The sequence below is a fragment of the Choloepus didactylus genome, chromosome 10 (assembly GCF_015220235.1).
Source record: "Choloepus didactylus isolate mChoDid1 chromosome 10, mChoDid1.pri, whole genome shotgun sequence".
Taxonomy (NCBI): domain Eukaryota; kingdom Metazoa; phylum Chordata; class Mammalia; order Pilosa; family Megalonychidae; genus Choloepus; species Choloepus didactylus.
The window spans coordinates 38,094,095-39,230,630 of record NC_051316.1 but is presented as its reverse complement, the minus strand read 5'-3'; the positions used below and the strand labels follow the sequence as shown (position 1 = coordinate 39,230,630).

The following is a 1,136,536-nucleotide window of genomic DNA, read 5'->3' as shown; positions in this document are numbered from 1 at the left end:
ATAACACCTTCCCGCTCGCGCCCCATTCCTCTAACCTTTCCTGATAAATTCGATTTAGAGGGGGAAGAAACTAGCACATGGGACTGAGAAATGACACTAATAGCATCTACGGGTTCTTTACAGTTCATAAAGCGCTCTCTCACGCCAGACACAGTAGGCGCTCAACAAAAGTTTGCTGGATGAAAACATTCCATCTCACTCCTCACAAAACCACACTATAAGGTAGCAGCCAGGATTATCGCCATTTTACAGAGAAGGAAACTGAGGCTCAAAGAGGAGGCAGTCACACTGCCAGTAGATGGCGGAGATGGGACGCGAGTCTCGTCTAAATGCAAAAACGGCTTTTTAACTCTAAAAAATAAATTGCCCCAGGCTCCGCTTTCTCGCTTCCCGCCCTCCACCCGTGGGGAGTAAAAGAAATCCCGAAAAGACAAACGAAACCTCTGCGCACAAACCCAAAGAGGGACAGAGAGAACACCTGTGCCCTGAGTGCCTGCTGGGCCAGGCCGGGGCTGGAGGATCCTAAGAGTTGAAGGATAGGTGCACTTCGCGAGACTGCAGGACCCGGCCAAGACGCAGGAGGCGACGGATTCCTGGAACGTTGTGGGTGGAGGAAGGGTGACTCCACCACGTCCTGGCTACATGAGCCCTGAGCTCCCCGCGCTGAGCGTCCAGGCCCCCCGATACTTTCCACGGTCTGGATCACAACTTAAAGCCTCAGCTCCTTAGAGTGCGGGACCTTCAAAGGCGCAGTCCTAATTTCTGCATATTTCCTAGGAGAAAACTGAGGTGCAAGGAAGGAAATGAAGCCTCCAGGTTCATCCAACCGGTGGTGTCAGGGGTGAGGCTGAAAGCCACGTGTTCCCGCTCCAGGGCCGACCACTTCCCACCCTCTCACTCCCACGTTAGGGATAGCGGCTGGAAAAGATTCGCGCCAGCGAGGCAGCTGGAGGTCAGGCGAGAGGCGGGGCAGGGTGACCGTGACTGGCGCCTGGGAAGAACCCAGCCGTAACTAACCCTCGTAACCTGAACACCAGAGGTCATCGGGTAAAGAAAGAATCCACGAAAATCGAAACGTGCGTGTGCATCTTTGCCTTCCTCTTGTCCTGCGCGTCGCCCTACCCCCGTCTCCTGCGCTCCTCCCCACTCTAGCCACAGCAGTCGGCCTGGTCTAGATCCAGATTAAGGAGTGCGTGGGACCCGCCGGAGGCTGAGGGATAGAGGAGAGAGAATGAATAAATAGCCGCTACTAAAGTTCCACATCTTTCTCTGGCAAATTTTACTCCCCTCCATAGAGCCAATTAAATGCAATATAACCCTGCATGGAACCCCCTTACCCAAGAGGCGCCACCAACAATTGCCTAAGGGGTAAAACATATACGCCAAAAATAATTGCACTAAACCCAGGGCAATAATTTCCCTGCCAGAGTCCTCAGCGCCAGCCAATATTTGGATAGTGTAGTAGTTGTTCAAAAAAAAAAAAAAAAAAAAAAATACAGGCGGAAACTTGAAACCGACTAGTTGGTGCCAGGGAGGTTACATGATATGTTTTCTTGAGCGAGGGTCAGCAGGCAGCTGGAGTGCACGTGCACTAGCCCCGCCAGTGCTGCTGCGAGCTTGCAAAACTTTCCCGAATTAAATCAGCCTCGGGGGAAGGAGGGGGAGAGAGGCAGAGCGCCCCCCACAGAGGTCCAAGCAGGACCGCCTAGCCCCTCACGGCGCCCGGAGTCCCCCAGAAATCTCCGCGGCGGCGACTGCCAGCTCCTGTCCAGAATGGACGTGCGTCCCCGCGCTCCGGATCTCCGCTCTCCGCCGCAGCTGCGGCCTGCGCAGTTGGGGACTGCCTGGGACCTCAATGTCAGCAAGCGCTTTCTACTCTGCTGAGCTCACACTGAACGCTGAAGCGTGAGGCTCGGGGCACTTCGCTCGGCCTTTGCGGCCCTCCAGGTTGTGGGGAGCCGCCCTGCCAGCCGAACACAGTTGACTCGCTGATGCTGAAGGTGCGGGTCGCAAGGCGCCGAACCGAGGTGGTGGTGGCGGCGGGTCTGTCAGCTGTAACAAGCTCACCGGATGAACGCCGGATCCCAGCTTTAACTCTCAGGCTTGCGGGATCGCCCTTGAAGAGCCCCTCCCCTCGCTAACTGCGTCCCTAGAGGCCACTTGCCCGACGGGCACTTTATTGACTTCCTCCAAAGAGGTCTTGTTGCTGCTCTGGGAGCTTGCTGCCACTCCCCAGGGAGATGCTCTCGCGAGGCGTCAACAAAAAAGCCCCTCACCGAAGCCGCGCGCGGGGCGCGAGCCAGCAGAGCCTCTGCGCGCTGGGCGCTCGGAGCGCGCATCTGCCTTTTAGCGGCCATGGCGACCTCAGCCCCCTGGGCGGGGACAGGGCTGTCCTGGCATCGCTGCGGTCAAGGGAGAAGAGGTGGCCCGGCTCCCAGCGGACTGTAGCTGTCATCGTAACGGTGGGCTTCCTCCATGGCTTCTTGAAGCTGTGACTCGCCCGGTCCTCGACTTCTTAAACTGTCTCAGCGGACCAAAAATCCTCCCCCAGAAACTCCATTTACAGGGGGAACGTTCTCGGCATAGAGTGACAGCAAGAGCATCCTCGTCTGAGAGGATCTCCTTTCCTCAAGACAGACCCAGACGCTGCTCTTTTCCCCGGGGCCCTCTTGCACACATCTCAACAACTATTGTAAACGGTCAACTGGCCTAGGACAGACTGGCCAAAGAGCACTCTCCTGTTAAAGATGGAAATTCTTAGTTTGCCCCGCCCACCGCACGCTTGCAACCCCGCAAGGCTGCTTCCGACGGACAGTCTCTCTGGTTATCCTCCCTTTGTACAGCTGGCGAAAAGCGGAAGCTGAAACACCTGATTTCTCCGAGGTTGGGGAGATCCGGAAGCCTTCCAAGCAGTCTGGGCCCTCTGCCTTCGGGTTTAGACACGGGAAAGAAGTTAAAAGCCAAGTGAGCCACGATTTCTGTTATTGTTTCCTCAAATCACCGAACTAGAAGGGACCCGTGAATTTTCCAACTTCAGATACCTCATTTCACAAATAATGAAACTTAGGCCAAGAAAAGGGAGGCGGGTGTTTTTCTTTCTAAATTCTGCTTTTCCTCCAAAAGAAGCACAAAGACAGCTAAAAGCCAGAATATAACTTCAGGTTCTCCCTGCAGTCAGTTGGGTGCCAGGATGAGTGCAGAGCAGAATCTGCTTCCCCGACCCCGGCCAAGAGGGAAACCTCAGCGTTGCGGGTATCCACTTTTTCCCTTGCAGGTTCCACCAGGGAAATGTGGGCTGATAGTTTCGACTTCCTACTTCATTTTAATTCTCTCTCTTGACTTCGACGAGCTAAGCTAAAAGAATAGCAGAAACTAGCTCCGTCATACCCTAAGCTCCCAAATCCTCCTTCTCTCTCCTGTTCAGATGTCACCACACACACACACACACACACACACACACACACACACACACACGAAACACCTCGCTCTGTCCTATCTACCCGCTCCTGAGAACTGCAACGGAGGCTCCATCCACCAAACCCTTAGTATCTATTCTAATTTTCTGGTTTACTGTCAGTCTCTTCCTCTAGACCGCTGTCCTGGAGCGCGATGAGCGCGTCTCGTGCCTCCCTGTACCTGGCACCAAGCACCGACTTTACAGGTAGCTGGCGCTCAATAAAATTGTGCTGAACTTGAATTTTGACGAAGCCGCCCTAGGGTCTCCTCAACCCTCAGGGCATCCGGTATCTTGCAGAGAAGAGGCCTTGATGACCTGGCGCTGCGAAGTTGGCTCGGAGTATCTAGTCTAGGAGAAAGGAAATGTAAAGAGGGAGAAGCTCAGAGCTGGGACCTGGGAAGAGGGAAGAAAGGGAAAGGTGAAAGAGCGGGGATGGGAGGGAAATGCAGAAGAGGAGTGGAGAGGGACTGTCCAGTCCTCTCTGCCGTGCGTCGCGGCCCGGATGGAACGCAGCAGAGGGGCCTGCACTGTGCGTGTTGCCCCCTCCCTGCGGGCTGCCGCAGCGGGGGCTGCGGATCCGCTGGTAAATGCTGGGGCGGGGCGGGGCGCGAAAGGAGACAGAGGAGGGGGCGGAGGCGAAGCACCGAGCCTTCTTGCCACTTCTCAAAGACGCGACAACAGCGGACTTCCTCAGCCTCGGTCATGTGATAGTCTCGAAGCTCGAGCTGCGGGGGTCTCGGCGTCTTGGGGACCATTACAAAACGCAGCCAAGAAAGCGCGTCGCTGCCACAGCCGCCGCCGCCGCCTTTCCTCCTCAAGAGTGGACCCGGAGCGCGGCGCCAGCTACCGCGCGGTTGGCTGAGCGGGTCCTGGCCAGCCCCGCACTCTCCCCTCATTCGCAGACACCCCACCAGGTGGCTGCTGGCGCCCGCGTCCGGCAACCCCCACCCCTCTGCAGAGCCTGCAGGCGCCGCTGCTGCACAAACCACCAAACTTTTCCCCCCGGCGACCACCTAGAGCTCGGGTCTTCTACCCCGGGCTCCGCTGCGACGCGCCGGCGAAAAACGAGGCGCCGCGGAGGAGCGGAGCTTTCCTCCTCTTATTTCGCCTCTCCCCTCCAGGAAAAGGAGAACTCCAGCGCGGACTGGCTGAGTGAGTGGCGGGGTAGCAGTGCGCAAGGCGCGCGCTAATCCCGCCGGCGCGGACCTCCGGGACCGCAGGCGGCAACTCGATTTAAAGGGCCGGAGTACCTACTGCCCGGTCCTTCCTCCCAGCGTGGGCTTTCATCACCGAGGAAAACGCTGCTGGTCTCCACTCATTCCTCTGCCGCCAGCTCCAGCGCTCAGTGTCTGGACGTCCGGGGGAGGACACCGAGAGGACGGCGGTAAAGCTGGAGCTCTTGGCCGGTGACTGTGCGCGCCGGTCAGTGACCGTTGGAGCTAGAAGTTGTGGGAGTCCGAGGGCTGAGTAGACCTGAGAGGCCGAGCGCGGAGACCCAGGCAACTCGAGGGCCAGCGAAGGTGGGGAGACAGGGCTGGGAGGGCGGAGTAAGGGTTAGTGAGGACAGCCAGGCCCCGGGAGCCCGGCGTGAGGCAACGCTGAGGCCCACTGTGGGCCCCAGGGCGGTGAAGACGCCGAGGGCGATGCCGCGCCCGGGAAAAAGTTCGTACAGCGACCAAAAGCCGCCCTACTCGTACATCTCGCTGACCGCCATGGCCATCCAGCACTCGACAGAGAAGATGCTGCCTCTGAGCGACATCTATAAGTTCATCATGGAGCGCTTCCCCTACTACCGGGAGCACACGCAGCGCTGGCAGAACAGCCTACGCCACAATCTTTCTTTCAACGACTGCTTCATCAAGATCCCGCGGCGGCCCGACCAGCCCGGCAAGGGCAGCTTCTGGGCGCTGCACCCCGACTGCGGCGACATGTTCGAGAATGGCAGCTTCCTGCGGCGCCGCAAGCGCTTCAAAGTGCTGCGCGCGGACCACGCGCGCTTGCACGCGGGAAGCACCAAGGGCGTGCCGGGTGCCGGGCCCGGAGGGCACCTGCACCCCCACCACCCACACCATCACCACCACCACCACCACCATGCTGCCGCGCACCATCACCACCACCACCCACCCCAGCCGCCCCCGCCGCCGCCGCCGCCACCACACATGGTGCACTATTTTCACCAGCAGCCTCCTTCAGCTCCGCAGCCACCGCCGCATCTCGCATCGCAGCCCCCGCAGCAGCCGTCCCAGCAGTCGCAGCCGCAGCAGCCGTCCCACCCCGGAAAGATGCAGGAGGCGGCGGCGGTGGCCGCTGCAGCAGCGGCGGCGGCGGCGGCGGCCGTGGGCAGCGTGGGTCGCCTGTCGCAGTTCCCGCCCTACGGGCTGGGCTCGGCAGCTGCCGCAGCGGCAGCGGCCGCCGCGTCCACGTCGGGCTTCAAACACCCATTCGCCATCGAGAACATCATCGGCCGGGACTACAAGGGCGTGCTGCAGGCCGGCGGGCTGCCCTTGGCGTCCGTCATGCACCACCTGGGTTACCCTGTGCCCGGCCAGCTCGGCAACGTCGTCAGCTCGGTGTGGCCCCACGTCGGTGTCATGGATTCTGTAGCCGCTGCCGCCGCTGCAGCCGCCGCTGCCGGGGTACCTGTGGGTCCGGAGTACGGGGCCTTCGGGGTGCCGGTCAAGGCCTTGTGCCACTCGGCAAGCCAGAGCCTGCCTGCTGTGCCGGTGCCCATCAAACCCACTCCAGCGTTACCGCCGGTGGCCGCGCTGCCGCCGACGCTCACGGTCCCCGCGGCCGCGCAGCAGCCGCCCGCGGCGTCTACCATGTGTCCAGGGGCCGCAGCCTCCTCGCCCGCCGCTTCCTTGATGGAACCCACCGTCCCGAGCGCGGAGAGCAAGGGCAGTGCCCTGCACTCGGTGCTGGTGCACTCCTAGGCAGCCTGGAGGGCGGGGCAGACCAACGCGTACAGAGACGCCCGGCCCGGGGACAGCCTAAGAGGGAGAGGGCGCACTGGTGAGACCCGGCCGAGCCGGGGAGCCGGAGCCTTGGAGTGAAAAGAAGATATTTAAACCGCCAAACAGAAAAGTGGATTCTCCAGTGGTCTGAATAAATGTAACACTTCTGGTGTCTGTGTTTATACTATGTTGTACAATCAGATTAATGAAAGCCAATTTTCAGGTAAGAGTTTCTTTTGAAATTAATATAAATCAATAAGTTATGGGGGGAGGGAGTGTAGGTGGTGAGGAAAGCCTCATTCCGTGACAAATCGTAAGTGGATTCCAGCTCATTCCTGGGAGCAGCAGCCGGCAGAGCTAAACCTCCCGGGGAGAAATCCAGCAGACAGTGACGCTGAAACAGATCTCAGCCACCAAGTTTCTCCCCACTAGTCTCTTCCCCCCGGCAGCCGTCTCTTGTGACATTCAAGACAAAATTGCTATTCACTAAGGAAATCTCGTTTTAATTGAGAAGGAAAAGAGGGAGGGTTTTATACAATCATATTCCTGGTCAGTTAACTGGGCGAGGACAGGTGTCATGAATAAAGCCACTTTGGAGGGTGGGTGGGAACCCCATGAAAGATCTTTGGAAAATGCAGTTAAGTTTCTCGGCTCTGACCCGGGGGTCGAGAAGGATAGGAGAACCGCTAAAGCAATTAGTTTGCACAAAAGAGAACCGCAGTGGCTTAAAGAGCAAAGCCCCAGATTCCAAAAGTAAAGTTCGGGAAACACAACCAAAGAGAGACAATAGAGGCGACTTTCCATCTGCAATTCGTTCGTATATCAGTCGGATGAGACAGTTAAGGAGCCCAAGAATAATGTGAATTCCCATGATCCGTTCAATTTGGAATTTTAAAGAAAAAAAAAATCACTCGATCAAAGGATGTGTTCCCCTAATTCGTGACTGCAAGACAAACCTGCCACATCAGTCGGCACTGTTCCTATTTCTGCAGGAGCGTTTTGCGGCGGTTCCCTTCCAGCCTCCTCGGGACCGAAGTGCGAACTGATGACCCGTCACCTTGCACGCTGCGGTCGATTTGTTATTGCGTGTGCTATTTGGGCGCGTATCTCTTTCAGGCGAATTCTTCCGTTTCAATTCATGACTGGAAAAGAAACTTGCCTTGTTACTTAACTGTTGGCGTTGCCTCTTCCCGCTCTTTGAGCCCCAGGAATAGCACTTTACTCACAACAGACGTTTAAGAACTGAGTGGGACGGACGGGGTGGGGAGGAGGCAGCTGCCCTTTGCCTCTTTCACCTCTGGTTTGTGTCCGCGCCGCGTTCGGGTTGTGACTTTGTGACTGGTTCGTATCTGCCGGTGTTGTTTGCAGTGTGTTCCATTAAAAAGCTTCTGTCTGGATGTGCCCGTGTGAATTTGTTTGCTTCCCAGGAGGCGAGGCCACAGTTTGAGTGCCCATGAGTGGTTTAGGGGACTTTGCAAGTCCCCCCACCCCGATTTTAGTTCTTAAATTCCGAACTTCAAATGGGTGAGTTCACAGACGAGCCACCAAGAGGGGCAGGTTTCCTTCACAACTCCTTTTATCCGTTGGCATAGTGGTCTTCTTTTCCACCCGTTTTTATCATGATAGTTACCTGAGTTCAAGGCCACCTCAATGCTACAGACTGAATTAGTAAACCCAGAAGAGTGAACTTTTTCTCTTCCTGACTGAGGTTCGTTTCAATTGCGCCATCACCACCATCGACCAACTCTTTCTTTCCCGTTCCGAAGACCTTGGGGGCGGGCCACGACCTGACTGGGTTCAGCCGGGGACTCTGTGCCAAATGGGTGGGTGCCGGGCTGCGCCCCCGTCCCCTTAAAGCTGCGTGCCCGGGACAAGGAAGTTGGCACCAGGAGGCTGCCTCTGCAGCAACCGCCGTCAATAACTACTAGACGCGCGGGCCTGGCGCCCGCGGTCAAGCGGGACCTGTTGCGCGCCGCACAGGGCCGCGCTGTCGGGCAGCTGGTCTCGCGAGCTGCAGCAGCCTGGGGCCGGGAGCTGCAGAGCGCCCGGCCGGCGAGAACTGACCGGCAGCAGCCACAGCAGAAGCTGCGCAGCGGGCGGGTGAGATAGCCCCCGCCGGTGCCGGGTACCGCACTGGGGCGGGGGGAGCCGCGGCCGGGCCTCCACCCTCCACCCTTGGGCAGGGCTCCATCTTGAACCAGCTTCCTTCCGCCCAGCCAAACCCAAATGCAGCTTCCTCTGACCTTTCCTCGGAAGTAAAGAGCCAACAAGATGACCTGCGCCTCGTAATGAAGCTGGCGGGATTTTCCCTACATCTTAAAAATAGGTATTTCCATGCAACCTTTATTAAAAGTTCCATTGCTGCCTGTAAGTTTTGGCCTCGCCTGACAGACGCGTCTCAGCTTAGGCCACGGCCTCCTTGGTGGTTCAAACAGTTGTGGAGAGTACCCCTTTCTTCTGGTTGGGGACTCTGCGAGGTTTCTTGCGGAGTTTTCCTCTAAACTTGTCGAAAGAAAATAAAGGGGGCGTGGGAAAGACACTGACATGGGGTCACAGATTTGGGGCCACCACCCGGGTGAGTTGGTGCGTGAAAGCCCCAGGCCCGAACCCTAGTTTAGGGGCAAGTGACTGGGCTCAAAGGAGAGCTGGGTGCCACGAGTGTCTTTACAAGAATATCGCTTCTTCTTTCCCCACCTGCCAGAAAGGTCCAGAGTGCTTTTAGTGGTGCCGGCAGTCCCACTTCCGGGAGAGGAATTTTTGTCCAAGTGGAGAAGAGAGGAGCCCGTGGGCCCCAGGCGGTGGCAAGGATGGGGAATTGGTCCTCACCCTTCTCCCGCACTGCCCCAGCACCCAGCCCCCGCGGTGGAGCCCCTCCTATCAGAGTGGGCAACATGGTTGCTTTTGTTTTGTTTTTATGGTGAGGAGAGAGAGGGGGGAAATGGGGAAGCAGAGGAAGCTTAGAAATGATTCTACTCGAGTTTTCATCCAGGAGGGAGGCCCTGACACCCAGGAGAGGCACTGCAGTTAGGACTGGAGAACATAGGAATTCATATACATAAACAAAGGGGGAGGGGCTTTTCTACCAAAGCCCTGATCCCAAGGGAGGCCCCATTTAAAGTCCTCGACAGGGCCGTGAAGGCCCTCTTGACTAAGATGGGCTCTGCTATTGAACCTTAACTGAATTGTGAGGGGTTTCATCCCCTAAGCAACCATGCCCCAGTTTCCAAGCCTGAATCCTGGCAAAATTAGCCTTCGCAGACTTTTGGGAGATGCCACGAATGGGAGAATTCCAGGCCCCAATTACTGCCCCTTACCAGAATCAGACTCATACCCATGTGCCAAAAACACACTCAAAGACATAGGAGCCAGATTCAGTGCTTATGTTAAACGTATTAATAGGAGTCAAGCCATTAACAAATTATTGTCCTGACAGTCACAGAAGTATATAGAGAATCACTAAAGCTGGTACAAGAAGAATAATTAATTAATAATAATAATTTTGTAACTGTCAGCTGAATACTGATCTCATCTCACAAGTATATTCCTCTCTAGGTACATGTTGGAATAAAGGGAAAGTAAGTTCTGGACAAATGTGAGATGGAAGTGGGAGCACTTATAAAATCATGACAACTTCAGTTCATGATTTTAATACAAAAATTATTCTTGTGGACAAAGGACTGGTGGAGGCAAAATGAAATTATGCTCTTTGTTTCATGATAGATAAAAGGCTTACACTGTATCCCTCCTAAATGAACACAAAGAACACTTAGAAAGGAAAGGAGAATCAATGAGAAGGGAGAAACGTTTTATTGTCAATGTACTTAAAGATAGAAGAAAAACAACCTGGAATAATCTAATTGATTATATTTCCTTGGGAAGCTGAGAAGAGAGCTAAGGGCTGAGGAAGGATGAAGGGATTTCAGCTGGAGTCCCAAGGAGACCAGGCCCTCCTGCAAAGACCAGGATTGGCACACTTGGCATCTGGCACTTGGGAAGCCTGTCAGTCAGGGCTGGCTCATGGTCAATTATCTCCTTAAGTAGACTGGCATTAGTCCAGCCAGGGAGGAGGGCTAGTTGCATGCATAGGAATCAGAGCCAGTTAGCTGGAAGTGGCACTGCTGAACTCCAAGCATCTCTGCATTGAGGGGTTTGGAAGGCTGATCAACACATGTCCTGGGATTCAAGGGTGATATTTGCCTGCCTGGCACTAGTACAGAGACTCCAGAAGAGAATGGAAAGAGAATGCCTTTGGAGGAGAAACATTAATCGTCAAAGCCACTGATTCCCCTTAAATTCTATTTACCTGACAAAACTACCATTTCTGATATGCACAAAATTATGTAAAGATCCTTGTAAATCATGGTGGGATTAGGATGCTCCATTGGATAAGAATTTACGTTCTTCACTGTCCCCTACTATGAAACGGGAAGAAAGGATAGTTTGGAGGCATGTTCAGGCATGGATGATGTGACAAGGGTTTGACGTGGTATTTGTGTCAACCAGACGGTGTGTCTGTGATTCTGCGTGGGAGTGTGGGAACAGGGTGGAGTTTGCATTGAAAATGAGAAATTAAAGAAAAGGTTTCAAAAGCCAAAGGTAACCACTCTGTGGGTGAAAAGGCAGAGTGGGGATCCCAGTTTAGGTGGGAAGGCCTTGAATTCCAAAGGGCAAAACAGTTTCTTCAAGTCCAACATTCTCATTTTGTTCTTTCCAAGTATTTTCATTAACTTTAACTTTCTAAGCTGAAACGCCACCTTATACCCTTTGAGAGATATTGAAGAGATCTGCTGGGGGTTTGAATTCAGTCTTAAACCATTGTTTAAATGGTATGAGTTTGGCAAAATTCCAGACGTGCTCTGTCCCAAGCACTTTTCCCCTTAACTATCCCTTGTGTATTTTAAGGAAAATTTAAGCCACATGTTCTTTTCTCCTTGCATCCCCATGTAGTTTTATTGAATTTTAGCATAGTCCATGAAATTCAAATTCTGAGCTTTAAGCCATAATATATTTATATGATCTATACACAGTCACATGATATGCACATATATCATTAAGCAGAAAATAAAGTATATGAGAACTACAGTTGTATTATTATAGTAACATTTCTTGAGAATGAAGAACCATGCCAAGAATTAATATTGTCATATATAATATGGCAATATTATATATGATTGTATGCAATTATAAAAAAATTCAAAACAGCTAACTTAGGGACAATATTTTTATTATATTCAATTTAATCCAAATAGTTCCTTCCTGTCACAAAGAACAAGGGTTTTTGTGCATGAGACACCTCAGCTTTGCTTGTAAGTCACCAGACTTCATCATTTTAAAAATGCCTTAGAATATGCTTTCCCATCTAAGCCACTTCCAATCCTGTCAGCACCTTCACGGACAGCGTGTTTTTACTGTACGCTTAGTGAGAAGGGAGCTGGAGAGCTGCAGTCCAGTCCAGCTGAACTCAAATTCATTCCAGAAAGTATTTGCAATCATTAAAACACAGTGATTAAAAAAAAAGAAGAAGAAGGGAAGGGAAAGGAAAGGAAGGGAAGGGAAAGGAAAGGGAAGGGAAGGGTCATTCCAGGTGAGGATTTTGCTACATTAACCTTGTGGCAATTTATTTTATACGGATTAACCTAAATCCCCTTAGGGGAATGTTTAAATAAATTATGCTATTTGCATACTATGAAACATCATTCAGCCATTACAAATAATGTTTACGAAATTGTACTCATGTAGAAAATGTTTATAAAATCCTATTGAGGAAAAACTATATATAGTATGATCTCAACCATATAATGTGCATTGAAAATGTACTGGAAGGGGCCACACCAAACATTAACAGTGGTAGCTTTAGAGTGGTGAAATTATAAATAATTCATTTATTTGTTTCCTTACATTCTAGATTTTTTTAGGTGCCTACCCTGATAATGTTTTACTTTTATAATCAGGGAAAGAATTATTCAAAAATCTATCCAGCCAGAGTAACTGGCATTTCAACAAAATTTAAATTATTATTTTAAAATGTAATACTTCAAGTGTATGTGAGGGGCGGGCAATGTGAAGAATTGGCTGATTGAAATATGCTTTAAACCAAGGAGCAACAAAGACAAATGGAACTGTGGACACCTTGCTGTCCCCCTGCTGTTCCTGACTAGACTTCCATTTCAGCGGCCCCTTCTGGTAGAAAGAAAAGGAGGCTGTCATTTTAAGCTTTGACTCTTGGGAAATTTTCTGAGAATCACTGTCTCATAAAACAGGAGTGGGGAAATGTTAAGCTGTTAAATTTACAAAGGGGGCTTGCCAAAGAATAAATCTCACATATTTAAAATTTCCTCTCGCACTAGGTCCTCACTTTTCATCTTTGGCACTTTGTGAAATTTTTGTAGACTCTAGCCCTTTTTGAAATTAGGCAGATGATGAACACAAAGTAAATGTATTCTATAAACTTAGGCATTTCTTTCTGAATGGAAAATAATTATGCAGTTTTCCAAAACGGTAATATAACTTTTTTCTTTTTCCTAATGGACAAATTCTTTTTATGTAGTGACGAGGTTTTCAAGGGAAATATTTTAGATGCCATTTATATAAGTTTGAATAAACCTATATGATGTCTTCCCTGTCTATATCAAAGTAGTTTTTCTTTAAAAAAAAAAAAGCCTACAATTACCCAGAATATTGCATATTTTCAGAACACTGAACCTGCCTCAACTTTTTGCTAGACGCTTGACCAATCTGTAAAAAACGGCTACAGATTACTTAGATCTGGATGTTTACATAAGTTTGACCAAAGACCTATAATTGTTGATATTATGAGACTGAATTTCTAACCCAGGGGAACCAGAGTATAATTAAATATATCCTACATCACCAGTTTCAAGTAGAAAATAAAATCAAATCTCTTTGATATACAAAAAGTTTGAACCCTTTTCCCAATTACTGATAGAAAGTTTCTTCTCTTCTTCCCCAAGTCAGAGAACCCTAGGAGTTGACACACCTCAGTTACCCCCATCTTACAAAGAAAAAAGAAGAAAATCAAAGCAGTCTGCTAGAATTGCTTCTCAAACTTTAGAAGCATAGGAATCACCTGGAGAGGTTTCTAAAACTGATTGCTGAGCCCCACCCTCAAAGATTCAGCAGGTGTGAAGTGGTGCCAGCAATTCTGCATTTCTAATAGCTCCCAGGTGATACTGATGTTTCTGGGCCTCTGATCGCAGTTTGAGAAGTTCAGTGCTAAAAGAATGTCCTCTGCTTTGGCTACCATTACCACATGGGGGTTTTACCTGGAGGATCCCAGTGATTCTTTTTCTGTGAGCTCACCTCAGCTGTAGCCATCTCCATCCATCAGAGATATATACGTAATTTTGAATATCATAGGAAAGGTGTTAAGATCTCTATCTCTTTTCTCTCAAAAGCACATTGGGCCAATAAAATTGACCCTTCCTCTCCCCAGTAACCTTTGAATGATACACACACACACACACACACACACACACACACACACACACACACGCACGCGCGCGCGCAGGGAAAGCATAGAAAAACTCCATATGCCTTCCCCGTTATATCCCATAAAGACATAGAAAAGTAGGGTGGGAAAGGAGCATCCTTTTTATTTCATCAATGAGGAAACTGACGCACGGTTGCTAGAGAAGCACATTAGTGAAAACTAAACCCAGAAGTCAGCTCAGTCTTCTTTCCATTCCCATACACTGTGAGTCTCACCTTTCCATCACGAGCCAACTCCACCATGAAAGCCTTATTTTCATCAATGGGCTTAAGAAACTATTACTTCACTTCTTTCCTTCATGTAGTACAATTATGTTTGTATACCATGCTTTTATGTTATACTTTAAGCATGGTATTGAAGGATGTTTTAATAGCTACTATTTGATGTAGGGGAGGTGGCCTTAATTCTGAGTTTATATGAACCCAGGTTCAGAGCTGCAGTTTGGAGAATGTGTCTTACATGTGTTCAAATGATGCAGTCATCTTAGTGGAGTCACACTTTGCTTTAAAATGGAGCCATTCAACCAAATACTCATGAAATATTTCATTCTTCAAGGCTGAGGCACTAAATAGGGTGAATGCTAACAAGACAAGAGCTACCAGGATTTGAAGTAAGGTCCCTTGATCTTTGAGAGCTCATAAAATTATCTAGAGCCTTATCCAATATACTGTGGCAGACTCATACTTTAGTCTCTCTGGCGATTTGCAAAGATGTAGAGGCTTTTGTTTCTCCTAGTTATCTATGGCTTAAAGCTCCTGCTCCCAAAAAGTTGGTTCAATTTATGGATCATCTCATTGTCTAAAGCCTACTACATCTTTATCCATAAATACTCTGGACATAAACAGTATAAGTAGCAAACATCAATACCTTGAAGATTTGAGTTTAGCTTCTCAGACATAAACTTAAATTCAAATGTAACATTCCTATTTCCAAAAGTCCTTCTGTCATCTCTCTGCCAGGAATTTCTCCTTAGTTACCTTTTCTCCACCCACTCTAGTCTTCCTACAGGTTGCTTGCCCCCGACTCTCTTCTTTCACTGTCTTACCTCCCTTGCCCCCCTCCACCACCTCCCAGCTACTTCATTTGCCCCTCACCCTACTACACTCCAATTCCAGCTAATTTCTTATGAAAGAAGTTTAATTCTCTGTTTACCTCTTTCCAGACCTTAGACATGGGACCTCACCTTCTACACTGAAAGTAATCTACCAAGTTATGTTCCTAAAGGAAACTAGCTCTTTCCATAGGAGGAACTAAGATGTTAGTTATTAAAATTGCATTTTAAAAATCTAACTGTATACGTATATTCATTACACAAACATTCATTTCAGGAATTTTGCCAGATGCTAAGAATAAGACATTTTCCTTTTTGTGCCAATTATTGAACCATCATCTCTTGTCTCCAAATCTACCCTTTCCTACTCTGCTCTGAGATGCTGGAGCTGGGACTCTGCAAAACCACATTTTGGCCTTCCTGGCTGGGTGTATCTTAGGTCCTGGCAATTTAGGGCTTGAGAGAGAGACAGCATGGCTAGGGGAGAAAGAGGGATGTGTTTCTTCCTTGTTGCTCCCTTTGGAGCTTCCTCTACATTTGCAATCCCTGTGGCATCACTCCAGCAAGGCTTCTCCACCCTGGCAGCCGCAATTCTTTCCTATAGCAGCAGCTATGTACAGTTTTGAAGTTTTCTCAACACTCGCAGAATCAGCTTCATCACACTCCATGTCAAAAACACCATAACTAGGCTGCAGGCACCCCCTTGAGGTTCTGGGGTTTAGCTTTGTGAGTACTCTTCTAAGTTTCTAAGTGATAGTAATTCTAGCCTCCCCACTTTGTTCTCTCTAACCTAGGGTATTGCTGCTTCCTGCAGTTGCTACCTCAGTGACATCTTAGAGTTCTTTTTTACTCTTTCATTTATTAATATTAACACCATTACACCTTATTAACAATTCATTGTGTTAAATTCTTTCTGTTAAAATAACTGGAGTGGTTTCTGCCTCTTGACTGGATCTTGGCTGATGCATCTACCCTCAAGGACATGAGTCTAAAACAGAAAACTGCCTCCTCTGACAAGGGTGTACACAAAGAAAGGACATGAGAGCATGGGAGAAGGAAGTTAAGGTTCGAATTTATAATGTGAAGAAACATGTGTGCATATAGATATGTCAGTATAGATCAACCAACAAAAACGTTAAAGCAATGTTTTCACCTTTGCAAATAAAATGAACTCTTAAAATAAGTGTTATAGCTGCATGACCTTACATTCTCTCTGCATGACTTCAGTGCCACCTGACCTTGGAAAGTTGCTGTGTTTGCAGATAGATTCTGCCATCAGACTACGCCAGCCCACTTTCATTCATCCTCATCTTCCAAGAATCAAGTTGCCAAACAGACTCCATTCTTCCTGGGAAGGTAGGACACTAGAGATAAAAGTGGTGAAAAACGCACAATTGGGAGCAAACCAACAAATCAAATATGTGGAATGTCAAATTTCCAAATTTGGAAATTTCTGCTTATAGATGTAATATGAGTATATTAAAAACGTTGTAAGTATTTACAATAAAAAAGCTAGTGTTTGTTGAGCTTCTACTGAGGTAAATGCTTTACACCCAAATCTCATTTAATCTGGCAACTCTTCAATTTAGGTGCTTTTATTAGCCTCAGTTTCCAGATGTGAGAACTGAGGCTTAGACGGTTCAAGTACTTGCTCAAGACCATGCAGCCAGTAAGTGGAGGAGGGGTGGGAATAAGAGCTCAGGTTTGTCTAACCCATAGCCAGAGCTCTTCCCTGGGATGGGTACTGGATCACCTGCGGCTCCTTAAGAACATCCTATAAGGGGATGCTGAGTTAGAAGGAACCCACTTCAGGGACTTTTGTACAGTTTCCTATGAGGGCAGAAAAGACATATTTAGAAATGATAACTTTGAGGAAAGTCTCCAAGTGCTTAAAAAAAAACAAGCAGCTAATAATTGAGTTCAAGATGAACTTGAACAATACGGGGTCCATGCAAGATTTAATTTAGTTTTCAGAGACCAGGCTGACACACTGTATATGTTAGTATATGTTCTAGTTTGCTAATGCTGCCAGAATTCAAAACACCAGAAATGGATCGGCTTTTATAAAGGGGGTTTATCTGGTTACAAAGTTACAGTCTTAAGACCATAAAGTGTCCAAGGTAAGTCATCAACAATTGGGTACATTCACTGGAGGATGGCCAATGGGGTCCAGAAAACCTCTGTTAGCTGGGAAGTCACATGGCTGGCATCTGCTCCAGAGTTCTGGTTTCCAAATGGCTTTCTCCCAGGATGTTCCTCTCTAGGAACTCTTAATTGCTCTTGGGGCATTTTTCCTCTCTTAGCGTCTCTGGAGCAAAAGTGTGTTTTCAACAGCTGTCTTCAAACTGTCTCTCATCTGCAGCTCCTCTCTCAGCTTACGTGCATTCTTCAAAAGTGTCCCTCTTGGCTGTAGCAAGCTCGCTCCTTCTGTCTGAGCTTATACAGGGCTCCAGTAAATTAATCAAGGCCCATGGTGAATGGGTGGGGCCCCACCTCCATGGAAATTATCCATTGAAAGATCTCGCCCACAGTTGAGTGATCACATCTCCATGGAAACATCCAACCAGAAAGTCTCCAACCCAATCAACACCAATATGTTTCCTGCCCACACAAGACTGCATCAAAGATAATGGCATTTTGGAGGACATAAAACATCCAAACCAGCACAGTATACATGGAAACTTTTTCAAAATTTCTGAAGCTATCTAACATTTTCGTCTCCAATACCTAGTATAATACCTGGCTCATGGAAAGTTCTCAATAAGGGTTTTTTGAACCAAAGAAGAATTTGGTTAACACTTATCTCCATCCAAGTTAAGAAATATTTAACTGTGTAGACTGTCTGCCTAAATTGTTAATGTAAAAGAAACTTAGGTAATTAAATCCTAGTAAGCTTAAAAGGCTTTCAGAGAGACTTACAGAAATTCAGCTACTTTGCCAGGGTTAATGAAGGAGTTTGTGGTCTAGCCAGCACTGAATTTCAAGGCAGTGTCCAATTCAAGCCCGGTTCTTATCCACAGTGTTATATACTGCTTTGAAAAGTCTCTTAACTTCTCTGTTTCTCAGTTTCCACGTCTTTAAAACAGACAAATAATACCTACCTCATTAGGTTTAATTTAACCAATAAATAAAATCAAATATGTTGACAATCAAAATTGAAATTCATATTTTCTAAAACCTATTGAGAAATGTTTCATAGTAATTGGAGACAGATTGAAAAACTCTCTTAAAAATTAATATGATTCAGAAAAAGAAGCCAGCTGAAAAGAGGAAATTGTTTTAGACAATATTAAAAAAAAATAGATCTGGGCAATATTTCTTGCAACTTTTCAAAGCTGTGTGATGATTTTAAAACCATATTTATAGAAACAATTTCCTGGCTTTAAAATTAATTTTGGGATTATATAGTATGTACTTAAAAGTAAGCTTTCTTGGTTTCAAAAATATTAAAAGCATATTAAAAGAAAACTGGTAAAATGATTTGAACATTATTTAAAATGAAAATGAAATTTTAGACTATATGATGGCAAGAAGGCAAACCTTGGAATTGACTGTAATTGAAAGTTCATGTGAAAATGTGGATTTGCCCACGATGATGAGTAACTACATGCCATATAAATTATAACTGCTGTCAGCACCCCAGGCATATGCTCAATTCTCTCTCACTCGCTTGCTCTCCCTGGAATTTGATTCTATTGAATTTTGCCCTTCCTTCAAAGCCCAACTTAAAGTCCAATTCCTACAATGCCTGATATGTTATAGGAACTCAAACATTTCCTTTCTGTGTTTCTTCTCAGTTTTTCTTCCACTCTCCTCTACTCTCCTTATTAATCTCCCTTTTCTTCATTCTTAGAGCATGTTATCAGAACCACAGCACAGTGTGCCTTGATTCAGACTGGGTGTATCACCTGCTCTCCTGACAAAATTAAACGGAGGCTGGGATGGACTTTGTCTTTGTGAGAATCTTCCTATTCCTTACTGCGTGGTGTTTTTTATGTAGTATGGGCTTTGTGTATGTCTGTGTGTGCGTGTGCGTGTGTGTGTGTGTAACAAAATTACGCTTAGCCTGCTTCCGTCAAAGCTGATTGCTATAGATAGAGTGTATCTATAGTATTTGTACCTCCTCATGCTGACTCTACGTTCTGCAAAATGAAATTAAGTGGGACTAATGGCCATTGCCAGCATTCAACTTAAGACATTACAAGTATCCCAACTGTAGGTGGGCAACTTGTTCCACAACAGATTTAAATTTACCAGAAAGATAATTTTAAAGTTCTAATCCTAAATGTCTTACCATGGGAAAGTCTAGCTCTTGTTGGGATTATCCAAAGGGCAACATAGCAAGGACTTGAAGTTTGAATCTTATCTCTAACATGTACTAACTCGATCACTTTAATGATAATAATTTATTATTTATAGTCTGACCTTAATCCTCAAAATGACCATATGTAGTAGGTTCTAGTCTCCATTCCCATTCCCATTCCCTTCTTACAGGTTAAGAAACTGAGCCTCCGAAATTCACTTCTAACCATGGGTGACCCTGTTCATGACTGTGCCAGGACTGAAACACATGGCAATCAAATTCAATTCCTCTCTTAACTTCAATGTTATATAGTTTGATAAGTTCCTTAGCCTCTCTATTTCTCTGTTTACTCATCTTAAAAACTGTAGAAATAGTTTCTACATTATAGGGTGTTGAGGTAGAAGCCAAATAAACATTAGCTCCATTCACCTGGTCTTGTGGAACTTCATCAAACTAAACCAATATGAAATAAGACCTTCAGTGGAAATAAGGGAACAGCCTATGCAATGCCCTAAATCTCATCTCCTGTTTCTCCAGTTGATTATTGACTTCCCAGTGACCCGGGTGCCTTGTGGAGGCAGAGCTGGGCTCCAACAGAGAGATGCCTTCGTTGCTTCTTAGCAATTTAAACACATTTGCTGTGAGTGATCCAGGACTTTTGAAAGAGTACTTCCCACATTTTATTGACAACAGCTGTTTCTTTTACAAATAGAAACAATTGTGTAAATTTACATATCTATCAACCTGAGATGGGTTAGCGGTGTGTAATTGCTGGTGAGGAAACTCAAGTCTAGAAAGGAAACTGTCTTTAGTTTCACAAAGGAGAGGAAATCTTAACTCCTGCTTCCTACTGTGACAAAGAATGGGTGAAGAAAGTACAAATGACCTATAGCCACACTGCTGAATCCCTTTGCCTTTTTCCACAAGTGATCAACATCCAGTGACAATATTATGATGCTAACTTTTTTAAAAAAATAAAGTGCTGGCATCTTCCGTTTTCATTTCTTTTTTCTCTATTCTTCATGTGTCGTGATTTAAGGCTAATGACTATATACTTTGATAAACCACTGCCTTTTGATTCTCTCCCTAACAATCATTCAGTTAAGCATCATAGAGCTATTTCTGTGGGTTTACATACCTTTTTATTTTTATTTTTTTGGGTCCCCATGTAATGTATTGAGAGACCTTGGAGCTAGTGTCAGCAATTTGCTCTCTGCTTGTCTAATACTGGGAAAAACTACAGAACTTCTCTGAGCTTTAATTTCCTTATTTACAAACATTAGTTCCACAGACATTTAGGAAGCACTCCTTATGTCACACACACCGTGGGATGATACAATGAGGATAATAATGCTGCCTCCGTTACCCCACACAATCTTTATAAGGGAAACTCCCCAAATGCTCGATCTAGCTCTATGGGTTCTACTTCTTCTGCAGAGGTCATGCAAATGAAAGCCTTCTGTTAGCGTGCCTCAAATACTAGTGCTGGAGATGGTGTGAGGAAGAGGAGGATGCTGCAGAATAGTCACTATCCTGCATGAGGCTCTTCTTCTAGTCTCCCTGAGGATTTCAAAGAGTGCAACAAAACCGTCATGGGCGTGGAAGTGAGATAGAAAAGAAAAGAAGTTTTGCCTTGATCTAATAGCGGCTGCTCCATGGAGCTTATGGAACCAAGAAGTTAGGATTTAAGGGATGATTATGATGACTGAATCATTACAAAAATATTCCTCTTTTCCTTTTTACTTTCTGGTATATTAGAGTAGACAGAAGGAAATATCTGAAATTTCTGAACTGTAATCTGGTTGCCTTGATCTCTGATAATGATTGTATAGCCTTTATCTTGTGCCCTTGTGATTGTAAAAACTTTGTGACTGACCCTCACTTGTACCCTTTTTATCTGGTTTTCGACTTTGGAGTCTTGTGATAACTGAAGACAGCCCCTAATGTTTATTAATGAAGGGTCTTGGGTCAGACTAACCCAAGAACTAACCCACCCCAATTCCAAAGTTATCTTGATAACCAAAACTAGATCTAACCAAAATGGGCCCACCTGACATGCACAGTAGCTTAGATTTTAACCTGTAAGTCACCTATACCTCATTATAGTACTAAAAACCATGCCCATTACCATACTAAGGCCACCATTTTCTTACATACATTCTGTGACTAAGCATGTAGTCAATCTGTGTATGCTCAATACTTAGATCACCCCTAATTATATCATGTGGAACCATTGTGCTCATTATCCTAAAATCTGCCCATCTTTTAATACTACAAAACTATCAGAATTACTGCAGTTCAAGGAGACATATTTTTGGGCCGCTAGGCCATCTGACATCCTGCATTGTGCTTAGCAATAAACTTTTTCTCTCTTTGAAACCCTGGTCATTTGAGCACATTGGGCAGAGAATTCACTGCCTTTCTCTGGTGTCACTTACAGCACTTATATAAGCATTGAGTTTGAGTTCTCAGAGATAAGATTCTTCAGAGATTTCTATTACATGGACACATTTTAAATAGCATGCTCCAAGCAAAGTTAGACAGATACCCGGATATAAAAGGGCCTACTGAATTATTCGTACTTTCTTAGGTTGAAATAAAATTTACAGGTTGAAATTTTTTCAGAGCATCTCAGAAAAATCAATCCAAAACTGATTACCTGTTCCCTCCACATACTGAGATTATTTCAAGTACATTGAGCCATAAAAGATAAAAATGAAACTGTACACCTTCTACTAGTTTGTTCCTTGAATTAAAAAGACAAAAATTTAGGACTTAGAAAATAATCTTTTTTTTTTTTTACAAATGATAGCAATATAGCTTCTAAAAACAATGTCAAGGCATTAAATTCTATTACTACCATCCTTGAAATAAACATAATTAAGGTTCCTAAATTCCTGAATTACATCGTTATGTATATAGCATATCATGATTTACACTAAGTTCAAGATTTAGAACTCTACAAACAAATGTCCACATCATTTTATACAGTGATGTGTCCTTGTGAATATAATCAGTCTGGATAAGAATCCAAAATAAGAGTTATTTCAAAATTATTTGGATAGACACAAATCTAAATGGTAATGTCAGGCTTATTTGTTTCCTGTTGCCATTGTAATAAATTTAATACACAGATTTAGTGGCTTAAAACAACATGCATTTATTCTCCTGTAGTTCTGGGTGTCAGAAGTCTGACATCAGTTTCACTGTGTAAAAGTTAAGGTATGGGCAGGGCTGGTTCCTTCTGGAGGCTCTGAGGGGAGAACCAGTTTCCTTGCCTTCTTCAACTTCGAGTAACCACCTGCCTTCCACAGTCCTGGACCCCTTCCTCCATTTTCAAAGCCTACTTTCATCAACACATCTCCTTCTCTTCTTCTGTACTCCAATCTTCCTTTCCCTCCCTCTTATAAGAACACTTGGGATAACATTTAGGGCCTCCTGGACAATCCAGGATAATCTCTTCCTCTCAAGGCCTTCAGTTAATCACATCTGCAAAGTCCCTTTTGCCATGTAAGGTAATATTCACAGGTTCTGGGGATTAGGTTGTGGATATTTGGGATGCCTTTCTTCTGTCTGCCACAGCAGGTGAATCACCCATCAACATGAGGTTATACAGACCTCATGCACATTTCCTACTAAAATGTCCATTTTAAATTTCCATGTCTTGTTTTGTTCATCACAGTGAGTTCTGAGAACTCCAACTAGAGTAGCTGGCATTCAAGACGATGAGATCCAGAAAAGAATAGAAATACAAATTACGTTTTTATAACATTGAATTTTAATATTCCCGGACTTAATACTGTGTAAAGAAATTATTATGTGTATGTTTAAAGCAGAACGTACATATAGTATACATTATTTCTCATAGAAAAACTGAGGCACAAAAAGGATGAGGATTGGATGCAAAAATACCAGCAGACAATTGTAGCACTGAAAAAAGACAGGAGACATTTGACTTCCAGCCAGGATCATAAAAAATATGTCAACCTCCCTCCCCAAAGCAGAGCAATGTTCTATGTTAGATTCAAAACATAAAAAATTCAAAGAGAAAAAAAGGCTTTTTTGTCCTCAAAGACATTGATTCAAACACATATTACCTGGAAAATTAATTGTGCATTTCATTGTGTTCTATGTTGACCCAGCCTTAATTACCAACGGGTTTTGTTTTGTTTTATTATTTGATTAAATCTCCTCCAATCCTTCTCCCTGGCAGTCAGGGGAATCATCTGTCTTGGATGGAGCATTTAGATTTGCTACTTTTTAACTCAAGGATTAACTCTGCACATGAGGGAATCTTTGGGTAGCATGAAACCACCCTACAGAATTCTGTGATTTAATTTCACTTATGAATTTAAAGTCTTACAGCTGTCTTCACAGTTAAATGAGGATTTACTGAGATACTGCCCTCCCCATGGAAGAGATAATTCCCCAACCAGCAGGACTTCTGCGCTCCCAAGAGAAGATGGTTTGACCAAGGAGGATGAAATTAGCCTGCATACACACAAAACATACCATCTGAGACTTTCAGAAAATGCAGATCCAGAGGGAAATGTTAGTGCATAAATTACTTTGAGGGCTTTTTTTTTTTTTTTTTTTTCCCTAAACCTTACTTGGAGAGAGTTCTGTTCTTTCACGTGCACAGCTGTGGAGTCTCTGGGGGAATTTCTTGCTCTTTTTCATTTTTGTGTATCAGCCAAAAACCAAGATCTAAGCACCAAATGTAGTATCATTAGCCCCACATCTGATACGAGTGGATTTTCCAAAGGATGCTAGAAAAGGAACAGATTAAAATCCAAGGAAGGGGTGGAGAATTCTGACAACTAGACTGCACCCTGGGTGGCAAGATGGAGGGAAAAGAATTAAGGGCTTTGTTTTGTGGTTATGGTTATTATTGTTTTTGTTTGTTTAGTTTTTGCTCTGGCTCTAACCATTTGTAGAAACTTGGCCAAATTATTGGACTTCTTGTTAGGTCCGTTACACTGGTGAAATAAATACTTACTGCATGAATAAATTAGTAAACAAACCTGAGATTAGTCTTTGCTCTTCCTGTACTTAGCTATGTGATGGTCTCTAGGCCTTTATTTCTTTATCTGAGAAATGAGTCTAAATAGGTTCTAAGGTCCATCCTGTTTCCACTTATTATGGGATGGGCACTATTTTAAGCATTTCCATGTACAAACTCCTTTGATTTCACAGCACACTTAGAAAGCAGATTAATAGTTATTATCCACATTTAACAGACAAGGAAACTGAGATGCAGCGAGGTTAAGTAACTTGTTTGATGTCATGTAGTTAGTAAGCAGCAGAACCAGGATTTACCTAGAAAGGCTGTTTCCAAAATCCATGTTCTTAATCCCAACTCCATATTGCCTCTCTAAAATTCTACAGAAAAGAAAAATGAGGAAGAGCATTTTTTATGTACTAAAATCTAACCAGGCCTTACCAAAATGTAAACATTTGGTTTTTATTAGCAAGTAAAACCTAACCCATATCCTTGAAACTCACCCCAGCCTTAATGCGCTATCCTTTCCAACTTTCCTGATTACTCTAATTCAAATGCATCATCTCTTTCTGGGTACACCACCCTTTATGGATCTCTTAGTTTACCTGATCCCTGACCCTTATCCTGGGTCTCAGTATGTGACTTGAAGACAATAGAAGAGAAGGAATTGTCCATCATTTGGAAATAAACAAAAGCAAAAGGCTGAGTATTGTGCTTTGGGGTATGCATAGAAATGTGCCAGGTGTCAAATGAAAGTCCAATAGGAAACAGATGATGCATTTGAGTTAGATTAATTAAGAGAGTTTATTTATAAAGGGTCTATTTATGTGGGATTTAAGAGAATCAAAAGGAATAATATGCTAACTTGGGAATTAGTTAGCAACAGAGCTGTTACCACCCCGTAAGCATGAAGGGGAGGAAGTATGTTCCAGTTTGCTAAAGCTGCCGTTATGCAAAATACCAGAAATGGGTTGGATTTTTTAAAGGGGATTTATTAGGTTACAAATTTACAGTTCTAAGGCCATATAAGTGTCCAAACTAAGTCATCAACAAGATGATACCTTCACTGAAGAAAGGCTGATGGCATCTGGAACACCTCTGTCAGCTGGGAAGGCACATGGCTGGTGTCTCCTGGTCCTTTGCTCCTGGTTTCTGGTTTCAAAATGGCGCTTTCTCAAAAATGTCTCTGGGCTTCTGTCTCTCTTGGCTTCTCTCTCTCAGGTCCTGTGCATCTTTGCTTGTTCTCTCTAATAGGGCGTTTCTCTCTAATTGTCTGGGTGTCCTCTCTTAGCTTCTCTGGGGCAAACTCTGGGCTTCATCTCTTAGCTTAGCATCTCCAAACATCTTTCTGTCTGCATCTCCAAGCGTCTCCAAGCATCTTGGTCTGTGTTAGTTCTTAGCTTCTCCCAGGGACAAACTCTGGATTGTATATCTTAGCTTCTCTCCAAAATGTCTCAGCTTCTCTGAGCTCCTTCTGTCTGTGAACTCTCTTAAAGGACTCCAGTGATCTAATTAAGACCCACCCTGAAATAATCTAATCAAAAGGTCATACCCACAGCTAGGTGGGTCACATCTCCATGGAAACAACCTAATCAAATGTCCCACCAATCAAATGACTAATAAGTCTGCTCCCACAAGACTGCATTAAAGAACATGGCTTTTGTGGGGGACATAATAGCCCCTGCTATTAAGTGCACAAGAAAACATTGCGGGAATCCTTTCTGCTTTCCTAGACCTGAAGAAAGAAGAAATAAAACAGATTGAATAGGAAAAATTGGCATCTACAAAAAAGCAAGATGAAGACAAAGATAACAAGGATAAGGAAGGAAAAGAAGGCAGCAGAGAAAAAAGGGAAAGGTCTTGAGGCCCAACTAGAACCAAGAGCCGGAGCCCTTCCCCTGCTCCAGAAAAGAAGGAGAAAACTCCAGAACTCCCAGAACCTTCAGTAAAAGTAAAAGAACCTTCAGTACAAGAAGCCACTTCTGCTTATGACATCCTGAAAGTTCCCAAGCCTGAAGGTGTACCAGAGCCTAAAGAACCTTCTCCAGAAAAAAAATTCCAAAAAAGAAAAGGAAAAGGAAAAGACTCAACCAAGATCTCATTCATGTTCCAAATCAAGGTCCCAGACTTGTTCCTGCTCTCCATCTCATACTCAACCTCGCCAGCACCATAGATCCAGATCAAGATCGTGTTCACCTAGAAGGTGGCCAAGCCCAAGAAGACGGCCTTCTCCTCGGAGAACTCCACCAAGACGAATGCCTTCTCCACCAAGGCATAAAAGGAGTATATCTCCAGTGAGATGAAGAAGGTACACATCAGTATCCTTGTCTGGGAGTAGCTCATCATCATTTTTGGCTCATTCCTGATCACCCCAAAGAAGCCTCCCAAGAGGACATCCAGTCCCCCCCCTTGAAAAACTCATAGGTTATCTCCTTCAGCAAGTCCTCCAAAGTGAAGGCACCAGCCCTCACCTCCAGCAACTCCACCACCCAAAACTTGTCATTCCCCAACACCCCAAGCAGTCAAACCATACCAGAAAAAGTCCTGTTTTTGTCTTTCCAGGGAGAACTTCAGGAAAATTTACAAAATATAAAGATACTGAGAAAAGAGAGTCTCCTTCACCAGCACCAAAGCCTAGAAAAGTAGAGTTATCTGAATCTGAAGAAGATAACGGTGGCAAAATGGCAGCAGCAGACTGTACAGCAGAGACGCCAATACAGACGACACAAACAGCAGTCTTCATCTGACTCCAGCTCCTCTTCCTCCTCAGAAGATGAGCAACCCAAGAGGTCCCATGTGAAGAATGACGAAGTAGGCAGGCAGCGGGGACATTCCCCTTCCCAGAGTGCCTCTCCATCACCACAAAAGTGCCAGAAAGAGACCTCCCCTCATGGTGGGCAGAGGAGAAGTCCCTCCTCGCCACCCACCAGAAGGCGACGTTCTCCTCCAGTTCCTCCTCATTGGCACAGATCTCCTACACCACCACCACTTCAAACAGCTCCTTCTCCTCCACTATGTCGGTGCTCACCTTCCCCAAGAAAATACCCTTCTCCAATATGAGGAGATACTCTCCTTCTGCCCCTCCAAAGAGAAAAACAGCTTCTCCCCTTCCCCCTCCTAAAAGAAAGGCATCACCATCTCCACCACCAAAGCATAGGGTCTCCCATTCTTCACCTCCCAAACAAAGAAGCTCCCCAATCACCGAGAGGTTCACCATTGTTATCATCAAAGCATAAGAAAGGGTCTTCCCCGAGCCAATCTACCTGGAAGGCCTGATCTCCACAACCAAACAAACGGCATTCGCCCTCACCATGGCCTTGAGTTCCTCAGACCACCTCAAGCCCTCCCCCCATTCGAAGAGGAGCATCGTCATCACCCCAAGGAAGGCAGCCCCCATCTCCAAGTACTAGGCTTATTAGGAGAGCCTCCAGAACTCTGGAACCCAAAAAGACAAAAAAGGCTGCCTCACCAAGCCCTCAATCTGTAAGGAGGGTCTCATCCTCTCAATCTGTCTCAAGATCTCCTGAGCCAGCAGCTTAAAAACCCCAAGCACCTCCATCCCCTGTCCAGTCTGTTACCCTCTACAAACTGGTCACCAGTGGTACCAGTCAAAAAAGGCTAAAAGCCCAACATGAAGCCCATCTCCAGCATGGAATTCAGACCAAGAAGGAGCTGGAAAGAAAAAGGACAAGAACCACAAAAAGCAGAAGCAGCACAAGAAGCACAAGAAACACAAGAAGGAAAAGCCTGTGGCTCCAACTGCTGCAGCTGCTGTAATCCCTGCAGTCGTTGCTGCTCCCACAACTACATCAGCACAGGAAAAACCAGAGGCAGAGCCAGAGCCTAAAAAGGAGACTGAAAGTGAAGCTGAAGATAACCTTGACGACTTAGGAAAGCACCTGCGTGAAAAGGCCCCGAGATCAAGACAGAAGGCTCAAGTGTCCCCACTGTCTTAGATGGAAATGTTTGTTATGATGTAAATTTTATTTGGTTTGTATGCAATTCATTTCAAAATTGCTAAAATGTGTTTGAGCTTTAGACTATAATAGTTTTTGTAATAATTGCTAGGCTGAAGTTCACCATGTTAAAAAAGGGGCATGGATTTACATTGTAAAGGGTGTCCACAGTGTATTAGTGACATTCTTTCATTGACAGCTGACATAAATTCATTTAGAGTGAAATATTCTAAGCCAAAAAAAAAAAAAAATCCTCTTTTTAAAAAAGGGGGTTTAAATATGGTTGGTGTTCTTATGGTTCTTATAATGCCTCTGGCTACTCCCTGAGGTTTTTTTTTTTTTTCTTTCTTTCCGACATTTGAGTCTTAGCACCCATACAAGTTATGATGCTTCCAACCTGGTATGGTTTGTAAGCTTGCCCAGGAATAAGACCACTATTGAACTACCAAAAAAGTATAAATGAAATTTTAATGCCACAATCTTTCCTATTGCCTATGGAGTCTTGGCTGAAATGAATCAAGATTCGAACTCTAGGATGAGACAGAAAATGAAAGCATGTTGTTTGCCAGGACACTGTGGGTTTATATTGATGTGTAACAAGTTGATTTGGAACACCGGAATTTCTTTCTATTCTGGTTTTGGTGTTTTGGGGTTTTTTAGCTCCTTTTCTTTTGTAAAGGCAATTATTTAGTCCCAAGAAGGATCCTTCAGTTATACAAAATTTTGTTTTATGAAATGTCATGGCTCCCTCCATTATTTTGTCTTGTTCTTCCAATTGATATACACAACTTTCAGAGCTCTTGTATTTGGAAGGCTGGAAGGGCCCCGACTTTGAAATAGTGTCTTGTTTTCATTGTTTTGGATTTGGGTTTTTTTGTTTGTTTGTTTTTTAAACTAAAACTATTTAAGGCTGGTGGGCTAAACAATAAATTTCTAAATTAAAAAAAAAAGAACATAGCTTTTGTGGGGGAAATAATCGATTCAAAGCAGCACAAAGTGGTTATCGGAACCAAGGAGAGAGTTGTGTTGAGGAGCTGCCTTTGGGGGAGCACTGACCTTCCGTGGAGGAACACAGTCAGCCTGAGGCTACTCTGTAGGGAGAGAACTAGGAGAATAAACACTCTGACCTTATTTTTGTCCCTCCCTCTGATCTTCTCACTGGTCCAACCATAAAGCAAGGGAGTCAGTTTGTATAATCCATACAGGTTAGCCTCCTGGGGAATGAAGGAGGGCAGACAAGAATGGAGAGCATATGAAGAGGGGCAAAAGAAAGATATCTGGTGGATCTATAGCAAGCTGGTATTTGCCCGAGAGAGCTGCTTTGTGTCTAGGGAGGGTTAGACTTACCCGGAATAAATTTTGACGTCAAAGGTGGTCCCAAACTGCCTGCCCAAACCCCAACAGCCCATAATTCTTACCATCTGTTTTGGTTTTCTTTTTATCGTCTTTTATCTACAAAACTTCTATTTTGTAAGTAATTTTGAAAAAAATTCTTTGTTCATCCTGTAGCCTGGAAACTAGAATTTAAAACTTTATAGTTTTTCCTAAGAACATTGTTTAAAATTTTCAACGAAGTGACCAATGTGACCTTCAACTGACACCTATCCCCCTCCAACACATCCGTCACCAAGTGGCAGTATATAGTCAATTACTAGTTTTCTCATACAAGGATTAAGAACTTTCCAAGAGAAACAACATTCTGTATTTATTTAGCATCCATCAGGAAAACGCATAGCAGCTTCTATCCTTTCCATTCAAAGCACTTGCTATCCTTTCATTATGATTCCTTTTACTAAAGTAGAGCAAGGTGTTTGTTTTGTTTTCTCCAGATAAAATTGAAGGGCAAAAAGGTTAGGTGACTGCCTAAGATCACGCAACAGGACAAAGCTGGGAGACAGAAGAAATCTAGGAGTCCGGTTAATATTAAATATGAAGAATACCTCAAAAAGCAACTTCTGACACCAAGGTCAGGATGATAGGGTGACAGAATAGAGTGTCTACTGATTCAGAAAACAAATAGAATATGAAGCATGTATGATTGGAGAGCTCTCCACTTACAGTCAAAACAGGCCAGGCTATGCTGCAATAACAAGCAAACCTGAATTCAAAGTGGCTTAACACAGAGCCATTTCTTGCTTTCACAAAATCTGCTGTGGATCTAGCATCTTTTTAGGGCCACTCCTTTCTAAGGTGGTGAGTCAGGGATCCAGGCAGTTTGCATTTTTTTGTTATGTCATCTGGAACATGTGATGTCCATGTTGCCAGAGCAGGAAAAGAGAGAACTGGAGGGTTGCAATTAAATGCTTTAGCCCAGAAGTGACACACATCACTTCTGCTTCACAGTGATTAATCAGAGCTAGTCACATGGACCTGCCTATCTGTTGGTGCTGGAAAATGTGGTGGAGCACTTGGATGTTTGGTGAGAAGTAAATTCTCTGTTGCACTCCTCATCTCCAAATACTTATGCAGGCAGAATGGGAACTGCTGGTGTGAGTTGGGGAGGAAAGCAGAGTGGGAACCCATAGGTACATAAGAAGAGGATATTTTACTTTTAAGGAAAGGAGTCTTGTTCTCTCAACCTTGCTTGGGACTAAACTTCCTTTCAGAAAGAAGCTAGATAAATAGTTACGCTTATTAATGTAATATTGAATATCGTTCAGGGATGTAGCTGGAGCAAATATGGCATAGTGGCAAGAGCATACATTTAGAATCAGATACTATATCCTCAACTCTATCATGTGACTTTGGGAATGTTACTGATCTTCTCTGAGCATCAGTTTTCTTATCTGTAAGATGAGGATGAAAAAGCCTCCCCTTAAGGACTGTTGTGATTATAGGGTGTTTTGCCTTAGTCACAAGAGCTGAGAAAGCTGTTCCTGAGAAAGAGACAATTGATCAGTGGCATCAGGGAAGAGGAGGAGTTATAGAGGAAGTGGGCTGGGAAAATGATCCTTAGAGAAAAAGCTGCCTCTGTGTTGGGAAGGACAACTGCAAGTAGGAGGATTGAAAGAAAGTGACATGGGTGGAGCTCAGAGATGGAGACTAAACTTGGACCTTGTAGGCTGTGTTCAGAATTTTGGTTTTTATCCTAAAAGAAAAGGGAAGACCTTGATGGAGTGCTCTTGGGTACTCAACAAAGGGAAAGATGTGGTCAGACATATTTTAAAAATGTCTCTCTGGTTGCAGTGAGAAGAATTGATTGGAAGGGAAGAAGAGCAATGTCAACTAGATCAGTCAAGAGGCCGTTGAAATTGGTCAACTGAGAGATGATAGGTGTGTAGACTAAGTGGGTGTGTACAGAGAAAGAGATGAGAAGGAGGAAGCTATTTCAAAGGTAGAATCAACAGGACTTGGTGGAAAATGGGGCTTAGGGTATTAGGGAGAGGAAGCGGCAAGAATGGCCCCTAGGTTTTGGCTCACCTAACTGAATGAGTGGTAGCAACATTGCCTGAAATTAACCCTGGAAGGGGACCAGGTTTGCGATACGGGAGGAATATCATGAGTTCACTTTTGGACATGTTGGATGTTGGTTCTTTTGTGTAGTTCAAGTTGCAGATGATAAGAAGAAATTTCTCCTAGGTGTAAATTGCCTAAAGTAGTTCCTGACATACAGTCAATGCACAAAAATCAGTGATTATTGCTATTACTACTACTACTACTACTACTACTACTAGTACTACTACAGTTATGACTTCCAGGGCCTTCCACAACCTGCACCCCATTTACCTGTCTAGACTGAAACCGTACTGGTTCCTTTCAGGTATGATTTGCTACCTATTTCCGTCTATTCTATTTCCAAGCTACCTATCCTAGACAGCCTAGTTCAGATGTCACTTCCTCCATGCATGGAGCCTTTTCTTATTTCCAGTCCTAACCTCTGGTTGGTCAGTAAAATCTCCCACTTTTGAAATCTTGTAGAAATTTGTGATTCTCAAATCCTGGATCTTGGCATTAATCCAACTTATGCCACTCCTTAAGTAGAACCCCTTATCCTTTCAGCACTGACTCTGAGTTGTTCCCTCATAGATTTTCACTCTCCAGTTCCCATGTTCCCTCTATTTTCCAAGTCAGCACTCCCTCCCATCTTCCCTTCTATCCCTACAATCATTTAAACCACATTTTTGTCAGTTCCCCAGCCCCTTTGCTTTTCAGTCCTTCTGTTACAACTGTCTAGCAAAACCTATTCCTGGATTGATCAAATCATCCACCATCTCCAGGATTTTACCTAGGCTTATGAACACTGCTGGAGAGAAAGCACTCCACAATGAGAACAGTTGGTATATCAGTGCAATTGATTGGTTCCACCCTATTATCAAATAATTCTTCCAAGTTTCCCTAGATTTCTAACCAGCAACCTCACCAACCCCTAGGCTATCAGCAGATGACCTTGTTTTCACAGTCAAAAACTAAGGCTTCATATAAGGCCTACTCTACCTCCTGATGCAAACTGACGGACAGACCTAAATCCATACTTAAACACTCCTTTAATTTTCTCCAGCCATAATGGAAGAAAGGGTCCTGTTGTTAGAAAACTACCTTCTTCATGAACCCCATTTTTTCACCCCAACTACAACTCTCAGGAACTTTGTCAGTTATGAATCCCTCTCCTTTGTCATCAGCCTCTTCCTTTTTACAGGCTCCCTCTCCTCTTCACTTAAACATGCCAATTCTCTCTCAATTTTAAGTCAAAACAAAAACATTTCCTTGTAGTCACAAAAAATAAAGGAGTCATAGACCTCCTTCCAGTCCTCTCTTTTCTCTGCCCTCTCCCCACCTCCACCATTCCAGCCTCGCTCTCCATTTTATTTAATCTCTCAGAAGTATTTGATCCTTCTTAAAGCCTGCTTTCCCCTTCTCTCTCATGACTTTGTAATCATCTAGTTTTCCCTTTAACTTCTCTGATTACTCCTTATTCTCTGTTGTGGGCTGTTCCTTAAATGATAGTTTTGAATACTTTCTGAGGCCCTCTTCTTTCTCTACACATTCTCTTTGGGCAATCTAATCTACTCACATAGCTGCAATTTACCATCTGTGTGCTGGTGGTCCCTACTGCATAATTATCTCAAGCTCCAATCTTCCTCTTGAGATTCAGACCTGTATATTCATTGTATCATCTCCTGGACATTGCTAACTGGTTGTAACCAATAGGAGCTGCAAGCTTAATAAGACTATTATGTACACATCACTTTCCCCCAAACCTATTCTTTCTTCTCTATGCCCTCTCTCAATGTATGCCAGTGAACTTGCTCCAATAGAAAACTGGACATCACACTCTAGTCTTTCAGTTTCTTAAGGCAAGAATAGTGCCTATTTACTCATTATTATATCCAATACCTAGGGCAATCCTTGGTACACAGTAGGGACTTAAAACATATTCAAAGAATGAATCAATAACTCCGTACTCTCTTATTCCTCACATTCAATAAATCACCAAGATCTGTCAATTCTTCTTTCTAAAACTCCCCTCAACCCTTATTATCATGGCCACTAACCTAGCTCAGTCCATGATAATCTCCCTAATAGCCTCTTAATTGATATCTTTGTCTCCAGTCTTGCCCCCTACAGCAGAAAGTGCTCTTTTCTCAATATCCATCCTCCTTTCTTCCTTTTGGTAATAGAACTGAGCAACTGGAGACCAACTTCCCAACCTTCCTGGTACTTGGTGTAGCTGAGCTACAACATCACCCGGCCAACTCTGGTCAATAAGAGAAGAACAGAAGTGAAGTGTGCACCTTCTGTACCACATCCTTGAGAGAAAGATGCTTGTCCCCTTCTTTCCCCTCTCAGCAGACTGGTGTGTAGATGAGATGATGAAGAGTGAGGCTCAACCACTCACAGGTGAAAACAACAAGCACCCTAGGGGATGGACAAGCCACAAGATAAAAGGAATCCTATACTGCTGGACTGCTTGCCACCTCAGACATTTATGTGTGAGAGAAGAAATCTTCATTCTTGTTTAAGCCACTGTTATTTGGCACCTGCTAAAACAACCAAATCAACATGCTAATGATTAATCCCTTCTCTCTCCCAGCCAGAATCCATTTTCTGCAATCTAGCCCAAATGATCTTTTTACATTGCAAATCAGATCACATCATTCTACTTTGTCTTATTAATTTTTGCAGTCTTCAGAGGGCTTAGTACATGACATTGTTTATATCAAGCTTTCAGTAATGTTGATTGATTGTTGATTGATAAATTACAATGAAGTTCATTTTCTAGGGGTACCAAAATTATAAAAAAAATTAACTTTTAATTGTGACATTATATATAATCAGTAGATGAGGTAGTAGCTTGAGTCTTCCTCAGATTCTGAAACCATCCTACATGGACATCGGCCCCCAATTCCATTATTTGATGACCATGTGTGTCAGTGGCCACTCTAAAAAAGGGAAGGAATATAAAAGAGAAAAAAGGAGAAAACAAGAGAAAGGGTGAGGAAGAGAGAAAACAACACAGAACTGTTTAGTGAAACGTAGTAGAAAGTCATTAAGATACTTATTCACCGTTGCATGGTGATGTATGTTGTACTTGTGGCCACTATAGATTAAACCACAAAAATGTCTTTGGCCAATGCATTTCTGCTAGGAAGATGATGATTGAAAATTTAGATTCATATGCAGTTAACACTTGTTGAGGTCCTACTGAATGCCAAGAACTATGCAAGGAAAACCTCCTGAAATAGTGCAGTGTTTGTAGTTCCACTTACCCTCCAGAGAAGGTTTCTAGACTACATGAGGCTTGACAGTATCTTCCAGAATAAGACCTATTACATAAGTCCCCTACATGAATCCCCCTGAGTTCTACTCAGCTCAACTCCTAGAGATGGTTAAAGTGGACACAGTGTAAGAAATTCCATCAAGTTCAGAGCTGCCTCCTCCCTGAAATGTATGTTTTAAAAGGCTTTACTAATTTTTCTCATAGTATAAACCTTCTTAAATTTGATAAGCATAGCTGCCAGTGAGACTGTGTCAGACAGTGCCATCGATAAGGCAGTTTTTTTCACAAAGCACTCCATTATACTTGTCATTTGAAAACAAAAGCCACATTTTTGTGTGACATCAGAACAAATTGCACCAGACGAATAAAGAAAGGCACCTGGGCAATGGATGGATTCAGTTGGTTTCCTGCAATTCCTTATTATTTTGCATTCGTTTTCTCTTCCTGTTATTTTTTTTTAATTCAAACTTTACAACTCAAAATAAATAATCTAGATGTTAAAAGACAACAAGAAGCATTTGAATCCAAGTTGTGAAGCTTTTATGTGACAGGAGCTTCTGTTGTCTTTCCCATCAGTTGTAGTTCATGTGGTAGAGAACAAGGCAGCAAGTTTTAAGACATTGCAAATAATGCAAGTTCATCCAATTGCTGAATAAAATGTGGGATGCTTTTTAAAAATTGACCTCAGTTTTTTTTTTCGTATATACAGCCTAAAATTTCCCCTTTTATCCACATTCGACTACTTCATTGCTATTATCTTCACAATGTTGTGCTACCATCACCATCATCCATCCTCAGTTTTAAACCCACTCAAGTTCTGGAAATACCTGAAGACCTGAACAGAAGAAACACCTGAAGCCTTGAGGCATGGTTGCTTTCTGAAGAAAAAGCACCATGTTATTTCATGTGGAAGGAATTTTTTAAGGTATATATCAGCTTTCCAAACCAGCTTACATAGCTCATATTTACCTTCATAAGTCTTTTGAGCTCCATTTGGGGGAAAGGTCTCAGGTAAGTTCTGAACATTATATACCTGCTTCTCTGGTGAGCAAAAGCAGAAAACTCTGAAACTCCATAAGATCTGTAAATCTATAAGATAAAAATTAATAATAATAATAATAATAATAATAATAATAATGGCTGCTAAGATTTCTTAAGTGCTGTGCAGCAGGCACTGTCTTAAGTGCTCTATCTGGATTATCAGGTTTTTTTTGACCACATCAACACTTTGAGATGGGCACTTTTATAAATGAGGAAATGGAACCTCAGGGACATTGTTACTTGTCAGTGTTGCACAGTTAGCAAGTGGTGAAGTAAGGATTTGAATACATACACTTTTAAAATTCCTAATCTAAGAAAATTTCCCTTAGCATTTGGTATTTCACTGCTGGTCTTATTTTTACTGAGTATTTATCTCATATAGCTATTATATAGTAATAACAACAATAAAATATATATAATATTTTTCCTCTGAGCATTACACAATTAGTATTTTGTTGGCTACTGCTACACAAACTTTATAGCTATTGTAGTACACAGTATACCACACTGCCAACCCCCCACCAAATATCCACCTCCTAATTGCCAGAGCCTGTGAATCCGTTGCTTTATGTGGCAAATCAGGCCTTGCAGGTACGATGAAATTCAGGACCTTAAAATGGGAAGATTATCCTGGATTATCTAGATGGACCCAATCTAGTCTTTAAAAAGTGAAGTACCTTTTCAGGCTGAGATCAGAGCAAGTTGTGACTACAGAAAAATGGCCAGAGAGATGTAACATTGCTGCCTTTGAAAACGGGGGAAAGGGCCACAAGCCGATGAATATGGATGGCCTCTAGAAGCAGGAAAAGGCAAAGAAATGGATTCTCCCTTAGAGTCTCCAAAAAGGAACACAATTCTGCCAATACTTTGATTTTTAGCGAGATCCATGCCAGACTTCCAACCTACAGAATGGAAATAATAAATTTGTTTTAAGTTACTAAAGTTGTGGTAATTGTTTCAGCAGCAATAAAAAACTAATCCAGCTATAATTTCTGCTATAAAATATTCTACTCAGATTCCATCATCTACTCCACTAAATCCCACATTGTTGTCTATTTAGGTTCATTTTCCAATTGTTTTCCCTTATGAGTTAAACTGATTTGAACGTTTAGTCTTAAATGTATCAATACATATTCAAAATGCACAGCACATAGTAAGTACTCCCTAAAATTTAGCTGCTATTATTTCTTTGAGACAGAATCCCAAAAGTGCAACAGTTGAGCCAAAAGATACAAACATTTTGTTTTACATTTCTTGATACATATTACTCGTTTGCTTTTCAAAGAGAGTGAACCAATTGATGCTGCCTTTCACTTTCAAAATGACAAAACTTATAATAATAAGAAATAATAGCTGTAGGTGACAGTGATGTTCTTAGATGTCCTGTTGAACCATGGAAAAAATCGGACTCATGGGAGGCTTAGTGTTTGAATAATAACTTGAATTTGGAGGATAAGAATATTTATTCTTTTCAGTAGGGGGAGATGTTATGTGTATTTCTCTTTGGCAACAAGAGAAGACTTCATTGTTTTTTTTTTGTTTGCTTTTGTTTTTTAATCTGTGAGAACTTAATAATGTTCAAACTTGGGGAAGTATTTATTATTGGTGGTGTATTATTTGGGTCATGCTATGGTGTTGTGTTTGTGTAATATTCCTAGTGAGTTAGATTGAACAGTTTAGCAGGGCATAATTCAGTTGGAAAAATACAGTAAATAGCTAGCCGTACCGTAGTTTAATCTTATAGTTATGCTACTTTGTGTCCTATTTGATGAAAGTTTCTAGAGTCAGTGTCTGAGGTGGCCATCTCATTGTACCCTGGAAGATGGGCAAGGAGTAGTGATAAATTTTGGGAAGGAGACCATTGGAAGTGGAAGCAAGACATCTTTGAAGGCTCAGTAATCTCTTCCTTCAAGGTGGACAGCCACATATTGGTTGATCAGACACCATTAACTCCAATAAGTTTTAGCTATTAGTGAGTAATTGTGACTCAAAGGAATATTATACGACTATTAAAATTAATAAGCATATTCCTTTTTAACAGTTGTTCATAATATATTGGTAGAAAAAGTAGGTATTAGTATAGATTTTCCAACTTATATTTTGGAAAATTTGGAAGTATATATATCAAATGTTTACAACAGCAATATCCAGGTGGTAGGTGTTCAGGAGGGGATTTTTTACTTAATTTTTTAGCAATGGATATGAACTATTTGTGCTATAAAAAAATACAAATTTCTCAAAGTGTAACAAGCACTAATGTGAAGGCTCCAGAGTCAGATTTCCATTAGTAGCTATGCAGATACATAACAATTCCCTTGGAGACATTTATAACTGGTCATCCCCATTGTGGCTACAAAGTAGGAACCTGGCCTAAGTTGAAAAATGCCAGCCACATTTCTCATCAGGACAGCCTGAATACTATTCAAAAATTTGTTAGTGAAGGTTGACTGCTGCATCTGCTTCTCTATGGTCCTCCAGGGACCAGGAAAACATCCACTATACTAGAATTCACCTCCATGGTCTTAGAGGAATTGATATTGTTCAAGGACCAATTCTGAGCTTTGCCTAATCCAGGACAATCTTTAGGAAAGACTTTAAATTAGTGTTCTTATGACTCGAGGTACTCAGACTGCCTGGAGTAGAGTGACTGTGAAATTTATGGAGACTACAATATTTTGCTTCATCTGTAACTATCTTCAAAGGTCACCATACCTGCGATGCAGTCCTGGTGTCTAAGCTTCCAAGTTAGTCATCTGACTCTTCTCATCGTTCCTCGTGTGGGAACTGTCACAGAAGAAGAGGTAATTGACCTAAGTGAAGACGGATTGAAAGCACTTTAACTCTTTCCAGTGGACATATTTGAAGCGCTCTGAATGTCTTGCAGAACACCAATATGCATTGGGGGAAGGGGACAAAAGAGGCTGCCTATATGCCTGAGACAATCCCCAAGTCTAACATCACCAGGGTTCTTGACTGGATATTGAATCAATACCTAACTACAGCCTACTGAAATATTATGAAGTTGAAAACTCTGAAGAGGTTGGCATTACAGGATATCCTGAGAGAAATAAACTTGGTAGTACATGGAGTTAAACTTTTTATCTTTAGTTCAAATACACTTATTAATTAAAATGAGAAATATTGAGTACAATCTTTCTGTTGGCACCAACAAGAAGATTCAGCTGAGTTCCCTCCTTGCTGCTTTTCAAATCACCAAAGACTCAGTTGTTGCAAAGTCTTGGACTTCAAGCTACAATTCACAGGGTCCAGCACTAATTAGAGAACACAGGATCCCATTATGTGATTGTATTGGAAATTGAGTTCAAGGCTAGAGTTGGCAGACTTTTAAAAAATACTACCTTTGTGGCATAGCAGGGATATAGAAAGCAATATTTGATGTACCAATATCTTATTATACTGCCTGTTTGTCTTTTATGGGAAAAAAAAAAAAAAAACCAACAACTTCTGTCAGTCTTAAGGCTTGAAGACTCCTCAGTTGCTTAGATGAGAGGAAATTGGTTCAAACCATCCTGGTTTGGAACATAGAGCTTTCAAATCTCATATGGTCAGAGTATCCCCTGACCCAATACAAGTAAGAACATCTTCAAAACTGAGTTTCAAAATATCGTCTTAGGCATTTTCTGAATTGTGGCCAGAGCTATTATAAAATCAACTCATTTATAGTTTTTTTTTCTCTAGTTGAAGTAGAAGAGTTAACAGCAGCTTTCTAATTGTGAAGTGAAAGGCAGACAAGTTAATTAATTTTATATATAATTTACAACTGGTCTTCAGGTGGATACCATTTGGTACGACTGATTATACAAAATTCACTTGTTTAACCCAGGGCACTTGAGATAAGCCAGACTCTGAACCTAAAACTATTGAAAAGAATGGAATTTTATACAAACTTAGCAGCTTATTTTACTGCAATTATACTGCATTTATGTTGGTGTTCTTTTCACAATTTGAAAAATAGCAGCTTTCTTGTTGGTTCTGAGTGACCTTTCTCTTATTAGGGAGGCAGTTATGAAGACGCTGTTCTATTCAATTTGCATTTTTATATAAGTCTTCCCAGCATGAGGCTCCCACAATTGCCATTCTTGGCAACATTAAACTTTTCTTAGAAGACTGTTTTGATAAAACTGCTAAATTCATATGCTATTGACATGAAGAAGTGTTATTTCATCATCGACATTGGAATCACTCCCCAAGAGATCTTCAGAAGTTTGGAGGCTAATGGACAAGTGGGGTCTCATATTTCTAGATAAACCTTAAAGTAAACATTTTGACTAATTGATTCCCTCCAAAAAAAACTTCACCAGTATCAGAAATATATGAGTGCCGATGTCCACTTATAATAAAAAATATATATGTTAAGGAAAGCTAGAAGCTTTAGAAGCTAAAGTGGTGCCTTTGAGTGCTTGGTGCATACTCAGTGAAATCATGACACAAAATGCCTAGTCAATGGCCAGGAGCTCCAAATTATTTCACATAAGATCTCAGGCAAGAAATGGCACAATTTCTTTAAGGAAAGTTTTTGCTTTCCAATTACTATCAGTTAATTTAGCAATGGTTTTACATTTGAGCACTTGCTGGGAAAGAACACTAAAACAGTAGCTCCCACTAAGAGGAGATAACCACTAACTTTGCAGACATCAAACTGCCTTAGTTTGCCTGAGCTGCTATCGCAAATACTACAAACTGGTTTTCACTTAAACAATACAAATTTATTGGCTCATGGTTTGGAGGCTAGAAAAAGTCAGCATTATTTATCATTCTTCAGTCTCACACAATGCTTGAGGTAAGTATTATTATTATTATTATCTTCATTTACATGTAGGGAAAATGGTTTAAGCAGTCCCATTTCATTCAGTAACTAAGTGGTGGAGCCAAGCAGCTTAACTCCAGAGCCAGCCCTCTTAACCACTATTCTGTATAACCTCTCCACTTTATAACTGAAAAAGTATTCATCATCCTTGAAAATTTTAAAGATCATTATTATGCCAGTGTTCTATTCATCACTACCAACTAAGTAACCATATCATATTCCTTAGGAGCTCCTGTGGCTTTATAAATATCTCATTCTTGCTCCAGGCATCAACACTGGGGGGTGGCTACTGAAAGAAGGGGGTCTTCTCACCATTGGAGAGCTGATTCATTTACAGTGAACAAAGGCTAAAAGGTCCCTTTCTGAAACTTTCGCTTGGGGGTCCAGAATTAAAACTTAGTCACTGAATCCTGTCTCTGTGTGGGTGAAGACCCCTCACTAGACAAGCACTGACTTTCTAGGCCCTGAGTCTCCTGTCCATGGCTTCTGAGTTGATTGTGATGTGGAGTTTCAGCATGAACCCTCTGCCCTGACTTTTGCACTGAGTCTCAAAACTTGATCTTCTCCTTTTTCAACAATGTATTATGAAACATTTTAAATATGTAGGAAAGATGAAAGTATTTTAAAAAAGAGTACAGTGAACAGCCATAAACCCATCACCTAGCTGTCAACACGTTTTGCCATATTTGCTTTTTCTCTGAATGTATCTATTTATCTATTGTGACTTCACAATCCTTCACCCCTAAATACTGCAGCATGCATCTCCTGAGAATAAGGAAATTCTCTTATAGTAATATAATCACAAACACAAGAAAATCAACAATTTTTCCCTAATATCACATAATGCCCAATCCAAGTTCAAATTTCCATATTAGTTCAAAAATTGTTTTTCATGGCCAAATCTTTTAAATGAAGTGAGATTCATGTAACATACAATTAACCATTTTAAAGCATATAACTCAGTGGCATTTAGTACACTCACAATCATGCAGAATCATCATCTCTATCTAGTTTCAAAACATTTCCATCTCCCCAAAAGGAAACTCTTTCCCATTAGCACTCATTTCCCATTCTCCCCTGTCCCCAGCCTCTGGTAGCCACCAACCTGCTTTCTGTCTCTACAGATTTGCCTATTCTGGATATTTCATTTAAATGGACTGATACAAAATGTGGCCTTTTGTGTCTGGCTTCTTATACTTGGCATGTTTTCAAGGCACCTGAATAACAGTAGAAAAATGATTTTAAAAATGTGATATCTTTATGAAAGATAGAGTTCTGCATATTTAGCAATTTAAATACATATATGCACACACACAAGAATATCAGTGTTGAGTTAATAAAATTTGATAGCTTTTTATACGTGAAAGAGATTAGCCCTTTGTGATATAAAATACAAGTATTTTCTCCCAACGTTGGCATTAGTCTTTTGATTTTGGCTGTCATGAGGTTTGTTTGTTTCTCTTCATTTATTGTCATGCAAATTTGTATGTGTGTATAGGTTTGAACAGTTGAATTTATACTTTCCCTTTAGTGCTTCTGGATTTTAAGTCTTAGAAAACTTTCCTTCAATCCAATTTATAAAGGAATTCACCCGTATTTTCTTTTAGTACTTGCATGTTTCATTTGTTACACTGGTTCTCAGATATATCTGGGATTTATCCTAGTGTATAGTGTGGGATCCAATTTTCTCCTTTCCAAATGGCTATCTAGTTATACCAACACCATTTTTTTAAAAGTTCATCTTTTTCCCAGTGATGTGAGATCTCACCTTTATCGTATACTCAATTGCCAATGTATGTACTTGGGCCCATTTCTTATGTTTCTGTAATCACTACCCTGAATTTGATGTTTATAATTGTCACAATAGTTCCTTTTTTAAAACTGTTTTCAACATTTGCCTTAGTTCTTGGAGGCAACTATGACAAATATCACACACCACTTCACCAAACAACAGGAATTTATTGCCTCATGAATTTGGAAGTTAGAAGCCCAAAATCAAGCTGTTGGCAAGACCATGCCTTCTCCCCAAAGTCTATAGCATTCTGGAGCTGGCTTGCTGCAATCCTTGGGGTTCCTTGATTTGCATCTCTGCCTCCCCTCACATGGCATCACATCTCTCTCTCCTAGTGTCTGCTATATCCATAGGAGTGGTAGGAATTTCATCTGAGGCCATAAATTATAAAAATATAAACTTATAAACTTTCATAAACTGAATTGTATTCACCCTGTGTGAAGCTCCAGGAAGAATGCTCATAGCTTCTTCCTTCTTCATATGTCCTGCTGTAAATAGCAAGTCAGTCAACAAATCTATTTATTCCAAGTTCCTACTGCACACTTTAGTATTTCTTCTTTCTTTGTCTCCATTGCAGAGGCAAATGGTGAGATGGTACATTATAATCAACTAAATGGGATTCATAGTTTCATATGTTTTGATCTAAGATACAAAAGTTGTCTTTTCTTATTGATGGAAGCAGTAGATAGTACCTGAACAATTGATTGTGCACTTTGGATGATTGCATGGTATGTGAATATATCTCAGTAAAATTGAATTTAAAAAAAAAGGCTGGACACTTACCTGAGGCCATCAGGTAGTTAATACTCAAGGTGAAATGATTCATATACTATACCAGCCACAGAGGGTTTTTTGAGGAAAAAGATTAGACCTCGCACAGGACTGGTTTTGCCTTGGCAGATTAGTCCAGAACAGAAAGAATTTTGAAGATGAAAATGGGAAATTTGGAAATATTGACACTGAGCAAAAGGACAAGTTTCCTGACAAGACTCTTCTACCAGTTTCTAGTATTGGAAGTATATTCTAAAAATGCAAGGTAGATCATTTTTGTCACCATTTTGCATGAGCTTTCAAGCTTTGGATGCACCTACTTTCTTAAGTGGCTTTGAAAGTGGAATTCGGAAGGCTGGCATGTTTTTTTCAACAGAATAAATACATGATTAACCTTTATCACATTTAACCAAACAACTTTTAAGATAAATATGTACATATAAAAGTGAAGGTTCTCGGTATATACACGGAAGATCTGAAAGCAGTGACACAAACAGATACCTGCACGCCAATGTTCATAGCAGCATTATTGACACTTGCCAAGAGATGGAAATAACCCAAATGTCCTTCAACAGATGAGTGGATAAACAAAATGTGGTATATACAAATGATGGAATACTATGCAGCAGTAAGAAGGAACGAGGTTGTGAAACATATGACAACATGGATGAACCTTGAAGACATAATGCTGAGTGAAATAAGCCAGGCACAAAAAGAGAGATATTGTATGTTACCACTAATGTGAACTCTGTGAAAAATGTAAAATAAATGGTTTATATTGTAGAATGTAGGGTACATAGTGACAGAGAGCAATTAATGAAGGGAGTACGATAACCTAATAAGAACAGATAAGTTATGGATGGTAAATTTAATGTTCTGGGAATGCTCAGGAATGACTACGGTTTGTTAATTTCTGGGGAATATGGTAGGAACAAGTTGGCAGCCATGTAGTTATTTTAGGTTAACTGTTTTTCTTATTCCTTTGTTGGGTTATAGTCTGTTTATTTTCTTGGGGTAGGGTAGGAATATGTTAGAAGCAGTGTAGTTATTTTAGGTTATTTGTTTTTTCTTATTCCTTTGTTTTGGTTTTGTTTGAAATGTTTTTTTTTATTGTTTGTTTTTTTAATTTTTTTTATAAAGTTAAAAAAAAAGTGAGGGGCTTTGTATAGAGGGAAACTGAGGCTAGCATAAGTCACCTGAGGCTGCTCAGACTTCTAAGCCATTGGGCTGCTTAGACTTTCTTCTCAGAGTCTCACTTTTCTGGAAAATGATGAGAACCACATCAACTATCACGTAGCAAAGATCCACCCTTTGAGTAAACTAGGAGGTTTAAATTTTTTCTGTTAAACTTGGGTAAATGGAAGGACATTAAAGACCTCTTCAGCTGTTAGGCAGAGCCATTGTTCAGAATGGAACGTACCATTTGCTTGCTGTGATGGACTGTCCTGCCGCCTTCTCCCCTTGGAGGTGTCCCGTCATACTCTATGAAGAGCAACAATACCTGTCTAGGAGATTCCCAACTAAGAAGGCTGGGGATACAGAGGGGGACACAGAGCTTTTCCTGGTTTTTGAACCTGAACAACTAAGTTTGTCAAACAAAATTGTAATGCATGCTGACTTCTTCCCTCAACAAAATATTTTATTTTGTTCTATTTTTTTTAACTTCAGATCTGTGCAAGTCTACGAACTGAGAGAAAAGGAGAAAGTGAGGAGGGGATCCAATTCAGTGATTTTGTCTGAAGGCTGCATTGATATCTCAAGCTTGCTAGGTTTCGTGTTAAAGAAAGAGTTTTCTAACAGTCAGTCTGTGTGACAAACTAGGCCAGAGCACTTCATTTTGGCCCTTGGGAGATTAACCAGCCACTTGAATGCTGATTTAGTGCTTAAAGAACTCAGACTTTAAAAGTCATGGGCTTGTAGCTTGCAGAGTTTTGAAAATAAATCTCCCAGCAAGGCAAGGCAGTGCAGCTGCTTACATTTTTAAAGGACCAAGGTTTGTATTCATCCCAAACAAATTCTGTGAATTCCAAAGTAAGACAAGGGCTTAAACTTATAGTATAATTTCCTCCTGCAAACTTTTGCCCCCTAAGGAACTATTTTAGTGGAAAAAATGTAAAGTCTATCATATTACTGCGCATACGTATGTTCTATTGCCCATTGGTACAGAGTGAACGCAAATACCATAGTTTGTTATGAGACAAGAAATTTGATTGAGAAATAACACTAAAGGAAATATTTCTATAGGATAGATATTACTGTCCTTTCACATAAAACAAATTCTGTCCTAATATTTGCTAATACTAAAGAAAACCTAGGTAAAATCTTATTAAAAAACTATCCCAACATCATACAGGCTTAAAAGAAAGACTTAACATACTAATTTGCTGAACAAAGCCAGCCCAGGCCTACAGACAATCTATTAGCACATGCAAGGCTTTGCAACCCAGTTATTTCTACAACCTCAGGAAGCCAGGGCCTTCCAACAGCCTTCCTCCCACCCGTCCTCACCCCACCCACCCCCAGCCCCTTTGCACCTGGACCCTGTTTTGTTTGTGTGTGTGAGTGTGTGTGTGTGTTATAAGGAGGGTTATTTTGCCATAGAGAGAAGGACTTTCATGACTTCAAACATGGACATTAGATCAAGTTTTTGTCTTCTCCCATAATCCTGTCTTTGATGTCACCAGACTGAAACCTCTCAGAATAGAAAAGGGGAGTGTGAAAAGAGGCCTAGTTAATTTATATGTTTAAGTGCTGCTGCCCTAATCGCCCGGGTAACATTTTCATTGTCTTCTGCTTTGCATCCTAAAGGCAGGCTTACACCACGCAATTATGAATGGACCCCCTGAACAAATAATTGAAATTCACAAGTTATGGGGTATGGTTAAACAATGTCTGGGTTGGAGGTGTGAGGTCCTACATCTTCCCTTGGCATTATTGAAGTTAGAGGCACTCTCTTCATAGGGTATTTGCCTTACATTAGTTTTAATGGCAACTAATCAGGTAAGCTACATGTGCTAAATATACTAAGTAATCTTGAGGAATTGCTCTTTACAAAGCAATCAGGCATGTAGGGCTCCTTTAAGATATGCAACAAGCAAATTCTCCAGGAAACATGGGTTTCCAACATGGTTACTCAATTTCAAAAACAGGGCTAAATATAAATTGGATTTAATTTCCAGAAGAAAAAATTCTTTTAAGGGTAATAAAAAAAAATGGTGACACATAGAAATCCTAAGAGTTCTACAATTCTAAGAATTCTCTCTCAAACACAGTCATCTTTTCCACACAGCCAGGGAAGTGTCGTCTACACAGGGGGCTTACAGTGAATGTTTGATGTTGAGTATTTTTGCATATGTACATTCATACTCACACATCCTTAGCTGACTAAATACAAATTAATTACTCCAAACCAAATTCTGCCCTCTGCTGTGTATGCCCAAATTGCTTAATATTGGCATGTTCTCCAAAGAAAAGATTTGTGATAGCTTATAGAGCATGATAGAATCTTGCATTAACACAGGTTATTTGTTCTACCGTTGAATTCGGTGTTAAAGCAGAACAAGTCAGCAGTCTTGAACAGACCCTCTTCAGGGACTCATCTCTGAAGGTGTCCCACCACCCAGAGCTCCAGATTAATGGCCCCTGATACTGCATTCAGGTGGAAAATCCAATGTTTGTCACCAGCTCTGTTGTAATAATGAATTTCAACAGGGAGGCTTGCCCTTCCTCCTTATTTCGTAATATCTGTGGGCTACTGTGTAGAGTGAACAGAAAAAACACAATTTGGAAAACATGGAATGACAGTATCTTCTGATAAAAACAAGTCATATTTTCCAGCAGACTCCAGAGTCCTCCAGCTACATTTGTGTGAAAAACTCCCAAACTTTTTCTATAAAATTTAAGGAGATTTTTTTTATGTTCATATGACAAACATTCCTGGGGTTTAATTTTAGAGCAGTATCTACTAAGGTTCTTTAGAGAATCTCCAGAATCTTAATTAATATTGTGATTTTCTCAGACTGAATTCTGTTTAATCTTCTTTATCCCAGAAAGTGTTTGAATTGTCAAAGAAATCTCAGAATTAAAAAGTGAAGATTGGACTTCCAGGAATTTATACTCATATATATAAGATGTAGCTACACAAGTAAGCCAAGATAAACAGATACAGAGACAGATGGTCATTGAAGCACTTTGTAATCATAAATTGGAAATAATGTAAATGCCCATTTATAGAAATTGGTTAAATATAGTACTTTTGTGAAATGCATGTAACCATTTAAAAGAATGAGTTAAACTCAGAGATGGTTTGAGGAACTTAAAGCCTCAAACTCTGAAAACATTACAGTGTGCTCCCAATATGAAATTTCAATTAAAAATAAGTTTAAACCATAAAACTAAAAACTCCTTGCATGGTAAAATCAGACTAGCTTCTGCCTTGATTTTTCAGATTCTGAAAATATCTTGCAAAAGACTCATGAAAGTTGTTCTCTCTTTTCCCTTCTTATGTATGTATGTATGTATTTATCCCTGCTTTGCCAGTGCCCCAGGTATGCGCCTATCGATCAATGCAGTATTGGATAGATCTATAGATATTTGTAGATGGTGTGGATTGAATTGTGTACCTGAGTTTGGACATTCTCATGGTCTTGATCCACATCCTGGTGTGTATGGACCCATTGTAACATGATCTCTTCAAGATATTGCTTCACTAAGGTGTGGCCCAACTAAATCAGGTTGAGTTTTAATTTGGATTAATGGAGACTTTTATAAACAGTGAGAGTCAGATAGAGAGAAGCATGGGGAGCACAGATGCTGAAAGTCAATGGAACCCGGCAGAGAAAGAAGACATCGCCATTTGCACTGTCATGTGACAGAAAAGTTAAGGACCAAGGATCACCCAGCAGCCAAACCCAGAACACCACAGTCTTCTGGGAGAAAGCATCTCTTTGCTGACATCTCGATTTTGAACTAAGAGTAGGAAATGATATGCAAGATATATTAAGTTAAAAAAACAAAAACAGGGAAGACAGCATGTATAGTTAATCACATTTAGCTAAATATACTAGTTGTAAATGTCTAGAAACATTTATAGAGGTTCCAAGAAGCAACTGCTAAGAGTAATTAAGAAGTTGGACATGATTGGGGTAAGCATGAGGGAAAGGAATGTTCTTACATTTCACTTTATGCTCTTCTGTACTGTTTTAAATATTTTAATGATAAACATGTACTTCTTTAATAATTTAAAGAAAAATTACAAGTTGGGGAATTAGGTGAAAGAGAGTTAAGTAGGAGTGTAAAGTGAAGAAAATCCCTCTGATGTAGCTATCCTAGATGAAGCCCCCAAGCTTGGGGCTTTTTGATCATTCAATAGTAAACTCACTTGAATAGGAATAAAAGTCATGAAGTGAATTCTTCCAACTCCAGTGAACAGAACTCATTTACTCTGAAGCAAAAAAGTGGTGTTTCTGTTCTCAATGCTAAATGAACTTTGTTCTAAGAGCAAAAGCTTTAATGATCCTCAATTTTTCTGGTCCAATAAAAAAAACTAGTATAGGGACTGGGCAGCAGAGCAGAACAGAGTAGTGATTAAAACTGGGCTATTTCAGAGAACCTAGGTTTGAATCTTGTCTTCAACTCTCACTTTGTGAACTTGGACAAGTTACCTAATCTCTCTGTGCTTCAGGGACTTCCTCTGTAAAATGGAAATAATAATAGTTATCATTTCAAAGTGTTGTTGGAAGCATTAAACAAGATTATGCAAAATGATTAGCACTATGTAAAGTGCTCTACAATAACAAGCACTTAATCGTTACTGGATATTATTACAGATTTTTGACCTTTAATAGCTGGTAGGAGTGATGCTTTCATATACAGAATCTGACCCAGTCCACAGAATTATTAGTCAAGAAGTTCAGAGACCTGGGTGACAGTCTATGTTCTTGTACTTACTCGTCATGGGGCCTTTAAAACGCAAATGTTATTCTTTGGTTTTCTACAGATTCTGAATGTGCTCATTAAACAATCTGACCCTCCAACACCCTCCATGATCAAGGGCCTACCTACCTGTAGAAATTTCAGATGAACAGTCTCAGCACTGAGAGCCACCCTCAGGGGATCGTGGGCCAGCCATGGGACATGAGACTTCACATTCCTTTGGTGAATTTACCAAGACTCAGTTCAGAAACTTGATTCATGTTTTCTTGGGGAGAATTCACTTTAGTCAAACTCTAAAACCTGATGTATGAAATCAAACCATGGGAAGCAACATAGCACTGGCACCAATGCAGGTTATCCAGGTGGGTGATTTACTCAGGAAGCCACATATGAGTCTGAAGGTTGTTTGGTGGCCTTGAACTGCGAGCTGGGGGAGTTAGACATTATGTGCTTTTTTTGTTTTGTTTTGTTTTGTTTTGTTTTGTTTTGTTTTGTTTTTTTTATCATCATTTTATTGAGATATATTCACATACCACGCAGTCATACAAAACAAATTGTACTTTCGATTGTTTACAGTACCATTACATAGTTGTACATTCATCACCTAAATCAATCCCTGACACCTTCATTAGCACACACACAAAAATAACAAGAATAATAATTAGAGTGAAAAAGAGCAATTGAAGTAAAAAAGAACACTAGGTACCTTTGTCTGTTTGTTTGCTTCCCCTACTTTTCTACACATCCATCCATAAACTAGACAAAGTGGAGTTTGGTCCTTATGGCATTCCCAATCCCACTGTCACCCCTCATAAGCTACATTTTTATACAACTGTCTTCGAGATTCATGGGTTCTGGGTTGTAGTTTAATAGTTTCAGGTATCCACCACCAGCTACCCCAATTCTTTAGAACCTAAAAAAGGTTGTCTAAAGTGTGCGTAAGAGTGCCCACCAGAGTGATCTCTCGGCTCGTTTTGGAATCTCTCTGCCACTGAAGCTTATTTCATTTCCTTTCACATCCCCCTTTTGGTCAAGAAGATGTTCTCCGTCCCACGATGCCGGGTCTACATTCCTCCCCGGGAGTCATATTCCACGTTGCTAGGGAGATTCACTCCCCTGGGTGTCTGATCCCACGTCGGGGGGAGGGCAGTGATTTCACCTTTCAAGTTGGCTTAGCCAGAGAGAGAGGGCAACATCTGAGCAACAAAGAGGCATTCAGGAGGAGACTCTTAGGCACAAATACAGGGAGGCCTAGCCTCTCCTTTGCAGCAACCGTCTTCCCAAGGGTAAAACTTATGGTAGAGGGCTCAGCCCATCAAACCACCAGTCCCCTATGTCTGTGGTCATGTTAGCAACCATGGAGGTGGGGTAGGCGAATACCCCTGCATTCTCCACAGGCTCCTCAAGGGGGCACTACATCTTTTTTTTTTTTTTTTTCCTTGTTTGTCTTTTTTCTTTTTTTTTTTTTTTTTTAACTTCTTTTTTCAAATCAACTGTATGAAAAAAAAAGTTAAAAAGAAAACAAACATACTATAAAAGAACATTTCAAAGAGACCATAGCAAGGGAGTAAGAAAAAGACAACTAACCTAAGATAACTGCTTAACTTCCAACATGTTCCTACTTTACCCCAAGAAAGTTACATAATATAGCAACATTTCAGTGAATTTGTTCCTACTACATCCATCAGAAATTAACAGACCATAGTCATTTCTGGGCATCCCCAGAACGTTAAATAGCTTATCTGTTCTTCTTTTATTATTGTTCCCCCTTCCTTAATTGCTCTCTACTGCTAGTTCCCCTACATTCTACATTATAAACCATTTGTTTTACATTTTTCAAAGTTCACATTAGTGGTAGCATATAATATTTCTCTTTTTGTGCCTGGCTTATTTCGCTCAGCATTATGTCTTCAAGGTTCATCCATGTTGTCATATGTTTCACCAGATCGTTCCTTCTTACTGCCGCGTAGTATTCCATCGTGTGTATATACCACATTTTATTTATCCACTCATCTGTTGAAGGACATTTGGGTTGTTTCCATCTCTTGGCAATTGTGAATAATGCTGCTATGAACATTGGCGTGCAGATATCTGTTCGTGTCACTGCTTTCCGATCTTCCGGGTATATACCGAGAAGTGCAATCGCTGGATCGAATGGTAGCTCTATATCTAGTTTTCTAAGGAACTGCCAGACTGACTTCCAGAATGGCTGAACCATTATACAGTCCCACCAACAATGAATAAGAGTTCCAATTTCTCCACATCCCCTCCAGCATTTGTAGTTTCCTGTTTGTTTAATGGCAGCCATTCTAACCGGTGTTAGATGGTATCTCATTGTGGTCTTAATTTGCATCTCTCAATAGCTAGTGAAGCTGAACATTTTTTCATGTGTTTCTTGGCCATTTGTATTTCCTCTTCAGAGAACTGTCTTTTCATATCTTTTGCCCATTTTATAATTGGGCTGTCTGTACTATTGTCATTGAGTTGTAGGATTTCTTTGTATATGCAAGATATCAGTCTTTTGTCAGATACATGGTTTCCAAAAATTTTTTCCCATTGAGTTGGCTGCCTCTTTACCTTTTTGAGAAATTCCTTTGAGGTGCAGAAACTTCTAAGCTTGAGGAGTTCCCATTTATCTATTTTCTCTTTTGTTGCTTGTGCTTTGGGTGTAAAGTCTAGGAAGTGGCCTCCTAATACAAGGTCTTGAAGATGTTTTCCTACATTATCTTCTAGGAGTTTTATGGTACTTTCTTTTATATTGAGATCTTTGGTCCATTTTGAGTTAATTTTTGTGTAGGGGGTGAGGTAGGGGTCCTCTTTCATTCTTTTGGATATGGATATCCAACTCTCCCAGCCCCATTTGTTGAAAAGACCATTATGGCTCAGTACATTATGTGCTTTTAAGGGTGGAAGCCCAGACTGTCTAATGCATCTGTTTGCTCCAGAATTGGGCCTTGCCAAAACCACTGAGAAAACTCCAAGCAAGGCCTAAGACTCCCTCTAGGATAGAGAGAGTTTTGATGGATTCCTTTTCTTTAGCTGATGTAACTGACAACCCTCTCCTGGTTGACACATTCTTTCCTTAGATATGTTAATGCTGTGCCTACAATAAAGTTGGGAATGCTCTCTTTAGGAATCACTCTCTTCAGGGCAACTGTGCATCACTCCAAAGAAGTCATAACACAAGCCATTTTATAGCTTACTTCTCAGATAGCCTCAATTTTCTAACTTTCAAGTCTGTAGAACTGTCTTCTCAAACCATCTATAGTGAGAGACCAGTCTTCTCTTTTCCCCCCAATCCACTGTAGAGTGATATTTTTGTAAAATGCAATAAAAATGTTACGACAATGGCAGTCTGCTACAAAAGTTTGTAAACGCTTATTCTCACTTTCTGTACTGACCTTTCACAGACTTAAAAAACAATTGTAGGATCTCCTCCAGGAGCATTGCCCCCAAATAAATACTTGGGTGAATTTTACACTTTTTTTTTTTTTAAACACTCAGAGTTCTCCTTATTTCCTAAACATACATTAGGCTGCTCCTTCTTCGTTGAGTATGCTGTTCCTTCGTTTGCTTAATCTTCACCTCCAGAAATCCTGTCTAGCTTTTGAGGGACTACTCAAGTGATAACTCAGCTGATAGTAATTCCTCTTCCTCAGACCAAAGCAGCACTTTGTATCTCCTGTATTATACAAAACAGCATTTTAGTTTGGGTAGACTCTGAGTCAGGCATTCAAGAGCAAATAGTTTATGTGGTTATTTCAGCAAGCACAGTAGAGGAGTGGGAATTGATAAAAGGAAGGAAAGGCAGTGAATAAAATGTTCATTATTTAACAAGTTGCAGCCAAGGGCATTGGGAACTTAATCCAGTCAAGTAACTTGGGGAAGCCAGTGTAAAACCTTAAAGTTATCTCACCAGAGGGGTAGGTATCTGGGGTATTTTTTGTATGTGTGGTAACAAAAATATAACATAAAATTTGTCATTTTAACTGTTTTAAGTATACAATTCAGTGGCATTAATTACATTTACAATGTTGTACTATCATCAACACCATCCATTACCAAAACTTTTCATCACCTAAAACAGAAATTCTACCTATTAAGCAATAAACTCCCATCCATCCCCCCTCCCCAAGCCACTGGTAACCTCTAATCTTCTATTTCTATGAATTTGCTTATTCTAGATATTTTGTATATGTGGAGTCATATAATATTTGTCCTTTTGTGTCAGGCTTATTTCACTTAGCATAATGTTTTCATACATGTCATGTGTATCAGAACCTCATTCTTACTATGGTTGAATAGTGTTCCATTGTATGTATAGTCCACATTTTGTTTATCCATTCATTTGTCAACGGACACTTGGACTGTTTCCACCTTTTTGGCTATTGTTAATAGTGCTGCTATGAACACTGAGTTCCTGCTTTCAATTCTTTGGGGTACATACCTAGAGGTGGAATTGGCAGGTCATATGGTAATTCTGTTTAACTGTTTGAGGAACTGCCAAACCATTTTCCACAGGAGCTGCACCATTTTATATTCCCACCAGCTATGCATGTGGTGTTTCAATTTTTCCACATCCTTGCTGATAACTTATTTTCTATTTTTGTTCTTGTTTTATAATAATAGCCATCCTAGTGGGTGTGAAGTGGTTTTAGTTTGTGTTTCCATGGTGGCTAATTGTGTTGAGTATGTTTTCATGTGTTTATTGGTCATTGGTTTATCTTTTATTCAATGCCTATGCAAGTACTTTGCTCATGTTTTAAAAAATTGGACTGTTTGTCTTTTTGGTTTTGAATTGTAGTTCTTTATATGTTCTGGATATTAAACCTTTATCAGATATATGATTTGCAACTGCTTTCTACCATTCTGTAGATTGTCTGTTCACATTCTTGATAATGACCTTTGATGCACAAGAGTTTTTAATTTTGATGAAGTCCAATTTATCTACTTTTTCTTTTTTTGCTTGTGCTTTTGATGTCATAACCAAGAATCCATTGTCAAATATAAGATCCTGAAGGTTTTCCCCTATGTTTTCTTTTAGTAGTTTTATGGGTTCAGTTCTTATATTTATTTTATATTTAAGTTGTTGATCCATTTTGAGTTAGTTTTTGTATATGATGTGAAGTAGGGTTCACTTTTATTCTTCTGCCTTGGACATCCAGTTTTCCGAGCACCATTTGTTGAAGAGGCTATTCTTCCATATTGAGCAGACTTGGCCTCCTTATCAAAAATTAGTTGGCCATCACCAATATGTACTAACTACAATGTGTAAACTCAGAATTGAATCTTAGAACATAGCCTAACGTGGACATAATAATTGTAATAGTCCCTAGATTGTAAGCTCTTACAGCAGTTAACTCTATCCCTGAATTGTAAGGCCTATCTCTAAACTTTGAGATGCTGATCCCCTAGCATATAACCTGATTGGTCTCTGGAACAATGCATATCTCTGAGACACCTGAAACTCAGAGCTAGAGCTCAGCAGATATGAATGTCAGTATTAGTGCATACAGCCACTGTCAAAAAAACAAAAAGCTGAGAAAGAGCCCAGACTTCAATTGGTGGTATGAATGAAGCAGGTCTAGTTAAGACCAGGGCAAGCCAGGCCAAAGGGTAAAGGTTGAAACTGATTGTGTTTTAAAACTTCAACTTCCATATGAGACCAAGGGAAGAGATATCTATTTGGTACAGGATCTAAATTTTCTAAACGGTACAACTCTACAGTCGATTTGTTCAAACACCACATTGCATGGAACTTTGAATAGGAAGTGAGATACGGTAGGTTAGTATAGGCTGGAGTGAAATAATAACACATCCCAGAGTAATTTGGGCAGATAATAAAAAATATATTTACAGCCTCCCCCTCCCCAGCCCCGAGGATCTGGGGAAAGGTGCGGATGTGTTGGACATCCTCACCTGGACTGGTGTTGATGTTGTCACAAACATTGGGACTGGCGGTTTGATGTGCTGAGCCCTCAATCATGGGACTTGCCCTTATGAAGCTCATTACCGCAAAGGAGAGTCTAAACTTGCATGTAATTGTGCCTAAGAGTCTCCCCCTGAGTACCTCTTTGTTGCTCAGATGTGGCCCTCTCTCTCTCTAACTGAGCCATCTCAACAGGTGAACTCGCTGCCCTCCCCCCTACGTGGGACCCGACTCCCGGGGGTGTAAATCTCCCTGGCAATGCAGAATATGACTCCCAGGATGAATGTGGACCCGGCATCGTGGGAATGAGAGTATCTTCTTGACCAAAAGGGGGATGCAGAATGAGACTAAATAGTTTCAGTGGCTGAGAGATTTCAAATGGAGTTGAGAGGTCACTCTGGTGGACATTCTTATGCACTATATAGCTAAAACCTCTTAGGTTTTAATGTATTGGAATAGCTAGAAGTAAATACCTGAAACTACCAAACTCCAACCCAGCAGTCTGGTCTCCTGAAGACAATTATATAATAATGTAGATTACAAGGGGTGACAGTGTGATTGTGAAGACCTTGTGGATCACACCCCCTTTATCTAGTGTATGGATGAGTGGAGGAATGGGGATAAAAACTAAAGGACAAATGGGGTGGGATGGGGGATGATTTGGGTGTTCTTTTTTCACTTTTATTTTTTATTCCTGTTCTGGTTCTTTCTGATGTAAGGAAAATGTTCGGAGATAGATTGTGGTGATGAACACATAACTATGTTATCATACTGTGGACAGTGGATTGTATACCATGGATGATTGTATGGTGTGTAAATGTATTTCAATAAAACTGAACTTAAAAAACAAACAAAAAAACAAACAAAAAAACAAAAACAACAACAAAAAAACACAAAAAAATAAAAAAATAAAAAAAATTAGTTGGCTGTAGATGTGCGTTTATTTCTGAACTCTCATTTCTCTTCCTTTGGTATATATGTCTGTCCTTGAGCCAGTACAACACTCTTTTGATTACCAGCTGTGTAGTAAGTTTTGAAATCAGGAGATCTGGGGTATTTAAACACCAATTCCATTTGTTAAATAGTACCTTGAAAGTTACCACTGTTATACATATATGTTAAAGTTCACAGTAAAAAATTGCATTAAAAAAACACTCCAATTCCCGCCAATCATTGGAGGTGGGATGAGGTAATTCCCCAGTACTTTGGCTTGCTGCTAGGGAGCCAAATCAGCTCCAGCAGTCAGAGAGTTCTCAGGTAGGAAAAAAAAAAAAAAAAAAAAGCAAGTGCCAGCAGTTGTAGATCAGAAATTCTATAAGGAATATGGGCAGGGCACCTACAGCAAATACTACATGTGTGCCATATTATGATTATTGAAGGTAGGCTTCTTGAAAGTAGGGGTTATGAACTGTCTGATTTTATATAAGGCATTTGATAAATATTTGCTTTCAGAATGAATGTAAATTCAAGCAGGGTTCACATATGTGATTTTTGTACTAGACATAAAGTAAGTAGGACACCAGCCTTCACAGTTCAGAATGTGTTGGTAAATAGATTAATTCTACTGTGTGTTTTTTTTAATTGAAGAGAGGCTTTGGCTTTCTTTCAATTAAGCACAAGTAGATCATTAAACTGGCTGCATATCCTTGGATGGATAAGCTCTCTGAAGCACTGACTGCTTTCAGGTGGAGATGGAGGCCACTGTTCTGGCTAGGGTAGTGCTCCTCAAAAACTTCAGTGCATATGCAAAATACCTAAGCATGTTATAAAAATGCAGATTTTGATGTAGTGGGTCTGGGGTAGGACCCAAGATTCTGCATTTCTCATCAGTTCCCTAATGATGCTGAACCTGCTGGTCCTCGTACCATACATTGAGTAGCAAAGGCATAGGTAATAGAATTAACTAAGTGATCCCTTGGGTTCCTGGCCCATTGAATGTCTTTGTTTTATAACATCCCAAAAGGCTGCCACTCTACTTCCAGTGGTGCATTGGAGCCAGCTCACACCAACTCCCAAGAGCCAGTTAAATTTACAGGAATTTTGCAAGCAAGTTGTGAACACCATCAGTAGCTTGAAATCAGTCATGGTGGGAATATTTATACCATAGAACAAATGCTACAAGTCAAAGCTCATTTTCTTTTCAGAAAGCTGGTTTATCAGCATAGCCATGCTTATTGTTCCCATCCCTGAACACTACTCTGTCCTCTCAGGCATGTACCCAGAAGTTAGACTATGAAGATCCTTTGGTCCTGAGTTAGCAGGAATCAAGGAGGAAATAGAGGGATGAGTATTATTATAAGTTATTTCATTCCTGAGAATTTACACTATGAAAATGTTTTGACAAAGCAAAGTTGTGTATTACTTATTATCTGTAAAAGTAGGAAGAATAAATATTAATAATAGTTAACATTCATTACATGTCACACATGAAAGGCACTATTCTAAGTACTTTATGAGAATTAGCTCATTTAGTCCCCCCAGTGACCTATGAGCTGGGAACTCTTCATATTGCCATTTTGCAGATGAGGAAACTGAGGCACATGGAAGTTGGTAATTTACCCAAGGACATACAGCTGATAAACCACATAATTAGGTTTCAAACCTAAGTCTTCTTGACCTTAGTAAATTCTTGACCTTGGTAAATAATTTTTGCAAAGTTCTTTAAGGAACAATAATCCCATCTGAAACAAGGAAGATTTAGCCATAATAACAAAATAGCTTTTCCTCCTCTTCTTCTTTTTTTTAAAAAATCAATTTGCACTGTGAGTGAAAAGTGTAAAACTGAAGTCAATTTGTAATAGTCTTTACAGCCACTCTCTGGAAGAAATCAGATCAGTGCTGAGATAAGAACAGGCTTCCTGGATCTTCCTGGAAAAGATATACTCTGATTTGGTTCTAGCTTGTCTCCTAGATCTCTCCATGCTTCTTCCTAGTAGCTAGAACATATATTGCACACTTTACATTTAGGATGAAACTGCTACACCTCACCCCTCTTTCCTCATGTGCTGATGGGGATGACTAGTGTGCTATCTGTCCTATTGCCCTCAGTGTCTGGGAGGGCAATGTGAGATGGTTATTCATTCAACAAACATTTCCATGGGATCTCAAACTGTATAAAATTTTTACAAATGTGTGCTGTACATATAAAGTATAATTCTTTTCCTACATAGCTATACAAGGAATTTTATTCAATGAAATATCATTAGTTTTGCTATGACCAGCACAAAATATCAATTGTTTTGTTGAATCTAGTGGACAAGATTCCTAGCCTTATTTTCTTTGAAAATGTAGCATAGTAAAAATATCTCCTGATGAATAAATAAGTTACTTCATGCTAATATATTATAAAATGAATTAGAAAATATTCTGAATCCGTTACTTTCATTTTAAGATTAGATTGGTATTTTTTCCATTAGAAAGAGTCAATATTTGATTTCACAAATAACTGCAAAATTGGAACAAAAAATATTATCACCATAAAATTGTGCCAAGTATTACAAAATAAAGGGATTTTTCAATTATTTATTGCTTAGATTTCATTGTCAGTTGCACTAAAAGCTCAGGCTAAAAAACCTTTTGCTTCAAAGCAAAGTTCAACCTAGTTCAAGTTGGTTTTTGCAAACAAGCTTTTTTCATTAAAAAATACTTAAGCAGAATTGACTGTCTTTGTGACTCTTCAGCTCCAAAATGCAAATAAACGGCTCTCTAGGTGCTGCCTGTGTTATGTTACAAAACCTACATCCCTTTCACCCCTTTTATAGACCCTTTTATGGCTATTAATTTTTAATTCTGGAGACACAGTCACTGTGTTTCTGGTTCTCTGGTGGGAGATAAATGTGATTTAGATCTTGTTTTATATATGCATGGGGTTGATGGTTTTGATTGTATCTATTTCCCAAGAGAAAAACTGCTGCTTTCCCACAACCCTTTCCTTGCTGGTCATAAAACAAATATTAAATAATTGCAATAAGCTAAAAATCTCCTATAGTGTTCTGATTTTTAATTAAATGATTGCTGATGAAACATGACTGATGGTATACTGATTTTATAGAGAATTCACATCATGTAACCAATATGTAGACCATACATAATGCTTGAGCCCTTGAGACCTACTGTACAGAATAGCAACTATTATCTCTTGAGCCATATTTTTGTAACTTACAACTCTCTGGTATGTGGATAGGAGCACAGGGGCTGCGTGAGTTGTCTTCTCTCCAAACTGGATTTCAGATTCCCAAACAGAAACTGTTTTTGCCACTTAAAATAAACAAGCCCTGTAAATCTGTTATACTTAATATGTTGTCTACCATCAAAAGACATTTAATACGAGGTTTGTAGAGGAGTAAAAGCTTTTAACACTTTCAGCTCTTCCATTATTTTTAGGAAAGAGTCTACAGAAGGGTACAGGAAGAGTTTAAAAATTCATGTCTTCATGAGATTCTGGAGCTTTGTCTAAGTATATTCTGTTTTAATCATTGATAATTTTATTTACAGAAGTATAATCCACTCAATACTATTATCAGTTTGCCACAGATTCTGCAAAGATATTCGCTAAAATCTATAGTATCTATCCTAAAATGCACCAACAAAGATGTTTAAGTAGTTAAGAGGATTAAATCATGTGTATGCATGTGTATAGTCATATTCTACCCCTTTCCCTGGCACACATATCTAAATCAATTAGAGAGACTTCTACTGTTTCATGTATATTTTTAAACCTTTCTAAAGAAGCACTGGCTATGTCCATAATTCTTCTCAAATCCTCAAAATTTATTTTTCCTCCCCAAATTAGGCTATTATTTTTCTTTATGGGGCAAAAACATTCATGAATATTAATGCAGATTTAAGAAATAAGTCAAAGTTAAGTCATATCATTGTTTTAGTTTCCCAGGCTGCTTAAAGCAGATACCATGAAATGGGTCAGATTTAAACAACTGGAATTTATTAGCTTATAGTTTGAGACTGTGAAACTGTCCAAATCAAGGCATCATCAAGGTGATGCTTTCTTCCCAAAGACCAGATGCCAGTGATCCTTGGCTCCTCTACCACATGGCAAGGCACATGGCGGCATTTACTGGTCTTTCCCTTCTCTTTCAGGTTTCACTGATTTCAGCTTATTCTCTCTCTCTCTCTCTCTCTCTCTCTTCATTTTGTTTATCAAGGACCTCAGTAAAAGGATTAAGTCCCATCCTGAACAGGAGGGTCACACCTTAACTGAAGTAGCTTCATCAAAAGATCCTACTTAATGATGGGTTCACACCCACAGGAATAGATTAAATTTAAGAGCATGTCTTTCTGGGGTACGTACAGCTTCAAACCCCGACACTGGGGATAGCTTTACTGTTTGCTACAATACTGAGTACTCACTTGCCAGATTCCAAAAATGCACTCAGTTTATATCTATATAATAGTAACCACATTTGGCGTTGGAGATTCTCCAGAGGCAGAGGCCTTTCAGACAGAGTCAAATGAAGTGTTTGCAAAGAATCATCAAAAACTGTTCTTCTGTTCAGAACTATTCCACATTAAATGAATGGGGGATGTAGTCCCGAGAAGAAAACAGAAGATTTGCTTTGACTGGCTTATGTATCATCTTTTAGAAAAATTGGGGAAAAAAAAAAGAAAGAAGGAAGGAAGCAGGGAGGGACGGAGGGAGGGAGAGAAGGAAGGAAGGAAGGAAGGAAAGAAAAAGAAAGAAAGGAAGGAAGGAAGGAAGGAAGAAAGAAAAGGAAAACAGGAAAAAAAATCCTTTAAAAAATTTTGTGATGAGGTGAAAAAGAGCTGGATTGGGGTTCCAAAGAATGGTTCTCGTAATTTTTATTCCATTTACTAGCTGTGTCACTTTGGGAGAGTTAGTTCATTTTTCTGAACATCAGTTTATTCTGCTGCAGGGGTTGGAGAGAGATTTACATGTACGTGCTTTTGAAACCATGTACCCTTGTAAACATGTTAATTCATCTTCTATTTCTATCACCTCCTCTGGATAAGAAGTGAAAAGTTTTTTTTTTTCTCAGTTTAGTTGAATCTTGTTTGTGATATGACAGTCTTAAATCATTCCTAAGGAGTTGGTGGTTTCAGGCGTTAGACCAATCTCCTATAAATCAGTGTTTCTCAAACTTCCGTGTTTTCACGAATCACCCATGGATCAGGATAGAATGCAGGTCTAGTGTGGGGCCTGAGGTTTTGTATGGTAAGCAGCTCCCAGGTAAGGCCAATGCTTGATAACCCTGCTTGGTTCTGGATAATATTAAGAGCTGCTTCAACACTTCCACACATTTAACACACATTATTTATTGGATCAGAGCACAGAGTTGTAAGTGCTGCTGCTGATGTCATCTGAGTTTTTTCCACAGTGATAAATACATCCTCTGGGAATGATTGTACACAACAAAGAAGACTGTAAACTGAATGACAGGGTGAGGCAAGTAGGGGGACAGTGATCCATGGAAAAGTCTGCTGCTTCTCTTCCTTCTCTTGGCTGTCACTCATGATGAATGGCTCTATGCAGAAAGGTTTGACTCAACTGCAGTGGCGATTTGCAATTAAACTCCCAGTGTATCTTTTGCCACCTCCTTCATTAGAATACTGTCCATAATATATATCATAATTAATGTCCATAATACATATCTAGGTGGAGACAAATCTTCATTTTGGTGGGTTGTTACAAACTGAGTCTATGTCTTTTTATTAGGGAATTTGATTTTACATCTTAAAGCTTTAAGTTTTAGCTTCATAAATATAAAGATTAAGCAATATAAGAAATACAGCTGACAAATTAAAATGAAAAGTACAGAGACAAGCCTAGCTTCACTAAGGCTATTTATACATCATAGTCTCCATTCTTTAATCCATTCATTCATCCAACAAATATTTATTGAGCCCCTATAACATGCCAGAAATGTCTAGGCTCTAAGGATAAATCTGTAAACAAAACAAACTCCCTACCCTGGTAGAGCTTATAGTTTGTATAAACAAATAAATACAGACTATGTCAGGTGGAGATATGTGGTATGGAGAGAAAAAAGATAAAGAGTACAGAAGAGAGGGGAAACAGATGTAGGAGTTCTATTTTATAAAGGGAAGGGAGCAGAGAAAACCTAAAGAGAGAGAGAATAAACTATATAGGTATCCAGCTAAAGAGATTATCAGGCAGCAGGCTCAGCAAGTATAAGTGTCCTGAGGCAAGGACATGCTTGGCATGTTCCAGAAGGAGAAAGGAGACCAATGTGGCTGGAATGCAGTGAGCTGGAGAAAAGTGGTAGAAAATGAAATCAGAGATTTGGGAGAGAGGATGTGAAGAGTGATGTGGGAAACATTAAAGGGTTTTGAGAGAGTATATCATGTTCTGTCTTCTATTGTAAAAGGATCACACTGACAGCTGTGTAGAGATTGGGCTATGTAGGGGAAAGGGTGGAATTAGGGAGACAGTGGGTTATTGCTGTAAAACAGGTGAGAGGTGATGGTGGTTGAGACCAGGGTAGGATGTGGTTAGAAGTTGTAGGATTCTAGAAATACAGTATTTTTAAGGCAGAGATGACAGAATTTGCTGATGAATTAGATGTGAGTGTGAGAGAAAAAGAGGAATCAAGAACTCCAAGATGTTTTCCCTGAGCAACTGCAAGAATCAGGTTGCCATTTTAATGAGAACATTATGTGACCAATAACAAACCAAATATTAAGATATTATGGGCACCATTCATCTAAATTCAAGTTTATATTCAATCTTAAACTGATAGGGAAAAAAGGAGTAAAAGAAAATGAGCATCATTGTATATCAAAATCCCATAATAAGCAATCCTCTTTAAAATATGTCAATTGATTTTTTGCACTAGAGATAATCAGTTTCATGTAAATTATTTTGTACATAACTGACAATGACTCCTTTACATACACAAGTCTTCAAGATTTTTTAGCTAATTTGCATATAAATATTCCTATAATCTATTCCATATATCCTTAAAGAAAACAGTACCATGTACTTAGTTTAGAACATCTGTTAATAATCAATAATATATCAAAAGTTTAAATCAATATGTCAGAAAGTTTAAACAAGAAGATCATCTCAATACACACAGGAAAAGCTTCTAATAAAATTCAAAACTAGTGACTCCACTTCCAGGAAGATGGTGTAGATGTACTTTTCCCATCTACATTTTCTCCCTCTAAATACAGTTAAAAATTCTGGACATTATATATAAAGCAAGTATCAGAAGACTCTAAAGGGTAGAGAGAAAAAGGAGATTGTCTAGGCATATCAGGACCCAAGGAATGACATCCTGGTGAGTTCCCTGGGTTTTTCTTTCTGACTTATATAACAGACTTGCAGCTGACAAGTGCTGTCACAGACATTTGTGTAACAGACCAAAAAAAAAAAACAAGGAAAAAAACAAAAAAAAAAAAACAGTTCTAGCAAAATCCTGTTGTCTCTACCTAAAGTGTCAAGAAAGGGGCAGCTCAACAACACAGAAAACATTTAGACAAAAACCACTCTACTCCAACCAAATAACACAGAAAAGAAACTGATCCACCCTAACCCACGTAACCAAAGACAAAGTTGGAAGCTTAGACTGCCAGCTTCATGAGGCAGAAATAACACCCATAACACTCCCACAATCCTGGTATCAAAGAAGACAGATAGGGAGCTGGGACTCATCCCCATTGGCTGGTAAGAAGGCCTTCTCACCCCACCAATCCATGATGTCAGTGGAGACCAAGCAGAGAGCCTGGACTTCCACCCATACCCAGCAGTAAAGAAGAGCCTCTTCCCTCCTCCCTGGGGTGGCGCCTGAGAACATCAGTGAAGAGTCAGGATTTTCACCATTGCGCAGCAGTAATGAGGCCACCCCCATGGTACTTTCAGTGGGGACAACATAGGGAGCTGCAAATTCTACCCCCACCCAACAGTAATCAGAAGACCCCTCACCCAAGTTGTGTGGGAAAACTAGATTTCTGCCTCCACCTGCTAGTAAAAAGAGGGAACCTACCCCCTACCCTGCTGGTGCAGTGTCAAAGAAAGCCAGTTAACACACGAGGTTTAAATAAGATGGACGTAATATGAAAAAGTGTAGGATTCAATCAAAATGACTCTTCATACCAAGAGCCGGGAAGATCTCAAACTGTAAGACAAAAGGCAATCAATAGATGCCAACACTGAGATGACAGATGTAAGAATGGAGAGGACAGAAGGATAAAACATTAGAAATTGATTTGAAGAACAGAGAGAAAATAGACTGAGAAAAACACAGTCTCAGAGATCCCTGGGGCTATAACCAAAGCTCTAACATCATGTCACCAGTGTCCTGAAAGAAGAGAAAGAGCAGGATGGAAAAACTACTCAAAGAAATAATGGCTGAAAACTTCCCAAATTTGGAAAGAGACATAATCCTAAATATTCAAGAATCTGAGTGATTCCCAGGATAAACCCAAAGAAATCCATTTCGAGCACATCATAATTAAATTTCTTAAACCTTAAGAGAAAGAAAAAACCTTAAAAGAAGTCAGAGAAAAACAGCAACTTACCTACAGGGGAAAAACTTCAAATTACAGCACATTTCTCATGAGAAACCATGGAAGTTGTATAATATTTTTCAGGTGCTGAAAGAAAAGAACTGTCAACCAAGTCCTAAACCTAATGAAAATATACTTCAAGATTAATGAGGAAATCAAGATATTTTCAAATGAAGGAACACTAAGAGGATCTATTGCCAGCAGACCTACCCTAAAAGAATGGCTAAAGGAAGTTCGCTAAACAGAAAAAAAAAAAAAAAAAAGAAAAGAAAGAAAACAGATAAAATAAGGAATCTTGTAACATCAGTAAGGAAAAAAGAAAACAGTAAGAAATATTTGGTTGCATACAATGAACTTTCCTTTTCCTCTGGAGTTTATTAAATTATTGTCAAAGCAATATTTATAATATGATATCATGTGGTGCTAAATGTATGTAAAGGAAATATTCAAAGCGATTATGTTATAAATGGGGAAGGGTAAGGGGATGTAAAGGGAGATAAAGTTCCCATACTTTGCTCTACCTATTTGCAGATGAAATGATTGTCTACGTAGAAAATTCCAAGAAATCTACGAAAAGACCTCCTAGAACAAATAAGTGACTTCATCAAGGTCTCTAGGTAGAAGATAAATATACAATAATCAATTATATTTCTATGTAGTAGCAACGAACACCTGGACATTGAAATCTAAAATACAATAATATTTACAATTCCAAATAATAGTGAAATGCTTAGGTGTAAATCTAGCAAGATATTTACAGAATATTTACATAACACTGATGAATGAAATCAAAGAAGATCTAAATAAAAAGACATAGTGAGTTCATGGATTGGAAGAATTGACATAGTGAAAATATCAATTCTCCCTAGATTGATATAAAGTTTTAAGGCAATTCCTATTGAAATCCTAGCATGATTTTTTGTAGATATAGAAAAGATTTTATAAAATTTATACAGAAAGGCAAAGGAATTAGAATAGCTTAAAAAAAAAAAAAACTGTAAAAGAAGAATAAAGTGGGAGGAATCTGTCTACTTGATTTCAGGACTATTAGATAGCTACAATAATCAAGACCACATGGGGCTGCAGGAGGGATAGACACATAGATAATTGGAACAGAATAGAGAACCCAGAAATAGATCCACAGAAATATGCACAAATTATTTTTGACAATGTGATTTCCTAGATATATTAGGTGGAAAAGGCAAGGAAAATATGCTTATTTTGCTATGTTTTGTGTAAAAATGAAGGGGAAATATATTTTGTATTTTTTGAAAAAAGAAACAGAGAGGAAAAAGCAGAAACTAACAAGAATTGTTACCTATAAGTGATAGGTGGGAATACAGTGGTAGGAATAGGGAAGAAAGAGTTCTTGAATATTATCCTTTTATATAATTTTGACTTTTGACCCATGTAAGTGGTTTACATATTTTTAAAAATAAAATTAATTGAAAAAGTTGAAAAAAAGAAGATCCTCACATTGAAAACAAACAGAAGTTAACTGTATATAAAACTGATAACATAATCAAACAGCAGAAAGAATTGATTCAAGTAACAGTTGAACATGGAACTTTGACTGAATATGTTTAGTGGAATACATTTGAAGGACAAAATAATTACAAAGAAATCTTGAACTTAACTCAATTATTGTTAGTTGTATTGGTGAAGCAATTCCGAAACTTATAATGTATGTTTAAGAGAGAAGAAATGAGTAAATTGATGTTTAGGGGAACTAGGTTTCTCACTATGGGAAAAGGAGATATAGATGTGAAATGGGGGAATATGAGGGAGAACCCTGTGATGTTGGGTTTGAATTGGAGAAATCAGTATAAACTGAGTTCTGGTAGCAATAAGCACAACTAGAGCCCAGAATTCGGCTTCTAAATCCCTTCCTTACAAAAAGGAACAGGAATCCTTGGGAAAATGGCCAATTCCAGGTCTGGGGCAGGAAAATTACAAAGTGATCCTGGAGCACCTTTGAGCCTAGAACCCTCAGAAAAGGAGGGAAATTGCACCATGACTTAAGAGGACATGCAAAGAGAATAAAGGAGCTAATTTGAAGGAGCACTCTTTGGCCAAATTTTGGACAATTTGAACATTCAAATGAATAATTTAAAAAAGAATCATGTAATCTATAATGAATAAGCAAAAAGGAAAGGTAGGAGGGAAAGAACTTCTTTAGAGAATAATGTCAACTAATAATTGAAGAAATACAGAGTTAGAAAACCACTATCATGCAACCATCTTTACATAATAGAGTCAAACAATGAATGCTGAAAACAATTTGGCAAAAGGTTGTCATGAAGTAGGATATTCACACAGTCTCAGAGTATCTCCCCACAGAGTCCTTATTAATTATAAAGGAAAATAATATATCTTCACAGTGGGGAAATTTCATAGACACCACCTTAACCAAGTAATCAAACTTGACATTATCAGTATGGCACACACTTGCATTCTGTACTTTCTTGAATGATTATAATAAAAAGAACACATCACCCATGTATTATTCTTACAAAAAATGTTTAATCCTAATATAATCATGAGGAAATGATTTGGCAGGAAATGATCAGATGGTGGGACATTCTACAAGACAACTTTTCTGGACTCTTCAAAAATATCTATGACATGTGTTCTAGTTTGTTAATGCTGTCGGAATGCAAAACACCAGAGCTCAATTGACTTTTATAAAAGGGGGTTTATTTGGTTACACAGTTACAGTCTTAAGGCCATAAAGTGTCTAAGTAACACATCAGCAATCGGGTACCTTCACTGTAGGATGGCCAATGGTGTCCAGAAAACCTCTGTTATCTGGGAAGGCACGTGGCTGGTGTCTGCTCCAAAGTTCTGGCTTCAAAATGGCTTTCTCCCAGGACTCACCTCTCTAGGCTGTAGTTCCTCAAAAATGTCTCTCAGTTGCTCTTGGGGCATTTGTCCTCTCTTAGCTTTTCTGGAGCAAGAGTCTGCTTTCAATGGCTGTCTTCCAACTGTCTCTCATCAGGAGCTCCTCTCTCAGCTCCTGGGAGTTCTTCAAATTGTCCCTCTTGGCTTTAGCTCCTCTTCAAAAGGTCACTCTCAGCTGCACTGAGTTCCTTCTGTTTGTCAGCTCATTTATATGGCTCCACTGATCAAGGCCTACCTTGAATGGGTGGGGCCACACCTCCGTGGAATTGTCTCATCGGAGTTATCACCAACAGTTGGTTGGGGCACATTTCCATGCAAACAACCTAATTCAAACATTTCAACTTAATCCTCACTAATATGTCTGCCCCACAAGATTGCATCAAAGAATTGATGCTGAATTATTTTGAGATGAAGTATCATAATGTCTGCAAGTTATTACCAAATGACTCAGCACAAGAGTGTGTCTTTGAGTGTGTATGTGTATGCGAGACAGAGACAGAGAGAAAGCAATGTGACAAAATGTTAACAGTTGGAGTATATAGGTGAAGAGTATAGAGGAGTTCTGGTTATCTATTGCTGCATATCCAGCTATTTCCAAAACATAGTGGCTTAAAAAATAACCATTCTATTATATTTCATGATGTCATGAATCAGGAATTTGAGAAAGGATAGGCTGGATGATTATTCTGCTCTATGTGGCATAACCTGGAATCTCTCAGTGGCTTTCAACTGAAGGATAGTCTGGTCCAGAGAATCCAAAACAGCTTCACTCACACAACTGCTGCCTTGGTGATGTTGACTGAAAAACTGGAATTAGTTGGAACCCTCTCCCTTTCCATATAGTCTGACCATCTCTCCACATGGTCTCTCCGTAGAGTAGTTGACCTTACATGGTATTCCAGTTTGCTATTGCAGTTGTCATGCAAAATAAGTTCTAAAGCCATAAAGTGTCCAAACTAAGGCATCAATAAGATGATACCTTTATTGAAGAAAGGCTGATGGCATCTGGAACACCTCTGTCCGCTGAGAAGTTACGTGGCTGGCATCTGCTGGCCCTTTCCTCCCGGATTGTGTTTCAAAATGACTTTCTCCAAAATCTCTCTGGGTTTCAATCTTAGCTCCTCTCTCTCAGCTCCTCTGCATACTTGCTTCTTTCTCCCAGGGAGTTTCTCTCTAAGCATCTGAGAGTCTCTTAGCTTCTCTGGGGCAAGCTCTGGTCATCATCTCTTAGCCTAGCATCTCCAAATGTCTTTCTGTCTGCATCTCCAAGCATCTCCAAGTGTCAGCATCTCTGTCAGCTCTTGAGCTCTCTTAAATACTCCAGTGAACTAATCAAGACCCACCATGAATGGGCGAGGTCCACACCTCCATGAAAATAATTTAATCAAAGGTTTCACCCACAGTTGGATGAGTTACATCTCCATGTAAACACTCCATCAAAAGGTTTCACCCTTATCAAGACTAATAAGTCTGCCCCCTACAGGATTGCATTAAAGAGCATGGCTTTGTGGGGGACATAATAGATTCAAACAAACACACACGATGACTCAGTGCTTCAAGAAACTGCAGCCAAAATAGCCTTCCTCTTAAAAGTTAGGTCAGGAGAGTTTGGAAAGAAGATGGTGGCATAGAGAGGAGTGGGAACTAGTCAGTACCCCTGGAACAACTAATAAACAACCAGGAACAAATAGTAAATGATCTGGAATAACTGCGGGGGCGGGGCAGGGAGGGAATGTGGCCATCCACTCATCATACACCAACCTGAATTTGGAGGAATGCCCAAGACTGCAGCATAAAATCTGTAAGTAAACACTGCGGATCCAAGCCAGGAGCCCCCTTCCCCCATGCCCCGAACTGAAAACCCTTGTGGTGCTAGAGAGCAGCACTCTCTCAGCAAGTGAATATAGCTCTGCTGAGCTCCAACTGGGGTTTTAATTAGCAAACATGGACTGCTCAATACAAGCTATGAATCTCCAACAAGCAGACAAAGGCTTTTGGTGATGACTGACCTTTGAGAGCCAGAGGACCTCTCTGGGAGGAAGGGGGAGGCCAGAGGACCAGGTGCTGTCTCTGGCTGATGGGTGAAACTGGGAGGGGAGCTGCAGACTGACCCTGAAGGGGGGTTTTCTGTCCCTTTTTTGGCTCAGTGGAGAAAGCCTCAGCCATTTTCAATTCCCAGCACTCAGACCTAAAGGTAGAGATAGCAAAGTCAGAGACTATTCAAATGCAAATGACCTCTCTCCAGGGGTATATCTTCCCTAAGAGGAAAGAGGCAGTGCCTAGCTCTACTACCTGCCTTCCATTCAGAACCAGACCCCAGAGCCTGGGGAAAACAGCCATGGGCCACACCTCCTTAAACCAGCTGGGAGTGACAAGCTGACAGGTGCCAACTGCTAGGCAGAAAAGCACAGTGACTTGAGAACTCATAGAGTGTACCAGTCTTCTAAGACACACCCTCAGGGAGATTTGAAACTATTGCCTCCTTCCAAGACCTGAGCCAGTTCTGGTCTAGGAAAACCTGATTGGGGTAACCAAGGAGGCCAGATGCCTAGACAACAGAAAACTACAACCTACACTAAGAAAAACAAAGTTATGGCCCAGTCGAAGGAACAAACTTACACTTCAACTGAGATACAGGAATTTAAACAACTAGAGCTGGATCAATTCAGAAAGTTTAGGGAAGATATGGCAAAAGAGGTGAAGCATATAATGAAAACACTGGGCATACATAAGGTAGAAATTGAAAGTTCAAAAAAAAACAACTGACAGAATCTATGGAAATGAAAGGCACAACACAACAGATGAAGGACACAATGGAGACATACAACAGCAGATCTCAAGAGGCAGAAGAAAACACTCAGTAACTGGAGAACAAGGCACCTGAAAGCCTACACACAAAAGAACAGATAGAGAAAAGAATGGAAAAATATGAGCATTATCTACAGGAACTTAAGGGCAAAATGAAATGCAGGAATGTATGTGTCATGGGTGTCCCAGAAGGAGAAGAGAAGGGAAAAGGGGCAAAAGCAATAGTAGAGGAAATAATCAATGAAAAATTCCCATCTCTTATGAAAGACATAAAATTACGGATCCAAGAAGTGCAGTGTACCCCAAACAGAATAGCTCCAAATAGGCCTATGCTAAGACACTTAATAATCAGATTATCAAATGTCAAAGATAAAAAGAGAATCCTGAAAGCATCAAGAGAAAAGCAATCCATCACATACAAAGGAAGCTTGAATAAGACTATGTGCGGATTTCTCAATAGAAACCATGGAGGCAAGAAGGAAGTGGAGTGATATATTTAAGATACTTAAAGAGAAAAACCACCGACCAAGAATCCTATATCCAGCAAAACTTTACATCAAATATGAGGGAGAACTTAAAATATTTTGTGACAGACAATGACAGAGTTTGTGAACAAGATACCTGCTCTACAGGAAACACTAAAGAGAGCAGTACAGACAGAAAGGAAAAGACAGGAGTGAGAGGTTTGGAAAACAATTTTGGGAGATAGTAGCACAACAATGTAAGTACACTGAACAAAGATGACTGTGAGTATGTTTGAAAGAGGGTTAGGAGCATGTGGAACACCAGAAGGAAAGAGGAAGGATAAAGACTGGGACAGTATAACTCAGTGAAACCTAGGATGCTGAACAATTGTGATAAAAAATACAAATATGTTTTTGCATGAGGTAAAACAGATGAATGTGAACATTACAAAATGGGGTGGGATTGGGGGAAAACTACAATCAATGCAAACTAGAGACTATAGTTAACAGAAACATTGTATTATGCTTCTTTTAATATAACATAGGCACTACACCAAAGCTAAATGCATATGGGGAGGGGGGACATAGGGGAAGGGTATGGGACTCTTGGCATTGGTAATGTTGTCTGACTCTTTATTCTACTTTAGTTTAATGCTATCTTTCTTTTTGTTGCTTCCTAGCTGTCATGTTTTGTTTTGTTTTGTTTTCTCTCTTTCTTTTTTTCTTTTTCTCCTGTCTCTCTACCTTCCTTGACTCTTTCTCCTCCTTTGTGGAAGAAATGGAGATGTCCTTATACAGACAGTAGCGATGGTGATGAATACATAAATACGTGACTATTCAGGGAACCAACAATTGTTTACTTAGGATGGAATGTATGGTGTGTGAACAAAACCTTCTTAAAAAAATGGGTTGGTGAAGAAAACTTGAGGGCACTATATTGAGTGAAATAAGACAGAAACACAAGAACAAATATTGCAGGGTCTCACTGATAGGAACTAATTATAATATGTAAACTCATAGACATAAAATGTAAGTTATCAGATACAAAACAAGGCTAAAGAATGGGGAGTGGTTGCTTATTATCAGCAGAATGTTCAACTAGGTTGAACTCAAATGTTTGGAAATGGACAGAGGTGATGGTAGCACATTGTGAGAATAATTAACAGTGCTGAATGGTGTGTGAAGGTGGTGGAAAGGGGAAGCTCAGAGTCATGTATGTCACCAGAAGGAAAGTTGGAGGTTAAAAGATGGGGATGTATAAAACAGTGAACCTTGTGGTGGACAATGTCCATGATTAACTATACAAATATTCGAAATCTCTCTTACGAACTAGAACAAATGTATGACACTATAACTAGGAGTTAATAATAGATCGGCATATAGGAAAAAATATATACCTCTTGTGAACTATATACTACAGTTAGTAGTATTTTAATATTCTTTCATCAACAATAACAAATGTACTATACCAAAACTATGAATCAATAATGGAGGGGGGTGTGGTTAGGGGTATGGGAGGATTTGAGTTTCCTTTTTTTGTCTTTATTTCTTTTCTGGAGTAATGAAAATGCTCTAAAAATTGAAAAAAAATTAATTGTGTTGATGGATGCATAGCTGTATGATGGTACCATGGGCAATTGATTGTACACTTTGGATCTTTGGATAGTTGTATGATACATGAACAATTGCAATAAAAAATATACATATTAAAAAAAATGAATAGAGTTAGAGTGACATTGGACTCTTCTCAATAGCAACAATAAAATCTAGAAAATAATGGAGCAATGCCTCAAAATTCCAAAGATAATTTATTTTCAACCAAGAATTTTACATCCAGCCAAACTACCTTAAGTGTAAAATAGAATAAAGGTATTTTCAGATTAAAAAAAATAATAATAATGGAGGGGGGTGGTTAGGGGTATGGGAGGATTTGAGTTTCCTTTTTTATTTTTTGGTCTTTATTTCTTTTCTGGAGTAATGAAAATATTCTAAAAACTGAAAAAAAAATTAACCTTGCTGATGGTTGCACAGCTGTATGATGGTATTATGAGCAATTGATTGTATACTTTGGATCTCTGGATAATTGTATTGTATGTGAACAATCTCAATAAAAAAATAAAATAAAAAAATAAAATAAATCACACTAGCTCAGATTCAAGGGAAGGGGAACAAAACCTGTGTCTCAGTGGGATGCATGAAAATAATTTGTGACCGCCTCTAGTCCACCACAATAGGTTTCTATAATTTTGAACATTTTTAAAATCAAAAGTTGTGGGGAGTGGGGTGAAGGAAGCTTTAATGAATATATTCAGCATATTTTTGCAAGTATATCTATGCCTGTGATGAGTTGAATAATGATCCCCACCCCAAACCGCAGTCCTATAGATGTGAACTCATTTGTAAATAGGATCTTTGAAGGTGTTATTAGTTAAAATGAGGCCAAACTGAATTAGGGTGGGCCTTAATCCAAAATGCCTGGACTCTTTGTAAGCAGAGGAAATTTGGATACAGTAGAAGGAGAGAGGGGAGAAGGAAGACAGCCATGTAACAAAGGCAGGGATCGAGTTATGGATTACTGGCAAGCTATCACCAGAACTCTATAGACTTCAAAGAAAGCATAGCCCACTGACACAGTGATATTGGACATCTAGCCTTCAGAATGATGAGACAATAACTTCCTGTTCTTTAAGCCAACCGTCTGTGGTATTGGTTATAGCAGACCTGGCAAATTAAGACAATGCCCTAAACTCCTAAAAATAGAAAAGTAGGACTATTTTTAATTTTGATAGATAATTCCAAAGAACTCTCCAAAAAGAGTGTACCAGTTTGCTCTCCTACCAAAAGTTTATGAGAATGACTGTATTCTCCATAATTTGTGGTTGTTTTAAAACATATCTACAATTTGACACCCCACCCCCACTCTAAATGTAGAGTCTAATTTCTTTCCCATTAAATGTCGGCCTGCCTTAGTGACTCTTGTCTTATGAATAGAATATGGCAGAAGTGACAATGCATGACATCCAAGGCTAGATCTTCAAGGGAGTTTCAGTCTTTACATTGGGACACGCTCCTTGGGAGCCCAGATGTGACATGTTAGAACCTTGGCTACTAGGGTGACTAACTTTTTTTTTTTTTTTTGGGATTTCAGAACATTTTTATTTTGTTTATTTATTTATTTTTTAATCTTCATTTTATTGAGATATATTCATATACCACACAGTCATACAAAACAAATCGTACTTTCGATTGTTCACAGTACCATTACATAGTTGTATATTCATCACCTAAATCAATCCCTGACACCTTCATTAGCACACACACAAGAATAACAAGAATAATAATTAGAGTGAAAAAGAGCAATTGAAGTAAAAAAGAACACTGGGTACCTTTGTCTGTTTCTTTCCTTCCCCTATTTTTCTACTCATCCATCCATAAACTAGACAAAGTGGAGTGTGGTCCTTATGGCTTTCCCAATCCCCTTGTCACCCCTCATAAGCTACATTTTTATACAACTGTCTTCGAGATTCATGGGTTCTGGGTTGTAGTTTGATAGTTTCAGGTATCCACCACCAGCTACCCCAATTCTATAGAACCTAAAAAGGGTTGTCTAAAGTGTGCGTAAGAGTGCCCACCAGAGTGACCTCTCGGCTCCTATTGGATTCTCTCTGCCACTGAAGCTTATTTCATTTCCTTTCACATCCCCCTTTTGGTCAAGAAGATGTTCTCCGTCCCACGATGCCAGGTCTACATTCCTCCCCGGGAGTCATATTCCACGTTGCCAGGGAGATTCACTCCCCTGGGTGTCTGATCCCACGTAGGGGGGAGGGCAGTGATTTCACCTTTCAAGTTGGCTTAGCCAGAGAGAGAGGGCCACATCTGAGCAACAAAGAGGCATTCAGGAGGAGGCTCTTAGGCACAACCATAGGGAGGCCTAGCCTCTCCTTTGCAGCAACCGTCTTCCCAAGGGTAAAACCTGTGGTAGAAGGCTCAACCCATCAAACCACCAGTCCCCTATGTCTGTGGTCATGTTAGCAACCATGGAGGTGGGGTAGGCGAATACCCCTGCACTCTCCACAGGCTCCTCAAGGGGGCACTACATCTTTTTTTTTTCCTTGTTTTTTTTTTTTTTTTTTTTAACTTTCCCTTCTTTTTTAAATCAACTGTATGAAAAAAAAGTTAAAAAGAAAACAAACATACAATAAAAGAACATTTTAAAGAGACCATAACAAGGGAGTAAGAAAAAGACAACTAACCTGAGATAACTGCTTAACTTCCAACATGTTCCTACTTTACCCCAAGAAAGTTACCTAATAGAGCAACATTTCTGTGAACTTGCTCCTACTATATCCATCAGAAATTAACAGACCATAGTCATTCCTGGGCATTCCCAGAACGTTAAATAGCTTATCTGTTCTTCTTGGATTATTGTTCCCCCTTCCTTAATTGCTCTCTATTGCTAGTTCCCCTACATTCTACATTATAAGCCATTTGTTTTATATTTTCAAAGTTCACATTAGTGGTAGCATATAATATTTCTCTTTTTGTGCCTGGCTTATTTCGCTTAGCATTATGTCTTCAAGGTTCATCCATGTTGTCATATGTTTCACGAGATCGTTCCTTCTTACTGACGCGTAGTATTCCATCGTGTGTATATACCACATTTTATTTATCCACTCATCTGTTGAAGGACATTTGGGTTGTTTCCATCTTTTGGCAATTGTGAATAATGCTGCTATGAACATTGGCGTGCAGATATCTGTTCGTGTCACTGCTTTCCGATCCTCCGGGTATACACCGAGAAGTGCAATCGCTGGGTTGAATGCTAACTCTATATCTAGTTTTCTAAGGAACTGCCAGACTGACTTCCAGAGTGGCTGAACCATTATACAGTCCCACCAACAGTGAATAAGAGTTCCAATTTCTCCACATCCCCTCTAGCATTTGTATTTTCCTGTTTGTTTAATGGCAGCCATTCTAACAGGTGTTAGATGGTATCTCATTGTGGTCTTAATTTGCATCTCTCTAATAGCTAGTGAAGCTGAACATTTTTTCATGTGTTTCTTGGCCATTTGTATTTCCTCTTCAGAGAACTGTCTTTTCATATCTTTTGCCCATTTTATAATTGGGCTGTCTGTACTATTGTCATTGAGTTGTAGGATTTCTTTATATATGCAAGACATCAGTCTTTTGTCAGATACATGGTTTCCAAAAATTTTTTCCCATTGAGTTGGCTGCCTCTTTACCTTTTTGAGAAATTCCTTTGAGGTGCAGAAACTTCTAAGCTTGAGGAGTTCCCATTTATCTATTTTCTCTTTTGTTGCTTGTGCTTTGGGTGTAAAGTCTAGGAAGTGGCCGCCTAATACAAGGTCTTGAAGATTTTTTCCTACATTATCTTCTAGGAGTTTTATGGTACTTTCTTTTATATTGAGATCTTTGGTCCATTTTGAGTTAATTTTTGTGTAGGGGGTGAGGTAGGGGTCCTCTTTCATTCTTTTGGATATGGATATCCAACTCTCCCAGCCCCATTTGTTGAAAAGACCATTATGACTCAGTTCAGCGACTTTGGGGGCCTTATCAAAGATCAGTCGGCCATAGATCTGGGGGTCTATCTCCGAATTCTCAATTCGATTCCATTGATCTATATGTCTGTCTTTGTGCCAGTACCATGCTGTTTTGGCAACTGTGGCTTTATAATAAGCTTCAAAGTCAGGGAGTGTAAGCCCTCCCACTTTGTTTTTCTTTTTAGAGTGTCTTTAGCAATTCGAGGCATCTTCCCTTTCCAAATAAATTTGATGACTAGCTTTTCCAAGTCTGCAAAGTAGGTTGTTGGAATTTTGATTGGGATTGCATTGAATCTGTAGATGAGTTTGGGTAGAATTGACATCTTAATGACATTTAGTCTTCCTATCCATGAACATGGAATATTTTTCCATCTTTTAAGGTCCCCTTCTATTTCTTTTAGTAGAGTTATGTAGTTTTCTTTGTATAGGTCTTTTACATCTTTGGTTAAGTTTATTCCTAGGTACTTGATTTTTTTAGTTGCTATTGAAAATGGTATCTTTTTCTTGAGTGTCTCTTCAGTTTGTTCATTTCTAGCATATAGAAACATTACTGACTTATGTGCATTAACCTTGTATCCCGCTACTTTGCTAAATTTGTTTATTAGCTCTAGTAGCTGTATCGTCGATTTCTCAGGGTTTTCTAGATATAAGATCATATCATCTGCAAACAATGACAGTTTTACTTCTTCTTTTCCAATTTGGATGCCTTTTATTTCTTTGTCTTGCTGGATTGCCCTGGCTAGCACTTCCAGCACAATGTTGAATAACAGTGGTGATAGCGGGCATCCTTGTCTTGTTCCTGATCTTAGACGGAAGGCTTTCAGTCTCTCTCCATTGAGTACTATGCTGGCTGTGGGTTTTTCATATATGCTCTTTATCATGTTGAGGAAGTTTCCTTCAATACCTACCTTTTGAAGTGTTTTTATCAAAAAGGGATGTTGGATTTTGTCAAATGCTTTTTCAGCATCTATTGAGATGATCAATTGATTTTTCCCTTTTGACTTGTTAATGTGTTGTAATACATTGATTGATTTTCTTATGTTGAACCATCCTTGCATGCCTGGAATAAACCCCACTTGGTCATGGTGTATGATTTTTTTAATGTGTCTTTGGATTCAATTTGCAAGTATTTTGTTGAGGATTTTTGCATCTATATTCATTAGGGAGATTGGCCGGTAGTTTTCCTTTTTTGTAACATCTTTGCCTGGTTTTGGTATTAGATTGATGTTAGCTTCATAAAATGAGTTAGGTAGTGTTCCATTTTCTTCAATGTTTTGAAAGAGTTTGAGTAAGATTGGTGTCAGTTCTTTCTGGAAAATTTGGTAGAATTCCCCTGTGAAGCCATCTGGCCCTGGGCATTTATTTGTGGGAAGATTTTTGATGACTGATTGGATCTCTTTGCTTGTGATGGGTTGGTTGAGGTCTTCTATTTCTTCTCTGGTCAGTCTAGGTTGTTCATATGTTTCCAGGAAATTGTCCATTTCCTCTACATTATCCAGTTTGTTGCCATACAGTTGTTCATAGTATCCTCTTATAATTTTTTTAATTTCTTCAGGATCTGCAGTTATGTCACCTTTTTCATTCATTATTTTGTTTATATGGGTCTTCTCTCTTTTTGATTTTGTCAGTCTAGCTAGGGGCTTGTCAATCTTGTTGATCTTCTCAAAGAACCAACTTTTGGTGATATTTATCCTCTCTATTGTTTTTTTGTTCTCTATGTCATTTATTTCTGCTTTAATCCTTGTTATTTCTTTTCTTCTACTTGGTTTAGGATTGGTTTGCTGTTCATTTTCTAGCTTCTTCAGTTGATCCATTTGTTCTTTGATTTTGGCTCTTTCTTCCTTTTTAATATATGTGTTCAGTGCTATAAATTTCCCCCTCAGCACTGCTTTTGCTGCATCCCATAGGTTTTGGTATGTTGTGTTCTCATTTTCATTCGTCTCTATATATTTAGCAATTTCTCTTGCTATTTCTTCTTTAACCCACTGATTGTTTAGGAGTGTGTTGTTTAACCTCCAGGTATTTGTGAATTTTCTATGTCTCTGATAGTTATTGACCTCTAATTGTATTCCTTTGTGGTCAGAGAATGTGCTTTGAATAATTTCAATCTTTTTAAATTTATTGAGGCTTGTTTTATGTACCAGCATATGATCTATTCTGGAGAAAGTTCCATGAGCACTAGAAAAGTATGTGTATCCTGGTGATTTGGGATGTAATGTCCTGTATATGTCTGTTAAATCTAATTCATTTATCAGATTGTTTAGGTTTTCAATTTCCTTATTGGTCTTCTGTCTGGTTGATCTATCTATAGGAGAGAGTGATGTGTTGAAGTCTCCCACAATTATTGTGGAAACATCAATTGCTTCCTTTAGTTTTGCCAGTGTTTCTCTCATGTATTTTGTGGCACCTTGGTTGGGTGCATAGACATTTAAGATTGTTATTTCTTCTTGCTGAATTCCCCCTTTTATTAGTACGTAGTGGCCTTCTTTGTCTCTCAAAACATCCCTGCATTTGAAGTCTATTTTATCTGAGATTAATATTGCTACACCTGCTTTCTTTTGGCTGTAGCTTGCATGAAATATTTTTTTCCATCCTTTCACTTTCAGTTTCTTTGTGTCCCTGTGTCTAAGATGAGTCTCTTGTATGCAACATATTGGGTTCATTTTTTTTGATCCATTCTGCGAATCTATATCTTTTAATTGGGGAGTTTAATCCATTTACATTCAACGTTATAACCGTGAAGGCATTTCTTGAATCGGCCATCTTATCCTTTGGTTTATGTTTGTCATATTTTTCCCCTCTGTCTATTAATATCCTTTATTGTACCCATACCGAATCTCTTTAGTACTGAACCTTTCTCCAAGTCTCTCTGTCCTTTCTTTGTTTCTCTGTCTGTAGGGCTCCCTTGAGTATCTCCAGTAGGGCAGGTCTCTTGTTAGCAAATTCTCTCAGCATTTGTTTGTCTGTGAAAAATTTAAGCTCTCCCTCAAATTTGAAGGAGAGCTTTGCTGGATAAAGTATTCTTGGCTGGAAATTTTTCTCACTCAGAATTTTAAATATATCGTGCCACTGCCTTCTCGCCTCCATGGTGGCTGCTGAGTAGTCACTACTTAGTCTTATGCTGTTTCCTTTGTATGTGGTGAATTGCTTTTCTCTTGCTGCTTTCAGAACTTGCTCCTTCTCTTCTGTGTTTGATAGTGTGATCAGTATATGTCTTGGAGTGGGTTTATTTGGATTTATTCTATTTGGAGTTCGCTGAGCATTTATGATTTGTGTATTTATGTTGTTTAGAAGATTTGGGAAGTTTTCCCCAACAATTTCTTTGAATGCTCTTCCTAGACCTTTACCCTTTTCTTCCCCTTCTGGGACACCAATGAGTCTTATATTTGGACGTTTCATATTATCTATCATATCCCTGAGGTCCATTTCGATTTTTTCAATTTTTTTCCCCATTCTTTCTTTTATGCTTTCATTTTCCCTTCTGTCATCTTCCAGGTCACTGATTCGTTGTTCAACTTCCTCTAGTCTTGTACTATGAGTGTCCAGAATCTTTTTAATTTGGTCAGCAGTTTCTTTAATTTCCATAAGATCATCCATTTTTTTATTTAGTCTTGCAATGTCTTCTTTATGCTCTTCTAGGGTCTTCTTGATTTCCTTTGTCTCCCGTACTATGGTCTCATTGTTCATCTTTAGTTCTTTGAGTAGCTGCTCTAGGTGCTGTGTCTCTTCTGGTCTTTTGATTTGGGTGCTTGGGCTTGGGTTATCCATATCGTCTGGTTTTTTCATATGCTTTATAATTTTCTGTTGTTTTTGGCCTCGTGGCATTTGCTGAACTTGATAGGGTTCTTTTAGGATTTGTAGACCAATTGAAGTCCTTATCGCTAATTTATCAGATCTACAGCTTCGTGGAGTACACTTTCTCTAACTAACCAGCAGGTGGCGTCCACGAGCCACCAGTTCTCCACAAACCAGTTCTCCCCTGCTTAGCCTTTTTGGTGAGTGGGGGAGTGAGTCTTGTGGGGTCCAATTGGTGTACCAAGCTTGCGTGTGTAGTTGGTGTTGCCTGCCCTGTATATGGGGCGTGTTTCTTGGCAGTCAGGGAGGGAGGGGTGGCTCTAACAATCAAATCTCCCTGGTGATCCTAGAGTTTTAAAGCTGCTGCAATAGTCTAATCCTTCAGTTCAGTCCTGCCACAGTTTATCTCTGCCACTGACCCACAAGTCCTTGGTATTGGCGTATGGCTCCTGAGACTTGCAAGTGGGCCCCTCTTCCAGGCCATGCACCCCGGGTCCTCTGTTGAGGGATGACTGTGCTATGTCACAGGTGAGTGCCGTCCCCCCAGGGCAGTCCTGGGCTGCTGGGCTGTGTAGGGAGGCTCCCAGTCTGCTGAAATGATGGCTGAATGGGGCTTTGTTAATTCACACTGCTCTACCTTCCCAACTCTGGGACAATCAGCTGAGGTTGCAGGGAAGGCTAATGTCCACGCCCAGTTTTGTGGTGTGTGCCTGTTATTTGAAGCACTTCCGTCACACTGGGTTGTCTGGGGCAGTTCTGGGCTATGGGGCTGGCGATGGGCAGGAGTGTTTCCTGTCCACCAGGATGATGGCTGTGAGCGGACACCCCCCTTTTCTTGGGAAGTTGTGGTGTTTAGTGAATTTTCTCAGCCACTGGATTATTGCATTTTGTCTCAGAGCTCTCCTAGTTCTGCTCTTGACTTGACCTGCCCAAATAGCAAGTCTTTGAAGCTTTCTGTATTGGGCTTCTTAGAGTAATTGTTTTAGAAAAAGAAAAAAGGATTAAAAAACAAAACAACAACAAAAAAAAAAAACAACAACAAAAAAAACGGGCTCTCCTCAGAGATCTAATGGGTTATTGAAATGCTAAGAGACAAAGCAACCAGGGCCATTAAGGAAAGGTCCACAGGGCAGAGAGATCAGCTTTTCTTCAGGATTTGCATATGCGCCTCAGGGCCCTTCCCCTTTCTATGTTCACCAGAACTCCAAAAATCCTCTGCTTTTATTTTGGAGTTTTTCTTGTTGTTTTTTTTTCTCTATGCCTGTCTCCTCTCTGCTGGGCTGGCTGCTCTCAGATTCTCTGGTGTCTGGTCTCAGTCTATCTATGGTTGGAGTTTGAATCAGTAGAATGAGTTTCCGATAAGGGCTGCCACTGCAGTTCTCCCTTCTCCTTCCCGGAGCTGACAGCCCCTCCTCCCCCGGGACTGAGCCTGGCAGGGAGGGGCGCGGGTCCCCTGGCCGCAAAAACTTACAGATTTCGCTGATCTCAGCAGTTCCACGTTTTCATGAGTGTTGTATGAAGTATGCCCAAAGTCAGATTGCTCTGTGGCGTCCAGTCCACGCAGTTCCTGGCTTTCTACCTACTTTCCTGGAGGAGTAACTAAAACATACAGCTCACCAGTCTGCCATCGGGTGACTAACTTTTTAGAGAGCCAACCCAGGATATAGCCATTCAAGATTTTTTTAAAAAAACATAATAATATATATATTATGTAATTATGTACATATATGTTGTTACTTTAACATAAAAATGAAGAAATTTTTAAAATTTTTCTGTATTATTTACTTTTGTGTTATATAAATGCTATTATTTAAACAAAACAATAGGACCAGTTAACAGTGGAAATAAGTAGCAATTACTAGTAGGATTAATTAAATAAATAATATGTGTGAGAAAATATAACTATTTTTATATATATCTGATAAACAATTTATTGCACTCTTTAACTCTTTATTGAATATTTAAGTTTTAAGGCTATATTATTATGTACTCTTAAGACACATAAATGTAAGACTTTTTAAAAGGAGAATGCAAATACAATAGGACTAATAAATCAGATCCAACATTTTTAAACAAAAATGATGGAAATGTTTCTTTCTATCCCATGATACAGTAGGATATTTTTGCTCTTTCTGTCTCCTTTTCCAATTCTACTCCTCTGAACTGCCTGCAGCCTTTAAGGTATCCATATATCTTTTCTTTCATATAGAGATAAAACTAAGCACAGTCAAATGCAAAATTCACTTTGACTTGCAACTCTGTTCTTATCAAGCTCACATGACACTGACTGATGGTGTCAGGTCAGTGTGATGCCATTAAACTAAATATCCTCTCGACAAACGTTTGAGCATGGAATACTTAGGATTTTACTTAATAGCAATAGCAGGATTTATACTTGTAGGAATTAGTTTTCAGCTCCCCCAAAATGTCCATCTACTCTGTATCTCCAGGCTTGTTTTGGTAGACAAGATGTTGCCAACTGGGTTTTTGCACCTATGAATTATTGTATAGGTTATCCATGTCTAAAATGCCCATCAGTTTTACATACTCTAAATATCATCATTAATTAAGTGTCTCTTTCTCAGGGAAAATGGTTTTAAAGCACAGAGCTAATTTGAACTTGTGAAACTAAAGGTAGATTCCACATAAATTACAGTTTTAATAAAGAAATTGAAACATTCCTGTTTAACTTAGCTACCTTTTTCTGGTGGTGATCTCAACTCACTGTATCAAACAATCAGGTGCCATCAGTTCATCCCTTTGTGGGCTCCTTGTGGCCTCTTCAAAGATCAAACAATTTTGGACAAACAGAAAGTAAATTTCAGTTTACTGTAATCCTTTTCATCCTCAATGTATTTCCAAATTAGAGTATGACATTCTTCTTGTGTCACATTTTGAAAATACAATTTTACAACAGGCCAGCATTTTACCATTGTTTCTGTGGCTGGTGTCGATGCCAGCCATCTTGTAGGTACATGTCTCAGGAGGCTAGCTCTCTTTGTTTCTACAAAGTTAAAAAAAAAATCTCATTAAGTACGTCTCACATTTTGAAGAAACTGAAAAGTGACCAAAACTTTCATTATGAAAGCCTCAATATCACAGGTAAGCAAATCATATCCCTTTTAGAGGTGTTGTATAAAAGGTATGCGAGACATTTAGCAAGTAAGTTCTTTTGCAGGAAGTTTATAAACTGAATGGGATTTGCCAAAATACACATTTGCACAGTCTGCCAAATATCCAGATAGATCAGCAAGGTCTAGATTGTATTTGAAAAAGAAATCAATAACTTTTAGTTTTTGTTTTCTGCAGTGTTATTAAAATCTTCATAGAAGTCAAGAAGACAAGTTAAAACTCAAAATACCTAAGAGTTAGGTGGGACATATTTTTGTCATCATGATTCAACACATTTAGAATTTATAATGATATTAGAAATTAGTTAAGGATTTATATATATTTTTATATTTGTCTAGCTAGTTGTCTCAATATTATTTATTGACTAATAAGTATTTTATCCACTGTGGAGACTTTGTACTGTGTCAGTCTAGCTTAGCTGGAACTGGGAATTGTGCTTTCCCTTACCTTTTTCCTCAACAAACTAGTTACTCTTTTAACTCTTTCAGTTAATAAGCATTCAAACTTCAAGACTACACAGCATTAAATCTCACTTTTTACAATGCTCACCAGAAGATCATGAAGCACATATGATGAAAAAAGAAAAGCAGTCTTGATTTCATCCTGAAATTAGAATGAAAATTAATGAAATTCTAATTTTGATTCTAATAGGAATAAAAAGAAGAAATCATGTAAAAGAACAAGTTAAAAAAACAAATGCCCATTTTCACTTGTGTATTTGTTGAGATTTAAGTTGCTATTCATTTTACCCCATCAGAAATTTTTAGTTTTTATAGATTTATATGTATTAATATCTTACATAATCTACTCCAAGTTACGCATGTTAATTTATATAGGACTTTGTCATGTTTCCTTGCCTTTGGCACTTTAATTGTTTCAGTACTGACTAGCTCTTAACCACAGAGGATATGTAAAAGAAACCTGAGGATTTGGAAAGAATAGGTCAGTTGCAGTACAGTATCTACCACATAGTAGCAGATCCGTATTTACTAGTTCTGTTCACGTATTTCAAATTTAGAGGAAAGATTTTGAGTTTGAAGAGGTTGAAAATAATGGTTAATGAAAAATTCTGGTTAATCTCTGGCTTTCAATTTTCTATTCCTTCTTTGTTTTCCATGATTATGGATGGGCACACCTAATTTAGTTCTGGCTTGTTCATAAATGATAACTGAAAACCTGAAATTAGCACATTAAATTTATTTCCAAAGCTACTGGTTTGTTGTCAATAAGAAGAGATAGCTGTTGATGTGTTGGTTCAAGTGATGTAATTGTCACTCTCATCAAAGGAATCATCTCTCATTAGATTTACCCTCATTCCCAAGTAAGACATCATCATAAATATGATATAGGATTCATTTCAAAAGATCAGACCTATTAAGTCAGTACTGGAGACTGCTAAAAGATATAATTTTTTAGTACATTAAACACTCGTAAACATATGACCCTCTTTCCCCAGATACCTCTGAGAAAATGTAATTAAAATGTAGTCTGTTTTGTGGTATTTTTTTAACTAGAAAACTCATCAGATCTTTGTAACATTAGAATATTGCATACCACGAGTGTTTGACTTCATTCCACTGGATTCGACAATAAGTGCCTAGTACTTATCTCTGATTATAGTGGAGAACCTGAAATGTGTGAAGACATGCTTCACATGATGAAGAAAATGTAAATGCATCTAGTTTAAGGGGAAATGGACTATCTGCTAATTGCTTCAAGAATTGAATGATTTGAAAGACCTCAGGAGAGGGTTCATTTCTCTGATTTGCATACACTTGGCTCTTGCTCCCTGGCTTACTATAAATGCTTTGATGATGTTGTGTGTGGAGTGTTCCTCATCAAGTCAGAGATTGAGGAGGATCTGGCGGCTCTGGGGACCAGAGAGCTTCTTCCCTCTAAAGAAGCTGCCCCTCATCGGTACCCAGCCCTCAGCAGAGCAGACTTCACATTTGATAAATGATCTGGTTTTCTTACCAGCCATTGTTACTATTATTATTATTGCCAGAAATTAATTGGCTTAATTTTCATGGTGACTCCACTGAGCTTATTAATTAAGGTAACATGTTATGTTCTCATAGAGATTTTATCTTGAAGAGGCTAATAAAAAAAGGCTAGAAAAAGAAGTAATTTTACCCTTTTTATTTCATTCCTGAGCTTTTAACACCTGGTAGCATAAATAATTGAGGAATCTTAAAGCCACAAAATCAAATGCAAAGATGTCTGATAGCCTGTCTTCTATGCAGGTAGAGAATACAGACTTCCTTGAGAGGGATGAATGGGTTTAGGAAGAAAAGTGAGAGAGGAAAAAGGACAAAGGGGAGGATGGAAACGGTGAGAAGAACGTGTCCATAGAAAATGGAGACAAAGGAGAACTGCAGAAAAGAAGGGAATAAAATGAAGATGGAGCAAAAAATTAAAAGAGGGAATAAAATGGGGACAGAAATAATGAAAACAGGAACAAAGGGAAAAAGTAAGCAGAGGAAGGAAATGCATATAAAGGAAGAAAACAAAGAACTTAAAAGGAAGAGACATGACAATAAACAGAATATTGCATAGCAAACATAACATTACAAACAACACAATATAACATAATAAACATAATAAATAAAATATAGCAGGAATTGTGTAATGTACTAAAACAACAACAAAAAATCTCTATATTTTCTGCAATTTATAGAGACTGCAATGAGAATCTGACTTTGCATTCTAATGCATGATTTTTTGAACTTCATAAACCTGTCCTTTCCATATTCAGAACATTAACAATGCTTGAGAGAATTAAACTAGCTCTTTCTGTAGCAGAAAAAAAATTTAAACCATGCCTCGAAGTAGCAGCTTCTAGATATGTATGGGATAATCAAAATGTTAGGATTTTTCATTTATCTTGAGTACACAACCATGATTTGAAACAGTATAAAGGGTTGAAAAGCATGTCAAGGATAAAATGCACTTTAAAAATTAAAAGATTCATAAGGTTAACATTCATTTCAGAGAAATCTGTTAAATATGAATATAAAAATGAATAAAATATAAGGTCATAGGCAAATCATCCTGTTTTCATGAACCTTGATCATATAATAGCAGTTACCTTTGTTACTGAAATGTGAATGAAGATGGAATCCGAGATAAGATATTAATCATAATTAGAATGACTATGACAGGTCTGTGGTGACAAATACTTAACAAGTAGTAAGAATGCTTATTCATAACAAATCTCTTAATTCATTAAATTCTTCATTAAAAGGGCAACCTCTTAATAAGTTCAACATAAAGTTGATATAACATGCTATTTGCATTTTCTCTCTTTTTAGTTCCATTTTAGAGGTGTATTGTTAACAAATTGAGATAAATCATTTAAAACATATAATTACTTGGACATAGTCACATAGTAATTCCCTAAACAATTGCATGGCTATAAGTTGTCAGTGTGCATATTAATTTATCATACCACCAGCCTCATCTTCATTGATTTGCTACTAGCTGTTAGAAAAACAGATTAAGAAGCACATGCTGCCCTTCTCTAAAAGTTTCATTGAAGCACAAGTAGGACAAACACTGCTTTCCAATTAGAATCCTGCTGTTTGCTAGGACTTGACAATGACTAATTACAGTCCTAAATGACTTAATATGTTTGAATGCATGATTATTTATAAATACATTTTAAGAGCTGCATAAAATAATTGTTCCTGGTTTAAATTTGAAATGCTATTTTTTTGGACAAAGGGCAGGGACCTGTTGAACACCACAAGTTCAAAGGAAAAAAAGTTTACTTAGGCAACCATTACCTGTACAAAGGAAAAAAAAATTTTAACAGTGAGTAGTTTAGGATAATGCAATTGTATAAGGATAAAAGTTTAGGTTTAATTCTCAGCTCTACTGACTATAAAACTTATCACCACAGGATTTTTGGAGGGATTCACTGTTCTTACAATGTTTAATTAGCTTCTTAGGGTTGATATGATAATTAAATAGTTGAAACATTTACAGCACTTTGATCAGTGCCTGGGACAGAGTAACCCCTCAATAAATTTTGGGTTTCATTTTCATTCTGTACCTGAGTGACAGTAAAAATCATTGACTATATGGCAGGTCCTGACAGCGTAAATCTAGAGTGGAATGTGGGGATATATAACTGAGTTGCATTTTTGAGACCTTTAAGGAAATTCATTTGATAGTCATTCCCTCATTGATCAGCTTCTATGAATCAGGCACTGTTTTAGGCATGGGAAATACGATGACCCCTGCACACACCAATGAATTGGGTTCCAATGATTTGCAAGTCATATAGATCATGAAAATGAAGCAAACTGGAACTATGAGTCATTTGCCAACAAACTACTTTTTTTGTAAATGCAATTTTATTGAAATATATTCACATACCATACAATCGTCCAAAGAGTACAATTTTTCACAGTATCATCATATAGTTGTGCATTCATGACCACAATTTATGAACATTCTCATTGCTCCGAAAGATAAAAAGAATAGAAAAAAAGAACACCCAAAACATCATTGACTTTTTGTCCCCATTTTTCTACTCATTTGTCCATACACTGGGTAAAGGGAGTGTGAGTCATAAGGTTTTCACAATCACACGGTCACACCATATAAGCTATATAGTTATACGATTATCTTCAGGAATCAAGGATACTGGATCACAATTCAACAATTTCAGATATTTTCTTCTAGCTATTCTAGTAAACTGAAAACTAAAAAAGGATATCTATATAATGCATAAGAGTTACCTCCAGAATATCCTCTTGACTCCATTTAAAATCTCTCAGCCACTGAAACTTTATTTTGTTTCATTTCTCTTACCCATTTTTGATCCAGAAGTTCCTCTCAATTCCTACAATGCTGGGTCCAGGCTCATCCCCAGGAGTCACATCCCACATTGCCAGGGAGATTTACACCTCTGGGAGTCATGTTCCACATGGGGTGGGGGTGGGGGGCCGGTTGCAGTGAGTTTACTTGCCAAGTTGACTTAGAGAAAGAGGCCACATCTGAGCAGCAAAAGAGGTTCTCTTGGGGTGACTCTTAGGCATACTTATAAGAAGGCTTAGCTTTTACTTTGCAGTAACAAGCTTCATAAGTACAAGCCCCAAGATGAGGGCTTGACCTACTAAACTGCTAGTCCCTAATGCTTGTGAGAATATAAGGAATTCCCCAGCTGGGGAAGTTTAATATTTCCACATTTTTCCCCAGGCCCTCAAGGGGGCTTTTCAAATACATTTTATTCTTTGCCCAAATTACTCTGGGATATATTGGGGCTTCATGCTAACCTGTACAAACCAACCAGATCTCACACCCTATCCAAGGTTCCATGTAATTATGGTGTTTGAGTAAACTGACGATAGATGTTGAATTTTATAGTGTGCTAGAGAAAATATAGATTTTGCACTGCATAAACATCTCTTCCTTTGGTCCCACACAAAAGCTGAAGTTTTGAAACACAGTTAATATCATCCTCTGCCCTTTAGTCTGATCTACCCCAATCTCAACCAAGTCCATTTCATTCATATCTCCAGTCAAAGTCTGATTGCCTTTTCTGCCTCTTTAACAGTTGCTGCATGGGGTAATGCTGACACAGCTGCCGAATTCTGGCTCTGAGTCCCAGGCACTACACAGACACCTGAAGCTCCAGGGACTGACTGGGTCACACACAAACAGCTTGGCATCTCAGAATTTAGAAATAACTGTTATAACTCATGAATAGATGTGACTGCTGTAAGATCTTAAAATCTAGAAACCTTTATATAAGCCTTCCCCCGATAACCTATGCTCTCAGATTTAATTCTCAGAGTTTGCACATTATTGTTAGTCCATATTAGTGAGGCATTATAATGTTTGTCTTTTCATTTCTGGCTTACTTCACTCAACCTACTGTCCTCAAGGTCCATTCACCTAGTTGCATACCTCACAACTTCATTTCTTCTTGCCACCGCTCAGTATTCCATTGTGATGGTTAGGATCATATGTCAACTTGGCCAGGTGATGGTGCCCAGGTGTCTGGTCAAGCAAGCACTGGCTTAACCATTACTGCAAGGACATTTGTGGCTGGTTAATAAACCAGAAGGCTGGCGTATTAAATCATCAGTCAGTTGACTGCATCTGCAGCTGATCACATCAGTGAAGGGCGTGTCTTCTGCAATGAGAGAATTCAATCAGCTGGATTTAATCCAATCAGTTGAAGACTTTTAAGGGAGAAGAAAGAGAACTATCGCTTCTTCTTTGGCCAGCCAGCATTGCCTGGGGAGTTCATCTAAGACCTTCATTGGAGTTGCCAGCTTGCTGCCTGTCCTACAGAATTTGGACTTGTGCCTTCTGTCCTATGGAATTTGGACTCATGCACCCCACAGTTGTGTTAGACACCTCTATAAAATCTCATATTTACAGATATCACCTGTTAGTTCTGTTTCCCTAGAGAACCCTAATACATATATATACATGACAGTTCACCATTCACTTTATCAGTTGATGTACTCTTAGGCCACCTCCATCGATTGCAAATCATGAATACTGCCGCCACAAATACCAGTATGCACATGTCCATTCGTGTCCCTGCTCTCAGTTCCTCCAAGTATACAACCAATAATAGGTTGCAAGACCATATGGCAACCCCATACTTAGCTTCCTGTGGAACCACCACACTGCCCCCCAGATGGGCTGCACCATTCTTCTTCCCCACCAACAGTGAATAGGTACTTTCCTCTCTCCACATTTTCTCCAGCACTTGTATTTCTGTTTATTTTTTAAGCAGTTTTATTCACACACCATACAATCCCTATCTAAGTAAACAATCAATGATTCCCAGTATAATCACACAGTTATGCATTTACCGCCACAGTTTATATGAGGACATTTCCATTTCTTCCACAATGAAAGAGGAAGAGGAAGAAAAAAATGAAGAAGAAAAAAAGATAGAAGAAAAAAATAAAATAAAATACAATGAAAAGCTCACAGAACAGCACCAAAAATCCCATACCACTCCCTTATATCCCCCTCTTATAGACATTTAGCTTTGGTATATTGTCTGTTACAATTAATGGAAGCATATTAAATGTTACTGTTAATTATAGACTCTAGTCTGCATTGATTGTATTTTTCCCCTATGCCATCCAGTTTCAACACATTGCAATGTTGACATTCATTTGTTCTCCCTCATGTAAAAACATTCTTATATTAATACACTTAATATATTTAATCACCATCATTGACCATTCTAGGTTTCACTAAGTTATACAGTCCCAGTCTTTATCATCTATCTTTCCTTCTGGTGTCGTACATGCCCCTAACCTTCCTCTTTCAACCATATTCACACTCATCTTTGTTCAGTATACTTACAATATTGTGCTACCATCACACAGTATTGTGCTATCTATTTCTGGATCTGTACAGTCAATCCTGTTGAACATTCTGCACTCTTTCAGTGTCAGATGCCTGATCTATACACCCTTTCTCTCTCCTGATAACCTGTGTTCTCTACTTTAAATTTCAAGGTTTGCTCATTTATGTTAGTTGATATTAGTGAGACCATATAGTATTTGTCCTTTTGTTTCTGGCTAATTTCACTCAACATAATGTCTACTGTCTACCATTTTGTCTTTTGGATTTTTATGTCATACCTTATTTTATTTGTTTTTTTTTTTTTTCTTCCTCTTTCTCTTTTACCCTTAAAGAAAGTCTTCATTTCTACACTTTTCTCTGAACCTCTCTCTTGTCTTTTCTTATCTGCCTGTAGTGCTCCCTTTAGCATTTCTTGTAGAGCAGGTCTCTTGTTTACAAACTCTCTCAGTGTCTGTTTGTCTGAAAATATTTTAAACTCTCCCTTGTTTTTGAAGGACAGTTTTGCCGTATATAGAATTCTTGGTTGGCAGTTTTTCTCTTTCAGTCTCTTAAATATATCATACCACTGTCTTCTCATCTTAATGGTTTCTACTGAGAAGTCTGAATGTAGTCTTTTCGAGTTTCCCTTTTATGTGATGGATTGCTTTTCTCTTGTTGTTTTCAGAGTTCTCTCTTTGTCTTTGACATTTGATAATCTGATTATTACATGTCTTGCAGTAGGTCTATTCAAATCTGTACTGTTTGGGGTACACTGCGCTTTTTGGATCTATAATTTCATGTCTTTCATAAGAGATGGGAAGTTTTCAGTGATTATTTTCTCCATTATTGCTTCTGCCTTTTTTCCCTTCTCTTCTCCTTCTGGGACACCCACAACATGTCTATTCATGCATTTCATGTTGTCATTCAGTTCCCTGAGACACTGCTCATTTTTTTTTTTTCATTTTTCCCCATCTGTTCTTTTGTTGTAGGATTTCAGATGCCTTGTCCTCCAGTTCATGAATCCTTTCTTCTGCCTCTCCAAGTCTGCCTTTGTATGTCTCCATTGTGTTTTTCATCTCTTCTGTTGTGCTTTTCATTCCCATAAGTTCTTCCATTTGTTTTTTCAAGCTTACAAATTCTTCTTTATGGTCACTCAGGGTCTTCTTTACAGCCGTCCTCTCTTTTGCTACATTTTCCTTCAGCTCATTGATGTTATTTACAAGATTTGTTTGAACATCTTTAATTAGTTGTTTTAATTCCTGTATCTCGTTTGATGTGTAAGTTTGTTCCTTTGGGCCATTTCTTTGTTTTTCCTAGTGTGACTTGTAATTTTTTGTTGTCTTGGCATCTGGTTTCCTTGATTACCCCAGTCAGATTTTCCCAGGCCAGATGGGCCCAGGTCTCAGGAGGAGGTTGTAATTAGTATCAAGTTTCCCTGAGGATGAGACCTAGAAAGTTGTCAGACTTTCCTGTGAGGCCTCTAGACTCTGTGCTTTTCCTATCCTGCCCAGCAGGTAGAGCTTCTCAGCCTGCAGCTCCCCACTGGTGTAAGGAGGTGTGGTGCATTTAATTGTCAGTGGACCCTGTTTTGACCAGAGGCCAAGGGTGTCAGAAGCCAAACTTAAGTTTTTCTGTGTGTGTGTGTTTTTTTTTTAACCCAAGCCCTGGGGTCTGAATTCTCTGAGGGAGGGCTGCCACTTGAGCTGGGTCCTGTCCCCCTCTTTTCTTAAGGAATATACACCCATTATGGAATTACCACCTATACTTGACTTTATCTCTCTGATTTTCTTAACTCCACCCTTGCCTGTGTCTGGGCTAACAATTGAAAATGCCTGAGGCTTTCTCTAATGAACCTCTTAGAATGGGAGGAAAAAAAAGAAAAAAGACAGAAATCCCCTTTTCAGAGCCAGTCCCCAGCCCTCGAGTTTTGCTGGTCGACCAGAGTTGGTACCTGGTTCTGTGTGCCCCCTTTCTTGGAACACAGCCATTTTCCAGTATTCTAAGCTCATCCATCTCCAGAAGCCTTTGCTTTTATTTATTCATTATATTTTTTTCCCATCAGGCCCACTTCCTGTCTCCCGGGAATGACCTCAGGGTTTCTTTCCTGCTTGCTCCAGGTTTATCTGTGCTCATAGCTTGTATTCAGTAGTCCAAATTTGTTAATTAAAACTGCAGTTGGAGCTTTGTTGAGCTACCTTCCCTTGATCCCAGCACAGATTGCTTCTTTTTCCCATAGGGAAATCTTCCAACTCAGCCTACCGTGCCAGTGTGGGAGGACTGCCAGCTCCGCAGTTTGGGGAGCATTACTTACAGTTCTATGCTGCAATCTCAGCCATTCCATCCATTCCTGACTAGTGTATGACGTGTGTCTGTTCATGGATGTCCCCCAACAGTTGTTCCAGACTATTTACTAGTTGCTCTAGAGGACTAACTAAATTCCATACTTCCTTATGCCTCCATCTTGCCCTGCCTCCACAAACTACTTTTATTTCACAAACTACTTTTTAAACTTAAAAATTTAAAAACATTCAAAACGTTCATATGAATAGAGAAAATATCTTAAACACCATATTTGCACTGCAAGGTTTAGAAAAATCTTATTTTTTCCTATATTTTGCATAAACTTCTATGACCTACAGTCCCCTTCTAAGTGGCCCCCATTGATTTTCTGCCTCCCAGTGTCCATACCTTTGTGTAATTCCCTCCTCTTCAGTGTGGGAAGGGCCTGTGATTTGCTTCTAACAAGTAGGATATGTGAAGTTGGTGGACTGTCACCCCTGTGATTGCACTGTGTTACCTAAGATTTTTTTTAATTAAGATTTATTTGCACACCATACAATCATCCAAAATATACAATCAGCTGATCACATTACCATCATATAGTTGTTCATTGATAACTCCAATCTATTTTTTTAACATTTTACCTGTTTAAGAAAAAGTAATAATAAGAATTAAAAAAAAGAAATAGTGAAAAAAGAGCACCTAAATCATCCCCCCCACATTCCTGCCCTATTTTTCCTTTAGTTTTTTTGCCCCCATTTTTCTACTCATCCATCCATACACTGGATAAAAGTAGTGCGATCCACAAGGTTTTCAAAATCACCCTGTCACCCCTTGTAAGCCACATTGTTATACAATTGTCTTCAAGAATCAAGGCCAAACTTGGCAGGTGAAATCACTGCCCTCCCCGCTATGTGGGATCTGACACCCAGGGGAGTGAATCTCCCTGACAACGCAGAATATGACTCCCAGAGAGGAATGTAGACTCAGCATCGTGGGATGGAGAACATCTTCTTAACCAAAAGGGGGATGTGAAAGGAAATGAAATAAGCTTCAGTGGCAGAGAGATTCCAAAAGGAGCCAAGAAGGTCACTCTGGTGGGCACTCTTACACACAATTTAGACAACCTTTTTTAGATTCTAATGAATTGGGGTAGCTGGTGGTAGATACCTGAAACTATCAAACTGCAACCCAGAACCCATGAATCTCGAAGACAATTGTATAAAAATGGAGCTTATGAGGGGTGACAATGGGATTGGGAAAGCCATAAGGACCACACTCCCCTTTGTCTAGTTTATGGATGGATGACCAGAAAAAATGGGGGAAGGAAAAAAAACAAACAAACAAACAGACAAAGGCACCAGTGTTCTTTTTTACTTTAATTGCTCTTTTTCACTTTAATTATTATTCTTGTTATTTTTGTGTGTGTGCTAATGAAGGTGTCAGGGATTGATCTGGGTGATGAATGTACAACTATGTAATGGTACTGTGAACAATCGAATGTACGATTTGTTTTGTATGACTGCGTGGTATGTGAATATATCTCAATAAAATGAAAAAAAAAAAAAAGAATCAAGGCCACTGGGTTGGGGTTTGATAGTTTCAGGTGTTACCTAAGACTTTATCACAGCAGACTGGAGTGACAGATTCCCCTTACTACCTTGACAAAGTGAGCCTTGACACTGAGGAAGCCCATATGGCAAGGAACTTTCCGGTGCCTCTAAGATCTGAGGGCAGCCTGCAGGGGACAGCTAGCAAAATTCTGAGTCCTTAGTGACACCACCACAAGCAAATGAACTCTGGCAACAACCTGCATGAGCGTGAAGTAGATTCTTCTCCCATTGAGCCCCCAGGTGAGAACACTGCCCATCTGTCACCTTCACTGTATATCCCACAATTTTGCCTTTATTACAAAATGGTCAGAATTTTCTGGGCATAGATTATGTCTCTAAGGTGCTGCATTATTAAATCTGGTCACTTAGGGCAATTTCTAGTAAACAAGAAAGCCAATATCGAGAATGTTTTCTTTTGGTCTAGTGAAACGTATTTGTGCTTTAGTTTAATTGACTACCAGGTTACTTTTCTGGTTCTTTCCTCTTTACACAGTTAGTTCATTCTCAGTTTCTTATTTTAATAGGAAATTTTGGGTTTTGCACTTTTGCTATGTGGCTCCTTGAAGCTGAGATAGAAATGACAAGCAAGCTTGGCTTTGGTTAAAGAGGAAGAACCCAGAGTTTATAAATGTCCCAGGTATTTGCAATAAATTGGAGGTCACCACAAAAGATGTTAGGATTATAAATCTAGCCTCTAAGTATATGCTCCCTTTACCCAGTGGGGAGCCTCCTGGGATCATTTGTCGGCTGTTCATTATCTTGTCTGCATTATTCAGCAGCTCTGTTCTTGCTCAGTGGGCTTCAGAGAGCTTTTAACAGCAGCAGCATCCTCCAATTTTTACTTAAATTCTCTTTCTCTTCACAATAGAAAAATGAGGAAGAAAAGAAAAACAAGAAAAGAAAAAAAACCTGTCTTTGAGGCCCAAGAGCCACCTGAGTAATTGAACCCACGTCAAAACTGAGTTTTGTTTATTTATTTCACATTTACTCTAGCAGTTTATAATGTAAAATTGAGGGGGAAGGTGTTCAAAAGGAAAGCTTACATTTAACTAGTAAGAGTATGAGCGTTTTAAAATATATATATATATATATCCCAAAACATTTAAAGGCTGTAATGAAAAGGCAAAAAAAAAATTAGTTTCTTGGAGTCACTAAGTTTAAGCCTGGTTTAGAAAACATTTCCTTTGTACATAGCAATCTAGAAGTTAAAAAAAAAGTCATAGAAAATCTACTACATGACAGAGAGCGAATGAGCTTTGAAGAAAGGGAGGAGCCAGTTTATTAGTTTACCTAAGTGAAAACCTCTACATTTAATTTGTTTCTAGTAGGACATAGCCAGTGTCTCAATTAAGTTGGTTTTCAGAAAGGTTGATATCATCTCATGATCATGATCTGACTAAATAGGACTCTCTTGAATCTGTTTAACCTGAAGCTGTTGTGGTAAAATAAAGCATGGTATTGTATTAGAGTTGTATAGAGTTGTACTAGAGTTGTATAGAGTACAACAGTTTTTCCAATGACCAGAATCAGGGAAAATACTTGAAAATAAAAGTACCTGATGAGGCAGTGCTAAAAATAGAAGTAATGGCCAGAACAAGCACTAAACCCACAAAGAAAGGGATGGAAGACTTAGGTACTTTTAAAATGCTGGGTATTTCACCTAAGTTATGTGAGATTCAGGAGACTAGTGAATATTTTCTAATCAAGACTATGAAGACCCACTCCGATCAGTTTGTACTGGTTGCAAACCTCTTAAGGCAAAGAATATTAAAAAAATCTTGTGTGAATGGAAAGCCTACAAAAAAAATACAGCATTTAAAAATAATTCTTACTCATATAAGGCATAAGGAATTATTTAGTTCTCCAACAATAATATGGTTTATAATTAAACTCTGCGTGAACCACCCATTTTTCTATTAAGGCTATGCTCTGGACTAAAATGTATTCAGGATGGGAGTGGGAAGGAAGGAATACTTGTGGACAAAATAAAAACATTTAAACTTGCTACCCTGTCCCCAAGACTCTCTGATCTTTAGCAAGAGAATAAGGTCTACAGAGGTTACAGTCCACATCCAGAATGGAATGTCTTGATCTGTGTATAATAATAAGGGACTGCAATTTCCTAGCATTAGATCATCATATTAAAAACCAAGGGAGCTTTTCAGCCCACTATTTAATCAGATTAAGATCCTTAGTTTTGTGCCAAACACAGCTCGTTAGCCACCCAAAGTCTGAAAGCATCGCTAAAGTGTCATAGAAATGCTAAATAGTCTCAGGCACCTGAACAATGCCTGACATCCGAGTTAAAACCAAAGACCTCCTCCATTATCAAGATATTTGTTACTGGAAAAAATCTAGGTAATTAGATGAATTCAATTATTGGAAAATATCTAAATAAATGCCTGAAACATTTATCCAGATACTTGATGTCATTTTATCTCAACGTCCCAAAGAACATTAAATGTTGTGAAAGTAAATATGACCTTTGTCACTCGCTTTTTTCTAAGATAGAAGAATACTGACACAACAAAGGTGTAAAATCTATATACTGCCTCTGAAGATTATTTTCTGAATAAGTGAACATCCCAAATCTGAAGCTGTTTCCTTAAACTATTAAAATTCAGTATGTAAAAGTAGCATTTGCTCTTGAATATCAGATCCAATTTTCCAATTGCTATATATATTCATTCCTTTTCTTCACACAAACTAGACAGTCAATCTCATAATTCAGTGAATTTGATTCTCATGAGTACCACCCTTTGGTTTGCTGTCAGTACAAAATGAAAGGTTTAAAATGGAACACTTTTTAAAGCAGCTCCAATCTCACAAAGTAGGCATCTAGAGTGAATTTGTGAAAATAATTTCAATGTGTTGTTTTATTTTTAATTTCACCTCTATCAGAGCTAAATTTCAGATTGCTACTCTCAGGGCAAAGATAATTAGTCAATATTTATTTTGGGTTGACATCTATCTTATCTGTTAACCAAGACACTTTGTATAACAAGAAAAAAAATGCAGACAGTCCCAAATATATAATTTATACTGAAAAATCTATTAAAGAGCTTCTAATGTAAAAAAAGAAAAGCTATGTTAATCAATTGTATATAATTAGGGTGAAAAAAGGGCAATAGATAGACACCCCATTTAAGTATTAGCAAAGCATATGATTTTAAACTATATTTTTCTTTTTGCAGATTTAAAAATTGCTCTCCTATCTTCACCATTCACTCTCTTTAAGAAGGTACCTAGCTTGAAAGAAACTAGAAGCATTATTGCAACTACAATATTCCTTATCTCATGGTGATTTCTGCTTCAACCTGACTTCCAGATTAGTCCAAGAGAAACAGAGGGTTGTTTTGGGGTGTCCATGAGACAATTCATACTTCTCTCTATCTATTAACTTTGGTCAGATAGATATCTGTGTGTGGAGCATCTTGTTGACAAAAACAGACATCACTAGTGTGAAATGAAGCTCGGAGTATCTGGCATGAAACCCTGGCTAAGAATATTGCTAAGTATAATTCAATTCCTGCCCATGTAGGTTGTTCACTCATGAGATGTAATTGTTTTTAGAAGGGATTCAGGCAGAGCTATGGAGCGTTTACCATGTAATCCACTCATGATCAACAATCTGTGGCCCATGAGCCAAATCTGAACACCACCTGTTAATTGGATGGCAAGTAAGCTAAGATTGATTTTTACATTTTGAAATCATTGAAACGCATAAGAAGAAAATAATACTCAACACAAAATTATATGAAATTCAAATTTTAATGTCCATAGTAAAGTTTTATTGGAACAGAGCCACTCTCGTTCACTTACATATTGTCTACAGTTGCTTTTGCCCAATGGCAGAATAGTTGTGGCAGAGCCCATTTAGCTCACAAAAGGTAAAATATTTACTAACTAGCTCTTTACAGAAAAAATTTGCCAACCCCTGGGATAGATTTTGTGATGGTGGCAAAATTTTTATTATTATATTTAAGCAGCTATAGTTCCAAAACCTTTAAAAAATTATAGTCATTTCTCACCCTCACTTAATCACTTGTATATTTTCATTTCAATTTAAAGAAGGTTCTTCCTCACAAAGAAACATATTGCCTCTATCAATAATTTAAACTTTCGTGATTTTTGTAAGAGTAACAAAAGGTTTTAGTGTCTTTCCCTTATTTTTTATATTTTTAAAAATGTATTTCTTCTTTCTTTCTACATTTTATAAAATTGCCTTCTGTAAGAGTTGGAAAATTCTACCACCCTTAGAAATGAATCAAAAATTGCTAGCTTCTACTTAGGCAGTGCCAAGGGTCCTTTAATATATATACTTTCTCAAACAAGACTGGCAAAGTTGGCCACTGAAGCAGCTGTAAAAATGGAAATGCAATCACAGAAGGAGTTATCAGCCTTATGAATTGAGGCGTCTTGACACTACTTGACATTCATTCTCAATTACCAAGTTCAGGTTTCTTGCCTTCATTGAGCAGCTCTACAGAGCACCTCACATAAATGAGTGGATTCTGGGCAGCCATGATGGCATAAGGAGCATGCTTCACTTCTTCAGAGGACTTGGGTCAGCCAACAAAGCACTAAGCATTAAATTATTTCTGACAGCAGCCACAGGCTATTAGAATGTAACCCGCCTCTCTCTTTCAGATGTTTATCGTTGAAGAAACCACTCACATCTTTATTACAGTCATAAAGTCTGTTGTAATGGTAAAAATAAAAAAGACATTTAACCTGTTCCTACACATTGTGTAGCAGGGTTCTGGACGTCTTAATTGCCTTCTCTCACACTTTCTTCACTTCTCAGCTATTGTTTAAGGCTTCTGGAGGGTTCACAGTGGAGAAGGGCTGCCATGGCATCAACAGGATAGGAGTCAAGGATGTATCAGACAGCTTGTCTCTCCAAGACTACAGATGGAAATGAGTAGGGAAAGCCGAGTTTTGTCCAGACATGTTTTTGTTGCAAAGTGTTTATAGTAACCTCATGAATTATAAGATGTAGCAATATCTAAGGCTTCTTTGGAACTTGGCATTTCATAAAATTGTACAATGTTAGAGCCCAAAGGAATTTATATTTTATACACACATCTCTTTATTGAGTGCTAATTAAGTGTCAGACTTGTGCTAAGGAAATACATAAATGACTACCAATTGTGGTCAATGCAATTAAGGAAAAGAAAATATTACTTGGAGAGTTTAACATGAGGGATCTGTGTTAGGCTAGGGGTGGGTAAGTGTCAGGCAAGGTTTTTCTGAGAAACAGCGTTTACACCTTGATGTGAAGGAAGAGAGGCTAGCAGGGAGGTAGCATTTTAGGACCCATGGCCAAGGGTGGGAGAGAATTTGGTCCTTCAGAGGGTTGAATTAAGGCCACTAAAGTTTGGAGATACATTCTGCAAATTTTGATCCCACCAAATCACAAGATGATTCTATTTCTAGGCAGATTTACTGAAAGAAATTGAGATTTTTTCTTATTTAAGAAAGAAATGTGTAATGAGCCAAATTATTTCATTTTTAATCATTCACTAAGTTCCCTAAATCATGTGGTTAGTAGGAAAATTAAAGTTCTGGAAAGTGCCTGTCATAGAATCAACTAAATGTGTTTAATATCTGAATTTTCTCAGCTTTTTTTTGGTATTATCTTAATCATAAAAAGAGAATACTAGGTAAAGGAGTGGTAACTTGCTTTAATAATCTGGGCCTGCATTATCATGACTGAGATGTTTTGGTACTAGAAACTGCTTGGCCAGGAAGACACTCAACAAGACCCAAGAGTTTCAGGCCAAAGTTGCAACTTTGTCTTCCATAAAACCACATATGACAAGAGACTAATTCCTTTCTTTCTTAAGTAGGGCACTAACAAATCACTAAGGACAAGACCAACAATCCAATAGGAAAAACTGGAGAAAGTCTTTATAGGTTGGTGATCTATTTTCTTTCAACACTTTATGTATTTTATTCCACCCTCTTCTTTTTGTTGTTGTTGCTGTTTTTATTATTTTTTAAATTTTAACTATATCAAAAAATTAAAAAACGAACAATAAAAAACATTTCAAACAAAACCAAAACAAAGGAATAAGAAAAAGCAAGTAACCTAAAATGACTACATTGCTTCCTACCATACTCCAAGAAAGTTAACAAACAATACCCCCCAAAAATTAACAAACCAGAGTCGTTCCTGAGCATTCCCATAACATTAAGTTTACCCTCCGTAACTTCTCTGTTCTGGTTAGATTATCATTCCCCCTTCACTATTTGCTGCCTATCACTAGGTCCCCTACATTCTACAATACAAACCATTTATTTTACATTTTTCACAGAGTTCACATTAGTGGTAACATACAATATCTCTCTTTTTGTGCCTGGTTTATTTCGCTCAGTATTGTGTCTTCAAGGTTCATCCATGTTGTCATATGTTTCATGACATTGCTCCTTCTTACTGCTGCGTAGTATAGTATTCCATTGTGTGTATATACCACATTTTGTTTATCCACTCGTCTGTTGAAGGACATTTGGGTTATTTCCATCTCTTGGCAATTGTGAATAATGCTGCTATGAACATTGGCGTGCAGATAACTGTTCGTGTCCCTGCTTTCAGATCTTCCAGGTATACACCGAGAAGTGCAATTGCTGGATCAAAGGGTAACTCTATATCTAGTTTTCTAAGGAACTGCCAGACTGTCTTCTATAGAGACTGTACCATTATACAGTCCCACCAGCAATGAATAAGAGTTCCAATTTCTCCACATGCTCTCTAGTATTTGTAGTTTCCTGTTTGTTTAATGGCAGCAATCTAATTGGAATGAGCTGATATCTTGTTGTGGTCTTGATTTGCATCTCCCTAATAGCTAGTGAAGCTGAACATTTTTTCATGTGTTTTTTTGGCCATTTGTATTTCCTCTTCAGAGAACTGTCTTTTCATAACCTTTGCCCATTTTATAATTGGGCTGTCTGTACTATTGTCGTTGAGTTGTAGGATTTCTTTATATATGCAAGATATCAGTCTTTTGTCAGATACATGGTTTCCAAATATTTTTTCCCATTGAGTTGGCTATTCTACCCTCTTCTGACTTGCATAGTTTCTGAAGGGACATCTGATGTAATTTTAACACTTGTTCCTTTATAGGTAAGGTGGTGTTTTTTCCCTCTGAACTCTTTCAAGATTTTCTCTGTCTTTAATTTTCTGAAGTTTAAATATGATATGCCTAGGTGTAGAATTTTTTTGTATTTATCCTGTTTGGTGTTCTCTGAGTTTCTGGATATATGGTTTTGTATCTTGTGAGCAGCCACCTTCCGGATTTGGCCTAGTAGACAAGCTGCAGCCTGCCCTTGAGTTCCCCCCGCCCATCGAGTGGTGCCAAGATGGCGCCCACATCCTGCTTCCGGCTTCTGATGTATGTAACCACCCGCTGTATTCACCAATCATGCTTGTGTGCGTGGCGTTAGCCCATTGGATACACGCAAGGTTTATAAGAAAGTTCCCGGGCAAAGCTCGGAGAGAGACAGCCCACAAGGAGCCGTACCTGACGGCCGCATCGAGGTTGTTCTCCCCCGAGGTGTCTCGCCCCGGGTGGAACCTGTAAAGATGATGATTGCCTAGTCCCATTAAAAGTTTATCTGCTTTACCACCGCGAGTCCTGAGTGATCACAAGTGCTCCGGGTAAGACGTTGTCCGCACCCTCTCTCCCCTTATCTCTCTGGTCCCCATCGCCGGCCGACCGAGGACTCGAGGCGGGGCGGAGAAGCGCCGGACAAGTGGTGGCCCGTACGGGGAACTTCGAACCCGCAACTTCATTTGCGTTCCCCTCGCCCCGACGGAGACGTGCTCCCGGGATCCGTGGTTTGACCTCCGCGACTGATCACCGCGAGAAGGTAAGCACCCCCTTTCCATACGAGGACTAGGGCCCGTGGGCGTTCAGGTAGCCCCGGGGACTCGGAAGAGCTCTCCGAGTGATTACAAGACAGTGCCGGCTGCAAGCATGGGGCAGTCCGGGAGTTCACCCCTACTAACCCCCTTAAAGACCCTTTTGAAACAGTGGGGTATCTCAGTTAAGAGAAGCTCTCTCCAGCGATTTTTTGATGATGTGGCCACTTTTGCCCCCTGGTTTCCTTGTTCTGGCAGCCTTAATCTGCCCTCTTGGATGAAACTTGGTCGTGATATAGACCGAGCGCGCCAAACGGGTGTCTGTTTGGACCCGATTCTAGTCCTTATATGGGAGACTGTTCGTGCAGTACTTGAGTTAGAATCAGCCACAGGCCTAACTACGCCTACCGCCTTGTTGCAGGCGCGACATGCACTCCAAGAGGCTCAGTCTGTTTCATCTGCGGAGGGCTCCCATAAGGGCAAGCCGCCGGAGTCGAGTGCTAGTTCTGATAATTCTGACTCAGAATCTGAAAGTGAGGCAGATGAAGGGCCGGAAGCGCCTCCGCTGATTGACCTAGAGGGGCCTCCTGTCTCACCCACGCGGCCCTCCGCCCCACCAGCAACGGCTGCTGCGCCTCAGAGGATGCACCTGCATCCGGTGGATGGTTTCAGCGGTTCCGTAAAGGGCCCTTATAGAGGGCTCCCTCTGGCGGACATGCCGAGTACATACCCTAACCTTCCCGCGCAATGCCCAGAATCCCCACCCGACTACGCGGACCCTCCGCACCCTTCACCCAATAGGAGGCATTTTTGGAGGTGGAGCCCTTTTACCACATTCAGACCTTTTGGCGTTCTTGGCGGCTACCGACCGCTGCTCAATGAACCCGAACCAGCCTCCGAGATGTTCCCAGTCATTATCAATCAGCAAGCTCGTAATCATGAACCCTATGATTACAAGCTCTTGAAGGAGCTGAGGCAAGCCGTCCATCAGTACGGCCCTAACGCCCCTTACACCCTGAATATGGTTGAAAACCTCTCCGCCCTAAATCATACACCTGCAGATATCCTTCAGCTGGCTCACTCTTGCTTGCCTCCTGGCAGGTTTATCGATTGGAAGGCGTGGTTTGAGGAGTTAGCTGAGGAACAAGCCGCAAGAAATGCTGTGGCAAGGCACGGCGGGTGGAATGCGGATATGCTTTTAGGGAAAGGTGCTCACGCCCAGAATCAGACAGGATACCCCCAGGAGGTTTATGCCCAAATTTTTCGCTGTTTCATAGGGGCTTGGAAAAAATTGACAGGGGAAGGAGAGGCGCAGGCTTCACTTAGCGGCATACACCAGGGTCCCACAGAACCTTTTGTAGATTTTGTAGCGAAAATGCAGACTGCGGCTGAGAGGATTTTCTCAGATCCAATGGTTGCAGAAACTGTGGTTAAGCAGATGATTTTTGAGCAATGCAATAAGGAGTGCAAGGTTATCCTGGCACAGAATAAGGGAAAGAGCTTGACAGAGTGGGTTCGGCTTTGCAGGGACGCTGGCAGCCCGTTAACTAATGCGGGGCTGGCTGCTATGTTAGCCAGCTCCTTACAAGTAAACACAAAGGACCCCAGAGCTTTAGAGGTAAAGCCAAAAAGATGCTATGGCTGTGGCCAGTCTGGGCATTTTAAGAGAGACTGCCCCAATAAAGATCAACCGCCTGCCGTTCAGCACCTCCGCGGGCCACGTGCAGTCACTAGGCTGTGTGGCCGCTGCCACAAGGGGCCTCACCGCGCCGAGGACTGTAAGTCAGTCTTCAATGCGCAAGGAGTACGCCTTTCTGGTCGTCCTGAGCAAGATTCAAAAAACGGGCAGGGGGGGTCCACCCTTGCGGTGGGCCCCCAAACACACCAACGGACGATGCGGCCCCCATCCAGACCCGCGCATCTCCCGGATCAGCAGGATTGGACCTCCGTGCCACCTCCGGGCTCGTGCTAACCCCAGCTATGGGAGTCCAATTGGTGGGGACCTCTTTCAGGGGGCCCCTTCCAGTAGGAACCGTGGGGCTTATATTAGGGAGAGCATCCATAGCGTTAAGAGGATTAACAATTGTGCCAGGTGTTGTAGACTCAGATTTCACGGGTAATGTCCAGGTTATGGTGCAGTCTCTGCAGGGCACTCTGGTCATTGCAGAGGGCGATAGGTTGGCACAGCTTCTGCTCTTGCCCAGCCTGCATTCAGTCTTTCCAAGCAAGCCAGGACAGAGGGGGAATAAAAGATTTGGGTCCTCCGGAGAAGTTTTTGAGGGTCTTCAGATGTCCCTAGAGTCTCGACCCATGCTGACTCTTAAAGTACAAGGCCGAGCCTTCCTAGGTCTGTTAGATACTGGAGCCGATAGGTCGATTATAAGACAGCAAGATTGGCCCCCCGCTTGGCCAACGAACCAAGCGGAAGACACCATCAGAGGGATCGGCCAAATCTCAGCGCCCATGGTGAGCGCCATTACTCTCCATTGGGAGGATGAGGAAGGGCATCAAGGCAGTTTTCAGCCTTATGTGCTGGCCCTGCCTGTTTCGTTATGGGGAAGAGATATTCTAGCTCAAATGGACGTGACTTTAACCACTGGTTACTCTCCAACTTCTAAACAGTTGCTGAATAGAATGGGATATGTCCCGGGCAGGGGGCTGGGAGCCTCCTTGCAAGGGCGCGTGAAGCCCATTCAGGCTGACTCTAACCCCGGTAGACAAGGCCTGGGTTTTTCCTAGGGGCCACTGAGGGTGCATACCCGCCTACACCTATAAAGTTAACATGGAAAGTTAAGGCTCCAGTCTGGGTACCTCAGTGGCCCTTACCTCAGGAAAAACTTTCAGCATTGCATGCTTTGGTGTCAGATCAGTTGGAGAGGGGGCACATCGTCCCTTCCACGTCACCCTGGAACACCCCTATCTTCGTCATCAAAAAGAAATCAGGTGCGTGGAGGCTTTTACATGATTTGAGGGCCATAAATAGTTGCATGGAGCCTCTAGGACCTGTCCAGATGGGGTTGCCCCTTCTCTCAACTCTGCCGGAGCGGTGGCCTGTTGTTGTCATAGACATTAGAGATTGCTTCTTTTCTATCCCACTTCACCCTGAGGATGCCTCAAAATTTGCTTTAAGACAGACAACGGCCCGGCTTACGTTAGCAAAGCTTTTCAAAAGTTTTGTGATGTTATGGAAGTTAACCTAAAACACGGCATCCCATACAACCCTCAGGGGCAGGGTGTCATCGAGAGAGCGCATAGGACCATTAAAGAACTATTGCAAAAGCAAAAGGAGGGAATAGGTCATGGTCTGTCCCCCAGGGCCCAATTGTCTGCCGCCCTATTTACATACAATTATTTAAATGAAAACGCATCAACCATGACGCCTGCCCTACAACATACCACCCCAGGTCCTCCGCATAGAGGCCTGGTCCGTTGGAGGGATGTTCTGTCGGGGCAATGGAAAGGTCCTGACCCAGTGCTCAGCTGGGCCAGAGGCTCTGTTTGTGTCTTTCCCCAGGAACCAGGACGCCAACCAGTGTGGGTACCGGAGAGATTGGTGAGAACCGTGCAGTCGCCTGAGAACACCAAAGAACTGCAGCCTGACGGGTTGTTAAACCCCCAACGTGACCTGTTGGATCCAGTCCTCAACTCGCGTGATGAGCGGCCAAATGATGTCGACGGTGTCGACCACTCCCCAGCAGACCGGGAAGAGGGCCAGGAATATTGACCTTTTTTCCCTCCTGGTTCTCTTGGCCTAATCTGACCAACTGGGTTCTTCTTGCTGTGGGGTTATTAGTAGGTTTGATCATTGTTAAGAGTTTGCTGGAGCGTTTGTTTCAAAGACAACAGCAATTATGTGTTACCGCCATGATGGCCATGTCCTCTGCCTGTAACCCTCCTGATAACTATAGTCCCTCTGCCCAGCACCCATCCCAACCACTCGAAGCTGGGCATTCGGGGGTAAGGTTCGCAGCTAAGTATATGAAAAAATCTCGTATATAAACATTCGGTACCAGTAGCCCTAATTTTTGTCTCAGGTGGACCTCTTACGCAGAGTCCTAGTTGTGGCCAGACGGGACCCTTGGCGTTTGCACAGAGGCTCCTAGTGACGCCCTCGGCACTGGCTACCTTCTCCTAATCCTCCTGTCCCCCAGTTGCGAGACTGAGTACTGCAAGGAGGGCCACGTGGTTTCCGGCTCACGGGTTCTCCGGTCTCTATATGAAGTGAGCATTCTGGTCGGTGCCAGAGGTCCCACCTTGGTATGGCCGGGACCTAGTCCAGACTCCCCAAAGCACCAAAAAATACGTTGTGGGCCATCTTGGTCCACGGGAGCACATTCATCACTGGAGACACTGGGGCATAAAAAACAAAAAAGGGGGAGATGTGAGCAGCCACCTTCCGGATTTGGCCTAGTAGACAAGCTGCAGCCTGCCCTTGAGTTCCCCCCGCCCATCGAGTGGTGCCAAGATGGCGCCCACATCCTGCTTCCGGCTTCTGATGTATGTAACCACCCGCTGTATTCACCAATCATGCTTGTGTGCGTGGCGTTAGCCCATTGGATACACGCAAGGTTTATAAGAAAGTTCCCGGGCAAAGCTCGGAGAGAGACAGCCCACAAGGAGCCGTACCTGACGGCCGCATCGAGGTTGTTCTCCCCCGAGGTGTCTCGCCCCGGGTGGAACCTGTAAAGATGATGATTGCCTAGTCCCATTAAAAGTTTATCTGCTTTACCACCGCGAGTCCTGAGTGATCACAAGTGCTCCGGGTAAGACGTTGTCCGCACCCTCTCTCCCCTTATCTCTCTGGTCCCCATCGCCGGCCGACCGAGGACTCGAGGCGGGGCGGAGAAGCGCCGGACAGTATCTGTCACTAATTTTTGAACTAAGGGTTTAAACAGACAGCTCACAACAAATTCAGACCCAAACTTTAAAAGGTGTTCAACTCCCACTCTCAATTAAAGAAATTTGAGTTAAAACTATATTGAGATATCATTTTTAGCTACTCAATTAACAAAGATTAAAACATTTGATAATGTAGAATCATGGAAAGGGTGTGGGGGACTTTCATATATATTGGTGGTGGGAATGTAAATGGGTACTCTCTGTTTTTGGAACAATTTAGTAGTATCTATCCAAATGAAAATTCACATACCTCTTGGCTGAGCAGTTTCCATTAAAAATTTTTTTCTTACAGATATCCCTTCCCTTGTAAAAAAAAACAAAAAAGGTAAATTATGAATGTATTTATAGCAGCATTGTTTGCAAAAGAAAAAAAAAGTGGAAGCAGCCTGTGCCAGTTTGAATGTATTGTGTCCCCCAAATGCCATTATCTTTGATGTAGTCTTGTGGGGCAGACGTTTTGGTGCTGATTAGATTTGCTTGGAATGTGCCCCACCCAGCTGTGGGTGATGACTCTGATGAGATATTCCCATGGAGGCATGGCCCCACCCATTCAGGGTGGGCCTTGATCAGTGGAGCCATATAAATGAGCTGACTCAAAGAAAGGAACTCAGTGCAGCTGTGAGTGACGTTTTGAAGAGGAGTAAGCTTGCTAGAGAGGAACATCCTGGGAGAAAGCCATTTTGAAACCAGAACTCTGGAGCAGATGCCAGCCACGTGCCTTCCCAGCTAACAGAGGTTTTCTGGACACCATTGGCCATCCTCCAGTGAAGGTACCGATTGCTGATGTGTTACCTTGGATACTTTATGGCCTTAAGACTGTAACTGTGTAACCAAATAAACCCCCTTTATAAAAGCCGATCCATCTCTGGTGTTTTGCATTCAGCAGCATTAGCAAACTAGAACACAGCCCAAATGTTCAATAATTGGGTTCCAGTTAAATAAAATGCAGAATATCCAGTCAATGAAATACTATGTAACCCATCAAAAGAATGAGGTAGATCTATCTTTGTTGATACTGAGAGATCATAAAGAAATAGTAAATGAAAAAAAATGCAAAGGACAGTATAGATAGTAAGATTGACTAGTATTTTTCTAAAGGATATATATCATATAAGTGGGACATTTCTAGTCATTTATACAATATCAAACTATTGACAGTATTTATTTCCAGAGAGTATACTACTGGAGATAGTATACTCCAATATACTAGTATTTATCTCCAGAGTGTATACTATTGGAGATAGTATAGATACTAGAGATCTGAGATGTATCTAAATTTTAAGTTAAAGTTAAAAAAGACTAACTTTTATACTGCTTTAACTTTTATCATATACATAAACATCACCATCAAATATTTAGCAGGAAAAGGGGAGCTCTAACCATGTACAAGTTTCACTCTCTGAAGAGTAATGTACCAGGCATTTACACCTCCACTCTCTTCCACTGGGAGACCTCAGCCCAAGGATTCCCTCCATCCATCCATTAAACATAACACCCCCTCCCTTACTCTGAATCCTCTATGTCATGTCCCTCATCTGAAGCTGTTAAGTTGGTTTGTCCAGAATAGCTGGACTCTTACCCCTCCTAGGAACTCATTTAACATTTTCTCAATATATGTTAATACATGTTCATTGGTAATATCTCAGAGCCAATAAGTCCAAAGAAGGAAATGATATCTGAGATATTTGGGTTATTTCACAACATAATGGCTATCTTCCCACGTAACAGAATTATCCCAATTGAGGCTTGGTGAGGAAAATGGGAGACTGGAAACTTGCTTGGGTGTAATTTGGACTAAATTACCTCTAAGCTTACTCAAAAGAATATTTATTCTATAATCTAGTGCCAGATGTGATGCAGGTGGGTGCTGTCATAGTCCAGAATGGAAAAGATCAATGGCGGCTGATTTAGTAAGAACGGGGAAATTTCACAGGATTGCTAGGACTTGAGCAGAGCCTTGTAGGATAGACAGCTTTTGTATCAGAAGGAGAAGAATCTGTAGGCAAGAGAAACATGGAATCATAATGTCAAGGTTCTGCTCATGGCAGGACAAATGTGGCAGGGACCACAGCCCCACATGCTTCTGCCAGGGGTGCAAGGTCCAAGGCCGGTCTGTTGGCCAGAACAAGCCTCCTATTCAGAGAGGACGCAGCAAGATAATAGGGGGTGAGTGGTCACTTGGAAGAAAATCAGAGTTAGAGCTACAGGAGCAGATCAATGTTTGTTTGGTCTGAGAGAGGAAGTTAGCTGTAAATAAAAGAAACCTGATAAAGGCAAAGGAATTAGAATAAGAGGTTGGGAAAAAGAATGAAAGTCAGTTAAAGACAAAAAAAAGTCAAGTGGAGGCCATGAACAATCTGAGGGTGCAGAAATCCCATTTTTATAATGCTCCAGAACAAGCTCTCCAGGTTAATGGGCTGGATGGGGTGAAGCACAGCATTTCACAATCAGACAAAGCCTTTTGGTAAAACCCAACTGTCTCGCAGAAGAGAAGCTGACACGCAAAGAGGCTGACTTGTCCAACATTATGTGACTTGTAACTACTTAGTATACAAAGCAAAAACAAGAAGATAGAATGACCCATTGTTTTTTTGTTTGTTTTTTGAAACATTAAGGAAATCAGTTTAACTGTATGTATAGGAAAATAGTGGGAAGTAAAGTGGTTCCTGATTTGGGGACATGAAAGATGGCAGAGAGCATAGACAGAAAGTTGTAAGAAAGAACAACTTCTTTAAACCAAAAAGATGAAGATATCTGGAAGAACAGAGAAGATGCAGATATCATGTTGTATTGTGTGTGCATGTCATTTATGTGGGTTTTACAGTTCATAATAGTAATAGTATCATTATGATATGTGTGTGTGTGTATAAAGTAAGTTAATACTTTTTAAAGAATACATGAAAATGTGAACTATTTTTATTAAGGTAAGTGATGTAACAAGAGTCTATCTGTAATGTCATATTGTTTCAATACTAGAAAAATAAAATAAATTCTCATGAGAAGGGCCTTTTGAGGATATAAAACATGTATTTGCCCTAAGTAATAAATGAGGCTTGTAATTGACATCAATAATTTTCAAGTTGTGGGGTTTCTTTAGGACAATATTGTTCTTTAGGGATAAAAATGCTTAGGGCAAGATTTGATGTAACTGTTTGGGACAAATAAATACTATCTTGGTTCTCCATTTCCATAGAGTATTCAAAATTGTCTTTAATACTATGACCACTATATCTGCCCCCACTACTATTTCTAGGAATATGCATTTACAGCATGTGATCACTCCAGCCATAAATGACTTGTCACTTTGTACCTTGTAAAATGTTGATGCAGATAGGTAACATATATAGTGGGGTAAGAATTGTATGAGTTTCTGAGCCTTTATTTAAATATGCTTTCTAAACTTAAGCTCTGAATTTTAATGACATATAAAGCTTAATAGACTGCATGAAGGTCTTTATGAAAACTTTGCCTGAACTTATGGCCATGTACTTAGTTAACATAACTTGATGATGATTTTAAGCATTTTCCAACTAGAACAAAAAATTTTTAAGTTTTATATTTTTTAGAAGTGTAAAATTTCTTTATCTGTGTATAAAACTGCAAGGAATCTATATCGATATGCCAATGAAATCTCTTATGTGAGGTCAAATGGACTAGGAGAGCAACCAAAACTCCACTATGACATACGAGGCAGAAAATGTTGAATAAAAAGAAATTAATTGGAAATGAAAAGAAAAGCAAAACTGCAGAAGTTTAATAAAATATCTTCACTACAGGAAAAGTTGCAAAAACAATACAAACCCCATACACAGCCTACCCTCACCCCCCTCCCCTGATACCCCAATCCATCAACTTTAACATGCTGTCACACCGCCATTTCTTTGTTTACCTCCCTCCCTCCCTCCCTCCCTATCTGTCATCCATCATCTATTGCTCTGTCTTCTGAACATATGAGAGCAAGCTGCACACATCCTTGAACAAACACTATAATTCACATATACAATTCCCATGAACAAGAACATTTATGCAATCCCATTAAGCACAGGTAAGAAGTTCAAGAAATTCAACATTGATACAAAGCTTACATTCTATATTTCCTTTTTTTTTTCCTTATGTCCCAACTGTGTCCCTTTGAGCCTCCTGTCCTCCATCCTCAGATCCCATCCAGGATCATCCTTAGCATTCAATTGTCATCTATTTAGACTGTCTTTTTTTTTTTTTTTTTTTCAATTGTGGAAACATATATACAGCCTAAATCGTCCCATTCCATCCCCTCCCTAGCATTCCATTAGTGGGATTAATCACATTTAGAATGTTGGATTGCTATTACCTTCCCACCATCCATTACTAGAAATTTCCCTTCACCTCAAACAGAAACCCTACACTCATTTCTTAACTCCCCATCGCCCCTTCCCCCACTTCTCATAACCCATACTCTACTTTTCATCTCTATGGTCATATTCTCTGATAATTTATTTGTGTTTACTGTGGGGCTTAAATTTAACCTCTTAAATCCATAACAATCTTGGTTTTCTTCGATACCAACTTAACTTCAATAGGACCCATAAACTATGTTCCTATACTCCTCCATTCCCCTTCCTTTATATAGTTCTTGTCAAAAATTACATATTTTACATTGAGTCCAAAACCACTGATTTGTCATTAGAGTTTATGTATTTTATATCCTGTAGGAAGTAAATAGTGGAGTTACAAATCAAAAATTATTGACTTCTATTTGTATTCCATTGTAGTCAGAGAATGTGCTTTGAATATATTCAATTGTTTTTTTTTTTAATTTATTGAGGCTTGTTTTATATCCCAGCCCATGGAAAGATCTGTGATCACTAGAGAAAAATGTGTGTCCTGGTGATTTGGGATGTAAGGTTCTATATACGTCTGTTAAAATTCTCTGTATCTCTCTCTCCTTTCTTTGCTTCTCTGTTGGTAGGGCTTCCTTTAGTATCTGAAGTAGGGCAGGTCTTTTATTGGCAAAATCTCTCAGCATTTGTTTGTCTGTGAAGAATTTAAGCTCTCCCTCAAATTTGAAGGAGAGTTTTGCTGGATAAAGTATTCTTGGTTGGAAATTTTTCTCTTTGAGAATTTTAAATATGTCATGCCACTGCCTTCTCACCTCCACGGTGGCCACTGAGTAGTCACTACTTAGTCTTATGTTGTTTCTTTTGTATGTGGTGAATTGCTTTTCTCTTGCTCTTTCAGAACTTGCTCCTTCTCTTCAGTATTTGATAGTCTGATCAGAATATGTCTTGAAGTGGGTTTATTTGGATTTATTGTATTTGGAGTTCACTGGGCATTTATGCTTTGTGTATTTATATTGTGTAGAAGGTTTGGGAAGTTTTCCCCAACAATTTCTTTGAATACTCTTTCTAGACCTTTACCCTTCTCTTCCCCTTCTGGGACACCAATGAGTCTTAAATTTGGTCATTTTATTTTATCTATCATATCCCTGAGATCCATTTTGATTTTTTTGATTTTTTTCTCCATTCTTTCTTTTGTTCTTTCATTTTCTGTTCTGTGGTCTTCTAGGATGCTGAGTTGTTGTTCAACTTCCTCTAATCTTGTATTATGAGTATCCAGAGTCTTTTTAATTTGGCCAACAGTTTCTTTTGTTTCCATAAGATCTTCTCTTTTTTTATTTACTCTTGCAATTTCTTCTTTATGCTCTTCTAGGGTCTTCTTTATGTCCTTTATATCCTGTGCCATGTTCTTCTTCATGTCCTTTATACCCTGTTCCATGCTCTCATTCTTTGACTGTAGTCCTTTGATTAATGGCATCAAGTACTGTGTCTCCTCTGATCGTTTGATTTGGGTGTTTGGGATTGGGTTCTCCATATCGTCTGGTTTTAGCAAATGCTTCAAGATTTTCTGTTGTTTTTGGCCTCTTGGCATTTGCTTTGCTTGATAGCTGTGATCTTCCCAGACCTCTGCTGAGGGAAGTCTGTGCTATGTCACAAGTGCTCGCCTTCCCTCAAGGGAAGCCCCAGCCTGCCAGGCCATGCAGGGGCGCTCCCAGCCTGATGCAAAAATGGCTGAATGGGGCATCTCAACCCGCCCCCCCCTTTTCACACAGCTCCGCCTTCCCAGCTCAGGGACAACTAGCTGTGTTTGCACCCAAGGCTACTGTCCATGGCCGATATTGTGGCGTGTGTGGGGTGCCATGGGATACACTCCCTGTCAGACTGTGTTTCCTGGCACGGCTCTGGGCTGTGGGTACGGCCCTGGGCAGGATTGTCACCAGCACGCTGGGAAGCCGGCTGCAAGGGGTGCAGTTTCTTTCTCCTTTTGGCTCTCCCCTCTGTCCCTCTGGCCCCGGGAAAATCAGCAGCAGGTGTGGGGAGGGCTATCCTCCATGCCAGACACCAAGGCATTGGCTACAGCCTGCTCCTGCAGTGCTTCACTGAGCGGTTCTCACTGCCATATCTGCAGCCACTCCCAGGTTTTATTGTTTTTTTTTTAAAAAAGAACTAGTCTGTCTTCAAATGCCAACCCACAGTTTCCCCACACCACAGCACGGCCATGGGACTTTCAGCCAGCTTACTCACTCATTTCAGAATGCAGACTCCCGGTTTCACCAAGTGCATGGCCCCTGTGGATTTAGCAGACCTTGTCCAGCTGGTACATCACTGGAAGTGGTATTCTGGGTCACTTTCTGGTTTTTATCTAGTATTTTTCACGGAGGTGTTTTTTTGCCCTGTCTCAGCTAGCCGCCATCTTAGGTTCTCTTGAGCCACATACTTCTTATTTCACTGAACACAACAGGGCTTTTATAGTCAAAAGAAGACAACTTCCTAGGCATTTGGCATTTTCAATTATTTGTAGTTCACAGAAACAGATTTTGGACTGAATCGGTCTGTATCATCTGATATCTGCATTATTTACTTAGAGTTCAGTCACTGGACTCATTAAGTCATATAACTGAGATGAACAAGAATGTCAGTTGTGCCTACAATACACAAATAAATAAATACAATATGTTAATATTTCATCGATGACAATTGGTATCTCATGGGTTGTGTTGCGTTCTAAAATTTACGGTGTTTCCCAAAATGTGTTATCTCATTCTTTCAGTAATTTTATAATTAAAGAAAATGAGACTCAAAGGGGTAAGTTAGTGAGGCTGAAACCAGAACCTTTGCCTTCTCTTTGTAAACCAGATGTGTTACCCATCAAATGATACAGATGTGCCCCAAATCGGAGCTCCCTCCAGCCTTTCTCTTGGAGTTCACTTTCACATCTACCCCGAGTGGATATTCATCCCATACACTTGAGTACAATTGTGTCTGTTCTGCTTGGCAGTTGTCCTTTCTGACCAGCTGATTTTTTAAATATTTTAAATAACTCATGTTTCTATCTAAACCTATTTAAAACCAAGTTTCCAAGATTGTTAAAATGGTACATGGTATAAATCCCATTCTGAATATTAACAGCATAATATAAGCTCAATCAAGTGACTTTTACTGACATTTGTTTGATCAAAGACATGAGTGTTGAACTACCAAATAAGCATTGGACATTACTATCGTTTGGAGCATTGATTTTTAATTGAAAATTCAATATAATAGCAAAGATGAAGAAAACTTAAATAATCTCAACAATAGGAGGCAACTTTTTTCATTGATTTCTCTATGCAGCCTTGTAATCATATTTTAATATTATGTTTTATTTACTTTACATGATTATAAATATTTTTTCTTGTCTCCACACAGTTTTTCTAATCATATTTAAATGGCTGCATATTATGTTAATGTATGTAGATTTCATTTGAACTATGGCATTATTACTTTAAGGTTAAATGTAATGGTACTAATATATGATTTGCAAACCTCATATATTTTAATCTGTAAGATACAAGCCACTAAAAACATATTTTTCTGTTTGTCATTTGAATAATTTAGGCTGTTCAAAATTTTGTAATATTAAGGTGTGAACTAACTTAATTCAGCTCAAAAAATGTGAAAATGTACCTTGAAGGTGCAAATTACTTTCACAATAAATACCAAATTTTTTTTGTTTAATGTAAAATTTAAATCAACGTGTTATATGTTTATTTAGGGGATATTTCTACATTATTTCTGTAGCAGATAAAGAAAAGATACCAACTAGGGTAAAACTGGAATATAGCAAATTTGGAATCTAAATAATGAAGGCTTATTCATGGCCATTATGTTATTGTAAGTGATATAATAACATAGATAAAAATACCATATGGATATTCATGCTGTACTGGCTATTTAATACTTTGATTGCCACTTTGCTTCTGTTTACACAATGGTGTGATTTTGTCCTGAGATCAAATCCCATGCAAGTACAATTTACAGAAGCAAATTTTCACCCCACCAAAGAATAGTGCATTCTGACAAGTTTCTTCATGCCAATGCAGATCATTTAGTGTACAACTGGCTGCAACTGGCACTTGCACAAGCTGTGACATTTTCCTACCAGCAATAAGATAGCATTCGGAAAGCCAAAGAAACAATTACATCCTGCAGAAAATAACCTGATTTGGGAAGGAAAGAAATGTAAGACAAGACAGCTCTTTTCCATTTGAAACAGGGAGTGAAGACACTACAATACTTGTCATCCTCTCTTCTACAAAATACACCATAGAAGTCAAGGAAAGAGAAAATACTGACTAAGAAAATAAAGGATGAAATCATTTGGGGTATTCTGTTTACAGAAGGCAAAAGAAAAAAAGAGAAAGAAAATATTAATTAAAGGGAATTAGAGCCTACCTAATATTACGTGAAGGTGGAAAATATAATTGATTTATGAAATATTATTCAGGTGATACATCAAGGGAGAGAGAAAATTAGCAGGTGAGTGGAAGAAAAAAGAATGAAAGAAATAAGGTGAGAGAGGAAAAAAAAAATCCTTCAAAGAGAAAATAGGCCAGGAGCATTTGGGAAAATACAAAGCTAAATGAACATCTGTGGCATGAATAGATCATTTTAAATGTTTGTTTTCTCTAATAATTAAATAAATGTAAAGTAATATAACAATGATATATCATTTTGCCTATCCTATTAGTAAAGATTAAAAAGAATATTAATACCCAGTTTTGACAAGTATGTGGGAAACCAGTCTCCTATCCTATTTGTGGAAATATAAATAAATGAACTCTATGTGGAGCTAATGGGTAAAACTTTATTAAGATATACCCATTGACTCTAATAGGTGACACATATATAAGTATGAAAAGATAAATGTACAAGGATGTTCCCTGTAGGATAGTCTGTGATCACTAAAAATTGGAAACAACCTAAATGTGCCTCACTGGAACATTGATTAAATAAATTATGGCCCATCGATATAGTGAATTACTATAAATAAATTTAAAAGAATTAAGAATTATATTAATGGAATGCTCAATATATATTAAGTGAAGATATCTATAGTAGAAGAGTTTCAGTAATAGTATTTATAAAAATAGTGACCATAATGAATACTTAATATTTATTGAGCGCTTATTTTTCATGCTTGCCAAGTCCTTTATAAGCATTGCCTCATTTAATTCTTACCAGAAACTTATGACATACAGAGTATTTTTATCTGCATTTAACAGATGAGGAAACCTAAGACTCAGGTTAATTAACTTGCCCAAGGATGCTACTACAGGCCAAGGCTGGGTCCTGAATCAAGGTATGCCTGGACCCCCAGCCCAGGCTCTTAGCAGAGTGCCTGGCACTTATTTGCGTCCCAAGTCCAGGCTTTTAATCTAGACTCCCAAAGTATAGAATGATCCAATTTTATGAAGAAAAAATAACCTAGTAAATGCACAGGAAAAATCCAGATTATTCACCAAGCTGTTAACAACCTTTATTTATTGAGGGGGAAGTTTTGGGTGATATTACATTCTACTTTAATTCTGCAATGTTTGCAAATTCTTATAAAAGATATTTATTATTTTGTAATAAGAAATAAAACAATGTAATTTTTTAAATGCTTTCATTCTGAAAGTTGATGGCAAAATAGCTCTCTAAAGTGACTGAAAATGCCTTTTATCAATGTTCTGAGTGAGAACTTCCTAATTCAAGGATTCCCAAATGCCAATACATTAGTTGGAAAACATCATAATCACCTAAGTACTATTTTATTGCACATGCTTATTCCTTGGCCCCCATTCCACATTCTAGCCAGTTTGGTGCATATGGAATAGGTTCAGAAATTTAATTTTTTAAAAGCTCACCAAGTGATTCTGATACCCAGCAAGGTTTGGGAATCACTGTCTAAGAGATGTGGTTTATGTAGCTCAAAAGACAGTGAGAAAATGCAACAGATGGTATGTTAACTCTTTCTTTGATTTCATTTTAGAGATGGCTTCACAAAAAAAGGGTTTCTATATAGTTAGTATACGTAATCCAGCATATGCCTATATTCCTGAAAATATGCCTATGATGTAATTTATCCATCTGAAATGTGACAATAGTTCATATTTACCATGAGGTAGAGGGAAGGAAGGTGTTTGTAAAGTTCTATAATCGAGTGATTAAAACAGCATAGCATTGGTCCAGGGACAGATAACTAGACTGAATGAGCATAATAAAGAGCACAGAAACATATGCAAGCTTAGCTGGGGCCTTGGCTTATTGTAGGGATGGCTGTAGATCAATGGGGAAGGATGGCATTGGGCAACAGGCTATCTATATGGTGTAAAAATTAGAATGGCTGGCACTTACTGGGCATTCAGATTTTTTTTTAATGAGTGATAAGCTTTTTTTAAAAATTAATCTTTTTTTATGCCCCAGAGTTCTCCAACTTCTCTTTCTACTCTCAGTCTCCTTCATTGACCTCCATTCCTTCTCTTCTTTGTCCTCCCCACCTCTTGTCAAATGCTGGTTTCCCTGGGTTCTTTCTTTCATTGTCTTATTTTCTTCTGTACAAGCCTTCATTATCATGACTTTGACCACCAAAGGACAAAAAGAAATCCCAAGTCTATTATTTCCAGCAAAGGCTTCTTTCTCAAATTCCACATCCATGTTTCCAATGCTTAAGGGGCCTGAAAGCTACCTTAGACTTTACTTATCAACTCATCTTCTCTCGCTGCTTCTTCTAATATAATTACAATCTAGGTTAATGAAGTCACTACCCAACCTGTCTCCTATGTAGAAAATTGTGAACCATACTTAACTTTGCTCTCTCCCTGTCATTAATCACCAAGTCCTATAATTTATACCTCAAATATTTCTCTTGACAACTCTCCATCTCTGTTATCCATGCCTGCCTCAAGTCCTCACAATTCTCACCTCTACAATTGCGAGTCTTCTGTCTAGTCTCCCTCCTAAACATCTCTCCCTGGTCCAGTGCATTCGTTGTATTCCAATGCAGAGTGATTTGCTCTAAAATAAAACGAGTATAAAAAAACGAAATTAAATTATTCCTGTCACTCTCCTTCTTCAGGGACTGGTGGCTTATGGAAGCCTACATAATTACATCCAGATTCCTTATTTGGCAAATGACAATAGTAACAGCAATGTTAAATGTCAAGTGCCTATTTTATATATGAACAAAATGAAACCCAAGAAAGTTAAGCATCTTTCCCAAGGTGACAGAACTTGAAGAAGTGAACTCAGACTGAATCCAATCCCAAGGCCCATGCTCAATTCAAATATCACTTCTCTGACCTAACTCATCTGTTTAAACACCCATCTCCCCAAATAAACTGTGAACTCTCTAAGGTCAGGAATGGTGTCTTATTCATCTTTGTATCCACAATGTCTAATTTAGTGCCTGGAACAGATTAGTTGCTTAGTATTTTCTTAATGAAAACAATGGATGATGAGACAGATAGAGGAAGAAAAGGAGGAAAAGAAGAAATTGAAGGAAGTTTTAAGAAAAACATGACACTGTATTAAAATGTTCAAAGAGTTGTCATGTAGAAAAGGCTTTATCCTCCCTAGTGGAGGGATGTTTAACTTGAACTCCCTGAATGAATGAACTAAGGAAATATATTTTTCTAGGATGAGAGTCCATAACTTTCCTAAGTCTCACAGAGCTGTTGACCAAAATAAAAACATTTAGAACTACTTCTCCAAAGGAGAACCAATGAGCGGATGTTACAAGGAGGCCAGTTTTAGATTTCTGTATGGAGGAAATTTACAACAAGAAGAGCAGTTCAAATCTAAAATCTTTGTAGCAAAATGTCCAAAAGTTCTGGATAAGTGGAAGCTATCAGGCAGAAGCTAGATAACACTGTCCAATGACACTAGAGAAGGAATTTCTATAGAGTTGTTGGAGGCTGAAATATGAACTAGAAAAATTCCACACTCCTTTTACCTCTATGATTCTGTAATTCTAAGATGTAATTCATAGCAAATTTGTCTTATTTATCTAAACTTCACAAAGATTTTGAGTCTTTCAGAAATATCACACTGTCTTAGCCTTTCCTTGTAAACCCAACCAGCTTATACCTAAATACTGTTGACATCTGCAGGCACTGGTAATTCCTCCTTCTGATGTTGGAGCTCCCTCTTACTTGCTATGTTGCAGCTCCCTAAGGTTGTCATATTTCTTGCTTCATAGTTATAGATATTTTAGTTCACATTGTGCAAAACTTTAAAACATGGAGCAGGGAAATAATTATTTGTAGATCTAATCCCCTCTAATGCCTGAATTACTTTATTGGGTATGACTTCCTTATCTCTTCAAAGACATTGATTTATTTTATAATCACTGTCAACATAGCAAAATTCTCAAAAATATTTACATCACTATTTTCCATAGAATAGTGATATAACAAGGGTTCAATGAATTGAAGGTAATTTTCCTAGTAACTTTCCTCTCATATATTTTCATTATTTCAGATTTCCAGATGATTAAAAGGATTCAGTACATTAAAAAGGAATGCATTTGGACAGATGTGGAAGTTGTTCATAAAATAGAAATAGGAAATACCATTTTGTTCATAAAGCTGTACCTCTACTTAGAAACATTAAAATTTTTTGCAATATTTATTAAGAGCAGTCCTTAGAGTCAAAACTAAATAAATAACTCTTGTTTGGTGATATATATTAAATGTTTATGTTTTTGTGTTATGAAGGACTAAGTTAAGACCTTTGCTCCACTATTTATTTCACACTTTCATGACAACTCTTTCAAAAGATCAAACCAGGTCTTAAGTGGATTAACCTTGTTGCTTTCTAGCATGGGAAGTAATGAGTGAGGCACATGTAAATAACTTTCATTGTTTTTGTTGACTCAAGTTGAAGAAATTGGGCCAAAAACAATGTTGAATAGGAAGGTATAAATTGGTTCCCTTCTACTCAATACTTGCTGCCATCTGCTGGTCAAAAGAGAAACCTACAAGGAATAGACAAATGACCAGAAGATTGACCAGGTTTGTAGCTGGGCATTTGAACAGGGCAGAAGTTAATTATCCAGAAATGTGCTTTTAAAAATACTGCAAATCCCCACCTCAGAGCCAGTCCCTTTTGACTGGTAGAGGGGAGATGAAGATGCCTGCCCCAGGGTAATAAGTATTTGCTGTGGTCCCAGGGTCATCTGCACCATTATTTCAAGTCATTTATTTGTGTTTTCTGTTAAAAGCAGCAAAGCTGAATATTACCTGACATACCATATCTGTAACAAAACAGGGACAGTGAAAGATAGACTGAGAATACTGTGTGTCAAGAACAATGGGGATATGTATAAGGTTTTACTAATTTTTTCATATTTAACTTGAAAAAGTGTACTTTAATCATATTCCTGGCCCGATTCCCTCATTTTATATTGATATCTAATTCTTGGAAGTATTTGAGCCCATGACTCTTTCCCACATACATGCTCTAGGAAAGATTTTATGATCAGATAAGTTTTATTTCTCCTTAAAAAGTCATGATACATGCCAGAAATCCTGTGGTAAGGAAACTTATTACCTTTTTATTTTTAACCTAATCTTTCTCAAACTTATTGAGCACACAATTCATTTTCATTTTGTTAATCCTTTATTAACATTTTTCAGAATTAATGTTATAGAAACACTTGGGGAAATGTTGTTCTAATAATGTTTGCTCCCCTTTGCTGTTAGTAACATCACATATCATCATTGACCAAGACATTATCTCTGTTTTTTTTTTAAAAAAGGAAGGAAAGATGCTGTTTTTAAGGATCATTCTACTATGTCACTTTCTGTACCAGAGCAATCTAAATCTCTCTTAAAATTTTTCCATTTACAGGTCACATACTAGTTTACCTAGAAAACCCTAGGAAATCAATGATAAAACTAACTAAAACAATAAAAGTTCAGCTGGGTACCCAGATGTAAAATTAATATGAAAAAAAAATTGGATTCATATTAACAAATAATAATCAACTATAAGATATAATGGATAAGAAAAGCCCACTTACAATAGCAACAAAAAAGGATAAAATACTTAGGAATGAACTACACAAGTACAAAACCTGCTTGTTTGTTTTTTATTACTGGATCAATTTCCCTATTAGTCTCCCTGTCTCCAGCCTTGTCCCCACACAACCTAGAATCACCCCTCTCTTCTGGGCGAGTTTTCTAAAATTCAAATATGGTTAAGTTACTACTTCCCTCCCCCACCTTAAACTCTTCCATATCCTCCCATTGACTTTGGGATAAAATGTGTCAGGCTCTCTCAGCCAAACTGGCTTTACTCAGATGCCCCTATGTGAAACAAAGTCCTTGTGAATGTAGGCACTTGAATTTAGGCATACAAGACCCTATGCTTGGAATTCTCTTCCTCACCTTTGCCTGGTGTGCCAGTTTGGATATATTATGTCCCTCCAAAAGACATGTTTTAATCCAGTCTTGTGGGATATTTGTATTAGGTTGTTTCCATGGAGATGTGACTCACCCAACTGTAGGTGATAATTTTGATTAGATTATTTCCATGGAGGTATGGCCCCACCCATTCAGTGTGGGTCTTGATTAGTTTACTGGAGTCCTTAAATAGAGCCACACAGGCCCAGACTCTTTCTGAAGCTGATGCTTAGACATGCTTGGAGATGAAGACAGAAGGACATTTAGCTAAGAGATGAAGCCCCAGGATACGCTAATACAGGCCCCCAGACACTTACAGAGAAAAGTCCTGAGAGAAAGAACTGAGAATGCACAGGAGCTGAGAGAGGAGCTGGAATACAACCCAGGATCAGCAGACGCCAGCCATATGCCTTCCCAGCTAACAGACGTTTTCTAGATGCCAACAGCCTTTCTTCAGTGAAGGTATACTTGTATTGATGCCATAGTTTGGACATTTTCATTGCCTTCAGACTGTAAATTTGTAACCAAATAAACCCCCTTTATAAAAGCCAATCCATTTCTGGTATTTTGTGTAATGGCAGCATTAGCAAACCAGAACACCTGGCAAACATTTACTACACTTTGGGGGCTCAGTTTAATGTCACTGCCTCCAGGAAGCCTTCTCTGCTGTTTCAAGTCCAAGTTGGTTGATCTTCCCTTTTGCTCCCATTGCACTCTACCTACATACCATATTCTACGATGTGTGATTTTTGCTTGTTTGACTAGATAACATAACCCACTAAACGTCCGGATTCGTGAGAGCCATTAATTCCCAGTGCCTGGCACATAGTAGGTGCTCTAAAAGTATTTCATGAATGGATGAATTCAAGAATCTAGTTATTTATTTATATATGAAAATAGCCAGGTTTATTTGGAGATAGCCAGATTATAAATTAACCTAGATAGCTGTTTTTAAAGTGATAGCCAAGGGAGTAGAGGGGAAGGAAGATCAAGGACAGGGCATGTCTAACTAGGAAGCCTTTTAAGTTGAAGTTTTTTTTAGGAAAAGCAGTAAGTAGAAAGAGAGGTTGAGAATGGAGGAAATGGGATATTCCTATTACAATTACCACCCTTCACTTCACTGCTTACTCCAACCACTCAAATACTGAAGAAGAACCAATTAAATATCGGAATTAGAAATGAAAATCCAGTAATACAAGCAAACAGATTTGGCAGTCTCGATGGGGTGAGATGGAAAGCACAGAGCATGACACACATATACAAAGTAACTATTTCAATTAGCCTAATGTTCTGATTCCCAAATAAAAGTTGTATCCATTCATTCATACCATTACTGAGTGCTTTGAGGAAGTTGGAGGAGTTTATTTTGGGGTTTCAACTTTAAATACAATGGAGGCAATATTTTACAATTTCCATAGCATCTAATCTAGAGCCCGTGAATTCTAGTTTTGAACCAACCTACTGGAATTTCACATGTTCAAAAGCACAGAGCTGTGGGTATTTACTAGTGCAGAAGACAATATGCTATTAAAAAACACACAATCAAACTTATTCACTTGAAAAGGAAATCCAAAATAGTTGGAGATTTTAAAAAGATAGTTCATAAAGATAATGTGCCTGCTACAGTTACTTATATACTTCTGATGCAATTTCTACCAGGTAATGTTAAGTTCTTAATACACTATCCACCTATATCGCTACATTGCAACAACTTGAAGACCACAAGTCTATGGTTCTAAGTCTTTTAACTACCTGATACCTCAGTTTTCTGATCAGTAGGTTTTACTGCACAATTAAACAGAAGGCTTATGAAAATTAGCTCAATAAAATTTTCCTCAGTGAGTGCCTTTTGCACCTTTGAGACAGATGGTGTTTTAAGTCTGATGTCCTGGGAAACAGACTCTGAGATAGCAATGTGCATGCAGGAAGTTTACAGAGAATACTTTTGGAGACAACCTCTGTAAGGGATGAGGGAAGCAGGACTGGGCAAAAGAAGATGAGCTGCAGAGCAATGGAGGTCTCAGCCAATCCTAAGAAAATGTCTGGAGCTGAGATTGCCTTTTGGAAGTTGTTCTATATCAAGACAAGCATGCTAAGTCTTTGTACTCCTTCATTAACTAGTCACTGGTGTGGGCTGCCTCTACAGGAGGCAGCTTTCTCTTGTCCTGGGTAGTGCCAGGAGAGGATCTCACCTAAGAACCATCAGCAGCCATCAGAAGCTGGGGAATGAGTCTTGGTCCTGAAGGGGAGCTAGATGGTGCTCTACAGCTGCAGTATACATAGCAGGATATAAATAATGTGTTTTAAGTATTACGTATTATTCTTATTATAATTATTTTTACTTCCCAATGAGTCAGAACTAAGAATATTCCTGCCCTTAGTTGTGTACTCTTAGATAAAAGACGGCAGATTTATACCATTACTAGGATTAGTGGCTGTGAACAGCAGAGCAGAGTAAGTAACAAGTTTAATGCGTTCTGTCTTTTTAGGGGGAGAGAAAAATGACTATAGGAGTGAATAAACAAAGATCATTCTAAGTACTGTAGTTGGAAGGGCACATGTTCAGGGCAGACAGATACCAGTAATATGAAGCTATCAGGGACAAAGGAGTAGGTCTTTTCTCAAGGCAGGTGCCCCCTTGCCTCCCTGAAGTACCCGTAAGACTTTCCTAATCCTTGACATGTCCCTTACCAACCATCAGTGATGGCTGGCATCCCTCTGGTTTTCGTTGCAATGCTCTCAACAGCTGCCCACCACATAGGTGTCAATTACAGACCATGTTAGTTCATTGACTTAAAAGGAGGTCAATTAAATACCTCCATGCTTTCTGCTGATCCCATACTGTGCTCTTTAATTGCTTGCATAGACTCATCTAATGGCTTCTGTAATGCTGAAAATAAATCTTTAAAGTAGGTCATTTGGGAAAATAGATATTTAAAAATTGAGAAGGGAATTATGGTTGAGTTCATAGTGATTAGTACCCAATTTCTTAAATAATATTGGAAAGAGAAATTTCAAAATTGTTCACACATTAAAATATGTATATACAGACTATACACATGTATCTAAATTCTTTAAAAGGCTGGGGCATTGAATGCCCTGCCCTGACCAAGATGGTAAGATGATTCAGGATTCTGTCCCACCAGAGAAGTTTTGAACAACTAATAAGAACGGGCAGAAACATCTTTCTCAAAGCACCAGAAAACTGTCAAAGGACCGAAGTAACAGGGCAAGCACCAAAGCAAGAAAAAGCCTACTTAAAAGTAGTAGGATCCCCTGGTGCCCTAGTTGGCCAGATGCTCTCCTACCTCCTGCTCCTCACTGGCATGGCACAGAGCTGGTCCACGCTCTGAGTACAGATCCCTGGTCCTGGTTCCAGAAGGAGCAGAGTAACCCTTGTGCACATATTGGGAGCATGTGTGTCTGGTCTAATCTGTTTGGTGGTGGCCTGAATGTAAAAGGCAGCTCACAGAGCTCTCCTGCAGAATGCTGTGGGTGAGCAGTCTAGATGTGCTACCTGGGACAAGGGATTGCTGGCCGTAGGACATGCATACTTATTTATTTCTATTTTTCTGGAACTTGTCTACTCAGTTCCATGAAGCCTTCCTGATTCCCCCAAGCAGTCTTAGATTTTACTTCTTCTTCTAGATTTCTGTTGCACATTGAATCTTTTTCCATCATGGCAATTACCATATTATAAATTGGCTATGTGTCTTCCTTCCTATAGATTCACTGCTTCTTGAAGGAAAAGTGTGTCTCTAGATCTGTCTCTAGACACCTAATTAATATTTGGTAAATATATACTAAGGTAGAGATTGGTTTGGCTTACTGACCCTGGGGAGAATTTATGGATATCAAGTTGCTTGCCAGTATTATAAGGGAAGATTGGACATGCCTAACTCTCCCCAAGGGGATATATAATACCCAATAACTATAGAAATCAATAAAACTTTTCCTCCATTGTAACCCTTCACCGTTCTCTTTGAGATCATCTTTCCTCACTCTGTCATAATAATGCACATTTCATTACTTTAAGTTGAAGCATACAAAATTGTTGATAAACAACTATTTTTTACCTAGGAAGATCAGCAATATCATATGGCTCAATCTAACAGCATCAGAAAAGATGGGAGGTGTGACCCTGCCAATGTATCTATCACTTCCAGAGGTATCACCTAATCTTCTATTTTTTTTATTAGATTAAGTTTTCATGGAATGTTTAATGTGAACCCTGAGCATCAAACTAAATCTGCCATAACAGCAGACTGATTTTATAACACTTCCAGTAAACTTCAAATAAATTTCAAACAACCAAACATATCAAAGTTTTTATAGTTTTATTAATCCTCTAGTAAAATGTGCACAATCACAGATCAAGTCATTGAAGAATCTTTACTCCTTCTTTTTGCCAGCACCAACACTGGCATTTGCAGTCCCCCTGACTTTCTTCATCCTGTTGTTGCGTTCCTTTCACTGTTTTCTGGAGGTCTTTTTCTTCTCATACAGACCATGTCTTGCAAGTCTGTGTTTGAGTTCATTTTTTCTTTGCATAATCCAAGGAGTCGTAAATCATGCCAAAGTCAGTGTCTTGCCAACACCAAAATGGGTTCTGAATCCAAATACAAAGATGACATCTGGTGTAGTCTTGTACATTTTGGCTAGTTTTTCCCGAATTTCTGTCTTAGGTACTGTTGCCTTTCCAGAGTGAAGAACATCGATGATCATTTGTTTCCGCTGAAGTGGTTGGTTGGTCATGAATTTCCTGGTCCAGATGATTACCGTGTCATTCATGATGGCAGGTGATCCTCAAGCAGCCAGAGAGGAAAAGAGCACCTAATCTTGAAGTGAACTTTTGGCATCTTCTGACATGGAGAAACTTTCCCTTAGAACTGAAACATCTCCATACAGGTTTCTTTGGCATCTTTGCACCAAGAATATCACCTTGCTTTTCTCCTGCACATACAATGTTGATAGATTATCAGATTACAAGGAGAAGGAAAGATGAAGATAAAATATTGTGAAATGAAGTTAATTGCAGGTTATTACTTGGTGGATTTGATTAGTAGATAGGGAACTGGATGATGTTAGAGGGCCTAGTCTGGTGAACAAATGTTAGAGAAATTCTAATTAATATTGTGATATTAAGAACATTGTGGGGAAAAAAAGAATGGAGAAATGTGTGTGTGATTTGTGTGTATGTTTTAATTTTCTATTTTTATAACTTTTGACAATTATAATTTGTTTTACAATGAACTTCACAGGTGCAAAAAAAAAAAAAAAAAAAAAAAAAAGAAAGAAAAAAGTACAAAGAGGAAGCAAGATCTCCCTACTTGAAAATGTAACCTTCCATTTCCATTTTGTGTTTGGTGGGCAGAGCAGCTGCTAGGTTCCCTTGAAAAGGAACTGTCAAAAATTCCACTGACTTCCCTGAAGTGACCAAGTCAATAGTGGCAAGGTCAAACATGGTATCATCATGCCCCTGGCACACTCACAAACCTCAAAGACATTTCTGTAAACAGAAGCTACATACTGCAGACAGGCAAGGGGCAAGAGACAGGGGCTTAATGTAAGACTATATTAAAATCTAAGTATCTATTAAAAAAAGAGATAGCATGATCATCTTCAAAATTGCAGCACCCTATTAAAAAAGATACAAGATTTAGGAAGATGGAAGTATAGCACACTCTCCTGGCTCATATGTGTATCAAAACAATGTGAAGGAGTCCATCACTTGTTTCTTAATGTACAATTTGCAAAATTTCTCTCTTAGTTTTTAAGCTATTTCCTGATTATAAAAGAAATCTATGCCCACTGAATTAAATTCAGTTGTTTCAAAAAACATTAAAGGAACACAAATATTATCCCTAACTACATCCATGGGAGACAACCACTGTTATATTCTAATGTAAATCCCTCCTGACTGTTTTCTATGCAAATACTCACAGAGGTGAACAAATGTCTGTAAAGGGCTTGGAATATAACAAGTGCTCCAAAAGTCAGCAGCCATTATGAACACTGTTTTTCTACCAATCTTTTTATCTCAATAACATGTTCTGAACACATTTCCTTTCAAGATTTATATGATAAATTGAATGGATGCAATTTACATGATAATTTCCCTATTAATGGAAAATACACAGTTTCCTACTTTTCTTTATTAAAAAACTTTTCAGTAAACATCCTTATTCTTAAATATTTGCACATTTATACATTTTTTTTTTCCTAAAAATCTGATAGACTTAGTATAAACTGTTCCAGCTGGTCTCTGGCTTCTTGCTAAAGTTTTCTGTGTATTAATTTCCTCGGCTGTAAAAACTGGTAATAACATCTGTATATAAAGTTCCTGTAAGGATTAAATACTGTTGAGCATGTAAAATGCTTACTGCAGTGCCTGGCTCAGAGGTAGAATTCAATAAATAGCATATTTTGTTTAGAATATTCTACTAAAACTGGATTTCATTGGCCCAAGGTTAAAGGATTTTAATACACGTTGGAAAATAGCTTTCCAGAAAGGTTATAACAATTTCTGCTCCCACCAGCAGCATCTGCATTTGCCCAATTCAATGTTTTCTTCAGAACTAACAATATTTTTAAGTCTTTATTATTTGGTAAATGATAAATATTTTCTTGTTTTCATTTGCATTTATTTTGTTACCCAGAAATTTGAACATCTCTCATATTTATTGGTCATTTATATTCTTTTGTGAATTATCTGTTTAAATCATTTGCACATTTTTCTATGGAAAAGTCTAATCAGATTTCTGAATGTCTTATGCATTAACAGCATCCTAATAATACTTTTCTTTTTTAATAAAGAAAAGTAGGAAATAATGTGTATTTTCCATTAATAGGGAAATTATCATGTAAATTGATAATTGAAAATCTTTTCCTCACTTTACCATTTTGCTTTTAAATTCCTTGGAATGCTCGGCTTCACTGTCATGCTTTAGAAATCTTCCAAGATACCAAGATTATGTCATTATAATTAAACTCCATTTTCTCCTAATACTTTTATGGGTTTTTCTTTTTGAACATTTAAAACTTATTCCATATGGAATTTGTTTAGATGTACGATGGGAGGTAAACTTTTTTATCCATTCGATGATTCAGCTGTCACAGCAACAGGTACTAAATAATTTTCCCATTACTTTTCTTTTGGTTCTGTGGCATTTTCTAGTCACACCACTATATTATCCAAAATGATATTCTTGTCTCTCCCTTTCAGAAACTTATAAGTTTTATTTCTTTTGATATCTCTCTTGTTGCATTGTCTTGAACAGTGATGTCCAATAGAAACATAACGTGAGTCATAAATGTGAGCCATATATGTAATTTAGAATGTTCTAGTAGACACATTAAAAAAGTAAAAAGAACAGGTAAAATTAATTTTAATAATGTATCTTATTTAAACCAACATACCCCAAAAATTATCATCTCAACATGTAATCAACGTAAAGATGTTATTAATGAGGTATTGAACAGTGTATTTTTGTACCAAGTGTTTTAAATCTGGTGTGTATTTTACACTTATAGCCCATCTCAATTTGGTCAAATCACACATATTTAAAGAAAATAGCATAATGAATTCCCATGTTCCCAGCACCCAGCACCAACAAATATCAACTCAAAACTGATCTTGTTTCATATGTATCCCCCATTTCCACAGCATCCTTCCCTCCAATTATTATTATGAAGCAAATTCCAGAAATATCATTACAGATATAAATATTTCAGAATGTATTCTGAGATAAAGATCCTTTTAAAAAAACATAACCACGACACCATTATAATACCTAAAACAATAACAATAATGCCTCCGCCCTCTCTCTCTCCTTTCTTTGCTTTTGATTCTAGCAATTAATTTGTTGAAGAAACCTGGTTGGTTGTCTTTTGCAGTTTCCCACAGTCTGGAATTTTGCTATACAGCAGTGTTAGATTTTATAGCGAATTTATCAATCTTTTCTTTTATGATTTCTGAAATTTAAATTATAATAGAAAGACCTTACTTCAAGTTTATAAAAAATTTTCTCTGGTTATAGTCTAAAATTTTGTTTTTCACATTTAATTTTTCATCCATTTGGAATTTGATATTCTAAGTACAAGGTGTAAGCTGTGGGTAACTTTATTTCCAGATGTCTACCTGCTTGTCCAAACAAACATGATTTATTTCAATTTGTGTTGATAAATAAAAGCATCTAAATCTATGAAACTGCCTTTAAATGAAACTGTACATTGGAATGATCTTGGGAGTTTAATAATTCCTTTGTGGCCAAGAATATAAATGTTCTATGGTCATACAAAAACAATACATATATGTTTGTATACATATACATATATAACCAGTTTCTCAGTTCCATATAACTCCTCTGAATCTTCATTTCTTTTTTGTACATTTAATCTGTCTAATCTTAGAAAAGCATCTTAAACCTTTTCATTCTGCTTGTGGTAATGTCAAGTTCTCCCAATTATGATTCTATGTAGTTTGGTGCATGAAGCTATATAATTGCTCTGTCTTCTTAGATTGTTATTTTTCTCAATACAAAATATTTCATTTTGTCCTATTAATGTTTTTGACCTGAACTCTAGTTTATTTGATATTAATTTTAGCAACATGGCTTTCTTTTGCTGGCATTTTCTTATTTTAACTTTATCTACCTCATTAATTGCAATCTTTCATGTCATTTTCTTTTAGAAGAATATCTCATGGTACTAAAGAGCTATTTGTGCTCTTTGACCCAAGCTGAGTCTAATAACAGAGAAATTAACCAATTCACATTCATTACGATGACTGATATATTTAATTTTTTTTATCTTCATTTTATTGACATATATTCATATACCACACAGTCATACAAAACAAATCGTACATTCGATTGTTCACAATACCATTACATAGTTGTACATTCATCACCTAAATCAATCCCTGACACCTTCATTAGCACACACACAAAAATAATAAGAATAATAATTAGAGTGAAAAAGAGCAATTGAAGTAAAAAAGTACACTGGGTACCTTTGTCTGTTTGTTTCCTTCCCCTATTTTTCTACTCATCCATCCATAAACTAGACAAAGTGCAGTGTGGTCCTTAGGGCTTTCCCAATCCCATTGTCACCCCTCATAAGCTACATTTTTATACAACTGTCTTCGAGATTCATGGGTTCTGGGTTGTAGTTTGATAGTTTCAGGTATCGACCACCAGCTACCCCAATTCTTTAGAACCTAAAAAGGGTTGTCTAAAGTGTGCATAAGAGCGCCCACCAGAGTGACCTCTCGGCTCCTTTTGGAATCTCTCTGCCACTGAAGCTTATTTCATTTCCTTTCACATCCCCCTTTTGGTCAAGAAGATGTTCTCCGTCCCACGATGCCAGGTCTACATTCCTCCCCGGGAGTCATATTCCACGTTGCCAGGGAGATTCACTCCACTGGGTGTCTGATCCCACGTAGGGGGGAGGGCAGTGATTTCACCTTTCAAGTTGGCTTAGCCAGAGAGAGAGGGCCACATCTGAGTAACAAAGAGGCATTCGGGAAGAGGCTCTTAGGCACAACCATAGGGAGGCCTAGCCTCTCCTTTGCAGGAACCGTCTTCCCAAGGGTAAAACTTATGGTAGAGGGCTCAACCCATCAAACCACCAGTCCCCTATGTCTGTGGTCATGTTAGAAACCATGGAGGTGGGGTAGGCGAATACCCCTGCATTCTCCACAGGCTCCTCAAGGGGGCACTACATCTTTTTTTTTCCTTGTTTTTCTTTTTTTTTTTTTAACTTTCCCTTCTTTTTTAAATCAACTGTATAAAAAAAAAGTTAAAAAGAAAACAAACATACAATAAAAGAACATTTCAAAGAGACCATAACAAGGGAGTAAGAAAAAGACAACTATCCTAAGATAACTGCTTAACTTCCAACATGTTCCTACTTTACCCCAAGAAAGTTACATAATATAGCAACATTTCTGTGAACTTGTTCCTACTATATCCATCAGAAATTAACAGACCATAGTCATTCCTGGCATCCCCAGAACGTTAAATAGCTTATCTGTTCTTCTTGGATTATTGTTCCCCCTTCCTTAATTGCTCTCTACTGCTAGTTCCCCTACATTCTACATTATAAACCATTTGTTTTACATTTTTCAAAGTTCACATTAGTGGTAGCATATAATATTTCTCTTTTTGTGCCTGGCTTATTTCGCTCAGCATTATGTCTTCAAGGTTCATCCATGTTGTCATATGTTTCACGAGATCGTTCCTTCTTACTGCCGCGTAGTATTCCATCGTGTGTATATACCACATTTTATTTATCCACTCATCTGTTGAAGGACATTTGGGTTGTTTCCATCTCTTGGCAATTGTGAATAATGCTGCTATGAACACTGGCGTGCAGATATCTGTTCGTGTCACTGCTTTCCGATCTTCCGGGTATATACCAAGAAGTGCAATTGCTGGATCGAATGGTAACTCTATATCTAGTTTTCTAAGGAACTGCCAGACTGACTTCCAGAGTGGCTGAACCATTATACAGTGCCAGCAACAATGAATAAGAGTTCCAATTTCTCCATATCCCCTCCAGCATTTGTAGTTTCCTGTTTGTTTAATGGCAGCCATTCTAACCGGTGTTAGATGGTATCTCATTGTGGTCTTAATTTGCATCTCTCTAATAGCTAGTGAAGCTGAACATTTTTTCATGTGTTTCTTGGCCATTTGTATTTCCTCTTCAGAGAACTGTCTTTTCATATCTTTTGCCCATTTTATAATTGGGCCGACTGTACTATTGTCATTGAGTTGTAGGATTTCTTTATATATGCAAGATATCAGTCTTTTGTCAGATACATGGTTTCCAAAAATGTTTTCCCATTGAGTTGGCTGCCTCTTTACCTTTTTGAGAAATTCCTTTGAGGTGCAGAAACTTCTAAGCTTGAGGAGTTCCCATTTATCTATTTTCTCTTTTGTTGCTTGTGCTTTGGGTGTAAAGTCTAGGAAGTGGCCGCCTAATACAAGGTCTTGAAGACATTTTCCTACATTAGCTTCTAGGAGTTTTATGGTACTTTCTTTTATATTGAGATCTTTGGTCCATTTTGAGTTAATTTTTGTGTAGGGTGTGAGGTAGGGATCCTCTTTCATTCTTTTGGATATGGATATCCAACTATCCCAGCCCCATTTGTTGAAAAGACCATTATGACTCAGTTCAGTGACTTTGGGGGCCTTATCAAAGATCAGTCGGCCATAGATCTGAGGGTCTATCTCCGAATTCTCAATTCAATTCCATTGATCTATATGTCTATCTTTGTGCCAGTACCATGCTGTTTTGGCAACTGTGGCTTTATAATAAGCTTCAAAGTCAGGGAGTGTAAGTCCTCCCACTTCGTTTTTCTTTTTTAGAGTGTCTTTAGCAATTCGAGGCATCTTCCCTTTCCAAATAAATTTGATAACTAGCTTTTCCAAGTCTGCAAAGTAGGTTGTTGGAATTTTGATTGGGATTGCATTGAATCTGTAGATGAGTTTGGGTAGAATTGACATCTTAATGACATTTAGCCTTCCTATCCATGAACATGGAATATTTTTCCATCTTTTAAGGTCCCCTTCTATTTCTTTTAGTAGAGTTATGTAGTTTTCTTTGTATAGATCTTTTACATCTTTGGTTAAGTTTATTCCTAGGTACTTGATTTTTTTAGTTGCTATTGAAAATGGTATCTTTTTCTTGAGTGTCTCTTCAGTTTGTTCATTTCTAGCATATAGAAACATTACTGAATTATGTGCATTAATCTTGTATCCTGCTACTTTGCTAAATTTGTTTATTAGCTCTAGTAGCTGTATCGTCGATTTCTCAGGGCTTTCTAGATATAAGATCATATCATCTGCAAACAATGACAGTTTTACTTCTTCTTTTCCAATTTAGATGCCTTTTATTTCTTTGTCTTGCCGGATTGCCCTGGCTAGCACTTCCAGCACAATGTTGAATAACAGTGGTGATAGCGGGCATCCTTGTCTTGTTCCTGATCTTAGAGGGAAGGCTTTCAGTCTCTCACCATTGAGTACTATGCTGGCTGTGGGTTTTTCATATATGCTCTTTATCATGTTAAGGAAGTTTCCTTCAATTTCTACCTTTTGAAGTGTTTTTATCAAAAACGGATGTTGGATTTTGTCAAATGCTTTTTCAGCATCTATTGAGATGATCAATTGATTTTTCCCTTTTGACTTGTTAATGTGTTGTAATACATTGATTGATTTTCTTATGTTGAACCATCCTTGCATGCCTGGAATGAAACCCACTTGGTCATGGTGTATGATTTTTTTAATGTGTCTTTGGATTCAATTTGCAAGTATTTTGTTGAGGATTTTTGCATCTATATTCATTAGGGAGATTGGCTGGTAGTTTTCCTTTTTTGTAGCATCTTTGCCTGGTTTTGGTATTAGATTGATGTTAGCTTCATAAAATGATTTAGGTAGTGTTCCATTTTCTTCAATGTTTTGAAAGAGTTTGAGTAAGATTGGTGTCAGTTCTTTCTGGAAAGTTTGGTAGAATTCCCCTGTGAAGCCATCTGGCCCTGGGCATTTATTTGTGGGAAGATTTTTGATGACTGATTGGATCTCTTTGCTTGTGATGGGTTGGTTGAGGTCTTCTATTTCTTCTCTGGTCAGTCTAGGTTGTTCATATGTTTCCAGGAAATTGTCCATTTCTTCTACATTATCCAGTTTGTTGCCATACAGTTGTTCATAATATCCTCTTATAATTTTTTTAATTTCTTCAGGATCTGCAGTTATGTCACCTTTTTCATTCATTATTTTGTTTATATGGGTCTTCTCTCTTTTTGATTTTGTCAGTCTAGCTAGGGGCTTGTCAATCTTGTTGATCTTCTCAAAGAACCAACTTTTGGTGATATTTATCCTCTCTATTGTTTTTTTGTTCTCTATGTCATTTATTTCTGCTTTAATCCTTGTTATTTCTTTTCTTGTACTTGGTTTAGGATTGGTTTGCTGTTCATTTTCTAGCTTCTTCAGTTGATCCATTAGTTCTTTGATTTTGGCTCTTTCTTCCTTTTTAATATATGTGTTTAGTGCTATAAATTTCCCCCTAAGCACTGCTTTTGCTACATCCCATAGGTTTTGGTATGTTGTGTTCTCATTTTCATTCGTCTCTATATATTTAGCAATTTCTCTTGCTATTTCTTCTTTAACCCACTGATTGTTTAGGAGTGTGTTGTTTAACCTCCAGGTATTTGTGAATTTTCTAAATCTCTGCTGGTTATTGACTTCTAATTGTATTCCATTGTGGTCAGAGAATGTGCTTTGAATAATTTCAATCTTTTTAAATTTATTGAGGCTTGTTTTATGTCCCAGCATATGATCTATTCTGGAGAAAGTTCCATGAGCACTAGAAAAGTATGTGTATCCTGGTGATTTGGGATGTAATGTTCTATATATGTCTGTTAAATCTAATTCATTTATCAGATTGTTTAGGTTTTCAATTTCCTTATTGGTCTTCTGTCTGCTTGATCTATCTATAGGAGAGAGTGATGTGTTGAAGTCTCCCACAATTATTGTGGAAACATCAATTGCTTCCTTTAGTTTTGCCAGTGTTTCTCTCATGTATTTGTGGCACCTTGATTGGGTGCATAGACATTTACGATTGTTATTTCTTCTTGCTGAATTGCCCCTTTTATTAGTATGTAGTGGCCTTCTTTGTCTCTCAAAACATCCCTGCATTTGAAGTCTATTTTATCTGAGATTAATATTGCTACACCTGCTTTCTTTTGGCTGTAGCTTGCATGAAATATTTTTTTCCATCCTTTCACTTTCAGTTTCTTTGTGTCCCTGTGTCTAAGATGAGTCTCTTGTATGCAACATATTGATGGTTCATTTTTTTTGATCCATTCTGCGAATCTATGTCTTTTAATTGGGGAGTTTAATCCATTTACATTCAACGTTATAACCGTGAAGGCATTTCTTGAATCAGCCATCTTATCCTTTGGTTTATGTTTGTCATATTTTTCCCTCTCTCTATTAATATCCTTTATTGTACCCATACTGAATCTCTTTAGTACTGAACCTTTCTCCAAATCTCTCTGTCCTGTCTTTGTTTCTCTGTCTGTAGGGCTCCCTTTAGTATCTCCAGTAGGGCAGGTCTCTTGTTAGCAAATTCTCTCAGCATTTGTTTGTCTGTGAAAAATTTAAGCTCTCCTTCAAATTTGAAGGACAGCTTTGCTGGATAAAGTATTCTTGGCTGGAAATTTTTCTCACTCAGAATTTTAAATATATAGTGCCACTGCCTTCTCGCCTCCCTGGTGGCTGCTGAGTAGTCACTACTTAGTTTTATGCTGTTTCCTTTGTATGTGGTGAATTGCTTTTCTCATGCTGCTTTCAGAACTTGCTCCTTCTCTTCTGTGTTTGACAGTGTGATCAGAATATGTCTCGGAGTGGGTTTATTTGGATTTATTCTATTTGGAGTTCGCTGAGCATTTATGATTTGTGTATTTATGTTGTTTAGAAGATTTGGGAAGTTTTCCCCAACAATTTCTTTGAATACTCTTCCTAGACCTTTACCCTTTTGTTCCCCTTCTGGAACACCAATGAGTCGTATATTCGGACGTTTCATATCATCTATCATATCCCTGAGGTCCATTTCGATTTTTCCAATTTTTTTCCCCATTCTTTCTTTTATGCTTTCATTTTCCATTCTGTCATCTTCCAGGTCACTGATTCGTTGTTCAACTTCCTCTAGTCTTGTACTATGAGTGTCCAGAATCTTTTTAATTTGGTCAACAGTTTCTTTAGTTTCCATAAGATCATCCATTTTTTTATTTAGTCTTGCAATGTCTTCTTTATGCTCTTCTAGGGTCTTCTTGATTTCCTTTGTATCTCGTACTATGGTCTCATTGTTCATCTTTAGTTCTTTGAGTAGCTGCTCTAGGAGCTGTGTCTCTTCAGATCTTTTGATTTGGGTGCTTGGGCTTGGGTTATCCATATCGTATGGTTTTTTCATATGCTTTATAATTTTCTGTTGTTTTTGTCTCGTGGCATTTGCTGAACCTGATAGGGTTCTTTTAGGATTTGTAGACCTATTGAAGTCCTTACCTCTAATTTATCAGATCTACAGCTTCGTGGAGTACACTTTCTCTAACTAACCAGCAGGTGGCGTCCACGAGCCACCTGTTCTCCACAAACCAGTTCTCCCCTGCTTAGCCTTTTTGGTGAGTGGGGGAGTGAGTCTTGTGGGGTCCAATTGGTGTACCAAGGTTGTGTGTGTAGTTGGTGTTGCCTGCCCTGTATATGGGGCGTGTTTATGGGCAGTCAGGGAGGGGGGGTGGCCCTAACAATCAAATCTCCCTGGTGATCCTAGAGTTTTAAAGCTGCTGCAATAGTCTAATCCTTCAGTTCAGTCCTTCCACAGTTTGTCTCTGCCGCTGACCCACAAGTCCTTGGTATTGGCGTATGGCTCCTGAGACTTGCAAGTGGGCCCCTCTTCCAGGCTGTGCACCCCGGGTCCTCTGTTGAGGGATGACTGTGCTATGTCACAGGTGAGTGCCATCCCCCCAGGGCAGTTCTGGGCTGCTGGGCTTTGTAGGGAGGCTCCCAGTCTGCTGAAATGATGGCTGAATGGGGCTTTGTTAATTCACACTGCTGCACCTTCCCAACTCTGGGACAATCAGCTGAGGTTGCAGGGAAGGCTAATGTCCACGCCCAGTTTTGTGGTGTGTGCCTGTTATTTGAAGCACTTCCGTCACACTGGGTTGTCTGGGGCAGCTCTGGGCTATGGGGCTGGCGATGGGCAGGAGTGTTTCCTGTCCACCAGGATGATGGCTGTGAGCAGACACCCCCCTTTTCTTGGGAAGTTGTGGTGTTTAGTGAATTTTTTCAGCCACTGAATTATTGCCTTTTGTCTCAGAGCTCTCTTAGTTCTGCTCTTGACTTGACGTGCCCAAACTGCAAGTCTTTGAAGCTTTCTGTATTGGGCTTCTTAGAGTAATTGTTTTAGGAAAAGAAAAAAGGATTTAAAAAAAAAAAAAAAAGGGCCCTCCTCAGAGATCTAATGGGTTATTGAAATGCTAAGAGACAAAGCAACCAGGGCCATTAAGGAAAGGTCCACAGGGCAGAGAGATCAGCTTTTCTTCGGGATTTGCATATGCGCCTCAGGGCCTGAGCTCCGCCCTTCCCCTTTCTATGTTCACCAGAACTCCAAAAATCCTCCGCTTTTATTTTGGAGTTTTTTGTGTTGTTTTTTTTTCTATGCCTGTCTCCTCTCTGCTGGGCTGGCTGCTCTCAGATTCTCTGGTGTCTGGTCTCAGTCTATCTATGGTTGGAGTTTGGATCAGTAGAATGAGTTTCCGATAAGGGCTGCCACTGCAGTTCTCCCTTCTCCTTCCCGGAGCTGACAGCCCCTCCTCCCACGGGACTGAGCCCGGCAGGGAGGGGCGCGGGTCCCCTGGCCGCGAAAACTTACAGATTTCGCTGATCTCAGCAGTTCGACGTTTTCATGAGTGTTGTATGAAGTATGCCCAAAGTCAGATTGCTCTGTGGTGTCCAGTCCACGCAGTTCCTGGCTTTCTACCTACTTTCCTGGAGGAGTAACTAAAACATACAGCTCACCAGTCCACCATCATGCCCCGCCTCTGATATATTTAATTTTGCGCTCTTATTTTGTGTTTTTTGGTTTATTGTATTTCATTGTTTTATCCTTTTAAAAAACCAATTTCTTTTGATATATTGATCAAGTTTGATTCGTTTCTTTATTTCCCACAGTAGAATTAGTGGATTTATCTCCTATTTCTCCTACTTAATTCTAATAATGGATACCTTTAATTTTTTTTGAAACATATTTGTACCTGTTTTTCAGTGGCAAATGAGAAATCTTCTAAATAGTAGACACATACTCAGGTTAGCATCAGAAATCCCACCTAACCCATAATGTAGCTGGCTATACATGATATGAATTGCAACTCTTCATGCTTCTGTCTCCTCACCTGCAAACTGTGAACAACATAGTACCTATTTCATAAGGTTGTGTTGAGGATCAAAAGAGTTCCAGAAGAAACATTTGAAAGAGGGTCTGACATCTAGAAAACTTGATGAAAATATTAGACTTTATATTAACATTACAACAAACCACTATTTAAAATTCTGCTTCTAAGAAAAAAAAATGAATTCTTGATCCCAGAAACATTACCTTTAGTATGAAAAATACTTTTAGTTTCTATTGAGGTATTAGCTGTGGACTGTGAAGGACAAGAGCAAAAAATTCTTCAGCTCAGAACAGTTCTGGACACTAATAAGTAGATTATCTTCAATCCTTGATTCTGGGAGCAGGAATCAGTTATGGGCAGACCCTCATGAGCCCCTTTTAGTTATTTATGAAGAGGAAGTCATAATTCGTAGGAATAGTAATTACTTAATGGACTAGATAGCAAAAACCTGTGGAGTAAATCAGTCATATGTTTTAAGTCTTTTTAGTACTTGGTTGTATTTCTTAGTTTTTACCTAGGAGTTACAATATACATCTTTAATGCATTACAGTCTATCTTTGCCAAATTTCTATTTATTTAGAGCTTGCATAGTTTCAGCCAATAAGTCCTGTACATGGTTTGTTAGCTTTACACCTAAGTATGTTTTGAGCAATTGCTATGATATTTTAAACATTCGTGTCTATGTGTTCCTCACTAATATACAGAAATACAATTGATTTTTGCATGTTTATATCGTATCTGGTTACCTTGCTGGACTCACTTATTAGTTCTAGGAGTTTTTAGTAGATTCCTTTGGATTTTCCACATAAAATAACCATGTCTCTGCAAATAGGGACAGTTTTATTTCTTCATTTCTGATCCATGTGTCTTTTATTTCCTTTTCTTGACTCATTGCACTGGTTAGAACTGCCAGCACTATATTGAACAAAGGCAGTCAGAGAGTTCCTGATTTTTCACCATTCACTATATTGTTATCAGTAGTTTTTTGTAGATGCTCTTTATCTTTTGATGAAGACCTTCTTCCCAATTTTTCTGAGAGTATTTTTAAAATCAAGAATGGGTTTTAAATTTTGTTACATATTTTTCTGCATCAATTGATATAACCATTTAATTTCCCTTTTTAGCCTGTTAATATGATGCATTACATTGACTGATTTTCCAACTATCAAACCAGTCTTGCATCTTTGGAATAAACCCCACTTGGTCATAGATACACACACACACACACACACACACACACACACACACATATATGAATATTAAAATTATTTTTATGTATTGCTGGATTCTATCTGAGATTATTTTCTTAAGGATTTTTTCATCTTTGTTCATGAGGGATATTGTTCTATAGATTTCTTTTTATGTACTGTATTTGTATGGTTTTGGTATCAGGGTAATATTAGCTTAATAAAATGAATTGAGAAAATCTAAAAAACAGACATTCTATGTTCTTAGAAGACTCAACATAGTAGAGATGTCATTCTTCTGAAATTGATATACAGGCTTAATGTAATTCAAATCCCAGTCAAAATTATTTTTACATATAGATAAGATTATTCTAAAATTTATATGGATAAGTAAAAGATCTAGAATAACTAAAACAATTTTGAAAATAAAAGAATAAAATGAAAGGCATCCATCTACCAACTTTCAAGATTCATATAGCTACAGTATTCAAGACTGTGTGATGTTGGTGAAGGGACAGACACCTAAGTCAATGGAACAGAACAGAGAACCCATAAATAGACCCACAAAAATATGCACAACTGATTTTGGCAAGAGAAAAAAAGCAATTCAATAAAGAAAGGATAACCTTTTTAACAAATAGTGCTAGAGAGATTGGCTATCCATAGGTAAAAACTGAACCTTGACCCATGTCTCATACTTCATACAATAATTAAGTCAAATGGAGATGGAATTCAATGTAAAACATAAAACTATAAAACCTTAAAGCAAAGGAGAAAATTTTCAGAATATTGGTTAGGCAGAGAATTCTTAGACTCGACACAAAAAGCATGATCCATAAAAGGGAAAATTGATAAAATGAACTTCATGAAAATTAAAAACTTTTGTTGTGTGAAAGCCCTTGATAGGAGGTTGAAAAGACAATCTACAGACTAGGAGAACATGTTTCCAAATCACGTATCCAAGAAAAAGACTAATATCTAGAGAATATTTTTTAAAAACCTCTCAAACTTAACAGTAAAAAGCAAACAATTCTGATTAAAACATGCTCAGAAGACACAGAGACATTTAACCAAAAAAGATAAAAATGGAAAATAAGCACATGAGAAGTTGTTTCACATCATTAGTCATTAGGGAAATGCACACCTATCAGAATGACTAAAATAAAAAAGTACAACACCAAATGCTGATGAGAATGTGGAGAAACTGGATCATTGCAGGTGGGGATGTAAAATAGTACAGCCACTCTGGAAAATGATTTGACGGTTTCTTTAAAAAGCAAACATGCAATTACCATATGACTCAGCATTTGTACTAATAGAAATTTATTTATACCACTGAAATGAAAATGTATGTTCACACAAAAACTACATGCATGTTTATAGCAACTTTATTCATAATAGCCCCAAACTGGAAGAAATCCAATATCTCTCAATAAGTGATTGGTCAAATGGACTGGGGCATGTTGATACCATGGAATACTACTCAGCGATAAAAATGGAAGGAACTGTTCATACGTGGAGCAACCCGGATGAATCACCAGAGAATTACACTGAGTGGGAAGGGCCAATCCCCAAAGGTTATATACCATATGATTCCACTTATATAACTTTCTTGAAATCACAAAAAATATAGAAATTGAGAATAGATTAGGATTTGCCAAAGGTTAACGATGGGATGCAGGATGGGGGAGAAGTGGGTGTGGCTATGAAAGGGCAATTTGAGGGATCCTTTGGTGATGGAAATGTTCGTTATCTTGACTGTATCAATGTCAATATTCTGGTTGCCATACTGTGCTATAGTTTTGTAATATGTTACCATTGGAGAAGTCCAGGTAAAGTGTACATGAGTTCTCTATTATTTCACTGCTTGTGAATCTACAATTATTTCAGAATAAGAAATATAATAGAAAATCTTAAAATTTAACATTGTTTGTGGTAGCCTTTCTACCCAACAATTATCAAGTTAGAGAAGCACTTCTCAACTGAGGATGACTTTTGCCCCCATGGGACAGTTGGCCATGTTTGGAACTATAAGGTTTGAAGCCAGGGATGCTGCTCAACATCCTACAATGCACAGGAAGCCCCCTCCCAAAAAAAAATTATCCAACCCCAAATGTCAATAGACAGAAGTTGAGATACCCTGGTTTAGAGCTAATTATTTTGTACTGCGAGGCAATTCATTCAATTTATCTTCAAGGGACCATGAGGGGTAACAATTCTAAAAATTAGACATTAACATTTAATGGGTGGTTTATTATATCTTTTTTTTTTTTTTAATGGCTAGGCTGAGAGTTTAGTGATACTTCTCTTTTAAACATTTCAGGCTAACAATATTGTAGCTATGCTTTTTGACAGAGAACTTTGGAATCTTGCTTACCCATTCATTTTTGCTTTAAAACTGACTCAAAACAACCCCTGGAGGCAATCAAGGTCTTGACAGAAGGCATGCCCTGAGCCCCCTCTCTGTGGGGTGCAATGGCTTTCTTCCATCTTCTTGTTGGGCTACTCAATCATTAAAGGAAGTCAGTTCTAATTTTACCCCATTTGAGTTTATCATAACAGCATTTTACCGTGCCCTTAAAACAGGTATACTTAAAATTCTTGGCAAAGGTGTCATACTAATGCAAAGTGTCAATAATAGGGAAAACTGTGTGTGTGACAGGGGAGTATATGGGAACTCTATTTCCTGCATGATTCTTCTGTAAACCTTCAACTCCTCTAATAAAAATAAATAATTAAAAATATAAAAACAAAAGAAAATTATTGGCAAGATACTTAACCTTAATCTCACAACTCTTTAATACTTACCGAAAGCTTGGTTGAGAAAAAACACATTTTTTTAAAGAATTGTCTATAAGATGAATACCCTATCCATTTCTGTCCATGTTATTAAATCTATCCTTATATAAAGACAGATCATCAGAAAAGTTAATACTTTAAGCTGTAATATATGGCCTATCTATCCCACCCCATTCATTCATTCATTCAACAAATATCTACTTCCCAAGTAACAGTGCTGGATACTAGGGATGTAGCAGTGAACAAAAGAGAGCTTTTATTCTAGAGGAGGGTGGACTAATTAGTTATTGCTATATAATAAACCACCCCAAATGCAGTGTCTTAAAGAACATTTATAATTATTAGGGTTCACAAATCACAAGGCTAAGGGGCAGCCTAACGAGGCCAGCTGGGGCAACTGGGGCAAATCTGGTGACTTGGAACTGCTCCATGTATTACTCATACTCCAACAACTTAGCTCAGGAGTTGTTTTAGTTTGCTAAAGCTGCCAAAATGCAATATACCAGAAATGGGCTGGCTTTTAAAGATGGGAATTTATTAATTTACAAGCTTACAGTTCTGAGGTCATGAAAATGTCCAAATCCAGGCATCATAAGATGATACCTTCTTCCTGAAGACAGGCTGCTGGTGATCCAGGACTCCTCTGCCACATGGCAAGGCACAAGGTGGTGTCTGCTGGTCTCTCGCTCCTCTTCTGGGTTCTGTTGCTTCCAGTTTCTGGCTTCAGTGGCTTCTTTTCTGTTTCTTTGTCTTTCTTTCTGCAATGCTTTTGCCTATAAAGTTCTCCATTAAGAGGATTATGACCCACCCTGAATGAGGTGGGTCACATCTTAATTTAAGATCTTATTCACCGAATATGGTGATGTAAACAGCTACCGAAAACTTCTCTCCAGAGATTCAATATATATATATATATATATATATATATATATATATATATATATGGACAATTCTGAATTGTTTGAAATTCTGGAGGAGGATATAGACTGCGGAAGTACCCTGCAAATGCTGACTTGAGGGAAGAGAAGAAATATCAGGTAGGAATCTTCCGTCCTGGACCAGCCAGTCCTCTCCTCTTTCTGTGTGGGAAAGGCACAGAATCAGGAGACAAGACCCCTCCCACCAGGGACTCAGATTTTAAAATCTCTCACAGCAGTGAGTCTAACGTTTGAAGACCTGGGGAACAGGGGAGGATATTTCAAGACCCAGGTCAGCAAGGGACAAAGAGACTAAGAGAACATGGACAGAGACTGTCTTTTCAGTCCTGGGTCTGAAAGCTCTTCCCCCACCCTTGAGGGAAGCAGCAGCTGGTGGCCATTTCCTTGCTGGATGGCTGGAGTACTGAGTCAGCTGCCCGAGTACTCTGCCACAGGTGGAGGCCCACATCAAGCCAGATTTGGGCCAGCAAAGTGAGGATATAGGAATCCCGCAGGTTCAGCTCACCTGTGTAGACACAGCCTGAGCTTGGAGGCAAAGCAGCTTCCAAGGACAGGTTAGTTACCAAACAGCATCATCTGCTGGATGGTCCAGAAGGTGCAAGGGAATTGAAAACTTTAAAAAGATGCTCCAAACCCTTTCTTAGAACCACAGGAGCTAGTCTACACACCCTTTACAGAAACACAGCCCTGTTTTAGCTGAAAAATATGGAAGACCCACTGTTAAAGCATGGCTCTAAAACAAACCCAGGTCTTGCTGTCTGGCAGAAAATGAAACACCACTGGAAGCCAGCAGATTTGTATTACCACACACAGTAAACTTGCTGGGGTTCCCAGTACCTACCTCCCAGCCCTGTGGCGGCATGGTAAGTGCCTGATTTTGGGAAGAAGACTGGGGGGCAGAGCCAATCTGACAAATGGCCAGTGAAAGAAACAAAGAAAGATAGAGATCAAAGACATCCAACCAGGAAACCCTAGACAAAAGAGAGAAGACAACCTGCAGAATAAACTAATCAAGAAAATCAGATGCCTAGACAGCAAAAAATAATGAGCCACACTGGGAAACTTGAAGGTATGGCCCAGTCAAAGGGACAAACTAACACCTCAACTGAGATTCAGAAATTGAAACAACTAATTAAAGATGTTCAAACAAATCTTCTAAATCAAATCAACGAGTTGAGAGAAAATGTGATAAAAGAGATGAAGGATATAAAGAAGACACTGAGTGACCATAAGGAAGAATTCATAAGCTTGAAAAAACAAATGGCAGAACTTATGGGAATGAAAGGCATAATAGAAGAGATGAAAAACACAATGGAGACATACAACAGCAGACTTGGAGAGACAGAAGAAAGGAATCACAAACTGGAAGATAGGAAAGCTGAAATCCTACACACAAAAGAACAAATAGGGAAAAGAATAGAAAAATATGAGCAGCATCTCAGGGAATCGAATGACAACATGAAGCACACGAATATATGTGTCATGGGTGTCCCAGAATGAGAAGAGAAGGGAAAAGAGACAGAAACAATATTGGAGGAAATAATCAATGAAAATTTCTCAACTCTTTTGAAAGACATAAAATTACTGATCAAAGAAGCACAACATACCCTAAACAGAATTGATTCAAACAAACCTCCTCCAAGGCACTTACTAATCAGATTGTCAAATGCCAAAGACAAAGAGAGAATTCTGAAAGCAGCAAGAGAAAAGCAATCCATCACATACAAGGGAAGCTTGATAAGACTAAGTGCAGAATTCTCAGTAGAAACCATGGAGGCAAGAAGGCAGTGGTATGATATATTCAAGATACTGAAAGAAAAAACTACCAACTGAGAATCCTATATCTGGCAAAACTGTCCTTCAAACATGAGGGAGAGTTTAAAATATTTACAGATAAACAGACACTGAGAGAATTTGTGAACAGGAGACCTCCTCTGCAAGAAATACTAAAGGGAGTACTACAGACAGATAGGAAATGACTAGAAGAGAGGTTTGGAGAAGAGTATAGAAATGAAGATGTCAGGAGACAGAAAGAGGTAAAGATTGGGCATTTGATGCTGAAGGAGTACAGAATGTTCAACAGGATTATTGTATAGATCCAGAAATGGATAGCACAATACTGGGTGATGGTAGCACAATATTGTAAGTACACTGAACAAAGATGACTGTGAATATGGTTGAAAGTGGAAGGTTAGGGGCATGTAGGAAGCCAGAAGGCAAAATAGAAGATAAAGACTGGTACTGTACAACTTAGTGAAACCTAGAGTGGTCAATGATTGTGATTAAATATACAAATATAAGGATGCTTTTACATGAGGGAGAACAAATGAATGCCAACATTGCGAGATGTTGAAAATTGATGGTATTGGAGAAAAATACAATCAATGCAAACTAGAATCTATAGTTAACAGTAACATTGTAATATGCTTCCATTAATTGTAACAAAGGCAATATACCAAGCTAAATGTCTATAAGAGGGGGATGTAAGAGAGGGGTATGGGATTCTTGGCATTGCTGCTGTTGTCTGACCTTTTTTATTGCATTTTATTTTATTTTATTTTATTTTATTGTCATAATTTTTTTTCTCCTCTTCTTCTTTCTTTGCAGAAGAAATGGAAATGTCCTCAAATAGATTTTGCTGTTGAATGCATACCTTTGTGATTACACTGGGAACCATTGATTGTTTACTTAGAAGGGAAATGTATGGTGTGTGGATAAAGCTGTTTAAAAAATAAACAGAGGGATATAAGTACTGGAGAAAATGTGGAGAGAGGGTTGTACCTAATCATTGTTGGTGGGGAAGTAAAATGGTGCAGCCCACACGGAGGGCAGTGTGGTGATTCCACAGGAAGCTAAATATGGGTTTGGCATATGGTTCTGCAACCCTGTTATTGAGTATATACTTGGAAGAAATGAAAAGAGGGACATGAATGGGCATTTGCACAGTGGGATTTATGATGGCAGTATTCATGATTCACAATGGACAGAGGAGGCCTAAGGGTACATCAACTGATGAACAGAATAGCGAACTGTGGTGTATATATACAATGGAATATTGAGCTGCTACAAGAAGAAGTGAAGTTGTGAGGTATGTAACTAAGTGAATGGTCATTGAGGACAGTATGTTGAATGAAATAAGCCAGAAATGAAAAAACAAACATTATAATGCCTCACTAATATGGGTTTACTATAATGGGCAAATTCTGATAAATGAATCTGAGGGCATAGGTTATCAGAGGAAGACTTATGGTAAAGGTTACTAGGTTGTAAGCTCCTACAGCAGTTACATCTATTCCTGAGTTGTAATGTCTATTTCTAAATTCTGAGATGCTAGCTCTTTGTGTATAACCTGGTCAATCTCTTGAACTTTGGGTCTGTGTAACACCTGAGACTCAGAGCCAGAGTTCAGCAGCTACGAATGTCAGTATTACCCCCTACAGCAAAAGTTTAAAAAGGTTGAAAAAGAGATCAGACTTCAATTAGAGATATGAATGAAATGGACTTGGTTAGGAGCAATGTAAATCATACTAAAGGGTAAAGGAAGATATTAAAGGTGTTTTAATTCTTCAACTTCTGTGTGAGACCAAAGGAAGAGATGTTTATTTGGTGCAAAATCTATATTTTTTGTAGCACACTGTATAATTTAACTTGTATGGTCAGTTTATTCAAATGTCATAATTACATGGAACTTTGAATAGGGAATGAAATCTGGTTGGTTTGTACAGGTTAATGTGAAGCCCCGATACATCCCAGAGTAATTTGGGCAGAGAATAAAAATGTATTTGCAAAGCCCATTTGAAGGACAGGGGAAAAATGTGGAAATATTAAACCTCCCCATTTGGGGAACAATTGATACTCTCACAAGCACTAGGGACTACCAATTTAGAGGGTCAAGTCCCCAATCTTGGGGCTTGCCTTATGAAGCTTGTTACTGCAAAGGAGAGGCTAAGCCTACTTATAAGTGTGCCTAAGAGTCACCCCCAGAGAACTTCTTTTGTTGCTCAGATGTGGCCTCTCTTTCTAAGCCAGCCCCACAGGTAAACTCATTATGCCTCTCCTCCCACCCCCTCCCCAAGTGGGACATGACTCCCAGGGTATAAATCTCCTTGGCAACACGGGACATGACTCCTGGGGATGAACCTGGTCCTGGCATTGTGAGATTGAGGAAGTCTTCTTGACCAAAAGGGGGAAGAGAAAGGAAACAAAGTTTCATAGGCAGAGAGATTTCAAATGGTGTCTAGAGGATATTCTGGCAGTTATTCTTATGCATTATACAGATATCCCTTTTTAGTTTTTGGTGTATTGGAATAGCTAGAAGGAAATACCTGAAACTGTGGAACTGCAACCCAGTTCTTGAAGAAGATTGCATAGCTTATATGGTGTGACTGTGTGATTGTGAAAACCTTGTGACTCACACTCCCTTTATCCAGTGTATGGACAGATGAGTACAAAAATGGGGACAAAAAGTAAATGAATAATAGGGAGGGATGAGGGGGGATAGGATGTTTTCGGTGTTCTTTTTTACTTTAATTTTTATTCTTTTTCTTTTTTTTTTTTTGCAGTAATGAAAAGTTTCAAAAATTGATTGTGTTGATGAATGCACAACTAAAGAATGGTACTGTGAACAACTGATTGCACATTTTGGATGATTGTATGGTATGTGAATAAATCTCAATAAAATTGAATTTAGAAAAGAAAAAAGATCCTACTCACCAAAGATACTACTTATACAGGTTCCACAGCCATGGGAAAGGAGTAACTCTAAGAACATGATCTTCTGGGATCCATTCAGCTTCAAACCACCACAGGAGTGTTATCATTGCAATGATAGAGCCACAAGGGAGAGAGCAAGCCCAATCGTGCAAGTGCATTTCAAATTCTGCTTGCATCACATCAGCTAATAGTCCATTGCCAAAGCAAGACAAAGTCACATGATTGAACCCAGCATCAAAGAGTAGGACAGAACACCCCACCCAGGGTGAGAGAGCACTGAAGAGTGAAGTGGCAAAAATAGGTGAATACAGAGATGGGTAAAGAATAGGAGCCAATGGTGAAATTTTCACAGAGATAGAAAATAAATGAATACATGTATGTATTTATACACACACACACACACACACACACACACACACACGTATATTTATCTATATTTGATGAGAGGCAGTGATAAGTAATTTAAGAAAAAACAAAGAAGCTATGGAAATAACGACAAGGAGTGGAGTTGGGGGTCGGGGGATGTTGCTATTTTAGATAGGATGGTCAAGGAAAGCTTCTTTGAGTAGGATATATTTGAAGAGAGAACTCAATCCAGGGAAGGATCATTTAAGGATTTTGAGAAATAGAAACCAAAAGGAAAAAAAAAAAAGAAAGAAAAATAATGAAATAAGGGAATAAACAATGGAAAGTGAAAACAAAACTCAATTGGAAATTATGAACTTGTATTCTCTTCAGTCCACATGCATAACCACTTTTATGGTGTTTATTAAATGCTTTCCCAGTATTGAAGAAACATATTAACTTCATTTTACTGTTCACACTGTTTACAAGACCTCTAATTATAGTGATAACCAGGATATGCATAGTAAATCTGATGATTAAATCCATGTTTTAGTCTGGGGCAGTCACTGTATGTCTTTTCATACTACATGATGAATTTTATGCAATTAGAGTAAAAGTTAAACTGGGTATGGTCACTAGAAGATAAATTAGAATTCTACACTTAAACCTAAAACGTTTGAACCTTCTCAAAGACCAGCCCCAATACTTGTCATAGCCAGGGAGTAGAATTAAACCTTCTTTGTTTAGGAACTGAGCCCTTAACAATTTAATGTTGAAAAAAAAAAAGCAAAACCAAACTTGCATTAAATAACATAAAATTGCATAAAATAACATAAAATTGTGTAAAATACATAAAAGTTATTGAAAATGTATGAATCCACATGAAAAGTAAAAAAAATCCTTGGTATGTCATAATTAACACTCAAATGGAAGAGGAAACCAATTCAATAGTTAAAATGTGTTAAAATACCATAAATTAAGATTATTAATTTTGATTTTCTAACCCTAAGTTTAATTGAAAAGATTTTAGGATTTATTTTAGAAAAACATAAGAATAGATCTATAATCACTATCATTTGTTTAAAAATCTGGTGATTAATATGAAGGCCGATTTTGAAGGATTTTATGTAAAAAATTCCACTAGATGGTGCTCTTTTCACCTCCTCTAAGGGAAAACTGAAGAAGTTTGATCTGTAGCTGATGGCTACTGAGCTAATTTAATGTTAATGAAACCAAATTAGGGCATCTGACTCAGAATTCCCTTGGATATAAAAAGCAGAGTGTATAATCTAAGAACAGGATAAATGTGATAATAATTGACGACGACTACTTTTATTAGCAGTGGAAAAAAAACCATGATTACTTTCAAGGAAGAGATTCTGGTAGATATGTTCTTTGGGAAATAAGGTTTTATAAAATATAAACGTTGGAAAACTTTAGACATTATCAGGTTGTATTTAATAAGTCATTTTTGAATTGAATTAACATTTGAAATAAAAATACTACTGGTATACATGAGGCTCAAATTGCCAATAGCCTTTTTTTTTTTTTTTGGTTATTGAAATCTATCCTCTATTTGTGACACTGTATGTTAATTTTGTATACATAAAGTACATACGTTAACTCTATATGACACAGACATTATTTATTAAAATATATAGTATATCACAACTTCTATATCACATTTGTGTGTGTGTGCATGAACATAGACTGGAAAGCAAGGAATTTGTTGTTGCCTCATGACCCAACAATAAATACATGCTTATGATATCAGTATGGCATGTATTATCAAGATTTATTGAAGTACAGAAAGTTAGGAAACAATTTTACATATAGTTTGTTAAGTATCTATTTAGAAATTAGCATATTTCCAGGGAAGTAGTTGTTAAATAAAGGTGTAGAGACATAAACTATGATTAAAGCAATCAGATGATAGGATATTTAAAGGTGAGTATTTGACTTTTTATGGAATGGTTAAGATTCTTATTGGGAATGATTTTATACTGTGATAATAAAAGCATTGAAAAGTTTACAGAAAAAAACAATAAATAATGTGCACATATATTGAGTTAATGAATCACAATTGACAATGACTATTTTAATGCTGTGTGCATTTAAATACATGGTAAGTAATTTTTGACTTGAACTGAATTTTTTAAATAAAAGCATACTACTGGTAAATTTGACATTCAGATTTGCTTGTGACCCTTTTTGTTCTTAAAATCTATTCTCTATTTGTGACTTTTTAAGTGACTTCGGTTGGATACCTCTTGTGCTGGTTTGGATATATTATGTCCCCCAAAACGCCATTATCTTTGATGAAGTCTTGTGTGGGCAGGAAACATACTGGTGTTGATTGGGTTAGAGACTTTTGATTGGATGTTTCCATGGAGATGTGATCACTTAACTGTGGGTGAGATCTTTCATTGGATAATTTCCATGGAGATGTGGCCCCTCCCATTCAACATGGGCCTTGATTACTTTACTGGAGCACTATATAAGCTCAGACAGAAGGAGCGAGCTTGCTACAGCCAAGAGGGACACTTTTGAAGAATGCACGTAAGCTGAGAGAGGAGCTGAAGCTTACAGAGACATTTTGGAGATGGCCTTTGAAAGCAGACTTTTCCTCTGGAGAAGCTAAGAGAAGACAAACGCCCCAAGAGCAACTGAGAATGACATTTTGGAGAGGAACTGTAGCCTAGAGAGGAACATCCTGGGAGAAAGCCATTTTGAAACCAGAGCTCCAGAGAAGATACCAGCCACGTGCCTTCCCAGTTAACAGAGGTTTTCCGGACACCATTGGCCATCTTCCAGTGAAGGCACCTGATTGTTGATGATTTACCTTGGATACTTTATGCCCTTAAGACTGTAACTTTGTAACCAAATACACCCCCTTTATAAAAGCTGATCCATTTCTGGTGTTTTGCATTCTGGCAGCATTAGCAAACTGGAACAGATTTTGGTACCAGAGAAGTGGGGTGCTGGTGCTACTGCATTTGCAAATACCAAACATGTTGGAACAGCTTTTTAAATTGATAAGGGGAAGATTCTGGAAGAATTGTGAGGAGCTTGATAGAAAAGGCCTAAACTGCTTTGAAGAGACTGTTTGTGGAAATATGGACTCTAAAGATACTTTTGATAAGGCCTTGAGCAGAAATGATGCATGTGTTGTTGTGAACTGGAAGAAAGGCGATCCTTGTTTTAAAGTGGCAGAGAATTTGGCAAAATTGAATCCTGGTGTTGAATGTGGAAGACAGAATTTGAAAGTGATGAGCTGGGCTGATGAGATTTTGAAACTAGACATTGTAGATCTAGCATGGCTTCTCCTTGCAGCTTATAGTAAAATGGGAGCGGAGAGAGATAAACTTAGAACTGAACTCTTGGGTTCAAAGAAAACAGAAACTGATGGCTTGGAAAATTCCAGGCTTCCAGGGGGTGGAACCCCAGAAGCTACAGCCAAGAGGGACACTTTGAAGGATGCATAGGAGCAGAGAGAGGAACTGCAGTTTACAGAGACGTTTTGGAGATGGCCTTTGAAAGCAGACTTTTGCTCCGGAGAAGCTAAGAGAAGACAAACACCCCAAGAGCAACTGAGAAGGACATTCTGGAGAGAAGCTGAAGCCTAGAGTGGAATGCCCTGGGAGAAAGATATTTTGAAACCAAAACTCCAGAGCAGAGGCCAGCCATGTGCCTTCCCAGATAACAGAGGTTTTCTGGACACAATTGGCCACCCTCCAGTGAAGGTACTTGATTGTTGATGCATTATCTTGGACTCTTTATGGCCTTAAGACTGTAACTGTGTAACCAAATAAACCCCCTTTATAAAAGCCAATCCATTTCTGGTGTTTTGCAATCTGGCAGCATTAGCAAACCAGAACACCTCTTAGAAGATAAATCAAAAAGACCTTGCAAGCACTAATATCTAAATTCAGTTGATCTTTTTTCAGTTTTTTATCTTTCTTGACATTTCTACAACTTTGATATTGTCAGTCTTTTCCTTCTCCTGTACGTATTTCTTGGATTTCTGTGTCACCTCATTCCAGGTACACTGGCTCCTCTCCTAGGCTTCTTCCCTCATGCCCATTTGGCTCCTCCCCTAAAAGTTTTTATCCACAGTCTAGTCCTTGGCTTTCTGCTTTACTTTCTCTATATTTCTTTACTCCAAAGTCATCTCTACACATTGAGTATCAATTATTGCTTTTGTGTGGAGAGCTGTCAAGTGTCCATCTCTTGTCTTGGCCTGTCGCTGCAACCCCAGTCCTTCACTTCCAACTTCTGCTAGACATTTCCTTCTGAATTTCTAATTATACTCTGTGCTAGATATTTCCCTGTAGATTTCAAATCTCACAGAACCAACCAAAAATGCCTTGTGAACTCCTATAAAAACAATGCCTTGTTTTCACATTCCAGTAACTTTGAATGACACAATCTTGGAATTATTTTATTTACCTCATCCTCCACAGTAAATCCATTTCCAAGACTCAAATTCCACCTTTATGACTTCCATGACAACTACGCCTGTCTATTCATTTAGACTGTCGTGACCTAGTTGAAATTCATAATTATTTCCTGTTCAAATCTCAACTTTGGCCTCTTGACTGCTCTTTCTAACTCTTGAACTTTCCCATCCCACACCATCTGGTCAGTGACTACTATATTTCAGCTTACTTCCATCAACAGATTCGTCAGGTAGGGTAGTCAAGGCAGAGTGACAGGGGCTGGCTTTAGAATTGCCCAGTGAGATGGCCCAGGCTCTGGGGAAGAGCTTAACAGAAGTGCAACACAAACAGGGATGCTTAGAACCAGGTTCATTCAACGGTTTGCAACAGGAGGAAAGAGAACAGAAGCAGGATGTCCAGAGTGTTGATATTCAAAAGTCCAAACAGGCAGAGAGTTCACATCTGGAAGGTCTTCCCAGGATTCTTCAGGGTCCTTGTCTAGATCCAGATTAGCTCAAGAATGGGGGTAGGGGGTAGAGGAGTAGACTGAACAAATAAGGGGTGTGATATCAGTGGATTCAGCCACCTAACCCCTCTGCCCCCGTGCCACATGATAATTGAGAACAGACTCCCAGCACTTCATATGTGTGGCTTATCGTCTGCACCCTTCACCTTGATCCACCTCACACTTAGCTGCCAGACCTGTTTTGACTATGCAAGCCTCTGATCCTTGGACTCATTATTTATTTATAGACTGGCAGTTGCTGCTAGTCCTGACACTTAATCCATTCTCCGGCCTTGGCCTCTGGTTTCCTTCCTCACTTACCACTTGCATTTACTCCCTTTGATGACACTCAGCCAAACACCTCTCTGTGCAGACTCAACTGCAGGGCCCCCCTGAGGTTGAGGTACAAAAGAATTAAATAGGTATAAAGTTAACTAGTGGAAAGGTGAAAAGGGAGCTCTAAAGTATTCGGAAGGTAGTTGGTGTAGGAAGCAGATACCACTCCAAGGGTTGAGTGAGCAAAGGGACAAGCTTGGAAACTGAGAAGAGGGGCCCTTGGAGCTGAAACTCACACCTCAGAAGAGAAAGCACTGCTGGTTTGGTGCTGGTGTCTCTGAGTTCAGAGGAGAAGCCCTGTGGGGTCAAGAACGAAATCTCTGAGGAGGGAGCACAGTGAAGCTGGTTCTAATGTCTCTGAGAGGGTGAGATGATGATTCAGCAAGTGTTGGGGAAAAAAAATGCAAGCTAGAGTCAGCTGCTACTGCAAAGGAGCTGCACCTGCCCAGATGAAGTGTTGTTGGTGTGATGCTCCCAAGAACAGGAAGCAGACATAGAGCCCCACAAGGAACAGACAGGAAGAAGCAACTCCCTTCTTCCTCCTTCATCCCTCCTAGCACCCCCTACTGGCAGGGTCTAAATAGGAACCAGCTGACAAAGCTGAATATGTTTTGCAGAATTACAAGCCCAGCAGTACAGAGCAGAAAATAGAAAAGTGGATTTGGAGCTGAGAGATAATGCAATACCTGTCACAGATACGTCTGGCTGGTATCTTTCCTTCCTTCCTCCTTCCCTTCCTTCCTTCCTTCCTTCCTCCTTCCTTCTTCCTCCTTTCCTCCTTCCCTCCCTCCCTTCTTTCCTTTCTTCCTCGAATATGTGAGGGCCTACTCTGGGTCAGACCTTGCTCTAAACACAGAACAATGAACAAACAAAACAACCCTCCCACAACTCCCCTCTTGAGCAGCTTACATTACACACACACACACAAACACACACACACACACAATATATATATATATGTATACATATATATGTGTATATATAATGAGGAGAGACAGAGGAACAAAATTTAAACCTGTAAGCAAGATATTTCAGAGAAGACAAAGTGACAGGACTGTGTGACCGTTAGCTACATAAGACTGAGAGGTCAGGGAAGAGCTCTCTGATCAGGTGGTATCTGGGCAGACAGACAATCTCATAAAATGTGAGATTAGTAAACACTGGTTGACGTTGGTTTTTGGGATCCTTTTTTATTTTGGAAGAGGTCAATTACTTTAGATATTTAGTGCCAGAGGAAGGTGCTTGAAAATCACTTATTACACAGTCTTCTTTCTAGATTCTTCCCAGGAACAACAGAGTGATTAATATTTTTAACACATTTTAATAAGACACTGCATTCAGATTCTTTTCCTTCTTGAGTCTTTTACCAAGCATCCTCCACAGGGATATTAAAGCATTGTGTAGGATCCCTTAACTCTCAGGTTCATCCCATCCTGTGGGGCATCTCCTAAGAGATTCCAAATTAGCAGAAACTTTAAAACTTTATTTTAAAATAATTATAAATTCATAGTAAGTTGCTAAAAAATGTATAGGAGGCCATGTACCTCTCTCCCGGTCTCACCTGTTGTAACTATAGTGCAACATAACTATAGTACAGGATCACAACCAGGAAATTGACATCAGTACAATCCACAGAGCTATTTCAGACTTCACCAGTTTTATATGCACACATTTGTGTGTGTATGTGTAGTTTTATGCAATTTTATGCAATTTCCGCCACAATCAAGATACTGAAGTGTTCCATAACTGTAAATCTCCTTCTGCTATCCCTTTGTAGCCCCACCAATCCCCCTTCTTCTATATCTAACCTTCTGTTCCTCATCTCTAGAATTTTATTTCAAGAATTTTATGTAAATAGAATCATAGTTTTCACTTAGCATAATTCTCTTGAGCTCCATTCAAGTTGTTGCATGCCAATGGTTTATCCCTTTTTACTGCTGTGTAGCATTCTATGGTATGGATGTCCCACAGTTGTTCAACCTTTACCTTTGAAAAACATTTGAGTTGTTTCTAGTTTTAGGCTTTTACAAATAAAGCTGCTATGACTATTTGTATACAGGTTTTTGCATGAACATAGGTTTCCATTTCTTCGGGATAAATGCCTAGGAACACAATTGCTGGGTTACATGGTAAGAGCATGTTTAGTTTTGTAAGAAACTGACAAACTGTTTTACAGAGTAGTTGTGCCATTTTACGTTCCGTTTGGGAATGCATTAGTGATTCAGTTTCTCTGAATCCTGTCCAGTATTTGCTATTCTTATTATTTTTCTTTTTTTCAGACATTCTAATAGGTGGGGAGTGTTATCTCATTGTGGTTTTAATTTGTATTTCCCCAATGACCAGTGATGTTGAATATATTTTCATCTGTTTATTTTCCATCTGTATCTCCTCTTTGGGAAATATCCGGTCATGCCTTTTAGCAGAGACTTTGAGTGTTATATCCACCTCTGTATAAGCTCTCCAACAATGCTGGGATCATGCTCGCAAACATCAGTTGGTTCTAATTCTAAGGAGAGAAATTAGTACATATGCATATTTAGTTTCTCTAAAGAGTTATAAAAGAATATCTCTCTTCACTAGATTAGAGGAACAAATTAAGTTCACATATTTTTATACATTCCAAGGGTACAGCATATTGTTGAATGTAAAAATAACTGTATCATTTAAAAAAAATCTTCAAAGCCGATTTTCTTTTGACTAAGAAAACTTTAGTAATACCTAGAGAAGTTTTATTATACTGGTTACTAGTAATCTTCTTAGTTTAAACAGCTTTCTTGTTTGGGGGAAATGACACATCCTCACTGTAAAAAAATAAACTTAAAAGCACAGAGAAAATACATACTACCCAATGTTTTGCCATCTAGATATAACTACTGTTAACATTTGGTGAGCATACTTGTAGGTTTCTGTTTTAGTCTCCTTGTTGCTAAAACAAATACCATGCAGTGGGTTGGCTTAAACAATGGGAATTTATTGGCTCATGGTTATGAGGCTAGGAGAAGTCCAAAAAAATCAAGGCATCATCAAGGCAATGCTTTCTTCCCAAAGACTGGTGTTCTGGGGCTGGCTGCCAGTGATCCTTGGTCCTTGGCAACTCTGTAAATGGCAATGAACACGATGGGGTCTCCTGGCCTCTCCCTTCTCCCATCTCTTCCAGGTTCCATTGACTTTCAGCCTCTGGTAGCTTCCACAGCCACAGGGGGGCGGGCTCTATGGCTTTTTTTTCTCTCTCTCTGATCTTCCCTATAAGGCCTTTAGTAATAGGATTAAGATCCATCCGGGATCACACCTTATCTGAAGTAACCTCTTCAAAATGTCCTATTTACAAGGGTTTATACCCACAGGAATGGACCAAGTCCAAAACACGTTTTCCTGGGGAATATGGCTCCAAACCACCACAGTTTTTTTCTGCATAAATATTCTCTGCACTTATAAAATCATGTCCAACACCTCTTTTCAATGTAAACAAGTTAGAGTGGTCATTGCCCAGATATCCCTGAAGATTGAGACAGTGATCAAATGAGAGGGAGAAGTAGCAACAGACAAGATAGGATTTAACAAAGGATTATGCCCACTGGAATCATTACATAATATTTTAAAAATCTCCAGTGTATTAGAACAACTAGAAGGAAATAATTGAAATTGTGGGACTGTAAACCATACCATATATTTCAAATTTGCTCTGTAACTATTTTTTAAATGGTACTTTGAAAGTTATCACTTTTCTGTATATTTCAAAATAAAAAAGTTTAAAAAAAGCATGTGCAACATTTATATAATTGGTATGATACCATTCTGTACCTTATTTCTCACAGCATATATTATTGACATCTTTCCATTAGTATAGATCTTCCTTTATTATTTTTAATGTCTACATAGTAACCCATGTGTATTTGTGTGTGTTTGTGTGCATGTGTATAATTTACTTAGTCTCCCTTTTAAAGGATATTTAGGTTACTTCCAATTTTTTTTGCTATTACAAACAATGTTTTGATGAATGTTCTTGGGCAACTATCTTCTAGATTTTTATGCATATTTTAGGATAAATCTTTAGAAATGGGATTGCAAAGTCGAAAGTCGTGTATGTGTGTGCCTTTTAGAAAGATATGTATTTTGAGCTTATAGATTAGTGCAGTGAAGATAAATTTACAGAAAATTTCCATTGGATAAGATAACACCTAGTTTCAGGTATTGAAAAGAAATCAGGATTGTTTTCATAGGGTTATAGTTTTACCAGAAGACCAGTTGAAAGATCTGATTTTCCCAGATGAAAGGACAAGTATTTAAAATGATAAATGTGAAGCCTCTCATATCTGGTTCCATCTGTGCTTTTAACTCTTTGATAATTGACTCAATGAAATCATAATATTCATTCAAATTTTATTCCACAAATATTTATCAAGGAAACTTCTAGGGCACTGTAGGGAAACAGTGAAAAACAAAACAAAACAAAAAACAACCCCACAGCGTCTCTGTCCCTCTGGAGACTGCATTTCAGTGAGAGAAATGGCAATAAATAAAACATAAAACAAGTGTCAAGTTGGGGGCGGGCAGTATTATTAAGAAAAAGAAAACTCGGTAGTCAAAGAAGGCTTTTGTGATTAGGTAACACTTAAGCAGAGAGCTGAACGAAATAAAGGTGTATGCAAGAAAGTCGGGGTGGGAGGAAACCTTATATATCTGATACCATTGTTACTTTAATGTCCACTCTCAACCTACGAGCCATAGCAAGGATGGTGCATCATGTGCCTTTACATTTTATATAGCAACGCCATGTCTTTGTATAGTTTATTGGAGTCCGGGATAAATGAACAAGTGTTGGCTGTCCTTCCCCACCTTCTACCGTACGGAGGCAGAGTTGGGTCTTGCAAAGTTCTCAATCTTTTCTTTGTATCACTGTTACAACACATTTCTTTATTTCTTTCAAGGATTAGAACACACAATCTCAATTTTTATTGTTCATAATTTGAAACCATTAACTGAGAGAGGACTGCAGGGATCTGTGAGGGTAGGCCAGTAAGAGTTGTCTTATAAAACGGCCGTCTTCTAGACGTGTACCTCCAGAATACCTTTAGGGAATGCTGTCTGCTTCAATAGTTTTGTTAACTGGCCATCTAGCCTGCTTGCACAATGCTAGTTTGCATAGGGAATGATAGCGGAAAGCAACACACCAATGAAATTCACTTGTAGATAGAGGGATTAGGATTAGGAGGGAAAAAATATCAAAGATTACTACTAGCTTGCCAAAAATGCAAATCTGAAAATCTTATAGCACATAAACTAAATATAAGACAGCAAATCCTACCTGTAAAATTAGAGATTTGTTGTAAAATTGGATGATACTGCAGTTTAAATTACTCAAATGCTTATTTTTTGTCTTTATTTAATCAACAATGAAATATGGAGAAACAACAGGTTACATTGACATATTCCCAAATTTGAAATCAGAACTTTTTTTTTTCTTTGGTAGACCCTGGGCTTAATTTTCAGTGGGCTTATACTTCAACAGAAATTTAGTTCAATAGGTATACTTATCTTTAACATGAGGACATTAATGTGTATTTGCTTACAAGATTCCTCAGACTGATTAAGCCACAGGAGGACTGAATGCAAAATTGTATCTTTTAGTAATTATAAGACATGTGCCTATGGTATACCACCTAATGCTAGGTAAGAATTCAGTCACCATATTCATCTTGTTATTTCTAATATTTCCTAAACCAGAAGTTTTTTCATTGTTCTCTAACAATTAAATGCTTCTCCTAATTTTTCAGCCTCCCCACCCCCTCCCAACAATTCCACAGGAATTTTCCGGATTGTAGAAAATTAGTATGATGGGTTTGCAAGGTACTCAAGATACATTTTTTGAAGTGAGTTCTGGAAGTTCTCATAACTTTAAAATTATGGTACTAGACCTAACAGTGGGATTTCATAACTATAGCATGTATATCTTATTTATTGACAGTAGAGCAGTAAACTATCTCATAATGTAAGGCTTTTCCCTCCCTTTCCCAGGCATTTTGGCCTCTGTTAATTTCTCTATCCTGAGTCAGATTCCAACATTGTTAGCCAAGTGAAAGAGAAGCAGGTGTGGGTGGTGGAGTGGAGCCAGTTAGGAGACTTGCCAAGTTCCAGTTCTGTTTTTGCAAAGCAATAGTTGTGTGATACTGGTCAAATCCCTAACACCTCAGCTTCCTTATCTTTAAATCTAGGGGGTTGAATTGGTGACTTAATAGAGGCCCTTCAAATACAAAATTTAATAATTTATAAACTCATGTAACATAGATTTTACATTGTTTTGCCAGGCATTCTACTAGTTGGGGCAAACCTTAAACCTTTAATTTTAGAAAACCTGTGTGATTATGCACAAAAAAATATTAAAATGCTGTAGGAATTAAAAGAAAGTCATTAGAGACATCATTCATTTGCCATGTTCAAAGTACACTCCCTACATCTTAAATCCTTAAAACGGTGATTAATTGTAGTTCTCTAAACTTCACACCCAGCGTCTCTGTGTCTTTTATGTAGAAATAGGCCCAAATAGACCTTTGGGCCTATTTCTACATAAAAGCAAATAGGTGGGGATGAAAGAGCTCTGATTTTTATTTATTTCAGGTGAGTCTGTCTGTGACGGTTCAAAGATGAGAATCTAATTCTCCCAATATTCCTTGGAAGAATTTTAACATGTCACCCTGTAGGATAAAAGGCTGTTCTTTGTAAATGACTTGACCAAAAAATGGGAGCCCATCTCTGATGCCAGGAAGGGGACGTGGACTTCTAATCCGAGGTTACTCTTCTTTCTGCCCTCACGATTTGTTACGGGGAAAGTAAAGTTGCTCCAAGGGCTGGTGGCCGGTGCTGGTCCTGCACTCGGAGGTCCACGCGGAGCAGCTACTGCCGAGCACGCACCCAGGCTGGCGAGGTCAGGAGGCTGGCCACGCCCGGGGCGCTGCCTCCGAAACTGTAATAATGGGGACTCGGTGCTCGCTGCGACACCACCAGCTGAAGCCTCCCGCCTAACAGCGAAGGGGCAGGTGCCGCCCCCCCTCCCCAATAAGGCGCGAGACCCGCGACCCCGGGCGGGGGAGGGGCGTACCGGTGCGGGCGTAACTGCCAGGCCGCCGGCCCGCCGCCTGGCTAGACTTCAATCTGCAGGTGGGGGGTAGGATTGGAAAAACCTGGCAGCTCCGGGAACGTGCCGCGTTGCTAGGCGATTGGGGAGGAGGCAGGGCCCCAGGCTCAAAAGGAGCACGCGCCAGAGTCGCGTGCGCAAAGTCGCCTTTTTTCCTTTCAGGTCGGCGCGCCCAGGTTGGCTCCAAGTTGGCTCCACGCTCCGCCCCAACGCTCGAGCCTGACCTGCGCACGCGTTGTGCGAGCAGCCCGTCTCCTCCCTTCGCTGGGCTGGCGGCGACGTTTCGCGTCCAGCCAGCGGTGGTGCTATCGCCGGAGCTGCCCCGGAGCCGGCGACCGTGCAGTCTCGGGGGAGGGGCGCGTGAGCCGGTGCAGGAAGAAAGTGCAGGCGGCGGCCGCCGTGCTCGTCGCGGCTGAAGAAAATGGTGTTCGAGTCGCTGGTGGTGGACGTGTTGAACCGGTTCTTGGGGGACTATGTGGTGGACCTGGACAAGTCCCAGCTCACTCTGGGCATCTGGGGAGGTAACAAGCCCGCCGCCGTCCCTCATTCTCGCCTCCCTTCCGGCCCCCTCGCGGCCTGAGCCCGTCCTGCCTCCGCAGGGCCCCGGACCCTCGCTCGCCACCTGCCACCGCCTTCCTCGTGACGGTTTCGGGCCTCTGCCCGCGAGCCCCCCCCCCTTTCTCGGGTGGGTGCGGGGTGAAAAGGTCCCGCTTTTCCGAATGGAGCAGCCGAGGGGGGCTGCAGTGGGCTTCCTGGGTCTGGAGTTCAAATCCTGACGAAGTGCCTTTTCTTCTTCGGCCCCGCACTGTCCGGCTTCATCTGTGGGCGAGGGGAGGAGACGAGTCGCCCCTGGGTTTGGTTTCATCCCTGACATTTTCCCCTTTGGGTTATGATGAAGGCCCCAGGGATCCCACGGAGTGTCGCACGCTGCCTCGCACGTGAAGGCGAGGCGCTGTGACAGAAGACGCCCTCCCACTTCCTTCCCCAGTGTTTGGCTAAACCGGTGGTGGTTTCTCGGGTTTCTCGGCTCCCCCTTCCGGCCACGCGACTTGGACTACGGGTTGCTCTCCTGGGTGCAGCTGATAACAAAAAACGAAACTCGAGTGCAGGATAACTGAAACGGTTGTGTCAGATTTGTGAGACTTTTTGTGAGTCAGAGTGAATTATTGAGGTGTTTTTTTTTTGTTATTAGGTGCGCTGTGCAACATTTCAGACCTACAAAAGACGGAGGCATAAACATACACTTAGGGAGAACCGAAGCTTTACTTGTGTGTCCGTTTACGGTGGTGCTCTACCTTATTTAGAGCCTCATTTTAACTGCTTTTATTTGTCCTTATATTATACTTTTTAAATACTCCGTAGAAATGAGACTACTTTTTATGCAACAAACTTCCCAGGCCAATCAAGTTTAGAATTAATTTTTCACGTGAATGGTATAGTGTAGGTTTGTGAAATAAAACTCTTTTGAATTTGCACACACTTTCAGCCTTCTAAAATACTTGTCTTGATTTTTCTGATTTATGAAATAGTATATGTAGGTAATTTAGTTTGGTTAAGAAAACCTGTTGCTACTGCTGTTAGTATCTAGTACTATGATACTAGTACTACAAGAACTAGAGACATACTACTAGCTCAGCATCTCAGACTATTACCAGAAATTTTGGATTGTTTAATCTGTACTGCTTCTCAATGGCAGTGTAAAAATAGAATTTACCTCCACCTACCTTGGAAGGAAGCCTTGAGAAGTTGCTTCTATATTAAAATGGAAGTTTCTGTAGAATGTGATTTATCGAAGTAAAATTCACTCTTGTGTTCAGTTTTGTGTGGTTACAAATGCCAAGAGATCTGTATCCACGATTACAGTCATGACAGAGAAAAGTTCCATCAACTCCTCAAAATTCCCTCTGCTGCCCCTTTGTAGTCTCCTCCCCCCAAGTCCTGGTGACCTCTGATTTGTAATCCAACCCTATAGATTTCCCTAGAATGCCATATAAGTGGGATTGTATGGTATATAGCCTTTTTCACTTTCACAAAATGCATTTGAGAATTCTCCACATGTTGTGTGCATTAGTATTTCCTATATTTCTGAGTATTACCATTGTATGGATGTATGGTAGATATTTATCCATCACTGGTTAAAAAAATGCTCCAGTTTTTGGTGGTGATGAATTACAATATAAACATTCATATACAGGTTTTTGTGTGATCATAAATTTACATTTGTCTTGGGTGAATACCTAAGAGTGGGATTGCTAGATCATATGGTAAGTGAATGTTTAGCTTTATAAGAAACTACCAAACTACTTTTCAAAGTGGCTGTACCATTTTGCAACCCTAACAGCATTGTTTGGTCTAGTTGCCGTGCATCCTTGCCATCACTTGGTGTCTGTCATTAAAATTTTTTTGTAGTCATTCTAATAGGTATGTAGTAGTAAAGTGTTGTGGTTTTAATTCACATTTCCTTAATGGTTAATAATATTGACCATCTTTTCATTTTTTCATGTACTTACCATCCTTATTTCTTCTTTGTTGAAGTGTTCACATCTTTTGCCCCTTTTAAATTGGGTTTTCTTTTTATTTTCTTGAGATATAATTCACATTCCATTAAATGCACCCTTTTAACATGAACAGTTCAGTGGTTTTTAGTATTTTTGCAGAGTTGTCATCACCACTGTCTTAATTCCAGAACATTTTCAGTATCCTCAAAGTAAACTTATACCCATTAGCAGTCACTCCCCATTCACCCCTGCCTTCTGCAATGAACAACCACTAACCTGCTTTCTGTCTCTATGGATTTGCCTTTTATGGAGAATTCATTCAAATGTAATCGTGCAATACATGACCTTTTGAGTTTGGCCTCTTCCGCTTAGCAAAGTTCATTCATGTAACATACATGTGTATGTTAGTACTCTATTCCTTTTTATGGCTGAATAATATTCCATTGTATGAATAGTCCACATTTTGCTTATACATTGATCAGTTGATGGCTGTTGGATCATTTCCACTTTTTGGTGATTCTGAATAATGCTGCTATGGACAGTCGTATAATTTGTGTGGACATATGTTTTCAATTTTATTGGATATCTATACCTAAGAATGTAACTGCTCTGTCATAATGGTAACTCTTGTGTTTAACATTTTGAGGAGCTTCCAAACTTTCTAAACTGTTTTCTTGATGAGTGTTGAAAATTCTTGATATACTATTGGTAAAAGTCTTTTGTTAGATATGTGACTTAAAAATAGATTCTCCTAGACTTTTCCTAATCTTTCTGTCACAGAGTAAATGTTTTATTTTGATAAAATCCAGTTTGTCAGATATTTTTATGGATCATGCTTTTGGGGTCTTATCTATTAATTCTTTGCCTAACCCCAAGTCAGAAAGATTTACTCCTGTGTTTTCTTTCAGAAATACTATGGTGGTCCTTTTTTGTATAAGGTGTTTGGTAGAGGTTGAGCGTTGAGGCTCTTTTTTTTTGCATATGCATGTCCAGTTCCAGCACCATTTGCCAAAAAAGGCTGTCTTTTCTCCATTGACTTACTTTTGCACTTTTATTTAAAAAATCAGTAGACTTTGTGTGGGTTTATCTTTGGATTGTATTAGGTTCCAGCAGTCTGTGACCATCCTGTCACCAATATCACTCCTTTTTTTTTTAATATCTTTTTATTGTGAACTTGAACACACACACACACATATATATAGCAGTGATAACTTTCAAGGTATGATTTAACAAGTAGTCAGAGAACAAATTTCAAAGAATATCATGGGTCACAGTTCCGCAACTTCAGCTACTTCCATTATTGTAAAATGTACATATAGAAAGGTGTTAATTTTCAATGTGCAGCTCAACAAGCAGTTATATAGGTAATTTCAAAAATTATGGGTTATAGTTCCACAGTTTCAGTTCTTTCCTTATGCAATATAGGGTATATACAGAAAGGTGAAGACTTTCAAAGCACATTTCAACGAGTAGCTATAGAGCAAATTTCAAAGGATGTTATAGGTTATAGTTCCACCGTGTCATTTACCTCCTTCCAGCTATTCCAACATCCCATCATTTAAAAAATATATATTACATATTTATTTATATAACATTTCAGTATTGCTAAGTTTTATTTTGTTTGTTGCTGCTCCTTCCTCTCACTTAATCTTTCTCCATCTCCAGGGGTGTCTAGGCAGTGAGCACCCTAACTTCTTAATATTAAAAGGGGGTATTGACAGTATGGGAAAGGCTGCATCTGATTGTTCTTAAAGAGGCTGTTGCCTCTGGGTTTTAGGACTTGTCTGGCATAGGAAAACTTGAGTGGCAATATCACACTTAGTTGATAACTGTAGCTTTGTAGTAAATCTTGAAATCAGGTAATGAAAGTCCTCTGTTCTTTGTCAAATGATTTTTAAATCCTTGTGCGTGTTTTATATATATAAATTGGTTAAATTTTGATGAACGAAGCTTTAAAAAATGTTTTTTTAAAACATCCTTTGAGAATTTGAAAAGTAAGAACTTTTGATAAATTTAGAGGATTTAAAAATAATATTCTTTGAAAATTTCAGTACTGGAAACTAGGTGCTGCATAGGAAAAATTTTAAGATGATGGGCCTAATATTTTGTGTTTTAGTATCAGAATGACCTACTAGTAGTTTTAAATGTGTGCTTTTGTTGGGCTTCTGTGTAATAATTCATCTAATTTTGCTATTGGTGTGTTAATAATATTCAGCAGTTACTTTGATCTCAAACCCAATCATGTGATAATGCTCCAAACATTTGTTTCTGAGATGGTTCTTTGGAATTCAGAATCCATTTTCCCTTAGAAACACTGTTGTAAATGAATGAAGAGTCTCCAGACCCCTTTTAATTTTAATGTAATTATTTAATAATAATGTAGCAGAACAATGCTACTATACTGGGTCCTGTACAGTAGACTCGGTGCTGGGGAAAAAGGAGTTGTTTCATCCCAGTACTGACTCGAGGCAAATTTTCCTTTTGGTAAAGTGTACTTTTTACACCTTTCTGTTTACAGTTCTCTACCCTTCCCCTGTATTCATCCAGTTAGGGAGGTGGTGATCCTTCATAGACTCATTCCCTGATTTGCCAAGTAATCTACCATTTCACATGTTCCCTTCAAGGGCTAGGTTGCTTCAGAGTCAGCTGCGGATGCCTGTTAGGAATACAGATTTTTGAACAACTACCCATAGATTATAATAATTCATTTATCTGTAATAGGATGCCAAAGGTTTTTTGTTTGTTTAAAGCTACTAGTAGGTCATTCTGATATTTTAGTATGTCTGACATCTTCATATAACATTAAGATGCTCAGACTTCTGTTGTTTTATTTTGTAAATTGAGGTGACATTTACATAACATACAGTTAACCATTTTAAAGTGTCAAATAGAGTATTCACAATGCCGTGCAGCCACCAGCCTCTCTAGATTCAAACCTTTTCATATCCCCATAAAAAAGCCCTGTACCACTCTCCATTCACCCTTTCTACTTTTCTTTGTAACCTCTAATCTACTTTCTCTGTATAAGAATTTGCCTATTCTAGATCTGCCATATAAGAAGAATCATACAATATGTGAACTTTTGTTTCTTTTGGCTTCCATCAATTAGCATAATGTTTTTGAAGTTCATCCAAGTTGTAGTGTGTATCAATATATTGTTCCTTTTTATTGAGTGATAGTCCATTGTGTGTATGTACACACACATACACACCAAAATTTGTATTCATCCATTGATGGGATTTGGGTTGTTTCCACATTTTGACTATTTTGAACAATATTGCTATAAACACTTTTGTACAAGGTTTTGTGTGGACATATGTTTTCTTTTGGATATGTACCTAGGAGTAAGTTTGCTGGGTCATAGGGCAATTTGATGTTTTGAGGACTACCAAACTCTTTTCACAGGGGCTGTACCATTTTACATTCCTATCAGCAATATAGTAGGATTTCTGTTTCTCCACATTCTACCCAAACCTATTTTACTTTTTTAAAAAATTTTATTTTAAAACATTCTAGTGGGTGTGGAGTGGTATCACATTGTGGTTTTGATTTGCATTTCCTAAATGATGAATGATGTTGAGCATCTCTTCAAGTAATTTGATTGTTGGCCATTTATATATCTTCTTTGGATAAATGTCCATTGAAGTCCTTTGCCCATTTTATAATTGTGTTGTCTTTAGTTGTTGAGTTGTAAGAGCTTTTTATGTATTCTGGATATTAAGCCTTTATTAGATACATGATTTGCAAGTATTTTCTTGCATTCTATGTGTTGTATATTTCTCAATCTTGATAATATCCTTTGTATGAAAGTCTTAAATTTTTATGAAGTCTGATTTACCTTTTTTTTTTTTCCTTTCGTTGCTTGTGATTTGGTGTCAAATTTGGGGTCATGAAGATTTACCCCTCTGTTTTCTTCTATGAGTTTTATAGTTTAAGGTCTTTTTTTAAAAAAACTTTATCAAAAAATTAAGAAAAAAACACGTTTCAAACAAAACAAAGGAATAAGAAAAACAACCTAAAATGGCTCCATTGCTTCCAATATGTTCCTACCATACTCCAAGAAAATTAACAAACCATAGTCATTCCTGAGTATTCCCGTATCAAGATTACCCTCAATATCTTATCTGTTCTTAATAGATTATTGTGTCCCCCCTTCACTAGTTGCTGTCTATCTCTAGATCCTCTATATTCTACAATATAGGACATTTACTTTACATTTTTCACAGAATTCACTTTAGTGGTAATATACAATATCTCTCTCTTTGTGTCTGGCTTATTTGACTAAGCATTATGTCTTCAAGGTTCATCCATGTTGCCATATGTTTCATGACCTCGTTCCGTCTTACTGCTACATAGTATTCCATCATGTGTATATACCACATTTTGTTTATCCACTCATCTGTTGAAGGACATTTGGATTGTTTCCATCTCTTGGCAATTGGCAATTGTGAACAATGCTGCTGTGAACATCGGTGTGCAAATATCTGTTCATGTCACTGCTTTCAGATCTTCTGGGTATATACCGAGAAGTGAAATTGCTGGATTGTAGGGTAACTTGATATCTAGTTTTCTAAGGAACTGCCAGACTGTCCTCTAAGTGGTTGTCTTCCACCACTTTGCTAAATTTGCTTGTTAGCTCAAGTAGTGGTGTCATTGATTTCTCAGGGTTTTCCAAATATAAGATCATATCATCTGCAAATAATGACAGTTTTATTTCTTCCTTTCCTATTTGGATGCCTTTTATTTCTTTGTCTTGCCGAATTGCCCTGGCTAGGCTAGCACTTCTAACACAATATTGAATAATAGTGTTGACAGCGGGCATTCTTGTCTCGTTCCGATCTTAGAGGGAAGGTGTTCAGCCTTTCGCCATTGAGTGATATGCTGGCTGTGAGTTTTTCATATATGCCCTTTATCACATTGAGGAAGTTTCCTTCAATTCCTACCTTCTGAAGTGTTTTTATCAAAAAAGGATGCTTTTTCAACATCTATTGAGATGATCATTTGGTTTTTCCCTTTTGATTTGTTAATGTGTTGTATTACATTGATTTTTCTTATGTTGAACCATCCTTAACAGGCCTGGAATGAAACCCACTTGGTCGTGGCCTATGATTTTTTAATGTGTCTTTGGATTTGATTTGCAGGTATTTTGTCGTGAATTTTTGCATTTATATTCATGAGGGAGATTGGCCTGTAGTTTTCCTTTCTTGTAGCATCTTTACCTGGTTTTGGTATTAGAATTATGTTGGCTTCATAAAATGAATTAGTAGTGTTCCATTTTCTTCAATTTTTTGAAAGACTTTATGTAGGATTGGTGTCAGTTCTTTTAGGAAAGTTTGGTAGAATTCCCCTGTGAAGCCATCTAGCCCTGGGCTTTTATTTGTGGAAAGGTGTTTGATGACTGATTGGATCGCTTTGCTTATGATTGGTTTGTTGAGGTTTTCTGTTTCTTCTCTGGTCAGTCTAGGTTGTTCATGTGTTTCCAGCAAATTATCCATTTCCTCTAAATTATCTAGTTTGTTGGCGTACAGTTGTTCATAGCATCCTCTCATGATTTTTTAAATTTCTTCGGGCTCCGCAGTAATGTCCCCCCTCTCATTTATTATTTTGTTTGTTTGGGTCTTCTCTCTTTTTGATTTTTGTCAGTCTAGCTAAGGGCTTGCCAATCTTGTTGATCTTCTCAAAGAACCAACTTTTAAAAATTTATTCTCTCTTGTTTTTTGTTCTCTGTATCATTTATTTCTGCTTTAATCCTTGTTATTTTTCTTCTGCTTAGTTTGGATTAGTTTGGTCTTCAGTTTCTAGCTTCTCCAGTTATTCCAATAGTTCTTTGATTTTTAGCTCTTTTCTTCTTTTTTAAAGTATGCATTGAGAGCTATAAATTTCTCCCTCAATACTGCCTTTGCTTCATCCCATAAATTTTGATAAGTTGTGTTCTCATTTTCATTTGTCTCTAGATATTTAGCAATTTCTTCTTTGACCCACTGATTGTTTAGGAGACTGTTTAACCTCCAGATATTTGTTAATGTTCTAGATCTTTGGTTATTGACTTCTAGTTGTATTCCATTGTGGTCAGAGAATATGCTTTGAATAATTTCAATCTTCTTTAATTTATTGAGGCTTGTTTTGTGCCCCATTATACGATCTATCCTGGAGAAAGTTCTGTGAGCACTAGAAAATGATGTATCTCCTGGTGATTTGAGATGTAATGCTCTATGTATGTCTGTTAAGTGTAATTCACTTATGACATTGTTTAGGTTTTCAATTTCCTTTTTGGTCCTCTGTCTGGTTGATATATCTATAAGAGAGAGTGGTGTATTGCAGTGTCCCACAATTATTGTGGAAATATCTGTTACTTCCTTCAGTTTTGTCAGTGTTTGTCTCATGTATTTTGTTGTTCCTTGATTGGGTGCATAGACATTTATGATTGTTAATTCTTGTTGAATTGTCCTTTTTATTAGTATATAGTGACCTTCTTTGTCTCTTATGACATCTTTGCATTTAAAGTCTATTTTATCTGAGATTAATGTTGCTATCCCTGCTTTCTTTTGACTGTTGCTTGCATGGAATATTTTTTTCTATCCTTTCACTTTCAATATCTTTTTGTCCCTGAGTCTAAGGTGAGTCTCTTGTAAGCAACATATTGATGGTTCATATTTTTTAATCCATTCTGCGAATCTCTTATCTTTTAATTAGGGAATTTAATCCATTCACATTCATTGTTACTACTGTGAAGACATTACTTGAATCAGCTGTCTTTTCTTTTGGTTTTTATTTATCACATGTATTTTTTCCTCTCTCTCTCTCTATTTCCTTTAAGGAATCCCTACTAAAACTCTTCAGTTCTGTGCCCTTCTCCAGGCCTCTCTCTCCTTTTTTTCTCAGCTGGTAGAGCTCCCTTTAGTATTTCTTGTAGGGCAGGTCTCTTGTTAGAAATTCTCTCAGCATTGTTTGTGAAAATTTTAAGCTCTCCCTCAATTTTGAAGGAGAGCTTTGCTGGATAAAGAATTCTTGGCTGGCAGTTTTTCTCTTTCATAATTTTAAAATGTCGTACTACTGCCTTCTTGCCTCCATGGTGCCTGCTGAGTAGTCACTACTTAGTCTTATGTTGTTTCCCTTGTAGGTGGTGAATTACTTCTCCCTTGCTGCTTTCAGAACTTTCTCCTACAGCACTTGAAAATCTGATCAGAATATGTCTTTGAGTTGGTTTATTTCAATTTATTCTATTTTCAGTTCATTGGACACCTATGATTTGCATATTTATGTCTTTCAGAAGGGTTGGGAAGTTCCCAACAGTGTCTTTGAATCTTCTTTCCTAGCCCTTTACTCTTCTCTTCTTCTTCTGGAATGCTGTTGATTCTTACATTTGTGCACTTCATGTTGTCCATCATTTCCCTGAGATCTACTTCCAATCTTTTTATTTTTTCACCATTTGTTCTTTTTGCTTTGGCATTCTACTGTCCTGTTTTCAAGTTTGCTAATTTGTTCCTCTACCTCTTTAAATCTGCTGTTATGTTTGTCAAGAATATTTTTAATTTGATTGACAGTATCTTTTATTTCCATAAGATCTGCTTTTTTTTAAAGTTTTTTTTTTTTAATTTATTCTTGCAAATTCTTCTCTGTGCTCTTCTAGGGTCTTCATGTCCTTTTTATCCTGGTCTTGTCATTGATATTTGCATGTACTTGAATTAATTGTTCCATGTTCTGTGTCTCCTGGCTTCCTAATTTGGATGTTTGGGTTATCTGTATCTTCTGTTTCCTTCATATGCTTTATAATTTTCCTTAGTTTTTTGGCCTCTTGGCAATTCCTTATTGTGATAGGGTTCTTTTAGAATATGCAGGGTTATATGAACATTTATCTATAATTTGTCAGATACAGCTTGGTGGGATGCACCTTGCCTGACCTACCAGCAGATAGTGCTCTTGAGCCGCCTCTTCCCCTGACGGCAGTTCTCCCCCACCTTCATCCGTGCACTCGGGGGACTATACTATGTGGAAGTCCAATCAGTAGGTCAATTTTCCATGTACATTGGGGACTGCCTACCCTGTGGGTGGGGGCATGCCCTGCGCAGTTTTGCAGGTAGTCTGCTCCAGGTCACAGTGGTCCTGGCCGTTCCCTGGGCTGTGGGTGGAGTACTCTACAGAGTTGCATGTCTCACCTTCTAGCTTAAATGCCCCACAGTCCCTGTCTGCCATATGCCCAGGAGTCCCTGGGATTGGGGGAGGGCTCCTGGCACTTCCATGTGGTGCTTTAGCCTCTAGGCTGTGCACGTTGCTTACTTCCATGGAGGAAGAGTGATGCTGTCAGAAGCCCGCTGAATCCTGAATTCCCTCAAGGAAGTTCTTCGCTGCAGGGTTGTGAAGGGATATCTCCCCAGCCAACTCCAAAGATGGATACATGGGTCATGGAAAGCTGCCCTCCATGCTTATTTGCCTGTTCCAACTGCCAGTCCCTGGCAAGGGGGCTGTTGGCCGCAGGTCTGCGAAAGGTTATCACCTGAACCAGTTGCCAAGGAGTGTACCCGGGACATGGAAGCTGCTTCCCTTCCACACTTGTCAGCTGGCTTCAACTACCCATTCCCTTGTCGCGTTCCAGGCCAAACATTCACCAGTCTTAAACATAGTCTCTTGGTTTCTCCAAGTACATACTCACTTTGGGTGTAGAAGTTCCTGCCCAGCCAGTGGAATCCTGGAACTGCTGTTCTGTAGCACTTTTTGTCCTTTATCTAGTGTTTTTCCCAGTTGACTTTTGTATGTTAACCTTGACTCCTGTAATCTTGCTATAATTGCTTAATAGTTTCAGTAGTTTTTGTGTTGATTCTTTGGTATTTTCTTCGTAGACAAGGATGCCATGTGCAAATGCAGTTTTATTCTTTCTGAATCTTTTTATCTTTTATTTCCTTTTCTTGTTTAACTGCATTAGCTAGGATTTCCAGTACTATTTGAATATGAGTGCTGAGAAGGGACAGCCTTCCTTGTTCCCTCTCTTAGGGGGAAAGCATCTCATTTCTCACCATTGTTTGATGTTAGCTGTAGGTGTTTTGTTGTTGTTCCTTATCAAGTTCACATTCCCTTCAATTCCTAATTTATTGAGAGTTCATGAATGACTGTTGGAGTTTCTCAAATGCTTTTCTGCATTTATTGATATGATAATATGAATTTTCTTCTTCATCCTGTTGATATGATTGATTATTTCAGTTGATTTTCGAGTCCCAAACCAGCCTTGCATTCCTTGAATGAATCCCATTTGGTATAATTATTTTATATGTTGTTGTATTTGATTTGCTAGCATTTTGATGAGGATATTTGCGTCTGTATTCATGGAAGATATTGTTCTGTAGTTTTCCTTTATTTCAATGACTTTATTGTCTTTAAGGTAATGCTGACATTATGAAATACATTAGGAAGTGTTCCCTTCTCTTCTATTTTCTGGGAGAGATAGAGAATTAGTATAATTTCTTCCTTAAATGTTTAATTTAGATTAAACATTTAATTTATTATGGTATAATTCAGCAGTGAAACTATCCAGATCTGGTGCTTTCTGTTTTGGAAGGTTATTAAACCTTTAATAGATTTAGGCCTATTATGATGACCTATTTCTATTAATGTAGGTTTTGTTAGAGTCTTTCTTTCTAGGGATGGTACATTTCACTTAAGTTGTCAGTATGTGGGTATACAGTTCATAATATTGTTTTATTTTATTTCACACAAATTTATTTATTTAATTTACAGTTTATGGTCAATGCAAATCAATTCCATAAAATGAGAAGCTTTGAGGAAATCAAAGCATAACTATGGAAACTCAAAATAGATATTCAACACGAGAAAATGCAAGCATAAAGGTGGGTGTGTTCACACACACAGTAGTGGGAGATCCAGTGGATCTTGTTTCAAAGAATGGCATATACATGCTGCTTTTCTTGAATACTGTGGCCACATCAGATACTAGCTTTTCAGTGTGTGTTCATGTGAACCAAAATTTGTTCTTCCCCAATATTTTTTTACGTTGAAACTGTTTTGAAAGTTATACTTTCCAGAATTAAGTCTGCTCCTAGGCTTAGCACCAGTTTCTAACCACCTAAAAACTCACTGATACAGAAAGTGATCCAAATATAGCTGTTCTGATTCTTAAAGGTTTAAAAAGAAAAGGTCTTCTCAAAAACAGTTAAAAAGGATTATTGCAAACTTAATGCTGCTGCGCTTTCAGTATTAACATTTCAAATACATCATCTTCTATCTTGGGGTTCATTATTTCTTTGTCTCTTAGTTTCAAGGTTTTTAAATATACCTCCCCGGTAGATCATCTTTGTTTTTAAAAATGTCATTTAACATAAGCAGAAGTAGACAACAGCTTTGGAGCACTGTGAGGTTGTATTTACGTCCACTCTGGAATTGGGTCTCTAAGTGGATTCAGTACCCTCTTGTTGGATGGGAAGGTCTGTATAAAACCATGCAACTCTTTACTTCACCAGGTAGACATGGACTGGGGACGAGTCCAATCTCTTGTGGCTCTTGTGCATGTTGTTGACTACCTGGCAATAAGTGCAACACCAAATCCAAAGCTCGAGAGGAAAAAGTCCTGTTCACCAAAACGCAGCAATAGACTAACAATAAAAAAGTTCAGCTTGAATCTATTGGGATAGAGGTCAGGACTGCCTCTCTTAACCAAGGTGCGTGGAAGGGAGAGTGAGATGAGATGAGCACGTGGAAGGGAGAGTGAGACCAGGGCACTTCCACTCCTGGGGTGGTGGTGATCAGTCAGTGGATTTAGGTTGCTGGGTGAGCAGTTGTCCTGCTGAAAAAATTACTGGGTGGCAGCAGTGTGCCTGCCTGAGTAAGAAAAAGCAAGCTGTACCTGGCCTGCCCCAGCCTGGCTACCATTGCCCTGGGCAGTCTGTACTTCTTTCAAGCCTTGAAGTGCTGGGGCATGGTTGAGGTACCAAAGTCAAATGGGCATGTCTTTGCAAATGATTAGAAAGGTCTCTAGCCTCCGATGATGGCAGTACAGGATAATCTGTGCCTCTTTGGCCCTTGTCACCAATTTTGGGACAATTGGAGAGTTCCACTCAACATTCTGCTAATGCTCTGCAGTCATACGCATTGCAACTATTTCCCCCTTTTTGACACTTTCCTATTAATTTAATTTGCAATTTCTCCTTAGCCCAGAAATTAGATTTTTTTAAATGGCCCGTATCTTCCCATTTGTGGTTTCTTCCATTGCTTTCATGTTCAGGAAGCCTTCCCCATACCCACTCACAGAGATAGTCACCAGGCTCTTGCCACCTGGTCAATGGCTTCCAACCTCTGCGTCCAGGATGAGCGTCTCTGTTTCACAATTGGCAGCCCTGAGCCAGGTCTTTGCCATCACTTTGATTACTCTGCTTCTTTCCTCTTTCATCGGCACCTCCACCCTGGCTCCAGGTAGTGGTATGTCTGGTGATGATGCCTGCTTCCAAAACCCTGGCTCAGAACTCAGTCCACAAGGGCCAGGGTTCAGGGTGCCCCCCCCCAGCACTGATATTTGGGGGGGCTCTCCTTCCAGCTGATAGACTCCTGTGTACTGGCTGCCACAGTGAGTATCAGGTTGAGGAACTCTGACCTCCTCCTCCTCTCCCAGCAATAATTTGGAGATTTTGTGGACAAAAGCCCAAAACCATGTCATACTTGAGCTCCTTGCATTTGCCATGGCTGCTGGCTCCCTCAGGCTTCCTTCAGCGCTTACCTGAAGGGTGACCTTGGAGGAGACTCATTCGGAGAGGGACCTAGGATTCATTCTTCCCGTTGCTCGAGGCCAAATGTGGCTTTTTTTTTTTTTTTTTAAATCCTTTTAATGTCCACAAAAGCAGTAGTGATGTCGCCTCTTTCATTTCTGATACTAATATGTCTTTTTTTTTTCCTTTGCTAGATTGGCTAGAGGTTTGTCTGTTTTATTGATCTTTTAAAAAAACTAGCTTCTTTGATTTTTCATTGATTGCCTGTTTTCAAATCCAGTGATTTCTGCTAAAATAGTATTTTTTCTTGTGCTTGCTTTAGATTTATATTCTTTTTTCTTTAGTTTCCTGAGGTGGAAGCTTAGATTATTTGTTTTAGATCTTCCTTGTTTTCTTAAATATGCATTCACTGCTGTGTTTCCCTCTATATAGTACCTTTAATGCATCCCACAAATTTGTAAGTTGTATTCATTTTCACTTAGTTCAAAATATTTTTAAATTTCCCTTGAAACATCTTCTTTGACTTATGTATTATTTAGATGTGTGTTGTTTAGTCTCCAAATATTTTGGAATTTTCCAGCTATTCTGTTATTGATTTCTAATTTAATTCCACTGTGGTCAGAGAGCATACCTTGCATTATTTATATTCTTTAAAACTTATTTAGGTGTGTTTTATATCCCATAATATGGTTTAGAGTGGTGAATGTTTCATGTGATTTTGAGAATGTGTATTCTGCTGCTGTTTTGTGAAGTATTGTGTAAATGTCAGTTAGATCCAGTTGATTGATAGTGCCCTTTAGTTGAACTCTGTTTTTACTGACTACATGCCTGGCTATGTCTGTCAGTTAATGATAGAAGGGTGTTTAAAATTTCAAACTGTAATATTGGATTACTTTTTTGCTCCTTGTAGATTTATCAGTTTTGTCTCACATATTTTGATGCTTTGTTGTTAGACATATACACATTAAGTTTTCTTATATCTTCTTGGAGAATTGACTTCTTTGTCTTTTAACTTTAGTAATTTTTCCCTTCCCAAATTACTAACCAATTATTACAACATAGGATATATTGAATAATTTTTCTCTTCTCCAATCATGGCAACTATTTTGAAATATAGACTCATAATTAAACAAATTTAAAAGGATTTTAAAATCTTTAAAATATACTCATCTCTATACATGATAATTTTCCTTGTTCTGAAGTCTGCTTTGTCTGAAATTAATATGGCTACTCAAACTTTCTTTTGATTTTATGTTAGCATGGTATTTCTTTTTCCAGTTATTTAATTTTAATCTACTTGTGTGTCTTGTAGACAGTTTTTAGTTGAGACTTTTTTTTTATCCACAGTGTCAGTCTCTGTATTTTAATAGGTGTATTTAGACTGTTAGCATTTAAAGTTATTATTGGAGTTGGATTAATAGCTACTCTATTTGTAACTATCTTCTATTTGTTCCACTTGTTCTTTCTTTCTTTCTTTCTTTTTTTTTTTAATCTTCCCATTTTTCCCTTCTACCTTCTCTGGTTTTGAGTTTTTTTTTTATGTATGATCTATTTTCTCTTGTCTCTTATATCAAATATATGTGGTTTAAAAATACTTTTAGTGACTGTGCTGTAGTTTGCAGTTTATATTTACAAATATAGAAAAAGTCTAAGTCCACTTTCAAATTACCCTGGACTGCTTCATATGTAGTGCAGACACCTTATAACAGTGTTCCCAATTCCTCCCTCCTGCCCCTTATAATCTAGCTGTTACTTATTTCACTTATCCATAAGCTATAATCACCCAGTATACTGTTGTTGTTGTTATTCTAAAGCTACCGATGAGATCAACTGAGAACAAAGAAAATCAAAGGCTTAATTTTTCTTCATTTATTCCTTCTCTGTTTTTCTTCTTTTCTTTATATAGCTTTTCCTTTCTTTGTATAGATCAGAATATCTGACCTATTTTATGTTCCTGCACTCGAAAGAACTTTTTTTAAACATTTCTTATAATGCAGGTTAACTGGCAACAAATTCCCTCAGTTTTTGTTTGTCTTAGAAAGTCTTTTTTTCTCCATTTTTGAAGGATATTTTTGCTGGATATAAAACTAAGTTTGTGGCATTTTTTTTTCAACACTTTCAATATTTTTACTCTACTCTCTTGCTTGCATGGTTTGTGAAGAGAAACCTGATGCTATTCTTACCCCTTTTCCTTTGTAGGTAGAATTTTCGCCCCCCTCTGGACTCTTTCCAGATTTTCTTTTTGTTTTCAGTTTTCTCCAGTTGGCATATGATTTGTGTACATACAGATTTTTGGTATTTATCCTGCTTGGCATTCTCTAAGCTTCCCAGATCTGTGGCTTGGTGTCTCATTAATTTTGGAAAATTCTTAGCCATTATTACTTTAGATATTACTTATGTTCCTTTCTCTGTTTCTTCTCTTTACGGTATCCTCCTAACATTTATGTTATACATTTTTTAATTGTACCAGAGTTCTTGGATATTCTATTCCCTTTTTTTTTCTCATTTTTTTTCTATATGTCGTTAAGTTTGGGGAGTTTCTATTGACATTTCTTCAAGCTCATTGATTCTGAATTGTCTTTTTAAATTTCATTTTACAGTTGTCATTGCAAGTGTATAGAAATGCAATTGATTTTTGTATATTGATCTTGTCTCTTGCCTCCTTGGTGAACTTAAATTGTGTGTAAAATTCTTATTAAAATGTTTGCCTACTTTAACATTGAGCTACAGTTGCAGAGATCAGTCTTACATTAAGTGAAAGTCATGTAGTCAAATATCATCTTACATTATGTTAATAAATGAAAGTGAGGCAATCAAATCATAGTTGGCTTTTACTTTCCCATGTGTATATTATTAAATTATTTTTCCTTACTATGATTTATGAATTAAGTATATGTAACTAACATGAAAAATAGTTTAATATTTCATATTCAGTTTTTAAATTTATTTTAGGAGCTGTGTCCCTGAAGAATCTTGAAATTAAAGAAAATGCCCTGGTAAGTTTTGAGCATGAAAAATTTGTAAAAGATAAGGCGCAGTTAGTTAAAGTCAGATTCACTTTGTCATCTCAAATTAAGTTTGAGAAAATGTTTTGAAAGTAACCTTCACAAAATCTGAATTTTGCAAAATGAATCTTTAGTCTCCCTTCAAACACAAACTGACAGTGGAATTTTTCTACTTTACTTGACATTTTAAAAGTAAAAATGATTCTCATATGGATAGTTTTAATGGCCAATATTACTATGTACATTTTCCCCATTCATTATAAAAGGATCACACTTCCTTAATTTTATGGATTTGAGAATAATGTTGGAATTACATATTTATTTAATTAAGTGCTGAAAGAAAAGAGAAGATGTTTAGTTTAAAAACCCTTCAAGTAATTTTGGGAAGAAAAAAATAGCCATCTATGTTGAACTATACATGTGCTAGTATTTTATATGTAGCATATGCAAATATATATACATATATATTTTCCTGTTTTCTTTTTGTAGAGTCAGTTCGATGTACCATTTAAAGTTAAAGCTGGTCATATAGGTAAGCCATATTTGTTAGTTGAATGTCTTCCTTTCTGGACATGAAACCACAATAATATACTTAGTTTCTCTGTAGGATGATCTTTTTAATGTTTCTGAGCATCAATTGAAAATAATAATTTGTGTTCATCTAGGCAGAGTTTAGTTGTACACTTAAAAAATAATGTGGGGTCCATATATCCTTTGTTGCGATACCTGAAAACTACATCTAATAAGATGTTATTTTATACCATCTTGTATATAATTCAGAGCCAAAGTGTTACATCTGATAGATAGCTTAACTGTGAGTTTCCTAGATGGTGACTAGTTATCATTGCTGTTCTCTGATTGATCATGGATATATGGTAAGGAGTAGGTTCTTGACCATCCACACAGTGTGGCTAGTCTCTGCTCTGGAAGTTTCCTGGGTTTCCAGAAAATATTGTGCCATTTTCTGTTCTGTTTTTTGATATTATTTTCTTAGGGCTCTTAACTTACATTTTAAGTATACTAATTGAGCAGGAACTGATGGGAAGGTGAGGTTTTAACATAGTAAAAACGTGTCTGTGATGTTTCTTAAATCATGTGAAAGTTTTATTGATATAAATATTGTGTAAGATAATATTGCTGTTAGAACTTTGACATAGTTATGTAGTTGTATGTAATCTTATTAAGGCAGTATTGATGTGATGTCACTTGGGGAACAAGGCATCCTGAAAGCTTGCATACATTACGTAATGATTGTCTACACAGTTTTGTGAACCTATGGTTGGTATTAGAATATAGACCATAGAAAGGTTTCCACATGTTTTTTGGATAAGACTCAAATTCTTCCAGTTTTAAGACAATTTAGCAAAACTTAAGTGGAGGAATATATCACCCATTGTTTTTCTACCTTTTTCTTTTTCCTTTTTTTTTGGCATATTCCTATCTGGTTAATATGCTCCATACTTTTAAAAATAATCGTTAATCATACAGTGTGCCCAAATTTTTATTCTTTTTCTTAGTAAAAGCTTAAGATTTCCCACATTTCCATGTTGATTTGACCTCAGTTGTTTTTAAGGCAGTGTAATAATTCAACACGCATATTTGGACATTGTAGGATAATCCCGTTATTCCATTGGTATAAAAATATTGCAGAGAGTATCTTTAATGTAGCTTTTAAAAATGTGCCAAAAATCATTGAATTTTACAATCATGATTGCTGTAGTTTAATTTATGTAAATTTTCTCTTAATTCTAGAAAAACAAAAAAATGTAAGAAGAATGGATAGACTTGATTTCTTTTTACAGCCTGCCTTTCTGTCTACCTTCTTTTTTCTTTCCTAATCTTGTTTAGAGATGATTTAAGGACATTTTAGGTGGTAATATAAGATGGTGTAAAGTACTGGAATAAATGCTTAATTCACTGGATAACCTTAAGATTCAAGATATTGTTCATGTACCTCTGTCGTATCTGGCATATAATAGGGGCTCAATTTGTTGAGTGAAAGAAGTACATATTTCCAAATTGAGTGATACAGTAGTACAACCAGTTTTGTAGGAGTGTATTGTCCCCTTGCCATTATTAGGTATTGTTAATTTTATTGTTCTTCCAAAGCTTTCCTCATTTAGGAAGCAGAATTACCTATATTTGAAAAATAAATACACTCATGCATATTTTAAATGGTTGTCTTTGTGTGGAAAGTTTTTGGCATTACCTTGATATTTTTCTGAAATTTTCAGGTTTTCTACAAGGAGTCTACAGGAAAAACAGTTTAGTTAAAAGAATGATTTTTCAGTGAAATGTTTCCTTGATTACTTATGCTATTTTGTTACTGATCTGTCCTTTTATTTTTTTTTAGAGTGTGAGAGAGAGTGTGTGTGTTTTAAGCCATTTGCTTGATATGTTTGTCAAAAAATCAACTGGCATATTTTTCACAACTATTTTTTCCAGTCATTTCATTTTGGTTATATTTTGGGGTGTACAGATATTTGGAATGGTTACCATGTTCTCTAATTTTAAGGCTTAGAAAGTTATCCCTCTTTAAAATCTTTAAAAGTTGTCTCTTTGTAAAGTTTTTCTCTGGACTGAGATCAAATATTGAGATCTGTTTCTCAATTTGGGGTTTTATAAACATGAAGTTTTGGGATATGGTAATGAGGTGGATCCAAAGTACTATTTTTCCCTCCCCAAATTACTAACCAGTTATTACGGCATAGGATATATTGAATAATTTTTTTTTCACCAGTCATGGCAACTATTTTGAAAAATTTTAAAATATTTTAAAATGCTTTATTATGGAAAATTTCCATATTCCCAAAACTAGATGGACAGTATAATGAACTCTGTACATGGTATTTTGTTGTTGTTGTTGTAGAGAAGTTCTGGTTCACAAAACAATCATGCATAAAATACAGGATTCCCACATACCACCCCACCCTCAACACTTTGTATTGGTGCAGACAATTGTTAGAATTGATAACATTTTTTTTAATAATCGTGCTGATTTTTTTAATAGTAGTTAACCTTTATTGCAATTGATGAAATTTATTAAAATCATACTATTATCTATATCCATAATCTACATTAGGTATATTTTTTCCAACATATAACCATATTTTTTAACACCTTGCATCAATATTGTACTTTTGTTATAATTCATGAAAGAACATTCTTATACTTGTACTGTTAAATATAGTCCATTGTCTACAATAGGGTTAACTTTGTTGTACAGTCCTATGTTTTAATCTTTTAATTTTTATTCTAGTAATATAGACATCCTAAACTTTCCTCTTTTGACCATTATTCACCTCATAATTCAGTGCTGTTAATTACACTGACAATAATATGCTACCATTACCACCATCCATTTCCACGCTTTTGCCATCAACCCAAGTCTATCTCCTGGTAACCAGTATTCTAGATTCTGAGTTTGCTTATTATAATTAGTTCATAACAGTGAGATCATACAGTATTTTCCTTTTGTGTCTGGCTTATGTCAGTCAACATAATGTCTTAAGGTTCATCTCTGTTGTTGCATGCATTAGGAAGTCATTCATTTTATGGCTGAGTAATAGTCCATTATACGTATACATCACATTATGTTTTTCCCTCCATCAGTTGATGGACACTAAGGTTGCTTCCATCTTTTGGCAAATGTGAATAATGCTGCTATGAACATCGGTGAGCAAATATCTGTCTGAGTCTCTGCCTTCAATTATTCTAGGTAGCAGAATTGCCAGATCATATGGTAATTCTATATTTAGAAAATCTTTCTGAGGAACTCCAAACTGTCTTCCACAGCAGCTGCACCATTTTACATTCCCACCAGCAGTGAGTGAGTGTTTCTCTTTCTCCTGTTCCTCCAACACTTGTAGTTCTGTTTAACAGTGGCCTCTCGTGGGTGTGAAATGATATTTCACTGTGGTTTTAATTGCATTTCCCTAATTGCTAGTGATGCTGAGCATCTTTTCATATGCTTTCTGGCCATTTGTATTTCCTATTTGGAGAAATGTCTATTCACATTGTTTACTCATTTTTAATTGGGTAATTTGTCTTTATTGTTGAATTGAAGAATTTCTTTGTATATTCAGTCCATTAAACCCTTATTGGATATGTGGTCTCTAAATATTTTCTCCTATTGCATAGGTTGTCTTTTCATTTTCATGACAAATTTTTTTGATTCACAGAAGTTTTTAATTTTGAGGAGTTCCCATTTATCTATTTTTTTCTTTTGTTGCTTGTGCTTTGGGTGACAAGTCTAAGAAACTATTGCCTACCACAAGATTTGAAGATGCTTCCCTACATTTTCTTCTAGGACTTTTATAGTCCTGGTTCTTATATTTACCTTTTGATTTGTTAATGTGGTATATTATATTGATTTTCTTGTGTTGAACCACTCTTGCATACCTGGGATAAAACCCACTTGGCCATGGTGTATAATTCTTTCAATGTGCTGTTGAATTAGATTTGCAAGTATTTTGTTGAGGATTTTTGCATCTGTATTCACTAGAGAGATGGGTCTGTAGTTTTCTTGTGGAATCTTTATCAGTCTTTTGTATCAGGATGATGTTAGCTTCATAGAATGATTTAGATAGTATTCCCTCTTCAAATTTTTGGAAGAATTTGGCAGGATTGGTTTTAATTCTTTTTGGAATGCTTGGTAAAATTTTCCTGTGAAGCTATCTGGTCCTGGGCTTTTCTTTTCTAGGAAATTGTCCATTTCATCTTAGTTGTCTAGTTTGATGGTGTACAGTTGTTCATAGTAACCTTTCAGCTATCATTTTTATTTCTTTGTGGTCCCTGGTAATCACCCCCCTCTCATTTCTGTTTTTATTTATTTGCATCTTCTTTTTGTCCTTGTCAGTCTAGCTAAGGGTTTGTCTATTTTATTGATCTTCTCAAAGAACCTACTTTTGGTTTTGATTCTCTGTTGTTTTTTTGTTCTCCATTTTAATTATTTCTGCTCTAATCTTTATTTCTTTCCTTCTGCTTGCTTTGGATTAGTTTATTCTTTCTTGTTTCTTTATTTGTTAGGTTAGGTCTTTGGTTTTGGCTCTTTCTTCCTTTTTAATGTAGGTGTTTAGGGTTAGTAATTTTCCTTTCAGCACTGCCTTCACTGCGTGCTAAGTTTTGATATTTTGTGCTTTTCTTTTCATTCTTTTCAAGATATTTACTGACGTCTCTTGCAACTTCTCTTTTGACCCACTGATTGTTTGAGTGTGTTGTTTAACCTCCATGTATTTGTGAAATTTCCAGTTCTTCAGTTATTGATTTCCACCTTCACTCCATTATGATCAGTGAAAGTGCTTTGAAAATTTCAGTCTTTTAAAATTTATTAAGACCTGTGTTGTGCACCCACATGTGGTCTGTTCTGGAGAATGTTCCATTAGCACTTGAGAAGACTGTGTATCCTACTGTTTTGGGGTGCAATGTTCTATGTATGTCTGGTAGGTCTAGTTCAGGTGTCATATTATTTAGGTTCTCTGTTTCCTTAATGATTCTTTGTTTAGATGTTCTGTCTGTTGAAGAGAGTGGTGTGTTGAAGTTTCCCACTTATTGTAGAGCTGTCTATTACTCCCTTCAGGATTGCTAGTGTTTGCCTCATGTACTTTGGATATCTTGATTAGGACATCTCCATTTCTTCCACAAAGAAGGAGGAAGAGTCAGAGAAGGCAGAGAGACAAACGAAAAGAGAAAGAGAGAGAAAAAAACAACAACAGAAAAATGTGACAGCTAGAAAGCAACAAAAGGAAAGATAGCATTAACCTAAAGTAGAGTAAAGAGTTAGACAACATCACCAATGCCAGGAGTCCCATACCCTTCCCCTATTTACCCCCACCCCCCATATGCATTTAGCTTTGTTATATTGCCTTTGTTATATTAAAGGAAGCATAATACAGTGTTTCCATTAATTACAGTCTCTAGTTTGCATTGACTGTATTTCCCCCCAATCCCACCTTCTTTTTAACACCTTGCAATGTTGACATTCATTTGTTCTACCTCATGTAAAAACATATTTGTACCTTTTATTATAATCGTTGAGCACCCTAGGTTTCCCTGAGTCACACAGTCCCAGTCTTTATCCTTCGTCTTTTGTTCTGGTGTCACACATGGTCCCAACCTTCCTCTTTCAACCATACTCACAGTCATCTTTGTTCAGTATACTTACATTGCTATGCTACTGTCTCCCAAAATTGTTTTCCAAACTTCTCACTCCTGTCTTTTCCTTTCTGTCTGCAGTGCTTCCTTTGGTATTTCCTGTAGAGCAGGTATCTTGTTCACAAACTGTCATTGTCTGTTTGTCTAAGAATATTTTAAGTTCCCTGATATTTAAAGGACAGTTTTGCCGGATATAGGATTCTTGGTTGGTGATTTTTCTCTTTCGGTGTCTTAAATGTATCACCCCACTTCCTTCTTGCCTTCATGGTTTCTGTTGAGAAATCCACATATAGTCTTATCAAGCTTCCTTTGTATGTGATGGATCGTTTTTCTCTTTCTGCTTTCAGGATTCTCTCTTTATCTTTGATGTTTGATAATCTGATTATTAAGTGTCTTGGCATAGGCTTATTCAGATTTATTCTGTTTGGGGTACATAGCACTTCTTGGATCCATAATTTTATGTCTTTCACAAGAGATGGGAAATTTTCATTGATTATTTCCGCTATTACTGCTTCTGCCTATTTTCCCTTCTCTTTTCCTTCTGGGACACCAATGACATGTACATTCCTGCATTTCATGTTGTCCTTAAGTTCCTGGAGATGTTGCTTGCATTTTTCCATTTTGTCTCTATATGTTCTTTTGTGTGTAGGCTTTCAGATGCCTTGTTCTCCAGTTTCTAAGTGTTTTCTTCTGCCTCTTGAGATCTGCTGTTGCATGTCTCCATTGTGTCCTTCATCTCTTGTGTTGTGCCTTTCATTTTCATAGATTCTGCCAGTTGGTTTTTCATACTTTCAGTTTCTACCTTATGTATGCCCAGTGTTTTCATTATATGGTTCATCTGTTTTGCCATATCTTCCCTAAACTTTTTTACTTGGCTTATTATTAGTTGTTTAAATTCCTGTATATCAGTTGAAGTGTAAGTTTGTTCCTCTGACTGGGCCATAACTTCATTTTTGTTAGTGTAGGTTGTAGTTTTCTGTTGTCTAGGCATGGTTTCCTTGGTTACTCCAATCAGGTTTTCCCAGACCAAAACGGGCTCCGGTCCCAGAAAGAAGAACTATTCAGTATCCGGTTTCCCTGAGGGTGTGTCTTAGGAAATTGGTACACCCTGTGATGCCTCAAGTCACTGTGCTTTTCTGCCCAGCAGGTGGCGCCTGTCAGCCTGTAACTCCAGACTTGTGTAAGGAGTTGTGGCCCGTGGCTGTTTTCCCCCAGGCTCTGGGGTCTGGTTCTGAATGGAAGGCGAGTAGTAGAGCTGGGCCCCACCCCTTTCCTCTTAGGGAAGATAGACCCCCTAGGGAGAGGTCATTAGCATTTCAGTGGTCTCTCTCTGCCTGTGCTATCTCCACCCTTGTCTGGGTCAGATCACTGGGAACTGACAATGGCTGAGGCTTTTTCCACTGAGCTGAAACAGGGACAGAAAGCCCCCTTCAGGGCCAGTCCGCGGCCACCCTCTGGCTCTCCAAGGTCAGTCTTCACCCAAAGACTCTGTGTGCTTGTTGGGGATTCGTAACTTGTATCGAGTAGTCCAAGCTTGCTAATTAAAACCCCAGTTGGAGCTCAGCTGAGCTATATTCACTTGCTCGGAGAGAGCTGCTCTCTAGCTCCACAAGACTTTGCAGCTCAGGTCGTAGGGGGAGGGGGCTCCTGTCTTGGAGCCACAGTTTTTACTTACAGATTTTATGCTGCAATCTTGGGCATTCCTCCCAATTCAGGTCGGTCTATGATGAGTGGACGGTCACATTTGTCCTCCTGCAGTTATTCCATATTATTTACTAGTTGTTCCTGGTTGTTTATTAGTTGTTCCAGGGGGGCTAACTAGCTTCTACTCCTCTCTATGCCGCCATCTTAGATCTCTCCTCCCTCATTTTTGAAGGACAGCTTTGCTGGACAGAGAATTTCTGGCTGGAAATTTTTCTCTTTCAGTGTCATACCACAGTCTTTTCACCTCCGTGGTTTGATGAGAAATCAGCACTTAGTCTTATTTGACTTCCCTTTTATGTGGTGAATCACTTTTTTCTTGCTGCTTTCAGAATTTTCTCCTTCTCTTTGGCTTCTTTTTTTTTATGCAGTTTTTTTTTCTTTTTTTTTTTTAAATTTTATTTTGAAATAAATTCAGAATTATGGGAACAGTTGCAAAAACAATACAAAACCCATACACAGAACTCCAGCATACCCTGACCCCCCTCCCCCGATACCCTGATCCATCAACTTTAACATGCTGTCACACCGCCATTTCTCTTCCCCCCTCCCTCCCTATGTATCATCCATCATCTATTGCTCTGTCTTCTGAACATCTGAGAGCAAGTTGCACACATCCTTGAACAAACACTATAATTCACATATATGATTCCCATGAACAAGAACATTCTTTTATGCAGTCCCATTAAGCGCAGCTAAGAAGTTCAAGAAATTCAACATTGATACAAAACTTACATTCTATATTTCCTTCTTTTCTTTTTTTTTCTTATGTCTCAACTGTGTTCCTTTGAGCCTCCTGTCCTCCATCCTCAGATCCCATCCAGGATCATCCTTGGCATTCAGTTGTCATCTATTTAGTAATGCAGTTTTACTGAGATATATTCACACATCATATAATCCATCCAAGTTATACAATCAGTGGTTCACAGTATCACCATATAGTTGTGCATTCATCACCACAATTTTAGAGCATTTTCATTATTGTCCCCAAAATAATTAAAACAATAAAAAATGAAATAAAAAATAATAAAAATAAGAAAGAACACCCAAAACATCCCATACCTCTTATCCCCTCTATTACTTATATATATTTTTTTCTTTATTACTCATCTTCCTATACACTGAATCTATGGAATGTCAGTCACAAGGTTTTCACAATCACATGGTCACACAATAAAAGCTATATAGTTATATAGTCATCATCAAGAATCAAGGCTACTGGATTACAGTTCAACAGTTCATGTATTTCCTCCTAGCTATTCTAATACATTAGAAATGAAAAAGGAGTATCTATATAATGCATAAGAATAATCTCCAGAATGATCTCTCAACTCTATTTGAAATCTCTTAGCTGCTGAAATGTTACTTTGTTATATTTCTTCTCCCCCTTTTGGTCAAGAAGGCATTCTCAATCCCACAATGCCAGGGCCAGGCTCATACCTGGGAGTCATGTCCCACATTGCCAGGGAGACTTACACCCATGGGAGTCATGTCCCATTTAGCGGGGAGGGAAGTGAATTAATTTGCAGAGTTGGCTTAGAGGTACAGGCCACATCTGAGCAACAAAAGAGGTTCTCTGGGAGTGACTCTTAGACATAATTATAAGTGGGCTTAGTTTTGCCGTTGGAGAAATAAGTTTCATAAGGGCAAGCCTCTAGATCAAGGGCTTAGCATTTTAAATTGGGAATCCCTCTGGCTTAAGAGAATAGCAGTAATTCCCCAGGTGGGGAAGTTTAATAGTTCCACATTTTTCTGCAGTCCTTCAAGGGGACTTTGCAAATACTTCTTTATTTTCTGCCCTAAATATTCTGGAATGTGTTGGAATATTACATTAGCCTGAACAGAATAACAAGAACTCATTCCCTATTCTAAGTCCCATGTAATTATATTGTTTAAATAAACTGAACAAGTTAAATTAGATACTGTGTGTGCTGATTTGGATCTGTTATGTACCACAGGTAAGACTATGTTCTTTTAATCCAAATTGTGGGGGCAGACCTATTGTGGATGGGACCTTTTGGTTAGGTTCTTTCCATGGAGATGTGACCCCACCAATTCAAAATGGGTCTTAATCCCCTTGGTGGAGTCCCCTATGAGTGGATAAAAGGCGGAGATATTTTGGAGAGTGCTCAGAGATGCTGTGAGAGGAAATCTACAGTTTCCTACAGGAGAAGCAAAAGGGACCCACAAGAGAAGCTAAAACAGATGCTCAGAGACATTTTGGAGAAAGCCCCGGAATCCAGAAGCTAAAACTGGGAAAGGACCAGCAGTCTCCAGCCATGTGCCTTCCCATGTGACAGAGGAACCGCAGGTGCCATTGCCCTTTCTTCGGTGAAGGTATCATTCTGTTGATGCCTTAGTTGGGACATGTTCATGGCCTTACAACTGTAAAAGCCAATCCATTTCTGGTATATTGAATTTCAGCAGCTTTAGTAAACTGAAACTGTGCTTCAGAAATATAAATTTTGTACCAAATAAACCTCTTTTCCTTTGGTCTCACACAGAAGTTGGGGTTTTAAAAGACAGTCGGTATCATCCTTTACCCTGTATTCTAATTTACCTTAGTGCTAACCAAGTCCATTTCATTCATATCTCCAATTGTAGTCTGATCTCTTCTTTAACAGTTGCTGTGTGGAGTAATGTTGACTTTCAGAGCTATAGAACTCTAACTCTGAGTCTCAGGTGTCACACAGATACCAAATTTCCAGGGAACTATCAGGTTATACACAAAGAGCTCAGCATCTCAGAACTCAGAAATAACAGCTAAAACTCAGGAATAGATGTGACTACTGTAAAAAATACAATCTAGGAATCTTTTCAATAAGCCTTGTACGTTCTGTGCTCCTTAATCTTCAATTGCCCAATCTCTGCCCCTGTTCTATTCCCAGATAACCTATGCTCTCAAATTCAGTTCTCAGTGTTTGCTCATTATAGTTTATATTAGCGAGGCCTTGCTATATTTGTCCTTTGTTTTTGTCTTATTTCACTCAATGTAATGTCAAGATTCATTCACTGAGTTGCATGCCTTACAACTTCAGTTCTTCATGCAGCCGTTCAATATTCCATTGTTATGTATACACTGCAGTTCATTCATCCATTGATGAACCCTTAGGCCACCTCCATCCATTGCAAATCTTGAATAATTCCACCATAAACATCAGTGTGCAAATGTCTGTTTATGTCTCTGCTTTCAGTTCTTCCAAGTATACACCATATAACGGGGTTGCAGGATCATATGGGAACCCTATACCCAGCCTCCTGTGGAACCACCACACGGTTCTCCAGAGGGGCTGCACCATTTTACTTTCCTACCAACAGTGAATAGGTGTTGCTCTCTCCACATCTTCTCCAGCACTTGTATCTTTCTGCAGGAACTTTCTGTGGCTCCTGGTATAATCACATAGTTATGCATTCACCACCACAGTCTATATGAGAACATTTCCATATCTGGTATTTATCTCTGCCTTCAATTCAGCATTTGGACGAACCTTCTCCAGTTGGTATCTTCCTCCAGAGTTGTGAACAATTCAGAATTATCCTTTTTATTTTGTCGACTTCCTCGGGAGAGATTTTTAGTTGTTCTTTACGTCACCATGTTGATGATGTCACCTCTCTTTGGCTTTTGACAGTCTGATTAGTATGTGCCTTGGAGCAGGTCTATTTGGATTTATTCCATTTGGAGTACTTTGGGCTTTTTAGATTTGCATATTTATGTCTTTTATATGGGTTGGGAAATTTTCAGCCATTATTTCCTCAAATATTCTTTCTATTGTTTTTCCCTTCTCTTCTTGTTCTGGGACACCCATGGCACATATGTTTTCCCACTTTGTGTTGTCACTTACCTGAGACCCTGCTCAAATTTTTCCATTTTTTTCCTCCATTTGTTCGTCTATTCGAATTTGGTTGCCCTGTGTTTCAGCTCACTGATCCTTTCTTCTGTCTCTTCAGATCTGCTGTTGTGTACCTCTAGTGTTAATTTTTAATTTCATCTACAGTGCCTTTCATTTCCGTAAAGTCTGTTATTTTTCTATGCCTTCTTTCAAATTCTTTATGCTTACTTAGTGTCTTCTTAATATCCTTTTATCTGTTTATGCATATTTTCCGCCATCTTGTTGAATTGATTTAGGAGATTTGTTTGAACATCTTTGTTTAGTTCCAAAATCTGTCTCCTCCAACTTTTAAATTTTCTACTTTGAGTGGTCCATGTCTTCCTGTGTTTTAGTATGCCTTCTGTTTTTTTGCTGATAACTGGTCATCTGATTATCTTAATGGGTCTATTCTCAAGTTCAGCTTTTCTTTCTTGTCTAGGATTTAGTTGTTGCTTGGTTTTGTGTTAGGGCACTGCTTTGACAGTTGGATCATCAGTATCTCCTAGCTAAAACAGGGCTGGATACCTGTGCAGGGGATGTGGACCAGCTGCCATGGGCCTGGGGTAGGTTCTGGAAAGGTGCCCAAAAGCCCTGCCTTATCCCCCCTGCACTTTCCAGCTTGCCATGCAGATGGCCCTCTTTTATTTGTCCTTAAAAGCTGTTTAACTTGTGAAACCCTGCGACATCTGAGTGGGCTGTGCTGAAGCTGCAGGGATCCCATGTTCTCACTTCATTGGCCAGTATCTGGCTCAGTGTTGGGCTGTGTCTCCTTCTTCAGTTGGGCTGGAGGGCTCCCTCAGCCACTCCAGTCTGTAGTTGTCTCCCAGACAAGGATTTGGGCCACCTGCTGCTGTTTCCCTCAAGGGTAAGGGATGGGTGCCAGGAGTTGCAGCTGGAATTAGAGTCTCTGCCCATGTATTCTCAATCTCTCCGTCCTACACTGACCTGGATGTTGAAATGTCTTCCTTTGTCCCCAGGGACCCCAAATGGTTGATTCAGACAGTTTGTCTGGCTACTGGCTGCTTTTGGGAAAGACGTAGCATCTGCCATTCTTTCTGTAATCCTCCATTTTGGAAGATCCTCCTTGGGGCCCTTTTGTATTCTGTACTCCTCAGTGACTTGTGTCCTATTGCATATCTCTGGACTTGGACCTCTGTGTCTGGATATATGTGGGGATCTGTCTTATTGCTGTGAGAGATTTTATAGTCTGTGTCCCTGGTGGGAGGTGGGATAGATCCCAGCTGCTTCCTCTGGGTGCTTCCTGAACTGTGTGGGACCAAGTGAGTGGATGGAGAGAGGACTGGCTGGTCCAGGACGAAAGTTTCCTACCTGGTGTTTTTCTCTTTCTTGATTCAGCATTTGAGGGATCCTTGTCCAGTCTTTCCCTTCTTTGAGAGTTCTGAGTAAGTGAGATTTGTCCTTTATTTTGGTGAATCTCTGAGGAGAGGTTTTCAGTACATGTCTTATGTTGCCATGTTGATTGCCTCTACAGTGTGTTACACTCCTTTTATTGCTTCCAGCTGCTTTTGCCTGGAAGGAGGGTTACCCAGGAGTGGACTTCTCCAAGTCAATATTTCCCAGCCAGAACAGGTCAGGGACCCATGAAGGGGGCACACACCAGCTCCAAAGTGCTCTGGGGGAGTTATCAGGAAGGGTGCCCAAAGCCTCTTTGATGGCTCCCCAAATCTGTTCTTTCTGGGCCTGCCCAGCAAATAGAGCCCTTCAGCTAACCATCCCCCAGAGTCCTGAGGAATTGCTGCCTCTTTAAGTCTCCACTGGCTCTGCTCCTGTTTGGGGTGGGGTTGAAACAGTGGGGTTGAAACAGTGGGACCCAGCAATCCGAATTGGCTAATCAAAAGCCATGATCAGCAATCTGCTATGCCCATCCCTGTTTTGGGGGAAGAGGAATTTTAACATCCCTTTCTGTCCCCAGTGAGCTAGCCAGGGACTGGATCCTAAGGTGGTTCGCTCTGAGAGTGGGGGATGGTCAACAGCAGCTGCTGCACGAAGAGAACAGTTCACTGTTACTTATCTTAGTTTATCAGCCCCTTCCTCTTGCTCTTTCCTGGATGCTGGATAGTGTTCTTCTGGCCTCTGGAGTTCCAGAACAGTTGTTTCAGACAGTACCTGCCTGTTCAATAGTTGTTTTGGTGAAAGGACTGAGTCCTGGAGCTCCCTACTCTGCCATCTTCCCTGGAAGTTCCTCCCCATACATGGTGTTTTCAGTTCAAGAAACTTAGTGCTTTTAAAATATTTTGCTATTTGATCGTAGTAAAATGTTTTTATTAGTTTGAATAACTTTCTAATATTGCCTATGTATCTTGATTATTAACTTACATGAACATACATGTATGTATAACCACACATATTTGTGTGTGTATATACAAATGTTCCGGTTTGCTAAAGCTGCCAGAATGCAAAATTCCAGAAATCGATTGGCTTTTATAAAGGGGATCTATTAGTTCACAAACTTATGGTTGTAAGACCTTGAAAATGTTCAAATTAAGCCATCAACAAGAGGATACCTTCACTGAAGAAAGGCTGGTGGTGTCCAGAACCCCACGTGTCTGTCAGCTGGGAAGGCATGTGGCTGGCATCTGTTGGTCCTTTGCTCCTGGGTTCTGGTTTCACAATGGCTTCCTCCAAAATATTTCCAGGTTTCTGTCTCTGTTAGCGTCTCTCTCAATTCCTGTGCATCCTTGCTTGTTCCCCCTGGGCATTTCTCTCTATACATGTAGGGGTCCCCCCTTAGCTTCTCCAGGGCCAACTGTGGACTTGCATCTCTTAGCTTAGCATCTCTAAGCATATTCCTATCTGCATCTCCAAGCATCTGGGTCTGTGCCAGCCCCTGACTCTCCTAAGGACTCCAGAAGACTAATCGAGACCCACCTTGAATGGGTGGGGTCACACCTCTGTGGAAATAATCTAATCAAAAGGTCTCACCCACAGTTGGGAAGGTCACGTCTCCATGGAAACAATCTAATCAGAAGATCCCAACCAAAATATGTCTGCACCAAGAAGATTGGATTAAAAGAACATAGCTTTTGTGGGGGACATAATAGATTCAAACCAGCCCAACACATAATATATGGGAAACATATATACACACACCAAGTACATAATGGACCTTTTTTAAGTATAAGAACTGGGAAAATTTAAAGTTCTGATTTAAGGAATATTGACTAAGGGTAGAAGAATATTGTTATAAATGTGGTAGGGATGTCCATAAGTAGAAACTTATAAATATTTAGAAAATAGTATTCTAGATTCTCCAAAAATACCAATGTAGATAATTTCACATCATCATAAGAAAGACCTGCTGTTTTTGTTTAAGATAGCTTTCTATAAAGTGACTGAGTGCTTAAGGACAGAGGCTACTTTGTAATCTTTTAATGCTTGGAGGAAAATTGGTAATGTAGGTTAAATGAATAATATATATATTTTTCCCCCCAAATATGTAGGTAATCTTAACCTTGTAATTCCATGGAAAAACCTTTATACTCAACCGGTTGAAGCTGTATTGGAGGAAATTTATTTACTCATAGTGCCTTCTTCTAGTAAGTCAAAAATTTTTTTAGATGGTAAACATCTTTATGATTTAATTATATTTGTGCAATGTATTTTCAGGGAATTTTTTGAGATATTTTAGCATTTAAATTTGGTATTTGATAATTCAAATTAAATTGGTTTTTACTCTAAATTTTCACTTGAGTTTTCGGTAGTTGAATTGATGGTTATTTTCAAGAATGTTTGGGGAATGATTCTTTTAATTTTAAAGTTACTAACATTCTTCCTATTTATACTTCCTGTAGTAATAAAATATGATTCTTTAAAAGAAGAAAGACAACTCTTGGAAGCAAAGCAACAGGAACTAAAAAGAATAGAAGAAGCAAAACAAAAAGTAGCTGATCAAGGTAAAGAAAACAATAAGTAACAGTGGTAATAGGATAAATGGAAAAGACCTAATATTTATCATAATAGACTATTATTTGCCTCTGGAAGTGTGGAGATTACTTCACAATTATAAATCTTATTACCTGGAACATTTTTATGTGGTTTATTATATGTGTTTTATTATGTTTACAGAAAAATTTCCTTGTTATAGGACAGATATGTCTAGTTTATAATGGTAGGGTCAGTTTTTACTATAGTAATTAATTTCATCAAGTATATTTCTTACTTTTCAGCGTTTGCTTTTCAGTTCCCCTCATATGAATTCTTTGTTTTTATGGAGTTACTTAGACCCTTTGTATATCGATGTGTTTCCCAATCTATTACTTACTCTCCAGTTGTCCATTCTTACATACGCAACCTAAACCACAAGGTCCTTTACTTCAACCCCTTCTTCCATCAGTTAAAGAAGTATCCCGCAGAAATCTAATTCCTTTCCACCTGTGCTCTGGTCACCATCTTCAGCTTTTTTACATTCTTGACTCTTAACTTTTCCTTCTAGTCTTTCTCCATGGCATGGAAATGCACTGTAGCCTTTTATATCTTAAAAAATAAAATCCTCTTTCAAACCTACTTATCTATTTAACTATTTCTCCTTGCCCTTCCTTTAATAGCTAAGCATCTTTAAAGAAAAATATGTGCACTAACTTCACTATATTTGCCATGCATTGGTTTTATAATAAAAAAATAAACTCCTGTATTAAATGTTTTACCTGTTGACAAGCATTAAAGGAAATTTGACACAATCTCTGGCAGCACTTCTTATAATTCTTTTGTCTGTCACAGTTCTTTTAGATTTTATGTAATCATTTATCCCTACCTCCAATTTTTTATTTCTAAGTCTCCTAAGCTTTTTCCTTTTCAGAATTAACTTTGTATATGTATTGTCTTGATAAGATAAAAATAATTTTTAAAGGGAAAAAGCCCATACTTGTTTAAAAAAGATGTTGTCCCCTGGCTCAGCCCCCTTCTTACATCCTAGAGAATTATTTTCCGCTTTTTAAGGTTTTTCTTTTGGTGTTGCTGTCTGTATTGTGAAATAAGATGTTTGCATTCCTATTTCTTGATTTATTAGGTTTAGACATTATATATGGGCTTCCATTTATGGACAATGAAGATCTACCCCCTTCTTCTATCTTCCTGATAGTAATATTTTTGGTTAAATCAATATCCATTGTTTTTATTATCATGATTATATATAAATGTTGTTTATATATATATATATATATGTTATACCAAATAGTATATTCTGGTTTCATTTATTTTCTGGCACAATTTTGTTACTTGCTTGACATTAGTAAGTGGCTATGGGTATGACTATTATGCATTCTTTTCCTTAATCTCCCTGTTTTTGGTGTGGTGATTCTCCCTGGCCTTGCATGTACATGGTTTCTAAGTCTGGAGCCGGTCAGGTTCATTTTGTCCAGAATAAACTCTTGGATTCCCACTGGGGTGAGAAAGGGATAACTGCTTGGCTGTGTGGGCTGAGGATGGGAGGAGAACTAGACATCTATAATAATATATATATAATGAATATTATACAGACTTTAAATTAATCCTCCTATTGTCATCTTCTCTCCCACCGTGCACCCCGCTTGGCATTTTGTTTTTTGGGCTCTCTAGTTCCTGAATCTTTCCAGGGTTGTGTTTCTTGAATCACCTCGTGTTTCGTTGACATCTTCATCTGTGGGCTTTTAGGATTCAGTTTAGCAGATGGGTTTAGCAGACTCCCTGCTAGGTCTGCCAAATCCGTCTGTTTCCTAGCTTCCAAAATTTTGTTGATATCTCTTCTCTGTTTTTTTTCCTATCTTCTTTCTTTTGTCTTTGAGGGTTTACCTGTCTTTTTCCCTTTACTTTTGGTTCAGGGGGGTTTTACTAAGAAATAAGAGAAGTGTGTGCTATCACATTTAATCAGAAGTCCCTCTTATATATACTGAGGTTTAAGATATAAATGTATTTGCTTAAAATTCACTAGTGATTCCTTATTGTTACCAGGTTGAGGTTTAAACTCTGTAGTAAGATAATATAAAATCTCTCATGACTTAAATCCTGCCTGCCCCTTCAGCCTCATAACCTGACCCACACATTTTTTATTCTCCAATTATCTAAGTTTTTAAATCTAATTTTATCTAATCTTTTGTTGATGTTTGCAAGTTCTTTATAAATTCTGAATATTAAACCATTAACAGATATGATTTGCAACTGTTTTCACCTATTCTGTAGGCTGTCTTTTCACTTTCTTGATGATGTCCTTTGTACAAAAATTTTTAATTTTGGTGAAGTCCAATTTATTGATTTATTTTTCTTGTACTTTGGGGTTCATATCTAAGAATCCATTGCCAAATCCAGTGTCATGGAGATTTTCCTTTATGTTTTCTCTTCAGAGATTTATGATTTTAGTTCTTATGTTTAGATTGCTGATCCATTTTGAGTTAATTTTTGTTTATGCCATGAGGGTAGGGTTCAGTTTCCTTCTTCTGCCTGTGGAGATGCAGTTTTCCTGGCACCATTGAGGAAGAGACTGTTCATTCCTCAACCTTTTTCTTATCTCCTCTGTTCTTTGCTCCAGCCATGCTGAACTACTTGTAGTTTACAGAACGTGCTAGATTCTTGTACTTTATATTGTAGTTCCTCTTTATTCAATATAAATTTGAGGGTTGTCAGCATTTGGATGATAGTTCAGGCTCTGTAATGTGGACAAGATTACCCATAGTGGCAGTGTAGAATGAGAAGAATCTTAGGATTTAGTCCTAGGAAATCTAATATGTAATTATTGTATAGAGGAGGAGAACAGACAAAGAAGATAGAGTGGCCAGGTAATTAAGTGAATCCTCAGATTTCCATGGGAAAAGGGTGTTTTAGGAAGTAAGTAATGTATCATATCCTGCTGAGATACCAGGTAAGAAGAGGATTTGGAAATGTTCATTTTATTTATGGCATGGAGGTCATTGGTCACTTTGGAAATAGCTATTTTGATTGAGCAATACTGGCAGAGAATTTCCTTCCAGTAGCTCTTATGTCTTACAGAGCTAGAGGCAAAGTCATCTGGTAAGAGTAAGGAGAGCAGTGGGAAGGTTTGTTGGAATTTTGAGGGGAGTTGAAACAGATTTTGAAGTAGTTCTTCTGGAGTATATGAACAAATAGACCAGAGAAATGTAGTGAAGTTACTGGTTGATTGATGTTGGTGATAGCTAGTTGACTATAATTCCAATCTGTCTAGTTGTGACTTTGTCCAGAAGTAGTCAGCTGGCAGGCATATGTATAGGGATGTTTTTGTATCAAGTGGGTAGTTGGGTTTTGTTCACGGTTGGGGCTTTATTGACAGGAAATGAGGAAAAAAAAGGGGAGCAAAGAGTTTAGGTTGTTGGTGAAATGATGTACCATGGAATCTGAGCTGGACAAGGAAGTCAGGAGGAAGACCGTGGATAGGGAAAGAAGATTTAACATTTAATTGAATGATTGGATAAATTTATAAAACAAGGATTTATTAGGTACTGGTGGAATTCAAAGATTAAAATGTTAATTCCCTTTCTTCCAGGAGTTTATTTTTCATCCCTTTTTAATCTGTGCTTACTCTGCACTTCTTAATTTTATAGACCTTTTATATTCAAAGTATATTCACTTAACTTACTCATTTACAATTTAAAGTACACGTGCCTGATATCTTCATTAACTTTCTTTTATCCAGGCTAAATTAGGGAATAGTAGGATAATATGAATGTATCTGTGGAACAGGACTAGGATAGAATGGAGAGAACTTTCATTGCTATTTTTTTTCCTCCACCGTCTGGCTAGAACTTTATTTCAGAAATAAGCATCCTGTATAATTTGAGATATTTAGAATAGTTATTTCTGGATTACTTTAATAAATATTTGTCAAAAATAAGTCATCTCAATAATCATACAGATTTATTTTACTCATAAAAGACTTGTAAAAATAAACTCCTATATCCCCAAATTTACAAATCATTGCTATTTTTAAGGGAGGGGGGAAGGGATAGTAATTAGTAGTTATAAAGTATGTATTTCAAAAAAATTCAGGAAAATTCTTTATTCTTTCCATTCTTTGCAAGTACTGAAACTGGAGGTAATGTCCTCATAATGTGAAAACAGAGATGGTAAACTTCTTTGATCCTTGTTCAAAAAGAGTGAAAGGAAAGGATCCTATAATTTTCTTTTGTGTATCTGTCGGGGGAGCAGCATATCATCTAGTTTATACATCCAACCGTAGACAATTTATGATGGTTTCACTAATTTTAAGGGAAATTCCTCCTTGGCTTCTATTACTGGCTTCTCTAATTTAAACCTATTAGAAGTCTTACCTAATAATCTTCTTTGTTTTCCATGTCTTTATGAACTCAGGCATAGTTAAGAGAAAGAGATAAATTCTAAAATTAAACGCCAGTAAATTCTACTTGGTTGCCTTTAGTATCTTTGAAGAAGAAATTGGCTTTTGAAAAATTTTTGCATTTACTTGCCTTTGAAAATTTTTTGGTATGGAAGACTTTTGGAAAGCAGACTCTTGGTAGAGTTCTGTCTACAAATACAGACTTTTTTTTCCCTTTAACAAGGCAAATTATGTATTTTAATTCAATATGTGGACATTTATAGAGTACATTTTTCATTCAAGTTAATGAAAGGAATGTTTGCAATTGTAGAACAGCCCCAGGAGGAGAAACAGCACACTTTTGCAGAAAAATTAGTTACTCAGATCATAAAAAATTTACAAGTGAAAATTTCCAACATCCATATTCGCTATGAAGATGATGTAAGTATTTTAATAGATGATATTTGTTTCTGTATTTGTATGTAAGTTATTTTTTTGTTTATTGACACATCTTCTCCTCTGTTTTGCCAGCCTCTTAGGATGGGGGGAGATAGAGGGATATCTTTTGTATAATTATAGTTGTACTTTGCAGTTCTTAGTGGTAAGTGCTTGGTTACACTTTAATAAAATGCTCAAACATTGGATAGTGAAAGAAAGTGCCTTTCTTAAAATCACCTTCAATAAGTGGGAGTTACAAATTAACAATTATGTATTTAAAAAATACTTTAAAATATGCTATATCTACCTCCTGTAAAGAGCAATTGTCTAGGAATCAGCACAGCCAGACTTAACTGTTTGACCTTGAGTAGATCATTTGTTTTCTCTAAAATGCAATTATTTGATCTGTGTGCTATTTTGAGTGTCAGTCATTTATTGTGGACTTTTTGTTTTTTTTTTCAGTCTCAAAAACATTATGCAGATGTAATGATATTGTATGACATTAAAACAATGATACTTAATATTTTAATTTGTTTTAAGAAAAATATAGGAGTGAAAGTTGTTCTAGAGAGTAGTAAAATGTTTTCAAATGTTCAGAATAGGATACTTCCCAGAAAGTGAACTTTTTCTTATAAAGTGAATTCTATCCAGCTACAAAAAAAATCTGAGTAAAATTTAAATTATTCTTTTTAGACAACAAAGAGAAACCCGCTGTTCATTATTTCTTTCCCTTCAAAATCTCAGCATGCAGGTACTTTGTTTAAAAAAATTTATTTGTATTTAATTGTGCATTATAGTTAAACTATTGTTTACTCTGTATGTGTCAGCATTAAGAAATATATTTCTATATAGGATTGATATAGAGAGGGCGTAGACTGGATAGGAACTGAGGGTTGGCAGTTTCCACTTCAAAAAGTGGTTGATAGTCAAATTCAGTTTAAAACACACAAGTCTATTATTGTATGGTAATTATGACATTAGATATTTTGCTTACTTTTAAAAAAATCCATTTCAGAGTTTTAAAAAAGTACAAAATAAAAGTATTATGTTCATTTCAAAAGCCGTTGTAAGTCATAAAACCATAAATAAGTCACCCATTTTATCACCACCATCATTAATATTTTGGCATACTTTCTTCATATTCAGTTTTTGAGACTGAGGAATTTTAAAAATGTAGAAGCACATAGCAAATTAAGAAACATCTGCTTGCATCCAGAATAGCCTGTTGTTGAATTTGTCATTTACTTTGAGTCTTAAATATTTTTATGGGAGAAAAATTGTGTGGATAAATTTGAAATTCCTTTTGTTGCCTACTCCTACTTTTACCTCCCACTCCCCTCCAGAGATAAATATACTAACTTTGTAAACTTTTATATAATATGCCTATAAAACATGTCTAATATTGTTTCCTTTTTTTTTCCTATTAGAGCAGTTGCAGGTTTACAGAAAAATCATGCAGAAAGTCGAGTTTCCATATTACCTACGCCCCTCCCCGACAGTTTCCTCTATTACTAACATTTTACATTAGTGTGGTATCTTTTAAAAGTTTGCATAAATGGTTTGGTGATTCTTCTATTAAGTTCCCCGTATCACTTCACAGTATTTTTGACATTTATCTGTGTTGGTACATGTAATAAAATTCATTCAGCTTAACTGCTGTGTAATATTTCATTACATGCTTTTACTTGTTGTATCTATTGGGTTTTTTTGTAAGATTTATTTTAAAACATGGCTCTACTCCAAGCAAGAAAAAAGAAAAGCCAAATGAAAAAAGTTATGCAATAAAGGAGGGTGGGATAGACTGTTTCAAATGCTGCTAAGGTGTAAAATAAGGACATGAATTAGCTGTTGGAACTGGCAGTGTGAAGGTAATTGGAAACCATGATAACAGAGTGGTTTGGTTATCACCTTTGGAGGTCACTGAAAGCTCAACACTCAGACCTATTCATTTAGAAACTCTCGGGTGGAACCGAGCATTCTGTTTTAAAAAGCCCTCCACGTGATGCTGTTTAATGCTAAAATTTGAGAACCACTGTTTTAATCCATTCAGTTCTCTACACTAAATGAAAGCCATCTTTCTAACATAAGGATCTGATCACTTTTTTCTCCTCAGTGCTTTTTATTGCTTTTAAAGTCCATGGTTTTGCCTTAAAATAGCTTATAAACCGTTTGTAATTAACCCCAGGTAACATACGTGGTTTCATCCCTGGCCATACTGAACTTCAGTTCCCTGTACATATCATATGTTTGCATCTGGGCCTTTGTACCAGCTCTTCTTTCTTTGAATCATATTTTCTACTGACTTTAGAATCAATAATTTCTATTCATGTGTCATGTCTTAGATTAGACATCAATTCCTCTAACCCATGTGAGTTTGATGCTCCTGCCATGTACTCCCAGTTTATTGTGTATTTAACCTCTGTAGTGACACTTTCCTGTTGGTAATTGCTTGTTGACTTATTTGCTTTTTCTGTCAGCAATGAGCCCCTTTAAAGCAGAGACATTCTTGTGGTTAGTTAATAGTCTTTGACTTAATAAGTTTTCAAAAGCACATTTTTATAGAAAATGGGTTAAGTGGGGCATGATAGATACAATTTATCATTCTGCCATTTCAAATGTAAACGATATTTTTACTTCTCTTTTTTACCTTTTCAGACAACGGATCAAGACTGGGTTCCATGTTTACTTAATGAAACAGAGAAACTTTTTCGTAAGGTAAAGTATACAAATATATTTTATCAATCCATGGGATTGATGAAAGAGAGCTCTTTTGAGAAAGACAGGTGATAATATATAGATAAGGATTTATGTGAATTATGTTTATTTGCTTAGCTCTGTGATATGGCTCACTTAATTGAGACTTCTGAACATAACGTTAAAAATCTTTCTAAGAAAAGGAAAATGAGACATGTAATAAACTTGGTTTATTTTCAGTTAGTCCGATTGGATAACCTTTTTGCCTACTGGAATGTGAAATCTCAGATGTTTTACCATGATTTTGATGAATCTTTGGTAAGTATTTTTTTTATGTGTTTGTACATAATTTTATTATAGTTCACATAAGGTTTAATTTGTCATTAACGTAATGTCATTAGTAATCTTTGTTTTCTAACAAAATCCATTAACACAGTTTACAGAAATATTCCTGTAAACAAACACACATATATATCTTAATGCTTAGTTCTTAGAGTTTTTTTAATAACAGCTTTATGAGATATTATTTAAACCATTTTCATATTTTGCCATAGCTAAGTCCTCCTGAATTTGACTTGCCTATGTTTTTAAACTGCTTTTAACCATCTTTCTTTTGCAATAATGGGATTTGGCAAGATAAAGCTTATATTTACATTATTTACATGAGTATAAATAAAAGCAAATTTTCTTTCTTTTTTTTTTTTTGTTAGTGGTCATAGGGTACAGAAAAATTATGCAGAAAGTACAGAGTTTCCATATACCCCTCACCCCTGCTGTCTCTCAGACACACACACACACGTTTCCGCCTTTATCAACATTTTACATTAGCATGGCACATTTGTTACAATTTATAAAGCAATATTATTAGAGTTATCCTTTTAACTGTAGTCCATAGTTTATAAAGGGGTTCACTCTTTGTATTGTACAACTCTTGAGTTTTTAAAATTTTTATCCTTGTAATATATATAGAACCTAAAATTTCTCATTTTGAGCACATTCAGATGTCCAGTTCCTTGCTGTTAATTACATTCCCAATGCTTTGTACTATCATATTGTGCATCATCACCACCATCTAACTAGTTGCTAAATTGTACTTTGAAAGTTATCACGTTTCTGTATGTGTTATATTTCACAATAAAAAAAAGTAAAAAAAAAAATAAAAATATTTTATTGCTGAAAAAAATGCTAACCATCATCTGAGTCTTCAGTGAGTCAGAATCTTTTTGTTGGTGGAGGGTCTAGCCTCAGTGTTGATGGCTGCTGATGGATCAGGGTGGTGGTTGCTGTGGCAATTTCTTAAGATAAGACCACAGTGAAGTTTGCCATACTGATGGACTCTTCCTTTCATGAAAGATTTCTCTAATAGCATGCAATGTTGTTTGGTAGTGTTTTACCCACGGTAGAACTTCTTTCAACATGGAAGTCATACCTCTCAAACCCTGCCACTGCTTTATCAACTAAGTTTATGTAATATGCTCAATCCTTTTCGGTGATTTTAACAATTTTCACAGCATATTCACCAGGAACAGATTCCATCTCAAGAAACTGCTTGCTTTGCTCACCCATAAGAAGCAACTCATTGCTCAAGTTTTATCATGAGATTGGAGCCATTCCATCACATCTTCAGGCTCTACTTCTAATTCTAGTTCTCTTGCTATTTTTACCACTTTTGGAGTTACTTCTTCACTGGGAAGTCTTGAATCCCTCTGAGTCATCCATGAGGGCTGGAATCAACTTCTTCCAAATCCTGTGAACACTAATATTTTAACCTCCTCCTATGAACCATGAATGTTCTTAATGATATCTAGAATGATGAATCCGTTCCAGAAGACTTTCAATTGCCTTTGCCCAGATCCATCAGCAGATTCACTATCTGTGGCAGCTATAGCCTTACAAAATGTAGTTCTTAAATAATAGGACTTGAAGGTCAAAATGACTCCTTGATCTATGGGCTGCAGAATGAATGTTGTGCTAGCAGCCATGAAAACAACATGAATCTCGTACATCTCCATCAGAGCTCTTTGACAGCCAGGTACACTGTCAGTGAGCAGTAATATTTTGAAAGGAATTTTTTTCTGAGCAGTGGGCTTAAAATATTCAGTAAACCGTGTTGTAAACAGATGTACTTTCATCCAGGCTTTGTTGTTCCATTCATACAGGTCAGGCGGAGTAGATTTAGCATACTTTTTTAGGGCCCTAAGATTTTCAGAATGATAAATGAACACTGGCTTCAACTTAAAGTCACCAGCTGCATCACCACTAACAAGAGAGTCAGCTTGTCCTTTGACACTTTGCCAGGCACTGACTTCTCCTCTCTAGCTATTAAAATCCTAGATGGCGTCTTCTTCCAAAATCTTCAGTAACCTTATGAAGATGAGCAGATGCCCCAAAGTCAACAGAAAATCACAAAGCACTTGAAGACCCAAGAAGATGTGAACAAGCCAAACAACCAAATTAAAAAGTCATAGGAGACACAGAACTTGGAGCAGTTAATCAAAGAAGTACATACAACTCTCCAAAACAACTTCAGTGGATTGGCTAAAGACATAAAGGACACCAAAAAGACTCTAGAAGAGCATAAAGAAGAATTTGAAAGAGTAAATAAAAAAAAAAAAAAGCAGATCTTATGGAAATAAAAGATACTATAAATCAAATTAGAAATACACTAGAGACGCAACTGCAGATTTGAAGAGGCAGAAGAAAGAGTAAGTGAACTAGAGGACAGAGCCATTGAATGTGAACGCACAAAAGAGCAAATGGTGAAAATAATAGAAAATTTTGATGTGGATATCAGGGAAATGATGGCAGCACAAAGTGCACAAATATAAGAATCATTGGTGTCCCAGAAGGGGAATAATAAAGGGCTAGGAAGAGTATTTGAGGACACAGTTGAGGAAAACGTCCCAACCCTTATAATAGATACAAATATGCAAATCAAAGAAGCCCAGCAAACTCAAAGTAGAATAAATCCAAATAGAGCCATTCTGAGACATGCTAATCAGATTGTCCAGTGCGGAAGAGAGAGAGAAAGTCCTGAAAGCAGCAAGAGAAGTGATTCACCACAGATGAGGGAAACTACATAAGAGTAAGTACTGACTACTCAACAGGAACCATGGAGGCGAGAAGGCAGTGGTATGACATATTTAGGGAGAGAAAAATTGCCAGCCAAGAATTCTTCATCCAGCAAAGCTTGCCTTCAAAATTGAGGAAGAGTTTAAAATTTTCACAAACAAATTCTGAGAGAATTTGTTAATAAGAGACTTGCCCTGCAATAAATACTAAAAGGAGTTCTGGTTGAGAAAAAAAGAAAGTGAGATGTCTGGAGAAGGGCACAGAACTGAAGAGTATTAGTAAGGGTAACTTAAAGGAAAAAAAGAGGTGGAGGGGAATACGTCTGACAAATAAGAACCAAAGAGTAAGATGGTTGATTCAAGAACTGCTGTTCTAGTTTGGTAATGCTGCCGGAATGCAAAACACCAGAAATGGATTGACTTTTATAAAAGGGGGTTTATTTGGTTGCAAAGTTACAGTCTTAAGGCCCTAAGGTGTCTATCAACAAAGGGTACCTTCACTGGAGAAAGGCCGTGGACATCTGGAAAACCTCTGTTAGCTGGGAAGGCATGTGGCTGGCGTCTGCTCGTTCCCAGGTTGCGTTTCAAAATGATGTTCTCCAAAATGTCTGCATCAGCTTCTGATGGCCGTCTTCAAAAAGTCTGTCTCAGCTCCAGCTACCTATGAGCTCCTTCTGTCTGAGATTATATAGTGCTGCAGTAAACTGAACAAGGCCCTTGCTGAATGGGCAGGGCCATGCCTCCATGGAAATTATCCAATCAGAGTTATCACCTACAATTGGGTGGGTCACATCTCTATTGACACGGAACCAATAGGTTCCAACCCAATCCACACTAATATGTCTGCCCCCACAAGAATACATTAAAGAATATAGCTTTTTCTGGGTGACATAAATATACAAACCGGCACAATTGCCTACCCGGTAATAACTTTTAATGTGAATGAATTAAACTCCCCAGTTAAAAGATACAGACTGGCAGAATGGATTAAAAAGTATGATCCATCAATACGCTGTTTATAATAAAGTGTTTTAAAATTAAGATGGGTACATTTTTTTTAGACATAATGTTATTGAACATTTAATAAACTACAGTTTAGTGTAAAGATAACTTTTATAGGCACTGGAAATCAAAATATTCCTGTGACTGACTTTATTGTGATATTTGCTTTATTGTGGTGGTCTGAATCGGAACCCACAGTATCGCTGAGGTATACATGTATTACCAAAACTTTTCCATCGACCCAGATGGAAACTCTGGACCAATTAAGTATTGACTCCCCATTCCGTCCCCTTGTCCTGGCCTGTGGTAACCTGTATTCTAGTTTCTCACTCTGAATTAAAGCGTATTTTCTTTTAATAGAACAACTTGAAGAATGGCATTGTCAGTGAAAATATTGTCCCAAAAGGTTATGATTTAGGTGAGTATAATGCATAATAAAAATATAGCAACAATAAGTCAGTATAAATGTTAAATATTCTTATAGTTAAATAATTATACTACATATAAAAATGTAAAATACATGTCTTTTCTACATAGTTCATTGTGGGAGAAGATTTTGGCCATATTTCAGAATTATGGGAAAGAAAAATGCAATATTAGAGCATATTAATAGATTCTGGTAAATCTCTTCTAAGGACTATGAAAAGCAATTAACATAATGTTTATAAAGTCATTTTGACATGACAGATACAACTTAATAAGGCTGGCTTCACTTGACACTTTTTTTATTGGAGAAGTTGTAAGCTCACAGAACAATCATACATAGAATACAGGATTCCCATATACCATCCTAATATTAACACCTTCCGTTGGTATGAAATACTTGTTACATTGTTACAATTGATGAAATACATTTTAATAATTGTACCATTAATTCTTCATGGTTTAATTAAAGGTTCACTGTATAGTCTAGTTCTCTGGATTTTTTTTTTTTTGTTTTTAATTTTTATTTTATTTCCAGGTATGCAACCTCAAATTTCCCCTTTTAATCACATTCAAATATATAATTCATGCTGTTATTTACATTCATAATGTTGTACTACCATCACCACCATCTATTACCAAAACTTTTCCATCTTTCCAAATAGGGATGTCCCAAATAGGACATTTTAAGCCTTAACTCCCTGTATCTTACTCTATCCTGTCTACTGGTAATCTGTATTCTGGAGTCTGACTCGTTGACTTTGCTTGTTCTAACTATTTCATATCAGTGAGATCAGTCAATGTTTTTCCTTTAGTGTCTGGCTTATTTCTCTCAGCATGATGTCTTCAGGGTTCAGCCATGTTGTGTCTATCAGAACTTCATTTTTATGGCTGAATAATATTCCATTGTGTGTATATGCTATATTTATCCATTCATCAATTGATGGGCACTTGGATTGCTTCTGTCTTTCAGAAAAGGTGAATAATGCTGCTATGAATGTTGGTGTACAAATATCTATTTGAATCCCTGCTTTTAATTCTTTTGGGTATATATCTGGTAGCAGGATTGCTGGATCATATGGTAATTCTATACTTAGCGTCCTGAGGAACTGTCAAACTGTGTTCCATAGCGACTGTATAATTTTACATTCCCAACAGCAATGAATGAGTGTCCCTATTTCTTTACATCCTCTCCAACACTTACAATGTTCTGTTTTTTAGACAGTAGCCATTCTAGTGGGTGTGAAATGGTATCTCATTGTGGTTTAGATTTGCATTTACCTAATGGCTAATGATGTTGAGCATCTTTTCATGTGGTTTTTGGCCATTTGTATATCTTCTTCAGTAAAATGTATATTCAGGTCTTTTGCCCATTTTTTTTTATTAGGTTGTTTGTCTTTTTATGGTTGAATTGAAGGATTTCTTTATACATTCTGGATAGTAAACCCTTATTGCATATGTGGCTTCCAAGTATTTTCTCCCATTGTATAAATTGTCATTTTGCTTTCATGATAAAGTTCTTTGAGGCACAAAAGTTCAGGATTTTTATGAGGTCTCATTTATCTATTTTTTCTTTTGTTGCTTGTGCTTTGGGTATAAAGTCTAAGAAGCCATTGCCCAACATAAGGTCCTGAAGATGCTTCTTCTAGGAGTTTGTTTTATTTAGCTCTTACATTTAGGTCTTTGATCCACTCTGAGTTGATTTTTATATATGGTGTGAGGTAAGGGCCACCTTCATACTTTTGCAAGTTGAGTTCCAGTTCTCCCAGCACCAGTTTTTGGAGAGACTAAAGTTTCATTTAAATGATCTTTGTCCCCTTGTTAGAAATCAGTTGGCCATAAAGATGACGGTTGATTTCTGAGTTCTCACTTTGATTCCATTGGTCCGTTTCAGTTTTCTTGTCTTCCAGTTCGATGATACTTTCTTCTGCTGACTCCAGTCTGCTGTTGAAACCCTCCTTGGAATTTTTCATTTCAGTTATTGTGGTCTTCAGCTCCAGTAGTTCTGTTTTGGTTCATTTTTAAATTTTTATCTCTTCTTGAGATTTTCATATTTTTCTTTCATTATTTTCTTGATATTCTTTAGTTGTTTCTCTGTATTTTCCTTCATCTCCTTCTGAGCATGTTGAAGGTAATTTTTTTAAAGTCTTTGTCTGGTATGTCCGCAAACTAGTCTTCTTTGTTGATGTTTTCTGGATTTTTATCTTCCTTTGTTTGTTTTGTAATATTTTGTTGCACATAGTGTACTGTTTTAAATTGGTAACTCTGAGATGTCTGTTTCTTGAGTTTTTAACAGCTGGTGATGTGACAGAGATTTTCTTGACTGTCAGCTGTCTTAGCAGGAAGATCTTCTCAAGGCGAATGAAAAGTTTAGGGTATACCCTGTCTTTTCTGGGCCTCTGTCTTGTTTTGAGCTTGTGCTTGCTAGTGGCCTTTGGAGTTCCCTTGTTTATAGGAGTTTGAATTGAATGGACTTAAAGCAGGTAAGCCTCTGCCCTAGGTTGTCTACCTCTTGTTTTTTTACACTACTTCTGTTGTCTTAAGCTGCTTATGCATGGAGGGCAGATTCTGGAAGGGAGGGCATGCTGAAGAGAAGTTTCCCAAATTGCTCTTTCTTAGATGGAACAGGGCCAGGGACCCACTTGGGGAGCACTGGCTGCTCCAAACTGCCTTGGAGAATATGTGAGAGAGGGTCAGGAAGTGTGGCAGGAGCTTGTCCCATGGATCCTCAATGCCCTTTCTTGACCTGCCCAGCAAATGCAGCCTTCAACTGTTCTCTGCAGTTCTGAGGAAGTGTACTGTCTCAGTCTCCTTGTGGGGCAGGTTGGAACAATGGCTGCCCTCAGAGCAGGCCCCTATTGATCCAGAGTAACTAATTAAAAGCTGTAATCAGGAATTGGTCCGTGTCCACCCTGCATCATGGCAAAATGGATTTTTATTTCTCTTTCTGGCAGCAGCAAGCTATGCCAGGGGCTGGACCTCACTGCTGCCTGCCTTAAGAGTAGGGGATTGGTGCCAGTAACTACCAATAGAGCAAGTTACTGGTAATTACTGTCATTTACCAGCATGTTTCTTCTGCTCTTCCCTGGATGCTGTACAGTGTTATCCTGGGCTCTGGAGTTTTGAAATAGTTGATTCATACAGTTTCTGCGTGTTTAATAGTTGTTCTGGTAGAGGGACTGATTCCTAGAGCCTCCTACTCTGCCATCTTCCCACAATCCCTCTTCTTTTCTCTTTTCCTTTTTTCTGTTACCCATGTTTCTAAACTTAGCACATATTGTTTTTATACTCAGAAGTAAGTTATTAAAATACATAGAGAAAAGGAGTGCTGTTTCTTCGACCCCAAGGATATTTAATAAATGTTGCATGGTGGTGGATAACTTAGTTCTTGAATTGGCTGCCTGGTGTCATTAACCATAGAATATCCTTCCGGAAAGTATTTCTTTTCTTGACTTCAGAGTTTCATCTCTTTCTGTATTCTTCCACCTTGATCATTCCTTTATTAACCTCCTGAAATACCTCTTCTGTGCCCACTTGTAAAATATCACTTTCACTGTTTAATTTGGTTTTATTCTCTTAATTCTCTCCTCATAGGAAACATTAAAAACAGATGAGATTACCTATCACTTGTCTGTTGATGATTCTCAAATACGTTACTTTAGATTTGACTTATTTCTTCTTTGCTCAGTAGTCATTTCCTGCTGTATCAGTCAGGGTCCGATTAGGTAAGAGAGAGAAACCACACAGTAATTTGAGTAAGGAATGTTTATTATAAAAGATTATTAACTATAACAGTATTTGAGTAATGAGGGATTGGCTGGTAAAAAGTAAAGAAAACTTTAAAGAATGTAGGAATAGCATATAGAAGGACCAGCCACTACTCTATGGCTGAGATGTAGCACCCAAAGAAGAAGGCCGCTTTGCTGCAGATATGAACATGGTCAGTTCATTTATAGTTACAAGAGAAAAGTCCTAGTGTAGAGTAGATGAGTAGAGGTGGTGATAGGAGTTTATGGAATTTCTCTTCTGAATTCTACCCCCTCTCCCTTCCCCTCCTTCTAAAAAAGCCTGAGGTATTCGAGGCTTTTGAATGGAGGAGACGCTATGAAATAGTCATCCAGGGGAGGGAGAGTGAAATGACTAGGTTCTCAAAGTGTGTTTCAAACCATCATCATCATTATCTTTTGAAAACTTATTGGAGATGCAAATTCTCTGGCCCCAGACCTATGAATCAGAAACACTGGGGTTAGGGCTTAGCAATCTATATTTTAATAAGTCCTCCAGGTAATTTTGATAGATACTAAAGTTTGAGAACCACTGGATTAGAGCAGAGTTGGCCAACTTTTTCTCTGAAGGCCAGATAGTAAATATTTTGTTTTACAGGACACATAGGGTCTCTGTTGCATATAGTTTTTTTTTTTTCTTTTAAAATATAAAATCATCCTTAGCTTGCTGGCTGTACCAAAAACAACCTGTGAGCTGGATTTGGCTGATCCTTGACTAGAGGAATGTTGTGTGATTTCTCAGCAGCACTAAGGACCCACTTGAGATTTATGGCATTAAAGTGAGACCAATCAGCATGATTGTATATGGTTCCCCTTCCACCCTACCAGCTACATTCTCCTGCTTAGGAACAGGTGTGAAATAACTGGGAAATGGCTCTACCCAGAATTAGTGTTTTGCTAAGCAAATAATGATGGAGAGGGGCAAGGGAGTTAGTTAATGTTGAGTGCAAGAGAATGACTAAAATATTCATAGAATTTAAGTTGGGTAGAGAAGAAGCTGGACATTGCAGGTGTGAAGAACAGAGAAAAGGTGGAAGATCAATGAATTGTAAGTCCCAGTGGGATTTAAAGGTTCAGAATCAGTCCTAGAGAGAGTGAATTAGAAAGATGAGTGGTGGTGGTAGGAGAATGGGATGTTTGGGATTGAGTTTATCGAAAAGTTGAGAATGTTGGCATGACAGGGTCTACTGGGTGAGGTATGTGTTCAGGGTTTTGGAAAGATCATTTGTATTTTGGAATCACCCAGAAATTAAAGTTGCCAGAAGCTAAAATTTTAGGTAAGAAAGGGAGTAGCCCAGGATGAGTAGATGACTGCAGCCAGGATAGGGATATTGGATGGTATAGTCTTATATATAAAATAAGAGTTAAAACTGTGGGGGGAGGAATAATTTTATTTTTCAAATAATATTGTTTTATTCATATACATACACATTTAAACTTCTTCTTCTTATATACTTCTATTTATGTACATATATTTTTTTCTCACTTTTAACTGTGTAACATTTCATTGGTTTGAATATATCATAATGAATTAACCGGTCTTCTATTGATAAATATCTTTCTCCTCTGTCTCTCTCTGTCTCTGTCTCTATTTCACTCTCTGTCATTTGAAATATAAGCATTGCTATAATGGTTCCTGCTAATTTCCTTATTACTAGTAGAATCCTTAGAAATCATTGGTTATGTGTATTTTATTAATCTTTAAATCTTTTTCTCTTATAACAGGTTGGTACTTATTCTATAAGGTGGGGTTAAAATGTTTGAATTAAATTTATTTTTCCTGACTACTACAGGAATAGTCCACCAGGCTAGAAACAGTTTAGCTTCTTTGTTCAAATATGGGGCATGATATTTGTTGCTTAGGAGATATCAGTCATGTGTAGAATCTCCTAATTTGTATAATTTAGAATAGTTACTTGCCCAACTGGGATAATGATAGACACGGCATTATTATTTTTTATTGTAGATTACAAATACATTTTTAATATCTCCTATTAATAGAAACATCAGAATTCTATGGCTAAAATATTTACAAAGAAATTTTATTTTGGGGCAGTTTTAAATATGATGTTTTCTTTGACTCTTACCGGAGATGGATTTAGTCCCTGGTGATTTGTCTCTTATTTTACAGGGAATAGCTTTATGATGCTGGGGACCTTATTCCCTGACTTTAGGTTAGAAAGTAGTGACTTTGGTCAAATTTTTTTTTTTTTTTTGAAAGTATATTCAATTTGAAATAATTTTCTCTTATCTAGCTTTATGAATTTAGAGTTTCAGGTATAATAAAATGAATTATTTAATTCTCAAATATTCTGAGGTTGCCAGGCAACCAATCTTTTTAAAAAATGCAATTTTACTGAGATTATTCACATATCAAACAATTGTCCGAAGTTACAATCATGTGTTCACAGTATCATCATAGGATTGTGCATTTATCAACAGGATCAGTTTTTGAACATTTTCATTACTCCACAAAATAAAAATAAAAAATAAGAATAAAAATAAAAGTAAAAAAGAACACCCAAAACATCTCATACCTCTCCTTCCCCACTATTATTCATTTACTTTTTGTCCTCATTTTTCTACTCCTCTGTCCACACACTGGATAAAGGGAGTGTGAGCCACAGGGTTTTCACAATCACCTGGTCACACTGTGTAAGCTATATAGTTACACAATCATCTTCAAGAATCAAGGATACTGGGTTGCAGTTCAGCAGTTTCAGGTATTTCCTTCCAGCTGTTCTAATATACTAAAAACTAAGAAGGGATTATTTGTGTAATGCAGAAGAGTAATCTCCAGAATGAGCTCTCAACTCCATTTGAAATCTCTCAGCCGCTGAAATGTTACTTTGTTTCATTTCTTTTCCCCCTTTTGGTCCGGAAGGCTTTCTCTATCCTACAATGCTGGGTCCAAGCTCATCCCCAGGAGTCATGTCATACATCAGACAACCTATCTTAATAGGGTTTGGGATCATTTATTTGTTGCCTGTTTCATGTCCTTGGTCCTTGGTTCTGCAGTGACCCCTAGTAGTCCAGAGTAGCTTCTATCACCAATCACTATTTATTTTTCCTATTGCTTCAGTGTGAGATGGAATGTGAAAAAAGAGCAGGATCTGTGAGCATTTATTTCTGTTCAAATGGAGTATATTTGAATGCTTGTATATGTAAAAACTTAAGTGCTAGGCCTTAGGGATGATTAAAACAAAATAAATGTGATATCTTTGTATATAAATTAGCTTATAGTTTAATAGCTTATCTCTGTCTAGATTCTGCTATTACTGGTCTCTGTTTGCATGGTTCTTGTTCTTTTTGGTACTAAATGCAGATGGTTAAGAGGAATTTATCTTAGGTTATGGATTGAGCCAGGCAGGTAATCCTGGATAAGCTCTCATCTCTCCCTTCCTTTTATGAGTTAAAAGGGAAAGTGGACAGAGAAACTTACCAGAAATTCAGAAATTATAATTATATAATGAAAACCAGGGATTATATACGGTCCTTTTTGTTTTAGCATTTCTATTATGCATTTATTCCCTACAACTGTACTTTTATTAAAAAATATTTTGTTGGACTATCTTGCTTTTTAGGGAATTTTCCTGCTTTTTAAGATATATATTGGTGTTTTGGGGGAAAGATTGATTAGCCTTTACTGTATTTTCATATGGAAGACAACATGAACTATATGTAGGAAAAAGATTAAAGAATCCTTACCATTAATTAAGAAAAAGATAAAAGAATCCTTACCATTAATTGGCAGTTCATCTGATCAAATTATGGCAGTGTGGAGATCTGGGAATGGTGCAAAAGGGTATAAGAGAAATGAAAATCAGTGTTTTCTACTTGATCCATCTGGTGCTGTGAGATTTTTGAAATATAACAGTTTAATTTTTTTCAATTTTTATTATTTTTCAGTATTTCGTCCTATATCTGCTAATGCCAAACTTCAGATGAATCATCGATCAGATTTTGACTTTTCTGCACCCAAAATTAACCTGGTTGTTGAGTTACATGAAATAGCCATTGAATTTAATAAACCACAGGTGATTTTTTTTAATGAAATTTTAAATTGTGAATTAGTTTGACAAAAGCAGAATTAAGATTTTCAGTGTATTTCCCAAAATCCTATTATATTGCAACATTTCCTACATACCTTAGAAAAATGTCACTAATTTAACCTTTATCTTCAATAATTGAACTAAACATTCAGAAACATTTAAGAGCTTTTGTTTTTTTCCATTCTTCAGTATTTCAGTGTTATGGAACTTCTTGAATCAATTGATATGATGAAGCAAAATCTGCCATATAGGAAGTTCAAACCTGATAAACCTCTTCACTACCATGCTAGAGAATGGTAAAATGTCTTTTTTTTTTTTTTTTTTTCAGATTTAAAAAATATGATGTAAAAGTGAATTTCTTTGATTTTTTTTAAAGTAATTTTTAAGATGCTTTTATATGGTTTGATGCAAACTATAGTTTGATTTGTGTCTAGAAATGTATGTTGCTACTTTTGCTTATAATGATGATGCAATACGTTAAAGGAATTCTTTGTACTGGTATTTTTGACTCGAGATGCTACAGTACCATAGCTTTTGTTTACTATAAAGGGATCAGTATGTTTGTAATTGTTAAATAATGATGTGCCAGTTTGTTTTCTAGCAATGTTTTTCCCCCCTGTATCAAGACACACTAAAGTCCATATTTTTTAAGTTATGGCAAGCTGTGAAGTACTACCCCGCCCCTTATTTTTTTTAATTCAGAAATACTGTTGTTCCAGGTTTTAAGCAATTCTCCAGTTTCTAGAAGCTGCAATTACTCTTTCTTCAGGTACCTAAAGTGTTATTTGCCAATTAATGCTACAGTAGGACTTGTATGAAGTGAAATATATTTTTAACAAAATTTTTCTCATTTCTTTAAGGGAAAAGATAAGATTAATAATTAATAGATTAATGCAAACAGGGTTAGGAAAGCTAAGTGCTCGGATAATACACCATTTTCATAGTCTTTGTATTAAAGGTTTCTGTACTATAGTTAGGTATGTATGGAGAAGCAATATCAGTTATAGTTCATACTGTTGGTTTATGATTGTTAAACGTGGAGTTTTTGTTTTTTAACTAGGTGGGCTTATGCTATCAATGGTGTCCTTGAAGTAAATGTTTGTCCCAGATTACGGATGTGGTCATGGAAGCATATTAGAAAACATAGGCACAAAGTGAAGCAATATAAAGAACTGTATAAAAAAAAGTTAACAAGTAAGAAGCCAGCTGGTGATATTCTCATGTCTTTGGAGGTTAGCATTTAAAAAAAAATTATAAAAATATTTTGTACTATATTACTTCTGTTTAGTCTTTAGTGAGTAATACTTCCTACTTTTGCTATAATTTTGACTAACCATTCTTTGTCTCTTTTACTTGAAATTTTTTAGATTCCTGTTTCTGACTTCAGTTAGATAATATAAGTTTCATAAAATTTTCCTGTGAGCTTTTGAAATTTGGGATTATTCTCATTCTGGTGGGATTTGGGTTCATGCAAATAGTAGTTTGAAGCCTCATGTTATGTCATTTTTAACCTCAAAAGCTTAGAAAGTGCTTGATACATTTATTCCAGAGACTTGATTTCAAAGCTTTACATTATCTGTCAGCACTTCATTTCCCTATGTCACCTTCTAAGTGCTAATCACATGTTTATCCTGTCTTGTATGTGTATAATTCTCATTCTTAGGCCTTTGCTCATGTTTTCCATTTGCCTGCCTTCTCTCTGCCCAATTCTCATCTTTCAAGTCCCATCTTTTACATGAAGTTTGCTGGAACTTTTTGCCCATTCAGAGCTTTTGTTTTTTCTTCCTCTTTATTCTTGTGACATTTCTAGTCTTGGCCGGAAGTTTACTATTTAATTATCTGTCTTGAATGTTCTCTGAGAATTAATCTTACCTTTCATTTAGAATTACAGAATATTGGGGAAGAGATTATTTTAGAGATGGGTAATGAACAGTTTAGAGAGACTTAAGTGGAGTTAGCCTCTTGAAAACAATGTAATCATTCTGAATCCAGGCCAATTTCCAACTAGAAACTCCCTAAAGATTGAGTTTTACTTTTATTTTCAAGGTGACGAATTTCCTGAAGACTCACAGGTATTAGGAGTGCTTAGGTTTCACGATTTTTTGGGATGGTTAACAGATTTCCTTGTTTACATGGGTTAAGCTGTTTTCTACATAATTCTACTTGGTAATGATTGCCTCTTTGGAGGTAAAAAGTGGCTTGAGCATGAAACCCTTAAAAGTAATCATGGGAATGTATATGTCTGGTAAAAGATTTAGCTTATCTCAGTTCATCTCAATAGCCATGACAAATTTGAAAAGCATAAAATTTAAAAACGAGTTTTACATGTATGTAGGCCTACTTGGAATATGATGACATGTGAGCTGTACTCATAATATGCAGATTTATAATTGTAGTTGAACATGGTACGGTGTTTACCCTTGGCTATAGTTAAAACTCAAATGCCATTTTAAATAATGCATGTATGGTATCTTTTATACTCTTGTATATACGTGACTATTTGATTTTTGTTCTAAGTTACTCCATCATTAATTTTCAAGATGATAGATATGCAAGCATTGCTTCTTGCATAATGGTATTGATGGATGTTCTGTTTTCTGCTTCCCATCTTATCTTTTTTAGTATAGCAGTTCAATTGTATACTAAAGTTATGTGACATTAATACATTTTAAAAAATATTTTCAGGAGTTGGAAAAGGTCCTGGATGTGTTTAATATAACATTAGCAAGACAACAAGCAGAAGTTGAGGTAATTCAATATTATCTTTTGTTTAGTGAAAATAAATCTAAACTCCAGATCTCACAGAAGCTGTAATGTCAGTATTGTGCTGTAATATGCTGTTTCCTAAAAGGAGTTCAGATTTGCTTCTATGTGATAAGAAAATTTGTTTTAATGTTTTGCTACATTGATTTAAATCAGGTTTCTATGGGAAAACTGTTCTTCCTAAATATTGAGCTTAACAAGTATTCAGAGGTGGTATGAAGGTGAAAAGCCAACTTATGTGTGTGTGTGATCATCAGCTCTTGTAAAACGTTGGGAGAACTAGATGTTAATTATAAAGTCTGTGTTTAGCTGAAGTTTCAATCAGTATGTTCTGCTGTCAGTGTTTATATTGTTTACATTTATTCACTCAATATGTAAGATTTTGAAATATTTTTATTTCTGTAAATTGCTAAATAAAGGATAATTTTGTCATTTATTTGAAATTTCATTCATTTTAGGTAAAGAAGGCTGGATACAGGATTTACAAAGAAGGTGAAAAAGAACCAGAGGATGATAAAGGATGGTTTAGCTGGATGTGGAGTTGGTCAGAAACAAATACTAATGAACAACCAGAAGTTAAACCTGGAAGTATGTCCATTTAGTTTTATAGTAGTATACTTAATCATTAGATTTTGGTAGTGTAACTGATGTGGAGTGAAAATCAAGTTTTGCAGAAAATTTTATCTGAAATTAAAATAGGCATTGTAAATTGTATACATACATATATTGTTTATACTTATAAATAAAATTAAAATTACCATGATAAAATTGATAATTATATAATTTGATATAAAACATTAATGAAATAGATAAAAATTAAATAAACTTCCATTTTACTAATCTTTACAAAGAGCTTTGTGCTCATAGGATTTATTTGATGCATTTAGCAAGGCAATCAGTAAAATAAAAAATTCCAAAATGGTATAAACCATTTAAATTTTTGTTGAAATTGTTTCTTGGAAAGATTTTTGTTTCATAACCATCTAGTATAGACAATAAATAACCAAATGGTTAAGATCATAGCTTTGAAAGCTCAGAGATTTAGTATTACATCCTAGATCTATAACTTTTTAGCAGTGTGGCCTTGGCAAGTTAAGCCACAGTTTATCTTCCATAAAATAGAAGAAAATTATGATTCTAATATTACCTACTTTGTATCCTAAGTATGTTGCCTAGTACAGTACCATTAAGTGCCTAATACTCAGCCATTTCTTTAGTTATTACTTAATGCAAACATTTAGAAATTTCTATCACTGAATTTATGTATTTAGTTGTTTGTATTGTTGACAAATAACTTCTTAAATTGCCAATGCCATCTTAACATTCAGTTGTTATAATTTCTTAAAAGCATTATAAAAAGAAAGTGAATTTTGCATTTTATTTATTAGAGGCAGCTAAATTATGAGTTGATTTTATTTTGTTGTCAGTTGCAAACACAAAATGCTTCTCTATGATTTGTAGGTCTTGCAGAAATATTAACACCTGAAGAAAAAGCTAAGCTCTATGAAGCAATTGGCTATAGTGAAACAGCAGTTGATCCAACCTTGCCAAAAACAGTAAGATGTTTTCTTGAGTTACATTTGGGAGTTTATTGTTAGATGTATCTATTTTAAATCCTTTCAGAAGAATTTCAGAAATATATTTGTTACTTATTTGTTCAGTAATCTTCCTGTTGGTCTGTAAAATATTGCGCTTGTTTTCATTTTCAACTGTAAAATATTGTATTTGTTTTCATTTTCAAGATGGGAGTAAAAATTTTCCCTATGTTTTGGTGTTAATGTGGTGATTCTTTACTGGATAATGGATCATTTTTCGAGTTTTTGTAGTTTTGGTAATGAATGTACGATACCAATAGGGCTATTTGTTTTGGTTACATGTATGTAATTTTCATTTTATTCTTCTGAACATAATCTAGTTTGAAGCCATGAGGCTTTTCGTTCACTTGAAAAGTATGTCCATTGTTCTAAGAGAAGATCACCAAAAACCGGAGCTGTTAGATATCCTTGTAGAAGAATTTACCACTATGATTGTGCAAAGACCTGGAGCACAAGCAATAAAGTAAGTATTAATGTTTTTTTCTTTATCATTAGAAAAAATTTCACTGTGGGGTTGGAAGTTTCATCACAATCTTATAGTCTTTTTATAAAGAGTATTATAGTTTAAAACTATTCTATGTAATTTTAGGGATTAGTTGGTTTTTTCCCCCAGTAATAGATGAGATTGTTAAAATAATACGTGTTTAGTAGAAGGCTGCATAATGAGGATGCAAGACGCTAAAGAAAAATACAGAGTGTCAGCACTCACACCACATAGAAAGAAACACCATTAACAGTTTGGTTTGTTTTTATTGCACTTCATTTATTTAACAGCTTTATTGAGCTATATTCATACCATATAATTCATACATTTAGAGTGTACATTCCTAGGTTTTTTAGTATATTCCCAAGTTGTGTACCTATCACCTCTAATTTCAGAACATTTTTAATACCTCAAAAAGAAGCCCTATACACATTAGCAGTCATTCCTATTTTCATTCTCTCCCTAATCACGTGAAACCACTAACCTTTATCTTTATGGATTTGTCTATTCTAGACATTTTATATGAATGGAATCATACAATATGTGATCTTTTGTGTTGGCTTCTTTCACTGAGCCTAATGTTTTAATCCATGTTGTAGCATGTATTAGTACTTTACTCCTTTATTCCCTTTTATTGCCAAATAATATTCCATTTTATGATAAACCGCATTTTGTTTATCCATTCAACAGTTGATGGACATTTGGGTTATTTCCACTCTTTGGCTGGAAATAATTAATGCTGCTATAAATATATGTCAGATTTTTTTGCGGACATATGTTTTCATTTCTTTTGGTTCTATACCTAGGAATGAAGTCACTGGCTAATATAGTATCTCTGTGTTTAACCTTTTGATGAACTGACAGACTGTTTTCCAAAGCAGATGCACCATTTTGCATTCTCACCAACAGTGTATTAGGGTTCCCATTTCTCCACATCTTCATTAATACTTATTATTATGTCTTTTTGATTATAGCCGTCTTAGTGGGTGTGAAATGGCATCTCATTGTGGTTTTGATTTGCATATCCCTGGTGGCTAATGATGTTGAACATCTTTTCATATGCTTATTGGACATTTGTGATTCTCTTTGGATATATGTCTGTTAAATCCTTTTTTCGTGTTTTAACTGGTAGTTGTCTTATTGAGTTGTAAGAGTTCTTTATATATTCTAGATACAAGTCCTTTATTCGATATGACTTACAAATATTTTCTTGGAGTATTTTTGTTTTTTTGTTTTTTTTTGATGGTACCCTTTAAACCACAAATGATTGTAATTTTTAAGTCCAGTTTATCTGATTTTTTTATTTGTTGCATGTGCTTTCGGTCATGCCAAATCCAAGTTAATGAAAATTTATTTCTGTATTTTCTTCTAGAGTTTTGTAGTTTTAGTTCTTACATTTAGATTTATGATCCATTTTGAGTTAATTTTTGTGTATGGTATGAGGTAGTGGTCCAACTTCATTCTTTTATATAGTGTATCCAGTTGTCCCAGCACCATTTGTTGAAAAGCCTATTCTTTCGCTATTGAATGATCTTGGTTCTTTTGTTGAAAATCAACTGACCATAGATATATGGGTTTATTATTGGATTCTGAATTCTGTTCCTCTGGTCTGCATCTATCCTTATGCCGGAATCATGCAGTCTTGATTACTGTAGTAACTTTTGAATTTTGGAAATGTCGATTTTAAATGTGGAATTTAAAATGTGGCTTTTAGCCATTCTGATAGGTGTTGAGTGGTATCTCACTGTTTTAAATTACAGTTCCTTAATGATATATTATGTCGAGTATCTTTTCATCTGTTTGCCATATGTATATCTTGTTGGTAAGGTGTCTGTTCAGATATTTTGTCCACTTTTTAAATTGGATTATTTGTTTTCTTACATTTGAGTTTTAAGAATTCCTTGGTTATTATGGATACAAGTCCTTTATCAGATATGTGCTTTGAAAATACTTTCGCCCAGCCTGTGGCTTGTCTTTTCATTCTATTCACAGTGTATTTTACAGAGTGGAAGCTTTAAATTTTAATGAAGTCCAATTTATCAGTTTTTTTTTCTTTTGGAGCTATATCTAAAAAGTCATTGCCAAACCCAGCATCACCTAGAACTGTTATCTTCTGGAAGTTTTATAGTTGCATTTTTCATTTATATCTATTATCCATTTTGAGTTAATTTATGAAAGGTGTAATGTTTGTGTCTGTATGCTTTTTTTTTTTTTTTTTTTTTTCTGCATGTGGCTGTCCAGTGACATTTCTTGAAAGGACTATTCTTCCTCCATTGAATTGCCTTTTTTCCTTTTCAAAGATCAATTCACAGTATTTGTGTGGGTGTATTTTTGTGTTCTCTATTCTGTCCCATTGATTCTTTGTATATTCTTTCAGTAATACTATGGTGTCTTCATTACTGTACTTTTATTGTAAGGCTTGAAGTTGAGTAACGTCAGTCCTTAAACTGTTCTTTTTCAGTATTGTGTAAGCTACTCTGGTTCTTTTACCTTTAAATATGTATTTAGTATCAGTTTGTCAATATCCAGAATAACTTGCTGGGATTTTGACTACGATTATGTTTTGAATATATAGATGAAGTTGGGAAGAGCTGACCTCTTAATAATATTGACTCTTCCTGTCAGTGAACATTGACTATCTCTCCTTTTATGTAGATCATCTTTGATTTTTTAAATCAGAGGTTTGTAGTTTTCCTCATTTTGATCTTGAATTTATTTTGTTAGATTTATATCTAATTATTTCATATGTTTCTGTGCTAATGTACATGGTTCTGTGTTTCATTTTTCAGTTCCAGCTGTTCCTTGTTGGGATGTAGGAAAGCAGTTGACTTTTGTATGTTAACCTTCTATCGTATAACCTTGCTATAATTGCTTATTAGTTTCAGTAGTTTTTATGTTGATTTTTTTTTTGCATTTTCTCCGTAGACAATCATCATCTGCAAACAAAGACAGTTTTATTTATTCTTTCTCAATTTGCCCAGCTTTTATTTCCTTTTCTTGTTTAATTGTGTTAGCTAGGATTTTCCAGTATGATTTGAATATGAGTGGCAAGAATCAACATCTTTTCCTTTTCCTGATCTGTCTTAGTTTCCTTAGCTGTTCAAGGAAATATCATGCAATGTGCCAGTTTAAACAATAGGGATTAATAATCATGGTTTTGAGGTTGGGAAAAAGTTCAAATCAAAGCTTCATCAAGGTGATGGTTTCTCCTCGAAGACTTGCATTCTGGGACTGGCTGCCAGCTATCCTTGGTCCTTGACTCCTCTGTCGAGTGGCAGGCACATGGCGGCCTCTCCCACTTCTCCTTTCTTTTCCGGATTCCGTTGAATTTCAGTTTCTTGCTTCCTGTCGCTTTCTCTTTCTCTCTCTGAATTTCATTCCACTTATAAATAATAAGATCAAGACCCATCGTGATTGAGGTGGGCTACACATTAGCTGAAGTAACCTCATAAAAATGTTCTGCTTACAATGGGTTCACACTCAAAGGAGTGGATTAAATTTATCAACAGGTTTTTCTGGGGTGCATACAGCTCCAAACCACCACTGTCTCATGGGGAAAGCATCTAGTTTCTCACTATTAAGTTTGATATTAGCTGTAGGATTCATCAGTGAAACCATTTGGGTCTGGTTCTTTCTTTTTTTGGAAGGTGATTCATTTCTTTAATTGGTAGAGGCTTATTAAAATTATCTGTTTCTTGTGTAAATTTTTTTTGCTTCTGTCTTTAAAGATACTCTACATTTCTTCTGTGTTGTCAAATTTGTGGGCAAGGAGTTGTTCATAATACTCTTTTCTTTATCTTTTAATGTTCATGGATCAGTGGTGATGTCCCCACGTGCATTTCTGAAATAAGTGAATTAGTAAACTATGTCTTTTCTCCTTTTTTTCTTTTTTAGCCTAGCTAGTAGTTTATCAGTTTTATTGTTGTGTTCAAAGAACCAGCTTTGTTTTACATATAAATTTTTTTTTTAATTAGAGAAGTTGTAGGTTTACAGAAAAATCATGCAGAAAGTACAGAGTTCCCATATATATCCCTCCCCTCATTTAATACTTTGCATTAGTGTGGTACCTTTGTTACAACTGTTGAACAAATGTTATTATTAATTGTATTATTTACTATTATACTGTTAATTATGGTCCTTAGTTTATATTAGGGTTCACTATGTTGTATAGTCCTGTGTTGTTGTTTTGTTTTGTTTTGTTTTTTACTTTTTATTCTAATAACACATATATAACCTAAAATTTCCCATTTAGTGACTTCCAAGTATAAAATTTAGTGGTGCTAATTACATTCACTAAGTTGTTCTCCATCATCACCATCCATTAGCAAAACTTTTCCATCACCCCCAAGAGAAATTCTGTACCAATTAAGCATTAATTCCCCATTCTCTGCCCCCCACCTGTCCCCTGGTAACCTGTATTCTAGTTTCTGACTTATGACTTTGCATATTTTAATTATTTCATATGAATGAGATCATACAATATTTGTCCTTTTGTTTCTGGCTTATTTCATTCAGCATGACATCTTCAAGGTTCATTCATGTTGTAGCATGTATCGGAAGTTCAGACTTTTTTATGGCTGAATAATATTCCATTGTATGTATATATCACATCTGTTCATTCATCTTTTGGACACTGGGCTTGCTTCCATGTTTTGGCAATTGTGAATAATCCTATTATGAACATCACTGTGAGAGTATCTGTTCAAGTCCCTGCTTTCAGTTCCTTTGGGTATATACAACAAAATTTATTTGAAATATTTTCTCAGAGGTTACTCTAGGGCCTATATCTCTTAACATTTTAAAGTCTATTTTTAATTTGTTCTAATTTAATTTATATAACATATAGAAGATTTACTCCTATATCATTTAATTCCCTCTCCCCTTTTTTGTCCTATTATTGTTATAGGTATTAAATTGTTACAGCTCCCCCTTCCAAATAAATTGTTATAGTTGTTATTTTACATAATCTGATGTCTTTTAAAGGAGCTAAGAAAAGAAAGGAGAGCAAAAATATATTCATAGAATTTTGTTGTTCATTTGTTTCTTTAATATTAACCTCCTTATTTACCAGTTTCAGTCCTTTCCGTTTCTTCCTGTGGATTCAAATTACCATCTGGTTCATTTCCTTACTCTAATATAACTGAATTTCCACCCCTGCTCTTTTTTTTTTTTTAATTTAATGTATTACTTTTCTATATATTATGGGTCCCCCAAATACAATTTTATAGGTAGTGTTTTATGCAATTGTTTTTTAAATCATTTAACGGGACAGAAAAAAATATGTAACTGCGCTATCTTTTATCATTACTTCCATTATTATCTTTAATGCAATTGTTTTTTAAATCATTTAACAGAAGGGCAGAAAAAAATATGTAACTCTGCTGCCTTTTATCATTACTTCCATTATTATCTTTAATGGAATTATTTTCCTGTCAATTTGATTTACTGTCTGCCATCAATTCCTTTCAGTCTGAGGAACTTTTAGGATTCCTGTAAGGCACGTCTGCTAGCAACAAATTTTCTGAGTTTTTGTTTATCTTTGGGTGTCTTTATTTCACTTTCATTTTTTTTTTTTCTTTTTAATTTTTATTGGGATTGTTCAGATACCATACAATTATCCAAAGATCCAAAGTGTACAATCACTTGCCCCTGGATACCCTCATACAGCTGTGCATCCATCACCACACTTAATTTTTGTTCAATTTTTAGAAACTTTTCATTATTCCAGGCAAGAAATAAGGTGAAAGATGAAAAAAGAAAAAAAGAAAAGGAAACTCAAATCCTCCCCTATCCCTAACCAACCCCCCTCAATTGCTGACTCGTAGTGTTGGTATAGTACATTTGTTACTGTTTATGAAAAAATGTTGAAATACTACTAACTGTAGTATATAGTTTGCAATAGGTATATCTTTCTTCCCTGTATGCCCCTCTATTATTAACTTCTAATTGTATTGTCATACATTTGTTCTGGGTCATGGAAGCGATTTCTAGTATTTGTACAGTTAATCATGGACATTTCCCACCACAGGATTCAGTTTTATGCATTCCCATCTTTCGACCTCCAACTTTCCTTCTGGTGACATATATGACTCTGAGCTTCCCCTTTCCACCTCATTCACACACCATTCGGCACTGTTAGTTATTCTCACATCTTACTACCGACAGGTCTGTTCATTTCAGTTCATCCTAGTTGAACATTCTCTGATACTAAGCAACCACTCCCCATTCTTAAGCCTCGTCGTATATCTTGGTACCTTATGTTTCGTGTCTATGAGTTTACATATTATAATTAGTTCCTATCAGTGAGACCCTGCAATAATTGTCCTTATGTGTCTGGCTTATTTCACTCAGTATATTGCCCTCAAGGTTTTGTCATCAACCCGTTTTTTTTTTATATGGTTTCGTTCACTCACCATACATTCCATCCCAAGTAAATAATCGATGGTTCTCTGTATGGTCATATATTTATGTGCTCACCACCTTCACCACTATCTATATAAGGACATCTACATTTCTTCCACGAGGCAGGAGGGAGAGTCAAAGAAGGTAGAGGCAAAAGAAAGAGGAAAAAAAATGACAGCTAGGAAGCAGCAAAAGGAAAAATAACCTTAAATCAAAGTAAAGAATCAGACAATACCACCACTGTCAAGTGTCTGACATGCCTCCCCTTTCCCCCCCTCTTATCTGCATTTACTTTGGTATATCACCTTTGTTACATTAAAGGAAGCATAATACAATGATTCTATTAGTTACAGTCTCTAGTTTATGCTGATTGCATCCCTCCCCCAATGCCTCCCCATCTTTTAACACCTTGCAAGATTGACATTTGCTTGTTCTCCCTCATAGAAGAACATGTTTGTACATTTTGTCACAATTGTTGAACACTCTAGATTTCACCAAGTTACACAGTCCCAGTCTTTATCTTTGCTCCTTTCTTCTGGTGTCTCACATGCTCCCAGCCTTCCTCTCTCAACTGTATTCATAGTTATCTTTGTTCAGTGTACTTACATTGTTGTGCTGCCATCTCCCAAAATTGTGTTCCAAACCATGCACTCCTGTCTTCTATCACTCTGTAGTGCTCCCTTTAGTATTTCCTGTAGGGCAGGTGTCTTGTTCGCAAAGTCTCTCATTGTCTGTTTGTCAGAAAATATTTTGAGCTCTCCCTTATATTTGAAGGACAGCTTTGCTGGATACAGGATTCTTGGTTGGCGGTTTTCCTCTTTCAGTATCTTAAATATATCACACCATTTCCTTCTTGCCTCCATGGTTTCTGCTGAGAGATCCGCACATAGTCTTATTAAGCTTCCTTTGTATGTAATGGATCGCTTTTCTCTTGCTGCTTTCAGGATTCTCTCTTTGTCTTTGACATTTGATAATCTGATTATTAAGTGTCTTGGCTTAGGCCTATTCAGATCTCTTCTGTTTGGAGTATGCTGCGCTTCTTGGATCTGTAATTTTATGTCTTTCATAAGAGATGGGAAATTTTCATTAATTATTTCCTCTATTATTGCTTCTTCCCCTTTACCCTTCTCTTCTCCTTCTGGGACACCAATGATACGTACATTATTGTACTTTGTTTCATCCTTGAGTTCCCGGAGACGTTGCCCATATTTTTCCATTCTTTTCTCTATCTGTTCTTCTGTATGTAGGCTTTCAGGTGTTTTGTTCTCCAGTTTCTTGAGTGTTTTCTTCTGCCTCTTGAGATCTGCTGTTGTATGTTTCCATTGTGTCTTTCATCCCTTGTGTTGTGCCTTTCATTTCCATAGATTCTACTAGTTGTTTTTTTGAACTTTTGATTTCTGCCTTATGTATGCCCAGTGTTTTCTTTACAGCCTCTATCTCTTTTGCAATATCTTCTCTAAACTTTTTGAATTGATGTAGTGTTAGTTGTTTAAATTCCTGTATCTCAGTTGAAGTGTACGTTTGTTCCTTTGACTGGGCCATAGCTTTGTTTTTCTTAGTGTAGGTTGTAATTTTCTGTTGTCTGGGCATGGTTTCCTTGGTTATCCAAATCTTCACTTTCATTTTTGAAAGGTAATTTTGCTGGATATAGGATTCTTAGTTGACAGATTTTTTTCTTTCAGCACTTTTGATAGGTTGTCCAGTTACCTCCTGTCTCTAGTATTGCTGATGGTCAAGTGTGCTCTTAATCTTATTGTAGCTTTCTTGTATGTTATGAGTCATTTCTATTTCTTGGTGCTTTCAAGATTTTTGTTTTTCAGTATTTTGACTATGATGTGTCCGAGTGTGGATTTCTTTGCATTTTTTTCTTGGCATTTTTTGCTGGGCTTCTCGGATGTGTCAATTAGTGTTTTTTTTTTTTTTTTGTCAAATTTCAGAAGTTTTCAGCTATTGTTTCTTCAAATATTTTTCCTGTCCCTTTTTTCACTCTCTTCTGGTTTTCTCACTATGTGTATATTGGTTCCCGTAAGGTATCCCACATTTCTTTGGGACATTAATCTTCATTGTTTTTTCTTTCTGTTCTTCAGATTGCGTAATCTTTATTGCTCTATCTTTGAGTTTGTTGATTCTTTCTTCTGCCAGGTCAGATTTACTGTTGACCTTTTCTAGAGCATTCTAACATCTCATGTTTGAACTTTTCAGTTCTGGAATTTACATTTTAAAAATAATTTGTACCTCTTTGTTGATATTCTCTATTTGATGAGTCATTGTTATTTTACCTTTATTTAAATCTTTAAACATAGATTCCATTCTATCTTTGATTATATTTATAATAAATGCTTTGAAGTCTTTATCTGTTCAGTCCAACATTGGCAGTCTCTGTTGCTTTCTTTTATTCTTCTGTCACTTTTATGCCTTGTCATGTCTTCTAAATCTCTGTTCAAAGCAAGACATTTTAGATAACATAGTGTAGAATTCTGTGAACTTACTCCCACCCACCTGTCCTGGGGCTTGTTTTTGTTTGTTTTGGTTGGTTATTTATTTTAGTGACTTGACTGGATTAATTCTTGAAAGTATATTTCCCCAATGTGTGCAGCCTCTGATGTACCTGCTTAGATTTTTTCTTGGTTTTATCTTTTAGTCTACATTTCTAGAGGGTGCTGTTGTATTAGCATAAGTCAATTGTTGGTCAAAGTTTGTACTTAAGCCCTTCTGGGCTAGCAGGATTTTTACACTTACTATTGGGTCTGTATGTGGTTTGGAGACTGCTTTCACAGTTAAGAGAGTTTATGATTTTGCCCTGTGTTCAGTCAGGGGAATGTAGTCCAGAAAATTCTCTCTCCTGTGTCTCCTGAGTGGGTGCGGCTCTGGCCATGTTCACAGTCTTCTGGACCACTGGTGGGAATGAGTGTGAATTTATTTTTATCCTAATTTCCTAGGAATTGCACTTGGGCTAGAGTAATTTAGTTTTCAGCAATTCCTAAGAGGTTGTTCTTAAGTACTTTGATCCAGTGTGGTTTTTTTCCCTTTGCTGATGGATCTGTGTGTGGCTTAGGGACTACTTTTAGGTTTGTCTACCTGCTCTAATTGCTACCACTCCAATTGCTCCTTAGTGGGTACAGCATAGGGCATGTACATAGCCTTTCCTACTTGTGGGATGAGTGTGATCCCAGGAAGGCCCTACTTGAGTAGTCTTTTTCCATGGTTTTCTCTGTTTAACTTGTGGTTGGTCTGCCATTTCACTTGTCGCTGCTAGTTTCATGGAGCCACCTTGCATGCCAACAACATCTTCATTATTTGCAGCAATACCCTTAGACATGAACTTCTCCATGTCAGTCCCCTCAGGAATAGCAGTGAGTCTTTTGAGCCTGCTTTTACCTTTAGCAGAACCTCAGCCCCACTGGATGATATCTGCAGGCAAGGACAGCAGCTCACTTCTTCCAGAATGACACCCCTGCTGTACCAGCAGGCACTGGTGGAGGTGGTGGTGCTTGCCTGTTTTGGCATGGCACTTCCTCCTTATGAGCAAATTGAGAGAGGGACAGTCTTTCTGTTGCTGTCACTCTTTGATTGATAGTATGGTGGAGAAAGGGAACGCCACCTTGCTTTGCTGCGCCTGCCTGGAATAAAGTTTCTGTAACACACAGCTGGAATGGGGGATGAGAAATGTGGACTGCTTACCCCTTCTGGAGTGAAACTGTAGCCCTAGACTTGAAGCTGAGAGATGAAGGAGACTTTGTATTCTTGGCTACATCCACCTGGTATAGACCTTCCATAACAGTGCTGGGGGTGGAGGAGGTCATAGTTCAGATGCCGCAAGCTGTCCCAATTTTTACCAAGATTTAATATGTTTTATTGAATAAATGTCTTTCTGTTTGATGTATATCCTTAAGTTAATTTTCCGAGACTTCATCATTTTTACCATTTGTTTCACTGTTAGATTTTATCAGTAAGTACACCTTATATTAGCTTTTTATTACTTTTTTACATAGAAATAAACAAGTGGATAGTCTTTGTGAATTAATCTGTATCATTCAGGTGGAATAATTGTATATTTTCTTTGATGGTAATGGAATAGAGTACCAGGAAATGCAAAGTGAGATTGTTTTCATTCATTTTTATCATTTTCAACTTGAAAAATGCTTTTAAATTGTAGTATTTGCTAATTTTTATGCTATCTTTTATGCAGATTTGAAACCAAAATAGACTCATTTCATGTTACTGGCTTACCAGATAATTTGACAAAACCCTGTCTCCTGTCTTCATTGGATGATACTACATCACTCTTCAAAATTATATTTGAAATCAATCCATTAGATGAAACTGTTGATCAAAGGTGTATCATAGAAGCTGAACCTTTAGAGATAATATATAATGCAGTAAGCAGTTTTTAATTACCAAGTTTTAAAATTTCAGTTTGCTTTGAGTTTGTATCTCATGTTAGTGATGCTTATTTTAACAGAGGACAGTCAATAGTATAGTGGAGTTCTTCAGACCTCCAAAAGAGGTACATTTAGCACAGCTGACTTCAGCGACTTTGACAAAACTTGAAGAATTTCGTGATAAGACAGCAACAGGTAAGTGCCAGTATTCATGTTGGTAAATTAAATATGTACCCTATACCAAACTTTTATTTATGTTAAAGTAAAGCTTACTTTAAATTAATTGTATTTCTAGATTGAATATAGTTTAATGGAAACTAATTTGATACTTCAGTTTTTAAGACACGTTTAGCAACAATTGTTTCTTACACTCTGAAAGTTCATACCTAATAACCATAATTAAGTTAATTGCAGAAATTTTGTTTAGGGCTTTTGGACTTCTGTTTTGTGTTCATCTTCTCTGTCAAAGAAGATTACATTAATAATTTCAGTTTGTCATCTCATTATACCACATACCAAAAGAAAGCAGTTTTGTCTTGTAATGTTTTTGACACTAACTGTAACTAAAAGCCCCTTCTTAAATCATGATATTTTTCTCCAGTGTGATCCAAGCATTTAATTGTATTAACATTCTTACAGTTCAGTACAGCTTTAATACTTGGTAATGTGGCCTTTTGGTCATTTCTCTTGAAAATATATCACTGGAGAGAACATTCTTAAGCTACTTAAAAAAAAATTTAGCTCAGAATTTCATTGGAGTAATTTCCAGTTATATTGTCAGAGCTTTAGTTTTAGAACCCATTTTTTGGTAAGCCTGAGGTACATCTCCAGTTGAACTCAGAGTTTGTTCCATCTTAGCTCTCACAAGATCTGACGTGAAATTGTCACTTTTCTCTTGCTGTTTCCATTATATTCACTTTATCCTTGTTAATAGAAATTAGATGCACTGATCCCCTTTGTTTCTTCTGTCTCTTAAGAGAAAATATTTTATCCAAGTAAATCAAGAATTCATCTCATGTTCTGATAAGACCTTTGGTAAATGTCAAAGTAATTTGAAATCCTTTTATTAGGCCTTCTTAATACACATTAATACGTATGTTTTTTAATACACATTATTCATTTTCCTGTTTTCACAGAGAGGTAAGCATTATATTCCTCAAAGTATTATGTCTCTTTGGTTTTTACTCATTTTCCCCAGTTATTTCCTACACCTGAGTAGGTTTCAAATTTCAGTGCGGATGAATGCCTTAATTTTAGGAGCTTCAATTTACCTCCCATTATTTGTTAAAATCGTCAATTGCATAGTTTAAATTCTATGTATTGGTGTTATTGTATACTGTATTGAAGCCGTAAGCATAAAATCAAGTGTCTTCTCTGGTTTATTCCTCCTTTGATTTATAGATTATAGTTAAATATATTATAGATCATAGTTAAATATAAATATGGTGGCAACCTATCATAGTTATTCAGATTTAGAATTTTTTTCCTAAGGTTTGTTTTCCTAAGCTTTTATTTTTTTTTGGCCATTTAAAGAAATTACTGATATAGTAAATATCTACTATACAAAGTTTGAATATTACAGAAATATTTATTTTTTCCTCCTAGAGGTAACAACCTTTAACAATTTGAAGTAAATTCTTCGAATTCTGTTTCTTCTCTAAACCTATACTATCATTTATTAAGAATAAAAATGCTGAATTATGAAATAATGGATGATACTATATAGTACTGTTGAAAGTAGTCTTTAAAATTTAACAGTATATTTGGATATTTATCCAACAAGTTAAGATTTACCTATTTGGAAAGAGTCTCAAATCTTTTAGATAGCTCTGTTCATTTAGGTCTTTCCCCCCCTTCTGGGTAATTTGTGAAAACTGCTCATTGAGAGATTTAAATTTTCCACAGGTCTGCTGTATATTATTGAAACACAGAAAGTTCTTGATCTCAAAATTAATTTGAAGGCTTCATATATTATTGTCCCACAAGATGGAATTTTTAGTCCTACATCAAATCTACTTCTTTTGGATCTTGGTCATCTAAAGGTATATACTGATAATATTTGTTTTTAACATGGCATTTCAGGGTATTCTGTTTTTTAAAAAAGTATTTTGTTCTTTAGGTGGTTTATTCTAGTGTGTTTAAATTTTAGATTTATGGTAGATACTAGAATTTGAGAAATCTTCCTTTATGTGAATAAAGCGAAATTTCATTTCACGAAATAGTTTTCCTTTATTTCTGGAGACAAAATGATCATTTGAACTCAGCACATCAGATAAGAGCCTACGAATTATATTTATAAATTTTCAAATTATGCTTGAGGAGTTCTTCTGTTTAAATCTATTGTTTGATTAATTATATAGAGTGGCAGGGAGTCTGGAGGTAATCAGTTGTGTCTTCTTTCTTTTGAAATTTTTCACATACATAGTTCTGTAGATACTGATGCTTTTAATATTTTTGTTCTTAATCCTAAATTGAGAAATGATTCTTCTCGCATTTACCAAAAGTTGTTTGCCTTTCCTTCCAGTAATGTTTTTTTCTTCCCTAATTTTGAGGAAAGAATAATTTTTCTTTGTTTTCTAGATCGGCACTGTTATTATGGTAGCCACTAGGCCTGTGTGGTTATTTAAATTTAAGTTAATTAAAATTAAATAAAAGTAAAAATTCTCTTCCTTAGACACAGGCACATTCAGGTGCTTATAGTCACAAATGTCTAGTTGCTACTGTATTGGACAATGAAGATATGGAACATTTTTGTCACTGTAGGAAGTTCTGTTGGACAGCACTGCTCTAGATCATTAAACATGGAGAAATAGCTACAACAATTTAAAAGCCCAAGAGGAATGGACAATAGAATACTTTTTCTGGCTACCTAATAAATATGTGCTTTTCCTTAATGACATTCTCCCTTATTCTCTCTGTATTTTACTTCTCATTTGATAATTATAGACATCTTTTATATATGTATTTATAATAAAATTTGTGCAATTACTCATATTTGAGGTTGAGTATTGAATTTTTTCAAGGGCAGTGTGGTATAATGGAATGAGCACAAGGTCAGGAGTCAGGCTCTCTCTAGTTATATGACCTTGGGCAATTTGCTTAAACTTCTTGTCTAAAACTCATTATCTGTCAAACAGAGATAGTCATTCTTTGACTGTCTACTTCATGTGAACTATATAAATTAGAGAAAAAAATTTTTAAAAAATATATGAAGGGATAGATAAAATCTTTTTATACTGCTATGGAATCTCCAGGATGTTTATGTGAAAAAAAGTGTATGTATAGTATGCCAAGAAAGAGTGATACAAATATGACTTGCCTCGTGTTGCATAAATGTTAGAGTTTGGATTAAAATGTGGCCAACCTAATATCTAATCTTGGATTCTTCTACTTTTTATTATCAAGTTTATTTATATATCCTTCATTGTACCACAGAAACATTTTTAAGCTAACTTTGTCTCTTGATCTTGCTTTTAATGAAAAGTCTTCTTAACTGATTTTTTTTCAAATGCAATCACATACCATACAATCATCCAAAGTGTACAGTTGTTCACAGTATCATCCCATAGTTGTGCATTTATCACCACAATCAGTTTTCCTTATCTGATTTTAAGCATTTATTCTCCACATCTGGTTTGGTTTTCCTCTTTTAATATAGGTAAATGGGAAATAGAACTTAATATGTAAAAATTCACTTTTTACCTAATCTTCTCATAATACGTCTCATGGATAAAGACATTTCTAATAGCCTTACAATGTGTGTCAGCTTTTGAGTTTTCCTCTCCTATTAAATTTTTATATTGTATCTGTGAAAGATAAAAACTTCATAATCAAACTTTGAAGTATTTTGGTTACTCTGAATTATTAAAATTAACTTTAAAGGTGATAAGTAAAAGTCGTTCAGAATTACCAGATGTGAAGCCAGGCGAGGCCAATCTTGAAGAGATAATGCGTAGAGCTTATGATTCCTTTGATATTCAGCTTACAAGCATTCAGCTGCTTTACAGCAGAGTTGGTAAGTATGAAATACATTATTTGTTAATTGATTTTGCTGAAGTGACGAATTAGATTTTTAGACATTCTCTGTGAAGATCTTCATCTTAAATACTTTATATTTTTGAATTAGAAGTGATAGTAGGTATTACCTAGACCAATGGTTTTTAACCAGTAGCAGTTTTGCCTCCAGGAGACATTTGTCAATGTCTGGAGAAATTTTTGGCTGTCATAATGGAAGGACATCTAGTGGCATCTAGTGGATGGAGGCCAGGGATGCTGTTAAGCATCCTACAGTGCACGGGACAGCTCTCTACAACCACAACTTATCCAGCCCAAAATGCCAGTACAGTTAAGAAATCCTGGTCTTGATAAGAATTTTCCAAACTTTGGCCAAGGTTGGAAAACATAGGCACGTATTGAAAATGATATTTGTATGATATACTGGGATAAACAGAAGAGGCTGCTCAAGTTCTTGACAGCCTCAGGCCATAGACAGCCTCACAAAGACTGAAGAGTGTCATTATTTTAGGCCCACATTTACTTTGTTTACTATGGTGTACCACATAGACATCTCTATTCCACATCTAGGTTTTGAGATGAGATGAACACAGCCAGAAATTCATTTTGCAAGGGCCATTAAAGTAATTAGTAACCAAGCCCACTTTGTCTAGTTCAGCCTTCTTTCCACTGTACCATACTGCTTTTGAGTAAGTATTAGTGAACATTCGTATAAATCAACAGAGTTTGGGGGATGTCTTAGAGGTCTTGCTCAGTAGGTATATGGTCAAGTAATAATAGTCTGAGCTACTTGATAAAAACAGAATCATTAAGAGTCCAAAGTAGTAGTTGATAGAAATAATAGTTTGTATGTGACTGGAACATTGTGATTTTATTTCTCTTAAATTTGCTTTATTACAGTGAATTTAGTTTCTATTTTTACTATATTCCAGTTAGTATTGAAGGAGCCCAGAAGTATAATGGGTAGCAAATGGAAATTGTTTTTAGAGGAAGTCCATAAATTCTTTTTCAAGAAATTAAATTACTTTATTTTGGTATATTTGAAGCATTTAGTTGCAATTTTTTGAAGTCTGTGAATCATACCTGAATTAATATTTAAGATGTTGAGATACTGTTGAAAGAAATTCCAAAATGTATTTTATAGTTATTTTCTGGGCATTGTGTATTAAATGCTTTCCTTGGAATTTTTTTTAATAAGCATAATTTAATGACTGAATAGGATTTTACATTGTGGTTACTTTATAAAATTTTTTGTCATAGACTCTGATAAATACTGAAACACATGCTTCCATGTAAGTTAGTTTTAAAATCTGTAAAATGGGAGCTGAAGAAAATGTTTAATTTGTTTCAATACTAGTGGAATGTAAAAAGTTGTAACAAAGTTTGTTTTACTGCCTATCTCCAGGAGTCTAATCTTCCCTTCGCTTGGTTTTCTTTGACTGAGGATTTTTTCTGACTCTTAGAATTATTAGGTTCAAATGAGGTAATTTATATGAAAATACATTGTATTTGACAGATCCCATTAATTTTGTTATGTATTTTAAAAGTCTTTTTCTTCTGATTATAAAGGTGTAATACATGCCTATTGTGGAAAATCTGGACAATACAAAAAAAAATGATCATCTTTTATCATACAGCTCAGACATGGGCACTGTTGATATTTCACTCTATATTCTTTCTGTTTTTTTTTTTTTTTTCCTTCAATATCTGTCCTATAAATGTGTCAGATGTGCCTGTGTGGTATTTCTATATGCACACATTTTTGAACTCATTTTTTTACGTCCTTAACATAGTTTTGTAGCCTGATTATTACCAAAGAACTTCACTCTCCCCAACTTCTTCATTGTTTTACAGCCATGTTGACTGGTGTGGTGAATATCAGTGGGTGCATAGTATGTTTGATTAAAGCTATGCCTTGTTTTTTTTTGGCAAGCATTTTCCTATTAAAATACGTCGAGTCTTGTGAAGCAGCAGAACAATGAAAGAGAGTAGAATTTACCTGCTGGTGGTGTGTACCTGAGAATGTGAGTTTAGGATTAGTTACATGTGGAAACGCTGCCCATGTCTTGGAGTTTGTGACTGTGGGGTCTTAATAGTATTTTAGGTCTTGTATGTTTTTCAAATTTTACATGTGATAAACATGAAATGTTTTCTACAATTAGGTGATAATTGGAAAGAGGCACGAAAGCTCAATGTTTCTACACAGCATATTTTGGTACCTATGCACTTCAATGTGGAACTCTCTAAGGCCATGATTGTCACAGATTTAAGGATGCCTAAGTATGTATTGTCTGCTTCGTATGATTGTAGATTTTTTAAAAATAATTTTGTAGCTAAAGAAGTGCCATAATTAGTGGATTCTTATGATGATGTTGTAAGGTGTACCATTCAATTTATGCTCCACTAAGGAGACTGCATAAAATTTGGTCACCAAATGATGGCACTCTCAGTGTAAGAGTAAAAGAGAAATAAATGGTGAAAGGAATAGCAAGTATTGAAGGAGAAAAAGTTCTGCAGGGCACTTGTGTTGCTTTGCTGTGTGGTCCTGAAACAACTCAAGCAAAGAATTTAAGTGCTGTTGGATTGTTAGCACTCCAAGGGGACTGGCAGAAGTAAATACCAATCTTAAGTACTAGACTTCAATCAGATCTCTAGTGATTGTAGTAAATCGTTAATTAAGATTAGATTCAATTTCAGAAATACTAAAATATAAAAAAGAAATTGGTGAAATGAAATTACCTGGTTAGATTAATTTTGGTAGTTCTGTACACTCATGTTGATTGAATTTGTTCAACAAACAGTAACAATGGTTTGCTAAATACTTATTTTGAATTATATATTAAAATTTCTATATGAAATATAATTTTACTGACCCCTAAGTAAGATTCTTAATATGGCTCTTAATCAGTCTCAGTTTAAATCAATCTCTTAATTCTTAGTCATCCTCTCCTTTATTTTGTATTGTAACCTGAGCTGGGTAGCTCTCTGATTCTAGGACTGTAGAAGGAAGAGATCTTAGAAAGGCTATCATCTTACTTTCTTGACTTTTAATTTATGTTGACTTTATCTACTAACAAACACCGTCCAGAGTTCTATGTCTCATTTTCCTACTTCCTTCTTCTAAAAAAATTAAAGTGGATTTTGAGTCTTGAGACAGGGGGAATGCCAGGAATTTGATTTAGAGAGAGAGAAGGAAAGAAAGGCATTCTATATCTTGTTTTTTAATTATGCAGCTTTAAGTATAGTTTGATTTCAGAGACAAGGCTTAGTTTCTTTCGTTTCTCCCAGTTGTCTACCTGCACATTTACTGTTGTCTGATATTTCTTGTAAAAATTTTTCAGTCCTTGATGATATGTATCTTCTATGGTAAACATATGAGTATGAATTGTTGTTTTTTTTTTCCCCCCCCAGCATATTGTAAAGACTGCTGTTTTGGTAGATAAGTATGCTATAATCTAGAAAGTTACAAGGTACCACAAAAAAAGGTGATAATCCTCTGAAGGAAGAAAAGGGTAACTTGTTTTGCTTTGGACTTGCTCTGTCAGTATAAGGTTCGGGAAAATTTAAGTCCTGAGATGCAGGGAATATGTGTACTTCAGCAGGAATTATAGCTGATTAAAAGATCTTGATAGATACATAATGGAATATGAGATTGCAAAGTATTAATCCAGTAAAAGAGTAGGCAGACTTTCTCTATAAAGGGCTAAATAGTAAATGTTTTAGGCTTGAAGGGCATATGGTCTCTGTTAACAGCTACTGAGCTCTTTCTCTTTTTAATTCTATCATGCATCTGTAAGCAAAGGAGACTGCCAAGAAAATTAAAAGATTGCATTAATAAAATGCTCAAATTAATTTTGAATCATGGTTTTAGGAATATGATCTCTTGGTCAAGTTATTTGAGCTTGCTAAGGCTTTGTTTCCTTATCTATAAATAGATAACAAATATGTCTCATAAATCATGAAGACTATGATAATGCATTTATAGTGCATTGCTCAGTACCTATCACACAATACATATTTGGACTTGATAAATATTAGTTGTCAACGAACTCTATTCAGCAAAGTGTAGAGAGAAAATAAATGTAATAATATCAGAAAATAAAGCTCTGGAAAATAATGAGGTTAGCTAATTTAATGAGACTGGTCAATAAGGTAAGATGGATATTGCAGTACAGATTATGGGGTAATTTGGCTAGATTGTACGGATAATTTTTAATGCTTAAAATTACTTTTGATTATATTTGGATAATTTAGGGGTAACAGTCTTCTTTTTAATTAATATACTCAATCAGAATGAAAGTTGCTTAAAAGTGATTCCTGTCTTTTTGAAACAGATTCAAGATTTTTGGAAAGTTACCTCTTGTTTCTTTACGAATTTCGGATAAAAAACTTCACGGGATTGTGGAATTAGTTGAAAGCATTCCAAAATATGAACCTGCTCCTGATATACCTGCTCCTGGTAAATCATTTCAGGTGAAGTTGTTTTCAAAATTAATAAAACATGAATTAAAAAAAGAAATACCACAAATGGTATTTGAAACAACCAGAGAAATTTCATGTACACAATTTACAATTAATTTTGAATGGACATTTTAAAATTACTTTTTAAAAGAGAAATTGATGACGTGATAAAAAGTATAAATGGTACAGAAAGGTATAAAATAATGAATCTACCTCTTCCTCTGTTCTCTAGCTGCCAGTATTTCTCCTTTGGGGTAATATTACCACCAGTGCTTCTCTAGTTTTCAGAAAATGTTTACGGCACATAGTCTTATGTATCTTAAAATTTACATAAATGGGATCATTATACTATTACTCTGAATCTTTATTCTTTTCGTCATCCTCATTGTCTTTGTATACTTTAAAGATTTTTCTGTATCAGCACATACAGGTCTACCTGTTCTTTTTCATGGTGTCTTGTATTGAATTGTGAATTTTACCTAACATATCCCCCTTTAAATGGACATTTATACTGTTACTGGTATTTGCAGTTATAAAAAAAATTCTGTTTTGAATTTTTTGGGCTTGTGTTTGGGTACACTTTTGTGAGTGTTTCCATGAGATAAATTTCTAGAGTGTAATGTTTAGTAAAAAAAAATGTTAATTTTAAATTTAATGAATATTACCAAATTTCCCTCCAACAGTGGATGAATCTTTGTTTCTCTTTATTCTCATTCTCCTTTCTTTTTAACTCTCACTATTCTTGAATATTATGAAACAATAAAATTTTATTCAGTCTATTCAGTGAAAAATTTTTTTCTGTTTTTGATTTACTTTTCCTTATTAGTAAGATTGAATATATTTTCATAGGTTTATTGGCTATATGAATTTTTTTTTTTGGGTAATTGCTGCTCATACCTTTTGTACTTATTCCTATCGGGTTATGTTTTTTTTTTTTTAAATTCAGTGTTATTGAGATATATTCATATACCATACAGTCATCCATGGTGTATGGTGTACAATCAGCTGTTCACAGTACCATCATATACTTGTGCATTCATCACCCCAATCTATTTTTTTAAGTTCAGTTTTATTGAGATATATTCATGTACCATGCAGTCATCCATGGTGTACAATCAGCTGTTCACAGTACCATCATATCGTTGTGCATTCGTCACCCCAGTCTATTTTTGAACATTTTCCTTATACCAGAATCAGAATAAGAATAAAAAATAAAAATAACATGCAAATCATCCCCCCCATCACACCCTATTTTTCATTTAGTTTTTGTCCCCAGTTTTCTACTCATCCATCCACACACTGGATGAAGGGAGTGTGAGCTACAAGGTTTTCACAATCACACTGTCACCTCTTGTAAGCTACATTGTTATACAACCGTCTTCAAGAGTCAAGGCTGCTGGGTTGGAGTTGGGTAGTTTCAGGTATTTCCTTCTAGCTATTCCAAAACATTAAAACCTAAAAAGGGATATCTGCATAGTGCATAAGAATGCCCACCAGAGTGACCTCTCTGCTGCATTTGCAGTCTCTCAGCCAGTGAAACTGTATTTCATTTCACATCCCCCTTTTGGTCAAGAAAATGTTCTCAATCCCACAATGCTGGGCCTGGGCTCATCCCCAGAAGTCATATCCTGTGTTGCCAGGAAGATTTACACCCCTGGGAGTCAGGTCCCATGTAGTGGGGAAGGCAGTGAGTTGACCTGCCAAGTTGGCTTCGCTAGAGAGAGAGGACCACATCTGAGCAACAAAGAGATACTCAGGGGGAGACTCTTAGGCACAATTGTAAGCAGGTTTAGCCTTTCCTTTGCAGTAACAAGCTCTGAAAGGGCAAGCCCCAAGATAGAGGGCTTGGCATACCAAACTGTCAGTCCTCAACGTTTGTGAGAAATCAGCAACAACCCAGGTGATGAAGTCCAATACTTATGCATTTTCCCCCAGCTCCTCGGGGGCCCTGCATGTATGTTTTTATTCTCCACCCCAATTACTTTGGTATGTGTTGCTATTTCACACTAACTTATACAAACTTACCAGATCTCATTTCCTATTCAAAGTTCCATGTAATTATGGTGTTTGAACAAACAGACTGTAAATTGTTTAGAAAATATGGATCCTGTACCAAATAAACATCTCTTCCCTTGAGCTCATACGGAAGTTGAAGTTTTAAAATACAATCAGTATGGTCCTCTACCCTTTGACCCAATTTACCCTAGTCCTAACCAGATCTGCTTCATTCACATCTCTAGTTGAAGTCTGGACTCTTTCAGCTTTAACAGTTGATGTATGCGCTAATACTGACATTTGTGTCTGCCGAGCTCTAGCTCTGAGTTTCTGGTGTCACAGATACCCAAAGTTCCAGAGACCAGTCAGGTTATACATAAAGAGGTCAGCATCTCAGAATTTGGAGATAGCCTTTACAATTCAGGAATAGATGTGACTGCTGTAAGAGCTTACAATCTAGGGAACATTACAATAAGTGTTCCCCTGATAAGCTGTGCTCGAAGATTCAATTCTGAGTTTACGCACTGTAGTTAGTCCATAGTGGTGAGGCATCATAATGTTTGTCTTTATTTCTGGTGTACTTCGCTCAAAATGGTGTCAACAAGATCCATTCACCTCCTTGCGTGTTTCACAGCTTAATTTCTTCTCACAGTTGCTCAATATTCCATTGTATGCATATACCACAGTTTACCATTCTGTTCCTCAGTCGATGTACCCTTAGACCACCTCCACCTGTTGCAAATCATGAATACTGCCTCCATAAACACCAGTGTGCAAATGTCCATTCATGTCTCTGTTCTCAGATCCTCCAAGTATATACCCCATAATAAGGTTGCATGATACTTAGCTTCCACATACTTAGCTTCTTGTGGAACCATCACTCTGTCCTCCCGGTAGGCTATACCATTCTGCCTCCTCACCAGCAGTAAATAGGTATACCCTTTCTCCATGTTTTCTCCAGCACTTTTATCCCTATTTATATTTTTACCTACAAGTTTTTAGAGATATATTCACATACCATACAATCATCCACAGTGTACAATCATCATATAGTTGTGCATTTATCACCACAGTCAGCACTTGAACATATTGATTACTATGAAAGAAGATTTTTAAAATGAATAATAAAAAATGCAATACAATATAATAGTAAGGTAAGACACCACCGCCACTACCAGGAAACCCATATCCCTCCCTTATATCCTCCTCTCCTACAGATTTACCTTTGGTATATTGCCTTTGCTACATTCAATGGAACCATATTACAATGTTACTGTTGACCATTGACTCCAGTTTGCTGTGATTGTGCTTTTTCCCCAATAACATCTCTTTTTCAACACTTTGCATGGTTGACAATCATTTGTTCTCCCACATGTAAAAACATATGATATCTGTACATTTAGTCACAATCAAAAACTCCAGTTTTTGCCAAGTTATGCAGTCAGTCTTTGTCATCTGTCTTTACCTCTGGTGTCATGCATGCCCCCAACCCTCCTCTTACAACTTTACTCACAGACATCTTTGTTCAGTGTAGTTACAATATTGTGCTACCATCACACAGTATTATGTCATCTATTTTTGGATCTATACAATCAATCTTTCTGAACATTCTGTTGTCCTTTAGCAGCAAATGCCTGATCTCTACCCTCTTTCTACCCCGACAGCCTGTGTTATCAGCTTTTAATTCTCAAAGTTTGCTTGTTACCTTGATTCATATTAGTGAGACCATACAGTATTTTTCCTTTTGTTTCTTACTAACTTCGTTCAACATAACGTTCTCAAGGTTGATCCATGTTAGTATATGTTCCATGACTTCTGTCTTAAAGCTGCGTAATATTCCATCATATGTATATACCACAGTTTGTCCACTCATCCATTGATGGACATTTGGGCTGTTTCCATCTCTTGGCAATCGTGAATAATGCTGCTTTAAACATCGGTTTACAAATGTCCATTTAGTTCCTTTGAGTATACACTTAGTAATGGAAGTTGGGTCATATGGCATATCTATACTTAGCTTCCTGGGGAACCGCCACACTGCCTTGCAGAGTGGTTGTGCCGTTCTACAATGAATGAGTGTGCCTCTTTCTCCACATCCTTTCCAGCACTTGAAATTTTCTGTTTTTGGATAATGGCTATTCTGGTATGTGTGAGATGATATCTCACTATGGTTTTGATTTGTATTTCCCTAATAGCCAATGAAGTTGAGCATTTTTTTCATATGTTTTTGAGCCATTTGTATTTCCTCTTCAGGAAAGTGTCTGTCCATGTCTTTTGCCCATAGTTTAATTGGGTTGTTTGTCTTTCTGTTGTTGAGTTGTAGGATCCTTTTATGTATTTGGGATATTAAACCCTTATCTGGTATGTGGTTTCCAAATATTGTCTCCCATTGTGTAGACTGCCTTTCTACTTTTCTGACAGAGTCCTTTGATGTATGAAAGTGTTTAATTTTGAGGAGCTCTCTTTCATCTATTTCTTCTTTGGTTGCTTGTGCTTTGGGTGTAAGGTCTGGGAAACCACCTCCTATCACAAGATCTTTAAGATATTGCCCTACATTTTCTTCTAAGAGTCTTATGGTCTTATCGCTAATGTTCAGGTCTTTGATCCATTTTGAGTTAATTTTTGTATAAGATGTGAGATAGGGTCCTCCCTTATTCTTTTGGAAATGGATATCCAGTTCTCCAAACACATTTATTGAAGAAGCTACTCTGTCCCAGTTGCTTTGGCTTGACTGTCTTATCAAATGTCGGTTGCCATAGATGTGAGGGTCTATTTGTGAACACTCAATTTGATTCCTTTGGTAGGTATATCTATCCTTATGCCAGTACCATGCTGTTTTGACCACTGTAGCTTTGTAATGTTTCTAAGTCAGGTAGTATGAGACCTCCCACTTTGTTCCTCTTCCTCAAGATATTTTCGGCTATTCAGGGCACCTTGCCCTTTGAAATAAATTTGGTTATTGTTTTTTTCTATTTCTGCAAAGTAAGTTGTTGGGATTTTAATTGGTATTGTGTTGAATCTGTAAATCTGTTCAGGTAGAATTGACATCTTAACCGTATTTAGTCTTCCAATACATGAACACGGTATGTTCTTCCAGTTTTTTAGGTCCTGTTTGATTTCTTTTAGCAGTTTCTGGTAGTTTTCTGGGTATAGTCTTTTGTGGCCTTGGTTAAGTTTATTCCTAAATATGTGATTCTTTTGGTTGCTATTGTAAATGGATTTTTTTCTTGATTTCTTCCTCTTGTTGCACATTACTTGTGTATAGGAACACTACAGATTTTTGTGTGTTGATTTTGTAGCCTCCCATTTTGCTGTATTTATTGATTTGTTCTAGTAGCTTTGCTGTAGATTTTTCTGGATGTTCTACATACAGAATCATGTCTTCTGCAAAGAATGTAAGATTTACTTCTTCCTCACCAATTTGGATGCCTTTTATATCTTTTTCTTGCCTAATTGCTCTAGCTAGAACTTCGAACACAATGTTGAGTAACAGTGGTGACAGTGGGCATTCCTGTCTTGTTCCTGATCTTAGAGGGAAAGCTTTCTAACACCATTGAGTATGATGTTAGCTGTGGGTTTTTCATATATTGCCTTTATCATATTGAGGAAGTTCCTTTCTATTCCTATCCTTTGAAGTGTTTTCATCAAGAAAGGATGTTGAATGTTGTCAAATGCCTTTTCTGCATCGATTAAGATGATCATGTGGTTCTTCCGCTTTGATTTATTGATGTGGTGTATAACTTTTAACTGTTTTTCTTGTGTTGAACCAGTCTTGCATACTTGGAATGAATCCTACCTGGTCGTGGTGTATAATTCTTTTAATATGCTGCTGGCTTTGATTTGCAACTATTTTGTTGAGGATTTGTGCATCTATATTCATTAAAGAGATTGGTCTATGGTTTTCTTTTTTTTTAATATCTTTGTCTGACTTTGTTATTAGGGCAATGTTGGCTTCATAGAATGAGTTAGGTAGCTTTCCCTCCTCTTCAATTTTCTGAAGAGGTTGAGCAGGATTGGTATTAATTCTTTATTGAATGTTTGGTGGAATTCACATACGAAGCCATCTGGTCCTGGGCTTTTCATTTTTGGGAGCTTTTTGATGACTGACTCAATCTCTTTACTTGTGATTGGTTTTTTGAGGTCATCTATTTTTCTTGAGTCACTGTTGGTTGGTTGTTTCTAGGAAGTTGTCCATTTCATCTAGGTTGTCTAGTTTTTTAGCATATAGTTGCTTGTAGTATCTTCTCATTATCTACTTTATTTCTACAGGGTCAGTAGTTATGTCTCCTTTCCCATTTCTTATTGTATTTATTTTAATCCACTCTTTTCTTTTTGTTAGCCTAACTAGGGTCCATCAATTTTGTTGATTGTCTCAAAGAACCAGCTTCTGGTTTTGTTGATTCTCTCTATTGTTCTCCTGTTCTCAATTTCATTTATTTCTGCTCTAATCTTTGTCATTTCTTTCCTTCTGTTTGCTTTGGGGTTAGTTTGCTGTTTTTTCTCTAGTTCCTGGCGAACAGTTAATTCCATGATTTTTGCTGTCTCTTCTCTTTTAATACAGGCATTTAGGGCAATAAATTTTGTCTCAGCACTGCCTTTGCTGCATCCTGTATGTTTCATTATGTTGTGTTTTCATTGTCATTTGCCTCGAGGTATTTACTAATTTCTCTTGTAATTTCCTCCTTTGCCCACTGGTTTTTTAAGAGTGTGTTATTTAGCTTCCATATATTTGTGAATTTCACAACCTTCTGCCTGTTATTTATTTCCAACTTTATTCCGTTATGATCCGAGAAAGTGTTTTTCATGATGTCAATATTTTTAAATTTGTTGAGATTTGCTTTGTGACCCAACGTGGTGTATCCTAGAGAATGCTCCATTAGCACTTGAGAAAAATATGCGTCCTGCTGTTGTGGGGTCTAGTGTTCTGTAAATATCTGTCAAGTCTAGTTCATTTATTGTACTGTTTAATATCTGTTTTCTTATTGATCTTCAGTCTAGATGTTCTGTCTATTGATGAGAGCAGTGTACTGAAGTCTCCAACTATTATTGTAGAGGTATCTACTTCTCCTTTCAGTGTTCTCAGTATTTGCCTCATGTGTATTAGTGCATTCTGGCTTGGTGCATAAATATTTATGATCGTTATGTTTTCTTGATGAATTTACCTTTTATTAATATATAGTGTCCTTCTTTGTCCCTTTTAATTGTTTTGCTTTTGAAGTCTAATTCGTCTGATACTAATATAGCTACTCTTCCTTTTTTTTTGGTTGTTTGCTTGAAATTTCTTTTTCCAGTCTTTCACTTTCAGCCTATTTTTCTCCTTGTGTCTAAAGTGTGTTTCTTGTAGACAACATATAGATGGGTCCTGTTTTGTAATCCATTCTGCCAGTTTATGTTTTTTTATTGGGGAGTTCAATCCATTAACATTTAGTGTTATCACTGTAAGAGCAGTACCTTCTTCTACCATTTTGTCTTTTGGATTTTATGTGTCATGCCTAATTTTTTCTCTCTCTCTCCTTTTACCCTTCTGGTTAGTCTTCATTTCTACATTTTTCTCCAAACCTCTCTCTCCTGTCTTTTCTTATCAGATTGTATCACGCCCTTTAGTATTTTTTGTAATGCTGGTCTTTTATTCATAGACTCTCTCTGTGTCTGTTTGCCTGAAAATATTTTAATCTCTCCCTCATTTTGAAGGACAGTTTTGCTGGATATAGTATTCTTGGTTGGAAAATTTTGTCTTTCAGTACATTAAATATATCATACCACTGTCTTCTCGCTCCATTGTTTCTGTGGAAAAATCTGTCCATAGTCTTATAGAGCTTACCTTGTATGTGATGGATTGCTTTTCTCTTGCTGCTTTCAGAATTCTCTCTTTGTCTTTGACATTGGACGATCTGATCAATAAGTGCCTTGAAGTATATCTATCGGGATCTGTTCTGTTTGGGGTATGCTTTACTTCTTGAATCTTTAATTTCCTGTCTTTCTTAAGAGTTGGGAAATTTTCAATGAATATTTCTTGTTATTCTTTCTGCCCCTTTTCCCTTCTCTTCTCCTTCTGGGATACCCACAACACGTGTATTCATGTGCCTCATGTTGTCATTCAGCTCCCTAAGATTCTGCTCTTATTTTTCCATTCTTTTTAGTATCTGTTCTTTTGTGTGTATGAATTCAAATGTCTTGTCTTCTAGTTCACTGATCCTTTCTTCTGCCTGTTCAAATCTACTTTTGTATCCTTCCATTGTGTTTTTCAGCTCTTCTATTATGCCTTTCATTCCCATAAGTTCTGCCATTTGTTTCTTCTAACTTACAGATTCTTCTTTATGGTCATCCAGTGTCTTCTTTATATCCTTCATCTCTTGCTGTATCATCCCTCAGTGCATTGAATTGATTTTGGAGATTTGTTTGAACATCTTTAATTAGTTGTCTCTACTCCTGTATCTCAGTTAAACTATTAGTTTGTTCCTTTGGCTTGTCCATATTTTTGTGTTTCCTAGTATGGCTCATTATCTTAAGCTGTCTAGGCATCTGATTTTCTTGATTAGTTTATTCTGGAGCCCCTTTTCACTCTTTTACCTAGGGTTTTCTTGTTGGTTGGCTTTGTTCTCTATCCTTTGGTGTTCAGTTCAACTTCTTGTAGACCTCTAACTTAGGTTCTATTTAGTTAATCAGAATTTTTTTACCTCTTGTTTTTCTGTTTCCTGCTCTGCCTCAATGTAGCCTTTTTGTGAGTTTCTCTGCAGGTATGGTCAACCTCAGTCAGGTTTTCCCAGTTCAGAGAGGCCCAGGTCTCAGGAGGAGGATATGGAGTTTCCCTGAGAATGAGACCCTCCTGTGAGGCCTTTAGATTCTGTGCTTTTCCTATTCTGTCCAGCAGGTGGTGCTTGCCAGTGTACAATTCCCCCACAGTGTTAAGAGGTGTGATGCCTTTAGTTCTCCTGCTGACTCTGTCCCTGTTGGGGGCATGGCTGACTGAAGCTGGTTTCTGATTTCTAGCCCCTGGGGTCTGAGTTCTTTGAAAGAGGGCTGCCAGTTGCACTGGATCACACTCCTCTTTCCTTGGGGGAAGTTATTCCCTTTTGGGAATTGTCTCCCCAATCAGGTCCATTGTTTTGTCTGTCATACCTGTCTCAGCTCTCAGTTGCGTGGGTCTGGAGGCGAGTTGCAAATATCTGGGGCTTTCTGTAAAGAGCCACTTAGAATAATTATTAAAAAAAAAAAAGAAAAATAAACAAAAAATTCCTTTTTAAGGCCTTTCCCCAGCCCCTAAGCTTTTCTAGCATCAATTTAGGGTATTTAAAGGTATGGACTTTAGGCTATTATCTGGATAGTTACTCTCCAATAGCTTTAAATCTGCCCTTGCCAGGGGGCTATTGAAGTGTAAAAAGATAAGGAGTCAGAGAGCAAGAAAAGAAAAAGGACAAAATGTAGAAAGAAAAAAAAAAAACAAGCAGTTTTGGAGCCATGGAATGGGTGCCCGCTTCTATGTGACCCCCCTTTCCTGGAGCCTAGCCCTTCTCCAGAACCCTGAACAACCGCAACTCTACAAGTTAATCAGTTTGTTAATTAATTCTGCAGTTGGGGCTGGGTTGAGTTCCCCATCTTGCTCCTCCCAGTAAATTGATTTTTTTCCTTCAGGGAGCAGCTGTAAGACAGTCTGCGGGGTCTGGACAGGGAGGGGCGCTAGACCCCTGACTGTAGAACCTTACAGGTCTCACTGCGATCTCAGCCTTTCCACCTGTTACAGACTAGTGTACAATGTGTGACTGGTCACTGGAGACCCTGAAAATGCTGTTTCATACAGTTCCTGGCTAATTACCAGCTGCCCTAGAGGAGTGATGAAATTCCACACCTCACTACTCCGCCATCTTGCCTTGCCCCCGGGTTATTGTTTTTAAGGGAAACTAATTAAAGATATTTCTTCTGTCATTTACAAATGCTTTTTTTCCAATTTGGTGTTTGTTTTTTATTTGACTTATATATTTCTGTCACACAAAAGAATCAGCTTTTTACGTGGTAAAAGTTACCAGGTTTTTCCTTCATGATTTTGAGGTTTGTATCCTAGGTCTGTCCTCTTTCCAAGACAATTTAAAAAACAAAACCAAATCCACTGGATTTCTCTGGTATTTTTTTCTGATTCCTTTTTTTTCAAGCTTAATTTTTTTTTTTTTTTTCCTTTTCAAATTTCAGATTTATAGAAAATTTGCTAAACTGAGATATGGAGCTTTTCCCCCAGACTACTTGAGAGTAGTCATTACCCCTGAACATTTTAGTGTCTTGCAGTATTTTCTACCAGACTGTAGTTGATCTTTTTACTTTAACAGTGTCTTTTGAAAAGCAAAAGTTTTACATTTTAATGAAATACAGTTGCAGTTTATCAGTGGTTTCTGTTATGAATGGAGCTTTTTGTGTCATATCTAAGACATCTTTGCCTAACTCATGTTCAAAAAGATATTCTCTGTTTTTATTCTAGAAGTTCTTTAATTTAAAGTTTTATATTTAGGTCTTTTATCTACTGTGTGTGTATGTGTTTAAATTCGGTACATGAATGGGTCCTGAGGCTATTTTACTTGCATATGGATTCCTAATTTTTTTCAGTACCATTTGTTGAAAACACTATCCTTTAGCCATTGAATTAACCATATGTTTGTAGATCTGTTTCTGATTATGTTCTTTTCCAAGGAACTGTGTGTCTTTGCTTTAACCAATACCATAATGTCTTAATTACAATAGCTTCATGATAAGTCTTAAAATCAAGTAGGGTGAGTTCTCCAACTTTTTGTTTTTCCAAAATTATTTTGACTAGTTCCTTTGCCTACTCATATAAATTTTAGAATCAGATTGCCAATTTCTACAAAAATTTCCACTGCATTTTTGTTAGTGATTGTGTTGTATAATTGAAGTAGGGAGAAATGATATTTAACAATATGATACTTCCAATCTATGAACATGTTTTATCTCTCTATTTAGATCTTTTAAAATACTTTCATAGTGTTTTTTTTTTTAGTTCAAGCTCTACCCCTTGTTTTTTTTTTTTTATTCAGATATATTTACATACCACGCAGTCATACAAAACAAATCGTACATTTGGTTGTTCACAGTACCGTTACGTAGTTGTACATTCATTACCAAAATCAATCCCCGACACCCTCATTACCTCACACACAAAAATAACCAGAATAATGATTAAAGTGAAAAGGAGCAACGAAAGTAAAAAAGAACACTGGGCGCCCTTGTCTGTTTGTTTGTTTGTTTCCTTCCCCCACCTTTCCACTTACCCATCCACAAACTAGACAAACGGGAGTGTGATCCCTATGCCCCCCCCCAATCTCACTGCCCCCCCTCATAAGCCACATTTTTATACAATTGTCTTCAAGATTCATGGGTTCTGGGTTGTAGTTTGATAGTTTCAGGTATCCACCACCAGCTACCCCAATTCATTAGAACCTAAAAAGGGTTGTCTATATTGTGCGTAAGAGTGCCCACCAGAGTGACCTCTCGGCTCCTTTTGGAATCTCTCTGCCACTGAAGCTTATTTCATTTCCTTTCATATCCCCCTTTTGGTCAAGAAGATGTTCTCCATCCCATGATACCGGGTCTACATTCATCCCCGGGAGTCATATTCCACGTTGTCAGGGAGATTCACTCCCCTGGGTGTCTGATCCCACGTAGGGAGGAGGGCAGTCATTTCACCTTTCATGTTGGCTTAGCTAGAGAGAGAGGACCACATTCATAGTGTTTTGTAGTTTTAAACATACATCTGAACTTTTTGTTAGGTTTATACCTATGTTTTTCTTTTTCTAGATGTAATTATAAGTGCTACTGTTCTGTAATATGAATTTCCAGTTGTTCATTGTCAATATATAGAAATAAAATTCATTTTGTATATTAATCCCTTATCCTGAGACCTTGCTAAACTCACTTATTGGTTTTAGTAGCTTTTTGTAGATTTGGGATTTTCTACATAAATGTCATCTGCAAGTAGAAACCATTAATTTCTTCATTTCCTCTATATCTTTTCTTTCTTTTCTTGCCTTATTGCAGGGACTAGTAAGCCTCCTTTTTTTTGTTCCTGATCTTGGGAAAATATTTAGTCTTTCTTTATTAAGTATGGTATTGACTGTAAGTTTTTCCTAGGTGGAAGAGGTTGCCTTTCCCAGGGGGAGAAGGTTCCTGTCTACTCCTAGTTGGCTTGAGAGTTTTGTGTCATGAATAGATGTTGTTGAATTTTGTCTAATGCTTTTTCTGCATTCACTGAGGTGATATTTTTTTTCATTATTTTGATGATAAGGTGAATTATAGTGATTAAGTTTGCATTTTGAATTGGCCTTGTATTCCCAATACAAACCTCGCTTGCTTATGATATATTATCCTTTTTACATATTGTATTTGTAGAGGTTTTTGTATTTATGTTTGTGAGGATTATGTTTGTGAGGGATATTGGTTCGTGCTTTTATTTTCTTGTAATGTTTTTACGCTTTTGATATCAGGGTAATGCTACCATCATAAAATAAGTTGGGAGACGTTCCCTCCTCGTCTGTTTTTTTGACAAATTTTTTAGAATTGATGTTTTATCTATCTTACATGATTCATAGAATTTCCTGTTGAAGCCATCTATGCCTGGAATTTTCTTTCTTAGAAGGTTCTTGAACTGAATTTAATTTACAGAGGAATGTTCAGCATATTAGTTTCTTTTTGCATGAGGTTTAGAAGATTTTGTCTGTCAAGGAATTTCTTCATTTCATCCAGGGTATTCAATACATGAGGATAAAATTATTCCTTATATCCCCTTATTATCCTTTCAAAGGTTTTAGGATCTGTGGTGATCCTTTTAAAGGTTTTAGGATCTGTAGTGATGTTCTATTTTTCATTCATGATCTTGTTAATTTTTGACTTGTTTTTCTGTCAGTTTGACTAGAAAAAGATTTATTAATCTTTTCAAGGAACCAGTTTTGATTCCTTTCATTTTTTTGTTTTGTTGCTTTCAACTTCAGTGGTTTTTACTCTCTTATATGTTACATAGAAAATGTAAAAGCCAGTCTTATATCACAAGCAATTTAAAAAAACAGGCAGCTGGCTGGATTTGCTCTGCGACTATAATTTCCTGACCTGGCCTATAATGTGTACTTTCTTCCTGAATGTTCCCTGTGCACTTGAAAAGGATGTATATTTTGCTGCTGTTGTCGAGTGAAGTATTCTATAAATATCAATTAGTACAATTAGGTTGATAGTGTTGTTGAGGTCTTCCGTACCTTTACTGGTTTTCTGCTTATGGACTTCTCAGTTACTAAAAGTAGTCTCCAGTTATAATTGTGCATTCGTCTATTACTCATCTCATTTCTGTCATTTATTTTTTTGCTTTGTGAACTTTGAACCTTTTTTTTGGAGTGGGTACATATTTAGGATTGTTGTACTGCTTTGGTGCTCATGTCATTATGTACTATCACTCATTTTCTGTAATATTCCTTTTTCTGGAGTCTACATTTTCTCATAATAATATAGCCATTCCAGCTTTCTTTCTGTTTTTTCTTCAGAATATATTTTAACTGTTTAATCTTATCTTTGAGGTGAAATGCATATAACAAAATTAACCGTTTGTAAGTGTTCAATTCATTGGAATTTATTACATCCAAAATGTTTTGCAAGTACCACCTCTAATTCCAAAATATTAACCCCCACCTCCACTCCCCACCCCCCCAAAAAAGAAAACCTCTTACCCACTAGCAGTCATTCACTATTTTTCCCTCCCCTTCAGCTTCTGTCAACCTTTATTATGCTTTCTGTCTATATGGATTTTTCTTCTGGGTATATCATGTCAATAGAATCATAAAACGTGACCTTTTGTGTCTGACTTCTTTCATTTAGAATATTTTTGAGGTTCTTCTGTGTAACAGCAGGCATCAGTACTTCCTTCGTTTTTGTGGCTGAGTAATATTCCATTGTATGTATATACTACATTTTGTTAATCTCTTAATCTGTTGATTGTTGTTTGGATTGTTTCCGTCTTTTGGGTATTGTAAATAGTGCTATGAACATTCATACTGAAGTGCTTGTTTGGGTACCTCTTTTCAGTTCTTTTGGGTGTATTCGTAAGTATAATTGCTGGGTAATATGGTAATTCTGTGTTTGTCTTTTTGATGAACTATCAAATTGTTTTTCATAGTGGCTGTACTATATTACATTCCCACCAACAATGTTCAATGGTTCCAGTTTCTCAGCATCTTAGCACTTATTTTCATGTTTTTCTCAACCTCTGCCTCCGGGATAGCCATCTTAGTGGGTCTGAAGTGGTGTGTCATTGTGGTTTTGATTTGTATTTCTTAATGACTAATGATGCTGAACATTTTTTCATTTGCTTATTGGCCATATGTATATCATCTTTGGAGAAATGTCTATCCAAATCCTTTATTTTGTAACTGGGTTGTCTTTTTGTTGTTGTATTGTAAGACTCCTTTATATATTTTGGATACCAGCCTCTTATCAGATATATGATTAGCAGTATTTTCTCCCATTCTGTATCCTGTCTTCACTTTCTTAAAAATGCCCTTTGATTGAAAAAAGTTTTTAAATTTGGGTGAAGTACAGTTTACTTTTTTATTGTTTTTGCTTGTGCCTTTGGTACCATATTTAAGAATCCAAAGCCAAAACCCAGATTATGAAGATTTATCCCTATGTTTTATTCTCAGGATTTTGTAGTTTTTGGCTATTAAATATAGGTTGTTGATCCATTTTGAATTAATTTTTGCTTGAGGTGTGAGGTGGAAACATCTATTGCGTTTAGATGCTGTTCCGGTTTGCTAATGCTGCCAGTTTGCAAAACACCAGAAATGGATTGGCTTTTATAAAGGGGGTTTATTTGGTTACAAAGTTACAGTCTTAAGGCCATAAAGCGTTAAAGGTAAGGCATCAACAATAGGGTACCGTCACTGAAGGATGGCCATTGGCATCCAGAAAACCTCTTTTAGCTTGAAAACCTCTGTTAGCTCGAAGGCACGTGGATGGCGTCCGCTTGCTTCCAGGTTGCCTTTCAAAATGGCATTCTCCAAAATGTTGCTCTTGGGGCATTTGTCCTCTTAGCTGCAGCTACTTTTCAAAATGTCGCTCTCAGTTGCTTCCCAATATGTCCTTCACAGCTGCACTGAGTTCCTTCTGTTTGTCAGATGGTTTATATGGCTCCAGTGATTTAATTCAGACCTACCCTGAATGGGTGGAGTAACATCTCCATGGAAATTATCCAGTCAAAGTCATCACCCACAGTTGGGTGGGTCATATTTCCATGGAAACAGCCAATCAAAAGGTTGCATCCTAATCAAAAAGATTAATCAGTCTGCCCCCACAAGATTGCATCAAAGATAATGGCATTTTAGGGGCCATAATACATCCAAACCAGCATGGATACCGAGTTCTCAAAACACCATTTGTTGAAAAGACTATTCTTTCCTCCACTGAATGATGTTAGCAGCCTTTTGAAAGTCAGGTAGCCAGAGATATATGGATTTATATCTGGACTTTGAATTCCATATCATTGGTGTGTAAGTTTATTCTTATAGCCAGTATCACACTGTTTTGATTATTATTGTAACTCTGTAGTAAGTTTTGAAATAAGGAAATACAAGTCCTTCAACTTTGTTCTTTTTCAGTATTGTTTTGGTTATTTGGAACCTCTTGCAATTCCATATCAATTTGAGGATTGGCTTTTCCATTTCTGCAAAAAAGGCAGTTGGAATTTTGATAAGGATTGCATTGAATTTGTAGGTCCCTTTGGGTAGTATTACCATGTTAAAAATTCTAAGTCTTTCAACCCATGAACACAAGATGTCTTTCCATTTATTTAGGTCTTCTATGTATTTTTTTTACAGCAATGTTTTAAAGTTTTCAGTGTGCAGTCTTTCTCTTCCTTTGTTAATTTATTTGTAGGTATTTTATTCTATTGGATGTAGTTGTAAATAGAATTATTTTCTTAATTTCCTTTTTGAATGTTTATTGCTGATGTACAACTTTGCGTAATGCTCTTTTTAGCTTTAGTAGGGTTTTTTTTGTGTGTGGGTGTGTGTGTTTTTTGTGCAGATCCTTTGGACTATTCTAAAGATAGAACCATATCATCTCTGTATAGAGATGAGTTTTACTTCTTCCTTTCCAATTTGGATGCTTTTTATATCTTTTTCTTTGTCTAATTGCCCTGACTACAACTTTCAATACAATTTTGAATAACAGTGGTGAAAGTGGTTTGTTCCTGATTTAGAGGGAAAGCTTTCACCCTTTCACAATTGACTATGATGTTAGCTGTGGGTTTTTTTTTTTTTTAATTAATTAATTATTTATTTATATTTTGAAATAAATTCAAAGTTATAGGAACAGTTGCAAAAACAATACTAGCCCCATACACAGAATTCTATCATACCCTGACACCCCTCCTCCCCTGATAGCCCAACCACCAACTTTAACATGCTGTCACATCACTATTTCTTTCCCTCCCTCCCTCCCTCCCTATCATCCATCATCTATTGCTCTGTCTTCTGAACCTATGAGAGCTAGCTGCTCACACCCTTGAACAATCACTATAATTAACATATACACTTCACATGAATAAGAACATTCTTTTATGCAATCCCATTAAGCACAGCTAAGAAGTACAAGAGATTCAACAATGATACAAAGCCTACATTCTGTATTTCCTTTTCCTTATGTCTCAACTGTGACCCTTTGAGCCTCCTGTCCTCCATCCTCCAATCCCATCCAGGTTCATCCTTGGCATTCAATTGTCATCTATTTAGACTGTCTTTTTTTTTTTTTTTTTTTTAAATTGTGGAAACATATATACCGCCTAAATCTTCCCATTCCACCCCCTCCCTAGCCTTCCATTAGTGGGATTAATCACATTTAGAATGTTGTAATGCTCTTTCCCACCATCCATTACTAGAAATTTCCCTTCACCTCAGACAGCAACTCCACCCTCATCTCTTAACTCCCCATTGCCCCTTCCCCTGTTTCTCTTAAACCAAACTCTACATTTCATCTCTATGGTTATATTCTCTGATAATTTCTTTGTGTTTGCTGTGGGGGTTAAAATTAACCTTAAATCCGTACCAATCTTCTTTTTTTTTTTGGATACCACCTTCACTTCAATAGGGCACATAAACTGTGTTCCTATACTCCTCCATTCCCCCACCTTTATATAGTTGTCTAAAATTACATATTTTACACTGAGTTCAAAACCACTGATTTGTCATTAGAGTTCATGTAATTTATATCATGTAGGAAGTAAATAGTGGAGTTACAGTTCAAAAATTACTGACTTCTATTTGTATTCCATTGTGGTTGGAGAATGTGCTTTGAGTATATTCAATTTTTTTTTTTTTAATTTCTTGAGGCATGTTTTATGTCCCAGCATATTAGTCCATTCTTGAGAAAGATCCATGATCACTAGAGAAAAATGAGTGTCTTGGTAATTTGGGATGTAAGGTTTTATATATATCTGTTAAAATTCTCTGTATCTCTTTCTCCTTTCTTTGTTTCTCTGTTGGTAGGGCTCTCTTTAGAATCTGAAGTAGGGCAGGTCTTTTATTGGCAAAGTCTCTCAGCATTTGTCTGTCTGTGAAAAATTTAAGCTCTCCCTTCAATTTGAAGGAGAGTTTTGCTGAATAAAGTATGCTTGGTTGGAAGTTTTTCTCTCTCAGAATTTTAAATATGTCATGCGACTGCCTCTCGCCTCATGGTGGCCGCTGAGTAGTCACAACTTATTCTTATGTTGTTTCCTTTGTATGTGGTGAATTGCTTTTCTCTTGCTGCTTTCAGAACTTGCTCCTTCTCTTCAGTACTTGAGAGTCTGATCAGAATATGTCTCGGAGTAGGTTTATTTGGATTTATTCTATTTGGAGTTTGCTGGGCATTTATGCTTTGTGTATTTATATTGTGTAGAAGGTTGGGGAGGTTTTCCCCAACAATTTCTTTGAATATTCTTTCTAGACCTTTACCCTTCTCTTCCCCTTCTGGGACACCAATGAGTCTTAAGTTTGGACGTTTTATTTTATCTATCGTATCCTTGAGATCCATTTCAATTTTTTCAATTTTTTTCTCCATTCTTTCTTTTGTTCTTTCATTTTCTGTTCTGTGGACTTCTGGGACACTGAGATGTTGTTCATCTTCCTCTAATCTTGTATTGTGAATATCCAGAGTCTTTTTAAATTGGCCAACAGTTTCTTTTATTTCCATGAGATCTTCTATTTTTTAATTTACTCTTGCAATGTCTTCTTTATGCTCTTCTAGGGTCTTCTTTATGCCGCTTATATCCTGGGCAATGGTCTTCTTGATATCCTTTAAATCCTTTGCTATGTTTTCGGTCCTCGATTGTAGTTCTTTGATTAATTTTGCTAAGTACTGTGCTTCTTCCGATATTTTGATTTGGGAGTTTGGAGTTGGCTTCTCCATATCGTCTGGTTTTATCATATGCATTAAGATCTTCTGTTGTTTTTGGCCTCTTGGCATTTGCTTTGCTTGATAGGGTTCTTTCAAGTTGTAAAAAAAAAAAAAAAAGATACCAATCTAATTTTTCAGAAACACAGTTTCTTGGTGTACACTTTCTCCAACTAACCAGCAGATGGCATCTGCAAGTCACCTATACACCTCCAGTCAGTTCTCCCCAACTCTGTCTGTGTGTTGTGTGGGGAAATGATTCTTGTGGGATTCAGTTGGAGAACTCAGTTTGGGTGTGTTGCTGGAGCTGTCTGCCCTGAATGTGGGGCGCGTGTACGGGTGGCCAGAGAGGAAGGGCAGCTTTAATAGTCAAATCCCCCGAGTTCCCAGAGATTCAAGGCTGCCGCAAAAGTCTAAGCCTTCATTCCAGTTTTGCCCCAGATTTTCTGTCACTGACCCACATACCACTGGCATTGACATCGCGTCCCTGGGTTTTCCAAGTGGGCCCCCCTTCTCAGCTGTGATCTTCCAGGACCTCTGCTGAGGGAAGGCTGTGCACGTCGTCCCTCAAGCTAAGCCACGGGCTGTGCAGGGAGGCTGTCTGCCTGATGCAAAGATTAGCCTATAATTCTTGACTGGTGTAAGTTCTGAATGAAAGGCAGGCAGTAAAGCTGGGCCCCACCCCTTTCCTCTTTAGAGAAGATAGATGCCTTAGGGGGAGGTCATTAGCATTTTAATAGTCTTTCTCTGCCTGTGCCACACCCTTGTCTGGGTCACAGAACTGGGAACTCAAAATGGCCGAGGCTTTCTCTACTGAGTTCAAAAATGGAACAGAGGTAGTCCGAGGAGACCCTCTGGCTTTCCAAGGTTAGTCGTCACCCAAAGCCTCTGTCTACTTGTTGGGGATTCGCACCTTGTAGTGAGCAGTTCACACTCGCTAATTAAAACCCCAGTTGGAGCTCAGCTGAGCTATATTCACTCACTGGGAGAAAGCTTCTCTCTGGCACCACGAGGCTCTGTAGCTCAGGCTATGGGGGAGGGGTCTCCCGATTTGGATCTGCAGTTCTTACTTACAAAGATTTTGTGCTGTGATCTCAGGCATTCCTCCCAAATCGGGTTGGTGTATGATGATTGGACGTTCATGTCTGTCCTCCTGCAGTTATTCTGGATTGTATACTAGTTGTTTCTGGTTTTTTTTTTTTAGTTGTTCCAGGGCGACTACTTAGCTTCCCGTCCTCTCTATGCCGCCATCTTATATCTCCAGCTGTGGGTTTTTCACAAAGCTTTTTATTAAGTTGAACTGTTCCTAGTTTTCTGTATGTTTTTATCATGAAAGGATTTTGGATTTTGTCATTGCGTTTTGTGCATAACTTAGATGATCAGGTGGTTTTTTTTCTGCCTTTTTTCTGTTAATGTGGTGTGTTACTTTGACCTAATCATGTTGAACCACTCTTGCATTCCTGTGATTAATCCCACTTGGTCATGGTGCATAATATTTTTAATATGCTATTGGATTCAGTTAGTCTGTATTTCTTTCTTTTTTTTTTTTTTTGAGGATTTTTGCATCTATATTAATAAAGGATGTTAATATAGAGTTTTCTTGTGTATTATCATTTAGCTTTGTTTGGCTTTTTTAACATATCTTATGGAATGATTTAGGAAGTATCTGCTCCCCTCTATATTTTAGATAAAAGTTTGGGCAGAATTGGTATTAACGTCTTCTCTAAATGTTTGATAGCATTCATTGGTGAAGTCTTCTAGCCGTAGATTTTTTTGTTTGTTTGGGAGGTTTTTGATTACTGATTCAATCTCTTTAATTGTTAGTTTGTTCAGATTTTTATTTCTTCCTGCGTCAGATTTAGTTATTTATGGGTTTCTAGGAATTTGTCTGTTTCATTTGGGTTATCTAATTTGTTGGTGTACAATTGTTCATAGTCTCTTGTAATGCTGTTTTTTTTGGGGGGCGGGGTTTGATAGTAATGTCTCCACTTTCACTTCTCATTATAGTTATTAATTATTTCCATCTTTTTGTTTATTTATTTATTTTTTAAATAGCCCGGTAATAGTTTGTCAACTTTATTCATCATTAGAAAGAAAGTTTTTGGTTTTGTTGATTTTCTCTATTAGTTTTCCTGTTCTCAATTTCATTTATTGCCACTTTAATCTTTATTCTTTCCTTACTTTTGCTAATGTTTAGTTTAGTTTACTCTTTTTTTCCTAGTTCTTTGTGGTGTAAAGTTTAATTACTGATTTGAGTTCCCTCTTTTTAATGTAGGCATTTATAGCTATCATTTCTCTTGTGTTTTCATTTTCATTTAGTCTAAGAATATTTTCCAAATTCCCTTGTGATTTCTTCCTTGATCAGTTATGCATTTTCGAATGTGCTGTTTAACTCGCTGTATTCATTAATTTATTAGTTTTTCTGTCATTATTGATTGCTAGCATCATTATGGTGTTTTTGGAGATGTATGATTTCAATATTTTTAATTTTAAGACTTCTTTTTTAACGTAATATATGGTTTATCCAAGAGAATGTGCCACCTGTACTTGAAAAGAATGTGTACTCAGCTGTTGGTGGGTAGTATGTTCAGTATATTTCTCTTAGGTCTAGTTGGTTGTTAGTATTCTTTAAGTCTTCTGTTTCCTTCTTGATCTTCATGTGTATATATTCTGTTCTTTTTTGAAAGTGGAGTGTAGAAATCTTCAACTATTATTGTAGAACTGTTTCTCCTTTCAGTGTTGTCAATGTTTGATTAATATATTCTGGACTCTATTGTTTGGTGCACATATGCTTATAATTGTTACAGCTTTTTGATGATTTGACTCTTTTATCAATATGTAATGGCTTTCTTTGTTTCTTGTAACAATTTCTACTTAAGCACTGTTTTGTCTGATCTTCAGCTCTCTTTTTGTAACTGTTTTCCTGAAATGTCTTTTTCCATCCTTTCATTTCAATTTATTTGTGTCTTTGGATATAAAGTCAGTCTCTTGTAGACAAAATGTAGTGGGATCATATTTTTATTCTGCCAGTCTCTGCCTTTTGACTGAACAGTTTAATCCATGTATATTTAAAGTAAATACTGGTAAGGGAGGACTTGCTTCTGCCATTTTCCTATTTGTTTTTGTGTATCTTATATCATTTTTCCCTTTCATTTCCTCCATTACTGCCTTCTTTTGTGGTTCATTGATTTTCATGTTGTGTACCATTTTGATTCCCTTCTCATGCCCTTTCTGTATATTTTTAGATTTTTTTTTCCAGTGGTTTCCATGGGGACTACAACTTACATTTTATGTCATCTTAATCAACATTATATTGGTAGTCTTACATAATGATATCATTACAATGATCTAGTTTGAATTGGTACCACCTAAACTTCAATAACCTACAAAATCTGTGCTCCTATACAGTTCTGTTCCCCCTTTATATTGTTGTCAGAAATTACATCCTAATACATTATGTGTCCTTTAACTGATTTATAATTTTTAGTTTATGTATTTCTTTTTCAAATAATGTGGGAAATAAAAAGAATTACAAACCAAAAATAAAATAATACTATGCAAGTTACCTTTACTGGAGTTCTTTTTCTTTGACTTTAAGTTCTTGTCTAGCATTCTTTCATTTGAGCCTGCAGTACTTCTTTCTTGAGCATTTCTTATAGGGCAGGTGTACTAGTAAAGAGCTTCCTTAGCTTTTGTTTATCTTGGAATGTCTTTATTTCTCCATTTTTGAGGAATATTTTTGTCAGAGAATTTTTGGTTGACAGTATTTTGCTTTTAGCACTTTAAATGTGTCATCCCACTATCTTTTGGCCTCCCTGATTTGTCATGAGAAATGGACTGTTATTCTTACTAAGGCACTCTTGTACGTGATATCACTTCTCTCTTGTGGCTTTTAGCGGTCTCTCTTTGTCTTTTGACTATTTAATTATAATGCGTCTCAGTGTGGATTTATTTGCTCTAATCTTTCTTGGAGCACTTTGAGCTGCTTGAATGTGTAGATTCAGGTGTTTTATCAAATTTGGGAAGTTTTCATCCAGTATTTCTTCAGTTACTTTTTCTATCCCCTTTCCTCTCTCTTTTCCTTCTGGGCCTCCCATTATGCATATACTGAAACAACTTAACCAGAGAAAGCCCAATGTATTTCATAAAATAGATGCAAAAATCTTTATACATGTATTGAAATTAATACAACAATATTTAAAAAGTATACTTACTAATGCCAAATGGGGTTTCCCCAAGAATATAAGGACTCTTAGGCACTGTTTATTTTTGTTCATTTTTTATTCTTTCTGCTCCTTAGACTGTATATTAATCAGTTTGATGATTATTTCTTTTGCCTGCTCAAATCTGCTATTGAAATCCTCTAGTAAATTTTTCATTTCAGTTATTATCCTTTTCATGTCCAGAATTTCTATTTGGTTCATTTCTGTAATTTCCATTTCTCTACTGCTATCTGTATTTGTTCAGCCATTGTTTTCTTGCTTTCCTTTAGCTCTTTATCCTTGGATTCCTTTCACTCTTTGAGCATATTTAAGACATTTGATTTGAAGTCTTTGCCTAGTAAGTCTAATGTGTGTGCTTTCTCAGGAGAGTGTTGATTTCTTCTGAGTGGGCCATTTTTTTTTTTTTTTGTATACATTACCATGATACCTTAACCAGAGAAAGCCCAATGTATTTCATAAAATAGATGCAAAAATCTTTAAACATGTATTAAAATTAATACAACAGTATTTAAAAAGTATAATTCACTAATGCCAAATGGGGTTACCCCAGGAATATAAGGTTGGTTTATCAATCAGTTCTTAACCACATTAATGGTGTAAATCAGAACTATGTGATGACCTTACCAGAAGCACAACAAATTTTGTCGACATCCAAGAAACACCCATGATAAATAAATTTTTAAAAAATGTGGAATTGAAGGAATTTCCTCAGCCTGGAAATGGACATATAGTAAAAATCTATAGTTAATATGCTTAATAGCAAAAGACTGAATGCTTTCCTCCTTAGATCGAGAACAGTATGAGGATGTTTTCTTTCACCACTTTCATTCAATATTGCTCTGAAGTTTCTAGCTCCTGTAGTAAGGCAAAAAAAAAAAAAGCAATTAGAAAGGAAGAAATAAAATTATCTTTATTTGCAGATGAAATGATCATTTATGTAGAAAGCTCTCAGAAATGTACAAAAATACTCCTAGAATTAGTGAGTTTAGTAACCTTACTTGATGCAATATCAATATGAAATAGTTGTATCTAAAAATGAAATGAAGAAAAACATTACATTTGCATTAGTGTCAAAAAGGGTAAAATATTTAGGGGAAAAAATTTAACGAAGGAAGTGTAAGACCTGTACACTAAAAACTAAAAAATATTGCTTCAAGACATTAAAGAAGATGTAAATAAATGGAGTGATATATATATGGAAGAATTGGAGGACTCAGTTTATTAAGATGTAAGTTACCTTAAAATTATTTTATAGATTTCTCACAGCCCTAATGAAAATACCAGCAGACTTTTTGTGTGGAAAATACTAGGCTTATTATGAAATGTGTATGGGAATGCAAAGAACATACAATAGTCAAAACAATTTTGGATAAGAATAAATTTGGAGGATTTCTATTTGACTTCAAGACTTAGTATAAAACTATTCTAATCATGACAGTGTGATTCATGTAAAAGTAGATATACAGACCAATAAAACAGAAGAGTCCCAAAATGGTTTCAAACATATATGGTTAATTGATTTTTTACAAAGGTGCCAAGGTAAGTAAGTGGGGAAATGGTGGCCTTTTCAATGAATGTGTAAAACAACTAGATTGTCAAAATCGTCTTAGAAGTTTTAATAGAAGTCTTTTTGCTAATTGATGATTTTTTTCTTTCAGATTCAATCATCCACTTCTTTTGGAACATCACAGTTTTCACAGAAAATGTTTCCTCTTTTGGAACTTCCATCTATTATTGAAGATGGTAAAGAAGGGGCTTAAGAAAATTTTCCTTATTACATGTATATATTATGCGAGTAGTTGTTATTTTGAGGTGTATTCAAATGGCCGTATAAAAATTTTCAGACAATAGCAGATATTTGTAGATTTTCAGAACATTTTTATTAAAATTTCTTTAAAACAAACTTTGGATGTTCCTTAAATTTGCCTTTGCAGTGGAATTTTTTTTAAATCACAAGGTGATTGGTAATGTAATCATCTTTGTCCTGCTCAGAGCTAAGAGAAGTCATGCAACTGTGTAGATGTCTAATTTACAGTGTGTTGCTTGGTTGTTTGAGGAATTTTGCTATAGTAAATATTTTTTTGTTTTGTTCCTTAACTTTTCATATAATCTTTTATAAAAGGAAAAATTCAGTTTTATATTTATATATGAAAACTTGTAAACATTAATATCTAATATTTGTTTTTTATTGGCCACTTTGGAAATAAAAGTAGATGTATTTCTATAGTTTCAAGATTTTGAAAATTGCTAAATGTTAAACAGAAATTGCCATGTTGATCCTTGATTTTCTAGAGGATGTTTTTCCTGTGTGTGTGGTGGTTGGGAAGGGAAGGAGATGTTGTTTGTGAGATCATCTACCTTAATTTGCATATTAGATTATTGGAGTTATACTTCAGATCATTTCAGTTTTCTTAAGTAATGTTTGCTTAATAGTGTTAATAAGGGTTGAATGTTTTTCCAATTTTTATACTTTTAATTTATGTAATGTACAAGATTTTAGTATCAACCTATAAATTTATTATCATATATGAAAAATGTGTATGAAATAGTATTTGGTCTCAGTTTGCTTCATTCAAACTTTAGGGCCTGCCATCTGGTTCCAGTATTGCAGAATTTACAGTTAAATCCTATTAATACTATCCCAGTAAAGTGAGCATATTAGCATGTTCCTTTGAATAGTCGTTTCATATGTATGTATATATACCCGTGATCATTTATATTATTTCCTGTAAAAACTTCTTAAACAGTTTTTAGATAGAATAATGATATTAAAAGGTGATGTTTGTTAAGCTGAAGATTGCTTTTTGTAATTTTCCTTGTATTTTTTTCTTTGTCATCAAAAATGTTTTTTTCAAAGGAGTCTGTTTTCTATTTAATTCTCATGTTTACTTTCATTTTTTGAAGTAGACCTTTAGGGTTTTAATGTTCATCTCAATTTCAGAAAAATTTTTAAATGTTATAATAGATCATTTTGATAGTTTACTTAAACAATGTTCTATGAAATTTAGACTCAGAGGAGGAGTTTTTTGATGCACCCTGTAGTCCTTTGGAGGAGCCTCTTCAGTGTCCGACTAGAGTTCAAAGTTTTAAACACAAAAAGTTTCAAAAGCAGGATTGTTCCAAAAATATGACGGAGTATAAAATAAGATTTGAATTACCAGAGGTATGTACCATGGCAAAATTAATATGTCTTATTTAAATAGGTTCTTATTTCTAATATTTATAGCATATTTGTGTCTCTGCTGATGGGCACTGTTGTTTTCACCCTAATTGAGCTAAATCCGGAAGTTGCTGGGTTTTTTTTCCCTCTTTTTGACTTCCTTAATTGACTTCCTTAATCAAGAATTAGGTGTTTAGATGACATATTGTAGATATTCAATATATTATATCATGTGTCTGTTGTATGTGTATAAGACCTCGCCTAAATTTGAAATACATGCTACATGCATTTGCATCATATGTGTGCCTCATATATCCATATAGAATCACCAGCCCCATAGACAGTTTTTTGTTTTATGTAGTGGTAGTGTCTTTTGTCTTTGTTCTCCAGGTTTTGATTCAGTTTTATCATCTTGTTGGAGATTGTGAACTACCTGTGGTAGAGTTTGATGTTTTAGGATTGGGGACCGAAATTGAGCTTCGAACATTTGATGTGAAAGCAAATGCCTTTTTGAAAGAGTTCTGCTTAAAGTGCCCAGAATACTTGGGTAAGAATCTCTACTTTTTAAAATAAGCAAATTAATTTGTTTGACTTCCTACTGGAGAAAAGCTTTGTGCATTTATACTTTTGCTAAAGCATTCTCCAATCAAGATTACATTATGAATTAATCATCAATTCCTATTTCATAGCTGGGAATCCAGAGGGGTAAACCAGAGAGCATATGAAGATCATTTTTTCTCATTAAGGAAAACAAAATATTCTTGTTGAAGTTTAAATCTATCTAACTGAGTAGTAGAACACTGAATTAGATTTTATTGCTGTAAAAATGTACCATAAATTAGTGGCTTAAAACAACACAAATTTATTATCCTGTAGTCTCTATGTTACATGTCTAAAACTAAAATTAAGGTGTCAGCAGGGTTGCTTTCTCTTTTGGAGGCCCTAGGAGTGGATCCATTTCCTTGCTCATTTGGGTATTGGTAAAATTCAATTCCATGTAGTTTCCTTGCTGACTGTTAGCTGGGGGCCTCTTAGGTTCTAGAGGCCTCTCTGTGATTCTTTCACAAAACCCTTTACATCTTAAACCAGCAAAAGGGTGTCAAATCCTTCTCATCGTGCTATCCCTCTGGTTTCCTCTTCTGCCTTTCTTTTCTACTTTTAAGAACTTGTGCCTTAGATTGAATCCCCCAGATAATCCAAGATAATCTTCCCATTTCAAGGTCCTTAACCTTACCCATGTCTGCAAAGTACTTTTTGCCATATGAGGTAACATATTCTCAGCTTTATGGGGATTAAAGCATGGACATCTTTAGTCAGGTATTATTCTGCCTACCACAAAACACTGTATGTCCTGAATCAAAATGTGTATATTATGTGATCCTTAAGAAAATATTGGTTTACTCTGTTAGGCACTGAGGATGGTAACTGTTTATATTTCTTCTTTTGCTCTTTTGGGTTTTTCCTTGAAGATAGTTCTGAATGATAGAGGGACTTGTTAAGACAACTGTCCAATAGTTTGAAAAAACTTTTGTAGCATTATAACATTTTATATATGAGTAGACATGAAGTTAAAAAAATTTTTAAAATTAAAGGTGGTAGTGCTTTACCTTTATTTTTGAGACAACAGGAATGTGTTCTGCTTATGTATGTATAAAAGGTCTTTATTTTGACTATCCTAAATTCCAATATTCCTTTGACGAATGACTTATGTTTATAGTTTATTCAAGCTTTAAATAGAAGCTATCTTATAAAATATTTTGAACTCATTTAGGAAGTTTTCCCCCAATAAATTGAGATACTGAAAATAAGGGCGTTACAGAACTAAAGTAAAAGTGAAAATTTAAATATAGTTTATATACGGGGAATTAAGGAAGGTAAAGAGCATGCCTAATAAACATTTCTAGGATTAAAGTAGTCCATCATCTGTGGGAACCTATTCTCAGGCCAAGTTAAGTTAACTAGTGTCCTGAAAACTTCCCTTTTATAATTTAGAGACTTGTATCAAATCTGATCTCTGTGCTTCAGGGGACGTATTAAGTAACGTGGCTTGAAGCTCAGTGAGTGGATATGAGTTATACGTTTCGGTTCCATATTCTACACTTGTGCTGTAACTCTTGAGCACTTGAGTATGGTAGATTGTGTTTATGGTTGTCTGTGCCAAGGAAACTACCATACATTGTTATGGTTTTATATCAATAAAAAGTTTGTTCTGGTAATAGGAAAAAAAATAGTGAGCTAACTTGCCATTGTCCTGTAGAGATCCAGAGGTATTAGAGCAGTTTTAAATTTTGTTTATTTTCATTTGTTTGTTTTGTTTATTTTCCCAATAGTAAAGGATAGGAAAACCCTTGTATGCAGAAGTCAGGGTATAGATTTATCATTGCGGTTATTCTCAGATAGATATACTTGCTTCTCTGTTTTCTGAGGGAGTGAGAATAAGCAAATAATACAGTTTCTTGCACAGAGTAAATGATCAGTGAGTGAATGAATGTGTGAAACCAGTATGGACCTTCTCAAGGGTTGAAATGTGTCTAGCACCAGCAGTAGAAGGTTGGGATATATGCAAAGCATTGACGTTTGGAGGACTCTGGAATCAGTAGCATTTTTTCCCTAAGGAAAGTATGATTAGTATGTTGTGCTTTCTTCCAGGATGTAGAAATTAATTTCTAACACCCCTGGGTAATTTCGTGGCAATTTTAAAGGTTTTACAGAGAATACTCTTCTACAGCAGAGTTCCATTTATTTTCTTAGTCTGTGAATAGACTTAGTATACAACCTATGAAGACTGATTATATATTAATAGGGTTTTCTGTAATCTAAACTAATGTACATAAAAACTTAATTTCTCATCACATCCCTGATCTGTTTTATCAACAAGTGGCTTTTCAGGGAAATTCTGGCTATTTCTGTGACTCAGGGCCAGAATTCTCTTTATTTCCTTTCTTTGTTCCTAGTAACCATTCTGATTTTTGTTTGTTACTTTTCCTTACCTCCTACCTGGCTGTAGAGGGGTTTGAGACTTTGGTGTTGTGGCAGAGGAAAGGGGAAAGGAATTAGGAGGAGAAATTAAAATTTTAGCGTTTAAAATAAAGGAGGGACCTGACATGGGTAAGGTAGAATACAAGACTCACGACTAATACAGGGAAAGCCTTCTTTCCCAACTCTATAATCAGCAGTATTGTCTACATTTATTGTCGTTTAGCTTTCCAGTGAAAGAATAATTTTAATATTTTTAGATAAAAACAAGAAACCGATTTATGTGATTACAACACTTGATAACACAATGGAAGATCTGCTAACACTGGAATATGTGAAGGTAAGCAGTTCCAGTTACTTTTGCTTGATATGGTAAGTGTATTACTGAAATAGTAAAATCAAGTTCTGTAAATTTAGTAATATTCAGCATTGCTTTCAATTGTTTAATCTTCATTTTAATGTGATCTGTGTAATTCCTAAAACTTTTAAGTATTTTTTGTCTCCTCACCTTCTGTTAAGTAGCTGTGATTTATAAATACTTCATCTAGCAAAATAATAAGAATCCTATGTTGTAAGTAGGAATGACCAGCTGTTTGCTATTTTCTCCATCAGGATATTAAAAAGAAAAACTTTTTTTTAAATTAAATTCAGTTTTATTGAAATATATTCACATACCATACAATCATCCATGGTGTACAATCAGCTGTTCACAGTACCATCATATAGTTACGCATTCATCACCCCAGTCTATTTTTGAACATCTTCCTTATATCAGAATAAGAATAAAAAATAAAAGTAAAAAAGAACATGCAAACCATCCCCCCCATCCCACCCTATATTTCATTTAGTGTTTGTCCCCGTTTTTCTACTCATCCATCCATACACTAGATAAAGGGAGTGTGAGCCACAAGGTTTTCACAATCACACTGTCACTCCTTGTAATCTACATTGTTATACAGTCGTCTTCAGGAGTTCAGATTACTGGGTTGGAGTTTGATAGTTTCAGGTGTTTACTTCTAGCTATTCCAATACATTAAAACCTAAGAGGTGTTATCTATATAGTGCATAAGAATGTTCATCAGAGTGACCTCTCAACTCCATTTGAAATCTCTCAGCCACTGAAACTTATTTCATTTCATTTTGCATCCCTCTTTTGGTCAAGATGTTCTCAATCCCACAATGTTGGGTCCAGATTCATCCCCAGGAGTCATATCCTGTGTTGCCAGGGAGATTTACATCCCTATGAGTCGAGTCCCACATAGGGGGGAGGGTAGTGAGTTCACCTGCCAAGGTGGCTTAGTTAGAGAGAGAGAGAGAGAGGGCCACATCTGAGCAACGAAGAGGTACTCAGGGGGAGACTCTTAGGCACAATTACATGCGAGTTTAGCCTCTCCTTTGTAGTAACGAGCTTCATAAGGGCAAGTCCCATGATAGAGGGCTCAGCACATCAAACCACCAGTCCTCAATGTTTGTGACAACATCAGCATCAGTCCAGGTGAGGAAGTCTAACACTTCCACACTTTCTCCCAGCTCCTCAGGGGGGCACTGTAAATATATTTTTATTCTCTGCCCAAATTACTTTAGGATGTGTCACTATTTCACTCTAACCTATACTAACCTACCATATCTCACTTCCTATTCAAAGTTCCATGTAATTGTGGTGTTTGAACAAACCAACTGTAGAGTTATACTGTTCAGAAAATATAGATCCTGCACCAAATACACATCTCTTCCCTTGGTCTCACATGGAAGTTGAAGTTTTAAAACACAGTCAGTTTCAACCTTTACCCTTTAGCCTGGTTTGCCCTAGTCTTAACCAGGTCTGCTTCATTCATATCACTAATTGAAGTCTGGGCTCTTAAAAAGAAAAACTTTTGTAGTCTTAATGGAATTTATTTTGGTATGTGATGTGTGATGAGGCTTTCACATGATTTCCTATCCTTGTCTGAAGTTCCTTAATTTTTCTAGTGTCAATGACTCCATTTCTTTTCTATTGATATATGATATCTGTTTTCATCATATATTGTTTTTATATGTACAGTGGTCTATTTATTCTCTGTTTCCATTGACCTATTGTTTTTTAAACTTTATTTATCAAAAAATTAAAAAACAAACAAACATTTCAAACAAAAAACAAAGGAATGACCTGTTTTTATGTAAGTGCCATATGTATTTTTTAAAATGGTTTTATTCACACACTATGTAATCCATCCAACATGTACAATCAGTGGCTCTCATTATAATCACAGAATTGTGCTTTCATCACCACAATCAATTTTAGTACATTTTCATTACTCCAAAAGAAAAACCTTAGCATTGGTGTGGTACTTTTGTTAAAATTGGTAGAACAATGTCAAAATGATACTGTTAACTGTAGTCCATAACTTGCATTAGGTGTATTTTTTCCCATATACTACCCTATCATTAACACCTTGTAATAGTGTTATACATTTGTTTCTAGTTCATGGCAGAACAGTCTTATGTTTGTACCATTAACCACCTTTATCGTCCACAACAGGGTTCACTATATTATTCAGTCCCATGTTTCATCCTTTCTTTCTAGTGATATAGTTGACTCTAAACTTACTCTTTCAACCACAATCACACACACACACACACACACACCCAATTCATTGCTGTTAATTCCACTCACAATTATAGGCTACCATCACCTCTGTCCGTTTCCAAACATTTACTATCAACCTTATTAAAAATTCTGCACAAATTAAGCATCAGCTCCCCATTTTCTACCCTCATTCTATCTTCAGGTAACCTATATTCTAAGTAGGTGTTAACTCTATGAGTTGCTCGTTATATTTAGTTCATATTAGTGACATCATTTAATATTTGTCCATTTGTATCTGGCTTATTTCACTCAACATTAGTCCTCAAGGTTCATCCATGTTGTTACATGCATCAGGACTTCACTCCTTCTTACTGCTGAATAATACTCCATTGTATGTGTATACCACATTTTGTTTATCCTTTCATCAGCTGATGAACACTTGGGTTGTTTCCATCTTTTGGCTGTTGTGAGTAATGCCGCTGTGAACATTGTAAATGTCTGTTCGTGTCCCTGCTTTCAGTTTCTGGGTATATATCCAGTGGTGGGATTGCTGGATCATAAGGCAACTCTATATTGAGCTTTCTGAGGAGCCGTCAAACCATCTTCTGTGGAAGCTGAATCATTTTGCATACCCAACAACAGTAAATAAGTTTCCTATTTCTTCACATCGTCTCCAACACTTACAGCTTTCTGTTTGTTTAATAGTGACCATTCTAGTAGGTATGAAGTGATATCTCATTGTGGCTTTGATTTGCATTTCCCTAATTGCAAGTGATGTTGAGCATCTTTTCATGTGCTTTTTAGCCATTTGTATTTCCCCTTTGGAAACGTGTCTTTCGAGTCTTCTGCCCATTTTAAAATTGTTTGTCTTTTTATTGTTTGAGTTATAGGATTTCTTTATATATTCTTGATATTATCGAATACATGGTTTCCAAATATTTTCTCCCATTGAGTAGGCTGCCTTTTCACTTTTTTTGACAAAGTCCATTGAAGCCCAAAAGTATTCAGTTTTTTTTTTTTTTCTATTTTTTTTTTAATCATCATTTTATTGAGATATATTCACATACCACGCAGTCATACAAAACAAATTGTACTTTCGATTGTTTACAGTACCATTACATAGTTGTACATTCATCACCTAAATCAATCCCTGACACCTTCATTAGCACACACACAAAAATAACAAGAATAATAATTAGAGTGAAAAAGAGCAATTGAAGTAAAAAAGAACACTGGGTACCTTTGTCTGTTTGTTTGCTTCCCCTACTTTTCTACACATCCATCCATAAACTAGACAAAGTGGAGTTTGGTCCTTATGGCATTCCCAATCCCACTGTCACCCCTCATAAGCTACATTTTTATACAACTGTCTTCGAGATTCATGGGTTCTGGGTTGTAGTTTAATAGTTTCAGGTATCCACCACCAGCTACCCCAATTCTTTAGAACCTAAAAAAGGTTGTCTAAAGTGTGCGTAAGAGTGCCCACCAGAGTGATCTCTCGGCTCGTTTTGGAATCTCTCTGCCACTGAAGCTTATTTCATTTCCTTTCACATCCCCCTTTTGGTCAAGAAGATGTTCTCCATCCCACGATGCCGGGTCTACATTCCTCCCCGGGAGTCATATTCCACGTTGCCAGGGAGATTCACTTCCCTGGGTGTCTGATCCCACGTAGGGGGGAGGGCAGTGATTTCACCTTTCAAGTTGGCTTAGCCAGAGAGAGAGGGCCACATCTGAGCAACAAAGAGGCATTCAGGAGGAGACTCTTAGGCACAAATACAGGGAGGCCTAGCCTCTCCTTTGCAGCAGCCGTCTTCCCAAGGGTAAAACTTATGGTAGAGGGCTCAACCCATCAAATCACCAGTCCCCTATGTCTGTGGTCATGTTAGCAACCATGGAGGTGGGGTAGGCGAATACCCCTGCATTCTCCACAGTCTCCTCAAGAGGGCACTACATCTTTTTTTTTTTTTTTCCTTGTTTGTCTTTTTTCTTTTTTTTCTTTTTTTTTTTTTTTAACTTTCCCTTCTTTTTTCAAATCAACTGTATGAAAAAAAAGGTTAAAAAGAAAACAAACATACAATAAAAAAACATTTCAAAGAGACCATAGCAAGGGAGTAAGAAAAAGACAACTAACCTAAGATAACTGCTTAACTTCCAACATGTTCCTACTTTACCCCAAGAAAGTTACATAATATAGCAACATTTCAGTGAACTTGTTCCTACTACATCCATCAGAAAATAACAGACCATAGTCATTTCTGGGCATCCCCAGAACGTTAAATAGCTTATCTGTTCTTCTTGGATTATTGTTCCCCCTTCCTTAATTGCTCTCTACTGCTAGTTCCCCTACATTCTACATTATAAACCATTTGTTTTACATTTTTCAAAGTTCACATTAGTGGCAGCATATAATATTTCTCTTTTTGTGCCTGGCTTATTTCGCTCAGCATTATGTCTTCAAGGTTCATCCATGTTGTCATATGTTTCACCAGATCGTTCCTTCTTACTGCCGCGTAGTATTCCATCGTGTGTATATACCACATTTTATTTATCCACTCATCTGTTGAAGGACATTTGGGTTGTTTCCATCTCTTGGCAATTGTGAATAATGCTGCTATGAACATTGGTGTGCAGATATCTGTTCGTGTCACTGCTTTCCGATCTTCCGGGTATATACCGAGAAGTGCAATCGCTGGATCGAATGGTAGCTCTATATCTAGTTTTCTAAGGAACTGCCAGACTGACTTCCAGAGTGGCTGAACCATTATACAGTCCCACCAACAATGAATAAGAGTTCCAATTTCTCCACATCCCCTCCAGCATTTGTAGTTTCCTGTTTGTTTAATGGCAGCCATTCTAACCGGTGTTAGATGGTATCTCATTGTGGTCTTAATTTGCATCTCTCTAATAGCTAGTGAAGCTGAACATTTTTTCATGTGTTTCTTGGCCATTTGTATTTCCTCTTCAGAGAACTGTCTTTTCATATCTTTTGCCCATTTTATAATTGGGCTGTCTGTACTATTGTCATTGAGTTGTAGGATTTCTTTGTATATGCAAGATATCAGTCTTTTGTCAGATACATGGTTTCCAAAAATTTTTTCCCATTGAGTTGGCTGCCTCTTTACCTTTTTGAGAAATTCCTTTGAGGTGCAGAAACTTCTAAGCTTGAGGAGTTCCCATTTATCTATTTTCTCTTTTGTTGCTTGTGCTTTGGGTGTAAAGTCTAGGAAGTGGCCTCCTAATACAAGGTCTTGAAGATGTTTCCCTACATTATCTTCTAGGAGTTTTATGGTACTTTCTTTTATATTGAGATCTTTGGTCCATTTTGAGTTAATTTTTGTGTAGGGGGTGAGGTAGGGGTCCTCTTTCATTCTTTTGGATATGGATATCCAACTCTCCCAGCCCCATTTGTTGAAAAGACCATTATGGCTCAGTTCGGTGACTTTAGGGGCCTTATCAAAGATCAGTCGGCCATAGATCTGAGGGTCTATCTCTGAATTCTCAATTCGATTCCATTGATCTATATGTCTATCTTTGTGCCAGTACCATGCTGTTTTGGCAACTGTGGCTTTATAATAAGCTTCAAAGTCAGGGAGTGTAAGTCCTCCCACTTCGTTTTTCTTTTTTAGAGTGTCTTTAGCAATTCGAGGCATCTTCCCTTTCCAAATAAATTTGATAACTAGCTTTTCCAAGTCTGCAGAGTAGGTTGTTGGAATTTTGATTGGGATTGCATTGAATCTGTAGATGAGTTTGGGTAGAATTGACATCTTAATGACATTTAGCCTTCCTATCCATGAACATGGAATATTTTTCCATCTTTTAAGTTCCCCTTCTATTTCTTTTAGTAGAGTTATGTAGTTTTCTTTGTATAGGTCTTTTACATCTTTGGTTAAGTTTATTCCTAGGTACTTGATTTTTTTAGTTGCTATTGAAAATGGTATCTTTTTCTTGAGTGTCTCTTCAGTTTGTTCATTTCTAGCATATAGAAACATTACTGACTTATGTGCATTAATCTTGTATCCCGCTACTTTGCTAAATTTGTTTATTAGCTCTAGTAGCTGTATCGTTGATTTCTCAGGGTTTTCTAGATATAAGATCATATCATCTGCAAACAATGACAGTTTTACTTCTTCTTTTCCAATTTGGATGCCTTTTATTTCTTTGTCTTGCCGGATTGCCCTGGCTAGCACTTCCAGCACAATGTTGAATAACAGTGGTGACAGCGGGCATCCTTGTCTTGTTCCTGATCTTAGAGGGAAGGCTTTCAGTCTCTCACCATTGAGTACTATGCTGGCTGTGGGTTTTTCATATATGCTCTTAATCATGTTGAGGAAGTTTCCTTCAATTCCTACCTTTTGAAGTGTTTTTATCAAAAAGGGATGTTGGATTTTGTCAAATGCTTTTTCAGCATCTATTGAGATGATCAATTGATTTTTCCCTTTCGAGTTTTTAATGTGTTGTAATACATTGATTGTTTTTCTTATGTTGAACCATCCTTGCATGCCTGGAATGAACCCCACTTGGTCATGGTGTATGATTTTTTTAATGTGTCTTTGGATTCGATTTGCAAGTATTTTGTTGAGGATTTTTGCATCTATATTCATTAGGGAGATTAGCCGGTAGTTTTCCTTTTTTGTAGCATCTTTGCCTGGTTTTGGTATTAGATTGATGTTAGCTTCATAAAATGAGTTAGGTAGTGTTCCATTTTTTTCAATGTTTTGAAAGAGTTTGAGTAAGATTGGTGTCAGTTCTTTCTGGAAAGTTTGGTAGAATTCCCCTGTGAAGCCATCTGGTCCTGGGCATTTATTTGTGGGAAGATTTTTGATGACTGATTGGATCTCTTTGCTTGTGATGGGTTGGTTGAGGTCTTCTATTTCTTCTCTGGTCAGTCTAGGTTGTTCATATGTTTCCAGGAAATTGTCCATTTCTTCTACATTATCCAGTTTGTTGCCATACAGTTGTTCATAATATCCTCTTATAATTTTTTTAATTTCTTCAGGATCTGCAGTTATGTCACCTTTTTCATTCATTATTTTGTTTATATGGGTCTTCTCTCTTTTTGATTTTGTCAGTCTAGCTAGGGGCTTGTCAATCTTGTTGATCTTCTCAAAGAACCAACTTTTGGTGATATTTATCCTTTCTATTGTTTTTTTGTTCTCTATGTCATTTATTTCTGCTTTAATCCTTGTTATTTCTTTTCTTGTACTTGGTTTAGGATTGGTTTGCTGTTCATTTTCTAGCTTCTTCAGTTGATCCATTAGTTCTTTGATTTTGGCTCTTTCTTCCTTTTTAATATATGCGTTTAGTGCTATAAATTTCCCCCTTAGCACTGCTTTTGCTGCATCCCATAGGTTTTGGTATGTTGTGTTCTCATTTTCATTCGTCTCTATATATTTAGCAATTTCTCTTGCTATTTCTTCTTTAACCCACTGATTGTTTAGGAGTGTGTTGTTTAACCTCCAGGTATTTGTGAATTTTCTAAGTCTCTGATGGTTATTGACTTCTAATTGTATTCCATTGTGGTCAGAGAATGTGCTTTGAATAATTTCAATCTTTTTAAATTTATTGAGGCTTGTTTTATGTCCCAGCATATGATCTATTCTGGAGAAAGTTCCGTGAGCACTAGAAAAGTATGTGTATCCTGGTGATTTGGGATGTAATGTCCTGTAGATGTCTGTTAAATCTAATTCATTTATCAGATTGTTTAGGTTTTCAATTTCCTTATTGGTCTTCTGTCTGGTTGATCTATCTATAGGAGAGAGTGATGTGTTGAAGTCTCCCACAATTATTGTGGAAACATCAATTGCTTCCTTTAGTTTTGCCAATGTTTCTCTCATGTATTTTGTGGCACCTTGATTGGGTGCATAGACATTTACGATTGTTATTGCTTCTTGCTGAATTGCCCCTTTTATTAGTATGTAGTGGCCTTCTTTGTCTCTCAAAACATCCCTGCATTTGAAGTCTATTTTATCTGAGATTAATATTGCTACACCTGCTTTCTTTTGGCTGTAGCTTGCATGAAATATTTTTTTCCATCCTTTCACTTTCAGTTTCTTTGTGTCCCTGTGTCTAAGATGAGTCTCTTGTATGCAACATATTGATGGTTCATTTTTTTTGATCCATTCTGCGAATCTATATCTTTTAATTGGGGAGTTTAATCCATTTACATTCAACGTTAAAACCGTGAAGGCATTTCTTGAATCGGCCATCTTATCCTTTGGATTATGTTTGCCATATTTTTCCCTCTCTCTATTAATATCCTTTATTGTACCCATACCGAATTTCTTTAGTACTGAACCTTTCTCCAAGTCTCTCTGTCCTGTCTTTGTTTCTCTGTCTGTAGGGCTCCCTTTAGTATCTCCAGTAGGGCAGGTCTCTTGTTAGCAAATTCTCTCAGCATTTCTTTGTCTGTGAAAAATTTAAGCTCTCCCTCAAATTTGAAGGAGAGCTTTGCTGGATAAAGTATTCTTGGCTGGAAATTTTTCTCACTCAGAATTTTAAATATATCGTGCCACTGCCTTCTTGCCTCCATGGTGGCTGCTGAGTAGTCACTACTTAGTCTTATGCTGTTTCCTTTGTGTGTGGTGAATTGCTTTTCTCTTGCTGCTTTCAGAACTTGCTCCTTCTCTTCTGTGTTGGACAGTGTGATCAGTATATGTCTCGGAGTGGGTTTTTTTGGATTTATTCTATTTGGAGTTCGCTGAGCATTTATGATTTGTGTATTTATGTTGTTTAGAAGATTTGGGAAGTTTTCCCCAACAATTTCTTTGAATACTCTTCCTAGACCTTTACCCTTTTCTTCCCCTTCTGGGACACCAATGAGTCTTATATTTGGACGTTTCATATTATCTATCATATCCCTGAGGTCCATTTCGAGTTTTTCAATTTTTTTCCCCATTCTTTCTTTTATGCTTTCATTTTCCATTCTGTCATCTTCCAGGTCACTGATTCGTTGTTCAACTTCCTCTAGTCTTGTACTATGAGTGTCCAGAATCTTTTTAATTTGGTCAACAGTTTCTTTAATTTCCATAAGATCATCCATTTTTTTATTTAGTCTTGCAATGTCTTCTTTATGCTCTTCTAGGGTCTTCTTGATTTCCTTCATATCCCGTACTGTGGTCTCATTGTTCATCTTTAGTTCTTTGAGTAGCTGCTCTAGGTGTGTCTCTTCTGGTCTTTTGATTTGGGTGCTTGGGCTTGGGTTATCCATATCGTCTGGTTTTTTCATATGCTTTATAATTTTCTGTTTTTTTTGGCCTCGTGGCATTTGCTGAACTTGATAGGGTTCTTTTAGGGTTTGTAGACCAGTTGAAGTCCTTATCTCTAATTTATCAGATCTACAGCTTCGTGGAGTACACTTTCTCTAACTAACCAGCAGGTGGCGTCCACGAGCCACCTGTTCTCCACAAGCCAGATCTCCCCTGCTTAACCTTTTTGGTGAGTGGGGGAGTGAGTCTTGTGGGGCCCAATTGGTGTACCAAGCTTGCGTGTGTAGTTGGTGTTGCCTGCCCTGTATGTGGGGCGTGTTTCTGGGCAGTCGGGGAGGGGGGGTGGCCCTAACAATCAAATCTCCCTGATGATCCTAGAGTTTTAAAGCTACTGCAATAGTCTAATCCTTCAGTTCAGTCCTGCCACAGTTTGTCTCTGCCACTGACCCACAAGTCTTTGGTATTGGCGTATGGCTCCTGAGACTTGCAAGTGGGCCCCTCTTCCAGGCTGTGCACCCCGGGTCCTCTGTTGAGGGATGACTGTGCTATGTCACAGGTGAGTGCCGTCCCCCCAGGGCAGTTCTGGGCTGCTGGGCTGTGTTGGGAGGCTCCCAGTCTGCTCAAATGATGGCTGAATGGGGCTCTGTTAATTCACACTGCTCCCCCTTCCCAGCTCTGGGACATTCAGCTGAGGTTGCAGGGAAGGCTAATGTCCACGCCCAGTTTTGTGGTGTGTGCCTGTTATTTGAAGCACTTCCGTCACACTGGGTTGTCTGGGGCAGCTCTGGGCTATGGGGCTGGCGATGGGCAGGAGTGTTTCCTGTCCACCAGGATGGTGGCTGTGAGCGGACACCCCCCTTTTCTTGGGAAGTTGTGTTGTTTAGTGAATTTTCTCAGCCACTGGATTATTGCCTTTTGTCTCAGAGCTCTCTTAGTTCTGCTCTTGACTTGACGTGCCCAAATTTCAATTCTTTGAAGCTTTCTGTATTGAGCTTCTTAGAGTAGTTGTTTTAGAAAAAGCAAAAAGGATTTAAAAAAAAAAAAAAAAAAAAACGGCCCTCCTCAGAGATCTAATGGGTTATTGAAATGCTAATAGACAAAGCAACCAGGGCCATTAAGGAAAGGTGCACAGGGCAGAGAGATCAGCCTTGCTTCGGGATTTGCATATGCGCCTCAAGGCCTGATCTCCGCCCTTCCCCTTTCTGTGTTCACCAGAACTCCAAAAATCCTCTGTTTTTATTTTGGAGTTTTTCGTGTTGTTTTTTTTCTATGCCTGTCTCCTCTCTGCTGGGCTGGCTGCTCTCAGAGTCTCTGGTGTCTGGTCTCAGTCTATCTATGGTTGGAGTTTGAATCAGTAGGATGAGTTTCCGATAAGAGCCGCCACTGCAATTCTCCCTTCTCCTTCCTGGAGCTGACAGCCCCTCCTCCCCCGGGACTGAGCCTGGCAGGGAGGGGCGCGGGTCCCCTGGCCGCAAAAACTTACAGATTTCGCTGATCTCAGCAGTTCCACGTTTTCATGAGTGTTGTATGAAGTATGCCCAAAGACAGATTGCTCTGTGGTGTCCAGTCCACGCAGTTCCTGGCTTTCTACCTACTTTCCTGGAGGAGTAACTAAAACATACAGCTCACCAGTCTGCCATCTTGCCCCGCCTATTCAGTTTTGAAGAAGTCCCATTTATCTGTCTTTTCTTTCATTGCTTACGTTTTGGGTGTAAGGTCAAGAAACCATTGCTTACCACAAGATCTTGAAGATGCTTCCCTATATTTTCCTCTAGGAATTTTATGGTCCTGGCTATTACATTTAGGTCTTTGATCCATTTTGAATGAATTTTTGTATAGACAAGGGTCCTCTTTCATTCTTTTGGATGTGGATGTCCAGTTCTTCTAGCACCATTTGTTGAAGAGACTCTTCTGTCTCAGTTGAGTGGACTTGGTAGCCTTGTCAAATGCAGTTGACCATAAATGCATGGGTCTGTTTCTGAACTCTCAATTCAATTCCATTGATCAATGTTTATCGTTATGTAAGTACCATGCTGTTTTGACCACTGTTCTTGTGTAATATGCTTTTAAATCAGGAAGTTTGAGTCCTCCGACTTTGTTCTTGTTTTACAAGCTGTTTTTGACTATTTGGGGCCCCTTACCCTTCCAAGTAAATTTGATAATTAGCTTTTTCCATTTCTGCAATGTATACTTTTGGAATTTGATTGGCATTGCAAATCAGTTGGTGTGGAAATGACATCATAGCAATGTTTAGTCTTTCAATCCATGAACATGGAATGCTTTTCCATTTATTTAGGTCTTTGATTTCTTTGAGCAATGTCTTGTAGTTTTCTGTGCACAGGTCCTATATGTCCTTGGCTAAATTTATTCCTAGATATTTGATTCTTTCAGCTGCTGTTGTAAATAGAATAATCACTTTATTTTATAATTTAATAATGTTAGTTATAGTTTTATGTAATATACTATTAGTTATTATAGTTATTTAGTAATTACTTTTAAGGCTGTTTTCCTATCTGGTATTGATATAGGTAACTGCTTTTGGATTTTGGTAGTTTTGTATGCATTAAGTAGCTTTTATGTTACGAAAGAGTTCTACATCTGAAGAAAACATAGCTATTTGGATACTTGGTATATGATTCTGTCACAAATTTTGTGTTTAAATATAGGAAGAATTATGAAGAACCGTACAGATTTGTTGGTGATTGAATGTTTTCTGTACTTAGCAGTATCTAACATATTCACTCTTGATATTAAGAATGATAATATGTAACATTTATTGAATGCTTGCTATGTGCCAGAGAGCCCCATATTTACCACGTTTCTTTTGTTCTGGTGAAAAAATTTTGCTTGATTAGGTAGTTATAGTATGTAAACAACTGGAAAAATTATATAATATGTACTAGGACCACCATGTAGTTGTATATGTGTATGCATTCCTAAAATATTGTAACATTTGTTTTCTCATTGGATAGGCTGAAAAGAATGCACCGAACTTGAAAAGTGTCTATAACAATGTTGTACAACTGGTTAAGGTATGAGTGAATAATAATTTCTGTTTTAGGTAGATATTGTATCTCTGTTTCTAAGTTGATGTATTATGAAAATTATTCCCTAACTGGAATCGTAAGATCCCTTAGGATAAAAATGGAATATTATATGTTGTATCCTTTATACCATAATGCATATTATCTTATACAGAGTGGGCAAGCAAATATTTATTGACCTATTACTAAAATTAGCTTTGTTCTTTAGGTGAATTTTTCCTCTTTGGATATTCATTTACATACTGAAGCACTTCTGAATACAATGAATTATTTTAATAATATCCTTCCACCATCGGAGGAAAAATTGACCTCAGTGAATATTGTGGAGAATGAAGACAAAGGAGATGTTATTAAAAAAATATGTATGTTTCTTTAATTCAACTTCACATTTTTTTACCAAGTAGATTAATAAATTTAGGCTCCAGCATACAATATTGGCTTCAGAATTCTAGCTCCTAGATTAAGATCTAGAGGGACTCATTATATTCCAGATTAATTTTAGAAAATAATAGTAAAGGAGACTGATTACTTCTAAAGAAAATGTGGTTTTTATCATATAATTGGTATTAGTTGAGAATTCTACAGAAGTTCTTGATGTAGATTGGAATTCATGCATTTATTATGATTATTTTAGATTAGAAAAATGAGACTAACAAAAGTTGAGTTATATAAGGGTACTTTTTCCCCAGGTACTTTTTAAGAAGTAAAAATCTGTAGTGTTGATGACGACACATATCACCTAGTAATCATCATTAAATCTGAAGATTTAATTTCTTAATTTTGAACATTTAGTCTTTCTCTAGGAAGACTAGATTTTTTAGTTTCTTTTGTTTGCCTTTGTTACATTAGATTTGTTTGTCTTTTAGAATTCCCAGTTTAGTAGGGAATTTCTCATTTGCTTTCAATTCAATTGAAAATCAGGTTTTCTTTAGTATTTTCATTATTTGTTGTGATATTTCCTTAACTTTATAGTGAGGTAACTACTAAAAGATTTTCCTTATGTTTTACATTATGATTTTTTTTTTTTTTTGCAGCTTCTAAACTCTCCAGGAATGAAGATATTATTTCCTTGCAGATTTTAGCAGAATTATCATGTTTACGAATCTTTATTCAAGATCAGAAACGTGAAATTTCTGAAATTAAGATTGAAGGTAATTATACATGCAATAAATTAATTCAAAACTATTAAATGAAAGAAAATGTGTCTATTATCCTTTTCTTCCCATAGGGCTTGATTCTGAGATGATTATGAGGCCATTGGCAACTGAAATAAATGCAAAACTAAGGAATATAATTGTTTTGGATTCTGATGTTAATGCTTTATACAAAAAGGTATAAATTCATTTTTACTAATTAATAGTATATCATTAAATATGATTATCTTCTAAGAGTGGTTATAGGTATATGTTACATGATTTTAGTCATGTAGCTTATTGGAAAGTGCATGGACTCGAGTCAGACGTAATTGGGTTCCTATTTCCCTTCTAGTTGTGTGACCATTAGCAAGTTACCTAATTGCTCATTCTATTTCTTCTTCTGTGAAATGAGGATTATGGTATGTCATAATTGAGATAAGTAATGCTTTTGGAACATGGCTGGAGTTGGGGAGGAGTTAGTAAATGTCCTTCTCACTTTCTTTTTGCTTTTTCTCTTCAAATACTGGATTTTATAATATGAAATGTGAAATTTTCAACATCAGAAGGTCTGAAGTCAGATTTAAGATATGAGAATTTTGTTTTTTTAGTTTATTTTTGTGGCTACTTACTGTTAAAGCTGTTATAATATTGAGAGTTCTTTGAACTTTATGGTTAGTGGTTGAAGGGTAGGTATTTTGTTACTGAGTGCAAGACACTAAGATTCCTAATAATACTGTTGTGAAGTTGGACAGGTAATTGTTGAACAGTGAGGCATCCAGGTAAAATGGTGTATTTAGGAAAGTGAAGATACTATCAAACGGTAGTATCAGGATAAGCTGAGGTACTCGTTAATTCAGGAAGTCAAAATTTGGGGTGTAGAGGGAAGAAGGGAGATAGGTGAATGGTCTTAGTTAATAATACAGACAAGATACAGTGATGACTTGGGTTTTATGTAATAACAAAATCCTCATTCCTTTATTTTCTTTTTATGGCTTGCTAGCTTGAGGTAAAAAGTCTCAAAACCTCACAGGGGCATGGCCCAAAGGAATATAAGCAACCTAAAATTTTTTGGAAGCCATGGCTTGATTTGTTTATATTACTTATAGCATTAAAATGTTTAAGAAGCAGATTATCCATTTTATTTGCCCTATGTAGTAATTAAAGCTCATAGAAATAAATTGATCTAGTAGAAGTCATACAAATAGTTGGCAGTAGAACTGATATTATAACCCAAGCCATTGACTTTTCTGTCTTTAACTTCTTCTTTAATATATCTACAAGCTTAAAAATTCAAGTTAAAAAAAGTTGCAAAATGAAAACAGTCTTTTTCTTGTTTCTCTCTTCTTGGCCCTTGTCTTTCCTTCTATCCTTTACTTTGATTCCAGTATACACATGCTTTTTAAGCAAACTACCTTGTTCCATAGCTCTCCACGTGTCAAAAAGCTAGACAGACAAAAGTTCTTGGCTCTGAATCTGAGCTTGCTAATCATTGTGCCATGACATACTATCATGGACTGAATGGCTTTTAGGTGTACAAATATATTGAGCCCCTTAGCTTTCCTGGCAGTTGGGTAAAGGCTTGCATACCTGGGGCCTGGGACTATTATACTCTATCCTGGAGTAGGAGCATCCATTTACCTTAGTAGTATTATACAGAGGCTGTCATTTCTCTATGTGTATTATAAGTTATTATGTGTATATTATAAGGTGAAAAGGATTGGGGAAGCAGCATTCTAGCTGACCTGACGTTCTCATGAGAAATAAGATATCACAGTAAAGTTGTTTCTTATATCATTTCTGTAAAAAAAGTGTTTTGAAAGTGAAGATTTAAAAAAAAATCCAGTTATTAATACTTGTTAGTTTTAGGGGATAGTTACCCAAATGTTTCTAACTATTCTCAACTTTCTGGTTTTGGTATCAGGGTAATATGGGCCTCCTGCAATGAGTTGGGAAGTGTTTTCCTATTTTTGGAGAGATTTTTGTGGATTGGTATTATTTCTTCCTTATATGTTTGGTAGAATTTGCCAGTGAAGCCACCTGGTCCTGAGGATTTCTGTGGGGAGAGTTTTTTCATTATTAGTTGAATTTCTTGATATAGTCTAATCAGATTTTCTAGTTCTTCTTGAGTAAGTTTTGGTAATGTGTCTGTTTTTTGGAATTTAATATATATGTGTTTTTTGCGGGAGGTGATGGAGGAGTCACTCTTCAGCCCTCTGTTCCCTGCAGACTGGAAAAATTACCGGACTCTCAAGCAGCCCCTCTTCCACCCTGCTGGGAGCATTTTTAAGGCAGAATGGGCTCCACTTTTTGTAGGTTGAAACTGCTGCTGCTATCCCAGCCCCTAGGGTCTAAATGCTCTGAATGAGAGCCACCACTTTTGCTGGCCCTTGCCCCTTCCTTTTCTTGGGGAAGATATACCCTAGGAAACTATCTCCTCTACCTGATTACTTTGTGAGTCTGCCCTACTCTCACCCTTTCTTGGGGCAGGGCTGAAAACTGAGAATGCCTGCTGTTTTCTTTAATGGATCACTTAAAAAAAAAAAAAGTGTTCCTCAGAGCCAGTCCCCAGCCCCCAGAACTCCCAGTTTATTTCTTGTTTGCATTGTAGATTTAACTGTAATTGGAACTGGTTTTTAACAGTCTGAATTTTTAAGTCAAATCTGCAGTTGGAGTGTGGTTAAGCTCCTCTTGCTTTACCCCTACTAGAGAGGGCTTGTGTTTCCCACCTGGGAGAAATTTCGAGTCTGCCTGCTGTGCCAGTGAGGGAGGGGCACCAGCCTCCACAGGATGGAAGAATTTACTTACAGTTTTGTGCTGTGTACCTTTCTGGCTGGTGTACGATGTACATCTGGTCTCTGAAGTCCCCCAAGCACTTGTTCCAGACTGTTCTGGCTATTTATTAGCTGTCCTCGAGGACAGAGTAAATTCCACTCTTTCCTACACTGCCATGTTGACCTTCTGGAGGCATGATTTCTTAAAAGCAGTGTTCTATTACCAAGGTGTAATAAAGATGTTTTGATATGAAATCAAAGTCTTTGAGTCTCTATCCTAAAATGATTCCTGCAGGAGCCAAAATGCCCATGTGTACTTGAAATTAATATGTGTATTCAGGTGTTGTTGGTGAATGTTCTATATGTGTCAATTAGGTCAAATAGACTGATAAGAATTGTTTTAGGCTACTGATTTTCTCTTTATTGGTTTTGTTGATTTCTGAGGGAAGATTGTTGAGATCTTTGATTATAACTGTGGGTTGTCTGTTTCTTCTTTCAGTTATCTACAATTTTGCTTCATGTTTTTTGGAGCTTTCTTGTTAGGGATATATGTATATATATGACTTTTATGCCTTAGTGCATTAATTGTTTTATGGTTATGTAATGTCCCTCTTTATCCTTGGTAATAGCCCTTATTCTTTGTCTCAGATTAATATAGCAAATCCAGGTAATTCTTTGATATCTTTTTCTATCCTTTAACTTTTATCTATGTCTTTATATTTAAAATGGGTTTCTTATAGATAGCATGTATTTGGTTTGTGCCGTTTTATTCAGTCTGACAATCTTTGACTTCTAATTTATGTTTACGCCATTTTTAAAGTCTGATTGATGAGATTATTGATTTGGATTAAAATCTTCTAGCTCTATAGTTGTTTTCCATTCTCTAGTTGTTTTCTTCATTCTTTTCTTCCCTTTTTTTGGTCTGATTTTGGATTCATTATATAACATTCCATTTCATGGTTTCCCTCAGGAATACAAATCTTTAGTTATAGTCTACCATCAGATATTAATTCATAGTTTCAAGTATAGTGTAAGGATCTTACAGTACTGTAATTCCAGTTTCCTGTCTTTCCTGGTGCTGTCATACATTTTTCTTTTGCATATGCTGAAGCAGTATGTAACTACTGTTTTTGGTTTACATAGTTTTCTTTAGAGTGAATAATAATTCTAAAGCTATATTTTATTGTTTTTGTTTGCTAAAGCTGCTGAAATGCAATAGACCAGAAATGGTCTGGCTTTTAACAGTGGGGCTTTATTAGCTTACAAGTTAAAATTCTGAGGCTGTGAAAATGTCCAAATTAAGGCGTCAATGGGATACCTTCTCTGAAAAAAGGCTGCTGGCTTCTGGGATACCTCTGTCACATGGGAAGGCACATGGCTGGTGCCTACTGGTCCTTCTCTCCTGAATTTCATTGCTTTCAGCTTCTGGCATAAGTGACTCCCTCTATGGGTCCTCTCTTAGCTTCTCCAGGGCTTTTCTCTCTAAACTCTTTCCGTTTTTATCTTCTTATAAAGGATTAAAATCACCTTTAATGGAGTAGGTCACATCTCAAATTGAAATAACCTAACCATAAGGTCCTACCCGTAACAGGTCTGTACCCACAGGAATGGATTAAAAGAACATGGTCTTTTCTAGAGTACAAAACAAGTTTCAAACCAACATAGTTATGTTTACCATTTCTGGAACTCATTTCTTCATGTAGATTCAGGTTTCTTTCTGTACTTTAATTTTTTTTCCTGGAGAACTTTATCAGTTCTTGTAATGCAGTTCTGTTGGTGCTTTAGTTTCCTAGGCTGCTTAAGTAAATACCATGAAATACTTTGGGTTAAACAAAGGAGATTTATTTGCTCACGATTTGAGGCTGGGACAGAGTCCAAACAAGACATCATCAAAGTGATGCTTTCTTTCCAAAAATTGTGGTGTTCAGGGACTGGCCAGTGATTCTTGATCCTTAGCCTGTCACATGGCAAGGCATATGGTGGCATCTCCTGGTTTCTCCCTTCTTTTCTTGTTCCATGGAGTTTCGGCTTTCATGGCTTTTTCTTCCTGTCTGAATTTCATCCCGCTTATTAAAGACTTCAGTAATATGATTAAGACCATCCTGATCGAGGTGGGCCACACCTTAACTGAAGTATCCTCCTCAGAAGGTTCTACTTTTACAATGGGTTTACACCCACAGGGATGAATTAAGTTTAAGAACATGTTTTTCTGAGGTACATAGAGCTTCAAACCACCACAGCTGGTAATGAATTTCCTCGGCTTTAATTGGGGGGTGGGGTGGAGGTGATGGGAATGAAGGGAGCTGGAATAAATCTTTATTTCTCCTTAATTTTGGAGTGATGTTTTTACTGATATAGAATTATGGCTTGACTGTTATTTTTTCTTTCATTCTGTAAATAGATGATTCTATTGTTCTTTGTCGTGCATAGTTTTGACTAGATGTCTGGTGTGTGTGTGTGTGTGTGTGTGTGTGTTCCTCTGTACATAATCTGTTGTCTTTCTCTGACTGCCTTAAGGATTTGAATATGGTTGGTCCATGTTTGTGAAATATTTTTTGGTAGTTGTCCTGATGGGGTTCTGTAAGCTTCTTGGATCTATCTTACATTAATTTTCATTATCTCTTCAAATATTTCTTCTGCCCCTCCCTCCCTCCCTCCATCCCTTCATCCCTCTCTCTCTCTTTCCCTCTCTTCCTCTTCCACCCCTTCTGCCTCTCCTTTGCTTCCAAAAATTCCTATTAGATTCATGTTGATGCTCTGTTCAACTTTTTTTCCCTACTCTTTTCTCACTTTTAGTTTAGCTAATTTCTGTAGCCTTATTTTCAGCTTCATTGATTCTTTCCTCAGCTATATTGAATCTACAAGTGAACCCTTTTAAGGTATTCTTCATCTCTATTTGTCTTTGACTCTATTCTTATTTCCACATTTGTTGATATTGTCTGTCTGTTCATGTGTGTTTACCACCTTTTCCCACTAGAGCCTTTATCATATTAATCATAGTAATTTAAAATTGCTATCTGGTCTTTCAAGATCTGTGTTTTATATTTGTATGGTTCTATTTATTGCTTTGAAATTGGTTGAGTGTCTTTTTCTTGCTTTTATTGGGTGTCTTATAATTATTTATAGTATGTCAAACATCATGTGTAGGATAACAGAGACTGTGATAAATAGTATTTGTATACCTTTTTTCCCCGTTAAGCCATTAGTGTGGGGGATTGAGTCAGTCTAGTGGAGAGATGGGTTGGTTTTAGATTTTCTTGTTTACTATGATTAGTTTCAGTGCGCCACAGTCTTCCCATTCCTTTAGCTGTATCATGTTTAGGGTAAGATCTTTGTTTCTAGAATGAGGAGGGCAGATGGTTTGCAATGTTTCAGCTTCATGCTCAACTTGCAACCTTGCCTTTGCTCCTGTACCTCAGAAATTTCTCCTTCTACACTCTTGGTTCTTTCTGTGATGTTAGAAACTGCTGCTGTGTTGTTTCTCGCTGCTTACTAGAGAAACAAGGGGGGCTTCTGTGTTCTCATGTTTCAGTTTCAGTTTAAGCCAGTTCTTCCCATGGCACCTGATTTCATATCTTTGGTGGCTTCTGTGTGAGAGGGAATATCCTTCCATGTACCTAGTTGAAGGGGACCTGTAATGGTCTAGACACAGGAAGGTTTCTTGTTCTTCTCCCACGTATAGAGGGATTTTAATTTAACCTTGTTCCTGGGGCATTGAGTCTTCAGTTGTACCCTGAGGCTGATAAAAGTTTGCTGCCTTCTGCTATGTCTTAAGGCTTTTCTTCCAGGTGGAGAATAATTCTTGTGGGGCTTTGAGCCTTTTCTGCACTGGAAGCTTTCTCCTCTTCCAGGCTTATACGAAGGAACGTTTCTCTGTTCTTCTATCCTACCTGCAGTCTTTCTCATGAGTTCCCAGTAGGGACCCATGGATTGCCTGAGACTGAGTGTGAATTCTTTGTGGCTATGGCTTTCAGGGAGTCTATATCACACATTCGTTCCTAGTCAACTTTCAGCAATTAATTTAAAATATTTTAATTGAATTCTTCTTATCTAGCTTGTATGGTACCTGGTATCTCTTTCTACTGTCCTCTACCCACAGGTGAGCCAGTCATTGCTCATGTTGTATGTCTCCTTGAGGGTGCCTGTTTTTTCCTTAGATTTAGGCCACTTATTTGTCCTTTGACCTCAGATCTGTAAAGGCTTCCAGAAAACTTAAGATTTTTGTAATTTCTGCATTAAGTGTTAGACTTGGAATGGCTCTCTTTCCAGCTTTCTTCGTCCCAGACGGAAGTGGAACTTCTAGACTCTTACCAGCCTCATCTTATACCTCAAACTTCACGGGTTGGAATTAATTCATGTGTTGGTGGCTCTTCAGCTTTATGCCCTTCTTCCAGCATTTAGAAGAGTGGAGAAAACTGTAGACTAGCTTATTTAGTACTCTGTCCATCTTTCTAATTTTTTCTTTACAATTCACATCTGCTGTTGTCCTCACCATTTTTTAACTGGTATTTCAGAGATTGAGATTTTAAACCTCTGTAGGTAATTCTTGGTCATCAAATGAGATGGCTGTTCACAAAATCATAAGGAACAGAAGCACAGAGATAAGAGACAATACCTTTGAAGAATTAGGAAAACTATTCAGTTACCTCAAATCAAGAAGAGTAGATTTTAATAGGTACAGTGTTAGTGGGAGATAGGTGTTTTTCAATCTTTTGACAGTGAACCAAGATAATTATAAAGTGACTCTCAGTATGCAAATATATATACTAAATGAAAGTACAAACTCTGATATTTTTTCTTCTGTTCTCTATTTTTAAAAAAATGCTGAGCCAGATCTGCTAAATTGGTTTCATGATCCACAAAGGGAGCTGCCACCGCCAATTTAAAAGCTTGCAGTTTAAGTTCTACTAAGGGAGTTAGAATTGTTTTGTCATTTGTACTTAGCTTGAATGCCTAGAAAAATTTTCCAATATGTGCTTTTTCTTTCTTTCTTTCTTTTTTTTTTTTTTTTTTTTTTTAAATTTGTGCCAAAGCAATGGATTGTGATAATTTAATTTTCTCTCTTTAAGGCTGTTTATATCACTGGAAAAGAAGTCTTTAGCTTCAAAATGGTTTCTTACATGGATGCAACTGCTGGTTCTGCATATACAGATATGAATGTGGTTGACATTCAGGTTAATTTAACTGTTGGTTGCATTGAAGTAGTTTTTGTCACAAAATTTCTATATTCTATATTGGTAAGTAGGGTGATATACCATTTTTATTTTTATGCTAGTTGAAAACTGTTTGTTGTGCATCAGACATAGATGAAAAATAAGAATCCCTGGCTTGATTTTTTCATTATTTTATGGTTAACATTAATCAGAATGACTGAAATGTGTAGTATCTTATTTATATGATACCACATGGGAATAGTCCAGTTAATTGAAATACATATTTTATGTATTACATATTAAATATATATACATTACATATCACATGTATGTATATTAAATGAATTCTTTATTTTATACATTGTTGGTTTAAATCTGTCTTTGTTTTACCTCACTTCCCACTCTCATTTAAAAATGCTGAATATACAATTGAATTTTGTTTTGGTCTCAGGTCATCATTAAGAAAATTATTTTTACTATTGTGCTATAATTCTGTGGCTGAGACTTTAATGTGTAGCTTTAGTTCCTATATACTCTCTCCTGAGGTATTTTGAGTTCTTATTTCTACTTTTTACAGATTTTTTTTCTGTGTTTTTTTCCCTTGCTGTCAGCTGATATTTTTTCCTGTGAGTGGCATACTTGTCTCTATGACTTCACTGTTCTTTCCTCTAAAATGTTGTTTCTGGGGTGTAGAAACAACATAATCAAACTCAAGGATCTGATGGAATAAGTAGGCCAAGTATGGCAATACTTATAAACATAGAGAGTATTTGTACATTTATTTGAATATATTTGGAGTATGTAGAGTCCTTTTTTTTGTTATTTCTGAATTTCAAGTTGATACTAAATGAGGTTGCTGGGTTTGTGGTCTTTTTAATTGAGGTTAAAATGCAATTTTTTTCTGTAGTCATAAATTTTTTTTTGTACATAGAAAAGTAGAAATGAACACATATTCCTTGCCTGAATTATTTTTATAATTCTTAAGCATAAGTTATTGATCACTTTTTTGATAGCTTTGTATGTAGAAATTATTGAATGTAAAATTTCATTTTTTCCTTCTGAACATGAAAAGAACTGTAACTCTAGGTAATTATATTTTATGTTATTGAAGGGTTTTTCCAGAATTCAGAAATTAGAAAGCTTGTTTAGAGTTCTTGAAGAAGCTTATTTTATTGTAAATTTTTTATGAGCCATAATCTCTTTGTCCATTGAGGTTGTATAGGAAATACAATGGGATTGTGTTCTTAATGTGAGAAAATAAAGGAAATAAATATAGATGAAGCATTCTAATATCCCCATTTTGCTTTGTTGTAGGGGCTATACTTTTCTACTGTGTTTGTGTTTCTGAATCTTTTTGTTTCTCATATTTTGCAGGAGAAAGTTAAGATTTAACATATACAATTAGACTTTGAATTAAAGAATAATGCTTGGTTGTACTAAGTAAAAGTTTTTCTCATGGAGATAAAATCATAAACAATGTACATTTAATAAGTCATTCATTAATGGTAAACTTAATATAATTCTGTTATCTTTGTAGGCTTTTTAAAATTAATTTTTTAATTAGAGAAGTTGTAGGTTTACAGAAAAATCATTCATAAAATACAGAGTTCCCATATACCACCGTATTATTAACACTTGTATTAGTGTGGTACATTTGTTAGAATTGATGCAAGAAGATTTTTGTAATTGTGCTGTACAGTAGTCCGTGGTTTACATTAGGCTTCACTGTTTGTGATGTATTGTCCTGTGGATTTAAAAAAAATAATTCCATGCTGTTTATTTCGTTTCGTAGGCTTTTATAGATAACTTTCAAGCTGCTAAACAGGCCTTGGCTGAGGCAACTGTTCAGGCAGCGGGAATGGCTGCTACTGGTGTAAAGGAACTAGCACAGAGGAGTACCAGAATGGCATTGGATGTTAACATCAAAGCCCCAGTTGTGGTCATTCCACAGTCTCCAGTTTCTGAAAATGTTTTTGTTGCTGATTTTGGACTAATTACGATGACAAATACATTCCATATGATAGCAGAGAACCAGAGCAGCCCCCCACCTGTTATTGATTTGATAACAGTAAAGCTGAGTGAAATGCGACTGTACAGGTAATCTTTGCCCAAGTATATTTGTGTAGAATGTAGGCTTTTTTTGCTTTGTTTGCATTAAAGTCTTCTTTTTTACAATAGTATTGTTCTGGTTTGCTAATGCTGCCATTTTACAAAATACCAGAAATAGATTGACTTTTGTAAAGGTGATTTATTAAGTTCTAACAGGATTTAGAATTTAAGTTCTAAGGCCATAAAAGTGTCCGAACTAAGGCATCAGCAAGAGGATACCTTCACTGAAGAATGGCTGATGGGGTCCAGAACACCTCTGTTAGCTGGGAAGGCATGTGGCTGGCATCTGCTGGTCCCGGGTTGTGTTTCAGTTCCTCCCTTATCTCCTATGTGTCTTTAGGTTAGCATCTCCAAACGTCCTTTTGTCTGCAACTCCAAGCATCTCTGAGCTCCTCTGTCAGCTCCCAGACATCTCTCCAAAAGTCTTTCTCAGCTGCTCTTGGGGCATTTTGTCTTCTCTTAGCTTCTCTGGAGCAAACTCTGAGCCAGCATGTCAAAGCATCAGCAAGCATCTTGGTCAGCTCCTAGCGTCTCGTGTCACATGCCCAAGTATCTCTTAAGGAGTCCCAGTGATCTAATTAAGAACACCCCCTGAATGGGCGAGGTCCATATCTCCATAGAAATAATTTAATCAAATGTTTCCATGCTAATCAACAGACTAATCAGTCTACCCCACAAGATTGCATTAAAGAATATGGCTGTTTGGGGGACATAACTTATCGAAACCAGTATAGGGATTTTGTTTTATTACTTCATCATAATTGTACTAAATTTTTTGGCTTCCTCTCTAAGTATTTTTTGGCCATTTCAATTTTGGTATGATAGTTTTTAAAATCGTAGAAGGTATTTGAAAACTACCCATCAGGTAATAAAGAAAACTAAAAAATTTATTATTTGAGGAAGTTTGTGCACAAAGAAGACTGAAGAAGATATAAGGGACTTTCACTTTGCAACATAGCGTCTCCCAAACTTGTTAGTTTTGTGCTCTGAATCTTATGCTTTAAACTTTTTTTAAAGCAATAGAATGCAACTTTATGTTATCATCGGGAATAGGATTAATGATTAGAGGAACAATGAATATCTAGATAGTTGCAAAGCTTATAAACTGTGTGCTCTGCATTTCTATCCTATTTCTGATCACTTGTTCTGAATATAATGATGCTAAATTTAGTGATACCGGGTAAGTGTAGTAAGTCTTCCTATCCATGAAGACGGGATTTAGTACCCTATACCCTTTGCAACTTAGATCCATCTCTGTTTATACTTCTCACTTGCCTTCTTCTTTCTTCCTGCTGTTATTTTTATCACATTCTATTTGTCTATTCACCTTTCTTTTACTTCATTTTTCATTTCACTAACTCTTGTTTTCTACCTCGCTTTAGTCTCTGGCTGGTCTGTTTTTCCCATATTCCATTCTCTCCTTCAATTCAACGTTTTTAAGCAGCTTATTGAGATATTATTTGCAGAATGATTTGCATATATTTAAAGTGTATATTTGATAAGTTTTGACATGTATATACTTATGAAAAAGCTTGTGTATCATTGTATTATTTCTTAAATATTTGTTAGAATTCACCAGTGAAGCCATTTGGGCCTGAAATTCTCCTGTGGGAAGTTTTTTTAACTACAGTTTCCATTTCTTTAACAGATTTAGGGCTATTCAAGTTATACATTTTCTTAATGCAATTTTATTGAGATATATTCACATATCACGCAATCTATTTCAGAGTAAACAATCAGTGGCTCACAGTGTCATCACATAGCTGTGCATTCATCACCACAATCAATTTTAGAACATTTTCATTGCTATGGGGGAAAAATAAAATTGAAAAGAGAGAACCCAAAACATTCCATACTCTATATCCCCCTCATTATTGATTACTAGCATTGGTGTGGTACATTTGTTACTGTTGATGAAAGATTAAGATTTTACTGTTAACTCTCGTCCATGGTTTGCAATAGGTACATTTTCTCCCCCATATACCACTTCATTATAACTCCTGGTAATAGTTTCGAACATTTGTTCTAGTTCTTGGAAGAAATTTTTTATATTTGTATTGGTAATCACAGTCATTGTCCACCACAAGATATTCTGTGTAATACAGTCCCATGTTGAAATCTCTGGCTTTCCTTCTGGTCACATATATGACACTAAACTTCCCCTATCAACCCCATTCACACAGTTTTCAGCACTGTTACTGAAACAATGTGCTGCTATCACCACTATCCATTTCCACTCATTTAAATTCAATCTAGTTAAAAATACTGCACATCTTAACCAACTGCTCCCCATTATCTCGCCTCATTCTATCTTCTGGTAACCTATCTTTTAGGTTCTTGTCTGTGAGTTTATGTAGTACAATTAGTTCCTATGAGTGAGGTCGTACAGTATTTGCCCTTTTGTTTCTGACTTATTTCACTCAACACTGGTCCTCAAGGTTCATCCATGTTGTCATGTGCTTCAGGACTGACTTCATTCCTTCTTACAGCTGAGTAATACTCCATTGCGTATATACGGCATTTTGTTTATCCACTCGTCAGTTGATGGGACACTCAGGTTGTTTTCTTCTTTTGTGATTGTGAATAATGTTGTTATGAACACTGGTGTGCAAATGTCTGTACATGTCCCTCCTTTCAGTTCTTCTGGGTATATATCCAGTGGTGGGATTGCCAGATTGTAAGGAAACTCTACATTGAGTTTTCTGAGGAACTGCCCAACCGCCTTCCACAGTGGCTATAACATTTTACATTTATACCAGCAGTGAAATGAGTGTTCCTATTTCTTCACATCCTCTGCAACACTTGTAGTTTCCTGTTTTTTAATAGTGGCCATTCTAAAATAGGTGTGCAATGGTATCTCGTAATTTTGATTTGCATTTCCCTAATAGCTACTGATGTTGAGCTTCTTTTCATTTGCTTTTTAGCCATTTGTGTTTTCTCTTTGGAAAAATGTCTCTTCATGTCTCTTTCCCATTGTTTTTTAATGCAGTTTTGTTGAGAGGTATTCACAAACCATGCAAACTACCCAAAGTATACAATCACTGGCTTACAGTAGCATCACATAGTTGTGCATACAACCCCATGATCAATTTTAGAACATTTTCATTACTCCAGAAAAGAAAAAGGAAAATGAAAACCCAAGTCCTCCCATATCCCTTATCCGCCCTATTATTAACCCATGGCATTGGTATAATACATTTATTACTGATGATAAAAGAGTATTAAAATATTACTGTTAACTATAGTCTATAGTTTATAATAGTACATTTTTTCCCCTATACTCCTGTGTAATTAGCTCTTTGTAATAGTTTTGTATATATGTTCTAGTTCATGAAAGAACTTTTATATATTTGTCCACCACAAAATTCACTGTGTTATATACTCCCATGTTTTAATCTCCAGCTTTCCTTCTGGTGACATACATAATTGTAAACCTCCCCTTTCCACCATGTAAACACACTATTCAGCACCGTTAGTTATTCTCACAATAATGTGCAACCGTCATCTCTGTCCATTTCCAAATGTTTAAATTCACCCTAGTTGAGAATCCTACGTATCTTAAGCAACTACTTCCCATTTTTTAGGTTCATTCTATATCCTGGTAACCTGTATTCTGTATTTTTATCTGTAAGTTTACATATTATCATATGTAATAGTTAATAAAAGTGAGACGATACAGTATTTGTCCTTTTGTGTCTGACTTATTTCATTTAACCTAATATCCTCAAGGTTCATCCATGTTGTCATGTCCTCCAGGACTTCATTCCTTCTTATTGCTGAATAATACTCCATTGCATGTATATACCACATTTTGTTTATCCATTCATCAGCTGATGGACTCTTGGGTTGTTTCCATCTTTTGACAGTTGTGAATAATGCTGCTGTGAACATTGTTGTGCAAGTGTCTGTTTGCTTCCCTATGCCCACTTTTTTTTTTTAATTTAATTTTATTGAGATTGTTCATATACCATATAATTATTCAGAGATCCAAAGTGTAAATCAGTTGCCCGTGGTACCATCATACAGCTGTACATCCATCACCACAATTAATTTTTTTCCCAATTTTTAGAACATTTTCATTACTCCAGAAAAGAAATAAAGACAAAAAATTCAATTCCTCCCCTACCTCTAACCACCACCACCCCCTCCATTATTGATTCATAGTATTGGTCCTTCCCACTTTTTAATTGGGTTGTTTGTCTTTTTATTGTTGAGTTGTAATATTTTTTTTGTATTCTGGATGTCAAACTCTTATCAGGCATGTGTTTTCCAAATATTTTCTCCCATTGAGTAGGCTGACTTTTGACCCTTCTGTCAAAACCATTTGAAGCACAGAGGTATTCAGTTCTGAGGAGGTTACATTTTTCTGTCTTTTTCTTTCATTGCTTGTGCTTTAGTGTAAGATCTAGGAAACTGCTGCCTATCACTGGATCTTGAAGATGTCTCTACATTTTCTTCTAGGAGTTTTATTGCTTTTATATTTTGGTCTTCAATCTATTTTAAGTTGATTTTTTTTTATAGGGCGTGAGATAGGGGTCTCCTTTCATTCTTTTAGATATGGATATCCAGTTTTCCCAGCACTATTCATTGAAGAGACTGGTCTGTCCCAATTGAATGGACTTGAACACCTTGTCAAAAATCAGTTGACCATAGATCTGAGGGACTATTTCTGAACTCTCAGTTTGATTCCATTGATCAATATATCTGTCTTTATGCCAGTGTCATGCTATTTACCACTGTAGCTTGGTAATTTAAAGTCTGGAGGCCTGAGCCCTCCCTCTTCATTCTTCTTTATCAAGAAGTTTTTGGCTATTTGAGTCCCCTTACCCTTTCAAATAAATTTGATAATTAGCTTTTCCATTTCTGCAAAGTAAGCTGTTGGAATTTTGCTTGATATTGCATTAAATTTGTAAATCTATTTGGCAGAATTGACATCTTGACAACATTTTGCCTTCCAATCCAAGAGCACAATGTCTTTCCATTTATTTAGGTCTTCTTTGATATCTTTAAGTAGTGTTTTGTAGTTTTCTGTGTACAGGTCCTTTACATCCTTGGTTAAGTTTATTCCTAGATATTTCATTCTTTTAGTTGGTATTGTAAATGGAATTTTTTTCTTGATTACCTCCATAATAGCTCATTACCTGTGTTTAGAAATTACTACTGACTTTTGCATGTTGATCTTGTATTCTGCCTCTTTGCTGAAATAGTTTATTAGCTCTAGTAACTTTATTGTAGTTTTTTGGGGGGGGAACTTCTACATATAGGGTCTTGTCATCTGCAAATAGTGAAAGTTTTAACCTTCCTTTCTGATTCGGATTTTTTAAAATTTATTTTTCTTGCCTAATTGCTCTAGCTGGAACTTCTAGCACAGTGTTGAACAGCATTGGTGACAGTGGGCATTCTTGTCTTCTCCCTGCTCTTACGGGAAAAGCTTTCATTCTCTCGTCATTGAATATGATTTAGGTGTGGGTTTTTTTTGTTGTTGTTGTTGTTGTTGTTGTTTCATTTATGCCCTTTATCATGTTAAGTTTCCGTCAATTCCTACATTTCAAAGTGTTTTTATCAAGAAACGATGTTGGATCTTGTCAGTGTCTTTTCTGTGTCATTGGAGGTTATCATATGGTTTTTCCTTTTCAACTTGTGAATATGGTGTATTACATTAATGTATTTTCTTGTGTTTAACCATCTTTGCATACCTGAGATAAAACCCATTTGGTTATGGTGTATAATTCTCTTAATGTGTTGTTGGATTTGATAAGTATTTTGTTGAGGATTTTGCATCCATATTCATTAGAGAGATTGGTCTGTAGTTCTGTTTTCTTATAGTATCTTTATCAGGCTTTAGTATCAGGGTGATGTTGGCTTCATAGAATGAATCAGGTAGTATTTCCTTCTTTTCAATTTTTTGAAAGAGTTTGAGCAGGGTTGGTATTATTTCTTGTTGGAATGTTTGGTAAAATTCACCTGTGAAGCCATCTGGTTGGAAGGATTTTAGTGTCTTACTCAATTTTTAGTGACTTATTCAATCTCTATTTGTGATTGGTTTGTTGAAGGCTTCTATTCCTTCTCAAGTCAGTGTAGGATATTTATGTGTTTCTAGGAAATTTTCCGTTTCATCTAAGTTGTCTAGTTATTTTGGGGTACAGTTCATATTATCCTCTCATCGTCTTTTTTATTTCTACGGGGTCTGTGGTAATGAACCCTCTCTTTTCTGATTTTATTTGTGTCTTCTCTCTTTTTGTTTTTGTCAGTCTAGCTAAGGGTTTGTCAGTTTTATTGTTCTTCTCAAAGAACCAAGTTTTAGTTTTATTGATTTTCTCTATTGTTTTCTTTTGTTCTCATTTGTGTCCACTATAAAGTTTTTTATTTCTTTCCTTCCTCTTGCTTTTGGATTAGTTTGCTGTTCCTTCTTTAATTTCTCCATGTGTTCAATTAGGTCTTTGATTTTAGCTCTTTTTTCCATTTTAATGTAGGCATTTAGGGCTGTAAATTTCCCTCAGTCCTGCCTTCGTTGCATCCCGTAAGTTTTGATATATTGTGTTCTCATTTTCATTCATCTTGAGATATTTACTGATTTCTCTTGCACTTTCTTCTTGGTCTCACAGATTGATTGTTTAAGAGCATGTTGTTTGACTGCTTATATTTGTGAATTTTCCAGTTCTCCAACTGTTACGAATTTCTAGTTTCATTCCATTATGATAAGAGAACAGGCCTTTAATAATATCATTTAAAAAATATTATTAAGACCTGTTTTATGCCACAGCATGTGGTTTATCCTGGACAGTGTTCCATGAGTACTTGAGAAGAATGTATATCCTACCTTTTTGGGGTGCAGTCTGTTAGATCTAGTTTGTTTATCATATTATTTAGGTTCTCTGTTCCCTTACTGATCTTCTGTTTAGGCATTCTATTTATTGAAGAGAGTGTTGGGTTGAAGTCTCTCACTTTTATTGTAGAGATGTCTATTTCTCCCTTCAGTTTTGCCAGTGTTTGATTCTACTTTGGGGCACCCTGATTAGGTACAAAGATATTTATAATTATTTCTTCTTGGTGAATTGTCCCTTATAGTAATATATAATATATATAATATCCTTCTTTGTCTCTTACAACAGTTTTGCATTTAAATCTATTTTGTCTGATAATATAGCTACCCTAGTTTTTTGTTGTTGTTGTTGGTGCTTGCATGGAATATCTTTTTCCATCCTTTCACATCCAATTTGTCTATATCTTTGGATCTAAAATTATGTTCTTGCAAAGAGTTTATAGGTGGGTCATATTTTTTAAATCTGTTCTGCCAATCTGTATCTTTTGATTGGGGAGTTTAATCCTTTAAAATTCAGTGTTAATACTGTAAAAGCAGTGCTTACTTAAATCATTTTGTTATTTGGTTTTTATTTGTCAGATCTATTTTTTTTTTTTTTTTTTTTTTGCTTTTCATCCTTTTAGTTACCCTTACTGATAATATTCATTTCTATATTCTCCTCCAAGCCTCTCTCTCCTATCTTTTCAGCTGGCAGAACTCCCTGTAGTATTTCTTGTAGGGAATGTGTCTTGTTAACAGACTCTCTCAGCTTCTGTTTATCTGTGAATATTTTAAACTCACCTTATTATTGAAGGACAGCTTGCTGGATAAAGAATTCTTGGCTGGAAATTTTTCTCTTTCAGTATCTTGAATATATCATACCTCTGCCTTCTTGCCTCCATGGTTTCTCATGAGAAATAAGCACTTAGTCTTATTTCACTTTCTTATATGTGGTGAATCACTTTTCTCCTGCTGCTTTCAGGATTCGTTCTCTTTGGCGTTCGACTGTCTGATTAGTATGTGTCTTGTCTGAATAATATTGCATCGTGTGCATATACCACAGTTTGTCCATTCACGTGGCAGGGCACTTCAACTATTGTGAATAATGCTGTTACGATCATTGGTATACAAATATCTGTTCGAATCCCTGCTTTCTATTATTTTTTGTATAAACGAGGAAGTGGGATTGCCAGGTCATATGGTAGTACTTTGTTCGAATTTGTGAGGAAGCATCAAACTGATTTCCACAGTGGCTACACCATTTTACAATTCCCACACTGTATAGGGGTGTCAATTTCTTTGCATCCTTGCTAACACTTGTTATTTTCTGTTTTCTTAATAATAGCCATCCTAGTAGGTGTGTGAAGTGGTTTCTCAGTGTGATTTTGATTTGCATTTCTCTGATGACCAGTGATGTTGAACATCTTTTTATGTGCCTGTTGACCATTTATGTATCTTCTTTGGAGAGATGTCTATTCAAATCCTTTGCCCATTTAAAAGTTGAGTTATTTTTGTTTTTGTAGCAGTTCTTGATATATTCTGGTTGTTGAACCCTTATCAAATATATGGTTAGCAATCATTTTCCCCATTCTTTAAGGTTTCTTCTCACTTTAAGTTATTGTCTCACTTTCTTGATAATGCCCTTTGGCAAGCAAAAGTTTTAAATTTTATTGAAGTCCGTTTTATTTTTTTCTTTTGTTGTCCATGCTTTTGGTGTCATAGCTAAGAAATCATTGTCAATCTAAGGTTATAAAGGTATCTTCCTTTGTTTTCTTCTAAGAATTTTATGGTTTTGGCACTTATGTTTAGGTTCTTGATCATTTAGAGTTAATTTTTGCATATGGTGTAAGGTAGTGGTCCGAGTTCATTTTTTTCCATGTGACTATTCAGCTTTCCTTGCATCATTTGTTCAATAAAAAAAACTTACATATTAGTGTACTTTGTACTCATGTCAAAAATCATTTGGCCATAGATGTATCAGTTTATTTCTGAACTCTAAATTCTATTCCATCAGTCCAAATGTCTGTTTTTATGTCAGTACCACACTGTTTTGATTATTGTGGCTTTGTAGCAAATTTTGAAATTGAGAAATGTGAGACTTCCAACTTTGTTTCTCTTTTCTATATTGTTCTGGCTCTTCAGGGCCCCTTGGGATTCCCTATGAATTTGAGGGTTGGCTTTCCATTTCTGCAAAAAGACTGCTAGGATTTTGATAGGGGTTGCATTGAATCTGTAGATTGCGTTGGTTGTATTGACATCCTAACAATAGCAGGTCTTCCTATCCATGAATATGGGTTGCCTTGCCACTTATTTAGAGCTTTTTTAATTTCTTTCAGCAGTGTTTTGTAGGGTTCCGTGTACAGTTCCTTCACTTCCTTGATTAAATTTAGATGTAGGAATTTTATTCTTTTAGATGCGATTTTGAATGGAAGTGTTTTCTCAATTTCGTTTTGTATTGTTCTTTGCTTATATATAGAAACACAACTGATTTTTGCATGTTAATCTTGTACCCTGCAACTTTGCTTAACTCATTTGTTAGCCCTGATAGTATTCTAGTAGAGTCATTTGGATTTTCTCTATAAAGGATCATATCATCTGTGATTAGAAATAGTTTTACTTCTTCATTTCCAATTTGCAGGCCTTTTGTTTCTTTTTCTTGCTGAATTTTTCTGGCTAGAACTGCTGGTATATTCTTGAATGCACTGCCAGTACATTCTTGAATAGCAGTGATGGAAGTGGGCATCCTTGTCTTGTTCCTGACCTCAGGGGGAAGGTTTTCATTATTTCACTTTTGAGTATAACAATTATTGTGGCTTTTTCTTAAATGCCCTTTGTCATGTTGAGTTAGTTTCTTCTATTCCTTTATTTATGAGTGTTTTTTATTATTAAAGGGTTTTGGATTTTGTCAAATTCCTTTTCTGTGTCAATTGAGATGATCCTATGATTTTATTTTCCTGTATGCTATTAATGTGATGTATTACATTGATTTCTTATGTTGAACCACCCTTGAATTCCTGGGATAAATCACACTTGATCATTATGTATAATACCATTCATATACTGTTGGATTTGATTTGATAGTATTTTGTTGGGGATTTTTTCCATCTATATTCAAAAGGGAAATTGTTCTGTAGTTTTCATTTCTTGTGATTTCTTTACCTTACTTTGATTTCAGAGTAATGTTAGCCTTGTACAATTAGTTAGAAAGAGTACCCTCCAATTTTTTGGAAGGGTGTGAGAAGGATTAGTAATCTTTGAATATTTGGTAAAATTTATCAGTGAAGTCATCTGGTTGTGAACTTTCTTTCTTGGAAGGTTTTTGATTACTGACTCAAGCTCAGTGGAACATCTTCTGTTTTTCTTGGGTCTATTGAGGTAGTTTTTGTGTTTCTAGAAATTTGTCCAATTTTTAGAGTTTATCTGGTTGTTGTTGGTTTTTTTAATCCTGGCATATAATTGTTTATAGTATCACCTTAACCCTTTAATTTCTGCGAGATCCGTAGTGAAGCCCCCACTTGCATTTTGGATTTTATTTATTTGTCATTGTAATCTTTTTTTCTTGTCTGTCTAGCTAATGGTTTTTTATTGCTCTTTACACAGAAATAACTTTTGGTTTTATTGATCCTCCCAAGTGTTTTTCTATTCTCTATTTCATTTCGCTCCTCTCATATTATTATTTCTTTTCTTCAGCTAACTTTAGGAAAGATTTGAGATCTTTCTTCTTTTTTAATATGGATATTTTCAGATATAAATTTTACTTTGAGCCCTATTTCACTGCATCCTACTAGTTTTGGTATTTTGTATTTCTTTTTTGATTTGTCTCTAATTTTCCTTCTCAGCTTTTGTTTATCTGGGAACATCTTAAATTCTTCCTCATATTTGAGGGACGGTTTTGTTGGGTATAGAATTCTTGGCTGGCAGTTTTTCTCTTTCAGTGCTTTAAATATGTTTACTACTGACTTACCTCTGTGGTGATGAGTTGCTTCTCTCTTCCTGCTTTTAGTGTCTTTATGTTTGATCTTCACCAGTTCAATTACATTGTCTTGGTGTGAGTATCTTTGAATTTATTCTACATGGAGTTTGTTGTACTTCTTGGATGTGTGTGTTCATGTCAGCACCCATTTTGCAAAGTTTTTGGCCATTTTTTCTTCATATATTCTTTTTTCCACCTTTTCTTTCTCTTCTCTGAGTCTCCCATGTTGGTACCGATACCTGACATGTGCTCTTTGTGTCATTCACTGTATTTTGCCACAAGCACCTGTGCCCAGTTCCGCTCCACTCCACTTTTCTCTTCAACCTTTCTGCACTGGCTCTGCTCCAGTGTTTCTCTCTACCTTTCTGCTTTGTTACGTTTTTTTGGCACTGTTCTCCATGCTGGGTAAATTCCAGTTTAGGGTATCCAGGCACCTGCAATGAGTCAGTCTTCCTTAGAGCTGATTGGAGCTGATGTACAAAGACACCCAACATTTTCTTTTAGGACTGGTGATAATCAAGCCCCAGCGACGTATGCTTTGGATATGTGTAGCTGCCAACTTGCCACTGTGGGTCACACAAACTGCCATGCAGAACCAAAGGAAGGGGAGGGCCTAGACAAGTAAACTTCCTGCGCCTCTCCTTGCATTTTTTTTAGTGTGTTTTTTTGTTTTCCAATCCAGCATTTGCCAAGCTGTCATCTAGCCTTGCTCATCTTCCAGAATTCTGAGAAAGTTGATACTGACAGTTTCTGTACCTTAGGGTGGGGGTTGGGGGAAATCATTTGCCAGGGGTGCCTTACTCTGCCATTTGCTCTCCTGCTTTCTTTTTACTAGTTTTGACATGGTATATCTTTTTATATTGTTTTACACTATATTAGAGTGAATTTCTTGTAGATATCATTTGGTTGGATCTTCCTTTCTTATCCATTCTGACATCTTTGCCTTTTAGTTGGAGTGTTCAGGTGTTTATAGTTTATGTGATTTTGGGTAGGTTAGGTTTGAGCTAACATCTTGCTATTTTATATTTTTCTCATCTATTTTTTTGTTCCCTTTTCCCTTTTTCTGCCTTTCTTTAGATTAAATGATTATTTATTATTATCCATTTTATCTCCTTTTTTGGCTTATTGGTTATTACCCTTTGTTTTGTTAATTTAGTGTGGTTGCTTTAGAGTTTATATTACCTTGAATTCATCAACAGCTACCTCCAAGTGATACTATACCATTTCTCATATAAAAACATTACAATAATGTACTTTCATTTATCCCCTTATAGTCTTTATGCTATTATTGTAATGTGTTTAACTAATTTGTGTATATAGAGGCTACTATACTTTTTTATTGCATTTTTATTGAGATATATATGCATAACATACAATCCTGTCCTTCATATACCCCTCTTATAGACTGTTGTTTTTGGTATATTGCCTTTGCTACAATTAATGGAAGCATGTTACATTGTTACTAATCACTATAGTCTCTAGTTTGCATTAATTGTATTTTAACCCCTGTACCATCCAATTTCCAACACCTTGCAATGTTGGCATTCATTTGTTCTCCCTCATGTGAAAACATTCTTGTATTTGCATATTTAGTCACCATCATTGACCACTGTAGGTTGTGCTAAGTTATATAATCCCAGTGTTTTTATCTTCTGTCTTTACTTCTGGTATCATACATGCCCCTAATCTTCCTCTTTCAAGTGTACTCACACTCACCTTTGTTCAGAGTACTGAATGATGTGCTATCATCACACATTATTGTGCTATCCATTTCTGGATCCATACAGTCAATCCTGTTGAACAGTCTATACTCCTTCAGCATCAACTGCCCAATCTCTACCTTCTTTCTGTATCCTGATAACCTGTGTTCTCAACTTTAACTTTCAATGTTCGTTTATAAATGTTAGTTAATATTAATGAGACCATACAGCTTTTGTCTTTTTGTTTCTCCACTAATTTCACTCAGCGTAATGTCTACTGTCTGCCATTTTGCCTTTTGGATTTTATATATCTTATTTTTTTCTCTCTCTTTTTTATGCTTACTGATAGTCTCCTTTTCTACATTCTTCTCCAAACCACTCTCTCCTGACTTTTTTTATCTGCCTGTAGTGCTCCGTTTAGTATTTCTTATAGAGCTGTTATCTTGTTTACAAACTCTCAGTGTCTGTCTGTCTGAAAATATTTTAAACTGTTCCTCATTTTTGAAGGACAGTTTTGCTGGATATAGAATTCTTGGTTGGCAGTTTTTCTCTTTTAGTATCTTAAATATATCACTATGATTACTGAAACTTTATAAAAATATATATATTTTTAGATGCTGGGGTGTTGGAATAGCTGGAAGGAGGTAAGTGACATGGTGGAACTGTTACCTATAACAGACTTTTAAATTTGTCTATAGGTAACTTGTTAAATCGTGCTTTGAAAGTCTTCACCTTTCTGTATATACCCTAAATTGCATAATAAGGAAAGGAACCCAAGAGCTGAAACTGTGGAACCGTAACCCATAACGATTTTTTAATTACCTGCATTACTGCTTGTTGAGCTGTACATAGAAAGTTAACATCTTTCTGTATCTATGTTATATTTTACAATAATGGAAATAGTGGAAATTGTGGAACTGTGGGCCATGACATTCTTTGAAATTTGCACTCTAACTACTTGTTGGATTGTACTTTGAAAATTATCACTGTTCTGTATATATGTTAAAGTTCACAATTAAAAATGCATTAAAAAAATAAAAATACTATGATAGAAGAAAATTCAAGGTGCTTGTGGGAGCACATGCAAAGGTATGTAACCCAGATATTGGGTTGTACTGATAAGGGAAAATTTTCCAGAGGAAGTAACCTTTTGACACTGCCATTATGCTTCTTGCAGTTTATCCAGAGAGAAGAGATTTATTCAACGATACATACATGGATAATGATCCAAGTATTATTTATAATAGTGAAGAATTGAAAACAACATAAAGTTTTAATAATAGATGATTGGTTAAATGACTTATGATATAGCCATATATTATAATATGCTGCCATTAAAATTGTTTTAGAAGATTGTTCCATGAAATGAGAATACTTACTTGAAATGTGTTGGATTCATTGTTTTTTTTTTTGTTTTTTTTTTTTTTTAATTTGAAAGCAATCACTGTTTATTAACTGACCAGATTATAAAAGTAATCATAGTAGACACCTTAGTTCATCCTTCTAATAAACCTATTGATCTGGTCTTCCCTGTTGCCAGCATCTCCCCCTTCTACAAAATGGGTGGTCTTTTTCTTCATCCCCCCTCTGGGAGATGATAATTTGAAGGGCCACAGGAAGTTGTTTGCTTCTTTGAAGCGTTTCCCAACAGTATAGATCTCATGAATCAGGTCTTCCATGCAGATGATGCCATATTTACCAAGTGATCGTGCAATCAAAGAGTTATCTGTCAAGGCAATCCGCTTCTTATTGATTTTGCCATAACCACGCTTATAGATTAGTTCGTTTACTGACTTCAGGTTCGGGTACCCCCATGCAATATATGGTTCCACAATCCTCAGCATGTTAATTGAGGCCTTGTTGAGCTTAACAAAGGTGCCATTGAAGATTTGGCGAAGGTGAAGAAGTTGCAACACTTTGGGCTCACGCCATTGATACCTCTGATCCTGATGACAAATGCCAATTTGGGTTCCGCAGGTACATAGAAGTTGCCAGCTTTTCTTGCCATTCTAGCCATTCGAATCTCAGTTCTGTACATTTGCCTATATTCCTTATGATAGTGCTTGGCTTTTTCATAGATAAGCTTCCTCCTTGCCTTTCGGAGCATCTTTTGGGCAAACTTCTTTCTCAAGCGCTTGATCTTCAGTTCGGCAAAATTCCTTCGCTTTTTCTTGAGGGTTTCCGGCACAGCCGGCACCTTCTTCTTCTTCTTCTCTTCGACACCCTCCATGGTTCCAGCCGGAAAAGAGGCGGATTCATTGTTAAATGTTAAGTACACTACATTTATCATTTCACTTGGAGGTGATTGGGTCTTTTGGAAACAGTGGACTAAGTAAATTCACAGGCAACTGACTGAGGAATCACATTGGTCATTCATTAACCTAAAATTGATCAAGATATTTTTATAGGTTGGCCATTGCGTTATTTTCTCTGTAGCTAAAAGTCTTCAAATTATTGTCAAATACTGCTTTATGAGTATAAATTCCGAATAAAGAGAATTAAATTAACTTAATGAATCAGGTGTAATCATCAAGGGTAGAAAAATAGATGTGCTAAAATTTCATATTTGTCAAGCACCTCTTGAGTGTCAACACTATCATAACAAATATATATATCTGGACAAGATTGAGCCATAAAACCAAGTCTTACATGAAGCCTCTCCTACTTCCAAACTTTTTGGTTATAAAAATCAATAAAATTCCTTTGTTGTTTAAAGAAAAAAATCTGTGTAACTGCCAGTTAGTTAGTCCAGATCCCTCTTAACTGGGCATTATTGGAATACTTTTTCTTTATATGTTGACTCTTGTTCTCTATACTTTATACACATTTTGCTATATTTCATTAAGACTATATATTACCTTAGACATGTGATAATATAATTGTTGCCATCTGCATATTAGTTATTTTCTGGCCAGGTTTGTTTGAGGCTGTGCTCTGATCACTGTTGTCTTCTTTTTGGGTAGGAGGCATTGGGGACTTGGGAAATGCTTTATTATTATCATTGCTATGTAAATAGTCCCATGCATTTATCTTGATTATTAATTAATTTTTTAGAATGATAGTCTCTCACCTTTTCTCAAGTTTTTACAGAATGCCCTAGTTAGTACTTTTAGATCCTTAACTTATTACTATTAAGTGGCGATTGCAAGTAGGTGTCAGGCATGCATGTATAAGTATAGTGTCCCTCTATAGTCAATTCATAAAATGGTATAATTGAAGCATTCTGTTAGATCCCTGATGACGCCTTTCTCTCCCATTGAGCAAAAAAATTCTACAATTATAGCTTCATATCCTAGTTTAAGGGTGTTCTGTCAGTTAGACTGTAAGTATCATATTGAGGAAGTAACATTTTGAGATTTTCTCTAGAAGGTACAATGGAATCTTCTGTGGTCACATTTTCACTTTAAGGGGATCAGTGTCCTACTACCCTGTTCTTCATTTGAGCTTCTGTCCTCTCTTCGCAAGTGCTTAAAAGGACAAAGGAAGTTCATCTTAGTATGAAATTGTCCATACCTAACTATTTTTGATCTACGGAAATAGAAATTTTGAATGGTGCAACTTTATGTTTCTTACAAAGTTGGGAAACATATGCTGTTATGCTTATATCTGAATTTAAAATGTTTTTATGATGAGGTACAAGATAATTCTTGTTTTTAGAGTTTTTTGTCCAGCATTTAAGAGTTTGTTTTTTTGCCACTTTCTAACATATTGCAAAATTCGATTTTAATTTCTGTATAATATGCAACATTTCAGCTCTGAGAAGGTCACCGAGGTTTCTGCTGGGTTGGAACGTTTCTCATTAGAACATGGAGAGCCTGTGAGGTTTTATTTCTTGTCACACACGCAAAAATCTCAATTTTTACTATTTTTATATGAAATGATAAATTTAAGTTGATCATTATTTTTAGTATTTTTTTTACTGAGGGTGTATGAAACAATTCAAAACAATTTTATTTCTAATTATAGGTCTCAATTTATTAATGATGCATATCAGGAAGTACTGGATATACTGCTGCCATTAAACCTTGAGGTGGTTGTTGAGCGAAATTTATCTTGGGAGTGGTACCAGGAGGTTCCTTGTTTTAATGTAAATGCTCAACTAAAGCCCATGGAGGTAACATTTTGGAGCTTATTGGTTTCTGTTTTATTGGTTGAAAAACATTACTTGGGGTCACAGTGCATTTTAGGGAGATAAGTTGTATGTTAATCCCCTTGGTCACAATTTAAAATAGCAACAGCTCTATTATCCTAGAATTCTTTTAATGTTCTCCATTAATTCAGTCAGTCAGCGAATACTTGAGTACTATTATGTGCTAGGCCCCATGTTAGAAACTGGAGATAGAGTAGCCAGGAAGCTGTGATATAGTTCTTAGCTTCATGGAGCTTACCAGTCTAACACAAGGGCTTGTGGCGATGGTGATCAAGGAGCCACGTGTGGTAAATAGACAGTGAACAAGTAAACAGACACATAATTAAAAGTTATAAGTTGTGATGAATTTTATGAAGGAAAAAGGGTATTGTGATAGAGCATGAGAAGGGAGTGAGATGGTAAATTAGTATAAAGTTAATCACCAGGAAACTGAGTTGTTTATGTTTAATCTGAGACCTGAAGTAGGGCAAGAAAGATGGAGGTGTGGATTAATTCAGGGAAAAGCTTAAGCAGCAGACACTGAATGTGCAGAAGTCCTGCAGTAGGAAAGAGCTTGGCAGAACTCTAGGAAGGCCAAAGGTAGACTGGCATGAAAAAATATTAAGAGGACAGGAGCTGGATCATGTGAGGTCTTTGGAGATGATTAGTGTATTAAGCTTGGAATTTATTTTAAATTCAGTGGAAAGACACTGAAGGGGCTTTAGCAAGGGACTGATGAGATCGTATTCTGTTTTACAAGGATCACATTGGCTTCTATTTGGAGATTGGATTGAAGTGCCAAGAGTAGAAGTAAGATCACTTAGGAAAGCATTTCATTAGTCCAGATGAAATAGTAGTAGCTTAGAATAGGGCCATGGCCAAGAGGGAGGTGGGCAGATTTAAGATATAATTTGGAGCCATAAACAGAATATGCCACTGGATTGGGCAGGTAAAGAGGAAACAAAGACAACTTTTGCTTGAGTGGCTGTATGGATGTTGTTAATCACTGAGACACAGAAGGCCTAAAGAGAAGTAGATTTTCAAGACTGGGAAATCATGGATTCAGTTTCTGTGACATGGTGATGTCAGTAATCAGTTGGATATTTTAATACAGAACTCAATGGAGAGGCCTAGGCTAGAAATATTAATTTGGAAGTCACCATTGTATAGATTCTATTTAAAGCCTTGGGAATATATGAAATAACTTAGAAAGAGAGTATGTATAGGGAAAAGGTCCTGGAAAATGGAGAGATTGAAAATGAATATTGCAAATGGGTCAGTGCCTTAGCCATAGCTTTATCTCCCTATAGCTTGACATTGCTTCATGAATGTCTAATGATACTATCCACAAGTTCATATTTTTCTCTCTTGACTGAATGGGAGTCAAAATATTATCGCATGCTTTGCTTCAGTGACAGCAACATACACTCAGGGAGGTTTCTTTAATAAACCTATTTAATTAACAAATCCCCTTTCCCACCCTCTACCCTCAGTTTCGCTTTCTGTTTATCCTTGTAAAAATTGTATTCAAAAGGAAAAAACTATCATTTGAGAGATTTAGACTTTTAAGTCAAAAGTAAATTGAAAATTTAAAACATGATTGTGTTAACTGAAAATCTTAAGTTCTAGTGTGTATGATAATATGGATTCCTTAACTTATATGACTGGATATAGAATATATCTCAAGATAAATAATCTTCATATTGCTGAGACAACAGACAGAAACCTGTAAAACATAAGTAGCATGAATTAGGTGCACATGGACTTAATCGTAAAACACCCAATTAGTATGTCACCTTTGAAATGCAATCAGGAGAAGTCTGGTACAGATAAAACTTGTTAATTTTTGTGGGATTAAAATTATCTCCTTGGGCCTGTGACAACTAGAAATACCAGTAAATTGAAAAAAAAAATGTTTTGACAAATTTTGGAGTGAGCCGAAAGTGACTTAAAAAAAAAAGCTGTCTTAAACATAGCAGTTAACTCATAGGTCTTTTTATACAGTTGCTCTCAAGACAGGTCTTATGCTGTTAATTTTAGGTGAAGTTAACAACATATGGGTTTCGGAGTTAGCCTTTGAGTTATTTTTTTAAATATGTGTGGATATAAGCATGTTATTTAACCATATAAGCCTTGGCTTCTTATAAAATCAGGATTATATTCTTTACACCTAGGGCTTTCGTGACGTTCAAATAAAATTCTGGTTGTAAACATATTAACTATTTTTCAGTTTACAAATGTAGTTGTATTATTTTTGACTGTTCTATATTTTTTAATTGAGGTGTTTACTAACCAAAAAATACAAAGTCGTTAGGTGACTACTTAAAGATGAGTTTTCTTTTAAAGGTTTAAAATTACTAGATGAGTTGGAACATTCATAGCAAAAGAGTTCATCATTCATAACTGTATTGTGTTAGTATCTAATTTAGTTCTATAATTCACAAGGTACAAAAAAATCACATGGTCATTTAGAAAATTGGATAATATTCATAGTAGAAATCTTTATTGCATTAAAAACCAGTTTTGAAGAGGATTGCAAATGAAACAATCTTTCATTTTTTTCATGTGACTATTTTAACTACATGAAGTAGCAATGTTAAAAATAAGCACATCTTATTTTTTTTAACAGTTCATTCTCAGTCAAGAAGATATGACAACTATTTTTAAAACACTGTATGGCAATATATGGTATGAAGAAAGGGATAGTGCCGCACCTGCTGTAATGAAAGACCAGTCTAGTGTTACTAGTGGAGCTGCTAATGCTTCTCACCATTTAGGAGGTATGTTCTTAACCTTAAATTAGGCCTGCCCGCTCTCCCTCTCTCCCTTCCTTTTTCTAGTTTTGGGTAAATAGGATTTATAAGTCTTTTTCTAGTCAGCTAATCCCATTAAGGTGTCTCTAAATTGTCTGTTATTAGTTATTCTGTTCATTTTTTTCTTTGAAGTTCCTGGTCCTATTGTAACAAAATTCCTTTATATTCTTGTTTCTCCAGCTTCTCCATAGGTTCTTGTTTTCAGTTTTTCTCTTCCTTCCCTCATTTCCTCCCTCAAACTAGTGTAACATATACCCCAAATGGAATATTTTATATTGATATTAGAAGTATGAAAACATTAGAAGTATTAAGAGAGGATGGTCATTAGTGGATGATGGATTTCAACAAGTATCTGGAAGATTGATGAAAAAGAACAGAGGGAAACCATAACTCAAAAAGAGGCAACATCCAGAAGTTGGATGCAACCTATAATGTGGAACATAGCTGAACTCTTAGTTCAGCACCAGCACATACAGAGTTGAGGACTTTGAGCTGCTAGGATGATTTTATTTCACAAGAGTGAAGCTCTCCTCATTCTGAGATTTTGGGGGAGGAGTCCATCCTCATAGCTGGCTTGCAACCTACCTACCTCAAAGTTAAACCTACTAGTTCATAAGACCACCCACCCTTGCAAAGCCTTTGAGATAGTACTCTTTTCCACTGATTGTTTTTCTAACAGAGAAACAATCCTACATTTACAGCATTACAGGAATCCCTGTCATTATTAGTTAGAAAGATCAACCCAGACCTTTATTGTGAAATATGAATGGTCAGATCAGTATAACAGATATGAAGAAAATCACAAGAGACCAAGTGTGAAAGAGCCCAAGATAAACAGAGTAGTGTTTTTTGAAGGTACAAGAGAAATTAGAAGAGAAAAGAATGTAAACAGGCACAAACTCCAATTTATTTTCTCAGAAAATTTTGAGAAGATAATATAAGAACTGGACCCTACCCAGCAATATCCACAAAAAAGATTCAAGAATAGAAAGGAGTTCTTGGCAATCAAAAATATGATCGCTGAAATTGAAAAACAAAAATATCAAGGATGGAGTTAGATTAGAATGTAAGTACTGAGTTGGAATATATAGTTAAATAAATGTCTCATGAACTAGGAAAATCCCCCAGAGAAGTGAAATTAGTAAATGATTGATAGCTTTTCAGTTCAGAAGGTCAGATTGCAGAGCAATACATATTTTTGGAGAAAATAGAAGAAATTTGCAAAGTAGTAATCGAAGAATACTCCCCAATGCTAAGTAAATATTGAAACAGACTCTTCAGATGTAAATTCCAAGGAGGTTGTATATAAACAAAAACTCCCTATGCAAGTACATTTTCACCAAATGACAAAACATCAGGAATAAGATTTTTAAAGTTTCAGAGAGAAAAGAAACACAACTGCCTGTTGGAGACCTAGTAAAAGAGATTGGAATCAGATTTATCAACAAAACTGGATGGCTGGATGATAGAAGACAATGGAGCAATGCATTCACAATTCTAAGGAAAATGATTTTGGAGCTAGGATTCAGTACACAGCCCAACCATCATTGAAATGTGAAAATAAAATCTCAGATTTTCATTGATTCAAAGTTTTCTTACTTCATACCCCTATTCCTAAAAAAGTTAGTTTGAGAATAATTCCAGTAAAACAAGAAATCCAGGAAAGAGGGAAATACAGGATACAAAACCAGTGGGCTTATCCAGGAAGGCATTGAGAAGGAATCCCAGGATTACCTGTATTTCTGGGCTAGAAAGTACTTGGTCTTATTAAAAAGGAAATTCAGAATGCCTTCAAACAGAAGAATGTCTTGAAGAATACCATGAATTCCATATAATATATGGAATAATTACATTGTTTAAGTGATATGGGGAAGAAGACATTTTCTATTCTTAAGAAAAAAATCTGTGTCATGCAGAGGTGAGTGAAAAAGACTAAATTTTGCATGAGTTGAGTCATTGTTAGAATGTGATGAAAAGAGTTTTTTTTCTTTTATTGAATGACATTTATTTGACATTTATTTAACATTAATAAATTTGACATTTATTTGAATGACATTGTAGCAGTAGGGAAAGTATCAACTATTCAGTCTCTTCAATGAAGAGTATTTACATAATCATAGTTAAACAACGACTATGTAGGTAAAATTTTAAATGTTATTAACCATGGTAATACAGAAGTACTGTAACTAACCAAAGCCAACAAGATAGGTGGAGGAAATGCTAAGGGCATTAATATCCTCAGCTTTAAATCATGGGGAGTGAAAAGATAATGTGTGAAATTGATGGAACAAGAAATAAAGGTTTAAATATATTATTATCTTAATTTTCTTCTGGAATTTTTCATATACACCAAAGTAAAGAAAATAAGGTAATAAACCCACACAAACCCGTCACTGACTTTCAACAGTTGGTATCATATAACTTCTTTTGTTACTATTGTAATCCTCCTCTTCTTACTCCCACTCTACTGGATTATTTTAAAGCAAATCTTAGATGTGACATCATTAATTGCTATTTATCTTTGAGCAGCAAGGACTTGATTTTTTAGCAGTCAGCAAAACTTCCTTAAAATCATGGCATATCCAGTTACTACTCAGATTTCTCCTCTGATTATTGCAAAAATATGTCTTTACAAGTTTTTGTTGCTTTTTAGAAGTAACGATAAAGAGGTCAGTTCACCAAGAAGACATAATTCTAAATGTGTTTACACCTCATGATGGAGCTTGAAAACATACGCAACCAAAATGGACAGAACTACAGGGGAAAATAGTTACACACAGAATCACAGTTGGGGATTTTCACACATCACTCTTAGTAGATAAGAACTCAGAGAATATAAAAGAATTGAACAACCCTGTCAATGAACTTAAACATTAATATACTACTACATCCAGCAATTGCAGAATACACTTTTCTTTTAAGGGGTTCTGGAATGTTAAAAAAGATAGACCATGTTCTGAGCCATCAAGTTTTATGACCACATGGGTTTAAGTTAGAAATCAGTAACAATAGGATATTTTTAAAAACCTGAAATACTTGGACAGTAAACAACTTTTCAGTATCTCAAAAAGAAATGATAAGGGAAATTAGAGAGTTGTTTGAACTGAATGAAAATAAACATAAAATATATCAAAATGTATGGTATGCAACTAAAGTAGTGCCAAAAGAAATTTATAGCTTTAAAGAATTATATTAGAAAAGAAGAAGTTTAAAATAAAAGATTTAAACTTTCAATTCAAGGAACTAGAAAAAAGAAAATTAAAACCAAAATTAATAAATCAATAAAAGGAAGACAGTGTAGATGAGAATAGAAATAAATGAAAGTGAAACAGACAATAGAGAAAATTAACAAAGCCCAAAATTGTTTTTTTTTTTTTGAAAGGTGAATAAAATATTGAACCCCTTTCATCAGCAAGACTGAGAGAAAGAGAGGAGAGAAAAAACACATATTACCAATATTACAATTAAAGCGATCACTACAGATTACTACCAGGATAATAAATATTTTATGAATAATTTTGTGACTATAAATTCCATAACTTGGGTGAAATGTATGAATTTCTTTGAAAGCAACTTGTCTCTGTTTAAAGGGATTAAATTTGTAGTAAATATTAAAAGTTTCCCACAAAGAACATACAAAGCCCAGATGGTTTCACTGATGACTAATATTAAATTTGTAACTAAGAAATGATACTTGATTACAAAAACATATTTGGAAAATGGAAGAGGAGGGAACAATTCCCTAATCATTTTATAAAGCAAGTGTTATCCTGAAACAGAAACCAGAATAAGACATTTCAAGAAAAGAGTGTTACACCTCATTATCCCTTATGAACACTGACATGCGAATACTTAGTCATGCTAGTAAATTCAATCCAACAATATATCAAGAGAATACTTCACATAGGCCATGTGATGTTTATCCATGAAATGCAAAGTTAGATTAAGATTCAAAAATCAATTAATGTAACTCTACATATTAATAGAGTAAGGGAGAAAAGTTAGATGATTACCTCAATAGGTGCAGAAAAAGCATTTGACAAAATTTAGCTCCTGTCCATAATAAAAACTAGAAATACCTAGTGCATATGCTAAATGGTGAAATGTTGGAAGCTTTCCTCTTAAGATAGGAACAAGGCAAGGATGTCCACAATTACCATTCCTGTTCAACCTTCTACGGGAGGTCATTGACAGAACAGTAAGGCCAGGAAATGTATTAAAAAGTCTAAAGAGTAGAAAGGAAGAAGCGAAGAAGCTGCCTTTATTCTCAGCATGATTGTCTAACCCTAAGAAATCTCAAACGAACAAAAAAAACCAAAACGGCAACAAAGAAAACCCTCCTAGAACTAATAGTTGAATTTATTATTTTGGTAGTATATAAGATTAAAATGTAAAATTCAATTGTTATCAGTAACAATTGAAAAATAAAGTTACAGAATTACCATTTGCAATAGCATCAAGAACCGTAATATTTTTAGGAAGAAGTTTAGCAAAAATCATGGAAGACCTGAAAAAATATCATACACTGATGAGAAAAACTAAAGGCGGTGCAAATGTGTGGAGAGATACAACCATGTTCTTGGAAAGTTCATGAAAATTCAGTATTGTTAAGATATCAATTCTCCCCAAATTGATCTATAAATCCAACATAATCCCAGTCAGGTTTGTTTGTTTTTTTAAATGCTGTGAAATGAGAACAAGATATACTCTACCTAATTTCAAAACTCAGTATAGATCTACAATAATTGAGGCAGTATAGTATTGGCATAAGGATGAACAAATGGACCAGTATAACAGAGTGGAGTCCAGTAGACCCAAAAATATAGTCAATTGCTTTTCAACAAAGACTAGTTATTAGAGAAATGATAGATTTTTTAAAAAAACAAATGGTGCTGTCAGAACTAAATGTGGGAAAAATGCAATCTTGTGCTTTCACACCTTACAGAAAATTAATTTTGAAATGGATCAACAATATAAATTTAAAAACTAAAACCTTCCAAGTTTCTAGAAGAAAATATGGAAGGCTATCTTCATGTCCATGTGATAGCCAAAGATTTCTTAGAAAGGATACAAAAGTACTAGTCATAAAAGAAAAACTTTATAAAGTAGACTTCATCAAAATTTTAAACTTCTGCTCTTTGAAAGATAGTTTCAAGGTAGTGAAAAGGCAAGCCTCAGCCTAGGAGAAATATTCGTGATACTTCTGTCTAACAAAGTTCTTATATCTAGACTATGTAAAGAACTAGAATTCAATAACAACTTTAATGAAACAAAATAACAACCAGAATATTTGGTTATAGGGTAATATGCATATGGCCAGTGAACACATGAAAATTATCAGGAAAATACAAATTATAACCATGATAGGATTTTACTTCATAATTTACTAGATTAGTAAAATTTTGAAAGAATGGCACCACAAATGCCAACAAAAATATGAAACACCTAGAACTCATACATATTGCTGTTGGGATTGTGAAATAGTATAACCAGTTTTACTAAGGGTTTGACAAATTCTATGACAAGTTAATTCTGGGCCCTAGTACACATTCCCCTCTTTCCCCATGAGTGTGTGTGTCCACAAAAGAACTTGCTTAAGAATATGTACAGAAGATATTAATAGCCAAAATCTGGAAACAACTTAAATATCCAGCTACAGAAGAATGGGTAGATTGTTCATTTTCATACTGTGTATTTTTGTAGAGTGGATGACTACTTAGTCATAAGAAAGAATGAACTGCTTACATAAAACAGCATGGATCAATTTCAAAAACATGTTGACAGAAAAGCAAACCACGAGAAAGTATAATCTGTATTATTCCATTTATATGGAATAATAGACAAGATAAAAATAATCTATGATGATTTAAATTAGAGTAGTAGGGAGGTTGGGGATTGACTGGAAAGGAGGGTATAAGGTAACTTTCTGGTGTGATGCTTGTGTTCAGTATCTTAATTTGAATGTTAGTTGCTAATTTTTTAGATAAATCACTATGTAAATTTTAACTCAATTAAAAATAAGTTACCTGGTATGGCGGTACTTGTCTCTGGAGTTGGGTAGAATAAGAATTGGGAATTGCTCTGTTTCATGGTTAGCCCATTTTATATACACTAAATGCATATAAAGCTTTGATTCAAAATATAAAATGTTTAAAAATAAGAAATGTTGGATCTGTTTAGCTGAACAGTTTTAAAAAATAGCATCTAAACTATCTTGTTTGGTTTGGTTTCTTAAAATAAAATTTGAGTTCTGAACTGTGTGCCAGGATTCTGTGCATTTTACACATGCTATTTTACTTAATCCTCAAAACAAACCCAGTTTGTTCTCTTACACCCCTTTTAAGGAAGAGGAAACAGAGACGTCAGGTGCTCGATTAGTAATCCCAAATTATGATGGAGTCCTAAGCCAGGGTTACTGAGTTCAACATTTGAAATTTTTTAATCCTTTTTATTTTATTGAATAACATTTTACTATACCTATTAAATTAACAATTCTGTTAAATCTGCTTCAAAGTTTGATAAGCTAACTTTAATGATTTTATTTTTTTATTCAATAATTTTAATTTTTCCAAGGGACAACTGTAGTGACAGCTGCTGTGGTAGAAGTACATTCACGTAACTCTCAAGTTAAGACAACACTAAATATGAGTTTCAGAACTGACTACCTCACCATGGTATTGTATAGTCCAGGCCCTGAACAGGTAAGTCAAGGAGGAAAAGAAAAGATATTTTCATTTGGAGAAAATGATATAAGTAAATATTTATTAAAATAGCAATTGCTTGTATTTCATGTATATTTTGGACTTTCTGTTCCTCTGAGAAAAATGGTTGTCCCTTTCACTTTAATGATAAAATAACTTAAGTCATTTCTGTTAAAGAGTTATCCTTCATAGAGCCAGTGATGTGCCAAATAATTTTTTAAAGTTAAAGTTACTGTTTCTTTTTAACATTTCTTTAGAGAACCTTGAAAATTTTGATGTTTCATGTAATATAATCAGAGATAATAATTTTCAGTAACTCATCTTAAAATATGCAATACGCCCATGTTTTAGAATAATTTTTGTATTGATTTCGTTTTCTACAGACTTCTTTTATAGATGTCCGGGATCCTTCTCTGAAACTTGCTGAATTTAAATTGGAGAATATTATAAGTACTTTAAAAATGTATACGGATGATTCAACATCATCTTCCTTCTCGTTAAAAAACTGTATTCTAGATGATAAAAGGCCTCATGTCAAGAAGGCAACACCTAGGTATGTATTTTAATAGTATTCTGAGTTTTCACTTGAGACATTGTTGATTTATTATTTTACAGAACTTATCCCCACGTTTGCATCTTCATTTTCTGGGTACATCCTAATTTCTTCAAAGATTCAATTCAGATGCATCATGGTACTTAGTAACATTTTTAATGACATGGTTCAGTTAGGTGCTATTCTTGCTGGATGATTGAAGATAGGTTGAATAAATGGAAATAATCAGTGCATTTAAATTATGGGGAGGATATTTCGAATTAATCTCCATTCTCTGATTTAAATTGTTATTGTTAACTCATGCAAATTGTAATGTGAAGTGCATGAAAATTGAAAAGTATGCTGAGTTGGAAAATTCTAATAATTTTTTAAAGGCACACTTCTTAATTTTTTAAACATTTGTGTTTTAGAAGTTTTTAAGTCCGTTATTTGGAGTATTTTGTGGCTCTTCCCAGGAGGCATAACCTTGGAATACTGATATGTTACCAGTGATTTTACTGATACGTTTGGTTATTTCTAAGGTACTCATACATGGGAATTGTTATTTTCTCTTTCAGAATGATAGGACTGACAGTTGGGTTTGACAAGAAGGACATGATGGACGTAAGATACAGGAGAGTCAGAGATGGTTGGGTGACTGATGCAGTCTTTCAGGAAATGTATATTTGTGCAAGTGTGGAATTTCTACTGACAGTTGCAAATGTGTTTCTTGAGGCGTACACTACAGGCAGTGCTGTAGAAACCAGTGTTCAAACATGGCCTTCGAAGGAAGAAGGTTAGTTATTGACTTTAATACTTAATATCTATTATTGATGTACTGTAACATCACACCGTGATTAGCCTTCCAGAATGATTTGGGTAAGTGCATTAATAAATTAAAATCTTCAGTTTTCAGAGGTTAGAAGAAAACTTAAATGTGTTTACTGGGAAGATGTGCGGTTTGCATTTTTTTTTTAAGGTGTGACTATTTATTGGGTTCAAAAATTAAGAGACCTACATTTGAATAAGTAATTATACTTTGCTGCAGGAAGTAATTTGAAATAATTTGTTGGAGGAAGAAAATAAGCAGGGAGAATAATTAATCAACCATTCTTTTTAATAATTAAAAATAGTATTTTAATTTATGGTACTCATTTTTTGTTTTATTTCTTTTTAGCATGGTTTTTCTATTATCTTTTTACATATTTCATTCATTGTAGTATAGTGGAAAGAGTTGAGAGTTGGTAACTGTATTCGATTCCAGCTCTGCCATTAAATAGTGGAAATTTTTTCCCACATTTTTTAATGTTCTTATGGCTACAGGTTCTTCACTTCTTTATTAAGGTATTGCAGTAGATAACTTTGGGATCTAAGATTCTTTTATTTTACTTTTTAATCAGAATGAAAAATTTTCCTATAAATAATAAATTATTCATAAATAATAATAGAAAATATTTATAAATATTTCAAAACGCTAATTGATTTTATTTATATTTTAGTACCTGTACAAGAATCAGAGAAGTGGGAAATTAATATTATTATTAAAAATCCTGAAATTGTATTTGTGGCTGACATGACAAGAAATGATGCCCCTGCCTTAGTCATTACCACACAGTGTGAAATTTGTTGGAAAGGTGACCTTGAAAATGATACAATGACTGCTGCAGTTAAAGATCTCCAAGTGAGAGCATGCCCATTTCTTCCAGTCAAGAGAAAAGACAACATCACTACAGTGAGTTTACTCTTTAATTTACTGCTTAAGTGTAGATTTTAGTTTAGATTTAGTATGTACCACTTTAGGACATAAAAACTACTTATATACTTTCCAACCATGCTCTGTAAAATGCCTTTGTTTTGAAAGCCTAATCTAGATTCCTGTTACACTAGCTTTGAAATTCTTTTTCATAATTTCAATTGCTTTTCATTGTTGTCTCTCTTGTATGTATTTGTTGGAGTATTTTCACTAAGAAATTGCTTTCATCTTGACACTTTTCAATCAAGATATTACTCTGCTTTTCTGTCATGTCAATTCCAAACTGCTGTTTGGCTTTTAAGACTTTACCAGTTATTTACTATGTTATTTCAGTTTTAATTATTTTTATTTTTTGTTCTCCTCTCTGGTCGTTTTGCTCATATATGTGTTTTTTCTCACTGTGAATTATTTGAACCTATGACCATTTGCTTGGGCCCATTTCATGTTTATGTTTTATGCTCTAGTAATCCCTTGGCCTTCCTCTTCATCATAACTTTTCTTAAAATTTATTTCTTCAGAGACACTTTTTCAAGTTAACTCTCTGACTCCAGGGTTCTTAAAAATACTTAAAAAAAGCTTCTAGGCTTCTAAACCAGTAATAGATGCATAAATGTTATAAATATTACCAAAATAGAAATCTAAGCTGTATTTTGTTATAAATAAATACATGTATATTGGTTAGGATATAAGATGGAACTTTGCTGTCATTTGCAAAACAGCTGACTCACCACTACATCTATTTTTCTTGCCCTTGAAAAGGAGAAAAGAAAGGAACTAGAAAACGGAGGGCAAGGGCATACCAATTCTCTTTTAGGTTATGATTTGGAAATTTTACATATTGCTTCTTTTCACATCCTTTTTGTCTTGAACATAGCTGCATGACCACACTTAACTGCAGTAGAGATTGGAGAGTGTGGTCTTTTTTCTGAGCTGCCATGTGCCCAGATAAGACTTCTATTGCTGTAAAAGAAAAGGAGAACAGACACCAGGTGACAACTAGAGGTCCCTTCCACAGTCCCCCCAAAGGTTTCTTCCTTTGTGCAGATAAGTTCTACGTGTATTTCTTCTCACCCATAGAACATATTCACCTTCTCAGAAAATAGAATCTCAGCACAGGAGTTCAGTATGTTTGGGTGATAATTCTCTTGTTGAGACTGTATATGCCACATACTCATATACTGTACCTTTTTTTCTTGTTATTCAGTAATCCTCAGTTTGGGGCAGTTTATAGTAAGGAGTTTATAGGACCTCTCGTAGGCTCCTGTAGATGGGTATAAGATTGCTTCTTTACAGGGGAACAGTAGCAGCAGGAAAGGGATGCAGCAATAGTTTAAATTACGTAAAATAGGAAGCAGCAAGGCAAGGGTGGGAGTATGAAGGGGAGAATAATGATAGCATTCTCACAAGAATCGTCATGGTTGTAGTTGGAGGCAATAAAAATAATACCAGAGGAAAATAATTCCAACAATTCTTCAAAATTAAGTTGAACTGTATGCACTGTATTATGGCCATTGGCATAGTATAACTTGGGCATAAACATGTTTAATGTTAAGAACTAGCTGCATTTTCAATCCTAAGTAAATTAATTTGACTTGAATATATAGAATTTCATAAGGACCAAAGCTTTCACTTTTATTTTGAGAGGACATAAATAAAACTCTTGGTTTTAATTGTACCAAATGCCAATTGAAATTTTTCACATGATAACAGTGCTTTCACATGTATTTTTAATTGTATTTTTGTTCTTGTTTTGTTTTTGCCTTCCTCAAGATGAAGAGAGAACATAAATTTTATGTTGACAATCTAGCATTTTTAATTGTAAAATAGTCATAATTCCCTATTCCTGAAAGTTGAGAAATAGTATACTGAATTTTTAAGTCAAGTACCAATTATCTTGCTGATTTATTAAAATAATAGATTTTTTGTAATTTCTTTGAGAGAGTGGGTTGGATGTATTTTTTTTTTTTTAATCTTTGTGTGGCAGAATTCTAAGATGGTTCCCATGATTTCCACCCCCATGGTGTATGTGCCCCATGTAATCCCCTCCCTAGAGTGTGATGCAAGACTAGTGAATATGATTAGATTTTTAATCATTAACTTTGAGATAACAAAAGGGAGATTATCCTGGGTGAGTCTTGAAAGAGCAAACTGCCATGTTGTGAGAGGATCATGCAAGAGGAACCTAAGAGTAACTAGTTGTTAAAAGCAGTCTCTGGCAGACAGCAAGAAAAAGGGGAATCTCAGTGTTGTGGCTGCAAGGAACTGAATTCTTTGAATACCTTGAAGGAACATAGAAGCAGCTTGTTTCTTTCCATGTGAGGATGCAACCACCAGGCACCTGATTTCAGCAAGATTCCCGACCCATGAGAACTAGAAGACAATAACTTTGTGCTGTTTTAAGTCACTAAATTTGTGATAATTTATTACACACAAATAGAAAACAAATACAGATTTTCATACCAGAAGTAGGATGTGGGTGTAACCGAAATCTAAAATGTGGGAGCAGCTTTGGAACTGGTAGTGGGCAGAGGCTAGAGGAGTTTTGAGAAGCTTTATAAAGAAAGCCTGAATTGTGTTGAACAGACTGTTGGTACAAATATGGTTGTTGAGGATGCTGCCAGTGAGGACTCAGAAGAAAGAACTTGTTACAGCATTGCTTGTAGGACAGGTCTAGTGATGATGACCTCCCTCATATTTTGTTTATCTGGTAATGTTTTCAGCTTCCCTTGATTTTTTAAAGGAAAACATGCCAAGTAAAAAATTCTTGGTTGGCAGCTGTTATCTTTCAGCACTTTAAATATTTCATCCCACTGTGTGCTTGCCTCCATGGTTACTGATGAGAAATTGGCACTTAATCTTATTGGCACTCCCTTATACATAACTCGTTTGTTTTTTCTTGCAGCTTTGAGAGCCCTCTCCTTCTCCTTGGCATTGGACAGTTTTATTACTCTTTGTCTAAGCATGGTTCTCTTTGAGTTTATCCTGTTTAGGGTTCATTGGGCTTCTAGAATGTGCATATTCATGTCTTTCATTTAATTTGGGAAGTTTTCTGCCATTGTTCTTTGGAATATTCCTTCTGCCCCTTTCTCTTTTTCTTCTCCTTCTGGGACTCCCATATTGTACCTAGTAGTACACTTAATGGTGTCCTATGTCTCATAGGCTCTGTTTGTTTGCTTTTTAAATTCTTTTTTCTTTCCACTCCTCAGCCTGAATGATATCACTTGTCTTGCCTTTGAGATCACTGATTCCTTATTCTGTTGAAAACTCGGGAATTTTTCATTTCAGTTGTCGTGGTCTTCAACACCAGTATTTTTCTGTTTGTTTCCCATTGAGAATATCAAAGAGATTCTCATATTGTTCATTCATTGTGTTCCTAATAGTCTTTGGTTTCATCTGTGTTTTCCTTGAGCATATTCAGGATAATTTTTTTTTTAATTAAATCTTCATTTTATTGAGATATATTCACATACCACGCAGTCATACAAAACAAATCGTACATTCGATTGTTCACAGTACCATTACATAGTTGTACATTCATCACCTAAATCAATCCCTGACACCTTCATTAGCACACACACAAAAATAACAAGAATAATAATTAAAGTGAAAAAGAGCAATTAAAGTAAAAAAGAACACTGGGTACCTTTGTCTGTTTGTTTGTTTCCTTCCCCTATTTTTCTACTCATCCATCCATAAACTAGACAAAGTGGAGTGTGGTCCTTAAGGCTTTCCCAATCCCACTGTCACCCCACATAAGCTACATTTTTATACAATTGTCTTCGAGATTCATGAGTTCTGGGTTGTAGTTTGATAGTTTCAGGTATCCACCACCAGCTACCCCAATTCTTTAGAACCTAAAAAGGGTTGTCTAAATTGTGCATAAGAGTGCCCACCAGAGTGACCTCTCGGCTCCATTTGGAATCTCTCTGCCACTCAAGCTTATTTCATTTCTTTTCACATCCCCCTTTTGGTCAAGAAGATGTTCTCCGTCCCACGATGCCAGTCTACATTCCTCCCCGGGAGTCATATTCCATGTTGCCAGGTAGATTCACTCCCCTGGGTGTCTGATCCCACGTAGGGGGGAGGGCAGTGATTTCACCGTTCAATTTGGCTTAGGTAGAGAGAGAGCAGGCCACATCTGAGCAACAAAGAGGCATTCGGGAGGAGGCTGTTAGGCACAACCATAGGGAGGCCTAGCCCCTCCTTTACAGCAGCCGTCTTCCCAAGGGTAAAACCTATGGTAGGGGGCTCAACCCATCAAACCACCAGTCCCCTGTGTCTGTGGTCATGTTAGCAACCATTGAGGTGGGGTAGGCCAATACCCCTGCATTCTCCACAGGCTCCTCAAGGGGGCTCTACATATTTTTTTCCCTTTTTTTTTTTTTTAACTTTTTTTTTTCTTTTTAAATCAACTGTATAAAAAAAAAAAAATACACTAAAAGAACATTTCAAAGAGACCATAACAAGGGAGTAAGAAAAAGACAACTAACCTAAGATAACTGCTTTACTTCCAACATGTTCCTACTTTACCCCAAGAAAGTTACCTAATATAACGACATTTCTGTGAACTTGTTCCTACTATATCCATCAGAAATCAACAGACCATAGTCATTCCTGGGCATCCTCAGAACATTAAATAGCTTATCTGTTCTTCTTGGATTATTGTTCCCCCTTCCTTAATTGCTCTCTATTGCTAGTTCCCCTACATTCTACATTATAAACCATTTGTTTTACATTTTTCAAAGTTCACATTAGTGGTAGCATATAATATTTCTCTTTTTGTGCCTGGCTTATTTCACTCAGCGTTATGTCTTCAAGGTTCATCCATGTTATCATATGTTTCACGAGATCGTTCCTTCTTACTGCCGCGTAGTATTCCATCGTGTGTATATACCACATTTTATTTATCCACTCATCTGTTGAAGGACATTTGGGTTGTTTCCATCTCTTGGCAATTGTGAATAATGCTGCTATGAACATTGGCGTGCAGATATCTGTTCGTGTCACTGCTTTCCGACCTTCCGGTTATATACCGAGAAGTGCAATCGCTGGATCGAATGGTAACTCTGTATCTAGTTTTCTAAGGAACTGCCAGACTGACTTCCAGAGTGGCTGAACCATTATACAGTCCCACCAACAATGAATAAGAGTTCCAATTTCTCCACATCCCCTCCAGCATTTGTAGTTTCCTGTTTGTTTAATGGCAGCCATTCTAATCGGTGTTAGATGGTATCTCATTGTGGTCTTAATTTGCATCTCTCTAATAGCTAGTGAAGCTGAACATTTTTTCATGTGTTTTTTGGCCATTTGTATTTGCTCTTCAGAGAACTGTCTTTTCATATCTTTTGCCCATTTTATAATTGGGCTGTCTGTACTATTGTCCTTGAGTTGTAGGATTTCTTTATATATGCAAGATATCAGTCTTTTGTCAGATGCATGGTTTCCAAAAATTTTTTCCCATTGAGTTGGCTGCCTCTTTACCTTTTTGAGAAATTCCTTTGAGGTGCAGAAACTTCTAAGCTTGAGGAGTTCCCATTTATCTATTTTCTCTTTTGTTGCTTGTGCTTTGGGTGTAAAGTCAAGGAAGTGTCCACCTAATACAAGGTCTTGAAGATGTTTCCCTACATTATCTTCTAGGAGTTTTATGGTACTTTCTTTTATATTGAGATCTTTGGTCCATTTTGAGTTAATTTTTGTGTAGCGGGTGAGGTAGGGGTCCTCTTTCATTCTTTTGGATATGGATATCCAACTCTCCCAGCCCCATTTGTTGAAAAGACCATTATGACTCAGTTCAGTGACTTTGGGGGCCTTATCAAAGATCAGTCGGCCATAGATCTGAGGGTCTATCTCTGAATTCTCAATTCGATTCCATTGATCTATATGTCTGTCTTTGTGCCAGTACCATGCTGTTTTGACAACTGTGGCTTTATAATAAGCTTCAGAGTCAGGGAGTGTAAGTCCTCCCACTTGGTTTTTCTTTTTTAGAGTGTCTTTAGCAATTCGAGGCATCTTCCCTTTCCAAATAAATTTGATAACTAGCTTTTCCAAGTCTGCAAAGTAGGTTGTTGGAATTTTGATTGGGATTGCATTGAATCTGTAGATGAGTTTGGGTAGAATTGACATCTTAATGACATTTAGCCTTCCTATCCATGAACATGGAATATTTTTCCATCTTTTAAGGTCCCCTTCTATTTCTTTTAGTAGAGTTATGTAGTTTTCTTTGTATAGGTCTTTTACATCTTTGGTTAAGTTTATTCCTAGGTACTTGATTTTTTTAGTTGCTATTGAAAATGGTATCTTTTTCTTGAGTGTCCCTTCAGTTCGTTCATTTCTAGCATATAGAAACATTACTGACTTAGGTGCATTAATCTTGTATCCTGCTACTTTGCTAAATTTGTTTATTAGCTGTAGTAGCTGTATCGTTGATTTCTCAGGGTTTTCCAGATATAAGATCATATCATCTGCAAACAATGACAGTTTTACTTCTTCTTTTCCAATTTGGATGCCTTTTATTTCTTTGTCTTGCCGGATTGCCCTGGCTAGCACTTCCAGCACAATGTTGAATAAAAGTGGTGACAGCGGGCATCCTTGTCTTGTTCCTGATCTTAGAGGGAAGGCTTTCAGTCTCTCACCGTTGAGTACTGTGCTGGCTGTGGGTTTTTCATATATGCTCTTTATCATATTGAGGAAGTTTCGTTCAATTCCTACCTTTTGAAGTGTTCTTATCAAAAACGGATGTTGGATTTTGTCAAATGCTTTTTCAGCATCTGTTGAGATGATCAGTTGATTTTTCCCTTTCGAATTTTTAATGTGTTGTAATACATTGATTGATTTTCTTATGTTGAACCATCCTTGCATGCCTGGAATGAACCCCACTTGGTCATGGTGTATGATTTTTTTAATGTGTCTTTGGATTCGATTTGCAAGTATTTTGTTGAGGATTTTTGCATCTATATTCATTAGGGAGATTGGCCGGTAGTTTTCCTTTTTTGTAGCATCTTTTCCTGGTTTTGGTATTAGATTGATGTTAGCTTCATAAAATGAGTTAGGTAGTGTTCCATTTTCTTCAATGTTTTGAAAGAGTTTGAGTAAGATTGGTGTCAGTTCTTTCTGGAAAGTTTGGTAGAATTCCCCTGTGAAGCCATGTGGCCCTGCGCATTTATTTCTGAGAAGATTTTTGATGACTGATTGGATCTCTTTGCTTGTGATGGGTTGATTGAGGTCTTCTATTTCTTCTCTGGTCAGTCTAGGTTGTTCATATGTTTCCAGGAACTTGTCCATTTCCTCTACATTATCCAGTTTGTTGCCATACAGTTGTTCATAGTATCCTCTTATAATTTTTTTAATTTCTTCAGGATCTGCAGTTATGTCACCTTTTTCATTCATTATTTTGTTTGTATGGGTCTTCTCTCTTTTTGATTTTGTCAGTCTAGCTAGGGGCTTGTCAATCTTGTTGATCTCAAAGAACCAACTTATGGTGATATTTATCCTCTCTATTGTTTTTTTGTTCTCTATGTCATTTATTTCTGCTTCAATCCTTGTTATTTCTTTTCTTCTACTTTGTTTTAGGATTGGTTTGCTGTTCGTTTTCTAGCTTCTTCAGTTGATCCATTAGTTCTTTGATTTTGGCTCTTTCTTCCTTTTTAATATATGTGTTCAGTGCTATAAATTTCCCCCTCAGCACTGCTTTTGCTGCATCCCATAGGTTTTGGTATGTTGTGTTCTCGTTTTCATTCGTCTCTATATATTTAGCAATTTCCCTTGCTATTTCTTCTTTAACCCACTGATTGTTTAGGAGTGTGTTGTTTAACCTCCAGGTATTTGTGAATTTTCTAAGTCTCTGATGGTTATTGACTTCTAATTGTATTCCATTGTGGTCAGAGAATGTGCTTTGAATAATGTTAATCTTTTTAAATGTATTGAGGCTTGTTTTATGTCCCAGCATATGATCTATTCTGGAGAAAGTTCCATGAGCGCTAGAAAAGTATGTGTATCCTGGTGATTTGGGATGTAATGTTCTGTATATGTCTGTTAAATCTAATTCATTTATCAGATTGTTTAGGTTTTCAGTTTCCTGATTGGTCTTCTGTCTGGTTGATCTATCTATAGGAGAGAGTGATGTGTTGAAGTCTCCCACAATTATCGTGGAAAGATCAATTGCTTCCTTTAGTTTTGCCAGTGTTTCTCTCATGTATTTTGTGGCATCTTGATTGGGTGCATAGACATTTATGATTGTTATTTCTTCTTGTTGAATTGCCCCTTTTATTAGTATGTAGTGGCCTTCTTTGTCTCTCAAAACATCCCTGCATTTAAAGTCTATTTTATCTGAGATTAATATTGCTACACCTGCTTTCTTTTGGCTGTAACTTGCATGAAATATTTTTTTCCATCCTTTCACTTTCCATTTCTTTGTGTCCCTGTGTCTAAGATGAGTCTCTTGTATGCAACATATTGATGGTTCATGTTTTTTGATCCATTCTGCGAATCTATATCTTTTAATTGGGGAGTTTAATCCATTTACATTCAATGTTATAATCGTGAAGGCATTTCTTGAATCAGCCATCTAATCCTTTGGTTTATGTTTGTCATATATATTTTTCCCCTCTTTCTATTAATATCCTTTATTGTACCCATACCGAATCTCTTTAGTACTGAACCTTTCTCCAGGTCTCTCTGTCCTTTCTTTGTTTCTCTGTCTGTAGGGCTCCCTTTAGTATCTCCAGTAGGGCAGGTCTCTTGTTAGCAAATTCTCTCAGCATTTGTTTGTCTGTGAAAAATTTAAGCTCTCCCTCAAATTTGAAGGAGAGCTTTGCTGGATAAAGTATTCTTGGTTGGAAATTTTTCTCACTCAGAATTTTAAATATATCATGCCACTGCCTTCTCGCCTCCATGGTGGCTGCTGAGTAGTCACTACTTAGTCTTATGCTGTTTCCTTTGTATGTGGTGAATTGCTTTTCTCTTGCTGCTTTCAGAACTTGCTCCTTCTCTTCCGTGTTTGACAGTGTGATCAGAATATGTCTTGGGGTGGGTTTATTTTGATTTATGCTATTTGGAGTTCGCTGAGCATTTATGATTTGTGTATTTATGTTGTTTAGAAGATTTGGGAAGTTTTCCCCAACAATTTCTTTGAATACTCTTCCTAGACCTTTACCCTTTTCTTCCCCTTCTGGAACACCAATGAGTCTTATATTCGGACGTTTTATATTATCTATCATATCCCTGAGGTCCGTTTCGAGTTTTTCAATTTTTTTCCCCATTCTTTCTTTTATGCTTTCATTTTCCATTCTGTCATCTTCCAGGTCACTGATTCGTTGTTCAACTTCCTCTAGTCTTGTACTATGAGTGTCCAGAATCTTTTTAATTTGGTCAGCAGTTTCTTTAATTTCCATAAGATCATCCATTTTTTTATTTAGTCTTGCAATGTCTTCTTTATGCTCTTCTAGGGTCTTCTTGATATCCTTTGTATCCCGTACTATGGTCTCATTGTTCATCTTTAGTTCTTTGAGTAGCTGCTCTAGGTGCTGTGTCTCTTCCGATCTTTTGATTTGGGTGCTTGGGCTTGAGTTATCCATATCGTCTGGTTTTTTCATATGCTTTATAATTTTCTGTTGTTTTTGGCCTCGTGGCATTTGCTGAACTTGATAGGGTTCTTTTAGGATTTGTAGACCAATTGAAGTCCTTATCTCTAATTTATCAGATCTACAGCTTCGTGGAGTACACTTTCTCTAACTAACCAGCAGGTGGCGTCCACGAGCCACCTGTTCTCCACAAGGCAGTTCTCCCTTGCTTTGCCTTTGTGGTGAGTGGGGGAGGGAGTCTTGTGGGGTCCAATTGGTGTACCAAGCTTGCGTGTGTAGTTGATGTTGCCCACCCTGTATATGGGGCGTGTTTCTGGGCAGTCATGGAGGGGGGTGGCTCTAACAATCAAATCTCCCTGGTGATCCTGGAGTTTTAAAGCTGCTGCAATAGTCTAATCCTTCAGTTCAGTCCTGCCACAGTTTGTCTCTGCCACTGACCCACAAGTCCTTGGTATTGGAGTATGGCTCCTGAGACTTGCAAGTGGGTCCCTCTTCCAGGCCGTGCACCCACTGGTCCTCTTTTGAGGGATGACTGTGCTATGTCACTGGTGAGTGCTGTCCCCCCAGGGCGGTTCTGGGCTCTGGGCTGTGTAGGGAGTCTCCCAGTCTGCTGAAATCATGGCTGAATGGGGCTTTGTTAATTCACACTGCTCCACCTTCCTAACTCTGGAACAATCAGCTGAGGTTGCAGGGAAGGCTAATGTCCACGCCCAGTTTTGTGGAGTGTGCCTGTTATTTGAAGCACTTCTGTCACACTGGGTTGTCTGGGGCAGCTCTGGGCTATGGGGCTGGCAATGGGCAGGAGTGTTTCCTGTCCACCAGGATGATGGCTGTGAGCGGACACCCCCCTTTTCTTGGGAAGTTGTGGTGTTTAGTGAATTTTCTCAGCCACTGGATAATTGCCTTTTGTCTCAGAGCTCTCTTAGTTCTGCTCTTGTCTTGACATGCCCAAATTGAAAGTCTTTGAAGCTTTCTGTATTGGGCTTCTTAGAGTAATTGTTTTAGAAAAAGAAAAAAGGATTTAAAAAAAAAAAAAAAAGGGCCCTCCTCACAGATCTAATGGGTTATTGAAATGCTAAGAGACAAAGCAATTAGGGCCATTAAGGAAAGGTCCACAGGGCAGAGGGATCAGCTTTTCTTCGGGATTTGCATATGCGCCTCAGGGCCTGAGCTCTGCCCTTCCCCTTTCTATGTTCACCAGAACTCCAAAAATCCTCCGCTTTTATTTTGGAGTTTTCGTGCTGTTTTTTTTCTATGCCTGTCTCCTCTCTGCTGGGCTGGCTGCTCTCAGATTCTCTGGTGTCTGGTCTCAGTCTATCTATGGTTGGAGTTTTGATCAGTAGAATGAGTTTCCGAGAAGAGCTGCCACTGCAGTTCTCCCTTCTCCTTCCCGGAGCTGACAGCCCCTCCTCCCACGGGACTGAGCCTGGCAGGGAGGGGTGCGGGTCCCCTGGCCACAAAAACTTACAGATTTCACTGATCTCAGCAGTTCCACATTTTCGTGAGTGTTGTATGAAGTATATCCAAAGTCAGATTGCTCTGTGATGTCCAGTCCACGCAGTTCCTGGCTTTCTACCTACTTTCCTGGAGGCGTAACTAAAACATACAGCTCACCAGTCCGCCATCTTGCCCCACCTCTCAGGATTATTTTTTAAGTCTGTGTCTGATATGTCCAAAGACTGGTCCTCTTCCTTAATAGATTTTCTGGATTTTTATCTTGTTCCTTTGGTTGGGCCATCATTTCTTGTTTCTTTGTCTTCCAATCTTTTCTTGTACCCTGTATCTTAATATTTTAAGTGTTAATTTTGGGATTTAGTCCTTGAGCTCTCTGTTGTTTAAATTTGTTTCCTCAGGTGGTATGACAGTAATTTCGTTGAGTGCAAGGAATTAACAAAAAGAAACAGACCAAAGCAAAAAAGCACTTTTGATAGTCTGCAGTGAAACCACCAGTCTTTGGCTGGTGGTTTCTTCAGAGCTTAGCCCCACTGTCAAGAAGATCAGCCCTAGGTTAATACAAAGTGTAGGATCTTCTCTTTCTTAACTGAGCCTTTTTTGAAGCCGTGGAGTCTGCTCTTTTCCTGCGCCTATACTTACTTGTTGCCCTAGGAATTCTCCCCTATTTACAGTTTATAGGAGTTCAGATACCCTCTCTATTCCATCTGAAACACCCCCTCCTGGATGCACTACTGTATGACTTAATACCAGGCAGTATTTTGCCCCAGGCTGCTTTGACCCAGTTGTTTGTTACACTGTTAGCTGTCTGCAAGTGGTTTCTTTGCCTTCTGGACAAATTTTGGGAGGGGGGCCCACAACAGATTTCCTGTTTCATTCTTTCAGACAATTGGCACACATATAGCCACCCTGTTATGCACATTGGGGTAACTCTGCTCCCTCTGGAGCAGAGTCAGGGACCCACAATGGGAGTGCAGTCTGGCTCCATGCTGCACTGATTGTGGGTTGTAGGAAGGGCTAGCAAAGGCACCATGTGCTTTGCCTACCATTTTTCAGATTGCTTTTTCTCAAGTTGGGATTTGCCCAGTTACTGCAACCCTTGAACTGTTTTCCAAAGTTTTGAGGAAGTTGACTCTGCCAATTTTTGCTAATTGTTCAAAGATTCTGTGTGTGTGTGGCTGGGGACAGCAGTGGAGGTGGGGTGGGGGATGGCAGTCTGGAGCATCTTCTGCTGTTTCCATCTTGGTCAACTGGAAATTTTGAGACAAAATAACCAGAAGTTATTTTGGCTAAAGTGTTCATTTAACCTAGTTTGCTATTCCTAGGAAAGTCTTTAAATAAAGTATTTTACGAATGATGTTAATTTCGTAATACTGATTTTTCTCTCATAGGTTTTGCAGCCCTGTGACTTATTTTATCAGGCTACTAAGATAGGTACAAATCCACAAGTGGTTGATGTATCAGTAAAATCCCTGACACTAAAGGTAAGTTAAAATATTGTTCAAATCTTTAGTGCAGTTTTTCCTTTTAATCAGTAAAACCTGGAAACAAGCAAGTATTATAGTAAGTCTGTAGTGGTAAATAAGGAAAATAAGTGGAGTTGTGTTTTTGAATTTTTACAGAATTATATTATTTAATATACATTTTATAATGAATGCTTTCCTATATTTTACTCTTGGCATGTGACTGCTTTTGTAGTTAATATGTGACATCCCTGTACTTGCTATATTTGGAATTACACTTGATCCGTTTAGTATCTAGAAGATTCATGTAAAATTTTACAAAATTGAAATTAATTAATTGTAATTAAAATTTTTTTGTAAACAGTAAATTGTATTTGCTATTTCTTGGTAGTAATGTTACTTCATTATTAATTCCTTGTGATCCTTCAGCAGATATATTTAACATATTTTTAAGTATCTTTGAAACTGTCATGTGTAGCTTTTTTACTAGTTTAATATTTTCCCCTTAGGTTTCACCAGTTATCATAAAAACTGTGATTACCATAACTTCAGCACTTTATACAACAAAGGAAACCATCCCCAAAGAAGCTACTACTTCTACAGCACTTTTATGGGAAAAGAAGGATACAAAGAATTTAAAAATGTGGTTCCTTGAAGAACCAAATGAAGCTGAAAAAATAGCTCCCACAACTGAATTGGTACCAAAAGGAGAGACAATAAAAATGAACATTGATTCTATTTTTATAGTTCTTGAGGCTGGAATTGGTCATAGAACAGTACCTATGCTTTTGGCAAAGTCACGTTTTTCAGGGGAAGGGAAAAACTGGAGTTCTCTAATAAATCTCCATTGTCAGCTTGAGCTAGAAGTAAGCATACATAAATTTTTTTCTTTTTGCAACAAATAATGCCACATATGGAATAGTATAGAAATATTATTTATACATTTCACATAAGCTTGTTCAAATATAATGTTGGCTCAAAAAAGTTTTTATTGAATGTTTACGAATTTTTAGTTTGGTCATATATATGTTTTAAATTACTACTTACATGATTGATTTGATGCAATTGCTTTTATGTGTGTATTGCTTTTACTTTTAGAATATATTTCCATGTTAAGTTTGTATTTCAATTCACTTTATCATCCTAAATTTGATATATTAAAAACAGCTGTTGATTAGATTTAAAATTATTTTCAAGAGTTGAAATTGAATATTTTTTTTCCTTTCAAAGGATAATATAAAGTGGATTTCTGAATGCATGAATAATCCTTCTAAAGTAGTAATATAAAGAGTTCAAAAGTTATGGACAATCTTATTCTGAAATGAAAGTTTACTAAAATCTTTAAATTTTCATAGGAGTACTTTAAAAACAGTTTTTTTTTTTGTTGAGATTATTTTGGAGATATTAGAATTGAAACAATATATATTATGTTTCAGAATTTATCTACATGTAATCATCACCAGGGATATTTTGATTCAATTTACTGAGTTTATGTATATCGGAAAGTAATCAGATATTCTACCTTATTACAGTTAATATGAAAATTTATATGCTTCTATCATATTTAAGTATGTTGATACAAAGTTGTGTGCTAATATAGGTTTAACTGATTATGACTAGATTTTAATTTTTCACCTCTTGTTATTTATAGTAGTTATGCTCTAGAAAGTTACTAGGAAGACTGAATTTGAGAGTAGTGACTCATTACTCTTAGGGGAAATATAGAATTTATGTTCCTGTAAGCTTCTGGTCACATTTGTTAACCAGTGAATAGATTACCTTGTTTTATGTGTGCTTCTGTTTAAAGGCACCTTATATCTTTTGCTTCTTATTTAAATTTGCCCCCAGTGCAGTAGCCTTTAGGGATTGCCCCCATTTAACCCAGTCTATTAACAATATCATTGTCTTAAGAACACTTTAGAGAAACATTTAAACAAAGCCTCTAAACATAAATTTAGTCAGGTTTAAACAAATCACATTGAGAGCAGGTAATTGGAACTCGTTAAATTAGGAGTTGATTCAGTAGCATTGAATTCACAGCCAACAGCATTACACTCATGCCTGAAAGAAGTTCATCTAACTCATATATTTGCTCCATAAGGCATTTCACAGCCTTTTTGCACAGAAGAACACTAGATAGCATTTTGGCAGTATACTTAGGGACCGTTTTAAACAGTAAAATCATCAATAAAAAGTACAAAAATGCAAAAAGTGTGTCACTAAAAAAACCACGAAGGGGACACTTGTTTACAGAGTGAGACGTGAAATAAGAAGGAGGGGTATTGCCTTGTTTGACCTCACCTGGAAATGTGCATGTCGGGCAACTCATGGTGTTATGCACATGTCCATGAATATTGATTTGGAGATTACAAATAATAATTTTGGTAGGTAGATTAGCAAATACGGAATACACAGATAATGAGGATTGATTGTATCTGTTTTGCAGATGATTTGATCTAGGATGCCTAAGAAGTTAAGAGCATCTAATAAATAAAATCTCATTGAATAATATGGTATTTGCCTTCAAGGAGCTTTTAGTCTATTGAGGAAGACAGACATGTTTTAGAAGGTCCATAATATATGATGGGTGAACACAGAGTTTGATGCTTAACCCAGCCTGGGTGTTAAGGAGAGATGGTTAAAAGAAGAGGGTTTTACCTGGACTAAATTTTAAAGGATAAATATGGACTGTGGGGTTTCCAGTTGAGCAAAGTACTTAGGGAGTGTGCATAGGAAGCTACTGAATGGCATGTAGAACTGTTTTCATGGAGAAGAAATAGCACAGCCAAAAGGCATGGCTGTGGGAAATAGCATGGAAGATAATTTTAGAACAATGTCAAAATATTTTATTTAAAAGAAATTAAAAATTCTCTTTATAGGTGCATTATTACAATGAAATGTTTGGTGTATGGGAACCGTTGCTTGAACCCTTAGAAATTGATCAAACTGAAGACTTTAGACCATGGAATCTTGGATTCAAGGTATATTTGAAGTCTGCAGAAAAAAAAACAAAATTTGTAAAAAATTGAGATTAGCTACACCACACTACATACTTTAGTTAATTTTAATCACAGTATCCAAGATCAGTGAGCCTTGCCCTGTAAGCTTCCCTCTTTGACCTCTCTGTATAATTTTCCAATCCAAGGTTGATGTCTCCTAGGCTTCTAATACAAATTGTTACATAACATTTATTATGTACAAGATGCTCTTCTGAGTACTGTATCTTTGATTTAAGCCTTACAGCAATCCTCTAAAGAAAATACAGTTTTTATCTCCATTTTAACATGTTGGAGAACTGACCAGAAAGTTAAGGGGCTTCCGTAATGTAACAGTAACTAGAAAGTGGAAGAGGTCGGTGGGATACAAACCTGACTGCACAGTCCGCTCTCTTCTTGTTGTAGGTTGTTGTCTATCCCGAGTTCCCTTTGTCCTCGGATGGTATATATAGAAGGAGGTATATTATTATCTGTTTAAAATACATTGTGAATTTATTTAATCTTGAAAATCAAAGTCTTTTGATTTATGGAATTTTGGTTCTGAAGAAGAAACTGCGGATTCACTAGCATGGTCCTGCATAGTAACAGTTCAGTCATCCTGTAGACAAATTTTTAATGGCTTAATGCCAGTTAAAGTAACAGCAATGTTAGCTTGGCATGTCCAGCTTTTTTGTATTAGACCATTATATTTGATTTTTCAGATATTTCAAAGGATTTGATAAGTAACTCCTTTGATGATTTTAAGGTCAGTGTATACATGGGCAGTGATTTTGTGAATCCAAAAAAGAGGTATTGATTCTCATGAATCCTAGGTTTATTGAACTGTTTTGTCACTAATTTTCTGACTTCATAAGTCCCTAGGTTTTATTTCTTCATTATAGCATGACCAGTAGACTAAATGACCTCTTTTCTTGCTCCGGATTTCCAGGTTGTTATGATGTAGGTGCATTTAATTTTCATTCAGATGCCATGTGCACTTACTGATTTTTAGTTTTATTCTTGTAATTTATGCCAACCATTTTAGTATCATCAAGGATCCGAATATATTTTTCCCCTAATTATTGCCACTCTCCTATGTGGGGTTTTGTTGTCTGATTTCCCAGTAATTCTAGTCAGGTAATGGAATTGATAAAATGCGTTGCTCTCTCTAATGTTAATATTTGGATTTGTCTAAAGTTTTGCTTTTATTTTGCAAAATGAGATGTTGTGCTCTTAGGAACAAGTTTTTCTTATATATTTTTCATTTTAGATGAAAAAGAAAGCAAAGAAGGCCATTGTTGAGTCAGACGCTGAAGAAGAAAACTACAAAGTTCCAGAGTATAAAACTATCATCAGTTTCTATTCAAAAGACCAACTAAACATTACATTATCCAAATGTGGCCTTGTTATGTTAAATAATTTAGGCAAGGTAAGGAAAGACATTTGAAATTTTAAATGCTGGAGTACTAGTCTCATTCAACCTTTTCTTTTATTGAACAATAAGTTCACTGTTGACTTAGTTTCTTGTCATGTGTCCATTAGTGTTCTTATTAATTAGTTTTCCATATTTCATTTTGTCATACTTTATGGTAACTTTTCTTTATTAGGCATTCACAGAAGCTGCCACTGGATCTTCAGATGTCTTTGTAAAGGATCTAGCACCATTTATGATTGTAAATTCTCTTGGACTTACTCTCTCTGTTTCGCCAAGTGATTCCTTTAGTGTACTCAGTGTTCCTATGGCTAAATCATATATATTGAAAAATGAGGAGAGTTTAAGTATGGATTATGTCCGAACTAAGGACAGTGATCATTTCAGTGCTATGACCAGCCTAAGCAGCAAACTCTTCTTCATTCTTCTTAGTAAGTAATATATTACTTTCCTGTAGTTTTACTTAGCTTTAAATCACATTATACATGTCATTTTACTCACTGATGGTATCTCATAGGTTTTTATTTCTTTATTGGTATGTTAGGATTCCTTTATCCTTTGCAGTGCTTTCGTTGCTGTTGTCATTATATTCCAAATTCTGACATTTTTTTTTTTTTTATCTGCTACATTGTTTAGAGCATTATACTGTACTGCTTTTTGTTTTGGGAAGGAGAAATATAAGATGTCATCCTCACTCAGCTTTTGCATCCTATAGCTGTTGGTGGTTATCATTTTAACCACCTTTGGTATAACTCAGTAGTATTCTACCAGTTTTGCAGCTGAATGAATTCAAATTAAATTTTGAATTCATGAAACTAGTACATTTGATGTGTTTTTTGTGTTCTCTATGTTGAGGTGGAAGTTGTTTTTCCTTTGACCTTTCTGTTTCCTGGAAATTTTTCATTTATATAAAGAGGTGAAAATAAATTCATAAATTATCATAGTATCTAGTCTTTGGGAAGTTAAATAGTCCCAAAGCCTCACCACACCACCACTTCTTACTGTGACATTTACATAGTTATTGAGGAAGGCATTTGAAAGAGTAATAAGATATGGAGGGAGGAGTACTAAAACTGATATCTAGTACTTTGTCCTACTCAGGAAATGGCTAGGTTTCAGGGGTTTTCAAAGCATTGTCAGTGAATAGTTCTTACCAGTTTTTCTTCTGTTTGGTTTTGAGCTCATGTTTTTATGGATGAAGGGTGGATTTATGCAAATAAATAATTTCACCCTAATACAATTAACATTTGTCGTTTAGACAAATGTATATAAAATTGTGTTTAGTCCAAACCATAATTTAGCTGAAAGTGTCAGAGGTAGTTGGAAAAATTTTAAATGGAAAAATTTCAGAATTTCAGCTTCCTTGATAATTGCCTATGACTGCTGGAAGATATTAGGCTCTGGTTGTTATGATAGCAAAGAGGATTTGTGTTCTTGTATTTTATAATGATTCCTCTCATTATTCTCTCACTTTAAAAAGGTTGGTTATTATCATCTTAGCTTAAACTCCTGAAAAAGTTTTGTGTTTTTTTTTTGTTGTTGTTGTTTTTTAATTTTAATCAAAGTATGTTTTGTTTTGTTTTTGGTAAGAAGTGTTTTAGATGAATCCTGTGGAAATACATTGTGGCTTCTGAAAATACTCATTTGTATAGATTATATCTAAAGACTTCAATTACTGTTATTCATGTATTTAACAGTCATTTGATGTTTGTGGTATTTAACATGTACTTAAAGTTAATATGTACTTAAAATTAATGAAGTATAGCAAAAACTTTAAAACATCTCTGTATTTTTATTCAGCACCTGTTAACCACTCTACTGCTGATAAAATTCCTTTAACAAAAGTGGGACGACGTCTGTACACTGTAAGACACAGAGAGTCTGGAGTTGAAAGATCTATTGTTTGTCAAATTGACGCAGTGGAAGGAAGTAAGAAGGTAACAATTCGCTCTCCCATCCAGGTATGAAATAAAATTTTTGTAGGGTCATATTATGCATGTTTGTGTGCTAATAAAAAGAAAAAAAAAACTGTATCAAATTATTACCAAAAGTAAAAAACCCGTAATAAAAAATATGGCTAATATAAAGAAGACATTTCATCAGTAATTGTACTACTCTAGAGTGAACAATGATAGGATTCTGTTGAATACACTTCCTCTTGATTGTTTAGAGTATTATTTTGTAAAATCATTTTGGAGTATTATTTTAAAGAATAAAGTAACCTTCAATAGTTTGATTTATGTTTTTATAACATGTATATAGTCTTTTGTAAATTATAGAATGTAATGAGATTTTTTTACAGCCTTATTGCTGTTTGTCATGCAACAACTTGATGAGTTTTCACATAAAATTATACCACTATTCTATCATCACAATCAAAATAATGAACATGTTCCTTCTCTCCTCACTACCCCATCCCCAGGCAATCACTAATCTGCTAAACATTGGTTGTACAATCTAAAATTTCGTATCAATGGAATAGAGTACAGAATGGAGTCTGGCTTCTTTGACTCAGCATAATGTTACCAACTTTTGTGCATCAGTGTTGTTACATGCAGTTAGATGTTGTCTCTAAGTCCTCTTATATAGACCTACTACTACTGTTTTGGGTGAATTTTTGTACATGCTGTGACGTATGGGCTGGGTGTTTTGTTTTTGTTTTGCTTTGTTTTGTTTTGTTTTCTTTCTGTAAAGCTATTAATTGTCCCAGCCAAGTTTTATTCTTTCCCTATTAAATTGCCTTGTCACCTTTGTCAGAAATCAGTGGAACGTACCTGTGTGGGTTTATTTCTGAATTCATTATACTTTTTTATTATTCTGTGTACACCAGTGCCGCACTGTCTTTTACCATAAATCTTGAAATCTGCTACTGTAAGTTAGTCAACTTTGTTCTTTTTTTGAAAGTCATTTTGGCTATTCTAGGTCCTTTTCATCTCCATTTAAACTTTACTATCAGTTTATTAGTTTTTATCAAAATTTCCACAGGGCTATTGATTCAGATTTTATTAATACGTGGATAAGGTTGGGGGATGTGTTAGTTTCCTAGGCTGCTTAAAGAAGATACCATGAAATGAGTTGATGTTAAATAATGGGAATTTATTAGCTTACAATTTGAAACAGAATGTTCAAACCAAAGCATCCTCAAAGTGATGCTTTCTTCCCAAAGAACGGCTGCCTGTGATCCTTATTCCTCTGACATAATGGCAAGGCACATGGCAGCATCTGCTGGTCTCTCCCTTCTCTTCCAGATTTCGTTACTTTGAGCTTCTTGCTTCCTCACTTTCTATCTTTCTCTCTGCATTCATCCCCTTTCTAAAGGACTCCAGTAAGAGGATTAAGACCCACCCTGAGCCACCTTAACTGAGGTAACCTCATCAACAGGTTTACACCCATAGGAATGGATTAGCTTTAAGAACATGATTTTCTGGGGGTACATACAGTTCCAAACCACCACAGGGGAGAATTGACACTTTAACAATTATTGATTCTTTCAACCCATAAACACAATATATGTCTCCATTTATTTAAATCTTTAATTTCTTTCAGCAGTGTTTTGTAGTTTTCAGTGTACAGACCATAGGCATCTTTTGGTAGATTTATTTATTTCATATTTTCAATGATATTGCAACTGGCATGTTTTTTTAAAATTCAGTTTTATTGAGATATATTCACATACCATACAGTCATCCATGATGTGCAGTCAGCTGTTCACAGTACCATCATATAGGTCATCACCCAAATCTATTTTTGAACATTTTCCTTATAACAGAGAGAATCAGAGTAAGAATAAAAAATAAAAGTAAAAAAGAACACCCAAATCATCCCCCTCCCCCCAATCCCACTCTATTTTTCATTTAGTTTTTGTCCCCATTTATCTACTCATCCCATCCATACACTGGATAAAGGGAGTGCGAGCCACAAGGTTTTCACAATCACACTGTCACCCCTCATAAGCTACATTGTTATACATCGTCTTCAAGAATCAAGGCTACTGGGTTGGAGTTTGGTAGTTTCAGGTATTTACTTCTAGCAATTCCAATACATTGAAACCTAAAAAGGGCTATCTATATAGTGCATAAGAATGTCCACCAGAGTGACCTCTCAACTGCATTTGAAATCTCTCAGCCACTGAAGCTTTATTTCATTTCATTTCGCATCCCCCTTTTGGTCAAGATGTTCTCAATCCCACAGTGAACTGGCATGTTTTTAAACATTCAGACATTCAGTTTCTGATTATTTGTTGCTAATATGTAGAACATACAATTGATCTTTATATATTAACCTTTCATTCTGCCCCTTTGCTAGGCTTACCAGTTCTTGTAGCTTTTTTTTTTTGGTAGATATGGAGTTACAGTGTCAGCTAATAAAGATGTTTTTACTTTTTCCTTTTTAATCTTGATGTGTTCTATTCTATTTTATTCTTTTATTTTATTTTTTGCCTGTTATACTGGCTCTAGACCCTCCAAAATAATTTGAATGGAAATAGTTGAGAGTAGTTGTTTTTGCCTATTCCCAGTCTTAGGGGGAAAGTATTCCTTCTTTACCATTAAGTATGGTGTGACTTGTAGGTTTCTCGTAGATGCCCTTTCTCAGATTGTGAGAGTATGCTCTTCTATTCCTACTTTATTCAGAGCTTTTATCAGAAATGGATATTGGATTTTGTCAGGTGCTTTTTTGTGTTTATTGAGTTGATCATACAGTTTTTCTTTTAAAATTCATAATATTGTAAATTACATTAATTTTTTTTTCAAGTGTTAAATCAGCTCTGCTTTCCCAGGATGAATCGCACTTGATCATGAAGTATTATTAACCTTTTGATACATTGTTTGGTTTGATTTGCTAAAATTATTTTTAGATTTTTTTGCATTTATGTTTGTGAGGGACATTAATCTAGAGTTTTCATATAATTTAGTCTTGTGGGAAGGTTTTTAACTATAGTTTCAAATTATTTAATACTGCTATTCAGGTTATTTAATATTTCTTCAATGAGCTCTGGTAATTTTTGTTTTTCATGAAATATATCCATTTCATCTGAGTTGATGGATTTATTTGAATAAAATTGTTCATAACGTAACATTCCCTAGTTATTATTTAAAATCTGTAGGTTTGTAGTGATGTCCTATCTCTCATTCCTGATATTTGTAATTTGTGTCTTTTCTCAATTGTTCCTGGCAGTCTGGCTATATATCTATCAGTTTTATTGATTTTCTTAACCAACTTTTGGTTTCCTTGGTTTTTCTCTATTGTTTTTCTGTTTGCTGTTTTATTGTTTCCACTATGATTTTTATTATTTGTTTTATTCTGCTTACTTTGGGTTTGATATGCATTTTTCTGCTTTTTTAAGGTGGTAGCTAGAGTGACTGATTTAAGACCCTTCTTTTCTAATGTAAGCAGTAAGTGCTATACATTTTTCATAAGTGCTTCTTCTTAAACATTGTGTTTTCATTTTCATTCAGTTCAAAATATTTTCTGATTTCTCTTTTGACTTTTTCTTTACTCCATCAGTTTAAAAGTATGTTTCTGAGAATGTTTCCAAATATTTGGGGATTTTACAAGGATCAAATTTAATTCTCTGGTGATCAGAGAAAATATGTTGTGTGACATGAGTCCTTTTTAATTTATTGAGACTTGTTTTATGGACGGAATATAGTCTATCTTGGTAAATGTTTCATGTACATTTGAAAATTATGTTTATTCTCCTGTTGTGGGCTATAGTGTTCTACAAATGTCAATTAGGTCAAGTTGATTGATAGTCTTGTTCAAGTCTTCTATATGGTTACTAATTTTCTGTCTGCTTGTTCTATCTCTTATTGACAAGGGTGTTGAAATATAGAACTATAATAGTGGATTTGTCTGTTTTTTGTTTCATTTCTATGAATTTCTGTTTCATATACTTTGATATTCTTTTATTAGGTGTAAAATGTTTAGGAATGTTATATTCTCTTGAGGAATTGAACCCTTTATCATTATAAAATAACCTTTTTATGTATAGTAATATTCTTTTACTAATGATTTACTTTGATATTAATATAGCCACTCTTCCTTATTTTGGTCAGTGTCAGCATGGTATATCTTGTTCCACTTTTTAAACTTTTTAACTCATTGGTGTTTTTGTATTCAAAGTTGGTTTCTTGTAAGACACCATATAGTTGGGTCTTGCTTTTTATCTTTTAATTGAAGTATTTAAACCATTTATATTTAATGTGATATTAATATGGCTGAGTTTAAATTTTTTTCTCTTGCTTTATTCTTATTTTTTTATTTGTCTTGTTTATCCTTTGTTTCCTTTTTTCTCCATGGTTACATTTTGTCTTCTCATTGACTATACCTCTTTATTCTTTTTTTTTTGTTGTTTATAATGGTTGCTTTAGGACTTACATTGTATATCTTTAACTTATCAGTCTACCTTCAAGTAATATACCACTTCACATATAACATCACAACTTTTATAGCAGTGTACTTCCATTTTCTTTTTACCTGCCTCTGAATAATTGTTTTCACACGTTTTTGCTTTTACATGTATTAACCCTTCTCAGAATACAATATTTATTTTTTAACCAATTGTCTTTAAAATTTTTTAAAAAATAAAACTGTATTTAATATTCTCCAGCACTTTTTCTGTTTTCAGTGATCTCATATTACAGATCTGCTGGTGATGAATTTTTTCAGTTTTTATTTCACTTTTATGTTTTAAAAGATATTTTTACTGGTTGTAGGTTTCCTTGCTCTGTGTATACTTTTTAAGATGTTGGTCCAGTTTTTCTGGATAACATTGTTTCTGACCAGAAGTCTGCTGTCCTTCTCTTCTTTGATCCTCTTTACAAAATGTGTTGATTTTTTTTTTTTTTTCTTTAGCCGCTTGTAAATTTTTTAAAATCAGTTTGGCCAAGATGGCGGCATAGAGAGGAGTGGAAGCTAAGTAGTCCCCCGGAACAACTAAAAAAAAACCAGAAACAACAAATAATCCGGAATAAGTGCAGGGGGACAAACGTGACCGTCCACTTATCATACACTAACCTGAATTGGGAGGATTGCCTGACATCACAACATAAAACCTGTAAGAACTGCGGATCCAAATTGGGAGACCCCTTCCCCACAGCCCGAGCTACAAAGCCTCATGATGCCAGAGAAAAGCTTTCTCCCAGCAAGCGAATATACCTCAGCTGAGCTCCACCTGGGGTTTTAATTAGCGAGTGTGAACTGCTCACTACGAGGTACGAATCTCCAACAAGTAGACAGAGGCTTTGGGTGACGACTGACCTTGGAGAGCCGGAGGGTCACCTCGGACTAGCTCCATTCCTTTTTTGACCCAGTGGAGAAAGCCTCAGCCATTTTTAGTTCCCAGTTCTGTGACCCAGACAGGGGTGTGGTACAGGCAGAGAGAGACCATTGAAATGCTAATGACCTCCCCCTAAGGTATCTATCTTCTCTAAGAGGAAAGGGGTGGGGCCCGGCTCTACTACCTGCCTTTCATTCAGAACTTAACGCCACTCAAGAATTATAGGCTAATCTTCACATCAGGCAGAGAGCGCCCCTGCACGGCCCAGCAGCCTGGGGCTTCCCTTGAGGGATGACGCGCACTAGTGACGTAGCACAGCATCCCTCAGCAGAGGTCCTGGAAGATCACAGCTGAGAAGGGGCCCCACTCAAAAAACCCAGGGGCACCATGTCAATGCCGGTAGTTTGTGGGTCAGTGACAGAGAAAATCTGGGGCAAAACTGAAATGAAGGCTTAGACTCTTGCAACAGCCTTGAATCTCCAGGATCACCTGGGAGGTTTGAATATTAAAGCGGCCCTGCCTCCCTGACCACCCAGACACATGCACCATGTTCAGGGCAGACAGCTCCAACAACAAACCCAAACTGAGTTCACCAACTGAACCTCACAAAAATCATTTCCCCACACACCACAGAGACAGAGTTGGGGAGAACTGACTTGAAGGGTATAGGTGACTTGCAGACTCCATCTGCTGGTTAATTGGAGAAAGTGTACACCACCAACTTGTATTTCTGAAAAATTAAATTGGTATTTTTTTTTTTTCAACTTGAAAGAACCCTTTCAAGCAAAGCAAATGCCAAGAGGCCAAAAACAACAGAAAATCTTAATGCATATGATAAAACCAGACATATGGAGAACCCGATCCCAAACACCCAAATCAAAATATGAGAAGAGACACAGTACTTGGCACAATTAATCAAACAATTAAAATCGAGGAACGAAAACATGGCACAGGATATAAAAGACATGAAGAAGACCATGACACAGGATATAAAGGACATAAAGAAGACCCTAGAAGAGCATAAAGAAGAAATTGCAAGATTAAATAAAAAAAATAGAAGATCTTATGGAAATAAAAGAAACTGTTGGCCAAATTAAACAGACTCTGGATACTCATAATACAAGGTTAGAGGAGACTGAACAATGACTCAGTGTCCTAGAGGTCCACAGAACAGAAAATGAAAGAACAAAAGAATGGAGAAAAAAATCGAAAAGGATCACAAGGATACGATAGATAAAATAAAGCGTCCAAATTTAAAACTCATTGGTGTCCCAGAAGGGGAAGAGAAGGGTAAAGGTCTAGAAAGAGTATTCAAAGAAATTGTTGGGGAAAACTTCCCAAACCTTCTACACAATATAAATACACAAGGCATAAATGCCCAGCGAATGCCAAATAGAATAAATGCAAATAAACCCACTCCAAGACATATTCCGATCAGACTGTAAAATACTGAAGAGAAGGAGCAAGTTCTGAAAGCAGCAAGAGAAAAGCAATTCACCACATACAAAAGGAAACAACATAAGACTAAGTAGTGACTACTCGGCGGCCACCATGGAGGTGAGAAGGCAGTGGCATGACATGTTTAAAACTCTGAGAGAGAAAAATTTCCAACCAAGAATACTTTATCCAGCAAAACTCTCCTTCAAATTTGAGGGAGAGCTTAAATTTTTCACAGACAAACAAATGCTGAGAGAGTTTACCAATAAAAGACCTGCCCTACTTCAGATGCTAAAGAGAGCCCTACCAACAGAGAAACAAAGAAAGGAGAAAGAGATATAGAGAATTTTAACAGACATATATAGAACCTTACATCCCAAATCACCATATTCTGGGACATAAAACAAGCCTCAATAAATTAAAAAAAAAAAAAATTGAACCTATTGAAAGCACATTCTCTGATCACAATGGAATACAAATGGAAGTCAATAATTTTTGAATTGTAACTCCACTCTTTACTTCCTACATGATATAGAAAACACAAACTCTAATGATAAATCAGTGGTTTTGAACTCAATGTAAAATATGTAATTTTTGAAAGAACTATATAAAGGTGGGGGAGTGGAGGAGTATAGGTACATAGTTTATGTGTCCTACTGAAATTAAGTTGGTATCAAAGAAAACCAAGATTGTTATGGATTTAAGAGGTTAAATTTAAGCCCCACAGTAAACACAAATAAATTATCAGAGAATATGACCATAGAGATGAAAAGTAGAGTATGGGTTAAGAGAAATGGGGGAAGGGGCAATGAGGAGTTAAGAAATGAGTGTAGGGTTGCTGTTTGAGGTGAAGGGAAATTTCTAGTAATGGGTGGTGGGAAGGTAGTAGCATTACAACATTCTAAATGTGATTAATCCCACTGATGGAAGGCTAGGGAGGGGCTGGAATGGGAAGATTTAGGCTGTATATATGTTTCCACAGTTGAGAACAAACAAACAAAAAAAAGTCTAAATCGATGAGAATTGAATTCCAAGGATGATCCTGGATGGGATCTGAGGATGGAGGACAGGAGGCCCAAAGGGACACAGTTGAGACATAAGGAAAAGGAAATATAGAATGTAAGGTTTGTATCATTGTGGAATCTCTTGTACTTCTTAGCTGCGCTTAATGGGATTGCATGAAAGAATGTTCTTGTTCATGGGAATTGTATATGTGAATTATAGTGTTTGTTCAAGGATGTGTGCAGCTAGCTCTCATGTTCAGAAGACAGAGCAATAGATGATGGATGATAGGGAGAGAGGGAGGGAAGGAGGGAGGGAGGGAAAGAAATAGCGGTATGACAACATGTTAAAGTTAGTGGATAGGGGTATCGGGGGTGGGGTCGGAATGCTGGAGTTCTGTGTATGGGGTTTGTATTGTTTTTGCAACTGTTCCTACAACTTTGAATTTATTTCAAAATAAAATGTAAGAAAAAATCAGTTTGGTGTTAGTGTAGTTTTTTTTTGTGCTGCTTGTGTTAGGGTTTATTAAGCTACTTAAATATTTGGATTTATACTTTTTGCCAACTTTGTAATTTCTTTTTTGCCATTGTTTCTTGAAATATTTTTTCTGATTTCCCCTAGCTCCTCTTCTTCAGGGACCACATTAGTCTTTCAGTAGGATGTTTGAAGTTGTCCCACAGCTCACTGACACTGTTCCTTTTTTTCTTTTAGCTTTTTTTTCCTTTATTCTTTTTTGATAGTTTCTCTTCTTATGTCTTTAATTTCATAATCTCTTTTTCACTGTCCAATCTGCTATTAATTCCCTCTAGTATATTTTTATCTCTAAATGTTATTTTTGAATTTTTAAAATTTTTTGATTTTCCATGTCTCTTTTTAATATCCTCAATCTTTCTTCTAACTTTTTGAACTTAGGGAGTATAGTGATAATAAATCTTTTACTGTTCTTGTCTACTTTTTCTATCATGTGTGTCATTTTGTTTGTTTTTTTTATTTTTCTTTTCGTTATTAGTGATTTTTTCATTTTTTTTTTTTATGTGCTGGTAATTTTTTACTTGATGTATAAAACTGAATTTTACCTTATTGGTTATATATATATTTGTATTCCTGTGAGTATTCTTGAAGTTTATTTGGGAACACAGTTATGTTGGCAAATGATCCTTTCAGTGCTTATTGGGACCAGAACAGCCTCTAGTCTGGGCTAATTTTGCCTTACTGGTAGGCAGTATTTTGTACTGTATACTATACTATATCAGGTTTTATGTTTTACCACTCTGGCTGCTGGGAAAAGGAACTATGTGTCAGCACTATGTCTTTGCCTGCCTCTTTTAGGTGACTTTCTTACCAAACTTTAGATAGTTTACTCATTTTCAGGTGCTGATCAATACTCAACTGAAATATTGGGGCAGAGGGTGGCCTTTCTTATATCTCAGGAATTCCTTCTCTTTATAGCTCTTGCCTCTCTGTGTATCTCTTTCCTCTCCAGTACAATGTGCTGTCAATTTCAGCCACGTTGGCCTTCCCAAATTTCAACTCGGGAAGACTGAGCTGTGTTTGGCTTCCCCCTTTCCACACTGTGACCTGGAAACTCTCCAGGTAACAAACTGGGGCAGTCATAGGGCTTGTTTGTTTTTTTCATGTGCTGCCTATTGTCCATTGTTTTTTCTGTTTCTTCATTGTTTAAGGTGGAAAGATGTATCTGGTACTTGATATTCCACCATGGCCAAAAACAGAAATCCCTTCTCTTTCAAGTTGCAATTGTTTAAAAATGACTGTAGGGCAGCTAACATTCATGTTGATGTTTTTTCTGTTCCATTAAATTGTTAACTATTAATGTTGACTTTCTTACATTTTCTGTTAATGCCAATTAAAATGCATTTTGATTGCTTCAAATGGGTGTACACTTCATCTGGAATTTAAAATATAGTGAATTTAAGATTATCCACTTAGGAAATTCTTAGTTCCCCTTACTCAGCGTGTTTTATATGTTGGCATGAGGCTTTTTTTTTTTTTTTTTTGATTCTTTGAAAAGTTTAATAAAAGTAATAATGCCATTTTAACTCTGATCAACAAAATAGAGAAAACACAAATGACCTATATTAGGAGGAAAAAGGAGAAGAGACACCTCTACAGTCCCTATTGCATTCAAAATGATAAAAGAATTTTATGAAGAATTAGGCTATAAATTTCACAATTTGAATGATATATACAAATTCTTCAAAATACACAAATTAGCAAAACTGAGAGGAGAAAGAGACAAAATAGTTTGATATCCAAGAAAAGAAACTGAATCTGTAACTATAAATCTTCCCATATTGTACTGGAGGTCATAGTTAATGCAACAAGCGAAGAAAAAGAAATAAAAGTGATTAGGGTTAGAAAGAAATATACAAAATAGTCATTATTTGCAGATGACATCGTTGGGTACATGGAAAATTCAAAGTAATCTACAAATTGTTAGTATTAATAAACAAATTCAGCAAGGTCACTGCATATACATAAAGGCCAATATATAAAAATAAATTGTATATCTTTTATATACAGTAACAAATAGAAAATTAAACTATACCATTTATAATTGCAAAAAAAACAAAAAAAAAAAAACCAAGTACCCAAAATAAATTTTGCAAAAGACATGTAAAACTTTTTCACTTGAAAACTGTAAAATACATTGAGAGAAATTCAAGGAGTCCTATTAAATGAGTGATATACCATGTTCTTAGACTAGTAGACTCCATATTCTTAATATGTCAATTCTCCCAAGTTAATATATAGATTTGGTCTAATCCCAGTCAATATCTCAGTTTTTGGAAATTAACAAACTGATTATAATTTATGAGAAAATGTAAAAGGCCAAAAATAGGCAAGGCAACCTTGAAGAACAACAAAGTAGGAGGTAAAAGAATTGAAAAGACACTTCAAGAAAAGGATATCCAGATGTCCGATAAACATATGAAAGAGTGGTCAATTTCATTAGGCATCAGAGAAATGCAAATCAAGACCACAATAAGATACTGCCACAATAAGAATGGCTAAAATGAAAAAAAGATGGAAAATTCAAAGAATTGGTAAATATGTGGTATACCAGAACTGCTGCTGCTGAGAATGTTAGTACAACCACTTTGGAAAACTGTTTGGTACTGAACAAATTTATACTCTGTTATGCAGCAGTTTCATTCCAAGGGATAAACCCAAAAGATATCACCAAAAGATATATTCATAGCATATGATTTTCCATATGAATGCTGTGAATGTTCATAGCAGTACTATTTGAATAGCCCTAAACCAGAAACTAGCTAAATGCTTGTTGACAGTAGAATGGATAAATAAATTGCAGTATATTCACATGATGGACTATCATTCAGCAATGAGAATGGATATACTGCAGTTGCCAATGATTCCTGCAACGATTATGTTGAGTGTAAGAAGCCAGGTGCAAAAGTGTATACAGTCTAATTCTATTTATACAAGTGTAGACAAAATGGTTGGAAGTTAGGCTGCACTTTGGGGGGAAGGGGTAGGGTATGATTGGAAGGAGGCATGAGGAAGGGCTTTTGGGTTGTTGAAGTTTTATTTCTTGACTTGGGTGCTAGTTATACATGTTTGTTCAGGCTGTGAAATTTCACTGAGCAGTATGTGTATGATATGTGCATTTTCTCTATATATCATGCTTCAGTGAAAGATTTTTAAAATTGTAATGATCTCTGTATTTTGAATTATCTTGGTCCTTGATCAAGTATCTTCTCATTGGTTCAAAATTACTCAGGTAGTTTCCAAGACTATCCTAATCATCCTTCAACACTTGACTGCTGCCTGTACTTTCAAATGACACTGAGGACTGGCTGTATCTAGAAGTTCAGTTGAGAATTTAGTTGACCAGAGTGGGAGGGGCAGGAAGAAGGCTTAGAGAAGGAGGAGGAAGGAAAAGAAGGAAGTGAATGTGTATAAGTGCAAGTTTGAGGGAAAACTTGTACACCTGTGGGTAAAAACTAAAGGCACCAATGCTATCCAGGGTTTACAAAGATTAATGTGTCCTGCCATGAGTTTTCAAAAATAAAAAAATTATTTCAGTAAGAGACTGAAAGATTATAAGAAGAAAATTATTTTATTAACCAATTTGTTACTACCTATTCCAAAGATAGATATGTGGTTGGAGGCTTATCTGATGATATATATTAATCATATAATATTTACCTACCACTCTTTGCATCACTGTTGTATGCTTACTGTTTATAAAATATTCACCTCACGATTTCTCATCTTTAAATAAATCATGTGAATACTGTGAGTTCTCTTTTTTACATATGAAGAAACTGAAGTCCTAAGAAGTTCAATAACTTGACCAAGACATTTTTTACCTAGTTTTTTCAGGAAAGCTTATTGGAATGCAAATGACTGAGAAGTGATATTTTTGCAGCAATAACCTTAAATTGATTCAAATTTATTTAAAACAAACCTATTAGCTGCTTATCACATTGTGTTTGCTGTTTTTTACTCACTACACCTTGTGAAACACAGACCAGTTGAAAGCTACAGGTCATTAACCATACTTTTTGTTATCAATAAAAGTTAGAGACCATGTAAATATCTGTAAGGGATTAGGTAAGTACACTACAGCACCATAGAAAATAAGAAAGAATTCTTAAGGACAAAGATTAGTGTTCAAAACATATTGAGTGGAGAAGGTCATAAAACAGTGTTGGATATGTACAGATAAGTAAAAGACTTTAAGGGTAATGATCAAAATGTTCTTTATGAATAGTGTTTTGGTTTGCTAAAGCTGCCAGAATGCAGTATACCAGAAATGCATTGACTTTTACAATGGGGATTTATTAGTTTGCGAATTTACAGTACTAAGGCTGTGAAAATGTCCCAGTTAAGGCATCAACAGGATGATACATTCTCTGAAGACAGGCTGCTGGCATCTAGGGTTCCTCTGTCAGCAAGCACACGGTCAGCATCTGCTGGTCCTTTGCTCCCAAGAATCGTTGCTTTCAGCTTCTGGTTCCAGTGGCCTCCTCTCTGAGCTTCTGTGGGTCCTCTCTTTGTGTCTCCAGGGCTTTTCCCTCTCTAAGCTTTCTCCAGACTTGTCTGGGTGTTTCTCTCTGAGCTCTCTCGACTTTTTCTGCCTATTATAGGCTTATAAAGGACTCCAGTAAAGGATCAAGACCCACCTTCAATTATGTGGGTCACATCTTAGTTGAAACCTAATCAAAAGGTCCCACCCACAATAGTTCTGTACCCACAGCAATGGATTAAAGAATGTGGCATTTTCTGGGGTACATAACAGCTTCAAACCAGCACAGACAGTGATGATCTTTACTTTCCTTTTTGTGTTTTTCTCTGTATTTTAAATGTCTGGTTATGAACTCCTTCCTTTTGGTAGTCAGGAAAAGGGTGTTATTAGAAATAATAATGATTTGCCAAAAGTTACACAGTTAATATAGAGCAGGGCCAGGATTTGGTCTCTCATTTGTTTAACTTTAAAGTTCATGTTTTCTGATTTTATACTGCTGTTGTATGGAAGAATTTGGGGAATTCTTCCGTTAGTATTGCTTAGCTATATTATGCTGTTAATACAGATGTTTTCTGTCTTCTCTCCCACACCCCATCCCACCATCTCTACAGGCTTATTCCCATTTCTTTTCAAGTCTTTGGCCTTGTCTCCAAATTCCAAATCATCGTTTTATTTTCTGCTTCCAACCAACCTTTTCCATGCTAAATTTGGTAGGGAAAACAAAGGAAGCAGAAAGAAAAGAAACAAAGGCAACTTTAATAACTAATAACTTCACATTTCAAACAGGCACTATTGAGAAGCAAATATCTCAGTAACCTGTATTTATCAGTGATAAGTGGAGTGTAGAATTTATTTGGAAACATTTATAATTAATAAAATTTGTAATTATAAAACTTATGCCGTTTCTTGAGCACTGAATATTGATCATTGATTTGGTATGAATTCCTGTCTTTAATGATATTACTGAATTTTTGTATTTTGATAACATTTATTATAATACAAACCTCTCTATCCACACCTTAGAACATCACAAATGTCATTTAAAATTTTTGCTTCACATTTTAAAAAATAAGGTGTAGAGTTGAAGTCAACTAATTGTTTTCTTCTTAGTCCTCTTTCTCTCCTTTCTTCCTAGAGGAGGTATCATCAGTTTGGTGATTTGATGTATATCTTTCTATGTGTTTTTATAATTACAGTAACTAGTGCACATAAAATATATACTACGTTGCATTTTTAGTAGCTTGCATAAATGATACACTGCTCACATTATTCTATTTTCTGTCTTCATACCACATTGTTTGGGATGTAATGACATTTATAAATAGAAATCATCATTTTAGTTACTGAACCATATTCTGTTAAAGAGAGACATCAATTTTTTTCTTAATTGTTCTATTAATGAGGTTTTTATTCATTTTTTTATATTAAAATGAGTGCTATAGTGAACATGAATGTCTTGGTGTACATGTGTCAGTGTTTCTCTAGGTATGTAACTAGGAGCAGAATTGTCATGTCTTAAAGAAGGTGCATTTTCACTTTTACTAGGATTTTGCCAAATTATTCTCCAAAGTGATTTTGTCAGTTTACACACCACCAACGGTATATGAAAGTTCCTGTTTATTCACATCCATTTCAATTGTCGGTATTACAAGGCTTCTGATTTTTTGTCCATCTTTTGGTACAAAAAGACATCCTATGAATACTAGGAAGATTGAGCATCTTTACGTTTGTTTGTTGTTCATTTAGTTTTCCTATTCTGTGAATCACTTGTTTATATTCTGTTTTCATTTTCTCTTGATTGCAACTTTCTTCATAGTTGTTAGGTATTCTTTGTGTCTACTGGCTATGAATTTTTTGTTAAATATCTTGCAGACATTTCCCCATCAGTGGCTTTTCATTTTGTCATATAGCCATTTTTAATTTTAATATTTTTCTTAGGATTTTATTTATTTTGCTATTTGTGTCTAAACAAAGCATGTTGCCTTTAACAAATTATTTCCTATATCAAGTTAAAGAAAATACTATCTTATATTCTTCTAGAAGTTTTAAAGTTTTGTTTTAGAGATTCCTTTTCTATAAAACTATGGGAGCTTTCCTTATAGTCTTTTTTTCTTTCTAATTTATATGAGCAAGATGAATATTGACTGATAGTTCCTTTATTGGGATATTTAGATGGACATACTTTAAAAAGTCTTTTAGATTCTTAGGTTAATGATACTGAATATCATTTATCTTTATTTCCCAGATTAAAAATCACTTCTCAATCCCAATTTCTGTTTATGAAGGAGATATTTTATTGGGAACTGCTTCACCTGAAAATGAATTCAACATACCATTAGCATCTTACCGGTGATTTTTTTCTTTTATCTTTTTGTTTGTGCTAAGATCTTTTATAGATTTTTAGTTTCTGACTCTGTATGAATATCTGTCTTTAAATTTTGAAACTTTGGTTAGATCTGCCTTGTTAATTTCTCATCTGGTATTTAACTTATTTAGGTTTCAGGACACTTAGTATTTTTGGTGTGTCAGAAACATCATTTAATTTAATATATTTAATAATACCATGTAAATTAATTTTGATTTTACTAGTAAATATGATTATTACATGCTTACAATACAGTCATCATTACATATGTGTTCATGATTTTTAAAAATGTCTAGTAAGCATGATTTGTGATTTTGGAATTTATATATACTATTAAAAAGTGATTTTTACTTTTTAATGGCTTTATAATAGAATCTTTAAAAAAGTTTTTCAGAAAATGTAAAATGTTTTATCTTTATGTATTTTTCTGTTAATTGTTTAGGGTTAGAGTTTAATGTAAACAGGTACATAATGCATTGATCTTAAATATATTAAAGTTAGATTAAACTTGATATAAACACTTCTGTTTATTAAGAAAATATGAAAATTTTAACAAAATACTAATAATGGCCTAGCCTATAAATATAGATTTAATATAATAAAAATGAGCATTATTGTTTAACATATTTAATCTAGAATTGGAAGCAATCTCTTCTACAGAAATTAAACTCTTAACAGAGAATAAAATCTTCCCTAGCACTAAGCATTATAGTTTGTCTAAGTACCGTCTCAGGTAGAGTTCTTAGTTCTTAGATTGGAAGGCAAATCTAGCTTTTTAGGCACATGTTTTCACATAGATAGACCTGCTAACCCCATTAGATGAATTTGTAGAAAGTTATGTTTTTCTTTAAGTATTAGAAGAATGGAAAGTAAATAAAAATTATGGAGAATATAAAAGCAGACTAAATCTGATAACTGATTTGACAAATAATTGTATGTGTGGGTTAAGTGAGAGAAAAAGTAAAATTATTTCAATGTCTAGTATCCACAGCTGGAATTCCCTGCAGAAGGATATGCAGAGAACACAGGTTTGTAGTTAGTGTTTAATCAAGGAAATTTAGGGTGCCGTCAGACATAATTATAAAAATATGTAGTAGACGTTTAAAATCTGATGAATAGAGCTTAGGAAAATATTCAAGGCTGAAGATAGTTTTGACAGTTATTCATCTGTAAGGGACAGTATTACAATCATAGGTAATTTATAAATTCAAAAATTTTTCCTAACTGTTTATTCTTGGATCCAGTTGAGGTTAAAAAAAATTATTACATCTAAAAATGTAATTGAAATATAAACAAAGTAAGTGATATTTAAATATACAGATTAAGCATATGTGATACCCAGTGATTGTCACCATTTTATTGCAGCTACTTCTCTGCAATGTCCAATATTTCAATAAAATTTATTACCTGTTGAAAGCTTTCACTGCATTAATTTTGAAAAGCCGGTGATTAAATTTTTCAATAGAAATATTTTTTTCATTTATGAGCCCTGTGAAGACCACATACCTGGGAAAACCAGTTTCTTTCAATTAAGTGTACAAAACACTGTTGCATATGATTTGTTTTGTGTATCTAACTGATATGATTCTGTGTTTTTCTAAGAAACCAGTTATTAACCTTGTAAACATACTTTTAAGACTGTAAGTTTGCATGAAAATATCAACCAATCTATCTAATCTATCTCTATCTCTTTTTTGCAGATCACTCATTTTTATGAAGCCAGGAGATGAGGACTATCAAGTGTGTAAAGGAATTGACTTTGAAGAAATTATAAAAAATGATGGAGCTCTTATAAGGAAGAAATGTAGACCTATAAACCCTTCTAAGAAACCATTTATCATTAATATTGTCCCAGAAAAAGATAATTTGACATCTCTGTCAGTATATTCAGAAGATGGTTGGGACTTACCATATATAATCCATTTGTGGCCACCTATCCTGCTCCGAAATCTTCTTCCTTACAAAATTGCTTATTACATAGAGGTATTCTCCAGATTTTTTTTTCTTTTAACATTTTTTTTCTTTTTAATTCAGTTTTATTGAGATATATTCACACACCATACAATCATCCATGGTGTACAATCAGCTGTTCACAGTACCATCTTATAGTTGTGCATTCATCACCCCAATCTATTTTTGAACATTTTCCTTACACCAGAAAGAATCAGAATCAGAATAAAAAATAAAAATAAAAAAAGAACACCCAAATCACCCCCCCATCCCACCCTATTTTTCATTTAGTTTTTGTCCCCATTTATCCACTCATCCATCCATACAGTGGATAAAGGGAGTGCGATCCACAAGGTTTTCACAATCACACTCTCACCCCTTGTAATCTACATTGTTACACAGTCATCTTCAAGAGTCAAGGCTACTGGGTTGGAGTTTGGTAATTTCAGGTATTTACTTCTAGCTATTCCAATACATTAAAACCTAAAAAGTGTTATCTATATAGTACATAAGAATGTCCACCAGAGTGACTTCTTGACTCCATTTGAGATCTCTCAGCCACTGGAGCTTTATTTTATTTAATTTCGCATCCGCTCTTGGTCAGGAAGATGTTCTCAATCCCACGATGCTGGGTCCAGATTCATCCCCAGGATTCATATCCTGTGTTGCCAGAGAGATTTACACCGCTGGGAGTAGGATCCCACGTAGAGGGGAGGGCAGCGAGATCCCCCGCCAAGGTGGCTTAGTTAGAGAGGGCCACATCTGAGCAACAAAGAGGCAGTCGGGGAGACTCTTAGGCACAATTATAGTTTTAGCCTCTCCTTGCAGCAACAAGCTTCACAGGGGCCAGCCCCAAGACAGAGGGCTCAGTACATCAAGCTATCAGTCCCCAGTGTTTCTGATTCTCCAGATTTTTAAAATGCCTTTCTTTGCTTTTCTAGCTTCAGTTATTTAAGATTATAAATAATAAAACTATTTTTAAATTCTACTAACAATTGTAGTACTAGTAAAGAATAGGTAGTATAGATATTCTTTAAATGGAAAAGGAATGTTTCCATCATGTTGTAAAAAGAAGAATTAAAAAAAAAAAATTTTTCCACTGATTTACCTTAGAAGTCTGGCCACTAAGCTGAGCTGAATACATGTTATTTGTAGAAATGTGATATGCCACTCACAAAATAATTTACAAAGGTAATGCATAGTCGTCCTAGAGAATTTAGAAAATAGAGATAATAAAAATTGCCTATAATCATATATATTTCTCCAAAAAAATCTGTAAAGCACACATACACACATACCACTTCAGCCAACAATGCCATACCTGTGAGTCTGCTCTAACAAAAAGGAACCATACTTAATGTGTTAAAACAAAGAATTGCAAAAATAGCACAATTCCCATATACCCTTCACTTAGCTTTCTCCTATGTTAACTTATGCGACAGTAGAGCATATATCAAAACTTAAGAAATTAACAAGACTGCTAACTGAAACATAACACTCAGATTTTATTTTCCATTAATTTCCCTTTTCTGTTCCAGGATCCAGTCTAGGATCCCACATTGCATTTAGTTGTCCTGTCCCCATAGTCTCCTCAAACTTTGATAGTTCCTTAGTTCATCCTTTTCTTTCTTGACCTTAACATTTTTGAAGAGTACTCATGAGTTATTTTGAAGAACTTCTCTCAATTTTGGATTGCTTGATTTTTTTCCCTCATGATTAGATTGAAATTTGGCATTATTGGAAAGGATATTGAGGAGATGATGTGCACCTCTCACTGCATCTATCAGGGGGTACATGATGTTGATATATATTTACTGGTGGTATTTTGGCTAAACTGGTAGATGTCAGGATTCTCCATTTGTAAGTTACTATTTTTCCCTTTGCTATTACTATTTTGTAATAGATATTTGAAACTATGCATATATCATGTTTATGTTTCAACTTTTGCCAACTTATTTTAGGTAGATAATGCCTGTGGAAATTATTACTGTTGTGTTTAAATGGTGATTTTCTATTTCCCTCATTCCTTCTACATATGTTAGTTGGAATGTTTCTGTAAGGAAGAGTTACTGCTTCTCCCCTATTTAAATATTCAAGTACTTATTTATTTCAGTGTGGACTCATGGATATTTATTTTATTCTTTGTTTATGATCCAGTACTATAGTTTTTATTTTGTTACTCAAGGTATTCCAACTTTGGCCTTTGGGAGATTTTTTAGGTTGACTTATGTGCCCTTTTGATACGCATGCATATTTTTTATAAGTACTTCCTGACTTTCTGACTCCTCAAGATGTTTCAGGGTTAGCTTGTATTTTCCCAGGTTTCATCCTTAGAATCAGTTTTGCCACAGAGCCCTGGTTCCTTTGGTTGGAGAATGGTATTAAAAAATAAGAACTGGGTGCTTGGTATGCTCATTTCTACACATGTAATTGCAAATGTAGTTTCCTTAAAACTACTTGTTCTGCTTTTTTTATTTACATTTTGCTCTTGATGTCTTTTCTATCCATATATTATTCTTTGAGCCACTAGAGTGGCAGATTTTGTCTATGTGATTGATAGTCAATATATGAAGATTCATTAATAATTTCATTCCTACAAGCTTGTGTCCAGTTCTGTACCTTAACTTATGCTTTGCACTTTTCCCTACCTCTTTTTCCTTTGAGATCTAAGCATGTTATTTGAGGATTGTACATTTATTTGTTTTAACAAGCATTTAGTGAGCATCTGCTATGTGCTAAGTGCTGCGTAGGAATTGAAGATTTAAAGGTAAACTAAACATGGTCCCTGCATTCACGGAACACAATGGCTGGCTCATAGTAGAGTTATATTCTAGTCTAATGATTGCTTCAAATAAATAAAGGTCATTTATTGTGATTACCAGGTAAGAACCATCATTTTCTTCAAATTACCCAAAGTTCAAACACATAGTAGATATATAGATAATATTCATTAAAAGGTCAGGAGATCAGAAAAGGAGGATAGAGATGTCGGAAAAACTGGTGAGATACCCAAGATACACTACCTATTTAAATTCCATTCTCACAGAACTTTTGTTTAATTCTTATAGATATCACATTCCATCTGACAATTTCCAAAGGATGGGGTTGTAGTATGATAAGGTTTTAGAAAATTTAGCTGTGGTGTAGAGAAGGGACTAGAGAGGACAAGATGAGAGAGCAGTTAGAAGGCACATTGAGTGAGAGATCACAGTGACTTAACTAACATGAATTATGGTGATGGAAGGGGTGGATGGAGAAAAGTAGACAGTTTTGAGAGATACTTAAGATATAACATAAATAGCCATTAGAAATGGTGGTGAGAGATTGTTAAAAACCAAGGATGAGAGTTAGTAAGTATTGCTTGTTTTGGATAACCATCAATTTTCTTACACATTTTTCATTATTTTGTAGTTTTTAAAATTAAAATCGCTGGTGCATGCGATTGATTTTTTTTTTTGAAGTTTTACTACTTATAGTGTTTTGCAGTATTTATAATTTTTAGTGGAGTTTCACATTATATTATTTAATTTAACTTTCACAATAGTCCTCTGAAATAGGTAATTTTGACTATTTTATATATTACAGAAGCTCAGATCTCAAATATTTTATACCAGTTTGTAGTTGGCAGACTCTGAGTCTACTACTTGTTCTTATAGATGTATTTCAAAAGAATTTTGAATAGCATTTGGAATAATTAAAAAGATTTTTGGCATATTATTCTGAAACATTTTTCAATTTGTGTGTGCTTTTTTTTTTTTATTACAGGGGATTGAACATAGAGTTTTTACTCTAAATGAAGGTTGTTCAGCCCAGATTTTTACTGCGGAGATGGACAAAGCTAGACTACATTTAAAGTTGCTTGACTATCTTAATCATGATTGGAAAAGTGAATATCATATAATGCCTAATCAGCAAGACATTGGTTTCATCAACTTTACCTGTGTTACAGAAATAGAAAAGACTGATTTAGATATTGCTGTCCATTTGACTTATAATGTTGGTCAGGTAGTTGCAGCATTTCATTGTCCTTACTGGATGGTCAACAAGACTGGTCGAATGTTACAGTATAAGGCAGATGGAATTCATCGAAAGCATCCACCTAATTATAAAAAGCCAGTTCTCTTTTCTTTTCAGCCAAAGCACTTTTTTAATAACAATAAGGTATGTAAATTTTTAAATTGTTCATTGTTCTTTAGCTATTTATCACTGCTTTTTACTTTTTAGCGTTCTGAAGAATAATGTATTATGAAACAAGTAGAAATATTTGTTTAATTTTTGAGGTTAAAAAGATAATATTGGGAAAGGTTTAGTGTATTAACAACATAATATTTAGTTTATGCTAAGAAGTAGAAAGTCTGTTACTTTCAGAAGGAATGTTTATGGTTACATAAATTCCAATATACTTGAAATTTTTTTTTCTAGGTTCAGCTTATGGTAACTGATAGTGAATTGTCGGATCAGTTTTCAATTGATACTGTTGGTAGTCATGGAGCTGTTAAATGTAAAGTCTTGAAAATGGAATATCAAGTGAGTTAATTCTGTGCTCAATAAAAAACTTTTATTTCAACTGTGCCTTCTGTTATGGTATTATAACTCTTTGAACTGTTTTTTTTTTCCCCCAAGGTTGGTGTCACCATAGACCTCAGCAGTTTTAATATTACCAGAATTGTGACATTTACTCCTTTCTATATGATTAAAAACAAAAGCAAATATCATATATCTGTAGCTGAAGAGGGAAATGATAAATGGCTCTCTGTTGATTTGGATCAGGTGGGTAGATGAATTTCAAAAATGTACCTTTTTAGATTTTCTTTATTCCTCAAAGTTAGATACCTGAAATCACCATGGTATGTTTTAACTAACCTCCACCCCAATTCTGTTTCAGTTCCATGAACTTCTATTGAGTACTTATGATATGCCAGACTCTGGTTATTTAATTATTGAAAACTGTACATTGCCATCTAGGAATGTATATCTTGATAAGCGAGATAGACATTAAGTCAATTGGGATAAACATAGTAACAGAATACTAGATAAGGCATAGATGCTTCAAAGAGAAGAAAATGAGTTATTCTCTCCAGTTTACTGTTGGACTTGCCTTCATAAAGTAGGCTAAGCCGGAATTCCCTTCAAGTTTTTGGAGAAGGCAGTAACATGGGAGTAAGATTTTCATTCTGCTCAATTGTTAGCTGTTAGATCTCTTGATGAGAGCTTTCTAAAGATTGCCTAATGTTGATAAATATTTTTAGACAGGGAGTACTAAGTCCTTTACATATTTTACTTATGAGGAGTTTTTATACAGTTTCTTTTAGAGTGAATTTTTGAGGTAAAATACCATCAGTTTGTGTTTATCTGTAAAAGTTTTTATCCTCTTTTATGAAAATTTTTCTTGATAATCAATTCTAGGATGGCAGATTTTTTCCCTCAACATGTTGTAATTTTTACCTCACTGTCTTCTGGCTTACATTTTTGTTGAAAATCCTGCTGAGATTCTGTCATTTCCTTGAAGGTCATCTGTCTATTCTTTCTGGCTGCCTTCAAGATCTTGTCGTTGTATTTGATGTTCTGTACTCAAACTACTACTTGTCTAAGTCGGTATCTTTTTATTTATGCTGCTTGGAATGCTTTGTTCCTAAGTCTGTGGATTCATGTTTCATAGTTTCTGTAAAATTTGCACCTATTGTCTTTTTAAATATTGCCTATCCTTCATTATGTGTTCTTCTGAGCCTACAGAAAAATGTATGCTAGAACTACATTTTATATCTTCCATGTCTCTTAATATCACATTTGTATTTTCCATCTGGTTTACTTACGTTGCTGTATTCTGGATAAAGTCTACATATTTATCATTTATTTCACAGGTTTTCCTTTTTACTATATCTAAACTGATATTTAAGCCATCCATAGAGGGTTTTTTTTTTTTTATTGAGATTTTTCACATACCATACAGTCATCCAAGAATATAAAGTACACAGTTGCCCATGGTACCATCATACAGCTGTGCATCCATCACCACAATTATTTTTTTTTTTAATTTTTAGAACATTTTTGTTACTCCAGAAAAGATACAAAGACAGAAAAGAAAACGCGAATCCTCCCATACCTCTGAACAAACCCCTCCATTATTGATTCATAGTATTGGTATAGTACATTTGTTACTGTTGATGAAAGAATGATAAAATACTACTAACTGTAGTATATAGTTTGCGATAAGTATATTTTTTCCCTATATATCCCTCTATTATTAAATTCTAGTTATAGTGTCATACATTTGTTCTAGTTCATGAAAGAGATTTCTAATATTTTACAGTTAATCACAGACATTGTCCACCAGAAGATTCACTGTTTATGCATTCCCATCTTTTAACCTCCAACTTTCCTTCTGGTGATGCACGTGGCTCTAAGCTTCCCCTTACCACCACATTCACATACCATTCAGCACTGTTAGTTATTTTCACAGTAATGTGTTACCATCACCTCTGTCTATTTCCAAACACTTAAGTTCAACTTAGTTGAACATTCTGCTTATAATAAGCAACACCCCCCCCCCCATTCTTTAGCCTCCTTCTATATCCAGGTAATTTATATTTCATGTCTATGAGTTGACATGCTGTAATTAGTTCATATCAGTGAGACCATACAATATTTGTCCTTATGTGTCTGACTTACTCAATATAGTGCCCTCAAGGTTTCTTCATGAACCCATTTTTTTAAGACGGTTTTGCGCACCCACCATACATTCTATCCTGAGGAAACAGTTGATGGTTCCCTGTATAATCACATACTTATGCGTTCAACACCATCACCATTGTCTATATAAGGACATCTCCATTTCTTCCACAAAGAAAGAGGAAGAGTCAAAGAAGGTAGAGAGACAAAAGAAAAAGAAAGAAAAGAAAAGGAAAAAGACAGGTGAAAAACAACAAAAGGAAAGATAGAATTAAACTAAAGTACAATAAAAGAGTCAGACAGTGTCACCAATGCCAGGAGTCCCATATCCGTCCCTTATGTCCCACTCTTACAGACATTTAGCTTTGGTATATTGCCTTTGTTACGTTAAAGAAAGCATAGTACAATGTTTCTGTTAGCTATAGACTCTAGTTTGCATTGATTGTAATTTTCCCCCAATGCTACCCTGTTTTTAACACCTTGCAAGGTTAACATTCATTTGTTCTCCCTCATGAAAAACGTAATTGTACATTTTATCACAATTTTTGAGCAGTCTGTGTTTCACTGAGTTACGCATTCCCAGTCTTTATCTTTCCTGTTTCCTTCTGTTCCCACATGCTCCTAACCTTCCTCTTTCAACCATACTCACAGTCATCTTTGTTCAGTGTACTTACATTGCTGTGCTACCATCACCCAAAATTGTGTTCCAAGACTCTCACTGCTGTTTTTTTCTTTCTGTCTGTAGTGCTCCCTTTAGTATTTCCTGTAGAGCACGTATCTTTTCAAAAACTCTGTGTATGTTTGTCTGAAAATATTTTAAGCTCTCCCTCATATTTGAAGGCCAGTTTTGCCACATATAGGATTCTTGGTTGGTGGTTTTTCTCTTTCAGTGTCTTAAATATATCACACCACTTGCTTCTTGCCTCCATGATTTCTACTGAAAAATCTGCACATAGTCTTTTCAAGCTCCTTTGTATGTGATGGCTTGCTTTTCTGTTGCTGCTTTCAGGATTCTTTCTTTGTCTTTGACATTTCATCTGTTAAGTGTCTTGGCGTAGGTCAATCACATCTATTCTGTTTGGGGTACACTACGCTTCTTGGATCTATAATTTTATGTCTTTCATAAGAGATGGGAGATTTTCATTGATTATTTCTTCTATTATTGCTTCTGCCCCTCTTCCTTTCTCTTCTCCTTCTGGGACACCCATGACTCGTACATTTCTGCACTTCATTTTGTCACTCAGTTCCCAGAGACATTGCTCATGTTTTTCCATTTTTTTTCCCTATCTGTTCTTTTGTGTGTAGGATTTCAGGTATCTTGTTGTCCAGTTCCTGTGTGTTTTCTTCTGCCTCTTGAGATCTGCTGTTGTATTTCTCCATTATGTTTGTCATGTCTTATGTTGTCCCTTTCATTTCTGTAGATTCTGCCAGTTTTTTCAAACTTTCAATTTCTACCTCATGTTTGCCCACTGTTTTCTTTGTAGCCTTCATCTCTTTTGTTATGTCTTCCCTGAACTTGTTGATTTGATTTTCGATTTGATTTAGCATATTTCTTTGAAAATCCTTAATTGATTGTTTTATTAAAGTGAAACAATGTATCAGCTGTATCTTAATTGAGGTGTAAGTTCTTTCCTTTGACTGGGCCATATCTTTTTTCTCCTATTATAATTTTTTGTTTTCTTTGGTCTAGGCATCTGGTTTCTTTGGTTACCCCAATCAGATTTTCCCAGACCAGAATGGTTTCAGGTCTCAGAATGGGTTTATATTCAGGGTGTATCGTAGAAGAATGACAGGCTTTCCTCTGAGGCCTTTAGCCGCTATGCCTTTCCTAACCTGCCCAGCAGGTGGCACCTGTCAGCCTGTTGTTCCTGTCTGGTGTAAGGCGGTATGGCCCCTTTAGTTTCTGTTTTGGCTGTTTTCCCCCAGGGTCTAGGGTCTGAGTTCTGAAGGGAAGGCCACCCCTAAAGCTGGGCCCCACCTCCTTCAGCTTAGGAAAGATACACTCCTTAGGGAGTTATCTTCTACATTTGAATTGGTGCTGCTTTTATCTCCAACCCTGTCTGGGTCAGAGCGCTGCGAACTGAAAATAACTGAGGCTCTCTCCACTGAACCACTCATGTTGAGAAAGAGAGAAAGGGAAAGAAAGCCCCTTTTCAGAGCCAGTTCACAGCCCCCCAGTTTCACTCATTGGTCAGAGAGAGCCCCTGGTCTTTCTGGCTCTTTAAGGTCAATTGTCTCTAAAAGCCTCTGTCTGCTTGTTAGGGGTCTTGTCTATGTTTGTAGCCTGTATTCAGCAGTCCACATTTGTTAATTAAAATCCCAGTTGGAGCTGAGCTGAGTTGTATTTGCTGGCTCTGGGAATGCAGTTTTCTCCTACAGCAAGGGCTTGCAGGTCAGCCTACTGTGGCAAGAGGGGACTCACGGCATGGTTCCACAGTTTTTACTTAAAGATTATATGCTGCGCTTTTAGCCATTCCTCCGCATCCAGGTTGGTGTGTGATGTGTGGACAGTCATGGTTGTCCTCCAGCACTTATTCCAGATTATTTACTAGTTGTTCCTGGTTATTAGTTGTTCCAGGGGACTAATTAAATTCTACTTGTTTCTATGCCACCATCTTGCCCCTCTCCATAGAAGTTTTTGTTTAAACAGTTACTATGTCTCATTCCCAGAAGTTCAGCATTCTTTTTTCAAGTCTGTTCAATCTTTAGACAAATATTTATTATGTACATCTTGTTGGAGCGCTTAATAGTGTCCCACATTTCTCTGAGGCTCTGTTCATTTTTCTTTTTTCTCCCTCCCTTCTTTATATTGCATAATCTCTATACCTCTGTCTTCAAGTTTACTGATTGATTCTTCTGCCACTTCAACTGTACATTTGAACCCCTGTAATGAATTTTCCATTTCAATTATTGTGCTTTCAACTGTAGCATTTCCATTTGGTTTTTATAATTGCAGTCTCTTTAAGTATATCCTCTGTATTGTGAGACATCATTCTCCCACTATTAGTTCTATTTTTAAATGCAATTTTATTGAAAAATATGCAGATACCGTAGTCATCCAGAGTTTGCAGTTGTTCACAGTGCCATCACATAGTTGTGCATTCATCACCACAATCAGTTTTTAAACATTTTCATTACTTCAAAAAATAAAAAGAATAAAAATTAAAAAAGAACACTCAAAACATTCCATACCCCACCTCCCCCTCTTATTCATTTACTTTTTGTCCCCATTTTTCTACTCATCTGTCCATACACAGGATAAAGGGAGTGTGAGCCACAAGATTTCACAATCACACGTTCACCCCATATAAGCTATATGGTTATATGATTGTCTTCAAGAATCAGGGATACTGGGTTATAGTTGAAAAGTTTGATATTTCCTTTCAGCTATTCTAATACATTAAAAATTAAAAGGGGAAATCTGTATAATGCATAAGAATAACCTCCGAAATGACCTCATGACTCCATTTGAAATCTCTCAGCTACTAAAACTTTATTTTGTTTCATTTCTCTTCCCCTTTTTTGTTCAGAAGGCTTTCTCAATCCTATGATGAGATGCTGCATCCAGGCTCATCCCTGGGAGACATGTCCCACATTGCCAGGGAGATTTTCACCCCTGGGAGTCATGTTCTATGTAGCGGGGAAGGCAGCAATGACACCTGCCAAGTTATCTTAGAGAGAAAGGCCAATATCTGAGCAACGAAAGAGGTTCTCTGGGGGTGAACGTTAGAAACAATAATGAGTAGGCTTTGTCACTCCTTTGCAGTAACAGGCTTCATAAGGGCAAGCTCCAAGATTGAGGGCTTAGCCTACTAAACTGGTAGTCCCGAATGATTGTGAGAATATCAGTAATTCCCCAGGTGAAGAAATTTTAAGATTTCCACATTTTCCCCCAGTCCCTCAAGGAGGCTTTGCAAGTACTTTTTATTCTCTGTCCAGATTACTCTGGGATGTATCAGGACTTCACAGTAACCTGTGCACACCAGTCAGATCTCACTCCCTATTCGAGGTTCCATGTAATTATGGTGTTTGAATAAACTGACCATAAAAGTTATACAGTGTGCTACAGAAAATACAGATTTTGCACCAAGTAAACATCTCTTCCTTTGATCTCACACAGAATTTGAAGTTTCAAAACACAGTATCATCCTTTACCCTTTAGTCTGATTTACCTTAGTCCTAACCAAGTCCTTTTCATTCATAACTCTAATTGAAGTCTGATCTCTTTTTTGGCTTCTTTAATAGTTTTGTATGGGCTAATGCTGACAATCATAGCTCCTGAACTCTGGCTCTGAGTCTCAGGTGCCACACAGATACCCGAAGTTCCAGGGACTGACTGAGTTATACAGAAACACTTCAGCATCTCAGAATTTAGAAAAAATAGTTAACAACTCTTGAATAGATTTTACCACCGTAAGAGCGTACAGTCTAGGAACCTTTACAATAAGCCTTCTCCTGATAACCTATGCTCTCAGATTCAGTTCCCAGAGTTTGCATATTATAGTTAGTCCATATTAGTGAGGTGTTACCCAATGTTTGTCTTTTCGCTTCTGACTTATTTCACTCAGCATACTGTCCTCAAGGTCCATTCACCCAGTTGCATACCTTATAACTTTGTTCCTTCTTGCCACCATTGAATATTCCTTTGCATGGATACACTGCAGTTCACCTTTCTGTTTACCTGTTGATGACCCCTTAGGCTACCTCCATCCATTGAAAATTGTGAGTACTGCTGCCAAACACACCAGTGTGCAAATGTCCATTCTTGTCCCTGCTCTCAGTTCTTCCAAGTATGTACTCAATAACAGGGTTGCAGGACCATATGGCAATCCCATACTTAGCTTCCTGTGGAACCACCACACTGCCTTCCAGATGGGCTGCACCATTCTGCTTCCCCACCAACAGTGAATAGGTACATCGCTTTCTCTACATTTTATCCAGCACTTGCATCCCTCTGTTTGTCTTTTAAACAGTTTTACCACACACCATACACTCCATGCTAAGTAAACAAGCAGTGATTCCTGGTATAATCACATAATTATTCATTCACCATCACAGTCTGTATGAAGACATTTCCATTTCTTCCACAAAGAAAGTGGGAGAGGAGAAAGAAAAAAAGAATAAAAAAAAATTAAAAAATAAAATAAAATACAATGTAAAGGTCAGACAATAACAACAATACCAAGAATCCCATACTGTTCCCTTATATCCCCCTCATAGACATTTAGCTTTGGTATATTGCCTTTGTTGCAATTAATGGGAGCATTTTACAATGTTACTGTTAACTATATACTCTAGTTTGCATTGCTTGCATTTTTTCCCCATTACCATCTGATTTTCAACACGTTGTAATGTTGACATAAATTCATGTGTTCTCCTTCATATGAAAACATTCTTATGTTTGTACATTTAATCACCATCATTGACCACTCTAGGTTTTCCTAAGTTACCCAATCCCTGTCTTCATCTTCTATCTTTCCTTCTGGTGTCATACCTGCCCCTAGCCTTTCTCTTTCAACTCACACTCTTCTGTGTTCAGAGAACTTACAATATTGTGCTACCATCACACAGTATTGTGCATTCATTTCTGGATCTATACAGTCAATCCTGTTGAACCTTCTGTACTCCTTCAGCATCAAATGCCCGATCTCTTCTATCTCCTGATAACTTGTGTTCTCAACTTTAACTGTCAAAGTTTGTTCATTAATGTTAGTTGATATTAGTGAGACCATACAGTATTTGTCCTTTTGTTTCTGGCTAATTTCACTCAACATAGTGTCTGCGGTCTTTGATTTTGTCTTTTGGATTTTATTTGTCATATTTTTATTTTTTTTCTCTCTCTCTTTTTACCCTTACTGATAGTCTTCGTTTCTACACTCTTCTCCAAACCTCTCTCTCCTGTCTTTTCCTATCTGCCTGTAATGTGCCCTTTAATATTTCTTATAGAGCAGGTATCTTGTTCACAACCTCTGTGTCTGTCTGAAAATATTCTAAACTGTCCCTCATTTTTTAAATTCAGTTTTATTGCGATACATTCACATACCACACAGTCATCCAAAGTGTGCAATCAGTTGTTCACAGTACCATCATACAGTTGTGCATTCATCACCCCAATATACTTTTTGAATATTTTCCTTGTACCAGAAAAACTAAAAATAAGAATAGAAAATAAAAGTAAAAAAGAACACCCAAATCATCCCTCCCCTCCCACCCTATTTTTCACTTAATTTTTTGTCCCCATTTTTCTACTTATCCATCCATACACTGGATAAAGGGAATGCGATCTAGGCTTTCATGATCACACTGTCTCCCCTTGTAAGCTGCATTGCTATACAACCATCTTCAAGAGTCAAGGCTACTGGGTTGCAGTGTTGTCCCTCATTTTTGAAGGACAATTTTGCCAGACAGAATTCTTGGTTGTCAGTTTTTCTCTTTTGGTATCTTGAATATATCATACCACTGCCTTTCTGCCTCTGTGGTTTCTACTGAGAAATTCACACATAGTCTTATTGAGCTTCCCTGGTATGGGGTGGATCACTTTTCTCTTCCTGCTTTCAGAATTCTCTCTTTGTTGTTGACATTTGATAATCTGATTAGTAAGTGTCTTGGAGTGTGTCTATTCACATCTATTCTTTTTGGGGTACGCTGTGCTTGGTTCTGTAATATTGTCTTTCATAAGAGTTGGGAAATTTTCAGTGATTATTTTCTCTATTATTGTTTCTGCCCCTTTTCCCTTCTCTTCTCCTTCTGGGACACCCATGTATTTATGCACTTCATGTTGTCATTCAATTCCCTGAGACCCTGCTCATATTTTCCCAGTCTCTTCATGTGTAGGATTTCAGATGTCTTGTCCTTTGTTCATGAATCCTTTCTTCTGCCTCTTCAAATCTGCTGTTATATCTCCACTGTGTTTTTCATCTCTTCTGTTGTGCCTTTCATTCCATATGTTATGCCATTTGTTTTTTCAAGCTTACAGATTCTTCTTTATGATTATCCAGTGTCATCTTTATATCCTTCATCTCTTTTGCCACATTTTTCTTCAGCTTGTTGATTTGATTTAGCATATTTGAACGTCTTTAATTAGTTGTTTCAACTCCTGTATCTCATTGGAAGTGTAGGTTTGTTCCTTTGACTGGGCCATATCTTCATTTTTCCTGTGTGACTCAAAATTTCTTGTTGTCTAGGCATCTGGTTTCCTTGATTATTCCATTTAGGTTTTCCCAGTCCAGATAGGTCCAGATATGAGGAGGAGTGTGTAATGACTATCAGGTTTCCCTGAGGATGAGCCCTAGCAGTTTGTCAGACTTTCCTGTGAGACCTCTAGACTCTGTGCTTTTCCTATCCTGCCTAGCAGGTAGCACTTGTCAGCCCGCAGCTCCGTACTGGTAGAAAGAGGTGCAGTCCCTTTAATTCTCCATAGACCCTGTCCCTGCCAGGGTCTTAGGGTGAGTCAGAAGCCAACAGTTGTTTCTGTTTTATGCCCCTCCCCCCCCCACCGCCCCTGGCCCTGGTCATCTTAGTTCTCTGAGGGAGGCCCTGTCCCCCACCCTTTTCTTAGGGAAGATAGGCCCTTTAGGGATTTATTTCTTTCTCTTGACTTCTTCATTTGTCTCTCTGACTCTCTTAACTCCACCATTGCCTAGGTCAGGGCTGACAGTTAAAAATGCATGAGGCTTTCTCTGAGGGGCTACTTAGAATGAGAGGAAAAAAAAAAAAAAAAACAGAAGGAAATCCCCTTCTCAGAGCCAGTCCCCAGCACCCCAGTTTTACTAGTCAAGAGCTGGAGTTGGTACCTGGTTCTTTGGGCCCCTTTTCTTGGGACACAGACTTTTTCCAGTATTCTGAGCTCAGCCAACTCCAAAAGCCTGTTTTTCTTTACTATTTTTTTTTTTTTTCCTATCAGCCCTGCCTCCTCTCTGTGGTGAGAGACCTCAGGGTTCCTTTCCTGCTTGCTCCAGGTTTATCTGTGCTCATAGCTTATATTCAGTCATCCAAGTTTGTTAATTAAAACCATAATTGGAGCTTCATTGAGCTATCTTCCCTTGCTCCTAGTAGAGACTGCTTCTTTTTTCTACAGGGAAGTTATCCAACTCAGCCTGCCTTGTCAGTGGGGGAGGGGTGCCAGCCTCTGCTGTTTGGGGGGTGTTTACTTACTGTTCTATGCTGAGATCTTGGCTATTCCACCCATTCCAGACTAGTGTATGATTTGTGTCCAATCACAGATGTCCTCCAAACAGTTGTTTACTGGTTATTCCTGGGTATTTACTGGTTGCTCTAGAGGACTAATTGAATTCCATACCTCCCTACACCACCATCTTGCCCCGCCTCTCACACTGTTAATTCCTTAGGCATGGTTTCCCTTAGTTCTTTTAACGTTGCTTAGAACAGCTGGTTTAAAGTCCTTTGTCTAGTAAGTCCAATGTCGAGCTTGCATCAGGGACATTTTCTGTTAACTGCTTTTGTTCCTGTGTATGGAGCATACTTTCCTGTTTCTTTGTGTGTCTCATAATTTTTGTTGAAAACTGGACATTTTAACCAATATAGTATTTCAACTATGGAAATCAGATCTTGCACCCCACAAAGGAATCCTCTTGTCTCCGTGCTTAGGGTATATAAGCATGTCTACCAGCACTCTGGGGATATGGTAGGGGATGTAGATTGAAGATCTTCGTTCAATTTATAAGCTTTTGCTTTAGCAGAAAGACTCACTGAGGAGTTTGGAACTCAGCATATAATTCTTTAAAAAGATTGTGTTTGTTTTTTAAATGTTTTTCTTATACTAAGAGGAGCGATGGGTCTAGTTTGGTTTTCTTTCCTTTTTTAAATAACTGTATTACGATATAATCATCTACCTTTATTTCACCTAAATTGTGCGATTCAGTCGTTTTTAGTATATTCACAGGTATTTGCAACCATCCTACAGTCATACAACATTTTCATCACCATAAGAAGAAACCCTGTATCCCTTAGTATCACCTTATCTATCCACCTGTCCTCCCTCCCCAGTCTTAAGGTAGCACTAATACACTTTCTATCTCTAGATTTTCCTATTCTGGATTTTCATATGGTGGAATCATATGGTATGTGGTCCTTTTTTGACTGGCTTCTTTCACTTAGCATAATATTTTCAAGGCTAATCAATGCTGTAGTAAGTATCAGTGCTTCATTTTTATAGCCAGTTAATATTCCATTGTATGGACATGCCACATTTTGGTTTATCCATTCATCCGTTGGTGGACAATTTGAGTTGTTTCCACATTTGGCCGTTATTTATAATGCTGCTGTAAACATTGGTATATATGTTTCTGTGTGGGCATACATTGTTGTTTTTTTTCCCGTGGTGTCAGTGCAGTAACATCTGTTTCTTAAAAAGTAGACGGAAACAAATCACATTCACTTTTAAAAGTATAATCCATGCATTGCCACAATGATAACTTTCTTCTTACTAGGAACAATAATTTGACTTTCATAAATTCCCCAAACGTAGTTGATTCTGTCTTCTAGAGCTGTGATTGTTCAGCTTATGGATCGCAACATACTTCTCTTTCACTCCCCTTGATCTGGGTTTTGCACTGCCTTTTATCTGAGCGGATAGTTGTTCCTAATTATCCTTGTCCCACTCTCTACAGGTGACCCAAGATGACCCAGTTTATTTTCTTTTATACAGCATTATCAACAAAGGCAACCAGCCTACAGTGTAAAAAAATATAGAATGAAAAAGTAAAGACAGTTGGTCTACATATAATTGATATTTTCACGTTTATTCTTAAGTCTATTTGATTCATCTTTATATGTATATATTTTTTAATTGAGATTGTTCAGATACCATACAACTATCCAATGATCCAAAATGTTCACTGAATTGCCCACAGCACCACCATACAGCTGTGCATCCATCAACACATTTTTTTTTCAATTTTAGAACATTTTCACTACTCCAGAAAAGAAATAAAGACAAAAAAAAATGGTAACTCAGATCCTCCGATACCCCTAACCACACCCCCCCATTATTGATTCATAGTTTTGTTATAGTACATTTGTTACTGTTGATGAAAGAATGTTAAAATACTACTAACTATAGTATATAGTTTGCAATAGGTATATATTTTTTCCCTGTATGCCTCTCTCTTATTAATCTCTAGTAATAGTGACATACATTTGTTCTAGTTCGTGAGAGAGATTTCTAATATTTGTATAATTAATCACAGACATTGTCCACCACAAGATTCACTGTTTTATACATTCCCATCTTTCAACCTCCAACTTTCCTTCTGGTGACATGCATGACTCTGAGCTTACCCTTTCCACCACCTTCACACACCTTTTAGCACTGTTAGTTATTCTCATTACATGTTACCATCACCCCTGTCCATTTCCAAATATTTAAGTTCACCCTAGTTGAACATTCTGCTCATAATAAGCAACCGCTCCTCATTCTTCAGCCTCATTCTATATCCTGGTAACTTATATTTCATGTCTGTGAGTTTACATACTATAATTAGTTCAAATCAGTGAGACCCTGCAATAGTTGCCTTTATGTGTCTGTCTTATTTCACTCAGTATAGTGCCTTCAAGGTTTCTTCATCAACCCATTTTTTTTAAGATGGTTTTGTTCAAACACTATACATTCCGTCCTAAGTAAACAGTCGTTGATTCCCCATATAGTCATGTATTTATGTATTGAGTACTATCACCATTCTCTGTATAAGGACATTTCTTCCACAAAGATGGCCGAAGAGTCAAAGGCAGAGAGGCAAAAGAAAAAGGCAAGAGAAAGAGAGAAAAACAAACAAACAAAGAAAAAAACTTGATAGCTAGAAGGTGACAAAAAGAAAGATAGCATTAACCTAAAGTAGAATAAAGAGTCAAACAACACCAATGCCTGGAGTCCCATACCCTTCCCCTGTTCCCCACCCGCCCGCATATGCATTTAGCTTTTGTTACATTACAGGAAGCATAATACAATGTTTCTGTTAATTCTAGCCTCTAGTTTGCGTTTATTGTCTTTTCTCCTCAATCCTGCCCTCTTTTTAACACCTTGCAATGTTGACATTGTTCTACCTCATGTAAAAACATATTTGTACCTTTTATTGCAATCATTGAGCACCCTAGGTTTCCCTGAGTTCCACAGTCCCAGTCTTTATCGTTCGTCTTATGTTGTGGTGTCCCACATGGTCCCAGCCTTCCTCTTTCAACCATATTCGCAGTCATCTTTGTTCAGTGTACTTACATTACTGTGTTACTATCTCCCAAAATTGTTTTCCAAACCTCTCACTCCTGTCTTTTCCTTTGTTTGCAGTGCTTCCTTTAGTGTTTCCTGTAGAGCAGGTATCTTGTTCACAAACTCTGTCATTGTCTGTTTGTCAGAGAATATTTTAAGCTTTCCCTCCTATCTGAAGGATAGTTTTGCCAGATATAGGATTCTTGGTTGGTGGTTTTTCTCTTTCAGTGTCTTAAATATATCACCCCACTTCCTTCTTGCCTCCATGGTTTCTATTGAGAAATCCACACATAGTGTTATCAAGCTTCCTTTCTATGTGATAGATTGCTTCTCTCTTGCTGCTTTCAGGATTCTCTCTTTGTCTTTGGTGTTTGATAATCTGATTATTAAGTGTCTTGGCATAGGCCTGTTCAGATCTATTCTTTTTGGGGTACACTGTGCTTCTTGGAGCCTTAATTTTATGTCTTTCATAAGAGATGGGAAACTTTCATTGATTATTTCCTCTATTATTGCTTCTGCCCCTTTTCCCTTCTCTTCTTCTGGGACACCAATGACACGTAAATTCTTGCTTTTCGTTTTGTCTTTAAGTTCCTGGAGACGTTGCTCGTATTTTTCCATTCTTTTCTCTATCTGTTCTTTTGTGTGTAGGCTTTCAGGTGCCTTGTTCTCCAGTTCCTGAGTGTTTTCTTCTGCCTCTTGAGATCTGCTGTTGTATGTTTCCATTGTGTCTTTCATCTCTTGTGTTGTGCCTTTCATTTCCATAGATTCCGCCAGTTGGTTTTTTGAGCTTTCCATTTCTACCTGTGTTTTCATTATACTGTTTAGCTCTTTTGCCGTGTCTTCCCTGAACTTTTTAAATTGGCTTATTATTAGTTGTTTCAATTCCTGCATCATAGTTGAAGTGCAAGTTTGTTCCCCTGACCAGGCCATAACCTCATTTTTCTTGGTGTAGGTTGTAGTTTTCTGTTGTCTAGGCATGGTTTCCTTGGTTACCCCAGTCAGGGCTCCCTAGACCAGAATGAGCTAAGGTCCCAGAAGGAGGAAATATTCAGTATCCGGTTTCCCTGAGGGTATGCATTAGAAAATTGGTACACCCTCTGGTGCCTCTGGTCACTGTGCTTTTCTGCCCAGCAGGTGGCACCTGTTAGCCTATAATTCTTGACTGGTGTAAGGAATTGTGGTTCTTTTTCCCCAAGTTCTGAATGAAAGGCAGGTAATAGAGCTGGGCCCCACCCCTTTCCTCTTACAGAAGATAGACCCCCTACACGGAGGTCATTAGCATTTCAGTGGTCTCTCTCTGCCTGTGCTATACCCTTGTCTGGGTCACAGAACTGAGAACTGAAAATGGCTGAGGCTTTCCCCACTGAGTCGAAAAAGGAACAGAGAGTCCCCTTCAGAGCTAGTCTGAGGCAACGCTCTGGCTCTCCAAGGTCGGTCATCACCCAAAGCCTCTCTCTGTTTTTTTGGGGATTCTTACCTGTAGTGAGCAGTTCACAGTCACTAATTAAAACCCCAGTTGGAGCTCAGCTGAGCTATATTCGCTTGCTGGGAGTGAGCTTCTCTCTGGCACCACGAGGCTTTGTAGCTCCAACTGTAGGGTGGGGCCTCCTGATTTGGATCCACTGTTTTTACTTACGGATTTTATGCTGTGATCTCAGGCAATCCTCCCAATTCAGGTTGGTGTATGATGAGTGGGCGGTCATGTTTGCCCCCCTGCAGTTATTCCGGATTATTTACTAGTTGTTTCTGGTTTTTTTTAGTTGTTCTGGGGGACTACTTACCTTCCACTCCTCTCTATGCCACCATCTTAGATCCTCCCTGATGGGTCTTTTAAAACTGACATTCCTAGGTAATTGCCCTAACTAACTTATGTTCCAAAAGACTGAGATCATCTGACAGTCCTGAACTTCTGATTCAGTGTGGATATGGAATTGGAAAACTCCTTTTGAAGAAAATGTACAGAATCCCTCTGAATCTAAATTGGGAGATAGACATCAGTGGTCCTATCAGTTACAACACAAAGTGAGATCCTGCTGTCATTCCTTTATGGAGTATAGAAGTTTTCAAGACATAAGATCACAGATAGTCTTCATTCTAATCCTCATGGCAAAGTTATTTGGAGAAATAGTCACAGGCATTCTCCATTTTGTTAAATATCCTGAAACTGACAGATAGTTCATTTCAGAATCCTATTTAAAATGACATTTAAAAATAGTGTCACCAACCAATCATTTTCTAGCACTAGCATTACCTCCTGAACTGCATGGTGATATCTTAAATTCTAAAGCTGTTTTTAAAAATCTATTTGTCTGTGTATTTAAAATTCATTTAAGTGTTAATCACATGAAGTCCTGAATATGATTTATTTACTTGTTAAAAATCTGGGATAACTTATGTTAATATTCAGCTTTGCGAGCCTGAGTTCAATGAGTAAGAATATAACTTAAGTGAACGCTGCTAGAATAGTTTAAAAACCTAATGGGCTACATAGATTCTAGAGCTGAAAAGCAATATTGTAAAATTAGCTGGAAGTAGAAGGTATAGTAGGGCTTTGTGGTAAAAGTCTGTGAAGTGGGGCTGCCCACGTTTTTCTTTTCCACAATAGAGTTTACTTTTCAATTCCTAGGAAACACCTAGGAATATTATCTTCTGGCCCCACCATCTCCTTTCCCACCATGCCACTGTAACCTCTTTTGTGAAGATTATTTCCTAATTGCCAGATCCACCAGAAACTTGTCAGTTCTTACCCTATTGATCCTCTCCCCAAGAAACGTTCTGCTTGCTAAGCTTCTGCCAAACCACACTTTCTTGGCTTTTCTGCCACTTGCTGATTGTTGTTTGTCAGGTTCCCCTTCTCCCTCTTCTTCCAAGATACAGTTTTATTAAGGTTCTGCCACTGACCCTTTTATTTTCCTTGCTCTTTGCAGTCTTTTTCCATGTTTATGGTTTCAGCCATCACCTCTGTATGACTGGCTCTCAAGCACTTAAAATGATCATTTTTCTCTAAAAAGGGGTTTCTTAGCCACCGAATTTCACTGGGACATCTCAAGTTCTTGTACTTGTTGTTTGCTGTAAGTCTCAATTTGGATGTTCAGGTAGAACCTCAAACCCAATATGTCTGAAATATATTGATTTCTGTCCTGTTGTGACTCCTCCTCCATTTAATTTCCACTTTTCTCCTAGCAGAACAACTGTCCTCCCAGGTACCAAGATAAAAACCTCAAATTCATCCTTCTTCTCCTCCATTTCTACCATCATCTAATTATGTTTTCAATTGCTGGTCAGTTAATACAGGACATTGACCATTTGTCTCATCTTATCATTTTTTACTCTCAAGTCCCCTATTTAGATGCTGACTTTTGCATGTAATATTCAGTAATTTCTTAACTGGTCCTGCCTCTCCCTTTTTCCATTCAGTTTACACATAGTTTCCTGATTAATTCCCTGGATACACAACTGTGTTGATGTCATCTCCTACACAGAACATATAATGACTTCCCATTCTCTGCTAAACTAAATCTAAATTCCTTCACTTGGCTTTAAGGGTTGCAACCTTTGTTTCAGTTGAGTATCTCACCTCTCCCTTGTGCAGTCTATGCCTGCCCAATGGTTCTCAAGGCAGTACTGCCCTCCTAGGAGGCACTTGAATTTCTGTAGAGCTGTTTTTGGTTTTCACAAAGATTGTGCAGGGGGAGGTGGTAGTTGTGTATTTAGTGCCCTGGCTTCTGAGTTTTCTGGCATTTGGGGCTCCACCACTGTGACTGTTACATGTAACAGTGCTGTGGCTTAGACAAACTCAATTACTCACTCTTCAATTTCTGTTTCATATTTTTCTATTTCCTCTGCCTACAGTGTCCTTTTCACATTTTCCCAAATGTCCAAATCTTGTGTATTCTTCAATATCTAAAACAAATGTCATTTTTCAGTTAGCCCTCTCCAAATCCCATAACTGCAGTGAATCTTGCCCTAACTCCCATCACATTTCGACCTGTGCCTTTCTAACACCACTTCCTTTCCACCTGGATAATGTTTCCCCTAGTTATTATAAATTTAACATAAACAAAGCCCCATCTTTGTTTTCCTCTATGCCAAGAATATTGTCCAGGCTGGCACAGATCCTTTACACTAACAAGTTTAGTATTATTGCACATACCATGAACATAAATGAGAGCTCCAGCACAGCCTCTCTGGTTTGTGATTAATTCTGAAACCCTTGTACTGTAATTGCCTGCATGTTAAATTGTGCTTAGTTCTGGCCACTTACTCCCCGCTCCCACCCCACCCCCTGCCCCACCCCAAGTTAACCAATGGGAATTTACACATTCACAGTTTTGAAGCTGGGAAAATATCCAAATCAAGGCATTATCAAGGTGATGCTTTCTCCCCAAAGACTGTGGCATTCTGGGGCTGATTACCAGTAATCCTTGACTCTTCTGGTACATGGCAAGGCACATGGCAGCATCTGCTTGGCCTTTTCTTCTGGGTTCCGTTGATGTTCAGCCTCTTTCTTCCTGTGGCTTTCTTTCATGTCCTTTTTTTTTTATAATAGTTTTATTCATATACTATATGATCCATCCAAAGTGTACAATCAGTGGCTCTTGGTATAATCACCTAGTTATCTATTTACCACCACAATCAATTTGAGAACATTCTCATTTCTCTGAGAAAAAAAAAAATCTTACACCTGCCCCGATTATTGATGCTTAGCTTTGGTATAGTACCTTTGGTAAAATTATGAAAGAATATTACAATGTTACTGTTAACTGTAGTACTTAGTTTGCATTAAATTGTATTTTTTTCCTTAAACTACCTGATTTGGTTTGCTAAAGCCAGTGAAATGCAATATTCTAGAAATGGACTGGCTTTTAACAATGGGGATTTATTAGCTTACAAGTTTACAGTTCTAAGGACTTGAAAATAACCAAATTAAGGCATCAACAGGATTTTACCTCCTCCCTGAAGATCAGCCGCCAGTAATCCTCAGCTCTTCTGTCACCTGGCCAGGCACATGACAACATGTGCTGGTCTCTTCCTTCTCTCTTGGGTTTCAGTGCTTCCAGCTTCTGGTTTCAGTGGCTTCTTCTCTGTTTTCTGTGTGTCCTTCTCTGAATTGCATCTCTTACATAGGACTCCAGTAAGAGGATCAAGACCCACCCGAAGCACGCCTTAACTGAAACAAACTAGTCAAAAATCCCACCCTCAGTAGGTCTGCACCCACAGGAATGGATTAAAAGAACATTACCTTTTCTAGGGTACATTCAAGCTTCAAAGCATCACACCACCCTATTAATTAACACCTTGTAATAGTAATACACATTTGTTTTAGTTCATGTAAGAACTTTCTTATATTTGCATAATTAACTACAGTCATCATCCACAATTAGGTTCACTATGTTATGTAATCCCACGTTTTATCCTCTAGCTTTCCTTCTAGTGACGTATATAGACCTAGACTTCCCCTTTCAACCATACTCACACTCAGCATTCTTAATTACACCTACAGTACTGTGCTATCATTGCTTTTATACATTTTTGGATATTAACAATCAGCCTTATAGACATTCTAAACACCTTATGCATAATCTGTCCATTCTCTACCCTCTTTCTATTTACTGGTAACTTATGCTCCAAGTTTTAACTCCCAGAGTTTTCAAGTTATAATTATTTCATATTAGTGAGACCACACATTATTTGTCCTTTGTGTCTGGCTTATTTTGCTCAACTAATATCCTCAAGATTCATCCACATTGTTGCATTACTCAGGACTTCATTCCTTCTAATAGCTGCATAATATTCCATTGTATGTATATGCTACAGTTTATCTACTCATCATTTGGTGGACCCTGCAATTGTGTCTGTCTATCTGCAGTCCTGAATAGTGCCACTATAAACATCAGTGTGCAAATGTCTATTCGTGTCCCTGCTTTCATATACCTAGTAACAGAATTGCTGGATCATATGGCAGTTTTATACTTGGGTTCCTGAGGAACCACCAGACTGCCTTCCAGAACAGCTGCACCATTCTGCAGTTTCAGCAGCAATGAATAAGTGTTCCTATTTCCCCACATCCTCTCCAGTATTTGTAGTTTTGTGGGTTTTTGTGTGTGTGTGTGATAATGACCATTCTAGTAGGTGTGAAATGATATCTCTTTGTGGTTTGTGGTTTTGATTTGCATTTCCCTAATAGCTAGTGATGTTGAGCATCTTTTCATGTTCTCTTTAGCCATTTGTGTTTCCTCTTTGGAAAAGTGTCTATTCATGTATTTTGCCCATTTTTTCATTGGGTTGTTTGTCTTTTATTGTTGAGTTGTAAGATTTCTTTATATATTCTGGATATTAAAACCTTATTGGATATGTGGTTTCCAAGTATTTTCTTCCATTAACTAGGCAGCCTTTTTACTGTCTTGACAAAGTCCTTTGAAGCACAAAGGATTCAATTTTGAGAAGATCCCGTTTATCTGTTTCTTCTTTCATTTCTTGTACATTGGGTGTAAGGTCTAAGTAACAACCTCCTACCAGAAGATCTTTAAAGATGCTTCCCTACATTTTCTTTCAGGGGTTTTATGGTCCTAGCTCTAACATTTAGGTCTTTAATCCATTTTGAGTTAATTTTTATATGGGGAGTGAGATAATGATCTTCTTTCATTCTTTTGGCATGGATGTCCAGTTCTTCTATCACCATTTGTTGTAGAGACTGTTCTGTCCCAGTCGAGTGCACTTGACTGGTCTTGTCAAATATCAGTTGACCATAGATGTGAGGGTCTATTTCTGAACTCTCAATTAGATTCCATTTGTCAGTACATCTATGCTTATGTCAGAACCATTCTGTTTTGACCACTATAGCTTTGTAATATGCTTTCAAGTCAGGAAGTATGAGTCTTCCAACTTTGTTTTTCTTTCTCAGGATGTTTTTGGCAATTAAGGGACCTTGCCCTTCCAAAGTAAATTTGGTGATTGTTTTTTCCATTTCTGCAAAGTAAGCTGTTGGGGTTTTGATTGTATTATGTTGGATTTGTAAATCAATTTGCCTAGAATTGATGTCTTAAGTATATTTAGTCTTCCGATCCATGTACACAGTATGTTCTTAGATCTGTTTAGGCCTTCCTTGTTTTCTTTTAGCAGTGTTTTATCGTTTTCTTGTAGGTCCTTTACGTCTTTGGGTAAATATATTCCTAGAGATTTGATTATTTTAATTGCTATTGTAAATGGATTTTTTTCCCTTCATTTCCTCCTCAGGTTGCTTCTTACTATTGTGTAGAAAGGCTACTGGTTTAGGAGTGTGTTTTTGTATACTACCACTTTGCTGGACTTGTTTATTAGCTCTAGTAGCTTTGTTATGGATTTTTCAGGACTTTCTAAATATAGGATCATGTCATTTGCAAACTGGAAATTTTGCTTCTTCCTTCCCAATTTGGATGCCTTTCATTTCTTTTTCTTGCCTAAATGCTCTAGCTAGAACTTTTCAGCAAAATGTCAAGTAACAAAGGTGACAGTGGGCATCCTTGTCTTGTTCCAGATCTTAGAGGGCAAGTTTCATCGGTCTTTTGCCATTGAGTATGATGTTAGCTGTGGGTTTTTTCATATATGTCCTTTATCATATTTAGAAAGTTTCCTTGTATTCCAATCTTTCAAAGTGTTTTTATCAAGAGAGGATGCTGGAATTGTCAGATGCCTTTTTTGCATCAATTGAGATGATCGTGTGGTTTTTCCCTTTCAATTTTTTAATGTGCTGTATTACATTAATTAATTTTCTGGTGTTGAACTACCTTTGCATACCTGGGATAAAACCGACTTGATTATGGTACATAATTTGTTTAATATGCTGTTGGATTCAATTTGCAAGTATTTTATTAAGGATTTTTGCGTCTATATTCATAAGAGAAATTTATAGTTTTCTTGTAGTATCTTTGGCTGGACATGTTTTTAAGTCTCTTGAGTGAAATTCCTGGGTCATATGGTAACTCTGTATTTAAATGAGGAACTGCCAGAAAGTTTTTCAGAGTGACTAGACCATTTTATACTTCTACCAGCAGTGTATGAGGGTCCTGATTTTTCCACATCCCCTTCAACACTTGTTATTATTGACTTTTTGAGTCTACCCTTCCTAGTAGCTCTGAAGTGGCTTTGATTTGCATTTTTCTGATGACTAATGATGTTGAGCAGTTTTTCATGTGTTTATTGGATATTTCTGCATCTTCTTTGGAAAAATGCCTATTCAGATCCTTTGTTCATTTTTTTTAATTAAATAAGTTGTGGGTTAACAGAACAATTAAGTATGAAATACAGGCTTCCCTTATACCACCCTGTTATTAGCATCTTGCATTATTGTGGTACATTTGTTAGAATTGATGAAAGCACATTTTTATAATTCTGTTAATAAGTATATTCCATGGGTTCACTGTTTTTGTTGTGCTGTTCATTTTTTGATTGGTTTATTTGTAATTTTTGTTATTGAATTGTTAGAGTTCTTCATATATTCTGGATACTAGACCCTTATCAGATACGTTATTTGGAAAACTTTTCTCAAATTCTGTGGGTTGTTTTTTCACTTTCTTGATGGTGTATTTTGAAGCACAAAGTTTTTAATTTTGATGAGGCTCAAGTTACCTATTTTTCTGATTTTGCATGTGCTTTGAGGGTTGTATCTACTAACATTTTGCCAAATGTAAGTCATGAATATTTACTCCTATGTTTTCTTCTAAGAGTTTTTATAGCTTTAGTTCTTATACATAGGTCTTTGATCCATTTGGAGTAAATTTTTGTATGTGGTGTACTTTTGTTAAATTTATTCCTTAATGCTTTTATTCTTTTTGATGCTTTTATGAATAGATATTTTTTCTGAATTTCATTTTCAGATTGTTCATTGTAAGAATATAGAAATATGGTTATTTTTTGTGTATTGACTTTGTATCCTGCAGCCTTATTAATAGTCTCATTTATTAGTTTTTATACCTTTTTAGTGGATTCCTTAAGATTTTCTATATATGAGATCATGTTATCTATGAAGAGAGATAGTTTTATGTCTTGATGCCTTTCATTTCTTTTTCTTGCCTAAGTTACCTGGCTAGAACCTCCAGTACAATGTCCAGTAGAAGTGGAAAGAGCGGGCATTGTTATCTTATTTCTGATCTTACAGGGAAAGCTTTCAGTCTTTCACCATTAAATGTGATGTTTCTTAAGTATAATGCCCTTTATCAGGTTGAAAAAATTCCCTCTTAAATTCCTAGATTGTTTAGTGTGTGTGTGTTTGTGTGTTTTTCACGAAAGTGTGTACAATTTTGTCAAATGCTTTTTCTGCATCTGTTGAGATTATCACGTGATTTTTGTTTATATCTTAATATTGCATATTACATTAATTGATTTTGGGATCTTGATTCAAACTTGCATCCCTGGGATAAACTCCACTTAGTCGTGGTGTATACTTCATTTTACATGTTGCTGGAATCACTTTGCTAGTATTTGTTGAGGATTTTTGTGACTGTATTCGTAAGAGACATTGCTCTGTGGTTTTCTTCTGATGTCTTCGCATGGTTTTGATATCAAAGAGTAATACTTGCCTCATAAGATGATTTGGGAAGTATTTCCTTTCTTTTACTTTTTGAAAGAGCTTGTTAAGAATAGGTGCAATTCTGTGAATGTTCCCTAAACTTTAGTGGTGAAACTATCTAATCTGGGACTTTTCTTCATGTGTTTTGATTACCAATTCAGTCTCCTCTTATAGATCTGTTCAGATTGTCTGTTTCTTCTTGAATCTGTTCCAGTAGTTTGTCTTTCTAAGAATTTATGTCTGTTTGGAGTTTGGCCGTTTCATACAACTTATCTTATTTACTGGCATGCAGTTGTTCATAGTATTCCTTAATAATCCATTTTTATTCTTTAAGATTCATATTAATGCCCTGCTTTCATTTCTGATTATAGAAATCTCTTTTTTTCTTGGTCAAACTAAAGATTTGTCAGTTTTGTTGATATTTTCAAAGAAGCAGCTTTTGCTGTCATTGATTTTTTTTTTTTTCCCCCTATTCTCTATTTCAGTAATTTCCAGTTTATTCTTTATCCTTGCCTTTCTTGTGCTTGCTTTAGGTGTAGTTCATGCTTTTTTGTCCATTGTCTTAAAGTAGAAGATTAGGTTACTGAACTGAAACTTTTCTTGTTTGTAAATAGGTATTTATAGTTAAAAATTTACCTCTAAGCTACTTTATATGCATCCCTTAAGTTTTGGTGTGTTGTGTCTTCATTTAAGTTCATATCAAGTGAATTATACTTTTGATTTCTACTTATACCCATTGGTTTTTTAGGAGTGTGTTTTTTTAATTTCCATTATCTGTGAGTTTCCCAAGTTTTCCTGTTACTGATTTCTACTTTGATTCCATTATGGCCAAGAATACACTTTGTACTATTTCTGTGCTTTTAAACTTACTGAGGTTTGTTTTATGGTCTATTATATGGTCTAGGAGAATACCATGTGCACTTGAAAAGAATGTGTATTCTGTTGTTATTAGGTAGAGTATTCTGTAAATATCTGTTGGGTGTAGTTGGCTAATTCTGTTGTTCAGGTTTTCTGTATCCTTGTTTTTTCGTCAGGCTCTATCCATTATTGAAGTGTGATATTGAAGTCTGTAGCTATTATTATTGAATTGTCTATTTCTCCCTTCAGTTCTGTCAGTTTTTGCTTTGTTGCTCTGTTGTTGGGTGCACATATGTTTATAATTGTTCTGTCTTTCTTGGAGTACCATTTTATCTCTAATACCTATTTATCTCTAATAACATTTTTTTTTGGCATTGAGATCTATTTTGTATGATTTAGTACAGCCATTCCTGCTTTACCATGGTTACTGTTTGCATAACTTATCTTTTTCCAGCCTTTTGCTTTGTCTATTTTGTCTTATAATCTAAAGTGTGTCCGCTGGTACACAACATGTAGTTGGACCATGGCTTTTTTTTTTTTTTTTTAATTCAGTTTTATTGAAATACATTCACACACCATACAATCATCCATGATATACAATCCACTGTCCACAGTATGATAACATAGTTATGCGTTCATCACCACAATCTATCTCTGAACATTTTCCTTACATCAGAAAGAACCAGAACAAGAATAAAAAATAAAAGTGAAAAAAGAACACCCAAATCATCCCCCCATCCCACCCCATTTGTCCTTTAGTTTTTATCCCCATTCCTCCACTCATCCATACACTAGATAAAGGCGGTGTGATCCACAGGGTCTTCATAATCACACTGTCACCCCTTGTAATCTACATTATTATATAATTGTCTTCAGGAGTCCAGACTGCTGGGATGGAGTTTGGTAGTTTCAGGTATTTACTTCTAGCTATTCCAATCCATTAAAGCCTAAGAGGTGTTATCTATATAGTGCATAAGAATGTCCACCAGAGTGACCTCTTGACTCCATTTGGAATCTCTCAGCCACTGAAACTATTCCGTCTCATTTTGCATCCCCCTTTTGGTCAAGAAGATACTCTCAGTCCCACGATGCCGGGTCCGCATTCATCCCCGGGAGTCATACTCTGCGTTGCCAGGGAGATTTACACCCCTGGGAGTCGGGTCCCACGTAGGGGGGAGGGCAGCGAGTTCACCTGTCGAGATGGCTCAGTTAGAGAGAGAGAGGGCCACATCTGAGCAGCAAAGAGGTACTCAGGGGGAGACTCTTAGGCACCATTACATACAACTTTAGACTCTCCTTTGTGGTAATGAGCTTCATAAGGGCAAGTCCCTTGCTTGAGGGCTCAGCACATCAAACCGCCAGTCCCAATGTTTGTGACAACATCAACACCAGTCCAGGTGAGGATGTCCAACACATCCGCACCTTCCCCCAGATCCTCGGGGCTGGGGAGGGGTAGGCTGTAAATATGTTTTTTATTATCTGCCCAAATTACTCTAGGATGTGTCACTATTTCACTCCAGCCTATACTAACCTACCGTATCTCACTTCCTATTCAAAGTTCCATGCAATTGTGGTGTTTGAACAAATCGACTGTAGAGTTGTACCGTTTAGAAAATTTAGATCCTGTACCAAATAGATATCTATTCCCTTGGTCTCATATGAAAGTTGAAGTTTTAAAACACAATCAGTTTCAACCTTTATCCTTTGGCCTGGCTTGCCCTGGTCTTAACCAGACCTGCTTCATTCATATCACTAATTGAAGTCTGGGCTCTTTTTCAGCTTTTTTTTTTTTTTTTTTTTTTTTGACAGTGGCTGTATGCACTAATACTGACATTCACATCTGCCGAGCTCTAGCTCTGAGTTTCAGGTGTCTCAGAGATATGCATTGTTCCAGAGACCAGTCAGGTTATACGCTAGGGGATCAGCATCTCAAAGTTTAGAGATAGGCCTTACAATTCAGGGATAGAGTTAACTGCTGTAAGAGCTTACAATCTAGGGACTATTACAATTATTGTGTCCACGTTAGGCTATGTTCTAAGATTCAATTCTGAGTTTACACATTGTAGTTAGTCCATATTGGTGAGGCATCATCCCTCTCACCATGTTTTCTCCAACACTTTTACTCCTATATATATATATTTTCCTGCAATTTTATAGAGTTATATTCACATACCATACATTTATCCACAGTGTGCAATCAGTTGTTCATGGTATCATCATAAAGTTGTACATTTATCACCACAATCAGCACTTGAACATACTGATTACTACAAGAAAAATTGTTTTTGTTTTTGTTTTTTTTTTAGCAATAAGAAAAAATGATAAAAATAAAAATAACATGTCATACAATACAATATACTACTAAGGACAGCAAATAACACCACTACCAAGAATCGCATATTACTCCCCTATATCCCCCTCTCATATACGTTTAGCATTGGCATATTGCCTTTGTTACATTTAATAGAGGTATATTACAGTGTTACTGTTGACCATAGACTCCAGTTTGCTTTGATTATGTTTTTTCCTGAATACCATCCCTTTTTCAAATTTCTACATGGTTGACATTCATTTGCTTTCCCACATGCAAAAACATTTTTATATTTGTGTATTTAGTAACAGTCATTGGCCACTCCAGTTTTTGCCACATTATACAGTCCCAGTCTTTATCATCTATCTTTACCTCTGGTGTCATACATTCTCCTATCCCACCTCTTTGAGCTTTACTCACAGACATCTTTGTTCACTGTACTTACAATACCGTGCTACCATCACACAGTATTATGCTATCTATTTCTGGATCTATGCAGTCAATCCTAAACATTCTGTAGTCCTTCAGCATCAAATGGCTGATCTCTGCCCTCTTTCTATCTCCTGGTCGTGGACCATGGCTTTTTAAATACAGTATGACAGTTGCTGCTTTTTTATTGTATTGTTTAATCCATTCACACTTAATGTTGTTATTGATATAGTTGGTTTTATGTCTGCCATCTTACTTATTTCCCATGTCTTTTTTGTTCTCGTGGTCCTTTACTGATTTCCTTTTGCATTGGGTGAATATTTTCTTGTGTAGCATTTTAATTTAATTAATTTTTTGTTATAATTTTTAGAAGTTTTTTTTTTTACTGTTGGCTTTAGGGTTTCCTGTATACAGGAATACCTTGGAGATATTGAAGGTTTGCTTCCAGACTACTGTGATAAAGCAAATATTGCAATAAAACAGGTCACACAAATTTTTTGGTTTCCCAGTGCATTTAAACCCAGTTATGTTTACACTATACAATAACATTAATTCAGTGCAATAATATTATGTCTTGAGAAATGTCTATACCATAACTAAAATGTGTACAGAAACATGAAGTGAGCACATGCTACTGGAAAAATGGCGTTGATAGAATTGCACAATGCAGGGTTCTACATGTCTTCGATTTGCAAAAAAAAACAAAAAACAAAACAGTATCTGCAAAGCACAATAAAGCAGAGCATAATAAAATGAGGTATGTCTGTACATCTTATCAGAGTCAGCTTCATATTTATACTAATTAAGCATTCCTGTGATATATTAGAAACTTGACTCCTGTATAACTCTTCCAGTTTGATAAAGCTGCCATTATGCAAAATACTAGAAATGGATTGGCTTTTATAAAGGGGATTTATTAGGTTACAGATTTGCAGTTCAAAGGCTGTAAAAGTGTTCAAGCTAAGGCATCAACAAAAGGATACCTTCGCTGAAGAAAGGCTGATGGCATCCAGAACAGCTCTGTCAGTGGCTGGCGTCTGCTGGTCCTTTGCTCCTGCGTTGTGTTTCAAAATAGCTTTCTCCACAATATCTCTGGGCTTCTGTAACTCTTAGCTTTTCTCTCTCAGTTCCTGTGCAACCTTGCTTGTTCTTCTGGGGGTTTCTCTCTAAGCATCTGGGGATCCTCTCTTGCTTCTCCAGAGCGAACTCTGGGCTTCGTCTCTTAGCTTAGCATCTCCAAATGTCTTTCTGTCTGCATCTCCAATCATTTGGGTCTGTTTCAGCTCTTGGCTTCTTCCGGGTGCAAACTCTGGATTACGTAATCTTAGCTTCTCTCCAAAATGTCTCTCTCTACTTCTCTGAGCTCCTTCTCTCTGTGAACTCTCTTAAAGGACTCTAATAAACTAATCAAGACCCACTCTGAATGGGCAGGGTCAAATCTCGATGGAAATGCTCTAGTCAGACCCACCCATAATGAATCTGTACCCACAAAATCAGATTAAAAGAACATGGCTTTTCCTGGGGTACATAACAGTTTTAAACTGACACAATAACTCACTTGCTTTCCCCTCTTTTTGCGTTATTGTTATACATATTACATCTTGTAGTGTTATAATTCCAACACTACATTGTTTCTTTACCATTTGTCCTCATTCCTTAACTCATTACACCTTTCATCCCACACATTTCCTTTGTGTTGATATCGCAAAGATGTTACAAATATATTACATTTTATATGTTAGAGGTACAATTATACATTATGTACATATTATTTTATACAGTTGTTTTTCAAGTTAGTTAAGAGGAGATACATTAAAAATTTCATTAATTTTGTCTTTTATAATTACATGAATAACTTTACAGGTGCTCATTATTTTTTCATAGTGGATTCATATTACTATTTGAGGTCACTTGCTTTCAGTCACAATAACTACCTTTAGTAGTTTTTGTAAGGCAGGTCGTCTAGCAGTATATTCACTCAGTTTTTCTTTAGGTGGTAAAGTCTATTTGGCTTTCAATTTTGAAAGATAATGTTGCTGGACTAGAATTCTTTGTTGAAAAAAAATATTTTTTTGAACGCTTTGAACATGTTATTCCATTGTCTCTGCCAAGAAAGTCAGCTATTAATCTTATCCGAGTTCTCTTGTAACTGATGTGTCATTTTTCTGTAGCTAATTTCAAGGTTGTCTCCTTGTCTTTGACTCTCAGCATTTTTATTATGATGTTTCTATTTGTGGACCTCTTTGTGTTTATCCTACTTGGAGTTCATTTTACTTCCTGAATGTGTAGTTTACTTTTTTTTAATAGATTCATGTATTTTTCAGCCATTATTTCCTCAATAGTTTTTGTTCCTTTTTTCTCTCCCCTCTGTTTATGGTACTCCTGTTGTATGTATGTTGCTGCCCTTAATGCTGTCTCTCGTGTTTCTAAAGCTCTGTTCATTTTTCTTCATTCTTTTTTCTCTCTTTTCTTCTGATTACATATCTCTGTTAACCTCTATTTAAATTTGCCGGTCTTTCTTCTGCCAGTTCAAATTTACTCCTGGGTCTCTGTAGATTTTTTTATTTCAGTTATTTTACTTTTCAACCCTGTAATTTTCATTTAGTCCTTTTAAAAATTTTATTTATTTTCTTTATTAGTCTCACCATTGTCACCATACCTTCCTTTATTAATCTAATCAAGCTTTCCTTTAGTTTTGAACATATTTATAATGGCTGCTTTGAAATCTTTTTCTGTTAAGTCCAATATCTGGTTGCTCTCACAGGTTGTTTTGTTGCTTGCTTTTTTTTTTCCTGTGGATGGGTTATACTTTCCTGTTTCTTTGCATGTCTTGTAATTTTTTGTTAGAAACTGGATGTTTTCTGTAACATTGTAGCAACTCTAGGGCTTGTTATTGTTATTTGTTTCTATAATTTTTTAGTGACTGGCTGGATTTTATTAATGAAGTCTATTCCCTGCCATGTCACCCCCACTCCCCACCCTCCAACCCCCACCCCACCCCCTTTATGTTTGTCTGATGTTGTGTTGAATATGCCCGCACAATATAGGATGTCATTGGGGCTGGTGGGCCTCTATTCCACTCTTTCCCTGACCACAGCCAGCTATTAAACTCCACTAATTGCTGGAAGATTGTCTACTATTTAAAACAATGCCTTGGGATGTCAGTTATTCTAAAACTAATCTAATCAAATTGTAGCTCCTTGGAGAAATCGTTTCTGAGTTCAGTCCTTGATATTTGTTCCAACCCTGGATGGGCTCCTCTTCTTTTATTCTCACATTCTTTCCTATAAACAAGCTAGCCTACAATTTAGATCCTACAGTCTAGACCTGGAGGCATTAGATTCGCAAGCCTCCTCTCACTTTCTTTACCACAACCTCTAGTGCTTTTGAGAGTCCTGTTAGGTTTAAACTTCTCCAGGCCTTGTAGCAAATGAATTGATTTCCTTTGGGAAGAGATTGGGAACTATTTGATCGCCTCCCCTCACCCCCAACTCCCAGCAAAATTTCTGTGCCAGGGCTTGGGAGCTGGGGATGGGGTTAATGGTAACGCTTTACATGTTTTGTTTTGTTTTTTTCTTTTTTCTTAATTTCCACCAGTTTCAGTGAGTAGCCAGTCAGAACTTCTCAAGATTTTATGGTAGAAGTCAGTCTCCTGATGCAGTGTATATTCCTAAACATAAGATTTCTTGTTTTTTTTTTTCAGCCAAGGCTACCAGGAAATAATAGTTTTGCAAATGTTCAGGAAACACATCATTTTCAGTTTTCTCAGTTCCTCGTGGCAAATAAGCTCAGATTAGAATTGCATCACACATTAGTCTCAGTGAAATAGGTCAGGGCCTATCCTACTGAGCCAGTTTATAGACAAGGCTAGTTCTCCATTCCTGGTTTTCTTTTCTTTCTTTTTCTTTAAGCTTTTTTTCTTTGTTTCCAGTCCTATTGTCCAGTCTTCTTTCTTAGTGCCTTCATTCTGTCCTACTCTTTTAGTTTTATTTCTGTGTCACTGATGTCTAAGTTGTTTCTTAAGATTCTGAGCCTATTTCCTACTCTGATCATTAGTTACTGCTTTTGGTTTTTTTACCCTTATTTGATGAGGACTCTGGATTTAAAATACCTGCCCTGACTCATCATTTGTGTACTTTTTTATTTCTGCTATATTACCAAATGATGCTATGGTCTGATTTAAACTGGTCACCTGGTTCCTAACTTTTAGTTCAGCTTACTTGCTGATTTTTTTTTTTTTTCACCTTTGTTTATATCAGGACCATATTGAAGTCTTGCTCCTCTGCAACACTTGACTTACCTTTGCTGTTAAACTTACAGCTGCTTGTAATCAACCTTGCCCTCAGTGATGACCCACTTCTCATTGACAGTTTCCAGCTGTTTAGCTAAGCAGCTCAGTAAACAGAAAAGAGCTTTTTAAAAGTTTATTTTAAACTAAAACTTTTCAAATTTATTTAAAGTCTACTCTGATAGGCTTATTAAAATGATATAGGTATTTATAATGAAATCTGTTATATATATATATATATATAATATGTATTTTAGTGTATCCCCTTTTGGCCTGAGGATGCTTCTAGTAAACTTCTCATTCAAGTTGAAAGGAGTGAAAGTCCTCCCAAAAAGATATATTTTAACAAGCAAGAAAATTGTATTTTATTGCGTCTGGATAATGAGGTAAGTGTGTTTTATTCATGTGTCATTAGAGAAGCAAATATATACTTATTTTTGTTATCTCTGTTTCAAATGATTCTCTGGTGATTTTTATCGTTTTACCAAAAAAGAAAAAACATTTCTTTTCGTAAAGGGAAGAGGTACCAAAAGGAAACAGAGACATAAAACAATTTAATTGTGACACAAAAAGTTAGATGGAGTACCAGAAATTTTAGAATATATTATATCTTGGATTTGACCCACTGCATACAATAATTGAGATTCAAGGTGACCCAGCCATTCATTGCAAAATGCTCAATTGCTTTCTAAATTTTCAAAACATAATTGTTAGTAATAGTTTTATTATTAAATATTAGTTACTATTCTTATGGAAATGATCACACTAAGTATTTTGTTTTTGTTTCTTCTAGCTTGGAGGCATAATAGCTGAAGTTAATTTGGCTGAGCATTCTACAGTTATTACATTTTCAGATTATCATGATGGAGCAGCTACATTCCTGTTAATAAATCATACCAAGAATGACCTTGTTCAGTATAAGCAAAGGTAAGAAAATTATCACAAATACTTTTGATTTTAGTAGAGTCTAGGTGAAAAGATACTGACTTTATGATGATTTTTTAAGACTTTAAGTACTGATAATAACATTGTGGCTGTGTAAAACAATGTCCCCATTTTTAAAGAAATGTACACTGAATATCTAGGAGTAAAAATGACATGATGTCTAGAATTTACTTGTCTTTTTAATTTATTGAAGTAATTCATATGACCTTAAATAATGATACATAGAGTGAACATTTCAGTGGTATTTTGTGTAACTGCCACCTGTCTCTAGTTCCAAAACATTTCCATCACTCCAAAATAAAATCCTGTATCCATTAAGCACCCCCCGCCCAGCTTCTGGAAACCACCAATCTGCCTTCTGTCTCTATGGGTTTACCTATTCTGTATATTCCTTATAAATCATATAATACCTTTTGTGTCTGGCTTCTTTCACTTAACATGATGTCTTCAAGGTGCATCTACATTGTAACACATATCAGTACACATATCAGTATTCCTTTCTATGGCTGAATAATACCTCATTGTATGTATATACCACAATTTATCCATTCATCCACTGATGAACATGTGGACTATTTCTACTTTTGTCTGCTGTGGACATTGTTCTTAATATGTGTGTATATATGTTTGGGTACCTGTTTTTAATTCTCTTGAGTATATACGTAAGAGTGAAATTGCAGGGTCATGTGATAATTCTATGTTTTATAGAATTTATTTCTAAATATTCCAAAAAAAAAAAAAAGGGAAAAAATTAGAGCTAAAGTAAGTGTGGCAAAACCTTGATAATTACTAAATCTTGTGAGTAGTATATTGGGATTTATTGTATGAGACTCTTAAATTTTGTGTATAGTTGAAGTTTTTCATATTTTCAATAAGCAGAATGTAAATATTGAAACCAGAGTATTTTCAAGCAGTAGATGCCTCCTTCTCACTAAAATATTTGCAAAAATGATTGCTACACTTCTGACTGCTCTTCACGTCATGTTTCAGTTTGCTGTAATATCATATCTTCTTCGTGCTACTGTGTTTTATGCAATTTTATGTTCTTCTACATGGTAGTCCCAGGATCTTTTGAGTTTATTTTGTTGTCTTCTTTTGTTTTTACCTATCACTTGTTAGTGAGCCCATATTTACCAATGCACTTATACTTTCCTTTCACTGCTAAGTGTTGGACTTCTAATCATTGATTAAAATCAGAAAGATGTTGAGTAAGGACCTACTCAGGGATGAGCTAGCAAGTACCTAGAACTCCTTCTAGAAGTATTGTTCTGATTTGCTAAAGGTGTGAAAATGCAAAATACCAAAAATGGATTCGCTTTTACAATGGTGGTTTATTAGTTCACAAATTCACAGTTCTGAGGCCATGGAAATGTCCAAATTAAGGCATTAGGAGGTAGACACCTTCTCAGAGGAAAAGGCTGATGGTGTCCGGAACAACTCTGTCAGCTGGGAAGGTACATGGCTGGTGTCTGCTGTTCCTTTGCTCCCAGGATGCATTGCTTTCGGATTTCAATGGCTTTCTCCCTAAGCACCTGTAGGTTCTCACTTAGCTTCTCTGGGGAAAACTCTGGGCTTCATCTCTTAGCTTAGCATCTCCACATGTCTTTCTGTCTGCATCTTCAAGCGTCTGGGTCTTTGACATCTCTGAGCTCTCTTAAGAACTCCAGTAAACTTAATACCCACCTTGAATGGGCAGGGTCACATCTCCTTGGAAATGTTCTAATCAGAAGGTCCCACCTGGAGTGACATCATCAACATGGTGAGGTAAACAGCTACTGAAAACTCCTCTCCAGAAATTAAGTAAAAAAAAAAAAAAAAGGACAGTTCTGAATTGTTTGAAACTCTGGAGAATAGAGCTTGGAGAAGGACACTGTAGATGCTAAATTGAAGAAAGAGAAGAAATATCGGGTGGCAATCTTCTGTTCCAGAGCAGTCGGTCCTCTCCTCTCCCCTTCATTCGGTCCCAGAGTGGGAAAGGCACAGAATCAGCAGAGGGGAACCCTCCTACAAGGACCACTGATTTTAAAATCTCTCACAGCAGTGAGACCTACCCCCATTGTTTGAAGACCTGGGGCACAGGGGAGGACAATTCAAGGCCCAGGTCAAAGTGAGGGACAAAGAAACCAAGAAAAGGTGGACAGAGACTGCTTTTCCAGCCCTGGGTCTGAAAACCCTTCCCCCACACTTGAGGAAATAGCAGCCGGTGGCCATTTCCTTGCCTTGGGGATAGCTGTAGTACTGGGTCAGCTGAGGGAGTACTCGGCCACAGGTGAAGCACCACACTGAGCCAGATCTTGGCCAGCAAAGTGAGGGCATAGGAATCCCACAGTTGCAGGTAACCTGGGTAGATGCAGCCTGTGCTCAGAGGCAAAGCAGCCTCTGAGGATAATTAAGTTACCAAACAGCACTATGTGCTGACAGTACAAAAAATGAAAGGGAATAAAAGCCCTTTTAAAAAAGATGCTTTAGATCCTTCATTAAGACTGTAGGTGCTGATCCACATGCCCTGCCCAAAAATGCAGCCTGGTTTTGGCTGAGAAATAGGACAACCCAATTGTCAAAGCAGGACTCTAAAACAAACCCAGGTCTTGCTGCACAGCAAAAAAGAGCACCACTGGAAGCCAGCAGATCTGTATTACCACACACAATGAACTTGCTGCGGTGCCCAGTGCCTGCCTCCCATTCCTGTGGCAGGGCATGTGGCTCCCTAATTTTGTGGGAAGACTGGGGGGCAGAGCCAATCTGACAACTGGCCAGCAAGAGAAACAACGAAATACAGAGATCAAAGAAAATCAACAAGAAAACCCAAGGCAAAAGAGAGAAAACAACCTCTAGAATAAACTAATCAAAATCAGATGTCTAGACAGCAAAAAGTCATGAGCCACACCAGGAAACTTGAAGATATGGCCCAGTCAAAGGAAAAACTTAACACCTCAACTGAGATTCAAGAGTTGAAACAACTAATTAAAGATGTTCACACAAATCTTCTAAATCAAATCAGTGAGTTGAAAGAAAATGCAACGAAAGAGATGAAGGATATAAAGAAGATGCTGGGTGACCATAAGGAAGAATTCAAAAGCTTGAAAAAAACAAGTGGCAGAACTTATGGGAATGAAAGGCACAATAGAAGAGATGAAAAACACAGTGGAGACATACAGTAGCAGACTTGGAGTGGCAGAAGAAAGGGTTACCAAACTAGAGAACAGGTCATCTGAAATTCTACACACAAAAGAACAGATAGGGAAAATAATGGAAAAATATGAGCAGGGTCTCAGGGAACTGAATGACAACATGAAGCACATGAATATATGTGTTATAGATTTCCCAGAAGGAGAAGAGAAGGGAAAAGGGGCAGAAAGAATAATAGAGGAAATAATCAATGAACATTTCCCAACTCTTATGAAAGACATAAAATTACAGGTCCATGAAGCGCAGCATACCTCAAACAGAATTGATCCAAATAGACATACTCCAAGACACTTACTAATCAGATTGTCAGATATCAAAGACAAAGAGAATTCTGAATGCAGCAAAAAAAAAAAAAAAAAAAAAAATCACTTACAAGGGAAGCTCAATAAAACTAAGTGCAGATTTCTCAGTAGAGGTGAGAAGGCAGTGGTATGATACATTCAAGATACTGAAAGAGAAAAACTGCCAACCAAGAATCCTATATCTGGCAAAACTGTCCTTCAAAATGAGGGAGAGTTTAAAATAATAACAGATAAACAGAATCTGAGAGAGTTCATAAACAGGAGACCTCCTCTACAAGAAATACTAAAGGAAGTGCTATAGACAGATAGGAAAAGACAGGAGAGAGGTTTGGAGAAGAGTGTAGAAATGAAGATACCCGGAGATGGAAACAGGGTAAAGATCAGGCATTTGATGCTGAAGGAGTACAGAATGTTCAACAGGTTTGATTGTATAGATCCAGAAATGGGTAGCACAATGTTGTAAGTACACTGAACAAAGACGACTCTGAGTGTATGGTTCAAAGAGGAAGGTTAGGGTCATGTAGGACACCAGGAGGAAAGAGATGTTTATTTGGTGCAAAATCTATATTTTTTGTAGCACACTATATAATTTTTTTGTTTGTTTTTTTTTGTTTTTTTTTAGTTTTTTTTTTTTTTTTATTTAGAAATAAATTCAAAGTTATATGGACAGTTGCAAAAACAATACTAGCCCCATACACAGAATTCTATCATACCCTGACACCCCCTCCCCTGGTAGCTCAATCCACCAACTTTAACTTGCTGTCACATTGCTATTTCTTTCCCTCCCTCCCTCCCCCTCATCATCCATCATCTATTGCTCTGTCGTCTGAACATATGAGAGTTAGCTGCACACATCCTTGAGCATTCACTATAATTCACGTATACACTTCCCATGAACAAGAACATTCTTTCATGCAACCCCATTAAGAGCAGCTAAGAAGTACAATAGATTCAATAATGATACAAAGCTTACATTCTATATTTCCTTTTCCTTATGTCTCAACTGTGTCTCTTTGAGCCACCTGTCCTCTATCCTCCAATCCCATCCAAGTTCATCCTTAGTATTCAATTGTCATCTAGTTACACTGACTTTTTTTTTTTTTTTTTTCAGTTGTGGAAACATATATACAGCCTAAATCTTCCCATTCCACTCCCTCCCTAGCCTTTCATTAGTGGGATTAATCACGTTTAGAATGTTGTAATGCTCTTTCCCACCATCCATTACTAGAAATTTCCCTTCACCTCAAACAGCAACCCTACACTCCTTTCTTAACTCCCCATTGCCCCTTCCCCCATTTCTCTTAACCCAAACTCTACTTTTCATCTCTATGGTTATATTCCCTGATAATGTCTTTGTGTTTACTGTGGGGCTTAATATTAACCTCTTAAATCCAGATCAATCTTGTTTTTCTTTGATACCACCTTCACTTCAATAGGACACATAAACTATGTTCCTATACTCCTTCATTCCCCCACCTTTATATAGCTGTCTAAAATTACATATTTTACATTGAGTTCAAAACCACTGATTTGTCCTTAGAGTTTGTGTATTTTATATCATGTAGGAAGTAACTAGTGGAATTACACTTCAAAAATTATTGATTTCTATTTGTATTCCATTGTGGTTGGAGAATGTGCTTTGAGTACATTCAATGTTTTTTTGTTTTTTTTTTTTAATTTCTTGAGGATTGTTTTATGACCCAGCTTATGGTCCCTTCTTGAGAAAGATCTGTGATCACTAGAGAAACGTGAGTGTCCTGGTGATTTGGGATGTAAGGTACTATATATGTCTGTTAAAATTCTCTATATCTCTTTCTCCTTTCCCTGTCTCTCCTCCAGCAGGGCTCCCCTCAGAATCTGAAGTAGGGCAGGTCTTTCATCAGCGAAGTCTCTCAGCATTTGTTTGTCTGTGAAAAATTTAAGCTCTCCCTCAAATATGAAGGAGAGTTTTGCTGGATAAAGTAAGGGCTCCCCTCAGAATCTGAAGTAGGGCAGGTCTTTCATCAGCGAAGTCTCTCAGCATTTGTTTGTCTGTGAAAAATTTAAGCTCTCCCTCAAATATGAAGGAGAGTTTTGCTGGATAAAGTATTCTTGGTTGGAAATTTTTCTCTCTCAGAGTTTTAAATATGTCATGCCACTGCCTTCTCGCCTCCATGGTTGCTGCTGAGTAGTCACTACTTAATCTTATGTTGTTTCCTTTGTATGTGGTGAATTGATTTTCTCTTGCTGCTTTCAGAACTTGCTCCTCTTCAGTATTTGACAGTCTGATCAGAATATGTCTTGGAGTGGGTTTATTTGGATTTATTCTATTTGGAGTTCACTGGACATTTATGCTTTGTGTATTTATATTGTGTAGGAGGTTGGGGAAGTTTTCCCCAACAGTTTCTTTGAATACTCTTTCTAGACCTTTACCCTTCTCTTCCCCTTCTGGGACTCCAATGAGTCTTAAGTTTGGACATTTTATTTTATCTATCGTATCCCTGAGATCCATTTCGATTTTTTTGATTTTTTCTCCATTCTTTCTTTTGTTCTTTCATTTTCTGTTCTGTGGAATTCTAGGACACTGAGATGTTGCTCAGCTTCCTCTAATCTTGTATTGTGAATATCCAGAGTCTTTTTAATTTGGACAATAGTTTCTTTTATTTCCATAAGATCTTCTATTTTTTTTATTTACTCTTGCTATGTCTTCTTTATGCTCTTCTAGGGTCTTCTTTATGTAGCTTATATCCTGGGCCATGGTCTTCTTGACGTCCTTTAAATCCTTTGCCATGTTTTCGTTCCTCGATTGTAGATCTTTTATTAACTTTGTGAGGTACACTTTATCTTCCGATATTTTGGTTTGTGTGTTTGGAGTTGGTTTCTCCATATCTTCTGGTTTTATCATATGCATTAAGATTTTCTGTTGTTTTTGGCCTCTTAGCATTTGTTTTGCTTGATAGGGCTCTTTCAAGTTGTAAAGAAAAAGGAATATCTATCTAATTTTTCAGGAGCACAGTCTGGTGATGTACACTTTTTCTAACTAACCAGCAGATGGCGTCTGTGAGTCACCTATATCCCTCGAGTCAGATCCAAACATTTTTTTTGCTGGAGCTGTCTGCCCTGAATGTGGGGCATGTGTACAGGTAGCCAGGGAGGAAGGGCAGATCTAATGTTCAAATCCCCCAGGATCCTGGAGATTCAAGGCCGCCGCACAAGTCTAAGCCTTCGTTTCAGTTCAGCCCCAGCCTCTCACTCTCGCTGATCCATAAACCACCGGACTTGGCATAGCGTCCCTGGGTTCTCGGAGAGGATCCCCCCTCCCAGCCGCGCTCCTCCAGTAGCTCAGCCAAGGGAAGGCTGTGCTAAGTCATCAGTGCGCGCCGTCCCACAAGGGAAGCCCCGGGCCGCCGGGCCTTGTGGTGGCGCACTCTCAGCCCGAAGCAAAAATGGCGGAGTGGGGCGTCTCAGCCCACTCCTCCTCGCACCATTCCTCCTTCCCAGCTCCAGGACAACTGGCGGGGCTTTGGGCTGTGGGTATGGCCTGGGGCAGGAGTTTATCCAGCCCTCTGGGGGCCAGCTGTGAGCCGTGGGGTTTTTTTCTGCTTCCGGCTCTCCCCTCCATTACCCCGAACCCAAAGGTATCTGCTGCGGGCTATCTTCCCTGCCAGACCACAAGAGGCCAGCCCAGCCCCCTCTTGCTGTGTTTTACTGCATGGTTTCCACAATTGCTACTGGAGCCGCTCCTTTTTTTTTTTTTTTTTTTTTTTTTTAAAAAACAGCCAGCTGGTCTCCAAACGCTGAACCCTGGCTTCCCCAGCCCGCCGCACGGCTGTGGGTCTTCCAGCCAGCTTACTCACTCGTTTCAGAATGCCGACTCCTGGTTTCACCAAGTATACGGCCCCTCTGGAGCTAGGAGCCCTCATCCAGTTGGTACATCACTGTAACCGGTATTCTAGGTCACTTTCTGGTTTTTAGCTAGTGTTTTTCACGGAGGTGTTTTTTTCGCCCTGTCTCAGCTAGCCGCCATCTTAGTTCCCAGACCCACACTATATAATTTAACTTACGTTGGAGAAACTGTGGAAATATTAAATTTCCTTACCTGGGGAATTAATGATATCCTCAGAAGCATTGGAGGCTACCAATTTAGAAGGCCAAGCCCTTGATCTTGGGACTTGCCCTTTTGAAAAAGTATAGGCTAAGCCCACTTAAAATAGTATCTGAGAGGTACCTCCAGAGAACCTCTTTTGTTGGTCAGATGTGGTCTCTATCTCTAAGACAAACCTGCAGGTAAAATCACTGCCCACCCCCTATGTAGGATATGACCCATAGATTTGTAAATCTCCCTGGCAACGTGGCATATGACTCACGGGGATGAGCTTGGCCCTGGCATCATGGGATTGAGAAAGCCTTCTTGAACCAAACAGGGGAAGAGAAATGAAACATAAAGTTTTAGTGGCTGAGATATCTCAAATAGAGTTGAGAGGTCATTCTGGAGGTTATTCTTAGGCATTATATAGATATCACTTTTTAGTTTTTAATGTATTGAAATAGCTAGAAGGAAATACCTGAAACTGTTGAACTCAACCCAGTAGCCTTGATTCTTGAAGATAATCTTATAACTGTATAGCTTACACTGTGTGACCATGTGATTGTGTAAAATTTGGGGCTCCCATTCCCTTTATCCAGTATATGGACAGGTGAGTAGAAAAATGAGGGCAAAAAGTAAATGAGTAATATTGATGGGTATGGGGTATGGGATGCTTTGGGTGTTCTTTTTATACTTTAACTTTATTCTTTTGTGTGTGTGTTAATGAAAGTGTTCAAAAATTGATTTTGGTGATGAATGCACAGCTATATAACGGTACTGTGAACAATTGATTGTACACTGGGAATGATTGTATGGTTTGTGAATGTACTGCAATAAAATTGAATTAGAAAAAAAAAAAGTCCACGCACAATTGGTGGGTCACCTCTCCATGGAAACAACCTAATCAAAAGATCCCACCCATAACAGGTTTGCCCCCACAAGATTAGATTAAAAGAACACTCTTTTCTGGGGTACATAATAGATTCAAACCGGCACAAGTATCCTTTCCCAACCAGTTTTCGCAGAATTAAGTCCTGTGGAAAATTATTTGAGTGGTTTTTCTCTCAGTTCTCTCAAGAATGATATACAGCTGGTAACATTCTACATATGTATAAGCTAAGTTAATTCTTTACTATTTTGGATGGCTTGGGGCATTATAGCTTAATTCTCTGGTAAGTCTGGTATAGACTGGTTTAGGCTGAAGTAGGGACTGAGTCTTCTTTGGCCTTGATTTTGCAATTTTCTTTACAATACAGCTCAGTTATGAGGCTTTAGAGATCTTACCTACTGCCTTGTTACAAATGTAAAAGTAAGGAATAAGGGAAATAAAACAATGTGATTCCGTGTTAAAAATTTAAAACTTAAAAAAGTTACCATCTTAATGGAAATTTATAAAATTAAATATCTGGAAGAATGAATACTAGACTTGGAGTTACAGTTACTTGAAAAAGTAGTTTTCAAATCAAGAACCTGAAACTTTAGTTTAGACTTAAAAGCATTGATACAAAAGAATATTGAATCCAGAGTTAGGTTGAAGTGTTTTAAAAATGCAATTTTTATACAATGAATGATATTCCATTATTTAGATGAATTATAAGTAAACATTTTTCTAATGTTTAGAATTTTGGGTTGTTTCCAATTTTATGATGTTAGAATCTGTTTCTCTTTAACAGGGATCTTGAACCCATTTGTAATCTTTGTAAAAACTAATTTATGATTCCTTGCCATGTATTTTATTTTTGTTAACATGGATTATCTTCTTCTAATACTTTTTTTGGAAAATATACGTGCTATTTCTGTTTGGAATAGTTACTTTTAGGTTCTTAAAGATTTTAAATCATTTTTAATCAATTCTGAAGTGAAAGTGTATCTGCTAATTTTCCTATGAACAAATTATAGTGCGTTTACATTTTATACAACCATTCTTTCCAAATGACCAGTTTCTTGTGATTGTAATTTGGGATTTTTGACCCAGATTAATATAAAATTATTGGTTTTTCAAAGTATGTATTATTTTGTTCAAGACTTTTTTTTTTGACGTTTGCATTAATTTATAACATTAATAAGCTGACTTTATTTAACTAGTTTAGTTTCTTACCACCAGTCCTTTAATAGTTCTGCATCCGAATTCTTAAAATATTATTTGAATTCATCTCTGGATTGGTTGAAAGAAGTCTTCAGGTAATATTTTTGTAAGGATTTGTGATTAATACATTGTGCAATTGCTTGCTTGAAAATGTCTTCCTCTTGCAAATTAATGACAACTTGACGTAATGTTTAAGTTATCACCTTTTCCTCAAAATTGTGTAGACATTGCTCGCTTACCTTCTGGTGTTTGGTATCATAGAAAAGTCTGTAAACATCCTCCTTTTTATTCCATTTTGAGTAATTATGATTTTCCTAGATGCTTATGGAGCAGAGACAGGGGAGCTTATCTATTTTTTTAAAATGTAAGCATTTTACAAAGATATGTCTAGGATGGAATACTCTTTTCATTAATTTTGCCTGATACCCTGAACTCTTAATTTGCAAGCTTAGCTCCTTTTTCAGCTCAGGAAAGCTACATTTTATTTATTCCTTGGATTTTAACTTCTCTAATATTTATTTTTCTTTCTGGGAATCTTTTTAAAAGTTGATTGAATTTGCTAAATTCCTATCCCATGTCTCATGATTTCTAAAAATAATTGAGCTTTATTATAGTTTCTGGCACAGTGGAACCAATACTTAGGAAAAGGGTATCAATTAAATTCTTTTAGGCTTCATATAGAAAAGATAAAATAAGGAATCATTTTCTTCTCTAATTAATTTGTATTCAAATAAATTTCAGAGTAGTCTCAAAGACTGAAAGACCATTATTTCCTAAGTAGGATGAATATTTCTCTGGAAATTCATTATTTTCTTAGCTATTTTTTTTGTATTGTATTAGGGAAAATTTGCAATCTGGTCATAATCGGAACCATTACAAATTTCAACAGACTAAGAACTAATGAAGTATTATTTTGGAATTTTTACATATTCATATACTTGAGTTTAATTTAATGCATTTTTTTTGCTGCTTATGTCAGTTCTCTCGGTGAAATAGAAGACTCCCTCCCTCCTGGAAAGGCAGTACTTTACACATGGGCTGATCCAGTGGGGTCTAGGAAGCTGAAGTGGAAATGTGGAAAAAGCCATGGTGAAGTAACGCAAAAAGATGTAAGCATCGAGTTTATTATTATCGTGTTCTTAACAGCCTTATTTTTTTTTAAAGGTATGTTCTTTCAGCCTTGCTTGTGTTAAGGGCTGTTTTACACTTACAGTTCTAAAAATCTGCCACAGATTTGAAAAAGCAGTATTCAAACTTTAACATGACCAAAAATGTTAAAAATTGTACGTAGTCTCTTTATGTCTGCATCATACTTGCTTCTGCTTTGTTATAAGGGGTAGAGCAGTGCTTAGAGAAGTACTGTCAGCATTCACCTCATAAGCAGATGGAGGCTCTTCACTGATAGCCATCTTAGGTAGATTTAGCATCTTCAGGGAACCTTTAGGGATCCGCTGGGTTAACTATTCAGAATTTTTTTTGGTTGGCAAGCTATTTTGTGTTTCATTTGTTTTTTTATGATAAAATTACATATAAACATTTTCCAGTAACATTTTAAATAACATATTTGGCCTTCACAATTTGACTTAACATGACCCTTATTCTGGCATCATTTTTCTTACCTCTTGTTGTTATTTCCTGCCTCTCGAAAGGCACTGGTTCTCTCAAAATGTCCTTGAACAAAGTGAGCTCTTAGAGGTAGACCTTTGAAATGTATTACTACTTTTTGCATTTATTGGTTATATTAAAAATCCAAAATGCCTTACATTTGTTTCTATCAACATTTGTGCTATTCAAATACTGGGTTGAACAGATGGGATGACCTACAAAACAGAAAAAAATTTTCACCTAATTAGTATAAAATAGCAGTTTATAATGCTCTGCAAGCCCATTTCAAATCAGAAGCTTATTGTGTAAAATAGTGATTAGCTTAGATCTCGGAATAAAACGTATGTAATAATGTTGGAAAGACATGGTTGAACATGTAAAACGCTTCATTGTTGGATTTCATTTATTTTCATAAGAAAAAGATGGCCGGTAAGGCTGGTGAATCAATAAAGCTATTAGTGGTTACGGTTGTTATGTCATGAGATTTCTTGGTACTTTTAAAACTTTACAGGATAATATAATAATGTATTACTTCTGTAATTGAGAAAAATGAACTTTCTTTAACAGTCAATGAAACTGCAAAGAATAAATATAAACTCAATAGCTATGAACTCACTACCTGTTCTAGTTTGCTAATGCTGTGGAATGCAAAACACCAGAGATGGATTGGCTTTTATAAAAAGGGGGTTTATTTGGCTACACAGTTACAGTCTTAAGGCCATAAAGTGTCCAAGGTAACACATCAGTACTCGGGTACCTTCACTGGAGGATGGCCAATGGCGTCCAGAAAACCTCTGTTAGCTGGGAAGGCACGTGGCTGGCGTCTGCTTCAAAGTTCTGGTTTCAAAATGGCTTTCTCCCAGGACATTCCTCTCTAGCAAGCTTGCTCCTCTTCAAAACGTCACCCACAGCTGCACTGAGTTCCTTCTCTTTGAGTCAGCTCATTTATATGGCTCCACTGATCAAGTCCCACCCTGAATGGGTGGGGCCATGCCTCCATGGGAATATCTCATCAGAGTCATCACCCACAGCTGGGTGGGGCACATTCCAAGCAAATCTAATCAGCACCAAAACGTCTGCCCCACAAGACTACATCAAAGATAATGGCGTTTGGGAGACACAATACATTCAGACTGGCACACTACCCAATATAAAAATGAAGAATGTTACTTTTGTTTATTAAAGTTCCCTTTGTATCCATTTCCCATATCATTGGAGCAATCTGCATTTTGTGGTTATCATGCCCTTTCTTTCCTCAGTAGTTTTACACAGTTGTTGTTTTGTCTAAACAATAAATTTCTGAACTTTATTTAAAAAGTATTATAGGGTATTTATTCTTACACAACTTTCTTTTTACACACTGTGTTATTTTCTTATCAGTCATTCATATTATCGCATATAGCTTTTACTCATTCATATATAGTATTCAGTTTATCCATTCTACTGCTGAAGAATATTTTGGATGGTTGTGGTTCTTTGAACTTCATATACTGTTTAATGGGCAGTTTTTTTCTAGAATTAGGAAGTTTAGGGGTTGATTTGCTGAATCATAAGGTATGGGCTCCTTCAACTTTACTGGATAATTTTAAATTGTTTTCCATAATTCCTCATAGTTTCACATCCATTAGCAGATTATATTAATCTGGTTGCTATATATCTTTGTCAACAGTTGTATTATTAGGCTTTTTGATTTTTGTCCATTCATAGATAAGAAAAATCTTTTTATAGTTTTAATTTACGTTTGCATGCTTTGCAATTATTTTCTCCAGTTCGTTTGTTTTCACATTTTGATTATGGTGTTTTTTACAGAACAGAGGTTCCTTTTTTTTTTTTTTTTTGCCTTTTCTTTTAGCTTCTTATTTTTTTATGTCTAATTTATTAAAATGTTCTTTATGATTAGAGGATTTTTCCTTCTGTTTAAAGATTTTAGTATTGTGTTTAGGAAATAATTCTGAATACCAAGATTATAAAGATATTTTCTATTTTGCCTTCTAAATGTTTATAGTTTTATCTTTGACATTTAAAACATGAACTAGAATTGATTTTTCTGTAGAGTGTGAGATAGAGATGTTTTAATTTTTCCCCCCACATGTATAACCACTTGTCCCATTAGCACTTACTAAAAAATCCATTTTTTCTTCACTGATGTGAAATACCACTTCTGTCTTATATATGTGGATCTGTTTCCGCATTTTCTGTCAACTTCAGTGGTTTATTTGTCTATCCTGTGGTAATATCACACTGGGTTAATTAATATGATGCTTGTCTTCTGCTAAGGCACCTTCTCCTATATTATTTTTGTTATTATTATTCAGGAGTACCTTGATTATTCTTGGTCCTATATTCTTCCATCTAGAAATTTATTTTTTTTTCATGAAGTACCTTTAATATATGCTATATATTTTTTTTCATTTTTATTGAGATTGTTCAGATACCATACAATTATCCAAAGATCCAAAGTGTACAATCACTTGCCCCTGTGTACCCTCATACAGCTGTGCATCCATCACACTTAATTTTTGTTCAATTTTTAGAAACTTTTCATTACTCCAGACAAGGAATAAAGTGAAAGATGAAAAAAAGAAAAAAAGGAAAGGAAACTCTAATCCTCCCCTTTCCCTAACCAACCCCCATCAATTGTTGACTCGTAGTATTGGTATAGTACATTTGTTATTGTTTATGAAAAAATGTTGAAATACTAACTGTAGTATATAGTTTGTAATAGGTATATAGTTCTTCCCTATATGCCCCTCTATTATTAACTTCTAATTGTATTGTCATACATTTGTTCTGGTTCATGGAAGTGATTTCTAGTATTTGTACAGTTGATCATGGACATTGCCCACCATAGGATTCAGTTTCATACGTTCCCATCTTTTGACCTCCAACTTTCCTTCTGGTGACGTATATGACTCTGAGCTTCCCCTTTCCACCTCATTCACACGCCATTCGGTGCTATTAGTTATTCTCACATCTTGCTACCAACACCCCTGTTCATTTCCAAACATTTAAGTTCATCCTAATTGAACATTCTGCTCATACTAAGCAACCACTTCCCATTCTTAAGCCTCGTCCTATATCTTGGTACCTTATGTTTCATGTCTATGGGTTTACATATTATAATTAGTTCCTCTCAGTGAGACCCTGCAATAATTGTCCTTATGTGTCTGGCTTATTTCACTCAGTATATTGCCCTTGAGGTTTTGTCATCAACCCATTTTTTTTTTTTAATATGGTTTTGTTCACTCACCATACATTCCATCCCAAGTAAATAATCAATGGTTCTCTGCATGGTCATACATTTATGTGTTCACCACCTTCACCACTATCTATATAAAGGCATCTACATTTCTTCCACAAGGCAGGAAGGAGAGTCAAAGAAGGTAGAGAGGCAAAAGAAAGAGGAAAATAAAATGACAGCTAGGAAGCAGCAAAAGGAAAAAATAACCTTAAATCAAAGTAGAATAAAAAATCAGACAATACCACCAATGTCAAGTGTCTAACATGCCTCCCCTATCCCCCCTCTTATCTGCATTTACCTTGGTTTATCACCTTTGTTACATTAAAGGAAGCATAATACAATGATTCTATTGGTTACAGTCTCTAGTTTATGCTGATTGCATCCCTCCCCCAATGCCTCCCCATTTTTAACACCTTGCAAGGTTGACATTTGCTTGTTCTCCCTTGTAAAAGAACATATTTGTACATTTTATCACAATTGTTGAATACTCTAGATTTCACCAAGTTACACAGTCCCAGTCTTTATCTTTCCTCCTTTCTTGTGGTGTCTCACATGCTCCCCACCTTCCTCTCTCAACCGTATTCATAGTTACCTTTGTTCAGTGTACTTACATTGTTGTGCTACCATCTCCCAAAATTGTGTTCTAAACCACGCACTCCTGTCTTCTATCACCCTGCAGTGCTCCCTTTAGTATTTCCTGTAGGGCAGGTGTCTTGTTCACAAAGTCTCTCATTGTCTGTTTGTCAGAAAATATTTTGAGCTCTCCCTCATATTTGAAGGACAGCTTTGCTGGATATAGGATTCTTGGTTGGTGGTTTTTCTCTTTCAGTATCTTAAATATATCACACCACTTCCTTCTTGCCTCCATGGTTTCTGCTGAGAGATCCGCACATAGTCTTATTAAGCTTCCTTTGTATGTGATCAATTGCTTTTCTCTTGCTCCTTTCAGGATTCTCTCTTTGTCTTTGACACTTGATAATCTGATTATTAAGTGTCTTGGCGTAGGCCTATTCATATCTCTTCTGTTTGGAGTACGCTGCACTTCTTGGATCTGTAATTTTATGTCTTTCATAAGACATGGGAAATTTTCATTAATTATTTCCTCTATTATTGCTTCTGTCCCCTTTCCCTTCTCTTCTCCTTCTGGGACACCAATGATACGTACATTATTGTACTTTGTTTCATCCTTGAGTTCCCGGATACGTTGCTCATATTTTTTCATTCTTTTCTCCATCTGCTCCTTTGCGTGTAGGCTTTCAGGTGTTTTGTTCTCCAGTTCCTGAGTGTTTTCTTCTGCCTCTTGAGATCTGCTGTTGTATGTTTCCATTGTGTCTTTCAGCTCTTGTGTTGTGCCTTTCATTTCCATAGATTCTACTAGTTGTTTTTTTGAACTTTTGATTTCTGCCGTATATATGCCCAGTGTTTCCTTTATAGCCTCTATCTCTTTTGCAATATCTTCTCTAAACTTTTTGAATTGATTTAGCATTAGTTGTTTAAATTCCTGTATCTCAGTTGAAGTGTACGTTTGTTCCTTTGACTGGGCCAGAACTCTGTTTTTCTTAGTGTAGGTTGTAATTTTCTGTTGTCTAGGCATGGTTTCCTTGGTTATCCAAATCAGGTTTTCCCAGACCAGAACAGGCTCAGGTCCCAGAGGGAAGAAATATTCAGTATCTGGTTTCCCTGCAGGTGTGTCTTAGAAAATTGCTCCACCCTTTGATGCCTCAGGTCACTGTGCTTTTCTGCCCAGCAGGTGATGCCTGTTAGCCTATAATTTTTGACTGGTGTGAGGAGGTATGGCCGTGTTCCCCCAGGCTCTGGGGTCTGGTTCTGAATGGAAAGGGCCCCACCCCTTTCCTCCTAGAGAAGACAGACCCCTCAGGTGGAGGTCATTAGCATTTCAATGGTCTCTCTCTCTCTGCTTGTGCTGTCTCCACCCTTCCCAGAGTCACAGCCCTGGAAACTGAAAAAGACTGGGGCTTTCTCCACTGAGCTGAAAAAGAAACAGATAGTCCCCTTCAGACCCAGTCCAAGGCAACCCTCCGGCTCTTCAAGGTCAGTCGTCACCCAAAGCCTCTGTCTGTTTTTTTTGGGGATGCGTACCTGTAGTGAGCAGTTCACACTCGCTACCTAAAAACCCAGTTGGAGCTCACCTGAGCTATATTTGCTTGCTGGGAGAGAGCTTCTCTCTGGCACCACGAGGCTTTGCAGCTCAGGCTATGGGGGAGGGGGTCTCGCGACTTGGATCCGCAGGTTTTACTTACAGATTTTATGCTGTGTTCTCGGGCATTCCTCCCAATTCAGGTTGGTGTATGATGGGTGGATGGTCTCGTTTGTCCCCCTGCAGTTATTCTGTATTATTTACTAGTTGTTTCTGGTTTTTTGTAGTTGTTCCGGGGGACTACTTAGCTTCCACTCCTCTCTATGCCGCCATCTTGCCTCTCCCCTAGAAATTTGTTTTTGATTTGGTGTTAAGTGGTGCTCAAGTTTTTTTTTTGTTTTTTTTTTTCCAAATGACCATTCAGTTGGCCAAGCACAACTGAGTGAAAGAAGGTAGTCCTTTCTCTACTGCTCTCAAGTGCCACCTTTTTCATAAACCAAATGTCCATCTGTTTGTGGCTTTTTTTCTGGACTCTCCATTCTATTTCCTAATAAATAAAGGTCCAGTTGTCTCTTTCTGGGTCAGTACCACAATCTCTTAATTACTGTAGTGCCATAAGCTTGATCTCTAGTAGGGTAAATCCTCATACTGTGTCGTTTTTCGTCAAGATTATGTATTAGCTCTTCTTGGCCTTTAGCATTTCCATACAGATTTTAGCATCAGTTTGACAATTGCCAAAAATATATCTGCTGAGATTTTGATTGGGGTTTATCTGTAGAAAAATGTTGGGAGTGTTAACATTTGAAATTACTAACTATTCCACACTGTAAATATATCTCTCCATTTTATTTAGGTCGTCTTTGATGTTTTTGATTTTTCTGTATAGAAGTTGAACTTATTTTATTAGATTTATTTATAAATTTTTAAAAATGTTTTAATGTCCTTATTAATAGTGGTTTTCTTTAATTTTCTAATAGTTTATTGACAGTATATGGAAATAAGATTATTTTTGTATTCTGGGCACGTATTAATCCCGCTAAACTCACTAATTATAGTAGTTCATCTATAGATTTTAAATGTTTTTAATTTATATAATCATGTACTGTGTGAATGATGACAATTTTATTTTTTCTCTGGAAGTTTAATTTTTTTTGTATCTTATTTTACTGCTAATATCTTCAGTATAGTGTTCAATAGAATTGGTGATAATATGAATCTTGTAAAAGTCCCATTTAGGAGGGGAAACTGAATATTTCATCATTAAGTGTATCGTTGCTGCAGTTATTTTTATTTTTTTTAAGAAATGCCCTGTACATTTTCCTTCTACTCCTAGTTAAACATGTGTATGTCTCTATGTGTATAAATGAATGGGAGTTGAATTTTAATGTTTTTTATTTCACCTGCCTTGAAATGATTATCTGATGTTCAGACTTTATCTTATTTGGGAGGTGAATTATAGGATTGATTTTTAGGTATGAAACCAACCTGGCGTTTCTGGAATTGTCTTCTAATATGTTTTTCAGGACTTTTGCTCATATATTCATAAGAGAAATTGGACTGAAAATTTCCTATCTTGTAATGTCCTTTCCAGGTGTTGATGTCAAGTGACCTTAAGAAATAACCTGGAAAATACTTACTGTTTTCCTATTTTCTGGTAGAATTTATGTAGGATTGCTATGTTTTCCTCCTTGAATGTTTGGTAGCATTCACCAATGAAGCCAAGCCACCTTAGCCTAGAGTTATGAAGGTTTTAATTATGAATTATATTACACTAGGACTATTCAAATTTTTAATTCTGCTTATGTCATTTTGATGTTTTTCTAAGAATGTGTTTATTTCATCTGAATTTTTAAATATATTTTGCCATAAGTATGTATATGTTCATAATATCATCTTTTTATCTTTTTAATATTTATAGTGATGCCCTTTTGCATTCCTGGAATTGGTCATTTGTGCTTCTTTCCTTTCTTCATGATCTTTTTTCTGAGAATCTATCACTTTTATTAGACCTACCACCACCACCGCCACCATCACCATCATTGTCTTGCTCTCTGGGTGATTTTCTTTGTACATTTGTTTTCAGTTTCTTCAATTTCTGCTCTAATATTATATTCTTTTTTATTTCTTTGGCTTTAATTTGGTAATTTTGTTCTCAACTCTTGAGTTGGATACTTAAATCATTCTTTCTCAGCCTTTGTTCATTTCTTATTTCAAGTCATTGAAAGTAAAAAATTTCCCTCCAAAAAGAGCACTAGTTGTATCCCACAAATTTTGATGTTGTATATATATTATCTTTTAGTTCAAAACATTTTCTAATTTTCATTATAGTATTTTTGTTTGTTTTTGGCTTGTAGGTTACTTAGAAAGTTATTGCCTACTTTTGTAGAAATGGGAATTTTCTAGGTTTCTTTATTGAATTTCACGGTGATCTGAGAACATATTCTGATTCAGTTCTTTGGAATTTATTGACATTTGCTTGGTAGACCAGCATGTGCTTAGTTTTAATAAATGTTTCCTGCATATTTGAAAAGAATATATATTTGGCAGTTGGTTACAATGTCTATATGTCATTGTATTCAAGTTTGTTAATTGCATTGTTTAAATCTTGTATTTCATTGATTTTTTTGCTTGTTTTTTATTAGTTACTGTGAGAGGTGTTTTAAAACTCCCAATATAATTATGGATTTATACATTTCTCCTTTTTATTCTGTTTTGTTTTGCTTTTATAATTTGAAGGTATATGATTAGGTGGATGCAAATTTAGAATTGTTATGTCTTTCTGGTAGATTGGTCCTTTTATCAGCATTTAATGTTGCAGTTCCCACCACGGTATCTTCTTAGGCTCAATTAAACATTCACACTCTATGAAACCATCATAGGCTGCAATTTGTACCTGCCTACTTAGGGGAGGATACAGGGCAGGAAACAGTCTCCCATAGCCTCAGGTATTCCTTTTGGATGGGAGTCCTTACAGCAGTCCTTGTAGTAGTTTAGGAGATATTCTCTTTGGTTACCTCAAATGACAGCTTTGGAGTAAGGGAACCCAAGTCTTACTTGTATAAGGCTGTTTAGTTCGCTTTGCTGCCAATAGCAGACACCGTAAAATGGGTTAGCTTTTAACAGTAGGAATTTATTAGCTTACAAGCTTACAATTTTGAAGCCATGAAAATGTCCAAATCAAGGTATCATTAAGATGATGCTTTCTTGCTGAAGACCCCCGCCAACGATCCTGAACTCCTCTGTCATGTCACAAGGCACATGGCAGCATCTGCCTGTCTCTCCCTTCTCTTCCGAGTTTTCTTGCTTTCAGCTTCTTTCTTCCTTGGCTTTTTCTCTTTGAATTTCATTCTCTTATAAAGGACTCCAGTAAGAGGGTTAAGGGCCCTCCTTCCCCCGAATAAGGTAAGTTACATCTTAACTTAAGATCCTACTCACCAAAAGATCCTTCTTATAATGGAATGGGTTCATACTCACAGGAGTATATTAATTTTAATAACATACTTTTCTGGGATACATACAGCTTCAAACCACCTCTTGACCCCAAAAAGACATGCTCTTTTCATATGCAAAATACATTCATTCCATTACAATATCCAGAAAGCCTTAAATCATTTTGGTAACAATATAAAGTACAAAGTCTCATCAGAATCAGCTGTAGGCGTAGTCTATCCTGGAATACAGTTCCCCCTGGCTGTGGGCCTGTGAAACTTAGAGAACGAGTTATCTGCTTCCAATATACAAAGTAGGGACAGTCATAGGAGAAACATTCCCATTCCCATAAGGAGAAATTGGAAGGAAATAGGGGTCATGGGTCCTAAACAATTCTAAAATCCCATAGAGCATGCTCCATTAGATTTCAAGGTCTGTAAGTCACATGTGGAACCATGGTTTGTCCTCTGGGCCTGATGAAGCAGCAGCTCCACCTTTTGCAAGTGCTTGCACAGTGGCCATGCTCTCCCTAAACACTGGGGTGAAGGCTCCACATCTTCAAGCATTGGGGTGTTGGCCAGGTTCTCGGCTCTGCCCTCATCAGCCATCAGGGTAGCAACCGGACTTTAGGTTCCACCCTCGTCACGCATCAGGGTGGCTAACGAAGCTGTCTGCCATCCCCCAGGCATCTGAGAACACTCTTCTTCAACAAGGGAGCTAGAGCACTTCCTTCTCCAAGCTCGGAGGCATAACCACCCTTTCTACATACATGGGTCTGCTCTCTTGGCCTGAGAAGATGTCTTTAGTCCAGACATCAGCTTCCATGGTTCTGCCTTTGAAGTCCTTTTTCACTCTATCTGTCCCTTTTCTGTCCCTTATAGTCCAGGCTGGCAGTGTTTCTGTTCATACACAGCTTGCAAAAAACTTGTTGGTTTCCCATGTAGTACACAGGAGTCCAAACCATCAGAAAGTAGGATTTTCCATAGATCCTCCCTGGATAACTGCATTTCCAATCTTGACTTACGCTGAAATGGCTCACTGGCTCCATGTTCAGTTACACTATTCTCTGGGGATTATTCTCTGGGAACTTGTCTTCTGGAGGCTCAGAATTTTCCAAATCATTAATTTCTGGTTGTTGGTTCCCAGGAGTTCAGTTCTCAGCTTATACGTTTCCTCTTAGATTTTGCTATAAGCTGCAAGGAGAAGCCAGGCCACTCTTCCCACATTTAGTTTAGAAATTTCCTCCATTAGATATCCAAGCTCATCACTTTCATATTCTGCATTCCATCTGACGTCAGTACTCAGTTTTGCCGGGGTCTGTGCCACTTTAGAACAAGGGTTGCCTTTCTTCCAGTTTGAAATGACACATTCATCATTTCTGTCTAAGTCCTCCTCAGAAGTACCTTTAGCATCCGTATTTCTACCAAGTCTCCTTAGAGCAATCTAGGCCTTTTCTATCAAGTATCTCACAATTCTTCTTGCCTCTTTTTATTAACCAGTTATAAAGTTATTTTAAGATTTTTGGTATTTGCAATAGCAGCACACCACTTTCCTGATTCCAGAATCTGTTTTAGTCAGGTTCTTTAGGGAAACAGAACCAACAAGAGATATCTGTAAATATTATGAGGTTTTGTAAAAATTGTGTCATGCAACTGTGGGATACACAAGTCCAGATTCCGTAGGGCAGGTTGCAAGCTGGGAACTCTGATGACGGTTTTTGATGAGTTCCCCGGGAGAAGCTGGCTGACTAAAGTAGAGATGGAAGTTCTCTCCTCTGACTGATGAAATCATCACTTCTTTTAAAGACTTTAACTGATTGGATGAGGTGTCTCTTATTGTTGAAGGCAATCTCCTTAGTTGATTGTAGAAGTAATCAGCCATAGATGCAATCAACTGACTGATAATTTAATACCACAAAATATCCTCACAGTAACAATCAGGGCAGCGCTTGCTTGACCAAGAACTGGGCACCATAACCTGGCCAAGTTGACACATGAACCTAACCATCACATGTGCCACTCTGACTTACAAACTCCCTACCATACCGTAGTAAATAGCTCTTGGAACAACCCATGAGCATAGCTTACATGTTCTCTGCAAGGGACATACAAGCATCATCACACTAGGAGAAGCAAAGCTTTAGCATCCTACCACATTACAACATGCATCCTTGACTTATTAAAAATCTGCTATACATTAAGTACTTTTACCATGTCTCCAGCAGTGCAAAGACTTTAGAATTCTTTAATTCCATTTGCTTCCTTTAAATTATATAGTATTATATATTTTATTTCTAAATATATGATAAATCCCACAAGTAGTTATTTTTGTTTTCTACAATTAAAATATCTGGATTCACAGATATTTTTCTCTTGCTGCTTTTCATTCCTTCCTCTATCTCCATGTGTTCTAGTTTGCTAATGCTGCCAGAATGTAATACACCAGAAATGGATTGGCTTTTATAAAAGGGGTTTATTTGGTTACACAGTTACAGTCTTAAGGCCATAAAGTGTCCGTCAACAAAGGGTACCTTCACTGGATAAAGGCCACGGGCATCTGGAAAATCCCTGTTAGCTGGGAAGGCACGTGGCTGGCATCTGCTCCTGGTGGTGTTTCAAAACAGCATTCTCCAAAATGTCTGCATCAGTTTCCAACAGCTGTCGTCAAAATGTCTGTCTCAGTTCCAGCTCGCCCTAAGCTCCTTCTGTCTGAGCTTATATAGTGCTCCAGTAAACTAAACAAGGCCCATGCTGAATGGGCAGGGCCATGCCTCTATGGAAATTATCCAGTCAGAATTATCACCCACAGTTGGGTGGGTCACATTTCCATGAACACTGAACCAACAGGTTCCAACCCAATCCACACTAATACGTCTGCCCCCACAAGAATGCATTAAAGAATATGGCTTTTTCTGGGGGACATAGCTATACAAACCGGCACACCATGCTTCCATCTAGGCTCATTTTTCTTCTCTTTAGTATTTTTCTAATGTGAGTCTACAGCTGACAAATTCTATAGGAGTTTGTCTGGAAATATCTGTATTTTGACCTTTTATTGTGGGGTAATTTTAGCTGGATGTCCAATTTCGGGGTTGGCATGCCCCGCTCTTCTCTCTCCCCAACCTCTCCAGCTGCTTTCGTGATTTTCTCTTTTTTGTTTGGCTTTCTGCAGTTTTACTACAATATTCCTAGGTATGATTTTCTCTGTGTTTATTTCCTTGATTTACTGTGCTTCCTGAAATGGTAGCTTGAAGTCTTCTGTCTGGCTTGGAAAGTTATCAGCCATTATTTCTTTAAATAATGCTTGTACCTGCTTCATTCTTCCACCTACCTTACAGCTGCACAATTAAAATACTGAAAACCACATAAAAGTCATATGGGACATGGTGGAAGGTTTTCTGTATTATTTCATTGTTTTGCTTCCATGCTTCAGTACAGATATTTTCTTTTGACTTAACCAGCACACTTCTCTTGCTGTATCTAATCTGCTATTAAAATCGTCCTTTGAGTTCTTAATTTCAGTTATTGAAATTTTCAGTTCTTGAGTTTCTGTTTTGGAAATTTCTGTTATAAAATTATCTTGTTAATTAATTCCTTGAGCATATATATATATATCAGTGATTTTAAAGACTACCTGAGAATTCCTGTATCTAGATCTCTTGAAGATAGTTTTATGTATTTCCCCTTAGTTTTCACTCAGATCTGTTCTCTTCTGTATACTATTGTTCCTGTTTGCTAATGATGCCTTTTTGCAAAACACCAGAAATGGATCAACTTTTATAAAGGGGGTTTATTTGGTTACAAAGTTACAGTCTTAAGGCCATAAAGTGTCCAAGATAAGACGTCAACATCCGGGTACCTTCACTAGAGGATGGCCAGTGGTGTCCAGAAAACCTCTGTTAGCTGGGAAGGCACGTGGCTGGCGTCTGCTCCAGGGTTCTGGTTTCAAAATGGCTTTCTCTCAGGACATTCCTCTCTAGGCTGCAGCTTCTCAAAAAACATCACTCTTAGTTACTCTTGGGGCATTTGTCCTCTCTTTAGCTTCCCCTGAGCAAAAATCTGATTTCAAAGGCCATCTCCAAAATGTCTCTGTAAGCTGCAGCTCCTCTCTCAGCTCCTGTGTGTTCTTCAGAGTGTCCCTCTTGGCTGTAGCAAGCTTGCTCCTTTTGTCTGAACTTATATAGTGCTCTAGTAAACTAATCAAGGCCCACACTGAATGGACAGGGCCATACTTCCATGGAAATTATCCAATCAGAGTTATCACCTACAGTTGGGTGACTCGCATCTCCGTGGAAACACTCAAAGAATTACAGTCTAATCAACACTAATACATCTGCCCACACAAGATTGCATCAAAGATAATGGTGTTTTGGGGGGCATAATACATCCAAACTGGCACATTATGTTTTATGGATATTGTATATGATAATTTTTAAAAATAATTTGAAGCTTTGTATGACGTTCCCTTTCTCCTGAGAAGACATTGTTTTGCCTTTATCAGGCTTCTAGTCTAGAGGCAGATTGCTTTAATCCAGGTGCCAGTTGGGATGATTTGAAACTGGTCTTCTGTCCTTGTAACATCTGGTCTATGTCCAATTCACCTTTGCAACTAGGGTACAGCCTTTTGGGGAATCAACTAGAAGCCTAAGTTATTAACCCCTTCTCTTTGGCACGTCCTGCAGTCCACTGTTAGTCCTTTCGTTCCCATGAGACAACCTAATATCTACCGAGTTTCAAAGCCTCTCAGATTCTTCTTCCTTTTTAAGAATTGGCAATTGGCTTTTGAAGAAAGAAACCCCAAATACCAAGCTCACCTTTATTGGCTTTCCTGCTTTCCCAGATTTTTGGTCCCATTAATCTTCATTGCCTTGTTATCTTTTCTGTCTTTTCAAACATATGTCTTCCTTTTTATAATTTGTCCTGCTTTTGTTCTTAGCAAAACAGTTGGTCCAAGACCACCTATAATTAATCGCAATAGTGAAAACTCATGGTATCTTTTAAAATTAAACTTGCTCTTTAGTGAATAGAAATGCATTAGCATTTTGTATTTGATTTTACATCCAGATGACTCACTGAACTCTTCTATTAATATTAAATTATTTTTTATTTTGTGGGTGGACAATCATGACATTTACAAGTAAGAGTTTTGTTTTTTTCCTTTCCAGTCTTTTCATCTTTAATTTTTTCTTGCCTTACTGGCTGGCTAGGACCTTTACATACTGTTGAATAAAAGTGATGATTGCAGGTACCTTTGTCTTACTTCTGATCTTAAATTGAATGAATGCCTTTAATACTCATCAATAAGTATGATCGTTGCTATAGGTTTTTTGTTTTGTTTTGTTTTGTTTTTGAGATTTCTTTAAGAGGTTAAAGAACTTCCCTCTAGCCCTAGATTGCCAAAAGTTTTTATCAATACCGGATATTGAAGTTTATAAAATGTTTTTCCCATGTAGCTGCTATTTTACTTGAATGATGTTCCTTTATGTGCTTCATTTCTCCATTTTGGCACACTTTATTTTTGCCACTGGTTAATTCTTCCTGTAGAATTTCATTGAGTGAGTCTGTTGATGGTAAACCTTGGTAGTTTTTATTTTTACTAGGCATCTTTATTTTGTATGCCTTTTTTCATTGAAGAATATTTTTACTGAGTGAGATAGTCTGGTTTAGATTTGCTTTTAGCATATTGATGATATTTTTCGATTGTTTTCTAGTGTTGCTATTGAGGAGTCTGGTGGAGGTGTGTGTTTTTTTCAATATCTCCATGGAAACAACCTAATAAAAAGATCCCACCCACAATAAGTTGGCACTCACAAGAGTGGATTAAAAGAATATAGTCTTTCCTGGGATGCATAACAGTTTCAAACCGGCACAGTTGCCTGTAATTGACATAACTTTTTAAATTTTTGATTATTGGGTTTAGTCAGGAAAAAAGATTGTGTTTTAATGTAAAAATAGTCTTACTTGTTTGATCTGTTGATTAGTACTTTTGCATTTTGTGATAATTGATGTTTATAAGTTATCTGAAATCCACTGCAAGATAGAAAGACGTCTAAATTATTTGGAAATAAGAAATTAATTCCAATGTAGTTTTAGTGCTGTATATTTTATTTTTGAAAATATTTTAAGTAACATGACTGTTCTTAGATAACTGATTTATGTTAACAGCTCCAATTTTTAATCTCTGTGAATTGTAACATGAGCATGTACTGTATAATTTCCAATTGATTAGAATATTCATTTAACTAAAAATTCATGATTGAGTGTTAATATTAGAATTTGCTATATTTATCTTATCATTCAACCTAAGATCCTTATATCTCCATAGTGCTTCTATAAGGGCTTGTTCCAGAACTGATCACATAGTGAATATCCATGATTTTTAGCACATGCAACCGAGGTGTTAGATATTTTTTATCCTATCTCTGATTGAACTCTGAAAGGAAATATGAATTTCAGAATGCAAAAACTTTTAGTACATTATATTACTGTGATGTTAGAGTAAAGTAGAGAAAGTAATACTTTGTGTTAATGATTAGCCTCCAGTGGAAAACTAATTAGATTTTACTAAAATGTTAACATAAAGGAAATTAAACATTTGATCTGTCTTCCTGATTAATAACTTCATAATAATAATGGCAGTAGCTAATATCAAATGATTACTATGATGTAAAATCATTCATCATATTATATATTCATTTAAAAATGATTACTATGATATAAAATTATTCATTATGTTAATTATATATTCATTTAATTTCCACCCAACCCTATGAAATAGGTGCCATTATTAGTCTTGTTTTATAAGTGTGGAATCTAAATTTCATGTTGGTTGGAACCAACACTAATTTTTATTTTTTGGTCGTTTTGTTTTAGGATATGATGACGCCTATAAATTTGGGGAAAAAGACCATTTATTTAGTTTCATTCTTTGAAGGCTTACAACGCATTATATTATTCACTGAAGATCCAAGGGTATTTAAAGTGACATATGAAAGTGAGAAAGCAGAGTTAGCAGAGCAAGAAATTGTAATGGCATTACAAGATGTTGGAATCTCTCTTGTCAACAATTATACAAAGCAAGAAGTAGCCTATATTGGCATTACGAGGTTAGATACAATTTGAATAAATTTAAATGATCAGTTCTTAAGAAATGATGGTTATTGTTAAAATGATGGTTATAAAATCTGAAATAATATAGTTTTAAATTTGTTTTGTGTCTATCCATTGGTGCAGAGGTCCTTCTGTGATTTTTTTTTTTTTTTTGGCCTTTTGAGATAAATACATGTCAACAATCAAATTTATAAATTCCTCATTTAGTTATTAATCCTCCCAACCCAACTCAATTAATAGTTAGGTTTATTCAGCTTACTGAAAGTAGTGCTTTTCAAATTTAACATGTTGTAAAAAATGCTTGTCGTGCTTTTCTGCCTACCACAGTGTGTAAGGTACATTGTAGATACTCTATAAACAGTTGTTTGAGGAATAAAACTAAAGGCAATCATGTTCTAGCTTGACTTTGGCACTTCATGATCAAATAAGGCAAAACTATGTTTATTGTTCCCCATATAAGAAATCACCATTGATTCTTTTCTCTCTTTTATGCCCTTATTCTTATTTATAAACACTTGAGTTAAAATTAATTTCTATGTATTAATGCCTACTTAAGAGCATTTCTTCTAGTTTATAACCATGATAATGTAGTTTTTTTCTTTTTTTTGACTTTATCAAAAAATTAAAAACAGCAAAAACACATTTCAAACAAAACAAAGCAAAGGATTAAGAAAAATAACCTAAAGTAACTACTTTGCTTCCAACATGTTCCTACCATACTCCAAGAAAATTAACAAACCATAACCAAAGAAATAAGAAAAACAGATAATCTAAAATAACTACATTGCTTCCAACATGTTCCTATATACCCCAGAAAATTAACAAACCATCATCAAACAAAGGCATAAGAAAAACAAAATAACCTAAAATAACTACATTGAAGCTAATTTTTTAAAATACAGGAGCTTTTTTTTTTACTTTATCAAAAAAGAGCATTTCTTCTACTTTATAACCATGGTGATGTAGTTTTAATCCTTTATTTGAAATAAATGCTAAAACAAATATTAAAGGAACATGATACAGATTTAAATTTAGTTTTCCATGTAAATGCATCTGACTATAAATATTCCTTATTCTTTCATTGAATGGAATCAATGCCATTTCACAATAAATTTTTTTAACTATTTTATTAGAAATTGTATTGTTCTTTAAAAAGGCAAGTTTTCATTAATTAAACAAAAGGGTCAAGTAGGCAACAGATTTTTAGGCAGTTACCACCTAACTTGTCTTTCTCCTATGCTAAATGGTGTAAATGCAAAGATGAATAAAATGCGATTCCTACTTTTCCATTTATTAAGTGAATATAAAATTTTAGAAGAAATAAACTTAAATAGAATAGAGAACAGTAAGAATGAAATAATTCAGAGTAGATAGATTTTTTTTTTTTATTCTATATGTAGGTCTTTCAGCAATTTAAGGTCAGTACAAGTAGATTTGTTCCATTCACTCTCAGTCCTAGATTACTATTTCACACTTTTTTCTTTCCTTAAACCCCCAGTATCTCCTCCTCCATTCTCTATCTCAGTCATTACCTTGCATCCCACTTCACTGAGGAAACTGAAACAGTCAAAAGAGAACTTCCAAAGACCCACCTCCCCAATACCACAACTTCCTGCCTACCCGCATTTGCACCTACATACCATACTCACATATTTCTCTGTAGTTACCATAGGTGTATCGTATGTGGTCCTATTTAAACTTAATTTTCTACTTTTTGCACTGCATTCCATTCCTTTTTGCCGATTTGGGACATTGATCCAATAATTCTGTCTCCTACATCTATAATTTTTGGCTCATTGCCATCAATGTTATGCCTCTTAATTCTTTTGAGCCTACTTTTCCTAGCTATTCCCCCCTGCCTTTTTTTTTTTTTGCTTGCCTTTATACCTAAACTCCTCCAAAGTGTTGGTTATTACAGAAGAGTTCTGATAAATTCAGTCTCTAATTCTTTTTCACCCATTTTCTCTTAAACCACCCCCAGAAGGCTTTTGCTTCCAGTATACCATGAAACTGTTCTTGCCAAGATCACCATTTACTTCTATTGCCAGATTGAGTGTGCAGTTCTTACTTCGCATATTACTTGACTTCATAACATTTGCCACATCTCTTCTTGATTGAGTTTCTTTCATTTGACTCCCAGAATACCTCACCATCTTGGTTTTTCTTCCTGACCCAGCATTCTCAGTCTCATTTGTTGGCTCCTTGTCTTCTCAACTGCTTAATATTGGATGCCTTGAGTCTCTCAGACCTTAGTCCTCTTTTCTTCTTTCAGTTTTATGATTTTAAATACCACATACATGCCCCAAATTCCCAGATTTATATGACCAGCCAGGCAGGTCCCCTGAACTCCAGTCTTGTATATCCAAAAACCTGCAGAAATCTCCACACAGATATATGAGATTTCTTAAACTTTATATGTGCAAAACTAAACTCCTAAATTCCTCCTCCTACCTAAAACTGGCTCCCCATCTGACTCAATAACTATATTTTTCTAGTTGCTCTTGCCAAAAGCTTTGGAATCATCTTTGATTCCTCTCTTTATCTTACACCTCAAATCTAATCCATTCAGAAGTTTTTCAGAATTTGCATAGAATCTGACCACATTTTACTACCTTATTTTACTGCCTAGTCACATGAAATATATCCATCACCGTTTCTCTCATGGTTACTGCATTAAGCTCCTGACAGGTTTTCCTGCTTCTAGTCTTGACCCCTCTCTTTGTCCTTACACCAACACACAGTGTATTCTTAAAGCATAAGTCAGATCACGTCACTTACCGTCTCATAACCCTTCAATAGTTCCTCATCTCACTTAGAATAAAACTCGAAGTCTTTATAATGTCCTGTAAGGTTTTACATTGTTTGCGCTCCAACTACCTCTCTTATTTCATCATCTGCTCTTCTTTTTACTGAATGTATGCCAGCCATGCCAGCTTCCTTGCTCTTGTTCATATGCTGCAAACGTGTTCTGTTATTTTCTATATAACTCCCTCACCTCCCTTCAGGCTTGCTAAAATCTCACTCTCCCATTGAGGTCCCAGTTGACAACTCTGTTTTAATACTGCAACCCCTACCACTTCATATATCCAAATACTCCAAATCCTCCTTTTACCCTGCCTGCTTTTTCTTCTTTCAAAGGAATTTTCACTTTCTACAGTATTTGTATTTGCTTATTATTTTTACTATTTATTATCTGTCACTCCTCAGGTAGAATGAAGCCTACAAAGTTTTATTGAAGATTTTGTAATTCATGTAATAAACCTGTTAAAATGAAAATATTTATAAGTTAATACCATGATTTTTGCTTTTATATATAAGTTCTGATGTTGTTTGGGAGACAAAGCCCAAGAAGAAGGCAAGATGGAAACCGCTGAGTGTTAAGCAAACTGAGAAGTTAGAGAAGGAATTTAAGGAATATACTGAGTCTTCGCCTTCAGAAGATAAGATTATTGAGTTGGACACTAACATTCCGGTAATATTTTTAAGTGCTTATTTGAAGTTTTGACTTTGTCTGTTGTAATTAGATAAAATGCAAGTGAGTTTTTAAGTTAGGTTGCCTTACAAAACAAATTGAGCATAATTAATCCTATCAGTTGTACTTCATATAAAATATTTTAAAGTGGTGGTTGTCTATTGAGAAATCATACTTTCTCTTTAGATACTAATGATCTGTTCCTTGGGATTAACAAGAAACCAATAAATTATGTATTTTTATTCTTAAAATTTGTTTTATTCATTTTATTTTTAAATTATTTTTATATTGTATTTTACCTTATTTTTAGTAAATTTGAGCAAAAAATGATACACCAAGCTATAAGGATTATTTGAATATTTATGTGAATTTTATGAATTATGGATCGAAACCTAATCAAATATTTCACTTATTGTTTCAGTTAGTGTTTTCTTAAAAGGTTTTTTGGTACGATTTCTGATTTTAGTCAATTATGGATAAACAAATTCTGTGTTTTTTTTTTCTGGGGGGGGTGCATATTTTTCAGGTTCGCTTAACACCTACTGGTAGTAACATGAAAATTCTGCAACCACATGTAATAGCTGTGCGAAGAAATTATCTTCCAGCATTAAAAGTGGAATATAGTACATCTGCACACCAATCATCATTTAGAGTTCAAATTTACAGAATACAGGTAAGTCTTCCTAAAACAATAGGCACATTATATTCTAAAATAACATAGTAAGACATCGAACGTATTCCTATGGCCTGTTTTATCTAGTACTTCAGTTTCAGTGTTGAACTAGGCTTTTGGGTTCCTTATACTTTATTTTTTTTAAATATTTTTTTATTGCGAAATATATATACAGTCAAGTGATAGCTTTCAAAGTACAGTTTAACAAATCATTATAGAGCAAATTTCAAAGTATAGTATGGGTTACATTTCCACAATTTCAGTTATTTCCTTCTAGCTGTTCTAATACGCTAGAGACTAAAAAATATGTATAATGATTCCAGTGGTCATAATCCTTTGTTAAAATCCTATCTTGTCTGTTGCTACTCCTCCCTTTCATTTGATCACTGTCTCTGTCTTTAGGGATATTTGGGCAATGACCACTCTGACTTGTTCTTATTCAAAAGGGGTGTTGACTTTATGGGGAAGGGGGATACTTATACTTCTTAAATATTGTTATTCTAGTTAGCTTATATAATTAGTGTATTAATATACTATCCCATTTTTTAATTTTCATAGATCCAAAACCAGATACATGGTGCTATATTTCCTTTTGTGTTTTATCCTATTAAACCTCCCAAGTCAGTCACCATGGATTCAGGTTTGTTTTAATTTTTTAATTGCCATGAAAACATTTGTGTAGCTATTTTATTTGTTTTACTATAAAAATATGAAATGAAACATACTCAAATTTAGTTTCTGTAGGATCATTGGAAAATTAAGCTGCTTGAAAACGGCCAGTAAGGATTCAACTAACTTCATCAAAACTGAAGTGAATACGAACAAAAAGATTAATTAGAAATATGTATTTAAAATTTTAGAAGTATTAATTTTAAAAAACAGATTTTTTTATTTGCAAACCCCTTTGAATAAATATTGAGGAAGTTCAAATTTAAAGTGTTTTCTAATAACAGAAACTGTCTTATGTTGCCCAGATGGGAATAACTTGTAAGTCCTTGCTTCCACGTTCATTTTCCCCCTTTTTTTTTCTTTCTTGACTGTCCCTCTTCTCCCCACTTTAGTCCCCGCTATTGTATTTCACTCCTTTCTTGCTTTGCTCCCTCCTGTCACCACCACTTTTCTTCCCCCCTGCCCCGGCTCTAAACTGTCTAGGGTGTGCTTTTCATATTCAACTTGGAAGCTTTTTAAACACTGTACATGCCCAGGCCCCTCCACCTGGAAGTCTGAAGCAGAATTCTGCCATCTGTATTTTTACTAGGTTTCCCTGATGAGTGTAACACATACTTCTAGTTTAAAATCACTAATTAAAGAATTAGTGAACCTTAAGTGAATATAGATAATTAAAAATATAATCCTGGAGTCTAAAATTAAGATTGTAATGAATCTCACAGGGTATCAGTAATTTTGATTGATACTCATGATTTAGTAAATGATTTTATTATACATTGTGATGTACAGTATATTGCAAGAAAATGCTTTTGGTTAAAGCACCATGTGATTAATCATGTTTTTTAACCGTTACAGCACCAAAGCCCTTTACAGATGTCAGTATTGTCATGAGATCTGCAGGGCATTCCCAGATATCACGTATTAAGTAAGTGTCTTAAAAATTTGTGTGTTCATTTAATATTTTGATTTAAATATATGAATTAATTATACTCTTAAATTTAAGATGAAGCAAAGATTTAAATATAAAATATTAGAATATAAAGGTTATATAAAAATCTTTTAATTATTTTATAATCTTGAAGAGTCAGTTCTAGATGAAATATACCAAGGTATTAACAGTGCTTGCTGCTGGGTTGTGGATATTTTCTTTTCTTTTCTTTTTTGTTTATTTTTTTATCTTGTAAGTTGTCTATATAATGACTTAGACCTGTCAGAAATATTTTTTCATATTCACTATCCAAGAAATAGAAGATTGACAATAATGTCCATCTGTTTATTTCTCTACTGTTTCTTGCTTCCCACCCTGTCACCAAAATATATACCATCCCTTTTCCCTTCCTTGTGGAAAGAAATATAGCTCTATTTTGTATGTATGCATGTGCCTTAACATTATATTATATAGTTTTTGTTTACTTCTAATTTTTAAAAAAATTGTTTCAAGTTGTACATAAACTCCTAGACCTTGTTTTTTTTCACTCAACGTTTTTACTAAAATTTATTAATATTGTATGTAGTCTACTCATTGTCACTGATGAGTTATATTCTATTGTATGACTATGTAACACTGTCAATTTTCTCTCTATGAACATTTGGGTATTTATAGTTTTTTTGCTATTGTGAATTGTGTTGCCGTGTTTTTTTTTGTTCACTCACCTAAAAAATCCTAAATTTCAAAGGTGTAATATTTTTCTAATACTTTTTTTCTCATCTAATTATCTTAATGCAGTTAATTGATGCTTTTAATTTTTTTTTTTTTTTTTTTTTTTTTTTACTTTGTGGTACAGGTATTTCAAAGTGTTGATCCAAGAAATGGATCTCAGGTTAGATCTAGGATTTATCTATGCTTTAGCAGAACTTATGGCAGAAGCTGAGGTGACTGAAAAAACGGAGGTAAGATTTACCATAATAGCATTTAATGGGAAGGATTAGGGAAAGGAGGAGGGCTGAAAAACTGAATGTTATTATAAATTCTTAAACGCATCAAAATGATTTTGGTCCACTTTCAAAATAATAAGTTACCGAAGATAGGAGCAGGACGAATAGCCTTTGTAAGGTGACTTAGCAAAGATGAGGAAATGTTTTGGGCCAGTAGGAGAGGGGAGCTGGTAATGAGTCATGGTCACATCACTAGTACTCTTCTTTCTTTTTGTTTTGGGTTACTTTGTGAGCTTTTGCTTTGATTAATAATTTGGAAGTTTGGGTAGGATCAGGATATTTGATGAGAGAAGGGGTAAAGTAAATTAAAAGATAATATCTCTTCATGACTGAACAAAGACCATATAATCACAGCAATAGAGTCTTTCAAATATGGTTTTTTTTAAAACATACCCTCATAGAATGAATTCTTAAGATCAGGGCAAACTGCATTGATAGAGACAAGGTAAACTATCTTTTTTTTTTTTCTTTTTCTTTTTCACAACAGCTTTACTGATGTATAGTTAACATACTATACAATTCACCCATTTAAAGTGTGCAATTCAGTGGATTTTAATATATTCATAAAGTTGTGCAACCATCACCACAATTAATTTTGGGGCAGTTTCATTACCTGCAAAAGAAACTTAGTACCATTTAGCTATCACCGCCACCCCACCCCCACCTAATTTACCTTATGTCTCTATGAATTTGTCTATTCTGATCATTTTAGATAAATGGAATTATATAATATATGGTCTTCTGTGACTTTTTATAGCTTTGAGATATAATTCACATACCATTATATTACATTTTTAGGGTAGATAATTTAATGACTTTTATTATATTCATAGATGTGCAACCTTTGCCACAATTTTAGAACATTTTCATCACTTCAAAAACAAACTCCATTCTCTTTTGCTATTGCTTTTAGTCGTAAGAAACCACTAATTTACTTTTTTATCTTTAAAGATTTCCCTATTCTGGACATTTCATATAACTGGAAATATAATATGTGGTTTTTTTTCATTAGGCTTCTTTCACTTAGCATAATGTTTTCAGGGTTCCTCCATGGTGTAGCATATATCTGTACTTCATTGCTTTTACTTCATTGTTTTTAATGAATAATATTCTGTTGTATAGATGTACCATATTTTGTTATCCATCTGTCAGTTAATGGCCATTTGGATTGTTTCCATCTTTTGGTTATTATGAACATTACTTTGTTAAGAACATTTGTATACAAGTTTTCTGTGTTGACATATGTGTTCATTTCTCTTGAGTTTATGCCTAGATGTGGAATTACTGGATTGTATGGTAGCTCTGTCTTATTATTTGAGGACCGCCAGACTGTTTTCCAAAGCAATGGTACCATTTTACATGCCTATACATAGCTGTATATGTTGGTTCTGATTTCTCCACAGTTTTGTCAGCACTTATTATTTTCAGACTTTTGGAGTCTACCCATCCTAGTAACTGTGAAGTGATATCTCATTGTGGTTTTAATTTACATTTCCCTGATGATAATGATGTCAAACATCTTTTCATGTGCTTATTGGAGGAGATTTATAGTTCTAGCAGTTACATTTAAGTCTTTGATCTATTTTTAGTTAATTTTTGTTTATGGTGGGAGGTAAGGGTGCAGCTTCATTTTTTGCATGTGGCTATATAGTTGTCCCAGTACTATCTGTTGAAAAAACTATTCTCCATTGAATGGTCTTGACACTCTCGTCAAAATCAATTTACATAACCTGAAACTATCAAACTACAACCCAGAACCCATGAATCTCGAAGACAGATGTATAAAAATGTAGCTTATGAGGGGTGACAATGGGATTGGGAAAGCCATAAGGACCACACTCCACTTTGTCTAGTTTATGGATGGATGAGTAGAAAAATAGGGGAAGGAAACAAACAGACAAAGGTACCCAGTGTTCTTTTTTACTTCAATTGCTCTTTTTCACTCTAATTATTATTCTTGTTATTTTTGTGTGTGTGCTAATGAAGGTGTCAGGGATTGATTTAGGTGATGAATGTACAACTATGTAATGGTACTGTAAACAATCGAAAGTACAATTTGTTTTGTATGACTGCGTGGTATGTGAATATATCTCAATAAAATGATTAAAAAAAATAATAAAAATAAAAAAAAATCAATTTACATAGACACATGGTTTTGTTTTATTTCTGGACACTCAGTTTTATTTTCTTGATCTTTATCCTTACTGTGCCAGTACCATACTTGCCAGTACCATACCATCTTAATGACTGTTGCTTTATTATAAGTTTTGCAGTCAGGAAATGTGATTCCTCCTACTCTGCTCCTCTTTTTCAAGATTATATTGAAATTCCATAGGAATTCTAGAATCAGCTAGTCAACTCCTTCAAAGAAGACAACTGCAATTTTGTTAGAGATTTTGAATTTGTAGATCAATTTGGGGGGTAATGCCATTTTGACAATATTAACTTCTCCAATCCATGAACATAAGGTGATTTTCCATTTAGACCCTTAATTTCTTTCAGTGATGTTTTGTAGCTTTCAAAGTATAAAATTAGCACTTCTTTTGTTAAATTTATTCCTAAGTATTCTCTTTGATGCTTTTGTAAATGTATTTGCATCAGCCATTTTATTTTTCTATTTTCTATGCATTTCATGTTTTTTGTTTTTTGTTCCTCTGTTACCTCTTTACTGCTTCCTTTAGCTTTCAGGGAATATTTTTTCATGAAGCGTTTAAATTTTTAAAATGAATTTTTACACTATATTTTTTAGAGGTTTTTTATTTAGTGGTTTCTCCAGGACTTACCATATACAATTAACGTATCAGAATCAGCTTCAGATTTATACTGGCTTATTCCAAAAATCTGGACAAGTTATTCCTATATAGCTGTCTTCCCCCTTCCCCCTTTTTGAAATATCATTATGATACATGTTCCATCTATTAATGGTACAAATCCTACAACACATTGTTGTAATTATTGTTTCACTATCTGTAATCATTTCCTTAGTCCAATACAGCTTTTCTCTCAACCGACTCCTTTACACTGTTATTGGCACATATATTAAATTTCTGTATTTTTAGACCCACCAGTACATTATATACATATTATTTTATACAGTTGCTTTTTAAATCAGGTAATACAAGAAAGAAGAAACAGTATGCATTTGCATTATCTTTCCTTATTGCATGATTTCCTTTACTGGTGCCTTTTTTTTTTTTTTTTAATCTCTAGGGTAACTTGCTTTCAGCAAGACAGTAATTTTCCTTGTGAGACAATAACTTTCCTATCTAGAGAAGTATTCATGATGTATATTACAGAGTTTTCTGCTATGTGTGGGATGATAGTTTAAATACCTCATGTAGGTTGGTCTCTTCAGTTCTTTACATTTTATGTTCCTTTATAGGTTGAACTTTTTCATAAAGATATAGAAGCTTTCCAGGAAGAATACAAAACAGTTTCATTAGTAGATACATCACAAGTCAGTCTCTATGAATACTTTCATATATCTCCTATCAAGGTAGGGTAAAACTAAGTCATTTTTATTGTCCTTGTTAATCTGCATAATAGCAAATCAATTTAATCCAAAGTGGGGGGTACAGAATTTAAACTATGTTCTTTAAAAGTATATAAATACTATAACTTTGCAATTACAAATACTGTAATATTTGCAATAACAAATGGTCCTTTTAATTTTTTTCTTTTTAATAATTTTTTGCCATGTGGCAATAATAGCGGAGCCACCTACAACATGTTTATATGTTTATATCTTGACTTAACATTATTTGATCTTACTTTTCTTTTTAACTTTTTGGGACAATTTTGAAAATTTTATATATATTGTTTTTCAAACTAATTTGTAAAGTATGCTTGATTTAAGAATTGAACAAATGGAACTAAATGGAAGTTAGTTCTTAACACAAAATTTATGTGAGTTATTTATGTAATACTTCAAAATTATTGCAAAGCATATATACAATATGTGTATACAATATAAAATGTTTTTATCTTATTTCACTATTAATTTTAGTAGTTGAACAGTTTTTGAGATGAGTTATTTCTAGATTGTCAGTGTTATTGTATAAAATAATATTTTCTAGGTTTATGAAATAAGAATTGAATTGAACCAAATACCATATAATCTTAAATTGTTGAATTTCAAATTTCAAAAAAAAAAAAAGCTGTATTATATTTTAAATTCCTTTAAGTTTCCACTTACTGGCATAATCCAGATAAATTTGAATATATTTCAAATGGAAGTGTAATTAATTTAAAATGAAACTTATTTTTAAAAATTAAATTATCAATATGAAGAAAATACTTTGAAATCTTTCTCTTTTATCTCTTTAGTTGCATTTAAGTGTTTCATTGAGTTCGGGTAGAGAAGAAACGAAAGATTCGAAACAACGTGGAGGACTGATTCCAGTTCATTCTTTAAATCTTTTGCTGAAGAGTATTGGTGCCACACTTACAGATGTACAAGATGTAGTTTTTAAGTATGTTTAATATTTAAATATATAAATAGATGAAAAGTACATTTTATATTTATCTAAAACTCTTTAATTGAGACAGTGTAAATATTTTGGAGATTTTAGGCAAAATAAGGTTTTTGCCCTTAAATATAATTTAAGTAATACCAAACACATTTCTTATTAACTCTTAACTAATAAATAACAGAATAGTTGTTAAATAATTTCCTTAAGAAAGAAGACTGTGAGACATACAAGTTGTGCATTATGTAAGGATACTGCCTTTCTGGGCTAGAGAAGGATTCTTAAGATGCGTGTGCCCAAAGGTGTGGTGTTTGAAAGATGAGTCTTAGAGGCCAATAGGATCAAGACCCTTCAAGTATTTGTGACTGGAAGAATAGAATAAATGCAGTGATAAGAGAAAGGAAGGGATCAGTTTAAATGTTAAATGTGTAGTCAAAAATTTACATTTTAATGTGAGTCATAATGGAAGCTATAAGTATCTAACCAGAGACTCAATTGTTTAACTGTAACTGCACAACAGAATGACCTTTTCAGGTAGCATCTAGAACTAACTGTTGAGAACTATATCAAGAATTAATGAGTCAAGTAGAAGATAACTCTATACCTAGATAAAGTTGGGTAAAAGTGAAATAAAAGAAAATAGGTTTGAAGACACCAGGAATAGGATAAGAATTCTAATTTTATTGTCTTTGTACCCACTGGCATAGAACTTCCCAATTACTAAATCAAGTATATTTTGTGAATGAGTTTTAAGAACACTCATTTTGGTTCTTCAGCACTTAGGGTAGCCAGGCAGGATGTGAAGCAACTGAACCCTGCCATTCTTGAGCAACTTCTTCCATTTTCAACATGGACCATGATAAAACATTTGCAGAATACTCCTATAGTGGTCAATAAATGGGATTCAGGGACTCTCAGAAGCCCCTTAAATTCTATGAAAAATTGTGCATATCAGTGGTTTTTCTGAGGTTTTTCTCATACAAGATCCAAAACTTGTATCAGATTCTCAGAGGGTTCTTTGATCAAAATGTGCTGAGATATATGTAAAACAGATTTTCTGATTGATGTGGGAAAAACATACTAGAAGGTAAAGATTAGAAGAAAAAAAATTCTAGAGAAAATAAAACCATTTGTTAATATTAACATTCTTTCTCTTTCTCTCCATACATACACACACACATGTCCATTTTTATATTTTTTCAGGCTTGCATTTTTTGAACTCAACTATCAGTTCCATACAACACCTGAACTCCAGTCTGAAGTAATAAGACACTATTCAAAACAGGTTCGTCTGAGATTATTTTACAAAGGAACAGTGTGATATAGACTAGTGAAACATGTGTGTACATTGTATAATGTAGATTTGGCAAGGTAGTAAATAACCATTTTCAAAATTTTAAAGCATGTTTTTTGCCTCCGAATTGTAAATTGAGTTCCACCAATGGTTTTTTTTTTTTTTAGTCTTTACTTAGCCATTTCCAGAACTCATTTTTAGATTAGTGTGGATTATGAATAAATTTTTAAATAAAATATTATGATTAAGATTAATTCAACACACTTACTTTAAATTTAAAAGCAGGTTTGAGGGAAACTATTAATTGGTAACTAATTGATGAGCACAGGACATTTTTAATGTAATTGAGTTGTTTAGTCAGCTACATAAATTATGTTAAGGGAACTTTCCACCTCTAGAAAGACTCCTGGATTTTATGATATAAACTTGTAAATCATCTGCAGCAATTGTGATTTAGTGGACAGATCACTGAGCATGACTCAAGAGATATGAGTTTAGATCCCAGTTTTACCATTTACTCACTCTGTGACCTCTGGGCATCATCTGACCTATATGTTTCTCTAATCTATAAAATCATGGTGATAGTAACTTCACAAACAGTTGCAAAAGTGAATGCATTTTAAATGTTCTAAAGCTTATGTAAGTATATTGTCATAGTATCTCCAATACTATAATAACAAAATACTTTTTAAAAACTAAGAATTTTGATGAATAAAGTGAAAAAATTGAGGTGTTGAAATTGGTGATAAGAATGTCAGCCTGAAAAAACTGGATGCATGTCCTGAATAATCTATAGGAAAAAATATTAAATCTGATTATCTGTATTGATTAGTGTTCATATTTCAATTTTTAGGCCATTAAACAAATGTATGTACTCATTCTTGGACTTGAAGTTTTGGGAAATCCCTTTGGCTTAATTAGAGAATTTTCTGAAGGTGTAGAAGCATTTTTTTACGAACCTTATCAGGTAAAATAGATATCTTGGTATTGTGTGCCATATCATGCTTATATTTTTGAATAAATAATGGATTCCTGTTTTTAACTTGAGTTGTAGGTATAAACTGATTTTGAAAAACATATAGTAAACCATTATCTTGCTTTGAACCAAGGTAGGTTTTGGGGTGTGCATTAGTTTTTTTGAGATTTTTACCTCAAAATTTAAACTTTAGACTTTACTAAGATATACTGGATTTTATTATGTTAGATTAGAAAAGGTGAATAAACTTCAAACTGCAGTATAAGGAAGATCACCATGTATGCCTGCTTTGCATGGTCATGGGAGACTGTAAAAATAAAACTTGCAAGCTGAAACTGTGCAAAGCAGTCTTAATCAATGGAGAAAAATTGTTTGTTCTGTGACTCTTATAATATACCAAAATAGTAAACCTTGCTTATTCTTGGTTATAAATGTATAGGGTTATGAAAATATTAAATAATATTTATTTGGTACACTGTAATTTAAAATATTAGAACATTGAGGTATTATAAAGTTTATTTCTTTTTAAAAAAACATCAAGTAGTTTGAAGTGTTCTTGTCTTCTCATTACAATATGAAGCAAGCGTATTTATGTTGTTGAATTGTCATACTTTCCAAGTTTGGATCAACTTCTAACAGTTTATCTTTTGTACTTTCAATGTCATGATATGTCTCTGAGAATTCCTTTACTTGAAATTTTGCTTGTATAATTTCTGCTGGGACATCTTTATTTTATTATATTTATTTTATTTTGTCTGAACTACTTTCATCATTTATGTCAATAAGTTCACCTGTAAAAATAAATACAACCTTATATGCTTTTCACCCTTAGGGAGCCATTCAGGGTCCTGAAGAGTTTGTGGAGGGAATGGCACTAGGACTAAAGGCACTAGTTGGTGGAGCAGTTGGTAAGAATCATAATGCCTACCAAGTATTATTATGCTAGAAAGTAATGACATATTTGCTTTTACTAAAAATACTATAATTTCTTCTAGGTGGATTAGCTGGTGCTGCCTCCAAAATCACCAGTGCTATGGCTAAAGGAGTAGCAGCTATGACTATGGATGAAGACTATCAGCAGAAGAGAAGGGAAGCCATGAATAAGCAACCAACTGGTCTTAGAGAAGGCATCACTCGTGGAGGAAAAGGCTTAGTTTCTGTAAGAAATTTCACAGAGTTGTGGACATTTTAGGGGAAATCTTTTAAGCCCACATTCTGTAAATAAGGAAAATAGACATGTGACTTTGGCTTCTTAAAGTATTTGGTGATGGTAGAACAGTGGGTGATGTGTATACAAAATGTTAGTAGCCTCCAAAAATGTTATTTAAATAAATTAGGAAATATGTTAATTTCTATGCTATATAGAAAGCAAAACTCCATAATTTTTATGTAAGCCAGACTTGGTTCTTTGAGGCGTGTGAGAGTATTGTAAATTTTCAATTGTGCTTTCCCTCTAGGGTTTTGTAAGTGGCATAACAGGAATTGTGACAAAACCAATTAAAGGCAAGTACAGTAGTTCCTTAGGGTTATATATATTACCAAGTCTTTCACAAGTTGGTTCTTTATTTATTCTTGTTCCATTTGTTTAAAACTTTTCACACCCATAGGAGCTCAAAAAGAAGGAGCAGCTGGTTTCTTTAAAGGTGTTGGGAAAGGTTTAGTTGGCGCAGTGGCAAGACCAACTGGAGGCATCATAGATATGGCTAGCAGTACATTTCAGGGAATAAAAAGGTAAATTTTCTTTGTTGGGTGATATGGGTAAAATGCTTATGTCATGAGAAATTAAGTAAATCTGCCATTTGGTTTGGAGCACTTAGTTATGAGCACTAAAACACGGCAGATTGCAAATGATCTTCCTAATTCCTTTCAATACTTTTTAAGTTGCTGCTGTTACATGATTTCAACTTTATAAATTTCTCTTGTGTTTGTTACTCATTCCCAGCAGCCTTGGCAGGAAAGTTTTTTGTCAATTTAGGCAAGATTTCCAGCTATCGTGATTGAATTATATTACATTAAGGTAACACTATATGTCAGTAATAAAATTAGCAAATGTAATATTTTGTCTCCTTTCTTGAGACATAAAGAATGGCATTTTATATTCCTCATTTCAAACTCATCTTGCTTTTACCCTTCTTTTATTATCTTATTTTGTTATAAAACTTAAAATCATTCTCCCTCTCTTCATCTGTGTAAATAATTTTTAACATGCTCCTCCTTCCTCCGAATTAAATTTCGCTCAAGACTGAAATTTATTGGTTACAATATTGCTGTCTCTGTCCTAGAAATTTGTAACACATTCTATAAATAATTAAATTCATGTTGAGGCCTCTTTTAGAAAGTTAGGTGAGTGGTTATCTCCCTAATAGTTTTTCCTCTGTATTTTCTCTTGCTTTCCATTTGATATAGATAAGCTCATCGTCTGATGAGCTGCTTTTCTTAAGACAGTACTTCATATTGTTTACCATGATTCAGTGTTTCCATTTTTATAATTTAGAATTAAGATGGGAAAAAGGGATCAATCTCCTCTACCTGTAGCTTTACTTTCATAAATATATGCTTAGTCAGAGTCATCACAGAAGCTCAAAATCAGTGAAACATAAGGAATTCAGAACATACAGAGAGTTATACAAATTTCTGCCCAGAGCTGCTAGTATTACCTAGTATTTATCTCAAATGTGATTAAATGTTGACTATATAATAAAGTCATGCAAAGATTTATGGAAGGGATTTATTCAAAATAAAATAATAAGAATGTAGATTTTTTAAATATTTCATTTTAAGGATGCAAAATTTTATATGAAAATGAAAAATAGTTCTAAAATTGACTTGATTTCACCTATTCCAGCATTATCTGGCAGTTGACCAAGTAATTTCTCATTTATAATTAATGCTAATAACAAGACAAGCAATGTTATGTATGTTTTGATTCAGCAATTCTACTTCTAGATATCTAGGTTAAGGAAGTAAGTAGATAAAGGAGATATATAAATTTTTTAAATTATGAGAAACTTTACAATAGCTAAAAAAGTGCCCATTTTCAATAAAAGTTGACTGAATAATTATACTACATCTATTCATGTAATATTGTACTCTTACTTTAAATGATACTATAGCTTCGTTTTCTTTTTTATTTCAAATGTATCTCAGACTTACAGAAAAAGATACAAAAATAGTACAAAGAATTCTCATAGATCCTTCACCCAGATTTCACAAATGTAAACATTTTACCACACTTTTGTGCACCGCTCGCTCTACTTGTTTGTGTATGTATATATAAGCACATACACATATTCTTTTTCAAGCTGCTTGAGAGAAAATTGCAAACATAATTCCCCCCTCCCCTAAATATTTCACTGTATGTGAAATCTTAAAAATCAAAGATATCTTTTATTTTATCAGTTATGAAATTTATCAAAAATTTTACTATAGCACTATTATCTAATATACAGATCTTATTTAGTTTTACCACTAATGTCCCTTAAAAGAAAAGAAAAGAAATATTTTCTCATGATGTGAGATCCAATCCAGGATCACACATTGCTTGTAGTTTTCATAAAATACGTGTCATTTATTTTGTAGAATGTTCCTCAATGTGAGTTTGTCTGATGTCTTCATGATTACATTTAGAATATACATTTTTGTCAAGGAGACCACAGAAATGCTATTAGGTCCTTCTCAGTGCATCACATCAGGAACACATGAATACCTATTTGTCCCGTTACTGGTGATGTTAAATTTGATCATCTTATTAAAGTGTTATCCAGGATTCTTCACTGCAAAGTTATTTTTCATTTTGTAATAAATAGTAAGTATCATGTTGGAGATGTTTGAGGTTCTGGAAGCATCCTGTTCTCATCCAAGTTCACATGCTGGTTTTGTATCCATTGATGTTGCTTGCCTGAAACAGTTATTACTGTTATGGTTGCCAAATGGTGATTTTTCTAACTTGCTCATTCTTTCTACATTTATTTGTTGGTATTATGCTGTTATAGTTTCATTTACCATATTTTGGCTTAAATACACACCACAGCTTCCTTCTACCTCAAATCTTTAGGGTATATAGAACATGTGTCTATATTATGTATTACATCTTTGCTGAAAAATAAGGCGTGACACACTGCTGTAAAAGGTGGGAGCAGTGTGGAACAGCCCCAGGAAAGCCATGCATTTTACATGGTGAATTGCAAGGGAAAGAGGGGTATTGGCAGGTTGACCCTTTTTTATCTATTCCCCATCTTGGGGCAGAAAAAAGTAAGAGTGATAGAGAATTTATGCTTCCATGTTGGAACATTAAATTTGGGAGCTTAATTTAGGTTAATGCCAAGGAGAAATGGGGAGCACCTGTACCCAAAGCACAAGACCGAAGATGAAAATGTGGAAGTTGTTTCATATACATACTGCTTATAGTATTGGAACTGGGTGAAATTACTTTAGTGAGTATAGCTAAAGAAGAAAAATGAGTTCCCAGACCAGACCCTGTGCTATCTTAACATTTAGTGGATGAACAGCAAAGGAAAGTGTGTGGTATAATGAAAACTAAAAGAAAAATGTTTCAAAAAAGAGGTAGTGATTAACTGTGTCAAATGCTGCCAAAAGGTGAAGTAAGAGCAGGACAGAGACATGACCATCAGATTTGGCAAAATGGAAATCTTTGGTGACCTTGATAAAAGCAGAGCCAATCGAGTTGTATATAGAATTCTAATTAGAATAAGTTGAGCAGAAATTAGATGTATATAAGGAAATGGGGATATAAAATATAAGACAACTTAAGAAATTGTGCTCTGAAGAGTTGTGGAGAAATGGGCATATGTTAAATGTGTATGTGAAGACAATTAAGGTTTTTTTTTTTTTTTTCTTTAGTAGAATGTATTTGTTGATGTCAGCAGAGAGGGAGACATTGATGAAGAGATTATAGAAGCAAAATGCTTAAGAAAGTGAGAAGAGATGAGATCCTTATCATAAGTTAAGGATTTAGCCTTTGATATGAGTTAGGAACTCTGTTCATTGTATTAGGAGGGAGAGTGGGGGGTTGGCATAGATAGGACAGGTTGGTAGAGTTGGTGATGGGAGTTCCTGAAAAGAAGAAATTAAAAGCACACTAAGTTTTTTGGTGAGAAAACAGATATTAAAATTTTAGAAAAATATTTAGATTTATGTGTTAAAAATATTTAATTATAGCCTCTAAAAGGTTAAAAACAATCTATAACTTCTAAACCAATAGAGAGGCAAAAATAAAAGGAATAAATAAAAATGAAAAAGTAAAGTCAATGAAAGAAATGAAAGGAATCATGGGGAAAGAACAATCATAAGGCATAATACGAGTAAATCGTAGCATAAGATATATGTAAGTCTGTATTATCAATACTCACAAAAAATTGACTAGGTTAAACTTACCTAATTAAAAGGCAGTAAAGGGATAATAGATATAGTATGAAGCATGTATAGTAAAATGTTAATTGTTGAGTCTGGTGCATAGACTATTAAATTCTTTCAGCTTTTCTGTATGTTTCACAATTTTCATAATAAAATGTTGGGATGAAAAGATTGTGGTTCTTGGATTCCACTTAATAAAAACCTACCTTTATGCTGTTATAAAACACATTTGAAACAGAAGAAGATTGAAAATAAAGTGGAATTTCAGCTTCATTTATGAGTTGAAATATCTCCTAATGCGTAGAAATGCTAAGTAAAATACATTTTACAATTTTTGAAGTGTGACTAAACTCATAAGAATGAGCTTACAGAAGGGAAAATTGATAGATATAAGAAACAGAGAAAGAACTATGAATCAAAGAGGTAAACACATAAGCTTTAGTATCCTAGAGGCTTGGTTATCTATTCTGGGATAAGCTGTGAGATCCTTAGGCCTCCATCATTCAGGGTGTGATGGTTAAGTTCATGTGTCAACTTGGCTAGATTATGGTGTCCAGTTGTGTGGTCAAGCAAGCACTGGCCTGATTGTTACTATGAGGATATTTTGTGAATTTAAATGGTCAGTTGATTGCATGTATGGCTGATTACATCTACAGTCAACTGAGGAGATTGCCTTCAACAATGAGAGACATCTCACCCAACCTGTTGAAGTCTTTACAAGGAGAAGTGATGATTTTAGCAGTCAGAAGAGAGAACTTCAATCTCTGTTTTAGCCAGCCAGCTTCTCTGGGGAAATTCATCAAAAACCTTCTTTGGAGTTCCCACCTCACAGCTTCCCTTTCTGTGGATTATCTTTTCATTTTCTTGGTAGTGTTTTGTTTTGTTGCTTAAACAACAGAAATTTATTGGTCACAGTTTTGAGGCTAAGAGAAGTCCAAAATCCAGGCATCAGTAGGCAATGCTTTCTTCCCCAACACTGCTGTTTTGGAGCTGGTAGCTGGCGATCCTTGGGGTTCCTTGGCTTTTCCATCACGTGGTGGTGTCCTTTCTTTCCTCTTCAGGTTCCATTGACTTCTGGCTTCTTGTTTTTGTCTGTGGCTTCTCCTTCTGTGTCCAATTTCCTTTGCTTATAAGGACTTAAGACCCGTATCAGAGTAAGGCCCACCCTCATTCAGTTTGGGCACACCTAATAACATCTTCAAAAATCCTATTTACAAATGGGTTCACACCCACACAACCAGGGGTTGGGACCTGAACATGTCTTTGTTCATTCACATAGCTCTCAGTGCTATTTTCCCCTCCCTCTAATTATGGCTGCTTTAAACCCAAGTCATTTTCATATAGACAACTCAGTGGAACCAGTCACAGGGATTAACCTTAATGAACATAAATTCATACAACATTTTGGTTAGAATTCAAAGAGTCCTTTTTTTCAATGGAATATGTTTCTCATAGCAATGCTCTTAAAACAGAGTCATCTGGAAATACTTGTTATCAGCAATGTCTTTTAGTAGTTAGCAGCAAGTGCAATTATTGCCCTGTCAAATTTTAGCTTAAGGAACTCGCCTCACTCTAACCAGCTCTGTCCTGTTGGGATCTAGCTGAAGATCTTGCTGGGATGGCATGGAAGTAGGGACACTGGAGGAGATACAATCTTATCAGCTGTGAAATACTGAGAGAAGAGAGCAATAGGCAGCAGATGTGTAGAAGGTCATAAGCAGGAAATGTGTGGGCCTAATGGAGCAGATTGAATAAGGCTGGAACTGGGAGAACCGTGGGAAAATTTGAGTAAATAATTGGGCTCCTCTGTGGTGTTCTGTTTTGAGGCTAAAAGAAAATCCAAATCAAGGCATCATCAAGGTGATGCTTTCTCCCCAAAGATCATGGCAGTCTAGGGCTGGCTCCTGGTGATCCTGGGGTCCATAGCTTCTCACAGGGCAAGACATATTGCAGCATCTCCTGGTCTCTCCCTTCTGTTCCAGGTTCAGCTTCTTCTTCTTGCCTCCTGTCGCTTCTCTCTTGATAGCGTCTTTGAATTCATACCTATAGATACATTATGTGGTAGGCTCTTAACAAATATCTGTTGAATGCTTGAATTAATATTTACTGAATGAATGAACACATAGCTGTTCTTGCTTATCATACAGTCAAAAATGTTTAATTAAATATTGTCATATCAAATTCAGCAATTCATGTATGTGTTTAAAGTAGTACACATCAAGCCCAAGTAGGGTTTATGAGGAATGTGCATGTATCTGAACATTAGAAAACTGTGTAATATGGTAATATTAACAGACTAAAGGAGAGTGATCCAGTGATCACAATAGTGACCAGAAAAAAAAATCCTTAAACTTCATGTAGCTTATATCTGTACTTCATGGAAAAATTTTAGAAACTTTCCCTTTAAGTCAGGAATGAGAAAAGGATGCCTGCAGTCCTCTCTAATATTTCGTATTGTTACTAGATGGCATATAGGAAAAGAAAAAAGTTAAAGGTATCAAGTAGGAAAAGAAGAAGCAAAACTGTTATACTTGCTGATTTTGTGATTATTTTATATCTAGAAAGTCCAACAAAATCTATAAACAAACTATAAATTCTACGTTTTTCAAGAGAACTTACATTATTTGTGATAAAAGTTATTTAGCACAATGATGTGATACTCTTATTTATCCAAAAGAAGATCCATTTTAGTAGTTGCTTTTTATAGTGTATTTGAGGTTTTGAATAATTTTTAAAGTAGTTGCCTTTTTTTTCCCTCTAGAGCTACAGAGACATCTGATGAAGTGGCAAGTCTACGACCCCCTCGGTTCTTCAATGAAGATGGAGTTATCAGACCTTACAGGTTGAGGGATGGTACTGGAAATCAAATGTTACAGGTGAAGAAATAGTTTATATATTAAGGCTAATTAGTCACCTTAGATTTTTTTTTTTTTTTTTGAGTAGCTATATAGTGCTTTAAATATATAATAGATTATTTGGGCTTCTATATGTTTTGCTTCATTCCATGTATAAGTTTCTTACATTTACTTAGATTTAATGTACATTTATTTACTACAAGATTTTTTTTTCTTTTTTACAGGCATCAAAAAGTTTGATATGAAAACAGTTAATGCATGACTTTACAAGTGAAAGCCAACAGTAGAATTTAGTCTTAAATTTATAAACTACGTACAGCTGTTTCAGTGTTTTGAGTACAAAGAAAAGCTTTTGGTAACTTTTTATGTAAGGATTTGTAGTGAATCTAATCTTTTTATAGGGTATGCTTAGTTCTGCACTGGATTTGCAAGATTTGTTGGAAGATAATGTGCTTACATAGCCTCATAATTGGTGCTACTCATTTAATTAGGCCATTTCTGTTCAGGTTACTTACTTCTGTCAAATTAGGCATGGATGAGGAACCATAAAATCAGAACCACTGCTATTGTGAATTATTCTTGGTTTCTTATGCTTTTGCCATATTTCTTTTGAAGATGCTAAAATGACCATAGCCCCTCTCCTGCTTTATTCTTGTATAGTCTGTATATTAAACCCTGTAGAATTTGATAAGCAGTTTACAAGAAAGCTGTCTTCTTTTAGTAAGGAAAATTAGCTTTTGGAATAGTAGTTTGAGATAGACCATTTTATCTCTTCAGGGGTAAATTGGAATTTTTAAAATACGGATTATGGTGTAGGTAACAATAATCATACACTAGGCTATACCAATTTAAAATCATTTTGTGGTATAGATGTAGAATACTAAGTTAAATCATTTCAAGGAGTCGTTATATATAGACTTGAAAATATTCATGGTAATAATACTCAAGATATGGTTCTTTCTTCGGTAGCCTTGATATTTTAAAATATTGTCATGTTTAATGTGATCAGGATAAAAATTTAAAGCTTCATTATTTTCCCTACTGCATGTAGAGCATATAATTTTTCATAAAATGTACTGCTAAATCCTTCTCTGAGTCTTCCATCTGTTAAAATGGAACATATCCATAGATTTAATAGGCAGTATTTAGTAAAGTCATTTTATACTGTGTTCAAAATGTTTTTAATGCATCAAAATAATTTTTGCATATTTGTATACAGCTGGCAATCTAGTGAGAGGTTGTACTTGAAAGCACATATGCAATCTCCACAATGACACTATATCATTCTTTGGAAAATAGAAAGTTGTAAGACTCACCTGTGGTTAATATAGTTGGAACCCATTTGCCCACCCAATACCTGCCTTCACTTATTGAATACATTTAGCATGTTAACATTTTATAAGACTGAATGCTGAATAGTTTTCAACTCCCCTTTTAAAAAACTAAAAATATTCCTTGAGAAGCTATTTTAGTAAACTTAGGAGGAAGTAAAGAATGATGATGAGGAGAGTTTGGAAATATATCCTCTCTCTTAGGGAACAAATTATAATATATAAAGAAGCTGTACAATGCCAAAGATGCTCATGAGTTGATAACTTATTACAGATAAATTTATTCCATATATTCATTAATTGTTTCCTGAAGGTTTAAACTTCGGGAGTTAAAGGTCAGGGGTTTTGACTATGTGTTTTAAATATGTGTATTATTTTTAGTAGACCAATTTTGACATTTATTGCTAAAAGAGCTATTTAAATTACTAAAAACTCGTGATTCTTGTCAGCCATTTCTTGTGTTTCAGCAAGAGCATTAGATACAATATTAGCTGGAAAATCTATAGGAATTCACCAGATGCCTTAGAATGTTTGTGATAGCATTGCTCTCTTACATGTATAAGAAGCGATTTGTTATTTGGTGATAGTGGTGCCTTTCTGAATCAAAACCCTGTTTTAATATTAGGAAACACTTTAAAATATATGAATTACCAGTATTGTGGATAAGAAATTGATAGCTTGTAAACAGGATTTAAAATGCATCTGCCTTGGTTTAATAGAAGTGATTTAATGATGGTACCCTTAGAAAATGATTAATACTTTCAAATGCTTCCTCTTTTATTTTTCTTTTTTTCTAAAAAATAGGGGCTCTCAGTGTTTAATAAATTATATATGCCCATAAATAACAATTTAATAAAACATACACTTTTTTCTTTGTGTACCTTTCTATCCAGAAAACAACACATTATTATAGTGCCTTCCTAGTAGACAATGAAAGTTGCCTCCTAGAAATATAGAATAATAATTTTGGTGTTCCTAGACTACCTTAGTGGTATCGTCAAACTATTTATACATTGAGTTGAACCAAGTAATTGACTTTAGTCTTATGTCTGTTCAGTTATAGAGTATTGTTCCCATACTTACAGTCCCAATCACAGCTGAAAATTCCGCCTCAAAATTATTGACTCATTAAACACAATTTTACATGTTTTCTAAAAATTTGCCATACTCACCTAACCTTTGTGCTTCTTTTTTCCTTTACCATGCTTACAGAAAATTCAGGCCTACAGGGAGTGGATTATGACTCACAGTAGCAGTAGTGATGATGATGAGGAGGAGGATTAGTCATATCTGAACTGATAAAATTTATATGTTCTTTGTCATTTTATTTTGGAATATTTCATTAGCATGTTTGTATGGCTGCTACCATAACAGCCTATGTCCATTTTTAGGGAGGTAAATATTTTTTCCTTTTAAAATGTTTTCTACACATCTTCAAAAAGCAAAATTATTGCATTATTTAAGCACAGAAAAAATGTATTTTACATTCAAAGTAGGACAACTATATATTATAGCATTTGCTTATATATATCTTACAGCTTTGTAATACAGTTTGTCTTTAAGATTTAAAACTAGACAAAAACATTTTTTAATGTTCACTAATTTTATTTTATATTATTTTAAATTATGTGTGTGTTTGTTAGCAACATGCTTTTCTTAATGTTCTCTATGTAAATTTTCTTGGCTGTAATGTAATGCCATTGTGTTCAAAAAAAAAAAAAAAAAAGAATAAAAATGGCCAGTTCAATGTCTTATGTTTATTTAACATTTTAAAAGTATTTTTGTCAAATTTCCTTTAACAATAATAATAAACTTACATAATATGAAACAGAGAATTTGTTTTTCTATTCCAAAATCATATAGGTTGTCAAACTAGTATTATAAAAAGTATTCATGATTTGTTGTGGAAGATTATATAGGTGAAATATTTATAGTTTGAGGATGAAATAAATAAAGCTGAATCCTTCTTATGAATGTTTGCTGACATTGGTTCCCAGTCTACAATTTCAGTGTTTTACAGAAGATACGATAATTTTTAAAAATTAAAGTAGATTATATCTATTTTATATGTGCTCATTAGAGAAAATAGAAAACTAGGAAAGAAAAATTATCCTTTGTCTCCCCACTATTATATTAGTGTATTTCCTGTTTTAATTTTTTATTTAAATGGTTATGACATAGGCATTTCATTTTATACTTTTCATTTTATTATAAATTTTCATAAACAAGTTTATTATCATCTAAAAATTAAGCATATCTCATTCATAGAGTAATCCCCAATATGAGAAACCTAGTCCTTAATTCTGGAGCACATAAATAGCCAGCAGAACCTTTTTTTAAAATTTCTATAGCTGATATAGAAGTCTTGTCCTTTTACTTGAACATTTTACTTTTGACTCTCTTGAAATTTTTTTCTTTCCCTTAAGTAAAAACATCTCTTAAAATGAAATGTGTTTGTGTCCTTCATTATGTATAAATGTTGACTGTTGGGTCGTACCATGAGGGTGTAGTGTATTCTTAACCATTCGGGATATTTTAAAAATTTTTGTAGATACACCTATGTTGTCTTTGAATCTCTTATAAAGATGTCATCGTTGCCATTTTGTAAATTGTAGAGGGGAGGCCGTTTTTGTTTGTTGTATATTTCTTATCTTTCAGACATTTATAATTAGCTTCAAACACTGCCTTAATAGCAATTGGAAGGTAACTGCCTTCAGCCGACGTGGTCTTTCCCTTTACTTCAGGAGGAAAATTACAACTGGTATGGAAGAAAGGGCTTACCATAGGCAGTCAGATCACCAGATAGTGCCGAACATTCTTCCTGGCTTCATCTGAAATTTTGAGTAAGTGGACAAGAACTAGGAGAAAAAGGCTTATTGGATTTCACTCTTCGTTTTGCAACTCATCCTCTCCAGAAGACTGCTTCTGAATGGGATGAGAAAGCTGAAGAGAGCCAAATTCTGTTTTCCAGGCAAATTAGAGTTCTTAGCATCTAAGATAAAGCTGATCCCATGGGAAAGGAGATTACCTATCCAACCTATTTATTAGGTTTAGTAGTATTCTTTTGGAGAGGATTTGTCACATCATTTTTGAAAGCCCAGGTTTTTTGAACATTTAGTAGTAAGTCCCACTACCTTTATTTTGGACCAAATGATGTAATTCATCCCACATGGAACCTTCCAGTGTTACACAAAATTACTTTTTGAATTAGACTTAGCTATAATTATGTCTTCCTCTGAAGGGGATGGTTCCACTTAGAGGACATTAAGATTTCCTCTCAATTCTGAAATGTGTTTATTAATTTAGAATCTTTTTAATGCATTAATTTGAATGAAACTCATTTGATTTCTAAATCTCTTTCAAAAATTTGTCATCATTGCATCCCTTAAATTTGTAAGTATATTAAGGAAGGATAAATATCATTGTAATGGAAAATTCAGTACATTTTAGGTTTGAAAGAAATTCCCGAATGTTAAGCTCAGTTAGTTTGAACTTGAGTCTTTCTTCTTATCAAGGACATGTGAATAGAGGTAAAACTGCAGTAAATCTTTGGACTTCACTGAACTAATGGTTCTAAATTCTGACTTAATACTCAACTCATGACTTCTCTTTTGCTATGTTGAAGCTCTACCTTATAACTTCCCATGATTACTTTAGACACAAAAATTGTCAGCATAATGTGAGCTTAGTAAAGCTCATTCCGATTTTTTTTTTTTTTTTTTTTTGGCATGTGCACTAACAATAATGTTGTTAAAAGAGTTTTTTCTATCAGTTAAAAAAAGTTTATTTTTTGCCACATGTCCTGTGAAAGAAAGGGCATCTCCTGTTGCCAAATTAAACAATTCATTTTCATACAGAATTAGATTGGAGACCTCATTCATCTAAAAATGAAATTTAATGTTATCTATGAAAGAAAGAAGCACCATATATACATTTTTTGTCAGTTAAGAATCTTTACTTATAAATTCAAATGAAATTGATATCTTAGTCACTTCTTCTGATCACTCTAATGAACTGTAATGGCAATTTTTCAGTGAAAATTTGCCATCATAAAGAGTTGTATAGAAAATATTATGGATAGATACAAACATAGACATTTTGTTGCATTTTGAGTCTGAGACAATCATTTTGGTTAGGAATCTCATGAAGATAGCAATGTTGGAATATAAATATGAGAGGCTATATGATATGAAGTTAACTTTTCTGGAATAAATTGCCAGTCTACTTTGAAATATAAAATTACCAGAAGAACAAAATTTATAATTATAGAGGTATAATTTAATTTTTGCTGCCTTGATTCTGTAACATAGTTTATATGAATACAAAGAAAAAATTTCATGCTGTATTTTCATTCACTCTGCAAGTATTTGTTAAACTCCTGTTATGTATCAGACACTCTTATTGATGGGTTACAGCTTGAAGATAGCAGTCCTCCTCATCCCTCATGAGCTTATAATTGTAGTGAGCTTTATTATTCTGGTGTTTGAAGCATATGCCACTTTAGAGGCCAACCCTATAATGTCAGATCTTCACAGTGTCATTCACAGACATCTGTGAATTATACAGTATTTTAAAAGAAATTTTGTTTTCTAGTGTATGGATCAATAGATGTTGCTCAGTAGCAGTTCTACCATAATTGCTTTAATGAGTGTCTTATAACTGTATTTATATTATTCCTTATCTACCCACTCTTGCTCTACTTCTGGAAACAGTCAGGTGGGTTAATTGATGGTCTGTTGTTATCAGTACACGTGATTATGTCATGAGCTTAATTCTACCCTTTCTCAAGACTGTTTTGGTTGAACCAGTTAGTGACAATTCACATCTCTTAAGATACAGTCGTTTACTTTTTTTTTTTTTTAATCTTCATTTTATTCAGATATATTCATATACCACGCAGTCATACAAAACAAATCGTACTTTCGATTGTTCACAGTACCATTACATAGTTGTACATTCATCACCCAAATCAATCCCTGACACCTTCATTAGCACACACACAAGAATAACAAGAATAATAATTAGAGTGAAAAAGAGCAATTGAAGTAAAAAAGAACACTGGGTACCTTTGTCTGTTTGTTTCCTTCCCCTATTTTTCTACTCATCCATCCATAAACTAGATGAAGTGGAGTGTGGTCCTTATGGCTTTCCCAATCCCCTTGTCACCCCTCATAAGCTACATTTTTATACAACTGTCTTCGAGATTCATGGGTTCTGGGTTGTAGTTTGATAGTTTCAGGTATCCACCACCAGCTACCCCAATTCTTTAGAACCTAAAATGGGTTGTCTAAAGTGTGCGTAAGAGTGCCCACCAGAGTGACCTCTCGGCTCCTTTTGGATTCTCTCTGCCACTGAAGCTTATTTCATTTCCTTTCACACCCCCCTTTTGGTCAAGAAGATGTTCTCCGTCCCACGATGCCAGGTCTACATTCCTCCCCGGGAGTCATATTCCACGTTGCCAGGGAGATTCACGCCCCTGGGTGTCTGATCCCGCGTAGGGGGGAGGGCAGTGATTTCACCTTTCAAGTTGGCTTAGCTAGAGAGACAGGGCCACATCTGAGCAACAAAGAGGCATTCGGGAGGAGGCTCTTAGGCACAACCATAGGGAGGCCTAGCCTCTCCTTTGCAGCAACCGTCTTCCCAAGGGTAAAACCTGTGGTAGAGGGCCCAGCCCATCAAACCACCAGTCCCCTATGTCTGTGGTCCTGTTAGCAACCATGGAGGTGGGGTAGGCGAATACCCCTGCATTCTCCACAGGCTCCTCAAGGGGGCACTACATCTTTTTTTTTCCTTGTTTTTTTTTTTTTTTTTTTTTTAACTTTCCCTTCTTTTTTGAATCAACTGTATGAAAAAAAAAGTTAAAAAGAAAACAAACATACAATAAAAGAACATTTCAAAGAGACCATAACAAGGGAGTAAGAAAAAGACAACTAACCTAAGATAACTGCTTAACTTCGAACATGTTCCTACTTTACCCCAAGAAAGTTACCTAATATAGCAACATTTCTGTGAACTTGCTTGTACTATATCCATCAGAAATTAACAGACCATAGTCATTCCTGGGCATCCCCAGAACGTTAAATAGCTTATCTGTTCTTCTTGGATTATTGTTCCCCCTTCCTTAATTGCTCTCTATTGCTAGTTCCCCTGCATTCAACATTATAAGCCATTTGTTTTACATTTTTCAAAGTTCACATTAGTGGTAGCATATAATATTTCTCTTTTTGTGCCTGGCTTATTTCACTTAGCATTATGTCCTCAAGGTTCATCCATGTTGTCATATGTTTCACGAGATCGTTCCTTCTTACTGCCGCGTAGTATTCCATCATGTGTTATACCACATTTTATTTATCCACTCATCTACTGAAGGACATTTGGGTTGTTTCCATCTCTTGGCAATTGTGAATACTGCTACTATGAACATTGGCGTGCAGATATCTGTTCGTGTCACTGCTTTCCGATCTTCCGGGTATATACCGAGAAGTGCAATCGCTGGATCGAATGGTAACTCTATATCTAGTTTTCTAAGGAACTGCCAGACTGACTTCCAGAGTGGCTGAACCATTATACAGTCCCACCAACAGTGAATAAGAGTTCCAATTTCTCCACATCCCCTCCAGCATTTGTAGTTTCCTGTTTGTTTAATGGCAGCCATTCTAATCGGTGTTAGATGGTATCTCATTGTGGTCTTAATTTGCATCTCTCTAATAGCTAGTGAAGCTGAACATTTTTTCATGTGTTTCTTGGCCATTTGTATTTCCTCTTCAGAGAACTGTCTTTTCATATCTTTTGCCCATTTTATAATTGGGCCGACTGTACTATTGTCATTGAGTTGTAGGATTTCTTTATATATGCAAGATATCAGTCTTTTGTCAGATACATGGTTTCCAAAAATTTTTTCCCATTGGGTTGGCTGCGTCTTTACCTTTTTGAGAAATTCCTTTGAGGTGCAGAAACTTCTAAGCTTGAGGAGTTCCCATTTATCTATTTTCTCTTTTGTTGCTTGTGCTTTGGGTGTAAAGTCTAGGAAGTGGCCGCCTAATACAAGGTCTTGAAGATGTTTTCCTACATTATCTTCTAGGAGTTTAATGGTACTTTCTTTTATATTGAGATCTTTGGTCCATTTTGAGTTAATTTTTGTGTAGGGGGTGAGGTAGGGGTCCTCTTTCATTCTTTTGGATATGGATATCCAACTCTCCCAGCCCCATTTGTTGAAAAGACCATTATGACTCAGTTCAGTGACTTTGGGGGCCTTATCAAAGATCACTCGGCCATAGATCTGAGGGTCTGTCTCCGAATTCTCAGTTCGATTCCATTGATCTATATGTCTATCTTTGTGCCAGTACCATGCTGTTTTGGCAACTGTGGCTTTATAATAAGCTTCAAAGTCAGGGAGTGTAAGTCCTCCCACTTCGTTTTTCTTTTTTAGAGTGTCTTTAGCAATTCGAGGCATCTTCCCTTTCCAAATAAATTTCATAACTAGCTTTTCCAAGTCTGCAACGTAGGTTGTTGGAATTTTGATTGGGATTGCATTGAATCTGTAGATGAGTTTGGGTAGAATTGACATCTTAATGACATTTAGTCTTCCTGTCCATGAACATGGAATATTTTTCCATCTTTTAAGGTCCCCTTCTATTTCTTTTAGTAGAGTTATGTAGTTTTCTTTGTATAGGTCTTTTACATCTTTGGTTAAGTTTATTCCTAGGTACTTGATTTTTTTAGTTGCTATTGAAAATGGTATCTTTTTCTTGAGTGTCTCTTCAGTTTGTTCATTTCTAGCATATAGAAACATTACGGACTTATGTGCATTAATCTTGTATCCCGCTACTTTGCTAAATTTCTTTATTAGCTCTAGTAGCTGTATCGTCGATTTCTCAGGGTTTTCTAGATATAAGATCATATCATCTGCAAACAATGACAGTTTTACTTCTTCTTTTCCAATTTGGATGCCTTTTATTTCTTTGTCTTGCCGGATTGCCCTGGCTAGCACTTCCAGCACAATGTTGAATAACAGTGGTGACAGAGGGCATCCTTGTCTTGTTCCTGATCTTAGAGGGAAGGCTTTCAGTCTCTCACCATTGAGTACTATGCTGGCTGTGGGTTTTTCATATATGCTCTTTATCATGTTGAGGAAGTTTCCTTTAATTCCTACCTTTTGAAGTGTTCTTATCAAAAACGGATGTTGGATTTTGTCAGATGCTTTTTCAGCATCTATTGAGATGATCAATTGATTTTTCCCTTTTGACTTGTTAATGTGTTGTAATACATTGATTGTTTTTCTTATGTTGAACCATCCTTGCATGCCTGGAATGAACCCCACTTGGTCATGGTGTATGATTTTTTTAATGTGTCTTTGGATTCGATTTGCAAGTATTTTGTTGAGGATTTTTGCATCTATATTCATTAGGGAGATTGGCCGGTAGTTTTCCTTTTTTGTAACATCTTTGCCTGGTTTTGGTATTAGATTGATGTTAGCTTCATAAAATGAGTTAGGTAGTGTTCCATTTTCTTCAATGTTTTGAAAGAGTTTGAGTAAGATTGGTGTCAGTTCTTTCTGGAAAGTTTGGTAGAATTCCCCTGTGAAGCCATCTGGTCCTGGGCATTTATTTGTGGGAAGATTTTTGATGACTGATTGGATCTCTTTGCTTGTGATGGGTTGGTTGAGGTCTTCTATTTCTTCTCTGGTCAGTCTAGGTTGTTCATATGTTTCCAGGAAATTGTCCATTTCCTCTACATTATCCAGTTTGTTGCCATACAGTTGTTCATAGTATCCTCTTATAATTTTTTTAATTTCTTCAGGATCTGCAGTTATGTCACCTTTTTCATTCATTATTTTGTTTATATGGGTCTTCTCTCTTTTTGATTTTGTCAGTCTAGCTAGGGGCTTGTCAATCTTGTTGATCTTCTCAAAGAACCAACTTTTGGTGATATTTATCCTCTCTATTGTTTTTTTGTTCTCTATGTCATTTATTTCTGCTTTAATCCTTGTTATTTCTTTTCTTGTACTTGGTTTAGGATTGGTTTGCTGTTCATTTTCTAGCTTCTTCGGTTGATCCATTAGTTCTTTGATTTTGGCTCTTTGTTCCTTTTTAATATATGCGTTTAGTGCTATAAATTTCCCCCTTAGCACTGCTTTTGCTGCATCCCATAGGTTTTGGTATGTTGTGTTCTCATTTTCATTCGTCTCTATATATTTAGCAATTTCTCTTGCTATTTCTTCTTTAACCCACTGATTGTTTAGGAGTGTGTTGTTTAACCTCCAGGTATTTGTGAATTTTCTAAGTCTCTGATGGTTATTGACTTCTAATTGTATTCCATTGTGGTCAGAGAATGTGCTTTGAATAATTTCAATCTTTTTAAATTTATTGAGGCTTGTTTTATGTCCCAGCATATGATCTATTCTGGAGAAAGTTCCATGAGCACTAGAAAAGTATGTGTATCCTGGTGATTTGGGATGTAATGTCCTGTAGATGTCTGTTAAATCTAATTCATTTATCAGATTGTTTAGGTTTTCAATTTCCTTATTGGTCTTCTGTCTGGTTGATCTATCTATAGGAGAGAGTGATGTGTTGAAGTCTCCCACAATTATTGTGGAAACATCAATTGCTTCCCTTAGTTTTGCCAGTGTTTCTCTCATGTATTTTGTGGCACCTTGATTGGGTGCATAGACATTTACGATTGTTATTTCTTCTTGCTGAATTGCCCCTTTTATTAGTACGTAGTGGCCTTCTTTGTCTCTCAAAACATCCCTGCATTTGAAGTCTATTTTATCTGAGATTAATATTGCTACACCTGCTTTCTTTTGGCTGTAGCTTGCATGAAATAATTTTTTCCATCCTTTCACTTTCAGTTTCTTTGTGTCCCTGTGTCTAAGATGAGTCTCTTGTATGCAACATATTGATGGTTCATTTTTTTTGATCCATTCTGCGAATCTATATCTTTTCATTGGGGAGTTTAATCCATTTACATTCAACATTATAACCGTGAAGGCATTTCTTGAATCAGCCATCTTATCCTTTGGTTTATGTTTGTCATATTTTTCCCCTCTGTCTATTAATATCCTTTATTGTACCCATACCGAATCTCTTTAGTACTGAACCTTTCTCCAAGTCTCTCTGTCCTTTCTTTGTTTCTCTGTCTGTAGGGCTCCCTTTAGTATCTCCAGTAGGGCAGGTCTCTTGTTAGCAAATTCTCTCAGCATTTGTTTGTCTGTGAAAAATTTAAGCTCTCCCTCAAATTTGAAGGAGAGCTTTGCTGGATAAAGTATTGTTGGCTGGAAATTTTTCTCACTCAGAATTTTAAATATATCGTGCGACTGCCTTCTCGCCTCCATGGTGGCTGCTGAGTAGTCACTACTTAGTCTTATGCTGTTTCCTTTGTATGTGGTGAATTGCTTTTCTCTTGCTGCTTTCAGAACTTGCTCCTTCTCTTCTGTGTTTGACAGTGTGATCAGTATATGTCTCGGAGTGGGTTTACTTGGATTTATTCTATTTGGAGTTCGCTGAGCATTTATGATTTGTGTATTTATGTTGTTTAGAAGATTTGGGAAGTTTTCCCCAACAATTTCTTTGAATACTCTTCCTAGACCTTTACCCTTTTCTTCCCCTTCTGGGACACCAGTGAGTCTTATATTCGGACGTTTCATATTATCTATCATATCCCTGAGGTCCATTTCGATTTTTTCAATTTTTTTCCCCATTCTTTCTTTTATGCTTTCATTTTCCATTCTGTCATCTTCGAGGTCACTGATTCGTTGTTCAGCTTCCTCTAGTCTTGTACTATGAGTGTCCAGAATCTTTTTAATTTGGTCAACAGTTTCTTTAATTTCCATAAGATCATCCATTTTTTTTATTTAGTCTTGCAATGTCTTCTTTATGCTCTTCTAGGGTCTTCTTGATTTCCTTTATCTCCCGTACTATGGTCTCATTGTTCATCTTTAGTTCTTTGAGTAGCTGCTCTAGGTGCTGTGTCTCTTCTGGTCTTTTGATTTGGGTGCTTGGGGTTGGGTTATCCATATCGTCTGGTTTTTTCATATGCTTTATAATTTTCTGTTGTTTTTGGCCTCTTGGCATTTGCTGAACTTGATAGGGTTCTTTTAGGATTTGTAGACCAATTGAAGTCCTTATCTCTAATTTATCAGGTCTACTGCTTCGTGGAGTACACTTTCTCTAACTAACCAGCAAGTGGCGTCCACGAGCCACCTGTTCTCCACAAGCCAGTTCTCCCCTGCTTAGCCTTTTTGGTGAGTGGGGGAGTGAGTCTTGTGGGGTCCAATTGGTGTACCAAGCTTGCGTGTGTAGTTGGTGTTGCCTGCCCTGTATATGGGGCGTGTTTCTGGGCAGTCAGGGAGGGGGGGGGTGGCTCTAACAATCAAATCTCCCTGGTGATCCTAGAGTTTTAAAGCTGCTGCACTAGTCTAATCCTTCAGTTCAGTCCTGCCACAGTTTGTCTCTGCCACTGACCCACAAGTCCTTGGTATTGGCATATGGCTCCTGAGACTTGCAAGTGGGCCCCTCTTCCAGGCCGTGCACCCCGGGTCCTCTGTTGAGGGATGACTGTGCTATGTCACAGGTGAGTGCCGTCCCCCCAGGGCCGTTCTGGGCTGCTGGGCTGTGTAGGGAGGCTCCCAGTCTGCTGAAATGATGGCTGAATGGGGCTTTGTTAATTCACACTGCTCTACCTTCCCAACTCTGGGACAATCAGCTGAGGTTGCAGGGAAGGCTAATGTCCACGCCCAGTTTTGTGGTGTGTGCCTGTTATTTGAAGCACTTCCGTCACACTGGGTTGTCTGGGGCAGTTCTGGGCTATGGGGCTGGCGATGGGCAGGAGTGTTTCCTGTCCACCAGGATGATGGCTGTGGGCGGACACCCCCCTTTTCTTGGGAAGTTGTGGTGTTTAGTGAATTTTCTCAGCCACTGGATTATTGCGTTTTGTCTCAGAGCTCTCCTAGTTCTGCTCTTGACTTGACCTGCCCAAATAGCAAGTCTTTGAAGCTTTCTGTATTGGGCTTCTTAGAGTAATTGTTTTAGAAAAAGAAAAAAAGGATTAAAAAAACAAAAAAAAAAACAAAACAAAAAAAAACGGGCCCTCCTCAGAGATCTAATGGGTTATTGAAATGCTAAGAGACAAAGCAACCAGGGCCATTAAGGAAAGGTCCACAGGGCAGAGAGATCAGCTTTTCTTCGGGATTTGCATATGCGCCTCAGCGCCCTTCCCCTTTCTATGTTCACCAGAACTCCAAAAATCCTCCGCTTTTATTTTGGAGTTTTTCATGTTGTTTTTTTTCTATGCCTGTCTCCTCTCTGCTGGGCTGGCTGCTCTCAGATTCTCTGGTGTCTGGTCTCAGTCTATCTATGGTTGGAGTTTGAATCAGTAAAATGAGTTTCCGATAAGGGCTGCCACTGCAGTTCTCCCTTCTTCCCGGAGCTGACAGCCCCTCCTCCCCCGGGACTGAGCCTGGCAGGGAGGGGCGCGGGTCCCCTGGCCGCAAAAACTTACAGATTTCGGTGATCTCAGCAGTTCGACGTTTTCATGAGTGTTGTATGAAGTATGCCCAAAGTCAGATTGCTCTGTGGTGTCCAGTCCACGCAGTTCCTGGGTTTCTACCTACTTTCCTGGAGGAGTAACTAAAACATACAGCTCACCAGTCTGCCATCTTGCCCCGCCCACAGTCGTTTACTTTTACTTCATTTTGTGTCAAAGGTTTATATTCAGGTTTCCTGCCCTAAGCTATTGGCATAGCCTATGCTGTGGCTGACAATTAGAATAGCTCTTTAGGAAGTTAGGAGACAAAAGTATGAAGGATTAAATAAAGGCTAATTCCATTTTAGATTTGATGGCACATTCTTGCCTCACAGAATAAGCTAAATGCTACTTCATTGTTAAGTACGTATTATTATCTATGAAGTCTTTGAGCTTTGAGGTAATAAAGTTCTACATTTGATCACAAAACTTGGTTGAATGCCTTGTTTTACCTGGCCATGCCCTCAAGTCTCGCAGATTAAAAGTGAATTAGCAAAGAATTTTTTATTCCTAAATCTTTATCAGGTAACTATAAGGGAGTTAAACTTAGTTACTTCACAAATAATTGAGAAATGGTGGCATTTACCATTTTATTTTACACTTATCTCCCTGAATTTTGTTGGTTTTAACAGTAAGCTTAATTGATAAATTGATTCTATTCCCTTTTCCCCATCATCTCCTGATTATTCCAATTAACCAATCTATAAATCCATATTTGTTAACCAGTAGATTTTCTTTCTTGATACCATTCTTACTCTTACTTTATCTTATGGTGAGATGCATTTCAGGTTCATTTTATCCCAATGTTGCTATCTTAAAAAAAAAAAAAAAAGCATACCTCTATAAGATGATTATGTCTTCCAGAGGAGTCATATATTGGTCAGATTTTATTTGCTTGTTCATTTATTTATAAATCTACCTGAACCATGTGTTTATGTATCTTTACCCAATTTCTTAAAAATATTTCTCCATGAATGATTAGCACTTTATGTTGTTTGGGACTTAAGCCTTCCATGTTAGTGAGTTCCTGTCTTGTCCTAGTTTGCTTTAATTTTTCAGAAATATTTCTTTTACAAAATTATACCTCATGACATTTGGATGATTTGAGATTTATTAGTAATGTTTTCTGCATTACTGTAGTTTCTAGATATGTTCTCTTTCTAAAATATTTGCACTTAGCTGACAAGAAATATGGATGAGAGTAACCTTCCCACCACTGCCCTTCAATTTCCTGCTTTCTATGTGTTACTAAATATGAGATCATTTGGTTTAGATTTTTTTTAATATCTAATAAACTAAGGTTTACATACTCATCTTTTCTCAATGCAAACAGTACCCTTTAACAATAACTGTATATTTTGAGTAACCTGCAGATTTTGACAGTTATATGTAATGAATGCAATTTCCCTTGTGTCTCTCTCTTTCTTTCAAAAAGTTCTCAGTGATAGGTGATTCGTGTAAACATTTAATGAGTAAAGTAAAAATTGTTTTTTCTTCAACACTAAAGCATATAAATGAGGCTACAGTGTCTAAAGTATGGCTACTGTTAATCCCTTGATGGTTCAGCCTTACGTAATGATTCCTATCCTTGATTTTGTTAATTCTTCATTTATTTTAAAGAGTATCACAAACCATTTTAGTAGAAACATGCATTCCTAGCATCTTTTGGGGATGGGCAAAGGTAGAATATTGACATTAAACTATTTGGGCATTGTTGATCTAAAAATATTCAGCCATCCTGAGCTGCCTTAAAAGCCTGCCTTAACTACCACCAGCATCCAGGGATATGGAAGACATCGATTTACCATGGGGGAAGTGTGGGTGATGCAAGAGGAAATGTGGTTTAGTGGGAAAAGCACTGGAAATAAAAGTGAAGAAGCCAGTTTTCTGACCTGGTTTTGCAACTGACAAAATGACCCTAAGTAAGTCATTTAACCCAATCTTACCTAATTACACAAGGTTATTGTAAAAATTAGATGGCTAAGACACCTGAACCTCAGCTTTTTTTCACATGTTAAAGAAAGACATTGGTTTGGAAAAACTGTCACATTCCTTTCAGGTCTAAAATTGTTATTTTTTTCTGAAATAATACATTATGATTCTATGAAATATATATACTTTTTTTTAAAGTCAAGTAATTAGGAACGAAATTACGGAAGCATGAAATTTGCAGATTCTTTACACAACATGATGGAAGATGATCATGGCTTAAGCTAGCACACTCCCATGCTCCTATTGATTTAGTTCCAAATATTTTAGCTTCTGCTTATAATGCTGTTCTTACTCTGTATTCGTATGCTTTTGATGGAGACTGACCACCAAAACTGCTCTGTAAGGAGTTATCTTCGATATTATTCAAATGAATACACTCTAATAACTAAGGATACAGTTTATTATAATCAAAGTCGACTGCCATGTCCATTCATCTTTCATATGTTGCATTTAAGGTGTTGGATAAATGACAGAAGGTATTGTATGAATTACTTTGTCTTTGAGTATTTAGCTATTTGATTATTTATTTACTGGAGACTCCTGTCTTACTGAAACTGATTTAAGTGCTTATTTGCACAGACTAGATTAAATAGAGTCTGTGCAAAGTGAGGAGTGACAAGCTCAACTGCAAAGCCCAAACTTAACATAATATTGTGATAGAAAATAGATACTTGGAGTTAAACCATAGCTTTAAAATTATTAGAAGGTTATTAGCCATGAAGTATAAATACTCTTGATTTGTACCAGTGTTTGTGTTTTTGACAATAGCAACATTTGTATTCTTTATTTTTAAACTTAGCTTCATAGAAAAAAAGAGAATAAATATTTTACAAGCTAAATTTTCAAAGACCAAAAAAACAGAACAAAAAAATGTTTAATGTGGAAAAGAAAGGTTTCACTCCCACACCACATTACCTTTCCCAAGCTCAGAGGTATGCACTGTTCACAGATTGGTGTGTACTCTTCCCCAGGTTTCATATGCATATATAAATGTGTGTATGTTTGTTTCTCCTTTACTTCCTCCCATTCATTCTGCTCTGTAATTTGTTTCTCACTTAATATATTATACACCCTTCTATGGCAGTACGTACAGATCTACCTCTTGTTCATGACTTGATAAATGTTCTATTGTATGAATATACCGTAATTTATTTAACCAGTTCCCTACTAATGAACGCTTAGATTTTTGGTTTAACGTAATACTGCCATGAACATTCTTACATGTGTATCTTGGCATAATTTGCATAAGGTAAACACTAGCAGTGGAATTGCTGACTCAAAGGGGATATTTGTTTTCAATTGATATGATTTTTTGTGTTAAATTTGACATTTTCCCATATGTTTTTTGGTTAGACATTTATCTTTGTTTTTACTGAATACTTGTTCGTACCCTTTACACATTTTCCTGTTGGTTTACTCATTTTTCTTTTTTTGGTTTATTCATATTGCTAAATTCTTAATGCTATGAAATTAGTTCTATAGCTCTGTATTGACAAATATTTTCCCAGTTTGTCCATTAATTTTTGTATTGTTGTTTTACTTCATTTCTGTTTATTGTTTTGCCATTCAATAGTATTTAATTTTCATGTACTTAGCCATTTTTACATTATATTTTATGGATTTTGTGTTATTTTTAGGCCTTTCCCACTTCAGGATTATTAAAATGTTTACTCTTTCCAATACTTTTGTAGTTTCATTTGTGTACTTAAATCATTGATCCTTATGGAATTATTTTGATGTAGAGAAGTAGGGATCCAACTTTAGCCACCTAGTTGCCTGAAACACCATTTATTTGATAATACACGCTTTTACCCACTGAAATGCTGTCTTGATTTCATAAATTCCTACATTCAGTTATCTAGGATTTTATAAATTCATTTAGACATTCTGGCCAATTTCTAGAATCTGTATTCTTTCCATTGATATTCCTTATAAAATTTCCACCAAGTACCAAGCTGCCTAACTACTGCAGCTTGATAAACTATATTAAAGTGTGACAGAGGTATTCTTTTCATTCTTCTTTCATAATGTATTTAGTTTTCTAGTTAAATGTTGGAATCATTTTGTCAAATCACTCTCCCTACCCCACAACCCCCACCTCCCAAAATCCTGGAATTGCATTGAGAATGTGTATGCGTATGTATGTGTATTAATTGGGGGAAAATAACATCTTTATAATAATGAATTTTTATATCCAAGAAAAAGACATGGATTTCCATTTTTCTACTTTTTATTCCCCTCAGTAGTGTAATATAGCTTTTATCACATAAATTCTGTACATTATTTTATAAATAGTAGTCAACTTGGAAAATTGAAGAAAAAATCCTGTTTACGACAGTTATAAAAAAAGAAACATTTACACACAAACTTAACAGAAGTTGCTGGTTTTCATGTACTTGGGTTTTCAAGATATACTGTTGTCTGCAAATAACATGTATTCTTCCTCTCCAGTATTTAATGCTTCTTTCTCTTAATTTATATTTTCTTAAAACATGATCCAATTCTAGGTGCTTCTCAAATTCTTTGCATAGTTATGTTATCTAATTCTTACTGATTTCCTCTTAATCTCTAGTATGTCCCTTTTTCTTTTGTAATCCAGTGTGTTTTTGTTTACTTGCCCAACCTACAAGACAAGCGAATACTAAAGATATTATTTCCTCAATATTGTATAATCTTTGATGTTAGAAAATTCTAGCAGTTAATCTGTATACTTCAACTTCACCCTGCTGCTTTAGTAGTTTGTTTTTGTTTTTTTTTGTTTTTTTTTTTTTGACTCTGTCTCCAGTAGAATTGAAGACTGTTCATATCAGTTTTCTATACCAAGATTATTGTGAAATCATGAAGCTTTCTTCTAAGCTAAATAATTTTAGATTGCTGATACAGCCTCATGGAACACAATTTTCTGAAATCTTTATTCTATTTTGGAATTTCCTCAAGATTGCTAACATTTTGGCAAAATTCTTAACATAATCCTCCTTGAGAGCTTTACACAGTTGCTTGCCTTTAAAAAATCATTGTAGCCTACTGTATATTTTAGGTAGCCAAATTAATTCCATCCTCAGAGCAAACGGTATCAAAAACAGAATAACAAAATGGCAAATTATTTCATTTATATGGTTATCTTTATATTTTCTGGAGCAATGAGTAGTTGACAGACAATGTTACATAAAACAATGTTTTAATGTTTTATTTTTAATGGTCTTAAAAATAAACTTACAAGGTAAAGTAGACAAGTAAAGTAGAGACTAAGTAGGCCCTGGGATTCCTCCATTTGTCCAGAAAATCTCTGCCCCTTATTTATGAATGAACTGTAATATTGGCAATGATAGATATGTCTGTATAGCAGATAAGGAATTTCCAGCGAAGAATCAAGGCAGGGGGCTTATAGTAATTTGCATGATATGTATATTTAAATATGCTAGTTATTTATATATGTTTTTGTACAGATGTGATCAAATACTAATATATGTTTCCAAGATAAAAATGAGTGTAATAGCTTAATAACGTCAATAGGTTCATTCAAACTTTGTAAGATAATATATTCTAAAAGTCTAACATGAGGTGGCTGCAATTGAATAATCTTGAAAAAAGCAGTGCAAGTAGATGCTTTTAAAAAGGAAACTGCAATGTTTTGTAAATACTTAATTTTTTGATGATATTTGTATACTTAATAAGTCTGTTAATGGTCTTCCCTCATTGAAAAATGCTTTTTGGGGGACTGTAAGGCATTACATGCATTAGAAAAGGAATATTCTCAATTTTTCTCTCTCACATTTTTTTAGGTAATGGAAAATGGAAGATTTGCAAAATACAAATATTTTACCCATGTCATGATCAATAAAACAGATATGTTAATGATAACCAAAAGGTAACTTGCTTTTATTCATCTTCCTCTAATGTAATTTGATGAGTCAACTGACAGCTACTCATGAGATGAAACCAGTTTCACCTTTCGTTCTCAGTCACACTGATTCCTGCTAATTCTGATTTCTCTTACCCTACAAGCCTTGTTCCTAAAACCTTAAATGAATACAAGGTTAGTCTTTTTCATGTGTACAGATAAACCCACAGTCATATACAAACGTGATTATATATAAAATATTTTAAATTTGGTTTCAACCAAATCAAACAGGTACAGAAATTCCCATAAAGCTCTTTTCTCAAGAGTTGCCTAATACCAGTCTTTGCCTCTGCAGAAGTACACAATATCAGGTTATCCAGAAGTCAGCAGTCTTCTGGTGGTGTCTACTCACTAGAATACATACAAATTCACCTTCATAGATATATAGAGCAAGAAGCAGATAATTTTCATGTGGATATGCTCAGCTACAGCCAATTCTTCACATAGACCTGTAGTAAGTAGAAGGTGTGTGAAAAAATACATAGTAGTGCATAGCCTTAAAAGGGCAAGTGTTTTCAAGCCTCATAATTGTTAATCTGGGGGAAGGAATGATGTATGTACTAATACAGACATTTCTGGATGGCAGAGAGTGACTATGTGGCTAATGGAGAGCAGTTTTGGCTAAATAGAAAGGAGTGGTTAATAAATCTATCTGGTTTTGTTCACTATTAAAAAAGTGAAATTATAGTAACATCTTGGTGCAAGTTGACTACTGAGTCATTTTAATGTTTTTATTCCTAATTTCTGAGTCTAAAATTTATATCACTTTCTTGTTTGGTGGTTTGTTTTTATTTTTTTTAAATTTTTTTAATTTTTTAATTATTTATTTTTTTATATATCACTTTCTTAATTTTCTTATTTAGAATGTAACACAAAGTAGAAAATTCACCACAGGATAGAAGGTATACATGTAAAAGTAAGCTTCCATTCCAACCCAGATGCCCACTCCCTCTGTTCGTCTTCCCAGAGGCATCCACTTTTACCCGTTTCTTTTGTATCCTTATAATTTTTTATGCCTATAAAACCATACACTTAAGTGTATTTTTAATGCAAATAGGAGTATGTTATATATACTAACCTTACTTTGTTTTAATTTTTTCTTAAGCTCTGTATTTTAAAGATTATTCCATGTCTGCATGTAGAGATATTTCTTAATTTTTAAAAGACTGATTAGTATTCATTTAGAAGTGTGTACCATAATTTACATGGTAAATTTTTTTCCAAACTTCTGTATTTACAGACAGTGCTCAGTAGTCATTTTTGTTCATAGCAATTTTTAATTATATGTTTTTATTAACTCCCCCCCTCCATTGACCAAAGAAAAAGTGACTTACCAGAGTAAATAAGTCAGTTGCAAAACTTGTTAGTTTCCAAATCTGGCAACATTTTTTAAGTTGTCTTCTTTCAACGTAATAGACCTCTTTAAATGAGGCCACATGTACTTTTCAGAGTACAGGAAGCACACTAGTTGTAGTTGATTGAAAGGTGATATTTATACTTAGAATTTCCTTTTTTCCAACTCTCAAGTTTGAGAATAAAGGATCTTTGAATCAGGAGTGGGAAGTACTAGAAGTTTAGCCGATCTTTGATTTTTCCCATGGTTGGAGATGTACTAGAATACTGCTAGGTTTGTTCTGACAAGCTCTGTAATTCACTATTGGTCAAAGAGGTGATCGGAGACACAAGGTTGAGGTGAAAGGTAGAAATTCTGATTAGCTTTCTCCTTTTCCTTCCCAACCGGAAGGCAGTTGTTAAACTTTATTAACTTTTAGAATATGGTACTTGAAGGAAACTTCTGATTGCACCAACAGTTGATATTTTAACCAGAAGGAAGAGCTGGAAAAGAAAGGCCTTTGAAGGAAGGACTAAATAGAAACATTTTTATTTCTTAATTTGTTCTCTCAAAATGGGGAAAAACAACAATTGATTAAAATAAAGTCTAAGAAGATGGTTTTTAGAATTGTCACCTATGACAATTTACAGTAAGTAGGACTTGACTTCACTGTGAAAACCCCCAAGGATCTCAACATGTTGGTTCTTATATTCAACATTACTAGGAAAGCTCTTCTCCAATGTAGGTTGGGAAAATATGTCACATGGAACCTTAGTATTAAAAGCATTTATTCCAAAGTGTTGATTACATGAAAGTTCACCGGAATAATAGCTGATAATTTTGTTCTGTAAATTTTCCCTTTTTCTTGTAAATTGCCTTCATTATTTCATTTTATTATAAGTGCTTCAGTTTTCCTAATATGAACATTTTATGCTATGAGTTTCCCCACAAGCATTCTTTTAGCTGCATCTCACAAATTTTTTAACTTTTTATTTGAAATAATTTCAAACTTAAAAGAACAAATATAATGCAAATAAAATATAAAAACAATACAAATATTCCAATATACTCCTTATCCAGATACCCAGATTTACCAACTTTTAGCGTTTTGCCGCATTTATTGTTCTGTTGATCTATTTTCAGTACATTGTATACCTCATGCTCCTTTAACTCTTAATACTTACTTTGTATTTCCTAAGAACACTTAGAAAATGTGTTTCCTAAGAACACTTTTATGTAACCGCATTTTAGTTAGGAAGTTAAAAACATTTAACCATATAAAACATGCAGTTTATATTCCAATTTTTTCAGTTGTCCCAGTAATATCCTTTTTTTCTCCTCCATTAGTAGATCCAGTCCAGGCTTTTCTGTTGCATTTAATTGACATTGTCTCTTTAGTCTCTCTCTCTCTCTCTCTCTCTCTCTCTCAAGCATAGAAGTGAAATAATACAATATCTGTCTTTTGCATCTGGTGTATTTCACTTAACATGAAATCTTCCGGATTCATCCATAGTGTGGCATGTACAGAAATTCATTTTTACAGCTGAATAATATTCCTTTGTATGTATATACCATTTTTTGTTTGTTGGATGGACACTCGGGTTGCTTCCACCTTCTGGATATTATGCATAATGCTGCTATAAACATTGGTGAACAAACAGCTGAGACCCTGCTTTCATGTCTTTTGACTGTATACCTAGATGTAAGATTGCTGGGTCATATGAATGATAACTTCTTTTTAAGGGACCACCAAAATGTTTTCCACAGTGGCTGCACCATTTTACATTCCCACCAACAACATAGGGTTCCTATGTCTCCAAATCCTTTCCAGCACTTACTTTCCATTTTTAAAATAATAGCCATTCTAGTGGGTATCAGGTGGTATCTTGTCATTTTGAGTTGCATTTCCCTAATGACGAATGATATTGAGCATCTTTTCATCTGCTTTTTTTTTGGCCATTTGTATAACTACTTTGTAAAAATGTCTATTCAAGTCCTTTACCCATTTTTTAACTGGATTGTTTTTCCTTTTGTTGAGTTGTAAGAATCCTTTATATTTTTGGATATTAACCCCCTATCAGATAGATGGGTTCCATATATTTTTTCCCATTCTGTAGGTTGTCTTTTCACTTTCTTGATAATGTCCTCAAATATACAAAAGTTTTAAATTTTGATGAAGTTTTATTTATCTATTTTTTTTCTTTTGTTGCTTGTGCTTTTGGTGTAAAGGCCAAGAATCCATTGCGTAATACAAGGAATTGAAGACATTTCCCCATATTTCTTCTAAGAGTTTCAGCTCTTCTATTTTGGTCACAGATCCATTTTGAGTTGACTTTTGTATATGTTGTAAGATGAGAGTCCACTTTCATTCTTCTGAATATGAATATCCAGCTTTCTCAGCATCATTTATTGAAGAGAGTATTTTTTCCCCATTGAGTGGACCTGGAAACCTTGTCAAAAATCACTTGGCCATAGATGTATGGATTTATTTCTGAACATGCCATTCTATTCCATTGATCTCTATATTTCTGTCCTTGTACCAGTACCACTCTGTTTTGATTACTGCGGCTTTGTAATACGTTTTAAGATCAGGAAGTGTGAGTCCTCTAACTTTGTTCATTTCCAAGATAGTTTTGGCCATTCTGGGGCCCTTAACCTTCCATATGAATTTGATGATTAGCATTTCTGTTTCTGCAAAGAAGGCTGTTGGGATTTTGATTGAGATTGTGTTGAATCTGTAAATCACTTTGGGTAGTATTGGCAACTTAATTACATTAATGACAGTCTTCCAATTTATGAGTACAGGATAACATTTCATAGATTTTATGTTGTGTTTTCATTTTCATTCAGTTCATATGTCTTCTATTTTCTTTGTGGAGACTCATGAATTATTTAGAAGTATGTTAATTTCCAAACTTTAGGAAATATTCTTACCTTTCTGTTATTGATTTCTAGTTTTATTCCATTTTGATCCAATATCATACTTCCATGATTTCAGTTCTTTTAAATTCATTAGGATTTGTTTTATGATTCAGAATATAATCTATCTTGGTGAATGTTCTATGTGCTCTTGGAAATAATGTGCTTTCTGCTGTTTTGGGGTATGAATGTCTCAATTTTTAAATGGATTCTTTTTTATTTTTTTGTAGTGGTGTGTTGTTTGTCACCAAAGGAACATTTGGACAGCTTACATGTGAGTGGCAGTATAGTTTTGATGAGTTTACCAAAAAGCCATTCATTGTTCATGGGAGAAGATTGCGCATTGAAGCCAAGGTAGGTTGAATAGTTTTTTTTGTTTGTTTGTTTTTGAAAACTTGGAACTGAAAATAATGCATTGAAATAGGCCTTACTTTTGTAACTTTTCTACCTCTTTTATAGATGTTGCTTAATCTTGACATGATTTTCCTAAACACCTGCTCTCATACTCAGATGTAAAGAAAAGAAATCTAGGCCATGAAAAAAATGTGCTACTTTCTTTGCTTTAACATTGACAGTAAAATTCCTGGGCCCTCATTTTATATTCAATGCTAGACCAGCACTGCTGTCCAAGGTACTAAAATGAGATGCCATTTGTACACCTCAAATCAATAACAGTTTCTCCATAAAATATTTTTCTCTGAAAATCTAACCAAAGGACACTTGAAAAAGTTAGGTCTCTCATAGTGAATTGTTGCTAGTACTTTCTTTTTTTTATTGGTTAATATTTCATTTTCCCAATCTGATTATCATCTTCTTGAAGGCAGAGTCCATTTCTTACTCTACTTTGACTACTTGTGGTTAGTATACTGCCTGGTACTTGGACTTTGATATAAAACAGTGAATTGCTCATGATTTTTAAATCAACAGAGACTCAGTATCCATTGCAAGTTTTAATGAATGTGCTAAGTACCAAATGATACAATAGAATATGAAATAATGTATGTAGCCTCAAGTTATTTGGCCAGATATCTATGTGCAGGGCCACCTTAACACTGGCTTTATTAGTCAGAAATATTTTGGTTGTAAGTGACCCAGCCCAAGTAAGTTTTTCTGTTTTGTTTTTGAGGGATTTCATTGGCTTATGTAACTGAAAACATTAAGTCTGTATCTTATAACTTAGATAATGCTCAAATGACATCGTTAGCAATTATTCTCCCTCTCTTCCTTTGCTCCCAGATGCCCTCCTTTCCCCCCATCTCCATCTCTAGGTTCTACTTTCTTCTCTGTTGGCTTCATTCTCAATCAGGCCATCCTGTGGTGACTTGATGGCCCACGAAAGTTTCTTGCTTATATCTTACTAGCTCAGCAGAGTGAAAGCTTCTCACTGGGTCTCACTGGGCTACTGTTGGTCACTTGCTCATTCCTGAACTAGTCATTTTGGCCACAGGGATGGAATGGGCCAGTTGGTCAGGTGAGGGTCATGGAATCACCCTGATGCAGGCAAGAAAGAGGGGTCAGCTCCATCTGAGTTATTTGGAGTGAGAGAAGTTAAGAAATAGTTACCCAAAGGAAAACCAAGAAATTATTACCAGAAGAGGCAATGAACCCAGCCAGGCAAAAACAAAGATATCTTCTAGGCTGGCCTGTAGTAAAGAACTGCCCCTGAGCCTTGTGTTCAACAATGAAGACCATTTCTCCAATCTTATCACTCATTTCAGAGCAAAGGGGAAGCTCTTGAATAGACTGTATATTAGTTCTTGAGGATCTTAGACCAACTTACCCATTGATAATTTCTCTGATTCACTCAGAAAAATATAAGTTTCTGCAGCTCTATATGAAATGTGGATATTAGCCTCTGCTCTAGCCTATACTGCTTTGCTAGCTTTTTTTTTCTTATCTTTTCCCCCACCAAGGATAGCACTTCATCTTTATCTCTTTGATTTCTTCTCTTTCCACTTCTTATGATGCCTTGTGTCAGCAATCATCTTTTTTTTTTTTTAAATAAAAGAATCTGATTTCTTCTAGTCTCCACATTTGCATGCATATTTAAATTACTTATAAAAATTTTTAGACTGGTAAAATCTCCACCATGCTTCTACTGTTACTTTACCTATAGTCACAGAGGTAAATACCACCCTCCTCAATAATCCTACTGCTATCTATTTGTCCCTCAAATACTTAACCATCTTCTGTTAGACAGTTCTCCCCCACAAATACTGAACAGAATATTGAGGCATATAAAAAAAACAGATAATAATATAGGATCTAGGACTCACCCTTATTTCATTGATTTAAAGTTACATTCTTATTACATGACTGGCTTAAAATGTCAAAAGTTACATACAGATAAACACACCCATATGTGCATGCATATTTATGTGTTTATATGTATATATGTATATACACAAATGCAGATGTGTGTATGTTTTTGAGCAAGACTTGATCATGATCCTGTGTCCAGATATCAAAAGTGGTCTGAGAAATTATTTAGAGAGGAAAAACAGTGGCTCTGCTCCCATCCTCTGTGTCAACCTTTATGGAAATCTCTCCTTCAGCTTTGGTGATAAAGGATATATTAGAATTTAGTCTTTTGTCTGTTTCTTTGATATTCTTGGTTTTCAACTCCTGGCTTTTTTAAGGTTATGATTTGTATAAGATGGATGCTTTAAGGACAGATTTATAAAACTGTATAAATTTATAAACATTTCTTGATTTTATTTCTACAACTGGATTTCTTTTTAACTGGATTTTATTTCTACCACAGAAATTTCTTATTCTGTTGTTTATAGGAACGGGTGAAGTCTGTATTCCATGCCAAAGAGTTTGGAAAAATAATTAACTTCAAGACCCCAGAGGATGCTAGGGTAAATATAATGAATTTTCCCTAAATAGATGTGAGCTTCTCATTTCAAAGCCATGTAATTGGAGTACTTTTTAAGGCAGATAATAAGTTTTGTTTGTTTGTTATGACAGTTTTAGTATATGCAACTAGATACTTTTTTCCTAAAACTGTTTTTCACTAGATTCAATTCAGCACATCTAACTGCTGTTCAAATCAAATTGCTCCGTCTTATTTTAAGTCCTAACTGTAATACTTTTTAAAAGCTCTTAAAACAAAAGAAATTATTTCATTCTAGGGTCAGCCTACCAGCTCCAGCAGGGAAAGTATAGCCCCATTTTGATGATTTCTTTACTGCACAGCTATAGTGAGTTTAAAAAAAAAAAAAAAAAAAAAAATTAGCATAGGGCAAAGGAAGCCAAGCCAGGATTTGTCCCTTCTTGACTGTAGAACCTTGGGGAAGTCACTTAACTTCAGTTTCTTCAAAACAGGAATGATAGGAACTGAAAAGCATTATACATACTTTAGAGATAATGGCAATTACAAGGATGTTTACTGTCAAGAAAATGTAAACTATGAACTGAGTATCTGACCTCATTAGTCAAAACTAAGACCTTATTCCTGGCACCATGAATTGTACTTACTGTGTCCATGAAACTCACAGTGAGAACACAGTGCTCCTTTACTTGATTCCTGTGCTCCTTGCCTAGGCTCAGAACATTCACGTGGCCTCCTAGCCTCATACTTCTCTCTGAGTTGGTCTTGGCTGGGTATGACTATTTACCAATTCACTTGTCACATCTGGACCCCAAACCAGGGGCACCCCCCAACACACACACACACACACATCTTGGACCAGTTAGCACATATTGTGAAAGTTTTTATCTAGACATTATGATTTATAAGACAACATTGGCATACTAACAGTAGAAACTGAAAGGAGGAAGAGTTATAAAAAAAGAGGAATAAAGTGACTAGAGCCTCAGTATGCACATTGCATGAAACAGTGGAGCATGATAATAGCATGATTTAGGCCACCTTCTTTCATGTTGCTAAAGAGCATTACCACCTATTTCAGTTTCTCTGTAGTAAATTTTCCATTTAACCCCTGGCATCATGTGACTCTGTTCCTGAAGGTTTGTTTTTATCCCTCTTTTGCCTGGCCAGAAATATCCCGAGAAAGCTGTTTTATTGTAGAATATAACATGTATACCTAGAAGTAATAACTTTCCAAATGCAATTTAACAAGTAGTTAGCAAATTTCAAAGAATATTGTGGGTTGTAGTTCCACAGTTTCAGTTATTTCCTTATTGTGAAATATAACATATATACAAAAGATAATCTTTCAAAGTATGATTTAACAAGTAGTTATATAGGATATTTCCAAAGTTGTTAGGAGTTAGTACCATAGTTTCAGTTATTACCTTATTGTGAAATATACAAAAAGATGATAGCTTTCAAATTACAGTTTAACAAGTAGCTATAGAACAAATTTCAAAGGATGCTATAGGTTACAGTTTCACCATTTCACTCCTTTCCTTCTAATTATTCTAATACCCTAGCAACTAAGAAAAAATTATATAGAGATTTAGTATTCATAATCCTTTGTTAAATTCCATCTTGTCTGTTGCTACCACTTCCTGTAGTTTAATCACTTTCTCGATCTTCAGAGATGTCTAGGCAGTGACCACCCTAAGTTGTTCATGTTGAAAAGGGGTGTCAACTAATGAGAAAAGGGAACGCATCTGGATGATGTTCTTGAAAAGGCTATTGCCTCTAGGTTTTGGGACTTAGCTAGCATAGGAGTTCTCTGAAGGATTTATGTTTCTGAAGAATAAACTTAGTGATTAAAACTTTTATTTATCTTATAGCCACTCCCACTAGAGTTAATCCTAAATTAAAGAGCACTGAAATACTAAAGCATTTCATAATGGAATAACCCCAGTGTTACATTCAAGGCTTTTATCTGGCATACAGACCCAGTAATAATAAATATTGTTAAAATGCAAATGTAGTACCAAGATTTCAATTATTTTTGCAATTTCAAATTCTTTTAAAATAGAAAATATATCTTGAGGGTACCTAAAATGCTCAAAAATATTGCTATGCTACTACCCCACTGTACAATGTATGTAATTATTCCTATTCAATCAGTAGAATCTTATCCGGAATCATGGAGGCTTGGTGATTCAGAATTGACAGAGTTTGGAAGGGATTTTGCAGAAATAATTTTTATGCTATGCTGGATTTATTCAGTCTGCTGCCAAGTTACCCTTCTCTATCAGGATGGTTCATTTCACTTTCATTCTGAAGACAAACATCCAAGATCGAAGACCTTAAAAAAAACATTATTGCTATTGTTGAATTATACCCAGTACCATTATCCCTGAGCCGTCTGGGCCATTTAAATGAGTGAGCAATCTCTTGTGCAGGATGAATTGTTTATGATGATTAAATAATTGGTATATACCAAAATAAACCAGAAAGTCATCTTTTGGATTTACATTCATTACATTTTGAGTTCATTGCAAGTTCATTTAAGTAAGCAAATGTTGGTTTATTTCCCCACAACAGTGGATCCTGACAAAGCTAGAAGAAGCAAGAGAACCTTCCCCAAGCCTCTGATGGAGAAAACTAGCTGAAGACACACAACAATAAGTCATTACAGCATCCAGTTTTTACCTTCCAAAGCTTCTTTAGTTACCCATTCCAAATCCTGTTTGGGAAGCATATTACAGAAGTAATTTTAAGTACCTGTATACTAGATGCTTAAAAAAAAACACAAAATAAACAAACAAAAAAACACATCAGAATCAGGTAAAATGGTTGTATGATTAAAGTATGTCAACTTTTGAGAGATCAGTTGGGTTTTCCAACTTGAATCATGCATCTGGTTAAAATTCTAACTTTTTAGAACAGAAGAAACGTTTCTTTTATGAATCTTAAATACTTGCTCCAGGTGATTCTCTTCAGTGGTAGGGAGGTTTCCCAAAGTTAGTTTCCACATAGAGCTTAGTTTGATGTTCCCAGTTCACATTTTAAACTTCGATCATGTTTACTTCAAACTGCCTGAATGAGTGATGGGTAAATGAGCAAATTAACATTGCCTCAGTGGTATCAAGAGAACTTCGGTGGTGGTTTCTTCTTAAACATGACGTTCTTTTTACTGAAAAATATTTTGGCATTATTTTATTCTTTTTTAAATAAAGGATAAGTTTGGATTGCGTTTAAAATGCATAGCATAATGATGAAAAACAATCTTTTTAATATAATGTGATATGGACTGAAAAATACCCCTTCATCCCTCACCTTATGAAAAATGCTTGAAGAAAGGAGCATCATACCCAAAAAAAAGGAAAGCCCCTCTCAGAACTTTGGAGCCTTGGGAAGACTTCCTCTCTTCAAGCCAAACTCCATGGTTTATTCAGGCCATGTTTTTAATAGACTGCTGATTTCAAAGGAAGATTCCTGAAGCCTTAACAATACTGACTTTCCATTCACTGGTAATATAAATCAACAAAATCTCCAAAATCTTAGAATGACTTATGCTCTAGAGCAGACAGCTCCTCTCACAAGTAAGTATACCCTAAAATCTAACCCAGTAACTGGTCATACTGGCATTAGACTTGAAAATTTCTGGTTTGTTTCCTCTGCATTTATTCAAGTGAGCATCATTTTTTTCAATGAACAGCTCATAAAATAAAAAATCCTGGGCTGCACAAAAACAAGGCTGTGGAAATGAAGCAGTCTTATTTAATTATTGAATAATACCGAGTATTTGATGCATGTTGAATGTGCTGCCAAATGATTATAAACTGTTTTTCAAATTGAGGATTCTGTAATCAAATTGTTGTGAAATTCTTCTTGGGCTCCTCAAACCCTTGCTTTGTTATAAAAGCTAAAATAAACAGCATGCCAGACTGTAACTGTATTTATTTACAACCAAATCCTGCCTACTGAACACTATTGATTTTTCTCTGAAAAATGCATTGTTTATTTTCATTAGTTTCCTCCAGAATGTGTTTTTCTTTTCTGAACATAAATTCAACGAAAAATGATAAATTTCAAACCCTGTAAAGAGTGTGTCCCCATGATGACCTTTGTTCAAAGAAACATACACATTTTCTCTGTTGCTGAACTCCTCCAATTTTGCAAATGCCAGAATAAAACCCAAGGTTAGAGATAGTCAGAAAGCTTGCTTCAAATTGTTCTCAACATAGATGTTGCTTTACTGGCATTCTATTCAATGTCATTAGGCAAGTACCTCATTTCCTACTCCAGTTTCATGATTTCATCATGGACAGAGAAAGTAGACATCATAACTTCTTGGGTGTCCAATGGTGAAGGGAAAAAGCCTAAGGGGAAGCGTAGAAACTCTTCTAGTATTCTCTGGACGCCAACATGAGTGGGTTCTGAAACTATGACACGTGTAAAGCCAGTGTCCTTCTCCTTTCTGTTTGCTTACCCATAAGAACTTAGAAATCTCTCTCCCATTCTTCCTCAGACAGTCATCTACCCATCAACACTCCCCCATCACTTCCTGTGTTACAAGACTAGAAGGACTCATAATTTCAAAAGCTGTAGTTCCAATTGTTTTAAAAGGTTGTCTTCATCTAAACAAAAAAGAAGAACATCAGTATATCACTAGATAATGAGTCAGACTTTTTTAGCTTAGCATTTTGTAATTTAGTTGTGTTTGAGTGTATATTCCATTTTTCCTAAATGTTAGAGAGTCCAGAATCTTGCTGTCTTTGAAAACAATCTGCCATGAATTACATTTAACTACATTTGATAACTGTCTGCTTGAAAACTTTAAGCTTGTGTTAGTTGTTTGGTAGTTGCTGTTGAATGAGGTCCCTGAGTGTTATCTCCTTTCTTTCAGTGTATTATTTGCTGTAACCCCAGGCCTTAATTCTAACACAGCTTATATTCTGGTCCATGTGTGTGAAACCCAAGACAGGATGCCTCTTTCCTGCCAGTTCTTTTCTAGAGAATTATGATCATTAGAAATAGCAACTTTGATTTATGATAAAATAAAGAAGCTTGTGATTTCTTCACATTTTCAAAATACTCTGTCTGTGCACATCTGCAATGGTTTCCCCATTGCTTCACAAAAAATACAATGTATGAACTTGTTGCTTCTTCCCTAGTATAGCAAGACTCTGGGATTTTCCAGGCCTAGTTTGGTATAGCTGTTTTCTGGTCTCTAAATAATCAATACCATCTATAGGCAGTCGTTTCTTGCCCCCTCTCTCCTCCATAATCCTCATCCATCCCAAGACTATCACTCCAAATGGGAAATTTTCCATAAACTTGTTTTCTTTTCTATGATAATTCTCTCCCTCATTTTTCTGATAGTGAGTAGTAGCGGTAATATTATCCCAAATGAATATCTGTGCACCTAGTTCATCTCAGAAACATCCTGCAAAATGGTATCCTAGTTCCTGTCTGATTAAAAATAAATTAAAATGATTAGCTCATTGCTGGATTTTCTGCACCTTAATTATTCAGTCATTAATTTCCAGTGTTAGTTCTTCAGGCTATGCCCAGTGCCCCATGCACAAGCATCTGTATTGAAAAGATTGGGACAAGGTACTGGGTTGGGTTGCCTCTAATTGCTGAAAGTGTGTGCCAGATACACTGAAGGTAGAAGTGGGCATGTGGAACAGAGTGTCTTCATGATCCGGCCAACACAATTCAGAAAAATCTTTTTAGGTTCCAGGGCCATAGCTTTGAACCTTCTCTCAAGATCAGCCAAAATCCTTGAAGACAGTGTTTTCAAACAGTAGGTCTTAACCAGTTAGTGGGTCATGAAATCAATTTACCGACTCAAGACCAGCATTTCTTAAAAGTAGAATAGGGGAGAAAACATCAGAGGGCATTGCATATAACAAGGGTTTCCTGAAATATTGTTTCAAATGCTCTATGTACTGTGTCAACTGAGTCAAAATTTACAATATTTCCTCTTGTGAATTGCAGTTTAAAAACCAAAAACGAACAAAAGCTTGAAAGTCACTGCTCTAGGAGGCTCAGGCCATTAGTGATTGTTGGGACAGTCTGCATTATGTGGAGCCTGATATTAGCTAAGGAGCAGCAGATCCACAACTCAGGCAGTCTTCAAATTGTAAGCACTATATTTTTGTTTAGAGTGAGAATATAGGATAGCTCTGTGTTGGTTTATAAAATGTTTTCCTTTCTCGGTATGTATCAGATACTCATGATTCAGTGTGATCAGGAAAAAAAAAACAAATATGATTTTCTTTGGTGCTATCTAATATCACAAATAGCTCCTTTACAGACTCTATAAGGTGACCTGTTCACTCCTAATCCTTTGAAATACACTTTCTAAGCTGCTTACTGCTAATGCTAACCTATAAAATTAGCATTGACTAATGTTTTATGATTCTTGTAATCTGTATTTTCAGTCATTGGCCAATCGAGCTATTAGTGCAGACTTTTTCCCATGTTTTTCTTCTTTCTTCCACAATTGGTTGTATTTGTTTCAAGGCTATCCTAAAAGCAGGCCAGCATGTTCACCGAGAAGATGCTGGATCCTACTCTGATAAAAACTTTATGCATGTTTCTTTAATTGACATTTCTTTTTTTTCCACTTTATTTCCTCTTTTGTAAAATAAATTATTCCATGTCTCATTAAAAGAAAAATATTTTAAGATTATGGATTAGTTCTACTTTTTTAAAGCATTATGGCATTTTCAGAAACAAATGATAAATTTGGTTACTCAAAGGGCTTCTCAAGAAATGGAGCTTTAATTTTTATAGGTTATGTGTATTTTAAACATTTATATTACGTTATACAAATACAAATTATGTAATTTCTATTATAGTTTAACATATGTTACAATAAGACATCAAACTATCAACTTGAAAATCCTGTCACTGATCACCATTCATTTAGAATTGCTCTGTTACCTCAATTATTGTATGTTCCTTCTAAGGAAGTCCTGATAACAAGAAACCTTGTAAGGATGGTATAATACAATTCACATAATATATATGTATATATAATATAATATACAATCAGAAGTGTACTTAAAATATAATGTTGGATTCCCCCAATATTTTGTTGGTGTGCCCTTATCATACATCAGTGTTCCACTGGTTATCTAAAAGTTCCCAATTTGGGGGCTGAGAAACATTCAAGTAAAAACGTAGCCTGGATTACACTGAAATCTTCTCAATGCTAATAATTTTATAGCCACACTGACAAGCTATTAGAAGTTGTACCTGGGATCTGTTGCAAGTTTAGACAGATTGTTACAGACTTTTTAAAATTATCATATTTCTGTGAGACCATGTGTATTACATACAAAAATGAATTTTTCAGGGAATGTGTACTTTTAAAATACTTTCTCTTGCTAATTTTTGTAGTGATCAAATAGTCTGCTTCTTTGGAATGCTTATTCTTTGGTGGAAATGCAGTGATTGGTGGTGATAGTTTTTTAAAATTATTTCTGCATTACTGCAATACTTTCTTCACTTTTATGTTCCTTATACCTTTATGTGGGCCTGCTACAGTCTCTGCCTTGGCTTTGTGTATTCTAGTAAAATAATTTATAAACACAAACTTTTACAGTTCTTCCTCTTGAAACTGACTCAGTCTTATTTTTTTCCCCTGAAATTGGTTGGCCATGCTTACTAATGACTTTTTCTAAACAGTGATAATTATTTCTTGGTATTGGTAGGTTTAGATTGCCTAGTAAGATACCTGCCCAGTTTAACCATGTATACCTTTTTCAAATAAAATGAGTCACAGATTTCTCATCTTCAGTCTGTCTTTGTTTTTTAGCTATTGAATCAATAGCATTATCTAGCCTTGTCTTGCTTATGTAAACTACCCCCTTTGGAGCCTAAATAACAAATTGACCAAGGTCCTGATATTCAGTGGAAGCTAACAGCATCCAGTCCAGCATGATCACTGCTGATGACAGCTTAAGTGATAATACTTATTAAATTAAGCAACAAGACTGTACCTGTCAACCTCAGAAAACTTCAAATGGATCATTTCCTCAGTAAGTAATGAGTATATTTTGAAAGACAGGTTAGGGGAGAGTTTTCTACTTGCAAAATCAATATTGGCTGAGATAATTAATTTACCTCTTATGTGGAGAGTTCAACCTTTCCATGACTTAAAATAATTTATTATTACCAAGCCCTTTCTTCATGATTTGGCAGCTCTCCTACAACTAGAGGTGATGGGAAACCATCATATACTTGTATGCTTTAAGAGTTGGTCAAAGATAAGTTTAAAATAACAGTAACTCAATGTTAGAAAGTGCTTGGAATAAAAAGTTACATGTTGTTTAACCTCCCTGATTGTTGATTCAAATTGAGCCCCTTTTTATATTTTAATTGGTTGATCAGAACTAGTTCATAACTTTTAACTCTTAGCGGGTAAGGGAGTGTTTCTTTTTTGTTGTTGTTCTTCCTTATGTTTAAAGATATTCTGAAGAGCTAGTCCCCCATCTCTTTGTTCTCTTGTACAAAACTGCCTGGCTATTCCTGGACTTTAAATATTCCAGATAAATTTTAACCTCAGTTTGTCAAGTCCCTCAAAAACTGTTGCTATTACATTCAACTCTTAAGTGAGGATTAGTTTTTAAAGCTTAATGTTGCTATGGTAAAAATCACTAAGCATAATTCTTGTATTTTCTTTTTTTTTTTAATAGCTTCACATTTAGAGTTAGTTATCTCAACAGAATGAGAACCTGACAAGTCTACCACCTGGCTAATAAAGGCACACTGCAGCTATAGGATGCTGATACATTGTTCCATAACAATCCAGGTGCATTTATAGATTGATTTGAGATAAGCCATATCAAACTTTAAATCCCAAGCAATGTGTTTGTGTATACACATACACACACACACACATACATACATTTATGCATATGGGGTAAAATGTGTATGCCTTCAAATAAAAAGAAGAAACAAAACCATCTTGGGCCTTTAGTTTGAAATACTCTGCACTTCCCAGGGGATTCTGCCTTTGCTTTACAAAGCCAGATGATACTAAAGGAACTCCAAAATAACATGATGATAGAATGCAGACTTGCCTCAAAAGGAGGAAATTTTGTAAAGTTTCTGAGTTATTAACTATGAAGATAATAGAATTTTTCTCTTTAGGAGAAGGACCATCATCAACCATGAGCTCAAAGAAACACATAATTCAGTGCTAATGGCATAATGGTATATTCTTAGCTTTCTCAGAAAGGCACAGCATACATAGTACAAGCTGCAAATCTGTGGTGGCCATAGATTTGGCAGGGGTTACATTTGTTAAACAGTTTGGACTTTTAGCCAGTTCATAAGTTTACAAGACCTTGTCATATACAGTGGAATACACACACATATACATTTTACAACAAGATAGCATATTTGCTACCTCAACCCATTCACCATATGTCAGCTTTTGGCCCTGACGTGACCAAATTGTTACAAAAAATTAGACGGATATATTCATTATTCTGACTTACAAAGTTAACATTCAAAAAGAATAAACATTTTCAAAAGACTGGTGGCATGTTAAAGAAGTCATACTTCATGAGGGGAGAAAAACACCCTATAGAAATGTCTCTAAATAGCAAGATTTAACAAAAAGATTTGAACCCATTAACAGCCTTTAAAAAAAAAAAATCACCTAAATTAATCCTCTAGAGGTCTTAAGGCATGATCTATAAATTAACAGGCCTCTTTAGGTAAAATATGTTACGTGATTTTTTAATGGTTATTATTAAACACTCTTAAAATTAAAAAAATCACAGTAGCTTTTAAAAATTCTATAAAATATCAAATTCTAAAACTACACAAAATCTTATAGCCAAAAGTCAAGAAAAGAACTTTAAAAAGGTTTTGGTTAACTCAGATATCTTCCATCTCTGTCCCTGTGGTCTGCATGATACACTCAGTGCCTGGCACAGTGGGCCAGGCCAGGTGATGTCAGAAGCGTTTGGAGATAAAAGAAGAAAAATTTGTAAATCTTGTCTTCTGTTATGGGGGAGGAGTGGGCAGCAGCTTTTAAACTAGGTTGAATTCCCTCAGGTTTAGTTGAAGAATTGTGTCTTTGACGGCAGCAAACACAAAGCGGATATTCTCTGTATCTGTGGCACATGTGAAGTGGGAATAGATGACTTTCTCTTTGTCAGGATTCTGGTCTTGATAAAGTTTCAGGATAAAGTCTCTGGCAGCTTTGACATCCTGCTTTGGTCCTAGTTATGAGTGCAATTAGAAGAATAGAGAAGAAGGATATGACTCATCATGTCTTTCCAAGAATCATTTTTAATGTACTCCTGTTCATTTTGGGGATCCTTCTTTGATCTAATTTTATTTCTAGGAGATAGTATACCTGGGGAATTATTTTTATTGTACCTCATGATGAATCATAAAGTTGTATTTTAAGGTGTCCAGTGGTATCTGAAAATTATACCTTAACTTGATTTGTTTAAAACCAGTGACCCAATTTGGACCACTTTTGAAGAGACATAATCCTTCACTCAGACACAGAAGTGGGTTAGGAGAGGGAAAAGGAAGAATGTGGGAACAAACTGTATTAGGTGTCCAAGTCTGATTGTAAAGCTTGAGAGCTCTATACTACACAGTGTGATTAATAATAATATTTGATACCTCCTTTACCAGAAATAGTTAGCAATAGGGCATAAACTCTCCTGCTTTGGATAGTTTATGTATATGAAGAATGTTAAGGTCTGCCCTTCGTCTGGTAAAGGAGAAGTTCCTTTTAACTTGCAGTTAAGAAGTGCCAGGTACTCTGACTGGTACTGTGAATGCAAAGATAAATTGGACACAGCTGACTGGAAGACAGCTGAACAGACAGATGATACTACACAGTGTGAAGAAGGCCAAGAGAGAGCACATTCATCCCAGCCCAGCAAGGGAGCACAAAGAAGGCACAGCTAATGCAGGTTAGAGGTGGGGAGGGAGGGCAGGGGTCAAAAACACTTTCCAAAGGAGGAGATGCCTGAGCTGGGTCTTGGAGAACAAAGTTGAGTTAGTAAAATTAGTTGGTAAATGTATTCCAGGCATTGAGAGAGAATGTGGGGAGGTGCTTAGGTGAAAGCACAATGATGCAGAGTGACTGGAGCTTTGATTCAAGGGTGGGGAATGGTGGGAGGCTGTTAGAAGCCGATCATGCAGCCCTTGTAAGCCTTGGTAAGAACTTTGGACTGGTGTCAGGGAATGTTCAACAAGGTAATACAGAAACATGATCCACAGGGTGAACACTTACTTACCTGTATATTCTGGGAAATAGCTAATTAGATGAGAGTACATGATTTTCTCTTCTAAAAGGTCCTTCTTGTTTAAGAACAAAATTACAGATGAGTTCAGAAACCAGGGATAGGTAATAATTGTTTTAAATAAGGCCTTGCTTTCTTCCATGCGATTCTAAGTGAAAAACAAGAGACATAGGATAAACTAGAAAGAAAAGCAGTTCTTTGGGAACAACATGCCACATTGCCAGTTCCATCTGTCTGTACCTTTCTCACCAAGCTGCAGACTCTGGGTCACAGTCCTTGTTGTGGGATGGGCCACAAGGCACTAGTCTGCTGCTTCTGTTTCCTCCCCATTCCTACCATATCTCCTGAGTTACCCTTTCCTACTGCCTCCTGAATCTCCTACACAGATCTCTCCTGTAGCACTCCTAGTCCCAAACTAGCAAATAAGGAAATAAGGCTTTTGTGCAACTTGGAAAAAGAAGGTTCATACCCACATTAGACAGAAGTGTTCTGTATCATGTAATTATTGGAATTATCAAGTGGGGATGTTCACTGCATCAGACATTGGGTCTGGGCTTTCAGACTGCAGGTCAGGAGTCATGTGATGACGTGAGGAAGGAAGACACCTCCAGTAGAGCCACTGCCTTTAGGAACCCTAGGTGTTGGCAGAGAAAAGAACTAATGCACCTTCTCTATGCCATGCTCTACAGGCATGTAATACACGTAAGCTGTATAGGGGAATAGGATCCCCATTTTTATAATAAGCATACTATTGTTCAGAAAAAGTAAATAACTTTCCCAAGCCCAAACCATATTGGGACCTGGTTAAGGTTATGTAGAAGGACAATATTTTCTTGTCAATGTGTAATGTTTAAAAATTATTAAACACTCCTAATTTATGAAGAGCAGATAGAACACACAAATCTTATCTGGTGGCAGTAATTGTTCTAGGTAGGATTCCGCTCTAAGTATTTCTAAGAGGAAAGAAAGAAGACTTTTTTAGGGAGAGATGTGGTCAGGCTGAAAAACATCAAAAACCAGCACACCCACGCCAGAGGAACATGCTATAAAATCTCTATTTCCTTACAACTCCCAGACACCTGGGCTCATTCTCCCTCTAAATATACTTTTCGGATTAAAATCCAGAATTTATTACCAGAAAGGGAACCCCTCACTCCAATTCTGTTTTTAAACCTTTTTAAAAATGTATTATGACCTTATCAATAATGATCAATAAGGAAATACGATATATGGGAAAAAATCCCATACAGTGTGGTGAGTGAGTTGTAATACAGGAGGGGCTGCAGCCACGAGGGGAAAGTCTAGATGGTAATCACTTAATTTTTCTCCAAATACCTTTTGATTTTTATGAGAGAAGAAAATGTTTAATTTCTAAGCATGTCAGGCTGAGGTATTGGTATTTTTGAGTTTCCTGAAAAAATGTCACAAGTAAGTCCTAAGACAAATTTGGAGATAATTTTTCATATTGATAACTGGATGCCTGTTCTTTTTGGGTGGCAGCCAAGATTGTTCTGTGCACAGTGACACAAGTAAATGGGTTAAATCCTCCACTAATCCTGCTCTCAAGAAATAAAAGGTACGATTTGTTCATAGTTATTGCCTAATCCTGGACAAAGTTCTTTGCTGGTTTATTTTCATGCCCCGGAAACGAGACATTTTTATCAAAGGTCAAGAGTTCTTGGGCAAGTTTAGCAGAAGAGACGATGGGGATGACCATTTGTATCCTACAGAAAATACCCCTAATCTCCTAAAGAAGTGACTATGATGGTCCTGTTGACTCTCTAAGCAGATCCAGAAAATGAAGTTCTACCCTGCCAGGTCTTGGGCAGCTATGCAGGAGACTAAGTGGATGACTGGAATGGATCAGTGAGAGCTGCCCTGAGCAAACTCCTTTCTGGGGAAGTTAAGGACAGGTAGAATCCCAGGTGGTCCTCAGAAGAGCTCCAGGCATCTGGCATCTCTCTCCTTGCCAATAGGGATGCCTGTTCTCAGATAAAATTTATTAGAAACAGTGTTTCTCAACTTTGGCTCTGTATTAGAATCCCTGGAAAAGATACCCTCAACCCTAACCCAATAAATGTGAATCTCTAGGGTGGGGTCCAAAAGATAGTATTTTTTACCAGTTCCCCAGGGGATACCAGTATATCATTAGAACCACTGCTTTTGGGGCACTAGAATCATCTAGGAACTTTTTAAAATCTCCATGCCCAGGCCATACCCAATGCTGATTAAGGCAAAATCTTGGGGGCTGGGGGGTAACTCAGGGAATTCCACAGTGCATCCACGTTTGAGAATCAGGGTTCCAAGTCAGTGATTCTCAAACTTCCATATGTATGAACTACCTGGAACTTTGTTAAAATGCAGATTCTGATTCAATAAGTCTGGCTTGGTTCAGTAAGTATGCCTTTCTAAGAAGTTCCGGGTGATGCCTTTGCTGCTAGTCTGTGAACTCCACTGTGTGTGGCAAGACTATTTAACCTAAGGAATAGGGCCTATTGGCAGAGTTAGCTGGTTTCTTGGAAACTAGAGAAATAAAAGTCTTTGTCTTCCACAGCTAGTTAAACTCCCTACCCAGCTTACCTCATTGTCACACTCAGCCAGGACCTGGTCATATTCGCTCAGAGCAACCAAGAAAATAATGGAAGTGACGCTTTCAAAGCAATGAATCCATTTCCGCCTTTCAGATCGCTGGCCACCAACATCTACCATCCTTTTTAATAGAAACAGAGAAGATCAAAGGTTGGAATACATGACTGTTTGGGGAAAATGGACACATATTCATTATACCATGGAATTGGAGCTCTTTGGGGTACTCAGATTTTTAAGAATAAAAAGGGAGTCTGAGATTAAAATGTTTTGAGCACCACTGCTTTAGGCAATGAATAACCACTAGATGTTTCCTGGCAAAAGAACCACAGTATGTAAATGAACTTTCTGAAAACAGATAGAGACAACAGGTTCAGCCTGCTTGGGGAGACTGGTTAGGAAGTGGCTACAGTAGTCCAGGCAGAAAACAAAAGAATCCACTTGGGTTTTGCACTAACCATCATAGAGTCCCAGGACACCAGACACAAAAGGGATGAGAAGATGAGCAGTCTTCCAGGTCTACAGGCCCTATGTCCATTCTTGTTTTCATGGCTGCTCTAATTTTTCTGCAAATCCTTTCTGCAGTAGCTGGATGCTACCCCTTCTTCCCTATAAAGATCCCCAAGTCACCTTTATAAAGTATGGAAATCCAAAGCTTTTCTCTATGTCTTTGGGAAAGATTTCAGGGAATTGCAAGCTAGGGATCCCAAGCTCAAATGCCTCAGGGGTCAGGCAGTTTATGTAAATAAACCAAGAGGGCCTCTGCTAAATCGGAAAAAAAGAATGCAGCATTCAAAGGAGTGGCTGCTATACAACTGGTAGACAAAAAAACGAATCTCACTAGATCACGTAACTTTTCAAGGAAAACTAGCAATCAACTGTTTTACATGAAGCATCACAATTTTTAAATGTTAACTTTAAAAAAACTTTTTAAACACTGCGAGTGCCAAAGAGTATTCATCTGTGGGCCAGAGGCTGCTAAGCCACACCTTCTGCGACAGATGGATCCCTGAGTTTCCTGAACCATTGTGGTTAGGTGGCCCACAGGCCAACCCAAACCAAAAAGCAACTCTGCCCTTGAACCATGTCATGGCAGTACAGCCACAACTGCAATGGCATGTTCATGACTGGCTGCCCCACTTCATGGGAAGAAGCAGGGAATAAAGCTAGAAAGGAAAAATGAAACTGTCAAGAGGTTAGGCCTGAAGAAGCTGTTCTAAGGGATTCAATTTCAATGATCAGAATTCTCCAACTAGAAAGATTCCATTGGGGCAGAGGATGTATCTTGAGCTGTAAAATAATAGACGTCATTGATTAATGTAAAACTACTAATCAAAGCCTCATAAAGATAAACTTAGAAGAAATTTAACTCTTTTTAATGCAATTTTGTTGAGATATATTCACACACCATACAATCCATTCAAAGTATACAATCAGTGGCTCACCGTATCATCACATAGTTGTGCATTCATCACCACAATCAATTTTAGAACATTTTCATTACTATAGGAAAAGAAAAAAAAAGAGAAAACCCAAAACATTCCATACCCCTTATCCACCCCCACCGCATCACTGTCTGTAGCATAGGTGTGATACAGTTGTTACTGTTGATGAAAGACTAAGATTATTAAGACTGTTAAACTATCATCCGTAGTTTGCAATAGGTGCATTTTTCCCCCTTATATCACTCTAGTAAAACTCCTAGTAATAGTTTCGTGCATTTGTTCTGGTTCATGGAGGAAATTTTTTTATAGCTGTACTGTTAATCACAGTCATCATCCACATTATACTGTCCCATGTTTAAACCTCTGGCTTCTGGTGACATAGATGATGCTAAACTTACCCTATCAACCACCTCACACACAGTTCAGCATGGTTAATTATACTCAGTGTGCTACCAGCACCTCTTTCTATTTCCACTCATTTAAAATCAACCTAGTATCTTAAGCAACCACTCCCCATTCTCTAGCCTCATGCTATCTCCTGGTAACCTATATTCTAGATTCTATATGAGTTTACGTAGTGGAATGATCTCACTAATAGGAACTAATTAAGTATTTGTCCTTTTGTTTCTGGCTTATTTTACTCAAGCTGATATCATCAAGGTTCATTCATGTTGTGTGCTTCAGGACTTCATTCCTTCTTACTGCTGAATGCTGTTCCATCGTATGTATATACCCCATTTTGTTTATCTATTCATCAGTTGATGGACACTTGTGTTGTTTCCATCTTCTGGTAATTATGAAAAATGCTACTGTTAACATCAGTGTGCAAATGTCTGTTCACATCCCTGCTTGTAGTTTTTCTGGGTATATATCCAGTAGCAGGATTGCGGATTGTAGGGCAACTCTACATACTTAGCTTTCTGAGGAACCGCCCAACCATCTTCCACAGCAGCTGTACCATTTTACATTCCCATCAGCAGGGAATAAGTGTTCCTATTTCTCCACATCCTCTGCAACACTTGTTTCCTGTTTGTTTAATGGTAGCCATTCTAATATGGGTGTTGAAATGGTAGCTCGTGGTTTTGATTTGCATTTCCCTAATTAGTAAAACTGGGCATCTTTTCATGTGCTTGCTTGCCATTTTATTTCTTCACTGGAAAAATGTCTATTCATGTCTTTTGCCCATTTTTACTTGGGTTTTTCGTCTTTTTATTGTTGAGTTACAGTATTTCTCTGAATATTCTGGATATCAAACCCAGATAACCCAGATATCAGATATGTGGTTTCCAAATATTTTCTTCCATTGAGTTGGCTACTTTTTAAACCATTTAACAAAGTCCTTTGAAACACAGAAGTATTCAGTTTAAGGAGGTTCCACTTATTTTTTTCTTTTGTTGCTTATGCTTTGGGTGTTGACATTTGCTTGTTCTCCCTTGTAAAACTCTGTACAAAAATAAGTATACCTCAAAAAACCTGATTAAATAAAATACTGTGAACTCTACTAAGAAATGCTAGTCTAACAGTATACATTGAATCCCTTGTTAAAGTTTTCTTTGTAACAAAATGATCATATTTTTCTCTGAAAAAAAAATAAAAATAAAACATGTAGGAATATATTTACCCAAGGATCTAAAGGGCTTATATGAAGAAACTACAAAGCATTACTGAAATAAATTAAAGACCTAAATAAATAATGGAAGGACAGACATTCCATGCTCATGGACTAGAAGCTATAATATCATTAAGATGTCAGTAATACCCAAAGTGATTTACAGATTCAACCCATCCCAATCAAAATTCCAACAGCCTTCTTAGCAGAAATGGAAGAGCCAGTTATCAAATTTATATGGGAGGGTAAGGGGCTACTAATAGCTGAAGTCATCTTGAAAAAGAAGTTCAAAGTTGAGGAACTCTCAATCTAAATAGCATGGTACTGGCATGAGGACAGACATGTACACCAGTGGAATCAAATTTGAGAGTTTACCAAAAGGGGGATGCAAAATGAGACAAAATAATTTCAGTGGCTGAGAGATTCCAAATGGAGTCGAGAGGTCACTCTGGTGGACATTCTTATGCACTATATAGATAACACCTCTTAGGCTTTAATGTATTGGAATAGCTAGAAGTAAATACCTGAAACTACCAAACTCCAACCCGGCAGTCTGGACTCCTGAAGACAATTATATAATAATGTAGATTACGAGGGGTGACAGTGTGATTGTGAAGACCTTGTGGATCACACCCCCTTTATCTAGTGTATGGATGAGTGGAGGAATGGGGATAAAAACTAAAGGACAAATGGGGTGGGATGGGAGATGATTTGGGTGTTCTTTTTTTCACTTTTATTTTTTATTCTTGTTCTGGTTCTTTCTGATGTAAGGAAAATGTTCAGAGATAGATTGTGGTGATGAACGCATAACTATGTTATCATACTGTGGACAGTGGATTGTATATCATGGATGATTGTATGGTGTGTGAATGTATTTCAATAAAACTGAATTTAATAAAAAAAAATTTGAGAGTTTAATAAACCCTCACATTTATGGCCAGGTGATTTTTGACAAGGGTTCCAAGTCCACATTTAACTCAAAATGGATCAAAGACCTAAATGTAAGAACTAAAACTATAAAACTCCTAGATAAAAACATAGGGGAGCATCTTCAGGACCTTGTATTGTCCTTCAAGCAAAGGTTGCTGAGCCTACAAACTATGAAGAACAAAAGGAAAAATGATAGGTTGGACTTCATCAAAATTAAAAATTTTTCTGCAAAGGACATTAGCAAGAAAGTAAACAGACAACCTACAGAATGGGAGAAACTATTGGAAACCAACTATGTGATAAGGATTTAATTATCCAGAATATATAAAGAAATCCTACTATTCAACACAAAAGAACCAACAACACAATTGAAAAATGGGAAAAGGACTTGAATAGACATTTCTGCAAAGTATTTATATAAATGGCCATGAAGTGCATGAAAAAAATGTTCAATATGATTCACCATTAGAGAAATGCAAATCAAAACCACAATGAGATACCCTTTCATACCCACTAGAATGACTACTATTATAAAAACTGAAAATAACCACTGTTGGAGAGGATTCAGAGAAACAGGAACCTTGTACATTACTGGTCAGAATGTAAAATAGTGCAGCTACTGTGGAAAATAGTTTGGCAGTGCCTCAGGAAGTTGAGGATAGAATTACCATATGACCTACTTCTATGTATACACCCAAAAGAACTGAAAGCAGGGTCTCTGACAGATATCTGTATAGCAATGTTCACAGCAGCTTTATTCACAACAGCCAAAAGGTGGAAGCAACCCAAGTGTCCATCAGCCGATAAATGAATAAACAAAATATGGTATATACATACAATGGAATATTATTCAGCCACAAAAAGGAATGGGTTTCTGGTACATGATACAACATAGATGAACCCTGAAGACACGCTGAGTAAAACAAACCAGACCCTAAAGGACAAATATTGTATTTATATGAATATAATATGAAATAACTAGAATATGTAAATTCATAGAGATAGAAAGTGGAGCACAGGTTACTGGGGAAAGGGGGCATGGGAAGTTAATGTATAATGTGTATACGTGCCTATTTGGGGTGATGGGAAAGTTGTGGTAATGGATGGGGGTGAGGGTAGTGTAATTTTGTGAATGTGATTATGCTGAATGGTATGGTTTGGAGTGGCTGAGATTGAAAAGTTTATGTTGTTTTATATGTTTCCACAATTGGGAAAAAAAAAAAAAAGCAACTATGGAGACAATGACAATTAAATGCAATCCATGATCCTGGTCTGAAACTAGTAATAGAGGAAAAAAGGCCTAAAAGTATATTTGGGGGGACATATGAAAAAACTAGAATATAGGCTGTAAACTTTTTATCAATGTTAAATTGCTTGAACTTGACAACTATACTTAAGGTTACATAAGTGAATATCTTTGTTCTCAGGAAATGAAAGTATTAAATGTTCAAGGAGCAGGAAGTAGTACACAACCTATTCGCAAATGAATGGATGGATAGAATGATATGGGAAATGTGGCAAAATGTTAGAAATTGGTGGATCTGGGTATCTAGGTGGGGGGGGGGGGGGGAGTTCTCCATAGGTGGTTTGTATTATTTTTGTAATTGTCCTATAAGTTTGAAATAATTTTAAAATTAATTTTTTTAAATCCGTTTGAGGACTTCTAAATCTAGGTAGACAAATTCTTAATGGGGTCCATCTTACCGAAAGATGATGTTTTCCAAATCAAAAGGATACTCAATGATGCCAGTGGTGGGCACTCGGACACGAAGCACATCTTGCTGTGTTGGCACAAATGACGGCATGGCAATTCGGTCAATGTCAGTCAAGTAACTGTGACATGAGAGAAAAAGGGTCTGAGACTCCTTTAGAGAAGGGGAAATTCCAACTCATAGAGACCCCCACACAGATTCACTGATCCCAACAATGGCCTTTTATTGAGAGACATCTCTGGACCAGGATCCTCTCTCTACTGCCCTTCCCCCATTACCGTTCTGCAGATTATTCTACTTCCTCCTGCTGGGTTTTAGGCTAGCCCTGACCACAGTCTGTTTGGCCAGTAAGAGAGAGGGTGGAGCTGGAAGGAATAGCATGTTGGAAATGGTGCTCTCTGACTTCCCATCTGTTCTCCTTCCAAAAGCCTTTCTCTTTCCCACTTGCTCTCATCCAAGAACATTAAATAATGTAATGGGGAGTTGGTGCTGGGAAACCCAGGGTTGATCTTGACAACAGGCTCGAGATTATCCCGGGTAACATAATGCCAGCTGAATGTAAAAAGCCAATTATTATAGAAGAAAAAGAATCTTTACTAAACAAACAATGAGGAAAAAGGCTGCAGTGAAAGGCAGCCAGTGAAAAGCAGGGAGAAACCAAAAGATGACAAGCTTACTGCCAAGGAGGTTATTAAGGCCACTGAAGATAAAAAGAAGAAACTGGAAGAAGATTTAAAAAAAAAAAAAAATGAATGCAAGAAAAAAGAAGAAAAGGTAAAGGGCACAGGAAGAATTTAAAAAGAAGAGCAGGCAAGACAAAGCTGCTAAATTGAAAGAGAAAGAGGAACCTCTTCAGCTTGGAAACAACATCAATTAAAGAAGGAACTTCACAGCAAAAACCAAAATGCTCCAGACAACCTACCAGATGAAAATTTCTTTAGCTGACTAGACTCAAGTTTGAAGAAAAATACTGCTTTTGTGAAGAAACTAAAACTATTACAGAACAACAGAGAGACTCCTTGTCCCATGATTTTAATGGCCTAAATTTAAGCAAATACATTGCAGAAACTGCGGCTTCTGTTGTGGAAGCAAAGCTAAAAATATGTGATGTGAATTGTACTGTGCACTTACGTTCTCTCTTTCACCCACGCTATGCTGACTTTGCCCCATTGTTTGTTCAGGTTTGGGAAAAACATTTTGAAGTAAGGAAAGAGGAGAAAACACCTAACATCACCAAGTTAAGAACTGATCTGCATTTCATTGCAGAGTTGCCAATAGTTGAGATTTTCACTGACAAGGCAGGTCTTTCCGAATCTGTGAACAGCTGAAAAATCTTAATGCTGATTGTGAATCCCATACTCATGTTTCTGTGGTGAATAGTTTTTGTTGACGTTTTGGAGATGATATTGCTGGACTTGTATCAAGGAAAGTAAAGGGTGCTGCAGAGAAGTTTAATTTGCACTTTCTTCCTAGTGAGATAATTAGTCCAGAGAAACAACAACCTTTCCAGAATCTTTTAAAATAATACTTTACGTCCTTGACCAAACACCTGAAAAGGGAACACGGGGAGCTACAAAATACTGAGAGACAAAACAGGCATATTCTCCATTCTAAAGGACCCAAATGAAGATAGACATAAACAGTATGAGGAATTTGCTTTGTCTTCCCAGAAGCTACTGGCAAATTCTCAATCCTTAGCAGACCTTTTAGATGAAAATATGCCAAATCTTCCTCAAGACAAACCAACACCTGAAGAGCATGGGCCTGGAATTGATATATTTACACCTGGTAATCCTGGGGAACGTGACTTGGAAGGTGGCATATGGGAAGGTAAAGATGCCTGAAATTTTTATGAGACCCTCATTGATTTGAAAGCTTTTGTTCCAGCCATCTTATTTAAAGATAATGAAAAAAGTTGTCAGAACAAAGACTCCAACAAAGATGATTCAAAGAGGCAAAAGACTCTTAAGAATAATGAGGTATCATGTTCTGATAATTTGGAGCTTGAGTTGGAGAATCTAGAAACTAATGATGATACCTTGGAGTTAGAGGGTGGAGGTGATGCTTTCCTCCAGCAGTTGCCCAACTGTGTCAATCAAGATCTGATAGACAAGGCAGCAATGGATTTTTGAATGAACATGAACACAAAAGCAAATAGGAAAAATTGGTATGGGTAGTCTTCATAGTTCTAGACAAAGATTGGATGTGCTACCATTTTATGTAAGATTGATTGCTACATTGCATCCCTGCATTTATGATGTAGCAGAGGTTCCCATGCTGAGGGGGGATTTTAGATTTCATGTACAAACAAAAAAGGACCAGATAAATTTTGAAACAGAATAAAACAGTTCGTTTCATTGGAGAACTTAGCAAGTTTAAGACACTTACAAAAAACGATATACTACATCATTTAAAGATGCTCCACTCAAGACTTTTCCCATCACCATATTGAAATGACATGTACCCTCCCAGAAACGTGTGGAAGATTTCTTTTCAGATCTCCAGAGTCTCACCTGAGGGCCAGTGTACTTTTGGAACAAATGATGAGAAAAAACAAGCCATGCATCTTAATGCAAGATATATCACAGTGGTGGAGAATGCATATTATTACTGCAGCCCACCTCTAGCTGAAAAGACAGTGAAAAAGAAATGTCCTCCTCTCCAGGAGTATGTTTGGAAACCTTTGTACAAGGATCTCTCTAAGGTTACCACTGATAAGGTTTTGAGACAGATGAGCAAGCTGCCCTGGCAGGACCAAGAAGTGAAAGAGACTATGTCAGGTGTTGTATGATAAATATCTGGAATGTGAAATACAGTAATATTCATTGTATAGCTAATCTTTTAGCTGCACTCATACTCTGTGAAGAGGGTGTTGGAATTCACATGGTGGATGGAGTTATAGAAGATACTAGATTGGGAATGGAAGTTAATCAACCTAAATTTAATCAGACATATTAGCCGTGCCAAGTTCTTAGGGGAACTTTATAATTATCGAATGGTGTAATCAGCTGTTATTTTCAGAACTTTTCATTCTTTTATTTCATTTAGTGTTAACCCTCATGGCTCTCCAAGTTCATTGGACCCTCTTGAACATCTTTTCCAAATCAGACTAGTATGCACTATATATTGGCCAATACTTAGAGGTTCCCATAAATGAAAACTAGATTGCTTTCTTGTATATTTTCAGTGTTACGTGTGGTGGAAGAAAAGTTTGGACAAAAGACTATCCATTTCCTTACTGACAAAGATTACATAATTAGTGATACATTAGAACTATTCTCTGGAGGAATCCATCAGAGGTACATGACTTAGAACCAGAATTCTTAATAAAACTAGGCCTACTGAATGACAGATACAAAAGATTCTGTGACAGAAGGGGAAAACCTCAAAGAGGATGAAGAAGAAGGGGGAGCTGAAATGGAAGTGAAGTAAATGAACCAGGTGAAGAGAAGCATTCTGAAAATGATGATTATGAGGGAGAAGAAGAGAATACAGATAACTTTACAGATTCCAATAAAGAGAATGGGAGGCGGGGCAAGATGGTAGACTGGTGAGCTGTATGTTTTAGTTACTCCTCCAGGAAAGTAGGTAGAAAGCCAGGAACTGCATGGACTGGACACCACAGAGCAATCTGACTTTGGGCATACTTCATACAACACTCATGAAAACGTGGAACTGCTGAGATCAGCGAAATCTGTAAGTTTTTGCGGCCAGGGGACCCGCGCCCCTCCCTGCCAGGCTCAGTCCCGGGGGAGGAGGGGCTGTCAGCTCCGGGAAGGAGAAGGGAGAACTGCAGTGGCTGCTCTTATCGGAAACTCATTCTACTGATACAGACTCCAACCATAGATAGACTGAGACCAGACACCAGAGAATCTGAGAGCAGCCAGCCCAGCAGAGAGGAGACAGGCATAGAAAAAAAACAACACGAAAAACTCCAAAATAAAAGCGGAGGATTTTTGGAGTTCTGGTGAACATAGAAAGGGGAAGGGCCCTGAGGCGCATATGCAAATCCCGAAGAAAAGCCGATCTCTCTGCCCTGTGGACCTTTCCTTAATGGCCCTGGTTGCTTTGTCTCTTAGCATTTCAATAACCCATTAGATCTCCCAGGAGGGCCCGTTTTTTTTTTTTTGTTGTTGTTTTTTTTTTTTTTTTTTTTTACCTTTTTTCTTTTTCTAAAACAATTACTCTAAGAAGCCCAATACAGAAAGCTTCAAAGACTTACTATTTGGGCAGGTCAAGTCAAGAGCAGAACTAGGAGAGCTCTGAGACAAAACGCAATAATCCAGTGGCTGAGAAAATTCACTAAACACCACAACTTCCCAAGAAAAGGGGGGTGTCCGCCCACAGCCATCATCCTGGTGGACAGGAAACACTCCTGCCCATCGCCAGCCCCATAGCCCAGAACTGCCCCAGACAACCCAGTGTGACGGAAGTGCTTCAAATAACAGGCACACACCACAAAACTGGGTGTGGACATTAGCCTTCCCTGCAACCTCAGCTGATAGTCCCAGAGTTGGGAAGGTAGAGCAGTGTGAATTAACAAAGCCCCATTCAGCCATCATTTCAGCAGACTGGGAGCCTCCCTACACAGCCCACCAGCCCAGAACTGCCCTGGGGGGACAGCACTCACCTGTGACATAGCACAGTCATCCCCCAACAGAGGACCCGGGGTGCACGGCCTGGAAGAGGGGCCCACTTGCAAGTCTCAGGAGCCATATGCCAATACCAAGGACTTGTGGGTCAGTGGCAGAGACAAACTGTGGCAGGACTGAACTGAAGGATTAGACTATTGCAGCAGCTTTAAAACTCTAGGATCACCAGGGAGATTTGATTGTTAGAGCCACCCCCCCCCCCTGACTGCCCAGAAACACGCCCCATATACAGGGCAGGCAACACCAACTACACACGCAAGCTTGGTACACCAATTGGACCCCACAAGACTCACTCCCCCACTCACCAAAAAGGCTAAGCAGGGGAGAACTGGCTTGTGGAGAACAGGTGGCTCGTGGACGCCACCTGCTGGTTAGTTAGAGAAAGTGTACTCCACGAAACTGTAGATCTGATAAATTAGAGATAAGGACTTCAATTGGTCTACAAATCCTAAAAGAACCCTATCAAGTTCAGCAAATGCCACGAGGCCAAAAACAACAGAAAATTATAAAGCATATGAAAAAACCAGACGATATGGATAACCCAAGCCCAAGCACCCAAACCAAAAGACCAGAAGAGACACAGCACCTAGAGCAGCTACTCAAAGAACTAAAGATGAACAATGAGACCATAGTACGGGAGATAAAGGAAATCAAGAAGACCCTAGAAGAGCATAAAGAAGACATTGCAAGACTAAATAAAAAAATGGATGATCTTATGGAAATTAAAGAAACTGTTGACCAAATTAAAAAGACTCTGGACACTCATAGTACAAGACTAGAGGAAGTTGAACAACGAATCAGTGACCTCGAAGATGACAGAATGGAAAATGAAAACGTAAAAGAAAGAATGGGGAAAAAAATTGAAAAAATCGAAATGGACCTCAGGGATATGATAGATAATATGAAACGTCCAAATATAAGACTCATTGGTGTCCCAGAAGGGGAAGAAAAGGGTAAAGGTCTAGGAAGAGTATTCAAAGAAATTGTTGGGGAAAACTTCCCAAATCTTCTAAACAACATAAATACACAAATCATAAATGCTCAACGAACTCCAAATAGAATAAATCCAAATAAACCCACTCCGAGACATATACTGATCACACTATCAAACACAGAAGAGAAGGAGCAAGTTCTGAAAGCAGCAAGAGAAAAGCAATTCACCACATACAAAGGAAACAGCATAAGACTAAGTAGTGACTACTCAGCAGCCACCATGGACGCAAGAAGGCAGTGGCACGATATATTTAAAATTCTGAGTGAGAAAAATTTCCAGCCAAGAATACTTTATCCAGCAAAGCTCTCCTTCAAATTTGAGGGAGAGCTTAAATTTTTCACAGACAAACAAATGCTGAGAGAATTTCCTAACAAGAGACCTGCCCTACTGGAGATACTAAAGGGAGCCCTACAGACAGAGAAACAAAGAAAGGACAGAGAGACTTGGAGAAAGGTTCAGTACTAAAGAGATTCGGTATGGGTACAATAAAGGATATTAATAGACAGAGGGGAAAAATATGACAAACATAAACCAAAGGATAAGATGGCTGATTCAAGAAATGCCTTCACGGTTATAACGTTGAATGTAAATGGATTAAACTCCCCAATGAAAAGATATAGATTCGCAGAATGGATCAAAAAAAAAGAACCATCAATATGTTGCATACAAGAGACTCATCTTAGACACAGGGACACAAAGAAACTGAAAGTGAAAGGATGGAAAAAAATATTTCATGCAAGCTACAGCCAAAAGAAAGCAGGTGTAGCAATATTAATCTCAGATAAAATAGACTTCAAATGCAGGGATGTTTTGAGAGACAAAGAAGGCCACTACGTACTAATAAAAGGGGCAATTCAGCAAGAAGAAATAACAATCGTAAATGTCTATGCACCCAATCAAGGTGCCACAAAATACATGAGAGAAACACTGGCAAAACTAAAGGAAGCAATTGATGTTTCCACAATAATTGTGGGAGACTTCAACACATCACTCTCTCCTATAGATAGATCAACCAGACAGAAGACCAATAAGGAAATTGAAAACCTAAACAATCTGATAAATGAATTAGATTTAACAGACATATACAGGACATTACATCCCAAATCACCAGGATACACATACTTTTCTAGTGCTCATGGAACTTTCTCCAGAATAGATCATATGCTGGGACATAAAACAAGCCTCAATAAATTTAAAAAGATTGAAATTATTCAAAGCACATTCTCTGACCACAATGGAATACAATTAGAAGTCAATAACCATCAGAGACTTAGAAAATTCACAAATACCTGGAGGTTAAACAACACACTCCTAAACAATCAGTGGGTTAAAGAAGAAATAGCAAGAGAAATTGCTAAATATATAGAGACGAATGAAAATGAGAACACAACATACCAAAACCTATGGGATGCAGCAAAAGCAGTGCTAAGGGGGAAATTTATAGCACTAAACGCATATATTAAAAAGGAAGAAAGAGCCAAAATCAAAGAACTAATGGATCAACTGAAGAAGCTAGAAAATGAACAGCAAACCAATCCTAAACCAAGTACAAGAAAAGAAATAACAAGGATTAAAGCAGAAATAAATGACATAGAGAACAAAAAAACAATAGAGAGGATAAATATCACCAAAAGTTGGTTCTTTGAGAAGATCAACAAGATTGACAAGCCCCTAGCTAGACTGACAAAATCAAAAAGACAGAAGACCTATATAAACAAAATAATGAATGAAAAAGGTGACATAACTGCAGATCCTGAAGAAATTAAAAAAATTATAAGAGGATACTATGAACAACTGTATGGCAACAAACTGGATAATGTAGAGGAAATGGACAATTTCCTGGAAACATATGAACAACCTAGACTGACCACAGAAGAAATAGAAGACCTCAACCAACCCATCACAAGCAAAGAGATCCAATCAGTCATCAAAAATCTTCCCACAAATAAATGCCCAGGGCCAGATGGCTTCACAGGGGAATTCTACCAAACTTTCCAGAAAGAACTGACACCAATCTTACTCAAACTCTTTCAAAACATTGAAGAAAATGGAACACTACCTAACTCATTTTATGAAGCTAACATCAATCTAATACCAAAACCAGGCAAAGATGTTACAAAAAAGGAAAACTACCGGCCAATCTCCCTAATGAATATAGATGCAAAAATCCTCAACAAAATACTTGCAAATCGAATCCAAAGACACATTAAAAAAATCATACACCATGACCAAGTGGGGTTTATTCCAGGCATGCAAGGATGGTTCAACATAAGAAAATCAATCAATGTATTACAACACATTAACAAGTCAAAAGGGAAAAATCAATTGATCATCTCAATAGATGCTGAAAAAGCATTTGAAAAATCCAACATCCGTTTTTGATAAAAACACTTCAAAAGGTAGGAATTAAAGGAAACTTCCTCAACATGATTAAGAGCATATATGAAAAACCCACAGCCAGCATAGTACTCAATGGTGAGAGACTGAAAGCCTTCCCTCTAAGATCAGGAACAAGACAAGGATGCCCGCTGTCACCACTGTTATTCAACATTGTGCTGGAAGTGCTAGCCAGGGCAATCCGGCAAGACAAAGAAATAAAAGGCATCCAAATTGGAAAAGAAGAAGTAAAACTGTCATTGTTTGCAGATGATATGATCTTATATCTAGAAAACCCTGAGAAATCGACGATACAGCTACTAGAGCTAATAAAGAAATTTAGCAAAGTAGCGGGATACAAGATTAATGCACATAAGTCCGTAATGTTTCTATATGCTAGAAATGAACAAACTGAAGAGACACTCAAGAAAATGATACCATTTTCAATAGCAACTAAAAAAATCAAGTACCTAGGAATAAACTTAACCAAAGATGTAAAAGACCTATACAAAGAAAACTACATAACTCTACTAAAAGAAATAGAAGGGGACCTTAAAAGATGGAAAAATATTCCATGTTCATGGATAGGAAGACTAAATGTCATTAAGATGTCAATTCTACCCAAACTCATCTACAGATTCAATGCAATCCCAATCAAAATTCCAACAACCTACTTTGCAGACTTGGAAAAGCTAGTTATCAAATTTATTTGGAAAGGGAAGATGCCTCGAATTGCTAAAGACACTCTAAAAAAGAAAAACGAAGTGGGAGGACTTACACTCCCTGACTTTGAAGCTTATTATAAAGCCACAGTTGCCAAAACAGCATGGTACTGGCACAAAGATAGACATATAGATCAATGGAATCGAATTGAGAATTCGGAGACAGACCCTCAGATCTATGGCCGACTGCTCTTTGATAAGGCCCCCAAAGTCACTGAACTGAGTCATAATGGTCTTTTCAACAAATGGGGCTGGGAGAGTTGGATATCCATATCCAAAAGAATGAAAGAGGACCCCTACCTCACCCCCTACACAAAAATTAACTCAAAATGGACCAAAGATCTCAATATAAAAGAAAGTACCATAAAACTCCTAGAAGATAATGTAGGAAAACCTCTTCAAGACCTTGTATTAGGCGGCCACTTCCTAGAATTTACACCCAAAGCACAAGCAACAAAAGAGAAAATAGATAAATGGGAACTCCTCAAGCTTAGAAGTTTCTGCACCTCAAAGGAATTTCTCAAAAAGGTAAAGAGGCAGCCAACTCAATGGGAAAAAATTTTTGGAAACCATGTATCTGAGAAAAGACTGATATCTTGCATATATAAAGAAATCCTACAACTCAATGACAATAGTACAGTCGGCCCAATTATAAAATGGGCAAAAGATATGAAAAGACAGTTCTCTGAAGAGGAAATACAAATGGCCAAGAAACACATGAAAAAATGTTCAGCTTCACTAGCTATTAGAGAGATGCAAATTAAGACCACAATGAGATACCATCTAACACCGGTTAGAATGGCTGCCATTAAACAAACAGGAAACTACAAATGCTGGAGGGGATGTGGAGAAATTGGGACTCTTATTCACTGTTGGTGGGACTGTATAATGGTTCAGCCACTCTGGAAGTCAGTCTGGCAGTTCCTTAGAAAACTAGATATAGAGTTACCATTCGATCCAGCGATTGCACTTCTCGGTATATACCCGGAAGATCGGAAAGCAGTGACACGAACAGATATCTGCACGCCAATGTTCATAGCAGCATTATTCACAATTGCCAAAAGATGGAAACAACCCAAATGTCCTTCAACAGATGAGTGGATAAATAAAATGTGGTATATACACACGATGGAATACTACGCAGCAGTAAGAAGGAACGATCTCGTGAAACATATGACAACATGGATGAACCTTGAAGACATAATGCTAAGCGAAATAAGCCAGGCACAAAAAGAGAAATATTATATGCTACCACTAATGTGAACTTTGAAAAATGTAAAACAAATGGCTTACAATGTAGAATGTAGGGGAACTAGCAATAGAGAGCAATTAAGGAAGGGGGAACAATAATCGAAGAAGAACAGATAAGCTATTTAACGTTCTGGGGATGCCCAGGAATGACTATGGTCTGTGAATTTCTGATGGATATAGTAGGAGCAAGTTCACAGAAATGTTGCTATATTAGGTAACTTTCTTGGGGTAAAGTAGGAACATGTTGGAAGTTAAGCAGTTATCTTAGGTTAGTTGTCTTTTTCTTACTCCCTTGTTATGGTCTCTTTGAAATGTTCTTTTATTGTATGTTTGTTTTCTTTTTAACTTTTTTTTCATACAGTTGATTTAAAAAAGAAGGGAAAGTTAAAAAAAAAAAAAAAACAAGGAAAAAAAAAAAAGATGTAGTGCCCCCTTGAGGAGCCTGTGGAGAATTCAGGGGTATTCACCTACCCCACCTCCATGGTTGCTAACAGGACCACAGACATAAGGGACTGGTGGTTTGATGGGTTCAGCCCTCTACCACAGGTTTTACCATTGGGAAGACGGTTGCTGCAAAGGAGAGGCTAGGCCTCCCTATGGTTGTGCCTAAGAGCCTCCTCCCGAATGCCTCTTTGTTGCTCAGATGTGGCCCTGTCTCTCTAGCTAAGCCAACTTGAAAGGTGAAATCACTGCCCTCCCCCCTACGAGGGATCAGACACCCAGGGGAGTGAATCTCCCTGGCAACGTGGAATATGACTCCCGGGGAGGAATGTAGACCCGGCATCGTGGGACAGAGAACATCTTCTTGACCAAAAGGGGGATGTAAAAGGAAATGAAATAAGCTTCAGTGGCAGAGAGAATCCAAAAGGAGCCGAGAGGTCACTCTGGTGGGCAGTCTTACGCACACTTTAGACAACCCTTTTTAGGTTCTAAAGAATTGGGGTAGCTGGTGGTGGATACCTGAAACTATCAAACTACAACCCAGAACCCATGAATCTCGAAGACAGTTGTATAAAAATGTAGCTTATGAGGGGTGACAAGGGGATTGGGAAAGCCATAAGGACCACACTCCACTTTGTCTAGTTTATGGATGGATGAGTAGAAAAATAGGGGAAGGAAACAAACAGACAAAGGTACCCAGTGTTCTTTTTTACTTCAATTGCTCTTTTTCACTCTAATTATTATTCTTGTTATTCTTGTGTGTGTGCTAATGAAGGTGTCAGGGATTGATTTTGGTGATGAATGTACAACTATGTAATGGTACTGTGAACAATCGAAAGTACGATTTGTTTTGTATGACTGCGTGGTATATGAATATATCTCAATAAAATGAAGATAAAAAAAAAATAAAGAGAATGAAATCGATGAAGAGAAGAAACACTGAGGTAGTAATTAAAGGTGGTGGACTTAAGGATGTACCTGGTGTAGAGGATGAGGACTTTATTCAAGCTCTGGATAAACTGATGCTACAAAATCTTCAGCAACAAACTGGCAAATCTGTGAAAGTGCACCAATATGACGTTGCTATTCCTTCACACCTCAAAAGTCAGCTGAGGAAAGCAACACCACTTGGGGGTGGGGAGGGAGAGGCAGAGTCCGCAAACACAATGTCATTTGTCATGCTAACAAGAAAAGGCAGTAAACAGCAGTTTAAGTTCCTTAATGTACCCCTGTCCTCCCAACTTGCTGCAAATCATTAGAACCAGCAACAGGCAGAACAAGAAGAAAGAATGAGAATGATACCACACACTAGATACCAATAAGCGGCAAGAACAAGATTATCATCAAGAAATGTTGCAGTCTTCTGCATAGCGCCCAGCTCCTGCAAACACCAATCATAAGTGATGGCCTCGTTACCAACATCCAAAGAGAGCACCTAATGCAGATCTAATCTTTAAGACTGGTAGGAGGAGACACTGATCCAGCAGCGCATGTCATTTCATTATGTCCTGTATCTGATGATGTAGGTAGTGGAGTCCTCCAGCAATTGAATGAGAGCAGTGGACACATCTCAGCATGTCAGTCTAGAGAGTTGCAAATCTAATCCTGGGACAGGCTGGGGCCATGAGGCAGAACCACCAGCCTCTGCCCACACCAGAACAAGTTGACACTTCCAGATTTGGCATAAAAGGCCTTTTGTAAGGGGAACCATGTAAGGGTTAATCTTCTCTTAGGAATGGCAGTCAAGAAATGAGGTGGTTGACTTGACTGCTGAGCAGTTACACCAAGAAGAGGTGTCAATGATATGTCAGAGCCGGAGAAGAAAAGGTTGTGATGATAATGGTATGGGAGAAATGAACTTGTGCTTTAAACCTGATTGAGTTACAGGGTCTCTGAATTGACCATCCCATGTTGGAAGAAGATACATTTCGGAGCTCAAAGACTACAGTAGAAAAGTATAGAGCAAGCAGTAAAATCTTCTAGTAAAAACTTACGTGCAGGACAACAAAATGATGAAAGATATCCAAATGCCAGATAATCCACCAGGAAGGTTTTTGTTTAGAAATTTGTTTCAAGAGGGACAAGGGGATGAGGGAGAAAAAATCAGTTTTATCCATCAGAGTCAGTAATATAAAATTACCTGTGAGGGTAAAAGAAAAATGTGAAGCCTACTGGTATACAAAGAACGTTAACTCAGATGGCTTAGAGAAGTCTGATACCAGCCCAAGCACAGGGATATAGTTGAACCCATTGTAAGTATCATTGAAAACAACACCGTGTCGGTCATGACACCACAGAAAACGAAGGACAACAAGCAGTGGATCCAAATAGTTGGTTGACCTTAATGGGTTCACAGCCTCTATCTCTAAACAAAGTATGGAAACAAGTAGAGCTTTTATTTTGCGTTTGGTGTGGTTTTCCCCACTAAGTATAAGTGAGGGTTCTTCTAATATCTGATGTTTTAGGACATTTGTCTTTCATTTGCTTTCCCCCAGGCATAGTGAATTTAGTTCAAGTGCCCATCTGTATGCTACAACCGGGTTACATCTTTTTTTTTTTTCCCCTAGCTGTTTTGCATTTTTTTAAACCATGTTTCAGTTTCTACAGGTAGAATTAAAGAAGAAACAAAACTTGTAAAGTTGTAACATTTCACATGGAAATGCTGCCCGAGCTTCAGCTTCAGAAATCTGACCTTTGCTAATGCTGCAATAACGTAATGCTCTTCTCGAATGCTTTTGCCCTATGAGTTAAATAGAGTTTCCAAGAAAACATACCAGTATAAAGCAGTCAAAGGGAAATTCTTTTAAATTTAACAAGTAAAAGTTTTCCTGCTAAAGATATTGGGAAATTCAATAGCTCCTAAAATAACCCAAACTGTGTCTGAGATTATTTTTGGCCATATGTTAAATCCCTGCACTTAAAACATGACTTTTTCTGTTGTAAAACCAGAAGACACTTCTTTCATTTTAGCTTTAACTCAGGCCCTGACCAATAGTGGAGCTGGTGATAAACCCCCCTGCAAAACAAGGCTGGCCCAGCCTTCTCCCAGCACAGGTACACCCCACCTTAAGGTGACCAGGGCAGTCCCAGTGTCAGGGGCAAGGTAGCCCTCAGCTCAAGAAGCAAACCACTGGGGCAGTCTTCTGCAACAGCCTGTCCCTCATCCCTCTGTGTATGTTTCCAGAGCTTATCATAGTTGCTGCTTTACTTTGATGCATGTGATTATTTTATTTGTATCTGTCTTACCACCAGACTGTGTTCCATGAGGGCAGAGAGTATGTCTATTCTCGGTCATATCTGAGTTCTTACTGCAGTGCCTGGCACTTAGCAGGTTCTCATCAAATTTTTGTTTAATGAATGCATAACCAAATAAACTGACATTATTAGCAGAGAAATGCTTTTATCTCTCTTTTCAATTCAGTTCAAATGGCATTCACTTAGTAGCTCTCTTGTGGAAGGGACTGAGTTGGGCAATGCACACAATAAAAAACCTGACCTCCAGCAACTCATGATACTATGGAGAATGAAATAAATAGTGAAATTAATAAATGGAAGATAATGCAAGATGACTATGATAACAACACCCCCAGTTCTCAGCATTTACCATGTCAGGCACTTTACATACATTTTCAGTATTCTCCAAACCAGCCTAAAAAGGATCATCACCAACCTTCTTGTCTATCTAAGAAAACTGACGCTCAGTGAAGTAACACGATTTGCTTTAAGATAGAAAAGGACAATATAGGATACTGGCACACAGGCAGGCAAAACTATTTAACAAGTAGCCTGTATGTGCCAGGTATTATTCTAAAGCAGGAGTTGGCAAACTTTTCCTGTAAGTGCTCAGATAGTAAACTTTTTCAGCTTGTGGGCCACATATGGTCTCTTCCACAACTACTCAACTCTGCTTTTCTAGCCCAAAAGCAGCCATAGACAATTCATAACTGAATAGGTGTGGCTGTGTTCCAAAAAAGGTTTATTTACAGAAACCAACCCTAGTTCTAAATGATGGGAAAACTGCAGTGGCCAAAGCAGTGTTCCTGCTCTCATAGGGTTCCAAATCAGTGCTCATAAACAAACAGTAAATACAATTTTAAAACCAGTTTCAGATAGCAGTACATATTTGACAAATGTACTGTCATGTTCTTTTCTTTCATCTACATTTCTCCACAACTGCCTCAGAACCATTGGTGAGCCATGAGTATTTGTCAGGGACATCAGAAGTGATCTGTTACTTACAATCGTACCAGAAGGGATACATTTTAATATCAAGGAAGGCAGATTTGAGTTTCTCCCTATAATAAATTTTCTCTGGTACATTCGCTCTTTCATTTCCTTCTGTGAATAAAAAAGAATGGGGTGGAGTGACAATTTAACCCTGAGGATCTGTGGAAAACTCCAGGTGACCTGTGGTAGTATGTCACCTGTGTTACCACTGCTAACGTTTGTGTCATGATATTAGAGAGCTGAAAGCCCAGTGCTGCTCCAGGAAGCTCTAGGGCAGACAGTGGAAAGAGAGATACTGTGAGAGTGTCATATTTGATACAAGACTTGAAGTTGTATGATTTGGGAGGCAAAGTTGTATGATAGGCACTGCAGGCTGACAACCCAGCAGAAGCAAAGACCAGGAGGTATGAATGAATGAGGATGATTTGACTGGAGCATAGGGTATGAGAGGGGTGGGGCAGGAGGTAAATCTAGAAACAGCTGTGTCAGTATGGGAGCACCATGTAAAAGCAGATGTCTTAATTCTCTGCAAGACCACTGATGATGTCTAAGCCAAGGACAGATGAACACAAAGCAGTCCTTGAGAAGGAAGAGTGCTGCCACTGTATTTCAGGTAATAGAAGCAGAGAAGTTGGGAACAGCTGCCTGGAATAGTACAAACAACAGAAGCCTGATGTTAGGCTGTGAGGTGGGAAAGGATTTAAAAGACACTGTAGTAGAGCAACAGCTTCCAACTCTCATTATCTGACTCTCTCTTGCCTACCTTTTTCTTGCTTGCCTCATTGAAACAGAGCACTCATTGCTGGAATTGGGAGCCACAGGCTTGAGTAGAACCAAGGCCACTTAAAAAAGGGGCAAGATGGTGGGATGGTGAGGTGTACATGTTAGTTACTCCGCCAGGGCAGTAGGTAGAAAGCCAGGAACTGTGTGGACTGGACACCAGAGAGCAATTTGACTTTGGGCATACTTCATACAACACTCAAGAATGTGTGGAACAGCTGAGATCAGTGAAATCTGGAAGTTCTTGCAGCCAGGGGACCTGTGCCCCTCCCTGGCAGGCTCAGTCCCGTGGGAGGAGGGACTGTCATTGCTGGGAATGAGGAGGGAAAACTGCAGTTGCGCTCTTGTTGAAACCTCAGTCTGCTGATCCAAACTCCAAACATAGATAGACTGAGACCAGACACCGGAAAATCTGGGAACAGTCAGCCCAGGGAGAGGAGATAGGGCTAACAAAAACAGCAAGGAAAACCCAAACAAAAGCAGAGACTTTCTGAAGTTCTGGTGAACATAGAACAGGGAAGGGCAGGGCTCAGGCAGAGTCAGGCTCATGCAAATCCAGAAAGCAAGTTTCCTTGTTTGAAGAGCCGATTTTTCTGCTTTCTTGATTGATCCTTCATGGCTCTAATCTCCTTGTCTCTTAGCATTTCAATAGCCCATTTTAGATCTGCAAGGAGGGTCCTTTTTTTTTTTTTTTTTTTAATCTTTTTCTTTTTCTAAAACAATAACTCTAAGAAGCCCATTACAGAAAGCCTCAAAGACTTGCAATTTGGGCCCAGACAAGAGCAGAGCTAAGAGAGCTCTGAGACCCAAAGCAATAAGTCCAGTGGCTGAGAAAATTTGCTAAACACCACAACTTCCCAAGAAAAGGGGGGCGTCCCCTTACAGCCGTCTTCCCAGTGGGCAAGGAACACTTCTGCCTGGCACCAGCACCACAGCCCAGAGATGCCCCAAACAACCCCAGTGTGACGGGAAGTGTTTGCAACAACACATGCACACACCACAATATCAGGCATGAACAATAGCCTTTCCCGCACTCTCAGCTAATTGTCCCCGAGTGGGGAAGGCAGAGCTGTGTGAAAGGGGGAAAGTAACATGCCTCATTCAGCCATCCTTTCAGCAGCCTGGGAACGCCCCTACACAGCCCTGAAGCCCAGAACCTCCCTTGGGGGATGGCACTCACCTGTGACACAGCACAGTTGCCCCTCAGCAGAGGACCTGGGAGTGCACCACTTGGAAGAGGGACCCACTCGCAAGTCCCAGGGACCATATGCCATTACCAAGGACTTGTGGGTCAGCGGCAGAGACAAACTGTGGCAAGACTGAACTGAAGGAGTACACTATTGTGACAGCTTTAAATCTCCAGGAACACCTGGGAGATTTGATTATTAAAGCTGCCCCCCCTCCCTAACCGTGCAGACGCACACCCCACATACAGGGCGGGCAACACCAACTATACATGCAAGCTTGGTGCACCAATTGGACCCCACAAGACTCACACCCTGACTCACCACAAAGACAAAGTGGCGGAGAACTGGCTTGAAGGGAATAGGTGGCTCGCAGACACCACCTGCCGGTTAATCAGAGAAAGTGTACTCCACAAAGCTGTGGCTCTGACAAATTAGAGACAAAGGTTTGAATAATCCTACATATCCTAAAAGAACGCTATCAAGTAAAGCAAATGCCAAGAGGGCAAAAACAACAGAAAATCTGAAAGCATATGAAAAAACTAGGCGATATGGATAACCCAAACACCCAAATCAAAAGATCAGAGGAGACACAGTACTTGGAGCAATTAATCAAAGAACTAAAGACAAACAACAAGAGCATGGCACAGGCTATGAAGGACATGAAGAAGACCCTAGAAGAGCATAAAGAAGAAATTGCAAGAGTAATTAAAAAACAAAAAACAAAAAAAATAAGATCTTATGGAAATAAAAGAAACTGTTGACCAAATTAAAAAGACTCTGGATACTCATAGTACAAGACTAGAGGAAGCTGAACAACGTCTCAGTGTCCTAGAAGTCCACAGAACAGAAAATGAAAGAACAAAAGAAAGAATGGGGAAAAAAAAACGAAAAAATCGAAATGGACCTCAGGGATATGATAGATAAAATAAAACATCCAAATATAAGACTCATTGGTGTCCCAGAAGGAGAAAAGAAGGGTAAAGGTCTAGAAAGAGTATTCAAAGAAATTGTTGGGGAAAACTTCCCAAACCTTCTACACAATATATATACACAAAGCATAAATGCCCAGTGAACTCCAAATAGAATAAATCCAGATAAACCCACTCCAAGACATATTCTGATCACACTGTCAAATATAGAAGAGAAGGAGCAAGTTCTGAAAGCAGCAAGAGAAGAGCAATTCACCACATACAAAGGAAACAGCATAAGACTAAGTAGTGACTACTCAGCAGTCTCCAGGGAGGTGAGAAGGCAGTGGCACAACATAGTTAAAATTCTGAGAGACAAAAATTGCCAACCAAGAATTCTTTATGCAGCAAAGCTCTCCTTCAGATTTGAGGGAGAGCTTAAATTTTTCACAAACAAATGCTGAGAGAATTTGCTAACAAGAGATCTGCCCTACTTGAGATACTAAAGGGAGCCCTACTGACAGAGAAACAAAGGAGAGAGAGATACAGAGAAAGGTTCAGTACTAAAGAGATTCAATATTGGTATGTTAAAGGACATTAAGATAGAGAGGGAAAAAATATATCTGACAAACATAAACCAAAGGATAGGACGGCTGATTCAAGAAATGCCTTCACAGTAATAACATTGAATGTAAATGTATTAAACTCCCCAGTTAAAAGATATAGATTGGCAGAATGGATCAAAAAATATGAACCATCAATATGTTGCATACAAGAGACTCATCTTAGACACAGGGACACAAAGAAATTGAAAGTGAAAGGATGGAAGAAATATTTCATGCAAGCTACAGCCAAAAGAAAGCAGGAGTAGCAATATTAATCTCAGATAAAATAGACTTTAAATGCAAGGATGTTATGAGAGACAAAGAAGGCCACTACACACTAATAAAAGGAGCAATTCAACAAGAAATAATAATCATAAAGGTCTATGCACCCAATCATGGTGCCACAAAATACATGAGACAAACACTGGCAAAACTAAAGGAAGCAATGGATGTCTCCACAATAATTGTGGGAGACTTCAACACATCACTCTCTCCTATAGATATATCAACCAGATAGAAGACCAATAAGGAAACTGAAAACCTAAACAATCTGATAAATAAATTGGATTTAACAGACATATATAGAACATTACATCCCAAATCACCAGGATACACCTTCTTCTCTAGTGATCACGGAACTTTCTCCAGAACAGACCATATGCTGGGACATAAAACAAGCCTCAATAAATTAAAAAAAAAAAAAAATTGAAATATTCAAAGCACATTCTCTGACCACAATGGAATACAATTAGAAGTCAATAACCATCAGAGACTTAGAAAATTCACAAACACCCGGAGGTTAAACACCACACTCCTAAAATAAATGGTTTATAATGTAGAATGTAGGGGACCTAGTGATAGCAATTAATGAAGGGGGAAAGATAACCCAATAAGAACAGATAAGCTATCGTGGGTAAATTTAACATTCTGGGAATGCCCAGGAATGATTATGGTTTGTTAATTTCTGATGGGTATGGTAGGAACAAGGTCACAGAAATGTTGCTATATTAGGATATTTTCTTGGGGTAGAGTAGGAACATGTTGGAAGTAAAGTAGTTATTTTAGGTTCTCTTTTTCTTACTCCCTTGTTATGGTTTGTTTGAAATTTTTTTTTATTTAAAAAAATTTTTTTTTATATAATTCATTTAAAAAAAAGAGTTAATTAAAAAAAAATGAAAATGAAAAAAATATGCAGAGCCCCCTTGAGAAGCTGGTGGAGAATGCAGGGGTGTTGGGCTCCCCCACCTCAATGGCTGCTGATGTGCTCACAGACATAGGGAACTGGTAGTTTGATGGGCTGAGCCCTCTACCACAGGACTTGCCCTTGGGAAGACTGCTGCTGCAAAGGAGAGTCTAGGCCTGCCTATAATTGTGCCTAAGAGCCTCCTCCCAAATGCCTCTTTGTTGATCAGATGTGGCCCTCTCTCTCTAGCTAACCCAACTTGAAAGGTGAAATCACTGCCCTCCCTCCATGTGGGATCTGACACCCAGGGGAGTGAATATCCCTGGCAGCATGGAATGTGGAGGAGTCTGGGCCCAGCACCATGGGATGGAGAGCATCTTCTTGACCAAAAGGAGGAAGTGAAAGGAAATGAAATAAGCTTCAGTGGCAGAGAAATTCCAGGGGGAGCCGAGAGGTCACTCTGGTGGGCACTCTTATGCACAATATAGACAACCCTTTTTGGGTTCTGGTGAATTGGACTCCTTTGTCCAGTGTATGGATGGATGAGCAAAAAAAAAAAAAGCAAAACAAAACAAAAAAGGCACCCAGTGTTCTTTTTTGCTTTAATTGCTCTTTTTCACTTTAATTTTTGTTCTTGTTGTTTTTGTGTGTGTGGTGATGAAAATGTCAGAGATTGGTTTTGGTGATAGAAGCACGACTGTATGGTGGTGCTGTGGACAATTGAACGTACGCTTTGTTTTGCATGACTGCATGGTATGTGAATATATCTCAATAAAATGAAAAAAAAAAGCAAATGAAGTTTGCAGAAAAGAAATGAGGATATTAAAAAAAAAAAACTTTCATGTAAACCCCTATTTGGTCACTGGCTTTAAGTGCCTTCATATTCAAGTAGTTATGTTTGAAGTCCTTCCACCCTGAACCTTTAAAGATTCTTTGAAGCACTCCCAATTTACCTAGACCAGAGTTTTGAACCTTGGAACTAGGGAAATTTTGAACTGGATAATTCTTTGTTGTGGGAGGCTGTTTCTATGTATTTTAGGATATTTAGCTTCATCCCTGGCCTCCATCCACTAGATACAGTAGCAACATTATTCCAGTTATAACAAGCGAAAAATCTCTCCAGGTTTTGCTAAATGTCTACTGGGGGTGGGGGAGTGGGCAAGATCACCTCGGTTAAGAACCATTGATCTAAATTGAGAAAACGCAAAAGTGCCTGAAGTCTTGCCAGTTCAGAAGGCTGGACAGTTGTCTGGGTCCATGAGAGCCATTTTTTTGTGTGTGTGTGTGTCAGCTCTGTCCACCATCCTCGCCACACCCTCTTAATGGACCTGGCCTCATTTTCAGGGCCACGTTTAATTCTATGGCAGCTCTGGTAAGTATCTCTTCCAAATGAATCTATATTTTTAAAAGAAAAAAAGCCAGCCCAGCCAATCCCCAGGACACCATAGAGACTAGAGCAGTAGTTTGTCTCAGGGAAGGGTCAAGGGGGGTGAATGCCTTGGCAAACTTCAAGATATCCCTGGTTCCCTAGCCTGTCAAAGGCAGTCTGCCTTCTTCTTTGAGATACTTCATTCCATCTCTTTTCTATGCTGAACCAACACAATTTCAGGGGTTGCCTTTATTTCCTGACTTGATGCTCTCTTGCACCTAAATGTTCCTATAGTCAGATTGGTTCTCCCAACCTGGTTTAATGGCAGAACCATTAAACACCCAACCTGGTACAAGTACCAAAGGGAGGTCTGTGAAACAGCAGGGAATAATGTTTCCAGTTTCCTTTTCTGCCCATGGCCTTGCCCAGGCAATGAGAGTGAACTACCTCTCCAAAGCTAGCTTGGAGGGAAACAACACATAAAGGAAGGGGATACATCTTGGGAAAGGATTTCAGAGCCTTCAGAGGATGGAAGATGATAGGGGCAAGGTGGAAAGAGCTGAGCTGCAGAAGCAGGAATCAGGCAACTCTTCAAGGAAGGACCATGATCAAATTATTTGCCCAGTAACCTGGTTGAATGAGGCACAGCCTCAGGAATTCTTAAATAAAGTCCTGCAATCTCTATGGAATAGTTTGCATGCAAGACCTATTTCTTTTCACCTTAAGGGATAAATTATTTAATACAATAAAGAAATAAGATATTTACAGATCACTATATTCCTTATGAACATAGATGCAATGACCCTCAATAAAATACTACCAAACCAAATCCAACAGTACATTAAAAGGATTATATACCACAAGCAAGTGGTATTTATTCCAGGAATGCAAGTGTGATTCAACATAAGAAAGTCTGTGAATGCCATATACCACATTAACAGATGAAGGGAAAAAAACACATCATCTCAATTGACACATAAAGGACATTTAACAAAATCCTGCACCCTTTCTTGTTAAAAACACAAAACTAGGACCACAAGGGAACTTTCTCAATATAATAAAGGGCTTATATGAAAAACCCACAAGTAGCATCATTATCAATGGTGAAAGATTGAAAGCTTTCCCCTAAGATCAGGACCAAGCCAAGGTTGCCAGTGTCACCACTGTTATTCAACATTGTAATGGAAGTGCTAGCCAGAGCAATTAGGCAAGAAAAAGAATTAAAAGGCATCCAAATTGGAAAGGAAGAAGAAAAACTTTCTCTATTCACAAATGACATGATCCTATATGTAGAAAATCCCAAAGTATTTACAGTAAACCTACTAACCTAATGAATTCAGCAAAGTGGTGGGGTATAAGACCAACACACAAAGATCAGTGGTGTTTCTATACATTGGGAATGAACAATTGGAAAAGGACATAAATAAATTCCATTTACAACAGCAGGTATAAGAAATATCTAGGAATAAATTTAACCAAGGATGTAAGGGACTTGTATACAGAAAACAACAAAATGTTGCTGAAGGAAATTAAAGAAGACCCAAATAAATGGAAGGACATTCTGTGTTCATGATTGGAAAGCTAAATGTTAAGATGTTTATTCTGCCCAAAGGGATTTACAGATTCAGTGCAGTCCCAATCAAAATCTCAACATCCTCCTTTGCAGAAATGGAAAAGTCAATCATCTAGTCATATGGAAGGGTAAGGGGCCCCAAATAGCCAAAGCCACCTTGAAAAAGAAGTACAAAGTTGGGTAACTCACACTTCCCAATCTTAAAGCATATTACAAAGCTACAGCAATCAAAACAGCACGGTACTGGCACAAAGAAAGACAGACCAATGGAATCAAATTGAGAGTTCATAAATAAACCCTCATATCTATGGCCAAGTGAATTTTGACAAGGGTGCTAAGTCCACTGAATGGGGAAAGAATAATCTCTTCAATAAATGGTGCTGGGAGTCTGGATATCCAGATACAAAAGAATGAAGGTCGGCCCCTACATCAAGCTATATACAAAAATAATCTAAAAAATGGATCAAAGACTTAAGTGTAAAAACTAAAACTATAAAATTCCTAGATAAAAAATATCTTCAGGACCTGGTATGAAGCAGTGGTTTCTGAGACTTTACACCCAAAGCATTAAACAACAAAAGAAAAAAATGACGTCGGACTTTATCAAAATTTAAAACTTGTGCAAAGGACATTATCAAAGTGAAAAGACAACCTACAGAATGGGAGAAAATATCTATCTGATAAGGGCTTAATATCCAGAATATATAAAGATATCCTACAACTCAACAGCAAAAAGACAACCCAGTTTTTTAAAGGGCACAGGTCTTGTGGGATTGAGAACATCTTGACCAAAAGGGGAATGCAAAATGAAACAAAGCTTCAGTGGCTGAGAGATTTCAAATGGAGTCGAGAGGTCACTCTGGTGGACATTCTTACGCACTATATAGCTAACGCTTTTTAGTTTTTAATATACTGGAATAGCCAGAAGTAAATACCTGAAACTACCAAACTCCACTCCAGTAGCTTTGACTCTTGAACACGATTGTATAACAATGTAGCTTACAAGGGGTGATGGTGTGACTGTGAAAACCTTGTGGATCACACTCCCTTTATCCAGTGTATGGATGGATGAGTAGAAAAATGGGGACAAAACCTAAATGAAAAATAGGGTGGGATGGGGGGGGTGATTTGGGTGTTCTTTTTTCATTTTTATTTTTTTATTCTTATTCTGATTCTTTCTGGTGTAAGGAAAATGTTCAAAAATAGATTGGGGTGATGAATGCACAACTATAAGGTGGTGCTGTGAACATTTGTACACCATGGATGATTGTATGGTATGTAAATATATCTCAGTTTAAATATATCTGAATTTAAAAAAATAAAAAATAAATTTAAAAAAGGGCATAGGTCGTGAATAGACATTTCTTCAAAGTAGTACAAATGGCCAAGAAGCACATGAAAAGATGTCCAATATCATTCGCCATTAGGGAAGGCAAATCAAAACCACAATGAGACACCGTTTCACACCCACTAGAGTGACTACTATTATAAAAACGGAAAGTAACCACTGTTGGAGAGGATGTGGATAAATAGAAACCCTTGTACAACGTTGGTGAGAATGTAAAAATGATGCACCACTGTGGAAAACACTTTGGCAGTTCCTCAAAAAGTTAAGGGATAGACAACGTATGACCTGGCAATCCTACTTCTAGACATATATCCAAAACAATTGAAAGCAGGGGCTTGATGTTCATAGTGGCATTATTCACAGTTGCCAAAATATGGAAGCAACCCAAGTATCCATCAATGGATGAATGGATAAACAAAATGTGGTATATACATATAATGGAATATTATTCAGCCATAAAAAGGAATGAATATCTAATACATGCTACAACATGGATGAACCTTGAAGACCTCATGTTGAGTAAAATAAGCCAGACACAAAAGGACAAATATTGTATGATCTCACTGATATGAAAAAAACTGGTTATGCAAATTCATAGACCCAGAAATTAGAATACAGGTTACCAGTGGCAGGGACTGGGGTGTGGAATTGGGAGTTAATGCCTCTTTGTTACAGAGTCTGTTTGGGGCGCTGTAAAAAACTTGACAATGAATGCTGTCGGTAGCACAAAATTGTGAATGTCATTAACACCACCAAATTGTATACTTGAAGCTTATTAAAACAGGAAATTTTATGTTGTATATAGGTTACCACAATAAAAAAGGGGGAAAAACCCATAGATATATACAACACAAAGAGTGAATCCTAATGTTAATTATAAACTTTAGTTAATAATATAATAAAATTGGTTCATCAGTTATAACAAATATACCACACTAATGTAAAACATACAAAAAACTGTGTGAGTGGGTGGGGAGAGTAATATAGAAACTCTGTTGTACTTTCTGAATGATGTTTCTATAAACATACAACTTCTCTAAAAAATTAAAATAATAAACTAGAGCTTTATGGATCCAAAATATAATGTGTAAGTCTCAGGCAGTCAATAAACAAAGGACTGAGCTTCCTTCACTTGCTGGGCCCTCAGTACCTAACACGCCCACGAGAGGGCAGCACAAGATCAGCAACTAACAGGCCTACCGCACTGCTGGTCTAAATTTTCTGATTTGGGGACAATTGGATCTGCGAAGAGCAAGCTTGGAGGAAAGTGGAAACCAGAAGCAGGTATATTTCCTATTTAAGTTAGATAATTTCAGCAACCCAACTGAGATCAACCCTGCTAAGAGAAGAGCTAATTTGGTTGAACCTTTCACTGAAAATGACAGTCTTAGAACATGGTAGGTGTCTACAAGGGGAAGGACCTGGGGATCCACAGGGTGACTGAAGAGTTTTTGGAGGTTTTAATATGAGACACCAAGACATAAGAAGGGGCTCCCCCCACCCCCACTGGTGAGCAGCCTCTTTATACCTGAAAGCACCAGGTTCAGGCCTGCAGCTATCTACTCACTATTTGGCAGAATCCGATAGCTGGTATTCCCTCCTCCGGTCGTAACACTCCTGGATTCCCGGATCCTGCCAGAGCTGCTTGATGGCCTCTACCTGGCTCCTGGATAATGCAGAGACCTTGTCTACTTCCACTTCTCGGATTATCTGGGCATTTTCCTACTCAAAAGAAAAAGAAACTTTCATTAGGTAAAGGAAAGGAAGCCAACACATCAGTGATTTGGGGGACACACTTGCCTTGGTCCATGGGTTAAGGAGAATCACACAAGGTATCTATAGCGGGGTATCCTCCAAGCTACTCGGCAGCAGCCGTACTGGGAGGAGGCAATGTGGCTGCTCAGCTCAGTGGAAAGAGCTCCAGAGGACCAGAACCTGCAGCTTCTGCTCCCAGGCAGTACCGTGGAACCCATTTCACCAGTATTCAACATCCAGTTCCGAGCAGAGAATTCCTGGAACTATTACCCACCCTTACCAACCTCACTTCCTTTTTAATATAGTAGGGATTCGAATGTCTGCTAGTCAACTGAGCGATTTCAAAATGACTGTTGCTGCTATTATCAGTGGCATACCCAGGGTGAGGTAGTAGAAGCTGTCCACCCCATGTACAGGCAGTAAGGAGATGAATTCTCCTTAGAGAATTGAAAAAGAATATTAACACGGACTAAATGCCAGTATGCTTTTTATTATCACCATGTTTAAGTGATAAAAGGCTCCTTTCCTCCAGGTGGACCATCCTACTGGCCCCCTCCCCCCATGCTACAGATTGCTATAATATTATTACTAGCATGATTATTAAATAATCACTGCTCTAATATTGCTCTACAACTAACAGTAACTGTTAAGATCATTATTACTATAATTATTACTATTACAGCAGTTACCATTTATGAGCCACTTTTTTTTTTCAGGTGGCTTCATTTTTTTTTTAAATCTTCATTTTATTGAGATATATTCACATACCACACAGTCATACAAAACAAATCGTACATTCAATTGTTCACAGGGCAATTACATAGTTGTACATTCATCACCTAAATCAATCCCTGACACCTTCATTAGCACACACACACAAATAACAAGAATAATAATTAAAGTGAAAAAGAGCAATTGAAGTAAAAAAGAACACTGGGTACCTTTGTCTGTCTGTCTGTTTGTTTGTTTGTTTGTTTGTTTCCCCCATTTTTCTACTCATCCATCCATAAACTAGACAAAGGGGAGTGTGGTCCTTATGGCTTTCCCAATCCCACTGTCACCCCTCATAAGCTACATTTTCATACAATTGTCTTCAAGATTCATGGGTTCTGGGTTGTAGTTTGATAGTTTCAGGTATCTACTGCCAGCTACCCCAATTCTTTAGAACCTAAAAAGGGTTGTCTAAATTGTGCATAAGAGAGCCCACCAGAGTGACCTCTCGGCTCCTTTTGGAATCTCTCTGCCACTGAAGCTTATTTCATTTCCTTTCACATCCCCCTTTTGGTCAAGATGTTCTCCGTCCCATGATGCCGGGTCTACATTCCTCCCCGGGAGTCATATTCCACGTTGCCAGGGAGATTCACTCCCCTGGGTGTCTGATCCCACGTAGTGGGGAGGGCAGTGATTTCACCTTTCAAGTTGGCTTAGCCAGAGAGAGAGGGCCACATCTGAGCAACAAAGAGGCACTCGGGAGGAGGCTCTTAGGCACAATTATAGGGAGGCCTAGCCTCTCCTTTGCAGCAACAGTCTTCCCAAGGGTAAATCCTGTGGTAGAGGGCTCAACCCATCAAACCACCAGTCCCCTATGTCTGTGGTCATGTTAGCAACCATCGAGGTGGGGTAGGCCAGTACCCCTGCATTCTCCACAGGCTCCTCAAGGGGGCTATGAGCCACTTCTTACATACCAAGGGCTTTGCCCACATTATCTGATTTAATCATTGAGAATCCAGCTTGAAGCCAAAAATCTTTCCAAACCTTAGAAAACTAAAATGATAAAAGTTGGCCTGAATCCCTGTTTCCATGTGTTGGCCTCACAGATTTAGCATCCCTTCCTTGGCTGCCAGTTGCTGCAGACAAGCAAATCTTAATGTGAGACACAACCCTGGCTGCCTCTCTCCCACCCTCATCTCCCAGCAATTACATCACACAGAACTGGCTGTTCACTGGCAGCTGTCAGTCAGCAAAGTGCCCATTTGGCAGTGGTTACCTCAAGTGTCTATGGTACCCTGGAAAAGTTGCTTTCATGTTGTATTATTTACCCTCTTCATAGTCCAAAAAGAAGCTGGAGAAAATGGGAATCTTATGGATTCACTTGGATCAGGGCAAAACCAAGGCTGTGATTAAATCAATGTGACTTTTCCCCATATCAGTCACCAATTTAATATAATCTCAGAGTCTCAAGCAAGGTATAGGCAGGATGGATTTGTGGGAGTTTCCTGGACCTAACAGATGAGTTGGGGCCTTTAAGGAGCCCAAGTTTCCTGCCTTAGCATCCTTATTTGTAAAACAAGCCAGTGATTTTCAGGGGAACCTGCCTTATAAACTAAGAAGTATCACCCAAATTTAAGTAGAATTAGCCTTAAAATTGTAGCAGAAGCCTAATAAATATTTGTTTAGAAAAACAGGAAATACTGATTCCTATCAACCATGATTTATAATCTTGCCCCACTGGCACATTTTGCATCATCTGCCCTGTGTTTAGCCAGAGAAGTAATGAAGAGTCTGGACAGAGTTTGTAGGGAGCAGAAAGGCTGTCTCCCATTTCCTCCCCTAGCTACCCTCCCTCCTCCATCATAGTGTCAGATGATTTCTTCTCATCCTGGGCTTACTACCCTCTGAATCAAACATCTGTCTTCCTCTGTCTTCACACCACGTCAGGAAATGCCATGGGGGCAGAGCCAATGCTTATTTATCCTATAATAGAATCCAGCACAGTGACTGGCAAATAGTAGGAACCCTCTATTAAAGTACGTGTTCAATAAACATTTGTCACGCATTTAAAGTGTTAATGTAAAATAAACATTTTATCACCTTGCTTTATCTTTCATTACCTCTTCCTCCATGTATATGCATATACACATACACATTCTTGCACACAAACACATGTATTTTTTCTGAGATAATTGAGAGTAACTTGCAGCTACAATGCTGCTTCATTTCTAAAGACTTTGGTAAGATTTCCTAAACACAAGGCCATTCACTTACATAATCACAGTATAATGATCGAAATCAGGAAATTAACATTTGACACATTATTATTATCTACAGATCGTATCCAAATTTTATCAATTGTCCCAGTCAAGTTCTTTATCTGGAGTGGTCTTTCAGTTGGAGAAGTTTTTGTCCCTGGAGGAAAGTGGCCTGCATCTCATGGAAGGAGGGGAAGAGGATCGAGTTTGGGGTGATGTCATGACTTGGGGCGAGGGAGGTGCAGGCAGACACCTACGTGGAGATGTCCAGAAAGCAGTCGAATAAAATGGGTCTGTAGGAGAGTCCCTAGGCTAGGGAAACATTTCGAATTGAAATTGCCTGACATTTGTTTAAATGGAAAGAAAAAAAAAATCCAATGGTATAAATATTACTGGAGCAAACTTAGCAGATATAGAAACATGACCACTTTCTCAAACACTGAGCTAACATCTGGATTTTCCTCTTTTCCTTTCTCACACAACCATTTTCACTGATCTGAAGGGGGAGCTTGGAAAACCAATGTGCTACATGTGTGACTCGCTCAGAAATTCCCAGAGAAACAGTAAAGGGAGCTGCTTATGAGGCGGCACCATGATGGTTTTCCACGTAGATCCACAGCTGCCCGGGCACAGTCCCTGTCGGGCACAGGGAGCCCCTCTGGCTGGATCCAGACCCTGGTGGGGAGCCTCTGACACTGGTAACACAGCAGGACTAGGAGGCCCAGAAACTTTCTCTTCTTGGCTGACTTTTTCATTATCTCAGGAGATTTTTCCCTTAGAGTCAGGGAGCTAGAGTTCTTTTTTGTTTTTGTTTTTGGTCAGAAATTATTTTCATTACCATTTATATTAACATATCCTAGATGATTAAAGCATAATTTAATATTTCAAGTGTGTACTGTAATATGTAGGTAGCTCTTATAAACCCCATGTGCTTCATGAAAAGAAGTGGGATTAAGTTATATGATAAAAAATGAAAGTTCCCTATAACATTGCATTTCTGACTTTTGTACAATCACTCCTACTTATTTTAGCAAATACACAAAGATCAGCAATTACAATACATATTTTGTTAGGTGAAAATTATGAAGTAAAATTTCAGTGCTCCAAATCATTCATCAGCTTTTAGAACATCTCAAATGTTTCATTATAAAGAAAATGCCAGTCACCTATGCTAGAGAAAGGAGTTTTTCTTGTAGAAAATCAAGAAGGAGCCTGTGCTTCTGGTAAAGGCAGTCTAGGAAATTTGGATCAACTCTCCCACTGAAAACAATTAGAAATGGTAGACAAAACATTTTCAAAAATATGCTTGAAAGTATTAGAAAGCTAACAAGACAGTAAATCACTGCTGGGCCAGGATGTGGAAGAGGATGATGCCAAAGGAGTGAGCCCAATATTGGGGTCTCTTGCCTTTCCCCCGGGGGTTCTGCCTATTCTGGATGAGACAACTGAGACTTTGAGCAGCTCCTTTGTCAACATTGCAGAGCTAGGGTGACAAAAGACTGAAGTTTAAGGATTGGCAAGAGCAAAAGACCTCTGGTTTTGGGTTGGGATCCCAAAGGGCAGCCTTTAGGGGGTTGTAATTCAGCTTGGAATCATCACAGTCTCAGAAACTGAGTAGCCCCAGACACCTGGCAGAAGAAAAGGTAACTCCTCTTTGGAGTTTAGAAGACACTATTTACCTCACCCTCAGTTTATTTTTTCCAATATGTGTCCAACACAACATCAAAAATAACCAGGCCTGGAGAAGATAAGACAACAAAAAGAGGCAAGTAAAAAGATGGCAAAAGATACACCATTAAACACTAACCCAAAGGAAGCTGGAGCTGTTCTGTTAACATGAAAGTAGACATTAAAGTAAAAAGCATAACTAGGGATAGAGAGGGATATTTCAAATGACAAGTTCAGGAAAACATAACAGTTCTAAATCTATGTTATTAGCTACATAGAAATTATCTTCCATCTTGAGGGAGAGTTTAACATACCTCTTTTAGTAACTGATAGAATACACATAAGAAACACTAAAGACATAGACAATCCAAACAGCATGATCAGAAAATTTGACCTTCTGGACACATACAACTCTGTACTCAAAATTAACTGTAAAATACACACTTTTTTTCTTCAAGCATATCTGGAGTATTTCTAAAAATTTCACATAAAAATTTGATTTTCCAGCTTCCCCAGCAACTCTTAGCTACAGCAGGGATGCACTCTAAATTGGTTACCCTTGCCATCAGCCCACCCCACACACTCTGTAGGCATTTGAATATTTAACCACTGGCAAGAGTCAACAAGATTTCTCCATGAAGAAGAAACTGGAAACTCAGTTTTTCTAACCCAATTCATGATTCAACACCTGTTGAAGCTTTAGCTACAACTTCAGAGTTCTCCTCCAATTTTTGCCTTCCTCTGTCTCTTCATCTTTTCTCCAAGAAAAATAAATGATAGAATTCTCTGGCCACAAAGTGTTGGCTGAAAGGCCAAGTTACTAAATCCTTTCTTACTGGTCAAACTTCAGTGGGTTTCACAGGGGTAGGGGTGGGGTGGGAGGGATTCTTTCCAAACGCTCCTGGGGTAAATTATTTTGGCACAAACACCTGCAGCTACTGTGGTTATTAATAACATAGTTGAGACACAGGATGATGCTTTGTACTGGGTCAGCTTGGCTAAACTGTAACTACAGTTCCCAGAACTCCCCTCCCTGGATTGTTCTGGGTAAGGATTGGCCAGAAGAGAAACTGGAAGAGATTTGGAAGGCATAAGTGAAGCAGCAACCATTACGCTCTGCAGGTCCCCCAGCACCCTCAGTTCCTACTCTGCCTTCTCCCTCAGGTTTTTCCCTCTTGGGCAGACACATGTGCAGGTCTGTGGCAAAAGGTTCCAGATTCTTCTACAAGTCACCGGTCTTGTTGAGACTGGAGGTCATGAGATGCAGGTGTCAACTTATCCTCCTGGGATCCCACTTTGCCTTCATGGGTTCTGGTTTGTCTTTGCAGGTTTCAGTTTGTCCTTGCTCTGCTCTGCTTCACATCAGCTTTTCTTCTGACTGCCAGCCCTGCTGACCTTCAGAGACCCACCACCAGATACATGCAGAGGCAATGGCTTTCCAATGACTTCTTCGTAGCTGCAACAGTTATATTAGGTATCACCCTGTAATAAATCCATTATTCCATTTCACTCTTAGTGGCTCTGGTTCCCTGACCAAACCCAAATTAATACACCGGTGATTCCATTCTGACTCATTCATTTCTACTTAGGGCAAAATTCCCTGTAACTTTAAGTCCAGGGGGGAGGTAGCACCACCAGTTGGGGTTACCTGAATGCCCCAAACTCAGCTGGGCACCAGCAGCCAGATACATTCATCCTTCAGGGAACACATCACACACCCGCTCCATGCCAGATCCCATACCAGCTGCTGGGAATATAAAGATAAACAGAACCGTGTCCCTGCCCTTGAGGATTTAGAATTACAGCTATCCTTTTGTTGGTATTATAACAGACTCACATACACATGCTAAGGGATCAAAGAAAAGGAGAAATTTCAAATGGGGTCGGGGACGGGGTGGGTAGAGACGGCCTGCTGGATGTACGGGGAAGGGGCTGCCATGGATGTGGATTCCTGACCGAGCTTGCCAACGATGACATGGCTAAAACGTGGAAACCAGATTGGCTCTTTGCTCTACTGCCTGTTACATAGAATTCTTTTCTGCGAGCTGCTTTGGAAAGCACCTGAACACTCAGGGCCCAGGTAGCTGAACACATTCAAGCAGCATCCTGGCAGCACCCATCCCAGTCACACACACAGAAACGCACTGTCTATTTGGCCAGTTGAAGCTGCCTCTCAGAAAATCACTTGTCTGCAGTCAGTTTAACTGCATGTGGCCAGAAGTCATATGACACAGGCATGTTATATAGCAAGACTGGGTGTGCTGACCTTGTCACCGTTTTATTCCACCCACTCCTCTCCCTAATTGAAAGGCATTCTTTTAGCTTTCTAGCACTTCAAAATTTTGTCATAAGACAGTTTATTTTAGCAAGTGGAAATCTGTCTCTTTTATACATGCGTCTATCTGGAGAATCTGCAGTACACACTGCTGTGCAGGATGAGCAGGGTCTAGGCCAGGACCCACCCAAGTCCTCCCCAGATGGGCCAAGAATGACTGTGTCCACAGCCCTGATGTTGAGAAGGGCAGGAGAGAACAAGGACCCTGAGGGAAAGGCAGAAGGGCAAGGGAAGGAGGCCAGAGACGCAGGGCTGGGGAGCTCCTAGACCAAAAGGCCCGTCGCCAGGCACAGGAATAAATGTCTCTGCTTTCCCTGCTGGCTTTGTGCAGAGTTATAATCAGCCATAAGAAATATCATTGTTTCTCTGGTATTAGATTATGTCTGCAGCCCTTCCAGACAATGAGGCACATCTTCAAGATTCATCCTTGTTGTAGCATGTATCAGAACTTCATTCCTATTTTTACAGCTCAATAATATTCCACTATATATATATATATATATATATATATATAAATACCCCATTTTATTTATCCATTCATGGATTGATGGACACTCAGGTTGCTTCCATCTTCTGGCAATTGTGAATAATGCCACTGTAAACACTGGTGTGCAAATATCTGTTTAAGTCCCTGCTTGCAAATCCCTAGGATATATACCAAGCAGTGGGATTGCCAGGCCAAGATTGGATACAAGGGTTGGTGTGGTTCATATGCAACTTTGAAAAAAGCCCCTTATCTCTGGCCTTCTCATTTCTGTTATCCTCCACCCAGCCTCACAGTGGCTCTCTCTTCAAGGCCCTCAGTTTTTCAGATCCAAACTGCAGTGCCCCTTTCTAAATACACACTTTCCAAAAGACTTTGCACACCAAAATCTCCTCATCCCCCTCCTCCCCATTCAAAACCACAGGTTGGCCAAGCAGGAGGCAGTCAGCCCCAGAAAGAACTGCTCTGAGCTATTGTTTTTCAGTTTCTTTCTTTCATCCATTTCTGAGCCCAAACATGGTATTATCAGTGAGGAGAGGCTAATTAGCAATCCCAAAATTTCAGGGGCTCTACAGACAGGTTTATTTTGCACTCCCCTCACAATCCAATCTATGTTGTGGGTTGGGGTGGAGAGGATTCTGCCTACACAGTAATACAGGAACAAAAACTTCCTCCATCAGGTGGCTCCATCAACTTCCAGGTGAAGGCAAAGAGCCTGGAGCAGTGCACTGGAAGTTTTATGGACCAGGCCTGGACACAGTGGACTTCCCTTTTGGACACTGTCCATTGGCTAGAGCCAGTTACAGGCCCCACCTGATTGCAAGGGAGGCTGGGAAATGCAGTCTTTCTGGGTGCTCAGGTGCAAAGTGAAATGGGATTTGGTAAATGTATTGCATTGTCTCTGCAATGCACAGATTCTCAAAGTCTCTTCCATTTTACCACAATGATTTCCAAAGTTTGTATGGTACTTGCATGTACTTTTGTAGAGATCAGTGGTCAGCAAATTATGGCCTGTGGACCAACTCCAGTTCACAGACTTTTTGTTGTTGTTGTTAATTTTAAACTTTTTATTTTGAAATACTTTCAAACTTACAGGACAGTTACAAAAATAATACAAACTCCATAAGGAGAACTCCAACATATCCCTATATCTCCAGATACCCAGATCCACCAATTTTAACATTTTGCCACATTTGCTGTATCATTCTCTCAATCTTTCTGGCCAACTGTCTATCCATCCATCCATTTTCTGAACCACAGACTGTCTTTTAAATAAAGTTTTTTTGGAACAGTCACACCGTATCACATTGTCCTACTGCTCAGCACTACAACAGTGGGGTTAAGTCATCACAGCAGAGACTGCATGGCCAGCAGAGCCTAAAATACTTACTATCTGAAACTTTCCAGAAAATGTTTTCTGTCCCCTGGTACAGATGGATAATTTTTAATGAGCATCTAAACAGAATACAGCTGGAATCTTTTCCCTTGCATTCACTGATTCATTGGGCATTCATTTATTAAGCACCCACTCTTTGCCAGGCATTCTGCTAAATACAAGGATACGACTATGAAAAAAATATCTTTCCCCTCAAGCTTCCAGTCTTCATGGGAATGATGAAAACAACTGAACAGGGTGTGTGTGAAAAAAGAACCCTCAAAAAATTTCACTAAAGTAAATTTCCTCAACTCTGCAGAATTTTCAAAGGGCATTGCCCACAACTGATTTAGATTGTGGACATTCCCTCAGACTGGAACAAAAACACCCAGTGGAGAGTGCTGGAATTGTTCTGATTCAGACTCACAAAATTTATAGAATTTTCCCATTCCTTTTTTTTTTTTTTCCTTAGTTACTTTCTTAAGCAGGGTCATTTTATTATGTGCTCGTTTCCCTGAGGTTTAATATTACATTGTTTGTTTTATAAAGTTTATGCTGTGACAACCAGCATAAACTAGAGCTGAGTGACAAGACTTTTTCACAAAATCTGAACTCCAAGATAAGCTGATCCTAGGGTAAATGGGCAGTCCTCAGGTTCTTCCTGGGGTGCTGCTGACTTTCAAGGGAAGCCAGTGGCAAATATATGTACATATATCTATATCCATCTATATCCATATCTTTATCTACATGGATATGCTCTTTAAGGCAACTCCAACCCCCCCCCATACAGGTTTCATATTCAAACAAATGAAAATGAAATGAAATGCTAGATTCAGGCGTTAGTTCAGTAACACCAGCTAGACAGGCATTCAAAGGTGAGCTGAAGAACAAACATTAAGAAATAAGGTTCCTATGATGGCACTGAGCCAGAGCCTTACTGGACATCTCTCTTTAAAGGACACCTTAGGCCCAGGCTTTTTTCTAGAAACTCCCCGTTTGTGCCCCACAATGATTCAGACACCATCCCACTCCCCTCCCCAAACATGAACATTAGAAACAGCAGAGGACATGGGAAATCAGGATTACGTGGCCCCAGATGCACTGGAAACCGGGGCTGGGAAGCAGGACATTTGTATTTCATGGCCCTTTGCATTCTCGGCATTTGTCCCAGGGATGGCAGAATTCTGGGAATTTGGAATTCTGTTTCCCAGTTGGTCAGACTAAATTAATTGCCCTTCTCTGTCTCCACCATGGATTCTTCATGCTCACTGGGCTTGAGTCTTGGTTTACACAATGGGATACAGCAGGACAAGCTAAGGGGGCTCTTCTTGTGTCTAAACCTTTCTGTTCGCTGGGGCTCAGAGTCAGCGCCAGGCAAAACATAAAATGCTTAGCTCAGTGTCCAGACTCTCAGTAGAAGGAAGCAATTGTCATCCTCATCCTCATTCACTTTCCTCGTGTCTTCTGGTAATTCCATGCCTCCTCAAAATAGTTAAGCAACACTAGCTCACTTTTACTTGTTAGTGACTTAGTTTAATACCCTTCCTAGGTATGTCTGCAATTTTAAAAAGGATGTGTAGAGAGGAATGAGTTACTGGAATAATAAATTCCAAGTATCCAAAGATAAACCCATGCAGATTTTTTTTTTTTTTTTTTTTTTTTTTGGTCCAAGGGCTTCCCAGAAAACCATGAGATCATCTCAGAGGCAACTGCCAGATCTGCTGCGTGGGGCTGTAGAAACCTGCTGCCATTTTCTTATCATCTTTAGCCCCTCCGCCCTGAGATGAGCAAGGACCCCCTCTGAAGCTGCCTGTGTACACTCAAGCCCTCCTGATTCACCTGGAGAGGGGGTGGTGGAGAGGAGCATTTAGTCCACAAACTGACAGCAAGGCAACAGTATTTCCCCTCAGCACTGCCCAGGTAGCTGGAAATCCTAGCTCTGGCTCAGCCCTTTCCCAAGTTCATCAATAGATAACCACAGAAGGCTCTTCTTGGGGTGAGCGAGAAGGGGAAGAGAATCAGGGGAAGCCCTGGGGACTCCCGAGGCAGCGATGCACATCAAAGCAGTTAGTATCCTTCGATAATCCTACATTCCCGTGGCACTGGTATGCCCTGGTATACTCAAACTTTCCCACCAGCCTGTCTGGACACAGCTGCCAAGAAGTTAAGGAATTCGGGACATAATCTCAGCTCCTCCACCAATAAGGAGCTTTGGATAATTCATTCTGACTACAGGACCTCAGTTTCCTCCTTTGTAGAATGAGGTAGGGAGAGCTGCGTCTGTGTGATCTTTTCAACATTAGCATTCTCTGATGCTGAAGAATGCATTCTTAATTGTAGGTGTTGTCATCAACACTTAGTCTTGTGGACACACTTCCTTCAAAGTATAAAGGAAAGCCACCCATCATCATTACTCTTTATAGAGAGCCCCCAAGGCAATCACACCATCAAATTCAGGGGAGGAGAGTGAATTATACCTACTGGAGGATGTAAAGGGTTGACGGCTTTCAAGAACAAGGACAAGGAGCCGTTTCTGCTTCTGGGACCCAGGGCCCAGGCTATCCTGAGCTGATCCTTAGTATTCTCGGAACGACCAAAGAGCCCCTCTCTCTCCTGTTTCTTACATACCCTCAGGAAAAACAAGCAGGACAACATCAATGCAGTTACCACCAAAAGATAACCATCTCTCCAAACTGTTGCCCCACTCTCACTGTACCTTCAGCAGTCATCTTGAGGGCTCTACTACTCAGGCTTGTTCCCATTCCAGAAGGACTAGACCCAAATGTCACGAAGCCGCCACCCCACTCCCCAGCCCCTCTGCTCTTCTCATGTACTCACGTGAGATTCTTTTAGTAAGGAGGTAAAGTAACCCTGTTGGGATCAGTGCAAAGTGCTTCTGTCCTTAAGTGTCTCAAAGTGTTATGAACATTTAACCACATTTCATAATATTTTCTGTTAAAAAATCCCAACTGAGCAACCAGCTGAACAGGTCTCAGTAACAGGTGTTAGGTATTTGTGTAAAAAAGATAGGGTGTCTGAAAGTCCTCACAGTCCAGTGGCAGTCCAGTCCCTACAGCTGACTGTGGGCTGACTATGTGCTAGTGTCACACTGGGCCCTGGGGCACACAGATATCAGTCTACAGGGCCTGACTTAAGAGAGACACAAACCAGAGAGGGACAGAGACCCCCACGCAACAATTAAAACAATGTTTGATCAAGAACCACTTAGAAATATCCTGGTCTTGTCCGCAGGTGTGGGAGAGACATCCAGGCAGGCAAGAGTATCCACAAGACCTCAACAGTCAAAGTCTTGTTATTTGTTATGTGAAGTCTTCACATTTGTTTTGCGAAGCATATGAATTTGCTTCACAAAACATAGCTGCACTCCAGACTCCAGTGGGGAGTTTTTGAGTAATCTCTCTGCTCTCTAACTTGTATCAAATGTTTAAACAAATGATATTTATGGACAATTTTTCTACAGCACACATAGTCCAGCTATGCCTTTATCAGCATTTCCCAGACTGGTATATTATATAGAACACCACTCTACAAAACGTTGGTACTGAAAACAAAATTCATAGTCCAAATGACTTCAGGATAAGGTCTGAGGCAAAGTCACCCAGGTTTTTTAAACTGCAGGACTTCTCAGGACGTACGTACGTCTGTGTGTGTGTGTGTGTGTGTGTGTGTGTGTGTTTTCCCTTCAAACCCAGAAATCTTGGTCCCTTTTGTATAATGATGTACCCCAAGTACCTAGAATGACTGGCACATCAATATTTTTGGAATGATGAAGTGAATGTTATATTAAAATCTTTACATTTAATCAATATTGATAAAATATGTTAACATCAAGGTGCAATGTGCATTCACAGGATGCAACAGTTCGTGAAATATGTAACTATGCACATCAAATTCTTAAGCATTTGGTCACCTAGAAAGAGAACGCACAATGGAAACAATGGAAACTACAACAGGATTCCATCAACAAATGCACGTTTGGTGATGACTCACCAAACTGAGCACACATAAGCAGTCATAAGCCTGTAGCTACCACAACGCATATAGCATCAAACAGGGACATCCAAACAGGTCAGAACCTTGAATATGCTAATCTTATTATGAGTTTCCAAAGAGGAGGTTTAGGATACACTACTTGCCAAACTCATGTAGCTTAAGTGGCAGCTGGAGCCCCATTTTCCCATTAGGGTATAACTGGCTCCGACCCCAGACAATTCCATGGCTTGTGAACATCAGAAGCTCATCCACAGTTTCTGCTCATTCCCAGGGATCAAACCTTCATGGTTCAGTAGCTACATCATTTGCACAGGTGCAAAGCTCAGCAACTCTCACATGGAGCATCCAATCTGTTCAAAATCTTGGGTTTCACAAAGAAGGGTCATACTGCAACCTTCTACCTTCTCAGCTGTTCCCCTCCCTGTTCCCCTCTTCCATCTCTACTTCTCAGCCATCCCTCCTGAAGCTTTGGGCTTCAGGGATTCCAGATTCCAGATCTCTTAAAGGGCTGACTGAGTCAGGCCACTGAGGATAACGTCCCTTTTGATTAACTTACAGTCAACTGAGAAAGGACCTTACTTACATCTGGGAAATCTTGTCATCTTTGCCATGTAATGCAAGCTAATCATGGGCGTGACATCCATCCTGATCTGCCCACACTCAAGGGGAAGGGATCATACAGGGATCATACAGGATCATGCCAGGGGACATGAGTTTTGGTACCATATTAGAATTCCGCCTGCCACAGTCTTATGGCACTGAGGAGCATAACTGCCTACACCCCCAACCCCATGCCCAGATTAAAGGGTGTGCCAGTTTGGATGTATTATGTCCCCCAAAACACCATTATCTTTGATGCAATCAAAGATAATGTATGAACTGGTGTTGATTAGATTGGAATTGTTTGAGTGTTTCCATGGAGATATGACTCAGTCAACTGTGGGCAAGACCTTCCATTGGATTATTTCCATGGAGGTGTAGCCCCACCCATTCAGGGTGGGTGGGTCTTAATTGGATCACTGAAGTACTTTAAAAAGAGCCACACAGGCCCAGATGCTTGCTGTAGATGAGAGGCAGACTGAAGATGGCCAATGAAAGCAGACTTTTGTTCCAGAGAAGCTGAGAGAGGACAAATGCCCCAAGAGCAACTAAGAGTGACATTTTTGAGGTACTGTAGCCTAGAGAGGAACGTCGTGGGAGAAAGCCATTTTGAAACCAGAACTCTGGAACAGATGCCAGCTACATGCCTTCCCAGCTAACAGAGGTTTTCCGGACACCATTGGCCATCCTCCAGTGAAGGTACCCTATTGTTGATGACTTACCTTGGACACTTTATGGCCTTAAGACTGTAACTTTGTAACCAAATAAACCCCCTTTATAAAAGCTGATCCATTTCTGGTGTTTTGCGAAAAGGCAGCATTAGCAAACTGGAACAAGGGATATCTCAGATACCTAATATAAAGCTGTGGTTGAGGCTAGTCTATTCCATCAGCTATATGTCTTGTGTATGCCTCACATAAGAAATATTTATTTTCAGAATTAAGAACCGAAAACAATTAAGCTTCCCTGAGGGAGTGGTAGGATTTACCTTACGGTCTATCAGAATCATATTAGTGAACCTGATTCTCTTCATTTTAGCTAGTAGGAAGCTTGGAAACAAATATTTGGCTAAATCTAAGCAACTCAGTAGAAGTTTATGAATACTCATGTCTTACAATACCTGTGTTCTATCCAACCCCTCCCCGCCCCCACAGCCTTTTTCTTTTATTTTGATTCAAAATTTTTCTAACCATGAGAATGTTTTTAAGGTACATATTCTTATAAGCAGCCTCCAATGTGTTGTATAAGAAATAGGGTATACATACTAATGATTTAATAAAATAATAACAATAGCTCTAATATTAGCTGAGCCATTATTACGTGACTATCTGGTATAAGCATTATCTCATTTGATCATTACAACAGCCCTATGAGATTAGATACTTTTAATATCCCTATTTAACAGATGGGGAAACTGAGGCTTAGAGAAGGTAGGAGGCAGTAGTGGTGGAACAGTCATTCAAACTGCTCTGTTGGATGCTAGAGACTACACTCTTAATTAACATGCTCTACTGATTTAAAAACATTTCCTTCTGAAAGGGGGGAAGGAGTGATGACAGCACTGGCCTATGACATCCTCCAGACTAGAAAGAGGCCACGGTACATGCTGTGAGTACCAGCGGCATGGTTTTCTACACACCATATCTGCTGCTCTTCTACCACCTAAAATGAAGTTCTTTGGAATACAGAATTCAATAACCAAGCTCCTATGGTCAATTTACTCAAACACCATAATTACATGGAACTTCAAATAGGAAGTGAGATCTGGTAGGTTTGTACAGGTTAGTGTGAAATCCCGACACATCCCAAAGTAATTTGGGCAGAGAATGAGGATATATTTGCAGGGTCCTCCTGAGGAACTGGAGAAAAATGCGGAAATGTTGGACATCCCCATCTGGGTTGTTACTGGTGTTCTCAGAAACATTGAGGACTCACAGGTTGGTAGGATGAGCCCTTGATCTTGGGGCATGCCCTTGTGAAGCTTGTTGCTGCAAAGGAGAGGCTGAGCCTACTTATAATTGTGCATAAGAGTCATCCCCAGAGAACCTCTTTGTTGCTCAGAAGTGGCCTCTCTCTCTCTCTCAGCCCATGCAGCAAGTGAACTCACTATCTTCTCCCCTACGTGGGACATGACTCCCAGGGGTATAAATCTCCCTGGCAATGTGGGACATGGCATCATGGGATTGAGAAAATCTTGACCAAAAGGGGGAAGCGAAATGAAACAAAATAAAGTTTCAGTGGCTGAGAGATTTCAAATGGAGTCGAGAGGTCACTCTGGAGGGCATTCTTATGTGCTATACAAATATCCCTTTGTAGTATTTAGTTTATTGGAATAGCTAGACGGAAATACCTGGAACTGTCAAACTGCAACCCAGTAGCCTTGATTCTTGAAGACGACTGCATAACTATGTAGCTTACATGGTGCGACTGTGTGATTGTGAAAACCTTGTGGCTCACACACCCTTTATCCAGTGTATGGACAGATGAGCAGAAAAATGGGGACAAAAATTAAATGAAAAGTAGGGTGGGGGGGGATGGAATGTTTGGGGTGTTCTTTTTTACTTTTATTTTTATTTTTTTTTTGGAGAAAGAAAAATGTTCAAAAGTTGATTCTGGTGATGAATGCACAACTATATAATGGTACTGTGAATAGTTGATAATACACTGGGGATGATTGTAGGGTATGCAAATATATCTCAATAAAACTGTATATGTATATGAAAAATAGCCAAGCTCCTTCTCAAAAGAAAGGGAGGGAGGGACCACATATAAGATTTTCAAATATTCACCGTACAACTGAGGAGTAAAATGTGTTCACTTTAAACAGAATATGGAAACCGAGAATTAGTCACACATGTTCTGAGGGTGCCCCATTCATGCCCAGTCCAGGTATTCTTGAGCCCTTACTCTAAAGGACAACACTTGCACAATGAAGTTCCTTAAAACCAGTGAAAAATTTGTTGGGAGTAGTCTACACCAATAGCAGTGTGATGTTCATAAAAAAAAAATGAGTGTCGCTGATGAGACTACACACCTACCTAGGTCCTAGGTAAGGTCCTGGGGAGCGCCTAGCTGTGTGGTTCAGGCCACCCCAATGGGGCAGCTTCCCTCACTGCAAGTCTACTGACTGTGAAGCAAGAGCCTCCAAGGCACTTGCCTTTGTATTCCACACCTTTAAAGTTTCCAGTGGAATGGCAAGGTCTGGATATTTATCTTGAAGTCTATAACATGGTAGGAAAGACCCAGATACTTTTTGAGAGTGGAAGTGAGAGAATGAGTGAGAGAGGGAGATTGAGATTGAGAGTTTCATGGAAGACATTATCTTTGCTGCTGCTTTCTAGCTGATAAAATGTTAACAACCAACAGAGTCCCTTGAAGGAAAGTGTACTATAAATTAAAATTTTATTGGTATGTCCTTTGGAGTGTATAAAAATTCACAAGAGGTTAAGTTGCTTCCACTAGCCATACAGCAAACGAGTGGTAAATGTACTGAAACTAAGCATGCACATCCCAAAGCTTTCCACGTCACTTCATCCACACTCTAACAGCTAGCTCTGCTCACCTTGACAGGCATGAGGTTTTCCTACTGTTTGCCCTGAATTTTAACATGTTTCCAGCACCCATGTTTCCCTGGGGTGTGACTTCCATTCAAAAGCACGTTCATCTGAGCTATCAAACCCCTTTCCTCCAACTCTTTAAATGCTCAAAACATGCTCCATTGATGCTTAGAATCTAATTCTGCAGAACTTCTCGCTCCACACCAAAGCTTATTTCTGGAAATAAAAAATGACATTCAACTCCCAGAGAATCATCCAACAATATTCCTTGCTCTGATTTTTTTGTTTTGATTTGTTTTGTTTTTGGTGTTTCATTTTTTCCGTTCTTTTCAATAGCTTTAAAAACTCTTAAGTACACCATAACAAATATCTGGGTCACAGCTTGCTTTAATGCTGTGCTTTTGAAATGGTGGTTTTAATCCTGGATGCATTTTTGGTGGTTGTCTTCTTTCTGCAGTGAGGACCCACAGGCATTTCTGCCCAGAAGCAGCATTGGAAGAGTATGGTGCCCAGATTTCCCAAGGGCCCCCTTCACTTTCTTGGCCATTCTGGTACCCCAACCTTGCACTCTTCAGAGCCTAGGTCCTGGGTCCTTTCTGGATGGAACTGGGGAAGAACCCAAGGGAGCCCCAGGCTGGCCCACATCTTCCTCTCTCAGCCATCACCCACTTCTCTCTGTAGAGAAAACCAGGTCCGTGTGGACAGAGGCCTCCCACGAGCTCCAGCAGCCTGACGGGTCTGTGAGAGCAGAGGGTGCTTTCCTTGGTAACAGGAGGCAGAGCTGAGCAGGGGACTGGGGATGGGCTGGCCACATGGACGCGAGCCTTAAGTATTTCTGCTGGGCCATGGACTGGTTGGAAGAGATCCCCACCACGACTTGGCTAATTAAATCCAGAACTGAAGCTAAGATATCAACGTCTCATCAGAATAGGGTTGCCAAATAAAACTGCAGGACACTTAGTTGAATTTGAATTCCAGATACGCAACAAATAAATGTTTGGTGTATGTCTCATGAATTTGATGGTACGAAAGTACCTTTTTAATTTATTCCAGTACGTTATTGTAGTAACGATACTAAAGAGTCTTGGTGCTATTATATAAGGGATCATTTACCAACACTGGGTGCTCTTCCCTGGCTTTGAAAACAAATTTGGCATTTGCAGAGGGGAGAAAGCAGAAAGCAGTGGTGTCTGTCCCTGAATATCTCTGCTGGGTCCGTGTCCAGAAATCCACTTCTCTGCAGAACATAAGCTCTTTTTATAATAACCTTGAGTGGGGGGTGGGGGGGGGTGTCAACTTCTCCCCTTCATCCAAGACTCCAAGTCCGCCTCCTTATGGGAAGAGACTCTTCAATCACCAACATCAGGTACTCCCGCCATCACTGCCTTCCATCCTTCACACATGACAAGAAGGTACGGAGCAGAGGGGCTCTCCCACTGCCTGCAGCTCAGTGCCAGGCCTGTTATGCCTCGCTTTGAAACCTCCAGGCCCCTGTGCCTGCACAATTCAGTCAAATGCTGCCTGGCTTATTATTTGCCTCCACAAGCTCTTTACTTCAGCTGCTTGTGAGCCCCCACCTTCCCTGCTTTCAGGATGTCTCTCCCGGCTGCTCCCCACCCAACAGATGTCCCACCTCCACCCCCATCTCTTGCCTAAGGAAACCTCACCAGCCTCAGCCACTCATCTCCAAGGACCTGCCTACAAACCTTTCCTGATCTCTTCTCTGGTCAACCAAAGGGAGACAGTGCCCAGGATTTCTCCTGTTATTTATGAAATATTAGCAATGCCTGATACCTCAACAATTTCATTTATTTTTCCAAATGTCAAATCAGCTTCTCTGTAGCCAAGCATAACGTGTCCTCATTCAACCCCAAGCTCCCCTGTCTTACAAGTACAAAGCTTTCTCACAACCCATAGGGATGGCAAAGTGCCTTTTTATCCTCTTGGCCTCTCAGCACCGCCCTCTGCCAGATGTTTCCATGCTCCGCCCCATCCCCCCCAGAACTCGCAGCGGCCCAGGTGAGGGGACATGCCCCCAAGCCTGTAGGAGGTCGGGGTGAGGCCACCAAGAGTCAGGAGGGGGAAGCCCCTGTGGCCCCGCATCTCTGTGCCGGGAGCACTCTCGGCATCTCGCGCAAGTTCATTTCCTTCTTTGCCTTGGTTTCCCTACTGTGGCTCCCCAGGCCCTACACCCTCCATCTCAGAAAGCTCCTTCCACCCAGTCTGAAGATCCTGGGCAGGCTGGGACCCATGAGCGAGCCTGCTGGCCAGGAGGACTGCTGCAAGCAAATCTGATGGAGTCGCTCTAGCTCCTTAAGAGCTCCTCATGAACAAGGATGACAGCAAGAAAGTGGAAGGGATGAAGGTGCCAAAGGGCACCTGCGGCCAGATCTGCCAACTGCCCAAGCCCAGGCAGTGACTGGGGGGATGAAGCAGGAGTGTGCCCAGGGAGGATAAGAATGCAGTGGGCTGTCGTCGTCATCCTAAGGCTGCAGGTCATGAATGGAAAAGAGCAAGGGGCCAGATCCCGTGCCACAGACCTCGGTTTCTCTTAAATAGGAAGAATATCACTTCTCTCTATGGGTCACACAGTCAAACTAAACCAAACCAAACCAGTGAGAAAGTTATGAAGTTAGAGCACTCATAATTCTAAAACTGGTTTCTTCCTCTTCTATCTAATGGATACAATTCCACTAACTGTGATGAGTGACTAATGTCCAGCCTTCTCTTATGCCAATCAATCAACAAATTCTCAGGTCTTTAGTGCAACATGAACATGTATCCAGCACTGTTCACACTCGGTCTTGGAGGCAGGGTGGCAAGACTGGTGGAAAACTTTGCTACTCAAACTAAGATGCTCAGGCCAGCCAAGCAGAAGCAGAGCACTGGAGCTTGGGAGCAGGCTAGAAATGCAGAATCTCTGCCCAGTGCCCCCACCCCCCAAACCCACTGACTCAGAATCTGCATCTTAGCAAGTTTCCCCAGGAGGCTCATTTGCATATTAAAATTTGAGGAGGCTGGGAATAAAACAAGGTCTTGGCCTCCAGGGTGATGCTGAAGAAAATATTATCTTCTTTTAAAAAATGGGAAACTGGACTCAGGAAGATTGGGTAACTTGCCCAAGGTCACACAGCAAACAAACAATCAATGACACCAAACCTGATCTTCATAGCTACACTACTTTTACAGAGACGGCCAAATGACAACAGAGGGGGCACGTGACTCAAAAGAATCAGTTAGGAAGCAAAAATAATGTCTGGATATAGCCCTTGTAGTTTTATACTCACTTTTTATTTAAGGATTTTTATAATATTTACTCCAAAAGTGCTTCTCTTAAATCAGCGTGCATCTCCATTTTAAAATTTACTGTGCAAACAATATTATCACAGCAAACCATGTGTCCCTCTGAAGGGTTTGGGGGACTTTGTTATTCTCCTGAGCAAGTGTTATACACTGTATAAAGAAACTGTATACTGTATATTACTTGTGTACTGTTTTACTTTTTGGCCACCCCCCCCCCTTTTTTTTTTTTTTTAGAAACAGCTATTGGGGTATCACAGAAGAAGGTGAGGAGGCTAAATCCTGCGATTGTGTTAGGTTTCTTAGGCTGAGACCACTTGCTAAGCCCATAAAACTCACACAGGGTGACTGTGCATGCCTGCTTAGCAGGCTTGTGCCCAGCTCTCTGGGCTCCTCTTTAAATAACTGTTGAGAAGTAAATGTTATTTGGAAACATGACATGTGATTCAGGTGTTCTTGGGTGTCCTCTGAGGCTGAGCCGCCCGCTGGCTCTCAGGTGAGCAGGGAAGGATCTTCTCTGTGAGCTCATGGGCAGGTGCTGGCTGCTGGAGCATCAGCTGCAGGGAGCCCTGCTGCAGGAAGAGGGACAGGGGCTCGAGCCAGGGATGCTGCTGTTCTCAGCTCCCTCCTGAAATATCTGGACAGAACCTTTCTAGAGGACCCCTGCTCTTCCCTACGTTCTCTCATCTTTGGTTAGGAAGGACTCAGGCTCACCTTTCCTGTAGTCCCTCTTCAGCCTTTCAGGCTTCAGGGAGAACTAGCGGTCTCTCGCATCCCCCGGATCCACAGATCCCCAAAAGTGGAGTCCTCGCCACTCCGCTGCCATCAGGCCTCTCTCCCGGGCTCCAGTGTCCTCTGCGGGAGATGGCCCAGCGTTCTCTCCCGAGGCACCTTGGCCTCATCTACACCCCATGGTCCTCTGGAAGCAACAGCTTGGAGTTGAAAGCAAAGGTTAAGGGAGTGGGGTTTGCAGCACCCAAGAAACCTCATCAGAATCCTCTGCTGCTAGCACAAAACACAGGGCTGTAATGGATCCCCTACAGACTCTAGAGCAAACATTAGAACATGGGAATCATAAAACTCACACACCTATAAATAGACCTCTTTGGTTGTCTGGTGGAGAAAAGATACAACAGATCCCCACCGTAATCAGCCACAGCAACAATGCATCTCAAAACAGGCGGCACGATTGAGGCAAAGGCAATTATAGTTCCCCACTTAAGGCACCCAAGATCCAAAGCTGCTAATGAAAACAGCTTGGAATCAGTGCACTGCAATATCATTTAAAATCTAAGAAAAAAAAAAAAAAAGCTTGCATTACATGTGGACTGGTCAGCTCTTAGACAGATGCTGACCTTTGTTTTAAAAAAATCCCTGGGCAGCACAGGCAGGACAAAGGCCAAGGAGATTAAATCTGAGAAAATGTACCTTTATCCTTAACCTTTATGTTTTAACTCTAGCCAAACATTCCTGTCCTTTAGAAAGTATGATTAGCTTTTACATAAGTTTTTTTCTTCAGTAGAGGACACATCATTTCTCAACCAACATAGAAGGCAATAAGAAATGCCTCAAAAATTATTATTTGGTCTCCACATAGGAGCGGGTGGTAGCAGAATAATGCCAATTCAGCAGGCCAATGCGGACACTCATAAGCCTTGACCGAGGCCAGGAAATCTCAAGATCAGAGAGTAGCCTGGAATTTGGACAGAACCAGTCTAACTGCACGGCTCGAGCTCAGAAGGAACACTGGCCTTGAATTCTGCCTCATGTTATGGGAGGGCTTTGGAGGATCAGAAGGGAGAAGGAAAGCTATTCTAAATGGATCATTCTGGCTTTCCTGCAGTAAAAGTGCATGTATGGATTCCTCCCTTATATACAATTACTTTTACATCAACAAAAAGAAGAAAAAGAAACATATAATTATACTGCCTTTTATCATTACTTACATGATTACTTTAATAGGACTCTTTTTTTTTTTTTCATGTGTATTTGAATTACTGTTTGGCTGGAGAAGATGAAATACCCTGGCAGCCTGCCCCTCTCAAAGTGAAACTGTAGCCCTAGACTAGGAACTCAGGGGAGAAGCAGCCTCCATCTTTGGGCTGCATCCTCCATCTTTTGTCACGTGGTGCCTATGGGGAAGTGCATGGGAACAGATTATGGCTCAAATGCTACAGACTTTCGATGTTCTTACTGAAATACAGATTTTCTTGGATGAATGTGTTTTTCATTTGCTGTACACCCTTACGTTCAGAACTTTAGTTGTTTTTTTCTTATTTTTTCCTAATAATTTTCACCAGTAAATGGAGAGAACATCTAGGTTCAGAACTTTAGTTGTTTTTCTCTTATTTTTTCCTAATAATTTTCACCAGTAAATGGAGAGAACATCTACCAAGCTTCTTACACCATCATTCTGAAATCCTGTCTTTTGGTCCTCTGTATAGACATCAGTCCAGTTCTCCTTTACCCTACGATCTAAAGCACCCTCCAAGATTTGATACTGACCTTCTACCATGTTTGCTAAATGGGGTAGACATTTCCAGTATTCATCAATATTTCAAGTGCTTCTCTCTTGTCAAGAATATGGGAAGATTCTCTTTCCCTCTGCTGTGGCTAATTGAATGTGAAAAATTTGTTACTTCCAAGCAGAATCATTTAATTGTTTTTCTCTATCTTTTCTTCCCTGATGCAAGAAACCCTGTAGCTTTGTGATAAGATGACAGCATCAGAGAATGAGGAAATTTCTGTTATCCTGGGTCCTGAGTGACAGCTAGGTGGAACAGAGCCTTCATCCCTCCAGTTGGACATGTGATGTGAGCAAAAAATAAATCTTCATTGTTCTAAGCCAGAGATTTGGGAGTTGTTTCTGCAGCATATCCTAGCCTATCCTGACTGATACGGAGTAAAATCCTTTTTTAAAACGGCTATCATATGCAGTACATTTGTCTGACTTTCAGGAGATCCAGATTAAGATCAAGCTCACCCGTAAGCATATGTATAAAATCCAAACTCTTTAGCAAGCCCACAAGATGCTCCATGATCCATTTCCAGCCAATCTTTCAGGCTCACCTCTTCCTAGGATTCTTTACCTCATCCTTCCATGTCATATGAACTGCATGTGGCTCCCCACCCCCATACATACTATCTGTTCCCTCCCTTTCTTCATCTGCAAACTACCATCCATCTTTCCAGGCTCAGCACATGTGAAGAGGAAGATGGTGTGAAGAGGGAAAATGAATGCAATAATGCATTCATGTTTAAATTGTATTGAAAAAGGGAGGAACAAGAAATAGTCTTAAGATGAACTGTGCTTTTAAAAAAGAACTTTCCAAATTATTTACATGCATGTGACAAAGTTTTATTCCAAGCTTTCTTCAAAGAAAGAGAGTCTAAGCAGACCAATGCAACGACTTCTCTTTTGGAAGACACATTTATAGGGGGTGGAAAGGATGGCTTGTAATCTACTTAGACTGACAGCAAGAAAAGTCTCCTTAAAGATTATTAGGTTAGCCAATCAGTTGGGTGGACAAGTCTAACTTCCCAGAAGTTCTTAATCATTTAGGAGTATCAGAAAATTTTTCAAGCATTTGATCAGGAATGTGAATTATTTCCCAGAAGGAGGCTGTTAAGTTACATCACGCAGAAAGTTCTGCTGCAGACCAGGTTTGGGCAATTTTTCTTTCTCGGGATGCCATAAAGAGATAGTCTTGGACTGACTGGCCATGGTTCAGTCATTGGTTTCCTCTTCAGAACTAAAAAGCATTCCTGGATTTTATTTTCATTCATTTAAACATTTGTTGAATACCTACCAAATGACTAGATCCTGATGTTATTAAGATAAAATGAAACCCTGCTCCTCAGGGAATTCATAGCCTTTTGTGGAGACAAACATGTCTATACATAATTTTGTAAATAAAACCATGCCTCAGTAACTGTATGTTTAGGGGCTTATGTGGACACTGTAGAGGAAGCAGGTAATGGTCTTTGTGTTCATGGCAAGGGCAGGAGACTGGAGGAGCACAGACTAAGCTTAAAGAAGAATTATTTTCATTTTGAAGGACAGCAAGGAGTTACCAGGATACTTAGACACTGGGGAAGTGGGGACAGTTCAGGCATACAGAGAGGGCATGGCACATTTAGGATGTCCAGTGTGCCTGGGGGGTGCGTGGAGACAGAGAATGGAGGGCTAAGGAGTTTGGATTGAATCCTGAGAACATAAGGTGGCATCAAAGAATACTAGGAAGGAGAGTGCCTTGACTGGATCACTACGTAGTATCTTCAATGAAGATAAACTGTAAAGAGCAGAATGGGATGCCAGGAGATAAAGAAAAATGATTTCATTAGCACAGGTGAAAGAAGATCAGAGTCTGATCCAATCAAGTGGCAATGTCTACCATGTTGGCTAAAGAACACATCTTCATAGATTAAGTCAACACACATTTCCTTGGCAAGAGCTTACAGGAGATTGGGTATTCCCATATCTACAAATATAATTATAAGATTGAAAGTGGCAAATGCCTAAGAAAGCCACAACTAACTTTAGGTACAGGGGTTCAGGAAGTGTAAGACACTACTAATTGGAGAGCTCAAAAAAGGTTTCAGAAATAAAGCTTCAGTGGCTGAGAGATTTCAAATGGAGTCGAGAGGTCACTCTGGTGGACATTCTTACGCACTATATGGATAACACTTTTTAGGTTTTAATACATTGGAATAGCTAGAAGTAAATACCTGAAACTACCAAACTCCAACCCGCCTTGCCTCTTGAAGACGATTATATAACAATGTACCTTACAAGGGGTGACAGTGTGATTGTGAAAACCTTGTGGATCACACTCCCTTTATCCAGTGTATGGATGGATGAGCAGAAAAATGGGGACAAAAACTAAATGAAAAATAGGGTGGGATGGGGGGGATGATTTGGGTGTTCTTTTTTACTTTTATTTCTTATTCTGATTCTGATTCTTTCTGGTATAAGGAAAATGTTCAAAAATAGATTGGGGTGATGAATGCACAACTATAGGATGCTACTGTGAACAGATGATTGTACACCATGGATGACTATATGGTATGTGAATATATCTCAATAAAACAATTTTAAAAAAAAGGTTTCAGAGAGAAGGTAGCCTATGAGATAAATATAAAAAAAAACAACACAACGAATGATAAGAAGGGGAAGGCACTGAAGACCAAAGAGAAGAGTAAACAAAGATCTTGGAGTAAGACTGCAAAGAGAAAAGAATGGAACTTACTGAGGTTGGGCCCCAGTGAGAGATTATATGGAAAGGAAACACTGGAGCCAATTCATGGAAATTCTGCATGCAATGGAATTTGGGCTGAATTTTAAAAGTAATAAGGAGCCATTGAGGGTGTTTGAGCAGGAAGGTGATGGGATCAGAGCAATGCTTGAAGGCTAGTCTGGCAGTAAATTAACATGGATTGAAGGAACAGTGAATAGCAGCCACTCGGTGTGTGTGTTGGGGGTGGGGGAGAGGGCGTGGAAGAGCCTGAGGATGCTGGGGGAGGGGATGCTGTGCACATCAGGCGGAAACCAAGCAGGTGGAATCATATGACACATTGAAGACTAGATGAAGGAGGTAAGGGAGAGGAAGATGTAACCAAACAAACTTGGGAGACTGCCCAACAGGATCATGGCATCATTATGAGAAGCTGGAAAATCTGGAGGAAGAACAGTCTGAGTAGGAGGCGTGGGGGTTCCATTTACTATCCACTGTGCGTGAAGGGGCAGGGGTATATTTTTCAGGGAGACGTTCAGAAGGGAAGATGAGAGCAAAGGAGAAAAGTTAGGGCTGGTTCTGAAGCCTGGTCAACCATTCACTAAGTAATTCGTTAGGTCCTGAAGTCAGATGAACTACCCACACAGTCTGTGCACAGCCTCACAACAGGTGTGTAATGACTTGTAAAGGTATTAAAAAATGCCTCTGTCCTCAGGTATAAAGGGAAGAGAAAGTACACACCCACTAAATTATTATGAGCAAATTTAAACAAATACACAAAAAGTAAAGTAATGATCCAACTGCATTAATAAGCAATATGCAGTCTATTAGAGCTGTTTGGAGTCTGTGGCCCCACATGCTCAACACATTAATAAAATTAATATTACAGGCTGACGCTCCCAAGAGTGGAATTTGTCATCTTCTGGGAATGTGAGAAGTGCCGAGCTGTCCCAATGAACCCAAAATCACTGACAGATAAAACACCCCTAAAAATCTCTGCTTCCACAGAAACATATCATAATCTGGAAAATGGATAACAACTTATTAGCACCTTTCTGTTCAGAGATGTTTTAAAATGTCATCACACGAAAGTATGTTAACAATCTTGTGACATAAAATTCCTTATTTGCAACTTTAATTCACATTTTTATTAACTAAGAGTAGCATAAACCCACTCTCTCATTCACAGAGTCTTCCATGGAATGGCCTCAAAAAAAAAAGTGAAGGAGCACAGTGGGAAATGAACATATGCTCTGAGCCCTCATCTTCCAACTAGAAAGTTCCACTTTGTGCAGCACACGCCTTTCCTTTGTTTCCTGCCCCTGGTTTAGAAATTACAGAGTATAACTTTCTAAACATACCAACAAGTTATTAAGTATCTTCCCCCATTAAAGGCGTTATCTCCTTGTGAAACAAGCAATCTAAAAACTCTTAACTTCATTTTCCTTTTGGCATATTTAAAATACTGAAAAACGTGATAGTTTGGCTATGTAAGCATCCAAAAGACAGCCCATTTCACCTCTAGGGAGGGGTCCTGGGGGTCTAAGGTGGGAAACTCTTTTAAAAGGTAGTTTATTCTATAACTAGTAAAGGCATCAAGTTAGCAATTTTAAAACTTTCCACAAAGAAAAGTCCAGGCCCAGAGAGCTTCACCGGGGAATTCTACCATTCAAAGGAAAATCAATAACAATCCTTCAACAAACTCTTTCAAAAAATAGAACCGGACAGAATACTTTCCAACTCATTCTATGAAGCCAGTTTTACCCTGATACCCAAATCAGACAAAGACATCACAAGAAAACTACAGACCAATATCCCTTATGAATATAGACACAAAAGTCTTCAACAAAAGACCAGCAAACTGAAACCAGCAACACAGAAAAAGGATTATATACCATGACCAAGTGGGAACCAGGAATTCTAGTATAGTAGGCAGAATAAAGGACCAATATCCACAGCCTAGACCCTTATCTGGCAAAAGGGACTTTCCAGCTGTGACTAAGAGATGGGGAGATTATCCTGGATTATTTAGGTGGGCCCAGTCCAATCCCATGAGTCCTTTAAATCAGAGAACTTTGCCATTGGATTAGAAAGATGAGACGGAAGAAGGAGAAGAGAAGGGAGTGTAAGAAGGTCTCAGCCCTCTGTCCCTGGCTTTGAGGATAGAGGAAGGATGTCACAAGCTAAGGAATGTGGGTGGCCTCTGGAAGTGAGAATGGGGGCCAGCAGATAGCCAACAGGATATGGCGCTCTCAGTCCTACACTATAATTACAAGGAACTGAGTTCTGCCAACAGCCTGAAGGAGTAGGAAACCTCTCCCAGAGCCTCCCTAAAGGGACACAGCCCTTCCAACACCTTGATTTTAACTCCGTGAGACCCATGTCAGACTTCTGACCCACAGAACTGTAGGATAATAAATTTGTATTTTTAAGTTACAAGGTTTGTGGTAGTTTGTTTTGAAAGTAATAGAAAGCTAATACAGCAAAGTTGGTTTAACAGCCAAAAATAAATTAATATAACACACCCTATTACTAAAATAAAGGACAAAAATCATATTATCACCTCAATAGATGCAGAAAAGGCATTTCACAAAGTCCAGTGGCTTTCCATAATTAAAATGCTCAACAAACTAGAGATAGGAGAGAACTTCCTCAACCTGATAGAGGCATCTACCAAGAAAATGCTCAGCTAGCATATTTGACGGTGAAAGACTGAATGTTTTCTCCATAAGATCAGCTATAAGACAAAGCTTCTCTTTGCACTTTTATTTGTACAGGAGGTTCTAACCAAGGCAATAAAGCAATAAGGTGAAATAAAAGACATTCAGATTGAAAAGGAAGATGTACAACTCTATTTGCTGATGACAATCTTCTATGTAGGAAATCCTAAGCAATCTATTTAAAAATTATTAGAACAAATAAACAATTTCAGAAAGGTTGCAGGATACGAGATCATTACACAAAAATCAATTCTATTTGTATAAACTAGTAAGCAACAAACTTTATGAAAATGAAAATAATTCCATTTATAATAACAAAAAAAAAGAAAAAAATACTTAAAAATAGATTTAAGAAAAGAAATGCAAGACATGTACACTGAAAACTAAAAAACATTGTTGGAAGAAATTAAAGATGACCTAAATAAGTGGTAAAACTTCCCATGTTCATGGATCGATATATTTAATGTTGTTAAGATGGCAATATTTAAATTCACTTACGTATTCAATGCAATCCTTATCAAAATTCCAGCTGGCTTTATTTGCAGATTTGAAGAGCTGATCTTAAAATCCATATGGAAATGTAAGAGACCCAGAATAGCCAAAACAATCTTGAAAAAAAAGGACAAAGTTGGAGGACTCACACGTCCTAATTTTAAAATTTACTACAAAACTACAGTAATCAAGAGAATGTGATATTAGCATAAGGATAGACATATAGATTAACAGAATATAACTGGGAGTTGGAAATAAACCTCGATATTTATGGTCAATTGATTTTTGACAAGACAATTCAATAGGGGAAGAATAGTCTTTTCAAAAAACAACAGACTGTTTTGGGGCAACTGAATATTCACATTGTTGAATCCCTACCTCACACTATATTGAAAAATTATTTCAAAATGGACCATCATCTTAAATGTAAGAGATAAAACTATAAAACTTTTAGAAGAAAACAGTGGAGAAAGTCTTTGTGACCTTTAATTAGGCAATAGATTCTTAGATATGACACCAAAAGCAAGGCAACAGAAGAAAAAATAGATAAATGATAGCTCAATAAAATTTAAATCTTTTGTGCTTCAAAGGACTATTAAGAAAGTGAAAAGGCAACCAATAGAATGGGAGAAAATATTCATTAATCCTATACATGGTAAAGAACTTCTACACAGAAGGAAAAATTTTTACAACTCAATAATAATAAAAAATAACCAATTTACAAATGGACAAAGGATATGAACAGACATTTCTGCAAAGAAGATAAATAACTGATAAGTACATGAAAAGATGTTCAACATCATTAGCCATCAGGAAAATACAAATAAAAATGACAATGAGATACCACTTACACCCACTAGGATGGCTAGAATCAAAAGGCAGGTAAGTGTTGGCGAGGATGCAGAGAAATCAGAACCCATGTACATTGCAGGTGGGATGGTAAAATGGTACAGCCACTTGGGAAAAGTTTGGAAGTTCCTTAAAAGGTTAAACATAGAGTTATCATATGACGCAAAAATTCCACTCCTAAGTATATACTGAAGAGAACTGAAGACAAGCAAAAACATGTTCATGACTGTTTAAACCAGCATTGTCAAAATAGCCAAAAAGTAAGAACAACCCAAAGGTCCATCAACCTATGAATGAACAAATAAAATGTGGTATGGCCATAAAATGGGATATTATTTGGCAATAAAAGGGAATGAAGTACCAATACACACTACAATGTAGATGAACCTCGAGAACATTATGCTAAGTGAAAAAGTCAGTCACAAAGGACTATATATTATATGATTCTATTATATGAAATGTTCAGAATAGGATAATCCATAGAGAAAAAAAGTAGATTAGTGGTTGTAAGCAGCTGCAGAGATGGGGAAATGGGAAGCTATTGTTTGATGAGTACCGAGTTTCATTTATAGAAGACAAAATTTTTCCAAAAGAACACTGAATTACACACTTTAAATGGGTGAACTGTATGGTTTGTAAACAATAATTCAATAAAGCTGTAGAATTAAAAAAATGATAGTATAGAAAGGAGCATCGGAGGACAGAAAGGTTGCAGAGACCTAGACCATGGCAGAGACTGTGGAAGAAATAACCAAGATTGAATGAGGTTGACATCTGGCCGGTGCACACTCGACCTCCTCTCAGTTACACGGGGCTGAGTTCAAGGCCTGCGCCAGATGCTCACTCTACTCCAGTGGTTCTCAAAGTGGGCTTCAGACCAGCAGCAGCAGCAGCACCTGGAACCCAGTTAGAAAAGCAAATTCCAGGCTCCTCCCCAACCCTCAGAACCAGACACTCGAGGCACAGGAGGCAGCCACCGGTGGTGTGGTGAGTGCCCCAGGTGACGCTGATGCACACTCAAGTTCAAGGCCCTCTGAAACCACAGGGATGACATTGACATGATGGTTGTGAGTTTGATGCAGGCACATGGGCGAATCATTCAGTGATGGAAGGTCACAGACAATAACAGAAAGGCACAACGAGAACAGGGAGACGAAGTCCTAATATAAACCCTCTTCTCCAGCCTGGCTGTATGAATGTGCTCATCTGTTCTTCACCCAAATCCAAGTCAGTTTGGCTTTTATAAAGAAGCTCTCTTTACAAAAATTTGGTCACCAGGACCAGAATTTGAAAAGGCTTACGTGGATGATAAGAGCTCACAAGTACTGAAGCAAAATGACATAACCTGGAATTTATCCTCAGGGTGTATCCTCAGGACTTAGAAGAGAATGGCCCTGTTCCTTCAGCAGAAGAGTAAAGGGAGCAGGGAATTTGACTTTGCAGGGAGTGGGTGGGCTGGCTCCAGGGGAAGAACTGAGAATTGAGCCTGGGAACTTCTCTCTTATACCTGTCCCCTCTCTAACTTTCACCATTCCTTCTCATTTTTTCTTTATCATCCTCCCAGGTCCAGGGCCTAGGTGAGGCAAGTGGGGCATCTGGGGCACACAATTTGAGGTTTATGCCCTCTCAGATACCTCCACGCCCCCATGGGTCTAGCAGAGCCTTTGTTTGCATCTGCCCTCAGGAGGATGCACCTGAACAAGAGACCCTGTGGGCTCTGGAAGCAGCTCCATGCTGTTGGGCAGGGTTGGGTTCCTGATAACAGAATTGATCTAGAAAGATCAGTGCAGCCTTTAGCTGGGCATGTCCCCTCAGCCCCTTAAAATTCTCACCTCCTGAGGTGGGTCAAGACAGGAGCTGGCCCAAGTGGTGCTCTCAAGCTTGAAACTGAGTTTTTGAGAGCTAAATTGGTTTGGGAGAAAATACATATGCCTAATATAAGAAGAGATGCTGTACAGCTCATTGAGAAATGTGAATTCAAACAACAAAATTTAGCTTATAAAGGTTTAAATGGGAGAGATGTGGGAGAAAATCTTTGGAAATGAAAAAATCTGGTATCAGTGGCCAATCAACCAAGATGGTGGCATAAGATGCTACAGTGTTCCATTCCCCCATGGAATCATTGAACAACTAGCAAAAGCTAGCAGAACACTGGAAAACAGTTAAAGCATTGCAGTAATTGGGCGAGTGCCAAATCAAGAAAACACAACTTAAAAACCAAAGGAAAACCCTTGAGGAGCTGGTGGAGAATGCAGGGGTATTCGCCTACCCCACCTCCATGGTTGCTAACATGACCACAGACATAGGGGACTGGTGGTTTGATGGGTTGAGCCCTCTACCATAGGTTTTACCCTTGGGAAGACTCTTGCTGCAAAGGAGAGTCTAGGCCTCCCTATAATTGTGCCTAAGAGCCTCCTCCCGAATGCCTCTTTGTTGCTCAGATGTGGCCCTCTCTCTCTAGCTAAGCCAACTTGAAAGGAGAAATCACTGCCCTCCCCTCTACGTGGGATCAGACACCCAGGGGAGTGAATCTCCCTGGCAATGTGGAATATGACTCCCGGGGAGGAATGTAGACCTGGCATCGTGGGATAGAGACCATCTTCTTGACCAAAAGGGGGATGTGAAAGGAAATGAAATAAGCTTCAGTGGCAGAGAGATTCCAAAAGGAGCCGAGAGGTCACTCTGGTGGGCACTCTTATGCACAATATAGACAACCCTTTTTAGGTTCTAATGAATTGGGGTAGCTGGTGGTAGATACCTGAAACTATCAAACTACAACCCAGAACCCATGAATCTCGAAGACAATTGTACAAAAATGGAGCTTATGAGGGGTGACATGGGATTGGGAAAGCCATAAGGACCACACTTCCCTTTGTCTAGTTTATGGATCGATAAGTAGAAAAATGGGGGAAGGAAACAAACAAAGGCACCCAGTGTTCTTTTTTACTTTAATTGCTCTTTTTCACTTTAATTATTATTCTTGTTATTTTTGTGTGTGTGGTAATGAAGGTGTCAGGGATTGATTTTGGTGATGAATGTACAACTATGTAATGGTACTGTGAACAATCAAATGTACGATTTGTTTTGTATGACTGCATGGTATGTGAATATATCTCAATAAAATGAATTTAAAAAAAAAAAAAAAGGAAAAGCTGTGGCGCCTTTGCTGCCCCTGGCCCCCCACCTCTTCCTGGCACAGTATGTCACCAGGAAATGCTCTCAGGATAGGCCCCTGGCCCTGTTCCAGAGGGAGCAAAGTAACCCCTATGCACGTACTGTAAACCCAAAAGGAGAAAATGAGCTGGAGATGTTGTAGAGAGGTCAGGACAAAATTTAGGGGAATGGAAAGCAGATGCCAGATGAATGAGAGCTAATCACTTAACAGAATAGAAAAAGCACAAACTTCATACCTGCCAAGGGAGACACACAAAAGAAGCAAGTGGATTCATACCACAGGATGCCAGGGAGGCTCCTGGGATGACAGGAAGTGTGTATGAGTAACAGCAGGGTCCCATCCTCCATGGTCATCAGAGCTTGATAGAAACCTAGAGTTTGCTCCCTCAGGCAGAGGACACCAGAGCACCAAGTATGGTGCGAGGAGGGGGTGCATTCTGAAAGCAGCTGTGTTATGTGGAAGTCTACGTACTGGATGGTGAGACCCCAGCCTCATCCTCCTGCTCGGGACGTTGACAGCCAGGCCTGAGATGGGAACCTTCCTCTCTGGGAAAAGAGACCAGCCCAGGAGAAAAGGGATCTCATTTCATACATTTGAAGCCTCATAATGAAATAATCAGGTCACCATCTAATCACCCGTATGTGACTCAAAGCTTCCAATCATCATTTACGGATTCTCTCCTGAAGGAGCAGCCAAGGGCTAGCAGTTAAAGACAAACTCCATCAGAAAACAAGATACAGAGAATGAAACAACATGGGGGGAAATAGCAACAACACAGAATGGTTTTATAAAACTTTATAATTTACATCTTCAGAAATAACAGGAAAACTTTAAAACAAGAACAGGGTGCTACCTATGAAGAAGGAACAAACAGAAAATTTAAAAATTCAATAGATAAATGAGGAAAATTGAAGAAATTCTCCCAAAACACAGAATCCAAAAAGAGAAAGATGTAGGGAAAAAAAAGGAATGAAATGAGAAAATTAGAGGACTGATCCAGGCTCTTTAATATTTGGCTAATGGAGATTTAGAAAGTGACAGAGATGACGGAGAGAGACTCTTTCAAAGGAATTCTGCATGAAACTTTCCCAGAACTGAAGCCCATAAATCTTCAGATTGAAAGGGTTTTGGAGGACCCAGCCCAATGAATGAAAAACACCACCTCGATAAAAGCAGGGATGAGGAGCAGATGCCAAATTATTTGAGAACATGGATTGTGCACAAAGAATCAAGAGTCAGAATGGTATTAGATTTCTCAAGAGCAAATGCAGGCTACAAGACACTAGAGTAATGCCTTCAAAATCTGGGGAAAAAAGTGATTTTCAACCTAGAACTCAATACTCAGATGAATACCGATAAAGTGAAAAGAGTAGAATAAACACATTTCAGACATTCAAGAGCTCAAAAAATTTAACTCCCATGTCCCTCTTCTTAGGAGCCAAGTCAGCTTGGCTTTTATAAAGATAAGCTCTCCTTAACAAAAATTTGGTCACCAGGACCAGAATTTGAAAAGGCTTACGTGGGTGATAAGAGCTCACAGTACTGAAGCAAAATGACATAACCTGGAATTTATCCTCAGGGTGTATCCTCAGGACTTAAGAGAATGGCTCCAGGAAAATAGGGGAATGAACCGAGAAAGAAGACATATTTCCTGGAGTACAGGTGAAATAACACAAAGAAATAAAGGGAAGTCTTGTGATCAGAGCTGTGAGTTGAACAAGATCATTTCAGCTTGGAGCAGAAGGATGGAGGGCTTGGCACGAGATGTATCCAAGGGAGAAAAATGGAATTCATAGATGATATGGTTTGGTTTATCACAATGAGAGAAATTTTTAAATTTCGTCTGAGTTTGAGGATGAATTAATGATAGACTCATAAGGCATTGTTCCTGAAAAAAATTAAAATGTGTTCTCTAAAAGAAATATATTCATGGTAACAATGAACAATATTTATATAATTCTAATATAAACATTTTAAATATAAAAATTTTACCCCGAAGTGTTATATAAGGAGAGTAAGTGTGTGTGTGTGTGTGTGTGAGAGAGAGAGAGAGAGAGATGGAAAAGGTTATAAATTGTTTCTATAAATAGGATATGAATAAGAGTATAAGGGAATAACTTCCATTTCTTGAAGTTTTAAACAAAAGAAATTGCCAAAACTTAGAAAGTGATCACTTCTGTCTAGTATAAATCAGAAATGAGGCAGGGGGTTGCTGTTTTTCATTTTAAGACTTGTAGCATAGAATTTTAAAAAACACTATATACCGCTGTTACTTTGATTTAAAAAATAAAAATATTTGAGTAGTTGAGGGAGCCTAAATTAATAAATTAACATTAATTTATAGTTATTAAAGGAACATCTCAGCTTCCCTACTGGTGAAATGAGAATAGTATATTTTGATATTTTTATGATTGCTAAATAAGCCAGTAAATGAAATCATTTTGTAAACCATAAAGTTACATCCAAGAGACATAAAAATGTGAATGGGGAAATATTACTCTTTTTATTCATACCCAATACAGATAAGAGCTATCGAGTCCTAATCCAATGCATGTCATATGTAACACACATACACACACATCAACAGCTTGAAACTGGGCTGTTTGGGTTAATTAAAAATTGTTGTGAATAAGCAGTTTACAATATTAGCCAACTATACATTACAATTTTAAAAGCCCTACAATATGAGAAGCACCTAACACAAAAACAATCCTGAGCATAATCTTACCTTTTTTTTTTAACAGATGGATTTTATTGCATCTTGTTTCCATTGCTGCACAACTCTTAGATCTTGTTCATTAGCCTGCTGAACCGTTCCTTTTTCAGAGCCATAGATACCATCCAAAAATTTTCTTATATCCTTGTTTTTAACTGTTGTTGCTTGCTGCATCAAAGCAGCTGAATTTGATACAAGTTCAATGTCATTTCCTTCAAGAATTAACTCATCTTTCTGGGCTTGAGATACTGAACAGGCAACACCTGGCCTCATCTGAACCTTGCAGATATATTTTTCACCCAAGAAATTTCGGATTTCAACCAGAGACCCACTGTCCTGAATAACAACATTGACGGGGAAGTGCATATACGCAGACCTCATCTTGTAACGGAAGCCCAGTGTAACACCCCTGATCATGTTCTGTACCTGCCTACAGATAGTACGAACTGTAGCCAGCTCTTTTCTATTTCCCCACTATTTGTCAACTCGAAGCCTCTTCTTTTTCTTCCCAAGTAGACTGAGTTCGACACTGATATGATTGAAGTCCCTCCACAGGGTTCCTTAGGGGCACTTCACAATAACTGTGCGTCCCTTCAGCGTGATGTTGACATTTTCTGGAATGTCGACAGACTGGTTGCTGAGAATGGTCTTCATTCTTGCAGTAGATGCGGCAAAGAGCTCTTTATCTCTTTTTAGAGCCTCACAAGGCACTTCCAGGACTCACAGTCTTGTGAAGTCATTATTACAAATATTGTGAATGGACTAAACATTCCCAAGCTGGGTACAGGAGCCAGTTAATACAGAGTTGAAAAACCTAGTTGACATTGCATTTGATACCAGAACCACCATCTAAAAGGGGCATGGATAACCTGAAGGATTCAGAGAAATAAGACAAAGACAAAGCAATGTATCTTAAAATGTGTTCCACAAAACCCTCGACCGGTCCTGCTTCTCAAAAGGAGAATTCTATTATCAAATGTTTTTGGGAAACACTGCAGAGTTTATTTCCAGGAACTCACAATGCATGGTGTGCCGGGGGTGCTGGGAAGTCATCAGAAAAGAACGAGTTTTGCTTTATCTAATGCAGTATTTACCAAACATATCTAACCATGGAACCCTATTTTAGATTCAACATTTATTTTAATCCAATTCTGGGAACACACTTTGGGAAATTCTGACTAAAAAGCATTGTAAATTCACATCTACAAGGAACTATCTAACTGGAAGTATTTAACTTTAAAGGAGAAAACCAAAGAGAGAAGAAAAGGGCTTCAACTTTGCACAGAATTATTTTATAATGATTGGAAAGTCTTATGTCACTTGACTAGAGACCATGAGGAAATGGGGACTTAGGTTAGACCAGAAGAAGAACTATGGAAGGGTTCATTTTATTACAAAGTGAGTGGTTTCAGAAGAGTAAAAATAAATAAATAAATAAATAAATAAAAAACAAAAAAATTTAAAAAAAAGAGAAAGAAATGTGATAGTTGTGGCTATTTAGCCAAAGAAGAATTCTTCCCACCCATCATAGTATAGAGTTGTTGCTGGGAAAATGTCTTCTTGGCTAATTAGCCCCCTGGGCCACAGCGACTTAGAGAGAACATGTTGAAGATGGCAAGCACAAGATAAATGCAGCCTGGATCCCACAGTCACTACATGGAGGAAAGCTGCCTGACTGCATACGCGGAAATCATATGAAAGAGAAATAAACTGCTACTGTGTTGAGGCACTGAAATTTAGGAGTTGTTTGTTACAGTAGCTAATATTAGTTACCCTGACTATTTTGGCAAATAGGGCAAAATGGTTTTGACAAATCTGAGCAGTGGGTACAAAGGTATTTATTATATTCTCTACTGTTTGCTGCATGCTTAAAATATTTCATAATGAATAAGAAACCAAGATGCTTGGTACCTTTATGCATGCTGAGAAACCCACTACAAGACAGAGTCTGAAAGAAGGGAGGAAATGGGAAAGGAAATGTGCATTAAGGAGTTTCAACTGCATTTTAACCCTCTATTTCCTTAAAAAGAAGTTGTTCTGTGATGACTTAGCCAAATATCCAAGGAGGGTTCTTTGCTCTCTAAAACAATTAAAAATCTTACTATTTAATCAATTGGCTTTCATCCCAGAGAGGATAATGTTTCATGAAAGGAATGGGGGGATTGCACCTGATACTGGGGAGCTCTGGACTTGCCCTGCAAGGAGTGGATCCCAGGCAAGCAGGAGTGATGTCCGTGTCACACTCTGCACTGGGAAGGGTCTGGGGGAGGCAGCATGTCTACATGGCCCTTGAAATCTTGTCCCATATCCTCTGAAGATGAGTAAATAGGGAAGGAATTTACTGTTTTTCCTTCCTTTGGCAAATACTGACATTTCAAATCACGATAGTGGAAAAGTACCGTTTTGTTTTGTTTTTGAAACGGTTGTCTTTAAGGAAACTTTTATGTAAACTGCCCACACAAAGTATTAATACCAGCTGGGTTATTTATACTTTGATTGAGCTAAAGCTGCAGGTACAAGGGCCAAAGCTTTAACAAGACATAAAATAGGGGTTCTTAACATGTTTCTAAGCCTTCAAGAAGAGCTTCACTCCAGAATGTCCTATCTTTTCAGAGCCGGGATCCATAAAACCTTAAGGACGCAGAAGCTTCTCAAACGTTCCTAAGTGCCTGCTGGGGCCTGGGCAATTGGCTGGAGGGAAGTATCCAGGCTCCGCCTCTGCCTGGCCGGGCACCATCTCCTTTGACCATATCGGTTCCCCTGGACTCACTGCTGGTGCTGAGACTGAGTTCTGAGTACATCTTCCCTCCAGTGATTTCACATTTTGCATGGACACAGCATTCAGCTGCAGTGACCCACCCAAGGAAGTAAAAGTTGAAGTGCTTAGAACTAAAAACTACCTAATGACTGGCTTCCACCTCTGGCATCAGAGGCTGCTCCTTCCACTCAGCAAATGCTGACCAAACACCCATCTGTTCAAGGTCCAGGGCTGAGGGTCGCCAAGGAGCACAGAGTTAAAGAAGACAGTGTAGTAGGTACAAGGTGACCCAGATCTGCCAAGAAAGGGGTACCAATCTGTATGGCAGGAATTCAGGGGCACTTTTTTTTCCAGTCAGGAGTGGGAATCAGAGAAATTAACCTGGTTTGAACCGAACCTTAGAGTAATGATGTACTTCTTCAGGAAATAAGCAATGTACTTACAGTGGGTTTGGATTAATCCACATTTTATGCCCCACCCAAGTTATCCTTTGTGCTTTAAATGGAATAGTTCAAGCATACAGAAGGTATAGAGAATAACTAATGTTTTCGTGCCCAGTAACCTGCTTTGTCAAATCATAATATTGTATATGGTATTTGCTTCAGGTCTTAATAGCACATAGAAGCTTCCTACATATCCCTCATTTCATATTCCTCTCTTTCTCTGTAGAGGTAACCAGTGTCTTGAAAATGGCCCCCATTTTTCTATTTGGAATTTGTATCCTCTGCTTTTATTTTTCCTTCCATGGCAGTGGCTAATTGACTATTTTCTCTCTCCCATGAAATGCAGAAGAGTTCTCCACTCAGGGCTCCCACTGAGTGAGGTTGGAAAACCTGCTGGCTTGGCTTCTAATTCCAGCTCTTTCCAGAGGGCTTGGTGCCCAAGAAGTGGAGAAAAGAGAAAACTGGGTCTGATCTACCCTTTGGCAGCTCCAGGTGTCCAGAAGCTGATCTGGCCTGAAGGAGGCACCTCTGGGAAGACAAAGACAGTGTCACTCAATAGTCAGAAATCCTGGTTTCAATCCATAGCTGCTCCAGTTCTTGGCAACGTGACCACAAGCAGGACCCTTCACCTTGCTGGGCCTATTTATTTACCTACAAAACAAGGACACTGCACCCCTGACCTGCAGGCTGCTGGGCCAAGCGTTGTACGCCTCCTTGGCACCTTGAACATCTGTTAGAGCATCTCACAAGCATGTAGTCATTTTTCACTTACTTGCCTTCTCCACTGAATGTGAACTTCGTGAAAGGTGCACAATAAATGCTGGATGAATTAGGCTGACCAAACATAAATGCATTTTATGATCTAACAGCTACACACATCTAAATTTTATGCTTTATATCAGTGTAATTCTCATTTGGCAGCACAAATGACCATAAATGGCATCGGCCATCAGTACCATCCCATCTTGGAATTAGTATTTTTATCCCTGGATGTGGAAAAGCTTCTGTGATGGTGACGGAGCCTTCAGCTCAAATACAGGCCCTGCTGTTTTACTTGATATGGCAAATTCATTAACCTCTCAGTCCAGAGTGGGAATTGCCTATTTTTCTCCCCAACCTGGAACATGCTTGACATTTGCTCTCTCCACATCAGGCCTTTGTTTCTCAGTTTTTCACCTGTAAATTAACCCAAATTAACAAGGTACACGAAGGCAAGGATTTGGGTGTGGTTTATTCACTCATGTTACGACATACCTTGAATAGGGCAGTGGGTACTCAACCTAGTTACTGAAAGGATACGTGCACCCACCATCGAGGTTATTGTAGGGATTGTACAACTTAATGTGCACAGAAAGTGCCCAGGGAACACCTTTAAAATTTTTAAATACTGATTTTGTTTACTATTTCATGGTTTGGAGGGAATGCCATAATATCATTCCGTTTTGATTTTGGTCTCCAAGGCCTCAGATTTCCCTGCATTGATGGTGCTGTGAGTGAACTCTTCCACAGCTTAATGACCAGTCTCGGAGCTACCGAAGGGGCGTCTCTGTTCCTCCTAGATTTGTGTGGGGCAGTTCCCTGGAGAACAAGAAGAAAAGACCACAAGGCAGTGCATGTCTGCTCTCGTACTCCTTCACCTCCACCTGACACCCTCTCCCCATTCTAGAAAGTTCCCTAGACATACTAGGGTCCAGCAAAACCTACACACTGCCCTAGAAATGCTCACAGCCGTGAGAAATTCCATGAGTGGAATTTTCTGACTCTTTGGCCTGATGTGGAGGGAGAAAATGCCAAGCATGTTCCAGGTTGGAGAGAAAAACAGGCAAAATCCTAGTATGTGGGAGAATTCCACAAACATATTGGAAGCAGAAGATGGTATCAAGAAAAGAGTAAGTAATTTAACCATGCGGTTACACAAAGCCCTTTGGCCTTGTCATCTTTGAAGCACCCCCTTCAGTCCACTGATCTTTAAAATTAGTATCTGTAATCTTTTCCTGGTTTCAAAAGCTCATTTCATTTCTTCATGATTACAAAGGTCATTGTAAAACTCTGGAAGATACCAGAAGAATGATTAAGAATTACAAAAATTTCACTGCCCAGAAATGACCACTGTTAACATTTTGGTAAATCTCCTTCAGTATTTTATAATTTATATATTACTTTTTCAAAAACTAAACTTATGACCATATTGTTAAGAATTGAGTGTAGTGTTTTTTCCCACTTAGATTGTGTACATTTTGCCACATTATTAAATAGACTTCAAATTTTTGAAATTTTTTACTTTGTTGTGTAGTAATGCATGCATAAAAAGAGACTATACACATATAACTACAGTTAAAAGTAAGAATAAAGCAAATAAAATGAAAACCTTGGATAGCATTAAACACAGAATTTAACCTTTATCCTGTTAAATGTTTAGGATCTTTGTGAAAATCTCTGATTATATCTTTAGGATGAATTTTTAGGGCGTGAACATACTGAGACAAGGATATATAACCAGTTTTTTAAATTAAGCTTTCTATTTTGATATAATTGTAGATTCACGAGCAGCTATAAAAAATAAAACAGAGAGCACCCTTTACCCAGTTTTCTTCAATGGTAACATCCGGCAAAACTATGGTACAATATCGCTACCAGGATACTGACCTTGGGATAGTCAAGATACAGAACATTTCCATCACCCCAAGGATCACTCCTGTTGTTCTTTTATAGGGACAACCACTTCCCTCCTGCCCCAATCCCCTCAACCCCTGACAACCACTAAGCTGTTCTCCACTTTTATAACTCTGTCATTTCAAGAATGTTACGTGGGCGTCTCCCCGGCCCCAGCGCTCTCTCCCCTGAGCGGAGACCCCAGGAGGCCAGGAAATGACGCCTGTTCAGACTAGCCAAGAGTCAAATACTCAATAACCAAAAGAAGCTACTGGCTGCCTTGCTGGACAAAGGAATAGGCACGTTGATACGAGCAGCTGGCACAGAGAGGTCCTCTTTTCCTCCCTGGCTGCCTAAGGATCAGCCACCATCATGAATGACATAGTAACTATCCAGGCCAGGAAGTTCACAACCAACTGACCACTTCAGCAGAAACAAATGGTCATGATTTTCTTTCACCAGAGAAGGCAACAGAACCTAAGACATAAATTTGGGAAAAACTAGCCAAAATATACAAGACTACACTAGATGTCATCTTTGTGTTTGGATTCAGAACCCAATTTAGTGGTGGCAAGACAGCTGGCTTCAGCATGATCTATATAATTCCTTGGATTATGTACAGAAAAATGAAACCCAAATGCAAACTTGCAAGACAGGGCCCATATGAGAAGAAGACCTCAAGAAAATAGCAATAGGAACAGAAGAACAGAATGAGGAAAGTCAGGGGGGCTGCAAAGACCAGCATTGGCACTGAAAAAAGATGGAGTAAAGATTGTGCAGTGACTTGATTGGTGATCGTGTAGATTTTTCACCAGAGGATTTCTACAACTACAAAAACATAAAAACTTTTAAAAACGTGAATGGACTACCAATCTACAGAAGACTCTTCTGTAATCTGGAACAAAAGAAAACTGATTAAAAAAATCGAGTTTGATTCCATTTTTATGAAATATAAAATGTGCAAATTAAAATATATTGATTTAGGGATGCATCCACAGGTGATAATACCATCAACAAAAAGCAAAGAAATTTTCTTCATATAATTCATGACACTAGTGACAGAAGGAGAGCAGAACGGAGACTGTGATTTTGTGATTAGGAATTAACTCAAGTGGGGCATCTTGTGGGAGGGTGTCTGTATCCTTCCCTAATTGTGACTGCATAGATGTTCATTTTATAATATTTCTGACAACCATATATTTGTTGGATTCATTTTTCTGCTTGTATACTATATTTTACAATAAATTACTCTAAAATTTTAAAAAAAGAATGTTACATAAATGGAATCCCATAGTAGATAACCTCTTTGAATTGGCTTTATTTACTCAGCATAATTCTCTGGAGTTTCATCCAGGTTGTTGCATGTATCATTAGGTCATTCCTTTATTTTGCTGAGGAGAACTCCATGGTATGGATGTACCAGAGTTGGTTTACCCACTCACCCTCTGAAGGCCATCTAGGTGGTTTCAAGTTTTTGACTCTTAGAAATAAAGCTGCTGTAAACATTCATATACAGGTTTTTTGGTGTGAACATAATCGCTCATTTCTCTGGGCAAAATGCCCAGGAGTACAATTCCTGGGTCATATGATACTTGTATGTTTAGTTTTTTAAGTAATGGCTAAACTGTTTTCCAGAGTAGCTGTATCATTTTACATTCCCATCAGCAACGTATGAGTGATCCAGTTTCTGCATATTCTGGTTAGCCTTTGGTGCAGTCACTGTTTTTTAATTTGTTATTCTGATAGGTGCATAGTGATACTTCATCATAGTTTTAATTTGCATTGCCCTAACAGCTAATGATGTAGCACATCATCTCATGTGCTTATTTGCCATATGATTATCTTCAGTGAAATGTCTCTTCGTGTCTTTCACCTATTTTTCAATTGGATTTTTTTTTTTTTACTGTTGAGTTTTGAGAGTTTTTTATATTCTAGATCTAGACTTTGACTGGATATATGGTTGGCAAATATTTTCTCCCATTCTGTAACTTGTCTTTTTATTCTTTTAACAGGGTGCTTTTTGCAGAGCAAAAGTTTTTAATTTGATTATGCCCCATCTAAATTTTGCTTTTATAGATTGTGCTTTTGGTGTTGGGTTTAAGAAATATCTGTCCAGTCCTAGATCTGAAACATTTTCTCCTATGTTTTTTTCTAACAGATTTTTAGATTCTGACTTACATTTAATTCCACAATCCATTTTTGAGTTAATTTTTTGATTTTTTGGTAAGGAATGAGATTTAGGTCAAAGTTTCTTTCTTTCTTTGCCTATGGTTATCTAGTCATTATAGATCCATTTGTTGAAAAGACTAGATTTTCTCCATTGAATTGTTTTTGCACCTTTGTCAAAAGTCAGTTCGGTAAATTCATATGGGGCTATATCTGGGTTCTCTATTCACATATCTATCCCTCCACCAGTACTACACTTGAAATAATTCTTGAAATCAGGTAGACTGATTTCTCCCACTTTCTTCTTCTTTTCCCAAATTGTTTTAGCTGGTCCAGTTCCTTTGCCCTTTCATATTATAAATGAAAATGGCATTGCCTTTTTAATTTCAGTGTCCATGTGTTCATTGCTAGTATATAGAAATACAATTAATTTTTGCATGTCATATCCTACATCCTTGCTGAACTCAGGTATTAGTTGTAGGAAAATCTTCCTTGGGATTTTCTGTGTAGAGAATCATGTCATCTACAAATAGAGACAATTTTATTTCTTCCTTTCCAATCCGCATGCGATTTATTTCATTTTCTTGCCTTATTATATTGGCTATAACTTCCAGTACTACATTGAATAAGATTGGCAAGAGTGGACATCCTTGTCTTATTCCTGATTGTAGAGGAAAGCATTCAATCCTTCACCATTAAGTACTTATGTTAGCTGCTGGTTTCTTCTAGATGCTCATTATCAAGTTGAAGAAGTTCTCTTTCTATTTTTCTGGGTTTTTTTTTTTATTTTATCAACTGCTTTTTATTGCATCAGTTGATATGATCATTTGATTTTCTTTTTTAGCCTATTACTATGGTAGATTAAATTGATTTTTGAATACTGAACTGACTTGCATCCATGGACTAAAGTTCACTAGGTCATGGTATAGAATTCTTTTTACATCTTCCTGAATTCTATTTGCCAATATTTTGTTAAGGACTTTTATACCTTTATTGTTGGAGGATACTGATGTGAGTTCTTTCCTTTTCTCTCTCTTTCTCTCCCTCCCCCCACTCTCTGTACTGTCTCTATCTGGCTTGGGTATCAGGATAATAATAGCTTCATAAAATGAATTCGGAGGTGTTCCTTTTTTTCTATGTCAGTCTTGGCAAAGCTTTGTTGATTTTATTGATCTTTTCAAAGAACAATCTCTTTGTTTCATTCATGTTCTCAATGGCTTTTCTGTTTTCAATTTCATTGCTTTCTTCTCTTATTATTTCCATCCATTTGTTTATTTTGAGTTTACTTTGTTGTCCCTTTTTCTAGTTTCATGAGGTGGGAGCTTACATTATTTATTTGAGAATTTCTTCTTTTCTAATATATGCTATAAATTTAGTGCTATAAATTTCCCTCTCAGCACTGCTTTGGCTATGTCCCACAAATTTTTATAGGCTGAATGTTCATTTTTCTTTCAGTTCAATGTATTATATTTCCCCCAGAACAGATATGGAAAGTATCTGTTTTGTTTCCAAGTGTTTGGAGATTTCCTGTTCTCTTTCTGTTGTTGATTTCTAGTTTGAGTCTACTGTGGTCAGAGAAAACATTCTTTATGAAAACAGTCTTTTAAAATTTGTTGACGTTTGTTAATGGCCCCAGGATATGGTCTATCTAAACATATGCTTCGTGGGTATTTGAAAATGATGTGTATTTTGCTGTTGTTGGGTAGAGTGTTATATTAATATCAATCAGATGCTGTTGGTTGCCAGTGTTGTTGAGCTCTTCCATATATTTGCTGATTTTTAGTTTGCTTGTTTTATCAGTGTTCGAAGAGGAGTGTTGAAGTCTCCAACTACAATTATGAGTTTGTCTATTCTTTCATTTCTATCAGGTTTTGCTTCACATATTTTGTAGCTGTATTGTTTGAGGTGTACACATTTAGGATTGCTATGTCTTCTTTGTGGGTTTACTCTTTAACCATTATATTATGCCCCTACATATCTCTAGTAGTATCTACTTTATTTAATATTATTATTCCCACTCTGGCTTCCTTTTGATTAATGTTTTCATTATATATGTTGTTCCACTTTGTCACTCATTATATATGTTGTTCCATTTATACAACTTACATTTGACAGTGATACATTAGAGCTTAAGTCTTTTATTGTTATTTTTGTTGTTTGCTTCATTTCTGTTTTCTTTTTCTTGCCTTCCTGTAGGTTACTTGGACAATTTTTAAGAATTCCATTTGGATTTATCAATAGTGGCTTCTTTTAATGTAATTTTATTGATTTATAATCACACACCATACAGTCCATCCAAAATATACAATCAGTGGTTCATCATATCATCACATATTTGTGTTTTCATCACCATGATCATTTTTAGAACATTTGCATTACTCCAGAAAAAGAAATGAAAAGAAAAAAGAAGAACCCAAACATGCCATACCCTTTACCCCTCCCTCTTATTGACCAGTGGTATTGCACTACACCCAATTTTAAGACTTACAATAGAGGTAGGTTAACTAAAACAGTGTCATATTTTCAGATATATATATATATATATATATATATATATATATATATATATATAGGTCAGTAGAACAGAGCAAAATATCCAGAAGTAAATCCATACAAACACGGGCAACTGACTTTTTTTTCTTTCCTATACAATTATACAATCATTATCAAAGATCAGGGCTACTGGATTACAGTTCAACAACTTCAGGTTTCCTTCTGGCTATTCTAAAACACTATACACTAAAAAGAAATATCTATATAATGAGTCAGTAGTCACAGTCATTTGTTATATACTAACTTTTCAGTTACACCTTCTCCCTCCCATTTGGTTATTCTCTCAATCTTCAGATATATCTGGGCAATGACCATTTTCACTTCTTTGTGCTGGAAAGGGGTGTTGGCCACATGGGTTGAAGAATGGAACTGGTTAATGTTCTTGGAGAGACTGGTACCTCTGGGTTTCAGGGATTATCTGGCATAAGATAAATCTGGAGGTCATAAGTGTCTGAAAAACGCAACTTACTAAGAAAAACTTGTATAGAGACTTAGATATCCATGGTGTTTTTGAGTGTAGCTTTTATGTAGATTTTTTTTTACTGGTTGTTCCAAGTATTAGAGTATATATACATAACTTATCATAGTCAACTGGTGGTGTAATTTTATGAATTTGAGTGAAGGGTAGAAATCTTACTTCTCTTTATGTCCCTATACCTTTGTATATAATATAATTGTCTTAAATATTTGCCCTATATACATTTTAAACCACACCAGACACTTGTAACTTTTTATTTAACCAAACAAAATTTAGAAAATTCAAGAGGAAAATAAAGCCTATTGTATTTTCCCACATTTTGCTTTCCTCCTTCCTGATTTCCAACCTTCCTCCGTTTATCATTTTCCTTCTGTTTAGAGAATTTCCTTTAGCCATTCTTTTAGGGTAGGTCTGCTGGTGACAACTTCTCTCAGTTTTCCTTTATCTAAAAATGTCTTTATTTGCCCTTCATTCCTGAAGGATAAATTCAATGGATATGGGATTCTGAGTTAACAGTTCTTTTTTTTTTTTCAGCACTTGAAAAATGTTGTGCCACTTTTTCTGGCCTCTGTGGTTTCCGATGAGAAATGCAGTCACCCAAATTGTTTTTTCTGTGTATGAAAATTGTCCTTTCTCTCTGGCTGTTTTCAAGATTTTTTCCTTCTCTTTTTAATTTTTTCTTTGTCTTTTTTTAAGAAGTTTGAGTATGATATGTCTTAGTGTAGAATTCTTTGTGTAAATCCTGTTTGGGATCAGCTCACCTTCTTAAATCTGTAGGATTATGGCTCTTGCCAAATTTGGAAGTTTTCAGCCATCATTTCTTTGAGAACTTTTTCAGCCCTGCCCCCTTTCTCCTCTCCTGGAACCCAATGACACAAATGCTGAATCTTCTGTTATATACCCACAGGTCCCTGAGGTTCTCTTTTTTTTTTTTTTTTCAAAAAGTCTGTTTTCTCTTTGTTGTTTAGATTGGGTAATTTCTATTGTTCTAATCTCCCAGTTCGCTATTCTTCTCCTGTCCCTTCCATTCTGCTTTTGCATCCTTCCATTGACTATTTTGCTTTGTTATTGTATTTTCCAGTACTAAAATTTCTAGCTGGTTCTTCTTTATATCTTTTATTTCTGGACTGAGACTTCCTATTTCTTTGCTGAGGCTTTCTATTTTTTCATCTGCTTTAAAGATGTTTGTAATTGCTCAGCAAAGTTTCTTATCACAGCTTCCTAAAAATCTTTGTCGGATAATTCTAACACCTCTATCATCTTGATGTTGGCAACTACTGATTATCTTATTGATCATTTTGAAATCTTCCTTGTACTTGGTATAATGAGTGATTTTCAGTTAACCTGGACATTTTGAGTATTACGTTAGGAGACTCTAATCTTATTTCAGCTTTCTGTGTAGCTGGCTTACCCTGCCTGTGCCCTGGCAGGTGAAGGGAATGCACCACCTTGTTACCTGGTTAGGGTGGGAAGTTCTGCTCTCCTCTTACCTCCATCAGTATCTCCCTGCTAGAAGAAGTAGGAGGGCCTCATTACTACTCCCAGGTGATCTCCATGTACTCTTTGGGGGGGGTGTGGTCTTGTTACTGTTGGCAGTGGTGAAAGTCCTGACTCTCTGCTAGGCCTCTTCTGACATGAATTTAGTAGGAGAAAGAGGGGAACTTTGCTGCTGACCAGTGGAGATGAAAGTCCCAGCTCTCTACTTGGCCCAGCTGCAACCTGGTGAGGGTGTAAGTCTAGACTCCCTTCAGAGTCCTTACTGGTATGAGTTGAAGTTCAACCAAAATTTGGCTGCAGAGGTAGGGGGTGGTGGTTATTGCTTTAGAAATTAATGCAAGTGCATAGTTCACATCCAGAGGAATTGTGGGGGAAACATGAACATCTCTCTTGCTAGACTGCCCTATCCTGGTCCTTTGGCTACAGAGACAGGCTTTTGTTGGGGTTTTGTTGTTGTTTTGTTTGGATTTGTCTATGCCTGTGTCTGTTTCCAGGTCACGGGCATCTTCAGCTCCAAGTCTTGGATATATGTGGCAATAAGAAAACCCAGGAAACTCACCTCCAAGTTGTTCCTTGGGTCCTGGGGCCACTGCTGTCTTCCTTATTCTCTGAAATTTCCAGAGTCTTCTTATTTATAATGTCTAAGGCATTTCATTGTACTTAGCAGAAGGAATAGGGAAAAGTGTGTCTACTCCATCTTTCTGGAAGTGGAAGTCTCCCTTTCCTTTTAATGCATGAAAGTGACCTGATCTGTTGTGGACACCACCACAACTCATGGGTTGACCCTCAGGAGTTTAGAGAGAAATAAAGATGTGAAAGATATGGAGCTTATATGGAAGGAACCCAGTAAATGCTTTCATACTGAATGAACCAATGGTGTAAAAACAATGATTTCAACAGTTTCTAATTCTAATGAGCTTCCTATAGAAATATAGAAGAACTTGCTAAATGAAAAGTAACACTAGGAAATATATGATGTTCATGTTTCCCCCACAATTCCTCTGGATGTCAACTATACACTTGCATTAATTTCTAAAAATGTTCTATGAAAGTGTAACAAATGTGTGACTTGACTGTTAAAGCATACAAAGACATTTACATTCCATATCACCCAAAACACCAAAATTCCAATGCAGAAGGCAATGGAAGTGATGTGTATAAAAGCAAGCAGGCAAAGCCACCTCCAACAAGACCTTATCATCTCCTTGATTATTCTGGCCAAAAATTACCTCCTGTAACAGGCTTCACTGCCTACTTTCGTTAAGTTTCAATCTGAGAAGTGAGAATTTAAACAATTCCCATCAGATCTGACTTCAGCTATGAGTAATGGAAACAAATTTTCTTCATCACCTCTCATCAGAAATTTTTTGCAAGGGCCCTTATAAATAGTGTCATTTTTTTTCAAGTCTTAAATATTTGATCACTTGCTCGAGATTAAATATTTGATCACTTGGTTGAGATTTCATATCACAAGACCTGCTTTCGTGGGGAACCTGCTTTTCTTCTCAGAGATCTTCAGACTGCAAGGCAACCCTGTAAAACCATACAGAACTCTCTTCCAGAGGCTAAACACCAAAAATGTTTAACAAAGAAAAAGCTCCTTGGAAGACATTACCATGACCACATTTTCAGCCTGTTCCCAACCAAAAGAAACAGCCTGCAAAAATGAGATCTTCCTTTTCAAATGAGAAACAACCCCACACTCACTCCAGCTGGTGGCATCTCAGTTGGGGAAGGCCATGGCTCTGCTGGGCTACAAATTTCTTACAGATTCTGGCCTACTTAAAATTCTAATTCACTGTGTTTTCTAAATTAAACATCTCTGATCATCAGTGTTTGCCCCCACATGAAATGATACAGAATTACAAGTGCAGATCCAAACTGAGAAACCTTAAGGGGGAACCTCTCCCTAATGATAAGGCAGGCTTCTGATATATTAGCCATCAGCAAATAACCCATGTCTGCACTGACAAATAGGTGTGGCCAAGGATATAGTTTAGTGGACAGATTAAATTTGAGAATCTATGTAGACACAACCTGAATAATAAAGAATATATATTAACAATAAAGCCCTTTTTAAAGTCTAGACTGAATAAAAAATGATTTTAATGTTTATATTTGCTATCTTTCAATCTCTTTAAAGAATCTTGGCAAAACCTCTTTGAAAATAGCATGAATAATCAAATTATGAATTCCCAAAAGCCAAGCCAAGCATTAGCTGCCTCCCTCCCTTTCCAGTTACATTTTGCACAGAGCTCTGGGCCAGTGCTTACCGCACAGAATTACAATTACTAGCCTACAGGGCTGATTCTCTCCTCTTCCTCCATGTCTCCACAGACGAAATTCTTAGGGACAGGACTGAGCCATAATTCATCTTTGTAATGTGAGGATTCAGAACCATGTCTGAATAACTCTTGTGGAAGGAATAACTAAATGGGTGAATAAACTAATGAACAAATAAGAAATTAAGTTTGCAGATTTTGAGTCATATGCTCTTTGTTAGAAATTTCCAGATGTGACAAAGCTGGACATGAACTGAAACACAGTTTTCCAGCAGAGAGAAAGGAATACCATTGTAACAAGATACCACCATTTTTGCCTTATTATATAAAGCGTTGACGTATACAGCTCTGTGTGAATATATGGCAAGCCGACAGAACAAAACAATGTTCTTTTTTTAATCAGGTCATAGATCCACATTAACAAAAGCTGCATTTCCCTTTCCTCTTTTTTTTTTTTTCTTTCAATCTTGGGTGAAAATAGTTTAGAGCCGAGCAGCACTGTCCAATAGAAATTTAATGAGAACCATTTATGAAATTTAGATTTCCTAGTAGCCCCATTAAAAAAGTTAAAGGAAACAAGAGGAATTAATTTTAGAAAAATATCTTACTTAACTCAATATAGCAAACTATTACTGCGTCAACATGTAATCAATGCAATCCTGATGCTATCAGAGTGGTTAGAGATGTGCCATTTCTTATATGTCACATCAAATCTGTTTTTGGAAGTATGCAGGGCACAATTTATTAGTGAAAAGACAAAGCAAGCAAGTTTTGTCACAGTTTCACAGAGAAAGAATTGAGGTTCAGGGCCATGAGGTATCTAGTCACGTGGCTAGTTAGTCCCAAGGCCATAACTCAACTCAGAGCACTCGCTTTAGTGTGCCTTCACTTCCAGCTCACCACCTCTCTTTGAAATCAAAATACTTAGTAGCAGGGAAAAACAGCCGGTTTGAGGGTTAAGTAAGGAAGAAAAAGAACCTCTCATTTTTATTTGCTTACTCAACTCCTACACAAAAGTCCAAATGGCTTGCTGGGGTGAGAAAGAGGTTAGGTCTCAAAAGGAAGTTATTTCCCCAGCTTGAAGGAGGTATTTGGTTCTCTTCCAAAGACAGGAGAACCTTTTAGAAATAAATCGATTCCTTATTTTAAGAACAACCATGTAGGGCATGTATGTTAGATCAAATGCCACGTCTGAGAAAATGTCACCATCAAAGCCAAGTACAGCAACTGAACCCCCAAAGCAGGATAAAATCTTATTGGAATTCATGAAAAACAGCTGTCTTTCTCTATTTTCATCAAGGTTAACCTTATGTTTTATTTCTTGTTTAAGCAAACATACAAAGCATTTACTCTAATGGTCAGAAAACCAGATCCTTTAGAAAAAAAAAAAAAAAAAAAAAAAGGCCTCCTCTCTTCCTAATTCTTACACACCTCACTTTCAATGGGTTTACTCATGTGAGGTCTTTAAACATTGAAAATGCAACCCCCTCTTCTTTATTCTCCACTGCCATAACTGCTACCACCATCACCTCAACCCCAACCTCCCCACCTACAAAATAAAGGAAAATAGCTCCCAGAAAGTACATTTAGCACTGCTGAGAATCAAAAGACAGGAACTGATTTAATTTTCAAAATGATTTGTAGTGTTTGTGCAATAAATCTGAAATTATTTTGTGCACTGAAGGACAGAGCAAATGAGAAAATATGTTGGTATTCTTGGGAACCAGAGTTGACCCTGTTGGAGAAGAGAGCTATAAATATAGACTGGGAAAGGTGCGGAGAAAGATAATGTTGGCTCTGAATTGGAGACCAAGATTAAATGTTTGTGTGTGTGTGTCTCTATGTGTATTTGGGTTAGTATCTATGTGTATGTGAGTGTATGTCTATGTTTTTCTTGGCTCTGAAAGTGTGAGAAGCCAATGATGACCTAAGAGCAAGGAGCACATCTGACATTCAGGTCTTGGTTTCTGACTACGATTCCTTGTAAAAGGAACCAAATCTCCTTGGAGAAACGGCTGCTTCCAAAACTGGGACAGGGGAAGTAAAAGGATGCTTGAAACACCTTGTGTCAGAAAGTCAGGTCGTGCTCAAAGAATAAGGGGAGATACAGGAGAAGCTCACAGGGGCTCCCACTGGCCATCTGCCAGCATCAAAAAAAGTAATTATGATAAAAAGGAATAAATGAGAACCTAACCTTTTAAAAGAGGAAGGAGGAAAACTTCCTCTATAGAAAAGTGCCAACTAATATATGTAAAAGAGAAGTTTAAAAATCACCATTTTGCAAACCCTATGTAATAAATATTACTGGCAAGGATCATCAGTGGATGTTGAACCACTGGGTGGAAGGTTGCTGGATAACAGGATGTCCACACAGTGGCAAGGGACCCCCCTCAGATTACTTATTAATCACAAACGGAAAAGGTACTTTTACAGCAACGAGCTCTGGCAGGAACCACCTTATCCAAGCTTAGCATCAACAGTAATGACACAGACTGGCTTTAAGCACCTCTTAAAGTGCCCAGTGGGAAGGACATATCACCACACAGTATTTTTTTAATAGCTGCTTTACTGAGATATAATTCATATAGTATACATACCATATAATTTAAAGCATCCAATTCAATGGTTTTCACTATATTCACAGAAGTGCAGCCACCACCAAAATGAATTTTAGAATATTTTTGTCACCTCAAAAAGAAACCCTATACTCATTAGGACTCACTCCCCATTTTTCCTCAACTTCTTGCTGCCCCACCTCCCAGCCCTAGGCAACCACCAATCTTTTTTCTGTCTCTAGATTTGCTTCCTGTGGACATTTCATATAAACAGGATTACATGGTCTACAGGTGCGGCGCAGGGTGGGCCTTAATCCTCTAAATGGAATTCTATACAAGAGAATGAAATTCAGACAAAGAGAGAAAAAGCCACGGAAGCGAGAAGCTGAAAATGACAAAACCTGGAATAGATGAGAGAGACCTGCAGAGGCCACCATGTGCCTTGTCGTGTGGCAGAGGAGCCAAGGATCACCAGCAGCTGGTCTTCATGAATAAAGCATTGCCTTGATTTTGACATTTTTCTCAACCATAAGCTTGTAAGCTAATAAATTCCCATTGTTAAAAGCCAACTCACTTTATGGTATCTGCTTTGAGCAGCTTAGCAAGCTCAAATACTTCTGGAGTGGGATTCAGAATGACATCCTCTTTCAAAGTATTTTTATTGAGGTGACACTTGAGGACTTTTTCTTCCTAGAACTTTGGATGGAATGAGAGCTTTATTTTGATATTAACCATGAATCTTCGATCACATTTAAAAGGATAAACCCTAACTTGGTAAAACACTCCATGGTCCTTTATGCCAAAGCACCCCATCCTTAGTTAGATCCTATTACACATTTAGGTTTTGTTCCCAGTCAATCGCCTCTGGATATCTCACTAAGAAGCAGGCTGCCATCCCAACCCAAGATGCCCCTGGGACTGCCAGGGAGGCAGAGATGGAATGTTCCCTGTGGCTCTCTCTATATCAGGCTCCTAGGATAAAATTAGGAGGCCGATCCCAGAACAGATGTGTATTGAGTTAGGTTGGAAACTGTCCACAGAGAGAAGCAGGGGAATAGTGAGGAGTAGCATGTTGCCTGGAGATGATTTGTGATTCTAAGATGTTTTAATGGAGCAGTCTGGCCCTTGGGAGGGGGGAGGGGGGAAGATACTTTCAGAAATAGCCAAAGTGAAGAGGGGGGCCAAATTCTCTCCAAAGTAGGATTGCCCAGTAGAGTTGAATTTCAGATCCCAAGGTTATAGGTTCCTCAGAGCATTCAGAGATATTTTCTCATCTCAAGAGGAAAAAAAAAGTTTATTTTTCTAAGGCAGGAGGGAGTAGAGGTTTAAAGAACCTTTCCAAGCTGATCGTGATCCTATAAAATCAGAGAATTCCTTCATTTTTATTCACCAATTCTAGGCCAAGACTTCCATTCTTCCAGAGTTCAGCTCTGAAAGATCAACTAGTCCAGTTCGGTCATTTTACAGAAGAGGAGCCACGTGCACCGAGGGCGATAACTTGCCCAATTCACCCAGCTAACTAGCTTAGCCTTAAAGGTGCAAATGCCAGCTCTTGCTTTGTTCCCTAGAATAGACTGACTCTTAGACCCAAAGAGCAACAGGGATGTGTCAATGTGTTCCTAATGCAGCACAGCAAACAGAGGACACCCCCTTCTCCACACGGACATCATGCCCCACCTCTCCTGAAGAATGTAATCTAAAGGCGCTGAGAATGAGGGACTGCTCCTCAGTGAGGCAGAGAAACTGGAAGGGCAATTGTGTGCCTCTGGGGAGCACTGGGGAGCCTGCGTTCACATCCCTCTTCTTTGTCCTCCTGTGTCTTTCCCAATTGAAGTAAACCGAACTCATGAGACAGGTCTGGAAGATGGAACAGACTGGGAGTGGGGGGTGGGCGGGGATGGGGAGAGGTAAAACTCATAACTGCACTTGAGTCACCATCAGGCAGAATCCCAGAGTAGCCAGGGACCCCATGAGCCCACCAGGGGCTTGTCTCCTGGCCTTCAGTCCTTCCGCCTTCAAGTCCATCCATTTCCACTTCTCCGTCAACAGAAAGGCCCATTCCCAGGGCCCCTATAAGCTGCTGAGCTGATTAAAGGAATTCACATTGAGGCCTGGATGAGGAATAAATGAGTAGGGAGCCTGCATTTTAAGAGTGCAGTTAAACCATAAGGCCTCTAACTGATCATGTGACAGATGCTCCCCAAAGGCACAAGGTAGACACTCAATAAATGCCTGATGAACTAATGAAGTAACGATGGTGTCTGCATGTGCTTCCTGCCTGTTGGCTCCTGCCCCAACCGCCCCAGCACTGGAGCAGTTCCTGCCTACCGGCCTCTCTGCCCACCCCTCTTTGTCAAGTGTTTCCATACCCAAATAAATATGGACTTAGAAGCAAACAAGTATATCTATTGTGTATACGTATGTACATAAAGATATCTCCAGGACATAAATATAGCATTTATTATAGATCATTTAGATTATAATTATAATACAGATTATTAACAAAACTCTGCAATAATATCAACTATATCCTCTCCCTAAAATAAGTCAATACTGTGGATTTAAAGTAGCTATTAAAGATAATAAAGGAGTTTTAGTCATTTGTTGCCAAAGCACCACTCATAAAGTCTTCAATTGCTAAGATTTATTTTTAAATTAAAATGGAATGTTTTGATTGCATTTTTTTAATTTAAATTTTTGATTATGGTTTGTTAATTTCTGGTGGGTATGGTAGATACAAATTCACAGAAATGTTTGCTATATTAGGTTACTTTCTTAGGGTAGAGTAGGAACATGTTGGAAGTAAAGTAGTTATTTTCGGTTAGTTGTCTTTTTCTTATTCCCTTGTTTTGGTTTGTTTAAAATGTTTTTTATTGTATTAAAAATTTTTTTATATAGTTAATAGTTAATTAAGAAAAAAATGAAAAAAATATGCAGAGTGCCCCTGAGGAGCTAGGGGAGACTGCAGGGGTGTTGAGTTTCCCCACCTCGATGGTTGCTGATGTGTTCACAGACACTGGGGACTGGTGGTTTGATGGGCTGAGCCCTCAATCATGGGACTTGCCCTTGGGAAGACTGTGGCTGCAAAAGAGAGGCTAGGCCTGCTTATAATTGTGCCTAAGTGTCTCCTCCTGAATGCCTCTTTGTTGCTCAGATGTGGCCCTCTCTAGCTAATCCAACTTGGCAGATGAAATCACTGCCCTCCCCGCTATGTGGGATCTGGCACCCAGGGATGTAAATAACCCCTGGCAATGTGGAATATGACTCCCAGGGAGGAATCTGGACCCAGCATCATGGGATGGAGAACATCTTCTTGACCAAAAGGAGGATGTGAAAGGAAATGAAATAAGCTTCAGTGGCAGAGAGATTCCAAAAGGAGCCGAGAGGTCACTTTGGTGGGCACTCTTATGCACAATATAGACAACCCTTTTTAGGTTCTAATGAAGTGGAATGGCTAGCAGGAGATACCCGAAACTATCAAACTACAACCCAGGAACCCTTGAATCTTGAAGACGACTGTATAAAAACGTAGCTTATGAGGAGTGACAACATGATTGGGAAAGCCATATGGACCATACTCCCCTTTGTCTATTTTATGGATGAATGAGTAGAAAAACAGAGGCAAAAAAAAAAAAAAAAAAAAAAAAAGGAATATTTTGATTGCATTTTTTAATGCAGGGAAGGAAAAAGAAAATGAAAATGACCCATATATAATCACTCTATGGGATAACCATGATTCATTTTTTAAAAAGTAAACCAGATATAACATTAGAAAAATCACACATTTAATCCTGGTACAAAATGAAACGTAACAGCCTTCTGCAGGTCCTCTTCCTGAAAGGTAACCATGGCTTATAGCTTGTTGTTACTCTTCCTTGAAAAAGTAATATATAAAAATATTAAGGTATTTTTTCTTTTCAAAGGGATCTTACTATACTTATACACACAAACACTTCTTGCTGCACCTCATGTTTCTCACTGATTGCATATTTTGGTGATCTGCCGTAACAGTTTCTGGAGCTTTAACATTAAAAATTTTAATTCTTTTAAAAAATTAAAGCATTTGAACACACACCAGATAAATCGAGCCCCATTTATACCATTGTCAGAATAGACTCTTCAGATTTCATTTATCTTTCCTGACTCTCTGGCACTGGCTCAAAGGTCACTGTCATGTCTTGGCCATTTCAATTTGCAAAATAACTTTGAAATCGTCTCTGGCTTGTTTACTTCTCTCTTCCAGGGAAATAAAAGGAAACAAAAAAATGTTCTCCATGCAACCATTTCAAATCCACTCAACAGAAAGCTCTTCAGCCCTTAGACTTCATCCAACAGATGTGCTAATTCTGATATTTCTCTGTTGTTGTTTTTTTAAATTACATGACCCCTTGTGTAAATATTGACAGAGATAACACTGACCATCGGTGAGCTAGTTGGATTCCAGTCAGGGAGAAAGGGATTAACAAAAGTGGCCAGGAATAGAGATTCCGAGGCAGAAAACTCTCCATTCACACTATTCACTGCTTTAATAATCAAACCTTTAACTGACAACCCAGGACTATACATGGCCTCACGTGACCCAAGGTGAATGATGGAGAGGCAGGGAACAAAGTGGTTAACAACACTGCCTCAGAAGTCAGTTCCCAGCTCTGACATGTGATAACTGTGTGATGTCAGGGACAACATCTATCCCTCATTAACCTCAGTTTCTATATCTCTAAAGTGGGGGTAACTGATAGAACCCACATTGAAGAAATGTCTAGGATAAAATGATATGTTTTCAATAAAGCCTGTCCCATAGTGCTTGGTACAGATTCACTCTCATTTTCGTGCTCAGAATATTTACAGACCCAGCTCTCAGGGAGCTCAAGAAGTACAGGAAGAGACAACCTGTCTCTGTCATGGGTGACAGACAGGGCTTCTCTGTCTTCTCCATGGGCAGTACTCTCCACGGGGAGGCACATCAATTGGGTAACAATCCTGGCCTCTGCTGCTGTCAGAGGCTACCCTGGGGGTGAGGTCAGGAGTCTTCCAGAACTATCGATGACCTGATGAGCAAGTCTATCCCTTTCTGGGGCTCAGTGGTAGAAAGGTCACATAGCTCCTATTATCAGCCATGTTCTCTCCTTTCAGTTTCATCACTAATAACCGCAATAGTATGATTGCCATATTCCTTATTTCTTTGTGTTGTTTCCTAATTACTTTAGAACTTGGTGATGAAGAGAGCATTATTTATTGAGTTTTTCTTCTAGTTCACAAACAAACCTTCCCCTCAGCACCTTTTTTTTTTTTTTTTTTTTTTTTTTTTTTGCCCTGTGGGATCCCAAAATAGCTGCCTCAGCTTGAAAGGAATCATTACCATGGACTTTCACAAGAAGAGGACATTTACAGCTCACCAAAGACACCTCAAGAGCTGATCATGGCCAACCCAAGCTTCCCACACTGGATTTAGAGCCCATGACCATGCAAAGCTTTCCTGATTGTCCTACAACTCAGAAACAATATTCTCAATTTCCAAAAATTTCTTTGGAAAGAGAAAAATGTGTCCATGTGGACTTACTGTTGCTTTCTGCCCAATATCACAGTCCCAAAGGCAAGGAGGCAAACACAGTATCGTATGGGAGAATGGCTGAGGATCCTCTGAGATTGTGGATATCACCCCTGCACAAGCGCTCAGACATCTTTGGATTTACTGATATCTTCAATATCTTCATGGGGGCTTTGAATGTCACTTCACAAATATTTATTGAGCCCAACAGGAAGCAAAGACAAATAAGGCATGATACCTGAACTTAAAGAACTCTTAGAAGTGAAGAGATACATAAATAAAGCATTTTAAAATACTGTGGTAAATGAAACGTATTACAGGAACTCTGGAAAGAGTACCTAACCCAAGGGAGGGTGGACGGGAAAGGTGTGACACAGTTTTCCGTGGAGTGGATGTCTTATTCAAGATGAATAAGTGAAATTAGCTATTAATGAGTACAAGGGTAATAGGTGCCAGGACATCCCACCAGATGGAGAATATGTGCATTCACAGAGGCATGAGATATGCAGGGACCTACCATACAATAGGGAGAGAAGATGAGTCTGGAGACTTTGTCAGAGACAAGTTCGTGACAGACCAAAGTGAGGCTCTAGGGTCCCATGCACTAGCTCATAAAACAATCAAATTTCTTTGCCCCAGAAATTGGTTCTTCAATGGATAGGCTTTTGGCAAAGTAGAGTGCATCCATGTAAGGGACTGGAGATACAAGTACACATAAAAGCAGATGTGGAAAAAAGGCGGGGCAAGATGGCGGACTGGTGAGCTGTATGTTTTAGTTACTCCTCCAGGAAAGTAGGTAGAAACCCAGGAACTGCGTGGACTGGACACCACAGAGCAATCTGACTTTGGGCATACTTCATACAACACTCATGAAAACGTGGAACTGTTGAGATCAGCGAAATCTGTAAGTTTTTGTGGCCAGGGAACCCGCACCCCTCCCTGCCAGGCTCAGTCCCGTGGGAGGAGGGGCTGTCAGCTCCGGGAAGGAGAAGGGAGAACTGCAGTGGCAGCCCTTATCAGAAACTCATTCTACTGATCCAAACTCCAACCATTGATAGACTGAGACCAGACACCAGAGAATCTGAGAGCAGCCAGCCCAGCAGAGAGGAGACAGGCATAGAAAAAAACAACACGAAAAACTCCAAAATAAAAGCGGAGGATTTTTGGAGTTCTGGTGAACATAGAAAGGGGAAGGGCAGAGCTCAGGCCCTGAGGCTCATATGCAAATCCCGAAGAAAAGCTGATCTCTCTGCCCTGTGGACCTTTCCTTAATGGCCCTAATTGCTTTGTCTCTTAGCATTTCAATAACCCATTAGATCTCTGAGGAGGGCCCTTTTTTTAAATCCTTTTTTCTTTTTCTAAAACAATTACTCTAAGAAGCCCAATACAGAAAGCTTCAAAGACTTGCAATTTGGCCAGGTCCAGACAAGAGCAGAACTAAGAGAGCTCTGAGACAAAAGACAATAATCCAGTGGCTGAGAAAATTCACTAAACACCACAACTTCCCAAGAAAAGGGGGGTGTCCACTCACAGCCATCATCCTGGTGGACAGGAAACACTCCTGCCCATGGCCAGCCCCATAGCCCAGAGCTGCCCCAGACAACCCAGTGTGACGGAAGCGCTTCAAATAACAGGCACACACCACAAAACTGGACATTAGCCTTCCCTACAACCTCAGCTGATTGTCCCAGAGTTGGGAAGGTGGAGCAGTGTGAATTAACAAAGCCCCATTCAGCCATCATTTCAGCAGACTGGGAGCCTCCCGACACAGCCCAGCAGCCCAGAACTGCCCTGGGGGGACGGCACTCACCTGTGACATAGCACAGTCATCCCTCAACAGAGGACCCGGGGTGCACAGCCTGGAAGAGGGGCCCACTTGCAAGTCTCAGGAGCCATACGCCAATACCAAGGACTTGTGGGTCAGTGGCAGAGACAAACTGTGGCAGGACTGAACTGAAGGATTAGACTACTGCAGCAGCTTTAAAACCCTAGGATCACCAGGGAGATTTGATTGTTAGGGCCACCCCCCCTCCTTGACTGCCCAGAAACATGCCCCATATACAGGGCAGGCAACACCAACTACACACACAAGCTTGGTACACCAATTGGACCCCACAAGACTCACTCCCCCACTCACCAAAAAGGCTAAGCAAGGGAGAACTGGCTTGTGGAGAACAGGTGGCTTGTGGACGCCACCTGCTGGTTAATTAGAGAAAGTGTACTCCACGAAGCTGTAGATCTGATAAATTAGAGATAAGGACTTCAATTGGTCTACAAATCCTAAAAGAACCCTATCAAGTTCAGCAAATGCCAAGAGGCCAAAAACAACAGAAAATTATAAAGCATATGAAAAAACCAGACGATATGGATAACCCAAGCCCAAGTACCCAAATCAAAATATCGGAAGAGACACAGCACCTAGAGCAGCTACTCAAAGAACTAAAGATGAACAATGAGACCAAAGTACGGGATACAAAGGATATCAAGAAGACCCTAGAAGAGCATAAAAAAGACATTGCAAGACTAAATAAAAAAATGGATGACCTTATGGAAATTAAAGAAACTGTTGACCAAATTAAAGAGATTCTGGACACTCATAGTACAAGACTAGAGGAAGTTGAACAACGAATCAGTGACCTGGAAGATGACAGAATGGAAAATGAAAGCATAAAAGAAAGAATGGGGAAAAAAATTGAAAAAATCGAAATGGACCTCAGGGATATGATAGATAATATGAAACGTCCGAATATAAGACTCATTGGTGTTCCAGAAGGGGAACAAAAGGGTAAAGGTCTAGGAAGAGTATTCAAAGAAATTGTTGGGGAAAACTTCCCAAATCTTCTAAACAACATAAATACACAAATCATAAATGCTCAGCGAACTCCAAATAGAATAAATCAAAATAAACCCACTCCGAGACATATTCTGATCACACTGTCCAACACAGAAGAGAAGGAGCAAGTTCTGAAAGCAGCAACAGAAAAGCAATTCACCACATACAAAGGAAACAGCATAAGACTAAGTAGTGACTACTCGGCAGCGACCATGGAGGCAAGAAGGCAGTGGCACGATATATTTAAAATTCTGAGTGAGAAAAATTTCCAGCCAAGAATACTTTATCCAGCAAAGCTCTCCTTCAAATTTGAGGGAGAGCTTAAATTTTTCACAGACAAACAAATGCTGAGAGAATTTGCTAACAAGAGACCTGCCCTACTGGAGATACTAAAGGCAGCCCTACAGACAGAGAAACAAAGAAAGGACAGAGAGACTTGGAGAAAGGTTCAGTACTAAAGAGATTCGGTATGGGTACAATAAAGGATATTAATAGACAGAGGGGAAAAATATGACAAACATAAACCAAAGGATAAGATGGCTGATTCAAGAAATGCCTTCACAGTTATAACATTGAATGTAAATGGATTAAACTCCCCAATTAAAAGATATAGATTCGCAGAATGGATCAAAGAAAATGAACCATCAATATGTTGCATACAAGAGACTCATCTTAGACACAGGGACACAAAGAAACTGAAAGTGAAAGGACGGAAAAAAATATTTCATGCAAGCTACAGCCAAAAGAAAGCAGGTGTAGCAATATTAATCTCAGATAAAATAGACTTCAAATGCAGGGATGTTTTGAGAGACAAAGAAGGCCACTACATACTAATAAAAGGGGCAATTCAACAAGAAGAAATAACAATCATAAATGTCTATGCACCCAATCAAGGTGCCACAAAATACATGAGAGAAACACTGGCAAAACTAAAGGAAGCAATTGATGTTTCCACAATAATTGTGGGAGACTTCAACACATCACTCTCTCCTAGAGATAGATCAACCAGACAGAAGACCAATAAGGAAATTGAAAACCTAAACAATCTGATCAATGAATTAGATTTAACAGACATATACAGGACATTACATCCCAAATCACCAGGATACACATACTTTTCTAGTGCTCATGGAACTTTCTCCAGAATAGATCATATTTTGGGACATAAAACAAGCCTCAATAAATTTAAAAAGACTGAAATTATTCAAAGCACATTCTCCGACCACAATGCAATACAATTAGAAGTCAATAACCATCAAAGACTTAGAAAATTCACAAATACCTGGAGGTTAAACAACATACTCCTAAACAATCAGTGCATTAACGAAGAAATAGCAAGAGAAATGGCTAAATATATAGAGACGAATGAAAATGAGAACACAACATACCAAAACCTATGGGATGCAGCAAAAGCAGTGCTGAGGGGGAAATTTATAGCACTAAACGCATATATTAAAAAGGAAGAAAGAGCCAAAATCAAAGAACTAATGGATCAACTGAAGAAGCTAGAAAATGAACAGCAAACCAATCCTAAACCAAGTACAAGAAAAGAAATAACAAGGATTAAAGCAGAAATAAATGACATAGAGAACAAAAAAACAATAGAGAGGATAAATATCACCATAAGTTGGTTCTTTGAGAAGATCAACAAGATTGACAAGCCCCTAGCTAGACTGACAAAATCAAAAAGAGAGAAGACCCATATAAACAAAATAATGAATGAAAAAGGTGACATAACTGCAGATCCTGAAGAAATTAAAAAAATTATAAGAGGATATTATGAACAACTGTTTGGCAACAAACTGGATAATGTAGAAGAAATGGACAATTTCCTGGACACATATGAACAACCTAGAATGACCAGAGAAGAAATAGAAGACCTCAACCAACCCATCACAAGCAAAGAGATCCAATCAGTCATCAAAAATCTTCCCACAAATAAATGCCCAGGGCCAGATGGCTTCACAGGGGAATTCTACCAAAATTTCCAGAAAGAACTGACACCAATCTTACTCAAACTCTTTCAAAACATTGAAGAAAATGGAACACTACCTAACTCATTTTCTGAAGCTAACATCAATCTAATACCAAAACCAGGCAAAGATGCTACAAAAAAGGAAAACTACTGGCCAATCTCCCTAATGAATATAGATGCAAAAATCCTCAACAAAATACTTGCAAATCGAATCCAAAGACACATTAAAAAAATCATACACCATGACCAAGTGGGGTTCATTCCAGGCATGCAAGGATGGTTCAACATAAGAAAATCAATCGATGTATTACAACACATTAACAAGTCAAAAGGGAAAAATCAAATGATCATCTCAATAGATGCTGAAAAAGCATTTGACAAAATCCAGCATCCCTTTTTGATAAAAACACTTCAAAAGGTAGGAATTGAAGGAAACTTCCTCAACATGATAAAGAGCATATATGAAAAACCCACAGCCAGCATAGTACTCAATGGTGAGAGACTGAAAGCCTTCCCTCTAAGATCAGGAACAAGACAAGGATGCCCGCTGTCACCACTGTTATTCAACATTGTGCTGGAAGTGCTAGCCAGGGCAATCCAGCAAGACAAAGAAATAAAAGGCATCCAAATTGGAAAAGAAGAAGTAAAACTGTCATTGTTTGCAGATGATATGATCTTATATCTGGAAAAACCTGAGAAATCGACGATACAGCTACTAGAGCTAATAAACAAATTTAGCAAAGTAGCGGGATACAAGATTAATGCACATAAGTCAGTAATGTTTCTAGATGCTAGAAATGAACAAACTGAAGAGACACTCAAGAAAAAGACACCATTTTCAATAGCAACTAAAAAAATCAAGTACCTAGGAATAAACTTAACCAAAGATGTAAAAGACGTATACAAAGAAAACAACATAACTCTACTAAAAGAAATAGAAGGGGACCTTAAAAGATGGAAAAATATTCCATGTTCATGGATAGGAAGACTAAATGTCATTAAGATGTCAGTTCTACCCAAACTCATGTACAGATTCAATGCAATCCCAACCAAAATTCCAACAACCTACTTTGCAGACTTGAAAAGCTAGTTATCAAATTTATTTGGAAAGGGAAGATGCCTCGAATTGCTAAAGACACTCTAAAAAAGAAAAACGAAGTGGGAGGACTTACACTCCCTGACTTTGAAGCTTATTATAAAGCCACAGTTGCCAAAACAGCATGGTACTGGCACAAAGATAGACATATAGATCAATGGAATCGAATTGAGAATTCAGAGATAGACCCTCAGATCTATGGCCGACTGATCTTTGATAAGGCCCCCAAAGTCACTGAACTGAGTCATAACGGTCTTTTCAACAAATGGGGCTGGGAGAGTTGGATATCCATATCCAAAAGAATGAAAGAGGACCCCTACCTCACCCCCTACACAAAAATTAACTCAAAATGGACCAAAGATCTCAATATAAAAGAAAGTACCATAAAACTCCTAGAAGATAATGTAGGAAAACATCTTCAAGACCTTGTATTAGGCGGCCACTTCCTAGACTTTACACCCAAAGCACAAGCAACAAAAGAGAAAATAGATAAATGGGAACTCTTCAAGCTTAGAAGTTTCTGCACCTCAAAGGAATTTCTCAAAAAGGTAAAGAGGCAGCAAACTCAATGGGAAAAAATTTTTGGAAACCATGTATCTGACAAAAGACTGATATCTTGCATATATAAAGAAATCCTACAACTCAATGACAATAGTACAGACAGCCCAATTATAAAATGGGCAAAAGATATGAAAAGACAGTTCTCTGAAGAGGAAATACAAATGGCCAAGAAACACATGAAAAAATGTTCAGCGTCACTAGCTATTAGAGAGATGCAAATTAAGACCACAATGAGATACCATCTCACACTGATTAGAATGGCTGCCATTAAACAAACAGGAAACTACAAATGCTGGAGGGGATGTGGAGAAATTGGAACTCTTATTCATTGTTGGTGGGACTGTATAATGGTTCAGCCACTCTGGAAGTCAGTCTGGCAGTTCCTTAGAAAACTAGATATAGACTTACCATTCGACCCAGCGATTGCACTTCTCGGTATATACCCGGAAGATCGGAAAGCAGTGACACGAACAGATATCTGCACGCCAATGTTCATAGCAGCATTATTCACAATTGCCAAGAGATGGAAACAACCCAAATGTCCTTCAATAGATGAGTGGATAAAGAAAATGTGGTATATACACACGATGGAATACTACGTGGCAGTAAGAAGGAACGATCTCGTGAAACATATGACAACATGGATGAACCTTGAAGACATAATGCTGAGTGAAATAAGCCAGGCACAAAAAAGAGAAATATTTTATGCTACCACTAATGTGAACTTTGAAAAATGTAAAACAAATAGTTTATAATGTAGAATGTAGGAGAACTACCAATAGAGAGCAATTAAGGAAGGGGGAACAATAATCCAAGAAGAACAGATAAGCTATTTAATGTTCTGGGGATGCCCAGGAATGACTATGGTCTGTTAATTTCTGATGGATATAGTAGGAACAAGTTCACAGAAATGTTGCTATATTAGGTAACTTTCTTGGGGTAAAGTAGGAACATGTTGGAAGTTAAGCAGTTATCTTAGGTTAGTTGTCTTTTTCTTACTCCTTTGTTATGGTCTCTTTGAAATGTTCTTTTATTGTATGTTTGTTTTCTTTTTAACTTTTTTTCATACAGTTGATTTAAAAAAGAAGGGAAAGTTAAAAAAAAAAAAAAAAGAGAAAAACAAGGAAAAAAAGATGTAGTGCCCCCTTGAGGAGCCTGTGGAGAATGCAGGGGTATTCACCTACTCCACCTCGATGGTTGCTAACATGACCACAGACATAGGGGACTGGTGGTTGGATGGGTTGAGCCCTCTACCATAGGTTTTACCCTTGGGAAGACGGTTGCTGCAAAGGAGAGGCTAGGCCTCCCTATAATTGTGCCTAAGAGCCTCCTCCCAAATGCCTCTTTGTTGCTCAGATGTGGCCCTCTCTCTCTAGCTAAGCCAACTTGAAAGGTGAAATCACTGCCCTCCCCCCTACGTGGGATCAGACACCCAGGGGAGTGAATCTCCCTGGCAACGTGGAATATGACTCCCGGGTAGGAATGTAGACCCGGCATCGTGGGACGGAGAACATCTTCTTGACCAAAAGGGGGATGTGAAAGGAAATGAAATAAGCTTCAGTAGCAGAGAGATTCCAAAAGGAGCTGAGAGGTCACTCTGGTGGGCACTCTTACGCACACTTTATACAACCCTTTTTAGGTTCTAAAGAATTGGGGTAGCTGGTGGTGGATACCTGAAACTATCAAACTACAACCCAGAACCCATGAATCTCAAAGACAGTTGTATAAAAATGTAGCTTATGAGGGGTGACAATGGGATTGGGAAAGCCATAAGGACCACACTCCCCTTTGTCTAGTTTATGGATGGATGAGTAGAAAAATAGGGGAAGGAAACAAGCAGACAAAGGTACCCAGTGTTCTTTTTTACTTCAATTGCTCTTTTTCACTCTAATTATTATTCTTGTTATTTTTGTGTGTGTACTAATGAAGGTGTCAGGGATTGATTTAGGTGATGAATGTACAACTATGTAATGGTGCTGTGAACAATCGAAAGTACGATTTGTTTTGTATGACTGCGTGGTATGTGAATATATCTCAATAAAATGAATATTAAAAAAAAAAAAGAAAACACATCAAGCAAAAAAAAAAAAAAAAAAAAAAAGCAGATGTGGCCTTAGCCTTCATGGAGCTAGAATGGGGATTCCAGTAGGATGATCAAGACTTAACTAGACTCAGAGGGAAGGAGGAGAGAACATGTGTAATAGCCCCAGGCTTAAAGGGGTATCAAGAATACTGGGGTCAAAAGCAAAGAGGCAAGGAAACAGAAGAAGATGGTGGCATAGAGAGGAGTGGAAGCTAGTCTGTCCCCTTGGAACAACTAATAAACAACCAGGAACAACTAGTAAATAATTTGGAGTGACTGCTGGGGGACAACCGTGACTGTCAACACATCATGCACCAACCTGGATTGGGAAGAATGCCCTAGATCGCAGAGTGGAATCTGTGAGTGGAAACTGCGGACCAAGCCGGGAGCCCCGTCCCCTCAACAGCCCGAACTGCAAAGCCTCATGGTGCTAGAGAGCAGCACTCTCTGAAGAAGCAAATATACCTCAGTCCAGCCTGAAAAGGGTTTTAACTGGCAAACATGGTCTGCTCAATGCAAGCTTTGAATCCCCAGCAAGCTAACACAGGCTTTTGGTGATGACTGACCTTCGAAAGCTGGAGAGTGGCCACAGACTGGCCTAAAGGAGACTTTCTGTCCCTTTTTTGGCTCGGTGGAGAAAGCCTCAGCCATTTTCAGTTCCCAGCGCTCTGACCCAGACAAGGGTGGAGACAGCACAGGCAGAGAGACCATTGAAATGCTAATGATCTCTCCCTTGGAGGTGTATCTTCCATAAGAAGAAGAAGGTGGTGCCAAGCTCTACTACCCGCCTTCCATTCAGAACCATACCCCAGACCCTGAGGGAAAATAGCCATGGGCCACACCTCCTTACACCAGTCAGGAGCTATAGGCTGACAGGTGCCACCTGATGGACAGAAAAGCACAGTGACTTGAGGCCTCACAGGGTGTACCAATTCTCTAAGACACACCCTTACAGAAACTGGATACCGAATATTTCTTCCTTCTGGGACCTGAGCCCGTTGTGGTCTGGGAATTCCCGACTGGGGAAACCAAGGAAACCAGATGCCTAGACAGCAGAAAACTACAACCTACACTAAGAAAAACAAAGTTATGGCCCAGTCAAAGGAACAAACTTACACTTCAACTGAGATACAGGAATTGAAACAACTAATGCTAAATCAATTCAAAAAGTTTAGGGAAGATATGGCAAAAGAGATGAAGCGTGTTATGAAAACACTGGGCGTAAATAAGGTAGAAATTGAAAGTTCGAAAAAACAACTGGCAGAATCTATGGAAATGAAAGGCACAACACAAGAGATGAAAGACACAATGGAAACATAGAATAGCAGATCTCAAGAAGCAGAAGAACACTCAGGAACTGCAGAACAAGGTACCTGAAAGTCTGCACACAAAAGAACAGAGAGAGAAAAGAATGGAAAAATATGAGCAAGGTTTCCAGGAACTTAAGGGCAAAACAAAAAGCAGGAATGTGCATGTCATTGGTGTCCCAGAAGAAGAGAAGGGAAAAGGGACAGAAACAATAATAGAGGAAACAATCAATGCAAATTTCCCATCTCTTATGAAAGACATGAAATTATGGATCCAAGAAGCACAGCGTACTCCAAACAGAGTAAATCTGAATAGGCCCACACCAAGGCATGTAATAATCAGATTATCAAACATGAAAGATAAAGAGAATCCTGAAAGCTTCAAGAGAAAAGCAATCCATCACATACAAATGAAGCTTGATAAGACTATGTGCGGATTTCTCAATAGAAACCATGGAGGCAGGAAGGAGTGGGGTGATATATTTAATATATTGAAAGAGAAAAATCACCAACCAAGAATCCTATATCTGGCAAAACTGTCCTTCAAATAGGAGGGAGAGCTTAAAATATTCTCTGAAAAACAGACAATGACAGAGTTGGTGAACAAGATACCTGCTCTACAGGAAACACTAAAGGAAGCACTGCAGACAGAAAGGAAAAGACAGGACTGAGAGGTTTGGAAAACAATTTTGGGAGATAGTAGCACAGCACTGTAAGTACACTGAACAAAGATGACTGTGAGTATGGTTGAAAGAGAAAGTTTGAGACCATGTGGGACACCAGAACAAAAGACGAAAGGTAAAGACTGGGACTGTATAACTCAGTGAAACCTATGGTGCTCAACGATCGTGATAAAAGGTACAAATATGTTTTTACATGAGGTAGAACAAATGAATGCAAACATTGCAAGGTGTTAAAAATAGGGTGGGATTGGGGGAAAAATACAATCAAGACAAACTAGAGACTATAATTAACAGAAACACTGTATTATACTTCCTTTAATATAACAAAGGCAATATACTAAAGCTAAATGCATATGGGGGCAGGTGGGGTATGGGAAGGCTATGGGACTCCTGGCATTGGTGATGTTGTCTGACTCTTTATTCTACACTTTAGGTTAATGCTATCTTTCCTTTTGTTGCTTTCTAGTTGTCATGTTTTTTGTCATCGTTGTTTCTCTCTCTCTCTTTTCTTTTTCTTTCATCTCTCTGCCGTCTTTGACTCGTCCTCCTTCTTTGTGGAAGAAATGGAGATGTCCTTATATTGATAGTGGCAGTGGTACCGAATACATAAATACGTGACTATACAGGGAACCAATGATTGTTTACTTAGGATGGAATGTATGGTGTGTGAACAAAACCATCTTAAAAAAAATGGGTTGCTCCCTCTAACTGAGCCACCTCAACAGATGAACTCACTGCCCTCCCCCCTAAGTGGGACCTGACTCCCAGGGGTGTAAATCTCCCCGGCAATGCAGGATATGACTCCCAGGGATGAATCTGGACCCAACATCGTGGGACTGAGAGTATCTTCTTGACCAAAAGGGAGATGCAAAATGAGACGAAATAGTTTCAGTGGCTGAGAGATTTCAAATGGAGTTGAGAGGTCACTCTGGTGGACATTCTTATGCACTATATAGATAACACGTCTTAGGTTTTAATGTATTGGAATAGCTAGAAGTAAATACCTGAAACTACCAAACTCCAACCCAGCAGTCTGGACTCCTGAAGACGATTATATAATAATGTAGATTACAAGGGGTGACAGTGTGATTGTGAAAACCTTGTGGATCACACCCCCTTTATCTAGTGTATGGATGGATGAGTAGAAAAGTGGGGATAAAAACTAAATAACAAATAGGGTGGGATGGGGGGATAGTTTGGGTGTTGTTTTTTCACTTTTATTTTTTATTCTTATTCTGATTCTTTTTGATGTAAGGAAAATGTTCAGAAATAGATTGTGGTGATGAACGCATAACTATATGATTATACTGTGAACAGTTGATTGCATACCATGGATGACTGTATGGTATGTGAATATATTTCAATAAAACTGAACTTAAAAAAAAATGGGTTGATGAAGAAATCTTGAGGGCACTATATTGAGTGAAATAAGACAGACACATAAGGACAAATATTGCAGGCTCTCACTGATATGAACTAATTATAATATATAAACTTATAGACATGAAATATAAGTTACCAGACTATAGAACAAGGCTAAAGAATGGGGAGCAGTTGCTTATTAAGAGCAGAATTTTCAACTAGGGTGAAAGTAAACATTTGGAAATGAACAGGGAAGATGGTAGCATGTTGTGAGAATAACTAACAGTGCTGAAAGATGTGTGAATGTGGTGGAAAGGGGAAGCTCAGAGTCACATATGTCACCAGAAGGAAAGGTGGAAGTTGAAAGATGGGAATGTATAAAACAGTGAATCTTGTGGTGGACAGTCTCTGTGATTAACTGTACAAATATTAGAATTCTCTCTCACAAACTAGAACAAATGTATGACACTATAACTAGAAGTTAATAAGAGGGAGGCATATAGGGAAAAAATACATACCTATTGCAAACTACATACTACAGTTAGTAGTATTTTAACATTCTTTCATCAACAGTAACAAATGTACTATACCAAAACTATTAATCAATAATGGAAGGGGAGTGGTTAGGGGTATGGAAGGATATGAATTTCCTTTTTTTGTCTTTTTTCCTGGAGTAATGAAAATGTTCTAAAAATTAAAAAAAAATTAATTGTGGTGATGGATGCACAGCTGGATACCATGGGCAATTTTTTGTACATCTTGGATCTTTGAATAGTTGTATGGTATGTGAATAATCTCAATTAAAAAAAAAAAAAAGCAAAGAGGACACTGTGGCTGGGGCTCAATGAGCAAGCAGCAAAACAGGGTGGCGAGGTGGTGGGTACTGCTGCAAAACATCCCAGGATGCCTGCGAAAAAGCCTCTTCTGGGCTGTGTTATTGGGTGATTGGTTTTTCTCTTAAAATGCCAAAACTAACAGGCTACATACTGAGAATTCTGATGCTGTCCATCCGGAATTCAGAGTGGCATCCTCCTTCCCTAACAAACGATGCTCTTTCTGGAGATTTCTCCAGTATCACATTCAGAAAGAAAGGTCCAGGTTGAACCAGGCTCTCGGCTGGCTCTGGCTGTTCACGTGCCTGAATCTACCCAGACAACTGGCTTTGTTTTAAGCGAAACACCTTAAAACCCCACCTGCCCATTTACAAGAGACAAGTTGTCACCACTGTAGTTGGAGGGCTTTGTTTTTATTTTTTTGTTTGGCCAGAGATGACCCCAGTCACTGGAAGCAAAGGTGTGACTTGTCATCCTCCCTATCCTCATGCAAAGTCAACTCCACCCTAAATTTGGGTATGAAAACCCTTCTATAGCAACTCTGCTTCCCTGCTTCCAGGCAGGTGGTATTTCTACTGCAGAGATATTAGATGTTAACATGAATGGCTAATAATGCCTAATAGTGATTTCCACCTAGAAAATCCAACCCACAGACATAGTACTCACTTCTTGAATGAATTAAATGAATGGCACAAGATAAATGAAAAGTTGAGTCCAAGAAGAGGTAAAATGGGCAAACTACTCTAGAGTCCTAGGGCTTCGAGGATTCAATGATTGGTTTCCCTGGAAGAAGGGATCCCTTGTTCCATCAGTGGAGGCTTCCTGGGTTCCCAAGTCCACAATGACTCTGTCCCCAGCGCTCCTAGGGCTTGTGCTTCCTGTTGTCTTAGGGTCATCCCGCCCCTCTCAGCACCTCAAGGGCACTGCTCTATACGTCTTTGTTTCCTCGAACTCTCAGACAAAGGTGGTGGAAAAAAAAAAAAAAATACACACACACACACAGGTGCTTGTTGAACAAACAAAATATATAAAGTTATAAGAATCCTAATTTAATCTTTATTTTAAAATGGGATTTTATAACCATCCTCATCTCTCTAAGGTTACAGATGTTTCCTTAGGCTGAATCCAGATCAGCTGTGGTCCGATTTAAATCCTTTTTTCTCTCCAAGGAACATGCTACCTTCCTGAGTATGTTAAAGGAGGTACTTAACACCTCTTTAGCCTTTTCCATAGGGAAATTCCAAAGCTTTAGGCTCTTTCTCGGGATCCCCTAAGTTCAGAGGGAATTGTACAGTGAGTGGCAGGAACCCCGGCCCCATCATCCATGTCTCCCAGCCAGCCGCATTACCCCTCTTTGGCCTCGCCTCTCCTCCGTCTTCCTCTCACTGCCTTCCTGTGTCTCAGAATGAGTTGCTTCTTAGCTCCAGTCTCATCTGAATCTCTCCTTTCTTCCCCCTACTCCCCTCAGCAAGTTCCCTGCACTAGCTCATAAAACAATAAATTTCTTTGCCATATTTGAAAAGAACTCCTGGATTACAGGAAGCAAAAATGGCTTATATTGATATATTAAAAAGTAAGTTTTCAGGTCACAGCATAATATGATTTTTTGCTTCTGAAGTTAGGTTACCTACAGGTTGGTTTTCTGTAATGTCACCAGGAACCAGCAGAGACCTCAACTGAGGAAGGAAAGAAACACACTCAGAGCTGTTGAAGATGTAAATGACAGGGCAAGAATTCAAACTTGGATCAGCTGTTGTCCCATTCTAGTACACCAAGGGCTGACCAGACCTTGGAAAGAAAGACTTTCTTGTTTGGGGAAATTATTAACCTTGTGAAGGGCTCCACACACAAACTAATCCAAAACATGATGATGATGATGACAACGACAACGATAAAATACCTAAATGAAGCCTCCACACAACTCAACAGGGGGAACATTTCACATCAAACAAAGCAGAGACACAATGTGATGGGCAGGAGTTGTGGGCTTGGGAGAATTAGTGGATGCTGACCAACCATGGTGTTCTCCCTCATTTGCCATCACTCAACCACTCCTACTGCCCTCAGTTGGAAAGGAGAGAACTCAGAGGAACCTAAAATACCAGCAGCATTTTTCCTATCATTTTCAACCTCTCTGCAACTAACTCCACCTTAAATAAATATTGAAATGATTAGAAGACTTGAGTTTGTTTTTTTTTTTAAAGAAAATTTAGAAAAACCAGTCATCTTCCTACCCTCAAATTGTTCACCACACACATACTGACAAACACCCTCCTAACCTGAAAATGCCTAAGTTAAATAAATAAAAGTGCCAAAATATTTTAAAATTTGATTCAGGGGAAACACAAAACAATAGTAACAATGTGAAAGCTATTTATACTACTTTAAATCATTCTTTTTTTTTTTATTTTGAAATAAATTCAAAATTACATGAATAGTTGCAAAAACAATACTAGCCCCATACACAGAATTCCATCATACCCTGACCCCCCTCCCCCGGTAGCTCAATCCACCAACTTTAACATGCTGTCACATCACTATTTCTTTCCCTCCCTCCTTCCCTCCCTCCCTCTCTATCATCCATCATATATTTCTCTGTCTTCTGAATATATGAGACTTAGCTGCACACATCCTTGAACATACGCTATAATTCACATATGTACTTCCCATGAACAAGAACATTCTTTTATGTAATTCCATTAAGCACAGCTAAGAAGTATAAGAGATTCAACAATGATACAATGCTTACATTCTATATTTCCTTTTCCTTATGTCTCAATTGTGTCCCTTCAAGCCACCTGTCCTCCACCCTCCAATCCCATCCAAGTTCACCCTTAGCATTCAATTGTCGTCTAGACTTTTTTTTTTTTTTTTTTCAATTGTGGAAACATATATACAGCCTAAATCTTCCCATTCCACCCCTTTCCTAGCCTTCCATTAGTGGAATTAATCACATTTAGAATGATGTTATGCTCTTTCCCACCATCCATTACTAGAAATTTCCCTTCACCTCAAACAGCAACCCTACACTCATTTCTTAACTTCCCATTGCCCCTTCCCCCATTTCTCTTAACCCAAACTCTACTTTTCATCTCTATGGTTATATTCTCTGATAATTTCTTTGTGTTTACCGTGGGGCTTAAAATTAACCTCTTAAATCCCTATCAATCTTGTTTTTCTTTGATACCACCTTCACTTCAATAGGGCACATAAACTATGTTCCTATACTCCTCCATTCCTCTACCTTTATATAGTTGTCTAAAATTACATATTTTACATTGAGATCAAAACCATTGATTTGTCCGAGTTTGTGTATTTTTTATCATGTAGGAAGTAAATAGTGGAGTTATAGTTCAAAAATTATTGACTTCTATTTGTATTCCATTGTGTTTCGAGAATGTTCTTAGAGTATATTCAATTTTTTTTTTTTTAATTTCTTGAGGCTTGTTTTATGTCCCAGCTTATGGTCCCTTCTGGAAAAAGATCTGTGATCACTAGAGAAAAATGAGTGTCTTGGTGATTTGGGATGTAAGGTACTATATATGTCTGTTAAAATTCTCTATATCTCTTTCTCCTTTCTTTGTCTCTCTGTTGGTAGGGCTTCCTTTAGAATCTGAAGTAGGGCAGGTCTTTTACTGGCAAAGTCTCTCAGCATTTGTTTGTCTGTGAAAAATTTAAGCTCTCCCTCAAATTTGAAGGGGAGTTTTGCTGGATAAAGTATTCTTGGCTGGAAATTTTTCTCTCTCAGAATTTTAAATATGTCATGCCACTGCCTTCTCGCCTCCATAGTGGCCACTGAGTAGTCACTGCTTGGTCTTATATTGTTTCCTTTGTATGTGGTGAATTGCTTTTCTCTTGCTGCTTTCAGAACTTGCTCCTTCTCTTCAGTATTTGACAGTCTGATCAGAATATGTCTTGGGGTGGGTTTATTTGGATTTATTCTATTTGGAGTTCGCTGGGCATTTATGCTTTGTGTGTTTATATTGTGTAGAAGGTTGGGGAAGTTTTCCCCAACAATTTCTTTGAATACTCTTTCTAGACCTTTATCCTTCTTTTTCCCTTCTGGGACACCAATGAGTCTTAAGTTTGGACGTTTTATTTTATCTATCGTATCCCTGAGATCCATTGTGATTTTTTCAATTTTTTTCTCCATTCTTTCTTTTGTTCTTTCATTTTCTGTTCTGTGGATTTCTAGGACACTGAGATGTTGTTCAGCTTCCTCTAGTCTTGTATTGTGAATATCCAGAGTCTTTTTAATTTGGCCAACAGTTTCTTTTATTTCCATAAGATCTTCTATTTTTTTATTTACTCTTGCAATGTCTTCTTTATGCTCTTCTAGGGTCTTTTTTATGGCGCTTATATCCTGGGCCATGGTCCTCTTGATATCCTTTAAATCCTTTGCCATGTTTTTGTTCTTTGATTGTAGTTCTTTAATTTTGTGAGCTATAACGTTTCTTCCGAAATCTTGATTTGTGTGTTTGGAGCTGGATTCCTCATATCATCTGGTTTTATCATAAGCATTAAGATTTTTTGTTGTTTTTGGCCTCTTGGCATTTGTTTTGCTCGATAGGGTTCTTTCAAGTTGCATCAAAAAAAAAAAGGGATATCGATCTAATTTTTCAGAGACACAGTTTGGTGATGTACACTTTCTCTAACTAACCAGCAGATGGTGTCTGTGAGCCACCTATATACCTCCACTCAGTTCTCAACCTTTTTTCCCACGTAGTGTGGGGAAATGATTCTTGTGTGTTCAGTTGGAGAGCTCAGCCTGGGTGCGCCGCTGGAGTCGCCCGCCCTGAATGTGAGGCGCACGCACGGGTGGCCAGGGAGGAAGGGCAGCTCTCTCTCAGTGTCCCATAAACCACCGGACTTGGCTTACCGCCCCTGAGTTCTCTGAGCGGATCCCCCTCCCAGCCACGATCCTCCCTCAGCCGAGGGGGATGCCGTGCTACATCATCAGTGTACGCCGTCCCTCTAGGGAAGCCCTGGGCCGCTGGGCTGTGCCGCAGGGCTCTCAGCTCATTTCAGAATGCAGAATGTGTGAGGCTGTCTTTACTGCAACGCCTTGTGGGCTGAGAGCAGCTGAGGTTTTCTCCACAGAGAGAGAGCGAGAGACAGAATATTTCCCCCGATTCTCCCAAGGTCAGTTGTCACCAAAAGCCTCTGTCTGCTTGTTGAGGATTCGCTGTCTGTATTGAGCAGTTATTATTAAAACCTCACTTGGAGCTGGGCTGAGAAAGTGCACAGCATGGCTTCTATGAGGGAGGGGCTCCCGGCTCTAGGTTCTTGGCTCTCAGCGCGGGTCCGCAATTTTACTTACAGATTTTATGCTGTGATCTCGGGCATTCCTCCCAATTCATGTCGGTGGATTTTGAGTGTACTGTCACATTTGTCTCCCCGCTACCATTCCAGGTTATTTACTGGTTTTTTGTTCATTTATGAATTGTTCTGGGGGAGACTAAGTCTTCCACTTCTTTCTATGCCACCATCTTCCCAGAATTCACTAATAAGTTTTTATGTGGAGCATCACCAATCATGTACAAATTCAGATGGTTTCACAGGTGAATGTTTCAAACATTGACGGAACAGATAATTCTAATTTTATGCAAACTTTTCCAGGGCATGTGACATCAGCATCGTATCAATATTAAAACCATCCACCATCCTGCGACTACAGCGACTGCCTTACGCACCCCAGTTTGCTACACTCATGTTGTCTCAATGCCATCCAGACACGGGCAGATGCTTCTAAATCGTTCTTAATTCTGACAGCATTTAGGTGTCAGAAATGAAGATAAAGTACATGAGATAAAAAATCTCAAAGCTCCCTGAAAATATTTTACTTTTTTTCACTGACACTTCATTTTAAACTGTTCTGGCTACTAATAAATATGGCTTTTACTCTACAGGTAGGTTTACTGGTAAAACAAACAAAACAAACAAACAAACAAAAACTTCTAACGGTCTGTTTTTGTTGGATTCGTTACTGTCTTATTTTCTTAGCTACTCAAATGAATACCATACATTGGGTTGGCTTAACAACAGGCATTTCTTGCCTCACATTTTCATAGGCTAGAAGGCTTGCTTCCTCCCCAGGATGGTATTTTCTGGCTGGCCAGCAATGGGTTCCTTGGCTCTTCCATCACATGGCAGTATACATGGTAGCATCTTCTTTTTCTTCTGGGTTCTGTTGACTTCCAGCTTCTGCTGTGTTCTTCTCCTTGTGGCCTTCTCGATAAGGCCTCTAATAATAAGACTAAGACCCTTACTAATTCAGGTGGCCACAACTTAATTAAAAATAACATCTTGAAAAGGTCTTATTTACAAAAGGTTCAACACCCACAGGAATGGATTAAGATTATGTTTTGGGGACACATAATTCAACCTACTACAATTACTGGATCCCATTGTCTCCCCTACCCCCACCCCACCCCACACACAAAGTGACAAATACAGAGAGGATGCTTTCTAGAATATTTGGCTTATGGTAATATTGCAGAGCTCAAACCAGTTAATAAGAAAATCTGCCTCTAAATTCAATATTACCAAATGAACAGAGATTCCTTGGCTGGACTCCAAAACAAACCCATACGGGAACTCACCCCTTGGTGCATGCTTATGACATCCATTTATTGGTATAGTTTTGGGTGCTCAGAGAAGGCAATTCTGAGAGGAAAGCAATATTGACACACTTCTATTACCTCTCTATCATCAGAAGATGAGAGCACAGCTCTACTATGAGGATAAAGCAGATTGTAAAGGATTTTGGATCTAACAAGATTATTAGCATCACGATGATGATTCTAGCCTTTATCCAAGACTTTTCTGTCATGAAGGTGTTTCATATATCTTTAAATTGTAGGTTAACAATAGAGTTAACAGAGTTAGATGCAATTTAAAAGACTTGGGACAAATATTCAAATATGTCCAATGGATGGATAGACAGATGTTCAATTAGAGGGATGGTCATACCAGTTTCTGGATTCTTTGACATTTTGTGGAATTTCCCCTTTTCATCAAATTTTTCAATGAATTTCTTTGGATGTGGTGGGTCCATATCTGGCCATAAAGTAGGGGAAGAAATGAACATCTCAATGGACAAATCAATCTCATTACATATCATTGCCCTCAAACCTTTTTCATCTCCCAAGCCAGGATAAAAGGGTAGTAGGTGGTCAGATTTAGTTGTGATGGCAAGTAGGGAGAAAACAGTTCTTTCTCATTTCATTCTCTCTCATTTTCTGAACTCCTACTTTCCAAGCTCTGATTCTCACAATTTTCACACTAAAGTAGACACTGATTAATTAGAGAACAATAGGGAGAAATGGAACAACTCCAGTCTAGGATTTTGGTGGAGAATTTATTGCTGTTATGTTGTTGTTGTTGAAATACCAACTAGAACTCCAAGTTTTTAGTAAGGGGAAAAAATGTACCACACAATTTTTAATATCCAACAGAACATGAGAAGAAGGGTCCTGAATTTAACATTTTTCAGAGAGCCAACAAGTCTGGGCTGAAGCCAAAGTCTGAACTTCACTGTTCCCAAAGTCTCATGCAGAATCTGACTTTTCAAACTGGATGAGGAAGTGGGACAGAAATATATTTAAACAGATGTTTAAAAAATTAGAAAAAAAGAGTGCCTTAAAATAAGTTAAGTCCTGAGAAACTCTTCTATCAAAAGTGACATGAATTGACCATTTCCACTGTACTGTGCCTAATTTCCTCACCTGAGTCTTTGACCAACTCTTCTGATTTCTAAAAATAAAAGTTAAGTTGGAAGAGTTATCTATAAATAGATATGAGACATTAAGGCTCTTTTTTACCGTAAAAAAAAAGCAGCACTCTCAATGCAAAGGATTTGTATGCAGAAAACTACAAATCATTACTGAAAGAAATTAAAGAAGACATTAGTAAATGGAAAGATATTCCATACCCATGGATTGAAGAATGAATATAATTAAGACATCAATACTACCCACAGAGACTTAGAGATTTAATGCAACCCCAACAAAAATTCCAACAGACTTCTTTATGGAAATGGAAAAGCTAATCATCAAACTCATATGGAAGGACAAGGAAACATGACTAGCCAAAAACATCTTGGGAAAAAAAAAAAAAAAGTTGGAGGACTCATACTTCCCAATTACCAAAGTTGTTATGAAGCTACAGTAAACGAAACAGGGTTGTACTGGTACAAGGTCAGACATAAAGACTAATGGAATAGAAATGAGAGCATACAAATAAACACACACATCTATGGCCAAGTTATTTTTTTGATGAGGTTACCAAGTTCACTCAACTGGGAAAGAATAGTCTCTTCCACAAATGGTGCTAGGAAAACTGAATATCCATATGCAAAAGAATGAAAGTGGACACTTACCTCACCCCATATAGAAAAATTAAACCAAAATAGATGAAGACCTAAATATAAGACCTAATACTATAAAATTCTTAGAAGAAAACAGAGAAATATTTTCAGGACCTTGTGTTAGGCAATGGTTTCTTATGACTTTACACCAAAAACACAAACAACAAAAGAAAACAAGTAGATAAATTGGACTTCATTCAAACAAAACACTTTTGTACAAAGGTCATCACCAAGAAAGTAAAAAGATAATGTAGAGAATAGTATAAAGTATTTGGAAACCATATTTCTGATAAAGGTTTAATATACAGAATATAAAAAGAACTCTTACAACTCAGTAACAAAAAGACAAACCACCCAAATAAAAAATGGTAAAGGACCTAAATGGACATTTCTTCAAAGAAGAGAAACAAATGGCCAATAAGCACATGAAAAGATGTTCATTATCATTAGCCATTAGGGAAATGCAAATCAAAACCACTATCAGATACTATTTCACACCCACTAGAATGGCTACCATTAGAAAAATGGAACAGAACACGTACTGGTGAGGATGTGGTGCGATAGGAACCTTAGCACATTGTTGGTGGGAATGTAAAATCATACAGCTGCTGTGAAAAAGTTTGGTGGTTCCTCAAAAGTTAAGCATATTGTTACTGCAAAGGAGAGGCTAAGCCTACTTCTAATTGTGCCTAAGAGTCTCCCCCTGAGTGCCTCTTTGTTGCACAGATGTGGCCTCTCTCTTTCTCTAAGTCCTCTTGGCAGGTGAACTCACTGCCCTCCCCTCTATGGGGGACCTGACTCCCAGGGACGTAGAGCTCCCTAGTAACGTGGGATATGACTCCTGAGATGAGCCTGGACCCAGCATCATGGGATTGAGAAAGTCTTTTTGACCGAAAGGGTGAAGTGAAATGAAACAAAATAAAATTTCATTGCCTAAGAGATTTCAAATGAAGTTGAGAGGTCATTCTGGAGGTTATTCTTAAGTGCTATATAGACATCCCCTTGTAGTTTTTAGTGTATTGGAATAGCTAGAAGGAAATACCTGAAACTGTGGAACTGCAACCCAGTAGCCTTGACTCCTGAAGACGATTGTATAACTATGCAGCTTACACAGTGCAACTGTGACACTGTGAAAACCTTGTGGCTTTCACAGTGTATGGACAGATGAGTAGAAAAATGGGGACAAAAATTAAATGAAAAACAGGGTGGGATGGGGGGATGGGATGTTTTAGCTGTTTTTTTTTACTTTTATTTATATTTTTATTTGGAGTAATAAAAATGTTCAAAAATTGAGTATGGTGATGAATGCACAAATATATGATGGTACTGTGAACAAATGATTGTACACTGTGGATAACTGTATGGTATGTGAATATATTGCAATAAAACTGAATTCAAAAAATAAAAAAAAACACCTTCTGTCTCAAAAAAAAAAAAAAAAAAGGTTAAGCATAAGCAATCCCACTTCTAGGTATACACCTAAAAGAACTAAAAGCAGTGACTTTCATAGATACTTGTACGCAGGTGCATACAGTAGCATTATTCGCATTAGCCAAAAAGCAGAAGCGACCCAAGTGTCCATAGCAGATGATACATAAACAAAATGTGGTATATATGTACAATGGAATATTATTTAGCCATAAAAAAGGAATGAAGTTCTGAAACATGTTAAAACATGGATGAACCTTGACGACATCCTGCTGAGTGAAATTAGTCAGACACAAAGAGATAGATATTGTATGATTCCACTTATACGAAATAGCTAGAATATGCAGATTCAAAGAGACAGAGTAGGCCACAGATTGTAGGAAGAGGAAGAATGGGGTACAGGGTTCTTGTTTGGGGTGATGGAAAGTTCTGGTAATGGATGGTAGTGATGGTAGCACAACATTTTGAGTATGACTGATCCCACTGAATGGTATGCTTGAAAGTTGAGATGGGAAAGTTCCTGTTGTACATATATTCCTACAATTTAAAAGAGAGAGAAACTAAAGAGACAATAACAACTAAATGCAGTACCTGAACTGGACTGGATCTAATAATGGAGGAAAAAAGGCCCAGAAGGACATTATTGAAACATATGAAAAAACTGGACTATAGACTGTAAGCTTTATCTCAGTATTAAATTTCCTGAACTTGATAACTGTACTGAACATAGGTACATAAGTGAATATCCTCATTCTTAGGAAAAGTACATGGGACCATTAAGTGTTCAAGGAACATGATGTATACAACCCACTATCAGATGTTTAGAAAATGGATAGATGAAAAGATAGACAGACAGACAGTGAGATAGAAATAAAGGGAAAGAATGATACAGCAAATGTGGCAAATGTTGGTGGATCTGGGTAGGGGGATGCTGGAATTCTCCATATGGGTTTTATATTATTTTTGCAACTGTCCTATGAAAGTTTGAAATTATTTAATAAAATGTTTATTTTTTTAAAAAAACACCCCTTGTGCCTGTCCCATCAATATTAGACTTTCTTGTTTAAAGTTAGAGATCTGATGCTTAAGTCTTACACCAAATGAATTACCATCTTAAAAAATACCTGTTAATGACTTGTCAAAATATATAACTACTTAATTTCCTAATGTAATATCTCTACTCACAAAGCAAAATTATAAGATGTTTTTATTAGAAACAAACCTACACGTTGGGCATGTTATCAACATAATCTGCAACTTGATTTTTCTTTACCTATCAAAAATTATAAATTTTCCATGTAGCACAGTAGGAAAAGGAGGGAGAGAAGGTGTGCCACTCATGAGTCTTCAGGATGATGGGATGCAGCTACTTCCTCCATCACTGGAAGCCTCACAGCCTAATGCTGTGCTACTCTCTGGCAAGACTCAAAGGAACCCAACACAGAATCTGCCCTTGATTCTAAGCTGTCACCTGGAGATGCTGTCAAGGCTACAGTCATCCAGTCTAACAAAGGCAGCCCTGCATGGCTGAACAAAACAAACATCCTCAATGCAGGGCACTCAATTTACCTCTGGGTGGGTATTAACTCTGTCATTCTGCAGAAAAGATTAGCAGAAGACTCCTGGTGGTATGGAAATGGTTGCTTGGAATCATTTGGAAAGGCTGATAGGAAAGCAGTATCCAAAATGAACACCTCCAAATAAAGTACAGATACATATATCAGTGGTTCTCAACCTTGGCTGCACCATCAGGATCACCCAGGAAGTTTTTTTTGTTTTGGGAAACGGGGAAAAAAAAACAAAAACAAACAAAAAAGCACTCCAAATGCTCCAGCGACATTCCACGTCACTTAATTTGTAATCTCTGGTCAGTGTTACACTGGACATCAGCATAAAAGCTCCCCGGGGGATTCCAGTGTGCAGGCAAGGATGTGAACCATTGTTTTAGACTTTCTATTGACTGATAAATCCAGCAGTCAGGAGAGGAAGAATTCCAAGGAACCGAAACTCAAGATCCTGGAGGAAGTGATGAGAAAGGCATTCATACACCCAAATGGAGGACCTGCAAAGCCTCCAACAGAACTGGGAGAGGCCCTGGAGATTTAGAAAGATTCAATTGCTGTTGGCTGGATGGCCCATGCTCACAGACTCAACCGGGACTCTGAATTCAGCAAAAACTTCTGATGGAAGAGTGAGATGCTTTCTGAAGGGAAATTCAAACCTTAGACTACTAGAAACATTGTAGTCTAAATTAGGTCATTGGAGTGGAATGGCAGCAAAATAATCCTCTTACTGTTTCTCTCTCTTTTTTCTTTGGTTGTTTTTGTTTCTGAGATGAGCCCTTAAAATTAAATTTGGCTAGAATGCATGCAAATATGATGTGACCCCAGTGTAGTTAAAAATTCCTGAAAGCAGGAGGGCAGGGAAGAAGCTGGGGTGACCTGCCGAGAGAGCTTGTAAACCACCTTCTTTTTTTCTAGAAATCACTGCCTTTTGAGAAGCCAGGCAGGTCTACTCTTTGCCTTTGGGAAATTCTGTATTGAAATCACTCAAGCAGATTCTGCAGAACCTGTAAGAGGATCAAAAAGATTTCCCTCACTGCACGACAAGGCTAGAATTAGAATGTTCTAGACATTGCAAACAGCAAAAAATATGAAGCTCTGCTGGCTTCAGTGAACTCATCACCAGTAAATATGAGTTATAAGCTAACTCAGACTTAGGAGCTTTGCCACTGAGCAAATGCCTTTGTAATATTTATTTGAGAAGTCATAAATTCTAATGTGCACTCATAACACACTCCTGTGAGACATTCATAAAAATTAAGGCTTATCAACAGAGTGAGCAAATATGCATGAATCATTTCTTTAAAAAAAAAAAAAGCAGGCAAAGTATAAGAAATAATCTCAGGGCTATATCTTAATTGAAAAAACATGTTGGTTAAAACCCAAATGCTCAAGTAAATCTGATAAGTTTCTTTTAATAAGCTGCCTTTTACCTAATAGGCAAAGATTTTCAACTACTTTGCTGAGCAAAATTTAAAATAAAACCCTCTAAAGTCACTTTTTTTAAGAAAGTGTTTCCAGCTCTGAAAGAAACAAATAATGGAAATAAATTCTCAGCAAGAGGAAATGAGGGAAGGATACAATAGGATGAAAATAAAAGCTATGAAAGTTTTTTCTTGTCGCTGCATTAACCAATTTTTTCAAGTTATGTAATACGTCATAAAGAAAAGAACATCTCATGCTTCTTATACTAATTACTCAATATTACTACTAGAACACTGAACATTTTTGATCATATTCAGAATACAGACCTAAGCACAGCACCTTGTCACAGTTTTGTGTTTGGAATCAGAACCAGGCCACGGAGAAGATTATTTGGAAAACAATAGGGAAGGAACGGATGGACGTGACCTAAACAAGCGACAGAGGTAACAGTGAGTCCATTTTTGGTCTTGAACTTGTTCCAGCAATAACCTTATATTTCTCCAGAGCCATTTAATTTGTAAAGCACTTCCTTTCGCTCACACTGGCTTATGAAGTAGACAGAGCATATGTTATCTGAACTTAATGGCTGGGGAAATGGAAGACTAGAGAGGTTACCCAGCTTCCCCCAGGGCTGCGGCTGGAAATCACAGCCCTTGGACCAAATGCTCTTGTGGCCTGTTTCTGTACAGCCACATCAATAATTTTTACATTTTGTAAATAAAGTTTACAAATCAAACCAGGCAGTTGTCTACAGCTGCTTTTGTGCCACAGAGGCCAAGCTGAGTAATTGCAGTGGAGACTGTGTGACCCACAAAGCCTGAAATGTTTACTCTCGGACCTTTTACAGAAAAAGTTCACCAACTCCTGCCCTAAACCCAAGAGAGCTATGAGCACAGCCCAGAATTTTGGGAACCAGTCCAGGGTTCTTTCCACTCAATCATCTGCCTCTGCATTTGCCATTTCAGAATGTGGTTCATCCCAGGCATGTATTGGAGGGATAAGAGAAATTCATGGAGCATGAATCCAAGTGCTTACTGTAGAAAGAAAGAATGCAGGTACAGCAAATGACAAAATCAAGTGGATATGGCCTTTTGAAGAAGAATTAAGGTAAGAGAAAAGAGAAAGTGATACCATGTCAAACCCCATAAACCCTTTTTGCTTAAAATATAAATTCAAAGTACCTCTAGAAGACCTTGAGGAAATTTAAAAAAGAAAAGAAAAGAAAAGAAACAGAGGCCTTGACTGCTAAATCTGATTGGGTTATACAAACACACACTGAAAAGTTAAGAAGAACTGACTTATGCTTGAGCCTTTTCTTCCTAGTAGGCCTGTAACAAAATACAATTTTCACCTGTGAATTCCAAGCTGCTCCTGGTCATCCCACCATCACCGGCAAACAAAATATTTTACAACAGAGGAGGAGAGATGAACTGAAATCACATAAGAGCATTGCTCCCATATCTCATCTCTGACATAATCTCTGTAGAAGACCAAATACCTAAAATCCATTGTGTAAAATCAAATTCCTAAATATATTGTATAAAGCAATTAAAAAATAGTTGTATACTTTCAAAACAAATATAATGCATACACTCAAAACCAACACATAAAGGAATCATTAACCTCACTTCTAGAATCTTCCAATGGTTCAGTCTGGCACTATCCAGACTGTACGGAACTCACCCCAGACATTTTGGCATAACTCTTCCCCACCTATTCCTATGGAGGTTAAGACTGAAGACAAGATATGTTTCTTCATTTCCTCACAAACAACAGTATAGACATGAGGTTCTACACATAATGCAAGGGTAAGTCTGCAATTTTGTGCATACTCGGTTTTCCTAAATAATCCAGTTAGTGAGTAATAAAAAATAAAAAATTTTCGATTGTTTTTAAACTCTTTATACTTCATATGCAAAAAATATACATTCATAAACTTCCCACAAGTTCATGACAAGGTTTTCCTTTGGGTTCACCCCAAAGTCCATGCAATTCTGGCAGTTTCTTAGCTAAATTATTTTTTTAATAGATCCATGAGGAACCCATCTTCTATAGAATTTCTCTCTTTATCATCATATTGTGTTCTAACAGGATTATTTTAAGTATTCACTATTTCTAATCTAGATTCTTAATAAATTTAGACAGTATTATTTGCCTGTGGATTTGCATTCCAATATACCACATAAAATTTTATTTGCCTCCTTCTAGCCCCTTCTAACTCATTATTTCCCTACAGTCTTCAACAGATTTGTATTTTCAATAATTGGTGGTGATAAGTAAGCAAATTGTAGCTTAACAGCATCATTCTGTAAGAGTTCATTGCTAGTTGAGACACAAGCATTGCTCTCATAAACTACCCCTTAGTTCCCAAGAAGGGCTAGCTCCCAGAATAAACAAACAAAACCAACTGATTGCTCTGACTAGTCTGCAGGGCATTTATGAAAATAGTTCCTAAGACTGGGAATTCTTGAAAAGCTGGTCACTGTAACCCCAAATCTGCCATTGCTCCAATGAAGAAATTAACTCAGTATCTCAGCTGAAAGAGGAAATATATATATATTTCTTCCTTTTCTATACCCCTGCAATTAGCAACAGAAATGACTGCCCAAACTTCTGAATCCTTGCAGACCTGGTAACATCACACCGACCACCAGGAAAGAAGTCCTGCAGACACAGGAACAACTAAATTTATCAGTGTGAGGCTGGAAAATGGAGCCACTGTCTCCACGTGCCCCTGGAGTATCTCCATCCTGGAGAGCTCCTTCTGGCATCTTACCAACACTCAGTAACTGTTTCTGCTTAAAGATGTATGCTAACCAAAGTGGAAAGGCATGCACTTACACATAGGGCAAACACCCGTGAAGCGCTTTACCTTATTCTGCTCACACACGTATTGAATCCTTAAGTTGTCCATTGCTCTGATCATGGCTTGCATGGCGGTGAATATATTTTGGTACACCAGCTTCGTGAACCCCTTTCTGTCTTCATCGCTGTAACCACATCCATGGATAATTCTCATTTGCTTGATAAAAGTGCTTTTCCCACTTTCACCAGTACCTATACAGAAAATACAAATGAAAATCTCAATCAGCAGGCTTCAAAAGAAATACACTGAGAAAGGAAGGCTCTCCTGCCTGGGTTGGCTCCAAAGGAAGATGAATACATTGATGGTGTGGCCTTGAAAAGTGCCTGTCAAATGCTTCTTCAGTTTCTGGCTGCAGTATCATCCAAAGAGCCAGGCTAGAGGGGTCCTTGCCCTGGACCCTGTACTTTAGAAGGCCTTGAACTTCACCCACACAAACACACAATGTACTAACAAGCACATGAACTTCGCTGTCATGTGGAATAACACTTAACACCAGCTCTTGTGATTAACACTGTTTGGGCCCCAGGAAGATGCATCCCCACATCCCTTGCCCTAAATCCTTGAAACAATGGGCAACTGTGGCTAGAAGCCCTCAATATTTGACAGTTTGGCCACTGCTTAGCATCAGAGTGCAGGGAGGATTTAAGCAGCAGAAATGCTTCGATAAAAGATGATTAATTCATCAATTCCTTTCTTTCAGATACATGAACACAACTGATCCTTGCACAGTGAAGCAGCATCTCCCAATTGTGCAGAGCGTCTTTTTTCTTTTCTCTCTTTTTGCTTCTTTTCACATTCCAATTTATAGTTCAAGAAGTACTCAAAACTCACATTTGTACATGGCAGCTGAGGAATCTCATTTTACAGTCTTAAACCACTCATATTGCTTTTAAATTTGTATATATGTGGGTATAGACATAACATGGGTGAAATATGACACCAACAGTTTACATTACTGTTAGATCTAGATGTTGCCTTAAAAGATGTTAAAAATTGTGATATAAGTGACAGATTTATATTATGAGATTAAAATTTCTTCTGAAATTCTCTGTGATAAAGAAGATTTATCACATGGGATCTCATTACCATGTTTGGATCATGATATGTTATATTCATGGTTTATTTCCAAATCTAAATATTACTTTAAAAATTTTTATTAACAATTCAGGTTGTTATGCTCTCAGCAGAGCAGTGCTTATTCAAATCAAAGTTAATGAAAAACTATCTCAGAGCAAAAATGACTGAAGAAAAGTTGTACACTTTGAATGGGAAAATCTGATATCCCATCTCTCAGCCACCCAGTGTGCTAAGTGGGTAGAATTGACTTCAACCACAGCATAAATAACCGTCCACAAACACGCAAGGCCTAGATGTCTGTGCCGGTTTGAATGTATTATGTCCCCCAGAAAAAGCCATATTATTTGATGCAATCTTGTGGGGCAGACATTTCAGTGCTGATTAGATTGGAATCCTTTGAGTGTTTCCATGGAGATGTGACCCACCCAATTGTGGGTGATGACTCTGATTGGATAATTTCCACAGAGGTATGGCCCCACCCATTCAGGGTGGGTCTGAATTAAATCACTGGAGCCATATAAATGAGCTGACAAGCAGAAGGAACTCAGTGCAGCTGAGAGTGACATTTTGAAGAGGAGCTACAGCCAAGAGGGACACTTTGAAGAATGCACAGAAGCTGAGAGAGTAGCTACAGATGAGAGACAGTTTGAAGACGGTTGTTGAAAGCAGACTCTTGCTCCGGAGAAGCTAAGAGAGGACAAACACCCCAAGTGCAACTAAGAGTGACATTTTTGAGGAACTGCAGCCTAGAGAGGAACATCCTGGAAAAAAGCCATTTTGAAACCAGAACTTTGGAGCAGACACCAGCCATGTGCCTTCCCAGCTAACAGAGGTTTTCCGGACACCATAGGCCATCCTTCAGTGAAGGTACCTGATTGTTGATGCATTACCTTGGACACTATGGCCTTAAGACTGAAACCGTGTAACCAAATAAACACCCTTTTATAAAAGCCAATCTGTCTCTGGTGTTTTGCATTCCAGCAGCATTAGCAAACTAGAACAACATCTTATCCTGATCCTCTGTATAGGGTATGAATTATATCTCAATAAAGCTTAAAAAAAAAAGGAAAGTTGTCCACCACATTTCAGTCAAAAGAACACAAAATATATGGAACTCTTAATTAGAACAACATAATTAATGATTTACCTATAAGGGAGGCCAAAAATTATGGGATATGAAATAATTTATTCATTATAAATATTATGTTTTTACTTATCCACATTTCTTTGACTCACCAATGAACACCCAGACTGTGCAAAAATTCAGTCCAATCATTTTGCTACTTTGCCAACTTTCAGTCATATAAAAACACAGTTGTACACGTAACACAGTTATGGAGACGTGTTTGTCAGGGTAGGAGGACAGAACATATGTATAATAGTTTGTCATCTTGATTATCACCTGTATTAAGCCTTCTGGGAGGTGGGCCTCCATCTGTAAGCTACCAGGGTGGGAGCTGTCACAGGGGCTCTGAGGAACACTTATGGGACTGGCTCAACTTCAGGGTGTGGATAACAGAGATAAAAACCCTTCAAATCTGATAAGCAGCAATTTATGAGTCTTCCTTGTAGGAAAAAAATGTGCCTTCAGATGGATCCTCCAAAACCCAACCCTGCTTTTGTGTCTATCTCCCCACCCTCAGCTCAAAACCCTCAGTGGGTTTCCCACTCTGCTCAGGAAGGAAAACAAAACTCAATGTGGTTGACAAGGTCATGAAGCCCGGCCCCTACCACCTTCTCCTGCCTCTTCTCACAACACACTTTCTTCCACTCTCTATGCTCCAGCTGCACTGGCCTTCCTTTCAGATGTCCCCTTCTTGGGGTCTTGAAACTTGCAGACCCTATTTCTGGAATGGTCTTCCCACCTCCTACTCACCGTGGCTCTTGGCTCAAATCTCATTCCCCAGGGAAGCTTTGCCTGGCCTCCCTGACAAGGAAAAATCCCATATTATAGATTCTCACAGCAACCACAAATTTTTCTTGGTAGCACTTGTCCCAGTGCACTTTTGTCCATTAATGTGAGTCTTCATTTAACACGTATCACCCAACCAGCTTATAAGTGCCACGTGTGTTTTAACTGACTCTGTCTCCCCTTCTGCTAGGTACAATGACTGACACTTGGTATATGCATAACAAGTATTTTGAATATATAAATCAAAACACTGAGAAAGAATTCCGTTCCCTCACTATTCCCAACACGGGAAAATCTGATAAGCCATCTCTCATCCACCCAGTGTGCTATGTGGGTAGAACTGATTTTAACCACAGAATAACCATCCACATGCAAGACCTAGAAGCCTCATCCTGATCCTCTGTGATCCTTTCTGGGCTACCCACCTGGTAATGGCTAACAATGTCTAACATTCGAGTTCTCACTTCGGGCCAAGTACTCTATCGAGTTTATTTCCACTGACCTCACAACCACCCTTTGAGGAGTGCACTATTACCATCTTTATTTTACAGATAAGGAACCTGGGACTCAGACTGGTTACATCATCTCCGCAAGGTCACACAGCTAGCAAGAGAAAGAACGGGGATTTCCTTAGGTAATTGGACTGCAATGACAGACTATTACCCAAGACGAAAGTCTGGGTCAAGACCGAAAAGACTTAGCAATATGCTGCTAATGAGGACTAATCTGGAGCTCAGGGCCCCACACAGAACTGTGTCCCTGGCTGACCCACCAGCTCGCAGACCACACAGCTGGTGCGCAAGGAGGGACCTTCACACAGGCGAGCATCCTTTGCCAGCCATCTCGCTTCAGCCTCCAGAGATGGGAAAGGTTGCTGCTGTCTTCCTGTGTCAGAGCTGAGGAAACTGGCTGGGAATCAGTGAGAAGCCCAGGTTGGGTGCAAACATGGGGCTGGGGCTAGAAGTCAACCTGCTGATCCTCGGCCTTCAAGGATCGTCACCTCCCCTGGAAAGATTTATCTTCTATTCCACCCCTAAGCAGGTGAGCCTGCCCCCTTGGAGCTCTCAAGGTGTCTGTGGACACCCTGGTGGCAGCACACAAGTGTTCCCTAATTGTTTGCAAATATAACTCTCACAACACCCTTGGTTCCATAATGGAAGAGCCCGAGATTCACTCATTTGGGTACCACGAATCCTCTACCTGACACACAGTGTTCAAATAATTTTTAAATGAAGGAATGAAGTAATGAATGGAACTAATGTGAGAAGTCAGTTTTCCTCCATAGGTCTTACATCATGGACAACCTCAGAAATACGCAATATGAATTGTGCAAGGATGACTGTGATGAGACCAAGCGCCCCAGAAGTCACAGTTTCACTCTGACTCTTGGCTGCCCAGACCCCAAATAACAGTGAGGATCTGTGGGAAGACCTATTACCATCAGAGCTTGAACCAAAGTCTCAGATCAGCTTAGCTCTTGTGATGGTTAACTTTATGTGTCATCTTGTCTGGGTTACAGTGTCCAGTTGTTTGGTCAAAGCCTGCCCTAGTTGTTACTATGGAGGTATTTCACAGATGGGATTAGTATCTATAATCAGGTAACCTTAAGTAAAGATTACCCTTCATATCCTGGTAGGCCTCATCCAGTCAGCTGGACGCCTTATCTACAAGAACTGAGGGCTCCAAAGGTCAAAAGAAGTTCAGTCCTAGACTTTAACTTCAACTCCTACCAGAATTTCCAGACCAACAATTTCTCCTAAGGAATTCAGATGCAGGATTCCAATATTGCCTTTATGGGAATTTCCAGCTTGCCCCTATCCAATGGAATTCAGACTTGCCAGCCCCATGAGCCAATTCCTTATAGTAAATCTACATATATATACATACACATATATCCTCTTGGTTCTGTTTTTCTGGAGAACCCTGACTGATAAAAGATTTCTAGTCTCACAGAATCTTGGGAGTTCCTACTTCTCCTCCTGACTACCATATGATTGATTGTCATGTTTCTTCTATTCTACCCCAGCAAGATTGAGCTAAGGTCCAGAGCCATCTTTGCTCAGCAAACATTAACACTTCTGTATCTTACATGCAAAGAGGCTGAGGAGAACAGAGAGATTATGTAACTACCTCAAGGCAAGACCTGAAGCCAGAAAAATCACTCAAGACTCAACCCAAAATTCTAAACTAAGTGAGAACCTTTTTGGTAGTAAGGACCATTCTCATAGAAGAGGCTAAAGCCAACCCCGCTGCCAGACCCAAACACAACTCTTTTTTTTTTTATTTTTAAGCCACTGAATTTTGCTCTTGGACATCGAGCATTTCAAAAAGAAAATGTGAAAAGTGATTTTAAAGATTAATTTAAAAAAAGATAATAAATGTATTTGATAAATGCCAATATTTAAAAATATTCTTCTGTTCTATATTGTAGTTATTTGAAAAATAAAAGATGAAGCAAGGAGCAAAACAGGGAGGTTAAAGGCAAGAAGACAGATTGAAAGGTACACCACTGAGATTGAAAGAAAACGAGAGGCTCAGAGTAGGAAGCACCCCACCCCCAGTAATGCTCTCATCACAATCCAATTAGTACCCTATCTTTTCCCAAAAGGTAAAACTGAGAACCAGAGACTAAATAGCTTGTTCAATGTCACTCAGCTTGTAGGTGCTGGTAGGTCTTTGTTGGTCCATGCACTTCCCATGATCACACCACGTGCTAGTTTGACATTGGTGCTTCCCCAAATACACAGCCCATGTCTCACCCTTATTTGCTTAAGGGACATCTTCCCTGGTACTGCGATCCCAACATTTGGGACTTTATCTTTGAGCCTTCAGAGCTTTGCTCTAAATGAGATGGCAGTGAGGGGTGGTGGTAGATGACAGCACCATTCTCCTGGTGAAGACAGCTGTGATGCTGTGACAAGGACCACGGAGACCAGGTGAAATCAGGCGGAGGATCTGAGTTTCCTCACCTGTTCTAGTAGAAACTCAATGCTTGAACATTGAGTACAACAATTTCATTTATTTGATGAGAGTAAAAGAAAAATCTGAAGGATATGATTTTTAGAATGAAAATTAGTGGTGACCAGAGGATTAGGTGACTTACTTTTACATCCCACTTAATGACATATTAGAATGTGTGGTTTGGGTCAGAGCACAGGCCCACTCTGCTTTCTTATCTCTTTCTGAGTACTCTCTCACCTGCTCCCCAACAAAATAAACATGCTGATGGGGGGTCTCCTATAGCCACAAAAACTACAGATAGCAAGGAGACCATGAGCCACCCCTTGGGAGCCACTGTGGGGGCACCTGGAGGGAAGAGCCTTTTGGTTGAAAGATGAACTTTGGTGTCAGGCTACCAAGGCATCCACTCAGACGGGATGGGGGACATCACAGCCCACAGGTCTTTCACTCCTGGACCCAACACTAAATACAGAGGAGGGAAAGGGATAAAATTACAATTCTGTTTCTAGATTCTCTTCTAAATATAAATAAGGGAAAGTGCTCTCTTTGTCAGTTTATTATTATTTTTTTGCTTCATTTTTCATTTAAAAAAAGCCAACAATAGCTGTCTTTTTAAACATTTATGATCATTAAAGCTCTGCTCTGTTTGAGGCATTCGACTGCCTTTTTGTCTTTGCTGGCTTGGCAGGGAGCTTTCCCACAAGACACCTCTACTGGAATTTATTCTGTGTTTCCAAAGTCAGTCATCTGTGTACCTACCCCATGATTTTTGTCATATTCATATGCCAACTCTATGATTATTTAATATTTGCCTTTATTTTTTATTAAAAGATTGTTATGAAAGGAAACGAATATCATAAATGGACAACCAGTATCATTTGCCATGAGTAATTAAAATAAATGTATTATAATAAAATAAATAAGACTTCAGTGATATTCCAACTAAAAGCATCTTGTCTGTAACCAGTGGTCTGGGTAACACATTTTGAAGAAGCAATATACACCAATAGTGTCTTCTTCACATGAAATGTATCCTTTCACTTTTCATCCTTAAAGGAGCCTTTTTCCCCTTGTTTTATGAAGTCTCCTGAAATTCTACCCGTGAACCTCACCTAGACTCAAAATAACTGAGAGTTGAAACTCACGTAACTGAAAAACGATCAACCAAATGTCTTAACACTAAAATTCTGAGATTGAGAAAGCAATGAGATTAAAGTTGCAACTTAATTTTAAATACACAGAAAAGCTCAAAAAACAAACAAAACAAACAAACAAACAAAAAACAGTTGCTTTCAGGAGCCAGGAGAGAATGATGGCCAAAGCAAAAGAAATCCTTTCCAACCGATAGACCAAGGACACCTGAACAAAAAAACCAATTGTTCTACAACATACTTAAAATTTAGAAACACTGCTTCCCTGAAAACCAAAGTGAGCAGCTTATAAACTTTTTCAGATGGACAGAACTATCTCTGATAGTCTGATGTCTTCTGAAACCATCTGTGAGAAGCCACTGTTTTCCGCTGTTTTATAGTTTTATACAATGTGGTATGGCATTCAGAACAAAAATGGGAACACAGTCTAAATTATCTATATGATCAGCACTCGAGAGTGGTACAGACATTTCCAGTGTGCCCAGTCAGTTCTCTCTATAATGAAAGGGACCCGTTATCTTTGGAGCCTAAAACAGAACACATAGTAGGAGCTTAATAAGTACTCATGAATGGGTATTTGTTGGTTAGAACCTACCAGGATAATTACAGTTTGGAAAACTATTGGGCGGTGGGTTTGCCTGGTTGTGAGAAGGCTGAAGGTTGACTAGAGGAGTCTGTTGGAGGTCACAACCTCACACAGAAGCAGGTGCCCTGCTCCTACTCTTTCTGATGAGGACTCACGAGACACCCCACGCCAGCCCCACAGGAAAGGCTTGGGTCTGGTTTCAGGGCTTCCTGGTTGTGGGGATGGATGAGTTCAGAAAATCCCTTTAGAAAACTTTAAACAGGAGCAGTCTCAGCAGCCAAGACCTACCCAGAATAAAGGGCTGTGACTTGGGGGCACTCTGGTTAGATTCAAATCCTGACCCCCTACTGGCAGCTGACCTGGGACCGTAACCACTCAGCTCTGTGGGAGTTTCTACACCGTGTGTGCTGGAATTCTGATGTGTATTTTTCTAAAGATATCGATTTGTGAGAGAATCTGCTTAACATTGGAAAAATTCCAGATGATTCCCTGTACCGGAGAAGAGTAGAATCCTCTCTGCAGGGAAGGGAGTACTCAAAAATGCAGATTGCTGGGCCACTCAGTTCACTCTGACTTACCCTTGCAGGAGACTGGGAATATGTATTTTTAGCAAGTGCTGTCAAAGTTCTCATCCACCTGGTCCACATTATGTTACCTGGGCCTGGAATGTTCAAGCTTTTCCATCCCGTTCAGTTTAACTAATGAATTTGTACGCCAAGTTCCTATTTCTTTTCTGCATGAATACTATATCCCTGTGGGAGTTCTGGTTTTCAATTTCCAGGTGGAAAACCTTTTAAAGGGCCATTAAGTTTCACTTATTCAAGTCAGTCCTGTCTGCTCTGTCTAGCCCCTACATCACCATCCCAACCATGTCACGTTTCCAACTTCTGTTCTTGCAAATAGAGGAGATGCTGTTTTGCACCATAAAAGGAAAAGTAGCAATGTCCTAGGCAACAGAAGAAATAGAGACAGGATTCATGGCCCCTGCTGCAACAAAAGAGGTTAATACAAGGTTTTTGAAACAAAAAGGAAAAGCTGAAAGAAATTAAGTGATGAGACTCCATAGACAGTTTGAGATAAAAAAACAAAAACAAAAACACAACTCAGCAGAATTCTATAGAGGCTGTATTATACTTGATGGTTTTTTTTAAATTAATCTGCAAAATTATTTTTCTTAACTACCCCAGAGGAGCAGAGATTCCACATATTTCCTGCCAGTTTTCTGTCATCTTTGGGCCTCATTTTGAGCAAGAGAGTATTTTCAAGGCCAAACTTAATTTGAAAGTAGTTCTTTTATCAGGCAAAGAAAAAAGATCATGTTCACAGTTTTTAATTACAAAGCATTTTTGAATAATTTGTTTTCTATTTTCAGATGTCAAAAATAATGTAATTCTCATATTTGCCCAAAGTGCATTTCAAATTTCAAATTCAGTGAGACTATAAGGCTAATTTTTACTCTAACTTAATTTGAGCTATTTACCTATACAACCAAATTTCTACTGGTTGTTCTAAGTGTGGTATTCTTCAAATGTAAAAAAATCCAATACAAATGTCTGGCTTAGTATTTACTGATTTATGTTAGGGAATAGTTGGCATTGATTAATATGCATCTCTTGTATGTGGTCACATGATCCAAAGATCTCTCTAAGACTTGCTGAAACATAATAATTGACCCTTCTATAAAGAGTTACACAACTTTGTTCGTTCTGTGTCAATAACTCATATGTATCGAGTTCCAGAAAAGTAATAAAATGTACAGAATTTTAAGAGTCAAATGTCTGTTGTAACAAAACTCTATTTTGGAAAATGCCCTGGAAATCAATTACTTTTCCTTAAAAATGAATGAACCACGCTAAGAATAGGGAGAAATCCTCCCAAATAAACTCTGTGGCTTACAGCTAAAATACCGGCAATTCCATTAGACATATAACTCATTTTACCTTGAAGGAGGGTCATGAGAACACTATCTAGTTTATTAGACTCTGACTCATAATTGTTTTACTTTCTAAAAAAAGCAAAGGTAAGTGTTCTAGTTTGCTAATGCTGCAGAATGCAAAACACCAAAGATGGATAGGCTTTTATAAAGTGGGGGTTTATTTCAGTACACAGTTACAGTCTTAAGGCCACAAAGCATCCAAGGTAACACCTCAGCAAGCGGGTACCTTCACTGGAGGATGGCCAATGGAGTCCGGAAAACCTCTGTTAGCTGGGAAGGCAGCTGGCATCTGCTTCAAAGCTCCGGCCTCAAAACGGCTTTCTCCCAGGACGTTCCTCTCTAGCAAGCTTGCTCCTCTTCAAAACATCACTCCCAGCTGCACTCTGTTCCCTCTCTTTGAGTCAGCTCATTTATATAGCTCCACTGATCAAGGCCCACCCTGAATGGGTGGGGCCATGCCTCCATGGGAACATCTCATCAGAATCATCTCCCACAGCTGGGTGGGGCACATTCCAAGCAAATCCAACCAGCACCAAAAACTTCTGCCCCACAAAACTACAAAGATAATGGCATTTGGGAGACACAATACATTCAAACCAGCACAGTAAGTATTTTCATAAATGGTTTTAAAGTCTTCCACAGTTCCCTGCCGCTTCTGCAAATTAACATTTTCCCTTTTCTTACAAAAATGTTCACCAAGTAATCTTAACAGCAGGGCACTGCTAAGACTTTGGCTTCTCAACCTTTGAAAGAATATGAGGAGTCATATAACATTAGAATAGTTACCACAAGAGTGAGTCTACAGCCAGAACTCACCCTTGCACAATAGTTATGATTGTCAAAAAATTTGATTTTGCTCATGGTAAGAAAAAAGAGAGGAATGGCACAAAGACAAAAATTGCTTAAAGGAAAGAAGCTCCAAAAAGAAAGAATTGACTTAAAATCCTTAAGCCTCAATGATGAGATGATATAGGATTTTGAGACACTGAAGAATTTTGCTGAAACACCAACAACTCAGAATATAGGAACCACTCTCCTGTCCATCCTTCCCCTCCTGCTTCAGATAAAGTTAACTAAATATAAGTGAAATACTAATTTTAACAAGTAGCTACTAGTGCAATTAAATGTAGCATTAGATTAAGAATGAAAATGAGAATTCCAACACTGTAGAACTTTAAAAGTACAATGCACTAGTATCCACCTATCTGGGATAGTTAAGAAATTATTCTCAGCATTCTGGTAAGATATGAACTTAGTTTTAATTAGATTTAAAATATATATACAAATAGGCACATGTATTTTTCAGTCTACTATTGTGATCAAACTGTGAATTTATGCTTGAAATGTCCAGTTTAAGAACCCAGGGATAGAGTAATAACAAGATATTGGCAAGGTTACTTCAACCACTTAAAACTCAGATCATGTCATGTCTTTTCTTCCTTTTTCTACCCCAGTAGCTCTGCTGACTCCTGGCCAACTCATCCATCTCCTACAGCTTCAGCACCACTTTTTCCACGAATCCCCTTGAACTCCCAGGAAGTAAGACTAATTCTCTTCTCCCTGTTACCACTATATCTTTAAGATCTATTATTGTTGCATTTGTTGGGACAAATTGTAATTATGTCTACATGTCTTCTCAGTATCCTGAGTTTCCTTTGATACCGAAGGGTCTTCCCCTTTGAACTTCAGCACCTTGGACAACACTTGCCTTTGCCTAGGTGCTCAACAAATGTATAATATTTGAAGAACTACCTAATTCCACCTCACTTAGCACTCTTCATCTAATCACCACATAGCCTTGGAATCTTTTCTACCATTTAATTTGAAGGAGTCTTTCCCAATGTAAATGCACTCTGCTCTTCCTCTTTAACTCTCCTTTCAACCCCTAATTCAGCAATGTTGTGCCTACTCAAGTCTTTGATGTCTCATCAAATGATCTTGAGTAGAACTTGATCCTCTGAAAGCAAGAAGTTTCTTCTCTGGAATACAACTGTGAATCAAGTAAGATGACAATCCAATTCAGAATATGCTTAGAGTCATTCCAATAATTATTTATTAAGCATGTATTGAGTGCCTTGGCAGGGCACTAATTCTAGGACATGAACCTCCACCTGAGTAAGGAAGGTTATCTCTCCAATTTTCTTTGCTCCTGGTCAAAATTCCATTTGAGACTCAGTCTCCCAGGAACCACAAGCTCCAGAAAGACTAAGACTAAAATATTTGGTATAAGAATTTTTCAATGTGTCTTTTACAGGGATTCAAAAATTTCCTTAAATATATTTTAAAAAAAGTATCCAAGGGGCAATCTAATGAGTTATGACTGGTAATCACCTCCAGCACCACTCATCAAGATCTATGTGGGCAGGAAGGTATTTTCAAAAAGAGGCTGGACCTCTCTTTCTAGGGTAAGCATAACAGGATGATTATATCTTCTGGTTGCCCAAGACAGTCCTAATTTATACCTATTATCTTGAAGTAATTATTAACAGAACCCTTTTTCATCCTCAAAAGTGTTCTGGTTTGGACAATAAAGCATATGGTCACCCTAAGTATAACTGGCTTATTAGGGTGGGGGAGACTTTTCAGTCTCCTTCTGGCATTAAAACTGTAATTCACTGCTTGAATATACAGCCCAAGATAAGAAAATCCATGACCAACCAACTTTTCCTTTTCATATAACCTTCACTTTGAAAAAAATCCAGCTTTTCAGTAAGAAAATTGTGGGAGCTGCTGGTATGTTTCTTGTAATGGGAGGATGTAATTTTTGACCTTGCTACAAAACCAACTCAACAATATAACACAACTAGCTGCTTTGTTACAGACAAGGGGAAAGCAAGTAAAAGAGGTCATCTCAACTAAAAGAAATCTATATGTGAGAGCTACTAATTATATCTCCAATGATCTACTAATGAGGAAAAAAAATCTTTCTACAAAAAGCCAATTTGCTGTATTTTCAAAGCCTGTAATTAAAAATAATAGAAATAGTGTTATGAGAGGAAAAAAAAGGCAAGAAAAAGTTCTTTTTTTTAAATCAATTACTGAGAAGCTTTTGCATCAGTAAGAACAAGTGTTATTCCTCAAAGGACTACGGAAGCAGAGGAAAATGACTGTGATTTAGTCTCATTTTACACCCCAAGGATACAGATATGTTCTTGTGGCCTTTTCCTTTGGAAAAATGGAGAATGCGGTATGGCCAGGTAGTTACAGTAAAGGACTCCATTTTCAGGTTGAGTATTTTTATCGTGGTGTTAAAGGGCCTATACACAGTGGAGTTCCTGCTTTATAATACAGTAGATAACTCTGTAACTTGAGTTACCTGAATTCTTTAAACCTCAGCTTCCTCATTAAGTGGGCAGAATAATACCACTCCCGTCATCTATTAATCACACAATTTGTTATGAGCATTAAAAGTACTTTAAAGGCACATTTAACTCTTGAAAACATCATTCAAATATTATCATCAGTGATAAGGATGGTAACTATGAAGAAGGAGAGGAGGAAGGAATATGATGTTTTGGAAGACTGAATGGATTTGGGAGACAAGGTTAGAAACAGTAATTACAGACTTCAAAACAGGAGCTTTGTGGTGTGTCTTGCAATAATGGGGAAGTTAGGAAAAGGTGCCTGTTTGGGAATGGTGATCACTGGCTCAACTCTCAAGGAAACTTGATACAATAATTATTGGTAGAATTTTTACAGAAATGAAAATAGGGATTCCTGCATATTTGCTAAATATAGCAAAATTTTTGTTACCCTCCAACCTCATTCCCACTTATCTTATTCACCATGAAGGCTGTTACTAGGGATGTTAAAGATTTTTTTATTTTTATTTATTTATTTATTTTTACAATTTTCCCCTCACATTTATTTTCTGTTTGAAGAAATGTCTTTCACTAAAGCTACTTTATTAGGAATAAGAGAGGTTATTAAGCTTTTGCATCAATGTTGCAACATCATTTTAATTTCTTCATTGACAATCCCAGAGTTTGAACTCAGGAAACCCAATTCCCATTTTATTTGGTCAGTATATTGGTGTTTTAGTTCACTATAGCTGCTGAAATGCAGACAGCATAAATTGGTTGGCTTTTAACAACGGGGATTTATTAGCTTACAAGCTTACAGTTCTGAGGCCATGAAAATGTTCCAAGTGTAGGCATCATCAAGATGATACCTTCTTCCTGAAGACAGGCTGCTGGCGATCCGGGACACATGTCACGTGGCAAGGCACATGGCAAGGACTGCTGGTCTCCACCTGTTCTTTTAGGTTTCGTTGCTTCCAGCTTCTGGCTTCACTGGCTTCCTCTGTATTTTTGTGGCTTTCTCTCCAGCTTCTGTGGCTTTCCATCTATGTTCTGTCTCTGAAATTCATCCTTTTATAAAGGACTCCGGTAAGAGGATTAAGATGCACCTGGGTCATGCCTCAACTGAAATAACCTAATCAAAAAGTCCCACCTCAATAGGTTTAAACCCACAGAAATGGATTTGTTTTAAGAACATGATCTTCTGGGTCCCATAAATCCTCCAAACCAACCCAATTGGTAAACTTTTATTATTATTATTATTATTTGAAAGTCTTTTGATAGGTGTTTTAGTTTTCTAGCTGCTAAAACAGATACCATAAAATGGGTTGGCTTAACAACAGGAATTTATTGGCTCATGGTTTCAGAGGCCAGAAGGCTTGCTTCCTCCTGGGGCTAGCATCTTCTGGCTGGCTGCCAATCTTTAGAGTTCCTTCGCTTTTCTGTCGCATGTGGCAATGCATATGGCAGCATCTTTTCCTTTCTTGTCTGGGTTCCGTTGACTTCCAGCTTCTTGCCTCCCCTGTGGCTTCCCCTTTTCCATGTCCAATTTCCTTTGATTATAAGGACTTCAGCCATCTTGGGTTAAGACCCACCCTCATTCCGTTTGGGCACATCTTAACCTTTAACATCCTCAAAGGCCCTATTTATAAATAGGTTCACACCATAAGACCAAGGTTGGGACCTCAATGTGACTTCTGTATGGGACATGAATCAATCCCCAACAATGGAGCACACATTCTCTATTTTGACACAAACACTCCACATTCTTACTCCAGTCCCTCTTGTCTTACACCTGGGCCATTCATACATCTATGGAACCTGCTGGGCCCCTGAAAGCAATTGAGTTTTCCAGCCTTGGACCCCATGATCTCCAACATCCTATGGCACTAAAAAAAACCAGCCTGCCTTCTCCAGCTAGGACTATAATTTTACTCTATTTCACCAAAAATCCCCTTACTCGGCAATTATGGACTAAAAATTTTCCCTTGTTAATCAGTTGTTTTGAAATTATTCTCAGTTCAGCTTTTGTCTCCCACACAACTCGATTAAAAATAGCTTTGTATTTTGAATCCTCCCACAACATCTAGAGTAACAATCTGCACAGAACAAACATTCAAATGCTTGCTGGCTAAAAACGAGAAGGCCAGTGAGACTACATCCTATGATTATTCTCATATTCCAGAGCTCAATGCAATGCCACCTTTAGAGCTAGGCAAAGGAGTCCCACATTTTAGAGGGCCTAGTTCTTCAGCTGTCTCCCCACCCAGTGGGATGAAGAGGCCATAGAGTCAAGGGGACACATCCACTTGTAGTTAATGCCCTCTCCCAAGCTTTAAGTTCATGTTCTAGGAACTTACGACCCTGAGATTTCACTGCCCAGATGGCCCCAAGCCATCCAGGAATTCTGTAGGCCCTTCCCCAGTCCATCCTCCCCTGAAGGCAGACATGCCACTCATATGCACATCTCCAGGACTGAAGGGTGGTTAAGGGATAGAAGTTTGTGAAGAGGTGTGGGCAAGGCTTAGATGTACTGGCCGGTGCATGTAAAGCCCTTTACATTGTGGTGGGGAGATGGAAGTGAGAAGGGGACAGAAGTCAGAGCTTCCACTTGTACTCTTCCCAGGCCCCGCAATTAATAAAAGTTTCCCTGGCTCAGTATACATACTCAGGGTTGGAGGGGTAAACATTCATGGCAAAATACTCTTCTTTCCCACTTTTGCCCATGTCTCACTCTCCCAGCCTGCATATATTTTGACATAGCTCAACCTAGTAGAGAAACATCAGATTTTTAGTTATTTGCTAAATGAAGAGTAGACTGAAAACAAAAGTAGTACTCATTTTCACCCAGGACTTTAAAGCAGTGAAGTAGAATTTGCAAACATGTAAGAATGGTACATATTATTTTTTAAATGTGCTAAGGTTCTTCCGAGTTTTTGGATCAGCTATATTACCCAGTGATACAGTGTGATCATATGCACATCAAAACCTACCCTGAAATAATCCTTATCACAGTACACACCTAGGTTCCAAACACACACATCATAAAATGCATTCCAGTTAAGCGCTGCAGTATGAATCCTTTCTGCAATACTAATTACAAATGCATTTAAAATATCTTCAAAGAAGCCATTAATCATACTATCACACTTAATATATATCCTCCTATAATCCAACAGTTGCCCACTTGCTGAAATCTAAATGGAATTAAACGGGAGATGGAAATGAATTAAATGGGAGATGGTCTCAACAGAACTTTGCAGAGGTCAGGTTTTCTGCAAGGAGAAACAAGATTACTTACAAACTACAGTGTGCATGTTAAAATGGTCCTACACTGGAATTTAATTACACTAGGTCTCAAGATTGGCCTGTGAGTCCAGTTTCTACTTTAAGTCCCCTATGGAAAAGAAAATTCAGTTCTGATATTCCTGATGAGGACGGTGAATATTTCCAAGCTGTCTGCTTAGTCTTCTCCTGCCCCATACCCATATACATACATGGATGCATTTTTCCCCATCATAGATTTTGAGGGAAAAATATCAACGCTCTTTGGCAAATTAGCTGAGAATTCTCATTATACTTTACACAGAGCTATTGTACCTGCAAATCAAAGATCAACATTAAAAGAATCCTTAGCTAATGTTCTTTGACACAGTTTGATGAATATTCTCTATCTGTTCTCTACCTCCTCTCCTTCAAATTCTGAATCTTCTTCAGTTCCTGGAGGATTTGATTTCCATTCATCTACTAACTTTTTACAACCCAAACTCTGTCCTGCAGATACACAGGATCTTTAAACTTTCTTCTAGATTGTGACATTTGATCAACCACTGGCTAGGATAAGCTACACCCTTCTGTCCACCCACCTGGCTCCTGCCCTCTGCCCCCAAGGAGTACAGCTGTGGATGACACAAGACTAGTCAAGAGACTAGAACAATTTGGGTCTTATCATATATGTGCACACACACATACTCACCCACTCGCCCTTCAAGTGACCCCAAATCACTAAGACATCGGGTTTTAAAGCTGCCTCTAGCCTGAAGCTGAAGGCTTCTTTCATTGCCCATCCCCTGCTCCAAAATCTACTCAATTCCAGCCCCACAGGAGGAAGTAAAGTGAAAACTGCACAGAAAGAATTACTCTCTTACCGGAAATGAATAGCATCTTTGGAAAACAAGAAACAATAAGAAAAAGGGGATGGCAGAGAGCTCTTTGTTTCTTTTTAAAAGGATAATTGTTTTTATTCTTCTTGGATGATTTGGCAGAAAACATCTGCAGTGATTTTAGAACAGCAGTATTTTCAATACAGCCTTAATATAAAGAAATTCAACACAAGAAATCAATTATTTCCCAAATGTTCTAAAATAAAATAGAAAGAATCTACAATATGCAGATTCTGTGGGATGTTTGCTTGCTCATTCGTTTATCTGTATGGTGAAGAATGAAGGGAAGGTGAAAGTGTAAGTGAGGAGATGTGCAAATCTGAGAAACATTCAGAGTTGAAAACACTGAAAGAAAATATGTTTTAAGCATTGTTAGGCTTTTAAAGCTTTGGTTTCTGGCACAAAGCAAAGGGTCTGTTGATTAACTTTCTTAACTAGAGTTGAGCTGATTTACCTCTGTTGGAACTGTATATGTTCCAAGTTATACCAACTGGTGAATTCAACTATCTTTGTTTTATGGTATGTTTTTCATAATAAATACATGCTGTTTTTTTAAGGATTCTAAGATCACCTCACAAAGATTGATTACTCTCTAGTAAAACAAAGAAAAAAAATGCAACCAAAGATCCAATTCTCCCAGTGAGTGGGCAGGGGCAACCTCTTCCAGAAACATCTACCATTGTAGCTCTCTTTAGCCTTGAAACACCAGAGAAAGAAGAATTAATTTAAAAATCATGATTACATTGCCTTGTTTTTTTTTTTTTTGTTTTTTTTTTTTTTTTTAAAAGTTGAAGTCATTTATTACAAAATGGTGGTAATACAGTTGTAACTTTTTTTTTTTTTTTTTTTTTTTTTAATCATCATTTTATTGAGATACATTCACATACCACGCAGTCATACAAAACAAATTGTACTTTCGATTGTTTACAGTACCATTACATAGTTGTACATTCATCACCTAAATCAATCCCTGACACCTTCATTAGCACACACACAAAAATAACAAGAATAATAATTAGAGTGAAAAAGAGCAATTGAAGTAAAAAAGAACACTAGGTACCTTTGTCTGTTTGTTTGCTTCCCCTACTTTTCTACACATCGATCCATAAACTAGACAAAGTGGAGTTTGGTCCTTATGGCATTCCCAATCCCACTGTCACCCCTCATAAGCTACATTTTTATACAACTGTCTTCGAGATTCATGGGTTCTGGGTTGTAGTTTAATAGTTTCAGGTATCCACCACCAGCTACCCCAATTCTTTAGAACCTAAAAAAGGTTGTCTAAAGTGTGCATAAGAGTGCCCACGAGAGTGATCTCTCGGCTCGTTTTGGAATCTCTCTGCCACTGAAGCTTATTTCATTTCCTTTCACATCCCCCTTTTGGTCAAGAAGATGTTCTCCATCCCACGATGCCGGGTCTACATTCCTCTCCGGGAGTCATATTCCACGTTGCCAGGGAGATTCACTTCCCTGGGTGTCTGATCCCACGTAGGGGGGAGGGCAGTGATTTCACCTTTCAAGTTGGCTTAGCCAGAGAGACAGGGCCACATCTGAGCAACAAAGAGGCATTCAGGAGGAGACTCTTAGGCACAAATACAGGGAGGCCTAGCCTCTCCTTTGCAGCAACCGTCTTCCCAAGGGTAAAACTTATGGTAGAGGGCTCAACCCATCAAACCACCAGTCCCCTATGTCTGTGGTCATGTTAGCAACCATGGAGGTGGGGTAGGCGAATACCCCTGCATTCTCCACAGGCTCCTCAAGGGGGCACTACATCGTTTTTTTTTTTTTGTTTTTTTTTTTTCCTTGTTTGTCTTTTTTCTTTTTTTTTTTTTTTTAACTTTCCCTTCTTTTTTCAAATCAACTGTATGAAAAAAAAGTTAAAAAGAAAACAAACATACAATAAAAGAACATTTCAAAGAGACCATAGCAAGGGAGTAAGAAAAAGACAACTAACCTAAGATAACTGCTTAACTTCCAACATGTTCCTACTTTACCCCAAGAAAGTTACATACTATAGCAACATTTCAGTGAACTTGTTCCTACTACATCCATCAGAAATTAACAGACCATAGTCATTTCTGGGCTTCCCCAGAACGTTAAATAGCTTATCTGTTCTTCTTGGATTATTGTTCCCCCTTCCTTAATTGCTCTCTACTGCTAGTTCCCCTACATTCTACATTATAAACCATTTGTTTTACATTTTTCAAAGTTCACATTAGTGGTAGCATATAATATTTCTCTTTTTGTGCCTGGCTTATTTCGCTCAGCATTATGTCTTCAAGGTTCATCCATGTTGTCATATGTTTCACCAGATCGTTCCTTCTTACTGCCGCGTAGTATTCCATCGTGTGTATATACCACATTTTATTTGTCCACTCATCTGTTGATGGACATTTGGGTTGTTTCCATCTCTTGGCAATTGTGAATAATGCTGCTATGAACATTGGCGTGCAGATATCTGTTCGTGTCACTGCTTTCCGATCTTCCGGGTATATCCCGAGAAGTGCAATCGCTGGATCGAATGGTAGCTCTATCTCTAGTTTTCTAAGGAACTGCCAGACTGACTTCCAGAGTGGCTGAACCATTATACAGTCCCACCAACAATGAATAAGAGTTCCAATTTCTCCACATCCCCTCCAGCATTTGTAGTTTCCTGTTTGTTTAATGGCAGCCATTCTAACCGGTGTTAGATGGTATCTCATTGTGGTCTTAATTTGCATCTCTCTAATAGCTAGTGAAGCTGAACATTTTTTCATGTGTTTCTTGGCCATTTGTATTTCCTCTTCAGAGAACTGTCTTTTCATATCTTTTGCCCATTTTATAATTGGGCTGTCTGTACTATTGTCATTGAGTTGTAGGATTTCTTTGTATATGCAAGATATCAGTCTTTTGTCAGATACATGGTTTCCAAAAATTTTTTCCCATTGAGTTGGCTGCCTCTTTACCTTTTTGAGAAATTCCTTTGAGGTGCAGAAACTTCTAAGCTTGAGGAGTTCCCATTTATCTATTTTCTCTTTTGTTGCTTGTGCTTTGGGTGTAAAGTCTAGGAAGTGGCCTCCTAATACAAGGTCTTGAAGATGTTTTCCTACATTATCTTCTAGGAGTTTAATGGTACTTTCTTTTATATTGAGATCTTTGGTCCATTTTGAGTTAATTTTTGTGTAGGGGGTGAGGTAGGGGTCCTCTTTCATTCTTTTGGATATGGATATCCAACTCTCCCAGCCCCATTTGTTGAAAAGACCATTATGGCTCAGTTCGGTGACTTTGGGGGCCTTATCAAAGATCAGTCGGCCATAGATCTGAGGGTCTATCTCTGAATTCTCAATTCGATTCCATTGATCTATATGTCTATCTTTGTGCCAGTACCATGCTGTTTTGGCAACTGTGGCTTTATAATAAGCTTCAAAGTCAGGGAGTGTAAGTCCTCCCACTTCGTTTTTTCTTTTTTAAAGTGTCTTTAGCAATTCGAGGCATCTTCCCTTTCCAAATAAATTTGATAACTAGCTTTTCCAAGTCTGCAAAGTAGGTTGTTGGAATTTTGATTGGGATTGCATTGAATCTGTAGATGAGTTTGGGTAGAATTGACATCTTAATGACATTTAGCCTTCCTATCCATGAACATGGAATATTTTTCCATCTTTTAAGGTCCCCTTCTATTTCTTTTAGTAGAGTTATGTAGTTTTCTTTGTATAGGTCTTTTACATCTTTGGTTAAGTTTATTCCTAGGTACTTGATTTTTTTAGTTGCTATTGAAAATGGTATCCTTTTCTTGAGTGTCTCTTCAGTTTGTTCATTTCTAGCATATAGAAACATTACTGACTTATGTGCATTAATCTTGTATCCCGCTACTTTGCTAAATTTGTTTATTAGCTCTAGTAGGTGTATCGTTGATTTCTCAGGGTTTTCTAGATATAAGATCATATCATCTGCAAACAATGACAGTTTTACTTCTTCTTTTCCAATTTGGATGCCTTTTATTTCTTTGTCTTGCCGGATTGCCCTGGCTAGCACTTCCAGCACAATGTTGAATAACAGTGGTGACAGCAGGCATCCTTGTCTTGTTCCTGATCTTAGAGGGAAGGCTTTCAGTCTCTCACCATTGAGTACTATGCTGGCTGTGGGTTTTTCATATATGCTCTTTATCATGTTGAGGAAGTTTCCTTCAATTCCTACCTTTTGAAGTGTTTTTATCAAAAACGGATGTTGGATTTTGTCAAATGCTTTTTCAGCATCTATTGAGATGATCAATTGATTTTTCCCTTTCGAGTTTTTAATGTGTTGTAATACATTGATTGTTTTTCTTATGTTGAACCATCCTTGCATGCCTGGAATGAACCCCACTTGGTCATGGTGTATGATTTTTTTAATGTGTCTTTGGATTCGATTTGCAAGTATTTTGTTGAGGATTTTTGCATCTATATTCATTAGGGAGATTGGCCGGTAGTTTTCCTTTTTTGTAGCATCTTTTCCTGGTTTTGGTATTAGATTGATGTTAGCTTCATAAAATGAATTAGGTAGTGTTCCATTTTTTTCAATGTTTTGAAAGAGTTTGAGTAAGATTGGTGTCAGTTCTTTCTGGAAAGTTTGGTAGAATTCCCCTGTGAAGCCATCTGGCCCTGGGCATTTATTTGTGGGAAGATTTTTGATGACTGATTGGATCTCTTTGCTTGTGATGGGTTGGTTGAGGTCTTCTATTTCTTCTCTGGTCAGTCTAGGTTGTTCATATGTTTCCAGGAAATTGTCCATTTCTTCTACATTATCCAGTTTGTTGCCATACAGTTGTTCATAATATCCTCTTATAATTTTTTTAATTTCTTCAGGATCTGCAGTTATGTCACCTTTTTCATTCATTATTTTGTTTATATGGGTCTTCTCTCTTTTTGATTTTGTCAGTCTAGCTAGGGGCTTGTCAATCTTGTTGATCTTCTCAAAGAACCAACTTTTGGTGATATTTATCCTCTCTATTGTTTTTTTGTTCTCTATGTCATTTATTTCTGCTTTAATCCTTGTTATTTCTTTTCTTGTACTTGGTTTAGGATTGGTTTGCTGTTCATTTTCTAGCTTCTTCAGTTGATCCATTAGTTCTTTGATTTTGGCTCTTTCTTCCTTTTTAATATATGCGTTTAGTGCTATAAATTTCCCCCTTAGCACTGCTTTTGCTGCATCCCATAGGTTTTGGTATGTTGTGTTCTCATTTTCATTCGTCTCTATATATTTAGCAATTTCTCTTGCTATTTCTTCTTTAACCCACTGATTGTTTAGGAGTGTGTTGTTTAACCTCCAGGTATTTGTGAATTTTCTAAGTCTCTGATGGTTATTGACTTCTAATTGTATTCCATTGTGGTCAGAGAATGTGCTTTGAATAATTTCAATCTTTTTAAATTTATTGAGGCTTGTTTTATGTCCCAGCATATGATCTATTCTGGAGAAAGTTCCGTGAGCACTAGAAAAGTATGTGTATCCTGTTGATTTGGGATGTAATGTCCTGTAGATGTCTGTTAAATCTAATTCATTTATCAGATTGTTTAGGTTTTCAATTTCCTTATTGGTCTTCTGTCTGGTTGATCTATCTATAGGAGAGAGTGATGTGTTGAAGTCTCCCACAATTATTGTGGAAACATCAATTGCTTCCTTTAGTTTTGCCAATGTTTCTCTCATGTATTTTGTGGCACCTTGATTGGGTGCATAGACATTTACGATTGTTATTTCTTCTTGCTGAATTGCCCCTTTTATTAGTATGTAGTGGCCTTCTTTGTCTCTCAAAACATCCCTGCATTTGAAGTCTATTTTATCTGAGATTAATATTGCTACACCTGCTTTCTTTTGGCTGTAGCTTGCATGAAATATTTTTTTCCATCCTTTCACTTTCAGTTTCTTTGTGTCCCTGTGTCTAAGATGAGTCTCTTGTATGCAACATATTGATGGTTCATTTTTTTGATCCATTCTGCGAATCTATATCTTTTAATTGGGGAGTTTAATCCATTTACATTCAACGTTAAAACCGTGAAGGCATTTCTTGAATCGGCCATCTTATCCTTTGGATTATGTTTGCCATATTTTTCCCTCTCTCTATTAATATCCTTTATTGTACCCATACCGAATCTCTTTAGTACTGAACCTTTCTCCAAGTCTCTCTGTCCTGTCTTTGTTTCTCTGTCTGTAGGGCTCCCTTTAGTATCTCCAGTAGGGCAGGTCTCTTGTTAGCAAATTCTCTCAGCATTTCTTTGTCTGTGAAAAATTTAAGCTCTCCCTCAAATTTGAAGGAGAGCTTTGCTGGATAAAGTATTCTTGGCTGGAAATTCCTCTCACTCAGAATTTTAAATATATCGTGCCACTGCCTTCTTGCCTCCATGGTGGCTGCTGAGTAGTCACTACTTAGTCTTATGCTGTTTCCTTTGTATGTGGTGAATTGCTTTTCTCTTGCTGCTTTCAGAACTTGCTCCTTCTCTTCTATGTTTGACAGTGTGATCAGTATATGTCTCGGAGTGGGTTTTTTTTGGATTTATTCTATTTGGAGTTCGCTGAGCATTTATGATTTGTGTATTTATGTTGTTTAGAAGATTTGGGAAGTTTTCCCCAACAATTTCTTTGAATACTCTTCCTAGACCTTTACCCTTTTCTTCCCCTTCTGGGACACCAATGAGTCTTATATTTGGACGTTTCATATTATCTATCATATCCCTGAGGTCCATTTCGAGTTTTTCAATTTTTTTCCCCATTCTTTCTTTTATGTTTTCATTTTCCATTCTGTCATCTTCCAGGTCACTGATTCGTTGTTCAACTTCCTCTAGTCTTGTACTATGAGTGTCCAGAATCTTTTTAATTTGGTCAACAGTTTCTTTAATTTCCATAAGATCATCCATTTTTTTATTTAGTCTTGCAATGTCTTCTTTATGCTCTTCTAGGGTCTTCTTGATTTCCTTCATATCCCGTACTAGGGTCTCATTGTTCATCTTCAGTTCTTTGAGTAGCTGCTCTAGGTGTGTCTCTTCTGGTCTTTTGATTTGGGTGCTTGGGCTTGGGTTATCCATATCGTCTGGTTTTTTCATATGCTTTATAATTTTCTGTTGTTTTTGGCCTCGTGGCATTTGCTGACCTTGATAGGGTTCTTTTAGGGTTTGTAGACCAGTTGAAGTCCTTATCTCTAATTTATCAGATCTACAGCTTCGTGGAGTACACTTTCTCTAACTAACCAGCAGGTGGCGTCCACGAGACACCTGTTCTCCACAAGCCAGATCTCCCCTGCTTAGCCTTTTTGGTGAGTGGGGGAGTGAGTCTTGTGGGGCCCAATTGGTGTCCCAAGCTTGCGTGTGTAGTTGGTGTTGCCTGCCCTGTATGTGGGGCGTGTTTCTGGGCAGTCGGGGAGGGGGGGTGGCCCTAACAATCAAATCTCCCTGATGATCCTAGAGTTTTAAAGCTACTGCAATAGTCTAATCCTTCAGTTCAGTCCTGCCACAGTTTGTCTCTGCCACTGACCCACAAGTCTTTGGTATTGGCGTATGGCTCCTGAGACTTGCAAGTGGGCCCCTCTTCCAGGCTGTGCACCCCGGGTCCTCTGTTGAGGGATGACTGTGCTATGTCACAGGTGAGTGCCGTCCCCCCAGGGCAGTTCTGGGCTGCTGGGCTGTGTTGGGAGGCTCCCAGTCTGCTCAAATGATGGCTGAATGGGGCTCTGTTAATTCACACTGCTCCCCCTTCCCAGCTCTGGGATATTCAGCTGAGGTTGCAGGGAAGGCTAATGTCCACGCCCAGTTTTGTGGTGTGTGCTTGTTATTTGAAGCACTTCCATCACACTGGGTTGTCTGGGGCAGCTCTGGGCTATGGGGCTGGCGATGGGCAGGAGTGTTTCCTGTCCACCAGGATGGTGGCTGTGAGCGGACACCCCCCTTTTCTTGGGAAGTTGTGTTGTTTAGTGAATTTTCTCAGCCACTGGATTATTGCCTTTTGTCTCAGAGCTCTCTTAGTTCTGCTCTTGACTTGACGTGCCCAAATTTCAATTCTTTGAAGCTTTCTGTATTGAGCTTCTTAGAGTAATTGTTTTAGAAAAAGCAAAAAAGGATTTAAAAAAAAAAAAAAACAAAAAAAAAAAAAACAAAAAAAAAAAACGGCCCTCCTCAGAGATCTAATGGGTTATTGAAATGCTAATAGACAAAGCAACCAGGGCCATTAAGGAAAAGTGCCCAGGGCAGAGAGATCAGCCTTGCTTCGGGATTTGCATATGCGCCTCAAGGCCTGATCTCCGCCCTTCCCCTTTCTGTGTTCACCAGAACTCCAAAAATCCTCTGCTTTTATTTTGGAGTTTTTCGTGTTGTTTTTTTTCTATGCCTGTCTCCTCTCTGCTGGGCTGGCTGCTCTCAGAGTCTCTGGTGTCTGGCCTCAGTCTATCTATGGTTGGAGTTTGAATCAGTAGAATGAGTTTCCGGTAAGAGCAGCCACTGCAATTCTCCCTTCTCCTTCCTGGAGCTGACAGCCCCTCCTCCCCCGGGACTGAGCCTGGCAGGGAGGGGCGCGGGTCCCCTGGCCGCAAAAACTTACAGATTTCGCTGATCTCAGCAGTTCCACGTTTTCATGAGTGTTGTATGAAGTATGCCCAAAGACAGATTGCTCTGTGGTGTCCAGTCCACGCAGTTCCTGGCTTTTTACCTACTTTCCTGGAGGAGTAACTAAAACATACAGCTCACCAGTCTGCCATCTTGCCCCGCCTCTCTGCCTTGTTTTTTTAATGCCTCAAACTTTTGGGTTCCTGTAACCAAATAGAATCAGTCCTGTTAAACACCGCAATTAAAATGCCCACAATCATATTCTAACTTATTTTGCACCTAACATCCAGCAGTGGAAACCTTACTAGTCAATGGCCTGTCGTAATGCAGTCGGTCAGGAGAAAAGGAAGGTAACTCAATGAGGATTTTCTAAAGATTGGTATGTGCTGCATTATTATGAAACCCCAGGTGAGGATCCGCTCCCAGTTACCTAGTGATGACATGACCTGCCTGAAAAGCACATCCCAGGGGAAAAAAGCTTATAGAAGTCCCAAACTAGCTTTATGGAAGCTAACAACGCTTATATGCTATTTAAAGAAGCCTCATAAATATTCATTGTTAATGAAATGGTGAAGTCTCAATTACTAGTCTTGCCCAGCCCAATTCTTATGGCTATAAAGACACACAGACAAGGAGAGAGTGAGGAAAAGCATGCTTATGGAGGAATTACATATGCCAGGCACTATATCAACCATTTTGATAAATAGCATCTCTGTGGATGGTGTTGGAACTAGATCTTAATCACGGGGAAAAAAATCAGATTTAAATCCCAGATGCATTAAATATTTAAATGTTAAAAAAAATCAAATTATCAATATACTTCAAGAAAATAAAGGTGAATAGTTGTTAATATTGCATTAGGGAGACTCAAATTATTTTAATACAAAAAAGTGTAAAAGACACCATAAGAAAAAAAACATGAAAAGACAAAGGCCATGCTAGGAGAAAAGCTTTTCTAATATAACAAAGAATACATGGTATTCATTTAAAGAGCTATTGCAAATCAATTTTAAAGACAACATCAGTAGGAAAGAAAACATAGAAAGTACAAAGACAGTTTACAAAATGAAAATACAAAAAGGCATGTAGAAAATATTTGACCTCACTTATAATGAAAGAAATGTAAATTAAAATGAGATATATTTGATCAGTTAAAAGGATAAAATACACAAGAATTCTGTGTCAGTGGGAATATAAGGAAAGAGACACCCATTCCAATTTTTGCTGGAAGCACCAGTGCACAATATTTTGAAGGATAATATGACAATTTGGAGGATAGCATTTTAGAGGAGAATAATTTTAGAGGAGAATAATTCACACAGGGTCTTTAACACAGAGTATAAAGTTAATCAGAGCCCTATAATCCTATGTCAGGAATAGTTTGGGGGGGATGAAGAGTGGTGATATTACTTCATCCAGAAATTCCAATTCTAGAATATGCAACCTAAAAAAATAGTTGGACAAATGGCCAAAGACATATTTAATGGACTGTATTATATGCAAGAGCAGAAAATAAGAAAAAATTAAATGCCTGGTAAATCAATTAATTATGGTGACTCGATAAAATGGAATAGTATATGGCCAATAAAACTGATACAAATGAATACCATCTGACATGAAATGATGTTTCCAGTACAATAGATGAAAACATAATGCATAAAACCTACCTGATCTGGAGGGAGTGTAGGAGAGGTTAAGAGGATTGGTTGCCTGCACTAAAAATCTTGGTCTGTCACTCACCTGCTGCCTTACCTTGCACAGGGCCTCACAGTTCTCAGCACTTAGACCAGTCTTAGCATGCAGTAAATAGTAAGTATTAGCATTACTCTAAGGTAACTCGATGCATGCACACATGAAATAATACACAAGCTTTTAAGTTGGAAGTTTATTCACCAAATGTTAATAACAATTGCTGCAAAATAGGGACATAGTGCCTGTTTTTATTACTTATGCATAAGAAAGGAGGCAAAATTCCATCACCATTTGGTCATAAGCATATCACATCTATTAGATCAAGAAAGTTTAAACTTAAAAGTTTTGTAAACTTCTTAAAAAAAATCTTAGTATCAGTTTTACCATCCTCTCTATTCTCATTTGAGTGTTTCACATTCTGTAGGCAATTCTAATCCTGAAGTTATTTATCGTAATAATTTTCAAATATTAATATTTCACTGAAATTTAAGATCCCCAAGATAATTATATCAAAACATTCTTTAGCTGAAAGGTATACATTAAAAAATTGAGTACTTTACTGCATTATATTTCTTTCCTAAATCTTCAGAAAATACATGTATTCTGCTGTAAATTGCTCACAGACATGGAGCTTATAACCCTGTGCTGGGGACCAAATTGGGATCCCATTTCTACACTGAGAATTAAAGATATAATCTTGTACTTGAATTACATGTTTTTGTGACTGAGTTTTCTTTCTAAAAGGAAAAATGTAAAAGCAATACTTTTTATCCATCTGATTAGCAAAAGTTAAAGTCAGATAAAATGTTGGTGACTGTGTGGGGAAAATGAAATTTTCAAGCAATGCTATTATGAACAATGAATTATACAAATGCTCTGGAGAAAATTTAGCAGTATTTTTAAAAATTAAAACATACATACCATTGATTATTATATGATATTTGATACTGTGGAATTATTAATTTTCTTAGAATAATGTATCGTGGTTATGTAAGAGAATATCTTTGTTTTTAGGAAATGAATGATGGAATACTTAGGAATGATATTAAAATTTTCAAAAGATTCCACAAAAAATATATTTTGGGGATGGGGTGGGGAGAAAGAAAGCATATATGGCAAAATTAAGCAGTTAAAGTAAAAATGAATAAAATATGAAATTTTAGCTTGTAAAATTTACCAGAAAAACGAAGGAAAAAACACCTATGAAAACTGTACAACACAAAGAGTAAAGTAAGCCTTATTGTAAGCCGTGGACTATAGTTAATAGTATAATTATAATAATGTTTCATCAATTGTAACAAAGATACCACACACTAATGCAAAATATGAATGGGGATAATAGTGAATAGGTTGGGGGAGAATAGATGGGAACTCTGTACCCATGATCTTTCTGTAAACTGATAACTGCTCTAGTTTTTGTTTTTTCTTTTTAAAGCAAAAAAAATTAAACAATTAGATAATTTAAGTAAAGGAAAGCAGGGGATTATTATATATTCTTCCAAATTTTCTGCAGGTCTGAAAGTTTTCAAAATAAAAGAGTTGGAAGAAAAAATGGGCAGATTCTCACACATGCATAAGGAAACATGTACAACGATGTCCATGGCTCTATCACTTTTAATTGTGGAGAACTGGGAATTTCCCACGTATCTGAACAAAATGCATATTTGTTGGATGAAATAAGGTATAGCAATGAAAAAGAGTGAACTGAATCTACAGTGTATCAACAAAGACGATTCTTAGAAAACAACAATGAGTGAAGTGGGTAGGAAACAGGTTGCAAAATGAGTCTTATAGTACCATTCACTTAAACTTTCATTTATAAAAGCATGCACAAGATTTACTGTTTTTTAGTCATATAAGTATGAAAGGCACAGAGAATGGATTCAAAGAAGTCATAGTAGAGGCGTAAGGTAGGTGCTTATAGGATGGAGCAGATAGTGAGGAAAAAAGAAGGGCCACGACGGGACCTGACATATTATGTATGAAAGCAATTCAATTCTGAGCACCATGCCTAGGGAAGACTTTTTTTTACAAAAAAAAAAAAATGTATCAAATGTTTCAGAAAAGAATAAATGGACTCATCATAAAGTGAACATTTTACCAAGTTGGCATCACATAATACATCTCCATTTGTGTGTTAACCAGTCCCACAGGTCCCCGACTTCCTCTCCTTCACAGCCCAGGTCAGCCACAACCACATGCTCAGAATCCTCTCCCTCCCACTCTCTCCCTTAGCCAATCCCAGGCCTATTTCCCAAATCAGAAGTTTGCTTGGATATTGCCTCATACGTAACTAAGGTGCCACACACTCATTCCATGGGTCCTTTTTCTTTCTCATTATGGTACTCAAAAGGATTCTCCAGGGCAATGGTCCTCTGACAGCTCTTCATTTTGAAGTGAGCTATGTCTGATTTCAAAGTCAAACAATGGGGTGCAAGGATGCCCCTCCACAGCAGCCCTGCACCATGTGCTTGCTGCAAAGGAGGTATGCAGCACACATATATTGAATGAATGAATGAATGAATGAGAAAAAAGGAGAGAACGAGAAAGAGGGAGAAAGGAAAAAAGAGAAATAGAAGAAATGTTAGGAGAGAACAGTAAATAACTCAGTGGGACTATGCTGAGTTGACAGTTAGACACATCTCCCAAGTTTAGTTTACACATGAGCAATTCTGACCTATCTGGGAAAATAACCAGGACACAGTGTACATCAACAAAATCAAAGTGAAATCAAAGACCACCTTGCTCTTTACAATTTGTTTATGTTCTAGGGCAAGTACAGACATTTTGTTGAGCACTCACACACCATAACTGCTCAAACAATATTTCATTAAAAACAAAATAATGGTTAGCAAGAAATACTGAATGGCCCACATTAGGGAATGCTTTTGGCAGGGGATAAAATCTTTTCAATGACTAACAAAAATATGAGGGGAAAAACAAGAGAGGGCCTGGATACATGGTACAAGGAAATCAACTATGTTTAAAATGCTACAACAATCTGTTTCTTCTCCAGCAGAACAAGGGGTACAGTGGTTAAAAGATGATAATTTCATTGGAGAAAATGGTACCATAGAAGGGTAAGTTACCTCTAGCTTTCATTACTAAACTAGACAATTCCTAATCATGAATGAAGGGGAAATAAGCACTTTCTCAAAAAATCAGGGTATCATTTGCAGGTTTTTACCCAAGCAATTTATAATCACAGCTTTGGAGAATCAGACGAGACCTTGGGGTGATGACTGCTTACCCCCTTGTTTAGCCAATGAGCTCAAAAAGGCTAAATGACTTTCCCACAACCTTGCAGAACTGCAACCCAGGGCTCTGGCTCCAAGTCCTGTATTTTGCTCATGGTACCCCTTCATGCTCTTTCCTACCCAATTCTCCATTCTCTGAAACCTGTCCCAATTTCCCAGTCTTCTGGGACTTCTGTTAGGAAACTTTTTTTTTTTAAATAGTTCTTATGACAATTGAGGATATTTGATTATAGATTAGATATCTGATAATATTACAGAATCATTAATATTCTTAGGTAGGATAACAGTATTTTATGTAGAAGATGGTTCTTAACTCTTAGGAGATGCCTATTGAAGCAGTTAGGAAAGCCATGCCATGAAATCTGCAACTAACTTTCTAATGGTTCAGAAGAACAGACAGAGCAAGAGAGATGATAGATAAGCAAATAAGGCCAAATGTTTACAATTATTGAATTTTGGTGGAATTCAACTTTAACCTTTCAACTATTTGATAATAAAAATGTGAAAATACATATTTCTAAAAATCATTGTTGTAAAGGATTTAGAGCTGAGTAATAGACTCAGCCTCTTGGTTGCTCAGACACCTTACATACATGACACAGCTAAGCAGGCCTTCCAGAAGAAGGAATTTATGGGCACCCCCAATAGTGTGTCTAAATCTCATGACATGAGGCAGTGTGTCTAGGGAGTTGGAGAATCCGGACAAAGTTGTCCAGTAAGAGCAGATGAGGAGGGCTTGGACCTTCATGGCCAGGCGTCATAGCGTGCCACACCTCTAACACAGGGCTAGCCTAGAATAGAGACAAAAACAATTTTCCAAGAAAGACTCCCTATTGCCTTTGTTTACCTCTGTATTCTAAAGAGGGAACTTTGAAGAGTCTAATCCAATGCTGTATCTCTCCCTGGAATTCCCATGAGTGAAAATGGTAAAACCTTCCTCTCAGCACCTCAGCAGAACAGGGTTAAATATCTAGGTCTTCTCCAGTGTTGCTCAGTTTTGTTCTTCCTCTTCCCTTTGAGTTTGATTTAAAGCCTGCTGATCTCACCACTTTGATATAAACCAGAGGGCAGAGCTTCTCTCTAGATTCTTAACTATGACTCCACAAATTCCTTCGAGCCTAAACTCATATGACTAATAAGAAATGTATCCTGCTTCTTTAATGCCAATTAACCATTTAAAGTCCATCTGTCAAAATGGAGTCCAACTTTCCATCACTCTGTGACAAACACTTTCCTTGGACCTTGGTTCCAAGCTCCAACTGTTACCAACCAGCACAGCTCCTGGGAGGACTCTGACATGGAAGTAGCTGTCTGTGTCCACCAGTCATTGTGGTGGGTCCCAGGAAACACACACAAGAAAGGTGGAAAGTATGGTACTTGCTCTCAAGAAGCGTCTCATCTGTAGAATAGTTGACAGGTTACCAGAAAGATAACATGGAGTTGAATGCAATGACTCGCACGAGAATGAGTCAAAAGACTGGGGGAACTGAAAAGGGTGGCAACCCTTCTGGGCCAGAGAAGAAGGAAGAAGGGGGACAGATCTGCAACATGACAGATGGGTAGGACTTGGATAGGTGGAGATGGGAGAGGAACATGTTCCAAAGATAGGAACAGCTTACAAAAAGGTATGCAGGAAAGAAAGTATTTGCCACAGAGTGATGGTGAGAATGTGTTTGTAGACATAAGCACGTGCTTGTGTTGAAGGAAATTATTTTTAGCTCTGGGCTTGCTGAAGTGAATGAAGTGGTTGGTGCAACAAACAAATTCCTTGTCCATGCTTCCCCATCAGATTTACAAAAGAATATAAAGTAACAATCAAGAAACAATCCTATATACGTAAATTGTTCCCCTAATTAATGAGTGTTATTAGTATGGCATAAAAGGTCTTTCCATCCTTTTCTTTGTGGACATGGCTTGATAGCTTTAGGTTTTCAGGCTCACTTTTTAGATTGCTCATCTAATTCTACAACTAAAAAATGTTTCAACCAGGCGATGGTAAGTATACCCTTGATATGTGATATCAACTAGACCAGAAGACGACTTGTAAAACATTTTAGATGAGTGGCCCTCAATGCTGACTCTTCATTAGAATTAACTGGAGAGCTTTAAGAAATTATATGATGCCAGGGCACTTCCCTAGAGACTCCCATGGTGATTTTAGCATGTCATCAGAGTTGACAATTACTGGACTAGAAAAAAAATTTTTTACTCTTCAGCTTTTGAAAAAAAAGAAAAACAAGCCTCTGATTTTAAGTAATAAATCATACCATTCCTCCTTTTCTAAGGTAAGGGGATGGTGGAAAGAACACAGAGTCCATTGTGCCTTCACTCTAACAAAATTTTCTTAGCTTGATAGAAAAGAATAGACCCATTCCTCCTGACTTCCTGAGTTAACTTTTCTAGCTGCCATATAGATAAATAAATATATAAGCCACTTACGAGCCAAGATCTTAATTCTCAACTGCTTCAACAGTTTTCCCTCCCACAGCTTTCACTACAAACACAAAATGACATCAGAATTTTTTAAAGGTTTTTATATAAAGATTTAAACGTGCTTCACAACTGTCTCACATGGCACAGACCCCTCGAGGGGACTGAAGACCCCTCCAAGGCAGAGCCAGCAACGGGAGTGGGGAACGATGAAGTTTCTGAAACCCCCTCTCCTCCGTCCCACTGTATTGGGTCAAAACATCTTCCCAGTGTGATCAAACTAACACATGCATATTTCCAGGATAAACAAATCTCTCTTAAGAGGCCAAACAGAATTTAAAAATCTTTTAGAGAAGAGTGACAGTGAATCAGAGAAACATCTATGAAATGCTATGCGAGTGGTGTCAATATTTCATAGTTTAAAAATAATTTTTAATAATTATCTTCTAACTCTTAGAGTAATGTTTTACACAAAACCCAGAAAGCTACAATTTGCTGTTCCTTTTACTGGATAACTTATTACTACTCTAACAAGCCCCAAATCCATTTCTCATTTTCCCATCTATCTAATTTCTGCCAATCAAATGGGACCTTATCCAAGGGCTTCTCTTCCCTAGGAAATCCCTCCTCTTTTGCCTTGTCTCACCTTCTCCCTTGTGGAGTAAAGCCCAGGCAACCTACTGACTGCCACTGCTGGTCTCTGGAGGGTTTCAAAGTCTGATGAACTAGGAAGTTTACAATCCAGTCAAGTTTTTAGTCACATAAATTATCTCTATTTAGAACTGTTTCCTTATAATATCCTGTGAGTTTCTGCAGAAGATTCAGAAATCACTTGAATGCAATTTAAAAAGGGTGATTACGATCCAGTTACGTGTATGGCTTTGTGCTAAGAGACTGAAGATACACCAACCCATCTCTCATGGAAACTATATGGGTGGGCAAAGCACATAAAATACATCATTTAAATAAAGTTAGGAAGTAACAGGAAGTGATTAGGTGTCAAAATGAACAAAGCAGGTTAAGTGCTGGGGAAGGTCTGGGAGAAAAAAAGAGAGTAAAGTGAGCTAAAGTTGGAGCACCTGAACTAATGAGGAATGAGGGGTAAGAGCAAAGAGGGTATTTCAGTAACAGGAACACAGGGCTAGAATCCAGCAGGAAGGATCACCCACAGGATGTGGGAGGGTAGGGAGGTAGAGTAGGGGAGGACAGAGAACCCTAAAGTAGGGGATTTATTCTGGAGAGTAGAAAGTAGCATAAAAATGGGAGGCTGAGGGCAAACTTGAAGAGGCAGTCATTTGAATGATTGAAAAGAATTTACCAATGTATGGCATAAGTCCCGTGTGAAGGGAAGGACATGATATTACGCTATTCAAATTCTGCCAGAAAACGTGCAACAAGGAGTTCAACACTTCAATACCTATTTCATGCTTCATTCATTTTTGCAACCATTTTTGGTATTATAACCTAAACATTCAACCATAAGATCAAATAACTGCTTATAGTTATTTTTCAAGTTGAAATTCCAATTAAACCACTCCCCTCCTGGCATTTACTGTGAGATATTGGGCCCCTTTTCCCTGAATTGATCATCTTCAGATCACGGGGCCTCCTGCACATCTTTCATTAGTTTCTTCCAGCCCCAGACAGAGTGAGATCCCAGTATCTGATTTCTTGGTCTCTCGAACAAACATGGTGTTTTAGTCTTCTAGGCTGCCACACATGGGTCTACCAAATTATCCAGTAATTTCAGAGTCTGCATGAAACTAGTCCAGCATTTGGATTGTTTGCACAAGTGCAATAATTCAGTGGCAGGGGATTAAAATATCGACCCCCTCACACTGTACTGCTGCACAGCAAATGTAACCCCAGGAATAAGCCCAATTGAGGAGGGATTCATGGAGCTGGTGAACTCCACTTAGCTCAACAATGGAAACAAATGTAGAGCCACTTTTCTCTTCAGAGTTTATGCTGTATGTGATCATTAGGAGGGAGGAACTGAATCATTTCCTTGGGATGTGAGTCTGTTTCCATGGTGACAAGAGAGTGAGTTTTTAAACATCAGGACAACTGAATGGAGTATCCACGAAATCAGGCAATTTCTGGGTATTTTCAAAGCCTAGCAAAAAGATAGATAATGGCTGTAAGTCTTGCCACAAACAATGATTTGTCTCATTTTTAAGTGCAGAAGGGGTCAATGAAGGAGAAATATAAGACAGCTGCATTTCAAACCAGTATTGTCCCAGGAGCAAGAGTAAAATATGCCTGATCCTCAGAGGGGCTTATCCTGTCAAATGGAATTATGTTGGCTTTATCTCATATAGCATTGACATTGTAATTGCCATGCATTCAAGCAGAACTACACCAATGGGAAAGAGTGACTTTCTTTTTAAAAGAGATTTTTTCTTATTAGTCCAATTGAAGTGGTGCTTTCTAAACACCAAAGATGGTTCATATCATGTTTTCAAATGGTAGCAATGAACTCATGTATCTAAGTGAATAAGTGTTTAAGTCTATAATCCTTTCTTTTGTGAACTGTTAGATAATTTTACAGGAGTGCAACTTAGGGGTCTTGCAGCATCACATGCTTATCTGTTAGAGGCCATCTAGAATTGCCTTAAAGAAGGACCATACATAGTTTAACAGGCTCTTTTGACCAAACTCCACAAAAAGCTCAACAGCTATGGATTAAGAAGAGCTGTCAGGCACCGCAATTTTTACAGAAAGATGTCAACCCCACCACTCTACTCATTTTACCTACTTTCATCTTTAAAATATGGATCTGCCCTTATTCAACAATGGAAGACCCTCACCAGACAATGTGCCTGAGAGTACCCTCCATCAGACTTTTATCAGCGTCTCCTAGTAAGAAATACACATGAATACTTTCTTCAAGGACACACAGTCTATTCCTTCCTCCATGTTAGTGGTTCTCAATTCTGGCCACACTTGGGAAATACCCAAACTGCTTAAAATACAACCCACACCTGGTCCAGGGTGGGGCCCAGGTAGAGGACTTAATTTTTTTTATTAAATTCAGTTTTATTGAAATACATTCACACACCATACAATCATCCATGATATACAATCCACTGTCCACAGTATGATAACATAGTTATGCGTTCATCACCACAATCTATCTCTGAACATTTTCCTTACATCCAAAAGAACCAGAACAAGAATAAAAAATAAAAGTGAAAAAAGAACACCCAAATCATCCCCCCATCCCACCCCATTTGTCCTTTAGTTTTTATCCCCATTCCTCCACTCATCCATACACTAGATAAAGGGGGTGTGATCCACAAGGTCTTCACAATCACACTGTCACCCCCTGTAATCTACATTATTATATAATTGTCTTCAGGAGTCCAGACTGCTGGGTTGGAGTTTGGTAGTTTCAGGTATTTACTTCTAGCTATTCCAATACATTAAAGCCTAAGAGGTGTTATCTATATAGTGCATAAGAATGTCCACCAGAGTGACCTCTAGACTCCATCTGGAATCTCTCAGCCACTGAAACTATTTCGTCTCATTTTGCATCCCCCTTTTGGTCAAGAAGATATTCTCAGTCCCACAATGCCGGGTCTACATTCATCCCCGGGAGTCATACTCTGCATTGCCAGGGAGATTTACACCCCTGGGAGTCGGGTCCCACATAGGGAGGAGGGCAGCGAGTTCACCTGTCGAGGTGGCTCAGTTAGAGAGAGAGAGGGCCACATCTGAGCAACAAAGAGGTACTCAGGGGGAGACTCTTAGGCACCATTACATACAACTTTAGACTCTCCTTTGTGGTTATGAGCTTCATAAGGGCAAGTCCCATGCTCGAGGGCTCAGCACATCAAACAGCCAGTCCCAATGTCTGTGACAACATCCAGGTAGAGGACTTTAAAAAAGTTAGGGCCAGAGGAGAAGAACATCGTCACCCAAAAGCTATCGGGATGGCTCGACCTAATAAGCTCGCTTTTAAAGGCAGTTGCTATACAAGTCATACACTGTCAGACACAAAATGAATAAAAAAGAAAAAAGACTCTCTTTCCACCCCTTCCCTTTGCTTAGAGCATTTTATTTTGAAAATATATAATTATAATCCTCTCTCTACTCCTTTGAGATGTATATAAATCTTTTTAAAAGCTAAAAACACCCTTTGTCTGCATTGCAACTCAGGAGTGTCTTGCTCCAGGACCTGGGAGCCACCACTCTGACATGTAAACATCAAGGAGGTAGGCCCTGACTCCAAAAGCTATGTATGACAAACAGTGTGATCAAGTCTTCTTCCTTGAGGACCAGTTATCATTTATCCTGGGAACATGTACGTTGTGGGATTTATCTGCTTGCTGATTTAAAAGGGTAAGCTTGTCTTCTTTCTTTGCAATCTCCTTGCATGTTGTCTGTGATGCGTCACATTGTGGTTTAGTGCTCATACAATAATAAAAATGTTTTTCTTTGTCTTCTATCTTTGTGGAGAGGTTTTCTAAGTTGGGAGAAGATTGTTTACTATATTTCCCCCAAAACATGAAAATATTTCTCATTTTAAAAATCTAAATTATTACAGATAAAGTTAAGTTCTGCTTTGGCCAACCCTATCCCTATCTTCTCCTTACTATAAGCATTCTTCTAGATACTTTTCTATTTACAAATATATGTATTAACTGATATATACTCACATGTATACATGTATACAAACATGTATATATAAATATGCACATATAAAAATATTGGTTTCATTTTTAAAATAATTTTAACTAATTTTCTGCTATTCTGTTTTCACAGTATATCTGAGCTCTTTCCAAGCAGTACTTCTAAGCCTCATTATTTTTAACTGCTGCATACATAATATAAACATGCCACAGTTGTATTTTGTGGTGGTTGTTTTTTTTATGCCAATCTTCTAAATTTATGCTGTCCATTATGCTAGCCAGTAGTAACATGTGGCTATTGAGTACCCGAATGGGGCTGGTACAAATTGAGATGTGTTTCAAGTGTAAAATACACACTGGATTTTTAATACTTAATATAAAAAATAACATTAAATCTTATTACTAGTATTATGTCGATTACATGTTGAAATGTTAATATGTTGGATATATTGGGCTACATAAATTATAATAAGAACAATTTCACCTATTTTATTTATGCAATTATATAGGAAATTAAAAAATACAAAATGACTTATATGGGTCACATTATATTTCTATTAAACAGCATTGCTCTAAATGACAGGCAATTAGGATATTTGCAGTACATCTGACATTACAAAGTAAGTGCCACAATGAACATCCTTACACATCAGTGGCTCTCAACAGGGGGGAAGTATTTTGCCCCCAAGAGGACACTTGGTGAAATCTGGAGACATTTTTTGTCACAACAGGGAAGTACTACTGGCATCTTGTGGCTAGAAGCCAGGGATGCTGCTAAACATCCTGCAACGCCCTGTTTTAGTTTCCTAAGGCTACATAAAGCAGATACCATGAAATGGATTGGGCTTAAGCAATGGGAATTTATTTGCATATGGTTAGAGGCCAGGAAAATGTCCAAATCAAGGCATCATCAAGGCAGTGCTTTCTTCTTGAAGACCAGCTGCCAGCGATCCTCGGCTCCTCTGCCACATAGCAAGGCACATGGTGGCATTTCCTGGTCTCTCCCTTCTCTTCCAGGTTTTGTTGATTTCAGCTTCTTGCTTCCATGGCACAGACATGCAAGCATGTACTCTCTCTCTCTATTCACACCATTTATAAAGGATTCCAGTAAGAGGATTAAGACCTACCCTGCATGAGGTGGGTCATTCCTTAACAGAAGTAATCTCATCAAAAGATACTACTTACAATTGGTTCAAACCCATAGGAACAGATTAGATTTAAGAACATGTTTTTCTGGGGTACATACAGCTTCAAAGCACCACAGCACAGGGCAGCCCTCATGCAAAGAATTATCTGGTCCAAAATAGCAATAGTGTTGAGAAACCCAGTCATACATAAATTCTTAGCCACACATGAACATGTTTCTCAGTGGTAGATATTAAGTCATAGAATCTGCCTATGCTTTTTGAGATTTTATTGACACCCCCAACTGTCTTCCAGAATGGACCCACCAATTTCCTCTCCCATTAGCAGTACAAGAATATTTAAACGTTAAAGAAAAAATAAATAAATAAAGCTGGCCTGGTAAAGTTTGCAAGGCATCAAAATGTCCAATAAATATTCTGAGTTTCTACTATCATCAACAGGCATAATAAAACCACTCTAAGTCCCAGAGTTTTAAGTGCCAAAATATTTGAAATTGGACTCTACTCCCACCTTTTCTAAAATTAAATCTTCTTTGACCCCAGAACATAATCCATTTTGGAACCTGGCATTGTTAATTTACAGCTAACTAACTATTTAGTATATTTCTCTGCTTTTCAACCGTGATCAAAATTTGAATCTTGGGAAAGAGAGCTACAATGGTCTGAAATGCTATGTTAATTTTAAAAATTGCTTTTATTTACCTTACACCCACAGCCCTAAAGTACTGTCTTTTTTCCCCCCAATAAATGCTGCCCTTGTAATGTCCTTCATGTGAAGTAACTGGTAATACAAATCATGTGCCTGGGCCAGGCGTTTATTCTCAAACACGCTATATTTTTATTAGAGATGATCCTGCCAAACAAATCAGCAAGTAGGAGTACATTATAAATCCAAACCTGTTATGCAAATCCAGAGGTAAAATTTATATGAAATCCCACATTTGCATGTATCTAGTCTGTTTTAGAAAGCCAGATTATTTACCTTCTCCTATTTCCAATTTCCATGTTTACAAAAATGCAAATTTTAGCTGCGATGGTTCACATTCCAAGTTTTTATATGACAAACCAAATAAAGCTATTTACAGCAATAAAGCTCTTTAGAAGAACTGTGACCTTTATACGCCTTCGCTGTTGTGATCTCCTAATAAAGACCAAATTTTAACCTTCTTCCTGGAGTGAATTTGAATTACAAGTTCATTCTCAGTATGAATGAGAACATGCAAAACCAGATGAGTGCTGGGAACAATTAGGATTCGTTCTGACTAGTCATCCTTTTCTCCCCACATGTTTGTAAAAATATGTTTTCTGGGGCAGTTTCCAGAGTAAAAGTATTCAATCTATGACCAGCAAAGGTTTGCTATGACCTTCACCATGTCTTGGTCTAAACGAATATTCATTGATAGTTATATTTTCAGCCTAAAAGATTCTAGATAATAAAAAGAGAAGGGGGGGGGGAGAAAACACAGGACTCTAAACTCCCTGAGCAAAGAGAACTGCCTTTCTCGTTTTCATTACTTACAACCTCTAGCACAAGTACCGGCACCTCTAGCATAATTCAGTTACTTGATTAAAGAATGTAAGATGGAGGAAAATAGTTACCAAGATAAAAAAAAAAAAATTATAGAGGTTAGACCAAATTTTGGTTTAGTGGCACAGATGAGGACCTAGCAAAGCTGCACATAATGGACAGAATGTTGGGGGTGGGCAGAGCCCACCTCAACCGTCATCCTGGGGAAGAAACTCTGACTGTGCCTTATTGGGGTATACAAGTTGAGATGGGGATGGTCGAGTCCCTCAGAATCTGTTAGGGGGACTCTCCCTTGTTCTGTTCCTGTTTATCCTTCACAGCACTGAAGAGCAGACCGGCCTGGCAGAGGTAGCAAAGATGCAATTTACACATTGAAGTCAGACTTCACAGGGACACAGACATTTGCATACTGAGGTTTATAGTGGCATTATTCATGATTGCCAATAGATGGAAAGAGCCCAAAGGACAAGTGGATAAACAAACTGTAGTATACACACATGATGGAGTATTATGCAGCTGTAAGATAGAATAAAGTCATGATGCATGCAACAATGTAGATGAAGCTTGAGGACATTATGTTGAGTGAAATAAGCCAGAAACAAAAGACAAACACTGTATGATCTCACTAATATGAACTAACTATAATAAGCTAACTGAGAGTTAAATTTGACAACATAAGTTATCAGGAGATAGAAAGAGGGTAGAGATTTGGCATTTGAAGCTTAAGGAGTACAGAATGTTTAACAAGATTGATTGTAAAGGTTCAGAAATGGATAGCACAATATTGTGCTATGGTAACATAATACTATAAGTACAATGAATAAAGCTGAGCATGAATAAGGTTGAAAGAAGGCAGCTAGAGTTGTGTATGTCACCAGAAGGAAACTAGGGGATAAAAACTGGGACTGTGTAACTTAGCAAAACCCAGAGTGGTCAATGATGGTGGTTAATTGTACAAATACAAGAGAGTTCTTACATGAACTAGAACAAATGTATGTCACTATTACAAGGTGTTAATAATAGGGTGTTATACGGGAAAAATAAATTAATGTAAACTAAGGTCTATAGTTAACAATAATATTGCAATATTCTTTCATCAGTTGTAACAAAGGTATTATACCAAACTAAATGTCAATAATAGGGGGGTTCAAGGGGTGTGGGATTTTTTTCCTTTGGAAAAAATTAAAATGTTCTTTCATTGACTGGAGTGGTGAATGCATAACTATGTGATTACACCACAAGCCACTACTGTATACTTAGGATAGATTGTATGTTGAGTGAATTGTTTTGTTTTGTTTTGTTTTTTTTAAAAAAAAAGATCATCCCCAGAACATCTGAAATCTGAATCAACAGATAAGCGTTAACATTTTAAATAATAAATATTCTAGTTTTCCAACTATGCCAGAAAGGAACTATGTCCTGGGTTGTTCTAGTTCCTGATGGATAAATGTGAACGCTTTCTCTTGAGTTTGTGTTCAGTTGCTAACTTTCTCTAGGATATAAATGCCTTTGTCATCCTCTATCAAATGCTTAAGGATTTTAAAAATTTCAAAATGATTAAACCCTTTCAGATTCTGAATTTTGATGAAGTTTACATTTAAACAGCACTATATATACATAAAAGTTAGATTTCAAAAAACCCTAATGGGATTCCATCTGGAAAAAGAATCATACCATTCCTGAGATAAGCAGGATTCTCTGCTACTTGATATTTTCAGATGGGACCCCAAATCAGACAAGTTTTGCCAAAGCCCCGACAGAGAAGGGAAAGAGCCTCCTATTTCGTGAGCCTTGCTGAAAAAGCAGAAGTCCCATAAGCTCACCCTCTTATTCTGTTAAAGGGCTCTACTGTCCCAGAAGCAGCCCCTAAAAGATAAAGATGGCAGAGAATACGTTGGGGGTAATTGACAGTTAGCATTGAAAAAGCAAAGAGGTATGACAAAAAACAAACTTGGAGAAAATGAGGGTCAAATTGTCAAGATTTCAGAATACCCTGCCATGGTGAACAGTTGGAACTTTGGTCTGGGTGTCAGAGGTTTTGAGGAGAGGAGAGGAAAACTGATAGAAAACTGATGGTGGCAATCACCAGTCGATAGGGCTCACTAAGATGACAAGGAAAAAACCAAGCACATTCCCGTGGTCCCCCCAAAACCTCCAGATTCATAAATATGCTGGATCAAAGATACCACTGCAAAAATCATAGCCAAATGAGGAAGCAGAAAAAGGAATTCTCAGCTACCATAAACAGAAAGTATTAACTGTCAGAGCAGAGGGTCGAGAAGCTCAGGGGTATTGTAGCAGGACATAGACCATTGGATCTGGGGACTGAGGTTTCAACATCCATGTGGAGAGGTGAGCCCAGGCTACTGCTCTGCAGGAAAAGGAAAGAGAAATTGAATCATGTGCAAAAAAAATGGGACTAGAGAAATGCCTCCCAACAGAGGCAAGGATTAGGACAGAAGCTTGGAAAACAGAGGTCAGGGGGAAAGATAAGGAGCCAATACAGGATCTTCTAAAGGAATAACATGGGAAAACAGAAGTAAAGTCAGTGTCAGGAAAGTAAGACTGGAAGTACTGAATTCAGAGAAGTGTAAATAGGTAAGACTGAGATGATGCATTTGACTTGGTGATTAGGAGGTCACCCAAGACTTCAGAAAGAACAGTATCAGTATAGTGGCTAGAATAGAAGGTGAGAGGTAGCATATAGAGACTTCTCTGCAAGTTTTAGAAGTAAAGAGAAGAAATGGGCTATTGTACCCTTGAAGAGAGAAGCAGGTCAAAAGAATCTCTTTTGAGTAAGCACCATTGAGATGAACTCAGAAAGAAGGGAGGTTCAAGATTGAGACAAGAGGGAAGATGGATGAAAGAGCTAGATTTAGGGTATAATGATCACACACGGAGCATTAGAAAAGATCAGAGGTGCTGACCTCCAGCAGAGGTTCAGAATAATGAGCTATTCTGGAGTGGAAGTGCAGGTGTTAGAGGTCATTTGAGGTTTGGAACTGTTGCTGTTGGAATTAAGGGAAGATGCCCCCAAGGACATTGTTGAGTGGCAGGGAGGGGCTGGCTGTTACCAACCTCCCACAAACACCATCTCATCAGGGGTTGGCTCCAACCACCCAGATTGCTCAGGGACAGGCAGAAAAAAAGCACCAACAGAAGCTTAAAGAAGTGACTCGCCCCCTAAGAATCCTCAAAGTGATTAACTATGGTGTTCAGAATGGATATCGGATAAATTGAAACCAACACTGGAAGGACCAACTGGGAAACTAGGCAGGGGCTGGGGAACAGAGACCAGGCCCAGAAGAAAAACAGCACGGAGCAAGAGCCGGTCTGCCCAGCTCACACACTACAATCTGTTAATGGTCAAATGATAAGTAATTTTGCCATTTTTATTGATACCCAACAGCTTACTCGTGTAAGTAGATAAGCATTACGTCAATTTCTAAGTGGGGAAGAACATGGAAATATTAAAATTAGTGTAGCCAATTGTTTTCCTGCTACCCTTTTGCTTTTCAATTCTCCTCATTCATTCATTTAACTTTCTAGTGTTCCTACATTATGCCAGGTCCTGGGGAGTGGGGTGTGTGGTGGAAATATGGAAAACAAGAAAAAAGAAAATGTAGATGGCTCATTTTATTTAACCTGAAACTTAAACCCATACTTCTGAAAATTCCTAGTGAATGAGCTTGAAGCCCCCGTTTATAGACAAGCCAACAAAATAGTCATGGATCCTCTCCTTCAGGGCCTTGAGGAAGGTCACAGCTGGCAGAAAAAAAGCAGGGCTCCTTGACTTTAATACTGGGAAGTTACATCACAGGGGAATCTGTGTTTTCACTTCAAGCATATTTACCTTGTGTAAAGGTTGGTATTCAAGCAACACCGAGGAGCAATCAAGAAAGAATAGTGGCTGAGACCAAGGGGCTTAGGGGTCCCTCCTAGCAATGGGAACAGGGAGGCCCATTGAAACTTTATAGGTTAATCGGAAAAGTCTAGTCATTTTGAAAACTACAAGTTGGTCTTCATTGGCCGAGTTATAAGGAATTAAAGAAGGAACAATCACAGTGATAAGAAGAGTATTTTCACAAGGGGAAAAAGGTTAAGGAAACAGACAGCTAGTCTGTAGGGAGGGTGGACCATAAAATGCATCAGTGGAAGTATTTAGACCAAGAAATAACATCCAAAATATTATCCAGACAAATCTTACATCTTCCCACCTTCTTGAATCAGTCCTATCTTTTGACCATTCTCTTGCCTCCTCGCTTCCTTTCAAAACATGCAAGAAATATGTACACTGTGGTGCTACAGAATATGTAATTATGCTAATTTCAAATATGCCACAAAAGATATCTTAGAAGAGGCAGCTTTGTTTCTATGCATACACTGATCTATGCCCTGTGATTCACAGTTTTTAAAAATATTTTTATCAGAATCACTATCTGTAATTAGAAACTGAAATTAACTAGCTACAAATAAAGTCAAATTAGCTTGAATTGGCCAAGGCAATGGAGTCTATCAAATAAATTAAATATTTTAAAGTAATAATTAGACTCAAGGCATCCCAGCCCTTGCCTTGAACATCTTGCAAAACCTGCTGTGTGTCTCTTGGACACTGCACATTTTTAAATGATGTCAGGTCAGATCCAATTAGAAGGGTGGGCACAGAATGCTCCTGAATGCTTTTGGGTCATAATTTAATGAGCTGCAGTAACAATTCAATAAATGTCCCATCAGTGGCTTCATGGTGATAATCTTGCATGTAGATAAGCGCAAGTCTATAGAAAGAGATAATCAGGCACCGCAGGTATAAGCCATGAATAATACGCCAACAACACACTGTTGGTGCTAAATAAATATTTAAGGATGTTATTTCAGCTAAAATTAGATTATAGGTCACTTTAGCACTCTGTTTGAAAATTATTTTTCTCATACCTTGAAAGATTAAAGGGATTGATCTGTTTAATTTTCCTGTAAAAGGATGTTGGGATTGTTGGAGAGGAGGATATTGAGTGAAGCTCTTGGCTTCAGCTTCCACTAGGAAGTAAGTGACCTATGTTCAAGGGATTGCATAGAAATAAGCTGACACTATTTCTTCAGGTTCTGGGGCATAACAATAGAGGAATCAAAGAAGGCAAGGGATGAGCAGTAGAATGAGGGAGGAACCTTGCATCATAACATCTAAGAAGGGACTATGATGCTGGAGATCAGGTCAAGAACCATTACATCTCAAAGACAGTCAGTGGTGAAAAAATAAAGACCTTCTGGCATCATCTCATCACCATCTTTGTCTTTTTATGTCTGTCACCCTGTAGATATTAGAACAGAGACTGTGTGGAAATTTGGGTTTGGCATGCTATGACCTCCTCTTTAAAGAAGAGAGGGGCCAGAGGGAAATGCAGTGCACAATCAGCTCAGCAAAACAGGGAACCTGAAGGAAATACGGAGAAGCATGTTGCCACTGAGTATGAACAAGGGCAAGGCATTAAAGCTAGTCTCAGCAACAGAACAATCAAGTTTGACCTTAAAGGTATTTATGGTGCAAAGAAAAAGGCAAGGTAAGATCTAGAGAAACCATTCCCTTCAGTGGCTTACTTCTGAATTCAAGAGGTTGTCTGTTTACTTGGTAACATCACATGAAATGAAGGTTTTTTTCCATTTTTTTTCCATGCCAATGATCTGGAGAAGTGGTTAAAAATAAGCACTAGATTACAGCTAACAATGAGTAACAGAAGAAATATGAGTACACTCAGGAATTCATATATTTGAATTTCTATATTATATATACTGTTTCTCCATTTAGTCCTCTCACATTAAGATGGTTGGGAACGTAAGGATTCTTGTCAATTGACACCCTCAAGGATATTCACTTATCTTTCAAAGTCTCATTATGTATAATTAACAGTAACAATCACATCAGACAGGTTCAGAAATCTCAATAGCTTAACATTTAAAGATTTCTTTTTTTTTAAATTTACACTCAGTTCCATGCAGGTCAGACAGCCCTCCTCCATGTAGAGGCTATGCTACCTGTGCCATGTGGCCTCCAATGCAGTACAGCAAAGGAAGAGAAAAAGTGGAGCACATGAGCTCTCTCCTGTAATGACACAGAAGAGACTCTCTATTCAGAGTCATATGGCACCAATATAACTACAAGGGAGGTGGGAAAACGGGAGAGCTCGAAGAATATTTGGTGAGCACTAACTTGTCCAATGCACACTCCCAACTTGTTAAAGAAACATCAACCAGCCAGAGATATACCTTATTGGGAGTAAAGTAAATGAGGTTGCTAAGGGAACATTTTACTTTTCTAGAGGATAGTTGGAATTCTCCATCATTGGCTCTAGACACAAGAAAATGTCTCTGAGCAGGTTTGGTAGAGGTGATTTTACACTTCACACTTTTAAAGTTCAGGCTTGGGGTTTTGGCCCAGTCAAGGAACAGAAGGCAGCTGCAGGGGTGCCATTTGACTTCAAATCCAGCTATAACCCAAGTTGCTCAACTTCAAGTCCAATAACTGAACATCATGAACGCTGGCTTCCTTCTAGAATATGGGGCTCCTATTGCTATAAAATTTGCCTAAGGAGACAGAAGAAGATGGTGGCATAGAGAGGAGTGGAATTTAGTTAGTCCCCTGGAGCAACTAATAAACAACCAGGAACAACTAGTAAATGATCTGAAATAACTGCTGGGAGACAACCATGACTGTCCACACATCGTGCACCAACCTGGACTGGGAGGAATGCCTGAGATCGCAATGTGGAATCCTTGAGTAGAAACTGTGGACCTGAGCCAGGAGCCCCCTCCCCGCTGGCAGCCCAAACTGCAAAGACTCACTGTGATAGAGAGCAGCACTCTCTGAACAAGTGAATATACCTCAGTCCAGCTCCTACAGGGGTTTTAATTGGCAAACATGGACTGCACAATACAAGTTACAAATCCCCAACAAGTAGACAGAGGCTTAGTGATGACAGACCTTGAAGAGCCAGGGTACTCCTCTGTCTTGGGAGGGGGAACCCAGAGGACCAGGTGCTATCTCTGGCCAACAGGTAAAACTGGGGGCTGTGGACCAGCCCTGAAAGGGGGCTTTCTGTCCTTTTTTCTCTCTCTCAACCTGAGCAGCTCAGTGGAGAAAGCCTCAGCCATTTTCAGTTTGCAGCTCTCTGCAGCGGACAAAGCCTCAGCCATTTTCAGTTCAATGCTCTGACCCAGACAAGGGTGGAGATAGTAGAGTCAGAGAGACAAAGAACCTATTTATATGCGGACTGAAACCCCCTAGGGGTTATATCTTCCCTAAGAGGTAGGAGGTGGTACTCAACTCCACCTGCCTTACATTCATAACGAGACCCCCGAGCCTGGGGGAAAAGAGCCATGGGCCACACCTCCTTACACCAGTCAGGAATGACAGGCTGACTAGTGCCACCTGCTGGGAAGGTTAGGAAAAGTACAACAGCTTGAGGCCTCACAAGGTGTGTCAATCTTCTAAGACAAACCCTCAGGGAAACCTGATACTAAATATTTCCCCCATCTGGGACCTGAGCCCTTTCTGGTCTGGGAAAACCTGGTTGGGGTAACCAGATGCCTAGACAACAGAAAACTACAACCTACACTAAGAAAAATGAAATTATGGCCCAGTCAAAGGAACAAACTTTCACTTCAACTAAGATACAGGAACTGAAACAACTAACGCTAAATCAATTCAAAAAGTTGAGGGAAGATACGGCAAAAGAGATGAAGGCTATAAAGAAAACACTGGGTAGACATAAGGTAGAAATCGAAAGTTCTAAAAAACAACTGGTAGAATCTATAGAAATGAAACGTACAACACAAGAGATGAAAGACACAACGGAAACATACAACAGCAGATCTCAAGATGCAGAAGAAGACACTCAGGAACTGGAGAACAAGAAACCTGAAATCCTACACAAAAAAGAACAGATAGGGAAAAGAATGGAAAAATATGAGCCTTGTCTCAGGGAACTGAATGACAACATGAAATGCATGAAGATACATGTTATGGGTATCCCAGAAGGAGAAGGGAAAAGGGGCAGAAGCAGTAATAGAGGAAATAATCAATGAAAATTTCCCATCTCTTATGAGACATAAAATTATAGCTCCAAGAAGTACAGCATACCCCAAACAGAATAGATCTGAATAGCCCTACATCAAAGACACTTAATAATCAGATTATCAAACATCAAAGACAAAGAGGGAATCCTGAAAGCAGCAAGAGAAAAATGATCCATCACATACAAAGGAAGCTTGATAATACTGTGCGGATTTCTCAGCAGAAACCATGGAGGCAAGAAGGAAGTGGTGTGATATATTTAAGATACTGAAAGAGAAAAACCACTAACCAAGAATCCTATATCCAGCAAAACTGTCCTTCAAATATGAGGGAGAGTTTAAAATATTCTCCAACAAACAGACAGTGACAGAGTTTGTGAACAAGATACCTGCTCTACAGTTAACACTAAAGGAAGCACTACAGACAGATAGGGAAAAACAGGAGTGAAAGGTTTGGAACACAATTTTGGGTGATGGTAGCACAGCAATGTAAGTACACTGAACAAAGATGACTGTAAGTATGGTTGAAAGAGGAAGGTTAGGAGCATGTGGACACCAGAAGAAAAGAGGAAAGATAAAGACTGGGACTATGTAACTCACTGAAACCTAGAGTGCTCAACAACAGTGATAAAATGTACAAACATGTTTTTCCATGAGGAAGAAGAAATTCATGTCAACCCTGCAAGGTGTTAAAAATAGGGAGGTATTGGGGGAAAAATACAATCAACACAAACTAGGGACTATAGTTAACACTGTATTATGCTTCCTTTAATGTAACAAAGGCAATATACCAAAGCTAAATGCACATAAGAGGGGGACATAAGGGAGGGGTATGGGACTCTTGGCATTGGCGATGTTGTCTGACTCTTTACTTTAGTTTAATGCTATCTTTCCTTTTGTTGCTTCTTAGCTGTTATGTTTGTGGGAGATTTTTTTGTTCGTTTTTTTCTTCTTTCTTTTCTCTTTTTCTTTTGTCTCTCTACCTTCTTTGACTCTTTCACCTGCTTTGTGGAAGAAATGGAAAGTCCTTATATAGATAGTATTGATGGTGGTGAATACATAAATACATAACTATACAGGGAACCAATGATTGTTTTATTAGGATGGAATGTATGGTGTGTGAACAAAACTGTCTTAAAAAATGGGATGATAAAGAAACTTTGAGGGCACTATATTGAGTGAAATAAGACAGACACATAAGGACAAATACTGCAGGGTCTCGCTAATATGAACTAATTATAATATGTAAACTCATAGACATGAAATATAAGTTACCAGGATATAAAACTAGTGTAAAGAATGGGGAGCAGTTGCTTATTATGAGCAGAATGTTCAACTAGGTTGAAGTTAAATGTTTGGAAATGAACAGAGGTGATGGTAGCACGTTGTGAGAATAACTAACAGTGCTGAATGGTGTGTGAATGTGGTGGAAAGGGGAAGCTCAGAGTCACGTATGTCATCAGAAGGAAAGCTGGCAGTTAAAAGATGGGAATGCATAAAACAGTGAACCTTGTGGTGGGCAATGTCTGTGATTAATTGTACAAATATTAGAAATCTCTTTCATGAACCAGAACAAATGTATGACACTATAACTAGAAGTTAATAATAGAAGGGCATATAGGGAAAAAAAAATACACTGATTGCAAAATATATACTCCAGTTAGTAACACTGTAACGTTCTTTCATCAACAATAACATACCAATACTATGAGTCAACAATGCGGAGTGGTGGTTAGGGGTATGGGAGGATTTGAGTTTTTTGTTTGTTTGTTTGTTTTTTGTCTTTATTTCTTTTCTGGAGTAATGAAAATGTTCTAAAAATTGAAAAAAAATTAATTGTGGTGACGGATGCATAGCTGTATGATGGTACCAGGGGCAATTGATTGTATACTTTAGATATTTGGATAATTATATGGTATATGAACAATCTCAATTCAAAAAAAATTTTTGCCTGAACTTTCCACATAAAAAATTTACTTCCAGGTCTTCCTTTAGGGTCATGTTTATCAACCTTTGTAAATTAGAATCACCTAGATATATTTTAAAACTGAAATCTGTACCCCATTGCAGACAAATTGAGCTATAATGTCTGGGGATGGCTCCAGAGAATGATTTTGTTTAAACTCCCTGGGTAATTCTAATAGGCAGCTTAGGTCAAAAGCCTCTATTTTGGAAGTCAGTCCACCTCGTCTCCTAGAAATTGACTCGTTAAAAAATATTAGGGGGGGGGTTCTGAGGCGGAAGCTGAACTGGGATATTTAACGTTCATCAGGTGATTCTGACACATGGACAAGTGTAAGAACTCCCATTTTATGGTGATGCAGCCATCACTAAACCCATTTGTCAGACCAGGGGTGGCAAGACTAAAATTTGGGTAGGGGGAAGAAGCACCACAGGTGGTGCTTTCCGCTGTGCTGAAACATCTCTGGCACACGTTTTGGGAATTGGCGCTTTTTATTGGTAGCAGTGGTATTTGTTATTGTTTGAGATAAAACAAAATCTTTCACCGCTAGGTATTTTTTTAAATTCAGCCCTACTGAGATATACCCACACAGTATACAACCATCCATGGCTCACAACCAACCGCTCACAGCACCACCACACAGCTGCACATTCACCACCCCAATCCACCTCTGAACACCCTCCCTACACCAGAAAGAATCAAAACAAGAACAAAAAATAAAAATAAAAAAGAACACTTAAATCATCCCCCCATCCCACCCCACCCCTCCTCCAGTCTTCGTCCTCATCCTTCCACTCATCCATCCACACACTGGACAAAGGGAGTGCAATCCACAAGGCCTCCACTATCACACTGCCACCCCTTGTAGTCTACACCACCACACAACTGTCTTCAAGAGTCAAGGCTACTGGGTTGCAGTTTGATAGTTTCAGGTATTTACTTCTAGCTATTCCAATACATTAAAACCTAAAAAGTGTTATCTATATAGTGTGTAAGAATGTCTACCAGAGTGACCTCTTGACTCCATCTGAAATCCCCCAGCCACCAAAGCTTTATTTCGTTTCATTTCACATCCCCCTTTTGGTCAAGAAGATGTTCTCAATCCCATAATGTCAGGTCCAGATTCATCCCCGGGAGTCATATCCTGCGTTGCCAGGGAGATTTATTCCCCTGGGAGTCAGGTCCCATATAGGAGGAGGGCAGTGAGTTCACCTGTCGAGGTGGCTTAGAGAGAGAGGGCCAGGCCTGAGCAACAAAGAGGTACTCAGGGGGAGACTCCCAGGCACAACCATAAGCAGGTTTAGCCTCTCCTCTGCAGCAACAAGCCCCACAGGGGCAAGCCCCAAGACAGAGGGCCCAGCACGCCAAGTCGTCAATCCCCAATGCCTACAAGAACACCAGCAACAATCCAGGTGAGGAAGTCCAACACTTCCACACCACCACCCCCAGCTCCCCAGGGGGGCCCTGAATACATACCTTTATTCTCCGCCCAAACCACTTTGGGATGTGTTGCTATTTCACTCTAACCTATACAGACCCACCCTATCTCACCTCCCATTCAAAGTTCCATGCAATTGTGGTGTCTGAACAAACCGACTGCAGAAGTTATATTGTTTAGCAAATATAGATCCTACACCAAACATCTCTTCCCTTGGTCTCACACGGAAGCCAAAGTTTAAACACACAGTCAGCCTCAACCTTCACCCCTTGGCCCGATCCACACCAGTCCCAACCAGATCTGCTCCATCCACATCTCCAACTGAATTCTGGGCTCTTCCCATGAATGAGTATTTTTAAACTGAGTGATAAAACTACTGCAAAATGCAGCACTACTGCCCTGTGGATTTTCAGTTCTCTATTATGGCTTGTTAAGGGAGAGAGATTGAGGGGTGAATGGTGAGGGGTGGATGGGGAACAGAGAAAGATGGGGAAAGAGAGAGGACGTTTTATTGTTAGTTCAGAGATCAGATAGGGAAAATATAAAAATAATTATGACTAGTGATCTTAGAAAATCCATATATTTTTATTTTAAGCTGATGATAATTACCTTGAATATTTTCTAAAGTTTCAATTACAGGATTAAAAAAGTAAGATGCTTTACTTTCCACTTAAAATTTGACAGTATAAAAATTTGTAAAGTCTCTATTTCATTGCCAATTATTGTTGGGAAAAAAAGTCCTCTTTTAATTTTACTTCCCTTAAACCTAAATGCCTGGATAGAGAGTCTGTGACACCTTTAAATCCATTTTGAATGTTTTTTTGATACCACAATAAATGATGTTTTAAATAACCCCATCCTACTTTATTGACACCCTTATCATTCCTGGGATAGGAATTCAGATCTCTTACACTGAGGAACTTTTTTTCTCCCATTATTGACTCTCCTGGCTTCTATCAGCCAAACTGACCTTGGTGTGGTTTGGAATTGGTAGCTAATTAGTTCTATGCTGGCTGCAAACAGTTCATATTGAGATGGTTTCAAATACTCAGCCGTCTTCCTTTATATCATATCTTTTTTATGTTGCATGTTGCTTTTGGTATCAGCTTGAGTCTGCCCAGTATATAATAGTTCTGCTGATGTTTTGTTGTTTGTTGGTGAACATTATACTCATTAAGAGTTTTTGGGAAACTCCACAAACTCAATGAATAAGTTTCTTCATAACCCAGTTGGAATTATTCCTAATAAAATGATAAAATATGTTAAAAAAAAAGTTTCTAAGTCTCTTTTCTTTTTCTGCTTAAGAAGGTAGAAGTGACATTGTCTGAGAAAGAACTTGTTTTCACTGAGTAATATCTACATCTCACACTGCAATCCTGTTTCAGGATATTGCCACTGAAGATTTATAATTGAAGCATTTCTATAGCTTTATGAAAAACGAGTTACATGGTGTTTGGATAGTAAGGGAGTTGGCCTCCAAAAAGAGGTCTGGCCATTGTCCCAGCTCCTGGGGTAACCTTTACACCCTAGAAATTTCCCTGTGATAGGACGGTCTTTGGATATTAATGGTGGGCTCCAGATCACACCTGATGATTTATGCTAGGGAGAAGACTCAGATTGGAGTCAGCCTCACTCATAATCTTAGGGTGGGGAGCTGGCCACACCAGAAACATCAACTTTACTATTAGGGAGTTAGGACTCTGAGCTACCCACATCAGGCCAGCTTCCAGGGAGGCTAACGGGGCTGAAGATTGAGTTCAACCATGCAGGCACTGATTCAATCATGCCTAACAGTGAAACCACATCAAACTCACGACACCCAAAGCTTGGATGAGCTTCCATGATTGTCAATATATATTGATGTTGATGTGCCAGGAAGCTGGCACATCCTGACTCCATCAGGAGAAGAGACCTGTGCATTAGTGACCCTCCCAGACCTTGCCCTATGCAGCTTATTTGTATCCTTCTTGCTATGATAAAACTAAGCGTAAGTATAGCACTCTCCTGCATTCTGTGAGTCATTCTAGCAAATTATTGAATCTAAAGGGTTGGTTGGGACCCCTGAATTTGTAGCCAGTTGGTTAGAAGGGTGGGTGGCCCCTGAACTTGCAGCTGGTGTCTGAAGTAACAGCACCCTTGGCCCTTAACCTGTGGAACCTGACCTAACTCCGGGTGCAGTCAGAATCATATTGCAGTTGGTGTTAGAAGTCACTGCAGTGTTACAACTCCAGTAGTAGATAAGGAGAGAAGTGAATGCTTCCCACCTTTCCCGTCACATTCCTCACATCAGTATCTCAATTAAATTGTCCAATTGGTAATTTCTTATTTTCTCCCTGGTCTAGAAACCTACTCTCGTTCCCTCAACATTTTTATGGAGGTGCTATGCATTCCATGACTCCATCCAACACCACCTCAGAAATAAAAGAGCTGAATTAACTCTATAAACCTTTCCCATTTATGACTGTTCTCAGAAACAGAATAAATGTTTTCTAGAGAGTAAACGGCATTATGAACACATGAGCCTGATCTGTTAACTTGAAAATGTCAAATATTTGAACCCCACCTTATCAGCAAATATCTCGAGAAGCTTATGCTACTTCCTTGCTAAACCCTGGCATTTCCCATAATGGAGTGGTAGGTACATGCACAGAAGTCTAATAATATCACACAGAAACATCCTATAGAACAGTTAGTCCTTCCATAAGTAATTGGAAAGTAAGGGCTTTAGGTTAGACACCAAGATACTTACTTATATGCCAATCCACAGACTGTTTGAAGAGTTGATGGGGAAAAAAAATCCCTCATCTTACATTAAAATCACTCAGTAACTCATTACGCTTATTATAAGGCTGTAAGAACTTGGGCACATCTGAATTTATCGCATCGGGGGAAAGACAAGCATCTTCCCTATCCTTTCATAAACATCCCAAACTGCAAAAGAGAATTGCAGATAAATCCCATTTCTCCCTCAGTGAAAGTTCAGAATTTTGCCAATTTGGTTAGTGAAGCAATAAAACCGAGTACAGCTCTCAGACGTTGGCCTTAGCTTATCTTTCATCTATGCAGATATTTAATGAGTGGGTCTAGTAGACCAAAGCCTTTCAATGGATTCAGGTCAAGGTGCCTTCAAAATCACACAGGTTCAATCAAGTTAGAATCTAGAGTATAAGTTACCAGGAGATAGAATGAGGGCAGAGTAGGGAGCTGATGCTTAATTTGTGCAGGATTTTTAATTAGGTTGATTCTAAATGTTTGGTAATGGATAGAGGTGGTGGTAGCAAATTATTGGGAGTGTAATTAACAGCACTGAATTATGTGTGTGAACGTAGTTGGAAGGGGAAATTTTGGGTCATGTAAGTCACTAGAAGGAAAGCTAGAGGATGAAACATGTGACTGTATAACACAGTGAACCCTGCCGTAGACAACTGTAGAACAAATGTACGTCATTATCACAGGTGTTAATAATAGGGTGGTATAAGGGGGGAAATAAAGCTAATGCAAACCATGGACTACAGTTGATAGTAATATTTTAATATTCTGTCATCAATTGTCACAAAGGTACCACACCAATGCTAAGTGTTAATAATAGGGGGTTATAAGGGGGAGGGATTTTTCTTTTTGGAGTAATGAAAACACGCTGAAATTGATTGTGGTGATGAATGCACAACTCTGGGACTATACTGTGAGCCAATGATAATGCATTTTGGATGGATTGTATGGTATGTGAATATATCTCAATAAAACTGCTTAATAAAAGTCTCCTAATCAAAAAGATGGAAGTAATCCATCTGTCCATCAACTGATGGATGGAAAAATAAAATGTAGTATAAACACACAGAATACTATTGAGCTATAAATACAAATGAAGTTCTGATTCATGCAACAACATGGATGAACCATGAAGACATCACTTTGAGAATAAACCAGACACAAAAGGACAAATGTTGTGTGATCTCACTGATATGAAATAATTAGAATAAGCAAATTTATAAAGTTAGAAACTAGAATACAAGTTACCAGGGGCTGGGGTGTGGGTAGGAACTGAGGAGTTCATGTTTAATTGGCACAGAATTTCTGTTTGGGGTGAAGGAAAAATTTTGGTAATGGATGATAGGGGTGGTAGCATATTATGAACGTAATTGACAACACTGAATTATATATTTGAATGTGGTTAAACGGACAAATTTTAGGTGGTATATTATATTACTGGAATAAAAATTAGAAAACAAACAGTACTCTACAACACAGTCAATCCTAATGTAAACTTTGGACTATAGTTAATATTGTTACATCAATGTAACAGTTATCACATTAAAGCAAAGTGTTAAAAACAGGGAAAACTTTGGGGGGGACTGGGTGTGTGTGTATGGGAACTCAATTTTCTGCATAATTTTTCCGTAAACCTACAATTTTTCTAATAATACATTTTAAAAAAAAAAATCACACAGGTCCAACCGTCCTCCACTGGTGGGCACTCTGTCCTCTAAGGCTGTCATCAGGAAGGCAAGACTTCAGTTTGCTAGTTTAACTATCAAAGCAATAAATAAATAATGAAATAACAAAAACCTTTTTTAGCCATAGCCTCCTTGGATTTCTGATGTTCCTATCTATTAGAAATTAAACTCTGAGAACCTGCCTATTTACCGACCACTTTCAAAGAGGGTGCTATAGAATCTGGATGGATGAAGACAGAAAAAATTTTGAAGGAGATGCTTTGGAGCTGCTCACCAGCACTACAGGGCCTCCAGGGTGCTGTGAGTGAACGGTGAACTCAATTTCCTCTGGCTCTGGCAGATCTCAGCACCCCAAATGGCTCTCTCTGCTGCTTACACAGCACTGCAATAAACTTGTTTTTCTACAAATGATCTCAATCCTCTTGTTCTCCAAGGAGTCATGTTTTTGAGAGAAGTAAACAACAATCATAAATACCCCTCTCTCACCATTAAGAGTTCAGATCACAGTTTTGTGAGGACACTCATCATCTGAAGCCACAGAATAGTAGGTCAAGAGCGATGAACTGAAACAATGAATGAGCACGACAAGATTAAGTCTTGCCCTTCATTAGTGGCTCTGTGGTTTTGGTCTCTCACATAACTCGAGAAAAGTGTATTAAGTCCATGGCCAGTGACAGTTTTATATTGTTTGGAAAACTTATGCTGCCAATATGACTCAACTGTTGGAACATGTACAATGATGAAAAAATACAACTCAAAAAGAACAAGTTTGGTCACATTTCTGCTACAATCTTTAGATAGAGATTAGCACAAGCTACCTTAGAACTCATACATTTTTTTTTTAATTGAGTGAGGATGAAGAAACTGTTTTCATTCAAATATATACAAATCCTCAGTTTATACTGAGTACTATTTTTCCAACACTTATCTCACTTAAAACCTTATCCTCATAATATTTCCCTTCCTGTGCTTTAGTTGAAATCCTTAAGCAAATCATTTCTGCACACATTCTGTCCTTATAAGGAAATCGGCATCAAACACAAAGAAGATTCATTACCAGGAAAGGGTGGAGACCAGTTGGATAAAAGGGGCAGAGGCAGCAAGTAGACCTAAAATCCTCTAGTAAAACCAGAGATCCATGGTTTTCAAAAATGATGAATCCTTCTGAACTAAGAACTCTCATCCCAATCACAGCTTCATCGTCCTATAGGATGTTGGACACGCCGGCTCTGTTGTCCAGGGAACTGCTGGGTGGTTGCCCCTCCTCACCTCTAGGGCATGCAAGTCTGCGAGTCTGGGAGTGACATGCAGAGAAGGGATGCGGATGCTGTCCAGCAGGCTCTCCCTGGGATCTGGAGCATCAGCCCCACCCTTTGCCACTCCTGTAAAGTTGGGATACCAGCCCCTGTGGCTGGCCCTCAGGCAGTCTGGACAAATTAGAGGTCTATTGAATGAAAAGGAGTGGGGAAAGTGGAATTGAAAACAGTCTTCAGGTGAGAATACCTTGTGCCAACAAAAGCAGCTTACTCCTTCTCCCCCATCTTAACTATCCTTCCCCGCCAAACTCAAATATTACTGGAACTAGAAGCTTCAGGAAGAGGAGGCACCCCAAGTCCTGCCTTCCCCCCACAACAAAGATTTAGGACTGGTGACATTTGGGACTGGTGACCGTGATGGTTATTTTCATGTGTCAACTTGGCTATGTTATGCTGTCCAGTTGTTTAGTCAAGCAAGCACTGGCCTGCTTGTTACCGTGAGGGTATTTCATAGATGGATTTCTATCATTTGTCAGTTGATCACATCTAAAGCTGATTGCATCTACAATCAACAAAGGATATTGCCCTCAGCAAGAGAAGAGTCTCTTCATAAAATCTGTTGGAGATCTTAAAACCAGAATTGAAGATTTCAGAAGTCAGAAAGAAGAATTTCTAACTCTAAGTCAGCCAGCCAGCCAGCCAGCTTCTCCTGGGGCATTCAACATCAGCTCCATCCAATTTCCAACCTGCAGCCTGCTCTACAGAATTCAGACTTGCCAATCCCCATAGTTGCATGAATCAGTTCCTATAATAAAGCTCTTAATATTTACACATATTCTGTCAGTTCTGTTTCTCTGGGGAATCCTAACTAATACAGTGACCAGCTGCATGATCAAGTTGGTGCTGGTTCTGGTTTCATGACTGCTTGGTGATCCTGGGGGTACATTCAATTTCCTAAGTATCAAGTTTCTCCAGCTTTGTAAAGTGACATTAGCTTTGCTACTTCAAAGAAATCTTGATAGCCACTGTCCCTGGTCGTGGACTTTTCAAAGACTTATTATTACTCTTTTAACAGTTTAAGGTTGCTTTCCACATCAGGAAATGATGACTCAATTCCAAATTCTCACACCCCTCCCCCAGATACAGACATTTTCGTGACAGTCTCACTAAGAAATGCAAAAATGGGTTGGACTTGCTGAAATTCTTTTGGGTCTGCTGACTGATCTCTTTAAGTCAAAGCCAAGTACTAACTTGCTCAACTGAGAAGTGCTGGGACAGAATTTATTGCTAAGAGCAGCCTGTTTGCACTTTTCAGTTCTGCTCCTTCCTTGCTCCCAGTGATTTGGTTTCTAGCCTTCTTCACACATCTCTTTGGAACACACTCCAATTCTGTCACTTATTCATTGAAAATCTATTAAGAACCTATTATAAACCAGGCCTTTTAGGATTTTTGCCTTCCTCTGGCAATTTTAGGTTAGAAATAGTAAAGGTAAACTTGGTGGCTTCCTTCATTCTCAGTTAATATATAACATGTAGCCAGGGTGGCCATATGTCCTAGCTGACCTGGGACAGTGCTCATTTGTGCCAGTTGTGCTGGCACAGCTATAAGAGCACCCACTTCCACTTCCAAAACTGTCCCAGTTTGAATGATAAATTATATGGTCCTCCTACAGATAACTAGATCTACTTGCAGCTCTCAAAGACTTTGTGTGGGGTGTAGGCAGGAGAAGGCCACACATTTAAAGAAGCCACATGAAACCTTGGTTATGTGCTAGACTGTGAAAGGCTGTGGGAAGAAACCATGAAGCCTTCTGCCACATTTTAAGAAACATGTTGGTGGAACTTTGAATAGGAAGTGAGATCTGGTAGGTTTGCACACGTTAGTGTGAAATAGCAACACATCCCAAAGTAATCTGGGCAGAGAATAAAAAAATATATGCAGGGCCCCCCTGAGGAGCTGGAGGAAGTGTTGGACTTCCTCACTTAGGTTGTTGCTGAAGTTCTCATAAACATTGAAGGCTGGCAGTTTTGTATGCCAAGCCCTCTATCTTGGCACTTGCCCTTATGAAGCTCATCACTGCAAAGGAGAGACTAAACCTGCTTATAATTGTGCCTAAGTGTCTCCCCTTGAGTGCCTCTTTGTTGCTCAGATGTGGCCCGCTCTCTCTAGCTAAGCCACCTTGACAGGTGATCTCACTGTTCTCCCCCCTACATGGGACCTGACTCCCAGGGGTGTAAATCTCCCTGGCAACGCAGGATATGATGCCCGGGGATGAACCTGGACCCAGCATCATGGGATTGAGAACATATTCTTGACCAAAAGGGGGAAGTGGAATGAAACAAAATAGTTCCAGTGGCTGAGAGATTCCAAATGGAGTTGAGAGGTCACTCTGGTGGGCATTCTTATGCACTATAGAAAACCCATTTTAGGTTTTAGTGAATTGGAATAGCTAGAAGTAAATACCTGAAACTATCAAACAGCAACCCAGTAGCCTCGACTCTTGAAGATGATTGTATAACCATGTAGCTTACAAGGGGTGACAGCGTGATGGTGAAAACCTTGTGGATCAGACTCCCTTTATCCAGGGTATAGATGGGATGAGTAGAAAAATGGGGACAGGGACTAAATGAAGATTGGGGTGGGATGGGGGGATGATTTGGGTGTTCTTTTTAATTTTTTTATTCTTTCTGGTATAAGGAAAATGTTCAAAAATAGATTGGAGTGATGAATGCATAACTATAGGATGGTACTGTGAACAGTTGATTGTATACCATGGATGACTGTAGAGTACGTGAATATATCTCAATAAAACTGAATTAAAAAAAAAAATGAAACATGGTAGAATCACTTCTTTTCAGGGGCAGCAACTCTGCAGCCAGTTTTCCTGTCATTGCCAGTTCCTAGCTCTGTGCACATGGGCAAGTTATTTAAGCTGCCTTGCCTCAGTTTCCCCATATGTAAAATGAGAATAATAGTACCTACTTCATGAGGTTGTTGTGATAACATGAGTTAATAAAGCTCAAGTGCTTAGAACAGTGCCTGGCACACAGGAGTGATGTACAGGGCTTTTGCCATAAATGATCACCCTAGATCCAGATCCCAGCCCCAGGCAACTAACTGCACATTGGGTGGACACAGGGAGGAAAGACCCCAGCTTCATGGGAGATTTGGTGCAAAAGACCTTGGTTTGTTCGGTTATTAGCAAATTCAGCCCAATCTGATCTTCTCTTTTAGGAAATAAGTTCTTGATGAACAAAGACAAGGCTGGTCACTGATGTTGAATCCCAAGTGCCAGGGAGTTCCTGCTCCCACATTTTGGTCCAATCACAGAATCCCTAGGACCTAGGGTACCTGTATCCCATGAAGAAAACAGCCTTGCTACCCACATTCATTTGGACCCCCATTATAGTCTCCCACTACCCAATATCACCCGTCAGTGCTCTCCTCTGTCACCTCAAATAAACACAAAAGGGACATGTCAATTTGAATTCATAGAGGAAGAGGTGCTGGGAAAGTCTGGGAACCCAGACCTTGACATCAACTGCAAACTTGTTTCTAACATCCTACTCCTCAACTACAGCTTCAGCAACCTGAAGCTCACAAACACCTTTGATTCCTTGAGGCCTCCTCAGTTCCTCAAATACATTTTTCCTCCTGGCTTCATTTCCATTTCTCCATAGTTTGCATTGAATGTTCTATCATTTTAATATCTCCTTCACCGACACTTCAATTTCACTTCTTGGTGTTTGTCCACCCAAGGCACCCAAAGCTTCCAACCTTCATTTCCCGTCTCCACTCTGTACATCAAAGCCCGAGAGAAATGGCGAAATATTTCAGGGTTCTGCTGCTACTCAGTCATGGCTGACAACTTCAGCAGGCCATCAGTGCTGTTCTTTTCCTCATTTTTGCTCAGTTCCTGACCTACTCATCCTGAGGTAGTCATTCTCTCCTTCCTCTGATCACCAAATACATCCCAACCACCCCACACACAGCTTTGTACTCCAAGCCCATGCATATATCCTGATTTGAGAGGCCCTGTCAATCAGGATAAAATCCCATCTCTTTAGTCTGCCTCGCCCAAGATCCCTCACCTTGGCCTTTGCAATTGGCTAACACTCAACCCAATTCACAAGTCCATTTTGCAAAAGCTATTATAAGGAACTCTCTGGATTCCTTGTTCTTCTCTCAAGGCCCCTAGATAAAAATTTATTTTTTTCAAACACAACCCTCTTTGCTACCACAAAATTAAATCAATCCCTCGACTCATCATCGCTTGACACTTCCTACTATTTCCATGTTGTGCAATGTATCAGTGATTGCCTTATCACCTGTCTGCATATCTGTATTTGCTACAAGACACTAAGTTCCATAACTTCATAGGCCTGGTTTTAATGGTCTTTGCATTCTCATGGTACTGAGCAGTCTCGAGGAGGTGCTCAAAAACTCTCAGTTGAATTGATGCAAAGGGTACTTTCTGACAGGCAGGACTGGGTTTTTATATCTTTACTCAACCATGTAAAGTCAAGATCCCCCCACTAATGTCCTCAGTGTTAGCATTTGAAGTTTGTTTGGGTGAAATTGCACATAAAAGGATGCACAGAGATTTCCCAGCAGTCCTCACTGGTGCAAGGCATAGGAATAGGTACAGGAGATTCATCCTTACCTCTAATTGGCCTAATTCCCCCAATAAGCTAAGAGACAACAAACCCTTTGTTCTACTCAAGAAACAACAGTAAGGCCTTGAAGACTGAGTTTAGGTTTGGAGAAAACAAAAAAGGACAGAAAACAGCAAGGGAGGCAAGAAAGCATGAAAAGTTGCACCCAAGGTTACGAGAGCTTCAGCCAAGCTGGCAGATAAATAGTAGGCAGCTGGGAAATGAAGAGAGACTGGCAACAAGAAAGCCCAATTCCAGGATTCAAAACAAATGCCTTCAATGTAAATTTATGGAATTCCAGTAAACTTTTGTTTGGGGCTTTAATTGTTTCTGTTTTATCTTGAAATTCCAGTAAACTTCTGTTTGGGGCTTTGTTTCTATTTTATGTTCTCTTTGGATGAGGAATTGGGGGTTTCTCTCTCTCTCTCTTCCCTGCACCCCAATCTTTTCAGATTAGTTGTGTGTGACTCCAACTGAACCCACTCTGACTTCTCTGTCTGAAAGGTTACGGTGAGATCCCAAAATTATCTCCTCTCCATGCCTTCTCCCCACTACCGAAAAAACAAACAACAGACAAAACACTTTGGTCCTGCTTTCAACTAATGCTTCTAGAACTTTCTGGAGCATACAAATCACCTGGGGATTTTGCTAAAAGGCAGATTCTGATTCAGCAGCTCTGGAAGGGGCTAAGAGGCTGTGTTTCTAACAAGTTCCCAGGTGAGGCCAAAGCTGCCAGTCCGGGAACCACCCCCTGAGTGGGAAGTCTCCAACCCACCCCAGTAGACACAAGGTGGGTCACCCAGGGGCAACCAAGACCCACAGGAAGAACGTATTCAAGTTCTGTTAGTTCCTATCTAAAAATGTTAAATCTAAACAGAAGACACAAGACACAAGAATTAAAAGCAACCGGAACAGATACATCTTGGAAGAAATGTGCCAAGAGGATCACCCATTCATTTCTGCTACCCAGAATTCCAGAGCATCTTTTTCATCACTTTATTGTTTGACTTTTCCCTCAATTCTGGGAGTCCCCACCCACCCACCCATGTGAGTTTCCTGTTGCTGCCATCACAAATTACCACAAACTTTGTGGCTTAAAAATATCGCTCTAATCCCTTACATTTCTGGAGGTCAGAAGTCCTCCAACCAAGGTGCCAGCGGGGCTGGGTTCCTCCTGGAGGCTCCAGAGGAGAATGTCTACTTGCCTTTTCCAGCGTTCAGAGGCCACCGTCATTCCTGAGCGCAAGACCTTCCTCCAGCAGGAACACCTTCCGACCTCTTGTTCTTTCCTCACATCGCCTGCTCTGGCTCTGACCCTCCCCACTCTCCTCTTACAAGGACCCTTGTGATTACATTGGTTCCACCTGGATAACCCAGGCTAATCTCCCATCTGAAGATCCTTAACTTAATCACACCGGCAAAGTCCCTATTGCCATGTGAGGTCATATATCACAGGTTTTGGGGATTAGGGAGTGGACATTTTGGGGAGGCCTTTATTCTGTCTACCAGACCCCCCAAATCCCTTCGATGGATTCCTTTTCTTGTTTAATGTCTGCTGCTTGCCACCAAAGAACCTCAACTGATAAAAAAACTTTATTCTGTTCAACAATGTATTTTGAATGAAGGGAGAATATGAAAGTAGTAAGCAGGATTTGGTGATTTCTGGACCATAAAGAGAGAATGACTAAAGGGAACCAGGAAGTTTAGATTTTGCACAATGCATTCCCCAGGAGCAAGGAAGCCAGGTGAGCAGATGCTAAATAAATGCCTGAGGGTTGAATGAGTAAAAGGATGAGGAGAGATGGAAAGTTTAACCAAAGCATTTACTCAGAAGATATAGATGCAAGGATAAGTCTGCACAGAGAGGAGTCAGGAAGCAGGAAAATCTATTAAATATAAAAGTCCAAGTTCAAGCGGCAATTGAGCACATATATAAGACGCTCGCCTGCCTTCCCTATTGGGTGACCTTCCTCCTAACTGTCAAAGCTTGACTCTGATTCAGAGGTTAGCTCAGTCTTAGGACATCCCTCTGATGTCCCCAGACAGAATTAGCAGCTTTCTCTATTTCACAAATATATATACTGAGTGCTTACTAGGTTGCTCTGAACCATTAGTCAGTGAATTCTCAAAGGAGGGAACAAGTTTCAGCCATCTCTTCACCACTCCCTAAAAACATGCAATGGTTCACATGTGGTCACATTAAGGAAATAAAGTGCCAGCAGAGCTAAAAAGGAGAGTGTTTGTGTTGGTTTTAGACATTACCATCCAAAGGCATCTGTATTTTTATTCCATTTTCATATAGAGCCAATATATTTTAAAAATCAAGTACAGAATCAAAAACCTGGTGCCCCAGGAATCTATTTGGTTCAGTAACTTTTAGGACCAGTTTAGCAAAATCTCACCTTGGTTTTCCAAGGTGTATTTCTTGCAAACCCTGCTGGCCTAGTGAACAAATACTCAATTGTCGGGCCAGTCTGACTTTTTGATAGGTCAGGTCATTTCATTTCCCTGAGCCTTTTAAGGGTAAAACTATTGGACTGTGTCTGCCTTAAATAAACTGTTAGTGTTGCCAATTCACTTGACTTTGACCTAGAAATTTTATTCATGCAAAACAAAGTGAGCTAGTTTTTTATTAGGAAGTCAGGGTTCCTGAAAGACCAAAGAACATTCTTTGTTCAATGTATCATCTTGGGGTTCTGGCATCACTTGTATTTCATTCTCAAAAGCCACGATGTGAATCAACCTTGCCTTTACAGGTGCATGTTTGTTGAAAGGGGAGGTGGTTGTTTGTTCGTCTTGGGTGGAGAAAGCAGCAAGAGGAGCTGGATATTACCCTTTTCCTCTACTCTCGGGTTATAACCTTTAGTCAGTACACACAGTTACCTGAAGCAACACTGATAGCCAGAGTTGCCTGCTAAGGCACTGTCTCTTGGATGGCCACGTCTGATTTTAATTAAGTAGGACCATCCAGAGTTTGTGCCTCCACTACTAAGAATCTGACTTCTGAAAATGTTGTACTGTAAATTACATCTTTTGTAATCCGGAAAAAATTAAATAAAAGTAAAATCAAGGATGTTAACCAACTTCTGCTTCAGAATGAGGGATAGATGTATTAGAACACTGGGCGAGGGGAGTAACCTTTCAAAGACCCATTTACTCATGAGGAAAAACAAAGCTAATTCATAGATCACACATTAAATAAAATAAGTATGCACAAAATTGTTAGGATGATTCTATTAGTTATCGATACAAATATTCCCTAAAGTCAGCTCATTTTCAGACAACAAAAGAAATTCTGGAACTGAAGTGGATCTTGGGGCTTATTTTATTCACTTCTCAGGTTAGAAAACCACAAAGCCAACCATCCAAGTAAGTACAAATGACAATGCACACATTAAACATACTTGTAATCATTTCAAATTGCTACTGCCATAGGTCACTGAGCTAGAACCGGCTCTGGGGCAAAAACTTCTTTCCTGGGAATAGGGAAACATGGGTCACAACCTTGAAAGAGTCCGTAAATTTATAATTATTTCATATTTAGTAGTAGATAGTGAATGCAAAGTTACTGTGCTCTAAAAGATAAGCCTAGCAGATGTTACAGTGAAATACTGCATGGTCAAGACAATCCTTCATCATCATCCACCTTTTCCAAGGAGAATGGTCCTGAGTGTGCCCTTGCCATAACCAGAACTTGTACCTACTACTTCAAAATGATGTCCTCAACATCTAGCCCTCATGGTAAGATTGAATGCTCCTCCTTGCTTTCAGATCACTAAGTATCTGGTGAGAAATTACAGGAAGTTACAGTTATTAGATGTAAAAATAATAAATCTCTCTACTTTTATTTGTATTTGAGCACACCAAAGGGGCTAACCATCCAGGTTTTTGAATCAAATGTCCCTGTATTAAAATCCTGGCCCTACCCTCTAGCTGTATGACCTTGGGTGTCTCGTTGGAAAGCTTTGTTTCTCACACATAAAGTGAAAATAATGAACATTATCGAACTCTACTTCACCCTTATCTTCTGTTAGTGAGATGCTTTAATTTATGTGACGCATGTAGCATTGTGATAGATAATACAGAAGCATAATGCCAGGCTCTCTCTGCTTTAAATGTACCTGTTAGAGTGGGCTGGGCCAGATTATTCTCCCATCTGGTAAATCCACTCTCTTGCTCAAAAACCTCCAGTGGCTCCCCATTCTGAGAGGATTAGGTTCAAATCTCCTGTTCTGGCATTCAAGATCCTCTGACTTGCTTTCCAAATAGATTTCCCAGAATGCCCCTCATGCACTCAATATTCCAACTTTTTGTGAACCACTTAAGTTTCTTGTTCATGTTGAAAATTTTCCTCTCAGCCTGGAGTGCTTGACTCCATCTCCTAACATTTAAGTCAGAGGTATAAACCAGTAACAGTGTGTATGTATTTGTGTGTGTATGCGTGTGTATGTTTACCTTTATAGGATCTTAGCTTATTTTTATTAGGTGTAAAATTGGGAGATTTTACCTAAAACAGATTTCTAGATTCTCAGGAACAATAAGATCTGGTCACATAGGGCCTACATTCCAAGGTGGCAACAATTGACTTTACCTGAATAGTGACCAAGCCTTTCTTCTCCAGTTTACCCCCATCACCACCACTCCCTATAGTCTGACACCAGCCTGCTTTACTTCCTTAGGTTACCTGTTTGGCTCTATTAAGGCATTTGAGTTTGCAACCCCTGATCTAAATCTTACCCATCCAACTGCAAATACTAACCCCTTCTTAAATTCTTCCTTGGTTCTCCTATATTAGAAATAATTTTTCTTCCTCTTTCAGTTCCCATGTCCGTATTTGTTACTGCACTTGCCACTGGTCTCCTTAGAGTATAATTCATGTTCTTGTTTTATTGCCCCTCCTGAAGTACAAGCCCCTTGAGACAGAACCTATGACTGGAGTATGCCTCATTCAGCACCAGACACAAGCAGGCATTTGAGAAATAATTTTAATCAAAAGAAAACCAGGTATGTAATCATGGGAAGACCATGTTTCACATGGCATGCAAATTTTTCTTCCTGGGCTGGACTAGGTGTCAATCATCAATTATTCCTCTTAGAAAAAGGCATTGGTGGGGTGGGGGTGGGGTCCACCAGCGAGGAAGAGGGAGTCTCATTTATAGCCCTGATGGCCAATTTCAAATTTTGTCCTAGCTTCATTTGCAGGGGAAAAAGACATCACTAAGTTCTTTAATGACAGATGTGCTATAAATTCTCTATTTACTTAGCTCTTTATTTTGGTCCATGTATTGTTACAGACATTATTCCACTTGAATCACATAAAAATCATGAGGTAAGCAAGACAGTGTAATTACCCCCAATTACCTAGGTGGAAGCTGAAGCTGTCCTCTGCATGAACAAAATACCCTCTTTTACGGCTCTTCACTTTTGAAGGCTGAAATGGATGCAAAGACCTTCCTGGGCACAACTGAGCAGTGAGTCTGCTCTGAAGTCAGGAGCTGGAAGGCAGGGGGTTAGGCTACATGACCTGGGCGCTGCTCCAGCTGTCACAGCACGTCCTGCAAGGAATCACTCTCTCTCTTTTCTACAGTCTCCTTTTAAATCATGCTGTTCAACTCCATATTGACTCTGCAGAGAAAGGGTGAAAAGCAAAACAAACCCAAGTCCAATCTGTACTTATTTTTTAAACCTTGCTTTAAAGTATTTTTTCCTCTTCCTCCCTAGCAAGCAAATGAAAAGATCTGATAATGCTGAAGCCACCTTATATTGTACAGTTAGCAGACCCACTTCCTTTTTGCCTGATGGCTCAGAATCTAAAAATCCAGACCTCATTTGCTGGGTTTCTCCATGGCAGGGGCTGAGGATGGGTGGGTGGGGGGTGAGACTGCATCACTGCACAGATGAAATACATTGGAAACAGTTGCAGAGAAAATGAAATAATTCAGCAGGAACATATTGGAGCAACAGACTCAAAAAGTCTTGGAGTATAGGGCTGGGAGTTTAGAGACTGGGGCAGCCCATTCCTTAATTCTAGGTTCATGTTTCTCCAGGGATACAGCTCTTCAGCTCCAAGGTGGAGATGGGTCTGCCCTGCCAAAGAAGGCAGGCCAGGCTTTCCGAGGTGCATCAGCACGCATCACAGTGGTGGGAGGGAAACTGAAGTTTCCACGGACCATCTCCTTTCTCTGACTCTCCAGATGGCCCGAAATAGGATAATAACTAAAGACAAATCCATATAGCCTGCTGGGTTCTGAAGAACTTGAACTAAGACTGCACTCAAAGCTATCAAGTTAATCAGTGTTGGTAAAATGTCTTTCTTTTCTATTCAATTTTGAAACTGGTCTCGCACACAATTTGAAAATGTATGGCTCTCACTGGTGTCTATAAAAGATGAAAGGGATGGAAGGACTCGCCAGCTGTAATGAGAAACCCTCTTCTGAATTATATTTGAGTTTGTAACTAGCGACCCTTTCTTAGACCAGAAGACCTGGCCTTGACCCTGCCAGATTTGCTCAAGTTTCAGGTCAGTGACGTGCCTTCCCCGTGAAGGAAGGAGAGCAGCCTGCAACGGGGAAGTCCGCCCCAGCTGCAAACAATTGTTTTTGCTTAAAGAAAGAAAATACTAATGTATTATAAGAACAAAGAATATCATGAGTCCCCTGGGAATAGGAAGTAAGTTACCCAAATTTTGTGTGTAAATATGGGGAATTAAACTAAGCCTTTGATTTTTGCCTCTCTCTGCCTGAAATACCATTTTGCAGAATTTCTACCATGTTTCAAAGCCCAGCTCAAAGGCTGCCCTTTGGAGAAAATCTCTGTCCAGAGGACAGGGAGAGCACTTCTGAACTATCAGAACTATCAGAACACTTTACTCCTTTACATCATAAACTGCCATGTTTCCCACATCTTACATATTTGCATTCTCCACACCACTTGGCATGGTCCACCGTGCATAGCTGAAGCTTGATGAATGCTAGTTAAATTAATACCTAGATTTATTTTTTGGCTTAGCTCACCCAGGACTTGAGAAGGATAAAGGAATGAATTGCACATGGCCATGTGCCTTCTCTACCCCAGACTGGCTATCACAGCTTCACAGGCACAGGGGAAGATCAATACATTCTTAGTGACAAATGCCATCCCTACTTCTTCTCAGCACTATTCATATTAATAATAACTATCATTTATAGAATGCTTTCCATGTACACTGTGCTACTGGTGATATACATACACCCCACGTTATGGGTTGACTTGCATCCCCCAAAAAGATATGTTGAAGCCCTAACCTCCAGTATCTCAGAATGTGACCTTATTTGGAAATATGGTTGCCACAGACGGAATTGGTTAATTTAAGACGAGGTCATACTGGAGTTGGGCAGACCCTTCATCGAGTGTGACTGGTGTCCTGATAAGAAGAGGGAAAGACAATGACAGAGGCTATGTGAGAGAAGACAGGTGAAGATGGAGGAGGCACAAGTTGGAGTGCTGCAGCTCCAAGCCAAGGACAGGTGACAAACACCAGAAGCTAGAACACGTCAGGCAGGTAGGACTTCCCCCTAGAAGTTTCAGATGGAACAAAGCCCTGCCAACACCTTGATTTCAGGTTTCAAGCCTCCAGAACTGTGAGACAATAACTTTCTGTTGTTTTATGTCCTCTAGTTTGTGGTACTCATAACAGCAGCCCTGAGAAACTAAGGCCCCCCATCTTATAGAAGACAAAACCAGCAGCTATTTAGTTTCTCTGAGCCTGAGATGCACAGTTAGGAAGGGATAGCACTGAGATTCGGGCTCGAAGCTGCAGCTTTTATCCAGCACCTCATACTCCTCCCTGCTGAACTGTTGTTCCTAATGCAAAATGCCAATTGTGTGATTATAAAACACTGCACTTCTCGTTTCCTGCTGCTCTTAACTAACCCACGCTATCACTTGACAGGCATGTGAATGTGCTATAGCAAAACTGTACCCCACGGGAGACAGGAAATGAATTTTACTGTGGCAAAATTCAAATTGCAATCATTTCGACAAGAGAGAGATAGGCAAAATACACTCAAGGCTTTTAGGGATATCTTCAAAAGACAAGCACCTCTTCACGGACCCAGCTAATTTTTCTTTTTTTAAACAAAGACAAGATAGCAGTCCTTTGGAAGAGTGACCAAACACAGCTATTGTTTATCCCCCAAGATGTGGGAAGTGGAGATGGCACATGGGGCCCCCTTAGGTCTTCAGGAAGGGTACTGTTATCTGCCCTACAGGCCTGGAGTTCATGAACACATTACTGCATATGAAAAATGAAACAAAACACGCAAATGCTTCTGAACATGAAAAGCCACTTTGTGTTCATCTGCATTATGACACACTTCTGAGTGCCAGCCTCACTTAGAGCCCATCATATAAAGACAGCTTCACTAAACAAATATCATTCACTGCATTAAGTATAAACATAAACGCAAGGACTGATAAAAAGATATTGTTTCCTTAATGAACTAAATTGAGCCACATTAATTAAAGTGATGATAAGGACTTGGAAAGCAGAGACGGTGTTTTACATTCATTTCTTTGTTTCCAGCCAGAGTCTAGCTGCATATAACTGCTTACATGAAATCACACAATTGATACTTGTTGACTGTTTTAAGGTAGGATTGGACATGGAGGCCTGATTAGGACATTGTAAAGGCTCCCTCTGAACAAAGGCTCTTGCTCTGCCTCTTTGCCCCTCCCCCCAGCATCCTACTGAGTGCTTCTGACACTGTAGTATGATACGCAGCAGATTAAACGTTGGCTAGGGTACAGTTCATGTGGCGATATGGGACAGGAATAGGAATAAGAGATTAAGCTGATCCCAAAATATTCCAAAAGGGAGAAAAAAAAGTTTGGACATTTTACTACCTTATTTCAAGCCTTCAATTTCAAATCTGCTTAAATTTGTTGAATGACGATTTTATAGCTCTTGCTAACACTTCATTGAATTGGTCCACATTCCTCAGGAATTCAATCCATCAGAGAGAACCTGAGGATCAAAACATCTTGTCCAATATGATTGGGCATGGGGATGTCAGTTTTGTGTTTTCAAAACTCAGTTTTGTCTTTAAAGTTACACACTATACATTCAATGCCATTTAGTTACAGCCATTTCTGCTAAATCCACTCATCTGTGCTCCAGAGAAATTCAGGCTGTGAAACCAGGAGGGTTTTACATGGTACAAATGTGGGTAGGATGTTTGGTTCCTCAAAAGTTTATTTTTCTGAACCGTCTTCTTCAGTAAGTTTCTTAAAGGTTGGTCTTGCCTGGTGTTCCCTCCTCTGTGCTATTCATGGTTGAGTTTTCCCCTGGGATGCAGAAAAATTAAATGTCTGATAAAATTCTCTCTTTCAATTTTCTCCAACAAATATTTCTATTAAAAAAAAAAAACTTTTGAACACATGGATCCTCTTTTGTCTATACTGAAACCTGGCTGCTATATGACTTAGCTCGTTTAGTCACTTTGTGTTAATTTAGCAATATTTCGTGAGATTGGGCAAAGAATTCTCTCTTCTAGGGGCTCTATCACTGATAGAGTTTGAAAGTGACAAGGATGTTCCTGACTAAGCAATCCTTGTAACCCTTCAGTGCCTGAAGTTGTAGTTATTCCTATACATTAATCTCCCCATCTAGACTGTACATCCTCAGAGCTGTTTTTGGATACCCCTTGTATCTCTTACAGCACCTCATGTATCACCTCATGGATAATGCCTCCTGACCAATAACACTTCTGAGTAAATATAAGATGTAGCTATGCCTCAAATCCAGGAAGCCCAAGGATTTCTGGGCATATATTTGGAGATTCCCTTGCTCCTGAGACTCAGGTAAAAAGCAAGGAGCCAAGATTAAAACCACTCTTCACAGAGTTCTGATTAACTCCTGATCCAACCATGAATGCAATGTAAAACACCAAGGGCTCTAGGCAAAGGGCCAAGAGGAGTTCCATCCCTCTGGCTGCATGTATGTTGAGCATGCTGCTTTAGCAAGTGGTCTCCAGGGTTCTGCTGTTTAAGTGAAAAGCATCAGGGTAGATACTAAGACCGAAGGACCACTTCATTCAACACGACATTCATTCATTACTTATTTGTTGAGTATCTATTCACATCTAAATAATAAACCAAGAGCTGGGGATATACAAATGAGTAACATGGTCCTGACTTCAAGGGATCACAGTCCATTAGGGGTGACTGACAGATAAATACCTATTAACCGATGTAAGAAATATGAAAATCAATGGGCGCACCAAGTACTACAAGCATCAGAGAAGGAAATGATTCAGTTGAGACTGTGAGGAAATTTTTCACAGAGTAATTAATATGAGAGTTAAGCTTTGCAAAAATGAATGGGATTTTTTTTTTTTTTTTTTTTTTTTTTTTAACAATAAGGAAATGGTATTCTAGACAGTGGGAAACAGCATTAGCAAAAATAGGAGCACACCTGGAACAATAAGATGTTAATTATTATTAACATCTTGGTTTGAGTTTATTCATCGGTTAATTGGGTCACTAGGTCAAGTGAAACCCATGGAAGAAAAATTCAGAGAACAGAGAAGTTATAAATAGAGGAAGGAGAAAGGCGAGGTCCCCTCTGCTGGGGTATTGACCATCCTTCCAAGGGACTATGGGTTGTTTGCACTCTACACATGGGGCAGTAAGCAGGGTTTTACCCTTTGCTCCCCAGACCATGTGCCCTGGGGTGAGGCTGTGCCCTCTCGCTTCCATACCCACAGGGGGTACCATTTTCTTATCCATTTGTTCTAAGGGAGAACCATTTTAATTCAAAGGCACTCTGAAGGTAATTGCAGTTCTGTTGGCAAACAAAATTTGATAGACATGCAGAAAACAGAGGTGAGGTGGGACAAGGCCATCAGTTTTCTCATTTAGATAAGCCTTGGCCTGAGAGCTCAGGTTCGGCAGCCCCAGGGAGCTCATGTGGTCAAGCACAGAAATACTGGAGGATCGCGTGCTGGTCCATCAGCTGACAGGTGTCATCAGGCCTCCTTCCATCTAAGACATATCTTCTCGTGAGACATCCCTTCTGTCACCCAGCACACCAAGTTACATCATGGTTCAAGATTACAGGTGTCCCTCTCCCAGGACATGGTGGCTAGTGACAGAAATGAGGAAAATTAAACTTTAAGATCTAGGAAACTATTCACAACAACCAAAACAGGAAAATAATTCAAATGTCCATCAATGGATGAATAGATAAACAAAATGTGGTCTACAGATAATAATGGAATATTAGTCAGTCATAAAAGGATTAAAGTAATAACTGCTCTAATAAAGAAAAAGGAAATTATTGGGAAAACGAGAAATTTGAATAAGGTCTGTAGATTAGTTCATCATGTTTTATCGACACTATTGTATCAATTTCCTGACTTTGATAATTGTACTGCGGTTATGTAAGATTTTAACATTAGTAGAATTTGAATGAAGGGAACTAGGAACTCTCTGCACTGTTTTAGCTAAATTTCTCTAAGTCTAAAATTATTTCAAAATAAAAAGTTAAATGAAAAAAAAAAGGAATGAAGTACTGGTACATGCTACAATGTGGATGAACCCCAAAAACATTATGCTAAATGAAAGGAGCCAGACACAAAAAGCAACATACCGTATCATTCCATTTACATGAAATATCCAGAATAGGCAAATCCATAGATAAGAAAGCCTTACAAACAACAAGTTTAGGAATTTAGATTTCCCAGTATTCACAAATTGGAAAAACACATATTCGTGTAACAACAGGGCTTCATTCTACATAGAAAAATACATTCTTCTTATGAGTAAGCAGCACTGCAGAAAGAGGAGATCGGATGAAAATGAAATGAGGTTAGGAAGAGAAAAAAAAAAAAAGGACATCCTGATCAGTGATTAGATACTATTAGATATCAAAGTAGCCTATAGGATCTCTATCAGAAAAAGAATATATAAGCCACCTTCTGCCTAGGGCAACTTGTGTCTGACGACTAGAAATGTCCCACAGCCCATGATGCAGACCCCAGACCATACCTACTTGTATTATTAGGATCGAGTCCCAACCCTTCTGGAGTCTCCAGGGAAAGCAGGAGGAACCCAGCAGGAACTCGAGCACCACCCTGGGTCTGGCTTCTTAAATGGGGGAAGACATAAGACACTCAGAGCTGAGCAAATGAAGGCAAGGCGTTCACAGATAAGATGTGATGGGAGCCTCTGATGCCTGCCTCCTGGTTGGAAGAACTACATTCTTTAGATGATACTGATGGCTTCTTAAGCCCTCCACTCCTTGGTAACACAGTTTCACTTAAATGTTTTCCAGGATCACAGACCAATCTGCTTTTTCCCAGTGACTCCTCTATCAGGGTTGCAAATTGACAGTCTGGCAATTAAACCAAATCTGCAGGCATGTTTTGCTCAGCACAGCACTGTGTTTTAGATTTATTTGGTTCTGCGCATCTTTCAACAGGATCCCTTTTCTTTGGCCTGCCTTCTTCACCATTGCTCCTCCTCCTCATCAAACATACAGCTTCTCTCCTGTTTATATTTGGCCTCTCGCCCCATAAATGATACGGTCTGAAAAAATGAATGAGCACTGCATTTGATCACTGCCTGCCATAAAGTGTGACTCATGCTCCCAGACTTTGTGCCACTGAGGTTCAAGTTTGGATCTTTTTTGAAGTCATTGAAATCACTCCCCTTTATGCCAATTCTCTGCAATCTCTTCACAGTACAATCTAATTTTGTTTTTTGCCAAAGTGGACAAAACACATAGTAATAACTCATTCAAGATTCCCTGACCCCATAGCAAATGCAACTGCCTGTGAGTTTCAATGAATGGTGTAAAAGAAAATCTTACCGTTAAGTAAATACCCAAACCCATTCTGTGCTGGGTATAGGGCTACTCTGTCCACTAGGCTGTTACCTGTTATCCCTCCCAGAAGACACCTGGGAGAGACCCACTCTGTAACATTTATGCAGGATCTCTGTTCCCATACTCAACAACCAGCAAAATTCTCCCTTCCTCTCCAGCATGGACCACAATCTTTTTGTGCTCTCTCTACAAGAAAACTATGCTCCTAGTGTGAATGTCCTTCCCTTTTGTTACTTGTAAACATTGGATTTATGGCTTCTTCCTTAACACTCAAACTACACTCAGAACTTTCCCAATTTAAGGAACTTTGTCAGGGCCAGCCTCCAGAGTGTGCAACCTGTGCAATCACATGGGGCCCTGCGCTTAGAGGGCCCAGTGCTTGGTATAACGCTCTGCTGTTGCCATCTTGAAATTCTTAATTTTTGCACGAGGCACTCCACATTTTCATTTTGCACTGCAAATTATATAGCCAGTCCTGAACTTTATTTAACCTGCCATTCAACTCATAAAAGTCCCACTTGTCCTAGATTATATTTCCTCATCGCCAACACTTTATTGCCCTCTTTAAAGTAGGGCAAACATCTGGTCACGTCAGGCTCCCGAAAAATCAGCGGTTCTCAAAGTCTGGTGCACAAAGCTCTTCATGGCAACTCGCAGGCTCATGCAAATATGTGCCACGTGGGCACACTTATATTTTTCTTCCATGCATAATTATGCTTCTATTAAAACCAGACATCACCTCATTCTGTTCAAAAGAAATGCCCTTCCATTTGGCTATAGCATTGTGATAGATTTTGTGTGTGGAAAATGGAAAGCAGGTGGGGTTGGAAAGTTTGGATCTGTTGACGACAAATGTCTCAGAGCCAGTGGTGTAGACCCCAAACCATACCTACCTGTGTCATCAGGAATGCATGCCGGCTCTCATACAGTCTCCAGGGGAAGCAGGAAACACTCAGTAGGAACTCAAGTACTGCCCCAAGTCTGCACTTCTTAAACTGGAGAAGAGAAACCCATGGGCGGCCAGCAGTGTGCTGGGGTATACAAAACCACAGGGAAAATGCCCAGAGAGTCAATCCCACTGCAAGTAATTAATCTAGAACTTTATTTTAACATGGGAATATTTTTATTTTAAAGCATAATGTAAAATCCTCATTTAACATTTGTAAATATAAGACTTCAGGGGTTTCCTGCTGAGATACCATTGCTTGAGTTTATACCCCAAATGCCCAGGGTTTCCCCTTCATTCTCCTCACTGTTAAGGATGCTTTGATGAGAAGGTTTAAAATGTTCTGCTTTGCTATGTCCAAAACCACAGGCAAATATGACAGGGTCTCATAGCATGAGGAGCCTATTCTTTGTATGTAGAGGAAAGCAAGTATCTGGTAGAGGTGAAAGTTCCCAAGACCCTATAAAGCTGTCAGCATTTCAAAGGTTGAAATTGAGCCTCTCTTGTTTGACGACAGTTCCAAGTGAAGGTCCAAAATCATTGCAGTACAGTGGGAAGCAGGGTTGACCATAAACCTCGCACACATTGTCACTAATCCTCCGGGTGAATATGGCTACATGGTCAACAGGATGAGCTGACCCTTTCTTAAGTCTACATTTCCATGGCTACAGCCTGAAAACAAGGCAAGATAAACTCCATCTGGCTTCCCTCTCATTGCTGACCGCCTGGCAGTCTCCTCTCAGTTCTCACCAAGGAAGCAGAATGGCATGGAAGCAAAAATATACCACCCAAAGCGCAAAAGTCCAGGCTCAAGTCACGGTTCCAACACTGACTTGTTGTATCTGAGATTCTGCAAATGCAAAATGGAAATAATACCTGCCCTGACTATCGATGGGGTCATTATGAGGACCAAATTAAATCATGGAAAGTATACTATATAGACTATAAGATGCTATCAATTATTATATCATTCTTTCTTCCCTTCTTGCTTATTTCAGCATCATTCAACAATATAATCCTCTCATATTTGCAGTGAAAATCCATCCTTGGGTGCCCACATTTTCTTACCACCCTAGTGTCATCTCACAGGAATTCACTACAGTTTACAAGCAAATGCTTCATCTTCCAAACACTGATGAGATTCACATCTGAATTTTAAACTCTTTGTCATTGTGATCCTGGACACCTTGTTTAAAAGTCACTTTAACTTGGTACTTAACCCTATAAAATGATCTAAATACCTCAACATTAATTTTTTCAACATTAATGTTTTAATTGAAGTATTTAAATATGAAAATCCAGCTGGGCTATGGTGACTAAGAGAAGCCTCGCTTCTTTATTGTTCACAAATTTGTCAAAATTTCTAAGCAAGACCCCATTGTAGACCTCAGCTATGCTGACCAGAGAGATTATCAGTCCTGGGGTGGAAGTACGAGCACAGGGAACTCATTACCTCAAGCTACAAGTGCTTAGAATAAGATGTCAATTTAGAGTTGATATTCCATACCCCAATTTTTTTTCCTCACTCCTGAACAAATTTTTGTTTTCTGAGAAGGCCTGGTTGTACTTTCTGCCATGTGCTTGACTCCCAAATGATCCCTAGATCCTCATAATTCACACCTCCTGTATTTGAGCGAGTTGGAGTGGCTTCTGTTCCTTGCAACTAGAGCAACCCTTCTGAAAACCATCATGAGTTTCAACTGGCAATGGAGGAAACTAAAGGTTCCAGAGATAAATGATTGGCCCGACGTTCCTTAGTAATAACCACACTCCAGATTTAAAAATGCCTGGTTCCCTCCCTTTCTAGTAAAAAAGCTTTTCATTCCACAAATTCTGCAACTGGAGATAAGGCTTAAAAATCAATAGCCCTGGTAAACAAGATGTATTGACTTAAGTTCATGCTAACCTGTAAATGCACAGCAATGTTGGCTTTCCTGAAAGCAGGGGTGAGCAAGCAGCAAAGGGATGGGGGCACAAGTCCATGGCTCTAGTGAGGGAAAGAATGGATAGAGGGTGAAAGGGTTGTAGAAGTAAAGGCTGGAAACCCCTGATAATTCAAAGAGGAAGGTCAACCTAGCAAGCAGTTTAAGACTCACTGAGATTTCTCTTCTTTCATATACCCAGATGTCTATATTTTGAGGCACAATAAGTTCCTGTGATTTCCTCAGAGGACTAGCAGAGACCTTCAGAGACTAGAGTCATCGACTGAATCTTCTTTCCCTCCCTCCCTCCATCCCTTTCTTCCTTCCTTCCAGCTTGCTCAAGGAAAGAGTCTAAGCAAGAATGTTCACATCACATAATAGTCACTGACTGCTATGTGAATGTTAATTTGACTCAAGACCTAGCATAATGTCTGGCAAAAAGAAATTTCCTATAAGCCTTTATGGAACTGTCCAAGAAGCTAAGACCCTTGTTTTCTGGTGACATTTCTCATGCATCTTTGTGCCATAGAGAAGGATCAAAGGAGAACTGTTGCATGAATGCTGCTATGAGATCTGCTCCCTGTCATTAACCATAGATGAAATGTAGCTGGTGAAGACTCTTCCAGCAAGAAAGAAGACCAGAATCATTGGGAAGAATCACACCATGCTGGAAGCCAAAGAGCTTTAGTTCTAGTTCTGATTCTCTCCTACTTAGCAAGTTCTTCCCTTTGTCCCAGGAACATCAGCTTGAAATAAAGTTAAATTCTATGATTTCTAAATTGCTTTCAAATTCTACAATCCTATTATGAACAGCATTATTATTCTACTCCAAAACAAAACTAGGTAAAAGACTACCCATTGGCAAGAAGCAGTTCTTGAGAAGTTTAATATATTTCGTGTTGAGAGACATCTCCCTTTCCTATTAGCTGGGGTGGGAGGGATTCAAGCAATGAAGAAATTCAGGAAATGTTTGCCAGAGTAAGAGGAACTAGATTCTTAGGGAGGCTGCCGTGAAATGAAAGATACCATGTAAGTGCTTCACTTTCACTGGTGTCCAAAAGGAAGAAAACGGTTCTGTCCTTTTAAGGACTTGACCTAGGAGAAGGCAATCTAGTTTGATCTGGAAAATCTGCCATCAATTAAAAATTATTGTTTTCTAAAATGGGGAGAAAAAGCTGTCTCTCACTAAAAAAACAAAGCTGAGGGAATAAATTTTTCAGTTACCAGAATAGTAAACCTCATTCTTAATAAATCTTTTTATCTTTTAAGTGCAAGTATTTACAAATTTCTTTGAAGTCAAGCAACATTTCTCACATTTCTCCCTACAAATCCATTAAGTTAGTTGTTATTTTTGGAACAACTAATGAACATTATCCTGTGATTACACACAGCCAGAATCTCAATCACTTGGATTCTTTTTCATTAATATGTATAGACCCCTTCTTTTCTGGAGGTAAATGGCCAGTATCAATCATTAAAACAAGTCAAATTAATATCAAGAGTGAGAGCCCTATTTTCAGGTGCTGTCTCATGCATATTGGTATACCCCACCATGTCATAGCAAGGTTCAAAAGAGATTTATTATAAAAATGCCACCATTAAGTGGACTATAAAGGGCTCAATTAGTTGCAGTTCACAAAGGAACAGCTTTCCTAGTAGATGTTGTGAATGCAAAAATGCTGTATAGCCTTAAAAGCTTCAAACTCCCTATACCTTTGTTTTTTTAATCTGGAAAATAATGGATTTGGATTGAATGATTTGAGATTCTATTGAGTTTCAGCAGTCTATGATAATAAAAGAAAGGGCAGATTACCACAGAGATAGAGTATAAGAATTTCTAGTTTATCACTAGCTCATATAGAAAAGAGATAAGTAACACAGAAAAGGCACAAGTAAGAAATCAGAATAATAAGATGGCAGAAAGAGAATAAAAAAGTGATTGCTGATGAATACTGAAATACAAGCTGCCATTAATCAATGAGCAGAGAGAAAGGCTGGATGGAGCCACTATTTAAGACAGATGAATCAAGTAAGCATATGTGAGAGCCAGGGGTGGCCTAGTGAAGATCTTTGAGGAGAGCTTGTCAGGTCAAATCTGTTCAGATATTTCTAATGTACAGTAACATCATCCGAGAGATGAAGCAATCAATCAGATTGTCACTAATAATAATATAAATTAAAAATAGCTCTCTTTATTGAACAGTTACAATATACCAGAAGCTATGCTAAAGATATATGTGTATGTGTGCTCTTATTTTACAAATAAGGAAATAAGTGGAGTCCCAAAGAAGTTACTTATCAAGGATCACAAAGATAGGAATCAACAGTTGGAATGTGGACACCAAAAATTTAGCTAATCCAGAAGGGTGGGTAGCTCCAAACACAATCTGTATCTAGCAAGCCTTCTCATGCTCCTTGAGGCTACAACCAGGCAAAATGTTTAAATAAATAAATGAACAAAAAAAGAGAGCACATACCAAAAACTAAAATGCAAACAAATAAAAGGACACCAGAGGAAATGAGAGCCAGCAAAGACTCACTCATTCATGGGCTAACCTAGTAGATCATGAACTATGAGAAAAATCCCACCATAGTATAGGATGTGCTTGTAATCCGCAACTAAATGGCTCCCAACACTTTATCTCAACTCTTTGCCAAAAGCTGCATCATTAAGAGATTTAATCCCGTTGGAAAACATGTTGGAAATGAGAGAACATATTCATTAAGGATTAGCTGCTATTTCTTCCACGCTTAAGGGAACAAACAGAAGCTAGTAATGTATCTATTTAGGCAATGAGAGTGGCAAAAAGGCTACTGTTATACTTCCTTGGAAATAGAGTATATTAGTCAAAGCAGGATAGGCTCTGTTGCAGTAGCAAATAAATCCCCACATCTCATGACTTAAAACAATGAAAGTTTATTTTTTATTTGCTCGACCTAAAGTCCAATGTGAGCAGATGTTCCTGGTCAGACAGCTTCCCTTGGAGTGGTGACTCAGGCACAAGGCACGGTCCATCTTATAGCTCTGCCGTCTCTTAACAGATGGCCTCAAAGGTGACCACAGAAGGAGGTGAGGAGGTTTGTGCATTGGGCCAGGCCTCAGTGGAGCATATCACTTCTGCCCACATTCCAATGACCAGAACTAGACATACATCCCGTCTATCTCATTTTCTCCGTCACACAGGGTGCGGGGGCCTCTGGGTCAGAGCCCCATGTCCAGTGATTGCAGTGTATTTCCTCAGTAAATCTTGGGTCCCATGCAGCTTAATTTTAACACTGTGTCCCAGTAAAAGAAACGCAGTGAGGCAACTAACACATACTTAATTCTCCAGTTCTTTCTTAGTGTCTACCAAATGCTAAAGGGGAAGTGTATTCTTAATTCTCAGAAAGTATCCTTGAAATGTTCTCTCATTATCACTGAACCTCTTAATATCTTTCATACAGAGAGTAAATTTCCCTGGAACTCCCCTAGTCTCAAAACTCCCTTAAAAAAAATCTCTGACATCCAGCCCCAAGACTCCTCTCTTTCTTTCCATTCCCACCTCAGTTCTATATCATAGATCAACTCAGCCTCCCTCACTTCGCTTCCTAAGCATTTTCTCTGCATCATACACTGCCTAGTTCTGCCCCATGGAGAGCCTACAGGTTGAATGTTTTCCTCAAAGAAATTGTCAGGGGGGTGGTAGATTGCAAATACTCCTACTCAAAATTTACTGTAAATGCCAGAAGCATGTAAAGCAGCAGAAGCCAATGTGCCTCCTAAAGGGTTATGAAGTGGGAAAGACTAGGATCTTTAAAAGTTTAATTTAACCACAAACACTCTTCTCTTTATCAATCTTGTTCTTCTCTGTAAAGACACTTCTTGGCCCAGAGACAATTTTCAATTGCCCGTGGGATAAAGGCAAATGGCTTAAAAGTAGTACTATCCATAGAACCTTCACACATTAAGAAATGTAACCAGCACCTTAATTCCCTGAGTCTCCAAATTAGCCATCAGCCCTTCAGAGGAGAAAAAGACTCTCCTGGTGCCTCTCAGATGTTATCACAAATTAACTGGAATGTCAGGAATTTTTTAAAGGAAAATCAATCTTAAGGGGACATTTATTTATAGACAAGAATATCTGAAATGCCTTATCTCTTCTTCTACGTAGGTAACACCTATCTGGCAAGGTCCTGCTCAGTTCCCACCACCTCCAGAAAAACTTTTCTAAGCCCCAGCCCTCAGGACACAGCACTTTGGGCTCTCCTCTCACCTGGCACTCAGCATGTGCTTTCTCGTGCTGGGAATCACCATTCAATGCTTGTGTCTCCTCTGAGGGTGCCCCTGCAGAGCAGGCTGGCCAAGCCGGAGCTGAACCCACACTCAAGTCCCGGGGCTTTTTTTTCTTTCAGTGCCTGCTTGTCATCATATACAGTACTGTACTTAAAATAGCCTGGCTCAACATTTGTGATTTAAAAAAAAAACAACAAAAATAAATAAATATATATGGAGACACATATGTACACATACACACACATTTATTTGAATAATGAGTGAGAAAGAATTCACCACATGCAAGTCTTCACTTTGCATGTAAGCCTTTGAAGTACTGTGGAATCATTAGTTCTTTTGTTTTTGTTTGTTTGTTTGTTTTTAGTTTTTTGGTAATCAGAGAGAGCCGAAAAGACAAAAGACAGCATGAAGTAAAATAAAGAAAAAAACATAGTTTCTTTTTTCCTTACAGTAAATCAAGTATTTCATGTCTTCATCTTGGCGCCACTGTTTATGGTATAACTGTAGAGCCTATCTGAAATCTCACAGTCACTGGCAACAGATAATGTGGAAGTCTCCAACCTGTAGTGCTTATGATGAGATATAAATACAGCATGTAAGACCTTGTCAACTGATACACTGGCTACTATAAAACATTTTGTGCATTGTTCACAGAATGTTGGAATAGAGTGGAACCATAATTCATGCAAGAGATCAAGGACATCAACGTTCCAGTTTATTTGAAAGTGACTGGCTCATGAAGGCTACTCTTCCTGACTTCGTGTGGCTTGGGCATGGCCTATCCATGGGTAGAACCAAGAGAGATACTCAGAAGCTTTAACAATGTGTATGGAGTGGGCACGAACAGTGACCAATCAGAACAGATGCTGGCTGCAGGGGCTGGAACAGAGCCAGGGGAGGGATTAACTCTTAGTATCTAACTAGAGGGAAGTCTGAGTCCTGAGGGCTGGGTTAGCAGCAGAGAGAAAGGGTGCCCAGGACAGTGGCTATTTACCAACTATCATAGGAATATTTCAAAATTGATCACCTAGCCCAGGTGTGCTTAGGCTCACTAGCTGATGACTAGCCCTGGGTACAGCTCTTTTCCAAGCAGAGTACAGAGATCTTTTAGCAGTGAAGGAAAAATGTTTCTTTCTGCTAAATCATGACCCCTGGTCCTGTCACTTACATCACTTCCCAAAGCTAAATGTCATCAAGGCCTCATCCTCATCCTGGGAAAAAAAAAATTAGAGACAGTGCTCAAAAGAAACTCACCTCCAGCTGTCTCACCACAAACACCCCTCTCCAAGTATCTAAGATGAAGATGTGAACTCAAATAGACTTATCAATCTGAAAATGTCTAAAAACAGAACTGCGATTTCTTGTCCCCACCAACCCAACCCCACTGCAGCCCTCAAAACGCATTTCCCCCTCACTCTCACCCATTTCATTAAATGTCACCACTATTGGCCCAGTTGCTCAAGCCAAAACCCCCAGTGGGCATCTTGACTCTGTCCTCATATATGCCTAGGACATCTATCAATTCATTCAATCAGCTCTACACATCTAACCAATTCACCAAACTCCATAATTCCTATGCTAATCCAAGTCACCATGACAGGTCACCTAGATGACTACATGTAGTGCCTCTTAACTAGATCTTCCTGCCCCTCCTCTTACCTAAATGCAGTCTATTCAGCCTCCACCAATTAGAGTTGTCTTTTTAAAAAGACAATCAGATCACTTTGTTAAATGGAATAAAATGGGTGTGCCAGGAGAAACCCATTTCTGAGAAAGGCTTTTCCAGAAGACAAAAACAATTGACCTGCAGGGGTTTTCCAAGAAAATGGAACACACCCTAAAGGGTGTGATAAAACTAGTTTAGGTCAAGTAGAAACAGTTTATCAGAATGGACAGGCATAACCTAGTAATCAACATATATCTGCTCCCCACTTGGTAAGACCCCTTTATGTAAAACAGAAATTAATGCTCTATATGTGCTTCCTCTTTCCATGCCCTCAGTGGAACTCCCTTCCCCTTTCTGAACGGGATGTTGCCCAATACATGACTCAGTCATAAATAACATGAAAAGTTGTTCTTTTATCACCTCCCTCTTCCATTCATTACTCTTCTTTGCTTCCCATAGCATTTAAATTGAACCCAAGGCCCAGTCCTGATCAAAATTGTAGAGTGAGATGCCTCAGGGCTGTGTCACCAACACAGAAGCTTTGATCAACCACCAAGAAAACATCTTTCTCAAAGCTCTAGAAAACAGTTACAGGCTGCAGTAAAGAGGGTGAGCACTGAATCAAGAAAAATGCTACTTACTCTCCAACCCCTCCCTGACCCATATTCTCGGTGCGATCCCCAGTCCTGATTCTGGAGGGAGCAGAGTAACCCTTGTGTACATGCCAGGAACATGTATATCTGGCCCAATCTGTCTGGTGATGGCCTGAGGGACTCTCTGTGCCAGAACTTGCCCCGCCTGTGGAAGGCAGCTCACTGAGCTCTCCCTACAGAACACTGTGGGAGAGTAGTCAAGTGGCTGCCCAGGGAAAGTGATACAGAGCAGTGCCCAGGACTATAAGGAAACTGTTTTCTAGGGAAGAGGGGACATTCATATCCATGTCAATGGGGAAATTCCCAGGGCCACATGTACATCACCAAGACAATATGCATGTGCACAAAGGATAAGGGTGACCATCATACTCTGGCCTTGAGCTAATCTCTGAACTCATTATATGGATAAGTTCTGAAGAAGAACTCTCATATTAGGTCAATCTGCAAAGATTGGGAGAAGCATTTTCTTTTCCTTTGTTTGTTTGTTTTGTTTTTGTTAGCTCATGGAATTCTAGGAATGCTCTGCCATAACACTAGCTGGATACAAGCTTAAGGAACAGACACCTCCGAGTCTAAATTCCAGCAATAACACATTAAAATATTACAATGTACAGGTTTTAACAGAAAATTACAAAACATCAAAACAAAACAAAACAGGAAGTGATGGCTCCAGTAAAGGAAAAAATTAATGCATTGGATACCATCAGTGAAGAGGATCAGACCTGGGACACAACAGACAAAGACTTTTTATGTTATAAAAATAAAATAATTATATGCTCAAGGAACTAAAGGAAAACATGGACAAAGAACTAAAGGAAATCAGGAAAATAATAGATGAACACAAAGACAATATCAATAGAAAGATAGAAATTATGCAAATAAACCAAACAGAGCTAAAGACCACAGTAACAAAAATTAAAAATTCCATAGAAGGTTTCAACAGCAGATTGGAGCTGGCAGAAGAAAGATCAGTGAACTTGAAGAAAAGACAACTGAAATCATCCAGATGGACAGACTGGTAGATAGCTGGATAGAATGGTACAGTAAATGTGACAAAATGTCTTTAATCGGTGGCTCTGGTATCTGGGGTATAGGGATATATTAGAGTTCTCTGAATAGGGTTTGTATTAATTTTGCACTGTTCTATAAGTTTGAAAATATTTTAAACAAAAAGTTTAAACTTAAAAAAAAATTGAAATCCAAACTCCTACCTCTCCAACCATGCTTCCTGTCATCCCCTCACTCACTTGCAAACATAATTCCTTCTTGCTCTTCCTCAAACCCATGAAGCCCATATCTACCCCAGGCTTGTTTCGCTAGCCTAGCATGTGCTCTCACTCCCTGCTACACTCCTTTCTGGGTATGCATATGGCTTGTCCCATCTCTCATTATAATCTCCCCTCAACTGTCACCTCCTCAGAGAGGTCTTCCTATTGAAATTAGATCCACCCACTGCCCAGGTCTCCAATCTGTACTCTCCCACCCCTTATCCTGCTTTATTTTTCCTCAGAGTGCTTACTATAACCTAAAATCAAACTACCCATCTATTTATTGTCACATAACAGTGTAAGCACCATAAGGGCAGAGACTTTGACTCGTTCTCTTCTGGTTCCAGAGGCCTGGAGGCGCACCTTGCCCATAGTAAGCTCTTGGATATCTGTTGAAGGAATAATTGCATTTTTTTCACCCACTAAACTTTCTGAAAATCCTTCTTTGGTATGCACACACTATCTTGACACCACATTGCCTCTGTGATTCTCAAAGAATCATTTCGTTGTTGAATTCTTATCTTGGAATGCGTTCTCCATGCTATTTAAGCAGGGAAGAAACTAATAATTTCATGTTTAAACCATTTAAGGAGTATAGGTGCTCCCAGCCATGGATTCCTAGAATTTCAGAGCTGAGGTTTTAGTGAACACCCATCCCTATAGTCCCATTTTCCAATACCTCTCAAAGTTGCAGAGCTGTACCATCCCACAGGGCAACCACTAGCCACAAATGCCTATTGAGCCCTTGAAATGTGACTAGTCTGAACTGAGACGTACTTTAAGTGCAAAATATTTATCTCCTTGATAAATTTTATTATTGATATATGTTGAATGACCGTATTTTGATATATTGTGTTAAATAAAATATATCATTAAAATTAATTTCACCTGCTTCTTTTTTACTTATTTAAATATGGCTACTTTAAAATTTGAAACCACATGTGGGGCTCACATTTGCAGTTCACATTTTATTTCTATTGTACAGCACTGGATTGAAGAGATTAAATTACTTGCTCAAAGCCCCACTACACTGTAACTGAAGATCCAGGAGCACACACCAGGTTCCTGTCTCCACTCAGACTTCTTCCCACTTCCCAGGCCAGCCGGGATTCCCTACAGTGGGTTCTTAACGAGGGGCAGTAGAGGGAGTGGTGTAAGGAGTCTCTTGAGACAAACTTTCCGGCCAATCAAATCCCAGCTCCACACTTGGTAGTGTGTGACTTTGGGCAGGTTATCTCATCTTTCTTTGCTTCATTTTCCTCATCAGTAAAATGGGTATAGTATATCATGTATCTCAATTACTCGTTGTAAGGATTAAATTAATTAATTGATTATGAAATCTTTGGAATGGTATCTGGCATACAGTCAGTGCTTATTTGTTTACTGCTATTATGATTATGATTAAAGGTTCATATGCTTTAAAGTAAATTGAAGGCTAAAAGATTTTCAGCTAATGACTAAAGAGTGTTAATTCAGGAGTTATTTTTTTGTCAATAGACAGTTCTATAATCAGAAATTCCTGTCCCTGTCAAACCTGTTCCTATCCACTAAGAGTACTGCACATGTAAAGTCTCATATTACAAGAAAATTCAAACACTTACCGTAAGAGGACAAAGGATTAGGAAGAACTCTACTTCTGCCATTTATTACCAAGGCAAACAGCAACCAGACTCTACTTCCTCAGCTACAATGGACAGATACACTATACACACAAACACTCACACACATGCACACACAAACACACACACAGTCAGCTTCTGCCTTGAACGATCAAGACCAAATAGGCCTCCCCTGTGATTGAAGGGTTACCACGGAAACTCAGGGCTGGAAGACTTTCAAGATTGCTGAGTCTCCTCATTACCATTGAGGATCCCCAGTGATTCTGTGACTTGCCCAAGGCCAAGCACAAATTAGAAGTCACACTGGAACTTAACCAAAGATTTCTAACTGCTCCACATGGCTGTAGACAACACGCAACTTTTTCAGGTAGTTGAATGTTTAAAAGGATAAAAGGGAAAAGCAATTCATTAAACAGATAAAGCAGCAAGTATAATAAGGAACGTCTGGAATTCTGGAAAAAGTACAAATTAGAAATAATATTTCTAAGTATAGTTCTAGTGGAAATCATAATTTAATTAATGTGTGCTTCAAGTTACCCTGTCATCATAATAATAAACAAAAACTTTTTTTTTTAACCAACATGATTTTCCTTAAAGAGAAAGATGATTTTAAAAGGAAATTTCAGATGCTCAAAATGAACACTTTTACTAAACAAATGAAAATACTTTTCTTGGTTAATAAGTTTCTGGCCATTTCCTGGTTTGTGCCAAGATATAACTACATTTTAGATAGAATTGGTTTAATTATTCTAATGAAAAGTCAAATTGTTATGTAAGTGCTAACTGATTACAAATTATCTGGTTAGTGAGTGGGGGTGAGGGGGCACATCCTAGTTGATAGACACTACCTTCAGTGTCCAACCATACCCTGAAGCTCTTAGGTCAAATAAACCGAAGCTGCCTTCTCATTTCCTCTGCCTGCCCCAGCCCCTATCAAATTAACCTATTAGGAAAAGGAAGTCTTTACTTCCTCATTACCCTAATTGAATAGCAATTTGAAAATGGTCAGGGAAAATTCAAGCCGCTTTCTCATGCTTGAGCTACTTACAGACAGTCTACAATTCCACAGAGCCAAATACAAAAGCAGAGAGAGGATATTAAAAGAGGGGATTCAGTTAACTTTTAGACATTTTAGAACAAAGAAGGAGCATTTAAACCCAAATAATTGATTTGAAGGCTGCCAGCTGGAGGAGTTTCCATAGGCTTATGGTTTGTGAATAGGACTTTATACCTAATTCAGTCTATTCTATTTTGTTCTTTGATGCATCCTTTTAATAGCTTAATGTTTCTATTGAAAGGGAAGAAACACATGTAAATAACATCAAACTGATGTGTTCAAACACTGGATACCCAAAGCAGAATATAGACAAGCATTAAGAAATGACCTTGTGTCTCTCATTTCATGAATATGAGATCTAAGTTTTTCTTCTTTACTTTAAAGTTAAGTGACAGTAAAAGCCCTCTACCATAGGTTTTACCCTTGGGAAGACGGTTGCTGCAAAGGAGAGGCTAGGCCTCCCTATAATTGTGCCTAAGAGCCTCCTCCCGAATGCCTCTTTGTTGCTCAGATGTGGCCCTCTCTCTCTAGCTAAGCCAACTTGAAAGGTGAAATCACTGCCCTCCCCACTACGTGGGATCAGACACCCAGGGGAGTGAATCTCCCTGGCAACGTGGAATATGACTCCCGGGGAGGAATGTAGACCTGGCATCGTGGGACAGAGAACATCTTCTTGACCAAAAGGGGGATGTGAATGGAAATGAAATAAGCTTCAGTGGCAGAAAGATTCCAAAAGGAGCCGAGAGGTCACTCTGGTGGGCACTCTTATGCACAATTTAGACAACCCTTTTTAGGTTCTAAAGAATTGGGGTAGCTGGCGGTGGATACCTGAAACTGTCAAACTACAACCCAGAACCCATGAATTTCGAAGACAATTGTATAAAAATGTAGCTTATGAGGGGTGACAATGGGATTGGGAAAGCCATAAGGACCATACTCCACTTTGTCTAGTTTATGGATAGATGAGTAGAAAAATAGGAGAAGGAAACAAACAGACAAAGGTACCCAGTGTTCGTTTCTACTTCAATTGCTCTTTTTCACTTTAATTATTATTCTTGTTATTTGTGTGTGTGTGCTAATGAAGGTGTCAGGGATTGGTTTAGGTGATGAATGTACAACTATGTAATGGTACTGTGAACAATCGAATGTATGATTTGTTTTGTATGACTGTGTGGTATGTGAATATATCTCAATAAAATGAAGGGGAAAAAAAAAAAGAAACGATGGCCATAAGACAGCTAAAAAAGCTTAGGGTGTAGAATCTCTTCAATGCAAATTAGGTAGTACAGAAACGAGTTCCCATTACAGGTGAGAGTGGACACGAAACCCAATCAATTCAAAGTAGGTGATTAAACGTTGGGAAAAAAAGGTGGGGGTGGGGGGTGGGATTGAAATAAAGAAATAAGTGATGCTTTACTTGCACGAAAATGTGTGGGCTTGAAAAATCATCTTAGTTTTTAGCCAAGATTGTAAATCTGCCCCTCTTTGTTACAGATTGAATTTTGCAAGCCCCAGAAGGTGAAGGAATAAGAATAAGTAAATCAAACATAAAATAATAATACTCAAGTTAAATCTGAGAACAGTATAATAAAAAGACTCAGTATTGAGTTTTTCTGATGCTGTTATTTATGGAATTTGAATCTGATATTAAGTAATCTATTAGAGCTGTGATAAATTTACAGCAGTTAGAATATACTGTGATTATTTTATCTGATTACACTTAGAAACAGAATTTGAATGTTTAAGAGAATACTATTATTTACTCTCTAACTTTAGATTTATTAGAGTCACTTAAATGCTTAGCTTTTGCTTGCCAGCTTTGTCAGGGGTTTGAAATGTTTGAAGCCACTCAGACTTTTGAAGTGTGTAAAAGTGGTTTAAAATGTTCAAGGAAATTTAATAATTTAATTCACTGATTTAATAAGTGGAGTTAACTTAGTAGAGAACTGAACACTAATCAAAGGGTAAGTGAAATGGTTACTTTTATACACAAATTACTAGTTTTATTGAAAATTAAAGGCTTAAGAAAACTAGATTTTTATTTTGTTCAGCTTTAATAAATTTAACATCAATTTAAACATGCAGTACCAAGTGTTTCTTTTGTCACAGAAAAGCCTCTACCAAATATTTGAAAAGTCAGTTGCAGAAAAACAGGCAAGTATCTGGTAAACCCTGTGCTGTTGGTGATGGTGGGAGAAATGAGGATGAGAGACTAGGGGAGCTTCAGAGCCTACTGCCCACCTGCTGGCCAAAAACATCATCCTAGGGCCTTCCCCCACATTTGAGTCTTTATTTTTCTGCCTTAGATGTGTGCACAATTAGGAAAGAACTCCCAGATATGGTATTGAGTATTAAAAGGCTAGGTGCAAAACAGAATGTAGAATATTTTATTAGCTATAACACCAGTTCAGCTGCTATTTAAAAAGGATCCAGTCATACAGAGTTAAGAGCAATATGACAGCTTCACAGTATCCTTTCTATCTTGCTGCTTTGCAATCCTTGACACCTTTGCTAAAGCTGCCGGAATGCAGAAATGGCTTTTATAAAGGGGGTTCATTAGGTTACAAATGTACAGTTCTAAGGCCATGAAAATGTTCAAATTAAGGCATCAACAAGAGGATACCTTCACTGAGGAAAAGCCGATGGTGTCTGGGGTGCCTCTGTCACGTGGGAAAGCACATGGCCAGAGTCTGCTGGGCCTCTCCCATGATTAACTTCTGGTTTCCATTGCCTTCTCCAAAATGTCCCTGGGCTTCTGTCTTAGTTTCTCTCTCTCAGCTCCTGTGTGTTCTTGTCTGTTTCTCTCTAAGAGTCTGGGAGTCCCCTCTTAGCTTCCCAGGGGCAAACTCTGGATTTCATCTCCTAGCTTCTCTCCTCATTCTGGGTTCAATGGCTATCACCAGAATGTCTCTGGGCATTTTCTCTCTAATCATCTGTCTCTCTCAGCTTCCCCTAGCTTCTGAGTCTGTGTTGGCTCTCAGCTCTCTTAAGGACTCCAGTAAACCAATAAAGACCCACCCTGAATGGGTGGGTCACATCTCTATGGAAACAACCTAATCCAAAGGTCCCACCCACAATATGTCTGCCCCTACAAGATTGCATTAAAGAACATGGCTTTTTTTATTTTTTTTTTTGCTATTTTTTATTCAATTTTATTGAGATATATTCACACACCATAAAATCTTCAAAAGTGTAGAATAAATTGTGCACAGTACCATCATATACTTGTGCATTCATCACCCCAATCTATTCTTTGAATATATTTCTTGTACCAGAAAAAGTGAAAATAAGAATAAAAAAAGTAAAGAATACCCAAAACACCTCTTTCACACCCTATTTTTAATTTAGCTTTTGTCCCCATTATTCTACTCATCCAACCATAAACTGGATAAAGGGAATGTGATATATAAGGCTTTCACAAGCACACTATCACCTCTTGTAAGCTACATTGTTATACAATCAAGAGTCAAGGCTACTTTGTTGCAGTTTGAGAGAGTCAGGTATTTACTTCTAGCTATTCCAAAGCATTGAAACAAAAAAGGGATATCTATATAGTGAATAAGAATGCCTACCAGAGTGCCTTCTCAACTCCATTTGGAATCTCTAAGCCACTGAAACATTATTTTATTGCATTTTGCATTCCCCATTTTGTTCAAGGAGAGGTTCTCAATCCCACAATGTAAGGGCCAGATTTATCACCAGGAGTCACATCCTGCAATGCCAGGGAGATTTACACCCCTGGGAGTCAGATCCCACATAAGGGGGATGGCAGTAGGCTCAACTGCTGAGTTGACTTAGCTAGAGAGAGAGAGAGAGAGAGAGAGAGAGAGAGAAAGCCACATCTGAGCAACAAAGAGGTACTCAGGGGGTGCCTTTAAGAAGCCTGTTACTACAAAGAGGAAGATAGGCCTGCTTATAATTGTGCCTAGAAGTCTCCCCTGAATCCCTCTTTCTTGCTCAGATGTGACCTTCCCCCTCTAACTAAGTCACCCTGGCAGGTGATCTCACAATTTCTTTTTATTTTGCCTTTTTTTGCCCCCTATCTCCTCTCCACCAGGCTGACTGTTCCCAGATTCTCCAATGTCTGGTCTCAGTTTACCTATGGTTGGAGTTTTTTTCAGCAGTGTGAGTGTGTTAATCAGTTCTGCAACTGCAGTGCTCCCTCCTGGTTCCCAGCACTGATGGCCCCTCCTCACAAAACCAGCAGCAAAACCATCTGTTATGCTTGGCAGGAAGGGACATGGGCCCCTAGTCATGCAAACTTATAGATTTTGCTGATCTCATCAGCTCCACACATTCATGAGTATTGTATGAACTAGGTCCAAACTCAATTTCATTGCAGTGTCTGGTCCACAAAATTCCTGGCTATCTACCAACAGAACATGGCTTTTTATGGGATACATAACAGAGTCAAACCAGCACAACATCCTACCTCCATCTCTTGGTAAAATATGGCCACTCAAACTCCCACTACTAAGTCAGAATGCTTCGCCAAAAGGCAAGAAAGCCTCCTTTCCTTTTAAAGTCATAACTCAGAAACTGTATCACCACTATTTGCATCCCATGAGCTCTAACATAGTCCCAGGGCCACTCCTAGCAGCACGTCAAGGTGGGAAATACAGTCTTTAGCTGAGCATCCATGTGTTCAGACAAAACGTCCAGTATTACAGAAGAAACAGAGAACACGTAGTGGGGAGACAGCCAGAAGTCTCTGCCATAAACATGCTGCCTTTTATGTTCAAAAAAAAAAAAAAAAAAAAAGGATAAACTATATTGAGAGTAATTGAGAGTATCATATTTGTGCATAAAGAAAATCTGAAAGCTTAAGAAACAACATAAGATGCATACAATAAATCATTGGCTCTAGAACACTGGTCCACAGTTAAGTGTAATATCTAATGAATATCTAATGAAGTTTTCATTAGTCCAAGAGTGAAATTTTAAAAAGGACAAATAGTGAGTTAGTTACAAATTTAGGTTTTTCAATTTAAATTATTATCCTTTCTTAAGAATAAGGCCTCTTTCTACTCTTTGAAGTTAAGCTGTCCTTTGTTTTATGTGATAATGTTGATACCAAACAGCAGTATATTTACTCATTCAACAATTACTTATTGAACACCCAGGCACTCTGAGCCAGACACTCAACAAGATGCTGTGGATTTGCTGGTAACGATAGCTCCTACAACCACAGAATATGGAGTCTAGCAGGGAAGCCAGATGGCAAATACAGTATCAAAAACAAAGTTTCAAACTAGAATAAGCACTACTTTTAAAAAGAAATGTAAAAGGTGCTACAGGAGAATATTTTGGGAGTACTTAATTTGGATTAGGGAGTCACTGAAGTCCAGGAGGGGGTAATATTTAAGATGCTTTCTGAAAACGAGTAGCAGTTAGCTAATAGACTAGTAAAAGAAGACACAGGCAGATGGTCAGCAGGTGCAGAGGCTGAAAGAAGAGTTTGGCCCATGGAGGGACCAAAGAAGGCTCAGTAGGGAACAGGCAGAGGAGGGCCTTATAGGCCAGGCACAGATTTTAGATTTGCACCCAAGGGCAACGTGAAGATACAAAAAGGGTTTGTACCACTCCCACACCTCCACCCGCTGGCTTGATGGATTTTTTTTAAACAGGCAGGGAAACAAAACTTAATCGACAATAAAGCACGTATCAAAGCACATAAAGTTTTTGAGTATATAGAGAGGTTTTGAGCAGAAAAAGAAGAATGGACTTGGGGTTAAGGAAGTGGAGGGGAGGATCAGTTAGTCCAGGCAAGACATTGGGGGAGAGCGGAGCCCCACAGAGGGTAGCGAGAAGTTGTTTCAGTGGAGATGTGGCCCCTTGTGGAGCAAATTTTGGTGAGACGTTGGCTCTTGGAGAGGGAAGCAGGACTGTGATTAAGTTCCAGGGCTCTGGAGTTGGGCTGCCTGGGTTCAAACCTGGCTCTTAACGGACAGCATCCAATTAAAGTGCCTGGGATGAAGAATGGATGTATAAATGTTGCTGTTTTATTACTACTAATTCCATTATTAGGTGTGGTAGAGGAAAGAATCAAGGAAGACTTGCTGGATTTTGTTTTGAGCACCAGGGCAATCAGCGGCACCATTTAATGAGATAAGAAAGCTGGTTGGGAAAGCATGCATGGGAAAACCATGAGCTCAGTATTGGAGATGATTAGAAAAAAGTTGCTAACCATGTCAAATGTCATTTTTTTCTTTGCAGGTTTTTTTTGTTTTGCTTTTGTTTTTTTTTTTTTTTTAGATGAATGTACTAGAATATATTTAACATTAACATTCTTATTTGGCAAATTTTTAAATGGATAACACCATTTTGGTTCTTTCCCCCAATTTTTTAAAATGCAAACTCAAATTTCCAAAATCTGAAAGCCACCGTTTTAAATGAGAACACTAATTACAAAGATTTGCTTCAACAAATGCAATATATTTACATGCAGAATATGTAATATCTTGCCACTTAGTGCAATATAAGCCAATTATTTCTGCTAGAAGCACAGAAAGAGGTCAATTTCCTATGAAATTTGACACATTATGGTATTGATCTTAACACACCAAATTAGTAGGTCTTAAAATTTAGAGGGATTAAGTCCTTGAAATAACTGCTTCTCTTTTTCGAGCTCCCAGATCTCTTTATTTAAAAAAACGATGTGTGAGATAGGCCTCTAAAATTGTGAAGTCTAACTTGCGGATTTTACAGACCTACCTAGTACATATTTAGAAAAATTGTATAAAGACCATACTGAATTATGTTTTGTTTTGTTTTGTTTCCAGATTATCTCAGAATAAAGAAATAGAGAAGAACAACTAGTAAATTTCTCAACTCTAAGTCAGGTTACATATCAAAATCTTAACCTGTACGGTTACTAGAAAAAGTCTTTATCAAAATACAGGTTAATACATTTTCCAAGCCTCATTTCCTTCCTGGGGCCCAGGCTCAATCTTCATATCTTGACACCACCTATTCAAGTATAAGTACATATTCAAAATGAGTAATTAACCAAGATATTAGATATGTAAAAAACAATTCTGATATTTTCTAATTTTTCTTTCTTTAAGCCTAATTCATGCCTGTCTTCCTTTCATTGCGCCTTCCTAGTCTACCTCTGACAACAGAAGCATCCAGCCCCAGTAAGAAACCCTTCACACTACTCAGCGATACTTAATGTGAAAGCTATGATTGCGGGGCACACATAGTCACTCCGCCAGTATATGAGCTAAGCTCTGCTCAGCGCTGTGGGTTCAATGGTAAGCAAAGCAGACACAGAGCCAGTCCTCATGGAGTTCAAGTTCTCATGTAAAACTCCTCCTGGCCTCATTAATTGCCTGGATGTGACCCTTCCACATTACTGAGACGCAGGAGCACCCATAGCCTACATTTGCACTTCTACATTTGGTTACTTCTCTTTTTTTTAACCTTCTTTATATATGAAAGATCCATTAATCCAGCAAGAAACTCTTTTCAGGGTTTTATATGATAAAATCACTTGAAATAGAACCCAGTTAGCTGATGGCTAAATACTAAGGTTTCTTTTCTGATATAATTTCAGCACTTAAATTGATTTCATAAAATTCATCAATAACTACCACAGTTTTGCTTTATTTTAAATAGGTACTATCTATGAGGGAAAAAAAGAGAGACAAGTAAATCATCTTATGTCCTTGATTCCAAGACTTATTTTCCACACAAATTACTACTCTTGAAATTGAGATGCCTTTTGCAATTTATGTGTACATTTTCGCTGATGGTATCTGCTTTCCTGAAAAGTTGTTTTCAAATCAGTGGCATGTCTTATAACCAATGTTCCCTGAGAAATGAAGAAAGCCAACATAAACAATCAGTCTGACCTAATGAAAAAACGAATTGGAAGCAAAGAGGCTGGACTCCTAGACTTGGCTCTACTGCCAGTTAGCTTCTGAGCACCTCGCTCTGTGACATCTGCTGAGTCTCCACATCTCTGGGCTTCCCCCCACCCCTCCCTTGTGCATAAAAGGAAGGGTTTTCCAGGGGAGTGAATCTCCCTGGCAACGTGGAATATGACTCCCGGGGAGGAATGTAGACCTGGCATCGTGGGATGGAGAACATCTACTTGACCAAAAGGGGGATGTGAATGGAAATGAAATAAGCTTCAGTGGCAGAGAGATTCCAAAAGGAGCCGAGAGGTCACTCTGGTGGGCACTCTTACACACAATATAGACAACCCTTTTTAGGTTCTAATGAATTGGGGTAGCTGGCGGTGGATACCTGAAACTATCAAACTACAACCCAGAACCATGAATCTTGAAGACAATTGTATAAAAATGTAGCTTATGAGGGGTGACAATGGGACTGGGAAAGCCATAAGGACCACACTCCCCTTTGTCTAGTTTATGGACAGACGAGTAGAAAAATAGGGGAAGGAAACAAACAAACAGACAAAGGCACCCAGTGTTCTTTTTTACTTTAATTGCTCTTTTTCACTTTAATTATTATTCTTGTTACTTTTGTGTGTGTGGTAATGAAGGTGTCAGGGATTGATTTTGGTGATGAATATACAACTATGTAATGGTACTGTGAACAATCAAATCTACGATTTGGTTTTGTATGACTGCGTGGTATGTGAATACATCTCAATAAAATGAATATTAAAAAAAAAAAAGGAAGGTTTTTCACTTGTTTCTCAAACTCTCTGCAGTAAGGGACCACTTTTGTAATTTTCCAATCAGCTGCAGTTGATGCGTTTATAAAATACAGTAAAAATGCCTTTGGATACCATGGCAATGTTAAATTTCTATAAGAGTTTCTAAACCCTCCTCTAAATTTCTGTACTTGTCTTGCCATGCACAGATCAACAGTGATCCACAACTGTATTTTGAATGGCACCAACTTATACTATGACAGACTACTGTGTAGATTAGATGGTGCTTCTCCAAATGACTCATCTCCTTCATTGGCCTGATTTTTGGTTAGTAATATCATTAGCTTATATTTCCCAATTACAAAGTAGCTGAACAACATAAACAAAATTTCAGGAGAATTTTGCAAAATACTAAAGAAAGGTGTGATCATGGCAGATCCAAAGTTAACTATCATGTGGAAAATCCATCTATGGATCACTGAAACTGACAGACAATACAGAAGACACTTTTCAGGATAAGAGTGTCTCTTTTTCTCTCATTCATTAAAAAAAAAAAATACAAAATATAAGAATTTATCAGAGTTATTTAATTTTGTTTTAAAGGAACTTGACAGCTAGGAATATTACCCTTTGGATGGAAAAATCAGTTGATGTTCCATGGAGGGTGGATTTTCAAATAGAAGACTAATCCTTGGTGGCTGTTACTAGAATATGCTTTCTCAGCACCACTAAATCCATGAGAGAAAACTAATGGTTATCAGCCATAAAGACAGTGTAATTTGTAAGAGTATTACTTTTTGAGAAGTACATGAAAATGCAAGGGTCCACGCAAATGTCCCCACTGTTGCTTTTTGCAAAGCCTCTTGCCAAGGTAAAAGGTACTTTTGTGTTTGTTCTTCCTCTTTGCCCACCAGCTTGGCACCTTGGAACAAATGATAAAAGACCTCTACAAATTACCCCTCACCCAGCTGTTGAGAGAGTTTTTTAATCTCAAGAAACAGAGCACCCCAAGGCAGGTCACTCCAAGGGGCCTCCTGCATATCAGCAGAAAGGTTGACCTTAGAGTCTAGAGCGACAATCAGAGGTAGCCAGCTCCTGAGTTCCAGGTCAATGCTATAAAACCGAGGTTCTCAAACGTGAGAATGCATCAGGATCACCTGGAGGGCTTATTGATATAGTGACCTAGCTCCACTCACAGAATTTCTGATTCAGAAGGCCAGGATGCGGACTGAGAGTTTGCATTTCTCACAAGTTCCCAGGTAGTGCTACTGCTGCTGCTGCTGGTCCTGGGTCCACACCTTGAGAGCCTCTGGTATAAAGCATCTCATGCTAAGGTCACCAGGTTCAAACCTTTCCTTTCACAAGACCCTGGGCTAGGAGGGAATTTCTTGCTCATGGCACCTACCCAGTATTCAGAGCCTCTTCCACTAAAAATAGAAACTCAGGTCCAGGGTCTAAGCACACAGCTCATCCTATTGTTCCAAGTGATGGCTGCACAACAAGGTCCCTGCTCTCTGAGAAGGGGCACAGCAGATTCCCAATGCTGTTGCCCTTCTCATCCATGTGCCTTCTGGGGAAGTACATGCCAGTTCTAATCAGTTACCTCCTAGTGAGAGGCAGGGACCTGAGCCCAGACAGGGGGTTGGCAGCACAATGAGAACTACTTCTTGGACATGGAGTAAGGGAGGGAAGGGCAGGGCTGTAGACTCATGACATGTTGACTTCTGATGCTAGCTCCTGGGATCATACAGACTTCTTGAGAAAAAAAAAATGTTCCTAATAAAAGAAACTAGGTCATGAACTAATCTGATGTTTCAACTTTCTAAGTCTTATTACCTCTCACCACCCTCTGCTGCTAATTTCCTTTTTTGGTCCACAGGTCCAAGAATATCGCTCAGTCCCCTTCACCATGACCCACTCTGTAAAGGACTCTTTATGCCTAAGGGCACACACTGAAGGGAAAGAAGGTGACAGGGCTCTGGCTGCTCCAGGCTCTGAACCTCAGGTTGCCAATAGAGTGGACGTCAACTTAACCTTACCTATAAATTGCAGAGAAGATTTAAATTTTGCCAAATTCAAACCACTTACAGAATGGATTTCCATAACATATCAAAGGTCCTGTAGATAATTTTCTTAAATTAGAAAATATTTTTAATTTCTTTATTCATTCTACAATTAAAATTGTTTTTATTGGTACTGTTATCAATCAATATTGAGAGTAAAAAGGGGAAGTGTAGGCAGAACTTCCTTTTGTGATCATATTCTAGAAAAGTTTAGCTTTTATTGCTATTTCTTCTCTTTTTATATATGCAACAGTTTATTCAGGGGAAAAAAAAAAAACAACACTGAAATGAAGTACAATACATTAAGTACCTGGCCCAGTTTTATAACTAAGTAATAACAGGATCCTGAACAATCATGGGGACTTGATTTTTCCATCTGTAACATGGGTATGTTAACATATATTCACTGAAAAATATTTGATATTTGATATTCACCTGGCCTACATCATTTCTAATTAGTCAGGCATCTGTCCCAACTAGTCCATGCTCATGCTGCACGTGAGCACAACTAATACTTTGTGCAGGTATTGGTTCAGGTGCTAGGGATACAAGAGCAACAAGACAAATACAGCCTTGTTCTCATGGAGCTGGTGATCTCATAGGGAGCCAACAGACCAGCAAGCAAGCAAGTAAGAAAAATGCTATGAAGAAAGAAAACAGGGTGACAGAATCGAGCAACCTGGAGTAAGTGGTCTGAGAATGACCCCATGTAGGGTATCATGGAGGACCTTTCAGAGAGACAAACTTCTGAGCTGACACCTGAAGATTAGAAAGAATCAGACATTATTAGGTAAATGCAAATCAAAACTACAATGAGATATCATCTCACACCTTCCAGAATAGCCATTATCCATAAAACATAAAAATACAAGTGCTAGAGAGGATGTGGAGAAAGAGGTGCACTTATTCACTGTTGGTGGGAATGTAGAATGGTGCAACCACTCTGGAAGGCAGTGTGGAGGTTCCTCAGAAAGCTAAGTATAGATTTGCCATATGACCCAGCTATTCCATTAATAGGTATATACTCAGAGGAACTGAAAGTTAAGACACAAACAGACATCTGTAAACCGATGTTTATCACACATTATTCACAATTGCCAAGAGATGGAAACAGCCCAAATGCCCATTAATGGACGAGTGGATAAGCAAACTGTCGTACATGCACATGATGGAATATTACGCAGCTGTAAGACAGAACAAAGTCACAGAACATATAACAACGTGGATGAACCTTGAGGACATTATGTTGAGCAAAGTTAGCCAGAAACAAAAGGACAAATACTGTATGGTCTCAATGGTTTGAACTAAAATTAATGAGCAAACTTTGAGAGTTAAAAGCTGATAACACAGGTTATCAGGAGACAGAAAGAGGGTAGAGGTCGAGCATTTGATGCTGAAGAACTACAGAATGCTCAGCAGGATTAACTGTATAGATCCAGAAATAGATAGCATAATACTGTGTGATGATAGCACAATATTGTAACTATACTGAACAAAGATGCCTGAGAATAAAGCTGAAAGAGGAGGGCTGAGGGCATGAATGACACCTGAGGTAAAGATAGACGATAAAGACTGGGACCATGTAACAGCAAAAACTGGAGTGGTCAATGATTGTAACTAAATGTACAAACATAAAAATGTTTTTATACATGGGAGAACAAATGAATGTCAACCATGCAAAGTGTTGGAAAAGGAATGATAACACGGAAAATATGTTCAAAGCAAACTGGAGTCTATGGTCAATGGTAACATTGCAATATGCTTCCATTAAATGTAACAAAGGCAATATACCAAAGCTAAACGTGTATGAGAGGGGGATATAAGAGAGAGACATGGGATTCTTGGTAGTGGTGTCGTCTGACCTTACTATTATATTGTATTGTATGATATTTTCTTTTTCTTTTTATTCTTTAAATTTCTTTTATCTTAGTAATTAATATGTTCAAGTGCTAATTGTGGTGATAAATGCACAGCTATATGATGATACCGTGAACAGTGATTGTACACTGTGGATAACTGTATGGTACGTAAATATATCTCTATAAAATTGTAGGAAAAAATGTAAATAGGGATAAAAGTGCTGGAGAAAACATGGAGAGAGGGATGTATCTATTTATAGTTGGTTGGGATGTAGAATGGTGTAGCCTATCTGGAGGACAGTGTGGTGGTTTCACAAGAAACTAAGTATGTGGGTGCCATAAGTTCCTGCAATTCCATTATGGAGTATAAACTTGGAAGATCTGAGAACAGGGACATGAATGGACATTTGCACGCTGGTGTTTATGGAGGTAGTATTCATGATTTGCAACTGGTAGAGGTGGCCTAAGGTACATAGACTGATGAACAGAATGGTGAACTGTGGTGTAGGCATACAATGGAACATTGAGCAACGGCGAGAAGGGGTGAAGCTGTGAGACACTCAACGAGGTGAATGGATTCTGTAGGCAGCATTTTGAGTGAAATACACCAGAAACCAAAAGACAAACATTATAATGCCTCACCAATATGGACTAACTACAATGTGTAAACTCAGAATTGATTCTTAGAACACAGCTTATCAGGGGAACAACTATGGTAATGGTGCCTAGATTATAAGCTCTTACAGCAGTCATACTTATGCCTGAACTGTAATGGCTATCTCCAAATTCTGAGATGCTGATCCCTTTGTGTATAACCTGGTCGGTCTCTGTAACTTTGGGTATCTGTGTGATACCTGAAACAAGAAGCTAGAGCTCAGCAGATATGAATGTCAGTATTAGTGCATACAGCAACTGTTAAAAAAGCTGAAAAAGAGTCCAGACTTCAATTAGAGATATGAATGAAGCGGATCTGGTTAGGACTAAGGCAAATCAGGCCAAAGGGTAAAGGACAATACGGGCCATGTTTTAAAACATCAACTTCCGTGTGAGACCAAGGGAAGAGATGTTTATTTGGTGCAGGATCTATATTTTCTTTAGCACACTAAATAATTTAACTTCTATGGTCAGTTTATTCAAACACCATAATTACATGGGACTTGGAATAGGAAGTGAGATCTGGTAGGTTTGTATAGGATTGTGTGAAATAGTGATATATCCCAAAGTAATTTGGGCAAAGAATAAAAATATGCAGGGCCCCCCTGAGGAGCTGGGAGAAAATGCGGAAATGTTAGACTTTGCCACATGGTTTGTTGATGATGTTTTCACAAACACTGAGGACTGATGGTTTGGTATGCTGAGCCCTCTCTCTTGGGGCTTGACCTTATGAAGCTTTTTGCTGCAAAGGAGAGGCTAAGCCTTCTTATAATTGTGCCTAAGGGTGTCCCCAAGGTTATCTCTTTGTTGCTCAGATGTGTCCCTCTCTCTCTAGCTAAGCCGACTTGGCAGGTGAACTCACTGCCCTGCCCCCTACATGGGACCTGACTCGTAGGGGTGTAAATCTCCCTGGCAATGCAGGGTATGACACCTGGAGATGAGCCTGGACCCAGCATTGTGGGACTGAGAACATATTCTTGACCAAAATGGGGATGTGAAATGAAACGAAATAAAGTTTCAGGGGCTGAGAGATTTCAAATGGAGTTAAGAGGTCACTCTGGTGGGCATTCTTACGCACTATATAGATAACCCTTTTTAGGTTTTAATGTATTGGAATAGCTGGAAGGAAATACCTGAAACTAACAAACTGCAACCCAGTAGCCTTGATTCTTGGAGATGATTGTATAACAATGTAGCATACATGGGGTGACAAGTGTGATCGTGAAAACCTTGTGGCTCACACTCCCTTTATCCAGTGTATGGGATGGATGAGTAGAAAAATGGGAAAAAAAACTAAATGAAAAACGGGGTGGGATGGGGGGAATGATTTGGGTGTTCTTTTTTACTTTTATTTTTTATTCTTATTTTTATTCTTTCTGGTGTAAGGAAAATGCTCAAAAATAGATTGGGGTGATGAATGCACAACTAGAAGATAGTACTGTGAACAGTTGATTGTACACCATGGATGACTGTATGATATGTGAATATATCTCAATAAAACTGAAGTTAAAAAAGAAAGAAAGAAAGAAAGAAAGAAAGAAAGAAAGAAAGAAAGAAAGAAAGAAAGAAAACAGCCATATGTGGTACAGTGAAAAGATTTGAACCTTGGGACCAGAAGAACCAGCTATGTACCCAGACTGGGAACGGGGGACAGAAAAGTATGTTCTAGCAGGGGAAAGAGCAAAATGCAAAGATGAGGAGGTAAGAAAAAGATTGTCGTATTCAAGGAAATAAAAAGTTGAGTGTGGCTACGGTGCAGTGGTCAAGGGGAAGAATGATATTATGTGCATCCTGAGAGATAGGTAGAATTTGGGAATTTATTCCAAGTGTAAGCGTAAGACTTGAATTTTAAGCAAGGCAGTGATATGATCTGAATTAAGTTTTTAAAAGATCACTCTGGCTGTTGTTTTGAGAATGGATCAAAAAAGAACAAATGCAGACAGTGGGAAATTAAGACTGGAATGGCGGCTGCAGAAATGGGGAGAAATCATGAGATTCAGGAAATATTTTGGCACTAGAGACAATCTAGGTGGATGCGTTGTTGGAGTTCTCTATCATAAAAGGCTATGGATGTGAAAAGACAACCTACAGAATGAAAGAAAATATTTGGAAACTGCACATCTGATAAAGATTTAATATCCAGAATATACAAAGAAATCCTACAATTCAACAACAAAAAGACAAACAACCCAATTTAAAAATGGGCAAAGACAAATAGACATTTCTCCAAAGAACATATACAAATGACCAATAAGCACATGAGAAGATGCTAAACATCATTAGCCATTAGGGAAATGCAAATCAAAACCACAGTGAGATACCATTTCACACCTACTAGAATGGCTACTATGATTAAAAAAAAAAAACAGGAAGTAACAAGCATTGGAGAAGATGTGGAGAAATAGGGACACTTGTTCATTGTTGTTGTGAATGTGAAACGGTGTGGCCACTGTGGAAAACAGTTTGGTGGTTCCTTAGAAAGTTAAGTTCAGAATTACCGTATGACCCAGTAATCCCATTTCCAGGTATATACCCAAAAGAATTGAAAGCAGGGACTCGGACAGATATTTGCACACTGATGTTTGCTGTGGCATTATTCATAATTGCCATAAGATGGACGCAACACAAGTATCTGTCAACAGCTGAGTGAATAAACAAAATGTGGTATATACACACAAGGGACTATTACTCAGCCATAAAAAGGAATAAATTTCAGATGCATGTGACAACATGGATGAACCTTGAAGACATCACATTGAGTGAAATAAGGCAGACACAAAAGGACAAATATTGTATGCTCTCACTTATTGAAATAATTAGAATATGCAAATTCATAGAGTCAGAAACTGGAATATAGGTTACCAAGGGCCAGAGTAGGGGTAGAGAAAGAGGAGTTAGTGATTAATTGACACAGAGTTTCTGCTTGGGATGATGAAAAAGTTTTGGTAGTGGATAACAGTGATGGTAGCACAACATTGTGAATGTAATTAACACTACTCAATTGTATACTTGAAAGTGGCTAAAATGAGAAATTTTCAGTTGTGTATTTGTTGCCAGAATAAAAAATTTTAAAACTATAAGACTGAACAAACACAGTGAATCCTAACATAAACTATGGACTACAATTAATAGTATAATTATAATAATATTGATTCATCATTTGTTACAAAAGTATCACACTATTGCAAAATGTTAATAATAGGGAAAACTGTGTCTGGTGGGGTGGGGGGTAAATGAGAAATCTGTACTTTCTGCATGATTTTTCTATAAACCTACAACTTTTCTCTAAAAAAAAAAGAAATATATATGGGTGTGCAATATCTCTATCCTTATAGAATAAAGGCAGGATTTTAAAAATCCATTAAATAAACTGCAGCAATATTAAATATGTCATTATTTAAAGAGGACTTTGGCTTCCTTTTCATTTCATACTTCTGTTGTCTACAAGCTCACATTTCGCTTTTTCTTAAAGTTTACATTTACCAATCCATTTGGAAAAGGCTGTAGATTTTTGTCATCAAAGCACCCAACTTTTAGGGAGGAATTCCAAGAAAGGTAGAAGGCAGCCCACACCTTCCCAATGATGTAAGTCTAAAGCTGGCAGAGTTTTACTTAACAAACACTTAAAATAAATAACCCTTACTATGTGCCAAGCAGTAGTCTAAGCATTTTAATAACAATGACTCATTCCATTCCCATACAAGTGCCCACATAGGGTTGCTATTCCCATTTAACTGATGAGAAAATTAAGGCATATACAAGGATACAGCTCATCAGTGGAGGAGCCAAGATTTTAAACTCAGGAAAGCTGGCTCCAGAGAATATGCTCCTAACCGCTGTGCCTGCTGTCTCTCCTCCAGCTCCCTGGCAGCTGGGCACAGGCAGATGGACTGGGTTCAGCCCATCAGAAGGCCTGAGATTTCGAAGTGGCTTAAGGATGCAAGAGATGGTCAGAGACGCTTTGCAGTGCTGCCGCGGAGGTGAGTGTCCGGCACAGCCATAGCAATTACCAGGGTGGTGGGGTCCCCTGGCTTTGTCCTTGGCAGCCCGGTCCAAACCAGTCCGTTGTGTCAACACTCCCTAGGATCCTGCCCTTTTGCCGAGCCTGCTCTCCAATTCCCATCAATTCTGTAAGTTTTCTGCTTCCCCTCCAATAAATTATTCTTCTGCTTAAGTGGTCTGCAACCAAACACCCTGACCGAGCTGTTAATTTACCCATCACCAGAGAACAAATCACTTATAATGAAAGTTAGGGCTCTCACAGAGGCTCCTGTAGTTGCTTCCGCCCCCACAGTCCTCGGATTGCTGCTGCACGCTGAGCTGAGCTTCCTGCAACACAGCACCTGGGGCAGTGGCTGCCTGGCGTACAGGGACCCCTGCCCCCAGGCCAGCCACTCTCAGGTAGTGGTCATATCTGTGATATGCGTCCCCCTGGCAGGAACTGATAGATCCAGAGGACCCCAGGATACTGCACCAGGCCTTATTCTCCCACAGGGATAAGGAAAGTGGGCTCAGAGAGCTCCTAAGCTGGGAAGGAAGTGGAGCCAAGTCAGGTCCATGGCTGTGCCCTGGAGAAGATGGACAAACACTGGTAGCTGAGGGCCCTGGCACTGCCCCAGCACTTGCTCTTTCCCAGAATTTCATTATTCGATTCTTTTAATTTCATAAGATGTCCTCATTTGTATCCTTCCAACGAAGTCGCCTTTGTGCTTGAACTTCAATCTCTGCCATTAATAGCACAGTGCCTTTGCAACAGTGGTTCATGGAAGTCACCTTTCTACGCCTTCTCCAACCTCACTTCCTCCCTCCCTCCCTGCAACCCCACACACATGGGGAATTCCTACAATAAATTTTTTTCTCTTGTGGTTCAGGTATCATGGGAAAAGAGGAAATAAAAGTTGATATAAACTAGAAGGCATTTTTTATAAAAGGAAAAAGACGCTTTGAGGGTTGAAACATTTTTTTACACTGCTTTCTGCCAACCTTCACTATCAGAAATTCCCATTTTATATCTGCTCATAGCTTAAGACTCTTGAAAGCCTCAAAACTTTTACCCTCCAACTACTGGCATTAGAAATTTGACTGTTCAGGTACTTAGAAAATGGAGATTGATTTGAATCAGTGGACCTGATATCTTTGTTTCATGTAGCTTTAAGCATCTTAAAAGATGCATGCAATCCTCAACAAAATACTAGCAAACCAAATCAAACAGAACATTAAAAGAATTGTACATTATGATCAAATGGGATTTATCCCAGAATGCAAGGGTGGTTCATACCATGGAATATTATTCAGCCATGAAAAGGGATGAAGTTCTGATACATGCGACAACAAGGAGGAACCTTGAAGACTTTATGCTGCGTGAAATGAGCCAGACACAAAAGGACAAATATTGTATGATCCCAGTGATATGAAACCATTAGAATATGCAAATTCATAGAGTCAGAAACTAGAATACAGGTTACCAGGGGACAGGGTGGGAGTAAAGTCTGGGGAGCTAATTCTTAATTGGTTAAAAATTTCTGCTTGGGGTGACAGAAAAGTTGTGGTAATGGATAATGGTGATGGTAGCAGAAGATTGTGAACATAATTAACAGCACTGAATTCTATATTTAAATGCAGTTAAAAGAGGGAAATTTTAGTTTGCATTTATATCACTAGAATACAGTTTTTTTAAAGAAAAAAACACAGGACTGTACAACACAAACAGTGAACCCCAATTTAAACTATGGGCTACCGTTAGTAGTATGATTATAATAATATTCTTTCATCAATTGTAACAAAGGTACCATAGTAATACAAGGTGCTAACAACAGAGGCACTATATGGAAACTCTGTATTTTCTGCATGATTTTTCTGTAAACCTAAAACTTATCTAATAAAAAATTTATAGAAAGAAAGAAAGTGAAATTCTCCACTAAAAGGACTGTAGGCTTCTTGGAAAAATGGCCGATTCCAGAGCTGGGGCAGGGTGGGTATAAGATGAGCCTGGAACATGTTGTTATGCCAGAAAGTAAGGAATTACTCAAAAAAATGACAGGGCATGTCACAGTGACACATAGCCAGCTTGAAGTGGATCGCACTGTACAAATCTGGTATAATTCGAGCACCGAAGTGATTAAATATAGTGATGCAATAAAAGCCATTGGGGGAAAAAAAATCTAAAACTAGGAATTCAAGAGTCCATACAGATAATACATACATACGTATGCACGTACATATGTACATGCATACATACATACATACATAGGGACTCGTACTTACAATAGAAGGTTGAGTGCCAACTGGTAAATGTGGATAGTGCTGGAATTGGAAAATCATCATTTTGCAGTCATCATGTTATAGATTAGATCAGGCAAAAATCATCAACAACTACTAAATATAGAGGAAAATTTTGATTAGGATCAAGATATTTGCATAGTTGCATAAAGTGTCCCCCCGCAGACTGAGAAGGACACAACCTCACCTCTCCAGTGTTCCAGGAGAGAATGCAGGGTTAGAATCTCTAATCAAAGGAAAATCATCAGACAAACCCCCAATGTGGAATATTCAATTAGAAAAGGGGAAGAGGACCATATTCTTCAAAAATTCAGCATCAATAAAGCAATGAAAGCCCGTGGAAACATTCCAGATTAAAAGAAACTAAAGCAACATGAGTACTAAATGCAATACCTGTGTTTCAGTTTGCAAAACTGCCAGAATGCAACATACCAGAAATGGGTTGGCTTTTACAATGGGGATTTATTAGCTTACAGGTTTACAGTTCTAAGGCCATGAAAATGTCCCAATTAAGGCATCAACAGGATGATACCTTCTCTGAAGAAAGGCTGCCAGCATCTTTCACACCTGTCATATGGGGCACATGGCTGGCAGCTTCAGCAAACCAAAACATCCTGCCTCTACATCAAATCCTGTACTGGCAGTGGGAGAAATGCTGCTAAGGACATTACTGAGCTAAGTGACAAAACTGAGATATGGATAACAGATCAGACAAAAATATTGTATTAAAGTTAAATATACTACTGAAGTTTCATAACTGGATGGCAGTTACATACAAGATTACTTCTACTGTTAGGAAAAACACACTGACGTATTTAGGGGCCATGATGTATGTAACTTCCTCTCAAGCATTTAAAAAAAAAAAAAAGAAAGAAAGAAAGAAAAATGCAAATAAGGAAGAAAACAGGATAAAATGTTAATAATAGGTGAACTGGACAAAGATTATACATGTGGTTTTGTACTGTTTGGGGTGATGGAAATGTTCCAGGTCATGATTGTGACAGTGGTTACACAACTGTTCACATCTGTCAAAACACACAGAATTAAACACTTAAAATTGGTGACTTTTACAAGCATTGAGGACTGGCGGTTTGATGTGCCGAGCCCTCTACCACGGGACTTGCCCTTACGAAGATTGTCACAGCAAAGGAGAGGCTAAACCTGCTTATAATTGTGCCTAAGAGTCCCCCTCTGAGGGCCTCTTTGTTGCTCAGATGTGGCCCTCTCTCTCTAGCTAAGCCACCTCTACAGGTGAACTCATTTGCCCTCCCTTCTACATGGGACCTGACTCCCAGGGGTGTAAATCTCCCTGGCAAAGCAGGATATGACTCCCGGGGATGAGCCTGGACCCGGCATCATGGGCCTGAGAGCATCTTCTTGACGAAAAGGGGGATGCGAAATGAAACAAAATAAAGTTTCAGTGGCCGAGAGATTTCAAATGGAGTCAAGAGGTCACTCTGGTGGGCATTCTTATGCAATATATAGAAAACCCTTTTTAGGCTTCAATACATTGGAATAGCTAGAAGTAAATACCTGAAACTATCAAACTGCAATCCTGTAGTCTTGACTCTTGAAGATGATTGTATGGCAACGGAGCTTACAAGGGGTGACAGTATAATTGTGAAAGCCTTGTGGATCACACTCCCTTTATCCAGTATGCGGATGGATGAATAGAAAAATGGGGACAAAAAACTAAATGAAAAATAGGGTGGGGGGTGATTTGGGTGTTCTTTTTTACTTTTATTTGTTATGCTTATTTTCACTTTTTCTGGAACAAGGAAAATGTTCAAAAAATAGATTGGGGTGATGAATGTAAAACTATATGATGGTACCATGAACAACTGATTGTACACCTTGGATGACTGTATGGTATGTGAATATATCTCAATAAAATTGAATTTAAAAAATTAGTGACTTTTAGTGTATGCAAACTATGCTTCATTTGAAATGGTACAAGCAGTAAAAGTCCATTATTTCAAAAGATTTTGTATTTGTTTAAAGGCAGAAAGAAAGGAGGTGCCGGGAGATGAGCATTTGCCTCTTTAAAGGTAGCGGGGCCTCCAGCAACTGCAGCAACTTTCATAGATGGACACCTATCTGGCGAGGGTGGTGTACTGCAGGTTACTGTGGGAACCCCTTCCAGCCAGGATGGACATGAAGCCATAGATAAAACCACATCATCCCCCTTTCTGAAGCATATTACAGCAAAAAAAAAAAAAAAAGTACGCATTTTTATATTAATATCTATCTTACAGTGAACATAACATGAGCTTAAATGGTTAAGATAAAATACAAGATCTCAACAAAATCTTGCGGTTTTCACATTGACCCTGAGAGCACCTGCCTACTGTCCTCAGAAGTCTCCCTAGGTAGACAGGAAGAAGTTTATGTACTTCCTGTGCAAGCTCATCAGCATCCTCCAATCACCCCCCCCACACACACATATCAAGACCCTACTCATATGAGCTCCCCTCACCCAGCCTGCCCAGAGCCTCTCCCTCACACTTTGTCTGCACTACCTCTGAATCTCCAGCAAGCTTTCATGACTATCTTCCTCATAACATTTGCTTGTGAGCAAGCCTCCTCCAACTCAGCCTTTGGAAATGATCCCAGCACAGAGACCAGTGCCTGGCACTTTGGAAAAGCCTGTTGGGTTGAACTGAGCTAAGAAGAAGGGAGCCTGGGCATATTTACCACTCTTTTCCCTCTTCACAGAAGGATTGAATTCTGGCACTTTCTGGCTACATGATCTCTAACTGCAACTGATCAACTAAAGTGGATAATGAGATCTCACTGGTAGCTGAAAATATTTAAAAATGGAGCAAAGAAAGCTGGCATTCACCAAGCACTTACAGCCAAAGCCCAGAGAAGTTAGCCAAGAGTTAGAAAATGGTAAAGCCCGAGTTTGAACCCAGGCAGTGTGACCTGGAGACTCTACATTTAAACCCCTACACCAACATAAGTTAAATACCAATTCCCCAGTAAACATTCCTTCCAGAGGATTCCCATGTGAGGTTTGCACCCATAATTAAGCCATCAGCATTGCCAGACACAACCTGGATTAACAAGTCACACTTCACAAAGCCTCAGTTAATGCTAAAATCAATAAAAGATTATAGTTTCCCCCATTTAATTGCTATTGTCCAGACACTTTCTTCTTCCACTGAACAATACCCATCAGTGTTCTTCTCTGAGATCCTTTGTGTTCTACTTTTATCCAAGAAACTGATTAGGAGTTTCACTCTATTAAATGTAACCCTCTCCTTTATCTTCCCCCATTTCCTTCAGATGCAAAAGCATCACGCTGATATCTTGCAATTACTGGCTCTGACCAGACAACAGCTTTTATCTTTCTCCACTGGACACTGACCCATGCTTTTGCTAAGCACAGACAGGATACTACTTCATCAAATGCACTTCAGAAACATCCTCAAAGCATTTTGTTGCAAAAGCACGCTTCATTGTGATAGAGTTGGTGGCTTTGGAGGCCATTCCATGACCCATACAGGATCCCAACCTCCCATTTGCAAAACAGAGTTTTCATCTGAGGCAACTAAGCAGTGGATCCTCTAGCCTATACCCTGCAGAGAGTCAGATGAATTTTTCACTCAAACAGCATGATTTCACCCAAAGCAACATTCACTTTCCCTGATTCCTGTTTCTTCTGTCTGAGTCATTGCCTCTTCCTTTATCTTGAGAAGAAATGGAAGTGGGTACCACTCCCGTAAAGAATGAAAGACATAGGAGGTTTTCAATTCCATTCTTGGGGTTCTGGACTTCTCCACATAGTTTGGAAACTGTGTTTTCAGCAGGAAAGTTATCACTGACTTGATGGAAGTCAGTCAGAGGTGGGAGTGATGGAAATGGGGGTCTGGGGAGGTCAGGCAGTACCCCAAGGAGGATGGAAGAGGGTTGGGACGAGGGCTGGGGGAGAAGGAGAGGCACTCTAGTCACCTGGATTAAATATGACTTTCCGGACAAACAATTTGCCTATGAACATCCCTCCCCTGGTTTGTGTGTAAATGCAAACATTTTACCTCAAATAAACAGACTTATTACTAATACTGTATGGCTCAGCTCACTGCTTAATTTTTCGTATAAGGAGTCAGCATTTGTCAAGCTCCTGTTACAGATTCCAGACACTGTACTTCTTACCCTGGCATAAATCAAAGTATTTCAAAATGAGACAGGGTTCAGCCTGTGCTGGAAAAGAAAAAGTATGCAACCAAAGCCAGGCTGGCCCCTATCATTTGTGGGGGCTGGGGGTAAGAGTATAAATGAACAACCACATAATTAAGTTAAAGTATTTATCAAGCTAGCAAACTGTCAAATAATCATCCTCCCTTGACAAATGTAACTGTATAACAACCTAGAAGTACAGGTAAATCTGGACTTCTCAGACCCCTCAGTGCTCTGTGCCAGGCATGGAGGAGCAGACTCCTCACCAGGGGACCTCCTGGGCACCACTGTGGACCCCCAGCCTGTATCTCCAGGCTCCTCCACAACCCCAGCAAATAGCTGCACCTCTGGGTGCTCCTCGAAATGGGGTCTGCCCTGCAGAATTGCACAGGGCCTGGAAGCAGTCTTGATCAGTTGGGGCAGGGAATTCCATGGGCATCTAGAAGGGGGCATGGACTCTGGGTGGGCAGCCCCTTGGACCTGCAGCACCCTAGCCCTGTGAGGAGGGGTAGAACCGGGGGAGGGCCAGATCTTGGTCCTATAACATAACTCAAGGGACAAGTGCAAGGGGTCTCCTTGCCCAAATATGAAGGCAAACACCTCTTATCCTAAACAGATCGACACTTCCTTCCTTGACGTTTTCCGTGAAGGTGGCTCCTTATATTAAAGATGGCTAAACAGGTAGACCGTTTAAGAGAAGATTTGTGTCTAGACAAGATGAAAGGAAAAAGTTGAAATACTTTTGGCTATCTAAAAAGATTTTGAGGGCTGATATCTTGTCTCCGGTTCTGAAAGAAGGAAAAGATAAATATTCTCCCAAATAGCAGTGGATTCAACAAGAAAAGTCAGAGGAAGTGGGATCCCTGACTTACAGCATATAGTGGGCAAACCTTAAACCGTTTTCTCTGTCTTTGAAACTGGGCGTCCTATCTCAACCTCTGCAGAGAGGTCAGGGAAGCCTGGTTGAGAATTAGCAGAGGCAGCTGCGGCAGCAAACACTGAACCCAAGAAGCCGGCACACGCTGACACAAGCCCGGCCAGGGAGGGTCTGCTGCAAAGAAAAGACGTCACCAAAGGAAGTCAAGGGACACGGGGTGGGAGGAGGTCACAGGGTCAGGAGAGGGACGAAGGGCATGGGCTTCACCCCACGACAGACCTGGTATCTGCTCTGCCTTTTCTCAGTCAGGGAAGTCACCAATTTTCCGTGCCTCTATTTCGCTTTCTGTAAAACGGGGATATTACCCAACCGCATCACAGGGCGGCGATGAGGGTTAAGAACGCAGGTCCGCACAGGGTAAGCATTCAATGAACCACATGTCATTACACTTCATCTAGAACCGAGAGCGCAGGAGCCAGACCTAGAGCTGAACTCAAGATGTGGATCAGGCCACTCTTACGTTGACCTCAAAATCCAATTTGGGGTTCTGCAGAGGCTGCGTGTGCTGGAGGAGGGGGTGGTAAAGGAGGATTTAGGGAGAAAGACAAACCCAAACAGATGGGAAAGAGGACAAGAGGTCAACGTCTTAGCCCTGTTTTGGGGTAGGGAAGGGGGTGCCTTCGAAACTCTCTCGACTGGAAGTGAAAAGAGAGGCGCCTAAGCCCCCAAGTTGCCGGCAACCGCGAACCTCAGAGGGAGGGGGAGGAGGAGGCGCTGCGCCCCGCTGGGCTCCATGCACCGCGAGGGTCTCGGCGTGGGTAGGGCCCGGGAAGGGGGGCTGCCGACTCGCAGGGGTCGGGGAGATGCAGCCACTCACCCAGCAGCAGCAGTTTGAGCTCACGGCGCGCGTCTTTCTTGTCCCGGCGAAGCTGCCGCTCGATCTCCGCGCTGATGCGCTGCGACTCTTTCTCCTCTGCCGATAGGCAGCAGCAGCCGGCCATGGTGCGCTCAGCGACCGACGGGGCGACGCGACCCCGATCGCCCCGATCCTCGACTTGGCTGTTCGCCCGGCCGCTCTGCGACGGGAACGAGGGTTTCGGGAGAAAAGACGGAGAGCGACTTGAGGAGTAAAAGCTCTGGACCTCCGGGACTCAATCCCTCTTCAAGGGTCGGCTCTGAAGCGCGGACGAATCCCAAGCGCTGGGAACGCTCAAGTGCACCTCGGTCCGGGCTCGCCCAGCCTTACAGTCGCCCGGGAGAGGAGGAGTGGGAGCCGAGAGGCTAGGGACGTTGCCCGCCCTCGAAAGGTTCGTGCGCCCCTTGGCACCGGAGCCGGACACCCAGTCAAGGGGCGCAGACCGCGCGTAAAAAGTTGGGGCGTCAGTGCCGGGGGTGAGCAGGATCTCCCAAGACGGGGATGTCCCAGGAAGGCGGTAGGCGCCGCGTTGGTTGGAAGCCAAAGGCCTGGCTGGACCTTGCCTGGAAAGTTCCGAAAACCTCAGCAGACCAAGACCGAGTGGAAAGGTTCCTGCAGGCGCTTGTGGCTCCAAGTGGAAGGAGGGGGCGGAGCGTCTTGAACCTGCAGCCCTGGCGTCTGCCCAAGTCGGCTTTCGGGGTACTTCAAGCCTATAGCGCCAGTGGGCGAAGGGGCGTGAGCAGGGAGCTGGGGCGCAGAGCTAGGGGCCTCTGGTCTCCAGGAGTAGCTTGCGCACCCGCCTCCCCGGCGGTTGCGTCCCGGCGTCAGGAGAGCCGCCAGCCCAGGCTGCGGTAACCAGCGTGGTCTGGCCGCCAGGCCCTACTCCCTGCCCAGATCCGGGTTCCGACAGGTGAATGAGTTTCGCCAACTCCCTATGGAAGAGGCGGCAGCCGCAGGCTGGAAGAGGAGTGGAGAGAAGCCAGGCGTGCAGCCGGACTCTACACGGCAGGGGCGAGGTTGAGGCCTCTACCCCGACCTGAAGTCGAGGCTTGTACACCAGTCTCACCACCCACACCCCAGTTGCCTAGACTGGCTCCTTCCGTTTCCCGGACGCCCCAGCCCGGCTCAGACTTTGGCCAAACACCCTCGATCAGCTCGGCAGCTTGCCTGGAAGACGCGCACGGGCCTGAGCCCGCTGGTCTGTGCTCCAAGCAGCAGGCACCGCGCGGTTGGGTTAAATAAGAGAAAGGCAAGAGAGGAGAGTAAATATCCTCCCTGGCCCCTTCCTACTCCAGCAAATGGGGGCCAGGGATGGGAGGAGATGAATACGGCCGGCTATTTTGCATTTTATGTTGGGAAAGACTCCAGCTTTGTGGAAAGGGCTGACAAGTTCCTAGCAGCATCTGGCATGTTCCCTGCTCCAGCCCTGAAGCCTAGCAAAGATATGTCCTCATCAGCCAGTTGGCCGGCAAGCGGAAGATCGGGATCATGTTTGGGCTGCATTAATAAAAAATAAAAAAATTAAAATTAAATGAAATGGATGAAAATAAATTTTAAATGAAAAATAAAAATTAAAAGTAAATTGGACTCAAATGGCACTACAGAATGCATATTACAACATTTGATTTTATCATCTCTGTAGCTTTTGAGGTAGCTTTTGAGGCAGAGCTCAAGAGGTGGATGGGAGAAGCACAGAGGGAAGGTGGCGATATGGGATTCTGTCCTCCACAGAAATGAATATGCTTTTCCTTCTCTTTAAGTCAGCAAGTGCAGTGTAAATACTTTATGGCATTAGGAAATTAGCTGATAGTTCCTCTATTAAGAGCAGGCATGAGTGCATTTCACATGAGTAGCACATCTTTTAATCAATCGTAACTTAGGAATATACTGAGTGGAGAGAGCTGTATGTGTCGTTTACAGAGAACTTGGCGTTGTGATGCTATCTGGCTGCAAAGCCTTATTATTTATTTTACAGTTAAAGGAATGTAGATGAACTAGGCATTAAAAATAAATGTGCATACATTCTTAAATGTGTAACCATCTTAGTTTCCTTGTAGGTCTAAATTGATAGTCACACTGACCCCTACAGGACAACTCTTGGACATTTCCAATTGGATCACTGGCCATTTAATCACAGATTTCTCCATGAGCTCCTACGCATTCATTTAAAATTTGAGAACAAGACCTTGTGGCTCCTAAAACTAATGGTTGCACCACAGTTATTAGTGTTTTTAAATGGCTAAGATTAGGGCCAATTTGATCTCCAAATAAACTGGAATAACAGACCTGCTGAGTCTAAAGTTGCCAGGATTTCAAAAAGATGTAAAACATATATTGCTTATGGGAGGGCAATCTGTGCAACTTTCCTGAGCTGTTCAACTTGGTGGTATGTATCAGAAGCCTTAAACATGTCCATCCCCTTCAACCAAACCAGTAACCACCACCCTAACCCCCCTTGAGAAATAATCAGAGAGAGGCCACATGATTTATATGCAAAGGTTTTATTTCTACTAGCAACAAGAAAAACACAAAACAATGTAAATGTCCAACAGTAGAACATAGTTTAAATAAATTATGCTACATCCATATAATGAACTATTATGAACCCTCAAATATGTGAATATGTAAGTAACAAATGTGTGAATAACAAAGAAATGGGGAAAAGCTTCAAAATACACTGAAGGAGAAAGGCATTATATAAAAGTATCAACAGCATGATCCAAATTTTAATATGGAAATACACATATGCATTTTTAAAAGAATGAAAGGAAATACACAAAAAGGTAAGTCTCACTGACTCATTGGTTTTTGGTTAATTTTAATTCTCTGACATAAAATTCCTCAGGGTAACTCATATAAAGTCATCTAGGGCCCACTCTCCTGAACTTTAATATGAGAAAATGGATCATAATGAGCCCAAAGGAATCTACCAACTCTAACATTCAATTATTTCTTTGATGATTTTCACACTTAGAAGAAGGTATTAAAAATAATCATATAAATGTACAACTTTATGATGATACCATGAACAACTGATTGTACACTGTGGATAAATGTATGGTATATGAATATACCTCTATAAAATTGTAGGAAAATATATATATAGGAGTAAAAGTGTTGGAGAAAACATGGTGAGAGGGATGATGCCTCACCAGTACGGACTAACTACAATGTGTAAACTCAGAATTGAATCTTAGAACATAGCCTAACGTGGACACAATAATTGTAATAGTCCCTAGATTGTAAGCTCTTACAGCAGTTAACTCTATCCCTGAATTGTAAGGCCTATCTCTAAACTTTGAGATGCTGATCCCCTAGCGTATAACCTGATTGGTCTCTGGAACAATGCATATCTCTGAGACACCTGAAACTCAGAGCTAGAGCTCGGCAGATATGAATGTCAGTATTAGTGCATACAGCCACTGTCCAAAAAAAAAAAAAAGCTGAAAAAGAGCCCAGACTTCAATTAGTGATATGAATGAAGCAGGTCTGGTTAAGACCAGGGCAAGCCAGGCCAAAGGATAAAGGTTGAAACTGATTGTGTTTTAAAACTTCAACTTCCATGTGAGACCAAGGGAAGAGATGCTTATTTGGTACAGGATCTATATTTTCTAAACAATTTAACTTATACAGTGTGTTCAAATACCATAATTACATAGAACTTTGACTAGGAAGTGAGACCTGGTAGGTTTGTATAGGTTAATGTGAAATAGTGACACATCCCAGAGTAATTTGGGCAGATAATAAAAAATATATTTACAGCCTCTCCCTCCCCAGCCCCAAGGATCTGGGGGAAGGTGCGGATGTGTTGGACATCCTCACCTGGACTGGTGTTGATGTTGCCACAAACATTGGGACTGGCGGTTTGATGTGCTGAGCCCTCGAGCATGGGACTTGCCCTTATGAAGCTCATTACCACAAAGAAGAGTCTAAAGTTGTATGTAATGGTGCCTAAGAGTCTCCCCCTGAGTACCTCTTTGTTGCTCAGATGTGGCCCTCTCTCTCTCTAACTGAGCCATCTCAACAGGTGAACTCGCTGCCCTCCCCCCTACATGGGAACCGACTCCCAGGGGTGCAAATCTCCCTGGCAACACAGAGTATGACTCCCGGGGATGAATGTGGACCCGGCATCGTGGGACTGAGAGTATCTTCTTGACCAAAAGGGGGATGCAAAATGAGACAAAATAGTTTCAGTGGCTGAGAGATTCCAAACGGAGTTGAGAGGTCACTCTGGTGGACATTCTTATGCACTATATAGATAACACCTCTTAGGCTTTAATGTATTGGAATAGCTAGAAGTAAATACCTGAAACTACCAAACTCCAACCCAGCAGTCTGGACTCCTGAAGACAATTATATAATAATGTAGATTACAAGGGGTGACAGTGTGATTGTGAAGACTTTGTGGATCACACCCCCTTTATCTAGTGTATGGATAAGTGGAGGAATGGGGATAAAAACTAAAGGACAAATGGGGTGGGATGGGGGGATGATTTGGGTGTTTTTTTTCACTTTTATTTTTTATTCTTGTTCTGGTTCTTTCTGATGTAAGGAAAATGTTCAGAGATAGATTGTGGTGATGAACGCATAACTATGTTATCATACTGTGGACAGTGGATTGTATATCATGGATGATTGTATGGTGTGTGAATGTATTTCAATAAAACTGAATTTAATAAAAAAAATAATAATAATCATAAACCCAAACATGTTATGGAGCATTGGCAGCTTAGTGAGAACTGTAAAACTGAGATATCACAAGCCAATTTTTTTATATTTCTATTTTTGATCCAGGTCTCTATTTTCTTTATCTTTTGGACCTGGGGTGAGGTGAAAATAATTTTAAGTTATGCATTCATTTGACAAATCTTTCCAGGAAAGGGTAGTTTTGAGAAGAGTTCTTAGTAAAAGAGAAAATCTGTTTTCCTATATTACTAAAAAAATGTAGCAATTGTATTTCATTACTCTGCATGCAGATTATAATGCAGCCTGGAAATGAGTTTAGGATACCAGCCCAGTGTTGACTATAAGGGTGAGCTAATTGCCTGGTAAGTTTCTCTCTCAGTGTTCACTGAGCATCTAGTCTATGCCACACCCTGGGGATTCAGAGAATCAGACAATTCCAGACTTTAGGTAGGCTACTGTCTAGTAGTTAGAAGCAAAACTGATTGGGTAATGGATGGTTGGTGATGATAGCACAACACTCTAAATGTAATTAATACTATCGAATTGTGTCCTTAAAAATGGTTAAAATGGGAAGTATATGTGTTATCTATATGTTAACACAAAATAAAATAAATAAATAGAATAAAATAAACTTTAAAAAATAATAAAATAAAATAAAACTGAGACCCTGAAATCTGAACCGACCCCTTCCTGCTTCCTCCCAGAAAGCAGACAGTTAGCATGGAGTCACCTGGGTGTGCTCCGTAGCCTACAGATGTACAGACCATGTTTGCATTTAACTTCTCCCTCCGTTCTGTCACTTTCCTGGAACTCCAGACAAATGTAACTACATGTTCTCCCCACCTCCAGGCCTTGTCACATGCTGTTCCCTCTTCCAAGAATGCCATCTTGCACCCCACGCTGTTAGGTACTTTCTTCTCCAAACACACCTCTTCTGAGAAACCATCTCCACACCTCGTCAGACGTATTGTTCGCTGCTGTCTGAGCACCTTCTTTCTATTGTTCCTTTCTTTGACATCGCATCACTTCTCAATTATATCTATTTGTTTCTTCTCGTAATCCATGAGTTACTCACAGGTAGTGATTTTTTCTTGTTTATCTTGGTATTCCTAAATTAGTGAATTTTTATTGACTAGCTAAAACTAAAACAAGAAGAATTAGTCTGAGATAAAAGAAACAAACTAGAAGAGAGACAAGAAGGTTCTTGTGGTAGAAGACAATGAAATACCCATAAGCAAGTCCACAGTGGATGAATGTATGATTTAGGAAGGGCTTGTATATATAAACTGACCCCAACCTGCCCCCTCAAAGGGAATGGCTGCCTGGTTCTAATTCAGAATTCCAAGGAAATGTGCAAGTAGAGGGCTGGGAAAATGCCATTCTCCTTTACAAATATAGCATCTCAGAACTTTAAGGAGCAACACAGAGTCAAAACATGGCCTCAAGGAAGTTCACAAAGCTAAAACAGCACTAACCCAATGCACCTGTGCTGCTCTCTGGCAGTGTCTCTCAAACTGCAATGTGGACCCATTTGTGGGTCACAGATAACTTTACTGGGTTGTGATCAGCATTTTTTTTTTTTAAGTGAAAAAGAACAGAATATAAATAGAAAATATCAAAAAATGGTACAAGTGTTTTTGTTTCAGTTGTATATATGAGTACCAACTCAAAACCATCTTGCTTTGCCAGGGCTGTTACTACAACAGGTTGGCTTAAACAGCAGGAATTTATTAATTCACGGTTTTGGAGACTAGAAGCCCCAAATCACGGTATTGGCATGGCTTGCTTTCTCCCAGAGTCTGTCGAGTTCCAGCAATCCTCTGTCACGTGGCGATCTCACCCTCTTTATATCTGCTCTCTGATTTCTGCTAATTTCTGGCATCTACTGACTGACCACGTTGTCTAATTTCCTTTGCTTATAAAGATGCAGTCATACGTATTAAGTCCCACCCTGATTCAGTTTGGCTTCATCTAAATAGGATCTTCAAAGACCCTATTCACAAATGGGTTCACGCCAACCTGACTCATCTTGACATATTCAAAGAGACTATTTACAGATGGGTTCCCACCCACAGAACCAGGTGCTAGGACTTGAACCTGTCTTTTGTGGACTATATGATTTAATCCCCAACAAACTCTTAAGCAGACCAATCATAAATGAGAGTTTGCTTGCCTATATCCAAGATGCATTGGCTCAAATGATCCCCAATTTTCTAATCATTTTTCTGAGTTCAACATTTTTCCAATTTTTGATCCAATTTTCTGAGGGCAATATGTTCTCTAAAAAGTTCTGAGGGCCCTCCCATCCCCACTGCCCAATCATCTTTAGTTTTGGGTAAGCACGATAAGTGAAAGTCAGAACTGTGATAGGTATTTAGACGAATGGGTAATACTTGTGGATATTGGCTAGTCGTACTCAACATCTATTTTTCCAAGGCAATCAATATGCCAGAGTGTAACATTTTGCTCCAAAATATTCTCTGCTTGATCCCAGATACTGTTTATTACATAACTTCTACTGAAAAGGCTAGAATTATAGACAATGTAGCTTGCCTTCAAACAGACATGACTGTGAGAGGGCAGGGATTGCTATTTGCTATTAAATCTGGCCTTTCATTGGAGCTAGGTATCCCAAGAATTTAAAAAATAAAATTTTTAAAAATAAAAGACAAGTTTGGGGATTAATTTTGCTTGTTTTCTTTTCCTTTTTGCTTCAACCCCCCTCCACTTACATCCTCTTCCTGAATGAACCAATGTGAACAACAGTATGTATTCTTCTGTATAGTGTCCTGCTCTCATAATCATTTACAAACATATGCACAGATATATATCTATATGAACATACACAGGGGTTTGTCATCATTAGTTAAAAAAAATGGGGGCTTTTATTACATGGACTCCAGGTTTTGCTTTTCATATCTAACAATACCTTGTAGAAATCTTTCTAAGTAAACTAGTATAGCTCTGATTCTGATTTAATGACTACATGATAGTCTATGGTATGAAAGGACCATTTTTATTCACCTTTTCCCCTTTGAAGGGCAGGACCATTTTTATTCAACTTTCCCCCTTTGAAGGGCATTCATTTTTGTTTCCGTTTTTGGCCAGACAAGCAAAGCTGTAATAAGCACCTCTGTACATAAATCCTCACGCATTAGTGCTTTACTTGCTAAGGGACAGATTCCCAGGAATGTGACTGCTAGATTAAAGGATATATACATATTTAATTTTAATAGAGGTAGCCAGAATCTTTTCCAAAAAGACTAAAACAATTCCCATTTCCAGCAAAAATAAAAGAATTATCCATCTCCCTACAACCCAACCAGCAGTAAATATTATCACTCAAGTTTCTGGCAGCATGAAGGGAATAAAAATAATATCAAAGTATTGCTTTATTTTGCATTTCCCTAACTACTCATGAATTCATACATGAATTTGTTCATATGCTTGTTAGTATTTGCTACTCTGTAATTTGTCTATTCGCATTCTTTGCTCATTTTAAAAATTGAGTCATCTGTCTTTTCCTTGACAGTCTATAAGAGTTCTTCAATTTTACATTTCAATACTTTGCCATCAGAATTACAAATTTTTAAATATATTGTTTGTCCTCCACCTGTTTTAATGGTATATTCTACCACACAAAAGATCTTCTTTTTATATAGCCAAATATCTCTATTTTCTTGCATAGCTTTGGAGTCCCCATCTTTGTAAGAAATTCTCCCATTTCTAGATTGCAACATCCTAGATTTTCTTGCAAGCATTTTTATTATTTTGTTTTGACATTGAAGTATTTAATCCATCTGGTGTTTATTTTTGTATAAGGTGTAAGTTAGGAGACCAATTTTATTTTCTTCCAGATGGATAGCCAGTTGTGCCAGCATCATTTATTGAACGTTCCACCCTTCCCCCTACAAATTAAGCTTCAATCTTTGTCATGTATTATATTTGCATAGTGACTGAGATCTATTTCTTAGAGTCTGTACTGTTCCACTGAGCTGTTTAATGCTATATCAACACCATCTTAATTTGATTTGGAATATTTAGATACCTAATAGAATATATCACTCCTCAGTCTTATCAAACCCTTCTCGATTGTGTTTAGATGCTTATTCTTCCATATAAACTATAATATCATTTTTTCAATGACTTCTCCTCTGAACTTCCAACCTTAATCTTCGCTTCTTGATATATTGGCTTGGATGTCTAATAGGCATCTCAATTTAAAGGCTCAAAACCAAACTCTAAATTTGCTTTCCAAAACGTCTCTTCCTGCTATCTTTTCAACACAGTACTACCAAAGACAGACTGAGTGCCTCCTTGCTTCACCTGCAGACACCCAATCTGTGAGTAATTATGGACTCCTCCTTTAAAACACATCCTGAATTTGTTGGGGGAACCTGGCATATAGCCACCAGCTTTTGCATTAAGCTTCGCGGGGATGTCATGCACATTTACTCCTTGCAAATGGGGCTTCCTGAATGGTCCCCTGCTATGTCATATGTGGCCACTCTGCTATGTTCATTCCTATTTTTGCTGCCACCACTTCTGACCAAACAACCAGCATCTCTCAGCTGGATTAAAACAGCAGCTTTGTTACTGATCCTCCTGCTTCTATTCTTGCCCCTCTAAAGTCCAACCATCATGGGACAATCAGAATGAGCTTGTAAAACCTTCAAACAGAGCACACAACAATATAGATTAAAATCCTCTGATGGATTTCCATCAGAGAATAAAATAAAATCCCCTAGTTCTGGACCAAGAACTTTTACTTTACAGAACCACTGTCTGCCTCTCTAACTTCCTATCCTAATATTCTCCTCCTTGCTCAAATATACTCCAGTCACACTGGAACCTTTTTGTTCTTTGAACACACCTCAGAACCTTTGCACTATCTGTTCTGCTGCCTGGAGCATGCTTCTCCCAGATCTTGAAATGTTTAGTTTCCATTTGTCATGTAGGTCCCAGCTTAAAGGTGACTTACTAAGTGTGGGTGTCCCTGAGGTAGCTGCTCCCCCAACTCAATCCATTTATATGAATATCATACCCCTGTTGAAGATATCTAGCATTTGTCACTACCTCAGTTATCTTGTTTCTTTTTTTTCCTTATCATCTTTCCCCACCACAAAAAAAAAGGTTACCCTCGATGAAAGGAAGGATCTTGACTGTCTTATCTACCACTGTATCCCTGGAACCCAATCAGGATATAATAGGTGCTCAATAGTATTTGTTGAATGAATAAATGAATAACATCAACCCCATTGGATTAGTGTGAAGATTGGAAAAGAATATGTGTATGCATTTAGCCCCTTGCCTGGAACTAGTAAGCACTCAATTAGAAGTAGATAGTACTTGTTTTATTACTATACCATCATCACATCATAAAATGCTTCACTTTCAACACAACAGCTAAATTCATGATCAGTCTTAGACTGGGTGGAGAAGAAGGAAGCGTTCACACTTGACACAACCATTTGGATGATTCTGACTGTCTGGGAGCAACTGTGGTTGGGAACCGTGTTCTGAGGCTTCCCAGCAGGGAGAGGAAAGTGGGCAGATACCTCACATGGCCTGTCTGGCCCAGACAGTAATTTAGCCATTGGGTCCTTATTGAAGATAAATGTTGACTTTAGATATCTGAATCAGATGTGCAGTGTTTTAAAGGTCATTATGAATGGAGCAAACACAAGAAGAAACTCCAGATACTCTTCCCAACATATTGTATAGAACCAGTATCTTTCTTCATGATTTACCAAACATGAAAATTTAGTAAATATCAGTTGGAAATGTAGAATCAAAGAGTAAATATATGGTTGCCTTATATCTTCTTAAGTGGCTGAGTCACTCCTTGATGATCTGTTAAACACATGGAAGTCCATCTACCCCTTTTTTTAATGTCACTGTAGTGGATTAAAGATGGCCAAAAATTCTTTGGCACTCCTTCCATCAAGAGATGGGGTATATGTTCCCTTCTCTTGAAACTGAGCAAGCTATGTGGCTGTTCTGGCTAATGGACTATCAGGGAAATGACCCTGTGCTGGTTTCAAACTCCAAACCGTAAGAGATTGGCAATTTCCATTTCTGTTCAGATCCCATTTTCAACGATAACTATTGTAAAACATCAGAAAATTATGGTGCCTCATCTACATATGGGATTTGGGAATTGGTATTTGCCTGTTTACATTACATTATGCAATACCAAGAAAAGCAATTCCCCCCACCACCACCACCACCATGTAAAGAATCTAGGGAGATCACATGGAGAGCCCTGAGACTACATGGGCAAGCTCATCCTTCCAGACATCCCCACCCAGCTACCAAGAATGAGAGTCAAGCTACCTGTGGCTTCTAGACCAGGCCAACCACCCAATGAATAACACTAAGTGTCCCCAGTCAACACCTCTTGGAATAGAGGCATCAACCAACCAAGGCTGCCCTCACTCCTGGCCCACAGATCCTGATGTATAATAAAATAGTTGTTGCTTTACGCCACTAAATTTTGAGGGGGTTTGTGAAGCAGCAAGAGGTAAGCTGAATGACCTGGCAATATTTCATCTAGTACAATAGTTAGTAACTGGCTAAATCAGGTTACTTCTGAACTATCTACAGGGTTAACAGAACACACCAAAACCAGCCCCAGGAGGGCCTTTGAAGCAGTATGAACAATACAAAATAGAGTAGCCTGGTGCCAGGAAAGGCTGAATTACCACAGCCCCCACCTTGTGCAGTTTACCTCTTCCTTCTGAGCACCTAGAATGATCAGACACTGTCCTGCCAGGGGAGAGACCAAGGACCCAGAATACAAAAGCAACCCAAGGGAACTTGATATTCATACACCAACCCTTTGAGCACCTACTATGAATTAAGCACTGTAATAGAAATGATTGTGAGAAATAGGACTTACCCCCTAGCTCATGTCTACTGGAGAAAATATTTATTCTGAATTGTTGCCCAGTGATTTCCATATTTGGAAGAGGATGTGGATGGGAAAGGAAGGGGAAGTCACATCATCTAAAAATTATACCACCAAGTTCTGTTCAGATCCCATTTTCAACAATAATGGTGCCTCATCTACATATGGGATTTGGGACTTGGTATTTGCCTGTTTACATCACATTATGCAATAGCAAGTAAAGCAATTCCCACCTTCCCCTTGGTTTGTGGAGATAGGACCCTATCTGTGTTTGTCAGGACATGTTGATTGCAAGTGACAGAGACCCACTGTAAATTGGCTTAAGCTAAAAACAGGATTTATTGTCTCTCAGGACTGAGAAGTTCAGGGACAGTCTTGGTTTTAGACTCTGCTGGATCCAGGTGTTCAAGGGATGTCATAAGTAAGCAATCTCACTCCATCTTTTTGGCTAGGTTTTCTTCTGAGCACTTAGCTTCAGGTAGATCTTTCCTGACATGGTGGCAAGATGGCTGCCAGAAGCTCCACACTGAACATATTTGCTGGCAATCCCAGCAGAAAGAGAACTTCCCCTTCCTAATATTCCAGCAAAAATTCCAAGATTGACTGATTCATCTTGAGTCAGTTTTGCCCATCCCTGAACTGATTCACTATGGCCAGGGGAACAGAATACTCTGATCAGGATAGGATGATATCCCAATTGCTCAAAGATGGAATTAATTTTAGTAATATATTTTATTTAGTCCAATATATTCAAAATATTATAATCTTCAATATTAAAATTGCTGAGATTTTTTTCACATTAAGTTTCAAATTAGTGTGTATCTGACATTTTCAGCCATCTCCATTTGGACTGGCCACTTTTCAAGTCTCTGACAGCCACATAGTAGCCAGTGGCTATCCTACTGAACTGGGCAACTGTAGAGATTTACTGTGATATAAAGAATGGGATGGGATGGGATGGGATGGGATGGGATAGAATAGGATAGGATAGGATAGGATAGGATAGGATAGAAATGGTAACTTTGAACACATAGGGTAAGAATGTCTGACTTCCTGTGGCTCTAGAGCACAGTGGTGAAACACAGGTTTTCTCCCCTGAAAAGGGTAAAGAGGTAGGAATGCAGCAAGAAAGGCCTGAGGCAGGGGTATGGGGACCAAGTTCCCAGCAAGGAACACAGAACACTAGAACAGGGAAAGGAATCTGGGCATCTCAGCAGATACTATGGAAGACAGACACCATGACTTAATACAGGTCAAAAGGAGGATACGATACCAGAGGCCAGAATGGATAGATGAAAATCTCAGGCCAGACACTGCCCTGACCTCTGCCCTCTTCCTTCCTTTAGAATGTAGGGAAAAGAAAGGATATTTTTAAACTGGATTGACTCAGAAAGATCTGATGTGACTGAGTTTATTCTAAGTTGACTTGTTAAAGTATGTGGAAGGGAGCTCAAGAAAGTAACTACATTCAGATATAAAAAACAAAGTTACCCATATTGGCCATCCGAGGTTATGTTAATGGCCTGAAAATATCAGACCCCAAGGAAGGTTTTAAAACTTTGTGTGCTCAGCAAATATAGTCTCACTCCTGTTTTCTGAAGGCAGGATGGTTTGGTGATGGAACGATTTTGCCCCTAGGGGATATTTGGTAATGCCTTGGAGACATTTTTGACTGTCACAACTGGAGAGGAGAGTGCTACTGGTATCTAGTGGGTAGAGGCCAGGAATGCTGCTAAACATCCTACAATGAACAGGACAGCCACCACCCCCTATCCTCCATCACCACCATGACAAAAATCATCCAGCCCAGAAAGTCAATTGTGCTGAAGGTGAGCAACCCCAGACTAAACCAGTTTGAGATTCTTGAGAAGAGTGTGGAGAGAGAAAACCAAAATTTTCCTTCTGTGTTGGGAGCAAGCCTATCAGAAAAGGGAAGGCAATGCCTGGGCTGCACACAGTGCAATTTCTTTGGTGCTGAGGGAATTGACCAATGTCTCAAAACAGCAAGTCTGGGGACAAGATGAGAGGCTGAGCCTGGCCCAAAAGGTGGGGCCCTGCAGGTCTCCTTTTTTATTTCTCTCATCCTCCTCCTCTCTCTCTCCTCTCTCTCCCAACATTGCCTCAAAGGGTGAGGTGGGTGCTGAGGTAGATAAACTGAGGTGAGAAGTAGCCTATCCTCAAGGCACCAACTGCTCTGACTTTGTTTCCCACTGAAGCAAATGCCCAGGAAGAGTTGGACAGGACAGTTTAATAAGCCTCTTTTCTCACTCTGTGCCTTTCTTTGCTAGCACTACTAGTCAAAGCACCGGTTGCTGGGTTGGCCTCCAGAGGTTCTGAGTTAGCAGGTCTGTGGTCTTAGGGTGACCAACTCATCCCAATTGGTTTGGAATTCTCCACTAGATTTTGCACTGCAAGTTCTGTGACCCCTGACGGCATCCTGGTTGGGGCCCAAGATTTTTGCATTTCAGCTCCCAGGGGAGGCTAATGCAGTGTCAGCAGACCACAGTTTAAGAAGCTAAACTTCATTACATCTTTCCACTTCACAAGGCCTATGCATTTTACTCTTGCTCCCAGGCCTAGTGCAAATTCAATCCTCTCCAGAAAGGGTTCCTGATAATCCCTGTACATCCCTCTGGATTCTGAAGCAATTATGGTGACATATCATTCAGCAGTGTGATGTATTTGAGGGTTTTTTCCTGCCAAAATAGTTCATTTCCCTCAGGAAGGAATTACACTTTTCACATCTTTCCCACTGCCATGGAAGTCCATGGCAGCAAACATATGGAAAATTCTAAGCAGATTTGTTGAATGAACGCAACTAACACCTCTTGAGTACCTGGCGACCAGAGACTGCGCTAAGCATTTCACAGAGCTTATAACTCACATAATCCTCACAACAGCACTGTGTGGCAGGTGCTGTTATTTCCCCATTTTACAGATGAGGAAACTAAGGTAAGAAGAGGTCATGTGATATAGTGACAGAACTGGAAAGTGATAGAACTAGGATTCTAACTCCTGTCTGGTATCAGAGCCCACACTCTTAACCACTAGCTGTGTTACCGACAATGAACAAACTAGTACATAAATGACTTTGCAGGCAGGAATCACTACTATTTATTTAGAATATATTTTGCTTTAGTCATTGAAATCCATGTGCCTGAATTGGGTTGTGTCAACTTGGCCAGATTATTGTGTCCAGTTATCTGGTCAAGCAAGCACTGGCCTCATTGTTACTGTGAGGGTATTTCACAGATTTAAATCATCAGTAAGTTCATTGCTCCTATGGCTGATTACATCTACAGTCAACTAAGGAGCTCGGCTTCAACAATGAGAGGAGTCTCATCCAATCAGTTGAAGGGTCTTAAAGGAGAAGTGGTGATTTCAACAGTCAGAAGGGAGAATTTCCATCTCTACTTCAGCCAGCCAGCTTCTCCTGGGGAATTCATCATAAATCTCCACTAGACTACCCAACTTGCAGCCTGCCCCACAGAATTTGGACTTGCCCATCCCTACAGTCACATGAGCCAACTTCTACAATAAATCTCATATTTACATTATATATATTATATATAATATACAATAATATATGTATTATATAATTTTATATATACTGTCAGTTCTGTTTCCCTGGAGAACCCTGACAAATACAGTGCTCAAAATAGATTCCCATTGTTTTCCTGGGAGTAACGTGGGGCTGTTTAATTATAACTGTGACCCTACACTGCTTCATCATTTTATGTGGCAATTTTCCAGTCCAAGAAAACATAGGAGGAGATGGTCTGAGTGAGAGACAGTTTTGTCTGTTCAGCATCCCTTTGAGAGACCCCTGTCTCTCATTTTATGAAAATCTGGTCCAGTCCATGTGGTTTACAAGGGACTAATACAACTACTTCTGGTATCATGGATGAGCACATGACCCAGGCCTGGCCAATCAAAACACTCCATCTCTTTAACCTGAGAGTGGTTCAAGACTTGGCTAAACAGAATCCTTCCTGAGACATTCCAGAATTCTCTGAAACGATGCATTCTCCTTTATCTAGGATACCTAATTTGAAAATATGAAATAACTTCAACCTTCTAGTGGCCATCTTTGCAAACATATCCAGCATTTCTGCCTGAATATAAAACTAACATACATAAGAAGAGCCAAGAGATGGAGGGAGAGGGAGAGAGAGAGAGAGAAAGAGAATATCTTGATCATCTGATTTGGACCCCCGATTCCAGATTCCCACTTTCCTGAGTCAATAAATTTCCTCATTTGTGTAAGCCAGTGTAGACTGGATTTCTATCACTTGCAACCAAAGGAACCATGACTAAGCAATCTGACCCATGAGAAATGGGGAGATGGGTTTTAGACAGTAAGTAGGAAAAATAGAATGCCCTGGTCCCATTACTGAATTTTTTACAATGGTCTGAGATTTCAATACTACTTTATTATCTTCTGTAAGAAAGACTAATGGTAAATGGCCATCAGATTTTCTGCCACAAAAATAAGCTGAACATGGACCAGGAAGTAGTTACACTCAATATAAAGGAGCAAATGGGTCTTTTAGAGCTGGTCTGGGGGTTGTGTTTTGGTTGGACTTTCTGCCAGCCCTTCTCTCTCAGATGATCTTGATTGTGTCTACAGTTAATTTAGGGATCTTTGGTCAGACAGGTTAAAAATAAATGCATTAGTAAATTATTTAGGTGCAGCAAATTTACAAAATTTTCTCAATATATGTAGTAAGAATTTTTATCTGCTAAACTTCTCCTGAACCAGTTCTTCTTGCAATTTCTGTCTCTTTAATAGAGAATCAGTTGATCATTAAGAGCCAACTTGTCAGAAAGACCTGTACATGTATCATGATGATATAGTTGAAATAAAAAGAAATAAGGGTATTGCAAATAAGGCTGAACATTCTAGCACTTGCACCGTAGAATATGAAGAGCAAAGAGAGTCCAGTAAATGATTACATGATCACACTAAATGACTTCTCTTCAGCCTGGTGTTTTTTGTTTCTGTTTGATGATTATTTAAAAGAGTGACGTGATTTCACGTGGTCAACGTCTTTATTATTAATATTCTTGTTACTATTATTACTTTGGCTCTTTATTCGTTGTGTCTGTGTGATACACTAAGACCCTGAGGTCCCTAAGTGCCTTACAAAGAACTGGCTCCAAATGACCTGCTTCCCAGTGTAAACAAGTTTGACAGGTTAGGGGCCCCCAGGGCATATGAAAAGCTGAACTGGCCTGGCACAGCTCTTCTCTAGGGGCACACAAACAAGTCTAGGACTGTATTTTATTTCAAACCCTGAATGTGGCATCAAGGTTGCCTTCCAAACTACCCTGACTAATGCCGTCAGTCAATTCATTCCTTTTTCCCTTCCTTCACAAAATACAGAAATGAGTAAGATTCAGTCCCTTTCCTGATGCAACTGCCAGGCCCATCGGAGAGACAGGTCTGTCAGTACCTGTGGGAAATACCCTGAAAGTGCTCAGGTCTGTACAATGGGCTCTGGGGTCACAGAGGAGGGAGGTTTTGGGGGACAGTGACTATTTTTTCTATTACAAACTTCTTGCTAAGAATACTACTAGTGTGTATTCCCCTTGCTTGGAAATGGTCATTTCCCAGAACACTTCTGAATAAAAGGGAAAATCAGTTCCCCAGCTCTGTGTGCTATAACTCTAACATGACTAACATTTCTCTACTTTCCATTTGGAAAAATTTCAAACATATGGAAAATTTTAAAGAGTGATACCACAAAACGCCGTAACCTCTTCACCTAGATCCGTGAATTGTTTTCCCCACACTTGCTCAGTTGCAGACCTCATGGCAGTTTTCCCCTAAATAAGGTAGCTAATAGTGCCTAAAATTAGGACATTCTCCTACAGAAACCCAATATGATTATCACACCTTGGAAATTTAACAATTCCATGTTATCAAAGTACAATCCATATTCAAACTTACCTAGCTGTCTTGACAATATCTTTTATAACTCTTTTCTTAAATCCAGGATATGATCAAGGTTTATGCATTACATTTTGTTGTTATATTCTTAATCTCTTTAATCTAGAACAGTTCTGTTGCCTTTTGTTATTTTTAATGCCACTGATATTTTTTTTTTTTTTTTTTTTTTTTTAAACAAGTTCAGGCCACTTGTAGAATGGTTCTCAGTTTGAATTTATTTGATGGTTTTTCATTGTTTGACTCTGGTTAAAAACTATTGGCAAGAACTCTATTGACCATTTTGGTACCTCTTATCTTCATCATATTAGTAGGGATTTTAATCATATTTATTACATCCCTACTAATATGATTAAAATTTCATACATTGAAAAAAATTTAAAAAAAAGAAAAGAGTTGATTTCTTTTGTGATTGGTGGGAGGCGGATCAGTGATTTAGCCTTACTACTTAAAATGTGATCGCAGACCTTAGAAATGCAGAATTGCCGGCCCCTCCCCAGATCTACTGAATCACAATCTACATTTTAACAATATTCTCAGGTGATTTCAGTGCACATTAAAGTTAGAGAAACACTGATTTAAGATACTAATTAAATAAAGAGTTATATAGATGGGTGTCTGACACTGAGTCTTCCAAATAAAAGAGCTATCAGTGGCAGGCACTGTTATGCTCCCACATAAAATCCACCCAACCGCCACACTTTTTCTGGAGTAGCAGGTCCCCAATTTGTATCCAGCTAAAAAGCTACCTTCTCCATCCCTCTTGAAGCTCAAAGGTGACATAGTTCTGGCCAATGACATGGAAATGAAAGTCACTGGGGGAAAGTTCTGGAAGAGCACAGATTCATCTGGCACACACGTTGCCCTTTTCCCGTATTTCTTCCTGGTAGATGGACATAAAAGGGGGAGGTAGAGGAGCTATTTGTGATCCTGAGGAACAGTCTACAGGCTGAGGATGGTCAGCGGAAGGAGCCCCCCAAAACCCAGTACTGCCAACCTCCAGAACTTTTTTAGGAAGGTAAAATGAAGCTCTTAGTTGGTTTAAGTCACTGTTTAACTGCGTTTCCTGTTACTCATAGTCGAACTCAATCCCTAACTGATTCAAGAGATTCCTTGACAGAAGATTTTTGAGAACCACTGGTAAAGAGCCCACATTCTCTCCCCCCTCCCCCTCCCCCCCTCTCTCTCTGCCTCTTTTATGATTTTGTCCATTAAGAGACCAAAATGTGAAATCTATTCCGTTCCCACTTGTGAACAGTAACAACTGGGCCTACTCCAGAGGGCTGTCATAAAAGAGACACGTTCCTGCTGCAAGAACATTTTAATTTAAATTCTTGGCTCTACAGATAGGCAAGGGTATACTCTCCTTGCTGCGTGTGCAAGACTATCCCTCTGTTAGCCACAAAAGGTGAACACAGGCTCACCCTATGTTGCAAATGTTTTTCCTTCTCATATGACAGCAATTCTAGTCTCTTTTGGTGGCTCGCTAACTCTGGTCATTCCTTTAGAATTTAGCACAGAAAAGGAAAGGAAATGTGTGTGTGTGCATGTGTTTGTGCGCAAACATTGTGGCACAGCTCTTTCCAAATTATTATGCATCTGACTTTAAAAACTATTTGAGATGGATTTTGCTTCTCAGCTTTTATCACTGTTCAAGGCTGGCCACTGCACAGAAGAATTTTTAATCCCCAGTACATGGCTTCTTCTCAGCTAGGTATAATTGATCTCTGCATAGAGGTAATAAATTCAATAAAGGCCCTAATGAGGTCTCATTCATCTTTGAAATACCCACCCACACAGTTCATAATATATTATGAGGACCTTGCACCCCAAAGAAGTTTTATAAATATCTGCTGAATGAATCTAGTTGTTAAATATTGATTGAAAACTCTATTTGTAAGGACTGCACCTGGCCCCAGCCATTGGCAACATTTTCTGTAAAGGGCCAGGAAGTAAACATTTTGAGCTTGTCAAATAAAAAACAAATCTGGACTTGGTAGGAAGAAACTTTATTCAAATGGATTATTGTAAGGAGGAAAAGGACACTTGCAATAGGAGGGGACTACTGCAATAGGGAGAATGCCCTAAATTTAGCAAGCATCTCAAGAATTAGGCAAAAAGGGTTGGTCTGTTTTTTAATATAGAAAGGAAAGAATCAGGTGTAGGGACCTGGGATGAAAAGTTGGAGTGATCAGATAGTACATCTGAGAATATCTTATGCTGAAGCAACCTATTTTCTGGGAGGCACCCCTGAAGTTCAGGGTTTTGGGGAAGGGGAGAAACTTAACTCAAGTTTGGTTAGCAAGCATTTTATTCAGATTGATCAGTGGGGACAAGCAGTTCAGCTAATCACTTATGAGCAAAGAATGGGACTGTGGAGGCTCAGGGTCTGGCCTTCTCATTGGTAAGCAAGGGGCATCAGCAAGTCTCCTCTAAGTCTATGGGGAAAGGGGTTCTTTGCAGTAAGCCTCTTTCCAGAAAACGGTGGAGATAATTTCTTAACCTTTGCTGTCTTCCAGAAACACAGGGCTTGAGTAAAGTTAAACATTGTCAGGCTTTACTAGCTAAAGCAAAAGCAAATATTTTATGTAGGCAATTATATAGCCATTTAAAAAGTGTGAAAACTACCCTCACCTCACACCATACAAATAATTAACTCAAAATGGATCAAAGACAAATGTAACAACTCCCAAAGATAAGCCTGGCCCTTGTATCATAGAATTAGTAGACCAAAGAGGGAATAAAATTTCAGTGGCTCAAATAGAGTCAAGAAGTCATTCTAAAAGTTATTCTTTTGCAAATTTCAGCCAGATTTTGCAAACTGCCACAGTATGCCAAGCCCCAATCTATAGTATTCCTAAAAACTCTAAGCTCCCTAAGCTAAAAACCCTGAACTCCATCTTGCTCTTGCTTCTGTTGAGATCACGCATACTATAATTTCTCACCCAGTTTGTTTCTTCCAGATTAGAAGCCTTTCACAACAAACTTCTCTTCACCAAAAGCTCCTGCTCCCCAAGCTCAACCAGCCACCCTCAATATCATGGCCAGAGACTTCTATGCTCCCACAAGCAGGGCCTGCAACCCACCGACAGCTTGAAGCAGCTACAGAAGATGGACCATCAGCCCAAATTCCTTTAAGATTAAGGAAGCTAGAAAATCTCTGAGGGAGAAATGAGGTAGGGTTAGAATTAGGGCAGTGGCTGGCTGATGAGCAAAGGGCAAATTCTAAGAAGGGGTTAGGCAGTAAGGGGAAAGAGATCTCTGAGGAGAGCAGCAATAAACAGCACCTGGGAGCCAATCGACCCACCTGAGTGAGTCATGCAGGATCAAGCATCCACAAAGGAAGAAAAAGAGGAGGGTAGTAAAATAGTTAATAAAAATTACAAAAGGAACAAAAATCTATAAAAGCAGATTGCCCCACAGGGCCGTAGCCTCTCACCTCTCCTCTCTTCCGAGAGTGCCCACAGGTCCTTGCACATGAATTTTTAATAAATTTTCTACCTGTTTACTTGGCAGAAAAATACAAATATAAGAGCTAAAACTATAAAACTCTTAGAAAAACACATAGCTGTAAATCTTCATGACCTTGGATTAGGCAACAGTTTCTTACATATGACACACAAAGTACAAGCTACCAAAGAAAAGAAATAGGTAAATTGGACTTCATCAAAATTAAAAACTTTTGTGCATCAAAGGACACTATAAAGAAAGTGAAAAGGCACCCACAGAATGGAAGAAAATATTTGCAAATCATATATCTGATAAGGGTCCAGAATATATAAAGAACTTCTTCAACTGAACAACCAAAAGACAAATAATCCAATTACAAAATGAGCAAAGGATTTGAATAGAGAGTTCTCCAAAGATTTTCAACATCATTAGTTATTAGGGAAATGCAAATCAAAACCAAAATGAGATACCACATCATATGCAGCAGGACAGCTATTATATAAAGGACAGAAAATAGTGACAGTTGATGACGATGTGGAGAAATTGGAACCCTCATACATTGCTGGTATGAGCGTAAAATGGTGTAGCCATTGTGGAAAAAAATTTGACAGTTCCTTGAAAAGTTAAACACTGAATTACCATATGAGCTAGAATTCCACTCCTAGATCTATACCCAAGAGAACTGAAAACATATATCCACACAAAACTTGTATATGAATGTTCAGAGCAACAGGATTCATTATAGCCCCAAAGTGGTAACAACCCAAATGTCCATCAGTGGGTGAATGGATAAAAAAAAATGTGATGTATTCATACAATCAAATATTATCCAGACATCAAAAGAAACGAAGTACAAGCTACAACCTTGATGAACCTTGAAAACATGCTAAGTAAAAGAAGCCAGTCACAAAATAACACATATTGATTTCATGTATATAAAATGTCTGGCATAGGCACATCCATAGTGACAGAAAGGAGATTAGTTGTTGCCAGGCAATCAGGAGAGGGGGAAATTGAGCAAGACTGCCAGTTGAGGGAAATGTTCTGGAATTAAACAGTGGTGATGGTTGGACAACATTGTGAAAATACTAAAAACCATTGAGTTCTACACCTTAAAATAGTGAAGTTTATGAATGTGGGTTTTGTCTTAGTAATTTCATAAAAATGTTAAAACTCTTCTTAGCTATCATTCAAAAACAGATGGTAGGCTGGATTTGTCCCTCAGGTTGCAGTTTCCTGACCTCTGATCTAAACAATAGAGGTATATTTTTCAAACTAAACAAGAAATCAATTAAAGCAAGCAGTACGTGGCTGGGAGTGATATCATTCAGGGCTTAAGTACCACCTCTATTTGTTGGGTAGGTCATTACAGTGTCTGTGACAATCGTCTACTCTGGCCAGGGAGCGTGCTAAGTGCTGGACACACCCAGATGACTAAGACCTGGCACCTTCCTCACCAGGCTCACTGTCTGTGCGAGAGATCCTGTTAGAACAGGTGATAAAATAAATCTCTTAACTTATTGGGGCTTAAGCATCATTTCAAGGAATTTTAAGTGAGGACCTGTAAAGCCAAAAAGACATTCAAACCAAAAAGAATAAATAAAATACTATTAAATGTATATATTTTTATTGAAAGTAATTAACCCTTGCTGCAAAAATGTCAAGAAATGCAGGCCATCTCTCTGTAAGCCAATTCTGCAAATAAACTCACTACCCTTCCCCCTATGTAGGACATGACTCCCAGGGGTCTAACTCTCCCTGGCAATTTGGGACATGACTGACGGGGATGAGCCTGGCCCTGGCATCATGGGATTGAGAATGCCTTCCTGGACCAAAAGGGGGAAGTGAAATGAAACAAAGTAAAGTTTCAATGGTTGAGAGATCTCAAATAGAGTCAAGAGGTCATTCTGGAGGCTACTCTTATGCAAACTTCAACCAGATATTGCAAATTGCCTCAGTACACCAAGCCCCAACCAACAGTTTTCCTGAAAATCCTAAAGAATATCCAGGGCTCTATCTAAGACTCTATAAAAGTTTTACTTAATAAATTTATTTTTTCAGAAAATTAAAGCCTCCAGATTGTTCCTATGCCATATAATTCCTGAAACCCAGAAGTACCAATCTCTCCAAGAACATCAACACTTTCATGCCTCTACCCTATAAGGTTGACACCCCTTTCCAGCATAAAGAAGTTAAAATGGTCATTGCCCAGATATCCCCGAAGACTGAGAGAATGATCAAATGAGAGGGAGGAGTATAACTGAGAAATGAGGATTTAACAAATGATTGTGATGACTGACTTACTATATGGATATTTCTTTATAGTTTCTAGTGTATTAGAATAGCCAGAAGGAAATACCTGAAATTGTTGAACTGTAATCCAGTAGCCTTGATCCTTGAAAATGATTATATAACTATATAACTTTCATGTGACTACGTGATTGTAAAAACCTTGTGACTGACATCCCTTTATCCAATGTATGGGTGTGAGTAATAAAACAAAGACATATATGAAAAAATAAAATAATAATAATAGGTTGGAAACATGGGGGGAAAATACCCCTATGCAAATGATGGACAACAGTTATAGTACTACTTTAATAATCTTTCATCAACTGTAACAAATACAACTCTTGTTACAAAACAGTAGAATTACAAAAAAAGTGTTATCGATTGTAAAATTTTCCAAACGAATGCAAGTGTTGGGGGTGGTGTGGTGTATGGGAATCTTTCATTTAAAAGTGTTCAATTAAAAAAAGAAGAAGAAGAAGAAATACAGGCCAACAGAACGAGGAAAACAAAGATGATCTAGAATCCCTTCCTTCAGAAAGAAGTGTCAATATTTGGGGGTATTTCCAAACATTTTACTCTTCATTTATATAATTCAAATGTAACAGATGCTTCACGTAGTCCTGCCCCTCTGTAATGCTGCAGTTAAATAAATGGCAGTTTGGTAGAAAAATAGAATTAAACGCACTGCAAAAATTTTGCAGTCTATTTTAGTTCTCTCTCTGTCTCCCCAAAGTTTCCCCTTTTGTGGCATGTAGTGGGTTGAATGGGGGCCTCCAAAAAGGTATGTCCATATCCTAACCATTGGAACCTGTCAATGTGAAGTTTTTTGAACAAAGAGTCTTTGCAGCTGCAATTAAGTTAAGGATCTTGAAATGAGATCATCTTGGATTTTCTGGTGGGCCCCCAAACCCAATGACAAGTGTCCTTATAGGAGACACATGCAGGAGAAGGCCATCTGAAGATGAGGTCAGGATTGGAGTGACGCAACCATGGCCAAGGAATGCCTGGAGCCACCAGGAGCTAGAAGATAAGGAAAGAGTTTCCTCTAGAAACCTTTGGTTGGAATATGGCCCTGCTGCCACTTTGATTTGTGACTTTTGGCCTCCAGAACTGTGAGAGAATAAATTTCTGTTGGTTTACACCACCAATCTGTGGCCATTTGTTACAGCAGCCCTAAGAAACCTGTCCTTACACTTGATCTGTCCCATCTATGCAGCTCCTCTTGGCCAAGGCCCGGCCCTTCACACAAATGCTTTCTCTGCACCAGTCCCTGGACTGCACACATGATGTTCCCAGCCAAGTGCAGCACCCAAGGAGTATGCTTTATCCTTGTAGAGAGTTGAATAGTTTCCCCCAAAATTCATGTCTACCTGGAACTTGTGAATGTGACTTCATTTGCACAAAGGGTCAAGTTCGGATAAGATCATACTGGATTAGGGTGGGCCCTAATCCAATGACTGTGCCCTTAGAAGAGGAAAATTAGACACAGACACACACAGAGGAACGACAGCCATGTGACACTGCAGGCAGGTATGGGAGTGATGTATCCACAAGCCAAGGAATGCCTGCAGCCGTCAGAAGATGGAAGAGGCAAGGAAGGATCCTCCCAGATCCACAGAGAGAGCATGACCTTGCCTACTCCTTGCTGTTGATAATTGTGGCTGGCTTGGGGTACTGCATCATCTTTTTTTTTTTTTTTTTTTTTTTTTTAATCATCATTTTATTGAGATATATTCACATACCACGCAGTCATACAAAACAAATTGTACTTTCGATTGTTTACAGTACCATTACATAGTTGTACATTCATCACCTAAATCAATCCCTGACACCTTCATTAGCACACACACAAAAATAACAAGAATAATAATTAGAGTGAAAAAGAGCAATTGAAGTAAAAAAGAACACTGGGTACCTTTGTCTGTTTGTTTCCTTCCCCTACTTTTCTACACATCCATCCATAAACTAGACAAAGTGGAGTTTGGTCCTTATGGCATTCCCAATCCCACTGTCACCCCTCATAAGCTACATTTTTATACAACTGTCTTCGAGATTCATGGGTTCTGGGTTGTAGTTTAATAGTTTCAGGTATCCACCACCAGCTACCCCAATTCTTTAGAACCTAAAAAAGGTTGTCTAAAGTGTGCGTAAGAGTGCCCACCAGAGTGATCTCTCGGCTCGTTTTGGAATCTCTCTGCCACTGAAGCTTATTTCATTTCCTTTCACATCCCCCTTTTGGTCAAGAAGATGTTCGCCATCCCACGATGCCGGGTCTACATTCCTCCCCGGGAGTCATATTCCACGTTGCCAGGGAGATTAACTTCCCTGGGTGTCTGATCCCACGTAGGGGGGAGGGCAGTGATTTCACCTTTCAAGTTGGCTTAGCCAGAGAGAGAGGGCCACATCTGAGCAACAAAGAGGCATTCAGGAGGAGACTCTTAGGCACAAATAGAGGGAGGCCTAGCCTCTCCTTTGCAGCAACCGTCTTCCCAAGGGTAAAACTTATGGTAGAGGGCTCAACCCATCAAACCACCAGTCCCCTATGTCTGTGGTCATGTTAGCAACCATGGAGGTGGGGTAGGCGAATACCCCTGCATTCTCCACAGGCTCCTCAAGGGGGCACTACATCTTTTTTTTTTTTTTTCCTTGTTTGTCTTTTTTCTTTTCTTTTTTTTTTTTAACTTTCCCTTCTTTTTTAAATCAACTGTATGAAAAAAAAAGTTAAAAAGAAAACAAACATACAATAAAAGAACATTTCAAAGAGACCATAACAAGGGAGTAAGAAAAAGACAACTAACCTAAGATAACTGCTTAACTTCCAACATGTTCCTACTTTACCCCAAGAAAGTTACATAATATAGCAACATTTCAGTGAACTTGTTCCTACTACATCCATCAGAAATTAACAGACCATAGTCATTTCTGGGCATCCCCAGAACGTTAAATAGCTTATCTGTTCTTCTTGGATTATTGTTCCCCCCTTCCTTAATTGCTCTCTACTGCTAGTTCCCCTACATTCTACATTATAAACCATTTGTTTTACATTTTTCAAAGTTCACATTAGTGGTAGCATATAATATTTCTCTTTTTGTGCCTGGCTTATTTCGCTCAGCATTATGTCTTCAAGGTTCATCCATGTTGTCATATGTTTCACCAGATCATTCCTTCTTACTGCCGCGTAGTATTCCATCGTGTGTATATACCACATTTTATTTATCCACTCATCTGTTGAAGGACATTTGGGTTGTTTCCATCTCTTGGCAATTGTGAATAATGCTGCTATGAACATTGGCGTGCAGATATCTGTTCGTGTCACTGCTTTCCGATCTTCCGGGTATATACCGAGAAGTGCAATCGCTGGATCGAATGGTAACTCTATATCTAGTTTTCTAAGGAACTGCCAGACTGACTTCCAGAGTGGCTGAACCATTATACAGTCCCACCAACAATGAATAAGAGTTCCAATTTCTCCACATCCCCTCCAGCATTTGTAGTTTCCTGTTTGTTTAATGGCAGCCATTCTAACCAGTGTTAGATGGTATCTCATTGTGGTCTTAATTTGCATCTCTCTAATAGCTAGTGAAGCTGAACATTTTTTCATGTGTTTCTTGGCCATTTGTATTTCCTCTTCAGAGAACTGTCTTTTCATATCTTTTGCCCATTTTATAATTGGGCTGTCTGTACTATTGTCATTGAGTTGTAGGATTTCTTTGTATATGCAAGATATCAGTCTTTTGTCAGATACATGGTTTCCAAAAATTTTTTCCCATTGAGTTGGCTGCCTCTTTACCTTTTTGAGAAATTCCTTTGAGGTGCAGAAACTTCTAAGCTTGAGGAGTTCCCATTTATCTATTTTCTCTTTTGTTGCTTGTGCTTTGGGTGTAAAGTCTAGGAAGTGGCCTCCTAATACAAGGTCTTGAAGATGTTTTCCTACATTATCTTCTAGGAGTTTAATGGTACTTTCTTTTATATTGAGATCTTTGGTCCATTTTGAGTTAATTTTTGTGTAGGGGGTGAGGTAGGGGTCCTCTTTCATTCTTTTGGATATGGATATCCAACTCTCCCAGCCCCATTTGTTGAAAAGACCATTATGGCTCAGTTCAGTGACTTTGGGGGCCTTATCAAAGATCAGTCGGCCATAGATCTGAGGGTCTATCTCTGAATTCTCAATTTGATTCCATTGATCTATATGTCTATCTTTGTGCCAGTACCATGCTGTTTTGGCAACTGTGGCTTTATAATAAGCTTCAAAGTCAGGGAGTGTAAGTCCTCCCACTTCGTTTTTCTTTTTTAGAGTGTCTTTAGCAATTCGAGGCATCTTCCCTTTCCAAATAAATTTGATAACTAGCTTTTCCAAGTCTGCAAAGTAGGTTGTTGGAATTTTGATTGGGATTGCATTGAATCTGTAGATGAGTTTGGGTAGAATTGACATCTTAATGACATTTAGCCTTCCTATCCATGAACATGGAATATTTTTCCATCTTTTAAGGTCCCCTTCTATTTCTTTTAGTAGAGTTATGTAGTTTTCTTTGTATAGGTCTTTTATATCTTTGGTTAAGTTTATTCCTAGGTACTTGATTTTTTTAGTTGCTATTGAAAATGGTATCTTTTTCTTGAGTGTCTCTTCAGTTTGTTCATTTCTAGCATATAGAAACATTACTGACTTATGTGCATTAACCTTGTATCCCGCTACTTTGCTAAATTTGTTGATTAGCTCTAGTAGGTGTATCGTTGATTTCTCAGGGTTTTCTAGATATAAGATCATATCATCTGCAAACAATGACAGTTTTACTTCTTCTTTTCCAATTTGGATGCCTTTTATTTCTTTGTCTTGCCGGATTGCCCTGGCTAGCACTTCCAGCACAATGTTGAATAACAGTGGTGACAGCGGGCATCCTTGTCTTGTTCCTGATCTTAGAGGGAAGGCTTTCAGTCTCTCACCATTGAGTACTATGCTGGCTGTGGGTTTTTCATATATGCTCTTTATCATGTTGAGGAAGTTTCCTTCAATTCCTACCTTTTGAAGTGTTTTTATCAAAAAGGGATGTTGGATTTTGTCAAATGCTTTTTCAGCATCTATTGAGATGATCAATTGATTTTTCCCTTTTGACTTGTTAATGTGTTGTAATACATTGATTGTTTTTCTTATGTTGAACCATCCTTGCATGCCTGGAATGAACCCCACTTGGTCATGGTGTATGATTTTTTTAATGTGTCTTTGGATTCGATTTGCAAGTATTTTGTTGAGGATTTTTGCATCTATATTCATTAGGGAGATTGGCCGGTAGTTTTCCTTTTTTGTAGCATCTTTGCCTGGTTTTGGTATTAGATTGATGTTAGCTTCATAAAATGAGTTAGGTAGTGTTCCCTTTTCTTCAATGTTTTGAAAGAGTTTGAGTAAGATTGGTGTCAGTTCTTTCTGGAAAGTTTGGTAGAATTTCCCTGTGAAGCCATCTGGCCTTGGGCATTTATTTGTGGGAAGATTTTTGATGACTGATTGGATCTCTTTGCTTGTGATGGGTTGGCTGAGGTCTTCTATTTCTTCTCTGGTCAGTCTAGGTTGTTCATATGTGTCCAGGAAATTGTCCATTTCCTCTACATTATCCAGTTTGTTGCCATACAGTTGTTCATAGTATCCTCTTATAATTTTTTTAATTTCTTCAGGATCTGCAGTTATGTCAACTTTTTCATTCATTATTTTGTTTATATGGGTCTTCTCTCTTTTTGATTTTGTCAGTCTAGCTAGGGGCTTGTCAATCTTGTTGATCTTCTCAAAGAACCAACTTTTGGTGATATTTATCCTCTCTATTTTTTTTTGTTCTCCATGTCACTTATTTCTGCTTTAATCCTTGTTATTTCTTTTCTTCTACTTGGTTTAGGATTGGTTTGCTGTTCATTTTCTAGCTTCTTCAGTTGATCCATTAGTTCTTTGATTTTGGCTCTTTCTTCCTTTTTAATATATGCATTTAGTGCTATAAATTTCCCCCTTAGCACTGCTTTTGCTGCATCCCATAGGTTTTGGTATGTTGTGTTCTCATTTTCATTCATCTCTATATATTTGGCAATTTCTCTTGCTATTTCTTCTTTAACCCACTGATTGTTTAGGAGTGTGTTGTTTAATCTCCAGGTATTTGTTAATTTTCTAAGTCTCTGATGGTTATTGATTTCTAATTGTATTCCATTGTGGTCAGAGAATGTGCTTTGAATAATTTCAATCTTTTTAAATTTATTGAGGCTTGTTTTATGTCCCAGCATATGATCTATTCTGGAGAAAGTTCCGTGAGCACTAGAAAAGTATGTGTATCCTGGTGATTTGGGAAGTAATGTCCTGTATATGTCTGTTAAATCTAATTCGTTTATCAGGTTGTTTAGGTTTTCAATTTCCTTATTGGTCTTCTGTCTGGTTGATCTATCTCTAGGAGAGAGTGATGTGTTGAAGTCTCCCACAATTATTGTGGAAACATCAATTGCTTCCTTTAGTTTTGCCAGTGTTTCTCTCATGTATTTTGTGGCACCTTGATTGGGTGCATAGACATTTATGATTGTTATTTCTTCTTGTTGAATTGCCCCTTTTATTAGTATGTAGTGGCCTTCTTTGTCTCTCAAAACATCCCTGCATTTAAAGTCTATTTTATCTGAGATTAATTTTGCTACACCTGCTTTCTTTTGGCTGTAGCTTGCATGAAATATTTTTTTCTATCCTTTCACTTTCAGTTTCTTTGTGTCCCTGTGTCTAAGATGAGTCTCTTGTATGCAACATATTGATGGTTCATTTTTTTTGATCCATTCTGCGAATCTATATCTTTTAATTGGGGAGTTTAATCCATTTACATTCAACGTTATAACCGTGAAGGCATTTCTTGAATCAGCCATCTTATCCTTTGGTTTATGTTTGTCATATTTTTCCCCTCTGTCTATTAATATCCTTTATTGTACCCATACCGAATCTCTTTAGTACTGAACCTTTCTCCAAGTCTCTCTGTCCTTTCTTTGTTTCTCTGTCTGTAGGGCTCCCTTGAGTATCTCCAGTAGGGCAGGTCTCTTGTTAGCAAATTCTCTCAGCATTTGTTTGTCTGTGAAAAATTTAAGCTCTCCCTCAAATTTGAAGGAGAGCTTTGCTGGATAAAGTATTCTTGGCTGGAAATTTTTCTCACTCAGAATTTTAAATATATCGTGCCACTGCCTTCTCGCCTCCATGGTGGCTGCTGAGTAGTCACTACTTAGTCTTATGCTGTTTCCTTTGTATGTGGTGAATTGCTTTTCTCTTGCTGCTTTCAGAACTTGCTCCTTCTCTTCCATGTTTGACAGTGTGATCAGAATATGTCTTGGAGTGGGTTTATTTGGATTTATTCTATTTAGAGTTCGCTGAGCATTTATGATTTGTGTATTTATGTTGTTTAGAAGATTTGGGAAGTTTTCCCCAACAATTTCTTTGAATACTCTTCCTAGACCTTTACCCTTTTCTTCCCCTTCTGGAACACCAATGAGTCTTATATTCGGACGTTTTATATTATCTATCATATCCCTGAGGTCCGTTTCGATTTTTTTCAATTTTTTTCCCCATTCTTTCTTTTATGCTTTCATTTTCCATTCTGTCATCTTCCAGGTCACTGATTCATTGTTCAACTTCCTCTAGTCTTGTACTATGAGTGTCCAGAATCTTTTTAATTTGGTCAACAGTTTCTTTAATTTCCATAAGATCATCCATTTTTTTATTTAGTCTTGCAATGTCTTCTTTATGCTCTTCTAGGGTCTTCTTGATTTCCTTCATATCCCGTACTATGGTCTCATTGTTCATCTTTAGTTCTTTGAGTAGCTGCTCTAGGTGCTGTGTCTCTTCTGGTCTTTTGATTTGGGTGCTTGGGCTTGGGTTATCCATATCGTCTGGTTTTTTCATATGCTTTATAATTTTCTGTTGTTTTTGGCCTCGTGGCATTTGCTGAACTTGATAGGGTTCTTTTAGGGTTTGTAGACCTATTGAAGTCCTTATCTCTAATTTATCAGATCTACAGCTTCGTGGAGTACACTTTCTCTAACTAACCAGCAGGTGGCGTCCACGAGCCACCTGTTCTCCACAAGCCAGATCTCCCCTGCTTAGCCTTTTTGGTGAGTGGGGGAGTGAGTCTTGTGGGGCCCAATTGGTGTACCAAGCTTGCGTGTGTAGTTGGTGTTGCCTGCCCTGTATGTGGGGCGTGTTTCTGGGCAGTCGGGGAGGGGGGGTGGCCCTAACAATCAAATCTCCCTGATGATCCTAGAGTTTTAAAGCTGCTGCAATAGTCTAATCCTTCAGTTCAGTCCTGCCACAGTTTGTCTCTGCCACTGACCCACAAGTCTTTGGTATTGGTGTATGGCTCCTGAGACTTGCAAGTGGGCCCCTCTTCCAGGCTGTGCACCCCGGGTCCTCTGTTGAGGGATGACTGTGCTATGTCACAGGTGAGTGCCGTCCCCCCAGGGCAGTTCTGGGCTGCTGGGCTGTGTAGGGAGGCTCCCAGTCTTCTCAAATGATGGCTGAATGGGGCTTTGTTAATTCACACTGCTCCACCTTCCCAGCTCTGGGACATTCAGCTGAGGTTGCAGGGAAGGCTAATGTCCACGCCCAGTTTTGTGGTGTGTGCCTGTTATTTGAAGCACTTCTGTCACACTGGGTTGTCTGGGGCAGCTCTGGGCTATGGGGCTGGCGATGGGCAGGAGTGTTTCCTGTCCACCAGGATGGTGGCTGTGAGCGGACACCCCCCTTTTCTTGGGAAGTTGTGTTGTTTAGTGAATTTTCTCAGCCACTGGATTATTGCCTTTTGTCTCAGAGCTCTCTTAGTTCTGCTCTTGACTTGACGTGCCCAAATTGCAATTCTTTGAAGCTTTCTGTATTGAGCTTCTTAGAGTAATTGTTTTAGAAAAAGGAAAAAGGATTTAAAAAACAAACAAACAAACAAAAAAAAAAAACGGCCCTCCTCAGAGATGTAATGGGTTATTGAAATGCTAATAGACAAAGCAACCAGGGCCATTAAGGAAAGGTGCACAGGGCAGAGAGATCAGCTTTGCTTCGGGATTTGCATATGTGCCTCAAGGCCTGAGCTCCGCCCTTCCCCTTTCTGTGTTCACCAGAACTCCAAAAATCCTCTGCTTTTATTTTGGAGTTTTTCGTGTTTTTTTTTTCCTATGCCTGTCTCCTCTCTGCTGGGCTGGCTGCTCTCAGAGTCTCTGGTGTCTGGTCTCAGTCTATCTATGGTTGGAGTTTGAATCAGTAGAATGAGTTTTCAATAAGAGCAGCCACTGCAGTTCTCCCTGCTCCTTCCCGGAGCTGACAGCCCCTCCTCCCCCGGGACTGAGCCTGGCAGGGAGGGGCGCGGGTCCCCTGGCCGCAAAAACTTACAGATTTCGCTGATCTCAGCAGTTCCACGGTTTCATGAGTGTTGTATGAAGTATGCCCAAAGACAGATTGCTCTGTGGTGTCCAGTCCACGCAGTTCCTGGCTTTTTACCTACTTTCCTGGAGGAGTAACTAAAACTTACAGCTCACCAGTCTGCCATCTTGCCCCGCCTCTCTGCATCATCTTTTGTTAGCTTCCCTTACTCCTTCCCAGGACCACCCCTAACATTTGTGGGCCGTGAGCAAGAGGATAAATGGAAACCCAGAGGCTTTGGGCCCATTGGCTTTCTCTTCCCACCCCAGTTCCCTCCTGCATCATGAAGGGCTCACAGGCAGCATATTCTCCACTATAGACCAAGGGTCTTACCCATTGGCAGTTCTCTCTACCCTCAGAAACTGCGAAAGCACCCTGGAAGTGAGAAGGAAAGTTTCAGGTGCGGGCATCAGAAGCGTGGTCTTTATCCCCTGACCCGTTACCAATTGCCCCATAAAGATGAGGGCAGCTAGAGCGTGACCTAGGAAGGGGCATGATTGTTTATGTGAAGGGTAGTTCTGATTTACCCACACTTTAAAAAACAATCCCTTTACTAATCTCTTCTTGGTTAACTCATTTGAGGACCATCCTTTTCCACTGGCACCCTGACTGAAGCAACTATGCTTTTGTAACATTTGACCCAAGAGTCCTAACTGATCCACGAACACTTTCCAAAGCACTTCTGCGTACATGATCTTTGATTCTCACAACACCCTCAGGTTGGCTGCAGAGCAGGGCTGGAACCAGCCCTCCTGCATCCCTACTGGGCGCTCTTTCACCTCATAGAGGGGGCTGCTTCATGCTACCATTGGCTTTGCTGTAGGAGCAAATGTTGTCAAGCCTTGTTCAGAGTCAAGGGCACTGTCAGTGCTGGAAGGAGGCTTTTCATGGTGAGCCAAATGCAGAGGATGGGATCCAGAGAAAATGAATGAACAGGGAATGCTGTTATGCATTAATGTGATCAAACTGCAAGATTTATTTGCTTAATGGGTTGCTGAAAAACAATATGGCACTTCAGCTTTCCCTTCTCCTCGAACCTTGTGTGGATACATTTAAATGCAACCAGTGAGATCATCTAACAGAGAATCCTTTTGGTTTCCATTTGCTGATGTTCATGCAAAAATAAATCAACAACAAATCATAATGCGAGTCACAAAAGGCCACATACCATATTCCACTGATATGAAATGTCCAGAACAGGCAAATCTATAGAGAAAGAAAGTAGAACGGTGGTTGTCAGAGGCTGGGGGAGATGGGGGAATGAAGAGTGACTGCTAATGGGTAGGTGGTTTCTTTTGGGGGTGATGAAAATGTTCTAAAATTAGACTGTGGTGATGGTTTCCCAACTAGGTAAACATATTAAAAACCACTGCATTGTGCACTTAAATGGTGAATTTTATGCTATGTAAATTATACCTTAATATATAAATTGTATCTTTTTTAAAAAGAACAAGGAACCATTACTGTTCTCTACTTCATAATTCTGTCTTCCTAATGTTAATAGGAAATAAAAATAACTTTTATGTAATGCCAGTCATATTAATAGTCTTAGATGCATCATAGTGTTTAATTCTCCCAACAACACTATGTGAAAAGCATTATTGTTATTAATCCATTATACTGATGAAGAAACTGAGGTTCTAGGAGATTATATAATTTTCTGAACTATACACAACTACCTAAGTGGTTATATAGCTGGGAATCAAATCCAGGACCATCTGATCCCAAAACCTTGAGCTTAAATATTTAGTTTATTCTTTCATCATTTGTTTGTTGTTATTATTGTATGTATGGTGATGATCAGTTACTAAAAATAGGCAGAAGCATCCTGAAATACCCTGTGATACATGTCTTAATGGAGCAGTTATTCATTATGACCGATACAATTACTTTAACAAAGGCTCTCTTTGTAGGAGGCAGAATGGCTGGGCCATTTCACTAGAGACTAAGGGGATAAGATGATACAACCCTCCTGCCTCCTGCCCTGCCAATTTTTTAAAACACTCAGCTTAGTCGTCTGGGGTGTTTATCTCAAAATCTGACTGCAAAGCACTGCAGGTCTGCCTGAACTCATGGCTCCCGCCACCTGGTTTGCATAAAATTGTGTTCTCAAGTCTGTTTGACGTGGACACTTTGTCCAGCTTCTGCCCATAGTGAAAACCCTTAATGTGTCCTGCCATGTGGTCTAAGGGTAGTGCTTCAGAAATCGGTACAGGGATTCCCCTATAGGGTACTTTTAAATGTGCTGGTTCTTATTTTCTTCCTGCAAAATGGAGACTTGGATTTACAGGATTTAAGAGGTACTGCTTAGCAGAAAGTAAAACTGTCTTAAATCTCCCCATATTTGGCAATACAGATCTCTCTCTCTCTGCTTTTCCTTTCTCCTGTTTAGCAGATTTCCAGTTGCACGTCACAGATGGATTTCAGCTGGCCCTTTTCCCCTTTACATAAACTTGACAGTTGATTCTTTGGACTTCGTCTCAACCTTTCTTCCTTGACCTTCAACCACAAAACACACACACACAAAGGAGTGAGATCAACTGCTAAACCACACTAGAAACTCTTTAAGTGTAATTCTTTGCCAGGGTTGAGGGACACCTCTGTAAAAAGCTCACCACTTGATCTCTTTCAGTGCCAGCACTTCTATTCTGCTGCCTTTAGATTTTCAGACATTTAGGTTGTTTGAAGGCAAGCTCCTTTATTCCTGTAAAGTTAGAAAATGGTAAGCATGCCTTGACTCTTTTTCTTTGCTTCATTGTTGCCTAGTAATTTAGTTTCCTTTCATTAAAAGAGAAAGAATGAGAGAGAGAGAGTGTGAGAGAGAGAAATGGCTTTCAACCCAGAAACTCAGGAGTTCATTAAAAATAATAATAATAAAGTGTACTGTAATGAGGAAGACTGCAGGAAGAGTCAGCCAGTGTCTATGAACTGGGAAACTTTTCAGGTGTATATTGCCCCGTAGCCGCTGAATAAGAAACTCATTCCAGCACGAGTTGCTTGGCCAAAGATTTGAGGAGTGGTGTGTGTATGTTTGGTTGGACCTCAGAATAGTTACACATATCTGACATCATTGAATAGCCACCCCATCTTCCCCCACTTACTGACAATCAGCATCTATTTTGCATAATAAACACCCCCAAAGCTACCATTCATTCTTTTTTTAAAAAACCTCTTATTCTCTAGAATATTTCCATGTAGCATAACTTCTTGAAAACATTAGAGGACAGGCACAGTGTTGTTTATTTTATCCCTGGAATTACATGTTTCTAGGAGTTTGGGTTGTATACAATGGGTATAAGAAAGCAGACCCACTGATCAATAGGGGGATGAAAGTCATTTGCAATTTGACAGTGGAGGGACTCTGAGAACAGTATTCAAGCCGACTTCCCAAGTAATTGCTTTCCCAAATATCTTCTCTTGGCACTGAGCAAACATTTTTAAATTGCCAGTTATTCAATGGGTTGACAATAAATATAACCAGGAACATATTTAATAGCTAACTATAATCCTGATGCAAATGACTTCTGGCTCTCTGCTATTCCTATAAAACTAAACTTATTATTTTAATAATGTCCTTTCCTTTCCTACCACAGCAACAAAAGCAAGCGCCAAATAAAAAAAAACTAATGGAATTACAGAAGGGTAGAGTTCTTTTATTTTAGAAATGAGGAAACTGAGGCTGAGAGAGAAGTGATTTGCCTAATGTCAAAATCAAGAGTATTCATAGAGGGAGGGGACATCGTATACATTTGATTGTTTGATTGATCCCCGGATCCCCTTACGAGTAACTTAGACTTTCATGCCATCTGAAGGTGGATCAACACTCAAACCAATGGATACAGGTATCCAGACAGATCCAGTGCTGAGTCACAGGAGCCTTGGACAATGAAAGAGGAAAGTGTATTAAATGTTCACGGTAGGAAGGGGAGAATCAAGCCAGAAAACCTGGCAGTAAACATAAGCAGTGGCAGAGAGGAAATAAGAAGCAAGCCAGATAGGTCCCAACAAGGTCTCCTGAATCCCAGTCCACATATCCACCATCTCTTAGCCCCTCAAAATATAGGGGGTTAGAAATTATAAAAAGGTCAAAGAAGCCCTTGTATCAGTGAGTTTCAACCTTGGCCACCCATTAGAATCACCTGGTTTCCCTGGCTGCACCCCACACCAATTACTCAGAATATGTTTTCAAACACCCAGGTGGTTCCAATGTATATGCAAGGCTGAGGACCACAGTTCTACATAAGTCCATTCGAGGACCCGTAAAGGAAAGTTAGATGGAGCTTATCTCTAAATTCCTGAGGTTGATGTCATGCTTTCCTCCTAAAATTCCTTAGTGCTGCTGTTAACAACAAGGCTTTGCTTGATCTTAAAGACAACTGTATAACTATATAGCTTACATGGTATGACTGTGTGATTGTGAAAACCTTGTGGCTCACACTCCCTTTATCTAGTGTATGGACAGATGAGTAGAAAAATGGGGACAAAAAGTAAATGAATAATAGTGGGGGATGAGGGGATGGGATGTTTTGGGTGTTCTTTTTTACTTTTATTTTTCTTCTTTTTTTTTGGAGTAATGAAAATGTTCAAAAATTGATTGTGGTGATGAATGCTCAACTATATGATGATTCTGTGAACAACTGATTGTACACTTTGGGTGGCTGTATGGTATGTGAATATATCTCAATAAAATGTAATTTAAAAAAGGCTTTGTCAAGAGTATGTCATGTGCAACTTGCTCTCAAATGCTCAGAAAATAGAATGATATAGCAAAGGTGGCAAAATATTAAAACTGGTGGATCTGGGTATTTGGGGAGGTGGGGGTATGTTGGAGTTCTCTGTATGAAGTTTGTATTATTATTATTTTTGCAATTTCCCTATATGTTTGAAATTATTCCAAAATAAAAAAGGTAAAGAAAAAAAGGGGGGGCCTTTGTCCCCCTTGTACCACTGATACTCTTTGTTACTGGTTACACAGTGACAAATTGGACCTCGGGCTGTTTGGGCCACTGAAATATCAGCCACCTTTTTTGTTTCACTTAATTACTGCAACATAAGAAATCACCTCCAAACTTAATGGCTTAAAACTATAATTATTATTTCTCAACGATTCTGTGGGTTGCCTGCGTTCCTTCGCCTGGTTGCATTCGTTGGAGGGTTGGTTGGGGGAAAGATAGGCGACAGCCTTACTCACACATCTGTGGTTGGTGTTGGCTGTTGGTTGGGGCACGTTGGATCCCTTTCCCAGGCAGCCTCTTATCCTCCAGTAAAGACGGGCTTCTTTCATGGAGGTTCAGGTCAGCATTCTAAGAGAATAATCATTCTTAAGGCTAAGCCTTAGAAACCACATCACTTCAGTTCTCCTGCTTGTTGTTGGTCAAAGCAAGTATGGTGGCTAAGAGAGTGCATCTCACAGACCTAGAGGAAACGAGGGCTGAAGCTACTGCACTTTAAAATCCATTGCTGAATTTGTGCAGGGGTCACAGACCAGATATTAAGGCAGCCCTGTTCCAGGGGAGCACGGGACTTCGTTCCTGGCCAACTAGGGCTCAACGATTCACTGACGGCTGCCGAAACGTTCTTAGTTTCTACCGAACCTTCCCTCTACTCTCCTTCGCTCGGGGTCAGACTTCCTCTGTGGGCTGACGGCTCCCTCAAACTTTCCGCCCTAATTCCTTTCACAGGGGCGCTTCCCCTAATAAAATCCTTAAATGCTTAGTCCTCCCTCGGCCTCGGCCTCGGCCTCTTAGAGGAGGGGGATCCACCCAGCAGTTCACAAAATCCATCCAGGTCCAATGAGAGGAGAACCAAGCGACGAAAGACTCCCGCCATCTTGAAAAATAACCTTCCGTGGTTTCCTTCTGGGGAGCCTGCTTCGGTGAGGTTGATTCTGTTCCCAACTCCCGGGTGGGCGTGTGACGCAGGCCTTAATCAGGGTATCACCTGACGCCGGCCAATACGGTGGCTGGAGGGATGGGCACGTGACCCGGTCAAACCCGGTGGGAAGCAATGAGCCTGCCTGGGGCTGTTGGGAAAGGCGCAGATGACCTTTCCCACTGGAGTCAAACCTGGGAACGGGTGAGGTCGGAGTCCGGTCTGTGCATTCGCTGTTTTAACTTCGCTGAATTCCATACCCATCTATAGTCCTCTTCTACTGCTATGCAGCAAATTGCTACGCATTGGTGACTTAAGATAATATCCATTTATTATCTCATCTTTCAGGGGTCAAAGCATTACTTAACTGAGTCTTCTGCTCAGGGTCTTACAAGACTGAAAATCAAGACGTCCGCAGGGCTGAATTCTCACCCGGAGGCTTGACTGGGCAGGAACCTGCTCCCAAGATCACTTGGGTTGTTGGCAAAATTCATTTTCTTACGGCTGTATGAAAGGGCCCTGGCTTTTTGCCGGCAGTCAGCCAGGGTCCACTCCAGGCATCTGCAGCATGGCACCTTACTTCTTCTTTTTTTATTTTTCTCCAGCACTTGTATCTTTCTGTTTATTTTTATGACAGTTTTATTCATACACCATAATAATCCATCCTAAGTAAACAATCAGTGCTTCCTGGTATAATCACATAGTTATGTATTCTCCACTACAGTCTATATGAAGACATTTCCATTTCTTCTGCAAAGAAAGAAAAAAAAAATGAAGAATAAAAAAATAAAATAAAAAGGAGAAACAACACCACTAAGAATCCCATAACCCTCCCTTATATCTTCCTTATTAACATTTAGCTTTTTTATATTGCCTTTGTTATATTTCATGGAAGTATATTACAATGTTACTGTTAACTATAGACTCTAATTTGCATTGATTGTATTTTTCCATATACCATTCCATTTTCAACAACTTGCAACCTTACTTCTTTAAAGCCAGCAAAGGAATCTAAGAGGGAGACTTAAATAATGTAACCTAATCAAGGGAGTGACTTCCCATCACTTTTGCCATATTCTCTTGGTTAAAAGCAAGTGACAGTTTCCACCTGCACCCAAGGGGATCGGACAAGGCACAAGTCATTGGGGGTTGTGTTGTTTGCGGTGTGTCAGCCTCACTACATTATTCCCAGGACACACTACAGAAAGGGGGAGCAGGCACCAGCTCATTGGTGCAGGAATTCTCTGGACTCTGCCCCCCATTTGCTCTATCTGATCCTTCTCTCTCATCAGATAATCCCAATATCTGTCTTATTGATTCATACCTGGCAAGCCCTTTATAGTGTGTAGACCAACAGAAATAATGGCAATGATTGAACTTGGCTTTGTTCTAAAATGTGCCTCTTGGATCTCATCTATATATCCTCCCATTAGATGCTGCCTGCCCATGTGTGCCCCCAGCTCCTGAGATATCTGACTCTGATTTGCAATGCAGTAAGAGAGAGCATGTGTTTTCTGGACTAGATTTTTTTTTTTTTTAATGATAGTGACAGAAACAGTAAGCTATAAGCAATGGCTATGGGGTGAGGCACTGGATTGGGAAGCATGGGAAAAGTCACCTCCCTGCCCCACTCCAAGCACTCAGTTTATATAGTCTAAACTACGTACCAGGCACCATTCCAAGAGCTTTAATATATTAACTCATTTAATACTCAAACCAGTCTTATGAGGTATGTACTATCATTATCCCTACTTCACAGAGGAAGAACCTGGGACACAGGTTCTGGGAAGGCGAGCCTGCGATGAATGTTCTGGTTCAGTCCTTCAGGTAGATTGGGTCAGACATCTGTGCTTCCACTATGCACACAAGGGTTACTCTTCTCCCTCTGGAACCAAAACCAGGGACCCACAGGCCAGTTCCGAGCCAAGCAGGTGAAGGGCAGAGCTGGGGCCAGTCAGGGCACCAGGAGATCCTGTTGTTTCTAAGGTGCCTTCTTATTTCAGCGCTTGCCCTGTTACTGATCTTTTAACTGTTTTCTGGAGCTTTGGGATAGCTGTTTCTGCCAGTTCTTGCTGGTTTTTCCAAGCTTCTGTAGTGGAAGGAGCCCCGAAGCATCTCATGCACCATCTTGTTCAGGGTCAGCCCTTTTCTGCAATTTTTAAAGTAATGCATTGTCACTCCAGATGGTTGCTTGGACTATAATGAGAAGACATTACAGGAAGCACTTCACTGTATGTGAATGATACACCAGGAGCCTGACCCTGAGACTCTAAAAGAAAGTATTCAAAGAATGGAAGCTCTTTTCTGTGTTTTGTCAGCTGAAGAGGGAGCCTGACACACCACCAGCTCAAACGTCAGTTTTGTGGCCAGAGCCCCTGGCCCCTGGCCCCTGGCCCCTGAGATGACTTCATGCCGATGCCGATGGGCAGCTGTGAATCAGGGAAAATTGTTCTGGTCTTCTCATCACATACCTGAGGGTAGCACTTCCCAGCTGGGGGAAAGGTACTGGGACAGATTTGCATGTCTGGTTTCAGAGATAACCACCCAGGGGAAGATGCTGCAACAAAATGAGAGCATTGCCCTGTCTGAAATGAGTAGACTTAGTGCTGCCTTTCTCTGGGTATCAGATTGTTTCGGTTTGTTAAAGCTGCTGGAATGCAATATACCAGAAATGGGTTGGCTTTTAACGATGGGGATTTATTAAGCCACAAGTTACAGTTCTAAGGCCATGAAAATGTCCATATTGAGGCATTAAGAGGAAGATACCTTCTCTGAGGAAAGGCTGCTGGCATCTGGGCTTCCTCTGTCACATGGGAAGGCACATGGCTGGAGTCTGCTGGTCCTTCTGTCCCAGGTTTAGCTTTCATCTCCTGGTTTCAGTGGCTTTCTCTGTCAGCTCCTGTGGTCCCTTTCTTAACATCTCCAGGGTATTTCTCTCAGCCCTCTCTCTGTGTGTTTCTGCCTTCTTTCCTCCCATAAAGTACTCCAGTAAAGGATACTCAAACCAGTCTCATGAGGTATGTGCTATCATTATCATACTATCAATTGGGTGGGCCACAATTGAAACAACCTAATCAAAAGGTCCCACCCACAATAGGTCTGCACCCACAGGGATGGATTATTAAGAATGTAGGCTTTTCTGGGGTACATAACAGATTCAAGCCAGCACACAGAATGTTGGCCTTTCGCGGTAAATTTGTGAATTCTGCTGGCTGCTGAGGGAATTAAAAGCCCCTTGGATTTAGACCCTGTGGTATCAGGAGAAGTAAATGAATGTGTGCCCTCAGTTTATAGTTAGAGTAATAATGCAACTCCCATCCTGGTGGAAATGCCAAGGAGAGAGTTGAGGCTGTTTGCTCTCTTCAGGGGAGAGGAGAGCTGATTTCCCCTTTCTGCTTCCTAAGCCAGGACCCCACCTTGGAGAGAAGATTCTGTAACAGCTTGCTCTGATAACCTGGGAGAAAGAGATGGTTGACAGAAATGAATATCCCCCATAATACAAATCCATTCCTTTAAGCTGTGCTAATACAGTAGCCACTAGCCACATGTGGCTGTTACATACTTGAAAAGTGGCTAGTCCAAATTGAAATATTCCGTAAGTGTAAGATAGATACCAGATTTTGAAGATTTTATAAGGAAAAAAAAAAGTAAAATGTCTCGCTAATAATTTTTATATTGATTGTATGTTGAAGTAATAATATATTAGATATATTTAGGTAAATAAAATATATACTTTTAAATTAATTTCATATATTTGGTTTACTTTGTTAACTAGTAAATATAATGGTACATATGTGACTTGCTTTATATTCCTATTGAGCAGTATCACTTTTGAATTTCAAAAGTTTCCAAAGAAATTAAATCAATATTTTAAATTAAATTTTGTATTTTGAGAAATTGTAGATTCACATGCAGTTGTGAGAAATAATACAGTGTGATCTCATGTACCCTTTACCAAGTTTTCTCCAATGGGAAACTATAGTACAATTTTACAACCAGGATAGTGACATTGATACAATCAAGATAGAAAACATTTCCATCACCACAAACATCCATGCTGCCCTTTTCTAGCCACCCCCACTTCCCACCCTCCACTCCACCCCCTCTGGAAACCACTAATCTGTTCTCTACTTCTATAAATGTGTCATTTCAAGAATGTTACATATGTGGAATCAGAACTCCCCAGACTGCCGTGGCTATTTCGCTCTTTTCCAGTTTGCTAATGCTGCCTTTATGCAAAATACCAGAGACGGACTGGCTTTTAAAAAAAGGGGTTTATTTGGTTACAAATTTACAGTCTGAAGGCCATGAAAATGTCCAAATTATGGCATCAGCATGAGTATACCTTCACTGAAGGAAGGCCAATGGCATCCGGAAAACCTCTGTTAGCTGGGAAGACACATGGCTGGTGTCTGCTCATCCAAGGTTCTGTTCTAGCTCCTCTCTCAGCTCCTGTGAGTTCTTCAAAATGTTAGTCTTGGGGCATTTGTCCTCTCTGAGATTCCCTGGAGCAAACTGTCAGCAAAAGTCTGCTTTCAAAGGCTGTTTCTAAAATGTCTCTACAGCTCCTTCTGTCTGAGCTCTTATAGGGCCCCAGTAAGCTAATCAAGACCCATGCTAAATGGAAATAATTCAGAGTTATCACCTACAGTTGGGTGGGTCACATCCCCATGGAAACAACTTAATCCAAAGGTTCCATCCTAATCAAGACTAAATACATCTGCCCCCACAAGATTGAATTAAAGAACATTGCTTTTTCTGGGGGACATAATATATCCAAACTGGCACACGTTCTTTTATAATTTTTCTTTTTTCTCCATTTTTGTTGGCCATTATAATAGCTGAAAATACTTACTGAGCTATTACCATGAAGCAGACACTGTTTAACTCAGTTTTCATATCTCATTTAACATGCATACCAATCTCAAGTCATATAATTTTCTGCAATGCACAGTTAAATAAAGTGAGGTTTAGAAAGTTTACACACAACTTGGCCAAGGTGACCAACTTATTAGCAACAGAGCCAAGTATCCAACCTGGGTGGGTGACAATAGAGCCAGAGCTCTCAACAAGGCAAGCTAGTACTATTTGGCATTGTATGTAAAGTAAGAGGCAATAGTTTTGAGAATCCTAAGATTTCAAGTGTTAGTAGAATCCTAAGATTTCAAGTGTTAGTATATTTCCTTGTGATTTCTCTTTTGGTTTCAGAGATTTCTTTTCATTTCAAATTTAAGGGTATATTCCATGTGGCTGAGGTTGCCAGAACTGTGACTTTTCTCTATATATTATTGTGTGATTGTCTTTATGGGATTTGTACCAGCTTGGATGGCAGAGAAAAATGATACATTCCCCCAAGACATGTTCCCAACCCACACAAGAGCCCTTGATTTATCCTAGAGGGTCTGTTATGCTAGGTGAATTGAAGGGATCACAGTGTTCCCTAAAGTTCTCTAAATGTAGCAGAATTATTTCTGGGAAGGAGCTTTAACCACAATTTCACTTAGTCTCCAAAATTTTGCATTCATAGGAAGAGAAAGTCGTACTTTTGAAAATATAGTCCATGTGAACCAAAGATGGAATGAGATTTATTTTGGACAGGGAAGCAACTTATATCTACATCTGGTTTCCAGATTCCACATTGGTCAACCCTAAAAATCCCCAGTGTCATGGGGCCCTCAACCTGTGGTGGCTGAATTTCATTAGGAAAGAGAGAAGCTAGGATGAAGAGTGACTTGTCATCACCATAGGTATGTTCCTGACTCCCTGTCTGACCTCATGGTCAGTGCAAAATTTGCAGTAATTTAGATTCCAACTCTCTGCTTTACAGGAAACTGAGAGAAATTTGAAAAATGTCAGCTGATTTGGCTGAGGTCCCCCTCCCAAACATCTAGATTATTGGCTGTGCCAACTAGGGGAATGGTCAAATATTCAAGATCACTGATTGCAATAGCTAAGAGGCAAAGTAGGGTGGAAGCAATGTGCCCGAGAAACGAAGGTGTTAATTCTACCCTCCACTTGAGTTTTATTTTAATAATTGACAAATATCAGAAAGGAAAGGGTTATAAAAGCAGCTTACATGTTTAGCTAAGGGAAAGAGGGAGCCAAAAAGTAGAAATTAGCGTACACTTAGTCCATTTAGTGTTTCATCACTCACATGCACTAATGCTTAAAGAATGTGCTTTGCATAGTTTGCCGTCTACATGAGTTTTTATTTTCAAAACACATCTATCTAACAGAATTCATGGCTTCCAGCCCCTGCTTTTGTAAAGTCTTGAGCTGTTTCCCAACCACTGCTCCATCTGCAGAAGATTCAGGCTAAGGCACAATCTCTGCTCTTGAGAGTCCTGCATGACACTATGCCAAGTGAGCTCAAGGACTGAGTGGTGAACTCCTCGGCCAGCCACTCAGCTGCACACTGGTCTAGCTGGACCATAGGAAGGAAAAGGATATTCTGGGTGGCACTCGGAGAAGTTTCAAGGCCATGTCTGACTTTGGGCCCTCAGCCTGAAGGAAAATCTGGATATCAAGGTTGGGAGGTGAGGTGAGGAGAGCTGAGAAGCGTGAGTCAATGCCTCTGAAATGGGAGGCATCCTTAAGGAAACAGTTAGCTCTACCAAGAGGGTTAGTCAGGAGTTTTCTGGAAGGTGCTAAGAGGTACTTTCCATGTGACACAGCTTATTGACTGGTTAGCACCATCTCTGTTCTGAGAGGGGTCTTGCCAGTTGGTGCTTTGACACCATCGCCAACCATGCTAATCTGAAAAGGCTTTTAGACCCTGTATCAGTTTCCTCTTGCTGCTGCAACAAATTAGCACAGATTTGATGGTTTAAAAATAACACAATTTTATTTTCTTACAGTTCTATACGTGAGATGCCTCACACAGGTCTCACTGGGCTAAAATCAAGGTGAGGGCAGGGCTGCATTCCCTTCTGGAGGCTCTAGAGGAGAATCCATTCCCTTGCCTTTCTCAGCTTCTAGGGCTGCCTGCATTCCTTGGCTTGTGCCTTCTTTCTCTGTGTTCAAAGCCAGCAATGTCTGGTCAGGTCTTTCTCACATTGCATCACCCTGACATGAACACTTCTTCTGCCTCCTTCTTCCACTTTTAGGGATTCTTGTGATTACACTAAGCCCACTCCAAAGATCCAGAATAATCTCCCTATTTTAAGTTTAGATGATTAGCAACTTTAATTCCATCTTCAAACTTAATTGGCCTTTTCCATGTAATATACAATATTCACAGGTTCTGGTGATTACGGTTTAGGCATCTTTGGAGGGGGATCATTCTTCTGCCTACTATAGACACCCCCCCCACACACACACACACCCTTGGAAGCTCTTGTCATCAAAGCTTAATAGTTTAGAGCCATCTTCCAGCCTCTTCCCATGAAGGCTCTGAGACATTGTCTTGAGACTCTCCTAAAATTCAGTCTAGTCTTATTCCCCAAACCACTTATTTAACATCCTCTGGAACTTTTGTTTCACTTAGGGCTTTGGAAGAAGTTCCTTCCTATGGGAAATACAGTTTTGTTTCTGAGGCTTGACAAATTGGGCATAATATACTACACAGGTCCTATTCCACCTCAGAAAAGGGGGTCACACAAGAGAGAGAGAAAGAGAGAGAGGGAGCGCGCGAGAGAGAACTGAATGTCTACTTATGAAAGGCTTCTATTCATCCAGATGCAGTGTGCATTTATTCAGTCAACAACAATTTGTTGTGTGCCCAGGATACATTGGTGAGGAAAAAAGACACCAGACCAGTGTTCAAGTTCCTTGGAGTTAAGTGGGAGATGCAGATGTTAATCAGACAGCCACATAATTACCTGAAAGTCTGCATGTTTCACTAGTGCTACAGTGGAGAAGTACATGGCACCAAAATGGACTATAATTAGGCAATTTGATCCACACTGAGAGGCCAGGGAAGGCTTCCCTAGGATGGGACAGTGAATCTGAGATCTGAGTGAAAGAGGTGTTAATTGGTGATGTATAGAGAAGAATACTCTGGGAGAAGGGACTGGCATGTGCACAGGTTCTGCAGCAGGAAAGCATGGGAGGATGAGGGCTGTAAAGAAGGCTGATACAACAGGAGCCCAAAATGCCAAGGTGAGATTGCTGCCAGATGAGCCTGGTGAGAAAATTAGGGATAATACTAAACAAGACCTGTAGGCCATGTTAAGTGGTTTGTCTTTATTTTCCTGGCTCAATGATATTCAGAACCATTATATTAATTTCTTGGTACCTAATTCCTCTTTAATTTTTTCCCCCTGAATGTGCCTGAATTTTATACCAAGTTTCAGGCTCATGGACACATATTCTTCTGTATGGATGTCTCTGAATAATTTTTGCTTTCAATATATTAAGCCATCACTGGATTTTGTTGTTGCTATTTTCTTTCTTTCTGGAAATACATTCTCATTCTCTCCTTATAGAATTATGCCCAGCAACAGTGTTTGGGCAAAAGAAATCTGGTCTTATGAGAAAATTTGGAATCCTGACAGTGCCTTCTCAAAGGATAACAACAATTTGGTTTTGAATACAATTTTATTTAGCTTTGGACCATCTCAAAATATACAGGCATGTTAACTCCCACTCAGAAACTCATTCTTCACAATCTAGTCCAAGGACTTGGTTAATAAAGTAATTAGACAGGCTAAATGCAATTTAAGTACATTCCAACATATTTTAGATCAATAAATCCAGACATTAATACTAACAAAATAGTGGTATAATAGTTTTTGCATTGCCAAACAGTGTCTCATTTTAAAGTCCTGTTTCAACAAGATTTGAAAGTTTCATTTTTTTAAAAAACTTGACATACCTTTATCAACTATCAAAACAGATAAATTTCTTATGTTTTCATTTTTTTAAAGAAGGCAGCTACTCCCTCTCAGAACATGCTCTAGATAATGTTCCTTAACTTTTGTAATAGTTGCAAATAGCTGTTCTCTTTTCCCTAATTTTCTCCCAACAATTAAATACTACCATATGCGCCACTTCTCTTACCTCTCTGCCTCTCTATGACAGCACCATCCTCTGGTCTGAGGAGCAAGACAAAAGTACATAGTGGTCTCCAAGGAGGCAGCCGGCCTGACATATCTGGAATCTATTAGTCGGGGCTGGCGTGGGTGCGCATCTTGGAGCCACTGGCCAGGTCTGGGCAAGTGATAGGATCAAGAATCCTACTGAAAAGGATGAAAATATGATTGAAACATCTGGATCACTTTTCCTCAACAATTAAAAATAATTATTATCTTTTGAAAACTTCTCTAGTGGTAGCTTCCAGGAAACATGGAATGTTTTTTCATGAATATTGTGTTCTCTTATACTTACATATAGCCCACTGTGGACCTTGGCAGCCAATTTGCTTCCTGCTGGGGTGCTAGGCGCTAACTCGTCCCTGGCATCAGCTGCAGCGGGGGTAGCCTTAGTTGTGAGCAGTTCATTTTCCCACTGTCCCTGAGAAGTCCCTGTGGGTGCCTTGACACATGTAAACTGCCCCTTGAAACCTTGGTTGGGGTTCGCCCCAAAGCGACCCAGTGTAAAGGGTTTTGGTAGAAGTCTATTTGACAGGCGGTCTCAGAAAGCCCAGGGAGGAAGCGCCACAGGGGAGGGAGGAAAGCTGGTCAATGGTGAGTTAACAAGCCGGTTAAGGCTGAGGGAATTGGGGCGCAATCCCCCCGGGGACCCTCTTAGAGACTGTGTAGAACAAGCCTCAGGTTTGTTTGCCCTCGGTGGGAGCAGGAAACTGGGGTGTTTAACCACCAGCTCCTGTCCTTCACTGACTGAACGACATTCTGGAGACCTTAACTCGGTTTCTGGCTGGTGGTTGGGCAGAGGATGCTGGAAGGAGGCAGGCAGCTCCCGATCTGATGGGAACCGCCTCTGCGACTTCCTTGTGGACCAAGGGATACGGAAGGAACAGGGCATCCTCACTAGAATACAGTCCAAAAGCCCTGTGTATTTGTGTGAATTTTTGGGCCTGAATAAACATTTGGGTGGTGTGTGTCTGGTGTTCTGGGAATTCACAGTTCATAAGCTAGCTATCTATGCTGAAAAGACAATTTAGGAACGGAAATGATAATATCTACCAGTAATCGTGTGCCCAAAATGTGCAGGCAGGGCTTCATAATTTACATAGATTTCATCCAGCTTCACACCTTCTCTGAGACCTTTCCTCTCTGTCTCTGCTGGAAATATACCCCCTCATCTCTCAGAGCCACCATATGCAACAACCCCCCCCCCCCCACCAAGTTCAGCTACCTTTTTTTTTTTTAAATATTGTATTTGCCAAACTCTGGTGTTTTCTTTCCTAGCTTGGGGCAGAGCTGTTTAAAGAGGCACCTGGCACCCAGCTCCTTGTTATCACGACCAGACAGGAGAGAAGAATTATAAGAAAATGTCAGCAGTGGATTGTATGATCGTGTCTGTCTCAATCGTGTCAAAAAGAATTATTTTCCTGTGAGTTAAAATGCTCATAACCACAGCGGGAAACAAGCCTGACTGTGTACACGTGTATTTGCACAGGTACATCAGTACACATAACTTCATGATCAAACCATGTTTTAATTCTATATGTAGACTCACACATGTATAGAGAATGTGTTTTTAAAAGACTTAGATCTCCTCACCCAAATGACACGAGCATTTGGATGAAACTTCTTTGTCTGCAATGATTGAGCAGCTTGGTATGATGCTGAAATTTTAACACACACACACACACACACACATTCACCAAGTCTTAGGCCAGTCTCCTAAGTGTCGAAATTGACGTTGCCTTCTTGCTCCCCAGCTTCAAGTACCTGGCTATCCGTTCTGCTATTCCTTGTGAGAGTGTTTTGTATTTCTGGCAAAGCTGCCACTTCTCCAGGTGGATCATGAGCAGTGCAACAGTTTGCTTTTGGGTAATTTGCTCCAAGGCACAGGGGAGGAAATGCATAGGCTGTGAAAGTAATAAGCCAGGCAAGCCTGTCCTGCTTACGTTTTTCCAGGTTTACAGAAAGACATTTCCCCTGAAGGGACTCAGGGTGGGGCTGGTACAGTAGTGCACTAGAGCTGGCTGGTAATGGATGGAGAGAGCCAATTGTTCCCATCTCTTCACACCTCTGAGTTCAGTGAGATCATATTGGTTGATTAAAATTGGCCATAGTGGGAGGACTTACACCATGGAAACCAGCAAATACTACAAATCAGTTCCACAACTCTGCTCCCCACCCGTAGTTGTTAACCACTGACCAGGGTACCACTGGGGCGGGCCCTTTTGAAATACACAAAGGAAAGCAGGCCCCCTTTGCTAATGCTGCTTTGATGCTGGAATAGCCAGGGATGCTAAAGCCCCTGACGTGGGTGCTTCAAGTGCACCCGGAGAGATGCTTTGACCAGACAGGATGTTGGTGGGCAGGGTGGGGATTCCTAACAGGCTGCCCTCCTGGGTGAGGCCCACCCCAGCACAGATACAAACCCAGTCTTGCCAGCAGCTCTGTTACCTTCCTGCCAGCTGGTACACTGTGTGGGATTCCCAGTTGCAGACCTCTAGGTCTGCCTTTTCCTGGTGCTCTCATTTGTAAAGGTGCTTTCAAGATCCACCATTCAGCGCTTTGGGCAGCACAGCCCTACGAGCTGCAAAAATACCTCCTCCAGGCCCATGGAAAGCATGGCACCACCATGGCCCTGCCACCCAGCTCCTTGTTATTATGACTAGGTGTAATTACTCTCTTAATTAGAGAGGGTAAGTTGCCTTCTTTTACCCACAGGCCAGAAAAAATACCCTAGCCTTTCCATTCTTGAGGAAAACAGCAAGAGAGAAAAATCAACACAGATCAAAATTCAAGTCTTGAGGCATAAGAATTGAAAGAGAAAAGCAACCTTGCAGAAATCCCTATGCACCTTAGGTTTTAAAAACATCTACATTTTATAACACAGGAGATTGTTTTGCAGGGACTTATGGGACTCCCTTAAATGAGCTGCGTTCGGTTCTTTTAATAGCTTGATCCATATTTTAATTAGGCATGGCAACGAAAGAAATGAACAATGGCAATGCATAGATAGCTCGAAAAGAAAAGAAACCAATCAGAAACTCATCCTTAACCCCTGCTTTCCAATTTGCAATCCTGATCAAATTTCAAGAAGAGTATTCAATATGGAGTAACTGATGAGCATGGTAATGATTTAAATTTAGGTAATAAAAGAGGAAGGCAAGAAACTAGCTAATTTACCATTGGAAATTGCTCTGAACATATTATCAAATGAGCCATGTTCTTCCTCTGCATCAAGTCCTGCCCCACCTTGGGCTGTGGTTTAAGTGGTCTCTCAAGAGGCAGACCTCAGGGAACGACTTAAGGGAGAACCTAAGTGAAAAATGGGAGGAGGCAGGAGAGGTGAAGGGCAAGGCTGAGAAGCATTCAGACTCAGCTACGGTTTTTTTATTGCTTCTGGAAAGACAGGACAGGAAAAATCTGACAGGGCAGGCTTGTTCTCTCAGTGAAACGTCAAGTTGAAATATTTGGATTAAAGAATGTTTGGCGAGTTCATGTTTGAATTTCATGTTTTTTTCTCTGGGCTGAGTGGCTCCAAGATGACGGTACAGGTAGACCTAGTTCCCAGAGAGGAAAGGCCAGGTCGGAAGGCCACTGAGAAGTGAGAGCTCGTCTGCTCCTTCACACCTGTTTCCTCGGCAGACATCAGTCCTGGGGACTCATGGCTCCCAGGTCTGTACTTGACAGCTGCCCCATCCCACATGCCCTTAACAGTGAGATCCAGAGCGAGAAGACACCATTGGACCCTCCTACCAGAAATGGTCTCTATAACATGCAAGAGAAGAGCCTTGAACCAAAGGCTTTTTTGAAAAAAATCTTTCTCTACCGTTTTGGATGAAACAACATGCTGAAAAACAAAATTTCATAAGCAAGGCCTGGGCTGCCAATTGGACAGATGTGAGGGCTAGTAGCAGAAAAAGGTTTTGCTTTTGTTATGGTTTTAAATTCCCACATAGGTACCTATCTTCTAGAAAAACACTTCCTGTTATTACCACAACACCACAAAATTCCTAGAGAAAGAAAAGATAGCTTTTAGTTTACCTCAAAAGCCTAGATGTGTGTTTCTAGAAGCCACACCTAAGCCAGTTCCTTTTTTCAACGTGGAGTTGACCTGTTCCCTACCAGTATTGAAACCAGGAGTAAGCCAAGTCAAGCACTGTACATGCTTCTTTTGTCCAGCGTGCTAGTTAGCAAACCAGGGGGAAGTGTGTGAATTCCTTTTACTAATTACAGACTGCTTCATAGGGAGCGCTTTATAAGTCTTTATTGAGCAGCGATTATAACTTTCAAACAGTTGATTGCAATCTAAATTAGGGCAAGAGTTTCTAAAAAGCAAATTTAATAAATACTATCAATATAAATATTTACACCAAAGGAGACTGAGATTTCTGATTAAATTCAGAAGGGAAAAGATTTTTTGTTTGTTTAGAAACTATTAAACCTGTCCACTTTGGCAAATGCATGTGCAGTATAAAATGTTTTATGGAAGAAAGGATTCGTTCAATACTCACAATACAAAGCAGTATAAGAGGGACTTGGGCAACTTCAAGAGAAGCAAAACTCAAGAATGAAGAATACTGAAAAGTTATGGCCAAAAATACTGTATTTTTAACCAGCAAGATCATTGGGGCATTATTATACATTAGGTGTTTTTTTGCAAAACTAGTTCCCATCCCCAAACAATAGACAATACATGCATTTGAATGACATTTTTAAGAACAGTAAATATGATTCTTGTAAATACTGCCAAGTTAAAAATGTTTTCTGACAAAACTCCCTACATACATAGGTCTAGTAAGGTTTTCCAACATGATGACAGGTGAGGAATCCAGCAAGAAGTTGCATTTAGAGTTCTTTGAGGAAAAGAGATCCACCAAAAACATGTTTCAGTCAAAGTAACACGGACAAATTATCATAGTAATTTTCCATCTTTCTCTCCTAAACTTAAAAAATCTTCTACTGAAGATGACCTTCCTCCCTGTTATTTTCCCTTCTACTATATGAAAGTCAGAATTCCTTTCATCCCAACAGATGTTTTCATAATAGTAAATGTCATTTTCTACTGGGTTTGAATCATGGAGGAAAATGGAGGATACATGGTAGATAAGGAAGGTAAGAAGGAAATTAATATTTGAGCACCTACTATGTGCTAGGTGTGTATGATTACTCTGAACCTATGATTCTAGAGGCAAGAGTTTTTCAAAGGGCAGTGGTAATTGGGAAGACAGCAGGAAATGATTTGCTATTCCGTGAGAAAAACAAATGAAATGACAAGTTTAGACTCTGTACTACCTATCTACTAAATAGCAGGTATCTGGCTCCAAAAATCTCTAGCTAATCACACACAGCTAAGCCATTTCTTTTCCTAATACGATGGAACCAAATGAAATTCCAAAGACACAGTTACCAGGACAGATCTGTTAACACTACATATGCTGGAAATATGTAGAGATAGATAAACATACAATATTGTTAGTTTTGATTTTTGTATGTATTTCTAACCAAAGATACATCTTTGGAAGAAAATATTAGTGTATACCACGCACACTTATTTGTATCAATTGAGATGTTAATTACCAATCAAGTGGTTTAAAACCCTTATTTAATTTTAAGAAGAGCAGCAATATACATTACAATATTTGGGTACACTTTATTTTTATACGGGTTAACATTCTGCTATATTTCATTTCATTCATTCTTTTCGAGAAACTGAAAGCAAAGGGAAATTGAGGGTAATTTGAAGGTTTTTTTCCCAACCAAGATCTGAGTCTTGTAGTACTCATTATGCAGCCCTTTCTTCCCATTGTTTTTTAATTTTTTTTTTTTTTGCAAATAATAAAGTCATTTTGACCAAAATCCAGCATAAATAGCTTTTCACCAGTTCCTAACCTAAGACAACTAAAATTTACAATCATGTGGCAGTATAAATTTTTAAAATTACAGTTCATACACCTTGACAATCAAGATAGTCTGAAGTACAAAAAAGTAAATTGCCCTTTAGCAGAATTACCTTTTTTAAATATTATATTAGGTCTGCTAGTTAATCTACAAAAAAGAAAAAAAAATACAAGTTTAACGTGTTTTTCAAATACCTTTTTTAGATGTCATCTGCCAGTAAACAATGTATGCAGGTTCCTAAGGAGATTTTTTTTTCCAGTCTATTCATGACATTCAACAGAGCTCTGTATATGGAAATGTTACAAAGATTTTTGAGGGGACTGATTGATTTTGTTTTTGAATGGGTGTGTATTTCCCTTTGTTTCAGATATGAGGCACAAACTTCTGAATTTCAGCTCTGTAAGGCATCTGTAGAAACCTCCAATTTAAAAATAAGGACTTCTCTGTGGGATGGGACTGCTGTATCACACAAAAAAGGGAAGAAAATCATCTGTAAACTGGTACACTGCAATGTGTTAAGTGAGTTACGAAATGGCTGCTTGCCTTGGTATGCCAAAGAAAGGTTGTTGCGTTTTTTCTGTTTTTGTTTTTGAGTAAGACATGCCCAAGTCACCTTAAAACTTGCCATGGGCCTCAGTCACCGAGAGTGTCAGCAAAGGGGTCCAGTGGCACACGCTGAGAACGCTTGTAATCACAATATAATATAAAGCATAAGTAAACTTTGTTTTTATACAAAACTGAAAAGAATCCCTTCCCTTCCACCCCCTCCCCACCAGCCCCTTCAATAAAACCCCGAAGAAACAAAAAAGGAAATCTTTTAGCTTCGATTGACAAGTGTGGCTACAATTAGGTTTCTCTGCCTCACTGCAGCTAGGGTGATCGATATTCTCCTTTCTCAAGAGAAGGGATCTTGTCATGCACCCCGAGATGAACAGTGAAACCACGAACCTCAGTTCTGCATAGCAAATTCCATCTCAAATTCATAAAGACAAATATAACAATCTTTCCCTGTTTTGCTCAGCTTCTTCGAGCTCTGAGATCAGGTTTAGTCAACTACATCTACGATAGCTCTATTAATAGAATATCTTGATTCCCTAAAACTGTAACACTTAAGATCTTGTGATGAGGTTTTCTCTATACACACTGTAGGCCTTCAAATGTTGTTTACTATTTTTTTTGTTTTATTTTTTTTATTTATTTTTTTTGTTGTTGTTGTTGCTGCACCAAATTTAAGATTGCCCTTTCAGGCAAGCAGTGGTCTCTAGCTGTTAAAACGTTTCCTTAGTGGATCACAATAGCTTCTAAAACTGCCTTTCTAATAAAGGCCATCAGAGAGGTAATACTAAACTGTGCATCTGCCAAATAAGAATATGAATTGTATAAAAGCTCATATTCCAATCCTAGGTCAAATGGCAAAAGTTCTACAAAGTTGGTGTCCATGTTTGTATAAAAGCTCTGACTGATTTTATGTATTTTGCTATGAAATTACCTTTGGGTCTTATAATCAGTATACCTCTACTCAGGAATGTGCAAACGATTTTATACAGCACGATGCTAGTACCGCTCTGTACGATAGTAAGGTTTTTTTTTCTTCTCTTCTAAATGGAAAAAAAATCCCTAGTCAGAAATAAACTGACAAATTTACATTCTCCTCTCTTAAAAAAGTAAATAAAATAACATTATTCAAAATGTGAATTAGCTATAAGACATACAATACAATTACATAGATACATATCAATATAGCACATTCAATCTGCCAAAAAATTAATGATTACAAAGCCAGTATGGATGCTGCAAAATCCAGAGAGAGATGTCTGTACAATGATTAGAGCATTTGTAATTGCACTATACCTGCAGCCAGTCTGTTGGTTAATTAAATTACAGGTGCTTGCTGAGGAAGGGAAAGATAAGTAACCTCCGTGATTTGAGGCTGGGAGAGTAAAGACTGAGAACATTCCCTTACCATTTTGTAACACTGGTACTCATTTACTAAGCCATTAATTTTCTCCCTCCTCTTTGCCGTTCCAAAAGAATTATTTAAATGGAAATCTACACTAGTGCCAAACAGAATTGTAGTTAAAAGGAGACCAGCATCATGGCCTAATGCTAACTTCCAAGCAGCTTCACAACAGACATGATTTATTGTCTTAAATCATATTTCAACTTAAGCTGCTTGACAGAAGCTCATAAATACACGTACTGTATTTTTTGCATTTGTTGAAAAATTGCACACACACAGTTCCAAACATCTCTCCTAGTAGGTTCAGTTACACAAATACATGTTCTGTAGAACACTGAGAGGTTGCTTTTGAGTCAAGTCCACAAATCTCCCTTCAGTTCAACTTAACCAGTCACCATTTCAAGAAGATCCCAAAGGTGGTAAACTATGAGGAACTTCAGATTTTGCAAATTAAAGGTGTCAGAATAATACTACAAACCAATGTTTTCTGCAGACTTACTCCACCTCAAAGAACACAGAAGGAACAAAACTGGCTTCAAATAAAGAGACACAAGCGGATTTCATGTTGCGCCACATAGCATACACTTTTCCACATTGCTGATTTGGACACTAAATATGGAACATGGACACTACACAATGTGATCTGAAGGGCAAAGAAAAGAATGGACCATGAGAATAAAATTTACAGTTCCCAACTGTTTGGCAATTGGTGTTTCAGGTTCCTTCTCAAGCCAGTCATTTTTGGCTTCACAGTTTTTCTCTCTTACATTTTAAGACACCGGCTTTTCTAACTTCTTATTAATAATTTTTTTTTACCAAAAAGCCAGTCTTGGCAACACAAAGCCATAATAACAGTTATTTTAAAATTGTGGCCCAAACACTTAGGAAAGAAAGTGGGGGGGGGGAGGAAATGTTTGACCCCCTCTCCCCTCCCCAGATTAATAATCTGCTAAAAGGTTCTGGGCAGCAGCCATTGGGAAAATGTAGTGTCTGTTGGCATATTTTTTGGCATCTGCAATTTAAAGAAGAGAAGGTGAAAGAAAGAAAAAGAAGCAAGGAAGAGAGCAAGGACAATGGCATATGGCATTTCAAAAGAAAGGACTCCTTCTGTGCCCCTGCCCTTGCTTTACTGACTTCCGTGCATTTCTGAGTAACTAAGCTATGGCTGAAGGTAAAAATCCAAAAGAAATGACACTTAACTGTTAGATGAGCATCCATTGTCCAAGTCCACAATGAGCCAAGACAGTATTTAAAAAAAAAACAAAAAAAAAAAACCCAAAAAACCCGCACAACTTTGTATTCAGAGCAACGCATTTAAAACCACAGTAAATACTTACAATCCTTCAGCAAAAGTACAAACTGTTGAATTAAGCTGATGTGTGATGGCTTAAACTGAATGACACTGTCCTGACTGAATCATTCAAGAGAAAAACTTGACCAAGAATGGAACTAGGACAAAGGCCATTGTAACCTGGAAAAAATCAGGAGGGAAGTATGGCTAGGAAAAAAGGGAAATCAGCTCCGTTTTGCTCAATAGAAAAGAAGAGAGAGAGAGAAAGAAACGACTCATTTTTTTGAGAGTGCATGACCGAGAATTTAAAATACATTGAGTCACAAGGTTTTGCCTAAAAAAAAAGATAGAGAGGAAATGTGCTGGGACTGTACTTCAGCATCCTCTGTTTTTCCTCTGAATAGTTTAAATAAAATCATAATATTTACTACAAACTCTGTGGACACGCTCACACAGAGTCCAGGACGGCAATAAATTAGTATTATGCAAATTGTTTTCCACAGAAATACAGTCCCTCTTGTGTATCTTCAACAGCCCCCCGGTGAAGGGGAGGGCAGATGTCTCGGAGGCACGATTAGACCAGGTTGTACTCCTTCAGATTCAACTGGAGGATGGTGTCCTTGACGGCAGCAAAGACAAAGCGGATGTTCTCGGTGTCTGTGGCGCACGTAAAGTGGGAGTAGATAATTTTGTCACTGTCTGGGTTCAGGTCCACGAACATCTTCAGGATGAATTCTCGAGCTGCCTGGGCATCTCTCTGGGGTCCTGTTGGTCAAGGGAGGAGAGGGACAGGGTTGTTAACTGATTCGTTCATTCATTCCTTCATCAGTTCTGCAAGAAATATTTATTGTGTTGCTGCATTTAAAGATTACATCTGCACTGAAGATTGGATCTCTTAAGATCATTTTCCCCAACAATGTTATGTAGTCTCTCTTCTTTGTCACTTTATCGGCCCATTGATTTGTCTGTCCGTCCATCCATCCATCCACAAAATATGGATAGGTGAAAACAGACAGATGGCTTAAAAGCAAGGCTATGGTTAGCTCTGATTCCTTGGGTGATAGGGATCCACTGCAGGTTCTTTAGCAGAGGACTGATATCTTACATCTGTTGGACTGATCTTTAGTAGAGGATTGATGTCTTATGTCTGTTGGACTGAGTTAATGGTGTGGTTTCAGCTATATAACAATGTGTATACAGACATAGCGCTTCAGGCTCTCTCATCAATCTGCCCCCTAAAGAGACCCTAAATTATGCATAATTTTACATTCTCCATATTGAAATCTCTCTCAGAACAGCCCACCAGTCTTTTAAGGTCACGTTCATCTACAACTGTCATCTACAGTTTCACTTCTACACGTTATTGTTGTTTTTGAGAACACTAGATTTAGACAGTATTCAATTCACTACATGCAATGACAACAAGAAATGTGGCTTACATTCTATCTCATATTTTTTGAAGGTCTCAATGTGCCAAGCATTGCTTTTCAGTCCTTTACAAAAATCCAGCTTGGGCAACACCCAGCCTTAATAACAGTTACTTTTAAAATTGTGACCCAAACACTTAGGAAGAGAGAGAAAGATAGAGCTAGAGATGATGAAGGGAGAGAGGGAGGGAGAGAGGGAGGGAGGGAGGGGGAGAGAGAGAGAGAGAGAGAGAGAGAGAATTAGAATGCAGTCCTCCAATATATTAATTGAAAACATTGTTTCAAAACCATCACCTCCCAATCAAGTTTTGAGCACTCACCTTGTAAAAGTCTTTGTGCCACTATACATCTCATTTTCTCCCATTTTTTTCAAGTTAGTTCTATACCCAGAAAGAAGGAGGTCATGCTATGACCTCCTCCCCCTCCTTCACTTCCTCCTTCTGGCAAGATCCTCTAAGGATCCACGACTTAGGTTTCTTCTATTTGTATTCTCATTACCTACCAGCTGGCATAAAGAGATCTTTGAGGACTTGACTGAGGGCCTGGATGCAATTTCTAACAAAATGCGTCCTGAACTTCAGAAAGACAGCTAGGAAGCTTTTCAAACCAACCTTATTGCAAACTGGGGATTACTGCTATGAGCTTATAGGCAACACTGCCAGAAAGGGAGGAGAGCATGAGGAAAACAAAATAGATCATTCAGAGTCATGTGATCAGCAAAAGCAATGTTTCAAATAACTTAGGTGCCCAGAATTGAAATGTCTGTTGATGATTAAGAAGGCTGGCATCATAATGAATCAAAAAGTGCCACAATTAACAATAATACATAAATATGAATTCAATGTCCTATCTTTTTCAAGGTACTGTTGTTAATTTACTAATTCCACAGCAGTAATAAAAATATATTTAAAACCAGAGACTGACAGATTGTTAAGAGATGAAGAGATGAAGAAGGCTCTTGTTTTCATAAAAGAACAGTAAATTTCTAGCTTCTGGATGAATGTCTATATGATTTTGCACTTACCCTGTTTGGGAAAGAAGGGGGTACTTTTTTCTCTTTCACCCTAAACACTATCAGAACTATACTCAAGTTCACTGAAGAACACTTGGAGTGTGCTGTTTTTAAGCATAAATTATATTATTTGAATAAACATAAACTACAAAGAAAGAAATCATTGTAGCCATCATAGCAGGAACAAAATTCCATAATCCTCTATGAACAATTTTGCAATTCAAGTTCATGGGGAAATGGTAATTTCCCTTCCAGAAAAGAAATACAGAAATGGCATTCATTATGATTAAGACCTTTTAAGTGCAGAAATGTGGAAGTGTGAAATTTATAATACTATAAACATGTTTATTATAAAAATGTTGCTGCAGAGTGGGCTTTGATTTTTCTCAGTCTTAGCTCATCTTTCAAGGGCTTCAAGTCTCTTAAAATGACAGGTTTGATTTGAAAAGAACAAAATTAGTGTCTTTTTTTCTTTTTCAAAAGTCAAATTTCCTTGTGCATTATGTGTACATTGAGGGAGACAAACAGTAAAAAACATTTCCAAATTTTAAGACATTAACAATGGGTACCTGTTGGAAGGAAAGTGCTCATAGTGATGTGGAGTTTGCGGAAATTATTGCACAAATCAAATACGTAAAGAGATTAGGAAGATGTGACAAAGAGAAAAAAACAATACTCGTTGCAGAAAACAATCTTTGTTGCAGCAAAATCAACCAGCATGTAGTGGGGGTATGTTTCCTGCAGCTGAGTAGCTGAGTCTCAGTGGGTTTAAGCTCTGTGGGGTAGACTGTACCACAGCCATTCTCTGTCCTCCTGTGGCATAATGAAAAACTGGGCTTTGTTCTCAGTCCCTGGGGAAGCAACCTCTGAACTGGAGTCTTCCATCTTTTGTTCTTTATGGTGGGCCCGGGACCCTATGCTAATCAGATGACAAGGAGGGGCTAGCCATATGCCACACCTGCAGTCTTAGGGTGGGGGTTGGCCCCACCAGGAAGACTGACCATGAGATTGGTGGTGGGGGGAGCTTTGGGCCAAGTCATATCAGCCCACCTCCCCGACCTCTGGAAGGGGAGGGGGACTGGAGATTGAGCTCAATCACATAGGCACCGATTCCATCAATCAGGCTTACATAATGGAACCCCAAATAAACCCAGGACACTTGAAGATCTGGTGAGCCTTAATGATTGAGAAGATACATCACTGTGCCAGGATGGTGTTATGTTCTGAATCACTCTACGTAAGTATAGCACTTTCAGCGAATTCTGTGAGTCATTCTAGCAAATTTTCTAACCCAAAGGGGTGGTAGGAAACACCTGAATTTGTAGCCAGTTGGTCAGAAGAATTGGTGGCCTGGGCCCCCAAACTTGCGACTGGTGCCTGAAGGGCAGACTTGTAGAGGATGGCCCCTAACCTGTGGGGTCTGGCCTGACCAGGTAGTTAAGAGTCAGAAAGGAACTGGATTGAGTTCCTGCAGTATTTACAGCTGGAGTCAGAGTTTGTGTTGTGAAAACTGCAGAGGTTTTTGATATCCTTTACACTTCCCTTATGCAACCACATTATAAAAACTTACTGGTCTGCAAGATGGGGTGTTATGTCTAATGTGGTCATTTTACATCCTCTGATTTTCACCGAGTTCTGAGAAAAATTAAAAAAAGTCTCTCTTTCTAGGTGTGTGTGGCAAGCACGTGCTTAGGCCTAAATCAGATGCTTTGTGCCCATCTAGTTTATGCAGTTCCTGTGTGGGAAGAACTAGTCTCCTGTTCTGGGAAACAAGCTAACTCTACCTGCAGTTACTGCCCTCCATAGTGTCCTCAGGAACAGAGGAATACAGTCTCAGGCATCCTGGCTTGGTTTGAGGTGAGTGGTGAATTAAAAGGAGTAAAAGAGAAAACCCTGTTTAGGCTAGAAAGTGTTTGTTTTTAAAAGAACAGTAAGGTACTTGCTTGGGGAGAGGAGTGTACACCTTGCTAACTAAACTAGGGTACTATTTCTAATGCACAATAATATCCCCAAACATTATATTTTCAGTTTACCGACCTTTAGAATCTTGTATGTATTTAAGAAGGGAACATCAGTTCATTAAACATGTAACACATCCCTACCCACAAGCCAGCACTTACCAAAGCATGTGGGATGAGAAGATGAGAAACTCGATCCCTGATGTGTTTGTCTCTTCATGGAAAACTATGAAGTCAAATGTAATCTTAGATTTTTAAAGTAATTCCCTTTGGTGGGAGATTTTAGAAGTAGGAAATCATTGTTGAACTGATATCCATCGTGGGTACTGTATGTTGATAATGTAACTTAAAACTGCTTACACGCACCTCCATCGCGGGTGCTTTGTGGGTGTGTGTGCGCTCATCTGTGTCAGGTGGTGTGCTGAGTGCTTTACAGGTGTGATTTCATTCCATTCTTTTTCACTCAACAAGAAAACTGAGTAAGTAAACTTGTATAGCATAACACATTCAGTAAGTGGCAGAGCTGGAACTTTGAGATGTTCCAAGCTTGTGCTCTTAACCACCTGCTATCTAGACCAGGGTTCAGCAAACTTTCTCCCTAAAAGGCCAAATTGTAAATATTTTCAGCTCTGAGGGCCATACGGTCTCTGTATAACTACTTAACTCTGTTGTGGTAGCACAAAAGCAGCCATAAACAATACACAAACCAAAGAGTGTGGCTGTGTACCAATAAAACTTTATTTATAAAATCAGACCTGCTGGCCATACTTAGCCCCTCTAATTTAGACTCAAGTCTGTAGGGGATGGGGAGTGGATATGTGTTTATCCTGTAACAAACTCTTATAGGACAATGGCTATGACTCTTTTACTTCTTTAGCACGGCTGGGTGTGAATGCACTTTACTACCAAGCAATCAGTAAGTATTACTTAGAATGGGTTGGGGTTCTGTTCTTTAGGATTTTACAATCTAGTTGGGAAGATACGATTCCTTTATAAGAATCTTGTGAACAATGCAAAGTACCAGTACTGAAGTGGGTGCTACAGATTCTAACTGCTGTAGGAATCTTGGGCAATGAGGCCCAAGAAAAGCTAATATTCCCTGAAATTCACTATGTGTCAGGCATCAGGCTAAATGTCACACGTGTTATCTATTATAGTCTACAAAAAAACCCCGATCCGACGAGTTTGGTCCTAAGGCCTAGAGAAGTTAAGAGACTTGATCATGGGTCTACAGATAGGAAGTGTCAGAACTGGGGAGACAGACATCAGATCACATCAGAAAACAATACCATGTTTTCTCCCCAAGACAGAGACAGATTATAATCAAGTGAAAGGAAGATAAGGGAAATAAGATGATTAATATACAGTTGGTCAAAATTATTGGATTGTTCTCTCTTCTGATATGGCTATTTCAAGACCTATGAGAAGCTGTTTTGTTTTTCTATAACTTTCAGCTTTATTAGGGAATGAAAGGCTTGGGGTCATTAAAGGACAGGGCAAACATCAACCACAACACGGAGGCTTCTGAGAGCACAGGCTACACGGGTGCTCCGTTACGTGTTAGCTCTTGCATCCATGTTGGGAGGCAAAAAGTTCCCCCAGCTACTGGGCTGTTCCGAGGAGTGCTGACTTACCATCATATTCTGGGAAGTAGTCAACTAGGTGGGAATACATAATTTTCTCCTCCAGAAGATCTTTTTTGTTTAAGAACAGAATAACCGAGGAATTCTGGAACCAGGGATATGTGATAATTGTTCTAAAGAGTGCTTTGCTTTCCTCCATTCGGTTCTGAAAAAAAAAATAAATAGAAAGACAAGGAGTGAATTATGTGGTTACTCAATCTGTGAATTGTCTTCATTTCTTAAGTCCAACCCATCTTCTGTCTGCATCCAATTTCTGTACCCTTGGGTTGGGCTATAATAGCTTTTATCAGGATTTATATGCAAGTGATTCATGACACATATTGGCTCTTTCCATTATGCAAGCTCTCAAGTTGACATGCAGAAGAGAATAATGATTATAAATATGATCTGCTGAAATAAGTCTTAAAGTTAAAAGAGAAAATAACCAAAGCCTATAGAATCATGTCTTACCTGGCACATTGTCATAGATTTCCACCCAAAATTATTCACTAGTGACTTGATACTTAAGATCTGAATAAAGAATTAAATTCCAGGCTCCATTTGAGTTTTCTTAAGTGTGTTTATTTGGGGATTCACCATGAATTCTATTTTAAACAATTATACAAAGTGTCTTCATTCTTTGCCCAAAGCACATCTACATTTCTATAATTATTACTATTTACTATGAGTACTACCACTACTTTACTACTTTGTATATTCCTTGATAAGCAAAAGCATGGAAAAATATTTAGATCATACATTTCCTGTTCATCAGAGCACACTTTATCCCTATGGCTCACTATAATTTTCATATAGAATCGTGGAGATACACCTTTTAATTATTTGGAGATAAATGTAATATTTTGCATCATCAGCATTCATGAGTTTTCTCACCTGCGGCCATACTTTCATACCACCTTGGTAACAGAAAACCTAAATGGATCCTTAAGGAAATTCGCCAGTTTGTTCTTTTAAATGAAGATGATAACTGAGGCTCTAACATGAGTCAAATCACTCCTGTCAAAAAATGTACTCATCAGTCAAAAGCTCAAGAGCATCAGCCTCTTCCATATCTATCTCCTATCAGTTCTTGCTCCCCCACATACTCTCCTCTCTAAGTCATTCCTACCCTCAGGTCACAGATAAGACAGCACAGTTAGGGAATTCTCTTTTCCCTGAGGATACAAAAGGCATGGTGCATGGAGACACTTCTTTCTGGACACACAGCCAGACTATACTTCCCAGTCCCCTTGCTTAGATCTACGAGTTAGGCCCAAGTTCGGGGCAGTGGAAGAGTCTGCACAGAATTGAGCCCACCTCACTGCTAACGGGTGGCTGGGGGTTTGGGCCAGAGCATCCCAATCCCCTGCCAAGAAGTCTGGTTAAGGGCTGGGCTCTGATTCCAGGCCCAAGCCAATCAGATCATCCCATTCAGCCAAGCGCCTTACTCAACTGGTCCAATTAGCCGCAAGACTTTTGCTGGGAACTCTGGAACAGAGAAACTGGCTTTCAGGAAGAATGTGAGAGAGGAATCATGCAGCCCAGGATCTTCTAGCAGCCATCCTGAACCCACAAGGGGGATGCCTGTGGGTCAAGAGCCAACACCGATAAAGCTAAGCTGAGAAAATGAAAAAAGAAAAGAAAAGAAACCAGCTCCTGCTCAGATCCTTTTAGCTGCTTGGTCAAACCATGCCTGAAATTGGTCATGTCTCTGGACTTTTTAGTACATCACTGAGTAGATATCCTTTGTTAATTTTAAGCTAGTTTGAGGTGGGTTTTTCTGTTTCTTCTTATATAAAATACTTCCAATTGATATACCACGATACATTACCCCCAACACTTAAACAAGGGAACGAATGAATGATGGTGGAGGGATGATCATGAAGACTGGGAGGGTCCAGCAGTGACAGCTGCTGCTCAGCTTTTGCCTTCCGGAAGATCAATGTTCCCTAAGTTTCCCAGGGCAGAAGCTTTCAACCACTGTTCCAGGAAACCTTTGGGAAACTCAGCTCGGCAAGTGCAATTTTTTAGATCCTGAATGTGTCTTACTTTTTTCTTCTGACAAGTATGCCAATCCAAATCAAGTTGAAAAGGCAGATGCTTTTCAAAAGCAGGTCTTTACCAAACCCGGTAGAGCCAATAGTCAATAATCTTGGCCTTTTAATTCAATGTCTATAGTTGCTTAGATAATGAAATACTGATGAAACATGTGGGGGTGATACATTGAAAGATCATTTCATGGAAGAAGGGACAATATTTATTTCACTTCATACATTTTTCTTTTTTAGAAATGACATGAACACTCATTAAAAATAGTATCTTTACTCTCCACATACTTTTTACTTGGTTAAATTTTACCTGGCCAGTGGTAAAATTGTTAAGCTCTGGAAACAATATTCACTGGGAAATGATGTGTAGTAGCTTGAGATTTTATAGGTTTAAAATATCAGGGCTGAAGAAAAGCAAAGACCTTAATAAGAACTGAAAGGACTTAAAAAGAAAAAAAAAGAATCCCAAGAAGGTTAATTAGATAGTGACATCCCTGGTGGAGGTTAACTTTTTTTTTCTCTTTTTATTTACAGCTAGAGAAATGCTAACAAAGTCTCACTGTCATCTTCAAAGAAGCCCTATCTAAAGGGTAGGTGTGGACACCATGGCATCAAATGATGAGCCCCCATGAGAAATACATGTCATTATGCTTAGCATTCTCCAGAAGGGCTCCCAAGTGGAGTGGCCCAATTTGTGTTTGAAATCCTTGAAGGTCAGGCAGCTAGACCCTGGGCAAAGACAGAAAACAGGGTCTAGGGGGTTGTCACTTCGGGTTATACAGAAGGAAGTGAAGGAGGCACCTGAGGTCTCTCTAATTAAGAGTTTCAGGACTGGACTGGAGCCCCCAAGCTGCTGGGCCTGGGCCGGGGATAGGGATGGGGTCTGCTGGGAGGGGACCTCGTGCCAGTCTCTAGGACAGTGGCCAGGAGATGTCACACTGAGTCCACCACTGTGTCCCAGGAATGACTTGCCCAGGTCCCTTGGTGGCCACTCTGTCCCTTGGAGGCACAGCCCTTGACTGACCTGGTCACACTAAAGTTCTGCCCATTAGGTAGTTTGGGGCCGCTCTTGGACCCTTCCCCATTTACCATGTTCTGTGTGGACTGGACAAGGGGTTGAGTAGACTGCGGCTTGAGCTTCCCATTTAGGGGAAACTCAGAAAGCAGGGCTACTCAAAGTGGCAGACAGCTGGCAGCCTCAGCATCACGGGCCTTCAACTAGACCTACCAGACTGACACTCTGAAGATGGGGCCCAGGGATCTTTTGACAAGCCCTCCAGGTGATTCTGGTGCACACTAAAAGTTGGGAAACACTGAGCTGGAGCTGTGCTTTTCAAACCTGAATGCACTTATGAATCCCCTGGAATCTTGTTAAAGAAGGGATTCTGATTCAGTAGGGGGTGGGATCTGAGGCTTAGCATTTCTAACAAGTTCCCAGGTGAGGCTGACCACACGTTTGAGCTGGAAGGAGTAGACAGCCTGCTGAGCTAGGGACAACAAAGAACAAAGAACGAAGGCTATTCTCTATGCCATTTACATGATAAGATGTGCACGTGGACAAAAATCTAATATTGCCAGCTCCTTTCTGTTTGTTTTTCCCAATTAAGATGACTTTAGGCTTTCTTCCCCCCATGGAGAATATTTATAAACAGATACTCTCCGTATATCAAACCACCTGTGCTAAATCCTCATAGGAAAAGAAATGAGATGTTCATGATGCCTCACAAGGTAATGGAATGTGCAGAGCATGTGGCATAATCTACTTTCCGCAGTGAAACTGAAATCTATGAGAAAGCAGCCTGTCCCAGGAGATTCTGTGACACTTGCTTTTCAACAATATTCTTCCATTTGCCAGGGCATGAGGTCTCAAGCAAGAAAACAAAACAACGTGCGAGACATGTACGGCTGATGTTAGAACGGCAATGAGGCTTAGTCCACCACCGAAGATAGATTTAAAGGCAGTTTTCGAGGAGTGCTAACCATATCCCCCTTCTCTTGAGGTTTTAACCAGATGGAAATGTACAGAAGGAGTCTAGGAGGACACTAGAAAAGGCTTTTTTATCCCAATCTCAGGGCTGATTTTCAGCTGTGTGGCTGGGCCTGGCCTGTAACTGAGGCCCAAAGAGGCTTCTGACTCCTCGTCATCCCCACTTCTACTGAACTGGGCATAACCATCCTCCCAGTGAAGGGTGGACCTGACACATACCTGTGTTGCAAGTGAGAAAGCTGAAATTGCTCAGCAGAGACCAGGTGGGCCTGCCAGAAGTTGGGCCTGCTCAGTCCCTGTTCCATACTAAGGGAAGAGCAAACAGGCCTTGGAGCCTGAGGACAGGCTGTGCAGCTCAGGGCCAGGCCAGTCTGTGTGGGCACACGTCCTGGCCGCAGTAAATTGCAGACCCACTCAGCCCTCATCCATCAGGGAAGTCACTCCTCCCACGGGATGGAGCCAGGGAAGGAAGCTTTCATCCCAGTCTCCGGGGCCCACTCTGAAATCACAATTGGAGTGGCGTGACCACTGGGTGTCCTCCCTTGCTAGGTCATCAGAAAAAGCCCTGTGCAAGCCATCGGAGAGGGCTCATGCCACCTCTAATCTTTTAACACTCCAATCAGTTCTCAAGATCTCCTATTAATCTCCAGAAAATGCTTTTTTTTTTTTTTTTTTAATCCAAATCCCCTGCTAAAACATGAGTGACTGACCCAGCCTACAGGGTCAGTTCCTCAGTCTGGTGCTCACAGTTTGGCTTGGTCTGATCCCAGGGCACATTTTCAATCTGAACTCTACACAAAGGCTGCCCTCCCCAGATAAAGGGGCTCCATTGCCACATGTGGCTGCACTTTTGACCATGGCCTGGAATGCTCTTCCCACTCGCTACCCTTCAAGGTTCAGATCGAGCACTCTTTCCCCGAGCCCTCGTGCCCCCAGCACTCAATGACCTGTTGCTAGTTTGCCCATCATTGAGTGTTGAGGGTTTGCTAAATACTGGGGATGAAAGTGTGTTGGAGGCACTGACCATGTCATGAAGACGACAGGCTATAAATGAGTAAGAGAGAAATAAAGGAGGTCAGGGTCACCAGGAAGGGAAGGTTTGCTTGGGGGGTTGAGGTGGTGGGGAGGAGCAGGCAGGAAAGACTTAAAATAAAAGGTCATTTTGAATTAAATCCAAACAGATGAATTAGAGATTACAAGGAGGAAAGGAAGGGAAAGCAAAGCAAAGCAAAGCAAAGCAGAAACTGGAAGAATTTAAACCCAAGACCCTTTCAAGAGAACTGTGTAAATTCTGCATAAAATGGGTCACACCAAGGTATCTGGTCTCTATAATTTGTGCATGACACACGAAATTCTCAGTGTTGATATGCAAAACATTTCCTCCTCATTTGCATCTTAGAGTGGGGGCAGGGGATGGTGCAAACATGCTAAGTTCTATGAAGAACAGGGGTGCTCCAGCCTCAGTTGCTCCTTAAACAACTTGTCCTCTCTGCAGTGCCTGCTTGTTTCCAATGCTGGGTAGCAGGCAAGCCAAGCACAGGGAGATGCAAGTATTTGCCTGGAGGTAAGAGGCCTTCCTTTTGGCTAGTGTGCAAAACCTCCCCCAGAGGCCAGACCCAGTGGAGATGGTCCAAGACCCCAAATGGAAGCTGGCTTTCTTCACACAGTGGCCTGGCACAAATCTCTGCACAAAAAATCACCAAAGGGCTTAAAGGGGACAGAGCTTCATATCTGTCTCCAAGTCCTGCTCCTTGGGCCCTCTTTCCCTATTTCTTTCTGCCAAGTCCTACTTCCCTTCGTCAAAGGTCAGCATTAAACCAGAGATTTGAACATCCATTTTAATTACTTTTGCAACTCCTCGTTATTTTGCGGATAAATAAATGTTCTTCTCACTTATTTTCTTAGCATACGAAATACAGTTTAGAACAAGACCCTTGATTGTTTTATGTGATACAAGTTACTCAAGCCCTGCCTCTCTCTGTTGATATTTTCTTCCCATCAACTTTTTGATAAATTGCATTTTTTACATTCCCCATGAGATCTAGAATGTAGCCCTCAAATGCAAAACTAGACGCTGAAGAAATAAACATGCAGAATGTTGAATCACCCTATCCCGGAGTGTCTGATCTGTCAGTTGTTTTCAGTTATCACTCGAAGTAGGTGGACCCTGAAAGGAATCAGGTTTTACGGCCTTTGTGGGCCATGGGGGTGCCCTTTATTTTCGGACAGACACAGAGGGCCTGCTTGATCCACAAACTTGCTAGCCAATGCCAGACAGTGGTCATGGGGCTGTGATTCTGTGTTGCCCAAGCTTTCTGCTAGAAAAAGACGGCTAAACCCATGCACTCGACTTGAACGTGTGAGGTCTAGACACAAAGGCACAGAGTGGACTGAAATAACGGCAGGAGGGAAAACCACACATTTTATACAACACCTTACAATATGTTTCAACCCAGATCCTCAGGGTTACAGGGAAAGACAGTACCTGCAGCCTGCACACATACACACACACACACTTAATTTTAATGCCTAGCAGCTGCCAGCACTTCCTTTCACACACTGCACATGATGAAAAGTGCTCACACCAGGTACCATTTTGCTTCTGGAATTGATCAAGGAAACGAGATCATACAGGGATTTTATGCCCCAGAATTCATATAAGACTACATTTAAAACGCCACTGTTCATGCTTAATTACCATGAAAAGCTTTACTATTTCTTCTCAGGTGTAACTTATTAAAGAAAGATCTTATGAAAGACCTTATTAACGGTCATTATTATTTTAAAGAGCAGGGCTGGTTAACTTGCTTTTTATGTAATGATGATGTGACATTTAAATCAAAATGATCATTTGTAGCTTTTCAAACACTGAACAATTTGAAAACTTCAATTTCCTGACAAGGACTTAGGAGAACATTCTTCTCAAGTATTGATTTCACTTACCCAAGTCTACCAAGTAAATAAATGCAGCAATCTAAAAGGCAAATTACTGCAAAGACTTATAGGAAAAAAAAAATTTGCAAGCCTGGTCTTCTGCATATTTCTTTCCTCCCTAGGTTATTTAGGAAAAAGCTTGGTGTGTTTGACTTTGTATCTCCAGCAGGATCACATTGTTATGTGTCCTATCTAATGTCAACACTAGGAGAATTCAAAATACACAGAATTCAAAACACATCCTGTGCCAAGCTCCTGTAGCCGGGTGTGGTGGTGGTGGGGTGGGTGGGGTGCTATGATGTGAGGAGGAGAAAAGGCGAGTCTGGTGTCTGAGAATACGCTGCAGATAAGCTGGCAAAGGGAGCAACATGCTGATGTGGCAGTGTTGCCCAGTGGTGAGGACCAGAGACCCTGGTTTGACACAAGGCTCTGCTTCAAATGCTTTGTGTGACCTTGGGCAAGTGTCTGAACCTCTCTGAGCCCTGGATTTCTCATATCTTTCAGGGGGGATACTGCAACCCACCTCTAAGGGTTTATGAAGGCAGAAGGAGCGGATGCATGCTAAGTACCTAGTTAAGAACTGAAGCACACAGTAGCTTCAGTGGTAACTGCCAATTCTGATTTCAATGTTGCTACAAGAGAATCTCTTGGTGAGGCAACTTCCCTTTTATCAAATCTTTGGCAAAACTGTGAATCCAGTGAAACGTTTCCATTCTCTGGAAACTGTACAAAGTTAATCTACCCATGATTTCAAATCCAGATATATTTGCTTTATAAGAAACTGGATAATCATCCAGTTTTCTGCTAATTTCACTCACTTAGAGAGTTTCCCTTTAAGATTCTCTAGCTGTTAAAGGGGGAGTATCCTTGAAATCTCTAAAAATGCTTTTGCTTTCTCTCAATACTCTCAACCCCACAGCAACCAAGAAAACAACAGATACAATATACAAATGGAATGGTTGGAATGAGAAATAATTAAAGATATCTTCCTAACCATCCCACTTCTGCTATCCAAATCAGACAACAGGATGGGAAGTAACAGCGACGGCAAACTCAGCTGCACAGATATTATTTCCTCCATAATTTTCTTAGCTTTTGCAAGTCAGGGGGCAGGAGATTTTTTTTCAGATCAAACTTGGCATACTCTCTGGGCTTGAAGGTGGCTTCCGAAGGTTTAAATATTATAATTTCTGCATGTGTATAAATGTATCCTACCTACACAGGATGTTTAGGGAAGCAAAGAAATAGAACATATTTGCCTATTACCCAGATTGAAGGTTTCTAGGCAATGGGATGAGATCACAGACCAAGACCCTGTAAAGCGAACTGGTGCAAATCAGTGTGCTGGAGTTGAAGAGAGGAGGAGGAAAAGGGGACGGTAGAAAGAACCACGATCACCCATCCTCAGACTAAGGAGAGCAGAGAACTACAAGCTGAACGACAGGAAGAAACATTTTCTGACATGGAGGCCCACAGCTGTAGAACTAGCAAAGACAGGACTATTGGCTTGAATACTTTTCTGGAGTACTTTTCAGTTCAGTCAAGTGATCAAGTAACAGACTCCTTTCAGATCAAGCGATCTTTCACCAACCAATCCCAGCAGATTGATCTTTCCACTTAGAAATTACCCTCTGCTCCACACCCTACCTACTTTAGGTTTACGTGACAGTGATTCAAAGTCAATCCCTTAACTTACATACATGAAGTCCTTCTCTTTCCTCATAACACTCCTCACGTACTGAGTCAGGATTCAGTGTTTAATGTCTTTACTATTCACTACAGTGACATTTCCATTCTTCTTCCCCTTCTTTTTCCTGTACTCCATCATCCGACTTTGCCTTTACAGACACAATTCTGTCATTATCTCGGGGCAGATCCACTACTGGCTTGAAGAGATTGCCACCATCTTGTTCTCTGATGTGAAGTTTCATGGTCTTACACCAGAGCAAAAGGGCCTCCCATCCTTTTAATATTGCTCTATCTCACTTACAAGCGTAAAAATCCAGGTCCCTTTCATGGTGACTGCTCTCTCTCCTACTATATATCGAGGAGCCAGAAAACTAGCTGGCACAGTGGGCATTTCTTCCAGCTGATGACCAGAACTGGTGACGAGTTCTTCCCACATTTCAAACTCCTCCAAACAGATGGCTATAATTTCTTTGATTCCATTGGGGCTAATTGGAAAAGACTAATAAATTTTTGAATGATTAAGATATAGATTTAGACAAAACAATAACAGCATTCCAATCTATTATAAACTACTTGGGTTATGTCCCCCTTTACATACAATAATATTTCAGCAACAACCAACCAACTGACCACGGGTGTTGCACTGAGCCAGCCATCAAAAGAGCCAAGGAAACAACTAGACAAAGCTATGGAATGTGGCCGATACTTGAGTGGGTGGCAACTTTGGACCCTCAGGGATCTTAGCACTGTGCCAAGGAGTTCAAAGGCATGAGTTGGCTGAATAAGCATGTGTTCCCATCCCATCCTAGGTCATTTTCTTGCAGGAACACAGCTCATTCACTGAGGTCTGCTTAGTATCTCTTTGCTAGATTTAGCCAGAACCTGGCACAGATGAACTCAAAGCAGACAACAAAGAAGGAAAAAAAAACAATTATTCCCATAGATATTAATGATTCTTCTTTTCCTTGAGCATCACTGATAAAACACAGTATTTAATGTTGGCTCCAGGGTACAAGTTAGAGCCAAAGCACCCCACCAATCAATAATCCACACATTTGGAATTGTGAAGAACAGAGAATTGAAGAAATGTCAGTATGGAAACTTTGAAATAAGGTAAATATACTATGGTTGGTTTTAATTCAATTTGAAGCATTTAGAACAAATTTGCTTCTCTAAGTAGTTATGTGCAAACTCCTCCTAAAGTGAGTGCTAATTCAAAAGCACCCCATTCTCTAAGGACCTGAGTTTCTGAAATTCTGATCCAACCTGAATATTAACAGCAACAAAAAGAACTATAGAAAGTACATTTTAGGTGGTTTTACACAAGCTACCCTGTATTCATTTGCCGCATTTTTTAATTACTTAAAATAAAGTTCAATGATTTTTCCATTATAAAATTTATATATGCTCATGGCAGAAAATTCGACAAATAAAAAAGTAAGAAAAAGGAAAAAAAAATCTCATGGTCATATTGCCAACATAAAACTATCGGTTTTTATTAACTTTTACTTTATTTTCTTCCAGGCTTTGAACTATGAACAATTTCTGGGGTTGTTTTATATCAGTGTTGTCTAAAAGAACTTTCTGAGATGATGGAAAATCATTCTTGTGTCTGTGCTGGCTAATTCAGTAGTCTCTATTTGCATTTGGCTACTGAGCACTGGAAATGTGGCTAATGCAACCGAGGGACTGATTTTTTTAATTTTACTTAATTTAAATTTCAATTAATTTGGACAGTGTAGTTTTACATGATTGTAATCATCCTGTGTATAAAATTTTGTCAGGTATTTTGTTCAACATTATATCCTCAGCATTTTTCTGTTTTAGAATTCAAAAATATTTGAATTGCTTTTCAAAGTTATTGTGAGTCTAACTATACCCCTGTTGTAAAATATTGTGTTTTCTGCACTATTATAAATAGTGCCATAATTTGCAATTTTGTGTATAATTCATAGTTAAAATTTACCTTGTAACAGTATGTCAAAGTGTGTGATGAATTTTAAAGGCTCTTGATAACAGACTATCAAACAGCTTTCTACACGGAGTGATCTAACTTACGCATCCTCTAGAGATGTATGAACTTGCTCATTTTACTGTTCCCTCCTGAGCACAGGCTTCTACCCTTTCAAAAATTGCTTTCCATATCAAATACATGTGACATGAAATGACATATCAAATGACAAATAAGGTGAAAAAGTGATAGCTTACTGTTTTGGTTTGCATTTCTTTGAATATCAGTGAGGGTGAACATTTTCCAATATATTTGCTAACCTGTACTATTTTCTCTAGTGAATTGTCTGCTCATGTCTTTTGCTCTTAAAGTTTTATTATAGATTTGTATGTACTCTATTCAGTCTTTCCTAACTTAAAAAAGAGTTCTACTTCATTACAAAAATCAATTTTCTGTTTCCCAATAGGTCTTTTCCTTATAAAGACAACTCAGTTTCTTGTACTAGCTAGCTTGTTGAACAAAGGACATAGCCAAACCTGAAAAAGCATTTTGCAAGTTTTATTAGAGCTGTTGCCAAGGTGCAAAGTGTGTTTGAAAGTCAGCTTTTGTTTCACTTGTCTCCTTTTTTGTTCTATAGTTGATGAACAGTCACTTGGCCAAACTGCTGGAGACTTTGGAGATGTAAAGGTAAAGGATAAAAAAGAAAACAGGTTTGGATGATACAACCAAGTAAGGAAACCCTGAGTAGCCAAAGGTCCAAGACAGACATAATCTATTTACACAAACACACATCAGTTCTGAATCAGAACAAACTCCTGGTGCATTGTTAGGAAGGATTAAGTCTGGGGAAAACAGGGCTTAGATCAAACAACCTAAAACAATTCTAGATAATATTTCCGTTTTTTACCTCAAAGTTGTTTTTTTTTTTTTAATGGATGGATCAGTTTGGCCCTCAAACACGTGGTTGTCAATTCTTTGGCCAACATGATAGGGTGCTATCAGTGGGAGAATTTGGTTTGCCTTATGTGCAGAGATAAGCTCAAATGACCCGTGTGCATTGCATTTTTGAGCCCTGTTCATTGGGGCACCACTTGAACTGATGTGTCCATGAATCACATACAAACCAAAATTCTTTCCATTCAGTAACTCTTGGTTTCTAAGTCTTTTCTTCCTTCTTCTTTCACCCTCCAAAAATAGAACATATGGCTTGAATTCCCATTGAGAAAGATCAGACACTAGATAAAAATGGGGAATTAAGTTAGGGAATTAGTAAGTTTGGAACTGAAGGGCAGCAGTAAGCAGATAAATTGATCAAATAATAAGAAAATTAAGGAGAAAGGAAGTGTACCCTGTTGACTTGAAAGCTTTCCCATAAAGAATACATAAAATATTCTGTACAATGAGCTTGGTATTATATCCTGTACAATGAGCTTGGTGCATTATACTCCTAAGGCTACATTACATTTTTAAACAATAACAATTTGTCATATAAGTAACAGGCTTTTTTTTCTTCTTCTCTTTCGCCGTCTTATTTTCAGGAACAATACATGATGACACATTTCGGACTCTAAAATGTCTCTTTGGCTTTAAGAATGTTACTGTTTATTTTACATAAAGTTGAATGTCAATGATAATAACTAATTTCTTTAGTGCTAATATAGACCATACATTGTTCGAAGTACTTTGGTGGATAAAAAAGTTTGACAAGCTGTTCTAGAAAGGGCCAGAGAGTAAATACTTCAGGCTTTGTAGGGCGTACTGTCTCTGCTGATGTAGCAGGAAAGCAACCATGGGCAATAAATACATAAACAAATAAGCGTGGCTGTATTCCAATAAAACTTCTTTTGTTGCACACAGAAATTTGAATTTCATATAATTTCAGTGTGCCATGAAATATTGTTATTTTGATTTTTTTCCCAACCATTTAAACATGTAAAAACCATTCTTAGCTTGCAAGCTGTACAAGAAGAGATGGTGGGCTGCATTTGGCTGACTCTTGGTGAATGACAACATCTAATTATCACAATAACTCTGAGTGGTAGGTACTATTATGATGTCTATTTCCTAGGGGCGGGGACTGATAATAGCAAGTTATTAATGTAACACAGCTATAAAGTAGCTAAATGATTATCACAGCTATTTGAATCATAAGCAACAGTGACAATTTTTTTGTATATTTATGTTTGAGAGTATTTCCTTATAATTTATATACAGAGAATTTATGATGTATGAATAAGCACACATGTGGAAATACAAGGAAAAATAAGATTGCTTCCCCTATAAATTGGCTGTATTATTTTTCAGCCTTAATTTCCCCCCAATTGTCTTTTCTCATAATTCCTGATTAGATATTTAGTTCCTAAATTTATTTTCCCTTTCTTTAGGAAAAGCATCCATTTTTGTTGTTGCTTCCACAGCACAGAAGATGAAACATAAGAAACAGAAGCAATGTTTTAATTCATTTGCTTCAATTTTTAATGTTGGGGCAGAGATTAGATCTGCCAGATGTTGCACATTTGTCAAAATGCCTTTCCAGATGTTTTAAGACCATACAGCTGGCATTTTAAACTGACAAAATTATTATTACATGGACCTCATTTGAAGATGAAGAGTTTTCATGCCATTTTAAGGAAACTTAAAAAAATAATTCTACAAAAATCCTTAGTTAATGAGAGCTTAATAATAATAATAATCTCTGTGTGGATTTACTCTGTCCCTGCTTTGATTCTCTGTTGCTCCAGGTGACTGACAGACCAAGAGTGGGGAGGGCAGGGAGAACAAACACGAAAAATTCAAATCACTCAGCTCTGGTTAACTTATCTAGTAAAACATATGATTAAGGGGATTTTTGTAAACTACTGGCTAGATTCAGGTTGCATGTATTATCTGTAGGCTTCAATTATTAATTTTATCCTTGTTCTATTACCAGTGGTTTTATGTTGACAGTGCATTAGAATGAGATCCTGGCACTTTTTTAAAGCAATGCTGACCGTCTGCTTAAATATATCTGTGTCCCCACTCTGACTGATGTACTGGTAGGTAGAACCAATTCACACAGTAGCATGTAAGCTGACTCAAATGACCCTGCCTAAGAAAACTATAAAGTGCTCAATTACATTTTGCACCCAACATGAAGAAATACCTTTAAATACAACTAACAAAAACATTAAAATCATGTAAAGTCAATTCCTGCTATAGTGACAGAAGGAGGGGCAGGGAGAGAGAACTCACGTACCATTAAGAAAGCAGACAACTTTGAAAGACCTGGGGGAAGATTTGGAACAATAAGCACATGAGCAAATGCCAGCAATTCTCATGGGAAAATAATTAGGTAAGGATCAGGGAAAGCCATGCCTGGGGCCACCAATATGCAAGATTTTATCACAGGGCGTTACTACAGAAATTCAGCGAGAAGGCTCATGGTTGGCAGATCGCCATGAAAGGGTATCTCTGATTTAAAAACTTTGAGGAAAAGTAACTCTTCAGGTATCCAGACAATATAAATGTGTGCAAAAGTTTATGAACTCACAAGTGCAAATGTGCTGGAAACTAGAGTATTTGAATAAGGGTAAAAAGAGAAGTCACCAGAAATAATTCTATTGTTGAAATAGACCTGATGAGGGAAATGGGCGTCATAGATCTCAAAACTGCCACAGCGGCAGTGCAAGACAGTATTACGTTCAACTAGTGAGGATGGATGTGGACTGTAAGCTGGCTAATTTTCAGTTTATGGCCAAGGTCCATGTTGATTGGCTGATTGTCTTTTCTGATTGGTTATCTGTGCCATAATTGTCAAGTATTCCGTAAGTTTCTAAGGTTTTCTAAGTTTCATTCAACTGGAAGCAGAGCCTCTGAAAATTCCCAATATGCCCTCCTACCCCATATATGCTCATCTTCCTTAAGGTTAAGTGATTAGGAAGCTGTTGTTCCAGATCCAAGTCTCAACTACCCAGAGGAACTGAAAGTAGAAGGAATTTAGGGAAGCAGTGACCATGTGCTCTTAATGGTTGTGGTTCTTAAAAGAATATAGACCTTATGCATGTATCTATTTCCACTGACTTTAGGAACATAATTTAATTAGGATCAGGGTGCATGCTAAAAATTACACATAGTCTAACTTACCCTTAAAACTTTATTTTGAGGGTACCCCACTGGTGACCACAGACCTTCTTGTCATGCCATATGTCCAATACAAACTGGGTGGAAAGGTTATGGTTCCTTTAGAGAGCACTAGATGAGATTTGGTTTTGCATTCAGGGAACATGTTGCATGGAGTTAGCATCACTGCACTCTAGGTTCACACTCAGCTCTGTGAGCTGCGCACACTAGGTGAGGCTTGCAGAAACTGAGGCCAACTGTGAGAACAACTCATTCCATTTCTCCTATCCTGCATTATTTCTCCACATCCTTTCAATGGGTGAAAAGCAGCCAAGAGCCTCTTGCAAGGTTTACATTTTCTCTTTTTCTCTTCTTCTTCCTATTCATTCTCTCTCTATATAAGTATCTATAACTACACTTTCATAAACATTTATAATGTGACTCTATTGTGTAATTCCATAGCATTTGTCTCTAAAAGTGACACTGGCCCTAGAAGGTTTTGAAAGTCTCAAAGACATGATTTGGACAACTTAATCCAATACATTCTGATGAAGGAAAAAATGAAGGAAACTTCAAAAGTCATTGTGGCTGCAAAGGAAGCTTTCTAATGATCTAAAAATTTTAAAGGATGGAATGGAAAAAAAAAAAACTGAAGAAAATCATACAGTCAAAGATAATTATACAATGTAATGGACTTATAAGAATTTGCACCATGCTGTATGCTTAGTAGGTGTTCAAATAAATTGTTAAGTAAATGAAGGCGAAAAGTGAAAATGACTCAAGACTTCCAAAAAATGCCAAGGGCAATTTGGATTTGAAAATGTTCAGAAACTTTCAGGCAAAGTCATATTTACTTCATTATGTCCCCTGAGACCCCAACAAAATGAAACAACAACAACAAAAGCTAAGAAAGTTTTGGAAGAAAATCCGCCAAACGTAGTGATACCTGCACTGAACTCAGAAAGGATGCCGAAAGGTAAACATCCTTCCAGATTTCAATTAGGTTGAGATTTATGTAAGGAAATGACATCTGGAGACACCCAAGTAACCTTTCACTCAGAACAGAGGGCTGGAGGTTGGCCTGGTCCCTGGAGAGGTGGGGAAGACCTAGTTGAGGTTTGGTTCCGTAACTCACAGCAGTTCAGGAAGCAGAATCGATGAGAGGAACAGCCAGGCCAGGCCAACTTACACTCCCCCAAACCCCAACTCCTGACCCACAGAACTGCCTAGAGTGGGGGCAGGGAGAAGAATGGGAAAACAGTAACCATGAAGTAAGTGGAGATAAACACAATTACCAAAGAACTGTGAGCTTTAATGCTTCACAGTAAGCTCCTTTCAATCAGCTTCAGTGTCTCACTACTGTAAAATATCAAGGAATAGCAAACCTTTGAGGAAAGCAGAAGATAGAGATTAATGCAGGAAATGGAAAATATTTTTAAAAGAAAAAAAATCCTCAGAGACAAGATATTGACTTCCCAAAACAAAAACAGGATATTGACTTAAAAAGGAGGTACAGCTGGAGAATAAAAAAAGAGCACATAATGTTTAAAAAAAAAACCCACAAAAGTAAAAAAAAAAATATATATATATATATATATATATATATATATATATATATACATACACACACACACACACACACATACATATATATATATACACACACACATATATATTTATATATATGGTTTGGAAGAAATTTGTTGGGAAATAAAAATAAATGAAAAATTGGAGCAAAAACTTGAGAAAATGAATCAATCACAATAATTTTCCATCCAGTTATAAACAAGCTATAAAAAGAAAAAACAGAGAAAATGGAGAGGAGGAAATTATTAAATGAATACTAAATTAAAACTTTTCATAATTAAAATCTCTAGGTTAAAGGGCCCTCAGAAAGGACAGGGGGAAAAAAAAGACCTGCACCAAAGCACATGATCTCTAAATTTCAGAATACCTAGGATAAAGAAAAGATCCTCAAAGCTTCCATAAAGAATGGGTCCTGTACAAATGATAAGGATACAAAAGAGCTGTGGATTCTAGAAAAGAACATTGGCAGACAATGGAACAGTATTTCAGAATAGTCTCTATCTGAGAATTCTACACCCAGCTAAAATATCAGTCAAGTCTGAGGGCAGAATAAGGACATTTTCAGACATGGATGGACTTAAAAAACTATCTCCATTTTATCCATTCTTAGAAAGCTAAAGGAGGATAGGATCTCATAAAATAAGGGAATTCACCAAGAATGAAGACAACACAGGATCCAGAAACAGGGAACTCAACACAGGAAAGAAGTTAAGTGAACCCCCAGGATGATGGTAATGCAAGGTCCCAAGAGGACAACTGGAAGATCCAAGACAACAGCCAATCCCAATTGGAAAAGGAAGACAAGGCATTCCAGAAGGGAGATCTTCAATCAGGAAAAAAAGAGAGAAAGAAAGAAGAGAAAAAAGGGAAAGTGATATGTTGACCATACATTGAAAGATTTCACAGATCTGTTGGTGAATTAGTAAAGAACCAGCTAAAGATACACACAAAATAAAGCAAATGAAAAATGTGAGACAGTGATTAACTCCAGTGGGGGAAAAGTTGACTAATATATCAGGTAAGATCAGTTTACTACTTAGTTCATCAGTGAACAATACTTACACTGTCATTTTATTATAAATACTGAATTATCAAAAAATTGTGATTATGTAGAAAGGATGGGGGAAGGGGAAATGGAGTGGAGAGTATTAGAAAGCATGATCCCTACTTATCACCATAGTAGAAGGAAGTACACATGACAAGGCCATAAATAGTGGTATAAACACAACTTTTAGAGATACGGAGGAAATAATAGAAACCCAGAGTTAAGAGTTGGAGAGGAACTGACAGTTGTGTGTTTCTGGCTATTAAGACTGGGGTGGGGTAGTGGGCAAGCAAGTGCTATTTTTTGTTATATGGTTTTAGTTATTTGACTTTGTGAACCACTGCTTTGATAAAAAAAAACACAAATTGATTTTTAAACTTTTAAAACAAGGAAGTACTTACTGGTTCATGTGCAAAAATTAAAATTCTGAGAAGATACACATCAAACTGCTGACAGTAATTACCCAAATTTGGGAATGGGGAAGGGAGAGTGAGACTGTGGAGGAATGTTCAATAAAGAACATGTATTACCTTGGTTATTAAAATGATAAATAAAACTTGAAAAATATATTTTTTAAGAAATTAATACATTTATTTAAAATAAAATACATTTTAAATAAAAAGTAATATAAAAATCAAAAGGGCAAGGTAGCCAAAGAAAAGATAAGCTTTTTGTTGGGAGTGACTCATGGTGTAGAATTGATGTCATACAGAAAACCAGAGCCTTTAATTCTTACTCTGCCCTTGAATACTTTTTTGGGAAGACTCTTCATACTAAAAAAGGCAGAGAAGATTTGTAAGAAAATAAAACTGTCAAGGAGATTGTAAGAGGTACACTAATTGTCCTAAGTGAGATCAAGTCTTTTTAGCTGGAGACATGACATTCTAAGGTAATACATCAACCTACTTTTGGTTACTACGATTTTCATGAACTTTATACAATTAACAAGGCAACTGAAGAATGGGTCCAAGGACCCTTGATTTTGATGCGGAACAGGTACAGAATGGGATGAAGCATGGAAGGAAATCTTGTCATGAACTGCATTGGAAAACCCTAGGCCTTCTGCGGGCAACACGAAAGCTCCAAGTCCCTGTCCACAGCAGCTCCTAAACAACAGGGAGGGAAGGTAAGAACAAAGCAGAGACAAACCTTCCTTGCTCTAGGAATATGTCTAGAGCTTGCACTTCCTAAGTGAGAGCTCATTTTCTGAGCACAGCTCTGTGCCAGCTTCAGCACTAGGCGGTTCCTGTGTTACCTCAATTAATCTGCACAACCTTGTGAGAGAGAGCATCTGTTTTTCCTGTTGTACAGATGAAGAGATCCAAGGCTCAGTTTTGGATTCTCTTGCTACAAAGTCTATGATTTTTCCACTAAGCCATATTGGATGGTATTAAATGATTAGGATTTTTAAAAAAAATACTATGCAAAAGAAGCAACACGTTTAAGATGTTGGGTGGACATTTCTTATGTTTCATCAAACAGAACAATGTAAGGGAGAGATGGGTAGTCAGGAGAACTTAGTTCTCACGTGGCCCCAAGGTCACTTCTTGGGAAGTCATTTCACCCTGACCCAGGGCCCATCTATCTCACATTTTAAGATGAAATATAATCCAAAGAAACACCAACAGAATAAATATTTTCAAGTTATTTTTAAATGGATTACTTTAACACACACCTTTTTCTTTCTAATCTACATTTCACAGCATTTTAAACAGTATCTTTTTCAAAAGCCATCATTTCAAGGTAATGAAAATCTAAAACGCAGGTAGCAACAGAATAGTACATGACCAGTATAGTAAATGATCGAAGTGCTCCTAATATTACCCTGGAAAGATCAAAGGATTCACTACTGTTCAGCGAAAAGGAAATAAATGTCCCTAGCAATCACTCCTGCCCTGATACTCCCAATTAACTTTTAAGGGCAAGTGTCAAAGCTTTGTGGAGCGTGATGCCTTCAAGTGAGCACTACAGTAAATCAGAGGCATAAATTGCCTCCCATTAAGACAATTGTGGAGGGTGACAGGAGAGTAGGTCTATTTCAAACAGCCTAGCTTAGTACACTAAGTAGTAAAATTCATGACTCTAGGGCTGGGGGTGGTGGTGATGATGGTGTGTCTTTGAAAACAATGGATAAGAGGAAAAGTTACTTAACTCTTCTTTGCTGAAATTCCCAGTTCTTTCTAGTTCTAAAGAGAAAATGTCAGCCATTCTTGTCAAAAAGGATATGGAAATCACTGGCACAGCAAGCTCATGACAAGTGTTTAGGAAGGAGATTTTGGCTCACTGGGGTTCTTGTCAAGAGTACCACATGCTCTGCACACCTTGCAGTAGCAAGGCTGCTCCCGAGTGTTACTACAGTCAGATCCCACCAGTGTAAAAAAGTTGAGTACAGGGATGGAGGGATTCCTTCGGATAGGCTGGAGACAGGTTATGGGGGGGGTCTCAGGGTGATGTTTCTTGTGTGGAGTAGGGCTTCTGACATTTCAAATTGCTGGCTTTGTCCGACATAGGTAGCTTCAAGCTTTCCTCTAGACCCTTCTCCATGTTCTCAGCCTCAGTATTTGGAAGGACGTGTCCTTCACGCTCCACTCTGTCCCCAGGATCACAATATTTCACACGATTTTGACCTTTTCTTTTCTTTTCCTGGCTGCCTGTGCTTCCTAACTGCCTGGTACCATGGGACTGGTACCAGACCCTCGTGGGGGAAGAGGTTTGACTGTACAGAAACAATGAGCTGATGCCAGTTAGATCTTCATAAACTGAGAGATTCTGGGCATTCGCCCCATTTTATCCCTTGTAACTCCCTTAACCAAAGGAAACTCCCTTAACATTCAAAGGAAACAGGCAAAAAGCTTTAAATATTTTAGTGAGTACTTCTCATCCTTACTTTTCTCTTTGTTTAGGTTTCCTGGGAATGCGTAATTTCTGATGAGAAATTTTGAAACATTTAGAAACACTTATTACATCAATGATATGCTAAGTACTTATCATTCTTATCTAGTCACTAATACTAGGTAGGACTTAGATCTTCCAGGCCAACAGCCTTTGGTTTAATTCCACTTACTGTACACAGTTGAAAGAAATAAATTGGCATTTCTCTAAAATAATGTTTTCAAACTTTATTGATCACAACCAACAGTAAGAAATAGTTTACACAGCAACCCAGTGTATTTACACACAGAAACACACACATAAAGCTAAAACTATTTATGAAACAATATTTTTCTTTATTATATGTAATGACTCTATTCTACTTAATTCCATTCATCTTTCTATGCTATTCTAGCCTCTTTCATTAATACTGTGGATATTCTGCATTTCTTCACTAATTTAGACTGTTTCCTCCTCAATCATACTACAATAGCAATTGTTTTGCAAGATTGGGCTAAAAACCCTCTGAGCCAAATGAATACACAGTTTTGAAATCTTGTGATAGATGTGCTGATGGGAAAAGAATATTTGATTAGTCACATCTAATATATCTTTAATAAATATTATCTCCATTAAAAATAAAATGCAGCATTCCCTTTTTAAAATGCCCAATTAACATGAAAGGAATTTTACTTTCCCCTTACATCAATATGGAAAGATTCCTAATCCATGGACTACCAACTTCAATGATACTGACCCATGTATTTGTTATAGGATTAGCAAAGACAGATGTTTGGGACCCTCTATTTTTTTCCTTTCTTAAGTGTAAAATATGAAAAACAATTAAGCAAACAAACACATTTCTTCCCAGCAGTTTAAGTCCTAATGCGGTGTTATCTTTTTAATTAGCAAATATAGATGGGGTCCTCAATTCGAACATTTTAAATGTGATGAGGTTTTATCTTGAGAAAAACTGTATGATAATATAATCCTTATCATCATGATCTAACTTTGGAGAATTAATATGAGTCAATCAAATCATTTGCAAGTTGGTATATAGAGGCTGACCCCATGTCCCCTAGTCTCCTGTCAAATGGAGCAGCTCAACCTTCTCTGAATATACCTGTATTTCTGGCTTTATGTCTTTATTTCCACTATTTTCTGACCGGAATATCCTTAACTCTCATCTCCCTCTTATGAAATTTGGCCTTTTAAAATTCTAGGTCTCTTTCTTGAAGACTTCCTAATCATCTAAGCCAGAAAAAAGTCTCTCCCTGTTCTGAAATCGTGTATGACTTAACATGACTTTTCACTTATGTAAATGTTATATTAACCCTGATAGACTGCGGGCTTCTTGGAGGGTAAAGGCTGTGTCTTATTTATTTCTGTACTCCCTCCTAATACCCTTGCCATGACAGGTGAACAGTAAATTTTCATTGGATAAATGAACAGTTTGAACAAGGGTGAAATGAAATATTTCTAAAACAGTGGGGGTAATGGTACTCTAAAGTGATTTAAATACATTATGACTCATGACTCTAATAAATGGTGGCCTAACACTGCTTTGTCATTTTCAAATTTTTCTCTTTTGGTGTCTTCTTTTACAACTCTTTCAGCCTTTTTATTCTAAACCACATTCATGACATAGAATCAGTGGAATCCCATTTAGGAATTACAGATAATGAAAAGTACCATCAGGCATCTGCTTTTAATGTTATCTTTTAATAGTAATTTACCTCTTCCCCCAAACCACTGCCTAACACCTGATTTTGGAAGCAACTGCCCAGCCTTCTTTGTGGTCTTGCTTTCTAAGGTTGGCAATAATTTCACATGTTCTCTGGAGATATTGCCAAAAGAACAGAAATATTCTAGAGTCCGTTGAGTGGCTTCCGTGATCGAATATGTGGGCCTGAAATAATCCAATAGCAAGGACTAGCTCCAGGTGAATCTGACAGATAACCAGTAAAATAAATAAGCAGATGCTATAATCTTGACTTAAGATTGCACTTACATGCAGTCTTTTAAGAGAGTTGAGGGTGTTTCTTAAGGCTCAGTAAAGAAAAAGACCTGATAACTGGTTTGCTAGAAGTAGGTAGAAAATTTTATAAAGGGGGGTGTGGGGAGGGAGGGGTGGGAGATGAGAGATAGAGGGGTGTAGAGAGCTGTAACCTCGCTGAAAGCAATACTGCCACCCTGTGGTTACCAAGAGTTAGATTCTATAGTTGAGTCAAAGCTCCCCCTTCTCCTTAGTAATAAACAAGGAAGACCTTTCACTTCCTGTAATTTCAATTTGACGGCTGTTGCCAGGATAACTAGGAAATCAGGCAAGGAATAGAGAGGCCTAAAAAAAAAAAAACAAAAAAACAAAAAACAGGTCATGGAAGTGAAGTTATTATATTAATTCTACCAGAAACTGTGGCCTTGCCAAGGGACATGTAAAAATGAATTTGAAATGAGCTGGCACTGTCCTGAAAAAAATGACAGCTACCATACACCATGCCCATAAAAGAGCTGTGTGATAGACTCATATATCAAAGAGTGCTTGGAGGAGGCGGGGCAAGATGGCAGTCTGGTGAGCTGTATGTTTTAGTTACTCCTCCAGGAAAGTAGGTAAAAAGCCAGGAACTGCGTGGACTGGACACCACAGAGCAATCTGTCTTTGGGCATACTTCATACAACACTCATGAAAACGTGGAACTGCTGAGATCACCGAAATCTGTAAGTTTTTGCGGCCAGGGGACCCGCGCCCCTCCCTGCCAGGCTCAGTCCCGGGGGAGGAGGGGCTGTCAGCTCCAGGAAGGAGAAGGGAGAATTGCAGTGGCTGCTCTCATCGGAAACTCATTCTACTGATTCAAACTCCAACCATAGATAGACTGAGGCCAGACACCAGAGACTCTGAGAGCAGCCAGCCCAGCAGAGAGGAGACGGGCATAGAAGGAAAACAACACGAGAAGCTCCAAAGTAAAAGCAGAGGATTTTTGGAGTTCTGGTGAACACAGAAAGGGGAAGGGCGGAGATCAGGCCTTGAGGCGCATATGCAAATCCTGAAGCAAGGCTGATCTCTCTGCCCAGGGCACCTTTCCTTAATGGCCCTGGTTGCTTTGTCTATTAGCATTTTAATAACCCATTAGATCTCTGAGGAGGGCCGTTTTTTTTTTTTTTTTTTTTTTTTTTTTTTTTTTTTTTAAATCCTTTTTGCTTTTTCTAAAACAATTACTCTAAGAAGCTCAATACAGAAAGCTTCAAAGAATTGAAATTTGGGCACGTCAAGTCAAGAGCAGAAATAAGAGAGCTCTGAGACAAAAGGCAATAATCCAGTGGCTGAGAAAATTCACTAAACAACACAACTTCCCAAGAAAAGGGGGGTGTCCGCTCACAGCCACCATCCTGGTGGACAGGAAACACTCCTGCCCATCGCCAGCCCCATAGCCCAGAGCTGCCCCAGACAACCCAGTGTGACGGAAGTGCTTCAAATAACAGGCACACACCACAAAACTGGGCGTGGACATTAGCCTTCCCTGCAACCTCAGCTGAATGTCCCAGAGCTGGGAAGGGGGAGCAGTGTGAATTAACAGAGCCCCATTCAGCCATCATTTGAGCAGACTGGGAGCCTCCCAACACAGCCCAGCAGCCCAGAACTGCCCTGGGGGGACGGCACTCACCTGTGACATAGCACAGTCATCCCTCAACAGAGGACCCGGGGTGCACAGCCTGGAAGAGGGGCCCACTTGCAAGTCTCAGGAGCCATACGCCAATACCAAAGACTTGTGGGTCAGTGGCAGAGACAAACTGTGGCAGGACTGAACTGAAGGATTAGACTATTGCAGTAGCTTTAAAACTCTAGGATCATCAGGGAGATTTGATTGTTAGGGCCACCCCCCCTCCCCGACTGCCCAGAAACACGCCCCACATACAGGGCAGGCAACACCAACTACACACGCAAGCTTGGGACACCAATTGGGCCCCACAAGACTCACTCCCCCACTCACCAAAAAGGCTAAGCAGGGGAGATCTGGCTTGTGGAGAACAGGTGGCTCGTGGACGCCACCTGCTGGTTAGTTAGAGAAAGTGTACTCCACGAAGCTGTAGATCTGATAAATTAGAGATAAGGACTTCAACTGGTCTACAAACCCTAAAAGAACCCTATCAAGGACAGCAAATGCCACGAGGCCAAAAACAACAGAAAATTATAAAGCATATGAAAAAACCAGACGATATGGATAACCCAAGCCCAAGCACCCAAATCAAAAGACCAGAAGAGACACACCTAGAGCAGCTACTCAAAGAACTAAAGATGAACAATGAGACCCTAGTACGGGATATGAAGGAAATCAAGAAGACCCTAGAAGAGCATAAAGAAGACATTGCAAGACTAAATAAAAAAATGGATGATCTTATGGAAATTAAAGAAACTGTTGACCAAATTAAAAAGATTCTGGACACTCATAGTACAAGACTAGAGGAAGTTGAACAACGAATCAGTGACCTGGAAGATGACAGAATGGAAAATGAAAGCATAAAAGAAAGAATGGGGAAAAAAATTGAAAAACTCGAAATGGACCTCAGGGATATGATAGATAATATGAAGCGTCCGAATATAAGACTCATTGGTGTCCCAGAAGGGGAAGAAAAGGGTAAAGGTCTAGGAAGAGTATTCAAAGAAATTGTTGGGGAAAACTTCCCAAATCTTCTAAACAACATAAATACACAAATCATAAATGCTCAGCGAACTCCAAATAGAATAAATCCAAAAAAACCCACTCCGAGACATATACTGATCACACTGTCAAACATAGAAGAGAAGGAGCAAGTTCTGAAAGCAGCAAGAGAAAAGCAATTCACCACATACAAAGGAAACAGCATAAGACTAAGTAGTGACTACTCAGCAGCCACCATGGAGGCGAGAAGGCAATGGCACGATATATTTAAAATTCTGAGAGAGAGGAATTTCCAGCCAAGAATACTTTATCCAGCAAAGCTCTCCTTCAAATTTGAGGGAGAGCTTAAATTTTTCACAGACAAAGAAATGCTGAGAGAATTTGCTAACAAGAGACCTGCCCTACTGGAGATACTAAAGGGAGCCCTACAGACAGAGAAACAAAGACAGGACAGAGAGACTTGGAGAAAGGTTCAGTACTAAAGAGATTCGGTATGGGTACAATAAAGGATATTAATAGAGAGAGGGAAAAATATGGCAAACATAATCCAAAGGATAAGATGGCCGATTCAAGAAATGCCTTCACGGTTTTAACGTTGAATGTAAATGGATTAAACTCCCCAATTAAAAGATATAGATTCGCAGAATGGATCAAAAAAAATGAACCATCAATATGTTGCATACAAGAGACTCATCTTAGACACAGGGACACAAAGAAATTGAAAGTGAAAGGATGGAAAAAAATATTTCATGCAAGCTACAGCCAAAAGAAAGCAGGTGTAGCAATATTAATCTCAGATAAAATAGACTTCAAATGCAGGGATGTTTTGAGAGACAAAGAAGGCCACTACATACTAATAAAAGGGGCAATTCAGCAAGAAGAAATAACAATCGTAAATGTCTATGCACCCAATCAAGGTGCCACAAAATACATGAGAGAAACATTGGCAAAACTAAAGGAAGCAATTGATGTTTCCACAATAATTGTGGGAGACTTCAACACATCACTCTCTCCTATAGATAGATCAACCAGACAGAAGACCAATAAGGAAATTGAAAACCTAAACAATCTGATAAATGAATTAGATTTAACAGACATCTACAGGACATTACATCCCAAATCACCAGGATACACATACTTTTCTAGTGCTCACGGAACTTTCTCCAGAATAGATCATATGCTGGGACATAAAACAAGCCTCAATAAATTTAAAAAGATTGAAATTATTCAAAGCACATTCTCTGACCACAATGGAATACAATTAGAAGTCAATAACCATCAGAGACTTAGAAAATTCACAAATACCTGGAGGTTAAACAACACACTCCTAAACAATCAGTGGGTTAAAGAAGAAATAGCAAGAGAAATTGCTAAATATATAGAGACGAATGAAAATGAGAACACAACATACCAAAACCTATGGGATGCAGCAAAAGCAGTGCTAAGGGGGAAATTTATAGCACTAAACGCATATATTAAAAAGGAAGAAAGAGCCAAAATCAAAGAACTAATGGATCAACTGAAGAAGCTAGAAAATGAACAGCAAACCAATCCTAAACCAAGTAGAAGAAAAGAAATAACAAGGACTAAAGCAGAAATAAATGACATAGAGAACAAAAAAAACAATAGAGAGGATAAATATCACCAAAAGTTGGTTCTTTGAGAAGATCAACAAGATTGACAAGCCCCTAGCTAGACTGACAAAATCAAAAAGAGAGAAGACCCATATAAACAAAATAATGAATGAAAAAGGTGACATAACTGCAGATCCTGAAGAAATTAAAAAAATTATAAGAGGATATTATGAACAACTGTATGGCAACAAACTGGATAATGTAGAAGAAATGGACAATTTCCTGGAAACATATGAACAACCTAGACTGACCAGAGAAGAAATAGAAGACCTCAACCAACCCATCACAAGCAAAGAGATCCAATCAGTCATCAAAAATCTTCCCACAAATAAATGCCCAGGGCCAGATGGCTTCACAGGGGAATTCTACCAAACTTTCCAGAAAGAACTGACACCAATCTTACTCAAACTCTTTCAAAACATTGAAAAAAATGGAACACTACCTAACTCATTTTATGAAGCTAACATCAATCTAATACCAAAACCAGGCAAAGATGCTACAAAAAAGGAAAACTACCGGCCAATCTCCCTAATGAATATAGATGCAAAAATCCTCAACAAAATACTTGCAAATCGAATCCAAAGACACATTAAAAAATCATACACCATGACCAAGTGGGGTTCATTCCAGGCATGCAAGGATGGTTCAACATCAGAAAAACAATCAATGTATTACAACACATTAAAAACTCGAAAGGAAAAAATCAATTGATCATCTCAATAGATGCTGAAAAAGCATTTGACAAAATCCAACATCCCTTTTTGACAAAGAGTGCTTGGAAATGCTTCCCTTTGAATTGGATGACAAAATGACTTTAAGTCTTATCATGCGCCCACTAGGAAGGAAAATCTCATTTTGTAAAACCTGTAGTCACTTGTAAGTTAATCACTCTGGCAAGTATTTCTCTTTGCAGTTGAATCGTAAAACAGATAAAACAAAAATAAACAAGGTATATAGAAGTCTCCAGGCAAAATTCCAGTTAACATACCTCAGTAAAATATGGTAAGAACATTCAAAAGCACTGCAGAAATTTTTTAAATTTAAGATTAAGATAAGTTCCAATAAATGGAGGTTCATGTAAAGCCTTGCTAGAAAGTGACTCTGTTTCAGTCTATAATGACGAAGGATGATCTCATTCACATGTTACAGTAAGTTGTACTGGGCAGGTGGAGTACGCACTGAATAAATATTTGCTCAATAAACAGAATTGCTAGGCGTAGAGAAGTTTTGATAGGCCTACACAAGTGCTTTAAATGCTCACTCAAGCATTAAAGAATAAAGCTGGAAGAGAACGTCAAGTTATCCAGACCCAATCTCTTCTGACCAAACTCCAATGCGCAAAGTTTAAAAAACTTTCTCAAAAACCCACAAAGCGTTTTTAGTGAAGCCAAGACTAAAACTCAAGTTTCCTCAACCTTCAGTCCTTGGTCCTTTATTTCCTTATTTTGATATGTAGAACTGTTTATGCTTGTTGTGAAACCCCTTAACCAGAGAGTATTTGTACAAACTCACAGGATGTCTACAAAAGTTATTTTGCTTCTGAATTTTTTTAAATATAATTCAGTCATTTTTAAAAATTAACCTTATTTACCAACAAATAAAAAAAATTTCAAATAAAACATAGCAAAGGAATAAGTGAAACAAATATCCTGAAATAACTTCATTGCTTCCAGTATGCTCCTACCCTACCACAAGAAAATTAATGAACAAGAGTCTATGAATTTTGTGTTATTTCCTCCCAAGTGACTTTAAATTGAGGACAATTTCAAAATTAGCATTCTTATATATGAAAATGCAGTTGCCTTCCCTGAGGATTTCTTTTTCATAAATGGGCAGTAGGGAATTGAAGTCACATTGCTCAGACATCTATCTGAGGCACACGTACAGTGTGACCATCAGAAGGTGATAAACCTATTCATATATAATGGCATGAAATAAAAGGTTTCAGGATAAGATATAAAAAGAATATTTTAGCATTCACTTTTACCATAGTCTGACTTGATGGATAAGGACATATTTTCTTAGGTGTAAGAGATAAATGGTCTGTATGTAAAATAGTCAATCATGCTCACTTTTTTTTTTTTTTTTTTTTCATTTCAAGATCAGTTTAGTATCAAAGATTTGCCAACAGAAAGGGCTTTCCTTGAAGAAAAGTGCATTAAACAATTCACTTTGACACTTTTGCTTAAAATGTGTCTTCCAAAATTTCAATGGTAACACCTGTGTTCTTAGTGTTAATTGTTCAAACTCATCCTTAGTCCTTTGAAATAACTTTAAAATCACCTAGATTGTTCCCCTGAGAATTGTGCTGACTTTGCCTGGGGATTGCTTGGTGGATACCAACCGCTGCCTTCAAAATGAGGACAAAGATGTAAGGGTTTCTCTTTAATGAGACAGCAAATAACATTTCACAGATTAAAAGATGCCTGAAATCAGAGGGACCCAATCTTTTGGGGAGGATTCTCAGGAATGTGTTGGTATAATTGGGGGTGACAGGGAGAGGAACTGTAGTCTTATAATTTAAGACAAAACTCATGCTGTAAGTAAAACTACTCTTTGCCCTACAGAGGACAGTAAAAATACCAATTTAGTGTCTCTGTGATGATCATGTTTACGTTTCTTTAGCATTCTTCCTAAAACCATTATTGCACAATATGAACAACAGAAAGGCATTGGATATTTTCCTTTGAAAAACCAATCTATCTTAATTAAAAAGTTAAGGAGACAGTAGGATATTTAGCTGTATTAAATTACTTTGTATATGTACTAAATGCAGCAACAATTTCCTATTTTGAAACAGAAAAAGCAAAGTCTCCCAGAACACTCCTGTGATGACGGTGTCTTTAAAATCACTCCCTCTTCTTTGTGTGCTGGGATTGGCTTTACATACCAAAGTTGAGAAAAAAATCTCTCTTAAAAAGCAGACCCTTGGTTTTCTCTGTGTAAATCCATATAAAGTGGAGGGAGTGTGTTGGGACGTATTGAGAAATAATGTTGGAGGGGCATGGAGAGGCCAAATTAGAAAGGGGCTTTCAAAGCCCCTTTGATTTAGTCTCAGTATGCCATGGTACTCTCTGTCTAGACTCTTTGCTGGCAGTCACCTACCTATTATTAGGCGTCAGCTGCAGCATGCCTTCTTTAGGACTGGATCCTCCCAAAATGGGTTTAGGTACCTTTTCCTTCTGTTCCCACAGAACCCATACCCACCGCTAGGGAAGTGCTTTGTTGCCACACTGCACTGTAACTGCCCACTTACTTTAGTGTCTCCTCCACTGGTTGGGAGCTTGTGAAGGACAGGGGCACTATCTTGCTCGCTAGAGTATTCAAAACATTTAGCCCATTTCCTGGGGCACTCAATAAATAGTGGTGTGTGTGTGTGTGTGTGTGTGTGTGTGTGTGTGTACACATATATAAAATCTCATTTGAACATTCATAGCAAGTTTCCAAGTCAGAACGGATATTTTATTTTAATGATCCCAATACAAACTGCAAATAAGCATTACTGAGCTGCAGATGTCCTCATTCTGCCATAACCACACTCCCAACCCTGAAGCTTGATGACAGATACAATGAAAACAATGTCAACCAATGTGGTCCTGGATGGTTGGCATGTTATGGCCAGTAAGCGATGCTTTCTGCTCCATTTAAGTGTCCTGCACAGGACCGAGGGTAAACAAGTGACAGTAGGAGCTGACAACAGGGACAGACTGTTCCAAGATATTCCTAGTAGGTCAAATTAGAAGACTTAATTTCAAGGGCACATTACAGCCTGAGTAGAACCCAGTGTATGGTTGTGGAATTCTGAGAAGCCAAAACCGCAGCCAGCAACCTGACTGGAAGTCTGGTCTGTCCCTACAGCAAAGCCTTTCACTGTCCTTCCAAATGTGTGTCTCCCCTTTCCCTACAATAATAACCAGAAAAATGGCTTCCCGGCTAGACCACATGTCCAAGTTATATGTGGCCATGGGACTAAATTCTTACAAATAGAATATGAGCTAAGTGATGGGTGGCGTTCCTGTGCCTGTGACTTAAAACATCAGGTGTACCTCCACCGTGCTTTCCTCTGCTTCCCACTAACAGAAACCCGGATGTGGCAGCCAACTGGCTTCAGCCACCCATGTGACAAGTGTCCTAGACAACGGCTGAGCAATGACTTGAAGGTCTCCTCTGCTGAAATGGGCTGCTTCCTTAAAAGAGAAATGAACGTCTGTATTCTTTAAGCCACTGTCTTTTCAGGACTCTTTGTTACAGCAGCTGAGCTTCACCCTAACATAAGCTCTAAGGAAAAATTTGAATTAGGAAGAGATGGTGGCCTCATTTCCCCCTCACATTTCTGGGCTTCCAGTGTTATCTGTAAAATGAGAATGGTGACTAAAATCCTTTTTGGCTTTAAAATTGTATGATTCATTGCTATTCTTCCCAGAGGACCTATCCAATCCCACCCTAATCAGCACTCTCTGTTCTCTCAAGTTTACTTTCACTGTCCCTTATCAAAGCCTGCTCCATAGCTTTCATTTACACTGCTAACAATTTGTTATCTCTACTTGGAGCTTTTGCCATTTACCAGGGATCAAAGCCTTAAATTAAAGGATTGAGTTCATGTTTGACAGTTCAGGTACCAAGCTGTGTTGATGAGATTTTGGAATGGCAAAGACTTCCCATGAAATTATTCCAGTGAAATACAATCTTCAAGTTAAGCTCTGTTTGTATTAAAATATAAACGTGTTGAAATTTTGTTATAACTATCTTCTAACAGACCAGAATCTATCCCCATGACCACTATGAACAATCTACCACAACCCGACCCCCCTTTTTTTAAACCAGGAAAGGAACCATCCTCAAGGATGATCATGATAATCATTTCTCTCACTTCTGGCTATCCCATCCTTCACTAGAAATGCAAATATTTACCATCTTTCTACCAGGTTTAAAATCCCTTCCCATATTCCTACCATTACTACCATATCCACTAAGCCATCCTCCTACCTCCCAGGTCATAAATACTTCCTAATATGAAGAGAAATGCTAATAAGACTTCACACATATATCTACAAGTATCTGCCCTTACCAGTTCAAGTCTCCAATTCTTCCCAGTATAGAAAATACCCACTATAATAATTTATACCACTACTATCAAGTCATCAGCTACCACCACAGAGCTCCCACTATGTCTGGGGAATCAACGTGTATAACAACCATGTACTGGCATATCAATCATTACTTCAACTTTCAATAGTTCAATATCTAATTCCCATTACACTGAAAGCTCTTCTTCGGTTTCCCCCAGTCAAGGAACTTTAACTCCTCCCCAACATATAACTATTAGCATGCACATTCCAACTGCTTTGAACTTTATTTCTAAGCCTGCTAAATCCAAATATTTCCAAAAACTAAAAGCAAAATTCTAAAAGATACAAATACCAATTGCCCCAGCCATACCACTTCTTGATTAAATACCTAGCCTAAGTATATTAAGTCAAAGAAAACTTTATCTGGAAACCTCAAGTACAAAGGATTATTTCCCTCAAGTTGTGGGGCCATCTTTCACTCTGTACACTATACCATGCAAGAACATCTACCCTGCATTCGCTTTCAGAGTTTTATTTTTACTCCTATTCAAATCACTTAAATTATCCTTTCCTCTAATATAGGTTGCATGTGTGTTTTTTAAAAATGCAATTTAACTGAGATATACTGACACACTATATAATCCATTCAAAGTATACAATCAACAGCTCACAGTATCATTATATAGTTGTGCATTCATCACAATTAATTTTAGAACACTTTCATTACTCCAGAAAAAGAAATAAAAATAAAAAAGAAAACCCAAAACATCCCATACCCTTTATTCCACCATTATTATTATTTTTCAACAGTTTTATTCACATACCATACAATCCATCCTAAGTGTACAACCAATGGCTTTTGGTATAATCACACAGTTTGCATGTGTGTTCTTTGTTTTTGTTTTTTAAATTCAGTTTTATTGAGATACATTCACATACCATACAATCATCCATGGTGTACAAGCAACTATTCATAGTATCATCATATAGTTGTGCATTCATCACCTCAATATATTTTTGAACGTTTTCCTTACACCAGAAAGAATCAGAATAAGAATAAAAAATAAAAATAAAAAAAGAACACCCAAATCAGCCCCCCATCCCACACTATTTTTCATTTAGCTTTTGTCCCCATTTTTCTACTTATCCATCCATACACTGGATAAAGGGAGTGCGATCCACAAGGTTTTCACAGTCACACTGTCACCCCTTGTAAGCTACATTGTTATACAATCGTGTTCAAGAGTCAAGGCTACTGGATTGGAGTTTGGTAGTTTCAGGTATTTACTTCTAGCTATTCTAATACATTAAAACCTAAAAAGTGTTATCTATATAGTGCGTAAGAATGTCCACTGGAGTGACCTTTCAACTCCATTTGAAATCTCTCAGCCACTGAAGCTTTATTTTGTTTCATTTTGCATCCCCCTTTTGGTCAAGAAGATGTTCTCAATCCCACGATGCTGGGTCCAGATTCATCCCTGGGAGTCATATCCCGCGTTGCCAGGGAGATTTACACCCCTGGGAGTCAGGTTCCATGTAGGGGGGAGGGCAGTGAGTTCATCTGCCAAGTTGACTTAGCTAGAGAGAGAGGGCCACATCTGAGCAACAAAGAGGCACTCAGGGGGAGACTCTTAGGCACAATTATAAAGTTTGTATGTGTTTTTGACATGATTTTGCTCAAAGTTACTCAGTACAGGAATCAAAATATAAGGGTTAAAGTAACAACTAAATTAAAAGCCCTGAACACATTCAAGCAATACTTAAAAAATAGATACAGATTTAGATGGTACAATTGATACGTATGAGAGCTCTGTGTGTTAGGGCTTACTAAATATCGAGGTACTAACTTCTAAACTAAATTAATTGCTATCTTTTATAATGAAAAAATAATATATGCACATGGTAAAAAATTTCAGTATCAAAAAATATACAAAGTAGAAATTCCTCCCATTCTAGATCCGTCACTTTCCATTTATTCCTATACCATTTTAGAAAATTTTTCATGTATATACAAACATATATTATGTGTTTATATAAAATTTTTAGATAAATAGAAGCATACTATAGTATTGCTGATACTTTGCTTTTTTTTTCACTTAAAAAACTGCTTTTGATATGGTTCTAAATCAGCAAATGTAGATCCATCTTGGTTTTTTTTTTTTTTTTTTTAAAGAGCTTGAATAATTTTTCAATCAGTCCTCTGGATGTTTAGTTTTTTCCCCCCAGTATCTCACATCTCTCCACAGAAGTTTTTGTAAAACTGTGTACAAACAAGTAGAACTGCTGAGGCAAAGGATGTGTATATTTAACATTTTGAAAGATTTCCAAAATTGTTCTCAAAAGATATTGCTGTATATTTAATTTAAAAAACAAATCATGTTTGTTAAGACTAAAAACAGCCCATTAAAATAAATAGACAGATAAAAATAAATAAACGGACTCGACAGAATGCCCTTAGGTTACGAAACAATTTGGATATGTACAAAGCCAAGACTTACTTTCTTGGTAGAATTCTGTAGCCCATGTGAAAATAAACATTTCAGATCTCATATATTAACATTAGCAACGTAAACATGGCATTCAAAATATAATGTAAATTTCAATTATTAATACTGATCTGAAACTAATGCCATTATGTACAGAGCAAAAAAAAAAAAAACAAAAAAACTTACAGCTCTCTAATATCTTTAAACATTTTAGTAATTATTATATTTTGAGTTTTTAATTAATAATTAGGAAACAATTGGCTGTTCAATGAAAATGACAAATCCAAATCTTTTTCTATAGCTTTGACAAATTTGTTCATATCAAAATTGAAATCTTTTCACAAGGCATTTCTCTGAAAATAAAATGGGATAATCCCTTGTCAATCAGAGTTCTGAGATAACAGGTTTTTCTACTTATTTGTCAAACATTTAAAAATCCATGTTCAGTTCAGTTCCCTTAATCAACAACTGCAGAACGCAACGATAATCACTGCTTCCTTTCTTGCAGTCCATGCGGACAAGTCTATGGAATGATGCAGAGATTGGATCAATTTATGATCCTTTCCCCTTCAATATGTGACCCAGGAAATGATGCACTTAATCCCGGGATAACTTCCATAAAGGCCAGACCATATGACAGACATTTTGTTAGTATCTGGAAGAATGAAACAAAGGAAACACTCAGGCCAGAGAAACAGGGGCTGGTTGGGAAACTTTAAAAAGCCTTGAACTTTATAAAGCTCAAGGCTGCAATCATGTATACTGAATAGGGTAACCTGTGAAAAGGAGCAGGCTTTTCAGCATCACTTTGCCTTCTAGAACTATCATTTACAGGGATATTAATGTTCTATGTGCAAAGCCATTTAAATTGTTTCCTCCCCAACTTCTGTTTGCTGTGAGACAATGATTTGGCCACCTGTGATTTTGCTAACTGCTTTATTTTTCAGGAAGGTGACTGAATTTGGTGAGGGATTACTGTATTGGGATAGATCAAATGTGAAGAGATATCATTTACATTCATTACGAGGGTAAATAAAAACTGTTACTTTGAACATTACTGAGCTGTACAAACACCAAGTCAAAAATGTCCTGTCTGGTGGGATGATTCTGTAAACAGACAGACATGGAGAGGCAAAGCACATTGATAATGCAGAGGCAATTTACTTAGGGAAAAGACAGGTGAGAAAGTGTGTGTGAAAAATCTGTAAACGATTAGCAGCCTTGAGCATTGCAAGCTGCTCTAGGAAGCCTATATAAATATTCCACACAGGTGCTATTTTTGTACTTTCTGCAATACATTGCTAAATAATAGTCACATTTTGTTAGTAATTGTTTCAATTGCAGGCTTGTGTATTATTGGTACTGTATGGTACCAACAGTAGTAAAAGCTGCGAAATGTTTAAAAATGGTTAGCTACTGCATAGATTTATCCAACACCATGGGAAAGGGTTGATAGGAATTTCCATTCATTTTATGGTTGAAAAACAAATACCACACTATGCTCCAAACCAAGAAAGTAAGATGGAGTCAGTAAATTTCAGGCTTTCAGTCCTAGAGTTGAAGGAACGAATTTTACATTATGTTACAGAGATGGAGAACCCTGACGATCATCAATTAATGGATTTAATTCAATCTCTTAATTTAAAGGAGACCAAGACTTAGATATTACTAAGTGATTTTCCAACCTTAATAGATAAATCAGTGGAATTTTGTTTCCCTAATCTGTAATTCAAGGATCTTTTTGCAAGAGCACTATATGCCCACATTTGTAACTAACATTACTTGTGGGAAAAACTATACTAACCTGGGGTCTCGCCTACTCTATGATCCCCTGGGAAGATTTATTCATATTAAGCAGTGGCAACTCAGGGGATCAAATGAAGTACCCTATTAGGAATAAAAGTCCCTGGCATCCAGTGCTGGCTTCATCAGCAACTAGCTGTATGACTTTGGGCAAGTCACTAAAACCTCATTGGTTCTCAGTTTTTTCTCTCATCCTAAAGAGATGGTTGAAATAGATGGACCCACACTTTCATTGCTAACATTCCATAACTGTGACTAGTTTGTCCAGATTAACATAAATACCGTACTTTTGTGAAGAAACAAGTCAGGACAACTTGGGAATTCACCTTCAGCTTTATGCAAATATTTCATGCTGCAGTTAGGGTACCACCTAGTGGACATTTGGCTGCCTTGAATAGCCAAGAATAATAAAAATTTCAGGTTTACACAAGTGCTGGAAATAACCACTTATTTAAGAAACAAAACAAATAAACAAAAAAAAAACCCCGAAAAACCAAAAGGCTGGAAGGATATGGACAGTCATAGTGCCCATTCTCCCTGACTTCAGGAAGGGCCAAAAATAACTATCATCAACATATGGGAATCCGTCTTCTTATTACTAATGTGACTCAATGCCATTATTTGGTAGGCTAGAAAAATAATGCCTTCCAAAAATGGCCATCAGTGTGAAGCAGAAAATGAAATCTCTGTTTTTAGAGAAGGAAAACTATTCTTTGTTTCCTAGAAAATTAACTTACCCTCATTTTTTTTCAGTGGTTTATAGCTCATATATATCATCTCACTGGTTTATAAAATACTTACTGGCAGGGGTGAATTGTTCTTGATAACTTCTAAAGAAACCTGCAAAAGGGGAATGTGTATCTTTGAGAACCCAGGAGAGAGGAAACAAACACCTCTGTCCCTCGGGATTTTTGACTGATAAAGAACGCACATCTGATGGGACTTCGGTTGTTTCCGATTTTCTTTTGAGTTTGATTCAGGAGGCAGGAATGTGCTTAACATGAAAACATTCACTTAACATTCACTGTATGGCAGGCTGGGCTCAGCGCCAGAGGCAGATGAGACAACATTCAGATGCCTGGAGCACCAGCCATGCAGTTTTGCTGCCACAAAGTGCAGCCAAAGTGCGGGTGTCAACTAGTGACAGCTGGAGCTGCTTTTGCAGTGGGGAATGGCCTGGCTATAAAGAATGGCTGGTTCTGAATGAACGCCCATTGCTCTTGTTTTCCACAAGGTGGCTGCCGGGTGGCCTCTCTGGAGACTACAAAAGATATGGTTGTTGTTAGCAAAAGTTATGATTTAATTAATTGCAGGTTTTCAGTGAGGACTTTCCAATGCCTTTTCCTTCACTCTCTGCCTTTGCTCTTCCTTTGGAAAGAGGTACTGCACAAAATAATTTACCCAAATATGTAAGCGTGTCAGGGAGGACTTAATGCTTATTGGCATTTTAATAGGGTCAGTCAACAGCCAAAAGCAGAATTTTTGATGCCAATGAGCTGGCAAGGGGAAGTACTGGGGGGAGGGAATGGTGGCCTTCTGGCTTCCTCTAAAGCAGGGCTTCTCAACCCCAGCAATAGTGACATTTTGGACCTGATAATTCTTTGTTGTGGGGACTGGCCTGTGCAGTGTAGGATGCTCAGCAACTTCCCTGGCTTCTCCCCAGCAGATACCAGTAGCACCCCTCCAACTATGACAACCAAAAATGTCTTCAGACCTTGGCAAATGTCCCCTGGGGCCACAGCTCCCACCTGGCCACCTCCATTGAGAACCACTGCTCTAAAGCATACCACGTAGGTGGGTCAGCTGCTTTGCCAACAGGCCCATTAGCTATTCCCACCTAGGAGTTTATATAATCTCAGGAAGGAATTCAGATCTGCATTGAAACTATTAGAAAACAGTACAAGCCAGGATATAAGATGAAGCGCTCAAAAGTGCAAGTAATAAGAGCAACTCTTGTCAAATTTCCACATGAAGTTGCCAGGGCAATTTGATAAAACGGAACTAGAATATTGATAGATAACGAGCAGTCTCATTTTTTTAAGATGACAAAGATGCTAAGAGGAGAGAGGACAACGGAGCTCTCAACTGGTCTGTTTTGATAGGATTTCATATGCAAAACCTTTCAGCTTCTTTCTGTCTTTTCATTTTATATCCTCTCATTTTATCAATCCTGACACTTTATCAAGACTTAAATTTCAGGGAATTGCCCAAAGATATCCTCCAAATATGGGAATTTATGGAGTTTTAAGCTCTGGGATTATAGCTCTCATTTATGCTCTGAAACTCAGATAAGTAGAAAAATTTCAAAGAGAAATATTTTTAGACTCCTGGATTAGGAATCATCATTATCATCATTATTATTATAATCACTTTTACCGTGTGTCATTTTACTGTGTCCTAAATACTTCACATACATTAACTCATCAAATCCTTACAACAATCCCAACAACCCGCTAAGGTTATGTACCATTATTATCATTATTTTAAAGCTAAATAAACTGAGGTCCTGAGAGTTAATTTGCCCAAGGTCAAACGGCTAGAAAGCGGCTGGTATGGGATTTGAATCCACGCAGTCTGGCTGCAGAGTCTGAACTTGTAAACAATGTGCAAAGCTAAATCTTTAGAATTCGAAGCATTTCTAACTAAAACTGCAAATGAGAAGTTAACTCTGAATAACCCTGGATATTCTTTAGGCCTCAATTCCCTCAACTGTAAAAGATAATTGAACTAGATGATCTGTCAAGTTCCTTCCAGTGCCTTGCCTATGACAGATGCTCAATAATCACTTAGTCCTGGAATTTCCTGCCATGAAATATTCAACTCAGAGTCTAGTGTGTTCCCACTTCAGTTTATTATTCGAGACAGGTGTTGTAGACAAACATGGGCTTGGAACTTGAAGATATGGGTTCAAAGGTTTTCCCTTCCCTGCTCCAAGATCCATCTATCTCATCTTCAGTTTCACTATAAGGCAACAAAGTGGTTCACTTGAACAACAAGTAAAACACCAGTATACGCTTTTTCTTTGAGGCATCCCTTTATTTTGAGAAATGTTTCCTGAAGTGATGTTCTCTCCTTGGACTTTAGGCTAAGAAATCAGTTCTTTTACAGGTTCTACTTCAACATAGCCAAACTATGTGGGGGAGTCCTAAACTAACTTGGTGGATTTTGAAGGCTGTGGGGAATGTCATTTATCAGTAGTATTGGATGGGGATGCTGAAGATGCTTTCAGATCACTCTGAAACCCCTGGCATTGGCATCGTAAAGATTTCTTCTCCTGTAACATTAGTTATAGGTCTATAATGTTCTGAGTGGAGTTTGTGACTCAACGGTAAATTCTTAATAAACTCACTCTGATAATAACAGCCTCTGCCATTCCACACAAAGGTGAACAAGATGGCTAACAAGTGAGGAGTCCTTTACCACTGTGATATGCAGATGCTGATAAGACAGAGTGAAGAAAGCCTCTGCTCCTTGAGCCCCACTGGAGTAGCACCCTATATTAAACAGCGAAAGCAAATGTTGTAAGAACAAACTGGCTGAACAACATAGAAAGGGGCACAGCTGCTAGAGGAAACAAAAGGAAATTGCAAACTCCTCTCAACATTCACATACTGCTATCTCAGGCTAGAAGATTAGATAAGACTGCATGTATTTCTTATCTACTTAGACTATGATATTCACTCAAAAAAAGAACACAGATTGTAATAATTCCAAGTAGAATGACCCTTTTCTTTTAGTATAAAAGATAAAGAAACAGAATCTTAATGGAAAGTGTGCATTTGTAGAGAAACAGGAACAAGAACTAGTTCCTCCTTAATATAATGGATATTGGTTAATGGGACTGAATAATCAGCAAAATGATTGACACTATTTGAGAAATTTCATGTTGGTTTTGGAATTTAGCATATGGTCTGGAATATTAAGAATTGCTAAATTAATTTCACTGTTAAAAGTTGTAAGTATCACTCAACAAGAATTAGTTTAAAAGGTATCTTGTTTCTAAAAAGGCACCCTCTGTAGATAAGACAGAAGACAGCATCTCATCATGAACATTTATTGATTGCCTAATAATGAATAGAATAATTTTTATCCAGTTAGAATTTAGTTCATTTATAATGTGCCCAATGCCTGGAGGATGTGTGGCAAGGCAGGTAAACCTTTGTTTCACGTCCCATCCCAAGATCCAAAAAACACAATCTCAACCGAAACCAGAGACTAGAGCCTGCCAGACTCAAAAAACAGGGAACTTATTATCCGTGTCAACAAACAGACCTTTGTCAGAAAAGAACCTCCTCCCCCTGGGGTTTTTCATTACTATCTCTCCCTTTGGAAGCAGCTCTACTTCTTGTGAGCTAGCATCTGAAATTCCAACCTATGAATCATTAGGCAGATGGCTCGGCCTGCCCTAAATTGCAGCTTCAACATTTGAGGATCCCAGAGCAAGATCTCAGGCCTTCCCTACTCAGGAGAGGAACCAAACAGCACAAACCACTGGTCATTTTGTGCAAGCTGAATTAAAACAAACAAACAATTTATGCATTGGTTATGGGATGAATTGAGGCCCCTAAAAAGACATGTTCAAGTCTGTGCCAGTTTGAATGTATTATGTCCCCCCAAACGCCATTCTCTGTGATGTAATCTTGTGTGGGCAGACCTACCAGTGTTAATTAGATTGTGTTTCCATGGAGATGCACCCCATCCAACTGTGACTGGATAATTTCCATGGAGGTGTTGACCCGCCCATTCAGGGTGGGTCTGAATTAAACTACTGGAGCACTATATAAGATCACACAGAAGGAGCAAGCTGCTACAGCCAAGAGGGACACTTTGAAGAAAGCACAGGAGCTGAGAAGAGAGGAGCTGCAGATGAGAGACAGTTTGAAGACAGCCATTGAAAGCAGACTTTTGCTCCGGAGAAGCTAAGAGAGGACAAACGCCCCAAGAGCAACTGAGAATGACATTTTGCAGAGAAGCTGAAGCCTAGAGAGGAACATCCTGGGAGAAAGCCATTTTGAAACCAGAACTTGGAGCAGATGTCCAGCTAACAGAGGTTTTCCAGACATCATTGGCCATCCTCCAATGAAGGTACCCGATTGCTGATGTGTTACCCTGGACACTTTATGGCCTTCAGACTCTAACTTTTTAACCAAATAAACCTCCTTTTATAAAAGCCAATCCATCTCTGGTGTTTTACATTCTGGCAGCTTTTGCAAACTAGAACAAAGTCCTAAGCCCTAATCCTATGAATGTGACCTTATTTGAAAGTAAGGTCTTTGAAGAGGTTATTAGTTAAGATGAGACCAAACAGGATTAGGGTGGCCCCCAGTCCAATACGACTGTTGTCCATATAAGAAGGGGAGAGGAGGACAAGACCCAAGGGAGAGTGCCATGTGATGTCTGAAGAAGAGACTGAAGCCCAAGGATTGCCAGCTGTTTCAGTTTTCCAGCTGCTAAAACAAATACCAAACAATGGGTTGGCTCAACAGGAATGTATTGGCTCATGGTTACAGAGGCTAGAAGGTTTGCTTCCTCTTGGGGTCAGTATCTTCTGGCTGGCCGGCAATCTTTCAGGTTCCTTTATCTTTTCCATTACTTGGCAATGTATGTGGCAGTGTCTTCTACTTTCCCTTCCAGGTTCCCTTGACTTCAGCTTCTCACTGGTCCCTGTACTTTGTCTGTATTTCATTCAGCTTATAAAAGATTCCAAGACTCCAGATTAAAGTCCAACCTGATCAGTTTGGGCCACACCTTCATGGAAGTAACCTCATCAAAAGGTCCTATTTATAATGGGCTCACACCCACAGGAATGCAGTAAGATTCAGAACATGTTTTTCGGGATGCATAAATCAAGTCCTCATGGATGCAAACCACCAGAAGCCAGGAAGAGTAGAGGAAGGATTCTCCCTGGATGCTGGACTTCCGTACTCCAGAGCTGTGAGACAAGGCACACTGCTGTTTTAAGCCACCCGATTTGTAATACTTTGCTATGCAACTCTAGGCAATGGAGACATTTTGTATCTGTGCCAAATGGACTCTTACTGAGTACTTGGCAATCTGGAAATTTAATCACAGAGCAAAGATAAAATTGTTTAAGATTTTTATTTTTCATGACATGAAAAATAAAACATTTTTTACCTGTTTCTTCCATAGTTTTGAATTAAAACAATGGTTATTCAGGGGGTGGTGAGAGCGGGTAGAGGGGTGTCCACCCACTATCCCCAACTCTAAGAATGGGAAGAGTAGGAAACATCAGCACCAGAAACGGGAGCACTACGATGTCAGAAATGCAGTTTAATGAATACATAATGCGAGTGAGTGCAAGCCCTTTAAAATTCCATGCTGTCACTTCGTTTTAGTAAGTTGACAGCCTATTTAAGGGATGCGGGGGCAGTGAGGGGATGGGGAGGAAAGAGGCATACATTAGGCTATAAGTTTGGGCTGCCACAAAGTCAGTGATTAGTTTTTGAGTGTCCTCACTGGGCACATCAGCCTGGCACCAGTGGGGAAGTGAGGCAGCAAATCAGCTGCAAATTACAGTACGTATTAGCATGTGCAAATTAATCAGGAAGAACATGCTTAGTGTTGTTTTTTTTTTTTTTTTCAAGAGAATTAAAACTAAGGCATCAGGTGAAATTAAGTTTCAGAGAGAATTAAAGATAATATTTCCTCATGTAAGTAGCACGTGCCACATGAGCATAGGCAAGGGCTAAGTGTACCTATAGATCTCTGGGTGTGGGCAAAAGTGACTCTAAGGGTTTGGTGTTGAACATTTAGTGGACGGGACTGGCTACATAATTTGCAGGGCCCAGTGCAAAACAAAAACGTGGGACCCTTTGTTCAAAAATTGAGAATTTCGAGATAGTGACAGCAGACTATTAAACCAAGTGCAGGCCCCCAGGCAATTGCACAGCTGGCTCTGCTAGTGGAAGAAACTCTGGATGTTAAACATGAAAACTGAGTTGAACTTATTGCTGCAACCGGTTGGGAAAATTACTTTGAACTTAAATTTCAGAGAAAGGGGAAAAAATGTCCCCTCTCTCCCCAAACAAAATAAAAACTCAATCCTGTTACTAACTTTATGACTAACTTTACATTGCTGCTCCAATAAAAATCATTTACTGGCAATTCATCTCAAGGGGGCCATGAGCTGAGGGTGGTTGGGGGATCCGGCAGAGGAGCAGTATACCATGAGGGGGGCTCACAGCACACAGCTAGGACAAGACACAGGGAACCAGCTGGGACGTAAGAATCTGGAAAGGTCCCTTCAATCAGGATTCCTGTGATAGGGATTGCCATCTGGACACCCAATTTATTCTTCCTTCTTTCAATGAACACTTGTGATGGGCACATGGCCAGGCAGCTACTCTGCATTTCCTAGCCTGCCTTGCAGTGCGAGGTGGCCAAATGACTGTCACTTGCCAGTGGAATGCGTGTGTGGAAGTGCCGTCTGTGTATCGTTTCCGGGCAAGGCCTTTAAGAAGAATGAGTGCCTCCCCCACTTTCTCTTTCCCCTTCCTCTGATAGGACGCAGTTGACAGGGAGTCCCATGAGATGGCATAGTCACAAGGTGGAAGGAACCTGTGTTATTGCATAACACGTGGAGGAAAGCTGCTCAACAATCAGGCATACCCACTTTGGATAATTCTGTGAGAGAAATACACTTTTATCATATTGAACCATTTGCCATTTTGGAATCCATTTGTTACAGCATTTCTACTCTAACTAATACAAATCCTGCCGTCCCTTCTGGAATGTGATCGACTGGGAGGCTGAGGAGTAACTGTGGCAGATTGTGTTAGGTATGCCAGGAAAAACATATTCTTAATCTTAATCCACAACCCTGTGCGTGTGAACCCATTGTAATTAAGACCTTTGAAGATATTATTTTGAGTTAAGGTGTGGCCAGCTGAATCAGGGTGAGCCTTAGTCAGAATTACTGGAGTCCTTCATAAGTAGAAGAAATTCAGACAAAGAGAGAAAGCCATAGGAAGGAGCTGGAAAGCCAGAAGTCAATGGAAGCTGGAAGAGAAGAGAGAGGACATTGCCATGTGATGAGAAAGACATGGAACTGAAGGAGTGCCAGCCATCCAGAATGCTACTGACCCTGGGAGGAAGCAAGTCTTCCAGCCTCTGAACACGTGAGCCAATAATTCCTGTTGTTAGGCCAACTCATCCTGTGATATTACTGCAGCCTGGGAACTAAGACAGCAACTGACTTCCCGTTGGTTGCTATATGCTACTCCAAACTCACTCTTCTTCCCAATGCCTAGATTGGACTAGGAATAAGAACCTAGTAACAAGCAGATTACCTTCCCGTTCACGATGGCAGTTTACCATTGAACAGTGCTGTGCAGTGTAAACTTTTAAACTTTAAAAATTGTATCTCATAATAAGAAATGCATTTTATATTGTACCTAGTACAGCCACTCACGCACATATTTAAATATAATGGAAATAAAAGTTTCATGAAACAACCTGTTACACTTTTATATTTTCTATTCAATTTCATTTAAATCTGTTTTTTTTAATACTGCTCATGACCTACCATTTGGAAATTACAAGCCAGTAATGGTTCTAACTCACCCTTGTGATGAAGCCCATGATTTGAAAACCATTGCTTGAGTAGCTGTTGTTTTGGCCTGCCACTTGTGCTCACCTCCCTCCCCCTGGGTTTTCTGGAAGCACATTCTGCCTTTGACCACTGGGTCAGCGGGTAACTTACACTGAGACAAACCCAGTAATACATCTCCCTTCCCTGAGATTTTTTGATTTGGAGTTGGAGTGGAAAATCCTGTTTCTCTTGGGTTGCTAAGCTTGGAAGATGCAATTCAAGGCTGGCTGAGGTAAAAAGAAGCAGAGGACAGAGATATTCTCAACCAAATCCTTAGCTCAAAGGCGCCCCAAAGGCATCTTTCACCCTGGTTCTACGCAGTTACATGTCTATGCTAGTTTGAGACACTTTTTGTCTTCCTTCAACCAAAAGTCACCACTAGTACAAACACCATGATAAATGAAACATGTAAGCGGATGACTAATATGAGTAGCTGTATCTTGATGGGAATACCGGTTCCAGTCCCTTTTTGCACTTTAAAAACTTCCTCCCATAATTCTCAAAGGAATTTTCTAAACAAAAGCTTCCTTGCTTTTCAGCATTTATACAAATAGCATTGTCACATATTTTTACTTTATTGAACAAATATTAAGTCTTAATTTGGCTGTAGGGTATAAACATAAAATCAAAGAGTTTTCTCAAAATAACAGATGATATTGTTTTAAAAATAAAAGTTCTAATAGCACGTCTCTCAGTATTAAAATTATTGATGTATTAACTACTATCTACTGAGTATGTATGTGCTCCAGGAAATTCATGAATATTATCTATTTTGATAATCCTCACGGTACTTTAAGATAAATAATATACTCATATGTTAAAAAGAAGGGACAGAGACATTAACTTGTTAAAGACTACTTGAAATCAGCAGAGCTACGATTCAAATCAGGACAATCTGACTCAACTTCTCTGTTGCCAATTCAGGGATTGTCTTGGAGTCATATGTAACAGTTGCCCAGGTTCCTTAAAGAAATCCATGCTCTCTTATTCCTTTTTAAAGTGATAATTTACATTACATTAATTGGCAATTCAGAAAATATTTTGCATTTCATCATGTCTTTGTAGGTTCACCTGTGAAAACACGTTAGAGATCTCATTGCATTAGATTTAACCGGGACAATGTAAGATACCCAGAGACTGGCAGTTGCTTCACCCATGCCCCTGAATCTTAATCTAGTCTTGCTTGAAGAACATTTCATGCAAGAGGGACCTTTAAATACTGAGTATGGTGTCTCATCACATGTGCTATTTATCTAGAGAATAACAGAACCACAGATCGTAAGCTTTATAAAATGCAAATTCTCCACAAAAAGACAAATTCTTCTCTTTCAAAAGAGGGAGAATCAGATGGCACTCAAGAAAGACCCAAGCTGGTTAAATTTGGGCAACAAATGGTCCAGATTTCTCTGGCTTTTGGCCCACAGCGTTTTCATTTGACTGTCTAAAATCTAGAGCTTATATTCATTTTGAGCTTTAAAGTCTTTGCATTTGCTCCATCTAAGACGAACAAGCAAGTGTTGAGATATATCCCAGCCTCATAAATTAACTGTCTCTTTATTTCAGCAATCTCCTTAATTTATATTATTTCTAAAGGCTGTTTCAATTTCAAAGACATTTTCAGCAATTTGACAGAAAATGGATGCTTCTAATACTCCTTCATCCAGCCATTTGTACTTATTTCTCCATTCACCTGTATCTCCATCTTATCCTTCCTAAAGCAGGTAGTAAAAGAGAAAGTAACCTAAAAAGCTTATTTTTGTTTAATCAGATTTTCATTGCAGGCATTTCTTACATTCTTAGTTTAAATTTTTAAGTATTTATTGTTTCTTTAATCTACACAGTATATTTTTTCATGAAAAACAATTTAAAAATGTAGATAAGCTAAAGGAATAAAACATGAAAACAAAATTATTCTTCATCTCCCCATCCAGAAAAAAATCCCTGCTAACAGTTTGGCATTAACATTCCCAGATAAATTTTATGCATCTATACAAATATATAAATCCCCATATTATATGTCTTTAAAAATCAGATGCTATAATGCTATTCTGAAATCATTTGTTTACAACAACATATCACGAACAACTTTCTATCTACTATTCATTATACATTCATATTCTTCTTCTTCTGTATAGTGTTTTTTTTTTTAGATGTCCTGATTTGTTTATCCAATCTTCTACTGTTTGATAATTTAGCTGTTTTCAATAAGTCAAATTATAAACAATGTTGTGAGAGACCACCTTGTTTTGTACCTATCTTTGGGGGGTATGTTACTGTGGTGTTTTGGAACTGTATGAGCCCCAGGAAATCATGTTCTTAAATCTAATCTATTCCTGTTGGTGTGGACACATTGTAAGTAGGGTCTTTTGATGAGGCTACTTCAGTTAAGGTGTGACCCACCTCATTCAGGATGGATCTTAATCCTTTTACTGGAGTCCTTTATAAACGGAAGAGAGAGAGAGAGAGAGAGAGTAAGAGTGAGAGAGAGAGAGAAAGAGAGAGAGGGGGAGAGAGAGAGAAAAAGAGAGAGAGAGAGAGAGAGAGAGAGAGAGAGAGAGCCACAGGAGTAAGACGCTGAAATTTACAGAACCCAGAAGAGAAGGGAGAGACCAGCAGACAGTGCCATGTGCTTTGTAATGTGGCAGAGGAGCCAAGGATCGCTGGCAGCTGGTCTTCAGGAAGAAAGCATTGCCTTGATGATACCTTGATTCGAACATTCTCATGGCCTCAAACTGGAAGCTAATCAATTCCCATTGTTTAAAGCCAACTAATTTCATGGAATCTGCTTTGGGCAGCCTAGGAAGCTAAAACAGTTACCAATTAAACAATTAGAATAAATTCCTAGAAGTAGAATTACTGGATCAAAGGGTACAACCACCTTAAAGACATTTAAATATTGCCATACTACTGGTAGGGTATACCAATTTATCCTCCTACCACAGTTTGCAAGAATTTCTACTTCTCTCTAACTCTCATTCTTTTTATCTTTGTCATTCTACTAGGTAAAGAGCCATGTTTGCATGTTAATTGTGCATACATGATTATGGTATGGTCAGTTATAAAAATTTAATTTAGGATTCAACAAAAGAAAAGCTCTTCTGGAATGACCTGAAAAATTCTTTCCTCCATAAAAATAATGAGCACTCTGGCAAAAGCTGTGAAAATCAACTTTTTCATAATGCTGGAAATTAATCAATGGCCTGCAACAACACAAAGAACATTTATTCAAGAAAAACAGCTGAATATTGATGAGGACAGCAAGCTTTGTGGTCTTTTAACTTATGTTATCCCCACCCCCTTGCCTAGCTCTGCAGTAGTCTTGAAAACCAACAGCCTCCCAACAATGTTAACTGTAAAAACCTTCAGCCTAGCAGTACTCGAGGGCACAGAATGGTTTTAGAGCTATCTAAAATCCTTATTCCCAGAAAACTGTCACTATTTGACTAGTCTGGCAGCTCATAGGAAAAGCCCCCTTCATTGGACTTGACTTTAACTTGACTCAGAGCCAACTCAATGTGAAACAGCTCTATCCCTATGGGCATGAGCCAAAAACAATCAGCAGCAACTGTTTAACATTATCCAGTACCTGAGGTGGCCACGCTAATTGGAGTAAATAAGAGGTTGGCCAAAAAATGAAAAAGGAAATTCTGGGACATGAGATATCCACGGGAAGTTTTGAAAAGCTCCAATATATTCCTGAGAAGCTAGAAGGTGATATACATATACAGGACTCTGTGAATGATCAAGAAAGACCTGAGATGGTCCTAATCTCTCAATTGTGGCTCAACTTGAGGCTCTGTGTGAGCAGAAAGTGAAGGCTAAGGTAGAGATGTAAACTACCAGTACATTGAAGGTATGCCCCAAGACATAGAGAGAGCCCCATGGAAAAGATATGGAGGCTTATTGGTTTCAAGGCTTTTAAGAAAATCTCTGTTCAGTCATGAGCTAACTACTATGCTAACTGAGCAGTGTTGTCAGTGGCCACAACGTAACAAAGAATACAGACTTAGAAGAATTAGCCCAGGAAAGACACTAAAAAATAAACCTGAGGGGAGATCTGATTTCGAGATTTACCACATTTTATTATTTATAACATCAGGGTTTCAACAAAAAATTATGAGACATGCAAAGAGACAGGAAAGTATGATCCATACATGGAGGAAAAGCAGTCAATTGAAAGTGTCCCTGATGAAGTCCAAACACTGGATAATGTGTTTGACAAAGATTTTAAATCAGCTATTATAAATATGTTCAAGGAACTAAAGGAATCTGTCTAAACAACTAAAGGGAAGTATGAGAACGATGTCTCATCACAGAAAATACAAGTAAAGAGATAGAAATTATAAAGAAGAACCAAAGACAATTCTGGAGTTGAAAATACAAAAATGTAATGAAAAATTCACTAGAAGCCTCAACAGCAGAACTAAGCAGCCAGAAGAAAGAACCAACAAGCACCCCAATCAAAAGGCAGAGGTTGGAGGATGAATTAAAAACAACAACAAAAACAACAACAAAAATGATCCAACTATATGCTGCCAACAAGAGACACTTTAGATTCAAAGACACAAATGGGTTGAAAGTAAAAGGAGAGAAAGAAGACACACCATAAAAACGTTAACCACAAGACAACCAGAGTGACTATACAATAGACAAAATGGATGCTTATGACAATACTTGTTACCAGAGACAAAAGGAACATTTTATAATGATAAGATGGTCAAATGATCAGTAAAACATAATGATTAAACATATATGTAATTAACAACAGAGCTCCAAAATACAGGAAGTAAAAACTGACAAAACTGAAGGGAGAGAGAGACAATCCTACAATAATTGTTGGAGACATCAATACCTCATCTTCAATAACAGATATGTCAATACTTCATTTTCAATAATGAAAATAAAGCAACAAGGCAGAAGATCAACACTCAAACAGAAGACTTGAACAACACTATAAACAACTAGACCTATAGAACACTCCACCCAACAAGGGCAGAATACATTCTTCTCAAGTATTAATATGGCAATACTCCCCAAATTCATATACAAAGTCAACACCATCCCTATTAAATCCCAGCCAGCTTTTTTGTAGAAACTGACACGTGGATCATAAAACTCATATGGAAATACAAGGGACCTAGAAGAGTCAAAATAATACTTGAAAATGAGGAACAACGGTGGAAGACACACATTTCCCAATTTGGAGCTTGCTACAAAGCTACAAAAATCAAGACGGTGTGGTACAGGTATATGGATAGGCATATGCATCAATGGAACTGAACTGGGTGTCCAGAAATAAACCCTTATATTTATGGTCAACTGATTTTCAACAATGGTGCCAAGACAATCAATAAGGAAAGAATAGTTTTTTTAACAAATGGTTCTGGGACAATTGGATCTCCACATGCAAAAAAATGAAGTTGGGCCTCTACACTGTATAGAAAAATTAAGTCAAATGAATCATAAACCAAAGCTACACTATAAAAATCTTAGGAAAAAAAACAGGATAAATCTTCATGACCTTGGATTATACAATAATTTCTTAGACATAACACCTAAAATACAAGCAACTAAAGAAAAAAAATTGGACTTCATCAAAATTAAAAATTTTGTGTGCCAAAGGACATTATGTATAAAGTGAAAACAGAACCCACAGAATGGGAGGAAGTATTTGCAAATCATATTTCTGATAAGTCTTGTATACAGAATATATAAAGAACTCTTACAACTTAATGATAAAAAGACAAATAATCTGATTAAAAAATAGACAATTCTCCATAGAATGGAATAGACAATTCCATAGAATATTCTCCAAAGAAGATGTACAAATGGCCAATAAGACATAAGAAGATGTTCAACATCATTCAGGAAATTAAAACCACAATGAGATATCACTTTAAAACCACTAGGATGGCTAAAATGAAGAAGACGTACAATACCAAGTATTGGCTAAGATATGGAGAAACTGGAAACCTAATACATTGCTGGTGAGTTAGTAGAATGGTACAGTCACTTTAGAAAACAGTTTGGCAGCTCCTCAAAATGTTAGTCATAGGGTTACCATATGACCCAGCAATTCTCTTAAAATTGAAAGTTTATGTCCACAGGAACATATGAATGTTCATAGCACATGAATGTTCATAGCAGCAAAAAGTGGAATCAACCCAAATGCCTATCAACTGTTAAATGTGGTAAATGCATACAATGGAAGTACTAGTAGGCAATAAAAAGCAGTGATGTATTGATACATGCTACAACATTGATGAGCCTTGAAAACATTATGTTAAGGGAATGAAGGGAAAACATTATGTATGGTCACAAAAGGCCATACATTTTATGATGAACATTCATATGAAATATCTGGAATAGGCAAATCCATAGAGACAAAAGTAGATTAGTGGTTTTCTAGGGCTTGAGGGTAGGGAAGAATGGGGAGTGACTACTAAGGAGTATGAATTTCTTTTTGGGGTGATGAAAATGCCCTAAAATTATATAGTAGTGACGGTTGCATAAATATGTAAATATACTGAAAACTACTGAATGTTATGCTGTTATGAATTACATCTCAATAAAGCTGTTATTTAAAAAAACCCTCAATTTATTCTTTCTATTTCCTATATGGTGGTACCTTCAGACTCTGCTTTTCAAATCCCCTTTCTTTCCCAAGTTAGTCACAACCTGTTTCACTAACCTCCTGCATGTGCAGCCTGCCCACCACCCTCGCCCTGCTGAGACCACCAGCTGTCTTCCTACTGCTGAGTCTCCACCACTTAGGAAAACACTGATCCTTTTCTGTCTGCTCATCTAGGGTAAAGGGCAGGATACTAGCACTCCCAGTTTTCTCCTCAATGCATGGAGCATTATATCGACAAAGGACATTTCTGAACTTTAAAAAGGAATTTGTCTTCATGACAAAAGAAGATCAGGCACATATAAGCAAAAAATATATATTCATCAGGAATATATAAAAATTTCAAACATAATGTACAAAATAATGAAGCCTAGAAATATAAAAAGTAGAAACATGGACTTACAATAAAGATAATTCACAACCAAAGTGGGAGATTTAAAATATCTTGGTCAGTGAGTAATAAGAAAACAAAGAAAACCAAAAGCTTACGTTTTGTTTTTCCTCAAAATGTGAGAGGAAATCTTTTTCCTTTTATTTTTTTTTAACCTCTCTTGGGATTCATTTCTGTATACTTTTATGAGCAAACCAAGCTATACAGAATATTTTTATGCCACAAGATTGGCAAAGTGTCTTGATACATATTATGTAAAATGTATAATTTTTGTCAGTTGTTATACATTTATTTAAAGGAAATATACATGTATCTTAAAATTAAAATTTAATATATCTCAATTTTCTCCATAGTTCCTCATTATATGAAAGGGTAATTCCTACCCAAGTGAGTTCAATACCAAAGAAAAATTACAAACTAGTGATTAGGTATTTATGTTTACAATATTAAAATATTGGTATTAGTATCAGTATTTCATTTTTACTATTTATTCAGAATATATCATTAATATAATTCAAAAACAAAAAATTATAACAAAATATTAAGTAAAATATCCAGTTGTAAAATAGAAATTTATGTGCTATACTTGGGAGTAAAAATTGCCTAAAGAGGAAATGTAAAGAACAAATTTGAAAAGAATGATAAATTGGACTAGACTAAAAATTAAGAACTCTGTTCATTAGAATATATCTCTAAGGTAGCAAGAAATCAAGTCAGAGTAGAAGAAGCTATCTGCAATACAAATTACTTATAAGAATTGTAATTTTTTTCAAGACTATATAGAGAACTCTAAATTAATAAGGAAATAAAAAGACAACTCAATAGAAAACTAGACAATTGAGTTGAATAAGGCACTTGAAAAAGAGGAAATCCAAATAGCAAAGAAACACACAAAGTACTCAACGTCAATATAATAAGGGAAATACAAATTCACACCATAATGAATACTATTACACATCCAATATAATGGCTGAAATTTAAAAACTGACTGCAGCTAATACTGGAAAGGATGTGTCTCAACTGGAACACTCATATGCTATTAATGTTGAGTATAAACTGGATCCATCACGTAGGAAACTGGCAGTTAACTACTGAAGTTGAATATATACATTGTCTGTGAACCACCAATTCTACTTTCAGGTAAATACCCAAGAGAAGATCAGGCACATATAAGCAAACAAACAAACAAACAAACAAAAACCCCACAAACAGAACGTTCATAGCCTTATTCATAATAGTCCCAAACTGAAAACTACTCATACGGCCATCAAAAATAGAATGGATATAGAAATTATGGTATATTCATTCAATTGAATAATATAAAGCAATAAAAACGAAGACCTATGGCTACACACAACTTGGAAGAATCTCACAAGCATCATTTTGAGTGAAAGAAGCTGACACAACAGAATCCATAATGATAATTTCATTTATATTAAGTTCAAAACAGGCAAAACTAATCTATGGTGTTAGAAGTCAAAACAGTAGTTACTTTTGGGGAAGAGATGACAGGGTAGTAATTGGAAGGAGTTCAAGGGGAGTTTCTGGGGTGCTGATGTCTATTTCTTATAATGATCACATGGATGTGTTCACTTTGTGATAATTCATAAATCACTCATAATCTGTATACTTTTCCATACCTGTGTATATGAATAAAAACTTTAAAAAACAGTAAGAAATAATTGACAGTAACTGATAGCTGCTACAGACAAAAATTAGTAATAACTCAAGTTTGTTCTAATGGACATAATATAGAGCCTTGAGTCTACAAATGTGAAATTAAAATTTCAAGCTCATGTGGAGTAGTTAAAAAAAACTGCCAAAAATAAAGATACATGCAAAGTTCAAAATGACAGAGAGCTATACCATGCCATATTTATGCATAGTAAAATTTAATATTGTAAAGTTGAAAGATGAACCTGAAATTATCTACAAAATTTATTAAAATCTCATTCACATTTTTTTTTTTTTGGTGGAATTCGATGAGCTGATCTTAAAATTCAAACAGAAGAATAAAGGACAAAGAATATTCTGAAGAACAACAATGTAGATGGATTTGGTCCACTAGATGTTAGGATTATTATGAAACTACAGTAATTTGAAGGCTGTTTTTATATTTGTACACAAGTAGAAAATTAGTTCAACCAAATAGAGCCCAGAAAATGAATCACTGTTGGTATATATAGCACACATCATTAAAATCAGTGAAAAGGAGGATAACCAGAAGAGCTCACAAAATTTAAAATACAAGTGTTTAAAGATCCAAGAAAGCCAAAAGGCAGTTAAGAATTACCAGGCCAGCATCTGGGGAAGGACAGACATCTAGAGACGTGAGTCCACAATTTGGAGACACTTTTCCATGGAGGCGTTTGCTGATCCTGGAGGTAGCAGCTGCGAGGCTGAGGGGAAGGGGTTCTGGTGAAGACTCACTGCTTTGCACCAGGGCTACACACTAGGGGTGAGGATGACAAAGTAAACAGCCATGTGCAAGGATTACAGCTCAGCTCCTTAGCCACCAGAAGGGATAAAAAGAAAAAGGCTGACAATCCAAGGGTCGGGCAGTAACAGGAACTTTCAGATATTGCTGATGGAGTGTAAATGGGTACATTCATTTTGGAATCTACTTTGGCCTTATTTAACTAAAGTTGATGCTTTGTATACCCTGTGTGCTTGCAATTCTACTCCTAGATGTGTATCTGACAGACATGTGTACACGTGTATACCAAGACACGTGGACGTGGATATTCATGGCAGTGTTATTTGTAATAGCCCCAAACTGGAGACAAATGGTGGTGGACTGAATTATGAACCCCAACATAAACATGTTCTCAATCTTTATCTGCATTCCTGTGGGTGTGCAAATAGGAGCTCTTGAAGACGTGGTTTTTAGTTAAGGTGTGACCTAAATGAATGAGGGTGGGTCTTAATCTGAATTACTGGAGGCATTTTAAAGTCAAAAGAAGCTACAAAAGAGAGGACCTTGCCCTGTGATGGGAGGCAGAGACGCAGACCAAGGAACCCCAAGGATTGCCAGCGGCCAACACAACAACGCTGCAGACTAAGAGAGGGCGAGCCATGCTGGTATCTTGATTTCAGACTTTCAGGCCTCAAAACTCTGAGCCAATACATTCCCAGTTTAATCCAACCTTTGCATGATGTTCGTGATACCAGTTCTGGCAAAGTAAGACATAAACCAAAAGTCCATGTGTCATAGAATGGATAAACCAATTGTGGTATTTTCATATAATAGAACACTACATGGTAATGTAATGAACGACCTACAGCGGAATACAACAAAATGGCTGAACCTGACAAACACAATGTTGAGAAAAAAGTCAGACACAAAAGAAAACGTACTGTTTGATTTCCTTTATATAAAAGCTCAAAATAATATACTGTCTATAAAAGTTCAAAAGATACACTATTTGGTCCCTTTATAAAAGAGTTAAAAACTAAAAACTGAACTATAGTGTTTAGGGATGCAAATTTAAGCATCAAAACTAAAAAGAAAGCCAAGAAGTGATTATCTTGGAGAACACTGGTTACCTTTTGTGGGGGAGGGGATGCTAGTGGTGTGTCCACGGGGCTAACATTGTTTTATTTCTTGAATGGTTATGGACACATGGGTGTGTGTTTTGTGATAAGTCACTGAGTTAGCTATACATTTTTGATCTGTATACTTCTTTCTCTCTGTACTGCATAATTAATAAGATAAAAAAAACAGTGGAAAATGAATGGATGGGCTTACTAATCAATAAATGGTATTGGAACAATAGAATAGTAATATGGCAAGACAATATTATTAAAGCCTTACTTCCTACCATACACAAAAATCAATTATAGGCAAGAAAGCCTAACTGTGAAAAACAAAACCTTATAACTTTTGTGGAAAGTAAGGGACTTATCTTTATATTCTTGGGAACAAAATGAATTAATTAAAGAAAACACAAATAAATACAAATACAACAACCAACAAAGTGAATAAGTCGGCTATATTAAGATTAAAGCTCTTCTGTAAAATAAATTTTTACATGCACAATGGCAAAAAAAAAAATATATCCAGAATATATTTTTAAAGTTTTACATATCAATAAGAAAAGACAAATAAATCCACTGTGGGCTGGGTTGATGGGAGAACAGGCAAGGAAAAGTAAAGTTAATCTCCATTACAAACAACCAGATCAACCAGTAAACGTGCGAAATACAGTAGAGCATGTTCACACTATGGAAATACAAGACACTTTAAATAAATGATTTAGAGCCATAGTTAGCAACATGAGAAAACTTCAAAACAATACTGAGTGGGGAAAAAATATTGAAAAAATGAAACCATTTTTGTAAAATTTACCATTATGCTTAATACTTAGAATCTCATATTACATATTGTCTGTTGATACATACAGATGTAGTAAAAAGGTAAAAGCACAAGCCGAGGAATGGTAAATGCCAAACTGAGGGCAGTGGCGTCTTCTGGGGAGGGAGAGTTATAGAAAGTCTTCCTTTGTATCTGTGTCTTTTTAATTTCTGTTTAAATAAAGGTTTGAAGCCAATATGTCAAAATTTTAAGGTCTCTGTAATTTATACTCTCTTGTATCACTGGGATGGTTTATGTAAACAGAAGCAAACAAATCTCACTTCCCTAGGTATTCTAAGTTTTATTATACATCAAGGTATATATTTAGACCACACTGCATTGGCCAATCCCAAACTCTGATGTTATGGCACTGACTTACACTGAGGAGAGCTTAAGAGACAGCCCTTATGAGCTCTAATATTTTGTTTATTGGAGAGCTATTATTGTAGATATAATTTACTGCCTCCCACAGTATCTCTTTTATGAAGGTGCAGAAATCAGTCTCAGGTCTCAGTACCAGGAAAGGCTAAGTATTTACTGAGTAACTATTTTGCTTTGATGTTAAGGACATAGTGAATCTTGTAACAAACCATGATTATCTCCTTTCAATGGTTGCTAGGAGATGCCTGACTAAATCTTTGGACTACCACCAGGCAAGGTACATGATTGTGTAATTTGTATTTCAATTTTTATTCTCACCCTCCAACCTTTACTGTCCTCTCATCAAGATTTTTCAGGTGATTTATTTTATCCAATGGTGGATGCATATATGTGATACATAAGCACTATTAATAAACATAAATAAAATTTTTGATACATTTTACTATATTAAAATTTACAACTTCCATTCAACCAAACACAACATTAAGAGAATAAATGCAAGCTACAAAAGGGGAGAAGATAATTGCAACACATATGACAAAAGTTCAAATCCCAATATAAAGAACTCCTATAAATGAATGGGAAAAGATAGATAATCTGAAGGAAAAATGGATAAAAGTTGGTAAATTGCAGTCAAAACTCCAATCTGAAGTTATTGCATTTTACTTAAAAAAAAAATTGTGTCAGTTATTATCTATAATGCTATTAGCTGATAACAACTGCACTCACTGTTTCTATCTTAGTCTTAGCAGAAAATCTTCATAATTCTTTTTTTGGGGCAGGGGGAGCTGAGAGTATTAACTTCCCCTATAATGGGTTTTATATATGTAATTAGTTGTGATTACAAGAAATTGGATTATACTAATATACTAGTCTGCAACCTGCCTTTTTCATATAACATAATTCATCTTTTAAAAAGTTATTGCATCAATTACAGTGTAAGGGTTCAGTGTAAATTATTTAAAAGATTTCTAATCTACATTTGCACAAAAAGCATCCAGGGTTACCTGTTTTACTACATCCTTACCGGCACTAAATTCCAATCTCTGGTTTCAAATTAATAAATGAAGATCAGAAAACTTCCTTCTAGCAGAAGAGAGGGAGTAGGAACACAAATAGCTAGAAAAGGAGCAGAATAAAGGAGGAAACAGAAAAGGCAAGGAATGAAAAGAGGTAGAGGGAAGAGTTACAAAAGGGCAAGCGGCTGGCACTGAACAAGGTAATGAGGAAACAGGAAAGGGTTTAAACATAAAAAAAGTAGGGCATCTTTCAGGAATATAATTGTTAATCAGGCCATGAATCTGAGACAAGCAGACCACAGACTGTGACGCACAAGATACAGTTTTCTAATTTCATAATTAGGAGTTGATAAAGGCAAGTTAGAGTCAATCCAATAAATGATCTTACAATGGAGACCAAATATCTTAACCTAAACTCTTACTTGTAACCATTTATAAGTTTTCTTTGGATATTTCTTTTGGAATTTGAATTGTTTCCCCCAATTTTTAGAAGATTTTCTCCCCAAAGCTGAATTTTATTTGAAGAATACTCCCAAAGCTCACTTGGAGTTTTTAGAGCAGAACAAAGTATATGTTTCACACTTTTAAAGAATATGTTCAGACTTTGGATGCAGTTGAATAACTTTAAAATGGCTTCATTTAAAAACCTGGCAAAGAAGAGATATCCAAAGGAAATGCATATTTTAGACTATATGTTGTAAGATGGTTCAAAATCAAATGGGTAATACAGAAGCTCTTATTAGTGATGAAGGCTCTCTGGGTGGTCTCCTAGTGTCTGTTCATATGATCAAAACTTAGAGGTAGAATAGAGGCATTTCAATTCTTTCTTGAAAGGGAAGGGTTTTCATTCTACTTCCTTGCTCATGGCCACTTTTAACAGCTCCTCTTGCTTTTCCTCTGAGTTCATCTCTAACTTCTAGAAGACTAATACTTTTAGTGAGGGGAAAGAAAGGAGGTCTAGACAGGCAGTAGATATGGGTTACCTTTGCCAGTGGTCTAATCTCTCCATTCTTGTATATGAGTAAAATGCATATCGTGGTGGTGAAGTTCATGTGTCAACTTGGCCAGGACATGGTGTCCAGGTGTTTGTTCAATCAAGCACAGGCCTGATTGTTATTGTGAGGATATTTCATTATTTTGTGGACTTGAATCATCAGTAAGTTGACTGCATCTATGGCTGATTGCATCTACAATCAACTGAGGAGATTGCCTTCAATGAGAGGAATCTCATTCAATCAGTTGAAGATTTTAAAAGGAGAAGGAATGGGTTCAGTACTCAGAAGAGAGAATTTCCATCCCTACTTCACTCAGCTGGCTTCTCCTGGGGAATCTGTCAAAGACTTCTGCTGGTGTTCCCAGCTTGCAGCCTGCCCTACAGAATTTGGACTTGCCCATCCCCACAGTCATGTGAGACAATTCTTATAAAAATCTCATAATATTTATATATATCTCCTGTTGGTTGTTTCCCTAGAGAACCCTGACTATTACACATGCTATCAAATTTGATATGCCCACTTGACAGGAGGTCAGTTGGTGGGGTTTAAATAAATAATGGGCAAACAAGTTTGAACAAGTACAAAGTGCTAAGGTATTATAAATGTCTCCTCTCTCCTTTGAATATTTTCTAATCATTTGAAAACAACTTCAGGAATCAGGTTTGAAGGATAAACGTTTGGGGGACCAAAGTTGGGAGATCCATCTTAGTCCAGAGATGAGCCTAGGGAAGAGTTATCTTCTTTTTTTTTTTTTTTTTTTTTTTTAAATAAAACCACAATATAATTGGTCATGGCTATTTCAGAAGGACTGATATAGGCTAGAAGATGATTTAAAAAGGAAGTGAAGGAGAAAAAGGTCCATGCCTTTGTGATTCTTTAAAGAGCTTGATCTGTAAGACACTCAGTCCTAGACTAAGATAGTGCAGGGAATACACAAGTCAACACAGCTCCACTACCCTGATTAGTCTAGCCAACTATGTGATAATGTATTTCCTTCTTTGATGGCAAAAAAATGGAATTAATTCCCAAAACACTAAGAAGGTTGAAAATCCAGACAGGCAATATCAGAACTACATAAAAGTTTCAAGATTGATGCATAAAGCTTTAGATGTATTAAAAGCAAAAGCAATAACCTAAAACACTTTCCTTAGCTCTTTTTGGTAGTGGTCTGCAATGCATTTTCCACAGCTCCCCAGGATAGAAAGAAAGGCTGACAGAATCCATTGCCAGGCTGTTCTCACAAATATATACGAAGGGAGGCACAGAGACGTCTGCTTTGGATTAAAGTTATGAACATCAGATTTCAAAACCAAGAACAAAATGTTTTGGGAGTTTTTTTCTGTTGTCTCACAAAAAAACAGGAGATTTGGGGAAGACAGAATTCTATGGCTCTGGAATGCCTTAGCGATTTAAGAAGGTAGTGAGGCAATGACATTTTCACATATTAATACAACTTAAAAAAAATGAATGTGACCACACCCCAACATTAAAATATATTTTGACAGTGTTCCTTAATCACCAACAGTGATGGCTGTGGCTGACATGGCTGAAGTAACTAAGCATTTTTCTCATTATGCTTAAGATCATCTCTGATACTACCCATTAGGCTTGACTTGAAGTCTAAGAAAAGAACACCATACAATCAACTTAGCCTTAAAAGATATTCATAAGTGATTGGGAAGTCCAGTGAAAAAATGATCACTTTATTATTTTAGTTTCTAATTGTTTGAAAGTAGCGTAATCCAGCACCATAGCAATCAGAGGAACTGGGATAATATTTTTAGATGTGCTTAGTACCTATACATTGAATGGCAAGTTACTGTGGAAACTTTAAACATAAGTTTTGATAATCAAAACACTATTATCTTATTCAACTAATATAAAAATAATGTACTTTCGCATGAAAATTTGATCTCTATGAGCAATGTCAAGTGGAAAAATGGAATAAATGATCTGGACAATTTTGCCTGAAAAGTAGAGATAAATTGGAAAACTGGATTTATGTGCTATAATTAGCTGATGAGTTGCCTGAAGAATCTACTTTCTTTTCTATTTTTGCTGATTTTAAAGTAGTAAATTGGCAAGCATGAAATTACAACATATATCTTTATAGATACAATGTATCTCATAAAATTTGTATTGATCAAAATTTTTGTCTTCCTTCCTCTAGCTACTATGTAAACAGTGACATAAAAAATAAAATTATGAATGCTTTTTAAGTCTTCTGTGTAGTTGACAAATATCTTAAATTTTATCCTACTGAATAGCAAACTAAAGCTCAGAAATGATGTCCTATATAAATAAGTGTTACCTATTTTCCCTCATATTCCTTATTCTGATAAAAAGCAAAACTTTTATGAACTCCTTTAAGATGAAGTTGATTTTTTTTTTTCATTTTCATTTTCATCATCCCTTAGATGCCCTGGTACCCAGCACATAGTAGACAAGTCCTCAGATTATTTTTTTGTCATTATGTAAAATTCAAAGAAGTCAGAAATGTGGTGCTATGTTTGCTTCCAAAATAGGCAACATTTTCAAAATACCACCTCCAAAGATTATGGAACAAAAACTGTGTCAGATACAAAGACAGAGAAAGACATAGAGATATCATAGCTAAAATTTCAATAGCAATTGCCTATTTTAAATTTGATAACTAATACTGATATATTTTAGCAGGTTTTTTTTTTAGTCAGATTGCATTGCAGTCATGGGGGCAACAGGCTAATAAGCATGCCTCATTCTTAAAAAGAAACTTTGGGTTGATAAAGTCCAAAGAACTTCTTGCAACCCAAGAAAAGTTCTGAAATGCATGAATAAGTAACCCTTGAGTCTACATGATATTGGTTTGCAGATCCTTTCTCAAGCCTATTCACAAAAGAAAATGTTATGGAGGGTTGGATATATATTTTAATATACATTTTAACACCTGCAGAAAAATAGAAACTATTTAAAAGGACTCAGAAGTCAGGGTTTCTTTCATACCTAAAAAAAGGTACAGTATTAAAAATACATTTTAATATGTCAGAGCTTATTTTAATCAGCTAATGGGGATATCAAACTTCTTTCTCTTTATTTTCTACCCTATTAGGAGGATATTTAGTACTTACTATTGGTGTGTCAGTTTGTAGTCTCTCCTAATAGGTGATCCACGGCACCTCTTCTCCTTCCCCAACCACACACACACACACACACACACACTCACACACACACTGAACCCCAGATCAAAAGCACAGTTTTCTATGCCCCTTAATTATCCTCCACAACCAACTCTGACTCACCATTAGGCCTTTAACATCCTCAAAATCCATATTTACATGTGTCAAGTTTTCATGTAATGGGAAGAAGATTACAATACCACATCATTTTTTCAAACAGGCTTATCAAGGATTTCTTTAATTGCTCAATGATTAGTAAAGACAAATTATGCAACAACCTATAGAATTTCTAAGAGCAGACAGACCACATCACCAATGCACTTCCTGATTCCACAACCATTTGCTTTAGAACCCAGCTGCAAAGTCATTTAAAATTGCCAAAAGAGGTTATAAATACTGTTGGGGATCCACCCATCGATGCAAACTATGATTTAAGCAAAATGAAAACAACAAAACAGAGCTACTCACTCCAACACTCCCTACTGTCCCACAGGAAGGATATAAAATGATCTGATGAGTCGCCTAGGGATCTCTGTTATTTTCACTTTCAGAGCCTCAGCACAAGTGTGAAAGGTAACAAATAGGATCTAATTAGACTCAAACACACGAATCTGCTCATACATCTGACAGAAGAGCTCACTGCTCTGAGTGTACCATGTAGAATAGTTATTTTCAGTTATTTTCAAAATCCTAAATCAACCATCAAGAAATCAAAGAAGTCAGCTCATCCCATACCCCATAACCCTACACCCCAACCTCCTATCATGTATTTGTATCGTATATTAAAATGATAATCTATCGCCCGTCCAAAGAGCACTTACCTCATTGTCTGACTCCACGAGAACTTGATCATATTCACTAAGTGCTACTAGAAACATGATAGAGGTGACATTTTCAAAGCAGTGTATCCATTTTCTTCTCTCTGATCTTTGGCCCCCTACATCCACCATTCTGCAAGGTTAATAATATTCATATTAATTGAATATAAGGAAAAGAATTAAAAATTAATGTAAATACAGCTACAATTACACTCTTCAAACAAATACTCTCTTTAAAGACAGTGGTCATCCCAGTCAATTCAATTAATATTATCGGGCATTTACTAATTTTCCTCTTATTTGACAAAGTCAAAACATTCTAAGTAATAAATCATTGTGGTCATTAGGGAGTTAATAAACGCATATGAAAATCATAACTTTATTTTAAAAATCCTTAGCTGTGCAAAACGGAGTGGTGTGTTTTATTTATTCACACCCTGAAGAGTCAGAAACAGGAGTTTTATTTGTGTTAAGCCCTGGTGGCGAATTCTGAACTCCAGTTTCCTTTTTTATAAAATCTTCATGTGTTTCTCAAGGATGCTAGAAATGCATATACATTTAAAAGATATCAGATGCCATATATTTCAATATGGGTAAGTGATCCTTCAAATAATTGCAAACACAACCCCAGTGATCCTTCATTAGTAGGGTAACTGTTTTGGTCTGTTTCCCCCTCCACCGATATAGGTAATATTTTTGGACTGGTCCAGTCATGTTGAGTAATATGGTACAATTAGCCTTGTGCACAATCCAACTTACTAACATGCTGAAAGTAAAGTGTTGTATAGCATTAAGATGTTATCAGGTGCTACACAGAGGCCATCATTTGTACTATTTCAAGGATTCGTTTCTAACACATCAAGTCTGTGCTGAGTTACAACACTGGACATGAATTTATCTGAGTGAGAATATAAATATCTGAAAATATCTAGCACAGTGCTTGGCACATCAAAGTTGCTTCAACTGGTTGAAAAATGGAGAGTAGTGTTCTTTAAGCATTTGTGAAAAACAGCAGTTACTTCTGGTGTTTTCTTGTCTCACAGCATGAAACTGAAACTAAGAAACCAAGGATCTTCCATGACTGCTTCCCCTAAAAGTCTTCTAAGAAATAAGAGAGGATCTAAGAAGCAGAACATGGATTCCAGGAGATCTAAGAGCTACAGACAATAACACTTGAATTCTTAGGTCTTTAGATATATTAAAATGCTGTGTCCTTCCTGACGTCATCATATGAATAAGATGCTATTTATTTACATAAATTCCTCACTTCGGGAAATCCTGTCACACCAAGCCTCGCAAGATACTTTGGATGGTGATGGGAAATTATTCTGCTAGGTCATTACTCATATTGTAGTAGTGAAAAATGCCCGCCTTCAAAAGCTAATGCATAAAATACAGAAGACGTAAGATGCAATAATAATCTGGCTTCAGAATCCACTAATTGTGATACAACAAGGAGATGAAAATCCCCGTGAAATGCTGTATGTTTTCCGAAAAATATTCTGCATCATGGTTTGTAAGAGGAAGGGAATTTGGGTATTTCAGATTAAAGATCTCTAAATGCTATAAACCCAAAATATCAGTATTACAGAATGCTGAAGCCACGAGGGACCTTGGGGGATCATCAAATCCAACCATTTTATAGAAGAAAAAAAATGAGACTCAGAAATAGTTCCAAAGTGTCATCCACTTTATGGTCTTGTCTATTTGAGCAGTGTCTGACAGCCAGATGCAACCTCAAGTGCAGCACCTGATCAGAATAAAACACACAGAGCCCCTGGCAGGGAGTGAGGAGGGCCTGCTAATCAGGGTTACCTAAGCTAGTCTTGTACTTCTGTCATCTTCAACAGGACCGGCTCTCCTGAGGAATTCAACTCTCCAAACTCAGACATATTCTAACTGGTAATCATTACCGATAACATGGTTTCTTTTCTCAAAGCACCATGTGGTTTGTATTCTAACTAAAAGTATAACCAAGTGAATGTGTAACAAGAAATTAAACGAAAATACATCAGAATTGTTTGTTTGCTTATTGATTGATTGATTGATTGCTTTTTTTTTTAAAAAAAAAAGAATGCTTCTGGCTGGAGAATTGAGTATTACCCAGACACAGCAGCACTGGTGAGAGAGGAGATAATAAATTTTCATTCCATCTTGCTACGTACATTTACACTAGGTTAATTAACCCATTTTCAAAATCATTTATGTTAAAAAAAAAAACTTTAAGCAACTGATTAAATGAATATAAAATGTCACATTTTTTATTCCTACTAAAAACTGCATTGGGAGGAACTGGAGGAAACGTCAACATGAAAACTTCTAAGACAGAATGTCTGTTACTGATAGGGTCATAAGATAGATCATATCTTATAAAATTCTAAAAAATACACATTATCATCAGAGTTAAAATGATCCAAAAAATTGTAGTTAAAACCAATGTTTGATTAATTGATTTTGTTCAGCTAAGATTTCATTAATTTATTGGTGATTTAACCGAAATGAGAAATCCACCTGTGAATCTTTCCTCTGCTTCCTCTTTCATGGACATATTACTTCATTTGTATATCTATAATGATAATACAAGGTAGCGAGGCTACATTGTTTTAAAGCCTACCACAATTTCAATATTTCTAGAGTTCACCACATGTACTCAAGGCATAAGTCTGGGAAGTGGGTTTTATGTACTCAGTTACTACCTGAAAATGACACTTTGTAAGTCAAAGGGGTATTCGATGATCCCTGTGGTGGGGACTCGAACTCTAAGCACATCTTGTTGAGTAGGCAGATAGGCAGGGTCGGCTACGCGGTCCAAGTCGTTAAGATAGCTAGAGGAGGGAAGATACAACGAGAATGTCAGTGGCACCATCACACCAATCTGTCTATGGAAAGGGATGGGCAAAAATGAGTCAAAGAGAGAAGTGAAGAAGAGAAAAAAAATATCAGAAAACAGTCAAGGCATTTGGGAAAGTAGAAGGATAAAATCAACCTTCCATTATTCAGAGCAAGGTTGTCCATCTACTTCTTTTGTTTCTTCTCTTACTATCAATTAGAACCATTCGAATAGTAGGGGGATATGGGGAAAGAAATACCAATTAGCTTCCCAACCTCTACTTGCTTAGGTCTGGGTAGTAAATATGAGTCCAAAGGAAATAGCTTTTGGCTTATTTATATGAATTTTATTTATCTTAGCATAAATAAACAGATAATACATAAGGTCAGGATGTATTTTTCACCTTTTTGAAGGACATCAGTCTTTCCCTGAAGTGAATTTCCTTATTGCTTACAGAGAGGTCAGTAAGATACCATGTCCTAAATTCTGCCCAAAACCTAAGTCATTTATGATTAATGGGACATTACAAGGAGATTTCTAGTTATTGCAGTAATAATGTCTAAGGACAGATATTCCCAAGGTTTAGAGTTGCCACATCTTAACTTGAAATTTATCTGGATCTATGATACTTTTCCATTCCCTTAAAAAAAAAAATTTTGATTTTGAAATAATTTTAGACTCATAAGAAGTTGTAAAAATATTACAAACAGTACCCTTCACCCAGCTTCCCCCAAGGATAACATCTTATATAACCAGAGTATATTATCAAACTCAGGAAACTGACATACTGTTAACTAAACTACAGACTTTATTTGGATTTCACCAGTTTTTACATGCATCCAATTTGTTGTTTTTGGCATACAGTTCCATGAAATTTTATCACATGTATAGACCTGTGTAATCATCACCACATCAGGATACAGAACTGTTCCATCACCACAGAGAAACTCCCCCACGATACCCCCCCCACCCCTGTCCCACCCAACTGTAACTCATGGTAACCAAAGTTCTGTCCTCCATCAGTAAAACTTTTTCATTGCAAAAAATTTTATATTCCATTCCCTTTTCTTTCTCTCAAAGTACAAAAAAAGTAACTTGTGGCTTTGAGAATGACATAACTTGATATGTACTTTTATGAGACATATTCTCATGAATATAAAGAGACTATGCTCCCCTTTGTTTAGAGAGGATGGAGTACCAGACATGGTTTCAAAATACTCGATTACCAAGGGGATACACGAAGTAACTAACTTGTAAATAAGGTTTAAAGTAAAAGTGGAACCATTAATAGAGTTGGATAGAGATCTTCAACACCTATATTTACGCCCAAACACAAGAGACAGTGAGTTATGATATACATAACAGGGAATGTCTGGTGCAGATGTTATAACTTATCAATAGCACAAATATTTAGTTGGTATGACCTTCCTAGGACAAGGAATAGGTCTAATCCATCTTTACTTCTGTCTCAGAACCTAAAAGAGACCCAGGCAAATAACACATGATGAATATTTGCTGGCTTGCTGGCTGCCTTTCCTACGCTGAGATTTAGTTTTAGCGTTACTTAAATACCATTCTTATTAGTGGCACTTCTCTATTAATGATATCCTCAAACTTGAAACTGAATGTTAAAAAGAAATATTACATTTAGTCCATAAGATTTATGGAATCATAAAATAGTAGAAGCTAAGTAAAATTGCATCCTTTTTGAAGGTGTATCAGTTCTTTAAGACAAAAAAGCACCAGCCTGGAAATTCCTATTGCAAAGCAACTACTCAGTACTCTGGTGGCCTCATCCCAAACACCTCAATGATTCTCTAGGTGGCAATTAGCTCTTTCTGACTGATAGGAACCAGTCTGATATCTTTAATTATTATAAAACTGGCTGAAGGATGAAGAGGAGGAGGTGTGGAGAATATGGGCGTGAGGGATAGGAAGGATATATAAAAATGGACTGCATCTAAAATTTTAGGAAATATTTTGGCACAGTCTTGGAGTGATCTCAGTATTCTGATGGGGTTAACAAGCTCATGTTCTGGGATTTGACAGATAAAGCTGCTCTCATCAAACTATAAATGCAAAATCAACAGATTACTCTGTATAGATGGAGGCTTCTAATTCATCAACTCCTTGCTTTGCAAATCTTGAAATGACCATACATTTTCAAACCCAGAAAGTCACCATTTATTTAACCACTAAAACTGCATCCCAGAGGAAATAAAGAAGTTTAAATTTACATTGGTAAGCAGTTCAGAAATATGCTGCCCAATAAACTACATCTACCCACCGAAGGCCATACACTGAGATCACCACAGAGAACTGCTCGGTCCAGTACACAAGGTGCTGTGGTGTTCCTGTGGTAAAGAGAAATCGTGGCTTTCTTCTTCCAGAATATGGACCAGATTACTCGTTTTCCCTCCATCTCCAAATACTGATGTGTATTTGCACTGGGGAATTTACAGAACTAGCACACAAAGTGGGAAAACTACCTGCCACATTGTCCAATGGGACCCTTGATCAGTCTATCTCCAATTTAGAAAGATGAGCTGAGCTCCCTGAAAACTATGCTCAGGTAAGATGGAATCAGGGTCCACACCTGCAACCAAAAATCATTTACAAAGGCTCAGAGGCTGCTCTTAAAAAGTGTCAGTGGCATCTCTCCATGAATTGAGGGCCCCAGTGAGATATTAACTGAAAAACTAAAATGTCTGTACTAGAAAGACAAATTTGCAAGAATGATGTTTTTCCCTCTTTATCTCTTGCTCCTTTTCAATGACAGTGGAGTGCATAGACACTAACAACAATAGCATAACGACTAACTTGTACCTAGTGCTCACTCCTCGCCAGGCTCTGTTCTCTCTATTGCCAAGGAATCAACAGAATTCATGGCAAGGAAGTAGTCATTAAAGATGTTCCAAACATTTCTGATTAATATGAAAGTAAGCTACAGTTCTTGCTTGAAATTCCTTTTGCCTTTCCTCAACTGGATGGGAGAGAGAGCTCACTTTACTAGGAGTTAAAAAAGTTTAATCTGGTTTAATGAAAAGAAAAAGGCTGAAAGGAACTGTATCTTGCTCTGTTAGTTGTAACATAAATCATCCAGAACCAAAACCAAACCAAAACAAACCCCAAAGGCCTCAAAACAAGGCAAAAGAAAAACAAAACAACAAAAAAACCTCCAAACAAACAAAAGATATAGAACTCTTTATTCCCAGAGGAAGGTCTGAGTGGCTCAGAAGCTACATCAGGATTGAAGACAGGTGCTGACAATTTGCAACACAGGTCACACAGACAGAAAACCAGGAACTGCATTTTTCACCGATGCACAGCCCCAGCAAGGAGGGGCCAATGTGGAGGAGCCTCTGCTTGGTTTAGCCCCAACCTCATGTGCCCCCCTCACTCTGGGCTTACAGGAAGTGGAGGTCCTACAGCACTTCCTGTATTTCACTTGAGCTCAGGGCAAAAGCCACTCTATTCCTTCAGAAATGGAGTTCCAGCATAATAAGACTAGCGTACCTTCCTTTGTTGACTCTTGTCACATTCTGAGAAAAGATACTGGAATAATCTTTTAATGAATTGTACTTTCCATGTAAGCATCTCACATAATGAGAAAAAGCGTTGGTGGTGTATGGGGGGTGGGTTCATGTTGGATTATTCCATTCATTTAACCTTTTAAAAAGAAACACCAAGGACGGAACAAATTTATATTCCAGAGTAAATTCAGAAAGTTAATTATAGCCATAATTTGTTTGGTAGAAATGATTTTGAGTGGCTGCTGAGGTCATTCTCAGGGTGTCGCTATGGTGACAGGCACAAAGTACATTTCCAAGGCAATGTATGTGTAACAAGTGGCTGGCAGTAGTTCTCCTCTGATGTCAGGGAGAGAACACTCCCCTGGTTATCCATGGGACTTAATTAACTGTCCAGGAGACAAGACATGCTTAAGACTGTGCTAGAAATGGGAGGTTTAGCTGCTTAAACTAACCCCATGATCATCTCAACCCTATCATTATATTCACTGGGCTGTAATGACTTTCTATTGCTTTGGAACAGTTAATAATTGATAATTTAACAATTGATAAAAAAAATACACTCTACATCTTTCTCCCTACGTTTGCTCAGTTAGGGTTCTCTCCCTCTGTGGGGTCACAGACCACAACTACCTTGTCCATGGCTGTGTCACCTGTCCTTTGCACACAGCAGATTCTCAACATGTGAACCAAATCAGAACTAGTACATGGAAAACACGTAATGCTTAGAAAGGCAAGTTACACTTTTTAGGAGAAAATATAGGTGTGGGAAGTTTGTTAGCTACTTACATGAAAAATCTGGGCTATTATTGTTCTGCTTTATGTAAGAACTAAATTCTGAATTAAAATGCCTCTGACAAATTGAAAAACAAAACAGAAAGGAAAGGGATCATATTTAACTTCATTTGGTAGATGTGCTTCCCGATCTTCTTTAGGTCCTGGCCACAAAATGATGTCTTTTTATCTATTAGTATCCAGCTTTCAGGCCTTGGAATGCTCTCTAGCCCAGTGTAAGCTAAGGAGGTGGGATCTTGTTCAACAGAAAAGTGTGACACAGTCTCTTTAAAGGAAAAAATCGATTTCTGATGGTTTTCAACAAGGAGACTGGGGAAGTAGAAATCCCATCATTCCTTTCCTACCATGAGAAGAATGCAGGGTCATCTGGAATTCGGCAGCACATTTTGACTACAGTTGAGTCATTACTGTAGGGTGATGAGGACATGAAGATTCACTGGATGTGACCCCCACGTGCAAAGAGCTTACCAACATATGGGAAGAAAAGGTTATATAAAGAGAAGGAATGTTGAGATTTGAGATGGAGTGAGCATTTTGTATTTCGGGCAGTCATTTTTGGGGAAACCTATTTGAACTGTCTTTCTAATCCTTTGTGGAAGGATAATCTACAAAACATCCTCTGCAGTATGACTGATTTGCATGAAAGACTTAAGGAAATCATGCCTGTTAGTTTAAAATTACACCTTATTATGATAGCTAAATTCTTCATACACATTTAACTCTGGTGTCATCTCCGACTACAGGAAAACTTTAAAAATTCAGAAATAGGTTATAATCGACCACTTTAAATAATTAAAAATGTATGAATGAAGTATAAATGTCACTAAAGTAATATACTCAAATCAAATAAAATATGGTATTTTCTCTCTTGAATAGGTTTTTAAAACATAATTTTGACAATAGTTTTGTCAATAATACATTTAAGTTGACCATCCAATTTAATTGATGCTCCAATTTGACACGTAATGAGAACTCATTTTTAAAAATCTTGTTAAAATTAAAAAGAAAAAAAAAAACCCACTATTTATAACTGGGAGGATAGTTGAAATATAATCTTAAGAATAGCACAGAGATTCAAGTGTCTTGTTTTTTAAATGACAGAAACAGAATTAAATTTAGAGACATGATTTGGCAAGTAAAATATTTACCTTTTGCTGGAGTTTTAAAGATTTAATAAAAGTTACAGGCATTCGACCCTCAGCAATTATACCAAAAGGGGAAAAGCATCTGTGGGAAGTAAGTGGAAAAAGAAATCTTTGACATTAGGTATAAATTCAACCAACCATAATCAGATAAATGGAGCATTCAAAGTAGCCTGCTATGGTGTGTGTGTGTGTGTGTGTGTGTGTGTGTGTGTTTAGGGGTTCAGGGATTCTTCAACTCTTGTGTAAGAGCCTCCTATGGAGAGGGTACATTTATAACAGATTTGCAGTTTGAGTCAAATATTAGGATGAAGTTCCAGCATTGAAAATGATTCTGGGTAGGTTTTTACATTTTTAATTATTCAAAAGAAGGTTATAAAAACTAGGTCAACTTCATTAAAAAAAATTAAGAAGACCTCATTGCGACAGGGAAGTCTTAGGGGAACTGAAAGCTAGATCATGCCATAAGATCTTGTTTGACACTGCCCAAAGCAGTAGAAGCTATGGAGAAAACAGAAACACATGGTTACTGTACAGCTGATCTAGGACCACAAGAATTCAAAGGAAACAAGGGAGAGAAATGAACAAAGTGAACAAAAGAAGGAGAGGGAGAGAGGGAGGGAGAGGGGGTAGGAGGAAAGGAGGGGAGAGAGAGAGAGGGAGGGAAGGAGGGAGGGAGGGAGGGGGAGACGGGGAGAGTGGGAGGGGGAGAGAGAGAGAGAGAGAGAGAGAGAGAGAGAGAGGGAGAGAGAGAGAGAATGGAGTGAGAAGTACCAGTTCTGCACAACTGCCATCCCCAGGGAAGACTCTTGCAGAGGATTAGGGGCCAAGATCCATCCCATCCCCCCTCATCTGGCAGATCCTGGTGCTGATACAAGCCTAGCGGTAACCTGGTGAGCGGCATGGGATTACTCATTACATAAACACTTCCATCTCTCGAAGAGCTCATTTGGCGGAGTAATCAACTTTTTTCTTCTTTAACACCTGGCACACCATGATTAGAGATCAAAGAGGTCTGCATTTATTACAGGTATTTTGTGCATAAGAAGTGATTTGTCTTTAACACAAAATTCCAGATTTAAAAGCAAAGCTCTCCCAGTGGTAGCAAGTAAATTATAATTCTATGGTTTAAGAAGATGATTCAAGGGAGAATATTCTGAGTTATAAAAGAGAAGTCTTAGGGACCAATTTTCCTTTGTCAAGGAAATAAATCAATCCAGAAAGTCAGAGCTTTAAAACTAAATTACATAGCTCAGAAAAAAAATCCTATGAGTGCATTTGGTAAACAGCGTCAGCATCTTATGAACCATGTAAGTTCGTAAGTTCATGGAGGGTTTTTGTTCTGAATGTCTACCATAGTGTTAAATGGAGAAGGGGCTGGGCAGCTCTGTGTCAAGTGGACTCCAGGGCCAATGACAGGCCCCAGCTCACAAGCAATAGACTCCCGTGCTCATTAAACAAACAAATAAATCAGTCTTGTAATTAAAAACAAAAACAAAACAACAAAAGGGAGTGAGACCGAGAGAGAGAAAAAGGAGGGGGGTGGATAAACACCTTTTACAATTTGCCTTCTTGGCTTTGTAAATTTGTTCATCTTTTGCATGATAATTTTGAAAGCTGTTGATCAATTTTGACATAATTTTTATCAGAGCAATATCAGAAGACTTATTTTTATCTTCCAGTCTGCCTGTCTTGAAATGCAATGGTAGTGCTTAATTCAGTTAGTATACGCATAATCCAGTTATTATACATATTTATTGAAAATATGGTTTATGTTCATTTCTAATAATGCAGTGTGTGTTGGATGGAGGGGGAATGGAAGAGGGAGATGACACAACATATGTATGTATGTATATATATATAATTTTTTTTCTTTGCCCTTAGGGATGTCAGGCTAACTGGAAAGCAAAGATAGCACAGAGGAAACAATTAAGAAACAATTAAGTGCCAAATTGTGAGCTGCTAACTATGACTTGAATAAGAAGGGAGAGATGATTACGAAGTGCAGTCACCAGAGAATGGTGTAGAGGAGAGGTGGGGGTGGGGCATGCCTTACAGACTCAGTGAGATTTTAACAGGCAGAAGAGAAGAGAGATGGGAAGAAATTAGTAAAGGCAGAGAATTTACTCTCATTTAACAACTTTTCCTGAGAGCTTATGATCAGTTAGACATTGCGCTTAGCACAGAGACAAAACGCCATGAACCCTGTCCTCATCAAGCCTGCACTCTGTCAATGGATGTAAGCAGGCTATTAATGACCATACCACAACTCAGGTAGGATCTGGGTCACAAGAGAGGCTCCAGTGGTCCTGCTACCTGAATCTGGATATTGGTTTTGTAGGATCAGAAATTTCCTTTTGGCAGTTCACCCAAGGATGATCGGGTCTGGTGGAGCTGGTCATACTAACCTAACTCGCTAGGGGCTAATTATAGATCAAAATTTAATTCATGGAGCACACGACAACATGGATGAACCTTGAGGACATTAAGTGAAATAAGTCAGACACAAAAGGACAAATATTGTATGATCTCACTGATATGAACTAATTATAAAATGTAAACTCACAGACATAAAATATAGAATATAGGTTACCAGGATACAGAATGAGGCTAAAGAGTGGGAAATGGTTGCTTCGTATGTACAGAATGTTTAACTAGGTTGAACTTAAGTGTCTGGAAATGGACAGAGGTGATGGTAGCATGTTATTGTAAGAATATTAAACAGTACTGAATGGTTTGTGAATGTGGTCATAAATCAGGTGGATATGCTGGCCTACCTCTGAATTTCCTTTTGCACTTTAAAGTCAACATGGTGTATAATATATTCGTGCAGGACCATAATTTGACTCACTTAAAATTTTGAGTATGAGGTTAGATGTAAACTCCAACACTGACTCATGCCAGAAAGCCACTTTATTCATGTACTTTGGACTTATGGGCTCTGGATCATGTAAGATCGTATCTGTTACTGAATTCCCTGGAGGGGACGTTAATAAAGCAAGATTAGGGATTATTTGCTCTCTTAAGGAGAACACAGATACAGCAGTCTTTAACCGAAAGCCTGCAGTATGAGGACTTTTTTCACTATACACCAGTGTGATTGAGACTTGTGTTCTCTGGCTAATGTCAGAGAGCTTTTGGGACTGTAGGCAGTGAACTCATTTGACCTGATGTCTCAGTGTATTAAAGCAGGTGGTAAACCCCTACAACCATCTGTTTACTGTGCTCTTTATCTAAAGATATTCCAAGCCATCAGGCTTTTTATTGATAACAAAAAAAGTTAATGAAGGAATCTATAAAACTTTTCAGCATCTTAGAATGTTTGGAAGAATGCACCAAATTAAAGTCAATTGCAAACCAATCCCAAACTACTCTTGCATCTTCTGGAATTTCCCATCTCCTTGTTTCTATCCTTGCTACTTGTCCTTTGAGCCATCTGATTGTTTAATACGATCAGTGAATTGGCTAATCAAGGCAGAAAAAAGGAAACTCAGTTCATTGGGTTCTTATTGGCTCCAGTGTGACTCTAGGAGGGATGGGGTAGTAAAGACTATAGGCTAAAATAAAGTTTTTTAGTTTTCTGTGACTTAGAACATCTTCCATGTTAGAACTGAGGTTTAATTAATCATAGTTAAGTTTTCAGAATAAAACCCAAGACCTACTGGTATGTTTTCCAGTCCATATAATTTTCCCTCTTGACCTTATAAATATGAGGCCATCTGTGGGCAACAATGAGAGAAAGACTAATAATAATTTGTACTTTTCATGGTAAGTGACTTATAAAACATCTAATAATAAATTTACAGTTATCTAAATATCTATTAGTCTATCTAACTTTTGGTTCTCTATCTCCCATCCATCCATCCATCCATGCATCCATCCATCCTCTGTGAGGTAGTATTTAACAGCAGTTAAAAGCCTGGGCTCTTGAGTCAGTAAATCTTAATTTCACTCCTTCTGCTAACACTTAATAATTGCATGACCTTGGACAAGTTGCTCATCCTCCCTGAGGCTCAGTTTCCTCCTCTGTTAAATGGGGATGCTAAGAACTCTCTACCTCTTTGAGTGGCTTTGAGGAAAAATAATGCATATAACCTATAGTAAGTGTTCAGTAAGTACCAGCAATTATTGTTGTTTGATAATATTGCTTTTCAGATTCCAGGCCTTCAAAAACAGTAGGAAAAAAGACTTGAATGCTCTCAGCTCTGAAACTTCAAGTTCACCTATAATTGTCAAAAAGAGACAGTGCCTACATCATGGCCACTGAATAGTTGATATTACTCCAACAACATTTCACGGAACAATCATTTGTGAAGGTCAAATATGAGCAGTCACTGTTAGGCACTGAGGATAGAGAAAAGACAGTTCAGTAAACATGGTAACAGATGTAACAGAGATACGTACAAAGTGTTAAGAGAGATGTCGCAGTGATTCACTGCCTATGAGTGTTGGGCAAGACTTTCAGAAAGGGTGACTTTTGAATTGGGTCTTGATGGATGAATAGGAGTTCATCAGATAAAAAAGAAGAGATGCCTGCTTAGCCTCTGCTCTTGGCATTCATGGCATGTGACCAGTCACATATTCTTCCTGGTCTTAGTTCTGGGGCACTTTTCCTTTTCCAAGGCCAGGAAAACCCTCCCATCACAAAGATAGGGCCTGTGGTTTCTTGGATCCACGTGACCAGCACCAAATCACACAACCACCAGGGACCTGGAGACAACAGCTGCTGTGCTGCAACCTTTAAGCAGATGTGCGTGGCAGCCTCCAGTTATTTTAGTTTCGAGATTAGATACCTACCTATCCCCTGAATCTAAACTAAAAACTGCTGCTAGAGACAGTGAGCACTCAGAGCCCTGGTCCCAAGTTCAGAAATATTTCTGTAAGGTGGTGGTATTATACAAGCAGGCTCACATGCATAAAGGACACAAGATAAAATATTAAAGATACTTCAGGGGAATGTATACCAAAAAGCCAGAAAGGAAAAGAGGTAATGGCTATCTGTAATACAGGGAAAGGAATTATTTTGAATTATTCTCTGAAAATGAGTTCAGTATTGGGAATGAGTGATGCTCAAAAGAGGGGGTGCACATCCCCATCGGTGCTGTCTCCGCAGTTCACAGAGAACCTGCTGTGAGTACACTGAGAAACATGTGGAACACAGCAGCAAACAAATGGATCCAAGAAACCACAGGCCCTATCTTTGTGATGGGAGGGTTTTCCTGGCCTTGGAAAAGGAAAAGTGCCCCAGAACTAAGACCAGGAAGAATACGTGACTAATACCCAGGCCTGCTGGCACAGTGGGATTGTAAGACCAGCTAGGTAGCGGCTTAGGCACTGATCTACAGAGTGCTAGAACATCCCTGGAAGAAATCAGAAGCATGGGACCATTATCTCAGGTTTCTACATATAGCCCTTATAGAACGAGCAGGAGTAAACTGGTTCTACTCCCCTTGAAGTAAACAAAGCCTTCTAGAGAAAACGGAAAAAAGAAAATACTCACTAGGTTTCATTTACCTAAGTTGACCAGATGTCCCTGCTTGTCCAAGAACTTCCCAGTGTATGCTTGCTATTTTGGTGTAATTATTAATAGCAACCCTTTCCTTCTCAAAGTGTTCTGGTTTGGATGATAAATTATATGGTCACTTTCTATTTAGTCCATGTAACAGATTAATTATTTGAAACAAAAACATTAAAGTATATACCTTTCCAACGGGCACTGTATTTCAGGGTAACCAAATAGCACCAGTTGAGAAGAGAACCTCTACTTCACAGAATAGCAGCAAATTTAACATAAACCAATTAGTAAAAGGAGAAAACCTTCTTTTACAAATTGTAATGAATCATTAACTCAGGCAAGAATTGTCAATTGGAATTAAAACTACAAGGAGTTGATGGGGGACTGGAAATCACTCAGTGACAAAGTAACACTACACAGACTGCTTTAGGTGGCAAAAAGAAAAATAATGAGTTTATAATGCCCTAATACTGTGATGAGTCTTAACTTCACCAATGATGAACAAACATGAAAGGATGTGTCTGCTGATGTGACTAAGTGCACAGCATCACCTATAATGCATTCTAGTCACAATGTTTAACTTGACTTTAATCATCTTTAAATGTAACTTCCAGTTTATACTAAATACAGTAGATAGAGGAGCAAGTTAAATCACACTATGAAGAAGAAACCAGACAAATCCAAAAGATGGGACATTGTACAGAAAAACTCAACCAAACCTTTTAACATGCCAGTGAAATGCAAAACTGTATCATATTAAAAGAGGTGTAAAGAGGTATAAAGGACATAACAACCAGATGAAAACGTGTGGCCCTAAAATTGATCAGCTCTATTGGACATTTTGGAAGAATATGGGAAATCTGAGTTTGAATTGGACATCAAAATGATAAAAAGAACTGGTTTTTAATTTTAGGCAAAATTTTTTTTAAAAAAAGAGATGCATACTGAAATGCCTAGGGGTATAATTTACTTTTCTACTTCAGCATAAAAATGTGGTAAAAGAAAGAATCAGGTGTATGTGCCTATGCATACACTGGCAAATATATATACAATTTACAAAATCAATTTATCTTCATCCCTATGAGGCTCAGATAGAACTGTTTAAAGAATACTCATTGGAAAAGGTTTTAATTAACCTGCCCCAGGTACCCCTATATCTTGATCTGGCTCTATCATAAGGGATAGTCCCAAAGACCAGGGTATTTCTATGGTAAATACGGCCTGTGCTGACAGAATTCTGCAGACAGAAAGGCTGACTTTCCCAGAATCACAATGCTATAGGGGATCTGGTGAAATGATCTTGTACAGGTCTTTGCCCTAAAGCAAGTACATAGAGCAGCATCCAATCCTCATTCCGATTAATGGGGGTACATGTCTAGAAAACCACAAATCTGAACTAAGGGAATGTCACCAGAGGTGTGATGGAGACATCTCAAGAATGCACTCACAGTAGCCGATACAGATGTCCTCGGTGTAAACAAGAATCTCTCTTAGGGGTAGAAGGCAAAACAGTTTCCCAAAAGGGAGTTCTAATCTTGGTAAGCACATAATATTAGACACTGGTACTGATTCCTCAAGAGTAAGACCTCTTTGTAGGGGGAATGTTATACGAACAAGTAGAGAATATGGTGGGCCAGAAGATGAAGAGGCAGGATTTAAAATAAAAGAAAAAGATACGAGTGAGAAGGAAAGTGATGATAGGCAGAGGATTTATTAGAAAGGGCCAGGATAGGTCTCACAACAGTGAAGTGAGAAGTGGAATGGAGTTGAAGGAAAACCAGAAAGAAGCAAAAATGAGGGCAGAGGGGCAAATGAGCAGATAGGAGAAGACATAACAAACAGAACGGGGAATGAGGGATAAAACACGACAGCAGCATGGGGGAAAGGGAAATTTGAAATGGCAAAGGAAACAGAAGGACAGGGGGCAGGGAGTGAAAAAAGGACAGCTGGTCAAAGGTTGAGGAGGCAGAATTTGGGGAAGACGAGATGAATCCATCTTTTTAATCTCTGTATTCCTTGAAATTTATATAGTAAGAACTCAGGAGGAAGGGGAAGAGGGAGAGAGGAAGGAAGGGGTGAAGGAAGGCAAGCAGAATAGCGGAAGAGAAAGATTAGGAATAAAAAGCAATGTGAAAGTGTCGAGGAAGGAAAAAGAAAATAAAGGAGAAGTAAAGAACACATTCCAGAGGCACACAGGGGACTAATGTTAGTTAAAATGTGACAGACACAATGCTCATAAACATTCTATTATACGTTCCGGGATTATGCAATTCAAATTTACCATAAGAATACAAGAAATATTTTGACCAAGAAAAATTTTTGTGGCTGACCTGAATTATAACTTATCTTATACAAATGCCTAGAACTAGAGTAAAAACACTATCAACTTTATTGAATAAACAGAGCTTCAATGCACTACTGAGTGATGTCAATCAGCTTTCGGAGATCCTTAAATTCCCCAAGACCTTGCTCTCCTCCAAAGGGTCATTTTATCATATGAACTAGCCTGAGGCTGCCGAATATTTTCCATCCATTCTTCTGTCTGCTAAGAACCAAAACAAGAGGCGAATGCTAGACTAATATAATTAATGCAGACAGAAATCTGGCTAAATACTACAAAAAGTCCATTTTTCAGGCGCCTGATTATCTAGATTGTGGGCTACACTGATTAAATTAATCCTATGATTGCCAAATCTTTTCTTTCTTTTAGTTAGACGAGATTTAATCCAGAGAACTAACAGATCTCCCTAGGATGGAAATCTTTCCCAGGACTCATGATTTTGATTGACAGCTCACAAAATAATACTGGAACGCATGCATAATTAGACTCAACATGCAATTTTCATGCAAAGGAAAAACCTATCCATGAATATAATCATGGCCTTGCAGAAAACAGTCAAGGTTTTATGTCTGAAAACTGGAAACGAGGAAGTCTGATGTTTTAGGAAGCCATACTCAAGTGTTTTTGTTTGCAGTTCCTAATGCGTGTAGGTGTTTTCTAGCATATGAATAAGATGAGAAATCTATATGAAAGAGTATTATTACAAGTATTCAAATCACAATGTGTTTGAAAATTGCTAGTTTGTAATTTGGGGGGAAGAGACAGGCTGACGGAATCAGATTCCTGGAGTCCTCAGTTTGTTTTTCAAGCAAAAACAGTAAAAGAAATACTCTCCCTGACTCAAAACGTCAGTCCCTTAAATTCTGTCTAGATCTGTGAATATGGTACAAATTTAAAATCTACACTTTCTAAGTTTGAAGTCTGAATGAGATAGATGCACAGCACAGAATGCCAGGGCTACGATAATCTCAGAGAATCTTCATATGAAAAGAGAGCGAAGAGAAAGATCCAAAAGGCCTCCTGGATCAATACTCACTATTTGGTAGAATCAGATAACTGATATTCTCGTCGTCTATCATAGCACTCCTGGATTCCAGGATCATTCCATAAACTCTTTATTGCATCTACATATGGATTCTCAAAAGCAGACACCTTCTCCACATCCACTTCTCGAACTAATTGTGCATGGGCCTGTTTAAAAAAAAAAAAAAGAAAAAACGCTTAATTTCCTTCCCATCACTGAAAGTTGCTTTTGGTTTGCACATTCCATTTTACATCATTCATGTAATATCTTCATACACTGGTTTTCAAATTGATTTATAAGAAAGTCATGCTTCTTTTTTCTTTTCCTTAGAGAAGTCCCAAATCTTTGCCCCTAGAGTAAACCTTGAGGCTACCTAAACTTGATTAAAGGAAATTGGAGGAAAGCAGTGTTAAGCTCCCATCAAAAGAATGAAAATGTCATGCTAAATATGACTGTTTTTTGGTGATTATCACAATCCTAAAATAATTAATATTATAAAACGGACAAAAACATGAGATATTCTCCCCCTATGTTTATAGTTTATTATAATCAAACACAGAATGTACCCAGTCCATGAGTGTTATGTGTGTTTGCAGAAATTCAATACATTAGAATCTTCAACTAATCAGGATTGGTTTTTACAGTTCACTTTTAGGATAGGGTGTAAAACCACTAGAAAGAGAGTTAATATTAATGGTTTAATACAAACAACAGTTAACAATTCCCCTATCAACACTCCAACTTTTAAAATATTTTTATATCTTCCATATCTACGTCATCAGATTGAAGATCCTTGTGATGGTTAGGTTCACATGTCAACTTGGGCAGGTGATGGTGTCCAGATGTCTGGTCAAGCAAGCACTGGCCTAACCGTTAACTGCAAGGACATTTGCAGCTGGTTAATAAACCAGAAGGATGGTTTATTAAATCATCAGTCAGTTGGCTGCAGCTGTGACTGATTACATCAATGAAGGGAGTCTTCCACAATGAGAGAATGCAATCAGCTGGATTTAATCCAATCAGTTGAAGACTTTTAAGCAAGATAGATAGAGGACCTTCACTTCTTCGGCTGACCAGCAACGTGTTTCCTGAGGAGTTCACTGAAGTTGCCAGTTCGTTCCTGAGAAGTTCATTGAACACATTCATCAAAGTTGCCAGTTTGCTGCCTGACCTATGGAATTTGGACTCATACATACCCACAGTTGTGTGAGACGCTTTTATAAATCTTATATTTATAGATATCTCTTGTTGATTCTGTTTCCCTAGAAAACCCTAACTAATACAACCCTATTTGATTTTTTTACAATAAAATTATTCTGCTATTTTTATTATAACTACATTTAGCAGAAAAGAGATAAGGTAAGTAAAAAGAAACATCTTCAGCAAGATTGAAAAAAATGCTTTATGGTCGACCTTCAAATCAATCAGAATATACCCGTTGCTTAAGAATCCCAATCAAACTAGGTTTCACTGAGTGTATTATACATGCAAATTATATACATATAAATATGCAAATAAACAAATATAATAACTAATTATATTGGAAATCAGAGGCAGACGGCTGATAGTTTAATGAAACAGTCCTGAATTTGTACAGAAATAGTTGAACTAGGTTAGTGAATGGCTAGCATGATCACATGATGGCCTAATTATACATTTCGTAAAGGTTTAAGCAGATAGAATTTTAATAAATTTAATCCATTTTAGGCCCTGCCTGTGTCTGGTTCCCAATCTTTACCTTCCTTCTCTTTTCATAAGACTAATCTTGATTCAAATAAGATTTTAAGAAACCCAACCTACCAAGGCTGAAAAAAATCATCTTTCTTGCTACTTCTCCTCTCCCCTTGAAAGTCAGATCTAGTAACTGAGAAGCCGTAGGTCCACCCTGAAACCCAGACTTGGAAAATAGATCCTTGTACTTAGTCCCTGATGAGGCAATCTGTCTTGATATCCCAGCAGAGATCCATCAGTCTGGGGTCCTGTTCCAGATTCCAACTCTAGGTGGGGTCCTACCTTAGTCATAGTTCCCTGAAACCCACTTTTTAGAAATCAGAGTATCACCTGCTCCTGGAATCCCCAATGCTGTGTGCTCTGCTTGCCTCAGTAGCATCTGTTACTCCATGTTGAACCTCCTGGGAACGGAAGAACTGTATTGGACCCATCTGCTCTGCCTTCTGCACTGGACCTCCTGGGTCTCCTCCACCCTGCCCAACACCAGCAGGTTGTCTGTCAGGTTTCAACCCCTCCTTTTCTGCCCTTGCTCAATGAATAGGAATAATTTCTGATTCTTTGTGACAATGATTGCCCTTGGTATAATCCCAAATGATTCCCCACTACAGGATTTTCTTGAGGATTCTGTGGTTCTTGGGGAAAGGGCAGATATGTAAAATGGTTTACTGCTGGATATACTCTAGCAACCTGCTTTTATGTCTGAGTCTGCTTCTTAATAGACTTCGATCCAGAGTAAGTTGCTGAATCTCTGCAAATATTATTTCCTGGTGGGGGACATATTGCCCCACCTGCCTCATATGGCTTTAAGCAAGCCAGTTATAATACAATAGGTTGGTGGTTCTCAAAGGGTGGTCTGCAAACAAACATGATCAGTGTCTCAGGGACTTTTGTTAGATATGGAAATCCTCAGATCCTACCCCAGATCTGCTGATCAGAAACTCTGGGAGGTGAAATCCAGCAATCCTTTTAAGGGGTCCTCCAGATGATTCTGATGCATGTAAAAGTTTGAGAACCACTGTAAACTATAAAGTACCAGGCAGATGCAAGATTTCATGATCACAATCAAATTGCCCAGATGGTCATAGAATTGCTACTAGAGACTAAAGAGGCTCACAGAAACAACAGTCACTGCAAAGCAGAAGTCATTAACATATGGTTCATAAGGGAAAGGAAGTCACTGAAATGAATAAAATGGGCTGGGCATAGGCAATAGGGAGTGATGGAGACTGTGGCAAACTGAGAAATTCATGCCCCAATTAAAGAAGGCAGCTGCTATTTAGCTCCAAGTGTTGCCATTGTTAATGTAAGCCCCTTGTGGCCAGATGTTCCAATTTTTCAAGGGATGCCCAAAACATGGATGCTTCTGTGAAATATCCCTAATTTTAAATCTTAGTCCTATACAAGAACTAAGACTTAGTCCTATACAAGATAAAGTACATCTGTGCCTTTGTGGAACTGTGGGCCCCTCATGTGCACCATTTGTTCTAAGATTCTTCCCCATTTGTTCCTCGAATAAATTTGACCAATAACACTACATCCTGCACAGAAGCTGGAACGTGGTAGCAGGACACTAGTTAACATATAGTAATGAATGAATAATTTTCCAGACTTTCATACAATAATACTTAGACAAACTATTAGACTATCCAGGAGTAAAAGTTATGCAACGACATAGGTAAGTGTAGGTAGTTATTCTAAAATGAACTCAATACTCACTACTAGGCCAACCATGTCATTTGGAAGGTGTTCTGTTTCTGTTTCAGGAGGAGCTTCTGCCAGCGAAAACAGTTTCAACATACCAGACACTTTTCACTATTATGTTTAAATGTTTATTGGACACCCAATGAGGTGCTAGGCAATATAGCAATCACGGAATTAGACAGAGTTCCTGCCAAGAGGGAAAGAGTCCATATAGATGGCAACCAAACAAAGCACAGGATTATGTGCTCTGGGAGTAGGAATAAGGAGAAATATTTCCATCCTTTAATTCCGGTTGGCTGTAGGGGTATTTAAATAAAGACAACATTCCAAACAGTGTATAAAGTTGTTACTTTCACAAAAGGCCTGCTCCTGTTAAAATGGCACTACTTTCCACTGCCTGAAAACTCCCATAATGTCCCATTTCCGTCTATCTCTGCTTGCTTTTCCTTCCATCTGGAATACTTTCCCTCTTCCTTTACAGATCTTCTTTAGCATTTGTTCAGGGGCTGTATCATATGTCATCTCTAACAGGAAGCACTTTCTTATTTCCCTCCTCTTCAAAAAAAAAAAACAAAAAAAAACTGTGATCCTTGCATCCTTTGATCCACAGAACTTCTACATTTTGCTTTATGTTAACAGTTATGTCTTGACTCATTCTCCTGCTAGATTGTATACTGAGAGAAGGGGCTGAGGCTTACTAAATATAATTTCTTTTGGGGCCCAGCACAGAGCGAGTGAGTATGCAACAAACATTTGTCAAATTTAATTGCATTTTAAAAGTACATATAAAGCATAATAAAAATGTGATGCCAAGTCAAAGTCAGTTTCTCAAGGAAGTCTTCCATGCAATACACAGAACTACATAATCCTTACAGCATTTATATCAGTAATTAGTTCACATGTATTAGTGTGATATTTATTAATATAAAGTATAAGCTCAGCATTTCATTATCTGGACCTAGTAAAGTATTTCATACTGGTAGAGACTCAATAAATATTTATTGAATGAATGAAAGATGCAAGGGAGGAAAGAAGAGTGGAAACTGTACTAAGCTGGAAATCAAGACATTTATTTACCTTTGAGACCTGGCTTTAGCCATAACACTAACTGGCCTTAACACTTAGGAAAAACTATTTTTTAGAACTTAATTTTCCTTGTTTTAACCAGATGAGGCAATTGGATCAAGTCATCTCTCTAAGGTTTCATCTAGCCATAAAACTGTGCAATTGCATATATATAATAAAAACATCTACAATGCACAGAACACCAAGGAGTCATGGCACTGGCCCTCTGGGAGCTACACTGTCATCTGGCGAGACCAGACCTTGCTATTTCAAACAGTATCTGACAATAAAGGGCACAGTACAGTTAAGTATTCACATGAGCAAGCAATGCTCCGTGAAGAATGAGCAGCAGAACTCAATAAGGACTGAGATGGTCAAACGAGGTGTCAGAGAGAAGAAAGGATTTAGCCGCCAGGTGGAGATGAAGATGCATAAGGCTTCCAAGGAAGAGTAGCAGCCCGAACAAAGGTTCATCGGACACAGGAAACATGGTGCTTTCTTCCGACTATGAAAAAGCTCGTCCAAGGAGGATGTTTCACATTGATTCTTAATTCAAATTAACCTCCATAGTAAAAGCTATAACATTAGTCTTAGCGATGAAACCATGATTCAGCAGTCAACCTCCACCGCCTATGAAAGAATATTGCCCTCGAAAACATGCAGATCACCATGCTGCCTTCGCACAGGTCAGAATTTCTAGATCACGTTTACTGCCTCCTAAACATCATTGTTTAATTCCATCTTTGCTGTTTTGGAAAATGACATTCAAATATAATCAACCATAATTTGCATATATGTAAGAGCTTTCATTTGAGGTTTGCTAAGTTATTTAAAAACATGGCAGTGCTTTACAAAACATACACAGAATTTTTTAATTGCCTATATAAATGCCCCCAATTGCAGTGGTTGAAATCATATCAACTTTTTTTTGGAAAAAAAAGTACTCTATATATGAAGAAGAAATATTTTTCAGTATATTAGACTAGGAAGATGAATTTGACCCTTTTCTATTTGTCCAAATGTCAAATGTTAATAGTGGTAAAAATACAAGTAATAATGCCAAATTAAACAATTACTAATGAAAAAGACTAACTATGATGAAAAAAGTCACTTCTAATAATCTTAGAAATAACAAGTCAATTACAATTGACTATCCGTTTTGTTTTGAATACCGTGCAAAGAAAAGCAAAACAGGTATGAGTTAATTATACAAACTACATGTGAAACATAATTCTATTTCATTTTAAGTTACAGTTGAGCACACTGGATGGAAATATTTAATGATGAATGCTAGCTTTCAGAATTCTTAGTAAGCCAGTGGCAAGCCTTGGAGGGAACACTGCGGAAACTAAGTAGCTACTCTCAGCAACTTTGGCCGGGTTGTAGGGAAAGACCACATGAAAACCGCAGGATGTGCAAATGTGGCAATGTCTTGTTTTCATTAATCCGTGGTCATAAAAATCAGGTAAATCTGAGATGTGTGGATATTTCCATGGTTGCTTCTGCCAAGGGAAACAGGAACTGAGTTCTCATCGTAGTTGGTCTTAGCATGCCCACAGAAGATCAAACCTTCGGGTAAAATAAAAAAGATCTTGTAGTCACTCTGGAAGGATTTTCAAATACTAATTAACAGTCCAAGGTGGCTTTAGGCTGGAATGTCACACCTATTCGGGTTCCTACACTCCAGAAGTAGAAAACCAAATGTTAACCTCCACATTTGTTGAAGCCCTTAGATGCAAGTATTCAACTCGTTAAGAGTCCTCTTTTTGAAGAGATACTGGATACACACAGAGGACCTCTGAATCAGAAAGAGTTGGAACCACCGTCAGGGAACCGAGGCTGGCATCTTCCCATTCTTTAGGGGGTGTGGGGCTTATTTCCATTTCAACATTTGACTCCAAAGAAAAATTGCAACCTTCTAAATAAACTGTGAGGGGAAAAAAAATCTCAGCCTTGTTTTTGCTCAAAGGAAGTAGAGTAAAATGATGGACCTGGGATCAGATTGCTTGTGTCATAATCCCACCTCCACCAAGTGGAGTGTGATCTTGGGTAAGCCATTAACTTCTCTCAGCCTCAGTTTCCTAATTACTTCACTTTCCTAATTTGTTAAATGGGATAATAATAGAATTCATCTTAGAGGATTTAATGACACAACACATACAAAAAAGTTAAAGGGTTTAACATATAAAACTAGTAGCTATTTAAAAAGCAAAAGAAAAGGAAAAAATAGCACAGAAAATGAAAAGTATGGTACGTACACCTACTGGCTCTTGGGTCTTCATTTCCCCAAATGTGAAATAACATTCTGGAAGTCCTTGCTGGACAATGGGTCTCTGAGTCTTCAAATCTGCAAACACCCCTGTGCTGGTTTGGATGTATTATGTCCCCCCAAAACACCATGGTCTTTAATGCAATCTTGTGGGGGCAGATGTATTCAGTCTTAATTAGGTTTGAACCTTTTGATTGAGTATTTCCATGGAGATGTGACCCACCCAGCTGTAGGTGATAACTCTGATTGAATTATTTCCATGGAGGTATGGCCCCGCCCATTCAGGGTGGGTCTTGATTGATTTTCTGGAGTACTTTCAAAAAGAGCCACACAGGTCCAGATGCTTCTTCAGCCGAGAGAGACATTGTGAAGATGGCCACTGAAAGCTGACGCTGACGTTCTGGAGAACACCATTTTGAAATACAACCTGGGAGCAAGCAGATGCCAGCCACATGCCTTCCCAGCTAACAGAGGTCTTCCGTATGCCAATGGCCCGTCTCTGGTGAAGGTACCCTATTGTTGATGCCTTAACTTGGACACTTTATGGCCTTAAGACTGTAACTTTGTAACCAAATAAACACCCTTTATAAAAGCCAATCCATTTCTGGTGTTTTGCACAACAGCAGCATTAGCAAACCCAAACAAAGCCTTAGCATAAAATCTCCTATAGAACACTTGGACAAGAACTGTCATTTCTGACTGCTTTGTCCTCTGACTTTATCACAACACCAGTGGTTGGCCTTCTTTCAGGTGTGTTATACACACAGCAACTATTGTTGTTGATGATGTATCTTTTTTTGAGCCTTACTGCATAAATAACAAAGAACAGCAAAGTCACACTTAGCTGCTGCAGGCTGGGTACTTAGTGGGTGACTCATTCCCTCAGAACAGCTCTCCGCACTTATGATTCAAGCTTGTGGCTCAGCAAAATTATAAATTACTATGTCATATAGCCCTTTGAACTGCCCGTGAAGATTATAAACCTGTGCATGGACTCTTTAGATGGTAGGAATCTACTGATTCTTTTTGGCCTGGCTCCCATGTCACACTCTTAACCCAGGTGTTAGATGGAGACAATGGAATCTCTCACTGGATAATGCAAGAACCAACGTAGCAAAGAGGGACAATTTGAACAATAGCATGAGACCAAACGGGGCTTCAATCATAACTCTGCACACATCAGCCCTGTGTCTCTGGCCAAGTAACTCAACCTGACTGAACTTCAGATTTCTCATTTACAAATAGGGATAATAGTTCTTTGTAGGGTTGTTAGGAAAATTAGAAGGGATGTTAAATGTTGAGCATTGTAATTCCTATGAAATCTTGTGGTATCTCAAAATTACCTTGAATAATTAATCATTTCAACAAATATTTATCTACTGTGTTTCAGGCAATGCACTAGACACTGATAAAGCAGAGAATTTTTGTTAAATAAAATGTTCTAGATAGCAGAATAACAGATAAGAAAATTTATTAAACTGTCACATATTATTCTACTTTAAGATTTTATAAATTGATTATCACATTATTAAAATTTGCTCTTCAATCATTAGACTTTTTTACTTTTGATCTCTGTTATGGTATTCATCAAGGTAATCAATGACTATAAAGTATACTGCCTTTCCCCAAAAAGCATCTACGATAAATACATTTCTTTTGTTTTTGTTTCACTATATGACTCTATTTGCTTATTCTGACATTAGTAGATTCTTTCTTGGGTGGAGGAATACTCATTTATTGTTTAAAAGCACTTTCTCTTTTTAAAAAAACTCAATCTCTCTCTGCTCTACCTCTGTAATTTTCCACGTAAATATTCTTCTTTTTAGTTCTCTGCTTACCATTTTCCTTTTTCATGTTTGCCTGCCATGTCACAGTTTTCAGAGATCATTAAACAGATGTCTCTACTGCAAAACTCTGAACCTTTAATGGGGTAACAAATGGTGCCAGGAATCCATGAGCACAGATTAGGGTTGGAGATAGTACTGTATTTCACAAACTTGTTTGACCACGGAAGCTTTTTCCTCCTTAGCTCAGTTCAAGGACCAGTGTTTTCATGGAGCACATGTTGAAACACACTGACTGGAGACAGACACCCCCAAAAACCAACTGGGGCTGATGTGCAGGAACAAAACAACTAGTTGATTGATTCTCCCTGTTTCCTCCCCACCCCCTGCTTTAAATGGATTCACATCATCTTCATTTTTGAGATCATATATTCTATGTGGTCCATTTCCTGATATTACGTCTCAGAAAAAACCTAATCACTTTAGCTTCTTTGTAATGCCCGTGCTCCTACAATCTTATTAGCCAGAGGAAGACACTGCTGTTGGTTTGGAATTTTATTTTGTTTGACAACAGGAAGGACAGATGAAGAAGATGCCCTTCCTCAACTCGGGAGACTCTAAAACAAAGCCTAAAAACCAACAAAACAAACAAGCCAAGTTCCTTAGTGAATTAAGACCCAGATGGACCAGGCAGGGTGTGTCCTGACCACTGCAGCTTCAGGCGTGCAAGCAACTGTGCTCAGGAGAACTGAAAATGAAAGGCTGACTCTCCCAGAGCCCCGGGGAAGGAAAGGCGCGTATAGAACAACTAGCTCAATTCAGAGAGCAAGAAACCCGTCTCCTTTAGTACAAATGTAAAAAGGAACAACAGCTAAGATGCCTATGAAAAAAGATTAAAGAAACATTCAGAATATTGAGCAGGAGGAAGAAGGGAATAAGAGAGCCACATCCCACCAGGCATGCTTTATTTGTAAATAATAAATTATATAATTTGTCACTTCTAATATAGACCCAAATTTCAGGATGATTACAACTGTAAAAAAGTTACTTGGATCAGCGACAAGAAACCAGTAAATTTCTCTATTAAGAGTGTGATGGTATAATTTACTGTTGTACTTTTGAGTATGAAAGAGACTACTAAAAATAATATTATTTATGCTTTGAAATATCTATTGGTCAATAGTTTTATTAAATTGGTTTTATTCAAAAGTTATTTTCAAATATAAAATTATTTCTAAAAATAAGACTTTCATATATCCACATAGGTTAAAGTAAAAAATATAACATAATCACAAGAGTTTTTCTTGGTACACTTGTGTACTTCAGTCATGTTTGTAGCCATATCTGTTTCTAATATTGCATCACTGACATTATTTAGAAGCCTGTGTTTTTTCAATATGAACATATCATACTTAATTATTTAATAAAATTGACTGCAATATTCTTCCTAGTTGCATTTTAGGTTAATAAATTTGAAATTAACATTTTTCAGTTGAGTCCTTCCCTGCAGACTTTAATAGTTTTCATTCAGAAATATTCTCTCTGTGGGGGCTGAGGGACCTGGTAAGCTTAGAGCAAATTTCGCTTAATGGAAGGTATTCTTATTCTATTTGTTTTTCTAATAGAAATATGTAAATATTTCAGGTCAAATACTTTCCCAGCAAACTATCTATGTGTGTCAATTCAGAGTACTATTCTTTCACAAATACTTTTAAGAGACAAAATTCATCAAATAAATCATCTCTACTTATGATTCTTTGGAATGTTTTGCCAAATTTAGATGCTACCAAATCAGTGGTCTTCTCAATTCATTCTGTTTTGGTACAGAATATAAACTCAGCCAATTAAAGTTAGAAGCACCATAAAAAGTTTCCCACCAATTACGATATTCCAAAGTGCAGTCAAACCCTAACCTTTTGAACTCTCAATATTTAATTTGCACAAATTTCAATGTTTTCCGGCTTCTTAGCTTTGTCTCCAATAATATTAACTTGCTGATATTTGAGGACAATTAATTTGTTGAATATTTTGATTAAATATTTCCAACTGCTTTTGAACAAAATGCAAACAAAGTTTAAAGGACAAGTTTTTTAAGCCCAGTGCTATTGGCAAACATTGGTTAATTTCCAAAGCAGTTCTTCAAAGACTCAAGCATTTCTAAAACCCTCTTGTAATGAGCAACAGAGAAAGCACCTCCTGCCAAATCCAAATTTTAATAGCTTCATCACAAAAAAAATTTGAGTTCAGTTACTCTAACAACAACTTCTATTTTGATTAGCAGATTATTTGCAGCTTGTTTGAACACAAATATGACTAATTGTGAGCCCTAACTCATTCCAAATACATTCCTGCCCCATAGATTTCTTAATTTAATATGTGTGGTGCTTTACCTTGATACTGTGCTCTATTCAGAGCAATACTTGTATTATTACCAAAATACAATACTTTCATCTTCAGTGTTGACTTTTAAAACTGCCTTTACTACAGCATTCAAATAATAGCTGTTTCACCTTCATCAGAATGAAATTCCAAAACCTTTTCCTGATTCCATGAATTAAAGGGGAAAAAGTCAAACCATTAATTGTTTGCAAAGTATTTCCTCTGTTAATGGAGCTAACACATTAACAGCAATTTTTTTGTACAAGCATAAGAAAACTTGGAATAAAGAATGAGTTAAATTAACTTGGAAGAAAAGTCATTTGATTTAAATGAAAAATCATGCTTCACAGAGTGATATGAAATGTACTTTCTGCTGTTTCATGAGCTAAAATATCTTTGAGCAGTCATCTGTAAATTGCAGCATGTTTGAAGTAGATACGGATACTTTTTCAGCAGATCTGTGCTTCTGGATTTTCTATGGTTGGTGATACCATTATGACCACAATGGTTAGATGGGAAATTCCCACAAACATTTTTGTACAGATTACACATTATCATCAACTTTCCTGAGAAACAGAAATGAAGCACTAAATTTCTTATTAAACATGCATTTTCAGGTTGGTTTTTTTTTTTTCTTAAAGCTTATCCTGGCCCAACGGATTTATTGCAAAATAAGAATATTAACAAACAAGAAAAAAAATAGTAGCAGATTTATACCAAATAATAAATAATAAAACCATTGTAGCAAAACTTTTGGCAAGACCGCTTAGCTTTGATTTTCCATGCACACATTTCACATACACTTAAAATATAATTTCCCACTGACCCTGTCCAGTGATGGTCTGGTGTCTTGGTGGATCTCACAGCCTATAGACCAGAAAACAGCTCGAATGGCTGAAATAACAAGTGGATCGTAAAGGCATAACATCGCATGACTTTCTACTCTTGAAACTGGAAGGGGTTGGCTGTCCCTAGTTACTTTTAACTGAGTTTACTCCATATGAGCAGTGCCTACTGTCTTTGAAAGGCAGCTGCAATGGCACTGCATCTGGGAAGGAACTGAAAAAGAGTAGTGAAACATCTTTCAACTTTAACCAAGTGTTCAAGTAAGGAATCTATCCAACTACACAGGCAGAATCTGGAAATCCAAAGTGAAGGTCTGTCAAATCCATCCTGGCTTATTTTAAAGTAGCTATTAATAAGAATATTTCATTAAAAAATGAAAAACTGGGATAAATTCTAATCTAATGGAACACTGGGACAAGAGGTGCAAACCACAACTGTCTCAAGCAAACTGGGACTTACGGTCAATCCACACAGTGGGAGGACTTGGACAAGGGGAATCAAGAGACCCCAAAGCAAGATTAGGGTTTGCAGACCTACTTGGTCTAGTATAAACACTTTTTTTTTTTTTTTAAAGGGTCAACATCTACAATTGAGAGTTTTCCCATTAAAATAACAACAACACAGATTTCTACCTACTCTTGACAAACTCGAAGATCCAGCAATACTGGGCCTGTGTTCCAAGAGAAAAAACAGCTATAGCTAAGTAGACTATTGAGCACCCCTCACTACTGTCAAGGATAATGGGTACAAGGATAATTATTTATGCTGGTGAAGAGTATGCTACATCCTACAAAGACATAAATAAATAGATATAAATGAATGAATGAAAGAGAAAATGAGAAAGGGAGGAAGGGAAGGCGGGGAGGAAGGGAGGGAGGAAGGAAGGAAGGATCCAAGTACAGAACCTGACCAGCTTCACATTACCTGCTAGCCCTGAAGTAATTTAAGTTTTTACCTCCCTTCTCTACAACTTCCCGCAAAGATCCATTCAAAAATGTTACAACACCTGGGAATCTCCAATGTGTCCCTTTTCACCAACCCCTTAATTTATGTCCAGGAGCATAAACTCTTAAAGTATACCAAACTTCAGATGCTTGTGTATGAGTTTCAGTACACACTAGTCTAACCAAAGGGACCAAGCCATGCATTAGGCACCAAATGGTACCGCATATTTGAGTGGTTCGGACAGTCATTACCTTTGTAAAGTATAATGTGCAGTGGATAAGGATCTCTGGCTTTGGAGTCAAACACTGAGTTTAAACCCTGATCCTGTTTACTTGCTGGGGCCCTCTCCAAGCCTCAATTTCCTTATCTGTAAAGTGAGGTTCAGATAATTACGTCACAGAATTGTTGTAAAGATTAAATGTAATACACAAATTTTTTACATAAAAATACATTTTTTTTATTTTTTTACATAAAACAGCCCAGTAACAGCACACAACAGCCCAGTAAACAGAAGCAATTTTAGTTTGTACTGCAGATATGATCCAAGGAGCATGGTCATGAAATATCCCTACCTAAACCTTTCTATGGGAGTCTACCTTGAATTCAGTGACCCAATTCTTTGAGGGTATGAACTTTTTAGGATCTGTTCCAAAAATTATAAAACAATCTCTGGTGTCTACCAATATGTTATGGCACTATCAGTTTTACCACTTAAGGAAATACTATTTCAAATTCTAATTAAATTATGGGTCATCTATATGACGATTATAGTGTTCAGTGGTGATTATTTTACAGTTCCAATTGTTTTCAACTAGAAGCATGTTGTCTTTAAATGACATTTAAAAGATTTTTCTCCACAGAAGAGCCTGAACATTGTTATACAGCATTCATCTCAATGTTGAGTTTTCAAAATATACAATGCCAACGTCCACAACCTGACAAAAACCTTGTCTGAGACACCCAAATAGATTTGCATAAAGACTTTATCAGATATTATATATCCATTTGTGCTCTTCCCCTTAAATTCTGATAGACTTTCCATGAAAAGCTTAAGTGTTTGGTGATATAGCACTGATCACGAAACCAAACAAAACCAAATCCACCTTTATATAACTCAGAAAGACTTAGCAACTTGAATTACTTTTTCAGAAGGATAAAAATGCATTTTTGTCCCTTTTATGTGTACTTAGTTATGTATCTGTTTTTGAAAAGCTTTCATATAATTTCTAAATTTAGTTCCTACTTCCTTTTTATTGTGTCATCTGAGCTACAGACCATCTCTGATAACACTCTAATCTTCACTCCAATGAACCTACATGGAAATTGCCTCTCAGGAGGAAGATAACCTTTTGCTAACCTCTTCTGTGCTTGCAGACTAGTAGTGTACTGTACAGCATGAGATGGCCACTTCCTTCCTTTCTCCAGTTTCTATGGACACCACCTACATATATTTAAATATTTTAAAATTTCCTTTAGTAGGTGGTAGGAAATATCAACCTCTCTAGAGCATTAATATCCTTTTATTAAACTGACATTTTGATAGGAAATTATGAATTAAAGGAAAAATTCACTTCTTTAACCTATGGCAGAAGATGAGGGGAAAGGAAAAAATAGCAAACAAAAAAGGAAAAAAGAGAGAGTTGGTATACTGGCATGAGGTTGAAAACAACTGCACACATATAGATAGAAATTTCCTAATCATTTGAGTGGCTTAATTGCCATTCTACGAATGTACTCTTCTCTTTTGCTTTCCCTTCATTAATATCAGATTTAAGAAGGATAAATTAGTATAGAGATTCAACATTTTTTTTATTATGAAGCAAAAGCTTCAAGCAATATATTCAAAATTCCAAGTAGAAACAATCTGAATGTGTAGCCAGCAAAAGAAGCACAGGAGCCTTACATTTATAAAGGAACCCAGTAGTCATCAATAGAAACAGCCCCTAATTTAAATGCTAAGTCTCTACCTATATATCTGGCAAAGAAAGGATTTGTAGTGTGGCCTGAGTCTTCCCTGAATCCCCTCCATTTCAGCCTTTCCCTGTATTCTTATCTTCCCAGGATATTTATAGTCTTCAAAAAATACTCACTGGGCACCAAGCTACATATTGCCTGATACTGCTATTTAACTGCTCTATATGTGAACACAGAATTTGCAACAATGCTACAAATTACTTTAGGTAAGGGACTATCTAATGTTTCTTGTATTTCAGCACAATGCTGGTGTCTGGATTGTCATGCATCCTTCTGATGTATTTATTGAGAAACACTATCTGCCGAGAGTGAGGATAAGAAGGTGTAATGACCAGAAGTGGGGGGAGGAAGCAACCCTGCCCAGAAAGTTGGAGGCCTGGCTGAGCTTCTGCTATGATGTGGACAAGACTCTTAACCTTTATAGGTTACGTTTTCCCTTCTGTAACTGAGTAATTGGATTAGATAGTGGTTGGATCCCCTGCCCTAATGATTATATATACACACATAAGCAGGGGTGAAATTGAAAATATTCAGCCAGTGCAATGCCCTGGGCACTGGCTTAATCAGAACCGAGCAGGGGGCCTGGCCTTTCCTTGCTGTGCCTGGCGTCAGCCTTTAGCTGCTGGCCTGTGAGGAGGCCAGGAGTGTTCCAAGATAGGACCTGGGCTACTGGGATCACTCAAGGAGCTTGGGCGAGTCTACAACACTTTGATTTTTCATATTTTAGCAATGGTATAGCATAATCAATGTGTAAGAGCTGAATAACAGTTCAACCTATAAGTAATACGTTAGCGTCATAAATGTGTTAACTGTATTAAAGAGTTGTTATTCTTATCTGATGGTGCATAATTGCTTCTAGGGCTGGCAATAAAATGACAACCGAAATTCCCACCAATACTATCATTGATGTATCTTTTTGACTCCACTCTCCCTCATACTTATAACTCAACAGTTTCTGAGGAAGCCATTCTGTAACTCCTGGCTTCTCCACAATAGCACTGGTTCATCTTGCAATGAGGAACCCAAACCATGTTCTCGTCCCTTCTTTGCTCAATGAATAAAACAGAAGGGCTGAGGGAAAAACCCTAAGTACTATCTTGGTTTCACAGATGGGTAAAGTGTTGTTTTTGTTCATAAAATCCTCTGTGACATGCAGCAGCAATAACCATTCTGTCCAGGAACTTCAGGCCCCTCTCAACGTGGCTGCAGCTATGTGACCTGACAGCAGGCTGGGAGCCCGGGAGGACGAAAGGGAGAAAGGCAAGGAGGTGCTGATGCAGGCCTTGTACTCAAAGTGAGGTCCAGGACCAGCAAGTCCTCCTCACCTGGGAGTCTGGAAGAAACTCAGGCCTTTAGGCCCCACTCCAGAATCATGAATGGCACCCACAGTTTAACAAGATGCCCTGAAGATCTATGTGCACATCAAAGTTCAAGCAGCACAGATGTAGAAAGTGGTTCTCACACTTGCCTGAACATGAGAATCACCTGGAGAGCTTCAAAAACCAGTGATGTCTAGGTCCCACCCTTGGAGATTTGGATGTAACTGGTCTGGAGAGAGGGCAGGACATCTGGGTTTTAAAACATTCCCCAGGTGATGTACTGTACAGCCAAAGTTGTGGGTCATGGGTGCAGAGTTTGGTCTCCAAAGTAGGGGGCACAAACCATCACATTTATGTGTTTAATCTAAATATGAGAAAGATATGAAGTCTTATTATGTTTACTGTATGGAATAATAATGGCCCCTCACCTTCTGATGGCTGTGTATACCTGAGGCAAAGGTAGGAGGTTCCTAGGAGGTCTTTATTCCATTGTTTACTTTCGCTGAACTTTTCACAGACTGCTGCATATCTCTGTTAATGCGTTCTCAGTGTTAAGTAATTTGCGGATTCTAATATCGAAAATACTAGAATCTTGACAACAGTTTGTAATAAGAAGAGGAATAATCATGAAAATATTTTGTGCCACAAGAGGTTTGCTGGCTATTTGATAGCAAACTACTTATCAGAATTGTGTATCTTAAAGATGAGTTACACATTTTTCTTTTACAAAATGACAAGTGTTCCAAATATTCTGACCTTTTCTTGCTCATGACAAGGGGCTGAAGGAGCAGCCTCTCTGGCAGATATTTTTGTAAAAATAAACATATTTAATCTGTCCCTTCAAGGCAAAAGAGCATTTTAACAATGAGTGAGAAAGTGATTGCTAGGAAACTTGTGCTGTGGAGAGGGCACTTTGAAAGGGATGTTTGGAAATGTTTCCATGGCAATGTGATTTTGCTATCAAAACCAATGTAAGGTGTTAACGCTGAGAAAAGAAAACTATCCTATACGTGTAAACTTTTTAAACTTGGGCACAAATCTTTTAAAGAAAGAGTTTTAGTTGGGTTTTTAACCCATTTGTCAAAAATTAAAGTCAACACCTGTCAATTAGTTTGCAAAACCAGCTAACATCAGCAAAGATGGAAATTTACTAGCAACACTGCACCAAAAACCTTTGTGTAATTGGTGAATGGGACTGAAAAATGAGTATAATAATTTAGTAAGCACAGTCAACAATGTAGTTCCTTCTGCTTATAGCCACATGTCTTTGTGTGATGTCTTGTTATTTTTGAGACATTAAAAATAAGTATCGAGTTAAACTGAATTTAGAACTAGACCACTGAATTACTGTCACAAATAATCAGATTTTAAAACATTAAAATGTTTTATATCAAAAGGAATCAAAAACATTATCAATAATAATTTTAGTTATTGTCTCTTGACAAAATTTTTATTGATGGAGTACCCGATAAAAAAAAAATGGGTCATTCTCTATTTAACAGACTACCCTGAATGTTTAATATGCCATTCCAATATCAGATGTCTATAGTTAGGAGAGAGGAAGCATGCACAGCATACTGCAGACATAGTTGCTGGTTACCTGTCAGGTTAGTGATGTGGCAGGGGAAGCTGAGGAAAAAGTAAAAATTCTGTCCTAGAGAGTGAGCCATGAAGAAACTTCTGGAACTCTGGTTAAGATCTGTTTAGAGATCAGTGATCAAGTTTAATTGCTATAGTTATCAAGTATAAATTTCACCAGCTCAAAGAACTTGGGGAGAGATTTTTGCCTCATATTTTTATCCTCCTAATGTCTCACACTACGGTTTTGATATGGTGGATGCACAATAGATGCTGTTGACAAAGCCAGTTTTTTTTTGGTGGAAAAATTGTACCATATTAGCAGGATCCATTTCCACTAATGCAGCATAAAATCACCATTCATATCATTGATAATGTGTTCAGATATAATATCTATGGTGGTCAGCCACTGGGAAGTGGAAAATTATTAATTAGTATCACTGTATTATAAAAAGCCTGTTAAATATAGTACAGTGGAAAACTACTAGACAGTGTTCTGAGAACAAGAGGACACTTACTTTCAATGTGTTAGAATTATCTTTTTCACACTCCATGCACTAATATTTGGTTTTGTTGCTAGAATCACTAAATATCCTGATCTTATTGTGCCTACAAAATACCCATGTGACATAATGGAAACTTATATAGAGATTGCATATTATATGATCACTGAAAAATGGTTCCTTCTTGTGTGAATTCTTTCCGCTTCTGTGAAATCTTCCCCTAAAAAGCAAATGGATGGCTAGCTGCCAATCAGTATTTATGAACATTTTTGTGCATTCATATACTTTACCTTCAGTCTCCTAAGAGTGTCTCCAGGGACCTAAACTAGTTGTATGCAATTGCCCTAGCCAGCTTGCCTCTCAGAATGCATTAACCAGCAGAAGAATCTTCCCTTGGCTCAGTATCACGTGTTCCTTTCACCTGAGGTGCCTGTGCCCTGGGTGAGTCTGAGGATATAGCACATGTAGGTCAAAGGCATCCTTCAGAGAGATTTAAAATGATCCCAAGCCCCAAGCATCATTTGGAGAACTTTTTTTTTTTTTTTTTTTTTTAATTTCTCACTGCTTTTCTATTTTTCAATATGGGGTGCAAAAATCTGAATTTTACTAAGAAAAAAGTCCCATGCTTCTTAATGTTTCTATTCAGTATCCATCACATACAATTGTTCTACTCATTTTATCGGAAGTATCTTTTGCTCCCTGCTTGTGGATTCATAATGCAGAAGGGAAAACGAACAAAGCAAATTCAGGCTAGGCCTTACCAACCAGTACGTTTTATTTTCCCTGAAATCCAGATGTCCAATAACAAAGCTCTTGCTCCAATTATTCACAACACAATTTGGTTTGAAAATGATGGTCAGACCAGACATCCTGCTCTGCAGAACCACATGTACTATAGGTGGGAGCCCTGGGAGGTGGGAAGAAATTGATGCAGTATAGCTGGAGGAGGATTTGGGCAGGAGATGCCTGGAGTAGAAGTACATGGTAACAAGATACTTTAACTGGGGAAGTGAGAGACCACAGCATCTATAAAGTTAATAAGAACATACATATTTAGAAAAGCACCATGGAAACCCCTAAAACCAGGATCTTGGGAATACCCAAGTCTATAATAACAAGATGGTATTGCTTGTCTCCCTCCTTGTTAAGGCTAACTGAATGCATATTTCCCAGTCTTTCTGAACTAGACGTCACCTGACATTATTCTTCACACAACTCATGGCATATTATGGGTAAGATACTCTATGTCATATCTAAACACCTACTTTGTGCACAGAACGGTGACAGGCACTTTAGGAGATGCAAATGTTAAGTGAGTCCATTATGAACACAGACAGTAAAAAGAAGGAATCCGGAGAAGAATGCAGACAAGGAAGGGTTCGATTAAAAGTCTTCTCAAAATTCACATACCAGGGATAGATGTACATCCTGCTGCAAGCTATTCACACGACTAATTCAACACTTAAAATCCTTGATGCTGCACAGGAGGAAGCACAGGGAGCACAGCCACTGTCTACCCCTGTCAGGTTATTCACTGCACACAGCACGAAGCCAAGGGGGTGGGTAGAAGCTGCACCCCACCACATGCACCCCGCCAGGCACACGCGGCAGTGTCCACTCACAGCGAGGCCTTGTCTGTGTCACACGAAGGCACTGCTTGCGCTGAAGACAGGCCCGCAGGGAAGGCTCCAACTGCACCAGCCCAGAGATATTTCTCTCCTTTGTACTTTATAGCACGTGCCACACAATTTAACATCTAATTACATATTGCCCTGTGCTGTTCTTGTTTTATCATTTTTTTTAATATCACCTCCCAGTTAGATCTTCCCTGCGGGGTAGTAGAATGCCTCTCCTTTGGGCAGTTCAGTCCCCTAAGAGGGCTCCACTGTTAGGTTCCGAATGTCTCCGTTTCAGGGACCTGTCCAGGCAGAAGTACAGAGTAAGCAACCGGTGAGTTGGTACCCAGCCGCTTAACGTTAAAGACAATCACCCAGGGCGTGTGGCAAAAACTTCTCGTGCCTTTCTAGGGGATATCTGGGGTTAGCTGGTTCTCACCTCTGCCTCTGGCCATGTACAGACAGAAAAAGTAAATGTATATCCGAGGCTTGCAGTTTAGTTTCTGCTTCTATGGAGGCTCATGCTGAAGAAAAACTGGGAATTCAGACATTTCTTTGTAAAATATATCTCAGCCTAGCCAGCTTGCCTCTTAGAAATCAAATATCTCTCAAATAATTTACAATGGCTTTGGAAAGCAAGTAAACAAGCTCCATTTGCTCCTCAGGCAGTGAATCTGGTCATACACACACCTATTTTTAATCCTGCAAACTACTACTAAGCAGACAATTTGCTCAATACAGCAAACTGCAAATGTTTCATGTAAATCCTACAGTTGCCACCATTTCTTTCTTTTGTAGAAATAGACTATACACAAGGAGAAGCTGATCCAATAGTTAAAGTATGAAAGTCTTGGCTGTTGTAGAAAAAATATTTTCTTCCAACATCTAGGCAAAGACAGTTTCCAAAATTCCTACAGTCTGATAAAATTAAAACCACATGGAAAATGGTGTGGAGGGTTTTTTTTTTCTGATTTATAAGGAGAAAAATATTTTGAAATATGTAACAATACATTTAGAACCTGGGTATGGGGTACCAATGAACAGTACCAGTTTTTTAAATTAAAATTTGAAATTTGTGTTAAAACAGATAAGTGATAATAGTTGGAAATAATGACCTAGTGGCACATTATAGCTCTATTTGTATCTGCTGAAGTAGTGAAAGCATTTTGAGATTTTCGTTTTTACCCCTTAAATGCATAACAGGTAGCTCTGATGGAGGGACCTCGGTTACAATATTTCACACTTTCTCATTTTTACTCCCCTATAGTTAACAACTATTTTCAAGACACACTGGCTATTGAAAGATTACTTAGGACACACAATGTGAACTGTTAAACAGAGGTGGTATATCGCTTTTTTATTCATTTGTTTAAGGTTTGTGATTCTCAGCAGATATGATTTTCTATCTTCAGGTTAACTACAAATGAGATTCCATGACTTGGATGGTTTATGGTAAAGAATTTTTAAAACTGGGGGCTGCTATTTTAAATACATGATAACGCTTTCTTAAAAACAAAACAAAACAAAACAAAACAAAAAAACCCCAGAAAACTTGGGTTGATTTTAGAAAGAATTGCAAACTAGTTTGAGGGCAAAGCCTGGCCCAAATTTGCCTAAACTGCCTAAGGCACTCTGAGTCCGGGCTAGACCCTGGCCGGAGCAAGGAGGTGTTTGCAGGTACTGGAAAGGTAGTGAATTCTGACTTTTGGACAAGATTATCAAGAACTTAAGTTCTGTGCACCTGATAATGAGAACAGTCTCCAGAATGGACAAACTCCCTGTTCCCCTACCTCTACCCTCCCACCCTATCTGCTTTTTAAGTTTGTAAATCTATCTAGGGAGATGGGATAGATCTACTTTGGGGTCCTGGCATTAAAAGATTTTTTTAAGAGAAAAACACAGGCAAGTTCTGTTGTCCCTTTTGATGAGTTTTCAGCTTCAGATTAGCAAAATAACATATTGCTGGGTGATACAGTACACTTTTCAGTTATGTAATTATTAAGCTCCCACCAAGAAAATACAAATAAAAGAATTTATGCACTCACTACCAACCCCCTTAGACTAGGATGACTAGTGAGAAGATGAAATTTAATACAGTCTGGGGGAGAGCTTTCAGTTTAGAGGAAAAGATTTAAAGTACCAGGATAGGAAGATAATTTTTACAGTGCCATTTTGACCCAAAAAGGAGAAAAAAATTTATATATTATAAAATTAAATATGCATAAATATCTCGAGGAGGGACACAAAAATGACTATCATTGATTGAGCACTTACTCTGTGACTGGCAAGCATAGTTCTAAGCCCTTTACATAGAGTATGCAATTAGTCTTTATAACCACCATATAAGGTAGGTACTATTATTAGCCCCATTTTACAGCTCCAGGGAATTGTTAAATAACTTGCCCAAGGTCACTCAGTTTATAAATGGCACCAGTCAGGCTGGCTCCAGAGTGCCTGCATCATAATGATACACTAATAGTGGAGCCAGGAGCCAAAGTTATTTGTCTACGTATCTTAGATAAAGAAGTTAACAATTCTGAGTTATAGGTAAAGTGATTGCAAAATAGTAAGATGGGTTTAAGGCACAGAGAAAAATATTTTAAAAATCTGAGATCTGAACACTCACACTGAACTTACAGCTACAATAACCAATGTCACAACCAGGCAGCTGTATTCGAGGAGCTACGGTTGAAGATATGGGAGTGGACTAGAAGCCATTTCCCTCTATGTACGCCTCATTTCCTGATCTCCCTGATTACAGGCCCTTGGATCTGTCAAGACTCCCTTCCCTAACTCCAAGAAAATACAATATCCTTTTTATTCCCTGACTCCACTACTCGATCAAATTCTTGAAGTTAGAGGGAATAGAAAGTGGTAGCCTTCTTTTCCCTATTTTCAGATTTTTTTTTCACCAGCAAACTTTCTGGTCTGAAATGTGGATATGCTCATGTAGATTCTTCAAAGCAGAGAGAATACCATTGTTTAGGCAGTGTTATTCTGTTTGAAATAATCTATTTCATTTCTTCTTTTAAATATACACTGAACCTCCTTATTGGCCTTAGTCTTCTCCATAATAGTTATAGAAACAGAAGTCATGTCTGCAAAATAATGAGGGAATGTAGCAAAAAGATTCTCAATAGGCAAGACAGCAGAGAATTGTACTCATCAGCCTTTCTTGCAATAATAAAAACAAAACTATAGTCGACTTGAGAAAAGAACTAGTAGTAAGTCCTGTATCTACTAAATATAGAACTAAAATTAAACTGGAAATTATATTTATGGAACATATTGTTAATATTATTCATCTTGATAGTGTAAAAATAATACTGTAACCATCAAATACTGAAAGGTGGGTAAAGAAGAGATAGAATATAAAAGTCTTCTGATTTGCTGCCTTTTACTACAGTAAGTAAATAAATGTGACCCACATTGAAATGTACAGTTTAAAAAACTAAAATGATTTTAAAAATTATGATCTTTTCTATTATCTTTTAGTTACAGAATAATCTTTCAGGAACTAATTTCCTTTGTGAAGAAATGTATGTCTGAAATTCAGTGACTTTTTTTTTTAGACTCTCTTCAATTTCTTTCTGTTCTTAGTTTGAGTAAAATTAAGTTAAATAATTATATATACAATTTTATATTCTAAGGCATAACTTAATCAGGCTTTCTATCTGCAATGATGTTCACCAAATGCTGATGACAGCTGTTTCTCAGGGGTAGAAATATGAGTGACTTTTTAAAAGTTGTTTCTTCATAATGACTGACTAAAAAAACAATGATATGTGTCATTTTTCAAAAGAGTAATAAAATCATTATTCTCAAAAAAAAGCATCACAATGATTTATACGTATACTGACATGAAAAGATGCTACTAATACATAAACAAATTCCCAAAAGAAATATAACAAAACATTCAGGTTATATCTGGGCAGTGGGAACTATATGACTTTAATTTTTAAATTTATCTTTACCAGCACTGTCTGATTTGTCTACAGTCGCATTAACCATGCAATTTAATATAAATAAATGTACACATTATTTTCAGAATCTTAACAATTTTCACTGGGATGTAGCTCAATATTTTTACGGAATTTCTGCAGAGAACAGGATTTCTAGACAGCACTTTTGACTTTAATGAGGAAAAAAAAATCTGCTGTAAAAGAACTCTTCAGTTATGAGGGATGACTTTAGTAAGAGATGTACATGCTGAACTTAAATGCTGCCCCTCTTTATAGTCATCTTTGGGTCCATACTGGTGGGCTTGGAGAATGCTGCTTTCCCTTTTCTTGCTGCTCTAGAACTTCCATTTCTAGTTCTCAGGCTGTATTTCTCTTTTTTCCCCAGGCTTATTGGTGGACAGAACCAAGCAGCAATAGTAGAAAATGAATAATCAAAATCCACTGTATGACCCTGGCATTAAGGGGTTGAGAATGCCTTTTTGACCAAATAGGAGAAAAGAAAGGCAACAAAATAAAGTTTCAGTGGCTAAGAGATTTCAAATAGAGACAAGAGGCTGTCCTGGAAGTTACTCCTATGCAAGCTTCAGCTAGATATCCCAGATGGCCACAGTATGATAAGCCCAAGCCAACAGTAGTCCCAAAAACTCTAACGAATGCCTGGGTCCTTATCTGAGACTCTATAAAAGTTTCACTCACTAAGTTTATTCTTCAGAAACTTAAATCCTCCAGAGAGCTCCTATGCCAGCAAAGTCCCAAAACCCAGGGGCAACAGCCTCTTTAAGAACATCAATCAGTTGTGTCCCCTTTTCCCATAATGTCGACACCCCTTTTCAACATGAACAAGTTAGGGTGTCACTGCCTAGACATCCCTGAAGATCGGGAAAGTGATTAAACTAGAGGAAGGGGTAGCAACAGACAAGGTGGAATTTAATAAAGGATTATGAATACTAAATCTCTAAATAATTCTCTTTTTTTAGTTGTTAGGGTATTAGAATAGCTAGAAGGAAAGAACTGAAATGGTGGAACTGTAACCCATAGCATCCTTTGAAATTTGCTATATAGCTACTTGTTGAATTGTAATTTGAAAGTTAACATCTTTTTGTATACATGTTATATTTTACAATAAAGAAATAACTGAAAGTATGATACTGTAACCCATAACATTCTTGGAAATTTCCTATGTAACTACTTGTTAAATCGTACTATGAAAGTTATCACCTTTTTGCATGTATGTTATATGACACAAGAAGGAAATAACTGAAACTGTGGAACTGTAGCCCACAATATTCTTTGAAATTTGCTCTCTAACTACTTGTTAAATTGCACTTGGAAAGTTATCACTTCTATGTAAATATGTTATATTTCACAATAAAAAAAAAAATCCACTGTGACCACGTATTAACCAAAACTGGAAATCAGACTTGATTGATTAAAAGTGGGAAGACCTCATCAAGAGTCTGGATTTTTACAGTAAAATGGGCTGGTCACTCAAATATTGCTTTCAGACTGCTTCATTAGCTTGTTTGAAATAAGATAATTAAAGAAGGACTGATATAATAATTTCTGAATGGACTTGAATCTGCTCTCCCTAAATCATTAACCGTTTCTCAACTCTATCCAGAGACTATGAGCTATATCTAAGGTACCCAAGATCCTACGCTGGCTATACTGGAGGAAGAAGAGTGAGGAACTTGACACTTCCAGATTACACAGCCTTCATATTCAGGCCAAACTCAGCTTAGGATTCCTCATCTGCTTTTATTTTAAATACAGTATTCCTAACAAAGTTCACATTTCACTTTCCAATCATGTGCTGCATCATGGTTACTGAAATTGTTCTGGAACTGCCAGGGACGACTGTAGGCTTCAAGTGATGCCTGCCCCAAAACACCGCTTGAGCTACAACCTAAACACGGCTCCATGAACTGGAGGGAACCAGAATGCCAGGGAGGTACAGTTTTGATGGCTAGATTTGAATCTACTTTATTTGGAGGAAACACCTGATTAGATTTGTGTGTGGCCATGTTTTCTATCTAAAAACAACTAACTACTTTTCTGTTTTGGTGGGTTAAAACCAGAACGTTGGTCTCACCTCTCTGGTAAGAGTAAAAGAGCTGGAAAATATATAAGGATTATGTATTTAATTAGAATATTGACCAAAAAATGCCTTCTTTATTACGATAGCAACCCTGTGGCCAATTTAGGATGATAGAGAGCTTTGTTTTTTAACACTTCTGAGATTTCTGAGAGGGCCAAGTTCAACTTCTGACTGTTTTGTTTTCTTCACCGGCAACTGGAGCATATAACCTTGCCAAATGACTCAGTGATTCATCTTTAATTCATTTTTCCTGTCTGGGAACCTGGACATTTTTCTCTGCAAGTGCTCAAGAAGCACACATGTATCATTTTTAAAGAAAATTTTACCATTCTTCCTCTGCCATTTTGGATGCATCGTGCACTCAGCAAATGGTTGACTGAATAATGATTTTTCTTTTTAAAACACAGTCTGGGATATAAAAGAATCCATGTACTTCTACAGAGAACTTTATCTCTTTCTTAAAACAAAAAAACAAAACAAAACAAAAAAAACAACGGATGATTAGCATGGAGGTAGATACAAGGTATTGTCTCTGTTCTAGTTCTTGGATTGCATGTTTAATGCAGATGTGTACATTTTATTATGCCTTGTAACTCAGGCATATTTTGTTATTTTAAAACAAGAAAAAAAAAATGATTGGATGAATTACCAGGCTGCCATTACTAATGTTATACTCTAGGTCATGACCATGTGCCAATCTCAAGGTGGGGGGTGAGAGGGAGATGATTTGGGCAGAGACTTTGAGTTGGCAGGGGCAGTTCCTTATCTCTGAGCCCACTGTCACAATTCATCCTCTTCCTTTCCCTTCAGGACGCCTGGACTGGAGAGAGAACAGGGAGGTGGGCAGGGAAAGCAGGTCAGACACAAGGAGGATGAGCTGAGCTCTGCACAAGCAGCATGAACTCTGGTCTGGGGAGAGACCTGGGGTAGGGGGAATGCCACTCTTCGCGGCAGCCACAGAGCTCCATCTTTATTACAGGTGGACACTCACACCTTCGACCTCATGCATTCATAGTTTAAGAAAAGCTCATCCCAACCAGAATAGACTGAAGTGTGCAAACACACATGCACACACACACACACACACACACACACACAGAATTTTCAATAATATTTTCTGCTTCCTTTTGGAGTTTATGCTGACCTATAAAAGAAAAAACTCTCAGTACACATAACACATATATTAGAGAACCTTTCTTAACTGCTTGTGGTGAGAGACAGGCATTAAAAATAGACATTGGAAGCATTTAAATAAAAAATTATCTAGCATCTCACACAGGAGTCAAATTTTGCATTGACATTTCCAACAAGGGCAAATGAGAGGAAAAAAGCCCAAAGCTTTCAGCATATATTAAAAACAGCATGGCCACAGAGAAATGATTGGCAATGGCACAATCATCATTCTGCAATTTTCACACAATAAATTGGGTAAAATCACTGCGTAAAATCACTGCAATTTGGTATAAATGCTCCTTTCGGCAATATTTTTCAGAATAGGCATTATATTTTATTCCAGTGTTATTTTTCCCCCTTTTTTGCCCCCAACTTAGTTACATTCTAGACTTTTTATTTAAAAGCAATCTATGATAATCATTTATTTGTTTTAGATTTATCAAGGACCATATCCAATTATTAACAAATAAAGTCATAAATGAATAAGTGAAACAAATAAATGATGCCAGCTTTTTTTAAAGACAAAGATTGACAGTTTAAGGTTCTCCAACATACGATCTTCAACAAGTGAAAGACTAGTGACTAGGCAACCTTCTTAACGTTGAGATTTTATTTCAAAACCCAAGGAGAAACTAAGTCATAGGTAAATTCTTAATTATAGGAATGCTCAGTGATTTCTTGGTAAGATAAGGCTACTGTACCCTGTTTTTTAAAGATGGGAGTACCCTCTCCTGTCCAAAAACATGACTTTGGTTATGTTTATCAGGAAGTTATGCATGATATATGCAAAGTCACTAAACATGAGAAAAGCCTTTTCACACATCTGCAGGTTCATAGCTTAGAAATCATGTAATAACTATTTGGCCTGGGAGTTTCATTTTCAATAAATCAAATCCCCCTAGAGGGACTTCTATGCCATAAGAAATCATATTAAGTTGAACTCCTTGACTGCCTTTCCCCCACAGAGAGATATCATCACATTTCAACAGAGAACTGGAACATCTCCCACCCACCCCCACCCCCCAGCCCCTAGCTCTGGCTTTTCTCAATTCTAAAGCTAACTATTCTCGTGGTGGGACAGTAATATCTGCTAGCCTTGTACTGGGACAGTAGCTACAACCTAGACTTCAGTGCTCTAATTGTAGTGAGCAGCGGTAAAATGGAAACCAACGAATGAATTCCCTCTTTATGGCCTGATCAGTCCCAACAGAACAGTGTGAGCAGAACGGCACAGATTCAACAAACAACATTCCTTGGCTAGGAAAATGGATCCGGTTTTCATCAAAACCAGTTTAGACATGCTATTGCGTGGAATGCAGGAACAACCCCAATTGATATTTGGGGATGAAAAACAACTGTGTTTTAGAGAAAAGAGATTTTCTTAATTGTGATTGCTATTTGCTATGTTTTGGAGATGATTATGTTTGTTGAAGACTGCCTAGAGAAACAGAAAAATTAATAAATATATATCATCTTGTTCAAAGCGTGCTTTCTAAGGGGGGGAGTGATGCCGGAACACACCAAGACATTCCCCACATGCTGGTGACCCTGGGCCTTGGGATTCTCTCCTTCTTGGCAGGATGGCTCCCTGGCCACAACTGAGACCTCCAGTGTGCAAAACCCAAGCTGAGTTAACTTTAGGGTTCCTGGGATACACGATGAGTCTGTGTATCTTTTGCAAGGCTCTGATAGGTATGTTCACCATCTGCCAGGTTCCTAGGATTCCAGGTGTAATCTCAATGTAAAGATATCCATTACTAGAAGTACCACACTAGCCCACAATTTCTATTACAGCAATGTCAGCATAAAAGTGCCAAACTATATCACCACCTTGTGCTACCCCCTTCCCTCCATCCCCACGGAATGGGTTAAGTCTTTGAGTACAAAGCACTGGGTTTTATTATGCATGTCCGCAGAAAGAAATATGCAAAAGTAGAGAGTTAGATTAAGGTGTGTGTAATCTGGTTATATTTTTCTTTAATGTATGCTTGTTTTTTTAATGATACAATTTGAGAGATTAAAAGCTGGATTTTACTAAGGCTGGATATCATTATCTAATATCACTAGTAACCTGCCCTTAAACATAAGGATTTAATGTGCTGCTGAAACAATGTATCTTCTACTTCTTCCTACTCTCCTTTCTGTTCTGCTTTCCTCCCCCTCCAAGGAGGTGAGGGAGTGAGCCATGTGGATATCTGGGGGAAGAGGGTTCCTGGCAGATGGAAAGGAACATTAGGTGGGGAGGGAGGTTAAAGTGTTCCAGGGACAGCAAGAAGGGAATGGGGGTTGGGGCTGAGTAAGTGAGGGGGAGTGTGATAACACCAAGAGAATACACCACTGCAAAGCTGTTCTGGTTTTAATGGAAAGTCAAGGCCCTTTACGAATTATTTCTTTATTCCTCTCACAGATCCCACCAACGTGATCACTAAATAACTGATGATGATCAATAAAGAGGGCACCAGCTGCAAGACCTATTGGACAAGAATTAGCAAACACCCTTGAACAGAAGCATGGGTGGGAAGGACACTGCTAGTACTTTCACAAAGTTGCCCTATGAAGTCAAAGAAAAGTTACCTCAAATGAACCACTTATCCTGAAATTGGTTTTCCAAGTGGAAATAAAAGGAATCCTATGGGGGATCTAAAGGTTTCTTTGGAAATGTAACAAACTCACAGAGATAGGGATGAACTTCCAGGCCACAGTGTAATTTTAGGTAAAATTTGAACAACCATTCCTGGGCCTGTTTCCTGCGTGGGGTTGTGTCATAGATTATTCAGCAGATTTAAGCCAACCAAAACCCTTAGCTCCCATTTGCAGTTCCAGCTCAGCTTTACGAGGTTTACTCGAGAGCCCTGGATAAGTTTGTGACTCAAGGGAACCCTTAAGTGTGGTTTTATTATCGTACCAAAACTTTGCACTGATCAAGCCATTTTGGCATAATCCAGTCGATGCCAAATTCCTTTCCTGCACCTGCCAAGGAGCCAGTAAGGCACACTTGTCTCAGGTCTGATCACGATTCCTTTTAGGGAAACTTGCAAAGACTCTGGGTATTTGGGTTCCTAAGGTATGAAAGAGAACAATGATCTTAGGTTATGGTGACAGCCCATTCCTGGCAGGTTGTGGTGCAGGAATGACCCCCTTAAACATTCACCTGGGAGAAAGCAATGAAAAGTACCCAGAGCTTTACCTCTACCACACCAAATGGCCCCACTCCTGGGCAAGAGGACACCACTAGCACAAACTGTGGAAGAGGTAATGAAGGGATTCTGCATCCTCTTTCCTCTACCACTCCATCCACTCTGGACCTTTCCTCCATTAAAATAAAATAATTTAAAAAAAGATACATTCAAACTGACTGAATGAATCTCTACTTTAGTCTTTGTATTATTTCTCCCAGGGAAATACGTGTTTTAGCTAGAGACAAATGCACAGTGTTAAAATAAACCATCAGAATAAATTCTAATTGGAAGATTTCAGGCTCCAAGCAGTGGCTAGTACATAATGTATCCTTAGTATTCTTAAAAATCACAAATTGTAGGCAAAATTTGGAATTGGAAGATGTGAATTTGAATCTCAATACACTAACTGCTACCTGTGTTCTCATAGGTAAGTCTTTAACATCTCTGAATCTTCCTATTTTTAATCCATACAATTAGAAATTTATAAAAAAATTATTTAGAAGTCTTTTTAAAATTCTACCTACCTCATTATGAGACTATGGAAATTAAGTGGGCTATTATATATGAAATTTTCTAAACTGTAAAGTGCTACTCTAATGTTAAATTATTTTTTAGCATTTCAAGACTGTGACTGGCTAGGAATATAACTCAATAAACTAGAGATTTGAAAACAATCCATTTTTGCAGGAGCCCTTGGTTCAACTTCATGTCAGAAAATCTAAAATAGTATTGCATTTCTTCATCCACTGGTAGGATCTATTGTTTGCTTCTTGTAATAAGTCACTTGCAAGTGTCAGAAACAATTTTGGATCTAATTTGGAGCTGGGCCTTCCTCTTTTAAACAAAGTTCTCTGGTGGCGAATTCTTTCAGTGTATTATTTCATTATAGACTTGGGATGGAATAATGGAAATCCCTTACAATCCATCTGACATCAAAAAGAGGCATAGGTTAAGTTGGTAAATACATGCTGACAACATTTGAAAATCTACTGAGTTCCTTTGTGGATGTTATTTTTAAAAGTAGTTTAATGTGAGGAGGTTTATGGCCTAATGATAACTCCCAAAGTTACTTTACAGGAAATAATTTCAACTTCATTGCTCAATGATAGGGCTTGTATCTACCCTCTGCATCTGTCCTTCCCTCTTAGTAATCAGAAAGATGACCTTCTCATTCAGAAACATTGAAAGAAGCAAATATGCTTACCACAAAAAATTAAAAGTATGAACAATTTGGAATGGAAGAACAGTGATTGCTATGAGAAGTCATTCCACTTGAAGAAAAAGAGAGGTAGCTTGGGAGATCCAAGAGCAGAAATATCACGGCTGGTCCAATAAGAGGGTCCTAAAAGGATGTGATCATCAACTAAAGAAAGAGGACACAGGTATGGAAAGGAGGCTGGCAGCTCTAAGTAAGCACCATATTGATGTGTATTATCCTTTAAGAATGAGGCACACAGCCCAGGTGTGCTCAAAGATCTACAGAAGGCTCCCATGTGGGTCACAAGGGCAAGCTCAGCCATGAGTTTCTGGAGTTGAGTTCCAACCCGACTGGAAGTTCAGATATGCCAACAACAGCTATTGCAAAAAATGATGTCATGACCAGAAAAGAGGCTTATGTATATAGAAAAGTGTGATGGAAGAATTGAAGAGGAAAATTGATGAAAGTGAAATTACCAAAGAGGATGGTGCTTTGTGGCCTCCTCCTGACCAAGCAGGCCATGGGAGATGAATGCATTTCTTTCACAACATCAAAAATTGGTTCCCTTATTGGTGTCAATCAGTCCAAGGATCTGGAAGGCTTACAAATATTTTATTATTTTGTCCAGGGCCTTAAGTGTTTGGTTCCCAATCTTACTGGATTACACTTTAAGTCAATCTAGATTGAAAATGGATGTGGATGTGAGGAGGTGGGAGTAGTGTTTTTAAATTCCCATTATCAGGAAATTTTTGTGCCTATCAGGGAAATATTTTTTACAAATTATAAATGATTTTCTTTAATAACTATAGGATACAGATATATATTTTAATCTATGGACAGGTTCATGGGCCAAAAGCATCTTACAAATGTGTTGTCTGGGCACACTTGGTTGGCTTGGTTGATATTATATGAAATATTGAAATAAATTCCAACATTAACAATGTGGAAATTTCACATAAAAATCCTGATTTCTGCCTTCTCTGGAAAAATCAGGAGATGTGGCAAGTCAGGGCCCACAATTCCACAAAGCAAGAGAGGGCTGAAGCTGAGTTGCAGCTGCCCCCTTTCAATGAACATGCACTTTCTAGTCTGGTGCAATTGCTTCAATCCCTCACACCCAACCCACTTCACTTATTTAACTAACCTGCAGGCCTGCGGGGATTTGAATTGGTTTTGCCCAGCTAGAAGAACAAGCTGGTTGAGAGAGGCTGGTTCTGACCAAAGAAAAAAGAAAGGATTGAAGGGGTGAGATCTTTATGGGTGTGCAATGGATACAAAGAGGCTTGAGTGTGATCCTGGGTAGGCAGGAAACACCTTCCAAAGTAAGAGGAAGCCAGAGAGAACTGTTAGAAGGTAAACAGTATAGATAGATAGGATAGGGAGCAGGGAGATGGTTGAACTGTCCATGCCTCTAATTTTCTCCTTTATATAAAGAGCAAATGCAGCAGAGAATAAAACAGATGTCCCTTTAACCTAATTATAGCAAATAAGGCTCTTTTCTCTGGTTAATCTTCCCGTGGAGAAGAACATCCTTAGACCCTCATATAAATAACATTTTTATAATGTTTTAGAGTTAGCATTTTAAACACATTGTTTCAGGTATTCCTAAACCACAATTCTTTGCACTAAACTAGGCAAATATTATTATTGTGTGTTACAGATGAAGAAACTGAGGCTCAGAAACTTTGCCAGGAATGGAATTCAGGTTAGACTTTTCCACCTCACCCATGGATTCACTGCCCCTGAGCAGTGACCTATCCTGTACTGAAAGGAAAGCTGGGCAACTTCAAACTGCCTGGAACTGAGGTCGCTGAGATGCTACCAATGCCAAGCCAGTGATTTAGGGAGGTTTTTCCCTTACTAGGATATTTTTTCTCTGAGCAAATCCATCCTCAAAACTCAGACCGCCAGGGGTTTGCTCAGCCTGCTAGGCAGTGGTCAGTTATGTCTAGAAACATCCCTTATTTGTTCACGAAAGTCCTACAAATATTTTGGCAAATAAATTCAGAAAGCCGGAAGCGCTAATTATTAGGCAGAGACAAACCCACAGTAATAACATAAACAACAAAGTGCCTTTTCAGCGCTGCTATTCAATGTGCCTTCCTGTTGCCAGTGCCACGAAAAACACGATGGGAATGGTCCAGGGGAGAGGGACCAGGAAATGACTCCTTTAAAGACCACGTCCTGTGGGCAGAGTGTTGCCTTACGATTTGCTACAGCAGATATCAAAAAGGAAGGGTGGGTAGTATAATTTGCAGAGAGAGAAACATGGTTAAGGTAAAAAAAAAAAAAAAGGAGCCCCTTAATATGTTTAAGGTGGAGCACTTACAATCAGCTCTTTTAAATAGATGAGCTTCTTTTACACTTGGGAATGAACTGAGTGGAGAAATAAAATGAAGCTTTTGCTCCACGAAGCTTTTTGCAAATACCTGTGAACCAGCCCCTTGTCCAGGCAAAAGCCCATATAGGCTTTGCACACAGCGGGGTCACCGTGGGGCCTAAAATCCAGCCTGAATTCTCTCACCAAGCTGCCTGCCTCACTCAGCCAGGAGGAAGCTCCTTTTTCTAATTTGTCTGCCCAGGGGCATGGAGACACCTTTTCTCATTTGCACAAAGGCATTCTAGATACTGGCAACAGCCCTGAACCCAGGCAAAGGTTTGCCTATTTCAGCTATCTGGCCCATCAAGACTAGAATGCATTAGGCAACCTAGTCATGATAGATGCCAAGGATTTCAGTGCTAGCTGTGCATGACCTTAAACAAGTCATAAGTGAGCTTCTGCTTTATTTTCTCCACCTGGAACACTGAGAACTGCCCCACCTGCCCCTCTCTCCTTGGGGCCATTACAAATCCACTGCCGTAAGCAGCATCGTGCTTCTTTCTTCACTGTGTGCAGTAACACCCACCGCAGAGCTTTCCCATATACAACCATCAGTATATGGTAGAGACTATATATTCAGTGACATGCTAAGTGAAAAAAGGACTCCCTGCGCACTTGAACAGGGCAATTTTCACTTCCCCCAGCTAATCACACACCTTCATGTGTCTGGATTCCAGACACTCTAGCCGATCTTCAAGCCATTTCACTGGAGTCTTATGGTGCAACTCTCTTAACAAGCAACTCCATTGCTGGCAACTCCGAGGCAGCTTTTAAAACCTCACATTGGCAACTTTCCCCTGACAGACTGCTGGGATACAGACTCCCAGCCAAGCTGCAGGAAAGCTGGCAGCTCGCTACCTCTTCTAGACTTGGCTTGGCCAGGTCAACTCCGGAACAATTGGTCTCAGTGCCTTCTGAGATGACAATTAATTAGTGTGGTGGGAACCAGGCACGGTCTGTCCGGGGAGCCTGTGCCATACTGAGGGCTGCGGCACTGGCCTCGCATCAGATCGATGCCTGCACCATACAGTGCACTGGGGAAGGCTTCTGGCCTCTCACAAGGCAGCCTGGAGGAGCCCCGAGCATGAAAGGCCTTCCAAGGCGTTCTTTGTCAGAGGAAAGGAAAAGGAAAAAATAACAGCACCATTACAAAATCCAACTCAGAACGAGAGAGAACTATTCAGCAGCAAAATGTAGTATGTCGCAGAAGATACCATTCTAGACATTATAAAGGAGAAAAGGACAAATGCTTCATTGAGAAGTGCCTCAGAGCAAGGCAAGAAGAACCTGTGGTGACAGGGATCCAGCCCCATTGAGGAAAATTCGAGCTCAGTGACAACATCCTTAGCATGCTTTATTAAGCACTAGCACCAAGTGCATTACTCAACACACTGTGAATGAGAACGCATGAGTCACTGCAGAGCCACCCCCTCCGCCCTTACTCTAGCCGACAGCAAAGGACACCACTTATTTAACTGGAGGAGAGGGTGACTGATGACTCCCCAGGGCTTTCCAGAAAGGAGCATAATATCTCATGGCAGGGACAGGTGGATTAAAACAGGACTCTCAATCTGAGCAACCTAAAATTCTTTTAAAAGGTAAAAAAAAAAAAAAAATAGTAGTCTTTTACAAAAGAGTATACACACTTCAGAGTGTACCACTTCTCCTGAGCTACAGACAAAGCCTTGATGCTGGAGTGGGGTGACAGGTCTAAAAATAAGTAACCTTCGTTTGACCCAGATCCCATGGATTCTAAAACATAAAACCCTGATCCCTTACCTGCCGGGGCTATCTGTTTCCCCTCCCAGCCAAATCCAATTACAATGGTCATCCACATTGGCTTTTCTACCTGTTCCCCCCAGAACTGCTCTGGCTAAATTGTCAAATCCAATGAGCTCTTTTGAGTTTTTTTCTTACTCATCTTCTTTTCAGCGTTTTATAATACTGACCATTCCCTGCTTAAAACTGTGTTCCTCTATGATTTTCTGACACTACTGTCTCTAATTTCTCTAATGCCTTCTTGAACTTCTTAGCTGAGCTTATTGGGATTGCATAAAAGAATGTTCTTGTTCATGGGAAATGTATATGTGAATTATATTGTTTGTTCAAGGATGTGTGCAGCTAGCTCTCATATGTTCAGAAGACAGAGCAATAGATGATGGATGATAGGGAGGGAGGGAGGAAAAGAAAGAAATGGTGGTGTAACAGGATGTTAAAGTTGGTGGATCGGGGTATCAGGGTAGGGGGGTCGGGGTATGCTGGAGTTCTCTGTATGGGGTTTGTATTGTTTTTGCAACTGTTCCTGTAAGTTTGAATTTATTTCAAAATAAAATTAAAATAAAAAAAAATTCCTGTAATGCCAGTAGCACCTTACCTTTCCAGCTGGGCTCCCGGCCAGTGTTTCCAAGTGTCTGCTGGACACTCCTGCTGAGGTCCCCAAGCACTTCACCCCAAGCAGGCACCACACCCTGCTCCTCATGCCTCCCCCACAAAGCCGGTCTCCCTCCTGTTTTATCTGTTGGGGTTAATGGGGCCCTCATTCACCCAGTCCGTTTCTGCCAGAAACCTCGGACAATCTTGGCTCGTCCCCGTCTTCGCATTCCCTACTTCCAATTTATCATCAAGTGTTTTCAGTCTACTTCTTTTTCACTCTCAGGTTGTTTCCCTCCTCTCCGAGTCCAGCTCCACTGCCTTGGACATAGACTTCATTCTGTCTTACTTCCACACTCACCTTCCTGCTTTGGCAAGACCCCTTTCAAATCCATCCTCCACAGTTATCAGATTACTTCTCAGAAACACACCCCAATTGCACTCACCTACCTAAAATCCTCCTCCAGTTCCCCGCTGTCTATAAGACAAAGTATTTCCGATTTGAACCCTGTGGAACTTCCTCACCTTCTTGCCTCCCACTCTGTGCCTTCAATCTTAACCACACAGACCACTTTCAGTTCCCCATGTTTTCTCTCATGGCGTTCTCTTTATCTTGCATGCTCCTTGTTCATCCCTTCCACTGCTCTTTGTCCTCCACGACCAAACTGGAATGGCTCCTTTTCTCTGAAGCCTTTCCAACCCCTCCCTTCTCTTTATTCCCACAGCAAACTACATCTCCATCGCTGTGTCTGTCTCACTTAGGCCTGTCAGTTCCCTTAGAACAGAGACCAACACTTTTCTTTTCTCTCTGCCCCAGCTCCTGTTAAACTGCTTAGTGTCTCATCAACAACCAGTTACTATTTATGGGATAAAACAGAAGAAATCACTAGACTTTCACTGGGGTGTGTAAAATCATATACCCTCATTCCATACAAAGATGTGTTTGTGAATGTACGCACACACATTTATTTTAGCCAACAAGAATTTTTCTTAGAGAAGAAAGAAAATCCAGCAAAGTTGTATGACTTGCCTAAAATCTAAGAGGAAATGATTGACTCAGGTTTTCAAGATAAAGCACCTAAACATTTTCTCTGTGAAAAAGTTCCTGAAATAAACCCTTCATAACAGGATGCATATTGTGTTGGACATGCCAGCCCTCTTACCCCTGCATGGTGTAAAATGTACAATGATAAGTCTTCTGATGGGTGTCATTACCTGGGTCATCTGGATGTTTTTGTGTGTGGGCCAAGGTCTGTGGTCCCTAGAAAGGAGAGTTGCCCCTATACTCTCAGGTCATTTTTGTCCTAACACTGGGCATTGAAAAGAACCCAAATTCAGAAGGTCAGGTGAATCGACATCATGCCAATCTGAAGTCAAGTCACTGTTCCAATTGTTCTCTTTTTGTTTCTACTCCAAGCCTTTCTTACATACCTCAGGTTGAGTAACTGTGTCTCTGCCTGGTCCTTCCTGCCAGTCTCCACCTTGATAACCTCCCTGCAGGGCTGCCCCGCCCTGGGGATTAAACGTGCTAGCAGCAGCATGTTGTGGGGAGGTTTCTCTGCCTACTTGGTGACTGCTTTACTTTAGCTTGCTACAAAGACCCCCTCTTCTCTCTACATCATTGTTTTTCAGTCTCATGTAAGGGACCCACGGATACCAAACGAACAGGCATCTCCCCTTCAATTTATTGCTTCAGAAGAAGGAGGGTTTTTTTTGGGGGGGGGAAGGTGGAGGAGCTTAAAAGGTTTTCTCTTCTAGCTCTGAGTGAACATCAACAGATTCCTGTTCTTATCAACCAAGTGCTTAAGTAAACAGAGAAGGTGCCAAAGTCAATAGGATATGGAAAACGAAATTTTGCTGGAGATTATTTGCAATGGGGATCAACCACTGACATGGAATCAGGAGTTCACACTTTATGAAAAAGAGCAAGGAAGGGAAAAGAGCCAAAACTTCAAAACACAGTGGCAGGGTTGGTTTACCTGCACCTAAGTGGTCAGGCAAAGGCTAAACTTTCAAATAACAGAATGGTGTGTCCTCCTCACCCTGGAAGGAATGCTCTCGTTTGCACACACAGGGAGACAAACACTCCATTCTGCCACCCTCGTGTCAATAAGCAGTCCGCTGTGCCACCTGACCACTTCACCCACTCAGGGCAGGCCCCTCTTTGCCTGGACTCAGAGCCTTGAGGCACAAGCGCTTTGGCAGAGTGATGAGGAAAGGAGGTGGAGGGCGACTGTGCAGCAGAATAACCACGGCAACACACGACCAACCCAATCTTCCCGGCCAGACCCCCAGAGCCCCCGACCCCTGCCCCTGCCCCTTACTCCCAGAGGCACAATCGCCACCCTCCACCATCAGCAGGATTCAAATGGCTCTTCCAGCCCTTCAGGGTCAGGAGGATTTATACTACTTTTTCCAGGATTGCACACATCATCTGCAGGAAGCATCCCTGCTAAACTCTGGGGTTAGTGATGACTCCTAGCACAGTGCTCTTCTACTACTGTTATCCCTCGTTCTTCAAAACACAGAAACTTTCTTACAGGCTGCTCAGGATCTACTGCTGTCTGACAGTGAAACCTTATAGTTTTATATTTGCAATTATATCCTGGTCTTGTATTTACAATTATACTTTCTCTAAGGAGCTGAAGGAAATTGACATGGATCCCTCATTAGTACTGATGGTGGGGAAGAAGTGATTTCATCTTCATTTTATCAGTGGGGAAACAGACAAAATAAGGTTGAAGGAGTATTCCTGAAAACCCTAAAGAATACCCTGGACTCTATAAATGTTTTACCTGGAAAGTTTATCTTTCCAGAAACTTAAGGCCTCCAGATTGTTCCTATGCCAGATAAGCCCTGAAACCCAGAGGCATCAGTCTCTCCAACAACATCAACCAGTTTCATCCTCCTACCGCATAATATCGACACCCCTTTTCAACATGAAGAAGTCAGAATGGCCATTGTCCACATAGCCCTGAAGATTGAGAGAATGATCAAATGAGAGGGAGGAGTGCAACAGAGGAGATAGGATTCTACAAATTATTATGACTACTGAATCATTATACAGATATTTCTTTTTTAGTCTCTAATGTATTAGAACAGCTAGAAGGAAAATACCTGTAATTGTAGAACTGTAACCTATAATATACTTTGAAATTTGCTCTATAGCTACTTGTTAAACTGTATTTTGAAATACATCACTTTTCTGCATATATTTCACACAAAAAAATAAAATAAATAAGGTTGAAGGGTTTATACCTAGTAGCCGGTGGTGAGAGACACTAGACAATAGTGGCTCTTTTCACACATATCTTCAAGCATGCACAGATGGAGAAAAGACTTGCCAGTAGGCCTTTTATTTTCCCTTTTCTCTTCCTTTAAAAATAGATGGTATTTTAGAAGAGAAAAAGAGAGAGGTAAAGGTGGGAAAGAACTGTTGTCAACCAAACTATGTCAATAGGAAGAAAATTTTAGAAAAATTTCCACCCATAACAGAGAATTTGTTGGCAGCAGACAGGAGTCAGATCTGAGCTGGAGTTATGCTACTCGATGTCACCTTGGGTATATTTTCAACTGCTTAGTTCCTCATCTGAAAATGGGGTGTGATAACAGTACTGACCTCAAAGGGTTGTTATGGAGATTACATGAAATGATGTACATACATATTAAGAATTGGGCCTAGCACAAGATTCATGTTCAATAAAGTTAGCTCTTACTATTTATACTAGTGGATGAATTTTCAGATCCTTACTGGTAAATGTAAGCATAAAATTATATTTTCAAAACTATTTATCATGAAAGTTAACCATACTCTTAACCAAGAACTCCTGACAGTCTTTCTGACAGCACAGATGGATCAGGAGAGTCACAAAGATTCTAGATTTTGTGTTAAGCCCTGAGAAATCTTGATCAGTTGGCAGTTTGAAAATTAAACCTATGATATGTACATCCAGAAGACACAGACACAGAGTTGCTGGTAAAATACAGAACAGCAGCTACTCCAGTGTGTCCTACTATCCCACTAAATTTCAATTTAGGATCTTTGAAAAAGATGATCTACTAAAAAACTGAAGGCACTATTTCATTAGATAAAAGCAATTACCTTTTATCCATCCTGCCCCATTTCTAAGAATCTTTCCGCTATTACATAAACCACCTAAATGAATTTTGGAGTGCCTCCAGGCAAGAGGACACAGATTGCTTGTAATCTGTTGATATGATAATAATAAGTCATTCTATAAGAAAAAGTGAGTTCAGGGTTCAAACTATTTTCAACCTAAATTGGAAGAATCTCTTTCTGATTTTCACTATGTAACCCAAATTTAGAGTCACTATTTCATACGGGTTACACATCTCCCTGACATCCTGAATAATTTATACATTCTGTAATACAGATACATAAGTACATATTATAGGGGATTTGTGAAGTTAGATTTTGGAAAAGTACTCAGTTGCTGTTTTTTAACCACGTTTAGCACAGAGAAGAATGTGATTAAAACACTATTACAGATGCCACAGCTGAAGAACATTGTCTCATGGGAATAAAAATTATTGCAAGTGATGTTCCCCACTTACTTCTTAGGCATTACAGGTCACACAAATTTCAAAATCAAAATGTTGGAAATACCGGCTCTAGAAATTATCAGGAAATGTTAAAAAAGAAATGAAAACAGGGAAGACATCATGTAGAAAACTAAACCAGGTTAAATAGCATGCGAAGGGAGTTATCTGTTCATTAATTGTTTCAGGTTTGGTTTAGTCATGCTTATTCTTTCTTTCTAAATGGCCCCTGAAGTCAGAAACATATCAGCAAGACGGGAAAATGTCCTATTTTCTCTGCCCTGGACCTGCTCTACGTACAAATGTCTGTACGCCTTTTAAGGAGATGAGGCCAAGCAAGCATTTTTCCTCTCACTCTACCCTATAACCACTGCAATCATGAGACACAAGCTCTACTGGAGCTAATGAAATCCACAGGGAAAAAGATGCAAACAATATAATTTGTAGGTAAGCATGGTATCTAGGATAATGACATCGAACCTGCTTTTCTATTAAGAGAGTATAATTACAAGCCATACGATTTGCTCACCTAAAAGTTCAATGTTTTCTGTGGAATAGGAAAGTTCAGTTTAATTGAAAAACATCACGTGTTCACGGAACAAATAACAAGTCTTTCTGGAAAATGGGCACTTGAAAAACAGGAAAAAAGTGTATCTGACAAAGCTTTGCAAATATTTTATTGATTACTGCCTCTTGTCCAGAAATGACTTTGGTGACATTTGAGGGTACCATTGTACCCCTGCCAAGCACAAAAGAAATTTCACAGATTTGTATAATCGTAAGAATGGTCGGATGGTATCCGAAGTGAAGAAACTGGTCTGAAAATATAAATGGAAATACAGAAGGGAAATAAGAAGAGAGGTGAAAATTGGCATAATGAGGGGGGAAGCAGGAAAAATTAGGATTAAGAAAGAAAAGGATACAAATAAATTAAAAGAAATATAAAGAACATAAGTTAAATATCAAGTAACAGGTTATTTGTAAAAAATTCCCTTCCACACAAAAGAAAAATAAGTAAAAGGGAACAAAAGATCTGTTGGCTTCTTGGCTAGAGATATAAGCTGTGTTTTAAATCATAATCCCAAAGAATGATTTTAAAGGTTTATATTTGATGTTGTTTGGTATCCTTTAAAAACTAGTTCATTATATCGGATCTTTTTTTCTCTTTGAAGGTTAAAATGAGGTCTACTTTGTATGAAAATACAGAACATGTCTATCATTGAAACAAAAATCCCATAGTTAAAATACATTTTGAGAAACATAAGATTATTCACATAAAGAAAACAAATGCTATTAGTGGTGACTTTAATTTATTAAGACATTTAAGAGCAAAGATGCTGAGTTTCAATTTCCTGGTGAAAGTCAGTTCTACTACCTAATAATAAAAATACAAGAAAATGAACTCTAAATAAAAGTCCTCTGTCATTTGCTGTAAATGTCAAGACTGGCTATAATATGACAACTATAAAGGAGGTAATCAATCAGAAGCATCTACTGATACTTGATGGTTGCATTAAACCCAGAAAAATATTTTAATTCTTGTTATAGTTTATGCATGCTTTGGGCAATATATACATACAATAAACCTCATCAAAGGATTGAGAAAATAACACTGGTTATAGCTGTATTCCTGGCACAGGTCTTGGCTGATGGGTTTTGCTGACCAAATACTTGTTGAATGAATGAATAATCTAAACACCATTTATATTTGCTTTTTCATTTTGGCATGGGTAGTGCCAGCTTTTCAATGGAGGGCATTCCTGGCCCTACACAAATATTTTCTTTTTCTGACTGGTATGGGCAGAGGTTGTGGTTGATGGAGCAGCATTTCATTAAAAAGAAAAAACAACTATCAATATTTCACAACATAGACAATTTACAATTGATGTTGTACAACACCTAAGTGATTATTTTCTGATGAAGGACATCCAAGGAGACTGGACCTCACCCTGAACTTCCATTCATATGATATTTTAATTATTACTTTAGTAACACAGATGAAACTCTTTCAACATGACTATGGCAGAAAGGGAACGGACAGAGAAAGATCACCTACCAAAATTAAGAAGTCTTCTTTATATAATTACTTTTAAAATTATGTTTATGATATCTACTCTCAGAACTTTCTAAATGGGTCTGAGTTCCTCCTCAGCAGGCAATTAAAAATTATTCCGGGAATAATTAGCCAGGCTGCAGATCACTTAGGCCTTTTTACTTTTTCAGTGTTTTATCTTGAAAACCAATAGCATGAAATAAATAAGCAACTATTTAAACATGGCCTCCTACCAGCTCTTCTTTTAAATGTTTGTTTAGTTGAAAGGGAATCTTGTGAAGAGGGTGGAAATGATCTGTTGAATCAAAAGGTGCTAAGTACCATCTGGATCCCTAAGTCTTCCAAATTCCCTCTGCCCTGTACCCTCTCCTCCCATCATCACGGAGAACTGAGAGCCGGTGATATCTTGGTAATCACCACCACCTCTAAAACCAGAGAAAAGGTGAGATGTTAAGGGGAGGCAGGGAAGGAGAGTGCAAATCAGACACCTGAGGGTGAAAAACCCAAACCTGGAATTGGGTGAATTCTATCACTGCTGACATTAGCATCTTGCTACCGCAGGTTCCTTTCTCTACCAAGCGTGGAATCTCTGTTGTGAAATTCAATCACGTTCCACGGGCATCTAGGACTTGAACTACATATGTTGGCTTTTGTAGGATCAGCCATGTACAGTTCCCTGAAATACCATTTTAACAATATTAAACTTCTTATCTAGATCTTTGTTTAACCCACAGGGATCCATCCAGATCTTACATGGTACACCTTGTATTCCAATCTAAAAAGATGGAAGGGAGGGAGGAAGGGAGAAAAAGAAAGAAAGAGAAAGAGAAAATTTCTGCCCTGAATGTTAATGCCTGGGAATAAAAGGAGAGACCTTTATATCCTTTTTAAAAGGCCATTTTATTTTCTCCTGTTTAACCTAATGAAAAAAACAATTTATAGGTAAAGCATGTTGAGAAGGCTCTAAAGGCTGTTTTTTTCTTCTGGGTTTGAATTTAGGTTACATATTTCACATAGCATTAGGCTTCTTTTTATTTCCTTACAAACTCCCCCAAAGCATTTTTAAACAGAGCTGTCAGCTCTGTTTGTTCCAGACCCTGATTTACAAAGAGCCCCTGGATGGGACCAAGTAGGAAAGTAACTGCATTTCCATTACAATCCTGCTTTTGAACCTATGAGGAGGAACCTACCCTTCTTGCCTTCCACAGCTGCTTTCTCTGCTCACCCCAGCTCTGGTAAGTGGCACACAAGAGGAGGATCTAAAATTTGGGGGAGGATGACGTTTAGCTCCTGCCCAATCAATCATGGGATTAAATCACCAGCTATGGCAGCAGCTCGTTTTTTTTGTTTTATTCTCCAGTACAGGGATCCTCAATCCAGAGAAGAGACTTTGACCATGGAACCTGGGGGAGCTTTTTAACATGATCCACAACCCCTCCCACTTGGAGACCATCACTGGACACTTACAACCAAGAGTCAATCATAGTAGGGTCTTCGGCTGCTAAAAACCAGTCGCCCTCAGCCATGTGCAGTGACTGCCACACCACAGGTCAGTGTCATCACTTTGCATTGTCCCCTTAATCCCTCTCTCTCAATCAATCTTCTGCTTTTAATATGCCACTGAAACTGCTCTTTCAAAAGTCTTCAAAGGCCTTCTTCTGGTGGCCTTTTCCCAGTCTTTATTTTCCTCTGCAGCACATGACACCATTAACCACCTCTTCCTTCTTGAAATTGCTGTCTTGTTCTCTGCCACCCTCTCCAGCCATATCTCCCTCTCCCCTTTACCTCTTTTTCTCCTCTTGCCAACCCCTATGTGTAATTGTTCTCCTGGAATTCTATGCCCAGGCCATTATTAATCTCTCCACCTTGGCTCCTTTGACCACCTTGGTCATTCCACCGGCTGCAGCTATCACCTGCGTGCAGGTAACACCCAAGTCTTCAGCTTTGTCCAGCCCACTCCCTCTTCAAAGCTCCTGGACTGACTTGTAATGAACTGTTGGGCATTTTTACTCCTACAGCTTGGTGAGGCCTGGGCATCTCGAGTCAATTAACTCATTCCTGCTCTCCCTCTGATTTTCTGTTCCCATCTCTATATTTCTGTCCCATCACACGTGCTACATAAAGCTCAGCTTCTTGAACTTTTTTTTTCTTTTTTAACTTTTAATTTTAGTAACATATATATGACAAGTTTTCCTATTTTAGCCACTTTCAGGTGCACAATTCAGTGGTATTAATTACAGTTATAATATTGTGCTACTATCATCAATATCCATTACTCCAATTTTTCATCATTTCAAACAGAAACTCTGCACCCATTAAGCGTAATACACCCTTCCCCTTTCCCCCTTCCCCCAGAGCCTGGAAACCTACAATCTACCACTTGCCTCTATGAATCTGCATATTCTAGGTATCTCATATAAGCGAGATCATATAATATTGCCCCACACATCAACCACAGTAGCCGAGTCCCGCCTATTCCAACCTAAAATGGTTTCCTCATACTGACATCCCTAATTTCCACATCACCGTGTGAGTAGCAATACTTAGTAACACCTAGAAGTTTGCTCTAATTCCCTTTGGGCACAAGGCCTCTTTACTTGCCATGACTTCTCTATAACACAATTGTGACACTTCACACGTTGCTGATGAATAACAAAAATGAAACCCAAAAACTAAGGGCTATTGAAGGGATATCCTTATACTTCATTTAGAAGAGTTGTCCTATTCATTCTCTTGTTTGTTTTGCTTGGACTACAGAATAAGGTAGACGTGAAATAATGATAAATTTAATAATTTCACTAAACCAGTTTCACACTTTGATCCATTTTACTTGTTTGGCTGCACTAGACATAATTAAAAGAAAGCACAAGTGTAATAAACCAATAGCATAAAACACAAAAATACTATTTAAAAAGCACACCCATTTGTGTAAAGATATTGATTGGAATCTACTTCAAAGAAAAGAAACAATGGTTGCCTTTAACTTAAAGTTTTTCACTCAGCCCTGGCAACCATAAGACCCAAGGTCACGAGATCCAAAGTTCAAGAAAATTAGCTGCATTCTGGATGCTCATCTTGTTTATAGATTTGGACAGACTGTACAACAGTATTTTTTTCAATGGAAGGCAAGAGCTTAAAATGGTATTTTAAAGTTCTTTAGGCTAGGACCAGCCACAGAGAATGCAGTGAAGTATGAGACTGTGTAGGATGGAGAGTAACTGTGTGAACCTAACTGGCAGCTTTATTCTGTCACCGGCCTCAGCAAGCCACTCACAAGTGGCTAGCAAAATTATAATGTTTTACGTTGGATGTAATAAAGTGTGTTGTGATAAAGACATTTTACTTCTTGAGCAAAGAAAAAAATGTCCCTAAATAAATAGACAGACATCTATACTTTATCCTTTATATTAGGAAGGCAAGAAAAGGAATGATTAAGTAAGTGTGGTTTCATTCAAAAATTTCAAAGGAGGCTGATTTTCTATTATTTCATATTTAACAGAAGCCATAAAGTATTTCTAAGACTGAGATGTCACAGCAAGGCATGCCTGGAGCAGAACCGATAATTACTCAGCAGCATTGCCCACCCCATCGGGGCATCTGCAGGCTGGCTGCAGGAGGTTAGCCAGGGTTAGTACCTGGGTTAGGGTGTGAAGAAAGTCCTGCTAGATGCCTGGGTTGCAGGTGCTCCGAGAGCCCACCTTTCTCACTGGTTTCCCTGCCAGGCACTGCTATAGGGAAGCACTTCACATACATTACCACTGATAGCGCCAGGAGCCTGGAGAAGCAGATATTAGTATCCCAGTTCATAGAAGAAGATACTAAGTTTGGGAGAAGGTAAGTAATAAGCCCAGGATTAGGGAGGTATTTGGGGGTGCCTGGGTGGCCACAGTAACTGTGGAACACTACTTGCATTGAGTGGGTGGGGAACAGGAATTCTACATGTTTTGCAATGCACTCACAGACCCCACCCAAGGAAGGACTTTCCTATCCCAAATGTGACAGTGTCCCCATCAAGAAACACTGTGCTATGATGCTCCTGGTGTCTGTCAACGAAGGGAGAGAAACAGCCTGGGGAGGTCTCTGGAGGTCTCAACACTTAATGCCCTCAATAGGCAGCAGTGACACAGGGATGGCAGGGGAACTGCCTGTAACTCTGGTAACCCACCGCAAACATTTCTTTTCACTAGAATGTAACTGCCAAACTGTGGAACCATTTAAAGAAGACTTGGCTAAATACTTGAGGATAACAAAGGGAAAGAAACACAGGCTGAAGTGTGAAATCAAATAATATAGCTTCTCCCATCATAGCTTCCAGCCTTGCTGATGACTCATGGGCACTGATCACTCAGGAAACCATACCAAGACAGGTGGTCTCCTGGGAGTCGTCAAGACCCAAACGTCTACAGTTCCTGTGTGGAATATCTTCAGTTTGCCCCTCCAGGTCCTCCCTCCTCCCCCTTACTCTGCTCTTTCTCCTTGGAGGTCGGCTGGCGTGGACTATGTGTCAGTTGGGCTCCTGTGCCATCCCACTTTCAGGTGGGCTTGGCCAATGGGAGCCCTGGCAGGAGACTGGAGGGCAGGGAATTTATTCCTCTGGCTCTTTCCAGGCGAGATTACCTCAGGCTGAATATATTTCCAACTGAAGTTCATGGCTACATTCAAGGCAACAAACTCCACACATCTCTCACTCTCTGGGGTAGGCAGAGTAATGCTACCTCCTCCAGCCCCGCAAAGATATCTGCATCCTAACCCCGAGAACCTGAGAATGCATGTCCTTACATGGCCAAAGGGAATTAAGGTTGCAGACAGAATTAAATTTGCTAGTCAGCTGACCTTGAAGAGAGTAGCCTGGATCATCCAGGTGGGCCCACTGCAATAACAAGGGTCCTTAAAAGTGGAAGAGGGAGGCAAGAGGACTTTGGAGTGATGCAATGTGAAAAGGGCTTGACCTGCTGTTGAAGATGGAGGAAGAGGCCACAAGCCAAGGAATGGAGAAAGCTTGAAACTGAAAAAAAGGCAAGGAAATGGATTCTCTTCTAGAGCCTCCATAATGGAGTGCAGCCCTGCTGACACCTTGATTTTAACCCAATGAGACCTGTGTTGGACTTCTAACCCACAGAACTGTAAGATACTACACTTGTGATGTTTAAGCCGAGTTTTTGGTAATTTGTTACAAAAGCAATAGGAAACTAATACACTCTCTTTTCAGGTTGCAGTAACTATCCCCTCTCCTCCTTGCAAGTCTAGGGGTAGTAACAGTGTCTGCTACCATATCACTGTGATCTCTTGGTTCCCACACCCTACCTTTGAAAACAGCCCCTTTGTAAAGAAACTCTACTCTACCCATTTTGAGTGTGCTCTTGTTGGAACCCAGTCATATATTCCCACCTTTCACTCTAAGTTGCAAATGGAGCAAAATTTATTAAAACCCAGGACTCCTCTGCATGTCGGTAATTGTCTATTAATTTATTGCTTTTAATGTGACAAAGCCCAAAAGGAGCTTAATTTGCTATCCCATACTACCTCCCCTACCTGAAAGACCACTAAGGCCAGCCATGAAATTCAAGAGTTGGAATCAAGTGAGTTCAAAATGGTAACACTTGGTGTCTACTTTTCAGAACATTGTTTAAAGGAACTGCATGTTATTTCTAATATCTTGGGAATAAAAAGGCCATTCTTTCATTCTTCCTATGCATTTTTTGTGAAATTACAGAACTCATACAGTAAGAAAGTTATTTGCTTCATATTAGGTGTAGCCTAAAATGTCAGGAACTTTCTGGCTTTTAGATGTCAGCATTGGTAGAAAAATGTTATTTCAGGATAACCCAATTAAGATATTGTAAACACCTAACTAAAGTGGGAGTTGGGGGAAAAGCTGAGTCCTCAGAGCCATAGGTGTATAAAATAACACTGTCAACCCTGTAACACATTTATCTGTTGGGGAGAGATGGCTGAGTGGTCATGGGCTGTGATGGGAAGTTTCCTAGGAATGACATCTCACCACAAGGTGCCAAGAGCTCTCAGCTTCTGTGTCATCTGGCAAGTCAATTCTTTCTCTGGATGTTAGTGGTTTTTTTTTCCATCCATAAGAAATTAGATCACCTTTAATATTAACTCCAGCTCTTGTGCTAAAAGTCAATGAGATACTGAGTTGGAAAGTGCTGCAAAATGATAATAAATTGTTGAGTGAGTTTGACTTAATAGTTATTGAAGATTTACTGTGTGCCAGGTGCTATTTCAGGTACATGGAATAAAATGATGATGAAGATACTATCCCTTTCCTTGAGGAGCTTATCTTGAGAAAAAGAACAACACTGAATTGTTAAAGTTGCTATGTTAGATGTTTGTTTGAGGGTCAAAGTGGACACAAACAATTGTGTTTGTTTCCAGTATTCCTGGAAGTGTAGGGAGCAACCATACTTAATAAATTCTGCTTTGTAATAATTATTTACCAACAACTGCTGAAACAAAGTTGGGCAGTGATAAAACAAAACAAACCCAGATCCTCACTGACAAGATGCTTTCTTGGGACAGCTTGTCCATTGTCACTGGCTGCCATGGCTGAGCAAATTATCCAATTATCAGTTGTATATATTAACCATTTTGATGGACAAAATAATCCAAGCAGAAGTACCTTACTAGAAATTTCACACAAGTAACTTCATAGTTGTACACTTAATGAGCTATAAAACGAATACAAAAAGAAAAACTGAGCAGTTTTTAAAATGCAAATTTAACACCACTACCTTGAGTTGAAAATGAATATAAACTTAGAAATGAACTGACATAAAATTTAGTCAACATTTTGTCTAAATTAAAATAAACACTTTTAAACAGAGGCATATATTTCAAAAGAGATCTTCCACTCACAAGTCTAAAGCTGGCTTTTTAAAATTTTTATTGAAACACAGTGGTTGCCAGAAATTTATTATTTTCTAAAGTTTAGTTGATAAAATTAATAAGATGCTTTGCAACTTAAATTGAGAATTAAAAGACGGTCTCCATATTGAATTTTAAAACATTGGAACAATGTAACAATGGAAAATAGAGTTCCTTCAGTAAGAGGGCTGCATTCTGAACATCCTTTCACATCTTTTAACTGTGCAGACATCAACTTTTATCATCCTCCTGGCCGCCCCGCCCCCACTCTTCCCCCTTCACGACTCAGCTCAAACCCCACCTCTTCTGCAAAACCTTGACTGAGCATCCTAGCCACCTGCAAACTCCCCTCTGCACTCAGATACAGCACCGTCTGTGCCGTTCATTTTGGCTTCTCAAGAAGTAAGCACATTTTTTTGTTGGGTTTAACTACCAATTTGTATTCCCTCAACTAAAGGAAAATTCCATAGACGCTGGCACCAGATCTCAGAATTTCTTGTATCACAATTTTTTTTTTTTTTTAACTTTTCTAAACTACTTCCAATCTGTTACTCTGCTCCTTGTAAACCATTTAAAAATCCTCTTTGGATCAAGGCTCAGTATTAATAAAGCAATAAAGGATCCCCAATAAGAACTAGAACTGTGCCATGTATATGGTAGGGGTCTTAATAAAGAGTTATTGATTTAATGGTTCATTTTAAATTATCATTTTAATATTATACAGTAATCTGAAACAAACTCCAAAATGTGTGCATGGGGAAACGTCAAGCAGCAGACAGAGACACAGCGCTCAAACCCACAGTGCTAACTAGTCCCAAACTCCAGTTCCCCCTCAGGCGGACATCAGCCTTCCTTTGTGAATGGGAGGAAATCTGACAACAACTGGGTGTGGAGGTGTCACATGCAGGAGCACACACTCAGGAAGACAATCCTGATTCTAAACTGCGATCTTTCCTGCGGATTAAAACTGTATACCACTGAGAACTGGCACACCCAATCTGGATTACTCCTACCCGCGATATTATGGAAGAGTTCTGGAGACAGGTCTAAGGGAACACTCAGGGATAAAGCTTTTCCAAGGTCCTGTCATCATGAAGCCCCTCTGTAGGGGCTCAAATGCGGTATGGATACAAATCACTTATCAACCTTGACCAATAATTCAGCTTTACAACGTACATCTACATAAAACTGACCATCCCAGAAGCATAAATATTGGCCCTCTCAAGTCTTAACACAGGTAATTTTGCTGAAGGGTAATCAATAGTCATGAATCACTGAAACCTTTACTATTCCTCTGCCAAAGATGCTGTCAGATGCTATAAGGAGAAGCATAAGAAAATGTTTTTTATGATACACTTTAGACTTTATATATATCATGGTATGTAATATGAGTACATAATACATGTACATATACTAAGTAACAGATACATACATAGTACAGAAACAGGAGCAGATTATATTCCTAAACCAAACTAAATCTCAGGACAGCTCTATGGTTAAGCTTTTCAAATAACCCACTCCCTCAACTTCAGTCGTTCTTGGTATGGAAGCTATGTCGTCCATCCGCAATAATGTTTTTCAAACTTTATTGAAATAAACCAAACTTTATACACTAAGAGCCAGAGAATATTTAATGATTTATGGCATAATAATTAATAGACAACTTTAATAAGGACATAGTTTATCAAATTTCTTCTTAAATGATCACATTTCCCAAAATTAGCTTTAAATAAACAACTTAACACTTAAAGAGAAATGGGAATGCTATCTATAATAGTAGACAAGCTGTATTTACTGACCCAGTACATACATTTCATATTGTGAACAACTTTATTTTCAACTGTCTCCCCACTGATTGTTTTTGAAAATATTTATTGATGTAAAATTCGATTTCTGAATAAACTAATCTTGTAAATATCCTTTCTATCCATATTTCTATAGGGAAAAAAAAACCACAAAGAATTGACATTCTGAAGAGGAAATATAGCTGTATAATTTGTAGGATAAGCCTGATTAAATGAAGTCAGAAAATTATATTTTCTACTCTTCTTCAAAATGAAAGCCATTTTCACTCACAGTGGGAGTAACAGCCCTATTGGTAACTGGTTAAGGAAAAACACATCAGGGGAAAGTGTCGTAAAATTAGCAGGTTGTGGTCACCCATGTCTATCGCAGCATTTTAGGGACACATATTTCAAAAACTTTTCGAGATTTAGGAACCTAATCTTTTTGATCAAGAAGGCTAAACAAGTATAATCTGCTGATGGAGAATCTTGAATTCTTCTCTCTTGGGATAGTTTAGTTAACCTAAATTGGTAACTAAACATATTTGCTATGTATAAATGTAGAGATGAAGACAGGAATTAAATCTTCTTAAATACTACTTTAATGTTAAAGAATTTGTGACTGCCCTTGAACACTTCCAGGATAAAATCCAAATGTTCTAAGTCCAGCCTTTAAAATGCTCCTTAAATTGGCCACTTCCTACCTACTAATTTTACTGTTCACTCTCCCCTCACAAGGTCGTGATGGTCCATTCACTTCTTTGCCTTACTGACCAGCCTGTGTTCAAACCCATCCCCTTCTTGGAATATCCTCCCAGCTCCGCTTTGCCCAAGGCCTAACACAGATCCCTCCTTTGCCACCAGCCACCAGCCTTTTCTGACCACTCAAGCCCACAGTGAGCACTGATAATATTTAGAATTTCTCATATATGTGTATACAATTTTAATATATATATCCATAGATACATAAAGATAGATTCTCTTCTATGTAGTGTCTTGAAAAATAGGGACTCTGTCTTTGAGGTCTTGGAATAACCAATAATTGGAAACATGGCTAGGAGAACAGGAGTACTGACTACATCCCTTCAACACTTGGCTCTGTCAATAATTCTTTAAGGTAATATGTTGATCTGACAGTTTTTAAGACTAGAATAAAAAAATGATCTTCTGGGTCAAGATGGCTATGAGAGCTTAGTCAGCTAATGGAGACGTAATGAATAATTTCTTTTGGGGATAATTCAGTTATCTGATATTGATAAACACATTTGTTATATATAATAAATATATAAACATATTTGTTATATACATGAGGTTAGAGGAAGCAGTTTAAAATATGTCTGAAACCTCAGAGAAAGTTTGCTGCCTTTTTTTATATGTTTTTTTTTTTTTTACCAACCCTACCCCAGACATGCTCCTCTTGAGGTCAATACTTGACTACATGAAAAACTATATACAACTCAAATGACCACAAAGAGGTGAATGGATATACTGTGGTAGGTCCAAAATGGAATATTACTAAGCAAGAAAAGAAATGACAACAAACTACTCATACACACAAGAACGTGGATTAGCCTCAAACACATTATGTTGAGTGAAGAAAACCAGACACAAATGATTCTTATTGGATGATTCCATTTACATGGAATTTGAGAGCATGCAAAACTAATTCAGAGTGACAGAAAGCAGATCACTGGGTGCTTGGGGGTGGGGTTGCTGACAGTAAAGGACAGAGAGGAACTTTTTGTGACAGAAATGTTGTACATCTGACCGTATTGGTGGTTACACAGTGTATACATCTGTCATAACATTGACGTGTAAACCTGAATTGGGTTTATTTTATTGAATGTAAATTATTCCTCAAAGTTAATTAAAAAATTTTTTAAGGATTAGCTATGTCTCTACCTACAACATATATCATATTACAGGTTGCATGCAGAAACTGAAGAACTAAAAATTAGTTGACAAAAGACAACTCAGTTTCTTTCTTCTTATGATCCCATTCTTCTCTCTTAAGCCATTGCCCTCTGGGTGCCCCAGAAGAGAATTACAGCACTTTACCCAAACTGTACTCTTCCCAAATTGTAAACACTACTCATTTATCAGTATTATGCTAAGGAACAAGGAAGATATAGTAGCTAATGCAGTGGTCTGCTCAGTTGTGACAGGTTAGACATAGAGCTGAGCAAAATTCAGACTGGCCTAAATTACTCCTTGCTTCTCTAAAGCACAAACAGTGTTTTGTTTTTGTTTTTATGGGTAGTGGGAATAAGATCTGAAGGGTCTTCAACAGCCGTGGGCTTTTTTGGTCTGTTTTAATATGTTCTTCAAAGGCAACGTATTCAAATGATGCTTCTTGGTGTCTTCCTCTCTCCACACCTTCCCTTGCTTGGCTTCCAACTTCTGACTTCATAATCAGCTCCCATAGACAGTGAATAAAGACATGACAGTTGTACAAAGTGTGCTATAAAAATATCACTCTTTTCTGACCTACAATAGAACTGTAGAACTTTTCTACCTAAATGGACAAATATATGAAATCCATGGTTCTTTAACATCAGAGACCAGTAGCCATAAGGGAGGCAGTAGAATACCTTGAGATTTTCTGATTATCTGAGCACCATTTGGAATTTCCCATGGTTGTGGGTTTGTGCATGGGGGTGTGTGTATGCGTGTGTTTACAGAAATGGCCATATGCAACAGGCATGAGTAGAGAATGAACGTTTGGAAAAAACATTGCTCTGCCCTAATCATTATCTCACACATGCTGAATTTAATCTTTCATTTTATTCTAGGGCTAATTAGGCATGGGTTTTAGTAAATCTTCCAAATTAAATAATAGGTAGAGTGTGTGTCCAAAATTTCCTGAAGGGCAATGCTATTATTTGTATGTCAAAGTATTATAGCTACCTACTATATTATATTATGTATCAGATATCACTCAATATTTCTTGAGTATACACTGAAAATTGACCTAAACAATTGGAACTATGGGAAACACAATACAAATACACTGTGGGTTGGATGCCAAGCCAGCACTTAAAGTAAAAATTACATATGGTCAAATTTACCTAAGAAAATTCCAAAATCAGTCTCAAATTATCTTTAAACTATGAGGATCTGAGAAAAACCATTTCTTTTGCTTCTGTTAGCATTTCAGCTATGGCTTTTCTTTCCATGGAGCAATGGATGCCCAAGCTTTAGCTTCGGAGGGGGTACTAAGTGTTAAGTTGAATTTGCCACACTAAATATGCACAGGATACTGCTCTACTATCTGAAACCTTTTCTGACTTCAGGAAAATAATAATACAAACATGTATTTCATGGTGATCTCACTGCCCTCCCCCTCCCACATGGGACCTGACGCTCAGGGGTATAAATCTCCCTGGCAATGTGGGATGTGACTCCCAGGGATGAATCTGGTCCCGGCATCGTGGGATTGAGAACATCTTCTTGACCAAAAGGGGGATGCAAAATGAAACGAAATAAAGCTTCAGTGACTGAGAGATTTCAAATGGAGTCGAGAGGTTACTCTGGTGGATAGTCTTACGTACTATATAGATAACCCTTTTTAGGTTTCAATGTATTGGAATAGCTAGAAGTTAATACCTGAAATTACCAAACTCCAACCCAGTAAACTTGACTCCTAAAGAGGATTGTATAACAATGTAGCTTACAAGGGGTGACAGTGTGATTGTGAAAACCTTGTGGATCACACTCCCTTTATCCAGTGTATGGATGGATGAGTAGAAAAATGGGGACAAAAACTAAATGAAAAATAGGGGAGAAGGGGGGGATAATTTGGGTGTTCTTTTTTACTTTTATTTTTTATTCTTATTCTGATTTTTTCCTGATGTAAGGAAGATGTTCAAAAATAGATTGGGGTGATGAATGTACAATTATATGATGGTACTGTGAACAGCTGATTGTACACCATGAATGACTGTATGGTATGTCAATATAGCTCAGTAAAACTGAATTTAAAAAAAAACAAAACATGGATTTCATAATGAGGGACAGATCACAAAGCACATTTTAACATCACTTAGCATATTCAGTTCTTGGCTACAACCTTGCGTGATAGGCGTGGAAGGACCAATCTCCTCCACTTCATAGATGGGGACAATGAAGTCCAGAGAAATGGGGACAAAGAAGGTGTCACACATAAAGACTCTCAGGGTTTTTCTGACTCCTGGTCCTGTACTTTTTACAGTACACCAGTCTCTGCATACACACAATGCACACTTTGTGTGCTAAGTATACACAGGAAGCGATGCAATACACCTGGAGGTTTTGCAACTGATAGAGCACTCTCCCAGAGATAAGGACTGATGTAGAAAGAAGAACAGCAAGTCCTAGGTGGAGTCTGCCAGAAAGAAGATCTGGCTTGGAGGAGAGTAAAAAGATATTCCAGGGCATAAGAATGTTCCCACAAAGGCATCAGAAGGAGGGAAGAGCAAGCAAATTTGCTTTTTGGAAGAAAGAATATAGTGGAAAGTACAAAAGAATAAGGTTTTGTATTCATTCCCTGGGGTCCAATCTAAAGGATGTTACAACACTCAAACACCCCACTTAGCTGAAGCTAGCTGAAGAGCAGAAGCAGAATTGCAGTAACAGTGGTAAGAAGATGTTTGCCAGCACAATGAAATATCTTTATCTGTTTTTACATGCAAGGTGTAACAGCTGATACCTACTTGGTGGCTGTGTATAAATAACGAAACTTACTATATTTATTATCCTCTGCGAGCTTGATTTTACCTCTAAGGGATAAAAATGTTTATGAATTCTCTAACAGGGCTAATGGCTCAGATGTCTATTTATTTTATGTTTATTTGCAGTGCTTCCAGGAGTTGAAAATTTCACCCCAAATAAATGCACATATATGAATCAAATCACTAAGCTGCTCATCTCTTACTGCACATTATGCATTTAGGAGTTTGTTGGCAGGTGTTTTTGTTTCAGCGCCATTTCCTGAAACACCCAGAGTAAGAACTGGGTCAGAAGGGCTATGAGAAAGGAGCAGGGGAAGAAGAAATGAGGTCTGAAAGAAGACACATCACAGCCACTGCTTCTGGACCCAGACAGCAAGGGGCTTCACAGTATCCAAAAGCAGATTTGTACCTAGGCACTAAATAAATTAAGGATATAAACAAAACATCTTTGGCATTTGTGTTCAAATTTCTTATCATGGTGGTTCTCACTATAGTATGGAAAGGCTTCTGTCACTCCTTTTCCTTGGGTAAGGAAAACGGCTGGGCTGCAATAGGCAGCTTCTTCCCACAGTTTCTTAGGCTTGGACTTGCCTCCGGAGAGTCCATGAAGGCAAAATCAGAATCAGATTTTCCTCAGAGCCCTGGCTCCCCTTCTCTGGGGCCTTCTGCCTATTCCTGGCCTAGGCCTGCACTTTTGAGGCTGTAATCCGGGGTCCGAGATGCTCTCCTTCCACCCCCTCTCTCACCCACCTGATCTAAATCCATCTTAACCCACTGGCCTCATAGAGGGATCTGTGGATAAAACAAGATACCAGGAGCCTCAAATGAAAGGAAATGGTCATTTCAAGGAGTCTGGAGAGAGCCTTTGTGGGAAGAGTCTTCTCCATGTCCCTTGAAGCCCCCGAACTTTGGTAACTGCCACTTCTACTTACATTTAGGGTGGCTGTGGGCTAAGCTACCCCCCTGAAGTCTAAAATAACCCTCTCAAATGAAAGCAGGTTCCTGACCAACGACAAGCAGGGGAGGGAGAGATGGTGAGGAATTCTTCTCACCTCTCCAACTGGATTCAGTGTGATTTCTTTGGGCCACTGAGATTATAAAATCAAATTACCTCATTAGGCTTGAGTAAACAGCATGCAAATTGCAAGGGCCAGATGAGATGACCTCATCACTGCTTCTAATACTTAACTTCCCTCACACCCCTCAAATCTAAAAGTGGTCAGCTGCTTACCCTACATCCCAGAACTGCTTCCATTTCGTGTTAGAAATGAAATCCTCTACACAGCTTAAGGGAATCACTTTCATCAAAAGGCAAGGGGTAATATTAACTCAAGTCTTTGCCTTTAGAAGAACTGTAGACATAAGTATAATTTTTTTACCAGGCTCACAACAATCAGCTGTGCTAACTATCCCCAAAGAAGGCAGGAGGCAGCAGCCAGGGAGACAAGCTCTTAAGGGGAGAGCCTGAATTTTCACCGCAGGCAGGTCCATCTACTAATCTGCTAATGACTTTATGGGTGCTTCCCGCAAATATGATCTCCATGGAGTGCTCAGGAATGGGGAAATGCCTTGGAAAATCTCCACTTTCATAGATCAAAGCCAAGTTTAATGCCAATAAAGAGCCTCAGGAACTGAGCTCATAAATCAGTCACCCTTTTCCTGATAATTGGAAGTGGAATCACAGAAGCTACAATGCCAAAAGCAGCATTTTACACTTCACTCGTGCACACAACAGGGCCCTCTCAAAGTCAGTGATGTAAAATGGATGCTATGGAAATCAATAACATTTAAAAATAAAATAAAAATAAAAGTCTCACCCCCAACCTACCCAGCCCTGCTGCCCATGCTACAATAAGGTTAGCGAGTTTAATTCACCATTGCTATTTTTCTATGGGTGGAAAAAAAGTTTGGCAGAAAAGTGGGAGAAAATGAAGAGAAGAACCTACATACAGAGAGGTGTTTTATATGTGCCAGAGTTTCCCCAAATGCAGACATCCACATACCACCTGCACAATTTTCTTCCATATCTGCATACCACCAGTATTTTACTTTCTACTTAATATCTTAAAAGGACACTTTATATCATGGCTATAAATGAAAAACAAATATCACTTGCCATAAATACCTCCCAATAAAAATAAAGCATAACTATTGATTTTCTTTATATAGCCCACTGAAGTGGAAAGAGCACAGGGTTCCTGTGGAGCAGAGCCCCAATGAGCACAGGCACGGAATGTTACCTAGCAGTGTCTTGTCTCCTCCCCTAGGGAACAGGACAGGATGCTGGGGTCTTGTGGACCTATGGGCAGCAGTATCACCTACTGGTTGAGGAAGAGGGTTTTTCAGAAAGACCTGGGTTAAATTCTGAATACCAGTCACCACGACTAACCCGGGAGAGCTCAGGCACCAGGCACAGAGGTGGTTACTTAAATCACTCTACTCCACAGAAGGCAAGCAGCCTTCATTGCACATCAATTGTGGAGAGCAAATGAAATAATCTATGTAGAGCACTTAGCACCTCCCCTGCACAATAAAAGCTACCCATTATATTTGTTGCTGCTGTGTTTTAACTCCAAAATGAAGATCAGCAAACTTATCTCCTTTACAAGATTGCCCTAAAACCCATTGTTTCTCAGCTAATATTTATTAAGGGATTTTCGTACTAGGTGCCAGGCATTGTGCTAAGCATTGGTTGTTAATTCTCATTTGATCCTTATCTCTTTTGAGCCTCCCAATAACCCTAAAAGGTAAGAATTATTATCCTTATTGTACAGAAGAGGAAAGTGGGACTTGCCCCAGGTCATTCAGCTATAAATCAGTGGGCTGGCTTCAACTCCAGTCTCTGTAAAAGCAATGAAAAGCCATGGAGAGCTGTAGGAGTGTCAGCCATCCCAACAGAAAACCCTCAGCTTGACTTCCACTATCTCATAACCACAAAATACAACCGTACAAGGCCAAAATTTGCCACAGAATAACTGAGGGAAAATCAAAATAGATTTTCCCGTCTATTACACCTTAAATTTAATATAAGAAATCCTTTCAAATAAATTTACTTTCAACCTACTAACCAGGACTTTCACATACTTGGAAGAACTTGAGAGTAATCACGTTCAATACCAACACCACCAGTGATGATTAGAAAGTCCTATTTATGAATGGGTGGGTGCAGAGTTACTCTAACATTTTTCTACATCTAATAATACTTCTAATGCTTATCTTGTGGATGCCTCTCTCCAAAGACTATTCCATGGTATCTATTCAAATATTCTCTACTTTCATGTAATTTGTTTATACTACCTGTTTCATTTCATAGGATGCTATTATGAAAGTTGTCTTTTTTTTCATGAAATTTGTTTTAGTATCAAGAATACCAAGCACAGAAGTATTGGTAAGTGAACTCTTTCCTTCAACATTGCCTGTGATGACAAACGTGGGTAAAACCCATCCATTCTTTTTGGGGATCACTTGAAATTTGGAGCTGAATTGCCAGCTGACAGGCACGTTAATATATTTTCAAGCAAGGATCCTGTACACTTATTGAGTGACTGCTGTATTATTTTTCAAATAAAAGGACTCTGCCAAGTGGGGAAAATAATAGAGGTGGGTAGCTTTTAGTAATAAATGTTTTTCCTCCCTAAACGAAGCTTGTTATTTGAAGAGGGATGTGATAAAAATTACTGGAGTTTAATTTAATTAATAATTTTCATATAAAATATTATCACATTTTGTACTTAAAATATCAAATTCATAAGAATTTGACTGAATAGTATGATCTCTCATCAGGCTTGGTTAGCAGGAATAATCCATTTTTACTGAGAGGAGAAAACAGGCTTAAACTACGAACAACATAGCCCACCTGCAATACCCACTTCTCTCTTTCATTGTAATTCTTTATTTACTGCCCTAACAGCTCAAGCTATTTTACATCCAAAAGTTTGTCCCAACTACTCCCACCCTGGACTGCCCAATGCATTTTCAGTCTATTCCCCTGACTAGAGCTTCATTTCTAACCCGTTCTCATGGGCCGTCCGCTTCCCTGTTTCACGTGCTCACCATACTTCTACTTTCTGGGTCCATCTTTCCCCATAGCCCTGGGTGCTCCAGGAGGGCAGAAGTGGGGAAGGTTTTGTTCTCTCATGTACCCTATCTTCTCCTGCAGCACAGTACTTAGAACATGGCCTTATGTCCAATCAATATTTGTTGAATGAATAATGGTTATTGTGTAGTCTCTACCTTGACTGCCAGTTCCCAGAGGGTATTAAATGAAGAAAGATCCAGCTCTCTAGTAGGAGTATGCAAAGCAGCAAAGGAATCTTTCTTTCTTTCTTTCTTTCTTTGGAAACACTTCCAAGCACCAAAAGACTGCAAAACAATTCAAAAACTTTAAATTCAATCTAAGGCAAATGGCCCAGGGTAATGGCAGAAAGGAAAGGAGAAAAGGAGAATTGGAAAATGATGTGCTTCTAATTTGAGAGCCTAGGCTTGAATGCCGCCTTGGTGCCTTACACACTATGTAACTTGAGCAACTTCATCTCCCTGGGTTGGTTTCATCATCTGTAAAATGAGAATCATAGCAACACCTACTACATGATTTTTTTCCCTCTGCCTTTTTTTTTTTTTTTTTAAGGCACTGTACATAAAACATTAGTGCACTCTTCCTGGGCCATAAAATGCATCTAAGACGTTGGCTTTTTTGCCTTTCCCAAAGTCACTTTTCAATCTCTAATTCTTTGATTTAAAGAAATGATGGTAGTAAAGGTCCTGGGGGAAATAAAGAGGGTAAAAATATAAGATCTATTAGGCTGCTATGGAACTAAATATTTTGAGACATAAAATTTAAAGTAACAAGCATCTAAGAAATTTTGGGTAGCATTTTTATTTTACTATAAATAAAATGATGAGTCTGAAAAGCAATGATGAACTAAAAGCATATGAAGATCTGAAAGAGACAGAGGAGAAGACTGCAGATTTAGCTATAACTCTAAAAATGCTTATTTTTTTTTACTGTGTCAAATCATCCTTAAATCGTTCTTACTGTATGTTCATATATGTCCCTTATTACAAGGGAAAATTCTAGCTTTGATCAATATTTTCTTGACAACTGCTCAATATCTAATATTTGTGAACAAGGCCTAAAATAAAAATACAGTTTTAAAAAGAATACATAATGCCTTTATTGATTAAAAGAATGTGTGTTCTTGCAAAGTAGCCAATTGAGGGGCAGATACGGTGGAGAGCAATTCAATAGGAAGATTCAGGTTGTGACTCTAAACAAATCAGACCAGATGTGAAGAATCTCATTTAACCAGTTCACTAAGGTTGAACTTGAATTCTTCCCTTGGGTTCCGACATGTGGCTGGACTTCAGAAATCCAAGCCAGCTGTCTTTTCCAGGCCCTGTCTGGTTTTCACAATATGTGCATTATTATACTTTCCTTCAAGGAAAATACAAAGTTCATTAATTCATTTTGTGTTCAAGCATGCCACACAGCACACTGATGAGAAGAAAACTGATTACCACAAGGAAAGGTAAGAGGAAATTATCTCATAAGGTGGCATTTAGAAATGTATTCATCGATCAGCCCTTCTAAAAATTAAGGAAGCTCAATGGAAACCCAGTGGCCCCAGGAGAGACCTGCTTGAGAAAGAGAGAGCTCAGCCTCACAGACCAAAAGAACAATGAGCAGTGTTCACGGCAACTGGAATAATCTCTATCTTTTCACACAGAGTTTAGATAACGGCCAATAAATCTAGATATTCCACTGGACCATATTTCGTTTTGGAAAGGCTGCTCTGTTAATTTCATGGGACCCCAAATTTTCTTTAGCTGAGTGTGAAAAAGAGATAGGCCATCATCATGAAGGGCCTTCTGCTCCCTCTGGAAGCACATCATTTTCTGTTAGTTTTCCCCTGCCGATGCATGTGGACACGGAGTGTGTTTTCACTTTCAGTTGTATGAAAAGGGCATGCTTCCCAAGACCTGCCTCTGAAGACAGTGCTTCGGAGGACCCTGAGCAAGGCAGGTGGTGGGCTTAAAACATTCTGAGCTTGTGCTTGCGGGTGAGCAAAAACAGCTTGAAGGCGAGGAAAGTCAGCTTGAAGTCCTGTTTCTGTCCCTGCCTGGCTCACCGCATGGATCAGCAGGCTCACTCCTCTGCGCCTGCAGAGCTTGGCTCAAATGTCAGCTCAGCAAGGCCAACATGGCCATCTTCCTTTATTCTATGCAGCGAATACTTATACTCTTCCCCCTTATACTACCAACATACTATGTAAATCATTGTGTTTACTGTTTATCTTCCACACCCCTCTACTCACCTGAAATCCCCCTACACCAGGCACACACACTAGAATGGCAGCTCCAAATGGATAGGGGCCGCTAACCAATTTGTTCACTGATGTATCCCAAGCAGCCAGAACACTGCCTGGCACATAGTAGGGGCTCAAAACATTTTTATGAATAAATCGCATCCCTTTGCCAGATAACTTTTTAACAGATGGAAGAGTTGTTAGATAGACCCTTTCTGTAATATCTGTTTTCTGCCCAATTATTATCTTCCCTTGGATTTTTTTTGATGGAGACCAACGAAAGGTGTCTAGAGGATTCATACGCTGATTACCGTTGCTGACTGAATCAGCAAACAAGAGTTATTTCAAATAGCATTACAAGTTTATTCCCATTCCTTCATACATCACAGTTTTGGGAAAAAATAGGCAATGCTGAGATGTGAGTTGATTTAGAGGTTCTTTTCCCTTTCCCCAGACATAGGAAAAAGGATACACAAAATGGGAGAAAAGAATTGGTGCTCCAGACCTCTGATTTAAGTGATCTTAGTTTGAACTTCAACATTCTAGAAAAACAAGCCATCTTGGAAGGAATTTAGCAAAAGCTTTTGACTCAGCCAAAATACTTCTAAGAATTTATCTTAAGGTTGCAATCAAGCAAGTGTAAATGGTTTTCAAGAATTTTACTGCCACACTATTTATATTAGTGAACAACTAGAAACAATCTAAATGTCCAACAGAGTTGATTTTGCAAGCCATTTATAGCCATGCAATGGGAAAGTGCAGAGCCACAACCCACAGGGTCAGAGACGGTGGTCAAATGACATGAAAAGGTATTCATAATGGGGTTCATGAAAATAATGTGGTGAGATTTTTGGTGAGAGAGAAAAAGGATAGGGAAAAAGACTAGAAGGATATATTCTAGAAGTATTCACGATGTGACTACTGGAAAGTGATACAAGCAAAATTTTTCTCTTTTTTTGTTTGCCTGTATCTTCTAAATTATTTTTGTAATAAAGAAAAACTTTTTAACGTGCCTTTGTGCAGATGAGATACATTAAAAATATGAAATGATCCTGATTCGAAGTGAAACTACCTGAGCATTTAACTTATTAATGATTTTCATGCCAATAAATCTACTGCTCTTACCATATACATATATTAAAGGCACACTCAACAGTCAGTGAGCACCCTTTTGAGAGAAAAAAAGAAAAGCCAACATTTTTTTTAGACCAAAATGCAAACACTTTAGCTCACAGTTTATTAATCCCAGAACTATCTAAAAAAAGAAGTCACCAGTAAAATAAATTAAGATATTTAGGTGACTAAGAAAACAGAGAACCTGGAAATATAAGGGGACATGTCCTTCCCCACCTGAAGTCCATCAGTTAACTGAAATGCAATTAATATGCCCATTACTCTATCTCCAGAGATGTGCCTCCAGCCAGCTGTGCCTCGGCCAGGGTCTGGAGAAAGGGCACAAGCTACATGTGGGAGTTTCAGGGCCGTTCAGCATCAGGACACATCATTTCCCTGAATTCTCATGGCCTAGTTCAGAGAAGAAAGAACGAACTAGGGTAGGAAGCTTTTCTCGGTAGGCTGAGGAGTGGTGGTTCCTTTCTAGAGGGAGACAGAAGGGCTGATTCTTTTCAGTGCTTTGAATTTAGTATTCTTATGCTTCTGCACTGAGTCTCTGGATCACTTATGAACCAGGGTGTGAACAGTCTTTAGTCTCCAAGAAAAATTCCCTCCCTCTAATGCTTTCATACCCCATTTTACTTCCTCAACTTACTCTAACCCCAAACGGTCTTATTCCTGCTCCCTGTCCCCCACTCCCAAAACAGTTAAGGAAATTCATGAAGTAGAACTACCAAGTTTAACTGTCACAGGCTCTCAAATTCTCCTCAAGATTTGGGAGTTCAGGAAAATGGGTTTAACGGAAGACAAGAGCATGTCTTTGACCTACCAGTCTGCTCTCAAAATAGATGTGGGGGAAAAAACAGATGTGGAGGAGACTTGGATGAGCAGATAACAGGATAGCTGCTCTAGGTGAGGAACAAACCATGGCTGGTCAAAACAGCCAGTCATCCAAAGAACCAGCTCAAAGCACACCAGCTACTAACACTTCTGTAGCTTTAGAAACACTCTCTGGAGGAGAAAAGAAAATTCCCTCTGTTAATTTGTGTAGGTGATTCCTCTAGCACAGTTCCTATGGGAGTCTGAAGCCTTTTTCTCATCTGTTCTCACCGTAGAGGCAGCTGCCATCTCTGATCATTCTGCTGGCCTTTGTGCCCAACTCCTTCTCTGTTCTGCTATACTTCAGAGGAGAAAAGGCAAATGATTACAAAACCAAAAGGTGGCTTATTTAAAGTGGAGAAAAAATGTAAAGCATGAAAGAAAAAATGAATGAAGCAAGCTGCAATAAAAGCAAAATTTTCCATAATAGTGAATAAGGAGTTAGGAATCTCAGATCTTTCCAAATACAAAGACCAGAAGTGCCTGGAAAACTCCTTCCTTTAAATTAAGATTAAAACTCCAGGCTACACCCTACTACCATCAAATGCTAAGTGAATTCTAAATGAAGCTCATCCTTTACCATTAGAATGAGGGCAGGTTGTATCTGTTGTCTTGAGGATGACTGACCTACTAGTCCCAGTGAATTCAATCTAAATTTCTGTGAGCATTCCCTTACCAGTAAATAATTCCTTTTACTAGAGAAGGGCCACCCTCCCAAGGGTGCTGTGAGATGAGAAACTTGTCAGAAGCCAGCAATCCCTAGCAGGGATCAGGGTTCACAAAGGGAGATTTGGAGGAAGACGCACTATTCTCTCATTTGGGACTTTTTATCACAGTTCAGTTCTTAAATGAAGAATGTCTGTGAAGATTCCTCAAAAAAAAAAAAAAAAAAAGCCAGAAACTTTTACTGCCCTCTAACACTGGCTACAATTTTATGCTCCATCTTGATTCAGTTTTCTTTAAGGTCCCAAAGTAACAGTTCATTTCTGTTCTCTAAGCTCTTCAGAGAGCAAGAAGCATATCAGCTGCTTCCAGGAAGGGAGAAAGGTTTTTTTTGTTTTTTGTTTTTTAATGGGAGGAATTCAATGAACTCTTCTGTAAAGATTTCTTACTCTTGAATCACACCTCAGAAGGATTTGCACTTTAATACCACATGGGAGTTAACCTTGTTTGGAGGAGTGGGGGGGTGGTGCGGGTGGTATTTTATACAATTAAAATGTTCATTTACAAAACTGATTTGCTGCACTTTCAACAAACAAAGATAAAAGCAACATATTCAAAACACCAATTTTGAATATTTGGCCCTTTAATTACCCAGGAGCTGGTCCTATTTAGTTGGCTGCATTGCTGAGAGAAGAGTGTTCTTATTCTCTGCAGCAGTGGCTCTCAAACTTTAGGGCACATCAGAATCTCCAGGAGGGCTTGTAATAACAGAGATTCCTGAGCCCCACTCCCCAGAGTTTCTGATTCAGGATTTCTGGGGTAGGGTCCAAGAATTTGCACATGTTGATGCTGATGCTGCTAGTCCTGGAACGGAAACACTGCTATCGTGCAATTTTAAAACACTGGGTCCATCTGACTAACCCATATGCCGTCAAAGTGGTCCTGGTGAGAAATACTGTCAAGGACCTGTTCTGCGTTCCAGTGAGAAATTCATCTGGTAATGAATTTCCAAGCCCTACTATCAGGTCAAAGCTTCATTATTGTCCATCACTGCCTTCCTGCATGGAACCTCTAATCCAGAAGCTAGATGTTTTGGGGGCAAAGGCAGACGAGAATCACAAAAGTTAATGAGAAGGATATGTCCCTCCCATTCCTCCTGCTTTTACTCCAACGAAGCCCCCATACGCTGGGTTTGCTAAGAGACACACAAGAGTGAAAGCTTCATAAACTAACAGACTGTGATTTAAACCTTTCCCTGCTATTTACCAGTGGTTGTTTCTTGTCAAGTTTATTAACCTCAGTAAGCGTCAATTTCCTCATCTACAAAATTGAGATAGCAATATTTACAACATAAGGCTTTGTGTATAAAGTGCTTAGCATGCTGCTTGACATATAGCACGTCCCCTCAAAATGGCGGCCATTTGACTCCCTTTTTTGGAGGCAGCAGGCTTAGCGGGAAAGAGCTTTGACATCAGACAGCCATGGATTTAAATCTCAGCTCCACTACATGTCAGCCCTGTGATCTCTGGCAAATCCACCGGCCTCTTTAAAGCCTTATCACTAAAAGGCAGAAAATAATGGCACCTACTTCCTGAGTTTCTAAAGACTAAATAAGACCAGGTAATAAGCCCATATCAAGCCCTTAAAAGTTAGAAGTTATTACTGTTACAATAATAATAGAATTGGGAGGGATTTTAGAGATAGTTTTGTCCCAAACCTTCCTTTTATAGATAAGAAATTAAAGCCCAGGGAAATGAAGAGTTGTCCCCAAGGTCCTGGCCTTTTTCTCAACCTTACTAGTATTCACATGCATGAGTTTGCTGATAGAAGTGTAAATTCTGCTTATGCTTGGAAAGTCAGTCATCCCAGCATGCTCATAGAGCTGGGAAAGGCCCAGAAAGGCCAGGTGCACAACAAAACACAGAGGAGGACGAATACAAAATCCCAAGAACCAACCTGAATTTGACATGAACTGTGCTGAAAGATAAGGGCCCAGTAGATTTTGATGAACTATTTTCTTTCTACTTGTTAGGGGGAAGAAGGAAAAGCAAAAAATCAAACAAACAAAAAACAACAGGGACTTCTCTGTCCAGCACAAATCTCCTGAGGGTTAATTGTGTTTTAAGAAATGAATTCTGAAAGGAAGAGAAAGTATAAATAATAGAAATTATGTATATTTTAAATTTCCAAATAACTACAGCATTCTCCATTTATATTCAGCATTCTCCATTTATATTCTACAAAGACCACTCTTGGCCATTATAATTTTGAAAATACCAGTCCCAAAATCTGAGGTTACTGTCTCACTAGAAAAGAACAAACCCTTCTGAAACTCATAAAAACATTCATGATTTTGAAATCTTAAGCTTCTCTAAAATTAGTTATTAAAAATGGGATTGAAGGACCATTCCTGGGACATACTAGACAAAGATTTTTTAAAAACGGTTCCAAATATGCTCAAATATCGAAAGGAAAACATGGACGAAGAACTAAAGAATATCAGGAAAATGACAGAAGACCACCAAATGAATATCAATAGGGAGACGGAAATTATGAAAAGGATCCAAGCAGAGCTGAAGGCCACAGTAACAGAAATTTAAAATTCTCTAGAGGGATTCAACAGCGAATTGGATCTGGCAGAAGAAAGAATCAGAGAACCTGAAGACAAGACAACTGAAACAATTCAGTCTGAGGAGCAGAAAGAAGAAAGAATGAAGAAAAGTAAACAGAGCCTGAGGAAACTGTGGGACACAATACAGTATATCAATAGATGCATTGTAGGATTCCAAGAAGGAGAAGAAAGACAGAAAGAGGCAGAGAGAAATTCAAAGAAATAATGAATATTTCATTATTCATTAATGAATTCAGTAAGAATATCTTTCAATTTTTAAAGAAGTAATGGCTGAAATTTTCCCAAATTTAACAAAAGACACGAATATACTATCCAAGATGCTCAACAAACCCCAAATAGGATAAACTCAAACAAACCCATGCCACAGCATATTGTAATCAAGCTGTCAAATGCCAAAGATAAACAGAGAATTCTGAAAGCCGCAGGAGAGAAACAACATATCACGTACAAGAAATTAAGTGCTGATTTCTCAATGGAAACTATGGAGGAAAGAAGAGAGTGGAATGACATATTTAAAGTGCTAAAACCCAAAAAAATTGCCAACCATGAATTCTGTATCAAGCAAAACTGTTGTTCAAAAATGAGAGCGAGATTAAGACATTACTGGATCAAAAAAAGCTAAGGAAATTTGGCACCAATAGACCTGACTGAAAAAAGGTGCTAAAGAGAGTTCTGCATGGTGAAAGGAAAGGACAATAGATCATAGCACCATGAAAAAATAAAGATCTCTGCTAAGAGTTGATGACATGGGTAAATATAAATGCCAATACTATTGTATTTTTGTAACTCCACTTTTACTTCCTATAGGATCTAAAAGGCAAATGCATAAAATATAATGAAAAATCAGTGGTTTGAGACTCATAATGTATAAACATTTAATTTGTGACAAGAACTACATTAAAAGTGGGGGGACAGAGGGATACAGCAACACAGTTTGTGTAAACTATTGCAGTGAAGTTGGTATCAATGCAAACTATATTTAGGATGCTAAATTCAAGCCCCATGGTAAGTACAAAGATGATATTAGAGAATATGCAAGCTCATAGAGACAGAAATTAGAGTACAGGTTGCCAGGGGCAGGGGGACAGAGGTTATGGGAAGTTTAGGCATAAGGGATGCAGGATTTCTGTTTGGGGAGATGGAAAAGTTTTAGCAATGGTAGGTGGTAAAGGTACTGCAATACTGTGATTAATCTCCTTGAATCGTAAGCTTGGGAGTGGTTGAGATGGTAAAGTTTACATTATATATATATGTTCCCACAATTTAAAAAAAAATAGAGCAACCAAAGCATCCTGGATGGGCTCTCTCAAGGGAGGAAAAAACTCTCAAAGGGACATATGAAAACAATGGAATATAAACTGCAAGCTTTATATCAACATTAAATTTCTCAAACTTGATAACTGCATGTGAGGTAGTTATATGGGTAAATAAATGTCCTTATTTTTAGGACATGTACATGGCAGTATTAAGTGTTCAAGGAGCATGATGTATACAACCTACACTCAAATGTTCAGAGAAGAGAGAAAGAATATGATACAGCAAATGTGGCAAAATGTTAAAATTGGTGGACCTGGGTATCTGGAGAGAATAAAGATATACTGGAGTTCTCTATGGGGTATGTATTATTTTTGTAACTGCCCTGTAAGTTTGAAAGTATTTCAAAAGAAAAAAAAAATTTTTTTAAAAGAGATTGAAAGAGCTAGGAAGAAAGAGAGAGAGAAAAAGGTAATAGCAAAAAACCGATATTATCCTGACAATAACTCTTGTTGAAACTAGATGCAAATTCGGTGTTGATATTAAAAGAATATAAAAATCTTCCCTTTAAGGTTTAATCTTTTAATAGGATTGAGTGACCTACTAAAATGCTCTAATACACTGCCTCCAGTATTTAAAAAGAAAGGCAATGCAATCTTTCCTTTGTTAAATCAATCTAGAGAAACCCATCAGAAAACAAATTCACACAATTATATTACACTGAATTTTAAGCAGTGACAATGTTCTTCAGGCAAAAAAAAAAAAAGCTTCTTCTTGACTAATTTCTAATATTCCAACCATTTCTCCAAGAAAATATCAGCATTATTAATTGCTACAGTTCAGAAAGAATGGGTCATAAGCTCTTAGAATGAGTCTTGAATTCTTTTTAAAAATGAATTCTGTGTCTTAAAAAAAAAAGGGATGGAATAGTTAGCAGGAAAGACTTTGGTTGCTGGGACATTCAAACTTTTATCATTCAACAATAGGGTGTTTATAAGAAAAATGAAAGAGTAAATGATGCAGAATAACATTTACTGTGAACTGAATTATTGCTGTGCAATCAATCACAAGAAAGAAAATGCTGTAGAAGGGGTTACTACCTCTGAGCTTTCTATCTGCCTGATTGAAGCAATAGATAAAAGCTGAGCAAAGCTACTACTTTTGCCATCCAAAAAATAAAACAGAAGAAGCAATTCCTAGAAAAGCTCAGTCGGGTCTCCCACATTTGGGAAAGAGCTTTGAGCTTCCTTAGATTGATAATATAATAAATACAGGAAATGATGATTCTATTGAGATAAACTCAGTAGTACTAAAACCTGAGAACTTACTTCCTACACTACAAGATGAGGATCTTAAAGAGAACATGCCTGTTCTTTCAGTCAAAATTTTGGACCAAAATGGATTAATACTTTCTGCTTTATTTAGCAAATAAATTACTCTGAATGCTCAATTATAGACTAATAGTCTTCAAATAAACCCTCAGATTGTTTCTTGTTTGTTTTCTTTACTTTTTAAACTTCTAACTGCCCCAAATGCTATAAGAAAGGTTTTGCAGCTCTATATGTAATTTTGTGTCCACGGACATAGGCAACAATGGAAAATGGTACATGAACTGGAGACATTTTGCCAGTGCACTATTTGTGTATCACAGCTAGTTTCAGAGAATGTTAATCTTATAAATCCTCCCAATTGGGGAAGAATGTTCATATTCTGATATTCTAGAGGTCTTCTGTTACACTTTATTGAATTTTATTTTACAACTATTATCATCATTTCATCCACTCCCTTTCAAAGAGCATTTACTAAAGGCATTTATTATAAGTCAAGTATTGGTTCATGTAATAATTCTATTTCTGTAACAGTTTATTCTAGGGCAGTAGTTCTCAACGTGTGACCTGGAGACCTCTGGGGATCACCGAGATTCCTGGAGGAGGTCTGAGAGGTCTAACTACTTCACAATAATTTGAAGACATTAGGTGCCTTAATTTCTCTCACATTGTCTCCAAAATGTGCAATGGGCCTTCCAGATGCTACATGCCATGTGACAATGCTAATGCTCTGATAGCTAATTGAGTGTGTGTTTGCACATGCTTGTGATTTAAAGGTGTCTTGATGTCAATTTCCAATAAGGTAAATATCAAGAGATATAAGCCATATAAGCAAAAGTTCTTGGAGGTTCACAATAATTTTTAAGAGTTTAAAGAGCTGCCGAGATTAAAAAGTTTAAAAGGGGAAGATGGTGGAGTAGGAAGCTGCAGGACTCACTCCTCCACCAAAAACAGCTGTGGAGAGGCAGAAACTATCTGAGACAGCTGTTCTGGAGTTCCAGAGGCAGAGGGAGCACTGTACAGCATCCAGGGAAGAGTGGGATGAAGAGGCTGAGAAACTGCAGTAGAGAACTTTGAGTTACTCGCTCTGCGGCAGCTGCCGGTGCCCAGTGCCCATTCACAAGAAGGGCTGCCTCAGGGACAGGTCCCTGCTGGAGACTGCAGATAGAGAGGAACATGGAAGCCCTCTTCCCCAAGAATCGGGGGGGAGGTATGGCCAAGCACTGATCCCAAATCTTGATCAGAGAATTTGGATCATTGGGTCCCAGCTCTGAGCTGCTGTTTTAGCCTGCTCTGGACAGGGATTGCTTTGGCCAGTTTCAAGCCTGCCCCAAACAGGGGCAGAGCTGGGGGAAGTTTAAAGGCAATTCCTCCTTAAGAGATGCGGGGAACAGTTTGCTGAAGAGCGCCATCTGCTGGGCAAGCCAGGAAAGCACAGCTTCAGGAAGTCATAAAAAAGGTTTTTGGCATCTTTCCTGATCCTCTCCTCAGAGGTCTTTGGAGATGGTCTGCATCTCCCTGGTAGGTCTCTGGCTCTGTACTGGCTGAGAAATACTGACTCCTTTCCTGGGTGACCCTCCTTCCAGAATCTGCCCTCCAGGCAATAGTGTAAAAAAAAAAAAAACTATAAAGGCAAAACAAAAACAAACAGAACAGAACAAGATTCCTGGAGAAGGAACAGAGGAAAAGCAGCTTTCTCTTGGGGGTGAAACAATTGCACAAATAGTTCAATCTTAAAAATTGTACCAAATATCCAGGGCAAGAATCAGATGAAGAAGAGCTGAAAAAATTTGGTCACGTAAACATGGGCAACTCTAAAGATACAGAATAAGTTGAACCAAGTGTCAAAGAAGAGACTTAACACAAAGCCAATCAACAATAAAACCCTAGGCAAGAGAGAGAAACTGACCTTCAGAGTAAACTTAATCATATGCCTAGACATTAGCAAATAATTACAAGCCACACCAAGAAATAAGAAGATACAGCCCAGTCAGAGGAACAAATTAAAACTATGAAGGAGCACAGAATGTGAAACAACCAATGTTCAAACAAATCTACCAAATCATTTCAAGGAGATGAAGGAAAATGTGGCTACAGAGATAAAGGATATTAAGAATAAAGAGTGAGCATAAAGAAGAATTCAAAAATATAGAAAGAAATGTAACAAATTATGGGAACAAAAGACACAATACAAGAGATTAAAAATACACTACAGGCATACATCAGCAGACTGGAACAGGCAGAAGAATTAGAGAACTAGAAGACAGGACAATCAAAACCATACAGACAAAAGACCAGATACAGAAAAGAATGGAAAACAATGAGCAGGGTCTCAGGGATTTGAATGACAGCACAACGCACATAAACATATGCATCATGGTTGTGCCAGAAGGAGAAGAGAAGGGAAAAGGGGCAGAAAGAATATTTGAGGAAATAATGGCCAAAAATTTCCGAACTCTCATAAAAGACATAAACATTCATGACCAAAAAAGTGCAATGTATTTAAAGAAGAATAAACCCTAACATACCGACTCCAAGACACATACTAATCAGTGTCACATACTGAAGATAAAGAGAGAATCCTGAAAGCAGCAAGAGAAAAGCGATTTATCACATACAAGGGAATCATAATAAGATAAGTGTCAATTTCTCATCAGAAACCATGAAGGTGAGAAGGCAGTGGTATGATATATTTACAGTACTGAAAGAGAAAAACTGCTGGCTAAAAATTGTTTATCTGGCAAAAGTGTCCTTCAAACATGAAGAGTTTAAAATATTCACAGACAAACAGAAACTGAGAGAGTTCAACAACAAGAGACCTGCTGACAAGAAATATTAAAGGGAATTGTGCAGGCTGAAAAGAAAAGAAAGGAGAGAGAAGTTCGGAGTAAAGTGTAGAACTGAAGATTATCAATAAAGGCAACTAAAAGGGTAAAAAAAAAAAAAGAGAGAAAGAGACAAAATAAGTTATGACATATAAAAACCAAAGGATAAAAATGATTGAAGTAAGCACTGCCTTTACAGTAACAACATTGAATGTTAATGGATTAACCTCCCCAATCAAAATACATAGATTGGCAGAATGGATAAAAAAGTATGATCCATCTATATGCTATCTATAAGAGACTCCCTTAGACCCAAAGAAACAAATAGGTTCAAAGAGAAAGACTGGAAAAAGATATTCCACACAACTGTAATGAAATAAGAGCTGGAATAGCTTTACTAATATCAGACAAAACAGACTTTAAAAGCAAAACTGGCATAAGAGACAAAGAAGGACACTATATATTAATAAAAGGGGATAATTCACCAAGAAGAAAAAACAACCATAAATATTTATGCATCTAACCGTGGTGCCCCAAAATACATGAGGCAAACACTAGCAAAACTGAAGGGAAAAACAGATGTCTTTACAGTAAAAGTTGGAGACTTCAATACACCACTCTCATCAATAGATAGAACATGTGGACAGAGGATCAATAAGGAAACAAAGAACTTGAATAATATGATAAATGGACTAGACCTAAGAGATATATATAGAATACTGCACCCCAAAACAGCAGGATATACATTCTTCCCAGGTGCTCATGGATCATTCTCCAGGATAGACCACATGTTGGGTCACAAAACAAGTATCAATAAATTTAAAAAGAATGAAATTATACAAAGCAGTTTCTCTGATCATCATGGAATGAGCTAGAAATAAATAACAGAGAACTGGAAAATTCACAAATATATGGAAGGTAAGCAACACACTCCTAAACAATCAGTGGGTTAAAGAAGAAATTACATGAGAAATCAGTAAATATCCAGAGATTAATGAAAATGAGAACACAACATATCAAAACTTATGGAAGGCAGCAAAGGTAGTGCTGAGAGGGAAATGTATAGCCTTGAAGGCCTAAGTTAAAAAAGAACAAAGAACTAAAATCAAAGACCTAACAGCACAGCTGGAGGAACTAGAAAAAAGAACAGTAAACTAATCCCAAAGCAAGCAGAAGGAAAGAAATAACAAAGATTAGAGCAGAAATAAATGAAATTGAGAATTAAAAAATGAGACAGAATTTAAAAACTGAAAGTTGTTTTTTTAATAAGATCAATAAAACTGACAAACCATTAGCCAGACTGACAAAGAAAAAAGGAGAGAAGATGCAAATAAAACCAGAAATGAGAGGAAGGACATTACTACTGACCCTACAGAAATAAAAAGGCTCATAAGAGGATACTATGAACAGCTGTATGCCAACAAATTAGATAACTGAGATGAAATGGAAAAAATCCTAGAAACACAGAACAACCTACATTGACTCTAGACGAAAAGACTCAACAGAACAATTACAAGTAAAGAGATTGAATCAGTCATCAAAAACTTCCCAAGAAAGAAAAGCCCAGGACCAGATGGCTTCACAGGTGAATTCTACCAGTCATTCTTAGAAAAATTAATACCAATCCTGCTCCAACTCTTCCAAAAAATTAAAGAAGAGGGAACACTACTTAACTCATACATCACCATAATAACAAAGCCAGATGCAAAGATCCTCAACAAAATACTTGCAAATTGAGTCCAACATCACATTAATGAATTATACACCTTGATCAAGTCGATTTTATCTCAGGTATGCAAGGGTAGTTCAACAGAAGACAATCAATTACTATAATACACCTCATTAATAAATCAAAGGGGAAAAACCATACGATCATCTAGATTGATGCAGAAAAGGCATTTGATAAAATCCAGCATCTTTTCTTGATAAAACACTTCAAAAGATTAGAATAGAAGGAAACTTACTCAACATAATAAAGAGCATGTAAGAAAAAGCTACTAAATGGTGACAGTGAAAGCTTTCCCTCTAAGACTGGAACAAGACAAGGATCCCACTGTCACCACTATTATTCAACAGTGTGCTAGAAGTTCTACCTAGAGCAGTTATACAAGAAAAAGAAATAAAAGGCATCCAAATTGGAAAGGAAGAAGTAAAACTTTCACTGTAAGTGGCTGGACACAGGGATCAAGACTCAAAAATCAGTAGTGTTTATATGCACTAGTAATGAGCAATCTGAGGAAGAAATCGAGAAAAAAATTCCACTTTCAACAGCAACTAAAAGAATCAAATATCTAGGAATAAATTTAACCAAGGATGTAAAGAACATGTACGCAGAAAACTGCAAGACATCGCTAAATGAAATCAAAGAAGACCTAAATAAATGGAAGACATTCCATGTTCATTGGTTACAAGACTGTTAAGATGTCAATTCTACCCAAATTGATTTAAGATTCAATGCAATCCCAATCAAAATTCCAACAACCTACTCTGCTGAAATGGAAAAACCAGTTATCAATTTTATTTGGAAGGGTAAGGGACCCTGAATAGCCAAAAACATCTTGAAAAACAAAAATGAAGTTGGAGGACTCACCCTTCTTGACTTTAAAACATATTACAAAGCTACACTGACCAAAACAGCATGGTATTGTCATAAAGATAGACATAGTGACCAATAGAATCAAACTGAGAGTTCAGAAATAGACCCTCACATCTATAGATAATTGATATTTGACAAGGCTACCAAGTCCACTCAACTGGGACAAAACAGTCTCTTCAACAAATGGTGCTGGGAGAACTGGATATCCACATGCAAAAGGATGAAAGAGGACCCCTATCTCACACCATATACAAAAATTAACTCAAAATGGATCAAAGACCTAAATATAAAAGCCAGGACTATAAAGCTCCTGGAAGAAAATATAGGGAAGCATCTTCAAGATTTTGGGGTAGGCAATGGTTTCTTAGACTTTACACCCAAAGAACAAAAAAGGGAAGAAAAAATAGATAAATGGGACCTCCTCAAAGTTTAACATTTTTGTGCTGCAAAGGACTTTGTCAAGAAAGTGAAATGGCAACCTACTCAATGGGAGAAAATATTTGGAAACCACACATCTGATAAGGGTTTGATATCCAGAATATATAAAGAAATCCTGCAACTCAACAAAAAGACAAACAATTGAATTAAAAAATGGGCAAAAGACATGAATAGACATTTTTCTAAAAAGGAAATACAAATGATTAAAAAGCACATGAAAAGATGCTCATCTTCACTAGCTATTAGGGAAATGCAATTCAAAACCACAATGAGGTATCATTTCACACCCACTAGAATAGCTGCTATTCAAAAAAAAAAAAACCCCAGAAATCTACAAGTGTTGGAAGGATGTGGAGAAATAGGAATACTCATTCACTGCTGGTGGGAATGTAAAATGGTGCAGCCTCTGTGGAAGACAGTTTGGCAGTTCCTTAGGAAGCTAAGTTTTTTTTTTTTTAATGGTACAGCAATCCCACTACTAGGTATATAAACAGAAGAACTGAAAGTAGGGACACAAACAAACAGTTACACCCAATGTTCATAGCAACATTATTCACAATTGCCAAAAGATGAAAACAACCCAAATATTCATCAACTGATGACTGGGTAATCAAAATGTATATATACATATGATGGAGTATTATTCAGCTGTAAGAAGGAATGAAGTCCTGATGTATAGGACAACATGGATGAACCTTAAGGACATTATGCTGAATGAAATAAGCCAGACACAAAAGGACAAATATTGTATAATCTCACTGATATGAACTAATTATAATAAGCAAACTCATAGAGTTAGAATCTAGAATATAGGTTACCAGGGGATAGAATGGGGGTAGAGAATGGGGAGTTGATGCTTAATTTGTGCAGAATTTCTATTTAGGTTGATTGTAAATGCTTGGAATGGTTAGTGGCAATGGTAGCACATTGGGAGTGTAAGTAACAACTCTGAATTATATTTGTGAATAAGGTTGAAAGGGAAAGTTTTGGGTCTTATATGTTACTAGAAAGAAAGTTAGAAGATAAAACATGGGACTATGTAACACAGTGAACCTGATTATGGACGATGACTGTGGTTAATAGCACAAATACAAAAATATTCGTTCATGAATTATAACAAATGTACATCACCATTACAAGGTGTTAATAATAGGGTGGTATTTGGGAAAAATACATCTAATATAAACTATGGACTACAATTAACAGTAATATTTTAATATTCTTTCATCAATTGTAACAAAGGTACCACACCAATGCCAACAGTAGTGTGGTATATGGGAATGTTGTATTTTTTACATGACTTTTATGTAAACCTACAACTTCTCTAATTAAAAAAATAATTTTAAATAAATAAATAAATAAAAAGAGGCCATCACCATGTGACAGGAAGCAGGAGATACAATCCCAGAAACAACAAGGATCGCCATAGCCAGCCCAGAACGCTACCAACCCAGGAGGAGGTAAGCCTTCCAGCCTCTGAAACTGTGAGCCAATTAAATCCCATCGCTTAAGGAAAAAACCAAAAACAAAAATTTAAGAGACACCATTCCAGATTGCTGGCAGTAATTCCTCCTGCTACGCTATAGATTTTGAAATACCAATTCTTCAGATGACTTCTCAAACTCTTAACCTTCAAAATAAGTATTCCTAGAGAAAACGTCTAGTTAAGAAAGCAAAGTAATAATAGCTTTAGTTAAACAGCTTTACTGGGTGTGGCAGAATAAGGACGAGAAGGAAGCAAGTGGTTATTAGCTACAAGAGTGAAAACATTTTAAATGTCTATTACATGTCACAAATTCCATAATACCTCAGTACAAGATGAATCTTTATAATTTAAACTTGAAAAATACTTATTTGGGGTTATTTTGTGGTTGGGAGCCTGCCTGCCTGCTGAAAAAAAAAAAAAAAGTACCTCTATCTAGAAAAATAGAGTCTTTTTAGTCTGCATTTGGGATACTGGTTGAGAAGAATGTCAGTTTTTAGAAGGTAGTCTTTGGCAGGGTTTATGATAATGATGTGGAAAATAATCACTCCTGTAAATAAGAGAAGAAGTCTCCAGATTATTCATTCAACAATTAGCCCAGCGAAGTCCCTTAAGTGTCTGATGCATCAAAGCCTAGTCATTTGCTTCTATAGAGAGAGTAGAGAAATGGACAGAGTAGAGAAGAGCTTGCATTCTCAGTATGGTATAAAGATGCAAATAAGAAAATCAGAAAAATTTTATAATCTGCCCATAAGCCTGACCCCCCCCCTTTAAAACTATATCCTTTATGCCTAGAGCTTCCTTTGAAGCAAAGAATATCATGTCTTTTAAACTACCCACCTCAATTTTTTATTCCTTCTGCTTTACTCAGTCAGCAAATACTTACTATATTAAAGATTTCCAAAAATTACTTGATCTTGTCTTTTCTAAGGATGGTTATTCATTTCTGATCAGGTTCTAACATCTTGTCTTATGCTCATAAATGTGGCATTGCAGGCACTTTTCAGAACATTTTCAAGAAAGGGATCACTACCCAGTGCTTATTTTGGAACCCATGTCATACTGCAAGTTCATTTCCATCTTACTTTCTATGCTAATTTCTTGAATATTAGACAGAAATGTTTCTTGTTTTTCTCTCTCCCCTTTATTGCCACTGTCTCTAATTGAGTTCTGCTTGCTGTATTAGATTAGTTTGCCTCTCTTTGTCAAAACAAATAATGGTTTATGCCTCAGTGAGCTACTATCTTTACATCTATTATTTTGCTATTTTTTTTTCCAAAATCTTAAGTTACCATAACCCAGCAACTTTAATAAATCACCGTTTTTATCCTATTTTGGAGATTCTGTCTTTGATCTTTAGAATAACTTTCCAGTTATGTGATAGTGTTACTGTCAATTTGCATTTATTTCACATTCAGAAATTCTGTAACATGCCAAATCATATACATTGAACTGAAATAAGCAGAACTACAGATTTATTATTCCTTTTATCTACTCACAAAACACCTAAAAACTAATCCTCAAAGCAGGAACTATTGGTGTAATTGATAGATGTTATACTATTTTTATTAAAAATTTTTATTAAAAAATACTAAACTTTTATTAAAAGTTTTATTAAAATTGTTATTCAAAATATTTTTTCTTTCAAATATACACAATATTCTCAGGAAAATAATGTATTCTGATGCTATTCCCAATATAAATATCTATTTGTCATGTATTTTTGCACTGGTTATTTGAGTAGGGAGAATAACAGATCCCTGCCATAACCCTCCAAAGAATCTCTGTCAGACCCCTAAGAAACGAGATTTCGACTGTAAGAGACAATGCATTTACCCAAGTCATCCAGCATTACTTATGCTGGGCCCTAGGAAAGCAATAGTATTTCAGTCATTTCCTAAATACTCTTCTTTCATCCTGAAAATAGAATGGTCAGAGAAATCGCATGAGAAACATGTCATAAAACAGCATTTCACTAGTAACAAAAATTCTAACAGAAATGTCTTGAGGACAGATGAACAGATACTCAGCATTCAAAAGAACTGCCATCATGCTAAAATCATTTGCCCGGAGATGGATCAAATGGGTACATCTCATTCAAAAATCATAACATGAGAGAATGCTTTAATCACCATACTGTTTCCTATTTTCCTTGTCATTGCTTCAGAGCTTCTTTAACTTTCTAGGTCACTAACATAATGTTCAAAGATAAACAGCACTTAAGTCAGCACTTCAGTAAAAAACAACCAGCTTTAATTTTCCTTAGTTTGGTTTTCTTTTAGAGTAACCTTTCTGTATTTTTTACCCTCTCAACTGAGTTATTCTTATCTTGCCTGACCTCACTGGTCAGCCTCTTCACACACTCTCCCTCCCTCTCTCTCTCTCTCTCTTGCTCTCTTTTGTTGCAGCAGTTCTTATCCTTTCTCCACAAATTTGAATGGTTTCTGTGTACTTTTGTTGGGTTCTTTCCCTTATGCAAAATCAGCTGTTTTTCTTGAGGGATAGGGGATAGAGAAATGGCTATTCTAATTTCAAATCTTAAAAATCTGCCATTTACTCACCTTGCTCTGGCACACACCTTTGGAGAGAATTTAGTGTGTAAATACAATTTCAATGCTCAGTATACACTGCCATTACTTTTTCGGCTTTACCTGTGAATGACACACGTGTGCATTCACCACAGATCCAGCCTTGGCCTCTTCCGAGAGGCCCATCGCTGTCCCTGGGTACAGGGAGACAGGGTGTTCTCCTTCCACTTTTGTTCCCTTATTGGATACGTTACTTCAGAGTTTTAAAAAGCACCCTAGTTCTTGTAACGGAGGCCTCGACACCAACAGTAAGTAAAATACTAATTAGTCAGTGCTATTCACTCTTCCAGTGTGATTTGGTTCTACCACATTCCAAAATTCCCTTCTTGTTACTCAGCTTTTTTTTTTCCCCCTTTCAAACACATTTTAGAATTTGAGCAACTGATCCTGCAGGTCAATGCCCTTGCCAATGAGCTTGAAGCCAGGTTATTGTTCCCGATAAACGTCTTTAATTACTAATTCTGCCAGACCCTGCCTTTTTCAGAAGCCATGATTCTGTACCCAGAATGCCCCGTCTGTGCCTCCTAATTGGTCTTGAGCACTACATTTTGTTATTACATGAAAACTTATTGGATTCTATTTCACTTGTCCTTCTTTGGCATCTAAGAGATCTTAAATCCAGCCTTGTAAATAGTTATTAATGCACTGAGCTTTCTAAAATGTTATCTGTCACACTCAAGGACTCTGTCCTCACTACCCATTTTAGTCAGACCTTCCACACCCATGATCAGGATCCCCCCCTTGCCCCCTACCAACCCCTCCTTAGCGCCCCCACCCATCACATGCGCCCTTCCCACCACTCCCTCTGTCACAAAGAGCACCCAGATCCAGGCACGGTAAGGAGACTCAAGGCCTTTCTCATCCCAACTACAGCTGACCATCAAATGCAAAACAGAAAGATGGACATGACATTTGATTCCTCACAGGTTCAGTGCTGGTTTCTTTTAGGTCAATGCCCACTTTAATGAACAGTGTTGAGAGAGATATGCTGTTCTTTCTTACAAGAGTGCATTTCATTATCAGTCCATTCAGTGACGCAAAGTCCCACAGCGTTGCAAAGAGTGATCTTTAACAATAGTCATGAGCAATGTTTTGTTAAAAACCAAAGCTGAAAAGCATTACTGAATATCAACACGATCTGGGCTTTATTCTATGGCATTATTGATGTGGAAATCAAACACAGACTCGTCATTCTTACTCAGATAAATACTTCATTTATGAGACATAGATAAGAATCTATGTATGGACTTAAAACATTTAACAATCCCTTCTGGAAACCAGTTAATAATACAGATTTTAAAAAGAAAGGAAAGCTCTTGTCATATTTTGTAATATGACAAAAAAGCTACTCCAAGTTTTTTCTTAACCCTTCTATTTTCTTAACCCTCTCAAACAGGAGTAAAATAAAGGAACAATGGGTTGAATAGATGCATATATGTAGGACAAGAGAACTGCTCCAAAATGTCAAAGAGATTTACTGTTCCATCCAACTATGAGTTATCTGAGAGTAAACTGCCCATTTTACAGAGAATCTAAGAGGCTTCAAAACCTCAGAGTGCCCCAGATGGGTCCTGAGGAAGAGCTTTCAACAAGGAGGTGAACTAATAGGTCACACGAGTACTTTAAGTACAAGCCTTTAAGGAATTTTATGGGTTCTTGCCTATGTGGCATCCTGAAAAGAATTCAAGGAAGTAAGGTCTTTGCACTTGAGCCATTAGATTGAGCAGCTTCCACATTCATCAGAGGTGAAGTCAGGGGCTCCTAATCGTTCTTGTCTGTCACCTTCTGCTCCATCTGAGAGAACCTCCCCGTGATCCTCCAGGTCTCCTACACATCCAGGACACCAGAAGGGTAAGAGGATGGACAGCCTCAAGTGGAGTCCAGAGCAGCTTTTGACATATATTCCATTTTTTGTTTTGGTGGGAGTAGAATTCTTGATATTCTACTTCCTCCTCATGGGCAATGACAAGGAGCAAAAAGGACTGGGTAAAGGGAAACACAGAAAATTCCTAAACTAAAAGATACCGTGATTTGTGTGTTTACTTACAGGATGGTAGGAGGCGCAATGCAGATTTGAGGCATGCTAGGTGGATATGGGTCCACGATGTTTATACACAAGCCTTTTTTTTTTTTTGGAGAAGAGGAGTTTATCAGAGTTTATTTATTTACTCCTTTCTCCCCATTTTAAAAGATAGAAATCTACTACTAAAGAAGCTGAACTGGAACATTTGTAATTGACTTAATAAAATTCAGTAGTTATTTTCTGCTATCGGAACTCAGAACTTTTAAAAAAATATTTACTGGGAAAAATTTCAAGCATACATAAAAGTTTGGAGAATGGTAAAATGAACCCCCATACACCCTTCAATGATCATCAAGATTTTGCCCTACTGTACTATTTGCTTCTCCTCTTCTAGCCTTTTAGATTTTTTTGCTGAATTATTTCAGAGAAAATCCCATTTGTCCTAAAGCCATCATATACCCCTATGTGCTGTAATAGTTATCTCTAAAAAATATGAATGTTTTCTTATACAACTACAGTGTTATTGTCATGCCTGATGAAGCCAACAGTAATTTCTTGGCATCACACCTAGCCCATATTCAAATTTCACTGATTATCTAAAAAACATCTTTATTATTATTTTTTAACAATTCGTTTGTTACAATCAGGATCCAAACAAGGGACATAGACTGCATTTGGTTGTTGCATCTCTTGGGTCCCTTTTAATCTAGAACAGCCCCTCCTTAACTTCCCCTTTTTCCCATGCCATTGACTTAATGAAGAAACTAGTTCCATGAGACAAATTCTCGTTTCATGCTCACAAATGTCTACTGGATCTACATTAGATCATACTGTATTTGACTGGTACCTTGTAGCCTCAGAATAAACTTTTCAGTTCCCTTACATTTTTCTTCAAAGAAGAAAACAACAACATATGACACATCATACAGGCAGCTGTGTTTTCTCTTCCAGAAGCTATCTACATTACTAAGGACTAAACATGTCTGTTCTTACAATGATACTTAATTACAATGGGAAGTATACTGAAGTTCTATTTGAGGGACTGATAGGAACCCAGCCAGTACCCCCTTCTGCCCCATTACAAAAGAGGCATCAGTGCCAAACCTGGGTAATTCTCTCAAGACACAGCATAATTGTTAATTATGGAGTTTGAGGAATTAGCAGGCTAACAGACGAGTGTGGTGCAGGGGGTATCAGTTTGCTGGATCACAGAATGTGCTAAGCTCACTTTCTTTGTCAGGGGTTTTTAATCATTTATGATGAAGCTTCACTGCCTGTTTTGTAATAATAATGAAGTCTTAGTAACATGAACCATCACTGCAACAGGGCACAGCTATTAAAATCTTTGCTGAGAGCAGGGCGAGGCAGCAGGGCGTCTCACTGACTTTTTTTCAAAAAAAAAAAAAAAAGCGAGAACTGACCAACTCGGAATGACAAACCCAACTTCGTCAATGAAGCCACGGATGGCAAATTGCCTCGGGAACGGCCCTGTGCTGTCAGTGCCAGGCTGTGTGAAGAGGGCCGAGGAGCTGTGACGGCGGCCTGAGCAAAGCTCCCGTGTGTGTGTCCTGAGATTCTCATTAAGATTGTCTCCTTTTTAGAATCCTGCTTTATGTTCTACAGATTGAAACACCAAAAAAGGTATGCATGAGTGAATCGAGGCCACTCAGGATCTGGGTTGCAGCCGCAAGTTCCAAAGAGAGTCAGATCCATAATGCAAAGCCCAAATGGGCTCTGGCCTCAGCTTCCCCACTCTCCATGACACCACGTTTATTCATTCAAACCCACTATTTTATCTCAGAAATTACCATGACACAAAGAAAATCAGTGAACAACTTAAAAGATTTTCTCTGAGAGAAAGTTATCCACGAACTCTTTCATTTTGAATAAAGACAGCATAATACCACTGAATTGTACCCTTAAAGATGGTAAGAACGGGATATTTTTTTATATATATGTTGCCACACACACACACACAAATAGAATAAGGTAAGCAAGTAGTAAGAAGGGCCAAGATGGTAAGATGGGAAAATTCATTCGGAATGATCACTCACCCTCAATCCATGCAAGAGTAACATTCTTAGAGGCAATCAAATAAAGTCACTCTTAATTACACAGAGACCAAATGTTCCATCACTGGACAGACACTCCAGGCCATTCTCCCCCTTTCTCTCCAACTAATTATCGCACATGCTGTGCATTACTGTTACTTAATACTAATAAAAGGCACAATACATACTTCCTACCAAGTCTCTCCAGTAGACTGAGGGTTCCTGGAAGACAGGGAATGTGCTTAATCACCCCAGTGCTTGGTGTACAGTAGGCACTCAATTACACAGTTCTGGTGAAAAAGGTCCTAGGGAGCCTCTCTGCTCTGCCTAGTTATTGTCAGTCCGGCGTACACTGTAGTTTTTGATTGTAGCACTTGTCACGTTACATTATAATTGGCCACTTGCTTGCATATGCCCCCAGTTAGCAGGCTAGCAACTCAAGAGGAGCAATTCTATCACATTTGTTATATATAGTATGCTTGGCACATAGGTACTCATTAAATATCTAGAATGAATGAATGAATGAATGAATGGGGCAGAGAATGAAATTTATAATCAAAAAAGCTGCTTTTCCAAATGACATACTAAAGAAAAGAAAAATTAAGCCTTGATTCCATTAATTCAGAAATAAACCACTATTGAGTCTGTTGCATAGCTATGCAGTATTTTTTTCTATTCACTTACAACATATACATTTTGGGGTTATTTCTTTATTTTACATACTTTTTTTTTTTTTTTTTACAAAAATGGGATTACATCAATAGCTTGCACCTTACTTTTTAAAAAACGCAATAATAGATGTACCATGCATACCTTTGAAGATTAGTACATACAGCTCTACTTCATTGTTTATTTCAGTGGCACAGGATTCCAAAGAACAGTTCTATCATAATTTAATTATTTCCTGATTGATAAGATAGCCAGGTCATTCCCAATTTTTCACTATTATAAGCAATACTACACTGAACCTCACTTACTATTAATTTCTGTGTGTGTGTGTGTGTGTGTGTGTGTGTGTGTGTGTGTGTGTGTATGTAACCTGCTTTGTAAAAGGCACTGTGCTAGATTCTGGGGATCTAATGGTGAACAGATACTGTCCTGCTCTCAGGGATTTCAGGGCTTGATGAGCATTTGTCAAAGAATCACATTAACAAATACAGAATCACAAAATGGTATAGACGCGCAGAATGAAAGGACTAGGACCCTATGAAAGCACCTCCCAAAATAATCTGGAGGAACAGAGAAGTGGGCAGCATGGGCAAAGGTCTGTGAGGGGAGGAAACTGCACAAGTCCAGAGGTCCATTTCTGGCTGAACCTCGGAGAACACTGATGTCTTGGTACACTTTCATGAGTGCTTCAGTCACACATTTATTTAACAAATGTGTACTAGACACGTAGCATCTGCGTGGAGCTGTGCTAGGTAGCTGCAGACTCAGCAGAAACAAAACCTGTGCTCCCTGCTGTGTCAGGAGCTTTGGTTTTAGCAGAGCAAATTCTGAGAAGTGGAATTGCTAGCTGAAAGAGAATATAAACTTTACGTTTTCTTACATACTGCCAAACTACCCCTCTAAGACCCATTCGTTCTCAGTCTGCAGACTCCTCAAAGCTATTTCTTGACTGAATTAGGCTCCTTGGCATGCCATGGTTTTTTTTTAATAAGTCAGTGAGTGATACCGGGTTTCTGAGCTGTCCCATGCTGACCGGTTTGTTGTGCTCCACATTCTGACAGAAGCACATATAAGAATATCACAGTCAAAAAAAGACACTTCTGATACTCCATCAGAAGACATTAAGATATTTCACTGCAAGAGAGGTTTATTGTTAAAATGAGACTTGGGGCCTATCTGAAGACTTTAATTATTCACATTATACCTGTTCTCGGCTATCATGGAAAATCGAGGGATGACTACACAGAATCTCCCTACCCAGCAGGGCAGGCTGATAATATCTACCTGTAGTTAGACACGAGGCACACAGCCCTGCTCAGCAATTCTTTTATTCACTCCCTTTCACCAGTCCCAATCACCTGCACCCCAAGCAGTTTTTAATTCATTATTTCCACAACCCTGACAGCCCTCACGCTTCACTCCCCCAGCTCTCTGAAGAGATGACCCTGCCTACTAGTTCAGACAAAATTGATTAGGACTGTCTGTTAAGAGCCGTATGCTTCTATACCTTGAACTTTGTAACTTGACAAATTCTCTTTTCACTTCCAACAGTCTCAAAGGAACAGTCAAGTCTCTTCTAAAGTTATATATGAATGAATCCTGTTTCTGGCTCCCTGCTCAAATTGCCATTCCGCACCTCACCCCACCCCTCCTTTCCTCTCCAGCTCCTCAGTCCTGGTTGGAAGCTTCACCATCTCTCATTTCCCAAATGTTCCTCCTGCTTACAGACACCTGCATTCTGAAAACTAAACTCTCGGCACTTCTTTCTCCTGCTCAAAAGCTCTGGGCAGCTCGCAGGGCAGTTCGATTGGACAGCAGCAGTGCACGCTACGAGGCTTCCACAATCGATCCCTCTGCTCCTTTCCAGCCTTACTGCCCTCCCCACTCAGCCTTGTCTTTGATAACCTCAAATTGCTCACCTATCCCCAAGACTACACTGTACTTTCTTATTCAGTGCCTTTGCTCATCAAGGTCCCCCAGTCCTCCCACTGATCTGTCAAAGGAATGGGGGAGGGGAGACGAGGAGGACAAAGGTCAAGTGGCGAGTGGAGGCTTTCTGGACTCTTCCCCAGGTAGAACTGTTCTCTTCCTCTTTGGCTTCCAGAGCATTTGGGGAATGTCTGTGTCCCTCACTAAGTGCTACATTCCCTGGAGGCAGAGATTACACCTTATAGCTAGCCTAGAAATACTGGTTTTGAGTTCCTCTGCTCTGTAGTATTGCAATTTCAGCCTAGTTCTCTAACTTTACTAAATTCAGTTTACTCATCTGTAAATGGGGTTCATAATACCCAGCTCTTACAATTCAATTTATTATAACTCACTAGAAATGAAACCTGCTCTCAGAGTTTTTTTGCACTTAAGGCAAGATCTAGAAAAACTTCCACTCATGATTGTCATCACAATTAGCTTCGAAGAAATATATTTCACCTGATGAAAAACATCTTTTTCCTACATCTGTGATACACGTCCAGGTTTCAACAAACATGCTCGTCAATAATATCACTTTGGCTATTAGTGAAAGGGTATTAGGCTATTTGGCACTAGCCTGATTAATCTAAAATCCAACCCTTGTTGATGACTTACATGATGAAAACACTGCTGTGCAAATAAGGTTGAGAAGAATACCTTAACACAGTATAATATTAAAAGATGAGACACCTGGGCAGGCATGGCACATCAGCTAAAATGTTTACTTTTACATTGCAAAGAAGAAAAAAAGGAACATGAGAATGTTAAAAATACTAACGAAAAGATCTAGACTGTTTTTAAAAATCAATAATTCACAATGATGGTTCTGACTTCAGACTTATGAACAGGTTTTACAAAATCTAAACTGGAGTAGAAAAATGAATACCAATTTGTTTCTGGACAAAACAGGATAAATTTGAATGGAGACTGCAAAATACCATCCGGGTGTGGCCTGAGTTGCACCAAAGGGTGTACAAGCAGCCCTCAATCAGCCAGCCCTGCTTCCTTAAACACAAGCCATGTTAACTGAAGTAAACGTATTTCACAGCCTTCTTTTACTTCACTTGCTGCCTCCACATGCAATCTTGGAGCTTCTGCTTTGATAATTTTGCAATTTGGCCCAGACCTTGGTATCCTGCACAGCTCATAACCATAGGAGGAAGTAAAATTTGTAGCTGTCATCAATCTCCAGGCAGACATGATGGCCTGCTGGCGGGAGATAGCAGCAGGGCCAGGAAGCAGAGCTGGGGATGGGGGGCAGTATCTCAGCCAGTCAGGGCAGGGGGCTGGAAGTTAGCAGGAGCAATGTGGGTCAGAGGTCATAAGGAGAGGTCAACTCAGGCCAGCAGGACAGGCACTCACAGAAGGCAAGCAGACTAGACACAAAGATTAAGGACTGGGATCTCCAGTCCGACACAATTGAGTGTGTTTCAGTAAGAGACAGAGGACAGGAGACAGTAAGGGTGGAGCCTGGTGGCCGGGAGGGCTGATGAAAGCCTGAGCCTTAGAGCCAGGCACCTGAGCCTTAGATTCTTGAGATGCCATGGATCCCCTTTGCAAATAATTGTTTTTGCCTGGTAAGTCCTCAGTCTCCTTATTCATGGAAATGAAAGGACAGCAGTAGGAAATAGGAGGAGTAAAATGGGACACTTATGGGAAGCCCATAGAACACCTGATACCTGGTGAGTACAAATAACTCTGATAAGAGTGAGGATCCCATTAAATGATAATTCCCTTCCTCTTCTTCAGGGGCTAAAGGTGACTTTTCCATTCAGGCCCTATCTAGTTTACAGATAAGCAAGTGAGTGCACCTGGTGAGAGGTTGAGTAAAAGGGGCAAAGCTGACCTTTCTAGTCCAAACCTGTCATTAAAGCACAAGTGAATAAACCTTATTTTTAAAGGAGAGAGAACAAAAAAAAAAAGTTGAAAAGTGAACTGCCATTTTTCTAACTGCAACTCCAGGGCTGAATGACTTCTGGGAGGTTACCAAAAATTGCCGCCTCCGCTTTCTAACACCTAACTGCCAGGTTGTACATATTTTTCATATGTCTAGGAAAACAAAATAAAAATTCCTGTCAAATCATTGTGGAATGAAAGCAAAATGCAAATGCACTTGCAAGGATAGTGATCTCTTTTCTTTCAAAATCTATTTGGATAATTTGGCCCTAGAGCAAACCAGATCAGACTTGCCCTTTTCCCTGCTAAGGTTGAACACTTTGCAGGAGCAAGTTTGTGACAATTGGCGATACAGCCTTCTTCCACTTGGATTGAAAGCCTATTCTCTCACACTACTTTTTGGCTTACTTTTGCTTTCAGTGAGGTAAACAGCTGACAGTGGAAACCATAAAGGAATCAATTTCCAGAACACAGAAGGATCTGGGTGATGGGGTGGATGAAAAATCACATTTGCTTATGTTTTAAGAACAAAGTTCACAAAATAATTGGTGCTTAGATCAAACAATTAGCAAGTCTTTTGGGGTTGACCCAAATTAAAATTGATGTACCCTAACATTCTTTTAAGTTTCTTTTACTCCAGAATGCTATCCCACATCAACATGTTTGAAAATGATTCAGCTGTCCCCCTTTCTTGCATAAATTGCTCAGTACAATGTCTATGATAGGATCTCCAAGTAAGCAGCTAGACTCTCCACCAGTTCATTTACAAATATATATAAATACAAACACACATACAAAGTTTAAGGAAATGAAATAGACGATATGACATAGATTAGTGAGTATCAAAAGGAAATTTTCTAGCTTCCTTGTGGTTTTCTCTTGCTCAACTAAAGAAAATTAATCTCCCTCCCTAAATGATTTCTTTATCAAAAACAAAGCTGCACTTAATTTTTTTCTCTACGTTCTAAAGAATAATGGCCCTTATTTCAAGTACTCATTCTCTATTACCAAGAAATAAAATCTGACCAGATATATGAATGATGAATCTAAAAGTTCCTCAATCTTTGAATGTGGAACTTTGACTGACTTATCAGTTATGTTAAAAACATTCATAAAATTACCATTAATAATTATTCTATGATCATTTTTATCGTTATAATTGTACTACCTGTATTTACAACTACAAAACTGCTTTGAATGATTATTGTTACGATTGTTTTAATAATAATCATAGATTCACTAATTAAAATCAGAGCTAGCTACCTTTCTCAAAAGGCAGTCCAAGATACACTAGATTAGACAGGGCTCAGGTGTCTGCACGGTAATTAAAATCACCAGGGGATTCCAAAACTTACTAAAGTTTGAGAACCACTGCCTCAGGCTTAGGGGAAATTTTTTCAGAATGAGAGGATAAAACTTCAAAATTCATCCTTAGAGTAAACAGCATAGCTATACTATTTTCCATTTTTCAGAAGACTATATGAAACAACTGCACAGGGCTATTGTGCATAGAATCTCTTCTTCTCACCTACAGGTGGATAATGCACTTGGAGAGATTTCAAATTGAACCCATGAAATACCCCTTCTGCATAAAGGGGATTTCTGTCCAAAAGATCTTTGAGAGTCCTGTACCAAATACACTACTATGCTTATCTATACTAAAAGAACGAAGAGGACATTATGATGAGCCATACTTGAGAACCAGCACATTTCCTCCAGGGATTAAACCCGCATCTGACCTGGAGCTTGCAGACACCTACAGAGCCATTTCCTCTTCCTCAAAACTCACTTTTTAAATGAAATAACCAATGCAAATTTTCACACCAACATGTAATTAATGTCTCCAGGAAAACGTATGATATTAGGCCCAGTTTAATGGTTTGAAAATGTCACAATCTCTGAAATGAATCTAGAAGAAATTCGATGGCCAAACACTTATGAAAAGAACTACATCATTAGTATACAAAAATGCAAAGTAAAGTATCACTTTCCCCTATTAGATAGGAAAGATTTAAAGGATTAATAACACTCAAGAGTTGGCAAGCATATGGTAAAAACAGGCATGCTCATGTCGTACACTGTAATTTGGTATGATCTTTCTGAATGGCAATTTAGCAATCTTTTGCAAAAGCCTTTAAAATGTTTATATATTTTGACTCTGCAATTCTATTTCTAGGAAATTATCCTGAAGGATTTTCATTATAGCAGAAATGAAAAAGCAAGGTAGATAGAAGTATATACGGTATAGATCTGTTGGGGATTGAGTCCTGTCCTCAATAGAAGGCAGGTAAAGTCCCAACCCCTGGTCCTGTGGGTGTGAAAACATTTGTAAATAGGGCCTTTGAAGATGTTTTTAGTTAAGGTGTGTCCACACTGAATGAGGGTGAGCCTTAACCCAATATGGCTGAAGTCCTTATGAACAAAAGAAACTGGACATGGAAAAGAAAAGCCACGGGGAGCAGCCAAAGGCTGGAAATGAAAGGAAGGAAGAAGATGCCACCATGTGCAATGCCATGTGACTGAAAGGCCAAGGAACCCCAAAGACTGCTGGCCAGCCAGAAGATGTCAACCACAGGAGGTTGCAAGCCTTCTACACTTTGAAACCATGAGCTAATAAGTTCCTGTTGCTAAGCCAACCCATTATATGGTATGTGTTTTAGCAGCAGGGAAAATAAAATAATGTCCAATAAAAACCATCAGTATTTATATACAGGTACACAATCCCTTATCTGTAACCTAAAATCCAAAAAGTTTCAAGAATTGAAAGATTTTTGCAACTCATTTATGGCAAAATGTAACCTGCTATAAGATTATTACAGTCTTTATTTAGTCTAGTAACTACAAATATAAGTATATTTTGCAGCTAAAATGTTAATGTATTTGTTTACTGGGTAACACTGCAAACTTCAATGCAGTTTTAAGAAAATATGTAGTACATTCTTCTAAAATTAAAAAAAAAAAGTTAGCTTAAGGAATTTTGGTTAAGGAATGGTGAATATGCATTTATAGGTGCATAGTTAAATCTCAGTATGTGAATACATCATAATATTTACAGTGTTCATCTCACATGGTAAGAGTACAGTGATTTTTACTTCTTTTGCTTTTCTATGTTGTTTGAATTTTCTTTTCATAATGAGCACATTTATCTTTATAAAGATCAATATATTTCCATTTGGGAAAAAGAAAAAAAAAAACAGAATCTAGCCATTATGAAAACATCCAATAAAACTTCTTAGTTGCACTTATTGCTATGTTAGCATATTATAGCTATGTGTTTTATAATTCACAGTCAAGTAATTTTTCTGTTGAATGGGATTTCCAATCACTTCTTGATTTGTGACTAAGTTATTCAGAGTTACGTGGGTTCATCATTCCTAGTGGTCAAGATCAAGACCTAATGGAAACCCAAGAGGGCAACAATAGCTCAGACATCTCCCCCAGCTCCTGATAAAGATCTCTCCATGGGAAACACCAGTAAACAAATAGACTAAGCTTAACACTGCTGGATGTATCACTACATGCATGACCTCAGAATGGCAGGATGGAGGACAAAGGAAGAAAAATTATGAAAGGAAGAAAGAATAAAAATCCTTTTATGTAGAAAACGTTGCCTTGACTGCAAATTAAAGAACTAAAGAGTGTTGTTGTTATCCGTTCTCTCCAAGGCGACTTCAGTTCCCCATAAGCAAAGATACGTCTTATACTTCCTCTGGCCCCATGAAAAATAAAAAATGCTTAGTTCACACTAGATGTTAAGTAAGTAACTATGTATGGGTTAATCAAAGAACATAAAGAAGAAATAAAGAGAGGGTATAATCACGAAGCATATGTCAAATGCAAGATTATAAGAATTAAGTGGAAAAAGACAATCAGCTCTCTGATTAAATTCTGATTGATTCATTCTACAACATTTACTGAGCCTGACTGTGGGTCAGGCCTATGCTAGGTGCAGGGACACAGCAGTAAACAGAAGGGTTTGGCTCCAGCCTTCACAGGGCACTCTCAAGTTTTAGCTGGCGGAAGTGGTGGAAGAGAGTCGGAGTGGCTGCAAAGAACTCCATTTACTTTCTCTCACGAGGAATTTACATAGGTGTGTCCTTGGTGCCAAGGTGTTCAGGGCACCCCTTGGGAATTACCAAGTCCAACTCTGGTTTTAAAATCCAGCCCTATAAAATAACAAATTGAGTGATTTGGAGTACACAATAGAGTTGCTTCAACTGTAAAATTACAGAATTACCTCCCTCACCCTTTTGAGCCTATTAAATAAAATACTTGACACCATGTGGAGCCCAGAAGTCCTTGGCAAAGTTTATTTCCCTCCCTTTTCCTTCCCTTCCCCTCCCTTTTCCTTACTGGACTGGTTGTGGTTAAGATAACATGAAACTTTTACGATCAGGGAAAAGTCCATACTCCTGGAGCTCAGCAGTAACAACAGTCCAGGAACCCCTTCAGGGTCCCCAAGGTCATTCACACTCTAGACCAACTCTCTTGGGCCTCTGCTTCCTAGAAAACCACTGCTTTTGATTCACCTTGCTGACAGGGTACCTGAAAGTGGGAAGCCGTGTCTCCTTGTTGGGTCACAGCCTCTTCCATCTCTTTAAACAATCAGCTATTCTGTCGTTTACCCAATGGCCTGTGCATTTCCCCTGACCTAGCACTTTTTCTTGGAAGAATTCAGCAACAACCACCATTTATGGCTATACTGATGCTACTATTCTAAAAGTTCTGCATATCTATTTTCTCATTAATGCTCACATCAACTGTATGAAGTGGGTACCATTATCATCCTCACTTTTTAGATGAAGAAGATATAGCTTAGAAAGTTCAAATAACTTGCCTAATATGTCCCAGGGTAGTATTCTATTAAAGTGTAAGTTCTGAGACCATCTCCTCAAAGGTTAGCCCACTGATGATTTCATACTGTGTCTCTGGTAGCAGACAGTAGTTATTTCAAAGATGACCCTACATTGGGCCTCTTTGGTATCAACTGGGAGCTTGTGAGGAAAGCAGAAACTCAGGCCTACCCCGGATCCAAAGAAACAGAATCAACATTTTAACAAGACTCCCGCACAATTTGCACACTGCAGTTTCAGAAGCACTGCTCTAGAACACATAGTCACTGTTCCCGACATCACATTCCGTTAGGATGACCCAAAGTCACCCACTGGACTATGTGGTATCTGTACAAGTTTCCCAGGGCTGCTATAACAAAATACCACAAACTGAGTGGCTTAAAACGATGGAAATCTATTGTCTCACATTTCTGGAGCCTAGAAGTCCAAAATTAAGGTGTGGCAGAGCCATGCTCCCTCTGAAATCTAAAGGGGAGAATCCTCCTTCCTTGCCTCATTTAGTCTGGGGTTTACCAGCAATCCAGCACTCCGTGGCTTGCAGCTGCAGCGATTCAATCTCTGCCTTTGTCTTTAAGTCCCTCCTCCCCTGTGTCTGCCTAAATTTCCCTCTTCTTATAATGACATCAGTCATATTGGATTAAGGTGCACCCTAAAGCAGTTTGGCCCCATCTTAACTAATCACCTCTTCAAAAACCCTATTTCTAAATAAAGTCACATTCACAGGACCAGGGATTAGGACTTGAGCGTATCTTTTTGGGAGCACACAATTTAACCCATAACAGCATCCCTTGTGAAAATTAGAAAAGGCACCTCAACTGTGTAGAGGACTTTGCAAAAAACTAGTGTCATTATACAAAGAAAAGGGCACCCCTTCCTCGGGGCCACCATTGGACCTCACAGCTAGGCACAAACTGCACACCATCCACACAGGTCATCCGTAACATATTAGAGTCTTGGCCACTTTGTGTCAGTATCACATATTCCGAATTAAAACTTCCAACTGCACTACTAACACAAACTTTTCCATTATAATTTAGGATAAAGGTTCAAGGTCAACTGAAGAATAATTGAACCCAAAGGCATTTTTAAAACCCTTAGTATGGTGGCTGCAGTGTACTATACCAAACAGCTCCATACTCGCATCCCCTTGCCAGCTGCATGACTAACAGGCACTGAAATGGCAAAAAGAGGTCAAGAGGCAGAAGACAAGGCCAGTTATTTCAGGAATGCACAATCACCTAAATAAATGAGCTTTCACCAGAGAATCACTGTCTTTAGGGCTTTTCACCACCTTCCAGACAAAGCCACTGTCAGCTACATTCAGTATAGCTTTCTTTTTAGATCAAAACTTTTACCACAAAGGAAGTATATACATACTTACCAATAATGGCAGATAACCTACCAAACAATGGAATAATGCTGTACATCTCAGCAGTGATATACAGTATCTTGAGACATGCCAATAATGCCACTCCTCTAAGTCATTTTCTCCATTTTAAACAAATAATACAAGATTGTAAGAAAACTGCATAATGTTATAAAGTAGTAGTGGTACCAACCTAAAGAACATCAGCCAAATTCACTTTAAATAAAAGATAAAATCAGGAAAACAAATCAGTTGAAAGTATACATTAACCACATATCAGCCAAAATTATTTATTAAAGCTTTTAGTGAAGCCTTTTTTTTTTTGAAACGAATCATAAAATGATATGACACAAAATGTCCTTATTTGTAAAAAGCCCATCTCCTTGCTGATATCATGTTTGGCTGCATGCCCATGTTTATAAGTATGTAAACAACATACTATCTTTAAAAACACAGTTATGTAGCCGGTGTAACTATTTTAGATAAAACAGCATATGAAGAGTAAGAATATGGTTCCTTTGAAGCAACAAGATTTTAGGCTTTGACACATGATTTTTATGAGCAAAACTGTTGCTTTGCACACGACTAAGCAAGTCCTACCCCAAATTCCTACAATAGCAAAAAGTAAGTGCATAACAAATTACTTCTCCACTGGAGTGAAAATACTAAAGAAAACGTCAGCATTTCTTATGCCCTCATTAGACCATCAGACTTCATTAGGCGTTCACTTTCCTTGATTCCAACAAAAAATTCTGCCTCTCTAATTGAAAATGAACAAATTGTTTTAAAAATTAAGGGGGGAAATCACACATTACTTGGTTTAAAAGAACAAGGAAAGTATTTTTCTGGCGCTTTGCCAGGAGTTAACCAAGAACAGCCAAATGACCAGCTTCAGGACATCCTACTAAATTATGCCACATGCATTTCGTGTCATGGCTCAGTTCCTGGACATCCAAGGTCAGTATGAGCAGCTGAGAGGGCTTTGGAGAAAAGCTGTGAAAGCACAGTTCTCTGAACTAAACACAGTACAGCACAGTGTGTTTGGGCAAATCAGTCATGCTCCTTAGAGCGCTCACTATGTTTTTTTAAAATCAGGCAAATTCATTTATGCTGACTGGCATATATAAAGTACTTAGTAAATATCTGTTGAATGATTAAATGTAAGAACATCATCTCCACTGAACAAGGGACAACACTTTCAACTTCTTCATAGACTATATAAGTTAACTCTCACCACACACTGTGAAGTAGGCACAATAATCACCACTATTTTACAGATAAAGGAACCGGAATTCAGAGATTGACCTGCTCAGTATCACACAGCAGCTCTGCTGTACAGCAGGTTTCAAACCAAGTTATAACTGACCCCAACCGTGTTCTTGCCTGTGTACCACCCAGGCCAGTATAGAGTAAACAGATGTTTGTTGATTCATTCATTCAAAAAATGTACAGTAAAAACATGTGCCAAATACTATGTTAGGTTTACAATAATTGTGACCTGATCTCTGCTCTCCAGTGCTAATTTTCTTTCTTTCACCCTATTTTAATCAATATGGATTAGCTGAAGACAGACACATGAGGTAAGCTACTTTCAAAAAGAGATAGGCCTTTTAAACAAAGCAGGCTAGATAAGGGTAAGTTGAGGAAACATTATCTGAAGACAGTCATTGTTTGAGAGGATGACAGTTATCCATTAATTTCATCCCCACACATATGAATAGTGTCTAAAGGTCATTTCTATTGCACAAGACAACAGCTTGTGTGTGCATATGTATATGTGGGAATACATGTCTACTATTCTGCATATGCTAATACCCTACTTCACCACAATGAATTGATTCTGATTATCCTCATCAGGCATAAATGAAAGAAAATTTTACATAATAGGATTAAAATACTACATATAACAAAAGGGCAAAACCAACTTGCATTACTTACTTTCACATCAGCATTCAAAATGAAGCCTCCAGCTTCCACAATAGCTGGAGACCACGGAACACAAAAAGAAAATCCAAGTAACCCTGGTCAAACCTTCAAATATGCAGTGGATAGTGACAATATGAAATGAGAAGAGATTTGGCTTCCAAACAAATTTGTGTGGTGTGGAGCAATGTCCTCCTGAAAAGGAATTAGTGGAAGAGAAAGAGTATAACCCCATCGCACTCAGAGTCTAGCTCCCACTTTGTTAAAAATGCTAAAGTGAGAAAGATCATGATCCCACTGAATAACAGCAAAGCCAGGCAGCTCCATCACCCTTCCTAAATGAGGTAGCTGTTTAAAAAAAAAAAAAAAAACAACAAAATGTCATGTTAGTAATCTAGGAAAAACAGAAGTTCTTGCCCTGAGCTATGCAGCCAACATAGGCTGAATAAGAAAATAAATTAAGGCCTCAAGAAAGGGGAAGCTGTTTGCTCCAAAAAACAATTGTAATATTAGGATCCAGCCTAAGAAATCTACCCATTATGATTACTTATGGGTAATTAAAAAATATTATTCCTTAAAGGTACCTTTAATTACAAGGGAATAAATTCAGCTTTTGTGCAATCTTGGAAACCAAGGCTGAATGACTTATACTGCCCAGTATTAAAACTTATTGTAAAGCTTAATAATTAATAGAGTGTGATACTGGCACAAAGATATACAAAATAGACCAATGGATCAGAACAGAGTCTAGAAACAAACTCATATATATACATTCACTAGATTTGTGACAAAGGTGGCAATCCATTGCCTTGGGTAAAGGATGCTCTTTTCAATAAACATGCTGTATCAAAAAATTTAAAAAAAAGAAAAGAAAAAACATACAAATAATGAGGGGAAAAAAAACAAAAAAATGAAAAGACCAAAAAATTAAAAACCAAAAAATAAGAAAAATTAAAAAGAAATAAATAAAAATTAAAAATATAAAAAAATAAATATGCTACCCATATCAAAAAAATAAATCTTGATCCCTACCTTGCATCTTATGTTATAATGTATCTGAAACAGGTTTTAGATCGGAACGTAAAAAGCAAAACAATAAGGAATTTAGAAGAAAATCCATTATATCATCTTCATGACCTTGGGGAAGGCAACCTTTACTTAAAAAAGGATACAAAAAAAAAAAAAAAAAACCGCTAATGAGAAGGGGGAAATGATAAAATGGATTACATTTCAATTAAGAACTTCCTTTAATTGAAAGTAATCATTAAGAAAATATAACAGAAATGTTCTCAAATTGATTGTGGTGATGAATGCACAATTCTGTGATTATACCAAGAGCCACTGATTGTACACTTTGGGTGGAATAAAACAGTTTAAAAAAAGAAAAGAAAAGAAAAAGTAAGCCATGAAGTGGGAGAAGATATGTGTTGTAATACCCTTACTCAACAAAGACTCATAAAAGAACTACAAAACAATGAGAAAAGTAGACAACTCAAAAGGAAAAAAAGGGCACAAAACTAGAAATGCATTTAACAAAAGATAACCAAATGGCCAATCAACATATGAAAAGCTGTTCAACTTGCCTAGTTATTTGGAAAATGCAAATTAGAACAACAATATGATACCAATATCCAGCCACCAGAATAGCTAAAATAATACCAGGAGTTGCCAAGGCTATGGAGCAAGCAGAACACTCATACACAGTTGGTAGGAGTGGAAATCGGCCTAATCATTCGGGAAAACACTTTGGCAGTATCTACTGACACTGAAATATGCACACCTTCTCATTCAGCAACTCCAAATCCTATGCACATACCCCAAAGAAATACATGTTTATGTTCACCAAAAGACATGTCCAGGAATGTTTATAGCGGAATTATTTGTATTAGCCGCAAACACCCAAATTTACATTAACAACAGGATACAGAATTAAATGACAGTATATTCATAAAATGGAATGTCATACAACTTTGCTGTCAAATACAGTTCCCACTGTTCACATATGGCTACATAAATTTAGACTTTAATTAGTTAAGATGAACCAAAAGTAAAAATTCAGTTCCTCAGTCACACTAGCCACATTTCAGGGCTTCATTAAGCTACATGTGGCTAGTGGCTACTATACAGCACAGATACGAAACATCTTCCTCACTACAGAAAGTTCTATGGGACATTGTGGTCATATAGCAATGAGAATGAATGACTTAAAATGATAAGCAAAACATGAATGAATTTCACAAATATAATGTTAAGCAAAATAAACCAGATACAAAGGAATATTTATACTGTATATTTCATTCATACGAAGTTCAAAAACAAACAAAACTAATCTATGTTCCTAGAAGTCAGGTGGTCCCCCTGTTGGAGCTGGAAGGAGTGAATGGAAGGGAACATAAAGAGGATTCTGAGGCTCTGGCTTGTTCTGTTGCTCATTATAAATGTGTTTATAATGGAAAAATACACAGGACTCAGTACTGATGATTTCTGCATTCTTCTATAAGTAAAAGTTATACTTCAATAAAAATTAAACACACACACACAAAGTCATCTTCAGTCTACTGATAAAGTCCCTCTTTGCTTCAAAGTCCTCCTCTGACAATATTGAACTCATGCTCATCCTGGATAAGTGATGTGGTATGCCTTGGGATTATAGATAGATTTTAGCCAAGAAAAAGGGATAAAAATCTCATATTCATCTTCTATTTCTACATGACTGACGTGGGTAGACAAGAAGAAAGAATTGCAATGGAACAAGGACAGAGTAAAGATATGGAAATGTGACTAGGAAGTATTTGCAAGACATTACAAGAGAAAAGAGATTATAAAAGGGAGTTTTGAAAGTTGAAACAGTTACCAGAGAATCAGTGGTGATACAATTCCCAACAAGAGCCCTGGAGAGAAAGGAGAAAGTGGTAAACCAACCTCAGAAAAAGAGGTGGCTGACACATCAAGTTGGTCAAGAAAAGCCCCAGATTCCTTTGGAAAGAAGAAAAGAGTCTCAAAGATTTATAGAAGCAGGAGTAGAAATTTCTCCTCTGAAAAAAATGCATGCTGCCTTTGGTGCCCAATAGTGATCAATCCAATTAAAATCACCAACATCACTACCCACCAAAGCTGCACCTGATACTGAATTCCAAACACTGTTTTAAAGAAACAAAAAACAAACAAAAACAAAAAACAACCACACAGAAGTAAACGTTATCACTTACAGGATTTATATGCAAAGAAAGAAAATTTATCCATCAGACTGGAGACCACTGTCAAAATGAATCTATTTTTCTTTTTCTTTCTTTTTTTCCAAAATTTTTTCTAGGTGATCTAGAATGGACAAAGTTCAAGGAAGGTAAGAGTTTCAAGTTATAACAACATAACTTTAACCACAGTCTAATCTCTTCATTAGAGTTCTGGAATCAGAGAATTGGCATGAGGGAAAATAGTGTTTGAAAGGACTTCAGAGGTTGTCTAGACCATCCCTTCTTGCCTCATTTCAGCAAAACTGCCTTAAAGAATTTCATCTTCTATTTAAAAATATGTTCTATTTTTGAACACATCCAGATAAGGAGATTTCTCTACCTCATTTGATATCCCATTTCAATGACTGTCACTCTCAGGAAAGTTTTCCTTAGATACCTCTCCTAAATCCGGTCAATCTTGTTTAAGTTATTTTCTGTTTATTTTGTTCTTAATAAAGATGGAAGATTAGTGGTATTCATCCTCTCCTTGATGCCAATTCGTCTGATAATAATTTCACATTATTACCTATTTAACCCTTGAGACAATACCATCATTATTCTCATTTTACACATGAGGAAATTCAGATTGGAGGGTAAAAAAATTTAGTCTTAGGGAGGAAACATGACAATCCCAAAGTTACTCAGCTATGTAGTTCTTGGGTTCAAACTCAGCTACCGAATACTAAGTCATTAACTCACCTTTCTCCAAGTTAACCAATAACCGTTTCTTCATGGTAGAGCCCAAAATAAGAAAGGACGGGCTTAAGGGTCTGCTTATACATAGGAACCATGTGCCATTCTATTGTTTAAACTGATGGAGTACTTTTGCAGTAGATATTTGTCATGTGTACCAGCATCATTCCCATCTTCCTCTAACTGCACCCAGATTTCCCTCAGGGAATGTCTATGAAATAGCCCAGCCTTTCCCTATCCAAAGAGCTAGCACAGAACCCAGGCTGGGTGAATCAGGCACATTTCACCAGTAATCTGAATCTTGAGTGGTGTGACTGAGATTGAAAACTGCCAGAGTTCATCCATCCCACAGATAAGTTCCCCAGATCTGCCCTCATTTCCAAAAAACAGTCCTTCAGTTTCCCTTCAATTCTCACAGTGATGCCACATTCCCATAAAATTATTTTTCCTGCTTCAGTTTGCCAGTGTTGGCTTCTGTTGCTTATAGACAGACTCCTTAGACAGAAAGAGGGAGGTGTATACTTATCTGTTCCGCCTTATTGCCTGTTTAGTATACAGGTGAGAAATATTGTATTGGCATTTTGCAAACTAAAAAAAATGCCCTGATGTTAGAAAAAAATAGCACAGTAACTTGTTGTCCAATTGATCAAAAACAGAAATAAGTTGGGAAGTTCTCCAGAATCTTGGCTACATTTTTCTTTTGGCAAAGGAAAGATGGCTTTTGAGATCTTGGATTTTTCAGGAAGTACAGAAAATTCCAAAAGCTGTAAATGTGTTTAAGGAGGTACTTTCCCTGTGACAAGTCCTTTCTGAGAAGAGTTTGGGGAGGACAAAAGATACCGGAACAAAGCGTCTACTCAGAGCCCCTCCACCCAGGTAAAAGGGAACCATGGGAGTCAGGCCTGAAAACACCTTTCACCTCCTGGGTAGGTAGTCAGAGGTAGCTGCAGCCTAGGCACTTAGTGAGCCCTGGTCTTTAGGACTTTCAAGTCTGAAAGTAGACACTAAACAAAATAAAAGGTGGTATTTTCTATCCAACATTAGCACATGGCCAGTTTCTACTCTTCACAGGCATGTTGAGTTGAATGGCTAAAAAAGCATCGTATCGGATGCTTTTCTCTTTCCCGGGCTGGTAAAGGGAGCAAAGGCCTATCGATATCTGTGAAACTGCCCTAAGAATATCCTAATTTCAGAGTTCACAGAAATCATAAGCCAACAATAAAGGGACACCAGCACTCGCTATCTGGAGTAATCTGCTCAATAGGTACATCTCTATTAAGCTCCTACATTTGTGGCAGGTTGTGAAGAAGACAAAGAACTGTAAAACAAGGAGCTTGCTTACTGTCAGGTAGTTTGCAACATGATTGGGAAAATAAGGCACATGTATAACTAACAACAGACAATAAAGGAAGAATGCCAATTGCCAGGTGCAGATAATAAGTACACAAAAATCCAGGGGTTCAAGGCTTGTGCTCTCCTTCCCGAAGTTGTAATTCAAGAGAGTTCCTTAGCCATGTTAACCCAGGGGCTTTATGTCACTTCCTTTATATTAAGAGCTGATTTTAGGACCAGAGAATGTTTGTATAAGTTAAGAAATCATAAAATAACTATGATGAAAATTCCTCCTTTTGGAAAGTAAGAAATGACAGAGAAATTTCATAATCCAATCCTTGCACCCAGTGGAGCCGTAAATGCATCTTTTGAATAGACCAAGTGACAAATATTTAATCCCTCATATCATCATCTATCAATAATTATGTTTAGGGAAAAGGCAAAATAATATTTAGGAATAAACAAGCTCTACGTCACAGTATATTCAGAAAAAGTTCTAAAAGGTATGTGTTCTCTCACTTGGGCTGAGTCCAAGCAACTCACCTAAAAATATTACCTGTTTGGCAAAGAAGGTCTAAAAACAGTACAGCAGATACACACACAAGAAGGAATTAAACATTTTTTTTTTTTTTTTGGTTAAAGTTTACAATTTTTTTGGTCCTGAATTGGAAATTCAAGGAACACAGATTGAGGTCTACGAAAGGCACGCAATGCCAAACCACCATCTGGCCCAGGAACTGTGGCCTAGAGCCCCTGACCACTGCACCATCCCCCCAACAACCCAGAACACTCAACTCAATGCAGAGCAAAAGAAATTCCAATATTTTAGTGTGGCATTCCCACAGTTAGAACCAATTTTACAGCAAAAAAAAAAAGGTGAAAAATTTCACAGTTAAGACCAGGCCATATAATTTGTAAGTAATGTTTATAAAATAGACAAGCCCAGAAGCAAGTACGAAGTTATGTTGAGCATATTGGAAAACATTTATTTTTATTTATGCTACTATTTCTAGATAGTCAGTATAGACAGTAAGTAAATGAAGAGAAGCTTTTAAAAAAAAACACTAAAGGCTTATTTTTATATCATTTGTCACTAAATAATATAAATCAGAATAGCTGCTTCTAAGTAACCGCTAATAAAATACAAACCAAATCCTTTCAACTATTTATAAAATATACAGCATACAGCATTGTAACCAGAAATCTCTGAAGATAATTCTTACCAAAACATAAAATATTATTATTAAGTAAGTGCCATGAACACATGAAAATGAAATTCAAACTTCTTAGAGCCTGGATTTAAAACCCTTCACAAGCACATCTTAAACATCTTTTTGTTCTTATTTTTGAGCCCTTCTCTATGAGAATTCTGCTCAAACTAAGCAGGCTGATTTACAGTACGTCATCATGTGCATATTCCTTTTTCTGAACATTTATTCCAGCCCTTCCCCCAACCTCCAAAACTCCCCTCCCCCAGAAATGCCCTTCCACCTTTCTTGTTTATAAATTTCAAACCCAGCCCCAATTAAACTTCTCTGCATCTCTGACATTTATTTACTTATACTATCCTATAATGGCATTTATTCCCTTATGCATATAAGAGAGTTGCAACAGCTACGTGTTGATTTAAATAATCATTTCAACAACTTTGGAGGAAGAGGAGACTTTCAGTTGTTTTAATCTTACAAATGATTCACCTATCCATAAAACAAGTAATTTTTGAGCATCTCCTATGTACAAGATACAACATCAAGAACAATAAGGAATACAAAGATGGATCTGGCACATGCTTTACTTTCAAGAAGCTTAGAGTTCAGTCAGAGAAACAAGATCAATACCCAAATCACCATAATTAATATAAGCCAGACAATTATACATACCTCCACTATGGGTTATGCTAAAGAAGAGTGGGTTTGCTTAGTACCATGGGGTGGGGGTGGGGGGTTAGTGGTGAACTCTTAGAGGAAGTGACAATTGAGTTGAACAGGAAGGAGAAGATACACTTCTTCAGAAGCATTAACAAAGGCAAGGAATGGGCGGACTCAGGGAGTTAATGGATAAAGCAGGGGAAGAGAAATGCTTGTAGAGAAAATGAAACAAATATGAAAGTAATTATATTACAAATCAAAGGAGATTAAACATATTGAGGAATTCACATAAATATCACTATATTAGTCTATTAAGTAACCAAAAGGCATGGGAAGATTTTCAGGGTAACTATGATATCTGAGAAAAACCCTTATTATTGTAACTTTTTATGATCTGTTGATTTATAATTGAAGAGTATTCAGTAAAGTCCAATTAACTATAATTGATACACACAGCTCAAACACACATCATTAAATATTTGTCAATGTGTTAAGTGAATAAGGCATAAATTCCACCCTACCTTCTACATCCATATAACCGTACAATAATTGATCTTCATATGAAAATACAAAACGAAGGCAAGATCCTGAAGTGTTCTTCTAGGTCATCCAAGAAAGATGATTCTTTAGTCAAATTTAAGTAGATGGTATATTACATTATATTAATTATAATATATTATATTATAAACTGGCAATATGTGTATGAGATATGGATCACACATGGAACTCAGCCAGAATTCATCAGACCATCCTATTATCACCAGGTGAAGAATGGGAAAGCTGCTGGCATTAAAGAAAAAAACTCCTTCAACAGAATTTTGTCACAACTGCCAGTAAACAAGCATTCTGCCGATTTTAGAAACTCATTACACTGAGATTTCTTAGGGGAGAAAGAAAACCCTGATCCTTTTAAATTCAGAGTGCTTAGATACCCAAATAGCCTCATCTGGTTAGGGTACCGTATTCTAGGACTGATAAACCTGCCCAGCAATTTTTCAATCCTGAGAGTAAAAGCAGGAAGGATTATTCCTGGAGGTTCTCTCTTGCTGTCACCAAAAAACAGCCAGTTAATTTCAAGGAACTGTCCAAGAATAAGAAATGCCTGATTTTAAGAAGAGCAGTATATTTAGAAACATTTGGATGGTAAAAGAAGTGGAGATACACAGAACCGCTTTATTTTTTCTAATTTCATTTTTTCTTTTTTGAGTAAATCTCAGTTGATGAGTTACAGTGTGCATGCCAACTTCTTGCTGTTACCTATTAACTTTGGTTAGTGGAAATATTCTTAACAGTTGCTCATCAAGAGTACTGCAGAATGAAAGTTCTGACTGAAGTCCCTAGAATAACTGCCCATGCAAACGTAGCAATTTTGTCAACAAAAGGTGGGACTTTACTAGCTTACTGTAAGCTCAGGACCCACAAGCCCTAAGGAACAGAGACTGCATCCATCAGTGGACATCCTGATTAACAGGAAGGCAGGAAAGCAGACTATCAAGATATTATCACAGATGCTAAACACATTCCCTTCCCTCAGGACAGGTGCCTCTGCACAGCCCCTGCCCCTGGGCTTCCTGCAGGAAAACTGCAGTGTAAACTCACACAGGGAGCCACCCTCAGTCACACCAAGCTTGTCTGGTACTAAGTCTCTATGATCTTTGCAGGGTGAGCAATAACAGCATTTGTTTTCACCTGAAAAACTCGTTTTCTATTTCAACTAAGAAGTGCTGGTGGATATTGGAAAAGCTTGCTTGTTTTCTTAAAAAAAAAAAAAAGCTGAAAATTCAGATTTTTTTCCTAACTCTTTCTCACGTGATTTTAGAAGTTTCCATTAATTTTCAATATTGCAGGGAAACATGTTTCAAAAGGTTATTAGATATGAGAGATGGGCCTATTCTGAAATAAAATTAAGGCCATGGTACTACTCAAAGGAAGTCACAAAATCCAAAATTAAACTGGACATTACGGTCTTCAGCTGTTTCTGTTTTTGTTTTTCACTGAAGCATAAATGGGGAGTGAGAGGCTGAAGCAAAGCTATTGCCTCTGCTGTGAATTCCCTCATTGTAATAAATCTGCATTGTACCTAAAACTGTCTTCTTAATGTAAGGTGCTTCCCAAAATTTAAGCATCCATATACTTACGGTTGAACATCCAAATACGTCTCTTGTGGATATCACTAAGAAAACAACTCCTATTTTGTACAGGTGTGACTTTAAAGATTTAAGGAAAAAAAAATTTTATCAACTTATTGTTTATTAAAAGCCCCATTTAGAACAAGACGGAAAAAAAAATTTCAGAAACCCACTACACATTTCAGACACTTCAGAGACTATTTGTGTTGTGGACTGCTTTGCCAGCAGTTCACACAAAGAGCCGCCCCTACCTTGTTGTGTTCGTACTTGTACGGGATCTTGAGAGTGTCCATGGCTCTGATCATAGCCTGCATGGCCGTGAAGATATTCTGATACACCAGCTTGGTGAAGCCCCTTTTGTCTTCATCCGAGTAGCCAGACCCGTGGATGATTCTCATCTGCTTGATAAACGTGCTCTTGCCACTCTCTCCTGTCCCTGAAAAACGGACGACAACAGAGCATCAGACCACACCGCCTTCTCACAGCCTCTCAGATAATTAAACCAGATGCGGTGACAGGGCCTTGACAGCCCTGAGGAGCCGCTGGGAGGAGCATCACGGGACAGCATCCCAGGGAGAGGAAATGCCACCTACAGTGAATCCTAAGTAAAAGTACAGGGATGGTCTGGTCATCAATGGAGGTAGGACGGCACAAAACTGTGAATGGGATAAATCCCACTCAAGGGCATTCTCTGAAGGGTTTGTTTGCATGGAAAAGTTTATGCAAAGTTTACGTTTATGTTTCCACAATTTAAACAAAGAGAGAGACTAAGGAGACAATGACAATTACATGCAATACATGATCACGGACTGGACCTAATAATGGAGGAGAAAATGCCCAAAAGTACATTATTGGGACATATGAAAAAATTGGAATATAGATCGTAAGCTTTACATCAATGTTGTTTCTTGAACTTGATGACTATACTTAAAGTTGCGATATAAGTGACTATCCTTATTCTTGGGAAATATATACCAAAGTATTGTGTTTAAGGAGTATGATGTATATAACCTACTCTCAAATGCTAGATAGATAGATAGATAGATAGATAGATAGATAGATAGATAGATAGATAAAGACAGACAGGGAGCAGGTATAGGTAGAATGATAAGGAAAGTTTGGAAAAGACTTAAAAGTTGGTGAATCTGGGTTTTGAGGGGGTGGGTTATCTGGAGTTCTCTGTATGGGTTTTGAACTATTTTTGCAACTGTCCTGTAAGTTTGAAAATATTTCAAAATAAAGTTTAAAAAAAAAAAATACAGGGATGAGATTCCATTTCAAAGGCAGATTAGCTACAAAAAACAAACAAACAAACAAAAATCAAACAAAAAACCCAACACAGAAACCAAACAACTTATTTGGGAGCCACTCAGCATGGAACTGTGTTAGTAAGTTGAAACCAAGTATCTTATTGGAAACACAATGAAAACAGCATCTTTTGAACATAGTAAACATTTGATAAAACTCTTCCCTGGTGAATATCTGAAATACTCCAAATGAGCTGTTTAGCCAGGATTTGAATCTGGAAATGATAATTCAGGTACACAAGTAACTGTTCAGAAAGAGATAAGATAAAAGACAAAATTTCCACATGTTTTCTCTTATTTTAAGTTGAGGTATACAGAGAGTATAGCATCATGATCAGACAAGAATCAGGATCATTTTTCTAGACAGAAGGTGTCAACTGTATTTATTTCTGGGGGTTTCGGTAGGTTGAGTTATTTTAAGGCATCCCCTAATTCAGGAAAGCCACAGTGACTCTTCTAACTTTGGTCCACTTTTGACTGATAACAAGATGCAGAAATTTATTTTCACTGGATTTTGGCATCTCTGTTGTTTCATCTTTCCCTTCTTCAATATTCCCTCTCTGTTACCAGAAGCCTGAAGCCTACAGAGCTAGAAATGCCTGTGAGAAGAAGGAACAAGGAAGAGATGAGGTCATCTCACTAAATGACAACCTGTTCTTCCACAGGAATCAAAATTTTTAGTTTTAGAATTTAAAATTAGGAATCTAAGAACTTTGTTTTTCTAAATGTTAAGTGGCTTTTTTTGGTATGCCATCTCATTTCTGAATGATATTTCTCACTCACTTTCAAATTTCTTTGAAAACAATAAATGTCTTTGTCTTCCCCCAACAATGTAGATAAATAAAAATATCTATTTGGATATTAAACAAGAAAGAATAGAATAAAATGCAGGATGACTTTATGACCAGTGCTGTACTACTCTTTCCTCTCCAGGGAGAACAAATGAAAAAATGGAAAGGAGGGAAGGAAGAAAAGGGAGGAGAATACTACATCTGCCCTAATTTCATTTTATTTCTCTGGTGGTTGGATTTCATTACTATCTTTATAAACAATCACCAGAAATTCAAATAAGTATTACAGTTTTCATAGAAGCTGTCTTAAATGACTGCAGATGTCTTGGTAAACAAAGAACTCTTGCACAGTTAAAATGAAAGATGATTTCTAACCCCATACTTGTGCTGTAGCTGATTCCTTTATTTTTTCTATTACTTTTAATAAAGTGACATGGAATTCCTTGAAATATAAATTTAACGCCACAATGTGAATGCTATTGGCCCATTTCACCAGGATTAATCCAAAGAGTGTAAAATGACTATTTTAGACTCCTAACCATGAATACTGGAGAAACATATGACGTATCTAAGAGGTGACGTTTTTAGTAGAAATAAAGCTATTATTTCTTGTTAATCAATCAACAATTTACACAAACTAGTATCTTGACTGCTCCAAGCAATTAAAAGTAAGCAAGGAAAAAATTCAGCCTGTTTCTTTGTTATTATCCCTACCCCAAAGATTGCTCTGAGAGCCCAGCTGTAGACATAATCGTTGAATCAGAATCTCCGCCAGTTCTTGCCACAGCAAAAGCAGAAGAGTTCTTAATGTGTGAGGTCAATGGTATGAAAAAAGGAAGAAAGATTATCAGGTCATAAGGCCCTCGCTTTCTCCTGGTCGTTTCAGAAAATTTTATATACTCGCCCCCCAAAATTAAAAAAAAAAAAAAAAAAAGGCAGCAAATGAAGTATAAACTACATTGGCTGTGTTTCATTTAAATCACATTAGGCAAAAGCAGTCAAGCACTTGACACGTTCTTGGAATCTGGTCCACAAGTCTTGCTGGGGACCTCCATGCTAAAGCAGAAGTAGGGGCAGAATAAATGCCCAAGGAATTAATGGAGAGAAGCTAAGAGGAAAGAAAAAAGAATTCAAAAACCAACTCCAAAGTAAACTATCTTCCTAAGCCTCCACCTTCTCCATCTTGCCCCAGGAGGCTGCCCTGTAAGGATTTCATCGACAGCTCCCCGTCCCGTCCCCTGCTTGATTTAGCCAATAGGAGACACCAGGAGGAGACCAGCGAGTAGAATGAGAACGGAGTATTTGTCCCCCAGGTTCCTCCCTGCAGGAACACCCCAGATGTGCTGTGCCCCCCCACCACCACAGGTCCTGCTGGGTGGCCTTCTCCACAAATGTGCCATCTATCTCCTGCTGAGACTCTCACTGGTACAAATACCAAAAGGAAAACAGAGGGCTTAACAAGACAGAGGACAGAGAGGACAAGGGAAGGCAGGGTGCTCTCCCCTTTTCTCTATAAACCTATTGCTAAGGTGCTCTCTAGCTTACAAAGTGCTGTCTGGTCAGTACTCACTCTTCTGGAGGCCTATCAAGGAAGAGGAAATCAGGAAGATGAAAACCAGGTGTCCTCCAGCCAAGAAATGATCAGGCCCAAACCAAACTCCAGGGCTCCTGACTCTCCCTCAAAGCACTAACAAATAATGCACTTACACTCAGTGTGTGCACACACAGGTGCATACATACATGCATACATGTATACACACACATACACTTCAAGACTAACAGACAGGGGAAACAGTTGTCTTCACCACTTGAATATCCGCTTGGTTGTAAAGAAAAGAAATCTGCAAAGTACTCTGAAATGCATTGTCCCTTACCTTCTCGAGACTGTGTAAGAGGTATCTTTATTTCAGGAAAGGAAAGGACAGCTTGGAGAGCTAGCATGCCTGAGGTGTATGGCTGGTGGCAGGTCAGGGCTGGAACCCAGGTCTTCAGATGCCCAGTCCAGGCTTGTGGCTACCTTTATCAACCCACGGCTGCCCAGAATCCAGGGTCAATAACCTGTACTGCTCACCTTCTAAAAAATGCCTCAATATGGCTTTGACCACCCCCAATTTTAATCCATCTGAACTAATTTTGAATTTCTGGATACTACTTCAATTAATGGGACCATTTTGAATCTTGGAGCTATCTTTCAACCGATTTGTCATCCCTCCCAAATAAATTTCCTTATGAACTCAATGCTCAGAATTTGATTTTATTACATAAATGCAGCATATTCAAAGTGAAGGCAAAGCTTCACGTAAGAAAACATCTGTGTGATGCAAATACTCTAGGTAGAAAGACAAAAGTAGTAAAGTATTATTATGTATTAAAATTGGATTCTGAAAAAATGAAGTATATGGATTAAAACATCAACCGAGCAAAAAACTCGGCATCTTTGTTCTATTATGAAGAGTTTGATCATGGAGACAAATGAACTATTCTTACCAAATGTATAAGCTAAGTTTCATGTGTCCACCTCCTATTTTTGTTGACTTATACAATATTCTCCAAGTTTTCAATGGGCATTGTAACAATCTACTCATGATTAGTATGAAAAAAATACTCAGTACAATAAAAAAAAAAAAAAAAAAAACACCGCTGTTCCCAAATTACATAAAACAATGTTATTCCTAAGGCCACATGAAAAGTAGAGTCTTCACAATTCATTATCTCTAAAAGAGACTTTTCTACTAGTAGATAGCGTTTTCCTAGATCATTGGTAAAAAAGTCCAACATTCAACTCTGTGCCAGTTTGGATGTATTATGTCCCCCAAAATGCCATTATCTTTGATGCAATCTTGTGGGGGCAGACTTATTAGTGTTGATTAGGTTGGAACCTATTGGTTCAGTGTCTCCATGGAGATGTGACTCAATCAACTGTGGATGAGACCTTTCATTGGATTGTTTCTATGGAGGTGTTGCCTCACCCATTCAGGGTGGGTCTTTATTGGATCACTCAAGAACTTTAAAAAGAGCCACACACCTGACTCCCAGGGGTGTAAATCTCCCTGGCAACGCAGAGTATGACTCCCGGGGATGAATGCGGATCCGGCATCATGGGACTGAGAGTATCTTCTTGACCAAAAGAGGGATGCAAAATGAGACGAATAGTTTCAGTGGCTGAGAGATTCCAAATGGAGTCGAGAGGTCACTCTGGTGGACATTCTTATGCACTATATAGATAACACCTCTTAGGCTTTAATGTATTGGAATAGCTAGAAGTAATTACCTGAAACTACCAAACTCCAACCCAGCAGTCTGGACTCCTGAAGACAATTATATAATAATGTAGATTACAAGGGGTGACAGTGTGATTGTGAAGACCTTGTGGATCACACCCCCTTTATCTAGTGTATGGATGAGTGGAGGAATGGGGATAAAAACTAAAGGACTAATGGGGTGGGATGGGGGGATGATTTGGGTGTTCTTTTTTCACTTTTATTTTTTATTCTTGTTCTGGTTCTTTCTGATGTAAGGAAAATGTTCAGAGATAGATTGTGGTGATGAACGCATAACTATGTTATCATACTGTGGACAGTGGATTGTATATCATGGATGATTGTATGGTGTGTGAATGTATTTCAATAAAACAGAATTTAATAAAAAAAAAAAAAATTTAAAAAGAGCCACACAAGCGCAGACGCAGAGCAGCTGTGAATGACATCTTGGAGAGCAACTAAGAGTGACATTTTGAAGAGGAGCTACAGCTAAGAGAGGACAAAACGCCCCAAGAGCAACATTTCGGAGAACGCCGTTTTGAAACGCAACCTGGGAGCAAGCGGACACCAGCCACGTGCCTTCCAAGCTAACAGAGGTTTTCTGGATGCCAATGGCCATCCTTCAGTGAAGGTAACCTTGGACCCTTTATGACCTCAAGACTGTAACTTTGTAACCAAATAAACCCCCTTTATAAAAGCCAATCCATTTCTGGTATTTTGCAAAACGGCAGCATTAGCAAACTGGAACAGACCCTTATATGAAATGTCTTGGGAAGAGGGAATATTTTTCCTAATTTGAACATCCTCCAATTAAGTCATTTAACAACTTTTAACACACAAACCAACACACATACAAGTATGAGCTGCACATAACCAGTGCTTTCTCCTTTAATGGTCCCTATGAATATTGCTATAAAATTTTCCCAAGAAAGTTATTTGTACTGTTTTAGGCATTATTCTGCCTTTTCTTATCCCAGCTCATTAAAACACCCAGAAATGAGATTACTTAAGAATCATGCTACTAAAAAGGCCACTTCATCCAGCATGCATAGTCAGCTTTGAGAGATACTTAATATTTTTTTTCTTCTCTATGTATTACATCAGAATAAAACAGAATTCCCTTCACTTCTCCTTCCATCAGAACAAACATCAAATATAAACTTAATATCCCAGTACGGAATGGAGTGTATTACTTTGTAAGCTGTTTCTTTCTTTCTTTCTTTCTCTCTCTCTCTCTCTCTCCCCCTTTTTCTCTCTTTCTCTCTCTCTCTCTCACATGCACACACACAGTCTAATGCCTCCATTTTAGGTTTGGCCAAGATCTTTTCAATAAAAGAGGATACCCACATATAGGTTCTGCCACAAATTCATATTTACTCTATGTATCCTATTCATACTAAGTATCTATATGCTTACACTGATTATTTTGCCGATTTGCACAATGCAATCTGCTAATACTGCTGTCCAATTAATCTCTAAAAGCAGGACAATTTTTCTTCCCCCACACCCTACTGGAGACAACAGTTTTAAATCCAATAATACATTAACTTCTTAATAGTAATGAATTCGTTTTTATTGTTGAAAACAATCATGAACTCATTAGTCCTTTCTCACTTAAATTGGCTTCCTAAACCACACCCTTATTGGAAGAGCTGGGAAGTCAGTCCCTACATGTACAAGTATTGCTAAGTGTCCTAAAAGTGTCAGTTACTCCGTCACTGCTCTAAAGAACATTGGTGCCCCCACTTTCCATACAATGGGCCTGAGAAGCAATCACTGAACACTGCATTTTCGGGACTTGGCACAAGTGCACATGGTTCATTCTCTCTATCCTGAAAAAGAGCCAGAAAATGCACCTTAGCAGGACCTCTCACTTACTGAGGGAGACTCACACCATTTCCACTTTTTTTTAGGTTTCCAAAAAATGAAGACATGCCAAAACAGAGTTACAAATCTTTATTATTTAAAGTTGTATAATGAATATATTCATTTGCCAGGTCTTTCATGACTGTATTTGGGGATATCATCAAACAATCATAAGTCAACATCTGAAGCCCTTAATGAATGTGAAGGCTCAGGCGAAACGTCCCCTGCTCCAGCCCTCTTGAATGGCCAGCACCCAGCACCCAACACCCAGCACTTTATCTTTATTTGGATAAGGACCTACTAAGAACAAAACCAAAGGCTCATACTGTGGGATTGAGAAGATCTTCTTGACCAAAAGGGGGAAGAGAGATGAAACAAAATAAGGTTCCAGTGGCTGAGAGATTTCAAATGGAGATGAGAGGTCACTCTGGAGGGTATTCCTATGTGCTATATAGATATCACTTTTTAGTTTTTAGTGTGTTGGAGTGGCTAGAGGGAACCTGAAGCTGTCGAACTGCAACCCAGTGACCTTGATTCTTGAGGACGATTGTATAATTACGTAGCTTGCAGAGTGTAACTGTGGAAACCTTGTGGATTGCACTCCCTTTATCCAGTGTATGGACAGATGAGTGGAAAAATGGGGACAAAAACTAGATGAAGAAAAGGGTGGGATAGAGGAGATGGAAAGATTTAGGTGTTCTTTTTTTGCTTATATTTTTATTTTGGAGTAAGGAAAAGGTTCAAAAACTGATTCTGGTGATGAACGCACAACCGTATGATGGTGCTGTGAATAACTGATTGTACACTATGAATGACTGTAGAGTGTATGAATATATATCAATTAAACAGTATTTTTAAAAAAAGTAAATGAACAATGGGGGTGGAGAGGAATGCGATGTTTTGGATATTCTTTTTTATTTTAATTTTTATTTGATTTTTTGGAGTAATGAAAACGTTCAAAGTTTGATTGTGGTGATAAAAGCAGAACTATATGACGATACTGTGAGCAAATGATTGTACACTTTGAACGACTGTATGTTATGTGATTATATCTCAATAAAACTACATAAAAAAGAATAATAAAAATAAAAAAAAATTAAAAAAAAAAAAAGACTCGTGGAGCTGAATTATAATTCAAGTAACTGCACTTATTAAGGTCCATTGGTTTAGGTCAAGAGTCTGAAATACGGAGTCTCAGCACCAAAGCTGAACTTGGGCTACTTCCACATAAACTTGTATAAAGTAGAACCAGAAATTTCAAGGAGGAATTTTGACCCACATGCACATTGTCAAAGCACACCTGCAAAGAATTAACAGCACTGAGATAAAAAATGATTTAATAACACTGATCAAAATATAATCCATGTGTTGTCCACATTCCAGGCTATGTATATTTTAAAATACATGTATTCTGCCTTCTGCACATTTTCCTCCACTTAGGTTGGAACCTTACCCTGAACAGTCCTAAAATACCAAAGTCCCCATAATTTCCTCTGCTTAGAAAACTGCCCCTCGAAGGCAATGGTTGGGTATATATTTCCCATTTCTCCCCAGCAAGGTCTGGCAAAAGGTACAGGACAGTTTTTAAAATGTAACAGAAATTAACTAAATTCAATCTCACCAACTATGAATGGAAACTGAATACAATGGGTAAGTTAGTTGTAACTGGGTCAATTAACAATAACTAATTCAGATAATTTTTTAAGGAAAAACAGGCAAAATGCATTGAAAATTCAATTACTTATTGAAAATATTTGAAAGGTCATCTAGTCCTGGGCTTCTCAAAGGGCCATAGTCCTCCAAGAGAAGCACCTGATACTGCTCCAAGTAACTCAAAGGTGCAAGAGCTTTTTCTGGAGTGTCAATTTTACCATGAAATGTCCATGCTAAACATGCATGCATTAAAAACTAACACAGGTGGTTGCACAGCCTTCTGCAGATACTAAAAACCTTTAAAATGTCCACTTTAAAATTGTGAATTTTATGGTTTGTAAATGATACCTTAATTAAAAACATATTTTTAAAACTAGCATCAGTCCAGCCTGAAGAACAGGAAATTTACATGAATTTTCATGCTCAAACATTTTCCACAGGTTACTTGGAGCCAATCTCCCCAAACTCCTTATCCATTGCCCCCAGAAGTGAATGTTCACTTTCTTCTGCCTCTGGCTGTATTTCAAAGAAAAAGCTTGAGAAGCTTTTTATAAGGGGAGGGAATGACTAGTTCAAGGGCTGAGCTGGTTGACAACTAATGAGGAAGAAGATGTACTAGAATCTACCAAGGTCTCCTGTATGTCCAGCAGTCTTCATCTTGTATCCTCACACACTTTCTTTTTATAAAACATTTTCCCTATTTTTAAAAATCATAAATATTCATTATAGACATTCTGAATTCTAAAAATTGTTAAAATTTGAACATCTTGGTATATTTCTTTTCAATTTCCTTTTTTAGGCAGATGTCCTTTCTCTGTTCTTGTTGCTTCTTATAAAACTAGAATAATACTGTATTATTTTTCACTTAACATATGGGAGACTTATTTCATGACACTATTCTTCAAAAGTAATAATAATGGTTGTCTGAAAGGCCATCATAAGGATATGTGATGATTTTTAAAAACTCCCATTGTAACACAATTTGAGTATTTCTACTTTTTCACTTTAATAAATAAAGCTCTGACAAACATCTTTGAACAAAAATCTGGCCTACACCACCACCTATTTCCTTAGGAGAGTATCACAGGAATGCAGTTAGGTCAAAGGGTGTCAACTTTTATAAAGGCTCTGGTCACCCTTGTGGCAGCAGCTGACTCATCCATTAGAGTCTCTCTCACCACACTTTCATAAACACTACATTTTTTTAATACCTAAAATTTGAAGGCAAAAATAAATCTTTTATTTCAATTTATATCTTTAATTACTTGTGAGAAGAAACCAGTTTCAAATTTTCTTCTCCATTTATATTTCTTCCATGAACTTGCCTATATTTTTTAAATTTAAGGACATTGTTTTTAGAACAATTGACTTTTCAGAACAATTGATATGTTAAAACAAAATTAATCCTTGGTTATAAATATTTCCCCAATTTGTCATTTTCTTCTAATTTGATACACAATTTAAAAATTTGTATTTAGTTAATTCATCTGCATTTTCCTTTGTGACTTCTTTAACTGGTCCCAACTGTATACATTCTATTCTAGCTTTTATGGTTTTTTTTTTTTACACTTAATAAACTAATGTATCTATACTTTATTTTGATGTGTGGTTGGCAGTGATTTTTTATAACTCAAAAACTTTTTTCCCCCAAACCACTTTAATTTAAGGTTACACTGTCATAGGCCAAACATTTCTAAATTTAATAGAGTATTTGAGTCAAACAGATGGGGGTTTCCACATCCCCCTGCTGTGCTCCCAAATAGTACCCAATGAAATACATAGAACATCCTGAGTCTCCTAAGTCTCCCTCTTTATCTCCTTCCCTGCATAACAAGCAGATCAGTATTTCCATCCCTAAACTTTGACCTTTTGCTCACTATACATTTATTTAAGCACCCTTCCAGAAAAGAAGAGAAAATGTACCAGAGTGTTAAAGACCCCGATCTCTCTCCCACCCTGTAAAGCTCTTTCTACTCATGTAAGTTATTCTACATGAGAAACCTGTCCGGTACCTCCTCTCCATAGCTCTGTGACTGTGCTAAGTTACCTGTTCCATTCAATCCTGTGTCCTCCACTGTAAGTACCCCTACCTGTTTACAGCTCTGCTGTGAATTTTCAGTGAGTTAATCCAAATGGCATACAGTGTCTGGTACATAGTAAGTGCTCAGTAAATACCTGCTATAATTTATAGAGCAAAATCAAGTGTAAAAATCTGAGACAGGGCTGGGGAAGGGTGGCACCAAAACACTCAGTAATCAAGATAAATATTTTAATGCAATATTTTTAAAAATCAAAATTAATGCCAACAAAGTCATGAGAAACAAAAATCACAAATTTTAAATAAAGATAGAAGCCATATTAAGGCAGGAGACAAAAGGAAAAATCAGTGATTTAAGAAAGCTTCCTTAAATTTTGTACTTGCAGCAAGTGCCTCACCGGCCTTTCCCTAATCTCTACCCTGACTCTAACACCCCAGTCCCCCAAGTCACTGAGACAAACATCTCCAGTATTTCAAAATTTAAAGCCATAGCATTTGGAGATTTTTAACTTGAATCATTTAGTCAATCACTTACAAAATAATTCTATTGCATGTATACCTGATGCCAGACATTCTTTTAGGCATCAGGGATAAAGACAGACAAAGTTCTTGCTGTCACAAAGGTAACATGCTGTTGTGAGTGGCAGATGATAGATGGAAAACAGATGAATGAGAAAAGAATCAGATGGACATGGGTGCTAATCATTAAAGAATTAAAGGACAAGGGAATACAGAGCAACCTAGCAGCTACTTTGAATTGGGAAGCCAGGGAAAACCTTTCTACAGATGGACATTTAAGCTGAGAGCTGAATACTGAAGATCCAGCCACAAGAAAATTAGAAGGTAACAGCATTCCAAGCAGTGGCCCGGCTGACACTGAGGCCCCAGTGGGAACAGGCTTGGCTGCCTGCTGGAGGTACAACAGGAGGGCCAGGGAGGCCGAGTCACAGTGAGAGGTAGGAGGTAACGGGGAGCACTGGCTACACAAGAGGCCAAGTCACAGAGAACAGGGTATTCAGGAAAAGAGTCTGGATTTTATTCTAAGTGAACTGGACAGCTTTGGAGGGTTTCAACCAGGGAAGCAATATAATGTGATTTATGCTAAGAATGGATGTAAGGACAGGTTGGTAGGGTATTCCAGTAATCCAAGCAAAAGATGATGGTGGTTTGCACAGGGATGGCAGGAATGATGCTGGAGAGAAGTGGAATGATTCACGATAATTCTGGAGATGGATGCACTGTGGGTGGTACAGGAAAGATGTAAGTCCAAGATTTTTGGCTTGAGTAACTAGGTGGAACAGGGGTACAATATTCCTATTTCGAGAAGCCTGAAGAGGAAAAGGTTTGAGGAAAGAGGGGTTTGTTCAGTTTCTGATGCTTATTCCTTCTATCAAAAAGCACATTTTGGACACCCACAATGTTCACCACACTGATATGGAGGATACACATGAAACAGAAGATGTGATTCACGTCCTATATTCTCTGGGCCTCAAAGGCAAGGACACAAGCCAGGACTGAGGCTCTTATGCTAATGCGTGAGTCAGAACAGACTGAAACACCTGGGTTGTAATTTCTCTTCCTATGAGATAATCGCCTTATGTAAAAAAGCATGAAAGTTTCTGGACTCTGAGTTATTCGCACACACACGTATTTATTTTTATATTCATAAAGTGGAGGTGCTGCTACACACATACTTCTTGACAGAAAATTTGGACGTCACTGAACATTCTTGGGAATGCATGAAGATGAAGATATCCTAAAAATATCAAGTCACAATAACCACGTTCTAAGAAGTGGGAACACATGAGACTAAATATTCACCCACAGAACTTAACATTGATTATTTCATAGAATATTAAAACTTGAATGTATGCAACCGAGATTTTTCAGGTCACACATGAAAACTGCATACCTAAATGCACAGTGGGTGGAAAATGACGACAAGTACTTTTGAAAAGCACTCTGAAGTCCTCATTAAGCCGGTAAATGTTTCCTCAGGATAGAATGGCCCATGTGCCCTCCCTCAAGGAAAGCAACAAATTAAATCTGTAGCGTTGGGAAAAGTCACCTACGGCAGATCCAAAATGCCCCTTTCCACCTCATTCCATATTCTTCAAGAGATCTACAGGCAAATGTAAGGTGTGGAGAGCCCCACCTGAGATCAGAAGCCTTTGCTACCCAGCTGTACAGGGCACGGCTGTCCTCACATGGTCACTTGGCTTCTGGGAGCTGAACCAGCCTGAGTAACCTCCAAAGTTCCCTCTAGCTTTCATATTTTATGATTATTTTTCTTCGTGTGTTGGTTATAGCATTAAAAACCAGTAATTCTATTTCTCACCAGGCAGAAAAGAAACCTTCACCTCTTATTTACTTTGTGTTCAAATACTGATACAAATGATTGACTAAAAACGACAGTAGTCTTCTTTCAAGGTTAATATGTCAAGATTTTTTTTTTTTCCCTTTTACTCATGTGGCTCTTCACTTGGAACCTCTAAAAATAATTATCTTTTGAGGTAGGGGAATTAAAGTGCTAGAGGGAGCGAGTAAGTACTGCTCCAATTAAGAGAAGCAATGACAATCTAGGATGCTGCACAAAATACAGGTATTCAGACTGCAGAATACCATGTGCTTTTTGAGCTAACATCACTCAGTAATTTCAAATTATGACACTGAAAATAAGAAGAGCTTCGTTTACAGTCCACGTCTGCCTAGTAAACACAAAACTCTGAATGCATCTGGGAGACAGACTGTGTTACAGAAAGCAAGGGTTACCAAGTCTGCTCATGTGTAGTGGTTACTGACCTAGTAGAACTTTTAGAAGTTCATGGAGCATCTGAGATTTAGTTAAAATGAAAACCAAATTTAGAAAAATGTTTCCCTTTCTTAAAGGAAGAGAAAGAATATGATTAAAACACACAGAGACACAAGAAGCAAATCAAACCTATGCATTGTTCACATTTTAAAAAAATCTCTTTTTGGGGAAAAATGCTGATGTTGATCAAAAACCATAGTACCTGCTGGGGGTCTCCTTATTAGCATGAATACCCTAGCAAAAACTCCTGAAACTAACCATTTCCAAAAGACTAATTTAGGAGACTCAACTCTGTGCCATAAAGAAATACACTGGGAAATATGTGGGTTCTCACTTCCTCTAGAAGTATAAAATAAAAAAATTTTTCTAAGATTCAACTTTTTTTTTAAACCTGGAACATTTACAGCAGGAGGAGGTAGGGGCAGGAAGTGGACCCTTTGTATTCAATATTTAGGGAACTTTGACAGTAGGCATGCAAAATATCTTGCTCTTCACAGATTTAAATTACTTGAAAGTAATCCAGTGATACATCTTCTACATGTAAATGTGCTATCCAAAGAGAGAGGGGCAATATTTGGCACCATCAATTGATGTCGAGACAATTTACCTGCCCATTAAGGAGTTGCCCTGTGATTTGTTTTAATTTAAATTTTGTCATTTAGTTTATTTTTCCTGATGGCCATATGTTTCTCCAGTATTCAAAACAGTGACAGTAACACACACGCAACAGAAGGGTAGCAGAGCAGGGCTTCTTCCCGTCTTTCCCCCTCGGTTTTTTCAGAAATAATAATGGTCAATCTGAGCCTCAAATAAAGAAAAAGTGCCTTTTTCCTTACTCTTAAGTAAACTGCACATGGAAATATGCCATCTTTCTGCAAAGAGAATATGCTTTTGCTCAGAAGGACCATGCCTAGAAATGCATAACCAGCAGGCAGGAAATAAGAAAGGACACTCTTAAAACCATATGTGCCCTTGAGGAAGTAAAATTAGAGAAAAGCACATTGTTGCATTTTATTGTTCAGTAAGGCTTGCACATATGATGATTTCCTACCATTAAACTGATACAAAGGAAAGTGAAGCCAATCATCCTCTTCATTTAAATTGAGCCTCTTGTCTCCATGATCCATGGAACATGTCCAAGAAACTAAAATTAAAATTAATGGGGAAGGGCCATAATAATTCAAGATAAGGTATGACTCTTGGGACAGGACTTGGTTTTAGGCCATATGACCCAACAAATGTCTGAATTACAGTGGTATAAACCAGGAAGTGATTTCCCATAAACTGTCAATACATAAATATAACATTTGAAGATGAATAATAATAAAAGCAGTTTGACTAAAAACAAAACTTTGGCCAGAAACCAACCATCTTATCTGCAAGCTTTTCCCTGAAACATTCCATCATGGTAAAGGTAGAAAAGTCATTAAGACATCTAATAAAAGCTGTGCATCACAAAGATGGTGCTTGTTTATTTGAATCAATAAAGGAAGTGACAGAAACTAAATCAACTGAATGCAAAACAAATAAAACTAAACAAACAAACAAAAAAAGGAATATTGAATCACTATACCTTGTTACGTGGCATGACATCCCCAATGACATATTTCCAGGCATTTTTAAAACCACAGGGACGCGTGCGCGCTCGCATGCGCGCGCGCGCGCGCGCGCACACACACACACACACACACACACACACACACACCAATAGAGAATATCGAGGTGGGAAAACTTCCCTTGGTCATGCATTCTTCTCAATAGACATTTCTGAAGGTGATTAAGTCATTAATTATTGTTTGAACTGTACTGTAACAGGTGCCACAGGAATTTTATAAAGTATGGTAATAAACTTTTTTTATAACAGCTTTATTGATACATAATTCACATACTATACAATTCACCCATTTAAACATTACAATTAAATGGTTTTTATTATATTCACATATTTGTACAACCATCACCACAGTCAATTCTAGAACATTTTCATCTGGATAATGAAATTTTAAAGAGTTGCCAACAGCAAACTAGACAAAACATTAGACTGCTTAGTTAGAATAATTTGTTGCTTAAGGCAGTACCTCTCTTTTTGGTTTTAAATTATACATTTATATCTGGGCTTTGCTGTAGTGGTTTTGTTCTTTTACCACTTAACATATGCTGAGGAGTTTGGATTTGATTTAATAGTCTGTGAGGAACAACTGAAAGTTTGTGAGCAAGTGTGAACTCCATCATAGGAGTCCTTTAAGAAGATAGGTAGAGTATGAGTGGATAGTTCAGATTTCAGGGGGGAGAAACTAAACAAACAAACAAACAAGAGAACCAAAGAAAGCTGCTGCAAAGGTCCTGGCAGGAGCTAAAACAAGCCTGAATTTGTGTGGCAAAAACGGGCGAGAAGGAAAGACTTAAGCATCATCAAAAGGGTAGAACAGGTATGACTTGGCTCTGGTCTACGTTGGAGTGGAAGAAAAAGGAGTCAAGTATGAAAGCAAGGCTTGGAAGCTGGGTGCCTGGAAACATGGTGGTGCCTTTTACACAAACAAGGGGTCCAGAGGGAAAAATCGGTTGAAGGGTGAAACTGATGACCCACTATTAGATGTGTTATGTCGGAAAATGTGTTTCTAGAGTGTGGTAGAAGCTCGAAGTGTTATTCTGGAAATCATCCTCATGGAACCATGGAAAGGAAATGTAGCTACAAATGTACAATGGGATGTTCAATGCAGGGAACAAATGCATCTTCTGACACTGGTTGACGTGAAAAGTCTTCAGAAGTGGTGGAAAGAGCAGTGGGAACCAAATCGATGGGACTGCGATGACCCAGCATCCCTGCAAGTACAAATGGCTACATGGAAGAAAGAACGGGCAGCCTAGGTGAGTGTGGCCCTGCCAACGCCACCTTGAGAGAGATGAGGATACAAAGGGTGCCTGGCAGTGTCACTTAACCTCCTTCTGGCTACTGCTCCTGTATCCAATGTGTACCTGTGCCTCCCTAATGCAGTCCAAGGAATGAGGGGTAAGAGAGGTCTGTCTCTACAAACGCTTAATGTATCCAGATACAATTTAGGACCTTTTATGACAATGGCCACTGTACTCCATGTCAGGTGCTCCACTAGGCCAGAAATATATTGCCAAGTTATATTACTGCATCCAATGGTTAGACTTGAGCCATGTGCCTTCAGTTTGATCAGAAAAATTATGAGGTGAATCATGAAAAATTGGACATGTTTCTTCACACCTCTAGAGTGATATTTCAGTCACTTTAATGAAAGTTCATTGATATTTATTAAAATTAACTAAAGCTTTCTGAATGAGTACAACTGATGTCCCAAATTTATAAGCTACAAATATTACCACTATTGGGAGAGTGTAAAGCATAAGTTAATTCCAAAACTATTAAATAAGACTTCCCCCCACCTTTTCCAAATTGATCTGAAGAAAGCAATAATTTAAAGTACTGACAGAAAGCAAAGAAGAGGAAAAAAAAAATGAAAACCAAAAGTTATTAACCATAATATACAATCAACTGGGGGAAAAACAAAAAGATTCTGGAACTTCAATTTCAACCTAATTTTAAAGTTAATAATTATTTTGTCCAACGAGAATTAAAGATAGTATTTTACAACCATAATATGCTGAGCATTGCATGACATGACTACTGAACTCTTTTGCATATTAAGAACACAAGACCATGAGGCAAGCCTGATTTCCTTTTACCGAATCAAAGAAGTGATTCTAATGGAGTTACCTCACCCTTATGTACTCACTGATGTCCTGATATTTAAAGATTAGGGTGATCATAAAATTTATCACTCTAAATGGGTCACTTTTGAGAGTGAAAAAGTACTATTAAAAAGTATGCTAGAACAACATGTGTAAACCATGAGAGTCCCAAGCAAACCAGGGCAGATGATCACCCTGGAAAGGACAAGGATTAAAAAAGGGTAGAGAAACAGTAAGGGTGAAGAATATAGAACCTGGAATAAAAATTAATATCAGGGCTAGTACATCATCCTAATATACCCAAGGGTGCTGTTACGGAGTCAAAAGCTAGAAGTGTAACCCCCAGCAACCTCATTTATCTCACAGTGCCTGGATTGGGGCCTCTGCTGCCTGGCACTAAACAGAAAGTAAGAAAGGCGGTTCACATCAGAGAGATTGTACCCTTTTTTTTTGGTATGGCCTTATTATGTGACAATAAAAGAAAATGAAAGGCCAAATTTCATATCAATGGTTGATCAGGTCACTTTCTAGAAGCATTAACAAGTAAGATAGTACCACAGTAATAGTAGACCTGATAAACTTACCTTCGTGTCAACTCGTGCGGAGGGATCAATTCTAAGAAGTGCATGGAATGCCATTATAAACAATGCATTAAAGATAGGATCTATCACACTGGGAGAAAATATTTGTAAAAAAACACTACAAAGGGTTAATAATAAAAATATATAAAAGGCATCTGCAAATCATATTTAAAAGAAAGAAAAATCTCCCAATAAAAAAAGCCAGCAATCTTTTAAAAAGATTTTACATTAATTAATTTATCACTGGTATTAAAAGAATTAGTAATTCAAAAGGCAATGACATAATATTATTCACTTATTAAATTAGCAAAGATTGTTTTTAAATGATTATAGTCAGGATTCAGAAATCGAGGCGGAAAACTGACATTCTGAAAACAAATATGGGAAATGCAAATAATTGAAGCTTTTTGGAGAAACTCAACAAAAGCTATTATGTTAAAATGTTGCATATATTCCTGCCCAGCAATTCCACTCTTAAGGACTTTTCCCAAGGAAATAATTCTGAATGAATTGTGCAAGTATTAGCTACAGAGTATGTATCCCATAATTGACTAAAAACATCAAAAAATTAAATCTAAACATTCAGCCGTAGGGGCTGGGTAAAATAAATGATGGTCGATCAATATGATGGCAGATCATGCAGCCGTAAAAATATTTTATTATATTTAATTAAATACAAACATGTTCACAGTATATTGCTAAATGGAAAAAGTAAATTTCAAATCCATATGTAAACATCACGCCAGTTCTTACACAATTTACATACATACACACACACACAAATATGCAAAGGAAAAAGTAGGGTGGAAAGATTTACAATGAAATGTTAAAAGTTATTATCTCGGGGGTGGTTGTATAATGAGTACCTTTTCTCTTTTTCTTTTGCTAATGTGTGGTTTCCAAATTTAATACACTGAACAGGCATTATTTTGTAAAAAGTAAAAAGCTAAGGGAAAGGCACTAAGAATATATATTCTACCCATTTCAGAGGACTTTACATCCCAGATGTAACAGACTCAGTGATAGAGCTAAAGGAGCTCTGGTCTTTAAGTCAGAACACTTTCAAGAGGCAGTTGTTTCAATCCCTATCTTGACATCCTAGGACCCAGTTGTCAGTGAGGATAAAAATGATATACACAAGAAGGTGCTTAAAGAGTAGCCAACTATTATATAAAGGAATGACTCTACTCATGAGCTTTATGTAAGATGCTAACCCAGGCCCTTCATTAGCAGAACGTGAACTCTGGATTGGGCTGTGTATTCCAGATCTATCACTTTGCTTTATGAGCACCATGATGCATTTACAAAATGGTTGGCTGGACAGAGTATAAAGTGAACTGGCATGCTGCATTAAAAGCATAACCCTCACTTCATTATACCCTGTTCTAATCAACGGGAGGAAAAAATATTAGGGCTCCCAATAGGTTTCCTGGGAAATTCACTAAAAAGTAGGAAATAAATCGATGCCCACTAAATATATTACTAATAGTCCTTGATCTCAGGATGTTGACACAGTAAATGTTCCAAGAAAAAGGACTGGTCAATAATTATTTTACCAAAAAATATTATGCATAAAATTTTTTCAAAAATAAATTTTAAAACTTTGAGAAGAAATTTACCAAAATGTTACCAAGAGCTGTGTTTGGAGTGTGAGAATACAAGAGATGTTATTTTTTTTCCTACTCTCCCAATTTCTTTAACGACCACTCATTACATTTAAATGGTATTTTAAAGCAATTTTTGCAAGTCCCAGGAATCTGTTGCACTTAGACCCATTCACTAACAGCTGATTCTCTCAGTCAGTTACTGATAGTGAATGAGGCAACTTACTTCTCTGGGTTTCAGTGGCTTCAAATATATCCAGGAAAGGGCTGGAACACATGATTGATCAGATAAAGACATTGAAAGTGTCTAATACAATAACACAATGCTGTAAGAGTGATGACTTTTTGAAAGGATAGGAACAATATCTATGAAAGAAAACAGTACTAGTGGTAGTTCCACCAGTTCCAGCTAGCACATAAGGCTAATAACCTCAAAGAGCAGATATCTGGCACTGTAAAACCCATTTCAGACCTCGAATGCTCTCAAACCGACATAGATTTGATTATTCCAACCTGTGAAACCAAGGAAAGGTTTCTCCTCAAAGGTTTTGGTTCATGAGCCAAAGTTGAGTCTCAAGGTTATTTTAAGGCCAAGCTGTAAACCACAAAAGAAACCCAGAAACTTTAACTATATGCTGTCACGTGTTCAATATGTCTTGAGAAAAGAACAAATATGGCAAAGAACACCAGAAGTTCTAGTCCCATTTCTGCCATTAAAATGCCTGACTTTAAGCAAGTCACATAAATAACATGCGCCATAATTCCCTCATATATATCATAAGAGTGTCAGACTAGATGAAGGGCCTTCTATTTCTATTATGATGTAAATCCCTAGAACCAAGTCCACACTTAATTGAAGGCTGATTCTTTCTACTAGACAAATTGGGGGGAAAAAAAATCAAGTACCTTTTGTCATGGGAATGACTAATTTATTGTTTTAAAATCATCCCATGTCATATTAAGCAACTATCAGAAGTAATACTTTAGAAGAATATTTAATGGCCATTATCTAAGGTTCACTATATTTCAGAGGGGAAAGCAGGCAGCGAATAAATGATACTTGCTTAAAATATATTGATGCGTATAGAATATACACATCATAATAACAATATAATATCTGGTTAATGGCAATATTAGTGATTTTTAAATTCTTTTTCTGTATTTTCTAAATTTTGTTACACAGCATACATTACTTTTATAGTAAAAAATGAAATAATAAATAGCATTTTAGAATTATTTTGATAGGGCTCACAAATCTTCCATCATACAAGGTAATCTGGCTCCATACCCCTTCTTTCTAAGTTCATTTAGAAGTCAAATTAGTTGTGGACAAATGCTGTGTTAAGAAGCTGAGTATCAGACACAAGTTATCACCTAACCCATTCTCCCAAGGCATTCAGTTGTCCATGCACCATGAGGCTGCCTCACCCCATCAACCCTCTTTAGCCCAGACACCAAACCATCCCTATTCCTTCCCCCATTAGACTCACCGGTCAGCAACCCATTCCAAGACCCCTGTTACCTTCTGGTCAGGCCGAAGGAAGGTGTTTGGGGACAAATGGAGCTTCCTGAGGCTCCTCTCACATAACCCTCGTCCACTGCCGTCTCATCCACTGCGGCACTGCTCCAGCTTCTGTCAGATATCATGCAGTAAGAAACTTTGCTCTTTTGTCTCCAGCTCAGCTTATCTGGTGTGGGATTAACTGTGTGCCGTTCAGGCAAATAATCAATGACATAATATGGCCCTCTCCTCCTTAAGGCAGCTACAGTTCTCTGATTACTGCTGTTCAGGGGCTGAATTGTGTCCCCCAAAAGACTTGTTCAACTCTGAACCCTCAGCCCTGTGAATGTGACCTTATATGGAAAAAGGGTCTTTGGAGATATGATTGGTTAAGATGGGGTCAAACTGGTTTAGGGTGGGGCCTCATCCAATATGACTGGGGTCCTTGAAAGAGGGGGAGAGAGGAGTCAAAGAGACATGGAGAGAAGACAATCATGTGAAGACAGGAGCAGAGATGAGAGTTAGTTACGTATGTGGCCAGAAGCCAAGAACACCAAGGAAAGCCAGCCACCTCCAGAAGCCAGGAGACAGGCAAGGAACAGACTCTTCCCTGGAGATCTAGAGATTTCAGAGAGCACAGCCCTCCAACACCTTGATTTTAGACTTCTGGCCCCCAGAACTGTGAGACAATAAATTTCTGTTGTTTTAAGCCACCCAGTTTGTGGTACTATATTATGGCAGCCCTAGGGAACTGCTTACAACTGGAGTGAATAGACTAAGTATTCAAGGTCTAACTATTTTATTACACACCAATTCCTGAGAGAATGTAAATCAAAAGATGGCAGAGGAAAAGAGGGAGAGTCATTTTGTTCAGACGGGGTGCTCCCTCAAAGATGCTATGGGTCTTTCAGCCGCACAGAAGAGAATCCAGCAAGGCAGCTGGGGAAGGACAAAGCATCCAGCTCCTCTGAGTCTGTCTTCACAGTGGGACTTCCTTATTTGTTTGAAATATTATAAATTCCCAGAATATCAGGCACACCCATACTCAAATGTAAGTACAAAAACACACTGCAAAGCCAACCGCAAATGGTTTTTAGGCTATTAATTGGGGACCATCCATCAGATAAGGCTGATTTTCTTTTACATGTTTAATGTGGCACCTGCACAAGAGATAAGAACACTTTAATGAGAATCTATTTGCCAGATTTGAAAGCGTGGCACTCAAAACAGATATCAAGTGGCTGCAAACTTATTTTACACAAAAAGCAAAAAAGTAAGTGGTAAACAGAAAACAGATTTTCTTAAATTCCACACTGCTTTGTTACCACTAAACTAAATTTACTGCCTTAGGTCATGTTTGTCTGGGTTATGAGTACAAGCAAAATCTAGGCCAAAACTACTCCCTGTATATTATGCCTGTGGCTTTTTAAGAAAGTGTATGATGATCTCTGTGTTTATTAAGAAGATAGAAAAAGTTTTCCAACTTTGGAAAACGCTTTAAAATGCTTAATTACCTAGGTTAGAGGTAAGCTGTACACTCAGGAATGAAAACTAGATCCTGTTAGGAAAAAAAAAAATTGGTTGCCCTAATTATACATGGATGATCTAATTAAACTGTCATTCACAATTCATTAGGGCTATTAATAAGTTATAAATGGGAAAACGGATAATATACTTAAATCTACAGGAGTGTTGAAACCTATTAAACAGTCAAGAACTGGTGAAAATTCATAAAGTACATGGACTTTGGGCCCCATTTAAAGAATCCATATCAACCTCTTTGTTTATAAATGAGGAAACTGAGGTCTACCGAAGTTAAGTGAATTGCCCAAGTGTACATCCTCTAACTCATTTTCCCACCACTTACACGGTTGCGGCACTTCCCGAACGGCATGAGTTTCTTGGCCCCAAATAGAAAACGCCAGCGAACCTTGCTACGGTCAGTGCAGGAGAAGGGTTAGGAATCCCAGAGCTGCTCACAGACCAAAATATGAGAAGAAAAGTTAATTGATGCAAGGAGAGAGGGCCAGTGCCATCAGGGTGATATCACTAACTCCAAAACAACCACCACACTGGTAGTTCAATTCTGATGGGTGTAGAAAAACAGAAAATATCCTTATTACTAATCTGCCTGCTAGAAGAAAATTTTTATCTAAGATAAGATAGTATCACACCACCAACCAAAACAGCAGGTTAACCACTATGCCGGTAAGGGTTTAGAATAAAAGCACAACAAACTTCTTTTCCAGCTCTCTATGAAATATGTGTTTTCTTCTTCTAATGATTCCACAGATGAGGAAGCTCCCAAAATACCTAGGCAAAGGAACATCAAAAACAAGTAATGTAAAGGCTAGACAGTGCCTTAACCCCAACTCTTGTGTTCAAACCCTGGGTAGGTGAAGCCAGAGCCCCTGGTGAACTGGTTTGGTAGAAAATCTAGCCTCTTCAACAGGTGATAGAGAAGAAAATAAAAATAAAACCATGCTCTGTGCTGGAATTAATTGTGCTCATTTTAAACATTAACAGCATATTTATAACATCTTAAATTACTTACTAAATAGATTGCCAGTACCCTACTGTGGTTACAGCCCAAGGTCTCGGGTCAGATCTGGACATTATTACTACTAGCTGTGTGGCTCTGGGCACGTTATCTAACCTCTCACCTCTGTTTCCTCATCTGCAAAATGGAGACAATGCCAATGAAATGCATGCAAAGCATTCAGCAGAATGCCTGCCAGAACAGTAAAATCCTTTAACTATAACTAAGGTAAACAAAGCCTCCTCTCATCCCTACCCCACATACTCGCCATGCTCCAGGCTACCCCCAGCTCCTCTCTCAGAAACAAGCCATGCTCCTTCAGACCTCCAAGCTTTTGTACTTCCTGTCCTCTCCTCACCCTCCCCACCCCCACCCCCCAACCAGACCTTGTCTGTCTGGCAATATTTCCCTCATTCCTGTCCTTTAAGTTGGCCAACTCCCCTGAGGGCAATTGGCGGCTCCTTCCATGTCTGCTATGTGATTACATTTGGATTATAATTACTTAAGTAAGGAGAAAGAAATTTATTTACTGGAATTGGAAGGGGGTGGGGAGAGGCTGGGGATCAGCCTTTCAGGGCTATTTCCATGAGATAAGTGGTGGGCCAGTCGACTGGGCTACACTTCTCAGGGAGCACAGGCTTTGGGGAGGGCCACCTGTGAAAGGAAGGCAGGACAAGATAGCAGAAAGGTGCGGCTATGAGTTGTGGCTCACCCTGTGCTGACGACATCCCTTTATCTTCTCTAAAGTTACTAAGCCTCACGATGGCAAATGTGACTGCACCATATATGTGCGTATGTGTGCACGTGTGCATCTGTGTGCACACACACGGAAAAAGGACAAGATACACAAGTCTGTAGCATCAGGATGTATGGAAGCATTCTGAAATGCCTGAAGTACTAAAACAGTGTTTAGGCTAAGTTTTACCTAAAGTCAGAAGGGCAGGAAGTTTCCATGCACTGTACTGGCTTCTAATCGTTAAAATTCCCACTGATTTCACCCATTACACTATGAAATTCTCATGACTGGGGAAATAGTAAGGCACAGTGGTTTAGAGCATTGCTTCTCAAACCAGAATGTGCACTGAAATCACCTGGGAATATTGTTAAAATGTACTTGTACTTCTGATTCTGCAGTTCTGGGATGGACCTTGAGACTCTGCATAAAACAAGGTCCCAGTGAAATCAATACTGGGACCACATAAGTAGGAAGGACTGAGAGCTCAGATGCTAGAGCCAGACAGCTTGTGATCACAGCATGGTTCTACCTCTCCTAAGTGACAGTGACCTCTTTAAGGTACCCCAGGCATCTATCTCCCTGTACGGATTCTGTACACACCCCAAAACCTGTTTTAAATCAATCCCTCCACAATTACCAAAGCAGCCATTTTCTTGTGATGAGATAACCAACATGCCGACAGAAAATTCTTATTATTCTATTGAAAATGAGGAAACCGATGCTAAGAGGTTTAGTAACTTGCCCAAACTCACCAGAATACTAGGTGGTAAAGCTGGTATTTGAACCTAGGTCTGGGTGAACCCAAAGCCCAGGGAGCAATGCCTTAAATCATGAGGTTGCAAGGCCAGACCTGAAGAGAACAGGCTCAAAACAAGGATCCAGGATGGGGCTTCCGTCCCTAGGGGCATAAAAGAGAAAGAGTGAGGCAGGGCCACAGGCCTTGGGAGTCCTCGGGAGTGAGACCAATGTAACAGTGGGAACCAAAGCAGTATTCAAATTCTGAAACTATCAGGCTTAGAAACCTCCCGGGGGCCTGGAATGAGAAGAGAACCCATGCAGAGGACACACTGGGACCCAGGAGCAATGCAGATGCCCAAGGTCAGCACAGACCTCACCACCCATCGGGTGCAGAGAGGGCGACTCAAGGTTGAAAGGCCCCCAGTGGAGGAAAGGGGGGCCGAGAGCAGGTGGGATCACCCAGAGTCATCATTGCCCTGGGAAATGGGTATAGGTAAGCGAGAAGTCGGAAAATACGCTGGTCCATTTGTAGGGATCACGGTGGGGGCAAATACTAGGTCCATCAGAGCTGGAAGTTTCACTGTATTTTTAAAGAAAAATAGTAAGAGACTGGCATGCAAATTCTCGTTGTGTGCAGGAAATTTCCCCACATTTCCTATATCTTTATTCACATTCAAACTTAAAGAAAGCTACGCCTTGGCTCAGAATCCTATTTTCTAACTCCCTCCTGAATTTCCCGCAATCTGTTTTTTGTCTTGAACCCTTGAAAGAAACTACCCTCAGAAAAGATTCCAGCTTCATGTGGCCTTCCCCCACTGCAACTCCACCCAATTGCTTCTTCCTGTACTCTATTTTTTGCAGATGTATTTTCCCCCTTATCTAAAAAAATCTCATCATATCTGGTTTAAAAGGCATATTGTAATGGTCTCACCAGCTTCCCTTCCTGAAACTTTGCTCCTCTGTAGGCAATTATAAATGATTCCATTAAGCTCATGTTCATGAGCTGATCAGCCCCCAACTTGTCATCAAATTCTCTACAAAGAGACTTTCCATTTCAGAGAATGACATCATTCCCTATCTACAGTAGGTTAAGTTTGCTCACTTCTTCTCACTGATTCTTTCTTGATTTTTTTCTGTACCTCCATATTAGGTAGCTGTTGTTACTTGGGCCAGGAAAATACATTATAATATGTTTATACCCCATCCTTGAAATCCACACTAGCAACCATTTGCTCCAGCAAGCCTTCCCCAATTAGGCATACAGCTACCCTCCCAGAATCATTTCTGGACACTATTGTACAACTGTTCAACCTCTTGGTTATTCCAAACTCTGCCTTCTCATGTATTAAAACAAAATGTCTGTACAGATAAAAAAAGAAATGTTTAGAAGTTGTTATCTTTAGGGAGGAAAAGGAGAGAGAGAGAAGTAAGACTTTTCTTTTTCATTTTATATATCTCTGTGCTATCTGAAATTTTTTAAGATGTGCATACATTACTTTATTCTTCCCTAAATAGAAAGTAATCAGTTAGCTAGTATAAAAGACATATTACAAAAGGGTAGTCATTAGAATCTCATAGCTGGGGGAAAAAATAATAGGTAGAAACTTGAAACTCCTAGGTCAGTCAATAAATAAGGTCTTAGAACAATAAGTGAGAACGCATTCATGAAATAAAATACAGAGCAACTATTGAAAATACTATGTATGCTGGCATTGAGACGATCTACAATATATTAAAAATAGATTATAAAACAACCCTTTAATTTAAACAAAAAGATTCCTTAGATAAGATTAACAATACAGTGAAGGCAAAAAACTCATCCTGCATCTTCTCCCCAGTATATTTTGTTTAAGGCATGTCTATAAAATAGAATGTTGAACATTGTCAACTTTTACTGGAAACATCTTCATTCACTTTTTTAAAATAAATCAGCCATTGCCAAAGATATGTTTGGATTCATCTTTCATAAATGCCTTTACAGTTAGCTTACAAGTTATACAAGTTAGTTTCTTGGCTTTAAAGTTTTAATTATTTAGCTAATATACTATCTTGATGGTCAACCTCTTTGTACTTAGAGCCTGATTTGTATTCAATCTGTGTGGTTAAAATATGTCCCTCCCCTCTCCTGAGTACCAAGGAAGGGTTTCTTTTATGGTGGGGAGAATGCACAGATGAACTCCACAAATATTTATGCCACCCAAACTTATGATTCTCTAAACTCAATTTGTGGGAAAGACCATTAAAAAGTTATCTGGGTGAGTCATCAGATCCAAGAGATCTGAATAAAATATCAAAACAATTTTACATTTCAAGCTTGTTCAGCATTTACTCTGCCTCTGGATCAGTCATCACGACACAAAGCAGGTCCACTGATCCAAGGGAAGATGGGCAGCAGTGATTCAGGGCTGATACGCACTGCCTTTGTATCAAAAACAAGCTCTGCTCCTCATCTGCGCTCCTTCCAGCTTTCTGCTTAAAGACATTAGATGATCAGCAGAGTAATCACGAATGGGCAAAAAGACAAAACTCAAATATGTCCCATTTCCTGTTTGTTAAAAAGCTTCTTTGGGAGGCTGAAATTAAGAGGTCTAGGTAGCATCTGTATTTTGTATTTCTCTAACCCACTGAGGGGTGAGCCAATTTAAAGCAGGAAAATAAACTCAGTTTCTGTATTTAAGAGGAAGGTTTTTTTGTTGTTGTTCTAAAAGTTACATTTGGATCGAATACAACCTAACAGTGTTCTACAAAACTGTTAAGAGGAGAATAAAGAAAACTCTCTAATTGCACTTTCAAAGAACACTGTCTGCACACAGTATGCAAAATCAAAAATAAAAATTAAAACAGCACAGAGGATATTTGTTTTATAAGAAATTCTTCTTCTATCTCCCAACTTTTAGTCATTGTATAACAGAACTATTGATGGCACACAAATAATAAAAATGAAAATAAGTATACTGACCATATTCAACTGTGCTTTTATTGTAAAAGGCTTTTAAATTTATCCCCATACTTTATTTTCAAATGATCACTAGTTAAGAAATAAAGGAAAATTAAGAACTACAGGAAAAAAAAGTTAAAAAGGAGCTCATGTTTTAGCCTATAAAATTATTCTTTAAGAGTCTTTATTTAATTTTAATATAAAATAGCCATCATGCATTTCCTTTATAGAATATAGTGTCTTCCAAATTCAGTTTACCGTGCTAATCAGAAATGTCAGTTGACCACCAAACCTAGTTTGTTTCACTCCTCATACTGCTTAATAACTCACAGATAGATTTCTAAGAAGCCCACTAACAAGTAATAAACAAAAACAAAATATCAGATTTCAAGCTAATGACTCATAACAAGACAAGACTGAGATTGGAAAAACATGAAAAAAAAACTTCTAAAGGGGAAGGCAGAGAAATATTAAGAGTATTTTTGAGAATGTTATCAAAAGGAGCAATTATGCTCTTCAATTCACTGTAAGAGGTTTTAGTACACATAAAAATACCGATTTTAAATTAGATGATGGGAAAACATAATATGCCCCAATAAAAACTATATCATTTTGAGTTCCCATATGCATCAACTCAGTTAAGCCTACCAGGTGGAAATCACTGCTGACCACTTGGAGGTGAAGAAACAGAGGTACCAAGAAATTATATAAGTCAGAGCGCTAAGCAGTTGGTCTGGGAGTGAAGGCCCAGCTTTTCTGAAATATGCTCTCAGTGGGACCCATTCCTGGAGATGGAGGGCCTTGTCGTATTTTCACAAGTCCTTGAAATGATTCTGATGTGTCTCAAAGAGCAAGAACCCCTAACTATTCCCTGCTGTCTTTCAACAAAATCATCTCTCGGTGTTTATTGTTATTTCCATGTTTATAATATAAAGAAAATGATTTGTATGTTTTGAAAATATTTCAGTGTTTTTAAGGCAATATCCAAAAGTGGGTGTAAATTAGACTAGAGAATAGCATCAAGGAGAGGCAAATTTCCCTCTTCAGCTTTTCCCAGAACTCAATCTAATGTAGGCTAGCATTGCAGGGTACATGTCTGAAAGGGTGAGCTGGAATTAGAAACCACTTAAGGGCCTGGGGAAGGGTCTACCAACAGGCCATGCAAGGAACGAATCTCTGCACACCCACACCCAGCAGCAAGTCTTCTTTTCTTTCTTAAAATAAAAACAAAAACAAAATAGGAACAGATAGTTCCTCTGTGACTGCTTTGTTAAGTAAATTAATCCTCTAATGATACTGAATCTGCCTGTGTTTGAACAGATAATAAATGTTGTGGCTATCAAAACTAAGGAAGTAAATCGAACACAGCTGACTGGCAACGAGACAGAACTAAGTAACAATTATAATAAACTGCACTAGCCACCTCACGAATCCCTGGTGCCCACACACACCTTCACTTAAAGCCCAATTTGGCCCCTGGAATCTATTCTCCTCAACCACATACTAACTGGTGTCCAAACAGCTGATTAAACTTATCTTTACTTGGTATAGAGACACTGGTTTAATTCTCTATTCCTTTCAAATTAAAAAATCTGGTCACACAAAGGTGATGGTGGCACATTGTGAGAATAACTAACAGTGCTGAATGGTGTGTGAATGTGACGGGAAGGGGAAGCTCTGAGTCACATATGTCACCAGAAGAAAAGTTGGAGGTTAAAAGATGGGAATGTATAAAACGGTGAATCTTGTGGTGGACAATGTCTGTGATTAACTGTACAAATATTAGAAATCTCCCTCATGAACCAGAACAAACATTTGACACCATAACTAGAAGTTAATAATAGATGGGCATATAGGAAAAAATATGTACCTATTGCAAACTGTATGCTACCATTAGTAGTATTTTAACATTCTTTCATCAACAGGAACAAATGTACTATACCAATACTATGAATCAATAATGGAGGGGGGTGGTTAGGGGTATGAGAGGATTTGAATTTCCTTTTTTGTGTGTGACTTTATTTCAATATTTTCTGGAGTAATGAAAATGTTCTCAAAATTGAAAAAGTAAACTAACTGTGGTGACGGATGGACAGCTGTATGTTGGTACCATGGGCAAGTGATTGTACACTTTGGATCTCTGGATAATTGTATGGTATGTGAACAATCTCAGTTTAAAAAAAAGGAAAAAAATTAAAAAAACTAATAATAACAAAAAAAAATCTGGTCACAAATATTTCATATCCTACTTAACTAAGTGGCACAAAACATTAAGCTTTCTTCTAGAAAAGATTTAAGATGCCTTTGAAATGACATACTGAAAACTGTTTCATTTCCTTATTGCCCTAGTTTATCATGTGCTCTTGAAAAGTCCCATTTTCCCCTTTGCTTGCATTTGATACCATGAAATGGTGATGTCAAAGAGAAAGGAGTCAGCTGGATTTCACTGAAAGAGGCACTGTAACTCGATTTCCATCCTCTCCAGAATATTTTGTCTTTTTTCTTCCTAATGTATTTGGCTCAGCTGCATGCAAAATGGTGTCTAGAGATTTCCCGTTAATGGGAGGTCATTTTCCTTTCATCTAATAAGTGTCAAAGAAGAGAGATTGTGTCAAATGCATTGTCAGTCTGGCTGCAGTACCAACAACAATTGGACTTAAAGAGCAGGACAGAGAGCTCTAGAATTTTTAGACTTATGTTTCAGAAGCACTATGATGCTTGATAAAATAGGAGAATGACACCAAGAATCGGGCTGACAAACACTGTCGAGCATACCAGCTGTGTGACATCCCCCATGCCTCAGAATTTCCTGAACAGTTTAACACCAAATCCTAATTAACCCAGATCAGCACTCAAGAAAAGCTCGCCTTATTTCAAAGAACATTAGGGCTAAAGCGACACAAAATTAGGATCCCAGAGCTGAAAAAGGCCTTCAAGAGCCTCTACCTCGAACCTCTCATTTATTGCAGATGTATAAACTGAGGCATGGGGCTATTAAGAGACCAGACTAAATCCACATTGCTAGCTAATGGCAAAACCAGGCCTGGCTACCAGGTCTCTTGATTAAAGCTGACAAAATGCCAACAATCATTCCTGCATTAACCACCACACAGTAACAAAATCTTTCTGAGCATGGCAAGAGTGGCGTCCTGAGAAATCATATTAGTACTCTGGATAACATGCTCTATTTCCATTAAATTTGTTCCCAACCATTGCATGATTTCTGTTAAACTAGGTCTCTACTGCGTAACCACAAGGAATAGTTGGCCAGATACTAAGCCTCGAATAGTTTAACATTCAGTCATGACACACTTTACACTATTGAGGATAAAAATGTTCAAACTCAGCAGCAATGGTTCCAAGATAAAGGTGGGAAAAGGGAGGCTTCTAGAATCTTTAGTTCTTACCAAAATCATGAAAGAAAAAAAGCAAAGCTATGAAACTCTGTAAATAAATGCTTTTCATACACAATGTTACTCTTTGTTTCTATTCATATACAAAGTAAATATGAGTAATAGTAATAGTGAACAACGGTAAGTTATATTAATGCAAAATTTGGTGAACAATTAAAGAATTGTGCACAATAATTCTCAAAAATTTTACGTCTTTTTACTCTGAATGAGGATGACAGGTGATACAGAACCTCATTTGAGAGTATAGCTGGGGATAGGATGGTAGAAATAAATGCTGGCTATGTAAAAGAAAATAATAATAATAATATCCACAGCCAGGGCCCTTGTCCCTGGGGGTCTGCATTACATAACTATGATGCACAGGAAGGGGCAGAGTCACTATTCAAGGTGAACAACTAACGAGAAGTGAAGGCTCAGTTGGCAAGGTGGGGAAACATGGGGAATTTGCCTGTTCCTCCCAGTAGGTCAGATTCACAGAGACCCACCAGCGGAACTTCATGAGTAAGTTACGTGAAGGAAAGGTCATGTATCTGCAAGCTGAAGAGGGAAGGAGACAGAACGGTCCTCAGGGAGCCTATCTTATTTAGTGTGGTGTTAGGTTGTCCCTCATCCCATAGGACGAGCAGGTCCTGCGCTGCTGGAGGGAGCTAGCCGTGAGAGCTCTGGGGCAAAGCCCAATCAAACAAAATCGGTCAATTACATGGCATCTTAGTGTTAAGCTGCATTTTAAAGTTAAGCTGCATTTTAAATGGCAGGCACATTCACTAGATCAAACACTATATTATCAATCTACGGTTACCTTTACCAATGTGTTTCAAATGACAGATTTTGTCTTTACAAAGGCAATGTGGGTAAACTGCTATCTATTCTAATACACTCAAAACTAAAAAGAAATATCTATATATTGCGTAAGAGTAACCACCAGAATGACCTCTTGACTCTACTTGAAATCTCTGAACCACTGAAACTTTATTTCGTTCCATTTCCCCCGTTTGGTCCAGAAGGCATTCTCAATCCCACAATGCCAGGGCCAGGCTCATCCCTGGAAGTCATGACCCAACTTGCCAGGGAGATTTATACCCCTGGGAGTCATGTCCCAATGGTTGGGGGAGTGGGGGTTGTAGTGAGTTTATTTGCAGAGTTGGACTGAGAGAGGCCACATCTGAGCAACAGAAGAGGTTCTCTGGGGGTGACTCTTAGGCATACTTAAAAGCAGCTTAGCTTTTCCATTGCAAAAATAAGTTTCATAAGGCCAAGCCCCAAGATCGAGGGCTTGACTTCTTTAATTGGGAGTCCCTAATGCTTGAGAGAATATCCAGAGTTCCCCAGGAGGGGAAGCTTAATATTTCCAGATTTTTCCCCAGTCCCTCAAGGGGACTTTGTAATGATGTTGTTTAAATAAACTGACCATACAAGTTAAATAAGACAGTATGCTACAGAAAATTTAAATTTTGTACCAAATCAGCATCTCTTCCTTTGATCCAAACAGAAGTTGAAGTTTTAAAATACAGTAAATATCATCCTTCTCCCTGTGTTCTGATTTTCATTAATCCTAACCAAGTCCATTTCATTCATATCTCTATGAATGAAATGAAGTCTGATCTCATTTTCAGCTTCTTTAGCAGCTGCTGTATGGAGAACTGCTGCCTTTTGGAGCTGCAGAACTCTATCTCTGGATCTCAGGTATCACTGAGATACCCAAAGGTGCAGGGAACTACCAGGCTATCCCCAAAGAGCTCAGCACCTCAAAATTTAGAAGTTACCATTAAAACTTAGGAACAGATGTGACTGCCATAAGAGCTTACAATCTAGGAACCTTTACAATGAGCCTTATTTAACATTGTGTATTCCTAAATCAATTGCCCACTCTCTGCCCAAATTCTATATCCTGATAACCTAAGCTCTTGAATTCAGTTCTTAGCATTTGCTCATTATAGTTAGTTTATATTAGTGAGACCACACAATATTTGTCCTTTTGTTTCTTATTTCATTCAACATAATGTCCTCACAGTTCATACCCCTGCTTGCATGCCTCACAACTTCATTCTTTCCTGCAGCTGCTCAATATTCCATTGCATATGTACACTACAGGTCGCACTTCTTTTCATAGGTAGATGCACCCTTAGGCCACCTCCATCCCTTTCAAATCATGAATAATGCACCATAAACACCAATGTGCAAATGTCTACTCAAGCCCCGCATTCAGTTCTTCCAAGTATAAACCTAATAACAGGGTTGCAGGCTCAAATGGCAACCCTATACTCAGCCTCCTGTGGAACCACGACACTGCCCTCCAGGGGCTGCACCATTCTAACTCCCTACCAACAGTGAATAGACATATATCTCTCTCCACATCTTCTCCAGCACTTGTATCCATTCACACCTCATACGATCCATCCTAAATGAACAATCAATGGCTCCTAGTATAATCACATAATTCTGCACTCACCACCATAATCTATGTGAGCACATTTCCATTTCTTCAGTGGTTGCATTGTCAATAGCTCAGATGACAATTCTCTTCCTTGGGTTTCCATCACAGCCTAAAAATCAGCAGTCAAGCAAAGATGTGTGTGGCCAAGTAGTCCCAGAACCATGGACAACTCCTCTGTGCATCACGCGGGAATGAGATACAAAAGTTTTCGAGCAACCAACACAGGTTAAACTATTTGTTAAGTTCAGAGAAGTACTTTTTTAACTCAGCCATCATTTACTGTCCTGTCACTAAGTTCCTCTGGAGTCAGTTGCAATCTAATGCCATTAAAGACCAGGCAGGTAAGGGAAATGCAGGACCCTAGGCAATAGAGAATTGGTGGAGACTCTGACCAAGGGGACCATTTAGCTTATCTAAAAGAAATCAGATGCAATGGAAAACACACACACACACACACACACACACACACACACACACACACACCCCACAAGGTATGTAAAGCAAAATGTGGCCGCAAGCTGATTTCAACCCATAGACGAACAGTTTGCAACCCCTCCTCCTCTCACCCCAGCCTTGCCTGATAAAATCCTCGGTTCTTTGACAGGTATCTCTTTTTCCAACTCAGAGATCCTGCAAGGTATTATCAGTATTTAAGACAGTTCATTGAAAAGATAAACACAGAAAGAAACAGATGAGCACTCTACTGTGCATGTAATATAAGCCTCAAGATCACTGTTTTTCAAAGATGTGGTGTATAACACCTGCATCAGAATCACACAGGGAGAAGGTCCCAGGGAGTCAAATATTTAATTAGCTTCCCAGGTGATCCGTCATACATTAAAGAGAAATCTCTTCTCTATAATAATTAATTTTTATAAAATTTTTCTCTGTTCTACTCACATTGTTAGTTGGGTTTTAACTGCATGACTTTCCCAGCTGCCATAATAAACACCATACAATGGGTTGGCTTAATAACAGGAATTCATTGGCTCATGATTTCAGAGCCTAGAAAGCTTGCTTCCTCTCAGGGTTGGTATCTTCTGGCTGGCCGGCAATATTTGGGAATCCTTGGCTTTTTAATCACATGACAAATGCACACAGTGGCGTCTTCTCCATTCTTTTCTGGGTTCCACTGACTTCCAGCTTCTGGCTGCTACCAGTGGCTTCCCTCTCTCTGTGGCCTTCACTATAAGGCATCCACTAAGAGGATTAAGGCCCATACTGATTGAATTGGGTTTACATTAACTGAAGTAACTTCATCAATAGGTTCTATTTACAATGGGTTCACACCCACAGGAATGGATTAAGATTAAAAACATGTTTTTCTGGGGTACATAACCAAGCCACCAAATTGTCACTCCAAAATCCCTTGCTTCATTTAAATTTTCCAATTCTCATTCTATAACAAAATACTTTATTTCTTTCTGGTGTGTTCTAATGGAAACAATCAGTGTGTAATCATCTGTTGTTCCAGTTTGCTAATGCTGCCTTTTCGCAAAACACCAGAAATGGATCGGCTTTTATAAAGGGGGTTTATTTGGTTACAAAGTTACAGTCTTGAGGCCATAAAGGGTCCAGGGTAAGTCATCAACAATCTGGTACCTTCACCGGAGGATGGCCAGTGGTGTCCGGAAAACCTCTGTTAGCTGGGAAGGCACTTAGCTGGCGACTGCTCCAGAGTTCTGGTTTCAAAATGGCTTTCTCCCAGGACGTTCCTCTCTAGGCTGCAGGTCCTCAAAAATGTCACTCTTAGTTGCTCTTGAGGCATTTGTCCTCTCTTAGCTTCTCTGAAGCAAAAGTCTGCTTTCAATGGCCGTATTCAAACTGTCTCTCCTTTGCAGCTCCTCTCTCAGCTCCTGTGCATTCTTCAAAGTGTCCCTCTTGGCTGTAGCAAGCTTGCTCTGTCTGTCTGAGCTTATATAGTGCTCTAGTAAACTAATCAATGCCCATGCTGAATGGGTGGAGCCACACCTCCATGGAAATTATCTAATCAGAGTTATTACCTACAGCTGGGTGGGTTGCATCTCCATGGAAACACTCAAAGAACTACAATCTAATCCATATCAATACGTCTGCCCACACAAGATTGCATCAAAGATAATGGTGTTTTGGGGGACATAATACATCCAAACCAGCACATCTGTTTTATCTAATTTTCTATACATAATTTTTGCCTTTATAAAATCTTCATAATTTATTATTCTTTATACTTAAGAGATGTGAAGTTTATAATTACTAAATGTATGTTATTTCAAATCACCATAAAATATGAATAAATCTTTAAATAAACCTAGATACTGCTACCACAAGTCAGGATTTTACAGAATTAGTTCTGCAGATAAATTTCTATACTCCCATTTGCAAATTTTAATCTGCCTGAAAATGTTTTTGAGGAAACAGCACCAGTTTAGAATGTTTATCAAAACATTATAGCACTACATACTTCCTTCACTCAGTGCTTTATTACCACTTATTTTATTTCTCTAATTACTAAGAAAGATTATTTTCTCTCTTCCCACTGTCTACAATATTTAATACTTCACAATTATTCAAAAGAAAGTAGAAAAAACAAGGTCAGATGAATCACTTTCCACATAACTGCTGACAAATCCAACTACTTTTTATGGCAAATTCTTGGAAACTAAAGATTTTAAGATTCAGACCCAAAGAAAAGATGGCACCACAATTCTGCAAATCCCATATATTCAGCCCAGGCCACACCTTTTGGGTTGTAAAACCTGCAGAGTGGAAGCTGAGTGCTCCCTGTCATATCACCTCCACCCTCCAAAAGCAGGACAAAGGTGGAGATAAATCAACCCCTTGCCTTCTCACTCAATACCATTTATTCTATTTTTTACTCATATACGCACTAAACTAAATTCTCTTACTCAGTTGGTTTGCAGTCATGATCTTTAATCTTCTGGATATTAGAGATTAGAATGGATGTAGCTTTGGTTTTATATATTAGGAGGGGTGAGGAAGCCTTAATTCCACTTCAGATACTCACAGAATCACCTTGCCCTTTCTCTTTCTTTTTCAAATCTTTATTTTCCTTCATTTACTCCATTTCCTTCCCTTCCAACTCTCTCATGGATTTGTGAAAGAACTATATTGGTTGGTTATGGTAGACATCCCTTTATTTTTCTACTTCAATACCTAACTTTATGCTCGGTTATTCTAAGAAAGGAATGTTAATACTTTTGAATATAATTTACAAATATCTTTGTAAAAGATGGGATAACCTAGCTAAATTAAGATCACAATAATCCAAAGTAACATTTTAGCCTATTACTTCAAATTACCCTTCACTAACATTAAAGAAAGTAGAAAAATAAGACACTCATTTTCTTTCATTAATTTTTCATGCCTATCTTTTAAATGAGGCGCTAATGAGCACAGAAAGCCTAGAAATCACTTGTACAAGCAACCATTTCATAAAAGATGTATGAGATCATTATCTGCATTAAATATCTTTAATACATTTCATTATTTGAAATGCAAAGTTCAGGACCAAATAACCAGTCAGAACAGTTTAAAATACTCTTCCCTTTAAAAGTAATATCTGGTCATATTTTTCTATATAAAATTAAAATAACAAGTCAAATGCTTCTAAAACCTAACTCACATTGCTGAAGCTCAAATTTATACTCATCCACTTAAAACAAACAATGGGAAACAACTAGAAAAACAAGAAAAAAATATAAAACAATTGTTTTAAGATTCTGGATAACAGGAGGCACAGGGAATACCCTATGACTGTCCTCACATTACTGCCTATGAGCAGTTTCTAGACAACAACATGGCAAGAAGATCCCAAAGAGAACAGTGCTTTCACTAGGTGGAGAAAACAGAGATCAAACTCCAGGGAGGCTAACAAGGTTAGAATTTCCAGGACAGATTGCTGGATAGCAGGGAGCTGCACACAGAAGGGGCTCTGGAGATTTAACGAGGGGTGCCCTTGAATCTCTGGCAGAACAATGACCTACAGATGAATGGGGCAAAACCTCCTGAGGCTTGGGAGAAAAATACTGGAAAGCATTGGCCAAACAATTCCTAAAGTTTACACAAGGCTGGTAATACTTCACGTCCCCACCAAGTAGAAAGGATAATACATGGGGCATCAGGGAACATCATCAGAAGGGTATTTTGTAGTAATGGAGTTAAATTAACCATAGAATAAAGACTGCTCTAAACTTGCCCTAACAAAGTTTAAAAGCAAGCCTAAAAATTATTGAAATGCTCCCAACTAAACTGCATGACAGAACAAAGTCCACCACTATTTAAAAGAATCCAAAAAATCCAGCAGCCAACAATGTAAAATTCACAATGTCTGGCATCCATTCCAAAATTACCAGGCAAATAAAGAAACAGGAGAAGATAATATATTACTAGGAGACAACTCAATAAAAAGAAACCCAGAAAGACAAGGGTGCTGGAATTAGCAGACAAGGATGTTTTTTTAAAAGCTATAATTAATTACATTCACAAATTCAAGAATGTAGATGAAAACATAAACGTGAGATTAGAGAGAAAGGAATATATAAAACGAGACACAAATAGAACTTCTAGACTTTAAAAGTACAAGATCTAAAATGAAAAATACAACCAACAGAAATACAGAATATCAGAAATTGAAAAGAAACCACGTGTAAACATGAGGAGACTACAATAGAAATTATGAAAAATGAAGCCCAGAGAGAAAAAAAATTAGAGAAAACAAGAGTCCCAGTGATATGTGGGACAACATCAAGTTATCTAACATACTTGGAATCTGAGTCCTAGAAGGAAAGGTTAGAGACTTGAGGACATAAAAAGAAAAGATTTGAAGAAATAAGGTCTGAAAATCTTCCAAATATGATGAAAACTATTATTACCACCAATCCAAGAACCTCAACAAACACCAAGCAAAGAAACGTAAAGAAAACCACACAAGCCAGTTCATAATCATATTGCTGAAAACCAGTGAAAGAGAAAATCCTAAAAGTAGTCAAAGGGGCTAAAAAACACATTATATAGAGAGGGGGAAAGATAAGAATGACAGCAGACTTTTCATCAGAAACTATGCAAGGTAAGACTACAAAGGAACATAATCAAAACTGTGGGGGAAAAAAAAAAAAAAAAACTCCTCCCAGCCTGGATACTCTACCCAGCAAAAATATATTTCAAAAATAAAGACTTTTTCAGACAAAGAAAAGATTTCTTTGTGGGCACACCTGCAATGAAAAGTAAGAAAAAGGAAAAGTACTTCCAGTGAGATGAAAATTATTCTAAATTCAATCTCAATCTCTCTCAAAGAAATGAAAAGAGCCAAAAATGATAAATATGTTTGTGCCAGTTTCAATGTATCATGTCCCCCCAAATGCCATTATCTTTGATGTAATCTTGTGTGGGCAGACATTATCAGTGTTGATTAGACTGTAATTCTTTGAGTACTTCTTTGGAATGTGCCCCGTCCAGCTGTGGGTGATGACTCTGACTGGTAATTTCCATGGAGGTATTGCTCCGCCCATTCGGGGTGGGTCTAAGTTGAGTCACTGGGGCCATATGAATGAGCTGATGGACAGAGGGAACTCAGTGCAGCTGTGAGTGACATTTTGAAGAGGAGCTACAGCCAAGAGGAACACTTTGAAGAAAGCACAGGAGCTGCAGATGATGGGACAGTTTGAAGACAGCCGTTGAAAGCAAACTTATGCTCCGGAGAAGCTGTGAGAGGAAAAACGCCCCAAGAGCAACTAAGTGACATTTTTGAGGAACAGCAGCCTAGAGAGGAACGTCCTGGGAGAAAGCCATTTTGAAACCAGAGCTTTGGAGCAGATGCCAGCCACGTGCCTTCCCAGCTAACAGAGGTTTTCCAGATGCCATTGGCCATCCTCCAGTGAAGGTACCCAATTGCTGATGTGTTACCTTGGACACTTTATGGCCTTAAGACTGTAACTGTGTGACCAAATAAACCCCCTTTTATAAAAGCCAATCCATCTCTGGTATTTTGCATTCCGGCAGCATTAGCAAACTAGAACGATGTTCTTTCTTTATTTTTTAATATCAAGATAATTGAGTCTTTAAACCTAAACAATAACAACAGATTGCAGGGTTGGTAGCAAATACAGAAGGAAAAAATATGATAACTATGGCACAAATAAGAAGAAGGAAATGGAGATATATGGTTTTAAGATTCTAATACTACACATGAAGATTCATAATGTAACTCCTATAACAACAAATTTTTAAAAAGTAAAACAGAGGTGGAGCTATAAGTCAACAGTGGATATAAAATAGAATCATGAAATTCCTTAGAAAACTAGATATCAAGTCACCCCTCAATCCAGCAATTTCACTTCTCGGTAAATACCCGAAAGATCTGACAACAGTGACACGAACAGGTATATGCACACCAATGTTCATAGCAACATTATTCACAATCGCCAAGAGATGGAAATAATCCAAATGTCCTTCAGCAGATGAGTGGATGAACAAAATGTGGTATATAAACATGATGGAACACTACGTGGCAGTAAGATGGAATGAGGTCGTGAAACATACAACATGGATGAACCTTGAAGATATAATGCTGAGTGAAATAAGCCAGGCACAAAAAGAGAAATATTATATGCTACCACTAATGTGAACTCTGTGAAAAATGTGAAATAAATGTTTTATATTGTAGAATATAGGGGACCTAGCAATAGACAGCAAATAGTGAAGGGGGAACAATACTCTAATAAGAACAGATAAGTTATGGAGGGTAATCTTAATGTTATGGAAATGCCAGGAACGACTACGGTTTGTTAATTTTCTTGGGGTAGGGTAGGATCATGTTGGAAGCAATGTAGTTATTTTAGGATATTTGTTTTTCTTATTCCTTTCTTTGGTTTTGTTTGAAATGTTTTTTTTTTTTATTGTTCGTTAATTTGTTGATTATTTATCAACTTTATTTAAGTTAAAAAAAATAGAATCATGAAAAATATTCAGAACTTCCATGACCAATATGATACACTGCTATGCCAGGAGGGTGATGTATTCTGATTCCACATGGAGAGGACACAAAACTTGTGTCTGAGATCCTTCCAGACCTCACCCTATCCATCCTTCCTTTAGCTGCTTCTTATCTGTATCCCTTCAATATAATAAAACTATAATCAATTTCAGTAGGTTCACTCCTTATTACTAGTTATCAGTATTGGCTGATGATCTACCGTTTTACTGAAAAGACCACAGCAATGATGTAATTGTATATGACAAGAGGGGGCTACTCTTAGGCAACTTTACCCTTGCCCCAGATTACTACAGGATATTTAGACTGTACTTCCGGAGGATTAAGAGCACATGATTTGAAGTCAGATAAACCTGTATTCAAATCCTGGATCTACTGACTTCCTACAGTGTGACCTTGCATCCTCACAGAAATTAATTCTGAAAGAAATACTTCAGGAAGAAAAAATTGAAAAGGAAGGAGTGAGACACAATAAACTGGTAGATAAAGCATGGACACTTCTAAATAATTATTGATCCTACAAAATTTGTAATTACAATGATTGTTAGTTGTGGCATTAAAATACTAAACAACAATAGCATATAAAACTGAAAGTGTTCTAAGTTAATGCAGTAAGACCTTCATTGTTTGAGAGTAAAGACAATGTTAGAATACAGGAATTTAAAAAACAAAAACAAACAAAAAACCTGCCACACATAATAAATTGGAAGCAAAATATAAGATGATAGAAACAAGTCTAAATATGTCAGTAAACAGAAAAATGTAAATAAACAAAAAAATTCAATTAATCCAAAAGAAGGAAAAAAGAGGAAAAACAGAACAAAGAACATATGGGACAAATAGAAAATAAATAGCAAGATGACAGTTTTAAATCTAACCATATCAATAGTCACCTTAAATCGCAAATGGCTTGAACACTCCCAAATAAATGGCACCATCAGAATGGACAAAAAGCAAGACTCTCATATATGCCACTTACAAGAAACACTTTAAATACAAAAACACAAAGTAAAAGGATGGAAAAATACACACCATGCCAGCACTAGTCAAAAGAAAACTAGAGTGAATATATTAACATCATATAAAGTAGATTTTAGAGGATATAATATTATCAGGGATACAGAACATCATTTCATAATGGTAAAAGGATCAACTTATCAAAAGAATATAACAATACTAAATGTTTATGTACCTAACAACAGATCTTCAAAATATAAGAAACAAATAATGAAAAAAAAAAAAACAAATAACTGCAGAGAGACATAGTTAAGTCCACAATCGTACTCAGAAATTTCAATATCTTTTTCTCAATATTGATAGAACAACTAGACATAAAAACATCAAGGATATAAAAGACTTGAACAGCACTATTAACCAAATCTACCTAATTGACATTTATAGAGCACTTCTCCCAAGTACAATGAATAAACATTCTTTTCAAGTGCACACAAACATTTACCAAGTTAGACCATATTCTGGACTATAAAGCTAGTCTCATCAAATTTAAAAAGATTCAAGTCATACAAAATATATTCTCTGATCACAATGGAATTAAAATGAATTACACAAAGATATACAGAGAAATCCCCAAATACGTGTTAACTAATAAACACACTTCTAAATAACATGTATGACAAGGAAAAAATCAATAGGGAAATTAGAAAGTATTAGGAACTGAATGATAATGAACACACAAGTTTCATTATGTGATGAAGTTTGTGATGCCACTAAAGCAGTATTTAGAGGGAAATTAATAGTATCAAACACCTATATTAAAAAGGTAATAAAATGTCCTCAGTTTCTACCTTATAAAACTAGTAAAGTCACAAAAGAAATGCATAATAAGCAGAAGAAAGGAAATTTAAAAAGATCAGAGAAGAAATGAGTGGTTCACCATATTAACAAACTAATAAAGAAAAAAGCATATGATCATCTCAATAGACACCCCAAAAGCATCTGAAAAAACCCAACATCCATTCTTTTATAAAAACTCTGAGCAAAGTAGAAATACAAGGGAATTTCCTCAACCTGAGATAGTATCTGAAAAACCTACAGCCACCGATTAAAGGCTGAATGCTTTCATTCTAAGATCAGGAACAAGAGAAAGATGTCCACTCTTACCACTTCTATTAACCCTGGACTAGAAGTTCTAGTCAATGCAGTAAGAAAGGAAAAAAGCATCCAGATTGGAAAGGAAAAAGTTTTTGTTCACAGATGATATTATCAGCAGTATGGCAAATCTGAAGAACTCTACCAAAAACAAACAAACAAACAAAAAACTAATAGACCTAATAAATGAGTTTAACAAGGTTGTAGGATAAAAGACCAATATCAAAAATCAACCCTATTTCTATATACTAACAACAAATAATCAAAGGTTAAATTTTTAAAAATATTATTTACAATAGCATTATAACTATAAAATATTCAGGGATAAGTAATAAAAGATGTGCACAACCTATACAAAACACTGCTGAGAAAAATTAAAGAAAATCTTCATAAACAGAGATATATTGTGCTCATGAGTGGAATGACAAAATATTAAGATGTCAGTTCTCCCAATACTCATCTACAGAGATAATTCGATCCCTATCAAAATCCCTGAGGGTTCCTTTATAGAAATGCAAGGGAAGAGCCAACACAACTTTGAAAAAGACCAACAAATGTGGAGGGCTAACATTATCTGATTTTAAAATTTCCTAAATAGCTATAATAATTAAGACAGTGTGGCATTGGCATGGAGATAAACAAATAGATCAATGGAATAAAGAGCACAGAAATACACATATTTCTGTGATTATTTACAAAGATGCAAAGGCAATTCAGTGGGAAAAAAAGATAGTCTTTTCAATAAATGGTTGTTGAACCACTGGATATGCATATGAACCAAACATGAACTTTGATCCATATCTCACACCATCTATAAAAATTAACAAAATATATTCTCCTGTGTTTTCTTCTAGAAGTTTTATACTTTCAGGTTTTACATGAAATCTAGAAGAAAACCTTTGTGACCTTGGATTATGCAAAGATTTCTTAGATATAACATTTTCTTTTAAAAAAAAGTGATAAACTAGATTTTACTGAAATTTAAAACTTCTGCTTTTCAAGTGACACTGTCACAAGAATAAAAGACAATCACAGACAGAGAGAAAATATGCAACAGCATACATCTCAGCTTGTACCCAGAAAATATTAAGAACTCTCAAAACTTAATTAAGTAATCCAAGGGGAAAATTTGTTTAAAAATTTTGGGCGCTTCAACAAAGAAGATACATAGATGGCAAATAAGCACATGAAAAAAATGCTTCACAACCTCAGTCATTGGAGAAATGCAAATTAAAACCATGTCACACCTATGAAAATGGCGAAGTTAAAAGGACTGAACCAAGCCAAGTGGAGAAATGGGAACTCACACACTGCTACTAGGAATGTAAAATGTTACAATTAAGCATTCACCTACCACGCATTCCAGCCATTCTACTCTTAGGTATTTAGCCAAGAGGGAAAAATGCAAACACCTATACATGAATGGTCACAGCAGCTTTATTTGTGGTAGCTAAAAACTGAATACAATACAAATATCTATAATAGGTTAATGGATAAAGAAAATGTGGTACATCCACACAAGGCAATATGGTCTCAGCAAAACACAAAACAAACTATTGATGCATGCAACAATATGGATGAATCTCAAAATATTTTTACTGAGTGCAAGAAGCCAGGCAAAAGAGGACGTCCAGCATTATTCCTTATTTATGAAATTTTTCTAAGTGAAATTAGTCTATAGTTAAAGAAATTAGATGAGTGCTCACCCCAGGGGACACAGGGACTGAGAGTGAGGGATTACCAAGGGGCATGGGGAAACCTGGGTTTGACAAATATGTTCATTATCTTGATGGTGGTGATAAATTCATAGATGTATATAAATGACAAAAACAACGAATTCTACACTTAAAATATGTGCAGCTTATTATATATCAGCTACAACTCAATAAAGCTGCTTTCAAAAATGCCATAACTATAAGGGCCTGACTTAAGATAAACAAAAAAACAAAAAAAAAAAAACAAAAAAAAACTTTTCACACAATTTTGGATCTCACAGCTTTACTGAAGGATTCATGAATCAGGGAGCATCCCATTCAGAAAGTTGAAGGGAGTCCACATAGAGGGTAAAGAGGGAAGCTCTTACAGGGCTAACACAGAAGCAAGTAAGGAAATGTTCTGCTTAGCTGACATGAAGCTTCCATTTTAAATGGGGGGGTCTTACAAAGTGGGGAGCAGATATACACTGATTAGTATGTTATGCTTGTCCATTCTGATAACTGTCTCTATTGGATCCAAATTGTTTTTTTTAATCATCAGGTGTTGTTTATCTGCCGTTCTGTAAGATGCCTTCCATTTTCTTCAAAAGCCTGTTCAGGTCAGGTGTTTTTGTCTTCTGGAAAAGCCCTCCTGGACAAGCGGTCTTCTCCTGGCAAGGCCCAATGCAGGCAGCCATTTTATTTTATTTACTTACATTTTACTGGGATCTTATTACATACAGGCAGAATATTTTGCTGTATGTTTTTCTTCACGTTTACTAAGCTGAAAAGCATACATTAGACTTTTTAAACATAATTACGTTTCCTCAAAGAAACAATTTATTTTCCTTAGGCTTGTTTTACTGTAATAATGCCTTAGTGCAGTGGAGAGACTGAATCTTATTACTTTCCAAAACTTCACCCAGGGGAAAGTAAAGAGTGCATTAACAAACATTAAGGCAAAGTTGATTCATCATGAAGTCAGGAAATTCAAAGCTAAAGATGCACACAAGGAAGAAGAGCTAATGAATTTGTGAAATATAAAGTTACTCAGTCTGTGACCATCAAATTGATTCCTGAAATTTCGGTTTTACAATACCAATCTTTGTCCTGGGAGATGGACTGCAGACTCCACCATCCTCCAACATACTCCGGGGGCTCTTTCTTAGGGCCTGGAGGTGCTACCTCACCTCCCTTATGCTACCTGCCTTGTCCACTGACTGTGATCAACATTGATTCCTGCCCCAGCTCCTTCTTCAGCCTGGTCTGGTCAGTCCATCAGCTACAACTTTCTTTCCTCTTTCACAGTCTCTTTCAGGATCTTCATTCATCATCAAACCACCACCCCCCTCCCACCCAACCACCCATGGGCTTTTCTTTTTCAGTTCTTTTTATTGTTATATTATTCCACTTGTTTTTCAAAATTTTCACCTCCACAGGAACTCTAAAGTGAAGGTGAGCAACCTTTATTTATTTATTTGTTTGTTTATTTATTTAAACTCTGAACACCTCTTAGGAAAGAGGATGCAAGATAGATGATGTGGAGGGAGAAGCTGCCTCCGTCCCTGGCACACAACACCTAAGATGGTCCAACAACACCTTCTCAGGCTCAAGTTCACTATATCAGGTCCAATCATGTTCATATCTCATTTCCAAAGGCCTATACTCCCAACCTACAGTTTCCTATATTTTAATGTCACCCACACAACCTTAGGCTTCAGTCACCTGCTGGTCTTAGACCCAGCTCCCCATTAAAATATGCATCCCTGTCTTGTTGGCAGGTGTTCTGGTTTGCTCAAGCTGCCGTTATGCAAAATACCAGAGATGAATTGGCTCTTATAAAGGGGATTTACTAGGTTATAAATTTACAGTTCTAAGTCCATAAAGTGTCCAAACTAAGGCATCAACAAGAGGATATCTTCACTGAAGAAAGGCCGATGGTGTCCGGAACCCCTCTGTTTGCTGGGAAGGCACGTGGCTGGCTTCTGCTGGTCCTTTATTCCCGGGTTTTGTTTCAAAATGGCTTTCTCCAAAATGTCTCTGAGTTTCTGTCTTCGCTCCTTTCTCTCCACTCCTGTGCATCCTTACTTCTTCTTTCCCCCGGGCTTTTCTCTCTAAGCATCTGAGGGTCCTCTCTTAGCTTCTCCAGGGGCAAACTCTTGGCTTCATCTCTTAGCTTAGCATCTCCAAAAGTCTTTCTGCCTGCATCTCCCAGCATCTCCAAGCCTCTGGGACTGTGTTGTCTCTTGGCTCTCTCTAGGACTCCAGTAAACTATCAAGACCCACATTGAATGGGCAAGGTCACATCTCCATGGAAATAATCTAATCAAAAGGCTTCACCCACAGTTGGGTGGGTCACCTCTCCATGGAAACAACCTAATCAAAAGATCCCACCCATAATAAGTCTGCCCCCACAAGACTGCACTAAAGAACACAGTCTTTCCTGGATACGTAACAGTTTCAAACTGGCACAGAAAGTCTCCATCTCAGCCTTTTCCCTTCTCAAAGGGAGTCCCCCCTTCTTGCCCCATCTTTGCCACATACCTCATGTGTAGACAATCTAAATCATCAAAGAAATTTTAACATGGTGGAATCTTAAAAGGCAAATGCTCCTCAAGCCCTTCTCTCCAAGGAAGCTCCTGGTCCTTATACAAATCAGTTCTCAGCCTCTCCAGCTCCTTCCAGGGCTAAAGAAGTGGTGAAGTTTTGCTGAGCCCAAAACCTGCCCAGAGGAAGAAGATGACCTGAAATGCAGTGCAGTTTCAACAGGGGCCTTCACTGATCCCGTGGGGATCTGAGTGACATTTTGGACTTGTCCCAAATTGAGGCAAAGGGGCTGAGACTTTATACCCCAGGATATGGGCTGTTCCTAGGAAAAGGATGTGACCTTGGGGCACTCTCTTCAGCAATTCTCTGAGATGGACTCATCTAGGACTGCCGGTCGACAATGGGGAGGGAAATAAGAGTGTTGGTGGGAGGCTGCAGGAAGGGAGGGCAGCACCGTACAGCATTCACCTCTTCTATCCAAAGAAATTTCACTATTAGTAGACACTATTTCCAAGTATCCTTAAATTCCACAGATGCACATTTGACCAGCATAAAGAGCCTGCTGCACCTTTCTATTTGCTTAAGTATTTCCTGCGCTTGGACTGTCTTCACTACTGGAAACATCTCTATCCAATGACCAGCACTGGCATATACTTGTATTGCAAAATTATGAAAGGCCTTATGATATTCATATATATTAAGATATCTAAACAGCCCAAGTTGTTTATCCATTATCAATCGATGAATGGATATATAAAATGTGATGTATCCATTCAATGGAATATTATTCAGCCATAAAAAGGAATGACATTCTGACACATGCTAAAACATGGATAAACCTGGAAACATTATGGTAAGTGAAAGAAACCAGAAACAAAAGGTCACACATATTGCAAGATCCCATGAATATGAGATGTCCAGAATATGCAAATCCATAGGCACAAACAAGTGTATTAGTGGTTGCCAAGGGCTAGGGGGGAAGGCACTGTGGACTGACTGCTATTAAGTACGGGGTTCTTTTTGGGGGTGTTGGAAATATTCTGGAGTTATATAGTGGTGATGGTTCCACAACATAGTGAAAATACTAAAAACCAAAGAACTGTATGCTTCAAAATGGTGAATTTTATGTTACGTGAATTATATCTCAACAAAAAAAGAAAGATATCTAAAGAACTGAAGCTGCAGAAAGGCAGAAAACAAGACACCAAAGATGTTGTTTGTCTACAATAAAGTACTTTAGGGTCACTTCAGATAAAATTAAGTCCCTATGGGCTAAATGAACCACTAAATTCAAAGGGTGAATTACTATCTTCTTTCCCCTGTAGAAGAAACAAAAACTAAAGAGTTCCTTAAGCGTTTTCCAGTTTTTATACAAATGATAATAAAAGGTCATCAAGATGCCTAAGTGTTCATTTTCCATAGAGTTTCCTTCCTCTTGGACTCTGAAGTCTATCCGGAATAACCTAATGCAATAGAAAAGCAAAAAAGTAATTTAAATTAGGCTATTAGACAAGGCAGTAACATTCAATGTATTTAATGTATTTCCCAGACACTACCTCAAATGCTTTCCATTTCCCAATCAACAACACTGCTCTGTTCTAATAGATCTGACATCAGATGTAATTGGCCTTCAATTACATTTCATTCCAAATTAATCTTCATAAGTGTAAACCAAACCAAAAGAAAGACAATGCTGTTTGCCAAAGCAGCAGAGACACTAAAAAGACAGGCCTCTTAAAGAGAACTCACAGAGAACAGTAGAGCCAGCATTCAACTGGGTGAGTAATTCCTAAGTGCAGGGATTCTATGGGAAATCACCTCCTGTGGGCAAGTTTATTCCACTCCCACAAAGCCTGGAGGAAGTGATGTGGCAAGCACCTGCACCTAGAGCTTTCTCCCCAGTGATGCACAATTGCAGAGTGCATGAGCTTTTTCCAAATAAAAATACCATCAATGAATCACGGTAGGACAACACTTTCTCCTTGAAGAAATTAAAGTGTTTTAACTTTTTGAGGCTGGCCTTTGGTCTGCACATGCCCTCCCCAGGTCTGTTATTTTTGAGATCTAGGCCACACTGCAACTCTTTCATAATGCAGCCAAGCAGCCCATTCAGTCTCACTCAGCCCCCAAATGCTCCCTTTGGCCTTGCCACCTGCAGGTGGGAAATACAACTGTGGCTCTCTTAATGATTTCACACCCCTGTGATTCCCTGTAATTTCCTAACACACCCGAATTACCAAGCAGACTCGTAAAGCAGCAATTTAAGAATTTCTGCTGGCCTGAAAGTTTATGCAACGATTAAGGTTTCCAATTTAAACTCAAGAATTAGCTTGTTTACTGCCCAAGATCTTGCCTCCCTATACAATTATCCTGATGAAATGGTTTAGCATTTCCCGATACTGGGGATGTTAAACAGAAAGTCATAAAATGTAGAAGTCAATGGGAGACAAAAATAACTGAGATGTCCAATCCTTCACTTAGAGGAGAAGAAAAGTGGTAGAAGAAAGACTACACCATAATATACCAAGAGTTTTAAATATTACACAGAAAAACAGTTCTGAGTGTCATTTCAGTAACACTGGAAAGCATTCCAACTTACTTTCTAACCATATAACAATCCAATCCTATGGATTTTCCAGGCAATCTGAAGGCAAAACATTCTTTTCTTCATCAGGCATGTTTTGAGCACCTACTAAATGTCAATGTACATGTTTTCTTGATCTCAGGCATGTATTCTATAGAAATGGAAAATGAGCACCCCTGTTTTCAAATTGCTGTCAAGTTCTTCATGAGCAACTGGATGCTAAAGGTTTGAATTGTGTTATGGAAGCTGACACAGTCACAAACCAGTCCTCTCTACTCTGCCCTATGCTGGGTTCTGTACTACCAACCCATATCACTTCTGCCCTGGACACAGGTTTTCTTCCCCAGTTTATTCTCTGTGCAGTTATCACAGCAGTTTTATTCTCTGTGCCACTACCCAAGATGGATTGGGGGTGATGAATGCACAACTATATAATGGTGCTGCAGACAGTTGGTGGTGCACAGTGGATGATCGTGTGGTGTCTGAGTATATCCCAACAAAACTGAATTTAAAATTAAAAAAAAAAAAAAAAAAGCTCCCCAAGTGCACACACAAATCAGACAAGCACTTAAAGCCTTCCAAAGGCAGCTGTGAAGGCCATAATCAAAACTCGGGTGTTGGCAGGGATTAGCCCTTCTCCTTCTCTTGAAATCGTACCTTTAAAAACACAGAAACACATATTATGGTTTGGTTAAAAGGTTATATATATATAACAGCAGGAAAAGAAACACATCACCTTCACTTTTCAGGGGAAAAAAAATGAAAGAAGGGAAGGTACTTTTTTGTTCTGGTTGTCCCACTTCCAGACACACCCAAATGTTACAGTAAATGCTAATCCTTAGAACATTTGTATCCCAATCCTAGTAGAGAGCTAAAAACATAAGACATGAGCAATAATTCATTTTTAAATTTTGGGCCTAGCAGTTTTGCCCCATTTCTGGAACAAGCAAGTTTTCCAGGGCTACCTTTCTAAATCTAGAATATGGAGGCTACTAAATGTGCTAGCAGAGACCTTAAAATTAGTTCTTTACTCATGACTTTTCATATTTTGATGGTTCTACCTTTGTAAAACAGAACTTTTCTGCAATGATGTAGAGGTTCCTAATCTATTCTTTAGTCACAACATCCACCTGTGCCTATGGAGCATCTGAAATGTAGTATGACTGAGGAACTGAATTTTTAACTCAATTTTATTTTAATTAATTTAAATGGAAATTGCCAAGTGTGGCCAATGGCCACTATATTGGATCGCACAAGTCAGCATACAGAGTCCTGAAATAGGAGAAAGGGCCTCATGGAGACAGACCTCGGTTCAAATCCTGAGCAAGCTATTTAAACTCTCTCTTATCTCCCCAAGTGTAAAGCAGCATATTACTGGAAGAAATGTTATGAAATTAAGCATGGTAAAGTAAGCAAAGCCCCATTTCAGGTTCTGTTGGTTTCCCTACTGTCAATGACAACATAGGTCAGACGATGAAGAAGACGCCTCGCCTGCAATTTACACTCCTGAGTAGAAACAAACCAACCAACTCAAGTCTGGAATAGTAGACACCAAATTGTAAATGGTGGTTTGTTTCTGGAGAGTGGGGCTGAAATTTTCCATTTCTGTTTTATACACTTTTTATTTCTTGAACATGTTTCTTTTCTATAACAAATGTCACTTTGATTAAAAAAAATTAAAGAGTATGCATCAAAGTTCTGACTTTTGCTTCTTGTACACCAAGCCAAGGATGGGGGCAAAGCAGACACAACTTGAGTTGCTTCTCAGTCCTTGGGAGAGGACTATGGGATTAGCTGCCAGTCTAGAATCTCTGGACTCTGGCTCAATGCCAGTCCCATATACAGCCCAAGTATTCAGTGTATATGGGACTGGCATTGAGCCAGACTCCAGAGACTTCTAGACTGGAAGCCAATTAGGTTAATTAGGTTAATTAGGTTAAGCAAGTCAATGTCAGTGCCTGCCATGCTCCAGGCTTTCCTAACCCATCCCAGGCAGGGAGATGGGCCCTCCTGTGGTCACAGGCTAAATCATCATCAGGTCCTTCTTTTATGAATGTATCAGCAATAGGTATAAATAAATGACACTCTCATACACTGTAAACTGTACATTTCTGGAAGGCAATTTGACAAAATGCATACTTAAAAATATCCATTACCTTTTGATCCAGTAATTACATTTGCAGGACTTTGCCACAGTGGGGGAAAATCAGATAATTAAGTAAAGATGTCTACATAGGAATGATCACTCAACATTTGATACAGTAAAGAAAATTAGAAACAATCTAACTATCCATCAATAGAGAATTGGTTAAATAAATTATTGTGTATTCATATAATGAAATACTATGCAATCACAAAAATGATGTAGATTTATTCTTACTGGTGTAGAAAGATGTTAAAAATGGTACAAAATAACTCATAGAATAGGACGACATTTGCTAAAACTGCCCATGTAATTTCTCTATATTTGTGTTTGTTTATGCATAGGAAAAATGTTTAGAAGGATATCAACCAAAAGATTATTATTGACTTTCTATGGGGAGTAGGAATTTAAATCATTTGTTTTCTGATTGGTCATTTGTTACATTCTAAGTTTTCTGCCTATAAAAGTTGTACAATGTTAAATAATAAGAAAGAAGGAGAAATAAAAGACAAGGCCACCACTGCTGTCAATTTAAAGGTAATTCTGCCAAACCTTCAAGGACCAGTTAATTCCTGCATGACTTAAACTCTTTCACAGCACAGAATAAATGGAAAATTTCTACATTAATTTTATTGTGCTAGTATAACACAAGCAAAAAAGGTACTAAAGAGAAATCGAATTTATGAACGTAGACATAAAATCCTAAGAAGAAATACCAAATTAAATTCAGCAGTATATTAGAATAAAAGGGTTTATTCTAGTAATTTTAGAATACTTTATATTAGAATCTATATCAAAATAAGTTATCACATAAATAAATCAAAGTTGAAAAACCAAATAATATTGAGAGAGACTCAACTCTTGGTTTTAAAAATAACTTCCAGTAAACCAGGAATAGAAGGAACCATCTTTAATGTAATTTTTTAAAGTGTCTTTTTCAAACGTCAACTATAAAACACTAAAGGACTCCCCATTAAATTCAGGACCAAAATAAAATGCCTATGATTGTGACCATCACTGGACACTGTACAGGAATTCTAGCCAAAATACTAAGAATTAAAATGAAAGGTACAAATACTAGAAAGGAGAAACAAGTGTTATTATTTGGGATGGTTTATTGCTGCTTTAAAAAGACAAGCCAAACAACTGAAAATCTATTACATAATTAAGAAAGTTAAGAAACAGTCTACGAATATTTCTCAAGTACGTACAATGGTAAATTCCGAGGTAGGTGCTGGGGATACAACAGTGAATAAAAATAGAGACCAAAGGCTTGTTTTAGAGTCTAATAGGGAATCAAATTAAAATATATGTTTCTCATAATCTTTTTTTTCCCAAGGCAGGGACGTCAGTTACCATTTTCAGGCAATTCAGTAAATGGGCTTCATAAGCCCACTTAGAAATATACAAAAATCAACAGCTTGCCTAAAATCAGCAAAAAAAAAAAAAAAGTTAGTTACAAGACATAATTTAAGAACAGCCAAGTCACTAGAGTAATCAAAAACAAAATACAAAATATCTAGAAATAAATTTAACAGGAAACGTGTAGGACCTACATAAATAAATGTACAAGATTTCACTTACCGAGGTAAAAAAGAGAAGGCGTTTTAAAAAAAGAAGGAAAGAAAGGCAAGACATACCACGTTCCTGGATTGTAAAAGTGTAAATTTTCCCAAAATTAATCTACATAATTAGCACAATCACATCAAAATACCAATGGGATTTTTTTAGAAGCTGACAAAATGATCCTGTATTTCAGTTGAAGAATGAATGTGTGATATCAGCCAAGAATTTTTCCTAAAGGGAAACATGAAATGAACTGCTCTGAAAAAAGAACCCATGAAACCATCCGGGTATTTTCAGACCCAAGTGGGCTATGAGCCTGGCTCTACAGCAATGATCTCCCTCCACCCAGTGCTAAAGGCTGGGGTATCTTGTTTACGGGCACCAGTGTATGCCCTTATCTCTGTATAACCACTCACTTCAGAGCAACTCTCACAAAAGGAAGCCTCGGAAGTCAGATATACACCAGTGTGTGTGATAAAGTGCTGTCAACACAAAGAATATAAATTCATTAAGAAGGGTTCAAAAGTACACTGATTCAAGCCTAGCCTTTGAAAGAAACGGGGGGTGGGGTGGGGGAAGAACCCATTGAATGCATTTTCAGGGTCTTCATGTTCAAAATACAAAACTTCCAGGAAACAAAAACTGAACATTTGATGAAAGTCTTTATTGGGCCATTATATGAAAATAAAGTAAAATTTAATTTTCTCAAATAAAAATGTGTATTTGGATTCCTATGAAAATCTGGAAATCAAATCAATAATACCTAGTAGCAACATTTGCATCTCCTTTCATTTTTTTATTTAGAATATAACCTATTTACCCACTCATCCACCTGCCATCTATTACATCCCCCAAACGCTTTCCAAGTCTATGAAAATTCAGCACACATCAAGAATATGAGACTAAACCTGTTTTACAGACTCAGATAAAGAAACTTTAAGAGACTGAGCAATTTATCATGTATCAGAGAGTAAGTGAGCTGCAGCTGAAGCTGAGGCTGAGTTTTTAAAATCTGGGTCTCAAATAGGGACCTCACCAACAACTAACACACACACACTCCTACACATTTCCACAGCCATGGAATGAATAAGATTCAGTGTCACAAAGTTACAAGCCCTATCCCTGTGTTCTGTTCTGCAACTACAGGCTGCATGCCCAAGCCTGACCAGACAGCTGTCCTTAACATCTTACTAATAAGATTCTTCCAAGAGGGGCCAATGATAATAACTAACACATGCAGTGCTTTCTATGTGCCAGACACTGTTCTAAGGACCTTTTTTTTAACCTAGGCCATGCACTTTTTTTTTTTTTTGGCACACAATTTTTTTTTTATTAGAGAAGTTGTGAGTTTACAGAACAATCATGCATAAAATACAGGATTCTCATACATCACCCTACCAGCAACACCTTGCATTGGCGTGGGACATTTGTTACAACCGATCATAGCACATTTAAAAAATAATACTGTTAATTAAAGTCCATGTTTTAAATTAGGGTTCACTATTTGTGTAGTGTAGTTCCATGGGTTTATTTTGATTATTATTCTGTTACCATACATACAATCTAACATTTCTCTAAGGACTTTTTAAAAGATTACTCATGTAATCTTTACAGCACTCCTTACCAGGCAGGCACTAATGTGATCATCCCCCAATTTACGGATGAGGAGACCTGACAGGTCCCCTCACTTCAGCAAGGCCACAGGAGCCATCCATTGTGGAACCCAGGGCTCTGGCTCCAGGGCCTGCACTGTCAAGCGCAGTGCAGTGTGGCCCAGGGGGCAGCGTCAGCCTGCATACACAGGTCTTCACCAGTCTGTACACACCAAGGTTGGCTAAGAGGACTCTGTAATGATAAAATATGCATCCGATGGCCCAACCTAAATTTCCCACGATAAGGTTTAATTAATACAAATTGTACAGCATGGCTAATTGCCATTGTTCCACTCTCTCCAGAATGATTCAGATAAAAATGCTCAAGTAAATCCTTCTCGAACATTGTTTCGTCACCTAAAATATTTCTGTACAGTGTTTGGAGTTACTCAAACTACAAAAATCTAGCCTGAAAATAATAAAGTCAGCCATCATCTGACAATTCATCTTTTGGCATCACCCCATTATGAACAACCCCTCTCTGAACTGATGGCATTGATGCCCCCTATCTTGTATTGTGCATGTATATATATCTTGTTTACCAAAATATAAGTTCTCTGAAAGCAGGGACTTCTATAGAACCTTGCAAAATACTACATACAGAGGAATGCAACACATTTTTGGTGGCCAGGGATTCCATGAAATAATCATTACAAATACAATATTTTATTGTTGGGAAAAAAAACAAAATCCAGAAATATTACATAAGTCTTTGTACACCCATATTTAATCATGTGACAAGTATATGCCCAATGCTAGCAATTCCTCTAAATTTGCCATAGCCAACTCCTATTGAATGCTTGCTGGGTACCAGGAAGGAACTGAGATGAGTACTTTATTTTAACTAAATCAGTTGCACACTTGGCCTTAGAGAGCAGTCCTGTTATATATTCATTCCCATTTTACAGATGAGGAAACTGAGGACTAGAAAGATAAAGCAACTTATGCAAGGTCCCACCACTACTAAGTGATGGTGCTACGATTCTGCTCTTCTTCCACACTGGGCTCTCCACCGCCTGGCTCATTCTGATCTCTGCACCCCACCTCACTCTACCTTTTCCCCCGCCCCCATGCCACTGGCTTAAATGCAAGCAGCAGAAGGCTTTTACCTGCAGCTTATCCCATTAATACTCCCCATAATCTCATTTACTAAATTGCACCTTAATGTAATGTTATCAGCCTTTTAATGAAGGGCAATAGAAAGCACAATCCTATAAACTCTTGCTTTATAATGAGGGTGTTGTCCTGCATAAGATTCAGTGTGTTCTTTCACTTTTCACCCCCCTGAGCAGCATTCTTCCAATCTTGCCATCAGGAAGAGCTATGCCTCTGCTCAGTGGTTTGTTTTTTAAGGACACTACAAGCTGTATAACTGATAGGATTTACTTGCTATGCAATTTGCTAGGAGGCTCAATGACCAATCTGAGATCCACTGAAATGTTTATATATGTATATATACATATCATGCTGGTTCCATTTATTACACTATAAGTGTTTTGACTTTTCCTTTTTCACCTACTTTTAATTTATGTTATATTGTTATATAGAATAACAGCATCCTTAAATGCTTTGGGAACAAGATGGAAGTTCAATAAAGTGTCCGGGAGATGTTCAGCTCATTTTCAACAATTAAAGCAAAAGAACAACTGTGAGACAGGCATTAAAGAGTCCTAACCAGAGGTAAAAACTGGTGGCCCAGGGACTTTATCCAAACAACAGACTTGTTTTTAAAGTCTGGACAGCCGTTTTTTAAATTTTTAATTAGCTGGCAATATTTAAAACCCAAGGGATTTCACATAACTATCCAGACTTCTTGTTTTTCTTGAAAAACTAGAAGCTCTGGCAACCTTAAGCCTGCTCTCCATACATGGCAACACTTGAAGCTGACCAGCAGCTTCGACGAGCCATGAGAATTTAATTTGCCAGAGTCCCCACCCAGACACTGTCATTCATTTAAAGCCACCTGCCTGACTCCCAGAAACATTTGACTTTGTGAGCCCTGGAAGAAATCAACAGTAAAACAATTTCTGATGTACAAAACTGCAGCTCTGAATACTGGGCAGGATTTTCAAGCAGCTGGGAAAACCTCGGAGTACCACTTTTACCTCCTTTATCTCAAAAGTTAAAAGTCAAAATTAGGCTGGAGAGAGACAAAAAGAGACACACACTGGATGAGAGCACCTACTTATAAAGCCTACTAAGCCATGGTGCATCCTTGAGCACTTGACAGTACTTCCCATTTAGTTTCCCCAACCCTTCTCCAAACTCCTTTACCCACCGAAACCCCATCACTGCACTGCTGTCTCGAGCATGATTGGAAAGACAAAAGCTAGAAGCAAAAATGGCACAATCAAATCAACATTTTCCAAGGGCTCAAACCTCACCACAACCCCCTGAATTGCACAGTTCTCAACAGTTCCTTTTCAACTCCGTCTTTCTGACACACCAAATATTTACTCATACTGAACCAGAATGCCTTTACCTCTTGGTTAAGCTTTTCGTCCTTGTGGTGATTAAATGCCACACCCCTGACTCAGCTGACCACTCCCTAACAGGCAACCCAGACTCCCTTCCGTGACTGCCCACCTGGAGGCGCCATGAACCCAACAACTCCCCTTCACAAGGACAAAACAAAACCAAGTCCCTTCTTGAAAAACAACTGCTGTGGCCATTGTTCAACCCACAGGCATTTAGTGTTCATGTAAGAAAATCAAAATTTCCCCCTTCAGGAAGTTCCTGGAAGGAAGTCAGTGCCCTGAAGCTCAGTCACAACCAGACAAGAGAAAACAAAGGCCACACAGGCATCTGGTCCCCAGAATGGCTACAGCATCCCAGAAGAGGAAGCAGGAGTTTTGGTGGGCTTTCCCTGCCCGCTTCTGGTAGCAGGAGCCCTTTCACTTATGTTTTGAGGAAGGGTGGTGGTGTTTTTTTCTTTTCTTTTCTGTTATCTGAAGACTTTGCCACCGTTTCTATCAGGAGGAAACCACGAAACCAGGTGAATGCTTGAATGGGACTGCAGGTGTCAGTTCTTTGTGTCAGTTCTTCCAATATGCCACTGTCCTGATTGTTTGGGAACTAGAGCCCTTAGCCACTGGCAGTAGCAGTCCCTGGTACCATAGAAATAGCAGTGCTGTGGAAAGTTATTCTTGACACTGTCCACTTGTTGAAATTATTTTTTCTTAAATTATTTTAGAAGTAATGCATGTGCAGTTTTTTTCCCCCCAAATGGAACCAGATGGTATTAAATGGAAAGTAAATGTCCCTGGGCCCATATACCCCATTTTCATTCTCTTCTATTGTTAACTGCTTTCACTGTCCTTCTGTGGTTATCAGGTTAACTAAATAATAGGCTTATGTATCCTCTGTATCAAACAGTGTCTATGGACTTAACTACCTCCTCCCTATCTAACTCATTCACACTTCCTTCACCTTTAATTCTTCCTGAGTTTTCTTGGTTATGCTATTTTTAGTTCTCTAATTGGTTAGCTCTGTTTCTCACTTCATCAAAATTATACAGTATGTCTTGACATCCTATCATGCAAGAGAAGGGAATTAGCATCCTGACAAAACCCTCTACCTCTTTTCCTCCTGCCATGGAATCATTAACCTCTATCAGCTCTTCTACTCCCTCACAGTGTCAGGTTTTTAAAACCTTGGGTTATTTTTTTTTTTCTGTAGTTATAATTACGTCTTTCCTTCTTGTATGGGTATTAGCCAATAAACTATTTAGTTACATTTACAACACTATAATTATGTAAATATTACTTCCTGCAGAACCAATAGCATTGCTCAACTTGTGGAGAAGAAGATGTAATCCGACATCAGTGAACCTGGATAAGCCTCAGGGTCAAATGGGTTCTCTCTTCTTACACTCCATTAAATGCTCAAAATTATACAATAATTTGCTTTATTTTCACATTTTTTAAACATTTGAAAAGACTACTGAGTGACCCACCTGCGCTAGTCAATGTTTGTGTCCATGTGTTATTTTATTAAAATGATATTTATATGCTCAATACTATCCAGTGTTCATCCTTTTCTAATAGAAAAGTGCACACTGCAATGGAAGAGCACAAGGGAGCAGTTATTAAGCTAAACAATTAAGCCAATAAAAAGAACCCCTGAGGCCCAAGAGCTCCAAGACCTGTACCCAAGAAGGAAAATGACACAACATGAGAGATGGCTCACTTAGCGTGGTTAGTTTTTCTTTTTACATTTTTTTCCTACATACAGGTTTGTTATATGATTTACTGTCTTGGCTACCTGATTTCCATTACTGCTTATTTGCTTTAAAAAGTGACATACAGACAATAAAAAACATATATAGTCTTAAATTACATACTTGGCAATGTGACAAAACAGAAAATAGGCTGGAATACCTAGCACAGAGAAAACTGCTTGTTCCTGGGAGATAAATTTTATGAAACAGGAAAAATTATAGGAGAAGGAGCATGTTGCACAGTAAAAAGAGGAATGGTTTTGCAGTAAGACAAAGTGGAGTTTAAATCCTGGCTAAACTACTTTCCTTTCGGTGTAACTCTGGGAGAGTTACTTCAGCTCTCTGAACTTCCCTTTGCAGGGGTACCATGAAGACCACATAAAAGAATACGTATAAAGCTACCAGCACAGTCCCTGCTGCTTATAATCAGTGCTTAGCAATCAGTAACTCTTATGTGTCCAGGATCCAGAGAACCCCAAAGCAGCTACAATAAATGAAGACCAAGTATCAAGCTGTATTTTCTCAGATCCTAGGAAGGTGGGGGTTGGGGGGGGGGGGTGAAGGTAGGACAGAGGGTGTGGGGAAGTGGTGAGGGCGGCAGGCGTTATTAAGAATCTGGTTATAAAGCTAAAGGAAATGTATAAAACAAAGCAAGACATCTATCGCTAGACAAAAACCAGGTCAAGGATAATGTTACTACAAACTTCTTTTATAATTAGACTCTAGAAGTTAAAAAAAAAAAAAAAAAAAAATGCCCCTTCTTTGATTAAACTTCTGAACTGGATCTTAGTATATTAAAATGTTTTGACAAGCAACATATAGCTTATCATGGACAATTAAAAAGTAATTCCAAAAGACTTTTACTAATTAAAAAATCCATAGTTCATAATTTATCCAAATTTATGGTTGAAAAAGAAAAAGATAAGGCTTTATGTGAATCACCCTATAAGCCAGATTGCAAAATCATGAATTCCAGAATTCCAGGAAGATGAACACTCCCACACTTTGTACACATGTGAGACTCACACGTAGAAAAATGGTGTCACTGAACTTCCTCCCCAACACCTCTCATGATTACATGGATTTTCTGCTCTCCAATCTAAACATTCTTGCCTTTAATTTGCTTTTACACACAATCCATGCTTTCTATCAGTGATTTAAACATAAAATGATTTCTAGCTAAACTGATATCACTAGACTCCTACATGCTTACAAAATTAGCTTCTATTTGAAAGTGAGGGGTGAGGTGTTAGGCACTAGACCACCATTTTAATGCATGGAATTTTCCATATTTATGTAATTATATTAGTATACTATTAGTAGTAAGCCTTTTCTTTCATTATTTAATTGGCTTTTTACTGCATCTCTGTAAGGCTAACATCAAACCTGCTTTGTATTCATGCTCACTGTCAATATTCTGGCATGTAATAGTATTTCCTTAAAAGAAATCAGTCAAGACACAGGAAAGATAATGGGTATTTAAAATGCTCTCTCTTTTAATCATCAAAAGAATGGAAGACAGAAAGAAAGTGAAATCAGTCCTGTCTTCTAGGAATTGATACTTTCAACTACTCAGGAAATTCACTTAAACTTACAAAAGACCCTTTGAGCACTTCAGGGAATTCAAAGATACTGAGGAATTCTTCCTGCAGGAAGGCCCAGCCAGGGGTTTTTGCGGCAGGAGGTGGATGGATGGCTACAGCCCTCCAGGGCAAGTCAGAGTGAGGCAGGAATAAATGCAGAGATGTGAAAATAATATTTACCGTGAATCAAATAAATTCATGGTTGACTGCCCACTACCTGATTATATTTTCTGCTTTAAATATTCAAACTAAAACTTCAGTGGGCTAAAGGGTTTTTTAAATATTTATCCCATTTACCAATCTTGCCTTGAATCTCATTTTTCTCATATTTCACAGTTAGTTCTTGTATTCCCTAGTCTTACCAGGACTTCTCGAGACCTTATTAACCAGGTGTTCACCACAGCCCTGGGACTCTCTCTCCCATAGCACAGAAACTTAGAACGTTGCTAGATTTTTACTTTGCTGCTCCATTTTACCTTAATTATAATTCCACATCACTTCCATATGGCTAGTGACCTACCAGACCATCCGTAAGCTATTACAAATTGGGGAATTATGAATCTAACAATTAACTGACTTGATATGTTTGAGGAGAGTTTTATGCTTCTGTGGGTAGCCCCCTGAAGTCTCTTAGTCTTTGATCCAGGTCCCTGCCTGGAGGCTGGACCACATCTAAACATCCGAGGAAGATGAGGAACAAACCTACCATTAATGACTAGCATAGAAAGAGTACACAACCTCCGCCAAGGGTGACTTCCAGTCCTGGTAGGATTTTCATGCACACTCATCATGTTTCTCTATGTGCTTATGGAAAGTGTTTTCTACAGAACATTTTTAGCAAAGCGGTATCACTATTCTCAGTAGTTTTATAAAAAGGAAATGATTTTGGTCTTCATAGGGAGGCGTGGACTCAAATTCCACTTTTGACAACCTGTTTAAAAAAACAGAACCATCTAAGCACTGGTGATGGCCAAATGCAAAGAAATAAAAGTGAATTCTCTCATCTAAAAAGTAGGCAGATCAGAGACCAATCAATTACAGTGACAGCAATAGGAGCCTTTGAAATCCCTCAGCAACTTTCTGCTTGAGCCTACACCTTACCATGGAGTAGGCAGAATATGAGACAGATATATAAAACAGTTGGGAGGGGGAGGAGAACTACAGTCATATCTTAGAATTATAATACAAGACAAACAAACTAGCCTTTTCTAAGAAATAACGCAAACTTTCTGAAAAGCCTCTTTGGGGATATTTACAGCACCTTGGTTTCAAGGCAACAAAAATACCACCAAATAATATGGCACAGTAGTGAAAAATGCATTCTCATTAGAGGAATCCTCTACCTGTATCCAATTTTTGATTCTGTGAAAAAGAGAATAAGATGCCAAAACTAATACAAATATTTGCAAGATCAATGTTTTTTAGAAGATGCATCATGGAGAAAAATACATGAATGGATCTCTGACATTAATATATGTACCAATGTTTGAATTCTTCAAATATTTACTCTACCTAACACTCCCTGAACTGATGTAGAAAAGACAGAAAAAATTGGGCAAGTACTCTTTCACAGAAATATTTAGTATTTAGTTTTTAACTTAGCAGCTAGTTCTACATATAGCATGAACTCATGGATTTTAATAACATTTACATGGTATTTATGGAGTGCTGGATATTAACATCATACTTTCACAGAAACCAACTGTATCGATTTTTTAAAGTTCTTATACAAGAAGCAGGGAAGAAATAAAGAAGGCTGACCTATTTAGTCACCCAGTTAAAAATCTTTCTAAGGGCATTGTGTAGATGTGGCTCGGTTTAGTCCCTCCAAAATTCCTCTGTATTTCCACAATCTTCGCTTCTCAGGATTCAGCGCTGTCTTCAGCCAAGCCACGCATCCTATTGAGAGACTCCTCCTTCCCCTCCTCCTCTCCAGTGGATCTGGAAAGAACTCTTGTGGCCTCAGGCCTCTTCAAAGAGCCACTAGCCTCACTCCTCAAGAGTGGGTGGATGCACCTCTTGCTTCTTTCCCTCAAGGCTCTCCTGCCTGTAGCTCTGGGTGTGGGTGATTTATGAGCAGCTGTTCTGCGTTCCTGCAGTGTACAGAAACACAGCTAGCATCTCAGCAACCTGTGTGCTTTAAAGCAGCATCACTGGCACAGCTGCCCTTGGCTTTGGCATCCTCAGCACGCGAATTTAGTGGTGCAAATGACCACTCACTCTCTTCTACTCTCCTAGTGGTACGAATCCTTTCCTTGGGAAGCCACGGTCTGAACTGACAGTATTCTGGGGAAGTCTTCCCCAAACCACGTGAGGGCCTTGCCAAGAGCTGCATTCACTGAGATCCTGCCATCAGTGACTGTGCTCAGCTTTGGGGGCTACAGAAATAAAAGTGCCAGGCTTTCATCCATTTATCCAAAGACTATTGCCCTCTCCTCAGAAGTTATCCTGTGTCTTTGCTGTATGCAAACAGCATTTTGGAGGGAAAAAAAAAAAAACAGTTCAACTAAGGTATTTAGTTAGCCATGTAGGGCATAGGCAGGGAGGTGATGAGCCACAGGTGAACTTCCTGCACTTATTACTACAAGTACCTTACAAAGTTGATGAAATAATTAAAGTCCTTGCAAATTATAAAGTTCTAAAGAGAATAAATTCATTTTATTTTTATTTTCTTTAGAAATATTTTACATGTTAGCCCTTTATTGTCTTAAAATATCTTTTTCAAACATCTTGAAAAAAAAACCTCTCTTCATATGGTAACACATCTTTACCCAGCAACTTGGTCCATGGGGAAGAGACAGGTAAATTACTTGGTCTATTCTGAAAACAAACTGGGTCAAAATTTGAGGAAACCTACCAGTGTTTAACTTCTGGGCAATACATCTAAATATAAGCTACAGCCCTAGAATGGACTGGTTTAAGCCTCTGATGCTGACACTACAGAATCATTGCAGGAGTGTTCAAATCTGTGGGATGATGGCATTACAATTATATACTGCCAGGGACTTGTGGGATCCAAGCTGCTAATCCCTATTTGGGTCCTAGTGTTCCTTATTCAGAAGCCCTGGGCCCTGTGCTGGGGCCCTGGAGCCCACAGTTTTAACAGAAGCATCTCAGGGGAGACTGATGTAGGTGCTCTGATGCAGCGGTTCATTAGACATGTTGAGAAACCCTGCTTTAAAGGGCTCTGAGCAGGGAAACACCCTGACTTACTACTGAAATTTTAAAAAGAGACTGTTACAGTTTCTTGGCTTCTAAAATAAACACCATACAATGGGTTGGCAGGAATTTATTGGCTCACGATTTCAGAGGCTAGAAGGCAAGCTTCCTCCTGGGGTTAGTAACCTGGGGGTTCCTTGGCTTTTCCATCACATGGCAATGCACATCGTGGTGTCTTCTCCTTTCTCTTCCAGGTTCCGTTGACTTCCAGCTTCTTTCTGCTCCCCCTGGCTTCTCCTCCATGTCTAATTTCCTTTGCTTGTAAGGACTTCAACCATATTGGACTAAGGCCCACCCTCATGCAGTTTGGGCACAACTTAACTAATAAGATCTTCAAAGATCCTATTTACAAATGGGTTCACACCCACAGGACCAGGGATTGGGCCCTGAACATGCCTTTTGTGGGGGGCATGATTCAGCCCCCAACATGGACCAAGTTCCCAAGTCACTAACAGAGCAATCCTCAAACATACATTCAAGTGTTCAAGAGCTGAGGGAAGAAGACAGAAAACTACAAGATTCAAGTGGACCACTCTTTCAGGTCCACAATCCCATGGCACAGAAATGGCAATTCTATGATATGGTCATCGACAAGGTCCTCTTAAATGGTTTCCAAAAGAGTCTGTGGAGTTTTGTTTTGCTTTGTTTTGTTTTTACTCCTATGGAAACACATTATCACATTACATAATGAAAAACTGCAAAAATTGTGAGCAGTCATTTTTGCAGAAACTTGTATTCTGCAGAGTCTTAAAAGATAGTTGTATACAATTTAAAATGTTAAATACTGTTAACAGAGTACAAGGTGTTAACCTTCACAGCATAACCAACTGGGTGTTGCTAGATTAGTACAAGTATGTTTTAAAAAACCAGCTGTCACTCAATCCAAATTTAAATGGACTTTGATCTTTTTGACATGACATGAACTTGAAGACTTTTCTTTCTTCCTGTCTTTTTTTTTGGCTGGACAGTTTGATGTTATAGAGCCTTATGATTTAAAGCACAATCAGAATGTCACCTTTACCCAAAAAGTATAACCTACCACCTCTACTAGTACTACTATTTCCTAGAATTTCCAAGCATTGCAGTAGTTTAAAGTCCCACATCAATATTTGCTTATTCTTCGGCCATGTAGATTATTGCTGCCACCACCCTTTACCTTGTCACATAACTCCTACCAATGCTACCTAGAAATGCTGGTCAAGGCACTATTTGCACAAAGACTCCCCACCCCCCATCCAACAGAATCCTGTTGCTCTAAGCAACACTGCTAGCCTAACATAAACAGCCATTCTCTCTTCTTACTGAACTTCTCAATGTTGTGCACCCTGTTACAAAGAGTTGGATTTGGCGTGTGAGGCCAACTGTATTGCTAATTAATCTACACAATAACTTCTGTGAAGGCAGGTTATTGTACTGCCTCGTACCTAATCAAGGGTCACACGGAAGTCTATTCTGTCCCCTCCCAACCTTACTCTTTCTCATACTGCCTATTTTTTTCTTTTTCTTCAGAGTTTTGGTTCATGATTTTTAATTAAGCATTTATGTATGTGTAGTGGTTACATGTGTTTCCCTGTTAGTCCGTAAGCTTCATGAGAATGGGGAATCTTAAATATTTCTTAAATGATGGAAACTATTTAAGAGATCTATGGTGCAAAAGTCTCAAGTTCCATAAAACCGGTTACTACCTCCACCATATACAGCTTCAGTCTGGTGTGGAATATGAGCACCATTTGTTCTCCTTCCTTGGTATAGGTGTTGGTAAGCCTGACTCTGTTTTCTATTCTTTGCCTGTCATCGTTATGCTGTTTGGGTAGCAAAATGGGTTGACTGAGTTCGGTTCCACAATGCCAAGGAACACTACTAATTTCACATGAAGTTCTACCTTCCCAGCATCCAGGCTTAACATCAGCAAGCACCACCATGCACAAAGGGTCCACATTATTTTGCACGTCTCTCTGGGTCTGCAGTCATTGGCATGTCATCTTCTGAGTGTCTGCCTTAAGGACTTCTGAAATGCTTTTACTCAGTTAGGCTGGAAAACCTTCTTGTATTTAAGATTTATAACCAGGTCCCATGTTTTGAGGAATGTCAGAATAAACTACACTGAATAAAAAGAGACACTGTGATTTGCTCTTTCGGTGACAGAAAAGGACAGGACCACGATCCTGATAGAAACATCTAAAGGAGGTTTTGTAATTAATTAACAAATGTCCTTGTGAATATCTCTCGGCAGTCCACCTGCTTGATCACAACCAGCGCTCTAATCTATGTATGAGTCATTCACTCATTCATCCAGTCAACAAATATTTACCAAGCCTCTACATTTTGTCAGATCCTGTTCTAGGCACTTGGGATCTAGTGATACACAGAACAGACAAAACCCTCTCATGGAGCTTCTGGTAGAGAGAGACAGACATTAAGCAACTAAATAAGTAATATATACATGATGTAAAATATTAATAACTCTTTGGAAGAAAAGTAAGCAAATGTAAAGGGTTAGTGTGTGCAATGTGGGGGTGAGGTGTGGCCAGGGAAGTCCTCATGGAGACTGTTTACAGAAAGGCATGAAGGAAAGCAACAAATGGGCAGTACAGGATGGACACACCTCAAGTACAAAGTTCCTGAGACAGAAGAGAGGCTGGTGGTTCAGGGAACAGAAAGGAGGCTGGAGTGGGAAGCAGAGTCAATGAAAAGAAGGAGGAGATGATGTCAGAGGAACGGAGGGAGGCAAAGACACAGGTGGCACAGAGCCTAGGGAGCCCTCTACAAATTTAGCTTACACTCAACAGTGAAACAGGAAGCCCCCAAAAGGTTCTCAGCAGAGGTGGGACACAGCCACCCAAGACTTTAACGGAATTACTCTGGCTGCTACAGGACGAATAAGCTGGGAGGATGAGAGAACTTCCTCTAGTATCTGCTACTCTGGAAATAATACAGCTTCTGCTCTACCCTGCAACTTAAAGGCATTTTGGAGCACACTGTTTAATACACCTGTATAAAAGGATTCCTAAGAAATAAAGACAGAAAACTCTTGATCCAAGTAACCTGTACAAAGGGTATGGAATTAATTTATTCTGTCTCTAACGCTTTTCAAGAGCTAGCAGATTATTTGTAACAAAAGAAGGAAGATACAGATTTTAGATGGAATCTTTTTAAGTTAAAATTTTTTGTCATTTTTCTATTCTAATTTCAAAACATTCTTCAGCCTCTACAAAACATATTTCAAAAATGTTAGTTTAAACATCCAGCTATCTTAACAGAACCTTTATATATAAAACATGGCATCTTTGTTTTGGATGAGAAACTCATTAAATTACATGCAAGCCTACTTAATTTAGCATGAAATATGATCTAAAGGTCTAAACCACAAAATGGAAAGTTTGACATCTCTCTAATATAGAAATGTGCTTTGGTATTCAATTTTTAAATTGGTTTTTGTCAGAAAAATGCTAACAAACAGTTAATATTATAATAAAAGTAGACTATATCAGATATTCCAGTTTTTGTCTTCAGTATAAGCAAAACAAATAGCAAATGAAATATAAACAATATCGCTGATTTATGTATGTGCTGATCTTAGGAGAAAACATTTAGAAAAGTGCAGACAGATTTATGATTATAAGATATTTACTTTATAATATTGATTGAAATCTTTCAGCATAAAAAATAATATTTCAAGTCTAATCTAGCTACAGGAACCCTTGACTTCAATATATCAATTTGAAATGATTTTTGTAGAATTAAAATCATGTTTCAAACTAGTGAGATCTGGAAAAAATCCATGCTGACACCCTCATGAACCAAGGAAAAATGCTATAAGTTTTCCTTAATGAAGCCACTCTGTAAAGTATGCTGAGTTTGTTTTAAACGGGGTTTATCTGTGTTATTTCTGGACACCAGGAATATGTGACTATTATTTAAGGACTTAATTAGCTTATCATTCTGCTTGCTTTCTCTTTATAAGAAGCAGCAGAAAAAAGCCAGGAACTGCGTGGACTGGACACCACAGAGCAATCTGTCTTTGGGCATACTTCATACAACACTCATGAAAACGTGGAACTGCTGAGATCAGCGAAATCTGTAAGTTTTTGCGGCCAGGGGACCCGCGCCCCTCCCTGCCAGGCTCAGTCCCGGGGGAGGAGGGGCTGTCAGCTCCAGGAAGGAGAAGGGAGAATTGCAGTGGCTGCTCTCATCGGAAACTCATTCTACTGATTCAAACTCCAACCATAGATAGACTGAGGCCAGACACCAGAGACTCTGAGAGCAGCCAGCCCAGCAGAGAGGAGACGGGCATAGAAGGAAAACAACACGAGAAGCTCCAAAGTAAAAGCAGAGGATTTTTGGAGTTCTGGTGAACACAGAAAGGGGAAGGGCGGAGATCAGGCCTTGAGGCGCATATGCAAATCCCGAAGCAAGGCTGATCTCTCCGCCCAGAGCACCTTTCCTTAATGGCCCTGGTTGCTTTGTCTATTAGCATTTCAATAACCCATTAGATCTCTGAGGAGGGCCGTTTTTTTTTTTTTTTGTTTGTTTGTTTGTTTTTTTTTTAAATCCTTTTTGCTTTTTCTAAAACAATTACTCTAAGAAGCTCAATACAGAAAGCTTCAAAGAATTGAAATTTGGGCACGTCAAGTCAAGAGCAGAACTAAGAGAGCTCTGAGACAAAAGGCAATAATCCAGTGGCTGAGAAAATTCACTAAACAACACAACTTCCCAAGAAAAGGGGGGTGTCCGCTCACAGCCACCATCCTGGTGGACAGGAAACACTCCTGCCCATCGCCAGCCCCATAGCCCAGAGCTGCCCCAGACAACCCAGTGTGACGGAAGTGCTTCAAATAACAGGCACACACCACAAAACTGGGCGTGGACATTAGCCTTCCCTGCAACCTCAGCTGAATGTCCCAGAGCTGGGAAGGGGGAGCAGTGTGAATTAACAGAGCCCCATTCAGCCATCATTTGAGCAGACTGGGAGCCTCCCAACACAGCCCAGCAGCCCAGAACTGCCCTGGGGGGACGGCACTCACCTGTGACATAGCACAGTCATCCCTCAACAGAGGACCCGGGGTGCACGGCCTGGAAGAGGGGCCCACTTGCAAGTCTCAGGAGCCATACGCCAATACCAAAGACTTGTGGATCAGTGGCAGAGACAAACTGTGGCAGGACTGAACTGAAGGATTAGACTATTGCAGTAGCTTTAAAACTCTAGGATCATCAGGGAGATTTGATTGTTAGGGCCACCCCCCCTCCCCGACTGCCCAGAAACACGCCCCACATACAGGGCAGGCAACACCAACTACACACGCAAGCTTGGGACACCAATTGGGCCCCACAAGACTCACTCCCCCACTCACCAAAAAGGCTAAGCAGGGGAGATCTGGCTTGTGGAGAACAGGTGGCTCGTGGACGCCACCTGCTGGTTAGTTAGAGAAAGTGTACTCCACGAAGCTGTAGATCTGATAAATTAGAGATAAGGACTTCAACTGGTCTACAAACCCTAAAAGAACCCTATCAAGGACAGCAAATGCCACGAGGCCAAAAACAACAGAAAATTATAAAGCATATGAAAAAACCAGACGATATGGATAACCCAAGCCCAAGCACCCAAATCAAAAGACCAGAAGAGACACACCTAGAGCAGCTACTCAAAGAACTAAAGATGAACAATGAGACCCTAGTACGGGATATGAAGGAAATCAAGAAGACCCTAGAAGAGCATAAAGAAGACATTGCAAGACTAAATAAAAAAATGGATGATCTTATGGAAATTAAAGAAACTGTTGACCAAATTAAAAAGATTCTGGACACTCATAGTACAAGACTAGAGGAAGTTGAACAACGAATCAGTGACCTGGAAGATGACAGAATGGAAAATGAAAGCATAAAAGAAAGAATGGGGAAAAAAATTGAAAAACTCGAAATGGACCTCAGGGATATGATAGATAATATGAAACGTCCGAATATAAGACTCATTGGTGTCCCAGAAGGGGAAGAAAAGGGTAAAGGTCTAGGAAGAGTATTCAAAGAAATTGTTGGGGAAAACTTCCCAAATCTTCTAAACAACATAAATACACAAATCATAAATGCTCAGCGAACTCCAAATAGAATAAATCCAAAAAAACCCACTCCGAGACATATACTGATCACACTGTCAAACACAGAAGAGAAGGAGCAAGTTCTGAAAGCAGCAAGAGAAAAGCAATTCACCACATACAAAGGAAACAGCATAAGACTAAGTAGTGACTACTCAGCAGCCACCATGGAGGCGAGAAGGCAATGGCACGATATATTTAAAATTCTGAGAGAGAGGAATTTCCAGCCAAGAATACTTTATCCAGCAAAGCTCTCCTTCAAATTTGAGGGAGAGCTTAAATTTTTCACAGACAAAGAAATGCTGAGAGAATTTGCTAACAAGAGACCTGCCCTACTGGAGATACTAAAGGGAGCCCTACAGACAGAGAAACAAAGACAGGACAGAGAGACTTGGAGAAAGGTTCAGTACTAAAGAGATTCGGTATGGGTACAATAAAGGATATTAATAGAGAGAGGGAAAAATATGGCAAACATAATCCAAAGGATAAGATGGCCGATTCAAGAAATGCCTTCACGGTTTTAACGTTGAATGTAAATGGATTAAACTCCCCAATTAAAAGATATAGATTCGCAGAATGGATCAAAAAAAATGAACCATCAATATGTTGCATACAAGAGACTCATCTTAGACACAGGGACACAAAGAAATTGAAAGTGAAAGGATGGAAAAAAATATTTCATGCAAGCTACAGCCAAAAGAAAGCAGGTGTAGCAATATTAATCTCAGATAAAATAGACTTCAAATGCAGGGATGTTTTGAGAGACAAAGAAGGCCACTACATACTAATAAAAGGGGCAATTCAGCAAGAAGAAATAACAATCGTAAATGTCTATGCACCCAATCAAGGTGCCACAAAATACATGAGAGAAACATTGGCAAAACTAAAGGAAGCAATTGATGTTTCCACAATAATTGTGGGAGACTTCAACACATCACTCTCTCCTATAGATAGATCAACCAGACAGAAGACCAATAAGGAAATTGAAAACCTAAACAATCTGATAAATGAATTAGATTTAACAGACATCTACAGGACATTACATCCCAAATCACCAGGATACACATACTTTTCTAGTGCTCACGGAACTTTCTCCAGAATAGATCATATGCTGGGACATAAAACAAGCCTCAATAAATTTAAAAAGATTGAAATTATTCAAAGCACATTCTCTGACCACAATGGAATACAATTAGAAGTCAATAACCATCAGAGACTTAGAAAATTCACAAATACCTGGAGGTTAAACAACACACTCCTAAACAATCAGTGGGTTAAAGAAGAAATAGCAAGAGAAATTGCTAAATATATAGAGACGAATGAAAATGAGAACACAACATACCAAAACCTATGGGATGCAGCAAAAGCAGTGCTAAGGGGGAAATTTATAGCACTAAACGCATATATTAAAAAGGAAGAAAGAGCCAAAATCAAAGAACTAATGGATCAACTGAAGAAGCTAGAAAATGAACAGCAAACCAATCCTAAACCAAGTAGAAGAAAAGAAATAACAAGGATTAAAGCAGAAATAAATGACATAGAGAACAAAAAAACAATAGAAAGGATAAATATCACCAAAAGTTGGTTCTTTGAGAAGATCAACAAGATTGACAAGCCCCTAGCTAGACTGACAAAATCAAAAAGAGAGAAGACCCATATAAACAAAATAATGAATGAAAAAGGTGACATAACTGCAGATCCTGAAGAAATTAAAAAAATTATAAGAGGATATTATGAACAACTGTATGGCAACAAACTGGATAATGTAGAAGAAATGGACAATTTCCTGGAAACATATGAACAACCTAGACTGACCAGAGAAGAAATAGAAGACCTCAACCAACCCATCACAAGCAAAGAGATCCAATCAGTCATCAAAAATCTTCCCACAAATAAATGCCCAGGGCCAGATGGCTTCACAGGGGAATTCTACCAAACTTTCCAGAAAGAACTGACACCAATCTTACTCAAACTCTTTCAAAACATTGAAAAAAATGGAACACTACCTAACTCATTTTATGAAGCTAACATCAATCTAATACCAAAACCAGGCAAAGATGCTACAAAAAAGGAAAACTACCGGCCAATCTCCCTAATGAATATAGATGCAAAAATCCTCAACAAAATACTTGCAAATCGAATCCAAAGACACATTAAAAAAATCATACACCATGACCAAGTGGGGTTCATTCCAGGCATGCAAGGATGGTTCAACATCAGAAAAACAATCAATGTATTACAACACATTAAAAACTCGAAAGGGAAAAATCAATTGATCATCTCAATAGATGCTGAAAAAGCATTTGACAAAATCCAACATCCCTTTTTGATAAAAACACTTCAAAAGGTAGGAATTGAAGGAAACTTCCTCAACATGATAAAGAGCATATATGAAAAACCCATAGCCAGCATAGTACTCAATGGTGAGAGACTGAAAGCCTTCCCTCTAAGATCAGGAACAAGACAAGGATGCCCGCTGTCACCACTGTTATTCAACATTGTGCTGGAAGTGCTAGCCAGGGCAATCCGGCAAGACAAAGAAATAAAAGGCATCCAAATTGGAAAAGAAGAAGTAAAACTGTCATTGTTTGCAGATGATATGATCTTATATCTAGAAAACCCTGAGAAATCAACGATACACCTACTAGAGCTAATAAACAAATTTAGCAAAGTAGCGGGATACAAGATTAATGCACATAAGTCAGTAATGTTTCTATATGCTAGAAATGAACAAACTGAAGAGACACTCAAGAAAAAGATACCATTTTCAATAGCAACTAAAAAAATCAAGTACCTAGGAATCAACTTAACCAAAGATGTAAAAGACCTATACAAAGAAAACTACATAACTCTACTAAAAGAAATAGAAGGGGACCTTAAAAGATGGAAAAATATTCCATGTTCATGGATAGGAAGGCTAAATGTCATTAAGATGTCAATTCTACCCAAACTCATCTACAGATTCAATGCAATCCCAATCAAAATTCCAACAACCTACTTTGCAGACTTGGAAAAGCTAGTTATCAAATTTATTTGGAAAGGGAAGATGCCTCGAATTGCTAAAGACACTCTAAAAAAGAAAAACGAAGTGGGAGGACTTACACTCCCTGACTTTGAAGCTTATTATAAAGCCACAGTTGCCAAGACAGCATGGTACTGGCACAAAGATAGACATATAGATCAATGGAATCGAATTGAGAATTCAGAGATAGACCCTCAGATCTATGGCCGACTGATCTTTGATAAGGCCCCCAAAGTCACCGAACTGAGCCATAATGGTCTTTTCAACAAATGGGGCTGGGAGAGTTGGATATCCATATCCAAAAGAATGAAAGAGGACCCCTACCTCACCCCCTACACAAAAATTAACTCAAAATGGACCAAAGATCTCAATATAAAAGAAAGTACCATAAAACTCCTAGAAGATAATGTAGGAAAACATCTTCAAGACCTTGTATTAGGAGGCCACTTCCTAGACTTTACACCCAAAGCACAAGCAACAAAAGAGAAAATAGATAAATGGGAACTCCTCAAGCTTAGAAGTTTCTGCACCTCAAAGGAATTTCTCAAAAGGTAAAGAGGCAGCCAACTCAATGGGAAAAAATTTTTGGAAACCATGTATCTGACAAAAGACTGATATCTTGCATATACAAAGAAATCCTACAACTCAATGACAATAGTACAGACAGCCCAATTATAAAATGGGCAAAAGATATGAAAAGACAGTTCTCTGAAGAGGAAATACAAATGACCAAGAAACACATGAAAAAATGTTCAGCTTCACTAGCTATTAGAGAGATGCAAATTAAGACCACAATGAGATACCATCTAACACCGGTTAGAATGGCTGCCATTAAACAAACAGGAAACTACAAATGCTGGAGGGGATGTGGAGAAATTGGAACTCTTATTCATTGTTGGTGGGACTGTATAATGGTTCAGCCACTCTGGAAGTCAGTCTGGCAGTTCCTTAGAAAACTAGATATAGAGCTACCATTCGATCCAGCGATTGCACTCCTCGGTATATACCCGGAAGATCGGAAAGCAGTGACACGAACAGATATCTGCACGCCAATGTTCATAGCAGCATTATTCACAATTGCCAAGAGATGGAAACAACCCAAATGTCCTTCAACAGATGAGTGGATAAATAAAATGTGGTATATACACACGATGGAATACTACGCGGCAGTAAGAAGGAACGACCTGGTGAAACATATGACAACATGGATGAACCTTGAAGACATAATGCTGAGCGAAATAAGCCAGGCACAAAAAGAGAAATATTATATGCTACCACTAATGTGAACTTTGAAAAATGTAAAACAAATGGTTTATAATGTAGAATGTAGGGGAACTAGCAGTAGAGAGCAATTAAGGAAGGGGGAACAATAATCCAGGAAGAACAGATAAGCTATTTAACGTTCTGGGGATGCCCAGAAATGACTATGGTCTGTTAATTTCTGATGGTTGTAGTAGGAACAAGTTCACTGAAATGTTGCTATATTATGTAACTTTCTTGGGGTAAAGTAGGAACATGTTGGAAGTTAAGCAGTTATCTTAGGTTAGTTGTCTTTTTCTTACTCCCTTGCTATGGTCTCTTTGAAATGCTCTTTTATTGTATGTTTGTTTTCTTTTTAACTTTTTTTTTCATACAGGTGATTTGAAAAAAGAAGGGAAAGTTAAAAAGAAAAAAAAAAAAAAGAAAAAAGGAAAAAGAAAAAAAAGGGGGAAAAAAAAAAAAAAAAAGATGTAGTGCCCCCTTGAGGAGCCGGTGGAGAATGCAGGGGTATTCGCCAACCCCACCTCCATGGTTGCTAACATGACCACAGACATAGGGGACTGGTGGTTTGATGGGTTGAGCCCTCTACCATAAGTTTTACCCTTGGGAAGACGGTTGCTGCAAAGGAGAGGCTAGGCCTCCCTGTATTTGTGCCTAAGAGTCTCCTCCTGAATGCCTCTTTGTTGCTCAGATGTGGCCCTCTCTCTCTGGCTAAGCCAACTTGAAAGGTGAAATCACTGCCCTCCCCCCTACGTGGGATCAGACACCCAGGGAAGTGAATCTCCCTGGCAACGTGGAATATGACTCCCAGGGAGGAATGTAGACCTGGCACCGTGGGACGGAGAACATCTTCTTGACCAAAAGGGGGATGTGAAAGGAAATGAAATAAGCTTCAGTGGCAGAGAGATTCCAAAAGGAGCCGAGAGGTCACTCTGGTGGGCACTCTTATGCACACTTTAGACAACCCTTTTTAGGTTCTAAAGAATTGGGGTAGCTGGTGGTGGATACCTGAAACTATCAAACTACAACCCAGAACCCATGAATCTCGAAGACAGTTGTATAAAAATGTAGCTTATGAGGGGTGACAATGGGATTGGGAAAGCCATAAGGACCAAACACCACTTTGTCTAGTTTATGGATGGATGTGTAGAAAAGTAGGGGAGGGAAACAGACAGACAAAGGTACCCAGTGTTCTTTTTTACTTCAATTGCTCTTTTTCACTCTAATTATTATTCTTGTTATTTTTGTGTGTGTGCTAATGAAGGTGTCAGGGATTGATTTAGGTGATGAATGTACAACTATGTAATGGTACTGTAAACAATCGAAAGTACAATTTGTTTTGTATGACTGCGTGGTATGTGAATATATCTCAATAAAATGATGATTAAAAAAAAAAAAAAAAAAAAAAAAAAAAAAAAAAAAAAAAGAAGCAGCAGACAAAACTGTTATTATTCTCTCAGAACTTGTGGGACAACATTTCATCCATCCTTCCCACTGGGTTACTATCATCTCAGATTCTTCTATTCCATGATGTGCTACCGGTTTCCAGCACCAACATTACCTTCCTTTTAACCAACTCCTACTTCTATATCCACTTATGATACTCCTCGGTCACTAACAACACTCTGCTCTCAAAGGTCTTCTTTCCCTCCATTGTCATCAAAACCCATAATTGTCCCTTGTCTTCTAGCCTGAGTTACTTCTATGTTTTCCCCCTCTTTTTAAAATCGTGAACTTTTATAAAACTCCACCTGAAAGAAATCCAAGGCATTTGCATATTATAAGTAAAACTTTGTTAACAGTTTGATTCTAGGCTTGAGTATGACAATATATAACACAAGGATTAGCTGATATTTTCCTCTTGCAAGGTAGATATTCTAACATTTGAATATTCTTCTTAGTAATAAATGCCTCTTGGTTGGGTTAGATGTCTACTTATCAGGAAACCCACTTTAGACTTTAAATATGTGAGAAATAAACTTCTGCTGAATTAAGCCACTGATATATGGGGTTTGTTTATTATAGTTAACAGTTATAGTGCCAGACAAATTCTAAGTACTCTACATATGTGAACTCATAATTTAATCTTCACAACAAGCCAATGAGAAAATACTATTAATAACCCCATTTTATAGATGACAAAACTGAGACAGAAAGAAGCCTTGTAGGCATGTCCAAGATGCTATAGCTAATAAGTGGCAGACCAAGGTTTAAACTGGTTCTATGGCTCTAAAGCCCACGCTCTTAACCACTGTGCTATGCTGCTTCTCTTAATTTTATTTAATGCAAAAGGGTATTTATATGAGAAGGGACGTCACAGTTGGGGATGAGGGACAAAGTACGAGAAAGGCACCATCAAGAAAGCTTCATGGTATAAAATTAAGGCAAGCAGCGGGAACATAAGGATATCATTCACACAATATTCTTATATGAAGACAAACTTGTCAGGCTATGGAGAATTTTCATTTCCAAAATTCATTAGAGACTTTGGTTTCATAAAAGGACAACAGTTTGTTTTCATTCAGAAGATACAGTTTGATAAATGTAATTCCTAGCAGTAAAAACTTAAGGAATCCATGTGACCAGTCTTTGCCACAATTTCTACTTGCACACAGAAAGAAGAATAAAGAATTTATAAAGGAGGTGTCACTCTCTTCACATCTAGCAATTTGTCTGTCTACTGCCACAGGATCAGGAATCCACAAAAAGTGGCGCCCTCATGTTAGAGGACAACACGAAGGACTGGAGGCTGCACAATTAACAACGGTCGCGATGTAAGAGCTCCTCAAAATGTATCTCAAATACTTTGTCATTCCCCAGAACTACTTCCTACCTACTGTATTGCCTTTGAATTACCTGGGATTTGTGGTAGGGTAGGGCTTTTCTCCCTTTTTTTTCCTTTTTGCTAAACTTACAGCTTAATGGGAGTTGAATAAAAACAAAAATGCACTGATTTTCACTGCAAACATAACAAATACAAGTACTGTCACTGAAGTCTTTCATTCCCAGCTATCAGAAATAGGCGATGGTTAGATACATTAAATTAAGAATTTAAGAGGATGTCTTTTCTTTGCTCACACACATAAAACTTAATTTTGTACCCCTTATGTTTCACAGACAGAATCCAGACTCAACCTACACTTTGTTCTGATCTTATTAAACTAACAAATAAGCAGTGTTTTCCACAGTTGTTAAGTGTTGGTCCCTCCTATGGACATTAGTCAGACACACATATTAAAGATCAGTAACACTGTGGAGTAATAGTACAACAGCTAACTTTTATTGAGTATTTACACTACTAGGCCATATGCAAAATAGTCAATGTATATTATCTCATTTATTCTTTATAAGAATCACTGCTGATTATCCCCATTTTTTAGAAAAGGCAGCTGAGACTGACAAAGATAAAGCGACTCGTCTTCAATAACAAATGTTGAAGGCAAGATTCAAATCCAGGTTGTGAGGCTGGAGCCCATTGCTTTTAGGCAAGATTCAAATCCAGGTTGTGAGGCTGGAGCCCATTGCTTTTAGGCACCATTCTTTCTAAAATATGGTTTGTGAATTGCCTCACTAAAGCATGTAATAGTAACATATAAAGTAACTTGTCTGGGCATTCCCATGGCACCTCGATCATGTGGTCACCCTTTCCTATAAAATGTAAATTAAAAGGGCTTCAGCCACCTGCCATATTCTCCTAGAATACCCACCTGACCCTCCCATATCTCCAGGGAGCCTCAAGGTAAGCTCTAGGTGCTTGGTGCTGGCTCGGTGCCCTCCAGCTCCCACCCCTACCGTCACTGAGTTCTCTGTCTCTGGGTTGAGTCTGGCCTTCCGACTGCTGTGCTCTTTCCCCACCAGGGTTGGGTGTCCACACTCACCAGCTTAACAGAGCTCAGAACAGGATCTCCTTCCTGTGGTCGAGAACCACACCATCCTAATTCCCCGTACAAAGCCGTCAACCAGGAAACTGCTCTGCCAAACCAATAAATGTATGCCCTGACGGAACAGACTGCGACTCAAGGCCAGAACTGGCCTACATCCTCACTCGAGACTCAGATTCCCACTGTCACCGAGCCATGCCATCAATCACAGGCACCCCACCAGCCAGGGCAGCTCCCCAGGCACCACCACGTCTCACCCAGAGGGCATCTGAAAGAGGGGATTTTGACGAGTCCCGTTTAAACGATCATTATGCCACTAATAAATATGGTTAGCGACTTCCTAAGAAAGATGATGACTTATTCCAAGGAACTAGCGCTGCAAGGAAGAACTGCTGTATTTCCTTAACTGGAGGCATTAACAATAACAGGCAGAGTCAATTTATCAATTTCTCTCCCTCTCCCTTAAACACACGCACGCGCGCGCGCACAGGCGCACACACACACACACACAGGCACACACACACACACACACACACACACACACACACACACACACACACACTTGCTGGCTATGGCCCAGGACCTGCAGACCAAGCCCTCCAAAGCCTGTGTCAGAGCTAGTGGCCGTTTACCAAGCAGGAAGGGCAGGGTCAAGCCGCTCGGCTTCCTGTTGAGGGCTGCCTCAGGCGTTCCCACTGATACTGAGGACGCACTCACGGTTCACAAGTGGGAGCAGACACCAAATTAAGAGAAACTCGGCAACAGCATCACCCTCCCTCATGCTGCCTTCTGTGTCTGGCAGCATTTGTTTTAATAATTTATACCATACCTGCTTTCAAAACAGTTTTGAAGGGAGTATTTTGGTTTCCGTGAAATACCCAAAGCACAAACTGGATAAATCATTGCCGAACCCTAACCACCATTCCTTGATTCTTAGTAAATCTATGCTCCAGTTCATACCCAAGAAAAAGGATTTAAATATCAGTGTCCTTGTTCTCCGTGTTCTGTTTCCGAAATCTGGACTGCCACTGCAAGCAGTTCCCTGTCGCATAAGCCCAGAACACTGATTTGAATCTGACTTTATAGAAAATACACATAAACCACTTCCTTTATGGAAATGCCTTCAAATTCTCTGATGAATGTAGTTCCTTGAAAATTATTTCCTACTGCATTGACATACATGAACAAAAAAGTACACACCACACAAAATAAACCAAAATATTATTGAGGCTCATAGAACCACTGCTGACAATAATTATCAGTATCATTTTGTACTCTGTGAAACCAAAGAAACAAGTAATGTTTAAACTATGTTTAAGAACCACTGCAATGAGAAATGTTTAAACTATGTTTAAGAACCACTGCAATGAGAGCTGAATAAACAGATGAATTTGTAATAGGAAGGCCATACATCTGGCAGATCTGTAGACTACCTGTAGATATTTAGAAATATCTCCTCTCCCAAAACACACATAGAATCAGCAAACAAAATAATTTTGGTTTACAAGATTCAATTCCAATCATGTAAGAAAATAATTTACTCCAACCAGGAAGTTACGGCCAGCCTGGATGGCTCAGAAGGATCTGAAATAGAAAGCAAATTTTACAGATGTAAATACTTCCTCTCTCTTCTGCTAAACAATCTTTTTGGCCTTGATGGACAAATGTTTCTGCATTTTTCTAAACCCAAGCTCAGTATTTCAACAGCTGATAGAGAAATTCATTCACCCAGAAGCGAGTCTGCTGTCACAGAAAATGTTCTCCAATGGTGGAAAGATTACATAATGCCAATCCGCACAAGAACTAAGTAATTAGGGCTCCAAAGACAAAACTGGTATAAAGACCTCATTCCCTTACCAGGTGACTGCACAAAGGAAAGATTCAAGATGTCTTTGAGAAACTATTCATTTCAACAAATGTTTACTACACTGGGGCCTAGCACTGTGCTAGGAGAATTCATGGGTGAAAAGGAAAAACAAAGAAATCATCTGTTCTTACTGAAGCTTTAAGCCAACTCTAAAATCAAATTTCATACACTACCTTACCAAAAATCACCAAACATGGAAAACTGGAAGTAAATACAAGTGATGAAAGGACAACTTCCAATAAAATGTTATTCAACAGTTGATTGTATACCATGGATGACTGTATGGTTTGTGAATATATTTCAATAAAACTGAATTAAAAAAAAAAAATGTTATTCAAGCTCTAAATGAGTATATTGGCTTCCTTTAGCTGAGAAAGATTAATTCCATTTCACTTAGATCATGATTTAAGAAATATTGGAGAACATAAACTATTAATTACCAAAATCTAATATAGCACCTTAAATTACAAGCAGAGAAGTAAAAAGAGGGTAATTAACATGAACAAATCATGTCTTTTCCAGGACTCAAAATTGAGGGATGATTTCTAGGGCAATCAAATGTAGACTGATCAAAAACAGGCCCAAATTTTATGCCAAGTAGAATTTGTGGAAACACATCAGTCCACTGGTAAGTCTGCTAATGATTGAACAGTTTAGACATGGAAACAAAAGGAGCGTTAGGTGTCTACACACATATCATTAAAAAAAATTATGTAGCAGATGCTATTTCACATTCATGTCTCAGCGAAGACCATGGGGCCCAGAGGTAAGGGATGGTTTTTATGTCAATTCAAGTGAAAGTGGTTGCCACTAAAATAACCACAACTGTAACAGAGAAACTTTGTTGGATGATACATGCAGAAAAGGAAGAGTAAGAGAAAATGAATATATAATTACAATGTGTCACCTTGGCTGACATGGATTACACCAACAAGCATAATAATTCTGCTAGGATTACATACCGATAATTAGCCTTCCAATGTGGGGATGATAATATGTAGTTTCATTAGCATTAACTTAAGATTATTTTAGAAAGTAACTACAAACTCTTGCTCAGATAGAGCCATAAACAGGAGACCAGCAAATCCTTACCATTCATCTTTTAACTTGGTAGAATTTACAAAATTAGCCTCTTCTCTTTAAAGACACATCCTAAAACCATACACAGCAAAAATGTTTAGGAGCAAGTAATCCTGAGATTCAAAACATTTAATAACCAAACAGCACACACCTACTAATCAGAAGAGATGCAACAACCAATCAGAACAGACGGAACATCCAACCAAAATATATGCAGGTCTAAATTAAACAACAAAATAATGCTGCCATATCCTTGTGAACAGCTGACAATCAGATCAGCAAGTAACTCTCTCAGAATACACTAAAGTTAATAAATTACATAAAGGCATTAAAATGGACAAGTATCTCTATAAAACAAGAGGACATCCTAAAAAACTAAGGGTTTGGGGACATGTTAAGAAACAGAAGGCAATGCCTTCAAGTGTTTGCTACCACACCAAGAAATATCCCAAAATGGTGGATCATTAGAAAATATTTAGTAGTTATATCAGATGTTACAATCACAGCTAACCTCAGTCAGTTGATTTACAAAAAAAAAATGTTGTATTAAATTGTCATACCTTTTTGTGCTATAAATTGAGTTGGAAGACCTAAGTTTTCCTCTGGCCCCAGCTTCTCTAAATTGGAAATTTAAACCAGAGAAGGAAATAAACATTTACTAAGAGCCCCTCTCATGTACTTAGCCTCATCTCTCTTATTTACTCTTCACAACAACCCGTTAAAGGAAGATATTATTTTTAGTTTACAAATAAAGGAAACCAAGGCTCAGAGGCCTTAATAAGTTAATCAAGTGTTGTTTCGCCAGTAAATAGCAGGACTAAGATTCAATGGTGAAGGAGCAACAGTAGTCCCAAAAACCTTAAAGAGTGCCCAGATCCGTATCCAAGATTCTATAAAGGTTTCACTCAGTAAGTTGACTCATCAGAAACTTAGATCCTGCAGAGAGCTCCTATGCCAGGTTAAGTCCCAAAACCCAGAGGCAATAGCCTTTTCAAGAACATCAACTAGATGTGTCCCCTTTGCTCATAAAGTTGACACCCATTTTCAACATGAACAGGTTAGGGTGGTCACTGCCTAGACATCCCTGAAGATCAGGGGTAGCAAGAGACAAGATGGAGTTTAACAAAGGCTCATGAATACTGAATATTTACATAATTTTCTTTTTCTTAGTTCCTAGGGTATTAGAATAGTTAGAAGGAAAGAATTGAAATGGTGGAACTGTAACCCATAGCATCCTTTGAAATTTGTTCTATAGCTACTTTTGTTAAATGGTAATTTGAAAGCTATACATTTTTGTATATATGTTGTATTTCACAATAAGGAAATAACTGAAACTGTGGAATTTTAGCCTATAATATTCCTTAAAGTTTGCTCTCTAACTACTGGTTAAATTTCACTTGGAAAGTTGTCACTTTTATGTATATATGTTATATTCTACAATTTTTTTAAAAAATGAAATAAAAAAGGAACACAGGAAAAAAAAAAGGTGAGGGAACTACTCCTCAAGGTCACGTCATCTCTCTAGGGCACTCAAGATGGGGACTGTAAGCTTGTCTCATCACAATTTTCTATATTTCAAATGAAATCACAAATGTGGAAGGGCATCAAGCACAATATGTGCATATTTATCCAGAAGATGATAGGCATTTCTCAATAAATGGCCTATAGTGGAAAAACTTGCTAACAATTTTCAGTGATTTGCACTTTTTTCTTTGCATTCCTTCTACTTTAGCAGTCAACTGTTCCATATAATATTATTCAGTAAGCAATGAGAATGAATCAGAGGAAGACACATTTCCTCCCCAAATGTACTGTCTCATTGAGAAACAACCCCCTTATCACTTACTCCCCTAAACCACCTCAGAGATAGGCTCTATGGAAAGAGATTATGCCAGCTGTCAAATGCTAGAAAGGAGCCAAAATCAACAGGATTGTGAAATGAATATTTAAAATATTTACGGAATCAAAGAGAACACTGAGGAAAAAGGCATGCTGGAAGAACATTAAAAAATCCTTGTGTGGGTGCTGGTTTTACTGGCAGTCCAAGGCATCTTCCTTTAACTCAAGGCTCCATTCGGACACCAAAGCAGGCCTTGGGTACTGAGACAAACGATGGCTGCAATGTCCTTGAACTCCTTGCAGATTTTTCTAAACCAGCCTCCTGTTCAAGGATCAGCCAGAACAGAACACTGTTCATTTTTTGTAATACTCCCTAGTCACACCAGCCCACAATCCCCCCCATAGAGGAATTCCTGTATCTAACAGTGTCTACACCTTTTCTACCAGGAATTTGAACCTACACAATATGGCAAGGGGGAATATTTAAAATTAGGACCAAAAGGAAAAATCTGAGATATCCAATTATCATTGGACATCCCTTAACAATTTTAATTGTTACTTCTTTTTTTTCATATTGACTACCTTATCTCTCCACCTAAGTGATTAATTCTTTGAGGGTCAAAGAATTAGTATCCTTGCCTTGCCTTTCAATCAACTGCAGTAGAGAACTAGATATAGGAGTTCTTAAATAAACACTTAGTGGTTGTTTCATGTAAAAGAAAGAAAAGTCCCATGTTTTAGTTTGCTAATGCTGCAGAATGCAAAACACCAGAGATGGATAGGCTTTTATAAAACGGGGGTTTATTTCACTACACAGTTACAGTCTTAAGGCCACAAAACGTCCAAGGTAACACATCAGCAATCGGGTACCTTCACCAGAGGATGGCCAATGGCGTCTGGAAAACCTCTGTTAGCTGGGAAGGCACGTGGCTGGCGTCTGCTCCAAAGTTCTGGTTTCAAAATGGCTTTCTCCCAGGACATTCCTCTCTAGCAAGCTTGCTCTTCTTCAAAACGTCACTCACAGCTGCACTCCTTCAGTCTCTTTGAGTCAGCATGTTTATATGGCTCCACTGATCAAGGCCCACCCTGAATGGGCGGGGCCACACCTCCATGGGAACATCTCATCAGAATCATCTCCCACAGCTGGGTGGGGCACACTCCAAGCAAATCCAACCAACACCAAAACGTCTGTCCCACAAGACCACAAAGATAATGGCATTTGGGGGACACAATACATTCAAACCGGCACATCCCATATCACAGAAAGTTTTTCAAATGCTAGATTTTATGAGTCAAAGGAAAAATAAAACTTGAGAAACAGGAATTCAAAATAAAAAGGGCTTTAACAATTTAGAAGACCTTTAACAAGCAGGTCAAAGATTTGCTTCAAACTTCATGATGAGAAAACCAAAGTTTTGTCCCTCCTGTAGGAAATCCATCCAAATAAGAATCAACATGTTTAACAAAAGAACCAAAATCCCTCAAGTAATGAAAAGAGAAGTGCCTTCAAGAGGGAAAATTAGATGGGGTGGCGATAGCTACTCCAAAACTTTCTCACCACAATTGTTTCTCTTGAGCCCTTTTCTCTGTATTCAGCTCAAAATTAAACAGAACCCATGAGTCCTTGAAGGAGTAATTTTTCCATCTTCCATGGCACTCTCCTCTCTTGCACTTGTTAACTCTGGCCTGCAAAAACCAGCCCAGGATGCCTTCAGAGGTGTAGAACCAGAAAGGAGGCTCTTTTATCTCTTTATCTCAGACCCTGAGATGAGGAATAACAAACTGGAGCTGGTCACTGGGCTGCACTGTTACCTGCAGATGCAACACTTGACCAAGGTGGAGAGCAGCAGTGATCCACTCGTTCATTCAGCAAATACAAAAGCATGATGTGTGCTAAATGCTGCGATAGAAAAAGATGAATCACAGGTCCTACCTTCAGGGGTATACTTTGGTATGGAGAAGAGCTGTGCATAAGTAACCATAGTTACAAGCTACATAGTTACAAGGTGTCCAAAGCAGACTTCCAAGCACCTCTGTGCCTGAGGACTTTTCTCTAAGCTAGGGATGCCACTTGATAGGCCAAAAGTGCCAGGAACTAACAGCAACCCAAAAGCCCCCAACTAATGACTATCTGACATTGATATATAAATACCCCAGCTCCCTTACCCCTCAGGTGATGAGATAACTTTATAGCGTGTTCTACACCACTGTTCTCAAGTATATGTTCTGTGGACCAGCACAAGCAGCATCACCATCAGCAGCATTTTAACAAGGTACAGGTGAGTTAACAGGTACAGGTGATTTTCATGCATATTAAGTTTAAGAATCTCTTTTCCACATCATTTCCCAGAGCTTCTCCCCAGAACTGAGCTCCATTTGCCCACCATGGTAGCTGGGTGAAGATTTCACCTTTATTGGCTGCCTTCCATTAGCCATCTCTCTTCTCCACTCCCCTAGCAGCATTTAGAACACATACCCAACAAACAGACACACAACAAAGATAAATTGTCATGGGAGTTCAAGAGATTCTTACTACAGAGATCAGAGTAGATGCTGGGAAGGAGGCAGCATTTCATATGGGCTTTGAAGAGTGGGCAGGATTTTCACAGGCAGAGATGGAGACAAAGGCATGCTGAGGGGGAAGAAGGGTCAGCAACTAAGATATGCACATGGAGTGGGGAAGGAGAAGTGTTAGTGCCCAAGATGAGCGAGGTATCAGATGCATGAAGGTGAGCACTGGAAAAAAAAAAGCTAGAAAGGGATGGTGGGATCAGAAGGATTGACAGATGAAGACATCTGGCCTTTATTTTGCAACTAATGGGTAGTAATTAATGGTTTGAGTAGAAGAGAACCATAATCAATACAGTTTCAGAAAAGTAATCTGAAAACCAAGGGGAGGGGGGAGTTAGTGTCTAGACTGTGCCACCAATTGTTCTGTCACTCCTGGTAGCTCAGCCCCCCGGGGAGGTGGGGATCTCCTGGCACTACTTTGGGGAAAGAAACCTAATACTAACAGAAAGGTAAATAACTTCCATGTGTTCTATGTGTATGTAATAATGTTTAACTTGTAGCAGTGACTAAACATATTACAGAATAAGCAAAATAATAATATCACTGTACATCTGGGCAGTGATTTGCTAAAGGAGCTTTCACAAACATCATCCCATGTGCTCCTTCCAACAACCCTGGTGCAACCGTGCATATGTCAGGCTGCGATGCAAACATCCTGGTCCAAGGCACTCAGCAGTAACTGGGTTGAAACTTTCAGGAGTTGATGATGGGGTCTGTTAGGTCCCTAAGGCTATCCCCAGACTCAAAGATTCTCCAGGAGGACTCAGAGGATTCAGCGTATAGTCCTACTCACGGCTATGATTTATTACAGCAAAAAGATACACAGTAAAATGAACAAAGGAAAAAGATGCATGGGGGCAAAGACCTAGGAAACCAGGTGCATGCTTCCAAGGGTCCTCTCTCCAGAGAGTCACCCAGAAAGCACTTAATTCCCCCAGCAATAAGCTGTGTCAACATGTGTGAAATGTTGTTTACCAGGGAAGCTCGCCTGAGCCTAGAAGTTCAGGGTTTTTACGGGTGTCAGTCATATAGATAGCCTCTGCCTACCTAGCAGCTAACAAAATTCCAGACTCCCAGAAGGAAAGAAGGGGTTCAGCATAAACCACACTGTTTGTACAAAGTTTAGGCACAGTGAGCCGCTCTCATCAGTTCTGGGAATGGTGGGAACTCTCCCGAAATCCAAATTCCCAGATGCCAGCCAAGGACCAACCTGGCAAGCAGGTTTTCCTAAGGACAGCAGTCAGGTCAGCTATCGTTAACTCTTTCCTGCACAGAATCACAGATTGTTGGAGCTTGACTTCTAATCATGCTATTAATTTAAATGCCCTAACTTCCTAGCTGAGGCAAACTGTCATAGATAAGTATTTTGGGAAGGTTGGATATGGTGAAGACAAGGGTAACAAGGATATAGGTACATTTGCCAATTCTACTCTGATAAAATTTGCTCTACCCTGTTGTCTAATTTCAGGCAATAATAAGATTTAAAGCAAATGCATTATGAATCTGTAATAAGAAATATAATTACACACTTCCATCTGGCTACAATTATGTCAATAGGAAAGAAATACATCATCTCCTGCCCCACAAGAACCCAATTCAGTAAGACTATCTCCATCTACTGAGATATGGAACCAACTGAAAAACCACACCTTTTAAACACAAAGTATCTTGGAGAAAACACTCTACCAGATAATGAGGAGTAACCTACTATTGCTTCTCCCCCCTCCCCCCGACTTCTCAGCATATAACAGTCTAATAGGTACTGCCAAAAAATACATCTGAAATTCCAGGACTAAAACATGCCTAACCTTCATTTAAACTAGGATAGTGCTTTTCCCCTTCAGTTTGTCATGCTTTCAGAAACAATGCTTATCTTAAAGTCTCCTGAAGTCTGCCTTTTGTAAATTCACCGCAACATTAACATTAGGATGGAGGTTGGCATGTGTGTATATGTGTGCTAACTTAAATCTAAGTTGAAAATAAATACACATTTGCAACAAATAAAGTCAGGTTTGAGACTTCTAACTCAGGAGCAGAAAATTTTGCAACACAGTGCACAATTTTCTTAACCTCAGAGATATGGCTGTGGCTGGATGGAGTAAAAGATCACATGAGGTTACTGGATGCGTTTCTGGACCTGTCAGGAATAAATTTCAGTTCTTTTCCAGTGAGGTTTAGCACTGCGTGTGATGTTCTTCCTCATGAAAATGAGCAATGAGCCAAGCATTCTTTGCAACCTGGAACTGTTCAACTTTGCCAGAATACTTAGCCAATGCAGAGCCTTCTTGCTGTGCAGTCAGAGTTATTCCATTCTATGTTCAGAGGCCAGATTACATTTACATTTGTACCTAAAAAGTACTGGGACAGAAACTAAGGCTTTATGGTTTCAAGATAAGGGATGTTTGCTTCTAACCTATTCATCATGCAGGAAATAATGGGCAAGGAACAATCGTAAGGGAAGAAAACATGGAAATAAAAGAATTAGTACTAATGTTTGCCCCTTATCTTTCATTTTCAGCTGGGAAAGAACACTTGAAAGTACAGTGAAAAGTAGTGCAAAAGATTCTTTTTGCAAACCAAAGACACAAAAATGAAACTCTTTAGACCAAAATACTCAATTTTTAATAAAAGAAATAATATAATTTTATAAATACCATTTCAGGCACTGATAAATTTATTCACTGCATTCTCTTGCTCAACCAAGCCACCCACTGGAAAACAGGGAACACGAGGGGGAAAAATCAAACAGCCTCTGCACCATCTGATTTACCATGGGTTCTAAAAATTTATATGCAAGAACATATAAAGAGGGGTTGGGAAGAAAGCTCACATAGCCATACATTATTTATTTCAATTTCAACAGATATGAACTATGCTTCATTTGCTCAAAGTAAACTAGACTGGATTACAACCATATTTTTTCTTAAAAGGAATCCTGATCATTGAAATAACACAAAAAGCACATTTTCAAAGACAGTAGCTTCTAAAACAGCACTTTGGTAAATCAATGGTATTTCTACACCCAACCTTACCTTCTGAGATTCCACACATCTTGGAACCTGGCCATAATTAATCCATAAGCAGTCAGCACATTTTAAATAATCTTGTTTGGCTCCCAAGGCTGAAATCTCCAGAAAGGTATACAAAATCTTGTTAACCATAACTGGATTTAGGACAGTGTGCCCTGTTGTAAATCTAGGTATTGAACAATATTTAAATGGTGTAAATGCCAAAAATTTTCTCAAATAATTCTAAACGAGAGATAAGGAAACAAAAATGATTTCAGGCATTTCAATAGGCTATAATAAATCAGGGCTGGAAGAGAACACATTCTGGTAAATTAGCAAATTAAGAAATAAATAGCCAGTGCAGTGTTTATAGCTTATAAGCAATGAGCCCATTTTTCCAGTAAGGTGAGACTTAAGAAGACGTCATTAAGATGTGTTTTGAGCAGCTAGAAGACCCACTATTCATATCCATGGACAGGAAAAAGAATTGCCCCTCTAAAGTTAACATGCTCAAATCCTCTCACGGTCTCCTTTTCTTTGAAAAGTTTTAGAAAGAGGCAATATCCTGGACTGATCACCGTGCAGGAATCAATATGCCCACCATGAAGAAGGACTTCCACTAGCAGTTGACAGCCACATGGGCAGAATCCAGATTCAACAAAGGGACAGGAGCAAGAGGGCAAGATTCCTACTCTTTTTTCATTTTGCTATAGAACTAGATCATTTACTACCAACTCCAACCCCCACCCCACCACTACCATAATCCAACCAGAAGAACCGAGTTTACTTTCTATTTAACAACCATGCTCCGAATAATACAACTTCCACTTAACTACTCAATTTCCTAAATAAGAAAATTTAAACACTGACGCTGGCCAATGTTACTGCTAAAAATGTAGGCATGATGTCAAATTCTATAAAAGAAAGTATACAGGATTATATGTTGATTTTGTCTCTCTATGAACCACTTGCTTTATGGGGAGAAAAAGATCAGAGCAATTTTGCTGCAAAGCAAAGTGGTACCAAATGAAATTTAGTTTTCCAGAAATGTTCCATTTTTTTCTACATAGGAATTAGAATTCATAGAAGACAAGGGAATGAAAATGCTCCTTCCTTCTTTAATAATCATGGCCATTACATACTGGCTGGCAAACTAAGTGTCAGTCTGTAAGGAGCGATTAAAACAGATCATCCCAATGGCCAGTGTCATGGTTGCCAACCACCCCACCAGGCCATGACAGATAGGAGGCTCACCCAGGCAGGCCACTCTGATTTTCTCCACAACAGAGGAGACCTACAGTCAAGGAAGGAAGGGCAGATTACTCTGTCTTGACTTCTCCAATCCCTTTTGTATCAACACAAATTGAATACCGACCCCCAATTCAGGTAGTATATTTTTTACTTTTTACCTAATAGGTAAGTGATATCAAAAACCTGGATCAACTGAAGAGTCGTAGTGAACCTGTCTTGAAATCTAATTTCTTCCATGTTGTTAAGTGGCACTGACAATAGTAACAAAAACACTTTTTCCTAATGTAATTCTTCAGGAATCTTATTTTAATAGGTCCATCTACTTTCCTTTGAGAATGAACTAGACTGGATTACAAATGCTAGAAGTTGGAAATAAAGTTTAAATAATCTTGACCTTGGAGGGATGTTTCTACAGAATTAGGATGGAATTCCATAGGAATACATTCTCTCAGGAATTGAAAAAAAAACAAAAAAACATGCAACTACATGATAAAGGGAAATGCACAAATGCAGAGCATTGTCTGCAGATCACAGATGACCACACGTCAAAAACAGGGCTAATGTGACTAGAAGCTGGACGTAGTTTCTTACTGACAGCAAACCCCTGAATAGCCACCAAGAAAACAGGGACTTCAGTCCTACAGCTGTAAGGAACTAAATTCCACCAACAATTTGACTGAGCTTGAAAGAGGACCCTGAGACTCAGAAGGGATCACAGGACTGCCCAACAAATTGATATTTTTCTGGTGACTATGAGGAGAGGACCCAGTGAATCCATACCTGGACTCCTGATCCATGGCAACTCTGAGATAATAAATTAGTCCTGTTTACACTGCTAAGATTGTGTCAATTTGTTATGCAGTTATAGAAAACTAATACATGAATCAAGAAACACCTTTTTTAAAAACAAAACAAAACAGGGCTAGCAATGTAGTGCTGTATCAAGAAAAATAAACACAAACAGGTACTGGTCAAGAGAGTTAGGGAGGGCTCTTTGCTCTCAAAATTGCTACCCTTCTTAGGATGATTTATTTAGAGAGAAGACAAAGATTTCTGGAATTACATTTATCTCAGTCCAGCAAAAGATGCTAAAATTTTATCTACTCTGACTTTATCAAACCAAATCTCCACTGTTGACTTCCATGACAGGGTTTGTTTTCCTTAAACAGAAGAACAGCCAGGTTGATAAGTGACAAGATTTTATTCCTGCCTTATGAGAAATGATTGAAAAGTGATATTTCACATAAAGAATAAAGAAAGCCCTAGGAGGGTCATGAGGTTAACTTCAACTATTTGGAGAAGTAGACAAGTTCCAGTGGGTTCCAGTGTCTCAGTATCTCCAAGAGATGGAACCAGATGCTAGTTACAGAACAGATTTCAGCCAATATATGAACAATTTCTATCAAACACAGATGACTGAAGACAGAAGTAATCTCCCTTGGGGGATGATCTTCCTGCCAATGAATGTAGAAAAGAACAGACTAATGACAAATTGGTGGATATTAGAGGTGATTCAAGTATGGGGTGCAAGCCTGGACTTTAAAATACAGTCTTCATTGAGATTCTTTAATTACAACTCTCTATGAAAGACTTCATGTGTGTTAATTATAGTCATCAAGACTCATAAAGCAGACTTCCTGGAAAGATGACAAAGTGCTCTAAAGAAACAACTTTCCTTCTACCCATCAAAATGAACATCAACAACAACAACAAAAATAGTAGAGAGAAAAGACTCATCTACATTAATAATAGAAAAGAACTATCAACCGGAAGCAACATAATGGACCAAGGAGAGAAAACCTACTGGGAGTCTTTACATGGAGCTTCTACTTGCAAAAATTGTGTAGTATTGAGGAAAGCAAGGGGCAAAGGTTCTGAAAGACTCTGTAATATCCTCCAACTTGAAAGAATAAGTAATATCTCACTGGAACTCCCATCCCTATCATATAATAGCAGCGGAGGGCTGAAGAGAAACCACACAGCCAACTGACTCCTTTTTCCCTTTGACCTGGCTTACTAATCAGGCTGGAAGCAAGCCTACTTTGCAAAGTGGTCTAGGGAAGGCAAAGAGAAATACCCAACAGGCATACAGAACAAAATCCCATAAACAGCAAGGCACCATTCTGAACAGTGGCTGGCTCAAGCAAAAGAAGAGAAACAAAGGGAACTGGTTGGAAGATACAAAAAATAAATAAAAAAGAGAGAGTGAAAGAGGATGCAAAACTCATAGACTGATGCTACCCACTGCCACAGTGCCTTCCCTTCCACCCTACTCAGACAACTGAATAGCTAAAAATAGAATATATACTATCAACTTCCTGCCCTCCAGTTCAAGTGCTAAGAGAAAGACACAAACAGATCCAAGACAAATAGGGAAGGGAGTCAATGAGATTCCACCCACACTATTTTTCGGACAAAGAGTTGGGCCAGACAAAATTTGGAACATTCCTAACTAAAATGAAGACAGAATATGCAAAAGGAAAATGAAGAGAACACTTTGTAAGATTTACTCTAGGAAACAGAAGAAAAAAAGGGCTGTAAATGCTTTGTGCTATCAATAAAACAAAAGAAACCATGCATTATTTTAAAACAGGTGACTAAAAAACAGAAAAAGATGAAAAGAAAACTAGCGGATTTGAACAAGTCACACAAGGAAAAGAATGGAGAAATGAAGCAATTAGAGGGAAGTTGAGAGTTTGGTAGAGAGATAACGGAAACCCATTAAATGAATAATTGGTGTACCTAAAGAAGAAGAAAATAATTCCTGCAGAACAGAAAAAAATATTCTATGATAAACTGGAGAAAGGAAATTCTTGAAATAAAAGAAGATGAAATATACAGATGGAATGGGTTCAGAGATTCAGGATAAGTAACAAAGAGTATAGAACACCGAAGCATAACCTGGTGAAGTTACAGAATGTTCATGCTAAGGAAAGAAACAAACATCCAAATAAAAAAGCAAGTCACAAAGAAAAATATTCAGGTTAACTGCAGACTTTTTTCTCCTCAAATTTAGATGTCAGAAAACAATGGAGCAACATCTACCTTGTAGCAAACATCACGGCTAGAAAAGAGGAGTAATCCAAGAATTCTGTTCCTATGCAAGCTGTTGTTAATAAGTGCATACCACAAAAAAGCATTTTGAATACACAGGAAAGGCATTATCCATGAACCCTTTGTGAAAAATCTATCTGAAGGCATAATCCAGCAAATTCATAGGTGAATGAAAATAAATAAGAGCATATGATCAAAGAATGTGAGAGAAGAAATATCTGGTGATAAACATCTATTTAAACATGTGTTGTAATTGCAGATACAAGCATATAATTATTAAAACTTTTTTTAAAAACTGAATAATATATAACAAAATACTTCAATGAGCTTCTTTAAGTTTAACTAGAAAAGATTCTCTGATCATTGCAGGTATTGAATAGAAAATCAAAGAATTAAAGATTTTAGAAAGTCTAAAAATAAATGAACTTGACCTTTGAGAAACTTTAGCAGTATTTATTAAATGTTAAGGATCACATATGCTGCAATATCAAAAATAAAGTCTATACCTGTAAAGATGGACAAAAAAACACTCAAGGAGAGAACAAGCAGACAGGAGGAGAGAAAACCACAGCTCTCCTCAGCAAAGACCCCGAAGGTGAAAAGTCGAGAGCTGTAATCAACAGAATAAAGGAAAGGTGGATTAAAATTATAAGCAGGGAAATGAAATTTAATACCACGTATACCTCTCATTCTTATCTGACACAAATTTTTTTATGAACTAAGAAAATTTCAGTTTTCTATATATTTAGCCTTTCAATGACCATCAATAACTTACAAGGACAGACTTGACAGAATCTACTTAAACCTTCAGAAAAATGTCCTTAGCCAATGACAATTTTATGTTGTTCTTATAAGAGTTTTATTGTTGGATTCATTCAGTGTTGTCTCTGAGAAGACTACTGAATAAAACAGAGCACTTTTACTAACCATTAAGATTCAGAGAACCATTTTAAACTCAGTATAGGTAACTTGTTTATAACAGACAGGAGTAAAAAATTCAGAACATACAAATAAAAATATGGGAAAGCAGAGAATCAAAGTTAAATAGCTCAGAAATTGGTAAATCCAGCATGCCACCTATTTCTGTAAATAAAATTTTATTTGAACATAGCCATGCCCACTCAGTTACAAATTGTTTATGGCAGAGTTCAGTGGTTGCAACAAAAACTATAAGACTGGCCCTCAAAGCCAAAAATTTTGAGTTCCTGGCTCTTTACAGGATAAGTTTGATAACCCCTAGTATAGATGAACAAGCTTCCTCACTGTACACAGAAGGGAGACAACAAATACTATTTCATCTCTGAAGCTAATAATCTAAGAAACATAACTTAAAGAATACTACTAAAGGTTATAATAGGTTACCAACAGTAAAACTTAAGATCAGACTATATAGCTTTCAAATCACCAGAAGTGGGAAAAACAACAATAAACCCAACACAAACCAAACAGCAAAAGAGAAAAGCAAGGGAAGGCTGGAGGGAGGGAGGGAAGACGGGAGGGAAGGAAAGAGGGAACGTCAAGAAAGCAAAAAAAGAATCAGAAGACATAAATCAGAAGCAAAAAAAAAGCTAACCATATCTATTATATCAACAAATGTAAACAGAATAAACACCTACTTCAAAGAAAAAGGCTCTCAGATTGAGTTAAAAAATTTTTGAGAGCAGAAATAGCAGAGATTAAGAATAGACTACTTATATAGAGAGAGCAAAAATTTCTGAAAATAGGAGAAATTGACAAAAACACCAGAGCAATAGAAGACTTGAGCACAACTCTCTGTATTCAACAGATTCACATATAAAAAAGATAGACCATAAATAAGTAATAAAAGTAAATAATCCAATTATAAACATATATTTATGATCTTATATGTATACACATGTACATATTTTAGGCATCCATAAAACAAAAATCGACTATTTATATTTGGCTACAATAAATTCCAAAAATAAAAACAGTACAGAACACCTTCTCTGAATCAAAGTGACATAAGACTATAAATAAATAAAAAAGGTTTAAAAAAAATCAAACTTGGAAAATTTTAAACTGTCTTAAAAACCCTAGTTCAGAGATAAAAATAAAAATCATAATTTTAGAATACCTGTAAAAGAGTGATTAGAACACTACATAGGAACAAGTAGAAAAATTCAAAGCCTTAAACACTTTTAATTCAAATCAAGAAATTATTAAAATATATGAATTTTCAAGACAGAAAAGTACAACAAAATAAACCTTGAGAAATCTCAAGAAAGAAATAAAAATAAGGTAAAAAACAATTAATGATATGGGTGCCAAGACCATTCAATGGGGGAAAGCATAGTTTTTTCAATAAACGAAGCTGGGACAACTGGCTATCCACATGCAGAAGAATGAAGTTGGACATCTACTTCACATCATAATCAAAAATCAATTCAAATTGGATCAAAGACCTAAATATAAGGACTAAAACTATAAAACTCTTAGAAGAAAACATAAGGGTAAATCTTTGTGACCTATGATTTAGAAACGGTTTCTTACATATGGCACTAAAAGAACAAACAACAAAAGAAAAAAATAGACAGACTTCATCAAAATTAAATACTTTTATGCTTCAAAGGACACTATGAAGAAAGTAAAAAGAAAACCCAGAGAATGGGAGAAAATATTTGCAAATCATGTATCTGATAAGGAACTTGTATCTAAAATATAGAAAGAACTGTTACAATTCAATATTTAAAAGACAGATAACCCAATTGAAAAATGGGCCAGGGATCCAATATATAAAAAGATCTGACACGCAAAAGAGATACAAATGGCCAATAAGCACATGAAAGGTGCCCATGTCATTAGTCATAAGGAAATGAAGATCAAAACCACAATGAAATACCACTTCACACCCACTAGGATGGCTATCATAAAAAAAGACAGACAACAAGTGGTGACAAGGACATGATGAAACCAGAACACTCACACATTGCTGGTAGGTACGTAAAACCGTGCAGCCACTTTGGCAAACATTTTGGTGTTCCACATAAAGTTAAACATAGAGTGACCACATGCCCCAGCAATTCCACTCCCACATATATACCCAAGAGAAACAAAAACATATGTCTATTCAAAAACTTGAACACAAATGCTCACAGCAGCATTATTCATAGCAGCCAAAAAGTGGAAACAAGCCAGATGCCCATCAACTGATAAATGGATAAATAAAATGTGGTATATCCATACAATGGAATATTATTCATCCATAAAAAGGAATGAAGTACTGATATATGGTACAACGTGGATGAACCTTGAAAACAGTATGCTAAGTAAAAGAAGTCAGTCACAAAAGACCACATTTTATATGATCCCATTTATATGAAATGTCCAGAATAGGAAAATCTATACAGACAGAAAACAGATTGCTGGTTGCCTAAGGCTGGGGAGGATAGGCAGATTGATTGAGGAATGATAGCTAAAGAATGAGGGGTTTCTTTTTGGGATGATGAAACAGTTCTAAATTGATTATGGTGACTGTTGCACAACTCTGTGAACATACTAAGTACCATTAAATTGTACGTATTAAATTGGTGAATTATATGGTAGACAAATTACATCTCAATAAAGCTATTTCAAAAAATGAGAAAAAACTGTTAAATCATCAAATAAAACAAGGATCTTTGTGAGAAACCAACACATATAATGAATGAATGAATAAATAAAACACTATTACTCAGTGTGGTGGACAGAATAACGGTCTCCCAAAGATGTCGAAATCCTAATCCTTGAAACCTTATGAATATATTATACTACATGGCAAAGAAGAACTTAAAGTTGTTAACCAGCTGACCTTAAAAAGAGGGTGATTATCCAAGTGGGTCCAATGTAACCCCAAGGGTCCTGAACAGTGAACAAGGGAAGCAGGAGAGCCAGGGTCAGATTGAAAGCCACTGCGGGCTTTGAAGATGGAGGAAGGGGTCATAACGCTCAGCAGCGCAGGCAGCCTCTAGAAGCTGGCAAAGGCAGGGAAGCAGGTACTCCCCTAGACCCTGCAGAAAGAACAAGCCCTGTCCCAAACTCCGTGACATGAGCCCACTGAGACCCATTTCCAACTTCTGACCTACAGAACTGGGTTGTTTTAAGTCATCAAATCTGTCATAATTTGTAACAGCAACAATAGAAAACTAACGCACACCCAGTAGAAAAAAAGAGAAATAAGAAAAGGGAAGTAACTAGCCATGTAGAGTAAATTAAAAGAATCATAAGATATTTTATAAAACTGTATGTTAATATAATTGAAAATCTGGATGAAATGGACAATCTCTAGAAATGTGTAAGTTGTTAAAGCAGAAGCAAAAAGTGATAGAAAGCCTAATTAAACTAATAAATTGAGGCATTTGTCTCTATGACATATATGCAATTTAGAAAAAAAAATTCAAATTGAGCCTGTATCACAGAAATCAGTTCAATAAAATGCAAATAAATACCAGATAATCTTTTCTCCATCATACTGGCAAAATCCAATGATGGCTAAAATATGCCAAAAATAAGCCACTAACACAAAGTAGAGCTGGGAAAGTAAACAGATACAACCTTTCTGAAAAACAGGGTGGTGATATATATCAAAATTTTAAGTAAGCCTAACATTTGGCTGATAATCTGACTCTAAGGAATTTATCTGAAGGAGACAATTTTACAAGTGTACAAACATGTATTCTTTGCAATATTTGTCATAGCATTGGTTATAATAATTTTTAAGGGAATCAAAGTAAATATTCAGCAATTGCTGATAAATGTATAATCAGTTCTCCCAAAGGGGTGGGGGTGGGCTGATTTGCAGCATTTGCTAATTTCTGCAGTGTAAATACTTCCATCATGGCTGATTTCAAGCTACCAGAGTGAAGTTACTGAAAGCACAGTTAAGAAGAAATGTGCACAATTGGCTTTTGTGAGCAGGTACAAGCCAGCTGCAGCACAATACTGTTTAAGTCAAACATGTTGGAACACTAAATGCCATAAATAGGATCCAAAGGATTTATGAAAATATAATCCACTACATATTACTGAGTGAAAAAAATCATTACACAAAGAACAGCTTTTGTTGCATAATGTCAGTGTAAAAGTGTGAACTTACATGTGTATGTATTTCGTTTTCATTTTGAAAGAAAAAGAATCAACCAACAGTGATGTGTAACACACCACATTCGATCCGGTTTCACCCATAACAATGGCAGTAAATCTTCCTTTCGTGAGGTATCTAATTAAGATTTTTATTTCAAAATACAATAGCAAAAGATTGACAGATTTGGCTTCATAATAATTAAAAACTTCTGCATTAAATAATACAAAACAAAGAAAAAGAAAAACAATAGACTGGGGTTAAGTCATTTGAAGTAAATATGACAAAAGGCTAATTTTGGTGGTGTGTTCAGAGCTCATAAATGCAAAGGAAATCAAGAAACAACTCACAAAATAAGAAACTGAACTAGAAACAAACGTATGGGAAAATGATCAATCTCACCAGTAATTAAATGCAAATTAAAGTTACATACCATTTTTTGCCCACTAAATTGTCAATACTCTCATAATATTGCTCGTGGGGTTGCAACTATATACAGTCAATTTAGAATGTGTTTTGCATGTGTATCATCCAGTCATAAAATTTTTCATATCCTCTCTCCTAGGAATAACACTTCTACGTATCTATTCTAACAAAACTGTGTGTGTATGTGTGTATTTCAAAAAGCTATCTTCAAAAAGAAGTTCACTAAAGCATTATTTTTTAAATGGAGACACTGGGAGGTATCTGAATGTCCCAAAAAAGAGAGTAATTAAGCAAGTTAATATATGTCCTCTCAACATAATATTATACAGTTATTTCAAATATTAATACGAATGCCATAAAGCCACATAGAAAATGCTTAAATTGTACCTTATGATTACAACTATGCAGGAAACATAAAAATAGAAAAGACTAGAAAGGAATACACACACAAAAAAATGATTGTGGCTCTTTTATTAGATTGGTACGTTTTGGATAAATTTATGAATAAATCTTTAAATCTTTCTCTCAAACTTTGTGTAAAAACTGTGGCATTATTTGTGAAATTTCAAAATCATGGAAAAACAAGATATGAAAAAAATAATTTAATTGTATAATACAGAACGGGCTGCCCCTCTTTCAAGAGCCACTATGAAAACAACATAAGGTATTTCTTAGGAATGTAAGAAAATTCTTAAGTAGAAGAATATAAATGCTTCTTCTTAACTCAAAGCTGAACTATACAACAGTTTTTCTCATTATTAATTTTAAATTATTTTAGACAATCATACCACCAGAGGATAGATATCTTAAGCACTCTTCATTATTTCATTCCAAAAAGGGAATATGGTACAATATAAATTCAAGTAGTAGCATAGCACTTGAAGATACATTGTATGATATGAAGGAACAATATTTGTTATAGAAAAAAAAAAATCATTGTGTGACCCAATGATTCAGTTCTAGGCATGTACAATGCATTAATTAATTCCAGAAAGGATACATTGTAATTTGAGTCACAAGTCACAAATAAACGCTAGGGATTTAGAAAACCCCCAGAGAATATCTATTCCCATAATAAGCATAGCCTGGAGTGGAAAGTCCTACAGAAAATGTGTTTCTCAAAGGACATACATGGTGATTTTTATGAAAATATATTTGGAATCAAGATTTCCCTAAAAAAATATTAATGAAGTCCTATAACTTCTTCAAATAAAATGCAACTCTTTGCTGAGAATTGTATAGATAAGGTAAATAAAAACTGTTTATCAGCAACTGATTCAGCCATAGAGGAATAGCTCTCTCACAGATGATGGGAAACTTACAAGACTCATCACTATTTTTTAATCATTTCTAATGTGCTGTGGATAACATCTTAGATGGCGACCCAACACACCATAGGAGAGACTAGAGTGTTGGGAAGACATCCCATTAGTTCTGCCACCTCCAGACTGTAGGTCAGAGTCACGTGTGGCAATTCATTAGTTCATGTACCATCAGGAAGTGAGTGGTAATGAAAAGAGAGGCTGATTTCAAGTTCCTCTTGATTCAGCACTACCAAACTCTGCTCCCAAATTCTTCCAATGAGATTTGCCTACATTTTGAGTAAAGAAATTCTCTTAAGTCAATTCTGTCATGGATAAATGTAGCTGCATTTTGAATGTTGGTCATTATTGGAAATGGGCTTTAAGGACCTTGAACAATCTCAGAAAACAGTCCACACCCTGGCTTGGGCAACTGCAATGGTAGCCTAGAAGGTGAACGGGAGACAAGAGCTCACATCCAATTCAGAGGAGCCTTTTCTCTGCTAAAAATTACAAGGTTGCTCCTCTATTACATGCCTCCATCTAAGTATGAATCTACCCTAGAGAACATCTCATGACATTACATATCCACTTATGGCTACAGACAAAAGGAGCTCTACGGTGGGAGAAGCAAGCTGGGAAAAAAGCAAATTTCCTGAACAAGGGTCTCTCAAGAGACATTCTAATAACCAATCACCAGATCAGCCGAGTCCTAAATATAGTAAATGATGTATTTCTATCACCTTGAACAGCTGACAGAAAAATACAATGGAGGAACCTTTCTTTGTAACACGTGGATGCCTTTTCAGGACACTGCCTTAGATGAGCTCTGTGCTTAGCCTATCTAGCCACCTCTGGGAGCAAAAGGACAGGAGAGATGCCAAGCAACAAAAACTCCTCCCAAACAACCCAGGCTTCTACACTTGCTCATCTTCCAACCCAAGATCTGGGAGAATAAGGGCACAGTGGATATGACCTAAGGTGAAAACCTAGCTGTTCCTTCTTTGGTCATAGAGACCTTTCTACAGTATCCAGACAACGGACACATAAAGTTGCTCCCGTAAGGTTTCTCTGATCATGACCATGCCTGGCTAACAGCAGTTCAGAGACCACAGCATTCTATCTACTTTAAAACAAAAAAACTGAAAATTCTTTATTTCGAGGCATCAGTGTTGCCACCACTATCTGTTTTGCTGGTTTCAATGAAGGTCCCAAGAAAAAACAAGTGCAATGATGAAAGAAGTAGTGGACACAAACTGGTCCACACAAGACCAATGCTTAACTTCACATCTTTCCTGGAAGGCCCTGGAAGAGACCCAGAAGCTCCAAACACAAAACAGCCCCTGCTTCGCCACCTACCCAAGAGTGCTCTGCTTTGCTGTATAAGGCACTCCTGGTGCCCAGGTCCAGATGGACAACCTGGTCTTTGTGTCTAAATGGCAGAAATGGTATAGGCAGCCGAGATTATTTGTAAGCAGATGAGGAACAAGACTCAAAGCCTAGGGAACCAAAAAAGAAGTAGTGAGTCAAAGGAAGCAGCCTTAAGGGAATCTAAGAAAATGCCCGGGCTTGGGTAGAGCAGCCCTTGAACACTGCCTCCCAGGCTCTGCCTCTGCGCCTCCCAGGATATCACCCTTCCTGCAGGAAGCAAGAGACCCATGCTGATATGACAGGAGGTTTTTGATACCATTCCCTGGGAAGATGGTGAAACTATCAGCAGCATGCCAGGCGGCCGGAGGGGGAGCTCTGGGCAGGCCCCCCTCACAGCTCAGTCCAGAAGGGCAGAGCTGCCTGCAGGTGCTCAGGGTTTTTAGAAAGGGAAAGAAGAAGGTGACAAGTTAGGAGAAGATCAGAAGGCCACCAGCCTGCGGACGGCGTTTCCAGGGTCCACTTGCCCTCAGTCATGCCACCTCGTACAGCCCACACCACTGGAGAGGGTTGAACTGAATCGTCATCCAGGGGTGTGTTTGGGAGAAAATGGGAGCAGACTCCAAAACTGCAGGAGGGGAAGCAGGGAGAGTTTCAGAGTTTGGATGGCCCCTAGAGATCATTTAGACCAATCTCTTCATTCTACAGGTGCTATAGAAAAAAAAAAACAAACATAAGGGTGAGTTTTCTGGGGGGAAAAAACAATCAAGGAGGGAGGGCAGAAATATTTGGCTGTCTTTCAGCACAGGTTTTAGAAAAGATACACGTACCTAATCAAATTTGCTTTTCCATAATGGGTTTTTAACTATTTAGCCAGACAAACTTTCTTTCACAAAGCCAATCTGCCATTGTTTTTGCATGATTTATCAATTTTCAAAAATATATCACAAGAGTTAAAGAGAAAAGGGAGTTACACTTAACAAGTATCCTGGCATTCTTTTAAGGACATGAAAATTAAAATCATCCCATATTATTAGAACAAGTCACAGGAAATAGGTCATCTCTCTAGCACAAAGGAAAAATTGCATTTGCCATCTGCAGAAAGAACCCATATTATAATGAAGGTGCTCTGAAAAGTATCAATTCACATGGCAAGAAAATATCATTGTATCTTTACCCTAAAAAGCAAAGAAATAAACTGAAAAAATCCTACTCAGACTGGGTGTAATAAGAGCAAAGGCCACTGCTAATATCATCTTCCCTAACTATCTGCAAGAAAATACAATTAGAAAGAGATGTTTTTAAGGCTTTTCAGTAACTGAGACAACAATGTTCAAATCATTAACTGAGAAAGACACACTATTATCCAGCACGCCTCTACCGAGGCTTCTTCCTTCCAGCGAATGTACCGCATCCTATTTTGAAACTCAGTGGTCCATAATATTTTACCCAGCACTGGCTCACTCCCTCTCTGCTGGCAATCTTGAAACCAATCTCAAATCCCTGTCCTCTGGAAAAGGAATGAGAACTTTGCATTTTGCTCAGTGACAAAGTATTTTGCTTTGCAGACTAAAGTAAGGGTTAGTAAAGAAAGTTAATCACTTCCTAACACATATTCACAAAACCCCCTTCCTTTTTTACTGTATTAAAGCACCTAACTTCTCCTCTCACCAGCTCACAGCCACATGATGTCTGACAGAAGCACCAACTTGGAAGTTCCCCTAAATCTTAAGGACATGTGCAAGCCAGAGAATCAAAAGAACTCTTCCTAAGCATTTGTTTAAGGAAGATGTAAAAAAGAGAGTAGGTGGTTGGGTGGTATCTGCATGGAAGGACTTGGGGGAGGCCTTCAGCAAATAACTGGAAGACTGAACAATGGATGGGCAAGACCCTGAAACATTTGTCTTGGGAAATAAGTAGATAGTAAATAAATGGTGATGGAAGAAGCCAATGATGAAATTGCTCTGCTGTCCTTACAGCAAAAGGAAACGTAGAAAGGAAATAATAAAGTAAAAATTAAAAAGACGAAAAATGTTTTCAGAATATAAGAAATTATATTTCAATTTTTAGCAAATGATGATGATCAAAATAAACAAGTTCTGAGGAAAGGCAATTTTTTATTTCAGTTCTACAAAGGGAAAAAAATCCTGAGACTATCTCCTAGAAATATATATATGAGTATGTTTCTAAACCTCACTATTCACTTCCTGTAATAAAGCCAAAAGGTCTTGCTCTAGTCCTTTTTCTTTAATTTGTGGATCAATTATTGTTCCTTTCTGTGAAGCTTCAGGAATATAATGGCATTAATAACACATTTGCTTTCCCAACCACACTACAATCCATTACACACTTCCTTGAAACAACTACTTTGTTTCTAAAGCAAATTGCTCACCATTCAAGATTAATCCTGGAATAAAGAGGCATGGAATTTTCAGATTCTAAAGTACTTGTGTGAGTAACAGCTTTCCATTCGAACTGCTGGATAAACTGCTATTGGCTTTTGAATCTAAAACAATGAGAATCTTCAACTGGATCATTCTCACTAGAGATGAAAGAGGCAAGCATGGAGCAAAGGTGATTCAGTATTTAAAACAGAATTCCTTTCACTATGCCCCAGGTGGCCACAAAAGAGCAAAGAGGAGTAGTAAATGGGAAACATACAGATGACATCCATTAAAAGAAAGCAAGAAGTTTAAACTCACTTCCCTCTGATGATGACTCCACTGCTTTTAGGAACCCAGTCGCACCCCCTCCCCTTATCCTCCTACCTCCTCCTGCCTCTAATTACTGCCAATAGAAACATTCTCAATTGAGCAAGGCATCGTGTAGTGCTGAGATACACAAAAACACGAGCCAGGCCCCTTGCCCTCGTGGAGCTTCCAATCTAGTGAGAGCTACAGCAAGTGGTCATAAATAGTTCCTCAAAGTAAAAAGCAAAAAATGATACACTTGGAAGAAATAATACCTGCAACTCAGGAGATCAAATTCTCAAGATCACCTGCTTTCCCCACTTGTGTAATCCCCACAAAACGGCTTTCAGATTATGTTGTCTTTTTCTCTGTATCAGGAGCCAATACCAAAGCAAAAACCAGGAAGTTTAAAGTCAGAAGGATATGTCAGAACTAGGGCGTCAACTAAAAAACAACCAGAACTGAAAACTGGTTGTAATTTTTCCTCTTGGCAAATAAGAAATGAGAAGTAGTTCACACAGCACATTATTTTGCACACAGTAGGTGTTTAATATTCATTCATTTAAACAATAATGCAATTGTTCTTTCTTTTGGTATGCCTACCAAGAAAACTGGAGGAACGATTTTCCAATAACTGACAAGTGTTTGTTGAATAAATCAATTTGAAATATTTTCATAATTTTATTTTTAGATATTAATTTTGTGCTTAAAATTTAACCATGAAGCTTTAAAGTAAAACATTCTGCGTAATTTTAGGAATTATGGTTAGTTATAAAGGTCAAACCCAGAAATATTTAACAAATTCAGTTTTTGGTTCTCAGTATCTCAATATGGATGTTTATTTTTGTTTGTAAGGCCCAAATTCATGACCACCTAGGATTTATGAACTCTTATTTGACAGCATGTTCAGGTCCTTTTTTTCATTTTTACTACATGTTAGATGAGAAATCAGATAGGCTTTTACATAGGAGTAATGCAACAAATCAAAGGTGATTGTCAAACAATTTCCCATTATTTTATTAGTAACAGATGTTCACACAAAATAGTGTCTGGGTCTGAGAATAGTTCTTTCTTTAATGTTATTCCGTTCCACACTGTTTACTGTATTCAGTTATTGCCACAGATTTAATTACCAACAACCACACATTTTACCTTCTATTGCTATTTCACACTTCCCTAGGATTAATTCTGCAGAGATCTTGTTTAAAAGCCATTACAAAAGTTTCTCTTTGAAATATATCACCACCCTCCCCCTTCAACCAGGAAATTATAGAGCAAATTTGTTGCTACAAATACTTGGCTTTCCCCCATGTCAATACATAGACAGTCCAGAGGAAACAGATTCCCTCCACCTTCTTAGGGAGAAAGCAATCCCAGCCTTCATAAAATGGCTTCTCTCTCTTCGAAGATGTACACTTTGGGCTCCATATCGTCTTCCCTCTACAAACTCAATCAACATTCACACTGATAGCAACAGAACTACCAACCCCTCCCACCCACCACCACCCCCCCACACATACACACATACACACACTTAAAGAAAAGCTAATATGAATGCTAGAATCAAATTCACCCTTGGAAAATCCTGCTAATTTCTTTTCAAGTGTAAGTTGGCTTGGATCATGAAGAAAAATCTGTTCCTTTCTTCTGCTAAGTTTAGCATAGCACGCAGCTTCACAACTGTGAAAGCTGCTTCAGGTCCTTAAAAATTCATCTGTAATTGAAATCATAACTATATTTAATAGGCACCTCTGAAAAGTGAACATAAGCCATCCCAACAAGTGGAGTTGTTGTTTATCTTAATGAAAAAGAGGCTATCAAATTTATCTGTAATAAACAAAATGGTTACTAAGTTATTCTTCGATTCTCCTTTATAAACAAACGTATTTTTAAAATATTTGAATATATACAAAGAGAATAGTTTCACTGTTCAACAGGGTTTTCATTTGTGCCAAAGACCCTATATGAAGAAATAACATGTAAGTAGAGGATTGACAGTTATATGTCAGCTCTAAACAGTAAATCTACAAGGTTCAATGCAAAAATTTTACTCTGAAGGCTTTGTTATAGCTTTGAACAGAGCTACAGTTCAGTTTTTTACGAAGGAAGCTCCCACTTCACTCTTCAGATATAAACTATAAGTATGTGTTTTTTAAAAAAAAAAAAATGCATCCAAACAAATCCTGACATTTAGAAACATATTCATCATTTGGAAGCTAAAAGAGTACCAAAAAATAAAACTGGTTGGTCCCTAAAGCAGACCCACAAACCACAATTTTGGAATTTCCAGGCAGATGCTAAAGGGATACTTTCATTCTACAGTTCAGAGTAGCCCCATCCTAGAAAGCCACCGACATCTGGGTTAATTCAGGCAATCAACATCCTCCCTCTTCCTCCAATTAACTCCACCTGAAGGGTAGTGGGGGCGGTACTTTCATCCAGAACCACATGAACGAACTCTCCGTACACTGTATTGACCTGAACATTCCCAGCCTTTCAAGTTCTTTCTTGCTCTACAACTGTATAGTTTTCAGTACAAATGTATACCCCTCAAATTAAAAATGCTCTATCTGCAATTCTTTAAAAGTCTGTATACTATCATGGTGGGGTTTCTCATATAATTGTATAGGTAGGTCATAAAAATCTATTGGTCATCCCCCGTGCTCTAAAGAATTTAAAAATTCACTCTGATCAGAATATCACTGAGAAAAATGTATGGCAAAAAGATGCTAGGGTTAAACTCTCTTCTGCATGATTCTAAAAAAAAATAGTCAAGATATGGAACGGTTTCTTTTTTATTTTCTTTAAACGTTCATACTTTAAGCATGACTGTTATTATCATTCCAAAATTCACCCAGCACAGAACTGTAATACACTGGTTCAATATGTGATACAACATCTTACATTAACACTTCCCATCCTGGAATGCATTTGTAATAAATTGGTTCAAAGAGTTGCATACAATTTTTTTTAAGAGAACCATGATTTTAACCACCACAGATGAAAACATTACATGTTCCTGTATCTTTTTTAATTTACTTATTATTTTATGGTCCTGAGTCTATTAGGAAGGTCATAAGTAAACTGTTTCATTCAACATTTATTGAAAGCATTCTATGAGTTAGATATTGTGCTAGGAGCTGGGATTCAATAGTAAATAAAATAAACACAATCCCTACCTTATAAACTTAACAGTCTAGAATAGGAAGAAAATCTACAATCATATATGGAATTTTGTTTAGAAGACCAAGAACATATATTCTTCCATCTAAGATTTGACTAAACTTTTCCTGTTTGCAATAGGTGGAACTCAATCAATAAAAGTTTGCTAAACCTTCCTACTCAATAGTTAAGATATGAAAAGTAAAGATTTTTAGAAACATGTAAAATAAGAACAGGTTAACAGGAAAAAAATGTATCTTCTGTGAACTGAATAGAATTTCAAGATGAATATCTGGGACTGGAAACAAGCATTCAAAACTACTTGTTTTATACAGACTTAAAGGCACATTAATGTTAAATAATGGGGCCTATGTATCACCAATAGAAATATTTAGTGAATATTCGTGAATATCAATTAAAGGAGCTATAATGTACTTTACACCTACAAAGTATATAAAAACATCAACCAAGTTAAAGTATTCCTTTGTATATCTACATAGAACACAAAGTTTCCTTTGAGCTGTCAAAGAAAGTAAACATTAATATAAATGAATCCAGAGAGTGAATAAGCTACAGAAAACAAGAAAAATATTCAAAATTTAATATGATGTTCTCGTGGTAGATTTCAGGTCCCTTCAATAAACAAACAAAAGAATAAAAATCAAAATATTTAGATACTGTATAATAAATTTGGGACACATGGTCATATTGGCTGGATACAAGTCAAAACAGCCCAATTTTTACTGCCAGATTTTCGAGTTAGGTAATTGCTATTTTCCTTTCCTAATTTTTGATATCATTAATTTATAAAATTAAAAAATTATGTAAACAAACACAGGGGTACACATTTATATTCCTGCCAAACAAATCCATTAAAATGGTGTCATGCTTTGAACTAAAATTTACTTTGAAAACAGTTGAATGCTGAACTTCCATACATGAGTGGGTCCTCAATTTAAATAAATGAGGTTTAAAATATTAGTAAATCTTTAAACCGTAAAAGGCCATAACCTCCTCTGAATAGTACTGTTTAAATGAATGAAAGAACCAGAACTTCAAGCTCACTCATCACCACCGCACATCAGGAGTTCCTCAAAAGGAACCCCTCCCCAATGCCTTCCTCTGTTCCACAAATCAACCATCATTTCCCTCCAGGACTCAGAAAATCATGAATTCACAAACCCATACACACACACACAAATCTACATTTAGTGTATAGTACAACTATAGAAATAGTGTAAGTGTTGCAGCAGTTAGATCACAAAAGCAACATACTTGGAACATGAACCTGTAGCAATTCTTACATGATGTCTAAGAATCATGTTTCTGAAAGGAAGCTGTGTAATTTTTAAATCTTACCGATGAATGTGTGTTCTAAATTAATGTCATATTTCTCTATCACTTCTAAAAGGCCATATTTGGGGAAAGCAGGGAACTGTATGAAACCCTACTCAAATATCTAATAGGAAAAAAAAAAAAAGTTATCCATTCTACCACCACTATAGCAGTAAAACTGCTTTTCTTTAAATTTTGTTCCTTAGAAAATTATCTCCAAGTTCATTTTAAAAGCACAGTATGTCATTTAATTACACAGTATGTAACTGAGCCTCCATATATGTTCATTTCCCCTGAAGTCTTCCTCCTAGTCATTCAAACCAAGGCCCTTTGACAAATCCCCAGGTCTCTAACCCTGAGCTGCTGGAAAACTCAAAGCTGCTACATTTCAGGCAATAGGGTTGACATGAAAGACTTCAAACATCCCATTGATAGCCAAACAGAAACAAATAAAAACTGTAAACAGACAAAATACAAAGAAAAACCATTTTTTAAACAAATCACTCTAAAATATCTTTTTTTTCTTAATGGTGTACTTAAACACTCTATGAAATTCTCTTGCCCCCTCTATTTTCTTCTCATCTTGGGAATTCAGACCATTTTCAGTCATTAGAAGTATCCCAAAATGAGAATTCCCTCCCACCCCACCCCCCAAAAAATCTTCATCTTCCAACTGCAGTTTTCCCCTCCCCTGGCTTCCTTGCCTTGAGCCCACCTTTCAACCAGTGCTTTGCATTGTTTTTTATAAACATGTGCACATTTATCTAATTGGGCTTCAAAAGGAAGACATAAAGCATGGCTTGTGAATTAACTATTTGTAACTGTTTGTGATCATTATATTTTGTTCCTTTTTGCAAATGATCCGGTACATAAGCAGTTCAGTCCTAAAGGCAACTGGTTTCTAGAACCAGGAGATGCAGCTCAAGATAAGAAAGAAAACGCAGGCTTCTCAAACCCTAACAATACAATTTTCTTTTCTTACAGAAATGTCTGAGAAACACATTTATTATACACACAAATACCCAGAAAACAAGTACAGACATTTTTCAGGCCTGTTACTGCAAAGCTGTTTGCTCTTTCTTCCACAATAGCTCAGAGTTATGACAGGCTGGCTTGTATGTGAACCCTGATGGCTTGATTCTGAACGTTCTCTAAGGAATAATCAGTAGAATTACTATTTGAGAAATGGCATTTTCTAGCTAACTTAACGTCAAAGCAGAATGTTCAGCTGTTCTTTAGAGATTAAAGAGAAATTTTTGCCTTTGCTTCCCATTTTTCCTTCTAGCCGAGATTCCAAAAATATTAAAATTGCTCTCCGTTTTAAACAAACAAAAGGTTTCTATTTGTTTCCATGAGAGTAACTGGGAGGCTGCACTGGTTTTCAGTAGTAATTATTGTGAATTCAGGCCTACAACTGGGTTGCCTCATTAAACAAAAGCTACCCATCGCTGTCAACAACCACACAGCACGACGCTCCCCTATCCTTCATCTTTATCCGGAAGGAATGGTGGAGACAAGAAACACGCCTGTCACCATCCGATGGCCAAGAAACTCTTCTTGGGGTCTCTCCAATCCGCGGCCTGGTGGCTAAAGAACAGTACTTCTATGAAAACATTTGGGCTTGCCCCCAGCCAATAAACACATCAGTCTCCTTTCTTTGGATGACCCACTACTGGGCTCCCTCAACATCCCTCCTTGGAGAATCCAGTCGCGCGTCTGCCCACTGCTCCACCACTCACTCCTGACCCCAGACTACGCTGATACACAGGCCATCCCACCGCACACCACCTCCCAGAGTGTCCTAAATCCGCCCGCCTCCCTCCGGGGTCTCACACATACAACTCCCCACTTCCCCACCCCATGGGGCACCAAGGCCACGACACTGGAAGTTCGATCCCTGTGCCCATCTTCCCACCCCCGCGCCTCTCCGGGAAGTGATTTTCCTTTAAACAAATGCACAGTAGACAAACACGCACCCCGAATGCACAGCGCTCGGGGATACGAAAAAGCACACGCCGAGACACCGGGCAGGGCAGTCCCGACCCGTGCCCATACCCGACCCGTGCCCATACGTGTGTGTGTGTGTGTGTGTGTGCGCGCGCGGCAGTCCCGACCCGTGCCCGTGTGTGTGTGTGTGTGTGTGTGTGTGTGTGTGTGTGTGTGTGTGTGTACGCGCCCGCGCACCCGTGCAGGGTGCGGGTACGGGTGGTGGCCGGGGGCGCGCTGGGAAGGGCAGGGGCGCGCCGCGGGAGCCCGGGCCGCGGGGGCCGAGGAAAGCTGCTGCCCCGACAGGCAGGGGGTGGTGAGCGGGGGGCGCAGAGAGCCAGGTGGAGATCACCGGGCGGCTGACCCCGAGCTGTACTCACCGAGCAGCAGCAGCTTGAGCTCCCGGCGGGCGTCCCGCTTGTCCCTGCGGAGCTGCCGCTCGATCTCGTCGTTGATCCTCCGGGCTTCCTTGGCCTCCTCGCTCAGGCAGCACGCCATGATGGACTCCAGAGTCATTCTTCCAAAGTGCCTCCGCTGCAGCCCCGCCGGCACCCCCTGCTCACACGCGCGCACACACACCCTCCCGCCCTCGCCCCCCCGAGACAGCGGTGGCCGCCGAGCCCCCGCCGCCCTGGCGCGCGTCCGGGACGAGCTCGGGGAGCCGCCGCGAAAGCCGCGGCCAGGGCCGGAGCCACCAGGTGGGCCGGGGGCGCGGCGGGAGCGAGCAGCCCGGATCGGCTGCCTGGGCCGCGGGAGGAGCGAGGCGGGCACGGAAGGCGGCCGCAGGAGCTGGCTCGGGGGGCGCGCGAGGGAAGGCCGCCGCGCCCGGCCTCGCTCAGACGCCCGCGCCTCCTTCCCCGGGCACCGGCAGCCCGCCTCGCCCCCCGCGCCGCCGAAGCTGCCCTAAGCCCTGCGCCCCGCGGCGAGAGCACATCCACCGGGGCGTCCCCGCAGCTAGCGGTCGCCGACGGTTCCGTTCGCCCAGCGCGCCCGCTCCTCGCCGCCGCCTGACACGGCTCCCGGGCGCCCTCGGCCCTGCCCGCGCCCACCGCCCGGCTCGCGCGCAAACACCGCTCGCCGGCCCGCCCGTCCGCCGCGCACTCCGCCTCCGCCAGACGCCCAGCCCCGGCCCCGATTGCCAGGCGCGGAGCTGCTGCTCAGTGCTCGCCCTCCCCCTCGCCACACACACACATTTTCTTCTTTCTCTGAACTGGAGCACAGATCCGGGAGAGAGGCGGCAGCGGCGGGAGGGGGAGGAGGAGGCGGAGGAGGAGGAGGGAAAGAGGGAGAGAGGGAATGGACGCGGGAGGAGGGGAGACAGGAGGCGGTGCCGCCCGGCCCCTCCTGGCAGGCTTTCCTGGGCTCGGTGCCGCCGCGACGCGCCTCCCAGTGCGGCTCTCGCCTCACCCGCGCCAGGCCGCTCCCTTCGGGCTCGGTGGGCGCCTCCCGCTCCCGCGCCCTCGGCGGGGCCCGCGGGCGTAGCGTTTGCAGCCGCCCCCGGCAGGGGTTGGGCCCGCGCTCGCCGACGCGCTGCCGGAGCGGATCGTCGCTGCTCCGGCCGGGGTCGCCGCCAACCTGCAGCTGCCGGGCTGGTCGCCCGGGCGTGGTAAAGCAGGAATATGGCGGCCTCTGGCCGCCTTTCGTCCCACCAGCCTGGGAACGCGGCCTCAGCCCCTCATGGAAATCGCAGGATTTAGACCCACGAACTCACTGAACAGGCTGGAGCCGCGAACACCGTGCCCGGCTGCCCCCCCCCGGCTCTCGGGCAGTGTCTTTCTGCTCCGCGGGGCAGCTCTTAACCACATATGCATTCTTTCCCGTTCCTATTTCTAAAACGCCATTCGGTCAGAAAGTATCTCGCGTCACCTCTGACCCCAGTTCAGTTTTAGAAAATAAGATAATTCTGAATTGTGAGGTAGGGAAGAGAAAGAACTGTCACTGGTTCCCGGAGGAGTTAAGGGAATGATAAATAGGTGAAACCGTCCCCAAAGTCACTTGAGATAGAAATCTAAATCCTGAAAAGAAAAACGAAGCTGCCCAAGAGCTTCCTGATGCGTTCCAACTTTTCATGCAATTGAGGTTGTTTCTGGCTTTTATTTTTTACAAGTTCTCCTTTTGTTTTGAAAAGGCTCGGGATATTTAACAGCCAAGTAATCAAACTCAATTTACTCTCCTTGACAGAAGTTCAATTGTGGATGGCTTCTATGCAAAATAATGTTGGATAAATGAAAAGGAAAAAATAAAATAGAAAATGGGAAAACAAACATCGCCCCAGCAAAATCCCGTTCTAGTTTTTTTTTTTTTTCCACTTTTGATTGAAGCACTTTATTGAAAATATTGTTTGCACATTTTGTTGTGACACACTACTGAAAAATGGCAACAACAAAACTTCGCTGAAGGTTTGAGTTCTAGTAGCTACAAGAGATGAAACCTATATTGCTTTCAGCCATAGTGAAATCTACATCTCCAGAGAAAATTACATTTTATGAAAGGAATCTCTATTTCAAATTTTATATTTTCTCTGAGATGTTTCTGGTGGAACCTGCCTATCCAGAGTGTAAAGATCTGACTGTGCTGTTGCTACAAGTCAAGAATGTACATAGGGTTTTTGGATGATAGTTGTGTGACTTCCTTCTTTAATTTGCCATTATCTACACCCCCACCCCTTGTCTCTCTCTCTCTCTCAACCAGGACTCAGATCAAACAACTCATCAAGATATAAGATCTAATATTTTAGGTTCCCTTCTTAAAAAGATACTCAGCCTAGAAAATGAGTAATTTTCACCATGGCCAGGAAAGCAGAGAGGACAAACCTCACCCCTTTAATGTGAAAGCCTACAAAAAGCCACTAAACTTGATGTGAAATTAAAATTTTAAAACAGGTGACTAATGAAATTAAAGACTGAAATTCAATATGCAGAAATTTAGACTACCTCCAGGGGGCAGGTGAGGGGGTGCTTAATTATGAGTTTGCATCCTCTAAAATAGGTATGTACTCAAGTTTCAGAGAGACACAAAACACCAGAAAATCAAATGACAGGAAGCCTCAAGTTTCTGGTTTCCTAGCCATGGATCCATTGAGACTTCTGAAAATCTCTTTCAAACTGTGCTACCAAGCTACCAGGTAGTCCATTTTGACTGAATCGATCTATTATTTGATTAAAAGAAATTTTCTGCAGACTGTAGATACAAAGTCTGTCTTGTCACCCCCATACCCCCAGCATCAGAGACACTCCGTAGCACTCAATAAATGTTTGAAGGGATACAACAAATCAATAGAAGCTTCTTTCTTTATGTGTTGGGAAGAAATAAGAAAATAAGGTAAGCCAATACTCTGTAGTGATAGAGCCATATATGGGTGACAAGACAGAAATAAGACAATTCCAAGTACTAGCCCAGACCTATCCAGAAACCTCTACATGTATACCTGGAAAGCATTCATCAAGCAAATATTCATAAGACCACATCAAACAAACAGAATCCTTGTAGGAACTACTCAAGTTGTTGACCATGTTCTAGAAACATGTATTCTAAAATATGCAGCTAATCATGTTTCCCAGCTGCTATGACAAATACCACACAATGGGTTGGCTTAACAGGAATTTACTGGTTCCCAGTTTCAGAGGCTAGAAGGCTTGCTTCCTCCCCTGGTCAGTAGCATTCTGGCTGGCTGGCAATCCATGAGTTCCTTGGCTTTCCTGTCAGGTGTTGATGTCTTCCCCTTTCTCTTCCTGGTTCTGTTAACGTCCAGCTTCCAGCTCCTCCTCATGGTTTTCTCTCCTATGTCTCGATTTCTTTGGTTTATAAAGGACTCTGGTAATTCTGCTTAAGACCCAGCCTCATTCAGTTGAGCACACTTTAACTAAAAACAGCAATCTTCAAGAGGTTCTATTTACAGTGGGTTCATACCCACAGGAAAGTGGATTAAGACCAAGAATGTGTCTAAATCAGGGGTACAGAACTCAAGCCACCACATCATGGATTATATTACAAAATCCCTGTTTGCTGAGTCAACAAACATTAAGTCATTGGCTACTGTGTATAAATAACTAAGGTGAAGATGCAGGAAGAGAGAGAGAGAGATACTACGATGAATAAAATACTGTACTGGCCCTCAAGAGTCTTGTGGTCTTAAGGCATAAGGAGACTGAACAGCTATATTAAAATCAATTTCTATTAAAGTAGAGGTAGAAGTAATATAAATGTATAAAGAAGTAATAATTCATTCTATTTAGGAGAACTAGAGAAAACTTCACAGGAAATGTGGCATTTGACGTATCTTGCAGAATAAATAGGTTTCCAATAAATATATATTTACACCCCATAACAATCAATTGGCAATTCCAAATCACCCCAAAGGGACAGTGAGATGATAAAATGGTTTTAAGAATTCAAGGGCAAGTACTAGATAGCTAAAAAGTAAACCACAAAACCCTAGGAGCACTGAACTCCAGAGGCAACTCTACAAACATGTGAAGACTGTCCTTTCTTCTGTGGTAACCTGAGACAGATACCTAGTCCACAATTTCTTTTGGGGATTGGAAAAAACAACAGTAAAAGGCGCAGTTTGATATCTCAAGGAGTGATCCTGGAGGTAGAGGGAAAAGGCCTCTCTTGTAAAAGACAGGAAGGAAAAGCCGGAGGAAGGAAAAGCCAGTAGAATAATCCGTGACTCTCAGGCAATGAACAGCATGTCTCACAACACTGTAATGGTTTGTTTGAATCTTTCCCCTATGAGATTAGGAGCTATTTGAGAGCACAGCTCTTGTCTTTCCTGTTTTCAGGGCACCTGAAAGATTGCCTAGCTTAGAACAGATACTCAGTAAATGATGAATAAACAAGAGTGCTAAAAGCTACATTAACGACAAACACACTCACTCACAGACAGCCAGATGCCTGAGGCATCCACAGCCCTTAAAGGCCTTATAGTCTTTTTGGGCAGTCACATGCATAAAAGAATGCACAACAATACAAGGTGAGAAATGCTCGCTGCTACCCCACAGTACAGAAAATGGATTCCTAGAGGAATTAAGAAGGAGGAGCAGTTACCCAAGCCTCCATTCAAAGCAACTAGAAGGAGTATGAGTAGGCACCCAGTGGTCACCCCAAAGACCAATTAGAATTCTGCCTAAAACATTGCAGATCCTACAAGAGCTGAGAAAGAACTGTTCTGTGCAAAGCTTGCTGGCACAAGGAATAAAGTGGCCTTGCTTGAGAAGGAATTGAAGCAGGTCCAGGGAGACTGAGAGAGCTGCAAATGGAGCCACCTAGAGGACAGTTTTCATAACAGCAAAAAGATGATGATTTAACTTGAGCAGAGCTGTCCAGGTGAAAGGAGAGTTTCAAGGCCAACAAGTCCAAGATGAAAAACCAGAAATGGAACAGAATACCTTCTTCAGACAGAGAAAATTCCCTACACAGCACAGCCACCAAGTAGACATTCCGGTTGAAACAGAGTACCACAGTTACATCTTTCCTTTACTGTTCTTAGAAAATGTACCTAGACTTAGTAAAAGTACCTTTACTGTTCTTACTTAGTAAAAGTACCTTTACTTTTACTGTTCTTAGAAAATGTACCTGACTCTAACCAAATGTATCTATTTTGTGCTTATCCACGGTTAGCATTATCAGGGGTTCACAGGACTTCACAGTTTAAACATCATCAACGTTCCACTAAACTGGAAGGCTCTAAAAGGCTATCTAGATGGGAATATACCAGTATTTCAGCCAGAAAACTATTTACTAACATTTAATGAATGAATGAGCAAATGAATGAATATGTACTAGAATCAAAGAGTAAAATATCAGGTCACCCAAAATCATGATCCAAATCTTTTTGGGACCCAAAGGATCAAGGATGACCTAGAAAGGGCAATACTTTCCTTCCTGCCCTAGAGTTTCTACAAGTTGGAATCAACTATCTTGCAAGAGTCTCTGGCTTCACTGGACTCAGACCTAAGATGAGTGAAAACTGGTAAACACTGACCTGAAGTAGTATTCCTTTTGAGTCACACAGCACTTCTGAAAATTTTGAATTAGTTATCCCAACTTAAACATCAAGAGTTTCAGATGAAAATCTGGCTTTCAGTTCCTGCTCAGTATCTGACAACCCTGGGACTATATTCCCATATGGCAATAGTTGCCACAGGACTGCTCTATTCCTCATTACTGTATAGCCTGGACCAATTTAAACTCCCCATTTAGTTGTTACATGCCTGTACCTGTGAGCATTCAAGATGGGCCTCTTACCTAAGGCATTTATGAGGAAGGGGACTGGCTTTAGGAATTGATCAGGTCAGATTTGCAAAGGCAGTTGATTTCTTTCTCATTCATTATCTCCATGTTTCTAAATTAACTAGTCATTTATTCCACTACTGTCATCTGCCTTTGATGATTTCACATATAAAACTCAGTAAGGGCAGGAATTTTTGTCCATTTTCTTCCCTCCTGAATCCAGCACTTAGAACAGTGCCTGGGATGTAGTAGATGTGTAATAAATATTTGTTGAATGAATGAAAATGAGATGCTCCAATAAAATAGGCCACATGTTAGCCACAGGGTAATTGGCCTCATATTTTTAAAAATTTTTTGAGCCAGCTGGTACCAAATCTTGGCTCCCTCTATAATGTGTCCTGTGGCCCTGTGCTTCAAAATATTACCTCACATGAATTCACCAGTCAAGGAAAATTAGCCATCACTCAGACATCAAGAAAGCTGTGGATGCAACATTTTTGTTCAAAACCCAGATGAAAAAAGATATTAATTCCACCTAAATCAATTTAATAGGAAAGTTAATATTCCTCTCACAAATTCATTTCAAAGCATGTGTCTGTTATACATTGGAGATCATAGCGTGATATATAACCAAAATTGTTAATTGCTCAATGTGTGACAAATTAATGAAACACAGTACATGTTGATGGAAATACATAAGTAATTAAAGTGTCTGTAGTGCTGCCTTCTCAATGATTGAAATGGTCTTAATATTAACCTTTCAGTTAGTTATTACCCTTGTGAGATTTTCAACCTGCCATTCTGAATTTTACAAGATGTAAAGAAGCTAATAGCTTTTCAATTTTAAATAAGAATATAAAATATTTCATCCTGACCCCAAAATTAAATATACAAGTGTCTATCTCATTTTTTTTTCCTCTCCTTTTTTACCTTCTAAGCCTACAAATATCTATTGAGCCACAAGATTTCCAACAGCCCTTTTCAAATCTTTCAATGTACTCCCGTCTTCCCATCCTTATACAAATTCTTAAGAGCCAGATTCGGGGTGTTTTGGACAGTATGGATAGGGCCTAGAATAGAATGAGACACTCTCCTCAGTTGCAAAATATAAGGGAGCTCCAAAATCTCAGGATCAAGATTAATAAATTTTTATGTGATATTTTAAAAACCAAAATTAATGCAAAAAATTCATTTTTTCCTTTGCCTCAGGCTCCAATATGGCTTGGCATAGCACTGTTACTAATCCTGTCTTTATTTAAAATTTTGGTAGTTTTTTCATCATGGATTTTTGAAATTAATTTTGATGTTTTAAACACCATGTTAAAACAATATTTGTCTTTATTATTGAGTTTTCTGGGACCCTTTTATATTTTGTGCCCCATGCGAATGCCCCACTTGCCTCACCCTGTCCCAGCCCTGGTATGGAAGTTATACATGAGCTGGCAAACAGATGGAGCATTAGTCACTCTAGGGAAGGAATAAGCTGTGGGGGGTTATCAATTCTTTACATCTTAAGAACATATAATATGCTGGCTGTGGAACTGGAACAAAAGAACTGGGTTGAAAAGCCATTGGTTGTCCAAATGGAAGCTGTAGAAGCTTCCAGACTCTCCAAAAATGCATAGTAACAGAAAAATCAAACAAAAGAAAATGACAGAAAAATGCAAATAATATTACATGTTTAAACTCATTATTTGGCTTATACTGAGAATCAAAGAGCATAGACTAAAGAAGCCATCTGATCCAGTGTCTTTTTCTTAAATGCAGGACTTATTTCTTAAAGCCTACTGGAAAGCCAGTCTATAAAAGGGTAAGGGCACAGGGGTGCTGCTTAGGGGAGGGGAATCCTCACATCTCTCCTTCCTTCCCCTACCCTCACTCCATTTTCAAAACCTCTGAGCTAATCCAATTGCCAAATTATACAGGGAAGATAATACTAACAGGTTCCATAAATTGATCCAGGTTATACATACAGGTGGTGGGAGAGGCAAGACTAGAATTTGAGTTTTCTCACTCTCAATTTTCCTTTCTTAATGCTCCCTTGGTTTAAACGGAACTAGTCCTGAAGAAAGTTTTATTTGTTCTCCAGCTTTCACGGTCTCAAACTTTGAAATCATCTTTTTTAAAGGCATCAACATTCATTTAAACTTTTACCTAATCTCAGGAAGCCCTTAATCTACTAATAATAAATCAAAATGCACTTCCAGTAGTATTTGCACTTTCAATCAGCTCAAAGACCCAAGTTAAAGCAGTGATTCTGATCTCTGGCTGCACATTAGAAAAGCCTGGGTAAACGTTGAACAATACTGGATGCTGGATCCTCACTCCAGATATTTGAATTTAATTGGTCAGGGGAGATGCTTGACATATTTTTGTATTTTTTTATGCCCCTAGATATTCCAATGTGCAGGTAAGATTGAAAATAACCATGTTACATTAATGAAACTAATTGTATGTATGCAGGCCTCAGCCAGTAGGTAGATGATGCAGTGGTAATTACCTGGAGAATTTTACCAAGCAATTCCAAGAAGAATTAATACTAATCCTGCTAAAACTCTTCCAAAAAATTGAAGAGGAAGGGACTCCATAACTCATTCTATGAAGCCAACATTACCCTAATATTAAAGTCAGACAAAGATAGCACAAGAAAAGAACAGACCAAATCCCTTATGAATAAAGTTGCAAAAATCCTTGACAAAATGCTAGCAAACTGAATCCAACAGCAAATCAAAAGAATTATACACCATGATCAAGTAGGATTTATCCCAGGAATGCAAGGGTGGCTCAACATAAGAAAATCAATTAATGTAACACCACCATATTAATAGAATGGAGGGAATAACTGCATGATCATCTCAATTGATATAGAAAAGGCATTTGCAAAGCCCAGCACCCTTCTTGATAAAAACACATAGAAAACTAGGAATAGGAGGAAACAACTTCAATGTAATAAAGGCCATATATGAAAAACCCACAGCTAACATTATACTCAATAGGGAAAGATTTTCAAACTTTCCCTCTTGGATCCAGAACAAGACAAGGATGCCCACTGTCACCTTTGTTATGCAACATTCTGCTGGAAGTTCAAGCCATAGCAAATAGGTAAGAAAAAGAAATAAAAGGCACCCAGATTAGAAAAGAAGTAAAACTTTCCCTATTTGCAGATGACATGACCCTATAAATAGAAAGTCCTGAAATAACCATAACAAAGCTACTAGAGCTCAGAAAACAAATTCAGCAAAGGAACAGGGTACAAAAATCAGTAGTGTTTTTATATACTAATAATGAACAATATGAAGAGGAAATCAAGAAAAAAATTCCATTTACATTAGCATCTAAAAGAATCAAATATCTAGGAATAAATTTAACCAAAAATGTAAAGGACTTATACATAGAACACTACAAAACATTCTAAAAGAAATCAAAGATTTAAATAAATGGAATCAGATTCCATATTCATGGATTGGAAGACTAAATATTGTGTTAAGCTGTAAGTCTATCCAAGCAATTTACAGACTCAATGCAATCCCAATCAAAATTCCAGCAGTCTAGTTCGCAGAAATGGGAAAGCCAATCATCAAATCTATATGGAAGGGAAAGAAGGGAATTAAACAGATATATGCACACTGATGTTCATAACGGCATTATTCATAATAGCCAAAAGAGGGAAGCAAAAAGTGTCCATCAATTGATGAATGAATAAACAAATTGTGGTATATACATACAATGGAATATTCTTTAGCATTAGAAAGGATTCATGTGACAACATGGATGAACCTTGAAGACATCATGTTGATTGAAATAAGTCAGACACAAAAGGACAAATATTGTATGATCTCACTGATCTGAAATAATTAGAATAAGCAAACACATAGAGTTAGAATATCAGTTACCAGGAGCTGGGTTGGTGGTAGGGAATGAGGAGTTAAGGCTTAAATTGTACAGAATTGAGGTTTTGTAAAGTTTTGGTAATGGATGTTGATGGTGGTAGCACAACATTGTGAATGTAATTTACAGCCCAAAATTATATATGTATATGTAGTTAAAAGAGGAAATTTTAGGTCATATATACATGTTGATAGAATAAAAATTAAGAGAAAAAGTTAAAAAAATTTAATATTTAGCCAAAACATCTTGAAATAGCCAAAACCATCTCAAAAAAGAATGAGGTTGGAGGACTCAGTTCCTGATTTTAAATCTTATTACATAGCTACAGTATGGTACAGTATGGTGCAAAGACAAACATTTAGAGCAGTGGAATTGAGCGTTCAGAAAAAAAACCCTCACATGTATAGCCAATTGATTTTTGACAAGGGTGCCAAGTCCACCAATGGAGAGAGAATAGTCTCTTCCACAAATGGTACAGGAAAAATTGAATATCCAGATACAAAAGAATGAAGGTGGACCCCTACCTCATACCAAACATAGAAAATTGACACAAAATGGAACAAAGACCTAAGTGTAAGAACCAAAACCCTAGAAGAAAACATAGAGAAGCATCTTCAGGACTTTGTGTTAGGCAATGGTTTCTTAGAATTTACACCAAAAGCACATGCAACAGAAGAAAAAAAAATGATAAAAGAGACCTTATCAAAATTTAAAACTTTTATGCATCAAAATTTTGCCTCATGAAAGTAAAAAGACAACCTACAGAATTAGAGAAAATATTTGGAAACACATCTGATAAGGATTTAATATCCAGAATGTATAAAGAAATCCTACAACTCAACAACAAAAATTCAAAAACCCAATTAAAAAAAATGGGCAAAAGAATTCAACACATATTTCTCCAAAGAAGATCTACAAGTGCCAATAAGCACATGAAAAGATGCTCAATACCATTAGCCAATAGGGAAAGGCAAATCAAAACTACAATGAGATACTCTTTCACACCGAATAGAATGGCTGCTATTCAAAAAAAGAAAAGAAGCGTTGAACAGGATGTGATAGAAATAGGAACACTTGTTCATTGTTGGTGGAAAGGTAAAATGGTACAGCTGCTATGGAGAACAGGTGGTTCCTCACAAAGTATAGAATTAGCATATGACCTGGCACTCTCACTTCTAAGTATATACCTCCAAAGAACTTAAAGCAGGTATTCAAACAGATATTTGCACACTGATGTTCATAGCAGCATTATTCACAACTGCCAAAAAGTTGGAAGCAACTCAAGTGTCCATCAACTGACGAATGGATAAAAAATAAAGTGGTATATATATTCAACGGAATATTATTCAAGTGTAAAAAAGAATGAAGTTGTGCTATATGCAACAGAAAGCATGAACCTTGAAAACATCATGTTGATTCAAATAAGACACAAAAAGACAAATATTGTGTGATCTTACTGATAGGAAATAATTATAATGAGCAAATTCATAGAGTAAGAAACTAGAAGATAGGTTACCGAAGGCCATGGAGGTGGGGAATAGGGTGTTGTACCAGTTTGAAACTGTTATGGACCCTAGAAATGCCATAATCTTTTAATCCAATTTTGCTGGGTGGAAACTTTTGATTGAGTGTTTCCATGGAGACATGAATCACCCAACTGTAAGTGAGACCTTTGACTGGGTTGTTTTCATGGAAGTGTGGACTCCGCCCATTTAGGGTGGGTCTTACTTAGATCACTGGAGTATTTTAAGAGAGCTAACAGACAGATGGAGCTGACAGAGATGCTTAGAGATGCTTGGAGATGGGGACAGGTCATCTGGAGATGCTAAGCTAAGAGATGAAGCCCAGAGTTTGCCCCAGAGAAGCTAAGAGAGGACCATCAGATGCTTAGAGATGAACGTCCTGGGAGAAAGAAGCAAGGATGCACAGGAGCTGAGAGACAGGAGCTAGCACAAATGCCCAGAGACATTTTGGAGAAAGCCATTTTGAAACACAACCCAGGAGCAAAGGACCCGCAGACACCAGCCACATGCCTTCCCAGCTGACAGAGGTGTTCCGGACGCCATCGGCCGTTCTTCGATGAAGGTATCCTCTTGTTGATGCCTTACTTTGGACACTTTTATGGCCTTAGAACTGTAAGTCTGTAACCTAATAAATTCCCTTTAAAAGGCCAATCCATTTCTGGTGTTTTGCATAACGGCAGCATTAGCAAACCAGAATAGTTGTTAAAGCTTAACTGGTAGTTTCTTTTTGGGGTGATGGAAAACTTTAGGTAATGTAATTGGGTGATGGTAGCACAACATTGTGAATGTAATTAACATCACTGAATTATATATTTGATTAAAAAGGGCAAGTTACATTGAATATGTTACTCGAATAAATATAGTTTAATGTACAACAATGCAACTTTTCTTATTATTTCTTTTTTGTTCTGGAAAATATAGTTTTCAGGAAAACATGTTATTTTAATATTAATGGGCTTATTGTTATTTTTAAATGAATTAGTAAGTGCATATTTAAGAAGAAAGAAAGAACCAGCCACCCAAGGATAACCCTTGTTGACATGTTTTTATTTGGGTTTTGAGTTTTTTCTATTCAGACAGATAAGTACCAAATTATTTACAAAATGTTAATGATAGTACCATTCTGGCATTTACCTACTTTTTTCTTATATAGGCATATGGAAAATAATGCTCAACTAGAACAGTTACACAATAAGTAAGTCTCCCTTCCGCTTCCAACCCTCCCCTCTTTCCTAGAGGCAACCAACATAACTAGTTCTTTGGCAGACTTCAAGAACTTTCCTGTGTGCGTGTGTATATGTGTGTGTGTGTGTGTGTGTGTGTGTGTATCTTTTTTATTTACACTAATGTTGCATACTATACAATCTACTCTGTAATTTGCTTTTCCTAAAAACACCATATTTCAGAGATGGGCCCATATCATGCACTTCTTTTTGACACTGCATAGATTCCATTGTAGAGTCCCCACAATTTCTTAACCATTTCACTATTGCTGAATATTTGTTTCCAGGAAAGTTCTCCTTTTATAATAAGTATTTATGTTTTTAGATTTTGCTCTATGAATTTTTTTTCATCTATTATGTATGCTTCAAAATTATGTTAGTGGCTGCTTGGCATTCAATTGTAGGAATTTATAATAATCCGTTTAAGCAATACTATATTGTTAGATATTTATATTATTTCCATTATTTTATCATTATGAATGATGTTGTGATGACCAACCCTGGTATATAAATCTTTGTGTGCATATCCATGTCCCTAGAATAAATTCCACAAAGTAGAATTATTGGGTCAAAGGACACGCACTTTTTAAGGCTTTTGATATACAGTGCCAAATTGTTCTCCCAAAAGCTGTTAGTAATTTATACTCTCACCAGCAATGTATGAAAGGTCCCATCCTTGTCACTCCCATCTCTGACAACAAGTGCTGATTTAAAAATTGTGGGATTGGTTTTTGGTCAAGATCCTTGTTTTGATTTTTTTTCCAAATTGTAATCTTTAAATGTTCTTCATCATTTTAATAAGTTCAAATGTTTTTATAAGCTTAAGCATCTAGCTACAAGTCATCACAAACACTATTTTTTTTTTTTTTTTTTTTGAATCAACAGGATGATACCTTCACTGAAGAAAGGCCAATGGCATCTGGGACACCTCAGTAACATGGGAAGGCATGTGGCCTGCGACTACTGGTGCTTCTTTCCCGGGATTCCTTGCTTTCAGCTTCTGGCTTCAGTGGCTTCCTCTCTCAGCTCCTCTAGGGGCTTTTTCTCTGCATAAACACGATTTTGACTGAATAATAAACCATTTGTCTAAAACTAAGTTTTAAAACCTAATAGTCATTTTATTTTAGAGAGTTCAGTGATTCAGTGAATTGTCTGTTGGTAGTACAACCAAAATATTCCAGACCTTGTTTGAATATAAGCCCACCAGACGTATAGATTGGGTACATCTTGAGTTTGTTCTGTGTGTATTTCCAAAATTTTATTTGGCAGATGCTAAACAACATTTTAGCCCTTTGCATGCCCAAAGCAAGTAAAATTCTACTGGCTAACACTTCCCTTTCAGTCATAGGTACACCAAAGGAAGGATCAGTTTTTGTTCAGCTTCGTGAGGATTAGACCTCACAGTGACATTTTGCAGGGATCAGGGGAAGGATGTTACCAATTACTCAGGAAGAAAGAAATTGCTCCCCAGTGGGATATGGAGTTCTATTTAATTTCTACCTTGTCAAGCCACAGGTTATATGCTGCACGTTTGCTACTGTATTTGTAGGGAGAATCTCCAAATATAATACATTTGAACTGATTTTTAAAACTAAGTGGCAGATTAGGTAAGGATAAAGCAATTTCCCGAGAACCCTTTCACATCATTCAATCCTTACATCTTTTTAAAGTCATCACACTCCATTCCTTTTCGACTCTATGTCCTGCCAAGAGATTAATATCTGAAGGTCTGAAGTCACTCAGATGCACCTAAATTATGGTTAGAATTTACCTGAAGTACATGCTTTGCAGGATTTCTCAGTAGGGCCTGCCTGGAGAATTTTGAGGCCATGTGGTGGAATATCAATGAGATGGCAGATTGCTCAGAGTCCTGTTGTTAGCTCTGAAATGCCACCTAAGCCAGAGATATTATCACAGAACACACCTTTCCGTAGGGACAGGGACAGTACTGCCAAGTCCACTAACTAGAATCCAGGGCTACAGATTCTAAACTTCTTCAAAGCAGGAGAAGAAAATGAAAGGTTATCTGAGGATTCCAGAACCATCTTCTTTCCTTCTCCATCAGGAATACTTCAATGCCAGGTTGACCCAAGGGGGTTGGGCAACCCTGACTATATGGAGGGCAGAACATTGGTTAAATGGCAGGAAAATGATTTGTGTCTCCTCAACGCACCATATTCAAATGATGTCAATTTTACTTATTCTCAGGCCACATTTGTCAACCTAATACAATAGACGTTTATTGTAAAGGCTGCTGTTCTGTCACTGAATGACAGCCTCAAACTCTTTGACCTAACTATGGGGGCTACTGTGAACATGTCTTGGGATTGAACCAGGCAGGTATTAAAGAGTTTACACACACTAGTTTACCCACCAAGACCTTATGAGACAGACCCTGCTGAAGGCTCTGTCAGACGTGGTTCAGTATTAGAGTCCAAGGATTGCATCCATATGAGCTTATGGTTCAAATAACTCCATTCATTCATTTAGTAGTTTTTATTCTTCTATTTACTTATCCAACTCCCAGTTTGCAGCAGAGCAGACACAAAGAGAGGAGGAAGAATTCTGGGATTGAGGCACTGGAGTAAACATCAGGAAAGTGGCCTCAAGGCGGGAGGGTTGGAAGCCGGCTCGCTCCTGGGACAGGTGAAGTCCAGTGGGGAATTAGGTTCATGGGAGATCAGCAAACAGAACTCAGGGGGAGGGGTGGAATCTGGTGCGCCATCTCAGAGGGAACTTCCTCACAGGGTGACCTGACGCTGATCCCCAGGAAGGACGGCTAGTTACGAGGAAGTCCTGGATTGGTCATGGGTGCTGGGGATGAGTCAGACCCACCCTGGGCACCAAATTGTCCCATGTGCTCCTTAGAGGAAATGGGCAAAAGGAGCCTGGGCTTGACAGTGCTTTTCTTCTCTTTCCAAAAAGGATAAGCTTGGTGATTTCTAGTTCTGCCTTAAGTTAAAACCAATTTGCAAAAACTTCAGATTTCTTCAAAGTTAACCATTCATAATACTTTGTCTACTCATGAAAAAAAAATTTTGACTGAAAAACAAAACAAAACAAAACAACCCCAAGACCAAATGGATATATTGTCCCAAAGCCTTACTCACAGATTAGTTTTTTTAGAGAAAAACCTTGACATTTCAAAATTATTATTATTGCTTCCAGGATTATATCATATGCATGCACAAGAAAACATTTCTGAAGCCCTCCCTTGTTCTGTGTGGTAATTATTGGTATTTAATAATTTTGTTAAATGTTCTCTTGAAAATGGAACCAGGCAAAAAAAAAGGCAAAAAGTTAAAACAAAAAAACCCGGTTACGAAACACGAGGAAGCTCAATTGCAGAGAAAGGCTAGACAGAGTACAGTCATCTTTGAATCTCAGTATAAAAGTCGAGACCATGTCCAAAATAGATACCATGTTTCTAATCATATTTCATAACATCTTTTCTGATTACAAAGTAGCACATGCTTTTTATAGAAAATTTGGGAAATGCAAAAAGCATGAAGAAGGAAAATAAAATTGCTCAGAAGCCTAGCATGGTAAATATTTTTCTATGTGGCATTTGTCTATTTTCTATGCAAATGTAAACATGAATTTTTCACATAGTTAGGATTAGTAACATACTTTGAATTTCTGCTCTTCTTTCCTAGTAATATACTATATTTTTTCTTATCTGTGGCAGATTGAGTTACGTATCCCAGAAAAAAACATGTTCGTAATCTTAACCCACATTCCTGTGGGTGTGAACCCATTATAGGACCTTTTGAAGATGTTATTTTTCGTTAAGATGTGGCCCAACTGAATGAGGATGGTTTTTAATCCTATTACCGGAGGCCTTATAAAGAGAAAGCCATAGGGAGGAGCCAGCAGCTGGAAGTCAGTGGAACCCAGAAGGGAAAGGGGAAGACATTGCCATGCAATGGGAAAGCCTAGGAACCCAAGGATTGCCAGCCAACCAGAACACTACTGACTCCAGGAGGAAGCAAGCCTTCTAGCCTCTGAAACCATGAGCCAACAAATTCCTATTGTTTAAGCCAATCCATTGTGTGGTATTTGTCATAGCAGCCTGGGAAACAAAGACATTATACTTCCATATTTTATGATATGATGTTATTCCATCATATGGGCATTTGATTATTTACATTCATCTTTCTCCTATTGGTGCGCATTATAGCATTGACTTTTTCTCCCTGCTATTGTAAATAACACTATCATAAACATACTTCTCTTAAATCTCTATGGGCATTGCTGAAGTGACATTCCAATCAAAAATGTTATTACTAGGACAGAAGATTTGATTCCTATTATAAAATACGTTCAGGGACATGCTTCAAAGCTAGAAATTTAGCAAAACCAAGAGGAGAGATAGTCCTGTATTTTCATTTTAAGTAAATTGCCTAATCTCTCCCATCCTGACAGACCCTGCTGTGTTAGTCTTCACATCTCATTCCTCCCACCTGGCTTAACCGATCACATGATGTTATGCTGGAAGGAAGCCTACCTGGTAGTGCAGGGTAGGCGGAGGGCAGGGGGAGCCATGACCCTGACCTAGAACCACCTACGGACATGGTGTGTGCCTTAGAGGAGCCATTCCAGTTATAGGTTGACCATGAAGGCACAGCTGAGGCTCAAATACAGCATCCACCAGGCCCAGTAGGATCTGCAACCATTCATGACTACAGAAAGGAACCAGAGAGGCAAAATAAAATAAAATAAAAAGGTAACAATGCTCTAACAAACTGAAGGAGCTGGCCATGTGGAATCCAGAGTACTCAGTAGGCAGGAGTTACATAGGAGATCTGTCTATAGGATTAGCTAAGGCTAGATTTCAGAGACAAGGATCCAATATGCACGTACAGGGGATGGCCAAGAGTTAGACAAGGAAGCAGGGAAGCCCAGGCCTGGGACCATACTTATAGAGTGAGAAAAAGTTCTGATTAGGGCTCAAAGAAATAAATTAACTGGAGCGTGAATCCTAATTTACGGGAAAATGTATCAGTTAAATTGGGCTAGGTTTTGCTGCAGTAACAAATAACCCCTAAATCTCAGTGGTTCAAAACAACAGAAATTCATTTCTCCTTCATGTTACATGTCCATTGCATGTCGGGAGGGGGCCTTGGGTCCTCATTGTCCTTTTTCTGGAATCTCAGGCCAATCATCTGTATCACCTACAGTAGTTGCAGTGGGGAAAGAGAAGGCTGGGTTATCCAGCACGAGTCACTAAATGCTTCTGCCTGGAAGGGAACTCAATCACATCCACTCACATATAATTGATGGAAACAAGTCACATGGCCATGCCTAACTTCAAGAGATGATGTGCCTAGAGGACGGGAGAACTGGAAATCTTGGTGAGCATCGGCAGTGCTACCAGAGAACGACCAACGTAAGCTTTAAAGAGGGGAAACTCTGAAGGGAGGGAAGACTCAAGATGTTTAACTAGAGAGGGCCTGGGTCCCAACGTCTCTTTTATCTGGAATCTAGGATAGGACTTAGGTTTTACAGTCTGGGAGTACTGTTTCAACTGACAGCTTGAGAAGGAGCGTTGAGAAAGCTGATTCCTTGGGAGGATACAGTTAGAGAAGCTCCAGAGTAGCTGCACCTTCAGCACATGACTGAATAGGATGAATTCTAGAATGTCCAGGCTATTAGGGTGATCACCTCACTGGTTTCTCAAATTTGTCCTTTTAGCTAGTTGGTAGCAAATTAATACTCCCCGAGCAAGGCTGTCATAATTTAGCTCTACTAGGAAAACAAACCAAAAGAAAGTTGAAAAACAGTTTATGTGCATCCACATATGTGGTATTAAATCTCAAAAAGCTGAATGACATCATGAACTGTGTTTATCTCAGATAAGTTTGGGGAAATTTACTGTAAGTAAGTAAAACCTGACCCAGACATCTAATCCTGGTGGCCCTGGGAAAATGGTAGAATCCTAGTTTCTGGAGGTGCTCCTTGGACTCATAATCCACAAGCTTTTCTAACACAGCTGCTGTGCCTTTGGGACTGTGAGGGGGTGGCTGCTGACCTTCAGCAAATATACCCTTATGCCATCAAGATGACAGGAGAAAGTAGGTGCTCGCATCCCAAGGTGTTCATGTCAGGCATAGTTCAAATTCTGAAGAAGCTTATGAAGCTACAGAAAAATGCTAATTTCACATTCACGTTAACAAGAAAGGAACTTGTGACCTTTCTCTCTGTCAAGTTTTTCTATGTGAAGAGATTTTCCTATGAAATATTTCTACCTTAGATGTAGTTCAACCAATCCAAAGTGGGGGGAAAAGGGATAATCAAGTACATTCTGTGGAAATAATTTACTTTACTATAGCACCATGCAAATGTCATGTCAGGGCAAACAGAAAGAGTGAGCTGTAAACACTCTCCAACACAGGATATGCGTTTGCTAATTAGTGTACAGCCTACAAGTCAGGCTTCCTAATAGATTTGCAAAAGGTTACAGTTATCAAAATGAGCTTCATAGTCAACACCACGCTTATTTCTTATATGGATTCTGATGAAATACATGACCTTAATAAGCATGTGGTTCAATTCTGTCTGCCTGGGATCATTTAAATAGCCATGAGCCAAGAAATTAACAAAGTATGCAACGGTGAAGATTCCTAGAACTTTACTAATTCCTTACAATGTTTTGTATCACTGGTATCCTTTGACAGAGTCAAAATTGTTCAACCATAAGTACCATTATGAATTCTTTCATTTCAAAAGAGAACATATTTTAAATAAAATAATTGATACTTACTTATTGAAAATGTAAATACTTAAACAGGTTTTTTCCAGGAAAACTTTTGTGATTAGTATCTTGCAAAACTTTGGAAGTCTTTACAAACATAAAAATACCCTCACAGACAGTCTTCTGTTTGCTGATGGTCAATTCAATTAATTCAACCAAAAGAAGGAAGTCTTATAATTCATCATTTACTTTGGTAATTTATTCAATCTTCATGTGACTAATACTGTTTATACTAGAAAAATAATCCTTCTCATCATTTAAGAGGACTAAAGCAGGAATTGAAAATGATACAGCCTCCTATAACAGCTGTTGAAAGCCTGGAGGCAGTAAAATGTTGTCCTGTGTATCTTATACATCCAATTAATTGAAAATGCGTCATATTGTAGACAGGAACCTCAACAAGTTAAAAAGGCTAACATTTCACATGACTCTGTAGATTTAGAGCTCATTGGTTTGCAGAAGAAGATAAAGTTTAAAACACTGGAGATTTTGAAATATGGGCTAATTCTAACCAAGAAATCCAAATTTGAGTACTTTTAACATTATAGTGTAATAAGGCTTTCCTTAAGATTATGTTATTATTTAAAAGGGTGGCTCTCATTTCTCATAATCTCAACTGATCTTTTTAAATGTCTTACTTTTTTGATGCTTTTAGAAGGTGACTATTTTAATTTTGATCTTCAGGTTGCTAATTATAACCCCTCTCTCATTTTCCTATCTTGCAAACTGTATTGATATATTTGTTTGGTGGAGACCTATCTTTTTTTTTTTAGTTACTTGTCAAGCATTGGCAATGGTGTGGAAAAATAAGCATGCTTATATCTTATCAATTGGCATCACTTTTCTGGAGAGCGATTTGGTGACAGTAAAAGAAGTCTGAAAAAAAAATATATCCTTCAACCTAGTAGGTTGAAGGACGTTTCTAGAAATTTATCTGAAGGATGTAGTCAGGGATGTAAGCAAATATTTATTTATGGGTTTGCTTATCACAGTGTTAAAATAGATTACACAAAATATGGGGAGAATCCAAAAGTCAAATATTAGGGAACTGGCTAGGTACATTCTGATAAATGCTTATGATGGAATATGAAGTAACCATGAATAATCGTGTTGCATAAAAATGCCTAATAGGAAATGTATTATCAAATAAAACATATTGTTAAATATAAAAGTAGTTTTCCAAGCAATATGAAAAGAATGATCCTAATTATGTTTTTGGTGATATGTGTGTGTGTGTTTGTGAGTCTGGCTGTACACCAAAATATCAACAGATGACATCTCTGGAAGGAATTGTGCATGATTTTTATTTTATACTTTCTTCTTTATATTTAAAAATTTCAAAATCAATTTATTTTACTTTTGAAAATCGGAAAAAAAAATATTTAAAAAAATACATCTATTAACCAAAATCAAGGTCACTGTCACATTTCTCCTTTTTAAACATTCCTTTCCAAGATTGCCCCTTGGTTACTGAACGCTGTGTGGTAATTTATGGTATTAGACAGCAACCTCTAGAAATTTTCAAGCAGACAATTTTCATATTATGTTACAGTGATTTGATCACTGATTCAGCAAGAGTCCCAAGTCCCATCATTTTTACATTCTGATTAAATAATTTCACTATCTTGAATAAATAATCCATATGCAGTCTGGGGATCTAATTTCTCATGATTCTAATAAATGTTTCAATAGAAACCAAGGGGAAATCACTTGCATAAACTTAAGAGTTCTGACATTTCTGTTGATAATACAGCATTAGGAAAAAGGAAAAGTAAGATGCCAATGGCATTTATTTAACATAAATATATTTATTACTCTCTGTAAAGACATACAGACAAAGATATAGTTGCCAGAACTCAGATGGGCTCGGGTTGGCAGCAGGTCATGACTTCGGTGGCAAGGGTACTGGGACTGGGGAGGACGATTCTACCCAATAACAGAGGTAAACGGTATGAAGAGCTGTGTCAAGGAGGATGGGACCAATTCAGTCTTGATTCAGACCCGCTCGCTCTGAGGCATCTGCTCAGACAGTGGTATGGGTTAGATCATGTCCCCAAAAAGATATGTTGAAGTCCTCACCCCTAGTACCGGAGGATGTGAATTTATTTGGAAATAGAGTCATCTCAAATATAATTAGTTAAGATGAGGTCATACTGCAGTAGGGTGGCTGCAAATCCAACTGTTGTCCTTATAAAAAGAAGTGAAGACCCAGATCAACACTGGGGAGAAGGTCATGGTATGACTGAAGGAGAGATGAGTTATGCTGCCACAAGCCACAGCAAGGGTTGCTGCAAACCACCAGGAGCTAGAAGAGAAGTGGGACGATTCTCCCATTCAGGTTCAGAGGAAGCCTGGCCCTGCTGACATCTTGATGGCAGACTTCTAGCCTCCAGAGCTGTGGGACAAGACGTTTCTGTTGTTTAAAGCTGCACTGTTGGTGGTACGTTGATATGCCAGTCCTGGGACACTAAGACAGGTGGGTAGAACATAAACAAAGGGACCTCCTGGCAGCACTGCTACTCAGAGATACATGGGCTTGCAAAGCTTCCAAGTGATGACAGAACATTCATTAGCTGGGAACATGAGAGTTGGGGCTTGGGGTTAATGTCTGAAGACAGGTTGCTGGACATCGGTGGGTATTTGGGAGGGTTCCAAGCAAATGGAGTGGAATTGAGCCTAAGACCCCAGACACATGGGAATCTGCAGTGCAATCAGGTAAGGAGGGTAGAAAGCCTGTCCTTTCTGGAGTGGGGTCCCACTATTGATATGGATGGGGCTGGTAGCGTATTCACCGTTTTGGTACCAAATGGCTTAGGAAATGCACAGGGCTTGACTCTCTGGGCTAGACAACTCCAAGAAGCCAGGGACTGATACTAATATTAATTTTATTTTCACACATCTCTCTTCGACCAATGTTAAAATACTAATTTAGTTCATAGAATAAAACAGTGACTTGCATACTGTCATGAGAGCAATTATTTCCATCAGATATCAGCTCTCAGCATCCAGCCTTGCCTGAGGCTGCGTATTTTGTAATGCCAGGTATTTTCTCAGATAAGTTGGAGAGTGTTCCAACTTGCTGTTTGATGTTGGAATCAGATAATTGATGTTATAGATCAGTAGATACTCAAATCCCTATCCTACAGGGAGTGCTGACATTGGCATGAAACAACCTGTCAAATTTGGCATTCTATAGTGCACATTTTGCTTGATGTACAAGTATTATACAATGTGAAGATGCATCATATCATAAAATTATAGACTAGTAGAGCTGGAAGAGATACTGATTGTCTAACCTCACATTCTCATTTTACATGTCTTTCCAAAACAACTGTAAAATCCTAGAGGGCAGGGACAATATCTTTATTTCCAACTGATCAATATGACCTGCATTTTTAAACTTGGCATGTAGAATAATTTAGATTATATGTAATGCAGCTTCTCTAAGAAAGAGTCTCTGAATCCCTCATGCTGAACCCAGGGGTACTGACAATCTAAAGGACCAATCTTGGTTCTTACTTCCTCCAAAAGCAGTAAGGGAAAAATCACCAGTTTTTTAATGAGTCTTTTCAGTGCACTGTGGAGTCACAGTGGAAGCAGGAAGCACAGCAGTCCAGGGCAAGTCCCCATTTATCAACAGGCCTTGCCTGGTCCTCTGATGAGGGGATGGGCTGATCCTAATGTAAAGCTCCCTTAGGGACACATAAATATAGAAATAACCCTTTTCCCCAAGGTGTTCAGAAAGGGTACTAATATTAGCCAAATGTGTATATCGAATTATTTCTCCATCAATTCCACCTCCTTCTATTTTTATGATGATTTTTTATATCAGGGGACTTTTTGCCTTGATTAGGACCACCCCAGTTCATCCCAATGCTGCTTTAATAATTCTGAACCTCCAAGAGAAGTCCGAGTCCCATTCCCCTTTGCCCTAGAAGGTTCCTTAGTCTTAGGAAAATTTGCCCGTCTCTCAGGCCTCTTGTGGTAGACAACATTGCTTGTTCACAGTTCCTTGTTCTCCCTCTTCCTTTGCTACGCCTTCACTGTAGTTGAGTAGGCCTCCCATCCCCATGGATGTTGCACTTGGCCATGTGACATGCTTTGGCCAATGGAATAAAAGCAGTAGTGACTGTTTGCCGAGTCTGAGTTGAGGTTATGATTCATGCTAGCCCTTTTGCACCAATGCCATCCATCCATAGAAAGAAAATGTCCTAAATAGTTTTTTCTCCTTTAGGCTAGATCCTAGAATGAAAGATGTATGGCACGGACCTGAAATTGACCCGAAGCCAAGCCCAGCTAAACCCAGTCAAGCTCAACAACCCCAGTAGAGGGTAACTGACCTGCACACCTATTAAGCAAGAAATAAATATTTGTCATTGCATGCACTGATATTTTGGGGGTTGTTTGTTATTCAGGATTAATGCAGTAGCATGGGCAAAATAGGGTATGGAACCTGACAGAGTTTAGGGTACAGGATGCTTATTAAAGAGTCTCCTTGGAATCAACACTTGTGAATAGGACAGAAAGAAGCAAGATTGGGCACAAGAAGACAAGCTGCCATGCTGGTCTAACAACAGTCTTGGCTAACCCTGGGGTAAATGGCGAGATTCTGAGGGCTAGGGCTAAGGTAACATGTGATGGGACCCAGCTGTCTGGTCAAGCAAGCACTGGCCTAAGCGTTGCTGCGAGGACATTTGTGGCTGGTTAATAAACCAACATGCTGGTTTATTAAATCATCAGTCAATTGGCTGCAGCTGTGACTGATGACGTCAACGAAGGGTGTGTCTTCCACAATGAGAGAATGCAGTTGGCTGGATTTAACCCAGTCAATCAGTTGAAGATTTTTAAGCGAGATAGACAGAGGACCTTCACTTCTTCGGCTGACCAGCAAAGTGTTTCCTGAGGAGTTCATCGAAGTTTCCAGTTCATTTCCTGAGGAGTTCATCGAACATCTTCATTGGAGTTGCCAGTTTGCTGCCTGCCCTGTGGAATTTGGACTCGTGCATACCCACAGGTGTGTGAGTCACTTTTATAAATCTTATATTCATAGATATCTCTCATTGATTCTGTTTCCCTAGAGAACCCTAACTAATACAGCAACAGAACAGATAGCAGGACATGAAAAAAGAAGAGAAATTTGCTTTTACTTTTGAGAGAGAGGCAGCAGATGGGGATGTCAAGACAGAGGAGCCAACCAGGTAGCAAAAGTATGCCTTTTTTGAGGTGAAGGGACATTGAGATGGTCCTGGTGGTTGACTTCTGACATTCACCAAGATTGCCTCCATGACGACTTGAGACCTGTATTGCTTAAAGCAAATTGTGGACAGCTTTTTGAAAAGGAATGATTCAAAATACTAAAATCGAAAAATGTAGAGGACAATGTTAGATACACCTGTGTGTCTGCAACCCAGAATTAACAACTGTCAATATCTAGCCATATTTTCTTCCAATATTTTAATTTTTTAATTCAATTGTTACAGATACAATTTGTGTTCCTTCCTAAATCATTCTCCTGCCTCCCCAGAAATAAGCACTAAGCTGAACTTGAAGTATATTCTCCCTGTTCATACTTTTACTTTAAATGTATAATTTCATAAGCAATATATAATGGAATGAATATACATTTATATGTGTGTATATATATAAATATATATATTTATATTTATAGTGGAATATACAGAAATAGAATCTTGCTGTATGCATTGTTTTGCAAATTGCTTCTTTCTTTCAACTTCATGTTTTCCAGATATAGTCCATGTCCACATATGTACATCTTTTTCATTCATTTTACTATCTGTATGGTATCCCATTGCATCACTAAAACTCTATTTATCCAGTCCCCTAAAGATGTTAGCTCATTTTGATTTTTTTCTTTTACAACCAAATACTTTAGTGAACATCTTTGAAGAGTTTCCCCAGGGCAGACACCTTGAAGCAAAATTGCTAGCTAGGTTCGTGGGACATTACTTCTTTAACATTTTGGTTAAGAACTATAAATGGCTGTTTCCTAGTTTAAACCTGTTACGTGCCACGCGTTGGGACTTCCACTGCATTTCTCAGCAGAGTTTCCAGCACAGTGATTGACAAAGAGTAGTCACACAATAAATGTTTGTTGACTGAATGAATTACAGATGAAGACACAGAGGTCTAGAGTCACATATATCACAGTCATATAACTCATCTCTGGAACCCACATTTTCTGACTCCAGGGCTGCAGTAAAATCCAATTAGAAGTAAATATGCTCAATTTCACCTCGACCACAATGAAAAACTGAAGGAGAGTGCATTAGATGATCAGTTGTCCTCTTATTAAGCATTTCTACCCATAAAATGGTTTGGGAGCTCAAAAATTATGAATGTTTTAGGTTAAACAATAATAATAATAATAATAATAATAATAATAAGCTTTTTTCTTCAAGACAGACTTCTGTGAGACCTGTTTGGGCCAATATCTATCTTCGCCATTGCTCAGCTGGGAGTGGGTTTCTTTATTTTTTATTAACAAAAAGCAAACTTGGATTGAACAATAGGTAAATGGTGGTGGTTGGTGAGAGCCGGGTTTCTCACTGCTGAAGTGAGGGGTTACAAGGAAGTAAGAGGGGAAAACTAAAACTATATGGAACTGAGTTAGAGTTGAAGGCATCTGTATGAACTAATTTTTAGCTTTAATATATATACAGATGGATAAATACAGGAATAATTATGTGTATACCCAAGTTAATACACACATATATTTCCAAGCTTTGCTCGCTCAGAGGGCCTAGAAGCAATGACACTCCAGTAGCAACAATCACACCCAGTGCCTAGATTTTGGTTACTAATACCGTTCTCTAATAAAAGGAACCAGGGCTCCTTGGAGAAATTTCTGATCCCAGGAGTGAAGCAGGGAAAATACCAGAAGAGCCTGGAGTATCTTATAGTACCCAAACATAAGAAAGTACTTAAAAAAAATAAAAAATTACAAAGCAAAAACAAACAAACATGATGGGAGTATGCCACAGGGACACAGAGGCCAACCAAAAGAGTTCCCAACGGCCATAGCTGGAATAATTTGAGCAACACAATAAATAAGGTAGTATTAGATTATAATCCAAAGCACAAAGTAAATATCCGTGAGCCCATACTCATAGAAATAAATGCTTGAACAAATAATACATTGGAGGAGAATAGCCAAGTGCCAGTTTGAATGTATTACGTCCCCCAGAAAAGGCCATATTCTTTGATGCAATCTTGTGGAGCAGACGTTTTAGTGCTGATTAGATTGTAATTCTTTTGAGTGTTTCCATGGAGATGTGACCCACCCAACTGTGGGTGAAGACTCTGATTGGATAGTTTCCATGGATGTGTGACCCCACATTCAGGTGGGTCTGAATTAGTCTACTGGAGTGCTATATAAGCTCAGACAGAAGGAGTGAGCTTGCTACAGCCAGGAGGAACACTTTGAAGAATGCACAGGAGCTGAGAAGAGAGAAGCTGCAGATGAGAGACAGTTTGAAGATGGCCGTTGAAAGCAGACTCTTGCTCCAGAGAAGCTAAGAGAGGAGAAACATCCCAAGAGCAACTAAGAGTCACATTTTTGAGGAACTGCAGCCTAGAGAGGAACATCCCAGGAGAAAGCCATTTTGAACTCAGAACTTTGGAGCAGACACCAGCCACGTGCCTTCCCAGCTAACTAAGGTTTTCCGGACACCATTGGCCATCCTCCAGTGAAGGTACCCGATTGCTGATTTGTCACCTTGGACACTTTATGGTCTTAAGACTGTAACTGTGTAACCAAATAAACCCTCTTTTATAAGAGCCAATCCATCTCTGGTGTTTTGCATTCTGGCAGCATTAGCAAACTAGAACAAGCCAAATCTCCTGAACAGAATAATTCCAAATACTTTATGTGGCTACTGACCCCTGAAGGACCTTGAGCATAACTTCCTGCCCCTATAGTGTGGGCCACACATAGTAACTTCTTTCCAAAAAGTACAGTGTGGAGAAGGGGAGGAAAGAATAACTTTAGAGGGGGGATACCTGGCAAACACTACCTCAGCCAGATGAGCAGGATTCACTGCATGAGTGATAAGTCATGTTGATAGCATGTACTCTTGATATGTGCTGAGAATCACATCAACTTTACCTCTGTGTTCTTCTTCCCCCAAACCCTAATCCCATTCTAAGCATGAAAAAAAAATCAGACAAACAGAATCGAGGGACCTTCTATACTATCTCTGACCAATACTCCTCAATACTGTCAAGATCATCAAAAACAAAAAGTCTGAGAAACTGTCGTACTCTAGACAGACCCTAAGGAGACAGGACAGCCTAATACAAATGTGGTAGGTTTGGTGGAATCCTGGGTCAGAAAAAGAACATAAAGTAAAAACTAAGAAAATCTGAATAAAATAAGGACTTTAGTTAATAATAATGTATCAATATTGATTCATTAGTTGTGACAAATGTATCATACAAATATAAGATGTTAACAGAAGGAGAAACTGGGTATGGGGTATATGGGAAGTGTCTTACCATTTTGCAACTTTTCTGTAAATCTATAACTATTCTAAAATTAAAAGTTTGTTTTTTTTAAAGTTAGGATTTAGAAAGGAAAAGAGGCGATTAGGTTTGTTTTCTATTGGTTTTTATATTACTTTGTCCTTCATGAGGTAGAAAATAACTTGCCACCTACTTTTATTTTATAAGACTATCACTACAATAAAAAGGTACCTGTTTGAGCCAGATGGTCCCTGGATAGAAGGCTACCAGCTCTCTCTTCTAGTGCATGTTTCTCTGGCTCTTCAGCTGCTTTGGCCAATGAATTGGTGGCTTTCCTGGTTACAGCAGATTGCTAAACTCTGCCTGGCCAATTCACCGTCTAAAGACCTCCTTAGCTAAATGGGGGAGAAATGTTGATGGTATCCTTGCCAGTCACTGTTTTGATGCTTCCTACACAGTAAAGGGGTAGGACCTCACTCTTAAAAGAATTTTAAAAGAATATTCTCTGTAAGACAAATTTTATATCTCCCCCTGACACAACTATCTCCCCTTCACTGTGCATACCTGCTCCTCTCCATTCAAGACCCTAGAGATGGATGCCTGCTGTCATTTTCATAGTATGTGACCCTGTCTCCTTGGCTATTGAAGATTGGCCCAGTTGGAGCTCCTGGGCATAGTGAGCCCATCAGGACTCCTTCCTGAGGATTTAGAATTGGGTCTTAGATTTCCATCCCAGAACTGGACTGATCTTTTGAGTTGAAATGAAAACACTTGAAAGTTGTGGCACAATTATCTTTAGCCATGTTGGCTTCCTGATACTCCTAGCCAAAAGTATTCTCATTGATTTAGAGCAAATTTGTCTCTAGTGAGTACAGAAGAGGGCAAGAAAGGAAGTTAACATATTATAATGATGTGCTGAGTCTTGTGTTAGGAAATTTACATTTATTATCTTTAGAATATTTGTTTGTCAGTAAAATAGAAAATGATCTAATTGTATCATTATGGGGCCTATTTCCCATCAGAACCAAGACTTAAAATATCTGTGTGTCCATCTAATATACTGATAAGAGTATCAGTTCTACTGCCCTCATTCTAAGCCATTTCTGGAATATTTACTGTCATGGACATAACTTTGGTTTTGCCTGTCTATTATCCATTCATTAATTTTCTGGTGCCCAAACTGCTAATTTTCCCCTGGGAAACCATCCTTCCTGGATTTAGTCATGTCTAAAGCATATACACCTAGACTTTTCAATTATATGAGTCAATAAAAATTGTTTCTGCTGAAGTCAGTTTGTGCTGGGTTCCTGCCACCTGCAATCGAAAGAGTTCGGTTTAATGAACTTACCAAAAACACATGTCAATGTTATCAATGATCTCATTTATTTCCTCTGTAAACTGTTTGACTCAGCTCTAGCCTTCTCTTATTTCCCCTACTCCCCCTACCACTACCCAAAACCAGCCCACTGTCTCCTTTTTTTGTGTATCTCTTTCAGAAAGACCTGGATTTTAAAACACACATCATTTAAGAGATAATATGGCTGGTCATTTTTCAATATTGGTTAACAGAAGATGTTTTAAGTATGTGGTTGAAAAACCTTCTTCTCAATTTTGATATCTTTCTTTCCTGAAAGTAGAAAGTACTATCAAAGATATGTCTGGGCATAAATCTTGGCATGTGATGAAATTCATAACCACATTTTCAGAGAAGATACAGTTTAGAGTTTGCTTTCACATCTATTATTTTATGTAATGCTTAACACATGAAGGAGTTGTTTTCATTGCTATGATGAGAAAACAGTTTTGAAGAAGTTAAGGACTCACTCGGATCCACAATAACACCTAACGGTTAGATAGTAGAGTGTTTTCCATGTGCCAAACACCTTGCATGTTTTAACCTAGTGTTAAAGGATGTAGACGTAGATGTACAAACTGAGACAATTGTAGGCTGTTCTATATCTGCAAATCAGCAAAAACAGAGCTTGAATTATTCTGACCCAAGTAAAATGATGTACAATAGCATAAAAAACAGCAGCGTGCCAAACCCAGTGACCAGAATTGGGTCAAGAATGAACTTGACCACATGGGGAGATCATCAAACTGGAATCTGGATGCATTATTTTTTCTTAGCACTGAAATAATGAAGTATAAAGACTTATTTATTTTACATAAACATTGCGCTATTTTAACTAACTGAAACTAAAATAATTTATAGAATGGCACATATGCTTGAAATATATTGGAGTTTTCAGATGGAGTATGTGCCAGTTTGCATGTATTGTGTCCCCCAAACGCCATATTCTTTGATGTAGTCTTGTGGGGCAGACGTTTTGGTGCTGATTAGATTTGCTTGGAATGTGCCCTACCCAGCTGTGGGTGATGACTCTGATGAGATATTCCCATGGAGGCATGGCCTCACCCATTCAGGGTGGGCCTTGATCAGTGAAGCCATATAAATGAGCTGACTCAAAGAGACTCAGTGCAGCTGTAAGTGATGTTTTGAAGAGGAGCAAGGTTGCTAGAGAGGAATGTCCTGGGAGAAAGCCATTTTGAAACCAGAACTTTGGAGCAGACGCCAGCCACGTGCCTTCCCAGCTAACAGAGGTTTTCCGGATGCCACTGGCCATCCTCCAGTGAAGGTACCCGATTACTGATGTGTTACCTTGGACACTTTATGGCCTTAAGATTGTAACTATGTAGCCAAATAAACCCCCTTTTTATAAAAGCCAATCCATCTCGGGTGTTGTGCATTCTGCAGCATTAGCAAACTTAGCTCTTTTCACCCCTAATCCCCTAATCCCGTTGTCTTTAAATCTAATTCCAAGCCCTTTATCTTTCAAAATTATTATTAAGCTTATCTTTGAGGAAAAAATATTTTCATGAGTAACACATAACATACATTTAGATAATAAAAGAAAAGGTATATTTCAAAAGGTAAACCTTAAAAAGGTTAATGGACCAGAAGTGAGATGAAAAGTTGTGATCGTGTGTGTGTGTGTGTGTGTGTGTGTGTGTGTGTGTGTGTGTGTAAGAGAGGGAGAGAGAGAGAAAGAGAGGGACTTTGCAGTCAAATTTTACTGATCAGCAACTGCCCTTGAGGAGATCTGGGTTTTCAGTGATTTTTCTTACAGGATTATAAATGCTACCATTAGATAGAGCAATTTGATTTACAGTGTCAATGTTTCCAAATAATTCTTTGTTGTCTTCAATCAGGTTTTTATTATTACTTTTTTGTTATGTTTCTTCATTTTCCCAACTGTGATATGCAATCATACCGATTTTCCCACATTTATACAAGAAAATGGATTTGTCATAAACTCTCTGTGGTGATGTTACATGGGAATTTCATGGTCCCAGAAAGAAAAGAAAAGATTGGTGGCACTAGCCAACCTGGAACTCGTAGACTGTACGTTGTATTTCCTAATTCCTGTCCCAGATGATGGCAACTGGCAAGAAGGAGGCGGGGGGTGGGGGTGGGGGGAGGTTGTGGCTTCACGGAGATCCAAGGAAAACACCCAGGGCAGACCTAGAGAAAGGTCAGTCCAGTGAACTGAGCAGAGAAGTAAAAAAGGGTAGAGACAAAAATAGGAACCAGGACACTAGAACTGAGTGAGCATATTTTGGTCAGCTGCTGCCAGGCCGAGCCACTGGGAAGGAAGAGGGGGTTCCTGGGGTGCAGAGCCTTCCTAAAGGCTTTCTCTTAGGATGAGCAAAAGCTGTTTCAGGGGGTGGGTTACAGCAATGCTCTGTAGTGGAAGTTTGCTTGAGTACAAATAAGGAACCCTCCCCCGCTTTCAAAAACATTTTATTGGTGAAAATTTTGAACATTTACAACAGTAGAGAGAAGAGAATGATTAATCCACATGTACCATCTCCCTGCTTTGACAACTGCCACAGTTTGGCCAAACTTCTTTCATTATCTTCTTCCCCCACTTAGTCATTTATTCCCCTCCCTCCCTCCCTTCCTTCCTTCCTTTCTCTGTTGTATTTTAAAAGCACATCCCTGGCATCATGCATTTCGTATTCTTCATTATGCATTGCTAACTGGTACTTCATGATGCATCTCTAATTGATAAGGAGGTTTTAAAATGAACAATATATTTAACATTATATAATTTATACCAAGTTTATATTAAAATTTCCCTGATTGTCTCAAAGGTGTCTTTTTTTACAGTTGGATAGTTTAGATTGGGATGTTGATTTGGCTGTTTTGTCTCTTAAGTTTCCAACTTTTTTTTCTACTACACTAGCCCCTCCTCCATCCCTCTTTTTTCTCATGCCTTAGATTTGTTGTAGTAACTGGGTCATTTCCCTGTATAGCAATTCCCCTATCCTAGATCATGTCACTTAACTTGTTCCTTCCTCGCTCTTATTTCTCTAAACTGGAAGGTAGCTATAGATACTTGATTGAATTCAGATTAAACTCTTAAGCAAGAATATTGCATGGGAGGTGCTATAAATAAATAATTTTTAAAAGGCAATCATTACAGAAATGCCTGCAATTCTGCTCTTATACAAATCTGACCTGTAGACATGGTTTTATTCGACCAACACAGTATCTTATGTTTTATTTGGCTCACATGGTCAAAAAAACAAAAGTTGAGTTAGTGGCTTTATCAGTCTGGGTTTTGGTAAGAAACAGATGACAGTCTCCAGTGGACTTTTTATAACAGTAGGCACAGTGTTAAGGAAAAACAACAATGAATGGCAAGATACCTGGGGCTTTGAACTGCAGGAAGCCATTACCCATCACAATCCCAGTGCCTGCAACAGCAGAGTTTTCTGGGCAGGAGACTTTGGTAGAGAATGGTCACCATGGTCAGCCCAGCCCAACCCAAGACCTTGCAGAGGAGAGATGGAGAAGTAATACCCCTTCCTCGGTGTCTTCCCTCCTCCAGTCACCCACTGGCTGAGCCCAGAAGGAAGCCAGAGGGCAAGGAAGCCTGCTGGTGTCATCCCTGGAGGCCAGCCTCTCACTCACAGAGTTGGGTCAGGAAGGGTGGAGAGTGGATACAGAGGGGCAAACACTTGCCAACACTTACAAACTGGAAGACCTCATTCAGAATTCTGGCTTTCCAGCTTCTCTCACCATATATGATGATCTGGCAGCCCTGGGTCCCTATGGTGACACTTGGTTGGAGCCGAGCAGTGGCTGCACCAGGTCAAGAAGTAGGCACAGCACTCTGGATCCCTGATTATTCCTAGGAAGTAAAGGAAGGGAGAGAGAACAGAAGCCTGGAATTGAACTGAATACTTACCTAGATGCTGAGATTTTAATCCAGTAAGGGCTGAGTTTACCTTGAATTGACCACATGATGTTTTCAGCTATTAGAAGAAATGGGAGCTTATATGAAATTCACTTAGCTTGATAAGAGAAATATAAACCTAACATATTTTTTACACACTGGAGCACCGCATTAAAACAAAGTATGATTGTCATCATAGTAACAAGAAAAAAACGCAGGGAAAAAACCCCTCATATATTTAGAGGTGTGCTGAATACACATTTTGGCTGATTGCTGAATGACCGTTTGTAAAAATGAATATTCTGCAGAAGACAGTAATCATATCTCAGAATGAACATTTTGGTTACAAGAATAAATCTTAAAATAATTACTTAAAAGCAATTATTATGAAAATTTATTCTTAAAAATTTCGGTAGTCAAAAAAATTGACATTTCAATGCGGGAATGATAGATTCTCAGTACTGCCATCTCCTAGGTTGTATTTATGGTTACTGTTCTGCACATTACCATGTGTAGATTACCTGAATATCTAGGACTGCTATATACAGTTGCACAGGTTTTACACTGCATGACTGTAGGTAGCGCCATTCACTATGTGCGGTCCTGCAAATAGACATTTTTGTCCATTGCCTTCTCTCTTCTCTGTATTATTTATTATTTCTTGATTAAGGTTGATTAATCAAGGATGTGATTGTATATAACTTAAATTTTTTCTTCTTTATGAAATATTGGTGTCAAGTCTGTATTCTGCTTTTAGTTTCCCAAGATGAGAAGAATTCATAAATAAGAATTTCCCTTGACATGCTCATGCCCCAAATGGAAATAGATAAGATTAAACACAATTCTTAATAATATAAGGCTCTAATAACTTAAGGTTATTTTGTGTAAAGTTATAAATGCTAGTTTATCAAACAATTTTGCAGGTACTAGAATTATGAAATAACCTAATCTTGAACATCCTTACATTATAATTGAAATTTTTATAAGATTTCAATAATCTTATAAAGGATATAATGGACTCATAAAGAACATAATGCTCTCCTTAAATGTTTCCAGCTAATGCACTCTCTTAATAGTCTTATTAAGAATCAAGCTATTTTACTATTCATCTAATTATTTGAAAGTTCTTCCTTGCTTTTGTACATAATTTTAGTAGCATTCACAGTTATCATTAATTATCATAGCAGTCTAACTTAACCGTAATACATATGCATTTATTTCAACTAATAGAATTTAAACATATAAAGTACAGAAGGGTATTTTTCACTTTAAGTTACATCTAGAATTTAAGTGATTATTTAAATATTTATAAAAAATTTGAACAACAGGTCTTATTGGCATAATTGAAGTTGTTACACTGATTATGTGTGATGGTGACCTACCTTTACACATGATCATTGATCATGGACAAGTTCAAGGATATGAGAAATGAAAGTGAAATAGGCATTCAGTTTTCCAGCATTCCAAAGGCAAAGATTAAAGCCAGAGCCAAAGAGCAGATTTAAGTAGAATATTGAGGCAGAAGCTAATATGGGTGAATCTCTAGTTGTTATCCAAAAATATTATTCTTCTGCATAAGCTTAAAAATAAATGTATCACTCTGTAAAATCGCTTAGACATTAGGATGGAAAGCAGGTAACATGTATTAAGAATGTACCACCTGACAGGTTACTATGCCAAAAACTTTATCTTCATTTTCTCATTTAATCCTCCTGATAATCATAGGAGGTCAATACCCAGTTCACTGATGAGGAAACTGAAAAAGAATTTTAAAAATAAAGCTTATACTCATTGTGGGAGATTGGCCCTCAGAGCCTAGTTAATTTATTATGCATGGAGATAAATCAACCCACTCAGGTGAGGAATTAGCCATGAAGCCTATGACTTTCACAGAGTGGAAGGGAGAGAGAGAAGAATGCATATACTTTCCAGAACTGAGTATCCTGGGGGTTCATTTTCTAACCCATCAGTTCCCAAATATTGTATAGAGAGAGCAAAAGCACAGAGAATGGGGCTCAAAAGCAAGAGGTGGGTGTGATGAGGCAATTGTGAACAGGAAACAGGAGGCGAACTAGGAAGCAAAGCATCTGTCTCCTAGGTTTTTTTTTTAATCATTGTGGTAAGATATTTAACATAAAATTTTCCATTTTATCCATTTTTAAGTGTACAATTCAGTGGAACTAATTATAGTTACAATGTAGTGCAACCATCACTATCTTCCATTACAAAATTATTTCATCACCCCAAATAGAAATTCAGTACCCATTAAGCAAAACTCCCTTTCTCCCCCTCCCCCAGCCCCTGGTAACGTTTAATTCACTTTCTGTCTCTGTGAATTTACTTATTCTAGATATTTCGCCTTAGTGGAATCACACAATATTTGTCCTTTTGTGTCTGGCTTCTTTCACTCGGCATAATGTCTTCAAGGTACATCTATGTTGTAACATGTATCAGAACTTCATTCCCTTTTACAGCTCATTAATATTCTATTGTATGTAAATGGCTTAGTTTGTTTCTCCATCACACTTGGGTTGTTTCCATCTTTTGGGTACTGTGAATAATGCTCCTATGAACATTGGCCTATGTGCCAGTTTGAATGTATTGTGTCCCCCAGACGCCATTATCTTTGATGTAGTCTTGTGGGGCAGATGTTTTGGTGCTGATTAGATTTGCTTGGAATGTGCCCCACCCAGCTATGGGTGATGACTCTGATGAGATACTCCTATGGAGGCATGGCCCCACCCATTCAGGGTGGGCCTTGATCAGTGGAGCCATATAAATGAGCTGACTCAAAGAGAAGGAACTCAGTGCAGCTGTAAGTGATGTTTTGAAGAGGAGCAAGGTTGCTAGAGAGGAACGTCCTGGGAGAAAGCCATTTTGAAACCAGAACTTTGGAGCAGACGCCAGCCACGTGCCTTCCCAGCTAACAGAGGTTTTCCAGACGCCATTGGCCATCCTCCAGTGAAGGTACCCAATTACTGATGTGTTACCTTGGACACTTTATGGCCTTAAGACTGTAACTGTGTAGCCAAACAAACCCCCTTTTTATAAAAGCCAATCTATCTCTGGTGTTTTGCATTCCACAGCATTAGCAAACTAGAACAGCCTACAAGTATCCATTTCAGTCTCTGTTATCAGTTCTTTTGAGTATATATCTAGGAATGGAATTGCAGGGTCATATGTTTAACTTTTTGAGGAACCATCAGACTGGTTTCCTCCTGGATGTTTTTCACTCTATCCTCTTTCTCCATCCCACAATCACTACTTTGGGTCTCAATCTCCTTATCTCTCTCCTGTTTTCTTGCCCAAGACTGGAGATGAGAATCTTAAACTGAGGCAATACAAAAACCAAAGGTCTCAGAAGTCAAAATAACTGTTAAAAGTTTCCCACAAGGCACAACCTAATTAAATTCTGGCATATTGATGATTCAGAACCACAGAGCTAATATAAAGGAAGGAAGAAAAACAAAGTTCATAGAGCTGTGTGGTCACAACAGGCTATCTCTAAGATGACTATCAATTCCTTTGGGTTGATAACAGATAGGTGAAGAATTCCAAAGTGTTTACCTGATTTCATATTATTTAGCCTCTGTAACTTTAAGGCATTCTAAGAGATTTTCCTTTCCTGTTGTTGTAAGGATTAAAGGATGTGGAGTCACATCCTACAAGAGGATTCCGTTCTAAAGTCTTAGTGTAAATCAAACTAAAAGCAGTGCTCTCTCAACTGTCCTAAATTTTCTTTCTACAATGCAAATCTGATTATATCACAGTCCTGTATAAATTCCTCCCATAGACTGAAATGCGGATCTTTGGTGTCATTGCCAACAATTGCAGGGGACAATGGATAGGCCAAAAGTACCCCCCATTCCCCAGTAGCAAGACATTCCATGGCCTAGTCTCCCACACATACCAACATGGGACCCAAAGGCGCACAGGTCATTGTTTGGGATTTGTTGTTAAATTTCATTTGGATAACCATTACACTGGGGAATGTCACCCAATCGTTGCAGCCTCAGCCACCATACATAGCGTAATCCAAGGCTATTCAGACATTAGGAAAAGAATATGAATTTATATAAATCAGGCTGAAATAAAGGTGTGCCGGTCCATGTGTTTGCTTACTTACTACCAGGCAGCTCACTTTCAGGAGCTATTAGGGGCTGTGCCAGTTTGAATGTATTATGTCCCCCCAAACACCATTATCTTTGATGCAATCTTGTGGGGCAGACATATTACTGGGGATTAAGTTGGAACGTTTGGATTAGGTTGTTTGCATGGAAATGCATCCCACCCAACTGTAGGTGATAATTCTGATGAGATATTTCTATAGAGGCATGGCCCCACCCATTCAGGGTGGGCCTTGATCAGCGGAGCCATATAAATGAGCTGACAAACAGAAGGAACTCAGTGCAGCTGTGAGTGACATTTTGAAGAGGAGCTACAGCTAAGAGGTACGCTTTGAAGAAAGCACAGGAACTGCAGACGAAAGCGAGTTTGAAGACGGCCGCTGAAAGCAGACTCTTGCTCCAGAGAATCTGAAAGAAGACAAATACCTCAAGTGCAACTAAGAGTTACATTTTTGAGGAACTGCAGCCTAGAGAGGAACGTCCTGGGAGAAAGCCATTTTGAAATCAGAACTTTGGAGTAGACGCCAGCCACGTGCCTTCCCAGCTAACAGAGGTTTTCCAGACACCATTGGCCATCCTCCAGTGAAGGTACCCAATTGCTGATGCATTACCTTGGACACTTTGTGGCCTTAAGACTGTAACTGTGTAACCAAATAAACCCCCTTTTATAAAAACCAATCCATTTCTGGTGTTTTGCATTCCGGCAGCACTAGCAAACTAGAACAGGGACATTGGACACAAGCCTTTTCAAATCTAGTCCCAGTCAACCTTCCAGCCTTCTTTTCTGTCACCACCCATGTGTATCACATACTGTCACCATATCGACCAACCTGCGGTCTGAGGAATACCTCCCTTTTGCACAGTCAATACTTCCTGGCTGCAATTCTCTTCCTCAGTCCCGCTTTCAAAAACTTTTCTCTGATGATCTGCTCAAATGACTTCTCTACAAATTAGTCTTTCTTGACTTACTGCCTGTCTCTATAATTTTTTCTTCTTCTGGGCCAACCTCCCTCCATTTGACTTAAGTCAAGTTAAAACTTTTCTTGAATGTAATATAACTATTAACAGGAGGGAAGGGAAAAAGTTAGGAAGGAGGGAGGGAGGGAGGAAGGAAGGAAAGGATGGAAGGAAGAAAAGGATGGAAGGATGGAAGAAGAAGGAAAAAAGGAGGCAAGGATATGGGGGGGAAGAAGGAAAGAGAAAGTTTAGATTGGAAAATAAAGACTAGAATATAAATGTAATCTTTGAGCATGCTTCTCTGAAATGGGTAGAGTTAGAGAATAAAAAATATTGTTTCTCTGGCTACAAATCCTTAGTCTTAAATTCATAGACTCTCTAGAAGAGCTAATACATACTTATCTCAACTTCTCAAGGTTTACTTCCAATTTGTTCCCACACCCAAACTTACCTGACAATTCATCTTTCTCTTATTAACATAGCCTTGACCCTATTGTCTGTGAACTCCCATTCTAGCCTTATCAAGATGAAACTTTTGACTCCTCCCTGCTCTGAGTTACATCATAAGACTTCCTACATTAATTTGATTATGAAGGTGACCATACTCTTTTTTCCCCCTCTTCATCTCCAAGAGTTTTCGTTGACAGAGCAAATATTCATTCATTTATTTGTTAATTCACTCATTACCACCCCTCACCCTACCCTACCCATCCCTTCACTCACTAAGCAACATTTGCTGAGTTGTACTAAATGGAAAGCACTTGCTAGGAGCTGCATAATCTGCTTAGGTTGGAGATATGAATCATTCTTTGAATTCTCTTTCTAAGATGTTTCTTTTGCCCTCTTCCTCTCAAAAAACCCACACAACTGTTTCTTATCTTATTTCCTTTGCTCATCTCTATCTTATTCTTTGGTAACAATTTTTGATTAAAAAAATTAACCATACTGCAGCAGCCAAGTAATAAGCAGCCACATCAGTTCAGGAAGCATCCATGTAGTGCTGAGTTAACTTTTCAGCACTTCAGGCAAACATTTTGCTAAGAAGTCCTTTTCTAGTCCAGTTTCCCAAGAAACATCTTGCCACATACTTCTAGTTGGGGCACTTTATTCTCTTCAGTTCCTATTTTAGGTTTTGTTCCCCCAGAAAAAGCCTGGACACAAGGATGTGAATTCAGGTACTCTGTTTGAAAGGTGATTCCAGGAGATACATAAATTGTGCATCTAAGAGTTAGCCTCAAGAAAGGCAGCGGGCTGGGGGATTCATTCATCTGCCAACCAGCTGTAATTTGCTGAGGGCTGCTTCTAAAAGCACCAACCCTTGGCACCTCCAGGAGATGCATGGGTGGCATGGGCTGAGCATGCTCCTGAAGCCAGAGGAAGTCCTCAGGCAGAGTCCCAGGAGCTTGCAATTAGAAGCCATGAGCTGAGGGCTAGATATATATGAGCACTGCAGTTACATGTCTGCAATGGTTACAAAGTAGGGAATGGAGTGTTAGTATTTTATTGTTTTCTTTCTATTTGCATTGTATACAGCAAAAATCTGTGAATAGTCACTTACTTATTTTTATCCCCTTCATTTTGACCAATTTTCTTCTTCCTACCTTCATCTTACTGTACCCTTTATACTGACTTACAGTCTGTTTTTCCCACCAAAGTTTTGTTTTCTTAAACCTCAGATTGTTTAATCTCTCTAAAATATTCTTTTGACCACTCTTTTTTTTCCTGTTTGCTAGCCACACCTCCCTGGAGTGGTTAAGAATACAGACTGCCTAAAACAAAACCCTGGCTTCTATCCCTGATTTATACAATATGACCTTGGAGAAGCCATTTATCCACTCTCTGCCTCAGTCTCCTCCTCTGGAAGGAATAATAAGAATACCTATCTCAGGAGTTATTATGAGGATTAAGAGATATTATATAAAGTATATACATACTAACAGTAGCAGCGAGGTTTCATTACTAAAGAAAATGCACAGGACCATTAATGACCATGCTTATAAATCTACAGTTTATTGCAGGAGAAGGATATTATATGGCAAAGCTATTAAAGTTAAGGATAGATATCCCAACTGAAGGCTGCCTCACAGCAAGGGGTCTGGAGAGGCCACGTACAGGCGGCACCCATCTGCCCTCTGTAAGTGCCATGTGGGATGTACTTTCCTTCTCAGATCACGAAACATTAACATGTGCATGGTACATCTTGGGACGTGGGAGACCCAAAGGAAGTCCTGGCCAGGTTTCTTATGCCCCACTGATCACTTAGGCAAATTCTTGCTACTAAGCTGCCCCAATAGCAAAGCATCTGGGGGGGGGGGGGGAGGGTCTCACAGAGACCAGGTGCAAATCATTCATCTCCCTGTTATCCACCAACAATGCCAAGATGGGAGAAACTGCCCCCCAGATTTCTTGGACCCATGGTTATAAAGCAACACTGTTAATCAGTATATTTACATCTTTGCCAGGGCTAGTATTGGTTATTAGGCCTGCTGGAATTAACACTCACGGCACAGCAATAGCACATGGTAAACCCTAAGCAAATTTAGTTATTATTGTCATTGTCATTATTGATATTATTACCTCACTAGTAGGTTGTATACTCTGTGAAATTGCTCTTTTTATAAGTTGAGTATCAGCAATTTCCTACGGTTCAACCTACTACATTTAGTATTTTCACTCTTAGGCATCTGGTGAACAGTACCCTGAACTAGATCTTTTCTTTGCATGTCCTCTCCCATAGAAAGAGATGTTGTTGTACCCACTCAATATAATACTATTGGGATTTAAATTGAAAGTATTTCTTCCTTGTGAAGTACCCGGGGCTACACAGAGCTCTATGACAATTTTGGGAAACAGAACAAACAACTACCTATTATTATGCAAACAGTATGCAGAGAATCAAGAAAAATTAGAGTTCATACAGATTATCCAGAAACCTGGTTTTATGGAAGAGGAAACTAAGGTATAGTTGGGTTAACTGAGTAACCAAATCACTGAGCTCTCGAATCCAGCTCTAGCATTTATTCCAGGACTTTACGCTGCTGTGGAAAGCAGAATCCTGTGGCAATGAATCAACATAGTACAGGATCATGCTGTATCTGGTAGTGTCTGAACCACAGGCTAATGTTTATGCACTTAGAGTATGGTTCTGGACCTTAATTGAGTTACAGAGAGGTTTAGGGACATCGTGCGCTCAGAAAGACGGAGTTGGGGGGAAGAAAAGAATCCTATTTGGACTTTCATCCCTATAATTGCAATCTAACTAAATCTGGCACCACAGAAAGGGTGATGGCTTTGAAATCAATCCGGGATTCAAGTTTGTTTATGGAATCTATACTTTTGAAAGTCTCTTTATTTCTTTGTTCTCACCTTCCTCATCTGTAAACCAGTGTTAGTAATATCTACCTTGTAAGGTTGTTTTGAGGATTATCAGTCTCTAGCATATTGGAACCGCTCAATAAATAGTTGTTCTTCTTATTATTTATTTTTACCACATCTCAGAGAGACCTCAAGCAGTGACAAGAAACAAAGCTTATATAATGAGAAGAAACTCTCACCATTGGGATTTGTTCTTAGTCAGTACGGGATGGGAGCTCTGCATGAAAGTTCGATCCGGGAGGCACGACCAGGGGAGAAGCAAAAATTAAAACAAAACCACACAAAAATCAATCAAATAATAAAAGAATTCTCCTCTGCTTTCAAAGCTCATCCTGGTTTACTATATGGCTAAAGATGGAGATGAGAATAGATGACTCTTGCTATTTTTATATGTTTTTGAGTATGCAAATATGGGCCTGAACAGCCTTTTGGAGTAAGGAGGCACTGTTAGCTGAGGGAAGTTGTTGGGGCCTTCACTGCTTTACATGAAAAAACAAGTAGAGTTTTCGGAGTGGTGCTAGAGCAGTTGAGAAGAGAGAACAACTAACATTGCCGGATGTTGGGCTCTCTGCAGAGACAGGGTCAGGGAGAACTATCCCTTGCAGAGAACAGCCCATGAATGTGTAGAGACAGTTTTTCCTGCTCTATTCTGGAAATACATTCTATGACCCTGCCTCCCTTCCCATCCCCACCCCAAACCTACAGTCAATACCCAACAACTTCGGGTTGGTTGTGCTCTGGGTAAATAAAGGCAACGAGGCTGCCTCCAGCCACAGTGGCCGAGTGATCTTCAGAGGGGTAGATTTTACCATGACCTGATGGGGGAGCGGATGTAAAACAAATCATTTTATCCTGAACCACACTAGAGGAAGGAACGTAGCCACTTGGAGTAAACTTATATTACCTGTTGTCAAATTCAGATGTTTGTTTTGTTTTGTTTTTAATGAAATGCAATTCAAAGCTTTAAGTATTAACCAGAAATGGTTCAAAAGGTAGCTCTTTCAATGGTGGTCATTTCAGCAATCCACTCCCTACACCAGAAAAAAAAAAGGGGGGGTAGTGGTATTCTCTTTTCTATTAGCCCTGGTTTACCTAGAGCAGGGGTCTCGACTATGCTCAGGAGAATCTCAAGGCTCAGGAGAATCTCCTTCCCCAGCACCATGTTCTTCCCATTTGGTAAATGTGCTATCGATGACTGTACACTATTGTTTTTTTTAAGTGGGAAAAATAGGTTCATTTCAGTTTTAACTTTTACACTTTTCTGAGTCAAAAAAAATAATGAATGTTTATGGTAGAAAAATTTTTTTAAAAGGCAGAGAAAATAAAATAAACATATCCTATTCCCATTTAGAGATAATCATGTTTAACATTGCGGCATCTATCTTGCCTATGGACCCACAGAAATTACATATACTTTTTATACAAAATTAGCATCACATTATACATCTTCTATTACACATTATACATCCTACTATGTGAAGTGTGTCTTTATACCTTATTAGGTGTAAAATTCTTCACTTAGGCATTGATTTTAAAATATTTCAGTTTATACGCTGTTTTACTGATGTTAACTGACATCTGCAGATAAGGCTATTTTGTAAAAAAGTGAGGCACTCATTCACCCTTTTTGCAATAGATAACACTCACACACATACATAAACACACCAGTCAATATTTTCTGGTCACAAAAATTTCTCTCTAGCTCAAGAGCTAGAAAGCAGCATTTTTTAAGACAAGAATTTCTGAGCAATTTTGTCTAAAGATTGGCCTTTATAGGATGTCAACATTTTAGGATTTGATTCATAAGAACATTTACATTGACCTTTTACTCAGTTTGCTTTGGAACTGCACCAGATATGATGGATTCTAAGCATTAGGAAATGCTTTTAATAAAAAATAAATTCCATTTCTCCTGGGAACAAGAGGTCATATTCTTTATTTGAACTACAGCTGGAAGTGAAAAGGACATCGGAAAAATCACCGAATAAGAGAATTTAAGTTCTCCTCCCCCTGTTTAAATATACCTGTTTACATTGAGAGACTCCTTCCTCTCCAGGAAAAGGCTCCTCTGAGAGAATTCCTCACTTTTGTACAGTGATATGAATCTTTAAATACACTCTGGAACATAGCAGTTTATCAGATTCGCACAATAACCCAGGGAATTGGGTAGGGCAGAGGGCAATAGTCCTTGGTACAGAGGGCTGAGGTAAGCAAACTTCTATGCCTCCATTGGTCCCCGCCTCCTGGTACTCACGTCCTCATAATAACTTCCCTTTGAGTGTGGGCTATGTGCTCCTATAGTGGATTATGACACAGGTGGTGGGACGTTACCTCCACGATCAGGTTAGGAGAGATTGTGGTTTCCATCTTATGAGCAGATTCTCTCTCTTGCTTCTTGGCTTACAAGCTTTGATGAAGCCAGCTGCTATGCTGGAGAGGCCCATGTGGCAGGAACTGAATCCTGCCAATGCCCATGTGAGCACTTGGAAGGGGATCTTCTCCAGGTAGGCCTAGAGATGACAACAGCCCAGCCAACACTCAGATTCCAGCTGCTGAGAAACCCTGAAGTAGAGAAGACGGCTGAACCACATCCTGACCCCTGACCAAAAGCAGTAGATAACAAGTACCAAGGGTAAACTGAGGCAGCATGTAACCTATCTGCAGAGACAGTAAATTATGGCCACAAATTGTTTGATATGCCTCCCCTGCAGAATTGAGTTCTATGTTCTCTCTGCTTGCATCTGCGCAGGCTTGTGAATGCTTCCATCAGTAGAGAAAGCTAGAAGTGATGTTATGTGACTTCCAAGGCTGTGTTGTAAAACATCATGCAGGGTCTACTTTGATTACTGTACTACTTACAATTTAAAAAATTTTTTTCTTTTGAAATAATTTCAAACTTTCAGGAAAATTGCAAAAACAATACAAAGAATTCCAATATACTCTCCATTCAGATACCCAGATTTACCAACTTTTAGCATTTTGACATGTTTGTTACATCATTCCTTCTATATCTCTCCATCTATCTATCTATCTATCCGTCTATCTAATCTCTATCCACAGATCTCTATCTGTCTAGCTAGCTAGCTATCATCTATTTGTTTGTTTTCTAAACATTTGAGATTAGGTTGTATAGGTCATGTTCCTCTAATGCTTAACACTTCCATGTACATCTCCTAAGAACAAGGACACTCACTTATGTAATCAACTTAATCGACAGCTATCAAATTCAAGAAATTTAACATTGATATAAAATATAGACTCCATATCCCAATTTTTTCAGTTGTTCCAATGAAAGTGTCCTTGTTTTTGGTTTACTAAAACTACTGTAATGAAATATACAAGAAATGGGTTGGCTTTTACAATGTGGATTTACTAACTTATATGGTTCTTAGGTCATGAAACTGTCCAACTCAAGGCATCAACAGGATGCTAGCTGGATTCTGAAATCAGGCTGCCAGCATCTGGGCTCCTCTGTCACATGGACAGGCACATGGCGATGTCTGCGGGTCCTTCCTTCCTTTTTCCTTGCTTTCAGCTTCTGGCTTCAGTGGCTCCCTCTCTCAGCTCCTGTGGTGCTCTTCTCTGTGAGCTTCTCTAAATTTCATTTCTTAGCTTCTGTATGTGTTTTATCCTCTTAAAAAGGACTCCAGCAAGAGGATCAAGACCCACCCTGAACAAGGTGGGTCACATCTCAATTGAAATAACCTAATCAAAAGGTCCCACCCACAATAGGTCTACACCCACAGGAATGGAATTTAAAAAAATGCCCTTTTCTGGGGAATATAACAGCGTCAAACTATTGCAGTCCTTTTGGGCATTTTTTCCTCCACAATTAATTCCAATCAAGGATCATATCATATATTGCACTTAATTGCCACTTTCTCTTTAGTCTTTCTTTTAATTGTGGTAACATACATACAACTTAAAATTTCCCATCTCAACCACTCCCAAACATATGATTTAATGGCTTTAATCACATTCACAATAGTGGTGCTACCATAACCACCAGTTACCCAAACTTTCCATCATCCTGATCAGAAGCCCTGCTGCACCCATTATGCATTAACTCCCCATTTCCCTCCTCTCCCCACCGTTGGTAACCTGTATGAAATACTCACTTTTGAAGCCCCAAGCTGCCATGTAAGAAGTCCAACTACCCTGAGGCTGCCACAGTGTGAGGAAGCTCAAGCCATATGAAAAGGCTTCATGTAGGCATTCTATTCTCCAGACCCAGCAGAGCCTACTCACCCCAGCCCAGGTACCACACATGTAAGCAAAGAAGACTCCAGATAATCCCAGGCTCCAGCCATTCAAGCCTTCCCATCTGAGTCCCTAGAAGTTGTGAAGCAGAAATAAGCCATGCCCACTGTGCCCATTTGAATTCCTAACCACAATTTAAGAGCATAATGAAATTGTTGCTGTTAATTCACTCTACTGATTTCTAGGGTGGTTTGTTACACAGTATTAGGTAGCTGGAGCATTGCCCAATGTTACACAGCTTGCAAGTAGCAGAGTTGGAACTTAGATCCAAGTTTCTGATTCTTTCTTCAGCGTTCTTTCCACCACACCAGATGTTGCCTTTTTATCTAGGGTGTTTATGTTTCTTTTCACTTGGTGTTATGAGAGAATCTCTCTACAGCAGTGGTTCTCAACTTTGGCAGCTGGTTGGAATCACTCGGGAAGCATTAAAAAATACTGATGTCTGGGTCTCATCACCAGAGATGCTGATTATTTGATTTGAGGTGCAGCCTAAGCAGCAGGACTTTTACAAAACTTCTTATGTAATTCTAATATACAGCCAAGTTTGAGAGCCACTGTTCTATGCCAACATGCTGAGCAATGCACATACATGATCACATCTCCCAATGATTAAATCCATTCTCAATGACTGATCCTAATGGAATGAAGCAGAGGCATTAAGAATCCAAAAATGCAAATTATTTTTAAATCATTCTTCTATTATACATAAATTATATTTGAGTGTGAGGGGTGAACAGGAATGCGCATATGAGTACCACTAGGTGTGTTATTTTGGAGGCAGAAGATTAATTTCCCAACATGTATACGTCAGGCAATGTGCCAAGCACTAGGGGTTATGCATAATGCCAAGAGTTGATATGTTTGCACAAAAGGAACTCACCCTCCAGTAAGAAGAAAAAGAAGAAATCTTGAAATCTACAAGGTCTTAGACTTAGGAAGAATTACTATCCCACTCAGCAGGATTTGTCACACAGACCACTTGTAGTAAGTAGAGGACTGTAAGGTTCCACTGGAACGTTAAGTGCTAAACATTGGCTGATCTCATGAGCGAAATGACTTGATTTTGGACAACAGCTTCATAGCTCTCAAAAAATCAAAATTGTGCATCATATCAAATGACAAATATTTATAGGTCAGAGATATTCAGGGTTACTTGCAAGTATTTAAATCCACAAATATTAAAATCATCAAATACTGGGGGTCTAGTGAATCCCGTGCGCTATACTTCAATGCTGATATACACAGCACTATGGTAGCATGGAAAGAATAATTGATTTTCTGTGATTTGTTTTAAACAAGCAAGTTAAAAAAAAAACTTGATTTGAATAAGAAATTATCTAGGATAAAACTTTTCTAGAGTGCCTACATATAAACAGAATTATTCTACATGAAAGGTATGTGTTAAAAAGTTATAAAATAGTTCTTGTTTACAGTTATGAAAGAAACATTGAAATTATGTGATAGAATAAGCTACAATTGTCAAACAGTGAAAGAAAATGACTTACTAGAATATGAAGCTGATAGCTGAATAAGGATGCTTTTTATGGAAAAAGTGGTATTATCATAGGAACCCCAAATCAATTTGATTAAATCACACAATACCCATTTATTACATATATGTGAATCTACTCCACATATGTATTTCTAAACTCATATACTTTATGCACCATAAAAAATAGGAAGAAGGAATCAAAACTGGAGAGAAAATCATTCTGCATTAGCTGAGATATGCCTGAACCAAATCATGGTTTCTAATTGTAAATATATCTCTATTCATGGAATCGTGGCCCTGAAATAAACAGCAGGTTCTCCTTTTAGTGGTCACCACCTGTGTGCTGATGGAACACATTAATTCTATCTTTATTTTCCATTTCCAGCTCTGCAGGTCTGTGTGTTTCATTGATTCGCTGCCCATTAAATCAGAATCTGTCATTCACAACATGCTTTTGCTAGGTTTTAGCCTTCAATTGTGCCCAAGAATCATCCTACTTTGCCAATCACAAACTTTCAATTTCTTCTTTCAGCATTTAAGAAAACACTAGGATTTCTTATTTCCTACTTCAGAAGAACTGCACAAGTCATGCTGAAGAAATGGCAAGCAATTAATCTCACTGTTCTACTTGGGCAAAGCTTCATAGAAAAGGTAATTTTTAGGCTGATCCTTGAAGAAGGCCTGCTGGAAATCACCAGAGTTTCTAAAATACACACAGTGCGAAGTCCCAAAGAAAGTTTACATTATTGTTAGGGAATTAATAAGTAAAACTGGTGGAAATTGAATCACATCATAAGACAACAATGTAGAGATGTCAAAAAATTGCTTAAATATTTAGTAAGTGCTTGGTACAGATCATTTATGTTGTTAGTTTAGACAAGGGAGATCGCCCCGAGGGATGCAGTGGGTTTGAAGAAGGTGGAACTTTAGGAGAAGGTTGAATGTTGTGAAAGTTTACATACGTGGAAGGGTGTAGCTGCAGTAGAAGTAAAGAAAAAACATTGCCTAAGAGGGCAATACAGCAGTAGCTTCACTGGTAGGGAAGGAGAAATCCTTCAAAAATGTGTTGGTGTCTTGATACAGCCACCTTGGAGTGGATTCATATACTATAAATCCACCTTGAAGTGGATTTATAGTAATTTATAAAATATAGTAATTCATAAATAGTGATTCCAAATTGACTGCAATGTTAGGCTTGGAGATGGGTGCTGCTTTTATTTCTATCCATCGGCTCCTCTTCAGTGAACTTGCTGTACATCTGCATTTCCATAGGATGGAGGTTTTTGTGAGCAGGCAGGCCAAGGAAAGGCAGAGGGAATCTGTTGCTTGTTTTAGTTAAAGACTCATTGTCTTGCTGTTAAGCAGAGAAGAGATGCTATGAGCTGCTGATGTCTTTTAACTTTCTATACATGTTAAATGCATTTCCTCTGTTCCTGTTCCTTTGACAGCTCTGCAGCTATCAATGATGGGGGATAGCACTGTGAAAATTAAGTGCTTGTTGGTTCATATTGCTCTGTACTGCACTGCTTCCCATGGCAGTACACCGTGCAGATGGTGGAATTACTCTGGAATCTCAATGATAGGAGAGAAAAAGAACAAGCTTCAGAGTAATATTTGCATGAATCAAAAATCATTTGTGAAAAGAGGAAGCTAAAATACATACATATGTACATACAACCACAAATAAATACAGAGACAATTTGCAAGAGGTGTTGGGGAATAGGCTAAAGTAATTAATTTGATTTTTATTTTAAAATTTCAGGAATCTTAACCTCTAAGAGCCCCTTTTCTCTTGGAGATCCCATTGGCATGTTCTCAGAATTTGGGAAAGAAATGTGTTGGTTGGTAGAATCCCATAGGCATTTGGTAAGGTTGGGTTCATATCAACTGCTCTGCAGATCTTTACATGATGACCGGAGACCATCGCCTTGATATACTGTTGAACAATAAAAGGAAGTTGCATAACAACAAAAATATTACGACTATTTTGAAAAATATATATACAGAATAAAACTATATGTGCATATCCATGTATCACATTTCTATCTTTCATGTATCTCTATCTATCTATGTATCTATCTATTTATCATCTATCAATCTATAAAAATTAATAATTACCAGCTCTGATCCAAAATACAAAAGTGAATTGCTGTGGTACATACATACAATGGAATATTACTCAGCCTTAAAAAGGAATGAAGTTCCAATACATGCTCTTTTAAATGGATGATCTTTGAAGATATCAGGTTGAGTGAAATAAGTCAGACACACAGGGGCAGATATTGTATAATTCCACTTGCATGAATTAGCTAGAACATGCAAATCCAAAGAGTACAGGTTATAGGGGACGGGAGGGGAGGTGTAGAGCGGGAATGGGAAGTTAATGCATAATGGGCATAGGATTTCTGTTTGGGGTGATGGGAGAGTTCTGGTAATAGATGGTGGTGAGGGTAGCGCAACATTGTGAATGTAATTAATCCCATTGAATTGTATGTTTGGAGTGGTTGAGATGGGAAAGTTTATGTTGCATATATGTTTCCACAATAAAGAGAGAGAGAGAGAGAGAGTCTAAAGAGACAAAGGCAATTAAATGCAATACATGATCCTGTACTGGATCTCATAATGGAGAAGAAAATACCCAAAGGACATTATTGGGACATATGAAAACATTGGATTATAGACTGTAAGCTCTGTATCAATGTTAAATTTATTGAAATTTACTGTACTTCAGGTGGTTACATGCATGAATACCCTCGTTATTAGGAAATGTACACAGAAGTATTAAGTGTTTAAGGTACCTGATGCATGCAACATACTCTCAGATGTTTAGAAGATAGATAGTGACGACAGACAGATAGATTCACAGATAGATGAATGGATGGATGATGACTGGATAGATAGATGGATAGATAGGATGATAAGGCAAATATAGAAAAATGTTAAAAGTTGGTGAATCTGGGTATATAGGTGGAGATACATTGGAGTTCTCCATATGGGTTTGGCATTATTTTTGCAACTATCTGTAAGTTTGAAATTATTTCAAAATAAAAATTTTATTCTAAAAAAAGCAAATTGCTTAAAATGACAGCATAATGATATTTAAAGCAATGATAACTACTTTGATCTCACTAATGTGTTTATAAAAGCTGGTATAAAAATGACTAATATGCTTGGTTATTGTTCTTCAATGGCAAGTGATTTCCTGGAAATCACCTGAAAAGAATAGGAGAGGGACTATGAAGATGATAGTGCCGCACAACAGAAAGACCGGGGATTGAACTGCTGGAAATGTGCATCTGAAGTGACAAAAATAGAACACATGCCTGACTGGATATTGGGTGCACTGTTTTTTTTTTTTTTTTAATTGAGATTGTTCACATACCATATGATTATCCAAAGATCCAAAGTGTACAATCAATTGCCCATGGTACCATCATATAGCTGTGTATCCATCCATCACCACATTTATTTTTTTTCAATTTTTAGAACATTTTCATTACTCCAGAAAAGAAATAAAGACAAAAAAAAAGGAAACTCAAATCCTCCCATATCCCTAACTATCTCCCCTCCATTTCTGAGTCACACTATTGGTATAGTACATTTGTTCCTGCTGATGAAAGAATGTTGAAATACTACTAACTGTAGTATATAGTTTGCAATATTTATATTTTTTTCTATATGCCCCTCTATTATTAACTTCCAGTTATAGTGTCATACATTTGTTCTAGCTCATGAGAAAGATTTCTAATATTTGTACAATTAATCACAGACACTGTCGACCACAAGATTCACTGTTTTATACATTCCCATTTTTTAACCTCCAACTTTCCTTCTGGTAACATACATGACTCTGAGCTTACCCTTTCCACCACACTCACGGACCATTCAGCACTGTTAGTTATTCTCACAACATGCTACCATCACCTCTGTCCATTTCCAAATGTTTAAGTTCACCCTGGTTGAACATTCTACTCATAATAAGCAACCGCTCCCCATTCTTTAGCCTCGTTCTATATGTTGGTAACTTATATTTCATGTCTATGAGTTTACATATTATAATTAGTTCATATCGGTGAGACCCTGCAATATTTGTCTTTATGCGTCTGTCTTATTTCACTCAATATAGTGCCCTCAAGTTTTCTTCATCAACCCATTTTTTTTAAGACGGCTTTGTTCACACACCATACATTCCGTCCTAAGTGAACAATTGATGGTTCCCTGTGGAGTCACGTATTTATGTATTCACCACCATCACCACTATCTATATAACAACATCTCCATTTCTTCCACAAAGAAGGAGGAAGAGTCAAAGAAGGTAGAGAGACAAAAGTAAAAGAAAAAAGAAAGAGAAAAAAATGACAGCTGGAAGCAACAAAAGGAAAAATACCATTAAACTAATGTAGAATAAACAGTCAGACAATATCACCAATGCCAAGAGTCCCATACCCCTCCCCAATGCCCCCTCATATGCATTTAGCTTTGGTATATTGCCTTTGTTACATTAAAGGAAGCATAATATAATGTTCCATTAATTATAGTCTCTAGTTTGCATTGACTGTATTTTGCCCCCAATCCTACCCTATTTTTAACACCTTGTAATGTTGACATTCATTTGTTCTCCCTCGTGTAAAAACATATTTGTACCTTTTATCACAATCGTTGAGCACCCTAGGTTTCACTGAGTTATACAGTCCCAGTCTTTATCTTTCCTCTTTCCTTTTGGTGTCCCACATGGTACTAACCTTCCTCTTTCAACCATGCTCACAGTCATCTTTGTTCAGTGTATTTATGTTGCTGTGCTACTATCTCCCAAAATTGTTTTCCAAAACTCTCACTCCTGTCTTTTCCTTTCAGTCTGTAGTGCTCCCTTTAGTGTTTCCTGTAGAGCAGGTATCTTGTTCACAAACTCTGTCATTGTCTGTCTGTCAGAGAATATTTTAAACTCTCCCTCATATTTGAAGGACAGTTTTGCCAGGTATGGGATTCTTGGTAGTTGGTTTTTCTCTTTCAGTATCTTAAATATACTACCCCACTTCCTTCTTGCCTCCATGGTTTCTATTGAGAAATCCACCCATAGTCTTATCAAGCTTCCTTTGTATGTGATGGATCACTTTTCTCTTGCTGCTTTCAGGATTCTCTCTTTATCTTTGATGTTTGATAATCTGATTATTAAGTGTCTTGGCATAGGCCTATTCAGATCTCTTCTGTTTGGGGCATGCTGCACTTCTTGGATCCATAATTTTATGTCTTTCATAAGAGGTGGAAAATTTTCATTGATTATTTCCTCTATTATTGCTTCTGCTCCCTTTCCCTTCTCTTCTCCTTCTGGGACACCCATGAACACATACATTCCTCCATTTTGTGTTATTATTCAATTCCCAGAGACACTGCTCATATTTTTCCATTCTTTTCTCTATCTGTTCTTTTGTGTGTAGGCTTTCAGGTGTCTTGTTCTCTAGTGCCTGAGTGTTTTCTTCTGCCTCTTGAGATCTGCTGTTGTATGTCTCCATTGTGTCTTTCATCTCTTGTGTTGTGCCTTTCATTTCCATAGATTCTGCCAGTTGTTTTTTTGAACTTTCGATTTCTATCTTACATATGCCCAGTGTTTTCATTATATGCTTCATCTCTTTTGCCATATCTTCCTTCAACTTTTTGAATTGATTTAGCATTAGTTGTTGCAATTCCTGTATCTCAGCTGAAGTGTAAGTCTGTTCCTCTGACTGGGCCATAACTTTGTTTTTCTTAGTGTAGGTTGTAGTTTTCTGCTGTCTAGGCATCTGGTTTTCTTGGTTACCCCAGTCAGGTTTTCCCAGGCCAGAATGGGCTCAGGTCTCAGAAAAGGCAATAGTATCAGGTCTTAGAAGATTGATACCCCCTGTGAGGCCTCAAGCCACTGTGCTTTTCTGCCCAGCAGGTGGTGGTGCCTGTCAGCGTGTCACTCCAGACTGGTGTAAGGAGGTGTGGCCTGTGGCTGTTTTCCCCCAGGTTCTGGGGTCTGGATTTGAATGGAAGGTGGGTAGTAGAGCTTGGAACCACCTCTTTCCTCTTAGGGAAGATATACTCCCTCGGGAGATATCATTTGCATTTTAATAGTCTCTCTGACTCTGCTATCTCCACCCTTGTCTGGGTCAGAGTGCTGGGAACTGAAAATGCCTGAGGCTTTCTCCACTGAGCCAAAAAAAAGGGACAGAAAGCCCCCTTCAGGGCCAGTCCATGGCCACCCTCAGTTTCACCATTGGCCAGAGATAGCACCTGTCCTCTCTGCTCTCCCTCTCTCCCAGAGAGGTTCTCCGGCTCTCCAAGGTCAATTGTCACCAAAAGCTTCTGTCTGCTTGTTGGGGATCCATAGCTTGTACGGTACAGTCAACATTTGTAAATTAAAACCTCATTTGGAGCTGGACTGAGGTATATTCGCTTGTTCAGAGAGTGCTGCTCTCTATCACAGTGAGGCTTTGCAGTTCAGGCTGCTGTGGGGAGGGGCTCTTGGCACAAGTCTGCAGTTTTTACTTACCAATTTTATGCTGCGATCTCCGGTATTTCTCCCAATCCAGGTTGGTGTATGATGTGTGGACAGTCATGGTTGTCCCCCAGCAGTTATTCTAGATTGTATACTAGTTGTTCCTGGTTGTTTATTAATTGTTCCAGGGGGACTAACTAGCTTCCACTCCTCTCTATGCTGCCATCTTCTTCCTCTCTTGGGTGTATTGTTTTAAATTGTAAATTCAATTTAGTGATTTTGTGATCTTTACACCCCCCACCCCACCTGCAAGGTTGTATGGAAGTGGGGGTAAGGGTTATAGCAGTGAACAATCAGGCAAGGACTTTGTCCCCTAGCAGAAGAAGCCTCAGTGGCACATGATTGAGAGCACCCATTCTGGAGCCCAACTTGTGTGACCTTGAGCAAGTTACTTAAACTTTCTGTGGGTCAGTTCCCTCATCTGTAAATTAAGGATAAAACAGTATGTCTCTGTAGGAATGTTATGATGATGAAATGCTTAATATTTATAAAGGATCTAGAACAGTGTCTGCCACATAGTTAATGCAATGTAAGTTTTTGTCAAACAAATAAATGGAAGCTCAGTCCATTGGAAATGAAGTCAGAAATATGAAGATTATAATTTTCATTTCTCATCTCAGATAAATTTATGTATTCCCTTAAAAAACCTGGAGTATCTCCCTTAATGCAAATCTAAATTATGATGTTAAAAAGAAGATACAATTAATAATAATGTATTGATATTAGTTCATCCATTGTGATAAATTTACCATGCTAATGTAAGATGTTAATAAGAGGGGAAATTGTGTGTGGAGAATATGGGAACTCTACTATTGTCACAATAATTCTGAAAATGTAAAACAATTCTGAAATAAAAATTTATTTTAAAAAAAGATAAATTAAGGAGTAAGGATTTATTTTGATCATTTTCAGATCTCATATTCTCTGATTTTAAACTTTATGCACATCTACTTCACAAAATAAGGCAGATCCAGGGTGCAGATTCTAACCCGACACTTTATCCAAGGCTCTAGAGAATGTATTGTATACATTTATGTGCCAGTTTATGACTGTGTGTACGGGGGATGGTGGTGTGGGGGATTGTGAAGCAGCTAGAAAAAAAATTTTTTTAAAGCTAGCATTCAAGGCCAGATTCTCATACTATACACTACTTTTCAACAAATCAATCAATCAGATTTGAATAGGAATATCTGGGCAAAACCTGACACCAAAACATTTCAAGAAAGTAGTCCACTGGATGGAGGACAGAAAGTTTTCAAAAGAAAGATGACATTCTAAGTAAGTGCGTGCTGTATGAGAAGTTATGAAGAGATCAAATTGATACAGAGAGAGAGAGGCCTGGAATTCTCCTACAAAGGCAACTGAACTAGAAAAATTATGAATTAAGACAAGAAACTTTCAAATCAAAGGGAAGAAAATTTATAAATGTTTTAAAATAATGGGGGCCAATACCAACTTGAAGCAATGCCATCTCCGGTAATAAGCAAAGCTGGATTTGCAACCATCTGTTCAGAAAGCACTGAAGCACATTCGATTGCCCCTGAAGCCCTTTCTTAATTCTAGTACTAGTTTTTATAAACAAACTGCCTTTCATATTGTAATGCTTAGTTTACTGTTAAGTATTTCCCTTTTGTGAAATATTATCCTAACACATATTCACTAATTACTTACAAATGAAAACCCAGTGGATTCATATGATATTTCTTTTTTTCCTAGGTAAGTCATATTCTCATCTTGGCAAATTATTAAAAGCATAAAAGCCTCAAGTACGTCATGTCTTGCATGTGGTTTCATTTAAGGATTAATTGATGTGCAAGGAAGTTTGTTTTTCTTTTAATCATTTTTACAGAATTGACTGAGAAATCAGTACAAGAAAATGGACAGTTTCTACATTGACTTATAGCCTGACGTAATTTAAAAGATTTGTGCTTGAAATACTGAAAACTAGTTAGTAGCAACCCTAATTCTTTTTCTAGCGCTATTAAGTTAACATCTTTAAGTAAATCCCTCTGGGCAGATGTACCTATACATTAGCAGAATATTTATGTTCTACAAGACACTAATCTTTTCTAGGTAGGGAGAAAGGAATTCTCTGCTTCTTTTCGGTCTGGAGGTATGTTTCATCAAGCAGAAGGCTGGATGGCGCTAGGAAGCTTTTTTAATAGTCAATAGAAAAATCTACTGATATAAGGTCTCAGGCAAGACAGCAACTTATGCAACAATTTGTTCTTTAGAACACTGCTCCCAACAACCAATCAAATGCACCAAATCTGCAAATACTTAGTATTTCTAATCTATATGCATGTGAAATAAGCTAAATAAAATTCCCTACCTCAGGTGGACCAATTTCTAGCCACTTTACTCCAGTCATTGACTTTGTTGTACACTGCACAAGTTTGAGGGGCATTATTCACATTTTATTCAATATAAAACTCGTCCACCATAATGTGAACAGTGCCCACTTTGAGTTGTGCCGTATAGTTTTTCTGCTTCCAGTTCATAAAAATTACAAAATGGAAAATACATGTCGGTGACATAGCACAGTCATCCCTCAACAGAGGACTGGGGGTGCACAGCCTGGAAGAGGGGCCCACTTGCAAGTCTCAGGAGCCATACGCCAATAGCAAGGACTTGCGGATCAGTGGCAGAGACAAACTGTGGCAGGACTGAACTGAAGGATTAGACTATTGCAGCAGCTTTAAAATTCTAGGATCACCGGGGAGATTTGATTGTTAGAGCCAACACCCCTCCCTGACTGCCCAGAAACACGCCCCATATACAGGGCGGGCAACACCAACTACACACGCAACTTGGTACACCAATTGGACCCCACAAGACTCACTCCCCCACTCGCCAAAACGTCTAAGCAGGGGAGAACTGGCTTGTGGAGAACAGGTGGCTCGTGGACGCCACCTGCTGGTTAGTTAGAGAAAGCGTACTCCACGAAGCTGTAGATCTGATAAATTAGAGATAAGGACTTCAATTGGTCTACAAATCCTAAAAGAACTCTATCAAGTTGAGCAAATGCCAAGAGGCCAAAAACAACAGAAAATTATAAAGCATATGAAAAAACCAGATGATATGGATAACCCAAGCCCAAGCACCCAAATCAAAAGATCAGAAGAGACACAGCACCTAGAGCAGCTACTCAAAGAACTAAAGATGAACAATGAGACCATAGTACGGGATACAAAGGATATCAAGAAGACCCTAGAAGAGCATAAAGAAGACATTGCAAGACTAAATAAAAAAATAGATGATTTTATGGAAATTAAAGAAACTGTTGACCAAATTAAAAAGATTCTGGACACTCATAGTACAAGACTAGAGGAAGTTGAACAACAAATCAGTGACCTTGAAGATGACAGAATGGAAAATGAAAGCATAAAAGAAAGAATGGGGAAAAAAATTGAAAAAAATCGAAACGGACCTCAGGGATATGATAGATAATATAAAACGTCCGAATATAAGACTCATTGGTGTTCCAGAAGGGGAAGAAAAGGGTAAAGGTCTAGGAAGAGTATTCAAAGAAATTGTTGGGGAAAACTTCCCAAATCTTCTAAACAACATAAATACACAAATCATAAATGCTCAGTGAACTCTAAATAGAATAAATCCAAATAAACCCACTCCAAGACATATTCTGATCACACTGTCAAACATGGAAGAGAAGGAACAAGTTCTGAAAGCAGCAAGAGAAAAGCAATTCACCACATACAAAGGAAACAGCATAAGACTAAGTAGTGACTACTCAGCAGCCACCATGGAGGCGAGAAGGCAGTGGCACGATATATTTAAAATTCTGAGTGAGAAAAATTTCCAGCCAAGAATACTTTATCCAGCAAAGCTCTCCTTCAAATTTGAGGGAGAGCTTAAATTTTTCACAGACAAACAAATGCTGAGAGAATTTGCTAACAAGAGACCTGCCCTACTGGAGATACTAAAGGGAGCCCTACAGACAGAGAAACAAAGAAAGGACAGAGAGACTTGGAGAAAGGTTCAGTACTAAAGAGATTCGGTATGGGTACAATAAAGGATATTAATAGACAGAGGGGAAAAATATGACAAACATAAACCAAAGGATAAGATGGCTGATTCAAGAAATGCCTTCACGGTTATAACGTTGAATGTAAATGGATTAAACTCCCCAATTAAAAGATATAGATTCGCAGAATGGATCAAAAAAAATGAACCATCAATATGTTGCATACAAGAGACTCATCTTAGACACATGGACACAAAGAAACTGAAAGTGAAAGGATGGAAAAAAATATTTCATGCAAGCTACAGCCAAAAGAAAGCAGGTGTAGCAATATTAATCTCAGATAAAATAGACTTCAAATGCAGGGATGTTTTGAGAGACAAAGAAGGCCACTACATACTAATAAAAGGGGCAATTCAACAAGAAGAAATAACAATCGTAAATGTCTATGCACCCAATCAAGGTGCCACAAAATACATGAGAGAAACACTGGCAAAACTAAAGGAAGCAATTGATGTTTCCACAATAATTGTGGGAGACTTCAACACATCACTCTCTCCTAGAGATAGATCAACCAGACAGAAGACCAATAAGGAAATTGAAAACCTAAACAACCTGATAAACGAATTAGATTTAACAGACATATACAGGACACTACATCCCAAATCACCAGGATACACATACTTTTCTAGTGCTCACGGAACTTTCTCCAGAATAGATCATATGCTGGGACATAAAACAAGCCTCAATAAATTTAAAAAGATTGAAATTATTCAAAGCACATTCTCTGACCACAATGGAATACAATTAGAAATCAATAACCATCAGAGACTTAGAAAATTAACAAATACCTGGAGATTAAACAACACACTCCTAAACAATCAGTGGGTTAAAGAAGAAATAGCAAGAGAAATTGCCAAATATATAGAGATGAATGAAAATGAGAACACAACATACCAAAACCTATGGGATGCAGCAAAAGCAGTGCTAAGGGGGAAATTTATAGCACTAAATGCATATATTAAAAAGGAAGAAAGAGCCAGAATCAAAGAACTAATGGATCAACTGAAGAAGCTAGAAAATGAACAGCAAACCAATCCTAAACCAAGTAGAAGAAAATAAATAACAAGGATTAAAGCAGAAATAAATGACATGGAGAACAAAAAAAAATAGAGAGGATAAATATCACCAAAAGTTGGTTCTTTGAGAAGACCAACAAGATTGACAAGCCCCTAGCTAGACTGACAAAATCAAAAACAGAGAAGACCCATATAAACAAAATAATGAATGAAAAAGTTGACATAACTGCAGATCCTGAAGAAATTAAAAAAATTATAAGAGGATACTATGAACAACTGTATGGCAACAAACTGGATAATGTAGAGGAAATGGACAATTCCCTGGACACATATGAACAACCTAGACTGACCAGAGAAGAAACAGAAGACCTCAGCCAACCCATCACAAGCAAAGAGATCCAATCAGTCATCAAAAATCTTCCCACAAATAAATGCCCAAGGCCAGATGGCTTCACAGGGGAATTCTACCAAACTTTCCAGAAAGAACTGACACCAATCTTACTCAAACTCTTTCAAAACATTGAAGAAAAGGGAACACTACCTAACTCATTTTATGAAGCTAACATCAATCTAATACCAAAACCAGGCAAAGATGCTACAAAAAAGGAAAACTACCGGCCAATCTCCCTAATGAATATAGATGCAACAATCCTCAAAAAAATAATTGCAAATCGAATCCAAAGACACATTAAAAAAATCATACACCATGACCAAGTGGGGTTCATTCCAGGCATGCAAGGATGGTTCAACGTAAGAAAATCAATTAATGTATTACAACACATTAATAATTCGAAAGGGAAAAATCAAATGATCATCTCAATAGATGCTGAAAAAGCATTTGACAAAATCCAACATCTGTTGTTCATAAAAACACTTCAAAAGGTAGGAATTGAAGGAAACTTCCTCAATATGATAAAGAGCATATATGAAAAACCCACAGCCAGCATAGTACTCAATGGTGAGAGACTGAAAGCCTTCCCTCTAAGATCAGGAACAAGACAAGGATGCCCGCTGTCACCACTGTTATTCAACATTGTGCTGGAAGTGCTAGCCAGGGCAATCTGGCAAGATAAAGAAAAAAAAGGCATCCAAATTGGAAAAGAAGAAGTAAAACTGTCATTGTTTGCAGATGATATGATCTTATATCTAGAAAACCCTGAGAAATCGATGACACAGCTACTAGAGCTAATAAACAAATTTAGCAAAGTAGCGGGATACAAGATTAATGCACATAAGTCAGTAATGTTTCTATATGCTAGAAATGAACAAACTGAAGAGACACTCAAGAAAAGATACCATTTTCAATAGCAACTAAAAAAATCAAGTACCTAGGAATAAACTTAACCAAAGATGTAAAAGACCTATACAAAGAAAACTACATAACTCTACTAAAAGAAATAGAAGGGGACCTTAAAAGATAGAAAAATATTCCATGTTCATGGATAGGAAGGCTAAATGTCATTAAGATGTCAATTCTACCCAAACTCATCTACAGATTCAATGCAATCCCAATCAAAATTCCAACAACCTACTTTGCAGACTTGGAAAAGCTAGCTATCAAATTTATTTGGAAAGGGAAGATGCCTCGAATTGCTAAAGACACTCTAAAAAAGAAAAACGAAGTGGGAGGACTTACACTCCCTGACTTTGAAGCTTATTATAAAGCCACAGTTGCCAAAACAGCATGGTACTGGCACAAAGATAGACATATATATCATTGGAACTGAATAGAGAATTCAGAGATAGACCCTCAGATCTATGGCCGACTGATCTTTGATAAGGCCCCCAAAGTCACTGAACTGAGTCATAATGGTCTTTTCAACAAATGGGGCTGGGAGAGTTGTATATCCATATCCAAAAGAATGAAAGAGGACCCCTACCTCACACCCTACACAAAAATTAACTCAAAATGGACGAAAGATCTCAATATAAAAGAAAGTACCATAAAACTCCTAGAAGATAATGTAGGAAAACATCTTCAAGACCTTGTATTAGGCGGCCACTTCCTAGACTTTACACCCAATGCACAAGCAACAAAAGAAAAAATAGATAAATGGGAACTCCTCAAGCTTAGAAGTTTCTGCACCTCAAAGGAATTTCTCAAAAAGGTAAAGAGGCAGCCAACTCAATGGGAAAAAATTTTTGGAAACCATGTATCTGACAAAAGACTGATATCTTGCATATATATAAGAAATCCTACAACTCAATGGCAATAGTACAGACAGCCCAATTATAAAATGGGCAAAAGATATGAAAAGACAGTTCTCTGAAGAGGAAATACAAATGGCCAAGAAACACATGAAAAAATGTTCAGCTTCACTAGCTATTAGAGAGATGCAAATTAAGACCACAATGAGATACCATCTCACACCGATTAGAATGGCTGCCATTAAACAAACAGGAAACTACAAATGCTGGAGGGGATGTGGAGAAATTGGAACTCTTATTCATTGTTGGTGGGACTGTATAATGGTTCAGCCACTCTGGAAGTCAGTCTGGCAGTTCCTTAGAAAACTAGATACAGAGTTACCATTCGATCCAGCGACTGCACTTCTCGGTATATACCCAGAAGGTCGGAAAGCAGAGACACGAACAGATATCTGCACGCCAATGTTCATAGCAGCATTATTCACAATTGCCAAGAGATGGAAACAACCCAAATGTCCTTCAACAGATGAATGGATAAAGAAAATGTGGTATATACACACGATGGAATACTACACGGCAGTAAGAAGGAACGATCTCATGAAACATATGACAACATGGATGAACCTTGAAGACATAATGCTGAGCGAAATAAGCCAGGCACAAAAGAGAAATATTATATGCTACCACTAATGTGAACTTTGAAAAATGTAAAACAAATGGTTTTTAATGTAGAATGTAGGGGAACTAGCAATAGAGAGCAATTAAGGAAGGGGGAACAATAATCCAAGAAGAACAGATAAGCGATTTAACGTTCTGGGGATGCCCAGGAATGACTATGGTCTGTTAATTTCTGATGGATATAGTAGGAACAAGTTCACAGAAATGTTGCTATATTAGGTAACTTTCTTGGGGTAAAGTAGGAACAGGTTGGAAGTTAAGCAGTTATCTTAGGTTAGTTGTCTTTTTCTTACTCCCTTGTTATGGTCTCTTTGAAATGTTCTTTTATTGTATGTTTTTTTTTTTAAAACTTTTTTTTCATACAGTTGATTTAAAAAAGAAGGGAAAGTTAAAAAAAAAAAAAAAAGAAAAAAGACAAACAGGGAAAAAAAAAAAAAAAAAGATGTAGTGCCCCCTTGAGGAGCCTGTGGAGAATGCAGGGGTATTCGCCTACCCCACCTCCATGGTTGCTAACATGACCACAGACATAGGGGACTGGTGGTTTGATGGGTTGAGCCCTCTACCATAAGTTTTACCCTTGGGAAGACGGTTGCTGCAAAGGAGAGGCTAGGCCTCCCTGTATTTGTGCCTAAGAGTCTCCTCCTGAATGCCTCTTTGTTGCTCAGATGTGGCCCTCTCTCTCTGGCTAAGCCAACTTGAAAGGTGAAATCACTGCCCTCCCCCCTACGTGGGATCAGACACCCAGGGAAGTGAATCTCCCTGGCAACGTGGAATATGACTCCCGGGGAGGAATGTAGACCTGGCATCGTGGGACGGAGAACATCTTCTTGACCAAAAGGGGGATATGAAAGGAAATGAAATAAGCTTCAGTGGCAGAGAGATTCCAAAACGAGCCGAGAGATCACTCTGGTGGGCACTCTTACGCACACTTTAGACAACCTTTTTTAGGTTCTAAAGAATTGGGGTAGCTGGTGGTGGATACCTGAAACTATTAAACTACAACCCAGAACCCATGAATCTCGAAGACAGTTGTATAAAAATGTAGCTTATGAGGGGTGACAGTGGGATTGGGAATGCCATAAGGACCAAACTCCACTTTGTCTAGTTTATGGATGGATGTGTAGAAAAGTAGGGGAAGCAAACAAACAGACAAAGGTACCCAGTGTTCTTTTTTACTTCAATTGCTCTTTTTCACTCTAATTATTATTCTTCTTATTTTTGTGTGTGTGCTAACGAAGGTGTCAGGGATTGATTTAGGTGATGAATGTACAACTATGTAATGGTACTGTAAACAATCGAAAGTACAATTTGTTTTGTATGACTGCATGGTATGTGAATATATCTCAATAAAATGATGATTAAAAAAAAAAAAAAAAAAAAAAAGAAGGGAAAGTTAAAAAAAAAAGAAAAACAAGGAAAAAAATATGTAGTGCCCCCTTGAGGAGCCTGTGGAGAATGCAGGGGTATTGGCCTACCCCACCTCGATGGTTGCTAACATGACCACAGACATAGGGGACTGGTGGTTTGATGGGTTGAGCCCTCTACCATAGGTTTTACCCTTGGGAAGACGGTTGCTGCAAAGGAGAGGCTAGGCCTCCCCATAATTGTGCCTAAGAGCGTCCTCCCGAATGCCTCTTTGTTGCTCAGATGTGGCCCTCTCTCTCTAGCTAAGCCAACTTGAAAGGTGAAATCACTGCCCTCCCCACTACGTGGGATCAGACAGCCAGGGGAGTGAGTCTCCCTGGCAACGTGGAATATGACTCCTGGGGAGGAATGTAGACCCGGCATCGTGGGATGGAGAACATCTTCTTGACCAAAACGGGGATGTGAAAGGAAATGAAATAAGCTTCAGTGGCAGAGAGATTCCAAAAGGAGCCAAGAGGTCACTCTGGTGGGCACTCTTACGCACACTTTAGACAACCCTTTTTAGGTTCTAAAGAATTGGGGTAGCTGGTGGTGGATACCTGAAACTATCAAACTACAACCCAGAACCCATGAATCTCGAAGACAGTTGTATAAAAATGTAGCTTATGAGGGGTGACAATGGGATTGGGAAAGCCATAAGGACCACACTCCACTTTGTGTAGTTTATGGATGGATGAGTAGAAAAATAGGGGAAGGAAACAAACAGACAAAGGTACCCAGTGTTCTTTTTTACTTCAATTGCTCTTTTTCACTTTAATTATTATTCTTGTTATTTTTGTGTGTGTGCTAATGAAGGTGTCAGGGATTGATTTAGGTGATGAATGTACAACTATGTAATGGTACTGTGAACAATCAAATGTACGATTTGTTTTGTATGATTGCATGGTATATGAATATATCTCAATAAAATGAAGATAAAAAAATTTAAAAAAATGTACATAAAAAAAAAAAGAAAATACATGTCAATAAATCTCAAGTCAGTGAAGTTTTTCTCTCACTTCTAGCTAAATCAAACTTTCAAAGGCCAGAACATTTTGGAAAGAGAGATCCCGTCACACATGTTCTGTTTTGTTTTCCTTCCCTGCATTTCCTCCTTTGGAAATAGCGGCCCCGGCCCCTCCCCCTTTGTGAACTGTCACTCACTAGTGGTTAAAGTGATGGGCACACCACCCAGGCTTGACCAATCATGGTACAGAATTGCCTGGATGATAGTGATTGGTCCAAGGGAAAGCATGTGATCCTGGCAGAACCAATCAGAGTTCTTCCAGGAGATTTGATACTTGGAGATTAAAGCTCTGATCATGTAAGCCTGGGAAAGTTGGCAGCCATTTATCCCCCTATAGAAAAAGTAGACTGAAAGATTAAAGCCAAGTAGAGAAAAGAAAAGGTATGAGAGCTGAAGGAAAATATTCCTAACATCCACTTGAGCTCCTGAATTT

At 38.2% G+C, this 1,136,536-nt stretch overlaps 5 protein-coding genes and 6 pseudogenes across 10 annotated transcripts; 7 read left to right on the top strand and 4 right to left on the bottom strand.

The window, feature by feature from the left end:
- Positions 1 to 5,100: 5,100 nt before the first annotated feature.
- On the top strand, positions 5,101 to 6,390 carry FOXB2 (forkhead box B2). The gene has a single exon (XM_037798632.1). The coding sequence runs from the start codon at positions 5,101 to 5,103 to the stop codon at positions 6,388 to 6,390; it is 1,290 nt and encodes a 429-aa protein (XP_037654560.1).
- A 14,477-nt stretch (positions 6,391 to 20,867) lies between these two features.
- Positions 20,868 to 26,923, top strand: LOC119545161 (annotated as a pseudogene).
- A 35-nt stretch (positions 26,924 to 26,958) lies between these two features.
- On the top strand, positions 26,959 to 39,312 carry LOC119545160 (annotated as a pseudogene).
- A 122,351-nt stretch (positions 39,313 to 161,663) lies between these two features.
- Positions 161,664 to 199,564, top strand: LOC119505673 (vacuolar protein sorting-associated protein 13A-like). 2 transcript variants are annotated; one of them, XM_037798541.1, is made up of 6 exons: positions 161,664 to 162,005; positions 178,643 to 178,686; positions 179,185 to 179,227; positions 193,880 to 193,975; positions 194,231 to 194,332; positions 199,028 to 199,564. In XM_037798541.1, exons 1-6 carry the CDS (start codon positions 161,906 to 161,908, stop codon positions 199,180 to 199,182), a joined length of 540 nt encoding a protein of 179 aa, XP_037654469.1. In that variant the 5' UTR covers positions 161,664 to 161,905; the 3' UTR covers positions 199,183 to 199,564. The 2 variants fall into 2 exon arrangements, with proteins under 2 accessions (XP_037654469.1, XP_037654470.1); XM_037798542.1 differs by having other exon boundaries at positions 161,665 to 162,005; positions 199,033 to 199,137.
- Positions 199,565 to 199,843: 279 nt separating this feature from the next.
- Positions 199,844 to 475,085, top strand: VPS13A (vacuolar protein sorting 13 homolog A). 4 transcript variants are annotated; one of them, XM_037798536.1, is made up of 66 exons: positions 199,844 to 199,885; positions 201,790 to 201,849; positions 202,069 to 202,146; positions 206,262 to 206,319; positions 214,019 to 214,146; positions 214,351 to 214,457; positions 215,222 to 215,393; positions 216,847 to 216,909; positions 217,383 to 217,512; positions 218,386 to 218,480; positions 218,840 to 218,982; positions 229,595 to 229,784; positions 229,868 to 229,982; positions 231,693 to 231,829; positions 233,670 to 233,802; positions 235,964 to 236,081; positions 238,136 to 238,274; positions 262,546 to 262,630; positions 263,896 to 264,050; positions 264,438 to 264,594; positions 267,284 to 267,363; positions 279,767 to 279,826; positions 280,047 to 280,200; positions 280,873 to 280,989; positions 281,067 to 281,170; positions 288,815 to 288,982; positions 290,691 to 290,995; positions 307,449 to 307,596; positions 310,241 to 310,391; positions 316,998 to 317,125; positions 317,509 to 317,678; positions 318,236 to 318,453; positions 319,157 to 319,389; positions 331,832 to 331,924; positions 332,413 to 332,769; positions 334,783 to 334,884; positions 336,149 to 336,307; positions 336,486 to 336,741; positions 338,111 to 338,271; positions 353,288 to 353,391; positions 355,108 to 355,390; positions 359,123 to 359,518; positions 359,780 to 359,884; positions 359,981 to 360,127; positions 390,938 to 391,066; positions 391,474 to 391,607; positions 402,248 to 402,377; positions 418,514 to 418,746; positions 422,069 to 422,222; positions 422,749 to 422,895; positions 423,454 to 423,535; positions 424,420 to 424,489; positions 425,349 to 425,454; positions 428,882 to 428,995; positions 429,826 to 429,971; positions 431,172 to 431,253; positions 432,116 to 432,229; positions 433,071 to 433,146; positions 433,234 to 433,397; positions 433,696 to 433,741; positions 433,846 to 433,969; positions 440,373 to 440,487; positions 460,094 to 460,179; positions 464,695 to 464,818; positions 467,254 to 467,328; positions 469,878 to 475,085. In XM_037798536.1, the coding sequence occupies exons 1-66, from the start codon at positions 199,880 to 199,882 to the stop codon at positions 469,926 to 469,928; spliced, it is 8,970 nt and encodes a 2,989-aa protein (XP_037654464.1). In that variant the 5' UTR covers positions 199,844 to 199,879; the 3' UTR covers positions 469,929 to 475,085. The 4 variants fall into 4 exon arrangements, with proteins under 4 accessions (XP_037654464.1, XP_037654466.1, XP_037654465.1 ...); XM_037798538.1 differs by lacking the exons at positions 460,094 to 460,179; positions 464,695 to 464,818; positions 467,254 to 467,328; positions 469,878 to 475,085 and adding an exon at positions 440,691 to 443,459; XM_037798537.1 differs by lacking the exons at positions 460,094 to 460,179; positions 464,695 to 464,818; positions 467,254 to 467,328; positions 469,878 to 475,085 and adding an exon at positions 443,010 to 443,455.
- On the bottom strand, positions 304,958 to 305,720 carry LOC119505672 (annotated as a pseudogene).
- A 907-nt stretch (positions 475,086 to 475,992) lies between the features above and the next one.
- Positions 475,993 to 713,769, bottom strand: GNA14 (G protein subunit alpha 14). Of its 2 annotated transcripts, none has more exons than XM_037798089.1 (7): positions 712,854 to 713,769; positions 599,035 to 599,219; positions 512,039 to 512,193; positions 486,848 to 486,976; positions 481,154 to 481,283; positions 478,568 to 478,721; positions 475,993 to 477,529 (listed from the first exon to the last, which is right to left on the bottom strand). In XM_037798089.1, the coding sequence occupies exons 1-7, from the start codon at positions 712,975 to 712,977 to the stop codon at positions 477,339 to 477,341; spliced, it is 1,068 nt and encodes a 355-aa protein (XP_037654017.1). In that variant the 5' UTR covers positions 712,978 to 713,769; the 3' UTR covers positions 475,993 to 477,338. The 2 variants fall into 2 exon arrangements, with proteins under 2 accessions (XP_037654017.1, XP_037654018.1); XM_037798090.1 differs by lacking the exon at positions 712,854 to 713,769 and adding an exon at positions 666,532 to 666,546.
- On the top strand, positions 487,401 to 497,825 carry LOC119505365 (annotated as a pseudogene).
- On the bottom strand, positions 547,736 to 548,368 carry LOC119505056 (annotated as a pseudogene).
- A 51,296-nt stretch (positions 713,770 to 765,065) lies between the features above and the next one.
- GNAQ (G protein subunit alpha q) lies at positions 765,066 to 1,072,751 on the bottom strand. The gene is made up of 7 exons (XM_037798660.1): positions 1,072,089 to 1,072,751; positions 961,455 to 961,639; positions 855,053 to 855,207; positions 840,560 to 840,688; positions 837,867 to 837,996; positions 775,661 to 775,814; positions 765,066 to 770,394 (listed from the first exon to the last, which is right to left on the bottom strand). Exons 1-7 carry the CDS (start codon positions 1,072,222 to 1,072,224, stop codon positions 770,204 to 770,206), a joined length of 1,080 nt encoding a protein of 359 aa, XP_037654588.1. The 5' UTR covers positions 1,072,225 to 1,072,751; the 3' UTR covers positions 765,066 to 770,203.
- On the top strand, positions 882,531 to 887,042 carry LOC119505055 (annotated as a pseudogene).
- Positions 1,072,752 to 1,136,536: the final 63,785 nt, after the last annotated feature.

What these genes read in the sequence shown, in the direction of transcription:
- VPS13A (XM_037798536.1), top strand. An exon ending in TGCTTCTCACCATTTAGGAG is followed by an intron (nt 310,392 to 316,997) that starts GTATGTTCTTAA and finishes AATTTTTCCAAG; the next exon opens with GGACAACTGTAGTGACAGCT. An exon ending in ACTAGTTGGTGGAGCAGTTG is followed by an intron (nt 433,147 to 433,233) that starts GTAAGAATCATA and finishes AATTTCTTCTAG; the next exon opens with GTGGATTAGCTGGTGCTGCC.
- GNAQ (XM_037798660.1), bottom strand. Translation starts at nt 1,072,224, where the DNA reads ATGACTCTGGAGTCCATCATGGCGTGCTGCCTGAGCGAGGAGGCCAAG. An exon ending in TTATCTGATTCTACCAAATA is followed by an intron (nt 840,689 to 855,052) that starts GTGAGTATTGAT and finishes TCCCTCCTCTAG; the next exon opens with CTATCTTAACGACTTGGACC. An exon ending in TTACAAAGTGTCATTTTCAG is followed by an intron (nt 837,997 to 840,559) that starts GTAGTAACTGAG and finishes TTAACCTTGCAG; the next exon opens with AATGGTGGATGTAGGGGGCC.
- LOC119505673 (XM_037798541.1), top strand. Translation starts at nt 161,906, where the DNA reads ATGGTGTTCGAGTCGCTGGTGGTGGACGTGTTGAACCGGTTCTTGGGG. An exon ending in AGTTAAAGCTGGTCATATAG is followed by an intron (nt 179,228 to 193,879) that starts GTAAGCCATATT and finishes CCAAATATGTAG; the next exon opens with GTAATCTTAACCTTGTAATT. An exon ending in ACTCATAGTGCCTTCTTCTA is followed by an intron (nt 193,976 to 194,230) that starts GTAAGTCAAAAA and finishes TACTTCCTGTAG; the next exon opens with TAATAAAATATGATTCTTTA.
- GNA14 (XM_037798089.1), bottom strand. Translation starts at nt 712,977, where the DNA reads ATGGCCGGCTGCTGCTGCCTATCGGCAGAGGAGAAAGAGTCGCAGCGC. An exon ending in GCTCAAACTGCTGCTGCTGG is followed by an intron (nt 599,220 to 712,853) that starts GTGAGTGGCTGC and finishes TTTTCTGTATAG; the next exon opens with GTACTGGTGAAAGTGGGAAA. An exon ending in CTATCGGATTCTGCCAAATA is followed by an intron (nt 486,977 to 512,038) that starts GTGAGTAGATAG and finishes CTCATGTCACAG; the next exon opens with TTACTTGACTGACATTGACC.
- FOXB2 (XM_037798632.1), top strand. Translation starts at nt 5,101, where the DNA reads ATGCCGCGCCCGGGAAAAAGTTCGTACAGCGACCAAAAGCCGCCCTAC.